The sequence below is a fragment of the Scyliorhinus torazame genome, chromosome 4 (genome assembly GCF_047496885.1).
Source record: "Scyliorhinus torazame isolate Kashiwa2021f chromosome 4, sScyTor2.1, whole genome shotgun sequence".
Classification (NCBI taxonomy): Eukaryota; Metazoa; Chordata; class Chondrichthyes; order Carcharhiniformes; family Scyliorhinidae; genus Scyliorhinus; species Scyliorhinus torazame.
Genome location: NC_092710.1, coordinates 231,054,656 through 232,046,213, shown reverse-complemented (window position 1 = coordinate 232,046,213; position 991,558 = coordinate 231,054,656). Strand labels below are relative to the sequence as shown.

General features: G+C 46.6%; 6 protein-coding genes and 2 pseudogenes across 9 annotated transcripts; 6 read left to right on the top strand and 2 right to left on the bottom strand.

Moving 5' to 3' along the window:
* Window positions 1-44,158: 44,158 nt before the first annotated feature.
* On the bottom strand, window positions 44,159-808,514 carry nt5dc1 (5'-nucleotidase domain containing 1). Of its 2 annotated transcripts, XM_072499430.1 has the most exons (13): window positions 808,352-808,514; window positions 787,499-787,590; window positions 756,706-756,777; window positions 754,017-754,126; window positions 753,591-753,670; window positions 739,284-739,365; window positions 640,722-640,775; window positions 289,956-290,130; window positions 239,062-239,159; window positions 160,124-160,242; window positions 120,113-120,277; window positions 95,798-95,966; window positions 44,159-45,999 (listed from the first exon to the last, which is right to left on the bottom strand). In XM_072499430.1, exons 1-13 carry the CDS (start codon window positions 808,442-808,444, stop codon window positions 45,878-45,880), a joined length of 1,431 nt encoding a protein of 476 aa, XP_072355531.1. In that variant the 5' UTR covers window positions 808,445-808,514; the 3' UTR covers window positions 44,159-45,877. The 2 variants fall into 2 exon arrangements, with proteins under 2 accessions (XP_072355531.1, XP_072355532.1); XM_072499431.1 differs by lacking the exon at window positions 640,722-640,775.
* Window positions 516,402-532,306, top strand: LOC140410803 (uncharacterized). Its single transcript, XM_072499427.1, has 4 exons — window positions 516,402-516,466; window positions 516,833-516,944; window positions 522,777-522,848; window positions 529,242-532,306. The coding sequence occupies exons 2-4, from the start codon at window positions 516,848-516,850 to the stop codon at window positions 531,074-531,076; spliced, it is 2,004 nt and encodes a 667-aa protein (XP_072355528.1). The 5' UTR covers window positions 516,402-516,466; window positions 516,833-516,847; the 3' UTR covers window positions 531,077-532,306.
* Window positions 564,431-583,737, top strand: LOC140410802 (uncharacterized). 2 transcript variants are annotated; one of them, XM_072499425.1, is made up of 4 exons: window positions 564,431-564,495; window positions 565,202-565,325; window positions 568,339-568,398; window positions 581,077-583,737. In XM_072499425.1, exons 1-4 carry the CDS (start codon window positions 564,490-564,492, stop codon window positions 582,906-582,908), a joined length of 2,022 nt encoding a protein of 673 aa, XP_072355526.1. In that variant the 5' UTR covers window positions 564,431-564,489; the 3' UTR covers window positions 582,909-583,737. The 2 variants fall into 2 exon arrangements, with proteins under 2 accessions (XP_072355526.1, XP_072355525.1); XM_072499424.1 differs by having other exon boundaries at window positions 568,336-568,398.
* Window positions 610,062-619,851, top strand: LOC140410801 (uncharacterized). The gene is made up of 4 exons (XM_072499423.1): window positions 610,062-610,148; window positions 610,548-610,674; window positions 616,794-616,865; window positions 617,213-619,851. Exons 2-4 carry the CDS (start codon window positions 610,563-610,565, stop codon window positions 619,051-619,053), a joined length of 2,025 nt encoding a protein of 674 aa, XP_072355524.1. The 5' UTR covers window positions 610,062-610,148; window positions 610,548-610,562; the 3' UTR covers window positions 619,054-619,851.
* On the top strand, window positions 649,000-732,428 carry LOC140411198 (uncharacterized). The gene is made up of 17 exons (XM_072500287.1): window positions 649,000-649,178; window positions 649,711-649,829; window positions 657,695-657,766; window positions 663,469-663,522; window positions 663,720-663,791; window positions 671,893-671,967; window positions 672,692-672,766; window positions 672,926-673,003; window positions 673,163-673,240; window positions 676,831-676,908; window positions 679,771-679,857; window positions 681,894-683,716; window positions 687,488-687,557; window positions 718,234-718,340; window positions 718,799-718,916; window positions 727,240-727,293; window positions 730,355-732,428. The coding sequence occupies exons 2-17, from the start codon at window positions 649,718-649,720 to the stop codon at window positions 732,124-732,126; spliced, it is 4,725 nt and encodes a 1,574-aa protein (XP_072356388.1). The 5' UTR covers window positions 649,000-649,178; window positions 649,711-649,717; the 3' UTR covers window positions 732,127-732,428.
* On the bottom strand, window positions 774,396-776,731 carry LOC140411194 (RNA-binding protein 8A pseudogene; annotated as a pseudogene).
* Window positions 808,515-811,120: 2,606 nt separating the features above from the next.
* On the top strand, window positions 811,121-811,324 carry LOC140415693 (U2 spliceosomal RNA; annotated as a pseudogene).
* Window positions 811,325-868,685: 57,361 nt separating this feature from the next.
* On the top strand, window positions 868,686-896,550 carry LOC140410804 (uncharacterized). 2 transcript variants are annotated; one of them, XM_072499428.1, is made up of 3 exons: window positions 868,686-868,880; window positions 869,014-869,103; window positions 894,640-896,550. In XM_072499428.1, the coding sequence occupies exons 2-3, from the start codon at window positions 869,031-869,033 to the stop codon at window positions 896,448-896,450; spliced, it is 1,884 nt and encodes a 627-aa protein (XP_072355529.1). In that variant the 5' UTR covers window positions 868,686-868,880; window positions 869,014-869,030; the 3' UTR covers window positions 896,451-896,550. The 2 variants fall into 2 exon arrangements, with proteins under 2 accessions (XP_072355529.1, XP_072355530.1); XM_072499429.1 differs by lacking the exon at window positions 869,014-869,103.
* Window positions 896,551-991,558: the final 95,008 nt, after the last annotated feature.

Below are 991,558 nucleotides of genomic sequence, written 5' to 3'. Positions count from 1 at the left end.
CCACCAGGTACAGTGCCCAGGACCAGATCTTTATTAGGTCAGAGGTCCAACGGTTACTGAGGGAAGGTGTCATTGAGGCTAGCAACAGCCCCTGGAGAGATCAAGTAGTGGTGGTAAAGACCGGCGAGAACCATAGGGTAGTCATCGACCACAGTCAGACCATCAACAGGTTTACGCAGCTTGACGTGTATATAAGAGAACACCATCACTCCTTGCCCCGCATATCTGACCTGGTCAACAGGATTGGGCAATACAAGGTCTTTTCCACGGTGGATCTTAAGTCCGCCTACCACCAGCTCCCCATCCGCACTAGTGACCGCAAATGCACTGCTTTTGAAGCAGATGGGCGGCTCTACCACTTCTGAAGTGTTCCCTTCGGTGTCACTAATGGGGTCTCGGTCTTCCAACGAGAGATGGACCGAATGGTTGACCAGTACGGTTTACGGGCCACATTCCCGTACCTCGATAATGTCACCATCTGCAGCCACGACCAGCAGGACCACGACACCAACCTTCAAAAATTCCTCCAGACCGCAAAAATCCTTAACCTCACATATAACAAGGATAAATGCGTGTTCAGCACCGACTGCCTAGCCATCCTCGGCTACGTAGTGCGTAAGGGAGTTATAGGCCCCGACCCTGAACGCATGCGCTCCCATATGGAGTTCCCCCTCCCGCACTGCTCCAAGGCCCTGAAGCGCTGCCTAGGTTTTCTTTCCTACTATGCCCATTGGGTCCCCAACTATGCGGACAAGGCCCCTCCACTGATCCAATCCACAGTTTTTCCCCTGTCGATAGAGGCCCGCCAGGCCTTCAGCCGTATCAGAGCAGACATTGAAAAGGCCACGATGCACGCCATCGACGAGTCCCTCCCCTTCCAGGTCGAGAGCGACGCGTCTGACGTAGCTCTGGCGGCCACCCTCAACCAAGCGGGCAGACCCATGGCCTTCTTCTCACGCACCCTCCACGCTTCCGAAATCCGCCATTCCTCAGTCGAAAAGGAGGCCAGGCCATAGTAGAAGCTGTGCGACATTGGAGGCATTACCTGGCCGGCAGGAGATTCACTCTCCTCACTGACCAACGGTTGGTTGCTTTCGATAATGCACAGCGGGCCTAGACTATCTCGCGGAGCGTTAGAGGAAGGTCGATCAGCAGCAGCAGCAACCTTGGGGGGGGGGGGGAGGGGTGTGGAGGGGACGTCCTGGGAGGGGGGGTGGGAGAAGGGGGGACTGCCTGGGAGGGTGGATGAGCAAGAGATAACATGAAGGGTTGGGGAAACTGGCACGTACGGGTGAGGGCCAGTGTATAAAGCTGTGTGAATATATCATTTTGCCATGTATATATCTTGCTCTGCGCGATTTCTCGTTTTTTTTTGTTACGAGGGGGGGGTTATTGTTTGTAAGGGAGAAAAATTGTGTTAAAAAACTTTAATAAATATATATTTTTAAAAAAAGATAATGCACAGCGGGGCAAGATAAAAAACGACAAGATCTTACGGTGGAGGATCGAGCTCTCCACCTACAACTATGAGATCTTGTATCGTCCCGGGAAGCTAAACGAGCCTCCTGATGCCCTATCCCACGACACATGTGCCAACGCACAAGTGGACCGACTCTGGGCCCTCCACGAGAACCTCTGCCACCCAGGGGTCACTCGATTTTTCCATTTCATCAAGACCCGCAACCTGGCCTACTCCATCGAGGAGGTCAGGACAGCCACCAGGACCTGCCAAATCTGCGCGGAGTGCAAGCCGCACTTCTACAGGCCAGAGAAAGCGCATCTGATAAAGGCTTCCCGTCCCTTTGAACACCTCAGTATGGATTTCAAAGGTCCCCTTCCCTTCACCGACCGCAACACGTACTTCCTGAACATGATTGACGAGTACTCCCAGTTCCCATTTGCCATCCTCTACCCAGACATGACTGCAACCACCGTCATAAATGCCCTCCATGGTATCTTTACGCTGTTCCGTTTCCCCGCCTACAAACACAGTGATAGGGGGTCCTCCTTTATGAGCGACGAACTGCGTCAATTCCTGCCCAGCAAGGGCATTGCCTCAAACAGGATGACCAGTTACAACCCCCGGGGAAACGACAGGTAGAGAGGGAGAACGGAACGGTCTGGAAGACATCCTACTGGCCCTGCGGTCCAGGAATCTCCCAGTCTCCCGCTGGCAGGAAGTCCTCCCGGATGCCCTCCACTCCATCCAGTCACTGCTCTGTACCACAACCAACCAAACACTTCACGAACGTCTCCTTGTCTTCCCCAGGAAGTCCTCCTCTGGGACCTCGCTCCCGACCTGGCTGGCGGCTCCCGGACCCATCCTGCTCCGAAATCACGTGCGGGCGCACAAATCGGACCCAATGGTCGAGAGGGTCCATCTCCTCCATGCTATCGCTCAGTACGCCAACGTGCGGTACCCCGACGGCCGACAGGGTACGGTCTCCCTACAGGACCTGGCGCCCGCTGGATCCCCACACACCCCCCCACCGCCAGTCCCCCCCTCCCTCCCACCGGCGCATCCCACAGCCGCCCCCTTCCCAGGTGGATCGGTTCTTCCACCGGCCCCGTTTAGGCCCTCCCGCCCACTGGCGCACCCCACAGCCGCCCCCTTTCCCAGGTCAGTCGGTCCTTTCTCCAGCCCCATCTAGGGGTGATGAAGCGGCCACAGAAGCCGAAGCCACGCTCCCGGAGTCACAGACGCCCAAACCTCCATCGGCATCACCACCAAAGCTACGACGATTGCAGAGGACGACCAGGGCCCCCGATCGACTAATTGCTTCATTTTGAAATGTACATTACTGTTGTAAATAGTTAAGTTGTAATAAGGCAAAAGGCTGTACGGAGGTATTACGGTACCTTCATAACTGTAACTTCTACCACTTTACCATGTTGTAATACGAAGCCATCACCCCTGCTGGACTCTTTTTTAACAGGGGGTGAATGTGGTAGTCTGTGTTAGATGAAGTGTTGGGTACTCTGATACACAGATGAACCAACATGGTTGCGAATGGTACAACGCAGTTTTATTTCAATCAACTATTAACATAGTAAACTCTGGTACTCAGCACATGGTGAACGTCTGAGTGGCTGGCAATGAGGTCTGTGCCCTGAGCCGTCTCCTGCTCGAGTGCACAGGAAGTGTCATGTTCCCTGTTTTGTACTGTGTATGCTCTTGTCTGTGATTGGCTGTCGTGTTGTGTGTGTTGATTGGTCCGTTGATCTGTCCATCATTATGTATGTATGTATGTGCTGTGATGTTCACCTGAATATCATGACATCCCCCCTTTTTTACAAGATTATGCGCCTACGTGGTTATAAATAGAGATGTGTACTGAGTGTAGCTAAATGTGTGTGTGTGCAATATTTACAGCATGTACATGGGGCTTAACTATATACAAGGGGCGATGTCGGGTGTGACATAATAACAAGGTTGTACAATAAACAAAGAACGGGGAAATGTTGAACGATAAAACAAATTCCTGTAACGATAAGAACATAAACATATTAACACAGTGGTTGCATGAGTTTAATGTATAAACAGTCTCATAAGTCCAGTCTAGTAGGTGGGCGTCGAATTCGGGTTGACCGTCAGCGTGGCACACCATTCATCACCCGGATTGATCGTGTTAACTCGGTTCCCATCAATGACCGCAACGCGGAAGGCGTCTCGGTCATCTGTGTCACCGGTCTGGATGTCGTCTGGGCAGGATTCGTAATGGGGAGGTTGAATGGTCCGCACGTCCCTGCGAGGTTGTCGGAGTTGTGGAAGATTGACAGGTTGAGCTGCTTGACAGTAAGCAGCATAGTGGCCCACCTTGCCACAGCGTAGGCATTGCCGGGTTCTTGCGGGACATTGCCGCTTTAAATGTGCAGCTCCACAGTTGCCGCACGTCGTGATGTCATGGCGTTCGTTGCGCCACTGCGCATGCGCAGTTCGGTCTTGCGTCGAGCGCGCCTGGTCATCACGTCCCTCAGTGTTGCCGTAGGTTTTGGCGCGCACAAGCGCAGGAGGCCTCGAAAAGCGCGCGAAATGGCTGCCCTCGTCCGGGCCGCGGGCCGGGAGGAACTCAATCGCCTGGACCCGTACGGCCTCGTGGGGCACCTGGCTCGCCGATCCGGCCACGTAGGACCCGCGCCGATTCGGTCGCCTGAAATTGGGCATAGCGGCTAGTCGCGTTTTCGTGCAGGACACAGGCTTCGATTGCCGAGGCTAAGGTGAGGCCTTTTATTTTTAAAAGCTGCTGGCGTTGGGTGCCCGAGGCAGCCCCAAAAACGATCTGGTCCCGGATCATGGAATCTGAGGTGGTGTCGTAACCGCAGGACTGCGCGAGGATGCGGAGATGCGTAAGGAATGACTGAAAGAGCTCATCCTTACCTTGCAGGCGCTGCTGGAAGACATACCTCTCGAAGCTCTTGTTGACCGCGACGTTGAAGTGTTGGTCGAGCTTGAGAAGGACCGTCTTGTATTTAGATTGTCCTCGCCTTCCGCGAACATGAGTTGTAGACATGGATGACGTGCTGACCTGCGGTGGTGAGGAGAATGGCGATCTTCCTGGTGTCCGAGGCGCTCTCTTTTTCGTTGGCTTCCAGAAAGAGCTGGAAGTGCTGTTTGAACAGCTTCCAATTGACGCCGAGGTTCCCAGCGACTTGCAACGGCTGCGGTGTGTTGACGGTGTCCATGGCGCAGGATGGCAGATTAGTGGGTAGGTATCAAATCACTCCTGGTATCATGAAGTGTTGGGTACTCTGATACACAGACGAACCAACACGGTTGCGAATGGTACAACGCAGTTTTATTTCAATCAACTATTAACATAGTAAACTCTGGTACTCAGCACATGGTGAATGTCTGAGTGGCTGGCAATGAGGTCTGTGCCCTGAGCCGTCTCCTGCTCGAGTGCACAGGAAGTGTCATGTTCCCTGTTTTGTACTGTGTATGCTCTTATCTGTGATTGGCTGTCGTGTTGTGTGTGTTGATTGGTCCGTTGATCTGTCCATCATTATGTATGTATGTATGTGCTGTGATGTTCACCTGAATATCATGACAAGAAGGATTATGTCCGGTAGCTGGTAATGCCGGAATACCATTGGTGGAGAATGTACCTGTTCCCATTGGGTAAGCCTGTATGTTAGCTCCACCCTGCAAGGCGGGGTATAAGAGACCGTGCCACCCCAGCAGCTTTCTTCTGTACCTGCGCTGTTGGGGGAAACATCTGTTGGGTATTAAAGCCTTCAATTGTCTCCGACCTCACTTCTGGAGTTATTGATCGTGCATCAAGGTGCTAAACTGATGAAAGGCAAATTACGATAACATTAGACAGGAATTGAAGAATTTGGATTGGGTATGGTTTTTGGAGAATAAATCAACATTCGGACATGTGGGAGTCATTCAAGCGACATTCAAAAGTCACGTTCCTGAGAGAACAAAACATAAGTTTGGGAAGTTTAGGGAGCCTTGGATAAGGCGAGGGATATTGTGAACCTCGTCAAAAAGAAAAAGGAAGCTTTTGTACAGTCTAGGTTGGGGAGGTGTTTAAAACCCGTGAGGAGTATAAATAAAGTAGGAAGGTACTTAAGCGGGAAATTAGGAGGGGTCATGAAAGGTCCTTGGCAAGTAGGATTAAGGTGAAACCTAAAGCTTTTTATTCATATGTAAAAAGCAAGAGGGTGGCCAGTGAAAGGATTGGACCTCTTGAGGACAGTGGGGAAATCTATGTGTTGAGCCAGAGGAAATAGGCGAGGTACTAAATGAGTATTTTGCATCAGTGTTCACCAAAGAAAAGGACTTTGTGGAAGATGATTCTTGAGTGGGGTGTGTGGACTGTATGGGTCATGTTGACATCGAAAAGGAGGAGGTATTGGGCCTTTAAAAAAATATTAAGGTAGATAAGTTTCCTGGGCCGGATGGGATTTACCCCAGAATACTGAGGAAAACAAGGGAGGAAATTGCTGGGACCTTGACTGACATCTTTGTATCCTCATTGGCTACAGGTGAGATCCCAGAGGACTGGAGAATAGCTAATGTGATAGCGCTGTTTAAGAAACATAGCAGGGATAATCCTGGAAACCAGATGCTGTGGTTTCCTCCCACAGTCCAAAGATGTATAGTTTGGGTAGATTGGCCATTCTAAATTGCCCTTTGCGTCCGAAAAAGGTGAGGTGAGGTTACTGGGTTATGAGGATAGGGGGAGATGTGAGCTTGGTGGGGTGCTCTTTCCAAGGGCCGGTGCAGACCTGATGGGCTAAATGGCCTCCTTCTGCACTGTAAACTGTGATTCTGTAGGCCGGTGAGCCTCACTTCGGTAGGAGGTAAATTATTGGAGAGAATTCTCAGGGACAGGATTTATACCCATTTGGAAACAAATGGGCTCATTAGTGATAGACAGCATGGTTTTGTGAAGGGGAGGGCGTGCCTCACTAACTTGATCGAGTTTTCTTTTGAGAAGGTGTCAAAGATGATTGATGAGGGAAGGGAGTGGATGTTGTTCACATGGACTTCAATAAAGCCTTTGACAAGGTACCTCACAGCAGACTGGTACAAAAGGTACAAGGGATCAGATGTGAGGTGGTAAGATAGATACAGAACTGGCTCGGTCACAGAAGGCAAAGGGTAGCAGTAGAAGGTGTTTTTCTGGATGGAAGGTTGTGACTAGTGGTGTTCCACAAGGATCTCTACTGGGGCCTCTGTTGTTTGTGGTGTACATAAACAATTTGGAGGACAATGTAGCTGGTCTGATTAGTAAGTTCACGGATGACACCAAGGTTTGTGAAGTGGCAGATAGTGTTGAGGATTGTCAGAGGATGCAGCAGGACATAGATAAGTTGGAGATTTGGACAGAGATATGGCAAATGGAATTTAATCCAGACAAATGTGAAGTAGTGCATTTTGGTAAGTCTAACATAGAGGGGAAATATACCGTAAATGGCAAAACTTTTAGGAATATAGAAAGTCAGAGAGATCTGGGCATGTAGATCCACAGGTCTTTGAAAGTGGCAGCACAAATTGTCACGGTAGTCAAGAAAGCATACGGAATGCTTACCTTCATTAGACGGGTCATCGACTATAAAAACTGGCAAGTCATGCTACAGTTGTATAGAACGTTGGTAAGGTCGCACTTGACATATTGCACACACTTCCGGTCGCCACACTACCAGAAGGATGTAGAGGCTTTGGAGAGGATGCAGAGGAGGTTTACCAGGATGTTTTCTGGTCTGGAGGGTGTTAGCTGTATGGAGAGGCTGAATAGACTTGGACTGTTTTTATTAGAAAGATGAAGGTTGAGGATGACTTGACAGAGGTCTATAAGATGATGGGGGGCATGGATAGAGTGGATGGGCAGGCACTCTTTCCCAGGGTGGAGGGGTCAGTCACTAGGGAACATATGTTTAAGGGCCATGGAGCAAAGTTTCGAGGAGATGTGCGAGGCAGGTTTTTTTTGTTGCAGAAGATGGTGAGTGTCTGGAATGCGTTACCAGGGAAGGTTGTGGAAGCAGATACATTAATGGCGTACAGAATGCATCTTGACAAACATATGGATAGGATGGGTATAGATGGATATGGTACAAGGAAGCGCTGATGGTTTTGGTCAAGGTTGGTATCATGACCGATACAGACTTGGAGGGCCGAAGGGCCTGTTCCTGTGCTGCATTGTTCTTTGTTCTTATCATCAATATTGTACCCGATCCACATACTGTTGTCTATTGTACAGTGTAAAAAATGAAAAACTTCAATTAAAAAATATATATATATTGTCATTGATCTTCAGATAAATGGAACACCTTGTGTGCTGAAACACTTTACCACTTGAAACTCAGGCAAGCTTTGATAATGGCAAAGTAGGGCAGCACAGTCACACAGTTGTTAGCACTGCTGCCTACGGCGCTGAGGACCTGGGTTCGATCCCAGCCCCGGGTCATTGTCTGTGTCGAGTTTGTACATTCTCCCTGTGTCTGCATTGGTTTCACCCCCACAATCCAAAGATGTGCAGGTTAAGTGGATTGGCCATGCTAAATTTCCCCTTAATTGGAAAACAAATAATTGGGTACTCTAAATTTATTCAAAAGAAAGATAATGGCACAGCTGTGAAAAGAATATAATAATCTTTGGGAAGGGCAGGTGCTCATAGCAATTTCAAAGCCAATTGCCTGTCAATTAATGTAAGGAAGCAGGTGGTTAGATTTTTTCAAAAGTCAAATCTAGTTTATTTTATCTGCCAGAGCCATTTAAATCGCAGTCAAAAAGATGACAGCACAGGCTGTCAGGACATCTTGTAAAATGTTTCACTGCGTTATGGCGCTTTCTCCATTGAAAAAGCACTGAAATGCATATAACAAGTTTACAAGGCTGGTCAATGTAATCAATTTAACTTTAAAAGACAGACCCTTATGACTGAGGACATTGATGATAAAATAAGGAAGAAAAAAGAGGCCTATGATGCATGCCAGAATAATAATAGCAATCGAAATCAGGAAGAGTATCTTAAATGCAGAAGAGAGGCTGAGGCTGGAATAAGGAAGGCCAAGAGGAAACACAAAAGGTTGCTGCATAAACTAAAGATGCATGGCATTGAGGGTAAAGTGGTAGCATGGGTAGAGGATTGGTTAACTAACAGAAAGCAGAGAGTGGGGAGAAATGGGTGTTTCTCTGGTTGGGAACCTGTAACTAGTGGGGTCCCTCAAGGATCAGTGTTGGGCCCGCAGTTGTTCACAATTTACATAGCCAATTTGGAGTTGGGGGCCAAGTGCAATGTGTCAAAGTTTGCAGACGACACTAAGATGAGTGGTAAAGCAAAAAGTGCAGAGGATACCGGAAGTCTGCAGAAGGATTTGGATAGGTTAGGTGAATGGGCTAGGGTCTGGCAGATGGAATTCAATGTTGCCAAGTGTGAGACTATCCATTTTGGGAGGAATAACAGCAGAATGGATTATTATTTAAACGGTAAGATGTTAAAACATGCTGCTGTGCAGAGGGACCTGGGTGTGCTGGTGCACGAGTCACAAAAAGTTGGTGTGCAGGTGCAATAGGTGATTAAGAAAGCTAATCAAGTTTTGTCTTTCATTGCTAGAGGGATGGAATTCAAGACTAGTGAGGTTATGCTGCAATTGTATAGGGTGTTGGTGAGGCCACATCTGGAGTATTGTGTTCAGTTTTGGTCTCCTTACCTGAGAAAGGACATATTGGCACTGGAGGGAGTGCAGAGGAGATTCACTAGGTTGATCCCAGAGTTGAGGGGATTAGATTATGACGAGAGGTTGAGTAGACTGGGACTGTACTCATTGGAGTTTAGAAGGATGCGGGGGGATCTTATTGAGACATATAAAATTATGAAGGGAATAGATAGGATAGATGCGGGCAGGTTGTTTCCACTGGTCGGGGAAAGCAGAACTAGGGGGCATAGCCTCAAAATAAGGGGAGCTAGATTTAGGACCGAGTTTAGGAGGAACTTCTTCACCCAGAGGGTTGTGAATCTCTGGAATTCCTTGCCCAGTGAGGCAGTTGAGGCTCCTTCTTTAAACGTTTTTAAGAAAAAGATAGATACCTTTCTAAAGAATAAAGGGATTCGGGGATATGGTGTACGGGCCGGAGAGTGGAGCTGAGTCCACAAAGATCAGTCATGATCTCATTAAATGGCGGAGCAGGCTCGAGGGGCCAGATGGCCTACTCCTGTTCCTAGTTCTTATGTTCTTATGATGGCAGGCTGTGCTAAAACAAATAACAAAATGTCCTCCAAACATATTAATGATAAAAGATTAGTGAAAGGTAGAGTGGGGCCCATAAGGGAGTAAACTGCTCACTGAAGCGGAGGGTATGGCAGTGGTTCTAAATGAGTACTTTGCTTCTGTCTTTATCAAATTAGAAGATGATGTGAACCGCCCAGTTGAAAATGTGGGCGTTGAGGAACTAGCAGTATAGTGATAGATAAAGAACAGGTGCTAAAAAGGCTGGCAGCACTGCAGGTAGACAAGTTACCAGGCCTGGATGGGATGCACCCAGTTTGCTGAGAGATGTAAGGGAGCATATTGCGGAGCTGTTGACAGAAATTTTCCAGGCCTCTCTGAACACAGGATTAGTCCTGTGGGACTGGAGGATTGCAAATATAATGCTGTTGTTTAAGAAAAGGGCAAAGGATAACCCAGGAAACAGATCTGTCAGCTTGACATCAATAGTGGGAAACCTGATGGAGGCCATAGTGCAGGATGAGATAAATACACACGTAGAGAAAAATAAGTTAATACTAGACTGTCAATATGGCTTTGTCAAGGACAGGTCATACCTGACAAATTTAATTGAGTTCTTTGACGAAGTGACACGGCAGTGGATGTTGTACATTTGGACTTTTAGAAAACATCTGATATGGTGCCACATGGCAGGTGGTTAGCAAATTATAAATGTTTGGGAATGATGGGTTCTTGGCAGCATGGATTAAATGTTGGCTAAGAGATAGGAAACAGCGGGAAAGTATAGATGGGCATTTCTCAGACTGGAGATGATTTGAAATTGGTATTCCCCAGGGCTAAGTGTTGGGACCCTTGCTTTTTCTGGTTTATACAAATGATTTAGAGGTGGGTGTTGAGGGCAAAATCTCTAAATTTGCAGACGATACTAAGCTAGAGAGACTAGTGAATTGGGAGGATGACGCTGAGCGACTTCAGAGGGACATTGACAAGTTTGTCAAATGGGCAGACACCTGACAGTTGAACTTCAATGCAACAAAATGTGAAGTAATGCATTATGGTAGAAGAAACATGGGGAGACAATATAGACTCAATGGCACAACTTTGAGGGGAGTACAGGAGCAGAGGGACCTCCGGGTTCAAGTACATAATTATCTGCAGGTGGCCAGGCAAGCTGAAACAGTTGTTAACAAGGCTTATAGGGCCCTTGGGTTTATAAATAGAGGCATAGAGTATGAAAGCAAGGGAGTGATGCTACACCCCTACAAATCATTGGTCAAACCACTATTTGGCGTATTGTGTTCCATTCTGGGCACCTTATTTCAGGGAGGATGTTAAAGCCCGGAGAGAGAGCACAGGAGATTTACTAGAATGATACCAGGAATGAGGAATTTTAGACACAAGGAAAGATTGGAGAAATTGAGCTTGTTCTTCTTGGGGCAGAGAAGATTAAGTAGTGACCTTATTGAGGTGTTCAAAATTCTGAAAAATGTTGCTGGGTAAAGAAGGATATTCTGTTTCCATAGTTGTTATGTCAGTGACTAGGGGTCACAATTTCAAGATGGTCAGCAAGAGAACTATGAGAGAGATGAGGAGAAACTTCTACTCAGAGAGTTGTTGGGATTTGGAATACACTGCCTGGGAGAGTGGTGGAGACGCATTCCACAGGAGATTTAAAAAGAGAACTGGATACACATTTGAAAGGGATTAATTTAGAGGGCTACAGATATAGGGTTGAAGAATTGGGCTAGCGAAGCTGCTCTTTTGGGAACCGGTGCAGACAAGATGGGCCAAATGGCCTCCTTCTGTGCTGTAAAAATAACTAACTTATGATGTCTCCTTCGGTGATCACTCACGAACAAGTATGATTGCCCACCAAAGAAACTCCGTGTTACTGGTCATGGGTTGTGGATACTTGTATGGCTGATGAGCCATATCCTAGAGCAGCATCTTCGATAGCACACTTCACAGGTGTTTCCGGGAGGTGGGTTTGGCCCTTGGACTCTGGATCACTGGTATTCCATTCTCAGGCTCCTTTTCTGGGCCTCCTCTTGCTGTTGTGTGTCCTCAAAGAATTTTGTTCCTTCAATCAGAAGCTTCCTCCAAGTATTTGTTCACATGTAAAGGTCTGAACAAGAGTCTCCCAGCATTGACATCTGTGTTGCATTTCTTGACGTAGACCTTTAGGGTATCTGAAGCGCTTCCTTTGTCCTCCTTTTGTTCGGAAGCCTTCCTTGAGCTGGGCGAAGAAGATTTGCTTTGGCAGTCAGGACTCTGACATCCTCAGCACATAGACGGCCCAGCAGAGTTGCTTTCAGATGATCGTGGCCTCGATGCTGGTGCATTTGGTACCTCAAGGATACTGATGTTAATCTGCCTGTCCTCCCAGTTGATGTGGAGAATCCGTCTCAGACAGCATTGATGGTACCTTTCCAGGGCCTTGAGGTAGCATCTAATGTAGTCCAAGTTTCTAAGCCATATGGAAGCATTGGGAGGATGACAGTCTTATACAAGAGGATCTTGGTGTCAGTATGGATGTCACGATCCTCAAAGACTCTGATCCTTAAACATCTGAAGGAGGCACTTGCGGTTTAGGTACAATGTTGGATCTCCTCATCGATGCCAGCCTTAGAGGAGAGATGGTGTCCCAGGTAGGGGAAATGTTCCATGTTTTGTAAGGTTTCTTAATTGATCTTGATGGAGGAAGTGACCGGATCTTGCCCTGGGGTGGCTCGTTATAGGACTTGAGTCTTTTTGGGATTGAGGTTGAGATTGATTCTTTGGTATGCTTCCGCGAAGGTGTCAAGCATGGCTTGGAGATTCTCGTTTGAGAGAGTGGAGATGGCGTTGTCATCCGCATGCTGAAGTTCCACAAACGAAGTCAATGTTGTTTTCTTCTTGGATTTCAACCGGTTGAGGTTGAAAGGTTTTCCCTCCATACTGTAGATGATGTTCACTCCACTGGGAGCTGGTTTAGCACACTGGGCTAAATAGCTGGCTTCTAAAGCAGATCAAGGCAGGCCAGCAGCACGGTTCAATTCCCGTACCAGCCTCTCCAAACAAGCACCGGAATGTGGCGACTGGGGGCTTTTCACAGTGACTTCATTGAAGCCTACTTGTGACAATAAGCGATTTTCATTTCATTTCAGAAGGTGGCTACTGGGAATTCGACTATGATATTCCTGGTGATGGAGAGTAGGGAGGTTACTTGGTAGTTCACACAGTCCACTTAGTCTCCTTTCTTGAAGACAGTGACAATGACAGCAACCCCGAGGTCGGCAGGAATTTCTTCTTTGTCCCAGATTTACAGAAACAGCTGAAGAAGATGGTGGGTGATCTCTTCTCCTCCAAGTTTGAAGATCTCTGCTGGGATCATAGCATTATCATAGAATTTACAGTGCAGAAGGAAGCCATTCGGCCCATCGAATCTGCACCGGCCCATGTATCTACCCTATCCCCCACTTAACATTTTTTGGACACTAAGGGCAATTTATCATGGCCAATCCGCCTAACCCGCACATCTTTGGACTATGGGAGGAAACCGGAGCACCCGGAAGAAATCCACGCAGACACAGGGAGAACGTGCAGACTCCGCACAGACAGTGACTCAGCCGGGAATCGAACCTTGAACACTGGAGCTGTGAAGCAATTGTGCTAACCACTACCGTGCTACTGTGCTGGCTTGGATCCTGTCCAGCCGTGCGGATTTCCATTCTTCACGCGTTTAATGGCGGCTTCGACTTCATCCATGTTTATTGGGTGTCCAAGATCATCTTTAATGGGGATTTGGGTGATTTCCTCATGGACAAATTGAGCCAAAGAGCCTGGTTCCACGCTGTGAACCTCTATGACTATATGTCCTCATTTATAGTTGTATCATGATTTAGGAGTTCTCGTCATCGAAGGCTCATGTTTTCTCTGTTTCTCAAGAGGGCTCCATCCTCACACCACACTGGTTTGGGGTCTAGGAAATTGCCTTAGTCATCTACTGCCTTAGTACCACTGAAGAAGCCCCGCCTGTCATGCTTGTTGGCGAGGAGTTGCAGCTGCTTAGCTTTCTCAGTCCACCATTGATTTTTGATTTTCCAATTCTTCTTTGACCCTCCATCTTAGATAATTGATGAGCTCTCCTTAGAGATCTTGGATGATGTGGACATTCTTGTTGAATCAGTCTTGATGTTTCCTAGTCTTGTAGCCAACTGTGTTTCTTCCCAGCTTGAGATGATGGCTGTCTTCAGCTCTTTCCAGTTTTCCTCCATTCCACCAGGATTAACACTTTGGAGATTTTGGAGAACACATTGTTGGAAGTTCACAGAATCACAGAATACTATAGTGCACAAGAGGCCCTTCGGCCCATCGAGCCTGCACCGATGCATGAAAGGCCCTGACCTGCCCACCTAATCCCACTTGCCAGCACTTGGCCCATAGCCTTGTATGTTATGGCATGCCATGTACGCATCTAGGTACTTTTTGAAGGATGTGAGGCATCCTGCCTGTACCTCCCTCCCAGGCAGTGCATTCCAGACCGCCACCACTCTCTGAGTAAAAAGGTTTTTCCTCAAATCCCCCTAAACCTCTCACCCCTCACTTTGGACTTGTGTCCCCTCGCAACCAACACCAACTAAGAGGAACAGCTGCTCCCTATGCACCCTGACAATGCCCCTCATAATCTTGGAAACCTTAATCAGGTAACCTTTCAATCTTCTCTACTCCAGAGAAAACAACCCAAGCTTATCCAATGTCTCTTTATATCTTATATGTTCCATCCCAGACAACAATGTGGTGAATCATCTCTGCACCCCCTCCACCCGTACATACTTCCTATAAAGTTCATTAGCATGCTTGGCTCTTGAAGCCGCCCAATTTAGATCTTTTTTTCTGAGCTTTTTCTTCATCTTCTGGTGGAGTTTGATGGACATAGAGGAGCAGATGAGCCGGTAGTCTGCCCAGCAGTCTGCACTGGTCATTGCTTTGGTGGTAAGGGCACCCTTTTGGTCTTGGGACTGGATGATGATGAAGTCAATCATGTGCCACTCTTTGTAATATTTTTCACTGCATTAGATTGTTTCTCCGTTGGAAAAAGCACTGAAATGCATGTGAACAAATATACAAGACTGGTCAATGTAAGGATCAACTTTTAAAAGTCAGACCCTTGTGATGAATCACAGCATTAAAAGCACATCTACATTACAATACATGACATAATAGTGACAATTGAAGATATGAATCTTTCAGTTTGTTCCAGGCTCCTGAGCAGGCTTTTTATTCTCTTCACAAACTCTCAACCTGACATGCATTTTATGGACTTCCAAAACCCTGTCTGGGAAGAAATCTAATTTTTGTCCCCAATGGGGAAAACAACTGCATTGGGAGCGGATGAGCATTTTATACACTAGGCATTCAAGCCCGGCAAAAAGACCAGAGGAATGTGGCATAGGTTTAAGAATGAGGAAAATATGATTTCCTCCAAGAGAAAACTAAGTGTGGCCATTGGTGCAACAAAATTCTCCTCTGCACCTGGACAAAAATCTGTCTCTTTGTTCCAGGGTTTATTAAAGAAATACCATATAAATACAATATAAATAAATGAACTGCCAAATAAATGAATTTCCATAAACCAATGGAACTAGAAATTAAAAGTTTAGTTGCCAGTTGGCTCACTTGACCATCTTATCTCTCATGAGTTGTGCATCCAAAGCAATAGTTAGAGGAAGAATTTGAGCCAGATGTGAAAACCACAGTATCAACCTCATTAGGGTGGCTTAGTAGCATCATGGTTAGCACTGTTGCTTCATAGCTCCAGGGACCAGGTTCTATTCCCGGTTTGGGGCACTGTCTAATCGGAATCTGCACATTCTCCCCGTGTCTGCGTGGGTTTCCTCCGAGTGCTCCGGTTTCCTCCCACAAGTCCCGAAAGACGTGCTGTTAGGTAATTTGGACATTCTGAATTCTCCCTCTGTGGACACGAACAGGCGGCGGAACGTGGCGACTAGGGGAATTTCACGTAACTTCATTGCAGTGTTAATGTAAGCCTACTTGTAACAATGTACAAGTGACACTGTACAAACCACGTGACACTGTTACCTCGGAGAGTCTTGAGCTAGTCGTCATAATGGATGGTGTCATTTGTAGTAGCTCTTAGATTATTTTTTTTAATTAAAAAAAAAATACATTTTAGAGTACCCAATTCATTTTGTTCCAATTAAGAGGCAATTTAGTGTGGATAATTCACCTACCCTGCACATCTTTGGGTTGTGGGGACGAAATCCATGCAAACACGGGGAGAATGTGCAAACTCCACATGGACAGAGACCGGGAGCCGGGATTGGACCTGGGACCTCGGTGCCGTGAGGCAGCAGGGCTAACCCACTGCGCCACTGTGCTGCCCTCTTAGATAATTTATTAATTGTAATAGAGTAGTTAGTAGATTTTGATAGTTTCTTATTGTTATCTGACCCATGTTATTGTTAACAATAAACATTCAACTTGTCACAAACTAGATATTCTCTAGTGCATTAATTCCGTCCAGCCAAGAACGTAATATTGTACCAGGGTTGGTTCTGAAGATCGAAAAAGACAAAGGTAACAAGGAAAAGAAGAATATAACTCAACACACTGCAAGTCATCAAAGTCAATGATGGAAGGTCTGAAAACGCCACACCAACTTTGAGTCACTGGTAATGTAGATGCGAATTGACACGCTTTTAAACAGCAATTCATAGTTTATGTACCAGCTCTAGGTCTTCAGGCACAGCCTGATGAACGGAGAATAGCGTTGCTGCTCACTGTGGCAGGTCCACAGGCGATCGAAATCTTTAACACCTTCGCATTGGGTAACGAAGCTAATAAAAATAACTTTGACGAGGTCGTGAAAAAATTCGATTGCCACTGTACACCCAAAAAGTACGAAACGTTTGAACGGTACGTTTTCTGCCCGCGTACACAACCGGCAGCTGAATCGTTCAACAGCTTCTGTGCTGTAATTTTCTTTGTTCTTTTAGATCCGTGGAAAATAGAAACAGGTTTAGATAAAGGATCTGGATCAGCGCAGGCCGAAGGGCCTGTTCCTGTGCTGTAATTTTCTTTGTTCTTTGTTCTAACAGACTTGAGGCTCAGACATGTAACTTTGCAACTTTGCAAGCATCCATGATCCGTGATCAAATTGTTTAGCAATGACAAACTTCGTTAAAGATGGTTGAGGGAGAATGAACTCCAGTTTGATGATGCCATTAAAATTTGCCATGCCAGCGAGCTAGCTGCGCAGCAGATTATCACTCTAAACCTGAAGAATGTTTGGACAAAGATCGGAGATGCAGCCGACGCTATTAGTGTTGTGACACACCCTAAGGCAAAACATGGTCCCAGCAGTGGCAGCTATTTTAAACGAGTAACCAATACCACAATTTTTTTTAGAGTAGCCAATTATTTTCCTTTTTCTAATTAAAGGGCAATTTAGCATGGCCAATCCACCTAACCAGCACATCTTTGGGTTGTGGGGGTGCAGCCCACGCACACATGGGGAGAATGGGCAAACTCCACACAGACAGTGACCCAGGGCCGGGATTCAAACCCGGGTCCTCAGTGTCGCAGTGCTAACCACTGTGCCACATCCCACCCTAATACCACTATTTTGTGCAAGTGATGCGGCAACAAGCACTTTCAACGGCAATGTCCAGTATTCAAAAATGAGTGTTCTAAATGCAAAGGCAAGAATCACTTTGCAAAACAATGTTTTTCGAATTAAAAATCAGGAATACAAACATCAATCAATGTGATTGAAGAGATAAATCAGGAAGACACATTTTTTATTGATGTTATATCTAGTGAAGATAGAACATAGAACGTAGAACATTACAGCGCAGTACAGGCCCTTCGGCCCTCGATGTTGCGCCGACCTTTAAACCATTCTAAAGCCCATCTACACTATTCCCTTATCATCCATATGTCTATCCAATGACCATTTGAATGCCCTTAGTGTTGGCGAATCCACTACTGTTGCAGACAGGGCATTCCACGCCCTTACTACTCTCTTAGTAAAGAACCTACCTCTGACATCTGTCCTATATCTATCTCCCCTCAATTTAAAGTTATGTCCAATACTTCGCTAAGAAGTTGGCGGTGCTGATGTGGAAGGTTGAGAGCCCCACCCTGTACGAGCTAGACCGAGCTCATCGGTCAATAAGGCCGAAGCCCAAAGTGAACGAGCCGCCAAGGGCAGTAATTATCTGCTTCCGTAAGTTTTGCATGAAGGAGAAAGTATTAAGCTGGGCGAAGCAGGCGCGTGAGGTGCTGTGGGATGGTACTGCGGTTCGGATCTACCAGGACTGGACGGTGGAGTTGGCAAAAGGACGAGCGGCGTTTGGGCGAGTGAAGACGGCTTTGCACAAGAAGGGGGTGCGATTTGGTGTGGTGTACCCGGCGAAGTTGAGAGTAACATATAACGCCAAAGACTTTTATTTTGAGACAGCGGAGGCGGCTGAGGCGTTCGTGAGGGCAGAAGGCTTGGGACAGACGTGAAGAGCGGAACTGGAAGAGAGACTGTGGACTGTGTTTGAGCGGCTGGAAAATGTACAAATGTTACAACTTTCTTTTTACTGATTTGTATTGAAATTTACTTCTCTTTGCATTGTTACAGAGTTCAAGTTAATGGCGTTCTGTGTTGCGACGGTTAAATGTTATGTTAGTGAATTGTAGGGTTTGGATTGTTGGGTTTGTTTTGGTGTTTCTTTCTCTGGGACTGGGCAGAAGGGGGCGAGAGGTCTTGGCGGGGGGAGCCACCCGCGCTAGCTAACTAAAGTCAGTTAGTGAATGGGGTTGAGGTGAGAGGAGGACTGCGGATGTTGGAGCCTGGATAGCAGGCTTCAATGGGCCTATGAGGCGAGCAAGAGGGGGTGGAGGGATGGATGTTGGGGGATGTTTTTGTAGGGGGGGTTCTTGGGAGGGGGGAAGGGGTTCGATGTTAACAATGGACAGGGGCGGGTCAGGCTTATGGGGCAGGGCCTGGTGGTATGGTGGTGGTGGATAAGAAAGGTGGGGGGGGGGGTGAGAGACCCCCAGTAAAGATAATCACCTGGAACGTGAGAGGGCTAGGAGGTCCGGTCAAGAGGCCAAGGGTGCTTGCACATCTTAAAAGTTTGAAAGCCGATGTAGCAATGCTGCAGGAGACTCACTTGAGGGTGAAGGACTAGGTGAGACTTAAAAAGGGCTGGGTTAGCCAAGTGTTTCACTCCGGATATGATGGAAGGGCTCGAGGGGTAGCGGTGCTGGTCAGCAAAAGGGTACACTTCCAGATGGAGAAGATGGTGGCAGATCAGGGGGGTAGATATGTGATTGTGACAGGGGCACTGGAGGGGAGATTAGTGGCACTGTTAAGTGTATACGGTCCCAATTGGGACGATGTGGGATTCGCGAGGAAGGTGTTTGGGGCTATTCCCGACTTGGGCACGCATGAGCTGATTGTGGGGGGGGACTGGAACTTGGTGCAGGAGCCAAGGTTGGACAGATCACGGCCGCGCTCGCTGGTCCCATCAGGGGGGGCGAAGGCGCTGGCTGGGCTAATGGTGGAAATGGGACGGGTGGACCCTTGGAGGTTCCTGCACCCAAGGGAACGGGAGTATTCGTTTTTCTCAGCGGTCCATAAGGTATACTCGCGGATCGACTTTTTTGTGGTGAGGAAGGCTTTGCTGGCTGGAGTCAAGGGGTCGGAATACTCTGCAATTGCAGTGTCAGATCACGCTCCACATTGGGTGGATATGGTGCTAGAGAAGGGGGCAGCGCAGAGACCGGGGTGGAAACTGGATGTGGGGCTTTTGGGGAACGAAGTATTCTGTGAGAAAATTGAAAAGGTAATTAAGGAATATGTAGGTTTCAATTGTACGGGTGAGGTGTCGAAGGCAGTCGTCTGGGAGGTTCTAAAGGCGGTGGTGAGAGGTGAGGTAATTTTGTTTAAGGCCAGGGTGGATAAAGAGGAGAGGTTGGAGCGGCAGAGGGTAATGGATGAGATGTTGGAGGTAGATAGGAGGTATGCAGAGGATGGTGACCCGGCGAAGCTGGAAAAGAGGAAGGAACTACAGGCGAGCTTCGACCGACTGTCCACCAGGAAGGCGGTGCGCCAACTGAGATGAGCGAGGGGTGCAGTTTATGAACATGGAGATAAGGTCAGCTCCGGAGGGAGGCAGCGGCAAGGGAAATTCTTCAGGTGAAGGATAGGGCAGGGAAGTTGGTGGTGGCCCCAGTGCTGTTTAACGAGGTTTTTGAGGTGTTTTATGAGAGGTTGTACAAGTCAGAGCCACTCAGGGGAGACCGTGAGATGCAGGAATTTCTAGATGTGTTGGAGTACCCGAGGCTAGGGGAGGGGGACAGGGCTACATTAGAAGGAGCAATAGTGGAGCAGGAGATAAAGGATGCGATTGGGAGGATGCAGTCAGGGAAGGTGGCAGAGCCGGATGGGGTTCCGGTGGAATATTATAAAAAATTTAAGGTTAGGTTGGCACCCCTGATGGTGGGGATATTTGAGGAGGCGATAGGGAAGGGGGTGTTGCCGCAAACCTTGGGGCAGGCATCGATTTCCCTGTTACTAAAAAAAGATAAGGATCCGACGGAGTGTGGGTCATATCGGCCCATATCACTTCTGAATGTGGACGTAAAAGTGTTGGCGAAGGTACTGGCGGGTAGGCTGGAGGAGTGCCTTCCGAAGGTGATAGGGGAGGATCAGACGGGGTTTGTGAAAGGGAGGCAGCTGTTTTCGAACATTAGGAGGGTTTTGAATGTTGTTATGGCACCGGCGGAAAGAAAGGAAACAGAGGTAGTTGTGGCATTGGACGCCGAGAAGGCGTTTGATCGGGTAGAATGGGGGTACCTGATGGCAGTGCTGGAGCGGTTTGGGATTGGACCAAGGTTTGTGAACTGGGTAAAGCTATTATATAAGGAACCGTGGGACGAGACAGGGATGTCCTATGTCCCCCCTGCTGTTTGCACTTGTGATTGAGCCGTTGGCCATCACATTGAGAAGTTCGGGAGCATGGAAAGGAATAGTGCGGGGGGTGGGGGGGGGGGGGGTGGGGGGGTGGGGGGGGAGGGGGGGAATAGAGCATATGGTGTCCTTATATGCCGACGACTTGCTGCTGTATGTGTCGGAGCCGAGTGCGTCGATAGGAGGAATATTGGAGCTACTGCGGGTATTTGGGTCTTTCTCAGGGTACAAGTTGAACCTGGAAAAGAGTGAGTACTTTGTGGTGTCAAGGCCGGGGGTGGGGCAGGGGTGGGGGGGCTGCCATTGCGTAGAGCAGGGACTCATTTTAGGTATCTGGGGGTGCAGGTTGCCCGGGAGTGGGGGAGGCTTCGCAGGTAAAACATCACTAGTTTGGTGGGGAGAGTGAAAGCCGATCTGGCCAGGTGGGACGGCCTTCCTCTGTCACTGGCAGGTCGGGTACAGGCGGTTAAAATGAATGTGTTGCCGCGATTCCTGTTTATTTTTCAATGTCTACCGATTTTCCTGCCAAAGTCTTTTTTCAGGGAGATTGAGGGAAGGATTACCTCATTCATATGGGGAGGGAAGGTGGCCAGAGTGGGAAAGGTGCTGCTGCAGAGGGGAAGGCAGGCAGGGGGTTTGGGTACTACTACTGGGCGGCGAACGTGGAGAAAGTGCGGAGCTGGGTCAGAGGGGTTGATTCTCAGTGGGTCAGAATGGAGGAGAGTTTGTTCAGGGGGTCGGGGCTGAAGGCAATAGCAACAGCGCTGCTCCCGATAGCTCCGGGGAAATATTCAGGGAGTCCGGTAATAATAGCTTCATTGAAAATCTGGAGGTAGTTTCGCCAACACTTTGGGTTGGGTTTAGGGTCAAGGGAAATGCCGATTTGAGGGAACCACAGATTTGAGCCAGGGAGGTGGGATGGAAGTTTTCGGAAATGGGAAGAGAAGGGGATTAAGACGCTAAAAGATTTGTTTATTCAGGGTTGGTTTGCAGGATTGAGGGAGCTGGAAACAAAGTATGGGTTAGAGCAGGGAGGAGTGTTTAGGTACATGCAGGTTCGGGATTTTGCCAGGAAGGAGATACAGAGCTTCCCAGAGGAACCGGCCTCCACATTGCTGGAGGAGGTGTTGACGACAAGGGGACTGGAGAAGGGGGCAGTGTCAGCGGTGTACGGAGCTATTTTGGAAGAGGATAAGGCACCACTGGAAGGGATCAAAGCAAAGTGGGAGGAAGAGCTGGGAGAGGTTATAGAGGAGGGGGTCTGGTGTGAGGTGCACCGGAGAGTGAATGCCTCCACCTCATGTGCGAGGTTGGGGCTGATACAGCTGAAGGTGGTATATAGAGCGCACCTCACAAGGGCGAGGGTGAGCCAATTTTTTGAAGGAGTAGAAGATGTTTGTGAGCGTTGTGGGGGGGGGGGGGGGGGGGGGGCCGCGAATCACGTTCATATGTTTTGGTCCTGTCCAAAGCTAGGGGAGTACTGGAAGGAGATGTTTAGGGTAATTTCCAAGGTGGTGCGTGTGAAACTGAACCCGGGTCCCCAGGAGGCCATATTCGGAGTGTCGGACCAGCCAGGGTTGGAAACGGGAGCTGAGGCAGATATTATAGCCTTCGCCTCGTTGATCGCCCGAAGGCGGATCCTGCTGGGATGGAGAGCAGTGCCCTGGCGTGGTGGGGGGACCTGTTGGAATACTTGACCCTTGAGAAGGTTAAGTTCGAACTGAGGGGAAGCTCGGAGGGGTTCTACAAGTCATGAGCACTATTTATTATGCACTTTCAAGAACTGGATAACATCGAACATTAGTTGGGGGGGTGGGTGGGTGGGGTGGGGGCTGTGTAGATTAAGGGTGACTACGGGTAATCCCTAATTCCTTTTGTCATTTGTTTATGCAAACATGTGGGCTGATGTTTAGGGGTTGGTGGGCAGATGGGATCGTTGTTATTATGGGGATTGACATATTTTGCTGATTATTGTTTATTGTTGATGGGTGTAAATGTGGGAGAAAATGTGAAAAAGGAGGAGAATAAAAATATATTTTTTTAAAATTAAATTAAATTTATGTCCCCTCGTGCTATACATCACCATCGGAGGAAAAAGGCTCTCACTGTCCACCCTATCCAATCCTCTGATCATCTTGTCTGCTTCAATTAAGTCACCTCTTAACCTTCTTCTCTCTAACGAAAACAGCCTCAAGTCCCTCAGCCTTTCCTCATAAGATCTTCCCTCCATACCAGGCAACATTCTGGTAAATCTCCTCTGCACCCTTTCCAATGCTTCCACATCCTTCCTATAATGCGGCGACCAGAATTGCACGCAATACTCCAAATGCGGCCGCACCACAATTTTGTACAGCTGCAACATGACCTCATGGCTCCGAAACTCAATCCCTCTACCAATAAAAGCTAACACACCATACGTCTTCTTAACAACCCTCTCAACCTGGGTGGCAACTTTCAGGGATCTATGTACATGGACACCGAGATCTCTCTGCTCATCCACACTGCCAAGAACCTTACCATTAGCCCAGTACTCTGTCTTCCTGTTATTCCTTCCAAAATGAATCACCTCACACTTTTCTGCATTAAACTCCATTTGCCACCTCTCAGCCCAGCGCTGCAGCTTATCTATGTCCCTCTGTAACTTGTAACATCCTTCCGCACTGTCCACAACTCCACCGACTTTAGTGTCATCTGCAAATTTACTCACCCATCCTTCTACGCCCTCCTCCAGGTCATTTATAAAAATGACAAACAGCAGTGGCCCCAAAACAGATCCTTGTGGTACACCACTAGTAACTGGACTCCAGTCTGAACATTTCCCATCAACCACCACCCTTTGTCTTCTTTCAGCTAGCCAATTTCTAATCCAAACTGCTAAATCACCCTGAATCCCATGCCTCCGTATTTTCTGCAGTAGCCTACCGTGGGGAACCTTATCAAACGCTTTACTGAAATCCATATACACCACATCAACTGCTTTACCCTCATCCACCTGTTTGGTCACCTTCTCAAAGAACTCAATAAGGTTTGTGAGGCACGACCTACCCTTCACAAAACCGTGTTGAATATCTCTAATCAAATTATCCCATTCCAGATGATTATACATCCTATCTCATATAACCCTTTCCAAGATTTTGCCCACGACAGAAGTAAGGCTCACTGGTATATAGTTTACCGGGGTTGTCTCTACTTCCCTTCTTGAACAAGGGGATAACATTTGCTATTCTCCAGTCTTCTGGCACTATTCCTGTAGACAAAGATGACTTAAAGATCAAAGCCAAACGCTCAGCAATCTCCTCCCTAGCTTCCCAGAGAATCTAGGATAAATCCCATCCGGCCCAGGGGACTTATCTATTTTCACACTTTCCAGAATTGCTAACACCTCCACCTTATCAACCTCAAGCCCTTCTAGTCTAGTAGCCTGAATCTCAGTATTCTCCTCGACAACACTATCTTTTTCCTGTGTGAATACTGACGAAGAATATTAATTTAGCACCTCTCCTATCTCCTCGGACTCCGCGCACAACTTCCCGCTACTGTCCTTGACTGGCTCTACTCTTACCCTAGTCATTCTTTTATTCCTGACATATCTATAGAAAGCTTTAGGGTTATCCTTGATCCTCCCTGCCAAACACTTCTCATGTCCCCTCCTGGCTCTTCTTAGCTCTCTCTTTAGGTCCTTCCTAGCTAACTTGTAACTCTCGAGCGCCCTAACTGAACCTTCATGCCTCATCTTTACATCAGCCTCCTTCTTCCTCTTGACAAGTGTTTTGACTGCTTTAGTAAACCACGGTTCCCTTGCTCGACCACTTCCTCCCTGCCTGACAGGTACATACTTATCAAGGACATGCAGTAGCTGTTCCTTGAACAAGCTCCACATTTCCATTGTGCCCATCCCCTGCAGTTTTCCTCTCCATCCGATGCATCCAAAGTCTTGCCTCATCTCATCATAATTGCCTTTCCCCCAGATATAACTCTTGCCCTGCGGTATATACCTCTCCCTTTCCATCACTAAAGTAAACGTAATCGAATTGTGGTCACTATCACCAAAGTGCTCACCTACCTCCAAATCTAACACCTGTCCTGGTTCATTACCCAGTACCAAATCCAAAATAGGCCTCTCGTTGGCGTATCTACATACTGTGTCAGGAAACCCTCCTGCACACATTGGACAAAAACGACCCATCTAAAGTACTCGAACTATAGCGTTTCCAGTCAATATTTGGAAAGTTATGGTCCCCCATAACAACTACCCTGTTGCTTTCACTCCTACCCAGAAGCATCTTTGCAATCCTTTCCTCTACATCTCTGGAACATTTTGGAAGCCTTTCGAAAACCCCTAACAGGGTGACCTCTCCTTTCCTGTTTCTAACCTCAGCCCATACTACCTCAGTCGACGAGTCCTCATCAAACGTCCTTTCTGCCACCGTAATACTGTCCTTGACTAACAATGCCACCTCTCCCCCTCTTTTACCACCTTCCCTGAGCTTACTGAAATATCTAAATAGGCATTAAAACGGGATGCAAGGTAAAAAGTCTTTGAAGTCAAGTTGCAGTAATAGCAATGCAAATACAAGTGTTCAAACAGATAACTGGACAGTTCCTCGGATGATTAATAAAACATTAATCAATGTTAAACTTGACGCGGGAGCTAGAGCAAATCTTAGAAGTTTATCGGATATGCAAGAAATGAAAATAAACCGCACATTTTGAATAAAACGTTTTAAAGGATTATAACAGCAAAATAATTAATTCTCTGAGAGTATGCCAATTAGAGGTCAGTGCAAAGAATAAGATGCATAAAGTGAAGTTTTCCATTGTAGAGGCTGAGCGTGAATCACTACTGGGAGTAGAAGCCTGCGAAGCACTTGAATTTGAATTGGTAAAAAGGGTTGATTGTGCTGTAACCACACAAAGTACATCAGTGGATTCAATCCTTAAAGCGTTTCCAGAAATATTTCAACGATTTGGAGTTGTGCCATTCATGAATCGGATCCAATTGAAAGAAAATACGCAGCAGTCATACACGCACCAAGGCGAGTACCAGCTCCTTTAAAGGATCGACTGAAAAATGAACTGGAGAGGATGACAAATCTCGGGGTGATAAAATGAATTGAAGTACCAACAGTCTGGTAGAACTCCATGGTTTGCGTGAAGAAACTAAATAATGATTTGAGAATCTGCAACGATCCCAAAGAGCTCAACTTAAATATAAAGTGAGGACATTATCCAATTCCAAAAATAGAAGCGCTTACAAAGAACAAAGAACAAAGAAATGTACAGCACAGGAACAGGCCCTTCGGCCCTCCAAGCCAGTGCCGACTATGCTGCCCGACTAAACTACAATCTTCTACACTTCCTGGGTCCGTATCCTTCTATTCCCATCCTATTCATATATTTGTCAAGATGCCCCTTAAATGTCCCTATCGTCCCTGCTTCCACTACCTCCTCCGGTAGCGAGTTCCAGGCACTCACTACCCTCTGCGTAAAAAACTTGCCTCGTACATCTACTCTAAACCTTGCCCCTCTCACCTTAAACCTATGCCCCCTAGTAATTGACCCCTCTACCCTGGGGAAAAGCCTCTGACTATCCACTCTGTCTATGCCCCTCATAATTTTGTATACCTCTATCAGGTCTCCCCTCAACCTCCTTCGTTCCAGTGAGAACAAACCGAGTTTATTCAACCGCTCCTCATAGCTAATGCCCTCCATACCAGGCAACATTCTGGTCAATCTCTCCTGCACCCTCTCTAAAGCCTCCACATCCTTCTGGTAGTGTGGCGACCAGAATTGAACACTATACTCCAAGTGTGGCCTAACTAAGGTTCTATACAGCTGCAACATGACTTGCCAATTCTTATACTCAATGCCCCGGCCAATGAAGGCAAGCATGCCGTATGCCTTCTTGACTACCTTCTCCACCTGTGTTGCCCCTTTCAATGACCTGTGGACCTGTACTCCTAGATCTCTTTGACTTTCAATACTCTTGAGGGTTCTACCATTCACTGTATATTCCCTACCTGCATTAGACCTTCCAAAATGCATTACCTCACACTTGTCCGGATTAAACTCCATCTGCCATCTCTCCGCCCAAGTCTCCAGACAATCTAAATCCTGCTGTATCCTCCGACAGTCCTCATCGCTATCCGCAATTCCACCAACCTTTGTGTCGTCTGCAAACTTACTAATCAGACCAGTTACATTTTCCTCCAAATCATTTATATATACTACAAAGAGCAAAGGTCCCAGCACTGATCCCTGTGGAACACCACTGGTCACAGCCCTCCAATTAGAAAAGCATCCCTCCATTGCTACTCTCTGCCTTCTATGGCCTAGCCAGTTCTGTATCCACCTTGCCAGCTCACCCCTGATTCCGTGTGACTTCACCTTTTGTACTAGTCTACCATGAGGGACCTTGTCAAAGGCCTTACTGAAGTCCATATAGACAACATCTACTTCCCTACCTGCATCAATCATCTTCGTGACCTCCTCGAAAAAACCGTGCTGCCTCTCACTAATACATCCATTTGCTTCCAAATGGGAGTAGATCCTGTCTCGAAGAATTCTCTCCAGTAATTTCCCTACCACTGAAGTAAGGCTCACCGGCCTGTAGTTCCCGGGATTATCCTTGCTACCCTTCTTAAACAGAGGAACAACATTGGCTATTCTCCAGTCCTCCGGGACATCCCCTGAAGACAGCGAGGATCCAAAGATTTCTGTCAAGGCCTCAGCAATTTCCTCTCCAGCCTCCTTCAGTATTCTGGGGTAGATCCCATCAGGCCCTGGGGACTTATCAACCTTAATATTTTTTTAAACACCCAACACCTCGTCTTTTTGGATCACAATGCGACCCAGGCTATCTACACCCCCTTCTCCAGACTCAACATCTACCAATTCCTTCTCTTTGGTGAATACTGATGCAAAGTATTCATTTAGTACCTCGCCCATTTCCTCTGGCTCCACACATAGATTCCCTTGCCTATCCTTCAGTGGGCCAACCCTTTCCCTGGCTACCCTCTTGCTTTTTATGTACGTGTAAAAAGCCTTGGGATTTTCCTTAACCCTATTTGCCAATGACTTTTCGTGACCCCTTCTAGCCCTCCTGACTCCTTGCTTAAGTTCCTTCCTACTTTCCTTATATTCCACGCAGGCTTCGTCTGTTCCCAGCCTTTTAGCCCTGACAAATGCCTCCTTTTTCTTTTTGACGAGGCCTACAATATCACTCGTCATCCAAGGTTCCCGAAAATTGCCGTATTTATCTTTCTTCCTCACAGGAACATGCCGGTCCTGTATTCCTTTCAACTGCCACTTGAAAGCCTCCCACATGTCAGATGTTGATTTGTCCTCAAACATCCGCCCCCAATCTATGTTCTTCAGTTCCCCCCTAATATTGTTATAATTAGCCTTCCCCCAATTTAGCACATTCATCCTCGGACCACTCTTATCCTTGTCCACCAGTACTTTAAAACTTACTGAATTGTGGTCACTGTTACCGAAATGCTCCCCGACTGAAACATCTACCACCTGGCCGGGCTCATTCCCCAATACCAGGTCCAGTACCGCCCCTTCCCTAGTTGGACTGTCTACATATTGTTTTAAGAAGCCCTCCTGGATGCTCCTTACAAACTCCGCCCCGTCTAAGCCCCTGGCACTAAGTGAGTCCCAGTCAATATTGGGGAAGTTGAAGTCTCCCATCACCACAACCCTGTTGTTTTTACTCTTTTCCAAAATCTGTCTACCTATCTGCTCCTCTATCTCCCGCTGGCTGTTGGGAGGCCTGTAGTATACCCCCAACATTGTGACTGCACCCTTCTTATTCCTGATCTCTACCCATATAGCCTCACTGCCCTCTGAGGTGTCCTCTCGCTGTATAGCTGTGATACTCTCCCGAACAAGTAGTGCAACTCCACCTCCCCTTTTACATCCCCCTCTATCCCGCCTGAAACATCTAAATCCTGGAACGTTTAGCTGCCAATCCTGCCCTTCCCTAAACCAGGTCTCTGTAATGGCAACAACATCATAGTTCCAAGTACTAATCCAAGCTCTAAGTTCATCTGCCTTACCCGTAATGCTCCTTGCATTAAAACATATGCACTTCAGGCCACCAGACCCGCTGTGTTCAGCAACTTCTCCCTGTCTGCTCTGCCTCAGAGCCACACTGTCCCTATTCCCTAGTTCTCCCTCAATGCTCTCAGCTTCTGACCTATTGCTCCCGTGCCCACCCCCCTGCCATACTAGTTTAAACCCTCCCGTGTGACACTAGCAAACCTCGCGGCCAGGATATTTATGCCTCTCCGGTTTAGAAGCAACCCGTCCTTCTTATACAGGCCACACCTGCCCCGGAAGAGCTCCCAATGGTCCAGATAATGGAAACCCTCCCTCCTACACCAGCTGTTTAGCCACGTGTTTAGCTGCTCTATCTTCCTATTTCTAGCCTCACTGGCACGTGGCACAGGGAGTAATCCCGAGATTACAACCCTCGAGGTCCTGTCTTTTAACTTTCTGCCTAGCTCCCTGAACTCCTGCTGCAGGACCTCATGCCCCTTCCTGCCTATGTCGTTAGTACCAATATGTACAACGACCTCTGCCTGTTTGCTCTCCCCCTTCAGGATGCCCTCTACCCGTTCGGAGACATCCTGGACCCTGGCACCAGGGAGGCAACATACCATCCTGGAGTCTCTTTCACGTCCACAGAAGCGCCTATCTGTGCCCCTGACTATAGAGTCCCCTATTACTATTACTCTTCTGCACTTTGACCCTCCCTTCTGAACATCAGAGCTAGCCGTGGTGCCACTGCTCTGGCTGCTGCTGTTTTCCCCTGATAGGCTATCCCCCCCCGACAGTATCCAAAGGCGTATATCTGTTCGAGAGGGGGACAACCACAGGGGATTCCTGCACTGACTGCCTGCCCTTTCTGGTGGTCACCCATTTCTCTGCCTGCACCTTGGGTGTGACCACATTTACATAACTGCGACCTATGACGCTTTCCGCCACCTGCATGCTCCTAAGTGCATCCAATTGCTGCTCCAACCGAACCATGCGGTCTGTGAGGAGCTCCAGTTGGGTGCACTTTCTGCAGATGAAGCCATCCAGGACGCTGGAAGCCTCCCGGACCTGCCACATCTCACAGTCAGAGCACAGCACCCCTCTAACTGACATTGCGTCAATTAATTAAAATTAAAATTTGTCTTTTTAAAAAAAATATTTAAAAAAAAATTTCAAAGTTACTGTCAACTATCTGTTTCCTAACACTAGATTTCTAATAGAAATGCGATAGCTAACTATAGTACTCTCCGATCTCTGGCTTAGATATCCCTCTAAATTATAATTAAGTTATTATGTTTAATTAGTTACCAAATACTAGCCACTCTGGCCACAGCTTTTCTGTGATGTCACTTCAGTTTCCCCCCGACACACACAATTTGAAAAAAGGTATAAAAGTAAAAATAAGTAAAAATCACTTACTTACCTTCTTACCTTCTGAGTGTCTTAGATGTTCTCAGGTTCTCTCGCTGACAGAGACTGCTCCTCCACCTCCGAAACTTGACCTGCACAATGCTAATAATATAATAATAATATAATATGGCACTTACCTCACACCAATGGGTCTTATTATTAGGTTAGAGGAGGAGGGCGGGTGGGAGACACTACACGTGTAGTGTGTCGGGTTTCTTCTCCACCAGAATTTATTGGTTGGGGGGGGGGGGACTTCCCAGAGGTCCGCGGGTCGAACTTCCGGTTCCCGCCTTATATAAAAACAAATAAAACAGAAAAGAAGAACAGACACGGGACCAGGTAAGGGTTTTTAAAGTCGCTACTCACCTCCCAGAAGGCCCCTGCGCACCGCTGCCGCCGAAATCCAAAGGGCTGCTCCTGTCAAGGTAAGTGGTTTTAAAGTCGCTACTCACCTCCCAGAAGGCCCCTGCGCACCGCTGCCGCCGAAATCCAAAGAGCTGCTCCTGTCAAGGTAAGTGGTTTTAAAGTCGCTACTCACCTCCCAGAAGGCCCCTGCGCACCGCTGCCGCCGAAATCCAAAGGGCTGCTCCTGTAAAGGTAAGTGGTTTTAAAGTCGCTACTCACCTCCCAGAAGGCCCCTGCGCACCGCTGCCGCCGAAATCCAAAGGGCTGCTCCTGTAAAGGTAAGTGGTTTTAAAGTCGCTACTCACCTCCCAGAAGGCCCCTGCGCACCGCTGCCGCCGAAATCCAAAGGGCTGCTCCTGTAAAGGTAAGTGGTTTTAAAGTTGCTACTCACCTCCCAGAAGGCCCCTGCGCACCGCTGCCGCCGAAATCCAAAGGGCTGCTCCTGTACGTATGAGATGTCAGGAGCGACATGCTTTAGCAAACTAGATGCATCGCAGGGTTTTCGGTAATTCAAGTTGGATGAGGAGAGCTCAAAGCTGTGCACATTTAACACTCCATTTGGGCGATACTGTTTTCTCAGAATGCAATTTGGTATTCTTTCAGCATCTGAAATTTTCCATAGAGCAATGGAACACGTTATAGAAGGAATTCCAGGCATCAGAGTATGCGTAGATGATATTATCGTTTGGGGTTCAACAAAAGTAGGCTTATTAAAGTGCTAAGAAGCATTAAAATATATGGTCTGGGTTGAATAAAGCCAAATGTTAGTTTGGTGTGGAAGAAATTACATTCTCAGGAGACAAACTGTCTGCTCAAGGTGTACAACCTGACCAAGGGAAGATAACGGCACTTAAATATGCCACATCCAATGGACAAAAAAGTTCTCAGGGTGCTAGGTACAAAGAACAAAGAAGAAAAAACAAAGAAAAGTACAGACAGGAACAGGCCCTTCGGCCCCCCCAAGCCCGTGCTGACCGTTTAAACTAAAATCTTCGACACTTCCTGGGTCCGTATCCCTCTATTCCCATCCTATTCATGTATTTGTCAAGATGCCCCTTAAATGTCCCTATTGTCCCTGCTTCCACCACCTCCTCCGGCAGCGAGTTCCAGGCACCCACTACCCTCTGCGTAAAAAACTTGCCTCGTACATCTCCTCTAAACCTTGCCCCTTGCACCTTAAGCCTATGCCCCCTAGTAATTGACCTCTCTACCCTGGGGAAAAGCTTCTGACTATTCCCCTCATAATTTTGTATACCTCTATCAAGTCGCCCATCAACCTCCGTTGTTCCAGTGAGAACAAACTGAGTTTATTCAACCGCTCCTCATAGCTAATGCCCTCCATACTAGGCAACATCCTGGTAAATCTCTTCTGCACCCTCTCTAAAGCCTCCACATCCTTCTGGTAGTGTGGCAACCAGAATTGAACACTATACTCCAAGTGTGGCCTAACTAAGGTTCTATACAGCTGCAACATGACTTGCCACTTCTTATACTCAATGCCCCGGCCAATGAAGGCAAGCATGCCCTATGCCTTCTTGACTACCTTCTCCACCTGTGTTGCCCCTTTCAGTGACCTGTGGACCTGTATACCTAGATCTCTCTGACTTTCAATACTCTTGAGGGTTCTACCATTCACTGTATATTCCCTACCTGCATTAGACCTTCCAAAATGCATTACCTCACATTTGTCCGGATTAAACTCCATCTGCCATCTCTCTGCCCAAGTCTCCAAACAATCTAAATCTTGCTGTATCCTCTGACAGTCCTCATCGTTATCTGCAATTCCACCAACCTTTGTGTCGTCTGCAAACTTACTAATCAGACCAGTTACATTTTCCTACTTTGAACAGCAAAGGTCCCAACACTGATCCCTGCGAAACACCACTAGTCACAGCCCTCCAATTGGAAAAGCACCCTTCCATTGTTACTCTCTGCCTTCTATGACCTAGCCAGTTCTGTATCCACTTTGCCAGCTCACCCCCGAACCTGTGTGCCTTCACCTTTTGTACCAGTCTACCATGAGGGACCTTGTCAAAGGCCTTACTGAAGTCCATATAGACAACATCCACTGCCCTACCTGCATCAATCACCTTTGTGACCTCTTCGAAAAACTCGATCAAGTTAGTGAGACACGATCTCCCCTTCACAAAACCATGCTGCATCTCACTAATATGTCCATTTGCTTCCAAATGGGAGTAGATCCTGTCTCGAAGAATTCTCTCCAGTAATTTCCCTACCACTGAAGTAAGGCTCACCGGCCTGTAGTTCCCTGGATTATCCTTGCTACCCTTCTTAAACAAAGGAACAACATTGGCTATTCTCCAGTCCTCCGGGGCATCACCTGAAGACAGTGAGGATCCAAAGATTTCTGTCAAGGCCTCAGCAATTTCCTCTCTAGCCTCCTTCAGTATCCTGGCATAGATCCCATCAGGCCCTGGGGACTTATCTACCTTAATATTTTTCAAGGCGCCCAACACCTCATCTTTTTGGATCTCAATATGATCCAGGCTATCTACACACCTTCTCCAGACTCAACATCCACCAATTCCTTCTCTTTGGTGAATACTGATGCAAAGTATTCATTTCCTCTGGCTCCACACATAGATTCCCTTGCCTATCCTTCAGTGAGCCAGCCCTTCTGCTGGCTACCCTCTTGCTTTTTATGTACGTGTAAAAAGCCTTGGGATTTTCCTTAACCCTATTTGCCAATCTAGGTTCGTCAGTTCCCGCCTAATATTGTTATAATTAGACTTCCCCCAATTTAGCACATTCACCCTAGGACCACTCTTACCCTTGTCCACCAGCACTTTAAAACTTACTGAATTGTGGTCACTGTTCACGAAATGCTCCCCTACTGAAACTTCTACCACCTGGCCGGGCTCATTCCCCAATACCAGGTCCAGTATCGTCCCTTCCCGAGTTGGACTGTCTACATATTGTTTTAAGAAGCCCTTCTGGATGCTCCTTACAAACTCTGCCCCGTCTAAGCCCCTGGCACTAAGTGAGTCCCAGTCAATATTGGGGAAGTTGAAGTCTCCCATCACCACAGCTCTGTTGTTTTTACTCTTTTCCAAAATCTGTCTACCTATCTGCTCCTCTATCTCCCGCTGGCTGTTGGGAGGCCTGTAGTAAACCCCCAACATTGTGACTGCACCCTTCTTATTCCTGATCTCTACCCATATAGCCTCACTGCCATCTGAGGTGTCCTCCCGTAGTACAGCTGTGATATCCTCCCTAACCAGTAGCGCAACTCCGCCACCCCTTTTACATCCCCCTCTATCCCGCCTGAAACATCTAAATCCTGGAACGTTTAGCTGCCAATCCTGCCCTTCCCTCAACCAGGTCTCTGTAATGGCAACAACATCATAGTTCCAAGTACTAATCCAAGCTCTAAGTTCATCTGCCTTACCCGTAATACTTCTTGCATTAAAACATATGCACTTCAGGCCACCAGACCCGCTGTGTTCAGCAACTTCTCCCTGCCTGCTCTGCCTCAGTGCCACACTGTCCCTATTCCCTAGTTCTCCCTCAATGCTCTCACCTTCTCACCTATTGCTGCTGTGCCCACCCCCCTGCCATACTAGTAAAACCCTCCCATGTGACACTAGCAAACCTCGCGGCCCATTCGGGATGAACAAGGGGTGGGCGCCAGTGTCCCAGGTTCGATTCCCGGCTTGGGTAACTGTCTGTGCAGAGTCTGCATGTTCTCCCTGTGTCTGTGTGGGTTTCCTCCGGGTGCTCCAGTTTCTTCCCACAAGTCCCAGAAGACGTGCTTGTGAGGTGAATTGGACATTCTGAATTCTCCCTCTGTGTTCCCGAACAGGTATGTGGCGACTAGGGGTTTTTCACAGTAACTTCATTGCAGTGTTAATGTAAGCTTACTTGTGACAATAATAAAGATTATTATTATTACTAATACCAGCATTTATTGCCCATCTCTGTACAACTGATATGCTTTGCTAAGTCATCTCAGAGTCAGCCAAAAAGTTTGGGTCTGGAGTCACATCCAGGCCAGAATGAATAAAGGTGGCAGATTTTCTTCCGTAAGATATATTAGTGAACTAATTGGATTTTTTACAACAATCTCATAGTTTCATGGTCATTGTTACTAATGCTAACATATTATTCAAGATATATTTAATTAATTGAATTTAATTTCACAAGCTGCCCTGGTGGAATGTGCACTCATGTCTCCATATCATTAGTCTAGGCCTCTGAATTACTTGTATACTAAGATCCATGATGCTACTAGGCCCCACTTACATTGACATGCATTGAATGTTGAAGTTGCTGTATTTGCATGATAGATACAAATTAAATTCACTAAAAAAGTTAAGTCAACTTAGTCAAGTTATTTCAAATCTAAGTATCCTTGGAACAATGTGAAAAACTCAACATTTCTCTCACTTTTCCTTTGTCTATTTTTTTAAGCTTCTATCCAATCTTTCTTTCCCTTTTTTATTTATCATCCTATGCCTGATTTGAAATTGAATTCATCGATTCTCATTACAGTCTCTTCTCAGTCTTTGCACTGTTAATTTCACAATTAATACTTCAGCACAGTGGTTAGCCGTAATGCTTCACAGAGCCAGGGAACTGGGTTCGATTCCCGGCTTGGGTCAGCTCTGTGCGGAGTCTGCACTGATGTATTATGTACTCTGGAATAACACAGGCTGCAACTCGATGCAGCTTTGACCAAAAGATACTCCAGACTTTGAAGTCAGTTCAATGTGATTTATTGAACCATCAGCAGTTTTCTAAAAGTTTGACTCTCCTGCTAATCTTGCCAGAGTAACTCAGTCTAACTAACCAGTCTGCTCTAAGCCACGTGGTGAGTGTGATGCTTCTGATCTGTCCCTGTCCTACTCTCTAAGTGTCGCCTGTGGAAAGAGACAAAGCATATGTGCCCTGTCCTTTTATATATGGGTTGTGTAATGCCCCCTTGTGGTAATGCCACCTCTGGATGTCTTGACTGCTCATTGGTTGTGTCCTATTCTAAGTGTTCATTAGCTGTATGTCTGCATGTCATGACATTTCCGGTGCTCCCTCTATTGTTTACTTAGTTGTAGTGTATTTACATGAACCCCTTGTGTATTTACAGTGATGCATATCACCACATGCACGTTCTCCCCGTGTCTGTGTGGGTTTCCTCCAGGTGATCCAGTTTCCTCCAACAGTCCAAAGATGTGCGGGTTCAGTGAATTTGTCATGCAAAATTGCCCCGTAGTGTCCAAAAAGGTAGGTGAGGTTGCTGGGTTATGAGGATAGGTGGGGTGCTCTTTCAGGGCCCTGTGTAGACTCGATGGGCCAAATGGCCTCTTTCTGCACTGTAAATTCTACGATTCTATGATTCTGATTGGTCTAGGAGATAAAAAGTTGCTTCCCTAAGTTACTCAGGTTCCAGATGCATAGCTTTTTAGCTGTGACCTTACCAGCTCTCACTTTCAAAAACTTGCAATGCAAAGAACATTAACACGCTGAACATCAAAGGTGAGATCACATGGGATTAGGGGTAATTTATTAGCTCGGATAGAAGACTGCCTGATGGACAGGAGACAGAGAGTCGCGATAAATGGGTCTTTTTCTGGATGGCAAGATGTAACTAATGGGGTGCCACAGGGTTCAGTCCCAGTTATTACAATCTATATTAACAACTTGGATACAGGGATAGAAGGTTCTATAGCCAAATTTGCAGGTGACACAAAAATAGGTGGGACAGTAAATTACAATGAGGAAATAAGATCCTTACAAATGGATATAGATAGGTTCGGAGAGTGGGCCAAAATGTGGCAGATGGAGTTTAATATGGATAAGTGTGAGGTCATGCATTTTGGTCGTAAAAATGGGAAGGCAACTTATTATCTAAATGGGGAGAGACTTCGGGCTGCTCCGACGCAGAGGGATCTGGGTGTCCTCGTGCATGAGTCACAGAAAATGAGCAGGCAGGTGCAGCAGGTAATAAGGAAAGCAAATGGAATGTTGGCGTTTATAGCAAAAGGAATTCAGTATAAAGATAAGGAAGTGTTGTTGCGACTATACAAGGTATTGGAGAGACTGCACTTGGAGTATTGTGCACAGTTTTAGTCCCCTTATTTGAGGAAAGCTGTAGTGGCATTGGAGGCAGTTCAGAGGAAGTTCACAAAATTGATTCCAGAGATGAGGGGTTTGTTGTATGAGGAGAGATTGAACAGTTTAGGCCTATACTCTCTAGAGTTTAGAAGAATGAGGGGAGATCTAATAGAGGTAGACAAGCTGCTAAAAGGTATGGATAAAGTAGACGTAGAGCTGATGCATCCTCTTGTAGGGGGCATTCTAAAACAAGAGGGCATAATCTTAGAATAAGAGGTAGCAAATTAAAACAGATTTGAGGAAAAACTACTTCTCCCAAAGGGTTGTGAATCTGTGGAATTCGCTACCCCAGAGTGCGGTGGATGCTGGGACAATGAGTAAATTTAAGGAGGAGTTAGACAGATTTTTAATTGGTAATGGGTTGAAGGGTTATGGAGAACGGATAGGATGGTGGAGCTGAGGCAAGGATGGGATCAGCCCCAATCACATTGAGCGTGTTAGGCTCGGGAGGCTAAATTGCCTACTCTGCTCCTAGGTCATATGTTTTAGGGAAGAGATGCTCTGGCTGATTGTGCAATTCAGCACTTGGTCTGTAACATTGTAGGTAGCAGATGAGGAACATATCAGCCATGATAAAATGGCAGAGCAGACCCGATGGGCCGAATAGCCTAGTTCTGCTCCTTTATTTTATGAACTTATTAAGTTTAACTAATAGCAGCTACCATTAAAATGCCTAGCAATTGCAAAATCTGGGCCCTTTTTAAAAAAAAAGTGTTGTCGAGAAAACTGATTACATTTGTTAACCATAAAAAGATTAAAATTAAAACATAATGATTATCTTCATGAATTATCATTTAATTGATTGAAAACCTCACTGGTAGTCCTAAGATTGCTCAGCTTGGTAAAACTCAAAATATATTGATGTAAAGGGCAGCACAGTGGTTAGCACTGCTGCCTCCAGCACCAGGGACCCACGTACAATTCCAGCCTTGGGTGACTGTGTGGAGTTTGAACTTTCTTCCTGTGTTTGTGTGGGTTTCCTTCCACAGTCAAAAGATGTGCAGGTTAAGTGGATTGGCCATGATAAAAAACTGCCCTAGTGTCCAAGGAATGTGCAGGTTAGGCGTGTTATGGGGATAGGGCGGGGGATTGGGTAGGGTGCTCTTTCAGAGGGTTGGTGCATACACGATGGGCTGAATGGTCTCCTTCTGCATTCTGGGGATTCTATTAAAGTTTATAAATTCTTTTTGAATTTATTCACAGTTGTGATGTGGTGTAAAATCACAGAGAAATGGCTCTTAAAAGTAACTTACTTGAATCTTTCTAACCCATGGAAAGAGTTTGTGAATATCCTCTGAAACTCTAGTTTTTCTGACCAAGATTTGACGGATTGTTCTTTTGCATTTTTGAAACGAGATTCTTCCCATCACTTCCTGAGCAGGTAGGAGCAGTGATTGCAAAGCTAACAATTCATCACTTATGGCCAATTTTATTAATTTTGAATGTGACATTCCCTAACCTGAAGAATAGCAGCATCAAACAACAAGCACTTTATTAGTCTTTGGGCAGACAATTACCTGCTTGTACAAAAATATTAAACAGTAACAGATTTCTGATGAAAACCAGACAGTGAACCTCTTATTATCTGGCGCAAGACAGTTTGTGCAGCCACAGGCTAAACTTTAAAGAGTCGCCTTTGATGAAGTAGAGGCAATCACCCCCATCATTCATTTGTGGGCACTTTTCAAATTATGACTGTAGGGCATTCTGGACCGGCTGGTTGGCAGTAAAATAATTTAGTGATAGGTTTCAATGAGTAATGGGTCTTCTTTGAAACCCTTTTTGTTTTATAATGACTTGATTTTGTTTAATACCTTAAGAGTGGACTGATTGCAGGAATGTCTTGCTGATTGGAACCATTCAGTAACAAAACTGAATTAAAACCTTCTGAAATGTTGGCAAGTTGATTCTGTAACATCAATTGGTGATTAGTGGAGGAAAACCCCTAGCTTCTTGCAAAACTTTCTGCTGCCCTACTCCAGTTTCACAGTTTCATATTTTCTATGCAGAAAGGCCACATTGGCAGTTCAAAATAATTTTTTTGAGAACGGAATTGTTTTTTTAAAACGTTTTTTGCACACCTAGTGCTGAGCTTGGCACAATTCAACCTGATGATCATAATCTTGTTTTTATGCGATATTGTTCTTTGACTTCAGCACTACCAGACACTCCAATAAGCAGACCTTTCATTCACTATGATCCAGGCCGATATCTGGACAAATTACACCAGAGCCCGGGGATTACAAGTCAGAACCATGAATTTTCACACAAGCTATTAAATCTTTTTCACGTGATGGCACTTGATTCTCCTCTTTAATAGTGGACTAAATATACACTGATTAGTGCAATGGATACTAGAAGCAGGTGCAGCATCCACGTCAAGGAATACAATGATTCAGTGTGTGAGCATCCGACATGCTCTACCTGTCCACTCTTCTCTGGGAACAGAGGAACTGCCCAATATCCACTCTAGTTCAGCTCTTATGTAACTTGTAAATGTGACTTTCTCCCATTTAGCTGTATTGGTTGATCTACCGAAACACAATCTAGCCCCTTTGTTATTTTATAAAAGTTGATCAAATCACCCCTAGGCTTCTGTTTCCTTGGTGGATAGCGACTCAGCTTATTTGAGCCTAGCTTAGGGTTTTTGACTGTGAAGGAATCTTATGGCCCTCCTCTGTCATCTTTCTATACCCATTATATGAGGAGACAAAGACAGGGGACAATATTATAACTAATTCCCAACCAACATTTTGTGAAAGGTCTAGACATAAGCAAGGCAGTAAATCTCATATATTCCTTAGTAAATTGAAGGGGTAATGATTTATTTCATCCCTTGCTATCTATTTGTCAGGATACCGGAACCTAGTGTTCTTATATATGCAGTGGTTGGTACACTGCATGCACCATACGCCAGAATTTCTAACATACGGGGGAGGTTCCCCCGGAAACAAGAAGTCTGGGGAAATTCATCTTGGATGATAGTGTAGGTCAGGTAATAGAGGAAATCAAGCAGAGTGTAAAATGGCATGCACTAAGGCCCAGAGCAAATTTCATGGAAATTGGATAGCTACTCTTGCAGGGTAAACATAGCAATCAAACCCCTCCCTATATCTATAATCTCTTCCAGCCCCACAACTGCCTGAGATATCTGCGCTTATATAATTCTTGCCTTCTGCGCATCCCTGATTTGAATCGTTCCATCAGTGGTGTATATTTCTTCAACTGTCTGGGCCCTGAGCTCGTGCAACGTCTCCTTAAGCTCATCTACTGTTTCCTCCATTGAGAAGTTCCTTAACACCCAAGACTTTGACCAAACTTTTGGACATCTAATGTTGCTTAATGTACTCAATGTAAAATTGTGTTTGATAGCACTCCTAAAAAGTCTTATTATATTAAAGCATTAATAAATGTAAGATGTTAAAAAAGCACCAACTTTCCAATTAGTTTCTGTAACATTCTTGCTTTTTACTTTTGGTGACTTCAATGACTCCATACTGTTAATACTGCAGTCTGGAAAATCTTCAAATCACTGTGGCAAGCTGATAGTTTTTATTTTTGTGTGTTTAATACCTTCCTACTCTGGCACCATGTAATGTTCTTGCTGGATGGTCTAATTTATTACAAGAACACTTTTCGTTAACATTAACTGGGGATAAACCATATACAAGCCAACAGATGAACAACAGCAAACTCATGCACATGCACGCTCTCTTTTACTTCCTCCAGCCAGTGTCTGGTCAGCTGACTTTACATTCACTTATATACTAGTGAGACTCCTAGTGTCAGTCAGTGAATTACAACACAACCATACCACTGCACAGAGGAGCCCGGGGGAGAGTCATGCCTGGGCACTACCCAGACAGTGGCATTGGGTGGGGGGTTCCTGGTGAACTATTGTGCATTGGGGTGGCCTTTAAAAATGGAGCCCTGATCTTCAAAAAACTAAGACGCGGGTGGGGGAGGGGCGGTGGCAGGCGTAATCGGAACTCACCACGCCAGTGTGACATTGTGGGACCTGTCCCATACTGTTTTATTTTCTAAGTCCCAAATGATAGTTAGGCCTCATTTGGAATATTGTGTACAATTCTGGTCACCACACTACCAGAAGGATGTGGATGCTTTGGAGAGGGGACAGAAGCGGTTTACTAGGATGCTGCATGGTATGGTGGGTATTAGCTATGAGGAGAGGTTAGATAAACTCGGTCTGTTCTCACTGGAACGATAGAGGTTGAGAGGCAACTTGTTAGAGGTCGACAAGGTTATGAGGGGCAAAAGAACATAAGAACTAGGAGCAAGAGTAGGCCATCTGGCCCCTCGAGCCTGCTCCGCCATTCAATGAGATCATGGCTGATCTTCTGCGGTCCCAGCTCCACTTTCCCGCCTGAATACAAAAACCCTGAATCCCTTTATTCTCAAAAAACTATCTATCTTTATCTTAAAAACATTTAATGAAGGAGCCTCAACTGCTTCACTGGGCAAGGAATTCCATAGATTCACAACCCTTTGGGTGAAGAAGTTCCTCCTAAGCTCAGTCCTAAATCTACTTCCCCTTATTTTGAGGCTATGCCCCCTAGTTCTTCTTTCACCCGCCAATGGAAACAACCTGCCCGCATCTAAGCAATCTATTCCCTTCATAATTTTATATGTTTCTATAAGACCCCCCCGCATCCTTCTCAAGTCCAAAGGGTACAGTCCCAGTCTACTCAACCTCTCCTCGTAATCCAACCCCTTCAGCTCTGGGATTAACCGAGTAAATCTCCTCTGCACACCCCCAGCGCCAGTGTGTCCTTTCTGAGGTAAGGAGACCAAAACACCGTATACAATTGCAGCATAACCTCCCTAGTCTTAAACTCCATCCCTCTAGGAATGAAGGACAAAACTCCATTTGCCTTCTTAATCACCTGTTGCACCTGTAAACCAACTTTTTGCAACTCATGCACTAGCACACCCAGGTCTCTCTGCACAGCAGCATGTTTTAATATGTTATCATTTAAATAATAATCCCTTTTGCTGTTATTCCTACCAAAATGGATAACCTCACATTTGTCAACATTGTATTCCATCTGCCAGACCCTAGCCCATTCACTTAACCTATCCAAATCCCTCTGCAGACTTCCGGTATCCTCTGCACTTTTTGCTTTACCACTCATCTTAATGTCATCTGTAAACTTGGACACATTGCCCTTGGTCTCCAACTCCAAATCATCTATGTAAATTGTGAACAATTGTGGGCCCAACACTGATCCCTGAGGGACACCACTAACTACTGATTGCCAACCAGAGAAACACCCATTAATCAGCACTCTTTGCTTTCTATGAATTAACCAATCCTCTATCCATGCTACTACTTTGTCCTTAATGCCATGCATCTTTATCTTATGCAGCAACCTTTTGTCTGGCATCTTGTCAAAAGCTTTCTAGAAATCCAGATATACCACATCCATTGGCTCCCCGTTATCTACCGCACTGGTAATGTCCTCAAAAAATTCCACTAAATTAGTTAGGCATGACCTGCCCTTTATGAACCCATGCTGCGTCTGCCCAATGGGACAATTTCCATCCAGATGCCTCGCTATTTCTTCCTTGATGATAGATTCCAGCATCTTCCCTACTACTGAAGTTAAGCTCACTGGCCTATAATTACCCGCTTTCTGCCTACCTCCTTTTTTAAACAGTGGTGTCACATTTGCTAATTTCCAATCCGCTGGGACCACCCCAGAGTCGAGTGAATTTTAGTAAATTATCATTAGTGCATTTGCAATTTCCCTAGCCATCTCTTTTAGCACTCTGGGATGCATTCTATCAGGGCCAGGAGACTTGTCTACCTTTAGCCCCATTAGCTTGCCCATCACTACCTCCTTCATGATAACAATCTTCTCAAGGTCCTCACCTGTCATAGCCTCATTTCCATCAATCACTGGCACGTTATTTGTGTCTTCCACTGTGAAGACCGACCCAAAAATCCCATTCAGTTCCTCAGCCATTTCCTCATCTCCCATTATTAAATCTCCCTTCTCATCCTCTAAAGGACCAATATTTATCTTAGCCCTCTTTTTTCTTTTATATATTTGTAGAAACTTTTACAATATGTTTTTATATTCTGAGTAAGTTTACTTTCATAATCTAACTTACTCTTCGGAACGTGCTGCCTGGGGAGATGGTGGGAGCAGGTACGATAGCGGCATTTAAGGGGCATCTAGACAAATATATGAATAGGGTGGGAACGGAAGGAGACGGACTCCGTAAGTGCAGACGGTTTTTGTTTAGGCAGATACCATGGTCGGCGCAGGCTTGAAGGGTCGAATGGCCTGTTCCTGTGCTGTATTGTTCTTTGATACGGCAGAGAAAACTGCCATTAGTGGCAGCAGCTTTAAAAAAAAAATTTTTCATTCACTTACAGGATATGGCCGTCGCTGGTTAGGCCGGCATTTATTGCCCATCCCTAGTTGCCCTTCAGAAAATGGTGGCGAGTTGCCTTCTTGAACTGTGGCAGTCCTTTAGGTGTAGATACACCCACTGTGCTGTTAAGGAGGGTTTTGTCCCATCGACAGCGAAGGAATGATGATATATTTCCAAGTCAGCATGGTGAGTGACTTGGACTCAAAAGGGGGTCCCATGCTTTCTGCAGTTTTCTTAAGTCCGGTTGGAAGTCTGCCACTCGCAGAGATCGGCAAAATGTCGTACATGCATGTGTTTCTATTGTGTAAACTGTACAGCAGTCCTGGATGCAAATTCATTGTTCAATCAGAAATTTGCCAGAGAAGCTGAAACATTAAACAAGGGTCCATTTAGAAGCTGTTTTCCCTAAGGGAGACTTTCCTCTGTCTGGAGTGCAGTGAAGCAGCAAATGGGACAGTGATCCATTGTATCAGGTCTGTCTGCATTGTGGTGCCCTCGGGTTTCCAGGCTCTTTCCCACGACCAATAACTGTGCCTAGCGTTTCTGCTTTAGTGGCGGGAGGATCCTGAAGATATCTGTTCACATTTTCTGATCTTTGGACCTCTGGATTGCGGGGGCATGCCAAATGGGAAGCAAGCAAGTGCAAAATTCTTCAGTGCCCTTCTCCACTTCCAACCCAGGATGATAAGAATGTTCTATTTTTAAAATTTAAGAGTACCCAATTCTTTCTTTTCCAATTAAGCATCAATTTAGCGTGGCCTTTCCACCCAGCCTGCACATCTTTGGGTTGTGGGGGTGAAACCCATGCAGACACAGGGAGAATGTGCAGACTCCACACGGACAGTGATTCAGGGCCGGGATCGAACCCGAGTCCTCGGCACTGTGAGGCAGCAGTGCTGACCACTATGCCACCGTGCGGCCCTGATCAGTGTGTTCCAATGGAGGTTGCCAGAAGTGGTCTCTCAAGCCTTTAGGTAAGTTCCCGCTTTCTGCTTGACCTTGTAAATGGACTGGACATTAAGTCTAAATGGAAACAATATAGACCTGAGCTTTGAAACTATAAAACTGCACATTAGAGCTGCAAAGACTTCTGAAGTATCCAGTAATGGAACACAATTTTTTTTTTGTTGGTTTTTATTTTAATGTACAAAACCAAAGATGAAGCTGATGTTTACATATTATTGACTCACAGCCCACATCACTTTAACAAAGTATATCTGAATCCGAGTAGGATCTACAATATGATGTTGAACATGTCCAGATTTATGTAGTTACTGAGAACTGAAGCAGAGTACAATATGTGCATCCAACAACCATAAGAGGTCAACATTTTTCTACAAATACTATCATTTCAATTTAATCAACTGTTTGTCAGATCTATTCACTAAATATTGAAAAATACTTCTATTAATGTCGAAAATCAACATTTGCAAACTTTTTTACGTTGCGCAATACCATTGTTTTGTGTTGCTTTTGTTCCCTTTTAATACTACTGTCCCTTTCTCATGCCTGCAAGCTTGAAGATGCTATGACATAACTGATTACATATTTTCCCCAGTAGTCGCTTCGGGGAAATTCAACAATTAACACTCAATTGATTTTTGCTGCTTTAAAAGAGTTTTGTCACCTGCAGGATAGAATCAGCAAACAATTTTCCTGTCCCCAACATTATAGCTGTGCTTAACGTGAGTTTTTTTGTTTTGGTTGTTGTTGTTTATCTCTAACATAGACAACAGTGTGGCAGGTTTTGAAATAGCCGTTCAACAGACTGATTCCTGGGATGGCAGGATTGTCGGTATGAGGTGAGATTGGGTCGAGTCGGCCTGTATTCACTGGATTTTAGGAGAGGATCTCATCGAGACGCATAAAATTCTGACAGGGCTGGACAGGCTGGATGCAAGGATGATGTTTTCCCTGGCCGGGGGTCCGGGGGGGGGGGCTCTAGAACAAGGGGTCACAGTTGCATGATACGGGGTAGGCCATTTAGGAGGATGGCGAACTTGTGGAATTATCTACCACAGAAGGCCAAGTCACCAAAAATATTTCAGAAGGAAATAGATAGATTTTCAGACTCTAAAGGCGTCAAGGGCTATGGGGAGAGCTCGGAAATATGATACTGAGAAAGAGGATCAACTATAATCATATTGAATGACCTACTCCTGCTCCTTCTTTCTATGTTTCTGTGTAACCCAGCCATTAGCGACATAGCAATACATGGTTGATTCAACTTAATTGGGTCATTGCAATACGGCTCGAGGGCATCATTTCTAGGACATCAATTTAGTTCCAATGTATATAAATACAAGTAGACTTTAGAACTTTGCTTGTTCACATCATGAAAAAACACATGGTAAACATTTTAAAAAATTTTAACAAACACACATGATCAAATAAATCACATCAAGATACATCATTGCATTACTCGGGTCTGACTTTATTGTAACCAAACAATGCACAGTTCTCCTGAATTTTCTCTCTTTTGAAACAAAAAAATAAAGGTTTGGCAATCATCCTTCATTACTACGGTGCCCCTGTAATCAATGGAATGACGTTACTTCCACCAGTGTCACAATCAACAGGCCTGAACTATATTTAGACAGATTAATGCTACCTCTACAACCAATAACACTGAAAAGAGGAATTTTAAAAAAGTAAAGATATAACAGCTTTTTCAAAAATAAAACCATCAGTATAGCTGATTCTAAATGCACTTAAACAGTACAGAAACTTCTCTTACAGAGGTAACGCACAGTAGCCACACTAGAGACAAAACATGTGTTGCTTTGCAGAGGATCTTGCTTTTCTTCACAGGCTGAGGTAACAGCTCTTGCATGCTTATTCTTGTGTTATTGGTTCACTGGGTCTTGGAACAAGAGCTGCAGGAGGCCTTGGATAATAACCTGTGAACCTTGGTTTATCTGGACAAAACCTGGGGAATTTATGGTCAAGTGGCAAGTCTGCGAAAAAAAGAAAAGTGACACATTCTTAGGGAAAACTTGGCAAGGTATCTTTCGTAGAATTGGTTCGTGTACACAAAGATGTGATGTGAGAACAATAACAGAATGATCAAGTCTATATCACGCACGGAAAATTACATTGAAACTCCAACCAGTACATTAGTGTTTCCCGCTAATTTGCTGAAACTAAATGATATTGCTGCAATTTAGCAAGATATCACTTGCACAGTTCAGATTCAATGGCCCACACGATCTTGCAGAGACCACATGAAATGAATTCACTTTACAAGTACTATCCGTTTAAGCAAATTTGACAAAATACCTGCAGAAACCATAAATGGGTAGGTCAGCTTTCGAATTTGATTAGAAATTGCGACTAACACAGTACATTTTTTCATCATTTGTACCAGGAAATAAAATCATCCTCTTTGTGTATACACAATTACCAAACCAGTGTAGCTTAATAATGTTTTCCATGTATCACTAGCAACAGGGACATCCACAACTCACTTCAGTTAGATAACTAAGCAAAGTCAGACTGTGGTGAATAACAGGAAACTAGTCCTCATGCTTTACATATTAAGGAAACAAAGTACTTGCTTGCTGGTTAATGACTGCAAAGATTGTTAAAATACGATACTCTGATTTTATTGTCAATGGGTGGAGTTCTCCCATTTTAAGACGAAGTGCGGTGGGTGGGTGGTTCAGGTGGATCTGCCCAACTTGCCAGAATGGAGAGATCCCGCACCAGATTCAACAGTTCGAGCCCCAATACTTTTACAGGTGAGTTCCCCTCCGACTCTCTGGGGGGCCGACAGCTGATTTGTCCTCCTGCCCTCAGCTAATGTGTTTGAAGTTCCCGGCACCATATTTAGAGACCTGTCCTGCACAGTCATATCATTCCCTTTAGCCCACCTGTCTTCACCAGACCCTCTAACATGTCAGTAAGCCAGAAGCAAAAGGCTAGCAACCTCAAGAAGGCAGCAGAACCAAGGCCCATATTTGGGAGAGCGGGCCCACCAGCATGTTCTCTATCCCAGAGATGGCTCAAAGAAGCACACGATCTGCATCTCTCTGGCCTGGGAGGCTGTTGCCCAGGTCAGCACGGCTGTCACACACCCACAAAACACCATCCACCAGAGTACGTTTCTCTCAGCTCCCTCCACTATTAAACTCTTAGCATGGCATCATGTACTCAAAACAGTTACTCTCTTCACTTATCTCACCCATCCTTTAGTAGGGGACACATATCAACATTCACTCTCTCAACAAGATCTCCAAACCACCATCACCCCATCTGCCTTGTTGCTTACACTCCATTCTCTGTCCGTTCTGGGTACAGTTCTCCACACACAAAGGACTTGCAGTTTACCCAACCTCTGCTCCATCCCCTCTCAACACAACTCTTCTTTTTGTCTCTATACAGGTCAAACTTGCACACAACAAGTGAGGGCAAGCCCAGACTGGGGGAGGGACAGAGATCATCGGCATCACCGAGTTCGTGGAGACTGCTTACAGAGCTTGATGGTGAGGACCAGGATTGCTCCTGTGGGGGAGGGACAGAGATCATCGCATCACCGAGTTCGTGGAGGCTACTTGCGGACCTTGCTGGTGGGGACCAGGTTTGCTCCTGTGGGGGAGGGACAGAGATCATCGGCATCACCGAGTTCGTGGAGGCTGCTTGCGGAGCTTGCTGGTGAGGACCAGGTTTGCTCCTGTGGGGGAGGGACAGAGATCATCGCATCACCGAGTTTGTGGAGACTGCTTGAGGAGCTTGCTGGTGAGGACCGGCATTGCTCCTGTGGTGATGCAGAGTTTGGTCTCTTGGAACAACCTAGATCTCAGCTCCATCACGTCACCAAATTCTGAAATTCACAGTGAGTGCAACATGCTCTGAATTAGCTTCAGCTCCAGGGCCATGAAGAGGGAAATTCGGGCATTTTAAAATATTAGATATTATACTGTGACCACTTTAAAACCTCTAGTTCCATTATTCACTGGAGAAGTTACAGAAGTTACACAGTTCTGACTGTGGAAAACAAGCTGCCAATTGTAATGGATGTGCCGTGACAATATTCCTGCAATAGTACTGAAGACTCGTGCTCCAGAATTTGCCACACCCCTAACCAAGCTGTTCCAGTACAGCTACAACACTGGGATCTACCCGGCAATCTAAGCAAGAAATAGGACAAATCCAACCCAGCCAATTACCGCCCTCTCAGTCTACTCTCCATCATCAGCAGTGATGGAAGGAGTCATCAACAGTGCTATCATGCAGCACGTGCTCAGCAATAACCTGCTCACAGATGCTCAGTTTGGGTTCCACCAGGGTCACTCAGTTCCTGACCTCATTACAGCCTTGGATCAAACATGGACAGAAGAGCTGAATGTTGTGGTGAGGTGAGAGTGACTGCCCTTGACATCAAGGCAGCATTTGACCGAGTATGGCATCAAGGAGCTCCAGCTAAACTGGAGTCAATAGGAATCGGGGGGGAAAAGTCTCTGATGATTGGAGTCATACCTGGCACAAAGGAAGATGGTTGTGGGGTTGGAGGTCAAACATCTCAGCTCCAGGACATCACTGCACGAGTTCCTCAGGGTAGTGCCCTAGGCCCAACCATCTCCAGATGCTTCATCAATGACCTCCCTTCCATCATAAGGTCAGAAGTGGGGATGTTTGCGAACGAACATGTTCAGCACCATTCGTGACTCCTCAGATAATGAAGCAGTCCATGTCCAAATGCAGCAAGACCTGGACGGTATCCAGGCTTGGGCTGACAAGTGGCAAGTTACATTGATGCCACACAAGTGTCAGGCAGTGACCATCTCCTACTAGAGAGGATCTAACCACCGCCCCGTGACATTCAATGGCATTACCATCGCTGAATTCCCCACAATCAATATCCTGGGGGTTACCATTGATCAGAAACTGAACTGGACTAGCCACATTAATATTGTGGTTGGACTGTGGGATCCGGAAGCTCCCTGGGTACGGATGGAGTCAAAACATTGTAGGGTGCCTGGTTGAGGGTTGACTCCACCCTGAAGATATGGAGACAATTTTGGCAACATTTTAAATTGGGAGCGGTATCGAGCCACAGAGCGCCCAGAACACCTGGTCCGCCTTAAAAGCCACCATAGTCAGCACCTGTGAGGAGATGCTTGGGCTCTCAACCAGGAAACTCCAAGACTGCTTGGATGAGAACAATCAGGAGATCCAGGATCTCTTTGACCTCAAGCTCAAGGCGTTCCTGAACTGGTAGCTCCACCAAGACTCGAGTGAGAGGAAACAAGCCTACCGCAACTGATGGAGAACTTGTGACCTAAAGAACAGATGGTGGGTGGAAAGAGCGCAGGAGACTCAACAACTCGCCACCAACCATAATGTGCGTGGCTTCAACACCATCAAAACTATCTATGGTCCAAGTACCCAGGGGTCCATCTCACAGAGTCAAAAACTGAGAGGCACTCATCAAAGCCAGAGAGGCAGTCAACGCCCCCTGGAGAGAGCACTTCGAGGACCTCCTCAACCAACACACAGCCTTTGACACAAGCGTCCCTGACACCAACCCACTACCCGCTATCTCACTGCAACCCCAGCTCGCGGTGAGGTTGAAAAAGCCATCCAACAGCTGAAGAACAACAAGGCCTCTGGCACAGATAGAATCCCCGCAGAAGTATTAAAATTCAGCGGAGAGGCACTGTTGACAAGAATCCACAACCTCATAATAATAATAATAATCACTTATTGTCACAAGTAGGATTCAATGAAGTTACTGTGAAAAGCCCCTAGTCGCCACATTCCTGCGCCTGTTCGGGGAGGCTGGTACGGGAATTCACCCTTGTCTGGAAGGAAGAGAGCATGCCGGATGATCTCAGAGACACGTAAATAGTGACAATCGTCAAGAAAGGGGACAGGTTCGACTTTGGAAATTACAGAGGGATTTCCCTACTCTCTACCATGGGAAAGATCACCTTGAGAATACTCCTCAACCATCTCCTCCAGTGGCTGAACAGCTCCTCCCTGAGTCTCAGTGCAGCTTCCACCCATCAAGCGGCTCGCTGAACACGATCCTCAGCACGCAACAAATCCAGGAAAAGTGATGGGGCAGCATCAATCTCTGTGCATGGCCTTCTTCAATCTCACAAAGGCCTTCAACTCTGTTGACCGTGAGGGATTGTGGAGCATCCTCCTCAAATTCAGCTGCCTGCAGAAATTTGTCAGAATTCTCCACCTGCTCTAGTATGACATGCAAGCCATGATTCTCACCAATGGAACCACCACACACCCAATAAGTGTGCAAACTGGGTTCAAACAGGGCTGCGTCATCGCACCAATGCTCTTCTCCATCTTCCTCGCAGCAACACTCCAGCCCGTCACCCTGAAGCTCCCCGCTGGAGTGGAGCTAACCTACCGGACAAGCGGGAAACTGTTCAACCTCTGACGCCTCCAGGCCAGAACCAAGACCACCCAACCTCTGTCATCGAGCTGCAGTACACAGACAACACCTGTGTGTGTGCACACAGAGGCTGAGCTACAAACCATCATCAATGCATCCACTGAGGCATATGACAGAATGAGAAACATCCGGAAAACAAAGGTTATCTACCAGCCCGCTCCTGTCACACAAAACTGTCCCCCAACCATCCAATTCCACGACGAGCCCTGGCCAATGTGGATCATTTCCCCATACCTCGGGAGCCTCCTCTCGGTGGCGAGCAGACATCGATGATGAAATCCAACATCGATTCCAATGTGCCAGTGCAGTCTTCGGACGCCTGAGGAACAGAGTATTCGAAGAACGAGACCTCAAATCCAGCACCACGTTCATTGTCTGCAGAGCAGCCGTGGTCCCCCCATCCTGTATGCATCTGAAACATGGACAATGTACAACAAACACCTCAAATCCTTGGATAGATATCATCAATGCTGCCTCTGCAAAATCCTGTAAATCCACCGGCAGGATAGGCGTCACACTCCACCAGCAACAATGGGTGGGCCACATTGCCCGCATGTCCGACACAAGTGCACTACTCAGTGTTCCATAATGGCAAGCGATCACTAGGAGGGCAGCGGAAACACTGCAGGGACATTCTGAAAGCCTCCCTAAATAAATGCAACATCCCCATCGACATGTGCGAATTGCTTGCCTTAGAACGCACAAACTGGAGAAAAAGCATACGCGAAGGCGGCAATCACCTTGAGCATCATAGGATGGAGCACGTGGAGGCCAAGCGTAAACAGCAGGAGAGCGCTGAATCCAGACATCCCATCCACCCACCTCATCAAGCACCACCTACCAAACCTGAGGCAGAGTCTGCGGATCCAGGATTGGACTATTCAGCCACCGCAGAACCTACCGCCCCGGAATGGAAGTAAGTCACTCTTGACACTGAGGAACTGCCCAAGAAAATAATTGAGGGGTTTTACCGAATATGGCAGCCATTTATTGTGCATTTCAAAGAGCTGGTCACCGTTAGTTGCTAAAGGTGGAGCAGGGGGTGGGGGTGGTTTCAGTGAGTGTGGTTTGTGATTTGGGTAGGATGCGCTGTTTGGTGTTCTATATAAAGTGGAAAACATTTGAATAAAAATATTTTTTAAAAATCAGTAATATTCTTAAATCTGTGCTTTCTGGTATCCCAATTTGGAATGCCAATAGACCTTGCTGTAGCTTGTAATAAAGGACCAATCATTTTTTCCCAAGGGTCTTTGTCTGGCTTCTCGTGAGTGGAAGAGTGAAGTACACGAAGGTTGAATAGCTGCACTTAACTCCGCAATAGACATATAAACTGTCCTGTTGTGTTTTGCAGACCATGGCCAGTTAGCCAGCCCAGCAGTTGTCCAATTCCTAGGAGCATGTCTGAGGATGAGGGGGTTCAGGAAGGGTGATCACAGCACTCACCCACACCCTCCACCAGCACAGAGACATTCAAAGCTATGGGACATAATACAGGATTAGAACCCGGGTCACTTTGTGGAGAACATCTCAAATGGCATGTGCCCGTAATAGTCAAAGGCAGGGACAACCCAGGCCTCCAACCTTTGGAGGGCTGCTGGAGACCAGCTATCAGTCCCAGTCAGATGATGAGCTTCTGTAAACAGCTACCAGCTCACCGGTGGAGATGCAAAGGAAGTGAAACATCAGGCAGAGTTTCAACAGTCAGAGAGGATGATGGAAGAGTATTTCCATGTTTGGATGATGTTGTGGCTCTGATATATGTGCGCCTCAAGGCCACTCCAAGGCTCAGGCCACCAGAGGATGTCCACCAAGGTCATCACAGGCATCAGGATGTAGCAGTCAACAGGCTGGCTCTGCCCTACTGTGTCGGGGCTGAACCCAGGTGTGGTGGTCGGGTTAGGAAAGTTAAACAGTTTTGATGTCACCTTAGGGTCATGGGTGCTCTATCACTGTGAATAAATTACACTTTTTGCAAACAATTCCATGTGAATGTTATGGTCAGATGAAAATATTTTGGTTTGGACCTTTTCAATCCTCTTATTCTGAGGTACAATGGGCGGAATCCTCCGTAACCCGATGCTGAAATCGAGAACAGTGATTGAGCGGAGAATGGGTGCCGGAATCGGGGCAGGTGACTGTTTGAAGCCGGTTTGTGAAGCTCCGTCCCCTCAAATTCAGGGTCATTGCAGCGTCATCAGCCGGCCCACCCGCAGTGCTCCACCTCCGATGGGCCGAGTTCCAGACGGCGCAGGCCACGTGTGGTCCCAGCGGTCGTGAGCCTGGCGTGCTAGCTGCGGACAGTGTCCAGCTTGCCACACTTGGCCAAGATCGGTGCCACTGGGCAGGGGGAGGTTGGGGGGGGGGGGGGGGGGGGTGGCCAGGGGGTGGGCGGGTACACGGTCGAGCACAGCCGGTGTCATGTTTTCCAGCGCGACCGGTGTGTAGGCACGCACGGCTGCAGCTGGTCAGCCCTGCGCATGCGCGGCCTGGGATCCGGCGATTCTCCGGCCGTTCTCCGTGCAATCTACGGGTGTTTCATGCGGTCCGGTGCTAGCCCCTCACCGGTACCAGAAGATTCCATGGGTCTCTGGTGTCGTCGGCACTTAGCTGCAGGAACGGAGAAGCCAGCCCATTGTCTCTCACACTCAAGTGTCCCCTTTTAAGATTAACATTCATGTGACCACGTGTGTTGTCAGAGAGATGTGTGTAATTCTTTATTTGGAGTGTTTGATGGGTGAGTTCTCAATCATTGGTCTTCAAGAGGTAGCAATGGCTCATCAGATATGATCTTCTGCTCATCTGAGTTTCCTAACTGATACTGTCTCAAACCAGGACATGCACTTTGGCTTCTAAGCTGGTTTTCATACTTACATGGCATGCAAAACTTTCAGCCTAGACTCACATCACTGTTCTTCCTTGCTGGGCTTTAAGTTGACAGAGTGAGCGCATTACCAGGATGCCGATGACCACAGCTAAGATCTGACCCTAGTGAGACATAAGCAATAAAGGCCGAGTGTGCATGTTGGTCCCGTCCTCTCAGCGATGTTTCTGCTATTACTTTGGACGTCCCGCAGCATAGTGCTGTCCAGACAGACTCTGGTGCGTGGAACTGGGGAACTTGAGGGGGTGGGAGGAGAAACAGGAGAAGACCCCTGTGCTTCCCAACTCCAGGAGCTGTACTGATCCGAGTTGGCGATACGAAGGGTCCCATGAGTCCAGTAGCACGTGCTATCCATGACGACCAGCTTGGCATGGAGATGGAGGGCAGGAATCTGTCTGCCTCGGGAGGCTGGGGCACAGAGCATGAGGAGCAGCACAGTGCTGTGGCAGGATAGCTTTGCATGTTGCACTCACTTCAAAGTCACTGGTGAACAGGGGCCCGTTATGTGCATGCAACCGGGTTTGACGCCGACACGATTTCCCGCTAGCGTGCTGGAAGATTGAAAGGCAGGCAGCTGTTTAATGAGCATTCATGAGATGCAAATGCTATTTCTGCCACCTGCTAGTGGGAAGACCAACCGTCAATGAACCCCCCCTCCCCATTGACAGAATTGCAACAGGATTTTACGTTGATGGGTTTCCGTCTTTTTTGCTCTCGCCAGATTCACCACGCTCGCCCACCAGCAAACCGCCACTGGCGGGTTTGCAGAATTCGCCCATTGATTTGATAGTAAACATCAAGCAAAACTACACAGTACAATTCTGAATTACTTATGTGGATGAAAGCTTTGGTTTAAATGAGGTATTGCTGGATTGGATATTTTAATTAAGTAAATTGTTAGGGTCACAATATCTAAACTGTCATTGAAGACATTTGAGAAGCTTAGGTTTAAGCGCAGCTGTTCTTAAAATATTTTAAGCACACATAAAAGGAACTGGCAGGGGGAAACATTTGTGACCAATATTCAAATATATTTGGCATTGGTTTTCTTCCTATCAGTGGAGAACTGCCAATGTCTTATAGCGTGAGGAGGATACACATCCAAGTTGGAATTGAAAAACACTGTACGTCACTGTTCCACAAACACAAAATGGTGTTAATTTGCTGCAAAATTATCATTGAAATTCTGAGGTGGCTAACTTGTTTATTACTAACACAACTATGTTGTTAAGTCAAAAGACATTAAATTGAGATATTTGAAATTCTTTAGTTGAAAATGTTTTGTCCCCTCATTTTAACCCTCCCTCCCCCCCACTACCTGCCTCCCACCACTCTGAAGCACAAAAGGCTTCCAGTAGTGCTTTTTGAATTGTTCAGTTTAAATTATTGGACAGTTAGAATTTATTTTGCCTTAAAACAAAAATAGTTTTGAACTGACTGGAATACCCTTACAAAAAATATACTCAGCGGGTGGGTTGCGAGGCGAGGGTGAGTGGGAGTGGGAAGACGAAGAAAAGGGGGGAAATGTGGAAGTTGGGCTGTGCAAGTAAGGGAGTGGGGGAGGGCGAGGTGGCACTAAGGCAGATTTCTCCTTATGTGAGATGCCTGCTCAGTTAAGTAACTGAAAAAAAAATTACCCAAGTTGTTTTACCTTCACAATGCTTGCTCTGCAGCCCTGTCGGTAACAGCACCCCAAGAACAAATCTGGTGTTTTTGATTAATAAGGTAATCAGGGGTTATGGGGAGAAGGCAGAAGAATGGTGATGAAGAATATATCAGCCATGATCGAATGGGGAAGCAGACTCGAAGGGCTGAATGGCCGGGTTCTGCTCCTATATCTTATATGGTTTATTCTTATTTTTTTTAAATGATGGTATTATTGGTGGTGCCCCACAATGCTCCATCCACCCAAAGCCACAATCAAAAGGCCAGAACCATATTCATGTTCAGACCTCATTTAAATTTTAACTGTGAATCTGGTATCAATGGGAGGTTGAGTTGGAATAGGGAATGGGTCCTGGGAGGAAGCGGAGATTGGGCAGCAGTAGGTGAGATGATGTTTGTGGACCTAGGAGGAGTATCAATGCACTGCTTGATGCTACAAAAACCTTTAAAAGCAAATACATGTCTTTGCTGCATAACCCTCAGTAGTTTCTGAAAAAACCCAACTCTGATCAGCACTTGCCACCATTTTCCTCAAGGACGCTGATTTGCATACTGAGACAGTCTCCAACAGATCTTGGCTGGGGGTTTTGGCCATCCATTTAGTGGTTTGGCCAAAATTTCAATTAACCCGAACCCTAATGTCCACGGTAGGTTCTCCTCTGCTCCTCACCATTTTATTCAGGCAAAAAGTGTGCAGTCAGTTGTAAATCCTTCCACACCACCACCAGCAGGAGATAAATATTAGGAATAACTCTACCACTTAAAATGCTAACTGATATTTAACGATGGGAAATCCCATTGTCTTATTCCAAACAAATAATTGATTTTTTTGCTGAACATATGTCATCGTATCCATATATTGTGCAAATCAAAAAACGTTACACTTTCAGTGGAAAAGAAACGCAAGGTGGCAGATTCAATTTTGCCACAATGATTTCCAGAGATTAAAGAAAACTTGGCTGCAATCTTTGGTAAGCATCAGGGATGACGTCTTCGGGGAGCCATTTGTTCTCAACCTTTCAGTTGAGACAACAGCATTCGCATTTAGTCTGCGACTCTCTCACATCTCCTCTAATACCTTAGTTCCATCTATGAATAGTTATAGAAATTCCATAAATGAACAATTTTATGACATCCTTTTGTATATTTGCAAATAATTTGAAACCAATTTAACTGTGTGATCCTACAAATCATTCCATATTTAGAATTAATCACGATAGATTGTTCACATTGCCAAATTAACATTTAAATTAAGGATGATGAGATCTAAATGCATGCCAAAAAAGGAAGTACAACTTTCTTAACTGAGGATTGTAATCTTCTGCCTCCACTTCACAAGTAAATTCAAGCCACAATTTTTTTGTTGCTTTCTTTTACCAGTAAGCGAGGAAAATGTAAAGTCAAGTCGAGATGGGATTTTCCTGTAATTCATAATGGCACCCAAAGGGCTGGATACATCCACTCCACCCGCCGCAGGAACGCCACGTGAAGACATGGACAATGGAGAAATCCACTGACCTCGGGCGGGATTCTCCGGTCGCCAGGTGGACTTGGACAGAGAATCCCGCCCAAAGCCTCGAATTAGAACCACAGGTCTATATATTAATGTTCCACATTCCAGTGCGTTACTATCCCTCACTGTCTCACACAGGTCGTTAACTGAAAATCCTGAGGATGATACATCTGTAATCAGCTCGGCTGTGAATTCAGAAATGCACAAAAAAGAGACAGTAGAGCGAGAGAAAATACAAAGAGCAGAAAAGAGTTGAAAGAAAGAAAATATCCGACAACAAGGCTCCAGATGCAACAAAGACTCATCTGGCCGTTAAAGAAATTCTTTGTAACTGTCATCTAGGCGGAGACCTGGAATAACGTGAATCCTGCAGCAGATCCTGAACCACAACAAACCCACCTGGAATCTGGTCAAAAAAAAGAGGTGGCTGTAAACGCTCTATGACTAAAACCATACAGCACAGAGTGGATGTCACTCTGCCCATCATGCCTGTGCCACTCTCCACAAATGTTGCCTGCTAAGTATTTACAGCAGGCTTCTGTTTTTATTTCACATTTCCAGTATCTGCAGTATTTTATTTTCGCAACAATATTGTATGCAGACTAAGATGTGATCTGACCACAGCACAGTCCACGGGGATTTGGACTCATATGAGTTGGCAATATACCAAGCATATTTTTCGATTTGTTTCTACTCCACCAATGAGATGCATGCTGTGCACCCGATTTTCATTTCTAAATACACCATACTTTGCATGTGTCACTATTCAGCCAAGTATAAAGCCTTCTGCGCTCGCTTTAGAAGATCTTGTCCATCTCACGCAAGTTCACAAACCTCAATAGTTTGGTGTCACCTGTAAATCTAGATTATTTATACTTAGTGGAAGCAGGAAGCCAAAGGTTCTCCTGACACAACACAAACAATAACTCCCTCCATTTAACCTTCCCGTTAATATTTTCTGCTTCCTTCCCTTTAGCCAAGATTTAATCCATCTTCGTGCCTGGATACCCATACACTTGAGTCTGGTCTCTATAACACTACACTTGTGTTATAGTTCTTTGTCGCCGCAAAGAGAAAAGGTATGGAAGTGCCCACACTCTGGATTCTTGTAAAACAGGATGAGAGGTTTATTAAGGGTGTCGCTCAGACAATCAAAATGGTGATCTGCATCACATGATGCAGAATGTATTCTCAGGTACATCACACCCTCCCCTCTTTACTTCATTAGTGCAACGACAACAATGAACCCCTGATATGAAATTTCTGTACATATGTACAATTCAATAAGCCAGCCTCTGTGATGGACAGCGCTTTTTGGGAGAATTCGGGTTTCTTGAGCTCACTGATTTGCAACCTCAGAAGTGTCCTTGTTCATTTCTATAGGTAGTAGTTCTTGAGTAGTTATTTCAACATCCGTCACTATAGGCATTGAAAATTCCTCAGAAACAGAATCTGAACTTGTCACTCTCTCTGGTCTCTGATCCAAAGTATAGCTCTCCAGGTCTTCTCAAGGTCGAACCTCTTGAGAAGTTTCTGCAAACTCACTTTGTGCAGCAAGTAATTGATCACATGACATCACCAAACTCTTTCATCATGTCTGTATGGTGCATGATATTGGATCTGCCTTTGCTAGGATCAAAGCTGGTACTCATTTCTCATTGGCTAGCACTCTGTCTCCCTGGTTAATACTCGCTTTGTAGAGATTTTCTCCTTCCAAGAAATTTGTGCCTGTTGTTATTTGACAATCTCTGAAGTATCAGGTGGAGTTGACAAATCAAACTGTTTTGTAGTTTCCTCTTAAACAACAGCATCGCTGGTGAACTTTGTGTGGTAGCATGTACAGTGTTACGATAAGATATTAGATATTTGTTTACTCCTTTTGATAATGTTTCCTGAGGACTTCCGGTGGCGACCATGGAGGAGTACGTCGCACATTCGATAGCTCCCGCCTGGAATGGACTTTCGGACCTTTTTTCCCTACTTTTCTCGGACTTTAGGGGATAGATCGGTGGAGTGGTCAATATTAAGAAGGATTCCCCCTCCGATGTATGGCTAATTGGACTCGAAATGGCCGTGTGAAAAGACTTAGTCCGGGTAGAGTGAAGCAGTTGGAGCTGGGACCATGGCGGAGGGTCAGGACCAGGGAGCGGTGGCTCAGTGGTCTAAGGAGCAGCAGATGAAGTTCTTTAAGGACTGCTTCGCTGAGCTGAAAAAGGAAACGCTGGACCCGATCAAGGCTGCGGTCGATCAAATGGTATTGAATCAGGCGGCCCAAGGGAAAGCGATACAAGAAATTGAGCTGAAGTTATCTAGCCAGGACTATCTAACCGTGCTGGAGCATAAGATGGAGGTGTTAGATGAGCGCCACAGGAGAATGCAGGAGAAGCTGGAGGACCTGGAGAACAGGTCCAGGAGGCAGAACTTAAGGATTGTTGGCCTCCCTGAAGGAATTGAGGGGTCGAACTCGGGAGCATATGTGGTGGCATGTTGGAGATGCTGATGGGGCCAGGGGCGTTTTCTCGGCCCCTGGAAGTGGATGGAACGCATAGAGCCCTCGCAAGGAAGCCTAAGGTGAATGACCTGCCGAGGGCCATGGTGGTGCGTTTCCATCGTTTTTCGGACAAAGAACTTGTTTTGCGATGGGCCAAGAAAGAGCAGAGCAGCAGATGGAAGAACAGCGAGCTGCGCATCTATCAGGACCTGGGAGCGGAGCAGGCCAAGAGACATGCTGAGTTCAATCGGGTGAAGGCGATCCTCTTCAAGAAGGGGGTGAAATTCTGGTTGCTGTATCCAGCGCGGTTGTGGGTTACACACAAAGACCGGCATCTTTACTTTGAGACACCGGATGATGTATGGACATTTATCAGAGAAAAGAAGTTAGAAGTGTCTTAAAGAACACTTAAGTCTCGAAGAAGTTATGTGACGGTGGTTCGTAATCTTTGTAATTTTCGTATCGGTTCAAATAAGATTGTATGTAGTTTTGGGTTAAGTGTTGGGCTGGGGTGGTGGTTTGTGGGTGTTTTGTTTTGCAGGGATTTGATGCGGAGGGAGGGGGGGAGGGAAGGGGGGGGCCCTGAGGTTGGTGCTATTCTGTGGGAGGTTGGGTCCTGTTACAAGTGATTGTTTCTTCATTGTTTCTTCATTGGTTTATGCTAATTTCTTTTTACTTGAGGTTGTTTACTTACAGGGGAATGCGATGTTGCTAAATGGTTCATTCATGTCGCGAGAGGGGCTCGAACAATAGGGAGTCAGACTGTTTGGCACCGGGGCGGGGGTTGTCGGGGTCAGCATGGTTCAGCTGACTCTCGGAAGCAAGGTGGGTGGTCAGCATGTGTTAAGTCGGTGCTTACCTGGGGGGGTCAGGTTTCGGGTGCTGTTGTGAGGGGGGGGGGGGGGGGAGGGGGAGGCTGCTTTGCTGACAGGGGAGGAACTATCATCGGGGAACAAATGAGAGGTCGGGGGCGGCTGCTACTTGTGGGGGAGCTGGCCAAAAAAGGGTTATGGCTAGTCGGCTGAAGGCAGACGTAGCAATGCTTCAGGAGACATATCTAAAGATTATTGACCAGACGAGATTGAGAAAGGGGTGGGTTGGTCAGGTGTTCCACTCGGGGCTGGACTCAAAGACCAGGGGGGTAGCGATATTGATTAGTAAGCGGGTGGCCTTTGAGGCTGGAAGAATTGTGGCTGAAAAGGGGGGTAGACATATATAATGGTGAGTGGGAAGTTGGAGGATCCCAGACTTGGAGTATCACAGCCTGATCATGGGCAGAGACTTTAACACGGTCATTGATCCCGATCTGGACCGGTCAAAATCCAGGACTGGAAGGAGGCCTGCTGTGGCAAAGGTGTTGAGGGGTTTTATGGAGCAGATGGGGGGTGTAGACCCGTGGAGATTCGAGCGGCAGAGGGCAAAGGAGTTTTCATTTTTTTCTCATGTCCATAAAGTTTACTCCCGTATACATTTTTTTGTTCTAAGCAGGGCGCTAATTCCGAAGGTGGCGCTCACGGAATATTCGGCGATTGCAGTCTCTGATTATGCTCCGCATTGGGTGGATTTGCGGTTGAGTGTGGAGAGAGGGCACCGCCCATTGTAGGAGATTAGATGTGGCGTTGTTAGCGGACGAAGCGGTCTGCGGGCGGGTGAATAAGTCCATCCAGAATTACCTGGAAACAAATGATACAGGAGAGCTATCAGCAGCAACGGTTTGGGAGGCTCTGAAGGCAGTTGTAAGAAGGGAACTAATTTCGATTTGGTCCCATAGAGAAAAGGTGGAACGAGCAGAGAGGGAGAGATTAGTGGAGGAGATACTTCGAGTGGATAGAAGATATGCGGAGGCCCCGGACGCGGGGCTCCTGAGGGAGCGTCGGAAACAACACGCAGAATTTGAGTTGTTGACCATGGGGAGAGCGGTGCAGCAGTTGAGGAGGGCAAGGGGCGAGGTCTACGAATATGGCGCACCAGCTTAGGAAGAGAGAGGCGGCCAGGGAGATTGGGAGAGTAAGGAATTGGGAGGGTAACATGGTTTTGGACCCGGGGGGGGGGGGGGGGGGGGGGGGGGTGAACGATGTTTTAAAAGAATTCTATAGCAAATTATATGAGTCCAGCTGGAGCAGAAGAGATGAGGCAATTCCTAGATGAGTTGAGGTTTCCGAGGGTGGAGGAGGACCTGGCCGAGGGGCTGGGGGCCCCGATTGAGGCAGAGGAAATTGTTAAAGGACTGGAGGGCATGCAGTAGGGCAAGGCTCCGGGGCCGGATGGTTACCCGGTAGAATTTTACAAGACGTTCTCAGAGGTGTTGTGCCCGCTGCTGATGATGACCTTTAACGAGGCCAGAGAGCGGGGAATCCTCCCCCCAACGATGTTGCAGGCCTCGATTTCACTCATAGATTATAGAATTTACAGTGCAGAAGGAGGCCATTCGGCCCATCGAGTCTGCACCGGCTCTTGGAAAGAGCACCCTACCCAAGCCCACACCACCCTATCCCCATAACCCAGTAACCCCACTCAACCAACACTAAGGGCAATTTTGGACACTAAGGGCAATTTAGCATGGCCAATCCACCTAACCTGCACATCTTTGGACTGTGGGAGGAAACCGGAGCACCCGGAGGAAACCCACGCACACACGGGGAGAACGGGCAGACTCCGCACAGACAGTGACCCTGCCGGGAATCGAACCTGGGACCCTGGAGCTGTGAAGCAATTGCGCTAACCGCTATGCTACCGTGCTGCCTCATTTTTAAACAAGAGAAGGACCCGGAGCAATGTGGGTCATATCGGCCAATATCGCTTTTGAACGTAGATGCCAAGCTGCTGGCTAAGGTTTTGGCCACCAGAATAGAAGATCGTGTCCCGGGGCTGATAGGGGAGGACCAAACTGGATTTGTTAAGGGCAGACAGCTCAATGCTAACGTTCGGAGGCTTTTAAATGTAATTATGATGCCCTCAGAAACAGAGGCAGAGGTGGTGGTGGCGATGGACGCGGAGAAGGCTTTTGATCGGGTGGAGTGGGAGTATTTATGGGAGATGCTGGGAAGGTTTGGGTTTGGTGAGGGCTTTATTGACTGGGTGCGATTGCTCTACCAGGCGCCGGTAGCAAACGTGTGCATGAACCGGCTGAGGTCGGGGTACTTTAAGCTACACAGAGGGACGAGGCAGGGGTGCCCCCTCTCCCCGTTGCTGTTCGCTCTGGCTATAGAGCCATTGGCCATGGCGCTGAGAGCGTCAAGGAATTGGCAGGGGCTGGTTCGGGGGGGGTGGGGGGTGGAGCACCAGGTTTCGCTGCACGCGGACGATATGCTCTTGTACATCTCGGACCTGGTGGAGGGGTTGGGGGAGGTTATGCAGATCTTGGGGGAGTTTGGCAGGTTTTCGGGGTATAAATTGAACATGGGAAAAAGTGAATTATTGGCGATCCAGGCAAGGGAGCAGGAGAGGAGACTGAAGGAGCTGCCACTCAGGATGGTAGAGAGGAGCTTTCGCCACCTGGGAATACAGGTGGCTCGGAAATGGGAGGCATTACAGAAGCTCAACCTAACCCGGCTGGTAGAGCAAATGGAAGGGGACTTTTTGTTTGTCTTCCAGTGCCTCCCGATCTTCATCCCCAAGGCCTTTTTTAAGCGGGTGAATAAGATTATTTTGGGCTTTGTATGGGCGAATAAAACCGCATGAGTGAAGAAAATGGTGTTAGAGCGCAGTTGGGGGGAGGGTGGGTTGGCGCTGCCGAACCTTTGCAACTACTACTGGGTGGCGAATATAGCGATGATTAGGAAGTGGGTGGTGGGGGAGGGGCTGGCATGGGAGCGGATGGTGGCGGCATCATGCAAAGGCACCAGTTTGGGAGTACTGGTAACGGCACCTCTGCCATTCTCACCAGCCCGGTGGTGGTGGCGGCACAGAGGATCTGGGGGCAATGGAGGAGGTACAAGAAGGTGGAGGGTGCGTTGGTGTGGACCCCGATTTGCAATAACCTCAGGTTCACACCGGGCAGGTTGGCGGGTTCCGGAGTTGGCAGAGAGCAGGGATTAGACAGATGTGAAATCTATTCATAGGCGGGAGTTTTCCCAGTCTGAACGCGCTGGAGGACAAGTTCAAGCGCCTGCCGGGGAACGGTTTCAGATACTTGCAAGTGCGGGACTTTCTGAGGAACCAGGTGTTGGCTTTCCCACTCTTGCTGCCACAGGGGATACAGGACAGAGTAATCTCTGGTACCTGGGTGGGGGAGGGGAAGGTGTCAGATGTCTATCAGGAGTTGTTGGAGGCGGAGGAAACCCCGGTGGAGGAACTGAAGGGCAAGTGGGAGGAGGAGCTAGGTGGGGAGTTAGAGGCGGGTCTGTGGGCGGACGCCCTAAGCAGGGTTAATTCCTCCTCATCATGTGCCAGGCTCAGTCTAATACAGTTTAAAGTGGTGCACCGGGCACACATGACGGCGGCGAGGATGAGCAAGTTTTTCGGGGTAGAAGACAGATGTGCGAGGTGTGTGCGAAGCCCAGCAAACCATGTCCATATGCTTTGGGCATGCCCGAAGCTTGGAGGGTTCTGGCAGGGGTTTGCCAAGGCAATGTCCAAGGTGCAGGTGGTGCCGAGTCCAGAGATGGCGATCTTTGGAGTGTCAGAAGACCCGGGAGTTCAGGGAGTGAAAGAGGCCGCCGTTCTGGCCTTTGCCCTCCTGGTAGCCGGAGACGGGTCCTTTTAATGTGGAGGGACTTGAAGCCCCCGAGCGTGGAGACTTGGGTCAGTGACATGGCTGGGTTTCTCAAGCTGGAGAAAATAAAGTTTGCCTTGAGAGGATCAATGCTGGGGTTCTCTCATAGGTGGCAGCCGTTCGTCGACTTTCTCGGGGAAAATTAAAATGTCAGCAGAAGCAGCACTCTGAAGGGAGGGGCGGGTAGGTGCAACATGGTTAAGGAATGTACAGAAGAGGTTGGGTGGGAAATGTCTATTTTACCATGTTGTTGTTTATGTTATTATTATTTAGTTTGTTATTGTTATAAAAATTTTGCAAATACTTCAATAAAAATATATTTTTTAAAAAGATAATGTTTCCTGGTCCTTCGATGCTTTGAAAGAATGATTGCACAAAATGTGCGGCCAATCCATTAATTGCTGGATGATACAGAGATGACTTGATATGGTGAATACAGTCCCTTTCAAGTAGCCCTCAAACTCCTTTGAAGTAAACTGCATACCATTATCACTGACATTCTGTTCCGATTCCTTAGTTTTGCACAAGATTGACATTGGCCAACTTTCCCTTCAATTTGAGCATCTAACCCTGGCCACCAAAAATAACTATGTGCTAATTTGTTCATCCTCACCACACCAGGATGTCATCTCATGCAGTCAAAGACTTTACTACGTAAGCGCATAGGAATAATCACACAGATTCTCCACAATAGTACTCCATCTGTACTGTCAACTGAAGTCTTTGTGTGATGTTTGGCTTGAGGTTTGGATTTTTACTATGAACGTGCAATAGCATTTCTTTTTGGAACAGGTCCATCCACCTTCCCCATCACTGGATTGGTTCTTGTACACCTTTGATCTTGAGATGAAGTCATAGGTACACTATTCATGAGCGAGAACAGTAAGAAGTCTTACAACACCAGGTTAAAGTCCAACAGGTTTGTTTCAAATCACTAGCTTTCGGAGCACTGCTCCTTCCTCAGGTGAATGAAGAGGTAGGTTCCAGAAACATATATATCGACAAAGTTAAAGATGCAAGACGATGCTTTGAATGCGTTCATTTGTAGGTAATTTGCGAGAAATACAACATATTTACAAAACTTTCTTCTGGGTCATGATTGACTCGTGACGGCAATCATAGCAGAACATCAGCATTTGCAAGCTACTTTGACTTGCGATATACTGGATATCGTAAATGTATGCCGACAAATTATTTGCCAAAGAAGGTATACCCTAAACAGCCCAAAGATTGTAGTCAAGAGTCGATGATCCGTCAAAAGGGTAAAATGACGTCCATAGAGAAACCTTCTTACACCAAAAATGATGCTCAAAGCTTCTTTTTCGAGCTGAGCGGAACTCGTTTCTGCGCTAGTATGTGTGTGTGAAGAAAATGCGATTGGTTGCTCCACCCCTGAAGGCATTATGTGCGGGATGACTGCACCAAACCCATAGTGTAAGGCATCGCAAGCTAATTGCAACTAAATTTTTGAATTATAATTAACCTACAGCTTTAACTTCAGTTAAGCTTCTTTCACTTCCTTGTATGCATTTTCACATTCCTCTGACCAGTGGCATGCCTGTTTGACACATAGCAAAGTGGGTAAAGGCTTCAATTGTGTAATTTACCATAACATTTCATCAATCCTAAAGACAACCTTTATTGTGTCACGTTTTGAGGAGGCGGTGCTTCTTAGATTGCTGACATTTTCTTCGGTTCTTTGTGTAAACCGTCTTTGTCGGTGATATGACCAAGATAATTATGGATGACTTGAAAAAGTCACACTTTTCCTTCTTAACTCTCAGGTTGTGGCTCTGTAACCGCTTCAGGGTAGTTTCCAAATTCACCCAAGTGTTCCTGTTCACTTGAACTAGTGATGAGTATATCATCTAAATAACATTGCACTCCATTTAACCCGCTTAGAATTTGATCCATAGATGTTTGAAAAAGAGCAGGTGCAGATGTTATTCCAAAAGGGAATTTTCTGTAACAAAACAAACCTTTGTGCGTTACAATGGTAAGTAACGGTTGTGGTTCGGCAGCCACATTTATCTGCAGATAGGCCTGTGAAAGAGCAATTTTACAGAATTTCTGTCCTCCAGAAAGTCCAGCAAATAGGTCTTCAATCAGCGGCAGTGGATAATGATCTACATACAAAACTGTGTAATAGTAGTTTTAAAATCTCCACGCATTCTCACTGGGCCATCCTGTTTTAATACAGGAACGATTGGTGTCCCCCCAATCACTTATAGCAACAGGTTCAATGACTGCTGTCCTTACTAATCTTGCTAGTTCTTCCTCAACTTTAGGCCAAATAGCATATGGTACACTCCCAGCTTTGACACATTGGGTGAGCTGTCTGGCTTGATTTTTAGGTGTAGCTAAACTCATCATACAGCCTAATTAATCTTTGAACACCTTTTTATAAAGTTGTTGCAAGTTGCTCTTTGAATTCACTAATTGATTTGAATGAATTTGAATGCATTAATTCAAAAACAGCTTCTTCCTCACTGTTTCCAGACTCCTGAATGACCCTCTTATGGGCTGAACTGGTCTCTCCGCACATCTTCTCTACTGTGTAGTACTGCACTCCGTTTGCTCCCCTGATGCCTGTGTCTATGTATTTACATTGTGTATTTGTGTATGTCCTATGTTTTTTCATGTATGAAATGATCTGTCTGAACTGTATACAGAACAATACTTTTCACTGTACCTCGGTACATGTGACAATAAATCAAATCAAATCAAAGATTGACCGTTTCCCAGTTAAGCCTAATCTTAACTAACCATGCTTTTCCAAAATAGGGCAAGAAAGTTTCCAAGGACAACAGTGAGGCAATCTAGTCCTCTGCCCATTTGCTTCTACTTTCATCATAATGCATCAGTTTAATGGTACAACCTCTTTAGTGTGCATCATCCGGATCACATTTGATGGTTTTAAAGGCAGATGCTTCAGCTTTTGAGGATAAATTGTCTCAGGTATTAACGTTACTGTTGTGCTGTATCCACTTTCATTTTAATTTCATGACCCTCAAGTTGTGGATATGCCCAAAAACGGTGTTGATCGTCCTGCATTGATAAGACATCTAGCTTCATAGGATCTCTACAATGCAGAGACCATTTGACCCATTGAGTCTGCACCAACCTTCCAAATGAGCACTCTACCTAGACCCACTCCCCACTCTATTCGCCCAATCACCGGTGGGGCAGGGGGGGGGGGGGGGGGGAGCAGAAACAGCATTTTGACATTAACAGGGGTCCAGGAAAGATCTACGACAGAGGTTTTTAGTGAAGTTGCATATCTCTTGTCACATTAGCTTTTTGTCCTCCGCCCTCTCCTCTTTGCAGCAGAAAGGTGTTGCTTTGAGATTGTGGCACCTTCCGCCTATATTTAAATAACTCCACCTCTGGCACTTGGAAGCCCTGGTTTTCTTCCATTTCTGTCAGGGTTGTTATAGCACTGTAATCCTGACCCCATTATATTAAATTGAATCCAGCTGAGTGGGTTCTGCTACAACGCTGAAATAAATAATGCCATGTTATTTTTTCTGTGTAATCATTATGGTCATCATTGTGATTATCACCTTTATAATTAGGTTAATTCTTATGTGCAGAGTACAGACAGTGAGAGCTGTACAACTCTGCACCAAAAGTCAAAGTTTCATACAGGCGGAGCTAAATGATGCGGAAAGGTTGGTGCAGTCTCTCAGAAACGCTCATAACTAATACAAATATACAACTGCAAAACAACCTTTAATCAAGAACTTGCATTAAGATCATTCCTTATGAGACAGCGGCAAAAATTCTATAGATTGTAGGAATTATTTTACACATACATATGATGTAGCATAGGGAAAGAAAACTGAAATACACAGAAAAGTACAGTCACAAATCCTCCACGTTTCTTCATTCTTCCCCAGTGTCCTCGTGCCACCCCCTCCCCAGCCCTACACAAACACTCCAGCTTGGGAAAGGAAAAAAAACAAGGAGGTGCAAAAGGATGAGATGGGGAGGGGCAATGAGAGGCGAGGGGCAGAATGGTTGGCAGCAAGGTGGGAGGGGAAAATGTGCAGTTGAGAAAGGCACATTGAATTACAATGAAATGAGGAAAGTGAACTGGACCAGGCGGTTGTATCTTTTGCATGCATATTTCTTCAATCTCCTCAAAGGTAGATTGAGCGAACCCTCAGTGAAACAAACCCAGACATTAATCTCTCAGCTGCTAAATTTCACAGCACATACCTGTTAATGAACTTGCCACCCAAATCCACACAGAGGATTAATTTGGTCTGAATTATCTTCATCCATGTAAAATTACTTTCATTCATGGGATGTGGGCCTCGCTGGCTAGGCCAGCCTTTATTGTTCATCTCGAATTATTCTTTGAAGGTGATTGTGAGTTCCCTCCTTGAACCATTGCAGTCCCTGTAAGTACACCCACAGTGCTATTAATTAGGGAGGGAGCTCCAGGCTTTTGATTCAGTGACAGTGAAGGAAAGGCGATATATTTCCAGGTCATGATGGTGAGTGGCTTGGAGTGGAACTTCCAAGTGGTGATGTTCCCATGTGCTGCCACCCTTGTTCTTCTCGATAGTAGTGATCATGAGTTTGGAAGGTGGTGTCTGCGGAGGTTTGGTGAATTCCTGCAGTGATCATGTAGGTGGTACATACTTCTGTCATTGTGTGTCGGTGGTGGAGGGTATGAATGTTTGTGGCTGGGGTGGCAATCAAACGGGCTGTTTTGTCCTGAATTGTGTCAAGATTTTTGAGTGTTGTTGGAGCTGCACTCATCCAGGCAAGTGGAGAGTATTCATCAACACTCGTGACTTGTGCAGGGGCTTTTCACAGTAACTTCATACTTGTGACAAAAAAAGATTATTATTATTATTAGATGGTGGACAGGCTTTGAGGAGTTGGGAGGTGAGTTGCTCTTGCCTCTCAGGCCTATTCAAGTTAGGTTTTTAGTCCTGGCATAACTATTCCCTCAGTAAACCTCTCCATCTGTTTTTCCTTCCTTAAGACATACCTCAAAGGCTACATTTGCTGTCAATGCCGTGCATTAAAAAAAATAAATTTAGAGTACCCAAATATTTTTTCCCAATTAAGGGGCAATTTAGTGAGACCAATCCACCGACCCTGCACATCTTTGGGTTGTGCGTGAGACCTATGCAGACACGGGGAGAATATACAAACTCCATACAGACAGTGACCTGGGACCGGGATCGAACCCATGTCATCAGCGTAGTGAGGCACCAGTGCTAACTACTGTGCCACTGTGCCACCCTGAATGCAGTGTATGCGTAGTTGAATTGTTTTACTTAGTTATGTCATTGAGAGGCATGGTGCATGCAGCGGCCTGGACCAAAGTTGGTGCTTCTCAATCATCACAGCTGGGCAGCTAAGCCTCGCAATGAGCGGTTCATTAAAATTTCTTCCTTTTTGACTCGCCGAGCTCAAGTTGTAATATTAACAGCTTCACACTTTCAAATTCAAAGATTTTTACAAGTTACAAGTGAGCTTCAGAAACCGCCCCCGTCCCCCAAACCAGTCTAAGTTTTTCAATGTTCCAGTCGTCAAAGGGTGAAAGTCTGTAAAGCACTGAAAAAAAGTTTGAAAGCGGACGGGCACGCCTTTAAATGTCTGTATAGCTGACCCATGTCAACTGGCACACTCGCCAGGAAATTATGAATTTTGAAATTCGCGCATGCTTGCCCTTTCTACCATCATCACGCATGTGCAGCTCTTCACAAGCCTCAAGTGCGCAGAGGTCTGCACAAGCATAGAGCCATAAGGACAGACTGAGCGCAGTGGGACGATTTGGCCCGGGTGGGTGCCCCCACGGTAGCCTGGCCCACGATCGGGGCCCACCGATCTGAAGGCGGGCCTGTGCCGTGGGGGCACTCTTTTACTACGCATCTGCCGTGTAGGTCTCCGCGATGGCCAACGTGTAGGTGACCCCCCCCCCCCATTTCAGCTGGTGTACAGACAACTATATGAAGAATTTTATACCAAGGTTTTTTATGAGGCAGCACCTCCAACTTCCTGCCACCCCATCCTTGAAGCTGTGTATCCTTACAGCCCAAATTCAGAGAATCATATATAATCACATGGAAGGAGCAATTATGGCCCAGAGTGTTTAGGATTGCAAATTATCACCCTGCATCAATTACTTTATTCGAACAATCTATCCAAAAGCACCAAATTAAGAAAGTATAAAATGTGTCACGGTGTGAACAGATTCTGTTACTATTCAAGAAATATCTGAGAAATTGCTAATGTTTCATTAGTGAATACCATATGGGAAACAGATGAATTTTGACTGCACTACCATAAGCACACTAAAAATCTCCTCTAACATAGATCCGTTTTTATAACTGTTTAATAGGAGTTTATTCGTGGCTGGAGGCACTAAAAGCAGCAAGGTAGTCAAAGATTTATTATATAAAAAATTGCAGAAATTACTAGGTTTCTCTCCTGCATTCATCTCATAATTTGTCAAGATTGATTTCACCTTGTAAATGCCATACTGCATCATAGACAGTACTGAATGCTTAAAATACTACTGGAGTCTGGATTTAGTTACCCAGTACTGTATTCCACTCAAGCTTTGTTGGAAACCTCATACCTTCAGACTAAGGTTTCAGTCTTCCTCACGAAATACAGAACATGTGGACACTAAGTTTTAAAAATGAATGGATGGTTTGCAAAAAAGAATGACCACAAAAACATGCTCAAACATTAAAACAGTACCATTTATACTTTTTGCATTACATTTACTACTTAAACCAAATTTCACAAACTATAACCAATCTAAATGCTGCAAGGTTATTCAGGCCTGAATACAGACAGCCTTCAGAACTATAGCTATGAGGCTCACGGTCCCGAAACATTCATATAAAGCAAATTATTAAGCCGTACAATACTAATCAATTACACGAAAGGCAAGCTCTCTGATTCATGCAGTAATGTTACACAAAATGTCTGCATACAATTAGAATCATAGGGTGCGATTCTTCGGAAAGATTTCTAAATGTGGTAGCAAGCGGGAATTGCCACAAGCTTCCAGGCGTTCGGCCCAGCGAGGCCGGCAACGCTACTCAATGTTCAGTGGTCCACATATCGAGGTCTCACAGGCTTCTCGCCGCAAATGATGACTCGCCAGCTGATTCGCGGGGACTGCAGTCTCCAAACCCCACTAAGGAGGTCGAGCAGCACTTAAGCAGCACCTGCTCAGCCAACCCCAGCCAGCTTGCAACAATTGCGCCAAGAAGACCAGCCCCAAGATTCGGGGACACTAACCTGGGGAGGCTACTGGAGACGGTTGAGGGCAGGAGGGATATCCAGTTCCCCTGAGGGTCCCCGAGGGTGTGTCCCAAAGCAACCAGTGCTGCCGGGGACAAGGTGGCGGTAGCTGTCACCTTGGGGAGTGTGACCAGGAGGTCTGGCCTCCAGTGCCAGAAAAAGGTCAACGACCTACACCGGCCAGCACAAGCGAGTAGACACCAACCTCACCCCGTCCAGGGAGCGTCCACCTCCCCCAACCCTCCCTCCACACCCCCTTCAACCCCGATCACCCCAACCCTCCCTGCATACCTCTTCCACCATTGTGAGCCACGCATGTGGCTAAGATGCCCCCCCGGTGTTTCCACAGGAAAAGCTCTCCCACATTCGGCGGGAGAGGGCCCAGACAGGCGGTGGGGTGCCAGACTTGAGAATCCTTACCTGCTTCGAGGAGCGGGCCCTGGAGGTGGTCGAGGACAGGGCGGTCACCCATGCGGAGGCTGGCGGACGCCGCAGATGGTGAGAAACAACTGGGCTCCACCCAGAGGCTCCGTCAAATGTAAGTTGTTATTGCCTTACTGACTGACCCATCCCTCCCACTGACCACATGTACATTCTCCTGCAGGTCCTCCAGCCGACAGCGCTGGCCCATCCCAGGCGGAACCCGCTCCTGACTCACAGGAGACCACCTCGGAGGAGAGCTCCAAGGATGCAACCATTATATTCGCGGCACAGCTGTCATCCCCACCCTCCACCAGCGCAGATACACGAGGTGGACACCTCAGTGGGAAATGTTAATGGTCAGACTTTGGGGACAGAATCTGGTAAGCACCACACTGCTGTTGATGTACATCAGGGGCAGAAAGCCCCAGGCGAGACAGCGGTTGGAGTATTGCTGGGTCCCAGCCTGATGCCGAGCCTGTGGTACAGAGTTACCTGGAGCTGATGGAGACGTTAGGGAGCAGCCAGGGCATTCAGAGGGAGGTGTTAGCGTCACCCCAGGAGATTCTTAGCCGATTAGAGGAGCCCCAGAGTCTATGGCCGCAGGAGATGGTGCTGGTAATGAGTGGCACCGAGGCCAAGACCGCTAGGGTGGCGACCACAGTGGAGAGTCTGGTGTATGACGTCGGCACCGTTAGCGAAGGTGTCCAAGGCGTCGCTCAGTCGGTGATGGCCATGGCTGAGGGTCTCGGCAGTATGTCTACCTGACTGGGAGATGTCACACAGTAACAGGCTGACCTTGATGAGGTTCTGGGGGACATGTCCCGCTCTCAGATGGCATGGCCGAGGCGCTGCAGACTTTGTCCCAATCGCAGATGGGCATTGCCGAGGTGCTGCAGAGCATGTCCCAGTCACTGCGGGGCATCACTGAGGACGTCAACACAATGGGGAACCTCCAGGGCTGGCAGAGACCGATGATGCAGGGCCAGCCAGTTCGAACCAGCTGTCCCTCCGTCCCAGGGCCCTATGGGCACCGACCAGGAGAGGGAACTCGGTGCCCAACCGGACTGCCCCATGGAGTGGCAACGGTGGCCAGCAGTTCCCCCGAGTTCCAATCCTCTGATTAGGCCGCGTCTCGGGGTCAGTATAGAGGGCAGGGCAGCACGGATGTGCATGTGCCGTCGACAAGTGAGCCGGGGCACTCCGGCCCCAGAGGACGCCTGCCAGGGGTATCGAAGGCCTCCACCTCAGATGTGCATCCCGGGGAGACACCGAGACGTAGTGGCAGAGCTAGGAGGGCAAAGCACATTGAGAATCACTGAGGCATCGTGGGAGGGGAGGGAGGGTAGGTAGGGGGTTGTGGAGGGCGGAAGTTGGGAGGGTGGGGGCAGCATCATCAGGAGAGTGGGGAACGTGTATAGAACATTAAACACCCTTGTGTACAACCAGTAGGAAGCCTGTCACTTCCTTCCGCATTGCATCACCGCCTGCAGGTGATGTGTGTGAGCGAGCACTCAGCAGAGTCAGAATTTGGCATAAATTGAGCCCCAGCACTCAGCTCTTTGTGGGTCATCATCACCCCCCTGCCCTCGACAGTGACCCATTGACAGTGCTGACACAGTCACAGCGTCCTGGAGTGATACCCTGGGGGGGGGGGGTGGGTAAGCTTATGATGATGTACCAGGCCACAAGTCCGAACTGAAGGCCTCCCTGACCCTCCATGCTTGCCGGACTCTCACCGCTGCCACCTGTTTCTGCAGCCTCTGTCTGGGCCTCAGGTTCTTCCCGGCCTTGTCGTCCATCCTCCTCCTACCACATGTTCCTCATTGCCAACCTCCAGCACGTAACCCCTCTGCTGTGTGAGGTTGTGGAGGACACAGCAGACCACCACAGAGCAAGCGACCCTCTGTACGGTGTACTGGAGTGTACCTCCGGAGCGGTTGAGGCATCAGAACTGCATCTTGAGGAGTTCTGGTGCACCACTCAATCACAGCTCAGGTGGTCACATTGGCCTCGATGCCTCTGCTTCGGTCTCCGGCCTTATTCCCCCAAGAGCCAGCCGCCCATCCTGGGGTGCACCTCAAAAAGGCCGGGAATGACCGACTGCCCCAGGATCTAGCTGCCGTACAGACTCCCCGGGAAGTGGGCACACACGTGCATTATCTTCATATGGATGTTGAGGGAGTGAAACCCCTTTTGGTTAACATAGGGCACCCCCAGATGGCCCGGTAAGCGCAAGGCCACATGTGTGGCATCCATTACCCCCTGGACCTGAGGCATCCCGGTGTTGGCGGAGAAACTTGCTGCCTGGGCATCTTGTTCGGCTTGGTCCATGTCAAAGTAGATGTAGTCTTCTGCCCAGACATATAGGGCATTTGTGACCTGTCAGATGCACCTGTGGGCTGTGGCCTGTGAGATACCACACACGTCCCCGCTCGAGCCCTGGAATGATCCAGAAGTTGAAAAGTTCAGGGCTGCGGTGAACTTGTCGGCCACCGGGTGTGGGTGTCCTCCTCCACATGATGCCAAGTCCGCGAGGACATGACACAGATGTTGCACCGTCTCCTTGTTGAGGCGGAGCCTCCTGCAGCACACGCTGTCCATCATCTGCTCAAATAATCATCGACACTGGGCCGTCGCTGGACTCTCCCTCTGGGTCCCTCCCTGGCCTGATGGGCGGCAGGATCCTCAGGGTGTGGGGCAGGGCCCTGCACATGGTATACCGCTTCAAGCATCTGGAGACGCCGCTGCTGCCGCCTTCCCCGGCTTCTGGCCACATTGCATAGCACCAGCACCATTAGGGCACCTTCTGCGTCCAACATACCTGTCATAGCGTTCAATATTTATCAGGGATTGGAAAAGAGTATTCGACTGACAAACAGCTGTGGCTCCCACCTGAGACCCTCCATTCCTTCACTGATCCCCCTTCCGCCCCCCCACCTGGAACGCCCCTGCCCACGCACTCCGGCCATAGCGAGCCGCCCCTCCCAGGACTCCAGACCCTGTACCCAGGACACCCACTCACGTCAACTGGACCAGGTGCTGGTCCCCTCCCCGTGGCACTCACCCACCCTCCGGCCTTGGACATGTCCCCCAGAGCTGTGACCCATCCTCTTGGTGTTCGGATGTTGCATGTGTAGTGTTGCCTCCTTCTGAACTGTAGGGATTCTATGAGTCTATGGGCATGACCTTCCGGCCTTGTTACACTCTCGCTCAAGCAAAATGAGGATGGTGAATAATGGAAGAGGCCAAAAACGTGAACTGCGCCAGGTGCCAAACAGCTTGCAATACACCCGGCCAATGTTCAGGTACTCTGTCCAAGTATCACGGTCTGATTGGGATTCTCGGCAATGACTGCCACATGCTACATGGCCCGCCCACCCAAGGGAATCCACTTGGGATGTGATCAAAGATTTATATCAAATTTGAAGATAATTTTAAACACCTTCTTAAAGGCTGATTTCAACACCGAGACAGACCGACTACAGGCCCCGAGGAGAAAGTAGCATTTAATCAGATTTTGCTTTTAGCAGGAACATGTTGGCTTTTCTGACTGAATCCAAAACCACAATGCGTGTGAGAATTGAGTGCATGTCAAACTTGAAAACAAACAAAAGCTCAGAGTACAGTGGGATGTGAACTTAAGCTGCAGGTATGGTTGGCACATAAAAATGCAACTTGCTACAAAACCAAATATATAAATGACTGAAAGAAGATGTGAGGATTGAAGGTGTGAAATTGATTTTATCTTGCCCTACACTTACCAACCCCCCCCCCCCCAACCTCCCCTCTACAATCTTTTCATGTTTGACACTTTGTTCATTTTTCAGCACTTGTTCCCTTTTCAGCCCAAACTAGTTTCTCTTTAGGTGGCTTAAATGTTAAAATAAAAGTAGAGGCATGAACATCAATGCGACTTTGCAGGTAAAAATCAAATAAATAGGCTGATGCACCACACTTCAATTAAAAACTACTATCATTCGCCATAATTTCCAATCCATTGACCCTGTAAAAAATCATTACACACTGCACTCAGAAAGGTAAATTGCACAAAAATGTGAGGCTTGAAAATGAGTAGACCAGTAAAAATGAGGTCTAGAGATGTGGAGGTCAACTGCTGAGACTGCTAACTTAGTGCAGATGAGGCATCAGAGCTGAGCCCCCCCTGGCTAAGTGTCCCACCAAAGGTGCATGCATCCAACCACTGAGTCAATAGGAGAGTTCTAGGTCACAGAATTTGGATTCAATTTCCTCTCTCCCCTTCAGGACTTCAGAAATAAAATACACACTGTGACAAGATTAGGTGTGTCTGGGCACAATATTGCCAATTATCATCGCAAAGATTGAGCGATACGTTATGCTTGTTTGGCCAAATCAAACAATTTTATAAATTAACATTCATCACCAGTTCTCCCAAAGTATGGAGAATCACTCACTCACTGTACAAACTAAGAACAGGAGCAGGCCACAAGTCCCTCAAGGCTGTTCCACTATTCAAATAATAATATATATATATATTATTGTTTTTATTTCAGATTACCAACACCAGCAGTATTTTGTTTTTATACCACTATTCAATGAATGATCTGTGACCTAACTCAATACTTTCACCTTTGCTTCATATCACAGAATCAGAGTGCAGAAGAGGTTCTTCAGCCCATCGAGTCTGCACCGACACATGAAAAACCTGACCTGCCTACCCAATCCCATTTGCCAGCGGAAGGCCTTGAATGTTATGGCGTGCAAAGTACTCACCCAGGTACTTTTTAAAGGATGTGAAGCAACCCGCCTCTACCACCCTCCCAGGCAATGCATTCCAGACTGTCACCATCTCCTGGGTAAAAACGTTTTTCCTCAAATCCCCCCTAAAGCTCCTGCCCTCCCGTAAACTTGTATCACCTCGCGACTGACCCTTCAACTAAGGAGAACAGCTGTTCCCTATCCACCCTGTCCATGCCTCTCATAATCTTGTCCACCTCAGGTCACCCTTCAGTCTTCTCTGCTCCAGCGAAAACAACCCAAGCCTATCCAACCTCTCTTCATAACTTAAATGTTCCATCCCAGACAACATCCTGGTGAATCTCCTCTGCATCCCCTCCAGTACAATCACATCCTTCCTATAATGTGGCGACCAGAACTCTGCACATTACTCCAGCTCTGGCCTCACCAAAGTTCTATACAATTCCAATATGACCTCCCTGCTTTTGTAATCTATGCCTTGATTAGTAAGGGCATGTGTCTCATATGCCTTTTTCACCACTCTATTAACCTGCCTTTCTACCTTCAGAGGTCTATGGACAAAATATCCCTTGATATGTCTGCATAACAAAAATCTATCAGACTAAGATTTAAAATTTACAGTTGATTTATCATTAATTACCAATTGTGGAAGAAAGATACAAACTTCTACTACCACTTTTGTGTTAAGTGTTTTCTACTTTCACTACTGAAAAGTCTGGTGTTATTTTCAGACAATGACCTCTAGGCCTAGACCGTCTAACTAGCAGAAATAGTTTTTCTCCATCCACTCTTACGCATTCCACTTAATGTGACAAAAAGTTCATCAAATAACCCCATAACATTCTAAATTCCAGGGAATAGAACCTTAATTTGTGTAATATTGCCTCATAGGGCAGTACGGTAGCATTGTGGATAGCACAATTGCTTCACAGCTACAGGGTCCCAGGTTCGATTCCGGCTTTGGTCACTGTCTGTGCGGAGTCTGCACATCCTCCCCGTGTGTGCGTGGGTTTCCTTCGGGTGCTCCGGTTTCCTCCTACAGTCCAAAGATGTGCAGGTTAGGTGGATTGGCCATGCTAAATTGCCCTTAGTGTCCAAAATTGCCCTTAGTATTGGGTGGGGTTACTGGGTTATGGGGATAGGGTGGAGGTGTTGACCTTGGGTAGGGTGCTCTTTCCAAGAGCCGGTGCAGACTCGATGGGCCGAATGGCCTCCTTCTACACTGTAAATTCTATGATAATCTATGATAATTTAATTCTGGGAGTCCAGGTATCATAAATCTATTCTGGACTCTCTACAAGGCCAATAGATCTTTGCTAAAGTATGGTGTCAGAACTGCTTAAAATACTCCAGTAACAGTCTAACCAGGGCTTTCTATAGCTGAAGCATGACGCCTACCCCTCTTGTACTCTAGTCCTCTGGATATAAAGGCCAGCATTCCATTCACTGTTTTGATTGTATTCTGTGGATCTTCATGACATTTTAATGATTTCAGTACCTGAAAGCCCCAAGCCTTTTTGGACCACCACCGTTTTGAGCTTTTAATCATTTACAAAGTACCCTGTTCCATCTGTTTAAATTCAAGGTCTTGCATTTCCTAGTTTAAAATCCATTTGCCACAATTCTGTCCATTCATTTAATCTATTTCCTTACAATTTTACACTTCTGCCTGTACTACTTAGAGTGTGGCCTATCTTTGTGTCATCAGAAAATTTGGACAGGTGGCTTTCTATCTCATTACCTAAGTTGTTAATAAATATTGAATGGTCGAGGTCCCAAGTAGAGAGAAAACAGGGAATTATAGACCAATAAGCCTAACATCAGTAGTGGGGAAAATTCTCGAATCCATTATCAAGGACTTTATAGCGGATCATTTAGAAAACAGTGGCAGGATCAGACAGACTCAGCATGGATTTATGAAGGGAAATCATGCTTGACAAATCTATTGGAATTCTTTGAAGATGTAAGTAGTAGAGTTGATAAGGGGGAGCCAGTCGATCTGGTATATTTGGACTTTCAGAAAGCGTTTGACCTAGTCCCGCATAAGAGATTATCGTGCAAGATTAAAGCGCATGGGATTGGGGGAAGTGTATTGAGATGGATAGAAAACTGGTTGGTAGAAAGGAAACAAAAAATAGGAATTAACGGGTCCTTTTCAAATTGTCAGGCAGTAACTAGTGGGTTGCCACAGGAATCGGTGCTGGGACCCCAGCTATTCACAATCTATATTAATGATTTGGATGAGGGAACAAAATGTAAAAAGTTTGCAGGTGATACCAAGTTTGATGGGAGGGTGAACTGTGATGAGGATGCAGAGATCCTTCAGCATGATCTGGACAGGTTGGGTGAGTGGGCAAATTAGTGGCAGATGCAGTATAATTTGGATAAATATGAGCTTATTCACTTTGGAAGCAAAACAGGAAGGCAGATTACTACCTGAATGGCTGTAAATTGGGAGTGGGGAGTGTGCAGCGGGACCTGGGTGTCCTTGTGCACCAGTCGCTGAAGATAAGCATGCAGGTGCAGCAGGCGGTGAAGAAGGCAAATGGTAAGTTGGCTTTCATTGCGAGAGGTTTCAAGTACAGGAATAGGAATATATTGTTGCAATTATACAGGGCCTAGATGAGGCCACATCTAGAATAGTGTGTGCAGTTTTGATCTCCTTTTCTGAGGAAGGATGTTCTTGCTCTTGAGCGACAAAGGTTTATCTGGCTGATTCCAGGGATGGCAGGACTGACGTACGAGGAAAGATTGACTAGGTTAGGATTGTTTTCGCTGGCCTTCAGACGAATGAGGGGGATCTCATAGAGACTTATAAAATTCTACCAGGACTAGATAGGGTGGATGCAGGGAAGGTGTTCCGATGGTTGGTGTGTCCAGAACCAGGGGTCATAGTCTGAGGATTCGGGGTAAACCATTTAGGACAGAGATGAGGAGACATTTCTTCACCCAAAGAGTGGTGAGCCTGTGGAATTCATTACCACAGGAAGTAGTTGAGGCTAAGACATTGAATATATTCAAGAGGCGGCTAGATACGGTACTTGAGGCGAATGGGCTCAAGGGTCATGGGAAGAAAGCAGGATTTGGTTATTGAGTTGGATGATCAGCCATGATCGTGACGAATGGCAGAGCAGGCTCGAAGGGCCGAATAGCCTACTCCTGCTCCTATCTTCTATGTTTCTATGTTGCAACTGAGATCTCTGGGAAAGCACTACTGGTGTCATAGCGTGCTTTGGGGACAGGAAGCTACAAGAAAATTTTGTCGGGGAATTATGCTTGACATTAAATGATAATAATTGTGTTCACATTTAAAGGGATTATGTTCAATTATAGTTTGCAATTAATCTTCCATTTTATAAATACAGAGACCACTAAGGCTCCTAACGGTGTTGAGTCTCATGCGTTTTAAGCTGCTCATGGCTGTAAAATAAACTCAGGTAACTGACTACAATTGCTAAAGTATGATTGCAAATCCTGTTAACTCTTGATCTTAATTGTATCATCAAGAAGCTGTGTGGATTTTACTTCAAATATAGCCAGGGCCAAGTCAAAAGGAATTGAATGGGAATGTTTGATTTCAGTTTTGAATCTTCAGTGATAATTTTGTGTTGAACAGTAAAAGTTTCTCCAGGGCTCACAAATTATTTAGAACAGTAATCAACATGATGGGCAAAACAGAACAAGTGATTGGCAGAAGAATAAAAGCAAAATGCATCGGATGCTGGGAATCTGAAATAAAGACAGAAATTGCAGGAAAAACCCAACAAGTCTGGCAGCATCTGTAGAGAGAATCAGAGTTCATGTTCAGAGTATGACTCTTCCTCAGAGCTAGATTGGTACAAGACACGGAGGGTGGAAGATAGAGGCAAAATAATTAGATCACTAATTGAGAATATTTCTGAGATTATTTTCTGAGCTGAATTTGAATGAATCACCTGGGCATAATTCAATTGATGTTTACATCCGGTTAACATATACATTCTAGTGAAAATCTGGACAGTGTTGATAAGAAGCTTGAATTGTTGGTTTTCTCTTGAGAGATATTTTGTCCTTGCCTTTTAACCTTTTCAGAAAGCTGCAATGTTAGTCTGACCACTACCCAAAGTATTAGGGTCAGAAGCTTCAAATGGATATCTGCAGGCACACCTGAACGTTTGGTAAGATCACCTGAAAGTTGACGAATTACTTGCATTGGATTGCACATGTGACATGATATCGGGATACCAGAATGTGTGCGCAAATGTGATTTGTTATGTGTGAACTAACTAATGTACGTGGAAATGCATGGTGAATTTCCACTGAAGAACAGGTCTCAGGCATGCTTAGTTAATTGATAATAGCGTGCGTGGCATGAAATGGTTGTGTGGCAGGCAAGTGAGACAACATTTAAAATCATCGAGCATTGACATATACTCTATAAAGAAACAATCAAGGGATAAACACACTGTGAACTGTCAGTGGTATTTGGCAATTGGGCTAAGATAATTGGAGGATTAGCAAGACCTGACCACAAGATGAATATTGGTAAAGGGAGAGTTAGCAAATCTTTTAAGTCCATGAGGTGACAAGGGTTACATTATAGAAAGAAAGGTAGACATATCCATGCAGAATGAAGCCCTTAAAGCTGTCATAAAATTTGAACACTATACCAACTTTGTCCTTAAGGTTTAAACCAATCATAGAAAGTGCATTCACCTCACGGATACATTTGATCGTGGTGATGCGGAATGAATGATTAAGCGTGAAGGCAATTGAGCAGCTCGGTGAGCATGAGTGGTGCAAAATAGTTTTTAGTGGGACAACATCCCAAACTCAGAACCTTACCCATGCAATTGGTGTTGCTGCAAGCCTTAACCATGTTCAATGGTGCCATTATGCTCTGTTATTTGAAAAATTTGATCAAGAAATTGCAGAAACAAGCCAACCACTTAGAATGGGTTACCTTGATCAAGAAGTAATCAAAGAGAGTTTGTTAAGGAGAATTCATCCTCAAGGTGAGCAATTGTAAGAAAATTATACATGACATTCAACTGCACTAATTGTGTTAACATTTATAATGGAATTACGTTAAATTATATTCAGTGTTCAATCATGCAACCATTCTATCTTGTAACAACTGAGAATCATGTCAATGTTCCACTTAGTAAGTATTGAGACCACTAAGGGTTTGAATTGTGATTAGTTTCATCCATTGAATAATCAGGACCAGTTCAATTACATCAATAACACATCATATCACTCCCTGGAAGGAGCCAGGATTAACTTAATCTTATCAAGTACAAATCATCTCACACCAAGGAGACCCAGACAGTGGACATTGTTTAAAAGGAGCCAGCCAAAAACCCTAATTGCAGTGGAGAAGGAGACCATCACAGAGGGCAGCTTCCCAGCAGCACAAAATTGCAAACAAGAGTAGACCACATGACAAGTCCTAGCATGCTCCGCTATCCACCATCTAAACATGAGTAAAGCTTGTAGCGATCTGTAAACTACTGTCTGGTTTGTTCAGTTTTACATCTTCGCAGTACTTAAAAACTTCTCCTGAATTGCCACAAATTGTTCGGTCTGTCAGCTTTCTTTGCCAAGAGCAAGAATCCTTATAAAGCAAGGATATTGATAAAGTCGTTTTGCAACTTCTTATGGGGAAACTCGCATCTGATATTTTGTGTTAAGCATAAGTATTATTTAGAAAATGGATAAGACTGATGAAAATCTTTTGCTTAAGGTCAGCAATACACTGAGAACACTGAATTCAAGTACCAGAAAAACACAATCAAGTTTGGAAATTTTAATGAAGAGAACTCCCTCCCAATATTTATATTATTGTCTACAATTACTTTGGTACCGCATGCTTCAGCTACCACAAAATTATCATCAGGATATCCTGTGTTTATAGTGCACACCTCATGCCTCTATATCCTGTTACATGTAGTTATTAGCAGTTGTTGAGATAATCAAAGAACTGTTTTATATCACAGAAGGAAGCCATTAGAACCACAAAGTCAATGCCAGTGTTCTGAAAGAACAATTCAGCTAGTCCCGCCCCCCCCCCCCCCCCCACCCCACTTTCCTTCTAGCTTTCCGAACTTTCTTCCCTCAGGTGGTTATCCCTTTTGAAAGTCACAATTGAATTGGCTTCCAGCACACTCTCAGAAAGTGCACTCGAGATCATAACCGCTCATTACGTTAAAAGGTTTTTCCACATGCCACCCTTGGTTCTTTGGCCAATCACCTTAAATCAGTGACCTCTGGTTCACGACTCTTCTGCCAATAGGTACACTTTCTTCCTTGTATCTACTCACAATAACCTACTTAGTCGGAAACCTCATGTTTTGAACACTTCTATCAAATCTCATCTCAACATTCCCTTTCCCCAGGAGAACAACCCAGATTCTCCAATCTGTCTACACGACTGAAGTCTCTCATCCTTGGAGTATCTTTTCTGCAACTTCTCCAAAACCTTCATAAGTGTTTCTCAATTGTGGTGCTTAGAACTAGGCACAATTCTCTCAATTGCAGAACAAATGTTTAACAAAAGTTCATCATTACTTTCTTGCTTCTGCACTTTTCCCTTCTATTTGTACATCCCAGGATGCTGTATTCCTCTCTAAAAGCTTTCTCAACTTGCACTCCCATTTTGAACCATTGATGTCCCTGTTCCCCCACCTGCTTTAGAATTATACCCTTTATTTTACATTTCTCCTCCTCATTCTTCTGACCAAAAATGTATCACTTTGCACTTCCCTATTAAAATTCTATCTATTGTTGATCGGCCCATTCCACTGCCCTGCCTGTGTCCACCTGGAGTCTATCACAAGCCTCCTCTCAGTTTCCTGTGTTTTCAAGTTTGGTATCATCTGCAAATTTAAAAATTGTGCCTTGTGCCCCTAATTTCATGTCAATAATATATATCAAAAAAAGCAGTGCTCTTAGTGCTGATGCCAGGGCAACACCACTGCGTACCTTCCTCCAATCTGAAAAACAGCCTTTCACCACTATTCTCTTTTTGCTTTCACTCAGCCAACTTTGTATTCTCGCTGTCTGTCCAGTTTATTCCATGGACTTCAACTGTGCTGGTAAGCTTATTACGTAACACTGAATGAAATGCCTTTTGGAAGTCAACGTACACCAGATCAACTGCACTATCTTCAGCAACCCTCTCTCTGTTACCTTATCAAGATACTCAATCAAGGGCGGCACAGTGGCTGGCACTGCTGCCTCATGGCGCTAATCGATCCCGACTCTGGGTCAATGTCTGTGTGGAGTTTGCGCATTCTCCCTGTGTTAGCGTGACTTCACCCCCACAACCCAAAGATGTGCAGGGTAGGTGAATTGGCCACACTAAATTGGACCTTAATTGGGGGAAAAAAATAATTGGGCACTTTAAATTTATAATAATAAAAAGATACTCAATCAAGTTTGCTAAAGATGATTTGCCTTCAAACAAATTCAAGCTAATTGCTCTCCATAATCCACACTTTTCAGTTAGCGATTGTTAATCTGTCCTGGCTATCGTTTCTAAAAGCGTTCTCATCCCTGACTGGCCTGTAGATCCTGTTTTTATCCTTAAACCTTTTTTTGAATAAGGGTGTAACATTTGCAATTCTCTAATGATATGGTACCACCACCAATAGCACTCCACCCCCTCCCCTGCAAAGCACCGCCCAGCAGCAACCCCTCTAAGCCCCACCCTACAAGCGTCACACCTCTTGCTACCTTTTTACTATTTAAATGTCAATAGAAGACTTCTGATTCCTTTTCATTGAAATTTACAGTCCCTTCACATACTTTGTTGTTCATCTTATTTTGTTTTTCACTTTTGCCTGATTCTGCCTCATTCTCACTTGTATTATCAACCTGATATGTATCCTTTTCCTGCTTCATCTTACTCTCTATCTCTTTTGCCATTCAGGGATCTCGGGCTTTAGTTGCCCTGCTTTTCCCCTTGGAGAAATGTGCCTCACCTGTACCATCGCATTTTAAAGGCAGCTCGGTTACAGTTTGGTTTGCCAGTCTTTGATTCCAATTTACCCAGGACACAACCGTTCTCACCGGAGTGAAATTTGCCATCCACCAATTAAATACTTTTACCATAAATTTCTCCTCGTCCTTTCCCATAGCCAACCTAAATCTCGTGATGTGATCACTACTCCCGAAATGTTCCCAGCTGATACTTCATCCATCTACTCCCCCAGAACCAGATCCAGCAATGCCTCTTTCCTCATTGATCCTGAACACACTTCACAAACTCTGCTCTTTACACAATGACTATCCCAGTCTATTTCAGAATATATGAAGTCTCCCACTATTACTACTCTACGGTTCTTACACCTCTTTGGAATTTCCCTATAAAATTTACTCTATGGAGGAGATTCTCGGACTCTCACGAGAGGGCCATAAAGCAATTTGCACGGCCGAGAATCACGCTGAGATTCTCCCACCTCCGTCAGGCAAAGTAGTTCACCCTCTCGCAGGATGTGAATAGAGTTAGCATATTTAAATTCTAATTTAAATTGGCTTTAAGACAAATTCACCTGTCTCTTCTAATTCTCCCATCCATCAGAGCAATGCAAAGCCAGTGTGAATCACTTCTGGTTTCCATCAATTGAAACCAGGCATGACGACCATGCCGGGGGCCATTGTAGCCTCTGTGTGGTCAGGGACATGGCTGGACAGTGCCTTGGCACTGCCCCCTGTCGCCCGGGTAGTGCCTAGGTCCACACTGCTGTTGCCCTTCCCTCCCACTAGCTCTCAACCTGATCACCTCTCCTTCCTCACATACCTGAAGGTTTTCAATCGCGCTTCTCCTACAACCTGCCGGTTGCAATTGGTAGCTTCCCATGTCAATGCAAATGGGGCCGGTGGCCTAGGATCAGATATCACAGCCATTCAGGCGCAGGGAATGTTACCACAAATGGGAGGGTCAAATTTCTAGGACGAATGTGTCTTTAAGCAGTGAGAAAGATCAATCACTGGGTTCTTGTATTCCTTACTTATGACAAGCAGAAACGCAGTCTTGACAGAAAGATAGAAATCATCATGACATGCCTCTCGGCACAACAGATGCAGGAGTTGCTTAAGAAGTGAAGTTAAAACATCTGAACAGACATGATAGAACAAGAATTTTTTTTTAAAGGTACAAAGAATTCATGTCAACATGCGGGGAACACAGTTGTACTTCAACAAATGGTGCTGGCCTGCAACAATGGAATCTAACATTTTATGAAACTTAATCAGCGGATGGGGAGCTCTCTCCTCTTGCCAATATACAATAGTTAAAATACTGATAAAATCTGAAAACTGGGATGAGATGGCAAGTTTGGAATGTGTAACCAATGATGATCAAATACCCTAGTTATCTTTTATCTCCAAGTAAAACCACCGTGGGGCTGAAAATCTCAGCCTTTAGATTTGGAGATTGCTGTCGGAAATTTATTGATGGATTGATATTTCAAACAAAGAAATGTTGATGCTTATTTTATGCTGAGCATTTCAGACTGACTTGTGTGTTCCAGATTTGTGGGAATAAAAATTCTCTGCCCTGATATGCCATCCATCGGTGGGAGTGTAACACTGGTGATCTCTCTTAAAACTGACGAACTCTCAGGGATTAAGGCAGGGTCGAGTCTTTTGTATCCAAGGGACAGACATCACTATGACCGTTGATTTGGGTGTCTGGCAGGATGGTTGGCAAATTGTTTACTGACAAACCAACATTATCGGTGAAGACTTTTTTCTCTGCGGGCAATTGGTTAAGGCCCAGGCCTGCACCCCGACTGAAATGGCCATTGCTGTTGGTTCAATCTAGTGTCCAGGTTGGTTACTGATAGGGAGGCTGGGGATAAGGAAATTCCCTCCATTGGTCCCACTTTTATAATGGCACAGCCTGTTTTAAGGCGGATAGCAGGCCCTGAGTGAATTGAGACGACTTGGAACAGAAATCTCGTACTCTCAGCTCCTGTGCATTCAGCTTCGCATCAGCATTCCACGGATGGCCTTTTGGTTAGTTCTAGTTAGTTAAGCATCTGTCCATCTTGGGAAACAATGGACTTTGCCCAGGGCAAATGCCATTTCTATATCAAACTATAATGTCTATTGTGGCTGTAGATGCTGGTTTGTGGTAGCATCCCTTCCGCTGCTGGCTCAGATGAATACCATTGGCTGTAGGCTAACTGATGCATTTTCCTTCCAGCAGGCTCGTTTTTCCGCAACCCGGTCTTTGCTTTTGCGTCCTGCTTTTTCCACACGCTTCCTGACTGCTTGTCTCCAGGAAGTCTGGTCCGTAGCGACCATGCAGCAATTCTGGTCTCGGTCTAGATTGCAGGCATCCTTGTATTGCAGAGGTGGGGAATCTGTTGGTCTCGTGCCAGAGCAAGTTCGCCATGGAGCATGTCTTTACATAAAGAGCCGTCATTCATTTGTCTTACATAATGCAACCAATCAAGTCGCCCAGCAAATGGTGCAATTGTTCATTTATCACAACTGATTGAAAGCGTTTGTATTTTTTTCTTTCAATTCCTTTGAAGGTAGAACTGTAGAGTCTACAGTTCTTTGCAGTGCTGGTATCTATTTGGTTGAATCTAACTCTGTAGTTATAAATCGGATAGGCTCAGTAACAAATGGGGTAGTTTTACATACTAATTTTGATGGCAGGGTGTCATTTGCAATTCATCGACAGGCTAATATGCATATTTCCAATGAGGAAGATCTGCCTGCCCCCTTGAAAGCAAGGACTTTGTGTGAGTGAGAATCCTCAAGGTTAGTGGTCCAGAGACAGAAATGGCCCATTGGTAGTTGGGGGAGAGGCATTCCTATTTCTGTGGGTTAAATGGAATATGTTTTCTTCGCAGGATAAGCATGTAGGGGTTCCTGATCAAGGGAAATGAACATGAATATTCATCTGTTTCACCCAATGGATAACGACCAAGGGATATGTTCATTATTTTAAGACTCAAGAGGCTGAGTAAATACTTAAATTTTAGCTCTGTTAATCGCCCCTCCTTTTTAAAGGGGGAGCTGTGGCAGTGAACTATAGCAGAACTAGCTATGATGAAATAATTTAACACAGACTGGAAATGGAATCTGGGATGTCATGTTGATTTTGTTTAGATACTCACAGAATCATGGGAATTTGCGGTTCATGATCACACTATTTGGCCTAACCCAGCTTTCTAAAAGATTTATGCACTTAGTTGCATTCCTGTCATTTCCACTAGCTTTTGAAAATTTTCTTTTCACGCATATATCTATTTTCTTTTAGCCGCTTTAGTGAACTCTTCTTCAGGAGATGGACACCTGCCCACCTGACTCCAAACACTAGGCAGCCCCTCCCTGAGCTTATTAAAGGTTTAGAAGCAGGAGAAAAACGACAATCAATGAATTCCAATGGAAAAACCTGTGCAGAAATTCAGCCAAGTAAATGTCAAATGCATACCAATGATCTGAGTACCTGTAGGTGAAAGGCTTTTGAAGTATTGTTTCCAAATGCTGTTTCACGCCAGCATCGGGAGGCCTCAATATTTTTCAGGCTGAGGAAGTGGAAAGTTGACCGGCTCTAGGTCAGGTCTGGGTGGAAGGTGAGGGATCATGTTAAGTTATTTTACTACGTGCGTCAGAACCTATTGATATAAACAGGGTCCCAAATTTTAAGAACCAACATTGGTGGAGAGCATTTTAGTTGCCAGACCAGCCATAAAGGAGCCCAGTGGGTAAGTTTTAATTTATTGTTGAGGGGTTGGGAGGAGGACAAGTATTGCTCCAAACTCCACGAAAACAACATCAGCCACTGCCGCACAAGGTCCTATGCCATCCAAAAATGCAGATGCCAGAAATGACCAGGAATGACCTTTTGCTGGGCCACACAACCCGCTGGACTGTTTGATAAATGCGGCAACCCAAAGCCAGGGGTGTTCTGTGCACACCAAATGTCGGCCCAATGTTAATGATGCTCAGCCCTCCAACTAGATCAGGCCCCCTATTGAATATCAGCTAGCCAACTGCCTGAAAATCTCAGAGGAAGCATCTAGCCGGAGGTTTTACAACTGGCTCAAAAACTTGATTTTGATGTCCATGTAGCCTCCCACTTGAAGCAGGCAGGCAGGCAAAGTAATAAACCACTCATTCACAGAGGCAAGGGATCTAAATACTAAAAACAGCACAACCTAAATTGTGGATGGTGTATTTTCAGGTGTTTTGGGGTGCAGGATGATAGTCCTTGAAATTGGGACTGGTTATGCTGGCTTTATGACTGACGAATGGGCACGAGGAAATCCAATTTCTACTTTCACAATCTCTTAATTTGTCATATGTGTCATGGCAGCTCAAATATTTGTGTTATGTAAATTAGTTACTGCACTGAGCCGGTTTAACTCAGCTGGCTGGACAGATGCAGATCGAGGCCAACAGCGTGGGTTCAATTCCTGTACCGGCTGAGGTTATTTGTGAAGGCCCTGCCTTCTCAACCTTGCCTCTCACCTGAGGTGTGGTGATGCTCAGGTTAAATAAGGGGTCTAGACAGAGTAGGAAATAATTCTTATAGGAGGACACAGATTTAAGCTGATTGACAAAGGAACCAAAGTCAACATGAGGAATGCAGATTTTGTTTGCATGGCAGGTGGTTAGGATTTGGAATGCACTGTTTGAAAGTGTGGTGGAGGTTGATTAAATTTGGATTTTAAAAGTGAATTGGATAAGCCATTGAGATGTGCAAATTTAGTGGGGTTATGGGGATAGAGTGGGGGTCTGGGCCTAGGTAGGGTGCTTTTTCAGAGGGTCAGTGCAGATCCGATGGACCGAATTACAAGCATTAGGCAGGATCTGGAGAGTGTTGACTGGGCGAGGCTGTTTGAGGGAAAATCAACATCTGACATGTGGGAGGCTTTCAAATGTCAGTTGATTAGAATTCAGGGCCGACATGCACCTGTGAGGACGATAGATAAGGGTGGCAAGTATAGGGAGCCCTGGGTAACGAGGAATATTATGAATCTTATCAAAAAGAAAAAGGAAGCATTCATAAGGTCTAAAAGGCTTAGGACAGATGAAGCCCTTGAAGAATATAAAGCAAGTAGTAAGGAACTTAAGGTGGGAGTTAGGAAGGTTAAAAGGGGTCATGAAATGTCATTGGCAAACAGGATTAAGGAAAATCCTAAGGCGTTTATACATATGTAAAGAGCAAGAGGGTAGCCAGAGAAAGGGTTGGTCCATTCAAGGATATTGGAGGGAATCTATGTATGGAACCAGAGGAAATGGGAGAGATATTAAATGAATACTTTGCCTCAGTATTCACCAAAGAGAAGGACTTGGTGGATGAGGAGTCTAGGGTGGAGTGTGTAAATATTCTGAGTCATGTTGATATTAATAAAGAGGAGGTGTTGGGCATCTTACAAAGCATTAAAGCAGATAAGTCCCCAGGGCCCAGAATACTGCGAGAGGCATGGAGGAAATTTCTACGTAATCTGTATATCCTCATTGGTTACAGGTGAAGTTCCAGAGGGCTGGAGAGTAGCCAATGTTGTTCCATTGTTTAAAAAGGGCAGCAGGGATAATCCAGGAAACTATTGGCTGGTGAGCCTTACGTCAGTGGTAGGAAAACTATTGGAAAAGATTCTTAGTGACAGAATTTACTCACATTTGGAAACAAATGGACTTATTAGTGATGGACAGCGCGGCTTTGTGTTTGGGAGGTCGTGCCTCACTAATTTGATCAAGTTTCTCGAGGAAGTGACAAAGATGATAGATGAGGGAAAGGCAGTAGATGTTGTATACCTGGACTTCAGTAAAACCTTCGACAAGGTACAACATGGTAGACTGGTACAAAAGGTGAAGTGACATGGGATCAGAGGAGAGCTGGCAAGTTGGATACAGACTGGCTTGGGCATAGAAGACAGAGGGTAGCAGTAGAAGGGTGCTTTTCTGAATGGAAGCCTGTGACTAGTGGCGTTCCACAGGGATCAGTTCTGGGGCCTTTGTTGTTCGTGGTGTATATAAATGATTTGGAACAAAATGTAGCTGGTCTGATTAGTAAGTTCGTAGCCAACACAAAAATTGGTGGAGTTGCGGATGGTGATGAGGATTGTCAGAGGATACAGCAGGATATAAACTGGTTGGAGTCTTGGGCAGAGAAATGGCAGATGGAGTTTAATCAGGACAAGTGTGAGGTAATGCATTTTGGAAGGTCGAATGCATGTAGGAATTACACAATAAATTGTAGAACTCTTGCGAGTACTGACAGGCAGAGAGATCTGGGCGTGCATGTCCACCAATCACTGAATGCGGCAACGCGTGTGGATAAGGTGGTCATGAAGGCATACGGCATGCTGGCCTTCATCGGTCGTGGCATTGAATATAAAAATTGGCAAGTCATGTTGCAGACCCACAAGACCTTAGTTCGGACTCATTTGGAATATTGTGTGCAATTCTGGTCGCCACACTACCAGAAGGATGTGGATGTTTTGGAGAGGCTAGAGAAGCGGTTTACTAGGATGTTGCCTGGTATGGAGGGCATTAGCTATGAGGAGAGGTTAGATAAACTCTGTCGGTTCTCACTGGAATGACGGAGGTTGAGAGGTGACCTGATAGAGGTTTACAAGATTATGAGTGGCATGGACAGAGTGGATAGTCAGATGCTCTTTCCTAGGGTAGAAGAGTCAAGTACTAGGGGACATAGGTTTAAAGTGCGTGGGTAAAAGTTTAGAACAGATGTGCGGAGCAAGTCTTTTACACAGAGGGTGGTAAATATGTAGAACGTGCTGCCTGGGGAGGTGGTGGGAGCAGGTATGATAGTGGCATTTAAGGGACATCGAGACAAATATATGAATAGGGTGGGAATGGAAGGATATGGACTCCGTAAATGCAGGCGGTTTTAGTTTAGGCTGGCTTGGAGGGTCGAAGGGCCTGTTCCTGTGCTGTTTTGCTCTTTGTTCTTTGAATGACCTCCTTCTGCACTGTAGGGATTCTATGGATTGTATGAGGAGAAAACATTTGGAGGACTATTGTTACGGACAAACGAGAGATGGTAGTTTGTTCTCTTGTTCCCCCTCGTAACTGACCAAAGACAGATCTGTTTTAAAAGAAAAGTGTTATAAATCCCTGAGAGCTGAGTACCTCTCGAGAAGAGACAAATGACAGCGTTTCTCATTTTCTTTAAGGACAAACGTTTATTACTCAACACCGGAAATATTTTCATAACAGCAAGCACCCACTCTCACAAAGACACACACACACAAAAAAAGATGATTACAAAACAGATAGCATTCACTTAAGCCTTAAAATTCCAACATTACCTGTCACACTTGCTTTCTTTGAGATGAGCTCTTGCAACATTGCAGGCGGTATTCCCTTTTTGGTTTACTGAAGGTGGATTCATTATGCTTATTGCTTGCAGCAGGTTTTTGTGGCTTCACTCCAGCCAAGATGCTGTCTAACACCTGCAGCAAAAGTCTAGTTTTGTTCTTCAAATAGGTAAGTAAAGACCAGCCTGAATTCTTAGCATCCTGATGGATTTTATGATGTGGAGATGCCGGCGTTGGGCTGGGGTGAGCAACGATTCTGCGTTGTTGCGCGTCCACTGTTTGCACCAAACTACCCAGCCTTCAGAACAGTGACCACGACACCACACAACCCTGCCATGGCAATCTCTGCAAGACGTGCCAGATCATCGACATGGATACCACCATTACACGTGAGAACACCACCCACCAGGTACGCGGTACATACTCGTGCGACTCGGCCAACGTTGTCTACCTCATACGCTGCAGGAAAGGATGTCCCGAAGCGTGGTACATTGGCGAGACCATGCAGACGCTGCGATAACGAATGAACGGACATCGCGCGACAATCACCAGGCAGGAATGTTCCCCTCCAGTCGGGGAACACTTCAGCAGTCAAGGGCATTCAGCCTCTGATCTCCGGGTAAGCGTTCACCAAGGCGGCCTTCAGGACGCGCAACAACGCAGAATCGCCGAGCAGAAGCTTATAGCCAAGTTCCGCACACATGAGTGCAGACTCAACCGGGACCTGGGATTCATGTTGCATTACATTCATCCCCCACCATGTGGCCTGCGAAATCCTACCAACTGTCCTGGCTTGACACAATTCACACCTCTTTAACCTGGGGTTACCCCATCTCTGGATCTGTAAGGATTTAATCACCTGCTAATGCTCGCATTCCAAGCATTGTCTGGCATCTTTGAATCTGTCTCTATATATGTTTCTGGAACATACCTCTTCATTCACCTGAGGAAGGAGCAGCGCTCCGAAAGCTGGTGACATCGAAACAAACCTGTTGGACTTTAACCTGGTGTTGTAAGACTTCTTATTGTGATGGATTTTAGACAGAGTCCTTTGATGATCTGTAATCCGTTTTCTTTCTTTCTACTTGCCACTCCCAAAAGTGTGTCTTATGAAATGTCCGTGACCATGAACCTGGTTTCTGTCACCTGGCCTTGATATCTATTTTCCATTGTCCTCACCAATTGTCTCTGATGGTTTGGCCACTGATACACAATGGTGTTCGAGTTTCACCTATTAACATGTCCCTTGTGGACGGCGGGGGAAAATATCTCCAGGGTGGCCTTTTCCGGTCACATTCCTGCCCCTTTAATCTTTACTCAATTTTACAGACACGGGCATTGGATGACCAGCCAACCCTATCTTCAATACTATTTTAGAGTAAACAATTACAGTAAATTAAACAAACAAAATGACAAGCCCTCACTTCAATTGAAGCCAGCCCTTAAGTAGCCAATTAATTAGCACTACAGGGCCTCCACTTAGCTTCAAGGTCAGGTGAAGCCTTTACGCGGGCAAGAAGTGGGGGTGCCCCCTTCACCTTTCCACATTGGATGCTCCTACAAAGGCCTGCATGCCCCCGCATCACCCTCTATCAACCCCAAGCATTCCTTCCCATCCCCACGAGCCCCACACAGCTCCTTTTTGTCTTTTAATCTGGGGACAGTTTGTAGGCCCAGCATTGGTAACCACTCCTGGTTTGCCTGCAGTTGTACAAGGGACATTAAATGTCTGCTGGCCAGTTGGCATCTGCGAGGGAGCATTCCCCATTGACTCTTTGGGTGATGGGATAGAAAACCCAGCACCTGTAAAATGCTGCCCATGTTTTGAATCATAAGAAACTCGGTCTGTTTATGAAACCTAAACAAGCCACAAAGATCATTGGCAAAAAAAGGGTAAATTGCAGAAACATCCCATTGCAAAAGGTGCAAATCCAATACATTTCCTATAGACTGATGCTGCTCATAAAGATCACATATTCGGTGGGAAAGTTAGATCACCAGGTTAGTGAAAACATGATTTGGTGAGTCACTATTTAATGTAACTTCACTTGCATGTGAGCAATTCCTTTGACGATTATCAGCAGAATCAACTGTTAAGTTGTAAACTTCAAATGTTACATTACTGATGTACTGCTTCAAAGTTGTGCAAAATGGGCTGGTTTAGCACAGTGGGCAAAGACAGCTGGCTTGTAAAGCAGACCAAGACCAGCAATGCGGGTTCAATCCCGTTCCAGCCTCCCCGAACAGGCGCCGGAATGTGGCGACTAGGGGCTTTTCGCAGTAACTTCATTGAAGCCTACTTGTGGCAATAAGCGATTATTATCATTAAATACTTTTCATCTTTTTCTAAAATGGTATGCCATTAATCATAATACCAATTAGGAACAGTATGCAAATCTCACACACAAAGCAGCTGAGACATGCTTCGATCATAAGCAGTCATAGAACGGATGATGCTACATATGAAAGAAACAAGTGCACCATAAAAAGTAAAATATTTATTAAGTAAAGGTTAAAAAAAATCATTTGACTCTATGACCGAGAACATAGAAAATAAGAGGAGGCAAAACGGCTCCTCGAAGCTGCTCTGCCATTCAATAACATAGTGGCTGATATTTCACCCCCAAACAAAAAGGAAAAATAACCCCCCCGCCCCCAACAACTGACAGCGACTAACTCTTTGAAGAAGGAAATCAATAGCCTCAGGTAGAATCCTTTAACTGACCCCCTGAAGGTTGACTTGATCTTCTCCAGATGGAAAAATTCCATGAGGTCACCCAACTGCACCCTGGCCCTGGGCAGAGTAGAAAACCACCACTCAAGCAAAACCTACCTCTGGGCTACTAATGAGGCAAAGATAAGAGCATTGGGCTTCACCCCCGTCTGCAGCCAAGGCGTGTCCGACACCCTGAAAATGGCCACCAAAGGACAGGGCTCCAGATCAATGTTAAGAATCGCTAACATGGTGTTAAAGAAAGAGACCAAAAAGCTTACCAGCTTGGGGCACGACCAGAACATATGGGTGTGATTGGTCGTCTCCTGAAACCACCACTCACACTTGTCTTCCAGCCCCAGAAAGAAACCACTCATCCTAGCCTGAGTTAGGTGAGCCCTATGTACCACCTTAAGCTGGTTCAGGCTGAGCGTGCACAAGAGGACATAGAAATTATGTGACGGGCGCACTGCACACTTCCTCATCCAAAGTAGGTCTCAATTCCCCCTCCCACTTCGCCATCACCCCATCCACCAAGGCCGACTCCATTGACAGGATTTGCGCATAGACACCTGAAATATTCCCCCCTCCAGACTCTGCTAAAGATAGAATCCCCCTCAGCAGGATGACAGCAGTGCTAAGAGAAATGGCGGAAAGGCCTTTTGCACAAAATTATGAATCTGGAGGTATCTGAACAAATTTGTCCCAGACAGCCAAAACTTTGCTGACAGCAACACCAGACTACCAAATCGTCTCCCCATAAATAAATCCCCAAATCTCCACCTTCTCCCGCCCCCCCACGATCTACCTGTTGATCAACACCCTCAAACTCAATGTGTATTTGTATTGTATTATGACCACTCTTTCCCCGAGAATCCTTTAATGAATGATTACTAATGAACTCTGTATTATTACATAACATTAGATTTATGGTGAGCATTGTTGGCTGCGGCGCTCAGGACCCGGGTTCGAATCCCGGCCCTGGGTCACTGTCCGCTTGGAGTTTGCACATTCTCCCCGTGTTTGCGTGGGTTTCGCCCCCACAACCCAAAGATGTGCAGGTTAGGTGGATGGGCCATGATAAAATTTCCCCTTTATTGGAAAAAAAATAATTGGGCACTCTAAAATTTAAAATAAACTATTAGATTTAAAATAGCCTGTTCACTAGTTGGTTCCTCAACATATTGATCTAGAAAACTGTCTTTTTAAAAATAAATTTAGAGTACCCAATTCTTTTTTTTCTAATTAAGGGGCAATTTAGTGAGGCCAATCCACCGACTCTGCACATCTTTGGGTTGTGGGGATGAGACCCACTTAGACACAGGAAAAATGTGCAAACTCCACACGGACAGTGACCCGGGGCTGGGATTGATCCCGGGTCCTCGGCGCCATGATAGAAAACTGCCTTGAATACATCCCATGAACTCATCCTTCAAACTAGTTTTGCTCACTTTGCTTAGCCAGGAGTTGCATTACCATATGTTTCATGTTTCCCTAATTTGTTGTCCAAAACAGTAACTGCTGTGGTGTCTGTAAACTACTCACACCAGCATTTTATTAACTTTGTATTTCTTAGCTCCACCCGTACTATGACCCTACAATGTCCAGTTGTTACTCTTTTCTTCCTTACCTGCTATAGCCTGCAGGCTGGGAATGGCGATGGTGCTGTAAGTGTTAATGTTGTTGGTGCACCATGTGTACACCTGAGTTTCACCTTCACCCTCCAGTCCTGTGACACCATCTACAAAATAGGAGCCCCATTGCTCTGACAGCACCGGCCACATCTTCTGCCTCTTGCCCTGGAAAAAATTAAGACAGACATATGAAAGGATGAAGGAGTCACAAAATCTTAAGGAATGTTCGTCACGTGTTGGGATCTCTTGGCAATTTCTTTTCCTCACAGGTAGCATTTGGAAAAGAGCTACTTTACATGCTATGTTTTAAAGCATAGCACATCCAACACAATATGGGGTCCAACACAAAACACAGTTAACGTGCTAAAGTACTAGCTTTGGAGTTGTCTCCAACAGACTATAAATAATAAAACAATCATCAGCTTGTCATGATAAAATAATGTAACGTCGCACCCATAGTGTTGGGGAGTTGCTGGTCATGGGAGCTTGGCAAGAGCCTAAAAACATATGGAGATTTACTAGACCGCTATAAAGCAGTCAGATCCAGAACAAGGTTCCAAGAAGGAAAGAGAATTAAATGTATTTTACTTAAGTCAAGCAAGATAATTAATTGATTTTGGATTGTACCTTATGTTTCTATTGTGACATGAAGACAAGTTGTACTGACTGAATGAGTACATCAGATTCTAATTGCTTCTCTCGATGTTCACTTGCTGTAAAATGAAGCTGATTTGTATTAAGCCCTGTCCATCTTTGAGGAGTTTGAAGAAGTGTACATGTCAAAAATATGCCCACCTGGATAGTTTTGCAAGATAATTTGATTGTTTCACCCTGGGGTTATCATATAACCAGACATAGGTCAGAGTGAAATGAAAAATGAAATGAAATGAAAATCGCTTATTGTCACAAGTGGGCTTCAAATGAAGTTACTGTGAAAAGCCCCTAGTCACCACATTCCGGCGCCTGTTCGGGGAGGCTGGTACGGGAATTGAACCCGCGCTGCTGGCCTGCCTTGGTCTGCTTTAAAAGTCAGCTATTTAGCCCTGTACTAAACCAGCCCCTATGGAGTGGGTCCACTGCCATAAAATTAGATGTGCAGATTGCTAACAGGATTGACAAGACATTGACCCTGAGATGGCAACCACGGCTAATCCGCTTTGGTAACAAAGACTTTCTATGCTGTAACCATGAGACTGAAACTCAAGTAATTTATACTTTTAAAATAAAGAAGCTTATATCTGCAAGAAATGTCCAAAGATGTGCAGGTTAGGTGGATTGGCCATGATAAATTGCCCGTAGTGTCCAAAATTGCCCTTAGTGTCCAAAATTGCCCTTAGTGTTGGGTGGGGTTAATGGGTTATGGGGATAGGGTGGAGGTGTTGACCTTGGGTAGGGTGCTCTTTCCAAGAGCCGGTGCAGACTCGATGGGCCGAATGGCCTCCTTCTACACTGTAAATTCTATGAAATCTATGAAATGCCTGAAACCCATCTCACAGCCATTCAGAGAAACAGAGCTTGGAAGAGCAGTAACATGTTTGAGAGTTTCAAGCATGAATTAATAATAAGAATGGAAATCTAAACAATGTTTATAGGCTGAAAGCAATTCTAGGTGTTACACCCAACTGTGCCTGACACCGACTACAGAATTGTGGTATAGAAAGTTTGGCAAATACGAAGGGAATGCTAGATATAAAACTTTCAATAAATAGTCTTTGATTTGGGACTACCTTTGGGATGCATTTGTGATATTATCTTTGTTGTCAGAGGAGTATGTCACCCATTTTTGGACTTGATGACCTTTGAAGCAGGTTGGACCAGTTAGCTCTCAAAGGTAGGTACTGATGAAAATAACAGTTCTTGACTTGGACAGTATGTTATGGGCCAGGGTTTAGAGAACCCCAAAGTGTATCATGGCGTTCACCTGACCCACAACTTTGAATAAATTGTGGTATGGGGAGCACATGGCCCACTCTACAGGTGTGGTACAGCAGAAATGGAAAAGTTTAAAAAAAAAAAAAAACAATGTTTATTCTATGAACTCAAGTTAACCTTTTTAAAACATACAGTGAACATCTTAGCAACCATCAATTTAAATACAACCCCCAAAGAATACAACACTAAGTAGTTCTTTAAGCTTTCCTTTTAACATCCATATGACTTAAAACACCTTTTACCAGAAGCACATCAGGTTAAAGTCACTACTGTTATTAGTTTTAAATCACTAGGATCCATTTGCAGTCTTTAGATTACAGAGAGAGATTCATACACCTTCTGGCTGTGACTGCAGCTATCCAGCTCTGAAAACGAAACTAAAACACACACTGCAGCCTGCTCAAAAACAAAAGTAAAAAGCTGACAGACAGCCCAGCTCCACCCACTCTCTGACATCACTGCAGTAGTAAACACCCATTTCTTAAAGGTACTCTCATTACAGATATTTATATACACACCCATTTCTTAAAGGTACATTTCTTAAACACCTATTTCTTAAAGGTACTCTCAGGTGACAAGTAATCAACAAAGAAGGCAGGAGGTATCCAGAAACTGTTACTTAAGGTAAGGGTAGACCTTCCACTGTGGAAAATGTGATGCAGTCATAACAAATGCTTTAAAAAGGGCTTGTATTCCAGTAGGGAGTCATTAGCACTGTTGCTTTACAGTGGGGTCACAAGTTTGATTCCCAGCTTGGGTCACTGTCTGTGTGGAGTCTGCACCTTCTCCCCGTGTCTGCGTGGTTTTTTTCCGGGTGCTCCTGTTTCCGTCCACAAATCCCGAAAGGCATGCTTGTTAGGAGAATTGGACATTCTGAATTCTCCCTCAGTGTACCTGAACAGGTGCTGGAATATGGCGACTAGGGGATTTTCACAGTATCTTCATTGCAGTGTTAATGTAAGCCTACTTGTGATACTAATAAAGATTATATTATTAAAAGTGGGTAAGAGTAATTTAAATATTGTGGCAGAATGCATCACTGCAATTAGTCTTTTTTTCCCCTGATGTTGAGAAGTTGTTTTGAATCTGCCTAGCTACAAATCATATTTGTCACTGGGTATCTGGCAAAGCTTCCTGCAAACAGATGAGTTGAAAACTTCAAATTATTGAAAAACAGATCTCTCCTGGCCAACTAGGCAAAAAGGGTGCTCGATAAAATGGACTGTTTTTATATACTATTCTTCCACCTATACATGTAATGCAGTGAAGTCGTTTGCAAGATTTCTGAACATTTCTTTATTTTGAACATAAAAATAATTACAAATTATCAATTAAATGAAAATCAAGCAGAAGGTATATAGGGTGCTTTCTGCAACACATAAATGAAAAAAAAAATGAAAGAGCTGGATGTTAAACTTGGGAGTTTTAGGAGGGAGTGAGAGTTCAGTATAATACTTTACGGGATTTCATTCACAGGTCTCAAATTGCTAGCTCTGTGCATGTAGAGTTTTCTTTGTGCCAAGGCTCAGTGGGGAATATATCAAGGTATTTCAAGTATGCCATTGAAAATAATGGAGACTTCAACTGTTTCCTTCTTAGTCGGGATAAATGAAGTTAAACCCATAAAAGAAGGCATTTGAATAAACTGGGCTTTCCAAAGAACTTATTTTTATTAATTATGAAGAGTTTAATTAATGGATCTTTCAAATGCTTATCCAAATAGATGATGTTTGCAGATTATTTAAAAATAAATTTAAAGTACCCGATTCTTTTTTTCTTTAACCAATTAAGGGCAATTTAGCGTGGCCAATCCACCTACACTGCACATCTTTGGGTTGTGGGGGTGAGGCCCATGAAGACACGAAGAGAATGTACAAACTCAACATGTACAGTGATCCGGGATCAAACCCGGGTCCTCGATGTCTTGAGGCAGCAGTGCTAACCACTGTGGCACCGTGCCACCACTTGTTTGCAGATTCAAGAAAAAAAACACAATTCCTTGATCCAGCCATTGTTTAAGCTTTCAGTTGAAAAATCATACCACAAAAATTAAACATCTGAGGCACCTTTGTTCATCCTGATCTTTTTACCTCTTTTTCTCCATCTGTAGGATGGACAGAGCATTGAGATGTCGCATTAGAAATCCTTAAGCTAACTTGACATTTTAGTAATGATGCTGGCCTGTTATAAATATCCTTTTTGTTAATTCATGGAATGAGAGTGTCACTGGGTCAACATTTGTACCCATCTCTAATTGCCTTTTAGAAGGTGATGGTGAACCATCCTCTTGAACTGCTGTGGTCCATAACTTGCTTGATATTCAAGTTAGATCTCATGAATCTGCCAAAGAAGCTTCTCTCCTATTTTTCCACTGGATGAACATATCTTGAAGTCAAAGCAATATGCAGATTGAGGAAATAATCCAGCTGTCTCCGAAAGGCGGGAAACATACTTTTGTGGGTAAGTGGAGTAGAAGGCAGGGAACGCTTGAAAATATTAAAAAAATTCTTTGTCACGTTGCAGAAAGAAAAGTGGCTGAAAAATTCCAGTTCCCCTTTTCAAACACTGCAAATGTATAAAAATTATGATGCATTTCTTTGCAGAAACACAAGGAATTTAAATTTAGACAAGGCACCTGCACAATAGTAATCAAAACATTACAGAATATGGAGGCACCTGCTTAATATTTCTAAATTTCCCATAAATCCAGGATACAGGGAAATAACGGGGATACAGAATGTTGTTCAAATCTTATATAGATAAGGGCAGAGGCCATGAAACAGCAAGTTATAACAAGTCTATGAAGGGAACGGGCTAAATGGTTTTCCTTTGTAATATGCTTTCTTATGTTCTTGGAGCTATTAAGCTATTAAGAAATAACCCAATGACTCCGTCAACAGCTATTTTTGCAGAAATTAAAAGCACATTAAAAACTCTAGTTAGACCACACTTGGAATATTGTGTCCAGTTCTGGTCACCTCATTATAGGAAGGATGTGGATGCTTTGGGAAGGGTACAGAGGAGATTAACCAGGATGCTGCCTGGACTGGAGGGCATGTCTTATGAAGAAAGGTTGATGGAGCTGGGGCTTTTCTCACTGCAGCGAAGAAGGCAGAGAGGTGACTTGATAGAGGTGTACAAGGTGATGAGAGGCATGCATAGAGTGGATAGCCAGAGACCTTTCCCCAGGGCGGAAATAGCTGTCATGAGGGGACATAATTTTAAGGTGATTGGAGGAATGTATAGGGGAGATGTCAGAGGTAGATTCTTTACACAGAGAGTGGTGGGTGTGTGGAATGCACTGCCAGCAGAGGTGGTGGAGTCAGAGTCATTCGGGACATTTAAGCGACTCTTAGACAGCAGTAAATTGAAGGGGTGTAGGTTAGGTTGATCTTAGATTAAGATAAATGGTCGGCACAACATCGTGGGCTGAAGGGCCTGTACTGTGCTGTACTGTTCTATGTTCTATGTGTCATTGCAAATGCCATTCAGTAAATCTAACAATCACTACAAGCTTATCAACTGCTGGTGTAAGAACCGCAAGAATTAATAGGATCAGGAAAAATTATAATCCTTTGTGAAGTTAACTGTTGTGTAAAGAAAAATTAAGAAGAAAGGAAATTTGGATTGGATTTGTTTGTCACGTGGACCAAGTATTGTTTGGTGTACAGTTCAGCCAGATCATTCTGTACATGAAAAGAAAATACATAGGGCAAACACAAAATACACAATGTAAATACATAGACACAGGCATCGGGTGAAGCATACAGGAGTTTAGTACTACTCAGTAGAGAAGATATGTGAAGAGATCAGATCGGTCCATAAGAGGGTCGTTTAGGAGTCCGGTAACAGCGGGGAAGAAGCTGTTTTTGAATCTGTTAGTGCGTGTTAGACCGTAAGACACAGGAGCGGAAGTAAGGCCATTCGGGCCATCGAGTCCATTCCACCATTCAATCATGGCTGATTTCAACTCCATTTACCCGCTCTCTCTCCATAGCCCTTAATTCCTCGAGAAATCAAGAATTTATCAACTTCTGTCTTAAAGACACTCAACGTCCTAGCCTCCACTGCCCTCTGTGGCAATGAATTCCACAGACCCACCACTCTCTGGCTGAAGAAATTTCTCCTCATCTCTGTTCTAAAGTGAGTCCCTTTTATTCTAAGGCTGTGCCCCCAGGTCCTAGTCTCTCCTGCTAATGGAAACAACTTCCCTACGTTCTCATTCTTTTGTATCTCCTGCCCGATGGAAGAAGTTGGAAGAGTGAATAAGCTGGGCGGGAGGGGCCTTTGATTATGCTGCCCGTTTTCCCCAGGCAGCGGGAGGTGTAGACAGAGTCAATGGATGGCAGGCGGTTGGTGTGATGGACTGGGCGGTGTTCACGACTCTGAAGTTTCTTGCAGCCTTGGGCTGAGCAGTTGCCATACCAGGCTGTGATGCAGCCAGATAGCTTTCTATGGTGCATCTGTAAAAATCGGGGAACACTTGATCAGTCAAGGGCATTCAGCCTCTGATCTCCGGGTAAGCGTTCTCCAAGGCGGCCTTCAGGACCCGCGACAACGCAGAATCGTCGAGCAGAAACTTGTAGCCAAGTTCCGCACACATGAGTGCGGCCTCAACCGGGACCTGGGATTCATGTCGCATTACATTCATCCCCCACCATCTGGCCTGCGAAATCCTACCAACTGTCCTGGCTTGGTACAATTCACACCTCTTTAACCTGGGGTTACCCCATCTCTGGATCTGTAAAGATTTAATCACCTGCTAATGCTCGCATTCCAAGCATTGTTTGGCATCTTTGAATTTGTCTATATATGTGTTTCTGGAACAGACCTCTTCATTCACCTGAGGAAGGAGCAGCGCTCCGAAAGCTAGTGACATCGAAACAAACCTGTTGGACTTTAACCTGGTGTTGTAAGACTTCGTACTGTAAAGGTTGGTAAGAGTCAATGCGGACATGCCGAATTTTCTTAGTTTTCCAAGAAGGTTTAGGCGCTGTTGTGCTTTCTTAGTCATTGCGTCGACGTGGGTGGACCAGGACAGATTGTTGGTGATGAGCACACCTAGGAATCTGAAGCTGTCAACCATCTCCACCTCGGCCCCATTGATCCAGACAGGGATGTGTATCATACTTTGCTTCCTGAAGTCAATGACCAGCTCTTTAGTTTTGCTGACATTGAAGGAGAGATTGTTGTCGTTATACCACTCCACTAGGTTCTTTATCTCCCTCCTGTATTCTGACTCATCGTTGTTCGAGATCCAACCCAATATGGTCGTGTCATCAGCAACTTGCAGTTGGAGTTGGACCCAAATTTGCCACGCAGTCGCGTGTGTATAGGGAGTATCAGGGCTGGTTTAGCACAGGGCTAAATCGCTGGCTTTGAAAGCAGACCAAGGCAGGCCAACAGCACGGTTCAATTACCGTACCAGCCTCCACAGGTATGTGAAGCAACAGTGCTAACTATTATGCTACCAACTGCATCCCTGCTTTTGTACTCTAGCGCACTCGACATGAATGCTAAAATTGCATTTGCCTTCCTAACTGTCGAAGGAACATGCACGTTACCCTTAAGAGGATCTTAAACTAGGATTCCAAAGTCCCTCTGTGCTTCTAATTTCCTAAGCCTCCTCCCATTTAGAAAATAGTCTATGCCTCCATTCTTCCTATTAAAGTGCATAACCTCATAATTTTCTACATTGTATTTCATCTGTTACTTCTTTGCCCACTCTCCCAGCCTGTCCAAGTCCTTCTGCAGCCCGCCTGCTTCCTCAATACTACCTGTCCCTCTGCATATCTTTATATCATCTGCAAAGTTAGCAACAGTGCCTTAGTTCCTTCTTCCAGATCATTAATGTACATTGTGAAAAGTTGTGGTCCCCACTCCGACCCGAGGCACACCACTAGTCACCGGCTGCCATTCTGAAAAAGACTCCTTTATCCCCACTCTCTGCTTTCTGCCAGTCAGCCAATCCTCTATTCATACCCTTACCTCCATGGGATCTTAACTTGTTTAACAGCCTCCTGTATGGCACCTTGTCAAAGACCTTCTGGAAATCTAAATGGCCGATGTCCACTGGTTCTCCTTTGTCTAACCTCCTTGTTACTTCCTCAAAGAACTCTAACAGATTTGTCAGGCATGACCGCCCTTTGACGAATCCGTACTGACTCAGTCCTATTTTACCATGCACTTCCAAGTACTCCGCAATCTCATCTTTAATAATACTCTAAAATCTTACCAATAGGCTAATTGGCCTATCATTTCCCATCTTCGGCCTCCCTCTTTTCTTAAACAGGGGTGTTACGTTAGCCATTTTCCAGTCCTCTGGGACCCTTCCTGCCTCCAATGATTCTTAAAAGATCACCCCAATGCCTCTACAATCTCCTCAGCTATCTCCTTTAGAACCCTGGGGTGTAGTCCACCTGGTCCAGGTTATTTGTCCACCTTCAGACCTTTCCGTTTCCCCAGAACCTTCTCCTTAATGATGGGCACTACACTCACCTCAACCCGCTGATTCTCCCGAAGTTCTGGTATTTCACTGGCGTGTTCCACCATGAAGACTGATGCAAAGTAATTATTCGGTTCCTCTGCCATTTCTTTGTTTCCTATTATTACTTCACCAGCCTCATTTTCCAGTGGTCCAATATCTATTCTTGCCTCTCTCTTACCTTTTATATATTGAAAAAAGCTCTTGCTATCTTCTTTTATATTAGTAGCTAGCTTGCACTCATATTTCATTTTCTCCCCCCCTTATTGCTTTTTTCATTACCTCATTGCACATCACCAAATCCAGAATTGCCTGTTCCCCACTGAGTATATCATCCTGTTGTTCGAGAGAAGTAATGGGTGGAATCCTATTGATGCTGGAACTTGAGTGGCGGCCTCAGTATGCCTACAGGTAAGGTGGAGAGGGGGGGGGATCTAGGGGGAACTGAATCAGGTTGTGTACGGTTGTAAAAGACCTTGCATGCTGTGTAGCTCTTTGTTATCCTGCAGGTGAGGGTGTGCACCATTGTGCATTGTGCTCATGGCTCTGTCCTGTTCTTTGGGTATCCTGATATCCCCCACTCTTTGTATTGTACCTTTTAATCCATGTGAAAGGAGATGCTGATTACAACAACTTTAATTGATAATATGAACCATCTGTGTTAGTATTTACCAGTCTTTACTACTTGTATACGTTGAGTGACAATTGCGTTGTGCTGTGCTGGATATTGGGATTTGTTGCAACATGTAGTAAACTGTAAAATGGAAAACCTTCAATAAAAACATTTGACAAAAAGAATCAGTGAGATGAATGGCCAGCTGACATGTTGGTTGAAGTACTAGATTTGGCCAGAACCCATTCTACTTCTTCACATTATTACCATGTGATCACTAATGTCCACATGAACACCATAATCAGTCTAGTGAGATCTAATATCTCGGTAAAGATGGCATCTCCAATAATGCAATGCTTTCTCAGTACCGCAGGTTGATATGCAAAAAGCCATTCAAAAGTGGATTGCGGAAAATTAGGATTTGGGTTTTATTAATATTTCTGTTACGTCATTATGAATGAAGCCGTCTGCTAGAAATAGGATACATTTGTCAAGCTTAATGCAGTTCAAATTTCTGATTTCTATCAGAGACAGACTTTCATCCTTCATGAAGAGATGGTGGCATAATGTTAATGGCACCGGACTAGAAATCCAGAGGCCCAGGCTAATGCTCTGGGGTCATGGATTCAAATCCCACCATGGCAACCGGTGGAATTAAAATTCAATTAAAAAAATTTAGAATTGAAAGCTAGTCTCAGAAATGAGTGCAGAAATCCACCCTTAGACGCCAAATGACTCTGAGTCCATGGTAACAATCCACAGTTGACACTTAACTATCCTCTGAAATGACCTAGCAAGGGACTCAGTTCAAGGGCAATTAGGGATGGGCAATAAATGCTGGTCTTTTCAGCGATGCCCACAACTCATCACACAAACAAACAAACCTGTCTACCATGTCAAATTTGCACTTGAGGGATGAAGACATGAATTTTTAAAGCAAAGTTTTGGTGGGAATAGCAGCAAAAGGGATTATTATTTAAATGATAAAATATTAAAACATGCTGCTGTGCAAAGGGACCTGGGTGTCCTAGTGCATGAGTCACAAAAAGTTGGTTTACAGGTGCAACAGGTGATTAAGAAGGCAAATGGAGTTTTGTCCTTCATTCTTAGAGGGATGGAGTTTAAGACTAGGGAGGTTATGCTGCAACTATATCGGTTGTTAGTGAGGCCACACCTGGAGTATTATGTTCAGGTTTGGTCTCCTAACCTGACAAAGGACGTACTGGCACTGGAGGGTGTGCAGAGGAGATTCAATAGGTTAATCCCAGAGTTGAGGGGGTTGGATTACTAGGAGAGGGTGAGTAGACCGGGACTGTATTCGTTGGAATTTAGAAGGATGGGGGGGGATCTTATAGAAACATATAAAATTATGAAGGGGATAGGATAGGTGCAGGGAGATGTTTCCACTGGCGGGTGAAAGCAGAACTAGGGGGCGTAGCCTTGTAGCCATCTGGGATAGCCACTTCCCGATTACAAAATGGACACTTTGCAAAGATTGCAGGGAAAATGGACAATGCTGAGAAAACAAGCAGGTTCAGAGCTTGTCTGTATATTGGAGCCGCAGCTCCCAGACAAGACCAAAACTGTAGGCCCATCTCCGAGAACAAAAGAGTAACATTTGAGTAACCGATACTAAGGCAGACACCCCGGCGCCAGAGGAGACCAAAACAAAGCAGGCCAACGGCCACCTAGGATATGCCCAGCCATCAGGGCACTCACCCCTTTATTGGATGAAACCATTAGGAATGATCAAGAAACGGCCAAATTGATTGGGGTCAAGTTCAAGGCCCACCCAAAAGAGCGCGAAGCCCCTTTGGGTATAAGAAGGAGCCCCCAAGAGAGAATCGTTCTCTTGGACCCGGCTCTCACCGAGGAGAGACCTGTCCACCAGCTGCACCAGAAACAAGTCCAAGGTCAACGCACGCTACCAGACAGACGACCTTAGCTGTTCCCCTGTACTAGTTCGACCCCCAGCAGCCTCAGAACCGAACAGCCAGTGTTCCTCTGACCGAGTGGGCGCCCGAAGCTAAGTATAGGCCTTAGCAGTAGTGATAGTTTAGTCTGCAGAGTTTTGTGCATAAGTATATTTAACTGTGTGTGTAAATAAATAAGCATTGACTTTGAACTAACTAACTGGTGTATCGAGTCTTTGAGCAGTATTCGGGTTTGAACCTTGTGGCGGTATCGAAAGATATCTGGCGACTCTAGAGCAAACGTAATTAGAATAAAGAAGGCGACCATATTGACCGCCATATTCAGAGCCAACCAAAGAGAGCAACATTTACTGGCGACCTCTGACGGGATTCGACCTAGAAGTGGCCTCGTCACTCCGAGAGAACCCCAAATTTGAATTGGAATCCAATTGGAAACAGAAAAACCACAAGTGTGAGAACGATACTGATCAAACCTCCGAGATTCAGAAGTGTGTTAATGCATGCGTATTAACAGGGATATAAGGTAAACCGGAGAGATTTTGTTGCGTAAAACCGTCGGGAGTATTGTAGGCCGGAAAATAGCGTAAGCTGTACCCGTGTTTACACCACCACTTTATCACCCCCTGTTCCAAATTCAGTAGAGAACCCAGAGATAGAGAAAATGGCAATGAAGGCAATGGAACGCCTTATGAACCCCCAAGAATTCGAGGTCACAGCGACCAGTAGAGTAGGACAGTGTCCCGTATGGGAAGAAGAGATCAGAAAATATCTCAAAGGGATATCTCAAAGGGAGTGAATTCTGCGCCAACGATGAAACAGGTCCCGGGAGTATAGGACATATCTGGTGCGAGAACCTGTCAGAGATTCAGAAGACGAGCTTGGGGAAAGCTCGCAAGCCGATGGCAATCGTGTCCTGCTTGGCACAATTGCGAGGCACAGAGGAGGTCGTTAGGACGCTCCGTAGAGAGGTTGAGGAGAGAGACAGAAATAGTGAGGGAGATGTGAGCGAATTTGAGAAGGAGAATAAGGAGTTAAAGGAACAGGTAGCAGCGAGGGACAGAGAGGTGGATGATGCCAAGCGAGCACACCAGTCTTGTCTCGTCCATTTGAGTAGTTTTCAGACTCAGTACGATAAGGCCCACCAGGACACGCAACACGCGGTCTTGGTAAGACAAGAAACCGAGCAACAGGTAGAGCAATTGCAGAAACAGTGCAATGATTTAAAAGCAGCCCTACGAGCGCTCCACACTTCCACGACGGAACAAAGGCAGAGCTCCCTAGATCACGCAACGTGCTGGAAGCAAATTGCAGAATTGCAATCTCTGCTTTCTGTCCAGAATGGGTTTCAAAGTACGTTTGGACCCCAGTTAGACCAGGAAAACGGCCCCGACTGGCAGGAGTTAAATGAAACTGCCCACAGATACGTACATGGGACATGTACGCAAGAAAAACCCCAGAAAAAGAAAGCACCCCAACTGAACAGGCAGAACACACCCCCATGAACCCTGCAACCACACTCCGCAGGGCTGCAGCGGAAGGAAACGCAGATTTCCTAGATACAACCCCGTTAACTGTGACCCAATTACAGGACGCGTGTGGAAAAATTACACCGTTCCTTCCCACATCAGACCCCCACCAGTTTTTCGCTAGAGTTAAACAGCAGGCTACCATGTACGGCCTGGACAAAAAGGAGCAAGTGAAGCTCACAGTTTTAAGCCTCGACCCTTCAGTCGTGGCAGCTCTTCCGGACCCACAGAATGTAGGAGGAGGCACACTCCAAGAAATGCACACAGCGATCCTGGATGCGATCGGCTATAACAGAGGAGACCCCGTAGAAGGCCTAAACAAGTGTAGGCAAAAGAAAACAGAGTACCCCACGGCGTTTGCTGGACTCTTGTGGATATATTTCACAGCAGTATTTGGAGAGTTAGCCTGCGCCCATTTGTCCGTGGATAATATGGCCAAATGGACTCAAATTCTAGCCTCTCATGCGACAGAAGCAGGACAGAGAGGTTGTGCAAATTACGACCCCTCAGACGAGGCCCACAACGAGAAATGGGTTTTGAAAAGATTGTCCCACTCTTGGGAACAATCCGTCCAAGGCAAAACCGCATTTGCAAAACCAGAGGAAGAGCAGGCAGGCATGCATCCAGTTAGGACGCACCAGAGCCCCGCATGGGTAAATGAGGGCATGAACAGCACACTGCAGCCTAAATCGCGGGAATGCTACAATTGTGGACAATTAGGACACTATGCACAAGAGTGCAACGTGCCCCAAAAGCAGCAGAGAAACCAACAGACAGGCACTCTAAATAAGAATAGGGTAAAGTCAATCCATAGCGTTAGCGCCCGTTCAGAGAACGCAGTCATGGACGGCACCGGCTGACGGTGTTCGGGCTCCCCAACTTGGGTCTGCGACATCCTTTGGGGCAAGTCCGGTAGACGGGTCGTAGCAGGCAGTCCGGGGACATCCCGTAGAATTTCTTTGGGCCACACGAGGGTCCCGCACCACACTCAATTCCTCTACGATGTTTCAACGAGACACGTGGCCCACCACGGACACCATCACTCTCAGCGGCTTTACAGGTCATTTACAACAAGGACATATCACAGCCCCTGTAGCGATATAAATAGGGAACATTACGACTAAACACCCCGTAGGTTTGGTCGATCTAGCCCAGACAGCTGAACACATTCTGGGAATCGACTTTATGAGCTCCCACAACCTCTCATTTGATCCGGTAAATAAATGTGTATGGAGAATGGCAAAGGCAGCATGAGCCCCCGCCATGCTCACAGTTGGAGAGTATGCAAACAGAATCAGCGCAGGAGGAGACTTCTGGTTCGACCCACTAGTCAGGCCAAACAGGTTAGGGAAGTCCTACACAAGCAGCATTTTCACAGCACAAGCACGACTGTGGCAGGATAGCTAGCTTAGTGAACATTACAGGTCCCGACCCCAGACCCCAAAAGCAGTACGGTTTTCCCCAAGAAGCAGAGGGAGAGATCTCCAAAGTAATAGAGAGTCTGTTTGATCAAGGCGTACTCCGATCAGTAGCCTCCACGAATAACGCACCAATTTGGCCCGTCAGGAAACCAAATGGATCATGGCGACTGACCACTGATTACCGGGAACTGAACAAAGTAACCCCAGTAGCAGCCCCCACCGTAACCACAAGTCCCGAGACCATGCTCAAACAGGGACTCCAGTCAAATTTTTTTTCGGTTTTGGACATTAGCAACGGCTTTTGGTCCATTCCATTGGGTAAAGCGTGCCAATACAAATTCGCCTTTACATTCCAGGGACAACAATACACGTGGACGTGCCTTCCACAAGGCTTCCACAATTCCCTCTCCATTTTACACCGACAGCTGGCAAATGGACTAGCAAAATTTCCCCGCCCCGATTGCCTGGTCCAGTATGTAGATGACTTGCTACTACAGACAGACACAAAGGGAGAGCACATTTCGCTTCTCGCCGAACTCCTAGGACTCCTAAAACAGATTGGATGTAAAGTCAACCCCAAGAAGGCCCAGGTTTTGCAGGAAAAAGTGATTTACGTGGGTACAGTAATCACTCATGGTAAACGCGAGATCGAGCAAAAGAGACTTGACTCGATCGTCAAATTGCCCCTTCCCCATAATGTCTCAGCCCTCCGGTCATTTCTAGGACTGGTTGGCTACTGCCGAAACCACATTGACGGTTTTGCCACAAAAGCATCGCCCCTATCCGACCTTCTCAAGAAACAGGCACCTTGGGAATAGCTTCCACAGCACACGGATGCCGTGGATGCTTTAAAGAGAGCCCTCAGCTCAGCCCGCGTATTACAGGTCCCCAGATCCATTTTCCCCGTACGCAATCGAAGTAGCAAGCACCAACCGAACCCTTTCGACCATGCTCCTCCAGGAACGCCATGACCAATTAGGCCCCGTGGCATACGTCTCATGTGTGTTAGACCCTGTCGAGCAAGGATTTTCTGCCTGGAAAGGCACCTGCTCGCTGATTTTTGGGCAGTACAGTACTTCGCCTACATTCAGGACTCACCCCATCACCATGCTCACTGAACACACACCAACACAGCTATTGTTAGACGGTCGACTTACCGATGGCAGTCAGCCAAATCCACGCAGCCCGTTGGTCCCTTCTTTTACAGGGACAGGACATTACAGTTAAAAGAACCAAGACCCATACTTTCCTAGCCGACAATTAGCAATATGCAGGTACCCCACGAGTGTGAGATCATCACCACAAACCATAATTCAGGCCCATTTATACCGAATAGAATTTTTTGTTACAGTGCAGAAGGAGGCCATTCGGCCCATCGAGTCTGCACCGGCCCTTGGAAAGAGCACCCTACCCAAGCCCACACCACCCTATCCCCATAACCAATTAACCCCACTCAACAAACACTCAGGGCAATTTTGGACACTGAGGACAATTTAGCATGGCCAATCCACCTAACCTGCACATCTTTGGACTGTGGGGGGAAACCGGAGCACCCGGAGGAAACCCACGCACACACGGGGAGAACGTGCAGACTCCGCACAGACAGAGACACAGCCGGGAATCGAACCTGGGATCCTGGAGCTGTGAAGCAATTGTGCTAACCACAATGCTACCGTGCTGCCCTGAGTCAGCTCCCAGGAAAGCAGGTAATACACCCCAGAGACCCCAGCCCACAGACATGTGCGCACCCCTGAAAATTTATGTGGATGGCTCCTCCACAGTTTTGAATGGAAACAGAATCACCGGTTGCGGCATTTATGTAGAGGACGCACAGGGACGTGCCCTTGAAGAAATGTCATTAAAGTTGCCAGGACATCTAGGCTCGCAGGCAGCAGAACTGGCAGCCATAGCTTACATTGTTGATCACCCTGACTCGTTTCCGACCCCAGCAGACATATATTCGGACAGTTTATATGCTGCAAAAGTTTAACAGAATTCCTACCCCTGTTGGAAACTAGAGGATTTGTTTCCGCAGACGGAAAGCCCCTACCCTCAGCCCCATTACTCCGGCATATCCTAGAGACAGCTAAAGATAGGAAATATGGTATCATTAAGGTTCGCAGTCATCACCATTCTTCCTCCCCGGTAACGTTAAAGCAGACGCCCTAGCGCAGGCAGGTTCCAGACATGGTTACTTTTGGAACCCCCCCGAGAGCACCCCAACACACGTGGTTCAGGTCTCACAGACTAACATTCAGGATCTAGCGAAAGCCCAAAAGGAAGATGAAAAGCTCAGAGAAGTTTTAAAAGGATCCTCCCCAGCCCCGTACGATAAGTTTAAGAACGCAATAACCACACATGACGGTGTGATTTTGATAGACGGCATTTATGCAGTTCCCAGCCAGGACAGGAACCAGATTATTTGTCAGTTCCATGACAATCATGGACACCAATGCATTGAACCCACCTCAGACCTCTCTGCTGGTGGCCTGATTTAAAAGCCGACGTAACCCATTACATTGAAAATTGCTTGATCTGTGCCCAGAACAATCCGGACAGATATGCAAGAAAGGCTCAGCTTAGTCACACCCACCCGTTAATCGCCCCTGGACGAATTTGCAGATAGATTATATAGGACCCGTACCCCACTGCAGAAATGGTTTTAAGTATGTGTTGGTGGTCATCGACACCTTCACAAAATGGGTGGAAGCTTTTCCATCCAGAACAAATACGGCCAACACAGCTAAAATCCTAACACAGCACATCTTCACAAGATGGGGCCTCCCACGCAGTATAGAGTCTGATCAAGGCTCCCATTTTACAGGACGTGTAATGAAGAATGTCCTCACAATTTTTGGAATTAGGCAGAAGTTTCACATAGCATACCACCCCCAGTCAAGTGGCATTGTAGAGAGGATGAACAGAACTCTAAAAGCCACTCTCAGGAAAATGGTGCAACAGAACAACAGCACCTGGGACTCGGTCCTCCCATTTTCTTTAATGTTCCTATGAAACACGGTATCCACGTCCACAGGATACACCCCCCACACCCTCATGACCAGATGCCCCACGAAAGGGACAGAGTATTTATTTGGACTGGATTTGGCCAGCCCCGCAGTCACCGCCCTCACGCATGAAAATGCTGTACAGCAGATTATTGAGAACATAAAGGCAGCCCAGCTCGCAGCAGCTGTGAGACTTGGGACCAGGAGGAAACAAAGCAAAGCTTGTTTCGATAAAACGGTACACGCCACCGAGTTTGTAGTAGGGCAGCAAGTGATGCTATCCCTATACAACCCCAGTTCATTCTTTCACCCCAAATTTTCCGGATCATACTCCATTTCAGACAAAGTCAGCCCCTCGGTATACAAGATCACCTATCCCAATGGCAAGTCTGCGTGGTTTCACATAAACCAGCTTAAGGCTTATGGCTCGCAGAACAACCATGCACACCACATCTCGCTCGCAGCAGCGGACGAGCCGCCCCGCCCACAGATGACGCATTCCTCCCCTCCCCCAGCCAGTCCAGCCCGTCCTCAGACACATCTTCAACTCCACCCCCAGAGGCACGACTCCACCTCTCCCTTCCTTCAACCACAGCGACAGTGATAGCAATAGCAATGACGACAGCCACAGCACACCACGTTATGATTACACCCCTGCACCAGGCCCCACTCCCAGCGAATCCGAGCATGATTCCAGTGACCCCTTCGAAATCTCGTACATTAAAGCCCCTGACCCAGACCCACCGCCTGCCGATTACGGATTAAAGCCGAGTAGCTCCAACCTCGACACGCGATTCTGGCACCGAGACAATTCGTTCAGGCTCATCCGGAATGATGAGATGGACCCCAATTCGCCCCACGCAGCTTTAGCCAAACTACTCCAGTCAAGAGTATGGCAGCCGGGAGAAGATGATGACATAGAATCTGACTTCCACCAAACAAATCCCTTTGCGACCCTGTTCGCAACTGAGCAATGAGGTGTCCACATGATGGTAAAAAGGAACCGATGGAGAGATACGGTGTCCTTTCTGATGGAACCTGCACCATGTTTGTTGTATGTTTGTTCGTTTGATGTACGTGTTAAATGTTGTTTGTGAATTTAAAAGTTTTCATGGCCCCACGCCACCACTCTTTTAATGCCCACTGGCAGTTAATGGAACAAGTTTGTCAACAGACAACCGCTCAGAGGAACTAGTTTGTCGGCAGACACCAATCATAACTACTCTCCTGATTTGAAGGTAATCATGAGAGGCAGCCCCCCACGACGACCACATTCTTACCCGCTCTTGCCAGTCGCTCAGGCAGTGGAGAAACGGCACTGGTCCCCGCCCTGCCTGAGGATACCCCCTCTGGTCAGCTACGCTCGGGTAGAGCAGAAACGGCACTGATCACCGACCTACCCGGGGAATCCACCCATTGTAACCCACCGCGGCCCATACGACCCCATTTTGGCAGTTTCAGTTCAAATTTCTTTTGTTTGTTTCCGGCGACCCTTAGGTTGCTTCCGTATGCTATTTACATCCTCAAACACGAGGATGGTAGATCGCACAGGCTGCGAGACGGCTCGCACTGTGTCAGTATTTTTCTCGGGTGTCTTGTCCAAATATTCGGTTTTTAAAAAAATAAATAAATGAGGGAGTCACAGAAGGTGACCAATCATAATGGGTAATTGGCAACAAAGAACAGACAGACAGACATACGAGATCTTAAGCAAGATAATAACAGATCTTATGCTTGTGTCCATAGAACTCCGGAACCTCAGTAACCCCAGGAAGGCGCTGGACGAACTATACACAGTAATAAACAACTACGAAACAGAACACCCGGAGGCCTTGTTCATCGTGGCCGGAGACTTCAACAAGGCCAACCTCAAGAGTGTACTGCCAAAATTCCACCAGCACATCTCCTGTCCCACAAGGGGCGACAACACTCTTGACCACTGCTACTCAAAAATCAAGGGCGCCTACCGTTCCATCCCCCGACCGCACTTTGGGAAATCAGACCATAAGATGGTGCTCCTCCTCCCGGCATACAAGCAAAAACTCAAGCGAGAGAATCCAGCTAAGAAGGTTGTGCAGTGCTGGTCCGAGGAGACAGAAGAGCTCTTACGTGACTGCTTAGAGACAGTGGACTGGTCCATATTTAAGAACTCAGGGACCAACTTAAATGAGTATGCCACCACCGTCACAGACTTCATCAGCAAATGTGTGGACGACTGCGTGCCAAAGAAAGCAGTACGTGCGTTCCCCAACCGGAAACCATTGCTCAATCGTGAGATTGACTCCCTACTGAAGGACAGATCTGAGGCGTTCAAGGCAGACGACCCTGACCTATACAAGAAATCCAGGTACGACCTCCGCAAAGCCATCCGGAATGCCAAGAGAGAATATCAAACCAAGCTAGAGTCACAGACAGACTCTCGGTGGTTGTGGCAAGGACTAAACAACATAACGGGCGACAAAGCGAAGCCGACCAGTATCTCTGGCAGCAGCGCACCCCTCCCCGATGAACTCAATGCATTCTATGCTCGGTTCGAGCAGGTAACCAACAATCCGCTGGCGAGTGCCCCAGCAGCCCATAATTCACCCATACCCACCATCACAGCTTCCGAAGTCAGATTGGCCTTCCTGAAAGTGAACCCTCGGAAGGCGACGGGCCCAGACGGGATCCCTGGTCATGCACTCAGAGCCTGCGCGGACCAGCTGGCAGAGGTATTCACGGACATCTTTAACCTGTTTCTACTCCACTCCGAGGTCCCCACCTGCTTAAAGAAGACCACCATCATACCGGTACCAAAGAAGAACCAGGCAACGTGCCTCAATGACTACCGACCAGTGGCCCTGACTTCAGTTGTAATGAAGTGCTTCGAGAGGCTGATCATGAAGCGCATCACCTCCATACTCCCAGAACGCCTTGATCCACTGCAATTCGCATACCGCTGCAACCGGTCCACATCAGACACCATTTCCCTGGCCCTACACTCATTCCTAGAGCATCTCGAAAACAAAGACTTCTACATTAGACTCCTATTTATTGACTACAGCTCCGCCTTCAACACCATAATCCCAGCCAAGCTCATATCAAAGCTCCAAAACCTCGGACTTGGCTCCCCACTCTGCAACTGGATCCTTGATTTTCTGACCAACAGACCACAATAAGTAAGAACGAACAACAACACCTCCGCCACAATAGTCCTCAACACCGGCGCCCCGCAAGGCTGCGTACTTAGCCCCCTACTCTACTCCCTGTACACACACGACTGTTAGGGGCTGGATTAGCACAGTGGGCTAAACAGCTGGCTTGTAATGCAGAACAAGGCCAGCAGCGCGGGTTCAATTCCCGTACCGGCCTCCCCGAACAGGCGCTGGAATGTGGCGACTAGGGGCTTTTCACAGTAACTTCATTGAAGCCTACTCATGACAATAAGAGATTATTATTCGGGTTAAAGTTAGGGTTAAGGTTCGGGAAAGAATTACGCATTGCATTAGGGATAGGCTCAGGGTTGAGATAGTGGTTAGGGTTAGGACATCACCTTTGGGAGCATGTTTTAGGGCAGCACGGTAGTATTGTGGATAGCACAATTGCTTCACAGCACCAGGGTCCCAGGTTCGATTCCTGCTTGGGTCACTGTCTGTGCGGAGTCTGCACATCCTCCCCATGTGTGCGTGGGTTTCCTCCGGGTGCTCCGGTTTCCTCCCACAGTCCATAGATGTGCAGGTTAGGTGGATTGGCCATGATAAATTGCCCTTAGTGTTGGGTGAGGTTACTGGATTATGGGGATAGTGTGGAGGTGTTGACCTTGGGTAGGGTGCTCTTGCCAAGAGCCAGTGCAGACTCGATGGGCCGAATGGCCTCCTTCTGCACTGTAAATAAATTCTATGACTGCATGGCAAAATTTGGTTCCAACTCCATCTACAAGTTTGCTGACGATACGACCATAGTGGGCCGGTACTCGAATAACGACGAGTCCGAATACAGGAGGGAGATAGAGAACCTAGTGGAGTGGTGCAGTGACAATAATCTCTCCCTCAATGCCAGCAAAACTAAAGAGCTGGTAATTGACATCAGGAAACAAAGTACTGTACACACCCCTGTTAGCATCAACGGGGCCGAGATGGAGATGGTTAGCAGTTTCAAATTCCTAGGGGTGCACATCTCCAAAAATCTGTCCTGGTCCACCCACATCGACGCTACCACCAAGAAAGCACAACAGCGCCTATACTTCCTCAGGAAACTAAGGAAATTTGGCATGTCCACATTGACTCTTACCAACTTTTACAGATACACCATAGAAAGCATCCTATCAGGCTGCATCACAGCCTGGTATGGCAACTGCTCGGCCCAGGACCGCAATAAACTTCAGAGAGTCGTGAACACCGCCCAGTCCATCACACGAACCTGCCTCCCATCCACTGACTCCATCTACACCTCCCGCTGCCTGGGGAAAGCGGGCAGCATAATCAAAGACCCCTCCCACCCGGCTTACTCACTCTTCCAACTTCTTCCATTGAGCAGGAGATACAGAAGTGTGAGAACACGTACGAACAGACTCAAAAACAGCTTCTTCCCCACTGTCACCAGACTCCTAAATGACCCTCTTATGGACTGATTTCATTAACACTACACCCTGTATGCTTCATCCGATGCCAGTGCTTATGTAGTTACATTGTATATGTTGTGTTGCCCTATTATGTATTTTCTTTTATTCCCTTTTCTTCTCATGTACTTAATGATCTGTTGAGCTGCTCGCAGAAAAATACTTTTCACTGTACCTCGGTACACTTGACAATAAACAAATCCAATCCAATCCAGATGAAGAAAAAGTAGACCGACAAAAGGAAAGCTGAAGACAACCTTCATGTTTTTCACTTGGATCTTAGCGGCATTCCTTCAGTTGCGCGCAGATGCTACCCCCCTGACCCCTACCACAGAGGCCGCGAATGATTCCCACCCCTGCCATACACTGTGCCCCGAGATAGTTAACCCCGAGATAGTTAACCCCGAGACAGGTACCGACACCCCGACCTGGTGTGAGAAGTTTATCCCCTGGTATTCACTATCTTACATCGTAGAAGCACTTTTAGTACTGGCGTTACTCTGCAGTGTCGCGCAGACACTTAGACTCAGAAAATGGCGGAGGAGAGCCTCCCGCAACCGCACTCCGGTATACACATTTAGATCCCCTATCTTCGGACTCCAACAAACCCCCGAACCCCTTTAAGTGAATTAAAGTGCATCCGTTTTTTTGTGTATGTTTTGTTCGTTTAATAAAGAAATGTAAAACTCTGTGCTTGACTGCCAAGCCAGGGAGGCCTGTGTTGTTGCTACTTGTACAGTTTAAAATGTTGTAAATTATTTTTGATTGGTTAAGTGAGGATAGTTTATTGAAGATAGTTGGAAGTTCTAGTTTTTTTATTTTGTAATGCATGCCTGAATGTCATAACGCTCCGTAGAATTTTATAATGATGAATGTATATAAAATAACTTAGGTAAAGTTGCAATTCATAGGACAGAGCAGTGTAGAGCCTATGAAGTGCTTATGGGGGCCCAGCTTGGTCAGAGAACAAAGACAACGCGGTAATGTGATCGATTACAAAATGGACACTTTGCAAAGATTGCAAGGAAAATGGACAATGCTGAGAAAACAAGCAGGTTCAGAGCTTGTCTGTATATTGGAGCTGCAGCACTCAGACAAGACCAAAATTGTAGGCCCATTAGCATACTAATGGCCCATCTCCGGGAACAAAAGAGTACATTTGAGTAACCGATACTAAGGCAGACACCCCGGCGCCAATGGCCACTTAGGACACGCCCAGCCATCAGGGCACCCACCTCTTCATTGGGTGAAACCATTAGGAATGATCAAGAAACGGCCGAATTGATTGGGGTCAAGTTCAAGGCCCGCCCAAAAGAGCGCGAAGCCCCTTTGGGTATAAGAAGGAGCCCCCAAGAGAGAATTGTTCTCTTGGACCCGGCTCTCACCGAGGAGAGACCTGTACACCAGCTGCACCAGAAACAAGTAAGTCCAAGGTCAACGCACGCTACCAGACAGACGACCTTAGCTGTTCCCCTGTACTAGTTCGACCCCCAGCAGCCTCAGAACCGAACGGCCAGTGTTCCTCTGACGAGTGGGCGCCCGAAGCTAAGTATAGGCCTTAGCAGTAGTGATAGTTTAGTCTGGAGAGTTTCGTGCATGAGTATATTTAACTGTGCGTGTAAATAGATAAGCATTGACTTTGAACTAACTGATGTATCAGTCTTTGATCAGTATTCGGGTTTGAACCTTGTGGCGGTATCGAAAGATATCTGGCGACTCTAGAGCAAACGTAATTAGAATTAAGGAAGGCGATCATATTGACCGTCATATTCAAAGCAAACCAAAGAGAGCAACAGCCTCAAAATAAGGGTAAGTAGATTTAGGACTGTGTTTAGGAGGAACATCTTCACCCAAAGGGTTGTGAATCTATGGAATTCCCTGCCCAGTGAAGCAGTTGAGGCTCCTTCATTAAATGTTTTCAAGATAAAGATACATAGTTTTTTGAAGAATAAAGGAATAAAGGGTTATGGTGTTCGGGTGGGAAAGTGGAGCTGAGTCCACAAAAGATCAGCCATGATCTCATTGAATGGCGGAGCAGGCTCAAAGGGCCAGATGGTCTACTCCTGCTCCTAGTTCCTATGTTCTTATGATGCACACTGAATTTAGTGAAAGACAATATTCCCACACATATGATTAAAACACAACCTTGCTTAAGAAGACAAAGAAAAGGAAATACTTAATTTGTGTGGGGCAGTTCATGACCATGGGACATTTCAATGCACTTTATAGCCAATAAATTACTGTGCTTACTGAAAAGCTTAGGATAAAATTAACAGCCCCAAATTTCCTGACGGAATTAGCAGTGAGTGTTGAGATACCCGCTACTGTTGTGTGACTGGAGCCAGAGGAAGTCGAGATGTGCAGTATTTACATGCAAAATTTAAACTTCCGATGGGCAGAAGTTGTTGCCCCGACCCTGTCAGTGTAGACTTGGGCTACACACCCTGAATTTACCTCAGAATCCACCAGGATACTCACACCTTTTATTTACATGGGCAGGACCTGGGTTGGAAGTGATTATCAGCCGATGTTGTACTGAGAAGGTCTCAAAATGTTTTTAAAAGTAAACTCGCTGAACAACTAACAGTTTCTACACTTATGCCTATACCCCCATCCACGCCCAACCCACACCATCTACCCCCATCAGCCATCCATGGATTATTTTATATTATCTTGTACACACAACAAAATAATTTACATTGCCTGCTGTACATTTTATTACCTTCAAATGCAAACTACAACTCCGTTTAGCTTATTTGTCTGAACTGATTATAATAAACAGTTGTTATGAACACTTACTTCATATTTTCCTTTCTTCTCTAACGGTTCAGAGTCCTTTCTGTCGGTTGTAACTTGTTGGCTGGCCTCAACTTCTAGCTCTTCCAGCACCAGGACTGTCTCACAATTATTATAGCTGTGAGCAGGAAATATATCCGAGCGCATACTGTCACCAAAGTAAACAACCTGTGGGTTAAATAGCAGATATTATGCTAAGTTCTCTCCAGACTAAGACCAGACCACATGCAATTGTCAAAGACATGCATAAAATGCAAATGTAAAAACAGGAAGACCCTTATTTTTATAGACCACAAACGAATCCTGACCAAGAAGATTTAAGAAAACTTGGCTTGTTAACACACACCGGTATTTACAATATACACCAGATCCCAACCGAGTCTGAACTGCCGGTGCCATACCTGGCTGACTTTATACACAACTTAACTATGGATGATTTAGGGTTCCCGCCCCTTCAGCGGGGGAGCTTGATTGCTCCAACCCCGTAGGTCTCGTACGGGTTTTCACACTTATTTTCAGATTACTGATCAGGGTCAATAAAGTCAGTCTTCTAAGTAGAAATTTGAGCAGTTTTCTGTGGCTTGTCATGAAGGCAACCTATAAGGTCTTGATAATTTTTATTCTTGAAGTATTTTATGTTGTTGTTTCATAAGCTTTCTGAAGTTATCTTCCTGTATTCCAGCTAGACTTCAGTCAATTTGCTGTTAATCATGAATCAAAAAAATTGAATGTCCATGAAATACATGAATATAGAAGATTCATGAAGTTAACGCTTTGCTTTCTTATTTGTCTATTTCGGAGTGGAATTTAATGGGTGTGACCTCAAATATGATCATTAGAAATTTGTTCAGTGCCTCTAATTGAAGGGGCTGCTGAAAGTGGAAAAAGATAAACAGCACTTCTTAAAGTTATCACAAAAGCAAGTCTGTGATTACTTTATGAAGATAATTTGGTCCAATTATGGTAAAATAGAATTAAAGTAAAAGTTTAAACAAAAGGGCTTATGTATTTTGAAAATATAATGGAACCAATCAAACTAAGATAAAGGCCCAAATCTTCTGATCAAGCTCTGGAACTGTTGCATTCGATGTGAATCGGTTAGAAAACCGAGTACTTACCTGATTATATTTATAAGTGTCCCACGTCCGATGTTGCAACTCTAAGAACTCCCTCAGTGCAAAAATCCATGCAGCAATGAGAGTGCTCGGGTGGTTGGAGTTTAGCGTGTTTGGGAAGGGTAGTCAGGTTGGGGGGGGGGGGGGGGGGGGGGGGGGGCGGGGGGGGGGTCAGTATGACCAATTGAGGGGTCTGTTGAATAGTGACCCAAGAGTCCGACTAGGATTTCTCTGTCTAACATTTTCTGGGTAACTATTCAGGTAATAAAATTGGAATTGTCCGAAGTTGCCAATTCGAATTTGGAGTCTTTTGTAGAGGGCCTCGTCTAACAAACGAGTTGTCTGTCGGAAATTCAAACTTCCTGGAAAATTCTCAACAGAGGTCAGTGTGTCAGGACTTCTGTGGGGTCCTGACCAGCACCTTGGGTCGGACGTCTGGGGCGAAATTCTCCCCCAACGGCGCGATGTCCGCCGACTGGCGCCAATCAGACGGGCATCGCGCCGGCCCAAAGGTGCGGAATGCTCCGCATCTTTGGCGGCCTAGCGCCAACATTGAGGGGCTAGGCCGACGCCGGAGGGATTTCCGCCCCGCCAGCTGGCGGAAATGGCGTTTGTTGCCCCGCCAGCTGGCGCGGAAATGCGGCGCATGCGCGGGAGCGTCAGCTGTCAGTTTCCCGCGCATGCGCAGTGGGGAGAGTCTCTTCCGCCTCCGCCATGGTGGAGGCCGTGGCGGAGGCGGAAGTGAAAGAGTGCCCCCACGGCACAGGCCCGCCCGTGGATCGGTGGGCCCCGATCGCGGGCCAGGCCACCGTGGGGGCACCCCCCGGGGTCAGATCGCCCCGCGCCCCACCCCCCCCAGGACCCCGGAGCCCGCCCACGCCGCCTGGTCCCGCCGGTAAATACCAGGTTTGATTTACGCCGGCGGGACAGGCAATTTCTGGGCGGGACTTCGGCCCATTCGGGCCAGAGAATCCAGCGGGGGGTCCCGCCAACCGGCGCGGCCCGATTCCCGCCCCCGCCCAATCTCCGGTACCGAGGGCGGGGGCGGGATTCACGGCGGCCTACGGCCATTCTCCGACCCGGCGGGGGGTCGGAGAATGACGCCCCTGGTCTCTTGCAATTCGGAGACTAGAAGATGGGGACCAAAGTACAACACAAAATAGAACCCAAAATGTTGTCAAAATAATGGCAAGGCTCATAGCATTTGCTTCTATTTATATACAAATGCCACAGCAATTCGAGGCAAGGGTACATATATGGTTTAATGCAGAATTCCAATAACGGCTGCTCGAGATGCTGCAGTTAGTTTGTGGAAATAGTAACTCATAGAATCATAGAATCTCTGCAGTGCAAAAGGAGGCCATTAGGCCCATTGAGTCTGCACCCTACCTCGATCCAATCCCCACCCAATCCCTGTAACCCCACCTGGACAATAAGGGTCAATTAAGCATGGCCCAATCCACCTAACCTGCACTGGACTGTGGGAGGAAACCAGAGGACCCAAAGGAAATCCTCACAGACACGGGAGAAGGTGCAAACTTCACACAGTCACCTGAGGCAGGAATTGAACTCCCAATCACTGTTGCTGTGAGACAGCAGAAAACGCCTATGAGGTTAACTCATCACAGAAAGTTCAGGCTTGTCTAGTTTAAGTACTATCTCCTTTTATCCTCTCTCTCTTTCTTTTTTAAAAATAAATTTAGAGAACCCAATTAATTTTTCCCAATTAAGGGGCAATTTAGCGTGGCCAATTCACCTATCCTGCACATCTTTGGGTTGTGGGGGCGAAACCCACGCAATCACGGGGAGAATGTGCAAACTCCACACGGACAGTGACCCAGAGCCGGGATCGAACCTGGGACCTCGGCGCCGTGAGACTGCAGTGCTACCAATGCGCCACCGTGCTGCCCTCTCTCTTTCTATAATTGATATGACATTGATGTCACCACTCTCACTTACACTTCCTTGATCAAACTTTCCGTTGTCAATTTCACAATCCCTCAATCTGATTGGCTAAGGAGACAGATTTCCATGCCCTGTCCAGGGAATTGCATTGTTTCCATCTCCCACTGGCAGCAGCTTGTCAACTTTAAACTGGCGAGTAACACTTTAAACTGGCAAGGGCAAGGCTCGCTAATGGCAAACACTCCTCTTTAGCCTGCCAGAAGAAATGTTTGACCCAACATGGAGAAGGAAAATTGGAAATAGAATAGCACCTTAGCTACTGTTATCGCATAATATCTCCATTGGGGCATGTACGCCTTCTGGCACCTCAATGCACCATGGGAAAATACAAATGGCAATTATTATTGTTGTTACAGCTGTCAGGAAGACGTGTGCCTTCCCCATCACAAAATGTTAAATCATACAGGGAACAAAAGCTTATTTTTGGATTCCAAGATCTTGCGAGATGATGGAACTCAGGCCCAATGGCAGTGAAGGTATTGCAAATATTAAAAGGTTATGATGCTTCTCATAGTGCAGTGATATATCTACCTACTGTTTGCCATTTCCCAAGTTGTATTCAGAGTGCTCTTAAAATGACCCAAATATTTGCTGCCATCATGTTGGAAGTGTTTGCAAAATTTATCAGAATGTCTAATGTGTAGCAGGGAATTGGGTTGCACATCAAAGTGACAATACAATCCAGGAATTCAGATTTCAATAGAGAAATCCATCAACACGCGTTGCCAGGAGGTTTGATACACTGCTTTACAACCAGCAGCAATAAACATGACATTTTTGTTAATTAGTGGCAACATAATGCAACATTTGTTATTGAAAACAATTGGCTAGAACTTTTGTGGAATGGAAATCATAGTCGGAAAATAATAATAATAATCTTTATTTTCACAAGTAGGCTTACATTAACACTGCAATGAAGTTACTGTGAAAATCCCCTAGCCGCCACATTCCGGCGTCTGTTCGGGTACACGGAGGGAGAATTCAGAATGTCCAAATTACCTAACAGCGCGTCTTTCGGGACTTGTGGGAAGAAACTGGAGCGCCGGGAGGAAACCCACACAGACACGGGGAGAACGCGCAGACTCTGCACAGACAATGACCAAAGCTGTGAATTGAACCCGGGGTCTTGGCGCTGTGAAGCCATAGTGCTAACCACTGTGCTACCGTGCTGCCCACTCTGCTCCATTTTACTTATCTTAGTCTGGAGCTGGATATTTCTCACCTGGATTGCTGACGCATGCCTCATGAGTAATATAGGGGAGCAGCAACTCACAATCCTCCTGGTGCAGTGCAGTATTGGGCAAAGTGAACCCATGGGGGAGTAGGGGGCATGGCAGGAGAACAGTGGGTAGTCAAGGGGTGAAGAAGTTTGGGAGGATAGTCGGGGTGGGGGAGGTAGTCAGTGTGGGGGAGGGGGTCTGGTTTGGGGTTAATTGGGGGATCCTGTGGGAATTGGGTGGGGGTAATTGGGGGCACGTCATTAGTAAAGATAACCTGGCGTTAGATATGGCTTTAAGCTAATGGGTATATCATTAACATTTCTCTATCAAATAAACTAGGAATTTAGGTTTTGAGTTCACATTTCAGTGTTATGTGACGAAGCAACCAAACACTATAATAAGAGAACCAACGATCCGCTGTCGAGTGCCCCAGCAGCCCATAACACACCCATACCCACCGTCACAGTCAGATCGGCCTTCCTGAAAGTGAACTCTCGGAAGGCGACGGGTCTGGACGGGATCCCTGGCCTGACACTCATTGCTAGAGCATCTCGACAACAAGGACTCCCACATCAGACTCCTATTTATTGACTACACTCCGCCTTCAATACCAGAATTCCAACCATGGTCATATCAAAGCTCCAAAACCCAGGACTTGGCTCCTAGCTCTGCAACTGGATCCTCGACTTTCTGACCCACAGACCACCATCAATAAGAATAAACAACACCTCCGCCTCCACAATAGTCCTCAATACCGGGTTTCCGCAAGGCTGTGTACTTAGTCCCCTACTATACTCCCTGTACACACATGACTGTGTGGTAAAATTTGGTTCCAACTCCATTTACAGGTTTGCTGACGATACGGTCATAGTAGGCCGGATCTCGAATAACAGGAGGGAAATAGAGAACCTAGTGGAGTGGTGCAGCAACAACAATCTATCCCTCATTGCCAGCAAAACTAAAGAGCTGGTCATTGACTTCAGGAAGCAAAGTACTGTACACACCCCTGTCAGCATCAACGGGGCCGAGATGGAGATGGTTAGCAGTTTCAAATTCCTAGGGGTACACATCTCCAAAAATCTGTCCTGGTCCACCCACGTCGACGCTACCACCAAGAAAGCACAACAGCGCCTATACTTCCTCAGGAAACTAAGGAAATTGGGCATGTCCACATTAACTCTTATCAACTTTTACAGGTGCACCATAGAAAGCATCCTATCTGGCTGCATCACAGCCTGGTATGGCAACTGCTCAGCCCAAGAACGCAAGAAACTTGAGAGAGTCGTGAACACGACTCCATCTATGCCTCCCGCTGCCTGGGGAAAGCGGGCAGCATAATCAAAGACCCTTTCCATCTGGCTTACTCACTCTTCCAATTTCTTCCATCGGGCAGGAGATACAGAAGTCTGAGAACACGCACGCGCAGACTCAAAAACAGCTTTTCCCCCGCTGTTACCAGACTCCTAAATGACCCTCTTATGTACTGACCGGATTAACACTACAATCCTGTATGCTTCACCCGATGCCGGTGTTGTGTAGTTACATTGTGTACCTTATGTTGCCCAACATGTATTTTATTTTATTTTCATGTACTTAACGATCTGATGAGCTGCTCATAGAAAAATACTTTTCACTGTACCTCGGTACACGGGATAATAAACAAAATCCAATCCAATCCAAGTGCAGACTTGGGAGCAAGTGAAACATGTTTTCTGGTATTTATACGGTTTGTGTTTTGGCACAGTGGTAACATTCTCACCCCAGAGTCTGAGGGTTGTGGGGGTTGGCTCCGCCACAGAGGCTTAAACACCTAATTTAAGCTGGCATTTCACTGCTATACTGAGGGAGTCCTGCATTGTCATAAATGCTCTTTCCGATGGATTTGATTTATTGTCAGGTGTACCGAGGTACAATGATTGTCACGTGTACCGAGGTACAATGAAAAGTATTGTTCCGCGCACATTCTAGACAGATCGTGCCAGATGTTGGTGCAAACGTTCTGCTTTTGTAACATGCTGGGATATGAATTAATGCCTGCTTTTAAGTTGCTACATGATGTTTTCTGCTGAGACAGTGAACGTTGGACAAAGAGTGACTCTAACAGATATATCCTCCAAAGACAATAGGTCAGTGAGGACCAGTGCTCCACGGACTGCAGGAGCTGTTATTCTAAGTTTTCAAAACAGCTGCGAGAGGAAGGGTGGCCTCTAAATCCACATCTCGGACTGGCAAGTCATGACCTTATTGCTGGCAACTTGTAACCTTATGTAATCATGTGCGCAAAACATTGATTGGGCGAATGTAACATACTGTGTAAAGAATTGATAACTATATATGGAATGAACTGCGCTACTGAGAGAATTGATTGCCTGTATGTAAATGAGAATGCAAATTAATTCTGCTTTTGAAAAAGTATATTAACTCAGTTTAAGCCACAGCTCAGTGAGAAAGTGTGCCACCAAGACTTTCTCCGAGAGCTCTGCACCAATAAATTGCTTCTTTTGCTCACGTTAAGGTCTGTTTGTGAATATTTTCACCAAACACCAGACATGAAAATATATAGGACTTACGATAAATACACAATGTAAATACATAGACACAGGCATCGGGTGAAGCATACGGAGTGTAGTACTACACATTGGGGAAGATACATGGCGAGATCAGTTCAGTCCATAAGAGGGTCATTCAGGAGTCTGAGAATAGCAGGGAAGAAGTTGTTTTTGAATCTGTTAGTGCGTGTTCTCTGACTTTTGTATCGCCTGCCCGATGGAAGAGGTTGGAGGAGAGAATAGTCTGTGTGGGAGGGATCTTTGATTATGCTACCCACTTTCCCCAGGCAGTGGGAGGTGTAGACAGAATCAATGCATGGGAGGCAAGTTTGCATGATGGACTGGGCGGTTTTCACGACTCTCTGTAGTTTTTTGCGGTCTTGGGCAGAGCAGTTGCCAGACCAGGCTGTGATGCAGCCAGATAGGATGCTTTCTCTAGTGCAATGATGGAACGTTCAACTGAAATCACATCAGCCTTGTCAGATGGACAGAAAACATATCACGTCCCTATTCAAGGAAACATAGGGGAATTCTCCCAGTGCTATTTGTTCCGCAGCCAACACAATCAAAACACACCATCTGGTCAGCTAGCTCACTATTGCTTATGGGAAAATTGGCTGCTGTGTTTACATTACAATACTGACTACACTGCAAATGTACTTAATTAACTGCAAAGCTGGTTGGATATTGTGAGTTTGTGAAAAGTGCCAAATATTAGCAAATTCTTTATTTTCTTTCTTGGAACTGCTTTCAGATAAATGTGCACATGCATTGACTTCTACACAAAATACCAACATTCTTCTCTGTGTCCTTTGACTCCTTCGACTTATTTTCTCTTCTCTTTGTCCCTCTGTCATTTTCTACACTTTGTTTCTCAGTATAGTGATTCTGACAATCCTTACTTTTCTCTCCTCTTTACTGATATAAAAAAAAAACAGGTATTTCTAAGCATAAACTGAAACGTTAATTGCCTCATTGTCACATTATTGTTTGAATTACACAGTTCTGCCCAAATAGTCCATGTTGGTATTTACCCCTTACATGACCAGTGGAAACCCCACTCTGCGCCCATATTCCTTTATTTCCCTTTCCTTCAACACATCAACTAACCAGCTTTTAAACATTTACATGCACCGGGAATTTCCTTGGAGCTGCTTCCCCTTCTCTGGGTGTAAATTGGTTTCTGCAGCTTCGACTGCAAAGTTACATTGCCAATGCAGGAACAGCTCTGAGGAACAGCCTCAGACCCACTGTGTAAAGCAGTTTCTCGTCCCCTTAAATCTCTTACATTAAATATTAAATCTCTGTCCCCTTTGAGACTTCTCTACCAGGAGAACTCATGTTTCTATCTATCCCATCACAATTTTAAAACTCCCAAACAAATCACTCCTTCATCGGCTCTCTCCAAATCAAAACAGCCCTAATTCTTTTAGGATTTTCTTCCTTTTGTATTTCCTCAAATGAGTCAACATCTTTACTCAGATCATGGGTTGAGGGGAGACGGTTGGACGATTTCGGAGATTGGAGTGTGGGTTTGGGAGACTGGATTGGGAAGCAGGTTTGTTTAAGTATCCAGGGAGTGGATAGTGGGGGAGGAGTGTGGAAACCTGCCCTCTCTTCCTAGTGAACCCGACTTTCTAACTTCCTTCAGCCACCTGGTTTCCCAAGTCCTGATACCTGAAATACTGTTAAAATTTGAGACGCAAATTGCTTGTCGGCCTTTTGGCTAAGGTCAAGCGTCAGATCAAATCCAAGATGAGGGGCAATGCCTTTTCTTGTCAGCTTGGATCTTGCGTGTCTCTCTTGTGGAGACCGTGAATTGGCTTCAATTTGAATCTGAATTGGGTTTTGGAGCAAGCAATGAGATGGATTACGGTTTTGCCCTGATCACTCTGAGCATTGTCTTTGTAACTTTAAAGATGAGATTTTTTTTTTTTTTTTTTTTTTAAATGGAGTCACGTAGCTTTGTTACTATTATTTAACGGAAGGACACGTTTAAACAGGAAATAGAGGCGGGTTTTAGATATTTTAAATTGTACCTGAAACCTGCACATTTCCCACCCTTTGAGGGAGATAACAACTGCTGAGCTCAGTCACAAGATGACTCAGCCCCAAGTCTTCCTAACTTGGGTTACAATAGTGCTACTTTCATCCTTTAGTGAAAAAGTATACATCATATACCTTCCCAAGACATCTATTCCTAGTTTATATGGACTATCAATCCAGATTTTGCACCCATGACTCTGAAAGTTACAGAGCAGGTCTCAAACAGATAGATTAATGTTTTTCAAACTTTTTTCCCAGCGCCCCACTTCTACCAAATGGCTGGCCCTCATGACCCACACCACGTTCACTTCCTACTTAGGTGAGCCTGTCCTCAACTTTTGTGCATTTAAGATTAATATAATTGATCTTCCTCACATATGACGGTAAATTGTATTCAGTTCTGTCTATGTAAAACCAAGATGTTGCATTGCAGCAAACTAATTCCACCTTGTATACTGTAAATTTCACATCCCTGACACTGAAATCCTTGGTTTTGTCCAATCAGACGTTTCCAACTCGAACCCAAGATTCAACTCTGGGCTCCAAAGTACCAAAAGGCTGCTTAATCAATCTAGACATATTTGCTGATCTGGGAGAACTGTATCAACATAGATACGTGAATTCAGTTTTAAAGAAATACAATGAATCTTATTCCTCTCATCAGCATATACATTCAAACTAAATGTCCGAAATCAGACTATGCACTCATTTACTGTGCATTAACCATCCACGTTTTTCAGGCATCATTTCATTTTAAATTGATTCGACAATAAAATACTTCAATGCACATGGGGAAATATAATGAGTTGGATTGTGAAATAATGATGATACACTTCAAACTCTGAAGCCATAGACTGCCTTCACTGCAGAAAATTTGAGACTCGGGTATTCGAAACAGGATTCACTGACCATTTAAAAATACACCTCTCTCCCAATTCTTACTTTTCTTTTCAAAAAGTGCACGTAACCTGAATTATATGAGACAGTACTAAGCTCTTACTCCACATCAAAAATCCTCATGCTGGCGATGTCATCATCTGAGAGATCCTCATTGTCATTTATAGTGTGTGCTATAAACAGAATAGAACCAGACCTGTATTTAACATTACACCAATTTTTATCCCACAGCCATTCCAAATATTAGATTTAATAATGAAACCTCTGTATTTGCATATTGGCTAGGTATTAAATTTAACTTTATGAATGTACATGCTTTTCGTTCAATAGGATCAGTTTAGGGCAGAAAACATTTACCTAGAGAGAAAATAGGAAAAATATCTGGCAATCGTTGGGGATCATTTTTGGCGACCCATTTTACAACACCCGCGGCCCACTTGCGGGTCGCGACCACCACTTTGAAAAACACAGATAGATTGATCCCTCAGAAGGTCGGGTCGATGCAAAGAAAACACCTGCGTCAGCCATTTAAAAATATATATATTTCTTTCGATGTTTAACATTTTCCTTTCATCAGCCATGATGGTCTTGAATGCCCAAGCTGCTTTTCTTTTGTTCCTGAACTTTACTGCCGTTAGATTGTGGAAAGGATAAAGTTATTGGACATTTTGTTCCAGGAGGCAGTCACATCCTTTAGACTAATTTGGCCCATGGTCAGAGAGCATAAGACCATAAGACATAGGAGCAGAATTAGGCAATTCAGCCCATCGAGTCGGCTCCGCCATTCAATCATAGCTGATATGTTTCTTATCCCCATTCTCCTGCCTTCTCCCCATAACCCCGATCCCCTTATTAATCAAGAACCTCTCTATCTCTGTCTTAGAGACACTCAATGATTTGACCTCCACAGCCTTTTGCGGCAAAGAGTTCCCCAGATGCACCACGTTCTGGTTGAAGAAATTCCTCCTCCTCTCTGTTTTAAAGGATCGTCTCTTTATTCTGAGATTGCGTCCTCTGGTTCTAGTTTTTCCTTCAAGTGGAAACATCCTCTCCACGTCCACTCTATCCAGGCCTCGCAATATCCTATAAGTTTCAATAAGATTCCCCCCTCATCCTTCTAAACTCCAACGAGTACAGACCCAGAGTCCTCAATCGTTCCTCATACAACAAGCTCTTCATTCCAGGGTCATTCTTGTGAACCTCCTCTGGACCCTTTCCATGACCATGGTTTTTAACATGATTCTGGATCCAGGGTTGGATCGGTCGTGTCCTAGATCCTGGAAGGTTTCAGCGATGGATAAGGAGTTGATGAGGTTTCTGGACCATATGGGTGAGACGGACCCCTGGCGGTTTGAAAGACCGAGGGCGAAGGAGTTGTTGTTATTTCTCATGTGCACCGGGTGTACTCCGATATTGATTTTTTTGTTTTGGACAAGGCTTTGGTGGGGTTGGGTCAGAGTACTTGGCGATTGTAGTCTTGGACCACGGGTCACCCTGGGTGGATTTGCAGGTAGTGCAGGAGGGGGTCCATCTGCTGCAGTGGAGGCTGGATGTGGGGTTAGTGGCAGACGAGGGGTTTTGTGGGAGGGTGAGGGTGGCCATCCGAAATTATGTGGAGCTGAATAAGATGGTGGAGGTTTCGACCTCCACGCTGTGGGAGGCGCTGAAGGCGTGATGAGGGGGGAATTTGTTTTGGGAGGGTGAGAGACGGGAGGGGTACGGTGGTATCGGGGCCCCCGATAGGGGAATGAAGGGATGGGACTGTTTCTAGATGGGTTGGAGTACCCGAGTGTCGAGGAGGCGAAGGTGGAGGCACTGGGGGCCCAGATAGGGTTGAGGGAGGTTATGGATCGTGTAGGGTGGATGCAGGCGGGGAAGGCCCAGGGCCTGAACAGGTTCCCAGTCGGGTTTTATAAAATGTTTGAGACGGAGTTCGGCCCCTACTGGTGGAGATGCTTAATGAGTCAAGTGTGAAGGGGGAGCCCCTCCCCCCCCACGCTGTCTTTTGCTTATCCTAAAGAAGGATAAAGACCCGGAGCAGCGTGGACCGTATTGTCCGACCTCGCTGCTGAATGTAAATGTAAATGCAAAGGTGTTGACGATGTGGATAGAGGAGTGTGAGCCGGGCATGATCGGGGAGGACCAGATGGGGTTCGTGAGGTGGCGGCAATTGTCGGCGAATGTTCGGATGTTGTTCAATGTTATTATGATGCCCTCAGATTGGCTGGAGGTTGAAGAGGTTGTGGCAATGGACGCGGAGATGGCGTTCAACCAAATTGAATGGGAGCATTTGTTTGAGGTGTTGGGTAGGTTTGGGTTTGGAGAGGGCTTTGTGGATTGGGTTCGCCTGATGTATAAGGCACCTAAGGCACGAGTTTGAAAAAACAAGGCCAGCTCGGGGTAGTTTGGGTTGCACCGAGGGACAAGGCATGGGTGTCCGTTCTCCCTGCTGTCACCCATTGACAATGTAGGAATTTGAGGGGGTGGAGGGGCATTCAGCCGGGGGGGGCTGACCATTGGATTTTGCTGTATGCGGACAACCACCTTTTGTATATTTCGGACCCGGTCGGATGGTTCCACGGGATTATGGGAATGCTGGGGAAGTTTGGCCGCTTTTTGGGGTTGTAGAAAGTTGGAAACGGAGAAAAGTGACCTGTTTCCAATCAACGCACGGGCGCAGGAGAGCAGGCTGGGGGAACTGTTGTTTTGGTTCGTGGGAGCGAGTTTTCGCTTCCTTGGGATACAGGTGGTGCAGAGTTGGGCCCAGCTATACAAGTTGAATGTGAAGCGGCTGGTGGCGGGAATGAAGGAGGACTTTCTTGCCATTTACGTTGGCGGGTCAGGTAGACAGCAAAGATGACGATACTGCCAAGGTTTTTGTTTGTGTTCCAGAACCTTCCGATTTTTACCCCAAGTCCTTTTTTAGGAAGGTGAATGGTATGATTTTGAGGTTTGTGTGGGCGGGGTAAGCCCCGCAGGTTAGGAGGGTGATCATGGAGCGGGAACAATGTGGTGGAACCGGGGAGGTGTTGGTGTTGCCGAATTTGATGAACTACTACAGGGCAGCAAACATTGCTATGGTTGGCTGTGGAGGAACGGTCGGTTTGGGGGTGGATGAAGGCGGCCATGTGCAAGGGGACCAGTTTGAGGGCACAGTTGTTGGTGCCCCTTCTGCTCTTGCCTGCCAGGTACTCCACAAGCCTGGTGGTGGTGGTATCAGTACTGAGGGTCTGGAACCAGTGTAGGCACTTTGGTTTGGAAGGTATGTGGGCGCCGATCTGTAATAATCATAGCTTTGTGCCGGCGGGGCTGGATGCGAGTTTCTGGGGGTGGCGACAGGTAGGGATATAATGTTTCAGGGATTTATTCATTGGGGAAAAGTTCACTGACCTGGAGGAGATGGGGGGGATGCAAAAGTTACCAAAGGGTAATGGATTCACGTATCTGCAGGTTAGGAACTTTGTTAGAAAGGAGGTGCCGTAGCTTCTGAGACTGCCGCCCCCAGTGCTGTAGAATAAGCTTCTATCTAAGGATGAAATTAGGGACGGCGGAGTGGCGGACATGTATGGGGAGTTTATGGAAAGGGACAGCATCCCCGTGAAGGATATTAGGCGTAAGTGAGAGGGCGAGCTGGAAGGGGCGTTAGTGGCTGGAATGTGGAGGGAAGCTTTCTGGAGGGTGAATGTGTCCTCATCGTGTACGAGGCTAAGCCTTATTCAGTTTAAGGTGGTGCATAGGGCCCACATGACAGTATTGAGGATGAGTCGGTTCTTCACTGGAGTGGAGGATAGGTGTGGGCCGTGTGCAGGGGGTCCGGCAAATCATGTCCATATGTTCTGGGCAGGCCAGAACTTGAGGGGATTCTGGAAGGGCTTTTCGGAGGTTATGGCAAAGGTGTTGGGGGCGGAGAGAGCTCCGAGTCCAGAGGTGGCGATATTTGGAGTGTCAGAGGTTCCGAGAGTGCAGGTGGGGAGAGAGACCGATGTTTTGGCCTTGGCCTCCCTGATAGCCCGTAGACGGATTTTGTTGTGCTGGCGGGACTCAGACGCCGAAGGCCGGGGTATGGATGAGCGACTTAGCAGAATTTCACCATTTGTGGGTTCATTTTGAGGTGGAAGACGTTTATTGATTTCTTTAAGGAGGATTATGACATCTGCGGGGGGGGGGGGTTAGGTTTTGTTTGGTTTGGGTTGTAGACTCTGGTTGGCAGGGAGAAGAAAGGTTGGAAAAAGGCAGATGCTAGGGCGGTAGGCGGGTGAATGAGGGAAGGGAGGGGTTTTGTGGCCTGGTATGGTGATTGGGCTTGTATTTCCTTGTCCTTTGGGTTTGCCGTTTTGTGTTTAGAAGTATTTAAAAATAAAATTTATTTTTAATAAAAAAGTGAAGACACAAAGTTGGTTGAATTCAACTTTCAGCGGGAGGCACGGCGGCGCAGTGGTTAGCACCAGGAATCCAGGTTCAATTCCGACCTTGGGTAACTGTCTGTGGGGAGTTTGCACTTTCTCCCCGTGTCTGTGTGGGTTTCCTCTGGATGCTCCGGCTTCCTCCCATAATCCAAAGTTGTTCAGGTTAGGTGGATTTTCTGTGGTAAATTGCTCTTTAGTACCCAAAAGGTTAGGTGGTTACTGGGTTACAGTGATAGGGTGGGGGCGTGAACCTAGGTGCTCTTTCAGAGGGTCGGTGCAGACTCAATGGAATGAATGGTCTCCTTTTGTAGGGATTCTATGATTCTTCGAATTTAGAGAACGTTTAACACTTTAAAAAAAAAAATTTGTATCGCTGAATATAAATGGGACAAAGTACCCATATCATCATCTGTATTATTCGACACTGTGAGGTAATATCCATCTTGAATGAGTTTCATCGAGCTATTTTTGTTTTCTGCATTCCAGCTTTTTTTTTTATAAAACAGAAAGCAGCTGTTTCTCTTCACATTCCCTTGGCAACCAAACTAAGTACAATAAAATACTGGAACAATTACTGAAAGCTGTTTATCCAAAAGGATAAAGATGGCAGGAATTACACGTCATCTCAATGAGGTTTCTACAGCAAACTGCTGATACTGTATTCTGTGCAACGTTGCAGTGTCACTGCAGGGCAGTTGGTGAGAGTTTGAGAAGTTAGATATTGGGTAGGAGAGTCTCCAAGACAACGTTACTTACACTACCATGTACCAGATTAATTTGGAAGGAGGAAATTAAGTACAACAATGCATGGCTTGAGTGGGGTTATGGAAAAATAGTGTTTCCGCTTTCCAAAACACTGAGAAAAAAACAGGTAAAATCCATTCCGAATGGAATGGGATTCATTGAACTGCCTGGTGGAAGTATCCCGACAAAGAGGGTAAATAAGTCAGTGGTTCAGGAAGAGGGAGCAAATCTTAAAAAACAGATGAGAGAGGAGCTCAAAATAAGTCTAGCGGGAGGACAAACCAATCTAAAGTGGCAATCGTGTAGGAGGAGAGACAGTGATCAACATGAGGGCAGGTTGGTTGGAGAGACTAAAGATCTGGATAGAGGTTGAAAGAATAAGCAAAAATAGAATGGGTCAGTTCAATCAATGGTATAAATGTTGCAGTGTTCACATGTGAATTGACAAAGCATTAGAGAGAAAACGAGGGAAGTATAAGAATGGAAGGATAGATTTTCAGAAGAAAGGAGAGTAGAAAGGGAGGTGCAATGTTCTCATCAACTATGTCACCATAATATGGTATGGTCGGTGTCACACTCACCAAAGTGCAGGTTCGGAAAGGTAATTTCACTTGCGTGGACGTGGTGGTTGATGGCACAACTGTCATTATGGTCGTTTGACAGAGGAAGGGAAGGTTGGGAAAAGTGACACCAGAAAATGGCTCACATTGTGCTGCTTCCATCAACCAGGAAGACATTTTAAAATAGGTCCCTAATGAAGGCCTGGAACCCCAGATGGGCTACTGAAATTCCACAGAGGTTGAGTTCATTTCAATGTCTAAGTTGTTGGGTGTTAGAGAGATCAGAGCCAAGGGAATTCCTTCTCCCTGATCCCATCTTTTTCAATGTCATAGAAATTGTTTGGAGTCGATAGAGATTCAGCTTCAAATGAGCCGTGAAACAAACTCAAGGCAGGGGTCCTCCAGTCACTCTCTTTGTGGTCAAGCAGTCAGGAATTTTGCTGGCCCTAATTTCACCCAGAGAAAGGAACATCATTAAATAATTGTGGCACACAGGCAATCTGTCTGGGTTGAGTTAAAAAATAATAAGAGTTTGGTTAACATTTTGGAATTACATTATAAACTGCTTCATATAATTGGAAAGAAATCAAGGATGAGATTTTTAGCATTTAGAGTGATAATTATGTGGGACGTAAAAGGAAGTATGCAGCACTAGGTGTGGCTTTGGGTGGCTCAAGGTAGACGAATATTGAAGAAATAGTGGCTAAGACCTTAATAGGTTCACATTGAAAACAGAAAAAACAAATGAGGTCCAGTCATAGACTGGATTTCAGAGGGATAGGAAGGGATCTATCTAGCCCAGATTAATTGCAAAGATGGCTGTTCAAAGAGTAGACCTTGCTAGCATCCTAGCTGTTGTGATGAAGATCTTTGTCTCACTAGCTGCTAATTCCCTCAGCCAAACTACCCCATTACAAAAAAAACACAGGACAAATCTAACCCAGACCACTATGACAAGAGGAAAATACTGTGGATGCTTGTGAATCTAACAGAGAAACAGAAAATGTTAGAAACGCTCAGCAGGTCTGGTAGCTTCTGTGGAGCCAGTTGAGTAAATTCAGCATTTTCAGTTACCAATTACATTTTTTTTTAAATTAAGAGGCAATTTAGCATGGCCAATCCACCTACCCTGCACATCTTTGGGTTGTGGGGGTGACACCCACGTAGATACGGGGAGAATGTGCAAACTCCACACGGACAGTGACCTGGGGCCGGGATCGAACCCTGGGCCTCAGTGCCGTGAGCTGCAGTGCTAACCACTGTGCCGCCCTCTGCTGCCAATTACTACTAATTATCAACCTCGTCCCAATCAGTAAAGTGATGAAAGGAATAAATAGCACTGACGGATAACCTGCTAACCAAGGCTCAGTTTAGGTTCATCATAATCTTAATCTAGACAGGAACACAAAAGGTGACTCTCAGAGGAGAGCTTAGAAAGCTGCACTAGATATCAAGATAGTATTCAACTGAGTATGGCATGAAGGAGCCTTCATAAAACTGACTCAATCGGGGAATCACTGGAAAACTTGCGAATGGTGAGGAAGATGATCTTGGTTATCAAAGGCCAGTCATCACAGCCCCTGACATCACTGCTGGGAAATGTACTCAGCTGCTTCATTAACAAACTTCTCTACATCATAAGGTCAGAAAGAGGGCTGTTTGCTGTTGGTTCCAGTGCATTCAGTACTCATCCAGTAATGAAGCTGCTCATGACATATATGACAGAAAACTGGATGACGTGCAGACTTGGGTGGATAAGTGACATGCATTGGGCGAGTTGCTTGTTCCAATTGAGCACCCAACTCAAGCTTGTCAGGGAGAAGGTAGACCGAGGAGGTAAGTATGGCTGCAATTGCAGAAGTGGGAGAGGTCCGCGTGGTCCACATTATTCTTGTGCAACGCAGAGCCTCATTAGTATAACTGAAACATTTACATCATTGGACCTCTTTTGTTGTGCCCATATACTGTTATTGGCCCTATAAATCTCTTTGGATCCTGAAATACATGGATTCGTAAGGTCTCAATCAGGTAGGATGCAAACAAAATCTCGAGTGGCAAAATGCTGATGGACCGGAAAGCAGAAGGGCCAATCTTGAATTTAACTCGTCTACCAGGTAGTGAGAGTTAGAATTCCTCCATCAATGGCAGCACCATGGCAGACCCCACCACCAACAGCTTTGGGATCACTATTTACCAGAAGGTGAACGGGACCAGCCATAACACCATAGCTACAAGAACAGGCAGAGGGGGTACTCTGAGATGAATGGCTATTCTCCCAATCTTAGCCTCCTTGCTATTTACAAGGCTTAACTCAAAGTGTTGCGGAATCATCACCCCTCACATATATATACAGAGCAATAACACTCAACATCTTTCACTTGACTGGTATTTTTGCACTGGAATCAACATCTACACCTCCTGAACATGTGCACTGTGATTCATAAACTGTAGGAGTCACTGCAACAACTCACCAAGATGACTTTTGCATCACCTCCCTCCCACAAAATCTTTATCAACTGTAGCCAAGTAATCGCCAATTTACCCTTCAAGTCATACCCAATCCTAAAATTCCCTAACACTACCATCCCAACACACATTGCTGTGGTTTGAGAGAACCCATGTTTTCAGGGCTGCTAGACTTCAGCAATTTTAACTGAGGAATAAACATCAATCAGTTTTTAGTACATCTCGCAGTGTCAGTGTACCAACTGACTCATACTGTGTAGTGTGATTCATACAGTGGAGATCGAGGCTTCTGGCTACAGTTCAAACTTTGCTGGCTACAAATTGAAGTTTACTGAGCAATTACACCCTTTTATTATACTTACTTACTGAAGGGAAGACAAAACTCAAGTCTGACCAGGCATCGAACCAAATTCTTACCCACTAAAATGGTCAATTTGAATTTGATGTAAACAAATGTTCCTCTATTTATGGAAACTGTACTGAGTAGCTTACAAAACCTGGGTAAATATTCAGACTAAGTACTATAATAGTCGGTTCCTTTCATAATAGCACAGCGAAGAATAAGAACCTAAGAACATAAGAAATAGAAGCAGGTGTAGACTACATGAACCATCGAGCCTGCTCTGATCAGTAAGATCATTGTTAATCCTGGGCTCCAATAAATTCAATTTTCCCATCTGCTCCCAATATCCCTTAAGTTCCTGAGGTATCAAAATTCTGTCTAACCAGCCTCAAACATCTTCAACGATGGAGCCTCCAGAACGGTCTGGGGTAGAGAATTCCAAAGATTAACAACCCTTTGAGTGAAGTAATTTCTCACTCAATCCTAAATGTTCGGCCCCTTATCCTGAGACTCTGCCGCTGAGCTTTCGATTCTCCAACTAATGGAGACAAACTTCCAGCAGAGGGCAGTAGAGCAGAGATGCTGATTGGCTGTTGCGGGGGAAATTTGCATACATGCATTGTGATCATCCTAACTTGAAGGTGTACCTGAGCAAGAGACCCGAGCTGTTCAAGTGAAGACAAGCATCCAGCAGAGGGCAGTAGAGCAGAGCTGCTGATTGGCTGTTACGGGGGAAATTTGCATACGTGCATTGTGGTCATCCTAACTTGAAGGTGGTTTGTGGAGGAGCTGTTGTCAAGGGACACTTAAACCCAAAACACTTCTTCAGTGTTTCCCTCCCTACCCCCTCCTCTAACCAAAAAAACCCAACCACTGTAAAGATCAAGAGGAAGGCTCGAGAGCAGGTAGAAGTAGAAAGAAGTTGAACCGTGAAGTCACAGCCTGCAGGTAAGGGATTGGCTGGTGACTGGTAAGTAGTTTTTCTTTTATTTTCCTTCAGGTGTTATCGTGCGGGGCGCAGAGGTTGCTGAGTGAGTGCTTGCTGAGAAGAGGAGTGAATAACAGGTAAGCTCTTTCTTTCTTTTTCTTTTTTTATCTAGAGGGGAGGGCAGGGAAGGTAGTGCAATGTTCCTCCTGCAGAATGTTTGAGGTGAGGGACGTTGTCAGTGTCCCTGCTGATTTCATCTGTGGGAAGTGCACCCAGGTCCATTTCCTCAGAAACCACGTTAGGGTACTGGAGCTGGAGCAACTTCGGATCATTCGGGAGGCAGAGGTGGTCATAGATAGAAGCTTCAGGGTTGTAGTTGCTCCGAAGAATAACGATAGATGGGTGACGGTGAGAGGGGCTGGGAGGAAGCAGTCAGTACAGGGATCCCCTGTGGTCGTTCCCCTTAGTAACAAGTATACCGCTTTGGATACTGTTGGGGGGGGGGGGGGGGACTTACCAGGGGTAAGCCATGGGGTACAGGTCTCTGGCACAGAGTCTGTCCCTGTTGCTCAGAAGGGAAGGGGGGAGAGGAGTAGAGCATTAGTCATTGGAGACTCCATAGTTAGGGCGATAGATAGGAGATTCTCTGGGAACGATAGAGGCTGTGTTAGTGTGTTGCCTCCCAGGTTCCAGGGTGCGTGATGTCTCGGATCGTGCTTTCAGCATCCTTAAGGGGGAGGAGGAGCAGCCGCAAGTCGTGGTCCACATAGGTACTAACGTCATAGGGAGGAAAAGGGATAGGGATGTAAGGCAGGAATTCAGGGAGCTAGGGTGGAAACTTAGATCTAGGACAAACTGAGTTATTATCTCTGGGTTGTTACCCGTGCCACGTGATAGCGAGATGAGGAAAAGGGAAAGAGAGGAGTTGAACGCGTGGCTACAGGGATGGTGCAGGAGGGAGGGTTTCAGATTTCTGGATAACTGGGGCACATTCTGGGGTCGGTGCGACCTCGACAAACGGGATGGTCTACACCTGGACCAGAGGGGTACCAATATCCTGGGGGGGGAAATTTGCTGATGCTCTTCAGGAGGGTTTAAACTAGTTAAGCAGGGGCTTGGGAACCTGAATTGTAGCTCCAGTATACAGGAGATTGAGAGTAGTGAGGTCATGAGTAAGGTTTCAAAGTTGCAGGAGTGTACCGGCAGGCAGGAAGGTGGTTTAAAGTGTGTCTTCTTCAATGCCAGGCGCATCCGGAATAAGGTGGGTGAACTTGCGACATGGGTTGGTACCTGGGACTTCGATGTTGTGGCCATTTCAGAGACATGGATATAACAGGGTCAGGAATGGTTGTTGCAGGTGCCGGGGTTTAGATATTTCAGTAAGCTCAGGGAAGGTGGTAAAAGAGGGGGAGGGGTGGCATTGTTAGTCAAGGACAGTATTACGGTGGCAGAAAAGACGTTTGATGAGGACTCGTCTACTGAGGTAGTATGGGCTGAGGTTAGAAACAGGAGAGGAGAGGTCACCCTGTTAGGGGTTTTCTATAGGCCTCCGAAAAGTTCCAGAGATGTCGAGGAAAGGATTGCAAAGATGCTTCTGGATAGGAGCGAAAGCAACAGGGTAGTTGTGGGAGACTTTAACTTTACAAATATTGACTGAAACGCGATAGTTCGAGTACATTAGATGGGTCCGTTTTTGTCCAATGTGTGCAGGAGGGTTTCTTAACACAGTATGCAGATCGGCCAACGAGAGGCGAGGCCGTATTGGATTTGGTACTGGGTAATGAACCAGGACAGGTGTTAGATTTGGAGGTAGGCGAGCACTTCGGTGATAGTGACCACAATTCGATTACGTTTACTTTAGTGATGGAAAGGGATAGGTATATACCGCAGGGCAAGAGTTATATCTGGGGGAAAGGCAATTATGATGCGATGAGGCAAGACCTAGGATGCATCAGATGTAGAGGAAAACTGCAGGGGATGGGCACAATGGAAATGTGGAGCTTGTTCAAGGAACGGCTACTGCGTGTCCTTGATAAGTATGTACCTGTCAGGCAGGGAGGGAGTGGTCGAGCGAGGGAACCGTGGTTTACTAAAACAGTCGAAACACTTGTCAAGAGGAAGAAGGCGGCTTATGTAAAGATGAGGCATGAAGGTTCAGTCAGGGTGCTCAAGAGTTACAAGTTAGCTAGGAAGGACCTAAAGAGAGAGCTAAGAAGAGCCAGGAGGGGACATGAGAAGTCTTTGGCAGGTAGGATCAAGGATAACCCTAAAGCTTTCTATAGATATGTCAGGAATAAAAGAATGACTAGGGTAAGAGTAGGGCCAGTCAAGGACAGTAGTGGGAAGTTGTGCATGGAGTCCGAGGAGATAGGAGAGGTGCTAAATGAATATTTGTCGTCAGTATTCACACAGGAAAATGACAATTTTGTCAAGGAGAATACTGAGATTCAGGCTACTAGACTAGAAGGGCTTGACGTTCATAAGGAGGAGGTGTTAGCAATTCTGGAAAGTGTGAAAATAAATAAGTCCCTTGGGCCGGATGGGATATATCCTAGGATTCGCTGGGAAGCTCGGGAGGAGATTGCTGAGCCTTTGGCTTTGATCTTTAAGTCATCTTTGTCTACAGGAATAGTGCCAGAAGATTCTCGCCAACATTGAGGGCATTTAAAAGTTTATTGGATAAACATATGGATGATAATGGTATAGTGTAGGTTAGATGGCTTTTGTTTCGGTGCAACATCGTGGGCCGAAGGGCCTGTACTGCGCTGTATTGTTCTATGTTCTATGTTCTATTGGTGGATAGCAAATGTTGTCCCCTTGTTCAAGAAGGGGAGTAGAGACAACCCCGGTAAGGAGAGACCAGTGAGCCTTTCTTGTGTTGTGGGCAAAATCTTGGAAAGGTTTATAAGAGATAGGGTATATAATCATCTGGAAAGGAATAATTTGATTATAGTCAACACTGTTTTGTGAAGGGTAGGTCGTGCCTCACAAACTAGGGTTTAAACTAGTATGGCAGGGGGGTGGGCACGGGAGCAATAGGTCAGAAGGTGAGAGCATTGAGGGAGAACTAGAGAATAGGGACAGTGTGGCTCTGAGGCAGAGCAGACAGGGAGTAGTTGCTGAACACAGCGGGTCTGGTGGCCTGAAGTGCATATGTTTGAATGCAAGAAGTATTACGGGTAAGGCAGATGAACTTAGAGCTTGGATTAGTACTTGGAACTATGATGTTGTTGCCATTAGAGACCTGGTTGAGGGAAGGGCAGGATTGGCAACTAAACGTTCCAGGATTTAGATGTTTCAGGCGGGATAGAGGGGGATGTAAAAGGGGAGGCGGAGTTGCGCTACTGGTTTGGGAGAATATCACAGCTGTACTGCGGGAGGACACCTCAGAGGGCAGTGAGGCTATATGGGTAGAGATCAGGAATAAGAAGGGTGCAGTCACAATGTTGGGGGTTTACTACAGGCCTCCCAACAGCCAGCGGGAGATAGAGGAGCAAATAGGTAGACAGATTTTGGAAAAGAGTAAAAACAACAGGGTTGTGGTGATGGGAGACTTCAACTTCCCCAATATTCACTGGGACTCACTTAGTGCCAGGGGCTTAGACGGGGCGGAGTTTGTAAGGAGCATCCAGGAGGGCTTCTTAAAACAATATGTAGACAGCCCAACTAGGGAAGGGGCGGTACTGGACCTGATATTGGGGAATGAGCCCGGCCAGGTGGTAGATGTTTCAGTAGGGGAGCATTTCGGTAACAGTGACCACAATTCAATAAGTTTTAAAGTACTGGTGGACAAGGATAAGAGTGGTCCTAGGATGAATGTGCTAAATTGGGGGAAGGCTAATTATAACAATATTAGGCGGGAACTGAAGAACATAGATTGGGGGCGGATGTTTGAGGGCAAATCAACATCTGACATGTGGGAGGCTTTCAAGTGTCAGTTGAAAGGAATTCAGGACCGGCATGTTCCTGTGAGGAAGAAGGATAAATACGGCAATTTTCGGGAACCTTGGATAACAAGAGATATTGTAGGCCTCGTCAAAAAGAAAAAGGAGGCATTTGTCAGGGCTAAAAGGCTGGGAACAGACGAAGCCTGCGTGGAATAGAAGGAAAGTAGGAAGGAACTTAAGCAAGGAGTCAAGAGGGCTAGAAGGGGTCACGAAAAGTCATTGGCAAATAGGGTTAAGGAAAATCCCAAGGCTTTTTACACGTACATAAAAAGCAAGAGGGTCGCCAGGGAAAGGGTTGGCCCACTGAAGGACAGGCAAGGGAATCTATGTGTGGAGCCAGAGGAAATGGGCGAGGTACTAAATGAATACTTTGCATCAGTATTCACCAAAGAGAAGAAATTGGTAGATGTTGAGTCTGGAGAAGGGTGTGTAGATAGCCTGGGTCACATTGAGATCCAAAAATACGAGGTGTTGGGTGTCGTAAAAAATATTAAGGTAGATAAGTCCCCAGGGCCTGATGGGATCTACCCCAGAATACTGAAGGAGGCTGGAGAGGAAATTGCTGAGGCCTTGACAGAAATCTTTGGATCCTCACTGTCTTCAGGGGATGTCCCGGAGGACTGGAGAATAGCCAATGTTGTTCCTCTGTTTAAGAAGGGTAGCAAGAATAATCCAGGGAACTACAGGCCGGTGAGCCTTGCTTCAGTGGTAGGGAAATTACTGGAGAGAATTCTTCGAGACAGGATCTACTCCCATTTGGAAGCAAATGGACGTATTAGTGAGAGGCAGCATGGTTTTGTGAAGGGGAGGTCGTGCCTCACTCACTTGATAGAGTTTTTCGAGGAGGTCACTAAGATGATTGATGCAGGTAGGGCAGTAGATGTTGTCTATATGGACTTCAGTCAGGCCTTTGACAAGGTCCCTCATGGTAGACTAGTACAAAAGGTGAAGTCACACGGGATCAGGGGTGAGCTGGCAAGGTGGATACAGAACTGGCTAGGTCATAAAAGGCAGAGAGTAGCAATGGAAGGATGCTTTTCTAATTGGAGGGCTGTGACCAGTGGTGTTCCACAGGGATCAGTGCTGGGGCCTTTGCTGTTTGTAGTATATATAAATGATTTGGAGGAAAATGTAACTGGTCTGATTAGTAAGTTTGCAGACGACACAAAGGTTGGTGGAATTGCGGATAGCGATGAGGACTGTCAGAGGATACAGCAGGATTTAGATTGTTTGGAGACTTGGGCGGAGAGATGGCAGATGGAGTTTAATCCGGACAAATGTGAGGTAATGCATTTTGGAAGGTCTAATGCAGGTAGGGAATATACAGCGAATGGTAGAACCCTCAAGAGTATTGAAAGTCAAAGAGATCTAGGAGTACAGGTCCACAGGTCATTGAAAGGGGCAACACAGGCGGAGAAGGTAGTCAAGAAGGCATACGGCATGCTTGCCTTCATTGGCCGGGGCATTGAGTATAAGAATTGGCAAGTCATGTTGCAGCTGTATAGAACCTTAGTTAGGCCACACTTGGAGTATAGTGTTCAATTCTGGTCGTCACACTACCAGAAGGATGTGGAGGCTTTACAGAAGGTGCAGAAGAGATTCACCAGAATGTTGCCTGGTATGGAGGGCATTCGCTATGAGGAGCGGTTGAATAAACTCGGTTTGTTCTCACTGGAACGAAGGAGGTTGAGGGGAGACCTGATAGAGGTCTACAAAATTATGAGGGGCATAGACAGAGTGGATAGTCAGAGGCTTTTCCCCAGGGTAGAGGGGTCAATTACTAGGGGGCATAGGTTTAAGGTGAGAGGGGCAAGGTTTAGAGTAGATGTACGAGGCAAGTTTTTTACGCAGAGGGTAGTGGGTGCCTGGAACTCGCTACCGGAGGAGGTGGTGGAAGCAGGGACGATATTGACATTTAAGGGGCATCTTGACAAATACATGAATAGGATGGGAATAGAGGGATACGGACCCAGAAAGTGTAGAACATTGTAGTTTAGTCGGGCAGCATGGTCGGCACGGGCTGGGAGGGCCGAAGGGCCTGTTCCTGTGCTGTACATTTCTTTGTTCTTTGTTCTTAAACCTTATTGAGTTCTTTGAGAAGGTGACCAAACAGGTGGATGAGGGTAAAGCAGTTGATGTGGTGTATATGGATTTCAGTAAAGCGTTCGATAAGGTTCCCCATGGTAGGCTACTGCAGAAAATACGGAGGCATGGGATTCAGGGTGATTTAGCAGTCTGGATCAGAAATTGGCTAGCTGGAAGAAGGCAAAGGATGGTGGTTGATGGGAAACTTTCAAACTGGAGTCCAGTTACTAGTGGTGGACCACAAGGATCTGTTTTGGGGCCACTGCCGTTTGTCATTTTTATAAATGACCTGGAGGAGGGCGTAGAAGAATGGGTGAGTAAATTTGCAGATGACACTAAAGTCGGTGGAAGTTGTGGACAGTGCGGAAGGAAGTTACAAGTTACAGAGGGACATAGATAAGCTACAGCGCTGGGCTGAGAGGTGGCAAATGGTGTTCAATGTAGAAAAGTGTGAGGTGATTCATTTTGGAAGGAATAACAGGAAGACAGAGTACTGGGCTAATGGTAAGATTCTTGGCAGTGTGGATGAGCAGAGGGATCTCGGTGTCCATGTACATAGATCCCTGAAAGTTGCCACCCAGGTTGAAAGGGTTGTTAAGAAGGCGTACGGTATGTTAGCTTTTATTGGTAGAGGGATTGAGTTTCGGAGCCATGAGGTCATGTTGCAGCTGTACAAAACTCTGGTGCGACCGCATTTGGAGTATTGCGTGCAATTCTGGTCGCCGCATTATAGGAAGGATGTGGAAGCATTGGAAAGGGTGCAGAGGAGATTTACCAGAATGTTGCCTGGTATGGAGGGAAGATCTTATGAGGAAAGGCTGAGGGACTTGAGGCTGTTTTCGTTAGAGAGAAGAAGGTCAAGAGGTGACTTAATTGAGGCATACAAGATGATCAGAGGATTGGATAGGGTGGACAGTGAGAGCCTTTTTCCTCGAATGGTGATGTCTAGCACGAGGGGACATAGCTTTAAATTGAGGGGAGATAGACATAGGACAGATGTCCGAGGTAGGTTCTTTACTCAGAGAGTAGCAAGGGCGTGGAATGCCCTGCCTGCAACAGTAGTGGACTCGCCAACACGAAGGGCATTCAAATGGTCATTGGATAGACATATGGACGATAAGGGAATAGTGTAGATGGGCTTTAGAGTGGTTTCACAGGTCAGCACAACATTGAGGGCCAAAGTGCCTGTACTGCGCTGTAATGTTCTATGTTCTAACTCTCAAGATCCACCCTATCAAGCTCCTTCACAATTTAATAGGTTTCATGGGATTACGTCACATTTTTTTAAACTCCAGAGAATATAAGCCCAATTTACTCAGCGTCCCTTCATAGGGCAACCTCCTCATCCCAGGCACCAATTTCTGCCAGGGTACCCTGGTGGCACCAACAGTCCAGTGCACCACCCTGCCCAAAGGCCATGCAGCTGGGGGCCTCCGATCCTCTGGGAGACTCCCACAAGTGCTGTATGTCCGGTCTCCATTTACATATAGAAACACATAGAAAAGAGAAGCAGGAGGAGGCATTTGGCCCTTTGAGCCTGCTTAGCAATTCATTGTGAGCATGATTGATCATCAAGTTCAATACCCTGATTCCATATCCCTTGGTCCCTTCAGTCCCAAGAGCTATATCTAATTCCTTCTTGAAATTACACATTTTGGCCTTGTGGTAGTCTGTGTAGAGGTATTACGGTACCTGATAATGCTGGAATACCATTGGTAGATATTGTATGTTTCCCATTGGTCAAGCTGTATGGTAGCTCCGCCCTACAAGGGGTATAAGAGCCCGGGCCGCCCCAACAGCCTTCTTTCTGTACCTGAGCTGCTGGGGGAAACATCTAGCTTATTAAAGCTTTCACAGTTGGACTACAACCTCGCTTTAGTAGTCATTGATCGTGCATCAATTACTAAGCTAGATTTAAAAGGATGGAGCTCCGAATCAAGCCGGAGTGTCTGCAACTCAGCCCCCACGCGGCAAACTCAGCGGCAACCTTCAAGCGCTGGCTGGCGTGTTTTAACGGATATCTCGGAACGGCCGAAAACACACCCACGGGAGAACAGAAATTGCAAGTCCTGCACTCGAGGGTGAGCCCAGAAATTTACACCCTCATCGAGGACGCGGACGACTTTGATGCAGCAATGGAGCTACTAAAAGGACATTATATTCGCCCGGTAAACCAGGTCTACGCCCGACATCTGCTAGCGACAAGGCGACAAATCCCTGGGGAATCGCTAGAAGAATTCTACCGTGCGCTCCTGGTGTTGGGGAGAAACTGCAGCTGCCCGCAAGTTTTGGCGAGCGACCACACAGAAATTTTGATCAGGGTCGCTTTCGTTGCAGGTATGCTGTCCAGGAATTGCCAAATCTGTGCGGAGTGCAAACCGCACTTCTACAGGCCAGGGAAAGCGCACCTGATAAAGGCTTCCCATCCCTTTGAACGCCTCAGTCTGGACTTCAAAGGCCCCCTACCCTCCACAGACTGCAACACGTACTTCCTGAACGTGATTGACGAGTACTCCCGGCTCCCATTCGCCATCCCCTGCCCCGACATGACCGTAACCATCGTCATCAAGGCCCTCCATAGCATCTTTACGCTGTTTGGGTTCCCCACTTACATACATAGTGATAGGGAGTTCTCCTTTATGAGCTACGAACTGCATCACTTCCTGCTCAGCAAGGGCATTGCCTCAAGCAGGACGACCAGTTACAACCCCTGGGGTAACGGACAGGTAGAGAGGGAGAACGGAATGGTCTGGAAGACTGTCCTACTGACCCTACAGTCCAGGAATCTCCCAGTCTCCCGCTGGCAGGAAGTCCTCCCAGATGCCCTCCACTCCATCCGGTCACTGCTGTGTACCATGACCAACCAAACACCTCACGAACGTCTCCTTGTCTACCCCAGGAAGTCCTCCTCTGGGACCTCGCTCCTGACCTGGCTGGCAGCTCCCGGACCCATCCTGCTCTGAAAACAGGTGCGGGCGCACAAGTCGGACCCGTTGGTAGAGAGGGTTCATCTTCTCCACGCTAACCCCCAGTACGCCTACGTGGCGTAACCCAACGGCCGACAAGATACGGTCTCCCTACGAGACCTGGCACCCACCGGATCCCCACGCACACCCCAGCCACCAGTCCCACCCTCCCTCCCACCGGTGCACCTTACAGCCGCCCCCTTCCCAGGAGAATCGGTTCTTCCGCTGACCCCGTCTAGTCCTCCCCCCGCCCCCCGCAGACGCTCCCTTCCCAGATCAATCGGCTTCCCCACCAGCGCCGTCTAGGGGTGTTGAAGCTGCCACAGAGATCGAGGCCACGCTCCCGGAGTCACAGATGCCCGAGCCTCCACCGGAGTCACCACCAAAGCTTCAACGATCACAGAGGACGACCAGGGCCCCCAAACCACTGATTGCTTCATTTTAAAGTGTATATAGTAAATTGCGAAATTGTAAATAGTTACGCCAATAAGACAAAACGCTGTACGGAGATATTACGGTACCTCCATAACTAAAACTTCTACCACGTTACCATGTTGTAAGACCAAGCCACCACCCCCGCCGGACTCCTTTTTAACAGGGGGTGAATGTGGTAGTCTGTGTAGAGGTATTACGGTACCTAGTAATGTTGGAACACCATTGGTAGATATTGTATGTTTCCCATTGGTCAAGCTGTATGGTAGGAGCTAGGCGGGGTATAAGAGCCCGTGCAAGGCGGGGTATAAGAGCCCGTGCTGCCCCAGCAGTCTTCTTTCTGTACCTGAGCTGCTGGGGGAAACATCTAGCTTATTAAAGCCTTCAGTTGGACTACAACCTCGCTTTCGTAGTCATTGATCGTGCATCAGGCCTCAACTACTTTTTCTTTTGAAATAACCCACTCTTCCAATTTCTCTTCAACAATAAATGTCCACGCCTCATCCGCCGTTTCAAAGTAGTGGTGCTTCCCTTGATATGTGACCCACAGTCTTGCCGGCTGCAGCATTCCAAATTTGATCTTCATTTTATGAAGCACCGCCTTGGCCCGATTAAAGCTCGCCCTCCTTCTCGCCACCTCCGCACTCCAGTCTTGATATACGCGGATCACCGCGTTCTCCCATCTACAGCTCCGAGTTTTCTTTGCCCATCTTAGGACCATCTCTCTGTCCTTAAAACGGAGGAATCTCACCACTATGGCTCGAGGAATTTTTCCAGCCCTCGGTCTTCGCGCCATAACTCGATAGGCTCCCTCCACCTCCAGCGGACCCGTCGGGGCCTCCGATCCCATCAACGAGTGCAGCATCGTGCTCACATATGCCCCGACGTCCGCCCCTTCTGTACCTTCAGGAAGACCAAGAATCCTTAAATTCTTCCTCCTCGCATTATTCTCCAGCACCTCCAGCCTTTCCACACATCGTTTATGGTGTGCCTCGTGCATCTCCGTCTTCACCACCAGGCCCTGTATATCGTCCTCGTTCTCGGCAGCCTTTGCCTTCACGACCCGAAGCTCCCGCTCCTGGGTCTTTTGCTCATCTTTTAGCCCTTCAATCGCCTGTAATATCGGGGCCAACAACTCCTTCTTCATCTCCTTTTTAAGCTCTTCCACGCAGCGTTTCAAAAACTCGTGTTGTTCAGGGCCCCATATTAAACTGCCACCTTCCGACGCCATCTTGGTTTTTGCTTGCCTTCCTTGCCGCTGCTCTAAAGGATCCACCGCAATCCGGCCACTTTCCTTTCCTTTTTCCATCCGTATCCAGGGGGGATTCCCTTCTGGTTTACCGCACAGTGTTTTTAGCGGTTAAAATTGCCGTTGGGGCTCTTATTAAGAGCCCAAAAGTCCGTTCCACCGGGAGCTGCCGAAACGTGCGACTTAGCTGGTCATCGCCGCACCCGGAAGTCGCCCTCAACTACTTTTTCACGGAATCACAGAGAAATAGCGTAGAAAAGGCCTTTGGCCCATCGAGTCTGCATCGCCGCATGAAAGGCACCTGATCTGCCAATCATTTTTTGCTGATCAATTTAGATTAGCCAATTCATTTTTTCCAATTAAGGGGCAATTTAGCGTATTCAATCCACCTACCCTGCACTTTTGGGTTGTGAGAGCGAAACCCATGCAAACACGGGGAGAATGTGCAAACTCCACACGGACAGTGACCCAGAGCCGGGGTCAAACCTGGGACCTTGGCGCTGTGAGGTAACAGGGCTAACCCACTGTGCCACCGTGCTGCCCCTGATCTGCCAATCCTAATCTCATTTTCCAGCATTTAGCCCATAGCCTTGAATGCTAAAATGTGTCCAGTGCTCATCCAGGAACCTTTTAACGATGTGAGGTGACCCGTCTCTACCGCCCTCCCAGGCAGTGCGTTCCAGACCGTCACCACCCTCTGGATAAAAAGATTTTTCCACAAATCCCCCCGAACCTCACCTTGAACTTGTGTCGCCACGTAACCGATCCTTCAACGAAGGGGAACAGCTGTTCCCTATCCACCCTGTCCATGCTCCTCATAATCTTATAAACCTCAATCACGTCACGTCTCAGTCTTCTCTGCTGCAGCGAAAACAACCCAAACCTATCCAACCTCCCTTCATAACTGAAATGTTCCATCCCAGGCAACTTCCTGGTGATGCACCTGCTCCAGTGCATTCACATCCTTCCTATAATGTGGCGACCAGAACTGCACACAGTACCCCAGCTGTGGCCTCACCAAAGTTCTCGAACATGACTTCCTTGCTTTTGTAATCTATGCAATGATTGATAAAGGCAAGTATACCATATGGCTTTTTCACCACCCTATTAATCTGCCCTTCTGCCTTCAGAGTTTATTTACAAAAACGACAAGGTCTCTTTGTTCCTCAGGATTTCCCAGTGTGGTGCCATTCATTGATAATTTCCTCCTTCCACAGTGTAACACCTCACACTTTTCAGGATTAAATTCCGTCTGCCACTTTTCTGCCGATTTGACATTCAGTCTAAATCTTCCTGAAACCTAAGACACTCAGCCTCACTGTTAACCACCCGGTGTATCTTTGTGTCATTCACAAACTTACTGATCTTACCCCCCACGTAGTCATCGCAGTCATTTGTATAAATGACGAATAATAGAGGACCCAACACAGATCCCTGTGGCATGATTTTGGACTCTGGCTTCCAGTCACTAAAGTAGCCGTCTGTCATCATCCTCTGTTTCCAACAGCTCAGCTAGCTTTGAATCCACCTTATCAAGTTCCCTGTATCCCATGTGCATTTGCCTTCTCTATAAGTCTCCCATATGGGACCCTGTCAAATGCTTTGCTGAAATCCATGTAAACTACATTAACTGCATTACCCGCATCCACACACTTAGTCACGTGCTCAAAAAATTCAATCAAATTTGTTCGCCATGAGCTCCCTCTGCCAAAGCCATGCTGACTATCCCTGATCAAACCTTGCCTCTCCAAGTGGAGATAGATTCGCTCCTTCAGAATGTTCTCCATTAGTTTGCCCACCACTGACATGAGACTCACTGGTCTGTAGTTCCCTGGCTTATCTCTATAACCTTTCTTAAATAATTTGCGGTTCTCCAGTCCTCTGGCACATCTCCCATGGCCAGAGAAGAATTAAAAACTTGGATCAGAGACCCTGCAATTTCTTCCCTTGTTTCCCATGGCAACCTGGAACACAATTCTCCCGGAGCTGGAGATGTCTCCGCTTTTAAGCCTGCCAAAACCTCCAATATCTTAGTCGCTGCATCACAGCCTGGTATGACAACTGCTCGGCCCAATACCGTAAGAAACTACAGAGCGTCGTGAACACCGTCCAGTCCATCACACGAACCCGCCTCCCAACCATTGACTCCGTCTACACCTCCCGCTGCCTGGGGAAAGCGGGCAGCATAATCAAAGACCCCTCCCACCTGGCATACTCACTCTTCCAACTTCTTCCATCCGGCAGGAGATACAAAAGTCTGAGAACGCGTACTAACAGATTCAAGAACAGCTTCTTCCCTGCTGTTACCAGATTCCTAAACGACCCTCTTATGGACTGATCTGACCTCTTCACACATTTTTTCTGACTAGTACTACACGCCTGTATGTTTCACCCTCGGTCTGTATCTATGTATTTAGAATCATAGAAGTTTACAGCATGGAAACAGGCCCTTCGGCCCAACCAGTCCATGCCGCCCAGTTTTTACCATTAAGCTAGTCCCAGTTGCCCGCACTTGGCCCATAACCCTCTATACCCATGTAAATATCGAAATGTTTTTTAAAAGACACAATTGTACCCGCCTCTACTACTACCTCTGGCAGCCCATTCCAGACACTCACTACCCTCTGAGTGAAGAAATTGCCCCTCTGGGCCCTTCTGAATCTCTCCCCTCTCACCTTAAACCTATGCCCTCTAGTTTTAGACTCCCCTACCTTTGGGAAAAGATGTTGACTATCTACCTTATCTATGCCCCTCATTATTTTATAGACCTCTATAAGATCACCCCTAAGCCTCCAACGCTCCAAGGAAAAAAGTCCCAGTCTATCCAGCCTCTCCTTATAATTTACATAGTGTATTTTATGTTTGCCCTATTCTGTATTTTCTTTTCATGTACGGAATGATCAGTCTGAGCTGTACGCAGAACAATATTTTTCACTGTATCTCGGTACACGTGACAATAAACCAATCCAATCCAATCTCTCCTGATACAACTTGCTCAATAACCTCACAGTCTCTCTCCCAGAGTTCCATATCTGCCTCTTCATTCTCTTGGATGAAGACAGATGTGAGATATTCATTTAACACCCTACCAATGTTCTCTGGCTCCACCCACAGATTCCCCCCTCTTCCCATTTATATATTTATAGAATATCTTGGGATTTTCCCTACTTTTATCAGCTAGAGATTTATCATACCCCCTTTTGCTCTCCTAATTGCTTTCTTAAGCTCCATCCTGCACTTTCTGTACTCCACTCATGCCTCTTTGATTTGCTCCCCTTGTACTTATTAAAAGCCTCTCTCTTCCTTCTTATTGTATCCTGAGTATCTCTGGTCATCCATGGTTCTCTGGATTTGTTACTCCTTCCTATTCCCATAGAGGGAACATGTTGGGCCTGTACCCTCCGCATTTCCTCTTTAAACACCTCCTGTAGATCTCCCCACCAGCAACTTGTTCCAATCTACCTTGGCCAGATCCTGCCTTATTTTACTAAAGTCTGCTCTCCCAAATCTAAGACCTTTTTCTGCAATTTGTCCATTTACTTGTCCATAACAAACTTAAATTGCACCATGTTGTGGTCGCTATCACTAAAATGCTCCCCCGCCATCACATCAACCACCTGTCCAGCTTCATTACCCAGAATTAGGTCCAGCATTGCACCATCTCTTGTTGGACCCTCCACATGTGGAGCTAAAAAGCTCTCTTGTATACATTTTATGACCTCTGCTCCATCTAACCCTGAACACAATGACTATCCCAGTTAATGTTGGGAAAGTTGAAATCACCCACTATGATTGCTCTATTATTATTTTTACACACTTTTGCAAATTACGCACAGATTTGCCCCTTAATTACCTGCTGGCTATCTGGGGATCTATAATAAACACGTAGCAACGTAGCTGTCCCCTTTTTTATTCCTAAACTCTACCCACAAAGCTTCATTTAACGCCACTCCCCAAAATATCATCTCTCCATACCGCAGTAATTGACTCCTTAACTAATAATGCAGTGCCTCCCCTCCCCTGTCCCTTCTGAAGTATCCCGGGATGTTAAGTTGCCAAGCCTACCCCTCCCTCAACCACGTCTCCGTGATGGCTACTACATCATAATTCCACACGTCAACCCTCATCCGTTTTACCTGTAATACTCCAGGCATTAGAGGCAATTCAGCCTTGTCTTACTCTCCTGAAACTTACTACTACTGTATTCCCTTTGACTCAATTGATTTTCTGTGTAATGCTGTGTCCCTATTCTGCTAACAGTCTAATATCCTGCCAAATTAGTTTAAACTCCTCCCAATAGCACTACCAAATCCACCAGCAAGGATGTTAGTCCCGCTCTGGTTCAGATGTAGACTGTCCCGCTTGTACAGGTCCCACCTTCTGCAGAAATGGGCCCAGTGGTCCAGGAGTCTAACACCCTCCCTCCTGCACGAACTCTTAAGCCACACGTTCGTCTGTGCTATTCTCCTATTCCTGTACTCGCTCGCACATGGCACTGGGAGTAATCCAGAGATTACAACCTGAGAGGTCCTGCTCATCAGTCTATTGCCTAACTCCCTAAATTCTTGGTGCAAGACCTCATCCCTCTTTCCACCTATGTCATTGGTACCAACATGTACCATGACCTCTGCCTTATCACCCTCCCCCTTCAGGATGCCTTGCAGCCGTTCAGTCATATTCCGGACCCTGGCACCAGGGAGGCAACACACCATTCTGGAGTCTTTTTCATGAGCACAGAAGGGCCCATTTGTTCCCCTGACTATGGAATCCCCTAGGACTATTGCTCTCCTGCGCTTTGACCCTCCCTGCTGAACAAAAGAACCAGCCGGGGCGCCACTGCTCTGGCCTGCACTGACTGCCTACTCTTTCTAGCGGTCACCCATCTCTCTGCCTGCATCTTGGGTGTGACCACATCTCTATAACTCCTGTCTATGACGCTTTCTGCCATCTGCATGCTCTTTAGTGCATCCAACTGATGCTCCAACCAAACCACGCGGTCTGTGAGGAGCTGCCATTGGGTATACTTCCTAAAGATGTAGTCATCCGGAATGCTGGAAGTGTCATGGACCTCCCACATCTCACAGTTAGAGCACTGCCTCCTGCTGACTAACATATTTAGCACTAATTAATTAAGTTAAAATAAATAATTATTAAATTTCGTACTAATTAATTATGTTCAAATAAATACTTATTAAATGTAAGCTAAAATTAACTATATGGTCCCTTGTGCTCGATTTCTCTGATAAATATTAAATGCTAAATGCACTAATCTCCAAGTTACTCCTCTACTTAGTTAATTACTCTAGTTATTAAATTTAGAACAAATTCCCAACCAGCCCTTCAGGTCACAGCTTTAATGTGACATCACTTTTCTGCTTTTTTCCCCAGTCCCCGATACCCAATAGGTAAGTTATTAATACTTGCTGTTCCGAAGCTCCTCCTCCCAGAGTTCACACCAATTCTGCTCCCTGCCGACTAGTCAAATTAACTCTAATTTCCTATGGCCTGCTTTGCTTGTCCTTGTTACTCCTTTTTGTGCTGGTGAATTGCATAGATTCACCACATTCAGGGTGAAGAAATTTCTCTTCACTCATTCCGAAAAGGTTTACCCATTATCCTCAAACTATAACCCCTAGTTCTGAACTCCCCCACCATCAAGAACATTCTTTCTGTAATTACCCTGTCTAATCCCGTTAGAATTTTGTAACTTTAAATGAGATTGCCTCTCATTCTTCTAAACTCAAATGAATATAATCCTAACTGACTTAAGTTTCTCCTCATATGACAGTCCCGCCATCCCAGGAATCAGCCTGGTAAACCTTCGCTGCACTCCCTCCATAGCAAAAACATTCTTCCTCAAACCAGGAAACCAAAATTGCAAAACAATACTCCAGGTGTGGCCTCACCAATGGTCCCCAGTGTTGAACGGCGCTCACTTGAGGACTCTGAGGCAAAGGGGATGAATCCCAAAGCCTCAGGTACCTTGGAAATCTGATATTAGAGTGAGGCTATGTGTCTCACTTTAATATGCAGATGTGCCAAAAAGTGACCCTGCCCACTATAGGCAGGAATTACATCTCAACGTCTTATAAGATCGGGCTGGATCTCGCGAGACATTGCGAGCCGGGTAGATCCGGGAGAGGGGTCTCCTGGCTTTTATCGGTCATACTGCACTGCGGCAAGTTGCTTGTCCGGCACATCGTGGCCATTGGATCGCGCTCTACATCTCTGGTTCTCCTCTATTTACCCCACTGATTAAATGCTCAAAAAATTCCAGTAATTTTGTCAAACAGAATTTTCCTTTATCTTTATTGTCACACGTAGGCTTACATTAACACTGCAATGAAGTTACTGTGAAAAGCCTCTAGTCGCCACATTCCGATACCTGTTCGGGTGCACAGAGGAGAATTCAGAATGTCCAAATTACCTAACAGCGCGTCTTTCGTGACTTGTGGGAGAAAACCGGAGCACCCGGAGGAAACCCACGCAGACACGGGGAGAATGTGCAGACTCCGCACAGACAGTGACCCAAGCCGGGAATCAAACCTGGGACCCTGGAGCTGTGAAGCAACAGTGCTACCCACTGTGTTACCGTGCCACCATGCTACAGTAAAACTATGTTGACTAGTTCTCATCATACTGTGTGTTTAAAAGTGCATTGTTAAAATATCCTTAATAATGGATTCCAGCATTTTCCCAACAATTGATGTCAGAACAACTGGCCTGGGGTTCACTGTTTTCTCTCGCTGTGCTTCCTTGAAAAGCTGTGCAACATTTTCCAACTTTCAATCCAGCGAGGCCATTCCTGAATCTACGGGATTTAAGAAAATCATTCAATTTGAATTTGGATTTGGATTTTCTGTACCTGCCCTTTGTGAAACTGGAAATGGCCGCCCGAAGACCTTTTGCTTCTCCCTCAAACTTTCTGTCCTGCCCATGACGATTCCTTCGGCAGGCGGGACCAGAAGACGTAGGCTACTATCTCTGCAGCTATCTCTTTTAGAACTCGAGGGTCCGGGGATTTGTCGGATTTTAGTCCCTTCAATTTCTCCAATTGTTCTTCTTTACTGATATTATCTTCCCTAATTTTCCCACTCTTTACAGTCCCTAGTTTATTGTCCATTTCAGGTATGGAACTTATGTCTGTTACTGTGAAGGCACAAAATATTTGTAGAATGCCTCCACCATTTCCTCACTCCACATGATAATTACTCCTGCTTCTGCTCCTAAGTGACCAAAATTGACTTTAGCTTTTTGCTTTCTTTTTGTTTACTTATAAAAGCTATTACAATCTATTTTATATTCTTGGCTCTTTTACTCTCATCCTATTATTTCCCTTTTTATGAACTTTTGATGGCCCTTTTCTGGTTTCTAAAATACTCTTAATCATCAGACTTGCTGTTGTTTTTGCAAAACTGTAAGCCTCTTCATTGAATTAAATACAATCATTAATTTCCCGTACCAGCCTCCCCGAACAGGTGCCGGAATGTGGCGACTAGGGGTTTTCACAGTAACTTCATTTGAAGCCTACTTGTGACAATAAGCGATTTTCATTTTCATTTTTTTCATTTCATTTCCTGATTGAGCCACACGAGTCCTCCTTGCCAAGTTTTTGTTATTCAGCGGAATGTAATTTTGTTGAACATTTTGAATTGTTTCTTTAACTATTTTCCACTGTTCATTAACCTCCATATCTTTTAATCTATTTATCCAATCAACCGTAGCCAGTTTCCCCCTCATATCTTTGTAATTCACTTTAAGTTTAAGAGTTTTGTTTACAAATGTGGCGACTAGGGGCTTTTCACAGTAACTTCATTGAAGCCAACTTGTTACAATAAGCGATTATTATTATTATGTTGTCAAAAAATAGACTTTGTTGAAGCTTATCATTTTGCACTCATCAGGACAATTTGCAAGAACATCAAATCTAAAAGGAACAACAATTTATACTTTAAAAAATTCATTGATGGAATGTGGGCATCATTGGCTAGGCCAGCATTTGTTGCCCATCCCTAATTGCCTTTGAGAAGCTGGTGGTGAGCTGCCTTCTTGAATCGTTGCAATCCACGTGGTGTAGGGAGGGATTCAAGGTTTCTGACCCAGTGACATTGCAGGAATACATAGACCATACAGTGCAGAAGGAGGCCATTCGGCCCATCGAGTCTGCACTTAAGCCCTCACTTCCACCCTATCCCCGTAACCCAATACCCCTCCTAACCTTTTTGGCCACTAAGGGCAATTTATCATGGCCAATCCACCTAACCTGCATGTCTTTGGACTGTGGGAGGAAACCAGTGCATCCGGAGGAAACTCACGCAGACACGGGGAGAACGTGCAGACTCCGCACAGTGACCCAGCGGGGAATAGAACCTGGGACCCTGGCGCTGTGAAGTTACAGTGCTAGCCACTTGTGCTACCGTGCTGCCCTGCACGGAATGGTGAGGTGAGTTACACTCTGCAGGATTCCTAGCCTCTGACTCCCTCTTGTAGCCACAGTATTTATGCAGCTAGTGCAGTTGAGGTTCTGGTCAATGGTAACTCCAGGATGTTGACAATGGGGGATTCACTGATAGTAATGCCATTGAACGTCAAGCGGCGACCTTTGGCACTTGTGGGGTCAAATGTTACTCGCCACAAGAGCAGATCAAAGGCTAGGACTGGTGCGGCAAATAACAACCTGACCCCCCCCCAAAGCGTATCCACCCTCAAAAGGCGCATGTCAGGAGTGTGATGGAATACTCTCCATTTGCCTGGATGAGTGCAGCTCCAACAACACCATCCAAGACAAAGCAGCCCACTTGATTGGTATCCCTTCCACAAACATTCAATCCCTCCATCTTCTGTGCACAGTAGCAGCAGTGTGTACCATTAAAGATGCACTACGGGAGCTCAACAAGGTTCCTTCGACAGCACCTTCCAAACCCACAAACACTTTTTTCTAGAAGGACAAGGGCAGCAGATATCTGTGAACACCACCATCTGGAGGTTTCCTTCCAAGTTACTCACCATCCCCTCTTGGAAATATATCGCCTTTCCTTCACCGTCGCTGGGTCAAAAATCCTGAAATTCCCTCCCTAACAGCATTGAGGGTATACCTACGCCTCAGGGATTGCAGTGATTCAAGAAGGTTGTCCACCACCACCTTCTGAAACATCCCAACTTCTGACCTTATGATAGAAGGAAGGTCATTGATGAAGCAGCTGAAAATGGTTGGGCCTTGAGGATCTCCTGCAGTGATGTACTGGAACTGAGATGACTGACCTCCAACAACCACAAACACCTTCCTTTGTGTTAAGAATGATTCCAGTGGAGACTTTCCCCAAGATTTCCATTGACTCCTGTTTTGCTACGGCTCCTTGATGCCATACTTGAACAAATGATGCCTTGATGTCAAGGATAGTCGCTCTCACCTCTGGAGTTCAGCTCTTTTGTCCATTTTTCAAACAGACTGTAATGAGGTCAGGAGCTGATTGAAACTGGCAGAACCCAAACTGAGCATCAGTGAGCAGGTTATTGCAAAGCATTTTTTGTTTCATTGAACAAGGGTTGATCTGCTGGCTTGGTGGTAATCGTAGAGTGGGGGATACGCCAGGCCATGGGGTTCTCGATTGTGATTTGAGTACAATTCTGCTGCTGTTGATAGCCTATAGCGTCTCATGGATGCCCAGTCTTGAGCTGCTAGATCTGTTTGAAACTTAACCCATTTAGCATGGTGGTAGTCCTACACAACATGACAGAGGTGTCTCCATGTGAAAATGGGATTTTGTCTCCACTGAAACATTAAATCTTTTACAACAAGATACTAATATGTCAAAAAAATTAGAAAAGACATTAAAATAAAATGAATTTATCCATTTGCAGACAGACATTGACAATTGGCAGAGTTGTAAATCACATCATAACAATATTCAGGTTTTTCCACAGTTCTTAACTATTTTTAGTGCAAATCTATGAAGATGCTTTCTTTCTTATACCTCTGAGGTTCATCTCCTGTGAGGAATAACTTGAAAACGGTAAAAAACTGTGAGCAAAAAAGACTGCACCAAATATTTTATTATTATTAGTCTAATTTATATACTATAACCTCTCAGCATACCTTTGGCTCCGATTTTCCAGTTATCTTTTTCAGTAGTTCATTTAGGTGGTTCCAGTTACCTTGCGAGTACCAGCCAGGTTGCTCTAACGAGGGAAGTGGCTCCCTTTCTTCATCATTTACTGTGAATAAATTAAACAAGTTCATCAAAAACACTTCATATTTTCCTAATTTATTTAAATAATAAATATTAATGTTAGAAAACCATTCGTACCTTTTAGATGATCAAAGTGCCTTTTGTTTTTGCATTCCACCCCATTTTTCTGTTTCACTTGACACACAATTCCCACTTTAGAGAAGTAACTCTCTGAGCATTCTGCTTGCCTAACTGGTGGGATATGTTTGTTAACTACTTTTTCCTATGCTTCAGACCTGAGAACTCTACGAAAATTGCAGCCAATTGACTGTCAGGATGTAGCCATTGCCAAACACCCTTCCCCTCCCTTGCCCTTTCAGGATTCTGAAGGGGACTAACTTGATAGAGTTTTTCGAGGAGGTCACTAAGATGATTGATGCAGGTAGGGCAGTGGATGTTGTCTATATGGACTTTAGTAAGGCCTTTGACAAGGTCCCTCATGGTAGACTAGTACAAAAGGTGAAGTCACATGGGATCAGGGGTGAGCTGGCAAGGTGGATACAGAACTGGCTAGGTCATAGAAGGCAGAGAGTAGCAATGGAAGGATGCTTTTCTAATTGGAGGGCTGTGACCAGTGGTGTTCCACATCGATCAGTGCTGGGACCTTTGCTGTTTGTAGTATATATAAATGATTTGGAGGAAAATGTAACTGGTCTGATTAGTAAGTTTGCAGACGACACAAAGGTTGGTGGAATTGCGGATAGCGATGAGGACTGTCAGAGGATACAGCTGGATTTAGATTGTTTGGAGACTTGGGCGGAGAGATGGCAGATGGAGTTTAATCCGGACAAATGTGAGGTAATGCATTTTGGAAGGTCTAATGCAGGTAGGGAATATACAGTGAATGGTAGAACCCTCAAGAGTATTGAAAGTCAAAGAGATCTAGGAGTACAGGTCCACAGGTCACTGAAAGGGGCAACACAGGTGGAGAAGGTAGTCAAGAAGGCATACGGCATACTTGCCTTCATTGGCCGGGGCATTGAGTATAAGAATTGGCAAGTCATGTTGCAGCTGTATAGAACCTTAGTTAGGCCACACTTGGAGTATAGTGTTCAATTCTGGTCGCCACACTGCCAGAAGGATGTGGAGGCTTTAGAGAGGGTGCAGAAGAGATTTACCAGAGGAGCATAGACAGTGAGGAGCGGTTGAATAAACTCGGTTTGTTCTCACTGGAACGAAGGAGGTTGAGGGGCGACCTGATAAAGGTCTACAAAATTATGAGGGGCATAGACAGAGTGGATAGTCAGAGGCTTTTCCCCGGGGTAGAGGGTTCAATTACTCGGGGGCATAGGTTTAAGGTGAGAGGGGCAAGGTTTAGAGTAGATGTACGAGGCAAGTTTTTTACGCAGAGGGTAGTGGGTGCCTGGAAGTGACCACTGATGCTACCTTGGTGCTACAGGACTGATAAAGACACCAGCTCTAGAGGGCAGGACTTCCTCCCCAGTGAGGGGTGCAAAGCCCACTTGGTCCTCGTTTAGCCACCCCAAAGCGCTTTATGGCCGAAGGTTGGGTCAGCGTGGAGCATCCCGGCCCCACATGGACTTTGCTTCACAGGGGGAGGGGGAGGTGGTGGGATTGGGGGAGCCATGTGCACCAAATTATTCAACCCTCTGTTTCTCTCTCCACAGATGTTGCCAGGTCTGCTAAGTTTTTCCAGCACTTTCTGCTTTTATTTCAGATTTCCTAAACTGCAGTATTTTGCTCCTGCATTGGTGGATGGGTAATCTGATCTGTGGCTTCTGTTGCATCATAACTAACTTGCAGGGTTTATGCCAAGGGTGACATTTCCTGACTCCCTTTTGCTCCATATGAGGGGGTGGCTGCTTTCAATCACCACCTCATTATAATACATTGGAGAACAGGCAGGTGTAAATCCACATCTGTTTCATATCACAGCACTTTGTAAATGTCCTTGGTGTTGTGTTACCTGTTCTATATGATGATAGTTCCAGAAAAGAAAATTCATATGTCCACAGGTGTACACAGCCCTTCTGATTTTATAATATTAATAAACTAAACATGGATCTTTTTTAAAGCAAATGCAATGATAAAATACTTAAACATCTCTGTTGTTAAACAACATTCATTACTGTGAAAATGCGATCCCTGTTTCAAAAAACTATCTTGTTAGCATTTTACTATTGCAGAATGATAAAATGTGTTCCTGCCGAAGATACATTGGTATTTCGTCTCTTCTTCCACCAGGTAAATATATGCTTAAATAAAAAATCTATTACTTCAGAATAAACTGACACAAATAAAAGCTTGTCATGATCGCCTCAGGGACAGCTGCACAATTTTAAGAAATTTGTCAAAATATCCAAATCATTGTTTGCAGAGAGAGAGAGAGACTGAAATACAGTTTGTGATATATCAAACAAAGTGCCTCTCATAAATGCAAGAAATAGGAGCAGGAACAGATCACATGGGCCCTCAAGACCACATCACCATTCAATGCATTCAATACAGCCATAGCTGATCATAGACATTTTTAAAAATGTATTTTATTACAAACATGTATCAAAAAAGGTTACAGCGAACAAACACCCCGGGAAATATGCTTCCCAACAATCAACTATACAGTCTGTATGGATTTTTCTCCTTTTCCACCTCCCCCACGATGAACACCCCCTCAAATATGGTCACAAACATCACCCACCTTTCCACAAACCCCCCCTGAAGAGCCCCTTAACTCATACTTTGTCTTCCCTAGCTGCAGGAAGTCGTACCGGTCACCCAACCATGCCGCTACCCCCCAGTGGCGATGCCAACCGCCACTCCAGCAAAATTCGCCGCCGTGCAATCAGAGAATCGAAGGCCAAGACATCAGCCTTCCTCCTCTCTATGAGTTCCGGCTTCTCTGAGACCCCAAATATCGCCACCATAGGGTCGTGGTCCACCTCCTCCTCTACTATCCTTACTGAGTCCGTGAATCCTCCCGCCCAGAATCGTCCAAATTTTTCACAACCCCAAAACATGTGCGCGTGATTTGCTGGCCCCGCCCACACCTCTCACACTCATTCTCGCCTGAGTCATATGCACCCTGTGCACTACCTTAAACTGTTTCGGGCTCATCCTTGCACATGAGGAGGACCCGCTTACCCTCGCAGTGCCTCACTCCATGCTCCCCAATTGTTCTCCCCTCCCAACTCCGCTTCTCATTTCTCCTTGATCTTCAGCATCCATTCGCCGTCCTGCTCCCCCAGCCACTTGTATATATCCCCAATTCGTCCCTCCCCTTCCACATCCGAGAGCAGCAGTCGCTCCAGCAGGGTGTATCCCGGCAACCTAGGGAACCCCCTCCAGACCTTTCGCGCAAAGTCCCTAACCTGCAGATACCTGAACTCTCCCCCTCGGCAGCTCTACCCTCTCCCTTAGCTCTTCCAGACCGGTGAACCCTTCCTCCAAATACAAATCCCTCACCTTGACCAGCCTCATTTCCCTCCATCTCCTGTAGAAACTATTCATCCACTCCGGCTCAAACTCATGATTCTCGCACAGCGGCGTTATCACCAACATCCTTTCCACCCTAAAATGCCTCCTCAACTGATTCCATATCTTCACTGTGGGCTGAACCACCGGGATCCTTGAGTATCTACTTGGAGCCATTGGCAATGCTGCCGTCACCATAGCCCTCAAACTAGACCCCTGACAAGATCCCTCTTCCATCCTAACCCACTCTACCCCTTCTCCTTCCCACCACCACCGCACCTTGCCCACATTCGCCACCCAATACTAATGAAGCAAGTTCGGCAACGCCAACACCCCCTGCTGCCTCTGCCTCTGTAGCAGGGTCCTCCGCACCCTCGGCACCTTCCCCGCCCATACAAAGTCAGAAATGATCGTGCCCACTTTCAGAAAAAGGGTCTTTTGTATAAAGATCGGGAGAGCCTGAAAGATAAACAAGAACCTCAGCAGAATATTGATTTTCACCACTTGGACCCTTCCTGCCAGCGTTAAGTACAGTGTATCCCATCTCTTAAGACCCTCCCTAGCCTCCTCCACCAGCTTTGTTAAGTTCCACTTATGGAGCCCCGTCCATTCCCTCGCTACCTGAATCCCCAAATACCTAAACCTATCCCTCGCTACCGTAAATGGCATCTCCCCTAAATTAGCCCGCTGTGCCAGCTGATTCACCGGGAATACTTCGCTTTTCTTTTCCCTACATTCAGCTTGTACCCTGAGAACCCTCCAAACCTCCCCAGCAGACCCATAATCCTTCCCATACTCTCCAGCGGATCCGATACATACAGCAAGAGGTCATCGGCATAGAGTGACACCCGATGCTCCCTCTGTCCTCTCATAATCCCCCGGCACTCTGCCGAACCCCTGAGAGCCATCGCCAATGGCTCTATGACCAGCGCAAACAGCAGCTGCCTGCCCTTCACGAAGCCTGTTTGATCTTCTGCCACCACTCCGGGGGACACTCCTCCATCCTCCCCACCAACAACTTAGCCAATACTTTCACATCCGTGTTCAAAAGTGATATGGGCCAATACGACCCTCATTTCAACGGGTTCTTCCCCTTTTTCGGAATTAGTGTGATTACTGCCTGCTTCATCGTCTCCGGCAACTCCCCCTTCTCCATTGCTTCATTAAATGCCCCCAACGCATGTGGTGCCAGGTCCGTTGCAAGTTCCTGATAGAATTCCGCCTGGTACGCATCCGGCCCAGGGGCCGACACTGACTTCATACCCCTATACTATCCAGCACCTCCCTCAGCCCTAGGGGCTCCTCCAACGCTTGCTTCTTTGCTTCCTCAACCTGGGGAAATTCCAGCTTGTCCAGAAACCACCCCATGTCCCCCTCCTCTCCTCCCGGGTCCGCCTTATAATGTCCCTGGTAGTACTCCCTGGATGCAGCCTGCTTCAACAGCTGGTGCGCCAGCATGCAGCTCGCCATCTCCTCATACTCATATTGCACCCACCTTGCCCTACACAGTTGCCCTACCGCCTCCCATTTTGTCAGCCTGTCAAATTACCCCTGCAACTTTTTCCTCCTCGCTAGTCTCTCCACGGTGGGCACCCTCAAATATTCCCTGTCCATCTCCGCAATCTCGCTCACTAGATGGTCATGTTCCTCCTTCCTTTCCCTATCCGCAAGGTCCTTAAACAAAATAATTCCCCCCCGGACCACTGCCTTCAGTGCTTCCCAAAAAATGGCCGCCGACACCGCCCCATTCTGATTCAACTCCATATATTCCTTAATCGCCACCCGGACCTGATCACAAAAACCTCCAACCGCCAACAACCCCGAGTCAAACCTAAACCCCAGCCTCTGTTCTTGTCCCAATCTAAACCGAATCTCCAGCTAGTGGGGCGCATGGTCCGAGATAACAATCTCCGCATACTCTGCCCCCTCCACCCCAACCAAAATCTCCTGACTCACTACAAAGTAATCAATCCTCGAAGACATCTTATAGACGTATGAAAAGAAGAAATACTCCCTTCCCCCTGGGTTCTGAAAGTACCATGGATCCACCATACCCATCCTATCCATAAACCTCCCCCCCACCCTCCAGCTCCCTCGCCATTTGTACCCTACCCATCGATCTGGACTCAACCGATCCACCCTTGGTTCCAGGACACAGTTAAAATCTCCTCCCATGATCAACTGGTGCATGGCCAAATCCGGGATTGCGGCCAGCAACACTCTCATAAAACCCACATCATCCCAATCACCAGGGGGCATAGGTTTAAGGGCAAAGTTTAGAGGAGATATTCGAGGCAGGTTCTTTTTACACAGGGGGTGGTGAGTGCCTGGAACACGTTGCCAGGGGAGGTTGTGGAAGCAGATACATTAACAGTGTTCAAAAGGCATCTTGACAAACACATGGATAGGATGGGTATAGAGGGATACGGCACTCGGAAATGCTGAGGGTTTGGCCAAGGGTGGTATCCTGACACGCGGTACAGGCTTGGAGGGCCAGAGGGCATGTTCCTGTGCTGTATTGTTCTTTGTTCTAATATTCACTTAAAGCCCACTGATTCACAAAACCCCCTCAACTACATTTTAATACACCCTGAGTAGAAGTGTAGTTTAATTCAAGATGTTTACATTCAAATGCGGCCTGAAAAATACACTGAAAAAGAGCCAAAAGTTTGCATGATGTTGTGTAATGCATTCAGAATTGGATGGAAAAAGTGACATTCATTAGAGAATTAAATGTCAAGATTCTTTATGCTGACATAGAGAGGTTCAGCTGAAGGTTAAGAACATCATAAATATTGGCAGAGGGGGAGAGGCCGAAACAAGCAGATGACAAAAGCTGCTTAACATCATAGTTTCTGACATGCGGAATACACGGGCTTCAATATCGACCTTGCGATTTGCCAGAACATTATCACAGCTAATCTTTATGATGTCATTCAAAGTACCAGAGATTGGGAAGAGTTCAAGAATGCCAAGTGAGTAAAACTGAAGATTAAATCCAATGCACACATTCATGGCTAGAAGTAATTAGTTTGCACAATTTCAACACATCGATTAATGGGTTCTGCATTTCTCCTGAATTCTTTGCCCAGTAAGGATTACAGAATGAGGGTTAGACAGTTGCTGCCATATTATTAACTATGCAGAGGCCCAGGCCAGGATCTTCCCGTTCCAAAAGCGGCAGGGAGTCCATGTGCGGGAGCTGCAAAATCAGCCCTCCGCTGCGGTGAATTGACGGCAGAAACGTGCGTCCCCACCCGTCATGGTGGGTTGGCATTCATGCTGGAGGCCAGCGTAAAGCAGTTTTGAATTCCGCGAATGGGATGCAGATGAAGGCCCAACTGGAATTGTCCCCGTCTGTCCAATTACCTACATTGCCAATGGGATATCACTCCAGTCCGGAACATGCCTAAACATGTCGGTACTCCCCTGAAAGCGACCTGTGGCAGCTTGTGGAGATTGAAAGATGGAAGCCTCCATCGACCGTGGACCCTGAAAACTCCATGGGTGGACGGAGCATCAACCACCTGGATCTTCTCGCTGCAGAAGCTTCCAGGAGTGGCTCTTCCAGTAGCAGATGGAAGGCTACATGAAGTAAAGTTGGGCGGAAATGCTAAGGAGGGTGAAATTAGATTGGGAGAGAGGAACGGAGAGATGGGGTTGGTGTGGAGGCCACACAATGTCACAGTGGTTAGCACTGCTGTCTCAGCGCCAGGGATCTAGGTTCAATTTTGGCTTTGGGTGACTGTGTGGAATTTGCACATTCTCCCCAGTCTGCGTGGGTTTCCTCCGGGTGCTCTGGTTTTCTCCCACAGTCCAAAAATGTGCAGGTTAGGTGGATTGGCCATGCTAAAATTTGCCCTTAGTGTCTGAGGATGTGTAGATTAGGTGGGGTTACGGGGATAGGGTGGGGGAGTGGGCCTGGGTGGGGTGCTCTTTTGGAGGTTTGGTGCAGACTGGATGGCCCGAATGGCCCCCTGCACTGTAGGAATTCTAGGACTAGACGGGAGTGGAGGAGGTTTGGTGGAGTTAGGGGAAAGAGAGAGAGATGCTGCAGGGGTCACAAACGGATTAGTTGCTGCGGAGAGGTGGATAGGAAGTGCCTTGGTGGAATGCGGAAAGGCCGTGTGTGCAAGTGTCAACAGGTTTGGGGGGGTGCAGACTAGATGGATTGTGGGGTTATGAGGCATCACCGTATCACGTTGAGTAGCTTTTTTATGCATGGGCCATATGGATGTTGCCTTTGCCACTGAAGCCCATGTCCCCTCCTAGCAGGCCCAGTATTCTTATTTCCTGATTGTAGTTTTTTCCTTCTGGGTTACCATTCAGCAAGGTGAGTGTGAGCAGCTGAGAGTTCACTTACCCTGATGGAGCAGATGAGGTCACTTATCCATTTCCTGCACAGCAGGATAGTCCTCGAGTGGAGGCCTTGGGCATTGACCACCCTGGAGGCTTCTTCCCATGCAGGGTTGTTCACATGGTTCAACCTCCTCCTTCCACGCTTGGAGTACAGGACCCCTACCCTGGCCTCCACTGCATTGAGCGAGGCATCACAGCTTTTAGAGGCGGGAGCTCCCTGTATCGGTGAGCCATCTCCTTCTTCAATGGTAGGTACACGGCACAGAATTTGATTTCCCGGCATCTTTAAAATGTGGTGCCCGGATCTAGCCCGTTCCACTGGGCAAAACATGAGGAAACCGCTCCACCCCCCACTGCATAATTCCTCAGCCAACGTCACGCGATTTCCCACCAGCCTCTGGGATGGCAAACATGCCTGGTTCTTATCCCCGTCATGGAATGTAAGCCTAGAATGAAATATTCTGGTCTCAAAGAGAATGCTTAATTTACTCCAATTTGCTTTTTCTTTGCACGATTAATATGCAAATATGAACCAAACATGTAGCTTCAGAATCAAAATCGTTAAGGCATAGGAACAACATTTTCCCAAGTCCAGTATACCGTTCTTCAAGTTTTACTTTTCTATTTATATGCTGGATTGAATTATATTGGGATCATTCTTTTCAAATGTTCCTCTACTATTTACTTACTCTGCTTCAATCCCCAGAACCAGATACAAGCAATATACCAATCCTGCTGGAGTTACAAGGTATCAATTGAGAAAACAGTCCTGTACACACTCCAAAAAAAAACCTTATTTCAATGCAAAGATTTTCCCCATCTATTAGTTTTTATTGCGACGTACATGTGCCGACAGATTTTATGCTAAATTTCTTTTCCACCCGTCGGTTGAATTTGGAATCCAATTGGGAACAGATAATGCGAATTGCTGACATCCGTCGGGCCCGGATTGTAATTTCTAATAGGATTTGGCGAGTGTGCAGTGGGGGAAGAGACCGAGAAAGTGATATGTAGAGAGAAAGGAAGATTCTATTCTTGTTCGATATTTTCAAAGACTAAGGGAAACAGAAAGGAAGGAGAGAAACAGAATCTCCAGTCTTTCACTGCCTGTCCTTGGGGAACAAGTGGGGAGGATGAATGGTAGCTTAAGGGTAAAAAGTGAAGAACATCTGTTATTGCTTCCTACTGTGATAAGTGGCATTGGTGTATTACATTTAATCTGTCATTCTTCAGCCTATTCACATATCTTGTTAAGTTCATTTTGTAATTTCTAATTACAGTGCCTCTTCAAGTTTAGTATCTCCTGCAATTTGACTAAGTTGCATCAAGTTGATGTAACCTTGATGTGAACTGGAAGCAGCAGTGGTCCCAATACAGTAAATCTGGTTTTCCGCTTCTTCAATGAAATCAAAAAGGTTAATCAGGAAGTATCTTCTTTATTTAAAGTTGTATTGATTGCTGTTCGCTGGATTAATCATCCTCCAGTTTATCCAGATAACTGTTTGAATTATTTTACACAAGACTGAACTGAAAGACTAAAAAATCTTTAATCGTCTAGGTCTGTTTTATCACCCTTTAGATTGTTTTAAATTTATTGCTACCTTCCAGAAGTATTTTATGATAATTTTTTTTAAAGAAATATTTTAATACAAATTTTTACATATTTTCAACAAACCCCCCCTTACAGAAAAAAGAAAAACAAAGGACACATAAATAAACATCTTACAACTACATCACGAATTCCCCCAATATACAAAGCCCCCATTAAGCAATAATAAACACAGTAGAAAACACAAAGTACACACCCCCCCCTCCTCTGGGTTGCTGCTGCTGACCACCTCCTAACGCCCCGCTAGAAAGTCTAGGAACGGTTGCCACCACCTGAAGAACCCTTGCACAGACCCTCTCAAGGCAAATTTTACCCTCTCCAATTTAATGAACCCTGCCATGTCGCTGATCCAGGTTTCCACGCTCAGGGGCCTCGCATCCTTCCACTGTAGCAGAATCCTTCGCCGGGCTACCAGGGATGCAAAGGCCAGAATACCGGCCTCTTTCGCCTCCTGCACTCCCGGCTCGTCCGATACCCCAAATAGTGCTAACCCCCAGGTCGGCTTAACCTGGGTGTTCACCACCTTAGACATCGTCCTCGCAATACCCCTCCAGAACCCATCCAGCGCCGGGCATGCCCAGAACATGTGGGTATGATTTGCTGGGCTCCCTGAGCACCTCCCACACCTGTCTTCCACCCCAAAGAACCTGCTCAGCCTCGCCCCTATCATATGCGCTCTGTGAAGAACCTTAAATTGTATCAGGCTAAGCCTGGCGCAAGAGGAGGAAGAATTAACCCTACCCAGGGCGTCCGCCCATGTACCCTCGTCTATCTCCTCCCCAAGCTCCTCCTCCCATTTACCCTTTAGCTCCTCCACCGAGGTCTCCTCCTCCTTCTGCATCTCCTGGTAGATCGCCGAGACCCTGCCCTCTCCAACACACACCCCCGAGAGCACCCTATCCTGGATCCGGAGTGCTGGAAGCAGCGGGAACTCCCTCACCTGCCGTCTTACAAACGCCCTTACCTGCATGTACTTGAAGGCATTTCCGGGGGGAAGCCCAAGTTTTTCCTCCAGCACCCCAAGGCTCGCAAACGTCCCATCTAAAAACAGGTCCCCCATCCTTTTAATACCTGCCCTGTGCCAGCTCAGGATCACGCCATCCATTCTCCCCGGGACGAACCGATGGTTCTCCTGGATCGGGGACCAAACCGAAGCCTCTACCTCACCCCTGTGGCGCCTCCACTGCCCCCAAATTTTAAAAGTCGGCGCCACCACCGGACTCGTGGTGTACCTAGTCGGCGGGAGCGGCAGCGGTGCTGTCACCTGTGCTCCCAGACTCGTGCCCACACAGGACACCATCTCCAGCCTCTTCCACGCTGCCCCCTCCCCCTCCATTACCCACTTGCGTATCATCGCCACATTGGCAGGCCAGTAATACCCACACAGATTAGGTAACGCTAACCCTACTCCACTCCAGAAACACCCTTCTCACCATCGGGGTCTTTTTCGCCCACACGAATCCCATGATGCTCCTACTGACCCGCTTAAAAAAGGCTTTCGGAATCAGGATGGGGAGGCACTGGAATATGAAAAGGAACCTCGGGAGCACCGTCATCTTCACCGAGTGTACCCTATCCACCAAGGAGAGTGGCAGCATATCCCACCTTTTAAACTCCTCCTCCATCTGCTCCACCAGTCGCGTCAAGTTGAGCTTGTGTAGGGCCCCCCAGCTCCTGGCCACCTGGATCCCCAGATACCGAAAACTCCTTTCCGCCCTCTTCAGTGGAAGCTCGTCTATCCCCCTTCCCTGGTCCCCTGGGTGTACCACGAAGAGCTCACTCTTCCCCACGTTGAGCTTACACCCGGAAAAGTCTCCAAACTCCCTGAGGAGCCGCATCACCTCCGGCATCCCCCCCACTGGGTCCGCCACATACAATAACAGGTCATCGGCATACAACGAAACCCGGTGTTCCTCCCCCCCCAGACCAGCCCCCTCCAGTTCCTGGACTCCCTTAGAGCCATAGCCAAAGACTCAATTGCCAGTGCAAATAGCAAGGGGGATAGGGGGCACCCCTACCTCGTTCCCCGGTACAGCCGAAAGTATTCCGACCTCCTCCGATTCGTGGCCACACTCGCCACCGGGGCTTTGTAAAGTAGCCTAACCGAACTAATGAACCCCTCCCCAAACCTCCTCAACACTTCCCAGAGGTAACCCCACTCCATCCTATCGAAGGCCTTCTCCACGTACATTGCCGCCACTATCTCCGCCTCCCCCTCCACTGTAGGCATCATGATTACGTTAAGGAGCCTCCGCACATTGGTATTCAGCTGCATTCCCTTAACAAAACCCGTCTGGTCCTCGTGAATCACCCCCGGGACACAGTCCTCAATTCTGGTAGCCAACACCTTCGCGTCCATGTTGAGGAGAGAGATTGGCCTATACGACCCACACTGTAATGGGTCCTTGTCCCGCTTCAAGATCAGCGCCCTGGACATTGTCGGGGGTAGGGCCCCTCCCTCCCTCGCCTCATTGAAAGTCCTCATTAATAGAGGGCCCAACAGGTCCATGTACTTTCGGTAAAATTCCACCGGGAACCCATCTGGCCCCGGTGCCTTCCCCGCCTGCATACTCCCCAGCCACTTAGTCAGCTCCTCCAGCCCTACCGGTGCCCCAAGCCCAGCCACCTGCTCCTCCTCCACCCTCGGGAACCTCAGTCGATCTAAAAATCGACGCATCCCCCCCTCCTCCATCGGGGGCTCAGACCTATACAGACCCTCATAAAAGTCTCTAAATACCCCATTTATTCCCACCGCACTCCGCACCGTGTTCCCCCCTTTATCCCTAACTCCCCCAATCTCCCTTGCTGCCTCCCACTTCCGAAGCTGGTGTGCCAACATCCGGCTAGCCTTCTCCCCGTACTCATACACCGCCCCTTGTGCTTTCCTCCACTGCACCTCTGCCTTCTTGGTGGTCAACAGGTCGAACTCGGCCTGGAGGCTTCGTTGCTCCTCGGGTAGTCCCTCCTCGGGGACCTCTGCATACCTTCTATCCACCCTTAAAATCTCCCCCACCAGTCTCTCCCTCTCTCTCCTCTCCTTCTTCTCCTTGTGGGCCCTAGTGGAGATTAGCTCTCCCCTAATCACCGCCTTCAGCGCCTCCCAGACCACCCCCACCTCCCCATCATCGTTAGCCTCTAGATAGCTTTTAATACACCCCCGGATCCGCCAGCAAGCCCACATCCCGGCATCACAGCGGGCGCTGGTCCCTCTCCTCCCCTAGCTCCAGCTCCACCCAATGCGGGGCATGGTCTGAGATGGCTATGGCCGAATACTCCGTGCCCTCCACCCTCGGAATTAATGCCCTCCTCATAACAAACAAGTCTATCCGGGAGTAGACTTTATAGACGTGGGGGAAAAAAAAAAAAAATTCCCTGGCCCCCGGCCTGACAAACCTCCATGGGTCCACCCCTCCCATCTGGTCCATAAACCCCCTCAGCACCTTGGCCGCCGCCGGCCTCTTACCCGTCCTGGACCTGCAGCAGTCCAATGCTGGATCCAGTACCGTGTTGAAGTCCCCCCCCCCCATTATCAAGCTCCCTGCCTCCAGGTCCGGAATCTGGCCCAGCATGCGCCGCATAAATCCAGCATCGTCCCAATTCGGGGCATATACATTCACTAATACCACCTGCACCCCCTGCAGCTTACCACTCACCATCACATACCAACCTCCATTGTCTGCCACGATGTTCAGCGCCTCAAACGACACCTGCATCCCCACCAAAATCGCCACCCCTTGATTCTTTGCGTCCAACCCAGAGTGGAAAACCTGCCCTACCCACCCCTTTCTCAGCCTAACCTGACCTGCCACCCTCAAATGCGTCTCCTGGAGCATAACCACATCTGCCTTCAGTCCCTTCAGGTGCGCGAAGACATGGGCCCTCTTGACCGGCCCGTTCAGGCCTCTCACATTCCAAGTTATCAGCCGGATCAGGGGGCTTCCCGCCCCCCATCCCCCCTGCCGATTGGCCATCCCCTTTTCTAGGCCAGCCACGTGCCCGCGCCTCACGCACTCTCCATTCCCCCCCAGCGGCAGACCCCCACCCCGACTCTCTCTCCGAGCTCCAGCTCACATTTGGCCAATGCAGCAGCAACTCAGTTCCCCCTCCCCCCCCTCCACCCCCTCAGCTAGGTCCCCCCCTAGCTGCGTTGCTCCCCCATAGCACTCCGTAAGTCAGCTGACTCCTGCTGACCCCGGCCACTCCATCGACCCCCCAGTGTGGTCGTCACCCGTCCCCTCCCCTCCTGTCCATAGCTGGCGCTCCTCTCCAACACCGCCCTTCCACCCGGCCCTGCCCCCTTCCTTCCCTAGCGCGGGAAAAAGCCTGCGCTTTCCATCAGACCGGCCCTCTCTGGCGCATCTCCCTTTTGCCGCCTAATCCCAACTCCCCCACCTCGGGCCTCCCATCTCCCCTCCCCCCAACGGGGCCCCGTCCTTCCAACCACCGATGCCCACACTCTCACAAAACCCCCCCTTCGAACCAATTCACCCTACCCCACCCAGCACCCAAGGAAACAATACAGAACAGAACACAACATCCCCCAAAGCACAGTAACCACAGTAGCCCTCCGCGACCTCCCCTCACAACCGACCCTCAGTCCGTGTCCAACTTTTCGGCCTGAATAAAGTCCACGCCTCCTCCGGCGTCTCAAAGTAATGGTGCCGGTCCTTAAACATGACCCACAGTCGCGCCGGCTGCAGCATCCCGAATTTCACCCCCTTCCGATGCAGAACCGCCTTAGCCCGATTGCACCCGGCCCTCTTCTTCGCCACCGCTGCGCTCCAGTCCTGGTACATACGGACCTCTGCATTCTCCCACCTGCTGCTCCGCTCCTTTTTTGCCCATCTTAGGACAAGCTCCCTGTCCACCAAGCGGTGGAACCGCACCAATACCACCTCGTTAGACTTGGGCCTCCTCGCCAGGACTCGGTGGGCCCCATCCAGCTTCAGAGGCCTCGGGAAGGCACCTGCGCCCATCAACGTGTTCAGCATCATGACCACATATGCTCCAGCATCCGACCCCTCCACTCCCTCCGGGAGACCCAGAATCCGCAGATTCTTCCTCCTCGACCGATTCTCCATGTCCTTGAACTTCTCCTGCCATTTGTTATGCAGCGCCTCATGCGCCTCCACCTTCATCGCCAGGCCCAATATCTCGTCCTCATTCTCCGAGGCCTTCTGCCGCACCTCCCGGATCGCCGCCCCTTGGTTCTTCTGGGTCTTGACCAGCTTGTCGATCGAAGCCTTCATCGGCTCCAGCAGCTCTGCTTTCAATTCCGTGAAACAGCGCTTGAGAAACTCCTGCCTCTCTTGCGCCCACGCTGCCTGGTCTCCACCCGCCGCCATCTTGGCGTTCCTCCCTCGCACTTTTCACTGCACCAGAATTACTTTTTTCACCGCTCCACTCCTGGTCCAATCCATACAGTGCCGGGGAAATAGTACTGTCACCTTCCCACACTGGGAACCGTCGAACAAATGCCGCTGGGGCCCCTCAAAAGAGCCCAAAAGTCAATTTCTGGCGGGAGCTGCCGAACGTGCGACTTAGCTTAGCATAGCTGCAACCGGAAGAGCCGTATTTTATGATAATTGTCAGTATCTCGTACTCCCTCTACATTTTAAGATAGATAATATGTCTGCAGATTTATTTGTTCAAAATGCTTCCACGTTATCCAGGACTTGCAAATCATTTGCATCGGAATCTCTTGACACTGGGTGGAATCTTAACAAACCAGAGCTATCCCTGCTGCTAATCCCACTGGGAAATATCCGGTTAACAAAAATAAGTTAGGGTAGAATTTTAAGGATGGGGAGTGATAGATCACTAAGGGATGCCAGAGATAATAGTAGAGAAGTGAGAAGAGAAACAATTGCTCGTGATACTCTGGCAATGATTCGCGTGATCTTCCAACTCGGATTTGGTGAGAAAAGTGGGATCTTGAGGCCTTCAGAGCAGGACAGCCGTGTTGGAGGAAGTGAGGCCACACCCTCTCATTATGGCACCATCTGTTGTAAACTAAGTAGGTAAGTTCAAAGGTCCAGCCATTTCCAGGGAGAAGCCACGTGCGCAAGGGAACCATAGAAACTAGGAGCAGGAGTAGGTTGTGGTAGTCACCACTGTTGTATATATCATGTACGAGATGTAATACGGTAAGGCTTCTGTACTACACGTATGGGGGTAGATCCCTGCCCGTTGGCTCCGCCCAGTAGGCGGAGTATAAATGTGTGTGCTCACCATAAGAACATAAGAACTAGGAGCAGGAGTAGGCCATCTGGCCCCTCGAGCCTGCTCCACCATTCAATGAGATCATGGCTGATCTTTTGTGGACTCAGCTCCACTTTCCAGCCCGAACACCATAATGCTTAATCCCTTCATTCTTAAAAAAAACTATTGATCTTTATCTTAAAAACATTTAATGAAGGGGCCGCTACTGCTTCACTGGGCAAGGAATTCCATAGATTCACAACCCTTTGGGTGAAGAAGTTCCTCCTAAACGCAGTCCTAAATCTACTTCCCCTTATTTTTGAGGCTATGCCCCCTAGTTCTCCTTTCACCCGCCAGTGGAAACAACCTGCCTGCATCTATCCTATCTATTCCCTTCATAATTTTATATGTTTCTATAAGATCCCCCCTCACCCTTCTAAATCCCAACGAGTACAGTCCCAGTCTACTCAACCTCTCCTCGGAATCCAACCCTTCAGCTCTGGGATTAACCTAGTGAATCTCCTCTGCATACCCTCCAGTGCCAGTACGTCCTTTCTCAAATAAGGAGACCAAAACTGAACACAATACTCCAGGTGTGGCCTCACTAACACCTTATACAATTGCAGCATAACCTCCCTAGTCTTAAACTCCATCCCTCTAGCATTGAAGGACAAAATTCCATTTGCCTTCTTAATCACCTGTTGCACCTGTAAGCCAACTTTTTGCGACTCATGCACTAGCACACCCAGGTCTCTCTGCACAGCAGCATGTTTTAATATTTTATCATTTAAATACTAATCCTTTCTGCTGTTATTCCTACCAAAATGGATAACCTCACATTTGTCAACATTGTATTCCATCTTCCAGACCCTAGCCCATTCACTTAGCCTATCCAAATCCCTCTGCAGACTTCCAGTATCCTCTGCACTTTTTGCTTTACCACTCATCTTAGTGTCGTCTGTAAACTTGGACACATTGCCCTTGGTCCCCAACTCCAAATCATCTATGTAAATTGTGAACAATTGTGGACCCAACACTGATCCCTGAGGGACACCACTAGCTACTGATTGCCAACCAGAGAAACACCCATTAATCCCCACTCTTTGCTTTCTATTAATTAACCAATCCTCTATCCATGCTACCTCTTTACCCTTAATGCCATGCATCTTTATCTGCAGCAACCTTTTGTATGGCACCTTGTCAAAGGCTTTCTGGAAATCCAGATATACCACATCCATTGGCTCCCCGTTATCTACCGCACTGTTAATGTCCTCAAAAAATTCCACTAAATTAGTTAGGCATGACCTGCCCTTTATGAACCCATGCTGTGTCTGCCTATTGGGAAAATTTCCATCCAGATGCCTCGCTATTTCTTCCTTGATGATAGATTCCAGCATCTTCCCTACTACTGAAGTTAAGCTCACTGGCCTATAATTACCCGCTTTCTGCCTACCTCCTTTTTTAAACAGTGGTGTCACGTTTGCTAATTTCCAATCCGCCGGGACCACCCCAGAGTCGAGTGAATTTTGGTAAATTATCACTAGTGCAAAGAACAAAGAACAAAGAAATGTACAGCACAGGAACAGGCCCTTCGGCCCTCCAAGCCCGTGCCGACCATACTGCCCGACTAAACTACAATCTTCTACACTTCCTGGGTCCGTATCCTTCTATTCCCATCCTATTCATATATTTGTCAAGATGCCCCTTAAATGTCCCTATCGTCCCTGCCTCCACTACCTCCTCCGGTAGCGAGTTCCAGGCACCCACTACCCTCTGCGTAAAAAACTTGCCTCGTACATCTACTCTAAACTTTGCCCCTCTCACCTTAAACCTATGCCCCCTAGTAATTGACCCCTCTACCCTGGGGAAAAGCCTCTGACTATCCACTCTGTCTATGCCCCTCATAATTTTGTATACCTCTATCAGGTCGCCCCTCAACCTCCTTCGTTCCAGTGAGAACAAACCGAGTTTATTCAATCGCTCCTCATAGCTTATGCCCTCCATACCAGGCAACATTCTGGTAAATCTCTTCTGCACCCTCTCTAAAGCCTCCACATCCTTCTGGTAGTGTGGCGACCAGAATTGAACACTATACTCCAAGTGTGGCCTAACTAAGGTTCTATACAGCTGCAACATGACTTGCCAATTCTTATACTCAATGCCCCGGCCAATGAAGGCAAGCATGCCGTATGCCTTCTTGACTACCTTCTCCACCTGTGTAGCCCCTTTCAGTGATCTGTGGACCTGTACTCCTAGATCTCTTTGACTTTCAATACTCTTGAGGGTTCTACCATTCACTGTATATTCCCTACCTGCATTAGCCCTTCCAAAATGCATTACCTCACATTTGTCCAGGTTAAACTCCATCTGCCATCTCTCCGCCCAAGTCTCCAGACAATCTAAATCCTGCTGTATCCTCAGACAGTCCTCATCGCTATCCGCAATTCCACCAACCTTTGTGTCGTCTGCAAACTTACTAATCAGACCAGTTACATTTTCCTCCAAATCATTTATATATACTACAAAGAGCAAAGGTCCCAGCACTGATCCCTGTGGAACACCACTGGAAAGTGCATTTGCACTTTCCCTAGCCATCTCTTTTAGCATTCTGGGATGCATTCCATCAGGTTGTGGTAGTCACCACTGTTGTCTATATCATATACAAGATGTAATACTGTACGACTCCTGTACTACAGGTACGGGGGTAGATCCCTGCCTGCTGGCTCCGCCCAATAGGCGGAGTATAAATGTGTGTGCTCACCATAAGGACACTGGGTGGAATCTTTATTGTGGGCAGATTTATGTGGGCAGATTTATTTGTTCACAACGCTCCCACGTTATCCAGGACTTGCAAATCATTTGCATCGGAATCTCTTGACACTGGGTGGAATCTTAACAAACCAGAGCTATCCCTGCTGCTAACCCCACTGGGAAATATCCGGTTAACAAAAATAAGTTAGGGTAGAATTTTAAGGATGGGGAACGATAGATCACTAAGGGATGCCAGAGATAATAGTGGAGAAGTGAGAAGAGAAACAATTGCTCGTGATACTCTGGCAATGATTCGCATGATCTTCCAACTCGGATTTGGTGAGAAAAGTGGGATCTTGAGGCCTTCAGAGCAGGACAGCCGTGTTGGAGGAAGTGAGGCCACACCCTCCCATTATGGCACCAGCTGTTGTAAACTAAGTAGGTAAGTTCAAAGGTCCAGCCATTTCCAGGGAGAAGCCACGTGCGTACGGGAAACATAGAAACTAGGAGCAGGAGTAGGTTGTGGTAGTCACCACTGTTGTATATATCAGGTAATACGGTAAGGCTCCTGTACTACACAGGAGGGTAGTGGGTGCCTGGAACTCGCTACCGGAGGAGGTGGTGGAAGCAGGGACGATAGTGACATTTAAGGGGCATCTTGACAAATACATGAATAGGATGGGATTAGAGGGATACGGACCCAGGAAGTGTAGAATATTGCAGTTTAGTCGGGCAGCATGGTCGGCACGGGCATGGAGGGCCGAAGGGCCTGTTCATGTGCTGTACATTTCTTTGTTCTTTTGTTCTTTGTACAGGTACGGGGGTAGATCCCTGCCTGCTGGCTCCGCCCAGTAGGCGGAGTATAAATGTGTGTGCTCACTGAGCTGCAGCCATTTCGGCAGCAGCTGTAGGAGGCAACACATCTCTGCTTAATAAAGCCTCGATTACTCTCTACTCTCGTCTCGTCGTAATTGATAGTGCATCAAATTATTACGCAGAGATTTTACAAAGATGGATCTCCGCATCAAGCCGGATCGCCTGCAGCTGCACCCTCAAGCAGACAACGCCAAGTGGGCCTTCGCACATTGGCCAGCTTGCTTTGAAGCCTACATCAGATCTGCGACAGAATCACCCTCAGAGGCACAGAAGCTCCAGATCCTGTATACGCGGCTGAGCTCCGATATCTTTCCCCTCATCCGGGACGCCCCTACCTTCGCTGAGGCCATGGCGCTACTGAAAGAGAACTACACTCAGCAGATCAACAAGCTCTACGCCAGGCACCTCCTGTCCACGCGGTATCAACTCCCCGGTGAGTCTGTGGAAGATTTCTGGCGTGCCCTGCACGCTCTGGTGAGGGACTGCGATTGCCAGGCCGTTTCAGCCGTTGAACATTCCTAACTCCTAATTAGGGACGCTTTTGTTACCGGCATAGGGTCAGGATACATCCGCCAGCGCCTCTTAGAAGGGGCTACCCTCAACCTCGCGGCAACCAAGAAACTGGCGATCTCACTAACGGTCGACTCCCGTAATGTACAAATGTACGCTCCCGACTGCACGACGCCCCCCTCCTGGACATCGTGGACCCCACCAGCGACCACCCCCAGCCAACCCCAAGTCTGCGCTGCGTGGCAGCCAGCCAACCCCGGGAGCCAAGTGCTACTTCTGTTGACAGACAAAGCACACCTGGCAGCGCTGCGCGGCGCGGAGCGCACTCTGCAAGGCCTGCGGGAAGAAAGGACATTTTGCTGCTGTGTGCCAGGCTCACTCGATCGCCGCTGTAACCAGGCCCATTGTTCCCCCACCCCCCAGATGCGACCCGTGGGCGCCCCCATTATCGGCCCCGCAACCCATGTGCGGCCCGTGGGTGCCGCCATCTTCCTCGCCTCAGACCACATGTGGCCCATGGGCGCCGCCATCTTGCTTGCCCCAGGACACGTGCGGACCGTGGGCGCCGCCATCTTTAACGCCGCCCGCCACGTGCGCCCCGTGGGCACCGCCATCTTCCCCGCCTCAGGACCCCTGCTCGTCGGTCACCTCCTCGGTCCGCTCATCGCCTGCCGACCAGCCAGGCGCCTTCCAACACCAGCTACAGCTCGCCGCCATCACGATCGACCAGTCGACGACGGTAAAGGTTGATGGGCACAAGACATCATGCCTTCTTGACTCCGGGAGCACAGAGAGCTTCACCCACCCCGATACGGTAAGGCGCTGCTCCCTCGCGGTACACCCCATTAACCAGAGAATCTCCCTAGCATCCGGATCCCACTCCGTGGAGATCCGGGGGTACTGCACCGCCACCCTCACCATCCAGGGCGTAGAGTTCACCGACTTCCGGCTCTACGTCCTCCCCAACCTCTGCGCTGCCTTGCTACTCGGCCTGGACTTCCAGTGCAATCTCCAGAGCCATCATTGAAATTCGGCGGGCCCCTTACTGTATGCGGTCTCACGACCCTTAAGGTCGACCCACCTTCTCTGTTTGCAAACCTCACCCCGGATTGCAAGCCCTTCGCCACCAGGAGCAGACGGTACAGTGCCCACGACAGGACCTTCATCAGGTCCAAGGTCCCGCGGCTGCTGCGGGAAGGCATTATCGAGGCCTGCAACAGCCCCTGGAGAGCCTAAGTGGTAGTTGTGAAAACTGGGGAGAGAAACAGGATGGTTGTTGACTACAGTCAGACCATCAATCGGTACACGCAGCTCGACGCGTACCCTCTCCCACGCATATCTGATATGGTCAATCAGATTGCACAGTACCAGGTCTTCTCAACAGTGGACCTGAAATCTGCCCACCAGCTCCCCATTCGCGAGGCGGACCGCCCGTACACCGCGTTTGAAGCGGGCGGCCGCCTTTACTATTTCCTTAGGGTTCCCTTCGGCGTCACTAATGGGGACTCGGTCTTCCAACGGGAGATGGACCGAATGGTTGACCGGTACGGACTGCGGGCCACCTTTCCGTACCTGGATAACGCCACCATCTGCAGCCACGACCAGAAGGACCACGACGCTAACCTTTCCAAATTCCTCCACACCGCCAAACTCCTCAACCTAACGTACAACAAGGAGAAGTGTGTGTTCAGCACCAACCACTTAGACATCCTCGGCTATGTGGTGCAAAATGGAGTTTAAAAAAAAAAAATTTATTAAAGGTTTTCATAAAATATCAATAACAAAATGAGAAAAAAAAAAACCAACAGGGTTAAGTACAAAATACAATCTAAAAAAGTAACCCCCCAAACCCCTCCCCCCCTGTACATAAATAATAAATTAACATTAACACCCCGACTTAACACAACAGGTGTATACACCCCCTCAGACCCTCCAGTGTAAATAACATAAACAAAAATAAAGTAACCCCCCCACCCCTCCGAGCTGCTGCTGCCATTGACCAATGTCTATCGTTCTGCCAGAAAGTCTAAGAACGGTTGCCACCGCCTAAAGAACCCTTGTATCGACCCTCTCAAGGCGAATTTCACCCTCTCCAATTTAATGAAACCTGCCATATCGCTGATCCAGGATTCCACGCTTGGGGGCCTTGCATCTTTCCACTGAAAGAGAATCCTTCGCCGGGCTACCAGGGACGCAAAGGCCAGAATTCCGGCCTCTTTCGCCTCCTACACTCCCGGCTCCTCTGCCACCCCAAATATTGCGAGCCCCCAGCCCGGTTTGACCCTGGATCCTACCACCCTCGACACCTTCCTCGCTACGCCCTTCCAAAATTCCTCCAGCGCTGGGCATGCCCAGAACATATGGGTGTGATTTGCTGGGCTCCCTAAGCACCTAACACACCTGTCCTCACCCCCAAAGAACCGGCTTATCCTTGTCACGGTCATGTGTGCCCTGTGCAGCCCCTTAAACTGTATGAGGCTGAGCCTTGCGCACAAAGAGGAAGAGTTCACCCTCCCTAGGGCATCTGCCCACGTCCCCTCTTCGATCTCGTCTCCCAACTCCTCCTCCTACTTACCTTTCAATTCCACCACCGATGCCTCCTCCTCCTCCTGCATCACGTGGTAAGTTTCTGAGATCTTCCACCCCCCCTCCCCCCCGAGAGCACCCTGTCCTGTACTGTGTGTGGCAGTAGCCGCGGGAATTCCACCACCTGCCGTCCTTACCTGTAAGTACCTGGAGGTGTTCCCCGGGGGGAGCCCGTACTTCTCCTCCAGCTCACCCAAGCTCGCGAACTTCCCGTCCACAAACCGGTCCCCCAACTTTCGTATCCCTGCCCCGTGCCACCCCGAAAACCCTCCATCTGTTCTTCCTGGGGTGAACCAGTGGTTCCCCCGTAGTGGGGTCCACGCCGAGGCCCCAACTTCCCCCCTATGCCGCCTCCACTGCCCCCAAATTTTGAGGGCCGCCACCACCACCGGGCTCGTGGTATACCTCCTTGGAGGGAGCGGCAGCGGCGCCGTTGCCAGCGCCCCCAGACTCGTACCCACACAGGACGCCGTCTCCAGCCTCTTCCATGCAGCCCCCTCCCCCTCCATCACCCACTTGTGCACCATCGTCGCATTGGCGGCCCAGTAGTACCCACAGAGGTTGGGCAGCGCCAGCCCCCCCCTATCTCTACTCCGCTCCAGGAACACCCTTCTCACCCTCTTGAGTCCCTCGCGCCCACACAAACCCCATTATACTCCTGTTAACCCGCCTGAAAAAAGCCTTCGGGATAAACACGGGGAGGCACTGGAACAGGAACAAAAATCTTGGGAGCACCGTCATTTTGATTGACTGCACCCTACCTGCCAAGGACAGCGGCAACGCGTCCCACCTCTTGAACTCCTCCATTTGCTCCACCAGCCTTGTAAGGTTAAGCCTATGCAGGGCCCCCCAGCTCCTGGCCACCTGGACCACCAAATATCTGAAGCTCCTCTCCGCCCTTTTTAGTGGGAGCTCGCCAATCCCCCTCCCCTGGTCCCCTAGCTGAATTACGAACAGCTCGCTCTTCCCCATATTGAGCTTGTACCCCGAAAAGTCCCCGAATTCCCTAAGGATCCTCATTACCTCTGGCATTCCTCCCACCGGGTCCGCCACATACAGCAGCAGGTCGTCCGCATAAAGCGACACCCTATGCTCCTCCCCACCCCGCACCAACCCCCTCCAGTTCCTTGACACGCTCAGTGCCATAGCCAGGGGTTCAATCACCAGTGCGAAGAGCAGGGGGGACAGGGGACACCCCTGTCTCATCCCGCGGTGCAACCGAAAGTACTCGGACCTCCTCCTATTTGCGGCCACACTCGCCATCAGGACCTCATACAACAGCCTAACCCACCTGACAAACCCCTCCCCAAACCCGAACCTCTTCAGCAACTCCCACAGGTACCCCCACTCTACCCTATCGAAGGCTTTCTCAAAATGGAGTTTTATTGCCCGACCCCGATCGCATGCGCCCCCACCATGGAACTCCCCCTTCCCCACGGCCCCAAGGCCCTCAAACGATGCCTGGGGTTCTTCTCATACTACGCCCAGTGGGTCCCTAACTATGCGGACAAGGCCCGCCCATTCATTCACTCCACCGTTTTCCTCCTGACGGCCGAGGCTCACCAGGCCTTCAACCGTATCAAGGCCGATATCGCCAAGGCCTCGATGCACGCGGTCGACGAGACGCTCCCCTTCCAAATCGAGAGCAATGCATCAGACGTCGCTCTGGCCGCCACCCTCAACCAGGCAGGCAGGCCTGTGGCATTCTTTTCACGCACCCTCCATGCCTCCGAAATTCGGCACTCATCCGTCGAGAAGGAGGCCCAAACCATCGTAGAAGCTGTGCGGCATTGGAGGCATTACCTGGCCGGCAGGAGATTCACTCTCCTCACTGACCAACGGTCGGTTGCCTTCATGTTCAATAACACATAGCGGGGCAAGATTAAAAATGATAAAATCTTGAGGTGGAGGAGCGAGCTCTCCACCTACAATTACGAGATTTTGTATCGCCCCGATAAGTTCAACGAGCCCCCCGATGCCCTATCCCGAGGTACATGTGCCCTACACAAAGCTCTCTGTCACCCAGGGGTCACCTGGTTCCTTCACTTCACAAAGCCTCGCAATCTGCCGTACTCCATTGAGGAGGTCAGGCCTATCACCAGAGACTGCCAGGTCTTCGCTGAGTGCAAACCGCACTTCTACCGCCCAGACCACGCGCATCTAGTGAAGGCCTCCAGCCACTTTGAACCCCTCAGCGTGAATTTCAAAGGGCCCCTGCCCTTCAACGACCGAAACACGTACTTCCTTAACTCGTGGTCGACGAATACTCCAGATTCCCCTTCGCCGTCCCATGCCCCGATATGACGGCTGCCACCGTCATCAAAGCACTCAACACCATCTTCGCCCTGTTCGGTTTCCCCGCCTACATCCACAGCGACCGGAGATCCTCCTTTATGAGTGATGAGCTGCGTCAGTACCTGCTCAGCAAGGGCATCGCCTCGAGCAGGACGACCAGCTACAACCCCCGGGGAAGCGGGTGAATGGGACGGTCTGGAAGGCTGTCCAACCGGCCCTCCAGTCCAAATATCTCCCGGCCTCCCGCTGGCAGGAGGTCCTCCCCGATGCCCTTCACTCTATCCGATCGCTATTTTGCACGGCAACTAATGCAGCCCCCCCCATGAACGTCTCCTTGCCTTCCCCAGGAAGTCCACCTCCGGGGTTTCGCTCCCAACGTGGCTGTCAGCTCCAGGACCCGTTCTCCTTTGCAAGCACGTGCGGCTCCACAAGGCGGACGGACCCGTTGGTCGAGAGGGTACAGCTACTCCATGCAAACCCGCAGTACGCCTACGTGGCGTACCCCGACAGCCACCAAGACACAGTCTCCCTCAGGGACCTGGCACCAGCTGGGTCCCCCCCCCCTCCCTCTGCCCTGGCGCCACCTTTCCTCCCCCCAGCGCACCTCATCACAGCCCCTGCCCCAGGACGATCCGTCCTCCCCTTGGACCCACCCGGGGATGAAGGTGAGGTCTACACGCTCCCGGAGTCACCGGCAACCGAGCCGGCGCCTGCATCGCCACCGGTACTGCAGCGCACACAACGGAGGATCAAGGCACCCGACCGGCTGAATTTGTGAACATTCCCCAAAATGTTAACCTTAAAATGCATGTAAATAGTTTTCCACCCCCCCCCCCCCCCCCCGCTGTACTCCTTTTTTAACAGGGGGTGAATGTGGTAGTCACCACTGTTGTATATATCATTTACGAGATGTAATACAGTAAGGCTCCTATACTACAGGTACGGGGGTAGATCCCTGTCTGCTGGCTCCGCCCAGTAGGCAGAGTATAAATGTGAGTGCTCACCGAGCTGCAGCCATTTCAGCAGCAGCTGTAGGAGGCAACACATCTCTGCGTAGTTAAGCCTCGATTACTCTCTACTCTCGTCTCGTCATAATTGATAGTGCATCATAGGTCATTCGGCTTTTCAAGCCCGCTGCATCATTCAATATGATCGTGGCTGATCCTCCATCTCAACGCCATTGCTTTCTCCCTATACCACTTGATGCCATTAAAATCCAAAATAAAAACTTTCTCTCTCTTGAATACATTGTGACTTGGTCTTCAAAGTCATCCACGGTAGAGAATTCCACAGGTTCATCACCCTCAGTGAAGAAATCTTTCCTCCTCAGTCCTAAATGAGCTACCACATATCCTAAGACTGTCTCTCCCTGGTTCTAGATTCCCCAACCAGGGAAAACATCCTCCTTGCATCTAGTCTCTCCAATCCTGTTCGAATTTTATATGTTTCAAACAGACTTCCTCTCATCTTTCTAAATTTCAGTAAGTACAGGCCTAGGTGAACTTGTCTCTCCTCATCGAACAGTCCTGCCAACCCTGGTATCAGGCTGGTTAATATCCTCTGCGCCCCTTCTATGGCAAGTCTATCCTTTCTTAGGTAGGGAGACCAAAACTTCATGCAATACTCCAGGTGTGGTCTCACCAAGATTTTGGTTACAGAACACACACAAATCAGCTTAGCTTTTTATTCATCTATCTTAATAAAAATTGCAGCAACACCCCAACATACTAAATTCTTAAAGTGGACTTACAGATCAACTTAATTTAGTCACTTTTTGGTTATGTGTAATGACGACCACCTCACCCAACACCTCAGATACTTTGAATAACATTTGCTATAATAAACTGGTACGGAGCATTGGAGATACATGAGCATAAGGCAGATTTCTAAGTTAATACGTCAGATTGTCACTTCTCCGAGTATATGGTTAATAATTTTACATTTGAGCAGAAGATAAGAAGCAAAAGAGTTAAAGATTTGAAATACATACTGCGTTTGTTTTTCATTTTCAAGACTGTTAAACTATCCAAACTTGGCAGCACTGAAATCGAACGCAAAGTTAGAGAGCCTCACACTTACGACCCAGAGCACAGCTCAGGATCATCTTTCGCTTCAAATGTTCTCCCGAAAAGAGCATTCTATTTTATACACAGGACATATAAAATGAAGCTGATTCCATCTTCACCCAAACTGCCTCCTGATCCCCACACCAGCCCAACACCTTCTCCACATTCACCACCCAATGATAATATATCAGGCTCGACAACGCCAAGCCCCTGTCTGCTGGTCCCTCTGCAGCACCATTTTCCAAATCCTGGCCACCTTGCCCACCCATATGAAGGACGAGGTCAATCTCTCCAGCCCCACAAAAAACACTTTTAGTTAAAAAAAAAAGGTTAAAATTGTAATAAAAACAAAATTTGTGGCAGAATGTTCATCCTCGCATATTGAACTCAGCCTGCCAAAGATGGAAGAGGCTATTCCACCTCTGTAGATCAACTTTAACCCTACTCACTAGATTTGTAAAGTTCAATTTACGAAGCTGAGCCCAATCCCGAGCGCCTGCAACACTCAGTACCTTGTGAGTGCCTGTCAAATGGAGCGGCAACACCCCCTGATTTGCTCCCTTCCCCGGCGGGGTATCTGAAAAACATTCACTTTTCTCCAAATTTAGCTTATATCCAGAAAAAGCCCCAAGCCGCTCCAACAGGGCCATTATGTCCCCCATTGTGGAGACTGGGTCCGCGATGTGCAATAACAGGTCATCAGTATACATGCACACACGGTGCTCCAACTTCCTCAGTATTCCCCCTCCACCTAACCGAATTCCTCAAAGCGATGTTAGCTCAATCGCCAAGGCTAACATGAGAGGGATGTGGGCAACCCTGCCTCGTTCCCCTGTGCAGCTGGAAATATTCTGAGCTCACATTATTTGTACGGACGCTGGCCTTAGGTTCTTTACATAGTCGCTTAACCCACGACACAAACTTGGGACCTATCCCGAATCATAGATTATCATAGAATTTACAGTGCAGAAGGAGGCCATTCGGCCCATCGAGTCTGCACCGACTCTTGGAAAGAGCACCCTACCCAAGGTCAACCCCTCCACCCTATCCCCATAACCCAGTAACCCCACCCAACATTAAGGGCAATTTTAGACACTAAGAGCAATTTATCATGGCCAATCCACCTAACCTGCACATCTTTGGACAGTGGGAGGAAACCGGAGCACCCGGAGGAAACCCACGCACACACGGGCAGGATGTGTAGACTCCGCATGGACAGTGCGAACAAGTAGCTCCACTCTACCCTATTGAAGGCCTTCTCTGCACCCAACACCACAATAACTCCTGTTCCCCCCTTTCCAACGAGGACAAAATCACATTCAACAGGCGCCGCTTGCCCTTTACGAACCCTGAAGGAGACACTCCTACAACCTGAGCGCCAACACCTTAGCCAAAATATTTGCGTCCACGTTCCTTAAGGAGATCGGCCGGTATGACCCACACTCCAACGGATCCTTATCTTTCTTTAAAAGGTGCAAGATGGATGCCTGCACCATCACCTTCGGGAGCGACCCTCTCGCTACTGAATTTTCAAATGCCTCCACCAACAATGGTGCCAACCGGTCAGCAAACTTTTAATACAATTCCACCGGAAATCCATCCGGCCCCGGTGCCTTGCCAATCTGCCTGCTCCCTATTGCCTTCTGAACTTCCTCAACCCCCAATGCTCCTTTAACCCTCCCCAATCCTCCTCCTCCATCCAACTCCAACCCCTCCAGAAACTCTGTCATGTACGACTTATCCTCTGGTGGCTCCAACCTGTACAATCTTTCATAAAATGTCTCAAACACCCTTTTCACATGGTTCGGTGTGGACACCATCCTACTTCCCATATCCCAAACCTGAATGATCTCCTGGGAGGCTGTCTGCTGCCTCAGCTGGCCAGCCTACACATGATTTGCCTTTTCCCCATATTTATACAATTGCCCGCTTTGCGTGATGCAGCTGACGCACCGCCTTATCTGTAGACAACAGATTAAACTTCATCGGCAGTTTCTTCCTGCTGGCCAGGAGCTCTGGGGTGGGGTCATCTAAATACCTATCGTCCATCTCCAAAATTTCATCCAACAGCCGCTGACACCACTCCCTTGCCGTCCTATCCACCTGTGCCTTATATGAAATTATCTCTCCTCTCACCATCGTCTTCAAGGCCTCCCAAAACTCTGAAAGCGAGACCTCCCCATTTTTATTAAACTCTACCTGGTTGTCAATCACCCTTGCCAACGTCACACAAAACCCCAGATCTGCTAACAGTCCCACATCTAAATGCCAGGCCAGCTGTTGGGCCGGATTCTGAAACTACTACTCCTATCACATTGCATTCCTGTCCCGCATTTGCTGCTGATAGTTTCATGGATGATTAGAGGACAGTAACAGCAAGTGTGCTCCAGGAAAAGAGGTATTGGCAGCGGAGAGAGAGAGAGGATGCCTGTCTGGGCCGGGCTACATAGGGAAAGAAGAGGGAGAGAGTGTGTGAGTGAGCATGGGAGAGGGAGTGAGTGCATGTGAGAGTGTGAATGTGAGAGAGAGAGAGAGAGGCAGAATGAATGAGTTGTGGGAGAGAGTGAGAGTGTGGGGGAGAGGGAGAGAGAGTGAGTGTGGGAGAGAGAGTGTGTGGGAGGGAGAGAGAATGTGTGGGAGAGAGAGAGAATGTGTGGGAGAGAGAGAGAATGTGGGAAGAGAGAGACTGAGTGTGGGAGAGAGGTAGTGTGGGAGGGAGAGGGAATGTGTGGGAGAGAGAGAATGTTTGGGAAAGAGTGTTATGAGGGTGAGTGTGTGATAGAGAGAGCGAGTGTGGGAGAGAGAGAGGGAGTGTATAAATGTGAGAAACAGAGTGAGAGTGAGTGAATGAGTTATGGGAGAGAGAGAATATGGGGGTGAGTGAGGCAGAGAGAGAAAGTGTGTGGGACAGAGAGCGTTTGTGGGAGAGAGGAAGAGAGAGAATGTGTGGGAGAGAGTGAGGGTGGAAAAATAGAGAGGATGCCAGTCTGGGCTAGGCCACATAGGGAAGGAAGAGGGAGAAAGAGTGTGGGAGAGGGAGTGAGTGAATGTGAGAGAGAGTGTGAATGTGGGAAGGCGAGTGCGAACATGGGAGGGAGAGACAGAACAAATGAGTTGTAGGACAGAGAGAGTGTGGGGGAGAGGGAGAGTGTGAGGGAGAGGGAGAGTGAGTGTGGGAGGGAGAAAGAGAGTGTTGGAAGCAGAGAGAGTGTGTGGGAGAGGGGGAATGTGTGGGAGAGAGAGAATGTGTGGCAGAGAGAATGCAGGAAGAGTGTGAGAGTGCGGGAAGAGAGAATGAGTGTGGGAGAGAGTGTATAAATGTGAGAAACAGAGTGAGAGTGAGTGAATGAGTTGTGGGAGAGAGAGAATATGGGGGTGAGTGAGGCAGAGAGAGAGAGTGTAGGGAGAGAGAGAGTCTGGGAGACAGTGTGAGGGTGAGTGAGTGCAGGAGAGTGAGTGAGTGAGTGTGGGAGAGAGAGGGAGTGAGTAAATGTGGGAGATAGAGAGAGTGAATGCGGGACAGAGAGAGTGAGTTTGAGTGTGGCACGACTGTCGGCGAAGTATGGCGGTGTTGGATACTGTCCGTGGGCCCTCGTTCTCGCTCAGCAGCCAACACGCCAGGTTCACGATTTATGAGAGCAGACGTGGACCATGCAGTCGGGAACTCGGCCCATCAGAGGATGAGAATCGCGGGTGGGCCTACTAATAATACGTGATTTGGCATCAAACCGTGAATGCCGCGACTTTGGCATCCGCCTGATTGCACGCCCCGACTTTGGCGTTGGCTAATTGAGAATCCCGCCCCTTATATTTCCAATTTTAAAATGCGCTGATCAGGCCCTTGGGTAAGAACAAAATGTATTCGATCAACCATCTATTGATAAATAATCTGGGTTAGTTTTAAAAATACATGCTATTGATAAGTGATGTTTTTAACCTGAGGCCTACTTGCGTACGGTAGGATAAATGCTGCTGGTGCCCAAACTATATTCATCAAATAGCCAGATACAAGATTCTGAGAGCATTGTAACATTTTGAAAATATTATTTAAAGTATTGCATGAGTTAACAATTATATTGCTTATTATGTGTGATATTTCTTTGGCTTATGTATAATCACAACCTCTGAACAAATATTGCTATTTGCTATTCTTGGAAAATAAAGTTCTTCAAATTGCTTGACTTACTTGAACTTCATTAACCTTGAACATCAATCCTGTGGTTCTGGATTCCAAGTCTGCTAATTAAGTCTAATTAGTGATCTCAGTCTCAGGACCAGGAGTCAGCCATAGTTGAGTTGGTAGCATTCTCAGATTTGAGTCAATAGGCTGTGACGCAGTGATTAGTACAGCTGCCTCATTGCTCCAGGGATTTCGACCTTGAGTGACTGTGGAGTTTCCATGTTCTCCCCATCTGCGTGGGTTTCTTCCGGGTGCTCCGTTTTCCTCCCACCATCCAACCATGTGCAGGTTAGGTGTATTGGCTAAATTGTCCCTTCGTGTCCAAACGTTAGGTGGGGTTACGGGGCTAGAGCGTGGGAATAGGCCAAGGTAGGATGCTCTTTCACAGAGTCAGTGCAGTCTCAATGGGTCGAAAGGCCTCCTTCTGTCGGGATTCTATTGTTCAAGCCTTACCCCAGATACTTAAACTGACTTACCAGTGCAACACCAAAGGAGTGCTGCACTGTCTGAGATGCTGTCTGTTGGATGAGACGTTAAACCAAGGCCTATCTTCCACTTGGGTGCACATAAAAAGATCACCCAAGCACTATTTTGAAGAAGCATAGGAAGTTTCCCTGATGTTTTTGCGAATATTTACTTCTCAATCAATATAATTAAAACAGATGATTTGGCCTTGATCGCATTGTTGTTTGCAGGGCCTAGTTCTGCCAAATCGGCTCCAACATATCCTACATTATAACAGCAACTACATTTCAGATGTAGTTCATTACCTCGAAAGCACATTGAGAGAAAGAAAGAGCATTTATTTAGGACCTCAGGATGTCACAACACATTTCACAGCCAATGAAAAAGTTTTGAAGTGAAGTCACTGCTTTGACATAGGAAACATAGCAGCCAATTTATGCATTTCCTGAGGTCATGACAGACACTACATAAATGCAAGTTCTTTATTTTCTTCAAAGGATCCCCAACCTTCTTTACTACAAAGGAAACCAATCTCTAATTCCCTCCCATAGCCTAAGCTCTAACACCAATTCCATAAAGCAGTCAAATTAGCAGAGGATGATATTTTGACAGAGGAGTGAAAAGTGACAGTTTTCACTTTTCAATACATTTCCTTCAAGGCCTTGTAAGTATTGTGTGGTTTATTACAACAATGAAATCTGACAACAAGATCCACTGCAAGACATCCACATTTCCCACGGGGGTACAGAAGTGTGAAAACATTAAGATCAAATTCACTGAAGTACTGCAAAAAACAGGATCCTGCTTGTAGTGAATGCACAAGATTATTTATTTAATGTTTTGGCGGCAGCCAAGTTTTTATCTTATTCTCAGCAGTTTAAAGAGGCTTTGATTTGACTTTATGCAATATTTGATTGCAATTCACAGTAAATATCTGCATGTATATTCCCAGCACAGAGCCTTACTCCAGAATTTAACAGCGCCAGTCCTGGTTTTCTGCCGACCAGAATTAAGGGACAGAAAATCATGGGTGACTTAAATGCAATTTTTCAATATGCATTCCTGATGTGCGATGCTGCTCTGATTTGGAGAGGGGACGGGGTGATTTCAATTTGAAAAATTGCCAATGTAATGAAGACAGATTTGGAGACATAGATAAAGCAAATACAAATGAAATACAGGAACTGCAAACACGAATCAGATGGTAAAATAATCCACTGGTTCATCCGAATGTTGAACAGGAATACCGATAGCTTAAGGCAACAGCAATGGGAATTGCAGCGAAGGTTTACCAGGCTGATTCCTGAAATGGCGGGACTGTCATATGGGGAGAGACTAAATTGGTTAGGATTATATTCATTGGAGTTTAGAAGAGTTAGAGGTGAACTTATAGAAACTTATCAAATTCTAACAGGATTAGAGAGGGTAGCTTCAGAAAGAATGTTCCCGATGATGGGGGAGTCCAGAACGAGGGGCCATAGTTTGAGGATAAGGGGTAAATCTTTCAGGCGAATCTGTGGAATTCTCTACCACAGAAAGTAGTTGAGGCCAAAACATTGTGTAATTTCAAAAAGGAATTAGATTTGGCTCTTGGGCTTAAAGTGATCTGGGGGTGGGAAAAGCTTGATCAGGGTATTGAACTTGATGATCAGCCATGGTCATAATGAATGGCGGAGCAGGCTCGAAGGGCCGAATGGCCTCCTCCTGCTTCAATTTTCTATGTAATTGGTATGAAAACATCTTTCTTATTTCAAAATTCATTTAAGAATTTTAAAAATCCAAAAGCGCATGGGGGCAGACAGAAAGTATAATTCAAGTTGGTTTCCCTGCTCAGTTTTGTGTAAGGTAAAGAGATTGAACCTGAGAGAGAAAAAAAGAACTCTGAAAATTCTTATCATTTTGTTGAAGATAATGGTGAGGCACTCAGCTGGTCTCCCTACACAAGTAGTTCTTGGAAATACAATTCACAAAGTTTGTAATACATAAACACAAAGTACAAGAGAAACTGCATCCTTATGATGTTCTAATTTAATTTTTTAAATCTTCTGCGTAGCAAATTATAGCTTCAACGGAAATTATGGCAGGATATGACATCTTTTCATTAAAAACATATGACAATTTAGTTCAACTGATTTATTTTCAGAAAAAGACTTAAAAGACCTGGGCGCTATTTATGCATCAATACCTGACAAAACTCCCCTTCACCAGACCGGAATCAACTGTTGTCATTACTCTAAAACCAGTATAAGATTGTGTTTCAAACAGCTTAATGTGTACACAAAATCTGCTTTAAATTACAGGGTGGAGGTTACATCACCAAGATAAATATGGCATTGAACCAAAAATTCTTGGACTATCTAGGAGCAAATTCTGGGTGGGATTCTCTGCTACGGGTCCACCTCGCTACCACTGCCAGCAAGGGCGGAGAATTTGGCACTCAGCCAAATCTCTATCCACTGCAGCGGGAATGGAGAACCCCGCTGACATGAAGGAATGGACTATCGAAGTTTATGCGGTGGATTCTCTGATGCCCGCCACCGGTAGTGGGGTTCCCGATGCGGCAGAGAATCGGGCATCATGAAGAAAATGGGATTGCGCCACCATTCCCCCAATGCTCCGCCCCCCCACTCACTGGCAGCGGGATCAAAGTACACACCCGCGCGCCAGCAGCACAATGTAAATGGGTCCTATGACTGGTTTAGCTCAGTGGGCTAGACAGAACAAGGCCAGCAGCGCGGGTTCAATTCCCGTACCAGCTTATCCGAACAGGTGGCGGAATGTGGTGACTAGGGGCTTTTCACAGTAACTTCATACTTGTGACAATAAAAGGGTATTATTATTGTCTTAAGGACACATTTTCATCTACTTACCGGGTCGTGCATCATATTCTCAGGGCCCACGGAATTCTCCAGTCCTCTGGACTGCGAATCACATGGGCAGGATTTACTACAGTTATTTCCCAGCATGGTCCTGACGTTGTGGACTTCGTGGTGGCCCAAAGGGGTACCTCCTTAAGGGAGTTGCCCCCAAAGCTGCTGTGGGCAGCATGGTAGCACAAATGGCTAGCACTGTGGCTTCACAGCACCAGGATCCTCGGTTCGATTCCCCGCTGGGTCACTGTCTGCGTGGGTTTCCTCCGGGTGCTCCGATTTCCTCCCGCAGTCCAAAGACATGCAGGTTAGTTGGATTGGCCATAATACATTGCCCTTAGTGACCAAAAAAAAGGTTAGATGGGATTATTAGGTTACGGGGAGAGGGTGCAAATGAGGGCTTAAGTGGATCGGTTCTGACTCGATGGGCTGAATGGCCTCCTTCTGCACTGTATATTCTATGCTCTAAAAGTCATTCCGAGATCTTCCCTCTCCCCCCCCCAAAAGCAAGCCAACCCCACCCAAATGAGACCCCTTAAATAAAGAGACCCTGAGACCCCCTAAATAAAGAGAACCACCCCAGAGACCTCCTAGGTAAAGAGACCTCCACCCGCCCCCCTCACCAAGAGACCCTCCAGAAAAGAGATACCTGTCACGATGCCCCCCAGAAAAGGGAAACCTGTCAGGGAGCCCCCGAGAAAAGGGAAATCTGTCAGGATGCCCTACAGAAAAGAGAAACCGGTCAGGATGCTCCCGGGAAAAGAGAAACCTGACAGGAAGCTCCCGGGAAAAGAGAAACCGGTCAGGAAGCTCTCGAGAAAATAGACCCCTGTATGGAAGCTAGAGAGCACCCCAATCACTGTCTAAAACGTACTGTTGTAACATTCAAAAGGGCATACCCCTGCTGGAGCAGGCACAGAACGTGCCACGTGTCAATCCCCGCGATCTGTATTTAAACCCCTCAGATCCTTGAGCTGCAAACCAGTCATTCATTGCCCTCACTGGGCTGTGATTGACAGCTTCCAAACACACAGCAACAGCCTTGCTTCATTCACCTTCCATCACGGATGAGTAAGTCTGAAGTGCTCTTATCACAATGTTTATGGACATCAACTACAAGAATGATACCAGGAAAGAGGAATTTTAGATACAAAGAAAGACTGGAGAATTTGGGTTTGTTCTCCTTAGAGCAGGGAAGTTAAAAAGCAACCTTATTCAGGTATTCAAAATTCTGAACAATTTTGATAGGGTAAAGGAGGATATTCAGTGTCCCCTAGTTGGTATGTCAGTGACTCGGGGTCACAATTTCAATATGGTCAGCAAGAATTAGGAGTGAGTGAGGAGATTTTTTTTTTTTTTACTCCAAGCTGTTGGGGGTTGGAATGCGCTGCCTGGGAGAGTTGTAGAGGTGGATTCCATAGATTTCAAAAGAGAGTTGATATATATTTGAAAGTGATGAATTTAGAGGGTTATGGAGTTAGGTCTGGGGAATGGGGCTTGCCATGTTGCTCTTTTGGGAATCAGTGCAGACACGATGCCTCAAATGGCCTCCTTCTATGCTGTAAATAACTAACAAGCAAACTAATTAATAACAAGCCATTTCAAGGTGAGTCAAGTGCTGTTAATTTTCAGCTGAGAACTTCAAATTCATTCAAGAGTGAAAGGGGGTGATTGGAATGCACTTAACTCTCTTTGGTGGTTGATGTTTATAAATATTGTGGTTGTGGCACTTCAGAGTTGCTCAACTGTGAAGGAAGATTAACGAAGCAAGGTTCACAGGTGTGTGGAACATAAGAACTAGGAGCAGGAGTAGGCCATCTGGCCCCTGGAGCCTGCTCCGCCATTCAATGAGATCATGGCTGATCTTTTGTGGACTCAGCTCCACTTTCCGGCCCGAACACCATAACCCTTAATCCCTTTATTCTTCAAAAAACTATCTATCTTTATCTTAAAAACATTTAATGAAGGAGCCTCTACTGCTTCACTGGGCAAGGAATTCCATAGATTCACAACCCTTTGGGTGAAGAAGTTCCTCCTAAACTCAGTCCTAAATCTACTTCCCCTTATTTTGAGGCTGTGCCCCCTAGTTCTGCTTTCACCTGACAGTGGAAACAACCTGCCCGCATCTATCCTATCTATTCCCTTCATAATTTTATAGGTTTCTTTAAGATGCCCCCTCATCCTTCTAAATTCCAAAGAGTACAGTCCCAGTCTCACTAACACCTTATACAATTGCAGCATAACCTCCCTAGTCATGTGGATCAAACCAATCATCTGGGAGGTTTATTGAGTCTGAAATCCCACTTTTCATTGTGCAAAAATTGTGTTGTTCAGAGTCAGATGTACCAGAATTATGCATGTTCTGAATGAATTGAGGAATGCCATGCATGAAAAGTGATAGGCAGCTGGTTGTTTATCTTACCTGTTCTGAGGAGGTTGTTTCAACTACATTTTTGCCTTTTGAGTCCTGGATTTCAAGAGGGGTGGCAAGGTGGCACAGAGGTTACTACTGCTGCCTCACAGCACCAGGGATCCGGGTTCTATTCTGGCCTTGTGTGACTGTCTGAGTGGAGTTTGTGTTTTCTCCCAGTGTCTGCGTGGGTTTCCTCCGGGTGCTACGGTTTCCTCGCACAGTCCAAAGACGTGCAGGTTAGGTGGATTGGCCGTGCTGAATTGCCCTTAGTGTCCAAAGGTTAGTTGGGGTTACGGGAATAGGGTGGGGGAATGGGCCTAGGTAAGCTGCTCTTTCAGGTGGTCAATGCAAGCTCGATAGGCCAAATGACCTCCTTCTGCACTGTAGGGATTCTATGAAAACATAATTCATTAAATAGGAAAGTGACACAAAATGTACACTTCCAGGGGGCGATTCTCCGAGCCCCGCGCCGGGCCGGAGAACCGCGCCACGCTGCCCCGACGCCGGCGCGCGATTCTCCGAGGTGCAGAGAATCGGTGCCATTTGCGGCACTGCGTTTGGCACGGCGCCGGCCGTGGGCTGGTGGAATCGGCGGGGTCGCCGATTCTCCGGCCCGAATGGGCCGAGCGGATACGACAGAGTCCCGCCCGTGCCGTTCACCCCTGGTCGCTGTCGACAGGAACTCTGCGCGAACGGTTGGGGGGGGGGGGGGGGGGGGGGGGCGGCCTGTGGGGGTGGGGGGCCTCCGATGGGGTCTGGCCCGCGATCGGGGCCCACCAATCGGCGGGCCGGCCTCTTCCCCCCCCCCCCCCGGGGCATACTTTCCTGCACGGCCGGCCCCTGAACACCAACGCCATGTTGAGTCGGAGCCGGCACGCTGAAGAAGTCCCCTGCGCATGCACAGTTTGGCGCGGTGCTCATTTGGCGCTGGGAAGGGAGGCTGGAGCAGTGTGAACCGCTCCAGCGCCGGTCGTCCATATGCCCGTTTCGCGCCGTCGTGGCTCCATTTTGGAGAAACGCCCCCCCCCCCCAACCTCTGACTCCAAAGAGATCATTTCCGATTGCTCTGAAACTTATTCGAAGGCATTCAAGTCAGGTCCCTGAAGTTCTGTTGCTCTTCTCTTTCATCTAGCCGTTATTATTCCTCGGCTGACATCTGCCAGTAATGTACTTCGAAATAAGAACAAACAAAATTACAGCACAGGAACAGGCCCTTCGGCCCTCCAAGCTTGCGCCGACTATGCTGCCCATCTGAACTAAAAAGTAAAAACCCCTACCCTTCTGGGGACCATATCCCTCTATTCCCATCCTATTCATGTATTTGTCAAGACGCCCCTTAAAAGTCCCTATCGTATCTGCTTCCACCACCTCCCCATGGCAGCGAGTTCCAGGCTCCCACCATCCTCGGTGTAAAACAAAACCTGCCTCGTACATCTCCTTTAAACCTTGCCACTCGCACCATAATCCTACGCCGCCTAGTAACTGACCATTCCGCCTTGGGAAAAAGCTTCTGACTATCCACTCTGTCCACGTCCCTCATAATCTTGTAGACTTCTAATAGGTCACTCCTCAACTTCCGTCATTCCAGTGAGAACAAACCGAGCTTATCCAACCTCTCCTCATAGCTAATGCCCTCCATACCAGACAACATCCTGGTAAATCATTTCCGTACCCTCTCCAATGCCTCCACATCCTTCTGGTTGTGTGGCGACCAGAATTGAACACTATATTTCAATTGCGTCCGAACTAAGGTTCTATAAAGCTGCAACATGACTTACCAATTTTTATATTCATTGCCCCGGCCGATGAAGGCAAACTTGCTGTATGCCTTCTTGGTTACCTTCTCCACCTGCGTTGCCACTTTCAGTGACCTCTGCATTTATACACCCCGATCCCTCTGCCAGTCAATACTCTTAAGGGTTCTGCCATTTACTGTATATTTCTCATCTGTATTCGATCTTCCAAAATGCATTACCTCACATTTGTCTTGAATAAACTCTATCTGTCATCTCTCCGCCCAAGTCTCCAACCAATCTATATCCTGCTGTATCCTCCAACGGTCCTCATCGCTATCCGCAATTCCACCAACCTTTGTGTCGTCCGCAAATTTACTAATCAAACCAGTTACATTTTCCTCCAAATCATTTTTATATATATATATATATATATATTACAATTAGCAAGGGTCCCAGCACTGATCCGTGAGGAACGTCACTAGTCACAGCCCTCCATTCAGAAACACCTTCCACTGCTGTCCTCTTGTCTTCTACGACTGAGCCAGTTCTGTATCAATCTTACCAGCTCACCTCTAATCCTGTGCAACTTCATCTTCTGTATCAGTCTGCTCCGAGGGACCTTGCCAAAGGCCTTACTGAAGTCAATGTAGACAACATCCACTGCCCTACCCTCATCAATCATCTTCGTCACTTCCTTGAAAAACTCGATCAAGTTATTGAGACACGACCTCCCCTTCACAAAACCATGCTGCCCCTCGCTAATACGTCTACTTATTTCCAAGTGGGAGTAAATCCTCTCTCGAAGAATCCTCTCCAATAATTTCCCTCCCACTGACGTAAGGCTCCTGTAATTACCTGGATTATCCTTGTTACCCTTCTTAAACAAAGGAACAACATTGGCTATTCTCCAATGCTCTGTGACCTCTCCTGTAGCCAATGAGGATACAAAGATTCCTCTCAAGCCCCCTACAATTTCCTCCCTTGCCCCTCTCAGTATTCTGGGGTATATCCCATCAGGCCCTGGGGACTTGTCTACCTTAATGTTTTTCAAAAACCCCAATACCTCCTCCTTTTTGATCTCAACATGATCCAAACTATATGCACACACCATCCACCAAGTCCTTCTCTTTGGTGAATACTGACGCAAAGTACTCATTTAATACCTCACCTATTTCCTCTGGCTCCACGCATAGATTCCCTCCCCTGTCCTTGAGTGGGCCAACTCTCTCCCTGGCTACCCTCTTGCTCTTTATATATGTATAAAAAGGGAGAATTCAAAATGTCCACTTCACCTAGAAGCAACGGGACTTGTGGGAGGAAACCGGAGCACCCGGAGGAAACCCACGCAGACACGCGGAGAACGTGCAGACTCCACACAGAGAGTGACCCAAGCCGGGAATTGAATGTGGGACCCTGGCGCTGTGAATCAACAGTGCTATCCACTGTGCTACCGTGCCACCCAACTTCTCGCCTTTCACAACAGAATTCCAATATAACCTCTATTTCCAGAATGTGTCGGGTAAACCATCAGATAAGTGCATTGTTACTTGTGTTGCTTCACCCAAAATATTAACAAAATAAGCCGGCAAAGCCTACAAGAGTCAAACTGACATTGTAAATACCTGCCCCTGTTTTGAAGACAAATCTCCGTCAAACTTCAATCTGTTTCATTTACCATGGGCTTTTAGAGACTCCCCAATGTTGCTACACTAAACCTGGGCAAATTACCTTTCAACCCCCTCAGTTTCTGTCAGCTCCCAGGATTGCTGTTCCCCACATTAATTACAGGAATCGCAGCCTCTACTGTTGTTATATTGGGTCATCAATCTCAGCCATCGGCATTGGAAGCAGATGGTCTAATCTGTGCTAAATATTATCAACGCTATAATAATATTTGCTGCAATGGCATTCCCCGGTAATCTATTCACAAATATTCTACCTCTTGTTGTGATTATTAATCTTTTGTTTCAAAATCCTGCAAGATTAATACACCACTGTGGAAAGGAGGAATTAATAGAAAGTGACCCTAAAGGTAAAAGGCAAATACAGAAACATCTCACGTCTGCCAGCAACATGTACAAACATGTACAGTTAGCCACCTGGAATACCAGGTGAAAGTTTTTGCCTGTAGTTTGGGAGGGGCACCGAGAGAACATTTCACTTCTCAGTGTTTGCGACAATGAATAACAATGTTTGCTACAAATACCGAACAAGAAACGCTTCCGTAAAGCAAAATTTAGCGCAATCATTGGCACTGTCCAAAATGCAACAAACGTCCCCAAAAGGCAGGCAGTGAATGACAAGCTTTGACTGTTAGCACTGAGTATGTTTTCTGATTCCTGCTCTCCCAGTTGAAGTAGGATGCCTTGAGGGTGATATGTAAATTTTCTTTTGCAAATGTAAGTATTATGCAACACTAACTAGAGCTCTTCATATTTCATTTGGAATTTCTCACAGCAGAAAGCTTTTCGGAACAGCAGTAATAATTTACTTTTTAAAAACAAATGGTGGTACGGTTGATTGATACTTTTACCAAAGTGTTACATCTCTGACATTGTGCTCCCACTGGGAGCCTTGTCTGCTGAGGGCACAGTCCAGGAATTCTGCTGTGTGCTGTGCATAGTTTTCCACTTGATTTAAATAATAGCTGGAAGCAAATGCCAGAATCTTTGAGTTGGTTTCTTGGTGCGCAAGGCCCCCTGCGAGGAGTGTGAATTTGGGAAATTATTTGCACTGTGATATCTAATGGTTTGTAAATCCTTACAAAATTTACACAGTGCTCGCAACACCATGCTGATCTGAAGGATGTGATTCCTGATTCGAAGAAGTGAGGCTGATTGTATATTCATTTAAATGCTCTGTTCTTTTAAGTAGAGTGCTTTGGAGTTCGATAGAATCATATCAATCCAGATGATTGAGTTTTGACACAAATTTGGGAAGATTAGTAATTATGCGTGTTTCAGTAACATTTAAATAACGCTTTATCAAAATACTGATGGCAAAAAGTTCACAAGCTAAGCAGATTTTACAGAGCAAACCGTATTGGGCCCGATCGATTGGCCTTGCTGCGCCTGATTCGGGACGTGGTTGTTAAATCTCGAGAGGCGCCTCTCACGGGATTTGCGATGCTCCGGACGCCTCGCAAGATCACGCTCACTGGGCAGATTGCATATTTAAGTGAGCAATTAAGCGGAGTTAAATATGTCGGCGTCGGATCCTCCCAATACTCAATCTCGAACCCCCGTGCGTGGGAGACCTCGCCATGGCGCCGTTTAGCACTGGTCCACACAAACGTGGACCAGGCGTAACGGCACCTGGGGGTGTCACCCAGGCCATCTGATGCTCTGGACAGGGTGGTACCTTGGCACTCCCGCTACCACCCGGACACCTTGGCACTGGCAGCCTGGCACCGCCACCCAGGCACCCTGGCAGTGCCAAGCATCATTCCCAGGGGTGCCCTGCCCTTATGAGGTGGGATGAGGAGGGGAGTGGGGAACCTCGAGGACCCCTAACAGGTGCATTGAGGCATGCGGGGGTGTCCGGAGGCCATGGTAGGGGATGCAGAGATCATGGAGATTGGGGTGGCATTTAAAAACGGCGCCCCATCTCTTTCACCACTGATACGCTGAGCAGAGCTGAGCTGATCAGTGCAGGAAATGAAGCTAATTGAAGTATAGGGGGGGGGGTCTTTCTTCTTGCCCAAAATAGGACTCTATTTCCCCCGCGAAATCGCACCCCTTATTTGTTCATTCCAAACGATCTTGTGGTTCATTTATTTGAACTGAACAACTACTATTTGGTGGAACAGTTGATATTGTCATGCGAGAGTACCTTTAAGAAATGGGTGTCTATAAAAATAGCTGTAGTGGATGTGCCTTTAAGAAATGGGTGTTTATCAGTGATGTCAGAGTGTGGGTGGAGCTGGGCTGTCTGTCTGCTTTTACCTTCGCTTTCGGCTTTTTGCTACAGGGTGTGTTTGGTTTTGTTTTAGTTTTGGAGAAGCTGCAATCACAACAGGATGTGTATGAATCTCTGCAGGCTGGGGAATGTTCATTTGGTGATTTCAAAGTGGTAACTGTTCTCAGTAGAGAAGTTAAACCTGATATCTTTCTGTAAAAAGGGTTCTTTTTGTATCTTATGGATGTTGCAAGGAAAGATTAAGAGTTACTTATAGCGTACTGTATTCTTTGGGGATTTATTGGTGTGGATAGTTGTTAAGATGTTTACTGTGGGTTTATAAAGTGTTAATTGGTTTCACTTTTAGAGATTCTAACACACTGTATACAAATTTCATTGGCATTCTTTTACAGTATTATTTCTGTCAATCCAGAGGCGGACTTACACTTTGGGGCTCCGCTCCCTTCCAATTTGCAGAGGCCCCACATTACCCCTCCCTCTCGTGACGTGTCAGCCCCGCACCCAATGGCATCGAGCCCCGTCCTGAGTGATGTTGAGCCCCGCCCCAAGTAACGTCGAGCCCCGTCCTGAGTGATGCCGAGCCCTGCCCTGAATGACGGCAAGCCCACGGAGTGATGCCAAGCCCCGCCCGGAGTGATGTCGAGCCATGCCCTGAGTGATGTTAAGCCCCGCCCTGAGTGACATTGAGCCCCACCCCGAGTGACGATGACCCCCACCCCAAGTGCTGTTGAGCCCCACACTGAGTGACATTGAGCCACGCCCTGAGAGAGTCGAGCCCCACCCTGAATGACGCTGTGCCCCGCCCCGAGTGACGTCGAGCCTCGCCCCGAGTGACGTCGAGCCTCGCCCCGAGTGACGTCGAGCCTCGCCCTGAGTGAGTCGAGCCCCATCCTGAGTGACGTCGAGCCTCTCCGAGTACGCCGAGCCCACGGAGTGACGTTAAACCCACTGAGTGACGTCGAGCCCACTGAGTGACGTCGAGCCCACTGAGTGACGTCGAGCCCACTGAGTGACGTCGAGCCCCGCCCTGACTGACGTCGAGCCCCGCCCTGAGTGACGTCGAGCCCCGCCCTGAGTGACGTCGAGCCCCGCCCTGAGTGGCGTCGAGCCCCGCCCTGAGTGGCGTCGAGCCCGAGTGACGTCAGGCCCCGCCCTGAGTGACGTCGAGCCCCGTCCTGAGTGACGCCGAGCCCCGCTCTGAGTGGCGTCGAGCCCCGCCCTGAGTGGCGTCGAGCCCCGCCCTGAGTGGCGTCGAGCCCCGCCCTGAGTGGCGTCGAGCCCCGCCCTGAGTGGCGTCGAGCCCCGCCCTGAGTGGCGTCGAGCCCCACCGAGTGGCGTCGAGCCCCGCCCTGAGTGGCTTCGAGCCCCGCCCTGAGTGGCGTCGAGCCCCGCCCTGAGTGGCGGCGAGCCCCGCCCTGAGTGACGTCGAGCCCCGCCCTGAGTGACGTCGAGCCCACCGAGAGTTAGGTCGAGCCCCGCCCTGAGTGAAGTCGAGCCCCGCCCTGGGAAGCGTTGAGCCCCGCCCTGAGTGGCGTTGAGCCCCGCCCGGAGTGGCGTCGTGCCCCGCCCGGAGTGACGTCGAGCCCCGCCCGGAGTGACGTTGAGCCCCGCCCGGAGCGACGTCGAGCCCCGTCCGGAGTGGCGTCGAGCCCCGTCCTGAGTGGCGTCGAGCCCCGTCCTAAGTGACGTCGAGCCCCGCCCTGAGTGACATAGAGCCCCGCCCTGAGTGACGTCGAGCCCCGTCCTGAGTGACGTCGAGCCCCGTCCTGAGTGGCGTCGAGCCCCGTCCTGAGTGGCGTCGAGCCCCGTCCTGAGTGGCGTCGAGCCCCGTCCTGAGTGGCGTCGAGCCCCGTCCTGAGTGGCGTCGAGCCCCGTCCTGAGTGGCGTCGAGCCCCGTCCTGAGTGGCGTCGAGCCCCGTCCTGAGTGGCGTCGAGCCCCGTCCTGAGTGGCGTCGAGCCCCACCCTGAGTGACGTCGAGCCCCACCGAGTGACGTCGAGCCCCACCCTGAGTGACGTCGAGCCCCGTCCTGAGTGACGTCGAGCCCCGCCCTGAGTGACGTCGAGCCCCGTCCTGAGTGACGTCGAGCCCCGTCCTGAGTGGCGTCGAGCCCCGTCCTGTGTGGCGTCGAGCCCCGTCCTGTGTGGCGTCGAGCCCCGTCCTGAGTGACGTCGAGCCCCGTCCTGAGTGGCGTCGAGCCCCGTCCTGAGTGGCGTCGAGCCCCGTCCTGAGTGGCGTCGAGCCCCGTCCTGAGTGGCGTCGAGCCCCGTCCTGAGTGGCGTCGAGCCCCACCCTGAGTGACGTCGAGCCCCACCGAGTGACGTCGAGCCCCACCCTGAGTGACGTCGAGCCCCGTCCTGAGTGACGTCGAGCCCCGTCCTGAGTGGCGTCGAGCCCCGTCCTGAGTGGCGTCGAGCCCCGTCCTGAGTGGCGTAGAGCCCCGTCCTGAGTGGCGTCGAGCCCCGTTCTGAGTGACGGCGAGCCCCGTCCTGAGTGACGTCGAGCCCCGTTCTGAGTGACATCGAGCCCCGTCCTGAGTGACGTCGAGCCCCGTTCTGAGTGACGTCGAGCCCCGTTCTGAGTGACATCGAGCCCCGTCCGGAGTGGTGTCGAGCCCCGTTCTGAGTGACATCGAGCCGCACCCTGAGTGACGTCAAACTGCACCGAGTGACGGCGAGCCCTGTCCTGGGTGACGCTGAGCCCTGCAGAGTGACGTTGAGCCCCGCACTGAGTGACACCGAGCCCCGCCCTGAGTGATGACGAACCCCGCCCCGAGTGACACCGAGCCCCGCCCTGAGTGGTGTCGAGCCCCGCCCTGAGTGACGTCAAACTGCACCGAGTGACAGCGAGCCCTGTCCTGGGTGACGTTGAGCCCTGCAGAGTGACGTTGAGCCCTGCCCCGAGTGACACCGAGCCCCGCCCTGAGTGACGTCAAGCCGCACCTGAGTGACATCAAACTGCACCGAGTGACATCGAGCCCCGCCCCGAGTGGTGTCGAGCCCCGCCCCGAGTGGTGTCGAGCCCCGCCCCGAGTGGTGTCGAGCCCCGCCCCGAGTGGTGTCGAGCCCCGCCCCGAGTGGTGTCGAGCCCCGCCCCGAGTGGTGTCGAGCCCCGCCCCGAGTGGTGTCGAGCCCCGCCCCGAGTGGTGTCGAGCCCCGCCCCGAGTGGTGTCGAGCCCCGCCCCGAGTGGTGTCGAGCCCCGCCCCGAGTGGTGTCGAGCCCCGCCCAGAGTGGTGTCGTGCCCCGTCCTGAGTAGCGTCGAGCCCCGCCCTGAGTGACGTCGAGCCCAGCCCTGAGTGACGTCGAGGCCTGCTCTTAGTGATGCTGAGCCCACTGAGTGACGTTGAGCCCCGCCCTGAGTGACGTTGAGCCCCGCCCTGAGTGATGCTGAGCCCACTGAGTGTCGTTGAGCCCCGCCCTGAGTGACGTCGAGCCCCGCTCTGAGTGACGTCGAGCCCCGCCCTGAGTGATGCTGAGCCCAGAGTGACGTTGAGCCCCGCTCTGAGTGATGCTGAGCCCACTGAATGACATTGAGCCCCGCCCCGAGTGACGCCGAGCCCGCCCTGAGTGCTGACAAACCCCGCCCTGAGTGACGACAAACCCCGCCCTGTGATGTCGAGCCCCGCCCTGAGTGATTACGAACCCCACCCTGAGTGACGACGAACCCCACCCTGAGTGACGACGAACCCCGCCCCGAGTGGTGTCCAGCCCCGCCCTGAGTGATGTCGAGCCCCGCCCTGAGTAACGTTGAGCCCCGCCCTGAGTAACGTTGAGCCCCGCCCTTAGTGACATCAAGTCACGTTGAGTGACGTCGAGCCCTGTTCTGAGTAACATTGAGCCCCGCCCTGAGTGACGTCGAGCCCCGCCCTGAGTGACATCAAGCAGCGTTCTGAGTGATGTCGAGCCCCGCCCTGAGTGACATCAAGCCGCGTTCTGAGTGACGTCGAGCCCCGCCCTGAGTGACATCAAGCCGCGTTCTGAGTGACGTCGAGCCCCGCTCTGAGTGATGCTGAGCCCAGAGTGACGTCGAGCCCCGCCCTGACTGACGTCGAGCCCCGCTCTGAGTGACATCAAGCCGCGTTCTGAGTGACGTCGAGCCCCGCTCTGAGTGATGCTGAGCCCACTGAATGACATTAAGCACCACCCTGAGTGATGACAAACCCCGCCGAGTGACGACAAACCCCACCCTGCGTGATGTCGAGCCCCACCCTGAGTGACGCCGAGCCCCGCCCTGCGTGATGTCGAGCCCCACCCTGAGTGACGCCGAGCCCCGCCCTGCGTGATGTCGAGCCCCACCCTGAGTGATGACGAACCCCGCCCTGAGTGACGTCGAGCCCGCCCTGAGTGACGTCGAGCCCCGCCCTGAGTGACGTCGAGCCCCGCCCTGAGTGACGTCGAGCCCCGCCCTGAGTGACGCCGAGCCCCGCCCTGAGTGACGTCGAGCCCCGCCCTGAGTGACGTCGAGCCCCGCCCTGAGTGACGTCGAGCCCCGCCCTGAGTGACGTCGAGCCCCGCCCTGAGTGACGTCGAGCCCCGCCCTGCGTGACCACGAACCCCGCCCTGAGTGAAGTTGAGCCCCGCCCTGCGTGACGACGAACCCCGCCCTGAGTGACGACGAACCCCGCCCTGAGTGATGACGAACCCCGCCCTGCGTGACAACTTACCCCGCCGAGTGACGGAGCCCCGCCCTGCGTGACGACGAACCCCGCCCTGAGTGAAGTTGAGCCCCGCCCTGCGTGACGATGAACCCCGCCCTGAGTGACGATGAACCCCGCCCTGAGTGATGACGAACCCCGCCCTGCGTGACAACTTACCCCGCCGAGTGACGGAGCCCCGCCCTGAGTGAAGTCAAGCCCCGCCCTGGGTGACGTCGGGCCCCGTCCTGGGTGACGTCGAGCCCCGTCCTGGGTGACGTCGAGCCCCGTCCTGGGTGACGTCGAGCCCCGTCCTGGGTGACGTCGAGCCCCGTCCTGGGTGACGTCGGGCCCCGTCCTGGGTGACGTCGAGCCCCGTCCTGGGTGACGTCGGGCCCCGCCCTGGGTGACGTCGAGCCCCGCCCTGGGTGACGTCGGACCCCGTCCTGGGTGACGTCGGGCCCCGTCCTGGGTGACGTCGAGCCCCGTCCTGGGTGACGTCGGGCCCCGTCCTGGGTGACGTCGGGCCCCGTCCTGGGTGACGTCGGGCCCCGTCCTGGGTGACGTCGGGCCCCGTCCTGGGTGACGTCGGGCCCCGTCCTGGGTGACGTCGGGCCCCGTCCTGGGTGACGTCGGGCCCCGTCCTGGGTGACGTCGGGCCCCGTCGTGGGTGACGTCGGGCCCCGTCCTGGGTGACGTCGGGCCCCGTCCTGGGTGACGTCGGGCCCCGTCCTGGGTGACGTCGAGCCCCGTCCTGGGTGACGTCAAGCCCCGCCCTGGGTGACGTCGAGCCCCGTCCTGGGTGACGTCGAGCCCGCCCTGAGTGACATTGAGCACCGCCCCATTGAGCCCCGCCCTGAGTGACATTGAGCCACACCCCGAGTACGGTCAGTGCCCTCCTGACCCAGCCCAACCTCAGCTCACTGTGCAAGGCACAGAAGTACAAAATCTCACCATCGTTGCCCCGTCCGGTTGCTGCATCGCCCTGCCCTCTCACCAGAGGTGCACTTAAACGTTTGGAGGGTCAGGCAGCATGGTGGCGCAGTGGTTAGCACTGCTGCCTGATGGCACCATAGACCCAGGTTCGATCCCGTCCCGGGTCATTGCCCATGTGGAGTCTGCACATTCTTTCTGTGTCTGCGTGGGTCTCACCCCCACAACCCAAACGGTTATGTATGGTAGGTGGATTGGTCACGGTAAAATTGCTCATTAATTGAAAAAAATGTAAAAGTTGTTTTGTGGGGGGGTGGGGGTTCCACCCAACCTTGTTCCCCAGCCCTCACTCTCAGCCCTGCTCGGAGTATGGGACCCCCCATTGGCGGGGGCCCCGCGCTGCAGCGCTGGGTGTTTCACTGAAAGTCCGCCTGTGTGTCAATCACTAAACCAAGAGCTTACTGAAGAATTAATAACTGGCTAGACAGCTAGTTCGTGAAGCAGAGCAAGACCAAGCAGCATCAGCTTGAGAACTAGCAATACGGTAAGAGCACCCCAGCACCCAAATTACAGAGTGTGGCCATGTTCGCTGGCGTCTGGTAAGAACCTGCTCCGCCATTCAATTAGATTATGGCTGATCTGTATCTGAACTCCATTTACTCACTTGAGCGCACTATCTCAATTCCCACCATGTACTGGGAGTTGCGGACTTCAACCGGCCACCATCTATGTGCAAGATTTTTGACAAAACCACTTCATCTGTTTCCACAAATTCCAGGGAGCACAGCTGTGTGGTATTTGGACACGAGATACGACCGATCACGAAGGTGACCAATTCAAATTCCCACCATTATGCTTAAGGCACAGGATCGCGGTGGTGGACCATCACCATGCAATGCCACGGAGTGGCAGAACAACGATAAAGAGCTGCGTTCCCCCCACTTCACTCAGTTCTTGGTCACAGATGTGTGCCACAGGGAGGAGGGAATTAAAGTCCATGGGAAGAGATGGAAAATTAGAAGGAGCACAGATTATTGTGCATGACCCAGCAGTTAGGTCAGGAAAATAACTTTCTGATAGTGGGAACGTAAACACTCAGTCACCTGCTATCCTCTTTGGAAGAAGTACCAGCTGTGAGAACACTAGTAAGGGAAGGGATGTACAAGGCTACAAACCGTCAGAGTTCAGCTAAGGAGATTATGTTTGTCCTCCGAGCACGTGCGGCAGTTTGAATATGAGAATTAACTTGATTTCCATTTTCTCACAATAAATGCATTCGTATCAAGTGCAGAAAACAGTCCAGAGCTTTAACACGGTGCTTCCCAAACTTTATCTTGGATGGAGCGCAAGCTGCTTAGAGTGGAGCTTGGGAGTTGGTAAGCATGGGAGTTTAAGAGAATAAATCATAATCTCTTGCCGTCTTGAAATCTAGTAGCGGTAAGATCAACTGTTTTGTCGTGTTAATTTGAAGAATAAACATTCAGGCCGAAGAAGAATAAAATCAAGCTGTCTTCGTGGGAAAAGCTGCTGTAACCTGGGTAGTTCATTGGGGCAGTCAGTTGAACAAACTGGTTAAGGCTGATTCCTGAAACAGGAGAGGCAGAGAGTATTAAAACAAGGCTAGAAAGTTCAATCCAGCATGGAATGAAAGCTGCATAGAGTGGAGCTTGGGATTTGAGGTAAGTGTGGGAATTTGGGGCTGGGAGGTATTGCTGTGTCTTGTTTTCCTATGTACTCCCACAGATCAGTGGGAGCAGGAGCAGACCAAGGCCGGAGAGCTGAGGAATAAGCTGCAGCAGTCCTGCAACATCGATTGAACATTCCCATGTGATTTCACAGGTACGTGATGGGCGGCACGGTAGCATAGTTGCTTCCAGGGTCCCAGGTTCGATTCCCGGCTTGGGTCACTGTCTGTGCGGAGTCTGCACGTTCTCCCTGTGTCTGCGTGGGTTTCCTCCGGGAGCTCTGGTCTCCTCCCACAAGTCCCGAAAGACGTGCTGTTAGGTGAATTTGACATTCTGAATTCTCCCTCTATTTACCCGAACAGGTGCCGCAGTGGGAAACTAGGGGCTTTTCACAGTAACTTCATTGCAGTGTTAATGTAAGCCTACTTGTGACAATAAAGATTATTATTATTAAGTGATTAGTAGGTGAGCATTTCTGACTGGTTTTAAGATTAAGGGCTAGGTAGGAAATATTACGGAGTGAAAACTACCTGTCAGTACTCAAATTAAAAATGAACTGAGGGCCAGATAATGTGTTGTAGCTGCAGCACGTCAGAGCTGGTGGACCCAATTGTAGTTCAGATCATTTTTAGATTCATTCATTGGGTAATGGCATAACTGGCTGATCCGGCATTTGTTGTCCATCCCTAATTTCCCCTGAACTGAGTGGCTTGCTGGGCCATTTCTGAGGGCATTTAAGAGTCAGCCATATTGCCGTGGACCTGGAGTCAAATGTGTCATGATATGCAGACACACACATAATGATATACAGACAAGCAGCTAATGGACACAGAGAACAGGACATGACCAATAAGCAGACAGGACACTCAGGGGAGGGATCTGACTATAAAAGACATGAGGCACTCACACTCCGCCTCTTTCCACTGATGAACATCTAGAGAGTCAGTCAAGGAAGTTGTTACAATCTCACACCTCCACCACATGGCTAAGAGCTAGTCTGGTTCAGTCAGACAGAGTAACCACACTTAAGTTAGCAGAGAGTCGAACTCACAGAGAACTGTGCTAAATGTGCTATTAGTTCAATAAACCTGATTGAACTAACTTCAAGGTCTGAGTATCTTTCTGATCTAAGCTGCATCCAGTTGCAGCCAGTGTACCTAACATACCAAGAGACTACTAATTTAAGGTGGCTTACCTCAGTCCGTTCCGTGACGACCAGCAAATGTATCCCGTCACCATGGAGAAGATTCAGGCTCCTCACTAGCTCGGGATCTCCGGCAATCTCAGTGCCAACTGGCGGATATTCAAACAAAAGTTTCTGCTGTATATCGAAAGCCTCAGACCTCGAGGGTGCGTCTGATACAAGAAAGATCGCGCTTCTCCTCTCAACTGTGGGGGATCAACCATCCAACTCTTCAACTCGTTTAACTTCACCGAAGGTCAGGACAAGACAAAGTTTCAGACCATCCTGAACAAGTTTGATAGTCAGTGTGAAGTGGACACCAATGAAATCTTCAAGCGCCACATATTCAAACAACGTCTTCAAAGTAAAGATGAATCTTTCAATGCCTTCTTAACTAGCCTACACCTGCTAGCGCTGTCCTGCAACTTTGGTGATATTGCTGACTCCATGATCAGAGACCAAATCGTGTTTGGAGTTCACTCTGATTCTCAGAGAGCAGCTCTTAAAAATCAAGCATGTGACCCTGCTAGTCACGATTGAAACATGTACAGTGCATCAACACACGAAAAATCAGTATTCCCAATACAAATCGGCTGAAAATGAGAAACTTGCCTCCCACGAGGCAGTGAGTGTGCAGGCCATCTCCCTGATGCAGCGCCTCAGCATTGAAGACAGTGGCCATCTCGCGCGCTTTTCCCGGAGCCCCACGCATGCGCGATGCGAACGGGATAACAAAGCGGCCGACACCCACACTGCGCTGGTACAGACGTCTGCCGACCGCACTGCGCATGTGCGACGACGTACACCGCGTCACGGCGTGCCCAAACTGTGGCAACGCCCACTTAAAGGGACACTGCCCTACAAGAGGCAGGCGATGTTTAAACTGTGGGAAGCCTGGACACTAGGCAGCCTTGTGCAGGTCTGCACCACCAGTCAGAGGCCAGCGCTCCCAATTCCGCCGACGGCGCGTCCAGAATGTGCAACGATGATTACAGGATTCTGATCCTGGCAGTACAACGGATCCAGAGGACGAGTGCCTGGAGTCCACCTACTGAGTGGGCAGCATTACCACACGTGAACATGCAGCACCTAACTCATCTCGCATTCAGTCCATCCTCGCTGTGGATTCGGAGGACGAATGGCGTGCGGTGATGCAGGTCAACCGCTGCTCCATCCAGTTCAAGCTGGACAGAGGTGCTTCTGCCAACCTCCCCTCACAGGCAGACTTCAAACGCATCAAGAAGCCCCCCAAGGTCCTTCCAGCAGCCTGCAGGCTCCTGCACTACAACGGAAATGCCATCACGGCACTGGGGTCCTGCCATCTACTCATCTACAACTGGAGTACCCATGCATGGCTAAGGTTTGAAATTGTCAAGCCGGACAGGGCATCCCTACTGGGCGCGTTGCCTGCAAAAAGCTAAACATGGCACAGCGGGTTTATTCAATGACATCCTCAACGTGGATCTTCAAGCTGGCATTGACGACATCCTCGCTCTGTATCCAGATGTGTTTGACCGGATGGGCACTTTACCATATCGGTACAAGATCCTACTGCGACCTGCTGCCAAGCCAGTGGTCCATGCACCACGCCGGGTCCCGGCTACGCTGCAGGAGCACCTGAAGGAACAGCTCAAGGAGCTGCAGCAGCAGTGGATCATTTCCAGGGTAACCAAACCGACTCACTGGGTCAGCTCAATGGTGGTGGTTAAAAAAAACCTCTGGAAACCTGCGCATCTGCATTGATCCCAAGGATCGCAACCAGAATATAATGCGTGAACACTACCCCATCCCAAAGCGGGAGGAACTCACCAATGAGATGGCACATGCACGGTTTTTCACGAAGTTAGATGCGTCACATGGATTCTGGCAAATCCAGCTGGAGGAGTCCAGCAGAAGTCTCTGCACCTTCAACACACCGTTTGGTAGGTACTACTATCACCGGATGCCGTTCGGCATCGTCTCGGAGATATTTCATTGCATCATGGAGCAGATGATGGAGGGCATCAAAGGGGTTTGTGTGTACGTGGACGACGTCATCATATGGTCCACGATCCCTGAGGAGCATGTTTCCCGTCTCCAGCAGGTATTCCGCCGTGTCCATGCCAATGGCCTGAAGCTGAACAGGGCCAAATGTTGCTTTGCAATGACGACACTCAAGTTCCTAGGAGACCAGATCTCTCAGCAGGGCGTGCGCCCGGACACAGACAAGGTCAAGGCCATCACAGCCATGAAGGTCCCGGAAGACAAGATGGCGGTATTGCGCTTCCTGGGCATGGTCAATTTTCTGGGTAAGTTCATCCCAAATATGATATAGGTAGAACAAGGAAAGAGGTTCTGCAGACGGAATTCAAGCAATTAGGAGCGAAATTAAAAAGTAGAACCACTATTTCTGGACCTGAGCCATTAACTAATTGGCCTAATTGTCAATAAGATTAAAGAGGAAAATGAATAGTTCTAAGATTGATGTGAGAGAAATGGATTTGAATTCATGGGATAATGGCATCAGTACTGGGGAAAGAGGGAGCTCCTCTATTGTGATGAGCTCCACTTTAATCATGCTGGGACTAGTGACCTGGCAAATAAAATAACTAGGGCCGTGGATAGGGCTTTAAACTAAATAGCTGGGGCGGAGGGTTCAGTTGCATTTACATTTCTTTTTAAATCAAAGTGTAAGGAGAAGGTACAGAAAGGGAAGGTACAGAGCATGCGGACATCACATTACACCTGTGAACTGTACAAGAGTAGGGAAAATTAATAATAGGACAAACTTAAAGGCTTTGCATCTGAATGCAAGTAGTATACGGAATAAAGTTAATGAGTAACAGCGCAAATAGAGACAAAGGGGTATGATTTGACGCCGATTACGGAGACATGGTTACCAAGCCTGGGAGTTGAATATCCAAGAGTGCTCAGTGCTTCGGAAGGATAGATAGAAAGGAAAAGGAGGTGGTTCAGCTTTATTAGTAATGGAAGGAATCAGTGCTGTAGTGAGAAATGATGGGCAGAATTCTCTGCCCCGCCACACCACATTTCTGTTTCACCCCGCCGGCGGGATGCTCCGTTACGCCAGCTGGTCAATGGGGTTTCCCATTGTGTAGCTGCCCCACACCGTCGGGCAACTCCCAGGCTGCCGGCGGAGAAACCAGCCCCATATTGGCACTGGAGATCAAGTCATACATCCATGGCTAAGCAAGGAGGTTAAAGACAACAAGTGCAAAAACAAAGGCATATCATATTGCAACGGTTAGGGGCAGGCTGGAGGATAGGAACATTTTTAAAAACCAAAAAAGTGTTACTAAAAATGTAATAAAAACAGCAAAGGTAAATTTTATAAAACAATTCAATGAACAACCATGCCCTGCCTGCCACCTTGACGCCAACCCCCCACCACATCTCGCCTTCCCCATTTTAATCCCCTTACCACCCCAAACCTCACCCCCCTCCCCTTTTTGCTGACCCCAAAATCCTCCTTAAAGAAATCGATAAACAGCTTCCAACTCCGGATAAACCCCTCTGCCGACCCCCTCAAAGCAAACTTGACCTTCTCCAGCCTCAGGAATTCTGCCAGGTCACTCACCCAGGTCACTCCTGCTTTCGGTGGCTCCGAGTCTTGCCACTCAAGCAAAATCCATCTCCGGATTATCAGGGAAGCAAAGGCCAATACATCGGTCTCTCTCACCCGCTGGACTTCCGGGTCTTCGACACCCTAAATATCGCCACCTCTGGACTCGAGACCACCTCCACACCCAGCACCTCGGACATCACATCCGAGAACCCCTAACAGAACTGCAAAGGTAAATTATGAAAGAAGTCTAGCGCAGAATATAAAAACGGATAGCAAAAGAAAGTCACCTAGAGGACGAGGCTGGGGAATTAATAATGGAGCTCTAAAATGGCAGAGATGCCTAATCAATATTTTGCCTCAGTTTTCAGTCAAGGACACTAGAACCACTCCAATAGTAATAGATAATGCCGAGGTTGTTGAAAAGGAGGAACTTAAAACAATTTCCATTACTGGGGGAAAAAGTATTGAGCAAATTATTGGGATTAAAGGCAGACAAGTCTCCAGGACCTAACAGCCTATATTCCAGGGTCTCAAAGGAAGTGGCGGCAGAGATAGTGGAAGCTTTGGTTATAATATTCCCAAATTCCCTAGATTCTGGAAAGATTCCAATGGATTGGAAAAAGGCTGATATAATGCCCAAAGCCAGAAAGTAGGAAACTATAGACCAGTAAGTTTAACATCTATCATTGGGAAATTGATGTAATCCATTATTAAGGAAGTAGTAACCGGACAGTTGGAAAGTCAAAATGCAATCCATCAGAATCAACATGGTTTTATGAAGAGAAAATTGTGTTCGACTAATTTGCTCAGAGTTCTTCGAAGATGTAACCAGCAAAGCGGAGAATAGCGGTCCAGGAGATACAGTGTATCTGGACTTCCAGAAGGCATTTCATAAGGTGCCGCACAAAAGGTTAATATACAAGATAAGATCCCACAGGGTTAGGGGTATAGATTAGCTTGGATAGAGGACTGGCTAACCAACAGAAAGCAGAGTGGAGATAAATGGGTCTTTTTCTGGTTGGCAAGCTGTAATAGCGGCATGTCACGGGGTTCTGTCCTCAGGGTCCCAACTATTTACAATCAATATTAACGGCTCAGTTGCAGAGATAAAATGTACTGTAGCCAAATTTACAGATGACACTAAAATAGGTGGGATAGTAAGTTGTAATGAAGAAATGAGAAACTTACAAATGGATATGGATAGGATAGGTGAATCGGTCATGAGACACACCAACTCCATATTCCCAGAATGCCTTGATCCACTGCAATTTGCATACCGCCACAACTGTTCCACACCAGGCGCCATCTTTCTGGCCTTACACATCCCTGGAGCATCTCGACAACAAGGACTCCTACGTCAGACTCTTATTTATTGACTACAGCTCCATCTTCAACACCATGGGTGCGATTCTCCGCTCCCGCGACTAAGTGCCCACGCCGTCGTGAACGCATCGAGGTTCACAACGGCGCGAAACGGCCCCGATCTCGACCGATTCAGGGCCCGAAAATGGGCTATAAAGGATAAACGATAAAGGAACAGAACAATGGCAGGCAGAAAGCATTGAGCAGTGGCTGGCACTTGCAAGGAACAAATGTAAAAATATTCCACCATCACTGCAACACCACTGACCAATCCATGTAAGTCATTTTACCCTGGGAACAACTCTCAAAGCTAAAATTAATTATTATTCCAACGAAAAGTCACATTGGACTCAAGATGATGGCAGGAGTCTTTACCAGAATTTGGCAAAGAGTCAGGCTCAGACTGAAAACTGGCGAGTAACTCTCCAGTTGCTCAGACCAATCTTCTCCCCAGATACTGAGCCTCTTAGAGAGAAGAAAAATGAGTGGGTATGGTTTATGCCATCACTCTGGCGGGGCGAGGTCTCATAGAGCTGACGAGCAACACCACAAGTCAGGACTGCAACCTAATGCTACACAGTCCCCGTCACAGAGCATTCAGGGGCTACCCCCCCTCCCCCAGATATTCATCGTCAGCATTCCACACCGCACATTGTCGCCCCCGCCGACCAACACCACGGACGTATAGCCGGCACCCCCCTCCCCCCATGGGTCTCCCACCACTAGGGTCTGCCCTGGCACAGGTCAGCACTGCCAGGGTGGCACAGTGCCACCCTGGCAGTGCCAGAGGCTGCCAGGGCATGTTTCTCCATCCCCTCAGGGGCCATACTTAGCTCTGCGCACCCAGAGGCATCCCCTCGACTGCCTTAACTAATCAGTCTGGCCATAGGTGTTGTGAACCTCGTTGATGTGATGCCACAAATGAATGTTTATTGAGAGGGGGGGGTCCTGTGGCGTGGGCTTTGCTAATAAGTTTCAAATTGATGCAAATATAGGGTGTGAACTTTGTGACATCCCCAGCAGAGTTGTGGGGAGAATCTTGGGGATTTTCTGCCCGCGCTGCCGATTCTGCGAGGGCTAGTGCAGGCTCAAAATTGTTCTTTAACTGTTTCTCTCTCCACAGTTGCTGCCAACCCTGCTGAAGCATTTTCTGATTTATTTCAGATTTCCGCATGTGTACTAGTTTGCTTAATTACTGAAAATAATTATCCTGTAAACAGCGGACAAATTTGATACACAGATATTTTCAATAGATTAACAAATTGTGTTATAGAAACAAAAGCAAAATACTGCAAGTGCTGGAAATCTGAAAGAGAAAATGGTGAAAGTACTCCGCGTAGGCCAAATCTGAGGAGAGGGAAATAGAGTTAATGTTTTATGTCAATGACCTTTGAACAAAACTGCAAGTTAGAAATGGGGTTGATTTTAATCAAGTACAAAGATGGTGAACAGGTGGGGGTCGGAATGAAGGAAAGGTGGGGGTTGGGTGGAAGGTAGGAGAGATATGACCAACAGGGATAATGGTGCAGTATTTCTAGCATTTTCTCTTTGTACGTCATGGAATGTTGGCTCTCTAGCTAGCTGAACAATTAACTACTCTGATTACAGATGTGTTGCTGAGTTTCCTCGTTTATAACATGCTTTATTTATTTTGGGCTGCGGCTTCTGGTTTTCAGTGAATAATTAGAGTCTGCTGTGGAATTTTTTGTCGTACACCCCCCGCCGTGGGTTTCCTGGCGGCGTTGGGTTGGATTCAATGGGAAATCTCATCGAGATCGGCGAGGCGGGAAGGTCCCGGCAAATGACAGGCCGCCTCTCGTCGCCGAGAAACACGCCGTGGGGAGGCCAGAGAATCTTGCCCTGTGTCTTTTACAGGCAGTCAAAAAAGAGCATAAGAAGTTATGGGCAAAATAGTTCACAAATTTACTGAATTTTACAGCACACGGCTTTTGGTAATTTTATTGCCATGTTAAGGAATGCAGTGCAAAGGTACTTTAACTGCTGTTAACTTACTCCAAACATTCCAAGGTAGATTTAACAAAGTGTGATTACTGCAGTGAACTTTAAAAGAAATAATTTAGCCAATTATTCGGAGCCAGACCCAATCAACTACAGCACCACCATATTTTCCAAAATGCAAAAGCCACTAATGCTTGGCGACAAAGCCAGCCTCGCTCTCGATGAAATTGAACACTGAAACCAAGAGACTAAGATTTTACACTATTTTGCTTGGGGCTACTATGTTTCTGCGGCAGTTGATGCTTCACCACAAGTTCAGTTCATCGCCTTGACTGCTATTTTAATGAAAGATAGCTTAAAAGTCAGGTTGCTTTGACTTTGGTTACACGATCTGAGGAATAGCATCCTTTCGAAAACATTGCAGTTTCAACACATTAAATATTTCCATTCATTATCATCTTATGAATTCAAAAGCACCAAACGCCTGACATTATTATTCTCAGGAAATGTCACCAGATGGTGCATTCCATTTCTATCTGCGGTCAGAATGCTTTAACCAAACTAGCCCAAAGTTCAGCTTATATTTATAAATTACAGGAGTATTTCCTGTCTATGAATATGGATGCATTTATTGTATTAACTAGAGTAAAGATTTTTAAATGTTCAGTCTTTATTCTCAGCTTCTCACTGAGAATATCGAGCCATTTTTACATGAGAGCTCCTCCACTGCATTCCACTGAAAGTAATAATAGGAAATTAACCAGCAGTTATGTTTATATTAACTCTTCCTGCACTCTCCTTTTAAAAAAAAATGTACAGCCTATGGAGCAGTGATTTTTCAACGATATTTGAAATGGTTTGCTTGGTTCTGAGTAAATATTGCCCCTTAATCACAATCAGATTACATATTTATTTTCATATTTTTCCTGTATTTCCTTCAAGCTCTTTCTGAACACTTATGTGAATCTGCATCAAAAGGCTAAGGCGAGGATAGTTTTAAACCAAGCAATATTACCATCTGGCTATGATTGTTATATCTCATTAACGCATAAATGCCCCTGTAAGTGTGAACAGTTTCTTGATTGATGACTGTTAAACTTAGGGAGAATGCCAATATAACTTCTGTTTTTTTGCAATCCATTTTGGGAATTCAACTGGGCTTAAGTCCACAGAACAAACATGGGAATAATGGAATTTTTATTTTATTTTTGAGAAGACCAGTCTGGATATTAGAGAGGATACTGATATATTTATGCAGAGGGAGACAGGATTCTGAGGTTGTGTGAAAAGCATAAGTATGAAATAAGTGGTGCAGCATTGGAGCATCCCTTGACAAAGAGTGCCCAGCTACACATTCCATTCTCACTTTCCATTGGGTGTGCGGTCTCAACTAAATGTTACACCTACTGCATAACTTTAAAGTGCCAAAATCCCAAAGTGAGAAAAGATATGTAATTTTATTCTTCAGCGCAGGAGTGGAAAACGTCCTTGCAGCTTCCATTTTTAAAAAAATTCCCAGAGTAACATTAATTAATGCTAAATGACTTTGGAATTCACAGGTATTTGAGTTCGCACGGAGGGCAGGAACCTCTCATTTGGGATGGAGAGCAATTACTGAATGAATCATTCCAAGACCTTTTCCATTTGCTGCTTGACACAACATTAAGAGGTATTTTTTGGAAGGGGGGGGGGGAGGCAGCATTTGAAGGTATTATTGCAATGTTAAATTTAAATAAATGATCAAACTTGGGATGATATATTGTTTGTCACAAAACTTTTCACTGCAGGGATTTTGCTTTCAATCCAGCACAGACAATAGTGGAGGTATAACTCATTTTACAGTCTGTAGGGATCCAATATGAAATGAACATGGCCACTCTCAATTTAGTTCCTAGGGGACACAGCCCCACATTACCATGGTTGTGAACTAAACTTATATTAAATTATCACCCTGCTCATAAAGTTACAGGACTGATGTGGGAGGTGCCAACATTCACAGAAGTGTAATACAGTTGCGAGAAATAAGTTTTACTTTGCCTTTGCCTGACGTGAGGAATGCTCAATGCTACCAATGGGTGGCAAAGGAGCACTAAATTCATAACGAAGGATTAGCAAAGAATCAAATTCCAAGTTCAGTGACTTGTATTAACTATTTCCAGTTAATTTGAATATCCAAATGTGGGCTCTATTATTCACTTTTAGTTTGGTTTGGTCTATATCGTTAACGCACAAGGACAAGTAACAGTTAATTGAGAATGCAGCTAATGATCTAACGGAAGTCAGGGTTGGTGAGATGGGCAAGAATTGTTGTCTTCTTGGCTCCTGTACTGGAATTTGACCATTGACCTTTGTTCAGAACAACCAGAATTTGAGAGTTTCTGAACTCACATTTCAACTTGAAGTCAATACGTACCTGCAATCGCTTCCTAACATTTAAAAAAAATCAAATGTGAATGCATTCATAAAAAAAAGTATCAAAGCTGATCATCTAATCCACCAAAAGATTAATTCCTTCCTGTTTCAAGACACACAGGACATGGACAATGGCTGGGATTCTCCGGGTTCACTAGCTGCTGGATTCGCGTCAGCTCATTGAATCCCGTGTTGGGCCAAAATCGGGATTTGCGGTGGTGTCAAACCCAGTGTGAGTCTCCCTGCATGTCCCACTGGCCATAATGGGTATCCCAATGTTCATGATGGGTTTCCCGACGGGGACATGCAAATAGCTTAATAGAGCTGTTTAGCATGTAATTTATGGGCAGGAGGCGCGATTCACCTGCCTCCTAAAATCCACCTGCCGAGTCCCACTGCTTGAATTGGTGCAAGTCCTGAGAAACCAGGGACCTTGCAGCCTGAGGGGTGGCAAGGGAGTGAGTACCCTCTCTACAATTGCCTCCAGGGTGTTGAGGAGGGGGTCCTTCATGGGAGGTGGAGGTCAGGGGGCCCAGGACGGGGTCTTTCCTGGGATAGGAGTCGTTTGACTGCTCTTGCTATCTGTAGCCTTTAAAAAGAAGACGCAGAATTCTTCGTTCCAGTAGTTAAGTGCCGGATCAATGGAGAATACGCGGTGGTTCACGACAGGAAATACGGTGCAAACCCCTCACCGAATCGAGTACCAGTGAGGTGCTAGCACCGGCGCCACGTGAAGCACCCGCGGATCGCACAGAATACGGCCGGAGAATGGCCGGGTCCTGGGCCGCGCATGCGCAGGGCTAATGGCCTGCACTGGTCGCGCCGGAAAACATGGCCTGGCCGTGCTGGAACCGTAACCTGCCCACCCCGACCCCACAGCCCACCCCCTGGCCACCGTCCACCAGCCGGAGCCGAAGCCCCCGCCCTGGCCAGCGGCACAGATTCCAGACCAGTATGACGGCGCTGGACGCCGTCCGCAGCCAGCACGCCGAGTTCACGGCGGCTAGGACACACATGACCCCCGCCGTCTGGAACTCGTCCAATTGGGGGCAGAGCATTGTGGGTGGGCTGGCCAATGACGCGCAAACGGCCATGTGGCGCGCGTCCCGATGAGGCCTATTTGGAGTATCGCTAATCGCCGTCATACCGGCACCTGCCCTGATTCCTGTGTCAGAATCCATTCTCTGCCTGATCGGCGATCCCGATTTCGGCGTCAGGCTACGGAGAATCCAGCTGTCAGTATCTCAAAAATACAGTTCTCTCATATAAAAAGTATTCCCATCTGTACCCGTTATCCAAACAGTCTGTCAGTATGCCAAGTAGATCTGTGAGATGAAGGTAAAAGTATTCCGTTAATGCGATGGAAACCTTAGAAGTGGTTATCTCGGACAATTCCATTGCGCTTTAAGTATTGAAGTCCGTTTGTAGGATTAGAAGGCTAAAGCTTTCAACTGCGTGGTTTACATTAAATTTTTCATGCACCACTGCCTCTTAAAAGCTTTTTGATTGACAGGTCGAGGAAGTTTTAAAGGGATGATTAAAATTGTTTATTTATATAACTGCAGAGATAGGGGAGCAGGTATTTGGTGGCTGTCTCTTTGTTCTCAAGTGCTTCCTAGAAAGAGCAGTTGATACATTTGCTGTAGTGTGATAATTTTGAAATATAAAACTACTGTTTTAAGTAAAGTTAATAGTAAAAACTGGAGGCAAGCAAAGCCAACAAGTTCCTCATTTCAGCCAATCCTGTTACTGTCCAGAGATGAGAACAGTTGGAGTAAATTTGTGAAATACCTTTTTCATTCTGAAGATTTCTATCTTCTGATTAAAATGGTAGTATTATATATTTAAATATGAACCATTTGTAATCCAAATGATTATTTTAATGCAGAATATTTTTTTGCTGTAAAGTGCCAGTTATGTATGGCTTTAGGTAGTATCGTAAACCAATTGTTAGTGAATTATCAACTTACAGCATTGTGCCAGGAACCCCTTTGTCCATGTAGAAGTGAGTACAACAGTGTGTTTTCCTTTATTTTGAAGGAAAGCAACACAATGGTTAACACCACAAATGTGCTGACATTTCCCAGTACTTCCATGGTATAAACTATACACAGATAGTTACCACAGACAGTTTCACAACCACTGACCTGATTGTTATGTTATGTGGTTGGATCACCACTTGTGAAAACATGGTAACACATACTGGTACCCATCTGTTAACTTCCACAATGTAATTTACTGCAATTTAAAATGTTTGCCAATTCATGTGAATTCCAAAGTCCTGTTTTTGGACAATAAAAGCGTAAACCATTCTTTATAAAACAAAGCCTCAAGTTTACTATCCCAAGCCATCCACTTGTGCACCACAGCTGGTGAAAGGAATTTCAGTCATTTCTTCTGCCTGGGGATCCACAACCTCAGGTAAAGCTGGCTAAACTAATTCCAGCTACAGTGCAGTCAAACAGTGGCCCAGATGATTTAGAGGCGCTAAGGGCAGAAGTGAAGATTAATTTTAAAAATCTGAAACTTGTGAGTGCATACATAAATCACGATTAAAAGAGTTAACTTTGAACTTTCTGTTAAATTGCCTCTGATAAGAATAGCTTTATTTTAGCAAAGCAAAGGGGTGATATTAACAAGAATTGTTACCCTTTTTCATGGGGTGGGGTGGGTGAGCGATTTAATTGTTTTACACCAACTCACCATTATGCAGTGCCTTAAACATAAAACATCCCATGACACTTCACTGATAAGTGTTCAAAGAACATACACTGAGCCAGAAAGAGAGATTAAAATGGGTGATTAAAAGTTTGTTGAAAGCAAAAGGTTTTGGAGTAGCATTTATGGAAGGGGTGCAACTTCATTTGGCTGTAGGCTCTGCCGTCTAATGAATTGAAGGGTGTGGGGGTGGATAGAGGTTTAGAGTCATTAAAGAGGCACTGAGCCCAGATTTTGTGGGCATAGCATACCTGACCAGTTGCACCAATTGTGCCATGAACACTTTAAACCAAAATGTCATGAGAATCTCATTAGATACTCCAGAACGTAAAGCTTTGAGTTAAACAGCTAGCCATAATCAGGACCAGAAGCAAGTGAGAAACTTACTCCAAATTCCTTCTTCCTTTATGAAAATTAAAAATTTGAAGCCATCAATTTAGGTTTTATGCACTGGCATTCATTTTTAGGAAATGTAAATGTATAAGCTTTCCCATTTATAACATAACATCCTAATGTTGTCAATTCACATATATTCAAAGATCAATAACTACAGACTAGGGGAAAATATAATCACCAAAAGATCAGGGGCGCGATTCTCCGCTCCCGCGCCGGTTGGGAGAATCGCCTGGGTCGCCCGATTTTCCTGCGACGCCGGTCCGACGCCCTCCCGCGATTCTCCCAAGCGGCGAGAACGGCCCCGTCGAGTTCCGCGCGGCGCAGGCCGGAGAATCGCCCGAGACACCCAAAATGGCGATTCTCCGGCACCCCTGCTATTCTCAGGCCCGGATGGGCCGAGCGGCCGGCCCAAAAGGGCGGGTTCCCCTCTGCGCCATCCACACCTGCTCGCTGCCGGTGGGAACAGCGCGGGAACGCTGGGGGAAGGGGGGGGGCCTGCGGGGGGGATCCTGCACCGGGGGGGGCCCTCAAATGGGGTGTGGCCCGCGATCGGTGCCCACCGATTGTCGGGCCGTCCTCTCTGAAGGAGGACCTCCTTTCTTCCGCAGCCCTGCAAGATCCGTCTGACATCTTCTTGCGGGGCGGACTCGGAGAGGACGGCAACCTCGCATGCGCGGGTGATGCCAGTGATGTGGCGCCGGCCGTGTCATGTATGCGGCGCTGCCTTGACGCGGTGCCAAGGCTTGGCGCGCGTAAATGAAGCGGCGCCGCTCCTAGCCCATTATCAAGCCCTGAATCGGTCGGGATAGGGGCCGTTTCGCGCCGTCGTGAACCTCGACGGCGTTCACGACGGCGCGAACACTCTGCCTCAATTTCGGAGAATCCCGCCCAGGACTATGACTTTGGATCTTACTGCACCGAATATATTAATAAACATAATATTTACAGCACAGCAACAGCGAAACCTTTAATGCCAGTATTTATGCTCAACTTGAATCTTCTCCCTTCATCTAACCCTTTTAAAATATTACTCTAGTAAAACTGATGTCAATGGGAATCAGGGGGGAACTCTCCACTGTTTGGAGTCAAACCTAACACAAAGGAAGATGGATGTGCCTTTTGGAGACCTTTCACCTCAGTCCCAAGCAATCACTGCAGTATTTCCACAGGGCAGTATCCTAGGACCATCAATCTTCAGCTACTTCCACCATAGAGTCAGAAGTAGGGATGTTCATTGAGGATTGGACAGTGTTCAGTACCATTTGCAAATCCGCAGATACAAAAGCAGTCCATGGAATACATTTCACTTGCCTGGATGAGTGCAGATCCAACAACACTAAAGATGCACAGCACCATTCAAGACAAAAGAGCCTGTTGTCAAAGTTGTTTGGTGTTTCACAGAGAAATTTGGAGGCTTGCATGATTGACATAACTGCTTATTGGTAACTCATAACTATGTACACATCCTAGGTATTGCCGTTCATGGGTGTGTTCTCCAGGCCAGCTCCTTCAGGCTCTACGCCACAGTCTACTATTATGTGACTGCGTACATCATACTGTGGGCAGTACTATTCTCCAGTCCCACTTCATTTTTTTTTAATTAAATATTTTATTGAAAATTTTTGGTCAACCAACACAGTACATTGTGCATCCTTTACACAATATTATAACAACACAAATAACAATGACCTATTTTATAAACAAAAAATGAATAAATAGTAAATAACAAAAATGAAAACTAGCCCTAATTGACAACTGCCTTGTCACAAGTAACACTCTCCAAAAATATAATTTAACAGTCCAATATATAATTATCTGTAGCAACGACCTATACATACTATACAGTATATATTAACAACCCTGAGAGTCCTTCTGGTTCCTCCTCCCCCCCACCCCCCCCCACCCCGATCCTGGGCTGCTGCTGCTGCCTTCTTTTTCCCATTCCGTCTATCTTTCTGCGAGGTATTCGACAAACGGTTGCCACCGCCTGGTGAACCCTTGGGCCGACCCCCTTAGGACGAACTTAATCCGCTCTAGCTTTATAAACCCCGCCATGTCATTTATCCAGGTCTCCACCCCCGGGGGCTTGGCTTCTTTCCACATTAGCAATATCCTGCGCCGGGCTACTAGGGACGCAAAGGCCAAAACATCGGCCTCTCTCGCCTCCTGCACTCCCGGCTCTTGTGCAACCCCAAATATAGCCAACCCCCAGCTTGGTTCGACCCGGACTCCTACTACTTTTGAAAGCACCTTTGTCACCCCCATCCAAAACCTCTGTAGTGCCGGGCATGACCAAAACATATGGGTATGATTCGCTGGGCTTCTCGAGCACCTCGCACACCTATCCTCCACCCCAAAAAATTTACTGAGCCGTGCTCCAGTCATATGTGCCCTGTGTAATACCTTAAACTGAATCAGGCTTAGCCTGGCACACGAGGACGACGAGTTTACCCTGCTTAGGGCATCTGCCCACAGCCCCTCCTCGATCTCCTCCCCCAGCTCTTCTTCCCATTTCCCTTTTAGTTCATCTACCATAGTCTCCCCTTCGTCCCTCATTTCCCTATATATATCTGACACCTTACCATCCCCCACCCATGTCTTTGAGATCACTCTGTCCTGCACCTCTTGTGTCGGGAGCTGCGGGAATTCCCTCACCTGTTGCCTCGCAAAAGCCCTCAGTTGCATATACCTGAATGCATTCCCTTGGGGCAACCCATATTTCTCGGTCAGCGCTCCCAGACTCGCGAACTTCCCATCCACAAACAGATCTTTCAGTTGCGTTATTCCTGCTCTTTGCCACATTCCATATCACCCATCCATTCCCCCCGGGGCAAACCTATGGTTGTTTCTTATCGGGGACCCCCCCAAGGCTCCAGTCTTTCCCCTATGCCGTCTCCACTGTCCCCAAATCTTCAGTGTAGCCACCACCACCGGGCTTGTGGTGTAGTTCCTCGGTGAGAACGGCAATGGGGCTGTCACCATAGCCTGTAGGCTAGTCCCCCTACAGGACGCCCTCTCTAATCTCTTCCACGCCGCTCCCTCCTCCTCTCCCATCCACTTACTCACCATTGAAATATTAGCGGCCCAATAATACTCACTTAGGCTCGGTAGTGCCAGCCCCCCCCTATCCCTGCTACGCAGTAAGAATCCCTTCCTCACTCTCGGGGTCTTCCCGGCCCACACAAAACCCATGATGCTCTTTTCAATCCTTTTAAAAAAAGCCTTCGTGATCACCACCGGGAGGCACTGAAACACAAAGAGGAATCTCAGGCGGACCACCATCTTAACCGCCTGCACCCTCCCTGCCATTGACAGGGATACCATATCCCATCTCTTGAAATCCTCCTCCATCTGTTCCACCAACCGCGTTAAATTTAACCTATGCAATGTGCCCCAATTCTTAGCTATCTGGATCCCCAGGTAACGAAAGTCCCTTGTTACCTTCCTCAACGGTAGGTCCTCTATTTCTCTACTCTGCTCCCCTGGATGCACCACAAACAACTCACTTTTCCCCATGTTCAATTTATACCCTGAAAAATCCCCAAACTCCCCAAGTATCCGCATTATTTCTGGCATCCCCTCCGCCGGGTCCGCCACGTATAGTAGCAAATCGTCCGCATACAAAGATACCCGGTGCTCTTCTCCTCCCCTAAGTACTCCCCTCCACTTCTTGGAACCCCTCAACGCTATCGCCAGGGGCTCAATCGCCAGTGCAAACAATAATGGGGACAGAGGGCATCCCTGCCTTGTCCCTCTATGGAGCCGAAAATATGCAGATCCCCGTCCATTCGTGACCACGCTCGCCACTGGGGCCCTATACAACAGCTGCACCCATCTAACATACCCCTCTCCAAAACCAAATCTCCTCAACACCTCCCACAAATAATCCCACTCCACTCTATCAAATGCTTTCTCGGCATCCATCGCCACTACTATCTCTGTTTCTCCCTCTGGTGGGGCCATCATCATTACCCCTAACAACCTCCGTATATTCGTGTTCAGCTGTCTCCCCTTCACAAACCCAGTTTGGTCCTCGTGGACCACCCCCGGGACACATTCCTCTAATCTCATTGCCATTACCTTGGCCAGGACCTTGGCATCTACATTTAGGAGGGAAATAGGTCTATAGGACTCGCATTGTAGCGGGTCCTTTTCCTTCTTTAAGAGAAGCGATATCGTTGCTTCAGACATAGTCGGGGGCAGTTGTCCCCTTTCCTTTGCCTCATTAAAGGTCCTCGTCAGTACCGGGGCGAGCAAGTCCACATATTTTCTATAGAATTCGACTGGGAATCCATCCGGTCCCGGGGCCTTTCCCGCCTGCATGCTCCTAATTCCTTTCACCACTTCTTCTACCTCGGTCTGTGCTCCCAGTCCCACCCTTTCCTGCTCTTCCACCTTGGGAAATTCCAGCCGATCCAAGAAGCCCATCATTCTCTCCCTCCCATCCGGGGGTTGAGCTTCATATAATTTTTTATAAAATGTCTTGAACACTCCATTCACTCTCTCCGCTCCCCGCTCCATCTCTCCTTCCTCATCCCTCACTCCCCCTATTTCCCTCGCTGCTCCCCTTTTCCTCAATTGGTGTGCCAGCAACCTGCTCGCCTTCTCCCCATATTCGTACTGTACACCCTGTGCCTTCCTCCATTGTGCCTCTGCAGTGCCTGTAATCAGCAAGTCAAATTCTACATGTAGCCTTTGCCTTTCCCTGTACAGTCCCTCCTCCGGTGCTTCCGCATATTGTCTGTCCACCCTCAAAAGTTCTTGCAGCAACCGCTCCCGTTCCTTACTCTCCTGCTTCCCTTTATGTGCCCTTATTGATATCAGCTCCCCTCTAACCACCGCCTTCAACGCCTCCCAGACCACTCCCACCTGGACCTCCCCATTATCATTAAGTTCCAAGTACTTTTCAATGCACCCCCTCACCCTTAGACACACCCCCTCATCTGCCATTAGTCCCATGTCCATTCTCCAGGGTGGGCGCCCTCCTGTTTCCTCCCCTATCTCCAAGTCCACCCAGTGTGGAGCGTGATCCGAAATGGCTATAGCCGTATACTCCGTTCCCCTCACCTTCGGGATCAATGCCCTACCCAGCACAAAAAAGTCTATTCGCGAGTAGACTTTATGGACATAGGAGAAAAACGAAAACTCCTTACTCCTAGGTCTGCTAAATCTCCACGGGTCTACACCTCCCATCTGCTCCATAAAATCTTTAAGTACCTTGGCTGCTGCCGGCCTCCTTCCAGTCCTGGACTTCGACCTATCCAGCCCTGGTTCCAACACCGTATTAAAATCTCCCCCCATTATCAGCTTTCCCATCTCTAGGTCCGGAATGCGTCCTAGCATCTGCCTCATAAAATTGGCATCATCCCAGTTCGGGGCATATACGTTTACCAAAACCACCGTCTCCCCCTGTAGTTTGCCACTCACCATCACGTATCTGCCCCCGTTATCCGCCACTATAGTCTTTGCCTCGAACATTACCCGCTTCCCCACTAATATAGCCACCCCCCTGTTTTTCGCATCTAGCCCCGAATGGAACACCTGCCCCACCCATCCTTTGCGTAGCCTAACCTGGTCTATCAGTTTCAGGTGCATTTCCTGTAACATAACCACATCTGCCTTAAGTTTCTTAAGGTGTGCGAGTACCCGTGCCCTCTTTATCGGCCCGTTCAGCCCTCTCACGTTCCACGTGATCAGCCGAGTTGGGGGGCTTCCTACCCCCCCCCCCCCCCTTGTCGATTAGCCATCACCTTTTTCCAGCTCCTCACCCGGTTCCCACGCAGCTGTATCTCCCCCAGGCGGTGACCCCCCGCCCATCCTCTCCCATACCAGCTCCCCCCTCTCCCCAGCAGCAGCAACCCAGTAATTCCCCCCTCCCACCCCCCCCCCGCTAGATCCCCCGCTAGCGTAATTACTCCCCCCATGTTGCTCCCAGAAGTCAGCAAACTCTGGCTGACCTCGGCTTCCCCCCGTGACCTCGGCTCGCACCGTGCGACGCCCCCTCCTTCCTGCTTCTCTATTCCCGCCATGATTATCATAGCGAGGGAACCAAGCCCGCGCTTCTCCCTTGGCCCCGCCCCCAATGGCCAACGCCCCATCTCCTCCACGTCCCCTCCTCCCCCCATCACCACCTGTGGGAGAGAGAAAAGTTACCACATCACAGGATTAGTACATAAAACCCCTCTTTGCCCCCCACATTCACCCCACCACTTTGTTCGAATGTTCTTTTTAATAACCCGCTCATTCCAGTTTTTCTTCCACAATAAAAGTCCACGCTTCATCCGCCGTCTCAAAGTAGTGGTGCCTCCCTCGATATGTGACCCACAGTCTTGCCGGTTGCAGCATTCCAAATTTTATCTTCTTTTTATGAAGCACCGCCTTGGCCCGATTAAAGCTCGCCCTCCTTCTCGCCACCTCCGCACTCCAGTCTTGATAAACGCGGATCACCGCGTTCTCCCATTTACTGCTCCGAGTTTTCTTCGCCCATCTAAGGACCATTTCTCTATCCTTAAAACGGAGGAATCTCACCACTATGGCTCTGGGAATTTCTCCTACTCTCGGTCCTCGCGCCATCACTCGGTATGCTCCCTCCACCTCCAACGGACCCGCCGGGGCCTCCGCTCCCATTAACGAGTGCAGCATCGTGCTCACATATGCCCCGACGTCCGCTCCCTCCACACCTTCAGGAAGACCAAGAATCCTCAGGTAGTTCCTCCTTGCGTTGTTTTCCAGTGCCTCCAACCTTTCCACACATCGTTTCTGTGTGCCTCCTGCGTCTCCGTCTTCACCACCAGGCCCTGTATATCGTCCTCATTCTCGGCTGCCTTTGCCTTCACGACCAGAAGCTCCCGCTCCTGGGTCTTTTGTTCCTCCTTTAGCCCTTCAATCGCCTGTAGTATCGGGGCCAACAGCTCTTTCTTCATTTCCTTTTTGATCTCTTCCACACAGCATTTCAAGAACTCTTGTTGTTCAGGGCCCCATGTTAAACTGCCACCTTCCGACGCCATCTTGGTTTTTGCTTGCCTTCCTTGCCGCTGTTCTAAAGGATCCACTGCAATCTGGCCACTTTCTCCTCCTTTTTCCATCCGTATCCAGGGGGGATTCCCTTCTGGTTTACCGCACAGTGTTTTTAGCCGTCAAAATTGCCGTTGGGGCTCCTATCAAGAGCCCAAAAGTCCGTTTCACAGGGAGCTGCCGAAACGTGCGACTCAGCTGGTCATCGCCGCACCCGGAAGTCCAGTCCCACTTTAATTCATACTCTGCCAAACAGCCCACTTAATCGGCACCCCATCCATCACCTTAAGCCTTCACTCCCTCCTCCACCGATACACAATGGCAGTAATGTGCGTCATCTGCAAGATGCACTGCAGCAATTCACCAAGGCTGCTTTGACAGCACCTTCCAAACCCGCATCCTCTACCACCTAGGACAGTGCTCTTCAAACCCGGGGGTGCGACCTGCGGGTGAGTCGCAGGCGGGTGTCGGGAGGGTCGCGGAGCCGTCCTTCGTGGCGCTCCCGATCGCGCAAATCCCCGCGCATCAGCCGGCTTTTAATAACGCCTTTAAAATGGCCGCGAACATGTTTTTGTTTTACAAGTTCGGGGAGGGTTTTATTCATTAAATTTTTATTTTTTTCATTTATTTTTACAAGTTCGGTGGGGGGGGGGGGTTTATTCATTTATTTTATTCATTTAATTTGTTTTTCATTTATTCTATTCAGTTTTTTTTTACAAGTTCGGGGGGTTCTATTTAATAAAATTTTACGGAAAAAAATGCAGAACTTTGGACAGATGGAGACTCCATACTTTCCGACACCGGAAGGCTTCACCTTCATCCAACAGGTTCCATTGGAGGAGCGTGTACGAGGGCCAAATGGACCCAAAACCATTTCCTCCATTTTTATCAGCAGCAAACAAGGTAAGAGAAAATGGTGGGTCGCTTAGATTGGCCGGCGTGGGTCGCGAAGGTCGGGCGGGTTGGGTCCCGAAAGTCGGCCGGGTTGGATCCTGAAGGTTGGCTGGTTGGTAAAAATGGGTCCCCGGAAAAAAAGTTTGAAGAACACTGACCTAGGAGGACAAGGGCAGCAGACATGTGGGAACACCACCACTTGCATGATACTTCATTATCACTGGGTTAATACCGTGGAACAGCAAAATGCGCGATTCCACACCAGAAAGGCTGTAACGGTTGAAGATTCCTGACCACAACCTCCTCAAGCTCAATTAGGGATGGGCAACAAACACTGGCCTTGCCCATGAGAGAATAAAATATTTTTCTATTGCCCTCTCATGGATTTAATCAATATCTTCTTAAAAGCTCTTTCAGACCAGGGATAAATGCAGGAAACTCATGATCTGTCTTTTACCAGGGGCTGAAGCTACAAGGAGAGGCACAAATAAAGAAGGGAATGCAGACCCAGTGAAAAAAAACAGAGATCACTAAAAACAAATTCTCGTTGGTCCATTTAATTGAAAATTAACATTCTGACATGCCTATGCATTGTTTCGGGCAGGTTTTAAAAAACAATTCCAGGCCATTTTCTTCTTAAAGGATAAGTGAAAACAGTATGATAGAATTATTGGTATGGTAATTAGAAGAGAACAGGGATCCGTGGTTATGCTACCTGACCGCGTATCTGTAGAATGGTGGATGGTAAACCTCGATGATACAACAACAGAAACCGCTATTTAAATTGTACCATTAACATAGTAAAACCTCCTATGGCACTTCATAGGAATGTTATCAAAAAACATTTGACACTGAGCCACCTAAAGACCCATTAGAACAGATGACCAGATTTTGGTACTTTATACTGATGACCACACAAAATATTATAATTGCGAGTAAATAACTTTTAAGACTGAGAGGTACTAAGGCCATGTGTCAATTTATGAACTTCAACTAAATCAAAAATCAAAGATTGCAATCCAATAATTCTTAAACGTTACTCCTAAGGTTTCCCCCTTCACGCCTTCCATTTTCCCGGTAACATCTTTGTACTCTCTCTATAAGCTGTATATCTCGCCGAAATTATGGATTCCAAACTGTGGATGCCTCCTTCAGATGTGGGCATACCAGCTGCACATGGAGTTTAAAATAAACACTAACTTCCCGACTCAAAAATAATGCATTCAGCGTTTGTAAAACATTTTCTGCTCGCTGTGCTGCTTAAATCGTATGATTCCTAAACTTCAAATTACTTGGAACAGTCACACAAAAATCCTTTTCAATGGTTGCATGTGTTAAAGTCTCACCATTGATATGATACTGTGAATTAGGATATTGTGGTCAGAATGGAGAACTAAACACTTTGCTACATTAAAGGTAAGTTGCCACTCCTTGGACCATTGCATCATTGTAGAGAGTTCACTCTGGAGAAGTGTGTTTGAGAACCTTTGATTATTTTTCTTAACCTCCAAACACTTGAGGTTGTGAAATACATTATATGAAGGCAAGCCCGTCTTTCTTTGTCTGGAGGTATTTGTGCTTGTTTTACGGCTGGTTTGCATCATTAGCTTTATCTTTCTGACAGCAGCACACTGAAAATAATCGGCACAGCACCAACTGTGCTCTGTTAAAGCCCAGGATTGTCCCACTGGAAGGTCCCACAGCTTATTACTGAAAAGTTACTTCAGCTTCTAAAATAAGAAATCTGTCTACTGTTTTGAAGATGTTTCATTTTAGAAGTAGTTTCCCTTCCTTGGATTAGTTAAAGTTGATCAAAAGTTAGCTTTTCGTTGGAAAATTCTGCATGCTGTTTCGTGAAACTCACTGAGTAACATGGATCTGTTCTCAGCAAAGAGCATTTGGGTTCCTTTGTTAAGTAACATTTTGCAATAAATAAACTTGATGAGGTTGTCCTTCAACCTGCAAAAGCAACATTAAAGTAAGGAGGGGAAAGACACAGCTAAAACATTCATTCAGAAGAACAGAACAAGAGACTGATTCAAGAGCTTGTCAGCCCACTGAATCTTCATGTTCACACACATCAATTAATTCACTTCATTTAATTGCCTTTTGAATTTTGTAATTTAAATTTATATCCTCTGGTTTCTCAGTGTACTTTGAAATTGGAATCCTATTTCATCTTGTGACTTAATGGGGCTGAACTTACACTGAGCAATCAGCGTTAGAGTGCCACTCCATACCCAATTACGTAGGTCAATTATTTTTATTTTTTGAAATTTTTATTTAAAACAGATTTGTAACATTTACAGAGAAAAAAGAAGGCCGTATACAAAAGCCTTAACATATTGAAAACGAACAGTGGGAAAGAATAAACATATTAATAAGGCACTTCCCCTATCAGCTCTGTTTGCCCATGTCCCACGTGTTCAACTAAACTAATGTGGCTCTAACCCTCCCCCCCGGGTGCTGCTGCTGTCGGTTTCCTACGCTGTTCCCTGCAAGCGATTTTCTCCCCCCGGGGAAATCCCTGATCACCCTCCCTCCCTTGCCCACTTAAGTCTTCTCTGCTCTACTTCCCGGCTACCCCCCCCCCTCCCCCCAAGAAGGCTTGGCCTGCCAGGTCCGCCCTGCGCTTGGCCCTAGCCCGCCCCTTCTCTTACTCTCCCTGGTGCCCCCTGACCTACGCTAGCTACGCTGACCCCTGCCCTTGGCGCCTGACTGTCTCCCGCCCATGTGCTCAGGCCCTCCCCCCACACACCAAGGACCCATTAACCTGATTGTATCTCCCCGTGCCGTTTCAAGTCCCTTAACCAGCCCCTAGCCCATCCCCCTATCAGAGGCCCCGATCTCCCCTCTCCCCCCCTCCTCCCCCTCATTGCAATCTCCCAAAATCATCCTAAGCAGTGCACCCTCCAGCCCCCTCTGTCCAGGCTGAAAACAATCTTAGATAAAACATTACAGTACAGGATAAATTAAGGGACCGCCGCCACACAAAAGCTCTGTGAGTTCAGAGACCTTTAATTCAAGTCCAGCTTCTTTTAATAAAAGTCCAGTCCTAGTCAAAGCAAGTTAGGCTAGCAGGCTACCGCCACTGTAGAGCACTGAAAAAACTAAGTGCCTGTTAGTTCAATTCCAGCTTCTTCTCTTTAATAAAGGCCCAAACCTGTTCTGGTGTCTCGAAGTAGTGATGGAGTTCATCAAACGTAACCCAAAGCTTCGCAGGATACAGCATTCCAAACCTCACCTACTTTTTGTAGAAGGCTGCCTTTACCTTGATGAATCCTGCACGCCTCTTGGCCAACTCCGTTCCCAAGTCCTGGTAGATGCGCACCTCGCAGTTCTCCCATCGGCTGCTCCTCTCCGCCTTGGCCCATCACAGCACACGATCCCTGTCAGCAAGCCGGTGAAAGCGAACCACCAAGGTCCTCGGTCGGTCGCCCGTCCTGGGCTTCCTTGCAGGGGCTCTATGCGCCCCATCCAACTCCAGGGGTCGAGGGAAGGCCTCCGGTCCCATCAGCGCCCCGAGCATACCCGTCATGTCTGCACCCGCATCCGATCCCTCACAGCCCTCGGGGAGGCCCACGATCCTCAGGTTCTGCCTCCTGGCTCTATTCCCCAACTCTTCAAGCTGTTCCTGCATCCTCCTCTGGCGGGAGTTCAGCCCCTCCACCTCGTGCTCCAGCTCCGTTACCATGTCCGCCTGGCTGGAGAGCTTCACCTCGACCTCCCTTAGCGCCTTCTCTTGGACCGCCTGCGCCTCGACCATTCGGTCCATCACCACCCTCATCAGGTCCAACGTGTCCGTCTTCAGTTCGGTGAAGCAGTTCCTAAAAAACTCCATCTGCTGCTCTCTTGGCCAGTGAGCCTCCGCTCCCTGCCGTCCGCCATGCTTCGCCGCCTGGTCTGGGGTCCCCGCTGCTCCTGCTTTGACTTTTGCCGCTCCACTCGACCACTTCTGGTCCAACTGTCCATACCCGCGGGGGGGGGGGGGGACCTCTTCCCTTCATCTCCTCCACCGATTCAGGTCGTCAGGTCCCAAAAAAATCCTGTGAAACAGGTCCGTTTGCCCATCGCGGGCCGGAGCGATCCGACCTGCGACCTGCTTCCTCGAGGGCGCCACCGGAAGTCCAGGTCAATTATTTTCGATGCTATCTTGCCCAGTCTGTCGACTTAGGGATCCAGGCTGTACAGCACATCCTAGGAGCTCAGTGCCAAAGTGCAGGGGAGTCGAAGTGCAGAAGTCACAACTCTTTTTACAGCACCAGCTTCTGTAAACCAGGTAAGCATAACAGTCCATTGAAATTCAAAAGTCTTGGGCAGGGTAGGGAGAAGGTAAATATCTCGGGTAAGTAGATAGGATTGCGGGGGAGTGGGAGGCATCACAGGTTGGGGGGGATCAGAGTTTGGGGTGGATCGGAGATCGGTGTTGTCGTGGAGGGGGGGGCAGCCTAAGGGAGGAGAAGAAATAGGCCTCGGAGGGAGGTGGGGTGAAGGGGGGCCAGGCCTCATGGGGAGCATCAGGCCGTGGTCCGGATCAGTCCTAGGATTTGTGGGAAGAGATGCTGTCGGGCCTTGGTGTGAGATGGGGGAGGGGGATGTTTGGGATTTGGGTCAGGGCGAGTAGAGGAAACCCATGCAGGTGTGAGGAATCCTGTGGGTGAGGGAAGACCCCTGGGGAGTTGGCGGTGTCAGGGTGTGAGGAGAGATCCCAAGGGGGTCAGGGAATGGGGGTGTCCCATGGCAGGGTGGGGGAAAGAGTCCCCTGGGTCTGTTACCCATTGTTACCCAGAAGTTAGATGTGGCTTTAATTCTTCCAACTTTTTCTGGGTAATTAACAATGTAACCCAATCAGAACCTTCACATTTTTCATATGGTTCACAGTGCAGAGCCATTGCTCGGAGAAGTTTGCACTTCTGGGCAATTACCATGCACACAGTTACCTGTGAATCTCGGAGAGGGACTCCCCAGCACATCTTTGGGGTGCCCCTCATTCTGAACTGGTACTAGGGAGATTAGATGTTACGGCCCAATATTTTACACATAAAAAGGACAATCCAGCTTATATTATATCTAATGCTTTTAAAGTAATGAAAAGCCCCCAAGGTGCTTCACATAATCATTATAAAGCAAAGTGTGACACAAACCACAAAAGGAGATATTTGGTCAGATGATCAAAATTTTGGTAAACAGGTAGGTTTTCAGGAGTCTTAAAGGAGGCAAGTGAGGTCGCGAGGCAGTGCAGTTTAGGGAAGGCAATCCGGAGTGTGGGGCCCAGGCTCGGCCATCAATTATATGGCAATCAAGATTGAAGATGCACAAGAGGCCAGAATTAGAGAAGTGCAGGCATCTCGGAAGGCTGTGGGTTTGCAGCAGATTATAAAGATAGGGATGGGCGAGACGTGGAGGAATTTGAAAATCAGGAGGAGAATTTTAAAATCAAGACGTTGCTTGAAAGGGAGCCAATGTAGATCAGTGAACACAAGAGTGATAGGGAAATAGGACTTAGTAAGTTAAGACATGGCCATCTGAGTTTTAGATGACTTCAAGTTTAAAGAGGGCAGAATGTGGGAGACCAGCAAGAAGTACATGGAACTACTGGATTTTACAGCTCCTCAACTGTGGATTTGCATATGGGGCTGGGGACCGGGGGGGGGGGGGGGGGGGGGGTTGGTAAAATGCCTGGGGTGCCAAGCCTGCCACCTCCCCACCTGGCCCTGACCCCACTACAACTTGACCTGCGGTGGGGAAGGAATTATGGAGCTTTCCCGTCTATGGCCGAACTGAAACCTTAAGTGAAGACTTTGTCCTGCTACCGCTGGGATTTAACCAGCTACCCAGATATTGAACATCCTTTCAAGGCAATTAACTGTGTAATACCTCCCAACCCCCAACTCCCCTTCAACCTTCTACACAAAAAAGCATTGAAGAATGTAAACTATAAAAATGACACATATATACCCTGTTTTCTTTTCATAGGTTATTTTCTGTAAATTCGTTTTCTCCATTAGTTACCAAGCAGTCTGGAACAGCTTTATAAAAGGAAGATAGAGAGGCAGGCCAAAAAAACTTCTGTTCTCTGTCTGAGTCCACAGCAGCCAAATGTGAAAGTGAAACCCAAACAAAACCTCTCAGGCACAGCTCAGCTCCACCCACACAATGACATCACTGAAGCCATGTGATAAGACAAAAACCTTTCCTTAAAGGGACACTCACATGACAAAATGTCAACTCAAACCAAATAAATCAGTTGGTTTTGGTAGAATTTTGGAGTTAATCAAAATCGAAGCTCGTATTTCATTGTATATTTTGCATTGAAAACAGTTCATTAAATGACGGTATCCCAAGGACAAAGACGTTTACTTACCAATGACAAAGTGCATTGCAACTACCTGAGGTGGTAGTTGGATTGGGCCTGCAAATGTACAGCTTTGCCCTATTCTAAACACTGTACCCATAGAAAGCCATATAAAACCCTAATGTCTTCCCACAGGATTAAAATGGAAAAAAAAGCAAAGTGGGAACGAACTTGGCGTGTACTGGAAGCTAAGAAACAAATAATGTTGTTTCAATAAATCAGGGAGTAAGCTACCCAAACTATCCTAAAGGGGAGGTTAGGAAGGAATCTGTATGATCACTGGAGGAGATTCAATCCTTTTAAGAAACATCCTAAACAACATGCTCATGCCTATTACACCAGTAGAGACATTGCTTTTGAGATTTGGAGAGCTAACTGTTTGCTCTCTTGACCTGACCTTGTGCTGATGGTGAGACCTGAATGAACCAAGAATTTATGTTGAACGAGCGTACAGTCCCAAAATGACCAAGTAAAAGTAAAATTGCCATAGTCCCAGATAACCAGAGACTGCTTTTCCCTTTGAGGGGGAGAGCTGACTGGTGGTGATTTAACCTGAGGATCACCACACCTTGCAACCTTGCAAGGGGCAAGGTTGAGAAGGTGGGGCCTTCATGAATAACCTCAGCCGGTAAGAACTATATTACTGTCGATGGAAACCTTCATTAATGGGTAAATCCTGTAGCAAAAATAGAGACACCTCTTGATCAGACTAAGAATTTCCTGCCTTCTGCTCAAAAATAGTGCGCGGGATGATAAATCTTGAGGATAGCTGGGGTGGATAGAGGAAATTAAGTCAAATGTCAAAAACTATTTACTGAAAGAAAATTCTGGTTGAACGAATCGTGTTTTACATGCAAGCCTCCATGTAATGCAACTTCTTTCCTCTCAGACACACAATGACCAATGACATGTTGATAAACAGAGGAGTGGATTTTTTCATACCGATGAATGGACAGCTATTCATGCCTCAGAAAAAAATAAAGCAAAAAAAAAAAATTGCTGCCTTGTAATTTAGTGGAATTGTTGGTCTCAAAGTCGGCTAGACTGCCGCTGATCTGGGAGCACGTTGTTCAGCTTTACTGGTATCGTGGCATTCCATTTCACAGACACACTGGAAAGCAGCTTATGTTCATCAGCTATGTTGCAACCCCTCCAGTCACAGGATTCGGCTCACACATGCCTGACATGCACAGCTTGCTTTGGCTAATAAACCTTAGATAAAGCCCTAAGATAGTTGTATTTACATCAAGAATTCTGCATTAAAGAAGCAGTGAAAACAGTGATTAAAAAATGCACAAATGTGATCAGCAATTCTCAATCCCAATGCCCTCCACACTAGGTTTGAATTAGCAGCAACCCAATGAAGTCATTTCCTTAGCATGGTTTTACTTAAGGTATTTAATTAATTTCAGAGGATTTTTGAACTTACCAAGAGTCCGAAAGGGTCTTTGTTGTGGTGTTTGTGTAAAGAAACCTGGCTTCAAAGCATTTGTGATTATCATATCAAATATTTCTTCAAAGTCTTCCCTGAAAAAGGGAACAACAAATTTATCATCAGCAAACATTCAAACCAGATTTAGTCATAATTCTTTACTTAACTGGAATCAGGTTTGCACTGATAGCAATCCAGACTCCGTTCTGGGTAATATATTGGAGAGCATATTGGAAAATTAATGCTCCTAAATTAAATGTGCCAACTCCACATGTAAAACATTGGGCGTCTCACGTTGTTAACATCCTCCAGCAAGCTGCCTGCGAATGATCATTAGGTAACCACAACTTTCTGGCTTGAATTCGCTATTAGGTGTCACTTAGGCCAATCCATTTAGGGGCAGAGATTGATCTCTGCACCTCCTGCGTCCTTTTTTGAGGCACAAAACAAGGTTTAATCCCAAGGACTGCAGTAAACACAGTTGAGTAAGTTGCAGTAATTTGCATCAATTGCCTGTAAATTCAGAAGAAATATTTCAATTACACTCTCAATGTTTGTTTAGCTATGATGTGGATATTTGTCATGAATATATTTGAGTCATCAAGTCATGTTCAAAGTATGGAATCATAGACTCCCTACAGTACAGAAGGAGGTCATTCGGCCCATCGAGTCTGCACCAACCCTCTGAGAGAGCACCTTACCTCGGCCCACCCACACGCCCTATCCCTGTGACCCCATAATCCACCTAACCTACGCACCTTTGGACACTATGGGGCAATTTAGCATGGCCAATCCACCTAGCCAGCATATCTTTGGGCAGTGGGAGGAAATCGGAGCACCCGGAGGAAATCCACACAGACATGGGGAGAAATTGCAAACTCCACACACTCACCCAAGACTGGAATTGAACCTGGTTCCCTGGCGCTGTGAGGCAGCAATGTCACTGTGCCGTGCGGTGCTGTATCTGTACATAAGCTTAATTTGGAGCCTGAAATTGTTTTCTGCTGACTACTAGTAGAGTCAAATTAATCAATCTCCTTCAGACTTTCAAATAAAACTATTGTGATACACAGTTAAGATAATAAATTACATTATTAGATTATTTCCCTTTCACATAGTGCACACAAAGTTGAACATATATTTACTTAGCCGCTTTGTTTGAGTTTAAGGAATAGATTTCTATTCCCAGTAAATTTTGGAATATCATTCAGCCTGTCTTGTTCCAATTAAAGAATCTGTCTGAGGCCATGGGAAACACCATGGTAAATCAGCAGTAAATCAAAGAAGGTCAATTCAGAAACTGAAAGCCAGATCTACTTTACATTGACATTCATATATAATCGTTATTATTGTCACAAGTAGGCTTACATTAATGTTGCAATGAAGTTACTATGAAAATCCCCTAATTGTCACACTCCAATGCCTGTTCAGGTACACTGAGGGATAATTTAGAATGTTCAATTGACCTGACATCAAGTCTTTCGGGACTTGTGGGAGGAAATCGGAGCACCCAGAGTAAATCCACGCAGACACAAGGATTTGTGTAGACTGTGCAGACTCCGCACAGGCCGCAAACCGGGAATCGAACCTGGTATGCTGGTGCTGTGAAGCAACAGTGCTAACCACTGTGCTACCGTGCCACCCATTCATCATATCAAAGGGACTATTATTTGCTACTTTCCTTCTTTGTACTTGATTTATTTGCACATTGTTACTAATCTTTACTTATCCATTTCCACTTTTTAAAAATCTGTTTTACAGGTATAGGCTGACCCATGATCCAGTGGAGCTTTTGGCTCTGCTGCTTTCTAAAAGGTCACAAAGCATACAAGTGGTGAACAAAACACTGTAATAAGTTTAGCAGAGTGCTTATTTCTACCAACTTCCTAAGGATTGTAGTAAGAAAGGATTTCAGCTCAGAAGATCATAAAGTTGAATCAGTATTGTTAAGAATCCCGCTTATGTTACCTGCGAGAACTCCCGAAAGATAACTTGAAACACTAGTTTCAAGTGTATTTTTGTTTGGAATAATGAGGAACCATGTACAACCTAGTGAGGAATCAGTTCAGTCGTTATATAAACAATTAATAAAGGATATTTGTTAAAGTAAAAGAAAAAACACATGTCAAAATATGAATATACACCATGACACCTAAGTATATGAATAACTAAACACACCATTTTATCTAAAGTTACCTCTCAGTCCCAAAATATTCTCCCGTTTCCTGAACTCACTTGAGATACCCCTTTTCCCAAGCAACATCCAATTTGACTCTATGGGTCAAATCCAGTCAATAATTCCCACACAAATACCGCATAGGTGACCAAGTCTGGGTAAGTATCTCTTCCTGGTTCAGCAAAGGCATGAAGCTACATCTTTGAGGAGAATATCTGCAATCTGCTGTGGCTCTCAATATTATATGGAATAGGCCTCCGTGTCTCAGATCACAGAAGGAACTGACCTGTCTGGCTGTTATATGGAGAAATAGCTTGCTTCTCCAATGAGGGTGCTAGCAGTTATACTGATCAGTCTCTTTGCTATTTCCCTCTGTGGATTCTGCTGTCAACATCGCTAAAATCCCTTGCCTTTAGAAATGAACATTTGTATAGCTCCACTGATCTCTGGTAAACAATGTTTTTGATGTGGCCATTCACACCTTAATGACTCTAGACTCCTGCTAATCTTGTTATTGGGCAAATCATCTCTCATTATTCCTCTGGGTGCCTGCTAGTGTTGTTACTTTTCTGTTATTTTGTTTTCATCCCAAATTCACTGTTAATCTTGTTACTTTCCCACATTCCTCACAGTATGGGTAGAAATTAGGAAAACAAGAATCAGAAAACACTGAAGGGAGTAGTTGATAGACACCCTAATAGTAGATCTACTGTTGGACAGAGCATAAGCAAGAAATAATTGGAACTTGTAACAAATGACAATTTAATAACTGCAGGAACTTTTAATTTTCACATAGACTAGACTAACCAAATTGGTAATGTCAGTCTTATAGGAGAAAGAAGTTTGTGGAATGCTTTGGGACAGAAAGCAAAGAGTACGGCTAAATTGCCCTTTTTAAAGTTGGAAGCTTGTGACTAGTGGAGTGTATGAAGGATCAATGTTGGAACCTCCGCTATTTATGATCTGTATCACTGACTTAAATGAAGAGACAGAGAGTAATCCACGTTTTCTGATGACAGAAAGCTACATGGGAATGTAAGCTGTAAGGAGCACACAAAGAGGGCTGCAAGAGATTGGGATATGTTAAGCGAGTGGGTAATACGGTAGCAAATGGAATATAACACTGGAAAGTGTGAAGTTATTCACTTCGGCTGGAAGAAAAGAAAAGCAGAGCATTTTCTAAAAGGGCATGAAACTTGTAAATGTTAGTTTTCAGAGGGACTTGGTTCCTTATGCTCGAATAAGGAACACAAAGTTAGCGTGCAGGCACATCAAGCAATTAGGAAAGCAAATGTCAAGTTGGCATTTATTTCTGGGGGATCACTACAAAATAAGGAAGTCCATAAGACCATAAGACATAGGAGTGGAAGTAAGGCCATTCGGCCCATCGAGTCCACTCCACCATTCAATCATGGCTGATTTCAACTCCATTTACCGGCTCTCTCTCCATAGCCCTTAATTCCTCGAGAAATCAAGAATTTATCAACTTCTGTCTTAAAGACACTCAACGTCCCGGCCTCCACTGCCCTCTGTGGCAATGAATTCCACAGACCCACCACTCTCTGGCTGAAGAAAAGTCCTTATTGAAGGAAGTGTATGCTTGCATTGGAGGCAGTACAGTGAAAGTAGTCAATAGATTGGTCCCCATGATGAGAGATTGAGGAAACTAGGCCTCCACTTTCTGCAGTTTGTAAGAATAAAAGGTGATTTCATTGAAAATATAAGATTCCTGAAGCAATTTGACAGAGCAGATACTGGAGAGGTTGTTTCCCCTAGCTGGGGAATCGAAAATATGGGGGCCCACTTCAGGATAACAAATTTCTTCACTTAAAGAGTTGTGACTCTTTGGAATTCTCTACCCCGAGGGGTTGTTGGTGGTCCAACACAGAATTTATTTTAAGGTTGAGACAGATATACTTTTGGTCTCTCAGGAAATCAAGGGATATGGGGAGCAGGCAGGAAAGTGTAGTTTTAAGGCTGGGAATCAGCCATGATGCTATAGAATAGTGGAGCAGGCTCGAGGGGTTGTATGGTCTAACTCCTGTTCCTATGCTCAAAGAAGGTGCAGGAAACGTGTGCTTTCAAACAGAAATTGGTCTGTGGCATTGAAAGCTTATAAAACCTGTGGAGTAAGACCTCAAAAGTGTCATGTTAGACTGAGATTAGTATTTGCCGTATAATTGCAGCCACTGAAGAAATACTAAAAGAGATGGCACATACTGAAAATAACAGGAAAGCTGGAATCAGAAATCTTCTAATTCATAGAACCATAGAATCCCTACAGTGCCTTCACTCCTGCCTAAGCAGTCACGCTAACGTGTTCTGCAACCAGAATATAGTACAGAAGGAGCCACATAGTTCATTGTGCCTGCGTCAAAGCTTTCGTAGAATTATTTAGTCACTCCCACCTATTTTCCTCTGTCAGGGCCTTTAGATATGCAGAGTCTGCCCCCAGTGAGATCTTTAACAGCAAGAGCCAACAACTTATTGTGGGGAGGAAGATGCAATGTGCTGTGCAATGCAACATTTGCTGTTGCATCACAGCAGAGCAGTCTCAAAGGTCAGCCTCCAATATTTGGTGTCAGGCTTCAGACTGGACTGAGGCCTACATCTGTGAGAAGTTTTAACATCACCAGGTTAAAGTCCAACAGGTTTATTTGGAATCACTAGTTTTCAGAGTTCAGCTTTTTCATCAGGTGACTCACCTGATAAAGGAGCTGTGCTCCGAAAGCAAGTGATTCCAAATAAACCTGTTGGACTTTAACCTGTTGTAAGACTTCTTACTGTGCTCATCCCAGTCCAATGCTGGCATCTCCGCATTATATCTGTGAAGTGGGTTCTTTCCTGCCAAGTGAAGAAGTTGAGGCTACCTCGTTGAGTGTTTTTAAGGCAAAGAGAGATAGACTTTTGAACAGTAAAGGAATTAAGGGTTATGGTAAGCAGAAGGGTAAGTGGAGCTGACACACAAAAAAAATCAGCCATGATCTTATTGAATGGCGGAGCAGGCTCGAGGGGCCAGATGGCCTACTCCTGCTCCTAGTTCTTATTATGTTCTTTCAGGTGCTCAATGGATGGCGCAGATACTATGGGCCAAAACTCCTCTTTCTGTACCAGAAAACTCTATGACTCTAAGCCTGTAGTTGCCGGGTTTATCTCCACTTTTCCTTTTAAACAGGATGTGGCATTTGCAATCCTCCAGTCTTTGGAACCACCTTCCATGCCCAAGGAGAATTGGAGAATGAGAAATGTGTGTTGGTGACACCCAACTACACCTCAGTCTCCACCAGCAACCCAAAATACTCTTACCAATATCATGACAGTTATACAATCATAAAATCACAGTACAGAAGGAGGCTATTCGGCCCATTAAGTCTGCATCAACCCTCTGAAAGAGCACCCTACCCAGGCCCACTCCCCTGCTCATCCCTATAATCCCACCTAATCGTTTTTGGCATTAATGGGCAATTTACCATGCTCAATCCACCTACTAATCTGCACATCTTTCGGGACTTGTGTGAGGAAACCGGAGCACCCGGAGGAAACCCATGCAGACATGGGGAGGACGTGCAGACTCCGCACAGACAGTGACCGAAGCCGGGAATCAAACCTGGGACCCTGGCGCTGTGAAGCAACAGTGCTAACCACTGTACGACCGTGCCACCCGTAACCTCTGGATTTCTAATCGAGTGACATTACCACTACGCCCCCATCTCCCTCCTACATTCAGGTAGGTGTACTTCCAGTCTGGTGTTTTGTTCTACACTTGGTAATGTAAAAAAGTTTAAATACAAATAAAATTGAATTCGAAGTCACAGGCAGCAGCATATCCACTGACTCAGTCCTCTGTTTGACTGTACTTCTCCTTTTCTATTCTGTACTGGACCAGTTGTTTTTTTCAACACATAGTTTTTGATAGGAAACAGCTGCAAAAAGAAAAAATACTCCAAAGGTTAACATGGAAGTATTACAAGTTTTTCAAATGGCAAACTAGCTTCATCGGAGAATTTTTTTAAAAACCAAAATGCATGCTTATGTGTCTGGTAGAATAGGAAGGATTTTGTGCACAGTATGTGATCAAAACATTTCTGTAGATAAAACAATACTGGGATGAAATGTTGCTGCTTTGACTGGGCATAATATTATCAAGGACTGATAAGATCAGCCATGAATAACTTCACTTCCAGCATGCCACCTTTCGCATCCCATAACAATTCAGTTCTCTCTTCATAACTGCTCTGTGTCCCGAGTATTTTCTGAATTTGCGCTTATGCTGCATACTTCAGTAAATCAGCTGAAACCTGAACCTGGACTGACTCATTTACTTAGTATCAAGTCAGGGAATTTAATTTTTACTCAGTGTTCTTTGCTGTGAGGATGCCATGAATCATAGTTCTATTCCAGTAAATCTTGGCTTTGAAAGGCAAATTTGTGCACATGGGAGTCAAGACCAAGTCTGAACTTCAGGTAAAGCAGGGTTAAAGATGCTGGATCATGGAGGCTGGGTATGCAGATATAATTCGGTCCCCATCATGAGGTCACATATTCTGCCTTTATTTTTTGTATTTCCATTACGCACACTTAGATCCACATTTATAGTGATAACTGTAGTGATATTCAGATATCAATATCCATGATCAATGTATGTAAATGTAGTACAGTCATTTCAACACTAGATGGCTCACAGTCAGATACTATAAGAACTGGTTTCCCGCCTTTTCTAAGTCAGATGATTCAGATGATGATGTGATTCAGAACAGGGAACAAGCAAGACATAGAATAGCTAGAGTGGGAGAAGTTAGAGCTAATTTGTTATAATAATGTACAGTTATATAGTTATCTGTATTGTACTTTCATTCTTTATTGTTAGTTTAGTATCAAGTAAAAGGACTCACAGTTTATTATTTTATTACTCATTAAATAGTTCATCTTTCAACGAGAAGACTGTTGGTCATTTTATCATCCTGGTGGATTCACGAGTAATATATATATTTTAGATAAGTCATTATTTAAAATATAACAATAACATTCTCTTTTGAGTTATCAGAGTGTAATTACACCATCCTGCAGCACATCCAAATGTAGAGAAAGTAATGCTGAGTGTGGAGAAAGTGACATTGAGTCCAGAGGGTAGTGTATTTTGTAAGCAAGCTGCTTTGCTTTGGATGCATTTGAGCCTCTTGAGAGTTGTTAGGGTTTCCTCCACAGGTGAGTGTTGTGTTCCCAGTTCTTGCTGGCCTCAACCATACAGAGTGTGGAGACGTATTGAGCACTCAGAAGGTGGGATCCCAGGATATTGATGGTTGAACTCAGCAATGGTGGTTCCATTGAGAATGTTGGATTGTAAACAGCTGTGCTTTAAACCATCCATTTAGTTCCAAGATGGGAAAGTGTTGGGCTCTCAAGGATAACTAATCAGCATTTCTCCTTGCATAAAAGACCCATGTTATTCACCTTGTATGAAAATGGACTCTTGAGAGAAGAAAGGTTACTAAGATATCCCTAAAAACTCACAGATACTATTAGTCTGCCAGGAACCAGGAGAGGGAGAGCAACTATAATAATCTTTACCAGTGTCACAAGTAGGCTTACATTAAGACTAACATTTACCTCACAAGCACGTTTTTTGGAAGGAAACCAAAGCGCCTGGAGGAAACCCACGCGGACATGGGGAGAATTTGCAGACTCCACACAGACAGTGACCCAAGCGGGAATCGAACCTGGGACCCTGGCGCTATGAAATAACAGTACTAACCACTGTGCTACCATGATGCCTAGTGGCATCAAGACCACACAGGTATCCAAGTGGGAGCTCCTGCTTGGATTGGAAAGAACACATTTGTGAGGAGTTAAATCAAACTGGAGGTGTCGCCTAACTTGACCAAGCGGAAGGATCTGTAGCAATGCTTTTACTGTAAAGGCCAGTTCTGGGGTTAGAAGTTAAAAGGTTGTGCCTTGCGCAGGGTGAACTCCACGCCCTCATGCACGAGGCTTGGTTTCATCCAACTCAAAGTAGTTTAAGGGGCGCACCCGACTAAGTTCAGAATGAGGCGCTTCTTTGCAGGAGTAGGAAGCAAGTGCGAGCGCTGCTCAAGAGGTCTGGTGAACCACGCACACATATTCTGATCTTGCCCCAAGCTGGTGGATTACTGGGTCTCCTTCTTTAGCACCACGACAGCGATTCTGAGAATTGAGCTGGAGCCCTGTCCCTTAGTGGTCATATTTGGGGTGTCAGATTCGCCGGAGCTACACACGGGTGCAGTCACTGATGTCTTGGTCTTTGGCCTGAGGCGAATGCTGCTGGGGTGGAGGTCTGCCTCTCCACCGGTACATACGTGTGGCTGGGAGATCTGATGGAGTTACTACACCTCAAAAAGGTCAAGTACACCGTGAGGGGGCCAATTGAGGGGTTTTACAGGAGATGTTTATTTCAAGGAACTGGTCACTGTTAATTGTTATGGGAGGGAGGGGGGTGGGGGAGAGGGGAAGGGGCTGTGCATGGGGTTAGTTTATGTTTGGGGGTTTTATGTGTGTATCTGTGTTATTCTTTTCTGTTATTTTGCATTATATAAAGTGAAAAGTTAACAGGCTGAGAAAGAAAAAGAACAGAAGTAAACCTTCAGTTAGATAAGAGTTACACTGAACCTATTTCGGGAGAATTAAATGTCTACTTAAAGGACAGTGTAACGTAAACCTACAGAATATGTTTTATCAGTTGTGCTAAAATAAAATCTATGTATTATGACCAGGTATAAAGGGGTGAACTGCTCCTCTCTATTCAACCTCCTTGGTTGGTCACAATAAAGATATATGTTCCTTTTTCACAAAGACAGGTCTTTTCCAGATCAGGCTGTGAGCAATAATGCACCAATCACAAGCCAGAAATATGGGGAGTTAAGAGCCTCTGAGGTGTAGATTTTAAATACTGCAGCTGATGTCGGCGAGTTGGTTTCTTGGCCACGGCCAGATGTAGAAGATGATTCAATAATTATGAGATCGCAGTTCGCTGGTAGGTTTCTGGTAGAATTGACTTCTTGAACTGAGCAACACTCTTATTCCAAGTGAGGGACGCCCTGTATCCCGGGCACGGCCGCAGAGTTGCCCCACGCCACAGCCGGCGTCTCCTCTGCTCAAGATTTCCTTGACACTATCTGTGGCACATGCAATCATTCTCAAATGGTTAGCAACCTTGGAAATATACAATGGGTGAAGTACTTCAAAGGGTTATGGGTGAGTCGGTTTGTGGCAGCCATTGTTTCAATATCCAGTACCTTGCATTTTTAATATCTCTTCCTTAGACAGTCACAAGTTTCAATGGGCTCCTGGAATGTCGGGAATGTCTCTCCTCTCACACTCCCCAGAGGGTGTATTATCGGTTTCTTAACTTCACCTTGGAATGTGGCCATACATTTTTAAGTAGTTTGCTCTGCGCCAGTTCAAACTGCAAAATTCCCAGTCAATTGAAAGTTGAAAAATCATGGTCTGGATTCTCCGCTGTCGGGATTCTCCATTGCGCCAGCAGCGCACCCACACCTGGGGATTTCCCGACGGCATGAAGCCGCCCACGATGGGAAACCCCATTGGCCGACTGGCGAGACGGAGGATCCCGCTGCCAGCGGGGGTGCGCCACGGAGAATCGCAACCTACATGTTCAAAATTAAAGGGGCATTGCTTTGTAACAGTATGTTATTTATGTTTCAATATCACCTCATATTCTTCTAAACTCCAGTATAGCTCTCACCTGCCCAGCCTTTCTCATAATAAAAATCTTTATTCATGTCACAAGTAGGCTTACATTACACTGCAATTAAGTTACTGTGAAAATCCCCTAATCGCCACATTCTGGCGCCTGTTCGGGTACACTGAGGGAGAATTCAGAATGTCTAATTCATCTAACAAGCGCGTCTTTCGGGACTTGTGGGAGGAAACTGGACCACCCAGAGGAAACCCACGCAGACGCGGGGAGAATGTGCAGACTTCCGCGCAATGACCCAAGCCAGGAATAGAACCGGGTTCCTGGCATTGTGCAGCGAGTGCTAACCAGTGTGCTACCGTGCTGCCCATCATCCCATAGAGTCAGGTGAGCTTTCTCTGAACTGCTCCTAATACAATTATATAATTTCTTAAGTAATTACAGCAAAACTGTATGCAGTACACAGATGTGGTATAACTGAGGATCTGTAGCAACACTTCCCTACATTTATAGTCAAGATCCCTTGCAATAAACCCAACATTCCATTTGCCTTCCTAACTACTTGCTTTAACTGCACCTTTTATGAATCAAGCACCAGGACACAGATTTCTTGCACTGTAAAGGTCTACAGTCTCTCGCCTTTCACATAATATATTGTTTTTTGCCAAAGTGGTCAAGTTGATGTTACCACAGGACAAGTCAGATCCCAGGATGGAACCCAGTTTCATAGAATCCCTAGAGTCCAAAAGGTTTGGCCCATTGAGTCTGCACCAATCCTTGGAAAGAGCACCCTACCTAGGCCCATGCTGTCACTCCATCTCCGTAACCTAGTAACCCCACCTAACCTGCGCATCCCTGGACCCTAAGGGACAATTTGGCATGGGCAATTCAACTTAACTGCACATCTTTGGACTGTGGGAGGAAACCCGAGCACCTTGAGGAAACCCACGCAGACACGGGGAGAATGTGCAAACTCTACACAGACAATGAAGCAAAGCCGGAACCCAGGTCCCTGGTGCTGTGAGGCAGCAGTGCGAACCACTGTGCCACCATGCCGCTTGATAGATACTAACTTCTTTTTTTTGTTTGGATACGTGGAAGGCAGCCCCTGAACTGTCACAGCAGTCAGATGATGAACTTTTATCAAAATAATAAAACATTTATTGAACAAGAAAATATTACACTACTGCTTCACCCCAACTATACCTTTACAGCATATATATACAAATATATGTAGATTTGTAAGGATAACACAAGTTCCAAGCTCCATCATATATTCTAAAATCCTCAGTCAGTATCAAGTTATAGATGCCATCCTACCGATTTCTCATCATTTCCCCCAGATGCTTGTCACCTCTCCTCCCACTGTTCCTCTGACCTGGAGCACTACATGCATTCAAAGCTTGCACACAATCTCTCACATATGCAGCCGGCAACAGATCACCACTGCTTCACAGGCCTGCAGTAAGGAGTCACCAACCTTCTAGTCACCCCGGATCTCTGGTCTCTCACAAGCCAACGTTGCCTGGAGCCTCCATGCTCTCACTCTCTACTTTACCGAATAGAATCCTTCTTCCGGATTCCCATTCTTTGTTTCTCGACTTCAAAGTCTTCCTGCAATGTTCTTCAGTCCCATTCCCTGGTTTCTGGGACTGGCTGTCCTTGAGCTTCTGGCACTTACTTTCTGACCCTGTTCTGGCAGTTTCTGAAGAATGCTACTCCCTTCCGGGTCACCTTGTTCTAACTGGCTCAAACTGCTTCTGCTTTTCTCAGTGTGGGTCTCTGGTTGCTCGGCAAAAGCCCAGGTTTTCATACCCTGTGTTGGTTTTGGAGTCAATGAAACCTCATTACAATGCAGACATCTAAACAAACCCCAAGATTTACAAGCAACTTTCAAAAAATGAAAATACAACTGAAGAAATATGAATTAAGCTTCAGCTTTACCTTATTTTTTTTTTAATATAAAAATTTAGAGCGCCCAATCATTTTTTTTCCAATTAAGGGGCAATTTAGGGTGGTCAATCCACCTACCCTGCACAGGGAGAATATAAAAACTCCACACAGACAGTGACCCGGGGCCGGGATCGAACCAGGGTCCTCAGCGCCATGGGCAGCAGTGCTAACCAATGTGCCATCGTGCCACCCAGCTTCACCTTATTTCTAACACCCACAAATACAATAAAATTACTTAAAATTATTTCTATTTCCTAACAATACACCATCTGCCAGATTTTTGCCCACTCACTAAAGCTATTTCAAGGACTATTGACATGTAAGTGTCCCTTTAAGAAAGGTTTAATCTCTTATCATGTGACTTGTAGCACATTGGGCTGCGGCTGTGAGGTGAGAGGGCGTTTCAGTTTGATTGCTTTGGAGCAGAAGGTTTCCCTGTGTTTCTATGTTTTCATTTTAAAAGCTGTTCCGGTAAAAAGCCCATTGGTTGTTGCTAACTGCTTTGGTAACTTTCAAGAGCTAGTTGTTTTCCAGAAGGAGTTTGAAACTGGATCATAATCTCAGGGAAAGGACCAGTCCCATTCAAGTGACAATACAGTGTGCTGGGCCACGCCCTTGAAAAGGGGTTTTGGTTTAATTGGATTTTGTTCTTGAATTGGAACAGTTAAATGGGGATTCATTAAGTGTTATACATCGATTACTGTAGCTATATGGTGTCTTTATGTTTGTAATTGATAAAAATTCTTGCTGTGCTTTTATATATATGTTGACTACATTCTTAGAATAAACCTTATTTTGATTAAAGTGTCTAGAAAGTCTGATGGCTCACACATGCAGTGAAGGCTTTTGTGCTCATCCCAGCTAAACTCAACATAAAGGTTGCAGGTCAGGTGAATTTCATAATACACTTTGGAGTTTCTAAACCCTGGCCAATAACACTATGCAGACTCTTTGGGCATGATTTAACAGAATTTAACAGAATCCCGTGTTGAGCGTGCTTAGCCAGGTGTTTCCTGGTGCTGGCAGCGCCGAGAATGACCCCACTATTAAATGGGACTCTGCTTCATTTCTAGGCTTTGGCAAGGAGCGTTCTGCTGAGGCCGCACTTAGTCCCATTAGTGCAGGAAGACATCTGGATCACATTTTAAAATGGCGCACCAATCTTTAGATCCCCACGGCGGTCTCCGGACACCCACAATGCACCAATAAGGGGGTCATCAAGCCACCTGCACCCTACCTCCTAAGGCCAGGACACCCCGAGCCCGATCCCCAGCATGGCATGATGTCACCTGGGCACTGCCAGAGTGCCTGGGTGGCACTGCTAGGCTACCACTCTGCCCAAAGTCCAACCACCCAGGGACCCCGATCACCTGGGAGATGCTATCCCCTCCCCTCCTCCCAAGTGTCAGTACACCTGGTCCACATTTCTGGAAACCAGTGCTAAATGGCGTCGGCTCAGGATCTCCAAGGCGAGGCCGTTACGTCCAGGCGCTGGGTAGATCTGGTGTAGACATATTCAAATGAGACTAACTGCTCACTTGAATATGCATATCTGGGTCCTGACTTCAATGGGCGAGATCAGATCGCGACACCTTTAACGAGATCTCGAGACATACCAGCCTTGTCTAGAGTTCGGCGTGGCGAGGCTAATAGATCGCGCCCTTTATGTCCTCATGATAACCTGCATTCCCACCTATCTTTGTATCATCAGCAAATTTATCTACCATACATTCAGTTCCCTCATCCAAATGAGTGATATAGTTGTAAATATTTGAGGCCCATCACTGATCCCCGTGGCACTCCACCAAGTAATTTGATTATAATTGGAGATAGTGAGAAAGCAGCTCACGCTGCTGGAAGCAAGTGATTTAGAAGGCTACAGAGGGAACATCTCTCTTAGCTTTGCTAGAAGAAAAACCATTGCATGAAGTAATGGTTAAGAAACCAAGCGCAGAGATCTGAAGAGTAGCTAGTTAAGGAAATTAGAGAAATGAAGAGAACTTTCCAAGAAGCCTGAGGTTAGAGGTAATGAAGAGAGAACTGTTCAAAAAGACATACAGGGTGGAGACGGCTGCTGAGACTCCAGAAAGATATCTGAAGTAATTCTAGGTTTGTGAGATTTCATTACAGCCTGTGGAACGCAAGTTGAAATAATTATGGTGAAAGGGTGTAACATTAGTCATGATCTTAGAATTTGTTTTAAAACCCTAGTTATCCACTAAGTGCTGTAGGGTTAACATTATTCTGCATTGACCTGTACTGAAGTTATTAGCTGCAGGGAACCACTCTAAGAGCACATCTTGCTGGTGATGGGGCCTGAGGAACGATAAACAACAGGTGGTCATTGTCAAGGGTGGCAATGAACAATTTGGAATCTTTTCATCATTTGTACTGGTGCCAGGTGGGATGGGAAGGTAAACATAACCATACAGAATTAATGAATAGGTATCTTTACCTTGCGGAGGCCATTATTCTTAGCTGTTATACTTAGGTGGTTGATAATGTATTGACAATATCCAAATGCTTGATAATGGGGAACCACTGATTAATGTAAGGAGACAGCATGTAGGTGCATTTGCACTGATTAGATATTATAATTAAGTAAGCATGTACTTGTTATCATATACTATGCAGTATGCAAACCTGATCTATAGTCATGATTGGACATAGGTAACTATTAACAACTGATTGGTCTCTAGTAATTTGTAATTTATTGTAATCGAATCGAATTGTGTCAATGTAACTCTTGAATCAGGACTCTCTGACATGTCTATGTGGAATGCCATTAACCGGTGCTGTAGCAGCATAATAAAGGCGTCCTTTATAACACAAAGTGTCTTTGTCTGGTTTCTCGTGAGTGGGATCAGAAGCTTTATTTAAAAGTATAAGTTAGAAAACCTGGTCTGGATTTTGGAATGCAAACCATTAAGAGAAAGCATTATTATGAGAGAAGATTTTAAAGGGGTTTTTGGGAGTGGGATTTGGAAACTCTCATGAGACATCTGGGGGGATCGGAGGAGACATCCACAAAGATTCACTTGGGTTTGGAGTAGGTAGTGTATTTGCCTACAGTCATCTTGTGTGCTTAAAAGAGTGTATCAATAAGACCATTGTAGCTTAATATGTTCTTTGTAATCCACTTTAACCTTTAAATCTGTGTGTATTTGTTAAGCTAAAGGAGTAAATGAGTATTGTATAATAATCATGTTTGATGTTTAATTTTTTGTTGTTGTTAAAACTATTTAACAGTCCTGTGAGCCACGGGATCATAATACACGTCTAATGTACCTTGCTTCCCGGTTAGTACGACAACATATTGCTCAAAGAAATTGTCCCAAACACACTCTCTAAACTCATCTTCTAGAATACCTTTGGCAATTTGATTTTTTCAATCTATATTATGATTACAATCACCCATGGTTATTGCAGAACCTTTCTTACATGCCTCCATTATCTCTTCCTTACAGTGAAGCTACTGCAGGTGACCAATAACTTATTCCCACAAGTGACTTCTTAACTTCGCTATTTTTTAAAAACTCTACCCAAACAAATTCTGTATCTTGACCTTCTAAACTAAGGTTACCTGTACTGTTATCCTTAATTAGCAGAGCTACTCCAGTACCATTTGTATTTCCTAGTTTTCTGTCCATCTGAAATGTTAAATACCCTTGAATCTTTAGGTGGCAGACTTAGTCATTTCTGAACTGGCTATCAGGTCAAACATCTTTATTTTTACTTGTGCTGTTAATTCATCAGTTTTCTTCAGGTATATATAGAACCTTTAAATCCACATTTTTACCATACTCAAAGTCTGGCCTATATGCTGGTGCATTTTAAGATTATATGCTCTGTCACTTCCTGTCACACACTGGTCACCATTACCCATATCACTACCCTGCACTGCCTTGTCCTTCCTCTTTGATTTATCATATCCCCCCTCATGTAATTCCTCCGTTAGAGACCTGAGATTTGGGAAATAACAAGGGTGGGGAGATGGGGCAATGGAAATAGAAGTATGCAAAGTTAACAAAGTGTTCAGATGATCCCATTAATATGGTGTTCAACAACCAGTCTCAACTATAAGCAACAACCCATTCCTTTCCTCACCATCAACCATCATCTGAGGGCACTCATATACGTATCATTTCACACCTAAATGGAAATGGGGTATACACTTAAGTCTAAGATATTAAAGTCAACATTAAGGCCCAGTCACTTTGCAGGACTATTTTATAATAGGTGTACAAATAGAAAAGAAATAGTTGCACGTTGCAGTAATATATTTACAGCAGACATCCTTTGATTGAAAGCAGACATCCTTTGATGAAAAAAAATGAAAATGAAAATCGCTTATTGTCACAAGTAGGCTTCAAATGAAGTTACTGTGAAAAGCCCCTAGCCGCCACATTCCGGCGCCTGTTCGGGGAGGCTGGTACGGGAAAGCAGACATTGATTGAAAGCAGACATCCTTTGAGTGAACACCTTGAGTCAACAAAGTGATAAAAAGATTGCAACTAAGCGCATATTTTGAAAATAACTTCTAAATTATGTATTGTGTTTCTTTAACTAACATAAACTAACCAGTACTGACTGGATGCGTCTCTCTAACTTCTAACTACTCATGGATTTTCTGAATGCATCTAATTCAAACAGAAGTTTTTTATTTAATAATGCAGGATTTATTTTAATTGCTGTGATTGGGTTTAAAAAAATGTTGCGAAACCATGCTGAGCAAAATATCAAATTTTTCTCAGTTACATAAAATATCATGAGGTCATAAGTACAAGGAAGAAGTATTTGACAGAACTTATTGAATCCAAGACAAAAAAGTCTGAAATACAAGATTATGAAGGCAAATTAAGTTTCATTTCCATTCTCACTTATGTTGCACTGTACTCTGTCACTATGTAAATTCGATAACACTTTTAACTTGCTGATGATGAGTCAGTCATTGTAGGCCGGGGCCTAGTCGGTATTAACAGTTTATCCATCACAGACATGGCAACTCTGGCTCCTTGCCATACAATAACAGCATGAAGTAGCATTATTGAATACATTGTGCTGGATTCTCCATTTCTGAGACTAAGTGTTGATGCCAGCAGAGCATGTGTGGACTTTCATGACAGGAATATTGGCGCAAAGCCCTCACTGATTCCGGTACCGGTGAGGGGCTAGCACTGGCGCCGAGTGAAACTGCCACGGATCGTTGCGAAATCAGCCGGAGAATGGCCGGGTCCCGGGCCGCGCATGTGCACGGCTGACAACCTGCACTGGTCACGCCGCAAAACATGGTGCCGGCCGTGCGCAACCATTACCCGCCAACCGCGACCCCACAGCCCACCCTCTGGCCACCACCCCCCCCGCACCAGTCCCCCCAGCCCTAGCAGAAGCCCCCCAGCTAGCGGCACGGATCCCAGCTGAGTGCGGTGGCGCTTGACACCGTCCGTAGCCAGCATCCGGGTTCCCGAACGCTTGGGGCCACACGTGGCCTGCATCATCGGGAACTCAGCCCATCGGGGGCGGAGCATCGTGGGTGGGCCGGCCGATGATGAGTCAACGGCGTTGAAACGGCACGGGGCGTACGTCACGATGACACCTGTTTGGAGGAGGCGAAGCATGACAGACCGGTGTCAAACCGGCACCAGCCCCGATTCCAGCGCCGGAATCCATTCTCTGCCCGATCGCTGGTCACGATTCTGGCATCAGGCTACTGAGATTCCAGCCCATTGTCTTTATTACTTGATTTCTAACCTATCTCATGTTTTGCTTGATAGTGCAATGCTTACATTTTAATATTAGGTTTGGGAACAAATGTCTTTTCTTCAACCAATTTAGGTACATAGGGTCTTGAAAGTTGAGGCTAGATCAATTGAATATTTCAAAACTGAGATGAATAGATTTTTGCTTGGCAAGAGCATTAAGTTATGGAACCAAAGCATGGAGTAAAGCTCCAAATCTAACTGAACGTGCAACAAACTTGGGATCTGAATGGCCTTCTCCTGTTCCTTCGTAACATAGAATAGAAGGTAAAAACTTCTTGCTAGAATAGGGCTGTGCTCAGTATGACTCCGCTTGCTCACAGCTTTAATCGTCTAAGTCATTGAGAGAGTGAATCAACAATTTTGATGCCAAACTCTATTTCAAAAGAATTGTTGTGCTACATTAAGTCTGCTATGCACATCGGCTGTTACAATGTTTATTTTGTGGAATTGGGATTTCACTTGGTAATTATTAGCCCTATATATGCATACTGCATTCAGAAAACATGAGCAAAAACCTTGACTTTGCAGAACCTCACAATGTTCCAAAGCGTTTTACACAACCAATTAAGCACTTTTGAAATGTAATCACTGTTGTGATGTAGCTGCCAGTTTGCATACAGCAAGATCCCACCCACTAAGAGCAATGTGATAATGACCAGATGATCTGTTTTAGTGATATTGGTTGAAGGATAAATATTGACCAAGACACTGAAAAGAATTCCCTTGCTCTTATTCAAATAGTGTCTTGCATGTCGACCCGAGAGAGTAGAGGGGACTTTAGTTAAACATCTCATCTGGAATATGGCTCCTCTAGCAGAGTAGTTGTCTATCAGTGATGTACTTTAATGTTTGTTGATGTGCTCAAGTCTGAAAAGGCCCTTCAGCCCATCAAAGCTGCACCACCACAGGAAAGGCACTTGATTTGCCAATCCTAATCCATTTGCCAGCACTTGGCCCATAGCCTCGAATGTTAAGACGTTCCAAGTGCTCACCCAGCTACTTTTTAAAGGATGTGAGGCAACCCGCCTCTACCACCCTCCCAGGCAGTGTGTTCCAGACCATCACCACCCTCTGGGTAAAAAGGTTTTTCCTCAAATCCCCCCTGAACCACCTGCCCCTCAATTTGAACTCGTGTCCCCTTGTAACTGACCCTTCAAATAGGGGAGCAGCTGTTCCCTATCCAACCTGTCCATGTCCCTCATAATCTAGTACACCTCGATCACGTCGCCCCTCAAGTCTTCTCAGCTCCAGCGAAAATAACCCAAGCCCATTCAACCTCTCTTCATAACTTAAATGTTCTATCCCAGGCAACATCCTATTGAAACGCCTCTGCACCCCCTCCAGTTCAATCACATCCTTCCTATAATGTGGCGACCAGAACTGCACACAGTACTCCAGCTGTGCCCCAACTAATGTTCGATATAACTCCAACATGACTTTGTTGCTTTTGTAATCTATGCCACGATTGATAAAGACAAGTGTGCCACCCTATTAACCTGCACTTGTGCCTTCAGAGATCTATTTACAAAAACGCCAAGGTCTCTTTGTTCCTCAGGACTTTCCAGTGTGGTGCCATTCATTGAGTATTTCCTTGTTAAATTGCTCCTTCCAAAGTGTAACACCTCACACTTTTCAGGATTAAATTTAATCTGCCACTTTTCTGCCCATTTGACCATCCCCTCTATATCTTCCTGTAACCCAAGACTCTCAGACTCAATGTTAACCACACAACCTTTCTTTGTGTCATCGCAAACTTACTATTCTAACCCCTCACATAGTTGTTTAAGTCATTTATATAAATGACGAATAATAGGGGACCCAGCACAGATCCCTGTGGTACGTCACTGGATTCTAGCGTCCAGTCACTAAAGCAGCCGTTTGTCATCACCCTCTGTTTCCTACAGCTCAGCTAGCTTTGAATCCACCTTAGCAAGTTCCCTGTATCCCATGTGCATTTGCCTTCTTTATAAGCCTCCCATGTGAGACCTTGTCAAATGCTTTGCTCAAATCAATGTAAACTACATCAACTGCACTACCCTCATCCATACACTTAGTCACGTGCTCAAAAAATTCAATCAAATGGGCAGCATGGTAGCATTGTGGATAGCACAATTGCTTCACAGATCCAGGGTCCCAGGTTCGAATCCGGCTTGGGTCACTGTCTGTGCGGAGTCTGCACATCCTCCCCGTGTGTGCGTGGGTTTCCTCCAGGTGCTCCAGTTTCCTCCCACAGTCCAAAGATGTGCAGGTTAGGTGGATTGGCCATGATAAATTGCCATTAGTGTCCAAAATTGCCCTTAGTGTTGGGTGGGGTTACTGGGTTATGGGGATAGGGTGGAGGTGTTGACCTTGGGTAGGGTGCTCTTTCCAAGAGCCGGTGCAGACTCGATGGGCCAAATTGGCCTCCTTCTGCACTGTAAATTCTATGATAATCTATGATAAATTTGTTCGCCATGACCTCCCTCTGACAAAGCCCTGCTGAATATCCCTGATCAAACCTTGCCTGTCCAAGTGAGATAGATTCTCTCCTTCAGAATTTTCTCCATTAGTTTCCCCATCTCTGGCCACAGGAGAGGTGCCAGAGGATTGGAGAACTGCAAATGTGGTCCCACTATTTAAAAACAGCTGCAGTGATAAGCCAGGGAACTGCAGGTCAGTGAGACTCACTGACCTGCAGTTACCTGGCTTACCACTGCAGCTGTTTTTAAATAGTGGGACCACATTTGCAGTTCTTCAATCCTCTGGCACCTCTCCTGTGGCCAGAGAAGAATTAAAAATTTGGATCAGGGCCCCTGCAATCTCCTTTCTCACCTCCCACAGCGGCCCGGGACACAATTCGACCTGAAGATTTCTCCACTTTTAAGCCTGCCAACAGCTCCAATACCTTGTCCCTCCCTATGACAACTTGCTCAATAACCTCACAGTCTCTCTCCCCAAGTTCCATATCTGGCACCTCATTCTCTTGGGTGAAGGCAGATGTGAAATATTATTTTAAGACCATAAGACATCGGAGCGGAAGTAAGGCCATTCGGCCCATCGGGTCCACTCCACCATTCAATCATGGCTGATTTCAACTCCATTTACCCGCTCTCTCTCCATAGCCCTTAATTCCTCGAGAAATCAAGAATTTATCAACTTCAGTCTTAAAGACACTCAATGTCCCGGCCTCCACTGCCCTCTGTGGTAATGAATTCCACAGACCCACCACTCTCTGGCTGAAGACATTTCGCCTCATCTCTGTTCTAAAGTGACTCCCTTTTATTCTAAGGCTGTGCCCTACCAATGTCTTCTGGCTCCACCCACAGATTCCCCTCTTGGTCCCTAATGAAAAAAAAACTATTTTTTCCCTAGTTTTCCTCTTCCCATTCATACACTTACAGAATATCTTGGGATTTCCCCTACTTTTATCAGCTAGAGATTTTTCATACCCCTTTTTGCTCTCCAAATTGCTTTCTTAAGCTCCATCCTGCACTTCTGTACTCCACTAATGCCTCTTTGATTTGCTCCCCTTGTACTTATCAAAAGCGTCTCTCTTCCTTCTCACTATATCCTGAATATATCTGGTCATCCATGGTTATCTGGGCTTGTTACTCCAACCTATTAACCTAGAGGGAACATTTTGGGCCTGTACCCTCCCCATTTCCTCTTGGAACACCACCACTGCTCTTCTGTACATCTCCTCAGCAGTAACTTGTTCCAATCTACCATGGCCAGATCCTGCCTTATTTTACTAAAGTCTGCTCTCCCCCAATCCAGGACCTTTTTCTCCAATTTGCATATTTCCTTGTCCATAACAAACTTAAACTGCGCCATGTTGTGGAGTCCATAACCTTCTGACTCAGCAGTGAGAATGCTACAATTGGCTAGGACCAATACTATAAAGATCCATAACTCAATTCAATGAATAAGACTGAATGTGTGTGATCCTATAGTTCCAGATGTTCCCCTGACAAACCTTTCCTTACCGAGCACGCCTGCTCCCAATGTGGTTAAGAAGTGGTAAAGACCAGTGACCTTCCTAATCGAGTAGTTGCGACAAAGACCCAGAGGATCCATATTTGATCCCTGCTGTGCTTTGTTAGCTAAACTCGGAGTTGCAACAATTGACCTCAGTCTGGGAGAGAATAATTGAACAGATAAGAGTTAAGTGTTTTCTGTTAGTTTCAGGCAAAGTCACTCAACTTAAAGGGGGATGAATGGAAAGCGCTTAACTTAGTTTGATGTGGTCCCAGGAGCTGTCAATCACAGCTTGATGTTTATAAACATGGTGGTTAGTTTCACAGCTGACCACTTCAAAGTCACACATCAGTGAAGGAAGATGAATGAAACAGTGCTGATAGCTGTGACGAATGTGATATAAAATAGTTACTTTAGAGATATTAGTTAATGTAATGTAGAAATAAGCCACTTTGATTCTGGCAAGTAGAGACAAAGGATTTTAGACCGCATGGAAAAAGCAGGAAGAGGTGTGTCTATGAGAGTGATGCTGCATTGATAGGGGCCGGAGGAAGGGATTGGAAGTGAGCCAATCAGAATAGATCAAACAAGTCAGGAGGGTCATAGGATGACCTATGGGTGTCGAGTATGTGAAACTTGATGCCATTTGAATGTATGAGTACTGATCTCTTTGTCTGGGACCTTCACTTAGTTCCCGGGGCTGCAGAAAGCAACATGTTATCTGTATCATTGTGGACTAGGTAGCTTGCAAGCTGAATAAAATAACTTCTTTTTACTTGCAAATCCATCTCGACTTTTATTGAGGCCAGACTGACGGATAAAGAAATTTGGGAATCAACATTTGGTGCCGAAAACCGGGATTTCTCAGGGCGATCCTGGTCCAACTGCGAAATCAGAATTAGACTGATTATGAACAGGAGGATGGGGAACGAGGCCCTCAATGTAGAACTGGAAAATGACCGCGCATTGATTGTTCCCCTCTTCTTATTGTCTGATTAGTCTGGTCACTCGCGGTTGGCACAGAAAGACCGCCTCGACGAAATCACAGGTCAGTCTGGGGATTAGCAATTTAATTGATGGGATTTCATATTGTTGTTTCGGCTTGGGTTAGGGTTTTGGGTTTTGGGTTGATGTGACATCACAAATGATGATTCAATTCCAAGTATAAGGGTTCAGAGGCTGATGTGACTTCAGTAGATGGAGGTTCAGTCAAGTATAAGTGTTTTTATGGCTGATGTGACTTCAGTAGATGGAGGTTCAGTCAAGTATAATCTGAAGATGGTTCAACTCTATGTGTGAGTGTTTTAAATATATAGTTGATTAAGCTAAAATTGTCTCCTTGGACTGTATTGACGAAAAACGCAGTTCCGATGACTAGTTGAGATTGTGGGGAATGCTGCATATTGGTTGAAGCAGAAGTCTCTCAAAGGGTTAACAGCAGCAGGCGAAGTTGAAAACAGACAGTGCTTCTCACTCAGGCTTTGAGATAACAGCAGCAGCCGTAGTGTAATCGGATACCTTTCCTTTGAGTCAGTGAACACCAGCAAAGTTACGTTTTGAATTAATTAAAGGAAACCAGTGGGTTTCTCCACCTCTTTGATAAAAGTTATTATTTTCGAAAGCAATTGATTGAAATTGCCAGAATCTTAAGTTTTACTTACTTGAAATAAGGTTTATCTCATTTTATCTGGAGATTAATAGAAACTTAAAGAAGATCATGGACACCATTTTAAAAAGTGTCAATCTGGAGATGATAGTTGATTTTGCTAATACCTATGTGTATGTAAAAGAAAAAAAACTTGTTAAAAGAAAAATTGTTAAGATAAAGAAATAATTAAGTTGTAAATGTTGTACAAGTTTGTGTTAAGCAAATTGTAAATTTAGTTCTGAGTTGAGATCAGAGCTAAGCTTGCAAGTTGCAGTAATTCAATTTGAATTTTCAAACATTTTTAAGTTTTAAAAAAAAAGCGCAAGTAGAGGAAAGGCACGGGTGAAACAAGAGACGAGCTACGTAGTTCAATGGCTGGCCTTGAATTGACAGAAGAAGAAAAATTCAATAATTTGGAAAAGTCAGTAAAAGTTCCGTCTGCACCCATAGCATGGTCTGCGCTCATTCCAGAACCACCAGAGTACAATAATATATACCCAGTCATTGCTCCCCAGATTTCAAATATGCCAGAAACTCAAGCCCTTTTGGGTGATAGTGTGGGTCCTGATTTACCAACTTCACAACCGGAAGAGCAAAAGGAACTCTGTCCCACAAGCCCAGTTAGCTCTAGGACAAGATCTCGGACAGTGAGAGAGGGGCTTGACGCTCACCAGAAACAATTAAGCATATCACCTAAGTCTCCCCAAACTAAGGAGAAACCACAAGATTCGGGAACAAAGGAAGCTGAAACAACTTCTTTTGAAGAGAAAGAACTCCCCCTAGTGATAGGGAGAGACGTTGAAGTCTTGGAACAACCAGGGGAAATAGCTAGAGTGCCCCCTGGTGACATTCGGAGACAGTTACCGACGAAACCCCGACGCAGTGACTGTGGGAGCGAACCCCACGATAGACGTTTACTTCCCATGGACACCTAGTGAGATGATGGCTATTATGTCTATAATCCCAGATAGAAAAAACCTCCTGCTGCCTTCATGGATTCCTTGAGAACTACCATCTCAATTTATCAAGCTGATTTAAGGGACCTCTGGGCCCTAGTCCAGCAGATTTTAACCCCAGCAGAGTACCCCAATTATCTTAACCACCTGAATTATGCTAGTCATGCCGCACTTCAGCAGGCCTATGCGTTAGACGACGATAGAAGGACACAGATCTTGAATGCGTTGAATAGCACATTTCAAAGGCCCATAAATCTTTCTGTTATCTTAGACCTAAAACCTAAGAAGACTGAAGAGCCAGAGGAATTTCTGGAGCGTTTTAATGAAATCTACCGGGGGCAGTCAGGCGATTTGCTGTATCAAAATGGTCAGAATTCCCCTCAATATTGTGCTATGTTAATGCATTGCCTACCACCTTCTGTGGTTACTGTTTTGAAATGTAATAACATGAATTGGACAGAGAACGACCCTTCCCAGATGGCAAGGGCAGTCAGATTTTATTGGAAGGAGGGTGTAGGCCAAGAAGGAGGCTCAGTTACAAAGGTTAAGACTGAGTATGTAATGAAAAAGGATGATTGGCGATCCCAACAAGCGGCAGAAATGGTAGTTTACCAGCAGGAGCCCCAATATAGTGACTTTGGGTGGGTGGATCAGCGAAGAGGAGGATACCAAACCCACCCAAAGGGACCCTCACCCCCTTTTTATGGCCAACCGAACGAATCAACAGCTCTACAACCGCAGCCACCTCTGAGGGGCCATTGGTCTACTGGAAGAAGAGGACGGGGCAGCCATGTCTTCTGTGCAATCAGCACTTAAATTACCATTATCCGACCACACGCAGCAATTGTCAGGGTTCCAAGGACAGGTGTGTGAGTATCCTATTTCTGAACCTGTGACAGTCACTTACGAGAATAAGTCTGCAGATCATCAGTTTGTAGTGACTACTGGATTGGACTGTAACTTGTTGGCCCGAGATTTACTGTGTATCTTCCAGCTACAGCTAGAATGCGGAGATGAGGGGGTAACGGTTACATCATGGAGGATGAGACAACAGTGCTATATTTCTATCACCCCCCAGTGGTGGACGTTAGACGTTGAACAGTCACTGCATCACGTTACCCTGGCCTATGACAGAACTGGAGGAAACAGGGAGTTGGAGGACAAATACCGGCCATTACTTGAGACCGAATGGCCAGTCAAGGTTACAGCCACAGTCACAGGAAAAGAAGGTACAGCCGATTTTGTTACAATATCACCACATTTATGGCCACAGTCAGCTTCGGTAAGCCCTCATATTACACGTCAGGTCCATGACCAGTACCATGCCAGGGATATGGGGCGAATGGTCAGGAGGGCAGTGGGTCATTCGGATCCAACAGACTACGCACTTCAAGTCATGCCGGACGGCACTACCATAAAATATTTTGAGGTCCCTGAAACGATTAACACTCGACTGCAGCATCACAGGGGACATGATGTGTTGGAATATGTCAATCCACAGGTCTGGGCGGAATACCCATCACAAGTGGGAAAGACAAATGTTACACCTATTAAGGTGATGAGTAAGGATCATGTAAAGCTACCTTCCATTCGACAATACCCCCTGAAATCTCAAGCTGCTCCATCAATAGATAAATTAATTCAAGAGCTGTTGAAACAGGGTATTTTGGTCCCTTGCCAATCAGAATGCAACACACCCATACTTGCTGTGCCTAAACCAGCCAAACCAGACCAGTACCGATTAGTACAGGATTTACGTTCAATCAATGCCATCGCATAGCCGTTACATGCTCTCACCCTCCAACAGGATATTACGGTGTATAGCTCCCACTCGGTCATCGCACTACTGAGGCAACTGCAGACTCAGCATCATACCGCAGCTCGTCAGAATAGGTATGAGATATACCTTTTGAACAATCCACGTCTGACATTTAAATACTGTACCACTATCAATCCAGCCTGTTTTCTTAGTGGTCCCCCTGTCCATGAAGACGCACCTGGCCACGACTGTTTAGCCTTGATTCAGGAAACTACCACAATAAGGGGCGATTTGAGTGACATTTCGTCAGAACAACCTGACATGATTATGTGTGGTCAAATATCCCACCGGGGTTTAGTTAGTGACCTACTGCAGGCCCTCCTTATGCCCGCGCAGATTTCCGTTATTAAATGCGCTGCCCACACGAATGGTACAACCCCAGTTGACGTTGGTAATGAACGAGCAGATTGTGCAGCGCGAACAGCCGCGCAAATTCAGCAAGTGATGGTGCCTAAGATGTTAAGTCAGACTAAACGATCTACTATAAATATGTCTGCTTCTGACAAGTCAATGCCAACCATCCAAGACGTCATAAGGTCACAGGAGGACGCTCCTGAGAGTGATAAACAAATGTGGAAACGGTTAGGTTGTACATATGATTCTGTTTCCTCTTTATGGACCACGCCTGCACATCAGACTTGTATGTCTGATGTGCTGGCTTTATGGGTCATTGAATGTGTACACTTTGCAAAACCATTGTGGGGCTCGAGGGACTAGTGATTTGTTGCTGGACAGTTGGTGGCACCCTAAAATGCAGGGGTTGGCCCAAAGTATCAGTAATCGGTGTTTGATTTGTCAGCAATATAACACCGGAAAAGGTATCCCTTGTGGGAAGGGGCAAACCCCGTTGCCCAGTGGTCCCTTTGAGACGCTCCAAATGGATTACATTGAGTTGGAAATGTGTCAATGTTATAAATATGTTTTGATCATTGTGGATGTGTTCAGCAGATGGGTTGAGGCGTATCCGTCTATCGATAATAAAGCTGCTACTGTGGTTAAAGTCTTGATGAGGGAAATCATTCCCCGGTACGGTATACCAGCTCAGTTAAGTTCTGATAATGGGCCTCATTTTATTGGACAAATTAACAAGGAGTTTTGCTCCCAGTTGGGCATACGCCAGCAGTTACACTGTGCTTATGGACCGCAGGCGGCCGGGTTGGTTGAGAGACACAATCAGACCCTCAAAACTAAATTGGCTAAATTAAGAGCAGACACGGGACTGACATGGCTTAAGTTGTTCCCCGTTGCCCTCTTCCAGCTGCGGGTTACACCTGCGGGACCGGCCTGGCTCTCTCCCGCCGAGATTCTTTATGGCAGACCTCTTAGAACTCCCTGGAGCCTGCAGGTTCCCAGACTGGTTCAGTTTCATCAGATGACTGAAGAGATGACCACCTATGTTCTAGCCCTCACGCTAGTGCTCAAGGAACTCCATGGCCAGGTCCGCGCGGCTCACCAGCCATTGCCCCCAGTACCTAGCTCACTTTCAGTCCAGCCCGGTAGTTATGTCATGGTCAAAACTTGGACTAGGAAGGGGTCGGAGCCGCGATGGGACGGGCCCTTCCAAGTTCTCCTTACCACCCCCACAGCAGTTAAACTGGAGGGGCGAAGTGCTTGGGTCCACCTACATCACTGTAAATTGAGTCCATCTCCACTACTGTAAAAGGTCGGATACTAACCTGCCTCCCTTCTCCAGTGCTATTTTACAGGTGTGGAGCATGATGGAGTGGCTACGCATCGTCTGTCTAATATTTGGCCTCACTTCGCTTGGCGTGTTATTGGCGATGGACATGGAAAAGGGGAATATTATGTATCTGTGTAGCCCCAACCAATCTACAAGGTTACATCACCTCTGCAAAGGTGATGTTCTTCGCTGCCCCCATATACGAGGACATGGTATCGACTCATGGAAGGTCATCAAAGTTAAGGAGAATGCAGGAGTCATGAAGCAGTTGCACCGGTCCCGGCGATGGGAAGGGAACATTATATGGACATTGCCTTGTTTTTGGAATACATGTAAATTCGATTTTGGATGTGTTAAGAGTGGTGCAATAAAGGTAATATCAGGCTGTCAGAAGAGCGTAGGAAGAGGCTATGAGAAAGTGAAAGGGACTAGAGAGAGGACGGGGCGTATGAGAAGGGAAGTACAGCTAGAACGTAGGTTACCGGGAGATACACTTAAGTTAGTTAAAGGCCAAACTGAGGAAAACCCGGGTAGTAAACCTTGGGAGCCCTCGGGGCAATAACCAAGGAATTGTCTCAGCTACGGTTGTTTGCAATGCAGAACCGGTATGCTCTTGACTGTCTTCTGGCCCGTGAGGGTGGGGTATGCGCCATAGTGCAGGGCAAGTGTATCATGGGAGTTCAGGATAACATCACTAAATTTATGGATCACATACGGGATCACCTGGACAGAATGCAGGATCCTGTCTCTTGGGGTAACTGGGGATTTGGAGGTTGGAAGGACTGGTTGATAAATATGGCCATGTATCTAGTGGTAGCTATCGGCTGCATCTTTGTAGGCCTGGCCATCCTTAAATGTGTGATGGGTAAAATTTAACCCCCAAAAAAAATTTTAACTGTTAAAATCCATGAGGGTGAAGCAGATGAAGGGGGGCTAAGACAGGAATTGGAAATGCAGCGACGGATCTTTTTAGATGAGGAACCGTAGCTATGGATTGGATAGTTCGGTTATCATGGAATGATAAAAGGAGGGAATGACGAATGTGATATAAAATAGTTACTTTAGAGATATTAGTTAATGTAATGTAGAAATAAGCCACTTTGATTCTGGCAAGTAGAGACAAAGGATTTTGGACCGCATGGAAAAAGCAGGAAGAGGTGTGTCTATGAGAGTGATGCTGCATTGATAGGGGCCGGAGAAAGGGATTGGAAGTGAGCCAATCAGAATAGATCAAACAAGTCAGGAGGGACATAGGATGACCTATGGGTGTCGAGTATGTGAAACCTGATGCCATTTGAATGTATGAGTACTGATCTCTTTGTCTGGGACCTTCACTTAGTTCCCGGGGCTGCAGAAAGCAACATGTTATCTGTATCACTGTGGACTAGGTAGCGTGCAAGCTGAATAAAATAACTTCTTTTTTACTTGCAAATCCACCTCGACTTTTATTGAGGCCAGACTGACGGATAAAGACATTTGGGAATCAACAGCTGTGTGTGTGGAAGCTGTCAATCACAGTCTAGTAAAAGATAAATGAATGAATGGTGTGCAGATTAAAGATCTGAGGTGGTTTAAACCTAGCTGACTAATTTTCCCTTTTCAGGAATCGATAGATGCTGTTTCCAGTGCCTGAGCCAGCAGGTGTATGGTCCAGGTAAGTTTTAAAGCAGTGGTATGTTTCACTGCCTCTGTTGGACTGCTCTCTAGCTTCCAGATAGGAGTCTCTTTTCTGAGGGACCTCCTGTCAGGGGTCTCTCCCTGGGGGACTTCCAGACAGGGTTTCTCTTCTGGAGGTGTCTCTTTATTTAGAGAATCTCTGGGGGTGGTCTCTTCAATTAGGGGGTCTCTAGTGGGCCTTTGGGTGGGTCACCCCCATACTAGGAAGGCGGAGGGGGTGGGGGGCCCAGCCACGGGACTTTGCTATCAGGTCACCCACTCAAAATGGCAGCCTGATAGTGGGATTCCCCAGGGAATACCTTGCAATCCTTGTCATGCAAAAATTTCCACGGCTAAGCATTGGGAATCATTTTGTGATTTGCGTTCCCAGCGTGAGAGCAAATCAGGTGCAATTCAGCTCCAGTGGGAGAACATAGTCTCCCAACCGAGGATCACGCCTTTTGTCTTTTGGTGAAGGCAGGGTCTCAACAGTAATGCCTGAATGATTGAATATCTTTCAGCGTCTGACACAGTCAATCACATCCACCTCTTCGGACACCTCTCCTTTGTTGTACAGCTCAGTAAGACTCTACCGTTCCATTTACACCTATCCAATTGTAACTAGAATATTTAAAGCAAGGCTACTCTTCCTGCTCTATTATGCATGGAGAACTGCAAGAATCCTTGGCCCTTTTCAATTCATTGGTTCCACGTGGAGCCTTGACTAGATGATGGCAACATCATTTAAAATACATAGGCCAGGATTTTACCAGTCTTTTGGAGAAGGGAGGCGAGTAATATGGAGGCAACCTCTTAATGGCTTCCTGGGGAGGGTTTTCAGAGGCTCCATGCCCTGGAGGGAGCCTCTGGTGGCAATAGCTGCCTCTGCAGCTATGGTACGGGTATTGGAGGAGTCACCTCGCTTTTGCTTTGCAGCCTCAGCAGTGGACTGCTCCATCTACTGAACCTACATTGACTCCTGACGTCGGAACATAAGAATATAAGAACTAGGAGCAGGAGTAGGCCATCTGGCCCCTCGAGCCTGCTCCGCCATTCAATGAGATCATGGCTGATCTTTTGTGGACTCAGCTCCACTTTCCGGCCCGAACACCATAACCCTTAATCCCTTTATTCTTCAAAAAACTATCTATCTTGAACCTGCGGGGTGGCAAAGTCTTGCCCACAAAGTCTGCTTCCTCCTGTGCTGGAACAACACTTTGCTGTCCCTGTCCACCTCCCACTGACCCACTAAACCGTAGGTGGTGACCACTGCCTTGTGGCCCCACAGCAGCCTCTTGTCATTTGATATCCCAGTCCTACTGTTGGCCTTCTTGTCATCCCTACCAGAGGTGGGCAGAATCTGTTGTGCAGAATGGTGATGAGGTCAGGCCATTGGACAGGCTGGCCTCATGCTCAGCCGGGTTCCCACCTGGGAATTAAAATTGGCCCGTTTGGTGTCTGAAACCATCTATCCACAGGAAAAATTTAATTCGCTTGGCCAAGCCTGGTAAACAGAATTATTTCACAGCAGTAGGGGAAATAGTTTTGTATATCCACCGTGAACTTTATTTTACCTCCGGTTTGTTAATAGCAAACTGGGAATTTTAAACAGTTCAGATCAAAGTGCAATGAACATAGCTTTACAATATGTACCGCATTTTACTATTATCCACATTGCAAATCTGAGCTTTCTTTCTGTATTGTCAAAATACATGATCTGCAGGAAGGTACAAAATTAACTTGATCGTCAAGGAATTTAAGGCAGGTGGCTTAAAATCTGATGAAGCACTGACTAATTAATGCAATTACTGACCTTCAATAGTTTGAAGAGACGTAAGCTGATAATCTGTGATGGGAGGAAAATGCAGTGTACATGTACAACTAGCGTACAGAGCCAAGATGTCTCACTGAACCAAAATAGATGCTTTCAGCATTTCAATTATCTGAACTCGGCTCTGTCTGAAGACAGTCCTTCTAGTATTGGCAAGACATGGATCATTGAGTAGATGCAGTTTCCATATATTATTAAACAACTCAATTAAAAGAAAAAATCATTTATCTTCCTTAAAGAGGATTTCTCTTCCCTAAAGAGAATATATTTCAGAAAACTATCAGGGATTCTATTCAGGACAGCAGCGGATTTCTGGGAATCAAAGCAGGGAGAAGTGATGTAGGCCTGATGTCATTGTTAGGGCATGCAAGGCCTTAACACGGGGCTGACCCGCTTGGGTACACCCATTACATTTTCAGATAACTATGTTATCCATATCAATGTAGTGCCTTCATTTTCAAAGTTTTCATTCATAAAGTAGGAAGAAAACACAACTGAACAATTGGAAAACAAAATAGTCACCAAGTAGTAAGTGCTACACCCAGATGAGAATGACCTCCTTGGTTGGTCACAAGAAAGGTTTAAGTTTATTTTTCACGAGGTGATGTGTTTTTCAAATCAGTATGTATTTAATTATTTATGCAGCAGACAGTAAGGAATCAATCAAATTAGTTAAAGAAAGAACAAATTTATTAACCACCAGACCCAAGGGAGGAAATAACAAAAACAGAACGTCTCACACACACACAGGTATAAGAAGTAAGGAAAGTTAGAGTCCAATGAATAAAGGTAAAATAATATTCAGATAATTTTCCTTGGCTTGTCATTGACATGTAGATTGTTACATGTTACCGCTAATTCGATTAGCTAATTTTGTGGATGTAGTCAGATGTAGAAGATGTTGCAATTATTACTACATCTCGGTTTGCAGGTATATTTCTAGTAAAATTGTCTTCTGAACCGGTTAATAGACTTGTTCCAAAAGAAAGAAGGGGAGAGAGCAGCAATTCTCAGCTTGATTACTTTGCTGAAAGCTTTCTTCCAATCTCTCTCGGCAGTATCTGCAGCCCAGCTTGTTGTTCTTCACCCACTGGGTATTTCCAAGGGATTTTGAGTGGGTTTGTTGTGGCAGCCATTGTTTCAATAACCAGTGCTTTGTATTTTAATATCACTTCCTCAGACAGTGATGGATTTTGATGGATCTTGGAATTATAGAAAACATCTCTGCCTTAACACTCCCCTAAGACAGTCTTGTTTGCTTTTTCACCTTCACCTTGGAAGGTGGCCACACACTTTTAAGTAGCTTGTTTAATCTCATTTCAAATTTCAGAGTTTAAATTCTAAGTCCACATTAGAATCTTGCAGAAGCTGGTCACTGGCACCAAATGTCAGGTGACTTCATAGATCATAGAATATACAGTGTGGAAGGAGGCCATTCGGGCCATCAAGTCTGCACCGGCCCTTGGAAAGAGCACCCTCCTCAAGCCCACACCTCCACCCTATCCCCATAACCCAGTAACCCCACTTAAACTAAGGGCAATTTAGCATGGCCAATCCACCTAACCCGTACATCTTTGGACTGTGGGAGGAAACCAGACCATCTGGACCACACACAGATAGGGGGAGAACATGCAGACTCCACACAGACAGTGACCCAAGTCGGGAATCGAACCTGGGATCCTGGAGCTGTGATGCAACTGTGCTAACCACTATGTTACCGTGCTGACTTGTAGCAACTGCCTTTAGTCAGTGTCTTTTCTTGTCTTTATAAAGCCCTTTTTAAACAGTTCAGCTTGGTCAGGAGGTGAAATTAGAGTCTGGTATCATTCACGTACAAATAAGCTCAGTGACATATGCAGGAATGAAAGTCAAACATAATGAAATTCATTAATAAATGGACCATAAATAGGAGGTAGCAACAGCTAGCAATAAAAAGGTAAAGCAACTGAAACTGTCAAAATAACTTTTGAACAGCAAATCGTCATAGAATCCCTACCATGCAGAAAGAGGCCATTCGGCCCATTGTGTCTGAAAGAGCAGCCTACCTAGCAATCTAGTCACTGCATCTTCCAATGCAGCATTGCATTCTTTGCCTTGAAAAAAAGTCTTGTTAGATTAAGTTCTGGATGAGGAGTCTAATGGAGCAACATTACAGGGTGGGAGCGGTTTTATTTTCCAGTGTATTAAGCCCCAAAATATGTCATATTGGCATTGAGATTTAATGTTTCATTATAAAGGAAGTGTAATAAAACAGTGAAATTTCATCACCAATGCATGTGTAACTGTTGCCCTCATTTTCCGTCAGTGTAATGCATACCATTTCTCATCTTGGGCTTGTGCTTTTAATCCACAGTTGGAGAGTTTTGTTCCTGCATTGCAATTGTTTTATTTAGGAGCCTAGGACATTACTGAGGTTGAAAAAAGTTAAGGAGAAAACCAAGTAAGCATTGAGCTGAAATACTATTTTGGAAGTTAGGTGGATTGGCCATGATAAATTGCCCTTAGTGGCCAAAAAAGTTAGGAGGGGTTATTGGGTTACGGGGATAGAGTGGAAGTGAGGACTTAAGTGGGTCGGTGCAGACTTGATGGGCCGAATGGTCCCCTTCTGCACTGTATGTTCTATGTTAACACCCTTTACGCCACCATCTTGCTTTATCCACTCAGCTGAGAACTTACCAGTAGAAATGCGGTTTGTGACATAATGATTAAAATTGTGTCAATTGCATCCTTTGTGTTCAAAATACTTGTAGCAATTTATTTTGTCAGATGTCTGTGTTTGTGTGAGAAACCCAAACCTTCATTTCATTCACGCTCTCAAAAACATCAACTTAATAAATGCAGGCTGGTAGGAAAATATTTACACAACTTCAAGACCATTCTACTGACAGCAAGACAACTCATTGATTGTGGAGGCGATTTTGCACCTGTGTCAGCCATCAGTGAGAATGACAATGTGGGTGCAAAATATCTTAAGAATCAGGAAACGCGATTCTCGCTGCCAAGATCATGTTTCACGATTTTTCAGGAAGAGGGGAGATGGATGGCTTCTGGAAGTGGAGGATGATGATTCTGAGGATTCAAAACCACTCCTGGAGGAGTTGGACGTTGATCTGAAGGATATTTATGCCGATGGCATAACAAGGTTCTCGTCCACCCCCAGGAACCTCATTTTAATACATTTGAATACATTTTAATATAATTAACGAGCCCCCACCACATGATCTCCCTCATTTCATTTTCACACCTTTACGACATGATGTCACAATAGCAAAGTTTACAACAGGTTTGTGAAGATGGGAAACAGTCGAGGGAATCCCGCCAGGGAGCATAAACAAGTATAGGCCCCGGGGTGAGAGGGTTATGGCCGACCTGGCACAGTGATGGACCCTCCAGGGAGCCCCATGGGAAGGGTTCCCCTTATATGTGTTGGGGAAGGCTGATGCGTTAGAGGGGAGAGTACCTTCGAGACTGTGGTAGTTGGTGGTGGGGGGAGGGGGGAGGAGGAGCCCCCAATACCAATGTAGTTGCAGGAAGGGTGGGGAAAGAGTGGGTGTGTGTGCGCGGAGGGGTGGCAAGAGAATCCCGTTGTTAGTGCTGTGGTGCGAAAGCCCGATACTTATGAGGGGGGTCCTCCATATCTGTGGGGGTGGGGAACTGGGGAGCTTTTACCTACTGTGCTGATCAGGCCACCCATTAAAGATGGGGTATCCCCATCTCTGTGGAACTGGAATGATGGTGAAAACCACGGCCACTCATTTTCTCCCCCCACAAGTGCCAGAAAATCTGGTCTAAAACACGACTGTGCAGCTGGAGAGATACACGCCAGCCTTCAGTCAGAGGCTGACACTGAACAAATACAGCAAAATTCTGCCCTGTGTGTTTCTGGACCTGTTGCGTTCAATGACATCATCAAACTTCGAACTGCCCTAAACAACAATTTTCCACACATCCTCTGCTTCTTTTCACTCATCATTTTCACTTCCATCTTTCTTTCCTTGGTCCTAAGAAAGATATTTGTTGTTTATATTCAAGTTATTCCCCTTTGCATGGCATATCTTGGCTACCTCCAATCAAAGCGGCATGGACCTAAAGCATATCTTGCACAAAAATGGCTTAGTTATCCATCACCAGGTCTGGCAGGAATACATGCTCTGGTTTGTTAAAACCACATACTATTCTAGGATAAGCCCACTGAGCAAAGATGATCTTTGACTTCTTTTTGTCCTGTTACCAAGAATCTCTTCAAATCCCTCTCCTTGCACCCTTCATGACCTCCAAAAGAGAGTGTAAGGAGCTAATGGATTTCTGTCATCAACTTATTGATCATCCCCTCAACCAACTCTTTTGCACGTTTCCTTTTGTTTATCCAAGGCCTGCTGACTATCTACAAAATACTAGGCAGGAGTGTGATGGAATACTCTCCACTTGTCCATATGATTGTGGCTCCAAAAACACTCCAAGGTTCGACACCATCCAGGAAAAAGCAGCGTGCTACCTTCACCACTGACGCAGAGTGGCAGCAGTGTGTACCATCTTCAGGTGCACTCCAAGGCTCCTTAGGAAGTACCTTCAAAACGCGCAACCACAACAGATGCATGGGAACACTCCCACCTACAGGTTCTCCTCCAAATCACAAACCATCCTGACTTGGAAGTATATTACAGTCAACCTGTGACAATAAAAGGTTATTATTATTATTATTATTATTCACCATTGCTAGCTCAATATCCTAGAAGTCCCTTTTGAACAGCATTATGGGTGTACCTACATCAATTGGATTGCAGTGGTTCTAAACGGCAGCTCATCACCATCTTCTCAAGGGAGATTCGGAATGGACAACAATGCTGGTCTTGCCAGCAAGGCCTACATCCCATGAAATGTTTTTCTAAATCACCATGTCAATCTTTTTGTCCATTCTAGCTTGAATTTTAATTTCCCTCCAGTCTCCTCCAACATGTCACGTGTTCACCGCATCCATTAGCGGAAAATGACAAAATGAAGTGTCTGTACATTTTAGAGAAGTATAATCTTAAGGTAGATTTGAAGAATCATAGAATGCCTACAGTGCACAAGGAGGCCATTCAGCCCATCGGGTCTGCATCCTGGCTCACTCCCCCACCCCATCCCCATCTAACCTTTGGACACTAAGGGGCAAATTAGCATGGTCAATCCATATAACCTGCACATCCTTGGACAGAAGGTCTATAAAATAAATTAAGGGATGGATTATGGATCAATCATTTTATCTGAATACATTAGGAAGAACTGTGAGCATACTTACAAGTTATGTAAGGGGAACATTAGGTTTGATATTAGGTGCTTGTGATGAATGTAGGAAACGGAAATTGTTATACATTATATTTCATATTTTGTTGCAGTAATGTTATTAAAAACCCTGGCTTCAAATATATACAGGCAGTATGTATGAGTTCTTTGTGACTAAGGAGTTGTAAATGTGAGGAATCATTGATGTCAACCATTTACTTGGTACATATAGCTGGCTAATGGAATATTGATTATAGAAAGGAGATTCCCTGGGGTATAGGTAATTGATAAGAAAGTGGCGTTTAGTCTCAGCTAAACAGGCCATGGGACATCATGGTGAGATTATGTAATTAATGGAAGGAGCCTGGTCTGTCAGTATTTTAGCAGTTGTGTCATATAATTTGAATTGGACAAGCCAGAAGGATTTTCAGGTTGTTCCTCAAAGGTTTTCTCTCCAAAGGTTTGCACAGAGAACAAATAGCAAGCAACCCTATGTGCTAACTTTATTTATGAGTTGATTTTAAACTGTTTTGGATTGCTTAGTTTGAATATATATAGTGGCAGGTGTAGATAGTGAGTTAACGTTTTTCATTTTATTTAAGAACTGTTCATCTGTAAAGCTATTTTCTTTGATGTTAACGTGGTTAATTATGTGTTTAAATTAGTTTGTTTTAACATAAAAGATACCTATTGGTGACTCCTGAGGTGAAGTATCCTTTCCTCATAGTTTTACCAATTGCAAAATTTGGGGTCTGGTCTGGTATCCTAACAGCATTCTTTTCCCCCAGTGAGCAGTAGACCGGTGTTGGCAGCTTCATCGCTGTATTCCTTGAAGGAGCAGCGCTCCGCAAGCTAGTGACATCGAAACATACCTGTTGGACTTTAACCTGGTGTTGTAAGACTTCTTACTGTGCTCATCCCAGTCCAACGCCGGCATCTCCACATCCTTGAAGTAAGGATTAGACCTATTCCTACTGGGGCAGAGATCATCTCTAACAAGAAGTAGGTATACGGTAATATTAATCACGGCTAATGCAATCACATGGACTCATGGTGATCAGCTAAGGGAGTAAGAAATGGAATATTCCAGTTTCTATCTCCTCCTAATTGGTCTGATTTTCACATCTCCCACAGCATTATATAGGAGCATCATGGTAGCATAGTGGTTTTCACTGTTGCTTTACTGCATCAAGCACCCAGGTTCGATTCTTGGCTTCGGTCATTGTCTGAGGTGTCTGCACGTTTTACCCATGTCTTTGTGGGTTTCCTCCGGGTGCTCCAGTTTCCTTCCACAAGTCCCAAAAGACTTGTCAGGTGAATTGGACATTCTGAATTCTCCCTCAGTGTACCCAAACAGTCGCCGGAATGTGGCAACTTGGGGATTTTCACAGTAACACATTGCAGTGTTTAAAAACATTTAGAGTACCCAATTCATTTTTTCCAATTAAGGAGAAATTTAGCGTGGTCAATCCACCTACCCTGAACATCTTTGGGCTGTGGGGGTGAAACACATGCAAACACGGGGAGAATGTGCAAACTCCACATGGAAAGTGACCCAGGGCCGGAACTTCATTGCAGTGTTAATGTAAGCTTACATGTGACACTAATAAAGATTATAAAATTGTGTAGAACAGGCTGGATAGGCCAATACGTTACTTCCTGTCCATAACATGGGTATGTTTGCATGCAGCGGTCTTTCTGCCAAAATAATCGGATTATAAAAATTTTGCTCAATTTGCACCCTACCATAATTCTGATTTCTTTTGAAATGATGGATGAATCGGAAATTCTTGACAAGGGGCTTTGCATGTTCAACCTTAGTTGTCAGATCACGCTGCAGGTACATCTGCTCTTTCCATCAACATTGCTCTGCAGTTATTTTTGCTCCATGCATTATTCATCATAACACAATGTGACTTGCTCCCCTGGAGAGGTGCTTTGCTTCATAGTAGAACCAGCAACTGACAAAATTCATTATCTGGATGACTGTTAAATTTAAGGGGCATATAGCTCCAGGGTGGAAATTACTGAACATTGTTTGTGAACTTATAGAGGCAGCATTAGCACAAATAAATGTTTTGCAAACGTATTTGTTCTTTTCCAGAAACACACAGCACCATGACTTAAGTTGCACTGAAATGCATGATCTTATCAGAAGAAACTCTCTGGTCACTCTCTCTCCTTAAAGGCACAGACCTTTTTTGGACTTACTAAAATACAGTGTGGTAAAAAAAGGGGGCATGGCTTGGCTTCCCCCCCATGATCCTGGCCTACAAAGAAGGACTCCAAGAGCAGGTACACTCACCGGATTTCTGAAGAGGCCCAGTTCGCAGATCTGTCTGGGAAATGTGGAGCTCCAGCCATGTGTTAAAAAATTAGGAGCGGAGCAACAATCCGATGGTGATTGCCGCTCCTTGGAAGATTGTGCCCTTGGTTTTACCTCTATGAGCTCTCCGGTCCTTTCAATTAATATTTCTGAACACAACACTTGACTCAAATTATTTGACAATAATTGCTGAAATTTAAGATCTCAGCTTGCCTGTTCACTCCCTTGTGCACCAGAGTAGCTAACTACTTTCCAGGCAGACTTCCTGCATAATCTTTCCCCTGAGCTCTCTGATAAACTGGCATACCTAAGTCCTTTGGTTCCATTAACAGCTTGGGAAGGGCCCTCCACCCTAAATACTCCAGGGGTTGGAGTGACAAATAAGCTGCATCATAGAGATTGCTGTTTGGTCTATATGTCAGTGTTTATACTTTTTGTGAGCAGTAATCCCCTGTGGCTGCCCTGTTCTCACATCCGTTTAAACCCATGTTCTTCAACCATCTATCTAACCTATTTTTAAATATAAAACTACACTTTACTTGGTCAGGGCATTAATAGGTATTTGGACTTTAGATCATGTATGAGCATCTGCTCATCAGCATTATTTGCATACATTCTCATTACCGCTTTGCCACTGCCTGGTTATCAGTTACGGCATTGGAGAACATTAGACCAGAGAATTATTGTGCAATTCTCTCTTTGTCTAATAGGCTTTAGTTCTAGCAATTTATATTCTGAGATTCTCATTTTACACACACAAGCTGTTACTGAGAGGTAAGCCTCCCTCTTTCATTTTAAAAAAACGCATTTTATTCAAACTTATATCAAAGTAGGTTACAGCAAATAAACACCCCAGGAAACAGTCTTCCCAACAATCAACTATACAGTTTGTATAGATTTTTCTCCTTTTTCACCCGCCTCTCCCAATCACCCCCCGCACCCCCCTGCGATGAACAGCTCCTCAACCACAGTCACAAACATCCCCCACCTTTTCTCAAACTCCCCTGCTGAGCCCCTGAACTCTTACTTTATCTTTTCTAACCGCAGGAAGTCATACAGGTCACCCAACCTGCTGCTATCCCCGGTGGCGATTCCAACCGCCACTCCAACAAAATTTGTCACCGTGCAATCAGAGAGGCGAAGGCCAAGACATCGGCCTTCCTCCTCTCCATAAGCTTCCTCACCTCAGTTTTAATGGATCGTCCCTTCATTCTGAGTCTGTGGCCTCGGGTTTTAGTTTTTCTACCAATGGAAATATCCTCTCCATGTCCAGGCCTCGCAGTATCCTGTAACGTTTAATAAGATCCCCCCTCAATCTTCTAAACTCCAACGAGTACAGACTCAGCGCCCCCATTGATCCATTTTTCCCTCACTATTATCTCCCCCACCTTGCCCCATTAGGGCCAGCTGTTCCCTGCTGTCCTTTGACACACTGCTTCCCTCTGTTCCGCCATTAACACATTCTGATCTCTTAATAGACCCCAATAGCACCCTTCTTAGTCATCATCACGATTTACACCCCCTTTGTCCTTTTCTCCAAAGATGTGCAGGTTAGGTGGGGTTATGGGGATAGGGCGGGGGAGGGGGCATGGTAGAGTGCTCTTTCAGAGGGCTGGTGCAGACTCAATGGGTCGAATGGCCTCCTTCTGCAATGTAGGGATTCTACAGATTCTCCACCTAGTGCTGGTCCTCTATCCAGCCGCACTGCACCTTGCCCTCCCCAACAGAATAAATCCGATATCATTTCCAGTTCTCTGGAGCTTTGACAGAGTCATCCAGACTCAAAATGTTAGCTCCCTTTTCTCTCCAGAGATGCTGTCAGACCTGCTGAGATTGTCCAGCATTTTCTGTTTTTCTTTCATGCAAATGTCTGGTAACCAAATACCAGTTTAGTAGTTTGCTACATTGTTTTGTTTATGGGCTTAATTAACCTGCAAACAAAGTTGATGAACTAGTTTTAGCAGACACACAGTGGTCTGTTGATGTGGAATTTTCTGGCTTTCAGAATTTACAGCACAGGAACAGTACTTATGCTCCACATTTAGCCTCCTCCATTCTATTCACCTATCAACATATCCTTCTGCTCCTCTGTCCCGCATGTCTAACTTCCCTTTTAAGGCACCTATGCTATGACACCATGTGGTGGCAAGAATATGCGGGAATCACATATGACCTGCAAGAGTACATTTTACTTCACTTCGATAATAATATATCTAAAGTTGTGGCAGGCTGGCGACGATAATACTGTAAACATAATGTAAAGGCGGTTTCAGAAATGTTGTGAATAATAAGTAGCTAAAACTGATGGCAATGCAAGATCTTCAAAAATTCCCCATCTCCTGATTCTTATGTTTGCACAAAAAGGGTCAGGAGTCAGATAATTTACAGAGGAATTAGCTGACTGGATATACCCTGAATAATATTCACAAAGACACAGCAGAGCAGAATGAAAAATAAAGTAGAAGTGTTATTGCATGGCGGACAAACTGGTTTTAGATGAGGTTGAAGGACAACAGTTCAATGGTTTGTGTAAGACAGACTTTGGAGAAATTTATAGAAGACAACCACTTAATTGATCTTCAGCAAATCTTTAACAATGTATGGAGGATTAAGTCCTTGAGGATGCAGACTCTTCACTGCACAAAAGTAGGCCGTTCAGTCCATTGAGTCTGTACTGGCTCTCTGGAAGAACATTCTACCTAATCCCAGTCCCCCACCCCATCCCTGTAACCTTGCACATTTTTATTTTCCGATAGAAATCAAATTTCCTTTTCAATACCTTGATTGAACCTGCCTCCACCACCCTCTCGGGAGTTAGTTCCAGGTTCCATCCACCCTCTGGGTGATATTTTTTCCCCCTCACATCACTTTTATTCTTTTTGCCAATTATTTTGAATCTGTGCCTTCTAGTTCTTAATGCTCTCTTGAGTGGGAACTGATTTTCACCATTTACCCTGCCCATGCCCATCATGCTCTTGAATCTAACAAGTATCTACTCAACCTTCTTTTTTCACCCAAGGAAAACTGTCGCAACCTCTCTAATCTATCCTCATAGCGACCGTACTTTATCCCTGGAATAATTCTTGTGAATCTCCTCTGTACTCGCTCTAATGGCTTCACACCAGTACTCCAAGTGAAGCCTAACTAGTGCTTTATGCAAGTTTAACATTATCTCTTGTACTCAGTGCTCCTATTAATAAAGCCCAAAATACTATCTGCTTTATTAATCACTCTCTCAACATGCCTTGCCACCTTCAATGATTCATTTACATATACGGAGGTCTCTCTCCTTCACCACCTTCTTTAGAGTGTCTCTATTTTATACTGTCTGTCCATATTCTTCCTGCCAACTTGTATTACCTCATGCTTTTCTGCATTGACCTTCATCTGTCACTTTTCTTCCCAATCTACCAACATACTATAAGGTTTAGGGTGGGAGATATAGGAGGGGTTCTGTGCTGTACTGTTCTATGCTCTATATCTGAGTACTTTTGACGTTCAAGACTATCCTCATAATTGACAAAGTTCCAATCTTTCACAAATTTTGACAACATGCTCTGAACATCAGTTTAGGTCACTAATATATGTCAGGAAGAGCAAGGGTCCCAACACTGACCCCTGGGGAACACCACACCAAACATTCCTCCAATCTGGAAAAACAACCAATTATCACTCCTCCGTTTACTGTAACTCAGCCAATTTCCTATTCAAGTGCCTATTTTGCCTTTTATTCCATTTGTTCACAAGTCTGTTGCACTGTATCAAATGCCTTCTGAAAATCCATATACACCACATTAACAGCATTGTCATTGTCAACCTTCGCTGCTACCTCCTCAAAAAACTCCAGCAAGTTTGTTAAACATGATTTTCTCTTTATGAATCCATGCTGGCTTTCCTTAATTATCCTGTACTTGTCTCCTGTACTCGTCTAAGTGACTATGGATTTTGTCCCTGACTACAGTTTCCAGAAGTTTCTCGTCCACTGAAGTTATACTGACTGGTCAGTAGTTGCCAACATTATCCTCGCACCTCTTTTTGAACAAGGGTGTAATATTTGCAATTCTCCAGTCCTCTGGCACCTGTGTCTCAGGAAGATTATCACTAGTGCCTCTGAATATTTCACGCTCATTCCAGAGTACCCTTGGATGTAATATGAACGCAGTCCTAGTACCTTATCTATTTTATGCAAAGAAAACCTTTCTAACACCTCCTCCTTCTCAATTGTAAATTCTTTGAGTGTATCAGTTGCCTTGGCCCGGGTAGCATCTTCTTCCTGATAAAGACAGTTGCAAAGCACTCTTTTAATACTTCCACTATTTCCCCGGCTCCAGATGAAAGTCCCTTTTTTTCTTTCCCTAATTGGCCCTACTGCCTTCTACTATCCTTTATATTCTTACAGAAGACCTTGGAATTACCTTTTTATTTGTATTATATTTTCTAAAGATTTCTTGAGCGCTGTTCAAGTTGGCAGGAAACTGATAGAATGGTTGAAATCAACAATTTATTATATATATATTATTTAACAATTTATTATTAATATATCCAATTTGCTAATGGAAGTGACTTGATAAAACATCCAAAAACATTGCACAAACTGATCAAGTGTACGCGTGATTGCAAAATTAGTTATTTAGAGAAAATAACATTTTTATAGCACCGTTAACATATTAGAACATTCCAAAGTGCCTTTTGGCAGCATTATAAAACCAAGTATACCACCGAGCCACTGAAGGTGATATTAGATCAGATGACCAAAAGATTGGCCATTGAAAAAGGTTTTAATGACTGTCTTATCGGAGGAAAGTGGGAGGGGTGGCAATGTGTACAAGGGGAATTCCAGAGCTTGGGGCCCAGCAACTGAAAGCACAACCATGAATTGTCGAGCGAGTAAAATTGGGAATGCTCAAGAAGCCAAAATTAGAGGAAAGCAGATATCTCAAAGAGTTTCACGGCTGGAATAGAGTACAAAGATGGGGGAGGGTTTATGGTGGGTGGAATATGGGAGACCAGCCAGGATGACATTGGATTACTTGAGTCTAGAGATAAAAAAAGCACGGGTGAGAGCTTCGACAGCAGATGAATTGAAACAGGGATGAAGACGGGTGATGTTATGGCAATGGAAATGGGGGGTCACTGTGATAGCTCGAATACGAGGTCTGAATTTCATCTCAGGGTCAAAAGTGACATGAAGGTTGAGAACAGCCTGGCTTAACCATAGACCATTATTAGGGAGAGAGATGGAATCGATAACAAGGGAATGAACTTTGGAGGAGCAACAAAAACAATGGCTTCAGTCTTCCCAATATTTAATTAGAGGGAGTTTCTGTTCATCCAGCACTGGATGTTCGATAAACAGTCTGATCATTTGGCAATGGTGGAGGAGTTGAGAGAGGTGGTGGTGAGGTAGAGCTGGGTGGTGGTGAGGTAGAGCTGGGTGGTGGTGGGGTAGAGCTGGGTGGTGGTGAGGTAGAGCTGGGTGGTGGTGAGGTAGAGCTGGGTGGTGGTGAGGTAAAGCTGGGTGGTGGTGAGGTAGAGCTGGGTGGTGGTGAGGTAGAGCTGGGTGGTGGTGAGGTAGAGCTGGGTGGTGGTGAGGTAGAGCTGGGTGGTGGTGAGGTAGAGCTGGGTGGTGGTGAGGTAGAGCTGGGTGGTGGTGAGGTAAAGCTGGCTGTCACCAGCATAATGTGAAAACAAATGCTTTGCTTTTGGATGATGTTGCCGAGGTGAAGTATGTAGATCAGAAATAGGAGGGTCCAAGGTTATATCCTTGGGGGACACCAGAGGAAAGGAGAGCTTGAAGAAAAGCCACTGCTAGTGATACTCTGGCTCCGTTTAGATCGATTTATTTATTTTCTTTAACCTTTATTTGGCAAGGAAGTCAATTGAGAACCAATTCTCATTTACAAAAACAACCTGGCCAAGAGGTTAACGCTGCAGCAATAGAAGTTATACAACAAAACAATTTGTTTAAACACTAAAAACAATGAAATAGTTAATGTAACCAAATAAGAACAGTCCCATTCAGCTGGACAACAGTGGAGAGATATTGGATGCTGTGGTCAACCATCTCAAAAGCTGCAGACAAGTTGAGAAGGGACAAAGAGGAAAAGTTTACCTTTGTCTCAGTCACAATGGATGTCATTTGTGGCTTTAGAACATAACAGTGCAGAAGGAGGCCATTCGGCCCATCGAGTCTGCACCGATACTATGACATGGGTGGGAAACCTGATTATTACTCAATTTAATGTTCCCTTTCAGTTTTTAATTCAAGAGCATCAAGGAGCCAGTTGAGTTGGCAATTCTTTTGATTGTGATCAAGCAGCAGCGCTAACATCGGCCGTCGGTGCATGCGGCCAGAAACAGCGCCCTCCAGATGAGGGGGAAGCTGGGCCTGTTGATCTTACAGAAGCAGAGCACAGATGGCGGAGTCTACGAGGAGATACTACCGGCCACAGGACTACTGCCGTAGAACTTCCACAGAATCCCTACAGTGCAGCGGAGACCATTCAGTCTATCACATTTGCACCGACCCACCAAAAGAGCATCATACCCAGACCCACTCCCCAGTCCTATACCCGTTACCTTGTAACCCCAGCTAACCTGCACATCTTTGCACACTAAGGGACAATTTAGCATGGCCAATCCACCTAACTTCCACATCTTTAGGCTGTGGGAGGAAACCAGAGCACCCGGAGGAAACCCACGCAGACACGGGGAAGAAATGCAAACTCCATACAGTCACCCAAGGCTGGAATCGTACCCAGGTCCCTGATGCTGTGAGGCAGCAGTGTTAACCACTGTGTCACCATCGGCCTGTCCAAATGACAGAGGTCCAGTGATGGAGAAGACTGTGTCCTGGAGGACAGTGGACCACCTGTGTCCTGTAGGACAGTGGACCACCTGTGCCCTGGAGGACAGTGGACCACCTGTGCCAGGTGATGCAAGAAATGGAACCATATGAAATGGGAGGTCACCCACTGCTTGCAAGTCACTGCCACTCTGAATCTCGATGCCAGTGGCTTGTTTTGGGGCTGCACGGGTGATCGATGCAGCATGTACAAGTGCATTTGGCGTACAAGTGCATTAGGGAAGTCACAAATGTGCTATTTGCAAGGGTCCACATGTACATCAACTTGGACCAGGACCAGGCGAGCCAGGATACCAGAATCATGGGCTTCACCTGCATGACAGTCATGTCCCAGCTACAGGGTGTCATCAACTCCCCACATGGCCTTGTGTTCCCCGTGGCATCATAGGCTCCATTTGTGAACTGCATGGGATACCCCTCCCTCACGTCCAGATCGTCTGTGATCAAGCGATGCGCAATATACAGGTTTGTGCCCATTTCCCGGAGAGGATCCATGACAGTTACATTTTGGGACACTTGCAGATTCCAGCCATTTCTGAGGAGAGCAGTGGCTGGAGGGATGGCTCCTCGGGGAGAAAGGATACCCACTGGAGGTGGCTGATGACTCCAGTGCTGAGGCCACAAACACCTATTGAGACTCGCTATAACGAGGCTCATGTGACAATGCATGCGCTGGTCGAACAGGCGACTGGTCCGCTCAAGATGCGGTTCCAGTGCCTGGACCATTTGGAGATGTCCTCCAACAGAGGGTGTCCCATATCATAGTGTTCTGCTGCACTCTGCACAACCTGGTGCTGCAGTGGGGCGAGCGTCTGGACCAGGAGGAGATGGAGGAGCGCCACATCTCCTCAGATGTGGCAGATGTCGAGGGGTACAGTGAGGGGCAACCTGCAGATGAGGAGGAGGAAGGACATCAGGCAATGGCAGGACCCGTATGTGGCGCAGGGCTAGGGACACCATCATAGCCTCTCAGCTTGGGGATGACCAGGACGCAGGAGTGAAGACCTCTCACACCATGGCGTCTGACCTCCTCTCGCTACTGCGGTGCCTGCGGAAGGTCATCGTGATGGTGGCTACATTCACGGGCAAGGAACTAAAGTGATTGGCCAGAGACTGCAGGAGAGTGATAACGACCTGCAGCGAGGACAGAGCGATGCTCCTCTGATCCTCAGTGAAATGTCTGACTCCTGCCTGACAGAAAGCTGAGCGAGACCTCTGAATGAGGTGATCGAGGGGCACAGAGAGGCTGAATGACAACTCAGCTGTTACTGCCTCCTCAGAGGTCAGCGATCCCTTTTTTCCCCTACCTACCATCAGACTGTCACACATTTCAGTCATTGGCATCCTCAACCTAGAGACCACTGGCTGAGTGTGGATAGGAGGAGCTTGGGGAGGGTGAGGCTTGGGGGCCTGTGCCAGGAGCAATGTGGCTTTACTGCATAGCAGGTGGCAGTTTTCCTTCCCTAAAGGGTATGAGTGAACCAGGTGAATTTTTACAACAATCGACATTGGTTTCATGGTCATCAATAGATATTTTATTTCAAAAGTTTTTACTGAATTCAAATTCCACTATCTGCAGTGTTGGGATTCGAACCTGTGTCTCAGAGTGTTACCCTGGGTTTCTGGATTAATAGTCCAGTAACAATACCACTGTACCTCCGCAGCGCCAGATTTTGCAAGGTCAGCTAGTAATGAAGCCTGACATGCGTGGGAGGTTAGTGGGAGCGGGGAAGTGAGGAACAGAATAGCTACTGGGGGAATCTTGTGGAGTGTCTGTATGTGTGTGTAGGGGGGATGCCACGACAAGTGCTGGGACCTCATGAGGTGGTTGAGAGAGAGATCACTGTGGAAGCGTGATGGATGAGGTAAGAGGTGGCAGTGGGAGGCCTGAGGAGGCCGACTTACCCTGGCTCATGAACGTCAATCATCTTCTTCCAGCACTGCAGCGTTGTCCTCTTATGGAGCAAGCTAGCAGCAGGGCTGTTGACCTTGCTTGCTGGGCATCTGGCCGATCACGGGTAGAGAATGTCACAATTCTGTTCCACACCATCCAGATTTAGTGAGGGCTCCCTCCGTGGATCATGCAGCTATCTTCCTGGCAGTCATTCCCCCGACTAGACTTGGAACAAGTGCTGGGAAGCTTTCAAAAGGAGTGCCCCACTGATTACAGGGATTACTTTTCCCCAGAGCGAGCGAATCAGAGCCAAGCCCCCATGAGCGGGGCGTGAAACACGTGGAACAACAAAAAAAAGTTTGGTTAAAGGGGTTGTATAGTGACTTTTCCCACCGCTGGCGGCGCATGGGGTGTCACGTGTGAGGCATGGTCTGGATGTTTAAATAGTCACAGGTAAATCCCACTTTTACTAATTGGTTCAGGACATAGTTAATTCCGTAAAAAAAGATTTTCCTTAAAACTGGTATTGTGTTTCTGCGAGGGAACGTTTCATCCTAATTGACCAAATAAATAAACCAAAATAACACTCATCCAAATAGGCAAGCCTGTCCACAAAACTGGAATGTCCCAACAACAAAGGGAATTGTCTCTGTCTCTTTTGGAAGGTTCCCTTCAGCTAATCTAGTTGGGAAGGTGCCAGCAATATGACCCTTTGTGGAGGCTGTGCTGCAGGACTGACCAACCCAGAATTGTCATGGTTAAACCTGCAGTTTCTCAGAAGTAGTAGATTGGCACAAGTACCGCAGTGCTGATTAAGTTTGCAGATGATCAATAATCCATAAAAATTAACTCACAATGGAAAGGAGACACACAACCACAATCCAGTTATAAAATGAATCTAAATGACTGTACCAATCTTCATGCTGCCGCCATTACTCACCCACAAGCCTGTCCCTGATAACGGGAATTTTGGGTAAATTTGTATTACGTCAATTTGGGATTCTTCTGTACTCAGGAGTTAGAAGTGATTATTTTCCTTTTAATTCTTTCAGAGTAGCTATCAGGGTATAACAAGCAGAAGCATCTGAAGTTAGAGATTTATCTCGCTTTTGTTGAATGGTTCCCAGCCCAGCGCAATTGTCCAGAGGAAGTTAGTACTTCTGGGTATTGCCGGGTAAACCCTTACATGGAAACTTCCCACAGGGATTCCCGAGCACACCATTGGCATACAGCCCCAAATGTGATACTGGGGAACCAGGAAATTACGGGCCATAATATTTTATCATCCAATGTCATCCAGTTCTCAAGATGTAAGGGTCCTTTCTGTTGATTCCCTTATTTTGCATTTATTTTATTTTGTGGTTATCATTTCAGATCCGTGGATGTTTAATGAACATGTTTCTTTCATTCGAGCAGCGGAAGTGAAGTGCTCAAAAGTTACCAGGTGGTGATTGGGTCCTTCCCGGCAGCATAGTGGTCAGCACTGCTGCCACACAATGTCAGGGACCCGGGTTTGATCCGGCCTTGGGTGACTGTCTGTGTTGAGTTTGTATGCTCTCCCCCCAGTGTCTGCATGGGTTTGCTGCTAGTGCTCCGGTTTAGGTGGATTGACAATGCTAAATTGCCCCTTAGGGTCCGAAGGTTAGGTGGGATTATGAGGGTGTGGGCCTAGGTAGGGTGCTCTCCTAGGAGGGTAGGTGCAGACTCGATAGGCCAAATGGCCTCCTTCTGCACGATAGGAACTCTATGAATTCTATGATTCTACCCATGTTAGATGGTTTTCAGAGAACCAAGGAAAGGACAGACAAGAAGTTGTGTGAATCTCTCGCCCTCTCTCTTGCTTTCTCCAGAAAAACTGCATAGCTGCTGTACTTCTGAACCAACAGAGATCCTGGATGAATCTACAGTAAAAACCATTACTGACTGAAAGCAGAAACTTAGAGTTGAAAGTTTAAACTGAAGGGATGTGTGGTAGAAGACAACCATCTAAAACAAAGACTCTTATCCTTTTTACTTCCATCATTATTTTTACACTCCTTTTTTCCTCCTCGGTGTTTGTCTGTCTTGTGTGTTTGTACAGGGTGTGGGCGAGTTAAAGGAGGAGTTAGGAACTAGATAATAGTTAACCAGTTGTATTTGCTGCATATTTAATTATAGTCATTGTTGTGAGTAAAAATTAATTGTGTTTAAATTTACAAACCTGGTGACTGTAATTAGTGGGCAGCCAAGGGCTAAAGTCTTGGGGTGCTTTTATAAGAACGATTTGTTCATTTCAATTGTGTTGCAACTCCGGGTCAAGGCAGGCTAGAATTGACTGCGCACATGCCCAGTGGGTCATAACGCAAGATTTTAGCAACAGTTTCAAGGATGAGATCCAGATGAAAGGCTTGCTACTGTTCAAAAACACAATTACTACTGACGTGAAACTAAAAAAGTGTTTGCTTGAAAATGTGACATCTTGGCATCAGGATAAAAATGGATGAGAATCATAGAAAGCAACTCTAATGTATAAATATTTTTCACCGTAGACTTGGTTCGCTGTTTTCATTAATCACCCTGCTAATGAATGTTATGTGTAGGCAAAGGCAACAGAATATATTTTTCGACGGGAATATTGTCATCAACATCCGTTCGGCAAATTCATAGCCTACAAAGTTCAGAATTGTCCTTTGTGGCAATACATTACATCATTTGTGGCTACTGAGATTACAATGTCATTTATCACAATTTTTTTTTCAACTTTAAGTGAAAGACCATCAGCTATAAAAGGGGGGTGGAGGGGGGGGGGGGGGGAGCAGCAAACCCGGGTGGAAATGTGAATTGATCAATAGTCAAGTGCCCCCAAATTTCAATTATGCTTGCGTGTTATAGAATACCACAGAGGGTCACATGAAAAAAATCAGTTAAAATACAAATCACAGCCAAACTCTTCTTGGACTGTGAGGTTGAGTATGTTAGTTGGTTGTATAACAAGATGACTTTATCTGAAACAAATACTGATGGATAATCAGGAAGGTAGATGATTTGAACAAGGACAAAATAAATTCCAGGGTCAGCTGAATATTCTTTATATCCAGCTGAGGTTTGAGTGTTTTACAGCTCCTGACCAGAACTCAGGCCAGTTCAAAGTTAACACCTCCTGTGAATATGCTGGTGTTGGTCGAGGACGCCACCTCTTAGTGACATTATGAAACTGCCTAACAGTGAGCAGGAAACCTAATCCAACAGATTTGCACGGAAGTAAAGATTTGAAATTCTTTGTAAAATTGAGGGTTTTTTTCATTTATAAAATCAAGAGAACATTAAAGTTTTGAGCTACAAAGAAAATTGAATAATATATTAAAGTACGATTTGCATGCAATCCATTTTGAGTAATTTCTGCTTGAACACTTTATCGTGCTGTTGCACTCACCCTAGGATGTGCTCGCAAAGCAGTCGGCAGTAGTCGCTGTGGGAGCTGGTAATTAACAGCAGAACTTTCCCAGCATTCTTCAGTTTCCTCAGCCAATCTTTCACTGACTCAGAGCAACGCAGCAAATATTTTCCTGGATCCTTTTTCACTGATGGGAAATATATTCCAGAGTCTTCTGTATTAATAAAAAGAAAACAGACAAAAGTCTGACCATGTTTTAAATTATATATTACAATGAAATTTAAAACACGTGAATCGGTTCGTTCAACAGTCGATATTTATTGTATTTTGTCTTTGGCTTCCAATTAACTTTGTAATGAAATAAAAATGCACATTCTGCCCAAAGCCTACTGATTTAATATTGGATGATTTTTATTTTGCAGCAAGATTGTGATGTCTCTTTGGAAGGTACGATTTAGGCACTATTCATTCATCATCCACCAAACATACGTGGCTGAGTGTCTCTGGACAGACGTGTTCATCAGGAAGATATGGTTTCAGAAAAAAGATAATCTTTCACAAGGAATTTGATTTTATAAAAGAAGACCACCAGGTCAAAAACAAAATCCATTCATTATGTTCTGAAGCTGCTGACGTTTTGTGATTTTAGCAGCAACTATGTGGAAAGTAATTGGCAGCGTTCACGGTTGTGACATCTGCAAACTATATATTTCTGCTCTCTGGTCATCAGATAACAGTAAGAAGTCTTACAACACCAGGTTAAAGTCCAACAGGTTTGTTTCAAACTCTAGCTTTCGGAGCATTGCTCCTTCCTCAGGTGAATGAAGAGATATGTTCCAGAAACATATATATAGACAAAGTCAAAGATGCAAGACAATGCTTTGAATGCGAGCATTTGCAGGTAATTAAGTCTTTACAGATCCAGAGATAGGGGTAACCCCAGGTTAAAGAGGTTAAAGAAGGCGCAGTGCTCCGAAAGATAGTGTTTGAAACAAAGCTGTTGGACTTTAACCTGGTGTTGTTAGACTTCTTACTGTGCTCACCCCAGTCCAAAGTCGGCATCTCCACATCAGAACTTTCACAGATTACTTTGCTTGTACACTTTAATGTTATACTGATGGTGCATCGTGAAGAAGCATGGCCGAAGACTTGTGTGGAGCTTAGAGATCAGCACGAACTAGTTGGGTCAAATGATCTGTTTCTGTGCTGTAAACTTTAGATCATTTGATGTATGTTCCTCTATTACTTACAATATATTGATAGCAATTTAATGCATGCATGGAAAACTTAAAATCTAATCCTTTCATTAGTTTTCAAAATGTGTTCAATGTAATCAGAAAACAAAGACACTGCACAAAATAGTGACCGTGAGCTTGATCCTGAGAGCATTTAGCACTTGGACAAAATTGAATAATAATTTGAATTCTGTAAAAACAGCAACATGGAAACAGACTGTTTGACCCAACTGGTTCATGCTGATCTCTAAGCTCCACATAAGTCTTCACCCACTCCTCTTCATGAAGCACCATCAGTATAATATTCTAGTGGATAAGCAACCAGTTGGTGTTGGGTGTTTATTAATCACCAATGCAGCGTCGTAAAGATTCCTGGGGAGGGCTGTGCACCACATATGATAGAAACTGAAGATGGCTGTCTCCTCTTTGGCTGGGAATGCTGTTTCGAATTCTGGAGATAATTAGCCACACTTGGTTGTGATTTAGACTCCTGATCTGCCACAGCCTGTAGCTTTTTCATTTCATTGGAACATCTGTATGAGTGAGCTCTGCTGGCTAATATTCAAACCAACTGTCTTCCAATATGGTTCTGATAATGAGGTTCGTGAAAATCTTTAAACCAGTTGGATAATAAAACTAGAGCGTTACGATATATCAATTTTCCTTCTGAATTTTTCCCCCTCTTATAGAACATACAGTGCAGAAGGAGGCCATTTGGCCCATCGAGTCTGTACCGACCCACTTAAGCCCTCACTTCCACCCTATCCCCGTAACCCAATAACGTACTAACCTTTTTGGACACTAAGGGCAATTTAGCATGGCCAATCCACCTAACCTGCACATCTTTGGACTGTGGGAGGATACCGGAGCACCCGGAGGAAACCCACGCACACACGGGGAGAACGTGCAGACTCTGCACAGACAGTGGCCCAGCAGGGAATCGAACCTGGGACCCTGGCGCTGTGAAGCCACAGTGCTATCCATTTGTGCTACCTTGCTGCCCTTAAATCCTAAATCACACTTATTTCCAAGTTGTCTGCTTCTGCTCCGTAAGCTCCTCAGACCAAACACCGTCGATAGGGAACTTCTTTTTCTGGGTGCAGAAGACTAGCAAGACAAGAGCAAGCTAATTAAAAATTCTTCTCTATACTTCCCTCTACTGCTGAAGGTATTGCCACTGTAAGGGTGGAATGTATTGCCACTGTAAGGGTGGAATCTGCCCTCACCCAAGTTGTCATTTTTACACACACAAACATACACACACTTTACAGCAGGAGGCAATTTTGCTTTTCTCCATGGATACTGAGCCCACTCATTGCATGGTGACCATGGCTCAGTATAAGATCAATTAACTCGGCAGTGAATCTGGGGCATTCCTACTCTGCACCTGTTCATTCCACAGAGACGTCGCTTGAAGGATGCTGGACTTCTTTCTCATTCAATCTAATTTTCCTTACAGGCCATGATTGAAAAACTTTGTGAGGGTCCCAGGTGGTCTCAGTTATAATCTTAAACTTGGATTAAAAAACATTATGTGCACTTCCAGTTACATGAAATCAGTCCTTTTCCCGCATTAGTTGCAACTTTATATTAGGTAATTCTGCCTCATTCTGAGGAGAAGAATTAAATATTTGACAGATGGTTTAAGAAGAAAATAATGAAGTAATTGAAAAAAGAACTTCACATTTATTTTTATTTATTTCTTCTCCTCAGACCGAGACAAAGATACATTAACGACATTCAAAAGGCTTCTCGACAAATACAGGGATAGGATGGGTATAGAGGGATGGGGCACTAGGAAGTGCTGAGGGTTTTGGCCAAAGGTGGCATCATGACCGATACAGGCTTGGAGGGCCAAAGGGCCTGTTCCTGTTTTATATTATTCTTTGTTCAAAGAACCCATTTTGTAAGAACTACCTTGAAAATTTTGCAAATTATGTTCAAAATATGGATTTTCTTCATCCTATATTTCATCATATATTTTAAGCGGTGAAACACAGCTCATAACAGTAATTTCTTAATTAAAATCACAATCCAGGCCAAAAGGAAATTAAAAATCGATCAGGATTATAAGACCTAATATTTGGCAGTATTATTCTAACCCTCCGCATGGTTCATTATACACCAAATGGCAAAGAGAATGGGAACATGGCCTGATAAAATAAAACACGAGGAAGCAGCGGCTACAAAATGCTGGTATTTTAAAAATGCAATCCTCACATTAACCAAAACAACTATATTCTTTCTTCATTCCTGGGATATAGGTGTGGCTGGTAAGTCTGTTTCTTACTGTCCACCCTCCCTTCCTTTGCACGGCCAGAATAAGCAGGAATGCTGATACCAGGTAATGGAGGTGCTTAAAATATTTTAATAGGGAACCTTTCCTTTGATGGGTCAAGAGTTCACAATCTTATAATCAGAACAAGGCCATTTAGGAATGAAATCACAAAACACATTTTTACACCAAGAGGAGTGATTACTCCACTAACGACTGCAGTCAGGTGAAATTTGCAAGACTGTGATTGATACATTTTTGTAACTTTTATCAATGGATATGGAGAACAGGTCGATAAATGGAGTTAAAGTACATAATTAACCATTATCCTATAGAACGGTCGGACAAGTGTGAGGGGTGGAATGGCCCAAATGGGCCTCAAGTGGAAAGATCCCTTGCCGCCGGACTCCCCCCCCCCCCCCCCGCCCCCCCCCGCCCCCCCCCCACTTTAGAGTTGCGGACCTACCCCTACCTGGAAATGTGTACTCTCAGTAGAGAGCCAAGTGATGCCGGGGTGAGCCCAGGCTGGCAGTCACAAGCAGCCATTTCTCACCTGCTCCAGGCTATGAGTCAACCAACAAGATAATAATGATGCTTACTTTGCTGCTGATGGACATGAATCTAAAGCCAGTACATTTTGACCGAAACCCACAGTCTCTGCTCTACATTACAGCCCATGACAAACTCTGAGTGAGAGCTAACATTATTACAAAGGCAAGCCAATTTATCCTAATTCTAGGGGATAGTCTGCTGCCTTTTTTAATTGTATTCAATTTTCGACAGATTAATAATAATCTTTATTGTCACAAGCAATGAAGTTATTGTGGAAAGCCCCCAGTCGTCACATTCCGGCGCTTGTTTGGGTACACAGAGGAAGAATTCAGAATGTCCAAATCACCGAACACCATGTCTTTCGGGACTTGTGGGAGGAAACTGGAGCACCCTGAGGAAACCCACGCAGACACAGGGAGAGCGTACAGAATCCGCACAGACAGTGACCCAAGCCGGGAATCGAACCTGAGACCCTGGTGCTATGAAGCGATAGTGCTAGCCACTGTGCTACCGTGCTGCCCCTCGGATTGAATGAAAGCATATCCACTTTGCCATCTCCGTTGTCCAAAGTGAAACAAGTCTTTATATAATTATTTGTGTGCACATAATAAAAAGTGCTTTAATTTGCTTCAAATTAACATTACATTGCCAATGTCATTCAGGGAAGCCTAATAATGGTTGGTGTGAAGTGCAAATATTCACAGTGAACATTCATTTTGGTTTTGTTCTGAGATGCACAATTGACCATATAACATCAATTTGCATTTTGCTGTGTTTTATCTGGGTGTTTGATGCCAAGACTGGAGATTAAACATGTCAACTTCTACATTTTTGAATTCTTAGAATCAAAGATCTCTGTCCTGACAATGCTTTGTTTAAATACATATTTTAACCTCTCTCTTCATTCTTTTGGTGACAATCTTTTTAGTTACTAAAATGCTGGCTAGTGGAAACAGTTTTCTTCCATTTCGTTATCAAATCCCCTCATAATTTTGAACTCCTTTATTAAATCTCCTCAATGAAAATTCATTTGCACGAGTAAGAAGGGTTTCTTTTGCCATTTCTGACAACTGAAGCCTCTCACCTCGGTTATTGTCTTATCTCCTCGAGGGGAGGCGATGGCATTATCACTGGTCGAGTGAGCCAGAAACCCAAGGTTATGCTCTGGGGACCCGGGTTCGAATCCCACCATGGCAGTGGTGGAATTTGAATTCAATATTTTAAAAAATCTTGAATTCAAAGCCTATTGATGACCATGAAACCATCGCCGTTTGTCAAAAATCCCAATCTGGTTCATTGATGCTCTTTCGGGAAGGAAATCTGTCATCCTGTCTGTCTGGCCTACATGTGACTCCGGGCCAACAGCAATGTGGTTGACTCTGTTAATGCCCTCTGAAATGGCCTAGCTAGCCACTCAGTTCAAGAGCAATTAAGGGTGGGCAATAAACGCTGGCCCAGCCTTCTCATGAAAGAATAAATAAAAGGCATCCCCTACATGTGGCCCTGACAATCTCCACCTTGTAGAATACTCCAAGAGAAACAAGGGGTGAATCCAGAGCGAAACCAACAAGCCACGAGGATGCACCATCAAACTGTGTTATATTTCCAACTTTTGATGGGAATAAATTGTATTCACACTTGCTTTTTAATAAATTCAAGCTTTTAAAAATTTGTCATTAGTCATCCCTCATCAGTTCAACAGCGAAATTATTTCAGAAACCTCAAGTGGTAACAACTGTATTAATATACTAGAGGGGCCCTTTTAAGGCAAGGAATAATGAAAAACATGCTAAATATCATCAATATCTAATCTGTGGAGACGAGTGCTAGGAGGCTCCTCCAAGCAGCTGTGGTTTCAATTGTTTTTTAAAAATAAATTCCTCCTGTCCCTCCAATTGTGCACAATATATGTGGCAGATACTGTGTTGAGCGTGTAATCTGATCCCCTACATGGCACTGTTAAAGAAACTCTATGCAATTGTAGCGCCCCACAGTGGTAATGAACCTGAACTAGAAAGCTGCCGACAAAAGCAGCAACGACACAATATTGTAGAAGTAGAGTTGCCATAGTCCTAGATAACCATAGACCTTGAAGCCGGGGGGGGGGGGGGGGGGAGGTCATAACATCTTCGGCTCTCAATGAATTACTTCAGGGAAATATCCAGGGTAGGTCTCACAAGAAAACTTTGTGGATTATTTTGTTCTATCATGTCCTGAAGACAGTGAGCAAGGGCCTTTTGTGAACAATTCACATAGGGCTGGACTTTGCGGCGCGCTGGCTGCACGATCGCCACAGACGAGATGGGGGCGCTGGAGTTTGTGCCTCTGCCGCCGCAAGATCGCCACAGACGGGATGGGGACCAGGTAAAGGTCCATTGATCTCGGGCAGGAATTGCTGGTCTTCGGGAGGGCGCAGCTGAAAAATCTCGCCCAGAATGGTTTAAGAACAAGCTTATGCATTCCCCACTGCCACAACTCAGTGGGGCACCATGCGTACTGCTCAAACAAAGTGATCCTTTGGAAAAAAATGTAAACACTACACACTATTATATTTTCTTGCTTACTGAATTAGCGTGGGACATCCAAACTCTTGCCTTCATGAATCACATGGTTCCTCAGGCATAAAATGTAATGCTTAAGTGCACATTAGCATTAATAAGCAGATATCTTAAATTGCTGACACGAACAGTTCACACTCTTCTGAGGTACAGCACTAAAAAAAAAAAATCTGTTCAAACTGTCAGACCTACAAATAAAGGAAGCAATAATCTGGGCTCTGAGGCCAGTATTGCTAAAGACCCGAACACCATGCATGGCCCTGTGACTACAGATTGGACATCCTTGCTCAAGTCCATTTTCCTGCAGCTCTACTGAATATTTGTCCCTTCATTTGCAGTTTATAGTGGTGTAAATTGAAAGTGCCACCTGCCCCTATTTTCTGTGCTAAATGCGTCATTGAAAAACACGTGTTGCGTATTACAATTAGGGCGGTGAATGGAGTGCCACGGGGAATTCAGGGTGGTGCCAGAGAGCCATAGGTATGATCCAGTTGCTCAGCTGTCAGTCTAATTGATGCTCAAGTAATGATACTAATAAAGAACATGCACCACTGCCCCCACTTTAGTGAACCTTACTTCAGAAATTTATCGAGACACCTGGTTTCTGCCCAATTCTCCGAAATCTCATTGTTTGCAGCCTCCCTGCCTGTACTGAATCCTGTTTCCCTTCCTTGATGGCTCTGTTTTATTCTTCTCATTTTCTGCCAAAAAAAGCCTGTAGATGCTAGAATAAAGAAATAGGAAGTACTGGAAATATTCAGGTCAAGCAACATCAGAATGTGAACTAAAGAGTGTGCACAGAGTGTGGAATCACAGTGCTGTGATGAAGATTCATATTTAGTAGGTTAACTTCTCAGTCCTCTGACCCGGTTCCAAGAAAGAGCCATTGGGTATTCACCCCCACCCCCACCATCCATCACAGCACAGATGACCTCCTGAGCTTCATAGTCTAGGTTACTTCTGAAAATGGAACTCTACTGCAAATAAATTTTGAACATCAGCAACATCTGCCTGGATACACGACCTGCCAAAACTACAGTTTCACAGAAAATCATGTCGAATCTGTGACTAGTCCAAGGTAATCATTCAATAGTTTAGAAGCAATGTTCCTTCTATTTTCCTTTCTTTGTTCACAATTTGCTTGTTGCATTGCATGGTGCATTCCAGATTGCTGCAAGCTCACACACATGCATTTCTTAAAGAAAACAGTGGTTATGTGCAGCCTGTTGCGCTGTGCAATACATAGTTCTGGCACTGCAGGTGGCAAGTGCCAGACTGCCCAAAACCCAAAGGGAAACTTGAAACAACTGCCAGAACGGTTCTTCAATTTGTGTATTAAGAAGAGTTTTCTGAAGTCAAGAAATAACTCTCAAATCAACTGTGCTAATTTTATGTTAAAGTTAAACATTGATTAGAATAAAGGAATAAAGAAACAGAACACCTTTACATAGTTAATAGTACTTTCCTAAATATTTCCCCAAATACCTTCAATTGTTGGTGCCTAAACCAGTAATGTCTAATAACATACCGAAAGACTGGGAGGTGGTGGAGTCAGGAATTGAAACAAAGCGGACTGTTCCAGCATTTCCACCAGGTGAGAAACTCATCTGGCTGCTGGGCTGAACTTCACAGCTGATTGTTCTGCTACTCAGCTCTGAAGACACAGATTCTTAGAGGCTGATAGAAAGACCACAAATTGCAGATTGCTCCTGAACAGTGAAGTTCAAAATTGCTTTAAGAAGAATAAAACCAGTATGGACACTGAACAAGTGGTGTCAGGAAACAAAGCCAACAATCCATCCAAAGGTCTTTCTCCATTCCATTCAATGGGAGTGCCTGTCATTTATCATTCTGCTATTTAGAGTTACAAGCAACAAGATAAATGGAATGCTGACTGAATGTGAGTTTTTGCCAAGAGGTAAGGAAATGGGTTCATCCTGTCTAGGAGATGGGTACTGTGATAACCCTCACGAGGATCATGAGGAATCACTCACAGATCTTTGTGGGGCTCGTTGAGTACGAGTTCCCATGGTAACTGGCAGAGGCCCATCCACATGGGACTCATTATCGAGCCTTTTAAATACTGTTGCAGACCTGGGACTGGAAGTTCCTATTAGTCCCAGGCTGGGATACTGGTGTTGCATTCACACGTGCGGCTTTACTTTTGAGTTAAAATAAATTTGATTTAACCTTTATCTCCTGGATTACTACAGGTACTTAGGCAGATTACATCCCACATAGAAAGCTGCGTGCTTTTTTTGCCGATTGTGTTTTACGTAAGAGTATTTAAATATATTGAGCAAGCAAGAGGCTACTGATTTGTAACAAGAGTAGGGGAAGAAGGCAGGGAGTTTGGGCAGAATGGAACTTCTATAATGTAGAAGTACAGTTGGTTTTGAAGTTGTTTCAGTTTCTGAACGGTGTTAAGTCCAATTATTTCAACACCTCAGTCCAAAACTGTTGTGCAGAACTTGTACGAAGTGGGAATTTTGGAAAACTATGGCCTAGAGATTCACATGCCCCCAAAAGTGGCCATAGGAGGTTCTGTGGCACTGTGGTTAAGACCCCTGCCTCTGAGCCAGAAGCTCCGGGTTCGTGTCCCACCCCAGAACTTGATGGTAAACATAGGTGCAAATATAACATGGCCAACAGGTTTAGCATCAACCTGCAAAATTCTTCCAGCACATGCCAGTAGCAGGCAGTAAGAGCGGAAGAGACACCTGGTCAGCCATGCTTGATGCAGAGTGGGGCTCCTCAAGCTACAAGACTCTGTAGCGACCTGTTCCAGGAAAAAAAACTCACTATGGGAACAGATGAAAATCTGTCTCGTGCACCACTAGGTGCGGGAAGAGAAACAAACAAAAAGTGGCCATCCTAAGTAACAATCCCTGTGCCTGAATGGATGAGCCTGAGGCACACACTGAGGTACCCTCAATAATGATGCTTAGAGATTAAACTGTAAAGAAGGCTTTATTAGGCTAATAACTATGCTACAGATTTGGACGAGAGCTGACTGCTATACAGACCATGAGGCAGGCCTTTATGTATGGCTCCCAGATGGGCGGAGCCAGAGGCGGAGTCCCCAGGGTTCCAAGCCTGGTCTTAAAGGGAACATCACCTTACATGATGATAAGGCAGTAACCGTTCATCACACACACAATATTGGTTTCTCCTCATCATCAAGGCAATGAGTTGTGAGCACCAAATGAAAATACCCAGGTAGCTAGCCGGCAAAGAGGATTTGAAGATCAGGTTTTCGCAATGCCAGCAACAGCCTTCAGGCAAGTCCTTAAAACGTCAGTGAGTAGTGCAACCGAGAAAGGAGGGAAGCAGCCAAGATCAGTGTGTGTAGATGCCAGGGTCTGTGAGGGTGGCAGCAGTGCTAGCATCAAGCGGTGCTTAAGGTGGCAACTGGGGTGGGTATGCATATGACCGTGGTCTACATGGTTCAACATGACTCTGGTGAAGCATTCCTGTTCCTCCAGCTACACATTCAGCTAAGTACATTTTAAACATCTACCTTTTTGATAATGGCCTGCAGTGATCCTTCAACTACTACCTGCTAGGTCACAGTCAGAGTGGGAGAACCTACTATTGCAGAGGGGGCTTCAAACAGGTGTTAAGGGGCAGAAGGTCAAAACTACTCTAATAATTCTTTTTTTTTTAATATAAATGTTTTTTATTGGGTTTTTGAACAAAGTATATTTACAGTTATGTACATAGAATAAAATATATATGCACAGAAGAGAAGAGAAAAAAATAAAAAAGACTGGTATGATATTGTGCATTAGCACAACAACAGCAACTCTATACAGTTAGCAATATTATTCTTAACAAATAAGTAGGCACCTGTTTGTGTGGGGGGGTGGATGGAGGGGGGGGGGGGAGAAACTGGGGAGGTACATATACATTTGGGTGCTGGAGAAACAATTACATTAGTTATATCCAATACAGTGAGGGCAATAAGAGAATGGATCTGGTGTTGGTGTTGTAACTTGCTTCGCCCGGACGGTTTTTGCTGCCGTTGTCATCGCCGTTCACCGTTCGTCCCGTCTTTCGCCCGTATTTTCCTTGCTCTGTGTTACTGTATTTGCCAAGTTTGTTTTTCTTTCCCGTGCTCTCCTTCTGGCTATCATCCCCTTGCCTTCCCCCCTCTCTGGTTTCCCCTCTATTGTTCCCTGTCTCCTCCCTCTTCCCCCCCCCTCCTCCCCCTTCACTTTGGTTTGCCTTTCCTTTCTTTTAGGTGTAGCTGTTCCCCCCCCCACCGGTTTATCCCTCCCTCCCCCACCTTGGCTACTTCCCCGATTCTTGGCTACCTGGCTGTCCTTCTGCTTATTCACAAACAGGTCCCGGACCAATTGGGTGAATGGCTCCCACGTTCTGTGGAAACCGTCGTCTGACCCTCGGATGGCGAATTTGATTTTCTCCATTGGAGAGATTCTGAGAGGTTGGACAGCCAGTCTGCAGCTTTGGGTGATGCTGCTGACCGCCAGCCGAACAGGATTCTACGGCGGGCGGTTCTACTAATTCTAAATGAGTTACAAGCATAGATCGAAAAACTTGAAGAGTTTGACTTTAGAAGCTCAGTATATTCCATTTATATATTTACCCTTATCATATGCCCAAAACAAAAACGCACTGTGGGGGAAAAAAATATGTAACATCTGATACAATGGACTGACAGATATCCAACAACATTGAGGGTGCGATCTAACGGTACTGTTTTTCTCTTTAGTGCCCTGGCGGCGAACGTTCCCCCCTCCACCCCCCGCTCCAGAGTGGAGCTCCTCAGTGCAGGAAGAGATCGGGATGCTATTTTTAAATGGCGCCCCAATCTCTCGACCCTCCCACAGGACCACCGGAGCCCTCCCCCCCCCCCCCCCCCACCCCCCCAACCCCGCCCCCCCAACCGATGCCCCAACTCACCTATAAAGGAATCCTCTGGTCATCCCGCATGGGCAGGGCACCCCAAGGCCCGATACCCAGCGCGGGCAAAATGCCAGGCAGCCTTCTAGGCACTGCCCGCCTGGCATCGCCAGTCTGGCACCCGGTTGGCAGTTCTAGGGTGCCTAGGTGGCACTGCCAGGATGCCAGGCTGGCAGTCCCAAGGTGCCCGGGTGGTACCAGCAGTGCCAGGGTGCCATTCTGCCCGGAGGCCAATCACCCGGGGACCTCTGATCGCTTGAGAGACTCCCCCTCCCAGGTTCTTTTCCGCTTGGTCCCATTTGTGGGGACCAGTTTTGAATGGCGCCCGGCTTGGGTCTCCTCAACTACGTCGGTAGATCCCGGGCGGCCATTTTATCCGGTGGCAACATGGCTAAGTTGATTCTTAAATCACTTAGCAGTGTGATCTAGATTGCGACATCGAGCGAGATCTAACTAGATCTCGCGAGGCACAATGGCTGTCAGGAATCCCGGGAGAGGCCGATCTCGGGATCTACCGGCCAAGTCTCGCCCCGATTCTAGCAGGACGTGGCTGGTAGATCACGCCTCTAGCGTACAAATCTTGAAATCAAGTTTCATAAATAATTTGCTAAAATCCCCTATAAGAATGATTTTCAAGTCTTAACAGCACTCATGTAAACAAAGGTGTAACTTGCTTTTTTCTCTTACTCATCATCAAATGATTGCCATATGTGGGATTAAGTATAAATGAAATTTAAGCCTGAGGAAACAACAAAAAAAAATTGACAGGAGACATTTCCCAGTAATGGTGTTTGTACTGGCATTCCTGCTTTGCTAGGCTTAACTTTGATTTAGCAACCACATCTGGTCGATCAGCATGTGTTTAACTTCTTCAACACTTCTGTGGCTTTAAAACCCATTTGTTTTCTGTCATGAAGTGTCAGCTTGCCTGGTAGCACATTTTTTTGTGTCTCAGACAGGAAGTTAGGACTTCAAGGCAGCACTGAGAGAATAGGAGAAAATGCTGTAAGTGCCTCACTCACACACACCCCAAACACACAGTCACACCCACCCACACATATACACCCCCCCCCCACACACACACACACCCATCCCCTCATATACCCCCACACACACACCCAAGCTCCCCACACTCACCCCCCCCCCCACACACACACTCACCCCCCCCCCCCCCAGGCACACACACATCCCCCACATACACACCCACCCACATGCCCCATACAGGTACACCCACATCCCCCATATACACACCCACCCACATCACCCATACACACCCACCCACTCATCCCCCCACACACATACACACCCACCCACCTCCCCCCCACACACACCCATCTGCCCCCACACACACACCCATCTTCCCCCCCCCACACACACCCATTCCCCCCCCATACACTCTCATTCCCCCCACTCACTCTTATTCCCCCTGTTCACTCTTATTCCCTCCGCACACTCTCATTCCCCCCATACATACACTAATTTCCCCATCACACTCAATTCCACCCCCCCCACATACACATACACTCATCCCACCAAACACCACTCATTCTTCCCCACACACACTCAGCACACATTCAGAAAATTAAAATAATCGCTTACATTTTTGTAGTACCATCAGCTTGCAGGTGAAAAATGATCTGAAGTCTGCAGATAATATTGCCAAGGGGTAGGATCTAAGTGAGTAAGTTGAGGGGTTCAAGAATGGATCTTTAGGGACACTGGAGCTAATGATGCAGTGGCTGGATAATAAGCCATTGCTGAAAAAGGTTTAGCTACAAACAGATAAGTAAGGGCAGACCCACTAAGCTGGATAACAGAGGAGAGACAGTAGAGGAAGAAGGTGCAGTTGACTGCATCAAAAGCTATAAAGCAGTTAAAGAGACTACGAGGGGAATGCACCATTGTCAGGATCATTGAGAATGTTGCTTGTATCCTTAGTTAAGGCAATGCGAGTGCTGGCAGAAAGCTGAGTGGAGAAATTCAAACAGGAGTTTGCGGGAATCACTGCCAGCGATCTGGGATTGGTATAATGACTTTCAAGCCCTCTGCACAAAGTGCTCCAAAGTTGATACGTAGACCTTTGAAGCTTAGCCACTGTTGTTTTGTGGGTAAGTGCATAACAAACTCAACAAGGTTGAACAAAAAGAAAACAAGTGAATTAGTTTGGTTTTGGTTGAAAGAAGAACGTTGACTTGCACACCAAGAGAATTTGTTGCTGATTTTCAGATCGTGCTGTGGGATCCTTTACAATCAGCTGAACGTTCAAACAGAACCTCAGTGTAAAGTCTTATCTGAATGACACCATTGACAATACAATATTTAGTTGATACACTATCAGCCTAGTTTCTCTGTTCAAATGTGGATTTATTTTATTCAATCAAACACAAAAATAGAGTCCGACAGCATATTGCTACCAAGGAAGAAAGATAGAATTGCTTCCATCAGACTTTCTTACCAAATATTTCCTGCACATTTTTCTGTCTACATATTCAAATGCAATGACAAATATAACGATGATTAAACTGTTAACATATTTTGAGACCAGAAATACATATATAGGGAAACCACCAAGGGCCAGATAAACAGTGCACAGTTCATCAGGAAAAAAACAGCCCTTGATTCCTGCTAGCCTTTCCAATCCACCAGGAATGTGGCAGAAGAGCCAGAAATCAGACTGAGGCAAGGATATGCTCGGTCTTGGCTCGGACTGACTTTCGGGGGCGGGGAGGGGGCATGTTGGGGACGGAACCTGGGTCCATCCAAAACATCTCTTCCTGTTCCAACATTTAGTTGTTTAAGTGAGTTTGGTGTCTTGGCCTTAGGCGCACCTCCTGACAACTGAGGTCAGCCTTCTGTACAAAAAAAAAAAACCAAGTATACATTCCTGAAGCCCTTGAGAAATTAATGCCAAAAGTTTAAAATACATAAATTTTCCCTGGTGTGCAGCTAATGATTGCATTCAAAAAGTCACAACCATGCAAATAAATAGTTTGCTTTATTTGGTCAAATAAAGTCTGCCATCTGGAGAACAGACAGGCTCCAAGAAATACTTCTTTACACAGGAGGAGGCAGTGGCATGGCGGTCATGTCACTGGACTAACAATTCAGAGGCCCAGCTAATACTCCGGGGACATGAGTTCAAATCTCGCCATGACAGCTGGTGGAATTTAAGTTCAATTAATAAATCTGGAATTAAAAAGTGAGTCTCAGTAAACAAGTCCGGTTCACTGATGTCCTTCAGGAAAATAAATCTACCGTCCTTACTGATCTACCCTACATATAACTCCAGACCCATGGCAATGTGGTTGACTCCTAAATGCCCTCTGAAATGATTGGATTTGTTTATGGTCACGTGTACCGAGGTACAGTGAAAAGTATTTTTCTGCGAGCAGCTCAACAGATCATTAAGTACATAAGAAGAAAAGGAGATAAAAGAAAATACGTAATAGGGCAATACAACATATGCAATGTAACTACATAATCGGATGAAGCATACAGGGTGTAGTGTTAATGAGGTCAGTCCATAAGAGGGTCATTTAGGAGTCTGGTAACAGCGGGGAAGAAGCTGTTTTTGAGTCTGCTCGTGCGTGTTCTCAAGACTTCTGTATCTCCTGCCCGATGGAAGAAGTTGGAAGAGTGAGTAAGCCGGGTGGGAGGGATCTTTGATTATACTGCCCGCTTTCCCCAGGCAGCGGGAGGTGTAGATGGAGTCAATGGATGGGAGGCAGGTTTGTGTGATGGTGTTCACGACTCTCTGAAGTTTCTTGCGGTCCTGGGCCGAGCAGTTGCCATACCAGGCTGTGATGCAGCCCGATAGGATGCTTTCTATGGTGCATCTGTAAAGGTTGGTAAGGGTTAATGTGGACATGCCAAATTTCCTTAGTTTCCTAAGGAAGTATAGGCGCTGTTGTGCTTTCTTGGTGGTAGCGTCGATGTGGGTGGACCAGGACAGATTTGAAACTGCTAACCATCTCCACCTCGGCCCCGTTGATGCTGACAGGGTTGTGTACAGTACTTTGCTTCCTGAAGTCAATGACCAGCTCTTTAGTTTTGCTGGCATTGAGGGAGAGATTGTTGTCGCTACACCACTCCACTAGGTTCTCTATCTCCCGCCTGTATTCTGACTCGTCGTTATTCGAGATCCGGCCCACTATGGTCGTATCGTCAGCAAACTTGTAGATGGAGTTGGGACCAAGTTTTGTCACGCAGTCGTGTGTGTACAGGGAGTAGAGTAGGGGGCTAAGTACGCAGCCTTGTGGGGCCCCGGTGTTGAGGACTATTGTGGAGGTGGTGTTGTTCATTCTTACCGAGCAAACCTGTCAGTTATATCAAAACCCCTATCAAAATTGGAAAAGGACACAGTCAGTCATTATGCCTAACGAGATCTAACCAGATCTAACCAAGAGATATTCGATCCGAATCCCACCTACAAAAGGTGGGACAGAATCTGGACCCTTGCTGAAGGGCCACCCAGTATCTAACGGCCTCGCTGAGGTGACCCCAGCAGGGTGCCATTGAGCACTGGTGGAATGGCACTTGTCATGGGGTCTCCAAGGCGATCGAAGACCCCAGGCGGTTGGCCTCCAGATAGAGTGAAGCACTGGTGGTGTCACCTGGGCACTCTGGCACTGTTTGGGTGCTCAGATGGCATTTTTCTCATGCTGGGGATCGGGCCCAGGAGTGCCCCGCCCGTATGAGGTGGGATAAAGGGGGCCACCGAGCACCCCCTTATAGGTGAGCTTGGGCATTGGGAGGGTCCGGGGGTCGGGTGAGGGGGGGGTTGAGAGATCGGGGCAGCATTTTAAAATGGCGCCACAGTCTCTTTCTGCACTGAGGAACTCCGCTAGCCGAACGGCCCAAACGGGCTCTTTTGTTTTAGTTAAATCACAACCAAAGTCTACAAAAAGGAATGAAACTAGACAGACCACCGGGTATTGACCGAGCATGGATATGATAAGGGTAAATTCAGCCCTGTAGACCTTGCAAAGTCCTCCATACTAACATCTGGGGGATTGTGCCAAAATTGGGAGCGCTGTCTCACAGACGGGTCAGGCAACAGCGTGACATGGTCATATTCACAGAAGAAGCCCTTACAGACAATGTCCCAGACACCCTGCTTCAATCATGGTTCAAAGAAGAGTGCAGGAGGGGCTCCAGGCATACTGAGAAATGAGGTGTAAACCTGGTGAAGCTATGGCACAGAAATATTTGTATACTTTGCAGCAAAAGCAGCATGTGACAGATTGAACTAACTAATCCCACAATCAACAGATCAGATTAGATCTATGATCTGTAGTTCTTCCACATCCAATCATGAATGGTAGTGGACAATTAAATGGATCACATTTGGAGAAAAATAGACTAGTTAGTGACAGGCAGCATGGGGTTTTGTACGGGGAAGGTAATGTCTCACCAACTTGATTGAGTTTTTTGAAGAGGTGACAAAGAAAATTGATGAGGGAAGGCTGCGGATGTAGTTTATATGGACTTTAGTAAGGCATTTGGCAAGTTCCCACATGGCAGACTGGTACAAAAACTAAAAACACGCGGGATTCGGGGCAGGCTGGCTAGATGGACACAGAACTGATTATAGAAGACAGAGGACTAGCGGTGGAAGGGTGTTTTTCAGAATGGGGATCTGTAGCTAATGTTGCACAGGGATCAGTACTGGGACCTCTGTTGTTTGTAGTATACATAAATGATCTGGAGGAAAATGTGGATGGTCTGATTAGTAAGTTTGCGGATTACACTAAGATTGGAGGAGTTGCTGATAGTGTCGAGTATACAACAGGATATAGATAGATTGGTGACTTGGGCACAGAAATCGCAGATGGAGTTTAATACGGACAAATGAGAGGTGCTGTATTTTGGAGGATCAGATCCAGGTATGAATTATACTGTAAATGGCAGAACCCTTAGGAACATTAACATACAGAGGGAACTGGGTGTGCAGGTCCACAGTTCCCTAAAAGTGGCAACACAGGTGGCCTAGGTGATTAAGGCGGCATATGGCATGCTTGCTTTCATTAGCAAGTACATTGAGTACAAGAGTTGGGAAATCATGTTGCAACTATGTAAAACCTTGGTTAGGCTGCATTTGGAGTATTGCGTGCAGTTCTGGTCACCACATTATCAGAAGGAAGCTTTGGAGAGAGTGCAAAGAAGGTTCACCAGGATGTGGCCTGGTCTCGAGGATGTTGGCTGCGAGGATAGGTTGAATAAACTAAGATTGTTTTCACTGGAAAGACGGAGGCTGAGGGGAGACCTGATAGAGGTCTACAAAATTATGAAAGGCATAGACAGGTTGGATAGTCAGAGACTTTTTCCATGAGTGGAAGTGTCAATTACAAGGGGGCAGAGGCTCAAGGTGAGAAGGGAAAAGTTTAAGGGAGATGTGCGGGGTACATTTTTCAAACAGAGTGATGGATGCCTGGAACATGCTGCTAGAGGATGTGGTGGAAGCAGGCACATTAGCAACATTTAAGAAGCATCTGGATGGGTATATGAATAGGGAGGAAATAGAGGGATACAGACTGAGAAAGGGCAGAAGGTTTTTTTTTTTTTAGTTAGGGCATCATGATCGGCACAGGCTTGGAGAGCCGAAGGGCCTGTTCCTCAGCTGCACTTTTCATTGTCCTTGACTCATTGGAAGAGGAGGTTCTACAAATATTCCTGTCCTCAATAATCAAGGAAGCCCAGCACATCATTGCAAAAGTCAAGGAAAAAGTCTTCAGCCAGAAATGCCAGATGGATCATTTATCTCAGGCTCTTCCAAAGCCTCCAGCATCACAGATGCTAGTCTTCAGCAAATTGGATTCATTCAACGTGACATCAAAAAACATCTGAAGACACTGGATATTACGAAAGGTTTGGGACCCGATTCCAGCAAAGTACTGACCCGTGCTCCAGAACTAACCATACCTCTAACTAAGCTGTTCCAGTACAGCTACAACACTGGTGTCTGCCGAAGAATGTGGAAATTTGTCCACATGTCATGTCAACAAAAAGCAAGACAAATCCATCGCAATTACCGCCCCATGTCGATCAGCTGCAAAGTTATGGAAAGTGTTGACAACAGTGCGAGCATGCAGCACTTACTCAGCAAAAGCTGCTCGCTGAAACCCACGCAGACACAGAAAGTGCAAACTTCACAGTCACCAAAGGCTGAAATTGAACCGGGTCCCTGGTGTTGTGAGGCAGCAGTGCCCAGCACTGTGCCATGTTATACAAATACTGCCCACATGTGTTTGGCTAGTGGACCAGAGTCATGGGCCAGGTGCAGAGTAACACCAAGCAACCACCCTCTGGATTGACAATTGTGGCTGGAAAATTGATGCAACAGCCAAAGAATGAAAACATCATGGCTGCTGCCAGGATGACAAGCACTCACCACAATGATGTACTGAGCACGGTTGGACACCAACTGCACATTCAGAGAGTAGCAACTGTCGTGTTGGGTGTTCTGATGCACAAATGATCCAACACGGCTGTAGATGGTACAACTCTGTTTTATTGTCTAATCAACGATAACAACTAACTACTGGCTTGGGTACGTGCTTCACCAGCTAACCTGTGGACCCAGCCCTATCACTATCCTAGTGAGGCACTCAGCACATGGTCTATGTCTGAGTGGTGCGCTGTGAGCTCTGTGCTCTGAGCTATCTCCTGGTAGAATGAGCGGGAACTGTGGTGTTCCCTGTTTTATAGTGCGTGTGCTCTCACTGGTGATTGGCTGCGATGTTATGTGTGTGCTAGTTGGTCCAACTGCCTGACCATCAGTGTGTGTGTGATTGCACCATGATATGCTGATCTGGATATCATGAAATCCCCCCCTTTCACAAAGGATATGTACCCACATGATAATAAATAGAAATGTGTAGTGAGTGCATCTGAGTATGTGTGTGCAATATTTACAACAGGTACATGAGGCTGAGGAAGGTGTCAGGTGCAACAGAACAACGATGTTGTACCAATAACAGAACAAATGCAATCAAGAAACGACGAGAGAAAACTTCTGGAACAATGAATGACAAGAAAAAAAAACTTGTTAACAATACTGAAAACAATTCAGTGAGTTCAATGTGCTAACAGGCTCATAAGTCAAGTCTCTCAGGTGGGTGACGAATTCGGGTTGACCGCCTCAAGGGTGGGTCAGGATCCACCGGCTGAGGAATGGACCTGGCCACGGGGGAGAGAGGAAGAGGCAGAGTGGCAGGAAGATCAACAAAGCCGACATCAGGGATAACAGGAGGGCGTGGCACCAGTGCATGATCTCGTAGCGAGCGCAGAAGCAGACGAAGGGCCCGCCGATTACGGCGGCGAATGGAGCCATCAGGCATATGAACCAGGAATGAGCGGGGAGCCATGTGGCGGAGAACTGCGGCGATTGCCGACCAGCCACCCTCTGGTAGGTGTATGCGGACGTTATCTCCAGGCACCAGGGCAGGAAGATCAGTCGCCCGAGCTACATGTGCCACCTTCTGCAGAGCACGCTGTTGTTGCATCCTTCGCAATACTGGAGCATGGTCGAGGTCAGGAACATGAATGGATGGCACAGTGGTCCTGAGGGTGCGACCCATCAACAGCTGGGCTGGTGAGAGGCCAGTGGGCAGTGGGGCCGAGTGATAAGCCAGCAGGGCTAAACAGAAGTCAGATCCGGCATCAGCAGCCTTGCAGAGGAGCCGCTTCACAATGTGGGCGCCCTTTTCCGCCTTGCCATTCGACTGAGGATGCAAGGGACTGGAGGTCACGTGCGTGAAGTTGTATGAAGTGGCAAAGGAAGACCATTCTTGACTCGCAAAGGCCCGTTGTCAGACATGACGGTGAGCGGAATTCCATTGCGAGCAAAGGTTTCTTTGCATGCCCGGATGACAGCTGATGAATTTGTGTCGTGCAGTCGTATGACCTCCGGATAACTTGAGAAGTAGTCAATAAGAATAATGTAGCCCCTGCCGAGCGCATGAAAGAGGTCCACGCCCACCTTCGCCTAGGGGGACGTGACCAACTCATGGGGCTGAAGGGTCTCAGGGGGTTGCGCCGGCTGAAACCTCTGGCAGGTGGGGCAGTTGACCACCATGTTGGCGATGTCGTCGCTGATGCCCGGCCAGTCCACAGCCTCTCGGGCCCTCCGCCTGCACTTTTCAACTCCGAGATGGCCTTTGTGCAGTTGTTCGAGGACAAGCCGGTGCATGCTGTGTGGGATCACGATCCAGTCCAACTTCAAGAGGACACCATCAATGACAGCCAAGTCATCCCGGACGTTGTAACATTGTGGGCACTGCACCTTGAGCCACCCTTCCGTCATGTGGCGCATCACACGTTGTAGAAGGGGGTCAGCTGCAGTCTCACGGCGAAAGTGGGCCAGACGTGCATCAGTGGCCGGCAGATTGGCCGATGTGAAGGCTACCTGTGCGTCGACCTGACAAACGAATTCCTCCGAGTCGGGCGGTGTGTTGACCGCCCTGGACAGAGCATCTGCGACAATGAGATCCTTCCCCGGGGTGTACACAAGTTGGAAGTCGTACCTCTGGAGCTTGAGCAGAATGTGCTGGAGGCGAGGGGTCATGTCGTTGAGGTCTTTCTGAATGATGCCGACCAGGGGGCGATGGCCGGTCTCCACAGTGAACTGCGGAAGACCGTATACATCGTTGTGAAACTTGTCGATGCCAGTCAAAAGGCCTAGGCACTCCTTAATCTGCGCATAGCGCTGTTCTATGGGGGTCATGGCCCGCGACGCATCGGCAACCGGAGTCCTTGATGCGGTGTCGTCCCATTGCAGGAGTACCGCCCAATGCCAGACTGGCTGGCGTCAGTTGAGATCTTTGTTTCCCGTGTGGTATCGAAAAGCGCCAGTACCGGGGACGGTGGTGAGCTTGACATTAAGCCCCTCCCATTCACTCTGGTGTGCGGGCAGCCACTGGAATTCCATTGTCTTTTTGACCAGGTGGCGAAGAGCAGTCGTGTGCGAAGCAAGGTTAGGAATGAACTTCCCCAGGAAGTTGACCACCCCGAGAAAGCGCAGCACTGCCTTCTTGTCTGACGGCTGCTGCATGGCTGCCACTTTGTCGGCATCTGGCCGCACACCCGACCGGGAGATGTGGTCCCCCAGAAACTTTAGCTCAGTCTGGCCAAAAGAGCATTTGGCTCGGTTAAGGCGCAGGCCCTGATCCCATATCCGTGCAAAGACATGCTGGAGACGACTGATGTGCTCCTGTGGTGTGGTGGACCAGATGATAACGTCGTCTACGTAGACGCGTACCCCTTCGATGCCCTCCATCATCTGTTCCATGATGCGATGGAACACTTCGGAGGCCGAAATGATGCCGAATGGCATCCTATTGTAGCAGTATCTGCCAAATGGAGTGTTGAAAGTGTACAGTTTCCTGCTGGACTGATCCAATTGAATCTGCCAGAAGCCCTTTGAGGCATCAAGCTTGGTGAATTTTTTCCCGAGCCATCTCGCTCGTGATTTCTTCCCGTTTGGGTATGGGGTAGTGTTCCCTCATAATGTTGTGATTCAAATCCTTTGGGTCGACACATATCCGGAGCTCGCCGGAGGGCTTCTTGACGCACACCATGGAGCTGACCCATGGCGTTGGCTCCGTGACCCGGGAAAGCACTCCTTGGTGCTGCAGGTCCTGAAGCTGCTGCTTGAGGCGATCCTTGAGTGGTGCTGGGACCATACGAGGTGCGTGAATGACCAGAGTGGCGTCCGGTTTGAGCCGTATTTTGTACGTGTAGGGCAGTGTTCCCATGCCCTCGAAAGCCTCCTGGTTGTGCGCGAGGAGTGAGTGGAGCTGCGCCCTGAAGTCTGCATCTGGGAAATCGGACGTGCCTTCTGGAGACAGAGTGTGTACCCGCTGAACGAGGTGGAGGATCTTGCATGCCTGTGCGCCTAACAGAGAGTCCTTCGAGGATCCTACGATTTCAAATGAAAATGTGGCTTTGTGTGAGTTGTGTGAGGCACCAGTGTCCAGGCGAAATGTGATCTGGGATCGGTTGACCGTTAGGGTGGCACACCACTCATCGCCCGGATCAATGCTGTGCACTGGCAGCGGCTGGTGGTTCCGTCTTGGGGACATCCGGTTCTTGTGGATACTGCAACGCGGAAGGGCTCCCTGTCTTCGGTATCGCTGGTCTGCATACTATCTGGAGATGACTCCGTGTAGGGGGGCTTAATCGCCTGCACGTCCCTGCGAGGCTGGCGGAATTGTTGGGAGTGGGCAGGTTGAACGTATAGTGGCCCATCCTGCCACATCAAAGGCATTGTTGCGCTTTGGCGGACATTGCCGCTTTAAGTGGGCGGAGCCACATTTGCCGCTTGTCATGACGTCATGGCGCTCGTTGCGCCACCGCGCATGCGCGGTGTGATCCTTCGTAGAGCGCGCCTGCGCATCACGTTCCTCTGCGTCAACGTCCCCTCTTTTGGCGTGTACAAGCGCGGGAGGCCTCAGAAAGCGCGCGAAATGGCCGCCCTTGTCCGGGCCGGGAGGAACTCGATTGACTGGACCCGTTCCGCCTCGTGTGACGTGTGCTGTGCCGTTTCGGCCGCCTGGATTTGGGACTACCGGCTGGTCGCGTTCTCATGGAGAACGCAGGTCTCGATGGCAGTCGCTAGGGTGAGGCGCTTTATTTTAAAGAGCTGCTGGCGTAGATTGTCCGAGATGACCCCAAAAACTATCTGATCCTGTATCATGGAGTCGGAGGTGGCCTCATAGCCGCAGGACTGCGCGAGGATTCGGAGGTGTGTTAAGAAAGATTAGAAAGGCTCATCCTTACCCTGCAGGCGCTGCTGGAAAAAGTACCTCTCGAAGCTCTCATTGACTTCCACGCTGAAATGTTCCTCGAACTTCTGAAGCACCGTCTTATATTTTGTTTTGTCCTCGCCTTCCGTGAATGCCAGGGAGTTGTAGATGTGGATGGCGTGTTGCCCCGCCGTGGAGAGGAGGGCGGCGATATTCCTGGTGTCCAATGCATTCTCCCTGTCTGTGGCTTCAAGGAAGAGCTGGAAGCGTTGTTTAAACAGCTCCCAGTTTGCGCCGAGATTACCAGCGATTCGGAGCGGCTGCGGTGGGCTGATGTTTTCCATGGAGCAGGATGGCGGATTTCAGAAAGGGTGCAGTTGGATTTCAGTCGTTGGTTTGCGTCCACTCCTGGTATCATGTCGTGTTGGGCGTTCTGATGCACAAATGATCCAACACGGCTGTAGATGGTACAACTCTGTTTTATTGTCTAATCAACGATAACAACTAACTACAGGCTTGGGTACGTGCTTCACCAGCTAACCTGTGGACCCAACCCTATCACTATCTTAGTGAGGCACTCAGCACATGGTCTATGTCTGAGTGGCAGGCTGTGAGCTCTGTGCTCTGAGCTATCTCCTGGTAGAATGAGCGGGTGTTCCCTGTTTTATAGTGCGTGTGCTCTCACTGGTGATTGGCTGCGATGTGTGTGTGCTGGTTGGTCCAACTGCCTGTCCATCAGTGTGTGTGTGATTGCACCATGATATGCTAATGTGGATATCATGACAGCAACCTTGGTTGCTTTTGTGTATCTTAGCATTGAGATGCAGCACACAAAGGCATGTGCAGACGACCACACCCGATACCTTGTGGAAACCTGCAACCTTGGCAAAGCCACTCTTCTCCTGTCTCTCCCTGAGTAGAGAGAGGACAAAGACGTCCCCTCTCCTGAGTTTCCTGATGCAGTGATGAAAAGAGAATTCTGAGGATTTAGTTACAAAGCCTGCCCCAGTGGGAAATATCTTGTCACATGGAAGTTGATGGCGACGGTCACCTTCGCAGTAACTGGCTGTGCCCTCCTCACACAGCTCTCAGATTGCAGGTCTGGTTACAAATGGCAGCCGGGTTCTGTGAGCACCTCCTTAATGGATTGCAGACACTGAACCCATTACTCTTGGTTTAGGGGGGAGATAGAGAAATGCTCCGACAAGGCATTAGGTGGAGAAAGCCTTCGGCTAAAAAAACATCTCTTTCTTCTTTGTTCCACCTTCTAAGAGCTGTTTGTCCTCTTATTTGCTGTCTCTTCATCATCTACCTCTCAGGTTGCAGTATGAGAGGGACTCTGCTATTATAACCCCCATTTCAGAGTGCAACTGGTGTGCCCAGAGCCCTTACAGGCACCACTAAGGTAAGCCCTACGTGCAGCATTCCCTGCGGACTTTACCAAACAACTCCTCAAACGTCACAGAATTTCCACAAATTCAGTCAGGAGAAAGCAATCAGAATTTAGCCTGGAAGTAGTTAATGATCCATTTAAATAGCGCTGGTGGGAAGGTCCCTTGTGCTGCTGAAAACAAGTTCAGCTGTGTGTATCAAAATAGCAGCACTGGTATCAAATCAGCGATGGATGCTGATTAACATCCTTTCAGTGGTGGCAATGATAGTTGCTTTAAGGGCTATTGGTTAGGCTGCTTGAATTCAGGTAGCCTACAGCTTAGTGTGCAATCAGGGCAGCCTAATTTTCCAAAGGGGATCTCAAACAGATGCTAAGCATCCTACGGGCAAGTACAAAAGGTCTAACACCTGTTTTCAGCACAGGCCTTGGAAATCCTTTTTTTTCCTCTGCCTTCATCAATCTGGTGGAAGCCACGCTTACTCGTATGCAATGTGGTCATGTGCCACACTTGACATATTGGATACCTTTGTTGCCTATTTTGTGCCTCGTAACTGGTCATCCAATTCTATGGCAATCTCTTTTATTGAATTGGACTAGCCTTGTATTTATTATGCATGATTTACTATTGTATACGTATTGTCTTATTTTGCTGTTGTATTTAACATACACTGTTTACAGAAGCGTAAGACCCCCATGAAGATTTTTTTGTTTCTTTTTCTTTTATAAATTTAGAGTACCCAATTATATTTTTTCCCAATTAAGGGGCAATTTAGCGTGGCCGATCCACCTAACCTGCACATCTTTGGGTTGTGGGGGTGAAACCCACGCAGACATGGGGAGACTGTGCAAACTCCACCCAGACAGTGACCCAGGGCCGGGATTCGAACTCAGGTCCTCAGCACGGCAGTCCCAGTGCTAACCACTGCGTCCCATGCCGCTCCTACTCTAGTGAAGATTTATAGTTCTGGTTTACTGAAGTATATTGCTTCTTTATTAATAACCACTCATTAGACTCTGGCGTACATAGAACAGCTCTGTTTTACTAAGGCAATACTCTACTGTGCATTTATGACACATATTGTTTCATGGCATAATACTTCTTTACATATTTAAAGAGTGTTTATATCTATTTGAGGCATTTCAAACTTTGGCACCGTAGCTGACTGTCATCCGGCCTTGGCAAGATGGAAAGGTTTTGATAGGAATGGAGGAAAGTTTGAATCATTTCATCAAGGAAGCAGATATCTTGGCGAACAGTCTGAATTGCTCTGAACATTTAAGAGTTACACTATGTCCTGGTGGCGAGGCCCATTCCTGCTGGGGTCAATTGACTCATGACATGATTGACTGTGTTTAAACGATGATGTGAATAGTTTTCAGACAGGGCGGTGAACTTTTCATTGTAAAATTACAAATTACAGAAATAACTCAGAGCAGTACAAAAGACCGGGAAATTTTTGAGTATTCACTCTTGTGGTGAATATAGGGAGTAGGTATGGTTCTAAGGATCTTTTGAGGAAATACATCTCGTCAGCCTATATGATGTCAACGGTATAAACACATGGGGTTGAATTTTCCACTTTGGATAGGGACACCAACATCGGGATCATAGAACATACTGTGCAGAAAGAGGCCATTTGGCCCATCGAGTCTGCACCGACCCACTTAAGCCCTCACTTCAATCCTTTCCCCGTAACCCAATACCCCTCCCAACCTTGTTTATTTGGACACTAAGGGCAATTTAGCATGGCCAATCCACCCAACCTGCATGTCTTTGGACTGAGAGGGAAAACCAGAGCACTCGGAGGAAACCCACGCAGACATGGGGAGAACGTGCAGACCCGCACAGAGAGTGACCCAGCGGAGAGTTGAACCTGGGACCCTGGCGCTGTGAAGCGACAATGCGAACCACTATGCTACCGTACTGCCCTCAAATCTAGGTCTGCCCCACACCATGTCGGAAATAGTCATGACACAACGATTGCGGGATTGGCCAATCAACTGGCAGAGGGTGGGATCACTGTGCAAACGAAATAAAAACCTTCCCTGGTGTTTTCAAAAGCCCATTTTACTCCATTTTAGATCCAGTCGAAAGGACGGAACCAATGACATCAGCTACACTCCAAATAGAGAAAGAACAACAGGTAGGCTCCCAATGCTGGAGGGGCCTCTCCCTAGAGAGCTGCAGCTTGACAATACAGGTAAGAGAGAGAAAGAGAGTCTCAACATGGAGGTGCCATCTCAGTACTTACTACGAGGCCCCTTCATTGGCTACCACTTGCAGGTGTATTGCCACTGCACCTCTGACTCCGCCTCTTTGAAAGTGGTTCAGAGGCTGGACAATGCTTACAAATAGGCACTCGCTCTCACATGGCGATTTCCCTGCCCACATGCCTCCGATCCCACTCTCACCGAGCTTTGAAAATCCAGCCCCTTGAAACAGTATGTAGACATTGATAATTCAGTGGTTGCCACAAGATGGCACTATCACCATGACTAAATGAGAGTTCACTGCAGTGTTGTAATTCCCACTCGTGTGGAGGGGAGTCCTCTTACTGTTCAGAGGCTGTCAGTGGCAACACTGCAGATGGTGCTCTTGTGCTGTGTAAAACAAAGGACACAAATCATTGCTCACAGTAATGCTGTCTGATGGCATATTACAGGCACGATGCACAGCAAGGCCAACAGCACAGTTTCAATCCCCATACAGGCTGAGGTTATTCATGAAGGCCTCGCCTTCTCAACCTTGCCCTTTGCCTGTGGTGTGGTGATCCTCCGGTTAAATCACCACCAGTCCAGATCTCCCCCTCAAAGTGGAAAACAGCCGATGGTCATCCGGGACGATGGTGACTTTACTTACTTTGTTACAGCAGTATGTATTGAAAGTCAAAGAGACCTAGGAGTACAGGTCCACAGGTCATTGAAAGGGGCAACACAGGTGGAGAAGGTAGTCAAGAAGGCATACGGCATGCTTGCCTTCATTGGCCGGGGCATTGAGTATAAGAATTGGCAAGTCATGTTGCAGCTGTATAGAACCTTAGTTAGGCCACACTTGGAGTATAGTGTTCAATTCTGGTCGCCACACTACCAGAAGGATGTGGAGGCTTTAGAGAGGGTGCAGAAGAGATTTACCAGAATGTTGCCTGGTATGGAGGGCATTAGCTACGAGGAGCGGTTGAATAAACTCGTTTTTTTCTCACTGGAACGAAGGAGGTTGAGGGGAGACCTGATAGAAGTATACAAAATTATGAGGGGCATAGACAGAGTGGATAGTCAGAGGCTTTTCCCCAGGGTAGAGGGGTCAATTACTAGGGGGCATAGGATAAAGGTGAGAGGGGCAAGGTTTAGAGTAGATGTACGAGGCAAGTTTTTTACGCAGAGGGTAGTGGGTGCCTGGAACTCGCTACCGGAGGAGGTGGTGGAAGCAGGGACGATAGTGACATTTAAGGGGCATCTTGACAAATACATGAATAGGATGGGAATAGAGGGATACGGACCCAGGAAGTGTAGAAGATTGTAGTTTAGTCGGGTAGCATGGTCGGCACGGGCTTGGAGGGCCGAAGGGCCTGTTCCTGTGCTGTACATTTCTTTGTTCTTTGTTTCATACTGTGCAACTATGTTAAGTTGATCATCTGTTTTAGAACTTCTTAAAAGTTGGGTCACCTTGCATTCTGTGAAACCATACCACGACAGAGACAGTGATGATTAGAAGTTGTATAACTCAAAGACTGGTGAATCTGCTTGCCTTAAGAATTACATTGATCTTGCTCATGAGTATTCGAATCAGTGCACTATATTCCTTAATTTTCTGATTAGATCATCTTTTTCTTCCATCAAGGTTTTTAAAAAATCTATGTATTTGTTTTTATAGGTAAAGTGGAAATTACTTTGTACCCTCACTATTACTATGTCAAGATTTCCCTAGATTGCTGCTCACAGGAAAATTAATCAAGCAGAATCCACTCGCTTTCCCTCAGGAAGTTTCCTCATCCGAGTGCAGTGATTGGCTCATTGTCAATATCCTGATAACATGTTGGCCCCCTGGCGAAGGAATGCTGTGATCTCCCAGAGGCTCAAAGGAGGCTGAAAATAAAATGAATGTTTGAACCATGCAGGAGAAGGAATGATTAAGAAATGGCCTTGAATAGCACTCTGGTTGACCTTCATGTATTACTCATGTCAAGATTGCTATTTTTGATTTTGACAAATAAATTTCACATAATTATATCAGCTTTGGTGCTGAAATGGTGGTTTTATTTTCTTTGAAGTAATATGCCTGCATTGATTAATAACTTCCATAGGATTCTGCACAGCAGAGATGAAATGGGATAGGAAAGCACAACACCCAGAGAACTGAGATAGTTGGTACATTGGCTTTAATTTTCCAAAATTCCTAAGATTTGCTATTTTCCAATTTGAATCTAACTCTTCTACTCAAGAAAGTAGGGAACCAGAAAACAGTAAACTTGTGCAGGACAGTTAGCCTACCATCTGTCAAAGGGAAATTGCTGGAATTGATTATAAAAGAGGTTATAGCAGGACACTTTCAGAATTCTCAATGCAGTCAGGCAGAGTGAAAGGGAAACAGTGTTTGATCAATTTATTAGAGTTTTTTGAGTAAGTAACAAACACAACATGGATAAAGGGAAAACTGTCAATATAGTGTACCTGGATTTCCTAAAGGCATTTGACAAGGTGCCACATCAAAAGTACCACAGAAAATAAAAGTTCATGATATCGGGGTGACAAATTGGCATGTATACAGGATTGGTTAGCTAGCAGGAATACAGAGAGTCTGCATAAATGGGTCATTTTCAGCTTGGCAAGATGTAACAAGTGGATTGCCACAGGGATCAGGGCTGGTGTCTCAACTATTTATAATCTATATCAATTACTTGGATGAAAGGACCAAATGTAAGGTTGCTAAATCTGCTTCTGACACAAAAGACAGGAAGGAATGTAAGTTGAGAAGATGATACAAGGAAGCTGCAAAGGGATATAGAAAGGTTAAGAGAGTCGGCAAAAATTTGGCAGATGGAGTATAATGTGGGAAAATGTGAACTTGTTCACTTTGGGAGGAAGAATAGAAAAGCAGCATAATATTTAAATGGAGAGACATTGCAGGACTGGGCATACTGGATATTCAAATGACTTCACCTCAAGAATATGTGCTTATTTTTGATTATTCTTTTATAATACATGGCAGCTATTGCTCCTCTCAGCATCTGTTGTAAACATAATCCCCTAACATTATTGTTTTCCAAATTAAAGGGTGAAATTCTCCCAATCTGCCCTTGCAGGTTTAGTGGTGGGCGGGAGTGGAGAATCTAGTGGAAGCCAAATAAACAGAAACGCGCTGGTGTAAAGTCACATTGCAATTCTCCCAATGGCGGATTATTTTTCCCGCTAGCCGCTGGCAAGAATATCATTTGCATCTCATAAATGATCACTAAAACAGTGGCCCATCAAGTCTTCAAATCCTGCATCATGCAACTGTGAAATTACATTGGTTCAAAACCCAATTGCTAAAGAGCGGCAGTCCTCAGCTCGCAAGAGATTCGACTTAGCACCATGGTGTAGCAGCTAAAACCGTTAAAAATAACTGAACTAAAGAGCCCATTTCTGGAGCTGCTGGAACTCTAAAGGATTAAATTAATATATATTAACTGGTAGTGGTGGCAGTGACAACTCAGCTTTACATTTCAATTTCTGGCAGCACCAAAAAAACATCAACTCCATTGAAACAGGTCTCTCGAGTCCCCGATGAAACCAGCTGGAGAGACAGCATCAGTCTAAACTAATCTCATGTCAAAAGTCAATTAACGAGTCAACAAACACATGTAACATTCAGTGATAAAATCACCGGAACACTTCCTTTCAACACATCATGCAGAAACTAGAATAACTGCACTCTAACAACATGAGAATCCATGTACTAAAACATTATGGGTGGCACAGTGGTTCGCACTGTTGGTTCACAGCGCCAGGATCTCAGGTTCAATTCCCAGCTTGGGTCACTGTCTTTGCGGCGTCTGCACGTTCCCCCCGTATCTGCGTGGGTTTCCTCCGGGTGCTCCGGTTTCCTCCCACAAGTCCCGAAAGACGTGCTGTGAGGCGAATTGGACATTCTGAATTCTCCCTCCGTGTACTCGAACCTGCGCCAGAATGTGGCGATGAGGGGCTTTTCACAGTAACTTCATTGCGGTGTTAATGTAAGCCTACTTGTGACAAGAAATAGATTATTATGTCTGTCCAGTCTTGGAGCACTGGAAAAGACAAATAAAAAGAAAATCAACAGCCTTCAAATGTGGCACCAAAGAAGGATCATAAGAGTAAGCTGGGTTGAGAAAATAATTAGTGAAGTGCTGAATGAGGCTGGAAGATCAAAATAACTCTTAAATAATATCAAAGGATGACAAACGAATATTCTTTGGACATGTTACGCATGTGTTGGAATGCCTAATCACCACTGGACTTATAAATGGAAGAAGGGTAATAGGCAAAGTAAGGCTAGACAACATTAATGTTGGGCTTAACCAGAACTCCAACAAGGACATCCATTGTTGCGATAATCAGAAAGTCTGGATGACCAGGGCCACCTACAATACTTGACACAGCACTGAGACAACGATGGTGACAAACAACTTTCCAGAAGGTATGTTCCATTACTTTGTGCTATGTTTTTCTACACAATGTCTGGCTGCCTTATGCATTCATTCAAATGGCTTCCATCACAACTGTTATAGATCATCTTTCAAGACTAATCATGATGAGCATAAGCAATATTTTGTTAGATTCTAGTAGCACAGGATTATTCTGCAAAAATCTATGATGTCAATCTTTTATTTGCAAAACAGCTACCACTCTAAAACAGTATATTTCAGTTACAAGTTCCAAGCTGGAGGCACTGCTTGTCCCTGACAACAATATAAACATTAAGATGAATCAGAAATGTTTATCACTAAGCAATGAGTGAATAATTCTAGGTATGGTACTATATGTCTTCCAAATGCTGTGGTTTTCTGCTATTTTGGAAGATCCCTAACTGGCTTTTAGCTTCATTTACACAGTTATAATCTGCACAAAATAAAAATGCGTACTTTACTCCTACGAAAAGTGGGTGATGCCACAGGGTTTTACTAAATGTTGCTTTGAGAGGTTATATGAAAAACAGCTGGTAGGTGATCATAAGGCACCAAAAAGAGAAGAAAGAAGAAATGTTTATTTAGTGTCTTATCATAGCCTTAGGATGTCCCAAACCATTTCACAGCCATTTAGAGACATTTGAGTCCTCGTCATTGTTCATACATGGACAAACACTCCAGTCAAATTTGGACAAAATAAGGATTCGCAAATAGATAAATGAATGATCAGATAACCGGCTTGTGATGATTTACTTGACTGAAGAATACTAGCTTCTTCAAATAGTGTCATTGGATAATTTTTGTCTCTCTGAGCTGCAAAGTTTAAGCTCCGATCCAAACAATGAGAATCTCTCTCACTACTGCACTGGAATATTAGCCATAATTGTCCGTTACAGACCATTGTCGGGCTTGAACCCACAATCTTCTGACTCAGAGACAATTATGCCATCAACCGAGTCAAGCTAACACTCGACTTGTGCAAGAAATTCCGCGCATAAAGTAACTGTCACACCTGCTCAGAAATCAATGGGCGCAATCTACCGGCCTCTTTATGCTCGAGCGAGAGCGCAACACGGCCGGTAGATCCCAGGAGAAGCCTCCCGTAGGCTTCCCGGCACAGTTTCCGCCTCACGGGATATAGTCAAGTCCCGAGAAACGTCGGAACCAGAATCCCGCCCAAAAGTCATACACCTAAATAGGTTTTAAATCTACTTTGGTGAGCTTACCCGGGGTCTACCGGCGCCCGGGATTTACCAGCCTCCCCAGCGAGGCTGCAGTTGGGAACCGTTCAGTTCTGGTCCTATGTTATAAGCAATTCTCCCTGAAAAGATGAAAAGCTTAACTATGTAATTTTATAGAAGCACACTAAAGGAAAAAGCTTTTTCAGCAATGCTAAATCATTTCCAAGTGGCAAACAGTAGTAAATACTCCAGTGACTGTCAATAAAATAAAACTGGAAATTTATAAAAGCTACAGGTTTAGAAGAAATTTGACTCTTACAAATGTGTAAGTTGACTGTTGACATTCCTAACATTATCCACTTCCTCACATCAAGAGATGTAACATACCATATATGACAATCGAGTTGCAAACCAAGGCCAGGATTGAATGAGGCATTGGAGTGAAAGATTGAGTGGGCGGGTGAGGTAATGCCGTGTCCATCAGCTTCCTACCACAACGAGTATTTCACCAATGACCGGGAAGGTGGCGTATGGTTCACCCATCCTGAGGCAAATCAGGCCCACAGGTGATCAATTAATCACAGGTCAACTGCGGCTCAGTTGGTAGCGCTCTCACGATGAAATGAAATGAAAATCATTTATTGTCACAAGTAGGCTTCAAATGAAGTTTCTGTGAAAAGCACCTAGTCGCCACATTCCGGCGCCTGTTCGGGGAGGCTGTTACGATGCAGCACAAGATGCCGGTTTCAAGTCCCCCTCTGGGATGGAGCACAAAAATTCACGCTGAAGCCGTGAGTACTGAGGGAGTGCTCCACTGTCAGAGCTGCGATCTTTCAGGTGAGATGTTAAACCAAGCCCCCATCTGCCTGCTCTGGTGGATACAAATGGTCCCATAAGAACATAACATAAGAACTAGGAGCAGGAGTAGGCCATCTGGCCCCTCGAGCCTGCTCCACCATTCAATGAGATCATGGCTGATCTTTTGTGGACTCAGCTCCACTTTCCGGCCCGAACACCATAACCCTTAATCCCTTTATTCTTCAAAAAACTATCTATCTTTATCTTAAAAACATTTAATGAAGGAGCCTCTACTGCTTCACTGGGCAAGGAATTCCATAGATTCACAACCCTTTGGGTGAAGAAGTTCCTCCTAAACTCAGTCCTAAATCTACTTCCCCTTATTTTGAGGCTATGCCCCCTAGTTCTGCTTTCACCCGCTAGTGGAAACAACCTGCCCGCATCTATCGTATCTATTCCCTTCATAATCTTATATGTTTCTATAAGATCCCCCCCCTCATCCTTCTAAATTCCAACGAGTACAGTCCCAGTCTACTCAACCTCTCCTCGTAATCCAACCCCTTCAACTCTGGGATTAACCTAGTGAATCTCCTCTGCACACCCTCCAGTGCCAGCACGTCCTTTCTCAAGTAAGGAGACCAAAACTGAACACAATACTCCAGGTATGGCCTCACTAACACCTTATACAATTGCAACAGAACCTCCCTAGTCTTAAACTCCATCCCTCTAGCAATGAAAGCCAAAATTCCATTTGCCTTCTTAATCACCTGTTGCACCTGAAAACCAACTTTTTGCGACTCATGCACTAGCACGCCCAGGTCTCTCTGCACAGCAGCATGTTTTAATATTTTATCATTTAAATAATAATCCCTTTTGCTGTTATTCCTACCAAAATGGATAACCTCACATTTGTCAACATTGTATTCCATCTGCCAGACCCTAGCCCATTCACTTAACCTATCCAAATCCCTCTGCAGACTTCCAGTATCCTCTGCACTTTTTGCTTTACCACTTATCTTAGTGTCGTCTGCAAACTTGGACACATTGCCCTTGGTCCCCAACTCCAAATCATCTATGTAAATTGTGAACAATTGTGGGCCCAACACTGATCCCTGAGGGACACCACTAGCTACTGATTGCCAACCAGAGAAACACCCATTAATCCCCACTCTTTGCTTTCTATTAATTAACCAATCCTCTATCCATGCTACTACTTTCCCCTTAATGCCATGCATCTTTATCTTATGCAACAACCTTTTGTGTGGCACCTTGTCAAAGGCTTTCTGGAAATCCAGATATACCACATCCATTGGCTCCCCGTTATCTACCGCACTGTTAATGTCCTCAAAAAATTCCACTAAATTAGTTAGGCACGACCTGCCCTTTATGAACCCATGCTGCGTCTGCCCAATGGGGCAATTTCCATCCAGATGCCTCGCAATTTCTTCCTTGATGATAGATTCCAGCATCTTCCCTACTACCGAAGTTAAGCTCACTGGCCTATAATTACCCGCTTTCTGCCTACCTCCTTTTTTAAACAGTGGTGTCACGTTTGCTAATTTCCAATCCGCCGGGACCACCCCAGAGTCTAGTGAATTTTGGTAAATTATCACTAGTGCATTTGCAATTTCCCTAGCCATCTCTTTTAGCACTCTGGGATGCATTCCATCAGGTCCAGGAGACTGGTCTACCTTTAGCCCCATTAGCTTGCCCATCATTACCTCCTTGGTGATAACAATCCTCTCAAGGTCCTCACCTGTCGTAGCCTCATTTCCATCAGTCACTGGCATGTTATTTGTGTCTTCCATTGTGAAGACCGACCCAAAAAACCTGTTCAGTTCCTCAGCCATTTCCTCATCTCCCATTATTAAATCTCCCTTCTCATCCTCTAAAGGAGCAATATTTACCTTAGCTACTCTTTTTTGTTTTATGTATTTGTAGAAACTTTTACTATCTGTTTTTATATTCTGAGCAAGTTTACTCTCATAATCTATCTTACTCTTCTTTATAGCTTTTTTAGTAGCTTTCTGTTGCCCCCTAAAGATTTCCCAGTCCTCTAGTCTCCCACTGATCTTTGCTATTCCAAAGCACTATTTTGAATAAAAGTAGAGGAGTTACACCCAGTGTCTTGGCCAATGTTTACCCCTCTAGCAACATAACACAGAAAAAAAAACAGGTTGGTCATTAACACATTGCTGTTTCTGGGAATTTGCTGCACACAAATTGACTTCTACATTTTCTATATTACAACAGTGACTACTCTTCAAAAATAGGTTGCAGTGTGCTGTACACCAACTAGTGGTTGTGAGAAGGGTTGTATAAATGCAAGCCTTTCTTCTTTTTTTCCAATTAAGGGCTCCTCACATTGCTGGTATTTTGCTGAGCTCTTTGCCAAGTGAAGAGATGTCCAGATATACCCTGGTTGTTGCTTGTGGGATTGAGGTAGGGGTCCTTTTGATCATGCACCTCGTGGCCCACAAAAACCCGCTGAGCAAGGAGGACTGCCCCCCTGAGACACCCACCCCTGTCCTCACCAAATCCCTGGGCCTGCTCCATGTGGCTGGTCCTGCCTGCCTCCAGTCCCAGCACTGGTTGCCTCGAATGTTCCAGCTCGTTGACGGGGTCACTACTGAGCCACAGAACCCCAGCCCAAAAGTCTGACTGAATGCACCATAAGTTTGTACTTACAATAGATGAACAAAATAGAGCACTTCCGGTGACGGCGGGCGGGAGGCGGCCGCACAATGGAGGGCTCCCGTTCGGCAACGGCATTTTCGGGGCTTTAAGCCCGGTCCCAGGGTCCACTGAGGTGGCAGAAGCAGGGAGAAGGCACGGAGGAGGCACAGTGAAGACACAGGAGGAAAAAAAGAACAAAGAAAAATGTCGAGGGTGAGCAAGAAAACCCCTGGAAAAAAAAAAACAGCTGAAGGTCCGTCGGGGAGTGGAACGGTCACCGCAGGGTCACCAAGGAAAATGGAGGCTGGAGCACCAGGGAAGGCCGCACTGCTTACGGCTGAAGAAATAACTAAGGTGATGGCTGTGGAATTTGAAAAACAGTTGGCGCAGATTGCAAAATGCATGGAGGTGGTGAGGAAGGAGATGAGGGAGGTTTTGAGTGTGCTGGTGGAGGAGGCGGTTTCCCCGGTGAGGACGGAGGTGGCGAGCGCAGTGGCGGAGGTGCGAGAGCAAGGGGAGGCGCTGAAGGAAGTGGAGGAGACGTTATTGCAGCACGGTGATCAACTTGCCTCGATGAGGAAAGAGATGCGGAAGGTGATGGATACTAACAAGGATCTGCGAGGAAAAATGGAAGACCTGGAAAATAGATCCAGGCGACAGAATTTGAGGATTGTGGGGCTGCCCGAAGGAGTTGAAGGACCAAAGCCGACTGAGTATTTTGCCGCGATGCTGGCGAAACTATTGGGGGAGGGGGAGGATCCCTCCCGATATGAACTGGATCGGGCTCATCGGTCGTGGAGGCCTGTACCAAAGGCGAGTGAGCCGCCAAGGGCAGTGAATCTGTGCTTCCGTAGGCACAGTGTGAAGGAGAAGGTCCTGAGCTGGGCCAAGCAGAAGCGGGTGGTGCAGTGGGCTGGAGCTGATATACGTGTATACCAGGACTTTACGGTGGAGCTGGCATGGAGGCGGGCTGCCTTCAACCGGGTGAAGAGGGCACTGTACATTAGCAAGGTGCGGTGCGGCATTGTATATCCAGCGAAGCTGAGGGTGACTTACAAGCTCAGGGACTTTTATTTTGGAACGGCGGAAGCAGCGGAAGAGTTTGCGAAAGCAGAAGGACTGTGGCAGAACTGACAAATTGAGGAATGGCCATGTGCCGATGTAACCTCATGACTGTATTTTCTTCTTTTTTGTATCACTGCGCGCGGGTGTAGAGACTAAAGGAGCCAATGTGGTATATATTTGGACAAGGGAAGGGAGGGACTTTCACTCGAAATGAGGTTTTTTTGGGGTGTAGGTGGATATGCGGGGTTTGTGTGCTAAAAGGGGATCTTTGGGCTTTCCTAGTGCCGGGCAAGTGGGAAAGGGACCCGGGCGGGGGCCTCCACGCTGGCCGGTTTAAGCCGGCCAGTGACCGGGAGTGAGGTGGGGGGAGGGGCTGCGGCCATCGGAGCCTGGCAGAACAGGGTCCGAGTGGTCTAGTCGGGGTGGAAAGTTGGGGGGAAGGAACCGAGGTTGGGAGGAGGAATTTTACAAGAGGCAGGGGACAGGAGGAGCTGTGTAAGATTAAAGGTGACTACGGGTAATCTCTGATTCCTTTTTGTCATTTGTTTATGCAAACATGCGGGTTGAGGTTTGGGGGTTGGTGGGTAGATGGGATCGTTGTTATTATGGGGACTGACATATCTTGCTGATTATTGTTTATTGTTGATGGATGTAAATGTGGGAGAAAATGTGAAAAAGGAGAATAAATTATTTTTTTTTAAAAATAGGTGAACAAAATATGACACACAAATAGGGTTGGAAATTGGACCTTGTTGTATTCGGCCTGCCCTGCTTGTGATCCTTCAGCAGCCACCACCTAAAATTTAGGAAACATTCTCGCAGAGCTAAAAGGAGCACGACTCCACAGTATTTGCGATTAGATGAGCTAACAGGAGGATAGGCTGTTTGCAGCCAAGCTAGCTTCCCAGTAAACAGGTCACATCCAGCTATGGATCAGTTTATTTTTTTTTTTAAATACAGTTCCTGAATGCTGTCTTTTTAATTTCATTCCTCCAGTTCCCAACATGCCAAACTGCCAGAAAATCCAGCAAATATTTGGATTTTGCACCCAAGGTTTAAAAGCGCAGCGCCGTTTCAAGCTGTGTCGATCAGGAACGGCCCAATCTCATGTCTCCCAAACCTCGTCAGCGGTGCTTTGGCTGGAGGTAACCTCCCCTTAGACATTGCTCCTCTATGGGATGGTGTCCAGGTTGGAATCAGTATCGCCTCTCAAGATCATACCAGAGTTCAAGAATTCACTCTGAGGAAATGCAGTCATAACATTGTGTCCTATTACTCCACGGTGTGGTGTGTTTATGCACTGAACTAGTACCATGTTCAGACAATGTTTGTGAAAAATGCTTTGTTCTTTAGATACATGACAATATCCGCACTCCAATTATTCCATAGCTAGAAGTTACATGGAAGAATTAAGAGTGAAGTGTGTTTTATTTTCCTTTTGATTCCATTGGTTGCACTGTCCCTGGGAGTACCCTGTTGAAGACACAATTCAGGGGTGGTACTGATGGTTTTAGCTGAAGTTAACTAATTGTCTCCATGTTAAGATTAAGGTTTATTGTATGGTTTGTGTTCTTTCTATTCCATTTTCAAGTTATGCTATTATATAATATTTTCCTCCTCTTTCCATTCCATGAGGCATTTACTTTCAACAAAGACTCGTATTTACATAGCACCTTACATGTTCCAAATTGCTTCATAGCCAGTGAAGTACCTTTGACGTATACTCATTCTTGCATGTAAGGAATGGCATAAGGCAATACATTCAGAGTATTATGCTGTCAGGGAGCCAGTCATACCTTATCCAGATGACAATCATCTAAAAATCTGAAATTGTAAAAGTCCATCACGCGAACCTGCCTGCCATCCATTGACTCCACCTACACATCCCGTTGCCTGGGGAAAGCGGGCAGCATAATCAAAGACCCCTCCCACCCGACTTACTCACTCTTTCAACTTCTTCCATCGGGCAGGAGATACAGAAGTCTGAGAACACGCACGAACAGACTCAAAAACAGCTTCTTCCCCGCTGTTACCAGACTCCTAAATGACCCTCTTATGGACTGACCTCATTCACACTACACCCTGTGTGCTTCATCCGATGCGGGGCTTATGTAGTTACATCGTATACCTTGTGTTGCCCTATTATGTATTTTCCTTTATTCCTTTTTCTTTCCATGTACTTAATGATCTGTTGAGCTGCTCGCAGAAAAACTGTACCTTGGTACACGTGACAATCAACAAATCCAATACAATCCAATGAAAATGCCACACTGGAATGATCGCACTCTGAATGACTGTGTTGATCTTTCAGCAAACTCATTCTTCTGATGTGACAAATGTATTGCTTCTGCTTAAAGCCTAATCTTTTCAAGCAGTCTGTGGTATTTATAGGGTTATTGTTGCCAAAGTTGTGAAACTGTATTGGAACATGCTGGAAGTTTGTGTCTCTCTTATAACTTCCCACAGCCTCTGATCCTTTTGATGCCAAATGTTCAGCATGTTTTTCCTATAAAACCTATTATTCGGTCACCTTAATACATAGAAACATAAAGAGAAAATAGAAGCAGGGGCAGGCCATTCATCCCTTCGAGCCTGCTTCACCATCTATTATGATCATGGCTGATCATCAAGCTCAATACACTGATCCTGCCTTCCCCCCCATATCCATTGATCCCTTTATCCCTAAGAAATATATCTAATTCCTTCTTGAAATTACACAACTTTTTGGCTTCAACTACTTTTTGTGGTCATGAATTCCACAGATTCACCACTCTCTGGATGAATACATTTCTCCTCACCTTAGTCCTAAAAGGTTTACCCCTTATCCTCAAACTTTGACCCGTAGTTCTAGACTCCCTCACCATCGGGAACATTCTTTCTGAATCTATCCTGTCTTACCCTGTTAGAATTTTGTAAGTTTCGATGAGATCCCTCTCACTCTTCTAAACTCCAATGAATGTAATCCTAACCAACTTAGTCTCTCTCATATGACAGTCCAACCATCCCAGGAATCAGCCTGATAAGCCTTCTCTGCAATCCCTCCATAGCAAGAACATCCTTCCTCAGATAAGGACACCAAAACGACACACAATACTCCTGATGTGGCCTCACCAATGCCCTATACAATTTCAGTAAAACATCTCTATTCCTATACTCAAATCCTCTCGCTACGAAGGCCAACATACCATTTGCCTTTTTTACTGTCTGCTGTGCCTGCGTGTTTACTTTCAGCGACTGATGCACAAGGACACCAAGTATGCTGAGTATCCACCTCTCTCAATTTATACCCATTCAAATAATAATCTGCCTTCCTATTTTTGCTTCCGAAGTGGATAGCCTCACATTTATCTACATGATACTGCATCTGCCATGCATACGCCCACTCACTCAGTAGGTCCAAATCCCGCTGAAGCATCTCTGCATCCTTCTCACAGCTCACCCTCCTACCCAACTTTGTATCACCTGCAAATTTGGAGATAATACATTTAGTCCCCTCGTCCAAATCATTAATGTATAATGTGAACAGTTGGGGTCCCAGCACAGATCCCTGTGGTACCCCACTAGTCACTGCCTGCCAATCAGAAAAAGATCCATTTATTCCAACTTTTTGCTTCCTGTTTGCTAATCAGCAATCCATCCACCTAAAGACACTGCACGTAATCCCATGCGCTTTAAGTTTACATAGTCTGCTATGTGAATCCTTGTAGAAAGCCTTCTGAAAGTCTAAATAAACCACATCCACCAGTTCTCCCTGGTCAACTCTACTAGTGACACCTTCAAAGAATTTGAGTAGGTTTGTCCAGGTTTTCCTTTCATAAATCTATGCTGACTTTGTCTGATTACACCACTGCTTTCCAAATGTTGTGCTATGAAATCCTTGATAATGGACTCTAGCAACTTCCCTACTACCAACATTCAGCTCACTGGTCTATAGTTCCCTGTTTTCTCTCTACTTCGCTTTTTGAATAGCAGGCTTACATTAGCTACTCTCTAATCTGTAGGAACCATTCCAGAGTCAAAAGAATTTTGGAAATGACCACCAATGAATCTACTATTTCCAGGGCCACCTCCTCAAGCACTCTGGGATGAAGATTATCAGGCCCTGGAGATTCATCTGCCTTCAATTCCATTAATTTCCCCAAAGCCATTTCTGTACTAATATTAATTTCCTTCAGCTCCAGTCTAAAACTTGTGTTTCTCAGAACTTCCAGGACATTATTCATGTCTTCCTTTGTGAAGACAGAAGCAAAGTACGAATTTAGTTCCTCAGCCATTTCTTTGTTCCCTGTTATGAATGCTCCCATCTCTGACTGCAAGGGGCCTACATTAGTTTTTATCAACCTTTTTCTCTTTACATTTGAATAGCAACTTTTACAGTCAGTTTTTATGTTCCCTTGCTAGCTTACTTTCAAATTGTATTTTCCCCTTCTTAATCAAACGCTTGGTCCACCTTTGCTGAATTTTAAACTGTTCCCAATCCTCAGGTCTATTGCTTTTTCTTGCTAATTTGTATCCCTCTTCTTTGAATCTAATACTACCTCTAATTTCTCTTGGGAGCCATGGTTTGGCCAGTTCCCTTTTAACTCTTGCGCCAAATAGGAATAAACAACTTTTGGAGTTCACCTATTGGTTCCTTGAATGCCTACCATTGCCTGTCCACTGTCCTTCCTTTCAGTAATGTTTCCCAGTCTGTCATAGCCAGTTCATGCCTCATACCATAATATTTATATGTATTGAGGTTCAGGACCCTGGTCTCAGAATCAACTACCTCACTATTCAGCTCGATAAAGAATTCTACCATATTATAGTCACTCATCCCCAAGGTTCTCTCACAACTAGATTGCCAACTAATCCTTTCTCATTGCACAACACCCAGTCCAAGATGATCTGTTCCCCTGTTGGTTCCTCATACTTTGTGTACCTTTCCTGTCCATTCTGTCTTTTGAAAGGTGCGGAGTCTCCAGTCTGGTGTAAAACTGGTCAGGTCTTATAATGAGGAATAGGTTTTCAGTGCAACAAAGACACTGGTACCACAGCCTTTCCAGTGTTATTCACAAAAATATATTGTATTGCCATATATTCGTTAATTTGGGAGTTAAATAACTTTCATAATTTGGTCAGCTAGCCCTTTAGTATATTTCCAGTATGGCCAAGAAACTAAATGATGGTTCCCGCCAGCTGGAACCTCCTTTGTTGATGCAGTAGGTGCACATGCCACTAGAAGTGTATATTAGCTCTTAGGGACTCAAAGTTGGATCTCAAGCTGGGCTCTACGAGATGAAGGAATTTCCAGTCTGAGACTTCCCTCTTCCAGCCATGCATCCCTCTAATGTTGCCGACAGTGATCAAAAGATGTGGTCCAAAAAAAGGCATGTTAAAACTGGCGGAGTCAAGCAGGATCTGGACATGTGGCAGGTGTCCATCATGAAATACAGGGACTGTAATTCTCAAGACACCAATAATCATCCAATGATTTTTAAATGTGTCGTTTATCTTTGACTTTACAAATGATTCATTTTGATCCATAATCTACTTCAAATGTATGTTGCATTTTTTGAAAATTTGGAGGTTTTGTTAAATCTGATTATCACGGTGTTTGCAGACACTTTACCTATGTTTCTGTACTTGGGCTCTTGGTTTTTCACAATATATTTTTAAAAATAAATTTAGAGTACCCAATTAATTTTTTCCAATTAAGGGGCAATTTAGCGTGGCCAATCTACCTACCCGGCACATCTTTTGGGTTGTGGGGGTGAAACCCACGCAGACTCGGGGAGACTGTGCAAACTCCACACGGACAGTGACCCAGAGCCGGGAACGACCCTGGGACCTCGGCGCCGTGAGGCAGCAGGGCTAACCCACTGTGCCACCGTGCTGCCCCATTTTTCACAATACATGATGTGAAATGTTGCCAGTGCCAAAGGCCACTACACAGCACAATAACCATTCTATAATCCAGGCTACCTGAGGGAAATATTAAATCAGCCCTATTTGTTTTTATGCTTGAACCAAATATGCATAAGTTCTACATTTATGTATTTTGCTTGGGAAAGTATTTATTTTTGTGACATTCACATGTATCTGTGTGGGTTTCCTCCGGGTATTCCGATTTCCTCCGACAATCCAAAGATGTGCGGGTTAGGTGGATTGCCTATGATCAATGGGTGGGGTTATGGGGATAGGGCCAGGGAGTGGACCTAGGAAGTGTCATGATATGCAAACATGCAACCAATGAACGCTCAGAATAGGACACAACCAATGGGCAGTCAGGACACTCAGAGGTGGCATCACAAGGGGGCATAACATAAACACTATAAAAGGGATGAGGCACTCACACCCTGCCTCTTTCCACAGACAGACATCTAGGGAGTTAGACAGGGTTGATCAGCGGCATCAAACCCCAGCACGTGGCTTAGAGCAAGCTGGTACAGTTAGACTGAGTTACTACAGTTAGATTAGCAGAGTCAAACTCATTTGAGAACTGTGTTAATAGTTCAATAAACACGTTGAACTCATTTCAGACTCTGGAGCATCCTTTAGTTAAGACTGCATCAAGTAGCAGCCTGTGTTATCCGAAGCAGCATAACACAACAGGAAGAAGGCTCTTTCAGGTGGCCATTGTAAACTCGATGGGCCAAATGGCTTCCTTCTGCACTATAGGGATTCTATGGAATCGTATACATCATAATTTATATAAAATGAAAGTCCATGCCAAACGTACGTGTGAAAACATTTGATGAGCAGTTGAACTGTGGTACTATTCGAAGCGATGCAACGATAGTCCAGCAATATTCAGCCTTCAACCACCAAAAAACAAATTTGATTATCCATTGTGGGATCTCACTTCATGTGCGTTGGGTGCTACATCTGTCAAATTAACAACAATGTTTAATTGGCTGTGAAATGCTTTGAGACATCTTAAGAATGTAACAGATGCTTTTTGAGTTATTATTTCAGAGCTGTGTACTTTGTCGCAGCTGCCTACGTTCTGCAGTTATGGAAAGTGTTAGCAGTCACAAGTGAAATGTGGAATGTATTATTCAGTACTTCACACAATGAGGCTAGAAGTACAATCAAATGAGAACAAGATGTGGGCTTTTTTTTTTTATAAAGCTTTAGAAAATGCCCTGAATGAAGTCATGAGCTAAATCCTGCTGAGTTTACTGATTTTGCTTAGTATCGGGAAGGACTTTCATCACACGCCAAGCAACAAAATACATAAACAGAAGGCGTAAACTGAAAAGCAAATCTGATCATGGGGAGGAAGATACAATCTACACACCAAGAGGACCATGTGTAGAAGGACAAGGAATAAACTAAATGGAATAAACATGTAAAAGAAAACTATCACAGAATCCCTACAGTGCAGAAGGGGGCCATTCAGCTCACCGAGTCTGCACCGACCCTCTGAAAGAGCACACTACCTAGGCCCAATCCCCCGCCCTATCTCAGTAACCACACCTAACTTTTTTGGTCACTAAGGGAAGGTTAGCATGGCCAATACACCTAACCTGGGAGGAAATGGTCGAGTGAGGGAAGTATTGGAGTATTGTGTGCAGTTCTGGTCACCTCATTGTAAAAAGGATGTGCAAGCATTGGAAAGGGTGCAAAGGAGATTTACCAGGAAGCTGCCTGGATTGGAGGGTAGGTCTTATGAGAAAAGGTTGAAGGAGCTAGGGCTTTTCTCATTGGAGCGAAGGAGGATGAGAGGTGCCTTAATTCAGGTGTATAAGATGATGAGAGGGATAGGTAGACAGAATGGACGTTCAGTGACTTTTTCCTCGGGTGGATGTCACTGTTAGAAAGGGGGTATAACTATAAGGTTCATGGTGGAAGATATAGGAGGGATGTCAGAGGTAGGATCTTTACTTAGAGAGTGGTTGGGGCGTGGAACGCACTCCCAGCTATGGTAATGGAGTTGGACACTTTAAGAACTTTCATGCGGTTATTGGATAGGCATATGGAGTGCAATAGAATGGTTGGGGGTAGGTTGATTTGATCTTAGTTTCAGACTAGTTCGGCACAACATCATGGGCCGAAGGGCCTGTACTGTGCTGTACAGTTCTATGTTCTAACTTGCACATCTTTGAACGGTGGGAGGAAACCGGAGCACCCGGAGGAAACCCACGCAGACACGGGGAGAATGTGCAAAGTCCACACAGAGAGCCAGCCGAGGTCAAAATTGAACCTGGGTCCCTGGCGCTGTGAGACAGCAGTGTTAACCACTGTGCCACCTTAATGAGGCCCATGTTTATTGATGGGAATGAAAAGCAGAATCACAAAGGTCTAAATTTACATACAAAGAAGAGAACTAATAGTTATTTTATTCATTCATAGGCTTACTGGCTGAACCAGTATTTATTGCCTATCCCTAATTTCCCTTCAACTGAATGGCTTGCTAAGCCATTTCAGAGGACATTTAAGAGTTAAGCACATTGGTGTTGGTCAGGAGTCACATAGACGGCAGGTCAGGTAAGGATGGCAGATTTCCTTCCCTGAAGGACATAAGAACTAGGAGCAGGAGTAGGCCATCTGGTCCTCCGAGCCTGCTCCGCCATTCAATGAGATCATGGCTGATCTTTTGTAAACTCAGCCCCACTTTCCCGCCCGAATACCATAACCCTTTATTCCTTATTCTTCAAAAAACTATCTATCTTTATCTTGAAAACATTTAATGAAGGAGCCTCAACTGCTTCACTAGGCAGGGAATTCCATAGATTCACAACCCTCTGGGTAAAGAAGTTCCTCCTAGTTCTGCTTTTTCCGCCAGTGGAAACAACCTCCCCGCGTCTATCCTATCTATTCCCTAGGACGTTGGTGAACTAGATGAGTTTTTACGACAATGGTTATCATTAGATGTTTAATTCCAGATTTTTTTCACTGAACTCAAATTTAACCATCTGCCATGGTTGGATTTGAACTTGAGGAGTTCAGATCAGTAATGCCTCAGTAGTGGCGTGCCTCAATGACTACCGACCGGTGGCTCGGACATCTGTTATCATGAAATGCTTTGAGCTGCTCGTCATGAGATGGATCAACATCAGCCTCCCAGACAGTCTCGATCCGTTGGAGGGCGCCTATCACAGCAACCGGTCCACAGCATCGGTCCACAGCATATGCTATCTCCCTGGCCCGACAATCAACACTCGAACACCTCGACAACAAGAACACCTACGATAGACTGCTGTTCATAGACTACAGCTCCACCTTCAACACCATTTTCCCAACAAGACGTATAACCAAACTCTGCAATCTTGGATTTGACCCCTCCCTGTGCAGCTCGATCCTTGACTTCCGCACCAACAGACTGTAATCTTTCAGGATTGGTAAAAGCATCTCCTCCACAATAGTCCTCAACACCGGGGCCCCGCAAGGATGTGTGCTCAGTATTCTACTGTACTTCATATACACACAACTGTGTGGCAAGATTCAACTCCAATTCAATCTATAAGTTTACAGATGCTACAACTGTGGTGGGTCGTATCTCAAACAACGACGAATCAAACTACAAAAGGGTAGATCACTTGGTTGCATGGTGTACCGAAAACATCTCTCAAAATTTAAACAAAACCAAGGAACTGATCATCGACTTCAGGAAGCGTAGTTGGACACCCCACACCCCCGGCTACACCAATGGCTCGGAAGTGGAGATGGTCAGTAGCTTTAAGTTCCTGGGGGTTCACCATCACCAACAGTCTGTCCTTGTCCACTCGTGATGGTGCAACAGTCAAGAAAGTCCAACAACGTCTCTACTTCCTACAGAAGCTAAATAAATTTGGCATGTCTGCATCGACTCCCACAAACTTCTATAGATGTGCAATAGAAAGCATCCTATCCGGCTCCATCACAGCTTGGTATGGCAGCTGCTCCACCCAAGATCGCAAGAAACTGCAAAGTGTGGTGAACTCAGCCCAACGCATCACACAAGCTTGCCACCCTCACATTGATTCTGTATACACCTCCCGGTTACTCAGGCAGACAGCATTGTCAGAGACCCCTCACATCCAGGCTTTGCCCTCTTCCAGACCCTTCCATCAGGCAGAAGATACAGACGTCTGAAGATCTGCACATACAGACATAGGAACAGCTTCTTCCCCAGAGCTACCAGACTCCTCAATGACTCTCCCTTGGACTGAGCTGTTCCCTGTAAGAACACTATTCACGACGCCCTATGCTGCTCTTGCTCATGTATTTGCTTTGTTTGGCCCTTGTTCCGCACTTTAACCAAACACTATTTGTCGATTATTCGTTTTGTCTACTGTGTTCGTTCCCTTGGCCCCAGAAAAATACTTTTCATTGTACTTGAGACAATAAATAACTCAAAAATAAAAAAATTGGGGCATTCAGCCTGGAGTCATGCACGTTGGTGGCCATTTTTAGAGTATCGGACTCGCCGGTGCTACAGACGGGGACGAGGGCAGAAGTCCTAGCCTGCACCTCGCTAATAACTCGGAGACGAGTTCTGCTTGGGTGGAAGTACCCAGCGCTGGCCAAGGCCTTGGCCTAGTTGGGGGACCAGATGAAATTTTTGCACCTCAAGAAGATCAAGTATAACATGAGGAGGTTGATGGAAGGGTTCTACTCGAGGTGGCTCCTTTTTTAGGGAACTGATTACCGCCTGATGTTGGCAGGGGAGGTGGAGGGGTGGGGGGGGGGGGGGTTGTCTTTTTATATTCTTCATTAAGGTTTTGATTTCTTTAAGGGGTGTGAGGGGGAAAAAGAGGAGAAGGAATTGGGGGACTGGTGGGTGTAAAGTATGGGTTTGGGATTTGTTGTATTGTTGTTGCTTTATTTTGTTATAAATGAAAATCTTGCTTGAATAAAAATATTGAAAAAAAAGATATTAGAGTGTTGAATAAGTCAGAGGTCATCAACCAGAAATATTATTTCTGTTTCTTTCTCTTTCTCAGCCAGAGTATTTAGATGATTTTCTACTTTTTTTTAGATTTCTAACAACCGCAGTGTTTTGCTTTTGCACTGAAATGTTGTCATATCGCTAGTTATCCTGGGTGACAACTAGATATGCCAGGTTCTGTTGGATGGTTTACGGCCTACATACCTTCACCTTCAGTCACTATTACAAAGAAAGTGAGGTGCTTTTCAAACTTCCTTAAACAATGAATACAAATGTCTGCCAACATCACTTGCCAGTGGAATTTAGAAGAATGAGAGGCAATCTAATTGAAACAGCTCTTGAGGAGGCTGGGATGGTGGATACCAGGAGACTGTTTCCTCTTGTGGGGAAAATAGAACTGGGCACATAGTTGAAGATTAAATGTTCTCCCTTTTAAGACAGAGGAGGAGGATAATTTTTTTCTCTCTCAGTGCGTCATTGGAGTATAGAATTCTGTTCCCTTAGAAGGTAGCAGAAGATGGTCTTTAAATTTGAATTAGATAAATGTTTGTTAAAGAATGGGTTTTGGGGGAGCAGACAGGAAAGGAGAGCTGAGACCATAACCAGATCAACCATGATCTTATTCAATCTTGGAAAAGGCATGAAGGGCCAATTGGACTACTCCTGCTCCGAAGTCCATGATCCCATGCAAGAGGGAAAGGGAAAGGGAAAAATGTTCCACATAACAGGGGATTTCATGGATTTAATTACATTCGTGGTTACATCAGGCAACTGAATTTTTGCAATTGATGGTGCACTGAAATGTTTAAAAATCTTAATTCCTCAGCAATGGTGTGTAGTTTCTTGTCATTCAGCACTGTTCCATTTGACCTTTGGAAAGCTAATCTGTTGGCAATTCAAATGTAAGATTGTCTTTAATTTTTGCTGTTGCAGTATGTGAAAAAGGTCAGTGGTGGACTGAAATACCCCTGTCTATCGTTTGTTATTGTAGATACAGAGGTAAATGTCAGTTAAGTTCTGCTCAGTGGTGTTCAATGTCAGCACAGTAGGGATGTCACAGCAACTTCAGCTGAACCCCGTTGTACTTAACGTAACTCGCACTTGCTCACAGCTGAAAGGGAGAGTTTTTCAGCCATTAATCAATTTTAATATATAATAGATTTTGCACTGCATATATTATGAAGATTAACATCAGTGACATTGTTTCAAGTCTACAGTGTGTCTGACCCTTAAGATATCCATCCAGCTGAGATAAAACCTTTCACCAGTTGTGGTGTTGACCTATATATATTCTTAATCAGTTGACAGCCTGGATATTATCAGGCGTTTATAGCATAACTATGACTTCAACCCATTTATAAATGTGAATATCTTCCACTCAATATTTCTAACCATTGTGCTATATGCACAATCTGCACATTCTTAATGTGTAGCCCATGGCCTGAATATTGTTCAGTATAATACTTGACCTTTCTTCCTTACAATTCATGTTGTTCTGAAACATTGTTTGGAACATATATTTTCTGGTAACACAAAAATGGTTGTCTCACAGAGAAAATAATTATAATAAGAGCAAGTTTATGGTATCCTTTTTCATTTTGTGTTATTAACTCTAAGAGATCAGTACAATATCTTAACCACAATAAGAATTAGCAATTAGAAGACATTAAAACATAGGAACAAGGAGGAGTAGGCCATTCAACCCTATGAGCCTGCTAACATGGCTGACCTGATTGTAGAATGCAGTGTTAACATCTTCTGAATAAAGCTCAAGGTTTTGCGTGAAAGTCTAAAGTCTGCAGACTCGTTCTTGAATTCACCTCACGATCTAACGTTATCTTAAAATTATTCAAAGACTCTACTTCTACTACTTGTCAGGAAGTGTTCCAAAGGCTTCCAACCCGCAGAAAATGTGTCTTATTTTTGAACAGAGACTCCTACTTCTAGATTTTCCCACAAGAGGAAACATCCTCTTCACATCCACCCTGTTAAGACCTCTCAGGATGTTATATATTTCAATCAAGTCACCTCTGACTTTTCTAAGCTGCAGCAGATACAAGCCTAACCTGTCCAACCTTTCCCCATTCCAGATATTAGTCTGGTAACCCTTTTCTGAACTGCTCCAACACATTTACATCCTTCCTTAAATAAAGTGACCAAAAGTGTACACAGTATTCTAAATGTGGTCTCCCTAGTTAGTGCCCTACTTTTGTATCAACCCCCCTCGCAATAAATGATAACATTCTATTGGCTTTCCAAATTACTTGCTGTACCTGCATAACAGTCTTTTATGATTCATGCACTAGGACACCCAGATCCTCCTGCACCTCAGAACTCGACAAACTCTCACCATTTAGATAACATGTTTCTTTATTATTCTTTCTGCCAAAATGGATATCATAGTTTCACATTTGCCCACATTATATTCCTCGTGCAATCTAATGGCCTCGTCACGCCTGACTTGGGACACAACAAGACTGGAAAATCTCGCGAGTTAGGACGCTCGTTACACCTCATGAGACCTAACGAGATTTCGTGAGGCGTCGCAATGTGGATCTCACCCTCAATGGGCATGATCCCGATTTACATAGTCAAGTGAGTAGTTTGTTTCACTTGAATATGTCTGCGCCGGAGTTACTCAAGATGCGGGATCAAACGGCTGCTTCAGAGACCTTGTCCGGGAATAATTTTGCACTCTTCTCCACAATGCGGAGCAGGCGTAACGGCACTTGGGGGGGGGGGGGTCTCCCAGCCAATGGGGGGGGCACCTGGGTGGTTGGACTCTGAGCAGGGTCCAATGGCACTCTGATGCCATGCACACCCAGTGGCACTGCCATCCCAATACCCTTGCAGTGCCACCCAGGGGCCACCCTGGCCAGGGTGCCCAGGTGGCACAACCAAGCTGACAGGGGCAGTGCCAAGGTGACTGGGTGGCATCTTGCCATGTCAGGGATCAGGTCTAGGGTGACCTGCCTTTATGAGGAGGTGTGCCCTAATTGGCAAGTTGGGAGGGGTCCAGAGACCACGGGGTGGGGGGTTCAAAAGATCAGGGAGCCATGTCTTCCTGCACAGGCGAACTGAGCTCATTAGGGGCATTCCTCGCCGAGGTCTGATAAAAAAGCAGAGTCTCATTAATGGGATTGTTCTGGTCACTGAAAGAGCCTGGAAAGACCCTGCTAAACGTACTCAAAACGGGATTCTGTTTTTTCTCCATTAAATCGCACCCTCCATTTGCCAGATCACCGCCCAATCTATGTCCATTTGTAGCCTTCCTTTTTTCCTCTTGCAAAATACTTTACGAATAAATATTAATCATAATAATAATAATCTTTATTAGTGTAACAAATAGGCTTACATTAACACTACAAAGAAGTTACTGTGAAAATGCCCTAGTCGCCACACTCCCGCCGCCTGTTCGGGGAACTTGATCGGCCCGGTCCTGTGACCCTTGTACAAGCTATAACACTTCGCTACCTTCCAATCAAATGGGACCTTCTATAACTCTAGGGAGTTTTGGAAAATCAAAACCAATGCATCAATTATCTCTCACTTATTTTAAGATCCTAGGATGAAGTCTATTAGCCGCAGCTCCAACTCAGTATCACTTCTCTGGTGACTGTAATTTTTCTGAGTTCCTCCCTCCCTTCCATTTCTTTATTTATAGCTGCTTCTGGGATGTTCCTTGTATCCCCTATAGTGAAGACTAATGCAAAATATCCGTTCAATTAATTTGCCATCTCGTTTTCAATCATGATCAATTCCCCAGACTCACTTTCCATTGGACCCACAAAACTTTGTTAACTCTTTTCCATTTTAAATATTTATACCTGACTTTTATAAAAATCCAACATGTTCCCAGGAGGAATCTATACAGTTTTAAAATTAAGGTAATTATTTTGAAGCAGGATTATTTTGAATGTAAAATGCTACCACTGAACTATGGCATTTAGCTCAGTAACGGTCTTTTCTGTTCCTCTTCATCACAATGTGAGGCATGAACAAGTACAGTCTTCCTGATCCACCTAACCTATTCTATTTTGGATCGTCTTGGATCATCATTTATCCTTCTTATTCCTCCGAATCATTTCAACCCCAAACATCAGCAAAACCTCATCTATTTCCACAATCAATAAGTACGATTAAGTAAATCGATGAGAAAGAACACAGCCATTTATTTCATCATAATGCTGATTTTAGCTTTGTGTACTCTACATAAAATGTCAGTCACAACGAGACAAAGAAAGCTATGTTAAATGTGAACTATATTTATTCAGCACTGCAGGTGTCTGTGAAAGGGTCTTAATAAAGGGTCTGAGGAATGCAATTAAGTCTGACGCAAAAGTCTTCCACACATGGTCGCCAAAATGGTGATAATATTGGTGGCATAGCAATGGGACTGAAGTGGTGCCATGCATACCCATACACATGTTTTCTGAGAACAGGAATTTCTACCCAAAGTACTCTGGAACTGGAATCATTTCAAACGGGTGGCTAGTCAGGGTGCTGGGAAGAGGAAAATACATGGAAGGAGGAGGTGAATGGGGGAAAACAAAAGACAGAAAATCTGAGAGCAGCAATTTGCAGGGGACGGTAATACCCCAGGAGTACTTTGCAGGATAAGTCAAGGCTGACATTTTGGGATAGCATGGAAATGCAGTTGAGCAGTTGTTTTGGAAGGGAAAAGGGTAGAAGCCAGGGTGAGCATGTTGTGGTGGTTAAGGAAGGAAGCACAATGGTAATATTTGTGAAAGGGGAGAAAGATTAGAGCTCCAACATGATCTTGAGTATATTGGGTGGAAGTGAGAAGGTGAATGGCAGCTTGAACTGGGTTAGAGAGGAAAGAGTACCAAAATGAATTGTAAGATTTAGATTGGTTGGGTCTCTGTTAACAGAATCCAGAGGCAGTGCAGTTCACTTCTGAGCTGAGGTAGATAGGTTTGTGTGCGTTATGCGTGCTTCAAAGCAGATTTTTGGATGTTATATGTTTGTTTTTTTGTTTTTATTCAGAATAAAAATGCATCAATTGTGAAGCATAGAATTCTATGCATTTAATCACAATGCATTACTATTAATGCAAAAATGTACCTGTGTTTTCTAGAAATGTTCCATTAAATGGATTAATGTACATTTGTAAGAAGTATGCATAATCCAAACTGACCTCACTAAGGCAGGATACGAATCCCATATTTGCCATTGGGATCTTTTAAAAATTAATTAAAAACTAGAGATAATAATAATTCATTCTCTAATCTGAAACAGTCTGCAAAAAAAAAAAAAAAAAATCGACAGTTATTACTTTTTAAGAAAACAAATTGCATTGCACATGTTCATGGGGGTGCTGATACACTGGAATATCCACTAATGAATGTGTCATATATAGACCATGAAATTTTTGTTAAACAGATGAAGTCATCTGTGTCTCTTCTCTATGAGGTGGCACAATGGTTAGCACTGCTGCCTCATAGCGCAATGAACTCGGGTTCAATTCCAGCCTCGGGTGACTGTCGGTGTGGAGTTTCCACGTTCTCGCCCTGTCTGCGTGGGTTTCCTCCGGGTGCTCCAGTTTCCTCCCACAGTCCAAAGATCGCAGGTTTGGTGGATTGGCCTTGCTGAATTGCCACTTAATGCCCAAAGATGTGTCGATTAGGTTAAGGGATTATTGGGATAGGGGGTGGTGGTGGTTGGGGGAGGGGGGGGGGGGGGGGAAAGAGAGAGAGAGAGAGAGAGAGTGGGCCGGGTAGGGTACTCTTTCAGAGGGTTGGTACAGATTTGATGGGCCGAATGGCCTCCTTCTGCACTATAGAGATTCTTTGATATTGCACTGGAATATGGAAGAAACAATGCAGTTAATTATCCTTCATACTTTAGGTCACTTTCCACTTTGGACAAGCACAAAAAACTGATTGTATTTCATCTCATCCTGTGCTGCCTGGAATGTGTTTCCAAAATAGAAATTAAAGGCTGCACTTCTTTTCACATCTACAGGTAGCAGTGACGATCAAAAAGGAGAACTAAAGGTCAACAATGAACAGATGGTTGACACCAGTCAGCAGGTCAAAGGTGAAAGGAAAAGATGTTGTTCCATCCATGCCAGGTAGTTTATTTTTACACTCTGGCTGCTCTGGAAACCATAACCTTCAAACATATTCTCGATTATTTGTTCTCTGCTGTTACTGCACCACTGGCAACCAGGACAAACGCTGACAAATTATGGACCTGGACTGAATGACTAACGTAGTCAAAGGGTACTAATGGCATTGTGTTTTTGCTGTGATGTGAAGCACACCCGGATAAGAGAAAATGCCGTACAGAAAATGGCGAGCCTCATGTAGCCATTTACCTACAAAATAAAACATTCTAAAAGACGACAAATAAATACATTTGCTTGCTCTTTGCGATCATGACACCCAACTGTCTTAACCACGAGATATTATTTTAGTTTAGAAGAAAAACTATATTTATGAATTATATGTTGAAAGGTATCTTCAAGCTTCCAGTCTTATTCAAAATAAATGCCATGACTCCTCCTTCCTCAGCCACTCCCAGGTGCCTGGGATTTGTGTGGGGCCAGAATGTCTGCAGGGATGTTTGCTGGGGAATGGGGCTATCCATTTAAATAGTGGCAGATGACTCTAGTATGTCACCCTCAGATGCAAACCAAGGACAGGTAAAATGCTGCTCACACCTCCATACACTCCCCTATTGAATAAACCATCGGACTTCTGAAGATTTGGTTCAGATGCTTGGACCACTCTGCAATGTGCACCAGAGAGGTCTTCATGCACAATCTGTGCCCTTCACTACCTGGCAATGCAAAAAGGTGAACCCTTGCCAGAGGGAGATGAGAGCTCCTTGGAAGATGAAGATGAGTAGGTGCAGGAAGCTCAGTGGGCCGCTGAGGGACAGTATGAGCATGCTGATGCCATGGAGGAAGAGAGATAGCCCATGATACCCTAATAGCAGACAGGAGGAGTAAAGTTAAGTAGGAAATCTAGAAACACTCACCTCGCCCTCCAAGCCATTCCCTGTCATCTCAGGGACAACTGAACCATAGCTGAGGGAATGAATCCTTCACACTTGGGCGTCTTTACCTCAGGACTCACTAGGATTTGATCTTAGCTGTGGTAATTGGTGATTCACTCACTCTGTCAACTTAAAAGTTCACTGAGGAAGAACAGCGGTGTGAGATGGTGCTTGATGCTTTCACCGCCATATAATGATGCAAACACTGCTGTGAATGAGATGCGGACCAGCCTCAGAATCCTAAAGTCCATGTCTTGGTTTGGACACGAACAGTGAAGACCCTGATGCTGCTAGAGAATTATTACTAATGAGTTGTCCTCAAACATTGCTGTCCCTTCAATAATAAGGCTTCAAAACATTCCCATTATACATCCTGAATAAAGATTTAAACACATCTCCCATACAACACACAAGGGTCCAAACACTAGTTGCACTGAGGTTGAAATTACATGGGTAATAATCTTGAAATGGGACACTCCGACTCAGGCAGAGGATGCTGAAACTCGAAAGAGGATTCCAAAGTACAAAATCAAAACGCTTTCAGCTGACCAGGACATTTACATACCCATTCAATAAATTTCAATAAGTTCAATTTATTTACAGTGATGACACATCCGTGAGCCAGAGATGACATCAGAATTTTTTAAGTTTCCTAACCCAGCACTACACCTGGGTGTAGCCCCGACATTTACGGCAGGGAAGGAGTCAGCCTGCTGACTGTGCTTCCTGATGCTTGCGGTTAGCCTTGATGGACATCCTTTGATAGGTTGAGAAGAGCCCAACCTCATAAGAGCCTCCTGCTCAGGGCATAAACACCCTCTGTGGCTTGGTCTGCTATGGTTGGGCAGGCACAAGCAGAGGGACTGTGAGAGGCTGCAGACCTTTGGAATGTCCTGAGAAGAGGCCCCCTGGGGTGTCCAGCTGATGATCATCCTCCTTGTGGGTGACAGAGGGCCCTGGCTTGACTCCTGCAGGAGAGGGCACCTGGAGATAGGTCAAAGTGCCTCATCCCCATGTCGCCTACATCCTGATGGTGTCCACCAGGGTGGTTTGCCATGGTGTATGGCCGAGGGCAAATCCGGCATGACCTGCGAGATCAAGGTCCACATGGTCATTACCAATCTTCCCGTGGCGACCTCAAGGCGCTTGTAGGAGCTACAAAATCAGATCACGGATGGGCTCCTCTATCATTCTCACTAGTCTGCTGAAAGACCATCAAACCTCTGCCTGATGTTCTGCTGCCTCCCTTTGTATCTTCACCAGTGAGCTGACAGCCACTTCCAGAGGCTCATCATCTGACTGGGACTGGGCAGGGTGGCTGCTGGTCTCCAGCAGGCCTCAGAGTGCCAGAGATCTGGGCTGTCCGTGTCTCCTATTGCTGAGGGATGTATTTGTGAGCCCTGTTGTCTTCAGATGTGCTCTGGGGGCTTGGAGAGCTGCTCAGCTACCTGGCTGCTGCTGACATTAAATGACAGTTTCAATGGATGAGTTGAAGCTATTTCAGAATGCATTTGGCACACTGTGACTGTCAGGATTTGATGAAGTGATGGAGCTGTGATCTGTACTAGGTTGTTGGAAGAGGTCGAGCCCCCATTCCCTACAGAACCTCCCTAGCAAGGTAGGCTGCAGCCTCCACGAATTTGGTGAGGGCGGTGATCTCTGCCGCCCCTCCCTTGATCTGGGCTCTCTCTCTCTGGTGTGCCAGCTTGTCCTGTATAAAGACAGAAGAAAGGCATGCAATGAACAGGGATGGAGCAGAGGTTGGGTAAAATGCATTCCTGTGTGTGTGTGGTGAGCTCTCCCCAGAATGGATGGAGTTTGAGCAAGATGATAGATAGGATGGTAGCAATGTCGAAGTGTCCATGAGAGAATGAGTGTTGGTATGTGTCCCCCGCTAATGGGTGTGTGGGATCCGTGAAGAGAGGAGATGTTTGAGTACATGATGCCATGCTGAGAATATGATAATGGAGGAATGAGATCATTTATCTGCTTCTAGCACTTCCTGGTGCTACTTCAACCTGGGCAACGGCCTCCCAGAGAGGTGAGATTGGTGTGCTTGCTGGAGCTACTCCTTGGGTAGAGGCTTCTGCACCCACACTCTTCTGATCAAGGCCTTGAGGGCATGATGGTTGAATTGGGGTGCAGGCTTCTTTTTAGCCTGCTAACTTTTTACCTCTGGGTTCTGGACAGCCTGCACCGTCTCCTGGCAATAACTGGGCTGGGGAGAGTGACATCAGTAAGTTGGACTAGTGTTTCAATACAGTGCCGGGACCTTCAAACCACCCTGATGGCGGGCCGATGAATCTGCTCCTGAACTACTGGGTGATTCGGGGAGATACTCGATCAAGCATAATTAATGAGTCTACAAGCACAGAATCAGGCGCGAGTTCCCGCCTTTCCGGCCAGAAGGAACGCCCTGCTGGAACTGCCCGCAAAAAAAATAGAGAATTCCACTTTTTTTACATTTAGCTTTTTCAATAATTCCAACTTCATGTCTTTCCTGAATATAAGATAATTGTTGCAAAATGATACCTTACTTCTACGCTATTTATTCTTCCCTCCCAGTGCATTGGAATTAAATCCAATATTGCAATAACTTGTGTCTTACTTAACATACATCTTTTAAAATCGAGTCCCTTGCAATTTAATGTATCGCCGCTCATGAAGACTGTCCCCATTGTCTAGTAGTTGAAATTACGACTGAAAAGTTGGCATTCAACTGTCTCAGCAACTTTCACAAAACTGCAACAACCCGTCTTTGATTATTCGGTGACTGGTAGCACATTCCCGATGGCTGACTGCGCTCCAATTCACTGTCCTTCAGTTCAAGCCAAAGAAATGCAACGTTTAATCCAGCTCTGTTGTGACTGGTCAAACTTGAACACGTGGTGCCCTTCAGCCTCCTTCCTTACTTTGCCAGTTCTTCCTAAACCACATCAAACTCCCCCAATCATCGGTTGATTTCAACCAGCTTTCAGTGGTCCGAAAACACCAATTTCTGTCCCGAGTTTAGCAGTGGGCCACCCCACCCCCACATTCCAATAACTTCCCATTATCTCACCCGACTTGGGTGAAGGCAAAGGGAAATCCCGACTGTCACCCAGCAGACTGTTCTACTCTTCCAAATGGAAATGAAAAGTACTACAGAAGACAATGGAGGAAAACAAACGAAAAAATGTGCATGGGGAAATGTGCTTGTTTAAAGGGTACAAAAAACCCCAGTCCGTTGGCTTAGATACTCCATAATATGAGAAACACATTTTGGAGAAGTATCTGCCACCCGCCCATCCCAAAAAAATCTGTATCCATTTTTATAAAGGGTGGAGTAAAATAATGGATTACAGTACGGTTGACAGTAAGCATGACAAAACAAAAATCAGACATGTTAATTAACTAGATTGCAAAAAGAAAGAGCTGCAACCGAGACTCAATAATGAATACTTAAGGCACATGTCTCACTGTCTGCATGATATTATAAATGGATGACTAGAAGACGTGGTTGCATCAACATTCCGGATTGAAGCAGTAAATAGATTTAATGCAGTTATTTTACCTCACCACCATTGCTTCAGAGCAGGTTGCTCCTAATGAGGAATAAATATTTGTGAGTTTTCTTCAGTCTGAATATCTAGCTGATCATTTCTAACCTTCAAAAGGTAATATCTAAAAAGGTACAGCACTTGCAATCACTTCAAGGAGCTTACTAATGCGAGAATTCCTACTGCAGACATTGAATAGGAACATGTCCAGTCTAATTATGCTCAGCACTCCACCTAAAAGCGAAGACATTTAATCATTTAATTAACAAACACAAAGTCTGTGTCATACCCAAATCTAAACTACCAAACACAATATAATATCAACGTTGAAAGCTGAAAAACTCAGCTTGAATTTTCAGCATAACCGGTACTGCCGATTACAACACAAACCTTATAGCACCTTTCCTGTGACATGTGTGTCATTAAACATGATGCAAAGTTTCCAATTTACGGGTGGTGCTTTGCTAAAATCAGCTGATGACAAAGTGAAGAATAAATAAATCCTTTGTAACTAAAAAAATGTTTCAATTGGATCTGTTATTCAGTCATGATCTTCAATCAACCTTGTGAAATAATGGACATGATCGAATGGCCTCGTTGCTGCAGACTTGGTAATGCAATAAGGCTGTTAACCTCTGAGAGACCTCTCGTGAGATTTGCAACACTCAGAACGCCTGTAGCACCGAGTAGCACCCTGTGCTATGAGCCCAAAACGAGACTCTGTTTTCGGACGTTAAATCGTGCCCCATGAATCTGTTGGTGACAGGGTTAGCAACATCAGCAGACATACTGCCTGAGACACTAGCATTTCTATAATTCGACTAAACTTCGCTGAGCCCAGTATTTCCCAAGGAAACACACCTCAATAAGGGCCACAAGATGTTCACCACTAAATTCTGAAACTGACTGCATCAAAGGGTATTGGTGAGACCACACCTAAGAGTACTGTGTAGAGTTTTAGTCACCTTACTTAAGGAGGGACATACTTGCATTGGAAGCAGTTTAGAGAAGGCTCACTAGTCCGATTCCTGAAATGAGGAGTTTGTCTAAGGCAGGAAAGGTTAAGCAGCTTGGGCCTACAATCATTGGAGTTTAGAAGAATGAGAGGAATCTTATTGAAACATGCAAGATTGTAAAGAGGTTTAACAGGTTAGATACGGAGAGGAGGTGTCCTGTTGTGGCAGACTCCAGAACCAGGAGGCACAGTTTTAAAATAAGGAGTCTCCTATTTAAATTAGAGATGAAGAGGAATTTCTTCTCTCAGATGCTTTTCAGTGTTTGGAATTCTCTTCCACAGAGAGCAGTGTGGAGGCTGAGTCATTGCATACATGTAAAGGCTGAGTTAAGCAAACTGTTGAATCACAAGTGAGTCAAGGGTTAGGGGGGCAGGCAGGGAAGAAGAGTTAAGGCCTTAATCAGATCAGCTCTGATCTTACCGAATGGTGGAGCAGGTTCAAGGGGCCAAATGGCCTACCCCAGCTCCAACTTCTTATTTTCTTATTAAAGTTCATGGGAAGGAAAGGTCCCCAAATTGCTTTGGCCAGATAAGGGGTGCATTACTCATTAAGAAGTATCACTAAAAATAATTCTTAAGGGAGTTCACATATCAATCCTGACGTGGGCCATCCAGCAGGCCTCACTCCCACCAGTCAGTTGACTTGAATGCCAAGTAAATCACCACTAAACACTGTGAAGGATACGTGACCACTCTGACACAAGATATTACTGAAAATCTTGTTTCAAAGTCATGTTCGAGCATAACCAGGACCATGTTTCCATTCATTTCAGAAGCAATGCTGGGAGTGCTCCAGAAGAGCTGTGGACTTTTGTCCCTTCTGTTTTCTTTTCTATCACCTTGACTGAACTTAATGTACAAGCATCTAACAACCTAAAGGGCATCATATTTAATTCAATCTGGTCAAGGTATTTCAAAAGTTAAATAAAGGGATTAATAAAGGCAATTCTGAAATTCTTACTTTGAGCAAGTGTTCTAAAAATAAAGGAAATAAATTGAAAATTAAGAAAAAGAAGAACATTGAGAATAATGGCAGCTTTCCATCAATGCCAACAGACATATGGAAAAGTGACCTGGCCAGCCAATTATGCAAATACTATAAATAAACAAGAGACGTCAGGATATGTCTCCATTGTTACTAAAACTTCTGAATAAGGGACTGGTTATATTCACATTTGTGCAACATTTTGCAACACTGGTCATAATATAAAGGATATTACTAATTCTTCAGTGTAGCACTAGAACCAATATGAAATTGGACTAGATTTGTTCATTGCATTTGCACTTGAATTTACTGTAAGTTAGGAAGTCAAACAGGACAACATGCTCTAAAGAACATCTCAGCCATGCACACATAGAAGAAGAGACTGTTTCGTCTTAATCAACCTGATTATAAATTATTCATCAGTAACGCAGTTTGGACCAGGGAGTGCCAGTTAGAATATTCAGTCAATTTCAAAGTTTCCTGAGAATGTGCTGAAGATAAACTCAATTGAAACTTCAAGGGAAAATTGGATAATTATCTGAAAAGAGAAACAATTTTCAGGATTACGAGTCAAGGTAGGGGAATATTGTCGCTGTGCCAGCTTTCTGCAAGAGAATTGGGCCAAATGACCTCCTTCAGATTTGTAACCATTCTATAATTCAAAAATTTGGTATAGAGAAAGCAAAGTTAAGAGAGGCTATCAAAAATGGGATTAAGAGACGTTTTAGAAAACAGAAAAAGTTAAAAATACATAAAATGCCAAAATGAGAAATAAGATTCTGTGCTGTTCGATTTTAATGTTCTGTACCAGAGAGGTTGTTTGGGAGTAATTGAAATTAAAATGAAATTAAATTAAATGAAAATCGCTTATTGTCACAAGTAGGCTTCAAATGAAGTTACTGTGAAAAGCCCCTAGTCGCCATATTCCGGCACCTGTTCGGGCAGGCTGGTACAGGAATTGAACGTGCTGCTGGCCTTGGTCTCCTTTACAAGCCCGCTATTTAGCCCACTGTGCTGAACCAGCCCCCAATTAAGACTCATTGCCCCCTTAAAAGAATAATTACATTGGAACTCAGAGTCAAACGTTTTCTGGTGGGTTTAATCTGTATATTTAAGGTAAATACAGCAACTTCATGCATTTAATGTATTTGAATGGAGTCAAGATAACACAGCTTTTGGAGGTGCTGAAACTTCCAGATTTATACATTTAAGTGCTCATGTATGATCATCAGAAGTTGTCCAGTTTCCACATAAGTAACAGTGAGTGCTGTTAGCCTAATCATTATTTTTGCCGCAAGGTCCTGCCCAATAGATTTCTGCAATTCTGAAAAATGGCTACGGGCTAGTTCTCTTGGAAAATGAGATTATCTGGTAGAATTTCCAAATTGAAGGGGAACTGATAATACTCAATCCACTCACATTGATAAAACGTTTAAAAAGCTGATTAACATGCTTTATAGAATCTATCAAATTTTAAAATGATGGGGAAAAATGAATACCACTCAAAACACAGAATTAATATTGAACCTCTGGGAATGAGTTACTGGGGGAATTCACTGAAGCAATTAATTACGTTCCACGTGTCAAAAGTCTGAACTACTTTGGTGTAAATTTTTGCCACTTAATATAACTTTTATTGTCACAAGTAGGCTTACATTAACAATGCAATGAAGTTACTGTGAAAAGCCCCTAGTCGCCACATTTCGGCGCATGTTCGGGTACACAGAGGGAGAATTCAGAATGTCCAAACTACCTAACAGCACGTCTTTCAGGACTTGTAGGTGGAAACCGGAGAACCCGGAGGAAACCCATGCAGACAAGGGGAGAACATGCAGACAGTGACCCAAGCTGGGAATTGAACCTGGGACCTTGGCGCTGTGAAGCAACAGTACTCACCACTGTGCTACCGTGCCACCCGTGGGAATATGCTATAATTAATTATATTTATCATATGTTCCTGCCCAAACTCTCTCTTAACCAGCTTCATTTCAAGGGACATTGAAAAGTAACTCTGCTCAACTGTATAGAATTTTATTGACAGTCAACGAGACTCCCACTACATTTACAATGGCTATTAGTTCAATATTGGAAAATCCTGCGGAACATGGAGATTCTATTAATCATAACAAGGTATCCTTTGTTGCTCAAGATACAAATATAGATCAAAGGATTAGTTTGGTACCACACCAATGTTCAGTGTTTTGGTCAATGATATTATAAAAAACATAAACCCACACCAGAAAATATGAGTTTCCATGCCAACAAAGCCAGTGGTATGCGGCCTACCCGATTAACTGGAGAGCTGCAGGACCATCATAGCAAAAGAACCAATGGCCGAGAAAGGTCAGACTTGTAAAGGTTCTTGTAAAAAAATAAGCATTATTTTGCGAGCCATTGACTCATGCCAATTAACTTCAGAGAATGTTTCTTTTTTTTGCTTTCCAGAAGGTTAATACTGGTTTATCCCTTGTTACATTGCACCTTGGTGCCAATTTTTAGACTTTGTTGGGAGTTCTGCCCACTGACTTCGTAACCAAAGATCTTTCATTATTTCATCCAGTCTCAATCCACTTGAAACTGCCTTTTCATTGATCAGTCAGTTCCTGTAAATGGTACCACATGATATCAGAGTTATTTACCCACTATGTAGAAGATTTCCTTAGAACTGAATTCCCTTTGTGGGAATCATGTCATGTGTCACTTGGTGGTTACAGACCCAGCTGAGTGAAGATCTAAGATAGAGAAAGGAAAGAAAATGCTTGGAAAACAAACAAGCTACATCTTCTGCTCAAATAATGCGTAACTAAGATCAGAAGATAATAAAATGCAACATTACCCTCATTGTCTAGTACCCCACCCACCCACATGTGACATCTTTGTGACTTGCTCCTGAAAGCAAATAACATGACCAATATGAGAGAAAGCTCCCTCCATCAAATGGAAAGTCATGACTACCACTGTCTGGTATCTCTCCAAATGAATCCAACTGATAGCAAGAACTTACCACATTGTAAATTTGAGGTGCAAGTCCTATCATGTCAGTGCACTGTGGCATTGAATTCACTCTGGCACCACAATGCCAACATGTTTCCTTGTTTAAAACAAAGGTGAGGGAAGCAAGGTGGCGCAGTGGTTAGCACTGCTACCTTACAGGACCGAGGAGCCAGGTTCGATACCGGCTCTGGGTCATTGTCCGTGTGGAGTTTGCGGATTCTCCCCATGTCTGTGTGGGTCCCACCCCCACAACCCAAAAATATGTACAGGTTAGATGAATTGGTCACTCTAAATTGCCCCTTAATTTGGAAATAAAATGAATTGGGTACAATAAATTTATAAAAATAGTAAAAAATAAATAAAACAAAAGTGAATGCTGGTTGGTTGGTGATATCGGCAGAATTTGGCAGATGGACTATAATGTGGCAAAATGTGAACTTGTAATCTTTAGCAGGAAGAAGAGAAAAACAGTTTATTATTTAAATGGAGAGAGACTGCAGAACACTGAGGTACAGAGGAATCTAGGTGTGGTACGTGAATCACAAAATGCAGGTACAGCAATTGATTAGGAAGGCAAATGGAATGTTGTCATTTATAGCAAGGGGAATGGAATATACAAGGAGGGATGTTTTATTGCAGCTGTAAAGGGCCACGCTGAGACCACAGCTGGAATACTGTGTACAGTTTATGTCTTGCTTTGAAAATATATAATTGTATTAGCAGTTCAGAAAAGGTTCAGTGTTCATTAACCTGACCCTATTTACAGTTCTCTCCAGCTTTGACAAAGAGTCAACCAGACTCGAAACGTTAGTAACCTTCTCTCTCCACAGATGCTGTCAGACCTGCTGAAATTGTCCAGTAGCTTCTGTTTTGTTTCAGATTCCAGCATCCATAGTAATTTGCTACAATCATTTATTCATTTTTGGGATGAGAAGCTTATCTTACGAAGAAGGGGGCATCACGGAGCACAGATTCGAGTCTGACCTCAGGTGGCTGTGTGGAGTTTGCACATTATCCCCGTGTCTGCATGGGTTTCCTCCGGGTGCTCTGGTTTCCTCTCTCAGTCCAAAGATGTGCAGGTTAGGTGGATGGGCCATGCTAAATTGCCCCTTAGGGTGGGGCTTGGGCCTAGGTAGGGTGGTCTTTCGAAGGGTCGGTGCAGACTTGATGAGCCGAATGGCTTCCTTCTGCACTCGAGGAATTCTACGGCTAAGTAAGGTTGAATAGGTTGGGCCTATACCAATTGGAGTTTGGAAGAATGAGAAGTGATCTGATTGAAACATAAAAAACCCTGAGGGGATTTGAGAGGGTAAATCTCAAATCCTCAAAGAGGATGTTTCCTCTTGTGAGAGAGAACAGAATGAGGGGGCATACTTTAAGAATAAGAGATCTCCCTTTAACGATGGAGTTGGAGACATTTTCCTTCGTTCAAAGGGGTGTTAGTATGTGGAATTCTCTTCCCAGAAAGCAGTGGAGGCTGCGTCATTGAAATTATTCAAGGCAGTTAGCCAGCTCTTTGATAGACAAGGAAGTCAAGGGTTATTGGGGAGCAGGCAGCAGAGTGGAGGCCTCACCAGGTTAGCCATGATCTTATTGCATGGCAGGTTTGAAGGGCTGAATGGCCTCCTCCTGCTCTTAAATCCCATGTTCCTATGTTCCACGTATTTTCAAACCTGTGAAGGATACTAGCATGAATAATACATTTTTTCTTATTTAGTTTCTGGATACAATTAGGACCTGACTCAGTAAAGCAAGTGGATAATTCGTCAGCACAGGATATGTATACACTGGGCATAAACAGCATAGCAAACATGGGTTCATGGCATTGTCTTAAGAGCTGTGATCAGAAACATGGGCCAGATACAATCACTCATTGAAATTGGGAATATTTTCTAAAGATGAATGTTATGCAAGTGACAAAATAGTAAACCAAACAAATAATTTCCCTTTTCAGACAGGCAGACATGATGTGCCAAATGGACAATTCTGTGCCGTAACAAATCTGCGATTCTGTGAGGCAATTGAAATAGACTTGCAACGCAACTGGTTCCAGGAAACTGCGTCGTAAGTCAAAACATCGTAACTGATTTCCTCACAGGAACTATGTTAAAAATGAGGAATTGGTTCTGCCAGCGGGGCAACACAGCATTTATACTGGCAAATTGCGACCTTAACTCCCGCAGGTTTGGGGCCTTGGTCAATGCATTCAGACATCTGCTGGCGAGCCACAGAGACCATTCTCCGTAGCTGGCCGAGCAAAAAGCTTCAGATAGCAGTTGCGAAGGGCCCCACTTTAATCAATGGGAGATCAGCCAGCAGCGAATAGTAGGCATTTTAGCCAGCAAATTGTGACCTAGTTTCTCAGTTTTCAGAAACAGACTTTTGGTTTCTGGGCTCGAATTCAACCAGGCAGCGCGCTACTGTCGGGCCATGGATACCCTTCTATGTAGCGACCTTTCCGGTCTGGTGTTCCAGCCTGGTGAGTAAAGGGTGCAGGGGGCATGGTGTTTCAATGGGAGGCTTCAGAACTTTCCCGGGCTCGTTAAAGACATAACAAATTTGTAAAACATAAAAGATGGGTTGGGGTGGATCATGACGTTGAAACTGGCATCGTAAATTCGAAACAGGGTGTAAATTTTTAAATGTCATGAGTTCCATTCATCTCAACTCAAACATCATAATGTTGAAGACTGCCTATAAAGCAAAATAGCTTGACCTAATGTAGAAGAAATTAGGAGAGGTATTTCTGTCAATGACCAGAGAAAGAAATATTTAATCACAAGGCCTTTTTGTGGTGGAGAAATGGAAACAACTTTTTTTAAGAGATAGTCCCCTCACAGGGTAAGAAACAGTAAATTCCTATTTGTCTATGGAGGTTGAATAAGGAAAGATGAAACTCCTGATGGGAGGTGCTCTTCAATTCATTTCCTTATTCTGCCAATAGGCATGCTTTTTAAACACTTAATTATTAAGATGTCTTCGATACCTGATTGCAAAAGCTTTCATTTATACTTTGTGTTTATTTGGAATACTTTGGCCTATTGTTAAGCTGTTGCAATTAGTATAATTATAGACTAACTTTGACAACAGAATAATGTTGCAATTACCTTGCGGTAGCTTCTTACTGCATTGACTTGAGTGGGAAAACTATACCTGCTACTGTCATTGGCAACTGTACAATACAGTTGACTATTTCCACAGTTGACTAGTTCCAAAGTAACCCTGCTAGAAATATTGGAAATCTCTCCAACAACTGGTTTGTGCACAGGGTTGGGCAAATTTTACTCGGATGCATTCCTGATAAAATCTTGCCACCAGAATACATACTGACAATTCAGGTGCATACTTCCCAATGCTATTTCTGTTCAGTAAAAATGGGCCCTGATATCAGAGTTAATGAAGGCATTAAATTACTGCACAATATAATGAGGACAATATTAATGTTGTAATTTGCTATTCCAAAATTGCAAAAATGAACTCATACTTGGTGCAATCAGGCAGTGAGACTGCATTAGAAAGACACAATATCGACCTGCAGTACCAGCAGTGGCCACCACTCCCAGTGGCACCCACTGGCAATGAACAGCTGCCAGCCTCTGATTGGTCAGCAGCTGTTCAAGAGGCGGGACCTCTGCCCTTCAGGACCTGAGAACTCCATTGCTGAACAGGTTGGTACCACTCTCTAGCCAGTGGACGGTCCATCACCATGACCATTACATCCAGCCTATTATGTGCTGCAGGAATATTAAATCTTTTACCACTAACTTGGGTTAAGTAATCAAATAATGCATCCAGCTTACTGAGCAATTTATTTAATTTGAAGGAAAAAAAATAAACACCTAATAACTTTTTCCTTTTTACAGTATTTTCTTGTATTATCACAACAAACAAATTGGAAGTTAGCATATACTGATACCATTGGTGTGAAGAATAACAAAGCAGTGTGCAGCCTCAGCACTTCAGGACATGCACACTGTATAGAGCGTAACATTTTAAAGTAATTTGTGGTGCACATGAAAATGAGGGTAATAACATGGGGTGTGAAAAGCAGATTCTAACTCCCATATCTCCAGGGCACTGATGTAAGCACCATCTTTTGCTGAGTCAGCAAATAGCAAAATGAACCGACAAATCTGCATTTATGAAGCATCGCAACAATCAGAGAAACATCTCAGACAACTTGCCTTTCGAAGGAGTCACTTTTTATGTAAGAAGACAGCAGGATCTTGTGAACAGCAATGAATTGAATGTTTTTGACAATGTTTATTGAGAGTGACACTGCGGAAAAACAGTCTGCTCTCCTTCCAAATTGGTTCTGGGATACTTAATATCTGCCCGAACAGGCATTCAGGGCCTTGCTCTCACCGTCAATACATGAAGAACTTCCTCAGAATACACTATCAGCTTAAGTCTTAAATTGGAGCTTTAATGCACAACCTTCTGATATAACCTGGTTGTTCCCCTGGTATGTCCCTCATCTCTACTGCCTGAAGTCCAAGAATGCCGATTTGAATGTGTTAAGTTCTCTCTCCCCTCAAATTCTAATGTCATCATTGCCCCTCTTCTGAAAAAATAACTCGTAAATACTCTGTCCTTGTAAACTACTGCTGCCATCTCTAACCTCCCTTTCTTCCCCAAACTCCTTGAATGTGTTGTCACTGGCCAAATCTATTACCATCTTTCTCAAAATTCCACGTTCAAATCCCTCCATTCAGGCTTCTATTTTTACCTCAGTACCTAAAAGTCATAAATATCTCCTTTGTTACTCTGCCAAAGGTAAACCACCCCTCCTTCTCGGCATGCCGGCAGCCTTTGACAAATTTGATCATGCCATCCTCTTTCAATATCGTCCATCTGTGTGAGTCTATGCTTGTGGCGTTAAATTTTTATTTAATTCTATCCAGGTTTTTTTTTTACATTTGCTTCTTTTGCAAATCACTTTAAATCTGTGCTATCTCACCCTCGACCCCTTTTATAAAAAAAATATATTTTATTGAAAATGTTTTCCCCAAACAACAATTTTTCCCCTCTTACAAAGCAAACGTAACAATAACAATACAGAAATGTTTTAACAATACACAAGTAACAAAACCCCATTATCTTTTGACCTAAACTAAACTAAACCCCCCCCCCTCCCCCTGGGTTGCTGCTGCTGGTCATCTGTCTTCCCTCTAACGTTCCCCTAGGTAGTCGAGAAATGGCTGCCACCGCCTGGTGAACCCTTGAGCCGATCCTCTCAGGGCAAACTTTATCTGCTCCAGTTTAATGAACCCCGCCATATCATTTACCCAGGCCTCCAGTCCGGGGGGTTTCGCCTCCTTCCACATGAGTAGGATCCTGCGCCGGGCTACTAGGGACGCAAAGGCCACAACGTCGGCCTCTTTCGCCTCCTGCACTCCCGGCTCTTCCGCAACTCCAAATAGAGCTAACCCCCAGACTGGTTTGACCCGGGCCTTCACCACCTTCGAAATCACTCCCGTCACTCCAATACCCTTCCAGTGCCGGGCACGCCCGAAACATATGTGCGTGGTTTGCCGGGCTCCCGCCACACCTCCCACATTTGTCCTCCACTCCAAAGAACCTGCTCAATCTTGCCCCGTTATGAGTGCTCTATGTAGCACCTTAAATTGAATCAGGCTAAGCCTGGCGCATGAGGAAGAGGAATTTACCCTGCTTAGGGCATCAGCCCACATACCCTCCTCTATCTCCTCCCCTAGTTCTTCTTCCCACTTTCCTTTTAGTTCGCCCACCGACTCCTCCCCCTCTTCCCTCATCTCTCGGTAAATCTCTGACACCTTGCCCTCTCCGACCCACACCCCTGAAAGCACCCTGTCCTGTATCCCCTGTGTCGGGAGCAACGGATATTCCCTCACCTGTTGTCTAGTAAACGCCCTCACCTGCATATATCTCAAGAAATTTCCCCGGGGCAACTTATACTTTTCCTCCAATGCTCCCAAGCTCGCAAAAGTCCCATCTATAAATAAATCTCCCACCCTCCTAATTCCCAACTGGTACCAGCTCTGAAATCCTCCATCCATTCTTCCTGGGGCGAACCTATGATTGTTCCTGATTGGGGACCCCACCAGGGCTCCCCGCACCCCTCTCTGTCGCCTCCACTGTCCCCAGATATTCAAAGTTGCCGCCACCACCGGGTTTGTGGTAAACCTTTTCGGTGAGAACGGTAGCGGCGCCGTCACCAGCGCCTCTAAACTCGTCCCTTTACAGGACTTTCTCTCCAGTCTTTTCCACGTCGCTCCCTCACCCTCCATCATCCATTTACGTATCATTGCCACATTGGCGGCCCAATAGTAATCGCCCAAGTTCGGTAGTGCCAATCCTCCTCTGTCCCTACTACGCTGAAGGAACCCCCTCCTTACTCTCGGAACTTGCCCTGCCCACACGAAGCTCATGATGCTCCTGTCTATTTTATTAAAAAAGGTCTTGGTGATTAGTATAGGGAGACATTGAAATACAAATAAGAACCTCGGGAGGACCATCATCTTAATTGCTTGCACCCTGCCCGCCAGCGATAGAGGCTGCGTGTCCCACCTCTTTAAGTCCTCCTCCATTTGTTCTACCAGCCGTGTCAGATTAAGTCTGTGCAAGGTTCCCCAGCTCCTAGCGATCTGAATCCCCAGATATCGGAAGTTTCTTTCCACTTTCCTTAGAGGCAGGCCTTCTATCTCTCTACTCTGGTCCCCTGGATGTATCACAAATAATTCACTCTTCCCCATGTTTAGCCTATACCCCGAGAAATCCCCGAACCCCCTCAAAATTCGCATAACCTCTATCATTCCCCCCGCTGGGTCCGACACGTATAACAATAGGTCACCTGCGTATAACGAGACTCGGTGTTCTTCTCCCCCTCTAATCACCCCTCTCCATTTCCTGGAGTCTCTCAACGCCATGGCCAGAGGTTCAATTGCCAACGCGAACAACAATGGAGACAGCGGGCATCCGTCTTGTTCCCCTATATAGTCGGAAATACTCCGATCTATGTCGACCTGTAACTACGCTTGCCGTTGGAGCCCCATAAATAAGTCTAACCCAGCTAATAAACCCGTTCCCGAACCCAAACCTTCTTAACACTTCCCATAAATACTCCCACTCCACCCTATCAAATGCCTTCTCTGCGTCCATTGCCGCCACTATCTCTGCCTCCCCCTCCACTGGGGGCATCATTATCACCCCTAATAGTCGTCGCACGTTAACATTCAGTTGTCTCCCTTTTACGAACCCTGTCTGGTCTTCGTGCACCACCCCCGGGACACAGTCCTCTATCCTCGATGCCAGTACCTTTGCCAACAATTTGGCGTCCACGTTCAATAATGAAATGGGTCTATAGGACCCGCACTGCAACGGATCTTTATCCCTCTTCAAAATTAACAATATCGTCGCCTCCGACATCGTCGGGGGTAGGGTCCCCCCTCCCCTGGCCTCATTGAACGTCCTCACCATCAACGGGGCCAACAAGTCCACATATTTTCTGTAATATTCCACCGGGAACCCGTCTGGTCCCGGGGCCTTCCCTGCTTCCCAGTCCCTTAATAACCTCGTCCACCCCAATCGGTGCCCCCAGGCCTACCACCTCCTGCTCCTCCACTTTCGGGAACCTCAATTGGTCCAGGAACTGCCGCATCCCCTCCTTTCCCTCTGGGGGTTGAGACCTATACAGTTCCTCATAGAACTCTAATTCGTCTCTAATTCCTCCTATCTCCCTCGCTGCTGTCCTCTTTCGCAGTTGGTGCGCCAACAGGCGACTAGCCTTTTCCCCATATTCATACCTCCTCCCCTGTGCCTTCCTCCACAGTACCTCCGCCTTTCTGGTGGTCAGAAGGTCAAACTCCGTCTGGAGTCGTCTCCTCTCCCTGTACAATTCCTCCTCCGGGGTCTCTGCAAATTCCCTATCCACCCTTAAAATCTCCCCCAGTAATCTTTCCCTTTCCTTGGCCTCTGTTTTCCTTTTGTGGGCCCCAATGGAGATCAGCTCTCCACTGACCACCGCTTTTAGTGCTTCCCATACCACTCCCACAGGGACCTCGCCGTCGTCATTGACCTCCAGGTATCTCTCAATACACCCCCGCACTCTTGCACACACTCCCTCATCCGGAATCAGTCCCACATCTAATCGCCAGAGTGTTCTCTGCTCCCTTTCCTCTCCTAATTCCAGGTCCACCCAATGTGGGGCATGATCCGAAACCGCTATGGCCGAGTACTCAGCTTCTTCCACCCTAGAGATCAACGACCTTCCCAAAACAAAAAAATCCATCCGGGAGTACACTTTATAGACATGGGAGAAGAAGGAAAACTCCCTAGCCCTAGGTCTAAGAAATCGCCATGGATCCACTCCCCCCATTTGGTCCATAAACCCCTTAAGTACCTTGGCCGCTGCCGGCCTTCTTCCGGTCCTTGAGCTGGATCTATCGAGCCCCGGGTCCAGCACCGTATTAAAGTCCCCTCCTAAAATCAAGTTTCCTACCTCCAGGTCCGGTATACGCCCCAGCATCCGTCTCATAAATCCCGCATCGTCCCAGTTTGGGGCATACACATTAACCAACACGACCTCCATTCCCTCCAGCCTGCCACTCACCATTACATATCTACCTCCGCTATCTGCTACGATGTTCTTTGCTTCAAATGCTACCCGTTTCCCCACCAAAATGGCCACCCCTCTATTCTTTGCGTCCAGTCCTGAGTGGAACACCTGTCCCACCCATCCTTTCCTTAACCTAACTTGGTCCGCCACCTTTAGGTGCGTCTCTTGGAGCATAACCACGTCTGCCCTTAGTCCTTTCAAATGCGCGAGCACTCGGGCCCTTTTTATCGGTCCGTTCAGGCCTCTCACGTTCCACGTGATCAGCCTCACTAGGGGGCTACCTGTCCCCCTCCCGTGTCGACTAGCCATTACCTTCTCTAGGCCAGTCCCATATCCCGCCTCCGCGCTCCGGCTCGCTCCCCCAGCGTCGCACACCATCCCCGCCCACCCACTCTTTAGCCATTTCCTTTTGGATTTCCGCAGCAGCAACCCAGTTGTCCCCCCACCGCCCCCCCCCCCCCTCCCGCTAGATCTCTTTCTAGCATGATTGCTCCCCCCATATTACTTCCGTAAGTCAGCTGACTTCAACTGACCCCGGTTACTCCTGCTCGCTCCTCGACCCCCCCGTGTGGGGAACTCCCATCCGCCTTGCGCCTGTCTTCCCACCTTATTCTTTCTGGCGCGGGAACATCCCTTTACCTGACGCGCCTCTTATGGCGCAGCTCCCTTTCCCCTCCCCCTCCCCTTCCCCATTCTCCAACTATGTCCCGTCTTTCCCCCCTCACCGGCGCCCACATTTCCCCAATGTCTCCCCCCTTCCCAATTTACTTCTCGATTAACTTCAACCATAACATTAACAATAACATTTCCTGCAGCATCAGTCCCTCAGTTCCGATCCAATTTCTCTTCTTTGATGAAGGTCCATGCTTCCTCCGCCGTCTCAAAATAATGGTGTCTCTCCTGATACGTGACTCATAGTCTTGCCGGCTGCAGCATCCCGAACTTCACCTTCCTTTTATGCAACACCTCTTTGGCTCGGTTAAAGCTCGCCCTCCTTCTCGCCACCTCCGCACTCCAGTCCTGGTACACCCGTACCACTGCATTCTCCCATCTGCTACTCCGCACCTTTTTAGCCCATCTCAGGACCTCTTCTCTATCCTTAAGGCGGTAAAATCGCACGATTATCGCCCTGGGTGGTTCTCCCGCTTTTGGTCTTCTCGCCGGAATCCGATTTGCCCACTCCACCTCCAAGGGGCCCGTAGAGGCCTCAGCACCCATCAGTGAGCTCAGCATCGTACTTGCGTACGCTCCACAGTCCACTCGTTCCACACCCTCAGGGAGACCCAGTATCCGAAGGTTCTTCCTTCGCGCTCCGTTTTCTAGGGCCTCGATCCTTTCAGTACACTTTTAATGAAGTGCCTCGTGCGCCTGTGTCTTAACCGCCAGGCCCAGGATCTCGTCCTCAATATCTGTCACCTTCTGCTCCACCACGCGGAGCTCTGTCTCCTGGGTCTTTAGTGTCTCCTTGAGCCCCTCAATTGCCTGTAGCATCGGTGTCAGCACCTCCCTCTTCAGCAGCTCCACGCACCATCTCACGATTTCATCTTGCTCAGGCCCCCATGTCGCCTGCGCTTTCTCTGCCGCCATCTTGTACTTCTCTCCTTCTGACCCTTTGGTCGACGATTCCTCGCGCTGTAGCCGCCGCCGCTGGTTTTTTCCTCCTTCGTTTGGGGGGGACTCCCTTCTCACACACCCCACACCGGGTTGCGTCGTCAAAAAATTCCCCGTTGGGGCTCTTAAAAGAGCCCGAAGGTCCGTCGGAGCTGGAGCCGCCGAAACGTGCGGCTAGCTAGGCATCACCGCAACCGGAAGTCCACCCTCGACCCCTTTATGAGTAGGGATAGCTTTCTCCCTATTTACTCTGTCCAGCCCTCTTATGATTTTGAACACCTTCTTTTCTCCAAGGGTAACATCCCATTCTATCTTCATAACTGAACTTTCTCATCCCAGCAACCATTCTTATAAACATCTTCTGCACTCTCTCCAATGTGTTCACATCCTCCCGAGAGTGTGGCACCCAAAACTGTACACAATATTCCAGCTGAGGTCTAATTAGTGTCTTGGTATAAGTTCAGCATAACCTCCTTGCTCTTGTACTCTGTGCCCCTATTCGCATCTCTTCAAAAAAAACAGCCCTTGGCCCCATCTTACTTGCAAACTACACAAATGTATCTGACCGTGGAAAAGGCGAATTTTCCCTTCCCAAGCTGTCTGTCTGCAGCCTTTCACACAGTCAACCACACATCCTCCTCTAATACCTCTCCACTGTTATCCAGCTGGGTGGGACTGCTCTGAATGTGTTTCATTCCTATCCAGTACAACGGAGCCAATGAGTCATTTGCAATGGATTCTCTTTCTGCCCCCACTCCATTTTATCTCATATCTCAAAGGATCTATCCTTGGTTTCCCCATAGTTCTCATCTACAAGCTGCCCCCTGATGACACCATCCAAAAGCACAGCATTTGTTTCCACATGTTTACAGACACAGCCAGCTCCTACACTGTTGCTAAATTATCCTCGATGGTGGAGTTGAGGACAGGATGGGGTCAGCCATGATCACATTGAGGGTGTTTAGGCTAAATTGCCTACTCCTGCTCCTAGGTCATGTGTTCTAGGCAGGAGATGCTGTGGCTGATTTCACAATCCAGCTCTTGGTCTGTAACATTGTAGGTAGCAGATGAGGAACATATCAGCCTTGGTAGAACGGTGGCACAGACCCGATGGGCCGAATAGCTTAATTCTGCTCCGAAATCTTATGAACTTATGAGATTGATTATCCAACATCCAGTACTGGAGGAGTAGAAATTTCCTCCGATTAAATATTGGGAAGAATGAAGCCATTGATGTTGGTTACTCCTCAAAACTGCATTCCTTAACCACCAGATCGTTTGACAACTAAATCAGCCTGTTCAAAACTTTGGTGTTTTATGTAACCCTTAAATGTTCATCTGAACACATATTCGTGCCATTTCTAAGACTGTATATTTCCACCTCTGTGACACTGCCCGATTTCACCTAATGCAGCTCATCTGCTGCTGAAACCCTCATTCACGCTTTCATTACTCATACATTTCAATATTCCAATGCAGTTCTGGCTTCTGTAAATCTCTTAAAGTCCATGACTTCAAGGGAATCCCATTTACTACCATCCCTGTGTTCGCTGACCTTAATTTTAGCATTCTTATTCTTGTTTTTATTCATCCCGGGCACCTCCCTTCCCTATCTCCGTCATCTCCTCTGGCCCCACAAACCTCTGACAAATCTGCCTCATCTAATTCTGGCCTCTTGAGCGAAATTTAAATGCTTCGCCAATGGTGGCCCTGTCTTCAGTTGCCTAGGCCCTAAGATGTGGAATTACTGAATTAAACTCTGGAATTACTTCCCTAAACGCTGGAATTACTTCTCTAAAGCTCTGGAATTACTTCCCCACACCTCTCCACCTGGCCTTTGTCCTTTCAGACATTCCTTGAAACCTACCTTTTTGATTAGGTCAGATGATCAAAAGCCTCATGCGTCTTTATGTGACTCAGTTTCATACATTGTTTTTAAAATGCCCCCGTTAAGTTCCTTACGACCTTTATAGTTACATTAAAAGCAATATCTAAATCTAAGTCATTGCTGTTGGAAATGAGAATGCTACCAAATGCATCAGGAGAAAAGGAACCAGAAATTTGTCCTTTTTCAAAACAACTACCACCTAACTATTCAAAGGTCTACTTTCATGGAAAGGAAAAAGTTAACTGTGTGCAGAAACAAAACTGCATAATTCACTAGGTACATATCGGAGCGATTTTATTTGGATAGAAGTAAAAGGTGTGCATCAATTCATATGAAACTGGAATGTAAAATAACCTCTTCAGCGTAGACGGTGATTGACATCACCTTAAACTTAAATATTTGCATAAAGGCTTCACCACTAGACTCCAATTTGTGTGAACCTTTAATGCTGCGCCACTCAGATCACCATCTTACCTAATGCCAAGGATGAGAAATATTTTTACTGAGGTCATGTCTTGTCTGGACTTCAAACCATATAAAATACAGACATCTACAAAATATTTATATGTCTTAAATCATCTGGTAAAATGTAATAATTATAAACAATTTTACAATAGCAGTGGAGTACAAACGTGTCCCATGGAAATGACCAGGTGCTCTCTTTTTGTTAGTCATAGGCAAGTCATACTTTCCCCGAACTTACTCCACTCACTTCACAACAGTGAAGCCCAATTGTTTTTGTAAATGACAGGACACTACAATAATCACTATGGTGAATGTCTCACATAATGTTCAACATGAAAACAATGGTTGCCAAAATCCAGGAGCCCTATCAGAGAGGCAATGATATAATTACAAATATTATTTTCCTTCTGGGAATGCAGGACCCACAATTTGTCACCTTATAGCTGTTAACCCCACAGCAGAAATGACTCGGTGAGAAAACCACAGTTGGAATTAGCTGGAGTAACAGAGGTGTAATACAGAACAAGGTAGTCAGATGTAAAGAACAGAGATCGAGAAATAGTAATAGAAGCATCGATTAACAATTTTTATACAAGAACGCATCTTGAACTGCTCAAGTATAAAAATGTTCCAGTCTTACAAAATGCGTTATTAAAAAATTGACGATAAGTAAATTTGGAGATCTATTTCCTGGGCCTGTCAACTACACCACTGGAGAACTTGGTGGGGGTATTGAACTGCTTGAGACTTTGTAGTTACATTCCTGTTAACAATGAAGAACTTCAAACAATAAGGATCTGCATCATCCAAGGGAGAAGCACTCTCACAGGCATACCTGCAGTTAAGAAAAATAATTGTGGTGAATTCTCCATTCCGCCGGCAGCGCACCCACACCTGTGGGTTTCCTGGCGGCGTGGAGTGCCACAAGGAAAATCCCAGCCGCTGCTGGTGAGGAACACATGGCTGGGAATGCGGAGAATTCACTCAATTATCTAAACTTTGCAATTCATGACTCTCCCTGACCCAAAACAATAACAACAGCGACACATCACAGCAATCTAGATCAATTAATTTGCCAGCAACCTTGGTCTACAACATTGCATCCCTTTTCAGACACAGCCAGTATGGAACCGATCCTCAGGAAATACAGCTATCCTGCATAGAAACATAGAAAATAGAAGCAGGAAGAGGCCATTCGGCCCTTTATTATGATCATGGCTGATCATCAAGTTCAATACCCTGATCCCGCCTTCCCCTCATATCCCTTGATTCCTTTAGCCACAAGAGCTATATATAGTTCCTTCTCCTCCCCCCCCCCCCGCCCCCCCCCCCCCCCCCCCCCCACTCCCTCCCCACTACTGCCAGGTTCATATATATTTAAATCCCGAGGCCCATCTTCAATAAGCCATGTGTCAAATGTCTTTGGCTGCACATTCTAGCCTTGCATGCTCTGGCATGGAACTCACTTCTTGGCCGTGGTCTTTTCTCAGTCAAATGATAAGATTAAACCTGTATTCCAGTACTCTGCTACCAGCAGGCCCCAAACATTGTTATGCACCTCTTCACAACGGTACGGCTGCTGGCACTGCAGTGGGATGATCTAATCTACCTCTCACTGCTACATGATACAATGCATGGGGCTATTTCATTTACCTAAACTTTTAATTAAATCTCTTATTGCCAAGTTAATCCCCAATGTGTTTGCATTATATATAAGAAACAGAGTTAAATATAACTAATGTAAAATTGATAATTAAATAATCCCAGGATTTTAAATACATCAGCTAAATTAGATATTGAAAATGATCACTGGAAACGTTTTGCTCTCTATATTTTGCAATGTAATTGTATGAAACATATTCAAACAAGATCAACAACAGCCAAATTAAGACTTCAGTTTATGGCTTTCCCCGAAATAAAACCACCAAGTAATTCCACTGTCTTTTTTTGGCCTCTATCTTTAAAATAGCATTTTTAGGTTTGTAACATCTGTAACTTTTATCTTCCTCAATCATTAAAAGTGTGTGTGGTTTTTTTATCCTTTCTCATTAGTTAGCCCATCATTCATAACATTAACAAACTTTGCTTTATTTTCAAAACTTTTGATAATGTTGCCGCTTTATTGGATTTAGGGCAGCATGGTAGCATTGTGGATAGCACAATTGCTTCACAGCTCTAGGGTCCCAGGTTCGATTCCGGCTTGGGTCACTGCCTGTGCGGAGTCTGCACATCCTCCCCGTGTGTGCGTGGGTTTCCTCCGGGTTCTCCGGTTTCCTCCCACAGTCCAAAGATGTGCAGGTTAAGTGGATTGGCCATGATAAATTGCCCGTAGTGTCCAAAATTGCCCTTAGTGTTGGGTGGGGTTACTGGGTTATGGGGATAGGGTGGAGGTGTTGACCTTGGGTAGGGTGCTCTTTCCAAGAGCCGGTACAGACTCGATGGGCCGAATGGCCTCCTTCTGCACTGTAAATTCTATGAAATTAAATCCAATTTAGACACAATTCTTAAATATTGCAATTCTACTTTCAATGAAGCATTTTATTCCCCATGTGCAGGTGATGGACATGGGATAGCATTTTTCATTTAAAAAAAATATTATTAAGAGTTCAGAGCAGGAAAGCAGCTGGGATACTTTTCTTTGCTCTCCAGAATGACACTAGAGTAAAAACTATTTTGGCAGAGGAGAGTGAGACTAAATAGAGTTTGATGTAGTCCATCCAGATCTGTTGGTGGACAGCTAAACCAGCTGTGTGCCACATGCATTTGAGACATAAGAAACCAAAGATGGAAGCCCAAAACAGGACCAACAATGAGGATGAAATGGAGTAGCGGTTTTGCCGAGGACAATGGCAACAAAGATGTGGAGCGGACGTGCAAATTGTCAACAGCAGAAATATTTGGTGAATAGCTATGATGGAGCGTTTTTTTCAGGGATGCAGCCATAAAAAAGGTTGATAGGAGATGGGGGATGTGGTTGGTGAGGGATAAAAGGGACATTGGAGATAGCAATATCAACTGGGTGGTTGTGAATATGGGGTGGAAGAGCTAATTTTCTGGAAGGGATGTTGGGAAGATAGTAGCGGTGCATTTTCAGAGGAGTGAGAGCAAGTGGAATTGAGATGAAAGCTGAAATCAATGAGGCTGAAATCAATGAGGATGAATTGGTCAGGAGAAGGGGAGGTGGAAGGCACAAAAGACATCTTGTGAAGAAAGCCAGGTGGAGCTAGGGTGGTAGGAGAGGCAAAAGGATAAGTTATTTACCTGATAAGGAAACAATGGTGATGGGGAAGAGCCCAATCTATGAAATGCATTTAGTTAGGGAGATAATGCAAAGCAAATTTTGGTATGATGTCACCAACTGTGAGTTAAATTTACGTCTAGGTCAAGATGTCAGTGTAACCATCCACAGTAAAGACATTTCTGTACACAACAATTGTTGTAAGTATATGGGCAATTTGTTTGAAAGCAGTATTGCTAACTGATCGGTGGGCAGAGAGTAATAGTGAGACTATAAGACATAGGAGCAAAGGTCGGCCATTCAGCCTTTCGAGCCTGCTCCGCCATTCAATGAGACATGACTGATCCGAACAACATGGAATAAAGATTGATTAGGTTAGCCCCAACATCTCACCGAGTGTGAAGGTCTGAGACAGCAGGGCCGTCCATTTGTAAACAATTAACATGGGGAGGCAGTGGTGTATGATACTGGCGCTGGAGTAGTAATCCAGAGACCCAGAGTAATGTTCTGGGGATCTGGGTTCGAATCCCACTAGGGCAGATGGTGAAATTTGAATTCAATAAAAATCTGGAATTAGAAGTCCAATGATGACCATGAAACCATTGTCGATTGTCGGAAAAACTCATCTGGCTCACGAATGTCTTACCTTACCTTGTCTGGTCTACACGTGACTCCAGACCCACAGAAATATGGTTGACACTTAAATGTCCTCAGGGATGACCAATAAATGCTGGCGCAGCAAGTGACGCCCCCCCATCCCATAAATGAAATTTTAAAAATGCCTTTATGAAGCTTTCAAAAGAGAAAGGCATTGAGGTTAGCTTTGGGTTGTTTAGAGTGTTTTCAAGTCTGAGACAGCTGCAGGAGAGATTTTAGGCAGATGATCAACAGTGGGTTGGGACAGGTATTGGATGGAGTGGGAGGCAAAATTAAAGATGACATGGCTGACCGGAAAGTGTGACAGGAAGGGCGGAGACATGGGTCAAATGAAAATGAAATGAAAATCGCTTATTGTCACAAATAGGCTTCAAATCAAGTTACTGTGAAAAGCCCCTAGTCGCCACATTCCGGTGCATGTTCGGGGAGGCTGGTACAGGAAGCTTGATCCAGAGCAGCAGGTGAATTGCATGCAAGTTCCGTCGGCAGACAGAGATCCTGGTCACAGAGGACAGGGAGGAGGCAATATCAAAAGTCCAAAGTTAATGTCTGATACCCTGTGGTGGCATTAAAAAGCCTTATGGAGCCAGTGTGGAGAGACCACAAACCAATGTCTGGGCTTGGAGATGACTGTGGAAAAGGATCAACTGGGCACTGCACTGCTGGGTGTGGAGCTGGAGGTTCAGCGTTCAACAGGAATTCAACCACACTGAGCTTCATGCTCGCATGCCTGCTCCCAGTGCACAAGTTTATGTGCTGGCATAGCTTATTGATGAAGGCTATGCTAAAAGAAACAAAACCATTTAATTTTTGTTGTTTAAAATTACTGACACTTTCAGCATATTTAGTGGAAACTGCAAATCCAAGCATAAAACGACATCTGATTATCCTTTATCTTTCCCCACTACCAGCAATGTTCCCAGAATTGCTCATCGTTATACCTCACCCATGGTGCCAGTCTGGACAGTGCGCGTCAGCAAGCCAATTTATGGTAAGTGGGGTGTTGGGGGATGAGGCTTGACCAATACAACTACTAGTTAGGGCCCTGAACACACCCAGGCAAGCACATCTCAAATGGAGCATGGGCTCGATATCATGTGCAGAATGATATCCAGAGTAAAGTTTCCTCCAACAATGTGCCTGAACCCGGCCGGACCACAGGACAATATTATTCTCTGCACAACTATGATATTTGTATTCCATTAGCTGAAAGCCACAAAGTGCCCAAGGACCACCGTCATATTTCCATTATATTGTTTAATGACCATACCTAGTTAGAGAAGACTGGCTCCTCAGGTTGATATAATAACCTTGGATTTTACATGACTCAACTTCATCATGGAAAGTAAGAAATCTGAAATAAATACCTGATACATCATCAATCTAAAATGTTAACTTTTATTTCGCTCTCTCCGCAGATGTTGCCAGATGTGTTAAGTATTTTCAGCATTTCCTGCTTTTATTACACACTTTAGTTTTTAGGAGATATGTCAGCATATGTACATGCACAAGATATTTTCCCACCTTTACACACCAAGTGGATAAACTCACCTGTCAGTAATGTCTATGAGTAACCTCAGTGCACACAGTGTGACATTTTCTAACTTATATATCAGAATAACACCATTGGGTGGTGTAATGTCATGTGTTACGTAATTATGTCCTTAGAGCAATCCACGGGCTTTTGAGGCGTTCACCAATGTACCCTGTTTAAGCAGCATCTTGTAAATAAACCCCTTGCACCATGTTATACGAACACAATGTGCACCAACTCTTTGCAGCTACAACAAAGAATATAATAAAAGAGAAACTGGCAATGAGATTGAGGTCATCAACAAAACAAACAGGAGAAAAACAACTTTTGACAATGATTTTGTGAGCTAGAAGAATCCATCAGGAGTGAGGTCGGGAGAAATATCATCGACTTTGAAGGTGAAATCCTCATTGTGGCAAGGTGAAAGCAACTCTCAAGTCAATATTTGGACACCGTGCATTTTGAAACAGGGCAGCGGCGAATCATCCAGTCGATCGGGACAGCCGCAGGAGTAAATAAATGGGTTTTCAAAAAGAAAGGTATCTAACAACGACAAATTACTGGGGGCTTACTTCAAATGGAGGATCGAAGTTTTCAGTGCACTTACCATTGTAGTGGGTAGGGCTGCGGAGACCCCACATGAAGCACTGAAACAGGCCTCAGGGAGCGCGCAAGTAGACTGGCTGTTTCTGTGCTTCCTTAGCGATTCCCAGGCAGTAGGTTGCAGTCGGCAGTAGCTTGCAGTCGGCAGCCCCCGCAAGTTATTCACGTCACTCGAAATTGGCAAATACCTCGTCAAACTTTTCTACGGTTTATTCCAGTGTTGTCGATTCCATTATGGTGACCTCCGGTCACTTCGAATGCGTCTCAACCATGAGCAAAACTATGTGCCCTGCGATTGGCCCCCCATAATCAACATGAATTGTTTGCCATGGCCTGGTAGGCCTTTCCCATGGATACAAAGGTTGTAGTAGAGGTATACTTCTCAATGCAGCGCAGGATTGGCATTACCCCACCCCCTCCTGTAGTTGGGAATCCAACCCAGGACACGAGAAGCAGCTTCTCATCAACACCTGCATTCTAACCACACCGTTATCATGTGCAGAACGATATCCAGAGTAAAGTTTCCTCCAACAATGTGCCTGAAACCGGTCGGACCACAGAAGAATATTATTCCCTGCACAAGTGTGACATTTGTATCACACAAAAGGGTACTCAGTTCACATCAGCTGAATTTGAGGACAACCTGAAAGGTTGTGGCATCTGCCATATCAAATCTGCCCCCTCCCATCGAGCGACCAATGGCTTTGCTGAACATTCGTACAATTGCTTAAGCAGGCGGTGAAGATTGAGGGATAAAGGCTCTCTACCTAAACGTGTCAATATATTTCTAATGACATAGAGAACCATTGTGCATTCAACAATACAAAGCTCACTGGGTTTACTGATATTCAAAAGGAGACTATGCACACAGTTCAACCTTTTGACCCCCCCTTCAACTTCAGAGATAGTCAGGCAACAATATCAGACGTGAAAGCGAGAGGGGAACAACATTCCAAAAGCAGAGTCTTTGACCGTAGGGAACGTGTTCTTGCGAGAAATCACCTCAGGCAAAAGAATTAGCCAATATAGTTCATATACTGTACAATTTAAATGAATGAATTTGGTGTCAGCATGCTGACCAATTATTGTCTGCACATAGTGAGAGTACTGAATCTGTATCGGATATTTTCACTACAGACACTATGGACAGTGACATGCCTGACTTGAAGACTACAACTGCCGGAATAGTGTGACACACAATGAAAAACTGCCGGAATCTGTTACCACAGAATCAGCCACACAACTATAAGACCATAAGACATAGGAGTGGAAGTAAGGCCATTCGGCCCATCGAGGCCACTCCACCATTCAATCATGGCTGATTTCAACTCCATTTACCCGCTCTCTCTCCATAGCCCTTAATTCTGCGAGAAATCAAGAATTTATCAACTTCTGTCTAAAAATCACTCAACGTCCCGGCCTCCACCGCCCTCTGTGGCAATGAATTCCACAGACCCACCACTCTCTGGCTGAAGAAATTTCTCCTCATCTCTGTTCTAAAGTGACTCCCTTTTATTCTAAGGCTCTGCTCCCGGGTCCTAGTCTCCCCTGTTAATGGAAACAACTTCCCTACATCCACCCTATCTAAGCCATTCATTATCTTGTAAGTTTCTATTAGATCTCCCCTCAACCTCCTAAACTCCAATGAATATAATCCCAGGATCCTCAGACGTTCATCGTATGTTAGGCCTACCATTCCTGGGATCATCCGTGTGAATCTCCGCTGGACCCGCTCCAGTGCCAGTATGTCCTTCCTGAGGTGTGGGGCCCAAAATTGCTCACAATATTGTAAATGGGGCCTAACTAATGCTTTATAAAGCTTCAGAAGTACATCCCTGCTTTTATATTCCAAGCCTCTTGAGATGAATGACAACATTGCATTTGCTTTCTTAATTACGGACTCAACCTGCAAGTTTACCTTTAGAGAATCCTGGACTAGGACTCCCAAGTCCCTTTGCACTTCAGCATTATGAATTTTGTCACCGTTTAGAAAATAGTCCACGCCTCTATTCTTTTTTCCCAAAGTGCAAGACCTCGCACTTGCCCACGTTGAATTTCATCAGCCATTTCTTGGACCACTCTCCTAAACTGTCTAAATCTTTCTGAAGCCTCCCCACCTCCTCCATACTACCTGCCCCTCCACCTATCTTTGTATCATCGGCAAACTTAGCCAGAATGCCCTCAGTCCCATCATCTAGATCATTAATATATAAAGAGAACAGCTGTGGCCCCAACACTGAACCCTGCGGAACACCACTCGTCACCAGTTGCCATTCCGAAAAATAACCTTTTATCCCAACTCTCTGCCTTCTGCCTGACAGCCAATCGTCAATTCATGTTAGTACCTTGCCTTGAATACCATGGGCCCTTATTTTACTCAGCAGTCTCCCATGAAGCACCTTATCAAAGGCCTTTTGGAAGTCAAGATAGATAACATCCATTGGCTCTACTTGGTCTAACCTAGTTGTTATCTCTTCAAAGAACTCTAACAGGTTTGTCAGGCACGACCTTGTCCTAATCCGACCCTGCACTTCCAAGAATTTAGAAATCTCATCCTTAACAATGGATTCTAGAATCTTGCCAACAACCGAGGTCAGGCTAATTGGCCTATAATTTTCCATCTTTTTCCTTGTTCCCTTCTTGAACATGGGGGTTACAACAGCGATTTTCCAATCCTCTGGTACTTTCCCTGACTCCAGTGACTTTTGAAACATCATCACCAACGCCTCCACTATTTCTTCAGCTATCTCCTTTAGAACTCTAGGATGTAGCCCATCTGGGCACGGAGATTTATCAATTTTTAGACCTCTTAGTTTCTCTAGTACTTTCTCCTTTGTGATGGCTACCATATTCAACTCTGTCCCTTGACTCTCCGGAATTGTTGGGATATTACTCATGTCTTTTACTGTGAAGACTGACGCAAAGTACTTATTCAGTTCCTCGGCTATTTCCTTGTCTCCCATCACAAAATTACCAGCGTCATTTTGGAGCGGCCCAATGTCAACTTTTGCCTCCCATTTGTTTTTAATGTATTTAAAGAAACTTTTACTATCATTCCTAATGTTACTGGCTAGCCTACCTTCAAATTTGATCCTCTCTTTCCTTATCTCTCTCTTTGTTATCCTCTGTTTGTTTTTGTAGCCTTCCCAATCTTCTGCCTTCCCACTACTCTTTGCCACATTATAGGCTTTCTCTTTTGCTTTGATGCATTCCCTAACTTCCTTTGGCAGCCATGGCTGCCTATTCCCCCCTCTGATAACCTTTCTTTTCTTTGGGATGAACCTCTGTACTGTGTCCTCAATTACTCCCAGAAACTCCTGCCATTGCTGTTCTACTGTCTTTCCCACTAGGCTCTGCTCCCAGTCGATTTTCATCAGTTCCTCCCTCATGCCCCTGTAGTTACCTTTATTTAACTGTAACACCTTTACATCTGATTCTCTTTCTTTCAAATTGGAGATTGAATTCGACCATATTATGATCACTGCCTCCTAAGTGCTCCCTTACTTTAAGATCTTTAATCAAGTCTGGCTCATTACATAACACTAAGTCCAGAATGGCCTGTTCCCTCGTGGGCTCCATCACAAGCTGTTCCAAAAAGCCCTCCTGTAAACATTCAATGAATTCCCTTTCCTTGGATCCACTGGCAGTATTATTTACCCAGTCCACCTGCATATTAAAGTCCCCCATCATCACTGTGACCTTGCCTTTCTGACATGCACTTTCTATTTCGTGGTGCATCTTGTGCCCCTGGTCCTGACCACTGTTAGGAGGCCTGTACATAACTCCCATTATGGTTTTTTTGCCTTTGTGGTTCCTCAACTGTACCCACACAGACTCCACATCATCCGACCCCATGTCGTTTAGTGCTATTGATTTAATTTCATTCCTAATTAACAAGGCAACCCCACCCCCTCTGCCCACCTCTCTGTCTTTTCGATAGGTTGTGAATCCCTGGATGTTTAAATGCCAGTCCTGAACCCCCTGCAACCATGTCTCTGTGATGCCTACCACATCATACCTGCCAGTCACAATCTGGGCCACAAGCTCATCTACCTTGTTCCGTACACTGCGCGCATTTAAATATAGCACCTTTAATTCTCTATTGACCGTCCCTTTTTGTTTTCTTAGTGTGGTGGACCTTGGTTTACTGAGCCTTTCCATACACTGTGTCATATTTTGTGACAACTAGAGACAATTCATGAGTTGGTTTCTCCAGATGGAACACCGCCCAGTGTACAGGAAGGCATTTTGAGTAATAGCCAAGTTCCTGAATGTTGTGTTCTGCCAAAATGAGACAGATGTCCATCCAGCAAACCGTCTTACAAATGTACTGTGTATATGTGACAACAATGTTAGTTATGGCACAATGTGTTGAATGTGTGTTAAAGTGTTTAATTAAGTAAAAATGCCAGGGACACTAAAACAGTAAATAGTGAGGGGTGTTACGTATCAGAATGGCACCATTGGCTGGTGTGATGTCATGTGCTACTATGTCATCGGAGCTTTTGGCGAGTTTTTGTGGCGTTCATCATTGTGCCTTTTTTGAGCAGCATCTTGTAAATAAACTGCTTGCACTATGTTATATGAACACGATATGTGCCACCTATGATTCTTTCTCTTTGCAGCTACAACAAAGAATATAGCACTAACCATTAGTTCAAATGGTCAGAAAATTGAATTTGAAATTTCTGGTGTGGACCCTTCGTAAATAGCTCACAAAGCCAGAAAATGACCTGCAAACCACACAATGGAAAATTCACTTGAGAGAAAGATGCCCTGAAAATCACATGGCAGCACCATCTGTGAATCTGCAATCTCAGCATTCAACATTGACAGAACTTAGAAAAAGGTTGAAATTAAACATTTCATTTCATTTTCAGACCCATTGCAAGATGTCAGCTGGATTTTGTGGTGTTGGGTGTTCTAACACACAGAAGAGCCAACACAGTTGCATATGGTACAACACTTGTTTATTTAAACTCACTATTTACAACTTGGTCTTTGCACTCTGCACGTGGGGGGCTCCCTGCTTGTTGTGTTTCAACAGCTCTTTCATGCTTCCTTCTCCCCAGACCTACTGACCTCCAGGTGTCGTGCTCGTGCTTTTTATGTGGTTGGTGTTCTTGTCTGTGATTGGTTGTGGTGTTGTGTACTCTGATTTGCCTGTTAGTGTGTCCATCATGATGTGTGTGTTTGAATATCATGACATCCCCCCTTTTTACAAAGATATGTGCCTACGTGGTAATAAATATGATCGTGACGTGAGTGCATCTAAGAGTGTGTGTGTGTCGTGTGCAGCATGTGTCTATGACGGAACTATGTACATGGGGCGATGTCGAGTGCGTCACATGAATCCAGTTGTACCATAACATAACAGAAATGCGAACGAGAGAAGAAGAAAAAAAATTTTGAACAGTTGTCCAGTCAGACGACATCTGGAACGATAAACAACAACAGGTTATCATGTAAAATTGTCCAACTTATTAAACATATGAACTGTATTATAAGTCCATTCTAATGGGTTTGCGACGAATTCGGGTTGACCGCCTTAAGGGTGGATCAAGAACCACCGGCTGCTGTGCAGGCATGGCCATGGGTGGCGATGGAAAGGGCGTGATGTGCGGCAGCTCCACAAAGTCATCCTCGGAAGCCTGTTGAGGATCTGGCGTGTTGTGTGGCTGTGAACGTGGAAGTCGGCGAAGGGCGCGCCGATTGCGGCGACGCACGGAACCATCCGGCATGCGAACCAGGAACGAGCGGGGAGCCACTTGTCGGAGGACTTCGGCCGGTGCTGACCAGCCACCATACGGTTGATGGACGCGTACTTTGTCTCCGGAGGACAGGGGGGGCAGGTCCGTCGCTCGTGTGTCGTACCGACCTTTCTGGCGATCACGCTGCAGTTGCATGTCCCGAAGAACCGCCTCATGGTCTGTTGTCGGTGCCAGGACGGAAGGTACCGTCGTCCTGAGGGAGCGACCCATTAGTAGCTGCGCTGGCGAGAGGCCCGTGGATAACGGGGCCGATCGATAGGCCAGCAAGGCAAGGTTAAAGTCCGATCCGGCATCAGCCGCCTTGCACAGGAGCCGCTTTGCGATGTGGACACCCTTTTCAGCCTTCCCGTTCGATTGTGGATGCAGAGGGCTGGATGTCACATGAGTGAAACCATATGCTGCGGCAAAGGACGACCATTCACGGCTGGCAAAACAAGGTCCATTGTCTGACATGACAGTCCTTGGAATGCCATGGCGAGCAAACGTTTCCTTGCAGGCCCCAATGACTGCGGACGACGTCAGATCATGGAGAGGCATGACTTCCGGGTAGTTTGAGAAGTAGTCTATAATAACAATGTAATCTCTGCCGAGCGCGTGAAATAGGTCAACACCCACCTTCGCCCAGGGGGACGTCACCATCTCGTGTGGTAGAAGTGTTTCCGGAGGTTGCGCCGGCTGAAACCTCTGACAGGTTGTGCAGTTGAGCACCATGTTGGCTATGTCTTCATTAATACCCGGCCAATATACCGCCGCCCGGGCCCTTCGTCTGCATTTTTTCGACACCCAAGTGGCCTTCGTGTAGTTGACGAAGAATCATCTGGCGCACACTGTGTGGAATGACGATCCTATGCGATTTCATAAGGACCCCGTCTATATTGGTGAGATCATCTCGCACATTGTAAAACTGGGGGCACTGCCCTTTTAGCCACCCTTCCGTCATGTGGCGCATCACTCGCTGCAGCAGAGGGTCAGTCGCCGTCTCTGCGCGTATGTGGGCCAGACAAGGATCATCAGCTGGCATATTTGCTGCTGTCAGAGTCACGTGTGCCTCAATTTGACGCACGAACCCCTCCGCATCTGGTGGTGTGCTCACTGCTCGGGAAAGAGTGTCCGCCACTATGAGTTCCTTCCCCGGAGTGTAGATCAGTTCAAAATCGTACCTCCTGAGTTTGAGTAAGATGCGCTGGAGGCGAGGAGTCATGTCGTTCAGGTCTTTGTTAATGATGTTGACCAGGGGGCGGTGGTCAGTTTCGACCGTGAATCGTGGCAGGCCATACACATAGTCGTGGAACTTGTCCAGTCCAGTTAACAAGCCCAGGCATTCTTTTTCGATTTGCGCGTAGCGCTGTTCGGTAGGGGTCATGGCTCGTGAGGCATACGCAACCGGGGCCCATGATGACGTGCTGTCTTTTTGCAGGAGTACCGCTCCAATACCAGATTGGCTGGCGTCTGTTGAGATCTTTGTAGGGCGAGTCGCGTCAAAGAAGGCCAGCACTGGTGCCGTGACCAGTTTGTGCTTGAGCTCCTCCCATTCCTGCTGATGCGACTGGTGCCAGTTGAATTCCGTCGATTTTTTTACGAGATGGCGCATGTTTGTTGTATGAGAAGCCAGGTTGGGAATGAACTTCCCAAGGAAGTTGACCATGCCCAGGAATCTTAAGACAGCCTTCTTGTCAGCCGGTCGTGGCATGGCTGTGATGGCGCTAACCTTGTCTGCATCGGGACGGACCCCGGACCTTGAGATGTGGTCCCCGAGGAATTTCAGCTCCGTCTGGCCGAAAGCACACTTCGCACGGTTGAGACGCAGGCCATTTTGCCGTATGCGGGTGAAGACACGTCGAAGACGATGCATGTGTTCCTGCGGAGTGGTGGACCAAATGATGATATCGTCCACATATACACGTACCCCTTCGATGCCTTCCATCATCTGCTCCATAATGCGGTGGAATACTTCCGATGCCGAAATGATGCCGAATGGCATCCGGTTGTAGCAGAATCTGCCAAAAGGGGTGTTGAATGTGCATAGTCTTCGGCTGGCCGGGTCCAGTTGGATCTGCCAGAATCCTTTGGACGCATCCAATTTAGTGAATATGTTGGCTCGCGCCATCTCGCTGGTGAGGTCTTCTCGTTTTGGGATGGGATAGTGTTCCCGCATGATGTTGTTGTTCAGATCTTTTGGATCTATACATATACGGAGCTCGCCAGAGGGCTTCTTTACACAGACCATGGAGCTGACCCATGGCGTGGGCTCCGTGACCTTGGATAGGACCCCTTGGTCCTGAAGAATCTGCAGTTGTGCCTTGAGGCGGTCTTTGAGAGGCGCAGGAACCCTGCGAGGTGCGTGAACGACAGGGATGGCGTCCGGTCTGAGTCGAATCTTGTACGTGTGTGGCAATGTCCCCATGCCTTCAAAAACCTCCTGGTTGTGAGCGAGGAGGGAATGGAGATTCGCGTGGAACTCAGCATCCGGGAAGTCGGATATCTCATCTGGAGAGAGAGACATGATGCGCTGTACCAGGTGAAGGACCTTACACGCTTGTGCGCCCAGTAACGAGTCCTTTGATGAGCCCACAACTTCGAAGGGGAGTGTGGCCGTGTACCCCTTGTGAGTCACCTGTAGCTGGCAAGATCCTACGGACGGGATAACGTTCCCGTTATAGTCAACCATCTTAAGCCGGGATGGTGTGATGAGTGGTTTGACCTTCATGGCCTGGACTGCAGAGTAAGCAATCAGGTTGGCGGATGCGCCGGTGTCCAGACGGAAGGCGACGCGCGATCGGTTGACCGTCAGGGTGGCACACCACTCATCGTCTGGATTGATGGCATTGACCTTGTTGACATCAATGACGGCAACTCTGAAGTCATCCTGGTCATCTGCATCACTTAACTGGAAGTCTTGATGCGTGGGCTGGACGGTCCTGACTCGTGTGCGAGGTTGTCGAGGATGCGCCGGATCCATGGGTTGAGCCGCACGACAGCGGGCTGCGTAGTGGCCTATCATGGCACATCTGTTGCACTGTTGGTATTTTGCAGGACATTGCCCTTTTAAGTGTAGACCTCCACACTTGCTGCACGTCATGACGTCACGGCGTTCGTTGCGCCACTGCGCATGCGCAGTGCGATCTTGCGGTGGGCGCGCCTGCGCAGTGCGTCCCTCGTTGTGGCCGTTATTCTTGGCGCGCACCTGCGCGGGAGACCGCGAAAAGCGCGGGAAGCGGCCGCTGTCGTCCGGGCCGTGGGGCGGGAAGAAATCGACGGCCTGGATGCGTTCAACGTCGTGGGCGGCCTGGCTTGCCGATTCGACGGCTGGGGACCCCCTCCGTGCCAACTCGGACGCCTGAAATCGGGCAAAACGGCAGGTCGCATTTTCATGGAGGACACAGGCTTCCACAGCAGACGCTAAGGTAAGGCTCTTTATTTTAAGAAGCTGCTGGCGTAGGCCACTGGAGGCAACGCCAAAAACAATCTGGTCCCTGATCATGGACTCTGTGGTGGTGCCGTAACCGCAGGACTGCGCCAGAATCCGGAGGTGCGTCAAAAAGGGTTGAAAAAGCTCCTCCTTACCTTGCAGGCGTTGCTGAAAGATGTATCTTTCGAAAGTTTCGTTTACTTCAGTTTGAAAGTGCTGGTCCATTTTGAGGATGACCGTGTCATATTTGGCCTGGTTTTCGCCTTCCTCGAACACCAGTGAATTAAAGACATCATTTGGGTGGGGGCCTGCGTAGAAGAGGAGCATTGCAATCTTCGAATCATCCGAGACATTCTGTTTTTCGGTGGCACGGATGTACAGGTCAAATCGCTGCCTGTAGAGCTTCCAGTTGGTGCCTAGGTTCCCCGTGACTTGCATCGGCTGCGGTTTGCCGGTGTGGTCCATGTCCAGAATGGCAGGTTGGTAGGCAGGTATCGATCCACTCCTGTACCATGTGGTGTTGGGTGTTCTAACACACAGAAGAGCCAACACAGTTGCATATGGTACAACACTTGTTTATTTAAACTCACTATTTACAACTTGGTCTTTGCACTCTGCACGTGGGGGGCTCCCTGCTTGTTGTGTTTCAACAGCTCTTTCATGCTTCCTTCTCCCCAGACCTACTGACCTCCAGGTGTCGTGCTCGTGCTTTTTATGTGGTTGGTGTTCTTGTCTGTGATTGGTTGTGGTGTTGTGTACTCTGATTTGCCTGTTAGTGTGTCCATCATGATGTGTGTGTTTGAATATCATGACAGATTTTAGATGAAGAATAATGGTGAGAGGCTATCAGCATTCACCATCATTCCGAAGGAAAACTGACAAGTTCTGGCATCTGCATTTGCACACCTAGGGCAGAAATCCATTAGTTGCTGACATATATCCTGTCCTTCAAAAGGGTGTGCTGTAATGGTCGTCACCAATAAACTTGTTGTTGAAAGACATATATATGCATGAACTGGGCTATTTGCCCACTAGCTCCACACTAAAGATGTCAAAAAATTAAGAGGTAACGCCTTCAGGAGTAAGTGATTCTATAACAGTGTAACATTAATATATACTGTTGAATAACCTCTCAGGTCCTGCAATTTTAAATTACAAATGTAAAGTCCCAACCCTTCAAAGATTGATGGGTGTTGGAGACTAATTTCAAAAATATTTTAAGACTTGTTTTCTGTCTTTTTCTTACCTCTCGCTCTCTATCAACTCCCAACTTTATTCCATTTTCTGCGCATGATTTAAATGTATTTTTTATTTCTTGCTTTATACTTCCTCGTTTATACTGAGTGACAAACTCTTCAATCTGGTTGTTGAAGGGCCCTGGTGTTCCTTGCCCGGCTGACACATGCTACAGATGCATTGTGTCGAGGGCGCTGAACCAGATGTTGGATTTGAGCAAGTCTCTTGCTGAAAGCCTTGAACAGTTTTGGAGATAGCTGCCAGCAAGTAAGTGCAGATCCTTCACTGCTGTCTGCAAAATGTGGACTGCCATTGCTTCACATCCCAAATCGTACAAACAATTTCTTCTGTCCCAGAATTAAGAATCCTAAAATAAGCTTAATGACTGGTGTTGCTCCTTCTTGTGCTCCCTGTAAAGTAAATGAAGAACCATCTGGTCACCTCCTCTGTCAGTTACAGAAGATCACTCATCTTGTTTGTCAATATTGTTTTCTGAGGTGTTTGATAAATATTTTCCTGCCAACTGTTTCCTCTAAACATATTCTTATTTTGAGTCGGATGAAATTCATTGCTCTCAGACCACGAGAAAGACCACCTCCACTATATTCCTCATGCCACTACATGGTACATTGGAATTCATGACCCAGTTGGAAATGTTTAAACAAGCACGGGATTGACAACATGTAATGGAGCAGGATTGCTCGGTTATGAAACTCCAAAATCAGCAAAATATTCAACAGAATAAACTTAATTATCCATTCCGACAGGGGCCGGAAACACACTTGTCAATTGAGAAAACTAGCAAAAGCTGCTCACTGTTTCAAAAATAATCAGCTATAGACTCCAAAAGGCTATGAACTCGAGCTTTCTGTTTGGCAGCGACTGTGATTTAAGCTGTAACTGTACATCACATTCTTCACTAGTATTGGAAATCAAAACAGAAAATCAAATAAAAGGGAAATCTAAGTTTGAAAGTACAACATCTTAAGTACTTTGTTACTTAATCATTATTAGATTTTCAATCCAGTAAAACAAAATGACATTTCCACGTTCAACAAAGCAACCAAACCACCATTTTGCAAAGTTAGCTCAATAGTCCTATTCCTGCAGCTAATCTGCCGAGGAATTCTTTCACTCCAGACCCAGTTCAGACAGGCATTGTACTCTACCCAACTTAGCAAACTTTCAGATGGTCCAAAGATGTGCAGGTTAGGTGGATTGGCCATGCTAAATTGCTCCTTAGGTTAGGGTTGCAGGAATAGTGCGGGGGATTGGGCCTGGGCAGGGTGGTCTTTCGAAGTGTGGGTGCAGACTCGATGGGCTGAACGGCCTCCTTCTGCACTGTAGGGATTCTATGGTTATCTTCGCCAAATCTCCCAACTCATGCTCTTCTAACACTTGTAACTCTACACACCTCTGCCCCAGCTGGCACTCTCCCTTCTTGATCCCGGTCAGATAATGTGTGGTATGACAGCACAGTGGTTAGCATTGTTGCTTCACAGTGCCAGGGACCGGGTTCGATTCCCACTGTCTGTGCGGAGTCTGCAATTTCCCCCCGTTCCTGCGTTGGCTTCCTCCGGGTGCTCCAGTTTCCTCCCACAAATCCTGAAAGACGTGCTGTTAGGTGAATTGGACATTCTGAATTCTCCCTCAGGTGTGCCCGAACAGGCGCCGGAGTGTGGCAGCTAGGGGCTTTTCACAGTAACTTCGTTGCAGTGTTAATATAAGCCTACTTGTGACACTAATAAATATTATCATTATGCACATCTTCGAACCCATCACGGCCATTCGTTCACTCTCCTCATCCATTGTCAATGATAAAAGAGCAATTAAAGGGGCGGGGAGGGGCTTGAAGTCCCCTGAACAAATTGGTTTCATGGAATGTTAGGGGACTGAATGGGCCGATCAAGAGGTCCTGTGTTTTCGCTCATTTAAAGAGTTTGTAGGCAGATGTGGTTTTTAGGCAGGAGACGCAACTGAAGGTTAAAGGTCATCTGAGTTTGAGGAAAGGTTGGGTGGGACAAGTGTTTCATTTGGGGTTGGATATGAAGGCGAAGGAGACTGCAGTGTTAAGAGGGTGGTGTTCTCAGCGAATCGCATAGTGGGGGACACAGGGGGGGTTGATATGTTATGGTGAGTGGGAGATTAGAGGGAGTGTCTGTGGTGCTGGTGAATGTCTGCGCCCCCAACTGGGACAATGTGAATTTCATGAAGAGGATGTTGGCAAAGGGTCCGGAGCTAGACTTGCATCAGTAGATTATGGTGGTGATTTTAATACTGTTCTTGAACCTAGGCTGGATCAGTCGTGTGCCAAGTCCTTGAAGGTGTTGGCGATGGCAAGGGAATTGCTGGGGTTCATGGAGCGATTGGGGAGAGTGGACTGTGGCGGTTTGGCCGACCAAGGGCAAAGGAATTTTCGTTCTTCTCGCATGTGCATCGGGTGTTTTACCGAATCAACTTTGTTGTTATGGACATGACGTTGTTGGCGAGGGTGGTTGGCACGGAGTACTCAGCGATTACAGTGCCGGACCTTACTCCGCATTTCGTGGATGTGTGTGTAGAGGAGGGGGTTCCCAGCGGCCGCAGTGGTGGCTGGATGTGGAGTTGTTGGCGAGGTTTGGGGTGGCAATACGCACGTGGAGCTTAATAATAGTGAGAAGGTTTTTGCTGTGGGAAGCGTTGAAGGCGGTAATTAGACAGGAGCTCATTTCAATCAAGATGCATAGAGATAAGGTGGAGCAGCTGGAAAGACAGAGGTTGATGGAGGCCATTTTAGCAGTTGAGCAGAGGTACTTTGCGGCCCCTGAAGAGGGGTTGTTGAAGGAAAGGAAGAAGCTCCAGATGGAGTTTGAGCTTTTTTCTTTGGGGAAGGCTGAGTGGGGCAGTTGCGCTGGGTAAGGGGGGGGGGGGTTATTTTACGAGCACAGGGAGAAGGCCATAGGCTGCTTGCGCATCAGTAAAGGTGGCAGGCAGTGGCGAGGGAGATTGGGCAGCTAAGCGATTCCAGGGGCAGGGTGGTCACTGAGTTAGGGAAGGTGAATGAAGCGTTCAAGGCCTTCTATTAAGGACTATACAGATTGGAGCCCCAGGAGGAGGGGGGGACTTGGGCATGAGGCAGTTTTTGGATGGCTTGAAGCTGCAGGGGCTGCTCTAGGTGCCCTGGAGGAGATGATGAGGTGTTAGGGTCAATGCAGTTTGGGAAGGCCCATTGCCTGGATGGATTCCCAGCGGAATTTTATGAAAGGTTCGCTACGGAGGTCTCCTGGTGAAAATGTTTAATAAGTCAGTTAATAAGGGGGAGTTTCCGCCCACGCTGGCATAGGCAGCAATTTTGCTATTTTAAAGAAGGATAAGGATTCAGAGGAGTGGGGGTCATATCATCCGATATCGCTTCTGAATGTAGATGCAAAGTTGTTGGCCAAGGTACTGGCAACGTGCATGGAGGACCAAACTGGATTCGTGAAGGGAATACAGTAATTGTCAAATATTAGAAAATTATTAAATGTGGTGACGATGCCCGAAGGGTCAGGAAATGGAGGTGATAATATCCATGGACGTGGAGAAGGCGTTTGACCGGGTTGAGTGGGGATACTGCTTTGAAGTGTTGGGGCGGTGTGGTTTTGCACAGATGTTGTACAGGACTCCCACTGCCAGTGACATACGAATAATACAAGTTTGGCAGATTACTGTCTGCACCGGGGAACGAGGCGGGGTGCCAACTATCCCCGTTGCTTTTTGCATTGGCGATTGAGCCATTGGCGATGGCGCTTAGGGTTTCAATGAGGTTGAGAGGTATAGAGAGAAGGAGGATAAAGCATCGACTGTCTCTGTACCCAGATGACTTGCTGCTGTATGTCATGGACCTGGTGGATAGAATGGATAAGTATGAGGGCATTGACAGAGTTTGAGTGATCTTCAGGGTCCAAGCTTAATGTGGGAAAGCTTAATCATGGTCAATGCTCAGATTCAGGTGGTGAAAACAAAATATTTATGGTATTAAAGGCAAGCATGCTCAAATATTAAAAAATACAAATTCAAAAGAATGTTGTGAGCAAATCATTCAATGCATGTTCCACTTCTTTAGAGGCTCAATACAGGATAAAAATAGAGACAGTAAAACTATGGTATTTGAATACAATTTGTGTTCTCATCTGGCACATTCCCCGTGGGCTGTGGTGGCCGGGTCATAATCTGACTTGGGTTTGAAATGTCACCCACTTCAAAAGTGCAGCTCAATTCACTCAAAATAACAAGAAGAAAAACATTCAATAAAGAAGATGGAAGTTGGATTCCCAGAGACATTTGCTAAGCCTGTCATTTCCTCAGGCATCAACAATACCAGAATCATGAACAACTATTCAAAAAGGATGTAAAATTATACACAGGGTTCTGCATTTATTGCAGAACATTTTAACTGTATTCACTCAGGCCCAAACTAGACTTCAAGTACACAGATGAGCTTATGTTCCACATCTAACTTGTCCATACCAAGTTGTGGTCCAAAGCAATATTGTCTGGACCACTACTGACTCTTCTCAAATCTATTGCCCAACAGAACTAGAGATTAACCCGGTTGCCTATAGAGGAAGGTCATGAGCGAACATGAACAATTTGCTCACACTCATGGAAAGTAAATGATGGATTTTACTACCAACTGCCAAGATAAGCCAGATGGGCAAGTTGTTTAAATCCACTAGGTCGTTTAGTGCTCAAAGTTCACCATTTCTGATTATTGCTGCACTTCTGCACAAGTAGCTAAGTTGCCCACAAACAGCAAACGGGGCCCTTCTTTATATCTGCAGATTGGGATCTGATGATGTCGTTGGTCTCGACGATAATTGTAACATCTGCTGGACCATCAGGAAAGGATTGTGATTGTTCTGCCAGGTGAAGGTGTGTTGGAAGGTGACTGGAAGCTTCGAGTCAAAAGTAAAGTTTTTTAAATTTTCCTTTGCAAGACCAAGAGAAGCAGGGATGGCCTTCAGGTGCCGACAAATACAATTTTGGCCTCCCCTTCACTGGACTCCCTCCACCTCCCTACCATGAGGATCCCTTGGAATGTTCAGACCTACATTTAAGCTGAGTGATGGAGACTAACCTTTGGTTGGCTGCTTTTCCACAACCCCGAAGCAACTTCCAACTAAAATGCATGGGGCGTTGGTAAAAATCAGCAGGTTCTGATTCTGCAGTAGGCTGGCCGCCAGGTTGAATATGAACTGGCCAGTGTGGTTACCTCGCCATAAACCTGCTACAAGTTAAGATCCACCTCTACATTACTGTGTTTCTATGTCAAGAGCGTTGGTGAAACAGAGGATTCTGCGCGCGATTTGACTGAAATGAAACAGGATCCCATGTCGAGCCTGTTTAGCTGGGTCCTTCACGATTAAATGGGGATCTGCTTCATTTCGGGACCTTGATGAAGAATGCTCCGCCAAAGCTGGACGTCGTCCCATTTCCTGCACTGGCGAGCGGAGAGAAAATGGTGCCCCATTCAGGCTGGCAATGCCACCTGTGCACCCTGGCAGTGCCACCTGGTCACGCTGGCAGTATACTGCCAGGGTGTCGGACTGGCAGTGCCACAGTGGCGAGGGGCATCGGGGGCCCAAGCGTATGACCCTACCCAGGGCCAACCACCCAGGGTCCCCGGTCGCCTGGGAAACATTCCGAAGTACCGGTACGCCTGGACCACCTTGGTGGAGATCAGTGCCATACGGAGCTCACTCGGGTTCTCCGAGCACAGGTGTTGGATACCGGATGTTGGGCAACTCCGACGAGAGCATATTCAAGCGAGTCTGACAGCACACTTGAATATGCCAATTTAGGCCCCGCCCTTTTGTGGGAGAGGATCCAGGTCGCTAACGACATCTCGTTCAAGGGTGAGATCGAATGGAAAAATGTTGATTTTGGGTGCGTTTGGCGGGGTGTTTCTCAACGGATGCATTGGCGAGATCACAGCCCGTATTTCATAGAGAGGAATTTCATAGAATTTACAGTGCAGAAGGAGGCCATTCAGCCCATCGAGTTTGCACCGGCTCTTGGAAAGAGCACCCTACCCAAGGTCAACACCTCCACCCTATCCCCACAACCCAGCAACCCCACCCAACACTAAGGGCAATTTTGAACACTAAGGGCAATTTATCATGGCCAATCCACCTAACCTGCACATCTTTGGAAGGTGGGAGGAAACCGGAGCACCCGGAGGAAACCCACGCACACACGGGGAGGATGTGCAGACTCCACACAGACAGTGACCCAAGCCGGAATCGAACGTGGGACCCTGGAGCTGTGAAGCAATTGTGCTATCCAGCACTTTAACAGCACTTTGTACCGCATGAGCGCGTCGGAGTTTATCACAATTACTGCTGTCTCACGTCGTGATTCGCCAGATTTACGCCTCAGCGTTTCACCGTTAGCAAGGGGGAGATACTTGTAAACGCTCCCTCACTGCTCACTCAGTCAACACACAAGCAAGACAGTGCGCAGATCGGCTCCTCGCTTTGGGGAAGCTGTCCTGGCCAGGCTTCCTGACGAGGAGTATGGAGAACCAGCAGCAGAGTCACCAATGCCGCTTGGGAGGCAGTGGTTGCCAGTACGGTCAGCATGGCCAGGAGGACCGCCGTACGATGTAGGAAGACCAATGACCTCCACCAAGCCACAAAGATACGTCACCGCCTCTTTCCCGGCATCAGTTCCACTACCACCCCTCAAATTCCCAACCTCACCCCCCCGACAGATCACTGGCTGACACCTCCCACATCAGATCTTTGTGCTTGGGGGGATGGGGGGGGATTGGGTAGGAAGGAGGGGAATGAGGAGGGGGGTGATTGGTGGGGGGTGAGGGTGAGCTGACAGATAAAGCCTCATTCTATGAGCATCGGGTGAGGATGAGGGGCCATCCTGGTCCTCCGGGCATGTCAGACTCTTGCTGCCTCCTGTCCTCCATCCTCTGGCTCCTCCTGTGTGTCCTTCTCTGGCTCATCCTCCACACCCTCCTGGTCCACCTCCTCCTCAGACAGGACTGCATATCCCTCCTCCTCCAGCATATCGCCTCGCTGCTGTGCCAGGATGTGGAGGGCACAGCAGACCACCAAAGAGTGGGAGACCCTCTGGGGGGAGGGAGGGGGTTGGTATTGCAGTACACCACCTGGATGGTCCAGGCATTGGAGCCGCATTTTGAGCATTCACTGCTCAATGATAGCACGGGTGCAGAATGGGCCTCATTATATCCAGCCTCCGCACTGGTGTCATCAGCCACGACCCCAGAAGGTACCCTTTATAACCCAAGAGCCAACCCATAATCCTGGCATGGTTCTCGAAGACGGCGGGGATCTCAAGAGTGTCCCATGTAGTAGCTGTCAAGCACACTCCCTAGGAAGCGTGAACACATATGAATGGTCCGGAGGTGGTGATCGCACACTAGTTGAATATTTAGGGAGTGGAACACCCTTCCTGTTAATGATGCACTGGTGCACACAATACGTACCATCTATTGCCCCCTAGACCTGGGGCAGCCTGGCGATGACAGAGAAGCCTGCAGACCGGGCATCTTGGTTTGCCTGGTCCAGCTCTAAGTTGATAAAGTGATGCTTGTGCATATAGGGCTCCCGTGACCTCATAGATGCACTTGTTGACTGTAGCTTGGGAAATGCCACACAAGTCCTGCTCAAGCCCTGGAGTGAACCAGTTGCACAGACGTTTAGGGCCACGATGACCTTCACGGACAGCAGGAGCGGATGTCCTCCTGCTCAACAGGGTGAAAAGTCCGCGTGTTTGTGGCGTGTGCCTCACTGACTCTCTGTTGAGGCAGTGTCTCCTTCGGCACATGCTGTCCATCATCTCCTCGAAACGCCTGTACACCTTGGGGCTGTCGCTGGATTCCGTCTAGGCCAGATGGGCGGTCGAGTCTTCAGGGCGTGCAGCGGCCCTCTGCATATGGGTGCTGTCGCTAGCCTGCGTCGACGTTGCTGCCGCCTTCTCCGGTGTCTGCCTACCTCAGCTGCCACCAGCATGAGGGCAGCCTCTGTGAAACCAACCGCAGTAGTCATATTGTTATATCTGTAAGGAATTGGAGGAGAGAGACCGACATTTGGTTCGGGCTTCCACCTTCATACCCTCAAATCCTCCAAACCTCTCCCACCCTTATGTGGCCTGTCTTCTCTCAAGAGTACCATCCAGCAAGCCAGTTGTGCTGGAGACCTCGCTCTGCACACCCACCCCGGCCACAGCAGGAGCTTCTAGACCCCAGATCCCTGTCAGGAAACTATGGAGACCGCGCTTCAGGTGCCCTCCTCTGATCCACACATTTACCCTTTGGTCGCGAGGATATCCCCAGTGCTGGAGCCCAGCTTTTAAATGTTTGATCTTTGGATGCCGCCTCCATGGTGCTGACACTTCTAGAGTTCAGGCAAACTGTTCAGCCTTCAAAGTTTAATTGAAACGCGATGCAATAATCGGCATCTGAAAAGTCACGAGAAGTCACTTGAGTAATATTTTATTGGCAAAAAACGGTCAACATTGACAAAGATTTGAAAATCAACTAAGTAAGATTCCACAGATCACACTAACCATTAATCAACAAGGAAATGTCACTGTTCCACATTGGTACTGGGCAGCACAAGTGATTAGCACTGTGGCTTCACAGCGCCCGGGTCCCAGGTTCGATTCTCTGCTGGGTCACTGTCTGTGTGGAGTCTGCACTTTCTCCCTGTGTGTGCGTGGGTTTCCTCCAGGTGCTCTGGTTTCCTCCCACAGTCTAAAGACGTGCAGGTTAGGTGGATTGGCCATGATAAATTGCCCTTAGTGCCCAAAAAGGTTAGATGGGGTATTGGGTTACGGGATAGGGTGGAAGTGAGGGCTTAAGTGGGTCGGTGTAGACTCAATGTGCCGAATGGCCTCCTTCTGCACTGTATGTTCTATGTACCAATACAAAGCTACATCAGCTCATTTTCACAAATCAAAACAAGCACATGGTATCATTCCTCACAGGTTCCTCAACAGAAATGGAGGATAAGACTGAGAATGTGTTATCATGTCCTGAACCCTGTCCAGAAATGATCAGCCCAGAAATGATCTGTCCATCAATGTGTTACTTGTTCCTTGTATCAGTGCCATTCTCCATCCAGGAGCTGCAGCTGTGCAGACCCTCCCACACAGCCCAACCTTACCGGAACCAAATTCTGGCATCCACGTATTCCCCTGGTGCTCAAAGTGCAGGTGAACATCTTGCCTTCCAGCGTGTTTAACCCACGGTGACATGTCAGTTACATGCAGCACTACACTGAACCAGCAATAAAAGCATCAGCAATCCATGAAAGCATTTATTAATGGCTTTAGCAGATGGCCCATTTGGAACAATATCTCGCACCAGATACCACAGCGTCTTCTTGCTTCAAACCTGATTGCCTTCTGGACTCATACATTCTCCTGAGCCCAGTGTTCCAGGACTCGAGTACCTTAGAAAAAATTGTCCTCCTTTCCGGCTACAGAAAAAGGAAGGAAACAGCAACAGCAGCCCCAGGCATCTGCAGCCACCAGCAGGAACAGCAAACACAACCTGTAGCTCGGAAATGCTCTCACAACTAACAAGGCTAATTCCTCATCAACAATAGCGGAGTTAAAATGACCTTCAGCAGAGAACCAAGATCAGGGCTCTGTCCTGGAAGTCTTTGGTAGGACAGACAGGCAGCACCTGTAATTTCCCGTTATGGGTAGATGGCTTGAAGGCCTCACAGGTGAACACACCCCGCCCCGCCCCCAGACTTGGAATGCTTTAGCCCCCACCAATCCCGATCACCCCCCCCTCCCCTCAAGGGTTTGGAGGGGTGCGGGTGTCCCCCTGGGACAGCTGCTCCAGTGCCCTTGAGCTATATGCCGGAAAATGAAAATGGATAGTCACCTCCTCACTTCCCCTTAGCAGCCATTGCGCCAGCTTCATGTTTTTAAAAATGAGTACTAAATGATGCCCAAGTGTCTTCTCGCTGGGGAGCCGGTTAATTCTTGGGAGGCCATTGTATTTGACTTCAATCTCGCAACTGACGGTTAATGACATGGTTGCCATGTTTGAGCATGATTGGACGTGATCTGGAACTTGACATTGGGAGCAGGCCAGTTAGATAGCAAACTGATTCGCGCCTGGCACGAATTTTGATTTTGGCCATTCCCACTATTTAAACGGCACGTCCAGATCCGTACTAGGCACAACGTGGTGGTTAAATCATGCCCAGAAAAGGAAAAGGAAAACTCGTTTAAGGCTCGCGAGATGTTATGAAATGGGGCTATGACAGCAAGTCGACACTTATTTACAAGAATTGGTACATACAAAACATATACTATAGATTGCAAAAGGAACAAGAATAATCACCACAAACATGTTGCAATGAAAATAAATCAATTTTTTCTGTATTATGTTCGGGAAAGTGGGTTAAATTTTCTTGGTTGGCACTTGACTAATTTGGATAATGGGTTTCTACTGATGCCTTCTATCTCCACCTTGGTCATGGCAGCTGCAAGACTAAAATGCAGTTTTACTACTAGCTAGGTTTATCTTTCACCTACATGGCCTCAAATTGACTCTTTCATTTATACCATTCCTTTCCCGCCAACTTCCTTTTACTTCCAAATGACATAAAATGTCCGCAAAGCATTTTGTGCCATTTGGAATATTTCACCTGCCAAACCCTTCTACCATTAAAAAGGTTAAGGTCCTTTCGGAAGCCAGTGCTGGGTTTCCATGAGCATTGGCTATAAATAGTACTAGTGTGAAGGTGAAAGGATAATTAGGGAAATAAATCACCTTTTCATGCTTTGCAGCTGAACTGTCACTACCACTCAGATGTAACTGAAATGATGCTGGTTTAGAGTCCACTTTAGCTCAATTGGCTAGGCAGCAGGTTTGTGATGCAGAACGAGGCCAGCAGCACGGGTTCAATTTCCAGCTGAGGTTATTCATGAACCTTTCCCCTCACCCGAGGTGTGGTGATCCTCAGGCTAAATCACCACCCGTCAGCTCTCCCCCCTCAAAGGGGAAAGCAGCCTATGGTCATCTGGGACTATGATGACTTCACCTTTTTTTTCCAACCTTCTTACAGCAATACGAACTTTGTTCCATTTAGATAATTTCCCCTTCATGGACGTAGCATTCATTTTAGCAGTCAAGGCATAGAATTATCTGTGCATCTGTAATCAATTTCCGAGCAGGATTTTGTTCTTTCTCTTCTTGGGGGCAGGTAAACAACATAAAAGGAAGTGGGCATTTTGTATTACTGAAACAAATTATTTTTGATCTAACAATGCTCACTCTTCAAAAACAAATAAGACCCAAGTCGAACTGTCCTTGGACGAGAATACAACATTCACAAATATTAAATAGTCTGAAACAAATTTGAAGCGCTGCAAAAATTGCACAACGCAATGAGAAAAGAAAACTGACCAATAAGCGGTGAACTACCAATTCATCAAATCTGTATTGAATAGAAAATGAAAAGCAACTTTAAATTCAATTTTTGTTTTAATCATTTAGGTCCTGGGATTGTTTCAGTGCAACAGAGAAAGACAGGATCAACATCTGATATTTATTTTTCAGTTGTGCCAAGGTCTGGCCAAAGCTCAAATGTGGCCTCCCTTCAGAAAAAAATCTCCTCCTTAAACTTTTATGGTTACAACTTGGGTTTTAAACAAAACAATCATCACAGATGCCTGACGACAAAGAATACACATTTTAGGCCAGAGGCTGCGACAAATAGAACTTGTGTTTTAAAGCCACGTCATATCATTCTGTGGATGTGATAGCGAAGTCACCAAATCCTATATAATAATAATGATCTTTATTGTGACAAGTAGGCTCACATTAACACTGCAATGACTGCAATGTAGTTACTGTAAAAAGCCCCAAGTCGCCACATTCCAGCGCCTGTTCGGGTACGCAGAGGGAGAATTCAGAATGTCCAAAGTACTTAACAGCATGTCTTTCGGGACTTGTGGGAGAAAACCAGAGCACCCGTAGGAAGCCCATGCAGACACAGGGAGAACATGCAGACTCTGCACAGACAGTGACCCAAGCTGGGAATCGAACCTGGGACACTGTGAAGCCATAGTGCTAACCACTATGCTCGGTCATAAAATCATAAGTCAGATACAAGAGTGGCACGTATATTTTATTTTAGTCACGTGGACAGTAATAGTGAACCCTCTCAATTTCGACAGAATGGAATCAAATGGGACTTAAAATGGGTGAACAATAAAGTACATCATCTGATCCATCAATGCCATCCCCCTTGTACAATAACTCTTACAGGAGATAAAACCAGCTGCATATATTTTAAACATCTTAAAAATTACAAATTAAAACGGTGTCTAAATCTTTCTCCAACCAAAGTCCAATCTTGAAACCAAGATTAAAAAACTGACCAATTACATTCAGTTCAATTGTAGTTAATTTCAATTGTTAGTAAATGATGTGTTAATTTCAATTGTCGTATATATGTTCATGTTCTTTTCCCAATACATTTCATCATCATTATAACTTAAATTATCCACTGTCCACAGATGCTTCAAGGGAATACATTGGAAAAAGATGACAAAGAAACAGTTGTTGCAATATTCATGGCTTTGATTAAATGCATAATCTACACCTAAATGCAAGCCAAATAAAAGAGTTTTCCATCAATTTAGTAGGATGGGCAGATTAAACAGAGGTACATAATTCATGCAAAAAAAATGAACAAAATGTTATCAAATGTGGAAGGAATGGTCCAGATTTTGTGCTGAGAATAATGGTGAGGTTATCGGCGCTCAGTGATATTATAGACTAACAGTGTCCAATATCTGCAAACGAGTATTAAATGGGGAAGGTGAGGCCGAGTTACCTTGCTGCTCCATGTGTAGCACGATAAATGAACCTTGCAGATAGACTCTATCTTGAATTTCATGCAAGGGTATGAAGTTGTTTTACCTATTAGTTACCCCAAAACATAGCATAACAGTGTGAGAAGTCTTAATTAGCAACAATCCAGCCCTGAAAATTAAATTTTATAAGTCTGGTGCCTCACTTCTTCAAAACTTAATTGGTGTTGGAGATTTAATACATATTTATCGCATCCTCTCTCAATTCCATATTTATTTTCATCTGCACATTGTTAAATCTAATTTATGCTTCCTGTCTTCGAATCATTTTCAATCAGACTGGGTGAAGCACACTACTGCATGCCCGGCTCCCACATGCCAGAAATCCTCTGTAGAATATGCTGTGCTTAAAGAGATGCCACCACAAACACTGGGTTCTCATGAAAGATCATCAACCTGAGACAATCAGCTCTGTTTCTCCACAGATAGAGAGCTAGAGAGATTTAGGACAGAATTCTCGAGGTTACAGTTTGGCTACAGAAGGAACTACCATTAATTGTGGAGCAATTACAATTCGGCATGCACAAGACCCAGGATTAGGCAAACGCAAATATTTCCAACGGTTATGGGTCCGAAGGAGATTACAGAGATAAGGAGGAGCAAGGCCATGGGGGGGATTTGAGAACAAAGATGAGAATTTGAGGCATTGTTTAATCAGGAAATTATGTAGGACAGTGAGCACATGGGTGATGGTTGGCTTACAGAGGGGAATCATTATTTCGTCATTCTAATTATTTTAATTAAAATTATGTTTAATTCCTCACCTCCTCTCGGGGAAGTGCTGATATTTTCCAAAGATGCAAAACCATGCCAAATTAATTATTATTCACGTGAGCCTTAACATGGTATGTTGGCTAATCCAACTGTGGGTGCGTCACTGGAAAACCCTGTTCTTTCCTCATTAAACTGTGGGCATATCTCACAAATGCACTACAGTGTCCTTAGCTGACATATACACACAAGTGATAGTTTACTACATGTTTTTGTTTTAGTATTTTTACATTTTCTTGCCATAATGTGAGCCTAGATTGAGCTCACCAAATATTTTGGGAACCGGGAAAAACATATTGGAAAATCAATTGATGGAAAGAAGGTTAACAGAATATCACTATAAACAAACAAAAGCCATAATTTGTGGTTACAGTTCAAGCATTTTTGTATTCAATCTGTCAATTAAAGCCAGAAATACAAGAGAAATACAACCTATTACTTTTAATATGGAAAATAAACCTGCTGTTTCATGTCAGGAAATATAAAGTGAGACCTATTTTACTTCAGTAGAAAAATGATTAAACCATTTTTGGCACTTGGGCAAATCCAAAAAAGACTAGCTTACTGCCAGAGAATTTGTATTATGAATAATTTCCTGAAATCCCTTTCTATCCAAAGCAGTAAGGAAAATAGCAGCATTTATTATTAAAATCAAGGGTACTAAGAATGCTGTTTAGAAAGGAAATGTATGTAGTTCAGTTGTTTTTTTCAGAAGGCAGTCAATCAGGTGCCACACAGAGGTTATTACTCAAGATTAGATTCATGGGATTGAGGACTGGTTAATGGCAGAAAATTCAGAGTAAGAATAAAACAGCCGTCTTTGCATTAGGAGCCTTTAACTAATGGGGTAAACTAGTGGACTAAAGTCACCATAGTCCCAGATGCTTTCTTCTTCGAGGGGGTGAGATGACTGGTGGTGATTTAACCTCAGGATCACCACACCTCAGGCAACGGGCAAGGTTGAAAAGTTGGGGCCTTCATGATTAACTTCAGCCGGTACAGGAATTGAACCCTCGCTGCTGGCCTCACTCTGCATCACGAACCAGCTGAGCTAAACCTCTGCAGGCAGTAGTGCTTGGGTCTCAGTAATTTATAATCCATATTTATGATTTTGGTAAGGGGACTGACTGGAATGTATCCAAGTTGCTCACAACATACAGCCAGCTGGGACAGTAAGCTGTAAGAAAGACAGGAAGCTACACAGGGATATAGACAGACTGAGTGGGCAAGAAGATGGCAGATGAGGTATAAAGTGGAGAAATGTGAAATTATCCACTTTGGTAGGGAGAATGGAAATTCAGAATATTTAACAGGTTAGTAAATATTGGTATTCAGTGGGATCAAGGTGATCCTGTACATTAATCACAAAAGTAGTGTGGGGAAAGTTAGTTGTTAAGAAGGTAAACTGTATATTTAACTTTTATTTCAAGGGATGGTTGCAGTATAACAGTTGCTGCAGTAAGGTAAGGAGACAACACCAAAGCACAATGTTAAATTATAGTCTCTTTACCGAAGAAAATGGGTGCGACAAAGGTTCACTAAATGACCGTGTAACAGTAAAACATCCCTGGGTGCTTCACATTAGCATTATCAAAGAAAAGTGACAATGATCCTGATATGGAGGCATTACGACAGATGACCAAAGTTTGGCCAACCCAACAGCTTTTAAGGGAATCATAAAAGAGTAGAGATCGGGATACAAGGCAGAGGGGTTGGGGGGGGGGGGGGGGGGGGGGGGGGGGGGATAGAAATTCTAAAGTTTGAGGCTTTGGCAGCTGACGAGCATTGGCATCAATAGAGCGATATAAATCGGGAATACAGGAGAGGCAGGAATTGGAGGAGAGATGGGGAAGGTTTGTAGAACTCTAAACAAAGTTACAAAGATAGGGAAAACATGATGTTGAGAGGGTTTCGAAAACAAGATTGACAATATTTTAATCAAGGTGCTAACGGACTGGGAAATAATATAAATCAGTGTGACAGATGGATGGGACTTGGTGCAAGTTAGGATATAGGCAGAAGAGCTTTGGATGAGTTCAACTTTAGGTTGGGTGGAAGCTTGGAGGCAGGTCAAGAGAGAATTGGAATAGCTAAGTATTGAGGTAAGAAGCATGGATACGGGTTTCAGCAGCAGATAAGCACGGAGGCAGGGAGCCGAGTTTGGTAAATATTATAAAGATGATCGAAGGAAACCTCAGTGATGAACAGTTTGGGTCAGCTGTTTGCCAGGGGGAAGAGGTTGATAGCTCTTAAAATATACATTTACTTTGTTAGGAAAACAAAGGTAGTTTTAATGGATTTTTATTTATTTCAGGAAACATTATGTCATGATATCCATATTAACATATCATGGTGCAATAACACACACACACACACTGATGGACAGGTAGATTGACCAACCAACACACACACAACATCACAGCCAATCACCAGTGAGAGCACACGCACTATAAAACAGGGAACACCACAGTTCCCGTTCATTCCAACAGGAGATAGCTCAGAGCACAGAGCTCACAGCGTGTCACTCAGACATACACCATGTGCTGAGTGTCTCACTAAGATAGTGCTAGGGCTGGGTCCACAGGTTAGCTGGTGAAGTACGAACCACAGCCAGAAGTTAATAGTTATTATTGTACAGAATAATAAAACAGAGTTGTACCATCTACAACCGTGTTGGTTCGTTTGTGTATCGGAACACCCAACACGACACATTAGAAATAAGGTATAGTTTTAGGTGTGTTGTTTCTGTGCCTGGAAGGACAAAACTTATAGTTAGATCCGTGCTAAACAAAGGTGTTTGTACGTGTGGGGTTGGTTAAGTTCCAACTGTGTTTCTATTATGCACAAGGCAGGGCTACAGTGTGAAGAATAAATAGTAGTAGCAGGGGTATTGCTTAGCAAGGCCATCTTCCTTTGTTCTTAGTTTTAACTAGAATCCAGAGCAGTTGAAGGCATGTAGAGAGAAGTAAGGCAGCTCTCACAGCTCTGTGAGAAGCAGTTGGTTTAGAAGGTTTGAGCAGGAATATAAAAGCTCAGGAGATCCCAGAAGGTGATTCAAATGGAGGTTTATTTATAACCAAAAGAAAATGGGGCATGCAGCACATGGGTCGCAACCAGGACTACCAATCATGTCGGTCCCAATCTGGGATGGATTTTAAGGGTTGATTCTATGAGCTCCAGCTGATCGGCCTCAGCTGGAGGCTCGCAATTTGCCCATCCCTGTGGATCTCATGAGGGTTGCTACATCCCTCCCATCCAAAGTCCAAAGGACCCTCTGTTGCTGGATGCAGCAGAGATCGCCTTTGCCCACGATTGTGCTTCCAACAGCTGCGGGGCTGGGTCAAGTGCGAAATAGTGCATTAGGGAAAGTTGTTTTCATGCCAACTGTTGGAGGAGTCTTACCGGAAGTCCATCTCTGACCATAGTGTACACCAAAAGTATTAAGAATTCCATATCCATATCTGATGCTTGGAGAGTTGTGCTCCCTGGCTCATGGATGGCAGGCAAGAGGGATGAGGGACTAATTTGTCTGGTGGGGTTACTTCTGGTATGGGTTCCCTGCCTTTGAGATGCTCCACATTCTTGAGTACAGTCCGTCCTCTGGTTTTGACTGTATAGGAGGCTGACCCTGTCTTCTCCACTATGGTCCTCGGTATCCAGCAGACACCAACCCAAAGATTCAGACATATGCTGTGTCTCTTGGCTTGAACGCTCTGTCCTGCTTCAGGTGGTCATGATACCCCTTCTGGTGGTCTTGCTTCTGCTTCACTTTCTCACCAAGGTTGGGGAATGTCAAACTTAAACGGGTTCAGAGTCATCAGTCTGTCAGTCGCTCTGCCGGCGGCTATCCCGGTCGTAACATGTGGCGTGTTCCGATAATTAAATTAAAAACGTGCCAGTTTTGTGTCAACTGACCCTGTTGTTTGTTTTTTCGTGCACTTCTTAAAGGTTTGCACTACCTGCTCAGCCAGACTATTTGAAGAAGGGTGATATTGGACAGTTTGAATCTGCCTCACCCCATTCGTCGACATAAACGGCAGAAAGTCCTCTCGTGTGAAGGGAGTGCTGTTATCAGTGACAAGCACCTCTGGGTTACCGGAATGCTGAATTGGCGAAGCTTCTTTATGGTGGCTCACAAAGTGATAGAAGGCCAGTATACATCTATCCACTTTGCGTGTGCATTGATCAACAGCAGAAACATTGACCCCAGGAAAGGCTGGGCGAAGTCTGCATGCAAACACACACAAGGGCCACCACCATGGGTGGAGTGAGGCTGATGGCAGGAGCTTTTCACGTTCTTGGCACGGCGCACACTGCTGCACCACCCTCTCAATATCGCCATTGAGCCCTGGCTACCATGTGTAGCTCCTGGCAAGCATCTTCATTTTAGAAATGCCCACATGTCCACAGTGCCAGTCCTGCAAAATATTTTTTCTCGCCTTGTCTCTGGACTACAACGCTAGCTCCCCACAGGAGAAGGCAAACCTCCACACTAAGCTCCTGTTGCTTGGTTGTAAATGCTCACAGTTCTTCTGGAGGTTCCCACTGCAGCCCCCAAGTAGGATGACATGGTGCAGTTTTGCCAATGTAGGGTCCTTTTGATTCCACACACGAAGTGTTCCTAAAATCAAGTGCCAACATATTGTCACACGTAGGCTTACATCAACACTGCAATGAAGTTACTGTGAAAATTCCACAAACATTCACTTGATTGGAATGGAGAGTGTATTTGCCCAGTCATCTTGTGCGCTTAAAAGTGACATTGCGTGAATGAAACCATTGTAGATTAAGATGTACTTTTTAATATGCATTAATACCAAAACCTGTGTTTTATTGTTAAGCTAAGGGGAGAGTAAAGGTGCATTGTATCAAATCCAGTTTTTTCATTTTTAATAATTTGTTTTGCTGTTATAACTACTTCGCAGTCCTACAATACACACACAAATATGTTGTGAAGTCAGCATGCTGAGAAAGTCTTTGCTTAGAAAGCAAGAACTTCATATCTTGACATGGAAGACAACTTTTTTTTTCTACATTGTTATTTGAAGCAGATGATAATCAGACCATTCAGCTCAAACAAGTTACAATACTTTTTCATTGACCAACAAATTACACTGCTGGAGGACAATGCAGAGAGCAGCTGATAGATATTACTGCTCATAGATACGTTAGCTTGGGAGAACTTGCTCCAGTACAAAATAGGGTTACTAAGAAGGAAACTGGAAGGAAGACAGGAGCTGCATATAAGATGACTGTTATAAGTTCAGGTCGCTTTTGATATTCCCTCGGGTGATCAGTCGCACAGTCTCAGAGTCGTACATTCAGCAGTGTGCCGATATTATTCAGTATCCGATTATATAATAATGTAACCAGAGTTTGTAATAATAGGAATTCTTTGTGATCAAACTGGATCAAATTATGGCATCAAAATTCAGTTTTTGGGCTACGAGTGCTGCTGTTTTGGGTCAACAATGGCATGTGTGTTGCAGGTGTACACTTCTGGTGTAGACAACGCCAAATGATACTTAGTTATGCATCAGAGTAACACCATTGGCTGGTTAATGTCATGTGTTACACAGTGATATAATTGGAGCGTTTTGCGGGCTTTTGCGGAGTTCACCATTGTTTGAGCAACATCTTGTAAACAAACCCCTTGCTTTATACGAACACCAAGTGTCCCATCCATGGTTCTTTCTCTTTGCGTCTACAACAAAGAGTATAACAAAGGAGAACCTGCCGATGCTGCCTGGGACATAAACAAAAACAACTTTCGACGATTTTGTGAGCCAGAAGGAATTATTGACGGAGATCCAGGCCCACACGGTGAGTGAGGTCGGGAGAAATATCATCGACTTCAAAGGAAAAACTATCGTTGTGGCAAGGTAAAAAGCAACTCTCAAGTAAATATTTGGACACCGGACAGTTTGTAGTGGAGGAGCGTCAGCTAAACATCTGGCCGATCATGACAGCCGCAAGTAAAAGGCTTCTTCTTAAAAAAAGCTAGCGGGCAACTGCTAGTCACTAGGGGCTTACTTCAAATGGAGGAGCCAAGTTGTCAGTACACTTACAGTTGTAGTGGCTAGAGCTGCAGAGACCGCACACAAGGCACTGAAATGAGCCGTGGACACAGCTCAAACATCACACAGTTCACCATCCACTGTTGTTTGAGGGAGGTGAATACACTGCATTCTGTCTTTTCAGAGAGGAGCAGTTGGAGGGTGTGCATGGCTTCACCAGGATAGCAGGCTTCTGCAGGGTGCAATGAGCTAAAAACACTGGTTTGCAGGCATCACATCTAAATTTAGAGATCTGTCACAAACACAAATCGTTCCACTCCCTCAATATTCAGCTGGTGTGGAACCTTACTCTGCATCATACAGGCTAATGCCACTTATCCTTGTAGCAGTCATGACGCCTTTGTTCTGTGCCAGTCCACTACCCCACCAGCATTTGTCACACCATGCGAGACCAGAGCGTGGTTACTGATCACCTGGCTCATGACTCCAAGGAACACTCCATGCATGTGCATAGTGAGAACCATGCTGCCACATAAAATTATTTCAGGTAAATCATTGGGATGCTTAAGCTTCATTTCCGCTGCCTGGACTGCAACATTTTCTGTTTTTGCATCAATCAAAGCTGCAACAACAATGGTGAGCACAGCCTCCTCCATTACAGCATGAATATGCAACAAGAAATGTTCCAGATGATGAGGTGAAGCAAATCTACACTTCATTATTGATAGAGATTGCTGGAAAGTGAGTGAAGCGGGGAGGTGATGGGGAATAAACAAGGGTGAGGTGGTGAACCTTGGAAGTGTGCTTTGTCATGTTGGCCCATTTTGTGTCTTTTCCAGGACAAACGCATTCTTAAAATGCCCTCTAATAGATCCTCCAGCCCAATGCATCTTCTTTTATATCAAGAGACACAGGCTAGCTTTAACTTGCGCTAACCTCAAGGTGTTATGCCCCCAGCTCAGGCGTTCATCCACTCAGCAATGTGCTTTGTTTTGCCCAGATTCAGAAATCAATAAAATGAGCAGGGAGTTCCACATCATCTGCTTCTGAAGCAATGAGGTTAATTCTGTTTTACGATCCCTGCATATGTTTTCAGGCGTTATCCAATTTTGCGGTCCTGACTTCTGCGCGTGTTTTTCTAATCTTTGAAAGAAAACACCGAGTGAGACACGGTTTGAATGATGTTCTTTTATGTTACAGACAAGTAAAAGCACAACGTAACAGCTCTTGATTCAACTAACTGCCACACCCTACTCAAGAACAAAAATAATTAAATTTAGCCACATGATCCCCATTGTTCAGCTCGACAGACAGCCTTCCTGTGCTGTATAGCTTTGAGTTTAATATGGATATGTTTCCCCTCGCTCAGCCAGGCACCCTCCAGAGACCCAGCTGGATTGATTTCCCATGTGTTGCTGCATCCAGTTTCTCTGTCGCCCAGTCAGTGGAAGGGCTTCTCTTCTGACTCAGTCACTGATTAATCAGTAGGAAAACCGGCTACCTCCTGACATCCCCGCCCCCTTGTGGACAACACCAGATGAGATCATTGATTCTTGGTTTGACCTGCAACATCCCAGAAGCTGGCTCATTTGGCTTTTTGGCTTTAACACACATCTTTAATGCCTGTGGCTTTTTTTTTTTAAACTGTAAATTCACTCAAAATAATGTGCAATTCTTCAACATGGGCCATTCCCAAATCTTTATTTGGAAAAATACCCCTTTTCGATTTTGTATAAGCTCAACACGATGCGGAGATCTGGGTTTCTGCTCGACAATGGGTAAGGTTTCAACTTTTAGAGACAGTCCATGACAATAGCCTCACTATTTGTGGCTCAAACACATCACCACTAAGACCCTACCCTACCCCATATTGTGATCAAAACAATCATCCTCACCTTTGTGGCCAACGGTCTAAATTTTTCTAATGCTCTATTCTGTAGCTTCCCATATTCCACTTCACTGAACCTCTCATAATAATAATTTTTATTAGTGTCACAAGTAGGCTTATATTAACACTGCAATTAAGTTACTGTGAAAATTCCCGAGTCGCCACATTTCGCCACCTGTTCGGGTACACGGAGGGAGAATTCAGAATGTCCAATTCACCGAACAAGCACGTCTTTCGGGACTTGAGAGAGGAAACCAGGGCACCTGGAGGAAAACCATGCAGACACAGGAGAGCGTGCAGACTCCACACAGACAGTGACCCAAGTCGGGAATCGAACCCGGGTGCCTGGCATTGTGAAGCAACAGTGCTAACCACTGCTATAATTTATCCGGAATTCTGCCATCCACATTCTATCATGCTGTCAAATTCCACTCACGTACCTCCCCCATCTTTACTGATGCAAGTGTAATGATTTTGAAATCCTCCTGCTTCAACCTCAACTCCTCCATGGTCTTATTATGTTACCTCAGTTAGCCCTATGTTCATACCCATGCCCTCTTATGTTTTTTAGTTCCCCTGCACTCTAGGCTCTTCCACTGTACCCTAAGTCCAAGAGCCTTCAGCAGTTTTACTGAATAATCTGTCTGACTCACAATTCCTCCTTAAAACTTTGGGTGTAATTTAATTCCTGAGTGGTGGCCTGTCCAATGATTGGAGAGCTAGTGGCAACTCCACTGCAACCATTCTGAGCTCTCCCCGACACAATTTAAGCTCATTCAGGCACTTACATGGTTGGCATAGGGATCCTCGGCCTCACCACCTGGCATTTCTCACCTCTGAGAGCTGTTGGCCTAGTGTTGGGACTTCAGTGGGCCGAGGCTGGAGGTCAATCTGGAACCATGGAGGAAAGGTAGGTGAGGCGGTATTGGCCAGGCCAGTCAGGGAGAGCCATGCCATTTAGTTAAAGGACAGGCTTGGTTCTTCATGTGTGGGCAGCGCTTGTCATGTGTCTCTCCATTAAAATGGGCTGCTCAAGCAGGAGGGACCCCTCCACTGTTGCAAATCTGCCAGGGTTTATCTGGCAGTTTGCCACATCTCGCGGCCCTCATCCATCGCTGACAATGTCAGAGCTGGTGGCTGGCATTTAGCATCTGGGAAGGATGGCAGTCCTTGAAGAAAGTTCCCATCCTTCACCCTCATGTTTGATTTTATGGCACCAGACTGCCTTAAATTCTGCCCTCTCTCTCTCCAACAGCTTCTGTGACCTCCTCAACCTGTACCCATTACTGTTTGGGTCTGATCCCAATTGTGAAGCAATCTGAGATGTTTTGTTCCAATAAAGCTACTGAAAAATGTTGTTGTTGAATTGGTTACTGTTCCTGCAATGATTAAGTGAAAGAGTTGAGAGTTGGAAGGATTGACTCAGAACATCCATTATTGCTCAACAGGCTTAATACACAGGGATATTTTAAGCTACACAAACCCTCAGTTTTGTCTTACGAACTAAAATGTGACCAGTTGCTTGGTGTTGCTCGAGATCCCCACAAAATCTGAACACTGCTGAATGAGCCTCCACTATTCAACACATAAAAATAAATCCTCATTGGAGATTGTTAATTGCTATTGATGTGATTGATATACATTCAGAAGATCAGTTGAAACATACTGGTAATTTTTTATTTTCAATTTACCCCATTGTTGATAAATAAGATTTAAAAAATGTTGGTTTGATTGTGAACTTGATCTTTTGGCTCCAACAAGGCATGGTATAATATTTTGTTGCAGAATTTAAAAAGTGGTTGCATGTAGCTAATGCGTGTCTACGAAGGGATTCAGCTGAAAATTGCTCTTTCTTGCCAAGTGATGAATCGTCAACTCTACCACTCCCTGATGACATCAAAACCAAATGGTTATTTTTAAGGCTGCTGCCATTGTTTGAACCAAGACTGTAATGAGGTCAGACACTGAGTGACTCGGACGGAATGCAAACTGAGTGTCGGTGAGCAGGTTAATGCCGAGTAAGTGCCACTTGCTAGCTCTGTTGATAACTACTTCCATCACTTTGCTAATGATGGAGAGTAGACTGATCTGGCAGTAATCGGCTGGGTTGGGTTTGTCCTGTTTATGGTGTGCAGGGTACACCTGGGCAATTTTGCACATTTCCAGGTAGATGCCAGTGTTGTGGCTGTACTGGAACAGCTTGGCTGGGGGTGCTGCAAGTCCTGGAGCACAAGTCTTCAGTACTATTGCCGGAATATTGTCAGGGCCCATAGCCTTTGCAGTATCCAGTGCCTTCAGCCAGTTCTTGACATCACGTGGAGTGAATTGTATTGGCTGAGACCGAAATAGAATCATTGAAAAGTTACAACACAGAAGAAGGCCATTCGGCCCATCTTATCCTTGCCAGTCGGAGAACACCCAGGTTCCCTTTTCAATCCCACCTTCCTGCACCCGATCCACAGCCCTGTAATTTAGAGCACTTAAGGTGCAGGTCCAGGTACTTTTTTTAAAAAGTTTAGGGTCTCTGCCTCCAACACCAATGTGGGCAGTGAATTCCAGACTCCCACTACCCTCTGTGTAAAAAAAGCTTTTCTTCATGTTCCTCTACACCTTGAATCTATGTCCACTGGTTCTAGAATTCTCTACCAAGGGAAACAATTTTATCCTGTCCACCCTATCTCTTCTCCTCATAATGTTATACACCTCAATTAAGGTGGTAAAAGAGGGGGAGGGTTGGCATTGTTAGTCAAGGACAGTATTACGGTGGCAGAAAGGACGTTTGATGAGGACACGCCTACTGAGGTAGTATGGGCTGAGGTTAGAAACAGGAAAGGAGAGGTCACCCTGTTAGGGGTTTTCTATAGGCCTCCAAAAAGTTCCAGAGATGTAGAGGAAAGGATTGCAAAGATGATTCGGGGTAGGAGCGAAAGCAACAGGGTAGTTGTTATGGGGGACTTTAACTTTCCAAATATTGACTGCAAACGCTGTTCCAGTACTTTAGATGGGTCCGTTTTTGTCCAATGTGTGCAGGAGGGTTTCCTGACACAGTATGTAGGTAGGCCAACGAGAGGCGAGGCCATATTGGATTTGGTACTGGGTAATGAACCAGGACAGGTGTTAGATTTGGAGGTAGGTGAGCACTTTGCTGATGGTGACCACAATTCGATTACGTTTACTTTAGTGATGGAAAGTGATAGGTATATACTGCAGGGCAAGAGTTATATCTGGGGGAAAGGCAATTATGATGCGATGAGGCAAGACTTAGGATACATCGGATGGAGAGGAAAACTGCAGGGGATGGGCACAATGGAAATGTGGAGCTTGTTCAAGGAACAGCTACTGCGTGTCCTTGCTAAGTATGTACCTGTCAGGCAAGGAGGAAGTGGTCGAGCGAGGGAACCGTGGTTTACTAAAAGCAGTCGAAACACTTGTCAAGAGGAAGAATGAGGCTTGTGTAAAGATGAGACATGAAGGTTCAGTTCAGGCGCTCGTGAGTCACAAGTTAGCTAGGAAGGACCTAAAGAGAGAGCTAAGAAGAGCCAGGAGGGGACATGAGAGAAGTCTTTGGCAGGTAGGATCAAGGATAACCCTAAAGCTTTCTATAGATATGTCAGGAATAAAAGAATGACTAGGGTAAGAGTAGGGCCAGTCAAGGATAGTAGTGGGAAGTTGTGCGTGGGGTCCGAGGAGATAGGAGAGGTGCTAAATAAATATTTTTCGTCAGTATTCACACAGGAAAAAGACAATGTTGTCGAGGAGAATACTGAGATTCAGGCTACTAGACTACAAGGGCTTGAGGTTCATAAGGAGGAGGTGTTAGCAATTCTGGAAAGTGTGAAAATAGATAAGTCCCCGGGGCCGGATGGGATTTATCCTAGGATTCTCTGGGAAGCTAGGGAGGAGATTGCTGAGCCTTTGGCTTTGATCTTTAAGTCATCTTTGTCTACAGGAATAGTGCCAGAAGACTGGAGGATAGCAAATGTTGTCCCCTTGTTCAAAAAGGGGAGTAGGGACAACCCCGGTAACTATAGACCAGTGAGCCTTACTTCTGTTGTGGGCAAAGTCTTGGAAAGGTTTATAAGAGATAGGGTGTATAATCATCTGGAAAGGAATAATTTGATTAGAGATAGTGAACACGGTGTCATGTGAGAGTACTTTTAAGACAGGGATGTTTAAGCAATGTACCTTTAAGAAAACAGTGATGTCAGAGAGTGGGTGGGGCTGGGCTTTAGGTCAGCCATTTTGCAGGTTTTTAGTTTCAGTTTTTGAAAAGAGCTGGGTGTGTTTCTGTGTTTTGCAGTGAGCTGGATCTCTCTCATGAAAGACAATCTCCGGATCATTTGGGTGATCTAAACTTATAATAGTGAAGCCTTTAACCTGATGTGATTCTGTTAAAGGTGTTAAGTCTCTTGGAAGTTTGAAGGAACATTTTAAGGAATTATTTACTGTTGCAATATTTTCTGAGTTATCTTTGAAGTAAGGGGTGTTAAGAGATCCAATGTTTATTTAAGATGTTAAGTTGAGTTCATGGAATAAACAGTGTTTTGTGTTTAAAAACCCACATGTCATTAATTGTAATCCCACACCTAGGGGGAAAAGCCGTGTGCTAGGAAAAGCAACAAATCCATTAAAGGGAGAGGTTGGTTGAACTCCATGATACAGTTTGGGGTTCTGAAAATGCCTCGCCCATAACAATGGTTTTGTGAAGGGTAGGTCGTGCCTCACGAACCTTATTGAGTTCTTTGAGAAGGTGTTTGGGTTTTGTGAAGGGTAGGTCGTGCCTCACGAACCTTATTGAGTTCTTTGAGAAGGTGACCAAACAGGTGGATGAGGGTAAAGCAGTTGATGTGGTGTATGTGGATTTCAGTAAAGCATTTGATAAGGTTCCGCACGGTAGGCTACTGCAGAAAATACGGAGGCATGGGATTCAGGGGGATTTAGCAGTTTGGATCAGAAATTGGCTAGCTGGATGAAGACAAAGGGTGGTGGTTGATGGGAAATGTTCAGACTGGAGTCCAGTTACTAGTGGTGTACCACAAGGATCTGTTTTGGGGCCACTGCTGTTTGTCATTTTTATAAATGACCTGGAGGAGGGCGTAGAAGGATGGGTGAGTAAATTTGCAGATGACACTGAAGTCGGTGGAGTTGTGGACAGTGTGGAAGGATGTTACAAGTTACAGAGGGACATAGATAATCTGCAGCGCTGGGCTGAGAGGTGGCAAATGGAGTTTAATGCAGAAAAGTGAGAAGTGCTTCATTTTGGAAGGAATAACAGGAAGACAGAGTACTGGGCTAATGGTAAGATTCTTGGCAGTGTGGATGAGCAGAGAGATCTCGGTGTCCATGTACATAGATCCCTGAAAGTTGCCACCCAGGTTGAGAGGGTTGTTAAAAAGGCGTACGGTGTGTTAGCTTTTATTGGTAGAGGGATTGAGTTTCGGAGCCATGAGGTCATGTTGCAGCTGTACAAAACTCTGGTGCGGCCGCATTTGGAGTATTGTGTGCAATTCTGGTCGCCGCATTATAGGAAGGATGTGGAAGCATTGGAAAGGGTGCAGAGGAGATTTACCAGAATGTTGCCTGGTATGGAGGGAAGATCTTATGAGGGAAGGCTGAGGGACTTGAGGCTATTTTCGTTAAGACTTAATTGAGGTGACTTAATTGAGGCATACAAGATGATCAGAAGATTAGATAGGGTGGACAGTGAGAGCCTTTTTCCTCGGATGGTGATGTCTAGCACGAGGGGACATAGCTTTAAATTGAGGGGAGATAGATATAGGACAGATGTCAGAGGTAGGTTCTTTACTCAGAAAGTAGTAAGGGCGTGGAGTGCCCTGCCTGCAACAGTGGTGGACTCGCCAACACTAAGGGCATTCAAATGGTCATTGGATCGACATATGGACGATAAGGGAATAGTGTAGATGGGCTTTAGAGTGGTGTCACAGGTCGGCGCAACATCGAGGGCCGAAGGGCCTGTACTGCGCTGTAATGTTCTATGTTCTAAGTCCCCCTCAGCCTTCTTTGTTTCAAGGAAAATAACCCCAACCTATCCAATCTCTCCTCGTAGCTACACTTTTCTAGCCCTGTACTTTCCCTTGAGCAATTACGCCCTTCCTGTAATGCGGACCAGAACTGCACAGGACATTCCAGTTGTGACCTCACCGGTGATTTATACAATTCCAAGAAGATTTCTTTATTTTTATATTCTATACCTCTGCCAATGAAGGAGAGCATTCCATATGCTTTCTTAACCACCCTACTGAATAGCTGCCTTTAGGGACCTGTGTTCTTGTACACCAAGATCTCTCACTTCATCTACCCCTCTTAGTATATTCCCATTTATTGTGTACTCCCCATAACTGTTTGACCTCCCTAAATGCATGACCCAACACTTCTCTGTGTTAAATTCCATCTGCCACTTTATCGCCCACTCCACCAACCCATCTATATCGTTTTGGAGATTATAATTATGCTCTACACTCGGCGAATCTTTGTGTCATCTGCAAATTTCCCAATCGTGCTCTCCACATTCACCTCCAAACTGTTAATGTATAACACAAATAGTAAGGGCCCCAACATGTGGGACAGCATGGTGGTACACTGGTTAGCGCTGCTGCCTCACAGCTCCAGGGACCCGGGTTCAAATCCGGCCTTGTGTGACTGTCTGTGTGGAGTGTGCACTTTTTCCAGTGTCTGCGTGGGTTTCCTCCGGGTGCTCGGGTTTCCTCCCACTGTCCAAAGATGTGCAGGTTAGGCGGATTGGCCATGCTAAATTGCCCCTTAGTGTCCAAAAGGTTAGGTTGGGTTACGGGGATAGGGTGGAGGTGTGGGTTTAAGTAGGATGCGCTTTCCAAGGGCCGGTGCAGACTCGATGGGCCGAATGGCCTCCTTCTGCACTGTAAATTCTATGATTGACATTGAGTTGCTGCATCATAGTCCTTCTCCCCTGCCAGTACACACAGGAATCCAGCAATATTGGCTCACAATTCTCCTGGGATGCCTGTACCAAGGAAAGCATGCTCTGCTATGAATAGGCGCCTTTGAACAACCATCTGGCTAATCAGGAATTAGCACAGGACAGTGATAACATCAAGGGCCTGTTGATGGGATGGAACAATACTTTTCACTGTATCTCGGTACATGTGACAATAAAAAAATTCAATCCAATCTGTCAAGACGACTTAGGTTACATCACACTTAAGGGTGTGCGGATGCCACGAGGAGTGCATGGAAGATCTTAAAGGTTCTGTCACGTATATAAACACAGCTCACCCTCTTCCTCCAAAATATGTTGGTTTTGAGGACTGCTGCTGGCCAACTCTGGTCAATAAAGGGAGTGGGGGGCGGGGGCAAGAAAATAAATCATGTAAGGGTTCGAGCCAGCAGTAAAAGAAAATAAAAATATAAAAAGGACCTTTAAATGTTATGAAGAACAGTTCTGGAAAATCTGTGACGCTTTTAATGGCTCTCCTGCCTGTATACCCACTGGCTTTCTCAATGGCACCTCCTTGTTTTAAATGCAAACAAGTCAGTGAAAGGACAAATATCAAGTTCTGTGTTTACACAATGACACATTTAAATGTGTTAATGTTCTTGTTGGTTTAGCCTGCCCATTCTAGGTTCAATAAGACCACAAGTACAAGAATTTTCAATTCAAATCTGATCATTCCTCAGGGAAAATTCATGCTACCAAGTTCTTGTCCCCTTGGCCTGTCAGATTTCTAACATAATTGAAAATGAGCCTTCATAATAAAACCATTTAATGTACCTGTGAAATTACCAACTTTGAATCTATTCATGATCATTTTTACATCAACGCCGTAAAGTCTGGACTTGGATTGGCTGCTCTAGGCGAATCTCTATGCCAGTTGATCACAATTGCAAACAGCAAGATCGGCATGGTGGCACAGCGGTTAGCACTGCTGTCTCACAGCGTCAGGGACCCAGGTTCAATTCCGGCCTGGGGTGACTGTGTGGAGTTTGCACATTCTCTCCGTGTCTGTGTGGATTTCCTCCAGGTGCTCCAATTCCTCCCACAGTCCAAAGATGTGCAGATTAGGTGGGGTTACGGGAATAGGGTGGGGGTTTGGGCCTAGGCAGGATGCTCTTTCAGAGAATTGGTGCAGACTCGATGGGCCGGAGGGCCTCCTCCTGCACTGTATGGATTCTATGAACACGGGTATCTGCAAATGCCTGGGTGCCATAGTGAGGGTGACCATTCATCTGTTTTTATACTGGACTGTGTCATGATATGCAGACACACACATAATGATATACAGACAAGCAGCTAATGGACACAGAACAGGACATGACCAATAAGCAGACAGGACACTCAGGGGAGAGATCTGACTATAAAAGACACGAGGCACTCACACTCCGCCTCTTTCCACTGATGAACATCTGGAGAGTCAGTCAAGGGTGTTGTTACAATCTCACACCTCCACCACATGGCTAAGAGCTAGTCTGGTTCAGTCAGACAGAGTAACCACACTTAAGTTAGCAGAGAGTCAAACTCACAGAGAACTGTGCTAACTGTGCTATTAGTTCAATAAACCTGATTGAACTAACTTCAAGGTCTGGAGTATCTTTCTGATCTAAGCTGCATCCAGTTGCAGCCAGTGTTAGACAAGTGTACCTAACACAACATGATACCAGGAGATACTGATTTAAGGTGGCTTACCTCAGTCCGTTCCGTGACGACCAGCCAATGTATCGCAGCACCATGGAGAAGATTCAGGCTCCTCACCAGCTCGGGACCTCCGGCAATCTCAGTGCCAACTGGCGGATATTCAAGCAAAGGTTTCTGCTGTACTTCAAAGCCTCAGACCTCGAGGGTGCGTCTGATGCAAGAAAGATCACGCTTCTCCTCTCAACAGCGGGTGATCAAGCCATCGAACTCCTCAACTCGTTTAACTTCACCGAAGGCCAGAGCAAGACAAAGTTTCAGACCATCCTGGACAAGTTCGATAGTCACTGTGAAGTGAACACCAATGAAATCTTCGAGTACTACATATTCAAACAACGTCTTCAAGGTAAAGATGAATCTTTCAACGCTTTCTTAACTAGCCTCCGCCTGCTAGCGCTGTCCTGCAACTTTGGTGATATTGCTTACTCCATGATCAGAGACCAAATCGTGTTTGGAGTTCACTCTGATTCTCAGAGAGCAGCTCTTAAAAATCAAGCATATGACCCTGCTAGTCACGATTGAAACATGTACAGTGCATGAGCACGCCAAAAAAAAAAAAAAAAAAAAAAAAAAAAAAAAAAAAAAAAAAAATCGGTATTCCCAATACCAATCAGCTGAAAATGAGTAACTTGCCTCCCACGAGGCAGCGAGTGTGCAGGCCATCTCCCGGATGCAGTGCCTCAGCATTGAAGACAGCGGCCATCTCACATGCTTTTTACGGAGCCCCAAGCACGCACGATGTGAACGGGATAACGACGCGGCCGACACCAACACTGCGCAGGTGCAGACATCTGCCGACCGCACTGCGCATGTGCGACGACGTACACCGTGTCACGACGTGCCCGAACTGTGGCAACGCCCACTTAAAGGGACACTGCCCTGCAAGAGGCAGACGATGTTTAAACTGCGGGAAGCCTGGACACTAGGCAGCCTTGTGCAGGTCTGAACCACCAGTCAGAGGCCAGCACTCCCAATTCCGACGACGGCGCGTCCAGAATGTGCAATGACGATTAAGGATTCTGATCCTGGCAGGAAAACGGATCCAGAGGATGAGTGCCTGGAGTCCGCCTACCGAGTGGGCAGCATTACCACACGTGAACATGCAGCACCTAACTCATCTCGCATTCAGTCCATCCTTGCTGTGGATTCGGAGGACGAATGGCGTGCGGTGATGCAGGTCAACCGCTGCTCCATCCAGTTCAAGCTGGACACAGGTGCTTCTGCCAATCTCCTCTCACATGCAGACTTCAAACTCATCAAGAAGCCCACCAAGGTCCTTCCAGCAGCCTGCCAGCTGCTGGACTATAACAGTAATCCATCACGGCACTGGGGTCCTGCCATCGACTTGTCTCCAACTGGAGTACCCATGCACGGCTAAGGTTTGAAATTGTCAAGCCGGACAGGGCATTCCTACTGGGCGCACATGCCTGCAAAATGCTAAACCTGGTGCAGAGGGTTTATTCAACGACATCCTCCAATGTGGATCTTCAAGCTGGCATTGACGACATCCTCGCTCAGTATCCAGATGTGTTTGACGGGATGGGCACTTTGACAAATTGGTACAAGATCCTACTGCGACCTGATGCCAAGCCAGTGGTCCACGCACCACGCCGGGTCCCGGCTCCACTGAAGGAGCACCTGAAGGAACAGCTCAAGGAGCTGCAGCAGCAGTGGATCATTTCCAGGGTAACCGAACCGACTGACTGGGTCAGCTCGATGGTGGTGGTTAAAAAAAACCTCTGGAGACCTGCGCATCTGCATTGATCCCAAGGATCGCAACCAGAATATAATGCGTGAACACTACCCCAACCCAAAGCGGGAGGAACTCACCAATGAGATGGCACATGCACGGTTTTTCACGAAGTTAGATGCGTCACATGGATTCTGGCAAATCCAGCTGGAGGAGTCCAGTAGAAGTCTCTGCACCTTCAACACACCATTTGGTAGGTACTACTATAACCGGATGCCGTTCGGCATCGTCTCGGAGATATTTCATTGCATCATGGAGCAGATGATGGAGGGCATCAAAGGGGTTTGTGTGCACATGGACGACGTCATCATATGGTCCACGACCCCTGAGGAGCATGTTTTCCGTCTCCAGCAGGTATTCCGCCGTGTCCACGCCAATGGCCTGATGCTGAACAGGGCCAAATGTTGCTTTGCAATGACGACACTCAAGTTCCTAGGAGACCAGATCTCTCAGCAGGGCGTGCGCCCCGACACAGACAAGGTCAAGGCCATCACAGCCATGAAGGTCCCGGAAGACAAGATGGCGGTATTGCGCTTCCTGGGCATAGTCAATTTTCTGGGCAAGTTCATCCCAAACATGGCCTCACACACCACGGCCCTACGAAACCTAGTGAAGAAGTCCACTGCCTTCGAGTGGAAGGCGGCCCATCAGGCAGAGTGGTTGGAGCTGAAAGCCAAGCTCACCACTGCACCTGTATTGGCATACAGGGAAACAAAAATCTCGACAGATGCGAGCCAGGATGGCATCGGTGCGGTCCTGCTGCAACGCAATGACACTTCATCCTGGGCACCGGTTGCCTACGCATCAAGGGCAATGACGGCCACCAAACGAAGGTATACACAAATTGAGAAGGAATGCCTGGGTCTTCTCACTGGCATTCTCAGGTTTCACAACTATGTCTACGGCCTGCCGACATTCACTGTCGAGCCGGATCACAGGCTCCTGGTTCACATTAGCCACAAGGACCTGAATGACATGACGCCTCGGTTGCAGCGCATACTCCTCAAACTCAGAAGGTACGACTTTGACCATGTCTACACGCCTGGCAAGGAGCTCATCATTGCCGATACACTGTCCCGCTCCATCACCGTGCCTAGTGAACCACTGAACGTCATCCGGCAAATTGAGTCACAGGTTGAGTCCCAGGTACAGCTGTGCGCAAGCACCGTCCGGCATCTGATGAGAAGGTGGTTTGTATCCGCGAGGAGACAGCCAAAGACCCCCTCTTGCAGCGTGTCATGCACCACCTCGTCAATGGCTGGCAAAAAGGGCAGTGCCACAATTTTTCAATGTAAAGGACGACGGTGGTTGATGGTATCCTCCTCAAACTGGACCGGATTGTAATTCCACACAGTCTCCAGAGCTTGGTGCTCCGCCAAATCCATGAGGGCCACCTGGGTGTGGAAAAGTGCAGACGCAGAGCCAGGCAGGCTGTCTACTGGCCCGGGATCAGCCAGGACAGCGCAGAGTAAGGAGACACTTCAGCAGCATGAAATCGAATCCTCTCCGTGGTCCAAGGTTGGCATCCACCTCTTTCATGCAAATGGTTGTGATTATGTTGTTAATCATTGATTACTTTTCCAATTACCCTGAAGTCGTGAAGCTCTCAGACCTCACATCTCGGACCGTCATCAAGGCCTGTAAGGAGACGTTCTACAGGCATGGTACCCCACTCACTGTCATGAGTGACAATGGCCCGTGCTTCAGCAGCCACGAGTGGTCTATGTTTGCCCAGTCGTATCAGTTCAAACAAATCACTTCCAGCCCACACTATCCGCAGTCAATCTGAAAAGTTGAGAAAGGGGTGCACATAGTGAAGCAGCTCATCTGCAAGGCCGCGGATTCTGTGTCTGACATTCACCTTGCACTGCTTGCGTACAGGGCGGCCCCACTGTCCACTGGCATGTCGCCGGCTCAACTCCTGATGAACAGGGATCTGCGAACGACACTTCCAGCCATACACGTGCCCAACCTGGATCACTTCCCAGTGCTGCAGAAGCTGTAGCAAGTCCGAGACCGGCAGAAACAGGGCAATGATGCTCATGCCACCGATTTGCCCGTGCCATCCCCTAAGACAGTCAGACACTGTTTGGGTCAAGATCCCTGATGGAGGCTGGTCAGCTCCAGCTGTCGTTGTTCGACAGGCTGCCCCCCTCTCGTATGTTGTACGTATGGCTGATGGTTCTGTTGTGCGACAAAACAGACGGGCACTGCGCAAAGTTGCCTACCCGCAACCACATTCTTCTCCGTTTCCTTCTGTAGTTTTGCCACCTCCTGATACCTCGACTCACGAGATCACCAGTCAGGCTTCAATCCCGCCCACCAAGGCGCTGTTGTCCCCACCACCACCTCTCTGGCGGTTGATCAGGATCAGACGCAAGCCACAGAGACTGGACCTATTAACATTTGTTCTGTTTGCTATGTTCTGTGTTCTCGCATTAGACAGCTGTTTTCACAGGTACATATGTTCACATCCACTGCATGTATATATGTTAATATTGGCCTATTCTTGTAAATACGTTCACATACGTCATCCAAACATAAAAAATAGGGGAGATATCATGATATGCAGACACACACAATGATATACAGACAAGCAGCTAATGGACACAGAGAACAGGACATGACCAATAAGCAGGCAGGATACTCAAGGGTGGGATCGGACTATAAAAGACACGAGGCACTCACGCTCCGCCTCTTTCCACTAATGAACATCTAGAGAGTCAGTCAAGGGTGTTGTTACAATCTCACCCCCCCCACCACGTGGCTAAGAGCTAGTCTGGTTCAGTCAGACAGAGTCAGTCAGACAGAGAGTCGAACTCACAGAGAACTGTGCTATTAGTTCAATAAACCTGACTGAACTAACTTCAAGGTCTGGATTATCTTTCTGATCTAAGCTGCATCCAGCCAGAGTTAGACCAATGTATCTAACACGACAGACTATCCAGTTTTTTTAGTTTGGCATGGCCACTGTCTGGTATCAGATGGCTTTGTGTTTGGTATTTTGTGCCTTAATACTCTTAGTGCAGTTAAGCACTGGCAGGGGCCTGTGCATATTCCTTTCCCCATCTGCAGCAGCCTCAAACCGGGACACAGAAACACGTTAGTTTTCCTATTTTTCTTCCGATTAGAGGCTGTGCACAAGTCTCTGGATGTAGGACTTGTACCAACAACCTTCCGAATCAGAATTAAGCGAGTGTGCTACCAACTGAATCAAGGCTGAAACTCACATAGGAATGTGACATCAGGATGAGCAGTTCTAAGACAAATCTGTTTATTCCAGAGACAGGAGGAAGATCACCAATACAAAATGATGAGTTTAAAGTAATTCATTCAACCTAAATTAAAATGTTACGCCTTCCTAAATTTATGTAACTAATTCAATAATAATATATCTTAACATCAACTGTGCTGTAATTTCATGCCGGCATCATTCACAAATTTATAAATCAATTATTTTTTTAAAACAAGAAACATATGAGTTATTTATCCATCTCTGTACAAAACATTGTAACTTTAACAATACTGCATAAAGGTCATCAAGATTTTTCCCAATAGTTGCATTCACATTCAGGAGATGGGTGCAAGGAGGCAGACTTTAACAAAGCCTGGCAAAATGATTAAAACTTGGTCTATTAATATCCACTGGCACACATTAATGTGTTGCTTATTTTCTTGGCCTGTATATGTGGAAAGGATCAAGTATTTATATGAAATGTTTTGTCAACTGGCGCAAGAGTATAAAATAAGAACATTTAAACCAAGGCAAATAAAAACCAGACAGGGATCAAACCTGAGAGTTTACAGATCAGAAATATCTCACTCAACTGCACCATACTCACGGATAACCTTGCCAAACTTGTGATTGCTTATTAAGAATTTTATCTTCTATATTCGCAACACCAAAGGCTCTCTGATCACATTTACCTGGAAGTGTAAGCCGACAACAGCAATATAAAGCATAATTTGTTTATTTCACTATTTTTCTCCAGATTTTTGTCTTTCTTCATCATTTTGTGCATACTTTATGGTCTGATAAAATATTTTTTTGTGTATCAGAGGATTAATATCTGCACAATTCAGAGTCCAATGGAGCCTGGACAAGTAGCCTCGTTTTTGATGAGAACACATTGCAGAGTTTAGGAAACAGATGGATGGATGCAGCAAACGATAATGTAAAGAAAGAGAAAAAGACCTTCTTTAGCGCCTTTCACAAACTCAGGACGTCCTGAGTTTGTAACTGTTGAAGCACCTCTCGGGGGCTAGTCACTGTTGGAATGTTGAAAGAACAGTAACCGATTTGTGCAAAGGAAAATAAATGGAAACACATACGGGTGAATTGTGACGAGGATGCAGGGATCCTACAGCAAGATCTGGACAGGTTGGGCAAGTGGGCAAATCAATGGCAGATGCAGCCTAATTTGGATAAGTGTGAGGTTATTCATTTTAGAAGCAAAAACAGGAAGGCAGATTACTACCTTTTTTTGTGTATCAGGTTGTAAATTGGAAGAGGGGAGTGTGCAGTGGGACCTGGATATCCTTGTGCACCATTCGCTGAAGGTAAGCATGCAGGTGCAGTAGGCGGTAAAGAAGATTAATGGTGTGTTGGCCTTAATTGCAAGAGGTTTCGAGTATAGAAGCAGGGATGTGTTGCTCCAATTCTACAGGGCCTTGGTTAAACCACACCTGGAGTATTGTGTGCACTTTTGGTCTCCTTCTCTGAGGAAGGATGTTCTTGCTCTTGAGGGAGTGCAGCGAAGGTTCACAAGAATGATCTCTGGAATTAAGAACTTGTCGTTGGAGGAACGTTTGAGGACTCTGGATCTGTACTCGTTAGAGTTTCGAAGGATGAGAGAGGATCTTATTGAAACTTACAAGATAATGCGAGGGCTGGACAGAGTGGATGTGGAGAGGATGTTTCTGCTTGTCAGAAAAACGAGAACCAGAGGACACAATGTCAGACTAAAGGGACGATCCTTTAAAACAGAAATGAGGAGGAATTACTTCAGCCAGAGAGTGGTGAATCTGTGGAACTCTTTGCCGCAGATGGCTGTGGAGGCCAATTCACTGAGTGTCTTTTAAGTCAGAGACAGATAGGTTCTTGATTAATAAGGGGATCAAGGGTTATGGGGAGAAGGCAGGAGAATGGGGGATGAGAAAATATCAGCCATGTTTGAATGGCGGAGCAGACTCGATGGGCTGAGTGGCCTAATTCTGCTCCTATGTCTTAGGGTCTTATAAGGTTTACCAGACTGATTCCAGGGATGTCGGGACTATCATATGAGCAGAGATTGACTAGGTTGGGATTGTTCTCGCTGGAGTTCATAAGAATGAGGGGGGGATCTCAGAGACTTATAAAATTCTAACAGGACTAGACAGGGTAGATGCAGGGAAGATGTTACCAATGATGGGTGGGTCCAAAACCAGGGGGTCACAGTCTGAGAATTCAAGGTAAATCTTTTCGGACAGAAATAAGGAGACATTTCTTCACAGAAAGAGTGGTGAGCCTGTGGAATTCATTACCATAGGAAGTAGTTGATGCTAAAACTTTGAATATATTCAAGAGGCGGCTGGATATAGCACTTGGGGAGAATGGGATCAAAGGCTATGGGGAGAAAGCAGGATTAGGCTATTGAGTTGGATGATCAGCCATGATCGTGATGAATGGTGGAGCAGGCTCGACGGGCCAAAAGGCCTTCTCCTGCTCCTATCTTCTATGCATCTATGTATGTAAGTAAAGACAATCCACTCCCTCCTCATTAAAATTGATGTTCGAGACTTGAAAAATTGTAACACACATTTCTGAAATTTTATTTTTTTTTAGGAAAAAGGGCACTGGATGGGTGGGAAACAGTAAATTAAAATTTGCCATGGAAAATATTTCATTGCTAGTTATAAATAAACAGGTGGCGACAATATGGTTTTTTGGACTTTCCATGATTATTGTAGGCCCCTTCAATTTTCGCACCCAAAATAGTTTGTTATTTTTAGTTAACCCCACAAGTCTAACCACTTAATTTTCAGTGGTTTCTTGTTACCAAGAAATATAAAAAGCTATATATTCAGTTGTCTCAAGATGAAAATAAATATTTACACTGACAAAATTAAAGGTCAAAGTCAACGAAGAAAGAAAACTGCCGATAGACATTCAATTATAGTAACGGTACAAGGAGATGAATATCTTCACAAAAAGACACTGTAAACATACCCAGAGGTTATGCTGCAATAAATCCAAGATTGCAGAGTTAAGTCTACACTGTATAATTTTTGCAGTCTTCACATTCATAGTTGGATAACATTGGTGAATAGCAACACATTTTCTTTTCCTTGAAATTCCTTTGGTTTAGCACAGTGCATTTGGTCTACGAACTATCAGCCTCATTCAGTTTATTGCCTTCACAAACTATTCAAATTAATGAAACCTCATTACATAATGATAAAAGTTGAGTGCCCAGTATTGTTGATTACTAGGAATGTGCTTAATTTCTTCCGGACAATAAAATGAACAGCAAATAAAATTCCAAATTTGTTTCTAAATTAGATAACATTGGTAATGCACTATCCTTTCAAACATTGCACATTATTTCAGCTGAACAATCGGAAAATTACAAAAGGCCAGGCATTTTACAATGCAGAGGGAGCAAACCTGAGAATAGGTCAACCCATTTGGCTTCCACATACTCCCCTGTAGCTAGAAAGAAAGGACCATAGCTTTAGAGAACTGGTCCAGGATCGCTGCACACTTGCCTGCACTGGAAATAATGTGAAATACAGTGAAAGAAAGAATCTAAAAGGGATGAGAAATGTTTTGAAAATAAATAAATACACATTGTCAAACCCCGCAAAATATCCACATTATTGATTACTTATAAAGGAGCCATTTTGTCCACGGCTTTTATGCTGAAATTGGACAGAAAATCTGGGGTCCAACCAGTCAAGATACTGAAATCCATTGATTATTTGTGGAAAGAGTAAAAGAGAAGATACTTGGTGAGATTTCCCTCAGTCCGTCTCCAGCTCAATGGATTACTTGAATGCAGTAAATGTTGAAGTCATGGAATGGAAGACAGGTAGGTTCCTTTATTGCCACATTTGAAGCAGCCTGAGTTCCTGCAATCACTGGACACAGGCTAGCCAATGTGCCTAGGAGGAGAAAACCTCTCCTAAAGACTATTGCGTTGAGTGTAATTTTAATGCACCTCGCACAGCAACACTGCATACTTAGTTCAAACCCACCTTTTCTCGTATCGCTTGATACCCATACCAATCACAAAAGAAATGAATGATTGTTTTCCTAACAGGTTATAGCTGCATTAAATTTAGAATTTTAATGTTGTAGATAAGGCTGGGTCTTAAATCCATGTTACAAGCAAAGATTAAGAGACAAAACCAGAGAATAACCTGGCTCTAGATGCCAAACATGCAGGCAACCTCATAGACACCTGTTGCAGTAAAATGCTCCACTTATCTGTGAAGGTGCAGAGCAGGTGTGGAAAAGATCACAGACTGTTGCTACAATCCACTCTGAAAATTAAAATGTAAATTTTTGTGCAAAACAAATTATAATTAAGTAAAACCGACAGCAATGATAATAATAATCTGTATTGTCACAAGTAGGCTTACATTAACACTGCAATGAAGTTATTGTGAAAAGCCCCTAGTTGCCACATTCCGGCGCCGGTTCGGGTACACGGAGGGTGAATTCAGAATGTCCAATTCACCTAACAGCACGTCTTTCGGAACTTGCGGGAGGAAACCGGAGCACCAGGAGGAAACCCACGCAGACACAGGGAGAACGTGCAGACTCTGCACAGATAGTGACCAAAGCCGGGAATCGAACCTGGGACCCTGGATCTGTGAAGCAGCAGTGGTACCCACTGTGCTACCGTGCCGCCCACAATGAGTCTCAAATTTATAATGTTTTTTTTTTAAAGTGAGAGCAAATAAACTGAAAGAAGTGATTTTGAATTAAGGAGTTTATTCTTGAGGAACTTCTACTCGCCAGTTGCACTGTGCCATTGGTGCTTCCCCCTAATAAAGACAGACAATTAAAATTGAAAATTATAACATAATTGAGCTATACACATAAAGCACAGCAGCTGGTTTGGATGCTAATCTGGAATCCTTCCAAACCAAATGGACCACAGAAACCAGTATTTGATAAAAGCTCGGACGATAAAACAAATACCAGCCTGATGAATTGTATGAGATATTTGGGATGGAGATTCTCAAAACTATTCTTTCCCAGATATACAATTTTTCCTTTTTGCTTGCATCAAATTTTGAATAATCTTTCATCCTCAGCAGATGGAGAATAATGAAGTGGTTTAACCAAATGGTTTGGGTCGTCAGCTTTGTAGCCCACCATCACTGCATAACCCACATTTTTAAAAAAATCTCTTCTAGTCCACTGACTAAAACCGTTAGTAGGGAATGGGTTCACTTATCCTCAATATTCTACATGTTTGATCCTATGCAAAACAACATTTCCTGTGGATACAATGTTAACCACATTACAAAAAATAAGATTTTTTTCAGTGAGGTTATGATTTTGCTTGACAGATTGCCGTAATAAGAAACCTCATCTTGTCTGCAATGATCTTGAGAGAACAGAAATTAAAGGGAAGTTTGCAGAATGTACTCTGCTCAGATTATGAAGAAATTTATCATTCAGTCCTTTAATTAAAACTGAAAACTGCGGATTAGTTAGCTTTCAGTCTTCTGAGATACGAATTTCCACATACAAGGTATTCTGGTGAAAGATCAAATTCATAGGCACGTTTCTGTTGGAAACTATAATACCCGGGAAATTATATCTCTATTCATACACAATGATATTTACAATGATATCGCCCCATAAATCGCCGACTCCACCCCTTTGTCAGCAGCACCTCCTCCAACAGTGTGGAGGCCGGCACTACCGGAAAGTTCTGTATCTCCTTCTTAGCGAATTCTCAGACCTGCATATACCTAAACATTTCCCCCTGCCCCAACCCATGTTTTGCCACCAGCTTTTTCAGTCCCACAAACCGGCCCTCCAGAAACAAATCCTTTAATGCCCTGACTCTCTTCTCCTCCCATCTCCGAAAACTCCCATCCCGGTACCATGTCGTGTTGGTTGTTCCGATACACAAACGAACCAACACGGTTGTAGATGGTACAACTCAGTTTTATTATTCTGTACAATAACAACTGTTAACTTCTGGCTGTGGTTCGTACTTCACCAGCTAACCTGTGGACCCAGCCCTTGCACTATCTTAGAGAGGCACTCAGCACATGGTGTATGTCTGAGTGGCACGCTGTGAGCTCTGTGCTCTGAGCTATCTCCTGGTAGAATGAGCGTGAACTGTGGCGTTCCCTGTTTTATAGTGCGTGTGCTCTCACTGGTGATTGGCTGCGATGTTGTGTGTGCTGGTTGGTCCAACTACCTGTCCATCAGTGTGTGTGTGTGATTGCACCATGATATGTTAATATGGATATCATGACACCACTCTCCTGGCTCAAATCTGTGATTCCCCCGAATCTGCATTTTCCTTGAACCTGCCCCCAGCTTAAAATGCTAGCGCAACTCCCTCCAGATTCTCAACGTCGCTACTGCTACCGGACTCTCTGAGTATTTTCCCAGGGCCATTGGGAGCGGCGCTATTGCCAACGCCCCCAGCCTCGACCCCCTACATGGACTCTCCTCCATTCTCACCCACTGGGAGTCCTCCCCCTCTAATCCAGTTCCTCACCTTCTCCACATTCGCTGCCCATAATAATATAATAAATTCGGAAGATCCAACCCCCTGGCTGCCGTTCTCTCTGCAACAACACCTTCCTAATCCTAGCCACCTCCACCGCCCCCCCCCCCCCACATATAAACAAGGTAATCATCTTTTCAACCTCCTTGAAAAATGCCTTTGACAGGAAGATCGGCAGGCACTGAAAAATAAATAAAAATTGCAGCAACACATTCATTTTAATTGCCTGCACTCGACCTGCCAGCGACAGAGGGAGACCATCCCACCTTGTCAAATCTGCTATCACCCTCCCCACCAAACGAGTAATGTTATACCTACGGAGCCCCCCACAATACCATGCACCCCCAAATATCTAAAGTGAGTCCCTGCTCTAAGGAATGGTAGCAAGCACCCCCCTCCCGCCTGAGACACCACAAAATATTCACTTTTCTCTAAATTAAGTTTATATCCTGAAAAAGACCCAAATACTCGAAGCAACTCCAATATGCCCCCCATCGACCCACTCAGTTCCGATCCATACAACAGCAAGTCAGCCGCATACAAATATACCCTATGTTCTAGCCCGCGCCATCTCTTTCCACACCTCCAAACTCCTCAACGCGATGGCCAACGGCTAAATCGCAAGAGCGAACAGGAGGGACATAGGACATCCCTGCCTGGTCCTATGGTGCAGAGTAAAATATCCCAAATTCATGTTTTGTGTGCGGACACTCACCCTCGCCACCCTGTGCAGCAGCCTTGCCCAATCTACAAATCGTGGCCCAATCCCAAACCGCTCCAGAATTGCCATCAAAACCCCCCCACTATATATGGTCGAACGCCTTCTCGCCGTCCAATGCCACACCCACCTCTGTCTCCCACCCCTCCGCCGGTGCCATAACCACATTCAACACCCTCTTAATGTTCGAAAAGAGCTGCCTCCCCTTCACAAACCCCGTCTAATCTTTGCCTATCACCTTTGGGATGCACTCCTCCAATCTACCCGCCAATAGCTTCGCCAACATCTTTGCGTCCACAGTCGAATGTGATATGGGCCTATACGACCCACATTCAGTTGGATCCTTATCCTTCTTGAGCAACAGGGAGATCGATGCCTGCCTCAAAGTCTGTGCCAACACCACCTTCCCCATCACCTCCTCAAACATCCCCATCATCAGCGGCGCCAACTTATCTTTAAATTATTTGTAATACTCCACCAGAAACCCATCTGGCCCTGCAACCTTCCCCTCCGTTCCTGCTCTGCTATCGCACCCTCCAATATGTCACTATCTCCCTCCCTCGGGTATTCCAAACTATCCAGAAATTCCCGTATCTCCGTATCCCCCCAAGGTGGCTCCGACCTATACAATCTCTCGTAAAACTCCTCAAGCACCCTATTAATCTGATCTGGAGCCTCCACCAATTTCCCTGTCCTCTCCTGCACCTCAACAATTTCCCTTGCCACTGCTTCCCTCCGAGTTGGCCTGCCAACATGTGGCATGCCTTTTCTCCATATTCATGAACCGCTCCCCTTGCCCACCTCAATTGGCGCACCGCCTTCCTTGTGGACAGCCGGTCAAAACTCGCCTGTAACGCCATCCTCTTTTCCAACTTCGCTGGATGCCCATCTTCTGCGTAACTCCTGTCGACCTTCACCATTTCCTCTGTTACCCTTTTGACAGAACACCCTCTCCTCCCTACCCACCTTTGCCTTAAATGAATCATCTCCCCCCTCCCTCACCACCGCCTTTAGAGCTTGCCAAACCTCCGCCTGCGAACCCTCCCCCATACAATTGAATCCACATTTTCCTTGGTTACTTTCCCAATTTTATCCCAACACCCTCGGTCCCCCAGTCAACAGTGCCTTCCCCACTACAAAGTCGTCAATTCGTGAATAAACCTTGTGGACCGAGGAGAAAAAAGAATACTCCCGCTACCCCGGGTGCAGAAACCTCCAAGGGTCCACCCCTCCCATTTCCGGCATTAGTCCAGACAGCGCCTTTGCTACCCCCTCTCCCCTCCCCCCCCACGGGACAATCATCATAACACCGGGCCCTGCCCCATGTGCCTGACCCACCCCTATCCATTGTTAACATCGAATCTCCTCCCCCCTCCGAGAATCCCCCCCAGCAGTTCCTCTCAAAAAACCCTCACCCAATATCGATCTCCCCCTCCCTCCCCCATATACACCTCTTTGGCCCATCGAAACCTGCTTGCTAGGCTCCAATGTCTGCAGCCCCTCTCCCCACCTCACCTCCGTTCACTAGCCGACTTAAGTTAGGTAGCGGGGGCTTTCCCCCCCCTCCCGTTCCGTCCCAGGAAAAAAAGCACCAAATCTATCTACAAGCTTGCTGACGATACGACCATAGTGGGCCGGATCTAGAATAACGATGAGTCCGAATACAGGAGGGAGATAGAGAACCTAGTGGAGTGGTGTAGCGACAACAATCTCTCCCTCAATGCCAGCAAAACTAAAGAGCTGGTAATTGACTTCAGGAAGCAAAGTACTGTACACACCCCTGTCAGCATCAATGGGGCCGAGGTGGAGATGGTTAGCAGTTTCAAATTCCTATGAATCCAAAAATCTGTCCTGGTCCACCCACGTCGACCTGCCTCCCATCCGTTGACTCCATCTACACCTCCCGCTGCCAGGGGAAAGCGGGCAGTATAATCAAAGATCCCTCCCACCCGGCTTACTCACTCTTCCAACTTCTTCCATCGGGCAGGAGATACAGAAGTCTGAGAACATACATGAACAGACTCAAATACAGCTTCTTCCCTACTGTCACCAGACTCCTAAATGACCCTCTTATGGACTGATTTCATTAACACTACACCCTGTATGCTTCATCCGATGCCAGTGCTTATGTAACATTGCATATGTTGTGTTGCCCTATTATGTATTTTCTTTTATTCCCTTTTCTTCTCATGTACTTAATGATCTGTTGAGCTGCTCGCAGAAAAATACTTTTCACTGTACCTCGGTACACGTGACAATAAACAAATCCAATCCAAACATCTCAATAAAATAACATAAAACCGTTGCAACAAAGAATGACAATCAACTCTATAACAGCGTGAAGTAAATAAAGAACAATGTAGATTTAAAAAAAAACAAACATTAAAGACTCTTATACAGGCTCCCAACTACCCATCTGCAGTCCACAACACTTCTTCAGTCCCAGTCTTCACTTCTGTGCCAGGCCTTCTGCCCTCACGAACGCCTCCGCCGCCTCCTCCATCTCGAAGTAGAAATCCCTGGCGTTGTAGGTCACCCTCAGCTTCGCTGGATATACCACACCAAATCGCACCCCACTGTTGTATAATGCCACCTTAACTCAGCCGAAAGCCGCTCGCCTCTTTGCCAGCTCCACCATCAAGTCCTGATATATGCCTGTTGTTTGCCATTTTAACAAAAGACCCTGCTCCCATGCCTGTTCTTGGCCTAAAGCAATGTTCCAGTGAAGTTCAACACAAACTGGAGGAACAACATCTCATGCCAAACTTCACCCCCTTCCTGTGCAGCACCGCCTTCGCTCGATTGTACCCGGCCCTCCTCTTCGCCACCTCCGCACTCCAGTCCTGGTATATTCAGACCTCCGCATTCTCCCACCTGCTGCTCCTCTCCTTCTTGGCCCACCTGAGCACACACTCCCGATCAGCGAACCGATGAAACCGCACCAGCACCGCCTGCGGAGGCCTGTTAGCCTTGGGCCTCCTCGCCAGCACTCGATGGGCCCCTTCCAGCTTCAGGGGCCCCTGGAAGGACCCCGCTCCCATCAGCGAGTTCAACATGGTGACCACAGGCCCCCACATCCGGCCCCTCCAGCTCCTCCGGGAGGCCCAGAATCCGCAAGTTCTTCGGGGAGTACTCGGCGATAGCCATTTTGGATCACGCCCCGCATGGGTGGACTTAAGAGCTGGGGGAGGAGAGGGACCAGCGCCCGTTGTGGTGCTTGGAGGTAATGTAAATGTAATGTAATGTAAGTCGCTTATTGTCACAAGTAGGCTTCAAATGAAGTTACTGTAAAAAGCCCCTAGTCGCCACATTCCGGCACCTGTTCTGGGCTGTTGGCGGACGAGGAGGTGAGTGAGCGTGTCCGAGGAAGCATAGAGAGGTACCTGGAGGCCAACAATAATGGGGAGGTCCGAGTGGAGATGGTATGGGAGGCACTGAAGGCGGTGGTTAGGGGAGAGCTGATCTCTATTAGGGCCCACAAGGAGAGGAGGGAGCAGAGGGAGAGGCTGGTGGGGGAGATGGTGAGGGTAGACAGGAGGTATGCAGAAGTGCCTGAGGAAGGACTGTTGAGGAAAACGCGCAGCCTCCAGGCCGAATTCGACCTGGTGACCACCAGGAAGGCGGAGGTGCAGTGGAGGAAGGCGATTTATGAGTTTGGGGAAAAGGCAAGCCGGATGGTGGCGCATCAGCTTTGGAAGCGGGACGCAGCTAGGGAGATCGGGGGAGCTAAGGACAGGGGAGGGAGTGTGATGTGGAGTGGGGTTGGCATCAATGGGGTCTTCAGGGACTTTTATGAGGAATTGTATCTGTCTGAGCCCCCACTGGAGGGGGGAAGGGATGGGCCGCTTTCAGGACCAATTGAGGTTTCCGAAGGTGGAGGAGGGACTGGTGGCAGGATTGGGGGCCCCGATTGGGCTGGAGGAGCTGACCAAAGGGATAGCGAGCATGCAGGCGGGGAAGGTACCGGGGCCGGACGGTTTCCAGGTCGAATTCTATAAAAAATATATGGACCTGTTGGGCCCGTTGCTAGTTAGGACCTTCAATGAGGCAAGGGAGGGGGGGGGCTTTGCCCCCGACGATGTCCCGGGCACTGATCTCCTTGATCCTGAAGCGGGTCAAGAATCCCCTGCAGTGTGGGTCTTACAGGCCGATTTCGTTGCTAACCGTAGATGCCAAGGTGCTGGTGAAGGTTTTAGCCACGAGGATTGAGTGCCGCAAGTCATCCACGAAGACCAGACGGGGTTTGTGAAGGTAAGGCGCTGCGCAGGGCACACATGACCGGGACAAGGATGAGCCGGTTCTTTGGGGGAGAGGACAGGTGTGTTAGGTGCTTGGGGAGCCCAGCGAACCACACCCATATGTTCTGGGCATGCCCAGCACTGGAGGAATTTTGGAAGGGCGTAGCAAGGACGGTGTCGAGGGTGGAAGGTTCCAGGGTAAAGCCGGGCTGGGGGCTCGCAATATTTGGGGTGGCAGAGGAGCCGGGCGTGCAGGAGGCGAAAGAGGCCGGTATTCTGGCCTTTGCCTGATAGCCCAGCGGAGGATTCTTCTTCAGTGGAAGGATGCGAGGCCCCGAAGCGTGGAATCCTGGATCAACAATATGGCGGGGTTTATTAAGTTTGAGAGGGTGAAATTCGCCTTGATAGGGTTGGTACAAGGGTTCTTTAGGCGGTGGCAACCGTTCTTGACTTCCTGGCAGAACGGTAGACATTGGTCAATGGCAGCAGCAACTTGGGGGGGGGGGGGGGGGGGGTTTACTTTATTTTTGTTTATTTACACTGGGGGGTCTGAGGGGGTGTATATATTTGCTATGTTTGCTTTGTGTTAAGTGGGGGGTTAATTTATTATTTATGTACAGGGGGGAGGGGGGTATGGAGGGTTGCTTTTTTGGACTGTGTTTTGTACTTGACCCTGTTGGGTTTCTTTTTCATTTTGTTACTGATATTCTGTGAAAACATTAATAAAAATTATTTTAAAAAAAAAGAAATCCAGCTATGAATAAGGAGTTAAGATTAAAAAGAGATTCTCCTATGAAGTAGGGATTAAAAATTAAAAGCGGATTTCATCTGTTGGACCAAGGTATAGAAGTTTAGAAATATGCCTGGGCGTAATTACACGCTGAAGGACAATAACATGCTGTGGCATATCATTTAGCACACGGCAGTTCTACTTTTTTTAATAATCTTTATTGTCACAAGTTGGCTTACATTAACACTGCAATGAAGTTACCTGTTCGGGTACACAGAGGGAGAATTCAGAATGTCCAAATTACCTAACAGCATGGCTTTCGGGATTTGTGGGAGGAAACCGGATCACCCGGAGGAAACCCACGTCGTCATGGGGAGAACGTGCAGAATCACACAGACAATGAGCCAAGCCGGGAATCGAACCTGGGACCCTGGCGCTAACCACTATGCTACCATGCTGCCCACAATACAGTTCTGACGGTATGACTGAAGTGACACATACATAAAGCAAGGGCAAGTGAAGTGAGGTGCATGCTGATCGCACATAGCGTTAACTGCGAAAGCCATGCGCTTCCTAGCATCCAATTTGTTTCTATTGTTTGAAGTTGATAGTTCTATTGATATATAAATGATTAATAATTTTCCATAACTTATGAAATATTCAGCATGTATTGCATGTATTTCACCTTATTCATGGGGTCATGGTTTGTGAACAAGTCTGATTTCAATCTGGGTTCGACCCAGCCATGGTTGATGGTGAAATTTGAATTCAATAAAAAAGACATTTGGAATTAAAAGTCTAAAGATGACGAAGAGACCATTGCCGATTGTTGTGAAAGCCCATCTGGTTCACTAATATCCTTTCGAGAAGGAAATCTACCGTCTTTACCTGGTCTAGCCTACACGCGACTCCAGACCCACAGCAATCTGGTTGACTCTTAAATGCCCTCAGGGATGGACAATGAATGCTGGCCCAGCCAGCAACACTCACACCCCATGAATGAATTTTAAAAACTGAGTGCTCAGCATGCTTCCTACCAGTTTAGCTCTTTTAGCGTATAAATATTGGAACTACATGGTAGGATTTTTAGATTGGTTTGATTTAGTCCAGCATCTTTCAAAGTAAAAGTAGCCGATGTAGTATACAAATGACAGTTCTGCCTTTAATTGGGATAGAGGTATCTTGCCATATACGGTATTTTTATTTGATATATTGATGGATATCTTAAACATCTCTCAATCACATTAATAAGACTTGGATTCTCTATTAGAAAGATTAGACTTATTTTTCCCAGAACTATCAATGCTGCAATTACCATCAAAAATGAATTGCATGTTTGGTTCCTTAATAAACTTTTACATAATTAAAAAATATATCATCATATCAAGTCTTCTGTATTCAAACTCTCAAATCTATCACCGTGCACTCTTCAATGGAGAGCTATATTGCTGAGGAGAGACCCAGATTCTTATACTTGGATTGTTATAATCCAGCTAAAACTTGTTAAAAAGGATTTCTGGAAGACTGTAATATTCTCTGGTTCTTCTGTTCCTTCAGGGAAAGTTAAATCAGTTCTTCAGACTAATTTAAATGTCTATGAAGCCAGTCTTTGTCAACCTTTAGTAAAAGTGATCATCCGAGGAATACACCCGATCTGGATTAGTCCCAAAAAGGAGCAGGGATTATAATCCACCAGGTGGTCTACCCACCCGCCAATCCCACTGACCAGTAGCTCTCTAAGGTGGGACTTCCTCCCAATCTTAAGGGAATCAATGCTATTCATAGTGTTAAATTGCCGCGAGGCAGCCATTAGGGTCAGGAGCATCGCTCTGCCGACCTTTTAGGCAGGGTCCACGATGCCCCATGAAATCTAGCCACATAGTTTTCATCATGAAAGCTGCCTACTCCCACCTCCCTAATGCTTCCTGTCCCTGCCATTGAAACCATCAGCATATGTTTTGTATTCAGCAATTTTCTGTTTTAGCTATTCTAATGTTCAACTGGTTCATCCAAAACTCTGCTGCCTGCATTCCAGCCCAGACCTGCTCACCCATCATTCCTGGGTTCATGATCACATACTGATGCTTGGCTCCTGAACAGCTTGAATTTTAAATTCTCATCCTCACATCTATACAATTTCAGGGGGTGACCCCTCCTATCCCTGCGATTTTAAAATTCTCATCCTTGCTTTAAAATCCTTTCATAGCCTCACCCTTCAGGATCTCTGCGATCTCTCCCACAACTCTCCTGATATCGGAGTTATTCTGAACGTGATTTCTTGTGCATTCCTGATTTTAATTGCTCTGTTATTGTCATAGGTGGTCGTACCTTCAGGTACCAAGGTCCTACGGTCTAGAGAATGGTGAATCTGTGGATCACTTTGCCGCATAAGGCTGTGGAGGTCAAATCACAGAGTGTCTTTAAGACAGATCGATAGGTTCTTGATTATGGGGAGAAGGTAGGAGAATGGGGATAAGAAACATATAGCCAGAGACTTTTCCCCAGGGTGGAAATGGCAGTCATGAGGGGGACATCATTTTAAGGTGATTGGAGGAAGGTATAGGGGAGATGTCAGAGGTAGGTTCTTTATACAGAGAGTGGTGGGTGCGTGGAATGCACTGCCAGCAGAGGTGGTGGAGTCAGAGTCATTAGGGACATTTAAGCGACTCTTAGACAGGCACATGGACAGCAGTAAATTGAAGGGGTGTAGGTTAGGTTGATCTTAGATTAGGATAAATGGTCAGCACAACATCGTGGGCTGAAGGGCCTGTACTGTGCTGTACTTTTCTATATTCTATGTTCTATATCAGCCATGATTGAATGGCGGAGTAAACTTGATGGGCCGGATGGTTTAATTCTGCTCCTATGTCTTAAGGTCTAAGCTTCAGACTTCCCTCCCTAAACCTCTGCCTCTCAATTTTACTTTTCCCTTTTAGCTTGTTCTGTAAAACCTACATCTTTAACCATACATTTGTTCCTTGCACTGATATTTCCTTATGTGGTTCAATGTCAAATGTTGCTTAAATACACTCCTGTGAAGTTTGTGGGACCTTTTGTTAAGGTAAAGGTGCTGTACTTGGTCAAGGAATTGTTGTTAAAGGCACCATTTCAATGCAAATTATTGCCGTGACTGTTGTTGTTTTTACTGTGCCTATCTGATCTCCAGGTTAACATATACTTTCTGCTGAAGGTCATTGGATTTTTAAAAAATATATCTTTATTACAAAATAATTCCACACTAACCAACATGTAAGGTCAGTACATAAATATCACATTCAAAAATTAACAACCCCACCCCATCCATCTCTAATTAAACACTGATTAATAACCTCCTAACAACTGATGGTGACTAGCTCTTTGAAAAAGGAAATGAATGATCGCCATTTTGAGCAGAACCCTTCTACCAACCCTCTAATGGTGTACTTGGCCTTCTCTAGATATAGAAACTCCCATTAGATCTCCCAACCAGGCTGAGGCACTGGGCTGAGTAGGAGAACTTCACCCAGCAGAACTCACCTCCAGGCTATCAATGAGGCAAAGGCAAGGACAGAGGCAAAGGCAAGGAAATTGGCCTTCACCCCCGTCTGCAGCACTGGTGAGATCGAAACCCCGAAGATGGCCACCAGTGGATAAGGCTCCAGCTCGATATCAAGAATCGCTATGTTAAAGAAGGAAACCCAGAAACTTAGTGCAGGACACAACCAGAACATCGGTATGATTTGCAGGGCCCCAAGAACCATGCTCACACCTATCCTCCACCACACAGAAAAAACACTCAGCCTTGCCCTGGTCGGATGTGCCCTGTGCACCACCTTGAACTGAATCAAGCTGAGCCTGGCACAGGGGGAGGCTGAGTTGACCCTGTGAAGAGCCTCACTCCACACCCCTCCCTCTAAAACCAGATTCAGTTCACCCTCCGACTTCCTCACTTCATTCAACAGAGGGTGAGAGGCCGACAGAATCTGGCCATAAATTTCTGGAATCTTTCTCTCGCCCACCTTGACCAGACAAAATCCTATTCCGGTGGGAGGGTGAAGGAGCCAAGGGAAACAAAGAGATCTCCTTCCGCAGGAAACCATGCACCTGGAAATACCTAAATAAATTAGACCATGAGAGTTGAAATTTATCCAACAGTTCCTCAAATCTGACAAACCTACCCGCCACAAAACTCTCCAGTCCCTCCCTCCCACAGGACTTGGACTTTGAGTCCAAACCCACCGGTGCAAGAAGACGATTACTACAGGTAGGAGCTGACAACGACATGGAGCCGAGTTTAAAAGTGTTATCTGAACCGCCTCCAAATCCTCAGCTGGGACACCACTACCGGACTTGAGGTAAATTTAGCGAGGGAAAACGGAAGCAAGGCAGTTACCAAGGGGTCCAAGCTAGAACCACTACTACAACAGCCCGCCTTCATCTGCCCTCATATCGAATTTGGATCCTTGAACAACCCCGTACCTTTTCAATATTAGCTGCCCAGTAATAAAATAACAAATCAGATAAGGCTAAACCATCCGGCTGTCTCTCTCTGAAGAAATACCTATGAATCCTTGGGGTATTGCCCTCCCAAATGAAGGAAGCTATCACCTCATTGACTCGAGCAAAAAATGATTTGGGGAGAAAAATGGGTTGACACTGAAAAAAAATAAAAACTTCGGACGGGCATTCATTTTTACCGTCTGAACCCTGCCTGCCAAGGACAGGGGGAGATTATCAAACCTCTGCAAATCAATTCTGACCCCACTGACTCCCCTCCCTGGGGGGTCACCGGAAAATATTCGCTCTTATCCAAATTTAACTTACACCCCGAGAAGGAGCCAAAACACCGAAGTAGCTTCATCATCCCATCCATGGTGGAGACTTGGTCAGTGATATGAAGAAGCAGTATAAAGAAGTAGAAAATCTGCATACAAGGACACCCTATGTTCTCTCCCTCCCCGCTTCATCCCCCTCCACTCAATGAAAGATCTCAACGCCATGGCCAGTGGTTCAATTGTCAAGGTGAACAGAAGCAGAGACATAGGACAATACTACCTTGGTCCCCTACCCAACTAAAAGTAACTTGGGCTGAAGTTATTTGTGAAAACACAACGGTAGGAGCCCTTTAGAACAAACAAATCCAAGATATAAACTTTGGCCCGAAACCAAGCCTCCCAAGAATCTCAAATAGGTATCCCCACTCGACCCTATCAAACGTTTGTTCTGCATCCATTGAAATGATCACCTCCAGTTCAGGTGTTGGAGAGAGAGGGGGACAATACAATATTTAATCATCAAGTATATTGGCCGACAGCTGTCGACCCTTGACAAAACCCATCTGTTCTTCCGCTATCACCCCTGGAATTCAGGGCTCCAACCGCATCGCCAACACTTTAGTCAATAACTTAGCATCAGCATTCAACAAGATGTGCCACTGTAAGGTTCTTATTCTTCTTCAAAATCAAGGAAATAGAGACCTGCACCAATGTAACCGGCAATACCCCCCCGGAATCGTTAAACATGGCCAATATCAGTGGCATCAACTGCCCCACAAATTTCTTATAGAATTCGATGGGACACCCATTCAGGCCCGGAGCTCTGCCTAACTTTATTAAACCAATACATTTCATAACCTCCTTGGGGCTAAACGGGGATTCCAATTCCTCCCTTCGTTCTCTCCATCTCCTGGACAAGACTGTCCCCAAAACTCCCCAAAAACTGCCCAAAACTGCATCATGGGCAAGCTCTGGGGGCTCCAATCTATACAGTCCCTTTCCTGCAAATCGTCCGGGAGTCAGCCTACCGCCTCAGCTAGTGCGCTAAAAGCCGACTGTCCTTATCTCCGTGCTCATAAAATGTTCCCCTCAAGCGTCGCAGCAAACTCACCACTGTACCTATTGAGAGTAGCTCAAATTGCATCTGCAACCCTTCCCTACTCGCCAACAACTGCGGTTTCGGAGCAAGCAAGTACTGACGGTCTACCTCTAGGATGGAATCCACCAGCCACTTTCTCTCCACTCTCCCAGTCTTGTCCCTGTGTGACTTGGAGGAGATTATTTCTCTCCTAATGACCACTTCAAGGGCCTCCCACAATGTAGTAGGTTAAACATAATGGACTCCCCAATGGTGGAGGATATGCCCTGACAAAAATCTTTTATCTGCCAACGATGCTGCATCCAAACTCCAAGGTGGGTGTTGAGAAGGACCCCGGTTCCAACACCACATCCACAAAATGCAGGACATGATCTGAAATAACAATTGCCAGTACCCCGTCCTCTTCACCCCAGAAAGGAGAGACCTACCCACCACAAAAAAGTCAATCCGGGAGTAAACCTGATGGGACGTGGGAAAAAAAAGAAAAGTCCTGGTCACTCGGATGCAAAAACCTCCATGGGTCAGCACCCCTGCCCCATCTGCTCTATAAAAACCAATAATGCTTTTGCCACCCTTGATGGAATAGGTCATTCCAATCGAGGGTCTAAAACACAATTCGAGTCCCCCCACAAAATTAGCTGGTGTGAGTCCAAGTCCGAAATAGTAGCTAGACCCTTGTTAATAAAAGCCATATCATCCCAATTTGGAGCAAGATATTAACTAAGATCAGCGAGGTGCCTGCCAAAGACCCACTGATAATCACGTGTCTCCAGTTTGGCGCGCCATAATATTAGCACCAAAAAAAAGAAACCTTTCTGGTAATCAGAACTGCAGCATCCCCCCACACCCCACCCCCCCCCCGCCCCACAAAGCACTATAGGTATACCTATCCCACACATTCCTATCCCTTTCATGTGGCTGCCCCTGATCCGAAAATGGGTCTCCTGCAGAAATAAACATCAGCATTCAAGCTCTTCAAATAAACAAATTTCACCCCTCTTACATTCCAAGTGACCAGCCGAATCGGGGGCCTTCCACCATCCCCCGTACCTGAATCAGCCATTTCCACCAAAAGAGATATTCCAACGACGACTTAAAAAGTACAGGCAACGAGCCCACCCAAGATGGCCACCAACCCCGCCCCATCAAGAAAGAACAAATTACAAGCTGTAGCCACCATGAGAAAACCCTCCCATCCCCCCACCTCGCAACACCACACCCAAAACACAAACAAACAGCCAGAAGGTGAGCAGAAACCCCAAACCCATAACTCAACTACCCCTAACCCGAAACAAAACTTGGGGCAGCACGGTAGCATTGTGATTAGCACAATTGCTTCACAGCTCCCGGGTCCCAGGTTCGATTCCCGGCTTGGGTCACTGTCTGTGCATGGTCTGCACGTTCTCCCAGTGTGTGCGTGGGTTTCTTCCGGGTGCTCCGGTTTCCTCCCACAGTCCAAAGATGTGCAGGTTAGGTAGATTGGTTATGCTAAATTACCCTTAGTGTCCAAAATTGCCCTTAGTGTTGGGTGGGGTTACTGGGTTAGGGGGATAGGGTGGAGATGTGGGCTTGGGTAGGGTGCTCTTTCTAAGAGCCAGTGCAGACTCGATGGGCCGAATGGCCTCCTTCTGCACTGTAAATGCTATGATTCTATGAAAACCAAAATCCTAAGCTCATTATCTAAAATAACGAGCTGCCGTTACCACCACCACTTCGCTCCCATTAGTTAACTTCTTCAGCTAGAAGGGCAGGCACCACCCAGAATAAAGACAAACAAATAGCCATGAAAACTAGACCCCCCCCACCCATGTCCAATATAATAAAAATAGAAAGAAAACGTACCCATCCCAGACAAGAACAGTAAAAGGATTGTCATGGGAATGTCCCTTTAAAAAATGTTGGTCTTCTCAAATGGCTGCAGTGGTGTCATTATGTGGGTGGAGCTGGGCGGTTGCTCTGGTTTCATTTTGAGCTGGAAGCTGTTTGAGGCTCTGAGTTTTACTTATGGTTTAGGCAGTTGGAAGCTGTATTCAGGCTACAACGGTCTTGGAGTCTCCCTCTGCATGCTAAAAAGGTGTCTCCCGATCACTTAATAACTTCAAAGTAATAATTGTGTTCTGGAAGGAATTCAAACCTGTTATGTGGTAAAAGGGATTGTCTGGTTTATGGATGTTACTTGAGTGAAACAGTAAAGGGAAGTTATTAAGGGTTAAATATATAGAGTATTGTAGCTGTGTGGGGTATTTAGGTTTGTAGTTGATAAAAATGCTGACTATGTGTGTTTATAGAAATGTTAACTGAATTCGTAGAATATACTTTTTTTTTAATTTAAAGTATTTAAGGCTCTGTTGCATAACACCTGGAGAGTGGGCCCTTGTGCTCCTCATAACCAAAATCTCTATAAACAGTTTCATAGATTATCATAGAATTTACAGTGCAGAAGGAGGTCATTCGGCCCATCGAGTCTGCACTGGCTCTTGGAAAGAGCACCCGACCCAAGGTCAACACCTCCACCCTATCCCCATAACCCAGGAACCCCACCCAACACTAAAGGCAATTTTGGACACTAAGGGCAATTTATCATGGCCAATCCACCTAACCTGCACATCTTTGGACTGTGGGAGGAAACCGGAGCACCCTGAGGAAACCCACGCACACACGGGGAGGATGTGCAGACTCCGCACAGACAGTGACCCAAGCCAGAATCGAACCTGGGACCCTGAAGCTGTGAAGCAATTGTGCTATCCACAATGCTACCGTGCTACCCTTAGGTCAGATGAACTCCATAATATACTTCAAGAGTTTTCTAAACCCTGGCCCATAACAAGATAAACTGGTACAAGAAACCCCAACAAGTCCTCATAATCACACATCCTCCACAATAATACCAAGACCCCAAACAAATAACAATTAATTCACCCTCAGCCCAATCTTCCTAAAAAAAGCATCAGCCTCCTCTGGCACATCAAAATAATAGTCTTTTGAGTCATAAGTCACTTGGAGGCATGCAAGGTATACCACCCCAACTGCACTCCACTTTTATATAATGCAGTCTTGGACTTGTCAAATGCTGCCAGCCTTTAAGCCAGCTCTGCTCCCACATCTTGATAGAGCCTGATGGCATAACCCTCCAATTTGTAGTCCCAGTGCTCCTTTGCCCACCTCAGCATTCGTTCCTTCTCCTGGTAGCTGTGGAACCTTAAGATGATTGCCCATGATAGCTTACCTGAATGGGGCTTCTGCAGGAGCGACTGGTGGGCTTGACCCAACTTGGGAAGGGGCAGCGATTCCCCATCATCTTCCCAAACATCTTTGACATATAATCAGTCAGATTTGGGCCCTCTCCTCCCTCCGACAGCCCCACGATTCTAAGGTTCTGCCTCCTGGAGCAATTCTCCAAATCATCCACCTTGACACGCTAGGGCTAGCTCTACTGAATTGTGGAGGTCTTCGGAAACAGCCATCCGCTGTTTCTTCAATTCCGCTGCCAAGCTGCCTGTAAGCATGTTAATCATCAACGAAGTGACCCGAGTCATGGCAGCAGCCTCCGCCATTTTCTTGACTGATGAGCATCGAGAGGCTTCTGAATCAGTCGACAACTCTGTATTTGCTGGTTTCTTTGACCTTCTGGCCATCTCTCTTGTATCGGGCCCTTATCCTATCGAATTATTCGTTTCAACCCAAACACCCCATAAAAACTTGACAAAAAGGGCCAAAAACACTACCCAGGCTGGAGCCACCTCATGTGCGACCACTCCCTACATGCTGCCACCGGAAGTCCGCTGAGGGTTATTGGATGATATTCAGACCAGAAACCCTGGCTGATTGTTCCTGGAAAGCCTACTGGGTGGTGTTCTGGAACAGAAAGCAAGGCTGACCACTTTTGTAAGGGTGGTTTGGATGGTATTAAGGAGCAGGAAACTTCATTAACTCAAGGTGCTAAAATCAGGTGCCCCTAACTGCAGCTGGAAAAAAGGTCATTTAAACACTGAGAAAAATTAGGGACAAGTCATATTATGGATATTTATTTGAGATTTCAGAAGTCAATGTGAGCTCCAGATTCAGGAATTGTAGAGCGAGGACCTGATTTAGTCACTGCGGTGTTGGCTCTCTCAATTCACCAGTCATTAAGGCCATAATGTGAACAAACTCTGACAATAAATACAAAGACATGTATGAATGTTACGAAATGGCATCCTTCTGACATCTGCAAACTCTCACAGAAAATCAGTGTCTATGCACCATACCCACAGCTGACTCCGCTTCATTCCAATCAGTAACCATTTAATGAAGAATTCATAAGTTCACAAAATGGTCAACTGTGTATTTTGTTCATCTTTCCAGGTTACCAACAGCACTATCTTTCTACTTATACCACCTATTTGTTTCTCAAAATAATTCCATATTTGGCCTCAACCCCAAACAACACCCCTTTCATCCATGACTCCCAAACCCCGCCAGCCTAACTGACAATACATGACATTGTCATATTATAGGTGTTAAATTATTATGGGTGCAAGAATTGTTTTTCTGCGAACCAAATACAAGCTTCCAGAAAATTAACACTAAAGAGTCCTTATAAGGCGACATTATCTTCTCGATCCATCAAGCCGAAAAGTTCCCTTTTCAAAAAAATAGAATACCTTGTAAACATGCAAATTAAATATTGTTTGCTAAAAAAAAGTAGCTAAATGCTTCTGACTTTAACTAAAATAGGTGTTCGACAGAGATACAAAGCTTTTCAGATAAAAGCGAACAACTCTTCAAACAAACAAACCTTTTATTGTCACAAATATGAAGTTACTGTGAAAAGCCCCTAGTCGCCACATTCCTAGCTCTTTACTCGAGTGATGTCCGAGACACCCATCCAAAATCAGGAAAGAGCAAAGTACACAAAAACAGCGACTTACGTGCAGACAGGTTGAGCACAGCCATTTTACAAAATATCATCCAAATATTTTTTAAATTGCTAATAAGACCCGAACAGTACTGTCAGCAAATGAAACGTTCTGTGCCACATGTGCACAAGTTATTTTTATAGAAGTTTTGCGATAATAAAAACATGCCATATTAAAGAATATATTTTGATATTCCATTTACAGTGGCCATTAGGTGATCCCAATCGGGGGAAAAAGCAGTTGAGATGAAGGAAGAAATAGTCTAGACTCCTTTTTCATATACCCAGGAAGTATTGTTAGCAGAGCTTATTTTGTGTTCCCTGATTTCATATTACAGTTGCAAAACTCCTTCTCAGACACAGACTGTAAGGCATGCAATTTTAACCAGACTGTAATTTAGGCGGTTTCAGCATGTCCTAATTAAAACTATACATATCTGTCACATGTACCATGTCTTCATCGTCCTGTGAAATTAAAAGTTTTCTTTCAACTGTAGATTCAATAACATGTTTAATTTCAACCATTTTAATTTTGAGATGTTTTGAGGTTTTCTCAACAGAAAATATTTGTCTGCAGAAAGTTTCTGAATTGACACATAAGATACATTGGGCGGCTACAATCCTGAGGCTAAGTGCCGGCATCAACGGAGAATCCGTGGGTGATTCACGACAGGAATGTCAGCGCGAACCCCTCACCGATTCCGGTACTAGTGAGGGGCTAGCACCGGCGCCACGTGGAACACGGCCATAGAATCGCCGGGTCCCAGGGCCGTGCAATCGCAGGCCTGACGAGCAGCACCTGTCGTGCCGGAAAACATGGCACCAGCCAGGCTGGAACCCTAACCCGCCCACCACGACTCCACAGCCCACCCCCTGGCCACCTCCCACCACTCCCCCAGCCCTAGCAGCAGCCTCCTGGCCAGCGGCATGGACCCCGGCCGAGTGTGGTGGTGCTGGACACTGTTCGCAGCTGACATGGCAGGTTCCCGACCGCTGGGACCACATGTGGCCTGCGCTATCGGGAACTTGGCCCATCGGGGGCGGAGCATCATGGGTGGGCCGGCTGATGACGCGGCAACGGCCTTGCGACTGCGCACGTCCCGATGATGCCGATTTGGAGGGGGCGATGCAAAGCAATCAACCGTCAAACCGGCGCCTGCCCCAAATCCGGTATCGGAAGCCATTCGCCACCCGATTGCCAATCCCAATTTCGGTGGCAGGCTACGGAGAATCCCGCCCATCTGAACCCAGAATAAAAGCAATGTATTTTATTTTGTCAAATAATGAGAAACTTTCAAAAAGACATATTAACTTGGAGCTTGCTAACAGATTCATTCACAATAATTCACCATATGTTTCCATCATAACAATCTATGAGAGTAACCTCTTTCAGAAACTGCTATTGTGTACCAGATGTATTGTAACCACAGAAGCAGGTTTGGCCTACATTTATACTCAACTTGTAACTTTCATGGCCCAGGTGCTTTGCAAATCACACTTCTCAACTATTGCCTCACAAATAATAAAGAAAATAATATTTAAAACGTGTGACGTGTTACATTGCACACAAATTTCCAAGTTAACATTCTCAGAAATCTAGCCTCACTGCTCCATGACCAAACGCCCCCCCCCCCCACCCCCACCAGTATAAATCTGACCCTATTTCATGTTCTCTCTAGCTTTGACAAAGAGTCATCCAGACTCAAAACATTAGCTCCCTTCTCTCTCCACAGATGATGTCAGACCTGCTGAGATTGTCCAGTATTTTCCAACAGAAAATACTGTTTCAGGTTCCAGCATCTTCAGTAATCTGCTTTTATTCTTAGAAACAACTATACCAGCCAGTCAACTTGATTTTATATGGGTATAAATACAAAAAAGGCAATACAACTGTTGAGTTAACAAAACAAGATGACACGACTTCAGGGTGCGGCGATGACCAGCTGAGTCGCACGTTTCGGCAGCTCCTGGTGAAACGGGCTTTTGGGCTCTTGATAGGAGCCCCAACGGCAATTTTGACGGCTAAAAACACTGTGCGGTAAACTAGAAGGGAATCCCCCCTGGATACGGATGAAAAAAGGAGGAGAAAGTGGCCGGATTGCAGTGGATCCTTCAGAACAGCGGCAAGGAAGGCAAGCAAAAACCAAGATGGCGTCGGAAGGTGGCAGTTTAACATGGGGCCCTGAACAACAAGAGTTCTTGAAATGCTGTGTGGAAGAGCTCAAAAAGGAAATGAAGAAAGAGCTGTTGGCCCCGATACTACAGGCGATCGAAGGGCTAAAGGAGGAACAAAAGACCCAGGAGCGGGAGCTTCGGGTCGTGAAGGCAAAGGCAGCCGAGAATGAGGACGACATACAGGGCCTGGTGGTGAAGACGGAGACGCATGAGGCACATCAGAAACGATGTGTGGAAAGGTTGGAGGCACTGGAGAACAACGCAAGGAGGAACAACCTGAGGATTCTTGGTCTTCCTGAAGGTGCGGAGGGAGCGGACGTCGGGGCATATGTGAGCACGATGCTGCACTCGTTAATGGGAGCGGAGGCCCCGGCGGGTCCGTTGGAGGTGGAGGGAGCATACCGAGTGATGGCGCGAGGACCGAGAGCAGGAGAAATTCCCAGAGCCATAGTGGTGAGATTCCTCCGTTTTAAGGATAGAGAAATGGTCCTTAGATGGGCAAAGAAAACTCGGAGCAGTAAATGGGAGAACGCGGTGATCCGCGTTTATCAAGACTGGAGTGCGGAGGTGGCGAGAAGGAGGGCGAGCTTTAATCGGGCCAAGGCGGTGCTTCATAAAAAGAAGATAAAATTTGGAATGCTGCAACCGGCAAGACTGTGGGTCACATATCGAGGGAGGCACCACTACTTTGAGACGGCGGATGAAGCGTGGACTTTTATTGTGGAAGAAAAACTGGAATGAGCGGGTTATTAAAAAGAACGTTTGAACAAAGTGGTGGGGCGAATGTGGGGGGCGAAGAGGGGGGGTTTAAAAGGGGGGAAAGAGGAGTTTTATGTACGAATCCTTCGATGTGGTAACTTTTCTCTCTTCCACAGGTGGTGATGGGGGGAGGAGGGGAGGTGGAGGAGATGGGGTGTTGGCCATTGGGGGCGGGGCCAAGGGAGAAGCGCGGGCTTGGTTCCCGCGCTATGATAATCATGGCGGGAATAGAGAAGCAGGAAGACGGGGGCGTCGCACGGTGCGAGCCGAGGTCACGGGGGGAAGCCGAGGTCGGCCAGAGTTTGCTGACTTCTGGGAGCAACATGGGGGGAGTAATTACGCTAGCGGGGGATCTAGCGGGGGGGTGGGAGGGGGGAATTACTGGGTTGCTGCTGCTGGGGAGAGGGGGGAGCTGGTATGGGAGGGGATGGGCGGAGGGGGCACCGCCTGGGGGAGATACAGCTGCGTGGGAACCGGGTGAGGGGCTGGAAAAAGGGGATGGCTAATCGACAAGGGGGGGGTAGGAAGCCCCCCAACCCGGCTGATCACGTGGAACGTGAGAGGGCTGAACGGGCCGATAAAGAGGGCACGGGTACTCGCACACCTTAAGAAACTTAAGGCAGATGTGGTTATGTTACAGGAAACGCACCTGAAACTGATAGACCAGGTTCGGCTACGCAAAGGATGGGTGGGGCAGTTGTTCCATTCGGGGCTAGATGCGAAAAACAGGGGGGTGGCTATATTAGTGGGGAAGCGGGTAATGTTCGAGGCAAAGACTATAGTGGCGGATAACGGGGGCAGATACGTGATGGTGAGTGGCAAACTAAAGGGGGAGACTGTGGTTTTGGTAAACGTATATGCCCCGAACTGGGATGATGCCAATTTTATGAGGCGGATGCTAGGACGCATTCCGGACCTAGAGATGGGAAAGCTGATAATGGGGGGAGATTTTAATACGGTGTTGGAACCAGGGCTGGATAGGTCGAAGTCCAGGACTGGAAGGAGGCCGGCAGCAGCCAAGGTGCTTAAAGATTTTATGGAGCTTAAAGATTTTATGGAGCAGATGGGAGGAGTAGACCCGTGGAGATTTAGCAGACCTAGGAGTAAGGAGTTTTTGTTTTTCTCCTATGTCCACAAAGTCTACTCGCGAATAGACTTTTTTGTGCTGGGAAGGGCGTTGATCCCGAAGGTGAGGGGAACGGAGTATACGGCTATAGCCATTTCGGATCACGCTCCACACTGGGTAGATTTGGAGATAGGGGAGGAAACAGGAGGGTGCCCACCCTGGAGAATGGACATGGGACTAATGGCAGATGAGAGGGTGTGTCTAAGGGTGAGGGGGTGCATTGAAAAGTACTTGGAACTCAATGATAATGGGGAGGTCCAGGTGGGAGTGGTCTGGGAGGCGTTGAAGGCGGTGGTTAGAGGGGAGCTGATATCAATAAGGGCACATAAAGGGAAGCAGGAGAGTAAGGAACGGGAGCGGTTGCTGCAAGAACTTTTGAGGGTGGACAGATAATATGCGGAAGCACCAGAGGAGGGACTGTACAGGGAAAGGCAAAGGCTACATGTAGAATTTGACTTGCTGACTACGGGCACTGCAGAGGCACAAGGGAGGAAGGCACAGGGTGTACAGTACGAATATGGGGAGAAGGCGAGCAGGTTGCTGGCACACCAATTGAGGAAAAGGGGAGCAGCGAGGGAAATAGGGGGAGTGAGGGATGAGGAAGGAGAGATGGAGCGGAGAGAGTGAATGGAGTGTTCAAGACATTTTATAAAAAATTATATGAAGCTCAATCCCCGGATGGGAGGGAGAGAATGATGGGCTTCTTGGATCGGCTGGAAATTCCCAAGGTGGAAGAGCAGGAAAGGGTGGGACTGGGAGCACAGATCGAGGTAGAAGAAGTGGTGAAAGGAATTAGGAGCATGCAGGCGGGAAAGGCCCCGGGACCGGATGGATTCCCAGTCGAATTCTACAGAAAATATGTGGACTTGCTCGCCCCGGTATTGAGGAGGACCTTTAATGAGGCAAAGGAAAGGGGACAACTGCCCCCGACTATGTCTGAAGCAACGATATCACTTCTCTTAAAGAAGGAAAAGGTCCTATAGACCTATTTCCCTCCTAAATGTAGATGCCAAGATCCTGGCCAAGGTAATGGCAATGAGAATAGAGGAATGTGTCCCGGGGGTGGTCCACGAGGACCAAACTGGGTTTGTGAAGGGGAGACAGCTGAACACGAATATACGGAGGCTGTTAGGGGTAATGATGATGGCCCCACCAGAGGGGGAAACGGAGATAGTAGTGGCGATGGATGCCGAGAAAGCATTTGATAGAGTGGAGTGGGATTATTTGTGGGAGGTGTTGAGGAGATTTGGTTTTGGAGAGGGGTATGTTAGATGGGTGCAGCTGTTGTATAGGGCCCCGATGGCGCGCGTGGTCACGAATGGACGGGGATCTGCATATTTTCGGCTCCATAGAGGGACAAGGCAGGGATGCCCTCTGTCCCCATTATTGTTTGCACTGGCGATTGAGCCCCTGGCGATAGCGTTGAGGGGTTCCAAGAAGTGGAGGGGAGTACTTAGAGGAGGAGAAGAACACCGTGTATCTTTGTATGCGGACGATTTGCTACTATACGTGGCAGACCCGGCGGAGGGGATGCCAGAAATAATGCGGATACTTGGGGAGTTTGGGGATTTTTCAGGGTATAAATTGAACATGGGGAAAAGTGAGTTGTTTGTGGTGCATCCAGGGGAGCAGAGTAGAGAAATAGAGGACCTACCGTTGAGGAAGGTAACAAGGGACTTTCGTTACCTGGGGATCCAGATAGCCAAGAATTGGGGCACATTGCATAGGTTAAATTTAACGCGGTTGGTGGAACAAATGGAGGAGGATTTCAAGAGATGGGATATGGTATCCCTGTCACTGGCAGGGAGGGTGCAGGCGGTTAAGATGGTGGTCCTCCCGAGATTCCTCTTTGTGTTTCAGTGCCTCCCGGTGGTGATCACGAAGGCTTTTTTTTTTTTTTTTTAAAAGGATTGAAAAGAGCATCATGGGTTTTGTGTGGGCCGGGAAGACCCCGAGAGTGAGGAAGGGATTCTTACAGCGTAGCAGGGATAGGGGAGGGCTGGCACTACCGAGCCTAAGTAAGTATTATTGGGCCGCTAATATTTCAATGGTGAGTAAGTGGATGGTAGAGGATGAGGGAGCGGCGTGGAAGAGATTAGAGAGGGCGTCCTGTAGGGGACTAGCCTACAGGCAATGGTGACAGCCCCATTTCAGTTCTCACCGAGGAACTACACCACAAGCCCGGTGGTGGTGGCTACACTGAAGATTTGGGGACAGTGGAGACGGCATAGGGGAAAGACTGGAGCCTTGGGGGGGACCCCGATAAGAAACAACCATAGGTTTGCCCCGGGGGGAATGGATGGGGATATGGAATGTGGCAAAGAGCAGGAATAACGCAACTGAAAGATCTGTTTGTGGATGGGAAGTTTGCGAGTCTGGGAGCGCTGACCGAGAAATATGGGTTGCCCCAAGGGAATGCATTCAGGTATAAGGTATATGCAACTGAGGGCTTTTGCGAGGCAACAGGTGAGGGAATTCCCGCAGCTCCCGACACAAGAGGTGCAGGACAGAGTGATCTCAAAGACATGGGTGGGGGGTGGTAAGGTGTCAGATATATATAGGGAAATGAGGGACGAAGGGGAGACTATGGTAGATGAACTAAAAGGGAAATGGAAGAGCTGGGGGAGGAGATCGAGGAGGGGCTGTGGGCAGATGCCCTAAGCAGGGTAAACTCGTCGTCCTCGTGTGCCAGGCTAAGCCTGATTCAGTTTAAGGTATTACACAGGGCGCATATGACTGGAGCACGGCTCAGTAAATTTTTTGGGGTGGAGGATAGGTGTGCGAGGTGCCCGAGAAGCCCAGCGAATCATTCCCATATGTTTTGGTCATGCCCGGCACTACAGGGGTTTTGGATGGGGGTGACAAAGGTGCTTTCAAAAGTAGTGGGGGTCCGGGTCGAACCAAGCTGGGGGTTGGCTATATTTGGGGTTGCACAAGAGCCGGGAGTGCAGGAGGCGAGAGAGGCCGATGTTTTGGCCTTTGCGTCCCTAGTAGCCCGGCGCAAGATATTGTTAATGTGGAAAGAAGCCAAGCCCCCGGGGGTGGAGACCTGGATAAATGCCATGGCAGGGTTTATAAAGCTAGAGCGGATTAAGTTCGTTCTAAGGGGGTCGGCTCAAGGGTTCACCAGGCGGTGGCAACCGTTCGTCGAATACCTCGCAAAAAGATAGATGGAATGGAAAAAAGAAGGCAGCAGCAGCAGCCCAGGATCGGGGGGGGGAGGGGAGGAACCAGAAGGACTCTCAGGGTTGTTAATATATACTGTATAGTATGTATAGGTCGTTGCGACAGATAATTATATATTGGACTGTTAAATTATATTTTTGGAGAGTGTTACTTGTGATAAGGCAGTTGCCAATTAGGGTTAGTTTTCATTTTTGTTATTTATTATTTATTCATTTTTTGTTTATAAAATAGGTCATTGTTATTTGTGTTGTTATAATATTGTGCAAAGGATGCACAATGTACTGTGTTGGTTGACCAAACATTTTCAATAAAATATTTATTAAAAAAAACAAGATGACACCTAGGCCTGTTCACAGTAGTGCCATCAAATTACATGTAAAGCACAAGCTAATTTAAACGTTTTTAGTCTGACATCTGTTGACAGACAAAAAACGGAAGGGAAAAACAAATTTCAGGTTAACCCACAAATCTAACATAGAGTGGAACATTATATGATAGGCTTGTCACTTGCCAGAAAACAGCCCGAGGACAAGTTAAATATAGTATTAAAACCTTTGGCAGAAGTTAAATTTATGTAAACTAGCAGATCTCCTGTGCTAATCATCACAGGCAGCCTGCGACGTGGAGAGCAGCTTCTAGAATTTACCAGTGCTGCTGATGTAGTCGAAATGAACCAGAAGTAAGTCATGCTACAATACCATACAATAGATTCACTAAAGCAACAAAGCAGAGACATGAGGTAAAAACATTACACCCCTGAATGATAAAAGATACACGAGACACTAATTAAATAAGTGCAATTATAATTTTCTACCACATTACAACACTAGCTCAAAATCCAATGAACCTCTTTCCTTTCCCAAGTTTCTTGCCATTAGTCATTTAGATTATGACACATCTCTCTCCTCAGAAAGCACAGCTTCAGATGTGATGCCATGAAATATTATTGACGATGTAGTAGAAATAAAACTTCTGGTTACACTGATTATATTGTGAGCGACAGATTGTCAAAAACCTGCTGCACATACAAAGCTGAGGCAGTTAATGTAAAGTAACCTACTTGGTGGAGGTCTTCTGGTTTAGCGTGTAGCACTCCTGCCTCAGAGCCATAAAGCTTCATTCCGGGACTTGCCAATACTCAACACTATTCTCCATGGGGACGCGTGTGAAAACAAAACATAAAACGCTAAACTTCTTTGCTACACTGTTTATTACAGCTAAAATTGACAAAGTGGTGAAAATGCAATTTGAAAAGGTACAAAAATTTTGCCCAAAAATGCAAGAACCATTTGGGTGGCAGTCTTGGGTCAGTTGGCAGCACTCCCACCTCCTGAGTCAGAAGGCTTTGGGTTCTAACCTCATTCCAGAGATTTGAGCAATATCTCGGACGACACTTCTGTACAGTGCTGAGTGGCACATTTCGGGAGGGTACCGTTTTTTAATGAAACATTAAATCGAGTTCACACCTTCCTTCTCAGATAGACATTGAAGATGCTATATGGTATGAATAATAAAAGAAATAGGGGAATTCTTCTCTCTGTCCAGCTAATAAATTCCTCACCCAACATCACTGAAACATGTTATCTGATTCTTTCAGGTTTGTTGGACATTACAGTGCACAGATTTCCTGCCACATTTCACATTGCAACAGTGACTGCACACTTTAGAAGCTACTTCATTGGCTGTAAAACTCTTTGGGATGTTCCAAAGGTTGTTCCAAAGGCTATATAAATGTAATTCTTTATTTTTCTATATATGTTGTTCAGCTTGATGATACTACAGTTCAAGTAATGTTGAGGAATCACTTGCACTATTTGCAAAAGAATGGGAAGAAAGGCATATTAGAAATTATATTGCCTTCTGTCTACAGATCCAAATTAATAATACATCAGATATTAATTCAATGCAAGGAAAACACTGGTAAATAATAACATTAACATGGTGCATTACTCAAGAGAACTTTCTGACTAACTGGATTCTGATAAACTTCTACAGCCTATACTAAATGCCGTCTTATGTACTGTTCATGTAAATCATGTTTTAACAAATGATAATGAATACATTTCTGCACTACTGAAGGTTTATAATCTGAGTCTTTTTGACTTATTAATGAGATATTACTCACGAGTACAAATCATTATTTAACTGTTGTACTAAAATTATGGGAAATGTGGTGGAAATAAATCAAAGTCCGCTTTCAGGCGTGTTTGGTGGGGTGTTTCCTGGCGGCTGCAGCAAAGAGATTCACCCCACTTTTCACTGGTATTCCCCAGCTTTTTGGGCCTCGGAGAGTTTCTCCCTGTCAAGGCCACACTTAAACAGATTTTCTGCGCTGTCGAGCTGAGTTCGCCAGCAGGAATGGTTCTTCGTGGATCGGGACGCCATTTTGACCGGTTAGAACATAACAGCGCAGTACAGGCCCTTCGGCCCTCGATGTTGCACCGACCTGTGAAACCACTCTAAAGCCCATCTACACTATTCCCTTATCGTCCATATGTCTATCCAATGACCATTTGAATGCCCTTAGTGTTGGCGAGTCCACTACTGTTGCAGGCAGGGCATTCCACGCCCTTACTACTCTCTGAGCAAAGAACCTACCTCTGACATCTGTCCTATATCTATCTCCCCTCAATTTAAAGGTATGTCCCCTCATGCTAGACATCACCATCCGAGGAAAAAGGCTCTCACTGTCCACCCTATCCAATCTTCTGATTATCTTGTATGCCTCAATTAAGTCACCTCAATTAAGTCTTAATGAAAATAGCCTCAAGTCCCTCAGCCTTCCCTCCATACCAGGCAACATTCTGGTAAATCTCCTCTGCACCCTTTCCAATGCTTCCACATTCTTCCTATAATGCGGCAACCAGAATTGCACGCAATACTCCAAATGCGGCCGCACCAGAGTTTTGTACAGCTGCAACGTGACCTCATGGCTCCGAAACTCGATCTCTCTACCAATAAAAGCCAACACACCGTACGCCTTCTTAACAACCCTCTCAACCTGGGTGTCAACTTTCAGGTTGCGCTGGCTTGAGTGCTGGTGGCTTTGCCTTGTATTTAATTGTTTGTTGGGTTACTTACTGCTGCTCTGTAATTTTTCTTTTTTTGTAAAGAGAGTTCTCTCTCTCTCTCTTCCGCCATGCCCGGATCGTTGTGTCCTTTTCTGGTGATCTGCACTGCTCATTTGGGTGCCTTTCCACCGATGTGGGGCTGCTGTTATGGCAGGGCATTGGTGTGCCCTTTTCCGGGGGTCTGCACTGCTTGAGTTGTCAATAAACATAAAATATCTGTCCCTCAAGACCGGTTATAATCCAACCCTATAAGTCATTTTTAAAGCAAATTTGAATAATATTTGAATGACCAAAATAATACGGAAAGGTATAGGAATTAAGCGATCAGAAGAATGAAGAAGATTCCACTGCAGAATTGATAGGCCAAATTGTCTGTTTATTTGAGACATTGTGAAGAAATTTTCTCCACATGCTGGTAAAGTCACGGAACAGATCACTTTGGCATTCTAGAACGCATCCTATTCACCTAACAGAAAGGTTTGCATTCTCTACTCGATAAGAGTGCAATGATCCGTGAGCCCAATTTAAGACTCTGAGCTGTTTGACAGCAGTCTCTCTGCATCCTGTTATTATGGCATCCATCAAGACCAAAAAATGTTGAGAAAATCGTAACTCAATTTCGCAGCCAAAGAAGTTGTTGCTGTCTCTCGTGGTTTATGGACTTGGTTAATACAGGTCATGGGAGACGATAAAATCAAAATCAAAGAAATTACCATAAAATATACATCAGGCACTGCATAGAACATAGAACATTACAGCGCAGTACAGGCCCTTCGGCCCTCGATGTTGCACCTACCTGTGAAACCACTCTAAAGCCCATCTACACTATTCCCTTATCGTCCATATGTCTATCCAATGACCATTTGAATGCCCTTGGTATTGGCGAGTCCACTACTGTTGCAGGCAGGGCATTCCACGCCCTTACTACTCTCTGAGTAAAGAACCTACCTCTGACATCTGTCTTATATGTATCTCCCCTCAATTTAAAGCTATGTCCCCTCGTGCTAGACATCACCATCCGAGGAAAAAGGCTCTCACTGTCCACCCTATCCAATCCTCTCCTGTCTGTTTGCTTTTTGAGCTAATCTTTTGAATGAATCGACTGTCATTAAATACTTAAGTTGTGATCTTCACAAAACAGTGTATTGAAATGTTTGTAATAAAAATAGTGAAAATTTTTGAAATGCATAATTACCTAGTTTGCTTGGGACAAATATGGTTTGGTAGTTGTTAAATCACCAAAATTGAATAGGGATCCAGTTACAGGCCTATAGAATGATACTGAAGTGTAAGTTTTCCTTTCCAACAGCACTCACAAAATTAAGACATCCTAAAGAGGGTAATAGATTAACATGATAGAAGATTGACTAACGAACAGGAAATAAAGTTGAGACAAATGTTAATAAGTGGATGTCACAGAGATCAGTGCTGGGGTCTCAACTATTTGAAATCTAATAATAATCTTTATTCGTGTCACAAGTAGGCTTACATTAATACTGCAATGAAGTTACTTGTGATGCCATCAGGATTTCATCTCTCAGGGCAGATGTTCAGTATTGTGGGTGAAGGTACAACATGGATGGCCAAAATCATAATTTGAGCTGTTCCTCAAATTCCACTTTGTGGAGCAAATGGCATCATCTTCCTAGGTTCATCCTCAAGTAGTTGAGGGTTGTCCAGATTATCTGTGTTAACGTTGAAACTTGGGACCTCACTCGGGGTCAGTTACCAGCTTGTGATTGGTCTTGTTTATAGTCAGCCAAGAGGTGTGTCATTGAGAGGTGGGGCTGTCATTAGTTTCGAGGGTGTGGAGTATGTTCCAATAGGGACTACAGAATTTCCGCTGAGTGTGTGGGTTTATGGTTGAGATTCTGTATGTCAATGAGAATGAAATGAGAGTGAGACAGCAACCGTCACATAGTCCTCCTGTGAAAGTAATTTTTCCAACAAGAAAGCCTGCAACCTAATGTCGTCAGCGAACCCTGGCCACCGGGCTCCTGATCCAAACAGCAAAAAAAACAACTGGAAAGAAGGTTTGTGAGACACCATCTTGAATACTGTGCACAATTTTGGTCTCCTTACTTAAGGAGGAATATCTTTGCATTGAAAGCAGTTCAGAGAAGGGTCACGAGGCAGATTCTTCGTGTTGTCTTTTGAGGATAGGTAAGAGCAGGTTGAGCCTGTGCTCATTGAAGTTTACAAGACTAAGAGATGATCTTTTGAAACATATAAGATTCCGAGGGAGCTTGACAGGAAATATGATGAGTGGACGTTTTCTCTTGTGGAGGAATCTAAAACTATGGGGCACAGTTTCAAAACAAGAGATTTCCTATTCAAGACAGAGGGAGTTCAGGAGGAATTTCTTCCCTCAGATGGTTATTAGTATTTGTAATTCTCTTAGAGAGAAATGGAGGCTGGTTGTTGAATATATACAAAGCTGAGTTACAGTTTTTTGATCTATAATTAAGTCCAGGATTATTCGGTCCAGCAAGAAAGTGGAGTTAAGATCACAATCAGATCAGCCATGATCTTACTGAATGGGGGAGTTTTGGCTAAGGGACACTGGGGAGAAATCCACTGCTCTGTAAAACAGTATCATCGGACCTCAGTTTAACCTCCCCATCCCCCACAAAAATCCAAGTACGAGGTTAGCAGTTTCTAAAACAATAATGATAATTTTTGTTAATGTCACAAGTAGGCTTACATGAACACTGCAATGAAATTACTGGGAAAATTCCCTGGTCGCCACACTCAGGCGCCTGTTCCGGTTTGCCTAATTCACCTAACAAGCACGTCTTTCGGAACTTGTGGGAGGAAATCAAGAGCTTTTCCGAGACTGAGCTGCAAACTAGTCACAGGTTTATTGACAAAATAAACAGTGGGCGATATGGTGGCGCAGTGGTTAGCACTACTGCCTCACAGCGCTGAGGACTGGATTCAATCCCGGCCCCGGGTCACTGTCCGTGTGGAGTTTGTACATTCTCCCAGTGTCTGCTTAGGTCTCACCCCACAACCCAAAGGTGCACAGGGTAGGATTGGCCATGCTAAATTGCCCTTGAATTGGAAAAAAAAGAATAGGGTACTCTAAATTCTTTTTAAAAAAACTAAATATAAACACAGGATGACGATGAGGGGGAGAACGATGCTGATACACAGAATGAGACCTACTTCAGGAATAATGTTCACAGGTTGGTCAACAGCAAGTCTTTTCAGAAAGTCAGAATCACTAAACAATACATATATTCATTCAATCCGTGCATCCAAAATAGGAGCAGAAGTAGGCCACCTGGCCACTCGAGTCTGCTCCGCCACTCAATAAGATCATGCCTGATCTGCTTGTGTTGAGTTCCACATTTCTATATACCCCCGATAACCTTTGATTTCCTTGGCCAACAAGAATCCATCAATCTCTGCCTTAAAAATATGCAGTGACCTCACTTCCATCGGCTTCTGAGGCAGAATTCCAAAAGTCATCCAACCCTCTGAGAGAAAAAGACTCTCCTCATTTCTGCCCTATAAAGGTGACGCCTAATTTTAAAACAGTGCCCCCGAGTTCTGAACTCACCCAGGAGAAGGAACATAATTTCCGTGCCTACCTTGTCAATAACATTCAGGACTTTAAATACTGCAATCAAGTCACCCCCTCACGCTTCTAACCTCCAGTGGAAATAAGCCCGGCCTTTCCAACCTTTCCTCATCAGTCAACTCCCGCATTCCAGGTATCAATTCTCTTAATCGCCTCCAATGCATTTACATCCTTCCTCAAATATAGAGACCAAAACTACACACACATGAAATACACTGACATTATTGTATGCATGTAGAAGCGGGTTAATTTCTGTTCATTATAGTGGCAGTCAAGCGCTCTGTAGTAATGTATTAATTATTAATAAATTATAGCATGGCATTGTATTTGCAGCACAGGCAAGCTGGAAACAGGCCACTCGACTCATCAGGTCCATCCTCTTATCCTCCACAGGACTCTTCTCCCACACTACATCTAATATATCCTTCTAGTCCTTCCTCATGTGTTCATCTAGCTTTGCCTATAATACACCCATATTAGTTACTTCAATGCTCCTACACAGCGGCATGGCTGCAGTGGCTAGCACTGTTGCTTCACAGCACCAGGGTCCCGGGTTCAATTCCCGCTTGGGTCACTGTCTGTGCAGAGACCAAAACTACACACACATGAAATACACTGACATTATTGTATGCATGTAGAAGCGGGTTAATTTCTGTTCATTATAGTGGCAGTCAAGCGCTCTGTAGTAATGTATTAATTATTAATAAATTATAGCATGGCATTGTATTTGCAGCACAGGCAAGCTGGAAACAGGCCACTCGACTCATCAGGTCCATCCTCTTATCCTCCACAGGACTCTTCTCCCACACTACATCTAATATATCCTTCTAGTCCTTCCTCATGTGTTCATCTAGCTTTGCCTATAATACACCCATATTAGTTACTTCAATGCTCCTACACAGCGGCATGGCTGCAGTGGCTAGCACTGTTGCTTCACAGCACCAGGGTCCCGGGTTCAATTCCCGCTTGGGTCACTGTCTGTGCAGAGACCAAAACTACACACACATGAAATACACTGACATTATTGTATGCATGTAGAAGCGGGTTAATTTCTGTTCATTATAGTGGCAGTCAAGCGCTCTGTAGTAATGTATTAATTATTAATAAATTATAGCATGGCATTGTATTTGCAGCACAGGCAAGCTGGAAACAGGCCACTCGACTCATCAGGTCCATCCTCTTATCCTCCACAGGACTCTTCTCCCACACTACATCTAATATATCCTTCTAGTCCTTCCTCATGTGTTCATCTAGCTTTGCCTATAATACACCCATATTAGTTACTTCAATGCTCCTACACAGCGGCATGGCTGCAGTGGCTAGCACTGTTGCTTCACAGCACCAGGGTCCCGGGTTCAATTCCCGCTTGGGTCACTGTCTGTGCAGAGTCTGCACCTTCTCCCCTTGTCTGCTTGGGTTTCCTCCTGGTGCTCCGGTTTCCTCCCACATGTCCCAAAAGACGTGCTTGTTAGGTGAATTGGACATTCTGAATTCTCCGTGTACCTGAACAGGCGCCGCAGTGTGGCGACTAGGGGATTTTCACACTAACTTCATTGCAGTGTTAATGTAAGCCTACTTGTGACACTGATAGAGATTATTATTGCAGGGAGTAGCATTTTGACCCCCATTATACTGTAATTCTCACTAGATGAAGAAGCTCCTCCTGATTTCCCTACTGGATTTAGTAGTGACTATCTCATATTTATGGCTCCTATTTTAGGTCTTCCCTTCATGTGGGACTCTCCAAGTCTACCAGACCAAACTTGATCATAATCTTGAACACCTCTACCAGGTTTTCCCTCAATCTCTTTTCTCGAGAAAAGGCCATAGTCGTTTCAATCTTTCCTGCAGGTTATAACTTTGCAGTTCTTGTATCATTCTAGTCCATGATTTTGTGCCTTCTCCGGTGCATTTATATCCTGTTTATAATTTGGAGAACAGAAATATTCACAGAGATCCAAGTGTGGTCTAACCAAGGTGCTATACAAACTTAAAACAGCTTTTCTGCCTTTCAATTCTATTTCTCTAGAAATGAACCCCTTGTCTGGTTTGCTTTTTTTGGCCTCAGCATTGCTACTTTTAGTGTCTTGTGTATCCATATCCCCAGATCCCTCTGCTCCTTTACTTCATTTAGCCAAGGAGTATGTGGCCACCTAATCTTTCCTAATAAAAGAGAGGAAATTACGTGTCCATTTTGCAATTTTTAGCTGCCTTCCAGCATTTTGTCACAGTCCTCCTCTGTATTAACTGCACCTCCCAAACTGGCTTCATTCACAAATTTTGAATTTGAACTTCCACTTCTTGAATCCAAGTCGCTACGAAAACGGCGACCAACAGAGCTCTCAGCATCAATCCCTGTGGCACAATACCTCCCAATATTTTTTGCAAGTTGGAGTAGCTAACCTTAATCCCTCATTCAGTTATCTGTTTACAGCCAGTTTGCTCTATCCATTCTGCAATGTGTATCCTCACTCTTCGTGTTCCGACCATGGCTACAAGTCCAGAGTGCAGAATCTTATCGAAGGTCTTTAAGAAACTTAACATATTACCTCGATTGCATTATTCTGATACACACTTTCTGTAACTTCTACAATAATTTGGATTGGGCAAGCATGACCCTCCTTTTTGAAATCTGTGGTGGCCAAATAATTGATTACATAAGAACATAAGTATGAGGAGCAGGAGTAGGCAATTCAGCCCACTCTGACATTGAATACGATCATGGCTGATCTCCTCTCAGCCTCAACTCCACTTTCCTGCCCGTTCTCCATAATCCTTCAACCCATTACTAGTTAACAATCTGTCTATCTCCTTTTAAATTTACTCAATGGCTCAGCAACCACCACCTTCTGGGGTATTGGATTCCGCAGATTCACAACCCATTCAAAGGAGTAAATTCTCCTCATCTCGGTTTTAAATCTGCTACCCCTTATCCTAAAACTATGACATTTCATTTTGTGTTTTTTTATTATATCTTTGCGCAAAAGTTACATTAAACTTCTGACCATGGATGTTTAAACTAAATGGTCTGTAGTTCCTTGGATTTGTTCCACTTCCTTGTAAAATAAGCAAAAGTGGAAAAAAAACACGACTTACAAGAATTAATTTTTTTAACATTCCATTAGAACATAGAACAGTATAGCACAGTACAGGCCCTTCAGCCCACGATGTTGTGCTGACCATTTATCCTAATCTAAGATCAACCTTGTCATGATATTTAGATCAGCATATCATGGTGCAATCAAATACGCACTGATGGACATGCAGTAGGACCAACCAACACACACACACACATCGCAGCCAATCACCAGTGAGAGCACACGCACAATAAAAACAGGGGACACCACAGTTCCCGCTCATTCCAGCAGCAGCCAGCTCAGAGCACCGAGCTCAGAGCCTGCCACCAAGACATTCACCATGTGCTGAGTGCCTCACCCAGAGAGTAATAGGACAGGGTCCACAGATTAGCTGGTAATGCACATACCCAGGTTAGCAGTGTGCTGTTATAGTTAAGTACTAAATAAAATTGAGTTACACCATCTCCAGCCGTGTTGGATCGTTTGTACATCAGAACACCCAACACGACATGATACCAGAAGTGGACGCAGGCCAGCTCCTGAGACACCTACCTGCAACGTATCAGCAATCCGCCGTCCTGCACCAAGGAGTACATCAACCTGCCGCCGCCGCTCCGAATCGCTGGCAATCTCAGGGTCAATTGGAAACAGTTCAAGCAGCGCTTCCAACTCTTCCTCGAGGCCACAGACAGGGAGAATGCATCGGATACAAGGAAGATTGCCCTTCTTCTCTCCATGGCGGGGCAACACGCCATCCACATCTTTAACTCCCTTACATTTACGGACGGCGAGGACAAAACCAAATACAAGACGGTGCTCCTGAAGTTCGACGAACACTTCAGCGTTGAAGTAAACAAGAGCTTCGAGAGGTACCTGTTCCAGCAGCGCCTGCAAGGTAAGGACGAACCTTTCCAGTCTTACTTAACACACCTCCGCATCCTCGCGCAGTCCTGCGGCTATGGGACCACCTCTGACTTCATGATACGCGACCAGATAGTTTTCGGAGTCATGTCGGACACCCTGCGCAGCAGCTCCTTCGGGTCAAGCAACCCACCCTGGCGACTGCCGTCAAGACCTGCGTTCTGCATGAGAACGGCACCAGCCGGTACTCACACATCCAGGCTGCCGAAACGGCGCGGCACGGGCCCCACGAGGTGGAGCGGGTCCAGGCAATCGAGTACCTCCCGGGAGGAGGCCGGCCATTTCGCGCGCTTTCAGAGAACTCCCACGCTTGCACGCGCCAAAAGAGGGGATGCTGACGCAGAGGAACGCGATTCGCAAGACCGCACCGCGCATGCGCGGAGGCGCAACGGACGCACTGACGTCACGACGTGCGGCAACTGTGGTTCCGCCCATTTAAAGCGGCAATGTCCTGCCAAAGTGTGACAATGCCTACGCTGTGGCAGGTTGGGCCACTAGGCTGCCTGCTGTCGAGCAGCTCACCCTGCCAACTCCTACCCGTTTAACCAGCCTCGCAGAAACGTTCAGGCAATTCAACCCACGTTCACCGAGTCCGATCCCGACGTCACACAGACCAATGACAGTGAGGACAGGGAGCCCTTCCGCGTTGCTGTCATCAACAAGAACAAGCTGTCCCCGAGTCGAATGCACCAGCCGCTGTCAGTGCACTGCATTGATCCGGACGACGAGTGGTGTGCCACCCTGATGGTCAACCGATCCCAGATCAGATTCCGCCTGGACACTGGTGCCTCCGCCAATCTCCTCGCATGGTCAGCATTCCAGACCCTGAAGGTTAAACCACCTATTCTGCCATCCAACTGTCAACTCGTTGACTATAATGGCAACTTCATCCCCGCCACGGGGTCGTGCCAGCTCGAAGTGACACACAACTCACGTAAAGCCACACTACCATTCGAAATCGTGGGCTCCTCAAAGGACTCTCTGCTAAGCACACAGGCGTGCAAATTCCTCCACCTCATTCGGCGTGTACACTCTCTTTCTCCAGAAGGCACGTCCGATTTCCCAGATGCAGACTTTAGGGCGCAGCTCAACTCAATCCTCACGCACAACCAGGTTGTTTTCGAGGGCATGGGCACACTGCCCTACACGTACAAAATCCGGCTTCAACAGGATGCCACCCCGGTAGTTCACGCACCTCGCATGGTCTCAGCACCCCTCAAGGACCGCCTCAAGCAGCAGCTGCAGGACCTTCAGGACCAAGGAGTGCTTTCCCGGGTAACGGAGCCGACTCCATGGGTCAGCTCCATGGTGTGCGTCAAGAAGCCTTCCGGCAAGCTCCGGTTCTGTATAGACCCGAAAGACTTAAATCACAACATAATGAGGAAACACTACCCCATACCCAAACGTGAGGAGATCACGTGCGAGATGTCTCGGGCAAAAATATTCACCAAGCTTGATGCCTCAAAGGGCTTCTGGCAGATTCAATTGGATCAGTCCAGCAGGAAGCTGTGCACTTTCAACACTCCATTTGGCAGATACTGCTACAATAGGATGCCATTTGGCATCATATCGGCCTCTGAAGTGTTCCATCGCATCATGGAACAGATGATGGAGGGCATCGAAGGGGTGCGCGTCTATGTAGACGACATCATTATTTGGTCCACCACACCGCAGGAGCACATCAGTCGCCTCCAGCGCGTCTTTAAACGGATACGGGACCAGGGCCTGCGTCTTAATCTAGCCAAATGCTCTTTTGGACAAACCGAGCTGAAGTTCCTGGGGGACCACATCTCCCAGTTGGGGATGCGGCCGGATATCGACAAGGTGGCAGCCATCATGGCCATGCAGAAGCCCACAGACAAAAAGGCGGTGCTACGCTTTCTCGGAATGGTCAACTTCCGAGGGAAGTTCATCCCCAACCTTGCTTCCCACACTACAGCTCTCCGGCACCTTGTCAGGAAGACAACTGAATTCCAGTGGCTTCCCACCCACCAGCGTGAATGGGAGGAGCTCAAGGTCAAGCTCACCACCGCCCCGATACTGGCGTTTTTCGATCCTGCAAGGGAGACAGAAATCTCGACTGACGCCAGCCAGTCCGGCATTGGGGCGGTCCTCCTGCAACAGGAAGACGCCTCATCATGGGCCCCAGTCGCCAATGCGTCACGGGCCATGATCCCCACAGAGCAGCGCTATGCGCAGATTGAAAAGGAGTGCCTAGGCATGTTGACTGGCGTTGACAAGTTCCACGACTATGTGTATGGCCTTACCCAGTTCACCGTGGAGACTGACCATCGCCCGCTGGTTGGCATCATTCAAAAGGACCTCAACGATATGACCCCTCGCCTCCAGTGCATTCTGCTCAAACTCCGGTGGTACGACTTTCAACTTGTCTTGTCTACACCCCGGGTAAGGACCTCATCATAGCAGACGCTCTGTCCAGGGCAGTCAACACTCCGTCCGACCCTGAGGGGTTCGTTTGCCAAGTCGACGCACATGTAGCCTTCACTTCTGCCAATCTGCCGGCCACTGATGCACACCTGGCCCATATTCGACGTGAGACTGCGGCCGACCCCCTTCTGCAACGTGTGATATGCCACATGGCGGACGGGTGGCTCAAGGGACAATGCCCACAGTTTTACAACGTTCGTGACGACTTGGCAGTCGTTGATGGTGTCCTCCTGAAGCTGGACCGCATCATGATCCCACACAGCATGCACCGGCTTGGTTTAGAACAACTGCACGAAGGCCATCTCGGCGTTGAGAAGGCCGGCGGAGGGCCCGAGAGGCTGTGTACTGGCCGGGAATAAGTGAGGACATTGCGAACACTGTGCTTAATTGCCCCACCTGTTAGCGGTTTCAGCCGGCACAATCCCGTGAGACCCTTCAGCCCCATGAGTTGGTCACGTCCCCCTGGTCGAAGGTCGGCGTGGACCTGTTCCATGCGCTCAGAAGGGACTACATCATCATCATCGACTCCTTTTCCAGCTATCCATAGGTCATACGCCTGCACAACACCACGTCATCGGCTGTCATCCGGGCCTGTAAGGAGACCTTTGCTCGCCACGGCATTCCGCTCACCGTGATGTCAGACAATGGCCCCTGCTTTGCGAGTCAGGAATGATCTTCCTTCACCAGCTCACACAACTTTCACACACGTGACGTCCAGTCCTCTGCATCCTCAGTCGAATGGCAAAGCAGAAAAGGGCGTCCATATCGTTAAAAGGCTCCTCTGCAAGGCTGCTGATGCAGGATCTGACTTCTGCCTCGCCTTACTGGCCTATCGCTCGGCCCCACTGTCCACTGGCCTATCGTCGGCCCAACTGCTTATGGGTCGCACCCTCAGGGCCACTGTGCCATCTATTCACGTCCCAGACCTTGACCATGCTCCGGTATTTCGGCGGACGCAGCAACAGCGTGAGCAACAAAAGGCGACACATGATGCTCGGGCGACTGATCTTCCTGCCCTGGCGCCTGGAGATAATGTCCGCATACACCTTCCAGAGGGCGGCTGGTCGACAACCGCTGAGGTTCTCAGACAGATAGCTCCCCGCTCGTTCCTGGTTATTCTGCCTGATGGCTCTATTCGCTGCCGCAATCGGCGTGCCCTTTGTCTGGTTCTGCGCTCGCTACTTGATCCTGCACCGGTGCCACGCCCTCCTGTTGTCCCTGCAATGGACTTTGTTGACCTTCCAGACACCCTGCATCCTCCTCACTCGACCGTGGCCCGGTCCGTTCCTCAGCCGGTGGATCCTGACCCACCCTTGAGGCAGTCAACCCGAATTCGTCGCCCACCTGAGACTTAATTTATGAACCTTTTCATATTGGACTCACTGACTTGTTCTGACATACTGATTTTTACTTTTTGCCATACTGTTTAAGATTTTGTTATTGTTTGTTAATGACATTGGTTTCGTTCTTGGTGTAACATAGTTAGTTTCTGCACCTGGCACCTTCCTGTGTATATAGTATAGCCACATGTACATATTGTTGTAAATATTGCACACACATGATTAGATACACTCACTACACTTCTTTATTTATTATCATGTAGGCACATACTCTTTGCGAAAAGGGGGGGGATGTCATGATATTTAGATCAGCATATCATGGTGCAATCACACACACACACACACTGATGGACATGCAGTAGGACCAACCAACACTCACACAACATCGCAGCCAATTACCAGTGAGAGCACACGCACTATAAAAACAGGGGACACTACAGTTCCCGCTTATTCCAGCAACAGCCAGCTCAGAGCACCGAGCTCAGAGCGTGCCACTCAGACATTCACCATGTGCTGAGTGCCTCACCCAGATAGTGATAGGACAGGGTCCACAGATTAGCTGGTAATGCACGTACCCAAGTTAGCAGTGTGCTGTTATAGTTAAGTACTAAATAAAATTGAGTTACGCCATCTCCAGCCGTGTTGGATCGTTTGTACATCAGAACATCCAACACGACAAACCTAACCTACACCCCTTCAATTTACTGCTGTCCATGTGCCTGTCCAAGAGTCGCTTAAATGTCCCTAATGACTCTGACTCCACCACCTCTGCATTCCAGGCACCACCACTCACTGTGTAAAGAACCTACCTCTGACATCTACCCTATACCTTCCTCCAATCACCTTAAAACTATGACCCCCTCGTGACAGCCATTTCCACCCTGGGGAAAAGTCTCTGGCTATCCACTCTATCCATGCATCTCATCACCTTGTACACCTCTATCAAGTCACCTCTCTGCCTTCTTCGCTGCATTGAGAAAAGCCCTAGCTCCCTCAACCTTTCTTCATAAGACATGCCCTCCAGTCCAGGCAGCATCCTGGTAAATCTCCTCTGTACCCTCTCTAAAGCATCCACATCCTTCCTATAATGAGGTGACCAGAACTGGGCACAATATTCCAAGTGTGGTCTAACCAGGGTTTTATAAAGCTGCAGCAAAACCTCACGGCTCTTAAACTCAATCCCCCTGTTAATGAAAACCAACACACCATATGCCTTCTTAACAACCCTATGAACCTGGTTGGCAACTTTGAGGAATCTATGTACGTGGACCCCAAGATCCCTCTGTTCCTCCACACTTCCAAGAATCTTGCCTTTTACCCTGTATTCAGCATTTAAATTAGACCTTCCAAAATGAATCACTTTACATTTATCTCGGTTGAATTCCATCTGCCACTTCTCAGCCCAATGTCCTGTCAATGTCCTATTGTAACTTGCAACAGCCTCGACACTTCCACCAACCTTCGTGGCATCGGCAAACTTACTAGCCCACCCTTCCACAGTTGGACAAAAAAATAGAAATTGTTATTATTGCATCGTTTTCTCAATTTTTTATCCGTGTTTGTTGCAATAAGAGCCAGCTTTCATCCCGGCAATTCTGGATTTCTATCATTTGCACATAAATATTTAGCAGAGCAGTAGATATTTTTAGATCTGTTTTTCCGACATCGCTGAATCATATTAAACAGCTGGATACTGCCCGAGAGTCAAATACCATGCTCAGTCTCAAACATGTAATTATTAACCATTCAAATTCTATTTAGATTCAGGCATCAATGCATCAGGCTGTGGCCTTCATTTGAAATCTGAAAGCAATCATCAACAATTTTCACTTGGTCAAAGGTTCTGTTTCAAGCAAAGTTTGTTTACATTTAATTTTATAAATTAAATTGCTGAGAAACACAAAAAAGTGGCTATCATTTCTCATTAAGTGACAGACAACCTGGAATAATGTGACCTTCTGATCTCCCCTCAACACTTTTTCTATCGGTGCTGTTGATATATAACCTCGAAGTGCATCATTGAGTTTTTCTTTGCAGAGGGTTGTTGATAGAAACTTTTCAAAATCGAGCATCATTTTGGCTCAGTTGCTGGAACTCTGACAATTGAATCAAACTTCTACACTCATAATGTAGGCTGCCATTTTTGTTCAGTACCGAGGGAGTGATGCATTGTTGGAGAAGCAATTTTCAGTGTAGAGTCTATTTGCCTGTTCTTTTGGACATAAAATATCTCAAAGAGAAAGAAGAACTTCTGGCATCATAGCCAACATTTCTCCCTCAACCAAGATCATAACAGACCAGTCATTTATCTCATGGCTGTTTGTGTGGTCTTGTCCACAAATTGACTGCTGCATTTGTAAATAAAAGGCTTTAAAACTGATTGACTAGTTGTGATGCTCTTTGAGGCACATTATGAGGCACAAAACGCAATATGTAAATGTAAGGTCTTTCATTTTTTGCAATCTTATTCTAAGTACTTGTCAACCACACCACAATTCAACGTTATTTTGTTTTCCTTTTCTCATTCCTTAATCATAAAGGTGACGGAAAAAAGACAAAATATGAAGAACAGAACTACACAAACACAACTTGTAGTTATTAATATATGTGACCGGCATATTATCATAAGCACAGTTACCTGTCACATGCAACAGACATCTGGATAGCAATTTCAATTATGTGTTGTGCAAACCCTCTGAGAGCAAATATCCATAAAAAGTACAATAGTATTTCATGCCGATTAGCTCAAACCCTCGCTGTGTTATGTTGAATGCAGGTTTGTTTTATTACCTATGTATTCCTGCTAGCTGTATTGTTAAGTTGTGTTGACCTAATACTGTGTGACTAAGCCCTAGATCACATACTGACACTAAAATGGGATTATTTGTTTACAAACTCGTGTTGTTGTGACACAATGTGGCATTTGGTGAAAGCACTTGTCAAACAGAATGCATTCAATAATGTACACTTCGCATAGAGTTACAGAGTTGAGAATGTTTCTGAGAGAATTAGGGATGGGTAAGAAACCAAAACAATATCAAGCACATGATTCCTTTTGAAAGCTGCTTTTGAAAAATGAAGGCACAGTCCATTTCAGGCGCATTGCATCGATTTGGCACTGAGTGGGAGCCCGAGTTTTTCTGATTTTGAATCACACATTGTCAGCAAAATATATGACCAGTTTAATTTTCCACTCCTATCACTGATTAAGCTTGAGCAATCTCGATGTTCACGGAATAGTTTTCCTCAAAAAATCAGTTTTTCACTCACCTGTACATTGCTAAGGGTGTGTGCATTTTTGCTGTAGGTCAAAATAACTGCAGATTGCAGATGTTTACCACCCATCTATCCACCTTCCACCACAGCCAAAATATATATTTGGATTTTAAGTAGTTAAAGGAGCTGTGTTTAAAACAAAATAAATAGTTTTTTTTTGCTGAAGTGAGGAGAGTCAGAAGAGCTGTGCATTGTTTCTGCCATGATGGCGTTTTGCACAAATGACAGCATGGTGTGTTTACGATCCCGCCAGTCAATGGACCTTTGAATGGTTCACAGCATTTTACGACCCCGCCCCCACCGCGACAGTGGTCATAAAATCCCACCCGTAGAAATTGGCAAGTGTTTTATACGAAAAACAATGTGTCATGATATTCATATTAACATATCATGGTGCAAACACACACACACACACTGATGGACAGATCAACGGACCAATCAACACACACGCAACATCACAGCCAATCACCAGTGAGAGCACACGCACAATAAAACAGGGAACACCACAGTTCCCGCTCATTCCAGCAGGAGATAGCTCAGAGCACAGAGCTCACAGCGTGCCACTCAGACATACACCATGTGCTGAGTGACTCTCTAAGATAGTGCAAGGGCTGGGTCCACAGGTTCACTGGTAACCACAGCCAGAGGTATACAGTAGATGATATCAAGAATAATAAAACAGAGTTGTACCATCTACAACCGTGTTGGTTCATTTGTATTGCGGAACACCAACACGACATAGTACCAGGATTGGAACCCAGCAACTGTGAGACCTACCTGCACATCTTCAGCGATCCGCCATCCTGCGCCATGGACACCATCAGCCCGCCGCAGCCGCTCCAAATCGCTGGAAACCTCAGCGTCAACTGGAAGCTGTTTAAACAGCGCTTCCAGCTCTTCCTAGAAGCCACAGATAGGGAGAATGCATCAGACACCAGGAAGATCGCCCTCCTCCTCTCCACGGCAGGGCAACACGCCATCCACATCTACAACTCCCTGGCATTCGCGGAAGGCGAGGACAAGACGAAGTACAAGACGTTCCTTCTAAAACTTGAGCAACACTTCAGCGTCGAGGTGAATGAGAGCTTTGAGAGGTACCTCTTCCAGCAGTGCCTTCAGGGCAAGGATGAGCCTTTTCAAACTTTTTTGACACACCTCCGTATCCTCGCGCAGTCCTGCGGCTATGAGGCCACCTCCGATTCCATGATTCGGGACCAGATAGTTTTTGGGGTCACTTCGGGCACCCTACGCCAGCAGCTCCTCAAAATAAAGAGCCTCACCCTAGCCACCGCCATCGAAACCTGCGTCCTCCACGACAACGCGACCAGCCGGTACTCCCAATTCCAGGCGGCCGAATCGGCACGGCAGGGATCCCAGGAGGCCAAGCGGGTCCACTCCATCGAGATCCTCCCGGCCTGCGGCCCGGACGAGGGCGGCCATTTTGCACGCTTTGCCCGGCCTCCCGCGCTTGTACGTGCCAAAAGAGACGTCGACGCAGAGGGACATGACGTGCAGGTGCGCTCTACGCAGGACTGAACTGCGCATGCGCGGTGGCGCAACAAATGCCATGACGTCACGACATCCGGCAACTACGGATCCGCACATTTAAAGCGGCAATGTCCAGTGAAAAAATCGATAATGCCTCCGCTGTGGCAAGATGGGCCACTACGCTGCCTGCTGTCAAGTAGCTTAACCTGCCAATGCTCCCCAATTCCGCCAGCCTCGCAGGGACGTGCGGGCCATTCAGCCTCCATACACCGAGTCATACCCGGACGACGTACAGACCGGTATACCGATGACCGGGAAGCCTTCCGCGTTGCGGTAATTGACAGAAATCGGGACCCACCAGCCGATGCCAGCGCACAGCGTCAACCCGGGTGATGAATGGTGTGCCACCCGAACGGTCAACCGATCACCAATCACATTCCGTTTAGACACTGGTGCCTCCGCCAATCTCATTGCATGGTCAGCCTTCTACGCCTTGAAGGTCAAACCACCGATTCGGCCATCCCGCTGTCAGTTGGTCGATTACAACGGTAATGTTATCCCGGCCATGGGATCCTGCCAGCTCGAGGTTACACACAATTCATACACAGCTACACTGTCTTTTGAGATAGTTGGATCCTCGAAGGACTCCCTGCTAGGCGCACAGGCGTGCAAAGTTCTCCACCTCGTTCAGCGGGTACACACTCTGTCTCCAGAAGGCACGTCCGATTTCCCAGATGCAGACTTTAGGGCACAGCTCCACTCCTTCCTCGCCCACAACCAGGAGGCTTTCGAGGGCATGGGCACACTGCCCTACACTTACAGAATACGGCTCAAACCGGACGCCACCCCAGTCATTCACGCACCTCGTAGAGTCCCAGCACCACTCAAGGACCGCCTCAAGCAGCAGCTGCAGGATCTCCAGGACCAAGGAGTGCTTTCCCTGGTCACGGAGCCCACGCCATGGGTCAGCTCCATGGTATGCGTTAAAAAGCCCTCTGGCGAACTCCGGATCGGCATCGACCCGAAAGACCTGAACAATAACATCATGAGGGAACACTACCCATACCCAAACGGGAAGAGATCACGAGCGAAATGGCCCGGGCTAAAATGTTTACCAAGCTTGATGCCTCAAAGGGTTTTTGGCAGATTCAACTGGATCAGTCCAACAGGAAGCTGTGCACCTTCAACTGTAGCAGTACCAACCTTTGGCAGGTACTGCTACAATAGAATGCCGTTTGGCATCATCTCGGCATGCGAGGTGTTTCATCGCATCATGGAACAGATGATGGGGGGCATCGAAGGGGTGCGCGTCTATGTTGACGACGTCATCATCTGGTCCACCACACCACAGGAGCACATCAGTCGTCTCCAGTGCATCTTTGCTCGGATACGAGAATACGGCCTGCGCCTCAACCGAGCCAAGTGTTCTTTTGGGCAAACTGAGGTAAAGTTTCTGGGGGACCACATATCCCGGTCAGGGGTGCGTCCGGATGCAGACAAAGTGACAGCTATTACAGCCATGCCGCAACCGGCAGACAAGGCAGTGCTACGCTTTCTCTGGATGGTCAACTTCCTGGGGAAGTTCATTCCCAACCTTGCCTCCCACACAATGGCTCTTCTCCACCTGGTGAAGACGACTACGGAGTTACAGTGGCTGCCCGCACACCAGAAGGAATGGGAGGAGCTCAAGATCAAGCTCACCACCGCCCCGGTATTGGCGTTCTTCGACACTACTCGAGATACAAAGATCTCGACTGATGCCAGCCAGTCCGGCATTGGGGCGGTACTCCAGCAATGGGACGACACTGCATCATGGGCCCCGGTCGCCTATGCCTCACGGGCCATGACCCCCACAGAACAGCGCTATGCGCAGATTGAGAAGGAGTGCCTGGGTTTGTTAACCGGGAGAGATAAATTCCACGACTGTGTGTATGGTCTCCCTCAGTTCACCGTGGAAACCGACCATCACCCCCTGGTCGGCATCATACAAAAGGACCTTAATGAGATGACCCCTCGCCTCCAGCACATTCTGCTCAAGCTACGGAGGTACGACTTCCGACTGGTCTACACCCCGGGAAAGGACCTCATCATCGCGGATGTCCTGTCCAGAGCAGTGAGCACACCGCCCGATTCGGAGGGATTCGTTTGTCAGGTCAAAGCGCATGTGGCCTTCACATCAGCTAACAATGCAAGTTTGGCACTTATTCACCGGGAGACTGCAGCTGACCCCCTTCTATAACGTGTAATGCGCCACATGATGGAAGGGTGGCTCAAAGGACAGTGCCCACAATTCTACAATGTCCGGGACGACTTGGCCGTCATTGACGGTGTCCTCCTAAAGTTGGACCAGGTTGTGATTCCACACAGCATGCACAAGCTGGTCCTCGACCAACTACATGAAGGCCATCTCGGGGTTGAGAAGTGCAGACGGAGGGCCCGAGAAGCTGTGTACTGGCCGGGCATCGGTGACGACATCGCCAACATGGTGCTCAACTGCCCCACCTGCCAAAGGTTTCAGCCAGCGCAACCCCCTGAGACGCTTCAGCCCCATGAGTTGGTAACGTCCCCCTGGGCAAAGGTGGGTGTGGACCTTTTTCATGCGCTTGGCAGGGACTATGATATCATCATAATTGACTATTTTTCAAATTATCCGGAGGTTATACGCCTGCACGAATTGACATCATCAGCTGTAATCAGAGCATGCAAGGAAACCTTCGCTCGCCATGGCATTCCACTTACCGTCATGTCAGACAATGGGCCCTGTTTTGCGAGCCAAGATGGTCTTCTTTTGTCGCTTCGTATGGCTTCACACACGTGACGTCCAGCCCTCTGTATCCCCAGTCAAATGGCAAGGCGGAAAAGGGCGTCCATATCGTGAAGCAGCTCCTCTGCAAGGCTGCTGATGCCAGATCTGACTTATGTTTAGCCCTGCTGACCTATTCCTCGGCCCCACTGTCCACAGGCCTCTCACCAGCCCAGCTGTTGATGGGTCGCGCCCTTAGGACCACTGTACCGTCCATTCATGTTCATGAACCCGACCATGCTCCAGTACTGCAAAGGATGCGACAGCAGCGTGCTCAGCAGAAGGTGGCACATGACACTCGGGCAACTGATCTTCCTGCCTTGGCGCCTGGAGACAACGTCCGCATACACCTACCAGAGGGTGGCTGGTCGGCAACTGCTGAAGTTCTCCGCCGCGTGGCTCCCCGCTCATTCCTGGTTCGCATGCCTGATGGCTCCATTCGCCGGAGTAATCGGCGGGCCCTTCGGCTGCTTCCGCGCTCGCTACGTGATCATGCACCGGTGCCACGCCCTCCTGTTGTCCCTGATGTCGACTTCGTGGAGCTTCCTGCCACTCTGCCTATTCCTCTATTGCCCGTGGCCAGGCCCATTCCTCAGCCGTTGGATCCTGACCCACCCTTGAGGCGGTCAACCCAAATTCGTCGCCCACCTACTAGGCTGGACTTATGAGCCTGTTTGCACATTGGACTCACTGAATTGTTATGCAACAATGTTAATGTGTTTCTCTTTTTGACGTTCCAGGAGTTCTCTTTCGATATTTGATGATTGCACTTGTTTTGTTTATGGTACAACCTCGTTGCTGTGTTGCACCGGACACCTTCCTATTTATATAGTTTAGCCTCATGTACATGTTGTAGATATTGCACACTCATATTCAGCTGCACTCAGTACACACCAATATTTATTACCACATAGGCACATATTCTTGTGAAAAGGAGGGATGTCATGATATTGATAAACATATCATGGTGCAAACACACACACACACACTGATGGACAGGTCAACGGACCAATCAACACACACGCAACATCACAGCCAATCACCAGTGAGAGCACACACACTATAAAACAGGGAACACCACAGTTCCCGCTCATTCCAGCAGCAGATAGCTCAGAGCACAGAGCTCACAGCGTGCCACTCAGACATACACCATGTGCTGAGTGCCTCTCTAAGATAGTGCAAGGGCTGGGTCCACAGGTTAACTGGTAAAGTACGAACCACAGCCAGAAGTATACAGTAGATGTTATCAAGAATAATAAAACAGAGTTGTACCATCTACAACCGTGTTGGTTCGTTTGTATAGCGGAACACCCAACACGACACAATACTCTTAAAATTGCTGGGGAAAAAAGATCAAAATACAGCTAGTTTGTCATCGAACATCTTGGGCGGATGGGACAACAGTCATGGAATTATTGATAAACTGAGGCATGAAACAAGGAAGGCATCACTATTAAGGTGCATGAACCATGGAATCAAGCACTTGTTTCTGCCAAACATGCTGCACTTGCCTATACCATGTCTCACTGAGTGCTGAATTTGGTGCTTTTTGAGTGCGATAGTGAGAGTTTGGTGACCGAGGGAGTTAGGTGAGGAGGGAGTAAGGCGCTCCTTTCATTTTGTTTCCGACATTTCCGCAAAGAGTGCGAAGAGAGCCAGGAGTTTACAGAAAGTGTAGCTGACTGGGAGCAGGGTCGGAGGGCGGAGATCTAGTTAGTCCACATAGCAGCTATATTCTTTAAGGTAAGAGGGGATGGAGGCTAGGCCAGTTACATGCTCCTCCTGTAGGATGTGGGTGGTGAGGGATACCACCGGTGTCCCCACTGACTATACCTGCGGGAAGTGCACCCAACTTCAGCTCCTCAAAGACCGTGTTAGGGAACTGGAGCTGAAGCTGGATGAACTTCGGATCATCCGGGAGGCAGAGGGGGTGATTGAGAAGAGTTACAGGGAGGTAACCACACCCAAGGTACAGGACAAGAATAGCTGGGTTACAGTCAGGGGGAAAAAAACAAACAGGCAGACAGTGCAGGGATCCCTCGTGGCCGTTCCCCTTCAAAACAAGTATACCATTTTGGATGCTGTTGGGGGGGGATGACCTACCGGGGGAAGGCCCTAGCGGTCAGGTCTCTGGCACGGAGTCTGGCTCTGGGGCTCAGAAGGGAAGGGGGGAGAATAGAAAAGCAATAGTTGTAGGAGATTCAATGGTTAGGGGAATTGATAGGAGATTCTGTGGTCGCGAGCGAGACTCCCGGAAGGTATGTTGCCTCCCGGGTGCCAGGGCCAGGGATGTCTCGGATCATGTCTTCAGGATCCTTAAGGGGGAGGGGGAGCAGCCAGAAGTCGTGGTGCACATTGGTACCAACGACATAGGTAGGAAAAGGGGTGTGGAGGTAATAAACAAGTTTAGGGAGTTAGGCTGGAAGTTGAAAGCCAGGACAGACAGAGTTGTCATCTCTGGTTTGTTGCCGGTGCCACGTGATAGCGAGGCTAGGAATAGGGAGAGAGTGCAGTTGAACACGTGGCTGCAGGAATGGTGTAGGAGGGAGGGCTTCAGGTATTTGGATAATTGGAGCGCATTCTGGGGAAGGTGGGACCTGTACAAGCAGGACGGGTTGCATCTGAACCAGAGGGGCACCAATATCCTGGGAGGGAGGTTTGCTAGTACTCTTCGGGAGGGTTTAAACTAATTTGGCAGGGGAATGGGAACCGGATTTGTAGTCCAGCAACTAAGGTAGCCGATATTCAGGACGCCAAAGCATGTAATGAGGCAGTGGGGAAGGGAACACTGACAAAGGAGAGTATTTGCAGGCACGGAGATGGGTTGAAGTGTGTATACTTCAACGCAAGAAGCATCAGGAATAAGGTGGGTGAACTTAAGGCATGGATCGGTACTTGGGACTACGATGTGGTGGCCATCACGGAAACTTGGATAGAAGAGGGGCAGAAATGGTTGTTGGAGGTCCCTGGTTATAGATGTTTCAATAAGATTAGGGAGGGTGGTAAAAGAGGTGGGGGGGTGGCATTATTAATTAGAGATAGTATAACAGCTGCAGAAAGGCAGTTCGAGGAGTATCACCCTATTGAGGTAGTATGGGTTGAAGTCAGAAATAGGAAAGGAGCAGTCACCTTGTTAGGAGTTTTCTATAGGCCCCCCAATAGTAACACAGATGTGGAGGAACAGATTGGGAAACAGATTTTGGAAAGGTGCAGAAGTCATAGGGTAGTAGTCATGGGCGACTTTAACTTCCCAAATATTGAGTGGAAACTCTTTAGATCAAATAGTTTGGATGGGGTGGTGTTTGTGCAGTGTGTCCAGGAAGCTTTTCTAACACAGTATGTAGATTGTCCGACCAGAGGAGGGGCAATATTGGATTTAGTACTGGGTAATGAACCAGGGCAAGTGATAGATTTGTTAGTGGGGGAGCATTTTGGAGATAGTGACCACAATTCTGTGACTTTCACTTTAGTAATGGAGAGGGATAGGTACGTGCAACAGGGCAAGGTTTACAATTGGGGGAAGGGTAAATACGATGTTGTCAGACAAGAATTGAAGTGCATAAGTTGGGAACATAGGCTGGCAGGAAAGGACACAAGTGAAATGTGGAACTTGTTCAAGGAACAGGTGCTACGTGTCCTTGATATGTATGTCCCTGTCAGGCAGGGAAGAGATGGTCGAGTGAGGGAACCATGGTTGACAAGAGAGGTTGAATGTCTTGTTAAGAGGAAAAAGGTGACTTATGTAAGGCTGAGGAAACAAGGTTCAGACAGGGCATTGGAGGGATACAAGATAGCCAGGAGGGAACTGAAGAAAGGGATTAGGAGAGCTAAGAGAGGGCATGAACAATCTTTGGCGGGTAGGATCAAGGAAAACCCCAAGGCCTTTTACACATATGTGAGAAATATGATAATGACTAGAGCGAGGGTAGGTCCGATCAAGGACAGTAGCGGGAGATTGTGTATTGAGTCTGAAGAGATAGGAGAGGTCTTGAATGAATATTTTTCTTCTGTATTTACAAATGAGAGGGGCGATATTGTTGGAGAGGACAGTGTGAAACAGATTGGTAAGCTCAAGGAAATACTTGTCAGGAAGGAAGATGTGTTGGGCATTTTGAAAAACTTGAGGATAGACAAGTCCCCCGGGCCTGACGGGATATATCCAAGGATTCTATGGGAAGCAAGAGATGAAATTGCAGAGCCGTTGGCAATTATCTTTTCGTCCTCACTGTCAACAGGGGTGGTACCAGGGGATTGGAGAGTGGCGAATGTCGTGCCCCTGTTCAAAAAAGGAACTAGGGATAACCCTGGGAATTACAGGCCAGTTAGTCTTACTTCGGTGGTAGGCAAAGTAATGGAAAGGGTACTGAAGGATAGGATTTCGGAGCATCTGGAAAGACACTGCTTGATTAGGGATAGTCAGCACGGATTTGTGAGGGGTAGGTCTTGCCTTACAAATCTTATTGAATTCTTTGAGGAGGTGACCAAGCATGTGGATGAAGGTAAAGCAGTGGATGTAGTGTACATGGATTTTAGTAAGGCATTTGATAAAGTTCCCCATGGTAGGCTTATGCAGAAAGTAAGGAGGCATGGGATAGTGGGAAATTTGGCCAGTTGGATAACGAACTGGCTAACCGATAGAAGTCAGAGAATGGTGGTGGATGGCAAATATTCAGCCTGGATCCCAGTTACCAGTGGCGTACCGCAGGGATCAGTTCTGGGTCCTCTGCTGTTTGTGATTTTCATTAATGACTTGGATGAGGGAGTTGAAGGGTGGGTCAGTAAATTTGCAGACGATACGAAGATTGGTGGAGTTGTGGATAGTAAGGAGGGCTGTTGTCGGCTGCAAAGAGACATAGATAGGATGCAGAGCTGGGCTGAGAAGTGGCAGATGGAGTTTAACCCTGAAAAGTGTGAGGTTGTCCATTTTGGAAGGACAAATATGAATGCGGAATATAGGGTTAACGGTAGAGTTCTTGGCAATATGGAGGAGCAGAGAGATCTTGGGGTCTATGTTCATACATCTTTGAAAGTTGCCACTCAAGTGGATAGAGCTGTGAAGAAGGCCTATGGTGTGCTCGCGTTCATTAACAGAGGGATTGAATTTAAGAGCCGTGAGGTGATGATGCAGCTGTACAAAACTTTGGTAAGGCCACATTTGGAGTACTGTGTACAGTTCTGGTCGCCTCATTTTAGGAAGGATGTGGAAGCTCTGGAAAAGGTGCAAAGAAGATTTACCAGGATGTTGCCTGGAATGGAGAGTAGGTCTTACGAGGAAAGGTTGAGGGTGCTAGGCCTTTTCTCATTAGAGCGGAGAAGGATGAGGGGCGACTTGATAGAGATTTATAAGATGATCAGGGGAATAGATAGAGTAGACAGTCAGAGACTTTTTCCCCGGGTGGAACACACCATTACAAGGGGACATAAATTTAAGGTGAAAGGTGGAAGATATAGGAGGGATATCAGATGTAGGTTCTTTACCCAGAGAGTAGTGGGGGCATGGAATGCACTGCCTGTGGAAGTAGTTGAGTCGGAAACATTAGGGACCTTCAAGCAGCTATTGGATAGGTACATGGATGACGGTAAAATGATATAGTGTAGATTTATTTGTTCTTAAGGGCAGCACGGTAGCATTGTGGATAGCACAATTGCTTCACAGCTCCATGGTCCCAGGTTCGATTCCGGCTTGGGTCATTGTCTGTGCGGAGTCTGCACGTCCTCCCCGTGTCTGCGTGGGTTTCCTCCGGGTGCTCCGGTTTCCTCCCACAGTCCAAAGATGTACGGGTTAGGTGAATTGGCCAATGATAAATTGCCCTTGGTGTTGGGTGGAGGTGTTGAGTATGGGTATGGTGCTCTTTCCAAGAGCCGGTGCAGACTCAAAGGGCCGAATGGCCTCCTTCTGCACTGTAAATTCAATGATAATCTATGATTAATCTAGGACAAAGGTTCGGCACAACATCGTGGGCCGAAGGGCCTGTTCTGTGCTGTATTTTCTATGTTCTATGTTCTAGGTTCTATGTCTCAATTTATTCATATACTATGTTACAAAATCATACTTTTTAAAGGAAATCTATCTGATTTACATTTGAATGCATCATTATCTGCTTCCTCCATCTCCTGAGGAAACTTACTTACAACCTGCTCAGTGGTTCATGAGAATGGGTCCACGAATGAGTAATTTCAGTTAAATTGATGGGGCTTCCGAAGAAAAGGTTCAGGCGATGTTTGAAAGGGGTACAGATATTCTCTGTAGAGAGAACATTCAAAAAGCATCTTTTTGTTTCAGTCTTCTTTAAAAATTAGGGACAGTGGTGCCTCCAATTTTGCTTTATTTTTTATTTATTTACTTTTTATTCCTTTATCAGTGTTACAAAGCCAGAGCCCAGAGTGGACAGGGGCAAACCCCGAATCCAGCTCCTTGCCTGCTCCAAAAACAATTTAAATTTAATCCAATTCATGGTCTCCACAGGGAGACATACCAGATCCAGGCATTACACCTGACCTCATGCTCACCTTAGGCCGAGAAGAGATTCCAATTTTGTTTTAGTGCAGTTATTGCACATGTTCACACTTTTTTAATAAAAGCAAACCAGTTTTGATCACCACTTCCCACACCACACCCCATCATTCTTTCTTCTGCTCGTCACTCCCCTCTCAAACTCCCGCTACTTCCCGCTGACTGCCTTGCTTGCTGCCCCTCTCCTGAACCCTCGCTCATGGTGAGGGCTCGGGAGAAGAACAGCGAATTAGAACATAAGAATATAAGAACTAGGAAGAGGAGTCGGCCATCTGGCTCCTCAAGCCTGCTCCATCATTCAATAAGATCATGGCTGATCTTTTGGTGGACTCAGCTCCACTTAATTCCTTTACATAACCCTTAATTCCTTTACTGTTCAAAAATCTATCTATCTTTGCCTGAACAACATTCAACGAGGTAGCCTCATCTGCTTCACAGAGCAGGGAATTCCACAGATTCATGACGTTTTGGGTGAAAAAGTTCCTCCTCAACTCAGTCCTAAATTTGTTCCCCCTTATTTTGAGGCTATGCCCCCTAGTTCAAGTTTCACCCGCCAGTTGAAACAACCTCCCTGCTTCTATCTTATCTGCTCCCTTCATAATTTTATGTTTCTATAAGATCCCCCCTCATTCTCCTATATTGAGTATAGTCCCAGTCTACTCAGTCTCTCCTCATAAACCAATCCTCTCAACTCCGGAATCAACCTAGTGAATCTCCTCTGCACCCCCTCCAGTGCCACATCCTTTCTCAAGTAAGGAGACCAAAACTGTACACAGTACTCCAGGCATGGCCTCACCAGCACCCTATACAGCTGCAACATAACATCCCTGCTTTTAAACTCCATCCCTCTAGCAATGAAGGACACAATTCTATTTGCCTTCTTAATTACCTGTTGCATCTGCAAATCAACATTTTGTGATTCAGCGGATTTTGGTAAATTACCACGAGTGCATTTGCTATTTTCCCCACCAACTCTTTTAGTACCCTAGGATGAATTCCGTCAGGGCCAGGAGACTGGTCTACCTTTAGCCACATTAAGCTTGCCTAACACTACCTCCTTAGTGGAAATGATTGTTTCTAGGTCCTCACCTGCCATTGCTCCTTGCCATCAATTATTGGCATGTTATTTGTGTCTTCCACTGTGAAGACCAACACAAAATATCTGTTGAATGCCTCGACCATTTCCTCATTTCCCATTATTAAATCTCCTTCTCATCCTCTAAAGGACTAATATTTACATTAGCCACTCTTTTTCATTTCATATATTTTTTGAAACTTTTGCGATCTGTCTTTATGTTCAGAATATTGTGGTTCGGGGGATCTGGATAAGCTTGTACATGAATCACCAAATGTTAACATGCAAGTGCAGCAAGTGATTAGGAAGGGAGACAGAATGTTGGTCTTTGTTGCAAAGGGAATGGAATATAAAAGTAGGAATGTCTTGCAATACTCGACAGGATATTTGTAAGACCATAGTACAGTACTGTGTACAGTTTTGATCTCCTTACTTATGGAGGAACATATTTGCATTGGAAGCAGTTCAGATAAGACTCACTAAGTTGATTCTTGGAATCAGCAGTTTGTCTTGCGAAGAAACTTTGAGCAGGTTGGGCCTATACTCATTGGACTTTAGAAGACTGAGAGGTGATCTTATTGACACAGAAAATTCTGAGGGGGCTTGATAAGATAGGTACTGAGGAGATGTTTCCTCTTGTGGGGGAATCTAGAACTGGGGAGTGCCGTTTCAAAATAAGGGCTCTCCCATTTAAGATGGGAGGTAAATTCAAATAATAAATCTGGAATTGAAAGCTCGTCTCAGAAATAGTGACCATGAAACTATCAGCAATTGTTGTAAAAACCCATCTGGTTCACTGATATCCTTTCGGGAAGGAAATCTGGGGCGAGATTCTCCACTCCCGTGCCGGTTGGGAGAATCGCCTGGGCCGCCTAAATTTCCCGGGATGCCGGTCCGACGCCCTCCCGCGATTCTCCCAAGCAGCGGGAACGGCCCAGTTGAGTTCCGCGGGCCGCAGGCCGGAGAATCGCTGGAGACACCCAAAATGGCGATTCTCCGGCACCCCAGCTATTCTCAGGCCCGGATGGGCCGAGCGGCCAGGCCAAAATGGCGGGTTCCCCCCGCACCTGGTCACTGCCGTCGTGAACAGTGCGTGAACGCTGGGGGGGGGGCGGCCTGTGGGGGGGGGGGGGGGGGGGGGTGAGGGGGGATCCTGCACCGGGGGGTACCTCAAATGTGGGCTGGCCCGCGATCGGTGCCCACCGATCGTCGGGCCGTCCTCTCTGAAGGAGGACCTCCTTCCTTCCGCGGCCCCGCAAGATCCGTCCCCCATCTTCTTGCGGGGCGGACTTAGAGAGGACGGCAACCACGCATGCGCGGGTGCCCGTTATGCGGCGCCGGCCGCGTCATCTATGCGGCACCGCCTTTACGCGGGCGGCAAGGCCTGGCGCGTGTAGATGACGTGGCCCCGATCCTGGCCCATTGTCAGGGCCTGAATCGGTCGGGATCGGGGCCGTTTCGCTCCGTTGTGAACCTCGGCGGCGTTCACGACGGCGCGGGAGTGGAGAATCCCGCCCCTGGCGTCCTTGCATGGTCCGGCCTATATATGCGACCCTAGGCCCACAGTAATGTAGTTGATTCTTAACTGACCTCTGAAATGGCCTAGCAGGCCACTCAGTTCAAGGACAATTGGGAACAGGCAAAAAATGCTGGCCTTGCCAGTGACACCCACATCCCATTGAAGTAATGAAAAAATAACTATATTGTGACTGAATACATCACATTCACATACTTTATTATTTGAAATTCTTGAATTTTTATGCAGTGTTTTGAGAGTTACAATTGATAATTCATGGGGATTGTGGGGCAGGGGAAGTAGGTGATTGGTGGGATGCTGTGAGGGCAAAAAGGCTCAACAGCTGGGACAAAGTCCCAAAGAACCAGTCAGCCTTGGCATTTTCCCTCTTCTCTGCCCACCTGCCATCAGCTTCCAGGATTAGTAGCCCCTGCAGTCAATATTGCTCATAATGGGACTTTTAAATCGACGTGGGTCTCCCAAGTCAGGAAATTTCCTAAATTGAGCTACCTACCTCAGTAACAAAAATCTGGTCCTAACTGTGGACATTGATTTTAAATACGGAATCTTTGTTATCCTATATTGCTATAGGGTAAGATCTATTGGCCTTGTTGCGCCCGACTTGGGATGCGACGAGGCCGGTAACCATCAGTTTTATTTTTGTCAATTAGGATTTCAAATGTGATGGATATTCTGTCATTCCTGTAAAAACACTCATAACTGAATGTTTTATGTCCAGTGTAAGAAAATACATTGTTCTGCAACTAAACAACCTCAGGAAACCACAGATTTCTTCAAATAATTAACTTTTTTTTAAAGAGAAGATTAGTAGTTTAGAGACGGAAGCCTTCCAATTACTTGCATGTGAAGACATCAGCCTCAGGCAAAAAGGAATGTTTCAGCTCTTAATATGACTTCCAGTGTGAAATGATTCAAGTGTCTCCATATAGTTCCTCAGCCAAAGGTTTTTGTACTCTTGCCCCCCCTCCAAAGAGTCAAATTCTTCCAAAAACAGATTTAGGTGGTTGTTTATATTTTTTGTGTTGTGTTGCATTAAATGCAGTTAATCCCACAGGATAACCCAGTATGTCTGGAAAACAAACCCCGAGGGATGTTTATCAGTGAATGTGAGATGGGCGTAAGTATAATTAGACAGCTGTGCTGATGGTTTTCTATTTTTCTGGAATTATTGAAGCAAGATTGTGTTTTTTCTTCCAGTTTAGAATAGAAACGAAAGCTCCAGATGGTTTAATGGTCAATTATGCCAACCAAAAGAGACAGAATATTTAAGTTTTTAATTATACCAAAGAGGATATTGGAGAATTTAACCGCATGCGCATCTCTTTATTCATATGGCAAAGCAAAAATAGATACATCTCCTGTCCCTTCCTTTCCCCCTCCTCCAGTTGTATGGCCCCATGCTTACTGGCAGCTTTCTGGTACCTTGCTCATGTGCCCACTCTTCAAACGTGGTCTTTGTCATTTGTCCACAGACCATTCAAACATAGCTAATATCTTTAGCTGAGACAGCTGATGACAACCTGGTCTTTGGAGTGCTTAGGTTCTGAAAGCATTTGGGTCATACATTAAGAATCAAGATTTAAAGAAAGTCACACCTGAAGTAATATGGTCTTTCTCAGAGCTCTTATTCATATCACTCAAGAAGAATGGTTGGACAGGAAGTATGATCAGGAAGCCCAGCAGACATTATTCTGTTCACCCACCGTGACTTTAGTGAAAGATCAACAGAATCTGGGTAAATAGAGTCTGTGCCATACTTCCGCCAGCAGTCAGTCAGCTGATCAGAAGAACCTTGCTGGATTTTTGTTTTCAACTATGATATGTGAGTCAATCAGGTGTTTATATAGCAGGTGATAGTAACCTTGAAATATACTTGCAAATTTGAAGCTGATTGATCTCTGGTCCAATTTTCCAATGCAGTTATTTGCAAGGTAAGATGCTATAGGTGAACATCAAATGCAGGAGAAATGAAAGGTACATGCTGGCACAATAGGATGCAACAATAGGACGATGCCGTACTAGCAAATAAACAGGCGAAAAAAATGCTGAAATTGATAAATTGAAGGGAATGGGAGCCCATTGAAGTTGGCAAGTGAGGTAATGTTGTTGGGAATTCTGTGCAAGTATCATTGCAAAAATATCATACTGGCTTTCATCAGGCACTTTAGTGGCATGTTGGCTATTGTAGTAGCCCAAATTTTCTCATTGCAAATTAAAAGATTTGCATAATCTATTTTTTTGTGATGTTAGTTGAGGGGATAAATATTGGCCAGGACACCAGTGATAGCTCCCCTGTTCTTCGAAATAGTGCCACAGGTTATTTCACTCAATGATGTCAAACCGGTCAGCATTTATCATCATTACACTCTGAAATTGACAGAAATTTCAGAAGTTGCCTTGCGCCTCACAGATGGCAATACTTAGAAATTTTAGACATTAAGGATAGTGCAGGATCTAAAACAGAGGGCATCCTTCAGCATCTTGTACAGATTTCAGCGATCAGGACACAAGCTTCAATACTTCCAACCTGTTGACACAACTGTGCCCAGGCAATAAAAAACTTATGCTCCCGCCAGGGGTGGGGGGGGGGGGGGGGGGGGGGGGGGGGGGGGAGCAATTCAGGCAGTCCTCACCCCTCTCGACTGATGCCTGGAACAGGGGAACAGGACAACACAGAACCAAAGGTTGGAAGGCCATCTCAACCCCAGACTTCAAAGACAGGAGTAAACGTGGTCCATCAAATTTTTGCCGCCTGCCCTCCAGATCAGGATTCCAGAAACATGGCAGCCAGTTCTCAAACCTGTCCGGAAACCTCACCGCCATCTCATAGGAGACACCAGGCTTGGCAGGGCCCCTCACCGGTTCTCCTCATCCTCACCACTCAGGAAGGACGACAGGTCATGCAACAGAACCCCAACCACGTGGAGGCAGGCTTCCACCAGGGACAATGCTTTCTTTGTCACAAGAACCTTCTCATGCACCACCACTTCCATAAAGATACCTCATAACTCCTGAAACTGGGTTTTAATGTCTCACATCGCAGGGTTAAACCATTAAGATGGGTTAACTTCATCACTAGTAGCCACTATCATCCGCCGGTGAACACCGTAGCGCCAGGCGGGAATCCTCCGATAAAACAAGGCTCCACCCCAACTTCATCCAGCTGTCATGAATTAAAGCCTTTCAACTCGACTCAGTAAAGCTGAAACAATAACCAGCACATTATACTAACCATGTAGACCAAGAAAAGGCAAAAAAGAGATGTGAAGAAGGATAAAAATAAACATTGAAAAATGAACAGAACTGGAGCTTGCAAAAAAAAAAACTCAGCCACTCACACACTCACATCACGTGATCTCCCTTAACTGGATTTTCAATTATGCACTAAATCTTAATTTCTGAATAACCTCGCATGCCCTGGAAAACAAACTTTGTGTCATGTCACTTTTTTCCATCGCAATAAAATGTTTTTGAAGTTTATGATGATTCAGCTTCTAATGTGTAAGTCCCAATTTTAAGCTGTGTAAGTCGCTCTCTGTAAAAAATATACAAAGTGAAGGTGTTACAATTATGAGGTTTATAAGATTAAGTTTTGGGACTGTGCCTCTAATTTAACATAAAATGGGTCATGTGACCTGTCCCGAAGTCAGTCTGACAGTAGGCCTGGGTGGTTTGATTGTTAGGGATTAAATGGGGTCCAGATTATTTTACTAGGAAGAAGGTGCAAGGTATTTACACTTGGAGGCAATGGCAGCATCCTGTGTATCACCAGTGGAAAGAATGTGAGCCTCCAAAGTCCCAGAAAAGTTTTGAGAAAGTTGAGTTATGAACAGTTCTGCTTTATACAGTTCATTTCCAAGGTAAAAGAGTTGGGGTGACAAGATAGCTAATTAGCATCGCTGTCTGGAGAAAATGCCCATCTGGTGATTGGCTTTGATATGGGAAGGGTACAGTGAAAGACATTGTGACACAGGGTTACACGATTTCCTAAAACGATGAATGTGATATAAAATAGTTAGTTTAAATATTAGATACAGTAATGTAGATGTAGGCCAATTTAATTTTAGTGAGTTCACAACAGACAAATCACAAATAATTTCAGAAAACGTGGCAAGGAAGGGGGGGTGGGGGGGAGGGTTGTCTGGTAGAGGATGGGAAAAGGATGCTGGGTAACAAGAGGCCCAGGGTTAAGGAATGAGAAGTGAGCCAATTAGGATGTATGGGCAGGTCAGGAGGGGTATAGGATGACCTATGGGAATCTGTATGTGAAACTTGATGCCATTTGAATGTATTTGCAGAGATCCCTTTGTCTCGGACCTCATTCATTTCCAAGGGGTCCAGGAGAGTGGTTCTGTGTTCTGTGTCCCTGAGAAGCGAGTCAGGCTTGCAAGTTGGTTAAAAATAAATAATACTATGCCTACAAATTCATCTCAAACAAACAAAGAACAAAGAACAAAGAAATGTACAGCACAGGAACAGGCCCTTCGGCCCTCCAAGCCCGTGCCGACCATACTGCCCGACTAAACTACAATCTTCTACACTTCCTGGGTCCGTATCCTTCTATTCCCATCCTATTCATATATTTGTCAAGATACCCCTTAAATGTCCCTATCGTCCCTGCCTCCACTACCTCCTCCGGTAGTGAGTTCCAGGCACCCACTACCCTCTGCGTAAAAAACTTGCCTCGTACATCTACTCTAAACCTTGCCCCTCTCACCTTAAACCTATGCCCCCTAGTAATTGACCCCTCTACCCTGGGGAAAAGCCTCTGACTATCCACTCTGTCTATGCCCCTCATAATTTTGTATACCTCTATCAGGTCGCCCCTCAACCTCCTTCGTTCCAGTGAGAACAAACCGAGTTTATTCAATCGCTCCTCATAGCTTATGCCCTCCATACCAGGCAACATTCTGGTAAATCTCTTCTGCACCCTCTCTAAAGCCTCCACATCCTTCTGGTAGTGTGGCGACCAGAATTGAACACTATACTCCAAGTGTGGCCTAACTAAGGTTCTATACAGCTGCAACATGACTTGCCAATTCTTATACTCAATGCCCCGGCCAATGAAGGCAAGCATGCCGTATGCCTTCTTGACTACCTTCTCCACCTGTGTAGCCCCTTTCAGTGATCTGTGGACCTGTACTCCTAGATCTCTTTGACTTTCAATACTCTTGAGGGTTCTACCATTCACTGTATATTCCCTACCTGCATTAGCCCTTCCAAAATGCATTACCTCACATTTGTCCAGGTTAAACTCCATCTGCCATCTCTCCGCCCAAGTCTCCAGACAATCTAAATCCTGCTGTATCCTCAGACAGTCCTCATCGCTATCCGCAATTCCACCAACCTTTGTGTCGTCTGCAAACTTACTAATCAGACCAGTTACATTTTCCTCCAAATCATTTATATATACTACAAAGAGCAAAGGTCCCAGCACTGATCCCTGTGGAACACCACTGGTCACAGCCCTCCAATTAGAAAAGCATCCCTCCATTGCTACCCTCTGCCTTCTATGGCCTAGCCAGTTCTGTATCCACCTTGCCAGTTCACCCCTGATCCCGTGTGACTTCACCTTTTGTACTAGTCTACCATGAGGGACCTTGTCAAAGGCCTTACTGAAGTCCATATAGACAACATCTACTGCCCTACCTGCATCAATCATCTTAGTGACCTCCTCGAAAAACTCTATCAAGTTAGTGAGACACGACCTCCCCTTCACAAAACCGTGCTGCCTCTCACTAATACGTCCATTTGCTTCCAAATGGGAGTAGATCCTGTCTCGAAGAATTCTCTCCAGTAATTTCCCTACCACTGAAGTAAGGCTCACCGGCCTGTAGTTCCCGGGATTATCCCTGCCACCCTTCTTAAACAGAGGAACAACATTGGCTATTCTCCAGTCCTCCGGGACATCCCCTGAAGACAGCGAGGATCCAAAGATTTCTGTCAAGGCCTCAGCAATTTCCTCTCCAGCCTCCTTCAGTATTCTGGGGTAGATCCCATCCGGCCCTGGGGACTTATCTACCTTAATATTTTTTAAGACACCCAACACCTCGTCTTTTTGGATCACAATGTGACCCAGGCTATCTACACCCCCTTCTCCAGACTCAACATCTACCAATTCCTTCTCTTTGGTGAATACTGATGCAAAGTATTCATTTAGTACCTCGCCCATTTCCTCTGGCTCCACACATAGATTCCCTTGCCTATCCTTCAGTGGGCCAACCCTTTCCCTGGCTACCCTCTTACTTTTTATGTAAGTGTAAAAAGCCTTGGGATTTTCCTTAACCCTATTTGCCAATGCCTTTTCATGACCCCTTCTAGCCCTCCTGACTCCTTGCTTAAGTTCCTTCCTACTTTCCTTATATGCCACACAGGCTTCGTCTGTTCCCAGCCTTTTAGCCCTGACAAATGCCTCCTTTTTCTTTTTGACGAGGCCTACAATATCACTCGTCATCCAAGGTTCCCGAAAATTGCCGTATTTATCTTTCTTCCTCACAGGAACATGCCTGTCCTGTATTCCTTTCAACTGACACTTGAAAGCCTCCCACATGTCAGATGTTGATTTGCCCTCAAACATCCGCCCCCAATCTATGTTCTTCAGTTCCCGCCTAATATTGTTATAATTAGCCTTCCCCCAATTTAGCACATTCATCCTCGGACCACTCTTATCCTTGTCCACCAGTACTTTAAAACTTACTGAATTGTGGTCACTGTTACCGAAATGCTCCCCTACTGAAACATCTACCACCTGGCCGGGCTCATTCCCCAATACCAGGTCCAGTACCGCCCCTTCCCTAGTTGGACTGTTTACATATTGTTTTAAGAAGCCCTCCTGGATGCTCCTTACAAACTCTGCCCCGTCTAAGCCCCTGGCACTAAGTGAGTCCCAGTCAATATTGGGGAAGTTGAAGTCTCCCATCACCACAACCCTGTTGTTTTTACTCTTTTCCAAAATCTGTCTACCTATCTGCTCCTCTATCTCCCGCTGGCTGTTGGGAGGCCTGTAGTATACCCCCAACATTGTGACTGCACCCTTCTTATTCCTGATCTCTACCCATATAGCCTCACTGCCCTCTGAGGTGTCCTCTCGCTGTATAGCTGTGATACTCTCCTGAACAAGTAGCGCAACTCCGCCTCCCCTTTTACATCCCCCTCTATCCCGCCTGAAACATCTAAATCCTGGAACGTTTAGCTGCCAATCCTGCCCTTCCCTCAACCAGGTCTCTGTAATGGCAACAACATCATAGTTCCAAGTAGTAATCCAAGCTCTAAGTTCATCTGCCTTACCCGTAATGCTCCTTGCATTAAAACATATGCACTTCAGGCCACCAGACCCGCTGTGTTCAGCAACTTCTCCCCGTCTGCGCTGCCTCAGAGCCACACTGTCCCTATTCCCTAGTTCTCCCTCAATGCTCTCACCTTCTGACCTATTGCTCCCGTGCCCACCCCCCTGCCATACTAGTTTAAACCCTCCCGTGTGACACTAGCAAACCTCGCGGCCAGGATATTTATGCCTCTCCGGTTTAGATGCAACCCGTCCATCTTATACAGGTCACACCTGCCCCGGAAGAGCTCCCAGTGGTCCAGATAACAGAAACCCTCCCTCCTACACCAGCTGTTTAGCCACGTGTTTGTCTGCTCTATCTTCCTATTTCTAGCCTCACTGGCACGTGGCACAGGGAGTAATCCCGAGATTACAACCCTCGAGGTCCTGTCTTTTAACTTTCTGCCTAGCTCCCTGAACTCCTGCTGCAGGACCTCATGCCCCTTCCTGCCTATGTCGTTAGTACCAATATGTACAACGACCTCTGCCTGTTTGCCCTCCCCCTTCAGGATTCCCTCTACCCGTTCGGAGACATCCTGGACCCTGGCACCAGGTAGGCAACATACCATCCTGGAGTCTCTTTCACGTCCACAGAAGCGCCTATCTGTGCCCCTGACTATAGAGTCCCCTATAACTATTACTCTTCTGCGCTTTGACCCTCCCTTCTGAACATCAGAGCCAGCCGTGGTGCCACTGCTCTGGCTGCTGCTGTTTTCCCCTGATAGGCTATCCCCCCCGACAGTATCCAAAGGGGTATATCTGTTCGAGAGGGGGACAACCACAGGGGAGGGGGACAACCACAGGGGAGGGGGACAACCACAGGGGAAGTTTTATTGAGGCCAGACTGACGGGTAAAGAATTCAACATTTGTCAAAATATCACTGAATTTCACAAACAGGTTAGTCTGCTAGGGTTCAGGAGCAAGAGACAGTAGCTAGAGGCTGAAAATCACTGTCCTTTACTTAGATTGGAAGCACTAAATTCGTGAGGAGTTAAAATGAAGCTGGAAGATTTGTCTCGTCTGCACTGAAGGGAAGACCTCCAGTAATACCCTACTTTGAAGGAACGTTTTGAGATTAGGCATTACTAGGCTAAGAAAGAAAACAAACATGTAAATAGTTTTGACTGAGCCTGGGAAAATTAAATGTCTACTTAAAGAACAGTGTAACATACCTGTAAAAACAATGTTTTTTGATTGTGCTAAAGGTAAAAAATGGAGTATTCTATTCTATAGCTTAAAGTACATGTTTGTTTAGGCATCAATGCTTTTAATCATTTGTTACAGTAAACATCGAAAAAACTGAAATTATGACATCCTTCTAGCTATTAACCAGAAGTTAAATTTTTATCTTAAAAGTTACAAGTCTCTATGGAGATCTTAACAAAGGATAATGAGTATGTTAAATTTCTGGTTTGCCATTTGAGAATTCTGAAAACTTAATTATCTCAAAACAAATATTTTGAATCAATGGAAAACAACAGTCCTTAGCACAGATGTTTGGGCCATCTTGTAGCTACATTCCACAAATTCAAAAAAGATTGTCCTGACTCTATATTCAGTCTCTATGCTCCTTTTAACACAATATGCCTTAAGTATTCTAACAAGTCAAATGTCTTCTGAAAACCATATATATACCAATAATAAAGATAAAACAAATTGGTCTATAGATTTTGGGGTAATTACTATCTCGCTTTTGGAACACGTTTGTAAAGGTCTTCATGCTCCTTGGCAGAATTCTCATTTCCAATGGTTTCTGTAAAATTAGAGCGAGTACCTCTGCAAAGATGTGCAGGTTAGGTGGATTGGCCATGGTAAATTGTCCTTAGTGACCAAAAAGGTTAGGAGGGGTATTTGGGTTACGGGGATAGGGTGGAAGTGAGGGCTTAAATGGGTCGGTGCAGACTTGATGGGCCGAATGGCCTCCTTCTGCACTGTATGTTCTATGTTTTATAATCACCTCTCAAATCTCACTAAATATTCTGGACCTGTGACCTGGGCCTAATAACTCTCCTACTTTCAGTACCATTATTATTTCAATGCTATGTGCTTTGTCTCCGGCAGTCTTCTCCAGCCTTTTCAGGCTCTACCAGAGTCTCACCATAACCTTTCTCTGTGGATACTGGTGCATAAAATTGATTCGGAAATCTTGGCCGTCCCAAGGACAAGATAGTACTCTTTTGTCTCCACGTGACCCATTGCATTCTTAACAATCTTTTCACTACTCATTTGCTTCAAGCAGCTGCTGCTACTTTCCTTTATCTTGATCAAATCTTTCTTCATTCTCTCTTTTGATCTTCCATTTTGCCACCCATCTATTTCTCAGTTCTCGTCTTCATTTCCTATCCCTAATTTTATCATATGCCTCTTTTTTGGTCCCTATTTTTGATTTAATCCATCCGTTTAACCAAAGCACCCAATTTTGAGCAATCTCCTTTATTACCTATTGCTTAACCAAGCCACTATTTACATTTGGCCAACTCTTTGGTCTATTCATTTTGAAAACAGTTTTTTTTGTTTCCTTTGCTCTTGGGATATGGACAAACTGGTATTGTTGTATTTATTATCCATCTGCAGTTGACCCGAGTTACGTGTATGTGGGCACAATTAGTCTAATTAGTTCAGAAGGCATTAACAGGTAATCAGAGAAAAACGGGGAGGTAGTGGTGTAGTGGTATTGTCACTGGACTAGTTAACCAGAAACCCAGGGTAACGCTCTGGGGACCTGGGTTTGAATCCCACCACTACAGATGGTGAAATTTGAATTCAATAAAAATTTGGAATTAAAAGTCTAATGATGACTACGAAACCTTTTGTCGATTGACACAAAAACCCATCTGGTTCATGTCCTTTAGGGAAGGAAATCTGCCGCCCTTACCCGGTCTGGTCTACATGTGACTCCAGACCCACAACAATGTGGTTGATTCTTAACCGCCACCTCAAGGGCAATTAGGGATGGGCAAAAAATGCTGACACAGCCTGCGACACTCACGTCCCATGAACGGATTAAAAAATAGATATTTAATTCCATTAAAATGAGATCACTTCTACTTCCTGATAATTTACGTCAATCCTTCCTTTTTATTTTCAACATGAAATAATTAGGTTTTGCTCACTATTTTCCAAGCGTTCTCCTACCTTCAGATTGCCCTTACCTGCCCTGCTTCTTTATCCACAACCAGTTCCAATATTGTAGAACTAGACAGCCATACAGCATTCTCACCAAGAAAAAGAAATGCATTCTAAGATTCCTTTCATTTTAGCCACAGCTTTTGACTTATTCCAGTCTATTTTGGTTAAAGTCCTCTGCTATTAAAAATCTGATCTTAATCCAAACTTCCCAACAGTTTCAACAGAGCTCAACCTCAAATTCTTTCCCACTATTCAGTGGTTCTCTGTCAAAGTCTAATATGGTACAATATGTATTATTATTTATTAGCTCACACCTGCCAGACATTGTCGAACGACCACAATCATTCACAAGGTCACTTCTCTTCTGATCATTCTTCTCAGTTGCTCCTGACAACTTTATCATAGAATCACAAAATCTCTACAGTGCAGAAAGATGCTATTCGGCCCATCGAGTCTCCACTGACCCTCTGAAAGAGCACCCTACCTGGGTCCACTCCCCCGCCTTATCCCCATAACCTCAACTAACCTTAGACACCAAGGGGTAATTTAGCATGGCCAATCCGTCTAACCTGCGCATCTTTGGACTGCGGGAGGAATCTGGAGCACCCAGAGGAAACCCACACAGACACGGGGAGAACATGCAAACACCACACAGTTGCCCAAGGAATCGAACCCGAGTCCCTGGCGCTGTGAGGGAGCAGCGCGAACCACTGTGCCACCATGCCACCCCCGTGAGCTTAACTGCATGCTTAAATATGCAAATCTGGATCCTGCTCATTCAGGGCGAGATGCAAATCTCAACATCACGTGAGATTTAATTAAATCCCGCGAGGCTTCCCAAAGTCATAAATCTCGCGAGAGGCCTCTCGTGAGATTTCCGGCCTCATCGCACCACCATGTTGGGCGGGACGAGGCCGTACAATCAGGGTCCACATTTCTATCAAGGGTACATTACATATCTGACTTTACTTCTGATGAAAGGACATCAAACTGCTGAGTATTTCCAGTAGTTTCTGTTTCTATTTCAAATTTTCAGCAATATCGTCCCAATGTTAGAACCATACTTCACAGTACCCTTTGCCCTTATTTTTTCTTGTACTTTCCTTCACCAAACTTTTTCTTAAGCTATCTGTCCTAATATACGTTGCTGTCTTAAATATTAGGCTCCTTTGCTTCTACACTATATTTATTCTTAATATTTCTACCATATGCTGTCAGGTAAGCCTCTGCATCGAATTCACCTGAGCCGCCTGGTTTAAATTCACACTCCGTTATATCCATTCATCGCCCCAGGACTTTGGCATCAATTAGTTTATGGAGTTCATTCCTTTCATGCATTCAAAACGCATTCCAATGACTCATCAACTTGCCATGAAATGAGAATATGGAAGAGAGGAAAGGAATGAGAAAAAGATAAAGCTACTCTTCATTCTGCCATTAACTCACTCTGGATGAATGCTTTATTTCCTTACTACAACCAGAACCACTCCCATTGCCCTTGTTCCATGACATCCTTTCCATTTAATCTACCTGGCTCTCTAACCTACCCTGACCTGCCCTTTTATTCTATCTGACCCTCCCCCCAGCCCTTTATCGCATTTCTATCTCTCTTCAGTTCCAAAGAGTCAGCTTCGGCCCAAAACATTCTCTCCCCACAGATTCTGCCAGACCCGCTGAGCTATTCTAGCGCTTTAATATGTTTTTTTCACACTTCCAGCATCTGCATCATTTTGCATTTGTTTTAGGCTTGAGAAGCTGGCGTTGGTCTCTTTCAGTGAAGGACGTTGAGGGGAGATCTGATAGAGGTGTACAACAGGTTTAGTAAAGGTAAAAAGCTGTTGCTATTAGCTGACAGTATAAAGATTAGGGGACACATTCAAGATTTTGGCCAAGAGGTAATGGGGAGATGGACCTTTTTGTGCAGCGAGTGTTGATAACCTTGAACTCTTGAACTGTTGATAACCTATTGTGAAGGGTAGGTCATGCCTCACAAACCTTATCGAGTTCTTTGAGAAGGTGACTGAACAGGTAGACGAGGGTAGAGCAGTTGATGTGGTGTATATGGATTTCAGCAAAGCGTTTGATAAGGTTCCCCACGGTAGGCTATTGCAGAAAATACGGAGGCTGGGGATTGAGGGTGATTTAGAGATGTGGATCAGAAATTGGCTAGCTGAAAGAAGACAGAGGGTGGTGGTTGATGGGAAATGTTCAGAATGGAGTTCAGTCACAAGTGGAGTACCACAAGGATCTGTTCTGGGGCCGTTGCTGTTTGTCATTTTTATCAATGACCTAGAGGAAGGCGCAGAAGGGTGGGTGAGTAAATTTGCAGACGATACTAAAGTCGGTGGTGTTGTCGATAGTGTGGAAGGAAGTAGCAGGTTACAGAGGGATATAAATAAGCTGCAGAGCTGGGCTGAGAGGTGGCAAATGGAGTTTAATGTAGAGAAGTGTGAGGTGATTCACTTTGGAAGGAATAACAGGAATGCAGAATATTTGGCTAATGGTAAAGTTCTTGGAAGTGTGGATGAGCAGAGGGATCTAGGTGTCCATGTACATAGATCCCTGAAAGTTGCCACCCAGGTTGATAGGGTGGTGAAGAAGGCCTATGGAGTGTTGGCCTTTATTGGTAGAGGGATTGAGTTCCGGAGTCAGGAGGTCATGTTGCAGCTGTACAGAACTCTGGTACGGCCACATTTGGAGTATTGCGTACAGTTCTGGTCACCGCATTATAGGAAGGACGTGGAGGCTTTGGAGCGGGTGCAGAGGAGATTTACCAGGATGTTGCCTGGTATGGAGGGAAAATCTTATGAGGAAAGGCTGATGGACTTGAGGTTGTTTTCGTTGGAGAGAAGAAGGTTAAGAGGAGACTTAATAGAGGCATACAAAATGATCAGGGGGTTGGATAGGGTGGACAGTGAGAGCCTTCTCCCGCGGATGGAAATGGCTGGCACGAGGGGACATAACTTTAAACTGAGGGGTAATAGATATAGGACAGAGGTCAGAGGTAGGTTCTTTACGCAAAGAGTAGTGAGGCCGTGGAATGCCCTACCTGCTACAGTAGTGAACTCGCCAACATTGATGGCATTTAAAAGTTTATTGGATAAACATATGGATGATAATGGTATAGTGTAGGTTAGATGGCTTTTTGTTTCGGTGTAACATCGTGGGCCGAAGGGCCTGTACTGCGCTGTATTGTTCTATGTTCTATGTAACTCGCAGCCTGCCAGGGTGGCAGAAGGGAAGACCATCAATGATTTCAAACGGAAATTGAATGGTGTCTTGAGGAAATAAACTTTCAGGGCTAGTGGATGAGCAGAGGAATGAAACTAATTGGATTGCTCCATGCCAAGAGCATAAAGGTGTCCTGCTGTGCCATAATGACTCTTTTAGACCAGCATCCATTTTATCATGAGTACATATATGATGTCATTATTTGCTATTAGATCTTAAATATTGCTTAAAGATGATAAATGTCAAAGCTTTTTGCAAGAGTAACAGTATAAGGGGGAAACAACAATTTATACTGTATGAGAAGAATGCGATGATTGGTTGGCAAGTAGACCGATTGGTCGAGGCATGACCATGGAGAAAGCACAAGGTGATGATGACTGAAGTTAACTGCCAAGTATTGTTTGAAATTTAAAGCAGGCAGCTTGACCCCGACTGGTCAAGGCATTATCCTGGACAATGAATCGAGAATGGGTGACACGGTAGCGCAGTGGTTAGCTTTACAGCGCCAGGGACCCAGGTTCAATTCCTGGCTTGAGTCACTATCTGTGTGGAGTCTGCACATTCTCCCCATGTCTGCGTGGGTTTCCTACGGGTGCTCCAGTTTCCTCCCACAAGTCCCAAAAGGTGTGCTTGTTCGGTGAATTGGACATTCTGAATTCTCCCTCCGTGTACCCGAACAGGCGCCGTAGTGTGGCGACTTGGGGCTTTTCACAGTAACTTCATTGTGCGTTAATGTAAGCCTACTTGTGACACTAATAAAGACTATTATTGGAATCAGCGAATGGCTGTAACTTACTTTGTTTAGCAGAAACAGGTGCAATGTTCTTTCTGTCTGCAAAGATCAGGACCCTGCGTATTAATATAGAAAAATCAACAGAGACACACATTACGCCTACTTCAATTGAACAAATAAGTGGCAGCCACTTGATTTATTCCCCAAGGCAATGCCTTGACCAATCAAAGTAAAGCTCCTTGCTTTAAATTTCTAACAATGCTTGGCAGTTATCTGTCAGTTGCCATCATCTGGTACATTTTCAGGGCCGATGGCTCTATCAATCAGAATCCATTTTCCAACCAATCAGCGTTCCCTTCTCCTAATAATATAATAATAATAATCACTTATTGTCTCACGTAGGCTTCAATGAAGTTACTGTGAAAAGTCCCTAGTCTCCACTTTCCGGCGCCTGTTCAGGGAGGCCGGTGCGGGAATTGAACCATCGCTGCTGCATTGTTCTGCATTGCAAACCAGCTGTTTAGCCCACTGTACCAATAGTTGTTTTCCCATATATTGGTATTCTTGCAAAATGTCCTGATGAGTCCAAGACAAAAGCTTCAACTTATATATGTTAAATAATGCAGAGTTGCCCTCTGGTATTTTAAACACTTTTGTGACATTTCGTGACATATAAAACAATTGCAATAGCTATGTGAGATTTGCCTATTGCAAGTGCCTTAACTTGACTCAAAATGCTTCCATTTCCTCGGTTGTGCTCACCCATTATATTCCAATTATGATGTGCATAATGGGGTTACAAACCTTACGTGTTTTGTTCTCAAGAATTTAAAATTGGGTCCTATATAATTTTCTAGTTGCAAAGAAGGCATTCTGTAATTTCTGGATCATATGTCATTACTATTTTGTTGTATTCTGAAGCATTTCAAAACCCTTAAAAGATTGAGGTTGGAAGACAGACTTTTCTGAGCCTGTACAAGTTGGTCTCCATGATGGCGTGGTTTTCATAATTTACAACTGAACAAACCATGCTGTTGAGATATGCATGATCCAGACTACTAACTGAGACATGTCTATGTCATTTAAGTGCCTTCATTTTTTTGACAGTAACAGGAGGATATACCTTTTTAAAAACTAATTCTATTCGAGACCTTTAACAGGGAGATGATCGCTAAACTTCACAATCGTTCATTACCCTTTCATAGCCAATGATGTTAATTTCCAAAAACAATTTAACAATTCATAAGAAGGGCATTATAACGACTAATAATGCTATAGCTGTAAAACAATAAGAAATTATTTAAAAAGTAGCCCTGAGCTGCTCGAAGCATGGTCCACGGTTAAGTAACAAAGCATCTTGCTTGCTGTCACCTCAACCTGTACTTGGCTGCAGCAGAACAACATAATTAGCCTCATTAGATTACAAAGTTGGCAGGCAAGACAGAACTCATATTGCACTACACTGACAACCAAGAACGAAAGCTCAATTCATGTATGCCACGATGGCTGTTTTACATTTTAGGAAAGAGTGGATCATAGAATCACAGAATTTACAGTGCAGAAGGAGGCCATTCGGCCCATCGAGTCTGTACCGGCCCTTGGAAAGAGTACCCTACTTAAGCCCACACCTGCACCCTATCCCCGTTACCCAGTAACCCCACCTAACCTTTTAGACACCAAGGGGCAATTTAGCATGGCCAATACACCTAACCTGCACATCTTTGGACTGTGGGAGGAAACTGGAGCACCCGGAAGAAACCCACGCAGACACGGGAAGAAAGTGCACACTCCACACAGTCACCCAAGGTCGGAATCGACTAACGACTGTGCCACCTGTGTCACAGCATTAAAAAAAGACTTAAAACAAAGATCCAATTGGCTCTGGGGCACATTTTTAATCCGGACTTCACACCACACTGAAGTTACATTGCAAACAGTGCAAGACCAAGTGAATTATAGCTTAAGGACTTTGCAATATGATCCTCAATTTTTAGTGTGTGCCTCAGAGTGTAGCCACCTGGGATGGCCACTTACAACTAGGAACACAGAAACTCGCAAAGCCTAGCGGGTAAAATGGACAAGGCAAGACTCAGGCAGGCTCAGAGCCTGAAATGTATATTTGCAAGCAAGAAATCCAGATGGTATCGAAACTCCGACCAATTAGCATTTTGATGGGGCCGACTAGCATTTGATGGCCCATCTCCACCAAAACAAAGGACTGGTGCTCGAGTGACCGGTACAGTCCCAGACATTTAGGCGCCACTCCCTGTTCAGGGGAAGCGTAAACAACGGGGTCAGTGACCACTTGGGACACGCCCAGCCATCCGGATCCCCGCCCATTTATTGGTTAGGAATCGAAAAGAATGATCAGGGATCACCCAATTAGAGGGGTCTAAACTGAAGGACTGCCCGAAAGAGCGCGAAACCCCCCCCCCCCCCCAAGTATAAGAGAGTTTGCCATATGTTTGTCCTCCCTTGGACCTGGCGCCCCGGCTAAGACCATCTCCAAGTGCAGCAACACCAGAAGCAAGCCCAAGTTCAACGCCCGCTACTAGACGGATGAGCCTAGCTGAGCAGCAGTTAACTCTCCAGGCTCAATAGATCCAGAATCTAACAGCGGCCACTGTTTCTCTGACCTAAGCCTGTAGTTAAGTACAGGTTTTCTTAGTCGATAGGTGTAGTTAACTCGTAGTGTTTATGTTGCATGACTAATTGAGTGTAAATAAAGTACCCTTGACCTTGAACTAACTAACTGGTGTTTGGCTCTTTGATCGATAGCCGGTTGAAACTTGTGGTGGTATCATTCGATACCTGGTGACTCTGAGCATTAGAACATAGATATCAAAAGAAAGGAGGGCAAACCCACTGATTGCCATAATTGGAACAGAGCCTCAGGAAAAGACAGTAAAAGGAAGGCGCAACAAGATTAATGTTCCTTGCAGGCTCCACAAACATTCTTGTAAGATTGTACACAAGTCAGCCACACACTCCAAGAAAAAGGTGCTGAGGGGTCAAATTGGAACCCGACTCTAGATTTGCAACTCCTCCTGAAAGCACTGAAAGTGTAGTCACTGTCGGAACATAGGGAAATGAAGGAGATTTATTTATGATCTCATTCAGTTTCAATAAATCTGTAAAATATTACATTAAGTATTACTAATTAACAGACACAATTCTTATTGCTGTATATTGTTTGTGTTACAGATGTATCAAAAAAAACCTTTAATAAAATCTGAATCAATTAAAATAATGCAGCCGCAGCATGATTTACAAAAAGTCCAGTTCTCAGAGTATAGCACATATCTGAATAGTATTTGTTTTGGAATTTCTTCACACAAAGCTAAAATTATTCACTGTTCGGGTCACCAGCCTTGCAGAGCAACAAAAGACCTTTGAATTAAACCACAGGTATGTAGAAAGGGACAAACATTTTTTTGTGGTTTATGAATGTTTATTTTTCTCTTCTGACCACCGATACATATTAAACATATGCTCAGCACTTAAGAAAAGGAAAGCTAAAATTGGAATGGAAAGATCATTGTTCCTAACCAATGAATCATCAAATCAAACAAGGGACCCCAATGCAAAGGGCGGAATTTTATATTCCATGCCACCCTCCCACCCACCCGCGGGTTCTGAGGTGCGGGGGAAGGGGCGTGAAATTCGATGGCCACAATTCCATCTGGCTTCCTGCCCGCTCCAACCTCATAGCAATTTTACACTGGGGAGAGCAGACCCCCAAATGGGAAGACCACTCTTGCTCCAATTAGGGTACTTAAAAGGCCATTTAATGGCCACTTAAGAGCCTTTTCCCGCTGAGTCTCTATTTACAGGCTGGCAGGCACCCAATGACGTAGAGTGGGAAACAGAAAGATTTCCACCCATGATCTTGGTCGGAGATTTGGGCTGCCCCTCCATCCGACAGTGAGATCGCCCTCTCCCTCGCAACACCTCAGGATATTGCCAACACTCCCCGGGACAACTGGTACTCATCAGCAATGCGGTCCCGGGACTTTGGCCAGGGTGTTCCACTCTCGTTGTCCTGGATCTGCCTGGAAACAGACTGTGCAGCAACAGGTAGAAATCTGCCTGTTAAGAGCAGTAACACGAATGTAACACGGCATGATAGAATGCAATCTGTCCAGCAACAGGTATCACGGGTCTGTTCAGCAACAGGTAGAAATCTGCCTAGTGACATGCAGTAGCCAGCATGCAAAAGGCATAATGATATACGATTTTAAAAGGAATGAGATGCAGGTGTCAAGACAAATGATATATAATTGCCAGCTCCCTCAGAAGCAGAGAGGCAGTTGACATTTAAAAGCCAGAGAGGCGGGTTTACATCTCCTCTGCCTGTGAGGCCAGTCTTCAATGTAACAGCCAGGAGCCTAAGAACAAAGAGAGCAAAGAAAAATTACAGCACAGGAACAGGCCCTTCGGCCCTCCAAGCCTGCACCAATCCAGATCCTCTATCTAAAACTGTCGCCTATTTTCTAAGGATCTGTATCCCTCTGCTCCCTGCCCATTCATGTATCTGTCTAGGTACTTATTAAATGACGCTATCGTGCCCGCCTCGACCACCTCCGTCGGCAATGCGTTCCAGGCACCCACCACCCTCTGCGTAAAGAACTTTCCACGCATATCTCCCTTAAACTTTTCCCTTCTCACCTTGAATTCGTGACCTCTAGTAATTGAGTCCCCCACTTTGGGAAAAAGCTTCTTGCTATCCACCCTGTCTATACCATTCGTGATTTTGTAGACCTCAATGAGGTCCCCCCCTCAACCTCCGTCTTTCTAATGAAAATAATCCTAATCTACTCAACCTCTCTTCATAGCTAGCGCCCTCCATACCACGCAACATCCTGGTGAACCTCCTCTGCACCTTCTCCAAAGCATCCACACCCTTTTGGTAATGTGGCGACCAGAACTGTACGCAGTATTCCAAATGTGGCCGAACCAAAGTCTTATACAACTGTAACATGACCTGCCAACTCTTGTACTCAATACCACTTCCGATGAAGGAAAGCATGCCGTATGCCTTCTTGATCACTCTGCGCAGCCACCTTCAGGGTACAATGGACCTGAACACCCAGATCTCTCTGTACATCAATTTTCCCCAGGACTTTTTTATTTACCGTATAGTTCGCTCTTGAATTGGATCTCCCAAAATGCATCACCTCGCATTTGCCCGGATTGAACTCCATCTGTCATTTCTCCGCCCAACTCTCCAATCTATCTATATTCTGCTGTATTCTCTGACAGCCCTCTTCACTATCTGCTACTCTACCAATCTTATTTCTTTGCTGGACCCCAAAAAGATGTTACCCAGACTTGATTTTCTTCTCTGTGTTGTGTGGTAACTATAAGCTGTATTTGACTTGTAGGTTTAATTTGGATGTTGTTTGGGAAAAGGGAAAGTCTTAAGGAGTTCAAGGATATAGTTTGGAACAAGGGGTACATAAACTGTGTGTGTGTGTTATGATTCACATATTTAATCGTCCTAGAGTAATATGTATATTTGTCTTTTCTTTAATTTAATTTAATAAATAGACTTTAAGAATTGTTACAGGACATCTGGGGACTGGGCTGGGTATTCTCACTGGAACTTCACTTGACTCCTCACACCATTCCAAGAAAAAAACAAAACTATACACCCCCAGGAACCTGTGTTCCAAGTTGGGATGCCCTCACAAATACCACCTGTATGGTTCGTGACACTATTCACATCAGGTGGGTTCGGCGACAGGAGCAGAAAATATTGTGAGAACTTCAAACTCGTGTTTTATGTTGATATAAACACATGATACAATTGCCCCTCCACCCATTAGAGATGGGGTGCATTTCAACACCGGGAACCTCATTTAGATACATTACCATGTAATTTTCAGACTCCTACACAGGAATCATCTGCCTCTCCATCAAAAAATCCATCCAAGGTGGAGTGATGGCAGAATAGCATGAAGCAAATACGGTCTCTGAAGGCATACATCTGGCTAGTGGACATCCCAGGGGAGCTCAGCACTCAAAGCAGAGAGGCTCATGCCTGGACACTGCCCGGCACGGCCTGAGTAGTGCCTGGGCAGTTCCAGAAATGCCTGGGCAGGTGCCAGGCTGCCCGGGTGGAGGTGCCCGGGTGGGTTCCAGGGTTAATTGGTTGGTTGCTGAGGCAGCTTTTAAAGATGCCACGCTGCTCCTCGCGTTTCAAAATTGCTCTCGGAGCGAGTAAATCAGAGGGCGCCTCGCCAGCGATACATCATGGGGCCCACATTTGATTTTTTTTTCTACGTCCCAGGCTATATGGGGAGAAAGTCACAATTGTCATCAGAGGCTTCAACGCCTCCTTTCTCGCCTTTGTCAATGTCCAGGAGAATCTCATCCTTTGTCTCAGGCATCGTGCTGCAGTACCTCTTCATGCCACTGCAGGCGGGACATCCATCCAAGTGAGGGCGAATGTCCTGCCTGCTGTCAATGAATGCTCATTTGAGTGGGAAATGACAGGGGGCCTGTCAGAGTCGGCAAGGTGCATACAACTGTCCGCATGATGGGTGCCAAGCGCACACCATACTGAAAATTCAGGCCATGGAGTCAAATTTAAACAGACCTGCTCAGTTGATTTCAACAGCACCATTTATGTTTTGTTGAAATAAAAGCTTTGTAATCAATGATTAGCACATTGAAGACTGCTAGTCGTGTTGCTGCTCTGAACAATGATAAAGAGTCAATGTGATTGTTTAGCAGTTGGAAAAATTAGTCTGAATCAGATGTAATCATTTAATTTAGGAGGACAAAATTAGCATGTTCTAACATAATTATGCAGTTGATTCCTTCACATACAAATTAGTACCTTTACTTTCTCAGCTGTATAGGAAGTGTTCAAAATATTCCTGTTTTAGTTAGCCATCTAATGACAGGAAAAATCAAGAAGAAATCTTATATTGCAACGTCAATTATTCATGAACCTTTTAAAAAAAAAAAAAAAAAACAGTATTTGGATACAATGGGCACGATCTAGCAAAATAGTAGAGACAGAGTCCCATAGTGCGTGCGATTAGCTGGGTGTTTCGCGGCCAAGGCCGCACCTTCCTTGCACTGAGGAATTTCGGCGAGTGGCACTTTTAGAAAATGCCATCATGGTCTCTCGAGCCCCGAGGTGACCCCGGAACCCCCTCCCCCCTCCAGGGGGCTCGAGGACCCCCTACTTCATAAGGGGGTCCTCGAGCCCCCCTCACACCCTCCTTCACACTCACGTAGGACAGCCCCCGGCTGATTCCCCGCCGCGTGGAAAATGCCATCTTGGCACCTTGGCAGTGCCAGCCTGACACCCAGGTGGCAGTGGCAGGGTGCCACACTGGCAGTGCCATGGTGCCCGGGTGTCATCCTGCCCAGAGGGCAAACACCTGGGGGCCTCCTCTGGGAGACCACCACGAGTGCCCATTTGTGGAGACCAGCACTGAACAACATTCGGCCGAGGTCTCCAAGGTGAGGAGTTAGAGCCTATGCCTTGATTAGATCTTCGGAATGCATATTAGAGTGAGACTAGCTGTCTCACTCCAATATGCAGATTTACCAGAAATTGATCCCGCCCACAATGGGTGTGGTTCACATCATGGCATTTCCTGAGATCATGTTACATCTTGCGAAGCGTGACGAGCCAGATAGATCTGGAAGTGGGATCCCCCGGCATCCACAGGCTGCTTTTAAGGCACAACGCAACGGGTAGATCTCACCCAATGCGTTATTTTAAATTTTCAGCTGTACGTTTTAAATAAATACAGAAACTGAACAGTTAAAATTTGGAGATGTAGCGTTTCCAAAATGTATCAGTGGACATTGTGAGTCATGAATCAGTATTTAAAATTATGCTACCTAACAGCCTCATATTATTTCCATAGGAATAAACACCTACTCTTGGAAACTGAATGCTTCCCAATCAAAACTTGACATAATAGGGTCTCAATAGACCTCCCACTATCATGCTGCCTTCATATTTAATATGAAGCATGAATTAGAAATCCTGACATTATCATTTAAGGTGGATTTGAGGAAGGAGGTTTTAATCAGTAGGGGAATTGCAGGTTACGGAGAGAAGGCAGGAAAGAGGAAAGTGAGCATTAGATCAGCCATGATCTTATTAAATGGCGGGGTTGATTCGAAGGGCTGAATGGCCTACTCCTGTTATATTTCCTATTGGCTTATGGTCTTATAACTGTCACAATTATGTTTCTGTTATTGGCCACGAAGCAAATGTAGCATGTAAAGTAAGCAAAATATTGTATCCTGTCAGTTAAGATGGCAATGATTCAATCTTTAGAAAGGTTGCTCTTGTCTCTGCTTTTTAAGAAGAGCAACATCACAGGATAAAACTGCTACCTCCCAAAACCTCAATGATTTAAGAGGGTTTTGACCTCCACTCCTGGTAACATGCAATAGATTACCTCTCAATGACAGTAACAGAATAAGTTTATTTCTCTTCTGTCTTTGAAAGAACTACCAAAAATATGATTGTATGGAGGAAACAGAGCTGAGGATATTGGATTTTTAAGAGACTTGCACCCAAAATGACTCTTCCAACCGACTGCAGATGTACCTTGTTCCGCTCTAATAGAAAGTGTACTAAAACCTCATACAATGTGCAGCAAAGCCGTTCCAATTCAGAGCCTATCAATGACTCCATAGAATCCCTACAGTGCAGAAGCATGCCATTTGGCCCATCCAGTCGACAGCGACTCTCCGAAAGAGCACCCTACCTAGGCCCCCTCCCTATCACCTTAACCCCAACTAACCTGTTGGACATTAAGGGTCAATTTCTTCCGCTCAGCAGCAATGCCTGTCAAGTCATGAAGTTTTTACCGACCCAATGATACGTCCCATTTTCTCCAGGACCCCAGCTGTGGTAGAAATGGGCAGCGCAACATATCCCAGTTAAGTTCAGCTCGCCTAGTAAAAATCAGGGAAAGGAAACATATTCAGCTAAGTTCTTAAAAAGTCCAGATTTTTAATAAATGAGTTAGTGAATGGCTGTGTGAGTGAAACGGGAGGTGGGTGAGTGAAGTAGGTGGGTCGGTGGTCAGGTGGAGTGGGTGGGGTGTAGCTTGGTAGTCAGACTGCATGAGTCATTGGGGAGGTGGTCATTCATGTCGGGAGGGCTGGTTGGGTGGTCAAGGGGGTAGTTGGGTTAGGGGTTGATGAGGGGGGAAGAGGTTGATTGTGAAGATACCCAGCTGTTAGACCAGCTATTGAATTGTCTAATATTTCCCGGTTAAGTATCCAGAGAAGTTGCAAGTATCTAGTCCAAGTCGACGCTCAGGGCTAGAGACACTCCCAGAGGGTCCCAGGCACCAGGAAATGAAAGTTTAAACTTCCCAGGAACTCCCACACATGTCCAGTGTCAAAACATCTGTGAGGTCCTGAAGCACGTTGCCCAATGATCATCCCATCTCTGACAATCCAGGGGCAGGAAGAATTATGCAAATAATTCCATCAACGTTCACTATTAGTTTTGATTTTGTGTAGCCAAGAAACATGGTGCACAAGGGAGTTGTGGTAAGCAGGCCAAGAGAGAAAAAAAAACTTTATTTTATTACCTCCTTCAGTGAAGAAATGTTCAGCATTGCCCATCATTCCAAATTAAAAGGTATTTCAAAATATTAAAATGTAATATTGTATCATAAAAAGCAGCTGGGTGAAGCGATTAACTACAGGCATGGTGGTGTGCAGAACAAATGGCAAAATTTGCACTCGTAGTGGAAGCCTCATCAATTGGAACACATCAGAAATATTAGTATTTTAAAAATATTCTTTCATGGGCTGTGAAGATGACAGTAAGCCCAGCAACTATTCTCCACTCCTAAATGTCCTTGAGAAGTTGGTGGTGAGCCACCTTTTGAACTGCTGCAGCCCATGTAGTATAGGTGCACCCACTGTGCTGTTAGGGAGGGAGTTCCAGGATTTTGAACCAGTGACAGTGAAGGAACGGCGATATATTTCCAAGTCATGATGGTAAGTGGCTTGCAGGGGAACTTCCATGTGTTGGTGTTTGTCTGCTGCTCTTTTTCCTCTAGGCGGTAGAGGCCGCAGGCTTGGAGAGTGCTGTTGAAGCAGCCTGGGTGCTGTAGTACATCTTGTATGTGGCACACGCTGCTGCCACTGTGCATTGGTGGTAAAGAAAATAAATGTTGACGTTTTTGGATGGGTATCCAACCAAGTAGGCTGGTTTGTCCTAGATGATGTTCAGCTTCTTGAGTATTGTTGGAGCTGCGCTCATCCAGGCAAGTGGAGAATATTCCATCATACACCTGACTTGAGCCTTGTAGATGGTGGACAAGCTTTGGTGAGTCAGGAGGTGAGTTACATGTTGCTGAATTCCCAACCTCTGACCTGTTCTTATCACAAAGGAATTTATGTGGTTGGTCCAGTTTGTGGTCATTGGTAACCCCCAGGATGGTGATAGTGGGGAATTCAGTGATGGCAATGCCATTAAATGTCAAATAGGAGTTGGTTAAATTCTCTCTTGTTGAAAATGGTCATCTCCTGGCACTTCTGTGGCGTGAATGTTATTTGCCACTCATCAGCCCAAGCTCGAGTGTTATCCAGGTATTTCTGCATATGGGCATGGACTGTTTCAGTATCTGAGGAGTCACGAACAGTGCTAAACTTTGTGCAATGATCAGCAATTATCCCGACTTCTCACCTGAGGATGGAGGGAAGATCATTGAAGAAGCACTTGAAGATGGTTGGGACGAGGACACTACCCTGAGGAACTCTTACAGCGCTATCCCAGGACTGACATGGTTGACCAAACAACAGTCACCTTCCTTTGTGCTAGGTATGACTCAAATTCCCATTGACTTCAGTTTTGCTTGATACTACACTCGGACAAATACTGCCTTGATGTCAAGGGCAGCCACTCTCACCAAACCTCTTTTGTCCATGCAATGGTGCAATGAGGTCAGGAGCCGAGTAACCCTGGCAGAACCCAAACTGAGCGTCAACAAACAGGTTATTACTGAGTAAATGCCATTTGATAGTGTTGTCAACAACGCCTTCCATCACTTTGCTGATGTTCAGGTGTAGATTGATGTGGTTATAATTGACATGGTTGGATTTGCCCTGCTTTTTGTGTGCAGGACATACCTATACAATTTTCCACATTGCCGGGTCGATATCAGTGTTGTAGCTGTACTATTACAGCTTGGCTAGGGTGCAGCTAGTTCTGGAGTGCAAGCCTTCAGTACGATTGCTGGAATGTTGTCAGGGCCCATAGCCTGTGCAGTATCCATGCCTTCAGCTAATTCTGGATATCAAGTGCAATTAACCAAACTGGCTGAAGTCTGGAATCTGAGATGCTGGGGACTTCAGGAGGAAGCGGAGGTGGATCATCCACTCTACATTTCTGGCTGAAAGGACAGCACAGTAGCGCAATGGTTAGCACTGCTGCCTCATGGTGCCGAGGACCCGGGTTAGATCCCAGCGTCAGGTCACTGCCCGTGTGAAGTTTGCACATTCTCCCCATGTCTGCGTGGGTCTCACCCCCACGACCCAAAGATGTGCAGGGTAGGCGGATTGGCCACACTAAATTGCTCCTTAATTGGAATTTTTAAAAAAAGACTTCTGGCTGAAAATGGTTGCAAACGCTTCAGCCTCGTCTTTTGCACTTGTATGCTGGGCTCTCCCAACATTAAGGATGGGGATTTTTGTGGAGCCTTCTCCTCCAATTAGTTTAATTGTCGACCACTGTTCCCGAATAAATGTGGCAGGCAAGGACAAGGAGAGAAAACCTGGACCCTGGTGCTTCTCCTGTTTCTGGGTACCTTATCCCCTCCAGGTCCTTTAACCCTCACCCTCCTCAATCATGCGTGCTATTTTTTCCCTTTTCAAGATTCAGCAATCAATTCACAAATCAATCACAGTGTCCCAGGAAAATGATCATTTCCATCGTTTGCATCTGGTTACAAATATCATCTGACATATATGTGGCATGTGTAATTAATAACATGAACAACAACAATATTATGCAATGTTATTTTGTGTGCATCCTATAGGTGATCTCACCTTGACCATTAAACAAACCAGACAGTACAAATTTTAGTTGAACAGCATCATGCAATATTGTTAACTTGTCAGGAAAATTTCCTATTCGTTATTTTCAACACTTTGCAGATGATAATTAATTTTTTTTTCTTTATTTTTTTTAAAATTTAGATTACCCAATTCATTTTTTTCCAATTAAGGGGCAATTTAGCGTGGCCAATCCACCTACCCTGCACATCTTTGGCTTGTGGGGGTGAAATCCGCACAACACGGGGAGAATGTATAAACTCCACACGGACAGTGACCTAGAGGCGGGATCGAACCTGGGACCACGGTGCCGTGAGGCTGCAGGGCTAACCCACTGCGCCACCGTGCTGCCCCTATGATAACTAATTTTGATGACTGCCTCGCTAACATGTTCTGCACATTGCACCATACAGGAAAGATTCCATATTTGTCAGCCAGATTACAAGAAAATCTTTACAGTTTTGTTTTATATGTTGTGCTATTTTGTACAGAAAAGAAAGGCTGTCTCCTGCTGCAGCTTGCTTTGCTTTATTCATTATCGTAATATATAAAACAAAACCGTAAAGATTTTCTTGCAATCTGGCTGGCAAATATTGAATCTTTCCCTTATGGTGAGTTGTCCGAAGTTGGGAGGCAGGGGAAGAGGAGAATGCGTAGTCCCATTCATTTGCTGTTGCCTAAGCTCTTTCATGCCTCCCGGGATGCACTAACATAGCATTCACTTACCTCACTCAAGATCACTCAATGTGAAATTCCTGAGGATAGGATCATGCGGAGGACGTCAAAGGCAGCCGGGTCTGGCTTGGCACAAGGCTGAGTGACAGCATCACCGGGCCTGCTTTCGCATGGTTACTGGCGGAAACTACCTCCTATTCTTTCATCTTCTGCTTCTCCTTGACCTCGGCAAGATGTTACAAATTGTTCAATACAGCTGAAAGACTCCTACATTGTGGCCAGCCCCTCCAAACACAGGTTACCTCTCTCCCACCTTTGCTGCTCCTCCAGTCATATATTCTGTCTCTGGAGGAATGACGAGGTGAGACAAGAGGGAGCCTGTGATTGGAGGAGCTGGAGCAATCAGTAACTTGAGGAGTGAGTGCACGGTCTTCTCTCATCTAGTTTGCCAATAGATTCAACAGGCCTGAGCAACTTCAAGGCAGGATAACATTTGAGCTTCAAAAGATAGACCGCAGCAGTACAATCACACCTGCAGATCTGTCCATACATTATAGCCTAATTTCTTTTTCATAGATCAAATGAAGTGTATTGCTAGATGACCTTTAGAGACCAATCAGTATGAGGCAGAGAGAGGAACAGATAGCACCTTTCAAAGTCACTGGAAAAGAAGCTTGGTAAGGAAATCAGCAGAAATAAAAGAACGGAGGAACTTGCATATTCCCAGCAGATCATGTCAGCAAACAGCAACCTCAACTGGATAGGAGCAGCAGGGGCAGCATCAATGGACCAGACTGACCATTTTTTGCATCCAGCACAGCCACTTCCATGATGTGAACTACAGCAGGTTGCAAGGACACTGGGTATTACATAGATACATAGAAGATAGGAACAGGAGAAGGCCTTGTGTCCCTTCGAGCCTGCTCTGCCATTCATCACAATCATGGCTGATCATCCAACTCAATTGCCTAATCCTGCTTTCTCCCCATAGCCTTTGGTCCCATTCTCCCCAAGTGCTATATCCAGCCGCCTCGTGAACATATTCAAAGTTTTAGCATCAACTACTTCCTGTGGTCATGAATTCCACCTGCTCACCACTCTGTGAAGAAATGTCTCCTTATATCTGTTCAAAATGGTTTACCCCGAATGCTCAGACTGTAACCCCTGGTCCTGGACACACCCATCATTGGTAACATCTTCCCTGAAAAACCTGTCTAGTCCCGTAAAAATTTTACAAGTCTCTATGAAATCCCCCCTCATCCTTCTGAACTCCAGCGAGAACAATCCCAACCTAGTCAATCACTCTTCTTATGACAGTCAGGCCATCCCTGGAATCAGTCTGGTAAACCTTCACTGCACTCCCTCGAGAGCAAGAACATCCTTCCTCAGAGAAGGACACCAAAACTACACACAATACTCCAGGTGTGGCCTCACCAAGGCCCTGTATAATTGCAGCAACACATCCCTACTTCTATACTCGAAACCTCTCGCAATGAAGGTCAACATACCATTAGCCTTCTTTACCGCCTGCTGCACCTGCATGCTTACCTTCAATGACTGGCACCCAGGACCCGATGCACACACCCCTCTCCCAATTTATAACCATTCAGGTAGTAATCTGCCTTCCGGTTTTTGCTTCCAAAGTGAATATTATTACACTTCCTTGCAGAAACACTATTAAAACATAGATCATTTATATGGTGAGAGTTTGCATGTTCAATATAAAGAAATGGAGTAAATGCTGAAGGCATGGCGAAGTTCCTGAACTTCATATTATTCTACCTCCAGTTACCTACAAGCTTCAGGTGAAACAAATAACCATAATAATAATGAAGTAGAAGTTGTTTATCGGAAACTTAGCTATTTTCCTGTTTAACTTTGTAATTGCAATATTTCGCAGTCTTGTCCTTTTCTAAGAGATTGTCCCCACAGGTCCCTGGAGTAGGGACTGTTTTCAGTATCAAGGGTGAGAAGGAGAGTTTGGGGATTGAGTCTCCCATTATACGTCACACTTCCTATTCAGTCCCACTTACTTCAGTGATAAGTATACCAATAACAGGCATGTGCTTTAATGGGAAGTTAAAACAATTCCTCCTTTTTTATGACTCTGACCAAGTCCACTCTTAGCCCCATGTATGTCCAAAGAGAGCTTTGCTCAGTATGAGAATGCAGGTTTAATCTGATAAGGGTGAATAAATTTGCCACTCAGGTTAAGTGAGATCCCAGTGGTCAGTGTTCTGCAAGATCTCCTGAATGGGTGGTGGTGCCTGGTTCACAGACAAGTTAGCCTCCCCAGAAAGAAAGCACTCGGTCCATTAGTGAACGGAGGATCTCAGCTATTACTGTGGGGTGGCAATTGGATTGGGAGACGCAAATAGCTGAACAAGTATATCCCTTGTTCAATATTGTTAGTAATGGCTTGACAGAAAAGCCAAAGGGACTAAAAATGCACCAACAATTAGAAGCATTGATGCTAATCAATACTTTTGCTGCTACAGAGTGCATTGTTTCATCCTTCCCAAAGTAATTAATACTCTGATATTGTAGATTCAACGCTTTTGTTATTGCCAGGACCTGCAAAAAGAGGCCAGATTAAAATTCAGTAAATTTAAAAAAGAGGCCATCAGAAATGATACACAGTTGTTCTGTTTAATATATCTATTGTGTGCAGATGGACAAAGCCCTGTTTTGTTGCACAAGTCTGAGCTAAAAAGAGCAGAGTAAATGTGAATTTGATGCTGCTGAAAAACTCTAGGTATACAAACCATTACTTGCGCCAACAGAAATGCCATTTTGGGGATATCCCTGACACTGATCCCTTACGAATATTTGTTAAAATTTGATGTGTGTTCAGTGGATAGGACTTGGACTGCGGCGCTGAGGACCCGGGTTCGAATCCCGGCCCTGGGTTACTGCCCGTGTGGAGTTTGCACATTCTCCCCATGTCTGCGTGGGTTTCACCCCCACACCTTAAAGATGTGCAGGCTAGGTGGATTAGCCACGTTAAATATCCCCTTAATTGGAAAAAAACCCAAAAAATAATTGGGTACTCTAAATTTAAAAAAAAAATTTGGGCGTGTGTTTAAGTTCAAAAAAGCAATTATTTATCTTATTCCGTTTTCATTGAAACCTGAAACAGACTAGTTTTGAATCCAGCCGCTCCCAAAGTATACCTCTGCGCAACCCAAGAGACCAAGAAATCTGGTGCTTTACCTCTTGCCCTGACACACATTTCATTTTAATTTTCTTCCCCTTCCAGCTCGACATGATCAATGTGATTATAGACAGGTTTCATTTCCAACTGCTTTCTCTAAACCTCCCCCTCCTCTCTCCTTCCCATCTCGAAAAGCACACCCTCCTTCTCTGACCATGCGTGTTTCTTTTTCCCAATGAGTTGAAAGTCTAAATGCCAGAGTCATTGATGGAAAAATATAATCAATATTCACTGAAGATTATAAGAAGAACTTTTGAAGTCAGAGCACAGTTGGGAGAGGCATGATCTATGATCTGTCTTTCCCCCACCTGCTGCTCCTCCAATCACTGCTCTGCTGTCAGTTTGACCTTTGGGCAGCTTCGTGATTGACCGGCTTAAAAAAAATTCCGACCGACAGTTCTAATTTTTAAAAAGTTGGTCTTTCAGGTTTGAAGCTGAGGCTGGAAGACGAGAAATCAATTTACAGCAACAAGTCCAAGCCCCCCAAGCTCTGAGACACCGCCCACGAGTGTTTTGTCGCAGGTGCACACCCCTTCTCCCGGGCCTTCGTGGCAGGGTGCACCAGAGCTTAGATCTGATCCATTGGTTGTGGGAACCCCTAGCACTGTCCATCACGTCACTTGCCGCTTTCGCTGTTTGGCATGCAAGTGATCCTCTTCTGTAGCTGCAGCAGGTTGCCACCTCATTTTTAGGAATGTCTGCCCCTGAACCAAGGTTAAGATAATCTAATTTAGATTTTCAATAGTCTGAGCAAGATTTAAACCTGTAACCTCCTCCACAAAGGTACAGAATTTCAGGCCACATAACTTCCCAATGCCGCAGGTTTTAAACTCCTTCCCACACTGGTTGCTTTCTCCATTCCAACCTATCTGCTGCCAATCACATCCGTCCTGCTGTCCCACCACTCTCCCATTGGCGGCACATACCTCCCCAAACCCCATTTTTAAAACTCTTTTATGGAAAACCATCCTCAACTGTAATCCCAATCCTCAGGGCCAAGCAATATAACATTATATTGCCTTCCCCAAACGCTGGCCAAAAATGCCTCAATCCATTTATCTCCACTAATCTGAATTCCATTATCTTCCCTCTCTCTCCCTCACTGTCTTCTCTATCCCCCGCTCCCCACAACCACCACCATTTCTCTCGGGACGGTCCATTGCCCCATACCTGCTTCTCATTCTTCTCTCCATTCCTCACTTGCCTTGTTATTTGTCTCCTCCTCCCCTTCACCCTCTGTTTTCCCACACTGGTGAGAATAACCCAAACCCACTAACCTGTTTTCATTTGAAAAATGTGAATTAATTTTGAATCTTCATGATTAATCCAATAGGAGGCCCACTCGTAACCGTGGAGCATAATATTACTGGAATGCAACATCTTGACCTTTGGGCATGTCTACAAAATTATGAGGGGCATAGACAGAGTGGATAGTCAAAGACTTTCTCCCAGGGTAGAGGGGTCAATTCTTAGGGGGCATAGGTTCAAGGTGCGAGGGGCAAGGTTTAGAGGAGATGTATGAGGCAAGTTTTTTTTTTTTTTTTTTTTACACAGAGGGTAGTCGGTGCCTGGAACTCGCTGCCGGAGGAGGTGGTGGAATAGTGACGTTTAAGGGGCATCTTGACAAATCATGAATAGGATGGGAATCGAGGGATATGGACCCCTTAAGTGTTGAAGATTTTAGGTTAGCATGGTCGGCGCAGGCCTGGAGGGCCGAAGCGCCTGTTCCTGCGCTGTACGTTTTTTTGTTCTTTGTTCTTTGAATTGGGGTAATATTTGTTGCTGTGGGGGGACAACTAAAACGGCAATAGTTGGATCATTCACCCCTTGTGCAGTCTGACTGAAAAGGCAACAAGTCCCAATGACACCAAGTCTGCCTTTTTTATATTATTAAAACGACCCGAGTGGCTTAATCATTGCCGCACGGTGGTTCAATAGCTAGAACTGCTGCCTCACAGCGTCAGGGGCGCAAATTTAATTCCGGCTTCGGGTGACTGTCAGTGTGGAGTTTGCACGTTCTCCCATAGTCCATAGCTGTACAGGTTAGGTGGATGGATCATGCTAAAATTACCTCTTAGGTGTTTAAAGATGTGCAGGTTAGGTGGATTAAGAAGATGAAAATGAAAATCGCTTGTCACAAGTAGGCTTCAAATGAAGTTACTGTGAAAAGCCCCTAGTCGCCACATTCCGGCGCCTGTTCGGGGAGGCTGTTACGGGAATTGAACCGTGCTGCTGGCCTGCCTTGGTCTGCTTTCAAAGCCAGCGATTTAGCCCTGTGCTAAACAGCCCCTAGGGCAGATAGGGCGGGAGGATTGGGCCCAAGTAGAGTTCTCTTTCAGAGTGTCGATGCAGACTCGAGGGCCAAATGTCCTCCTTTAGCACTGTAGGGATTCTATGGATTGTGTCTTTAGTTTTGATTTAGAATGAATTAACTATTTACCTCCTATGTTCTGGACCAACAGTTCTGTCATGATTCATGACTGATAGTGATAATGTCGTGGAATTCTCAACCTAACAGCTTTGTGGGGGCACTACCACAAGAATGGCAGTGATTCAAAAACATGAGACACCTACTCAGTGATTGGAAATGGAAGCTTAATGTGGCCTTCCCAAAATTGTTGCTATTCTGGAGTGAAAGAAAAACACTTAATTTTACTCAGGAAGTTTCCAGTACAAATTACTCAGTGAACATAGTTGCAAAGTTAATCAAACCACCAGAATATCATTACACATGCCTCGGTCTATTTTCCGAGTCTGGACAGATCTCTGATCCCACTCAGTTTGCAAGAACTTAAAAAGCTTTGTTATCAAGCATTGCTGACACTTGTCTGTCTGATTATACTTTCAATCACTGGGCCCCTTTAAACCAGCACGATGAAAGCATGACCCGCATCATCTAATCACATCTTGGCCTCTCTCCATATTCCTCTGGAATCCGCCATCAGCTCCTGCTAGCATCTTTTTATTGCCTTTAAAATCTTCATTCCCTAATGTTTCGCTTCCCTGTCGCCACCCCCAAACCTGACCCCGGAAGCTCATCCCCAGTTTTTTCCAAGACATCTTCCTCGGCTTCAGCACTATACATCATCTCACATAGCTTCTCTAATTCCATGATGATCTTGATCACAGATTTCCCTCACCGCCCCCCCCCCCCCCCCCAACATCTGCTGACCCTTTATCATTCCATTCTCTATATGTGCAACTGCCTCCAAGTCATTTATAATTGCATTTTAAAACCCCCAACTCCCACGCCTTTGGTCTATCATTCGTGATCATTTCTGCAGCTGTCGATCTGATCAAGCACTGTCCCCACCTACACCATTGATCTATTTAGCCTTGGTAAAGCATCTACTCTCTCCCATACTGTTGGGGCCCAAAAGTTTTCTTCCTCAAATTTAAGGCGTATAGGGTTGGCAATATCCCGCTCACATTTGATTCAGGCGTCCGTAATCAAATCTGACAAGAGTGAGATTTTTCCTGAGTGCTAGCATTCCACCCGAGTTGTCAGGTGCAGAGTTCAAACCCTACTCAGAGACCAGAATTCGGATTCAAAGCGTTAGGAGCACCTCGGCCACAAGGTGTCCACTCAGCTACCTCTGCGCTTTCCCTTGTAACCCCAGGCCACCCAAGTCATCTCTAGCCCTGAATTTCTTTCTTTTAGTTTCTCTCCTATCTGTGAGCTTATTTTGTTCATGAGACATACCGGGTGATCCCTTCATCCACTTCTTGTTAAACTGCTGCCCATCCGATTTGCACTCCTGTAACCTCACATTATAGAGATTATTCTCCTCAGTTGCACTTCCCCCCCTCATCATTTAAATTCGAAACTGCCATCATCATCAACCTTCTCAAAAACAATCCTCCTCCTTCCCTACAAACTACCACCTCATCTCCAAAAGTCCTTAAACAATTTGCCATCTCTCAAATCCAGGCCCATCTTTCTCATAGAGGAATCTTAACAGACAGCTTTCCAGGAAATAGCTCTAATCAAAGGTGCAAACAGTATGTTATGTGAGGTGACCACTGTATATTTTCTTCAATTTTGTCTGCAGCCTTCAGTACACTTTTTTTCTGTTGTTCAGCTCAGGGAATGCCCTCATTTGGCAACATCCCTACCTTGACATTCATCAGTAGTATCTTCTCTTCTTGTCCCTGCACCATCACCTTCAAAGTCCCCCATGAATATGGCTCCACAGTCTCTTCCTGATTTACATGCTGCCCATTGGCTATTTCTGAAGCGGTGCATGTTGAGGACACCTCACCACCACTTATTCGGATTTCTTCACTCTATCTGTGCTATCCAGCTTGTTGTCCAACATCCAGTTCTAGATAGGTCACAATTTCCCCAAGTTAAACGCTGGAAAGACGGGGCCATATTATACAACTCTGCCCAATACCACGGATTCCAAGATTAGTCAGCAATCCAACCGTATCAAAACATCTTACAAATAGTGAGAAGATGCTTTTGAATTTTATATTAGATTTGAGAAAGAGGATTTAATAAGGGGATATGGGGTTATAGGGAGAAGACAGGAGATAGGGATGAGAAAAATATCAGCCACGATTGAATGGTGGAGCAGATTCAATGGGCCGAGTGGCCTAATTCTGCTCCTATTTCTTTTGGTCTTATAAGAGAGTCACAACCGCAGTTTTAAATTTAAGTAAGGCAAGGTTTGAAGGTTTGGGAAATAAGGTAACCACAGTAAAACCAGGATAAATGTTAATGGTTAACTGTACAAATAGGGCTAAGTAACCAAATAAGTATTTGTTACAAAACTGGTACATAGCCCAAAAAGGCAAAAGGTCCTGGCTAACTCCCACGTAGGCATTGTTGTTCAGTCTCTGCCTCCTCTTGTACTTTCAAATTCTTCTCAGCTGCTGCCATCACCCTTCTCCCTCGAACAAACCCTGGTCTCCTGGGTCATAACTGACCTGAATGGATCTTCTGACCATATATTTGAGCCAACACGAAGGCCACTTAGTTCCACCTCCATAACATATGTGGATTTTGCCCTGCCCTGTTTCAACTGTTGTTGAAATTCTCATCCATGCCTTTGTTACCTCTCGATTTGGTTACTTCCACACCGTGGGCTGGAATGTATGTGGAGGCCAGTGGCTTAAATTCAATGGTCTGTTAATTGGATTAGGATGGGAATTCCTTCCCAAACTAGAAGAAGTCACGCCTACAAGTGCTGCCGGCTAATCAGACCTCTTGCTCCAACAGTGTCAATGGAAAACTCCTCTTAAACTTTTCTTCTCCAAGGAAAATAGTTCCTACTTATCCAATCTATCTAGGTAGTGAAGTTTCTCATCCCTGGGGCCATCCTTGTGAATCATTTCTGCACTCCGTCTTGCCTTCACATATTTCCTAAAGTGTGATGACCAGAACTGGATGCAATACACTATTGAGGCAAAACCAGTGTTCTATATAATCTTAACATAACTTCCTTGCTTTTATACTCTATGCCTTGTTTAAAAAATCATAGGAAAGCTGCATGTTTTATTCATTATTCTCTCAACCTGTCCTGATTTTCAATTACTTCTGCACTTATACACCCCTTTTAGAATTGTACCCTATATTTCTGAGTGCCTCTCTGCGTTCTTCCTACCAAATAAATTACTTCGCACTTCTCTGCATTAAATTTTGTCTGTCGCTTTTCTGCTCATTCTACCAACCTATGTCCCTTTGGAGTTCTACAAAAACCTTTTCACAGTTCACAATGCTTTTTTGTGTCATCTGCAAGTTTTGGAATTGTGCCTTCTACTCCAAGGTCTAGGTCATTAATATATATATATCAGGAAAAGCAAAGGTCCCAACACCAATCACCGAGAAATTTCACAGCAAACCTTCCAGTCTGGAAAACATCTATTAGCCACTACTCTGTTTCCTGTCACTCAGCCCTATCAGCCATAATCGGATTGAATAGCGGAACATGTGTGAGAATTTAATCCTGCTCCTTTGTCTTTCACCCTCCCCACCCCTCTGCCTTCCAGTCACTGAACAAGAACCTTTGCATCATTATCAAAACTACCTCATTCAACATTGTTTTATACTGTTGTAAATGTTTAATGAAATTGCTACATAGTTCAATTTTCTTCCTGTGATTTACTTCTAATGCTTAAATCACCCAAAATGATGCATAAATTAATAAGTCACTGAAAATTAAACTATTTAACTCTCCTAATTACAGTACTTGAATTTAACATTTCAGTGACATCACCACAACATATGATTATTAAAGTGTCATAATTAATAAATCGAAAAAGAGTCGAAGGGAAGTAACATCACGGTGCTTTACTGATGTTTAAAACAAGAGGATTAAAACTCAAAACTATTTCTTACTATCTGAACAAATGTAAACTATTCAGTGAACAAAACCATGCATCATTTCATTATTTGTAGAAGAAATACTGATACCAATTGTAAATGTCACTGGAGGAATATATCTCTGAATCTTAGCACTCTTTATTTTCCGCAATATATGTCTCTAACTGTTACCTCTTACATACTCCATCCATCCATTACTGTTCCACGTTAACAACACATTTGAGCATATAACACATGGGGCATTCCATTCTTTACATCTTGATTTTGTCCTTTTATTTATATCATTTTCTTAATGGCAGTCACTGTTGCAAACTTTGGGGCTAGATGGCCAAGAAATCTATCACCCAAATATGATCAGCTGATGTAGTACATCTATAGGTGCATGTAGCTTATTTGGAACTACAATTAGAGAAAAATAAGATCAATAAAATAGATTTGCAATACCTGTTGTTTATGTCAGTTTTCTAAACCCAAACAAATTAAAAACAAACCATGCACGCCTTTTAAACCCAATTCAGAAATCTGTTCAACATCTGCATTTGAAAATGTCTTCATGGGGAGAGCAATGCCAAAGAAAGCAAGGCAACACAAACCAGAAGAAACCACTAACCTGATACAACTTGTCAATGTGCAAAATGAAAAAGCATAATTGGTACTTGCATTTGAAAGGAGGAGCTATTGAATTTAGTGTGCATGAGTAAGCTTTCTCATATATAAATAGCAACATGTATTGTTTTTGAAAACACTTCTTCATCAGACACCCCACTATTTCAGAGGATAAATAATTAATTGGAAAACGACACTGATTTTGGAGATAAGGTATGTTGGAATTTCAATTTGAATTGAGTTTAGCATGAAGTCAAATGCTAATTGCCATTTTGCTTGCAAAGTACTTTGTATATCATATATTAATGGCATGTCGATACAATAACATGTTACATGTGTACTCTGTCTACTTAATTACAGGCAAACTATTGTAGCTTTTGTAGTGCTACAGCGGGACGTTAGATGTTAAGATTAATGTTTTCTCGCTTTTGGAAAACAATATTTTGTTGCAGATACTCTATATTCTGCTAATAACTGTACCCATTAAATCTATAGTGGACTGTAGATTTTGAGTCATTATATTAGCTCATACCTTCATTTCAATCATTGTTCAAAAAAAAATCTATCAATACTTTACAGATCTGAACTACAAACATGGCTCTGAGAGAGAATGGTGCACTTCTGTTGCTATTGTCTGTTACCTTGGTCAATGGACTTGGATATTATAGATATAATGTACATAAGTCAACTGGTAAGTGTTATGTTGTGATCCATGTGAGTTTCAATAAGCATGCTAATCCAAGTTGACAGAAACGGGGCAGCTCTATTTGTAATTCAGTCATTTGTTTATGGTTTCATCTTAAACCAAACTATATTTCAGACAACCGACTTTAATAGTGATATTCCTCCCACCACTATTTTTCAATATTCTTCATGTAAAGGTCCCAGATCTTGCGTCACTCTTTTAAAGTGGGCAATCCATTTATACCTCTAACATTTCACTTTTCCAGACAGTATGGAATGCAAAGGAGGTCACAGGTTGATGTACTCTTCAATTTTCTGTCCCTCCCAAAGGAGAATCCTTTACCAACTCCCCAGACAAACCACGGTGAGACTAGGACATTCCTGTACAAACTTGTAGTCAAATATTAGGTGGCACAACATGCTGGTGCACTGCTCCATGAAATCCATAATTCGTGCTATCTAATTGAAATAATCTCTGTGAGTGCAGACACTAGATTTTGAATAAAATATTTGGTCACCACACTGTATTACAGAAAATCATGGGGCTTTATGATTATGGATCAAGATTCATGCAAGAAAATCAGTTTTTAAAAAATCATTTTAATGCATCATAAACAAATGTGCATTCCTCACGCGAGTCACAGAACATTAATTATCCCACAGGCATTGTCATCATCGTGACTTATTTAAACCTAGAGAACATGGATTATCTCCAATTCAACTAGTGAACATTTCCACATAAACGAGTCACTCTCAGTAAATGCATTGTTTCATGTGGGTGTTTTAAGATGACATATCTGATGAGAAAAACAAACTCCTCATGCTCCGTATTCTTAAGAAATTCTGCTAGATCATAAAATGGATAGTTCAATAAAATTCAAAATAAATTAGTACTCAAACAAAATATGCTTTTCACAGTATGTGAAATTAAATTCCAGTGACAATAGTTTCCAAAAGCCTGCAACAGTGACTACAGTACGGTTGGAGTCAGAAATAGGGAGGATGGAGAAGGATATGTGGTTGTGGGGAGCAGCTGCTGAGTGTCAAATAGTGGAAGTGGGAGGTTAAATAGATATTCTGGTGTTTTGGGATATTGTGGAATTGAGCGCACTTATGAAGAAAGCTTACATTTGAGAAGGTTAAACTGTGTGCTCACTGACCTACATTCACCCCCAGTCCACAAATATATTCTTCTCCAGGTAATATCCACAATTATCATGACTTATGCTGCAATTTAACTTTGGAGCAGTGAGGAGGCTCTAGGTCCACCTCAATCATCAGAACATGGATCAAACCCCACACTGCTGGTGTGGGACGGCAAGGTATCACAGCGGTTAGCATTGTTGCTTCACAGCACTAGGGTCCCAGGTTCGATTCCCGGCTTGGGTCACTGTCTGCATCGAGTCTGCACGTTCTCCCCGTGTCTGCATGGGTTTCCTCTGGGTGCTCCGGTTTCCTCCCACAAGTCCTGAAAGACATGTTGTTAGGTAATTTGGACATTCTGAATTCTCCCTCTGTGTACCCGAACAGGCACTGGAATGTGGCGAATAGGGAATTTTCACAGTAACTTCATTGCAGTGTTAATGTAAGCCTACTTGTGACAATAATAAAGATTATTATGAACTACATGCTAGAAGTTGAGCTAATTGAGCTAACTCCACAATATCTCGATTTTAAAATTCTTATTCTTGCTTTCAACTATCTCTGTGGCATCAATCCATCCTATTTCTATAAGCAGCCCGACCACCCTTTAAGACCTCTATACTCATTGAAGTCTAGCCTCCCCAATTTTCATCACTCATCAGTGGTGGCCATGCCTTTAGCAGCCTTGGCCTTGAGCTTAGGAATTCTACCACTTTCACCTATGCTTTCAGTCTCCTGTCCTAATATCTCCTAGTGTGGTTGGGTGTCAAAATTTGTTTGCGAACTCTCCTAGTAATAATAATCTTTATTATTGTCACAAGTAGGTTACATTAACACTGCAATGAAGTTACTGCGAAAATCCCCTAGTCACCACACTCCTGTTCGGGTACACCGAGGAAGGATTCTGAATGTTCAAATTACCTAACAGAACGTCTTTCGGGACTTGTGGGGGGAAACCAGAGCAGCCGGAGAAAACCCAAGCAGACACTTGAGAACGTGCAGACTCCACACAGACAGTGACCCAAGCCCGGAATCAAACCTGGGACCCTGACGCTGTGAAGCAACAGTACTAACCACTGTGCTACCGTGCCGTCCATCTATGAAGTCCTTTGCTTTTACTCCGTTAAAATGTTACAGGTGCAATATAAATCTGAGTTGCTGTTGTTCAATACAGTCCATGGAAGAGTGGCTTTATTGCCTAAGTGGCTGTGTTTAAACAAAATAGGACTGGCAAAGAAAGAGGTTTAAAAATTGACTGTTCGATTGGAATAGATTGTGAAAACTATCCTAAACATATTTGCAACAGATTTTAAGTTACTGAAGCTTAGGTGAGGTGCTCATTCCAAGGGATGGTGCAGACTTGATGGGCAGAATGGCCTCCTTCTGCACTGCAAATTCTATGATTCTATGAATTGGTGCAAAATATCAAGGGAGACCCTTTGCCCCCAAATATCCTGGCTCTTTTGTATCATAAATCGTCATTACTTGTGGCGTTCTTATGGTAGCTCTCAGGAAATTCCAGGCCGATGAGTTTTTAATGTAAGCAGTGTACAACTCAAAACAAGACGCTGTGAGGACAAAGGAATTTCACCGGCCTCAACACTCACCGAAAACTTTACGTCAGTTAATTCCCACTTAGAATTAAATTTCTGCACCTAAAATTGTTTTTAAATTAATTATATAACACACAAGATGAGAGGCTATATACTATGTTGTTTACAATAGCACACTGTTATGTTTGAGTTATCAGGGAAGACTAGTTGAAGGATATTAAGTGCATGGTCACTCATGAATCTTCCATTTGTACAATTGATTAATCCTATGTAATATTTACTCCATAAGAGCAACATTGTAATTCAGCAAAGCTCTGTAGTAGCGATCTATATAAGTAAGCAGTTTCACATGCATCCTTGTACAGCAAATTCTTAATATCGCCCATGCCAACGAAGAGAAGGTACAGAACAGATGTTGAATACTTAATAGTGTGAAATTGCATGAGACCTTTGTGCGCTTACTGCTACCTGGAAAAATCGGCCCGGATCTAGCTTACTGCTTCAAAACAGTGTGCAACAAGAAACAGAAAACAATTAAGGAAGAATATTAGGAGAAATAACAAAATTCACTTCCAGAAAGTGTCAACACATGAAATAGATTTTGGAATGTTTGCATATGGTCATGGTGAAGGTTAGAGAGAAGTCTAGTTTGGACATTGTTCACTCATTTTCACTAAATACCAATACCAAATTACGAAAGGGGGAAAAAAACTCACACTGAACAGCTAATTTTTTCAAATATTATAACTTATAATTGTTATCTATATAAATAAAAAACTTGAATTTAGCACGTCCTACCTCAAAACTGTTAACAACGTAACTCAAAGTTGACGCCACACTCCATACTACCTGGACTCAACAAATTAGAGCTAATCAGACAGGGAATCTACCAACAAATAAGTATTCAGCAGGAATGAACACAGTCATTGAAGAATTAGCATAAGGGACAAGCAAAACACAAGAAATGGAAAATTCTCTTGACTGATTTTGCACAAACTAAACAGATACAGTATATTTGCAAAAAAGAAACAAAAAATAAATTGCTGCAAGTTGAGACACTCATTTTTCAGGATCTTCCTAATTTAAATTTGTTCCCTGTTCTGAGCAACGGTTCTAACTGTTGCTGTTGCATCAGCTAATCACTACTTCTTGACTTACCTTTTCCTCAACCTTAACTCCTGTCTAGGTATTTAGTGTTTCATTGAGGTCTCCCAATTGTTTTTTTCCACAAATGTCTCTGTCAATTAAATTAATGTGCTCCAATAAAGCAAAATAAATTCATTCAAACTGAAGTGCAAAACATTTAAAACCTACTTCAATACGATTTTTGATTTAGATGGCAAACGTTTGTAGCTATTATAAAATTGTAACATCGTGCTGGCTAACTGTAGTTAAGAAAATTCTAATGGTTTCACATAGCTGGTAGAAATGGCACAAAATAATTCAATTCACAAAATATTATGCTACTTAAGTAATACTGGAAATATTTTTTTAAAATTTATCCATGTCCATTAACTAATATAATACTGCAAATAAAATACAACAGAAATTAAATAATTTTCACAAAACCAGTAGCAAGTCAGTCTTCTACTATTACTTAATGTAGTGGTATGGAACCAATCTTGACTGAGTCAGAAGGGGTGAGTTAGAACTCGTGGTCAAAGCAGACAGTCTAATGTAATACTAAACAAAGGTAGTATTGTCAATGGTTGAGATGTTTGCCTTTCTAAGCTAAATTCAACCCAAAGTACGGCTTTTATGAAGGCAAAAATTTAAAACCAACAAATAAGTCTTGAAACAGGTTTAGTCCGTTGCATAATTAGCGCCAAAAAGTTTCTGGAACACTAACAAATTTTGCTACGGACAAGCGGCAAAATATTTGAAAACTCAATGTTCAATCATTTCCCTGTTTCTTGAAATAAAAGAGTTTCTTGCATACAGTTATTGCTCCCTGCCTTTTGTAAGTAAATATATATTTCTTCAAAAAACAATCAATCAGGTTCAAACTCTTAAAGTACAGTTAAACTAAAACCAGTTCCTAAAGTTTAGTCCATTTTGGCTATTTCCCATCTTAAAAATTGTGCCGAACGGTTTGTTTTCAAAGCTTTCTGTTTTGAGGATAGCCATCAAAAACATGGAGGGTTTCTTGAACTTTTGTTTACTTTTTATTCATATGCAGCTCGATTAAAAATCAACACTAAATGTTTTTACCTAACAAAGGAAGGATTATAATTCATAATTGCCACATTGCAGATTTATTTTTAAAAATAAGGATGTGGTAACCACAGGAGGAAAGAAAGATGTTTTGAAATCTATTCTTTCATTGGATGAAGGCGTCGCTGACAAGGCCAGTATTTTTGTCCACCCCTCATTGCCTTTGAGCTGGATTGGCTTGCCAGGCCATTTCAGAGGGCAGGTAAGAGTCAACCATATTGTTGTGGGACTGGAGTCGCGTGTCGTCCTTACTGGGTAAAGGTGACAGATTTCCTTCCTTAACCTTTTAACCTTTTTCTTTAGTGAACCAGATGGATTTTAAGCACAATTGATGAGTTTCACATAAATTCCACCAGCTGCCGGCTGGAATTTGAACCTGTGTGGCCCAGAGCAATAGGCTAGGCCTCGGGATTACTTGTCCAGTGACATTACCACTACGCCCATACCTCCCCCTAAGCGTGAAGAATCCGAGGTGACCAACATGAAAAATTTGTAAAACCAGTTATTTGCATTTATTTCAAATTCAGTATAACCTTTATTCTGTTCCCCATTTTATGCTTTAACAAAATCGGGATTAGACTTGAACAAAAATTCTACTTTACTTCTAAACATGTACAAAATATGAACTATTAAAATTACATGTATTATTTGTGTAAAACTGAGAAATGTTCGCCATTGTATCTATAACTTACTCTATTTCTTCTTCGTGATATGACTGAACATAACCTTCTGCTTAAGTTATTGCAGCTGATCCTCACCACCACTCTTCCCCCTAACCCCCCGCCCCACCCACTGCCGGGGCCCCCAAAAAAAACGATGGTGGCAACAGCCATTCTCAGGTTTTATTTTTGTGCTTGTACATGAACGCAAAGTAACAAATGAAAGATTTGAAAGTTACACACTTGTTTTGTTGACTTTACGTTAAACAGGTTATCAAAACAGTGGCCGAAGTTCGGATAGTTCAGAAGAAAACCAAGTGACTGTTTTCCATGGTTCGGGAGGTGAGGAATGGGTAGTTGTACAAACAGAATTTACATTCACTTTGAATATCAGAGAAATTACCATTGGCGACTAACAAATCTGATGTATGCACATATTTTCTTTCCAATCAGCACGTACTTTCTGGCCTGCATTTCCAACCAGGGGGCTGGTTTAGCACAGTGGGCTAAACAGCTGGCTTGTAATGCAGAACAAGGCCAGCAGCGCGGGTTCAATTCCCGTACCAGCCTCCCCGAACAGGCGCCGGAATGTGGCGACAAAGGGCTTTTCACAGTAACTTCATTGAAGCCTACTTGTGACAATACACGATTATTATTATTATGCCTATCATAATTAAGCTTACCTATTCATTTTACGCACCTCTTAATGAGTTTGCCACGTTTGAGTTTTAAAGTGACTTACATCTATGCTGTCGTAAACCACCATAGTGATCAAAATCCATGCCACACACCCCCAATTATTGCCCTTTTGCCAATATCATTTTTCTACCATTACCTGTCCTTGCTATAATTGAATCTTTCCACCACCAAACATCAAACCCTCACTACTGCCACTTCCTCCTCTCTCATTTTGCAAGCTGATATTCCGACTACTGTAACACCCCATTTCCCTCCCCGCAACATCTGTCCACTCAAGTGTTGAATTTTTAAAAGTGCTGGTGCCCAGAAATAGTCAAGAGTGTGGCTTTTGTGTAGAAGGGTGTCTGCTGGAGTTCGACCAAGTATTATCTTAAGTAATTATCTTACGTTGAACACATTTGTTATGAAGTCCCTTTCCATCACAACCTGGCCTACTATGACACGACTGTAAACCTGATCCATCTTCACCGTAACTAGACCCAGACCTCCTCCTGCAGACCAACCTCAAGTTCTAACACACAAATGTTAAAATCATTGCACTTTTTGTTGGCTCAGAAAAATTAAGTCTGGTTATGCCAGAGAAAGAAAGAGTGACAAGAGGAAAAGTCTAATAATCATTGGATAAGGATGTGTTTAAATGTGTAAAAACAACATTCTCCAGTCTCAAATAGCCTTTTTATCAACAGCAGCCTGCTACCCTCCCTGGTACTCCCAAAGGAACAGGAATAGGCATTCAGCCATCATCCTGTCCCACCATTTCTGTCAGATCATGGCTTATCTATAGCTCATTCCATTTAGCCACCTTGCTTCTACCTCCATTAATATCCTTACGCAGAAAAAATCTCAGGTTGTACATTTTATAGTGGTGTAACCTCTTTGGCATTTTTCCTGTGGTGGCTGCGGTGGTGGAGGGTCGGGAGGGGGCAGTTTGGGAGGTAGGAGAAGAATTCCAAATTTCTGCTCTCCTCTGTGTGAAGCATCACACCAATCCCAAACACACTCACTCTGACTTTAAGATTATGCCTTCCTTCTGGACTCCACCTCCATTCCCATGCCTTTCTTCTGGACTCCACCTCCAATCCCTCCCCATCACAGGAAATAATTTCTCTCCATCTATCCCAGTCTTTATCTTAAACACTGTGGGCACGATCTAATGGCGGCTCAGGATGTGGTTGGTAAATCTCGTGAGGGGCCTCTTGCGAGATTTACCCAGCACGTCACGTCTCACGAGATCAAATGGGATCTCGCGAGACATTGTGATCTGGATCCTGCCCACAATGGGCAGGACCTAAATTTACATACATAAGTGTGCAGTTAGGCACACTTCTGAGGTGATCCGAGGCCCCAGGAGGTCGACCTTTGGGCAGGGTGGCACCCTGGCACTGCTGGTGCCATCCTGGCACCTTGACACTACCAGCCTGGCACCCTGGCAGTGCCAGACTGGCAGCCTGAAAGTGCCATCCTGGCACTGCCAAGTGCCAAGCTGGCGTTTTGCCTACGCTGAGGATCGGGCTCTGGGGTTCCCTGCCCTTGAGGTCAGGTGCGAAAGGCTCGAGGATGCCCCGACAGGAAAGTCGGCAGGGCACAGGGGTCACATTGGGGGAATCGAGAGATGCTGATCACTTCCTACACTAACGACCGTTGCAATGTGCGGCCTCACATTCCCGTACCAGCCTCCCCGAACAGGCGCCAGAATGTGGCGACTAGGGGCTTTTCACAGTAACTTCATTTGAAGCCTACTTGTGACAATAAGTCCCCGGGGCCTGATGGGATTTATCCTAGGATTCTCTGGGAGGCCAGGGAAGAGATTGCTGGACCTTTGGCTTTGATTTTTATGTCATCATTGGCTACAGGAATAGTGCCAGAGGACTGGAGGATAGCAAATGTGGTCCCTTTGTTCAAAAAGGGGAGCAGAGACAACCCCGGCAACTATAGACCGGTGAGCCTCACGTCTGTAGTGGGTAAAGTCTTGGAGGGGATTATAAGAGACAAGATTTATAATCATCTAGATAGGAATAATATGATCAGGGATAGTCAGCATGGCTTTGTAAAGGGTAGGTCATGCCTCACAAACCTTATCGAGTTCTTTGAGAAGGTGACTGAACAGGTAGACGAGGGTAGAGCAGTTGATGTGGTGTATATGGATTTCAGTAAAGCGTTTGATAAGGTTCCCCACGGTAGGCTATTGCAGAAAATACGGAGGCTGGGGATTGAGGGTGATTTAGAGATGTGGATCGGAAATTGGCTAGCTGAAAGAAAACAGAGGGTGGTGGTTGATGGGAAATGTTCAGAATGGAGTTCAGTTACAAGTGGCGTACCACAAGGATCTGTTCTGGGGCCGTTGCTGTTTGTCATTTTTATCAATGACCTAGAGGAAGGCGCAGAAGGGTGGGTGAGTAAATTTGCAGACAACACTAAAGTCGGTGGTGTTGTCGACAGTGAGGAAGGATGTAGCAGGTTACAGAGGGACATAGATAAGCTGCAGAGCTGGGCTGAGAGGTGGCAAATGGAGTTTAATGTAGAGAAGTGTGAGGTGATTCACTTTGGAAAGAATAACAGGAATGCGGAATATTTGGCTAATGGTAAAGTTCTTGGAAGTGTGGATGAGCAGAGGGATCTAGGTGTCCATGTACATAGATCCCTGAAAGTTGCCACCCAGGTTGATAGGGTTGTGAAGAAGGCCTATGGAGTGTTGGCCTTTATTGGTAGAGGGATTGAGTTCCGGAGTCAGGAGGTCATGTTGCAGCTGTACAGAACTCTGGTACGGCCGCATTTGGAGTATTGCGTACAGTTCTGCTCACCGCATTATAGGAAGGACGTGGAGGCTTTGGAGCGGGTGCAGAGGAGATTTACCAGGATGTTGCTTGGTATGGAGGGAAAATCTTATGAGGAAAGGCTGATGGACTTGAGGTTGTTTTCGTTGGAGAGAAGAAGGTTAAGAGGAGACTTAATAGAGGCATACAAAATGATCAGGGGGTTAGATAGGGTGGACAGTGAGAGCCTTCTCCCGCGGATGGAAATGGCTGGCACGTGGGGACATAGCTTTAAACTGAGGGGTAATAGATATAGGACAGAGGTCAGAGGTAGGTTCTTTACGCAATGAGTGGTGAGGCCGTGGAATGCCCTACCGCCAACAGTAGTGAACTCGCCAACATTGAGGGCATTTAAAAGTTTATTGGATAAGCATATGGATGATAATGGCATAGTGTAGGTTAGATGGCTTTTGTTTCGGTGCAACATCGTGGGCCGAAGGGCCTGTACTGCGCTGTATCGTTCTATGTTCTAATAAGCGATTTTCATTTTCATTTCATTTCTCAGCAGGGCCTTCCCCACCAAGGCCCGATAAAATAAGAGTCCCGTTCGATAGCAGGGTCCCTCTTGGCACGTCCACAACGGGACTCTTTTTTTAACCCGTTATATCACGTCCTGTATCCTTTCATAGCAAACAGAACCATTGATTATAAAAACAGAAATTGCAGGATCATTCATCAGGTCTGGCAACATCGTCAGAGTACAAGGCTAAAAGTATCAATAAAGTTCCTTTGTAATAAAAATGCAATTTCACTTATTTAATCACTGTAGGCCGTGTGGTCTTTATAATACTTTGCACATTATATAGTATCATCACATCCAACTTAAACTCTTTGTTGATAGGCTCAAAGCAGCAAATAAAAACCAAAATGTGGAAATCAAAATATAAGAAAGCAACTAGACAACAATCAATGACAAATCACTCAGATGATCAAATCATAAAAATATACAGAAAGAACAAAGTGGGCAAATGAACTTAATCATTCAGAACTTCTTATCTTTCCTTCTACTGCTCCTGGACTCCAGGCTTTCTTCCTCCTAGTCTTGACCTAATTCTCTATTAGTGCCCCATACTCTAACAGACTCTCCAAAGTTACCATTTTCAGAATCTCCTATCTCACAATTCTGTGTTATCTCACTACATCCCCACAATATACTGATACAGGAGGGATATATTCCTATTCTCCAAGACCCTTTGTATTAGTTTCTGAATCATTTACATCCCAAGTCAACCAGCCCAAGAGTATTGATGCATCAGTGCTTTCTAACTGGGATTCCACCATGTGGTTTACAGCAGATAATATAGCTAGATCATTTCCTTGTAGTTCCCAATTAAAAATGTCCCATTAAATGATGGTGTTTGGTCTGAAGCATAAGAAAGCCATATCTTGCTTGGATTAAGTAATAATAATAATAATCTTTATTAGTGTCACAAGTAGGCTTACATTAACACTGCAATGAAGTTACTATGAAAATCCCCTAGTCGCCACACTCCGGCGCCTGTTCGGGTACACAGAGGGAGAATTCAGAATGTCCAAATTACCTACAAACACGTCTTTTGGAACTTGTGGGAGGGAACCAGAGCACCCGGAGGAAACCCATGCAGACACGGGGAGAACATGCAGACTCCGCACAGTGAGTGACACAAGCCGCGAATCGAACCTGGGTCCCTGCGCTGTGAAGCAACAGTGCTACCATTGCGCTATCGTGCTAAGTCACAAATGGAATACAGAGGCAAAGGATCTACGGTTAGGGTTACATAAATCACTTAATGTAATGGTGCAGGTTAATAAGATGATTTAGAAAGACTTGACTACTTCAGGAGAGATTGAACTGAAAAACAGAACTATTTTGAACCTGTATGTGAACCTTGGTTAGACCACATTTGAATATGGTGCAGTTTTGATCTTGATATTATAAAAAGGGATATAGAGGTATTAGACAATGTTGGAAAAATATTCACAGAATGACACCAAAACCAAGAGAATATACTGATCAGGAAAGGCTCGTGGTTTTTTTTCCCTTTGGGGTTTGGTAGGAAAGCGTTAGGAGGATTAGGAGGTTGATTATCAACCGATTGAACCTGGCCATAAGTGCTCCTTCCATGGCCACTAAGTCCAACAGTGGGACTTGAATCCAGAGGTTCGAGTTCAGAGGTCGGAGCACTACCCACTGAGCCACAAGACTTTGTTTAAGGGAATTAAATGGTTTGATAGAGTAGACTAAAAAAAGTTTTCACTTATGGGGGGTGGAGCGATCAAAACTAGAGATCACAGAGATTAGATAGTCAATCATAAATCCAACGGGGGATTCTAGAAAAACCCCTTCACCCAAAGAGTGGTAAGAATGTGAAACATGTTACCACAAGGAGCAGTTGAGACAAATAGCGCAGCATGTTGAAGGGCAAGCTAGGAAAACACATGAGAGAGCAAGAAATATGTGGATAATGCTGATGGGGTTAGTTGAAGCAGATTGGGAGGAGGCTCGGATGGAGCATAAACACCAGTTAAACCAATTGGGCCAAGTGGCCTGTTTTTGTGCTGTACACGCAATGGAACTCAATGCAACAATTTACGCCATCACTGTAAGCAAAATATTTCCAATGTAAAACTACAGACAATACGCACAGTTCGGAGCATACACGAAAATGAAAATATTGGCTTTTCCCTCAATGTACAAATGTACTTCAGTTGTGAGATGCTGCAAGCTGGGAAACCACAGAAAAAGCACGGGTGCTCTCATTACTGGCAAAATAAAACAAATACACAATCATGGTTTCCTTCAGTGGCTTGTACAAATAAGCGCACCAATATGCAATTAATTGTGTAAAATTACATGTATGCAAAACTCATCCCACATGAATTCTAAAACATGAACTTAGCACTATTTCCATGGAACCCTGTTCTGTCAAGCAGCTTTAGCTGAACTTTTCGAATACTATCCCACACCACTCCCTTTATTCATTGACAAGGTGTTGTTAATATCTGGTTGCTCACTCTCTGATATAGCTCATATTCCACGTTGTTAATTGATGTAAAAATATAACATTTTTCAAAATGACTTTTATTTATTCTTAAAAATGTGTACCCTTGAAAAATATAGAAGGATAGTACTGAAATCAGTTATGCCCTTACAATGAGGAAACTTTGAAAAACTAACATAAATACTGTCCTGACACTCGCAATCTAAACCTCATCTCTTCTTTTTGTCTATTAACATTAACAGTTAGATGGTATCGTGGGCCAGCTGGTCCTCCAGGGCGCCAGGGTCCACCAGGCCCAACAGGACACCCAGGAAAATCAGGAGTTGGGAGTCCAGGGATATCTGGTCGTCCAGGGCAGCCAGGACCGCCAGGGCTGCCAGGAATGGGGAAATCTGGTATTCCAGGAGCACCAGGAAAGTCAGGTGAAAGAGGATTTCCTGGACCAAAAGGTGGCATGGGACATCAGGGGACACAAGGACAGAAAGGCCAACCAGGACCTAGAGGATATCCTGGACCAACCGGAATATCGCTTCCCGGTAAACCGGGTCCACCAGGTCCAGCTGGTTCTACAGGAGCAATAGGACGACCTGGGGGAAAAGGAGAACAAGGGTATCCTGGTCCCATTGGGCCAAAAGGAGAAAAAGGAGTTGGAATTCCAGGACATCCAGGTGAAAGAGGTCCTCCAGGTCTACGAGGGCCACAGGGGATCCGTGGTGAACCAGGCTATGGCAAACCAGGAGCTCCTGGCCTCTCTGGTTCCCCAGGAGAAAAAGGTGAAAAGGGCTTAGCAGGTCCACCTGGAATGTCTGGTCACCCAGGTCAGAGAGGCAGCCCAGGATTACCCGGGCCGTCAGGAATTGGAAAGCCTGGAGCAGATGGCACACCAGGGTTGCCAGGACCGCCTGGACTCAAGGGCACTCCGGGTTCACGAGGTGCATCAGGCGAGCCTGGTCTTCCAGGTTTTGGAAGGCCAGGTTTACCAGGACCTAAAGGAGACCGTGGTGCCCCAGGTGCTGCAGGATATCGTGGGGAGAAAGGAGAGAGAGGTGAACCTGGCATCCCAGGAAGCTCAGGACTGATCGGGCCATCTGGCCCACCTGGGCCACATGGTCTAAGAGGGGCATCCGGTGCACCAGGTGCACTTGGACAAAAAGGGGCACCAGGTACAAGAGGTAACCAGGGGTATCCAGGGCTAAAAGGTGAAATAGGCCCTGGAGGTGCCCCAGGGAAATCAGGAATTCCAGGAGCACCTGGTGCACCAGGTCCAGAAGGACTAAGGGGACCACCTGGTCAAAAAGGATCCATTGGACCAGTTGGGCCAGGTGGTCAGCCAGGTGGTCATGGTCCTCCAGGTCCTTCAGGGCCACCAGGATTCCGAGGTGAAGTTGGATTATCTGGGCCTGCTGGACCACCAGGTCGAAATGGTCCACCTGGACGTTCAGGTACGCCAGGACTCCAAGGAGAAAAAGGAGATGTAGGACCTCCAGGCCCTCCTGGACCACCAGGTCGGTCTCCTGGTTTTCATGAAATAGAGTCACATGGACTACCAGGCCCAATGGGTGAACAAGGCCCCCCAGGTCCGCCTGGACCACCTGGTCCACCAGGGCGCCCTGCAGAAATTGTACAACCAGGAAAATATGGGTATTCTAATGGTGGTTTCATCCCGGACAGCACAAGATCATATCCAGCTTTCACAGCCATTCTTTTAGGACCATTTCCCGCTGTAGGGCAGCCAATAGCTTTTAGCAAAATAGTAGCCAATCAAAACAATGATTATGATCCATCAACTGGGGTATTTACATGTCAAATACCAGGCATCTATCAATTTTCTTACCATATACAAGTCAAAGAAAGAAATGTTTGGGTTGGGCTGTTCAAAAATAGTGAACCAGTAATGTATACATATGATGATTATAAAGAAGGTTATGTTGATCAAGCTTCAGCAAGTGCTATAATACAGTTACGTGAAAATGACCAGGTTTATGTTCAGTTACCTTCAGAAGAGTCTAGTGGTTTATTTTCCTCTGATTATATGCATTCATCCTTCTCTGGGTTTTTAATTAGTCAAACTTTTTGATTTACATCAATCACACTGTTGAGTCTCCATTCTCTCCTCTCCCCCCGCCTCCCCAAACCTTCCACCCACCTCACCCCATCCTCCTGGTGAGCTACCTACGGCACTCCTGCAACTCACATGGAAGGTTTCAATAAGGCCAGCTGACAAATGTGGTGTGGTGCTCTTGCTGAGGCTGTCGTGCAGACATAGCTTGAGCCCTGCCCACCACCTGACAAGTGGGCGCTCCAGTTAAAGCATGTTGCCAAAGTCTTTTTATCAATCTGTCGCACTACTGCCTCTGGCATTTTGGATTTGCACTGCGCAACAGTAGTTCACAGGAAGTCCGTCATTTCACATGACATCAGAAGTATGCATTGGCCACTTACATTTTCCAATTTTCAAGTTAATTTGGTGTCAGTTGTCCCCACCTTAACCCAGAGAAAAGGAACTGAAAATTCTTTTTATAATGAATGATGTGGCTAAAATGTATCGCTTCAAGAGTTTAGAATTATATATCAAACATTAGCTTACTGCAACTACTTCACTAAAGGAATTATTTTAGTCCATTGCAAGGGGAAACGCCCCTTTGGATGAAACCCAAAAGTGCCTGCCAAAGAATTACAACAAAAGACCCCTTTTTAGGGCGACCAGCAAATAAAGGTCTCACACCGAATGAGGTCTACACTAACCAGTGCTAATTTTATGAAATACACTGTGACAAATAGGTGTTCTCATTATGTTGTGTCAAGTTGTGCATTGAAATGGCACAAAATAAATCCCGTACCAGCCTCCCCGAACAGGCGCCAGAATGTGGCGACAAGGGGCTTTTCACAGTAACTTCATTTGAGGCATATTTGTGACAATAAGCGATTTCATTTCATTCATTTCATAGGAAATGTAAAAATCGGGTTAATTTCTGCTTTCCACATGTACCTACTCAAAACCATGACCAGAATTATCTCACAAAAGTGTTGAATTCCAAACCCACAAAGCAATGATGCCACAATTAATTCATAAGAAGGCACTTTAGTTAATATACTAATGCAATAAAACCAAGCCAATAGGAATCAATGTTTCAAAATTGCACAGTGAACTATAAACTCAATGTATAAACTCAAGGTCCTCTTGTCAGAAAACACATTGTTCGAAGATAAGTTGTAATGAGATGCATTTATAGCCATGAAGCTGTTCATTATTTCAAAGTTTGTATTTTATATATAAAAAAAACAAATAAAATTGTTTATGATGCTATTCTAAATGTCACTTTCTTCTAATCAACCTGAATTATGAAAAGTAGCTGCTAGCACTGAGGCTCAAACTGGTAGGATGTGGGCCCATGCTTCCTGAGGAGAAGTTGCAGACTGGGTGTGCACTGGCTGTGAGGAACAGGGGCAGAACTGACATTTTAATCCCATTTTCCCTGCAACTCAACTTCTGATCCAAAGAAATGTCTGCCCATTGCTGCAGCAATTCAGGGAGTTCTGGAAACATCCTTGGATAAGAGGCAAAGAAAGAGTTCACATTTCGCAGCCTCAGGACATCCGAAAGAGAGTAGCCAGGAAGAGGGTTGGCCCACTCAAGGACAGGGGAGGGAATCTATGCACGGAGCCAGAGGAAATGGCAAGGTATTAAATGAGTACTTTGCGTCAGTATTCACCAAAGAGAAGGACTTGGTGGATGATGAATCTGGGGAAGGATGTGTAGATAGGTTGGGTCATGTTGAGATCAAAAAGGAGGATGTATTGGGGGTCTTGAAGAACATTAAGGTAGACAAGTCCCAAGGTCCTGATGGGATATACCCCTGAATACTGAGAGGGGCAAGGGAGGAACTTGCTGGGGCCTTGAGAGAAATCTTTATATCCTCACTGGATACAGGGAAGGTCCCAGAGGATTGGAGAATATCTAATGTTGTTCTTTTGTTTAAGAAGGCTAGCAAGGATAAGTCAGATAATTACAGGCCAGTGAGCGTTACATCAGTGGTAGGGAAATTATTGGAGAGCATTCTTCGAGAAAGGATTTAATCGCACTTGGGAATAAGCGGATGTATTAGCGAGAGACAACATGGTTTTGTGAAGGGGAGGTCGTGTATCACTAACTTGATCGAGTTTTTGAGGAAGTGACAAAGATGATTGATGAGGGTAGGGCAGTGGATCTTGTCTACATGGACTTCAGTAAGGCCTTTGACAAGGTCCCTCATGGCAGATTGGTACAGAAGGTGAAGTCGCACGGGATCAGAGGTGAGCTGGCAAGATGGGTACTGGCCCGGTCATAGAAGGCAGACGGTAGCAGTGGAAGGGTGTATTTCCAAATGGAGGGCTGTGACTAGTGGCGTTCCTCAGGGATCAGTGTGGGACCTTTTTCTGTTTGTTATATATATATATATGTAAATAAATGATTTGGCGGAAAATGTAACTAGTTTGATTAGTAAATTTGCGGACGACACAAAGGTTGGTGGAATTGAGGACTGTCAAGAGTATACAGTAGGATATAGGTCGGTTGGAGACTTGGGCAGAGAGATGGCAGATGGAGATTAATCTGGACAATGTGAGGAAATGTATTTTGGAAGGACTAATACAGATGGTAAATATACATTAAATGGCAGAACCCTTAAGAGTATTGATTGGCAGAGGGATATGGGTGTACAGGTACACAGGTCACTGAAAGTGGCAAAGCAGGTGGAGAAGGTAGTCAAGAAGGCCGGGGCATTGGCATGTCATGTTGCAGCTTTCAAGGGCCTTAGTTAGGTCGCACTTGGAATATAGTGTTCAGTTCTGGTCGCCATACTACCAGAAGGATGTGGAGGCTTTGGAGAGGGTGCAGAAAAGATTTACCAGGACGCCGCTTGGTCTGGAGGGCATTAGCTATGAGGAGAGGTTGGAGAAACTTGGTTTGTTCTCACTGGAACAACGAAGGTTAAGGGGCGACCGGATAGAAGCCTAGAAGATTATGAGGGGCATGGACAGAGTGGAAAGTCCGAAGCTTTTTCCCAGGGTGCAATGGTCAATTACTTGGGGGCATAGGTTAAAGGTGCGAGGAGCTAGGTTTAAAGGAGATGTAAGAGATAAGTTTATTTTACTCAGAGGGTGGTCGGAGCCTGGAACTCGCTGCAGGGGGAGATAATGGAATCAGATATGATAGTGACTTTTAAGGGACGTCTTGACAAATACATGAACAGGATGGGAATAGAGGGATATGATCCCCGAAAGGGTAGGGTTTTTTAGTTCAGACGGGCAGCATGGTCGGTGCAGGCTTGGAGGGCCGAAGGGCCTGTTCCTGTCTGTAATTCTCTTTGTTCTTTTCTTTGAAAGCACTTTACAACCAATAATTTACAGTTACTAGTTCACGCTCTCAGGCCCAGTGGATCCCATGCATGAAGAAACCATGCATGATTCCAAAAAGGTGAAGAGCTAAAGTAATCGATCTCTGCCAGCTTTGGGTTGCTTGAGAGCTGTTCCAATTTCCTCCTGAAAAACTAGTGTGGGCAGCTGTTAATGTCCACAGGTTTGGACGGGCCGACTTAAATATTAAAATGGCTCCATCTTTGGAGTTTAAAATGTAGAGTCAAGAGCATAAACAAAGTCTCACCTTGTTGCACATCTGGCAGCACAACATGAATGCAGCAAAAACGAGTCCTAAATGTCGAATTTTTGGAATGGAGTATTACACGGGAAGCCACAAAATCAGAAAAAAATAACAAATAAAATGTAAGATGTGGAGAAAACCACAAATACTATTGTTTCTACCACACAACAGCGCCTATACTTTCTCAGGAAACTAAGGAAATTCAGCATGGCCATATTGACTCTTACCAACTTTTACAGATGCACCATAGAAAGCAGCCTATCTGGCTACATCACAGCCTGGTACGGCAACTGCTCGGCCCAGGACCGCAAGAAACTTCAGAGAGTTGTGAACACAGCCCAGTCCTCACACGAGCCCGCCTCTCATCCACTGATTTTGTCTACACCTCCCTCTGCCTTGGGAAAGTGGGCAGCATAATCAAAGACCCCTCCCACCCGGCTTACTCACTATTCCAACTTCTTCCATTGGGCAGGAGATGCAAAAGTCTGAGAACACACACTAACAGGTTCAAAAACAGCTTCTTCCCCACTGTTACGAGACTCCTAAATGGCCCTCTTAGGGACTGGTCTGATCCACACATCTTCTCTACTGATTAGCACTACACTCCAGTATGCTTCACCCGATGGCCATGTCGATGTATTTACATTCTGTATTTTATGTTTGCCCTGTTTTTCCTTTTCATGTATGGAATGATCTGTCTGCACTGTACGCAGAATAGTTTCACTGTACCTCGGTACACGTGACAATAAACAAATCCAATCCAATTGGTAATTTTATGAACTTACAGACTGACAGGAGCTCTATGTGCCAGGAATGGAAATCCAGTCCCATTGTAGTCCCACAATTTTAATTAAGTCCAGAGCTTGCAACATGTAAGTGTTCTTCTCTGGCAGCACAAATAAATAATGACATTTTAACTTTGTCTTGAAGCACAATTATAGAAGAAGTGTTCATATCCCTTCATTACCCCTCTATCAAACTCAACATCATGATTCTGTTCTTACACCAAAGTAGACGAATATTCATTTTTTAAACATGTGTTAACATCAAGATATTATTTAGCATGTTTTCATCTGAAATAATCATCCATCCAAAACAAAGCAGCCTGCCTGATTGGCACCCTTTTCACCATTTCAAACATTTACTCCCACTGATGCACAGTGGCGGAAATGTGTACCATCCACAAGATGCACTGCAGCAACTCTCAGGGCTCCTTTGACAACACTTTCCAAACCCATGAACTCGAACACCTAAAAGGACAAGGGTAGCAGATGCATAGAAACATCACCAATTGTAAGTTCCCCTCCAAGCCACACACCATCCTGACTTGGTAATATATCGCCCTTCCTTCACAGCCACTGGGTCAAAATTCTGGAACTCCCTTCCTGCTGTGTGGGTGTGCCTACACCACATGGACTGCAGTGGTTCAAGAAGACAGCTCATCACTACCTCCTCAAGGACAATTAGAGATGGGCAATAAATACTGGCCTGGCCAGCAACGCCCACATCCTGTGCAAGAAAAAATAAAATTAATGAACTCAGGATATTGACTGAAATACTTTTGGGAAGCCACATTGAACAGACACATTGGGCTGAATTAAATGCAGTCAGCAGGCATCCTAAAGAAGAAGCTGATCCAACGTCACATGTTTGCACTGCAATTGGGGTGGTCATTCCTATTTAGGATAACCACCCGTCTTAGAGTTCCTAGCCAATTACAGAGCGGGCAGTCCAGGTATGCTGCCAGGAACAATAGCCATTGCCGGGACTGCTATCTGGCTGCATCACAGCCTGGTATGGCAACTGCTCGGCCCAGGACTGCAAGAAACTTCAGAGAGCCGTGAACACCGCCCAGTCCATCACACAAACCTGCCTCCCGTCCACTGACTCCATCTACACCTCCCGCTGCCTGGGGAAAGCGGGCAGCATAATCAAAGATCCCTCTCACCCGGCTTACTCACTCTTCAAACTGCTTCCATTGGGCAGGAGATACAGAAGCCTGAGAACACGCACGAACAGACTGAAAAACAGCTTCTTCCCCACTGTTACCAGACTCCTAAATGACCCTCTTATGGACTGACCTCATTCACACTACACCCTGTGTGCTTCATCCGATGCGGGGCTTATGTAGTTACATTGTATACCTTGTGTTGCCATATTAAGTGTTTTCTTTTATTCCCTTTTATTCCCATGTGCTTAATGATCTGTTGAGCTGCTCGCAGAAAAATACTTTTCACTGTACCTCGGTACACGTGATAATAAACAAATCCAATCCAATTGAAGAGGAGAGTGTAGCGGTGGACTTGCATGCACCCTCACAACCAGGTAAGTGGGATCTGAGGGCACTGGGCCAAGCAGGCAGGCCTCGGGAGCATGGGTTGAGAGTGCAGCAGTGCCAGTGCCGTGAGGGCAGCCATGGACGTCAGGGGGCCTCTCTGTGAAAGAACAAATGCGAAAAAAAGGAAGGTGCATTCTCCCTTCTCCCCATCCCGGGAGTCTGCTGCGAGGTCTTCATCATTGAGCTAGCAGACGCCCGACACAGTAGTGGGGCCCCCAATCACACCTAAAATTTTAAGTGTTTCTTTCCCCTCCACCTCCCATCCAATCCCCAGACAGCTGGTAAGATTCAACCCATTGCTTTGGACTCGAGATTCTCTTTCCAGTTGTTTTGCATAAAAAATAGTTTCAACATCATATGGTTTGACACTGAAGATACACGTCATGACCAGTTGCTTTCCTTTAAATTACTCCAGTATCAGCGCTGTGATCTAGCTGATCCTCAAGGCGGCACGGTAGCACAGTGGGTAGCACTGTTGCTTCACAGTTCCACGGTCCCAGGTTCGATTTCCGGCTTGGGTCACTGTCTGTGTGGAGTCTGCACGTTTTCTCCGTGTCACCGTGGATTTCCTCCGGGTACTCCGGTTTCATCCCACAAGTCCCGAAAGACATGCTGTTAGTTGAATTAGATATTCTGAATTCTCCCTCTGTGCACCCGAACAGGCGCTGGAATGTGGCGACTAGGGGCTTTTCACAGTAACTGCGTTGCAGTGTTAATGTAAGCCTACTTTGACAATAAAGATTATGCATTATAAGTTATTTTCCTCATAAACCCAATGGTTCCACAATAATCCATTATCCTCACCTCACTTCCTTCCTTATTTACACAAATTAATCACCCAACATGCAACTTTTGTCAGACTTCATGGAATAAGTGCTTATAAGTTTTACTCATCTGGCGGAACAATGAATGAATTAATACTTCTCAGTTTGAAAATCCTGGGCGAGCTTCTCCATTTGGGAGACCGTGGGCTGGATTCGAAGATTGCCGATGCCGAAATCGCGTTCGGCGATTGGCGGAGAATCTGTTTTGGCGCCGAAATCGGGCAGGACTGTTTTTCAGATGCCCCGCCCACTCCAAAACGGTGTGGTCTGATGTTTCGTCAACCTTGCGTGGCGGCCGTGGACTGTGTCCAGCGCCACCATAGTCAGAGGGCAAGCCGTTCTCCTGCCAGGGGGATTTAGGCGGGGAATGGTGGGGGTGGTCCAAGATGGCGAGGAGTGTTACTATCTGGCAAGCCAGGCCCACGCGCAGCCGGTGCCTTGCTGTGCAGCGCGACCGCCGCAGGTCGCCTGCCGTGCGCATGTGCGGCAACAAACCCGGCAATTCTCCGTCTGTATCTGCAGATAGGTGGCGCGGCTGCTAGTCCCCCACCGGGCAGAGCATCACTGCGGGGGCAGCGCCGACCTTTTGGGCGTAAGACGAGACACATGCTCATAACCTCAAAATCGGAGAATCCAGCCCCATATTCTCCCATCGGAGCTGAATTGCATCTGATACAAGAGTAGATCAGGAAGCGACTCACTATCCTTCGCCGATAACGAGGTCTCACGGCTGGCCACCCCCCCGCCCCCCGCCTCACACTTCAACACCCACCCCCCTGGATTTCCCTCCCCTTACCCCAAGTATGTGGGTGACTGGAGCCCCCCCCCCCCCCCCAAGACCCCGGGGACCCCTAAATAAAAGCCATCCAGAACCCCCCCCCCGAGTAAAGAGGCCCCATCGAGAAAGTGCCTAAGTAAAGAGACCCTCCCAGAGATCTCTAAATAATGGCACCCCCGAGACCCTTTAAATAAAGACCCCTACAGAGACCACTAAATAGAGAGACTCTAGAAAAATTGCCTAAGTAAAGAGACCTCCCATCGAGATCCCCTAAATAAAGAGCTAAGTGCTGTCAATTTAACTCTACTTGAAGTAGTTGCTGTTTATGGACATGATGTGGAGATGCCGGCGTTGGACTGGGGTGAACACAGTAAGAAGTATGTGGGTGACTGGACCCAGGTTAAAGTCCAACAGGTTTGTTTTGAAATCACTAGCTTTCAGAGCGCTGCTCCTTCCTCAGGTGAATGAAGAGGTATGTTCCAGAAACATACATAGGAGGTGACCAAGCATGTGGATGAAGGTAAAGCAGTGGATGTAGTGTACATGGATTTTAGTAAGGCATGTGATAAGGTTCCCCATGGTAGGCTTCTGCAGAAAGTAAGGAGGCATGGGCTAGTGGGAAATTTGGCCAGTTGGATAACGAACTGGCTAACCGATAGAAGTCAGAGAGTGGTGGTGGATGGCAAATATTCAGCCTGGATCCCAGTTACCAGTGGCGTACCACAGGGATCAGTTCTGGGTCCTCTGCTGTTTGTGATTTTCATTAATGACTTGGATGAGGGAGTTGAAGGGTGGGTCAGTAAATTTGCAGACGATACGAAGATTGGTGGAGTTGTGGATAGTGAGGAGGGCTGCAAAGAGACATAGATAGGATGCAGAGCTGGGCTGAGAAGTGGCAGATGGAGTTTAACCCTGAAAAGTGTGAGGTTGTCCATTTTGGAAGGACAAATATGAATGCGGAATACAGGGTTAACGGTAGAATTCTTGGCAATGTGGAGGAGCAGAGAGATCTTGGGGTCTATGTTCATACATCTTTGAAAGTTGCCACTCAAGTGGATAGAGCTGTGAAGAAGGCCTATGGTGTGCTAGCGTTCATTAACAGAGGGATTGAATTTAAGAGCCGTGAAGTGATGATGCAGCTGTACAAAACTTTGGTAAGGCCACATTTGGAGTACTGTGTACAGTTCTGGTCGCCTCATTTTAGGAAGGATGTGGAAGCTTTGGAAAAGGTGCAAAGGTGATTTACCAGGATGTTGCCTGGAATGCAGAGTAGGTCTTACGAGGAAAGGTTGAGGGTGCTAGGCCTTTTCTCATTAGAACGGAGAAGGATGAGGGGCGACTTGATAGAGGTTTATAAGATGATCAGGGGAATAGATAGAGTAGACAGTCAGAGACTTTTTCCCCGAGTGGAACAAACCATTACAAGGGGACATAACTTTAAGGTGAATGGTGGAAGATATAGGGGGGATGTCAGAGGTAGGTTCTTTACCCAGAGAGTAGTGGGGGCATGGAATGCACTACCTGTGGAAGTAGTTGAGTCGGAAACATTAGGGACCTTCAAGCAGCTATTGGATAGGTACATGGATTACGGTAAAATGATATAGTGTAGATTTATTTGTTCTTAAGGGCAGCACGGTAGCATTGTGGATAGCACAATTGCTTCACAGCTCCAGGGTCCCAGGTTCGATTCCGGCTTGGGTCACTGTCTGTGCAGAGTCTGCACATCCTCCCCGTGTCTGCGTGGGTTTCCTTCGGGTGCTCCGGTTTCCTCCTACAGTCCAAAGATGTGCAGGTTAGGTGGATTGGCCATGATAAATTGCCCTTAGTGTCCAAAATTGCCCTTAGTGTTAGGTGGAGGTGTTGACTTTGGGTAGGGTGCTCTTTCCAAGAGCCGGTGCAGACTCAATGGGCCGAATGGCCTCCTTCTGCACTGTAAATTCAATGATAATCTATGATTAATCTAGGACAAAGGTTCGGCACAACATCGTGGGCCGAAGGGCCTGTTCTGTATTTCTCTATGTTCTATATATAGACAAATACAAAGATGCCATACAATGCTTGGAATGCGAGCATTAGCAGGTGATTATGAATGGAGCAAGGCTGACATCGGTGCGTGTGTGGCACTTACAGTCCAATGATTTGCAGCTCATGGATCTGAGTTTTTTTCTTATTCGTTCATGGGACATGGGCGCCGCAGGCCTGGCCAGCATTTATTGCCCGTCCCTAATTGTCCTCGAGGGGGCAGTTAAGAGTCAACCACATTGCTGTGGATCTGGAGTCACAGGAGGCCAGGCCGGGTAAGGATGGCAGGATTCTTTCCCTGCAGGACTTTTACAATTGACAATGGTTTCATGGTTATCATTAGACTCTGAAATCCATTTTTATTTAATTCAAATTTCACCATCTGCAGTGACGGGATTTGAACCTGGGTCCCCATAGCATTACTCTGGGTCTCTGGTTTACTAATCCACTGACAATACCACTACGCCATTGCTTCCCCGCACAGGTCACTAGTTTATCTTTCCAGCAATTGACATGCTGGGCTTCCTGCGTCTGAGCCATGTGTATTGCACCAGTGAGTGTTACATGAGTCATTTATTTCAGTGCTTCTGTCCGGATTGCTCTCTAGCTTCTTGCGGAACGATTAATGAATTAATGCTTCTTGGTTTGAAAATCCTGGGCAAGATTCGCCCTCCGGTGGGGGTCGGGGGTGGGGGTCGGGTTCTATTTTCTAGGGTGCTTCCTGACATGTTTCTCTTTTCTGGAGGACTATGGGGGTCTCTTTATTCAGGGGGGGGGGGGGGGGGGGGGGGGGGTCGGAGAATCACGCGGGCCCAGAGAATATGGTGCCCGGCCCACTAAGTGAACTCAATGAGAGCCAGAACCTACCCGCTGGCACTGGCACAAATCTGAATCCCGCCGCAAGTGTGGAGCCAGGGCATGAAGTTCAATTCGCCGCCAGGCACGGACCTTTATTTCGGCTGGACATTCGATTCTCCACTCGATCGCGTTTTGCATTTGCTGCATCGTGTGGTAACTTCACTTTCTATATGGGTCTCAGAACAATGATGAATTGCATTTTTCCAACTTTTTTTATTGTAGTAAAACATCGGAAGATGTTTCTCAAAACTGGTAACCAAGCCAAATAAGGTGAAAAATTGGAGGTGATAAATAAGGTGAAAAACCTTGATAAAAAATACTTGGGTTTTACTGAGGGTCCGAAAGGAGGAGGTTTAGGGAAGGAATTCCAGATTATATTGCCTCGATAGCCTCGATAGCTGAAGTTACAGCCATCAATGGTGGATGAAAGAAGACGGGATGAAGGAATTTGAAAATGTGGTTGAGAATGTTAAATTGGATGTATAGGAGGAATGGAAAATAACATAATTCGATATTCCCAGGGGCAATAGCTGGACACAACTGTGGTGATGTGCATCACTGTAAATACACGTAAGCTAGACAGACACTAGAGGGAGCACCAGAAACATCACACACACACACTCAACCAATAGATAAGTTAGATAGGAGGCAACCAATGGACATTCACGATACACAAGGAGGTGGCACGACCACAGAGGGGCATTACACCAACGCATACATAAAGGACACCACACACATGATCACCCCCTTTGGCCAGTGGAGACAGTCAGTGAGGAGAGGCACAGGGTTGATTCATTATCACACCCACCACGTGGAAGACAGATGCTTAGTCAGTTAGCTATAATAGGATCAGCAGTCGTGTCGAACTCAAGTTATAAAAGTGTACATAGTGTAAATAAATGAGTTGAAGTTATTTACACGTCTCGACCTTCCATGACAAATGCAACACAAGGAAGACGCTTATGTTAGAAAGGAAACATAACAAAACAACGAGAACCAAGACTTTTAGGAAGGTGGGGCTTCACTTGCCGTCACCTGAAGAGTCAGTGGCAAGCACATCCCCACCAACACAGTCCGCCCTGTGTGAAATGCAAGCTCTGAGTGTTAATTGGATGGAGACGGGAGCTGCACCCCTCATGTGTGGGGAAGTCCTGCCTTAGAGAGCTGATCGGCCGGCAGCTCTCTCATCCATGCAGCACCAGAAGCTGTAGTGGTCAGGACTGGGGCTGCAAGCAGGCACCCAAGAGGCCAAGAGAAGTGATTCCAGGAAGAGGCAGGTCTCCGGGCAGGCAGGATCGGAGGGGGCAGGCAGGAGCTGTGGGGGGCAGGCAGGAGCTGTGGGGGGCAGGCAGGAGCTGTGGGGGGCAGGCAGGAGCTGTGGGGGGCAGGCAGGAGCTGTGGGGGGCAGGCAGGAGCTGTGGGGGGCAGGCAGGAGCTGTGGGGGGCAGGCAGCATCGGAGGGGGCAGGCAGCATCGGAGGGGGCAGGCAGCATCGGAGGGGGCAGGCAGCATCGGAGGGGGCAGGCAGCATCGGAGGGGGCAGGCAGCATCGGAGGGGAGGCAGCATCGGGAGGGGGCAGGCAGCATCGGGAGGGGGCAGGCAGGATCCGGAGGGGGCAGGCAGGATCCGGAGGGGGCAGGCAGGATCCGGAGGGGGCAGGCAGGATCCGGAGGGGGCAGGCAGGATCCGGTGGGGGCAGGCAGGATCCGGAGGGGGCAGGCAGGATCCGGAGGGGGCAGGCAGAATCCGGAGGGGGCAGGCAGGATCCGGAGGGGGCAGGCAGGATCCGGAGGGGGCAGGCAGGATCCGGAGGGGGCAGGCAGGATCCGGAGGGGGCAGGCAGGATCCGGAGGGGGCAGGCAGGATCCGGAGGGGGCAGGCAGGATCCGGAGGGGGCAGGCAGGATCTGAGGGGGCAGGCAGGATCTGAGGGGGCAGGCAGGATCTGAGGGGGCAGGCAGGATCTGAGGGGGCAGGCAGGATCTGAGGGGGCAGGGTGGCTTTGAGGGAGCAGTGAGGATTTGAGGGAGCAGGAAGGAGGGGGATGGCGGTTAATGGTGTGAGACTACCGTATTGGTGGGGAGGCTGGAGGAGCGGGAGATGGGGCTTGCGGTTACTGGACCTTATAGAGGGGAAGCCAGAGTTTAAAAGGGGGCTGTTGATAGAAGTGCCCTGGATCTTCACAGCTAGACTTCTGTTTTAACATCAAGTGGACAGAATACCATCAGCCAGGCTGGGTGAGCAGTTTCATCTCGACAAAGCCTGCTCGAGTCTAGTAATAATCGGGGTTAAAATGGAGTCTTTGTTGGCATAGTTTTACCATGGCTTTTGTGGTATGATTCTTCTGAGCCACAGTTCAACGTAACATCACTTCAGAGACGGTAGTAAAAAGGCAGCACCTGTGCTGACAGCACATGATGAATCCTCAGCCCATGAGGGGTAAAGACCTTTTTGTTGAGTATGCTAGATTTTGCTTGATAAATTCTACTTGATTCATAAATACTAGTTCTTCATTTTTAGCTCAGGCACAACTGAGGATCGCATTGTTATAAGTTAAACATTTGGAACCCAGCTATATCTGTTTTACACCCCAAAAGCCCGAAAACCTATACAAAGTCACATTGGACTCAAAACATTAGTACTGTTTTTCTCTCCACAGATGCTGCCAGATGCTGTGTTTTTCCGCACACTTTCTGTTTGTATTTTAGTACCTACCCCATTTACCCAGCTAAAAGACGCTGCTGGTTACAGTTAAAGTCAGATTTTAAACAGATTCAATCAGCTGATGTGGTAAACCACTGTGTTCTTACATTGAGGGTTGTACGGTAGAACCTGCACTACAGGTTCACCTGGGCCCCTGCTGCTAGCTCCGCCCAGGAGCCGGGTTATAAATATGTGTGGCCTCCAGCGAGCAGCCATTTTGTCAGCTGCTGTGGGAGGCCACACATCTGATGCTAATAAAGCCTCAGTTTGGATTCAACTTCGTCTCCAGTCAAATTGATCGTGCCTCAATTTATTAGTATCAGATTCAGAAGTTGGACCTCCGGATTAAACCAGATCGACTGCAGCTGGATCCACACGCAAGCGATGCCAGAAAGGACTTTCAGCACTGGCTAGCTTGTTTTGAAGCGTATATCAACGCAGCACCGACCCCTGTTCCAGAGGCTCAGAAGATTCAAATCTTGTACTCCAGACTCAGCTCCAAAGTCTTCCCGCTGATCCAGGATGCGTCCAATTACGCTGATGCCATGACTCGACTCAAAGAAAATTATGAGCAGAAGATGAACACGCTCTTCGCCAGACACGCGCTCGCAACGCGTACTCAACTACCTGGTGAGTCAATCAAGGACTTCTGGAGGGCCCTGATCCCACTAGTGTGGGACTGTGACTGCCAGGACGTTATAGCTAAGGAGCACTCAGATCTCCTTATGCGGGACTCTTTTGTAACTGGGATTGGGTCTCGCAGAGACTAAAACACTAGCGCTTTCCATGACGGTCGCTCTGCGCAATGTCCAGTCCTACGCCCCCAACCGCGCGGCCCACTCCTCCTTCGCTTCATGTGCCCCACAGGCAGCCGCCCCAGCGGGGGGCGCTACCCACCCAATACGCCTGCGCCACGCGCCAGCCAGTGATCTCCGGGGGGCCCCAATGCTATTTTTGCGGCCAGCAAAGACACCCCCGCCAACGCTGCCCAGTCCGCGCTGCCATTTGTAAGGCCTGCAGGAAGAAGGGCCACTACGCAGTGGTGTGACAGGCCCGCTCAGCGGCCGCGGTCGCCCCCACCACCCCCGGTCACGGACAATGGGCGTTGCTATCCTCCTCTCCTCCCCAGGCCATGTGTGAGCAATGAACGCTGCCATCTTCACCCCCACACAACACGCGCGTTTCATCTGCGCCGCCACCTTGCTCCACCTCCGCAACGTGCGTTCCATGGGCGCCACCATTTTGTAATTCCCAGGACCTCCGGGCGCCACCATCTTGTCCACCCCTCAGCACATGGATATCAACGGCGTTTCAGGACCCCAACTCAACGGCCGCCTCACTACCCGCTGATCAACCACGGCTCGCATCCATGGCAATCGACCAGTCCCGACCACATACGCTGACCAAAGCATCCACCAGCGTGAAAGTCAACGGCCATGTGACCTCCTGCCTACTGGACTCCAGGAGCACGGGGAGCTTTGTACACCCGAATACGGTAAGGCACTGCTCCCTTAGGGTACACCTACCAATCAAAATATCTCCCTGGCCTCCGGATCCCATCGCGTAGCGATCCGGGGGTACTGCACGGTCACGCTCACAGTCCAAGGCGTAGAGTTCCACGGTTTTCGCCTCTACGTCCTCCCTAACCTCTGTGCTGCACTTATCCTCAGCCTATATTTTCAGTGCAACCTCCAGAGCCTGAACCTTAAATTCGGCGGACCCTTACCACCCCTCACTGTGTGCGGCCTCGCGACCCTAAAGGTCGATCCTCCTTCCCTCTTTGCCCAATCTAACTCCAGATTGCAAAACCATCGCCACCAGGAGCAGACGGTACAGCACCCAGGATAAGGCCTTCATCAGGTCCGAGGTCCAGCGGTTGCTTCGGGAGGGAGTCATTGAGGCCAGCAACAGTCCCTGGAGAGCTCAAGTGGTAGCGGTTAAGTCTGGGGAGAAAAACAGAATGGTCGTGGACTACAGACAGACCATCAAAAGGTACACGCAGCTCGACACGTACCCCCTCCCACGTATATCTGACATGGTTAACCAGATTACACAGTACCGGGTCTTCTCAACGGTAGACCTGAAATCCGCTGACCACCAGCTCCCCATCCGTAAATCGGACCGGCCATACACCGCCTTCGAGGCAGACGGCCGGCTATATCACTTCCTTCGGGTCCCCTTTGGCATCACCAATGGGGTTTCGGTCTTCCAAAGGGAGGTGGACCGAATGGTCGACCGGTACGGCTTGCGGGCCACGTTTCCGTATCTAGACAATGTGACCATCTGTGCCCATGATCAGCAGGACCACGGCGCCAATCTCGCTAAATTTCTTCGCGCCGCCACTCTCCTCAACCTCACGTATAACAAGGAGAAGTGTGTGTTCGGTACAAATCGCTTAGCCACCCTCAGCTACGTAGTCCAGAACGGAGTTCTGGGGCCCGATCCCGACCGTATGCGCCCCCTCACGGAGCTCCCCCTCCCCCACTGCCCCAAGGCCCTCAAACGCTGCCTGGTGTTCTTCTCGAATTACGCACAGTGGGTCCCAAACTATGCGGACAAGGCCCGCCCACTCATTTCCCCCTGACAGCCGAAGCCCAAGAGGCTTTCGCCCGGATCAGAGCTGATATTGCCATGGCCACAATGCACGCTGTAGACGAAACACTTCCTTTCCAAGTAGAAAGCGACACATCAGACGTCGCCCTTGCCGCCACCCTCAACCAGGCAGGCAGGCATGTGGCATTATTTTCCCGCACCCTCCATGCCTCCGAAATTCGGCACTCATCCGTTGAAAAGGAGGCCCAGGCTATCTTTGAGGCTGTGAGACATTGGAGGCATTACCTGGCCGGCAGTAGATTCACTCTCCTCCTGACCAACGGTCAGTAGCCTTCATGTTCAACAACACACAGCCGGGCAAGATCAAAAATGATAAAATCTTGCGGTGGAGAATCGAGCTCTCCACCTAAAATTACGAGATTAAGTATCGCCCTGGCAAACTCAACGAGCACCCAGACGCCCTATCCCGAGGTACATGTGCCAGCGCACAGGTAGAACGACTCCGGACCGTGCACGACAGCCTTTGTCACCCGGGGGTCACTTGGCTGTACCATTTCATTAAGGCACAACATTTGCCCTACTCCGTCGAGGAAGTAAGGACGATCACCAAGGACTGCCAGGTCTGTGCGGAGTGCAAGCCGCACTTCTACCGGCCGGACCGCGCGCACCTGGTGAAGGCCTCCCGCCCCTTTGGACGCCTCAGCGTGGATTTCAAAGGCCCTCTCCCCTCCACCGATCGAAACAGATATTGCCTCAGTGTGATCGATGAATACTCCCGGTTTCCCTTCGACATCCCATGCCCCGACATGACGTCTGCCACCGTCATTAAAGCCCTTAATTCTATCTTCACTCTGTTCGGCTTCCCGCCTACATCCACAGTGACAGGGGATCCTCATTCATGAGTCATGAGCTACGTCAGTTCCTGCTCAGCAGGGGTATCGCCTCCAGCAGAACGACGAGCTACAACCCCCGGGGAAACGGACAGGTAGAAAGGGAGAATGGGACGGCATGGAGGGCCGTCCAGCTGGCCCTACGGTCCAGAAATCTCCCGGCCTCCCGCTGGCAAGAGGTCCTCCCTGATGCACGACATTCCATTCGCTCATTACTCTGCACTGCTACTAACAGTACACCACATGAATGTCTTTTTGCCGTCCCCAGTATCGCTGCCAACTTGGCTCACAGCTCCGGGAACCGTGCTTCTCCGTAAACATGTGCAGCTCCACAAGGCGGATCCGTTGGTGGAAAGGGTGCACCTGCTCCACGCAAACCCACAGTATGCCTACGTGGCATTCCCCGACAGCCGCCAGGGTACCGTCTCCCTCAGGGACCTAGCACCAGCAGGCTCTGCCCCCACACCACCCCAGTCACCCCCCGGCGCCACCCCCCCCCCCTCCCCCCGCCCCCATCAACCCACCTAGGACCATCTGTCCTCCTCCTGCCCACCCTCGTTGATGAAGAGGATCTTGGCACGCTCCCAGAGTCAACTTCGACCACTACACCACCAACATCGCCGGTTCCACTTCGTCAATCTCAAAGGACCATCAAGACGCTGGACCAGCTGAACTTCTGACCAGCCCGCCGGATGACCAGAGACATATTTTTTAATGCTCTGTAAATATTAAAGATTGCTAATTGTTATATAGTTCTCCACCACCCCACCGGACTCAATTGTAACAGGGGTGAATGTGGTAAACCACTGTGTTCCTATATTAAGGGTTGTACGGTAGAACCTGCACTACAGGTTCACCTGGGCCCCTGCAAGCTAGCTCCACCCAGGAGCCGGGTTATAAATATGCGTGGCCTCCAGCTCGCAGCCATTTCGTCAGCTGCTGTGGGAGGCCACACATCTGATACTAATAAAGCCTCAGTTTGGATTCAACTTCGTCTCCTGTCAAATTGATCGTGCCTCAGCTGATCACACCTCATTCATGACAAGTTTCTGAGCACAAGTCGTTGAAGCAGTTGGTTGTTTTAAAAATACATGTGATGCCACATACGTTTGGGTTTTAGAGAAGTAAAATGCTTGTTCAAACTAAACTCATCAAGAGAATTTATAACATCATTACTTCAACATCAGAAAACTGTCAATTTAAGTTTATTTCGCAACTCTGAATTGTTGAAAACAATTATGCTCAGCTGCTCCTATGGTTAGATTTTCTAGTGGTTGTTGAGACTTCATTAGCTATGAAGGAGAATAGTCCAAATTAATACAAATCCTAAATCTAATGATAATCAATATAAGCTATGAAAATTAAACTATCTGGTGCACCCCAAGTGAGTTGATTGCAAACATGCATCAGAAGTGTAAACTTATAGGTGTTGATTTTTTAAAATAAAACCTAGGACGCCACCAACTGTCATCTTTCTTGCATTGCAGCAATTGCACAATTAAAATAATGCAGTAATAAAATGAAACACTGATTTAAAACACTTATCACACTCTAACATTTTTGTAAAGGAAACTTGAATGGTTTAATCCAATCTGCAAAATTCCAGATATCACTCTCGGTTTGCTCTTAAAAATATTTTAAATATTATTTTGCCGATTTGTTGAATGCCCAACATATGTAAAGACATGGAGCATCACAATATTTTGAAAAAATAAGGACAGATTATCTGATCACCCATTTATAGTTAATGTCTAATGGATTGAAAGCTCTCTACTGTGCTTAAATGGAGCTATATCAATAGTAAAGTTAAATTCATAATGTGAGCCTCTGTCAATGCATTTCATTACCTCTTCCAGGCTCTCCTAGGAGATGTCCCTTAATTGATGAATGGATTAATTAATTATTTTTTTCCAGTTCTCTACTTGAAATAAGCATTTCATGTCCAACTGCTGGGCTTTTTGACAAGATCTTGTTATATAATGAGAGGTATGTAAGAGTCCTTCTTGTTTATTTCCTTTGTTTCCATTTCTTTTATGTTATTTTATTATTTTGGTCCATGAACACAAAGTCGGAATGTGCCTTTAAACAGATAACTCAACATTGAAGCAGTGTGTTTGTCAGGACACGGTGTTCCCAGGTTTTGTTTTTAGCCAGACGCTTCGGCACCAAGTGGCTCTTAAGATCCAGGTTTGGAGCGAGTCGGAACAATTGGCCAACTGGTGGGTTGGCCAGAGACTGTGTTCTGCCTGACAACAGTCAGTGATAGGTTCCTGTGTGATGCTTTCTGAGAAAACTTGAACGAGGCAGAAGCATTTAGACCTTGGAATGAAAGGAACACTCTCTCTCTTCTGCTTACTGAAGTGAAAGAGCTGCTTTCAGTTCTGAAAGAAGTGGATGCTTGCAACAATTTTTGCTGTGATCCTGGAATGACACTGACTCTAAAGAGAAAGTAGACAGCCGTACCAGAGAAAATTTTCTCAAGCTAAGAAGAGGAAGTATCAAAATGAAAGCTGAACTTCAGAAATGCACTAACCGGAAATCATCTCAGTGCATCAAAGATCTTTATCCTTTATTGTTGTTCATATTTTCTTTCCCTTTCCACCACCCTTCCCCTCTATGTTATTTGTGTGTATGTGTGATATATATATATATATATATATAATGTATTGGGATCAACCAAGGACCTCAGGTATTGTAAATGAAATCTAATATTACCTGTGTTGCAACTGAGTGAAGTGGGGCTGGAATTGATCTTGCACTAGCCTAGGGTGTTGTGACAGTTACAAGATGGTTATGTATTAAACAGTCTCTTTTAAGGCAAAACAGAATGCCCAGGAAAAGAGGGAAGGTGCAAAGTTGTATTGTATGTGACCAAGCAATAGGCCAGGTGATGGTTACAATGGGGAAAGAGGGCCCAGGTTGAGATTTACCGAGACCCAAGTGCCATATTTCACACATGAGCATAAATAGCAAGAGGTTACTGTTCTTGTTGTGGCTGAGACCCCAAAGCAGTCTGATTGGAAAACCTTGGAAAGAGAGAGATATCCCAGAGAGGAGGAACGCAAGTACTGTGGTCAGAAGAAAGAAAAAGTATGTTTTCTCTTAACTTTCAGACTGATTGGAAGATGTTCTCCGGTTAAAGTAACCGAACATGTGGAAAGTTAACAACCCCGACAGATTGGACCTGGCATGCCGGTGTCCTTGTGAAATAATCAACGGAGTAAGCCGTGTTACTGAAGGTCAGCTACAGATTCCTCAGAAGACTTAAAAAAGGATGCTATGCATTTCTATGTAGAGTATGCTGTGAACTATAAATGCATCATGGGGGTTTTCAAGTGTGCTAAAATGGATATCTTTTCTATAGCTAGAGCATTTTAGAGAATTTGATGCCTACTTAGTAACATTTTGTCAATGTTTATTTTTGTTAGTTATAGTGGAAGTCTTAAAACTTGAAATCTTGTACGATTCATTTAAGTTGGTCACGGGAAATTCAAATGATTGTTTTACAGTTACTAAGGGGACTGCAACAGTTCACCTGTGTCATTTTTAATACAATCTGGAACCAATCTAATCTCCCGCACAGGGGATGTTTCTGGAAATGTTGTACCTTATTGATTCAAAGAATTAAATTATGACAGAGACTGGCCTGGATTTATTTCACGCTTTAATCATTTAAACATTCTGCATGTATGTCAAATTTCATGATTTTCATTCTGGAGTTCTTTGGCCTATTTCTGTTGATTCATAAACTTTCAAGTATGAGGCTCCATGCTTGCTTTGGAATCCCTGTATGACTATAATCACATTATGCCTATTCCACTGCATCATATTGTATTACATTATACCTCAGTGTTAATTATTTTTACCCTATTTGAGGCACGTTTCGAGGCTTTACAAAATAACTGATCTATCCAAGTTATTAAACCATTGCAGGTATCAAGATAATTTTAGGAACTTTCAGTAACATAATTACCAGATTACCAGGAGGCAAAGCTGGCTGCATGTGACATAAAGATGAATGCAACATACTCTACAACATGCAATAAAAAAGATACACATGTATGCTTACACTAAATAATGAAGACTTATGAAAAAAAATGTCACTTAAGAAATACCTTTTCTGATTATTCATAAGGGAGCCTTACAGTTATTTTAAAATTAGCTACAGAAGAAATGGGGAGCAAAGCTACATCAGCTTCAGAAGAAACAGCTCTTGAATAAAATGCAACATAAATCATTAGCACTGGAAATTACCACAATCTCATTAGCATCAGAATTTTTGTAATTGAATTGTTTGTAAAATAATAAAGCTACTTCAAATAACACTGCCCAAACAGTGGGAATCCCTATTAGGTGGAAGTACATTATTGCATAGATTACAGTCCTAGTTTTAAACCAGCTGTGTTGAATGACAACAGGGAATGGGAGGTTTAAAACAATGCATTGCTCACTGGAGCCTCACAGCATGTGTGGCTGCATCATTTTAACAGATGTGTGTCAGGCAGTGTGTAAGGCCCTTGTCGCAGGCAGCCAAAGGCTTATTGAGATTCAAAGGCTGGCGTTGCCACTCAAGCCTTGACCACATTTTGACAGAAAGCAGCACGGTCAACGAAAAGTGCAGGCATCTCCATTGAAATCCAATGCCAAAGGTCACCAAGACCAGAAGGGGGTGAAAAGGTCTGGACAATAAGAATAAAGACCTTTGAACTTAAGGACTTTAAGAGTCAATGAGTCTGCATTATGCACTGGGATAAATCGGAGCTAATAGATTTCTAAAGGTCATGTTGCACTTGATCTTACAGAATACAAACTAGAGACAAGAAAAAGAAAACGCTGTTAGCTCGACCAAAGAGGTAGTTTTAAGTAGAAGAGAGAAGAATGGCTGTGGTGAGGCAGAGTGGTTTAGAGAGGTTATTAGTACGCAACCCTAGGCTGCTGTAATATGCATTTCAGAGATAGCAGCATGGCATCACGACAAAGGAAATGTGTCATGCATGGCAGCACAATGGTTAGCACAGTTGCTTCACAGAGCTAGGGTCCCAGGTTCGATTCCCGGCTTGGGTCACTGACTGTGCAGAGTCTGCATGTTCTCCCCGTGTCTGCGTGGGCTTCCTCCGGGTGCTCCAGTTTCCTCCCACAAGCCCCGAAAGACGTGTTGTACCCGAACAAGCGCCGGAGTGTGGCGACTCAGGGATTTTCACAGTAACATCATTGCACTGTTAATGTTAGCCGACTTGTGACACTAATAAAGATTATTAATATGTTATCATGCAATCAGTCTTAATTTTTCTTTTGCTTTAAAATGGAGCACACACACAACTCTGCTGCTGATGTCTTCAAGCTTTCTACATCTGTATATTTCCATGTGTCGCTTCCAAATAAATGAACCCACAAAGTGTTTATACACTCCCGAGAGCAACTGCTGCCTAAATCATTATAAAAATATGACGGTGTCCAGTGCTGGTCAAACAGCCTGGCAGCAAGATTAGGTACAGGTACGGCATGGTGTCTTAGATCATGTTACATGGCATGAGGTGACCATCAATGTTTTGGCCAGACAACAAGGAAGTCACAGCATCGGAGATTGTTTCCAATGCAGCATGCTGACTGCACAGAAAAGCTTGAAAGTCTCAAGTAAAGAGCTAATAAGCAGACTGATCCCTCATGAGATTACAGTGCATGGCCCGTCTCCTCTGAGTGGGACAGTAGATCGAGGACCAGCACCAGGTTAGTTCAGTCGGGAAAGGCGAGTGACCAGGGATGGGCCGGATAAATGGCAAGCAAGAGTATGTCAAGCAAAACAAAAAGGCCACACAAATTGGGCCAGGGAAGGTTGTAATTATAACAAGTGGAACTTCGGAAAAGCATGTGAAAACAACAGTGACACCCATCCCACTGAAGCAACTAAAGGAGAATAAAGGTCAAAGGGATATTGTCAAAATGTCAACAAGATTCCTGTTTGACGGGAACACAGCTGACCTACGAACAAAGCCAAAATTTTAGAACAGTGTACAGAGCTTTGGTGTCTTGATTCAGGCGTGTCTGATACAGAGAAGCAAGCCACATAAACTCACCCAGGAATTGGAAATGAAAATCTACATGGGCTAAACATCTCAGGATTAACAGCAGAAGAGCTAATGCATTATCAAAAGATGTGGGGCAGATTTCTCTGTTTCCGACTGCTGACGCCAACGGAGAATCCGTGGACTTTTATGGCAGAAAAATGTGCGCCGCACCTGGACCGATTCCGCTACCATTGAGGGGCTAGCACCGGCGGCGCATGGAACACAGTCGATTCCCATGAAAACGGTGCGGGATTGGCCGGGTCCGTGATTGAAACTCTTAAGGTTGACAAGCTGCAGCCACTCCTACCACCACCCCCCCGCCCCCCCACCACACACACACACACACTTACCGAAGCAAAGATGGCACTGATTATGCCGGAGATTGCCCAGTCAGCTGATGGGTCGGCTGGGGCTAGAGGGCACCCGGGGGTGGGAGGGGGGGCGGGGAGACGGACGGACCTATAAAGTGGGCTGTTAGCGGTGTGTGCAGTTGCATAGCTGACAGCGGCAATGGTACTCCGTGTCTGTCCACCCCGACCCCACTGCCCACTGTCCGTACACCCTCTCTCTCAGCAGCCACCACGCCAGGTTCACGGTTTTTGAAAGGATGTGAACCATGCCGTCGGGAACTCGGCACATCGGAGGCAGAGAATCGCGGGTGGGCTGACTAATGATATGCAAACGGTGTTTAAAGTACACGCAGAGTGAAACGCAGTGACGCCGTTTTCGAGGTGACGGAGAATCGTGATTTGGCGTCAAACCGGTGCCTGCCGTGATTTCAGCGTCGGAAGCTATTCTCCGCCCGATCACACTCACCAATTTTGGTATCAGCTAATGGAGAATCCCGCCCACGGACTGTATTGCAAGACCAATTCAGAATCAAGTTTTTCTGATGCTGGAAATGGGAAGCTGGTGGTCACATCTATTTCTATGGAAGCATTCTAGCAAGCAAGGTCTGCTAGACAAGCCTAAAACATATAGTATTGAAGAACTACTCAAGGATGGGTATAAATACAAAGTGATCGTTACAGGTTGATGAAGCGTACATGTCCTACGTACCATCCCAATTGTTGATGCACTCACTAAAGCGCCCAAATATACATGACATGTGGAAGGTGTGGCCTTCTGCATGCACCAAGGAAATGCAAAGCTTTTCTTCAATACTGCAAGGCATATGGCAGAAAGAGCCACTGGCTGTGACAGTTCACTGGAGCAAAGACTGATGTAGCTATAAAGAGCCGTGCACTGATCCAAACAGACCATATACAATGGGTGCCTTCAGCCATAAGAATGATCACCTGGTACCCTGTCATAAAAATATACGAGGTGAGTGCCAAATCGGAAAATGGTAATAATATTCATGATATAGGGGCTGTTTAGCACATGGCTAAATCGCTGACTTTGAAAGGAGACCAAGGCAGGCCAGCAGCACGGTTCAATTCCCGTACCAGACTCCCCGAACAGGCGCTGGAATGTGGCGACTAGGGGCTTTTCACAGTAACTTCATTTGAAGCCTACTTGTGACAATAAGCGATTTTCATTTCATTTCATTTCATCTGATGAAGAGGGGTGAATACCTATTTCACAATGTCAATCTCATAGAAAACAAGGGAACAGTTACACTTACCAAACTGGTTTGCCAAAATTCAAATGATCTGCCCTAAAATAGTGGGTAACTACTCATTATTTTCCAAACTTGGCACATGAGAAGTGCCAACATGCTATCCCTACGAATCTAAAACATGTGTCCAACTGCGGAGCTTTCAGTGTACAGTTCACTAATTCCACATGCAATATCCATAGTCCTGGAGTGCAAGCACAATCCATCCTCCTGGGTGTCACAGATGTTCTACGTCATGGAGATTAAGTGACAGCAGTTGCAGGTCTACCAGCATGCCGTGACCTCATGCAAGTGACAATCCATGGAATCAGTCAGACCTCACATGGGAAAATCAACCTCAGAAACTACTCCCGTCACCTTTGGTCACAACTTAACATTGAAATATCCAGAATGTTTCAATAAAATTGGTGGATTCAAGGGAGCTGCAGCATTACACTTGCAAGAGAATGCAAGTCCATCAATTGGTCTTGTACATTTTGCGCCATGCAAGCCAGTAGCTGCAAGAGGAAACACCGAAAGATTCCACACTGAAGAAACTATGGAATACCATCATTGAAGGATTCCGTTCATGTCCATGAACATGTGAAATAATTTTGATGAGCGAGGTATCTCCCAGGCAGTCATTTTTAAATACTGGCAGGTCATCAAACAGAATCTTTGTGACCTGATATCCTTCAATAACTTCATCACTCACACTTGGAAGAGATCAGAGGAGAAGACTTGCAAGCGAGAATCTATTGGGCAGTTATCAGACGCCGGAATGTGGTGACTAGGGGCTTTTTGCAGTGACTTCATTGCAATGTAAGCCTACTTGTGACAATAAAGATTATTATTATTATTTGTAGGAATCAGAGCGTTCATGACAGAGGAGCTGTAGGGTGTTCAATGAGCAGGAAATAGCTCAGGGTTTGCTATGATATACGAAGAGACAAAGGGGATATATTTGTGCATCAAAAGTGGAGCACCCCTTGGTTTAAAGTGACATTGAGTAAATGACTTGCCCTAAGTCTAAAATGATAAACTGTGCAAATAGGTCTCGTAGAAAAACAATGTAAGTGTAACACTTCTGCAGATGAGAAAACACCTGACTGCATTTCACAAGGTGATTTAGCCCTTTTACACTCCAACTAACAACATTTGTAGAAATTTTGGATATAATTAGATAAAACATTCTTAGGTGTCATTATACAAAAAAAAAAATTCAGTATATGTTACACAAGCTTTCTCTCGGTCAGCCTGCTTAACATTGAAGCAATTTTTGAGGTGTAGGTTAGATTCTGGCCAGACTGACAGCATGAAAGTCAAATAAACATCAGTCAATCCAGTTTCTACACTACACTGTCCAGAAGGGTGGGCTTTTACAGCCCTCTCGCTGGAGGCGGTTTTCCGGTTCCACCAAAATCATTGGACTTTTGAACAGCTTGCCGCATTTATTAATCTGTCCCTGTCATGAGGAGGCCATAAAACTCCATCCTAATTCTCAACTATTTAGCAATATCATTCACAAAAGACAGGTTGCCTCGAGTGGAAACAGAAACAGGCCCAGAGCTTCAGTTTAATTAAGTCAGCAATGCTTTTTACACTGGCATGAACTTGATGCTTCCAACTTTTCTTCCATTCATCCAAGTTTAATTCTATCATCCCAATCACCTAATTTACAGTTTGGAGTAGGAGAATATTTTTGTCATTTTTGCTTCAACTTTCTTCAATGCCCAAGCAGTTTCCATTTTAAATGTAAGGTCGACAAAATTGAACAAATTAATTTGCATTTAAGCTTTATTAATTTGTTCCAAATGTATTACATATTTTAGTCTCTTAAATATACATCCTCCAGTGGCACCCAGGATATAATTAATCACATATAAAACACCATCATAGTGCTTAAATACTTCCACCCAAATCACACTCCCTCTTACTCTTTGCTAAGGAACTCCCATCTTTTCATCCTGCCTCCTCCATTAATGCACGTTCATTTTTCCCCTAAATCTTAATCCATACTGAGCCCACTGGATAAAAGAAACTGAATTGAATAAACATCAAACACTCTGAAAAGGAAATTCCTGAATGATTCACAGATATCTTTAAGCTAAATTTTGTACCTGGTGTTGAATTCGTGGGCATCATCTTAGTAATTTTTTTTTTATTCGTTCATGGGACATGGGTGTCACAAGCTGTGCCAGCATTTATTGCCCATCCCCAATTGCCCTTGAGGGAGCAGTTAAGAGTCAACCACATTACTGTGGGCCTGGGGTCGGTGGACGCAAAAAGTTCCACGGCACTATTTCAAGTAAGAGGAGGACAGTTTTCCCAATGTCCTGGACAATATTTAATCCCCCAGTCATCATCACAAAAATAAATATTTTGTCATTAACACATTGCGGTTTGTGGGATTTGCTGTGAATACATTTGTTTTTCTCATCCATTCAAGAGATATGGGCACTGCCGGCTAGGCCAGGCCAGCATTCATTGTCCAACCCTAATTGACCTTGAGAAGGTGGTGGTGAGCTGCCTTCTTGAACCGCTGTGGTTCAAGTGGTGTAGGTATACCCACAGTGCTGTTAGGGATGGAGTTCCAGGGTTTTGAAGGAACAGCATGCAGTTAGCTCCAAGTCAGCATGGTGTGTGGCTCAGAGCAAAAATCTATTCCACCGTTGAACAATTGATACCATGGAGAGGATGAACTTAGAACATTAATAGAGATTGTTGTGTATTATTCGAAGTTAGTTTTGGTCTGGTTTCTTTGTTTTCAAAATCCGTCAACCTTATCTTGCGTTGGGCGGATACCTCCAGATAGGCTACACTTGACACAATGAAGCAACACTTGTGCTTTTTAGCACTGATGCCACAAGTAAATCTGATGACTTCATTTAATCTTACAATATGTTGTTTCTTTGTCTTACAGCTTATTGGAATGTCATCTAAGAAGCAGCACACTCCTTTCATCCGACTTAGTACCCGATTCACTTTGGGACACTGCGGGAGCAGTAGATATGCCAAATGGTAACCTTTTACACTGATGCAACCCTTTGTCTGTACAAATGGAAAATAGTTCCTTGCATGTGTCAGTCAGTCCTAAATATAAACATGCATTGCACTAATCTATCTTATTGAACACCTTTCCACTAGCCAAATTGGAAAACATATCTTCACTGGTCGTCAGTGGATAATGATCATTCTCGATCACCTCACTTACCATTTGTTTGTAATCTCCACAAACCCAAACAGACCCATCTAATTTTTGAACTATCCATTGAGCCCATTCCCTGCTCTTAACCTTCTTATCTGCTCCTGCTCTTTCTAATCTAGTCAGTTCTTTACCCACTGTTTCCCACTTTGTGCTCTCTTAACACGCCTTCTATGTCAGACGTATTCTTACTAATCCCTTCTGTAAATAATTCGGTCTGGTTTTATCGTATCTTCTTAAATCAATTTCTTCCCATCCGGGAGACTTTGATTCCCCCCCCCTCACACTACCAATCGCAACTAATAGAAAGTATCATCTTATTCCACCATAATACTAACTTGACCTGACACTATCATTGAAACAACTAGTCAGTTTCACAGCAATTTTGAGAAAGAGAATGTGACCTAGGGACTTTCACTTTCCGAGATAAAGCTGCAGCTGTATCAATAAGTAAATTGTGAATCTCTGATTTTCAATTCTACTGAGAGTGCTGGAATTTTATCTTTAGCCCTATTCCTCTGATCTTTCAAGCATTGCTTCTTTTGCTCTCGGGAGTGCCACTCTTGATTTTCCTGCTCAGTAACATCAACTTCCGTTTCCACACGTTTGAGGACTTCCAGACTCCTGAACTAGTTTTAGATCGACCACAACCTTGACCCGACTGTAACCTGGAGCTTTACTGCTTCCTCTACTCCTGCATACCTTTGGGATGTGACTGGCTTTCCCACAAGCATAGCACTTTGACTGGAAATGTGGGTATTTAAATAATTGGTGGTTACCATAGTAATGGTACCTTCTAAATTTCTGACCCCAAAACTGTGAGCCTGCCTGTAGAAGCCAGGATCTTACTGAAACCTGATGGACCCCCCCTAGCTGGCTCAGGGAAAGAACTCCCATGCAACTTGCAAATTTCTCTTTCTGTCACTTCCAGAACATTGGCCTCATCACAGGCTTCCTTCCACATCTGCTTATTGTCTTTGCTCAGTTTGGCCTGGATTTTATTTCCCTTTAGGCCTCCTACAAACATGTCTCTAAGGTTGATTTCCAAGTTCATGCCATACCCACAATGATGAGAGAGTTTCTTTAATTCATGAATATCATTTGCAACAGTCTCGCCTGGTAACTGCTTCATTTCACAGAATGCAACTACTCATGTAAATTTGTTCTTACCATGGCAATCTCTTGCTCTAATGTGAGTCCAGAATATCATTAATGTCAAATTAGACCGTAGTACTGGGGTCTTGCGGGCAGCACTGGTTAGACACCACCTCAAAATATCTGGCCCCATCATGGTGAGGAAAACATTTATTTTATCCTCTCCTACTTCATTCACTTTCTGCTCAATATGTATCCTTCATTCATAATTACGCCAGTCCTCTTTATTCGAGTTGAATTTCCCCCATTCCCTCCAAATATGCCTTCTGTTCAATTTTTTTAATTGTGCACCGTGTTGATGCCCCATGTGCCTGAATACAATGTGCACATCTTTCAAATTGATCAAACTTCCTCAGAATCAATTTTAGGAGCTCCAAAAATATATTGCAATGTTCTGAAGTCCTTCAATCCTCCAATGAAAGGTAAAATAAAGTGTAATCCCAGCCTTGTCTTCACCTTTCTGTTGCATATTGCACTGAGTAAGACTAACACATGCTGAAAGTTAGCATTAAAATCAAATGTCATATTTTATGGGACGATATGACAATTGATATGGCACCTATTATCCTAGTGATATACTTTTTCAGGATTATTTTGGAAATTGAGAGGAACAGTCAGCTTAAAATCAGGATTTAACACAAGTGAATAAAGTTTGATGTAAAAGAAAGTTCCCTCCACAGTAAAATAACTTCCATTACCCCAACTTCAAAACTGCACCAGCCACTGCATCAATGTGGCAATTTCATTTGCCACACTAGACATATTTGTGGTGTCTCAGAGTGATACTGCTAATTCAGGACCAAATTATCAGTAATTTGGTATCTACTCTTGCACGTAGAACTGACTGAAGGCAACCAAAACCCATTACTTTGAACTTTTGCATCATTAAAGAGAAGATATTTTCATCCAGCTGGCTGGGGGAAAAACTTGCATTTCTATAGCGCCTTTCATGACTGGGCAGATCATCCCAAAGTGCTTTACAACCAATGGAATACTTTGGAACTGTTGTCGTTGTTGTAATTTAGAAAATGCACCAGCCAATTTATGTACAGCACGCTTCCACAATCAGCAATGAAATAATGACGAGGTAAACTGCTTTAGTGATTGAAGAATAAATATTGGCAATACACTCAGGATAACTCCACTGTGACTTTCTTTTTCAAAATAGTTCCAAAGTGACCTTTCCAATCTACCTGAGAAGGCAGATTAGCTGTTCAAAGACTCATTTAAAACACTACACCTTTGACAGTGCAACACTTGCTCATACTGCACTGGAGTGTCAGCCTTCGTTCCTGTGCTCAGGTGCCTGGAGTGCGACTTGAACTCACAACCTGACTCAGAGATTACTACCAAAAGAGCCCCAGTTGACGTCAACAGTGGGTTGTATGAATTTAGTCCCAAATCCCAGGTTAGGTAAGGTTTACATTTGATCTTATTGCACCAATTGTCCACATAAAACTTAATCAATTATCTGTAAATTGTCTTTGTTAACATTTTAAAATCACATAAAACTATATGTTTGATCACAATATTATGTACAGTTTTAGGAATTAAATTCACTTGGTTAAGATGTATCAGCTTATATTTTAGAAATAAAGTTGATTCTGTCTGTTGTAAATTGGAAATGGTATCTTTACAGCACTATCTTGGGGAGGCGATTATATAATGGTATTGTCACAGGGTTCAACTCCCACCAGGGCAGATGGTGGAATTAGAATTTTTTAAAAAATCTTGAATTAAAAGTTTAATGGTGAAACATTGAAAAAGTGTTTGATTCTGAAACGGCCAAGTGGGACACTCACTCAGTTCAAGGGCAATTAGGGATGGGCAACAAATCGTAGAATCCCTACAGTGCAGAAGGAGGCCATCAAGTCCGGACCTGCGCTTGGAAACAGCACTCTACATAGTCCCACGCCTCCACCCTATCCCTGTAACCCAGTACCATTTGCACATTAAGGGGCAATTTAGCATGGCCAATCCACCTAACCTGCACATCTTTGGACTGTGGGAGGAAACCGGAGCATCCAGAGGAAACCCACGCAGACACGGGGAGAATGTGCAGACTCCGCACAGACAGTGACCCAAGCCGGGAATTGAACCCGAGACACTGGAGCGGCGAAGCAACTGTGCTAACCACTGTGCTACCCTGCTGCCCTCCTGTCGGGCTTCTATGGATTCTTCCGTAGATTTGCATTGATAGAACATTTGAGTTGAAATTACTTGAAAATTTGTAAGCCTTATCCTTGTTAGGGTGTTCAAATTTACTTCAATAAAGACAATGAAATCAATAGCATTAACACTGTTCTTTCTCTTATTCGCCTGAAACTTGAAAACATCCTCCCAACTGTTCTTCTTCCTTTTTACAGATTCATTTTACATCATTACTCCATGGAAATCAAGGTGCATCACAACTTTTCGAACTCTACATCAATATTGCTCAGGACATTAAGGTTCTTATTATTTTAGCTTTTCCTATCTACTGCAATCTTCAGTGTGTTAACATAGAACATACAGTGCAGAAGGAGGCCATTCGGCCCATCGAGTCTGCACCGACCCACTTAAGTCCTCACTTCCACCCTATCCCCGTAACCCAATAACCCCTCCTAACCTTTTTGGTCACTAAGGGCAATTTATCATGGCCAATCCACCTAACTTCCAAATTAGCATTACAGCTCAATGCTTACTGGTTTACTTAGTATTTTCCTTAACTTTTTTCAACCTCAGTAATGTCCTAGGCTCCTAAATAAAACAATTGAAATGCAGGAACAAAACTCTCCAACTGTGGATTAAAAGCACAAGCCCAAGATGAGAAATGGTATGCATTACACTGACGGAAAATGAGGCCAACAGATGCACATGCATTGGTGATGAAATTTCACTGTTTTATTACACTTCTTTTATAATGAAACAATAAATCTCAATGCCAATATGACATATTTTGGGGGTTAAAACACTGGAAAATAAAACCGCTCCCACCCTGTAATGTTGCTCCATTAGACTCCTCATCCAGAACTTAATCTAACAAGACTTTTTTTCAAGGCAAAGAATGCAATGCTGCATAGGAAGATGCAGTGACTAGATTGCTAGGTAGGCTGCTCTTTCAGACACAATGGGCCGAATGGCCTCTTTCTGCACGGTAGGGATTCTATGATTCTATGACGATTTGCTGCAACAAAGAAATACAAAATAACTAAGATTATTACTCCAATAAAAAAGCTATGTAACTGAAAATGGGACTCAGTGCCTAACACTTATCAATTGTACCAATAAAAGTAATTCATTTGGGATTACCAAGGTTTTGCAATCAGGTAATCTAGACCATATGTAGAATCATAGAATTTACAGTACAGGAGGCCGCCATTCGGCCCATCGAGCCTGCACCGGCTCTTGGAAAGAGCACCCTACCCAGGCCCACATCTTCACCCTATCCCCATAACCCAGTAACCCCACCCAACACCAAGGGCAATTTTGGACACTAAGGGCAATTTAGCATGACCAATCCATCTAACCTGCATATCTTTGGATTGTGGGAGTAAACCGGAGCACCCGGGGGAAACCCACGCAGACACGGGGAGGACGTGCTGACTCCGCACAGACAGTGACCCAAGCCGGGAATTGAACCTGGGACCCTGGAGCTGTGAAGCAATTGTGCTAACCACTATGCTACGGTGCTGCCCCTCAAATATATATTTGAGGGGAAAAAAATATTAAATTGTGATACTACTGGTGGCTGCAAAAAGCTACCAGCCATTATTATTTGCCCTGTATTTTTTAATATAACATGACAGGTAACTTGGATGTTTATGAATGCAATAATGACTTTGACAATTGTGGAAACCACATGGGGGTTCACTCACAGTATTGCACGCCCTATCATTATTTACTTTATCTTAATAGATTTTGCATGACATGTTGGACAGTCAGTACTACCTGGCATCTTGTTAATCAGCCAGATCTCTCGAGGTGAAGCCCTGCACAACACGTCACCTCATCGCACAGTTGACAAACATGAATCTCATTCTGTTGGAGATAATACAACTTTGCCAGACCTAAAATCATTAAATTAAATGTTATTTATTTTGTACTTGCCTTCTTTCTGTATCTAGGCAAACGCTTTACCATAAATGCAAGGCTAACATTTGTGCATTTTTGATCAGTTAATGTCAGATAATAGTGGTAGTACTGTATTCTTTAAGGAACACTGTATACCCTTTCTATGCCTCATGCCTTTATTATTACTACTTGTTTAAATTACTAATTTACAGAATTTTTGTTCTAAAATAATTAAACAAAAAAGTAGCAAAACTAAAATGTGAATGTAGTTCAGTTTAAAATATTCATCGAGCCAGAGTGTAAATGCTGTCTTGAAGTTGTTTAAAAATAAATTCAAAACTAACGTGGATAAGACAAAGATTAATCAAAAACTTCAGAATGGTATCAAAATTGTTATTGAACCAAAACATTTAATTGTTCCTTCATAGTTCTGAATTTGAACAAAATTTAAATGCTCTTTGAAACTTTCCAGAATATGATGGGAATTTATTTTGGAAGACTTATCGCACATTTGGTTTTGTAAACTATCTGCATGGTCATGTTGAACATCAATCTGCAAGGAGACAACTAACCACAACAAAACCACAACCTGATACATTTTTAAAAGTTAAAAGAAATCAGCATAGTTATTACTCCATTTAAAGGGAGGAGTTTTACAATTTACGGCTGTCTATGTGGGAGTCTCTCATATATATAAATGCCAGCATTTACTTATCCTTTTGAAAGCACTTCTGCATCAGATGTTCCACGATTTCAGGGGATAATCTATTGGGGATGAAAAACTGAAACACCGTTCCGGAGGCAAAATATGCTGGTAGGTTCTACTTCCATTTTCAATCATGCTAACATGCAAAATGACAAGAATGTTTAGTGCCAGATATCCATTATTTTTGTCTGTAGAGCTTATTAGATTGGTATCTTTCTCCATACGCAGTTCTCGGAGTGCTTGTTTATGATCTTGGTCTGAAAGATGGGGCACTAAGAAAGGCATGATCCATGGCGCTGTCCAGCGATATGTCTTAAATGTGGCCTACTCAAGACTTGTCAGTTATTTTCAAGATCGCTCGCATGGTAGTACAGTGGTTAGCACTGTTGCTTCACGGCGCCAGGGTCCCAGGTTCGATTCCTGCTTGGGTCACTGTCTGTGCGGAGTCTGCACGTTCTCCCTGTGTCTGAATGGATTTCTTCCGGGTGCTCCAGTTTCCTCCCACAAGTCCCGTGCTGTTAGGTGAATTAGACATTCTGAATTCTCCCTCTGCGTACCCGAACAGGCGCCAGAATATGGCAACTAGGGGATTTTCACAGTAATTTCATTGCAGTGTTAATGTAAACCTACTTGTGACACTAATAACTATCGCTCTCAGAGGTGGTCGAACAAAGGGAACCATTTTCAATTTCTTGTTATCTCAGAAATGAAATTTTATAATGAATTTTATTATTCTATTGAATTTTTGTCCAAGTAATCTACGTCATTCCATCTGTTAAAGAACATAAACAAACTTTTATTAACATTGTTACAGATTCTATCTGCAAACATGATTTTAAAGGAAATTGGTACACTTCTGGTGTTCATGTCTATTAGTCTGGTGTATGGAATAGGATATAAAGGGTACAACCAATCACCATATAATACAAAAAGCCAGGGTAAGTTTACATCTCACTTGGAAACAATTATTTAAGATTGCTGGGGCTTGCACTAATCACATGATGAATAAAGTTAAGAAAGTAAGTCCTGTAGTACAGTGCTAGCTTACTTTTAGTCTGAATAATATTATTTATTTTTTGATCCTATAGATGCACAAATAAACCAGCTGTCAAGGTTTGCATAATAAATGTGATGTTTGGTCATTCAACTTATAAATTGTTTATAAATGATGAAGTCCATTTCACAACCTTGGGGTGTCTCAGAACACTTCACAAACAATGATCTTTGTGGGGTGGTCCCTGGGAAAGACTGAATAATTTAATGTCAAACATAATAAATATATTCTATTAATTTCTCAGCCATGCGATCAACACACAGTACTTAGTCTAAAAGAGATTTCCTAATTTTACATGGTGCCCCCATACTGGCCTGACCAGAAGTGACAAATTGTTTGCTGCTCCTCACGTGGGATCTTTATGATCCCTGTAATCATGACTGCTGGGTGCTCAACATAGAACCCTGCTGTAAACTACTCCAAGTAAGCTGCTGCCAAAAATTGGTTGGAAGTGAGGGTGAATGTGCAGATGTGCTGACAACCCAAAGAACGTCAGCAGATACTTAACTCATCACACCACTGTCACTCCCATGGGGAGAGTTCATAACTTCCATTGATTCATGTGAGAGCAGAATACAGGAGGTGATGGGCCCCTTCAAAGTCACTAATCATTTGATCCACTAATCTCTTCATTGTGAAGCCGACTGATTCCAAGGCAGCCACTTGAGCTTTCACCAAAACTGCAATGGGTGATAGCTGTGTTAGTCCTGCTGCAGCATCTCTAAAGGTGACAACACAAGCCTGGATGGATTGGTGTATGATGGATGCAATACTCCATATTATCTCTCTGTTCCTTAACTGTCAACTCTTCCTTGTCGACTTCACCTGCCATTTCTTGCGATATCACTGAATCTATGCAGTTTAAAAATCCAACATTCCTATTTATGCTCCTTCAGATAATTCATGTAACTAAAATATACCTCAGACATTAAAACAACACAACAGAGGCTGAAAGTGGTCTCCTGCCCACTCAGCCTTGGTAGGAAAATTCCATGGCACTGCTTGCAATACCTTTTATACCTATTTGTCTGACATCAGCATTTTTCATGCTGTGACATTGAAATCCTCATCTCTGTCCCCTCAGAGCTAGAAGAGGACCCCGCCCTCTGATGAACTATACTCTGGGCTGTCTCTGCAACCTGTAGCCTGCTGCTGATACTGATAGTGAGTGTTTAGTGACATGCAGAACATTCAAGGTCACTACTGAGCTCAGTGCCAGTGCTTGGTCTGGTGTTTGGAGGAGTGGGAAACTCAACAGTACATCCACAGGCGGATTAGCCTTCTTCAAGGTCTGTCCCAATGCAAGGCCTTTGAAGAAAGCAAAAACAGGGAATTCAATCTTGCTTTAAGTGCAGTCAGGAAAATTGCCATTGTGGGTTTACTGCCTGATACCGCAGGTGATTGGCCAAATCCTAATGAGACCCAGGAGATAAAATGGCACGAGCCTCACACAAACAACATTATGGAGCCTTGTTGGCGTTCAGTCATTCCAGGTCTTTCTTTCAGATCGTGAAGCGTCTCTGAAACAAAGACTTGTTATTGACGGCATGGTAGCACAGTGGTTAGCACTGTGGCTTCACAGCACCAGAGTCCCAGGTTCGATTCCCCGTTGGGTCACTGTCTGTGCAGAGTCTGCACGTTCTTCCCGTGTCTGCGTGGGTTTCCTCCGGGTGCTCCGGTTTCCTCCCAAACTCCAAAGATGTGCAGGTTAGGTGGATTGGCCATGCTAAATTGCCCCTTAGTGTCCAAAAAGGTTAGATGGGGTTATTGGGTTCAGGGGATAGGGTGGAAGTGAGGGCTTAAGTGGGTCGGTGCAGACTTGATGGGCTCAATGGCCTCCTTCTGCACTGTATGTTCTATGTTTTATTCAAACTTGGAAAATAACCCTACTGTCATTAAAAACAGAAATCCTTCGTAATTTTATAAAATCGTATTATTTCTGTTACTTCTCCATCATTCCATAATGGTAGAATTGAAATCCCACCAAAATGGTGGCTCAATGGTTAAGAGGGTTTACCCGGGAGAGGGTGGGGGTAGCTGAACCAGGGAGATTGCAAGTCTTTGCTATATTTATTGATCTCAGTCAGGACAGCAGCCAAACGAAGTACTTGCTCTCAATTACAAGGGAAAAGTTATTTTGCACATTATACACTTAGCTGTCTGGAAATATACAGACATGTCCATTTTTCTAGTACTGCTTCTATGATGCTGGCATTAAAAACATAATTATTCACTGCATATCCCATAGTTTTGATTTTTAACCAAAAAAATAGAAAAAATGATTCAACAACAGAAGACTGCTTATACGTCAGTGTGTGATGTATTCCTTCCCTCGCCCCAAGTTCTGAGATGCTTACCCTATATTAATTCACACACAACTATCCATGTACATTTTCTGGAAATTTGTTCAAGAATAGCAGAGACAAGTGTGTGAGAGATTCTAGCTTGTCTGTTAACTGGAGAATGTTAAGTCCTGTGGGTGGAAGGGAACATTTTGTTTATAAATCAGGCCTAAAGGAAAATGTCCCAGCCTCCGCGAACAGGTGCCGGAATGTGGCGACTAGGGGCTTTTTAACAGTAACTTCATTGAAGCCTACTTGTGGCAATAAGTGATTATTATTATGTATCCTTGGTTCCAAATTCCGAATACAATATATCAGTTTGATATAAAACAAATAAAACTCATTATTTCAACTCAGCACTGCTGCACTTGTGTAGTTTTGTGTTTCTAAAAATGTTTTATATTAATTGGAATATGTCTCTACAAAAAGATGTAATTCATTTGGGAAAAGCTCCAAAGTGATAGCAAAAATTATATTTTAATCTTATATTTATTAAAAAATGTTTTATTTGGTCTGCTATTTTCATGTAACTTAGATTTTATTTTACCAAAGCAGGTTATGAATTGAAAGGTCTTCATTATCAGAGTCTTGAGGAAAATGCGAAAGGAATCACAGGTAAGAGGTTGCAATGTTTATACAGGGATTGAATATAAACCTGTCCTTTTAATCAATCGTGTTTAATTATAAAAATGTTGTTCAGGTCCCCTCCCTGTAACAACACAACATCTGAGCATTGCGAGTTAATTGTTAGTTCTGTTTGACATGAAAGAAACAAACGCTCATTCCAAGATTTTTCCAGCATCAACTTTGAGGCATAATTCAGAGATAATTACGAGAAAAAGAAATGAATCTCTGTGACACGGAATCTCTGTCCATATAATCTTATCATATGTAATTCTAGTAGGAAATTTGATGGGTGCACTTAGTGTTTTTAGTTTCAATGCTGTACTTACATAACCATTTAGACGTCCACAAAATTTCTTGTGTATTCATGGTTTGGAAACTGGACTGAAATAACAACATTCAAGTTATTGTGCATGGTTTTCAGATGTTTTTGCACCTTTTAATTTGCAACGAGGGTGGGTCGAAGTTTTTAAATTAGCATTCTCACTGATGATGTCTGGTCAAATGTGCACTTCTGTCACCAATTTGTCTACCCAACCCATTTAAAATGAGCATCCAGGATTGCGAAGGACTGAATATATACATAAAACGAATGTAAAGAATGCAGTAAGAAAATTCCTTCCACAACTTGAAGTAAATTTGTCAATTATGTAAACAGTTTTGTGGCTGCCATTTACATGGTTATGGCAATTATGAAAAATAATTTTTTTCTGAACAACTGCAACAATAGCAAAATGTTTGGGAATCCCCCTCCATCTATATTTTTTTGAAAGAAGAAGAGAATGACCAGCGAAGGGATCCAAACAAATTTGAACTGGACTAGAGATGGTCTGCATCAATCCTCACATACGCATTTACAGACTGAGGTGCATCCATCCAAAACTCTCCTGAGTAATGCTTACACAAGCTGTCATTTATAAAGGAGCCTGACAAATGCAGCAAAAGTGACCCGTAGCCAAACTCATCCACAAGCATATCGCCTCCAAAATCTACATCACTAGCAACATCAACAGCCATAGGCAATCCACAGTACACAGATGCATATGGAATGTGGCATGTGGCCGATGCCCCGTTTATTCAAGAGCCAATTGCACCTTGTCTGTGGACAACCAGCAGCTTCAGAGCTGTGCAATTTTGCCAAAGAGCAGAAATCCCAAAAGTCCAAGGATTTTAGTGATGGATTTTTTTTTTTTTAGTTCTTTCATGGGACGTGGGCGTCGTTGGCAAGGACAGTTTTTGTTGCCCAACCCGACTGACTTTAAACTGTGTGGCTTGCTGGGCCATTTTAGAGGACTGTTAAGAGGCAATCACAATGCTGTGGACCTGGAGTTACATGGAGGCCAAACCAGGTAAGGATGGCAGATTTCATTTCCTAAAGGACATGGGATTTTATGGCAATAATTGACAGTTCTCATGGTCACCATTACTGAGACTAGCTTTAAAGTCCCCATTTTTCAACTGAATTTAAATCCCATCAGCTGCTGTGGTGGGATTTGACCCCAGAGCATCAGCTTGAGCCTTGGGATTACTAGTTAAGTGATATTTCCACTATCCACCATCTCTGCCAATGCTCTGGGCCCATGTGGTCTTCATTATCTACGTGGATCAGAAAGATTGTCACTCCAAATGTTCAGCTTCTTTGATAAAGTTGCTGAAAGTAAATTTTGCTGTCATAATATCTTTCCATAGAATCCCGACAATACAGAAAGTAGTAATTCGGCCCATTGAGTCTTCACAGTCCAAATTTGTGCAGGTAGGTGGGCCTATGGGGGTAGGGTGAGGGAGTGGGCTTACGGGGGTAGGGTGAGGAGTGGGCTTGGGTAGAGTGCTCTTTTGGAGGGTTGGTGTCGACTCAATGAGCTGAACAGCCTCCTTCGGCACAGTAGGGGCTCCATGTCCGTGTCATGCTCCTTGTGTACGATGTGGGAGTTCAGGGACACATCCACTGACCATGGCTCCTTCACGTGCAAGAAGTGTGTCCAGCAGCAGTTCCTGTTAGACCACTTGATGGCTCTGGAGCGTGGATGGACTCACTTTGGAGCATCTACAATGTGGAGGACGTCACGGATAGCACGTTTAGTGAGCTGGTCACACCGCAGGTAAAAATTACTGAGGGAGATAGAAAATTGTGACCAAAAGACAGAGCGAGGGTAGGAAGGCAGTGCAGGTGTCCCCTGTGGTCACCTCCCTGCAAAACAGATATCGATTTGGATACTGTTGGGGGAGATGGCTCACCAGGGTAAGGCAGCAGCAACCAGGTTCATGGCACCGTGGCTAGCTCTGCTGCGCAGGAGGGCAGGAAGAAGAATGGCAGAGCTATAGTGATAGGGGACTCAATTATATGGGGAATAGACAGGTGGTTCTGTGGACACAATCGAGACTCCAGGATGCTATATTGCCTCCCTGGTGTCTCGGAGTGGCTGCAGGACATTCTGTGGGGGTGGGCGTGAACAGCCAGCTGTCGTGGTGCACATAGGCACCAACGATAAGGTAAAAAATGGTATGAGGTCCTACAAGCTGAATTCAGGGGGTTAGGAGTTAAACGAAAAAGTAGGACCTCAAAAGGTAGTAATCTCAGGATTGCTACCAGTGCCACAAGCTAGTTAGAGTAGGAATGTCAGTATAGATAGGATGAATGTGTGGCTCGAGAGATGGTGCAAGAGAGAGTGATTCAAATTCCTGGGGCATTGGAACTGGTTCCGGGGGAGGTGGGACCAGTACAAACCAGACAGTCTGCACCTGGGCAGGACCGGAACCGATGTCCTGGGTTGGGGGTTTAAACTAATGTGGCAGCGAGATGGGAACTGATGCAGGAAGTCGGAGGGAAGTAAAACGGGGCCAGAAACAAAAAGCAGTAAGGGGGAAAGTGTAAGGCAAAGAAATCATAGTCAAAAATCAAAAAGGGCCAAAATACAGGGTACAGTGACTGAGGAGAGTGTGAAAGGGGAGGTGGTCAATGCAGAATTGAGGGTGTTGTACCTAAATGCGCCCAGTATATGAAACAAGGTAAATGAGCTTGTTGCAAACATTGAAACTGGCCGGTACGATGTTGTGGGCATCACAGAGACGTGGCTGCAAGGGGATCAGGACTGGGATCTAAATATCCAAGGATATATGTCCTATCGAAAGGACAGGCAGATGGGCAAAGGGGGTGGTGTTGCATTGTTAGTAAGGAATGAAGTTAAATCGATAGCAAGAAACTATATAGGATCAAAAGGCGTAGAATCTCTGTGGGTAGAATTGAAGAATCGCAAAGGTAAAAAGTCCCCAATGAGAGTTTTGTACAGGCCCCCTAGCAGTAGTCAGGATGTGGGGCAGAAAATAAATCAGGAGATAGAAAAGGCATGTAAAAAGGCAATATTACAATAATCATGGGGTCTTCAATATGCAGGTGGACTGGGAAAATCAGGTTGGTAGTGGATCCCAAGAAAAGGAATTTGTGGAATGTCTAAGAGATGTTTTTTTGGAGCAGCTTGTGACACAGCCTACTAGGGAACAGGCAATTCTGGATTTGGTGATGTGTCATGAGTGAGACTTGATTAGGGAACTTAAGGTGAAGGAACCCTTCGCGAGCAGTGACCACAATATGATAGAATGTACCCTGCAGTTTGAGAGGGAGAAGCTGCAATCAGATGTGATGGTATTACCATTGAATATGGGTAACTACAAAGACATGAGGGAGGAGCTGGCCAGAGTTGATTGGAAAAGGAGTCGAGCAGGGAAGACAGTGGAACAGCAATGGCAGGGGTTTTTGGGGGTTATTCGGGAGACACAACAGAAATTCATCCTAAGGCGGAGGAAACATGCTAAGGGGAGGATAAGAACATCCATGGCTGACGAGGGATGTCAAGAACAGCATAAAAGCTAAAGAAAAAGCATAGAAAGTGGCGAGGATTAGTGGGAAGCCTTCAAAAGCGAGCAGAGGACAACTAAAAAGGGGGGGGGGGAGATGAAGTATGAGTGCAAGCTAGCTAGTAATATAAAGGAAGAAAGGAAGAGTTTTTTTCAATATATAAAAGGTAACAGAGGCAAAAATAGACATTGGATCACTGGAAAATGTGGCTGGAGAAGTAATTATAGGAAACAAAGAAATGGCAGATGAACTGAATAGTTACTTTGCATCAGTCTTCACAGTGGAAGACACCAGTGGGATGCCAGAGCTCCAGGAGAACCAGGGGGCAGAGGTGAGTGCCGTGACCATTACTAAAGAGAAGATTCTGGGGAAACTGAAAAGTCTGAAGGTGGATAAGTCACCTGGACAAGATGGACTACACCCCAGGGTCCTAAAAGAGATAGCTGAGGAAATTGTGGAGGCATTGGTGATGATCTTTCAGGAATCACTGGAGGCAGGAAGGTCCCAGAGGGCTGGAAAGTGGCTAACGTGACACCACTGTTTAAGAAGGGAGGGAGGCAGAAGACAGGAAATTATAGGCCGGTTAGCCTGACTTCGGTCATTGGTAAGATTTTAGAGTCGGTTATTAAAGATGAGATTGCGAAGTACTTGGAAATGCATGGTAAAATAGGACTGAGTCAGCACGGCTTTGTCAAAGGGAGGTCGTGTCTCACAAATCTGTTAAGAGTTCTTTGAGGAGGTAAAATGGAAGTTAGACAAAGGAGAATCAGTGGATGTGATTTATTTAGATTTCCAGAAAGCCTTTGACAAGGTGTTGCACAGGAGACTGTTAAATAATTTAAAAGCCCATGGTGTTAAGGTAAGATCCTGGCATGGATAGAGGATGGCTGACTGGCAGAAGACAGAGAGTGGGGATAAAGGGGCCTTTTTCAGGATGGCAGCCGGTACTAGTGGTGTGCCTCAGGGGTCTGTGCTGGGACCACAACTTTTCACAATATACATTAATGATCTGGAAGCACTGTTGCTAAATTTGCAGATGATACAAAGATCTGTAGAGGGACAGGTAATATTGAGGAAGCAAGGGGGCTGCAGAAGGATTTGGACAAGCTAGGAGAGTGGGCAATGAAGTGGCAAATAAAATACAATGTGGAAAAATGTGAGGTTATGCACTTTGGAAGGAGAAATTTAGGTATAGACTATTTTCTAAATTGGGAAATGCTTAGGAAATCAGAAGCACAAAGGGACTTGGGAGTCTTTGTTCATGACTCTCTTAAGGTTAACATAGAACATACAGTGCAGGAGGAGGCCATTCGGCCCATGGAGTCTGCACCGACCCACTTAAGCACTCACTTCCACCCTATCCCCAATCCCAATAACCCATCCTAACCTTTTTGGTCACTAAGGGCAATTTAGCATGGCCAATCCACCTAACCTGCACGTCTTTGGACTGTGGGAGGAAACCGGAGCACCCGGAGGAAACCCACACACACACGGGGAGAACGTGCAGACTCCGCACAGACAGTGACCTAGCGGGGAATCTAACCTGGAATCCTGGCGCTATAAAGCGACAGTGCTATCCACTTGTGCTACCCTAAACGAGCAGGTTCAGTCGGCAGTTAAAAAGGCAAATGCAATGTCAGCATTCATGTCAAGAGGGCTAGAACACAAGACCAGGGATGTACTTCTGAGGCTGTATAAGGCTCTGGTCAAACTCCATTTGGAGTATTGTGAGCAGTTTTGGGCCCCGTATCGAAGGAAGGATGTGCTGGCCTCGGAAAGGGTCCAGAGGAGGTTCACAAGAATGATCCCTGGAATGGAGAACTTGTTATATGAGGAACATTTGAGGATTCTGGGTTTGTACTCGTTAAGAGTTCAGAAGGATGAGGGGGGATCTTATTGAAACTTACAGGATACTGCGAGGCCTGGATAGAGTGGATGTGGAGAGGTGTTTCCACTTGTAGGAGAAACTAGAAGCAGAGGACACCATCTCAGACTAAAGGGATGATCCTTTAAAACTGAGATGAGGAGGAATTTCTTCAGCCAGAGGGTGGTGAATCTGTGGAACCCTTTGCCGCAGAAGGCTGTGGAGGCCAAATCACTGAGTGTCTTTAAGACAGAGATAGATAGGTTCCTGATTAATAAGGGGATCAGGGGTTATGGGGAGAAGGCAGGAGAATGGAAATGAGAAAATATCAGCCATGATTGAATGGCGGAGCAGACTCGATGGGCCGAGTGGCCTAATTCTGCTCCTATGTCTTATGGTCTTATGGACCCTCCAAAAGTGCAGCTTATGTTGGCCCACACCCCCTACCCTTGTAATCCCGTAGACCCCCCCCCCTAACCTGCACATCTTGGACAGAAGGGGCAATTTAGCATGGTCAATCCACCGAACCTGCACATCTTTGGATTGTGGGAGGAAACTGGAGCACCCAAAGGGAACCCTCGCAGATACGGGGAAATTTGCAAACTCCGAGCAGTCAACAAACCCGGAATCGAACCGAGGTCCCTGGCGCTATGAGGCAACAGTGCTAACCACTGGAGCACCCTGCCTTATTTTAAGGAATTCCAAGGTACCATCACAAAGACAAATTTCATGGTGGTTCTTGGCTATACAAAGCCATTTTCTGGAATTGCAGATCATGACTCCTTCAGGCTATCCCAGCTGAAAATGAAATCTGCCCGAGCCAAAATCAAATGACATTCTTGGCCGTGGTGTATTATTCTTCCTTGTCCTATCCAGTCTCTTCATAGTCTTTGAAAATATTCAAATGTCCATCGCCTCTCCTCGGATTCCAGATACAAGCAGCTCATTATCAGAAGTTTTCCTTCTGCCACCGTACGCATCCCTGGATTCTCCCAAGGATGCAACCTGGCTCCCTTCCCACCCATTTATATGCGCCTTGGGGACTTTATCCGCAGGAATGGGTGCCATTGACTTCTATGTGTGTGGACAAATATATCGACCTGTCCACCACTTGTCTGAACCACATCATTATCATTATGCTGTTAAGACCACTAGTCTGACATCAAATTGTGGTAAAGTCAAAAGCTCAACCAACTCAACACTAGGACTACTGAAGACATCATATGTTCAGTCACTGCTATAAAACTCCTCTCTGTTACTACAGATTCCATAGCACCCGCTGGCCAGACGCTCAGGCAGAACCAGACAGTTTAATAATCTTGGCATCCTGTTTGACCCAGAGCTGAGTTAAAACTCCACACCATAATTAATCATTAAGACCGCCTACTTGCACCTTTACGACATCATCTTCCTCTGCACCATACCTCATCACTAATGTTACTGAAAGCTTTCTAAATGCTTTTGTCACCTCCAGAACCAAAGGGGGAAGGAGGGGTATAAATTGAAACATTTATGTGAATCACAGACTGTCCTTTGAACCGCTGGCGTTGGTGAATCCATACACTCCATGGTGTACTGCTGTGTTGAATAAACATCCTGCAAGGCTGTGTACTTATGGCTAGCTGACTCACCATTAATTTGCTTACTGACACTCAGTTCAGCTTCTGCCAGAAGTACTTGGCACAAAATCCCATCTGAGCTTTGATCCAGATATGGACACGAGAGTAGTGTCAAAGGAGACATGAAAATAGCTGTCCACAACATTAAGCAAGAAATTGGCCAGGTATGGCACCAAAATGCCCAAAAGAAAACTGGTGCAAATGGGGGGTAGTGAGAAAATGCTCCCGTGGCTGGAATCTCATGACAAATAAATACAATTGTGTTATCAGAGGTTAACCATCACTGCTCTGGGATATCATTGTGGGAGCTCCTCAGGGCAGCATCCTTAGTCCATTCTTCAACGACCTTACCAATGACCTTCTAATATAATCAGGTGTGCAGCTGTTCGCTGATAACTCCACAGTACTCAGCTGTTACATCTGCTCCAATAATGATGCAAACCGTGCAAGCAAAAAGCAGGACTTAAGACAACATCCAAACTTGCACTAACAGGTAGCAAAACACCATGGATGCTGGAAATCTGAAACCAAAAATGAAAATACTGGAAATACTCAACAGGTCTGGCAGAAACCATGGAGAGAGAAATAGCCTGCTGAATATTTCTAGAATTTTCTGTTCCCCTGTCACTTCAAGCATTGATTATCTCCCACAGATAAAACTCAATGTCTCCCTGACCTTCAATAGCACAAATATAACCGTCTTTCATAAAATTATGGATTGTCTGGACGCCTGAAACTTGTTCTCCTTAACTATAAGCATCAAGAAACCCGTGGTTATAGGACAAGGCGTTGCATCTCTGCCACTGATTACAAGAAGTAACATCCCACTGGACGTGATCAGCAAATGCTGGTGTCTTGGGTCCACAATAATGGACAATCTGTCCCTTGATGCAGAGCTGGACACGCGCATAAGGACAGCATCTACCACATTTGGTCGACTCGTGGATATCATCAAGACAAAGCTGATAGTTTATAAGGCCTCAGCACCTTGCTATATGACTGTGAAACATGGGCTACTAGCAGCTGTCAGGAAAAGAAGCTGCATTGTAGGTAAATCCTGAAAAAACAACATCACAAATGTGGCAAGCCTCTCAAAGGCAGAGCTCCAAACATTGGCACTAACCAAACAGAGGCACATTGGTGGATCAGAAAGTCCACATGATTTAAGACAGTTGCATATCCAAGGACTTTCTGTATGGTGAGGTAGCTGGAGCCAGATGACTAATGGGATGTCCGAGACTCTACTTAAAGGATTCTTGCAAGCATGACATGAGGGCCCTAAATATTGACTATCGCACATAGAAATCAGAACTGGCAGAGGAGGGAAATGGTGACATGTCCCGTGAACTGACGTGCACTACCATGACAACCAGTGACTACAGCGGCTTGGCAACAACTGAAAACAACAACCTACAATGCCAATTGGCAGCTTCATGTGCGGCACATATGGCAAAAACTGCTGCTCACGACTGGCCTTCACAACCATCAACAAAACTGCACCAACTGAAGACACTCCACCTAAGTGGATTATTTGCTGCTTGCTCATCATCTCTCGTAGATGGAAGGATGCCAAAACATAAACAAAGTCATGGGATCACCTCTAACCAGAGGTTTTACTGGATCAGTCATATGAACACCATGGCTACAGGAGCTGGACAGAGCGGCTCCCTTCCAGGTCACTCCACCATTTACAGGAAGTCTGGAGAGTGATGGAATACTCAAGACCCCATTCACAGCATGCCTGTTCACCTGACTAGTACACATCAAGGCAGTATCCATTACTGGTGCACAATGGCCTCAAGATGTATTATCTTTAGTGGGACCTTGCTGGTATTGTTTATTATCTCAAGAACAAATAAATATATGGTTGTGGTGTTAATGTAGAATGGAGGACTGCTTCGGTTGAAATTCATTCAAGGATGCAAGTGAAGAAAGGCTTCCAAGAGAAAACCTCTGGTGCTAAGTTCACCCTGTATTTAATGGACACCCACAACACAGATTATAAATAGTGTCAGAATGAGGTGATTGTAATTGTCATGGGTGCTTAATACACTTAATTAATGGAATGGAAGCATGTTTTGACCTTTGGTTGACCATGTAAGAGTCACTAAACATGTTCCCACATTGCCTCCAGGTATGGTATGTCATTATGACACTCACATTCGTTAGCAGCCCCAGCTACCCTTGTTGGGCAGCTTGCCGATGGGAACTTCAACAAACTATCCAAATAGTGTCTTCCAGTGTTTCACTTCACCCAACAAAATTCCTAGGAGCTAACTGAAGAAACAAGGTGTTCTGTGTGCTCTTGAAGTGCTAATTGACATGGTTCCCAACAAAGGTGCTCAGCCTTCCAAACCACAAAGCTTCAGGTTCCAAGATCCAAATCGCAGGCATTTTTCACACTGGAAGTTTGCTTCCAATATGCAATGTTGCTGACACTGGAAACACATGTGTACCAATGCAAAGTGGATCAGAAGGGTACTCTTCCCACTTTGCCTCACTTCTGTTCAAATTTGTGAGTTTTAATGGAGAATATACAATGGAGTTGAACAAAAATAGACTAGTAATGATTTTTCCTGATCATCTCACACAAACAATTCCTAAATTCAATAATTTTCATGGTTATACAAAACGACAATGTTAACCCTGAACAGTAACTAGTATTATCGCTCGACTTCCATACTTTCTCAAAGGTAGAATCAATGCAACACAATTACCTGGATCTTATAACTAAACTAGCATTACAGAGGAATCAAGGCTCTCAACCCTGATATTTTGCCACCAATATTTATGGGCAATATGTTTGATTTTTCACTTGACTTTAAAAAAAAATTGTTTTCAAAATGTTTTATCCCATCCTTAAAGTTACTAAGCTAATGGCAGGATGGACAGGACACACCCTTAATCATTGCTTGCTTGAAAAAACAATCAAATTGAGGCCAATTCATGGTCTCCACAAGGGGGAACATACAAGATCCAAGCTGACAAGAAAAGGCATTGCACCTCAAATTGGACTTGATGCTTGATCTTAGCCAAAAGGCTGAAAAATGATGATTTTCCACATGACTAATAATATTATGATTCACATTCCCTGCAGTTCCAACAAAAATGACTGACATGAGCAATCTTGTTATATGTACACAACAACATGCATTATAAAATTACAGTTGATAAGAACAAGAACAATTTACAAATTGCCAAATCATTTGACTAATATAAATCTATTAAAATGTAAACAACAATTTTTTGTTTCACTTTCTTACAAATACAGTTTTCAGGATTCAAGTGCAGCTTTCTCACCTTCAGACTATATATCCTTTAGCCATTTATCGAAATAAATGTAGGACATTTTAAAAGGAAAATTTTCACATTAATCTTCAATCAAAGCCGAAACTTATGAAGTGTACTCGGCTAAGTGTTTCCACTTTGGGAACAATACGGATTCAAACTTCGCTCAGAACTACATTAGCTTCAAGAAGTACATGTTTTGCTTAATTTTCTGCTCAAAATAGTTTGCATAACTTGATACCAATTTTTATACAGCTGAAAATGGCAGTCACTAAAACAGCATTTGAAATCAGAGTGATCCCCACCTGTGAATAATCTGATATATATTAATTGAAATTTACTTTCAAAAAAACATGCAGATCAATTTACTTGTGCATTGGTCTGCTTTATTCAGTTTCATCAGATATTTTTTAATTTAAAAAGCTTTCAAAATGTGCCTCAAGGGTCCTTATACCTTCAAAAAAGGTTAAGAGCCTCCTTGAAGAGCCACAAATAGCTACAACTAGCAGAAAATCGCAATGATGATCAATCTGGTCTGGTGGCAGGGCCAGCTTCTCGAGCAAGAGGCACAAATGATTGTGGACACTCGATTTGCACTGAATGCATTTTGCAATTGAACCTCCTCGATCTAATGAGTTGGTTTTGTCTCACTCCTTTCCTATCTATTTGATCCTAGCCAGAGAATGACTATAAGTGACTTATTTTCCCATTTCTGCCTGATTAGCTCTGGTGGCCCCAAGGTTCTAATCTTGGACCTCTTCCATTTCTCAACTATATACTGCACGGCAATATTATCCAAAATCACAATGTCAGTTTCCACGTGTGCATTGACAATGCTCAGTTCTATCTCATCATCGTCTCGCTCAACTCCTCCACTGTTGTTAAGTTATCAGACTGCTTATCCGACATCCACTACTGGATTAACAGAAAATTCCTTGAATTCAATACCTGGAAGACTGAAACTATTGACTTTGGTCCCCATCACAAACCACCATTCCCTCACCACCAATTTGCCACAATACTGGACTCCGAGAGAGGTTTCAGCACATCCATGTGTTGAGATTGCCTAATTCCACCTCTGAAACATTACCCATCTCCACTACTGCCTTAGTTTCCCTTCTGCTGATACCCTCATCCGTGACTTTGTTACCTCAAGACTTGATTATTCCAGTGCTCATCCACATAGTACCCTCTGTAAACTGAAGGCTATCCAAAATTGGCCATTTACTAACTCACATCCAAGTGCCGGTCACCACCAACACCAGCCCTGATCAGTGCTCGCTCCCCAACATCGGCTTCCAATGAAGCAACAACTCAGTTTTAAAATTCTCATCATTGTTTTAAAATCCATCCATGGCCCTCCCTATTTCTGTAATCTCCTTCACTACCATCACCTTCTAAGAGGTCCAAGGTCCACCAATTCTGGTGTCTTGAGCATCCCCAATTATAATCACTTCAACATTGATGGCCGTGCCTTTAGATGTCTTGATCCCACAAAGCTCTGGAATTCTCTCGCTAAATCCCTTTGCTTCTCTACCTTGCTTTCCACCTTTAAGAGACTCCTTCAAACCTACATCTTGAACTACGGTTTTGATAATCTGCCCTAATATTTCCTTATACAGACACTGTAATATATTGTTTTAGAGTGCCTGCGTCAAGCGCCTGTAATATTTACAAATGTCACAAGGTGCCATATAAATAACAGTTGTTTGTTCGATTTTGGGCAAATGGCATTGAGAAAACCAGTGCAACAAACAGCAGAAACTCCTGCCATTTCTACCCTTTTAAAAATTGTGATACTAATACTTTATGTTTCATTTCTCAAGCCAGTGTAAGGTGAGTGTTTTTAATTTACTTAGTGGCCCAAACTGTCTTATTTGCATAAATAGGAAATAGGACTTGGCTTAATTTTCATTTTACAATGTATTAAGTTGAGAATAATAATCAACCTGTTTTCATAACAAAAAGATATTTTATTTAACAACTAAAAAACACTGTATTTAACGTAGTGCTGCAACGTAAGGAATATGTTTCCACTTTCACAGTACGAGGAGATCCAGGACTACCAGGGCCACCTGGACCTTCAGGACCCCCCGGGGCCCCAGGACAAGCAGGATATCCAGGAAAGCCAGGCATTGGGTTGATCGGACCTCCTGGCAACCCAGGACAACCAGGATCACAAGGACTGACTTTGAAGGGAACACCGGGCAATCCAGGAGCACCAGGACCATCAGGCAGAATAGGATATCCTGGATCAAAAGGTGACAAAGGAATTCAAGGGATACAAGGGCAAAGAGGTAGTACAGGACCTCCAGGAAATCCTGGACCAGCCGGATTGTCTGTGATTGGTAAATCAGGTCCACATGGGTCAACAGGTTCTCCAGGAGTACCAGGATTACCCGGAGCAAAAGGTCACCCAGGTTATCCAGGCCTCCCTGGGCAAAAGGGTGATAAAGGAATTGGAATTCCTGGGATGTCTGGTGATAAAGGGCTTCCTGGACTACCAGGGCCACAAGGGATCCCTGGACCACTGGGATTAAGTAAATCAGGTGTGCCTGGTCTTCCTGGTGAACGAGGTATCAAAGGTGACATGGGACCCCCAGGCCCATCTGGTTTTACAGGTGCACCAGGCCACAAAGGACTATCAGGTCCACCTGGTGTACCTGGAATTGGAAAGTCTGGACCAGCTGGTTTACCAGGATTGTCAGGAGCCCCTGGTCTTAAAGGTCACCCAGGCACACAAGGTTTGCCAGGGGTACCAGGATTGCCAGGTATTGGAAAATCAGGTATGCCAGGGCCCAAAGGAGAACCTGGTCCAGTAGGCTACACTGGATATCCTGGGAAAAAAGGAGAAATAGGACCAAATGGCAAGTCAGGAGATCCGGGGTTGATGGGTGCAGCTGGCGTGCCAGGATCACAAGGTCCAAGAGGTTTACAAGGGATTCCGGGTTCACCAGGAGTAAAAGGTATACAAGGCCACATGGGTGCACAAGGGTACCCTGGATCAAAGGGTGACCGAGGGCTAACTGGTGCTCCAGGAATATCAGGGTTTCCAGGAAAATCAGGTTCACCTGGCCTACCAGGAGCAACTGGTCCAACTGGCGAAAAAGGTCACATTGGACTTGCTGGCCTATCTGGGAAAAACGGAAGTCCTGGTCTTCCTGGCCCTCAAGGTCCATTAGGTTTTCCCGGTGCTGTAGGATTGCGAGGGCCGGCTGGGATTCCTGGTCATAAAGGTTTGCCTGGGTTGCCAGGTGTTCAAGGGGCTCCTGGAGTAAATGGTTCTCCAGGAAAATCAGGAATGCCAGGTCCCCCAGGTCTCATCAGCAGAGAAATATCGAAGGGGCCACCAGGGGCACCTGGACGAACAGGAGCAGAAGGTTCTCCAGGTCCACCAGGTCTCCCTGGTCCACCAGGTCTCCCTGGTGAAATATTTATACAACCAGAAAAATCTGTACAACCACCACCTGGATTGTTGAGCCCAATTCCGGCTTTTACAGCAATTCTTTCTCGGCCATATCCACCAGTAGGGCAGCCAATAATATTCGACATACTATTGACTAATTCAAATAATAATTATGATCCAACATCTGGCATTTTTACATGTGAAATATCAGGCCTTTACCAATTTAGTTACCATGTACAAATCAAGGGGGCAAATGTTTGGGTTTCATTGTATAAAAATGGACAATCCATACTGCAAACATATGATGATTATACACAAGGATATGTTGATCAGGCCTCAGGAAGTGCTATAGTACACCTACATGAAAATGACCAAGTCTACGTCCTGCTACCTTCAGAGGAAGCTAATGGTTTATATTCATCCGATGAGAAACAGTCATCCTTCTCAGGGTTTTTAATTAGCCCTTCATGATTTACACCAATCAAAAAAAAAGCAATTCGGAGTAATGAATTAGACCAGCTTTTCAGAGGATGTATCTTAATTGATATGCAATGCAGCAACATTAAGGAATCAATTGGAACTAAAAAGCATGATTGCCTGAAAGAAGTGTCAAGTTCATAATCACCATGGTATTATTTTAATGCACAAATATATCTGTGCAACCAATGTTTACTTTCCTATACTAAGCATATGTCCCTGAATCATCTATTCTGTGTTTACCATATAATCATGGCAAACACAACAATACACTGGTGTGATGACACTTACTGTACCAGGAATAAATGTATGTATTTTTGTAACTTTTTAATTTCATGAAGCAATAACTTGCGTTCTCGATTTTCTATTAGCAAAAAGCATTTCAGTATGTGTGGCATGGTCATGTTAGTTTCTGTACCAGCATCTTTGTGGAAAATATGTCAAAGCAAGAAAATATATTTTGGTAATACGGAATTAACACTCTCAATTGTTACCGATCTAAAAAAACTGCAATCTTCCCCATTTTCAAGCCTGTGTTCAAAATTACAGTAATTCTGTTTTTCCCGATTTCATCATTGGTGTACATTGTTTTAGCATTCATAAATGTTACTTATGCAGTTTATCATTAACAACTGCTGCTCTGAATAAGAATATTATAAACATATTTATTCAAAAGAAAATGTAAATATTTTTTCTAATGATTAACATTTTTTCAATGTATAGAAATGTTATTTTTGTTTGTCTGTCATTAAATCATACAGACCTGGAATGTCCAAGGTTTGATCTATGTGCCGTGCAATTATTAATCATCCAGCTTGGCAATGAAAATACAACAATTGATCTCAGAGTTTCAAAGGAACAAAGGGGTAGAGTGGTGGGGCTGGGGGCATTGTGATTGAATGGGGTTGGGTGGGTCAAGTAGTGGTAGTCTTTAGTGGAATATAAATGCGACAAGCTTTCTAATCTGAAGCAGCATTCTGGTGAATACTGCTGGAGCATGCACATATCACCTGCTCACAAGAGCAGGCTTAGCTAGTGTCAACCCAGTAAAATAGCCAAATTATACAATCCAGAAGCACACAGATGGAGAATAACGAATTGACTGATGTACCTGAGAACTCTGGCATCCACAGAACCATGTCTCAGATGAATCACCACCTTCAGACAGCGGGAGAAAAGCGGGAATAGAAAATAACAAAGAACAAAGAAAGGTACAGCACAGGAACAGGCCCTTCAGCCCTCCAAGCCCGTGCCGACCATGCTGCCCGACTAAACTACAATCTTCTACACTTCCTGGGTCCGTATCCCTCTATTCCCATCCGATTCATGTATTCGTCAAGATGCCCCTTAAATGTCACTATCGTCCCTGCTTCCACCACCTCCTCCGGTAGCGAGTTCCAGGCACCCACTACCCTCGGTGTAAAAAAGTTGCCTTGTACATCTACTCTAAACCTTGCCCCTCGCACCTTAAACCTATGCCCCCTAGTAATTGACCCCTCTACCCTCCACACTTGGAGTATAGTGTTCAATTCTGGTCGCCACACTACCAGAAGGATGTGGAGACTTTAGAGAGGGTAGAGAAGAGTTTTACCAGGATGTTGCCTGGCATGGAGGGCATTAGCTATGAGGAGCGGTTGAATAAACTCGGTTTGTTCTCACTGGAACAACGGAGGTTGAGGGGCGACCTGATAGAGGTCTACAAAATTATGAGGGGCATAGACAGTGGATAGTCAGCGGCTTTTCCCCAGGGTAGAGGGGTCAATTACTAGGGGGCATAGGTTTAAGGTGCGAGGGGCAAGGTTTAGAATTTCTTTGTTGCAATGTGGGTCTTACAGACCGATTTCCTTGCTAAATGTAGATGCCAAGATGCTGGCGAAAGTCTTAGCCACGAGGATTGAGGATTGTGCGCCACAGATCATCCATGAAGACCAGACGGGGTTTGTGAAGGGGAGACAGTTGAACGCGATGTGCGGAGGCTTTTGAACGTTATCATGATGTCGGCGAGGGAGGGGGAGGCGGAGATAGTGGTGGCGATGGACGCTGAGAAAGCCTTCGATAGGGTAGAGTGGGGGTACCTGTGGGAGGTGCTGAAGAGGTTCAGGTTTGGGGAGGGGTTTGTCAGGTGGGTTAGGCTGTTGTATGAGGTCCCGATGGCAAGTGTGGGCACAAATAGGAGGAGGTCCGAGTACATTCGGTTGCAACGAGGGACGAGACAGGGGTGTCCCCTGTCCCCCCTGCTCTTCGCACTGGCGATTGAACCCCTGGCTATGGCACTGAGAGAGTCAAGGAACTGGAGGGGGTTGGTGCGGGGTGGGGAGGAGCATAGGGTGTCGCTTTATGCAGACGACCTACTGCTGTATGTGGCGGACCTGGTGGGAGGAATGCCAGAGGTAATGAGGATCCTTAGGGAATTCGGGGACTTTTCGGGGTACAAGCTCAATATGGGGAAGAGTGAGCTGTTCGTAGTTCAGCTAGGGGACCAGGAGAGGGGGATTGGCGAGCTCCCACTAAAAAGGGTGGAGAGGAGCTTCAGATACTTGGGGGTCCAGGTGGCCAGGAGCTGGGGGGCCCTGCACAGGCTTAACTTTACAAGGCTGGTGGAGCAAATGGAGGAGGAGTTCAAGAGGTGGGACACGTTGCCGCTGTCCTTGGCAGGTAGGGTGCAGTCAATCAAAATGACGGTGCTCCCAAGGTTTTTGTTCCTGTTCCAGTGCCTCCCCGTGTTTATCCCGAAGGCTTTTTTCAGGCGGGTTAACAGGAGTATAATGGGGTTTGTGTGGGCGCAAGGGACTTCGAGGGTGAGAAGGGTGTCCCTGGAGCGGAGTAAAGATATGGGGGGGGGGGGCTGGCGCTGCCCAACCTCTGTGGGTACTACTGGGCCGCCAATGCGACGATGGTCCGCAAGTGGGTGATGGAGGGGGAGGGGGCTGCATGGAAGAGGCTGGAGACGGCGTCCTGTGCGAGTACGATTCTGGGGGCGCTGGCAACGGCGCCGCTGCCGCTCCCTCCAAGGAGGTATACCACGATCCCGGTGGTCGTGGCGGCCCTCAAAATTTGGGGGCAGTGGAGGCGGCATAGGGGGGGAAATCGGCGTGGACCCCATTTTTTTTTTATTCTCCATTTTCACATTTTCTCCCACATTTACATCCATCAACAATAAACAATAATCAGCAAGATATGTCAGTCCATAATAACAACAACGATCCCATCTACCCACCAACCCCCAAACATCAACCCGCATGTTTACATAAACAAATGACAAAAATAAATCAGGGATTACCCGTAGTCACCCTTAATCTTACACAGCTCCCACCACCCCACCCCCCACCCCAGGCCTCCAGCTCCTCCTGTCCACTGCCTCTTGTAAAACTCCTCCCCCTACCCTCGGTTCCTTCCCCCCCAACTTTCCACCCCGACTAGACCACTCGGACCCTGTTCTGCCAGGCTCCGATGGCCGCAGCCCCTCCCCCCACCTCACTCCCGTTCACTGGCCGGCACACACCGGCCAGCGTGGAGGCCCCCGCCCGGGTCCCTTTCCCACTTGCCCGGCCCCAGGAAAGCTCAAAGATCCCCTTTTAGCACACAAACCCCGCATATCCACCTACACCCCAAAAAAACCTCATTTCGAGTGAAAGTCCCTCCCTTCCCTTGTCCAAATATATACCACATTGGCTCCTTTAGTCTCTACACCCGCGCGCAGTGATACAAAAAAGAAGAAAATACAGTCATGAGGTTACATCGGCACATGGCCATTCCTCAATTTGTCAGTTCTGCCACAGTCCTTCTGCTTTCGCAAACTCCTCCGCTGCTTCCGCCGTTCCAAAATAAAAGTCCCTGAGCTTGTAAGTCACCCTCAGCTTCGCTGGATATACAATGCCGCACCGCACCTTGCTAATGTACGGTGCCCTCTTCACCCGGTTGAAGGCAGCCCGCCTCCTTGCCAGCTCCACCGTAAAATCCTGGTATACACGTATACCAGCTCCAGCCCACTGCACCACCCGCTTCTGCTTGGCCCAGCTCAGGACCTTCTCCTTCACCCTGTACTTACGGAAGCACAGAGTCACTGCCCTTGGCGGCTCACTCGCCTTTGGTACAGGCCTCCACGACCGATGAGCCCGATCCAGTTCATATCGGGAGGGGTCCTCCCCCTCCCCCAGTAGTTTTGCCAGCATCGCGGCAAAATACTCAGTCGGCTTCGGTCCTTCAACTCCTTCGGGCAGCCCCACAATCCTCAAGTTCTGTCGCCTGGATCTATTTTCCAGGTCTTCCATTTTTCCTCGCAGATCCTTGTTAGTATCCATCACCTTCCGCATCTCATTCCCCATCGAGGCAAGTTGATCACCGTGCTGCATAACGTCACCTCCACTTCCTCCAGCGCCTCGCACCTCCGCCACTGCGCTCGCCACCTCCGTCCTCACCGGGGAAACCGCCTCCTCCACCAGCACACTCAAAGCCTCCCTCATCTCCTTCCTCACCGTCTCCATGCATTTCGCAATCTGCGCCAACTGCTTTTCAAATTCCGCAGCCATCACCTTGGTTATTTCTTCAGCCGTAAACAGTGCGGCCTTCCCTGGTGCTCCAGCCTCCATTTTTCCTGGTGACCCCACGGTGACCTTTCCACTCCCCGACGGACCTCCAGCTGTTTTTTTTTCAGCCGTTTTTCTGCTCACCCTCGACATTTTTCTTTGTTCTTTTTTTCCTCCTGTGTCTTCTCAGTGCCTCCTCCGTGCCTTCTCCCTTCTCCTGCCGCCTCCGCGGACCCTGGGACCGGGCTTAAAGCCCCGAAATTGCCGTTCCCGAGCGGGGGCTCTCCATTGTGCGGCTGCCTCCCGCCCGCCGTCACCGGAAGTCCGGCGTGGACACCATTACGGGGGAACCACCCGTTCGCCCCAGGAAGAACAGGTGGAGGGTTTTCGGGGTGGCACAGGGCATGGATACGAAAGTTGGGGGACCTGTTTGTGGATGGGAAGTTCGCGAGCTTGGGTGAGCTGGAGGAGAAGTACGGGCTCCCCCTGGGAAACACCTTCAGGTACTTACAGGTAAGGGCGTTTGCAGCAGCAGCTCGGGGGGGGGGGGGGGGGGGGGGGGGGGTTACTTTATTTTTGTTTATGTTATTTACACTGGATGGTCTGAGGGGGTGTATACACCTGTTGTGTTAAGTCGGGGTATTAATGTTAATTTATTATTTATGTACAGGGGGGAGGGGTTTGGGGGGTTGCTTTTTTAGATTGTGTTTTGTACTTAACACTGTTGGGTTCTTTTTTCTTTCTCATTTTGTTATTGATATTTTATGAAAACCTTTAATAAAAATTATTTTTTAAAAAAACTTGATATCTCCCTTGGGATTCGGAATTCCAACCTTCACTGTTGCTTTAATTCTGGAACAATAAATCTAAGATTCCTGGACTTATTTGCTTTTTTAAATGTTTATCAAAATTTTTCCTTAATAACCAGAACAAAATAATACAAAAGAAAAAACATTAAGAAACCAAAATTAAAAATAAAGGTAAAGCAATGTCACATAACCCATAATTAACTTAAATACTAAACCTAACCTAAACTAAATCCACTAACAACTGACGGTGACTAATTGCATAAAAAAATCTTACATAGTATCTCTCCACCGATCCCAGATGGTGAATTACTTTCTCCAAATGCAGAAATGACCTCAAATTACACAACTAAGCAGAGCATGAGACTGCCAACCAAGCAATATTCACCTCCAGACTATCAGTGAGGTAACGGCGACAACATCCGTCTCTCCCTTCTACATTTGGAAAGTCCACTCATCCTTGTCCTCGTCAAGTGCATCCTGTGAATGACCTTAAACTGAATCAAGCTCAGGAAGGCACATGATGACGTGGCGTTAACCCTGTGAAGGGCCTCCCTCCAAACCCCATCAGTAAGAATGGTGCCCAATTCACTTTCCCATTTCAAACTCACACCGCTTAACGGAGCAGAACCCGATGAAAGAATATGGCCAAATAGATCCAAAATAGGCCCCTCGACTGGCCGAGCTAGGGATAGAATCCTCATCAAGGAAGAAGGTGGTGCCAAAGGAAAGGAAGGAAAAGCCTTACACAAAAATTTGTGAACTTGAAAATATCAAAACAGGCTGGAGATGGGGAACTGGAATTTATCATCTAGCTCCCTAAAGCTGGCAAACCTCTCCTTCACCAACAGGTCCCCAAACCACTCCAGACCTTTCACTTCCCAAGAATTAAATATTGGGTCCAACCCACACAGCAGGAAAAGGTGATTGTTGCAAATAGGTGCTGGTGAAGAAAAGGAAAGGAGCTTAAAATGCTGTCTAAACTGTTGCCAAATCCTAAGAGAGGAGAACTGGGTTTGAGGAAAATCTGTTGGGAGAAAAAGGCAGTGGATTATGGCAAGAAAGGCAGAAGTAGAGCCTCCATCTGTCCCCAAATAGATTTGGGATCACTAATCCACAACAGTAATTTTTGAACATTAGCAGCCCAGTAATAGAACAATAAATTGGGGAAGGCCAAGCCCCGACCCCTCATCCCCGATAACTGTCCGTCCCTTCATAACAGAACGCTGCAGATTCTAGGGTTCCTACCCGCCCAAATAAAAGAGGATACCAAATTATTTATCTTGATAAGAAAGGACTTGGGGAGAAAAATGGGAGGGAACTGAAAGAAAAAGAAATCCTTGGGAGCATATACATTTCAGAAGTCTGAACCCGATCCTCCAAACATAGAGGAAGGCGATTCCACCTTTGCAAATCTGTTTTGGCATTATTAACTAGACTCGTGTAGTTCAACTTATGAAGTGAGGCCCAGTTGTGGGCCACCCGGACTCCCAGATAGCTAAACCCTGCCTTGCAATGTTAAAAAGGTAACGTCCCCGATTGGTTTTGCCTGCCAAGGGGTTAACTGAGAAACATTCACTCTTGTCTAAGATCAATTTATACCCGAGAAGGAGCGGAAGGTGTTAAGAAACTTCATTATGCTGTCTGTGGAGGTGGCTGGGTCTGAAATATAAAAAAGGTCACCTGCATAGAGAGACACCGGGATGCTCCACCCCATCCCGACAAATACCTCCCACTGACTCGAGGACCTCAGTGCTATAGAGAGCAGCTCCATTGCTAGAGCGAACGGGAGTGGAGAAAGTGGGCAGATCTTCCTAGTCCCCTTTTCAAGGGAAAATAGAGTTCCGAGCATTCGCACAAACACTGGCACTAGGGGTGCAGGCTAATCCAGGATGTACATTTATAGCCAAATCCAAACCTTCTAAGAATCTCAAATAAATACTCCCACTCCACTCAATTAAATACCTTTTCTGCCTCCAGAGAAACTATCACCTCTGGCTTCGATACTGGGGAGAGAGAATGGGCGACATTTAACAGGCAATGCTATTGCTTCACGAAACCTGCTTGATCCTCGGAAATTATATTTGGAGGCAAGGCTTCAATCCCAGCAGCAACACCTTAACAAGTAGGTTGACGTCTGCATTCAAGAGTGATATGGGGCGGTACGAACCACACTCTGTCAGGTCTTTGTCTTTCTTAAGAAGTAGGCAAATGGAAGCTTTGGTGAGAGACGGAGGCAGCGACCCCCAGGTTAGGGAATCATTAAACATGTCTAATAACAATGACACAAGCTGTTCCGAGAACTTCTTAACAATTCAATCGGAAAGTCATCCGAACCAGGGGCCTTGCCAGACTGCATCAGCCCAATAAGTTTTAAAACTTCATCTGGGCTTAGCAGGGACTCCAACTCATTGCACAGATCCACCTTAACCGTTGGGATGGGTTGACCATCTAGAACGTCAGACATGACAGATTTACCTGCAGGAGGCTCCTATCTATAAAGATCGCGGTGAAAGGATTGAAAAACCGCATTAACCTAGGGAAGGGCAGAAACAATGAATTACATATCTGAGTAATCTCCCGGGTGGCCGCCTGCCGTTTGAGTTGGTGATCCAAGAGACGACGGCCTTTTCCCCTCACTAATAGAATGTGCCCCTGGAGCGTTACAACTGATGTACCGCCCTGCCAGTAGACAATAGATGGGAGCACAGTGGTTAGCACCGTTGCTTCACAGCACCAGGGTCCTAGGTTCGATTCCCGGCTTGGGTCACTGTCTGTGCAGAGTCTGCACGTTCTTCCCGTGTCTGCGTGAATCTCCTCCGTATTCTCCGGTTTCCTCCCACAAGTCCCAAAGACGTGCGGTTAGGTAATTTAGACACTCTGAATTCTCCCTCAGTGTACCTAAATAGAGTGAGGCAACTAGGGGATTTTCACAGTAACTTCATTGCAGTGTTAATGTAAGCCTACTTGTGACAATAATAAAGATTAGTATTATTGCTCAAACTGGATCTGTATTTTTTCCTATTAGCCAATAGCTCCAGAGTAGGGTCAAGCGAAAATGGAAGAGATAACCTGCCCCCTGAGGAACACCTTAAGAGCCTCCCACATCTTGGAAGGTAAAATTGAGTCTGACTGATTAGATTTGATATAATTGTCTATGGCCGTGGGCATACATTCAGAAAAAAGATTCTCAGCTAAGAGTGCAGTGTCTAACCTCCAGGGTGGACCCAACCAATAAAGTGCAGAGCATGGTCCGAAATAACAATTGCTGAGTACTCGGGCACCATCACCACCAAAGTGAGGAGAACCCTATCCAAAAGAAATAAATCAATCCAGGAATACACATGGTGGACATGTGAAAAAAACGAGAAGTCCCCATCTTTCGGGTGAAGAAAGTGCCACGGTTCCATTCCCCATCTGAGTCACAAAGAAGAAAAAATCCTGACCATCCCAGATGGAACCAGGGAGTTAGGCTTCGAACGATCCAATCGAATTTAATTAAATTCAATTCAATTCAATTCAATTTAATAATCTTTATTGTCACAAGTAGGCTTACATTAACACTGCAATGAAATGACCGTGAAAAGCCCCTAGTCGCCACAGTCAGGCACCTGTTCGGGTACACTGAGGGAAAATTCAGAATGTCCAATTCACCTAACAGCACGTCTTTTGGGACAGTTCAAGTCTCCACGTAAAATGAGCTGATGCGAGTCGGGATTAGGAAGGGCAGCAGGGAGTTAATAAAATTTGTATCATCCCAGTCGGGGACATAAATGTTGACCGTAACAACCAGAATGACTAATAGGGTCCATTACATTCTGGGGTGAGGAAAACTGACCTCTTTTGTTAATTAAAATCGGCGTACCCTGGCCCTGCCACCAAAACCAGAATGAAAAACCTGCTGCACCCACCTCTTGCATAGCCTGGTCTCTAACCCGCAAGCGGGTCTTCTACTAAAAAAAACACATCGTATTTTAAACTTGAGATGGGAAAATGCCCTCGACTTCACTGGGCCATTCAAACCTCTAATGTTCCAGGTGACCAAGCGAATTGGAGGTCTCCCACCTAATCCGGAGTCAGCCATTTCCAACAAGCTAGATTAACCAAGGGCACTGAAAAGCTAAAACAAAGGTGCATCCAAAATGGCCACCAAACCAAGTCAAAAGACTAAACAAAGAAAAACCAACAGACACCATCAGCAAAGTACTCCATCATCCTCTCCCACAACGCCATCGCCATTGAATGTGGCCACACCCAAAAGCAAACAAGAGTGAGGCAAATAAAAATCCTCCCTACAATTAAAACTTGCATTAAACAAAAATCGAAGCTCATTTTCTCAAAAAAACAGGAAAAATAAATAAGACTACCAAAACCCCATTTAACGTGCGCACCCCACCAGTGACTAAATGTCACGGTAAGCAACAATTTTTCTTTTTTCTTTTTAAAAAAAAAAGGAAACCATACATTAATATAAAGAACAATAACCCAACTACAGCAACCCAAAAAAAAACAAGAACAACAAATACGAACAATACACATGCCGGCTGACAGACCATAAACTACATTACACCACACACAATTTATTATGCCTTTTAACAAAAGCATCCGCATTCCCCAGCATATAAAATAAATTGTCTCTTTCCTCAAATGTTACTCTAAGATCGGCTGGGTACACCATCCCGAACCTGGCTCCACTATTATACAGGGCAGCCTTCACTCCGTTGAACACGACCCTGTTTTTTGCCAACTCCGCACACATGTCCTGATGCAAGCTAATGGAGTGGCCCTCTCACTTGAAATCATGATACTCCCTCACCCATCGCAGAACCATCTATTTTTCGTTATAACTGTGAAGTAACACAATCCCTCCACGCGGTGGGTCTTCAGATTGACGCTTTGGCCGAAGTGAGCGATCGGCTCATCCAATTCAGGTGGGGATTCAAGTCTACCCTCACGCGCCACCTTAAAGAACATGTTTGAGAGGTATTCGTGGGGATATAGCCCTCAATCCCCTCCAGCAACCCCACAATCCTGCTGGTTGTGTCTCCTGGACCTGTTTTCTAGGTCATTCAACTTGGCTCTCAACCATTTTTTCGTATCAGCTATCAAAGTCAGATCGGACTTCAGCGTGGCAATTCAATCACTACGGGCCGATGAAGCCACCTCCATACCCTTGATCTTGGCTCCCTGGACTTTTGACGGTCTCGTTAGTTTTTCCCAGAGCCACCCGTATTGGGGCCAAGGCCTCATTGACTGATTTTCAAAGCTCTCCAAATTGATTCATCAGTGATTCTCAAACTCTCTTGCCAAGATGCTGGTGAGAACCTCAGCCGTTAGTCGGGTAGTCAGAGAGAGAGAATCTGACTCAGTCAATGGGTTTCCATTCGAAGCTTTCTTATCTTTGTTTTCCTGGGCATTTCAGTAAAGAGGGTAATCGACCCCAACAACTAACAAATTTTCAGGGCATAAACAACCCATGGCACCAAGAAAAAGGGCAAAAAGTTCAGTTCTCCAGCAGGGGGCACCTCATGCACGTCTTCCCTCTACATTACGCCACCTGCAGTCCAAACTTACTTTCAAGTCTTTTAAAGTAAAACAAAAACCCAAGTCTCCTTAACACACAACTGCAAGATTATAAATTAAACTAAATCTTAAAGCCATATCTTATTCCTAACACCAACAAAATACAAATAAAACTTATTAAAACTTTCTCCATTTTCTAACACTTTCTTCTCTTCTATCTTTGTTTCCATTTCTTGTGCCTCCTTGTTCAGTTTCCTACCCCCATGTCACTCTAGTTTCAAAGCTCTCCAAAGTACACTAGCAAATACCCCTGCGAGAATACTGGTCCTAGTCCTGTGGGTTCAACCTGTACAGCTTCCGCAGGTCCCATCTTCCCCAGAATTGATCCTAATGCCTCAGGAATCTAAATCCCCTGCCTCCTACCCCATCTCTCCAGCCACACGTTCATCTGGTCTATCCTCCTTATTCCTGATCTCATTAGTACATGACACTGGGAGTAATCCTGAAATGATTAGCTTTGAGGCCCTGCTTATGAATTTATTTCCTAGCTCCCTATATTCTGCTTTCAGGACCTCATCTCACTTTGTGCCAATATCGTTGGTGACAGACCCAATCCAATTATAACAAAGAAAGACTTACACATAGCTTTCCTCTGTGTTTAAGTACATGTCATAAGGCACATGCCATTTCTCTCTTTCACCAAATCATGAGTACGAAAATGATTAGTCACTAGATAAACAAAACGCCATCCACATAATATATTTGAATGATTGAGCCAAAGAACAATACAGCACAGGAACAGGCTCTTCAGCCCTCCAAGCTTGTATCGGTCACGATACCAACCTTTGCCGAAACCCTCAGCACTTCCTTGTGCCGTATCCTATCCATGTGTTTGTCAAGATGCCTTTTGAACGCCGTTAATGTATCTGCTTCCACAACCTGCCCTGTCAACGTGTTCCAGGCACTCACCAGCCTCGCCGAGTCATCGTCTCTAAACTTTGCCCCACGGACATTAAACCTGTGCCCCCTAGTGACTGACCCCTCCACGCTGGGAAAGAGTGCCTGCCCATCCACTCTATCCATGCCCCTCACAATTTTGCAGATCTCTTATCAGGTCACCCCTCAACCTCCATCTTCCTAATGAAAATACATCGACATGGCATATAAGCGATAGATTTTCCTGATTGGGCTAACTTAGATCTGACCACACTTGACAAATTCATACATTGTGCAAAGTAATATTTATTGATTTCTATTGCAACAATACACATCAAAAATTAGAAATGAAGGTTTGAATATAACTTCCTGTACATATCTATGTGTATCTACATAAATATTCAGCTTGAAATATAATATTATTTTACTGGAAACTGCTCGAAGTTTCAGTTCACGAGAAACAGAGATCTTACAATTTGCTTCTTGATGGTGACACCAGTATCTAGCCTGAAAAGGGTCCCACGGACAGACCAGGGACTAGCGGGACAGCTACTGCGCAAGTGCTTAAAACGACTAACCCCAGTACAAAGCTGTGCGAGGCTTCATATTTAACCTTGTTTAATTAAGACACGTGCTAAAGTAAGAGTTCATTTGTGTGTGGAATTTGAAAGAAGTTACCCGAGTGGTAAACATCATGGTTTATCAGCTTGGTAAGAAATAAAAACAGTTGAACGAAACAACCAAAACTAACAGTTAATAGTTCACATAAACTGCCTTTGGCACAAATGGAACAAAAGTGGAATAAATATAAAGAACAAAATTTTGGGGATTGTTTTGAGGCCAGGGATTGCATGTTGCTGGGAGGGTGGTTAGCAACAACAGTCTGAGAAAAGGTAAGAAAAAGATGAGATATGAAAAAGCTCAGTAAGCTAACAGCAGGATAATGATATCAAAGGTAGGTTATTCAACCAATGGTTTAGACAAAGAATTCAATGTTTTATCGGGTATTTTGAAATAAAGTAAATCATTTTAGAACATGAAGACCTTTTCAATAATCTACACAGGTACCCAGCCCTGAAAAAGGGGACAAAGTAAGAGTCTTTCATAAACTTCAGTGCAGTAGATAATGGAAAGAATCTCAGAAGGAAAACTCCTATCCAATATTCCGGAATGATTTGACAAGTTGATAAGGCACCAAAAAGAGAGGTGGCGGTAGAATAAGAAGAGAGATGTTCGGGAATGCCAGTGTCCTTCGCCATCCAGTACTCAATAATTATCAGTCATATGATGGTGTTATGTTGCTTCCTAAACTCTGATTAAACTCAACATGCCACAACTGTGTTCGTAATGAATCCTAATTAATTATTTAGATAGTGATAATTGTCACTTATTGAGAAATTAAAATTAATATACACTTTGCATTTATATTGCATATGTAACATACACATGTTTCCTAGGTGCGTCATACACTCATGAAGAATTAGGCACTAACCCAGCGAACACATATTAGGATAGGTGGTCAAAAGCTTGGTTAGAAAGATGGGTTTCATGGGGATACCTAAAGGAGAAGATAGACATAGGCAGAGAGGTTTGGGAGTTTAGAGAAGGAATTAAGAGAATAGAGACTGAACTACAATCACTAATTAGAGGAGGACACAACAGGAGGAGATGTAAAGTTGCCAGGGAGAGAGGGAGGTGAATTTGGTTTTGGGGGTGGGGTTGCAGTCATCAGGAAGGTGGCTGAAGGAGATTTTAAAGGGGTATGATTATGGAGGAATTTCAACAAAAGGCTTTGGGGACTGGGGACCAATATAGGTCAGTGAGGACAGGGGTAATGGTCAAGTGTGAATTGCTGCAGTATAGGACATAGGCAACAAAATATTTGAAACCTTGTGTATGGTTGATGGTGATGGGAAATAACCACAAGAACACTGGAATAATCTAATCTGCAGGTGACAAAGATATACGAGTGAATGTACGAGTAAAGACAGCAGATATTGGAGATTGAAGTAGGAGATCTTTGCCAAAGCTTATCTTAATGTTGCAACAAGTAACAGCACATCCAAAACTGAATGTTAGATAACTGAGAAGTTGGGACAGGTGGTGGAAAATTTCTGCTGAGTGTAATCAGTACCTGTGTGGGTTGTTCCCTTGTGTGTGAAATAATCTTTCTCTTCATGCTTGAATGCATCTGAAGAACCCTCATGGCTCCTAACTGCAATGTTTACAAACATTCTTTTTCTGATTGAGAGCTTTTGGCCACTTCAACAATGCTAGGTGCTTTCTGTATGCGAAAAGAAGACATGAAAGTACTTAGATGCTTTGAAATGGCCAGAAGCTGCCAAAGATGAATAAAGAAACCTCCTGGCACTGTCAATCAAAGGCTAGTTAAAGGTGCTATATTGTGAATTTGAATGAATGATCAGCATTTCAAAGGGTCTCAGGGCTTTTGAAGTGTTTGAAGTCGGTTTTCTCGGAAGGCTCTAACACTTCAAAAAGCAGCAGTTTTAAAAGCTTAGGGCTGAGGGAGCAGATATGAAGAAAGGGAAAGTGTTCCTGGCTTGATTCTTCAATGAAGTGTCTGATCATCAGCTGTCAGGCAGAGCAGTTCAGAGTGAGACAGCCAAGAGTGATCTTCAGATTGTTCATGGCTGAAAGGGGTGAAAGGGGCAGTCCAGCCACAGGCTCTCCATACAGGGGGAGGAACCCAGGGTCAGGCCCTTATCCACAGCCCAAGCCCATCCAAACTCCCAGGATCTTCCCTCTGAACTTGGCAGCGGCAGAGGGGCATTTGAGCAATGGGCTGACCCCCTTGACCCCACTCAAGGTCCATTGCGCCAGGCTAGGGTGTCATTGCCATGGTGCCAGCGGGCAGGGACTGAAAGGGGAGTGGCTGAAAGGGGCGTGTTGGGTCACCTTCATGCCTGTATGGTGTGCGGGGGGGGGGGGGGGGGGGGGGGGGGATGCTTGTCAGCAGAGGGGTCGACATTTGAATTTAAGGGAGAGGGGCCTGTCTCTGGTCACTGGGATGGGGGCAGCCGTTCCAAATGGCAACCCAACATCAGCAAGTGCAGGGAAACTGGTGTGTTTATCACTGTCCATATTTTTTCATAGTCAAGCAATGGGAACACCGCCTCGGCGACGCCGCTAGTGCCAGCAGGTCACAATCCTCATTCTCCGCAAGCGGGAGCACTTGAACTCTAGAACGGAGAATCCCGGCCGATGTTTCTACCAGTTCTGCACTGTAAATTCTATGATTAAGGCAAGGATTACAACCTCTCTGAAGAATTGTGTACGAAACAGATCACCAAACAAAGGACGTTCCTGTCGTTAAAATATATTATGTGCTCCGACAAACAGGGTGATAGCTGTGGGCATTCCTTTTCATTTAGCCTGAGGAACATGCACTACGTCCCTGCCTCTAATACACTGCCAAGATTTGTGCCAAGAGAAACTGGGCTGAGTAAATTCTAGTTGATGGACTTTTCCGCACTGTTGCCTGATTGGCCTGTAATATGGTGCAACTATCAATCACCCAATCAGGCCAAAGGAAAATCAGGTCTCAATCTTTGTAATTATAAAGAATTTTTCAGATGACCTAAAGGCATCTTCAAAACAAAGGATGCAGGCTAAAGTGAAACAACTTTCATACAAAAGCATTGGCCACATTTTTTCAGTCTTCCTTAAACTGGGGTAGGGCCAAAAGGCTGAAGAATGCAAATGTTACACTTTAAAACTTGAAAAATAAGCCCAGGAACTAGAGGCCAGTCAGTTTAACTTCAGTACTGGGGAAACTTCAAGACAATAATACGGATCAAAATTAATGGTCATGTAGACAAATGCGGATCAATTAAGAAAGCTGACACTGATTTCTTCAGGGAAATTTGTATTCAACGAACATGCTTGTGAGCAAAGTTGTATTTCATGGAATAAAGAGACAGCAGCAATATGGATATGGAATTGGCTAAGTGACAGGAAACAGACAGCAGTGGTTAATGGTTGTTTTTCGGGCTGGAAGGAGGTTTGTAATGGAGATCTCCAGGGGGTCAGCGCTGGGACCCTTGGTTTTCCTGATATCTATATTAACCTATAGCTTGGTGCGCAGGGCACAATTTCAACACTTGGGGATCACTGAAACTTGGAAGCATTGTGAACTTTGAGGAAGATAGCACAGAACTTCAAAAGGACAGAAACAAGTTGGTGTCATGGGCAGCCAGGTGGCAGATGAAGTTCAATGTGAGAAATGTGAGGCGATTCACTTTGGGGCTGGTTTAGTACAGTGGGCTAAACTGCTGGCTTGTAATGCAGAACAAGGCCAGCAGTGCGGGTTCAATTCCCATACAGGCCTCCCCGAACAGGAGCCGGAATGTGGCGACCAGGGGCTTTTCAGAGTAACTTCATTGAAGCCTACTTGTGACAATAAGCAATTATTATTATTATTGGTAGGAAGAACATAAGAGAAACAATACAAAATAAAGAGCACAATTCTAAAAGGGGTGTAGGAGCAGGGGAACCTGAGTATAAATGTGCATGTATCATTGGACAGATTTTGAGCATGGTTAATAAAGCATACAGTATCCTAAACTTTATTAATAGGGGCATGGAGTACAAGAGCAAGGAAATTATGTTGAACTTGCATAAGACACTAACTAATTCAGCCTCATCTGAAGTACGGCATCCAGCTCTGGGCGAGGAAGAATGTGAAGGCATTGGAAAAATGAAGAAAAGATTCAGGAGAATGATTCCAGAGTTGAGAAACTTCGGTTATGGGGATGGATTGAAGAAATTAGGACTGTTTTCCTTGGACAAAAGGAGGCTGGGAGAAGATTTGATAAAGCTATTCAAAATCATGAGGGCTCTGGACAGAGGAGATGGGGAGAAACTTACGGAATGATCGTGAACAAGACGGCACAGATTTAAAATAATTGGTAAAAGAAGCAAAAGCAACATGAGGTAAAACTTTTACATACAGGAAGTGGTTAAGGATGGAATGCGCTGTCTGGGAGTTGTGGTGTAGGCAGGTTCAAATGGAGCATTCAATAGGGAATTAAAGAATTACCTAAAAAGGAAGAATGTGCAGGGTCACAGGAAGAAGGTGGAAAGTGGCATAAAGTAAATTGCTCATTCAGAGAGTCTGTAAAGACAACAGACTGAATGACCTCTTTCTGCACTGTAACAAGTTTCTGTGACTTAAAATGTTGCAAAAATATTGAATTCAGGCTCAACTATTTTACTCTGGGATAGCTCAGCATTTCTGGAGCATGATAGGAAAGCGTAAGTGAAGCAAACTCCTCAATTGAGTTCAATAGGCATTTGTATATTCTGGAGAAAGAGAGGATGAAAGACAGGATAGAAGGTATGGAGTTGGGGGCCAAGATTAACTAAAAGGGGGTGTGCATTTTAGGCCAAATGTGATGCTCGTGTTCCTTTCCTATGTTCTAACCACAAGCTCAAACAACTTGGTTTAAAAATAGGTGGCATCTGTAAAAGGTTTTTTAAAAACATAGTTAGCAAACTTGAAAAAACATTTTGCATCTTTAAGTTGCCAGGACACTTTAGCTGGAATAGTTTTTATGCCAAATAACTAACATTTTACACAAGTTACATTTATTTCCACTGATCTCAAAAAGCAGTTATTTGCACTTTAAAACATCAGAATGATCGATGGGTCACATCGTTGAGTCAGTAGATTGTGGGTTTGAGCCTCGATGAAGGAGGAATGTTTCTTCCTATCTATGTCCCTGATAATTTGTGCATGTAAGTCATTGCAGTACCAAGCAAAGTTGCCTTTTGGATGGGATGTTGAATGAGGATGCCATCTGCCCGTTCACCCTGGAACTATAGAAAAACAACAGGAAACTCTCCCTGTTTTCTGGCTAACATTTGTCTCAATCAACACCAGCAAAAACAGATTCACTTGCAGGAGTTTGTCATGTGTAATTCACCAAGCATGATTATCCACAGAACAATAATGATTCCACAGGGTGTGAAATACTTTGGGGTGTTATGTGGGATTAGTCACCCTGAATTTATGCAGGGCTTTCTGATCTTCGACCATCATGTCAACAGAAACCCTCAAGAAAGCAGAATAAATGTGCTTATTCTGTTTCTCCTGAGGCTCTGCCTATCTCCCGCTGGAGAAAATCCGACCCAGCAGAAATGCCAGGCATGGATAAATGCAAGTTCTAACTTTATGATAACAATTTTACAGAAAAAAATTCTTTATGGTCACAAATATCACATCTTGCACACTCTGTGAATGCAAGTTAATTCTTCTTTCCTTCACTGTTTGTATATTATATTTTCAGAGGGCTCAAACATCTATAAGAAAATAGCAAAGAGGTGTAGGTTTATGTCCAACAAATAATTAACCTCTGCCCAGATATTTAATTGAATGTGACACCTGCACAATTCAACGTTTTAATCATAAACTCATGCTGCTGATAATTACTCACCTTTAGTTGTTATAACATTAACCATTCATTGAATGTGTACAATGATAAGCTATCAGTCACAAACAAGCTGAAAAACATTTCATGAAAAGTTACTGCAGAACCATTCAGCATTCGCTTAATGAATCCCAGAAGCTGCCAAAAGGTTGCAAAATTCAAGGCCCAAATACAGATACAGAAATCAGGTTATGCAGTTAACCAGCACTCGCTGTTTCCAATACAGGCAGCACGCTAATTGCAGCTAACTAGCGATCAGTTGAAGCTAGCCTCTGCCTCTTAAAGTCATAGAGTATTACAGCACAGAAAGAGGCCCTTCGGCCAATCGTGTGTGTGTCAGCCATCAACAATCTATCTATTATAATACTATTTTCCAGCATTTGGTCCTTAGCCTTGGATGCTATGACGTTTCAAGTGCTCATTAAATGTTGTGAGGGTTTCCCGTCTCTCCCACCCTTTCAGGCAGTGACCTCCAGATTCCCACCACCCTCGCAGTGAAAAGGCTTTTCCTCAAATACCCTCTAAATCTCCTGTTCCTTACCTGAAATCTATGCCCCTGCTTATCGACCCTTCTACTGAGGATGGTTTCTTTCTCTCTATGTCCCTGATAATTTTGAACATCTTGATGAGGTCCCCTCTCAGCCTTCTCTACTCTAAAGAAAACAATCCAGCCTATCAACATCCTGGTGAATCTCCTCTGTACCATCTCTAGTGCAATCACATCCTTCCTATGGTATGGTGACCAGAACTGCACTCAGTACTCTAGCTGTGGCTGAACAAATGTTTTATACAGCTCCATTATAACCTCCCTGCTGTTATATTTTATACCTCAAAGGCACAATAAAGACAAGTATCCAATATACCTTCTTAATCACCTTTGCAATGTTAATGTAAGCCTACTTGTGACAATAATAAATATTATTATCTACCTGTCCTGCTGTCTTCAGGGATCTTTGGACTTGCACCTCAAGGTCCCTCTGATTCACTGTACTTCCTCGAGTTCTACCCTTGCCTTGTTAGTCCTCCAAACACTTTTCTGGGTTAAATTCAATTTTCCACTATTCTGCCCATCTGACCAGTACATTTATTTATATCATCTGGTAATGTACGGCTTTCTTCCTGGACATTTACCACCACCAATTTTTGTGTCATCAGCAAACTTACTGATCATACCCGCCACATTCATATCTTGATCATTAATAACCTAGCCTGCAACTCTTAAAGAGATATATTCTAGTTGAAGTGCTGGAAGAGAAGCTAGAAGAACACAGATTGGTGGCAGAAAATGTTACGGGCTAGACTCCAAGATTTTCCAACCCTGCACAGAAGGCCTTGGTACAGGACTTAAGGAGAGGTGACATCTCTCCTCATCTAAAGGGAGGCAAACTTTGCAAAGGCAGCAGGATTAAATGGCTGTGGCGGTCAATGGCAGGAGTCTAGTCCCAAGGACCTGGATGCAGTGCCACAAAAAAAATTAATTAACTTACACGATTGATGAAGGTCAGCAAATGCATCATTAAGTGGCATATACCATCAACAAGCTCACAAGTCTCACACTCTGCTAAATTATACTGCCATCACTCAACTACCAGTCATGACTCAAATTTATCAGTCGTAAAATAAAAACAGAATGCTGGAAATATTTAGCAGGTCAGGCAGTGGACATGGAGAAAGAAACAGTCGATGTTTCAGGTCTGTGACCTTTCAGCAGGACTCAGCAATATTCATGCTGAGGTGAGAGAGCATACACAAGGGACCTGCAACAAGTGCAGGGGGAAAGAATACCAGTGCCAGCCTGCCAGAGACCGAGGTTCCAAACATGTTCTGTCACTGAGGACTTAGATAGGGAAACCTTCAGTGAATTGCTGATAGGTTTGTACACAGAAATGATAGATACATTGGCAGGTCACCACAGAGGTTGCAGTAACTGTCAGGCAGCATGGAGGAATTCAGCACCAACTTGACACAGGGTTTCATGCAGAGTGTTTGCACCCATCCTTTCCAACATGCAAGTTGTGGTCAAATCCATTAGCACACTTTTGGACCCCACCATGATGCAGGGTCTGATGACCAATGTCTCAGCTTCCACTGCAACACAGCAGAAAACACCCAACCTTTGAGTGCTGCAGTGAAAATGGAGATTTCTGCCTTCACTACAGATAGCAGTGCACAAAGGGGCTTGCAGTATTTCAAAGCAATCACAATAATCTTCCCTGAAACATATTGCTTCAATTGTTGAAGGTTATACCCAGGGATAACTCTGAAAAAGTCATGCAGCATTCACCAGAGCATAATTTATGACTCAATATGGTCTACCCAGGGATTGGCATGACAATAGCATTTGTCTCCTCACTGCTGACAGCCACCAGTGCCGTAGTACTGCCTGTCACTAGCCAGCCAGCCTAGCTGACCTGTCACCATCCTGATGTCACCCATGCAGACATGGCACAGTCTAAAGCCTGAAGGCCAGAACAGTTTGAGTGACCTACACAGCAATCTGTAGTCTGCTCTACTTAAAGTGTGTAGGCTTTCCACTAGTCGTATTGCAGTCACTACGGTAACAGTTGGAGCATCAGGGCAATCAATGAGGCATGAAAGATAGTCACTCAGGGAATTCACAATGGCGATTAGTAGATTAATTGTCATTTGTACAAGATTTTGGATGGTTTGTTTGATTAAAAAGTGGTTTAAAATGATTGCCATGCTGCGGGCAGTTATTTCAGCATTGTTGTCTAGGTAGTAGTCTGATTGGTCAGTATCAGGTGGGTGGTAAAGTGTCAGATTCTGGGCAAAATCCAATTTAAGATTGTATTCATGGATACTACAGTCACATGAGCCAATAACAGACAGCTAGGCCCAAAAGGAGATGTGTTGATCGCCTCCTTCCCCTGTTCCTCATCTTCCTCAGCTGCTTAACATATACCTGGTGACAAGGGCTGTACCTTCACGTTGGAGACGTTAGGCGGGATGCAGTAGGCCATGTTGGATCATAAAATTTCTTCTGGTGAATGCTGCATGACTCTTTCAGAGTTATCCAAGCAGTAGAAACATTGCTAAAGAACCTAATTAAGCTGCTTGATGAAACTGACAGTTCCCGGCACCAAAGGGAAGTCTGCAAATCTGCCAAAGCCATGTGCTCACTCTGCTTGCTGTCCTCTGGTAAGAGAGAATGAAATATAATCACCTCTCTTTGCAGTCGGTGTCAGTCACTAAGATTTTTTAAATACTACCAATTTTTACAGTTCTACGTTGGTTTGAAGTAACCTTTCCTCAAGCATTGCCCAGCCTCGGCCATCAGCTCCAGGGTGCCCAGGCACCTCCACACTCCCAGCGTGGTTATGACTACTGGTTCTTGTTTTCTTAGGCTCAAAGGGCTCACTCATCTGCTCCTGCTCCTTGTTCATATGTTTCTATGAAAGTGTGAAGTGAGATATTTAAAAAATAAAGGATACAATTCTAAAAGGCCTGGGGCATACATGCACAAATCATTGTCAGTAATAGGTTGAGAAAGCGGTTTTAAAAAGACACAGGGAACCTGGGCTTATAAACAGGGGTATAATGCCCAAAAGCAAATAAATTGTTATGAACATTTATAAACATTGGTTCAGTCTCAACTGGAGTACTAAGTCCAGTTCTGGGCACCAATTTTAGGATGGATGTGAAGGCATTGGAGAGGGTGCCAAAAAGATTTACAAGAAAGGTTTCTGGGATGAGGGACTTCAGTTGTGTGGACTTTGAAGAAGCTGGGACTGTTCTCCATGTAGAAGAGATGGTTGAGTGGCAATTTCATAAGGTGTTCAAAATCAGAAGGAGACTGGACAGAATAAATTGAGAGAAATTGTTCCCAGTGGCAGACGGTTGGTACCCAGATTTAGGGTGAATGGCAAAAGAACCAAAAGTGACATGAGGTAAATGCCAGCATGGACGAAGAAAAGTGAATAGCCTCCCCTGTGCTGTATCCATTCTATGGTTTTATGACTGCACCCATGTCTAAGAGCAATGGTCTAAAGTTTGGACTTTAGAAAGAAATCTTGAAGCCAAAACTGTGCCCTTTGCTACTCCCTGAAGACTTCTTTAACTTTAAACAGCAGTACAACCAAAAGCTTACACAAACTCAACAGCAGTCACAATACACCAATCACAATTAACCTTAAAGTAGTTGATGTTCACTTTAAATAACGCCAGGGGGAGATCCTTCCTGCTGCTGAGCATATGTTCAGCTGTGCATGGTTAAGAAAGGGCACTGGTTGGAGCACTCAAGTTGAAAGTGACACAGCTGATGTCAAATCAGCATTTCATATTGACTGATGTTATGATTTTCTACTCTGTATAGATCATAGATTATCATAGAATTTACAGTGCAGGAGGCCACTCGGCCCATCGAGTCTGCACCGGCTCTTGGAAAGAGCATCCTACCCAAGGTCAACACTTCCACCCTATCCCCATAACCCAGTAACCCCACCCAACACTAAGGGCAATTTTGGACACAAAGGGCAATTTATCGTGGCCAATCCACCTAACCTGCACATCTTTGGACTGTGGGAGGAAACCGGAGCACCCGGAGGAAACCCACGCATACACGGGGAGGATGTGCAGACTCCGCACAGACAGTGACCCAAGCCGGAATCGAACCTGGGACCCTGGAACTGTGAAGCAATTGTGCTATCCACAATGCTAGCGTGCTGCCGTATAGTTCTGATAAGTCCTACCAGCACCCATGCAAATGGTCTTAATACAATGGCACCCAGTGTGGTCAGTTTCTGAAGTGTGCACATTTGGTGTGGATGCCATTCGGGATCTGAAGTGCTGCGGATGACAACACCAAAAATATGGGCGTTGGAAGTTGAATTTTCTGGCCAAAGAGTTGAGGCAGTTACAGAATAAAGTCAGTAAATTGTGCAAAAACAATATACAATTGTACAACTCACTGCATAAACTGTTTTTTTAGTCACGGGGAAGCGTAAATTTCTAATTCTCCCCCCAAAAGGCTATGGATGCTTAGTTAATTGAAGTTTTGAAGGCAGATTATATCTTTTAATTAGGCTAGGGTGAAGGGCTATGGGTCTTAGGCAGGTAAATGGAAGGATGGATCAGCTACGATTTAATTGAATGGTGAAGCAGACTCAAGGTGCCGAATGGCCTTATTCTGGTTCCTATGTTCCAATCCTTTCTTTCCTGTGAGATATATATTTTCTTGACTAAAATAGTGAAGCTGGTGGATTATACTTTGTGTCACAACTAGATGAGAGAAAAAACAATTAAACTATCTGTATTCTTGTCCAATTAGAATCAATACTGTTTCAGTTTTAGTTAATGTCTGAATTTGATTGAATCTTATCTACCTAACAATAATGCTCTCAGAACGATAGACACATTTAGTAAGTACATTTATGTCAATGTGCTGTAAAATGCCAATTTGTGTAATTTCCAATTTTTTTTTAAAACAAGGGCACCCCCAAGTGTCATCTTTCTTGCATTACAGGAGTTAAATTCAGCATCTCTCAATTTTGGAATATTCAGTCAGAAAGTCTGAAACACTGTAATTGTAGGGTGTTGAAACAGTCTCAATATAGATGTCACGAAATCAACTGACCATAAAAAAAGCCACAAAATACTAGTAGAAAAATAAAAACATTTATTTATTCAAAACATGAGCTACAATGATTCAACAAGTACATGTTTAATTTAACAATAATAAAGAAATACACAATAAATTGAGAGGTTTGAACTAAATTATATCTACAAACTGTGAATGGGCAAAGAAATTAAATTCTGAATGGGGTGCATAGTATTTTATTTGCAAACACTACACTTTGAGTGTTTGTGGACGACAAACACATCTACCAGTTCCTTTTATAATAATAATCTTTTTAGTGTCACAAGTATGCTTAAATTAACACTGCAATGAGGTTAATGTGAAAATCCCCTAGTCACCACACTCCGGCACCTGTTTATCCATGTTTTCATATATCTACTAGCTTCAAATTAACCCAAAGTAGCTTTTAGCACCAGTTCAAATTAAAGTTGTGTTCTGAAAAAAGATTCATTGATTTCCTTTAAAACAAAACCCCTGCCTTTATCACATAAATCAATGCTGAAAATCCAATCATTTTTTTCTAAGTGCCTCTCTCTTAAGATGTGGTGCTAGCACTCAAACTACTTCCAACAAAAATAATTTTACCTTTCTACCATTAGTGAGACAGAAGGATAGTGTGTTGAAAAGATGCCACGTCAGGCAACCTATAAAAAGGAGGAAGAAGGACTTGCATTTGTATAGCGATGTTCATTACCCCCCAACCTCTCAAAAACATTTTTCAGCCAAGGAAGTCCATTTTAACTGTAGTCACTGTTGTACAGAAAATGAAGGAAATGGAATGAACATAACAGCAACATTTCATATACCAATGTGTATTGTCCAGCAACATACAATTATATTACAGCTATATGTAATTTCAATACAAAAATATATTGAAAATGGCTGTATTAAAAAAAAGTGTTTACTTTCAATGATACTGCAAACTTCATACTTTTACCAAGTAATACATGTTCAGCCCATTCAGAATTACACTGTTAAATCTTGTTCATCATTCCTTCAAGTTTATTTTCACATTGAGGAAAAAAATAAAGGTAGCATAAAGATGCAGATAAAAATAACAACAGCATTATTCCAATGGATGACATTCTTGCAAATGTAACCCAAAGAGTTTGCACTTTTAAGGTGATAAAGTCTTTAGAGTTCTTTTTCATTCATCAGTTACAGTAACTTCATATTTATACAAGTAAAGCTCACCCAAAGTTCAGGAATTGAGTTTAGTATTCCTAATCAGGAAAAAGGCTTTAACTTTTGCTTAATAGGTCTTTAACTTAAATTTATTAATGATCTTTTCACAGAGTTTCGTAAAATGTTAAACCTACATGATCAGTCAATTAGAACTAATTCAAGGAGTTGCTATGCCACAGGATTATGAAGGTCCCTGTCAGACTGGTGTGTTAGTTGAGCTCAGTTAAATTATTGATAAGGTGACACAGTGCTACAGTTGGTTTCTGCAATCTGAGATAGGGAGAGGGAAAGTCATTTCAATTCTTCTGATTGCCATCTATAGTCAAATAATGCTGTGAAACCATTAAAGTTCTTCTGGTGCTATTTGCACACAAATATGTTGTTGACCTAGCAAACTCAAGAATGTAAACCTTTCTTTTTCAAGGCCACTGGGCAATATACTAGAGGCATTCAGCACTGATGAAGCAGCAACCCATTTAGACAAAACACCATGACAGAAGGGGAATGGAGAAAATAAATTAGAGTGAGGAGGTGGTTTTTTATTGTTCATCATTGCCAAAATTTGTGGAGAAAGTGATTTACATATAACAGAAGGTGGTTATTTTGTTCTTTACTTTTGAGTTCCTCCATGAACAGAGCATAGGGAACAAATGAATGTTAATCTGTATGTTACATTGAGTTACATAGACTTACATTAATTTACAGCACAAATGTCTTTACCCTTCACAAGCCTCCCCCAACCTTCCACCTATAACCCCATCAACCCTCATCATCTAACACCATCGACTCTTTTCTTCTAACCCCATCGACTCTTTTCTTCTAACCCCATCGACTCTTTTCATCTAACTCCATTGCAGTCCTTTCGCCTTCATGTTTTTATCTAGCTTCTATGCCCTTTAAATGCATCTCTGCTATTCACACCAAATATACTTTGTGGTAGTGAGTTCCACATTCTAACCACTCTCTGGATAGACATTTCTCCTCAATTTCCTGTTGGATTTCATAGTGGCTACCTTATATTTATGGCCCTTTGCCCTTGAATATCTCCCGTAAGTGGAAATATTTCTACATTTGCCCTAGTAAATTCTTTCATAATCTTAAAATTCTCTATCGAGAGAAAGGAGCCCAGGATTATTCAATCTTTTCTGATAAACATAACTCCCTAGTTCTGATATCCATCCTTATAAATATTTCTGGCACCTTCCCCAATGCCTTTATATCCTTTTTAATAAGCAGGGGCCAGAACTGTGCACAGCACTTGAATTTTGCCTGTATACAAGTTTGAAGTAATTTCTTTGCTTTCTAATTCTAACCCTGCAGAAATCAACTCCAGGGGCGGGATTCTCCGTTTTGCCGGCGCCTAGGGGTTTCCCGACGGCGTGGGGCTGCCCCACAATGGGAAACCCCATTGACCGGCTGGCGTAACGGAGAATCCCGCCGGCGACTCGGGGCAGAAATGTGGCGGGGCGGAGAATCCAGCCCCAGATCTTTGCTTAATTATGGCCTCATTGAACCCTAATGTGATGTTTTGAGTGATTTTGAATCTATACTCCTTGATTCCTTTGTTTCTCTACCCCATTTCGACTCCTGTTTCCCAAGGAGTATGTGGTTTCCCTATTATTCTTACCAAGATAGATCACCACCCAGTTATATTGAAATTAATTACCCAATGAATTGCAATTTATCCTAATATAAGAAACCTTTACATTGCTGAGAAACAAGGAATCTTTAAATCCAACACGTACGTATACAGCAGGAGAAAAAGGAAATTTGAAAACCTTAATATCTTTATCACATCACCTGTGGCTTGTGTAAAATATATTTTTGCAACTTTAATTTATGACCGTATTGAATAAAAAGCACTGATGTTTTTTAAAAAACAATCAGGATTTGCTTTGGAAGCTGTGTTCTACATTTGGTTTTGCAACTGTCTGCATGAGGTGGAGACCAATGCCAAAGAAGGCAAAGCAGCTCAAACCACAAGAAATCCACTAACCTGATTTAACTTTTCCATGTAAAAAAAAAAATATTCCATAATTAGCACTTGCACTTTTAAAAGGGAGGAGTTGTCAGATTTAGCGATATGTCAAGAACTGTCTACTATATAAATAGAGCAGTATGCATCGTTTTGGAAGTATTGCTCCAGTTGACACTCCACAACTTCAGAGGATAATCCATTTGGGATACATTGACTGTGGAGGCAAATTATGCTGGTAGGTTTGAGCTTCTATTTACAATCAATACTGTTAACGTGCAACCAAGATGTACAAGCGACAAGGGTTCATTCTGTTCACGGTATACTTGGGTCTCCTCTATTTTCTGAATTCTTATGTCAAATTTAGTCAACCACTTTAGTTGTATTTTGCAAACTTTATAAATCAATTTGCCACAGTATTATTGAGCAAATTTTGTCAAAATTAACCGATCATTAAATATAAAAACTTTAAGTTATGACTGAAGTCATTCATGTTTGGAATTTTACCATTATAAAAAAAATGTTAATTAAACTTTGCAATAATCTTCATTTCATGGTGTTTACAAACAACTCTAATTGGCTTAAAAAGGACATCTTTCTGTCAATGTTTCTAATGGTTGATATTGATGCTTTACAGATCTGAACAACGAATATGGATTCGAAACAAACCTGTGCTCTTCTGTTCTTACTATCTGTGACTCTAGTCTATGGAACAGGATTTAATAGATATGCCTACATGCAGAAAAATGTAAAAAGCCAAGGAGGTAAGTTTAAAGACTTCATCTCAAATTTTTGCAACCCCTTAAAGCAAATTATATGAATTTTAAGATGAACAGGCAAAACTTGTACAATTCTTTTTGAAAATATTTATTTCCAGTTTTCTTTTGTCCTTTAAACTACAATGCCATTCCTCTGCCAAAGGAAGGAGGAGGCAAATTTAACCTATTGGAAACTGGTTCGTTTTGGGGGAGGGGACAGAATGTGTTAATTTTCTCTGCAGTTTTTTTCAGGCACATTTTATGTCATACTAAGATAGTTCAAATGCAATCAATAAATATTAAAAATGCAAAACAACAGCTAGGAACCTGCACTTTTGGTTCTGCAGTACTGAGTGATAGCACATGAAAGCAGACCAGCACTATGCCTTTGTCGAGATCATAAAACGGTTTAAAATTCAATGCCTCGATCATACTGTATTCAAAATGGTATGTACTTAAATGTCTGAGTACTTTATACTCTTTAAGAATATCTGTGACATATATTCCTACCATATTGCCATGTGTTGCAATATAAATGTATGCATGCAGAGACACTATGAAGTGTTTAGGTGTTATGTAAATAAAATAATTTTGCATCTTAATATCTTTGAAACTCAAGTATTTAACTAATTTGGAGAATTTTCAGATCATCTATTTAAAAATCTACAAAGAACTTGTCCAATTTCTATCAAGGGGGGTAAAATAAATACTGAAAGCTGAACAAAAAAATGGTTAAAGAAACATGAAGGCTCAACTTTTACAGTACACAGGAATTTGATGAAGGAGAAGATGTGCAAAAATCAATTTTGCCCAACTTGTAGATATTCCAAGAGCACTGATTATGCACATTCAGTTATCCAAATTTTTGCAACCCCTTAAAGTAAATTATATGAATTTTAAAGTGAACAGACAAAACTTGGACAATTCTTTTTGAAAATATTTATTTCCAGTTTTTTTTTGTCTTTTAAACTACACGTAGAGGTCAATGATGAACTTGCTTTGCAATCATCATGCTTATCAATTCTGCAATCTTAGTTGCGTTTTTTTAATTGCGAACAACAAAAAAGCCCTTCAACAATCTATACCTATGAATATAGACAAGTTTCTTGCTGCTAGAGGCTGGCATAATCCTATTTTCCAAAAGCATTCCTTGAATGGGTATCTGTTGTTGCCTTGACACCATGTAGAGGCAGACCGATCATATGGGAAGCTCGAGTAAAGGTATTCACAAGGACTGTTTTGCAATGTTTCCAGGGAAACTATATGAATGAAGATGGTCACTTCTAACCCTTGTGAAAATCTCTCCATTTTTTCAATACGTTGCCTGTCCTCATTTATGCACCAATATTAATACTAAAATTGCAAAGCTTTGAAATTAGGGCAGTGAATTATGGATTTTAAATGATGTTGCCTTTTATGGAGAAAGCACAATGTGTTCACTTCCTAATGCAATAACCAGTAAACTGAAATATTTAATCAACTTCAAGAGCATCAAAAATCTATATTAAATATGAATAAGGAATTTCAAGCAAGTTTAGAATGTTGCAGCAATATAAGACATAGGATTTCAAATTTGTATTACCAGACATCACCAAGAAACAGCCTTGAAAGCTCGGTCTTCAATTATTCATATATTGAATGTCCCACATTATCCTACAATAGCATCCAACCTCTAAGTCAGAAAGTATGGGATCAGGCCTCACTCCAGGGTTTGAGCATAATTAAGACACATGTTTAAGGGCAGCACCATTTGAAGAGCAGTGGGGATCTCCTGATATTTTAGCCAATGCCCATCTCTCAACCAGTATTATCAAAACAGATTATCTGGCCATTCATCACATTGCTGGTCATGGCAGCTTGCTGTGTGAAAACTGGATGCTATGTTCCCTTACAGGTACTTCATTGGATGTGACGCATTTTAGGCTGCTTAGTTCAGGAAAGATGCTATTTAAACACAAGTTCATTAATTCTTCTTTCTAGTGTGCTTGCTATTGTCTTTTCCACTTTTTAAAATAACGTTTTAACCAATATATTTTAGTTTCCATTCTGACATTTGATGAATTGAATTTCAAGACAATATCAGAGACAAACTAACATAATATAGAATGCAACTGGGATAAAACTGTATATTCTGCATAAAGGAGACAAGAATGGAGACTTAAATGAAATAGAATTAACTGTAACTAAAACAAATGGTGGAAACAAATTCATCCATATTATAATGATCCAATATGAATGGGTCTGTTAACAATTGGAGCTAAAAGTTGCTTATAGATAATTAGATGGCTCTGTTAAATCCATTAGCCTTCTAGAACAAACGTAAGGGGTCAAATGACCACCTGCTGTGCTATACATTTCTATAGTTCCTGTTAAGTATTGTTATATATATATAAATAGCTAAATTACATGTTAATATTATAAAATCTATTTTAAAATATCAATATTTTCAAACACTTGATAAATGTGCTGAGGAAATCACTGACTTAGGAAATTGAATGACCTTTAAAGGATGTGTGCCCCACCAGAAACCACTTTTGGTCAGTCCAAATTCTTACTAGGTTTTTCTTCATTATGTCAATTAGAAGGTCCTTGTGCCACAAGCTTAAAGTATGAAATACATGTTCTCTCTGTGCTTTTGAAGCTGTATCCTCATGTCCTACTCTGACGATTCAGGTTGAAGTTTTTGTTTCATTTACATTGACAATATCATTCACTACTTTCTGCATCTCATTTCTTAATTACCAGCTTTCACCCCTGAAAATGCCAACTTTGTCCATAATCTTTACAGACGTTAGTCCATAAACATTTGGAATCAGTCCTTTGGCTCTTCTGTGCCACCTCCAGGATTGAATGTGCACTATGTGTCTCAGTGATCACAACTAGATACATTCCTTAGTGTGTGTCTGGTCTGTCAAGAGCACTTTGCTGCTTAGCCTTCTGTCTACTGTTACTATCTACTATTATTAGTTTTCCTGGTTTATCTTAACTAACCTCTTAATAATTTTGAACAATTCTTTCTTATCTTCATTTAACCTTTTTCTATTTGATCAAAAAGAGCCCCAGTTTCCATTAGCTTTGGCATCTTCCCCGATACCATTTTAGCAATCGTCACTGCACATTCTTCGTGTTCTTGGATATATGCATTAATGATACCCAAAACTAGATACAATAGTAACCAAGAATTAGTATTATCACTATGCTTCCATATTTAGCAGCATAATTATAAATTAAGCAATCCCATATATTTTATTTATTAACAACTTGTCAGATTTGTGTTTTCTGCTCTTGTATTCCATTTCAAGTTTCACAATTGTGCATTTCCTTGTTGTGCTCAAAATGTATCATCTCACACTTACATTTATCTATCCAATCTACTAATCTATGTTTTCCTTAAATTATTATCTATTGTCTTCACAATTAATTACACACACTGGGTAGACTTTAATGTAGATGATGGGGGTCTCACCTGCTGGCTGAATGCTTGCATCCCCTCTGTTCAGGGAGCGCTGCTGGAATCAAGTGCCCAGCAGGCACTTAACTTGTCAGCATTGGGCAGTCCATGGGATTCAGGCCAATCAAAGGCCAGCAGCTATCCACTGTCCATCAATGCCACCAGATGTACTGCGTGCTGCCAGAAGTACACCCACCAGAGGCCCAGGATTGTCAAGAGGCCTAGGTCACAGGTGGGTGACGACGGGAAGGGGGTCAGGGGATTCAGGGGTGCGGTTCACTAGCTGTGTGCGTGGGAAGGTATAGGAAGAAATGACAGAAGGATGGCTCTCATTGTGCCCCAACATCCCAGTGCCAAGACCCTGTATGAGGCACTCAGGGCCTTTGAATACGGGATCCCCTTTGGTTGCCTGTAAGCAATTCCAGCAGGATTCGCATTTTAGGCTCTATGCATGGCAATTTTCTCACGCTGTTGAATGCCAACAGATGGGGGAATTAAGCTCTTAAGTGGGCATTAATTGTCCACTTAAGGGCCTTCATTAGCGTTCAGTCTGGAAGGCCACGAACAAGCATTCCCACTCCAGAATTAATTGGGTGCAAGTAGGAAGGCGGCAGAGCCCCCTGCTTGATTATGCCCACTGCACCCACCTCCAAACTTGCCAGGAGGCATTAGATTCCACCCACTATTTCCGGGTTGATTACAACAATAGTGTTATCCACTATAGGCAAATCCAGATCACTTACAGATATCAATGTGACAGCAAGGATGCCAACAGCTTTGGAAAACCGATTTTGTCATTTCAGTCTCACCCACTAAAAGCATTATGGTACCCCACCCCACCATGAACCTTTACTGCAAAATCCGACTCATCAATCCATATGCCATTGGGATTTTCCACACCAAATTCAGTGAGCCTTGTGCAAGCATTAACTGAGTCCCAGGCAGCTTGCCCACGGTATGCTGATGAAGACCAATCCTGAAAATGGTTGCAGCCTTATGCTGAGTTCACCAGGTGGGTATCACACTTGCACCATTGACTTTGCATCCATTTTGAGTTCAAAATCCTCCCTTTTTGTTTTTGAATGATTAAATATCTTCTCACTGAGTTCACACAAAATATTTGTTAATATTGAAACAAGGAATCAACATGAAGATTACCTTATTAAACAGAAAGGCATAACAGCTACCTTTTTCTTTCAGCAGTCTTTCCAAGCTAAAGATGTAAAAATGTATTTGGTTAAACCAAGATTATTTAATAGAAAATAGGGTATTTGGCTAAAATCTCTCAATCATAAAAAAGGACATCTACTATAACTAAGTAACAGCCAAAATTTTGAAATGACTTTTAAACAACTGTGTCAAAAACACAACTGCAGAACTTGATAACCAACTGCCGCACTTGTAGCAAATTTCAGCCTACCAAGTTCTGCCATTTGTGATATATTTTGGGTTAAATCTTTTGCACTTAAATAAGAAGTTTTGTAGAATGTAAGCCAACTTGACTGAAAACAGTAAAGGGACTGTAAATGTTCTGTCTACCTGAGTGAAAAGAAGTTGAACATGTAAAACAATGCAAGGTCTGCAGATTTAATTTTTTTTGCATTTCTGTCAAGGAGCACAAGGTACTTCGCAGTCATTAAGGCTCAGAATATTGTTCATCAGCATTTATTGCAGAGTTGCTGTTTGCCCATAGAATGGTGGCACTATTTTCTACAACTAAAAGAGAACTCTAAGCATTGAACAAAAGTCAAATGTGTTATGATACCAGTTGATGTCTTAACTGGACAGAAATATCCTAGAATGGAACCCTGACTCAAAAGACCACAACTTTTTAAAAATTAAACACGGAGGAACAGGTTCACAGGGCAGCTAATTTGTTTTTGAACAAAAAATAAATATTCATTAAACATGAAAAAATTGGGTTACTTCCCCCTTAGTTCAACAATTACACACAGATTACAAAGTGCATCTTAATCTACAATAGTCTCATTAGTACAAAGTCCCTTTTAAGCACACAGGATCACTGTGAACAAATGCACTCCCCACTCCAAACCCTAAGAGAATGTTTGCGGATGCTTTCTCAGAATCCCCACAGATGATTGCCACGTGAGAGTTTCAAAACTCTACTCCCGAAAACACACTTTAAAATCTTCTCTCATAATTATGCTTTCCCTTGGAAGTTTGCATTCCAAAATCCAGACCAGGTCTGGTTTTTATTTTACTTTTATATAGGCAGGTGCCCCATAGCACTTCGTGAAGCTAAGTGGGGAATTTTCCTGATATTTTAGCCAACATTAATTCTCAAAGAATAGATTAATTGATCAATATTGCACAAATTAGCTGCCACATTTCCCTACAACACAACAATAACTTGATGTCAATGCCATTCACCTGAGGAAGGAGCAGTGCTCCGAAAGCTAGTGATTCGAAACAAACCTGTTGGACTTTAACCTGGTGTTGTAAGACTTCTTACTGTGCTCACCCCAGTCCAACGCCGACATCTCCACATCATAGATGTCAATGGTAATTCATTGGCTGCAAAATGCTTTGGGATAACCTGAGATGTGAATGATTCTACTCAAGCGGGAGTTTCTTTTTTGTTATGGAAATCACCAAGTTTTTCAAAATGTCCCGTGTAATCACCATTTATTTTTATTGTACTTCTAAAAAACAGATTACAATATAAAAAGCTATGACTCTCAGAACTCAGAAGATGAAGGAAATGAAGAAAATGACGAAAGCAGAGGTGAGCAACATGCAAACTTTGTACATATGAAGATGACCGTCAGAAAGCTCTTAAGTGGTAAAATAAATGTGGAAGTTAAATTCAAAGTTGTCAACAAGAGAGTTTCACTGAACTGGAGTTAGATTTTCAAACTAGAGGTGCAGATTGACCACCATTTATAGAAACTGCTGACTTTTCATTATAATTTCTAAATTAGTATGATTTTGCAGTTGAACTATTTTATAATGCCTTAGTCCTTCTCTGGATTGAACACCTGAAAAAGATCAGTGGATACTGTGAGGTTTGTTTTCAATGGAACATGAGTCAAAATGTCATCATCTAAATTACACTTAATTTTTCAACTATAGATGTAGGAGGAGAACGTGGGTCAACAGGTCCACCTGGTCCACGAGGCCCACCAGGGTCTCCCGGAAAAACAGGCATGGGAATGCCAGGAGCCCCTGGCAAGCCAGGAAGGCCAGGACCACCAGGAATGCCGGCAATGGGAAAACCAGGAATGCCAGGAGCACCAGGAAAGTCAGGTGAAAGAGGAACCCCAGGAGAAAAAGGTGATCGAGGAGCTCGAGGATCGCCAGGTTCCAAAGGCAATCAAGGAGCCACCGGTTACCCTGGGCCAGCAGGATTGGCGGCTCTAGGTAAACCAGGTGCACAAGGGCCACCGGGTCATACAGGACCAGCAGGTCAACCTGGAGAAAAAGGTATACCAGGGCATATGGGTCTTCCTGGAGCAAAAGGGGAAAAGGGAATGGGAATTCCAGGGCGTCCTGGTAGCAGAGGGGCAACGGGACCACAAGGGCCATCAGGACCACCTGGACCAGCAGGATTAGGAAGCACTGGAGCCCCTGGTCGTCCAGGTCCACCAGGTGAAAAAGGGGAAATGGGCCCAGCAGGTCAACCAGGTTATTCAGGTGCTCCAGGTCAAAAAGGACCACCAGGAATTCCCGGTCGCCCAGGAACTGGAAAATCTGGAGCACCAGGTGAACCAGGGTCACCGGGGGCTCCTGGAGGCAAGGGGGCTCCTGGTCCACAAGGCTCACCAGGTGCACCTGGAATACCTGGTTTTGGAAAATCAGGTTTACCAGGACTCAAAGGAGAGCCCGGTCCTGTTGGCCCGTCTGGTTACACAGGAGAAAAAGGACAGCCAGGAGCAACTGGAGCACCTGGAACTCCTGGGTCTGTCGGGTCAGCAGGTCCACCTGGACAACAAGGTCCAAGAGGTGCTCCAGGTGCTAATGCTGCACCAGGAGAGAAAGGTCAAGCAGGACCTGTTGGTGCTCGTGGATATCCAGGACCCAAAGGTCAACCAGGATCTGGTGGTGCCCCAGGGAAATCAGGGTCTCTAGGACTACCAGGTACACCAGGTCCAGAAGGACAACGAGGTGCAAGTGGTCCTAAAGGTAGCATGGGACCTGCTGGCTCACCAGGTAAATCGGGAAGCGCTGGCCCACCTGGTCTTCATGGACCACCAGGATATCCAGGTGAGTCAGGATCAAGAGGAAGTGCAGGATCACCTGGTCCAAGAGGTCCACCTGGCTCTCACGGTGCTCAAGGATTTCAAGGGGAAAAAGGTGATCAGGGTCCCCCCGGTCCACCTGGTCCTCCTGGAAATTATTATGGGAAAATGGAAAGTGGCTCACCTGGTACACCTGGACTAAATGGTCCACCGGGATCCCCAGGCCAACCAGGTCTTCCTGGACCACCAGGCCCACCAGCAGAAGTGATTATGTCCCCAGGAAAATACGATTATAATGGCTACATCAAGTCAGGAGAGCCTTCAGCTGGGTTATTCAGTCCATATCCAGCTTTTACAGCCATTCTTTCCCATTCATATTACCCAGCTGAGCAACCAATAGCATTTGACAAAATATTGACCAATTCAAATAACAACTATGACCCCTCAACTGGTATTTTTACATGTGAAATATCTGGCATCTATCAATTTAATTATCAAATACAAGTTAAGGGAGCAAATGTTTGGGTTGGATTATACAAAAATGACGAGGCTGTGATGTATTCATATGATGACTATACAGAAGGTTATATTGATCAGGTCTCAGGAAGTGCTACATTATATCTACATGAAAATGACCAAATCTATATACAGTTACCTACAGAAGAGTCAAATGGCTTATACTCTTCTGAGCTCATGCACTCATCATTCTCAGGGTTCCTAATTGTCCATTCATGATATGCATGAGTTTGAAATATGGAGCTGAGTTGATGATCCATGTTCTATTCTGAGTGACAAGCAACACAATTTAGTTAATGAGACAAAATGAAAAACTAATAATGGACAACTATCTAATAGAAGGGTAGCTATTAAGAAACAGATCTGACCATCAAACTGCTGTGCTGTCTTCATCTAAATGTCATTTGCTTGAAACACAATGCTTTTGACATGTACCCAGGTGACAGAGATAAAATTGGTGTTCTGATAAAATATATTACCCTGATATTTCCTTTTTTTTTTTTTAAATCTGCTGTTGTACTACCAATTTGAAATTTGGTTGTCCCTCTTTGTGCAGAAACTATCTATGCAAAAATGTATTTTGGTCCTTGGCATTTACTGTTTCATAGGTATTCATCACAAGCAATAAACCTTCTCAATCTGATCCAGTACATCAGTCCAGAAATCTTATCAATGTTTGAAATTCAACTGCTTCAATGGCTAATCACTTCCCTTTGTGTCAAGATCAGTCTATTCCCATTGTTTTCTGTATTCCAATAGTAATTGACATGACTTATTTTGTTATTCAATTTGTAAAAAGTATGTTATTAATGCTCGATCCATCTAACTGACATTGATAATGTATGTATTCTCCAAAAATATACATCTCCAAAATGCCAACACATAAATTATATTGTAGCAAATCACAAAATATCTCTGCATGAAGTTGATCGGTCACAGAATGAGTTTCTCAAATAATGCATTATCACAAGTGTATTTATGTATTGATGCAGTTAAATAAATGGTGATTGTTACAAATTTCAAGTCTACGTGAAATATTCTGAAAGGTTTAACATTCCTGGACAAGTGCATAAACTAGCCTCACATCCTCTATGACAGTGTTTTTAAAACTTGGGGGGGCGACCCACGGGTGGGTCACGGGCGGGTGTCGGGAGGGTGTCGGGAGGGTCGCGGAGCCGTCCTCCGCGGCGCTCCTGATGGCGCAAATCCCAGCGCAGAAGCCGGCTTTTAATAACGCCGGCTGCAAGCGGCCTTTAAAATGGACACGAACATGTAAAAAAAATTCAGCTGCATTACGCATGGGCAAAACTATGCGCATGCACGCCGATGATCGGGCGCGCATGCGCAGTGCGGCCGCTATTTATTTTAATGGTCGCAGCTTTTTGTTTTACAAGTTTGGGTTTTTTTAAATTCATTTTATTCATTTATTTTATTCATTTTATTTCTTTTTACAAATGTGGGGGTTCATTCATTTTATTCATTTATTTTATTCATTTTTTTTTTTTTCATTTATTTTATTCATTTTATTTTTTATATTTCTTTACAAGTTCGGGGGGTTTATTCATTTTTTTTATTCATTTAATTTTTTTTTCATTAATTTTTTTTACAAGTTCAGGGGGGTTTTAGTTAATAAAATTTTACGGGAAAAAATGCAGAACTTTGGACAGATGGAGACTCCATACTTTCCGACACCAGAAGGCTTCACCTTCATCCAACAGGTTCCATTGGGGGAGCGTGTACGAGGGCCAAAGGGACCCAAAACAATTCCCTCCATTTTTATCAGCAGCAAACAAGGTAAGAGAAAATGGTGGGTCGCTGAGGTCGGCCGGCGTGGGTCGCTGAGGTCGGCCGGCGTGGGTCGCTGAGGTCGGCCGGCGTGGGTCGCTGAGGTCGGCCGGCGTGGGTCGCTGAGGTCGGCCGGCGTGGGTCGCTGAGGTCGGCCGGCGTGGGTCGCTGAGGTCGGCCGGCGTGGGTCGCTGAGGTCGGCCGGCGTGGGTCGCTGAGGTCGGCCGGCGTGGGTCGCTGAGGTCGGCCGGCGTGGGTCGCTGAGGTCGGCCGGCGTGGGTCGCTGAGGTCGGCCGGCGTGGGTCGCTGAGGTCGGCCGGCGTGGGTCGCTGAGGTCGGCCGGCGTGGGTCGCTGAGGTCGGCCGGCGTGGGTCGCTGAGGTCGGCCGGCGTGGGTCGCTCAGGTCGGCCGGCGTGGGTCGCTCAGGTCGGCCGGCGTGGGACGCTCAGGTCGGCCGGCGTGGGTCGCTCAGGTCGGCCGGCGTGGGTCGCTCAGGTCGGCCGGCGTGGGTCGCTCAGGTCGGCCGGCGTGGGTCGCTCAGGTCGGCCGGCGTGGGTCGCTCAGGTCGGCCGGCGTGGGTCGCTCAGGTCGGCCGGCGTGGGTCGCTCAGGTCGGCCGGCGTGGGTCGCTCAGGTCGGCCGGCGTGGGTCGCTCAGGTCGGCCGGCGTGGGTCGCTCAGGTCGGCCGGCGTGGGTCGCTCAGGTCGGCCGGCGTGGGTCGCTCAGGTCGGCCGGCGTGGGTCGCTCAGGTCGGCCGGCGTGGGTCGCTCAGGTCGGCCGGCGTGGGTCGCTCAGGTCGGCCGGCGTGGGTCGCTCAGGTCGGCCGGCGTGGGTCGCTCAGGTCGGCCGGCGTGGGTCGCTCAGGTCGGCCGGCGTGGGTCGCTCAGGTCGGCCGGCGTGGGTCGCTCAGGTCGGCCGGCGTGGGTCGCTCAGGTCGGCCGGCGTGGGTCGCTCAGGTCGGCCGGCGTGGGTCGCCAAGGTCGGCCGGCGTGGGTCACGAAGGTCGGCCGGCGTGGGTCGCTCAGGTCGGCCGGCGTGGGTCACGAAGGTCGGCCGGCGTGGGTCACGAAGGTCGGCCGGCGTGGGTCACGAAGGTCGGCCGGCGTGGGTCACGAAGGTCGGTCGGCGTGGGTCACGAAGGTCGGTCGGCGTGGGTCACGAAGGTCGGCCGGCGTGGGTCACGAAGGTCGGCCGGCGTGGGTCACGAAGGTCGGCCGGCGTGGGTCACGAAGGTCGGCCGGCGTGGGTCACGAAGGTCGGCCGGCGTGGGTCACGAAGGTCGGCCGGCGTGGGTCACGAAGGTCGGCCGGCGTGGGTCACGAAGGTCGGCCGGTTGGTAAAAATGGGTCATCGGAAAAAAGTTTGAAGAGCACTGCTCTATGATCAGGAAGTTACCTTTATTGCAACGCCTCGTCCAATGCGAACCTAGTTGGGGGTGGGCAGGGGCGATACACTCATTGTGTGCACTTGATCCCGTGACCTTGCAATGCCAGCCCAGATTTATTTTCCATGAAATGCATGATCAAAAATGTTGCTTTAACCTTGGAATGCAAGCCATGGAAACTAGTATTGCCAGTTTAGCTAGTTCTCCTACTATGTTCATATTAATGCAATAACTTGCATTTAGATAGCTCCTTTGACAGAGTAAACATTATCAGGACACTTCACAGAAAGGTTATCTGGCACAATTTGACGCCGAGTTGCATAAGACAAGTATTAGGATGCGAGCCCAAAAGCTTGATCAAAGAATAGAGTTTAAAAGGAACTTCACGAAGGGGAGAGAAGTAGAAAGGTTGTGGGAATGAACGCCAGAGCTTAGAGCCTAGACAGATAAAAGCACAGCCACCATTGATGGAGCAACAGCATAAAGGGATCCAGAAAATGCTGGAATTGGAGGAGCAAAGGTCTTTCAGAGGGGTTGCACGGCTGGAAGCTACAGCAAGGCATGGAGGAATTTGAAAAGATCAATGAGAATTTTAATATTGATGCATTGTCTTGAAGGAATCACTTACTCTGCAAGGAGGCCATAGGTAGTGTCAGAGATGAAGTTAGAGGAATACCACTCGGTCAAGTCTCATACAAACCCCATAAACACTACTCTTATCACCATCTTAATTTTTCAGTCAACATATCCAGAACTAATTAACAACGTTGCTTCTTCTATAAAAAGAAATCTGTGAAGCTTGCACGAAAGAATACAACTTGCATTTGAATGGAATTAACAAAACTTGCATTTATATTGAACTTAAGTGCAGGACTGCAACTCACCCTTTACACTAGCAGTAAAAAGGGTTGGAGATGAGTGGGGTGGGGACAATGTTTCCTGCACAACGGATGAGCAATCTTGAATTTGAATGTATCAAAATCGAGGGACCATTGGTGGGGCTGGGGTGCATACTCTGGCAAAAAGGAGAGTTTGCAGAAACTAACTTGAAAGTAGAATATGAGATGATGAAGTGAAATAAAGTGGTAGTTTTCTAAAGGCAGTTCTTTGGCTATATTAGTGTCAAAACAAGCACAAGTGCTGTGGGATTTTTTTGAGGATAAACACTATGCTACTATTCATGAAACTTGAACAAAATCTTCTTGGCCAAATAGCTGCAACAAAGTTCTATGAATACCTAATTCAACTCAAGAAAAAATGGAAGAAACAAAGAAATATTTTGTAATGAGGTGCAGTCTTCAGGCTGGACTCTTAAAACGCAGCTCACTGAAAGAATCAGGCCCTAGCAACGTTGGACACCATTGTGTTAAACAACCATAAATATCCCAAGAAATTGCTTAAAGATTATTAAAATGCAATTGGAAACTAATTAACGGGCCCGAGTGAAATGGAAAGTATCAACAGCACTGTGGCAAAATGCTGGCGAAAACTTGCATGGAGAAATAACTGAGTGGAGATGCACCTCAATTCTCGATGGTTTTTTTGATCAAGTTACAGCTGTAGATGCTGAGCATAAATAAGTGCACATTTAGCCTGGTGGTTGAATATCTTATTCAGATTTAAGTAGACAAAGTTAACTTTGCATGTTAAAAATGTGGTCATGAGGCAGATACAAACGTCTGCAGCACAGAGTGGTTATGGTGTAGAAGGCAGCCATTTGGCCAATCGTATCTGCACTGGCTCTCCAAACGAGCATTCTGGCTTAGTGCCATTCCCTTGCCTTCTCCCATTTATCTGCATAAAGTTTCTATTCAAAAAACTACATAATAGCTTCTTGAATGCCTCGATTGAACCTGCCTCCACCACACTTCCAGGCAGGGCATTCCAGTCTCGAACCACATGTGAAAAAAAAAATTCTCACATCGTTTGCTTCTTTTGCAAATTGTCTTAAATCTGCGCCCTGCTGTTCTTGATTCTTTTACGAATGGGAACAGTTGTGCCCTATCTGCTCTGTCCAGCCCCCTCATGGTTTTAACATCTCTATCAAATCTCCTCTCAGCCTTCTCCCCATGGAGAACAATCCCAACTTCTCCAATCTATCCCCATAACTGGTTTCTCATCCCTTGAACCATTCTTGTAAACCTCTTCTGCACTCTCCAATGTGTTCACATAATTCCTATAGTGTGGTGCCTAGAACTGCACACAAAATTCCAGCTGAGGTCTAACTTGTGTCTTGTATAAGTTCAGCATAACCTCCTTACTCTTGTACTCTATGTCCCTATTAGTGAAGCCCAGATACCATGGAAATTATTAACTGCTATCTCCACCTGTCCTGCCATCTTCAATGATCTGTGCACATATACACCCAGATCATTTTGCTCCAATACGCATTTTAGAATTTTATCCCTTATTTAATATTGTCTTTCCAAGTTCTTCTGACAAAAATCCTCATTTCTCAGCATTGAACTTCACCTGTGTGATGAACGGTTACTGCTTTATCATCATGTACGGTGATATCCCCTTTAAGACCGGGCTTGGAACCCTGGGGACTCCGCCTCTGGCTCCGCCCATCTGGGAGCCATACATAAAGGCCTGCCTCATGGTCTGTATAGCAGTCGGCTCTCGTCCAAATCTGTAGCATAGTTATTAGTCTAATAAAGCCTTCTTTACAGTTTAATCTCCAAGCATCATTATTGAGGGTACCTCAATTTATTAGACTAAACTAGATTCAGGATGGACGCAGGCCTAAAACCAGAGAAGCTCAATCTGGAAGCACAAACGCCGGAGGCAAAGGACATTTTTAAATACTGGCTGCGGTGCTTCGAGGCCTACCTGGACTCCGCAGAGACTCCCATCCTAGGGCCACGCAAGCTGCGTCTACTCCACGCCCGGGTGAGTCACAGAATCTCCGCCACGCTCGAAAAGGCGACGACTTATGAGGAAGCGATTGAGTTGCTCCGCAAGCGGTTTGTCAAACCCGTCAATGAGGTGCACGCCCGGCATCTGCTCTCTACCTGCCGGCAGCGCTCGGGGGAAATCGCTCGACGAGTTTGTTGAAAAACTCACCGCGCTTGCCAGGGACTGTGACCATCAGGATGTGACAGGGGAAGTCCATATGAACCTGCACATCAGGGATGCTTTCGTGTCCGGCATCCGCTCGGCCTACATCCGGCAGCGGCTGCTCGAAAACGGGGCAAAAGACCTCCAGGAGACGCTAACGCTCGCCTCCTCGCTGGAGGTGGCCTGACATAACTTGGGTACGTACCCCGCGGACTCTGCCAGCCCCCCCGGACTTCCTCAGACTCAACCGTATTACAGGCATGCGCCACGCGGCGACCCGCTCACCATGGGGGCACACCATGCTACTTCTGCGGGCAGGGCCAGCACCCACGCTGCCCAGCCCGCTCCGCGATCTGCAGCGACTGCGGGAAGAAGGGGCATTTTGCGAGGGTCTGCCTGTCCAGACCCAGGGGCCAGAAAAACAAAGAACAGCCGGCCCGAAAATCAGGCTCTCAGGCCCGCAGGCCTCGCAATGCTGCTGCGCACCGACCCGACCTCTTCTGACGTGTCATCAGCCTCGTGCGAATCATGGGAGCGGCCATCTGGTCGGCGGCCATCTTCTCGACCCGACACGTGCGACCGACGGCAGCGGCCATTTTACGAGTCCGACTCGGCTGACGACTCCGACGACCCGCGACTGGGTGCGATCACTCTCGATCAAACTCGGCCAAAACACCTGCAGAACTCCATGATGCAGGTCCAGGTCAACGGGCACGACACTGCATGCCTCTTCGACTCCGGGAGCACGGAGAGCTTTATCCACCCTGAAACGGTAAGGCGCTGCTCCTTACGCACCCATCCCGCATCCCAAACCATAGCCCTCGCATCTGGGTCCCACTCGGTACAAAGCACGGGGTACTGTATTGCGGATCTCTCGATCCAGGGTGCCAAATACACCAGTTTCAAATGTTATATCCTCCCTCACCTCTGTGCCCCCCTGCTGCTCGGACTGGATTTCCAGTGCAGCCAGCGAAGCCTGACACTGAAGTTCGGCGGACACTTGCCCCCCCTCACGGTGTGCTGCCTTGCGACACTGAAAGTCGCACCCCCCTCGCTATTCGCTAACTCACTCCTGACTGTAAGCCTGTCGCCACCAGGAGCCGGCGCTACAGTGCCCAAGATATGGCTTTTATCAAGTCAGAGGTCCAGCGTTTACTGGGAGAGGGGGTCATCGAGGCTAGCAACAGCCCTTGGAGAGCGCAAGTGGTGGTAGTCCGGTCCGGGGAGAAGAAACGGATGGTTGTGGATTATAGCCAGACCATAAACCGATTCACGCAGCTTGATGCGTACCCCCTTCCTCGCATCGCGGAAATGGTAAATCGGATCGCCCAATACAGAGTCTTTTCCACGGTCGACCTCAAATCTGCCTACCACCAGCTCCCCATCCGACCAAAAGACCGCCCCTATACTGCCTTCGAAGCAGTCGGCCGGCTCTTCCACTTCCTCAGGGTCCCCTTTGGTGTCACAAATGGGGTCTCCGTCTTTCAAAGGGCGATGGACCAAATGGTGGACCAGTACGGTTTGCGGGCTACATACCCGTACTTGGACAATGTCACCATCTGCGGCCATGATCAGCAGGACCATGACGCTAACCTCAAAAAGTTCCTCCAGACCGCCCGAGCCCTTAACCTGACCTATAACGAGGGCAAATGCGTTTTCCACACCACCCGGCTGGCCATCCTCGGCTATGTCGTGGAAGACGGGGTCCTAGGTCCCGACCGCATGCGCCCCCTTAAGGAACTCCCTCTCCCCCGCAGCCTCAAGGCCCTCAAACGGTGCTTGGGGCTTTTCTCCTATTACGCCCAGTGGGTCCCCAAGTATGCGGACAAAGCCCGCCCACTCGTAAAGACTACCACTTTTCCCCTCTCGGCTGAGGCTCAATTGGCCTTCAACCGCATCAAGGCTGACCTCATCAAGGCCGACATGCACGCGGTGGACGAAACCATCCCTCTCCAGGTAGAGAGCGATGCATCTGCCCTCAATCAGGCAGGCAGACCAGTAGCGTTCTTCTCCCGAAACCTCACCGCCTCCAAGGTTCGACACTCTGCAGTCGAATAGGAGGCACAAGCCATTGTGGAGGCTGTGCGGTGCTGGAGACACTATCTTGCCGGTAGGAGGTTTACCCTCGTCACCGACTAACGGTCGGTTGCCTATATGTTCGATAACACGCAACGGGGCAAAATAAAAAACAATAAAATTTTGAGGTGGAGGATCAAACTCTCCACCTACTCGTACGATATCAAGTATCGTCCAGGGGAGCTCAACGAGCCCCCAGATGCCCTGTCCCGCGGCACATGCGTCAATGCGCAGGAGGACCGCCTGCAAGCCATCCACAATGACCTCTGCCACCCGGGGGTTACCCGGCTCGTCCATTTTATCAAGTCCCGCAACCTACCTTACTCAACCAAGGAGGTCAAGGCCATGGTCAGGACCTGCCAAGTCTGTGCGGAGTGCAAACCGCACTTCTATCGGCCAGACAAGGTTCGGTTCGTGAAGGCCTCGGGCCCCTTTGAGCGACTGAGCGTGGACTTCAAGGGGCCCCTCCCATCCACCAACCGTTATGCCTATTTCCTCACCGTGATCGATGAGTTCTCCCGTTTCCCATTCGCCATCCCCTGCACCGAACATGACCTTAGCCACGGTGATTAAGGCACTGCACAGCATCTTCACCCTGTTCGGTTTCCCGGCTTATATCCACAGCGACCGGGGTACATCGTTCATGAGCGATGAACTGCGTCAGTATCTGCTCAGCAAAGGCATCGCCTCGAGCAGAACGACCAGTTATAACCCACGGGGAAACGGGCAGGTGGAGAGGGAGAACGCGACCGTGTGGAAGGCTGTCCTTCTGGCCCTGCGGTCGAGAAACCTCCCAACCACCCGCTGGCAGAAGGTCCTACCCGATGCCCTACACTCCATTAGGTCACTCCTCTGCACGGCCACGAATGAGACCCCTCCCGACCGATTGTTTCTCTTCCCCAGGAAGTCTACCTCCGGGGTCTCGCTTCCACCTTGGCTGATGGCTCCGGGACCTGTTCTTCTCCGGAGGCACGCGAGGAGCCATAAAACGGACCCCCTAGTTGAAAAGGTCCGACTGCTCCACGCCAACCCCAGTTACGCCTACGTGGAGTACTCCGACAGCAGGCAAGATATGGTTTCCCTCCGGGATCTGGCACCCGCTGGATCCTCCACCACAGACGCCCCTTCCCACGCCGCGCCCCTGCAGGACCCGTCGCCCCCTACAACACACCCCCTTCCGGCCCTACCACCCATTGGTGAGCTCCTACCGTGCGCCCCCCCTTGCGCCCCCCCTTTACACACCCCGCCGGCGCCGGCTCCGCTACCCCCAGCCCTGCCTAGTTCCTCTGCCCTGACCCGGACCGAAGCTCCGACCGGTGCTCCCGGATGTGCCCTCAACCGGGACGTCCGTGCCCGCTGCACCACCGCCCGAATTGAGGAGGTCGAGGAGGACGATCCGGCCACTGAGACGGATAGACCTATGATGGCACTTCACCCCCGCCGGACACTTTTTTTAAACAGGGGTGAATGTGATGAACGGTTACTGCCTTATCATCATGTACGGTGATGTCCCCTTTAAGACCGGGCTTGGAACCCTGGGGACTCCGCCTCTGGCTCCGCCCATCTGGGAGCCATACATAAAGGCCTGCCTCATGGTCTGTGTAACAGTCAGCTCTCGTCTCTAGCTGTAGTTAGTTATTAGTCTAATAAAGCCTTCTTTACAGTTTAATCTCTAAGCATCATTATTGAGGGTACCTCAATCTGCCATCCATCTGCCCAGTCCATTAACGTCCTTTTTCAGTTCTAGGCTGTCCTCTTCATAGTTTCAATACTTCCAAGTTTTGTATCTTCCGCAAACTTTCAAACTGTCCCCTGCACACCAAGATCTAGATCATTAACATTTATGCCAGACTCCTATTGTACATTCCCATCATATTGTGTGTGGGGAGTGCTCAGTCTCAACATTTACACTTTGCATCTATGGTCATTCATAAGGTACTTGGAAAAAGGACATGAGGGAAGTTTGTCCTTATGGTGTTTAAAAGATGGCTATGTTTTAAACTGTGTTGATTAAAAGTACGGTTGAATATCCCGGAATAGTGATTGGTAATTGTGCTGAAGTCTTCCCAGAGACAGGCCCATCTGATTCTGTTGCCATGGGGCAGAGACCCAGATTTAAACTGGGTCATCTTTTACACTTTGATACAAAAGAAAATCTCATCTTACTGGACAAAGACTCGCAGTCTGTTAGTCAGAGAGATCATAGATTATCATAGAATTTACAGTGCAGAAGGAGGCCATTCGGCCCATCGAGTCTGCACCGGCTCTTGGAAAGAGCGCCCTACCCAAGGTCAACACCGCCACCCTATCCCCATAACCCAGTAACCCCACCCAACACTAAGGGCAATTTTGGACACTAAGGGCAATTTATCATGGCCAATCCACCTAACCTGCACATCTTTGGACTGTGGGAGGAAACCGGAGCACCCGGAGGAAACCCACGCACACACGGGGAGGACGTGCAGACTCCGCACAGACAGTGACCCAAGCCGGAATCGAACCCGGGACCCTGGAGCTGTGAAGCAATTGTGCTATCCACAAGGCCACCGTGCTGCCCGATCTGGTGATAGATGCAGACAGACAGAGAGATGGGTGAAGGAACAGAGAAGCTGCTGCTGTGTCAAGCAGGGGGTGAGACTGCTTTGTGTGAATGGCAACAAAATGGATTCCTGTTTAAAGAGATCAAACCTGTGGAGATTTTAAAATGCAGTAGTCGCTGTGGGTGCCTTGCTGCAAATCAATTCAATTATTTATTTATTTTTCAATTTAAAGTACCTAACTTTTTTTTTCCAATTAAGGGGCAATTTAGCAGGGTGCAGGTCTCACTCGTGCCTGGCACTATGTCGCCCCTCACCCCTTCTGGGGAACTCCCAGAATCTGGCACATCATAATTGAAGGTTCTTTTGTTTTTCTGCCTCTGTAGATAGTACAGGCAGTGCCCTACTGGGCCCCCCCCTTCACGAACACCCCGACTCCCTCCCTCCCCACCACCCTCCTTTCCCCTCTCTCCCCACCACCCCCCTTCCCCCTCTCTCCCCACCACCCCCCTTCCCCCTCTCTCCCCACCACCCCCCTTCCTTTCCCTTCTGTTGGTACAGAGGCGAGGGTATCTGGTCTCTCCAGCGCAAAGTTTAGTGCTTGTACCATTTGTTTTTTGTAGAAACGTGTTGTGAACTGTTTTAATAATCAGAGTATCCACTCCCCCTCCCCGTGCATTGGTACCGAGGGGAGGATATCCTGTTTCTCCAACACAAAATGAGTGTTTGTACCATTTGGTCTCGTATAGATTTTTTACTGTTTTAATAAAAAGATATGGCCAATCAACCCACACAACACATCTTTGAGTTGTGGGGGTGAGAACATGGGGAGAATGTGCAAACTCCACACGGACAGTGGCCCGGTGCCAATATTGAACCAGGGTTCTCCGTGCAGTGAGGCAGCAGTGCTAACCACTGCGCAACCGTGCCACCCAAGTCAATTCAATTATATTCAGGAGGAAAGGACACTGCACGACTCTTCTTGGTGGGGCAAGGAGAGAACAGGTGAATCACTGGAAGGCATTTGAGACTTTATCAGAAGGCTACATGTCTGCTGAGAATTGGCATAAAGTGTAAAAGTGATGGTGGGATTTTCAATTGTGGTTAATTAGTTAATAAGGAAAATAGCCTTTCTATAGTTTAGTGTATTAGTTGCTTGCTAAGTAATGTTTAGTTAATATAGATTTCAATTTATTTGTTACAGTAAAAGTCTTAAAACATTAAATCTTGCCATACAATGCTTTCCATCGGTTGCTGGGAAATTCATCTCTTTTTAAAAGTTATCAGTCATGTTTGGACTGTAGCAATGGACACAGAATCGGCGAAAAGTAACGAAAACCATAAAAAGTTGTCAACTAACCACAAATGATTCAGCAAAACATTGCTATAAAATTTCTGTAAAACAAATCTAAGCATGACATCGAATATTATGAATCCATCAAACAAATTAGAAATCTGACAAGATAGCTAATTGCTGTCATGAGCACAGTTGATCAAATGTTTCTGTACTTTTTTATATTTGTTCATAGGATCTGGCTAGGCCCGAATTCATTGCACATCCTATATGCCCTCGAGAAGGTGTGATGTAATTTATTCTAAATCTCTGCAGCCAATGTGGTGTAAAAGGGGAATGCCAGCATTTTGGCATTATGGCAGTGAAGGACGGTCTTATAGTTCAGTCAGGATGGTGTGTGACCTGGACCATTCATGATTGGATGTGGCACGACTGCAGAGCTTCAACTTGATCTGTTGGCTGTGGGATAACATTGCTTTGTCGAACACATGCTGCTTCTGCTGTTCAGCATGTAAGTAGTCCTGTGTTGTAGCTTCACCATATTGACACCTTGGGCACAATCCTCTGGCCACGCTGCGCCGGAAAAGCAGCTCACCATCGCGCAGCGTGGTCATTGAAAGCCGTGAAGCCCCGCTCTCGGGATCTACCCAGCTCGCAACGCCTCACGTGATTTGACGCAATCTTGTGACACGTTGCAAGCTGAATCCTGTCCTCAGTGGACGGGATCACTTTTTGGCAAATCTGCATTTTAGATCGAGGCAGTAAGCCTTACTCTAATTGCAGATTCCCAAGGTACTGCAGGCTTTGGGATTCAATCCCTTCACCTTGGGGACCTCGGGCAAGTGGATCGGAGGCCCCCAGCTACATGCCCTTTGGGCAGGGTGGTGCCCTGGCACTGCTGGTGGCACCTGGGTAGACTGACAGTGCCATCTAGGTGCAGGGTTGGCACTGCCAAGGTGCCAAGCTGGCACTTTATGCGCACAAAACGGGATCAGTGCTGGCGTCAGGATCGATGTTTGCGCTCCGCGCCAAAGGGGGTATGCAATGGGTCATTAAGATCTATTAACGGGCCAGGCACCATATTAAACAACTCACTGGAAGAGGAGGAGGAGGTTACACAAATATCCCAATCCTCAATGACAGAGGAGTCCAGCACATCTGTGCAAAAGACAAGGCTGAAGCATTCGCCACAATCTTCAACCAGATGTGCCAAGTGGATGATCTATCTCGCTCTCCCCCAGCATCACAGATGGGGGGAAAAACGAGTGTCAGGGCTACAGTGATAGGGACACAGACAGACACTTCTGAGGCCGCAAATGTGAATCGAAGATGGTATATGCCTGCCTGGTGCCAGGGTCTGGGATGGCATGGAGCGGCTGCAGGACATTCTGGGGAAGGAAGGTGAACAGCCAGTATTTGTGGTACACATTGGTACCAACATGTAGATAAACTACGGGATGAATTCCTGCAAGCCGAATACAGGGAGACAGCAGGAATAGGATAGATCAGATTAACGAATGGCTGGAGAGATAGTGTAACCGGGGGCATTCAGATTCTTGAGGCTGGGACTGGGACCTGTCCAAACCGGATGGGTTGCACCCAGGCAGAGCTGGGACCAATGTCCTTGCGGGGGTTTTTGCTAGTTCTGTTAGAGAGTATTTAAACTAGTGTGGCTGGGGAATGGGATCCCAGGAGTAGGATCAAATAAGTCAAATTCAGATCAAGAATGTGGAGGCAGAACATTAGCTAGTGATGCAGAAGTTGTGATAGACTTGCAATTACAGGAGAAGCAAAGTTTTAAAAGTGTTCAGCAAGGGGAAATGGTCGGTAAAACTATTTATACTTCAATGCAAAGCTGTATCGTTCTATGTAAGGTAGACAGGTTAAGAGCACGTGGCAGCAGGTTGTCATTACAATAACAGAAACCTGGCTAAAGGAGGGGCAAAATTGGCAGCTCAATAACCCTGGATATAGACTTTTCAGGAGGATAAAGTGGGGATAATAAAGGAGGGAGAGTAGCACTATTGGTTGAAGAATCAATTCCAGCTGTGAGAAGGGGTGATATGCTAAATGGGTCAACAAACGAGGCTTTATGGGTTGAACTTGGAAATAAAAAAGGGGAATTCACACTATTGGGAATATACTACATACACCCAAATTGTGAAAGTGAGATAGAAGAGCAAATAAATAGGCAATTTCTGCATGTAAGAAAGAGGGCAATAATAGTAGGAGGCTTTATCTATCCCAATATCGACCAGGAATCAAATAATATAAGCAGAACGAAGGGAGAAAAATTCATGCAGTTTGTCCAGGAAAATTTATTTCAACCAATTAGTGACAAACCCAACCAGAGGAGATGCAATTCTAGACCTAGTCTTGGGGAACAAAGACAGGCAAGTCGGTGAAGTGACAGTTGGTGCTCATTTCAGGGATAGTGATCACGATTCAGTTAGATTCAGTGTTACCGTGGAAAAAGACAGAGATAAAGCAGTCAAAATTTTGAACTGGGGGGAAAGCAGATTTTGTAGAAATGAGAACGGACTTTGCTGTGGTGGACTGGCCGGCATTGCTCGAGGATAAATCTGTGGAAAACCAGTGGGAAGCACTAAAAGGAGGTCCTAAGACCACCCGTTGTCCAGAGGAATATAGGGTTAGATCAAACAGAAAATAATGCGTACAATAGGCATAAAGAACAAATTACTGCAGATAGCCTAGACGAGTATAGAAAGTCAAAAAGGAAATAAGGAAATCAAAGTGAGGGCATGAAAATAGATTAGCAAGTAAAGGTGAAGAAAACTTAAAGATGTTTTACCAATATATCAATGGTAAAATGTCAGTTAAGGAAAAAGTGGGATCTATTAGAAGGGAACGTGTGTAGATGCTGTTTAGCACAGCTAAATCGCTGGCTTTGAAAGCAGACCAAGGCAGGCCAGCAGCACGGTTCAATTCCCGTAACAGCCTCCCCGAACAGGCGGCGGAATGTGGCGACTAGGGGCTTTTCACAGTAACTTCATTTGAAGCCTACTTGTGACAATAAGCGATTTTCATTTTCTCATTTTCATGCAGAGGCTGTGATTTTAAATGAATATTTTGTCTCCGTGTTTACAAAGGAAATGGATGATGCAGATATAGTAGTCATAAAGAGATAATCATATGAAGAGATAATCATATAAAGGGATAATCATAAAGGGAGAGGAAGCACTTGAAGGACTAAAATCCTTTAAAGTTGTTAACCCGCCAGGGCCAGATGGATTGTTTCTGAGGATAGAAACATAGAAAATAGGTGCAGTAGGCCATTCGGCCCTTCAAGCCTGCACCACCATTCATGGCTGATCATGCAAATTCAGTATCCCACTCCCACTTTCTCTCCATTCCCCTTGATCCCTTTAGCCGCAAGGGCCACGTCCAACTCCCTCTTGAATATATCCAAACAAACTGGACCCAATAGCTTTCTGTGGTAGAGAATTCCACATGTTCACAACTGAGTCCTGAATGGCTTACCCCTTATTCTTCAGCTGTGACTCGTGGTTCTGGGCGTCTCCAACATCAGGAACATTCGTCCCGCATCTAGCCAGTCCAGTCCCATCAGGATTTTATATGCTTCTATGAGAACCCCTCTATAAGAGCGGTTTCAAGACCTGTGTATTGAGTCGACTTCCACGTGGGGTTATTCCCTGTGGCTCAACTCAGTACAGAGAGGAAAACAGAAGGAACAGAGGGAGCTGATGCTGGGGCGTATGCGAGTACGATGCTCCATACTCTAATGGGAGCTGAGGCCCCAACGGGTCCCTTGGAGGTGGAGGGAGCGTACCGGGTCCTCGTGAGAAGACCAAAGGCAGGGGAACACCAAGAGCAATAGTGGTGAAGTTCCATCGCTACAGGGGCAGGGAGATGGTCCTGAGCTGGGCTAAGAAGACACGGAGTAGCAAATGGGAGAACGCGGTGATACGCATGTATCAAGACTGGAGTGCGGAGGTGGCGAGAAGGAGGGCGAGTTTCACCCGGGCCAAGGCGGTGCTCCATAGGAAGAAAGTCAAATTTGGGATGCTGCAGCCGGCGAGATTGTGGGTCACACATCAGGGCAAACACCATTACTTCGAGACGGCGGAGGAGGCATGGACATTCATTCAGGAAGAGAAATTGGACTAGACTTGAGAAATAGCCCTTGGAGAGGGTGCGTTTGCACAGCCATTGGAGGTGGATCGAGCGCACAGGGCGCTAATGAGGAAGCACCAGGTAACGTGCTGCCAAGGGCGATGGTGGTACGGCTGCACCGGTTCCTGGACAAGGAGGGAATTACGAGGTGGGCCAGGCAGACAAGGAGCTGCACCAGAGAGGGCAGTGCAATCAGAGTGTACCTGGACCTGGGTGCAGAGTTGGCCAAGGGGACAGCAAGCTTCAACAAGGTCAAGGCAACCCTCTACAAGAAGGAGGTGAAGTTTGGGCTACTGTACTGGCACATCTGTGGGTGACCTTCGAAGGCCGGTAATTGTACTTTGGCTCGGCGGAGGAGCCAGTAGAATTTGTCAGAGACAATGGACTGGCTGGAGAAGGTGGACTTTGAACTTTGGTGGAGATGCGGTGTTGTTGTGGTTAACTTGTGTTTGGGGCCATTTCTTTCTTTTTTGGCTTCAGATTTGTTCTTTGTCCTTTGTTAAGGGATGGGGGATTGGTCTCTTTGTTTGGGTTTGGGGAGGGCTTGTTTGCACTAATGATCGAGCGGGGGGGAAGACGCCATGGGCGGGGCCGCCAGGCTAGCTGGGCAGACCAGTTCACGGAAGCGCAAAGTGGGGGGGGGGGGTCAGTGGGGGAGATGACTGCTGACAGGGAAGGGTATTTAAAGTGTAATGGGTGGAGGATCAATGACAGTGGATCTTGACTGGGGAGGTGCAGGGCATGGGCCGGAGCTGGTTCATGAGTGGCTATGGTTTTGTTGGCGGTGATTTGTGTCCCGAACTGGAACAATGTGGAATTTATGAGGCGGGTGCGGCTGATTATGGGGCGGGGGGGACGAGGAGGAGCACTTTACTATGGTCCTGGATCCCAGATTGGAGAGGTTGAGCTCGAGGCTACAGCTCAGAAGCTTCGTGGGGTTCATGCACCATATGGGGACGGGTGGATCCGTGGAGATTTGGGAGGCTGAGGGCAAAAGAATTTTCGTTTTACTCCTATGTGCACATGGTATACTCCTGAACAGATCTCTTTGTTGTGGTGGTTAAGACATTGTTGGCAGGGGTGGTGGATGTTGAGTCGAACCATGCCCTGCACTAGGAGCCCGGGGGGGTGGTGGCAGCGGCGCCCATGATGGGGGCTGGATGTGGGACTGTTAGCGGAGGAAGAGGTGTCTGAGCGGGAATTGTTGAGATTAATAATACGGGGGAGGTTTCAGCAGGTACGGTTTGGCAGGCACTGAAAGCAGTGGTCAGGGGGGGAGACACGCAGGGAAAAGGTGGAGATGGAAAAGCTAGTGGAGGAAATCCTGCAGGTGGGCAGGAGATATGCAGAGGAACCTGACGAAGGGCTGTTAAAGGAACGCCAAAGGCTGCAAATGCAATTTGGGTTGTTAACCACGGGTAAGGGGTCAGGGCAGTTGCGAAGGGTGAGAGGGGCATGAGTATGGGGAGAAAGCGAGCTGCGAGACAAATTGGGAAAGTGAAGGGCACAGGTGGGAACACGGTCTTTGACCCAGCGGGGGTGAATGGGATGTTAGGTGAGTTTTGTTGCAAAATGTATACGTCGGAACCCCCAGCCGGGGAAGAGGGAATGATGAGGTTTCTGGGAGGGTTGGAGTTCCCGAAGGTTTATGAGGAACTGGTGGAGGGCTTGGGGCCCGAATTGGGCTTGTAGAAGTGGTAGAGGGGTTGGAGGCAACGCAATCGGGTCAGGCCATGGGACCGGATGGGTACCCGGTGGAATTTTATAAGAGGTTCTTGGGGGTGCTGGGACCGCTGTTGGTCAATGAAGCGAAGGAGTTGGGAGTGCTCCCCCTGATGTTGCCACAGGTGTCGATCTCCCTAATTTTAAAACGGGATAAGGATCCAGAATATTGTGACTCGTATAGGCCGATTTCCCTGTTAAATGTGGATGCCAAATTATTGGCAAAGATCCTGGCCACAAGGATCGGGGACTGTGTCCCAGGGGTAATAGGGGAGGACCGGACGGGGTTCGTTAAGGGAGGGCACTTGGCGACCAACATTAGGAGGTTGCTTAATGTAATTATGATGCCTCCAGAGGGACGCGAGATTGAGCTGGTGGGGCCATGGACGCAGAGGCCTTTGATATGGTGGAGTGGGAATACTTATGGGAGGTCCAGAGGCGGTTTGGGTTTGGACAGGAATTTGTGGTTTGGGTTCGGTTGCTATACCAGATACCGGTGGCGAGCGTGTCAGAGGTCTTAAAAGTGAGGGTGGTTCTGAGTCCAGAGGTGCCGATAGTTGGTGTGTCGGAAGACCTGGGAGCCCAGGGGGTGAGAGAGGCCGACGTCCTGACCATGGTGGCCCGGAGACGGATCTTACTAGGGTGGATGGACGTGGAGCCCCCAAGTCGGGAGTGTGGGTTAGCGACATGGCGGGGTTTCTCAGACTCGAGAAAATTAAATTTGCCTTGAGGGATTCATTGCAGGGGTTTGCCCAGTGGTGGCAGCCATTTATCGACTTCTTCGGGTGGAATTAAACTGTCAGCGGGGGGGCATGGAAGAGATGACTAAGAATAGGAGAACCAACGGAGGGGTGGTTGGGGAAGTTAATATTGTTTGTGTAAGCCATTTTGGTTGGGGTCTGTGCCCGGTGTTGGTTATATTGTTGTGTTTTCCTTTTTGTTAAAATTTGATGTGTAAAATTGTTAAAATTATGAATGCCTCAATAAAATATTCTCTAAAAAAAAAAAGAGAAAGCATATGGAATGCTCTCCTTCATTGGCAAAGGTATAGAACATAAAAGTAATAAAATATTGCTGTAATTGTATAAGACACTGGTGAGGCCTCAACCAGAATACTGTGTGCATTTCTGGTCGCCGCATCACAGGAAGGACACTATTGCTCTGGAGAGTGCAGAGGAGGTTTACAAGAATGCTGCCAGGGCTAGAAAAGTGTAGCTACGGGGAGGTTGGACAGGTTGGGGTTATTTTCCTTGGAACAAAGAAGGCCGAGGGATGACTTAATTGAGGTGTACAAAATTACAAGGGCAAGAGATAGGGTGGACAGGATAACATTTTTCCCTTGGTGGAGAATTCTAGAACCAGGCAACATAGATTCAAGGAGAGTGGCAGAAGGTGTAGAGGGGACATGAGGAAAAACGTTTTTACACAGAGGAGGATCATTCAAGGCAGCAACAATTCATAAGAACTAGGAGCAGGAGTAGGCCATCTGGCCCCTCGGGTCTGCTCCGCCATTCAATGAGATCATGGCTGATCTTTTGTGGACTCAGCTCCACTTCCCGGCCCGAACCCCATACCCCTTAATCCCTTTATTCTTCAAAAAAACTATCTATCTTTATCTTAAAAACATTTAATGAAGGAGCCTCTATTGCTTCACTGGGCAAGGAATTCCATAGATTCACAACCCTTTGGGTGAAGAGGTTCCTCCTAAACTCAGTCCTAAATCTACTTCCCCTTATTTTGAGGCTATGCCCCCTAGTTCTACTTTCACCCGCCAGTGGAAACAACCTGCCCGCATCTATCCTATCTATTCCCTTCATAATTTTATATGTTTCTATAAGATCCCCCCTCATCCTTCTAAATTCCAACGAGTACAGTCCCAGTCTACTCAATCTCTCCTCGTAATCCAACCCCTTCAGATCTGGGATTAACCTAGTGAATCTCCTCTGCACACCCTCCAGTGCCAGTACGTCCTTTCTCAAGTAAGGAGACCAAAACTGAACACAATACTCCAGGTGTGGCCTCACTAACACCTTATACAATTGCAACATAACCTCCCTAGTCTTAAACTCCATCCCTCTAGCAATGAAGGACAAAACTCCATTTGCCTTCTTAATCACCTGTTGCACCTGTAAACCAATTTTTTGCGACTCATGCACTAGCACACCCAGGGGTCTCTCTTTACAGCAGCATGTTTTAATATTTTATCATTTAAATAATAATCCATTTTGCTGTTATTCCTCCCAAAATGGATAACTCACATTTGTCAACATTGTATTCCATCTGCCAGACCCTAGCCCATTCACTTAGCCTATCCAAATCCCTCTGCAGACTTTCAGTATCCTCTGCACTTTTTGTTTTGCCACTCATCTTAGTGTCGTCTGCAAACTTGGACACATTGCCCTTGGTCCCGAACTCCAAATCATCTATGTCCCAACTCCAAATTATCTAACTCCAAATCATCTATGTCCCAACTCCAAATTATCTATGTAATTCAGATTAGCAATGTCTCTAAAATTTGCAGTGTAGTGCTACATCAAAGGTAAATGATATACTCCTCAATAAGTACAAGTCCATTAAATTTCCCATGGAACCAGTGTTCCAGACTTCACCGGAATAGCAGGTTCCCAAAGCTACAGGGCTTACAGTGTTAGCTCTACCTACCTTTCGCAATGTACAGTACTGATTCACTTAAAGGCTCTGCACCTCCCCTTTAGGAGAAACCTCCTTTAAATGGTATCCAAGATGCTGACCTCCTATAGAATAAGACTCAAACTCAGAACCTTCTGACACAAAGGTTAGAGAGTCATCATTGAGTCAAAGTTTGACAACTTAATGTCTGAGTGGCACTCATTTTTACTGCAAGCTGAATTTCTGCCGCATAGATTTAAGGAATGAGTAATCTGGGCAATCGGTTATGATAATGTGGGCGCACAAATTATCCTGTCCAATTCACATCCAAATTTCTGGTACTCAAAGCTCTGTGCCATAACATTTCTGACTCAGCGCCTAAGCTTTACAACTGACAATACATGTTGGAAATTCCGGGGCACGGAACTTTGATTGCAATGCAAATGGTCAAATCCCAACACGATAGTCCAACGGTGGAAAATGTCTCCTTTGAACGCAAGTCAAAAGCTGCAAATATGAGTGAATGTAAATGGTAATGGAATATTCTTGATTAAAATAAACTAGCTCTTACTGTTGCAAAGACTCCAAAACCACAACTCGCACTGCTGATCTTATCTAGAACTAAATATCAGTTGCAAAGGCATTACCCATTAACAAGCATGGGACATCTATATGGGAACAATACATTCTGCAGGACCTGGAACTCAAAGTGTGCAGTACATGAATTAAAACAGCTTGCTTACACAAAACTACAACTGAATCCCATTGGTAATTACAACAGATAATTGAAAGTGCAGTTAATGTGAGGATAGCTAATTAGGTTCCACTATATCCCCAGTGCTATAATTATTCAAACTGTAAAACACACACTTGCAAAATGGTGAATGCAAACTGAATTGCTTTTTGTATTAACATTCACAATTGTGGGTCATGAGTTGTCAAAATGAAATTCCAAATGGCACAAACCATAATTATCTTTGTAAATATTATATTTTGTGGCAAATAGAACTGGTTCATCTGTCATTTTGTTTTCCACCCTCTAATATACATTTTCCACATTTTAATTTGCCAACAAAATCCATCCACCATGCACTTTACTGAGAATATCAAACATGGGATTAAGAAGGAATGTGACTGTAATTGCTATCTATTGATAGATCTGAAAAAAGAATTGAACTCCTGGCCCTCATTTAGAATCACCTGTTGCCCAACGTTAGTTACTAGAAATAGATTTAAAATTCAAATACCTTCTGAGAAGAACGTATTCTGGATAAGAACTTGAAGTAGACATATGAAATAGTCTGGTGGAAAAAGTATGATGAATATTTTTTATAGTATTCAATAAACTGTATTCAAGGATGACAGAGCAAGAGGCAAGCGATATTGAAAGTAAAATCAAAGGACGCTTAGCAATTTAAATTTCTCCTTGCTAAAATTTATATTAATGACTTGGAAGAAGGGCTGGATGAGATGGTTGCCAAGATAGGAAGGAAAGTAAGTTGTGGAGAGGACATATGGAGGCTACAAAAAGATCTGGATAAATTAAGTGGGCAAAGATCTGGCAAATGGGGTATTATGAGGGAAAATATGAAATTGTCCATTTTGGCAGGAAGAATAAGAGAGATGCATATTATCTAAACGGTGAGATATTGCAGAGTTCTGATATCTGGGTGTCACAATGCTGAATCACAAAATGCTAATCTTTACAGCAAGTAATTAAAAAAGCTAATAGAATGTTATCATTTATTGTGAGAATTGAATGCAAAATTAGGGCGATTATGCTTCAATTATACAGAGCATTGGTGAGACCACATCTGGAGTACTGTGTACAGTATTGGTCACCTTATTTAAGGAAGGATGTAAATGCATTAGAAGCAGTTCAGAGAAGGTTTACCAGACTAATATCGGAATGGGCGGGTTGTCTTATAAGGAAAGTTGGACAGGTTAGACTTGCATCTGCTGGAGTTTAGAAGAGTAAGAGTTAACTGAATTGAAATATTCAAGATCCTGAGGGGTCTTGACAGGGTTCCCTCTTATGGGAGAATCTAGAACTAGAGGATCCTGTTTAACAACAAGGGGTCATGCATTACGGAGAGACGACAAAACTTTTACTCTCAAAGAGTTGAGAGTCGTTGAAAATCTCTTTCAGAAAAGGTGATGGAAGCAGAGTCTTTAAATACATTTTACAGCAGAGGTGGACAGATTCTTGGTAAGCAAGGCGGTGATAGGTTATCAGGCTCGGCGGATTTGAGGTCACTCTCAGATCAGCTATGATCCTATTAAGTGGCAGCAAAGGCTCGACAAGCCGAACAGACTACTCCTGATCCTTCTTCGTATGTTCATAAAACTGTAGAAGGAACAGATAAATCTAAAAGTGGGAAGTGTCACGGTTTACATGAGTTATTGTACGCATCTTGAAGCACAGCAATGGAGCAAGTCTGACTTTGCTTTATATTCCAGATTTACACAGAATTGGCATTTGTGCAAAGCAGAAAGTATTTCTCTGATAGCAACACTGTCATACAATTGTACTTTTAAAGGACCGTCAAAAGTAAGGCAATTATCTGAACTTGAGTGCATTACAAAACAGTGTGAAACTTGTAATATTCTTGTCAGGTGGTCTGATTTATGTTTCAAGAACACTTGTAGCGAAAGATATAAACAATTTATTACAGTAACTGTGGGTCAAATATATACAAAACAACAAAAGAATAACAGTATTAACAACCTCTCTCCCAGCTTCCTGGTCAGCCTGAGGTCACCTGACTAACATTCACTTATAGACTAATGAGACTCCTAGTGGTCAGTCAGTGAATTACAACACATCCATGGTATCACTACAGAAATCACTTGCCTTGTTAAATTGCTCATCATAGTGAAAGCGTATTTTTGGTTGAATGCCAAAGATTATATGTTTAGCTTTTGCCTCAGCTATTCTCCTGGCTAAAGAGGCACTGCACTTTCACTGTATTAGGCACCTTACATTTAGGGGTATGCCAATATAGTTTCTAACTATATGATAACAGAATACAGGGATTCACAAAATCATCCTGTGATCGAAACCAGGCATTCACGTTTTTCACCTGTGTGCTTTAATCTTTGAAGATGAACTCAGAAAACATTTGGGGCGGGATTCTCCAAGCCTACATGCCAAATTTCGGCATGGGGGCGGAGAATGCCCGCGATCGGGTCCGACACCGAGACGCGATTCTCTGCCGACCGGAGAATTGGCGCCAGTCACGCGCGGTCAACGTGGCGCCGGTCAGGGGCTGCTGAAAGAGGCCCCCGCGGCAATTCTCCACGGTTGACCAGCCGAGTTCCGCAGAGTCCCGCCGGCGTGGTTCCCATATGGTCTCATCCAGCGGGAGCTCGGCGTCGGGGCTGCGGCGGCCGTCCTGGTTGGCGGGGGCGGGGGGGATCAGACTCCGAGGGGGAGGGGGCCTCCACGATGCCAGGCTCGCGATCAGGCAACCAATTGGCTGGCACGCGCATTCCAGGGGGGGGGGCCTATCTTCTTCCGCGCCGGGCATCTCCATGGTGCGCGGCCGCCGCGCGTGTGCGGACCCTCAGCCAGATGTGCTGGGGCCCGTATCGGCAGCCGGAGCTGCATGAAGCACTCCGGCACTATGCTGGCCCCCTGTGGGTTGCAGAATCGTTGGGCCTAGAGGTCCATTGACGCCAGCGTGAAACACTCCGGTGTTTACGCTGGTGTCAACACTTTGGAGATTTGGGAGAATCCCAGCCCAGATATGATCAAATACAATTGATTAAGTTGCTTTATTTCACAGCATGTGAACAGACAAAAAAGCAATTGTGAGCAAGTTAATTTATCTGAATACGCACAACCTTTTTTGTGTGCACTAGAACAGAATAAGTAACATATTACACTTCACTCCATCTTACTTAACTTTTTATAAAATAAATACTTTACTCCTCTTAATAATCGTACTTTCAACGTCACCAAAGTTTGCCTACACACCGTTCTTCTTCAACGCTTGATTGACTTCACAACCTAAGTGCCCAAGATGCTTTTATTTGCTTATTATACTCCACTCACAACTAGAAGGGGACAAGGCCAATCAAACACTAAATGCTAGGTATTTACCAATTTTCAGGGCAGGTGAATTAATTACTTATTTCGTCTTTAGGGAAATATCAAAGCCATCTAATTTGGGATTTAACCACCTGCCAAATCAGTGTCTTCTTTAATTGTATGAATTGACCTGATTGTAAAAAGCAAATATTTACAAGTCACTTCTAATTCCTTTCTGTGTAAAAAAAAAAAATTGTCATAAATTAATATTTTAAGATTTTATGATGCATTGTATTTGTGCACACCGTGCTGGGTATCTAGCAACAGAAACCACAAAAACTATCTGGGATTGAAATTCCAGCTACTATAATTGAGGTATCCCAATATTTAACTGGTAGGTTTAAATATTTCAAAATTTACTGCCTTTTTTTCCATATGACCTTCAAATATTTTCAAAATTTAAATCCATGGGACAATAAAACCTGCATTTCTATGGTGCCTTGAAATTTGATTCTCTATTCCTTTAGTAGGAATGAAATCAAAGTCCATTAGACTGCAAGGCAAGTTTTCAACTTATGCCTGTGGTAGACTTCTACATACTATTTTCTTGATCAGACCTCAGTTTTCTCAGATCCAGATCCGGTAATCTGCAGTACAGAGTTTGTTTTGATACAAAGCCCACATCACTTCATGTCAACATAAAATTTGTAATCCTACTGGCACTTAAGCAGGTATGGATGACATTCTATAGCATGTTCAGTGACAGTCACTAAATCAGAGGTAAATCACTGTTGATTGAAAATTTCAATCAGATATTACCTACTGACAGCTAAACTATAAATTCTACAAGACAGGCAGTAACAGTCCATTAGCCATTTTGTCAGTACAGTTAATGGTATCTAGCTAGTCAGAAACAATTACCACACTGGCTTTTAAGTTTTATTTTAAAATCGAGGCTCCACCAAGTGTTGTCTATCTTATGTTGTAACAGTTCAAATAAAAATAGTTTGATTCTGGGCAGTGCAATCATGAAGTCTGTATAGTTATAATTGCAGGGAGTTGGAAAAATATAGGATTATAGATATCTGATATCATTAAATTTGGCCATAAAAATAGCCAAGCTGTATTAATAGAAACAAATATTAATTTCTATACTTTATATGTAGTCATTTTAAAGGTGTAGAACAATGCACATAAGGAAGTGATTCCAATGGTAATTCAGGTGGGCACGTTTAAGACGATCAAATTAAACTGCATTTGTTTCTGTACTTATTTACAACTCCAGATGACAAACTAGAACATCAGACTTCAGAAATTAAGCTCCAAATAGGATACAGTGTGTAATCTTTATAAATACTATACTTTGTGAAAAACAGAACCAATTCATCTATCATTTGGTTTTCAACATTTTAATATACTTGTCTTTGATTTGTTAGGGAGTTAAAAAAAACATGCTGCAACAGGTTGCATATAGAAACTCAACATACTCTGCACTTTAACCAGATAGATATGGGATTCACTTTATAATCCAGCTTTTAGGACCAATGCAAAAAGCTTTTTAGAATGAGGAATGTTTGGCTTGTGGCAATTTGACAAATTCACATTCCAGGTGCTGGGCTTCATACACCAGGAGGGGTATATCAGTATTTTGGGTGCACAGCAAAACATTCTGTACATGAACTTCAAAATTCTGCAAATCATACTGGTCTCCAGGCCCTGATTCCCAAGATGCATTTTCCAGCACATGAAGCTCTGTTTCAGTTGTATGAATTAATAACATTCACTCTTATATGCTTTGTCAAATAGAAGGAATCCCTTTAATAATGCACATTAGATCACAAGGTTTTGGAATGTATATGAATCCAGAGTATGTCAAACAACTAAAGAATGACCCGTTTAGAAATATATAAATCCCAGCATACAAAAAATACTTTGCAAAGTTTTACAATTTGGAAGCAGTTTTTAAATTTGGACTGTGAATCTAATTATTTATTAGTGAATATGGTTCAAAAAAAACTCCAAAAACGTAATTCCAGGATTCCGGAAAATAGCATGGCAACATCAGAGAAACGTGAATACAATGTTATGGCACCATCTCCCATCTTTACTGCTTTTGCATAAAGTTGTCTCTTTAGCAACGCACATTGACCCATGCCTCTCTCTGTACAGTCAGAAATAAATTCTGCCATTCTATAGATACTGAGAATTTTAGTACCCCTTCCAATTACAGTCAATAAAAGAATCATCAATTTGGCACATAATTGATATTCGCAATAACTGACACTGATTGGGTCGTAATTATGCTCAGAAAAGAAAAATAAAGAAACACAAATGTATTAGTTAAGTGGAGCTTCCTGTTGTATAACTTCAATGCCAGGAGTATACGAAATAAGGTAGGGGAACTGGCAGCATGGGTTGGTACCTGGGACTTCGATGTTGTGGCCATTTCGGAGACATGGATAGAGTAGGGACAGGAATGGATGTTGCAGGTTCCGGGGTTTAGGTGTTTTAGTAAGCTCAGAGAAGGAGGCAAAAGAGGGGGAGGTGTGGCGCTGCTAGTCAAGAGCAGTATTACGGTGGCGGAGAGGATGCTACATGGGGACTCTTCTTCCGAGGTAGTATGGGCTGAAGTTAGAAACAGGAAAGGAGAGGTCACCCTGTTGGGAGTCTTCTATAGGCCTCCAAATAGTTCTAGGGATGTAGAGGAAAGGATGGCGCGGATGATCCTGGATAAGAGCGAAAGTAACAGGGTAGTTATTATGGGAGACTTTAACTTTCAAAATATTGACTGGAAAAGATATAGTTCGAGTACATTAGATGGGTCGTTTTTTGTACAGTGTGTGCAGGAGGGTTTCCTGACACAATATGTTGACAGGCCAACAAGAGGCGAGGCCACGTTGGATTTGGTTTTGGGTAATGAACCAGGCCAGGTGTTGGATTTGGAGGTAGGAGAGCACTTTGGGGACAGTGACCACAATTCGGTGACATTTACGTTAATGATGGAAAGGGATAAGTATACACCGCAGGGCAAGAGTTATAGCTGGGGGAAGGGCAATTATGATGCCATTAGACGTGACTTGGGGGGGATAAGGTGGAGAAGTAGGCTGCAAGTGTTGGGCACACTGGATATGTGGAGCTTGTTCAAGGATCAGCTACTGCGTGTTCTTGATAAGTATGTACCGGTCAGGCAGGGAGGAAGGCGTCGAGCGAGGGAACCGTGGTTTACCAAAGAAGTGGAATCTCTTGTTAAGAGGAAGAAGGAGGCCTATGTGAAGATGAGGTGTGAAGTTTCAGTTGGGGCGATGGATAGTTACAAGGTAGCGAGGAAGGATCTAAAGAGAGAGCTAAGACGAGCAAGGAGGGGACATGAGAAGTATTTGGCAGGTAGGATCAAGGAAAACCCAAAAGCTTTCTATAGGTATGTCAGGAATAAGCAAATGACTAGGGAAAGAGTAGGACCAGTCAAGGGCAGGGATGGGAAGTTGTGTGTGGAGTCTGAAGAGATAGGCGAGATACTAAATAAATATTTTTCGTCAGTATTCACTCAGGAAAAAGATAATGTTGTGGAGGAGAATGCTGAGACCCAGGCTAATAGAATAGATGGCATTGAGGTACGTAGGGAAGAGGTGTTGGCAATTCTGGACAGGCTGAAAATAGATAAGTCCCCGGGTCCTGATGGGATTTATCCTAGGATTCTCTGGGAGGCCGGGGAAGAGATTGCTGGACCTTTGGCTTTGATTTTTATGTCATCATTGGCTACAGGAATAGTGCCAGAGGACTGGAGGATAGCAAATGTGGTCCCTTTGTTCAAAAAAGGGAGCAGAGACAACCCCGGCAACTATAGACCGGTGACGCTCACGTCTGTAGTGGGTAAAGTCTTGGAGGGGATTATAAGAGACAAGATTTATAATCATCTAGATAGGAATAATATGATTAGGGATAGTCAGCATGGCTTTGTGAAGGGTAGGTCATGCCTCACAAACCTTATCGAGTTCTTTGAGAAGGTGACTGAACAGGTAGACGAGGGTAGAGCAGTTGATGTGGTGTATATGGATTTCAGCAAAGCGTTTGATAAGGTTCCCCACGGTAGGCTATTGCAGAAAATGCGAAGGCTGGGGATTGAGGGTGATTTAGAGATGTGGATCAGAAATTGGCTAGCTGAAAGAAGACAGAGGGTGGTGGTTGATGGGAAATGTTCAGAATGGAGTTCAGTTACTAGTGGAGTACCACAAGGATCTGTTCTGGGGCCGTGGCTGTTTGTCATTTTTATCAATGACCTAGAGGAAGGCGCAGAAGGGTGGGTGAGTAAATTTGCAGACGATACTAAAGTCGGTGGTGTTGTCGATAGTGTGGACGGATGTAGCAGGTTACAGAGGGATAAAGATAAGCTGCAGAGCTGGGCTGAGAGGTGGCAAATGGAGTTTAATGTAGAGAAGTGTGAGGTGATTCACTTTGGAAGGAATAACAGGAATGCGGAATATTTGGCTAATGGTAAAGTTCTTGGAAGTATGGATGAGCAGAGGGATCTAGGTGTGCATGTACATAGATCCCTGAAAGTTGCCACCCAGGTTGATAGGGTTGTGAAGAAGGCCTATGAAGTGTTGGCCTTTATTGGTAGAGGGATTGAGTTCCGGAGTCAGGAGGTCATGTTGCAGCTGTACAGAACTCTGGTACGGCCGCATTTGGAGTATTGCGTACAGTTCTGGTCACCGCATTATAGGAAGGACGTGGAGGCTTTGGAGCGGGTGAGAGGAGATTTACCAGGATGTTGCCTGGTATGGAGGGAAAATCTTATGAGGAAAGGCTGATGGACTTGAGGTTGTTTTCGTTGGAGAGAAGAAGGTTAAGAGGAGACTTAATAGAGGCATACAAAATGATCAGGGGGTGAGATAGGGTGGACAGTGAGAGCCTTCTCCCGTGGATGGAAATGGCTGGCACGAGGGGACATAGCTTTAAACTGAGGGATAATAGATATAGGACAGAGGTAGGTTCTTTATGCAAAGAGTAGTGAGGCCGTGGAATGCCCTACCTGCTACAGTAGTGAACTCGCCAACATTGAGGGCATTTAAAAGTTTATTGGATAAACATATGGATGATAATGGCATAGTGTAGGTTAGATGGCTTTTGTTTCGGTGCAACATCGTGGGCCGAAGGGCCTGTACTGCGCTGTATCGTTCTATGTTCTATGTTCTATAACAGAGAAGTGTTTAAGCATCATTGCATCATCGTTCAAAACAGGTCAATTCAGTTCGTAAAATCTTTTTTTAAACCTTCGCCGGCTTTTGAATTCAAACGAATAAAAGTTTCAAATATAAGTTCAGCTTTTAAAATGTTTTATCGGAATGAACATTTCTGAATTTAGATTGGAAACTTTTTACAACAGCCCATGGCCACTCCCAAAGGAGGCAAGATAACTTTGACCACAAGAAACTCCCTAACCTGATATAACATTCTGATGGTTTTTTTTTTTAAAAGCACAGACTGCATAATTAATGCTTCCTTTTTAAAAGGCGGGGTCATGGAACTTGCAGATATCTATGGAATCTCTTCCATATAAATACAGCCGTATTCACCAGTTGAAAGCATACCACTGCCATACTCCCTACTGGTTCAGAGGACAATCTGTTGGGGAATCTTTACTGAAGCAAGGACCTGAAGACAACATACATTGGTATGTTTGATTTAGAATGTATTAACATACAAAAGAATGAGGAAACCGGATTGTTATTCTGCCAGAAGTGACATTCGGTGTTGTTTAAATGAAAAAGATCAAATTTATGATAACAATGGATTGCAAGCTTGGGATCATGCTGTTTAGCAAGAAGCAATCTGAGAAACTGATAAACAAGTTATTAACTAAACAACTCACGTAACACTTTTAAGCTATGATCATGAATATCATTTAATATTTAAAGGGGCATTACATATTGGAACAAAACACATCTTGTGCAAGTTTTCCATCCAAAGATTTAAAAGCAGACCATCTGGGCTGTTTTCCCCTTGTCAAAGATGTCAGTGAAAGTTTCATTGCAACCCTGAAACAGAAGCTTATTTTAACGGTCAATTTTACTAATGAACAACTGAAGAAAAATCTACTCTGTTGCTGCACCCATTTTAAGTTTTCATAAATACCTTTTAAAAGCAATAGCCTTGAATCCTCTTTCCAATATTGCTTTTAACAATTGCTATTTTTTACCTTCCAGATACAACATGGTTTCAAAAGAAATGAGTGCGCTTCTGCTATTGCTGCCTTTGAACCTGGTTTATGGAACAGACTTTATCAGATATGTCTATCCAGCCTATAATATTAAAAGCTTTGGAGGTAAGTTCAGTGCACCGAAATATTTATTTAAGATAGTTGCAGCTTGCATTATATGACAGAACTCCACCAACAGACCAAAATTAGCAACTAATTTCAACTTTAAGATGATCACTGAAGTGCAGTTAAAACCTTATGAAGTTATATGGTCTAATTTTTAGTCAAAGAAGATACAACACTCCTCCTGCTTGAGAGAAGAAAAATAGAACAAAAAATATCATTCAAGCAAAGCATAAGCGCCACTAGCTATCAAGCTCTCCAACATGCATTAATCTAAGTATTTTAAGAGATTGCTAGACAGGTTCATCTGAAACAAAGTCTTCGATGTGTGAGAAATCATGGACATTCTGAAGATGTGAAAAATGCTATTTTTAAATGTTAACCTATTGTTTTTGTATAATTTTCAACAGAAAGAAATCTTGGCAACAATAGCTATCAGATTATTTTGTTCAGATACTGTGTTCATAAAGCAGGCTCCAAAAGTACTAAAGAATTGTTGATTGCTTTGATGATTTGCATATAAAGTGTACTGTATCTAAAGGGCAGCACGGTAGCATCGTGGTTAGCACAATTGCTTCACAGCTGCAGGGTCCCAGGTTCGATTCCCAGCTTGGGTCACTGTCTGTGCGGAGTCTGCACGTTCTCCCAGTGTGTGCGTGGGTTTCCTCCGGGTGCTCCGGTTTCCTCCCACAGTCCAAAGATGTGCAGGTTAGGTGGATTGGCCATGCTAAATTGCCCTTAGTGTCCAAAATTGCTCTTAGTGTTGGGTGGGGTTACTGGGTTACATAAGAACATAAGAACTAGGAACAGGAGTAGGCCATCTGGCCCCTCGAGCCTGCTCCGCCATTTAATGAGATCATGGCTGATCTTTGTGGACTCAGCTCCACTCTCCGGCCCGTACACCATATCCCCAAATCCCTTTATTCTTTAGAAAGGTATCTATCTTTTTCTTAAAAACGTTTAAAGAAGGAGCCTCAACTGCCTCACTGGGCAAGGAATTCCAGAGATTCACAACCCTTTGGGTGAAGAAGTTCCTCCTACACTCCGTCCTAAATCTACTTCCCCTTATTTTGAGGCTATGCCCCCGAGTTCTGCTTTCCCCGACCAGTGGAAACAACCTGCCCACATCTATCCTATCTATTCCCTTCATAATTTTATATGTTTCAATAAGATCCCCCGCATCCTTCTAAACTCCAATGAGTACAGTCCCAGTCTACTCAACCTCTCGTCATAATCTCAACTCTGGGATCAACCTAGTGAACCTCCTCTGCACTCCCTCCAGTGCCAATATGTCCTTTCTCAGGTAAGGAGACCAAAACTGAACACAATACTCCAGATGCAGCCTCACCAACACCCTATACAATTGCAGTATAACCTCCCTAATCTTGAACTCCATCCCTCTAGCAATGAAAGACAAAACTCGATTAGCCTTCCTAATCACCTGTTGCACCTGCACACCAACTTTTTGCGACTCGTGCACCAGCACACCCAGGTCCCTCTGCACAGCAGCATGTTTTAACATCTTACCGTTTAAATAATAATCCATTCTGCTGTTATTCCTCCCAAAATGGATAGCCTCACACTTGGCAACATTGAATTCCATCTGCCAGACACTAGCCCATTCACCTAACCTATCCAAATCCTTCTGCAGACTTCCGGTATCCTCTGCACTTTTTGCTTCACCACTCATCTTAGTGTCGTCTGCAAACTTTGACACATTGCACTTGGTCCCCAACTCCAAATCGTCTATGTAAATTGTGAACAACTGCGGGCCCAACACTGATCCTTGAGGGACCCCACAAGTTACAGGTTGCCAACCAGAGAAACACCCATTTATCCCCACTCTCTGCTTTCTGTTAATTAACCAATCCTTTACCCATGCTACCACTTTACCCTCAATGCCATGCATCTTTAGTTTATGCAGCAACCTTTTGTTATGGGGATAGGGCTTCGGTAGGGTGCTCTTTCCAAGAGCCGGTGCAGACGCGATGGGCCGAATGGCCTCCTTCTGCACTGTAACTTCTATGACTAAGTCTATGACTAAAACGATTTCCTGATCCAAACTTTGGGAGACATCTGATGGAGTTTGCCATCATTACCCCATTGAATCTGACAGCAACTTCAGGATAAGAACTGATTAACACAGAAATCTTTAAGCTGTGACTTGCTCTTCACTGCTCCTCCACAGGTTGTGCTATGAACTCCCCGCATCCTCACCCCATCGCGAGCCGGCAATCAACAAAATCACTTATTCAATGAGGTGTAACTGAGTTTTTTAAGGCAGTCTGAGTGATAAAGCTGTCCAATTGATCAGGCCCTTAAAAACTAATTTTACACATGTAAAATGTTCTTAAATACTAGGGGAGAGATTCTCCGCCAGTGGGATGCTCCGCTGGAGGGGTGCTCCATTTTGCCAGCGCCCTGGGGTTTCCCGATGGCATGGGGCTGCCCCACAATGGAAAACCCCATTGACCGGCCGGTTTAACGGAGTATCCCGCCGGCGTGGTGAGGCAGAAATGTGGCGTGGCAGGGCAGAGCATCCTGCCCTGGATTTTTTAAATTGTATTTTTAAATAATCAAATTTTCTCATTATATTTCAGCTTCTACCTTTACCCCATGCATATGCCCTAATCTTTATTTCACACTCTGCAAAAAAATTTTCAAACAATTTGATCATGCAAGCTTTTCATTTCCTTGCTGGCCTTCTGTAAAAGCTCCTTAATGTGAATGGCGGCCTGGATAATATGATGCAAGTTGATGTTAAAAATCCATATTAAAGAATGCTTCAATCGATTTATTTTACAATAATAATCTTTATTGTCACAAGTGTTACATTAACACTGTGAAAAGCCACTTGTCTCCACATTCCGGCGCCTGTTCGGGTACACAGAAGGAGAATTCAGAATGTCCAATTCACCTAACAGCATGTCTTTCGGGACTTGTGGGAGGAAACAGAGCACAATGGGCGCGATTCTCCGAGGCCCGCGGCGGGCCAGAGAATCGCCGCAATCACCCCATGCCGCCCCAAGATTCTCCGAGGTGGGCCGCCGATTCTCCGGCCCAGATGGGCCGAGCAGCCGTGCGGAAACGACAGTCCCACCGGCGCCGGTCATCCCTGGTCACTGCCGGCAGGAATTCTGCACAAAGGGTCGGGGGGCGGCCTATGGGGGAGGAGGGCTCCCATCCCCGGGGGAGGCCTCTGATGGGGTCTGGCCCGTGATCAGGGCCCACCGAACAGCGGGCCGGCCTCTTCTCCTCCCCCCCCCCGGGGCCTACTTTGTTGCGCGGCCAGCCCCTGAACCCCCACGCCATGTTGCGTTTGGGCCGGCGTCCTGAAGAAGTCCCCCGTGCATGCGCGGGTTGGCGCGGCGCCCATTTGGCACCGGGAAGGGAGGCTGGAGCGGCGTGAACCGCTCCAGCACTGTGCTGGCCGCCTGTGGGGGCCAGAATCGGTTTCACGCCATTGTGTTTAGTCTCCATTTCGGAGAATCGCGCCCCATATCTTAAAAGCTTTCTTAGAGGTCAGTAGCAGTCACTCTTGCTTCGTGACCACGAAAGCCAAGTCATTACTTTTGCAAAACTGATCTTTATAACCAAAATGTAATTTAATTGACAATTAATAATTTTTATTTTTTTTTGCTTTAAGGGGATCATTTAGCTAAGACACGCTTAAAATATGCACATCTTCAAACCATACGTATATACACTTAGGCAAAAGAAACATGACCAGCCATTACACCGCTGTGGAACTAAACAAAAGCACAGAGAACATTAGTTTCCTGGTACATTCTCCATGACAATACCTCAATTGGAGTCAACTTGCAAACCAATCGGCATCATTTAATCATACAGTATAAATTGTTGTTCCCTTTGAAATGTGACATTGTTGCGTTTGTCCTTATGTGTGCAAGCCAAAACACCACGACAGCATGTCTCTTTTTTTCAGCAATACTTCTATCCATTCCGGTGTCATTTGCCCGAAACATCCACAGCGATAACAGTATAGAAGGTAATATTCACAGAATCACAGAATACAACAGTGCAGAAGAGGCCCTTTGGGCCATCGAGTCTGTACCAACACATGAAAGGCCCTGACCAGTCCTTCTAATCCCACTTGCCAACATTTGGCCCTTAGCCTTGAATGTTATGGCCTGCCAAGTACTCATCCAGATACTTTTTAAAAGGATGTGAGGAATCCCGCCTCGATCACCCTCCCAGGCAGTGCATTCCAGACTGTCACGACTCTGGGTAAAAACGATTTTCCTCAAATTTCCCCTGAACCTCCCACCCCTTATTTTGAACTTGTGATCCCGCATAACTAACCCTTCAACTAAGGGGAACAGCTGCTCCCTATCCACCCTGTCCATGCGCTCATAATCTTGGAAACCTCAATCAGGTCACATTACAAATCCATTATCTCCAGTGAATTTTGTGCTCCTCAAAATGAAAAATATCAATGCCTTGAAATGGAACTTTTCCATTTCAGGCATCAAAAAGGCGCCTTCTACTTTAATCAACAATAAACTTCAGAAGAGCACTGCTTACTAAAGCTGTGTGCACTTTTGCACTGTCCAAATAAATTATTGGAACAAAGTTGCTAACTTCATGCCACAAAAGTGCCCAGACTCATTTCACATAGATCTTGGAAAGCCAAACAGAAGAAATCTCCATTACATTAATAGAGGCAGGACCTGAATTCTGGTCCCCGAGGTGAAAGAGCAGTGTGCTCAATATGGCATTGTTGGTTTGCAAGTGAACTACAGGTACAAGCTAAAGCCAATGTTCAATACTCAAAAACAAGATATTAAACGTCATCCGTAATCAACATATCGATATAAAAAAGTGTTTTCAGAACATTGCATTATAATGTTGCTTTGTGGTCTCATTGTGGCTATTTGGTAATTTGCACATGTAACCTATTAAGAATGCTACCTTTTTTCATAAAAAGAAAAATGGTTCAGGAAAAACATTGTGGAGGCATTCAGAACAGCAAGTAATCCCACTAAGAGAAATAACTGCTAAGAAACATCAATAGAGTAAATCATACAAGTCAGAACAACTTACAATATTTTTATTTATCATCGGATACAAACTTGAACTTACAAATAGTTCACTGGTGGAAGTCAAAAGATTATAATTAACAATGTCTAGCGCTGTAAAATGACATTACTTTTAACTTTAATTTGGCGCTTCAATCTGATGCTTTCCATATTTAAAGTAATCATGCAATTTCCAACAGACATGAAAGGTGAAAATCCAAAGTTATTTTAAATAGTTTCAATTTTGTTTCATTTGTCAAAGCCCAAATTTTGTCCAATTCAGATATAGCATCATGGGCCCTGCTTCAAATAAAGGGAACCACAATATGTTCCACTGGTCAAGTGCAGACTTTTTCTATATTCTTCTTTATGTTTAGGTGGAACAAAAAATAGCACTCATTAGCCCATGCCACAAAAATAGCTGTCCTTTCATTTGAAACTTCAAGGGTGGGGCATTTGATTTTTGATGGTACAGTGTCTGCTGATTTTTCCAGTTGCAAAAGGAACCCAACTCTGCTGGTGCAATATGCATCCATTACCTCTATTTGAACATTGGAAGCAAAGTACTTAACCATTCATTATCTAACTAGCGTTGACAGAATCATCAGTTTCACAAAGAGCAAAGATGTGTTTCTTTTAAATGAGTACGTACTGTGTGTGGGCTATGTGTGCACCCATGTGCCCTCACTAGGTGATTTAGAGATTAATGGCAGTCTTTAGTGAAGACACCATTTGGCTCTATCTTCATAACTAACCATTTTCAACAAAGCTGAATTCCAGCTACGATTGTGCTTATAACTGATATTGCTACATTGTCCTTTCCACAGAAAGGGATTGCATCTCATTTATGTGACATGGAAAACTGAATTTAAGTTATCTTTATCTCAAAATCAATGGTAAGGTAGATATATAACTAATCTGTAACAAAATTAATTAAAGCATTGTGCCTGTTACATTAGCCAAGGATTTGCTGGAAAAATAAGTGCGATTTCACAACATGGTTCACCGTTACCACATATTTTCACTCAACTACGCTGGATTCCTTTCACTGTCTTGATTTTGAAATTCTCATCCTAGTTTTGAAATCTCCATGGCCTTGCTCACCTCCCTATGCCAGTAATCTCCTCCAGCCCAAAATGCTTGTCAAATTCTAGCCTTTGGCGATCCCAAATTTAAATTCCTCCACAGTGCTGGATGTAACTGCCGAGGCCTTAAGTTTTGGAATACCCTCCACCTCACTTTCCTCCTTTAAGATGCTCCTTCAAATCCACCTCTTTGACCAAGCTTTCGGTATTCTGACATATCGTCTCCTTATGAGGCTTTATGTCATACTTGTTTTGTATCCGAGACACAACCTGGGACACTTAACACGTTAAATATACTAAATGCACTGGGCGGTTGCTGCTGCCAGCAGAGATTTGGGTATGCATGAGTTGCCATTGGCTATGTTGTCAACCTTCCCATGAATGTCAAACAAATGCTGGATTTGTGCTACAAATACACGATAATCCTGCTGCAGTTATTTAAGGTTGCTCTCAGGTCATAAGGGCTTGTTAATAACATGATACAGTTCAATCTTGGAGACCAAGAAAGGGAACAACTGAATCTATGGAGTCTCACTTCCGCAGGTAGTAAATTGTTCATATGGATTTTTAAAAGTTCTTACTTTTCCTTCCTGCTAATTTATTTTTCTATTTCCCCTCACTTCAATTCTCTTTCATGCATGCCTTGCTAATATGTGCTCTATGCACTACCTTGAGCTGCATCAGGCTTAGCCTGGTGCAGGAGGAGGTGGAGTTGACTTTGCGCAGCGCCTTGATCCAGTGTCCTCCCCCTATCTCCATGCGCAGTTCCTCCCCCAACTTGTTTGGTCTCGTCCATTGGAGTCCTGACCTTTTCCATGAGTTTCCTGTATATGTCACTGCATTTGTCATCTCCTAACCAGTTCAGCCCTACCCTCGTGTCCAGGAATGTGTGGGGTGATATCTCTGGGGGAACGTTTTCTCTTCACCTCTGCCTTAAAAAGTGCTCTTATTTTTAAACTTTATCCACCAGTTCTAGTCCCACCTACAAGAGGAAACATCCTCGCAGTATCAAGGCCCCTCAGAATCTTTAATATGTTTCAATAAGATTGCCACTCATTGTTCTAAACTTCAATGGGCATAGGCCCAACCTTTCATCCTATTTCATAAAATGAGCACCTCATCCAGGAATGAGTCGAGTGAACTTTCTCTGAACTGTTTCTAAAGCAATTATATCCCTTTTCTATTAAGGAGACCAAAACTGTACATAGTACCCCGGATGTGGTCACACCAAGCCCCCTGTACAGCTGCGGTAAATCTTTCCTAATTTGATATTTTATTCCTCTTGCAAAAATTGAAAATATCCCATTTACCTTCCTAACCACTTGCGTATCACTTCCAGTGGTGTGCAACATGGAGGAAGAAAACTGTTGTCTGTTTTTGTTTCATGCATTACTTAGAACAGGAGATGCAGTGTAGTTGAAATTTACTGCAGCATTTTGCATCATGTTCTGGGATTGTTATGTTTGTTGGATAGGCTACAAGCCAATATTAATATTGCTAAAAGCTTCTTTCTGTTTGAAATTCAATTTCAACAAGAATCTACCGAAGAACTCAGTTGCAATCAGACTTTAAGCTAACCAAATAATTCTACTAGAGTGGATAAGCTCCCAACGCTAAACTGCAAAAATTGAAACTCAAATAATTTTTGATGTTTATTTCCAAAGCTTTCCTCAACAAACTGTTACTGTACTCCTACAACAAGGAATAAGGTGAACACTAATTCATTTTAATTTTCCTAAAATAGGTAATGAAGTAAACTTGCCTCATTCGTTGAGCAATGAAGACAGTGAGCCCAACAGCAACTCAAAATCTTCAAGTAAGCCTTACACGGTCCTTTTACACAGGGCAGTGTTAACCTTTGAAACAGTCTTAAACTTAAGCAAACCATACGAATTAAAATTATATGTGATGGCATCTCCTTGTTATTGGCTGCTTGTATGTTAGACAGTTTTTGGAGAGGTACGATCTGTGTGCTTTACCTATGACAATAATTCTAATATTTTCACAGCAACTTCATTGCAATGTATTGTGACACTAATAAATATTATTACCAATCATATGTTTTGGAAACTAAGATCCAATGATAATGAGCAGGATTCTCCATCCCGCCAGCCCCATTTTCCGCCGCTGCCTGCCACCACCGGCAGTGGATTCTCCGTTCCTGCAGCCGGCCAATGAGGCTTCCTATTGTGGCCACCCCCAGGCTGTCAGGAAACCCACGAGTGTGGGTGCGCTGCCGGCGAAGTGGAGCATCCCGCCAACGGGGAATCCCGCAGAATGCCTTTGATGCGACTTGGCAAAACAAATGGTTGTTATTCTCATACAGCACAAAATGATATTCCTGCATAACCAGTCGAATAAGAAAGTAGATGTAATTAGAAACTGATGGAGGACTAATGATCAGTGGTAGTTTTACCTTTCAGAAATGGATTTAAACATTAATAAAAATGGCCTGCTTATGCTTGCCATTGAAGTCCACATTGAAGAATCTAAGCAGCATTCCTCAGCATTTGTAACGGTTAGCAGGACTCCCAAGCAAAGTTACATGGCTCTGAAATTGTTGCAAGTCAGAAAGGAGTAGCAGATTTCTTTTAGGTTTATTTTTTCAAGTTTCCCGAAATATATAAATTGTGCCATGAGATGAGAGTAGCTATTGTAACATCATTTAAATCTGTTGGAAAAGTTCAACCCATCTGGATGTCAATCATATAACTCTATTGGTACAATTGATGAACTCCAAATCAATTAAGTATTGGCATTTAAAAATACCAGGTCAGTCATTTAGACCGCAGCTTTTCAGGTCTTTGCAAAATAGGCGTGATGCATAGCCCAGGCAAGGCAGCAAATGTTTGCTCCCGCTTTTAATGGTTTATTTTCCATTAAAGGTAAGAAATGTTTTGAATGTATACACCCTCATAGTTTAACTTGCATTTGCCTTTTAATGAGTTAATATTCAGTCTCAGTAGTGAACCCATTTTTAGGGCACATTCAAAACAATTGTTAGGGCATTCCTTCTGGAACACCAGTTCGTCTAGCCTCGTTGTGGGGAAACTCTTTGAATCCATAATTTAAGATACAGTTGGTAAACATTAAGAGGTACACAGTTTTGTTCAATCCAAGTCTTCCTGGAAAAATATAGATGAGGCAGAGACCATTGTATCTTTTAGGAGAAAACTGGATAATTATTTGAAGCAAAGATAGGGAACTAAGAGTTGAATGGAACAGTGAGATTGGTTTTGCTCTAGCATGGAGTTGGTACAGGTACGACAGACTGAATGGATTTTGTTTTCTGCTGCAAACCTTTATGGTTCTATGAATCTATCTTCAGGGAGCTTGATATTCCCAGAGCTGTTCTTGTGCTGTCACCAGTCTGTTTTCTTGTCATTAAACCTTGGACAAGCCAGATCTTGATGAGATTTAACACCAGAAAGAATGAAGCCACCCAGTTTGATTCCTGCCAGAAACTTAACTCTTTGACCCTTGAATTCATTCCCTTTCCTGCTGCTCCCTCTGATTGAACCTAACAATGTGAATCCTAGCCATCACTAAAATCATCTTTCCCGTGAACTCATCACCACCACTACTGAAACACACAGTGCCTTTGTCACCCTTGGGCCTACCTTTTTGAATGGGATTCTCACTTGCATCCTAGTATCCATCAGCTTCTGTATAGCTCTACTACTCACTTCCATCTTGTATCAAGTCTTACTCATGTCGCCCCTCTGTGATAATTCTAAAATCCAGTCACACATACGCTTTTCTATAGTCTCTCTTTACCAAATTTCTGCACTCCCCTTTCAAGTTAGTCTTTGTACACATACTTCACTCTGCCAACTGCATCCTCCTAAGTGTTTTCCCTCTCCTCTGAACCACCATTAACAGAACCTGCAGTTAACTTTACCATCCATTCTGGAAATGCATCCTTAGACTCATCCATTGAACTGCATCTACAACAATATTGGTTGTTCCTCATCTTACTCCAACTCAGTGACACACACAGCAAAGTACTTTGGTACACCTGCTGCATTAAAGATTACTTATGCTGTTATTTACTCTCAAGGCTCACACATTGATAATAGCCACTTGAGCGAGAAACTGACAGTGATTCCAGTGCTCTCACAACCATATGCTAGAAAACAGGCAATACATTTAGAAGGAAGAAATTTGGCAAGGAAAAAGGATCATAAAAGCTGTCATTTATCTTGACCAAATGTGGGAGGGTTGATGTGTCACAATAAATGTAGGCTACATTAATGAAGTAGAGTAACTGATCTAATTTTGACAAATTAGATTAACAAAGCAAGTGTATTTTTTACATAACTCCACTACCCACAAATGTCTGTAGTATGGAAAAATATTAAGTATTAAAATATTTTTTCAGCAACCTAGGTCAACAGGTTTATTTTGTAAATAGTGGTCAACAACATCCTGATTTATACAGCATCTACAGTGTGTACACTGGTGGTTAATATTTGGTGGCTTAAGTCTCCAATTGGCCACCATTAGAACACTTTTCTTTCCTTCTTAAACTGTCAGGAAAGGAGTGTTTCTTTCATAAATCACAAGTTCCTGGTGTGTTTTGTATGTTCAGAAATATTTAATTTAAAAATATACATTTTAGAATGCATGTGAATTATTTGCGTTTTTTAATGCTGATTTTAAGGTACTTTGTGGGATTAAAACGGTCTAAAAATGGAAGACTTTTCATACTTCAAAGCTGCTGTGTGAACAGAACACAAATTGGGAAATGATAGCTGATGCCTATCTCGAAGCCAATATAAATAATGCCTGTGGCGCTAATGTATGTAACCACTTTCGTTCACCATTTCCTTTTTTGGAAATCACTGGGAATTTACCACATTACACTGCTGCAGCAGGCTCTGAGCTCACTACAGTGGGTTCCAATGTTACTAAAACTAATTTGGGATGGTGGGGGAGACTGGAAAGCAAATAATCAAACCTATTGTGTATCTTGTGGTTAAAGAGCACTGGAGCAGTATTCTAATCGCAAAACTTTTCTTTTTTTTTTCTCACAGCAAGTCATTTGTCTTGGTGAGACGCAACACTGCCCCTGCAACACCACGATTGGCTAATGCTGTTGCTGTACTATATGATCGCCTGCAAGGCAATCATTTCCATTTAGTCAAAATTTCTTCATGACTGAAACCATCTGAATTGACTATTGGCAATGGCACCTATATGCTTCCTGCTGACTTCTTCCTTGCTCTTTGCTCTCCATTTTGTTCAAATTTTATGGGTTTTTGTCCAACATTTAATTGAGTCTTTAGTCTTGCTTCAAGTCCACTGCCAAAACTACTACCTTCCAATTCCAAAACATTGCCAAATGCAAAAACTCATAGCAATACTTCCATCAGCACCAGGTTCAATTCCTCTTAACCAGCTTTCATTTTTGGAAAGTTAAACAAATCCAGAGCACTGCAGACTGAGACTCCTTGTGCACAAAGCCCTATCCACCAATCCTTGTGACATTCCACTTGGTTCCGTGCCCCAGAGAATGTCCCTAGATTATTCTAGTCTTCAATTGAGTCAGCAGCTCACACAGCCTTCTTCACCTCTAACGTTGGTCTACTTTCTGTTCATCTAATGAGCCAAAATGTGTTATAGCTGCATGTTAACAAGACATCTCCTGCAGCATTTTCTTGCAGCCAGTCGAGGCTTTTTAAAATAAATTTAGAGTACCCAATTCAGTTTTTTTTCCAAGGGGCAATTTAGCATGGCCAATCCACCTACTCTGCACATCTTTGGGTTGGCTAAACCCACACAAAGACGGGGAGAATGTGCAAACTCCACACGGTCAGTGACCCAGAGCCGGGATCGAAACTGGGACCTTGGCGCCGTGAGGCAACAATGCTAACCACTGCGCCATCGTGCTGCCCTCAGCCAGTAGAGTCAAGATGAAAGATGGTTCTCATCCCCTTAAACTTGGGAAATTTTAAATTAATTTTACACAGATCAAGACTCAATTTCATTTAAGATCTTTAGTAGAATTGCTTTTCTGAGATGGGACATTTCATCTTCCTCAGATGATTGTATCTACCATTGAATGTTTATCGTCAGCTATTCTGCTCTGTCCGGTAAAACTTTCCAAAAAACATTGGGGCGATTCTCTCAAATGGAGCCCAAATGTTCGTGCCGTCGTGAACGCCGTCGCGTTTCACAACGGCGCAAACCGGGCCAGGGTGCGACCTATTCTGTCCCTGTTCACGTCACTCCAGCCTCCTTTCCCGGCAACCCGCGCATGCGTGGGGGACTTCTTTAGCCCGCCGGCCCCAACTCAACATGGCGTCGGTGTTCAGGGGTCGGCTGCGCAGGGAAGTAGGCCTGGGGGGGGGGGGGGGGCCGCGATCAGTGGGCCCCGATTGCGGACCAGACCCCATCAGAGCCCCCCCCCCCCCCCCCCGGTGAAGGAGCCCCCCCCTCAACCGTTCGCGCAGAGTTCCAGCCGGCAGCGACCAGGGGGGGGGAAACGTCGCCGGCGGGACTCTGTCGTATCTGCACGGCCGCTCTGCCCATCTGGGCTGAAGAATCGGCGGACCTGCCGATTCCAGCAGCCCGCGGCCGGCGCCGCACCAAACACGCCGGTGCAAATAGCGCCAATTCACCGCATCTCGGAAAATCACGTGCCAGTTCGGGGCGCGGTTGAGGCGATTCTCCGGCCCGGCGCGGGGCTCGGGGAATCTATCCATCTCTTCAAACAAACCAAGACAAGCCTGTGTTTCCCTTCCCCCAACAAATTCATCCATTCTCTTCTGGTACCTATGCCCACATGAGACATGCATCGAGGCACATTTTTACATGAAGAGCATCGTATGAATCTTAAATTAATTATTATTGATAGATGTTAAGAAAAGGATAAATATAATTTTTTTTTTTTTTAAATAGTCAATGAGTAGGTTCCCTTGATATTTGCACCCACTTATACCTGTAATATTGACACAAAAAACTACTTAGCTTAAATGACTGTGGAACATTAGACTCAAGTGAGTGGTGCATAATTAAAATATGCCCAAATCTCAATCTTTTATATCCTTTGGATCAAACTCTCCATTTGAATGAATTATTGCATAATTAAACCAACTCTCAAATGCAAGAATCCTCAAAAATCACTCTTGTTGGAAGGTCTCTCAACTTCGCAACCACATTTTTAGGGCCAGAATCCTTCTTGGCTTTTCATTGCAATTTCTGAGCATTAAAAACAGTCCCCTCTGAGACATGTTCTTTGTTTTCTATTAATTTTAATGGATTTTTATTGCATATGTTACGTTAAAAACAGAGATGCTTCCTTGATTACAGATTCTTAAACGTGCAATGCGTGACATGCTTTTTGGTTAAACACTTCTGTTTTGCAACTGTGTTACACTGCTTTGCAACTGTGTTCAGAATTTTCTTTCCTAAAAATCTGTGATGAAGATAGAAGGTTGAGAATCTCTTCCAATGCTTTCCTCAAATTTTGGAAAATATTCAAACGCGTTTAATCTATCTCCTTCTCCAAAACAGGCAAAGAAGTAAAAGGGCATGATATACCAAGCAATGATGACTCTAAATCTGCAAGTAAGCTCGGTTCAATTTTCACAGTAGGGACAACCAAATGAGCTATGCAAATATCAATACTTTATTGCTCCTCTATTCTAAATTGAGAAGTTAAAGTTCAGTGACAATGGCAATATTAATATCAAACGGTTAATTTTCTTGCACAAAATTCAAAACTTTATGGTTGCATTTATGGTTATTATCCTTTCCCAAAATAGGTCATCAAGTAAAGGGGAAGTATTCATGGAGGATTGAAGACAATGGGCAAAATGGCGGCTCTAATTCTGCTAGTATGTACAGTTTAATTTTATGTGCACAACAGATTCTGGCAAAAGCTCAAATGATCAATTTTAGATATGAAATTAGAAGACCTAGCTTAAGAAATCCACAATCTAATGCCATACGTCTGACTGGAGCCCAGCGAAAGGGCTGAAAAATCGGTCAGGTCCGGCGTGTTATGGATCCTCGCAGTTCTTGACAGTTTCCAGGAATGTTTGCTTGGGAGTAAACCATCAGCCATGCTTGACATGGCCGCTGATATCAAAGCTGAAAGGCAAAGGAGAATTAATTTCCTAATCAGGAATTTCCTTCCTTTGCCTGCATTTTGTCAGCCACTCCATACCAGATAGAATTAGGTATCTTGACATTTTGTCTGGCATATATATGGTGCCAAACCTCAAGTCTAGACCCAGGCCCTTGCATGGATTCTCCAAATAATATCTGAATCAATGGAGTCTACATATATTTTAGGCTGATACGGGCAACAGTTGCTCGAGTCCCGCTGAAATAGCAAGACACCCAAGTTCATGGGCAATTAGGCATGGGGAAAAATATCAGACTTGTTAGTGCTGCACGCATCCCATAAAATATATATTTTTTTTTAAATGTCTGGCTAGCATTGCTTTTCTTTATTACCTCTTCAGGTTAGCAATTGGCAGGAATATTTACAGCAGATGATCTCTAATGACCCCAGATATGTCAGGAGAAGGTGTCAGATGCATTACTCATAATTTCCAAAACTTTTCTAGATTCAGGAATTGGGCTTTAGAATTACATTTGCAATTTTCCAATCCTTTTATTTAAGAAATGGAGAGACAATCCAAGCAACGACAAACCTGCCAGTTTAACTTCTATTGTAGGGAATGTTCTGGAATCATTGGAGACAAAGCAACTGAGCACTTATAAGTATCAGTAAGTATAGGTCAAAGTCAGACAGTCATATTAATTTTTTGGAGGGCCAATAGCATTATGGAAAGTGCAGTGTCTACGAATGTTGCCTTTGTCAACTCCCAAAAGGCATATGACAAGGTTCTGCAAAAGAGCTCAATAACAATGGGGGCATATGGAATTGAAGGTAATCTTGTGATATGTGTCTGTAATTAGTTGAGACAAAAGAGACTGGCCATGAAATTCAGCTCCAGAGTGTCACTGGAGCCAGCATTATGGAAGCTGGAAGATCCCTCAGTTGAGTACACAACACCCATGCTGGATGGGCACTCACATGGGGATACCATACATCTGGTAGAAGCTCCTAGCTGGCTACATTGTGACATTAGTTCACCCAGGAGACATTTGGACTATATAGGTCCACTCAATAAATTGGTTTGTTACTCACCCAAAAAAATCACGTAGCTGAAAGAAGTACGAGTTCTATTTAAAAGACCAAATACCAAACCTGAAAGAAAGGTCATTTAGGCTAACCAGATGGGTTTTTACGACAATCAATAATGGTTGCATGGTCATCATTAGACTTTTAATTCCAGATTTTTATTAAATTCAAATTCCACTAGCACCATGGTGGGGTTCGAACCCAGGACTGGGGATAACCCTGGGTTCTCTGAATTACTAGTCCAGTTAAACCACTACTCTATTCCCTGGTGCCACTTCTCTGTCTTATCCATGTAACCTGCAATTTATTTCCTCTTCGGATAATGATCTAAATTTCTTTTGAAAGCTATGACTGAATCTGCCTCCACCATACTCTCAGGTAGAGAGCCTCCCTCTGCACTGTAGGAATTCTATGATTCTAGTACATTTCAGATCCCAATGATTTGCTACGTAGAGTTTTTCCTCATGTTAATGCTGCTTCTTTTGCCATTCATCTTAAACTAGTGTCCTCTAGTTCTCTATTCTTTCACCAATGGGAGTAGGTTCTCCTTGATCACTCTGTTCAGACCATGGATACCACTTCCAAATCGCCTCTCAACCTCCAAGGTTCTTCAATCTATGTACCTAACTGAAGTTCCTTTTTGTGCTTCTATACCCTAAGAGGGGAAAGTTCTACGTGATGCCAGCAGTCAAGCTGGAGTCAGACTACCCACACTCCTAATGACAGGAGACTGTCTAGCAGGCCAGTCGATGCATCCAGCATCTCAGTCTACATCCACATTGGTGTACTCCTGCTTAGCACCTCATTGAGGTCCTCACTTGAGTCCCCTGTAGCAGAGCTGGAACACAGACTATCCTTTCTTCAGACCTGGCAGTAGCTCACATATGCTGCGACTCACCCTGTGCTGAACCTCTCGCTCTTTCTCCTGGGCATGTGGCTGTTGGCCTGAAAGCAGAAAATCAGCAAGGGGAGGGATGGATGAGTGGAAAACTTAAGGTCCTTAGTAACATGAGCAACAGCTTGCACATCATGCCAGAAGGTAGGATGTGCATGAGCTGACACGGATCACAAGACAGGAACACACCATCATCTCATGATGCAGAACAAGGCCAGCAGCGTGGGTTCAATTCCCGTACCGGCCTCCCCGAACAGGCGCCGGAATGTGGCTTTTCACAGTAACTTCACTGAAGCCGACTTGTGACAATAAGTGATGATTATTATGATTACTAGTAAGTTCACATTGCAATTTTTAGGTTTCCTTTAAATTCATTATTTAATAGACATCTTTAAAACCACAAATTTGTTTAGTAAAATCCAGTAATAATTATTATTTAATTTAACTACAATGAGCAACATGAACAATAAACATGTTTGCTGATGTGACCCGCCTCCGGCAGCAGTGGGATCCTCCGTCCCGTCAGCCGGCCAATGGGGTTTCCGTTGGGAAATCCACAGGTGTGAGTGCACTGCCAGCAAAGCGGAGGATCCCGCCGACGGAGAATCCAGCCCCATATTTTTCCAAATAGTTTAAGCAATATTTCATATAGTGTATGAATTACAATGTAAGTAACCATATCAAAATGTGTCTTGCTTCCATGTGCTCAGTTAGAAGGTCATCTCCACTCAATAGTTTACTTCCTCCTAAATTGCCAATTTTTATCTGCTTTAAGTAGCATTGTTTAGCCCTTCTCAGAGTAATGCCTCATCATCAACCTCCCTTTCTTCTATAATCCCCTTTAGTGTCTCCCATCGTCGTGCCCCAAAATGCATGTCAGAACACTTCCAGTCCACCTTCTTCACCTTTACAGCAATCGAACAGCCTTTCCCAAAGACCTGCCTGGCATCATAATGATCTGTGCATTTTTCTTCCTTGTCCTCTTTGATCAAGATGCTGCATTTGTGGCATTTCCTTCAATGCCCACCTGGTTCATCAACAAAATAACATTTATTTAGCATCTTTCAGTGCCTCAGAATATCGCAAAGTGCTTCACAGCCACTGGGGTACTTTTGAAATATAGTTGTTGAAGTGAAGTAGAGAAACACTGCAATCTTTACTCGGCAAAGTCCTAGGCTGAGAGGAAAATGACCAGATAATCTGTTCTTGTCATGCGGGTCGAGTGGATAAATTATGTCTGAGAAATTATGAAAATGTATGCTCTTGTTCCTGAGAAAACTTTAGTATAATGTTTCTTTAAAAGATTGTAACTCCAGCCTCATCACAGTTCTCAGAAATATACAAAGAAACATACATAGTAAACAGAAGCAGGAGGAGGTCCTTTGGGCCTACTCCGCCATTCATTATGATCATGGCTGATCAAGTTCACTACCCTGACCCTGCCTACCCCCGTATACCTTTAGCCCCAACAGCTGTATCTAATTCCTTCTTGAAATTACACGTTTTCACCTCAATTACTTTTTGTGGCAGTGAATTCCACAGATTCACTGCTCTCTGGGTGAAGAAATTTATCCTCACCTCGGTCCTAAAAGGTTTACCTTTTATCCTCAAACTATGACCCCTAGTTCTGGACTCCCCCACTATCGGGAACATTCTCTCTGAATCTACTCTGTCTAATTCTGTTAGAATTTTATAAGTTTCTATGAGATCCCTTCTCACCCTTCTAAACTCCAATGAATATAATCCTAACCGATTTAGTCTCCTCGTAATTCAGTCGCGCCATCCCAGGAATCAGCCTGGTGAACCTCCATAGCAAGAATATCCTTCCTCACATAAGGACACTAAATCTGCACACAATGCTCCAGGTGTGGCCTCACCAATGCCTATACAGTTGACAAGGGGGAGCCAGTCGATGTGGTATATTTGGACTTTCAAAAGGTGTTTGACAAAGTCCCACATAACAGATTATTGTGCAAAATTAAAGCGCATGGGATTGGGGGGAATGTATTGAGGTGGATAGAAAACTGGTTGGCAGAGAGGAAACAAAGAATAGGAATTAATGGATCTTTTTCAAATTGGCAGGCAGTAACAAGTGGGGTGCCACAGGGATCGGTGCTGGGACCCCAGCTATTCACTATATATGTTAATGATTTGGATGAGGGAACAAAATGTAACATCTCAAAGTTTGCAGATGATCAAGTTAGGTGGGAAAGTGAACTGTGACAAGGTGCAGGGATCCTACAGCATGTTCTGGACAGGTTGGACAAGTGGCAAATCAATGGTAGATGCAGTATAATTTGGATAAGTGTGAGGTTATTCACTTTGGAAGCAAAAACAGCAAGGCAGATTATTACCTGAATGGTTATAAATTGGGAGGGGAGTATGCAGCGGGATCTGGGTGTCCTTGTGCACCAGTCGCTGAAGGTAAGCATGCAGGTGCAGGAGGCGGTAAAGAAGGCTAATGATATGTTGGCCTTCATTGAGAGAGATTTCGAGTATAGAAGCAGTGATGCGTTGCTGCAGTTGTACAGGGCCTTGCTGAGGCCACACCTGGAGTATTGTGTGCAGTTTTGGTCTCCTTCTCTGAGGAAGGATGTTCTTGCTCTCGAAGGAGTGCAGCGAAGGCTTACCAAGCTGATGCCAGGGATGGCGGGACTGTCATATGAGGAGAGATTGACTAGGTTGGGATTGTTCTCGCTGCAGTTCAGAAGAATGAGGGGGGAGCTCATAGAGGCTTATAAAATTCTAACAGGACTAGACAGGGTAGATGCAGGGAAGATGTTACCAATGATGCGTGTGTTCAGAACCGGGGTGACAGTCTGAGGATTCAGGGTAAACCATTTCGGACAGAGATGAAGAGACATTTCTTCACCCAAAGAGTGGTGAGCCTGTGTAATTCATTACCACAGGAAGTAGTTGATGTTATATCATTGAAAATACTCAAGAGGCGGCTAGATATAGCACTTGGGACGAATGGAATCAAAGGCCATGGGGAGAAAGCAGGATTAAGTTATTGAGTTGGATGATCAGCCATTATCATGATGAATGGCGGAGCAGGCTTGAAGGGCCAAAAGGCTCCTATCTTCTATGTATCTATACATTGTTGTAAAACATCCCTATTCCTGCACTCAAATCCTCACACTAGGAAGGCCTACATACCATTTGTCTTCTTTACTGCCTGCCTGCTTACTTTCAGCAACAGATGCACGAGGACAGCAAGGTTTCTTTGAGTATCCACCTCTCCCAATTTACACCCATTCAAATAATAATCTGTCTTCCTATTTTTGCTACCAACGTGGATAACCTCACATTGATTCATGTTAAACTGCATCTGCCATTCCCACTCACTCAGCCTGTCCAAATCCCACAAGAGCAAATCTTTATCCTCCTCACAGTTCACCTTGCCACACAATTTTGTATAATCTGCAAATCTGAAGATACTACATTTAGTTCCCTCTTCCAAATTTTTTTATATAATGTGAACAGGGGTCCTGGCACAGATCCCTGTGGTACCCCACTAGTCACTGCCTGCCAATCGGAAAAAGAGCCATTTTTTCCAACTTTTTGCTTCCTGTCTATTAACCAGATTCCTATCCACCTCAAGGTACTACCAGCAATCCCATGTGCTTTAACAAAGGCAGACAAACATGCACAATTTCCAGCAGGTGTCAGTGTCTAGCAATAGGAACCCTGCATGATACTCTCTTCCCTTTGTCTACTGGATAAACTGTAACACCCATTCTGCTGCATGAGCTGGGATTTACTAATTCAGCAGAAAACAAACTTTGCTGATCCCTAAAATGATGTACCGTGTCAAAAGTGGCACATTTACCCATAATTTAATTACCTATGATTGTTCTTAACAAAAGATATGATAGAATGCTATTCTATTTTAATGTCATTTTTAATTTCATTTTCTGAAAACCTAAATAAAGCCTTGCTTCTACAGCAGTTTCTCAATTTCTTCCAATATCTGCTCAGAAATATATTTAAAACAGTGCAAGTACTGTTCTAAAATCCACATTGCACAATATCTTTTCTGCACATAGTTGCTGCATCTGAACTTCTTTTAGTGGCACCATGGCACCGTAGTTAGCACTGCTGCCTCACAGCTCCAGGGACCTGGGTTCAATCCGACCTCAGGTGACTGTGTGCGCGCAATTTGCACTTTCTCCCAGTGTCTGTGCGTGTGGGTTTCCTCTGGGTGCTCCGGTTTCCTCCCACAGACCAAGGATGTGCAGTTAGGTGGATTGGCCATGCTAAATTGCCCCTTAGTTTCCAAAAGAGTTAGGGTGGGATTACTGGGTCACGGGGATAGGGTGGAGGCATGGGCAGAGGGTGCTCTTTCATGGCTATTTATGCAGACCGAATGGGCAAAATGGCCTCCTTCTGCACTGTAAATTCTTTGATCTATGATTTCCACAGTCCTGAATAGGAGAGTGTTTCAGGATAGATGCACAGAGGGGTAATATTTCAACTTTATACTTCTGCTGGGGAGTCTTGCACAGCTGCAACATGCATCAAAAATCAGTGATGCATTGTACACTATTTCCTGATTGTTTTTCAATGATCAGAAAACTGAGCACAGCACATGCGCAAACCTACAGATGCAGAAAATTAAACATCATGCTCTGCACTGCTGAGGGCAAAAGCTACCAATTTTTCCGATCGTTATATCCATCCATCTAAATGGTCTATAATATGATGGGAATAACAAATAATCAGTGCGTATTTATACAGGTATTTATTAGCCAGATTCAATACATGGCTATTTATGAACAGTAAATTGCATAGATTTTATATTTAAAGGTAATAATTTCAGAATCTTGGGCTCAATCTTTTGAGCAATAAAATTGCGTGATTGCAATTGACCAGTGCAATTTTCTGCATAATAATGCTATCTCATAAAACAAAAATTGAATATAGGGAAAATTTGAACATGGCGCAGCCACAATCACTTGTTGTCCACCTGAGAGTTTGGTCACATTCACAAAAGAACAAAAAAGCCCAGAGATTGTTTTCCCATATCTGATCTCAGGAGACCAAATTAACTTATGAAAACTTAAAACAACAGAAATAGAAATTAATTTACTTTATTTTCCTGATATAAACATAAAATAAAGGATACAACTCTAAAGGGGGTGTAGGATAAAGGCCTTCTTCATATGTCTGTCCTGCCATCCTGGGAATTAGTCTGATAAACCTCCGCTGGACACTCTCTGTAGCAACAATGTCCTTCCTCAAACTAGGAGACCAAAGCTGCGCACAATACTCAAGGTGTGGCCTCATAAGGCCCTGTATAACTGCAGCAAGACATCCTTACTCCTACATTCAAATCCTCTCATTAAGGCTAGCATGCCATTAGCTTTCTTCACTGCCTGCTGTACCTGCATGCCAACCTTCAGTGACTGTTCCACCATGATATCCAGGTCTTGTTGCACTTCCCCTTTTCCTAAATCTGCCTTCCAGTTTTTGCCACCAAAGTAGATAAAAATGGATGTAATTACATATGTATAATGAACCTGATGGCCTCCCAGTGAGCTGTAAAAATTCTGTGATTATTTCCTACCCCGAAAAATATTGGTAAATCATTTTGAGTAACAGGATGCCAATCTACTTCAATCTGTGCACAAGTAAAAAATGTTAGTAGTTTAAGGATATTACTTACAAAGATGCAAACTACTGTTTCCTATATCTAACACCCATAACAATTTAAGGTACTGCTGGGATTTCCATTTTATAACCATGTTCAGAACTTTCTATTATGAAAGTAGACATTGCAGAAATAACAACTTACGCTGATTCTAAAATACCTTTGCAATTTGTAAAAATTATGCAATTGTACATGAAAAGTTTTACGATGCTTATTTTGTCTTTCCAAAATCAGGTCCCGAAACAAAAGGAAAATATTCACAAAGGTCTTCTGAAGAAAATGAACAGAATGGCCACTCCAATTCTGGTAGTAAGCAACAACTCATTTTATTTGTTCCTTATCAGTGCAGGGAGACTACAAGTATATCAATGGTACAAACAAGTTTTCATTTTGCAACAATAGTAAACTTGAGTAGAATAAATGTGTAGTCAAGGACTGTGCACGGCTAACCCACATACCGACAGCTCAAATCCTCTCATTGTAAACTGCAAAGCAGAATTCAATGAATCCAGATTGTTGCAAAAACTCAACTCAATTCTTTCAGGGCAGAGAGACGATAATCTAGTTTGGCATACAGGTGAACAGTGTCCTTATGCTACGTGACTGGCTTTTAAAATTCTCTTAGTGGACAATCAAGCAGCTCAGCTATATTAAGTAATTGCCATGGAATTTAGTAATAAAATTGAATAGACCGATAAACAAGAGCTCCGTTATCATATCGGGTAAGACGAACGCAATCTCACTTTTGTCAATCTGGAAAAATCTATGAGTTGGTGCCATGTTGGGAGAATTGCCCTACAGGCTTGTATACATAGAATTCAATGTGTAGTTAGTCTCTTAATTAGAGTAGATAGATGACAGTTACAATTTAACTTAACATTTTCTCTGTAAAACTAATGATGGAGATGAATAGTTGCTGATGGAACATAATTTATGTTTGGTTTAAGAATTTTATTTTATGTAATGTATATTAATAAATATTCAAACTAAAAAGGGGAATAATCAAGTTCATTTTTTTTAATTTCCAAAATAGGTCAGCAGGTGAAGGGGCAGTATTCAAGGAGATCTTCTGAAGAAAAAGAACAGAATGGTCACTCTGATTCTGGCAGTAAGCAACACGTCATTTATTGCTGTATAACAGGGCTGTTCTTTACCAGTTTGTGCACATTGCAAATTTAGCAATGGTGTAAAAAGTCTTCACTTCGCAACAGTGATTGATAAACTAAAAAGAGGATTAATCAAGTTAATTGCTTTTTTCCCAAAATAGGTAAGCAGGTGAAGGGACAATATTCAAGGAGATCATCTTCTGAAGAAAAAGAACAGAATGGTCACTCTGATTCTGGCAGTAAGCAACACGTCATTTATTGCTGTATAACAGGGCTGTTCTTTACCAGTTTGTGCACATTGCAAATTTAGCAATGGTGTAAAAAGTCTTCACTTCGCAACAGTGATTGGTAAACTAAAAAGAGGATTAATCAAGTTAATTGCTTTTTTCCCAAAATAGGTAAGCAGGTGAAGGGGCAATATTCAAGGAGATCATCTTCTGAAGAAAAAGAACAGAATGGTCACTCTGATTCTGGCAGTAAGCAACACGTCATTTATTGCTGTATAACAGGGCTGTTTTAACTTCGCAACAGTGATTGATAAACACTTGTTAACCTAGTGCAGAAGTCATAGGGTAGTAGTCATGGGCGACTTTAACTTCCCAAATATTGAGTGGAAACTCTTTAGATCAAATAGTTTGGATGGGGTGGTGTTTGTGCAGTGTGTCCAGGAAGCTTTCCTAACACAGTATGTAGATTGTCCAACCAGAGGAGGGGCAATATTAGATTTAGTACTGGGTAATGAACCAGGGCAAGTGATAGATTTGTTAGTGGGGGAGCATTTTGGAGATAGTGACCACAATTCTGTGACTTTCACTTTAGTAATGGAGAGGGATAGGTACGTGCAACAGGGCAAGGTTTACAATTGGGGGAAGGGTAAATACGATGTTGTCAGACAAGAATTGAAGTGCATAAGTTGGGAACATAGGCTGGCAGGGAAGGACACAAGTGAAATGTGGAACTTGTTCAAGGAACAGGTGCTACGTGTCCTTGATATGTATGTCCCTGTCAGGCAGGGAAGAGATGGTCGAGTGAGGGAACCATGGTTGACAAGAGAGGTTGAATGTCTTGTTAAGAGGAAAAAGGAGACTTATGTAAGGCTGAGGAAACAAGGTTCAGACAGGGCATTGGAGGGATACAAGATAGCCAGGAAGGAACTGAAGAAAGGGATTAGGAGAGCTAAGAGAGGGCATGAACAATCTTTGGCGGGTAGGATCAAGGAAAACCCCAAGGCCTTTTACACATATGTGAGAAATATGAGAATGACTAGAGCGAGGGTAGGTCCGATCAAGGACAGTAGCGGGAGATTGTGTATTGAGTCTGAAGAGATAGGAGAGGTCTTGAATGAGTACTTTTCTTCTGTATTTACAAATGAGAGGGGCAATATTGTTGGAGAGGACAGTGTGAAACAGATTGGTAAGCTCGAGGAAATACTTGTTAGGAAGGAAGATGTGTTGGGCATTTTGAAAAACTTGAGGATAGACAAGAGCCCCGGGCCTGACGGGATATATCCAAGGATTCTATGGGAAGCAAGAGATGAAATTGCAGAGCCGTTGGCAATTATCTTTTCGTCCTCACTGTCAACAGGGGTGGTACCAGGGGATTGGAGAGTGGCGAATGTCGTGCCCCTGTTCAAAAAAGGAACTAGGGATAACCCTGGGAATTACAGGCCAGTTAGTCTTACTTCGGTGGTAGGCAAAGTAATGGAAAGGGTACTGAAGGATAGGATTTCTGAGCATCTGGAAAGACACTGCTTGATTAGGGATAGTCAGCACGGATTTGTGAGGGGTAGGTCTTGCCTTACAAATCTTATTGAATTCTTTGAGGAGGTGACCAAGCATGTGGATGAAGGTAAAGCAGTGGATGTAGTGTACATGGATTTTAGTAAGGCATTTGATAAAGTTCCCCATGGTAGGCTTCTGCACAAAGTAAGGAGGCATGGGATAGTGGGAAATTTGGCCAGTTGGATAACGAACTGGCTAACCGATAGAAGTCAGAGAGTGGTGGTGGATGGCAAATATTCAGCCTGGATCCCAGTTACCAGTGGTGTACCGCAGGGATCAGTTCTGGGTCCTCTGCTGTTTGTGATTTTCATTAATGACTTGGATGAGGGAGTTGAAGGGTGGGTCAGTAAATTTGCAGACGATACGAAGATTGGTGGAGTTGTGGATAGTAAGGAGGGCTGTTGTCGGCTGCAAAGAGACATAGATAGGATGCAGAGCTGGGCTGAGAAGTGGCAGATGGAGTTTAACCCTGAAAGGTGTGAGGTTGTCCATTTTGGAAGGACAAATATGAATGCGGAATACAGGGTTAACGGTAGAGTTCTTGGCATTGTGGAGGAGCAGAGAGACCTTGGGGTCTATGTTCATACATCTTTGAAAGTTGCCACTCAAGTGGATAGAGCTGTGAAGAAGGCCTATGGTGTGCTCGCGTTCATTAACAGAGGGATTGAATTTAAGAGCCGTGAGGTGATGATGCAGCTGTACAAAACTTTGGTAAGGCCACATTTGGAGTACTGTGTACAGTTCTGGTCGCCTCATTTTAGGAAGGATGTGGAAGCTCTGGAAAAGGTGCAAAGAAGATTTACCAGGATGTTGCCTGGAATGGAGAGTAGGTCTTACGAGGAAAGGTTGAGGGTGCTAGGCCTTTTCTCATTAGAGCGGAGAAGGATGAGGGGCGACTTGATAGAGGTTTATAAGATGATCAGGGGAATAGATAGAGTAGACAGTCAGAGACTTTTTCCCCAGGTGGAACACACCATTACAAGGGGACATAAATTTAAGGTGAAAGGTGGAAGATATAGGAGGGATATCAGAGGTAGGTTCTTTACCCAGAGAGTAGTGGGGGAATGGAATGCACTGCCTGTGGAAGTAGTTGAGTCGGAAACATTAGGGACCTTCAAGCAGCTGTTGGATAGGTACATGGATTACGGGAAAATGATATAGTGTAGATTTATTTGTTCTTAAGGGCAGCACGGTAGCATTGTGGATAGCACAATTGCTTCACAGATCCATGGTCCCAGGTTCGATTCCGGCTTGGGTCATTGTCTGTGCGGAGTCTGCACGTCCTCCCCGTGTCTGCGTGGGTTTCCTCCGGGTGCTCCGGTTTCCTCCCACAGTCCAAAGATGTGCGGGTTAGGTGAATTGGCCAATGATAAATTGCCCTTAATGTCCAAATTGCCCTTGGTGTTGGGTGGAGGTGTTGAGTTTGGGTAGGGTGCTCTTTCCAAGAGCTGGTGCAGACTCGGGGGGCCGAATGGCCTCCTTCTGCACTGTAAATTCAATGATAATCTATGATTAATCTAGGACAAAGGTTCGGCACAACATCGTGGGCCGAAGGGCCTGTTCTGTGCTGTATTTTCTATGTTCTATGTTCTATATGTTGAGAGTTCCAATCCTCTGATGACAAACCGTGAAACAGAACTCAATTAATCCAGATTATTGTGAAAATTCAATTGGGCCACAGATCCTGACTCAGTGTGGCATACCGTGAAGCCAGTCATTATGGGAACAGGCAGGGATGTGGATTTGAGACCAGAAGGAGATTAGCCACAATCTGATTGAATGGCAGAGGATTGGCAGAGGCTGCAAGGGCTGAATTGCCGACTTCTGCTCCTAAGTCCTATGTTCCCATGTTATGTGGCTGACTTTTAATATTTGCCGAAGTGGCCAGTCAGTCACAAGTAATTGATATATAAATAAATAAATAAAGGATTTAGAAATGAAGTCAGGTGGGCAGTTAAATAACAACCCCATTAACGTAACAGATTTAGACAAAAGCAATCTCACTCTAATCGACCCAGCAAGGTCTATGAGCTGGTAGCCATGTTGGGAGAGTTGCCCTGCAAGCTATATAAAATAACTGAATACTCAAAAGAAGTCTATTAATTAGAGTGGATGGATGTCAGTTACACTTTATAGTTGAATTTCCTTCTGTAAAACTCACGATAAATAGTTGCTGGAGAAGTTATATTTTAGACCAGGAATTGTTGTTTTTGTCATGTACATTAACAATGTTCAAACTGAAGAGTGGATTCATTAAGTTGGATTTTATTGCATTTTCAAAACAGGTCATCAAATCAAGGGACAGTATTCAAGGAGATCATCTTCTGAAGAAAACGAACAGAATGGCGATGCCAATTCTACAAGTAAGCCATGTATTTTAATGCACAAGGCAAATTCATCCTTTTGAAACAATGAACAAATATACAAACCAAAATACAACTTCATTCTTTGACATACCATTTCTGTCATTTGCTCATTTTAGGTATTGGTAGTTTTCACATGCATTATATAAGAGGAATTCTAAACTTTTCAAAAAGCACAAAAACTAAGCACATTTTATTACTTTACTTCAAAACCCGAACTGTTCGATCACTGTACTTTGATGGCAATTCCATCAACAGGATGGTCTGCAGAAGAATCCTTTTCCTCTTTCTAAAAAGAGGCATTTCATATAATAACATTAATTACACACAAAATAGAAAAGGAACCTGAGAAACAATGGTGGAAGTAGAACCCATAATGACTCTAAAAATAACTATTCGGACTTTAAAAAAAAACAGATGGCAAAGTGAATAGCACTTTTAAAGCTTCATTGGCTCAGTGGAACAAATCGCCTACTTCAATGCTGCAAATTGCATGTTGTATATCATGTTTTAGCCTGCCACCTCAATACATTTAGCCAGGGTATCAATTCAGTCAGAGTAAAGCAGCACAGGTTCACAAATGTCCTTCAGGAAAGAAACTTCCCATCTTTGACCAATAAACCAGGGGCTGGTTTAGCACACTGGGCTAAGTCGCTGGCTTTTAAAGCAGACCAAGGCAGGCCAGCAGCACGGTTCAATTCCCGTCCGTACCAGCATCCCCGAACAGGCGCCGGAATGTGGCGACTAGGGGCTTTTCACAGTAACTTCATTTGAAGCCTACTTGTGACAATAAGCGATTTTCATTTCATTTCAACTCTCAACTGGCCCAGTAAGTCACTTTGTTGTATCAGTACAATAAATAAAAATTGGATCCCTTGCCTGGGTCGGCATCAAATTCGGACAGAATTAAAGCACACTTAGTCAAGATGATCCTGTAAAGCCCTACGCTAACATCTGGGGATCAAAGCCAAAGTTGAGAGAGCCAGACCATAGACTAGTTAAACTGCAGCCTGATATAATCATACCCATCAGCACATGTCCCAGATTTCTCCATCGCTATAAATGTTATGCTCCACAAGCAGTATAAACCCGTTAGAGGTGTGCGCTCAGTGATAAATAGCTGGGTGAGTAGCCCTGGGAGTACTCAACATTGGCATCAGATCCTCGAAGTTTCGTAACTACAGGTCAAACAATGGGCCATTCAGCCCATTGATTCTGCACTGTCCCTCAGAAAGAGCACCCTACCTAGGCCCACCCCTCCCCGCAAATCCCGTAACCCCACTTAACCTACATGTCCTTGGACTATGAGACAATTTAGCATGACCAATCCACCTAATCTGACATCTTTGGACTGTGGGAGGAAACTGGAATACCCGGAGGAAACCCACACAGACACGGAGAGAAAATGAAAACTTCACAGACAGTCACCCACGGTTGGAATCAAACCCGGTCTACCGCCCTGGAGCTGTGTTAACCACTATGCCATCGTCCGGCCCTTGGGCAAGAGCACTTTCTATAATAAAAAACGGAATGTGTTGAAAATACTTAACAGGTCTGGCACCAGCTGTGGAGGAGAAAAAAAAAAGTTACCATTAAATCTCCATTCTGAAGGAAACCAGTTAATTACCACCTATGGCATTCCCTCAGCTGGTGAAATAGTACTCTTTTCTGTAGAACACTATTTGGAGGAAGCATCAAGGCAAACAAGGGAACAGAACATACTCTCAGTGGGTGAATTTAATGTCAGTCTCCAACAGAATCTGATTGGTACCATCCTGAAGGGCTCGAGTGTCAGATTAGGTCTGATGGTGAAAAGAACCAATCCGAGGGAACAACCTATTTAATCCCAGCCTCACCAATAAACCTGTTGCAAAGGTGTTGTGGTGATATAATTAATAGGAGTGCCCACTGCTTAGTGCTGTGAAGATCAAGGGTAGGGCTTTTCATCTGATTCCACTACTCGAACCCTCCCCCCCAATGGGTTCCCCAGAAGCTGGACAGACGAGCCACGCAAAGCACCACAGACATTGGTGGGACTGGAAGATCCCTCCCGCCGCCGGTCAATAGCGAGCCATCTCCGCCACCGAATAGTATACTAATTTAATTCAATTTCACATGGTGCCATGATAGGATTTTAATTAATGGCCACAGAATTATTAATCCAGTACCATAAGCACTGTGCAACAACTGCTGTACCCATTATCCCGACTTCAAAAATATCAATGGGGCCTTTTCTCAGCTGTCACTTTCCAAGGCTGTTCTAGCTCATCACTTCATCATCCATCACTGTTCCCTGTAACACTAAAGTTTGTTCTCCTCTGCATTACACCTAGAACCTGGATGGGCCATTCTGGCCATCCATCCTGGCAACTAAAACATGAAACCATGCTCTCGAAGAGACATGGTCAAGGTACAAATTCTCATGAATGCTGGGGAATCAAATTCAAATGATTTGGCATTATAGCCCAATATCCCATTGTTTCATATACGGTCAGCTCAAAATTCAGATGTAGTGAGGAACAGCTAGAGCAACAACCTTTCAAAATTGTTCTCATTAAAATCCATTTTCTCCATGGAAAACACATCTTTTGTTCTTACTTCCAAATCTTGTGTTTGTCCAGATTCGACTTGACTAATCACTGGCCAGTGCAGAAGCAAAATCCATTGATCCCAGTTTGTAAAATATCTATTCCTTTTCAAGTTCACTACCTGGCTGAGATTATAAAACTATGCTCATAACTTCCTTTTGCTAACAACTGTGATGCAGGCAGAAAAACATTAATTGAAAACAACACTTGCAATGTGATTAACAAACTCTTACGTTTTGGTGTAAAAACTTTATTTCCATCTTTACCAAAATAGGCGATGAATCTGATGGCCATGATTTGGAAGATATCGTGGAAAATAATGAATCTGATTCTTCTTCTTCCTCTTCCTCCTCTTCTTCAGGTAAGCGGTACAAAATTATTACATATAGAACAGCATGGTTTTAAAACACTATCAAGACCATATAAGTCATGTCATGATTTTTTTTAAATTTAATAACTTGGAATGCAGATCTGAGCATCCATTTCATTCTGGAAACTTGTCTAGATTTAGCTGGTCACTTTCGTGACAGAATTGATATTCAACCATTTCGCAATTCAGTTGTGTTTTGAGCATAATGGTCAGCTAACCAGGAATCACATTTTCCCAGATGAATAGAGACATGGAAATAGAAGTATAATATTTAGAAGTAAAATAAATGCAAATGTTGAATTGAACAATCTAATTAAAATTATGAAGCAGCAGTAAGAAAAACTTGTGAACAAAAATAAACAAGACAATGCAATCATGTTCATCAAACATTTGACTTGTGTTTTCCATTTTACATGGGTTTAAATGTTTATAACAATATCACAGTAAAACTATTAGCGAAAAGAAGCTGAGGTATGTGTGTCCCCCCTCTCCCCCCTCCCCCCCCTCCTCTCGCTCCCAAGGGGGGATGTAGAAGAAAATGGGCTGGAAGAGGGTAGTGATCAGAGTGCATTGACTGTGAAACAATGGGGGTTGGAAATGTTACCTACCCATCTAGCAGGCTCCTGATTGAGAATTCACTATGATCCCTTAACCGAAATTTTGACAATCTTCAGTGTAGTAACTAACCTACTGTGCAGTAATTACCAATATACCCTCTCCCCTAAAAGCAATCCTGTTCTGAAATAATGGGAATAAAAATCCATATCACTTTTGCTGTACTCCATCCAGAAAAAACACACGTAGTTAGAACGTTAATAAGGTTAAATTGGATGACTGCAAATTTCACACAAGACAAGTAGCCAGAAGATTCATTGTTCCCAGCCAGTGAATGGCCACCAGGTTCAACAGCACAGTACGCTAGATAGCAGCTGTGTCTCCCTCTTGGGATCCATTTCTACACCAAGGCCTGGACTATAGTTGAAAGGTATTAAAAAGATTCACTTTTTTTCATATTTATTTCCTTACAAAAGATAGTAGCTTTCCTTTCTGGAGATTCAGGCAGACCACCTCCCACACACCACGTATAATTCCTTTATCTACACTCTCCCCATGACAGCAATTGGACAATTTTCTGGCCCCTCCAAAAGCCCAAATGCACCCCAGTAATGTGCAGGTGGTAAAATCACCCGAGTCTTTAAGGTTTCCACCAGGGTCACTGGCAGAGACCTTCAATTCTTTCCTTCCCAAAATTAGATTTGCATTAATTCAGCCACTTGCTGCAAACCTGACTTCTAACATTACCAACTCATTAGGTCCTCCCTGCACTTTAGTACTGATCAAACTTGAAATCTAATCTGTAGTTTAGGAGAAATAATATGCTGGATCCCAAACAGCCACTCATATATGCTGCAAATAAGAGATAACAGTACAAAGATATTACGAAAATATACATTATGTTGACAGATCAAAGGCAAAGGTAAATATAGCGTTTTTTGTAGTTTGAGGATATCATCATGTCTGCGCTTTGATCTTAGTAATACAAAGATACATATGTACATTTAAATAAGTCAACCTGAGATAATTTTAGTACTTAGTATTAAAAATACACAATACTTTGCTATATTGATATTAAACTTCTATCGCATTCAAAATCTACTTAAAGATAATCTTGGTAAAGCCATACGTGTCATATTCATATGAAAACCTGATCTATTTAAGCAGATTTTTTTACTGCCACTTCAACAAAAGATAATGCATTGTTCATCTCAAAAGGTCAGTTTTGCATCTCATTATTCACTCTTCAACACTTGCAGTCATAGTTACCCATGATAAATTGTACATCTGTGGCAAAAATATGGAGAAACATATTTGAGTAAATTGATTTCTGTTCCCATGGTACTTCATATATGGATAAGTACAAAAATAAAGCAATGAAATTTAATTCTCATTAGCATACAACATATAGTATTATATACTAAATACTTCCTTGCATGATAATCTGAATGACATGTATTTCTTTTTAACAGAAGAACACTATGGAGAGCCAGGACAGCCTGGTCCACCTGGAATACCAGGACCACATGGTCCACCAGGATACCCTGGAAAGCCAGGCTTTGGGCTACCAGGACATCCTGGTAAGCATGGGCCACCAGGACCACAAGGATTATCAGCTATTGGAAAATCAGGCCGTCCAGGAGAACCAGGAAAATCAGGTGTGCCAGGAGGTCCTGGACGAAAAGGCGATAAGGGAGCTCAGGGGATGCAAGGACCAAGAGGCCATCAAGGACCCAGTGGACCTCCGGGACCAGCTGGGTTATCTGTTATTGGTAAAGCAGGGGCTAAAGGATCACCCGGTCCTCCAGGAACACTTGGATTTCCTGGGAGAAAAGGGGATCCAGGATACCCAGGTCTATCTGGGCCAAAAGGAGACAAAGGAGTTGGAAGTCCAGGGCGCCCTGGTGACAAAGGTGCTCCAGGACCACGTGGTCCACAAGGGTCACCTGGTGCAGAAGGTAAAGGACACAAAGGAGAACATGGTCAGAAAGGTGAACCAGGGCACAAAGGTGAAAAGGGATCGCCAGGGTCACCTGGACATCCAGGTAAACAAGGCCAAACTGGTCCACAAGGAAACTCTGGAAAAGAAGGAATTGGAAAACCTGGAATACAGGGTCCACGAGGAGTTCCTGGTATGAAAGGCCACCCTGGTCTGCAAGGATTGCCAGGTTCACCTGGATTGCCAGGTATCGGAAAGCCAGGTCTGCCAGGACTCAAAGGGCATCCAGGTTCTCCTGGCTTGACTGGAAAGCCTGGTGATAAAGGAGAGAAAGGGTCTTCTGGAGAACCCGGACCTCGTGGCCCTACACCATCACCTGGGCCACCAGGACCAAAAGGCCCAAAAGGTCCACCAGGTAATATTGGTGCACCAGGATTAAAAGGTCACCCGGGACTAGTTGGTCCACAAGGGTCTTCAGGCCCTAAAGGTGAGCCTGGATCAAAAGGTGAGCAAGGGAAGTCTGGGTCTCCAGGAAAGCAAGGTGAAAAGGGTGAAAAAGGAGAATCAGGTCCAACTGGCAAGAAAGGTGACAAAGGGCCTATTGGGCCACGTGGAAAACCAGGTGGTCCAGGTCCTCCAGGCCCTCAAGGGCCACAAGGCCATTCAGGTGAACCTGGAAAGAAGGGGCTTCCCGGACAATCTGGTTCAGTTGGTTCAACTGGTTCTCCAGGATCCCCAGGACACCCAGGAGTTAAAGGTGATCCTGGGGTTCCAGGTCCATCAGGTTCTCCAGGTAAATGTGATGCAAAAACGGTTAAGGGGCCAAATGGCACACCTGGACCCAAGGGAGCACGTGGTGCACCAGGCATTCCAGGAACCCCTGGTCCAGCCGGCCCACCAGGAGAAATTATTATGCCAAAAGGAAAATACGCAGGCCATATTGGTTACATCGATTCAGGTGATGTGGTGAGTCCTGTTCCAGCATTTACAGCCATTCTTTCTCAGCCATATCCTACAAAAGGGAAACCAATAGTGTTTGACAAAATACTGACCAATTCAAATAACAACTATGATTCATCAAAAGGAATTTTCACATGTGAAATATCCGGCATCTACCAATTTTTTTATCATGTACATGTCAAGGAAGCAAATGTTTGGGTTGCATTATATAAAAACGATGAACCTGTAATGTACACGTATGATGAATATACTCCACAATATGTTGACCATGCCTCAGGAACTGCTATCCTGCATTTGGATGAAAATGATGAAGTTTATGTCCAACTACCTGCAGAAAAGTCTAATGGCGTATATTCTTCCGAATATATGTATTCATCATTTTCTGGATTGTTAATAGCACCATCATGATATACGTCAATTTAAGAAAGCAGAGCTGAGAGTTTAAATCTGACTAAGTCAGCTATGATTGCAAGAAATTTATGAAAAAAGGCATAAATATCCAACAGGTGCCAGTGTAACAAATCACTGCAGTATTTTATGCCTTCCAGGAAAGCGAACATTACTACATTGATCAAAATAGCACATTTGTTGATGGCAAGATTTTTAAATCTCGTTGTGTATACAGGTCTGTCGGATAAAAAAAACTGATCTTTTCACACAGTCAGAAATTCTGTGCATTCTTGACAATTGGTCACTTTAAATTTATGATTTAAGAATATTCCACGATAACACTGGTCATTCATTTTATGTTATTCTGCTTGACTGTATGGCCTCAGGATATTTGCTTTGTTAGCATCTTTGCAAACAATATATGTTAATGTGAAAAGTATATTTTCAGTTGCATAAAATGCCAGTTTGGGCTGCGTTTACATTACAATTGCAGCATCAGTGAAAAGCGTTTTGAAGTTGTAGTGCAAATATGGAAGTCTCACGTTAACTTTACTCCAAAATGAGAGCAAAGAACAAACCTACAATTCTGGATTCACATTACAACTTTAGAGTTGGTATGAAGCAAAACTGTTTTGCACAAATGCTAGTTACAGTGTAACTACAGCCACAAGCGTCGTCTTGAATTGTCCTCATTGTCTTCCAACTAAAAACAGTTTGCAATATCCATTATTTTTAGTTTAACACTTGAAATTTTAAAACTTCAGAGATTAGATTATGTAGCATGATTTCCATATTTTAGTTAACACCACTATTTCTTCAAGAGCAATAAACATTACTATAATGATTCCATTGTTCTGTTTATAACTTGCCTTCTCTTGAAAAACAAATAAACATCAAATACAAATATTGATTTTTCTTAATGATTACACATGAAATGCAAATATCTATTAAAATTTCATATCACATGAAAAATTAGTAAAGTTTTTTTCTGTGTAAATAAATGATTATGTCATATATAACTTTGTTTATATTCCCCTATTCTTGTCTGCACAAGTGTATGGAACTTTAGACTGAGCATATTTATATTCGATTTTCTAATAACATGAACATGTTAGACAGTATAACAACGCAATATTGAATTGCTGTAATACATTTTGACCAAATGGTCTCTTGATATACCTATAAACCTACACAATCTTAAGAAAGACTGATCACGCAGGACAGATGACGTCTCATCAGTTTGTTCTTGATACTAATCTGAAATGAACAAGTGGTCTATACACAGCTCAGAGATGTTGTCATTTAAGTGTTTTTATAGGGCAGCATGGTAGCACAGAGGTTAGCACAGTTGCTTCACAACTCCAGGGTCCCAGTTTCAATTCCCAGCTCGGGTCACTGTCTGTGCGGAGTTTGCACGTTCTCCCAGTGTCTGCGTGGGTTTCCTCCAGGTGCCCCGGTTTCCTCCCAGTCCAAAGATATGCAGGTTAGGTGGATTGGCCATGATAAATTGCCCTTAGTGTCCAAAAGGGTTAGGTGGGGTTACTGGGTTACAGGGATAGGGCGGAGGCGTGGGCTTAAGTAGGGTGCTCTTGCCAAGAGCCGGTGCAGACTCGATGGCCCGAATGGCTTCCTTCTGCACTGTAAATTCTATGATCTGCAACATCTTTTTTGAATACATACTGGCATGAATATTGCAGTCGCCTTGAATAACATTGTGTCTGCAGTGTTATTTCATTTTGAACTTAAACCATGTCGGGTCAATCCTCCACTGAAGATTTGTACCACACCAATCCACTGGACTAACTTGAAAATCACTTTAGTTTGATAAAAATATTTTCATAATTTGTAAATACGGTCTTTTTTTCCATAATGTAGATAAGCTGTTATGTAACCTCATTTAAAACAATTATTCTTTGAGCTGAGCAGGTGGTCAGCAGTTTAAAATACTCTTCTGATTAATGTTTTGCCCCGTTATTTACTAGGTTCTGAATTTCTCATTTATGCGAGTGCACAAAGGGCCATGCATCATCACATTATAGGCATAAAATCCTTCCGTATCCCACAGGGATACTACCAGTGTCACTGCCTTTAAAAAATGTGTTTTGTGTAGGCATATAAAATTTTCCTATGTATCTGTCTGCAACACCCTCATTTTAAGCCATCTGTACCCGAAACAAAGGAAGTAAATTTAAAGACACAAGTATTCCAAATATGCAGCATAATGATTATGCTGAAAACCGGAAATTTAAAATTTTAAAACACTAAAAGAGTTCCATGTCAAGTCAACGAGAGAAAGAATATGGAATTGGCCAGAAAGGACCGGTGTAAAAAAAATTTGCTCTTCATCTATGCTACTTTATATACCATTCTTCATCATTTGTTCAACTTTCACACACCTATTAAGTTTAATACAAAAAAAGCTTCTTACACACGAGTGAGAAAAGATACTCGTGATTGCTTATGGAAACAAATGGTTATGGAGTCAGTCAATTGTTAATGCTCCCTGATTAATCCTATGCCATCAAGGAGCAACACAAGAAACACTCTAGTTTACTAACTTTCGTGATTTACCCTTTCCCCCATTGAAACCACCTTACTTTTTCTGTGAACTTCAACCAAATGATACCCCATCAATTTTTTAAAAAGTACGTGTAGCTAAGAAAACATTGATAGTTTCTGAGAAAAGTGGAGTGCAAAAAATCTTGGGCAAAAATAATGGAGCTGGAATTGTTCTATCCACAATATAAGGAGAGTCTGCAATCATTGTGAAATTCACTGTCTTTCTGCAACATGAGGACGTGCAAGGCAAGACTAGATTTCAAAAGCTCACAACCAAATTCAAGGTTTTACATTTGGATAACCTGAGTAACAAGACACGAGTGTGATCATTTAAAAGCACAATAAAAAAAAGTGGAACATCACATGGCAAAGAAATGACAGTAATGGCATCAGCAGCAGAAATGATTTTCCGTTGGTGTTGGAAAGTTTATTCAGCAATGTTTTCATATCTCACAACAACCCATAAACTCGTACGCTTGTATTGTCCTTTGCAAGCACCTATTTTTCCACCAATTCAAAACAACTTGTACCCCAAATCAATAATCATACTGGTGCAATTTTGTAACTTATCAAAGACCATCTTACATACCGTTTTTCAAATGCATAAGCTCCATGATCAATGATTCCAGTCACACACACAATTTACAGTGCAGAAGGAGGCCATTCGCCCCATCGAGTCTGCACTGGCTCTCACTGGAAAGAGCACCCTACCCAAGCCCACACCTCCACCATGTCCCCATAACACAGTAACCCCACCCAACACTAAGAGCAATTTTGGACACTAAGGGCAATTTAGCATGGCCAATCCACCTAACCTGCACATCTTTGGACTGTGGGAGGAAACCGGAGCACCCGGAGGAAACCCACGCACATACGGGGAGAACGTGCAGACTCCGCACAGTGACCCAAGTCGGGAATCGAACCTGGGACCCTGGAGCTGTGAAGCAATTGTGCTAACCACTATGCTACCGTGCTGCCCAGTCATTGCAGAATGATTATAGAGACCATGGTAACATTTAAGGTTAGATTAGATTGGTATTTGAAGGAAAAGTCGAACAGGATATGGATATAAAGTGGGAACATGAGAGTGGATTACTGCTCAAGTGGACAATAAACATCAACGCGAATTATTTGGGCCAAAACACTAGTTTGCATTTTGACATTTCTGTGTAAAATCTATGTGAATCAAGAAGAATTTTTTTTTTTTTTTTTAAATAGCTAATGAAAAGTGAAAAACTGAACAATGCATTGCAACAACCAACCTATTGGATATTAACTGATATCCATGGTATATACATATTCATCAGATGCATTATTCAAATTAATAACTGGAAAAATTCCAATACCCAATAATTTCAAACATTGCTCACAAAGGTAGGTTAAATGGGAATATCAATTATCCAGATTTAATTTAGTTAATTTCCAAGGGCACAATTACACCCTTGCACTCATTCCAAAAGTAATTCTGGTTACTTTGGTCATGAACTTTTAGAAAACAATACTTTTATTTCTATGGCCCTTGAGAACAGATGAACCCTTTTGAGTACCAACAGTCCTTTAAAACATATATGTTTGTTAAATGCTGAAAGTGTTTTTTCGTGCATAATGAGCTTTGTTAAAGTTGTACCTTTTTCAAGGCAGAGCAGAAAAATCTTGTTCAAGTGTAGGAATTGAGGAATATTGCATTCCATAAACAAGAGATCCACAAAATTATCTCACGCAGGAATTTTGGACCATTCTAGTTTAAAATGTCATGCAAGAAAATAAAAACGTGGGCTGGGATTTGCTGTACTTTTCTTATCTTAATATCAACCAACCCACAGGTACCACCTTGTCCTTTTTGTTACATGCACTGCCACATGCCTGATGTAGTCCTATAAATTCAATTGATACATCCTCACAGACAATCAATCAGTACTCACTGTTAAGTGAATGTTGAGTAAGCTGATAAAGATGGTTAAAGTATTAAAATCTGAAACCATTTCCAATGGAAGACCTCATTTCCTTCTCTCCCTAACACCTGTTCTCACCACACCCCTCCTGCCACGCACCAAACGACAACCAGTTCTCAGTTATTTTAATTGTCCCAGGGTTGTGAGCAGCACTCACAAGGCAACATTTATTGCCACTTCCTTCTTGTCCAGATGCCTTAAGAGGCAACCACGTATTTGCAAATGGAGTCATGTGTAGGCCACATATAGTAGGATGCCTAAAGGTCACGGTTAGGCCTTCTTGAGCAGAGATGACGCAATGAATTCTGCGGCATATTAATAGTTTACAACTATAAATGAAAGAAATATGCTTGCTTATTCCTAATTTCTCAGACAGATACAGACATGAATCCTTTTATCAGTGATCTTCGCATATTCAGAGTTTTAACTGGTTTTCCATGGCTAACCCTTACTTTCTTATCTTGTAGGTCATCTTGCTGAAAAATGGATTATATTATCAGGTCTATGGGCTGCCTCCACTGCGTCATTCTGGAGAAATCAGGTTATTCCTTAGATTATATCTCTTCTACTTTTGCTGCTTTACCAAACTAATTTGCTTTGGGAATTTGCTAATATTGTGAGAAAATTCCTAGTATGACATTAAAACAGAAGACACTGGAAATTCATAGCTGCTCAGTTAGTACCGTTAAAGAGAAAATAAAAGTCTAAATATTTTGTAAAGCAATCAATCTGTCCTAACTTTTCCCTTCATAAAGCCACAGACTGGCCAACTGTGTGTTTCTGTACTTTTCTATTATTATTTCATGTCGCTGGTTTTCTAATTTACTATCAGTTTTACATCCTTTGCACTTTTATACATGGCACTGTTTTTCGAATGATAGTAGATGCTTTCATAATTAACTTATATGTGACAAGAATTACTTCATTCCAGCGGCAGGGATTTCTCTGTAGCCCTTACCTTTCTTAAAATGTTATTTTCTGTACGTAATCCTGTCTCTGATCTGGAGGACCTGGGTTCAAGCCGCACTTCACCACTTGTTGGTGATAAAAAGAGCATTCATGAGGCGGAGTGCAGGCAGTTAGCCAGCCTGCAACAACCTTCCAATATTTCACGCCATTCTCCAAGGAAGAAGCATTTGGAGGAATAACAATAGAAGGTTCAATTTGTGATACCAGCTTCACCATCCACTTATTCCCCCATCCCACTACTTCCATATATGCCTAAACACGGCAAGAAATTTTTGGCTGTGTCTTAATTTTCATGTGTCAGTCACTGAATAATATCAGTCCTGGCCTTTGAATATCTGTTTCTCAACTACATGATTCTGAAGACCTCAGGCCATCCAGCAGGAGTAAAGAATGCCACTTGTCTATTTCATATTTTAGTTTATGAGAATTGTAGCATTGTGGAGGGGCAGCACGGTAGCATTGTGGATAGCACAATTGTTTCACAGCTCCAGGGTCCCAGGTTCGATTCCGGCTTGGGTCACTGTCTGTGCGGAGTCTGCACGTCCTCCCAGTGTGTGCGTGGGTTTCCTCCGGGTGCTCCGGTTTCCTCCCACAGTCCAAAGATGTGCAGGTTAGTGGATTGGCCGTGATAAATTGCCCTTAGTGTCCAAAATTGCCCTTGGTGTTGGATGGGGTTGCTGGGTTGTGGGGATAGGGTGGAGGTGTTGGCCTTGGGTAGGGTGCTCTTTCCAGGAGCCGATGCAGACTCGATGGGCCGGGTGGCCTCCTTCTGCACTGTAAATTCTATGATAAAATCTCCTATCCATGGATGAAATACTGCTTTTTGCTGCATTCACTGCACAAATAATTCCTCTAATACCAGAACAAAACCATTCAAATATTTACCTTATTTGGTAGATGATTCTGAACATGCCTTCCAAACTACTCTTTTGAGTAAAAACATTTTTCATCATAGTAATTCTAGAATTGCTTTTCAACCACTTCCATTTGTGTCCTTTAGCATTAATTTAACATAGGTCTGCCTGATCAGTACAGGTCGAGTATCCTTTCTTTGTAATGTGAAAACTAAACACATCCAAATAATGCACTTTTTTAAAAACTCATCAACCTTTAGCGTAAGTTGTTTGTCTTGTTACGACCCCAACTGGGCAAGTTACTACTGGACAAGTCAGGTCCCAGGATGAAACCTGGCTTGATGGATCCTAACTTTTATTTTCTGCTTCAAGACGTGGATGAACAGAGTCACAGAATAAAACATTTCTGAAACAAGATTACTACAATACACTCTTCACCCAGCCATACCGTTAGCTATAAACAGCTTTGTAAGGATAACACAAATTCCAAAAATTATATTACTCTACTGTTCTAAGGACACAGTCCATGTAAACCAATAGGCAAAGTGTGGTCAGACACATCACACTCTGAAATGAAGTGACAGATATCACCCAATACAACCTCTGTGCCTCCTCATCATACGTCCCCAGATGTTTTTCATGCTGTGAGCCAACTGGTTTCACTGGAACTTCGGCTTTCACACAAAGGTTTCCAAACTCTGCTCTCAAAGAGCACGCTTGGAAACTTTTCCCCAGGAAACACTTTCTCTTGGATGCCTTTACCAAGGCACATCCAGGATTTCAACTTTTCCTTTCGTTATTCCTCTGCCTTACATCAACACGTATTCAAGCTTCCACACAATCTGCCAGATACTCAGCCATGACAACAGAGCAGCACTGCTTCATGGACTATCATGAGGTGTCACCAACCATAGGATCAATTCAGGATTGTGGCTTCTCGATAGCCAAGGCCTCCAGGTCTGCATCCTGCAGCACTGTGGGAACCCCTCGCTGCTCTCAAGTTAAATGAACAGTACTTTGTTTCTTTCACTTCCATCTTCCTGGGACGCTTCTTTTCATTCCCTGGCTTCTGGGACTTCCTTGTTACTTCTTCAAAGAACTCTCAACAGAATTTGTCAGACACGACCTCCCCTTGGCGAAGCCGTGCCGACTCAGTCTGATTTTATCATGCATTTCCAAGTACTCCGCAATCTCGTCCTTAACAACGGTCTCTAAAACCAATGACCGAAGTCAGGCTAACCAGCCTATAGTTTCCCGTCTTCTGCCTCCCTCCCTTCTTAAACAGGGGTGTTACATTAGCCACTTTCCAGTCCTCTGGGACCCTCCCTGCCTCTACTGATTCCTGAAAGATCACCACCAATGCTTCCACAATTTCCTCAGCTATATCTTTTAGAACCATAAGACATAGGAGCAGCATTGGGCCATTCGGCCCATCGAGTTTGCTCTGCCATTCAATCATGGCTGATATTTTCTCATCCCCATTCCCCTGCCTTCTCCCCATAACCCCTGATCCCCTTGGGTGTAGTACATCCAGTCTCATAATATCTCACTATGTGGCATTTTTGCTCCTGCAAAGCACCTTGCAATGTTTTACTATCTTAAATATGCTATATAACTGCGATATATGATATGATATCAGTTAGTATAGTTAGAATCACAGTTAGAATCAACAATAGCAATCCAACCACCATTACAGATGGTTTTATCATTCCTAGCTTATGGGCTCAGAAAACATTTGCTGTTCCCCAGCTACAACTTTAGTTGAAATCCAACAACCCAGCAGGTAAAACCTGGCATCTTCTCACTTTGGCATAATATCTTAATGTTTAAAGAGAGAAACTAGCAGGTTGGGTTACTTTAACTTTGTCCCCTTTAATCAGTCTGTTTTTTGCACTTTGTCAGACTTATCATCCATGCTCCCACAGTCCTGGGTATGCCACATTCATAGCTGAACATCCTTTCTGGCTGGCAACACTGAAAGATTATTTTTATTGTCTATCCCTAGCGGACGTTGGTGATAGAATTCTCCTTGAATCTCAGCTGTCATTATAAGGTCATTAAGGGTCAAACACATTTTACAGAATTAGTCATATTCAGTCCAAATTGCCCAGGACAAAGTTATGATGGTCGTTTTCCTGGAACTAGCCTACAGTTTAACAGATATATTTTATTCAATTTCATATTCGCCAAACAGAGGTGTAAACTACCACCAGTAACTTCCTAGTCTAATTATACAACACACATGTAATGGCCTAACTTCTCCGATGTCAATGGAAGATGGCAACGTCTACTAGTTCAGACTACCTTGGGTTTTTCTAAATTGCCTTGACTGGTGTTCTCTGATTTGTATTCTAGGTTCATGATGGTGGTTTTGCTGCTGTACTGGTGACTATGAATTTGATATTTGCTCTTGGATTGACCTTCACATAATGCTGCTTTTCTGGACAGTTAACGTACTGGCATGAGGGGTACACAATACAATTGCACACTACTTGTTGATTACTATATGCTGTAAATTATAATTAAAAAGTTAAAAATGGACAATGCTGTTTCTGCATTTTGTTAAACTGAATGTGGTTAATTAAATTGCATCAAAACAACTTGGCACAACGATCCAGAAAGATTTCATCTTCTCACTCTCATTTCCCCAGGCAGAAAACAAATGAACACTGCTCAATCTCTTTTTTTCTTTACTTTGGGGCAAATTCAAGATTAGGAATTTGATGGGGGAATGGACAGGAATTTACATCATTCGGAATGACATTAGGAAATAACTGAATCAAGATAGCAATAATTGCACCATATATGCACTTGAAGACAAAACTGAAGTAAATATATTTTTAGATTATAGGGCATGTTCAGAAAACCCATTGTGCCTGCTGTGATCCATGTGCAATGGGTGAATCATGCGAGTGCCCCAAATCGGACTGTGCCTTCAGGCCAATCGAGAGTCACCAGACTCTCCCCACCCAGCGCGACTTGGATCTCAACCAGCAGGTCTGCATGTTCACCTGGTACCTGGGACTCAACAGCCTGCGAGACCTCACCAGGGTGCCTGGGTGGCAGTGCCAGGGTGTCCGGGTGCCATCTTGAGAACCCCTGGAAAGGTGCAGCCAATATTTCTCTCCTATCATTGTACAGCTTTCAGGCAAGGCATCCCAACACTCTGGAATTTATTACCCAAGCCACTTTTTTCTTACCACTCCCTTTCTCACTTTTGTAGCCATCTGGGATGGCCACTTACAATCAGGAACAGAGAAGCTCGCAAAGCATAGCAGGAAAAATGGACAATGCGAGATTCAGGCAGGCTCAGAGCCTGAATGTATATTTGTGAGTGAGGAATCCAGACGGTATCGAAACCCCGACCGATTAGCATTTGATGGCCCATCTCCGCCAAAGGATTGATACTTGAGCGACCGGTACAGTACCAGACATTTCGGCGCCACTCCCTGTACTAGGGAAGCGTAAACAACAGGGTCAGTGACCGCTTGGGACACGCCCAGCCATCTAGGCACCCGCCCATTTATTGGTTCGAATCGAACATAGTGATCAGGGATCACCCAATTAGCAGGGTCCAAACTGAAGGACTGCCGAAAAGAGCGCGAAAACCCCCAAGCATAAAAAGAGAGTCCACCATGTGTTCGTCCTCTTTTGGACCTGGCGCCCCGGCAACGAACATCTCCAATCGCAGCACCACCGGAAGCAAGTCCAAGTTCAACGCCCGCTACCAGACGGATGAGCATAGCTGAGCAGCAGTTACTTCTCCAGACTCGATAGATTCAGAATCGAACAGCTGCCACTGTTTCTCTGACCTAAGCCTGTAGTTAAGTACAGGTTGTCTTAGTCGATAGGTTAGTAGTTAACTAGTAGTGTTTATGTTGCATGACTAATTGTGTGTAAATAAAGTACCCTTCACCTTGAACTAACTAACTGGTGTTTGGCTCTTTGATCGATAGCCGGTTGAACCTTGTGGTGGTATCATTTGATACCTGGCGACTCTGAGCATTAGAATATCGCTATCCAACGGAAGGAGGGCAACCTCACTGACTGCCATATTTACAGTAGGTAAAGAAGGCACAACACTTTCAAAAGCTTTCGTAATATCTGCCTCTTCAAACATACCTGCTGTTCCCTTCTTTAATGTCTCTTATTACCTAATATCTTCTGATCACCTCTTATGTTCTTTGAAACATCAATGAAATATAATTTTTTGTAAGTCTGAACAGCAACCCCAGGGATAAAAACTTTGGGATAAAAACTGGAGAATAGATTTTTGCCGCTGGTTTTCCAGCAAATGTACAAACCACATTCCCTATTGGTTCATACTGTACTCGGACGAGTCAACGGGAACAGGAGAGCAAATCATGTGTGATGGACAAGATGACTGGTCATACAGCACAGAAAAGGTTCTTCGGCCCATTGAGTCTGCACTGGTTAACAACAGTCACCTAAAGATTCTAACCCCATTTCCCAGCACTTGATCCACAACCTTGTATGCCTCGATCGCAAGTGCACATCTAAATACTTCTTAAACATTTTGAGGGTCTTTGCTTCAACCATATTTTCAAGCATTGAGTTCCAAACTCCCACCACCCTCTGGGTAAAATATTTTTCCTCACATCTCCTATAAACCTGCCCCTTACCTTAAATCTATGCCCCCTGGTCATTGATCCCTCCACCAAGGGAAAAAGTTTCTTCCTGCCTACTCTATCTATGTCCCTCATAAGAGTGTAGGAGATATGGAAGGGATACTGACAAAATATCGTGGGGCTCCATTTCATGGAAAGGAGGCATGGGGACTAATAATAATAATTTCTATTAGTGTCACAAGTAGGTTTATATTAACACCACAATGAAGTTACTGTTTAAATGATTATCTGGGAACTTGAAGAAAAAAATGGCATGTGGAATTTTTGACCTTGGTGAAGAAGAAATTGATGATCTCCCGTGAAATACTTTTGGAAGTAATTTAAAGTTACTCTGTGAATGCAACTATCTTTATGGATTAATATGTATGAAATAACTGAAGAATGTTCAATAGGTATTATCCACTAGGGAAGGAGGGAGCTGTCTATAGGTGTAATGTTATGATCCCACACTCCCAGCAAGAAGTTACATTCACAGGTGGCACAAGTCAGTCCATCAGTGACACAGTATTGTAACCCAGTTTGTATTTATGCACTGTTAACTGTGGATCTTATTGAAACTTACAGGAAACTGAGAAGCCGAGATAGAGTGGGCATGGAGAGGATGTTTCCACTAGTAGGAAAAACTAGAACACAAGGGCACAGCCTCAGAATGAATGGACGATCTTTTAAAACTGAGATGCGGGGGAATTTCTTCATCCAGAGGGTAGTGATTCTGTGGAATTCTTTGTCGCAGAAGGCTGTGGCGGCCAAATCATTGAGCGTCTTTAAGAAAGAGATAGATAGATTCTTGATATGGGGATATGGGGAAAAGGCAGGAGAATGGGGTGAGAAACATATCGGCCATAATTGAATGGTTGAGCAGACTTGATAGGAGCAGAATTAGGCCATTCGACCCATGTCTTATGGTCTCCTGTCTGGTGCAAAGCATTGTAGAATATAGTTCAATGCCTCAAACAAAAACATTGTGTGGTGTATAATGGAATTGCAATATGTCAAATTCAGCTCGCAAGAGAAATTCCACAAAATTCTATATTTGGCATAGAATGTATAGATAATATCGGTAAAGAAAAATACTAAATTAGTAGAACAAAATGTGTATGCTTTTACAACATATGTATATCTTCCTGCATAATGTCAAAAAAGGGCAGAATTCTCTATCCGTTGGGATTCTCTTTTCCCACTGGGAACACACACACACACACACCCTCCCCTGGGCCCACTGATGAATGTGATATAAAATAGTTAGTTTAAATATATTAGTTCCAGTAATGTAGATGTAGGCCAGTCTAATTCTAGTGAGTTCACAGACAAAGGATTTCAGAAAGCATGGCAAGGAAGGGGGGAGGGGTGTCTGGTGGAGGAGGAGAAAAGGATGCTGGGTAACAAGAGGCCCAGGGTTAAGGAATGAGAAGTGAGCCAATTAGGATGTATGGCCAGGTCAGGAGGGGTAAAGGATGATCTATGGGAATCATGTATGTGAAACTTGGTGCCATTTGAGTGTATTTGTAGAGATTCCTTTGTCTCCAATAGCACTCGATTCGGAAGACCCAGGAGGCAGCTTGTGTTCTGGGTTTTTGTGAAGCGAGTCAGACTTGCAAGTTGGTTAAAAATAAATAATACTATGCCTACAAATCCATCTAGAGTTTTATTGAGGCCAGACTGACGGGTAAAGAATTCAATGTTTTGTCACCACCACTGAGAAATACGCAGCTGGGGGACTGGAGCACCCTGCCCAAGTTATTTACTTGGCTACGTTTTGTCTGTGACAATTTAGAAAAAACAATATTTATTTACTTGAAAGGATAAAGATAAATCATTATCTGAAGAGAAAATATGTCTTGGGCTATGGGGAAACACACAAGGATAATGGCATCAGGTGCACTGCTCATGCAGAGAGCTGGCACAGATACAATGGGCCGAATGGCCTCCTTCTGTGTTTTAAACATTCTATGATTAAGATCACCAATACTTCCTCATTGTATACAAAGTGTCTGCTTGCAAAGCAAAAGTATAGCCATCCTTTTGTTGGAAGATAATGAAAAGTTCAGAAACAACAAACGGAAATTTATTAGTGTACCAGACACGTGTTTTCATAATACAGCATTGGTTAAAAAAAAGAACTTCAAGCAAAAGGATAACAGACAGAATAACTTCTCATTTCTACAATGCGATAATACTATGGTACAATACGAAGTAAATGAAACCGTCATGGATGCAATGATATTGTTGGTAGCTTGACCACAAACTATTAAAAAGAGCAAATGGAGCATACTCCTTTCTAAAACGTGAACCAAAATTTTAAGTTTCCATCTCATTGTAAAACATATAAGGTTTTGACACCTTATACTAAATCACACTAAATATAAAGCCAAACCAAGTTAGAAATGTAAACATTAACTGCAATGCAAAGTGTTGTTCTTGTCCAAATCATCCTTGAGCTCTTTTTTTTCCTCATCAACTGTGGCGATTTTTCAATAGATGTGTCATTTGCAAACCACTGACAGCCATTCAAATCCATTCATAAACTCTACAACTCAAAATCTTATTTATATGGGGTGGTATTTTCCTATCCCTCTCGCGAGAGCGATGTTGTGAACTCAAACAAGCACACAGGAATTAACCTAGGTCAAATAAATCTGTAACTAGCATGACAAAACATTTCCAGCAATTCAGTGTACCTTCCAACTATTGTAACACAGATTAAAGTTTGTCAGCCACATGCCAAGGGCAAATTTTCAAATGAGCACAAATGCTGCAATAATGAACTTTGTTCTTGACTGAAATATCTAGTGACAAATACGCACATGGTACTACAAATATTAAAATGTGCACTTTTTAGGTTTATGTATTATGGAAGTTTTACAGATGTAAAGGACAAATACTAAAGGCAAGCACAGGAGTAGGTCCACAGTCTCACAATCAAATGATAGCTGAATCTCAGCCTCAACTCTATTTTCTTCATCTCAGTCCGAAATGGTCGATCCTTTGTCCTGAGACTACAGTCTTCAGCCAGGGGAAACAGCCAGCACCCAATGACGCACCAGCAGAATCTTATAAGTTTCAAAGAGATCCCCTCTCATTCTTCTATACCTGAAAGTATAGGCTGACTCTATTCAATCTCTGCTCATCATGAGGGCAATCCTCTCTCTCTAAGGGATCAATCTAATTTAACCTTCACTGCGTCCTCACTAAAGTATATCATCCTTCCTTCCTTAGGTAAAAAAGAACAAAATCAAATGTGAGAACCGCATTTTTCTTTTCCACGATGCATACCACAGGACCATGTTGTTAAAGTTTTACTGAAAGACAACGAACCACACTCATACTTCCAATGTAGCAAAACTGACCAACATTTAAGTTGATTCATAGCCACAAATTGTATTAAATATATTGTCAATGAAACATGCTGCCAAGCACGCATATAATAAATGTATTTTATGTGCTCTCTATACTGTCACACGTTGTTGATAGACTCGGAAGTAAAACAGCAGCAGCAAAAAAAAATTGTGAGATGAAAACATGCAAATCAAAAGTCAGGAGAGTGGCTGGAGAATTATCAATCAGAAACTCTTCACAAATTGCTGACAACAAACTGATCCTGAGAAACATGGTATGTTCAGGTGTGCCGTCCTCCCTCCGTGCTCCACTGGAGCATTAACTTGGGTTTTGTGCTCAAATCTCTGCAGTGAGCCTTGAAGCCACAGCCTCCTGGTTCAATTCTGAGAGCACTATCAGCGAGCCACAGTTGACACTTAATGGACTAAGTGACCAGGTAATCTAATATAATACACAAGTAAAATTTTATGCATTCCTGTACCGTCTGCTGACTACGGGTCAGCAAGGTGGCACAGTGGTCAGCACTGCTGCCTCACAGCGCCAGGGACTTGAATTCGATTCAGGACTTGGGTGACTGTGTGGAGTTTGCACATTCTCCGTGCGTTTCCTCCGGGTGCTCCGGTTTCCTCCCACAGTCCAAAGTTATGCAGGTTAGGTGGGGTCACGGGATTAGGGCGGGTGTTTGATGGGTCGACTGGCCTCCTTCCATGGATTCTGTACGTTGTACAGTTTAATGTTATTAGGCAAAAGGGGCAACAGGTTTGTTGGGGTTTTGTGAAAATTAAAGTAGTTTGCAGTACATCAGTTGATCTTTGTAGCCTCGAAAAATCCTTGCAATTTACACAGGGTAGAAAGTGTGAACTACCGGTGTTGGTTAGGTGGTTATCTTTTGAAATGTGAAAAACACATAACAATAATTCAAATTAAATCAACATGGCTTGTGTTATTGAATGAATTAATTCTTCAAGAATAACTTCAACTACAATCAAATCATTTTAAAAAACCATCATTGTTTGCATCCAATTCAAAAAGTTAAATGGATTCACGGAGTCATCATTGTAAGGATCCCCATCTGCATCAGATTTGGTGCTTCTGATATCAGAATTTCTTCCATTCCACTGATTGAATTGGATATTCCACATCTCTTGATGATCAGATGATAGCTTGCACATTAATGACATCCCATGATTTGCGAACAAAACAAAATCTCAAGCAGGGCAGCACACTTATTTGCACTCTTCGTGAAGGTTTTATCTCCATTATTCTATTCCGTTCAGCATGAACTTGATCCTTAAATATCTTGTTGAGGAATACATCCAAAGTTTACATGATGGCTAAGATCTCTTGGTATAAATGCAATTTGGGTGTTATTTCACTGCAGGTACCTCTGGATCTCAGTTTATATATCTGAACATGCCCCACACCAATGAGCTGTGTTCTTTGCGCGAGGCACCTGGTTATCTATCCCATAAAAACTCCTGCAGGGAGTCTGATTTTTGGAATATATATATATATATATATATGTATTAGAATTATTTTTTTTAAATTTAGAGTACCCAATTTGTTTATTTCCCCAATTAAGGGGCAATTTAGCGTGGCCAATCCACCTACCCTACACATCTGTTTGGATTATGGGGGGGTGACATCCACGCAGACACAGCGAGAATGTGCAAACTCCACACGGACAGTGTCACAGGGCTGGAATCGAACGTGGGACCTCTGTGTCGTGAGGCAGCAGTGCTAAGCACTGCACCACCGTGCTGCCCTTATGTGCTTGAAAATTAATTAACTTTTTGCCTAGGCATTCTACAGCCTTCAGGACTCTAAATTTGGAGTTCACAACTTTAGATCGTAACCTCTCCCTCCATCTTGCTCTAGAACATAGAACATAGAACAATACAGCGCAGTACAGGCCCTTCGGCCCACGATGTTGCACCGAAACAAAAGCCATCTAACCTACACTATGCCATTATCATCCATATGTTTATCCAATAAACATTTAAATGCCCTCAATGTTGGCGAGTTTACTACTGTAGCAGGTAGGGCATTCCACGGCCTCACTGCTCTTTGCGTAAAGAACCTACCTCTGACCTCTGTCCTATATCTATTACCCCTCAGTTTAAAGCTATGTCCCCTCGTGCCAGCCATATCCATCCGCGGGAGAAGGCTCTCACTGTCCACCCTATCCAACCCCCTGATCATTTTGTATGCTGTGTTTCTTTTTTGGGGGGGCTGGCTGTTTCTTTCTTCATCCCTACACGTTGTATTCAATGGCGGCTATTTGGTCATTCTCACCTCACCTAGCTAAAACATTTTGGGCGGGATTCTCCAACCTCCCGCCGGGTCAGAGAATCGCGCGAAGCCTCTCCGATGCGTGCCAAAACGGGCGCCCGCGCATGGCTCCCGGCCGCACGGAGAATCGCCAAAAACAGCCGTGGTGGCGATTCTCCGATGGGGCAGGGATTCTCCGGGCCGGATGGGCAGAAGTCCCACCGACGTGACCAGAGGTCACGCCGGCTCCATTCTAACATGCTGTTAGTCGTGCTGGCTGACGCCGCGGGAAGATGTGGCTGACGGCGTGGAGCGGCCCCCCGGGGGGGGGGGGGGGGGGGGGGGGGGGGGTTTGACGGCATTGGGAGTGGGGAGTCCGGGAGAGGGAGCGGCACGGCCGTGTCTGCGGGCAGTGTGGGGGAGGCTGCCGGGGTGGGGGGAGGGGGGGGGGCACACATGAGAGGGTGGGGGTGGGGGAGGGGCCGGGGTGGGGAAGGAGCCGTGGGGGCAACAAAGGCTGCTGGCAGCCATGGTCCGCCATGGCAGGGCGGATCCAACGGCCAGACCCCATGACGGCGGACACGCGGCTGTTCACCCAACCCGTTCGCTGTCCCAGCACAGGTGGCCCGGCCGTCCTGGCGTGTGCCAGACCCCCCTCCCACCAAATTGGTGGCACCCACCAGTGGGTAGGTCCAGGGCGGCACACACGGCAGCCCCCCGTGAACGCAGTGCCACCAGACAGTGGCCCTGACAGGGGGACGGCCGACAGGTCTCAGGGCATTGAGGGGCCAGGGGCGGAGCGCATGCCGGCAACCGGGGCGGCCATGTAGCCCATGGCACCTGGTGGCAGAGAGGGGTATACCAGTGCTGAAACCCTGTCTACTCCCACCCACTACAGATCGTACAATATTTAGCCATCCTCCAGCGTTGTTGGCTGCGGTGGTGGGAGCTGCTGCCCTGCATGAGGCCCAGTGGGAGCTGGAGCACGGACGTGACAGGGAGGTGGCGGAGCCTGTTGTAGAGCAGCAGGCTGCAGTGGGGCACGTGCAAGCCGTCCAGGCCGCAGGGCCACACGCCCAAGAGGCGCAGGAGGAGCACCACGCCGTGCGGGAGCCACAGCAGGAGGATGACGAAGAGGAGGAGGAGGGTGTGCCACGACCAGGGAGGCATATGGTGCGACAACGTGTGTACCGGCCCCGCATGTCCTTCGAGGACCTCCCGGACAGGGCGTGCAGGATGAGACTCCAGAGCCGTGAGACCGTCGCCCACATCGGCCACCTGGTGGCACACCTGGCACCCGGTTTGGGGGGGGGGGGGGCCGAGGTGGCGCAGGGTTCCGGCACCCCGCTGCAAGCGGAGCCGGAACGGGCCTCACCACCTCCTCCTCCCTCGGGGTGCCCGGTGGTCCCCGGGGCTCTTCATAGGATGGGAGTGCAGGCAGATCCAGCACCCAGGGCACCACCATCACCTGGCGCTGCCAGTCCTGGAGGCCTGCGCTGGTATCGACCAGGGTCTAGACGTTCGCAGCCATGGAGATCAGGGAATTCGCCATCCCTGTATGGCTCTGTACAACGCCGTCCATCACCCGGGCAATGCGCTGATGCTCTCAGCGATGGCCTGCTGAGACCGGTTATTGAGAGCCTCGGTGATGTTCAGCTGGCCCTGGCTCATAATGCTGGTGAGACGCCAGTCCTGTCCTGGGCCGCGGAGGCCGCGTGCACAGATAGCCCCAGGCCTTGCAAACTCAGTCCCATGCCCGACACCCTCGCCACCATTGTCTCCACAGCGGACACCACCCGTGCGGTGTTGGCCTGTGTGGCACTCATGACCGGCACCATTTCCTGCTCCAGGATGCGGATGCACTCCTGCACTTGCATCTGCAAGTGCTGGAAACCGGCCGTCACATTCTCACACCCCTGGGTCCCTGACTGCATTGGGTCTAAGTGCGGGAGGGGGAACTCCAGGAACCCAGGACCCGTCTGGGCTGCTCCTACCTCCACCTGCTGTACCGGAGCGGCTGTGTGGTGCACACCAGTTAGTGTCCCAGAAGCCTCACAACTAAAATGTTCAACTGAGCTGAGAGTATCTGCGGTGGCGGAGGGTGCAGGGGACAGCTGTGACACAACCCCTGCGGTCAGGAGTCCCCTGGGGTGCCATGTCCTATATGTCAGTCCCCTCCGTGGTGGCGTCATGTTGTGTTCTTTCATGTCTGTCTGTGCCCTGTGCGCTAGTGTCCTGTGTCGTCATGTCGTGCCTGTCTGTCCCCTGTGTGCTGGTATCCTGGGTCGTCGTGTCGTCACTGGACTGGGCCGGAGGGCTGTTGTTGGAGCTGCCCTCCCCGTCGCTGCTGGAGTCCCCGAGGGCTGGTCGCCCAGGCGCTGGCCGGGGACGGTGTAAGCCTGATGCACCCGGTTTATCTGCGTCAGCTGGCCGTCCAGCCACTGGATGCGGGCAGTGTCTGCCAGGTGCTCTGGATCGGTCACCGTGTGGCCCTGCGACACCATCACGGTTAGGCAGGTGCAGGGGGGTGAGAGTCGCGGTACAGGTTAAGGGGGGGGGGGGGGCGAGGGCTGCGGGGAGAGGGCTGCGGGGAGAGGGCTGCGGGGAGAGGGCTGCGGGGAGAGGGCTGCGGGGAGAGGGCTGCGGGGAGAGGGCTGCGGGGAGAGGGCTGCGGGGAGAGGGCTGCGGGGAGAGGGCTGCGGGGAGAGGGGATCTCACTTGGTGGCGCATCCCCGATCTCAGCATGGGCAATCTCCCGGTTCTCGGGTGCACCAGCTATGTTCAGTGCCCTCTGCTCGTGCACGGTGAGAGGCCGCATGTCAGGTTCACCCCCTCCGGTTCAGGCATGCTGTCGCTGGTTATTGTCGTTCTTCTCCTTGGGGGGGGGGGGGGGGGGGGGGGCCACGGCCAATGCAGCTTGCATGGGTGGCTGCAGCCATGCAGATCATGGCTGTGGTTGTACCATCCCCCTGGGGAGGGTTGGGTGTCACACGTTGGGGGGGAGTTTGTGCATTGGGCACATTGCTGGGTACCCACCCTGACTGCCCTCGGTGAGCTTTTTGTGACACTGCTCGCCAGTCCTGAGTGTCACCGCGATGGCACTGACGGCCACGCCCACCTCCGTCCACAGACGCCAGACCTCGTTGGATGGGACCCTCTGGCCGGGTCCAAGGTACAGAAACACCCTCTCCTCTCCTCGAGGGCGTCCAGGAGCGTCTCCAGGTCGTGGTCGGTGAACCGGGGGGGCTGTTCAGCGTGGCGCCATGTTGCTCCATCGGCGGCCTGTGCGCTCGCGTCGTTTTGTGTGCGACGCAGCGACGCATCAATTGCGTGGCGTCGCGTCTCTGCCGCTGCTCTGAGGCCGCGCCGCCGCGCTTCCCGTCGCGCTCCTGCTAGCCCACTTGTATGGCGCAGAATGGGGTCCCGGAATGAGCGCTGACCGCGGAGAGAAACACTCCCGTTTTGACTCCGGCGCCGACCCTCTGCCGTCGGAGCAGAGAATCGCTTCCAATATTTCTTTACTGTATCCATTACCACTCCCTCTTACTTTTACAACATAAATCCTTGGCTACTTAATTTTTCCTGCCTTATATCCTGTCACTTATGTTCTCTTTTATTCTTCCTACTCTTCCCCTTCCACTGACATCAAACATCAAACCTGTTACTTTTCTACCTTTTTTCAGTTCAATGGAACGCCATCAACTTGAAATATTTTCTCTCCAGAGATGCCAAGCGTATCCAGAATCTTTTGCAGGCTAGTACCATCACGAATCTGGTCTTCTTGCGTCCTGTGGTTTCATTAGAACTGTTTTCACTCCACAGTTCAGTTGCTAGGCACATCAAATTTCATGGATGTTTCATTCATGCTACCAGTGTGACCTAATGGGTGCTTGGGCTTTTGTCACTCCATGGTGAATCGCTGGAAACTGGGCATTAAGGCAACAAAGTCTTTTGGTAGTCTCTGACCAATCTTGGTCCTCAGCCACAATATTAGACATTTTCTTTCCATAAAGTGGCTACACAAACTAACTATTACTCTGAAAGGGGCTATTCACAGTAACTTCACTGAAGTCTACTTGTGACAATAAGCGATTATTATTATTAAATCTTTGCTGGACTGAAGAATCCATATGCATTTCATTTCTAGAGACCATGTAACCATTGACACTTTTCTACAACCCTTTCTAATACATACTTCTCAAGATCAGGCCAGTGGCTAACCCATGTTCTCAAGATACATTTGGTCTTGGGCATCTTCCTCCAAACATTTTTCTTCTTCCACTTGCGCAATAGTTTCTCCCCAACACTTTTTGCCTTGCCGCACGCACCAAAGTTACTTGAAAATTTAACAAATGTCCCAGTGTTAAGCTTTAAATCGTCTTTGCACCACATTCCTTTTCCCTGAGGACCCATTGAAACATGGACAACATTTAGGAAGCATCACAAAACTTAAATTATACCATTAACACTGCCTGCGGAAGACATTGCACATTAAGTGCGAAGATGGGCGCAATAACTCCAGTGTCCTCTCACAGGCAAGTTACCGTGGGGGCAATGATCATCCACCAGCACTTTCATTGGGTTGGTCATAAAGTTTGGATGTCCAATACCAGGCTCCCAAAACAGTTGTTCTTCTCCCAAGTCAGTCAGAGTAGACGCACCAGAGGAGCTCAGAATAAGAATTTTAGGATGTACTGAAAGCCAACATACAGAGATGTAACACTGACATCAACTCCTGGGAGACCATTTGAACCAGAATGTGGCAGAGCCTATGGGAAGGATCTCAGCATTTTGAGATCCAACGATTACAAATGAAGAGGAAAAGCAAAAACGGCAAAAAGGGTACGCTGACCCGAAATGATAATACACAATCAGACAACCGACAGTACAACAAATGCCCTACACGCCATAAAGTCTACTGATCCCGAATTGGCCTCAGCCAACATCGAACTCATGGAAGACAATAACCTTTGCTCGCGAGAGACAGCAATATTAATAATACTTTACCTGTCTATTTAGATGATGCATCATACCATAAAATCCCTACAGTGCAGGAGGCAGCCATTCAGCCCATCGAGTCTGCACCATTCCTCTGAAAGAGGCCCACTCCATCCCCGTAACTGCACTTAACATGCTCATCTTTGCACTGTGGAAGGAAACCCATGACACAGGGAGAATGTACAAACTCCACACAGTCACCAGAATTGAACTTGGGTCACTGGTGCTGTGAGGCAGCAATGCTAACCACTGTGCCATTCCTAAACTGCTGCTTCTTAATAAAGTACCTTAAAATTACTCGCCTGCCTATCTTCGGTACCTATGGTTCCCAAACCCAAAATCTTAGTTAGTTCAACATATATAGATCCCCCAATTTCTGGCGATCAGCTTTTGAATACACAACGGTGCTCAATTTTGCCCAATTTTGGGAACAGTGCAGAGTTGCCAATAAAGCAGTGTTCTTCAAACTCTGGGGTGTGAGGTGGGTCACGGAGCAAATCCCTGCGCTGCAGCCGGCTTTTAATAACGCTGGCTGCAAGCAGTCTTTAAAATGGCTGTGAGCATGTAAAAAATAAATCGTCCACGCATGCGCAGTGCGGATGCTATTTTTTTTAAACGGTCGCAGCTTTTTGTTTTACAAGTTTGGGGGGTTTTATTCATTTTATTTTTATTTTTTCCATTAATTTTATTTATTTATTTATTTTTTACAAGTTCGGAGGAGGTTTATTCATTTTATTCATTTAATTTTTTTTCCATTAATTTTATTCATTTTATTTATTTTTGTTTTACAAGTTCGGGGGGGTTTTATTTAATAAAAGTTTACAGGAAAAAAAATGCAGAACTTTGTACAGATAGAGACTCCATACTTTCCGACACCGGAAGGCTTCACCTTCATCCAACAGGTTCCATTGGAGGAGCGTGTACGAGGGCCAAATGGACCCAAAACCATTTCCTCCATTTTTATCAGCAGCAAACATGGTAAGAGAAAATGGTGGGTCGCTCAGGTCGGCCGGGTTGGGTCCCAAAGGTCGGCCGGGTTGGGTCCCAAAGGTCGGCCGGGTTGGGTCCCAAAGGTCGGCCGGGTTGGGTCCCAAAGGTCGGCCGGGTTGGGTCCCAAAGGTCGGCCGGGTTGGGTCCCAAAGGTCGGCCGGGTTGGGTCCCAAAGGTCGGCCGGGTTGGGTCCCAAAGGTCGGCCGGGTTGGGTCCCAAAGGTCGGCCGGGTTGGGTCCCAAAGGTCGGCCGGGTTGGGTCCCGAAGGTCGGCCGGGTTGGGTCCCGAAGGTCGGCCGGGTTGGGTCCCGAAGGTCGGCCGGGTTGGGTCCCGAAGGTCGGCCGGGTTGGGTCCCGAAGGTCGGCCGGGTTGGGTCCCGAAGGTCGGCCGGGTTGGGTCCCGAAGGTCGGCCGGGTTGGGTCCCGAAGGTCGGCCGGGTTGGGTCCCGAAGGTCGGCCGGGTTGGGTCCCGAAGGTCGGCCGGGTTGGGTCCCGAAGGTTGGCTGGTTGGTAAAAATGGGTCCCCGGAAAATAAGTTTGAAGAACACTGCATTAAAGTGTCTGAAGCATTGACTACCTGCATTTTAATTGCAGCATAATTTGCCACCAGCCATGTGCCTGGATCAAAATTGCCATATAATAGTGACGAACAAAACACTGAAAAATACAACAACTTTTCCTTTGTATTTTACTCTTGACTACTTCCAACACAAACATAATAATCAACTCTTTTTTTGCCATAAAACGGAAACAACGTCCAGTGCAATTAAGCAATTTCAAAAACTTAACAATTATAACACAAAATGGCTTCCTGCATTGTAAAGGATCATTATACAACACAAATAGCAGCATTACAAGAAACAAAACCCAAGAACTGAAAAACAAGGGAAACAGAAGATGGCACAACACAATCATAACATCTCATTACTCTGGTCGATCAACGTAATCCAACGACAATCATTCTGAATGAACCAGATTATATGCAATTGCTGTACACATCCTGTCATGTCACTTGTATATAGTGCACACTTCCTGATCACATGTCAAACGTTCCACGTTAGTGTACCTTCCAACTTACTGCAAGCAATGCCATGGGAGATTTCCTAGCATATGTACATATCGGGCAGGATTTACTGGCTCTTCATACCGTTGGGAATTTCCGGTCCCACGCTGGCGCATGGGTTTCCTGGTAGATCCAGCTGGCAGGCTGCCTCTGCCGCTGGAAACATGCAGCAAGCTGGTGGGAAAATCCCACCCATAGACTTTGGACATTGCTGAAATGAGAGACATGTTACCCAAGTTTTTGTCTTGCACTCATCAGAATAAATTTAAGAATGTTAAATTTTGAAGCAACCACAACAATTTATATGACAACCCCAAAAGGCTGTTTTGACTGTGAGGCGTTGCCAGGAAGAAAGCAACAGGGAACAACAACACCTCAAGTTTTAACTGCAATTAATGCATAAATAGCCATTAAAGTCTCAAAAAAGCAAATAATGGTATAACCTTAGCCCAAATAGTTGGCATTAAATATAATATGCTGCAGTGATTCACTGTTATAAGATGATAAGATATAGGAGGCAGAGTAGGTCTAATGAACCCTCAAAATAGCTCCTCCAATTGATAAGATCATAGCTAAAAGGCAACCTCAATCTGCCATATACACATTGTCCGAACATTCACAACCTTCGGAGTAAAAATTCCCAACTCTCTGAACGAGGAAATTACTACTCATCTCGACCCCTTTATCCTGAGACTATGCTTCCGAGTTCTAGACTCGCAGCTAGGGAATACAGTCTCTACAACCTCACCGGTAGAGGCTAGAGGCTGTAAATTGTTTCAAGTATCTGGGAATATATATAGACCAGAAGCTGAGCTTCTTTGATAATATCAACTTAAAAGCGTTAGGAGTAAGTCAAAATGTTTTGGCGAAGGCAAGTAAAGTCTGGCAGAGACAATCTTAACATTCAACATGAGTCTGGCATGGTAGCCAGAGTGTGAAATGAAAAAGTAAGCTGACCAGAATGGTCAACATTACATAAGAACATAAGAACTAGGAGCAGGAGTAGGCCATCTGGTCTCTCGGGCCTGCTCCGCCATTCAATGAGATCATGGCTGATCTTTTGTGGACTCAGCTCCACTTTCCGGCCCGAACACCATAACCCTTAATCCTTTTATTCTTCAAAAAACTATCTAACGTTATCTTAAAAACATTGAATGAAGGAGCCTCTACTGCTTCACTGGGCAAGGAATTCCATAGATTCACAACCCTTTGGGTGAACAAGTTCCTCCTAAGCTCAGTCCTAAATCTACTTCCCCTTATTTTGAGGCTATGCCCCCTAGTTCTGCTTTCACCCACTAGTGGAAACAACCTGCCCGCATCTATCGTATCTATTCCCTTCATAATCTTATATGTTTCTATAAGATCCCCCCTCATCCTTCTAAATTCCAACGAGTACAGTCCCAGTCTACTCAACCTCTCCTCGTAATCCAACCCCTTCAACTCTGGGATTAACCTAGTGAATCTCCTCTGCACACCCTCCAGTGCCAGTGCGTCCTTTCTCAAGTAATAAGACCAAAACTGAACACAATACTCCAGGTGTGGCCTCACTAACACCTTATACAATTGCAGCATAACCTCCCTCGTTTAAACTCCATCCCTCTAGCTATGAAGGACAAAATTCCATTTGCCTTCTTAATCACCTGTAAACCAACTTTTTCCGACTCATGCACTGGCACACCCAGGTCTCTCTGCACAGCAGCATGTTTTAATATTTTATCATTTAAATAATAATCCCTTCTTGTTGTTATTCCTACCAAAATGGATAACCTCACATTTGTCAACATTGTATTCCATCTGCCAGACCCTAGCCCATTCACTTAGCCTATCCAAATCCCTCTGCAGACTTCCAGTATCCTCTGCATTTTTTGCTTTACCACTCATCTTAGTGTCGTCTGCAAACTTGGACACATTGCCCTTGGTCCCCAACTCCAAATCATCCATGTAAATTGTGAACAATTATGGGCCCAACACTGATCCCTGAGGGACACCACTAGTTACTGATTGCCAACCAGAGAAACACCCATTAATCCCCACTCTTTGCTTTCTATTAATTAACCAATCCTCTATCCATGCTTTACCCTTAATGCCTTGCCCATCACTACCTCCTTAGTGATAACAATCATCTCAAGGTCCTCACCTGTCACAGCCTCATTTCTATCAGTCACTGGCATGTTATTTGTGTCTTCCACTGTGAAGACCGACCCAAAAAACCTGTTCAGTTCCTCAGCCATTTCCTCATCTCCCATTATTAAATCTCCCTTCTCATCCTCTAAAGGACCATTATTTACCTTTGCCGCTCTTTTTTGTTTTATATATTTGTAGAAACCTTTACTATCTGTTTTTATATTCTGAGCAAGTTTACTCTCATGATCTATTTTACTCTTCTTTATAGCTTTTTTAGTAGCTTTCTGTTGCCCCCTAAAGATTTCCCAGTCCCATAGTCTCCCACTAATTTTTGCCACGTTGTATGCTTTTTCCTTCAATTTGATACTCTCCCTTATTTCCTTAGATATCCACGGTCGATTTTCCCTCTTTCTACCGTCCTTCCTTTTTGTTGGTATAAACCTTTGCTGGGCACCGTGAAAAATCGCTTGGAAGGTTCGCCACTGTTCCTCAACTGTTTCACCATAAAGTCTTTGCTCCCAGTCTACCTTAGCTAGTTCTTTGCAGGTAAAATTATTAGTAGACAGCAAACAAAGCTCTATAATGTATTTAACAACACAGTTAAGAGGAAAGCTCAGGCCATCATTGGTGATCCCTTGCACTCATTATATCATCAATTTGAAAGGATTCCTTTGGGCCGGCGCTTTAGAATGCCCATTGCTATGAAAAATCTGTTGAAGAGGTATTTTGTTCCAGTTCCATAAGCTTACGAAATAACATGAATAAAAACAGTAAGGTAAATTTACATTATTTTAAGTGCAGAAAATGCTTTCACGGCAGAGTGCAATGTGTTCTGTTTGCATGGTATGGATGTGTTCTATGCGCACAAATTTATGAATGCAGGTATACATGAAATAGTTATTGTTTTTAACTAATGACTGTATGATGGGTCACATTGGAGGTGAAGCCAAAGACAAATTCCCACTTCTGCATGGACAACAAAGTTCTATTCTTTCTACTGTCAAGAACTTCTTGAATCATATATCTTTCATTCACATCACCTGCAAAGAATGCAGGATCATTCAACTCATTCGCTCCTAAGATAACCTTCTCATCCAGGAATCATCTGCTAAACCTTAATTGCAAACCCTCGAAGATAAATATATCCTTCCTAATGTGCAGAAAGCAAAAGCTCGACAGCACTCCAGGCATTAGTCCTGTATAAATGAAGCAATACATCTGGTCTCTTCTAATAAAGGCCAACATACCATTTGTCATCCTAATTGCTAGCTGCTTCTAGTATGTTAACTGTGTTTATTGTATGATGACACCAAATCCATGTGAACGACATCTTTCTAATGGTTTCTCACCACGTAAAAAGTACTGTTTTTTTTTTAACCAAAATGTTAATAATCTCTCAATTTCCCACAGGATGCTCCATCTGTCACCTTTTTGCTCATTGATGTAACCGGTCTAAATCCCTCTTCAGTCTTTGCACCCTCCATACATATCCCACCTAGCTTTGCATCATCAAACTTTGATGCATTACACTTGATCCTTTCATCGAAGACATTAATATTGATTGCAAAAATCTATGGTTCTTGTATTAATCCTTGTGATACCCCACTATTAACAGCTTGCCAACCTGAAAACAAACAAACATTTTGTTCCATCCCCATTTGTCCTTCAAACAATTCTCTATCCATATTAATTTATTACATCTAACATCATATGCCTTCATCTTATGCAGCATTCCTTCGAGTGGCAACCTATCAAATAACTTTAGAAAATCAAAATTTACTACAATTGTTCCCCTTTATCTATCCTGATAGTTTGCACCGTCAAAAAAATTCTAATGGATTTGAGAAATGTGATCTTTTTTTCACAAAACCCATGCTGGCTTTGCCTAATCATCATGGTTTTCTAATTGCTGTAACCACTTCCTTAATAACTGATTTTTCAATGACTGACAATGTTTCCGGCTTACAAACAGCAACTCAAGCGTGCTGAGCCAGTCAAGAAAACCGTGGAGTGTTGGTCCAAGGACAATGCATCAGAGGACGTCCTCCGCGACTGCTTGGAGTCTGTGGACTGGTCCATATTCAAGGCTGCTGCAGCTAACCTGGACGAGTACGCAACCATCTTCACAGACTTCATCAGTAAGTGTGTCGAGGACTGTGTACCAAAGAAGACAGTACGAGTATTCCCCAATCGAAAACCCTGGCTTAACCGAAGGGTTCACTCCCTGCTGAAGCCCCGGACTGAGGCGTTCAAATCTGACGACCCCAACCTATATATGAAATCTAGGTACGACGAACGTAAGCCATCAGGGATGCCAAAAGGTAGTACCAGATCAAACTAGAGTCCCGGGACAACACAAACCCATGACGTCTATGGCAGGGCTTAAACGAGATTACGGGCTACAAAGCAGAGCTAGGTGGAATCTCAGGGCTGGAGCATCCCTCCCTGATGAACTGAACAAGTTCTATGCCCGCTTTGAACAGACAGCCAAAACATCAGTGCCACCCGCCCCAATAGCCCTGGACACACCCATACCCACTATTACAGCCTCAGAAGCAAGAGTTGCCTCCTTGAAAGTGAAGCCGCGGAAAGCGACGGGCCCCAACGGAGTCCCTGGGCGAGCACTCAGAGCCTGCGCAGACCAGCTGGTGAGTGTATTCGCAGACATCTTCAACACCTCACTTCTCCGCTCGGGGGTCCCCACCTCCTTCAAGAAGACCACCATACTGTCAGTACCAAAGAAGAACAAGGTAGCCTGCCTCAATGACTACCGACCGGTGACCCTGACATCTGTTGTCATGAAATAATCAACACCAGCCTCCCAGACGGTTTCAATCCATTGCAGTTCGCCTATAGCCGCAACCAGTCCACAGCAAATGCTATGTCCCTGGCCGAACAATCAACACTCAAACACCTCGACAACAAGGATACCTCGGTCAGACTGCTGTTCATGGACTACAATTCCACCTTCAACACCTTTATTCCAACAAGACTAATAACCAAACTCTGCAATCTTTGATTTGACCCCTCCTTGTGCAGCTGGAGCCTTGACTTCCTCACTAACAGACCGCAATCTGTCAGGATAGGTAACAGCTCCTCCCCTACAATAGTACTCAACACCGGGGTCCCGCAAAGATGTGTGCTCAGTGCTCTACTGTACTCCCTATTCACACACGACTATGTGGCAAGATTCAACTCCAATTCAATCTATAAGTTTGCGGATGATACAACAGTGCTGGGTGGTATCTCAAACAACGACGAATCAGACTACAGAAGGGAGATAGATCACTTGGTTGCATGGTGTACCAGAAACAACGAATGTCGACAAAACCAAAGAACTGATCATCGACTTCAGGATGCATAGCACAACCTCCCCCCACACCCCTGTCTACATCAATGGCTCTGAAGTGGAGATGGTCGGTACCTTTAAGTTCCTGGGATCACCATCACAACAGTCTGTCCTGGTCCACTCACATTGACGCAACAGTCAAGAAAGCCCAACAACGTCTCTACTTCCTACGGAAGCTAAAGAAATTCAGCATGTCTGCATTGACTCTCTCAGACTTCGACAGACTTGCCATAGAGAGCATCCTATCCAGCTGCATCACAGCCTGGTATCGCACCTGCTCGGTCCAAGATCGCAAGAAACTGCAGGGTGTGGTAAACCCAGCCCAACGCATCACACAAGCTTTCCACTCTCCCATTGATTCGGTCTACACCTTCCGCTGCCTCAGGAAGGCAGGCAGCATTGTCAGAGACCCCTCACACCAAGGCTTTGCCCTCTTCCAGACCCTTCCATCAGGCAGAAGATACAGAAGTCTGAAGATCCGCACATCCAAACACAAGGACAGCTTCTTCCGCACAGCTACTCGACTCTTCAACAACTCTCCATCAGGCTGATCTGTTCCCTGTAAGAACACTATTCACGACGCCCTATGCTGCTCTTGCTCCTGAATTTGCTTTGTTTGGCCCTTGTTCTGGGCCATAACCAATCACTATTTGTTGATGCACTTTGTCGGTTATTCTTTTCGTCGACTATGTGCGTACTGTGAACGTTCCCTCGGCCGCAGAAAAATACTTTTCACTGTCCTTCGGTAAATGTGACAATAAATATCAATCAATCAATAACTGACATGTACTTGCCCATGAATCGAGGTGCCAATTTCCAATTCGCTCAGAGCATTCCGAAATCTGGGGAATTGTGAAAAATCATGATCAATGCCCCCCTCTTAAGCCACCTTTTTTAGAACACATTAATTAATGTAGATAGTCAAATTCGGGGGATTTGTCAATTTTTAGTCACAGTAATTTCGCAGGGCTGGGTGGCAACTAGACCAGCAATGGAGAGGCCGTCAATCGAGGGAGAGCAGAGGCAAGGGGCGGATATGGGAGGCACGGTAGCAGTGGTTAGCACTGTTGCTTCAGTGCCAGGGTCCCAGGTTCGAATCACAGCTTGGGTCACTGTCTGTGCTGAGTCTACACGTTCTCGCCGTGTCTGTGTGAGTTTCCTCCGGGTGGTCCGGTTTCCTCCCACAAGTCCAGAAAGATGTGCTCGTTAGGTGAATTGGACATTCTGAATTCTCCCTCAATGCACTTGAACAGGTGTCAGAATGTGGCAAATAGGGACTTTTCACAGTAACTCCATGTCAGTGTTAATGTAAGCCTACTTGTGACACTAATAAAGATTATTATTATTAGATAAAGCCAGCAGCAGTCAGACAGCCAGCCGGATGGAGCACACACAGCCGACGAGGCTCAAGACCCAGCTACCCAAGTGAGAGGTGAGTAGTCGGTAGGTGCAAGGTCCAGGCAGGTGCCAGCGTGGTTTTCATGGAGCAGAGGGGCAACTCGACCAGAGGGCAAGGCTGAGAGTGTGGCGGGCTGGACAACTGGACTGATGAAAGCGAGAGCAGAGGCGAGGCCAGATAGCATTGTGCGAGTGGCGGGTGGGCAGGATCAGGAGGGCATTGATGTCATTAGAGGCACGTTTGACGTCACCAGAAGGTGGGGTGTGATGTGGGGGGTGAAGGGGGCCCCCAAAAGTGCAATTCTACTTCTGGAGACGCATTCTTGAACCACTGCATGCCAAGTGACATGGGTACACCCACGTTAGGAAGAGTGTGTCAGGATTTTGACCCAGCAACAGTGAAGGAATGGCAATATAGTTTCAAATCAGAAAGATATGTGGCTTGAAGGGGAAATTGCAGGTGCTGGTATTTCCATGCATCTGCTGCCTTTGGTAGCAGAGGTTTCAGGTTTGGAAGATGCTATTGAGTTGCTGAAGTGTATCTTGTATATGTTACACACTTCTACCACTGTACGCTGGTGGTGGAGGGGGTGAATGTTTAAGATGGTGGATAGGGTGACAATTAGTGGGTTGTTTGATGATGTTGAGCTCCTTGTGTTGTTAGAACTGCAGCATCCAGTCAAATGGAGAAATACTATCACTTGTGCTTTGAAAATGGTGGACATGCTTTGGGGTTTCAGAATGTGAATTACTTGCCGCAGAAGTTTTGCAGAAAATATACTTTAAAAATTTGCATATACGCGACTGTCGTGGGTTCAGTCCAAAGGACGACGGAAAGGATGCAGGAGCCCAATTGTAAACCAAGCATTTTGAAGGCAACCTGGTTAATGCCAAACAGTGGCAATTTAAAAATGATGTGAGAAAAGATTTGCTTAAAAGAACAGATAGAGGGGTTTAAAACAAGTAATTGAGAAGGTGCAATAGATTGGCTCTTGAAGGAGAATGCAGAGCAATGAGAAATATGGGAGCGAGGTGATGAAACAAAAAGAGCTCTCTAGAAAGTCTACTAGAAAGTCAGTCTAACGATTTAGGGGTGGAGATAGCTAGAAGGATATCACCCAACAACAGGAGTGGCAAAAAGATATGGTAGATATGGAAAATTAAGATTTGAAGTATGAAAACAAGGCATGTGAGGTGGACACAACAGTCTGCGGGTTACTCCTAGGGAAGGGGGGGGGGGGTCTAAAAATGACCAGTCGACAAGGTGGTGTCAAAAACGGGGGTACGGTGAGGGTAGGGTGTCGGAAATTTAAGGAGTTAATGGATTGGGAGGGAGCCCAGATAGTGGTAGTGAAGCATAAGTGGGAGGAAGAGCTGGGGAGGGAGGTAGAGGTTCTGTTGTGGGAGGAGGCTTTGAGGAGGGTGAACACATCCTCTGTGTGTGCTAGGCTTAGCCTTATTCAGTTCAAGGTGCTTCACAGAGCACATATGACTACGGCCAGGATGAGCAGGTTTTTTGAAGGGGTGGAGGATAGGCCTGGACGGTGCGCGGGTGGGCCCGCGAATCAAATCCACATGTTTTGGGCTGGTCCGAAGCTTGGGGAATTCTGGCAGGTGTTCGCCGAGGTTATTGGTTCAAATATTGTTTCAGATATTCGTTCCCTTATCACATGATGTCTCCATCTTGATATTGAAACAGGTGCACTCTTCTTGCTGAAAATTGTATTTATTTAATTTGTTATGTCGGTCTTGAAGGTGAAGGTGGTCACAAGTCCAGAAGTGGCGATCTTTGGAGTGACAACCCTGGAGTCCAGGGGGCGAGAGTCCGATGCACTGGCCTTTGCCTCCTTGGTAGCCAGGAGATGGATCCTATTGGAATGGCGGGACTCAGGGCCGCTGAAACCGGGGGTTTGGGTGAGTGACCTGGTAGAGTTCCTCAGGCTGGAGAAGATAAAGCTCGCCTGGCAGAATGGTGGGGTGTTAGGTATTTAGTCGTTTTGATTATTCGCAGCCCTGTTTGCTTGTTTGGTTTTATGGTTGTGTTAGATATATATATCTAACACAACCATGTGTGTGTGTGTGTGTGTGTGTGTGTGTGTGTCTTAATAAAAATATTTTTCATAAAAGTGACCAATCTTGCCTCCCTTGGTGCCTCGCATGTTAAACTTCTCAAACAACCAGAGCGTTAGTCTGGATCCATCCTTTAGAATTTCCCTCCACTGCCTATGACACTGAGGTCTTCCAAAGTCTCCTACTTTAAACCCTTTCTCGAGGATGGATCTGGTTTGATTGTAGAGGGATTTCCGTCCTCTAATGTTTCACTTTATTATGAAATGTCCTATCAAAAGTTGAATAATTAGTCTAAACCTGGAGTTGAAACGCCCATTTTTAAGTCATCTGCCATTCACACATACTTTGTCATTAATCAATCAAGCCTTTACACCATTTGTTCCCAATCTCATCCGAAGTTGTTTCACATGGCCAGTTCAATTCTACGAAGAAAGAAATCTAACAACACCAGAGGTTATAGTCAACATGTTTGTTTGGAATCAGTAGCTTTCAGAGCGCAGCCCCTTCATGAGGTGAAGGAGCCGCGCTCCGAAAGCTAGTGATTCCAAACAAACATGTTGGATTATAACCTGGTGTTGTAAGATTTCTTATTGTATGCAACCCAGTCCAACACTGGCATCTCCACATCATTCCCCCAAGAAACATTCCATCTCCAGAATTTAAAGCTAACCAGATCCAAGGGGGTTCAACAAATTGTCAAGAGTTGCAAACAAAAGCCTACATGACAGGCTTGGGGCACCTGGAGTGTTGACTTTGGGGCCAGTGGTGGGTGGAAAAATCATTGGTGGAAGCCTATACATTAACAGCATACAAGTCTGAAAAACCAGAGTGACTTTGACGGAGTCAAACAGAAATGACTTGGTCAGTCGCTAAGAGGACTTCAATCACTGTGGGCTTGACCACTCGCAGGCGAGTGTAGGTATATGTCTGCATGTCTGTTTAATGGAAGAAGTGTTTATGTTTTAATAATGTAACCTATAGTTGAAGTATATTAAGTCTTTACAGTATCGCATAATTCAAATTCATCCAAATAAATGGTTGTGGTTTGATTTTGATGTGACTGGTGTAGTCTTGCCCTTATTAAACCTGGTGTCTGACGTGAATAACAAACAAAGGCTACACGTATGAAGAAAGTATCAGACCATTATTGCATTACCTTTGCCATAAGCTTCTCTTATTTCTTGATTTCTAAATACCTGGTCTACCTGTAAGTTACAGGTGGATGAAATTAAAATATTTAACTGTAACATAAACCCCTAAAGACATTGGACACAAAAAGCAACTCATGTCTCCATCGCGCCCCCCTCCCCCCCACCTTCGTTCCCAATTGCACCAAATTCACAACTTTTCCATTCTGCAATGTATCCTGTTCTGCAACCACAGTGTTGAACGCTCAAACTTATCGTCTGAGAAAACAAAATCTATGGATTGGCAGACACCTTTTAATAATGAAACTTAACTAGTCTGCATACATGTTACTTACTTCCCGCCTTAGCAATACCTTTGCTCAACTACTGAAGCACAGACATCTTGCAAAGTTGACAAATGGCAAAATGACAACTCCACAAATGTGACTGAAAACATTAAATTTTGCTTTATATTGATAATAATCTTTATTAGTGTCACAAGTAGGTTTGCATTAACCCTACAATGAAGTTACAGACATGAATGACTTAAATGAACTAAAAACAAAATATTGTAGTTTCCCAAACATTGAGACATAAATGATCGGTTCCACATTTGGATTTGAAACGGTCTACATGAGATAGATACCAATCCCAAAGATGGCAAGGAAGCTTTAACCACAAACAACCCAGTAGCCTGACCCAACTTTCTGACGCAAAAAATATACGTATATATAAAATGCATAATTAGCACTTGTGTTTTGAAAAGGAGGAGTTACAAATGTTCATTGCGCAGAGCTAAAATCTTGCATATATAAATATGACAACAGATACCCTTTTCAAGACACTCCATTGCTCGGCATCATTTGAGACAACCAGCGAGGGATGCTGGACTGAAGCAAGGCTCCAAAAGCAGCATTTACTGGTATGTTTGGATGTCAACTTCACAATAATGTTTAATTATCAAGGAAGTCAGAGATCTTTTGTTTATGTTTGTAGTGACTTATCACACCAGTTTGTATTTCCAGAACACAGCAACAAATGTATCAGTATTTCCAGAACACAACAAATCTATCACTAAGTACTACACACTGCCACGTTACTCAGTCACAGACTGCTGAGACATTATTGGTAAAGGATCTCCATATCAAACAAAATATGTTTTGAGTAACATTACATTTCTTACACAAGATCTTATAGCTACTTTAGAAGTCAAACACAATGCAGAGTAAAAATATTTTGTGAAATTACAGATATTTCAACCTCATAACTTATCATTCCACTCAAGTACTAGATTCTTGAACTTCTACCGAATAGTTAATTTAAATCATTCTGGATCTTTCCATTAATGATTGTAACTATTTGGGGATTTGCTCTTTACAGGTCTGGTCTGCAACCATGGTTTCAAAACAAATCACTGTGCTTCTGTTATTGCTCACACTGAACCTGATTTATGGAATGGGATATAATGCTGCACGTCAACGTCGGAAAGGCTATGGTGGTAAGTTTGAACTTCATTTAAGATCACTGTCGTTCACATTGGTCTTATAAAAGACAAAGCTGGACAATGAGTTAAGTACATGTTGTAGAGGAGCGTTGTTGACTTTACTTATATTTTTTGTTTAAACGCCTTAAAACACATGTCTATATTTAGTATATACACATTTTTTAAAATTCAGATGGGGTGCTCAAACAATTGCACGCAGTTGCTCTTTTCAACATAAGTTTCTCTGCCTGTCTCCCACTTCAATTCTTTCCTTCTTCTGTATAAATTTCTCATGCTTTCTGATGTGTCCATATCGCAATCACTATTTTTCTCCCATTCCGTGTCCCCATGGTACCCACGGGCAGACATGTACATTCATACTATACACAGACTTGATTTACACAAATTATAGGATATGTATGGGATGTGTACATATCTGTGCAAACTGTATCAATACCGCAACACATACTGTATATATACATAATAGTGCATATACATACACAATAGCATTACATAACACATCATTTTTCTACCAGAACGATACATCATACATAGAAACAAACAAAATAGGAGAGGAATAGGTCCAAGCCTGCTCAGCCAATCTACACGATCGTGGCTGATCTGCAATCTTATCATACTCCAGCATTCCGCCCATACTGCTTGACACCTTTAGAGTCTGGAAATCTATCTAATTCCTTCTTAAACATATTCACTGATGTGGTCTTAACAAACTTCTGCGGTAAAGAACTCCATAGGTTCACGATCCTGAGTGAAGCTTCTCCTCATCTCAGTCCTAAACAGCTTATCCCATTCCCGAGACTGTTCTCGGCCACCCCCAGCCAGAGGATCAACATCACCGCATACAGTCCTTCTAAAATTTAATGTTTCAGTTAGATTCCCTCTCATTCTTCTAAATTCCAGTAAATAGTCCCCATCAACCCAATCGCTCCTCATATGACAATCCTGCTATCCCACAAATCAGTCCAGTTCACTGCACTCACTATGACAAGTATATCCTTTCTCAGAACAAAACTGTTCCAATACTCCAGGTGCGGTCTCACCAAGGCCCTGTACAGCTACAGTAAGATATCCTTGCCCCTTGCACTCAAGTCCTCTTGAAATTAAATGGGTGCCTTCCTAACTCCTTACTGCACCTGTACACTTACTTTCAGTGACTGGTACACTAGGACACCCAGGTGTCTTTGTTTGTCAACATTTCCCAATATATCACCATTTAAAGAATACTCTGTCATTCTGTTCCTCCGTCTGAAATGGATAACTTCACATTTAATCAGGCTATCCTGCATCTGTCACGTGTTTTTCCACTCACTCAATTTGTCTCAATCACTTTGAAGTTTTTTAACATGCTCCTCACCATTCACCTTCCCACCAAGTTTCATGTCATCAGCAAACTTGGAAATACTACTTTTGGTAACCTCAACAAATCATTGGTGTACATTGTGAATAGCTGGGGCCCAAACACAGATTCCTACAGGACCCCACTAATCACTGCCTGCCACTTTGAAGAAGCCCATTTATTCTTGCTCTCTGTTTCCTGCCTGCTAACCAATTTTCAACCCATGCCAATATATTACCCCAATCCCATGTGCTTTAATTTTCACACTAACCTCGTACGTGGGACTTTATCAAAAGCTTTCTGAAAATTCAAATACATTGCATATGCTGGTTCACCCTCATCTATTCTACTAGTTACATGCGCAGAAAAAACTCTAGGTTTGTCAAACATGATTTCCCTTTCAGAGACTGCAGAGGTTCAAAGAGGCAACACACCACAACCTTCTGAAGGGCAACAAGGAATGGGTAATAAATGCTGGACTATCCAGTGATGCCCAAATCCTGCAAATGAATAATAAATAAATCCACGCTGACTTAGAAAAACATCAGCAGGATTAGACCAAGTGTTCTGGCTTGGCATCCTTTATATTACTCCAGCATTTTCCCTACTACTATTAGGCTAACCAGTCTGTAATTCCGTTTTTTCCCTCCTTCATTTTTTAAATAACAGGGTTACATTTACCACCATCCAATCTGCTGGAGCTATTCCAGAATTTTGGAAGATGACAATCAATGCATCCACTATTTCCGCAGCTAGCTCCTTTATTACCCTGGGATTTAGGTTATCAGGCCCTGGGGATTTATTTGGCTTTCAGGCCTATTAATTTTTCCAACACTATATATTTCTGGTAGTACTAGTTTCTTCCAATTCCTTCTTCTCACTAGATCCTAGATTCCTTAGCATTTCTGGGATGTTATTTGTGTCTTCCTTTGTGACAGAACTAAAGTAGTTGTTCAATTGCTCTGCCATTTCCTTGTTCCGATTATAAATTCTCCTATATTTTTCTATACTTATTGGAGCTTTTACAGTCCCCTTTTATGTTACTTGAAAGTTTACTTTCCTACTCTATTTCCCCCTCTAACTCAATCTCTTTGCCCTCCTTTGCTGAACACTAGACTTCTCCCAATTCTCAGACTTGCTACTTTTTCAAGCAACTTTATAGGATTCCTCTTTGGATCTAACCCTAGCCTTAATCAATTTTGTACGGCATGGTTGGGTGCATTTCTAGTTTTGTTTTTGCGCCAGAAAGGAATATGCAACTGTTCCAACGCTTAAATATTAGCCATTGCCTCCTCACCATCATGCCTTTTAATTAAGTTCCCCAATCCATCTTAGCCAACACACCTCATACCTTTGGAGTTTCCTTTGTTTAGATTCAGGTCCCTAGTTTCAGATTAGACTTCTTCACTTTCTATCCTATCATGTTGTGGTTACTGTTCCCGAAAGGACCCCTCACATTATTTATTAACCCTTTTTCATTGCACAATACTAAATCAAGGGTAGCATGTTCCCTAGTTGTTTACTCAACATACCGGTCTAAAAAACCATCTCGTACACACTCTAGGAATCCATCTGTCACGGCATTGTTACTAATTTGATCTGCCCAATCTATATGTAGGTTAAAGTCACCCATGATTACTGCAGCACCCTTGTTACACATCTCAAATTTCTTCAACGTTTTGCTTAACACCATCCCCCCCACCTTGCCACTGTCTGGAGGGCTATAGGCAACTCTCACTCCCCTTTCTGCTTCTTAGCTCCACCCATACTGATTCCACATTGAGATTTTCTGAGCCAATATATTTTCACACTATTGCACTGATTTCATCTTTAACTAACCAACACACCACCCTCCTTTCCCTTTTTGCCTGTCCTTCCTAAATAATGAATACTCTTAGAAATTCAATTCTCAGCCCCAGTTACACTGCAGCCATGTCTCTGCACACAATGTACAAACACTCAACATCAGGTAATAAAAGCTGTCAATCACTTCATTCATATCGTTTAACAGCAAATATCAAAGTTTCCCAGCCACTCGTAGATGAGAAAAAAAGAGGGACCGAAGAAGCCCACACTATATAGTAGTAATCTTGAAGAATAGGTGGGCAGGGAGGAGATGAGACCAAGGTCTCGAAAGCACAAAGGTTCGGAGTACTTGAGAACAGGAAAGTGGGTGACTTGATGGAGCTAAATCTCAGACTGTCGAGTTTAGACATGGTGTTGAGCAGTTGACATTGTGGTTGGATCCTTGTTGTATAGCAGTATTAAATGATTCTATTATTGTCGTCACCATTCAATTTCCAAGTTTGGCATAACACTGTCATTGCCGGCAACACCTGCATGCATGGGTTAACCTAATTTTACTTTTCGTTTATGCTCCTGCATAATCAGCCACTAATTTGTTTTGCTTTCCATTCTTTCCTCCATTAAATGGCAGGATGAGTTAATCTATACACCTCGTACCATCCCTGGATAAGTAAAAAACCCCGAGAATCAGTCACCACAGCACCAACCTGGGCACAATGTTTTAGATTACAATAATATACGACAAAATAAGTTATAGATTTTATAAATGAATTAAAAATTCATACACTCAAACGAGGTATTAAAGGCCTTTTGTGAAGAGCTGTACAGATCCCAGCCCCCAGCGGGGGAAGAGGGGATGAGACGATTCCTAGATCAGCTGAGATTCCCGAGGGTGGAGGAGCAAGAGGTGGCTGGTTTGGGGGCACCAATTGGGTTGGAGGAGCTGAGCAAGGGTTTGGGGAGCATGCAGGCGGGGAAGGCCCCGGGACCGGATGGATTCACGGTGGAGTTCGACAGGAAGTACGCAGACCTGTTGGCCCCGCTACTGGTGAGGACCTTTGATGAGGCAAGAAAGGAGGGGACCCTGCCCCCGACAATGTCGGACGCGACAATTTCTTTGATCCTAAAGCGGGACAAGGACCCACTGCAACGTGGATCGTACAGGCCGATCTCGCTCCTCAATGTGGATGCAAAGTTGCTGGCAAAAGTGCTGGCCACGAGGATCGAGGACTGTGTCCCGGGGGTAATCCACGAGGACCAGACGGGATTTGTAAAGGGCAGGCAACTAAACACCAATGTGCGGCGGCTCTTAAACGTGATAATGATGCCATCGGAGGAGGGAGAGGCGGAGATAGTGGCAGCTATGGACGCGGAGAAGGCCTTTGACCGAGTAGAGTGAGAGTACCTCTGGGAGGTGCTGCGCAGGTTTGGGTTCGGGGTAGGGTTTATCAATTGGGTTAAGCTCCTTTACAGAGCCCCGATGGCAAGTGTAGTGACGAACCGGCGGAGGTCGGAGTACTTTCGACTGTACCGAGGGACGAGGCAGGGGTGCCCCCTGTCCCCCCTGTTGTTCGCATTGACGATCGAACCATTGGCCATGTCATTAAGGGAGTCTAATAAATGGAAGGGGGTGGTTCGAGGGGGAGAAGAGCATCGGGTGTCGCTATATGCGGATGACCTGCTGCTGTACGTGGCGGATCCAATGGAGGGGATGGTGGAGGTCATGCAGACTCTAAGGGAGTTTGGGGAGTTTTTGGGCTATAAGCTCAATGTAGGGAAGAGTGAGCTCTTTGTATTACAGGCGGGGGACCAAGAAAGAGGGATAGGGGACCTACCGCTGAGGAGGGCGGAGGGGAGCTTTCGGTATCTGGGGATCCAGATAGCCAAGAGTTGGGGGACCCTACATAAACTGAATCTGACGAGGTTGGTGGAGCAAATGGAGGTGGATTTCAAAAGATGGGACATGTTACCGCTCTCGCTGGCGGGTAGAGTGCAGTCGGTCAAAATGGTGGTCCTTCCGAGGTTTCTGTTTGTGTTTCAGTGCCTTCCCATCGTGATCACTAAGGCCTTTTTTAAGAGAGTAGGCAGGAGTATTATGGGGTTTGTGTGGGCGAATAAGACCCCGAGAGTAAGGAGAGGGTTCCTGGAACGCAGTAGGGACCGAGGAGGGTTTGCGCTGCCAAACCTGGGGAGCTACTAATGGGCAGCAAATGTGGCAATGATCCGCAAGTGGGTTATGGAGGGAGAGGGGGCGGCATGGAAGAGGATGGAGATGGCGTCCTGTAAAGGAACGAGCCTGGGGGCGTTGGTGACGGCAATGCTGCCGCTCTCGCCGACAAAGTATACCACGAGCCCGGTGGTGGCCGCAACGCTAAGGATCTGGGGCCAGTGGAGACAGCACCGGGGTGCAATGGGAGCATCGGTGTGGTCCCCGATCAGGGATAACCACCGGCTTGTCCCGGGGAAGATGGACGGGGGGTTCCAGAGCTGGCATCGGGCGGGGATTGGAAGAATGGGGGACCTGTTGATCGGCGGGACGTTTGCGAGCCTAGGGGCACTGGAGGAGAAGTTTGAGTTACCCCATGGAAATGCCTTTAGATATATGCAGGTGAGGGCTTTTGTGAGGCGACAGGTGAGGGAATTCCCGTTGCTCCCGGCACAAGAAGTTCAAGATAGGGTGATCTCGGGTGTATGGGTCAGGGAGGGCAAGGTGTCGGAAATACACCTGGAGTTGAAAGAGGGGGAAGCGCTGGTAGAAGAGTTGAAGGGTAAATGGGAGGAGGAGCTGGGGGAGGAGATCGAGGAAGGTCTGTGGGCTAATGCCCTAGGTAGGGTTAATTCCTCCTCCTCGTGTGCCAGGCTCAGCCTGATACAATTTAAGGTGGTCCACAGAGCGCACTTGACGGGGGCGAGGTTGAGTAGGTTCTTTGGGGTAGAGGACAGATGTGGAAGGTGCTCAGGGAGCCCGGCGAACCATGTCCATATGTTTTGGTCATGCCCGGCACTGGAGGGGTTCTGGAGAGGAGTGGCGGGAGCAATATCTCAGGTGGTGAAAGTCCGGGTCAAGCCAAGCTGGGGGCTAGCAATATTTGGAGTAGTGGACGAACCGGGAGTGCAGGAGGCGAAAGAGGCCGGCATTCCGGCCTTTGCGTCCCTAGTAGCCCGGCGAAGGATCTTGCTAATGTGGAAGGAGGCGAAGCCCCCAGCCTGGATAAATGATATGGCTGGGTTCATAAAGTTGGAGAGGATTAAGTTCGCCTTGAGAGGGTCTGCGCAGGGGTTTTACAGGCGGTGGCAACCATTCCTAGACTATCTCGCGGAGCGTTAGAGGAAGGTTGGTCAGCAGCAGCAGCAACCTTTTGGGGGGGGGGGGGGGGGGGGGGGGGGGGGGGAGACTGCCTGGGAGGGTGGATGCGCAAGAGATAACATGAAGGATTGGGGAAACTGGCACGTACGGGTGAGGGCCAGTGTACAAAAGCTGTGTAAATATATCATTTTGCCATGTATATATCTTGCTCTGCGCGATTTCTCGTTTGTTTGTTTTTGTTACGGGGGGGGGGGGGGGTTATTGTTTGTAAGGGAGAAAAATTGTGTTAAAAAACTTTAATAAATATATATTTTTTAAAAATTCATACATTCTAGCTCATGACCTGACAATACAAGTTTCATAACTTCATTAAAACGGTTGGCAACTTCAGGTGTTCAGTCATTGCACAAGGACCAGTACTGACACACACAAATATTCAAGATAGTTGAACCTCTCCAGACATTTTCTGTTCAAACATATTGAATCTTTACACCATTTGTATGACAAATTCACTGATTTATGAAACTGAATGAATAATAATGTTGGAAAAAGATAAAGATATTTGGCTACAATCCTAAAGGAAAGCTAGAACTGTTGAGTTCAAAAATAATTTTTCAGAAGAGCATTTGAACCAATAAAGGCGACAAGTAATGCACAAATTTAATTTAATTCCATATTGAGTTCCACATTTTATAGCAACAATCTGTAAGTATTATAAAAATCAAATACTAGGAGTATAAATTCATTTTGTCGGTAGGTTCAGTTTTCATCTGTCTTCAATGAAAAACTGAGGTTTGCAATCGTTGCAACACACGTTATAAAAGGAAGGGGCCATAATTGCAAAGTGACAAAATTGGATTGATTCAAATCCAGCCCAGAGAGATCAGTCTCATTTCAAATAACTCCAAAAAGTCGTGTGAAATTAGTTAAGCTAGTCTCAATTATTATCTGAAAAATTATATCCCACCAACATAATGGCACATATTCACTCACATGCTATAAAGATGGGAAATGGAAATATTTATAATGATGGTCTTTTTATGTCTGTTCAATGAAGATCGGGGGTCAGGCATATTGCTGGGACATGAATCTTTATTCCAAAATAAAAAATAAGAACGCTGGAAATACTCAACAGGTCTGGCCTCTGTGGAGAGACAAACAGAATTAATATTTCAAGTTAAATATAACTCTTCAACAGAACTTTAACCTGTATCAATTCATCCCATAGTTGACCTGTAAATTTTAAAAGGAGGCACTGGATCCCAATAGAGTGGGGGGAAAACCTTAATTCCCCAGTAGCATCGATTTTATTGGTGTACAGATAAAATACAAGTGCAACCAATTGAATTTTAATGAAAACCGACAAGAGATCTATTTGGCATTTTAGATGCAGTAGTTCTGTGCATAGACGAATCAAGCAAACAACCCGTTAGGCTCCATAAATAGCTTTAGATGTTTTTTGCACGATGAAGTTGCTACATACAGGCAATTCGCAATTTCGATTCATGGTATATGCGAAAAGTTCCATTGAATGTGCCACCTAAAGTAAATGTTAATTTTAAAAAAGTAATCTCGTCAAGTTCCATATTATATTAATTTTGCTTTGTCATTTGACTATCTATTTTCAGGTATTAGTTTTATAGCCCTTATTATGCCATTTCTTAAAGTCTCTATGCATCTAATGCGATAACAGTAGTGCACCTAATTTGAGTATGTGACTTGGGTTTGCCATATTGCAACTACTGCTCTAGACAGAAATTTAAGATGCAGATCATGAGTCCTGTTGTGAAAGATAGTTGGTTATTTATGTCATTTTTTTTAAAATGTCAAGATTAACTGAATATTTTGTTACTGATTTTCTAAAACAGGGAGTGACTCAGATGGAATCGATTCAGATGGAGATGATTCATACAGTTCAGAAGGTACTAAGTAGAATGACATTATTGGAATCTCAGGCAAACAATTTGTATTTAGATACAGAGCTGACAATTAGTCAACCACACAATTTTTTCAAAACACATTTGAGTGTATATTCACCCAATTAGTTTCAAACACCAGAGTAATTCTAGAAAAACAGCAAGTTTTAACTTGGGCTGTTTTTCATCAAATCTATTTCACAAAATAACTTGAAATGTGACAAAAGTTTTTTTTTTTTTTTTTAAATTGAAATTTTCTATGCACTATACAAAGACTAAAATTTTGGGGGTATGATGCACTGAGGATAAAACTAATCTTGTACTAATTCAATTAATGCTGAACGTGTGGGAAAACATATTGCACAAATATTAGCTCAATTAATTCATTCTAGAATACTCCAGAATGATGCAATGTACTTAACCAACATTACTAATGATATTTGAGACCAGAAAAATGTAAAAAGAAAACAATAAGCAGGATAATTACTCTGGTGCATCTATAGATGGATTTGGTTATATACCAGATTGAACTGCTCTCACAAGTGAGTAGCAGGACCAGATCATATCTGTTTGAATTACATGTTTTTTGTTAGAAGTTACAAGACCTCAAAACCCAATAATTCAAAAGTATATTAGAATTCTGTACTTATGTGCACAGTGTTGAATTATTCACACGATCACATAAGACATCCTAAATTTGCACAAAATAAATCCATTTTATATAAATACAATGAAAATGAATTTCCTCACAGGCAACATTAAAAATTACAGTTTTTTAAAAAAAGGACTAATTTACCAATGCGGGCAGCGCTAGGCCAGCATTTGTTGCCCATCAGGCAGTTATGGTGGGCGAGCTGTTCTTGAGGTGTAGGTACATTAACAGTGCTGTCAGTGAGTTCCAGGATTTTGACCAAGCGACAGTGAAGGAACAGCGATATATTTCCAGTCAGTTGTTTTACGTCCAGAATTTTCTATATGTAAATGCTAATTTTTTTAACATCAATATTTTGAAGTAAAACTGCCCTCACTTTTGTCTAGAATTGTGTGAATGTATTTCTACCATGTTACATTTGAAGACGAATAAAAATTAAACTCCGATAAAAGAAAAAGATGAGAAATTAATTATTTGAAAATTAGCGTTTACAAAATATGGGAAGGAAGTGCACTAAATTAGATAAGACAACTTGCCAATGATCGGCAAAATCAAATAAATTTTAAAAACTGGAGAAAATAAATTAAAGACATGAGGTTAATGAAATGACATGCTTTGCACAGCAGCAAAATTAAAGAATGGGCCTCCATGAGGAAAATTAATTAGTAAATGAGCTTCCAAAAGAGAAATTAAATAAACAATGCAGTGCCACTGACAAAATAAAAAGCAGATTTTTTCTAAGCTTCATTTTTAGCAACATGGTTAGTAGCTACAGTGGTACAGAATGGTCACCTGCTCCAACACAGCACTTCATGGCCAGAGCCATGCAAGCAGACTTGGACAGTTTTGTTTACCCCACAACTGGTCAGCATATTGCAGAGTTACCATTTTAGCAGCCAGTGCTGTGTGACATTTAAAACAAACCAATGACTGTATAGTAGGTAAATGCTGTCACTTTTAAATAGAGTTTTACCATTGTCAAAGCTGGATATGGTACATTTCAATGCAGTTGAGTTAATTGCTACAAGACATTTATTACTTTTAATATATAATAGGCAACCAGATGAAAAATATGGAGTATCTCACAATGAAGCTATTCCAGATATGCATTATTTCTAGGTTCAACTATTCCATTCTCGGCAACAAAATGTTATGTGTGGGGGGCACAAATTGCTGATATCAAGTAAAATTCCCAAGAGGCAGATGAAAAACCCAGGATAGATCCTTGGGAGACTCCTATGGTGACAGTATGGGGGGGGGGGGGGGGGGGGGGAAAGAGAGAAGTCACCGATGGTTATACCGTGGCTATGGTTATACAGCTAAAGTGGAGCCAAGAAAGAGCAGCCTAGGTGAGCTAGGCAACAGAAGGTAGGCTTTGGAAAAGGATGCGGTGGACAGGTCCCAAAGCTGTGGAGAGTTTGAGGAGGGTCAACTGAGCACTGACTCAGGCATTTATAACTTTTGTTGCAGCCAAGTCAGAGCTGTGGAAAGGACAGAAAGTTGATCGGAGGGATTCAAACATAAGAGCTGGAGAATAGATGAATGCAGAATTGACGTCTAACAAGCTCTTTAAAGATGAAAAGCAGGTATTCAAGATCAGAGTAGTCAAGGTTTTTTAATAGACACGAAGTGGCAGTACCTTTAAAGTGGAGACTGGTGACAGTTCCTGAAAACAAGGCACCATTTACAATTTTGGCTACCATGTAGGTCAGGAACAGAAGTGAATGGTCAATCAATAGAATTGTGCTCACTGTCCATCAGCTGAGTTTAACTTAGCAATGTTCACTCAATAACTTGTACTTATATAGCAACTTGAACATAAAAAAAATAATCTGAAACAAAATCTATAAAATTGTAGCCCAACATCAAAACATGTTACGTCACTATACAACAGTGCTACTTCAAAGTGATTAGCAATACATACGCAGCTACGCTGGCTGCAATATCAATGTGCATTTAGACCATTCTGAAACAAATACCAGTAACAAGCCACAGCTGCACTGTGTGTGTGATTAAGGCACAACCTTAAGGATGAGCAGGAGAATTTCATTCTTTTCCCCCCAATTAAGCGGCAATTTAGTGTGGCCAATCCACCTACTCTGCACATCTCTGGGTTGTGAGGGAAGTCCGACGTAGACACGGAAGAATGTGCAAACTCCACACAGACAGTGACCCAGGACCGGGACCAAACCCGGTTCTCGGTGCCATGAGGCAGCAGTGCTAACCACTGCACCACCGTGCCGCCCCAGAGAATTTCTTTTTATCTCTGAATTGATGCATGTAGCACAGTACTGGCACATTGTGGAAAAATGTTTCTGAAACCATGACTGCTGCTTGACCAATAAATGTAGTCAAATGAAAAGAATTTGTGTTAAAATAACATCTGAACTATATTTTCTTTCTCTTTAACAAAAGGAATAAAGCGTGGACCACGTGGTTACCCAGGTCCTCCAGGACCACAGGGTCCACCAGGAAGTTCAGGAATCGGACTGCGAGGGGCCCCTGGTAACCCTGGACCACGAGGACCACCAGGGCAGTCAACTACAGGAAAACCAGGTGGTCCAGGAGCACCAGGAAGGCCAGGCTCGAAGGGATCCTCAGGAGAAAAAGGTGACAATGGAACTCCTGGGAAACCAGGAGAAAAGGGCAGTGCAGGACAAAAAGGATCTCCCGGCTCACCTGGATTGTCAGTGACAGGCAAAGCAGGCTCCCAAGGGCCACCAGGTCATCCAGGGCCGGCAGGACAACCTGGAGCAAAAGGAAAGTCAGGGAGTCCAGGTCAACCAGGGCCAAAAGGAGAAAAAGGATCTGGAGCCCCAGGACAGCCAGGTGAAAAAGGTTCTCCAGGACCCAGAGGGCCACCAGGTCAAGATGGATCAAAAGGAATAGGAAAAGCTGGGTCCCCAGGGTCCCCTGGCAAACCAGGATCAAATGGTGAAAAGGGTGCCCCAGGTTCACCAGGAAAATCAGGAGCACAAGGTCAAAAGGGGCCACCAGGACCACCTGGGCAATCAAGAACTGGAAATCCTGGGGCCAAAGGAGAACCAGGGTCACCAGGATCTCCTGGACCAAAGGGTTCACAGGGTCAACGAGGTTCCGCAGGGGAACCAGGAAAGCAGTGCATTGGAAAACCTGGAAATCCTGGTCCTAAGGGAGAGCCTGGCCCTGCAGGCAGAAATGGTTATCCTGGAGAAACAGGGAAAAAAGGAGAAGCAGGTCGTCCTGGAGCACAAGGGCCACCAGGACCATATGGTCCACCAGGCCAGATGGGTCCAAAAGGGCATTCAGGACTAAATGGTGCAACAGGATCAAAAGGTAATCCAGGACCACCAGGTCCACAAGGATTTCAAGGCCTAAAAGGCCAGCCAGGCCCAGGTGGTGCACCAGGAAAATCAGGATCTCAAGGACAATCAGGTGTCCCAGGCGCAGAGGGTCAACAAGGAGTTCCTGGTCGTAAAGGTGACCCAGGACTACCTGGAACACCTGGTAAATCAGGTGGTCCAGGAGCTCCAGGAACACCTGGGTATCCTGGAAAAGAAGGACTGAGAGGACCTGGTGGAGCACAAGGTCCAATAGGGATACCTGGACATCAAGGGTCTCCTGGATACCCTGGCGAAAAAGGAGAACCTGGTCCTCCTGGTAATCCAGGTAATTATTATGGAAAGATTTCAGGCGAACTACCTGGTTCACCTGGACGGGAAGGATCACCAGGTCCTCCAGGACGTCCTGGACCACCAGGTCCACCTGGAAAAGTTATTGTGCAATCGGAAAAGCATGACAATAATGATGTTTCTGTTCCAGCATTCACAGCCATCCTTTCTCATTCATTTTCATCAGCAGGCAAACCAGTAGTTTTTGACAAACTATTAATCAACTCAAATAATAATTATGAGCCATCTACTGGGATTTTTACATGCAAAATACCTGGCATCTATCAATTTTCTTATCATATACAAGTCGAAGGTGCAAGTGTTTGGATTGGATTATACAAAAATGACAAAGCTGTAATTTACACTTTTGATGACTATAAAAAAGGTTATATTGATCAGGCCTCAGGGAGTGCTATATTAAGTCTACGTAAAAAAGACAAAGTTTACATTCAGTTACCTTCAAAAGAATTCAATGGTTTATATTCATCTGAAGAGAAAAGTTCCTCCTTCTCAGGTTATCTAATTGCTCCATCATGATGAATATCAACTGAAGAAAGTGCAATTTGAAATGGTTGATGGGACTGAATTTATTGTGGTTGTAATGTGATTGGAAAACATAGAATCTGGATCAGAGGTCATACTTAGCAATAAAATAACATAAAAGGTCAAATTAACTTGTGCTTCTGCAGAGAATTGTGTCTTTAAGAGAAAATGTTCTGTTGCCATCATCCATGTCAATAACATTAATTCAAACAAAATTTTTGGCTACCATACTGAAATTTTCAAATGTGCATATCCTTTGGAAAATACCAAACAATAAATAACTTTGTGAATTAGAACTGTGTACTTGGCATTTCTACAGTTTAATAAATGCTTCTTGTTGCTGAGGTAAACCGTTTTTTACTCGATTACACACCAAAATTAATTGTAAAACGTCCACTAACATTAGGAATTGCTGTTAATGAATTCACACATTTTTAAGGTATGGGCAAAATGTTGTTGTAGCCTGGCATTTAACAGTATTGACCATCTGCTGAATGTGCCTTCCATCCTTCAGTTCAAAACCTTTTTCCCCCCCATTAAGTTTGTGAAAATGCAAGATGATAATATGGCAGCAGGGGAGTCAGTGGGGGTGATTCTCCAAGCCCCGCACCGGGCCAGAGAATCCCCGCAACCGCACCACGACGCCGGCGCACGATTCTCTGAGGTGCGGAGAATCGGCGCCATTTGAGCTGCCGCGTTTGACGTGGTGCCGGCTGCGATTCTCCGGCCTGGATAGGCCGAACAGCTGCGCAGATACGACAAGAGTCCTGCCGGCACTGTTCACCCCTGGTCGCTGCCGGCGGGAACTCTGCACGAAGGGTCAGGGGGCGGCCTGTTGGTGGGCAGGGGGCTCCAATGGGGTCTGGCCCGCGATCGGGGCCCACTGATCAGCGGGCCACTACCCCCTCCCCCCCCCGCCCCCCCCCCCCCTCCCCGGGCCTGCTTTCCTGCGCGGCCGGCCCCTGAACATCGACGCCATGTTGAGTCAGGGCCACGTGAAGAAGTCCCCCGCGCGTGCGCAGATTGGCGTGGCCCAACTGTGCATGCGCGGGTTGGCGTGGCGCCCATTTGGCGCCGGGCAGGGAGGTTGGAGTGGCGTGAACCGCTCCAGCGCCGTTCTGGCCCCGTGGGGGACAGAATCGGTCGCCCCGTGGCCGTTTCGCACCGTCGTGAAACTCGACATAGTTCACAACGGCGCGAACACTTCGTCTCCATTTTGGAGAATCGCCCCCCGTGTATCCTGAACCTGAGTGAACAGGGCAAGCAACATGGCATATCCTTAACCAAAGAAATTGAAGGATTGAGAAATACACAATATTATAAATTAGAACGGGGTAGGGAAAGAAAATGACAAATCAAGCACAGAAGGAGAAATATTGTGGGAAAAAACGATTGGACTGGCAGAGACAGAAAGAAAGGAAATGTAAAAAGATATTTTTGACATTTTTATAACTTACAACTATTAAGACCTTAATTTTCTGTACGAGAGGGGCTCACAGGCATATCTTATGTTATTAATAACAAACCTTAATTTTCTGAAGTTAGCTGTTATCTATCCCACAAATATAGCAACTTTGAACATTCAATGTTAACAAAATTAATAGCAAAAGATTTACTCATTTTTATTTGTTCATGGAATGAGAGCGTCATTGTCAAGGTCAGCATCTATTGTCCATCCTTAATTGCCTGGAGTAGGTGAAGAGTCCCTTCTTGAACCACTGCAAGCGGTACAGCAAACAGTGCCGTTCGGAAGTGAATTCCAGGATCCTAATCCAACAACTGATCCTGCTTATAGGACCAAGTCAGTATGGAGGGAAAGTTATAGCAGTGGTGTTCCCATGCTTATGCTGCCCTTGCCTTTCTAAGGCGGTAGAGGTTGTGGGTTTGGAAGATGCTCAGTATCTTGTTGAATCCAACACCACATGGATTGCAGCGGTTCAAGACGGCAGCTCACAACCACCTTCTCAAGGGCAATTAGGATGGGCAACAAATGCTGGCCCAGCCAGCGAAGGCCACATCCCATAAAAATGCATTAAAAAAAATTAACCCTTCTATCATCACTAACAACTGATTCTACATATAGCCCACTGCCTATGCTTGCATCAGCAGGCTCTCATCACCTTTCGATTCAATTTTTCTCAGGCCCCCTTTGTCTGCCTTCGCGCTCAAATAATATTGCAACTTCCACGGTCTAAAGGTGCCAACTTATCCAGGTCACTACTGCTCGCATTTTGTTCCAATTGACTGTCATCCAAGTTGTGAACACGTAGTTGTTCACGTTGTACACGTAGCTGTAACCACCAGCTCATCACCCACAACCCACCTCCACCCAGTAAACTGTATGCAATAATTTAATATATGTCTAATCAAAAACTCCGGGTAAAGGGGCTGAAAGACTTTGTTCCAAATATTTGGCACTAACAGGCTCACACAATGATCAAATAGCCTTTAGGTGAGGAAAGAATTCCGAGGCTTTACATATCACTAAGGAACAAAATACGTTTTAGCCCTATCTGTAAGACAATGAAAATATTTAATGTACCTGCTAAGCATATGATGCCACATAACTTTCGCCAACGTATTAGGTTAAGGATGTAATTTCAGAATAGAATTATCGATTTTATTATCATTCTGATCATTTGCAAAATTACAGAAAGCCCAACTGATTTTAAGTATAAAGAAACAAACAAAAACAGTATCTTGAAGGAGTGCAGTACCATCTTCTCGGTATGATTTTTTAAAAATCAATTATTTGATGTGGACATCGCCAGCTAGGCCAGCATTTATTGCCCATCCCGAATTACTCTTGTACTGAGTGGCTTGCTAGGTCATTCAGAGGGCATTTAAGAGGCAACCACATTGCTGCCGGTTTGCAGTAACATGTAGGCCAGACCAGGTAAGGACGGCAGATTTCCTTCTAGAAGGATTTTCCGACAACTGGCAATCATTTCATGGTAATTTTAAAACTTTTAATTGCAGATTTTTATTGAATTCAAATTTCACCATCTGCCGTGGTGTGATTTAAATCCAGGTTTCTAGAGCCTGCGTCTCTGGATTACTAGTCCAATGACAAACAACTACACCACCACCTCCCCCTAAACAAGCACCTGTACTTCCTCAGAAAATTAAGGACATTCAGCATGCCCATGACTCTTACCATCTGGGAGGGGTGCTCTGTTGTCAGAGATTCTTCTCAGCTTTGCTTTGCAACCCGTTGTATTGTTTAAGTTTTGCCACAACCGATAGTTTTTTTTTTTTAATGTATTTTATTACAAACGTATACCAAAACACCCCGGGAAACATACTTCCCAGTAATTAACTATACAGTCTGTACAAATTTTTTCCCCTTTCTCGCTAAGACCGCTAACACTCCCACCCAGAATCTTCCCAATTTTTTTTGCAACCCCAAAACATGTGCACATGATTCGCTGGACCCCGCCCACACCTCTCACTCATCTGCTACCACCTGAAAGAACCCACTCATTCTAGCCAGAGTCATATGCACCTGTGTACCACCTTAAACTGTATCAGACTCATGCTTGCATTGAAGTAGGTCCCAGTTACCCTACACAGTGCCTCACTCCATACTCCCCAATTGATTTCCCCTCCCAACCGATGAGAGTTTATGTTGTTAGTCTTGGGCTCTAACTTTGTCTGGTATTTTCTCTTGGCATCGGCTTTGCGCAGATTATACCTAGATTTCCTGTCCAGGTCAGGGTCACCAGCAACAACTTTCAATGTCTTGGGTCCACTGAACTGGCACAAATACCTGAAGAAACCCCCGAAGACAAACTAAACCACATACAAATGTATCACAAATGCTAATTTAGGTCTGTATTAATATTGAGAAAAGTGAAATTTGACACATCTTTACTTCTGTATTTGCAGAGGCATACAATACAAATTTTGTAATCAAGTTCCATTGGCAATATTGACCTCTTTGCCCAGTTTAATTATTACATTTAATAAACCTGCTGTCCTTAATTTATAGATAAACTTCTATGGTCACTTTACCAGAAGAGGAGAAAATAATGGTGCTTTTATTAATTCCAGTGCACAAATAATAATATGAGTGTTCTGTTTGCCCACAACCAACACTATATTATCAGAAATTATATGTATAAAAATAAACTTACATGCATGTGATCACTTACTGAAACTGTATTTTGTGCTAAGCACGACAGAAAAATTTCTGAGTAGCATTTCCAGCAGAAAACATTTCCATTGGTTTCAAAGGAACTGACCAAATACATGAAAGTTATTAAGTTGTCTGACAAAAAAGGAAGAGTTGCTTTTCGGTAGGCAGCTATGAGGGTAAACAATCAGGAATTTTTAAAAACTAATATGTTCATCTGTGTTTATGTTAAATATTAAATCCCCTTCCTTAGGTTTTCCTCTGTTGTTAAGCTAGCCGATGCCATTAAAAGTATTGGCAGAAAAATTAATAAGCAATGAGACTAAAGATTTAATTTGTTATTTTTATTACCTTATTCAAAATATGGCAAGCACAACATAAAATATTCTCATTAACTTTAATTTGATATCCAAGAGTCAATTTTAAAAAGTGTTTGATCATTCTAGTCCGAACAGGTACAAATATCAGCCAACTTGCTGTGGCTGATCAAACTAAGCATGCACTATAAGAATCACAGAATTGGCACGGCTCAGGAGGTCATTCAGCCATTGTGTCTACACCAGCTCTCCAAACGAACATCATGACTTAGTGCCATTCTCCTGCTTTTTCCACCCACATCCATTGGCTGTTAATCTCTTTCCTATTACTCACCCGTAACCCTTCACATAGTTTCTATTCAAATGATCATCTGATGCCCTCTTGAATTCCTCAATTGAACCTTCCTCCACCACACTTCCAGGTAGTATGTTCTAGACTTGATTCACTCATTGTGTGATAAAGCTTTTTTCTCACATCACATTTGCTTCTTTTGCAATTCATTTTGAATCTCTGCCCTCTCATTCTTGGTCCTTTAACAAGTGGGAAAAGTTTCTCCCTATCTACTCTGTCTAGCCCCCTCATGATTTTGAACATATGCATCAAATCTCCTTTGAGTCTTCTCTCGAAGGTGAACAGTCCCAACCTCTCCACTCTGTCCTCATAACTGAAGTTTCTCACCCCTGGAACCATTCATGTAAACTTTTTCTGAACTCTCACCCTTGCATTCACATCCTTCATATAGAGTGGAACCCAAACTGTATACAATATTCCAGCTGAGGTATCACTAGTGTCTTATCCAAATTCAGCATAACTTCCTTGCTCTTATACTCTACGCTCCTATTAATAAAGCCCAGAATGCGAAATGCTTTATTAACTGCCCCCTCCACCTGTCCTGCGACCATCGATGATCTATGCGCGTAACCCAGGTCTCTCTGCTCCTGCAGTCCCTTAAGAATTTTTAACCCCTTATTTTATATTGTCGCTCCATGTTCTTCCTACCAAACTGCATCACCTCACACATCTCTACATGGAAATTCATCTGTCACCCATCTGCTCACTCCACCAACTTGTATACGTCCTTTTTGAAGTTCAACACTGTCCTCCTCGCAGTTTACAATGCTTCCCAGTTTCATATCATCCACAAACTTTGAAATGGTCCCCTGCACAACAAGATCTAGATTATTAATATACATCAGGAAAAGCAAGGGTTCCCTCGATCCCTGGGGAACTCAACTACAAACCTTCCCTCAGCCCAAAAAATATCCATTGGCTGTTATTCTCTTTCCTATTACTCAGCCAATTTGTATCCACGTTGCTACTGTCCCTTTTATCATAACTTTTCTCAAATCCATTGTGTGGCATGTACACCACATCAATAGCATTACTCCTCATCGATCCTTTTCTATTCCCTCTTAAAAATCCTCAGCAAGTAAGCGACACACAATTTCCCCTTTAGAAATGTATGCTAGTTCTTACTAATCAATCTGCATTTTTCCATGTGACTATTAACTCTATTCCAAATAATTATTTCCAGAAATTTTCCCACCACTAAAGTTAACTTGGTCTGTAATTGTAATAAGTTCATTTACATTAAAAAATAAGGTGACAAATTAAGTATATTAATTTTAAAACTGATCCAGTTTTAAACTATGCTGAATGGAATTTCCTTTGGGGAAGTAATGGGTAAGTTATAGCCATTCTGTTGATGTTTATTCAAACTGATATTTTGTCCCAATTTCACATAAAAATGAAGTAAACTACCAGAAAATCAATGCAAATAATTGGAGCTCAAGGCAAGCACTGAACTCATATGAAAAGTAAGAAAATTGAAGATTCAGTAGTCATGTACATTAGGCATGGCACATTTTAAAACATTATGGAAGCTTTTCAATTTTGTGACATATATAAATGCCATAAATTTGCAGTCACAGAAATAGAAAATGTAGTGTTGTTCTCAGAGACAATATCACATACAAATTGCTTTCAAATTATCAATCCAATGCCCAAAAATTTATTTGGATTATTGCTCAACCAAAAATTCAATTACACCAGTTTTGAAAAAGATGAACAGCGATTTAGCCTCAGAACAGAGCCATGTTCGTTGAGCCACGGTGCATTCAGACAGGGTGATTGTTATAGACAGCTGTAGAACATGTAGGTGTAGAGGAAGAAAAGGCGTAAATCAATTGCACCTGAATTTAGACAAACTTTCAACCAGAAGTGGGCATTGTGCCATGATTACATTATTTCGCTGGCATAAATTGACAGGATTTTCGACCCAAGTACTACACTTGCACACTAGTAATGGATTGAAAAAATAAACTTTATATCTCTTCCTTCTAACAACCAACATTTCATGCTTTAATTAATATCCAGAACAAAGAACAGCACAAGTACTTTTGTGGTGACTTGTAAAGTAGTTATGTCCATAATCATAACAGCTTTAGCAGAAATGAGGCATGTTATAAATGGTCAAAGAACATTTGAAGGATATCATTTTCAACACTGATCCAAAATAAAGGTCAAAAAGAAGAAAATCCAAAACTGCTGCAAAAATTAAACTTCAAGTGGCCCACAGGTACTGGATGTAATCTTTGCAGTAGTTGATGTTCCAGATATACAATCTTTAAGAGCTGGCAATCCAAAATGTTAATTCCGATAAAACTTTGCATTATGGAATTGTGAAATAATGACTTACCTTTGAAAGCAGATGCTTTGTAATTGTATTCAATGGAAGCAATCACATCCTTCCAGAATTCATATTTCTTCACATTTCTATTCTGTGAAAAAACAACGATTTAAACACCCCAAAACACATCAGTTCAATTGCTTTTTAAGAAGTCAGAAAAATCACAAAATGTAGATAGAATCAAAATTGTTAGGACATTTTATTGATTCAGCTGTTTAAAGGTTACAACATGCAACTATTTTTGGTTAGATCTATAAAGACGTAATTGCCTGCAAAGACTCGCATTCAACGTGTCATCTTGTAACACTGACTTTGTCCATATTTGTGGTTGTGGAACCCACCTCTTCACTCACCTTCCGAAAGCTAGTGATTCGAAACAAACCTGTTGGATTTTAACCTGGTGTTGCAAGACTGCTTACCAGATTATATCAAGTCTTGTATATCATGCTTGATTAGGGATAGTCAGCACAGATGTGAGGAGTAGGTCTTGCCTCACAAGTCTTATTGAATTCTTTGAGGAGGTGACCAAGCACGTGGATGAAGGTAAAGCAGTGGATGTAGTGTACATGGATTTTAGTAAGGCATTTGATAAGGTTCCCCATGGTAGGCTTATGCAGAAAGTAAGGAGGCATGGGATAATGGGGAATTTGGCCAGTTGGATACCAAAATGGCGAACCGATAGAAGTCAGAGAGTGGTGATGGATGGCAAATATTCAGCCTGGAGCCCAGTTACCAGTGGCGTACCGCAGGGATCAGTTCTGGGTCCTCTGCTGTTTGTGATTTTCATTAATGACTTGGATGAGGGAGATAGAACATAGAACATAGAACAATACAGCGCAGTACAGGCCCTTCGGCCCATGATGTTGCACCGAAACAAAAGCCATCTAACCTACACTATGCCATTATCATCCATATGTTTATCCAATAAACTTTTAAATGCCCTCAATGTTGGCGAGTTCACTACTGTAGCAGGTAGGGCATTCCACGGCCTCACTACTCTTGAAGGGTGGGTCAGTAAATTTGCAGACGATACGAAGATTGGTGGAGTTGTGGATAGTGAGGTGGGCTGTTGTCGGCTGCAAAGAGGCATAGATAGGATGCAGAGCTGGGCTGAGAAGTGGCAGATGGAGTTTAATCCTGAAAAGTGTGAGGTTGTCCATTTTGGAAGGACAGATATGAATGCAGAATACAGGGTTAATGGTAGAGATCTTGGCAATGTGGAGGAGCAGAGAGATCTTGGGGTCTATGTTCATACATCTTTGAAAGTTGCCACTCAAGTGGATAGAGCTGTGCAGAAGGCCTATGGTGTGCTAGAGTTCATTAGCAGAAGGATTGAATTTAAGAGCCGTGAGGTGATGATGCAGCTGTACAAAACCTTGGTACGGCCACATTTGGAGTAGCGTGTGCAATTCTGGTCGCCTCATTTTAGGAAGGATGTGGAAGCTTTGGAAAAGGTGCAAAGGAGATTTACCAGGATGTTGCCTGGAATGGACAGCATGTCTTACGAGGAAAGGTTGAGGGTGCTAAGCCTTTTCTCATTAGAACGGAGAAGGATGAGGGGTGACTTGATAGAGGTTTATAAGATGATCAGGGGAATAGAGTAGACAGTAAGAGACTTTTTCCTTGGGTGGAACAAACCATTACAAGGGGACATAAATTTAAAGTGAATGGTGGAAGATATAGGGAGGATGTCAGAGGTAGGTTCTTTACCCAGAGAGTAGTTGGGGGCATGGAATGCACTGCCTGTGGAACTAGTTGAGTCGGAAACATTCAAGCGGCTATTGGATAGGTACATGTATTACAGTAGAATGCTGGGGTGCATATTGATTTGTCCTTAATCTAGGACAAAAGTTCGGCACAACATCGTGGGCTGAAGGGCCTGTTCTGTGCTGTATTTTCTATGTTCTATGCACACTTCCGGTAACAATTTCCAATTCCCTCACTCCTGCAATCCTGAGGATTTATCTATTCAATGTAAACCTGATTGATTCACCATAATCCCAACTCTCAAATGGCACTACGAAACTGTTATCCCAGTTTAATGGTTGCAATAAAGTGATTTAGACAATGCTCCCTTCCATTTCTCTCCCTACTTTTCTGCATCGACAAGACAGTTTTCTCCAACAGCTTCTTACCTTGGTTCCCACAAACTCCTCTTGAGAAAAGTCCAACATTCTATACAAATTATTGGACTATATTCTATATAATTATTCTATATAAACTACTGAAAAGTCCAGCATTCCCAGTTCTAACCTGGGGGCCAGTTTTTAAGTTCTTTAAAATGTTTACTGCATTCCTATTCACATAGTAAAATTTCAGTAAGCACTTTAAGAGTTTTCAAGTACTTCCAGGATTATAGTTGAGAATATTTCATAGAGACTTAAGAGTTTTACAGCACAGAAAGAGGCCCTTCGGCCCATCGTGTCTGTGCTGCCATTCAAAAATCTTTATATTCTCATACCATTTTCCAGCACTTGATCCATAGTCTTCTGAAAGGGTTAAAAATCATTAGTACATGCTTTAAGGGCTTCTGTGAAGCAGCTGTGACTGAAAATAAAGCAGAACAATGATAACCACAAGGGAGTCACAAGCCATTGCTCAAGATAACAGTTACAGATGGTCAAGGATCACAAATACATGTTTGCTAATGACTGGATCGTATAATTAGGTAGATGTACCTAAGCATTAAGTGGATATTGTAATCAGGCAAGTATATTGCTGTTGTAATTAGTTAACTGAAATCACTTATACAGAGAGTCATAAGTAGGGATATTAATTGTAATAGGCTATAAATAGTAAATTTAAATCTCCATTTTTTGATTGCCACATATAAATCAGGCATTGTCAAACTCAGGGGCGCGACCCGCGGGTGGGTCACAGACGGGTGTCGGGAGGGTCGCGGAGCCTTTCGTCGCGGCACTCCCGATAGTGCACATCCGCGCGCAACAGCTGGCTTTTAATAATGCCGGCTGCGAGCAGCCTTCAAAATGGCCAGGAACAGATTTTTTAAAATGGGTCGCGCTGTGCATGCATGCCCGATCATCGGGGCGCATGCGCAAAACTATACACATGCGCACCGATGATCGGGTACGCATATTCCAATTAATATTGTTATTACTATTATTATCCCATTATTTTTACATCTCTCCGAGAGGTGTCTGCATTCGTGCTCTTTTATCTCTCCCTGACTGTTTGGGGCCTACAGTATGCTCTTTGCAATATGATTGCCCCCTTTTTGTTTTTCAATTCCACCCATAAGGCCTCAATTAAGGAGTCTGCTAAGATATTATCCTTCCCTCAACCCCCATCTTCCCCTGCAAGGATGTTGGTCCCATTCCAGTTCAAGTGCAACCCATCCAACTTGTACAGGCCCCAAATGCCAGGTAGGGCAGTGGATAGCATTGTGGCTTCACAGCGCCAGGGTCCCAGGTTCGATTCCCCGCTGGGTCACTGTGAGGAGTCTGCACGTTCTCCCCGTGTCTGCGTGGGTTTCCTCCAGGTGCTCTGGTTTCCTCCCACAGTCCAGATGTGCAGGTTAGGTGGATTGGCCATGATAAATTGCCCTTAGTGACCAAAAAGGTTAGGAGGGGTTATTCGGTTATGGGGATAGGGCAGAGGTTCATTCTACCCTATATTCATTAATTTTCAAGTGAGGGCTTAAGTGGGTCGGTGCAGACTCAATGGGCCAAATGGCCTCCTCCTGCACCGAATGTTCTATGTTATTTCTATGTTTGCCCCAGAAGTGGATCCAGTGATCCAGGCAACTAAAGTTCTCCTGCCTGTACCATCTCTTCAGCATTCATTTGCTCCATCCTCCTAATCCTACACAGACTAGCACGTCGCACTGGTCGTCATCCAAAGATGACAACCATTGAGGTTCTGCTTTTCAATATGCTATCTCCCTAATTTCTTGCTGCAGGACTTCATCATGTGGTTGTTACAAATTTCACCTGTGATCGAAGTACTAGTTTCTCCCACAAACCTTACATTTTGGGTGCACTTTTACACCTAAATATCTATCATGTACTCCCTTGTGGCATGCATTAGATACCAAGGTCTTTATGGAATGGGGAAATATGAAACAGCAATCAGATAAAGCCTGGATGAAAACCAACAAATTGAGTAACTTTGCATGAGAGGTCAAACAGATTGCAAAGATTTGTCCACTTTTGAGTGTTTATATGTCATAAGAACCACAAATATGCAACCAGCCAGTCCTCTACTCCAGAGTCATTTTCAAGCTAGCTGGTCCTGGCTTTCTTTGCAAATTACAGCAATCGCAGGCAGTCAGCAATAATAGCACAAGACAACTTATCACTTTAAATAACAAAAGCATGTACATCAGCCCAGTGCTGTGGGATACAACGTCTGGGAGTGAGATGAGGTAACTCATCACTTTCATTCTCTTTCCACTTTTCCGGAATAAACCAACGGATACCTTCCAAAATCACATCCCTGGTTTCACAACAGTTCCAAATGCCTGCAACTTCAATCTTCATGGACCCCAAAAATTAAATGTGCAAAAAGGCAGAGACAGGCAAACATGGCCCCTTAGAAGCACACACAGGGGTAATTACAATAAAAAATAAGGAAATATAGAGATGCTCACAGTTCAAGACACAAAAATCATACCACAGGGAGCAGGGAAGCAAAGGTCAAATGAGCACAAAACTTGTAATTAAATTCAGTGTCATGTCAATAAGATATAAAAAGAAATATGAACTGTGCACATTAAAACTTTATTCTTTCTTTTTTTGCTATTTTTTTTTAACTGGACTTTTTAATGAAGCAAAAAATGGTTGCTACAGATCACATGACTTAGAATATTGGGCATCTGTCCTGGAAGTTTCCAACAGTAGTTACAAGACGAAAGGAGTTCCACTCTCATCCCTGTGGAATCTCATACTCCATTTTAAGGGCATTATAATCACAAAACCAGGAGACTCTGTTATTCCTGCAGAATATTTTACACCCCCGTCGTAATCCTTAAAATAGAAAAACAGATTAAGGGTGAAAAACGATTAAATATTGTGTTCAGAAAAAAAGGTGCCCTTGTACAAGAAACACAAAGTTAATATGCAAGTATAGCTAGGAATTACAAAGAAGGAAGAACAACACAGCACAGGAAGAGGCCCTTCGGCCCTTGAAGCCTGTACCAGTCATGATACCACTCTTGGCCAAAACCCTCATCACTTCTTAGTGCCGTATCCCTCTATACTCATCCTATCCATGTATTTGTTGAGATGCCTTTTGAACACCGTTAATGTATCTGCTTCCACAACCTCCCTCCTGGCAGCGCATTCCAGGCACTCACCACCCTTTGTGTAAAAAAACCTGCCTCTAAACTTTGTCCCACAGACTTTAAACCTATGCCCATCGTGACTGACCCTTCCACCCTGGGAAATAGTGCCTGCCCATCCACTCTATCCATGCCCCTCATAATCTTGTAGACCTCTATCAGGTTGCCCCTCAACATCCGTCATTCTAATGAAAACAGTCAGAGTCTATTCAGCCTCTCCGCATAGCTAACACCCTCCAGACCAGGAGACATCCTGGTAAACCTCCTCTGCACCCTCTCCAAAGCCTCCACATCCTTCTGGTAGTGTGGCGACCGGAATTGTGTGCAATATTTTAAGTGCAGCCTTACCAACGTTCTGTACAACTGTAGCATGACTTGTCAGTTTCTATACTTGATGCTCCGTCCAATGAAGACAAGCATTCCATATGCTTTCTTGACTACCTTGTGTTACCACTTTAAAAGATCTGTGGACCTGCACGCCCAGATCTCTCTGACTTTTCATTATTCCGAAGAGTTTTGCCATTTACAGTATATTTCCTCTCTCTGTCAGACCTACCAAAATGCATTACCTAACATTTGTCCAGATTAAACTACATGTGCCATTTCTCTGCCCAAGTCGCCAACCTTCCCATGTCCTAATCCTCAACACTATCTGCCACTCTACCAACCTTGGTGTCATCCGTGAACTTACTAATCAGACCAACATATTTTCCTCCAAATCGTTTATATATACTACAAACAACATGATCCCTGTGGAATACCACTAGTCACAACCTTCCATTCAGAAAAACACACTTCTACTGCTACCCTTTGCCTTATGTGACCCGAGCCAGTTCTGTATCCATCTTGCTACCTCACCTCTGATCCCTTGTGACTTCACCTTTTGTACCAGTTTGCCCTGAGGTAACTTGTCAAAGCTTTACTGAAGTCCATGTAAACAATATCCACTGCCCTCCCCTCATCAATCATCTTTGCCACATCCTCAAAAAACTTGATCAAGTTAGTGAGGCAGGACCTCCCCTTCACAAAACCATGCTGTCTATCGCTGATGAGACCATTTGTTTCCAAATGGGTATAAAGCCTGGCCCTGTGAATTTTCTCCAATAATTTACCGGCCTATAGTTTCCTGCATTATCCCGACTACCTTTCTTTTTGTTTTTAAAAATAATTTTTATTAAGGTCTTCACAGAATATCAGTAACAAAATGAAAAAGGAACCCAACAGGGTTAAGTACAAAACACAGTAAAAAAAACAACCCTCCATACCCCCCTCCCCCCCCGTACATAAATAATAAATTAACACACCGACTTAACACAAAGCAAACATAGCAAATATATACACCCCTTCAGAACCCCCAGTGTAAATAAACAAAAACAAAAATAAAGTGAACCCCCCCCCCCCCCCCCCCGAGTTGCTGCTGCCATTGACCAATGTCTATCGTTCTGCCAGGAAGTCTAAGAACGGTTGCCACCCCCTAAAGAACCCTTGTACCGACCCTCTCAAGGTGAATTTCACCCTCTCCAACTTAATAAACCCCGCCATATCGTTGATTCAGGATTCCACGCTTGGGGGTCTCGCATCCTTCAACTGAAGAAGAATCCATCGCCAGGCGACCAGGGACGCAAAGGCCAGAATACCGGCCTCTTTCGCCTCCTGCACTCCCGGCTCCTCTGCCACCCCAAATATTGCGAGCCCCCAGCCCGGTTTGACCCTGGAACCTACCACCCTCGACACCGTCCTCGCTACACCCCTCCAAAATTCCTCCAGTGCTGGGCATGCCCAGAACATATGGGTGTGATTCGCTGGGCTCCCCAAGCACCTAACACACCTGTCCTCGCCCCCAAAGAACCGGCTCATTCTTGTCCCGGTCACGTGTGCCCTGTGCAGCACCTTAAACTGTATGAGGCTGAGCCTCGCGCACAAAGAGGAAGAGTTCACCCTCCCTAGGGCATCTGCCCACATCCCTTCCTCGATCGCCTCTCCCAACTCCTCCTCCCACTTACTTTTCACCTCCACCACCGAGGCCTCCTCCTCCTGCATCACCTGGTAAGTTTCCGAGACCTTCCCCACTCCTCTCCCCCCCCACCCCCCCACCCAACCCCCACCCCCACCCTCCCCCCCCACCCCCCCGAGAGCACCCTGTCCTGTACTGTGTGTGGCAGAAGCAGCGGGAATTCCACCACCTGCCGCCTGGCAAACGCCCTTACCTGTAAGTACCTGAAGGTGTTCCCCGGGGTGAGCCCATACTTCTCCTCCAGCTCATCCCAGGCTCGCAAACTTCCCATCCACAAACAGGTCTCCCAACCTTCGTATCCCTGCCCTGTGCCACCCCAAAAACCCTCCATCTGTTCTCCCTGGGGCGAACCGGTGGTTCCCCTGTATTGGGGTCCACACCGAGGCCCCAACTTCCCCCCTGTGCCGCCTCCACTGCCCCCAGATTTTGAGGGCAGCCGCCACTACGGGGCTCGTGGTATGCCTCCTTGGAGGGAGCGGCAGCGGCGCTGTTCCCAGCGCCCACAGACTCGTACCCACACAAGACGCCGTCTCCAGCCTCTTCCATGCAGCCCCCTCCCCTTCCATCACCCACTTGCGCACCATCGGCGCATCGTCGGCACAGTAGTACCCACAGAGGTTGGGCATCGCCAGCCCCCCCCCCATCTCTACTCGCTCCAGGAACACCCTTCTCACCCTCGGAATCCCTCTCGCCCACACAAACCCCATTATGCTCCTGCTGACCCGCCTAAAAAAGGCCTTCGGGATAAGCACGGGGAGGAACCGTCATTTTGACTGACTGCACCCTACCTGCCAAGGACAGCGGCAACGCGTCCCACCTCTTGAACTCCTCCTCCATTTGCTCCACCAGCCTTGTGAAATTAAGCCTATGCAGGGCCCCCCAGCTCCTGGTCATCAGGACCCCCAAATACCTGAAGCTCCTCTCCGCCCTTTTTAGACAGAGCTCGCCAATCCCACTCTCCTGGTCCCCTGGGGGAACCACGAACAGGTCGCTCTTCCCCATGTTGAGCTTGTACCCCGAGAAATCCCCGAATTCCCTTAGGATCCTCATTACCTCCGGCATTCCCCCCACCGGGGCCGCCACATATAGCAGCAAGTCGTCCACATAGAGCGACACCCTTTGCTCCTCCCCACCCCGCACCAACCCCCTCCAGTTCCTCGACTCTCTCAGTGCCATAGCCAGGGGTTCAATCGTCAGTGCGAAGAGCAGGGGGGACAGGGGACACCCCTGCCTCGTCCCTCGGTGCAACCAAAAGTACGCAGACCTCCTCCTGTTCGTGGCCACACTCGCCCTCGGGACCTCATACAACAACCTAACCCACCTGACAAACCCCTCCCCAAACCTCTTCAGCACCTCCCACAGGTACCCCCACTCTACCCTATCAAAGGCCTTCTCAGCGTCCATCGCCACCACTATCTCCGCCTACCCCTCCGGCATCATGATAATGTTCAGAAGCCTCCGCACATTCGCGATCAACTGTCTCCCCTTCACGAACCCAGTCTGGTCTTCGTGGATGACCTGCGGCACACAATCCTCAAACCTCGTGGCTAAGACCTTCGCCAGCACCTTGGCATCTACATTTAGCAACAAAATCGGCCTGTAAGACCCACACTGCAGGGGATCCTTGTCCCGCTTCAGGATCAAGGAGATCAGTGCCCGGGACATCGTCGCGGGCAAAGCCACCCCCCCCCCCCCTGGCCTCATTGAAGGTCCTAATGAGCAATGGACCCAACAGGTCCATATATTTTTTATAGAACTCGACTGGGAAACCATCCGGCCCCGGTGCCTTCCCCGCCTGCATGCTTCCTATCCCTTTGGTCAGCTCCCCCAGCCCAATCGGGGCCCCCAATCCCGCCACCAGCCCTCCTCCACCTTCGGAAACCTCAATTGGTCCAGAAAGCGGCCCATCCCTCCCTCCCTCCTCCAGTGGGGGCTCGGACCGATACAGTTCCTCATAAAAGTCCCTGAAGACCCCATTGATGCCAACCCCACTCTGCACCACACTCCCTCCCCTGTCCTTAACTCCCCCGATCTCGCTAACTGCATCCCGCTTCCGAAGCTGATGCGTCAGCATCCGGCTTGCCTTATCCCCATACTCATAAATCGTCCCCTGGGCCTTCCTCCACTGCACCTCCGCCTTCCTGGTGGTCAACAGGTAGAATTTGGCCTGGAGGCTGCGCCTCTTCCTCAACAGTCCTTCCTCAGGCACCTCCGCATACCTCCTGTCTACCCTCACCATCTCCCCCACCAGCCTCTCCCTCTGCTCCCTCCTCTCCTTGTGGGCCCGAATGGAGATCAGCTCTCCCCTAACCACCGCCTTCAGCGCCTCCCATACCATCCCCACTCAGATCTCCCAGTTATCGTTGGCCTCCAGGTACCTCTCTATGCTTCCTCGGACCCGCTCACTCACCTCCTCGTCCGCCAACAGCCCCACCTCCAAGCGCCACAACGAGCGCTGTTCCCTCTCCTCCCCCAGCTCTAAGTCCACCCAATGCGGGGCGTGATCCGAAATGGCTATCGCCGAGTACGCGGTATCCTGTACTCTCGTTATCAGTGCCCTGCTCAAAATAAAAAAGTCGATCCGGGATTAAGCCTTATGGACATGTGAGAAGAATGAAAATTCCCTAGCCCCCGGCCTTGCAAATCTCCAAGGGTCCACCCCTCCCATCTGGTCCATAAACCCCCTCAGCACCTTAGCCGCCGCCGGCTTCCTACCCGTCCTAGACATGGAGCGATCCAGTGCCGGATCCAACACCGTGTTAAAGTCTCCCCCCATTATCAGGTCCCCCACTTCCGAGTCAGGAATCCAACCCAACATGCGCCACATAAAACCCTCATCGTCCCAGTTCGGAGCATACACATTGACCAGTACCACCCTCTCTCCCTGCAGCTTACCACTTACCATCACGTACCTACCGCCACTGTCTACCACAATGCTTGACGCCTCGAACGATACCTTCTTTCCCACCAAGATCGCCACCCCTCGATTTTTGGCATCCAGCCCCTAATGAAACACCTGACCGACCTACACTTCCCCATCTTACCTGGTCTGCCAACATCAGGTGTATCTCCTGGAGCATGACCACATCCGCCTTCAGCCCCTTCAGGTACGCGAACACGCGGGCCCGCTTGACCGGCCCGTTCAGTCCCCTTACATTCCAGGTTATCAACCGGATCAGGGGGCTACTCGCCCCCCCCCCCTCCCCTGCCGACTAGCCATAACCCCTCCTCGGCCAGCCCCATAGCAGCAGCAACTCTATTCCCACCCCCCCCCACCCCCCACCCTTCTAGACCATACAAAAGCCTCCTTTTTCTAATTGACGAGGTTCACAGTATCCTTTTTCCAAGGCTCCCTAAATTTCCCATACTTATCCTTCGTTCTCTCAGAAACATGACTTTCCTAAGGGATTAGGGATGCAAATGGTATATTGACCTTCATTGCAAGGTAGCCAGTGTAAAAGACTAAGGAAATTCTTGAGTATAAGAATTGGCAAGTCATGTTGCAGCTGTATAGAACCTTAGTTAGGCCACACTTGGAGTATAGTGTTCAATTCTGGTCGCCACACTACCAGAAGGATGTGGAGGCTTTAGAGAGGGTGCAGAAGAGATTTACCAGAATGTTGCCTGGTATGGAGGGCATAAGCTATGAGGAGCGATTGAATAAACTCGGTTTGTTCTCACTGGAACGAAGGAGGTTGAGGGGCGACCTGATAGAGGTATACAAAATTATGAGGGGCATAGACAGAGTGGATAGTCAGAGGCTTTTCCCCAGGGTAGAGGGGTCAATTACTAGGGGGCATAGGTTTAAGGTGAGAGGGGCAAGGTTTAGAGTAGATGTACGAGGCAAGTTTTTTACGCAGAGGGTAGTGGGTGCCTGGAACTCGCTACTGGAGGAGGTAGTGGAAGCAGGGACGATAGGGACATTTAAGGGGCATCTTGACAAATATATGAATAGGATGGGAATAGAAGGATACGGACCCAGGAAGTGTAGAAGATTGTAGTTTAGTCGGGCAGTATGGTCGGCACGGGCTTGGAGGGCCGAAGGGCCTGTTCCTGTGCTGTACATTTCTTTGTTCTTTGTTCTTTTGAAGCCTTGCTGCAACTGTGCATGGCCATGGTGGAACCATTCCTGGAATACTGTGGACAGTTTTTATTTTGGTACCTAAGGAAGGATATATTTTCCTTAAGGAGGGTGCAATGAAAGATCACTAGGTGGAATCCTGGGATAAGACAATTGTCCCATCAGGAGATATTGTGTAGAATGGACATAAATCCTCTGCAATTTAGAAGAATGAAAGTTGATCTTGGTGAAGCATGTTAAAATTATGAGAGGCTCAGAGCCGACGATCAGAGGATGCTTACCATAGTTGGAGAATATAGAACCAGTGGGTGGATGATAGGCTTAGAATAAGGGGATGGCAACCTTGGAGTTAGATGAGCAAAAATGTCTTCACTGAGAAGATTCTGATTCTTTGCAATTCTCTACCTGAGAGGGCTGTGAGTGCTCAATCTATTGAGTATATTCAAGGCTGAGAGTGTCAAGATTTTTTCGACTCTTAGCTAATCAAAATATATGGGTCTGGGTGGGAAAATGAAGTGGCCAATTTGCAAAATCTCCACTCATGTGGGTTGGTTCAATTCATCAGCACCAACAATATTCTCTGAAGCTTTTATATAGCCAAAGAAGAGTAGAATCCTCATCACCACAATGTGGTCAAAATGTCTCCAACCACTTCCTGTTTTTGTCTTCTTCAGTGTCACTTGCCAGAAAAGTATCTCTTCTTGAACTGAAGTGACAGAAATCTATTTTTAGCAACTGCAAATATGGGGTTATACACCATAATGAAGTGTTTTAGATGAATGTCGGTTTTTGTAAAAAAAAAACTCACTTAAAAATGTTTAAGTTACAGCATTCTAGATTTCAACTCAACCAAATCAAATTCTAGTAGAATCAAGTAATATCTAATATGCAAGTTCAGAAAACTGAGCAGAATTATTAAGATGGCAGAGTGGCACAGTAGCACAGTGGTTAGCACTGCTGCTTTACAGCATCAGGGACCCGGGTTCAATTTCAACCTTGCGTGACTGTGTTTACACATAATCCACGTGTCTGCGTGGGTTTCCTCTGGGTTCTCAGGTTTCCTCCCACTGTCCAAAGATGTGCAGGTTAGGTGGATTGGCCATGATAAATTGACCCTTCATGTTAAACAGTTAGTTGGGTTTATGGGGTTACTGGGATAAGGAGGGGTATGGGCTGGGTCGGATGCTCTTTCGGAGGGTTGGTGTGGACTTGATGGGCCGAATGGCCTTCTTCTTAACTGTAGTGACTATGATTCCAAAAGCAATGCCATAGAAAAATCACAATTGTGTACAGTTCATGAAAGTTTAGACAACCCTATTAAGTAGACTTCAATTTGAACACAGTAAGCGGGGCCCTACAACACTGATTGCTCTGCCATAAAATCTGAAATGAAAACAGAAAATGCTGGACGTTGACTTTTATGGAGATGTTAACATTTCAGATATGGGTCTGACCTGCTCAGCTCAATGTTTCCAGCGCTTTGTTAGGGTTTCAGATTTTCAGCTTGCAGTTTTTGACTTATATTTATGCTCAAAAATTTTAACTTGCTCAAACATTTAGCAGAACAAAATCTTCCAGAAATTATCATGCGATCTAACCAAATGGAAACTGATGTCCCATAGCGAGTGCCTTTAGCAGCGTGTTGCCCGATGCACTCAGTGCCGAGACACACAATGCTACCTAACGTGACTCGTTAGATACGGGGCCTCAGCAGGGACGCACAGCCAAGACCCTACGTTTCCTGCACAGAGGAGCCGTGACGCCGTATTTTTAAATGGCCTCTGATCTCGTGAGCCCCCAACACACCCCTAAACCTCCTGCTCTTCTTCCCCCCACTCCTAGCCCAAGCCCCAACTTACTATAAGGGGGTTGGCACTGCCAGAGTGTCAGGCTGGCACTTTTCTTTTAATTTTTCCATTAAGAGTCATTTAGCCTGGCCAATCCACCTACCCTGCACATCTTCCGGTTGTGGGGGCGAGACCCATGCAGACAGGGGGAAAATGTGCAAACTCCACACAGTGAGCCGGGGCTGGTATGGAACCCGGGTCTTCAGTGCCGCAAGGCAACAGTGTTTATTATTGCACTACCATGCCGCCTCAGGCTGGCACTGCCAAGGTGCACAGATGGCACCTGCAATGCTAGGGTACCACCCTGCCCAGATGGCATGCAACTGGGGCCTCCAATCACCTGGGAAACCCGCACGAGTGCTGTTCCGCCTGGTCCCAGTTTGTGGAAACCAGTATTGAACAACGCTTGCCCGAGGTCTCCAAGGTTAGGGAGTTAGATCCCAACGCCCTGGTTCGATCTCAGGAATACAGCAGACGTCCTAGTGATCCTGCCCACAATGAGCAGGCTTCACATCGCTACATCACGCAAAATCGCGTTAGATCTCGCAAGGTATGGCAAGTCGAGTGGATCCCAGGTGCAGGTCTCCCGTCAGTTATCGGCCACTTTGTGGCGCGGCGTGGTGCTTTTCCGACGCAGCACGGTCATAAAACCTGCCCTATGTTTCACTTTCAGGATTAACATTGCTGTGGGTCTGGAGTCACATGTAGGCCAGACCAGGTATGGATGCCAGATTTCCTTCCCAAAAGGGAATCAATTATGCATTTTTACAACAATCGATAGTTGTCATGATCACCATTACTGAGACTCGCTTTATGTTCCAGATTTATTAACTGAATTCAAATTCCACTGGTTGCCAAGGTGAGATTTGAACCCATGCCTACAGAGCATTAGCCTGGGTTCAATGACATTACCACTTTTCTCTTTGCTGAAGAAAATCTCATGCCACTGAGGGATTGAAATTTGAGTAAATAATTCCATTTAAGAGTTAATAACCAGAATAAATGCAATGCGATAAATGACCTCTTGTCTGCTGTAAATTCTTGGCTTCTACGTTAAAAATTATTATTGTCTCACCTGATCTAACAGATCCACTACACGAGCACATAGCAAAGCTCCTGGCAGGTCAAAGTAATTGTCATAGAAATGATATTTGCCTGGCAAAGAAGAAGAAAAAGGTCAGTTAAAATTTCTTTAGAAGATAATGTATTGTATGGCTATCACAAAATATAATTGGTAGATTTAGAATTTGATTTATTAGTTCAGCATCTTTAGCAATTATCATACAGTGCTATGTCTAATTAGGTTTTACAATCGAATGAATAAATTCAACATTTTGTAATCCAGAATTGCACATTACAGGCAATGTATTTTCTTCTAATCAATAACAAAATCATTTCAAAAAATTGCATTTCAGCATCAGAAGGACCCACACATAAACAAGCATTCTTAATTGTAATTGAGTAACCCAAATTAATATTTTACCCTTCTTTTACACCATACCTGAACGTGCAAATGTTCCATTAATAGTTTTGAAGTGCTTCCATTTTCTCTTCTTTCCATAGGTTTCCAATATCTCTTCTACTGTCAAAATTCTCGTGCCATGACTTGCTCTAATTGAAATATCAAATGTTGATGATGAGTGAACTTAAACTTAGTTAAAAACAGCTTACGAGAGGTTCTGCAACCACCTGGTTTTAGAATATTTTTGTAGTTGACTGTACACCAAAACGGAGCAAATAATTAGCATGTCGTATGTGAAGTTCAATACATTAATAATGTTAAATAGAGCAAATATTTTGAGATGGTACAACTTTTAAGGTATATTTTTAATTTAGCACCATTGAAACATTTGTCTGGCCGCAGTGAAGAACATAGTTGAGCTTTAACCTGGCATTTTATCAAAACAAAGTGATTAACATGGAAAACCACCAATATAAATTTGTTTAGAACCAAAAGAACTTAAAATTAAACAAATACAATTCGCCTGCATTCATATTATGATTTGCAAGTCAAACTGAAGCAATGCAAGATACTCTCCTCTCAATGACCTAATATTGGGCTGTTCCAGGTCTGAAAGTCACTTAGACAAGTACAGGACAATTAAGGAAAGCCAGCACAGAACACGGTGGCAGAATAGTTAGCACTGCTGCCTCACAGCGTCAGGGACCTGGGTTCAATTCCGGCCTTGGGTGACTGTGTGGAGTTTGCACGTTCTCCCAGTTTCCTCCGGTACTCCTATTTCCTCTCATTGTCCAAAGACGTGCAGGCTAGGTGGATTGGTCATGTTCAAAGCGTGGGGTTAAGGGGATGGGGGCGGCGAAGAAGGCCGAGGTAGAGTGTTCTTTCCGAGGGTTGGTGCAGGCTTGATGGGTCAAGTGGCCACCTTTTGCATAGGGATTCTGTGGAATCATTAAGGGAAAATTATGTTGAACTAACTTGGTGGAGGTTTTTGGTGAGGCAACAGAGAAAGTTGATAAGGACAACACTGTGGTGTGGTTTATAGATTTTTGAAAGGCATTTGATCCAGTGCCATACAACACACTTTTGACCAAAACTCCAGCTCATGGAATAAAAGGCAAAGTAGGCACTGGGATAAGAAATTGGCTGAGTGCCAAGAATCAGAGCAGTGATAAATGGTTGTTTTTTCGATTGGAGGAAGGTTTATAGTGGGGTTTCCCAGAGGTCAGTGTTTAAGCCCTTGCTTTCCCTGATGAATGTGATATAAAATAATTGTTTTAGAGATATTAGTTACTGTAATGTAGAGATAGGCCAGTCTCATTTTGGTGAGTTCACAGACAAAGGATTTCAGAATGCATGGCAAAGCAAGGAGGAGGTGTGTCCAGCTACGGAGGGGAAAAGGATGCTGGGTAATAGGGGGCCAGAGGAAGGGATTGGAAGTGAGCCAATTAGGATGTATGGCCAGGTCAGGAGGGGTATAGGATGACCTATGGGAATCGCGTATGTGAAACTTGATGCCATTTGTGTGTATCAGTAGAGATTCCTTTGTCCTACAGACTCACTTGATTCCGGAGGTACAGAAAGCAAGATGTGTTTTGTACCGCTGTGAATTGAGTCAGGCTTGCAAGTCAAATAAAATAACTAATGCTGTACCTGCAAATCCATCTCAACTTTTATTGAGGCCAGACTGACGGGTAAAGAAATTTATGTTTTGTCACTGATATATATTAATTACCTAGATTGTAGTGCTCAGGGCATGATTTCAAAATTTGCAGAAGATACAAATATTGGAGACATTTTCAACTATGATGAGAATAGTCTTGAACTTCAAAAGGATATGGACATGCTGATGGACTGGGCAGACAAGTGGCAGATGGAAGTTAAATGCTGAAAAGTGTGAGGTAATTCATTTTGGCAGGAAGAATATGGAGCGGGAGTATAAAATATATAAAATAAACAGACTCTAGAGGAGGTGCAGGAACAGCGGGACCTCGCTGTATATGTGCGTGAGCCATTGAAGAAGGGACGGCATGTTGAGAGAGCAATTAATAAAGCGCAGAGTATCTTAAGCTTTATTATGAGGGCCATTGAGTACGTGTAAGGAGATCATGCTGAACTTGTACAAGACACTCTGGTTTACTGCATCTAGTTTTGGGTAGCATACTTGAGGAAGGATGTTAAGATACTGGAGAGAGAACAGAAGAGATTCACAAGAATAACTGCAGGAATAAAAAATTGCAGCCGAATAGACTGGAAGGGGTGGCTCTGATTTTGTTGGAGAGAAGGCGGAGACTTGATAGAGATATTCAAGATCCTGAGGGGCATGGACAGGGTAAGTATTGAGAAATTGTTCCCATTCAAGGTAGCACCCATGTACTAGATGGCACAGGTTCAAAATAATTAGCAAAAGGAGTAGACATGATGTGAGGGAAAGGGGAAATCACCATCAGGCGGTTGGAGTCCGGAACAAATTTCCTGAGAAGGTGGTCGAGGCAGTTTCAACTGAAGTTTTTGGAAGAGAATTGGATTGCTACCTGAAAATAATGAGCAAGGTCTCTTTTACCTTTACACTACCATCATCCCGATGCCTAAAGTCCCCCAATATCACCGCTTTTTCATTTTTGCACATATCTGTGATTTCTCTGCAGATTTGCCCCTCTATATCTCTGCCTCTTTCACCACTTGGGAGACTTAAACTGCAATACAAATGAAAAAAAATTAAAATACTCACCTCAGAACTGTCCCATCTTCACCCAGTTTCAGCAAATTTCCATCTTCCAAATCCAACAGCAAGCCTTTGAAACTGCCAAAGGAACAAGACATGTTGAAGACTGACAAATAACACAAATTCAGAAGTTCAGTCATGAGATTTATTGATTTAGGTCTGTTTACTCTTCTATCATTATGGTACTCAATATTTTGAAGAGTTGCATTGTGCACGTTTTCAATCTTTTTTTGACCAGAAATCACACTATGGACAGTGTTGATTTAAGTTTTGAAACAATGGGCTGAGTTTTGCTGGCCCACTGAGGTCAGGGGGGCAGGAAGACTGGCAGTATGACAGGGGAAGGCGATAAAAGTCAAAGTCAAATGTCTTCCATTCGCCATGTTGCCAGCAGAAAGAACCTTAGCAGTGATGGGACTAATTGAACCATTAAATGGTCAAAGTCCACTTCCTGCCCACTTTATCCAAATTGACAGTGCCCATCACTGTGGGGAAACCCCTGCGCCCCACTGGTAATGGCCGCATTGGAGCAGATTCCATTGCATCAATGTATCATAACCCCAATCCACCCCCCTGTCTGCCTGCAATCTCCCGCAAAGAACTCCCTGCTCTTTGAGAGCGTCTCTCCATTGAAGCACCCTTATGCTGGAGATAGAGGAAGAGAGAACCTGCCCAAAGGAAAAATCATCAGTCGACCTGGGGTCAACGGTGTCCATCCATGCCAGCTGCAGAATGGACCGTCACCATGAATCAGCCTCAACTACCACAAGAGACAATGTTCAATACAGAAGTAAGATTGCCGGGGCAGAGTCGAAGCAGACAGATGCCATCATCCTGGAGCTTCAGCCTCAGCAGTATCCACCACTAGCAGCGACGCAGCCAAGGCTGCTGAGAAGCAGGCTCTCTGGTTTGGCCAGCAGCTTGAGGGGGTGCACTACAATACTCAATTGAACGGTGGTTCCATCCAGTGGCAGCAATATATCACCCAGGTGCCAACCACTTTGCAAAGCAGGCAAGCTCCTACGTTTGATCCTGGAACTTCAGACTCCCAAAACAAACTGAGCCCAATGAAGACATATTTGTACATTGATAACATTACTGCAAAGTATTGAATTTTGTTTAAATCTGAGTCAGGACTACAATATTCTTGGAGGTGAAAATCTCACCTGCTTCATTTCCGGGAGAGGTTAGGGCTTCATCCTAGATTTGAATACGTCGTGTCCAGGTACCTCTCCCCCCTCCCTGATCTGTCGCAGCATCCGAAGCTCAGAATTCAGTTCATCAACTCTGAGCCAGAGATCCTTAAGCAACTAATACTTAATACAGACGTGGTCACTGGGAAGCACATTGGGGTCCACCAGCTCCCACATCATGCAGGAACGACACACCACCTGACCCTCCATCTCCATTTTATTTCAGTAGTTTTTAATTTGGATTTTAAATTTTTATTTCAAATTTTTCCTTTTACCTCAGTCTCAAAGCACTTCATAACCAGCAATTCAAATGGATTTACAAATTTAGCACATCTTCCCTATTAGTCAACCAAATCATAGTCTTTCTCAATGTTATTTTTCAGGGTTTTTTTTTTTTTTTTTTTTTTTAAACCATTCGGAATCAAGAATATCGCTCACCTTTCTTCACCCTCCCCCCACACACTGCTCTCTGAATGTCTCCTGCTCACAGCTCCCCGAGTATCGGCCTCAGAATCCCCGAGGTGAGTTTTTATATCACTTACCTTCCCCTACACACTGCTCTCTGAATGTCTGCCGCTCACAGTTCCCCAAGTGAAGGCCTCAGAATCTCCGATGTTAGGTTATTTATAGCACTTAACTTCCCTCAGTGCACTCTGAATTTCTCACAGCTCTCAAGTGAAGTGCTTGGTAGAGGAGGTGGTGTTGGACAAGGCCCCTGAGGTGGACCGGGTCAAAGGTCCTCGAGGCAGAAGCTAAGAGCAGGGGAGCTGCTGTGGGCAGTGATTGTGCGGATGCACAAGTTTTTGAACAAGGAGAAGATCCTGAGGTGGGGCAGGAAGAAGCAAGTCTGAGTGGGAGGGTAATCGAATCCGGATCTAAGAGGAGATTGATGCGAAGCTGGCAAAAAGTTGAATGGGTCTCAACAAGGCCAAGGTGGTGCTCTACAGACGGCAGATTTGGTTCGGAGTGTTGTACCCAGCCAGATTCTGGGTAACTCACGATGGCCGGGAATATTACTTTGAGATGCCAGAGGAGGAGGCGAATGACTTTATCAGGGACGATAAGCTGGGGAGAGTTGAGGGATGGTATGGGATGGAGGAGTTAAGTACATGAAAGTTGGGATTTGCACTTGTTTGGGTTTGCCGATTAGGGGAAGATTGTAAGAAGTTGTAAGTTCGTAAGGGGGAGGTGATCGTTTCCCCCCCCCCCCCTCCCACCTTTTGATTTTTGGGAGGATGTTTTTATGCAGTTTGGTGTGTTTTCATGTGAGAGGTGTGTTCTATGGGGCCCTTTGGGTGGTGTTGATCGTTTTGGTGGTCTTTAGGGAGGCTGGGGCCTGCAGTGCAGGGTTAGGCGGGGTTGGGAGGGGTGGGGAGCCTTCAGGCAGGAGTCACCATGCTGGCAAGTAACACTTGGGTGGGGGAGGAGGCCATGATGGTTGGCCAGTTTGGGGTGCGGGGGCGGGATTGTGACATGGCAGATATGGAGGGTGAACATGGTCATGGGCGGGGTGGGGGGACCATCTTTGATGGGCCTGGTTCAGAGCGAGTTTGGACGTGGCAGAGCCGAAGCGGAGGGGGTTGAAGGTGGACGAAGGTTTTGGGGGGGGGGGGGGGGTTGGGGGGGGGGGGCATTTTGTTGAGCAAGAAAATGGGGCTTGTGGGGGCTGGAAGGTGTGAGATGGGAGTGGGAGGTTTGTGATAGTGAGAGGGACGCCGGTAGTGTTAGTCAAAGTGTGTGCATCTAATTGCGACAGCGAGACGCATACTGGCGCACCAGTTGCAAAGGCAGGCCGTGAGTAGGGAAATATTGAAGATATGGACTGGGGATGAGTGTAGGAGCCAGGGAAGATAAACAAAGTGTTTAGGGAGTACTACCAGGGACTGTACGAGGCGGGCCCGCGGGGAGACGAGCGGGACATGGGGCAGTTTCTGGATGAGCTGCAATTTCCCCAGGTGGAGGAAGCAAAGAGGCAGGCGTTGGGGGAGCCCCTGGGCCGAGGGAGGTGGTAGATAGTATCAGGGGTATGAAGTCGGGGAAGGCCCAGGGCCGAATGGGTACCCAGCGGAATTCTACAAGGAATTTGCGACGGACCTGGCAACACATCTGTTGGGGCGTTTAATTAAGCGCTGGAGAAGGGGGAGCTGCCAGAGACGATGACGCAGGCAGTAATCATGCTAATCCCGAAAAAGGGGAAGGACCCGGTGGAATATGGATCGAATAAGCCCATATCACTATTGAACACGGATGTGAAAGTATTGGCTAAATTGTTGGCGGGGAGGATGGAGGATTGTGTCCCAGGGGTGGTTGCAGAAGATACAACAGGCTTCGTGAAGCACAGGCAGCTCACGAGTAATATAAGTAATATAAGGCGGTTGTTGAATGTGGTGAAGAATCAGTCGGGGGCTCTGGTACCAGAGGTGGTTGTGTCCATGGACACGGAGAAGACTTTGATCGGGTGGAGTGGTGGTACTTGTTTGAGGTTTTAGGGAGGTTTGGATTTGGGTCGCGATTTGTGGCATGGGTGCGGTTGCTGTATGTGGCACCAAGGGTGAGTGTGAGGAGGAGTAATATGAGTTCGCAAAGCTTTGGCTTGTAGCCAACTAAAATGGGCACCTGCAAAGGACCATGGGAATTGTGGTCAATTTGGACACAGACAAGTACACAGCCTCTGTGTATTGTGCAAAGAAGCCAGACATGACCGAAACTTGCATCCATTAAAAGTCAATCACCATTTCCCCCAGGACAATAGAATTCGAATTAAGGAACCACAATAGTAGCAGACTAACCGGCGCCACGTCCCCTTATATGGAAAGGCCTACGTGCCTGGGACAATGACAGCTAGGACCCGCCCAGCCACCGAGGTATCCGCCCCTTAATTGGAGAGGAGCAATGAGGGTGATCGAAATCCTATCGATCCATTGGATCTGGAGTTAGGACCGCCCAAAAGGGTACGAAAGAGAAGGATAAGAAGTCCTGCGCACTAAGGATCGGCCTCTTTTGGACCGGCCTGTGTGCGACCAATTGCAGCATATCAAACAGCTAAGTTCAAGGACCCGCAATCGCTACCTGAAGGACGAGCCCAGCTGAGACAAACCTGAAGACTTCCAACCGACCCACGTGGACACGGTAAAGGCCTTATCTCCCACACAGAGCCGGTCACCCTGAAGTTAAGTAAAGGTCATCTTAGTTATTAGGTCTAGTTTAGAAATAAGTCTTGTGTTTATTAATAAACTGTCTTTTGAACTAATATACTGGTTGTGTGGTCATTCGGTCAATATAAGGAACCGCTTGTGGTTCACATAGAAATAAAGAAGTCAACAGACTTACACCAGGGAACGAGGCAGGGCTACCCGTTGTTGCCATTGTTGTTTGCGTTGGCCATAGAGTCGTTGGCTCTTAGGGGGTCGGAGGAGTGGCAGGGGATTATGAGGGGACAGAGGGAGCACTGGGCGTCGCTCTATGCCGATGACCTGTTGCTATATGTTTCGGATCAGCTGGAGAGTATGGAAAAGATTATGGGCCTTCTGGGGAGGTTTGAAGAGGTCTCGGAGTACAGTAATCTTTACTGTCACAGGTCGGCTTACAAAATGAAGTTACTGTGAAAAGACTCGAGTCGCCACACTCCGGCGCCTGTTCGGGTACACAGAGGGAGAATTCAGAATGTCCAATTCACCTAACAGCACGTCTTGTGGGAGGAAACCGGAGCACCTGGAGGAAACCCACACAGACACAGGGAGAACATGCAGACTCCACACAGACAGTGACCCAAACCAGGAATCGGACCTGGGACCCTGGCGCTGTGAAGCCCCAGTGCTAACCACTGTGCTACCATGCTGCCCACTGAGTGCAAACTGAATGCAGGGAAAAGCAAGGTTTTCCCTGTGAATGAGCTGGAACAGCAGGCTAATTTAGGGGGAACGTCATTTACGGTAGCGAGGGATAGCTTCAGGTATTTGGGGATTCAGGTAGTGGGGGATTGGACGGGGCTCAACAAGTGGAACTTAACAAAGCTGGTGGAGGAGGCCAAGAGGGATCTTAGGGGGTTCGTTACAATGCACTTGACGTTGGCGGGGAGTGTCCAAGTGGTGAAAATGAATATTCTGCCGAGGTTCTTGTTTATTTTTCAGGCTCTCCCTATCTTTATACCAACGGCCTTTTTTCGGAAATTGGGCACGATTATTTTGAACTTGTGTGGGCGGGGAAGGTGACGAGGGTGGGGAGGACCCTGCTTCAGAGGCAGTAGGTGGCAGTTGGCGTTGCCAAACTGCTTCATTATTACTGGGTGGCGAATGTGCAGATGAGGCCATCAAGGACATTGCATCCAGGTTAAAATGGAGCCTGAGCGGATTCCAGGTCCTTAGCGCTGTGGCCACCACTATCGTGCTTCTTGAGTTCTTGGCTAGGGAAAATAGAAATGGCGCCAGTGCTCAAAGGGATGTCCCCATACAGGAGGTCTCTTCCATTCACACCTCTGGCTCTCTGATCCACTCCCATACCCTTTCAGCGTCAGCCAGCCAATGTCAGAAGAGGTGGTTCGGGAGGGCCAGGCCCCCCCCATATTTCTCAGTCTTTGTAGGACACTCTTACAGTTTCCCTCTCCCCAACACAAGCACCATGACTAATTTGTCTACTTTGACAAAAAAGGCCTTGGAAATGAAGATCATAATGGAAGGCACCAGAACCGGACGGATTCCCCGTGGACTTGTATAAAATGTTTGCGGCAGCACTGGCCTTGCACCTGCAGGAGGTGTTCAATGACTCACTGTCGAGAGGGACTCTGCCACTCAAGCTGGCATAGGCCTCAATATCGCTGATACCTAAAAAAGACACAGGCCTGATTGAATGCGGGTCATGCAGACCCATTTCACACAAACACTGACACCAAATTCTTGGTGAATGCCCTGACGAGGCGTTTGGAGAGTTGCGTGCCAGAGGGAGCCGCAGAAGATCAGACCAGGTTTGTAAAAGGTAGAGAGCTAACGGCGAACATCAGTCACCTGATGGCCGTGAGAGCAGATAAAATTCAATGTGTAAATTTTTCCTCTCTGCCAGCAGCACCACAGTCGAGGCCGTGGAGTAGCACCGATCCACCTCCACTATGGAGCTAGGTAAGCCCAAACACATGAGGGCAGTACCCCTGTGGAGGGAACCAACAATGCATATAGCCTGTAGCCCCAGCTTGACAAGGAACCTAGGGCATGACGGTGTCAGGCCTCACCAACTTGGCTGTGTGACATAGTAAAGGGAGACCCCTGGTAGAAAGCAAGATAGGAGGCCATCCATCGAGTTCCTATGGGACACGGGAGGATCCTGCACTACCCTTAATACATCCTGCGACTTGGATAACATATGGTGCACCTGTAGGAAGATCAGCCAAGTAGTTTTGCAGACCACTTACAGGAAGGGTCCAAGACAGAACCATGAGAGTTCAGGTTGGGAGACGTGGTGTGCTATCATCCAGCCATTATAGTCAACCTCTACCCCAAAGCAGAACATACTCTGGGTTCCGGTTTCATGCAGAAATGTAGTCACTCCTTTGACCCAGCGAACTGTTGTATATGGCTAATGGCCCAGACAAGAGGTACCAACAGAAGTAGCCACAGGGATAGTATAGATAGTACCTCCACAATCGTGGTGTTATAGATAACACACAAGCATTCGCAAACCAGAAATATGGCTGTAGTCGGATGATCGGAGAAATCATTATAAAAGACCTTGATCCAATATGTGGGGGCACAGTGGCACACTGCTGCCTCACAGCTCCAGTGACCCAGGTTCGATTCCGGCCTTGGGGGAGTTGGCACTTTCTCCCAGTGTCTGCGTGGGTTTCCTACGGGTGCTTCAGTTTCTACCCATAGTCCAAGATGTGCAGGTTAGGTGGATTAGCCATACTAAATTGCCCCTTAGTATCCAAAAGGTTAGGTAGTGTTACTGGGTTACGGGGATAAAGTGGAGGCATGGGCTTAAGTAGGGTGCTCTATCCAAGGTCCAGTGTAGACTCGATGGATCAATGGCCTCCTTCTGTCCTGTAAATTTTATGATTCTATTCTATGAATACCCCAAAGACAGTACAGCTTCCCCAAGCAAGTCAAGGGGGAGGTGGCTGAAGTCATCAGTTATTATAGCAGGGAGTCCTGCTGCAACAACTTGGAGTTGCCTCCACCAGTAATTTCCCAATTTGGCTGGTAAGAAACCTGGACAGGTAAGAGAGACGTAAGATCGATTCCTGGGAACTGAACAGAAGCACCCTGATCACAGTCCCCACAACTAGCCCCAAAATCATGTTGAGGCAGGCCCCATACGCCAAGTATTTCACGGTGCTGGACAGCAGCAACGGCTACTAGTCGATTCCCCTAGACCGGCGATTGCATTCACCTTCCAGAGGCAGCAATATACTTGGACACGCCTGCCACAGAGCTTCCATAACTCAACCTCCATATTTCACCAGAGATTCGCAAAGGGTCTGGAAGGGTCTTCAAAACCCGAAAAACGAAAACTGTTTAAAGAGTTACTGAACCCCCTCATTACACTAGGCCTAAAATTCAACTCCAAGAAAGCCCAGATTATAAGATTACAGGTTTCCTACTTGGAGACAATAGTGACCGAGGAGAAGCACAAAATAGAAAGGAAGCGGATAGAGTCAGTAACACGCCCTCCCCTGCCAAAGGACATCAGCTCATTGTGCTCCTTTCTAGGCTTGGTGGAGTACTGCCAAAACCACATCAACGGTTTTGCCACCAAAGCCTCCCCGCTATCAAACCTACTAAAGAAAAATGCCCTGTGGGAGGGGACCGAGCACCACACACAGGCTGTCTCAAGAGTTCAAATTAGCCCTCGCGTAGGCCCCGGAATTGCAAGTACCTATCCCAAACATCCCCTTTGTGCTAGACATAGCGGCCACAGGCCGTACACTCTCAGCCGTACTTCTGCAGGAGGGCCACGGGAGACTCCGGCCGATAGCTTCCCAGATCCCAACCCGAGTCGAAAAGGGTTTCTCAATGTGCAAAATGAACCTTTTAGTGGTTGTATGGCCGGCACAACGTTTTGAGTTACACCTTTGGCCTAAACCCATTAACCATCCTCACGGAGCACACCCCTATACAGTTATTGTTCGATGGCCGGACTATAGACAGAACAGTTAGTCAAAGCAGTATAGCGCAGCGGACCCTCATGTTCTAAGGCCGCAACATTGCAGTAAAGCGTACCGGAGCCCCTACCTTCCCCACTGACTTGAGCTACAGAGGGGAACCTCATGAATGCCAGCTAACAGCAAAACAGCCAAAGCAAAAAGGGGTAGGATCCAGAGAAACAGGCCCTAAAAATATCTGTAGATGGATGCTCTGTGGTGGAGGATGGGACAGAAAGACAGGGTGCGGCATCTGTGTGAAGGATAAGCAAGGCAAGCCTCGGAGGGAGATGGCCTTAAAGCTTCCCACTCGGATTAGTGCCCAGGCTCTAGAGCTAATGGCCGCAGTTTGCGTGGTTAGTCACCCTGACCAGTTCCCCACAGCAGCAGACATACACTCGGACAGCTTGTATGTCTGCAATAGTTTAACTGACTTCCTGCCACTGTGGGAAGCGACTGGATTCATCTCGGCAGAAGTGAAACCTTCACTGTCTGCACACCTAAGTAAATTTATTTTTCAGACTGCCCAAGATCATTACAGTTAAGGCCCATCATAGAACATCCCCAATTCAGAATAGCTGGGCAGATGAATTGGTCAAGTGGAGTGCCAGGAAGGAGAATCATGGCAACCCCCATTACCGAGTGGTTCGATGCCTTCACTCTAAGCCAGACTAAGGTCAAAGACCTTAAACAGGCTCAGAGCAGCGACCAGGAACTGAAAGATTCAGGAAGGAGCTCACCCCACCTTCTTTGACAAGTGGCATGATACAATTGCAATAAAAGACGGGCTAGACCTTAAGGATGGCTGGTTCGCTGTACCGACTAGGGGCTGCAACCAAATTATTTATCAACATCATGGTGTCCAGGACCATTAAGGTGCAGGAGCCACGGGTGAACGGATTAAGGGATGGTGGTGGCCGGACATAAAGACGTGCAGCATTAATGTTGATAACTGCACTGTCTGCACCTAAACCAATCCCGACAGGTAAACCCACAAAAGAAAACTGAGGCACACGCGACCCATAGAAGGTGTCTGGATAAATCCACAGATTGATTATATCGGTCCCCTCTCGCCTGGCACACAAGGTTCAAATACATCCTAGTTGTCATAGATACTTTCATGAAACGGGTAGAAGCCTTCCCTACTCGAACCAATAGGGTCAAAGTCACGACATATATCCTAGTGCAGCAAATCTTCGTTAAGTGGGGTCTCCCTTGTAGTATAGATTTGGTCAAGGCGCAGGCCCAGGTGATGAAGACGGTGATGGTATTTGGAATTGGCCAAAAGTTTCACATTGCGTATCATGCGCAATCCAGCGGGTTAGTGGAACGGACAAACGGTACCCTCAAAGAAACGATCTGCAAGACCGTCCTACAAAATAACCATATTTGGAACAAAGTGCTGCCATATGTTCCAGTGATGATATGGAACTCCATTTCCAGTTCGACCGGGTTCAGCCCTCGTGTACTCATGAACTATTGTTGTACATGGCACAACATGCTCAGTCGATTCCACAAAGTTCTCCCTACATCGGGGAGAGCTGTCCCACAGACTAGTTAAACAACATCCTAATAGTCATACTCACCAGAACTACAATCAGTGTCCCAGATACCTCCATGCCTATCTCTGACTATAACCTTCCCCACCGACAGGATGGACTCACCAGAGGCAACAGTCGGGAGAAAGCTGCCCTCAGAGTCCTCAATATTGACTCTGCACCCTGGAGTTTCATGCATCAGGTCAAAACCTGGCCAAGGAAACTGCTTTTTACCACGTACCACCCTCCCTCAGCAGATAAATCAGTGCTCCTCCATGTTGAACAGCACAGAGGAAGCAGTGAGGGCAGCAAGGGCACAGAATGTACTCTGGGTGAGAGACTTTATTGCCCAAAGCTGGTTCAGTAGCATGAATACTGACCAAGCTGGCTGCTATGATGGAACCAAGAGGGAAAATCCAATAACACCCCGCCCTCTACCTGTCTCAAATGCATCTGTATATGACAATATTGGTAAGAGTGACCACCACACAGTCCTCATGGAGAAATTTCCTGTCTCACATGGGGGATGTCAGCCATTGTGTAATGTGGCACTCTCACCATACTCAGTAAGGTAGTTACGAAACAGATCTAGCAAGTCAAAACTGGGCACTCAGGAAGCACTGTGGGCAATCTGTATTCAAACATAATTAGTAAGCTTGTAGCCTGGCACATCCCTCGCTTTACCATTACAATGAAGCTAATGTATCAACCTTGGTTCAATGAGCAGTGCAGGAGAGCATACCAGCAATTGTGCCAGGCATGCCCAAGAATTAACCGAGTAAAGCCACAACACAGAACGACTTGCATACCAAACAATGGAAGCAGTATACAATAGACGGAGTTCAGCGATCTTACAACCAACAGATCAGATCAAAGCTCTACAGTCCTGTCACAGTCAGTTATGAGCGGTGCTAGACAGTGTTAGGAAGTTGGAATTAAATGAAAAGCACAAGAATTGGATACAAAAGAAACGGATAGGGATTTAGCTGCACAAAGGATTTGTTTTTTTTTATTAAAGTTTTCACAAAATATCAACAACAGAATGTAAAAGGAACCCAATAGAATTAAACACCAAACAAAACAAAACAACCCAGTGCCCCCCTCCCCCTATATATAAATAATAAATTAACACCCGCCGAAACACATAGCAAACTGATGCACGATCAATTACTATTAAAGACGAGGTTGTAACATAACTGAAGGCTTTAATAGACTAGAACTGTTCCGCAGCAGCTTCGGTACAGAAAGAGGGCTGCTGGGACGGCACCGGTTCTTATACCCCGCCTGTCAGGGCAGAGCTACATACCAAACAGCCAGAGTAAACTCCTAGGTTTACCCAATGGTCTACAGCCTCTCGGGTACTGCAAGACCTGATAATACCACACAAACATAGCAAATATATGCACCCCCTCAGATCCCCCAGTATAGACAAACAAAAATAAAATAGAACCCTCCCCACCCTCCCCTCTTTCGCCTCCTGCACTCCCGGCACCTCTGCAACCCCAAATATTGCAAGCCCCCAGCCCGGTTTGACCCTGGATCCTACCACCCACACCATCCTCGCTACGCCCTTCCAAACTTCCTCGAGCGCTGGGCATGCCCAGAACATATGGGTGTGGTTTGCTGGGTTCCCGAAGCACCTAACACACCTTTCCTCACTCCCCCAAAAACGGCTCATCCTTGTCCCGGTCACGTGTGCCCTGTGCAGCACCTTAAACTGTATGAGGCTGAGCCTCGCGCACGAAGAGGAAGAGTTCACCCTCCCTAGGGCATCTGCCCACGTCTGCTCCTCGATCTACTCCCCCAACTCCCACTTACCTTTCAGCTCCTCCACCGAGGCCTCCTCCTCCTGCATCACCTGATATGTTGCAGAGATTTTCCCCTCTCCAACCCACATCCCCGAGAGCACCCTGTCCTGTACTGTGCATGGCGGCAGCAGTGGGAATTCCACCACCTGCCGCCTGGCAAACGCCCTTACCTGTAGATACCTAAAGGTGTTTCCGGGGGGGGGGGGAGCCCGTACTTCTCCTCCAGCTCACCCAGGCTCACGAACTTCCCATCCACAAACAAGTCCCCCAACCTCCTTATCCCTGCCCTGTGCCACCCCGAAAACCCTCCATCTATTCTCCCTGGGACAAACCAGTGCTTCCCCCGTATCGGGGTCCACACCAAGGCCCCCACTTCCCTCCTGTGCCGCCTCCATTGCCCTCAGATTTTGAGGGTAGCCGCCACCACCGGGCTCGTGGTATACCTCATTGGAGGGAGCGGCAGCGGCGCCGTTGCCAGCACCCCCAGACTAGTACCCACACAAGACGCCGTCTCCAGCCTCTGCCATGCAGCCCCCTCCCCCTCCATCACCCACTTGCGCACCATCGTCGCAGCGGTGGCACAGTAGTACCCACAGAGGTTGGGCAGCGCCAGCCCCCCCCCCCCCCCCCCCCCATCTCTACTCCGCTCCAGGAACACCCTTCTCACCCTCGGAGTCCCTCGCGCCCACACAAACCCCATTATGCTAACCCGCCTAAAGAAGGCCTTCGGGATAAGAATGGGGAGGCACTGGAACAGGAACAAAAACCTTGGGAGCACCGTAATTTTGACTGACTGCACCCTACCCGCCAAGGACAGCGGCAATGCGTCCCACCTCTTTAACTCCTTCTCCATTTGCTCCACCAGCCTTGTGAAATTAAGCCTATGCAGGGCCCCCCAGCTCCTGGACATCTGGACCCCCAAATATCTGAAGCTCCTCTCCGCCCTTTTTAGTGGGAGCTCGCCATACCCCTCTCCTGGTCCCCTGGGTGAACCACGAACAGCTTGCTCTTCCCCATGTTGAGCTTGTACCCCGAGAAATCCCCGAATTCCCTGAGGATCCTCATTACCTCCGGCATTCCCCCCCACCGGGTCCGCCACAGATAACAGCAAGTCATCCGCATAGAGCGACACCCTATGCTCCTCCCCACCCCGCACCAGCCCCCTCCAGTTCCTCGACTCCCTCAGTGCCATAGCCAGGGGTTCAATCACCAGTACGAAGAGCAGGGGGGACAGGGGACACCCCTGCCTTGTCCCTCGATGCAACCGAAAGTACTCAGACCTCCTCTTGTTCATGGCCACACTCGCCATCGGGACCTCGTACAACAGCCTAACCCACCTGACGAACCCCTCCCCAAACCCAAACCTCTTCAGCACCTCCCACAAGTACCCCCACTCTACCTATCGATGGCCTTATCAGCATCCATCGCCGCCACTATCTCCGCCTCCCCCTCCCTCGCCGGCATCATAACGTTCAGGAGCCTCCACACATTCGCGTTCAACTGCCTCCCCTTCATGAACCCAGTCTGGTCATCGTGGATGACCTGCGGCACCCAATCCTCAATTCTCGTGGCTAAGACCTTCGCCAGCACCTTGGCATCTACATTTAACAACGAAATCGGCCTGTAAGACCCACACTGCAGGGGATCCTTGCCCCACTTCAGGATCAAGGAGATCAGTGCCCGGGACATCGTAGGGTCAAAGCCCTCCCCTCCCTTGCCTCATTGAAAGTCCTAACCAGCAACGGGCCCAACAGATCCGCACATCTCTTGTAAAATTCGACCGGGAAACCGTCCGGCCCCAGTGCCTGACCCGCCTGCATACTCCCTATTCCTTTGGCCAGCTCCTCCAGCCCAATCGGGGCTCCTTATCCCGCCACCAGTCCCTCCTCCACCTTCGGAAACCTCAGTTGGTCCAGAAAGCTGCCCATCCCTCCCTCCCTCCTCCAGTGGGGGCTCGGACTGATACAGTTCCTCATAAAAGTCCCTGCAGACCCCATTGATGTCAACCCCACTCTGCACCACACTCCCTCCCCTATCCTTAAATCCCCCGATCTCCCTAGCTGCGTCCCGCTTCCGAAGCTGATGCGCCAGCATCCGACTTGCCCTTTCCCCATATTCATAAATCGCCCCCTTGGCCTTCCTCCACTCCACCTCCGCCTTCCTGGTGGTCAACAGGTCGAATTCGCCTGGAGGCTACGCCTCTCCCTCAACAGTCCCCCCTCCGGCACCTCCGCATACCTCCTGTTTACCCTCACCATCTCCCCCACCAGCCTCTCCCTCTGCTCTCTCCTCTCCTTGTGGCCCCTAATGGAGATCAGCTCTCCCCTAACCACCGCCTTCAGCGCCTCCCATCCCATCCCCACTCAGACCTCCCCGTTATCGTTGGTCTCCAAGTACCTCTCTCTGCTTCCTCGGACCCGCTCGCTCACCTCCTCGTCCGCCAACAACCCCACCTCCAAACGCCACAATGGGCGCTGGTCCCTCTCCTCCCCCAGCTCTAGGTCGACCCAATGCGGGGCGTGATCCGCAATGGCTATCGCCGAGTACTCGGTATCCTCTACTCTCGCAATCAGCGCCCTGCTCATAACAAAAAAGTCGATCCGGGAATAGGTCTTATGAACGTGCGAGAAAATGAAAATTCCCTAGCCGCCCGACGTGCAAATCTCCAAGGGTCCACCCCTCTCATCTGGTCCATAAACCCCATCAGCACTTTAGCAGCCGCCGGCCTTCTACCCATCCTAGACCTGGAGCGGTCCAGTGCCGGATCCAACACCGTGTTAAAGTCCCCCCCCATTATCAGTCCCCCTACTTCCAAGTCCGGGATCCGACCCAACATGCGCCACATAAAAACCGCATGGTCCCAGTTCGGGGCGTACACGTTGACCCAGCACCGCCATCTCCCCTTACCACTTACCATCACGTACCTGCCACCATTGTCTGGCACAATGCTCGACGCCTCAAACGACACCCTCTTACCCACCAAGATCACCACCCTCTGATTTTTGGCATCCAGCCCCGAATGAAACACCAGGCCTACCCACCCCTTCCTCAATCTTACCTGGTCTGCCACCTTCAGGTCTGTCTCCTGGAGCATGACCACGTCCACCTTCAGGAACACCCGGGCCCGCTTAACCGGCCCATTCAGTCCACTTACGTTCCAGGTTATCAGCCGGATCAGGAGGATACCCGCCCCCCCCTCCCCGCCGACTAGCCATAACCCTTCCTCGGCCAGCCATGCGCCTGCACCCGGCCCGTTCCCCACGGCGGCAGACCCTCGTCCCAACCCCCCCTACTCGCTCCAGCTCCCCCTTGTCCATACCAGCAGCCACCCACACCCCCCATCGCCCAGCTAGCACCCCTCCTAGCCGCATTGCTCCCTCCCATTTCACTCCCGCAAGTCAGCCGACTCCTGCTGACCCAGGCCGCTCCCGCCTCTCCTTCGACTCCTCCCATTGTGGGACTTCCCCTCCATTACCCACCCGCAGGCTCTCCGGCTCCCCCTTCCATCCCAAGCGCGGGGAAAAACCCGCGCTTACCCGCCCCGGCTCCGCTTCCTCTAGCCTTCAGCATGGGAAAAATCCCGCGCTTTCCACCTGCCCGGCCCCGCCTCCTCTGACGCAGCTCCTTTTACAGGCCCAGTCCCCTCACCCCGACTGGGGCCTCCCCCTCCCCCGACTGGGGCCTCCCCCCTCCCCCGACTGGGGCCTCCCCCCTCCCCCGACTGGGGCCTCCCCCTCCCCCGACTGGGGCCTCCCCCCTCCCCCGACTGGGGCCTCCCCCCTCCCCCGACTGGGGCCTCCCCCGACTGGGGCCTCCCCCGACTGGGGCCTCCCCCCTCCCCCGACTGGGGCCTCCCCCCTCCCCCGACTGGGCCCTCCCCCCTCCCCCGACTGGGCCCTCCCCCTCCCCCGACTGGGGCCTCCCCCTCCCCCGACTGGGGCCTCCCCCTCCCCCGACTGGGGCCTCCCCCCTCCCCCGACTGGGGCCTCCCCCTCCCCCGACTGGGGCCTCCCCCTCCCCCTACCAGCCATCCACCCCCTACTCCGTTTACTTGCCCCCTCCAAGAGCCCACCGACAGACTCAACCATAACAGTGCCCAACCCACCCCAACCACCCACACTGAACCAAAAATAAACAAGAACAAAGAACACCCCCTGAAAATGTAACACAACAACACCACTCCCCGACCATCCCCACACCCGACCCCCCCCATCCAGACTCTCAGTTTGTGTCCAGCTTCTCGGCCTGAACAAAGGCCCACGCCTCCTCCGGGGACTCAAAATAATGATGCAGGTCCTTGTTGGTGACCCACAGACGCGCTGGCTGCAGCATGCCAAACTTCACCCCCTTCCTGTGCAGCACCGCCTTCGCCCGGTTGTACCCAGCTCTCTTCTTCGCCACCTCCGCGCTCCAGTCCTGATATATTAGTACCTCCGCGTTCTCCCACCTGCTGCTCCTCTCCTTCTTGGCCCACCGGAGTACGAACTCCCGATCAGCGAACCGATGAAACTGCACCAGCACCGCCCGCTGGCCTTGGGCCTCCTCGCCAGCACTCTATGGACGCCTTCCAGCTCCAGGGGCCCCTGGAAGGACCCCGCTCCCATCAGCAAGTTTAACATGGTGACCACATAGGCCCCCATGTCTGACCCATCCAGCCCCTCCGGGAGGCCCAGGATCCGCAGATTCTTCCGCCTCGACCGATTCTCCATCTCCTCGAACCGTTCCTGCCATTTCTTGTGGAGCGCCTCGTGCACCTTCACCTTTACCGTTAGGCCCAAGATCATATCCTCGTTATGAGATCTTTTGTCGGACCTCGCGGATCGCCACCCCCTGGGCCGTCTGGGTCTCCAGCAGCTCATCAATAGAAGCCTTCATCGACTCCAGAAGGTCCGCCTTGAGCTCCCTGAAGCAGTGCTGGATAACCTCCTGCTGCTCCTGCGCCCACTGCATCCACGCTGCCTGGTCCCCACCCGTCGCCATCTTGCTCTCCTTCCCTCGCACTTTCATCGGCTTCACCGCCACTTTTTTTAGTTGCCCCGCTCCTGGTCCAAGCCATACACTGTTGGGGGAATGTTGCAGTCTTCTTCCCACACCGGGAAATTTCGAAAAAATTCCATTGGGGGCCCTGAAAAGAGCCCAAACGTCAGTTCCAAGCAGGAGCTGCCGAATGTGCGGCTTAGCACGGTAGCACTGTGGATAGCACAATTGCTTCACAGCTCCAGGGTCCCAGGTTCGATTCCGGCTTGGGTCATTGTCTGTGCGGAGTCTGCACATCCTCCCCGTATGCGCGTGGGTTTCCTCCGGGTGCTCCGGTTTCCTCCCACAGTCCAAAGATGTGCAGGTTTGGTGGATTGACCATGCTAAATTGCCCTTAGTGTCCAAAATTGCCTTTAGTGTTGGGTGGGGTTACTGGGTTGTGGGGATAGGATGGAGGTGTTGGCCTTGGGTGGGATGCACTTTCCAGGAGCCGGTGCAGACTCGATGGGCCGGGTGGCCTCCTTCTGCTCTGTAAATTCCATGATAATTAGCTCCGCATAGCCGCAACCGAAAGTCTGCACGAAGGATTTGTGAGATGCAGATTAGCATTGTAGCAGGGTGAAGCAGAAACTTTGTTCTGCCAAGTGGAGATGAGCAGTCCAGGAGCCTAGATCATAACCACGCCCAGTGTAAAGGAGACCCCCTTCAGAGAATAAAACAAAGCGCAAGTAGTCTGTCTAAGTGAGATCCTATAGGTCCGATTGTAAACAAGAAAAAAGATTTCCTAAAGAAAGCCACAGGTCTTGTGTGGTAATTATTTGCTGGATTTGGTTCAGTGTTAAAACCAATGGGATGTTGTTTTAGGGAAGGTGCATTCTCAGAGTTTAGGAAAGCAGACAGATTTAAATTAAGGATAATGTAGGCTGTCTCGAGTAACAATTATTGTAGTTAAATGCAAATGTTGTTCTTTACTGGTGCCTTTCTTGTGTGTTTTAAACTCTAATCAACATTTTGTTATTTGAATAATTTAAAATAATACTGATCCCCTTCCTCAGTTTAATTTCTTTTCTCTCATATTTTCCACATAGCAAAAATAAATAGTTAATGACTGGCGTTCCAAATTTCCCTTCAGGAATTTGGGATGCTCTCGCTTTAAACATCAGCAGATTTCATAACAACAGTTCAACATGTAACTGGAGAAGGCATCTCCATCAATATCCTCAGTGATCATAAAAGGAAAAAGCATTGGCAAACATTTCAGCCAGAAGTGTAAAGTGGATGATCCATCTGGACTTTCCGGAGATCCCCAACCATACTGATGCCAGTCTTCAGCCATTCGATTCACTCCAGATGAAATCACAAAACGGTTGAAGACACTGGATAGAGCAAGGGCTACGGACCTTGACAACATTCCGAGAATATACTGAAGACATGCTGTAGAATTAGCTGCACCCCTAATCGAGTTGTTACAGACTGAGTGCAAGAGTAGCATCTACCCACAGTATGGAAAATTTCCCAGGTACGTCCTGTTCACAAAAGCAGGGCAAATCCAATCCGACAATTACTGCCCAATCAGTTTATTCTCAATCATCAGTAAAGTGACAGAAACAGTTGCCAACAGTGCTATCAAGCAGCACTTATTTAGCAATAGCCTACTCGCAGCCAGGACCACTTGGCTCCTGACCTCATTGGTCAGAACGTAGACAAAATTGCTGAACTCAAAGTGAAGCGAGAGTGAGTGCCCTTGACATCAAGGGTGCATTTGACCAATTGCAGCATCAAGAAGCTCTAACAAAATCAACGGGAATCAAGGGGAAAATTCTCCACTGGTCAGTCACACCTCACACAAAAGATAGCGGCAGTGAATGTTGCAGGCCAATCATCTCAGCTCCAGGTCATCAGGGAAGATCTCACAGCAATTTCCTAGGCTCAACCGTCTTCAGTTGCTTCAATGACCTTTCCTCCATCATAACTTATAACATTTCTTATAGAAGTTGATAAATTCTTGATTTCTCGAGGAATTAAGGGCTATGGAGAGAGAGTGGTTAAATGGAGTTGAAATCAGCCATGATTGAATGGTGGAGTGGACTCTATGGGCCGAATGGCCTTACTTCCGCTCCTATGTCTTATGGTCTTATAACATCAGAACTGGAATGTATGCTGATGATTTTTCAAGATTCAGTGCCATTCACAAGTCCTTGGATACTGAATAATCGTGGCCATATTCAGAAAGGTTTGGACAACATTCGGGCTTGGGTTGCTAAGTGGCAAGTAACATTCATGCCTCATGAGTGGCAGACAATGACCATCTCCAACAAAAGTGAATTTAATCCTCTTCCCTTGGCATTACCATCATCCACCAGCAAATTTGAGAGATTTACCATGAACCAGAAAGTTAATTGGTCTAGCCATATAAATATTGTAGCTACACGAGATCAGAGGCTAGGAATTCTCTGGAAGATGTTGCAGGTGAACACCACCTACAATCTCCCCTGCAAGTCACAGCATCCTGCATCAGACCTATACTACCATTCCTACTCTGTCACTGGGACTTAATCCTGGAACTCCCCAACAGCACTCGGTGCACATACACCATTTGGACTGAAGCAGTTCACAAAGACAGCCCTCCACCACATTTTCTTTTTTTTTTTTGAAGGTCCAATTGTCGAGTTTTATTGGTGACAAACAGCAAAATGCAGATCACAGACACACCAGCAAATTAAAAAGAGAGGTCGGTACAAAACACAACGCAGCCCAGACATAAAACACATCCCTATTCAGCAGCCCCCCCCCCCCCCCCCCCCCCCCATCCCAGCCCCTCCCCAGCGGCTCTCGCTCCATTCCACATCAACGTCGCTTCCGATCCGGCTCCTCCTGCGTCCACTCCGTCTCTTGCTTTTTGGAGGTCCTCGGACAAAGCCCCAATCCACACTGATGGGCTGACCCGCCAACTCGGAGCCATTCAGCCCCTCCATCGCTGCCTGGGCCTCTTTATAGGTCTCGTACTCCACCAGAGCGTAACCCTTGAGGTAGCCTGTGCGTCAGTCCAGATTGAGGTGCAGATTCTTTATTTCGCCGTATTCAGCAAACTTGTCGTGGATATCCTCCTCCGTGGCTTCCTCATGGACCCCCGTCACAAACAGGATCCAGCCCTCAACAGATCGCTGTGGCCCTGGCTCATCACCATCCTGCTCCACAGAGTCGAAGTCCTCGCGGAGCCTGGACCGGGCCCCTTCCTCTGAGCCAAAACCTCGTCCCTTCCGCTTCTTGGCCTTCTCCTTCAGTTTGTGAATGCTTTCGTCCCCCTCGTCGTCCATGGCGAAATCCTCGGCTCCGGCCTCATGAAGGTCCAGTACATCCGCCATCTTGCTGCCGCGGGGAGCTGTGGGAACGCCTCCACCACATTTTTAAGGGCAATTAGAGATGTGCAATAAGTTCTGGCCTTGCCATTGATACCCACACCCCATGAAAGAAATCTCACCTCCTGACTCCCCAAAGCAGGTCCATTATCTATAAGACACGTCAGTTGGATTGGATTTGTTTATTGTCACACGTAGTGAGGTACAGTGAAAAGTTCTTTTCTGCGAGAAGTTCAAACAGATCATTAAGTACATGAAGAGAAAATTAATGCAAGAGAATTCTCTCCACGTGTCTGGATGAGTATGCCTCCAACACCCAAGAAACCCAACACAACCCAAGACAAACCAGCTTCATTGATTGGCACCCCATCCAACACCTTAAACATTCATGCCCTGCTCCACCACCTAAGCACAGTGGCAGTAGTGTGTACCATCTACAAGATGCAATGCATCAACTCACCAAGGTTCCTTCAACATCACCTTTCAAGCTCATTACCACAACCACCTAGAAGGACATGGGCACAAGATGCATGACACCACTGCCACCACCTGCAAGTTCCCTTCCGAGACACACAACATCCTGACTTGGAACGATGTCACTGTTTCTTTTTTGTCACCAAGGCAAAAACTTGGAACTCCATCCCTAACAGCACTGTAAGCATTGTATACACCAGATGGACAACAGTGCTTCAAGAGGGTAGCACGCCACCTCATTCTTAAGAACTGGGGTGAGTAACAAATGCTGGCCTTGTCAATGATGCTCACATATCACGAATAGAATATTTTAAAACTCCCTTGTTAGTCTTGCAAAAGTGTCAGCTCTCTGTCAACCTACGCATGGGCTTCAAGAAATTGCTGCATTTACAGAATAAACATGAAATATATTAATGACAGGGCGAGCGCAAAAACTCTTTTATTAACGTGATTTATAATGTGATAAGGTGATAAGGGCTGGTTTTAGCTCAGTTGGCTAGACAGCTGGTTCGTAATGCAGAACAAGGCCAGCAGCGCGGGTTCAATTCCCGTACCAGCTTACCCTAACAGGCACCGGAATGTGGGGACGAGGGGCTTTTCACAGTAACTTCATACTTGTGACAATAAAAGATTATTATTATTATGTTCCACTTAACGCAGGATCAATCTTCCCAGCCAAGATTGGGAACAACTGACACCATACAATCTCATTCTTTTAGACGGTAAACTGTCCCTGGAAATTATTAAATTTTTAAGTGTTTGAATATTTTTCTAGCTTTCCCTTCTGTCTTTTCCTCCCTATCAACCTTCTTCCTCGTGTTATTATTTCTCTTTCCTTTTTTTTAATAAACATTTTATTGAGGTAATTTGGGTATTACAACAACAAAATAATCATGAATCTATAAACATTGTGCAAAAGATGTCTCCCTCCCTTACAGGTCCCACCTTTATTAACCCCCTACTCTTAACTAAACTACACCCCGCCCCCCTCCCCCCCCCCCCCCTCTGCTGACAATTAATTTTCTGCAAAGAAGTCGACGAACGGTTGCCACCTCCAGGCGAACCCTAACATTGACCCTCTCAAGGCGAACTTGATTTTCTCCAGAGAAAGCTAGCCTTGTCAAAGAGCCAGGTCTCTGACTTCCGGGGCTTTGAGTCCCCCCAAGATAATAGTATCCGTTTCAGGGCTACCAGGGAGGCAAAAGCCAGAACGTCTGCCTCTTTCTCCTCCTGGATTCCCGGATCTTCCGACATCCCGAAAATCGCCACCCTGGACTCGGTGCCACCCTTGTTTTTAACACCATGGACATGACATCCGCAAACCCCTGCCAAAATCCCCTAAGCTTCGGACATGCCCAGAACATGTGGACATGGTTCGCTGGTCGTCCCACACACTTTGCGCACTTGTCTTCCACCCCAAAAAAATCTGCTCATCCGGGCCACTGTCATGTGAGCCTGATGAATGACCTTGAATTGTATCAGGCTGAGACTGGCACATGTTGTGGACGCGTGAACTCTACCCAACACGTCCGCCCATAGGCCATCCTCTATCTCTACTCCCAGCTCCTCCTCCCACTTGCGCTTCAGCTCTTTGGTCTGCATCTCCTGACCCCATGAGCTCCTTATAAATGTCAGAGATGCTCCCCTCGGCTTCCGGGTGCGGCGATGACCAGCTGAGTTGCACGTTTCGGCAGCTCCCGGTGGAACGGACTTTTGGGCTCTTAATAAGAGCCCCAACGGCAATTTTAACGGCTAAAAGTACTGTGCGGTGAACCAGAAGGGAATCCCCCCTGGATACGGATGAAAAAAGGAGAGGAAGGTGGCCGGATTGCAGTGGATCCTTTAGAGCAGCGGCAAGGAAGGCAAGCAAAAACCAAGATGGCGTCGGAAGGTGGCAGTTTAATATGGGGCCCTGAACAACATGAGTTTTTGAAACGCTGCGTGGAAGAATTCAAAAAGGAATTGAAGAAGGAGCTGTTGGCCCCGATATTACAGGCGATCGAAGGGCTAAAGGAGGAGCAAAAGACCCAGGAGCGGGAGCTTTGGGTCGTGAAGGCAAAGGCTGCCGAGAATGAGGACGACATACAGGGCCTGATGGTGAAGACGGAGATGCACGAGGCACACCATAAACGATGTGTGGAAAGGCTAGAGGCGCTGGAGAACAATGCAAGGAGGAACAACCTAAGGATTCTTGGTCTTCCTGAAGGTGCGGAGGGAGCGGACGTCGGGGCATATGTGAGCACGATGCTGCACTTGTTAATGGGAGCGGAGGCCCCGGCGGGTCCGCTGGAGGTGGAGGGAGCATACCGAGTGGCGCGAGGACCGAGAGCAGGAGAAATTCCTAGAGCCATAGTGGTGAGATTCCTCCGTTTTAAGGACAGAGAGATGGTCCTTAGATGGGCAAAGAAAACTCGGAGCAGTAAGTGGGAGAACGCGGTGATCCGCGTATACCAAGACTGGAGTGCGGAGGTGGCGAGAAGGAGGGCGAGCTTTAATCGGGCCAAGGCGGTGCTTCACAAAAAGATGATAAAATTCGGAATGCTGCAGCCAGCAAGACTGTGGGTCACATATCAAGGGAGGCACCACTACTTTGAGACGGCGGATGAGGCATGGACTTTTATCGTGGAAGAAAAATTGGAATGAGCGGGTTATTAAAAAAAGAACGTTTGAAACAAAGTGGTGGGGCGAGTATGGGAGGCGAAGAGGGGGGCAAAAAGGGGGGGAAAGAGGAGTTTTATGTTACTAATCCTGCGATGTGGTAACTTTTCTCTCTTCCACAGGTGGTGGGGGGAGGAAAGGAGGTGGAACAGATGGGGCGTTGGCCATTGGGGGCAGGGCCAAGGGGGAAACGCGGGCTCGACTCCCGCGCTGTGATAATCATGGCGGGAATAGGGAAGCAGGAAGGAGGGGGCGTCGCACGGTGCGAGCCGAGGTCACGGGGGGAAGCCGAGGTCGGCCAGAGTTTGCTGACTTCTAGGAGCAACATGGGGGGTGTAACTACGCTAGTGGGGGATCTAGCGGGGGGGGGGGGGGGGGGTGGGAGGGGGGAATTATTGGGCTGCTGCTGCTGGGGAGAGGGGGGAGCTGGTATGGGGTGGATGGGCAGGGGGGCACCGCCTGGGGGGGTCACAGCTGCGTGGGAACCGGGTGAGGAGCTGGAAAAAGGGGATGGCTAATCGACAAGGGGGGGGGGGTAAAAAGCCCTCCAACCCGGCTGATCACGTGGAATGTGAGAGGGCTGAACGGGCCGATAAAGAGGGCACGGGTACTCGCACACCTTAAGAAACTTAAGGCAGTCGTGGTAATGTTACAGGAAACGCACTTGAAACTGATAGACCAGGTGAGACTACGCAAAGGTTGGGTGGGGCAGGTGTTCCATTCGGGGCTAGATGCGAAAAACAGGGGGGTGGCTATATTAGTGGGGAAGCGGGTAATGTTTGGGGCAAAGACTATAGTGGCGGATAGTGGGGGCAGATACGTGATGGTGAGTGGCAAACTACAGGGGGAGAAGGTGGTTTTGGTAAACGTATATGCCCCGAACTGGGATGATGCCAATTTTATGAGGCGTATGCTAGGACGCATCCCGGACCTAGAGGTGGGAAAGTTGGTAATTGAGGGGAGATTTCAATACGGTGTTGGAACCAGGGCTGGACAGGTCGAGGTCCAGGACTGGAAGGAGGCCGGCAGCAGCCAAGGTGCTTAAAGATTTTATGGAGCAGATGGGAGTAGACCCGTGGAGATTTAGCAGACCTAAGAGTAAGGAGTTTTTGTTTTTCTCCTATGTCCACAAAGTCTATTCGCGAATAGACTTTTTTGTTTTGGGAAGGGCGTTGATCCCGAAGGTGAGGGGAACGGAGTATACGGCTATAGCCATTTCGGATCACGCTCCACATTGGGTGGACTTGGAGATAGGGGAGGAAACAGAAGGGCGCCCACCCTGGAGAATGGACATGGGACTAATGGCAGATGAGGGGGTGTGTCTAAGGGTGAGGGGGTGCATTGAAAAGTATTTGGAACTCAATGATAATGGGGAGGTCCAGGTGCGAGTGGTCTGGGAGGCGCTGAAAGCAGTGGTTAGAGGGGAGCTGATATCAATAAGGGCACATAAAGGAAAGCAGGAGAGTAGGGAACGGGAGCGGTTGCTGCAAGAACTTGAGGGTGGACAGGCAATATGCGGAGGCACCGGAGGAGGGACTGTACAGGGAAAGGCAAAGGCTACACGTAGAATTTGACTTGCTGACAACGGGTACTGCAGAGGCACAGTGGAGGAAGGCACAGGGTGTACAGTACGAATATGGGGAGAAGGCGAGCAGGTTGCTGGCCCACCAATTGAGGAAGAGGGGAGCAGCGAGGGAAATAGGGGGAGTGAGGGATGAGGAAGGAGAGATGGAGCGGGGAGCGGAGAGAGTGAATGGAGTGTTCAAGACATTTTATAAAAAATTATATGATGCTCAACCCCCAGATGGGAGGGAGAGAATGATGGGCTTTATGGACCGGCTGGAATTTCCCAAGGTGGAGGAGCAGGAAAGGGTGGGACTGGGATCACAGATTGAAATAGAGGAAGTAGTGAAAGGAATTAGGAGCATGCAGGCGGGGAAGGCTCCGGGACCGGATGTATTCCCAGTTGAATTTTACAGGAAATATGTGGACTTGCTCGCCCCGCTACTGATGAGGACCTTTAATGAGGCAAAGGAAAGGGGACAGCTGCCCCCGACTATGGCTGAGGCAACGATATCGCTTCTCCTAAAGAAGGAAAAGGACCCGCTGCAATGCGGGTCCTATAGACCTATTTCCCTCCTAAATGTAGACGCTAAGATTCTGGCCAAGGTAATGGCAATGAGGATAGAGGATTGTGTCCCAAGGGTGGTCCATGAGGACCAAACCGGGTTTGTGAAGGGGAGACAGCTGAATACGAATATACGGAGGCTGCTAGGGGTAATGATGATGCCCCCACCAGAGGGGGAAGCGGAGATAGTGGTGGCGATGGATGCCGAGAAAGCATTTGATAGAGTGGAGTGGGATTATTTGTGGGAGGTGCTGAGGAGATTTGGTTTTGGAGATGAGTATGTTGGATAGGTGCAGCTGTTGTATAGGGCCCCAGTGGCGAGTGTGGTCACAAATGGACAGGGATCTGCATACTTTCGGCTCCATAGAGGGACAAGGCAGGGATGCCCTCTGTCCCCATTACTGTTTGCACTGGCGATTGAGCCCCTGGCAATAGCATTGAGGGGTTCCAAGAAGTGGAGGGGAATACTTAGAGGAGGAGAAGAACACCGGGTATCTCTGTATGCGGATGATTTGTTGTTATATGTAGCGGACCCGGCGGAGGGGATGCCAGAGATAATGCGGACACTTCGGGAGTTTGGAGAATTCTCAGGATATAAACTGAACATGGGGAAAAGTGAGTTGTTTGTGGTGCATCCAGGGGAGCAGAGCAGAGAAATAGAGGACTTTCCGCTGAGGAAGGTAGCAAGGGACTTCCGGTACTTGGGGATCCAGATAGCTAAGAATTGGGGTACATTGCATAGGTTAAATTTAACGCGATTGGTGGAACAAATGGAGGAGGACTTCAAGAGATGGGACATGGTATCCCTGTCACTGGCAGGGAGGGTGCAGGCGGTTAAAATGGTAGTCCTCCCGAGATTCCTCTTTGTGTTTCAGTGCCTCCCGGTGGTGATCACGAAGGCTTTTTTCAAAAGGATCGAAAAGAGTATCATGAGTTTTGTGTGGGCCGGGAAGACCCCGAGAGTGAGGAAGGGATTCTTATAGCGTAGTAGGGATAGGGGGGCTGGCACTACCGAGCCTAAGTGAGTACTACTGGGCCACCAATATCTCAATGGTGAGTAAGTGGATGGGAGGAGAGGAGGGAGCGGCGTGGAAGAGATTGGAGAGGGCGTCCTGTCGGGGGACTAGCCTACAAGCTATGGTGACGGCCCCATTGCCGTTCTCACCGAAGAAATACACCACAAGCCCGGTGGTGGTGGCGACTTTGAAAATTTGGGGACAGTGGAGACGGCATAGGGGAAAGACGGGAGCCTTGGTGGGGTCCCCGATAAGAAATAACCACAGGTTTGCCCCGGGGAGAATGGATGGGGGATTTGGAATATGGCAAAGAGCAGGAGTAACGCAACTGCAAGATCTGATTGTAGATGGGAAGTTCGCAAGTCTGGGAGCGCTGACCAAGAAATATGGGTTGCCCCAAGGGAATGCATTCCGATATATGCAACTGAGGGCTTTTGCGAGGCAGCAGGTGAGGGAATTCCCGCAGCTCCCTACGCATGAGGTGCAGGACAGAGTAATCTCAAAGACATGGGTGGGGGACGGTAAGGTGTCAGATATATATAGGGAAATGAGGGACGAGGGGGAGATTATGGTAGATGAGCTGAAAGGGAAATGGGAAGAAGAGCTGCGGGAGGAGATTGAGGAGGGGCTGTGGGCGGATGCCCTAAGTAGGGTAAACTCATCGTCCTCGTGTGCCAGGCTAAGCCTGATTCAATTTAAGGTGTTACACAGGGCACATATGACTGGAGCACGGCTCAGTAAATTTTTGGGGGTAGAGGATAGGTGTGCGAGATGCTCGAGAAGCCCAGTGAATCACACCCACATGTTCTGGTCATGACCGGCACTACAGGGGTTCTGGGTGGGGGTGACAAAGGTGCTTTCGAAAGTAGTGGGGGTCCAGGTCGAACCAAGCTGGGGGTTGGCTATATTTGGCGTTGCACAAGAGCCGGGAGTGCAGGAGGCGAGAGAGGCCGATGTTTTGGCCTTTGCGTCCCTAGTAGCCCGGCGCAGGATACTGTTGATGTGGAAGGAAGCCAAGCCCCCGGGGGTGGAGACCTGGATAAATGACATGGCAGGGTTTATAAAGCTGGAACGGATTAAGTTCGTCCTAAAGGGATCGGCTCAAGGGTTCACCAGGCGGTGGCAACCGTTCGTCGAATACCTCACAGAAAAATAGAGGGAATGGAAAAGAAGAAGGCAGCAGCAGCAGCCGGGGGGGGGGGGGGGGGGGGGAAGAACCAGAAGGAGTCTCAGGGTTATTAATATATATGTATAATATATAATATGTATAGGTCGTTGCTATAAATAATTGTATATTGGACTGTTAAATCATATTTTTGGAGAGTGTTTATCTGAGACAAGGCAGTTGCCATTTAGTTTCAGATTTTGTTATATATTATTTATTCTTTGTTTATAAAACAGGTCATTGTTATTTATACTGTTATATTATTGTGTGAAGGATACACAATGTACTGTGATGGTTGACCAAAAATTTTCAATAAAGTATTTTTTAAAAAAAGAGATGCTCCCCTCTCCCACCCATCCGCTGGAAACTACCCTGGCCTGAATCCCCCTTGGTGGTAGGAGCGGGACGGTTGACACCTGTCTGCGTGGGAAGTCCCACACCTGCAGGTACCTGAATTTGTTTCCCATAGCCAACCCAAACTTCTCCTCCAGCACCCTCATACCCGGAAAGCTCCCCTCTATAAACGTATCTCCCATCCTCTCAATTCCTGCTCTCTGCCACATCCGGAACCCCCATCCATACTTCCCGGGGCAAACCTTTGATTATTGCAGATTGGGGACCAGACCAACGCTCCATCTGCTCCCACATGTCTCCTCCATTGCCCCCAGACTCTCAGGACCGCCACCACCACGGGGCTGGTGGAGAACCGTGCCGGCGGGAACGGCAGAGGCGCAGTTACCAATGCCCCCAGACTGGTGCCCTTGTCTGAAGCCGTCTCGATACGCTCCCATGTCGGCCCTCCCCTCACCACCCACTTCCTGATCATAGCTATATTCGCCGCCCAGTAATAGTTACTAAAATTTGGCAGCCCCAGCCCGCCCTCTCCCCGACTCCGCGCAAGCATTACCTTCCTTACTCGCGGGGTCTTGCCCGCCCAGACCAAGCCAATAATCACTTTGTTGACCCGTTTAAAAAAGGACCGCGGAATAAAAATGGTGAGACACTGAAATACAAACAGAAATCTCGAGAGGAACGTCATCTTCACTGTCTGTACCCACCCAGCCAGTGACAATGGAAGCGCGTCCCATCGCTGAAAATCGTCCTTCATTTGGCCTACTAGTTGGGCCAGATTTAATTTATGCAGCCAGTCCCATTCCCGCGCCACCTGTTTGCCGAGATACCTAAAGCTTCCCCCTACTAATCTAAACAGCAGTTCCCCCAATCGCCTCTCCCGTCCCCTCGCCGGACCGGAAACATCTCACTTTTCCCCATTTTTAGCTTATACCCCAAAAACCAGCCAAATTCCCCTAGAATCCTCATGATTTCTTTCACCCCTCTATTGGGTCCGATACACACAGAAGCAGGTAGTCTGCATAAAGCGAGACTCTGTGCTCCCCCCATCCCCCTTGCGCTTCAGCTCTTCGGTCTGTATCTCCTGACCCCATAAGCTCCTTATAAATGTCAAGGACCAGTCCCTTGAAGCTCGCAGAGCAATTGCCAGCGGTTCTATAGCTCGCGCGAACAACAGTGGGGAGAGGGGGCACCCTTGTCTCGTCACCGGTGCAGTCTATAGTACGATGTTATCCTATTCGTCCGTACGCTTGCCACAGGAGCCTGATACAGCAACCTGACCCAGTCAATAAAGCCCAAATCCTAACCGTCCCAGTACCTCCCACAGATATTCCCATTCTACCCGATCAAAAGCCTTCTCTGCGTCCATTGCGACCACTACCTCCACCTCCCTACCTTCCGGGGGCATCATGATCATGTTTAGTAGCCTTCTTATATTGGCCACCAACTGCCTACCCTTAACGAACCCCGCCTGGTCTTCCCCAATAACGTCCAGAACACAATCCTCAATCCTGGAGGACATAATTTTGGACTACAGTTTGGTGTCCACATTCAACAGGGATATCGGCCTGTAGGACCCACACAGCTCCGGGTTTTTGTCCCACTTCAGGATCAGCGAAATCGTGGCCTGTGACATCATTGGGGGCAGCCCCTCTCTCCCTTGCTCCATTGAACATCCTCATCAACAATAGTCTCAATATCCCAGAAAACGTTTTATAGAACTCCACTGGGTACCCGTCTGGCCCGGGGCTTTATCCGACTGCATGGCCTTCAGACCCGCCACTATATCTTCCAACCCGATCGGGGCCCCCAAATCTTCTACCAGCTCCCCGTCCACCTTCGGGAAATTCAGCCCCCCCTATGGAGTGCCTCATCCCCTCTGGCCCCATTGGGGGCTTCCGACCCATACTGCCTACTGTAAAAATCCCTAAACGCGTTTATTTACCACTGCTAAATCTCCTACCAGGTTCTCATCTCCATCCTTTACTTTCCCTATCTCCCTGGCTGCCTCCTTCTTTCTAAGCTGCTGTGCAAGAATTCTGCTAACCTTTTCTCCATGCTCATAGATCGCCCCCCCTCGCCTTTCTCAGCTGCTCCACCACCCTCCCTGTGGTTAACAAGACGAACTCCGCCTGTAGCCTCCGCCGTTCCCTTAAAAGCCCTGCCTATGGGGTCACCGCATACTTCCTAAGTAAAGCCCTGCTCAGAATAAAGAAATCAATCTGGGAATACACTTTATGCACGTGTGAGTAGGAGAACTCCTTCACCCTCAGCTGCCCAAATCTCCATGGATCTCCCCCCCCCCCCCCCCACTCAATCTGTTCCATGAACCCTTTTAGTTCCTTTGCCATTGCTGGCACCCTGCCAGTTTTGGAGCTTGACAGGTCTAAACCAGGGTCAATAACTGGTTTCAAGTCCCCTCCCATGACCAACTTGTGCGAGTCCAGGTCCGGTATCTTCCGCAGCATTCTCTTTATGAACGCCACATCATCCCAATTTGTCGCATACACATTTACTAATACCACCTGTACCCCCTCCAGTTTCCCACTGACCATAATGTACCGACCTCCCACATGCGAGACTATTTTACCAACCTCAAACACCACCCGCTTATTGATCAGGATCGCGACCCCTCTAGTCTTTGAATCTAGTCCCGAGTGAAAGACCTGACTGACCCAGGCTTTCCCCAACCTAATCTGGTCAGCTACTCTAAGGTGCATCTCCTGCTTCCTTCTTCCTGCTTCTGTTTCTTTCCCTCGACTGGTTAAAGAGAAAGTCTATTTCTACCATTGTTAATGAAGGTTCCAGATACCCTGCTGATCTTGCCACTGTTTTATCAGCTTGCACTTACTTCCAGCAATTTACAGCACAAAGGATTGTTGAGGTGAAAGGCAAGGGGAGAAAAGTCGAACTGGGTCTTGTTTTTCAAACATTAATATTAAAACATTTGAAAGGCAAATACCAATTTTTGGAACAAGAAACATTTTTTAAAAATGGACTCACCAAAAATCCCAACAATCAGGAGTCACGCTCATGAGTTCCCGATCATAGCCTTTATGTTCAACTAAGAACTGAGCAAAGCTATCATAAATCAACTGAAAATTCAAACAGAAATACAATATTAGTTTGCAATGAATAAGAACAATATTATGCTTGCTCTATAACATAACAAAGTGAGTCGTGCAAGAAGTTATTTAACAGAGGAACACTATGGGAAGGCGGTAGTGGTATTGTCACTGGACTAGCAATCCAGAGACCCAGGATAATGCTCTAGGGACCTGGATTCAATCCCACCACCTCAGAAGTTGAAATTTAAATTCATTAAAATTCTGGAATAAAAAGTGTGGTAACGACCATGAAACCTTTGATTGATTGATCCAAGAATCATTCTGGTTCTGTAATGTCCTTTAGGGAAGGAAATCTGCTGTCTTTACCTGGTGTGGCCTACATAAGGCCAAGGTGATTAACTCTTAAGTGTCCTCAGTTCAAGGACAATTAGGGATGGGCAAAAGCCAGTGACGCTCACATCCTTTCTCTACATCCTAGTTGATCTTTTCTCTTCACCCTATCTATGACTGTAACATTACATTCTGTAGTCTCTCCTTCCTTCCCCAAGTACGGTATGCATTGTCTGTATAGCATGCAAGAAACATTCTATACTTTCACTGTATACTAATACATATGACAATAATAAATCAAATAAAATAAATCAAATCAAATCCCATGAAAGGATAAAAAATGTACCAAGTTGAAGCTCTACAAAAATCTGGACAAGCTTCATGGCATTTCCAAATCTCAGATTGCCCGCAATAAATATGAAAAGCACGAATAACATCTATTTCTATATGTTCACATGAATAGTCTTTAATTCTCATTTATGCAAACAGAATTTGGGGGTAACATGTACAATGCTAATAAAATATTCTCGCATTTGGTGCTTAACGTGTACTAATCCTCTCCATTGGTAACAACTGGCAGTTGTTTTGACAAAAATAATTCTTGCTCATTATTATGAATCTGCAGATCGATCTGGAATATTTAAACAAATTAAATAATATCCTTAGATTCCAAAAAAGGTTTTCTGATCCTTTTCTCCCAAAACGTGCTTGACTTCACTACAATAAAAGCACACTGTCACAATCACTCAATTTTACAACAACATTTTGATCTCCTGACATCCATATCAACAGATTCTCGAATTTCAATCAAATAAATGGAACCGGGAGTTGTAGCAAGTTGTCTCACAAATCTTCTATTCATGGAGACTGCATTTATTCAAATTCAGCCAAGGCTACCAACAATCCGTTTTGGATACTGTTGGGGGGGTGGCCTATTAGGGGAAAACAACAGCAGCAGCCAGAGCGGTGGCTCCACAGCAGGCTCTGCTGTTCAGCAGGGAGGGTAAAAGCGTAGAAGAGCTGTAGTTATAGGGGGCTCTGTAGTCAGGGGCACGGATAGGTGTTTCTGTGACTGTGAAAGAGACTCCAGGATGCCATGTTGCCTCCCTGGTGCCAGGGTCAAGGATGTCCCAGCACAGGCACAGGACATTCTGAAGGGGCAAGGTGAACAGCCAGAGGTCATGGTACATATTGGTACCAACAGCATATGCAGGAAGAGTGATGAGGTCCTGCAGGGTAGTTAGGTGGTAAATTTTTAAAAAAGGACCTCTAGGGTTGTGATCTCAGATTACTCACTGTGCCAGTGGAACTAGGAATGGGAAGATAGTGTAGCTAAACATGCGGCTAAAGAGCTGGTATAGGAAGGAGTATTTCAGATATCTAGATAACTGGGATCTCTTCAACCTGTACAAGAAAGGCAGGTTGTGCTTAAACTAGAGGGACACCAATATCCGGGCAGAGAGGTCTGCTAGCGTCACTTGGGAGGGTTTAAACTAGTGTGGCAGGAGAGTGGGGACCAGAGCAGTAGGTCAGCAGGCGAGATAACTGAGGGAGATTAAAGGCCAGTAAGACTAAGAAGAAAAGCAGGCAGGGAGATGTTGCTGAACACAGCAGGACTGGGGGTCTGAAGTGCATTTGTTTCAATGCAAGAAGTATAACAGGTAATGCAGATGAACTTAAAGCTTGGATTAGTACTTGGAACTATGATGTTGTTGCTATTATTGAGACTTGGTTAAGGGAGGGACAGGATTGGCAGCTCAGCGTTCTAGGATTTAAATGCCTCAGGTGGGATAGAGGGGTATGTAAAAGGGGTGGGGGAGTTGCATTATTGGTTGAGGAGAATATGACAGCTGTACGGAGGGAGGACAAATCAGAGGGCTGATGCAGCGAGGCAATCACAGGATAAAGCTCAGGAAGGGTGCAATCACAATGTTGGGGTTTGTAACATACCTAACTTACCAACAGCCAGCGGGAGATATGTGGACAGAACAGCCAGCAGGAGATAGAGCAGGTATGTAGACAGATTTCGGAAAGATGTAAAAGGAACAGGGTTGTTGTGGTGGGTGATTTTAACTTCCCCTATATTGACAGGGACTCACTTAGTGCTAGAAGCTTGGAGGGGTAGAATTTGTAAGAAGGGTTTCTTGAAATAATATGTAAATAGTCCAACTAGAAAAGGGACCATAACAGACCTGGTTTGGGGGAATGAGTCTGACCAGGTGATCAAAGTTTCAGTATGGAAGCATTTCAGGAAAAGTGACCATACTTCCATAACGTTTAAGATACTCGTGGATAGGAATAAGAGTAGTCCTCGGGTGAAAGTGCTAATTGGGGGAAAGCTAATTACAACAATATTAGGCAGGATCTGAAGAATCTTGATTGAGGGCAGCTGTTTCAATGTAAATCAACATCTGACATGCGAGAATCTTTCAAACGTCAGTTGGTTAGAATTCAGGACCGGCATGTTCCCATGATGAAGGCTAAATATGGCAAGTTTCGAGAATCTTGGATAACAAGGAATATTGTGAGACACAGTCAAAAAAAAAATGTACGGTCTAGAAGGTTGAGAACACACAGATCCCTGGAAGAATATAAATTAGGAAGGAACTTAAGCAAAGAGTTAGGAGGGCTAAAAGGATCATGAAACGTCCTTGGCAAACAGGATTAAGGAGAATCCCAAGGCATTTTATATGCAAGTAAAGAGCAAGAGGGTGCCCAGGGAAAGTGTTGACCTACTCAAGGACAGAGGAGAGAATCTACGCATGGAGCCAGAGGAAATGGGTGAGGTACTAAATGAGTACTCATCACTCATCACTACCAAGAAGGACTTGGTAGATGATGAGTCTTGGGAAGGGTATGTAGATATTCTGGGTCATGGTGATAACAAAAAGGGGGTGATGTTGGACGTCTTAAAAAGCATTGATGTAGATATGTCCCCAGGGCCTGATGGGATCGACCTCAGAATTCTGAGGAAGGCAAGGGAGGAAATTGCTGGTGCCTTGGTAGAAAGCTTTGTATCCTCATTGGCTACAGGTTGAGGCCCCAAAAGACTGGAGAATTGCCAATGTCGGTCCGTTGTTTAAGAAGGGTAGCAGGGATAATCCAGGAAATTATAAACCAGTGAGCCTTGTGTCAGTGGCAGGGAAATTATTGGAAAGATTCTTAGGGACAGGATTTACTGACATTTGGAAACAAACAAACAAATGGACTTTTTAGCAATACGCAGCTTGGTTTTGTGAAGGGGAGGTCGTGGCTCACTAATATGATCGAGGTTTTTGAGGGAGTGACGAAGATGGTCGATAAAGGAAGGGCAATGGATGTTGTCTACATGGACTTCAGGAAAGCCTTTGACAAGGTTTCTCATGGCAAACTGGTACAAAAAGTGAAAGCACACAGGATCAGAGGTGAGCTGGCAAGGTGGATACAGAATCTTTCAAACGTCAGTTGATTAGAATTCAGGACCTGCATGTCCCTCAGACATAGAAGATAGAGGGTGGTAGTGGAAGGGTGCTTTTCTGAATGGAAGGCAGTGACAAGTGGTGTTCCGCAGGGATCCATGCTGGAGTCTTTGTTGTTCATGGTATATATAAATGATTCGGAGGAAAATGTAGCTGGTCTGATTAGTAACTTTTTGGACAATACAAGGATTGGTGGAGTTGAGTTAGTAAAGAGAATTGTCAGAGGATACAGCAAGATATACATTGGTTGGAGATTTGGGCGGAGAAATGGCAGATGGGAATTTAATCCGGACAAATGTGAGACAATGCACTTTGGAAGGTCCAATACAGGTGGGAATTTTGCAGTAAATGGCAGAACCCTGAGGAGTATTGTCAGGCAGAGTGATCTGGGTGTACAGGGCCACAGGTCACTGGAAGTGGCAACGCAGGTAGATAAGGTAGTCAAGAAGGCATATGGCATGCTTGCCTTCGTTAGTCAGGGCATTGAGATTAAAAATTGGCAAGTCATGCTCCAGCTGTCAGAACCTTAGTTAGACTGAGTGCTGCACGGTGGCAGAGTGGTTAGCAATGCTGCCTCACAGCGCCGAGGGCCTGGGTTCGATCCCAGCCCGAGTCACTGTCTGTGTGGAGTTTGGACATTCTCCCCATGTCTGCATCGATCTCACCCCCACAACCCAAAAGATGTGCAGGGTAGGATTGGCCACGCTAAATTGCCCCATAATTGGAAAAAAAATTATTGGGTACTCTAAATTATTATTTTTTTTTTTTTTTTTTAATTTGAAAAAAGAACCTTAGTTAGACCAGATTTGGTATATTATGCACATTTCTGATCGCCGCACTGTGGATGCTTTGGAGAGGTTTACTAGGATGTTGCCTGGTCTGGAGAGCATCGGCTATGAGGAAAGGTTGGATAAACTCGAGATTGTTTTCACCGGAACGACGGAGGTTGAGAGGCGACCTGATAGAGGTTTACAAAATTATGAGTGGCATGTCAGAGTAGATAGTCAGACGCTTTTTCAACTACTAAGGAACCTCGGTTTAAAGTGAGAGGCGGAACGTTTAGGGATGTACGAGGCAAATCGTTTACACAGAGGATGGCGAGTTCTTGGAAAGCATTGCCAGGGTAGGTGGTGGAAGCAGATACGATAGCGACGTGTTTAAGAGGTATTTTGACAAACACATGAATAGGATGGGAACAGAGGGATATGGACATTGGAAGTGCAGAAGGTTTTAGTTTAGACGCACATCTGATCGATGAAAGCTTGGAGGGCCAAAAAGCCTGTTCCTGTGCTGTACTGTTCTTTGGATGAAATTCTTCCCCTTCACAAGGATCTGAAATAAGTTTTTAGCAGTGCATAAGGCCTCAGTGCTAAACGGGGATTGAATGACTTGAAGAATTGAAGGAAGGATAGGGCGTTTTGTTGAATATTCAAATTCAGCATTAACGGCCCATCTTCTCAGTTTAACATTAGGGCATTATACTGTAGAACAGAGGGATGTCATAATCTAAATTGAGGATTATTCAAATCTCATGTTCAAGCCAACGCTGATGAAGCTGTTATTCAATAAACACAGACAAAAGAGAATAAAAATGCAAAGTTTTTTTTAAAATATATTTATTCAAATTTTTCAACAGATTTTCAACCCCCGCCCCCCCACAACAAAAAGAAAGAAACACTAAACACAACAATCAAAAATTATACATTGAGTTTCCCCCATATACAATAACCCCCCATATGACATTCAAAAGCACCAATAGGGAAGCCCCCCCCCCCAAACTCCCCCCCCCCCCCCCCCCCCCCCTCCCCTGGGTTGCTGCTGCTGCTGACCTCCTAACGCTCCGCGAGATAGTCTAGGAATGGTTGCCACCGCCTGAGGAACCCCTGCACAGACCCTCGCAAGGCAAACTTTATCCTCTCCAGCTTGATGAACCCTGCCATGTCATTAATCCAGGCTTCCACGCTTGGGGGCTTCGCATCTTTCCATAATAGCAAAATCCTCCGCCGGGCTATCAGGGACGCAAAGGCCAGAATACCGGCCTCTTTCGCCTCCTGCACTCCCGGCTCATCCGTTACCCCAAATAATGCCAACCCCCAGTTCGGCTTGACCTGGACTTTCACCACCTTGGACATAGTCCTCGTGAAACCCCTCCAAAACCCATTCAGTGCCGGGCACGACCAGAACATATGGATGTGATTCGCCAGGCTTCAATAAACGGATGAGCCGGGAGTGCAGGAGGCGAAAGAGGCCGGTATTCTGGCCTTTGCGTCCCGAACACCTCCCACATCTGTCGTCCACCCCAAAGAACCTACTCAACCTCGCCCCTGTTATATGCGCTCTGTGAGTAACTTTGAACTGTATTAGGCTGAGCCTGGCGCAGGAGGAGGAAGAATTAACCCTACTCAGGGCATCAGTGCACAGACCCTCATCTATCTCCTCCCCAAGCTCCTCCTCCCACTTGCCCTTTAACTCCTCCACTGATGCCTCCTCCTCTTCCTTCAGCTCCTCGGCGAAACCTTGCCTTCTCCAACCCATACGCCCGAAATCACCCTGTCCTAAATCCCCTGTGCCGGGAGCAGCGGGAATTCCTTCACCTGCCGCCTCACAAATGCCCTCACTTGCATGTACCAGAAAGCGTTTCCCGGGGGTAACCCAAACTTCTCCTCCAGCGCCCCGAGGCTCGCAAACGTCCCATCTATGAACAGGTCCCCCATTCTTCTAATCCCTGCCCGATGCCAGCTCCGAAACCCCCCATCCATCCTTCCCGGGACGAACCGATGATTCTCCCGAATCGGGGACCAAACCGAGGCTCCCACCTCGCCCCTGTGTCGCCTCCACTGCCCCCAGATCTTCAGCGTCGCCGCCACCACCGGACTCATGGTGTACCTTGTTGGCGAGAGCGGCGCCATCGCCAGCACCCTCAGGCTCGTGCCCACACAGGACGCCATCTCTAACCTCTTCCACACCGCCCCCTCTCCCTCCATTACCCACTTACAGATCATCGCCACATTGTCTGCCCAATAATAGCCGCACAAATCCGGCAGCGCCAGCCCCCCCCTGTCCCTGCTACGCTCCAGAAACACACTCTTCACCCTCGGGGTCTTATTCGCCCACACGAAACCCATGATGCTCCTACCTACCCGTTTGAAAAAGGCCTTGGGGATCATAATGGGAAGGCACTGGAACACAAAGAGAAACCTCGGGAGGACCGTCATTTTGACCGACTGCACCCTACCCGCTAGTGAGAGTGGCAGCATATCCCATCTTTTAAAATCCTCCTCCATCTGTTCCACCAATCGCGTCAAATTGAGCTTGTGCAGGGCCCCCCCAACTCCTAGCTACTTGGATCCCTAGGTACCGAAAGCTCCTTTCCGCCCTCTTCAGTGGTAGCTCTCTATCCCCCTTCCCTGGTCCCCTGAATGCACCACAAAGAGCACACTTTCCCTCCGATGAGTTTATACCCAGAAAAGTCCCCAAACTCCCTTAGGATCCGCATGACCTGCTCCATCCCCTCCACTGGATCTGCCACATACAGCAACAGGTCGTCGGCATACAACGACACCCGGTGTTCCTCTCCCCCCCGGACCAGTCCCCTCCATTTCCTGGACTCCCTTAGTGCCATGGCCAGAGGCTCAATTGCCAGTGCAAACAACAAGGGGGAGAGGGGGAACCACTGCCTCGTCCCACGGTACAGCCGAAAGTACTCTGACCTCCGCCGATTCGTAGCCACAGTCGCCCCCGAGGCTCTATATAGCAGCCTGACCCAGCTGATGAACCCCTCCCCGAACCCAAACCTCCGCAGCACTTCCCAAAGATACTCCCACTCCACCCGGTCAAAGGCCTTCTCCCCGTCCATAGCTGCCACTACCTCCGCTTCCCCCTCCACCAGGGGCATCATAATCACATTGAGGAGCCTCCGCACATTTGTGTTTAATTGCCTACCCTTCACAAATCCCGTCTGGTCCTCATGTATCACCCCCGGGACACAGTCCTCAATTCTCGTAGCCAGCACCTTTGCCAGCAACTTAGCATCAACATTGAGGAGCGAGATCGGTCTATACGACTCACATTGCAGTGGATCCTTGTCCCGCTTCAGGATCAAAGAGATCAGCGCCCAAAACATTGTCGAGGGCAAGGTCCCCCCCTCCCTCGCCTTATTGAAAGTCCTCACTAGCATGGGCCCAGCAGGTCCACGTATTTCCTGTAGAATTCAACCGGGAACCCATCCGGCCCCGGGGCCTTTGCCGCCTGCATGCTCCCCAATCCTTTAACCAGCTCCTCCAGCCCAATCGGCGCCCCCAAACCAGCCACCCCCTCCTCCGCCCTCGGGAACCTCAGCTGATCTAAGAATCGTCGCATCCCCTCCTCCCCCGCTGGGGACTCAGACCTGTACAGATCCCCATAAAGTCCCTAAATACCTTGTTTATTCTCACCGCACTCCGCACCGTATTCCACCCACTATCCTTCACTCCACCAATCTCCCTCGCTGCCTCCCTCTTACGAAGCTGGTGTGCCAGCATCCGACTCGCCTTCTCCCCACATTCATACGTCGCCCCCTGCGCTTTCCTCCACTGTGCCTCTGCTTTCCCTGTGGTCAACAGGTCGAACTCCGTCTGGAGGTTCCGTCGCTCCCCGAGTAGCCCCTCCTCGGGGGCCTCTGCATACCTCCTGTCCACCCTTAAAATCTCCCCCACCAACCTCTCCCTCTCCCCTCTCTTCTCCCTGTGGGCCCTAATGGAGATTAGCTCTCCCCTGACCACCGCCTTCAGCGCCTCCCAGGCTACCCCCACCTGCACCTCCCCGTTGCCGTTGGCCTCCAAATATCTTTCAATGCACCCCGCACCCACCCGCACACCTCCTCATCCGCCAATAGTTCCACATCAAGGCGCCACAGTGGGCGCTGGTTCCTCTCCTCCCCCAACTCCAGCTCCACCCAATGCGGGGCATGGTCCGAGATGGCTCTGGCCGAATATTCCGTTCCCTCCACTTTCGGGATTAGCGCCCTACTCAAAATGAAAAAAATCTATCCGGTAGTAAGCTATATGGACGTGGGAAAAGAAGGAAAATTCCCTGGCCAGCGGCCTTACAAACCTCCATGGATCCACTCCCCCATCTGGTCCATAAACTCCCTGCACACCTTGGCCGCAGCCGGCCTCTTACCCGTCTTGGACCTAGAGCGATCCAGTGCTGGGTCCAGCACCGTGTTGAAGTCCCGTCCCCCCCATTATCAAGCTTCCTACCTCCAGATCCGGAATCCGACCCAGCATGCGTTTCATAAATCCGGCATCGTCCCAGTTCGGGGCATATACGTTCACCAGTACCACCCGCAACCCCCTGCAACCTACCGCTCACCATCACATATCGACCTCCATTATCCACTACAATATTCATTGCCTCAAACGATACCCGCTTCCCCACCAGTATTGCAACCCCTCTGTTCTTCGCATCCAGCCCTGAATGGAATACCTGCCCTACCCAACCCTTTCTCAGCCTAACGTGATCTGCCACCTTGAAATGTGTCTCCTGGAGCATAACCACGTCTGCCTTCAGTCCCTTCAAGTGAGTGAACACCCGGGTCCTCTTGACCGGCCCGTTCAGGCCTCTCACATTCCAAGTTATCAGCCGGATTGGGGGGGGGGCTACTCTTCCCCCCCCACCCCCTGCCGACTAGCCATCTCCTTTTCTAGGCCAGCCACGTCCCCGCGCCTCCCGCACCCTCCAGTCCCCCAGGCGGCGGACCCCCGCCCCGACCACCTCTCCTACTTCCAGCTCCCCTTTGGCCAATGCAGCAGCAATCCTGTTCCCCCCCCCTCCCCCCTCCAGATCCACATCTAGCCATTTTGCTCCCCCCATGACACTCCCGTAATCCAGCTGACTCCTGCTGACCCCGGCCTCTCCCGCCATTCCATCGACCCCCCAGTGAGAGAATCCCCCCTCCCTCTGGCAGTCAGTGTGCGCTCCTCTCCAGCACTGCCCTTCTTTCCCCCCCCGGCTCCACCCCCGTCCTTCCCTAACGCGGGAAAAAGCCCGCGCTTTCCTGAGCCGGCCCCGCCCCCTCTGGCGCAGCTCCTTTTGCGGCCTTACCCCAACTCCCCATCCCCGGGCCTCCACTCCCCCTCTTCCTCAGTGGGGGCCTGCCCCTCCAACACCGACGCTCACACTCTCCCACAGCCCCCACATCAAATCCATTCACCCATCCCCATCCAGCACTCAAACGAAAAGAACATTCCCCAAACGTAATAAACAGAGTGAACACAGTAAACATCCCCCACAACAAACCCTCAATTTGAGTCCAACTTTTCAGCCTGGATAAAGTTCCATGCCTCATTGGGCATTTCAAAATAGTGGTGCCGATCTTGGAACGCGACCCACAATCGCGCTGGCTGCAGCATTCCGAACTTCACCCCCTTCCGATGGAGCACCGCCTTAGCCCGATTGAAACCAGCTCTCCTCTTAGCCACCTCCGCACTCCAGTCCTGGTAAATTCGGATCTCCGTGTTCTCCCACCTGCTGCTCCACTCTTTTTTGGCCCATCTCAGGACACACTCTCTGTCCATAAAGCGGTGGAACCTCACCACTACAGCCCTTGGCGGCTCATTGGCTTTGGGTCTCCTTGCCAGGGCCCGATGAGCCCCATCTAGCTCCAGGGGCCGTGGGAAAGCTCCCGCGCCCATCAGCGAATTGAGCATCGTGCTCACATATGCCCCAACATCGGGCCCCGCCACTCCTTCAGGGAGACCCAGAATCCGAAGATTCTTCCTCCTCGACCTATTCTCCAGGTCCTCAAATTTTTCCGCCCACCTCTTGTGCAGCGCCTCGTGCGCCTCCACCTTCACCGCCAGGCCCAAGATCTCATCCTCGTTCTCGGAGGCTTTTTGCCGCACCTCCCGGATCGCCACCCCTTGGGCCTTCTGGGTCTCCACAAGCTTCTCAATCGCCGCCTTCATTGGCGCCAGCATTTCTGTCTTCAGCTCCTCAAAGCAGCGTTTAAGAAACTCCTGCTGCTCCTGCGACCACTGCGCCCACGCTGCTTGGTCTCCACCCGTCGCCATCTTGCTTTTCCTCCCTCGCACTTTTCGCTGCCCCAAGATCACTTGTTTCACCGCTCCACTCCTGGTCCAATCCATATGTCGGGGGGAACCTTGCTGTCACCTTCCCACACTGGAAGCCGTCGAACAATTGCCGCTGGGGCCCCGTTGGAGAGCCCAAAAGTCCGTTCCCGGCGGGAGCTGCCGAACGTGCGACCTACCTAGGCATAGCCGCAACCGGAAGTCATAAAAATGCAAAGTTAAAGTCTATCCACTGCATCAACAGTGTACTTTTTCATTGTGCATAATGTTCACGTTTAAAATCAGATTTTAAAATGCAAACCTACATTTCCTTTACTTCTAATTAAAGGCAAATTTCACTCAAGAAGGTCTGCGCAGCAAGCAATTACAGTACCAAGAAGAGCCTGAGCTGCTACCATAGTAACGTTAGTTCCCAACACATACACAAGTCAACAGCAGTTTTTCCCCGCTCCATTCCTTTTGAAGAGTCTCGGTAAATAAATCTTCACATTAAGCATTCGTTCTGAAGATCATACCGTTTAATAAAAAGCAGGAGTAGACCATACAGCCTATCGAGCCTGCTCAGCCGTTCAATGTAATCATAGCTGATCTTGGACTTCAACTCCATTTTCCCACCCGCTCCCCATATTCCCCGAGACACCAAAAAATAGTCTATTCCAGCTCGAAATCTACTCGACCATGGAATCGACTTAAATAATAGTCATTGAATGGCTGACTAATATTTCGGGTTTATGAACCACACATTGTGTCTCAGCGATTTCCACAGAAATATCAGGTTTGCAGAACCCCTTTAAAGTCGCTTTTGCCAACATACATGAAACGTTAAACAAAAACGTGGTTAAATGGCGAAATATCTGAAAAAAATTAAGTTACATTTTAATTCTGCACTCCATGAGTTCCATAGCTCCCACCTAACCATGAAAGAGACAATTCTAACTTGGAATAGTAGCTCCAATTCAACCAATATGGGCTTCTCAGAAGCATTCAGGTTCAAAATAAGGAAATTACTTAGTTTGTTGTGAGAACCAGAGACATGATGCAACCCATCTTGTCCATGTCAACCCAAAGCACCCAGGTGTCCTTTCTGATCCTTTCATTCTACACACAGCCATACAATCTTCATATGACTCGAAGATGAAAATCCTACCACATATTCACACCATCACTAACACAGCCCATTTCCCTCTCTACAATGTTGCCCTGCTTGCTCCCTACCTCAGTTAGTTTTCTGCTGAGACCCTCATTCATGCCCTTGTTAACTCTAGATTTGACTACTCCTATGCATTGCTGGGTGCTCCCCCACATTCTATTTTCTGTAAATTGGAGGTCAGCAAATGTTGCTGCCCATGTCTGAGTTTGTACCAGTCTCATTTACCCATCACCCCTGTGCACTGACCTACATCAGGGCCCAGTCAAGCAACTTCTACATTTTAAAATTTTCATCCTTATTTTGAGATCTCTCCCCATCGCTAATGTCCCCACAACTCTCTTGAGATATTTGCACTCCTCTAATTCTGGCCTCTTAAAGAACCCCAATTATAATCGTACCACCATTGATGATGCGGCTTTCAGCTGCCCATGCCCAAGCTCTGGAATACCCTCACTACACCTCTCCACCTCTGTACCACACTTTCTTCCTTTTGAGACACTCCTTCAATCCTACTTCCTGGCCAAGCGTTCAGTCATCCATCCTAACATTTCCTTATGTAGCTCAATCTCATATTTTGTTTTATAATGCTCCTGTGAAGCTGAACATTAAAGCTGCTATACAAATACAAGTTGCTGTTGCCTGGTTGATTGCAATGAGAAATTGCTGCATTTATTCCTACCTCAAAATTCAATAGAAGGTAATGTAACAGAAGTCTAAAAATTATTACCCCTTGTCGATTGTACCGTTATTTGAAGTAAATGAGATTTAGGCTTGAATTTTTAAAATCTTTATTAAACATAAACATTCACACCTACAAGATAACTTTATGATGTGGAGAGGCTGGCGTTGGACTGGGGTGGGCACAGTAAGATGACTTTAGGTACATAAACATTGTAACAATGATCTTAAAAGATGGCTGCACATCACTTATATTTTCAATGTAGCTAGTGGGCCACAGTTTAAATAGATGTTCACATGCACCAATCCCCGATTAGTGCAAGTGTTAGGAATGGTTTCATATTCTTTCCCATAAATGCTGCTTACTGTGTTGCCTGGATACAACCTCCACTGACACAACATTATAAAAACAGGAATTCAACATCGCATATGTTAGAAGACAAGATTCTGATCATCATCTTCTACAACAGTTCACAGTTAAGAGAAGTCAAGTGTCCTTGCTTCCAATCACCCCTTCCCCATCCCCCCCACCCCCCCAACCAATCCCAAACAATAATTAATAAATGTTACAGCGACGACTTCCGGGTGCGGCAATGACCAGCTGAGTCGCACGTTTCGGCACCTCCCGTTGGAACGGACTTGTGGGCTCTTGATAGGAGCCCCAACGGCAATTTTAACAGCCAGAATTACTGTGCGGTAAACTAGAAGGGAATCCCCCCGGATACACATAGAAAAAGGAGAGGATAGCGGCCGGATTGCAGAAGATCCTCTGGAGCAGCGGCAAGGAAGGGAAGCTCGAAGCAAGATGGCATCGGAAGGCGGCCACTTGTTATGGGGCCCAGAGCAACAAGAGTTCCTGCGGCGCTGTGTGGAAGAGCTGAAGAAGGAGTTGAAGAAGGAGCTGTTGGCCCCGATATTACAGGCGATTGAAGGGCTAAAGGAGGAGCAGAGGACCCAGGAGCTGGAGCTTCGGGTCGTGAAGGCAAAGGCTGCTGAAAACGAAGATGAAATACAAGGCATGGTGGTGAAGACAGAGATGCACGAGGCACAGCACAAAAGGTGTGTGGAGAGGTTGGAAGCACTGGAGAATAATTCGAGGAGGAAGAATTTAAGAGTCCTGGGTCTTCCCGAAGGCGCAGAGGGGACGGACGTCAGGGCATATGTAAGCACGATGCTTCACTCGCTAATGGGATCGGAGGCCCCGACGGGCCCCTTGGAGGTGGAGGGTGCTTATCGAGTTCTGGCGCGAAGGCCAAAGGCTGGCGAAATACCTCGAGCTATAGTGGTGAAGTTTCTCCGCTACAACGACAGAGAGACGGTCCTCAGATGGGCGAAGAAAACTCGGAGCTGTAGGTGGGAGAACGCGGTGATCCGCATATACCAGGATTGGAGTGCGGAGGTGGCGAGAAGGAGGGCAGGTTTCAATCGGGCTAAGGCGGTGCTTCACAAAAAGAAGGTTCAATTTGGAATGTTGCAACCGGCGAGACTGTGGGTCACACACGAAGGGAAGCACCACTACTTTGAGGCGGCAGAAGAGGCGTGGACATTCATTGTGGACGAGATGCTGGAATAGTCTGGCGAGAGAAAGAGCTTCTGGGATAAAGTGGTGTGGTGATTATGTGGGACGAGGAAGGGGAAAGGGGGGGGGGGGGAGATGATTTTTTCAATTTGTTAATCCTTCAACCCTGTAACTTTTCTCTCTTCCCCTCGTTGGGGGGGAAGGGGGGAGCATGAGGAACTGTGGGCGCCGGTGGGAAGGAAAGGGGAAGGAGAAGGGAAATGCGCCATTAGGAGCGGGGCCGAGTGGGAAACGCGGGCTTTGCTCCCACGTTATGATAATTGTGGGGGGAACAGGGACGCAGGAAGGAGGGGGCCTCGCACAGTGAGGGGCCGAGGGCAAAGGGGGAAGCCGAGGTCAGCCAGGGTTCGCTGACTTCTGGGAGCAACATGGGGGGTGCAACTACGCTAGAGGGGGATCTAGCGGAGGGGGGGGGGGGGAAAGAGTTAACTGGGTTGCTGCTGCCAAGGAGAAGGGGGAGCTGTTATGGGACGGGGTGGTCGAGACGGGGGGGCACCGTCGGTGGGCTAAACAGGTACGTGGGAACCGGGTGAGCAGCTGGGTTAAAAAAGGGGATGGCTAGTCGACAAGTCGACAAGGGGGGGGGGGGGGGGGGGGGGGGGTAAAGAGCCCCCCAACCCGGCTGATCACGTGGAACGTGAGAGGGCTGAACGGGTACACGCACACCTAAAGAAATCAAAGGCAGATGTGGTTATGTTGCAGGAGACACACTTGAAACTGATAGACCAGGTCAGACTTCGTAAAGGATGGGTGGGGCAGGTGTTTCATTCAGGTTTAGATGCGAAGAATAGGGGGGTGGCTATCCTAGTGGGGAAACGGGTACTGTTTGAGGCAAAGACCATAGTGGCGGATAGTGGGGGTAGATATGTGATGGTGAGTGGCAGATTGCAAGGGGAGGCGGTGGTTCTGGTGAACGTATACGCCCCGAACTGGGATGATGCAAACTTTATGAGGCGTATGTTGGGGCGTATCCCGGACCTGGAGGCGGGAAAGTTGGTAATGGGGGGAGACTTCAATACGGTGCTTGATCCAGGGCTGGACCGGTCGAGGTCCAGGACCGGGAGGAGGCCGGCAGCGGCCAGGGTGCTCAAGGACTTCATGGAGCAGATGGGAGGAGTAGACCCCTAGAGATTTATTAGGCCTAGGAGTAAGGAGTTCTCATTTTTCTCCCATGTTCACAAGGTATATTCACGGATAGACTTTTTTGCCTTGGGAAGGGCACTGATTCCGTAGGTGACAGGGACGGAGTATACGGCCATAGCCATTTCGGACCACGCTCCACATTGGGTAGATCTGGAGGTAGGAGAGGAAAAAGAACAGCACCCACTCTGGAGAATGGATATGGGCTTATTGGCGGATGAGGGGGTATGTCTAAGGGTGAGGGGGTGCATCAAAAGGTACTTGGAGCTTAATGACAACGGAGAGGTTCAGTTCAGGTGGGAGTGGTCTGGGAGGCGTTGAAGGCAGTGGTCAGAGGGGAACTGATATCCATAAGGGCACATAAAGGGAAGCAAGAGGGTAAAGAAAGGGAGCGATTGTTGAGAGAACTTCTGAGGGTGGACAGGCAACATGCAGAGGCACCGGAGGAGGGACTGTACAGGGAAAGACAAAGGTTACATGTGGAATTTGACCTGCTGACCACGGGTAAGGCAGAGGCACAGTGGAGGAGGGCACAGGGTGTACAGTATGAGTATGGAGAGAAGGCGAGTCGGCTACTGGCCCACCAATTGAGGAAGAGGGGAGCAGCGAGGGAGATAGGTGGGGTGAGAGACGAAGAGGGAGAGATGGAACAGGGAGCGGAGAGAGTAAACAGGGTGTTCAAGGCATTCTATGAGAGGTTATATAAGGCTCAGCCCTCGGAAGGGAAGGAGGGAATGATGTGTTTCTTGGATCAGCTGGAATTCCCGAAGGTGGAGGAGCAGGAGAGGGCGGGGCTGGGAGCACAGATTGAGATGGAGGAGGTGGTAAAGGGGATTGGGAGTATGCAGGCGGGGAAGGCCCCGGGACCGGATGGGTTCCCGGTGGAATTTTATAGGAAATATATGGACCTACTGGCCCCGCTCTTGACGAAAACCTTTGATGAGGCCAGGGAAAGGGGGAAGTTGCCCCAGACTATGTCGGAGGCGACGATTTCGCTACTTTTGAAGAAGGAAAAAGACCCGCTGCAGTGTGGGTCCTACAGGCCCATTTCCCTTTTGAATGTAGATGCTAAGCTCCTGGCCACGGTGATGGCGACGAGGATAGAGGATTGTGTCCCGGGAGTGGTCCACGAGGATCAAACTGGGTTCGTTAAGGGGAGACAGCTGAACACGAACATACGGAGGCTGCTAGGGGTGATGATGATGCCCCCACCAGAGGGGGAGGCGGAGATAGTGGTGGCGATGGACGCCGAGAAAGCATTCGACAGAGTGGAGTGGGATTATCTGTGGGAAGTGTTGAGGAGATTTGGCTTTGGAGAAGGGTTTATTGAATGGGTACAACTGCTATATAGGGCCCCGGTGGCAAGTGTGGTCACGAACAGGCCGAGGTCTGACTACTTCCGTCTTTATAGAGGGACGAGGCAGGGGTGTCCCCCGTCTCCGTTACTGTTTGCATGAGCAATTGAGCCCCTGGCCATAGCACTGAGGGGCTCCAGGAAGTGGAGAGGAGTACTCAGGGGAGGAGAAGAACACCGGGTATCATTGTATGCAGATGACTTATTGCTGTATGTTGCGGACCCGGTGGAGGGGATGCCAGAGATTATGCGGACACGCAGGGAGTTTGGGGAATTCTCGGGGTATAAATTGAATATGGGGAAGAGTGAGTTGTCTGTGGTGCATTCGGGGGAGCAGAGCAGGGGAATAGATGATCTACCGCTGAGGAAGGTAGCAAGAGATTTCCGGTACTTAGGGATTCAGATAGCCAGGAGTTGGGGAACCTTACATAGGCTTAATCTAACACGATTGGTGGAACAGATGGAGGAGGATTTTAAGAGATGGGACATGGTGCCCCTGTCACTGGTGGGTAGGGTGCAGGCGGTCAAAATGGTAGTCCTCCCGAGATTCCTTTTTGTGTTTCAGTGCCTCCCGGTGATGGTCACAAAGGCTTTTTTCAAGAAAATCGAGCAAAGTGTTATGAGTTTTGTATGGGCTGGGAAGACCCCGAGAGTGAGGAGGGAGTTTTTGCAGCGTAGCAGGGATAGGGGGGGACTGGCACTACCGAGCTTAAGTGAGTACTATTGGGCCGCCAATATCTCAATGGTGTGTAAGTGGATGGGAGAAGGGGAGGGAGCGGCGTGGAAGAGATTGGAGATGGCGTCCTGCAAAGGAACCAGCCTACAAGCACTGGCGACGGCGCCGTTGCCGTTCTCCCCGAAGAAATACACCACAAGTCCAGTGGTGGAGGCAACACTGAAAATTTGGGGGCAGTGGAGATGGCATAGGGGAATGACGGGAGCCTCGGTGCGGTCCCCGGTAAGAAATAATCATAGGTTTGTCCCGGGGAGAATAGATGGGGGATTTAGAGGTTGGCAGAGAGCTGGGATTGTGCAACTGAGGGATCTGTTCTTAGACGGGACGTTTGCGAGTCTGGGAGCGCTGACGGAAAAATATGGGTTGCCCCAAGGGAATGCATTTCGGTACATGCAACTGAGGGCTTTTGCGAGGCAACAGGTGAGGGAATTCCCGCAGCTCCCGACGCAGGAGATTCAGGATAGAGTGATCTCGGGGACATGGGTGGGGGGGTGGTAGGATGTCGGATATATACAGGGAAAGAGGCACCAGGGGGGGAGATCATGGTGGATGAGCTGAAGGGAAAATGGGAAGAAGAGCTGGGGGAAGAGATTGAAGAGGGGCTGTGGGCAGATGCCCTACGCAGGGTAAACTCTTCGTCCTCGTGCGCCAGGCTTAGCCTGATACAATTCAAGGTTTTGCACAGGGCGCATATGACCGGAGCAAGGCTCAGTAAATTTTTCGGGGTAGAGGATAGGTGTGGGAGATGCTCGAGGAGCCCAGCAAACCACACGCACATGTTTTGGTCATGCCCGGCACTGCAGGGGTTCTGGGTGGGGGTGGCGAATGTGCTTTCGAAGGTGGTGGGGGTCCGGGTCGAGCCAAGCTGGGGGTTGGCTATATTTGGGGTTGCAGAAGAGCCAGGAGTGCAGGAGGCAAGAGAGGCTGATGTTTTGGCCTTTGCGTCCCTAGTAGCCCGGCGAAGGATATTGCTTATGTGGAAGGAAGCCAAACCCCCGGGCGTGGAGACCTGGATAAACGACATGGCAGGGTTTATAAAACTAGAACGGATAAAGTTTGTACTAAGGGGTTCGGCTCAGGGGTTCACCAGGCGGTGGCAACCGTTCATTAACTACCTCGCAGAACGATAAAGGAAATGGGAAGGCAGCAGCAGCAACCCGGGGGGAGGGGGGGGGAGCTCAGGTGGGTCCTCAGGGGTGTTTTTGTATAGATATTTGTACTTGGTTATGTATACTGGATTGTTTGATTTTATTATTTGGGAGAGTTATTATTTTTGCTATGGCAGTTGCCATTTAGCTTATATATTATTTATCTATTTGTTAAAAAACGGTCACTGTTCTTTATATTGTTTTATTGTTGTAAAAAGGAAAAACCTTTGTATGGTTTTGTTTGGCCGAAAAATTTTAATAAAATATATTTTTTTTAAAAATAAATGTTACAGCATTGTCAGTTTTGGACACTAATTGCACATAGATATACATGTCTGTCTTAAGGTTGTAACCTTTTAATTCCAACACTCTAACTCACTGACTGCATATTGTCATTTGTATTGCAATTTTGATCAAATTTGTTTTAAGCACAATAAATCCTCTAATAATTCTTTCGTTTTTGCTTTCACTGAGTACTGACCTTTGCTCTCCCATTAACACATTCTGCTATCTTGCCTTTCTGTCACTATCAGCACATTCTTTAGTGCTTCACACTACCACAAAGCACTTCCCCCGTCTCTTGTCCTACACATCTTTGTTGCAATCACTCCTAGATCCCACCTATCACTGACCTTCGACTCTGCTCCAACCCCACTTATCCAGTGTATATTCCATCATATTCTCCCTCTCTTTAGCTCTGAAGAGTCATACGGACTTGAAACATTAACTTTGTTTCTGTCTCCACAGATGCTGCTAGACTTGCTGAGCTTTTCCAGCATTTTCTGTTTTTATTTTTTTAATTCATTTACAGGATGTGGTTATGCCAGCATTTATTGCCCATCCCTAGTTGCACTTCAAAAGATTATCACCAGTAATAATGTTTGTCCCAAAAGTATGTGTTCGACTAGGACAAGGCATAATATAAACCCCATAAAATTCTCATAAATCCTGTGCAATTTGCATAAAATGCCTGAGATCATTGAAAACAATGTTTTGAACAGATTTTAACAAAACAATTCCTCCAACTTCTACTTGCCACTTGTACTACTTACAATCTTCGATCACATTGATAGTGAAGAAACACTATCCCACCTGCCCCCTTCCTCAATTCCCAATCTTCATTGAAGAACGAAGCAATTTTATAGCACCCAAAAATCTCATATCCTTATGAACTAGCAGGCCCACCTGTAACTGGTTAGAAAACCAGATACAATCCCTGAAATTCTGAGTAATTAAAAAGCAGACTGCACATATTGAACGGTGGCCCCGCTGATCAGCAACCCACCAAGTCTCACTGACAAAAGAATAACTCGCTTTTCAAGAGATCTGTTGCATATATAAAACTACAGGAATGTGCAATGTGTCAGCTTCAGTTCTAATCGGCCACTTTAGCACAGGGGACGGGTTTGAAGCATTTATCCCTGATCATTGGTCTCACTTGCCGTGCCTGTGACCTTGTGGTGCGTGTGTGTGCAACTTGCCAGCTGTATTTAAGCGTGCACCTGAACAATAACTCATTCATTACAAATGAAACATAGGGTGTCCCGAGGTGGCGGAATAAATGAAAGAAATGCACGTTCCATCGCCTAGGCCATCTTACACCCACATTAGTTCAAAACAGTCAGAAATAAGTAGGTGGGGAGGCAAAGGAAGATGGAATTATATTTTTTTAAGCAACTTACCCTGTGTGCAGAGAGATGGGGGGGAGGGGGAGGATTTTGCACATTCCTAATTTCATTGATGACTAAATAACAGTAAATCAGTTACATGTGTAGATGATGGCATGGAGCAGCTGGGCCGAATGGTCTGTGTGTGAAGGAGCTGTGCTGTTTTGGGAGGTTGTTTGGGGGACTGAAATGCCACATTGTGGCTGAGGGATGTTTATCAGTTAACAGTCAGGGGGGTGGTTACAATGCAGCATCTCAGGAGGAAAGTGAAGATAAACACTTGGCCGAGGGGCGGGAGGGCAGTCCTGTGAGGAGGAACCACAGGTCCTGTCCTGGCTGCAGCTTGGAGCTGGCCCCGGCCTCTCCCCGGGCCCGCTCCCTGCTGCAGCCAGGCGGCCTTGCTGCCGCCGGCGCCTCCCGGGCACCCGCTCGTTCAGCCGAGGGGAGGAAGAGCCATTCCGCCCGGCTACAAACTCACCGAGAAGGTGCAGCCCACATTGTACCGGCACAGCGTGTGGTCCAGGTCGAAGCCGATCACATCGCAGTCCGCCAGCGAGAAGTGTTCGGCCATGGCGGTGGAATGAGGACAAACGACCACCCGGTCCCTCCACTCTGCCGCAGCACCGCGTCAACGCGGGGAGGGGCCTGGGCACCTGGGGGCGGGGCAACGACACGTGGGGAGGGGCCTGGGCATCTTGGGGAGGGGCATCGACACGTGGGGAGGGTCCTGGGCACCTGGGGGAGGGGCCTCTGTGCCTGGGGGAGGGGCATTGCCACGTGGGGAGGGTCCTGGGCACCTGGGGGAGGGGACTGTGTACCTGGGGGAGGGGCATTGCCACATGGGGAGGGTCCTGGGCACCTGGGGGAGGGGCACCTGGGGGAGGGGCATTGCCACATGGGGAGGGTCCTGGGCACCTGGGGGAGGGGCCTGTGTACCTGGGGGAGGAGCATTGCCACATGGGGAGGGTCCTGGGGGATGGGCATTGCCACGTGGGGAGGGGCCTGGGCACCTGGGGGATGGGCTTTAGCACAGGGAGGGGGCCTATATATCTGAGGTAGGGGCCTATGTATCTGGGGGAGGGGCCTGAGTACCTGGGGGAGGGGCTTCAAGACATGGGGAGGGCCCTGTGTATCTGGGGGAAGGGCGGGGGGGGGCTGGGCACCTGGGACAGGGCATTAACACACAGGGAGGGGCCTGGGCACCTGGGGGGGTATCGGTGTGTGGGGAGGGGCGTGGGCATCTGGGGGAGGGGCCTGTGCACCTGGGAGGGATCAACACATGGAGAGTAGCCGAGACACCTGAGGGAGGGGCATAGGCACCTGGGGAAGGGCATCAACATGTGGGGAGGGGCATTGATACATGGGGAAGGGCAGTGGCACATGGAGAGGGGCCTAGGCACCTGAGAGAGGAGCCTAGACATCTGGGGAAGGGAATCGACACATGGGGAGGAGCATCTCCACATAAGGAGTGGCCTGGGCATCTTGAGGATGGGCCTGAGGGGGGCATCAACACATGGGGGAGGGGCCTGGGCAGGGCCTGGGCACATGGGGGGGTGCATCGTCACATAGTATGGGGCATCGATACATGGGCAGGGCATCGATACATGGGAGAGGGCATCGACACATGGGGAGGGGCATCAACTTGGAGGACTGGGCACCTGGGGGTGAAACCTGTGCATCTGGCGGAGTGCATTGACTCCTGGGAGTGGGTCGGGGCTGGGTCTCTGAGAGAGAGCCCTTTGCCACCTAGGCGAGGAGTAATGACACTTGGGGAAGGGGCCTTGGCACCTGGTTGAGGGGCCAGAATATGTGGAGGATGGGCTAATACATGTCTGGGAGGGACCAGGTCATAGAATTTTTACAGTGTAGAAGTAGGCCTTCGGCCCATTGAGTCTGCACCGGCTCTTGGAAAGAGCACCCTACCCAAGGTCAACACCTCCACCCTATCCCCATAACCCAGTAACCCCACCCAACACTAAGAGCAATTTTGGACACTAAGGGCAATTTATCATGGCCAATCCACCTAACCTGCACATCTTTGGACTGTGGGAGGAAACTGGAGCACCCGGAGGAAACCCACGCACACACGGGGAGGATGTGCAGACTCCGCACAGACAGTGACCCAAGCCGGAGTCGAACCTGGGACCCTGGAGCTGTGAAGCAATTGTGCTATCCACAATGCTACCGTGCTGAGGTTTGGGCCTACGCACCAGGAAGTGCATTGGACTACTCAGTGAGGGGTATGGAAACCTCAGGGAGGAGCCTGGACACCTGGGGAAACGACCTGCAACCTGTTGGTGGGGGAGGGACGGTTTGCAGCCACCTGTAACAAGGGCTGGGCACATGGGCATGGTGCCTCGTCTCTTATGCACCAAAATGGAGGCTCTGCACTTTGGGTGGAGGCCTGAGCAAAGAGGGATGGACCTGTCACCTGGAGGTCCAGCCTCAGCTGCTTGGGCAACTAGGTAAGGAACCCAGTTATCTTGTACAGAAGCCTGGATATCTGGGGGCAGGGTCTGGATACTGGGAACTGACCTGGACACCAGGGGAAGGGCCTGGAAACAGGGCTTGTAGCCCTTGGGTGGCCTGGACACCTGGTGGAGGGGCCCTCAATACATGGAAAGGCCTCCACATCTGTTGCAGGGCCCCAACACCCCAACATCTGGTGGCATGGCTGCAACATCTGGGAGACATTTCTAGGTACCTGGCAGCTGGGCCTCAACAACTGTAGGAGAGGCATCAACACCTAGTGATACGGCCTAGGCACCTGTGGAGATGAACATGGACACCTGGAGAGAGGCCTAACATCTGGAGTAAGGTGTCTGAACAACTGTCCGAGAGTCCTCGACACATAAGGAGGGACTGGGCACCTGGAGACAGGAGCTAGGCATCAGGAGGAAGTGCCTAGACACCTGGTGGACCAGCTTCAAAATCTGGGGTGGGGCCTGGACCCCTGGGGTAGGACCTGGGCACTTAGGGGCTGGGTCTGGGCACCTGGGAAGATGGTCCTGGAAAGCTGGGGAGGGACCTGAGCCAGTGCTGGAAATGTCAAAGCAATGCATTGATCATTTTAAAAGGAATAATTAATAAATGTGACTATTAAAAAGTGCCAAGCCGCGGTGAAAACTGATCAAACATATTTTGCATTTTCACTTAAGAAGCGGAGCTAGAGAGAAGCAAACTAGCCTCAATTCCTGGTCACCAGGAAGGGGGACGGGGACCTGGGACAGTTATGTGTGTATGTATGATCGCTTCTTGGCCTTTTAGCTCAGATCAAGTGTAGTATCTGCTCTGCCTTTTGGCTCAGATCTGGTATGTCTCTCTTTTGGGGACCATGAATTGGATTCAATTTGAATTTGAACAGGTTTTTGGAGCGGGCAAGGAGCTGGATTAGGGGTTTGCCCCTGTCCACACTGAGCCCTGGCTTTGTAACTCAGGAAAAGTAATTTTTTTTTAATGTGTGTGTGCCAGTTGGCTCCCTGATTCAGGTTTCACTCTCACTTTCTCTTACACACACCACACCCATCTTTCTCGCACTCGCACACACAATCGTACTCCCTCACTGTCACACACTCACCCGCTCTCACACACTCACTCATTCTCGTAGGCACTCGCTCATGCACTCACTTGCAGAGGCAGTGGCATAGTGTTATTGTTACTGGACTATAATCCCCAGAGACCCAGGATAATGCTCTGGGGAATGGGTTTGAATCCCACCAGGGCAGATGGTGGAAATTGAATTCAATAATAATCTGGAATTAAAAGTCTGACAGCGACCATGAAAGCATTGTCGATGTTGTAAAAGCCCATCTGGTTCACCAACGGCCTTTAGGGAAGGAAATCTGTAATACTTACCTGGTCTGGCCTACATGTGACTCCAGACTCACAGCAATGTGATTGACTCTTGAATGCCTCAGGGATGGGCAATAAATGCTGACTCAGACAGTGAAGCCCACATTCCATGAACAAATAAAAAAAACTCACTGACTTACTCTCACACGCACTCACTTGTTCACCCACACTCGTTCTCTCACACACTCGCTCGCACTTAATCATTCAGAACTCACTCGCCGACACTGCACTTGCTTTCACACACACTCGCTCTCACAAGTACTTACTTTCACACGCTCACACATTCACTTCCGCTCTCACACATCCTCACCCGCTCTCACACACACCCACTCATTCTCACGCACACTCACACACACTCATTTGCTCTCACACACACTCGCTTGGTCTCATATACTCACCAGGTCTCACATACATTTACTCACTCACTCTCACATACCCACTTGCTCTCTCACACACACACACAATCTCACACACACTTACCCACTCTCTCACACTCTCTCGCTCTCACACGCCCTCACTTGCCCTCACATACTCGCTGTCACACACAATTACTCCGTCTCACAGATACTCACTCACGCTCACACACTCACAAGATCTCACACACACTCATTCCCTCAAACACTCACTCATTCTCACATGCACTCACCCGGTCTCAAACACTCTTACTTGTTCTCTCACAGACATTCACTCACTCTCACATGCACTCACTCTCACACAGACCCATTCGCACCAACACGCGCTCACTTGCTCTCACCCATTCACTCTTGCTCACACTCAATTGCTCACACACTCACTCTCCCACAAATACACTCACTCTCACATGCACTCTCTTGGTCTCGCAAGAACACACTTGCACACACACTCGCTATCATACACTCTCGATCTCACACATTTACTTGCTCTCACAGACATTCACTCTCACACTTCCTCAGGCTCACACTCACTCACTCTCACAAACATTCACCGTGCTCACACATACTTGCTCTCTCTCATGCACACTCATTTGCTCTCACTCACTCTCACACACACTTACTCGCTATCATACGTCGCAAACAGAAGCAGGAGGAGGCCATTCAGCCCTTCGAGGCGACTCCACCATTCATTATGACCATGGCTGATCATCCCTTGACCCCCTTTAGCCCCCAACGCTATATCTAATTCCTTCTTGGAATTACACAACCTTTTGGTTCAGCTACTTTCTGTGGTAGTGAATTCCACAGATTCACCCCTCTCAGGGTGAAGAAATTTCTCGTCACCTCAGTCCTCACCTCAGACAATCCCTGTCTGTGTGGAGTCTGCACTTTGTGGTATTATCATAACTATCAGCATTACAAGGGTTAATATAGCAGCCATTAGAGGGAGCTACAGATACAACTTTATAAGGCAGTGATGTTGGACCTTAGGGGAGAAGTGTATGCAGGAGATAGCTACTGAAGGTCATAAGAGCAGATAATGTGAGCAAGGTCAGATTATAGTTTATACCAGTAGTGAGATTAGCAGTAGATGAGTGTAGCTCGATGTATTGATCAGGTCTGTATTCTTAAGGGCTAAATGTCAAATCCCAGTTTAGTAGTGCAAATAAAATCATAGCTTTGCTTACGTTAAAAGCTATTCTGTGGTCTTTATGAACACTACGCCAACCACCCTGAAATAAGCAACACAAGGCACCAGGAGTCTGTTCCTTGAAAGAAATTAGATTTGTTTCTAATAGCATTGGAGATTGAAGAAGCAATCCAGAAGATACAACTCAGAAAAAATCTACGGTAAAGACTGATCAGAAGATGAAAGTTCTCAAGAAGCCTGACCACTTCAAGACATGGTAAACTATGCCAGAACTGGGCTTTCTTTAAGCAACTGTTCGAAGTTTTTATTTATGCCTCCACGCTTGGAAATGCATTAGACCAATGCAAAATAGCACTCCCACTAAATTTGGCTGGACCGCAAGCTTTGGAGCTCTTTAATTCATTTGAATTTAGTGCAGATGAGGACAAAAATAAATGCAGCATGGTGCTTCAAAAGTTGGATACACACTGTAAGAAACAGGTGAATGAGACCTATGAGCACTACATGTTTTGGAAAAGGCTGCAGTAAAGGGGAGAGTCAGTAGATTCCTTCATCACGGCTCTCAAGTTCCGAGCGCAGTCTTCTAATTTTGCCTCAGCCTCCGATTCTATGCTGCAGGACCAAGTTGTGTTCGGAATAAACGATGAACAGTTGCGCGAGAAAAAGCTAAGAAGACCGGTTTTGTTGATTGAAGACGCGACAAATATGTGTAAGGCCAGCGAAGAGGCATCGAGCAAATATGCCAAATTCGTGGCTAAGGAAAGAGCGCAAAATCGGGAAACGTGGCTGACGCCATTGTTTGCAACGGCTGTTGGCCATTTTGAATGTGACGTCACGAGCGTGATGATGTGCACATGTTGTGGACATGCCCACAGTCAAGAAAATTGTCCGGCGAGAGGGAAACATTGTTCCAATTGTGGCAAAATAAACCACTTTGCAGCACAGTGTCGTTTACCAGCAACTGTTCCAGTAACCAAATTTAAACAATCTTTTAGTGATTGCAGACAGATCCAAAGTGTGCAGAGTGCTGAGAAAAAAATCCAAAATCGTAATTTTGCTCACCATATTCACTTTTGAATATCTTCATAATAGAAGCTATCACTAGGATTGATTTACTGGATCGGAAGAAAAGACCAGTAAAAGCACTGTCAAAGATAATTTTTTTTTTTGAAATATATTTTATTGAAATTTTTCAAACAGAAATTTTCCGTTTTTACAACTTAATCAAGGAATATACATTAAACGTTATTTAAATAATATATTGAACTAACAACAAATGAAAAAAGAGATAAACAAAAAGCAAATATCAACAACTGGCAAAAAACAAAAACACGGGATAATACTCTCCCCCCCCCCCCTCTTCCCCGCCTCCCCCCCCCCCCCCCCGGCTGGGTTGCTGCTGCTGTCCTTTCTGTTTCTCCATTATCGTTCCGCGAGATAGTCAAGGAACGGTTGCCACCGCTTGGTGAACCCCTGAGCCGATCCTCTTAACGCATATTTTATTTGTTCCAGTCTTATGAACCCTGCCATGTAGTTTATCCAGGCCTCCACGCCCGGGGGCTTCGCTTCCTTCCACATAAGTAAAATCCTTCGCCGGGCTACTAGGGACGCAAAGGCCAAGACGTCGGCCTCTTTCGTCTCCTGCACTCCCGGTTCTTCTGCAACCCCAAATATAGCTAACCCACAGCCTGGTTTGACCCGGACACCCACCACCTTTGAAATCACTCTTGCCACACCCTCCCAGAACTCATGCAGTGTCGGACACGACCAGAACATGTGAGTGTGGTTCGCCGAGCTTCCTGAGCACCTTCCACATCTATCCTCCACCCCAAAAAACCTGCTCAGTCTTGCTCCCGTCATATGCGCTCTGTGTAGAACCTTAAATTGAATCAGGCTAAGCCTGGCACACGAGGACGAAGAATTTACCCTACTTAGGGCATCTGCCCACAGCCCCTCCTCGATCTCTTCCCCCAGCTCCTCTTCCCATTTTCCCTTCAGCTCCTCTACCATCGCCTCCCCCTCATCTCTCATCTCCCTGTATATTTCGGACACTTTACGTTCTCCAACCCATGCCCCCGAAATCACTCTATCTTGGATCCCTTGCATCGGGAGCTGTGGAAATTCCCTCACCTGTTGCCTCGTAAATGCCCTCACTTGCATGTATCGGAAAGCATTCCCTGGTGGCAACTTATATTTTTCTTCCAATGCTCCCAGACTCGCAAACGTCCCGTCCAAAAACAGGTCCTTCAGCTTCCTAATCCCTGCTCGCTGCCAACATTGAAATCCCCCATCTATCCTCCCCGGGACGAACCTATGGTTATTCCTTATCGGGGACCACACCAAGGCACCCGTCACTCCCCTGTGTCGTCTCCACTGCCCCCAGATCTTCAAGGTCGCCACCACCACTGGGTTTGTGGTGTACCTTTTCGGGGAGAACGGCAGCGGTGCCGTCACCAGCGCTTTTAGACTCGTTCCCTTACAGGAAGCCATCTCCAACTTTTTCCATGCCGCACCTTCGTCTTCCCTCATCCACTTACAGACCATCGACACATTAGCGGCCCAATAGTAGTCACTCAGACTCGGCAGTGCCAATCCCCCTCTGTTCCTACTGCGCTGCAGGAACCCCCTCTTTACCCTCGGGGTCTTTCCCGCCCACACAAAGCCCATAATACTCCTGTCTATTTTTTTGAAAAAGGCCTTTGTAATCAGGATGGGGAGGCACTGAAACACGAAAAGAAACCTCGGGAGGACCACCATTTTAACCGCCTGTACTCTGCCCGCCAATGACAGGGGCACCATATCCCACCTCTTAAAGTCCTCCTCCATCTGCTCTACCAGTCGCGTCAGGTTAAGTTTATGTAGTGTTCCCCAGTTCCTGGCCACCTGAATCCCCAGGTATCGAAAGTTCCTTGCCACTCTCCTCAGCGGCAGAGCATCTACCCCCCTGCCCTATTCCCCGGGGTGCATCACAAAAAGCTCACTCTTTCCCATATTTAATTTGTATCCCGAAAACTCTCCAAACTCCCTACGTATCTGCATTACCTCTGGCATCCCCTCTACCGGGTCCGCCACATATAGCAGTAAATCATCTGCATATAGTGACACTCGATGTTCCTCTCCCCCTCTAAGCACCCCCCTCCACCTCTTAGAGTCCCTCAGCGCTATGGCTAATGGTTCAATTGCCAACGCGAACAGTAACGGGGGCAGTGGGCACCCCTGTCTTGTACTCCGATGTAATCGGAAGTATCCCGATCTTTGCCTGTTTGTAACGACGCTTGCCACCGGGGCCCCATACAAGAGTCTAACCCATCTAATGAACCCCTTCCCGAACCCAAATCTCTTCAGCACCTCCCACAGATAGTCCCACTCCACCCTGTCGAATGCCTTCTCTGCATCCATCGCCACCACTATCTCTGCCTCCCCCTCCGGTGGGGGCATCATCATCACCCCCAGCAACCTTCGTACATTGGCATTCAATTGTCTCCCCTTTACAAAACCTGTCTGGTCGTCATGTACCACCCCTGGGACACAATCCTCTATCCTTGTCGCCATCACTTTTGCCAGCAGTTTGGCGTCTATGTTTAGGAGGGAGATGGGCCTGTATGACCCGCACTGCAGCGGGTCTTTGTCTCATTTCAGAATTAGCGATATCGTCGCCTCCGACATTGTCGGGGGTAATATCCCCCTTTCCTTAGCCTCATTAAAGGTTCTCGCCAAGAGCGGGGCCAGCAGGTCCATATACTTCCTATAAAATTCCACGGGGAACCCGTCTGGTCCAGGGGCCTTCCCTGCTTGCATGTTCCCTATTCCTTTGATCACCTCATCCACCTCAATCTGCGCCCCCAGATCTGCCACCTCCTGCCCCTCCACCCTCGGGAACTCTAGCTGATCCAAAAAGTGTATCATTTCTTCTTTCCCCTCCGGGGGTTGGGACTTGTACAGCCTCTCATAAAATGTATTGAACACCTTGTTCACTTTCCCTACTCTCTGCTCCATCTTTCCCGTTTCGTCCCTAACTCCTCCGATCTCTCTCGCCGCCCCCCTCTTCCGAAGTTGTTGGGCCAGCAGCCGGCTCGCCTTTTCCCCATATTCATACTGTATCCCCTGTGCCTTCCTCCACTGTGTTTCTGCCTTTCCCGTGGTCAGCAGGTCAAACTCCGTCTGTAATCTTCGTCTTTCCCTGTATAGCCCTTCGTCTGGGGCCTCCGCATACTTCTTATCCACCCTCAAAATTTCCCCCACTAATCTCTCTCTTTCTTTACCCTCTTGTTTCCCCTTGTGGACTCTGATGGAAATCAGCTCTCCTCTAACCACCGCCTTCAGCGCTTCCCATACTACCCCCACCTGGACCTCCCCATCGTCGTTGACCTCCAGGTATCTTTCGATACATCCCCTCACCCTTCCGCATACCCCCTCGTCCGCCAGTAGTCCCATGTCTAATCGCCAGAGTGGGCGCTGCTCCCATTCCTCGCCTAGTTCCAGATCCACCCAATGCGGGGCGTGATCCGACACGGCTATAGCCGAGTACTCCATTCCTGCCACCCTCGGGATCAGTGCCCTTCCCAAAACAAAAAAGTCTATCCGGGAGTATACCTTATGGACGTGGGAGAAAAAGGAAAACTCTCTACCCATCGGTCTGGCGAATCTCCATGGATCTACTCCCCCCATTTGTTCCATAAATCCCTTAAGCACCTTGGCCGCTGCCGGCCTTCTCCCGGTCCTGGATCTGGACCGGTCCAGCCCTGGATCCAGCACTGTGTTGAAGTCCCCTCCCCCCCCCCATTAACAGGTTTCCCACTTCCAGGTCCGGGATACGTCCCAGCATTCGCTTCATGAATCCGGCATCATCCCAGTTAGGGACATATACGTTCACCAGCACAACCGCCTCACCCTGCAATCTGCCACTCACCATCACATATCTGCCCCCACTATCCACCACTATGGTTTTAGCTTCGAACGATACACGTTTCCCCACCAGTATTGCCACCCCTCTGTTTTTCGCGTCCAACCCTGAGTGGAATACGTGTCCCACCCATCCTTTCCTTAGTCTAACCTGATCCGCCAACTTCAGGTGCGTCTCCTGGAGCATAACTACGTCCGCCTTCAGTCTCTTTAAGTGCGCAAACACCCTTGCCCTCTTAATCGGCCCATTTAAACCTCTCACATTCCACGTGATCAGCCGAATTGGGGGGCCATTTACCCCCCCCCCTCGTCGACTAGCCATCCCCTTTTTTAAGCCATCTCCTCACCTAGGTCTCACGCACCCGTCTGTCCCCCAGACGGCACCCTCCCGTCCCGACCACCTCGTCTCGTATCAGCTCCCCCTTAAACTCAGCAGCAGCAACCCCGTTAATCCCCCCTCCCCTCCCCCCCTCGCTAGATCCCCCTCTAGCTTGATTGCTCCCCCCATATTGCTTCCGGGAGTCAGCTAACCCTGGCTGACCTCGGCTTCCCCCGTTCATTCTTTGACCTCCCTGCGTGTGAGGCTCCCTTCCTTCCTGCGCCCCTTTTCCCGCTATAATTTCCATAGCGCGGGAAAATACCCGCGCTTTCCTCTCGGCCCCGCCCCTAATGGCGCAGTTCCCTCATTCCCCTTCCCTGTCCCCTTTTCCACCGGCGCCCACATTTCTTCGTGTCCCCCACCATCGAGGGGGAGAAAAATTCCCCTTCCAATATTATTATACAGTAGCCCTCCCTTCTCACCACTTTACATTAGAACGGATTAAGTTCGTGTTAAGGGGTTCGGCTCAGGGGTTCACCAGGCGGTGGCAACCGTTCGTCAATTACCTCACAGAAAGATAGAGGGAATGGAAAAGAAGTAGACAACAGCAGCAACTCAGGGGGGGGGGGGAGGAATCGAACGGACTCTGAGAGATGTTATTGTATATGTATAATATGTATAGGCAGTTGTTATAGGTAATTGTATATTGGATTGTTGAATTGTATTTTTGGAGAGTATTTATTTTGGACAAGGCAGTTGCCATTTAGTTTTGTTTTTGTTTATATATTATTTATTTACTTGTTTAAAACTGGCCACTGTTATTTATATTGCTTTATTGTTGTGTAAAAGAAACACTACGTACTGTTATGTTTGGCCAAAAATCTTGAATAAAATATATTTTTTAAAAAAAGACTGGAGTGCGGAGGTGGCGAGAAGGAGGGCGAGTTTCAACCGGGCCAAGGCGGTGCTCCATAGGAAGAAAGGTAAATTTGGGATGCTGCAGCCGGCGAGACTGCGGGTCACGCATCAGGGCAAACACCACTACTTCGAGACGGCGGAGGAGGCATGGACATTTATTCAGGATGAGAAATTGGACCAGACTTGAGAAATTGATGTCCGGAGGGAGGTAGCGAGGTGGTGGCACAGAAATGTAAACTTTATAAACCCTGCCATGTCGTTTATCCAGGTCTCCACACCCGGGGGTTTGGCTTCCTTCCACATTAACAATATTCTGCGCCGGGCTACTAGGGACGCAAAGACCAAAACATCAGCCTCTCTCGCCTCCTGCACTCCCGGCTCTTCTGCAACCCCAAATATAGCCAACCCCCAGCTTGGTTCGACCCGGACCCCCACCACCTTCAAAAGCACCTTTGCCACCCCCACCCAGAACCCCTGTAGTGCCGGGCATGACCAGAACATGTGGGTGGGATTCGCTGGGCCTCTCGAGCATCTCGCACACCTATCCTCTACCCCCAAAAATTTACTAAGCCGTGCTCCAGTCATATGCGCCCTGTGTAACACCTTAAATTGTATCAGGCCTAGCCTGGCACACGAGGACGATGAGTTTACCCTACGTAGGGCATCAGCCCACAGCCCCTCCTCAATCTCCTCCCCCAGTTCTTCTTCCCATTTCCCTTTCAGCTCATCTACCATGGTCTCCCCCTCGTCCCTCATTTCCCTGTATATGTCCGACACCTTACCATCCCCCACCCATGTCTCTGAGATCACTCTATCCTGCACCTCCTGCATCGGTAGCTGCGGGAATTCCCTCACCTGTTGCCTCGCAAAAGCCCTCAATTGCATATACCGAAATGCATTCCCTTGGGGCAACCCATATTTTTCCGTCAGCGCTCCCAGACTCGCAAACTTCCCATCTACAAACAGATCTCTCAGTTGTACTACCCCAGCTCTTTGCCATACTCCAAATCCCCCATCCAATCCCCCCCCAGAACGAACCTATGATTGTTTCTTATCGGGGACCGCACCGAAGCTCCCGTCCTTCCCCTATGCCGTCTCCACTGCCCCCAAATTTTCAATGTAGCCACCACCACCGGGCTTGTGGTGTATTTCTTTGGTGAGAACGGCAACGGTGCCATCACCATAGCTTGTAGGCTAGTCCCCTTGCAGGACGCCCTCTCCAATCTCTTCCACGCCGCTCCCTCCCCTTCTCCCATCCACTTACACACCACTGAAACATTGGCGGCCCAGTAGTACTCACTTAGGCTCGGTAGTGCCAGCCCCCCCCTGTCCCTACTACGCTGCAAGAATCCCCTCCTCACTCTCGGGGTCTTCCCAGCCCACACAAAACTCATAATACTCTTCTCAGTTCTTTTGAAAAAAAGCCTTCGTGATCACCACCGGGAGGCACTGAAACACAAAAAGGAATCTCGGGAGGACCACCATTTTAACCGCCTGCACCCTACCTGCCAATGACAGGGACACCACGTCCCATCTCTTAAAGTCCTCCTCCATCTGTTCCACCAACCGCGTTAAATTAAGCCTGTGTAATGTACCCCAATTCTTGGCTATCTGGATCCCCAAGTACCGGAAGTCCCTTGTTACCTTCCTCAACGGTAAATCCTCTATCTCTCTGCTCTGCTCCCCTGGATGCACCACAAACAACTCACTTTTCCCCATGTTCAGTTTATACGCTGAAAAATCCCCAAACTCCCCAAGTATCCGCATTATCTCTGGCATCCCCTCCGCCGGGTCCGCCACATATCGCAACAAATCATCCGCATACAGAGATACCCGGTGTTCTTCTCCCCCCCTGAGTACTCTCCTCCACTTCCTGGACCCCCTCAATGCTATGGCCAGGGGTTCAATCGCCAGTGCAAACAATAACGGGGACAGAGGACATCCCTGCCTCGTCCCTCTATGGAGCCGAAAATAGTCAGACCCCCGTCCATTCGTGACCACGCTCGCCATCGGGGCCCTATACAGCAACTGTACCCACCTGATATACCCATCCCCAAAACCAAATCTCCTCAGCACCTCCCACAAATAATCCCACTCCACTCTATCAAATGCTTTCTCGGCATCCATCACCACCACTATCTCCGCTTCCCCCTCTGGTGGGGGCATCATCATTACCCCTAGCAGCCTCCGTATATTTGTATTCAGCTGTCTCCCCTTCACAAACCCAGTTTGGTCCTCATGAACCACCCCCGGGACACAATCCTCTATCCTCATTGCCATTACCTTGGCCAGAATCTTAGCGTCCACATTCAGGAGGGAAATGGGCCTGTAGGACCCGCATTGCAGCGGGTCTTTTTCCTTCTTTTGGAGGAACGATATCGTTGCCTCTGACATAGTCGGGGGCTCCGCACTCCAGTCTTGATACACGCGTATCACCGCGATCTCCCATTTGCTACTCCATGTTTTCTTAGCCCAGCTCAGGACCATCTCTCTGTCCCTGTAGCGATGGAACCTCACCACCATTGCTCTTGGTGTTTCCCCTGCCTTTGGTCTTCTCACGAGGACCCGGTACGCTCCCTCCACTTCCAGGGGGCCCGTTGGGGCCTCAACTCCCATTAGAGTATAGAGCACCGTACTGACATTCGCCCCAGCATCAGCTCCCTCTGTTCCTTCGGGGAGACCTAAAATCCGTACGTTCTTCCTCCTCGAGCTGTTCTCCAGGGTTTCCAGCCTTTCTATGCACCTCTTGTGTAGTGCCTCGTGCGTCTCCATTTTTACCACCAGGCCCTGTATCTCATCTTCGTTCTCGGCTGCCTTTGCCTTCACTCCACGGAGCTCCATCGCCTGGACCTTTTGTGTTTCCTTTAGTCCCTCGATTGCCAGTAACATCGGCGGAGGAACTCCTGCTGTTCCGGGCCCCATACCATCTGGGCTCCCTCGGCCGCCATCTTGCTTCTCCCTTCTCTTCTCTGCCGCTGCTCCAAAGATCCTCCGCAATCTGGCAACTACTGCCGCCCCTTTCCATCCACACCCGAGGGGACTCCTTCCTTTGTCACCTCACAGTGGGTTTGGCCGAAAAAAGTTCCCGTTGGGGCTCCCGATAAGAGCCCAAAAGTCCGTTGAAACGGGAGGTGCCGAAACGTGCGGCTTAGCGATGCATCGCCGCAACCGGAAGTCGCCACTCTCAAAGATAATTAAGAAGTGGACTGTCTCATTAGGAATAAATGGAGAATTGATCCCATTTAAGATTGATACAGGAACGCACGCAAATATTATCACAAACCGATCTTTAAAGCAAGTGCTTTAAAAGCCTGTGATAAAGCAGTCCGCCTGTAGGCTCACAGATTACAATGATAACACGTTAGCCACAAAGGGGTCATGCCGTCTCGTTGTGAAGAATGGGAAAATTGAGATACCCGTCAACTTCGAGGTGGTAGAGGGTGAGAAATCATCATTAATTGGAGTGGATGCTTGTGGAAGATTGCAGCTAGTTGAAAAGATTCACTAAACTCGTACTTCACATGACCAAGATGAAGAGTCCAGGAAAACCTGAACGACCTCTCCAAAGCTACCACTGATGCCGACACATCAGAAAACAGGGCAACCACTGATGCTGAAACATCAGAACCCAAGTTAATCTGAAGAGTGGAACCTCAAGTTTGTTTAATTTCTGAGATACTACCAGTATCTGACCGCAAACTACAAACTATACAAGCCGAAACTGAAAAGGACTTGACGCTCCAGAAGGTGAAACAATACCTAAGAGAAGGATGGCCTGCTGGATGCAAATCACCCTTTAGAGATATAAGAGATGATCTTGCTACAATTGATGGTGTCCCGCTCAAGGGAGACAGGGAAGTGATACCTGCCAGTTTACATTTAGGGATCCTGCGGCAGATTCATGAGGGTCATTAAAAAGTGTTGTCGGCGAGCCAGGCAGTCGGTGTATTGGCTGGGAATAAACAGAAATATTGACCAGTATGTTCAAGCATGTCCAATTTATCAGAGTAAAGAAACCATGCAACAGATGAAGATCGTGACAAGTCCATGGAACAAAATGGGCATGGATTTATTCTATTTCCAGGGTCATGACTACTTGATAGTCATAGACAATTACTCCAACGTTCCAGAGGTGATGATGCTGAAAGGTTTGACTGCCAGATCAGTGATAAAGGCAACAAAATTGATTTTTGCACGCCATGGGATACCTCTTAATGTTGTCTCTGACAATGGTCCGTGTTTCTCGAGTTTGGAGTGGACACAGTTTGCAGAGTAATCTAATTTATTTTTTTAAATATAAATTTAGAGTACCCAATTCATTTTCTTTGTTCCTTTTAAGGCGCAATTTAGCGTGGCCAATCCGCCTATCCTGCTATATAAGGCAATGATGCTGGACCTTAGGGGAGGAGTGTATGCAGGAGATAGCTACTGAAGGTCATACGAGCAGATTGTGTGAGCAAGGTTAGATTATAGTTTATACCAGTAGTGAGATTAGCAGTAGATGAGTGTAGGTCGATGTTATTGATCAGCTCTGTATTCTTAAGGGCTAAGTGTCAATCCCAGTTTAGTAGTGTAAATAAAATCATAGCTTTGTTTAAGTTAAAAGCTATTCTGTGGTCTTCGTGAACACTACGGCGACCATTCTGAAATAAGCAACACAAAGAACACCACACACGATCTCCCTTTGTCTACATGGGTTTCCTCCGGGTGCTCCGGTTTCCTCCCATAAGTCCCGAAAGACGTGCTGTTAAATGATTTGGACATTCTGAATTCTCCCCCTGTGTACCCGAACAGGCGCCGGAATGTGGCGACTCGGGGTTTTTCACAGTAACTTCATTGCAAAACCTACTTGTGACAATAAAGATTATTATTATTATTATTAAAAGGTTTACCCCTTGTCCTCATCCTATAACCCCGAGTTCTGGAGTCCCCCACCATCGAGAACATTCTTTCTGAATATATCCTGTGTAATCCTGTTAGAATTTTATCAGTTTCAATGAGATCCTCTCTCACTCTGCAAAACTCCAATGAATATAATTCTAACCAATTTAGTATCTCCTCAAATGACAGTCCTGCTATCCCAACAATCAGCCTGGCAAACCTTCACTGCACTCCCTCCATAGCAAGAACATCCTTCCTCAGATAAGGACTCCAAACTGCACTCAATACTCCAGGTGTGGCCTCACCAATACCCTCTCCAATTGCAATAAAGCATCTCTATTCCTGTACTTAAATCCTCTGCCTATGAAGGCCAACATACCATTTGCCTTCTTTACTTCCTGTTGTACTTGCGTGCTTACTTTCAGCAACTGATACACAAGGACACCAAGGTCTCCCTGGTAATCCACCTCTCTTAATTTATAACCATTCAAATAATAATCTGCCTTCCTATTTTTGCTACTGAAGCGGAAAATCTCACATTTATCCACATTATACTGCATCTGCCATGCATAACCCCACTCACTTAGCCTGTCCAAATCCCGCTGAAGCATCTCTGCATCCTCCTCACAGCTCACCCTCTCACTCAACTTTGTATCATCTGCAAATTTGGAGATAATATATTTATTCCCTCATCAAAATCATTAATATATAGTGTGAACAGTTAGGGTCCTCGCACAGATCCCTGTGGTACCCCAATAGTCACTTCCTGCCAATTGCAAAAAGACCCATTTAATCCAACTTTTTGCTTCCTTTCTGATGACCAGCTTTCTATTCATTTACCCGTAATCTCTTTAACTTTACATGGTAACCTGTTATGTGAGACCTTGTCGAAAGCCTTTTGAAAGTCTAAATAAACCACATCCAACAGTTCGCTCTGGTCAACTCCTGGTTAGTTACATCTTCAAAGAACTCCAATAGATTTGTCAAGCCTGATTTCCCTTTCGTAAATCCATGTTGACTTTGTCTGATTACACCACTGCTTCCCAAATACTGTGCTCTGAAATCCATCTTGATAATGGACTCTAGCAACTTCGCAACTACCGAGGTTAGGCTCATTGCTCCATATTTCCTTGTTTCCTCTCATCTGCCTTTTTGAAAAGCAGGGTTATTTTTTTTTGAACGTATTTTATTACAAACATGTATCAAAGCAGGTTACAGCAAGTAAACACCCCGGGAAACATACTTCCCAACAATCAACTATACAGCCTGTACACATTTTCCCCCTTTTTCACCCCCCCCCCCCCGCCCCTCTCCCCATCACCCACCTCCCCAACCTCCTGCGACGAATAGCTCCTCAAACACGGTGCAATCAGAGTGGCGAAGGCCATGACATCGGCCTTCCTCATCTCCATGAGCTCCGGCTTCTCTGAAACCCCAAATATCGCTGCCAAAGGGTCCGGATCCACCTCCTCCTCCACTATCCTGGCTAAGACCGTGAACACTCCCGCCCAGAATCTTCCCAATTTTTCACAAACCGAAAACATGTGCGCGTGATTTCTCACACTCATCTGCTACCCCCTGAAAGAACCCACTCATTCTCGCCTGAGTCATATGCACACGGTGCACCACCTTAAACTGTATCAGGCTCATCCTTGCACAAGAGGAGGTCTTGTTAACCCTATGCAGTGCCTCACTCCATGCTCCCAATTGATCTCCATTCCCAACTCTGCTTCCCATTTCTCCTTGATCTTCACCACCCGCTCGCCTCCCTGCTCCCCCAGCCACTTATATATATCCGCAAATCTTCCCTCCCCTTCCACATCCGGAAGCAGCAGTCACTCCAGCAGGGTATATCCTGGCAATCTAGGGAACCCCCTCCAGACCTAGCATTGCGCAGGTCAAGGAGACACAGCCTGAGTGAGAGAGATACAGACCGAGTGAGAATTTGGTAATTTGGTGCAGTGAGGTAATTCGGTGAAGAGTGGGAGAAGGTGCTTTTTCCTGACTGTTTTGTTCTCTCTCTTTCTTCGGGCCTAATTTCGGGAGCCGTTCGGAGGACGAGGAGCAGTCTCTGTGAGTATAAAAACCTAACGGAAACTTCCTGTTTTCCAGTTTGTTTCCCAAAAGTGACGTCAGCGGGAAGCTGTGATGAGTGGTTGATAGCAAATCTGCCCCAAATGTAAAAATAAAACACAGCTAAACTCATAAACTTAAATTAAACTAATTAATTAATTAGTGATGGCTGGTCAGGTGATGTGCTTGAGCTGCTTGATGTGGGAGCTGGCAGATCCCATTGCGAGCTGCAGCGACCACATCTGCAGTAAGTGTTGGCTGCTCGAAGAGCTCCGGCTCAGAGTTGATGAGCTGGAGTCTGAGCTTCAAACACTGAGGCACATCTGGGTGGGGGAGACTTACCTGGACACTGTGTTTCAGGAGGCAGTCACACCTGTCAGAGTAAGTAGTTTAAATCCTGCCAGTGGCCAGGGACAGCAGGGTGTGACTGCAAGTCAGGCAGGTAAAGGGAACCAGCAGTCAGGAACTCAGGAGCCTCAGCCCTTGACTCTGTCCAACAGGTATGAGGCACTTGCTCCCTGTGTGGATGGCGAACAGGGCTGCAGGAAGGATGAGTCAGCTGACCAAGGCACCATGGTTCAGCAGGCCATTCAAGGGGAGGGAGTAAATAGGCAAGTTGTAGTTGTAGGGGATTCTATTATCAGGGGGATAGATAGTATCCTTTGTCAGCAGGATAAAGAGTCCCGCATGGTATGTTGCCTGCCCGGTGCTAGGGTGCGGGACATCTCTGACCGGCTTGAAAGGATACTGGAGAGGGAGGGGGAGGATCCAGTTGTTGTGGTCCATGTCGGTACCAACAACATAGGCAAGTCTAGGAAAGAGGACCTGTTTAGAGATTATAAAGAGCTAGGATTCAAATTAAAAAACAGGTCCTCAAGGGTCATAATCTCCAGATTACTGCCCGAGCCACGTGCAAATTGGCATAGGGAGGCAAGAATAAGGGAAGTTAACACGTGGCTGAAAGAGTGGTGTGGGAAAGAGGGGTTCCTTTTCATGGGACACTGGCATCAGTTTTGGGACAGGGGGGACTTATACCGTTGGGATGGTCTCCACCTGAACCGAGCTGGGACCAGTGTTCTGGCGAAAAGAATAAATAGGGTGGTCAATAGGACTTTAAATTAGAGATTGGGGGGGGAAGGGAAAGTCAAGGAACCAAGAGGTGAAGTAATCAGTGGGAAGCATAGCTGCTTAGGAATACAAAAAAGCACAAAAAGACAAAGCTCAGGAGAGGTTACGATAGTCCCCATCCCACAAAATATGACACAGTGTATGGAAAGGCTCAGTAAACCAAGGTCCACCACACTAAGAAAACAAAAAGGGACGGTCAATAGAGAATTAAAGGTGCTATATTTAAATGCGCGCAGTGTACGGAACAAGGTAGATGAGCTTGTGGCCCAGATTGTGACTGGCAGGTATGATGTGGTAGGCATCACAGAGACATGGTTGCAGGGGGTTCAGGACTGGCATTTAAACATCCAGGGATTCACAACCTATCGAAAAGACAGGGAGGTGGGCAGAGGGGGCGGGGTTGCCTTGTTAATTAGGAATGAAATTAAATCAATAGCACTAAATGACATAGGGTCAGATGATGTGGAGTCTGTGTGGGTAGAGTTGAGGAACGACAAAGGCAAAAAAACCATAATGGGAGTTATATACAGGCCTCCTAACAGTGGTCAGGACCGGGGGCACAAAATGCACCACGAAATAGAAAGTGCATGTCAGAAAGGCAAGGTCACAGTGATCATGGGGGACTTCAATATGCAGGTGGACTGGGTAAATAATGCTGCCAGTGGACCCAAGGAAAGGGAATTCATTGAATGTTTACAGGAGGGCTTTTTGGAACAGCTTGTGATGGAGCCCACGAGGGAACAGGCCATTCTGGACTTAGTGTTATGTAATGAGCCAGACTTGATTAAAGATCTTAAAGTAAGGGAGCACTTAGGAGGCAGTGATCATAATATGGTCGAATTCAATCTCCAATTTGAAAGAAAGAAGATAGAATCAGATGTAAAGGTGTTACAGTTAAATAAAGGTAACTACAGGGGCATGAGGGAGGAACTGACGAAAATCGACTAGGAGCAGAGCCTAGTGGGAAAGACAGTAGAACAGCAATGGCAGGAGTTTCTGGGAGTAATTGAGGAAACAGTGCAGAGGTTCATCCCAAAGAAAAGAAAGATTATCAGAGGGGGGATTCGGCAGCCATGCTGACAAAAGAAGTTAGGGAATGCATCAAAGCAAAAGAGAAAGCCTATAATGTGGCAAAGAGTAGTGGGAAGTCAGAAGATTGGGAAGGCTACAAAAACAAACAGAGGATAACAAAGAGAGAAATAAGGAAAGAGAGGATCAAATATGAAGGAAGGCAAGCCAGTAACATTAGGAATGATAGTAAAAGTTTCTTTAAATACATTAAAAACAAACGGGAGGTAAAAGTTGACATTGGGCCGCTCCAAAATGACGCTGGTAATTTTGTGATGGGAGACAAGGAAATAGCTGAGGAACTAAATAAGTACTTTGCGTCAGTCTTCACAGTAGAAGACATGAGTAATATCCCACCAATTCCGGAGAGTCAGGAGGCAGAGTTGAATATGGTAGCCATCACAAAGGAGAAAGTGCTAGAGAAACTAAGAGGTCTAAAAATTGATAAATCTCCGGGCCCAGATGGACTACATCCTAGAGTTCTAAAGGAGATAGCTGAAGAAATAGTGGAGGCGTTAGTTATGATCTTTCAAAAGTCACTGGAGTCCGGGAAAGTCCCAGAGGATTGGAAAATCGCTGTTGTAACCCCCCTGTTCAAGAAGGGAACAAGGAAAAAGATGGAAAATTATAGGCCAATTAGCCTAACCTCGGTTGTTGGCAAGATTCTAGAATCCATTGTTAAGGATGAGATTTCTAAATTCTTGGAAGTGCAGGGTCAGATTAGGACAAGTCAGCATGGATTTAGTAAGGGGAGGTCGTGCCTGACAAACCTGTTAGAGTTCTTTGAAGAGATAACAAATAGGTTAGACCAACGAGAGCCAATGGATGTTATTTATCTTGACTTCCAAAGGCCTTTGATCAGGTGCCTCACGGGAGACTGCTGAGTAAAATAAGGGCCCATGGTATTTGAGGCAAGGTATTAACATGGATTGACGATTGGCTGTCAGGCAGAAGGCAGAGAGCTAGGATAAAAGGTTCTTTTTCGGAATGGCAACCGGTGACGAGTGGTGTCCCGCAGGGTTCAGTGTTGGGGCCACAGCTGTTCTCTTTATATATTAACGATCTAGATGACGGGACTGAGGGCATTCTGGCTAAGTTTGCCGATGATACAAAGATAGGTGGAGGGGCAGGTAGTATGGAAGAGGTGGGGAGGCTGCAGAAAGATTTAGACAGTTTAGGAGAGTGGTCCAAGAAATGGCTGATGAAATTCAACGTGGGCAAGTGCGAGGTCTTGCACTTTGGAAAAAAGAATAGAGGCATGGACTATTTTCTAAACGGTGACAAAATTCATAATGCTGAAGTGCAAAGGGACTTGGGAGTCCTAGTCCAGGATTCTCTAAAGGTAAACTTGCAGGTTGAGTCCGTAATTAAGAAAGCAAATGCAATGTTGTCATTCATCTCAAGAGGCTTGGAATATAAAAGCAGGGATGTACTTCTGAAGCTTTATAAAGCATTAGTTAGGCCCCATTTAGAATACTGTGAGCAATTTTGGGCCCCACACCTCAGGAAGGACATACTGGCACTGGAGCGGGTCCAGCGGAGATTCACACGGATGATCCCAGGAATGGTAGGCCGAACATACGATGAACGTCTGAGGATCCTGGGATTATATTCATTGGAGTTTAGGAGGTTGAGGGGAGATCTAATAGAAACTTACAAGATAATGAATGGCTTAGATAGGGTGGATGTAGGGAAGTTGTTTCCATTAGCAGGGGAGACTAGGACCCGGTGGCACAGCCTTAGAATAAAAGGGAGTCACTTTAGAACAGAGATGAGGAGAAATTTCTTCAGCCAGAGAGTGGTGGGTCTGTGGAATTCATTGCCACAGAGGGCGGTGGAGGCCAGGACGTTGAGTGTCTTTAAGACAGAAGTTGATAAATTCTTGATTTCTCGAGGAATTAAGGGCTATGGAGAGAGAGCGGGTAAATGGAGTTGAAATCAGCCATGATTGAATGGCAGAGTGGACTCGATGGGCCGAATGGCCTTACTTCCGCTCCTATGTCTTATGGTCTTATGGTCTTACGGTCAGACCTTTTGTGCAAAGTCCCTAACCTGCAGATACCTGAACGCACTACCCCTCGGCAGCTCTACCCTCTCCCTTAGCTCCTCCAGACTGGCGAACCCTTCCTCCAAATACAAATCTCTCACCTTGACCACTTCCCTCCACCTCCTATATACACTATCTCCCCCCTCCCCCGCTCCCCCCCCCCCCCCCCCCCCCGCATCTCAAAACGATGATTCTCGCACAGCGACGTTAGCACCGACATCCCTTCCATCTTAAAATGCCTCCTCAGCTGATTCCATATCTTCACCGTGGACTGCACCACCAGGCTCCCTGAATACCTTCTTGGAGCCATTGGCAATGCTACTAGTGGGGTTATATTAACTACCCTCCAATCTGGAGGAACAATTCCAGAGTCCAAAGCTTTTTGGAAAATGACCACCAGTGGATCTATTATTTCGAAGGTCACTTCCTTAAATACTCTAGGATGAAGATTTTAAGACCCTGGAGATTTACCTACCTTCAATCCCATTAATTTCCCCAAAACAATTTATTTACTAATTCTAATTTACTTTATCTCCTCACTAAAACCTGTGTTTCTCAGAACTTCCGAACATTATTCATGTCTCCCTTTGTGAAACAAAAAACTAATTTCGTTCCACAGCCACTTCGTTGTTCCCCATTATGAAATCCCTCCTTTCTGACTGGCAGGGGCCTACAACCCACCTCTCCCAGAAGCAATCCCAATTCCCTCGGAAACTGAAGCCCTCCTCCTCTTCCCATTTCCTCAGCCATATATTTATCCATGATGTGGAGATGCCGGCGTTGGACTGGGGTGAGCACAGTAAGATGTTTTACAACACCAAGTTAAGGTCCAACAGGTTTGATTCGATGTAACTGGCTTTCGGAGCGCTGCTCCTTCCTCCTTCCTGAGGAAGGAGCAGTGCTCCGAAAGCTAGTGACATCGAAATAAACCTGTTGGACTTTAACCTGGTGTTGTAAAACTTCTTACTGTAATATATTTATCCAATATATCCTACTAATTCGACCCTGACTAACACGTGCTCATTCGTTCACTCACACACACAATCAATCACTCGGTCTCACACACAATCACTCAGTCTCACACACACTCACTCAGACTCACACACACTCGCTCAGTCTCACACACAATCACTCAGTCTCACACACACTCACTCAGTCTCACACTACTCACAGTCTCACACACAATCAGCCAGTCTTACACACATTCACTCAGTCTAACACGCACTCACTCAGTCTCACACACTCACTCAGTCTCACACACAATCACTTGCTCTCACACACACTCACTCAGTCTCACACACAATCACTCAGTCACACACTCAATCAGCCACACACACACTCACTCAGTCGCACATGCACTCACTCAGACTCACACGCACTCGCTCAGTCTCACACACACTCGCTCAGTCTCACACACACGCTCAGTGTCACACACAATCACTCAGTCTCACACACACTCATTCAGTCACACACACACGCTCAGTCTCACACACAATCACTCCGTCTCACACACATTCAGTCTCACACACTCTCATTCAGTCTCACACACACTCACTCAGTCCCACGCACTCACTCATTCCAAACAAACTCACTCAGTCTCACACACACTCGCTCAGTCTCACACACACTCGCTCAGTCTCACACATATTCACTCAGCCTCACACATACTCACTCAGTCTCACACACACGCACTCAGTCTCACACACTCACTTAGACTCACAAACACTCACTCAGTCTCACACACACTCACGCAGTCTCACACACTCACTCAGTCTCACACACACTGACTCAGTCTCACACACTCACTCAGTCTCACACACACTCACTCAGTCTCACACACACTGACTCAGTCTCACACACTCACTCAGTCTCACACAAACTCACTCAGTCTCACACACACTCACTCAGTCTCACATACTCGCTCAGTCTCACACAAACTCACTCAGTCTCACACACACTCACTCAGTCTCACACACTCGCTCAGTCTCACACACACTCACTGAGACCACACGCAATCTCTCAGTCCCACACAGTCTCACTCAGTCTAACACACACTCGCTCAGTCTCACACACACTCACTCAGTGTCACACACACTCGCTCAGTCTCACACACACTCACTCAGTGTCACACACACTCGCTCAGTCTCACACACACTCACTCAGTCTCACACACACTCACTCAGTGTCACACACACTCGCTCAGTCTCACACACACTCACTCAGTGTCACACACACTCTCTCAGTCTCACACACACTCACTCAGTGTCACACACACTCGCTCAGTCTCACACACACTCACTCAGTCTCACACGCACTCACTCAGTCCAAACAAACTCACACAGACTGACACAAACTCACTCAGTCTCACACACACTCACTCAGTCTCACACACACTCACTCAGTCTCACACACACGCACTCAGTCTCACACACATTCACTCAGTCTCACACTCTCACTCAGTCTCACACACTCACTCAGTTTCACACACTCACTCAGTTACACACACTCTCTCAGTCTCACACACTCACTCAGTCTCACACACACACTCAGTCTCACACACTCTCACTCAGTCTCACACTCTCACTCAGTCTCACACACTCACTCAGTTTCACACACTCACTCAGTTACACACACTCTCTCAGTCTCACACACTCACTCAGTCTCACACACACTCACTCAGTCTAACACACACTCGCTCAGTCTCACACACTAACTCAGTCTCACACGCACTTCCAGTCTCCCACACACTCACTCAGTCTCACACCCACTCACTCAGTTTCACACACGCTCACTTGCTCTCACTCACAATCATTTGCTCTCACACACACTCACTCACTCTTACACACTCAATCAGTCTCACACGCACTCACGCTGTCCCACACAAACTCACTCAGTCCACACGCAATCACTCAGTCTCACACACACTCACTCAGTCCAAACAAACTCGCTCAGTCTCACACAATCAGCCAGTCTTACACACACTCACTCAGTCTCACACACACTCGTTCATTCTCACACACACTCACTCAGTCTCACACACAGTCGCTCAATCTCACACACACTCATTCAGTCCCACACACACTCACGCAGTCTCACACACACTCACTCAGTCTCACACCCACTCACTCAGTCTCACACACACTCACTCAGTCTCACACACACTCACTCAGTCCCACACCCTCGCTCAGTCTCACACGCACTCACTAAGTCCACACGCAATCACTCAGTCTCACACACTCACTCAGTCACACACAATCACTCAGTCTCACACACTCACTCAGTCTCACACACACTCACTCAGTCTCACACACACTCACTCAGTCTCACACACTCACTCAGTCTCACACAAACTCACTCAGTCTCACACACACTCACTCAGTCTCACACACTCGCTCAGTCTCACACAAACTCACTCAGTCTCACACACACTCACTCAGTCTCACACACTCGCTCAGTCTCACACACACTCACTGAGACCACACGCAATCTCTCAGTCCCACACAGTCTCACTCAGTCTAACACACACTCGCTCAGTCTCACACACACTCACTCAGTGTCACACACACTCGCTCAGTCTCACACACACTCACTCAGTGTCACACACACTCGCTCAGTCTCACACACACTCACTCAGTCTCACACACACTCACTCAGTGTCACACACACTCGCTCAGTCTCACACACACTCACTCAGTGTCACACACACTCTCTCAGTCTCACACACACTCACTCAGTGTCACACACACTCGCTCAGTCTCACACACACTCACGCAGTCCCACACACACGCACTCAGTCTCACACACACTAACTCAGTCTCACACGCACTCACTCAGTCCAAACAAACTCACACAGACTGACACAAACTCACTCAGTCTCACACACACTCACTCAGTCTCACACACACTCACTGAGTCTCACACACACGCACTCAGTCTCACACACATTCACTCAGTCTCACACTCTCACTCAGTCTCACACACTCACTCAGTTTCACACACTCACTCAGTTACACACACTCTCTCAGTCTCACACACTCACTCAGTCTCACACACACTCACTCAGTCTAACACACACTCGCTCAGTCTCACACACTCACTCAGTCTCACACACTCACTCAGTCTCACACACTCTCACTCAGTCTCACACTCTCACTCAGTTACACACACTCTCTCAGTCTCACACACTCACTCAGTCTCACACACTCACTCAGTCTCACACACTCTCACTCAGTCTCACACTCTCACTCAGTCTCACACACTCACTCAGTTTCACACACTCACTCAGTTACACACACTCTCTCAGTCTCACAGACTCACTCAGTCTCACACACACTCACTCAGTCTAACACACACTCGCTCAGTCTCACACAGTAACTCAGTCTCACACGCACTTCCAGTCTCCCACACACTCACTCAGTCTCACACCCACTCACTCAGTTTCACACACGCTCACTTGCTCTCACTCACAATCATTTGCTCTCACACACACTCACTCACTCTTACACACTCAATCAGTCTCACACGCACTCAGGCTGTCCCACACAAACTCACTCAGTCCACACGCAATCACTCAGTCTCACACACACTCACTCAGTCCAAACAAACTCGCTCAGTCTCACACAATCAGCCAGTCTTACACACACTCACTCAGTCTCACACACACTCGTTCATTCTCACACACACTCACTCAGTCTCACACACAGTCGCTCAATCTCACACACACTCATTTAGTCCCACACACACTCACGCAGTCCCACACACACTAACTCAGTCTCACACACACTCGCTCAGTCTCACACACACTAACTCAGTCTCACACACACTCACTCAGTCTCACACCCACTCACTCAGTCTCACACACACTCACTCAGTCTCACACACACTCACTCAGTCCCACACCCTCGCTCAGTCTCACACGCACTCACTAAGTCCACACGCAATCACTCAGTCTCACACACTCACTCAGTCACACACAATCACTCAGTCTTACACACTCACTCAGTCTCACACCCACTCACTCAGTCTCACACACACTCACCGTCTCACACAGAATCAGCCAGTCTCACACAGACTCGCTCAGTCTCACACGCACTCACTCTGTCCACACGCAATCACTCAGTCTCACACAATCACTCAGTCTCACACACAATCACTCAGTGTCACACACAATCAATCAGACTCACAAACACTCACTCAGTCCCACACACTCACTCAGTCCCACACACACTCACTCAGTCTCACACACACTCACTCAGTCTCACACACAATCACTCAGTCGCACACGCACTCACTTGCTCTCACACACACTCTCTCTGTCTCACATACTCACTCAGTCCCACACACTCGCTCAGTCTCACCCGCACTCACTCAGTCCACACACAATCACTCAGTCTCACACACACTCACTCAGTCCCACACACACTAACTCAGTCTCACGCACACTCACTCAGTCTCACACACACTCACTCAATCTCACACACAATCACTCAGTCGCACACGCACTCACTTGCTCTCACACACACTCACTCAGTTTCACACACAATCACTCAGTCGCACACACACTCACTCAGTCTCACACACACTCGCTCAGTCTCACACACACTCACTCAGTCTCACACACAATCACTCAGTCGCACACGCACTCACTTGCTCTCACACACACTCACTCAGTTTCACACACAATCACTCAGTCGCACACACACTCACTCAGTCTCACACACACTCGCTCAGTCTCACACACACTCACTCAGTCTCACACACAATCACTCAGTCGCACACACACTCACTCAGTCTCACACACAATCACTCAGTCACACACTCAATCAGCCACACACACACTCACTCAGTCGCACATGCACTCACTCAGACTCACACGCACTCGCTCAGTCTCACACACACTCGCTCAGTCTCACACACACGCTCAGTGTCACACACAATCACTCAGTCTCACACACACTCATTCAGTCACACACACACGCTCAGTCTCACACACAATCACTCCGTCTCACACACATTCAGTCTCACACACTCTCATTCAGTCTCACACACACTCACTCAGTCCCACGCACTCACTCATTCCAAACAAACTCACTCAGTCTCACACACACTCGCTCAGTCTCACACACACTCGCTCAGTCTCACACATATTCACTCAGCCTCACACATACTCACTCAGTCTCACACACACGCACTCAGTCTCACACACTCACTTAGACTCACAAACACTCACTCAGTCTCACACACACTCACGCAGTCTCACACACTCACTCAGTCTCACACACACTGACTCAGTCTCACACACTCACTCAGTCTCACACACACTCACTCAGTCTCACACACACTGACTCAGTCTCACACACTCACTCAGTCTCACACAAACTCACTCAGTCTCACACACACTCACTCAGTCTCACATACTCGCTCAGTCTCACACAAACTCACTCAGTCTCACACACACTCACTCAGTCTCACACACTCGCTCAGTCTCACACACACTCACTGAGACCACACGCAATCTCTCAGTCCCACACAGTCTCACTCAGTCTAACACACACTCGCTCAGTCTCACACACACTCACTCAGTGTCACACACACTCGCTCAGTCTCACACACACTCACTCAGTGTCACACACACTCGCTCAGTCTCACACACACTCACTCAGTCTCACACACACTCACTCAGTGTCACACACACTCGCTCAGTCTCACACACACTCACTCAGTGTCACACACACTCTCTCAGTCTCACACACACTCACTCAGTGTCACACACACTCGCTCAGTCTCACACACACTCACTCAGTCTCACACGCACTCACTCAGTCCAAACAAACTCACACAGACTGACACAAACTCACTCAGTCTCACACACACTCACTCAGTCTCACACACACTCACTCAGTCTCACACACACGCACTCAGTCTCACACACATTCACTCAGTCTCACACTCTCACTCAGTCTCACACACTCACTCAGTTTCACACACTCACTCAGTTACACACACTCTCTCAGTCTCACACACTCACTCAGTCTCACACACACACTCAGTCTCACACACTCTCACTCAGTCTCACACTCTCACTCAGTCTCACACACTCACTCAGTTTCACACACTCACTCAGTTACACACACTCTCTCAGTCTCACACACTCACTCAGTCTCACACACACTCACTCAGTCTAACACACACTCGCTCAGTCTCACACACTAACTCAGTCTCACACGCACTTCCAGTCTCCCACACACTCACTCAGTCTCACACCCACTCACTCAGTTTCACACACGCTCACTTGCTCTCACTCACAATCATTTGCTCTCACACACACTCACTCACTCTTACACACTCAATCAGTCTCACACGCACTCACGCTGTCCCACACAAACTCACTCAGTCCACACGCAATCACTCAGTCTCACACACACTCACTCAGTCCAAACAAACTCGCTCAGTCTCACACAATCAGCCAGTCTTACACACACTCACTCAGTCTCACACACACTCGTTCATTCTCACACACACTCACTCAGTCTCACACACAGTCGCTCAATCTCACACACACTCATTCAGTCCCACACACACTCACGCAGTCTCACACACACTCACTCAGTCTCACACCCACTCACTCAGTCTCACACACACTCACTCAGTCTCACACACACTCACTCAGTCCCACACCCTCGCTCAGTCTCACACGCACTCACTAAGTCCACACGCAATCACTCAGTCTCACACACTCACTCAGTCACACACAATCACTCAGTCTCACACACTCACTCAGTCTCACACACACTCACTCAGTCTCACACACACTCACTCAGTCTCACACACTCACTCAGTCTCACACAAACTCACTCAGTCTCACACACACTCACTCAGTCTCACACACTCGCTCAGTCTCACACAAACTCACTCAGTCTCACACACACTCACTCAGTCTCACACACTCGCTCAGTCTCACACACACTCACTGAGACCACACGCAATCTCTCAGTCCCACACAGTCTCACTCAGTCTAACACACACTCGCTCAGTCTCACACACACTCACTCAGTGTCACACACACTCGCTCAGTCTCACACACACTCACTCAGTGTCACACACACTCGCTCAGTCTCACACACACTCACTCAGTCTCACACACACTCACTCAGTGTCACACACACTCGCTCAGTGTCACACACACTCACTCAGTGTCACACACACTCTCTCAGTCTCACACACACTCACTCAGTGTCACACACACTCGCTCAGTCTCACACACACTCACGCAGTCCCACACACACGCACTCAGTCTCACACACACTAACTCAGTCTCACACGCACTCACTCAGTCCAAACAAACTCACACAGACTGACACAAACTCACTCAGTCTCACACACACTCACTCAGTCTCACACACACTCACTGAGTCTCACACACACGCACTCAGTCTCACACACATTCACTCAGTCTCACACTCTCACTCAGTCTCACACACTCACTCAGTTTCACACACTCACTCAGTTACACACACTCTCTCAGTCTCACACACTCACTCAGTCTCACACACACTCACTCAGTCTAACACACACTCGCTCAGTCTCACACACTCACTCAGTCTCACACACTCACTCAGTCTCACACACTCTCACTCAGTCTCACACTCTCACTCAGTTACACACACTCTCTCAGTCTCACACACTCACTCAGTCTCACACACTCACTCAGTCTCACACACTCTCACTCAGTCTCACACTCTCACTCAGTCTCACACACTCACTCAGTTTCACACACTCACTCAGTTACACACACTCTCTCAGTCTCACAGACTCACTCAGTCTCACACACACTCACTCAGTCTAACACACACTCGCTCAGTCTCACACAGTAACTCAGTCTCACACGCACTTCCAGTCTCCCACACACTCACTCAGTCTCACACCCACTCACTCAGTTTCACACACGCTCACTTGCTCTCACTCACAATCATTTGCTCTCACACACACTCACTCACTCTTACACACTCAATCAGTCTCACACGCACTCAGGCTGTCCCACACAAACTCACTCAGTCCACACGCAATCACTCAGTCTCACACACACTCACTCAGTCCAAACAAACTCGCTCAGTCTCACACAATCAGCCAGTCTTACACACACTCACTCAGTCTCACACACACTCGTTCATTCTCACACACACTCACTCAGTCTCACACACAGTCGCTCAATCTCACACACACTCATTTAGTCCCACACACACTCACGCAGTCCCACACACACTAACTCAGTCTCACACACACTCGCTCAGTCTCACACACACTAACTCAGTCTCACACACACTCACTCAGTCTCACACCCACTCACTCAGTCTCACACACACTCACTCAGTCTCACACACACTCACTCAGTCCCACACCCTCGCTCAGTCTCACACGCACTCACTAAGTCCACACGCAATCACTCAGTCTCACACACTCACTCAGTCACACACAATCACTCAGTCTTACACACTCACTCAGTCTCACACCCACTCACTCAGTCTCACACACACTCACCGTCTCACACAGAATCAGCCAGTCTCACACAGACTCGCTCAGTCTCACACGCACTCACTCTGTCCACACGCAATCACTCAGTCTCACACAATCACTCAGTCTCACACACAATCACTCAGTGTCACACACAATCAATCAGACTCACAAACACTCACTCAGTCCCACACACTCACTCAGTCCCACACACACTCACTCAGTCTCACACACACTCACTCAGTCTCACACACAATCACTCAGTCGCACACGCACTCACTTGCTCTCACACACACTCTCTCTGTCTCACATACTCACTCAGTCCCACACACTCGCTCAGTCTCACCCGCACTCACTCAGTCCACACACAATCACTCAGTCTCACACACACTCACTCAGTCCCACACACACTAACTCAGTCTCACGCACACTCACTCAGTCTCACACACACTCACTCAATCTCACACACAATCACTCAGTCGCACACGCACTCACTTGCTCTCACACACACTCACTCAGTTTCACACACAATCACTCAGTCGCACACACACTCACTCAGTCTCACACACACTCGCTCAGTCTCACACACACTCACTCAGTCTCACACACAATCACTCAGTCGCACACGCACTCACTTGCTCTCACACACACTCACTCAGTTTCACACACAATCACTCAGTCGCACACACACTCACTCAGTCTCACACACACTCGCTCAGTCTCACACACACTCACTCAGTCTCACACACAATCACTCAGTCGCACACACACTCACTCAGTCTCACACACACTCACTCAGTCTCACACACTCGCTCAGTCTCACACACACTCGCTCAGTCTCACACACACTCACTCAGTCTCACATACACACTCAGTCCCACACACTCGCTCAGTCTCACACGCACTCACTCAGTCCACACACAATCACTCAGTCTCACACACTCACTCAGTCTCACACCCACTCACTCAGTCTCACTCACACTCACTCAGTCTCACACACACTCACTCAGTCTCACACACACTCACTCAGTCTCACACACTCACTCAGTCTCACACACACTCACTCAGTCTCACACACTCGCTCAGTCTCACACACTCACTCAGTCTCACACACACTCACTCAGTCACACACACTCACTCAGTCTCACACACACTCACTCAGTCTAACACACACTCGCTCAGTCTCACACGCACTCACTCAGTCCACACACAATCACTCAGTCCACACACTCACTCAGTCTCACACGCACTCCCTCAGTCCACACCCACTCACTCCGTCTCACACACTCACTCAGTCTCACACACACTCACTCAGTCTCACACCCTCACTCAGTATCACACACTCACTCAGTCTCACACAAACTCACTCAGTCTCACACACTCACTCAGTCCCACACACACTCACTCAGTCTCACACACACTCACTCAGTATCACACACTCACTCAGTCTCACACGCACTCACTCAGTCCACACACAATCACTCAGTCCACACCCACTCACTCAGTCTCACACACACTCACACTGTCTAACACACACTCGCTCAGTCTCACACACACTCACTCAGTCTCACACACACTCACTCACACACACAATCAATCACTCGGTCTCACTCACACTCACTCAGTCTCACACACACTCACTCAGTCTCACACACAATCAATCAGTCTCACACACACTCACTCAGTTCACACACAATCACTCAGTCTCACACACACTCGCTCAGTCTCACACACACTCACTCAGTCACACACACTCACTCAGTCCACACACAATCACTCAGTCCACACACACTCATTCAGTATCACACATACTCACTCAATGTCACACACACTCACTCAGCCCCACACACAATCACTCAGTCGCACACGCACTCACTCAGTCTCACACACAATCACTCAGTCTCACACACTCACTCAGTCTCACACCCACTCACTCAGTCTCACACACACTCACTCAGTGTCACACACACTCACTCAGTCCCACACACTCGCTCAGTCTCACACGCACTCACTCAGTCCACACACAATCACTCAGTCTCACACACAATCACTCAGTCTCACACACTCACTCAGTATCTCACACACTCACTCAGCCCCACACACAATCACTCAGTCCCACACACACTAACTCAGTCTCACACACACTCGCTCAGTCTGACACACACTCACTCAGTCCACACACACTCACTCAGTCTCACACAATCACTCAGTCTCACACAATCACTCATTCTCTTTTTTTTTTTTTTTTTTTTTTTTTTTTTTTTTTTTTTATAAATGTTTTATTGAAAATTTTTTCCCAAACAACAATTTTTCCCCTCTTACAAAGCAAACGCAACAATAACAATACAGAAATTTTAAACAATACACAAGTAACAAAACCCCTTTATCTTTGACCTAAACTAAACCCCCCCTCGCCCCCCCCCCCCCTCCCCCTGGGTTGCTGCTGCTGGTCATCTGTCTTCCCTCTAACGTTCCCCTAGGTAGTCGAGAAATGGCTGCCACCGCCTGGTGAACCCTTGAGCCGATCCTCTCAGGGCAAACTTTATCTGCTCCAGTTTAATAAACCCCGCCATATCATTTACCCAGGCCTCCAGTCCGGGGGGTTTCGCCTCCTTCCACATGAGTAGGATCCTGCGCCGGGCTACTAGGGACGCAAAGGCCACAACGTCGGCCTCTTTCGCCTCCTGCACTCCCGACTCTTCCGCAACTCCAAATAGAGCTAACCCCCAGCCTGGTTTGACCCGGGCCCTCACCACCCGCGAAATCACTCCCGTCACTCCCTTCCAATACCCTTCCAGTGCCGGGCATGCCCAAAACATATGTGCGTGGTTTGCCGGGCTCCCGCCACACCTCCCACATTTGTCCTCCACTCCAAAGAACCTGCTCAATCTTGCTCCCGTTATGTGTGCTCTATGTAGCACCTTAAATTGAATCAGGCTAAGCCTGGCGCATGAGGAAGAGGAATTTACCCTGCTTAGGGCATCAGCCCACATACCCTCCTCTATCTCCTCCCCTAGTTCTTCTTCCCACTTTCCTTTTAGTTCGCCCACCGACTCCTCCCCCTCTTCCCTCATCTCTCGGTAAATCTCTGACACCTTGCCCTCTCCGACCCACACCCCTGAAAGCACCCTGTCCTGTATCCCCTGTGTCGGGAGCAATGGAAATTCCCTCACCTGTTGTCTAGTAAATGCCCTCACCTGCATATATCTCAAGAAATTTCCCCGGGGCAACTTATACTTTTCCTCCAATGCTCCCAAGCTCGCAAAAGTCCCATCTATAAATAGATCTCCCACCCTCCTAATTCCCAACTGGAACCAGCTCTGAAATCCTCCATCCATTCTTCCTGGGGCGAACCTATGGTTGTTCCTGATTGGGGACCCCACCAGGGCTCCCCGCACCCCTCTCTGTCGCCTCCACTGTCCCCAGATATTCAATGTTGCCGCCACCACCGGGTTCGTGGTAAACTTTTTAGGTGAGATCGGTAGCGGCGCCGTCACCAGCGCCTCTAAACTCGTCCCTTTACAGGACTTTCTCTCCAGTCTTTCCCACGCCGCTCCCTCACCCTCCATCATCCATTTACGTATCATTGCCACATTGGCGGCCCAATAGTAATCGCCCAAGTTCGGTAGTGCCAATCCTCCTCTGTCCCTACTACGCTGAAGGAACCCCCTCCTTACTCTCGGAACTTTCCCTGCCCACACGAAGCTCGTGATGCTCCTGTCTATTTTATTAAAAAAGGTCTTAGTGATTAGTATAGGGAGACATTGAAATACAAATAAGAACCTCGGGAGGACCATCATCTTAATTGCTTGCACCCTGCCCGCCAGCGATAGAGGCTGCATGTCCCACCTCTTGAAGTCCTCCTCCATTTGTTCTACCAACCGTGTCAGATTAAGTCTGTGCAAGGTTCCCCAGCTCCTAGCGATCTGAATCCCCAGGTATCGGAAGTTTCTTTCCACTTTCCTTAGAGGCAAGCCTTCTATCTCTCTACTCTGGTCCCCTGGATGTATCACAAATAATTCACTCTTCCCCATGTTTAGCCTATACCCCGAGAAATCCCCGAACCCCCTCAAAATTCGCATAACCTCTATCATTCCCCCCGCTGGGTCCGACACGTATAACAATAGGTCATCCGCATATAACGAGACTCGGTGTTCTTCTCCCCCTCTAATCACCCCTCTCCATTTCCTGGAGTCTCTCAACGCCATGGCCAGAGGTTCAATTGCCAACGCGAACAACAATGGAGACAGCGGGCATCCCTGTCTTGTTCCCCTATATAGTCGGAAATACTCCGATCTATGTCGACCTGTAACTACGCTTGCCGTTGGAGCCCCATAAAGAAGTCTAACCCAGCTAATAAACCCGTTCCCAAACCCAAACCTCCTTAACACTTCCCATAAATACTCCCACTCCACCCTATCAAATGCCTTCTCTGCGTCCATTGCCGCCACTATCTCTGCCTCCCCCTCCACTGGGGGCATCATTATCACCCCTAATAGTCGTCGCACGTTAACATTCAGTTGTCTCCCTTTTACGAACCCTGTCTGGTCTTCGTGCACCACCCCCGGGACACAGTCCTCTATCCTCGATGCCAGTACCTTTGCCAACAATTTGGCGTCCACGTTCAACAATGAAATGGGTCTATAGGACCCGCACTGCAACGGATCTTTATCCCTCTTCAAAATTAACGATATCGTCGCCTCCGACATCGTCGGGGGTAGAGTCCCCCCTTTCCTGGCCTCATTGAACGTCCTCACCATCAACGGGGCCAACAAGTCCACATATTTTCTGTAATACTCCACCGGGAACCCGTCTGGTCCTGGGGCCTTCCCTGCTTGCATGCTTCCCAGTCCCTTAATAACCTCGTCCACCCCAATCGGTGCCCCCAGGCCTACCACCCCCCGCTCCTCCACTTTCGGGAACCTCAATTGGTCCAGGAACTGCCGCATCCCCCCCTCTCCCTCTGGGGGTTGAGACCTATACAGTTCCTCATAGAAGGTCTTGAACACCTCATTTATCTTTCCTGCCCTTCGCACCGTGTCTCCCCTTTCGTCTCTAATTCCTCCTATTTCCCTCGCTGCTGCCCTCTTTCGCAATTGATGAGCCAACAGGCGACTCGCCTTTTCCCCATATTCATACCTCCTCCCCTGTGCCTTCCTCCACAGTACCTCCGCCTTTCTGGTGGTCAGAAGGTCAAATTCCGTCTGGAGTCGTCTCCTCTCCCTGTACAATTCCTCCTCCGGGGTCTCTGCAAATTCCCTATCCACCCTTAAAATCTCCCCCAGTAATCTTTCCCTTTCCTTGGCCTCTGTTTTCCTTTTGTGGGCCCCAATGGAGATCAGCTCTCCTCTGACCACCGCTTTTAGTGCTTCCCATACCACTCCCACAGGGACCTCGCCGTCGTCATTGACCTCCAGGTATCTCTCAATACACCCCCGCACTCTTGCACATACTCCCTCATCCGCCATCAGTCCCACATCTAATCGCCAGAGTGTTCTCTGCTCCCTTTCCTCTCCTAATTCCAGGTCCACCCAATGTGGGGCATGATCCGAAACCGCTATGGCTGAGTACTCAGCTTCTTCCACCCTAGAGATCAACGACCTTCCCAAAACAAAAAAATCTATCCGGGAGTACACTTTATGGACATGGGAGAAGAAGGAATACTCCCTAGCCCTAGGTCTAAGAAATCGCCATGGATCCACTCCCCCCATTTGGTCCATAAACCCCTTAAGTACCTTGGCCGCTGCCGGCCTTCTTCCGGTCCTTGAGCTGGATCTATCTAGCCCCGGGTCCAGCACCGTATTAAAGTCCCCTCCTAAAATCAAGTTTCCTACCTCCAGGTCCGGTATACGCCCCAGCATCCGTCTCATAAATCCCGCATCGTCCCAGTTTGGGGCATACACGTTAACCAACACGACCTCCATTCCCTCCAGCCTGCCACTCACCATTACATATCTACCTCCGCTATCTGCTACGATGTTCTTTGCTTCAAATGCGACCTGTTTCCCCACCAAAATGGCCACCCCTCTATTCTTTGCGTCCAGTCCTGAGTGGAACACCTGTCCCACCCATCCTTTCCTTAGCCTAACTTGGTCCGCCACCTTTAGGTGCGTCTCTTGGAGCATAACCACGTCTGCCCTTAGTCCTTTCAAATGCGCGAGCACTCGGGCCCTTTTTATCGGTCCGTTCAGGCCTCTCACGTTCCACGTGATCAGCCTCACTAGGGGGCTACCTGCCCCCCTCCCGTGTCGACTAGCCATTACCTTCTCTAGGCCAGTCCCATATCCCGCCTCCGCGCTCCCGCTCGCTCCCCCAGCGTCGCACACCATCCCCGCCCACCCACTCTTTAGCCATTTCCTTTTGGATTTCCGCAGCAGCAACCCAGTTGTCCCCCCCCCCCCTCCCTCCCTCCTCCCCTCCCCGCTAGATCTCTTTCTAGCTTGATTGCTCCCCCCATATTACTTCCGTAAGTCAGCTGACTTCAACTGACCCCGGCTACTCCTGCTCACTCCTCGACCCCCCCCATGTGGGGAACTCCCATCCGCCTTGCGCCTGTCTTCCCGCCTTATTCTTTCTGGTGCGGGAACATCCCTTTACCTGACCCGCCTCTTATGGCGCAGCTCCCTTTCCCCTCCCCCTCCCCTTCCCCATTCTCCAACTATGTCCCGTCTTTCCCCCCTCACCGGCGCCCACATTTCCCCAATGTCTCCCCCCTTCCCTGTTTACTTCTCAATTAACTTCCACCGTAACATTAACAATAACATTTCCTGCAGCATCAGTCCCTCAGTTCCGATCCAATTTCTCTTCTTTGATGAAGGTCCATGCTTCCTCCGCCGTCTCGAAATAATGGTGTCTCTCCTGATACGTGACCCATAGTCTTGCCGGCTGCAGCATCCCGAACTTCACCTTCCTTTTATGCAACACCTCTTTGGCTCGGTTGAAGCTCGCCCTCCTTCTCGCCACCTCCGCACTCCAATCCTGGTATACCCGTACCACTGCATTCTCCCATCTGCTACTCCGCACCTTTTTAGCCCATCTCAGGACCTCTTCTCTATCCTTAAGGCGGTAAAATCGCACGATTATCGCCCTGGGTGGTTCTCCCGCTTTTGGTCTTCTCGCCGGAATCCGATTTGCCCACTCCACCTCCAAGGGGCCCGTAGGGGCCTCAGCACCCATCAGTGAGCTCAGCATCGTACTTGCGTACGCTCCACAGTCCACTCCTTCCACACCCTCAGGGAGACCCAGTATCCGAAGGTTCTTCCTTCGCGCTCCATTTTCTAGGGCTTCGATCCTTTCAGTACACTTTTTATGAAGTGCCTCGTGCGTCTGTGTCTTAACCGCCAGGCCCAGGATCTCGTCCTCAATATCTGTCACCTTCTGCTCCACCACACGGAGCTCTGTCTCCTGGGTCTTTAATGTCTCCTTGAGCCCCTCAATTGCCTGTAGCAACGGGGTCAGCACCTCCCTCTTCAGCAGCTCCACGCACCGTCTCACAATTTCATGCTCAGGCCCCCATGTCGCCTGCGCTTTCTCCGCCGCCATCTTGTACTTCTCTCTTTCTGACCCTTTGGTCGACGATTCCTCGCGCTGCAGCCGCCGCCGCCGGTTTTTTCCTCCTTCGTTTGGGGGGACTCCCTTCTCACACGCCCCACACCGGGTTGCGTCGTCGAAAAATTCCCCGTTGAGGCTCTTAAAAGAGCCCGAAGGTCCGTCGGAGCTGGAGCCGCCGAAGCGTGCGGCTAGCTAGGCATCACCGCAACCGGAAGTCCCTTCAGTGGCCTTGATGAGGTCTTTTCACAGTTGTTCCCTCTGCTGCTAGAATTCACCTTTGATACAGGCCCTCAGGTCAGCTTGCAGCTTTAAGCTTGCCCTTCCCCCGCCTGCATGCTGGAAGAGGCCCTGTTTATCCTGTAGTTGCAGCCAAATCTTTCACTGTTTCTGCGTGTGTCTGGCAACCAAGAGACATACCCTTCCTGGGGGACACTGTCGGGGGAATATTGCCGCCTTCTTCCCACACCGGGAAATGTCAAACAAATGCCGTGGGGGCCCTGTAAAAGAGCCCAAAAGTCCGTTCCAAGCAGGAGCTGCCGAATATGCGACCTAGCTCTGCATAGCCGCACCCGGAAGTGACAATCACTCATTCTCACGCACTCACTCAGTCTCACACCCATTCACTCAGTCCACACACACTCACTCAGTGTCACACACACTCACTCAGTCCCACACACTCGCTCAGTCTCACACGCACTCACTCAGTCCACACACAATCACTCAGTCTCACACACAATCACTCAGTCTCACACACACTCACTCACACACACAATCAATCACTCGGTCTCACTCACACTCACTCAGTCTCACACACACTCACTCAGTCTCACACACAATCAATCAGTCTCACACACACTCACTCAGTCCACACACAATCGCTCAGTCTCACACACAATCACTCAGTCTCACACACTCACTCAGTATCTCACACACTCACTCAGCCCCACACACAATCACTCAGTCCCACACACACTAACTCAGTCTCACACACACTCGCTCAGTCTGACACACACTCACTCAGTCCACACACACTCACTCAGTCTCACACAATCACTCATTCTCACGCACTCACTCAGTCTCACACCCATTCACTCAGTCCACACACACTCACTCAGTGTCACACACACTCACTCAGTCCCACACACTCGCTCAGTCTCACACGCACTCACTCAGTCCACACACAATCACTCAGTCTCACACACACTCACTCAGTCTCACACACACTCACTCACACACACAATCAATCACTCGGTCTCACTCACACTCACTCAGTCTCACACACACTCACTCAGTCTCACACACAATCAATCAGTCTCACACACACTCACTCAGTTCACACACAATCACTCAGTCTCACACACACTCGCTCAGTCTCACACACACTCACTCAGCCACACACACTCACTCAGTCCACACACAATCACTCAGTCCACACACACTCATTCAGTGTCACACATACTCACTCAATGTCACACACACTCACTCAGCCCCACACACAATCACTCAGTCGCACACGCACTCACTCAGTCTCACACACAATCACTCAGTCTCACACACTCACTCAGTCTCACACCCACTCACTCAGTCTCACACACACTCACTCAGTGTCACACACACTCACTCAGTCCCACACACTCGCTCAGTCTCACACGCACTCACTCAGTCCACACACAATCACTCAGTCTCACACACAATCACTCAGTCTCACACACTCACTCAGTATCTCACACACTCACTCAGCCCCACACACAATCACTCAGTCCCACACACACTAACTCAGTCTCACACACACTCGCTCAGTCTGACACACACTCACTCAGTCCACACACACTCACTCAGTCTCACACAATCACTCATTCTCACGCACTCACTCAGTCTCACACCCATTCACTCAGTCCACACACACTCACTCAGTGTCACACACACTCACTCAGTCCCACACACTCGCTCAGTCTCACACGCACTCACTCAGTCCACACACAATCACTCAGTCTCACACACAATCACTCAGTCTCACACACTCACTCAGTCTCACACACACTCACTCAGCCCCACACACAATCACTCAGTCCCACACACACTAACTCAGTCTCACACACACTCGCTCAGTCTCACACACACTCACTCAGTCCACACACACTCACTCAGTCTCACACAATCACTCAGTCTCACACACACTCACTCAGTCTCACACACACTCTCAGTCTCACACACACTCACTCAGCCCCACACACTCGCTCAGTCTCACACACACTCACTCAGTCTCACACACACTCACTCAGCCCCACACACACTCACTCAGTCTCACACACACTCACTCAGTCTCACACACACTCACTCAATGTCACACACACTCACTCAGCCCCACACACAATCACTCAGTCTCACACACAATCACTCAGTCGCACACGCACTCACTATCTCTCACACACACTCACTCTGTACCACATACTCACTCAGTCCCACACACTCACTCAGTCTCACACACACTCACTTTGTCTCGCACACACTCACTGAGTCTCACACGCACTCACTCAGTCTCACACACACTTACTCAGTCCCACACACAATCACTTGCTCTCACACACACTCACTCAGTCCCACACACTCACTCAGTCTCACACACACTCACACTGTCTAACACACACTCGCTCAGTCTCACACACACTCACTCAGTCTCACACACACTCACTCACACACACAATCAATCACTCGGTCTCACTCACACTCACTCAGTCTCACACACACTCACTCAGTCTCACACACAATCAATCAGTCTCACACACACTCACTCAGTCTCACACACAATCACTCAGTCTCACACACACTCGCTCAGTCTCACACACACTCACTCAGTCTCACACACTCACTCAGTCCACACACAATCACTCAGTCCACACACACTCATTCAGTGTCACACATACTCACTCAATGTCACACACACTCACTCAGCCCCACACACAATCACTCAGTCGCACACGCACTCACTCAGTCCCACACACTCGCTCAGTCTCACACGCACTCACTCAGTCCACACACAATCACTCAGTCTCACACACAATCACTCAGTCTCACACACTCACTCAGTCTCACACCCACTCACTCAGTCTCACACACACTCACTCAGTGTCACACACACTCACTCAGTCCCACACACTCGCTCAGTCTCACACGCACTCACTCAGTCCACACGCAATCACTCAGTCTCACACACTCACTCAGTCACACACAATCACTCAGTCTCACACACTCACTCAGTCTCACACCCACTCACTCAGTCTCACACACACTCACCGTCTCACACAGAATCAGCCAGTCTCACACACACTCGCTCAGTCTCACACGCACTCACTCTGTCCACACGCAATCACTCAGTCTCACACAATCACTCAGTCTCACACACAATCACTCAGTGTCACACACAATCAATCAGACTCACAAACACTCACTCAGTCCCACACACTCACTCAGTCCCACACACACTCACTCAGTCCCACACACACTCACTCAGTCTCACAAACACTCACTCAGTCTCACACACACTCACTCAGTCTCACACACAATCACTCAGTCGCACACGCACTCACTTGCTCTCACACACACTCTCTCTGTCTCACATACTCACTCAGTCCCACACACTCGCTCAGTCTCACCCGCACTCACTCAGTCCACACACAATCACTCAGTCTCACACACACTCACTCAGTCCCACACACACTAACTCAGTCTCACGCACACTCACTCAGTCTCACACACACTCACTCAATCTCACACACAATCACTCAGTCGCACACGCACTCAATTGCTCTCACACACACTCACTCAGTTTCACACACAATCACTCAGTCGCACACACACTCACTCAGTCTCACACACACTCGCTCAGTCTCACACACACTCACTCAGTCTCACACACAATCACTCAGTCGCACACACACTCACTCAGTCTCACACACACTCACTCAGTCTCACACACTCGCTCAGTCTCACACACGCTCGCTCAGTCTCACACACACTCACTCAGTCTCACATACTCACTCAGTCCCACACACTCGCTCAGTCTCACACGCACTCACTCAGTCCACACACAATCACTCAGTCTCACACACTCACTCAGTCTCACACCCACTCACTCAGTCTCACACACACTCACTCAGTCTCACACACACTCACTCAGTCTCACACACACTCACTCAGTCTCACACACTCACTCAGTCTCACACACACTCACTCAGTCTCACACACTCGCTCAGTCTCACACACTCACTCAGTCTCACACACACTCACTCAGTCACACACACTCACTCAGTCTCACACACACTCACTCAGTCTAACACACACTCGCTCAGTCTCACACGCACTCACTCAGTCCACACACAATCACTCAGTCCACACACTCACTCAGTCTCACACGCACTCACTCAGTCCACACCCACTCACTCCGTCTCACACACTCACTCAGTCTCACACACACTCACTCAGTCTCACACCCTCACTCAGTATCACACACTCACTCAGTCTCACACAAACTCACTCAGTCTCACACACTCACTCAGTCCCACACACACTCACTCAGTCTCACACACACTCACTCAGTATCACACACTCACTCAGTCTCACACGCACTCACTCAGTCCACACACAATCACTCAGTCCACACCCACTCACTCAGTCTCACACACACTCACTCAGTCTCACACACACTCACACTGTCTAACACACACTCGCTCAGTCTCACACACACTCACTCAGTCTCACACACACTCACTCACACACACAATCAATCACTCGGTCTCACTCACACTCACTCAGTCTCACACACACTCACTCAGTCTCACACACAATCAATCAGTCTCACACACACTCACTCAGTCTCACACACAATCACTCAGTCTCACACACACTCGCTCAGTCTCACACACACTCACATAGTCTCACACACTCACTCAGTCCACACACAATCACTCAGTCCACACACACTCATTCAGTGTCACACATACTCACTCAATGTCACACACACTCACTCAGCCCCACACACAATCATTCAGTCGCACACGCACTCACTCAGTCCCACACACTCGCTCAGTCTCACACGCACTCACTCAGTCCACACACAATCACTCAGTCTCACACACAATCACTCAGTCTCACACACTCACTCAGTCTCACACCCACTCACTCAGTCTCACACACACTCACTCAGTGTCACACACACTCACTCAGTCCCACACACTCGCTCAGTCTCACACGCACTCACTCAGTCCACACACAATCACTCAGTCTCACACACAATCACTCAATCTCACACACTCACTCAGTATCTCACACACTCACTCAGCCCCACACACAATCACTCAGTCCCACACACACTAACTCAGTCTCACACACACTCGCTCAGTCTCACACACACTCACTCAGTCCACACACACTCACTCAGTCTCACACAATCACTCATTCTCACGCACTCACTCAGTCTCACACCCATTCACTCAGTCCACACACACACACTCAGTGTCACACACACTCACTCAGTCCCACACACTCGCTCAGTCTCACACGCACTCACTCAGTCCACACCCACTCACTCCGTCTCACACACAATCACTCAGTCTCACACACTCACTCAGTCTCACACACACTCACTCAGCCCCACACACAATCACTCAGTCCCACACACACTAACTCAGTCTCACACACACTCGCTCAGTCTCACACACACTCACTCAGTCCACACACACTCACTCAGTCTCACACAATCACTCAGTCTCACACACACTCACTCAATGTCACACACACTCACTCAGCCCCACACACAATCACTCAGTCTCACACACAATCACTCAGTCGCACACGCACTCACTATCTCTCACACACACTCACTCTGTATCACATACTCACTCAGTCCCACACACTCACTCAGTCTCACACACACTCACTTTGTCTCGCACACACTCACTGAGTCTCACACGCACTCACTCAGTCTCACACACACTTACTCAGTCCCACACACAATCACTTGCTCTCACACACACTCACTCAGTCTCACACACACTCAGTCTGACACACTATCACTTGCTCTCACACACACTCACTCTGTCTCACACACAATCACTCAGTCCCACACACTCGCTCAGTCTCACACACACTCACTCAGTCTCACACACACTTACTCAGTCTCACACACTCGCTCAGTCTCACACACTCACTCAGTCTCACACACACTCACTCAGTCACACACACTCACTCAGTCTCACACACACTCACTCAGTCTAACACACACTCGCTCAGTCTCACACGCACTAACTCAGTCCACACACAATCACTCAGTCCACACACTCACTCAGTCTCACACGCACTCACTCAGTCCACACCCACTCACTCCGTCTCACACACTCACTCAGTCTCACACACACTCACTCAGTCTCACACCCTCACTCAGTATCACACACTCACTCAGTCTCACACAAACTCACTCAGTCTCACACACTCACTCAGTCTCACACGCACTCACTCAGTCCACACACAATCACTCAGTCCACACCCACTCACTCAGTCTCACACACACTCACTCAGTCTCACACACACTCACACTGTCTAACACACACTCGCTCAGTCTCACACACACTCACTCAGTCTCACACACACTCACTCACACACACAATCAATCACTCGGTCTCACTCACACTCACTCAGTCTCACACACACTCACTCAGTCTCACACACAATCAATCAGTCTCACACACACTCACTCAGTCTCACACACAATCACTCAGTCTCACACACACTCGCTCAGTCTCACACACACTCACTCAGTCTCACACACTCACTCAGTCCACACACAATCACTCAGTCCACACACACTCATTCAGTGTCACACATACTCACTCAATGTCACACACATTCACTCGGCCCCCACACAATCACTCAGTCGCACACGCACTCACTCAGTCCCACACACTCGCTCAGTCTCACACGCACTCACTCAGTCCACACACAATCACTCAGTCTCACACACAATCACTCAGTCTCACACACTCACTCAGTCTCACACCCACTCACTCAGTCTCACACACACTCACTCAGTGTCACACACACTCACTATGTCCCACACACTCGCTCAGTCTCACACGCACTCACTCAGTCCACACACAATCACTCAGTCTCACACACAATCACTCAGTCTCACACACTCACTCAGTCTCTCACACACTCACTCAGCCCCACACACAATCACTCAGTCCCACACACACTAACTCAGTCCACACACACTCACTCAGTCTCACACAATCACTCAGTCTCACACACACTCACTCAGTCTCACACACACTCTCAGTCTCACACACACTCACTCAGCCCCACACACTCGCTCAGTCTCACACACACTCACTCAGTCTCACACACACTCACTCAGCCCCACACACACTCACTCAGTCTCACACACACTCACTCAGTCTCACACACACTCACTCAATGTCACACACACTCACTCAGCCCCACACACAATCACTCAGTCTCACACACAATCACTCAGTCGCACACGCACTCACTATCTCTCACACACACTCACTCTGTATCACATACTCACTCAGTCCCACACACTCACTCAGTCTCACACACACTCACTTTGTATCGCACACACTCACTGAGTCTCACACGCACTCACTCAGTCTCACACACACTTACTCAGTCCCACACACAATCACTTGCTCTCACACACACTCACTCAGTCTCACACACACTCAGTCTGACACACTATCACTTGCTCTCACACACACTCACTCTGTCTCACACACAATCACTCAGTCCCACACACTCGCTCAGTCTCACACGCACTCACTCAGTCTCACACACACTTACTCAGTCCCACACACAATCACTTGCTCTCACACACACTCACTCAGTCTCACACACACTCAGTCAGACACACTATCACTTGCTCTCACACACACTCACTCTGTCTCACACACAATCACTCAGTCCCACACACTCGCTCAGTCTCACACGCACTCACTCAGTCTCACACACACTTACTCAGTCCCACACACAATCACTTGCTCTCACACACACTCACTCAGTCTCACACACACTCAGTCTGACACACTATCACATGCTCTCCCACGCACTCACTCAGTCTCACGCACTCACTCAGTCTCACACAATCACTCAGTCTCACACACATTCACTCAGTCTCACCCACTCACTCAGTCGCACACACACTCACTCAGTCTAACACACACTCGCTCAGTCTCACACACATTCACTCAGTCTCACCCACTCACTCAGGCTCACACCCACTCACTCAGTCTCACACACACTCACCGTATTACACACACTCACTCAGTCTCACACCCACTCGCTCAGTATCACACGCAATCACTCAGTCCACATGCAATCACTCAGTCTCACACAGTCACTCAGTGTCACACAATCACTCAGTCTCACACACACTCACTCAGTCTCACACACACTCACTCAGTCTCACACACACTCCCCGTCTCACACACACTCACTCAGTCTCACACACACTCACTCAGTCTCACACCCACTCACTCAGTCTCACACACACTTCCCGTCTCACACACACTCACTCAGTCTCACACACACACTCAGTCAGCCCCACACACAATCACTCAATCGCACACGCACTCACTTGCTCTCACACACACTCACTCTGTCTCACATATTCACTCAGTCCCACACACACTCGCTCAGTCTCACACGCACTCACTCAGTCCACACGCAATCACTCAGTCTCACACACTCACTCAGTCTCACACACTCACTCAGTCTCACACACTCGCTCAGTCTCACACGCACTCACTCAGTCTCACACGCACTCACTCAGTCCACACACACTCACTCAGTCTCACACAATCACTCAGTCTCACACACAATCACTCAGTATCACACACACTCACTCAGTCTCACACCCACTCACTCAGTCTCACACACACTCACTCAGTCTCACACACACTCACTCAGTCTCACACCCACTCACTCAGTCTCACACACACTCACCGTCTCACACACAATCACTCAGTCTCACACACAATCACTCAGTCTCACACACACTCACTCAGTCTCACACACACTCGCTCAGTCTCACACACTCACTCAGTCTCACACGCACTCACTCAGTCCACACGCAATCACTCAGTCTCACACACACTCACTCAGTCTCACACACACTCACTCAGTCTCACACACACTCACTCAGTCTCACACACTCACTCAGTCTCACACACACTCATTCAGTCTCACACACACTCGCTCAGTCTCACACGCACTCACTCAGTCCACACGCAATCACTCGGTCTCACACACTCACTCAGTGTCACACAATCACTCAGTCTCACACATACTCGCTCAGTCTCACACACAATCACTCAGTCTCACACACACTCACTCAGTCTCACACTCTCATTCAGTCTCACACACACTCACTCAGTCCCAAGCACTCACTCAGTCTCACACGCGCTCACTCAGTCTCACACACACGCACTCAGTCTCACACACATGCTCAGTGTCACACACAATCACTCAGTCTCACACACACTCATTCAGTCACACACACACGCTCAGTGTCACACACAATCACTCCGTCTCACACACACTCAGTCTCACACACTCTCATTCAGACTCACACACACTCACGCAGTCCCACACACACTAACTCAGTCTCACACAAACTCACTCAATGTCACACACACTCACTCAGCCCCACACACAATCACTCAGTCGCACACACACTCACTATCTCTCACACACACTAACTCAGTCTCACACACAATCACTCAGTCGCACACACAATCACTCAGTCGCACACACACTCACTATCTCTCACACACACTAACTCAGTCTCACACACAATCACTCAGTCGCACACACAATCACTCAGTCACACACACAATCACTCAGTCGCACACACACTCACTATCTCTCACACACACTAACTCAGTCTCACACACACTCACTCAGCCCCACACACAATCACTCAGTCGCACACACACTCACTATCTCTCACACACACTCACTCAGTCTCACACACACTCACTCAGTCTCACACACTCACTCAGTCTCACACACACTCACTATCTCTCACACACACTCACTCAGTCTCACACACACTCACTCAGTCTCACACACTCACTCAGTCTCACACACACTCACTTAGTCTCACACACACTCGCTCAGTCTCACACACACTCGCTCAGTCTAACACACACTCGCTCAGTCTCACACACTCGCTCAGTCCACACGCAATCACTCAGTCTCACACACTCACTCAGTCTCACACACACTCACTTAGTCTCACACACTCACTCAGTCTCACACACACTCGCTCAGTCTAACACACACTCGCTCAGTCTCACACACACTAACTCAGTCTCACACACACTCACTCAGTCTCACACACACTCACGCAGTCCCACACTCATTCAGTCTCACACACACTCATTCAGTCTCACACACACTCACTCAGTCCCACACACTCGCTCAGTCTCACACGCACGCACTCAGTCCCACACACTCGCTCAGTCTAACACACACTCGCTCAGTCTCACACACACTAACTCAGTCTCACACACACTCACTCAGTCTCACACACACTCACGCAGTCCCACACTCATTCAGTCTCACACGCACTCATTCAGTCTCACACACACTCACTCAGTCCCACACACTCACTCAGTCCCACACACTCGCTCAGTCTCACACGCACGCACTCAGTCCACACACAATCACTCAGTCCACACGCAATCACTCAGTCTCACACACTCACTCAGTCTCACACACTCACTCAGTCTCACACCCACTCACTCAGTCTAACACACACTCGCTCAGTCTCACACACACTAACTCAGTCTCACACACACTCACTCAGTCTCACACACACTCACGCAGTCCCACACTCACTCAGTCTCACACAATCACTCAGTCTCACACACACTCACTCAGTCTCACACCCACTCACTCAGTCTAACACACACTCGCTCAGTCTCACACACAGTAACTCAGTCTCACACACACTAACTCAGTCTCACACACACTCGCTCAGTCTCACACGCACTCACTCAGTCCACACGCAATCACTCAGTCTCACACACTCACTCAGTCTCACACACTCACTCAGTCTCACACAATCACTCAGTCTCACACACTCACTCAGTCTCACACAATCACTCAGACTCACACACTCACACAGTCCCACACTCTCTCAGTCTCACACAATCACTCAGTCTAACACACACTCGCTCAGTCTCACACACACTAACTCAGTCTCACACACACTCGCTCAGTCTCACACGCACTCACTCAGTCCACACGCAATCACTCAGTTTCACACACAATCATCCAGTCTCACACACTCACTCAGTCTCACACCCACTCACTCAGTCCCACACACACTAACTCAGTCTCACACACACTCGCTCAGTCTCACACACACTCACTCAGTCTCACACACACTCACTCAGTCTCACACACACTCACTCAATGTCACACACACTCACTCAGCCCCACACACAATCACTCAGTCGCACACGCACTCACTATCTCTCACACACACTCACTCTGTATCACATTCTCACTCAGTCCCACACACTCACTCATTCTCACACACACTTACTCAGTCCCACACACGATCACTTGCTCTCACACACACTCACTCTGTCTCACACACGATCACTCAGTCCCACACACTCGATCAGTCTCACAGACACTCGCTCAGTCTCACACGCACTCACTCAGTCCACACGCACTCACTCAGTCCACACGCAATCACTCAGTCTCACGCACTCACTCAGTCTCACACAATCACTCAGTCTCACACACATTCACTCAGTCTCACCCACTCACTCAGGCTCACACCCACCCACTCAGTCTCACACACACTCACCGTATTACACACACTCACTCAGTCTCACACCCACTCGCTCAGTATCACACGCAATCACTCAGTCCACACGCAATCACTCAGTCTCACACACACTCACTCAGTCTCACACCCACTCACTTAGTCTCACACACACTCCCCGTCTCACACACACTCACTCAGTCTCACAAACACTCACTCAATGTCACACACACTCACTCAGCCCCACACACAATCACTCAGTCGCACACGCACTCACTTGCTCTCACACACATTCACTCTGTCTCACATATTCACTCAGTCCCACACACTCACTCAGTCTCACACGCACTCACTCAGTCCACACGCAATCACTCAGTCTCACACACTCACTCAGTCCCACACACTCGCTCAGTCTCACACGCACTCACTCAGTCTCACACACACTCGCTCAGTCTCACACGCACTCACTCAGTCCACACGCAATCACTCAGTCTCACACACTCACTCAGTCTCACACAATCACTCAGTCTCACACACAATCACTCAGTATCACACACTCACTCAGTCTCACACCCACTCACTCAGTCTCACACACACTCACCGTCTCACACACAATCACTCAGTCTCACACACACTCACTCAGTCTCACACACTCGCTCAGTCTCACACGCACTCACTCAGTCCACACGCAATCACTCAGTCTCACACAATCACTCAGTCTCACACACTCACTCAGTCTCACACACACTCGCTCAGTCTCACACGCACTCACTCAGTCCACACGCAATCAATCGGTCTCACACACTCACTCAGTGTCACACAATCACTCAGTTTCACACACACTCACTCAGTCTCACACACTCTCATTCAGTCTCACACGCACTCACTCAGTCCACACGCAATCAATCGGTCTCACACACTCACTCAGTCCCACGCACTCACTCAGTCTCACACAAACTCGCTCAGTCTCACACACACGCACTCAGTCTCACACACACGCTCAGTGTCACACACAATCACTCAGTCTCACACAAACTCATTCAGTCACACACACACGCTCAGTGTCACACACAATCACTCCGTCTCACACACACTCAGTCTCACACACTCTCATTCAGACTCACACACACTCACGCAGTCCCACACACACTAACTCAGTCTCACACACACTCACTCAATGTCACACACACTCACTCAGCCCCACACACAATCACTCAGTCGCAGACACTCACTCAGCCCCACACACAATCACTCAGTCGCACACGCACTCACTTGCTCTCACACACACTCACTCTGTCTCACATACTCACTCAGTCCCACACACTCGCTCCGTCTCACACGCACTCACTCAGTCCACACGCAATCACTCAGTCTCACACACTCACTCAGTCTCACACACTCACTCAGTCTCACACCCACTCACTCAGTCACACACACACTCACCGTCTCACACACAAACAGCCAGTCTCACACACACTCACTCAGTCTCACACACTCACTCAGTCTCACACACTCACTCAGTCTCACACACTCACTCAGTCTCACACACACTCACTCAGTCACACACACACTCACCGTCTCACACACAAACAGCCAGTCTCACACACACTCACTCAGTCTCACACACTCACTCAGTCTCACACACTCACTCAGTCTCACACACACTCACTCAGTCTCACACACATTCGCTCAGTCTCACACACTCACTCAGTCTCACACACACTCACTCAGTCTCACACACTCGCTCAGTCTCACACACACTTGCTCAGTCCACACACACTCACTCAGTCTCACACACAATCAGCCAGTCTCACACACACTCGCTCAGTCTCACACACACTCACTCAGTCTCACACACACTCACTCAGTCCACACACACTCACTCAGTCTCACACACACTCGCTCAGTCTCACACACACTCACTCAGTCTCACACACACTCACTCAGTCTCACACGCACTCACTCAGTCTCACACACACTCACTCAGTCTCACACCCACTCACTCAGTCTCACACACACTCGCTCAGTCTCACACACACTCACTCAGTCTCACACACACTCACTCAGTCCACACACACTCACTCAGTCTCACACGCACTCACTCAGTCTCACACACACTCACTCAGTTTCACACACTCACTCAGTCTCACACACAATCAGCCAGTCTCACACACACTCACTCAGTCTCACACACAATCAGCCAGTCTCACACGCACTCACTCAGTCTCACACACACTCACTCAGTCCACACACACTCACTCAGTCTCACACACACTCACTCAGTCTCACACACACTCACTCAGTCTCACACACAATCAGCCAGTCTCACACACACTCACTCAGTCTCACACACACTCACTCAGTCTCACACACACTCACTCAGTCTCACACACACTCACTCAGTCTCACACACTCACTCAGTCTCACACACAATCACTCAGTCTCACACACACTCACTCAGTCTCACACACAATCACTCAGTCCACACACAATCACTCAGTCTCACACACACACACTCAGTCTTACACACTCACTGTGTCACACACACACTCACTCAGTCTCACACGCACTCACTCCATCTCACACATACTCGCTCAGTCTCACACACACTCACTCAGTCTCACACACACTCACTCAGTCTCACACACTCACTCAGTCCCACACACACTCACTCAGTCTCACACACTCACTCAGTCTCACACACACTCACTCAGTCTCACACACTCACTCAGTCCACACGCAATCACTCAGTCCCACACACACTCACTCAGTGTCACACACACTCACTCAGTGGGCAGCACGGTAGCACAAGTGATAAGCACTGTGGCTTCACAGCGCCAGGGTCCCAGGTTCGATTCCCCGCTGGGTCACTGTCTGTGCGGAGTTTGCACGTTCTCCCCGTGTCCGCGTGGGTTTCCTCCGGGTGCTCCGGTTTCCTCCCACAGTCCAAAGACGTGCAGGTTAGGTGGATTGGCCAGGATAAATTACCCGTAGTGTCCATAAGGGTTGGGTGGGGTTATTGGGTTGCGGGGATAAGGTGGAAGTGAGGGATTAATGTGGGTCGGTGCAGACTCGATGGGCCGAATGGCCTCCTTCTGCACTGTATGTTCTATGTATTCTATGTATGTAATCTCACACGCAATCACTCAGTCCACACACAATCACTCAGTCTCACACACACACACTCAGTCTTACACACTCACTGTGTCACACACACACTCACTCAGCCTCACACGCACTCACTCCATCTCACACACACTCACTCAGTCTCACACACTCACTCAGTCTCACACGCACTCACTTGCTCTCACACACACTCATTCTCACACACACTCACTCAGTCTCACACACTCACTCAGTCCACACGCAATCACTCAGTCCCACACACACTCACTCAGTCTAACACACACTCACTCAGTCTCACACACACTCACTCAGTGCCACACACACTCACTCAGTCCCATACGCAATCACTCAGTCTCACACACACTCACTCTGTCTCACACAATCACTCAGTCTCAGACACTCACTTGCTCGCACACACACTCACTCAGTCCACACACAATCACTCAGTCCCACACACACTCACTCAGTGTTACACACACTCACTCAGTCTCACACACACTCACTCAGTGACACTCACTCTCACTCAGTCCCACAAACAATCACTCAGTCTCACGCGCACTCACTTGCTCTCACACACAATCATTTACTCTCACATACACTCGCTCTGTCTCACACACATTGACTTGCTCTCACACACACTCCCTCAGTCTCACACACACTCGCTCAGTCTCACACACACTCACTCAGTCTCACACACACTCGCTCAGTCTCACACACACTCACTCAGTCTCACACACACTCACTCAGTCTCACACGCACTCACTCAGTCTCACACACACTCACTCAGTCTCACACCCACTCACTCAGTCTCACACACACTCGCTCAGTCTCACACACACTCACTCAGTCTCACACACACTCACTCAGTCCACACACACTCACTCAGTCTCACACGCACTCACTCAGTCTCACACACACTCACTCAGTTTCACACACTCACTCAGTCTCACACACAATCAGCCAGTCTCACACACACTCACTCAGTCTCACACACAATCAGCCAGTCTCACACGCACTCACTCAGTCTCACACACACTCACTCAGTCCACACACACTCACTCAGTCTCACACACACTCACTCAGTCTCACACACACTCACTCAGTCTCACACACAATCAGCCAGTCTCACACACACTCACTCAGTCTCACACACACTCACTCAGTCTCACACGCACTCACTCAGTCTCACACACACTCACTCAGTCTCACACACTCACTCAGTCTCACACACAATCACTCAGTCTCACACACACTCACTCAGTCTCACACACAATCACTCAGTCCACACACAATCACTCAGTCTCACACACACACACTCAGTCTTACACACTCACTGTGTCACACACACACTCACTCAGTCTCACACGCACTCACTCCATCTCACACATACTCGCTCAGTCTCACACACACTCACTCAGTCTCACACACACTCACTCAGTCTCACACACTCACTCAGTCCCACACACACTCACTCAGTCTCTCACACTCACTCAGTCTCACACACACTCACTCAGTCTCACACACTCACTCAGTCCACACGCAATCACTCAGTCCCACACAAACTCACTCAGTGTCACACACACTCACTCAATCTCACACGCAATCACTCAGTCCACACACAATCACTCAGTCTCACACACACACACTCAGTCTTACACACTCACTGTGTCACACACACACACTCACTCAGTCTCACACGCACTCACTCCATCTCACACACACTCACTCAGTCTCACACACTCACTCAGTCTCACACGCACTCACTTGCTCTCACACACACTCATTCTCACACACACTCACTCAGTCTCACACACTCACTCAGTCCACACGCAATCACTCAGTCCCACACACACTCACTCAGTCTAACACACACTCACTCAGTCTCACACACACTCACTCAGTGCCACACACACTCACTCAGTCCCATACGCAATCACTCAGTCTCACACACACTCACTCTGTCTCACACAATCACTCAGTCTCAGACACTCACTTGCTCTCACACACACTCACTCAGTCCACACACAATCACTCAGTCCCACACACAATCACTCAGTGTTACACACACTCACTCAGTCTCACACACACTCACTCAGTGACACTCACTCTCACTCAGTCCCACAAACAATCTCTCAGTCTCACGCGCACTCACTTGCTCTCACACACAATCATTTACTCTCACATACACTCGCTCTGTCTCACACACATTGACTTGCTCTCACACACACTCCCTCAGTCTCACACACACTCGCTCAGTCTCACACACACTCACTCAGTCTCATACACAGTCGCTCAATCTCACACACACTCACTCAGTCTCACACACACTCACTCAGTCTCACACACTCTAACTCAGTCTCACACACAGTCGCTCAATCTCACACACAGTCACTCAGTCCCACACACACTCACGCAGTCCCACACACACTAACTCAGTCTCACACACACTCGCTCAATCTCACACACACTCGCTCAGTCTCACGCGCACTCACTTGCTCTCGCACAAACTCATTTGCTCTCACACACACTCACTCAGTCTCACACACAATCAGCCAGTCTCACACACACTCACTCAGTCTCACACACAATCAGCCAGTCTCACACGCACTCACTCAGTCTCACACACACTCACTCAGTCCACACACACTCACTCAGTCTCACACACACTCACTCAGTCTCACACACACTCACTCAGTCTCACACACAATCAGCCAGTCTCACACACACTCACTCAGTCTCACACACACTCACTCAGTCTCACACACACTCACTCAGTCTCACACACACTCACTCAGTCTCACACACACTCACTCAATGTCACACACACTCACTCAGCCCCACACACAATCACTCAGTCTCACACACAATCACTCAGTCGCACACGCACTCACTATCTCTCACACACACTCACTCTGTATCACATACTCACTCAGTCCCACACACTCACTCAGTCTCACGCACACTCACTTTGTCTCGCACACACTCACTGAGTCTCACACGCACTCACTCAGTCTCACACACACTTACTCAGTCCCACACACAATCACTTGCTCTCACACACACTCACTCAGTCCCACACACTCACTCAGTCTCACACACACTCACACTGTCTAACACACACTCGCTCAGTCTCACACACACTCACTCAGTCTCACACACACTCACTCACACACACAATCAATCACTCGGTCTCACTCACACTCACTCAGTCTCACACACACTCACTCAGTCTCACACACAATCAATCAGTCTCACACACACTCACTCAGTCTCACACTTAATCACTCAGTCCACACACAATCACTCAGTCTCACACACACACACTCAGTCTTACACACTCACTGTGTCACACACACACTCACTCAGTCTCACACGCACTCACTCCATCTCACACATACTCGCTCAGTCTCACACACACTCACTCAGTCTCACACGCACTCACTCAGTCTCACACACACTCACTCAGTCTCACACCCACTCACTCAGTCTCACACACACTCGCTCAGTCTCACACACACTCACTCAGTCTCACACACACTCACTCAGTCCACACACACTCACTCAGTCTCACACGCACTCCCTCAGTCTCACACACACTCACTCAGTTTCACACACTCACTCAGTCTCACACACAATCAGCCAGTCTCACACACACTCACTCAGTCTCACACACAATCAGCCAGTCTCACATGCACTCACTCAGTCTCACACACACTCACTCAGTCCACACACACTCACTCAGTCTCACACACACTCACTCAGTCTCACACACACTCACTCAGTCTCACACACAATCAGCCAGTCTCACACACACTCACTCAGTCTCACACACACTCACTCAGTCTCACACACACTCACTCAGTCTCACACACACTCACTCAGTCTCACACACTCACTCAGTCTCACACACACTCACTCAGTCTCACACACACTCACTCAGTCTCACACGCAATCAGTCAGTCCACACACAATCACTCAGTCTCACACACACACACTCAGTCTTACACACTCACTGTGTCACACACACACTCACTCAGTCTCACACGCACTCACTCCATCTCACACATACTCGCTCAGTCTCACACACACTCACTCAGTCTCACACACACTCACTCAGTCTCACACACTCACTCAGTCCCACACACACTCACTCAGTCTCACACACTCACTCAGTCTCACACACACTCACTCAGTCTCACACACTCACTCAGTCCACACGCAATCACTCAGTCCCACACACACTCACTCAGTGTCACACACACTCACTCAGTCCCACACACAATCACTCAGTCTCACACGCACTCACTTGCTCTCACACACACTCATTCTCACACACACTCACTCAGTCTCACACACTCACTCAGTCCACATGCAATCACTCAGTCCCACACACACTCACTCAGTCTAACACACACTCACTCAGTCTCACACACACTCACTCAGTCTCACACACACTCACTCAGTCTCACACACTCACTCAGTCTCACACACACTCACTCAGTCTCACACACACTCACTCAGTCTCACACACAATCACTCAGTCCACACACAATCACTCAGTCTCACACACACACACTCAGTCTTCCACACTCACTGTGTCACACACACACTCACTCAGTCTCACACGCACTCACTCCATCTCACACATACTCGCTCAGTCTCACACACACTCACTCAGTCTCACACACACTCACTCAGTCTCACACACTCACTCAGTCCCACACACACTCACTCAGTCTCACACACTCACTCAGTCTCACACACACTCACTCAGTCTCACACACTCACTCAGTCCACACGCAATCACTCAGTCCCACACACACTCACTCAGTGTCACACACACTCACTCAGTCCCACACACAATCACTCAGTCTCACACGCACTCACTTGCTCTCACACACACTCATTCTCACACACACTCACTCAGTCTCACACACTCACTCAGTCCACACGCAATCACTCAGTCCCACACACACTCACTCAGTCTAACACACACTCACTCAGTCTCACACACACTCACTCAGTGCCACACACACTCACTCAGTCCCATACGCAATCACTCAGTCTCAGACACTCACTTGCTCTCACAAACACTCACTCAGTCCACACACAATCACTCAGTCCCACACACACTCACTCAGTGTTACACACACTCACTCAGTCTCACACACACTCACTCAGTGACACTCACTCTCACTCAGTCCCACACACAATCACTCAGTCTCACGCGCACTCACTTGCTCTCACACACAATCATTTACTCTCACATACACTCGCTCTGTCTCACACACATTGACTTGCTCTCACACACACTCCCTCAGTCTCACACACTCTAACTCAGTCTCACACACAGTCGCTCAATCTCACACACAGTCACTCAGTCCCACACACACTCACTCGGTCTCACACGCACTCACTCAGTCTCACACACACTCACCCAGTCTCACACACACTCGCTCAGTCTCACACACACTCAAGCATTCCCACACACTCCGTCTCATTCACACCTGTTCACTCTCACACACAAACACCTGGTCTCACACACACTCACCCGGTCTCACACACTCTCCCTTGGCCATGCACACACTCGCCCAGTCTCACACACACTCGCTCAGTCTCACACACACTCGCTCAGTCTCACACACACTCACACAGTCCCACACACACTTACTCGGTCTCATACACAATCGTTCACTCTCACACACAATCACTCGGTTTCACACACAATCATTCGGTCTTATCCAGATTCATTTACTCCCACAGATACAATCAACAGCAGTTGATTGGACACATATGTTGGAATGCTCAACATTGTAAGTCAGAATAACCCCAGTCGTATCTTGAGCAACGCTACAAAGCACTAAATTGCTTACTAAAAGGGTGCAGCCAGACATGATTGTCGTGCAAGACAAGTTCTTCAGGCTGCGGGTTGTGCAAGCTGAAAATTGCTGCCAAGGAGGTAAGTCATCTTTGGTCAAATGTGCACTCACCTGACCTGACATGTTCATAAAAGCAACACACGCAGCACATTCATAATTACATGGTGACGAGGACTTGTTGTCATTTACTTTTTAAATTACTTGTTGAATAAGCTGTGTATAAATACATTAACCTGCCAGCCGATCAGATACAATACTCCTCCTGCAAGTGATCTGTATTATCGTCCTTAACCTTAAGTGGGAAATAGTTGTTTTGTTCTCATTCTAACACAGGTACTGTACTAGGGATCATTTTACTTTTACAGCCTTGTGCTTGTGTAATGTTTGGTGCAATTGACTAGTACCAATTTTTACTGAAAGTAATTTTTAAAAATTGTGTTGTGACAATCTGTATTAATCCTTTAAGGAGGTGATCCGTTAAAAATGATAAGGTGGGAATTCAGGTCACTTCTACTCCTGCTTTCTGTCAACATCATCTCTGGAACACATTATTGCGGTATGTCTTAGTTCCAAAATAATATTCTTTCTTCTTTTTAATACACTTTTAATGATATTTGAGTATTGTTGGCAAAGGTGACACTTGTTTTTTATCCTAATATTGTGCAATCCATGTGAGTTCTTGACTGTTTTCTTAACTTGAAGTGCTGGAACATTATATAGGAATGATACTGGAGAACAGAATTTAAATATTTTGTATCTTTCGTATATCCATTCTGCGAGCATGGTAAATATTTGCAGAATTGTATCCCCCGAGTTTAAAAGGTAGATGGGACAGCAGTGAGAAGAAATTATTAAGAGAGATTTTCTGTTTACTTGATCGCAAGCTGATAGCCAAGTAATAATGTTTGGCACAGTGGGTAGCACTGTTGCTTCACAGTGCCAGGGACCCGGGTTCAATTCCCAGTTTGGGTCACTGTCTGTGCTGAGTCTGTGCGTTCTCACCGTGTCTTCATGAATTTCCTCCGGGTGCTCCGGAGTCCCCAAAGCCGTGCTTGTTAGGTAAATTGGACATTCCGAATTCTCCCTCAGTGTACCTGAACAGGCACTGGAATGTGGCGGCTAGGGAATTTTCACAGTAACGCCATTGCAGTGTTAATGTGAACCTACTTAGACTGGTAAAGATTATTATTATTTGATGCAATGTTAATCTCAATTTCAACCAGTTCCTTATGTATGTACATGGGTTGCTAGAGGAGTATTTTTATTCTGAAATAGCTTGGCTTCCCTGATGGCAGGAATTATTTGGTTGCACCATAATAATAATCCAATTCTACGAATTTATGATGTGAGCACATTGCAATCTCACAAGGGGCTGAGACTGTAAAATTCTGGCAAAGAAGTTGTGAAGGATGGAGTTGAGAGGGAGAGTGACAAACAATAAGAGACACAAGGCAGTTTGCAACAAACCTCGACATTGAGGATAGGGAAGGTACCATGGAGCTGAGATGTAAGAACCACATCTTAGAGATAAAATAGACATCATCTTCTTTTATACTCTTTCATTTTTAAGGAACAATTTCCTTTTTCTGCTACCCATGGTGTTTGACCAGTTGCCTTTGAAAATAAATAGGTACTCTTCTGGGTCAGTGCTTGTCATGATATTCTTGTCAGTGGAAGAATATCATGTAGGTTCCTTTCAAAACATGTGCCTTAAACAACACCCCCACCTCCCCCATGCCCGCCACCCCCACACACTCACACAGCTCCCCACAACATCCCTGCTGTCCCTCCGGTTTTCCAGCATTTGATGCTCCAAGCTGGCTGATTCAGCATTGCCTTGTGCTGCAAAAATCTACAGATCGAGGTAAACTGACCTTTGTTTTGTATCTCTAAACAAACAATGTGTTGTGTTACCCAATTGCTTCCTTTTGTTATGTGGTATTATCTTTATTTTTTCTATCTGTCCCAACCTTTCTCCAGAGGGAGGGTAAGACAGCTTTGGTCTGGCTTATCTTTACTTTCTTTTCACTTGGCCTCTCTATTCTATTCCATCTAGCTACCAATTCTACCCATGAAATAAACATTTCTGCTTTGCAGTACTGTAATGTAAAATTAACAGACTGACTCTCCACAACCGGACTAATTTGTTTCTAGGGAGTAGCAGTAAACAGTTACCCCCAAGGGAGGGTTGCTTCTTTTCTTTGGCACATACAATGTAATTCTTCTGTGGGTGTTCACCCTGTTTGAAAAACAACTTCGGAGCTCCCTTGAACACCTAATAATCACATTGTTTTAATGATTTTGAAAGTATGACTACTTCCTTTCCAGTCTCAACATGTCTCAGTTAGCATTCAGCCAGACAGCGTTAATTAGATTCTCCAGGTTGAAATTGATTTTCTTATTAGCCGATGTTGCAATTACAGTTACAACCTTGATGTGTTGGGTGCTCTGCTACACAGACAAACCAAAACGGTGCGAATGGTACAACTCAGTTTTATTACTAACATATATTTACAGTGGTAAACTGGGGCGAAATTCTCCGGAAACGGCGCGATGTCCGCCGACTGGCGCCCAAAACGGCGCAAATCAGACGGGCATCGCGCCGCCCCAAAGGTGCGGAATGCTCCGCATCTTTGGGGGCCGAGCCCCAACCTTAAGGGGCTAGGTCGGCGCCGGACGAATTTCCGCCCGGCCAGCTGGCGGAAAAGGCCTTTGGTGCCCCGCCAGCTGGCGCTGAAATTATATCTTCGGGGGGCGCATGCGCGGGAGCGTCAGCGGCCACTGATGGCATTCCCGCGCATGCGCAGTGGAGAGAGTCTCTTCCGCCTCCGCCATGGTGGAGACCGTGGCGAAGGCGGAAGGGAAAGTGTGTCCCCACGGCACAGGCCCGCCTGCGGATCGGTGGGCCCCGATCGCGGGCCAGGCCACCGTGGGGGCACCCCCCGGGGCCAGATCGCCCCGCGCCCCCCCCCCCCCCAGGACCCCGGAGCCCACCCACGCCGCCTTGTCCCGCCGGTAAGGTAGCGGGACAGGCATTTTAGCGGCGGGACTTCGGCCCATCCGGGCCGGAGAATCGAGCGGGGTGGGCCCACCAACCGGCGCGGCGAGATTCCCACCCCCGCCGAATCTCTGGTGCCGGAGACTTTGTTTCGATCATAACCCTTGAATCTGTGGACCTATTCCTAACACTATCTTGGAGCGGCACTCAGCACATGTTGGATGTCTGAGTGGCTTGCTGTGAGCTCTGAGCTGTCTCCTGCTGGAATGAGCCGGAAGTGTCGTGTTCCCTGTTTTGTAGTGTGTATGCCCTTGCCTGTGCTTGGCTGTGGTGTGTTGATTGGTCCGTTGATCTGTCCATCAGTTTGTATGTATGTTTGTACCATGATGTTTACCTGAATATCATGACAAGCCTTAAAATATTACAATTCCAGTGGTAGAAATATAAAAACAACAATAATCTTTTTTAGTGTCACAAGTAGGCTTACATGAGCACGCAATGAAGTTACTGTGAAAAGCCCCTAGTCGCCACATTCCATTGCCTGTTCAGGCACACTGAGGGAGAATTCAGAATGTCTAAACTCCCTAACAAACCCATTTTTCGGGACTTGTGGGAGGAAAGCGGAGTGCCTGAGAGCAAACCTACATAGACAGGGTTTTTGGTATTCCAGGGCGGGATTCTCTCAGCCCAGGGCCGGACCGGAGAATTGCCGTGACCTGCGCGAATCGCTCCACGCTGCCCCGACGATGGGACGCGATTCTCCGCAGGCCCCGGGATGGGCCGAGCGGGCCATAACAAAAAACCAGAGTCCCGCCGGCGCTGTTCTAATCTGCCCTCAGCCAGCGGGCCCTCGGCGTGGAAGGGTCCGGGGGCGGCCTGTGGGGGGGGGGGGGGGGGGGGGAGGAAGGGATCGACCCCGGGGTGGCCTCTGTTGTGGCCTGGCCCGCCGGTTGGTGGGCCCTCTCAGGCTGGGGGCCTCGTTTCTTCCGCGCCAGCCCCTTTAGCCCTACGCCATGTTGTGTCGGTGCCGGCGTGGAGAAGGGAGCCGCGGCACATGCCCGGACCCCGCGGCGCCCAGTTGACACCGGGATCAGCAGCTGGAGCATCGTGGGCCTCTCAAGTGCCGTGCTGACCCCCTGTAGGAGCCAGAATGACTGATCCTGAGGCCATGTTGACGCCGTCGGGAAACACAACGGCATTTCCGACGGCATCAACATTCAGGATCAGAGAATCCCGTCCCCAATGTATTTGTGTGACCGTAAATTTTATGTTACTAATGATCATTTCTACATACACCAAAATCAGGAAAAAAATTGAATTAGAACTCCATTTTTGCAGCTTAATTGTGAAATTAAAAGTGCACAGAATAACCTTGTGACATGGGTTGGTAATTGGTCGGTTGTTTGGAGCCAGAGAGTCGGGGTAATGTCAATATTCTCTGACTGACAGGATGGGAAAACATTGTTCCCCAGCGATTGAAGTTGGGGTCTGATCTTTTCACCATCCCCATATGATCCCTACAGGACAGAAGAAGGCCATTCAGCCTATCGTGTCTGTACTGATCCTCCGAAAGAGCACTCTACTTCGGCCCAGCCCGCTGCCCTATCCCCGTAATCCTGCGTATTGATTGTGGCCATCATAATACCATCATTATTATTATTAGTACGTGGATTACAATGTTCAATTTTGGACATGGAAACTCAGGAAATGTAAACTGCTCTTGGATAGGATATAACACAGATACACCGGAATAAAACCATGTCTTAAAGAGTTAAATTATGAGGACAGATTGCATAAATCTGGCTTCTAGTTGCTTTAATGTAGAAGATAAAAGGGTGATCGAAAGAACTCTCAGCGTAGATAGCGATAACTATTTCCCAGCTCAGGCAGTCCAGTATGGCACAAACATAAAGGGCAGGTGTCTCCAGTTGGAGGCTATGGATGGGATTCTCCGCCCCACTGCACCAGTTTTCTGGTGTTGCACGACCCTGCCAGCAGCGGGGTTCTCCGTCCCGCAAGCCGGCCAATGGGGTTTTCCATGGAGGGCAGCGCCGGGCCATGGGGAAATCCTCGGACATGGATGCACTGCCGGCGCAATGGAGAATTCTGCCAGCAGTGAATCCAGCCCTATGTTCTCCCACCAGAGTGGAATTGCCTCTGGTTTGCGCTCGTGCTGGGAGCATACAAATTTATGCATGGCTGGGAATGCAAGGGATTCCGGGGCAAATCGCACTATTGGGCAGCCATTTTGAGTGGGCAGCCAGAGAGCGACGCCCGGTGGCTGGCCCCCCTCCCCCTACAATGCAATTCAGCCCCCCTAACCAGGAGAATTACTGAGTCACGCTCCCCCCTCCACAAAACAGATGCATGAGATTGACCCAACACCCCACCAGACCTACCAACCAGAGACTCCCAGCAGAGTCCCCCAGCAGAGACACCCACCATAGACCCCTAACAGCTATGATTGACAGCTCATGACCACATGCTGAGGAAAATAGTTGAAAGCATTTAACTCCTGTATGTTTATTAACATTACGGTTAGTTTCACAGCCGGATATCCATTCCAGCGTGAAGGGAAATTAAATTAAACAATCCAGACATCTGGCTGTCTGGAAGTGGTCAGTTACAGCCTAGTAAAAGCTTTTTCCCCTTTGAAGTGAATAGAAATGAAATGAAAATCGCTTATTGTCACAAGTAGGCTTCAAATGAAGTTACTGTGAAAAGCCCCTAGTCTCCACATTCCGGCGCCTGTTCGGGGAGGCTGGTATGGGAATTGAACCGTGCTGCTGGCCTGCCTTGGTCTGCTTTCAAAGTCAGCGATTTAGCCCTGTGCTAAACCAGCCCCTCTAAAGCCTTGCAAATCAAAGGATTTGAGTGGATTTATACCCTGATGTGGTTTTCGCTTTCTATGAAATTACAGCTGCTGCTTTCTCTGCCTGAGGCAGAAGGTGTAGCAAAAGGCGAATTTTAAAGCAGCGATTTTTTTTCACTGTTTATATCTCAACTGCTCTTTATTTTCTTTTTTTTAAATATATTTATTCAAATTTTTCAACAAATTTTCAACAAAACCCCCCCTCAACAAACCCCCCCCCCCCCCCAACAAACGCCCCCTACTGCTCTTTATTTTCAAGGCAGGGGTGACTGATGGGGATGTCTCTGTTATGGGGTGTCTATGTTAGGGGGGGTCACTGAAATGGGGGGGTTTTGGTATGGGGTTCTCTAATTTGAGAGTTTTTGAAATGGGAGCGTCTCTGATATGGAGGGGTCTCTAATATGGTGGATCTCTGATATGGGGGGTTTCTGGCTGGAGGCTGTGGTGGGGGTCTTTGGTGGGGGATCTGGTAGGGGGACTTTGGTGGGAGATCTAGTGGGGTCTCTGCTGGGGTTCTCTGGTGGGGGTCTCTGCTGGGTGGTCTGGCGATGGGTCTTTGGTAGGGGTCTCTGGTGGGGGTCTCTAGTGGGGGGACTGGAGAAGTTGGGTTTGCATTGTGGGGGGGGGCAACTCTGATAGACTTGGGGTGCACCCTTGGTGCACTGCAAGGTCCATCGCGCCAGGGGTGTGCTGGCAAATACTTGTACCAACCCACGTCAGTGTAAATCCTGACCCAGAGGATTTATTTGGTGGAGTGTCTGGTATTCAGCCCGTTAATAAGATGCAAATGGGTCAATATGACCTATTTGCATCGTCCCGCTGTTGTAGGGCGCAAACCTCAATGCTGCCAGCAGGGGACGGGGCATCAGAAATGGATTGGCACCCGGCCCCAATTACATTTTTTCCCCCACATGTTGGATTGTCAACCGCATCAGGAATTCAGCTACCGGTGATGGCTGCGGATGGGCAAGGTTAGACGTCAGTCATTTAGGAATACAATTGAAGTGAAGTACTTTTGTAACAAAGTACCTACACCACGGAAACATGTCTTTCAACTCGACAGGTCCATACTGGTGTTTATCCCTCTTCAGCTACCTTCATACCCATTGATTTCTTTCCCTTTTGTGTGTTTATGCATCTTCCCCTTGAATGCACCAATGATATTCATCTCAGTTACACTTTTTGTAGCAGCAAGTTCTATTTTCTAGCCACTTTCCGGAATAATAACATTTCTCCTGAATTCCCTATTGTGTTTATTGACGATTATGTGATAATTATGTCTTCTCATTTTGGTCACGCCTGTAAATGGAAATATATCTTCAAGTTCTACCCTATCAAACAGTTTCATAATTTTGTAGTCCTCAATTGATCACGATCTTGTCTTTGCTAGAGAAAAGAGCCCTTTCCTGATAGATGTATCCTTTCAGTTCTGGTATCATTCGAGCAAATCTTTCTTGTACCTTCTACATATCTATGCTTCCATATCTTGTTTATAATCAGGAATCAGTTTTTGACACAAATTATCAAGGGAATCTTGTACTTTCAGCCTAAAAGGTGTTAGACATTGCATAAATTGAATCGTTTTAAGACTGAGAATAAGTTTTTTTTAGGTAAGGATATCAAGAAAGATGAAACAAGGTGATAAATGGAACTAAGTTCTGTGCAACCAAGATCTAAATGGATGGTGGAACAGGCTTGAGAGGTGAATGGCATATCCCTGTTCTACATTCCTTTGCAAATATAAATACTGTCTAAACCTAAGAAAGGAGTGACATAGAGTTACATAATGGAAGTCGCTACAAAAAAATTGGGAAAGAGTTTGAAAACTCACCTTTATTCTCAAATATCAGATTAGGGAAAACTGTATTGTGATAAAATTTAAAGAGAAAAACTCAAGTTGTTGCTAATCTTTTGTAAACACAGATTTTTTTGATTGCATTTAGTTAATTTGAAGTTTTTGAAGTGATCTTATTTTTCCAGATTTTACACTGACTCTGAGATACAATTATTGACATGAAACATTGATCTAATCTTTCAAAAGGTAGTGTGTTCAAATTGCTGATGAAGCACAGACAAAGCAAGCTGTGAACATGCTCCTGGTATTTTAACCTCGTCATATCACAATATTTGCGAATGTTTTAAAATGAAATTGTAAGTCCTTGCAAATAAGAAAGGTCTCATGTTTAATTCCTGTTCTGTACTACGTATGCTTACCATAGCTAGGGTAGCCCAATGATTGGCTTTGATGCCCCTGGTTTAGAAGGAGAACAAAATTGATTGAGGATTCTGATCAGCAACCAGAAGTCCCAGATAATTGTGGATGTATAAGAATGTTAGGAAGAATAGGATCAAATTCAGCTGTGATCCTCACTGTGGTCAAATAACCAGCTTTATGTCAAAGCTACCATGTGATGAATGCTCACTTAGGTAAGATTTTAAAAACCTTATTTAAAACATTAAAAATCTTACCAAAGAGGCAATTCCTTCAGTGATAGGAGATAATTGCCTAGAAAAACTGACCAGGAAAAAATGGAAAAAGTGGATTATTACTTTTTTGATCCCTTCTTTTTCCAGTAATTTTCTGCCTTCTCATCCATATTTCTCTCCCCTCATGGTTACAATGTGGGAGATCGTTATAAGTGCTGCTCCAAAACTGTTGACAGGAGATTGATAGAAGCAGCCTGGAAATGCTTCGTAAATTGCCCTAAATCTTCCTTCGACAATCTACCCAAGTTTTAGTCGGTTAATATGTGGAAAGTGTCTTGTCACTCTACCAAATCCTGAAACATGCATGGGGCAAATTAGCTTGTTCAGCTCTTGATACAATTTTCCTCTCCTGTGCCAACCATAGTTTACAACATAAATCTGGGGCGTCATTCTCCGACCCCCCGCCGGGTCGGAGAATGGCCGTTGGCCGCCGTGAATCCCGCCCCCGCCCCCGCCGAAGTCTCCGGTACCGGAGATTGGGCGGGGGCGGGAATCGGGCCGCGCTGGTTGGCGGGACCCCCCGCTGGAACCTCCGGCCCGGATGGGCCGAAGTCCCGCCCAGAAATTGCCTGTCCCGCCGACGTAAATCAAACCTGGTATTTACCGGCAGGACCAGGCGGCGTGAGCGGGCTCCGGGGTCCTGGGGGGAGTGCGGGGCGATCTGACCCTGGGGGGTGCCCCCACGGTGGCCTGGCCCGCGACCGGGGCCCACCGATCCGCGGGCGGGCCTGTGCCGTGGGGGCACACTTTCCCTTCCGCCTCCGCTACGGCCTCCACCATGGCGGAGGCGGAAGAGACTCTCCCCACTGTGCATGCGCGGGAAACTGACAGTGGCCGCTGACGCTCCCGCGCATGCGCCGCATTTCCGCGCCAGCTGGCGGGGCAACAAACGCCATTTCCGCCAGCTGGCGGGGCAGAAATCCCTCCGGCGTCGGCCTAGCCCCTCAATGTTGGGGCTAGGCCGCCAAAGATGCGGAGCATTCCGCATCTTTGGGCCGGCGCGATGCCCGTCTGATTGGCGCCGTCTTTGGCGCCAGTCGGCGGACATCCCGCCGTTGGGGGAGAATTTTGCCCCTGGTGTACATTTTGTAGTTGATACTAAAACCCCCCCTAACATAGACACCCCATAACAGAGACATCCCCATCAGTCACCCCTGCCTTGAAAATAAAGAGCAGTAGGGGGGGTTTTGTTGAGGGGGGGTTTTGTTGAGGGGGCGTTTTGTTGAAAATTTGTTCACTGTGCACCAAAACAGAGGCAGAATACATTGAACCTTACATATAAATGTTGTTTTATATTGTAACTGTAAAAGGGCAATTTTAATCCTCGAGGCCCAGAAGGAACAAACACATGGATGGCTAAAATCACCCATGGGGCTTACCTGCCAAGGCCCCCGCTCCCTTACTGTAGCTTCCGATTTTAACCTCTCTTCCAAACAAATGTGTGGGCCATCCATCAGAAACAGCTGGCTCCTTCTGCGACTCGGTCAACCAGGCTCTGATTATGCGAGCAGGAATTAACTATTATTTTCCCACCAGGCCAGCCTCACAGGAAGAGAAGCCAGGGCAGGAAGAGGTCCCAAAAGATACTTGTTTTAACTTTTTTTTTCATTTTCCTTGTGTGGCCAGAAGTAAAAGAGTGGTCTTCTAAGCCACGCCAAAATTTTAAACCAGAATGCAATGGAATATATTTTATTGAAGAGAAGATTATTTTTACAACTATGTGACCCAGGGTTGTGCCTCAGTAAGCTTTGGGCAGGGGCGGCACGGTGGCGCAGTGGTTAGCACTGCGACCTCACAACGCCGAGGACCCAGGTTCGATCCCGGCCCTGGGTCACTGTCCGTGTGGAGTTTGCACATTCTCCCCCTGTCTGCGTGGGTCTCACCCCCACAACCCAAAGATGTACAGGTTGGTGGATTGGCCACGCTAAGTTTCCCCTTAATTGAAAAAATAAAACAAAACAAAACTTTTGGCAACCCATAATTTGATTAATGTATATTAGAAACATTTTGTCGCAAGGGCAGGGGTGGGGGGGGGCTGCCATTCCGTATGGCAGGGACTCACTTTAGATACCTGGGGGTGCAGGTAGCTCGAGATTGGGGGGGGGGGCTCTATAGGTACAACATTTCTAGTTTGGTGGTGAGAGTGAAAGTTGATCTGGCAAGGTGCGATGGTCTCCCTCTGTCACTGGTGGTGCCCTGGTATGATGTGTTGGGTAGGCTGGGTCGATGTGGACTGCCCTTGATGCAGTGTAGCGAGAGACAGACCTCCAACACTTGATAAGATGCAACACAATTTTATTTAGCATCTAAACTATTATACATGTTCAACTGTGACACTACGCTAACTTGACTGGAGATCTGATACTAGCCTAACCAGGCTTACTAGCTACCACATAGTGTTTGCACTGGCCAGCTCACTAACTCCGACTGTCTCAGAGGCTGGGTCCCAAGAGAGCGGGAAACCTGGTGCCCTCTGGCTTTATAGTGGTCGTGTCCTGTCTGGTGATTGGCTGCTCTATTCTGTGTGCTTACTGGTCATCCTGTGTGTCAATCACTGCCTGTCTGCACTCCATTGTATACATAGATGTATATTTTGACAGGGTACAGGCGGTTAAAATGAATGTGCTGCCGCGATTCCTGTTTATTTTTCAATGCCTGCCGATTTATCTGCCAAAGGCATTTTTTTAGAGAGGTTGAAGGGTTGATTACCTCGTTCTTATGGGGAGGGAAGGTGGCCAGAATTAAAAAGGTGCTGCTACAGAGAGGAAGGCAGGCAGGGGGTTTGAATCTTCCGAACCTGATATATTATTACTGGGTGGCGAATGTGGTGAAGGTACGGAGCTGGGTCAGAGGGGTTGAATCCCAATGGCTCAGAATGGAGGAGAGTTTGGGAAGGGGTGATAGTCCCGGGGAGATACTCAAGGAGTCCGGTAGTAATAACTTTGTTGAGAATTTGCAGGCAGTTTCGCCAGCACTTCGGGTTGGGGGCAGGGTCAAGGGAAACGCCGATTCGGGAGAACCATAGATTTGAGCCAGGGAAGTGGGATGGAAATTTCCGGAGATGGGAGGAGAAAGGAACGAGGACTTTAAAAGATTTGTTTCTTGGAGGTCGTTTTGCAGGATTGAAGAAGCTGGGAGCGAAGTATGGGCTGGAGCAGGGGGAAATATTTAGATACATGCAGGTTCGAGACTTTGCCAGAAAGGAGATACTGAGCTTCCCAGTAGAGCCGGCTTCCACATTGCTGGAGGAGGTGCCGACGACAGGGGGACTAGAGAAGGGGGTAGTATCGGCGGTTAACGGGGCTATTTTGGAGGAGGAGAAAGCGCCGCTAGAAGGGATCAAGGCAAAGTGGGAGAAGAGTTGGAAGAGGGTCTGGAGGAGGGGTTCTGGTGTGAGGTGCTCCGGAGGGTGAATGCCACCACCTCATGTGCGAGGTTGGGGCTGATACAGCTGAAGGTGGTGCATAGAGCGCACCTTACAAGGGCGAGGATGAACCGGCTCTTTGAGAGGGTAGAATATGTATGTGAACATTACGGGGGAGGCCCCACAAACCACGTTCATATGTTTTGTTGGTCCTGTCCAAAGCTGGAGGATAACTGGAAGGAGGTTTTTAGGGTAATCTCTAAAGTGGTGCACATGAAACTGGACCCGGCCTTCGTGAGGCCATATTTGGGGTGTCGGACCAGCCGGGGTTGGAAATGGGTGAGAAGGCAGATGTTGTAGCCTTCGCCTCGCTGATCGTCCGAAGGCGGATCCTGTTAGGGTGGAGATCCACCTCTCCACCTGCTGGAATTCTTGATGCTTGAAAAGGTCAAATTTGAACTGAGGGGAAGGATGGAGAGGTTCTACAATTCATGGGCATCATTCATTATGCACTTTCGAGAATTGGATCACATATCGAAAATTAGGGGGGGAGGGGTGCTGGGAAGGTTGGGGGGAGAGGGACCGTATGTGTTAATGGTGACTATAGGTGGTTCCTGATTCATTTTTTGTCATTTTTATGTTAACATGCGGGCTAATATCTGGGGTTTGGTGGGAGGATGGGATCATCGTTATTGATATGGGGATTGACATTACATTCATTACTGATTATTGTTTATTGTTAGGTGTAAATTTGGGAGAAAATGTGAAAAAGGAGAATAAAAAATATATTTTTTTAAATTTAAAAAAAAAGAAACACTTTGTCGTTCCTACACATTGCCATAGGGGACGGCCCGAGCAAAGTGAATAAAGGAAAATTAGATAATGTTTCTGGTAGGGCATTGAGGAATCTTTGGTCTTGCAGTAAAAATATTAGAGTTATAGCTTACCAAACTCTTGCTCGTCTAATCCTGGAGCATGCAAGTTCTAATGTGGTGAGAGGTACAAATAAGATTGAAGTGGTCCAATGCACATCTGCACAAATCAATATGGCAAATACACCAGTGTCACACCTTTGATCATAGATTTGGAATAAGAATTGCTACAGAAAAGGTGGGAGAGAAATAGACCGACCATGTTCTATAAAATATGGAATGGACTGTTGGGAATTGACAGAAACACGTATCTGGTGCCCTCCAACAATGACAAAACACAAGGGAGCCATCCACACAATCTACAAAGACTATTTGTTTCCAAGACAATGTATCAACAATCTTTCTTCACCAGGACAATCCCATAATGGAACAAAGGAAATAGTCACAGCCCCATCACTCGAATCTTCAAGACACACCTTTAGATTATTTCCATTGAAAGGTTTTCATGTTCAGGACTGTTATGAAAATGAAAATCGCTTATTGTCACAAGTAGGCTTCAAATGAAGTTACTGTGAAAAGCCGCTAGTCGCCACATTCCGGCGCCTGTTCGGGGAGGCTGGTACGGGAATTACAATTATTTCAGGAGGTCATGCTTGGTTTAGCTAGTGCTACGCATATAAATATTGGCGGAGTACAGATGGTAACTTCTGATGCCAACCAACTAAAGCAGAAGCAGAGCACCAACCTGTCTAATGTTCCTGCATTTGCCATGCCCTGTTGATTGAGCATACCCAGTATAGGACGAGGATCATTTTTATCACAGAAAGACGGTGTTTAAAAGAAGGGCAAACATATAGGCCATATATAATTAGAGCCAAGACTACACTGATAATTCATAGCAGAGTGGAAAATAATTTGTCAGACTTAGCAAAAATAAAAGCAATCTTCAATCACTTTAAGGTAGAAGAGCCTATTTGCACATGTGAAACAAAGTTGACATTGATTTTTAATGAAGCACAGCAGCATCACCTGCTGGTAAAAAGTTGGTACTACTTATTGTTCCAATGTTTCCAGTGTTTACTTGAAGAAAATCTTGGCTCTCTTGATTTCCTTTCCTTTTGCTCTTTTCTTATATTATATTTTTTATGTTCTTTTTTTTATTGTGTGTACGAAAACTACTTACTGTTTGATTTTAAACTGTCTCACTTGATTATGTGGGCCTACATCATTAAAAAAGCATGAAGGAACAAGAAAAAGGACCAAGGGACCTGGTATAATGCACATGGCTCCCAAATGCCACTGGGGTGGGGAGCGGTGAAGTTTCCATTATACATGAGAATGGTTTTCTAAATTCACAAAGGATGCAGTGGCGCAGTGGTACTGCCACTGGATTAGTAATCCTTCAAATCCCACTACAGCAGCTGGTGGAATTTAAATTCAATTAATAAAATCTGGAATTGAAAGCTAGTCTCAGTAATGGTGACCACAAAACGATTGTCGATTGCCATAAGAGTCCATCTGGTTCACTAATGTCCTTTAGGTCTAGCCGACATGTAATTCCCGACCCACAGCAAAGGGGTTGACTCTTAACTGCCCTCTAAAATAGTCTAGCAAGCCACTCAGTTGTAGCAAATTGTTATGAAGCCTAAAAGAAATGAGACCGGATGGACCACCTGGCATGAACTTTGGTACCGGAAACAAAAATGGCATACATGGCCCTTTCGACACTGAAAACATCTGGGGGCTTGTACCAAAATTGGGAGAGCTGGCCCACTGAGGAGCCAAGCAACAACCTGTCATAGTCACACTCACGGAATCATACCTTACTGATAACGTCCCAGGCACCATCTTCTCTGTCTCACCGGTAGGGCAGAGCCACCAGAGGTGGCACGGCACAGTGGTTAACAGCTGTGAGGGAGTTGCCCTGGGAGGCGTCAACATTGAATCTGTACCCCATGAAGTCTTATGGCATCAGGTCAAAGATCAGCAAAGAAATCCGCTGATTACCACCTACTTCCTCACCTGAACTGGTGAATCAGTACTCCTCCAAGTTGAACAACAATTGAAAGAAGAACCGAGGGTGACTTGGGTACAGAACATACTTTGGGTGGAGGACTTCAATGTCCATCACCAAGAATGGCTTTGAAGCACCACTACAAACCGAGCTGGCCAAGTCCTGGAGGATGTAACTGCTAGACTGGGTCTGCGGCAGATGGTGAGGGAACATGTTGTAGAAACATGTTATAGAAACATATAAAATTATGACGGGAATAGATAGGATAGATGCGGGGAGGTTGTTTCCACTGGCGGGTGGAAGCAGAACTAGGGGGGCATAGCCTCAAAATAAGGGGAAGTAGATTTAGGACTGAAATTAGGAGGAACTTCTTCACCCAAAGGGTTGTGAATCTATGGAATTCCCTGCTTAATGAAGCAGTTGAGGCTCCTTCATTAAATGTTTTCAAGATAAAGATAGATAGTTTTTTGAAGATAAAGGAAAAAGAGTTATGGTGTTCACGTGGGAAAATGGAGCTGAGTCCACAAAAGATCAGCCAAGATCATTGAATGGTGGAGCAGGCTCGAAAGGCCAGATGGCCTACTCCTGCTCCTAGTTCTTATGTTCTTATGAACCAATAAGAGGGGAAAACCTACTTGACCTCATCCTTACTAATCTATCTGTCGCAGATGCATTTGTCTGCAACAGTATCAGTAGGAGTGACCACCACACAGTCCTTGTGGAGACAAAGTCCCATCTTCATGTTGAGGGTATCCTCCATCATGTTAATAAAAGCAAATGATTGCAGATGCTGGAATATGAAATCAAAGAGAAAATGCTGGAAAATCTCAGCAGGTCTGGCAGCATCTGTAAGGAGAGAAAAGAGCAAACATTTCGAGTCCAGATGACCCTTTGTCAAAGCCCTCCATCATATTTTGTGGCACTACCACTGTGCAAAATGGGAATGATTTTGAACAGATCCAGCAACTCAAAACTGGGCAGCCATGAGGCCATAAGCAGCAGCAAAATTGTATACAACCACAATCTGTAACCTCGCAACCCAGCACATCCCCCATTCTGCCATCACTATCAAGCTGGGGGATCAACCCTGGTTCAATGAAGAGTGCAAGAGGAGCATGCCAGGAGCAACACCAGGCATACTTTAAACTGGGTACCAACTGGTGGAGATAAAGCACAGGGCTAACAGCAAAAGAAACAAGTGATAGACAGAGCTAAGCGATTCTACAACCAAAGTATCAGATGTAAGCTCTCCTGCCACATCTAACTGCGAATGGTGGTGGACAATAAAACAACTAACTAGAGGAGAAGGCTCTACAAACATCCCCATCCTCAGTGATGGAGGAGCCCAGCACAATCGTACAAAAGACACGGCTGAAGCAGTTGCAAACATATCAGCCTTCTATTGAGGTCCCCAGAATCACAAGTGAAAGTTTTCCACCAATTTGATTCACTCAACATAATATCAGTCAAGGGCTGAAACCATTGGATACTGCAAAGGCTGTGGGCCCTGACAATATTCCGGCAACAGTACTGAAGACCTGTGCTCTTGAACTAGCTGTGCCACTAGCCAAGCTGTCGCAGCACATCTACAACAATGGCATCAATCCAGCAATATGGTAAATTGCCCAGGTATGTCCTGTAAACAAAAAGCAGAACCAACCTGACCAATTACCACCATCAGCCTCCTCTCGATTATCAGTAATGTGATGGAAGCTTTCATCAACTGTGGTAACAAGTGGCACTTTCTCAGCAATAACCCGCTCACTGATGCTCAGTTTTAGTTCCACCAAGGCCACCCAGCTCCTGATCTCATTGTAGCCTTGGTCACAACCAACAGATCATATCTAAACTCTGCAGTCCTGTCACATCCAGTCGTGAAAGGTGGTGGACAATTAAACAACTAACTAGAGGAGGAGGTTCGATAAAAATCCTCATCCTCATTGATGGAGGAGCCCAGCACATCAGTGCAAAATAAAAGGCTGAAGCATTTGCAACAACCTTCACCAAGAAATGCCAGGAGGGTGATCCATCTCAGCCTCCTTCTGAGGTCACCCGCATCACAGGTTGCAGGTCTTCAGCCAACTTGATTCACTCTACATGATATAAAGAAATGGCTGAAGGTACTGGGTACTGCAAAGGCTATGGCCCTGCCAATACCCCAGTGCCTAGATCCTGGAGTGGGGCCTTGGAGTAGGCCTGGCCGGCCCTCCACGTGGATTCTTCCTTCCATCCTTCGGTACGTCATATGCTGGGCAGGCCTCTCCAGGTCGGGGCACTGGGCGGACCTCTCCAGGTTGTGTCGGGCCAGGTCTCGTGGTCGGAGGCCGGGTAGGGTGCTCCGGCGACTGGATCGGGCAGTCCGGGGTCCGGGTCGGGTCCAAATCAAAGTCGGGGTCGGACATCCGGTTTGGGCCTCTTAAACTTCCAGGCCGGGTCATTGTAGGAGTCCAGCCAGTCGGATCAGGTCATCAGGTCCATTCCACGGGCCTCTGAGGATCTTCAAACCTGCAAGAGAACATAAAAGAGAAAGGTTAGTGATAGTGTTAGTGTTAAAATTAAGTTTTAAGAGATTAGTACGGTTATAGGAAATGTAAAAAGAGGATCTGTGTGAGAGAGCACTGTGGTAGTACCAGGTATTGTGGTACCTAAGAGGCAGGTGACCATTGGTCAGACCCAGGAGTCTACCATTGGCTGTTGTACATAGCTCCGCCCTGACAGGCGGAGAATAAGAAACGGTGCCGTCCCAGCAGCCTTCACTTTCTGTATCGAAGCTGCTGGGGAAAGAGTTCTAGTAGATTAAAGCCTTCAGTTATGAATCACTTCGTCTTGAGTGTAATTGATTGCGCATCAAGAACTCAGAGAGTCGCCACTCTCCGGCGCCATTTTGCTGACATGCTAATGGGCCAAAACTCTGCTGCCGCAAATTCTTTTTTAAAAAATATATTTTTATTCGATTTTAACAAATTTTCAACAAACCCCCTTTACAGAAAGAAAAAAGAAGCACACAGAGACAACGTACTCCCAAATTATACAGAGAATTCCCCCAATATACAACCCCCCCCACAAAACAAAATAAACACATACCCGGAGACCCCCTCAACCCCGGGTTGCTGCTGCTGCTGAACTCCTCATAACATTCCGCCAGAAAGTCTAGGAACGGTTGCCACCGCCTGAGGAACCCCTGCACAGACCCTCGCAAGGCAAACTTTACCCTCTCCAATTTAATGAACCCTGCCATGTGGCTGATCCAGACTTCTACGTTTGGGGGCCTCGCATCCTTCCACTGTAGCAGAATCCTCCGCCGGGCTACCAGGGACGCAAAGGCCAGAATACCGGCCTCTTTCACCTCCTGCACTTGCTGCCACAAATTCTGAGCAATTCCCAGTCTGATGGGCATTCTAATCACTGGGTCTGGAGTTAGCGCCAAAGAGGCTGGCACCTGCAGATGTTTTTAAGCGCTCCACTTACCACACATTCACTGCAGCCACCAAGATGTCTGAGCAAAGACCTGCCCCCTGAAGTTAAGAGTCCGAGGTGGAGTGGAGGGACACCCTCTTCCCCAGCTTGGGCCACAGACTCAATTCTGCTCTCCAGACTACTGTCTGGGAGGTGGTGGCGGAGGCTGACAGTGTTGCCAGTTTCACCAGGAGGATATAGCTGTTGAGCTGGAGGGGTGGGGGTCACTGTTGAGTCCTCAACCCTGAGAGGGGTAGAGAACCAGGGAGGGTTCCAAATGCTGCAGGTGTCCTCTGGCTGTGGTGAGCTCTGCTGATTCCCTGCTTCCCCTGCAATGGAGCAGCACTTCTGAGGAGTGCTAACACCTGGTGGGCTCCTGATTGAGTTTGGCCCTTAATGATACAGCTTGAGTAATGAGGGTGTGAAGAGGGACAGTCTCGGTGGGCTCCCAGATGACCAGAGGCCTTCTGAGCATTTAAAGGACACCGGCAGCACTCACCAGTGTGAGCAGCCAGGAGCCTGTCAGTAGCACGAAAAGGAGTGCGTTTAAAAGACTGACTGCAGCAATGGCAGTCTGAGCCAGGTCACCCCAATCCCGAGGGGGTCACCCCAAGTCCATGGACTTGGCACCAAGTTACTAACTGCTACTGCCCTCGGCCAGGCAGCCATCCCCCAGCAAACCCGACAGTTTACAACAGTTTTTTAGAGTTTCTTTATCCTCCCGCTCCCCCTCTGCAGCCATGGCGCGCAGTCCACGTTTGCCAATACTTGTAGTAATTCTTGCACTTGAGGCTTCTGCCTGAGAGAAGCGAAGCATCACGGAAGGGCGGAGCATACTGTGTCCAACCCGCTAATCAGACTTGAACGCATGCAAATGGCAGTTTTGCATGCCCCCGCCGCCGCAGGGTACAAAACTTGTTATCACCACCAGTGAGGGAGCAGAGCATGCCACCCGAATCAGCGCTGGGCACAGACATTGAACTTGGCAGGATGCCCGATTCTCCGCCTGATCGTGATATGCAATTTTGGCGTCACGAGGTGGAGAATTTCACCCATATTTTGTTAAAATGAAAAACTTCAATGAAAAATATTTTAAACAAAGGCAAATTCAAAAGTCAGCTATTTCTTATTTCCTTTTAAAAATAAATTTAGAATACCCAATTACTTTTTTTCCAATTAAGGGGCAATTTAGCGTGGCCAATCCACCTACACTGCATATTTTTTGGGTTGTGGGGTGAGACCCAGGCAGACATGGGGACAATGTGCAAACCCCACACGGACAGTGACCCAGGGTCGGGATCGAACCTGAGACCTTGGCGCCGTGGGTTATTTCTTATTTCAGCTAACAGGTCCAACTGTTCTTTCAATATGTGGTGATATACATCACTGTAAGTACACAAAGGGTTAATGTACATACACTACACCTAGCTAGACACTAGAGGGAACACCAGAGACATGACACACAGACAGTCAACCAATAGGTCAGTAAGATAGGTCACGACCAATGGGCATTCACGATACGCACAGAGGTGACACTACCACAGGGGGGGCATTACACCAACCCATATATAAGAACACTGCACACATGATCTTCCTCTTTCCAGTGGAGACTCTCAGTGAGTACAGGCACAGGGTTGATTGAACATCACACCCACCACGTGGATTGTAGCAGGCTGGTTCGTCAGTCTGAGTAGCTATAGCAGGATTAACAGCAGCATCGAATCCAAGTAGGAGAACTGTTAATAGTTTAATAAACGTGTTAAAGCTATCTCCAAGTCTGAACCTTCCTTTGTCAGAGTGCACATCAAGGAAGCAGCTTATGCTACGACAAGAGCATAACCAAACACAATATACCCAAGTTTTTCTCTCAACTGTTGCCAGAAGAACATTTATCTGAATTATTATTTGCATCAACAAGAATTTCCAAACATGGTGGAAGATATAGGGGGGATGTCAGAGGTAGGTTCTTTACCCAGAGAGTAGTGGGGGCATGGAATGCACTGCCTGTGGAAGTAGTTGAGTCGGAAACATTAGGGACCTTCAAGCGGCTATTGGATAGGATTATGGTAGAATGATGGGGTGTAGATAAATTTGTTCTTAATCTAGGACAAAGGTTCGACACAACATCATGGGCCGAAGGGCCTGTTCTGTGCTGTATTTTCTATGTTCTATCAGTCCTAAGGTTGTCCTTGACTGCTTTGAACTTGTATCCCCTTTCCACTTTTCCTGTCTGAGTTAGTGTTCTGGATCTAACGTTTCCATACCATTTCTGTCATATACAAAAGAATCAGTTCGTCTTTCGGTTACTTCTTTTCAAAGTTGACAGCCAATCTCCTTTAACCTTCCTCCTAACCCTGTTCTCTATCGTTGGAGATCAATCTTGTTCTTTTGTGATAGCAGTAAGGGTATGAATGTGCTCTTTGTATCTCAGGAGCCAGAACGTGTTGCAATGTTCAACTGAGTGACAAAGGAACCAGAGGCTGGAATAATGGAAAGACATTGTCAGATAATTCAGAATTTAGTAAAAACATAAAATGCTATTTCCACCAGTTTCTCTTTTTATTGCTGATTTGGAAGGTTTGCAGTATTTTGTTTTGGTGTTAATGCATAATTTAATGAACTTTATCATGACCTGTCTGGAGTGCTAGGCTGTATTGTTAGGCACCAGCTAACAGTAAATGGCAGTTGCCTGCCAAGCCTGCATTGACATCGTCCAGAAGTGGGGTTTGGGGCACAGTGGTTTGGGGTACAAGTGCATGTGGGAGTGAGTAAGGGATATAGGTTTGGCCATCGGGAGTACTTGACTGGACAATGGACTAAATTTTTATCTCCCAATGCTGAGAAAACCCACATCGGGAGAACCAAATGGAAGGCAGTAAGGGAATCAACGGTTATCGGGGTAAGGCAGGAAAATGGAGCTTGGGATTATCATATAAGATCAGTCATGATCTCATTGAATGGCAGAGCAGACTCGATGGGCCAAATGGCCTACTTTTGCTCCTATGTCTGATGGTCTTATGCATGTGGGGCTGTAATTTCACAAATTCCTGCCCAACATTTTCACTGGGTTGGGAAATGTGGTGACTTGCAATTCAACATGAAATTAAAGTGACGCTGGGTTGCTATTGTAAACATTTGCTCCAAATTCCATTTTCTCTGAGGCTGTTATCTTTAGGTTCCGGAAGGCTTTAGGAACCACACCAGGTAAGTCTTTTTGTGAAACTTGGGGGAAGGTGGTTGTAGTCAGGAAACTTTTGACAGCTAAATTTAAAAGCTTTTGAAAACCTCAACTGTCAGAATTGGCCGACAATGGAGCTCAGTCTTTAAAGGGCAGGAGACAATTTGACAATCATTGTGTATGGGATCAGATGCATCAGAATACTTTTTCCAGTGGATACAGTTATCTTCTAAATTCTACAATATGGAGACGCAAATATGATGTAAAAAAGGACCCTATGGTTTGGTTTTTACATTGATGTAATATATTGACAACTTCTGGGCCTTTGAAGCACTCTACCAGTAGTCAGTAGGTACAGAATCAACGAGACATATAACACTGGTAGGTCTTTGAATTGCTCTTGAAGTCACAGCCCTTCAAAATTCCCTTTGTAAAGTTTCACCACTTTGCAAGCTTGTAAAACTGTCAATCAAACACAGTCAGTGAAAGTCCTGTTGGAAAAAAAACTTCAATCCATTAACATCTGTTCTTATCCAAAAAAACAAAAGACATGAAAAATACTTAAAAGAAAGGTAAACTTATTACAAGCTCATGAAACTATCAATAAAACAAAGACAGCAGTTCCCTTTTTAGCTGTGTAAACAGGGCTGAGCCCACAGATAGTCTTGGAGCATAGCCAAGCATTCATAATGCTACCAACTGGAAATTGTATCAATAAAACAGGCTGAACAAATGGCCAGACTTGGAATGACATCGAATTTATAGCACAGAAAGAGACCAATAGTCAAATTGCCTGTGTCCATTGTTTATGCTCTCCATGATCCTCCTCACTCTTCACTTCATCTAATGCAATCAGCATAACTTTCCATTTATTCCTCACTCATGTATTTATCCAGCTTTAGTTTAAAATATTTCTGCACTTTTGAAATGTATTTATTCACATGATGTGGGCATCACTAGAAAGGTCAGCATCAGTTTCCCCGTCCACCCACCACCCTCCTCCCTTTCTACCCAAATTTCCCTTGAGAAGATGATAGGGAGATACTTTATTAAACTGCTGAAGTTCCTGGGTTTTGATACAATTAGGAGGCTTTCAGGAGCAGTTTAAGTGCCAAGCACATTGCTGGGTTCTGGAATCATATACAGACCAGAACAAATAACAAAGAAAAGTACAGCATAGGAACAGGCCCTTCGGCCCTCCAAGCCCGTGCCGACCAGGCTGCCCGACTAAACTACAATCTTCTACACTTCCTGCGTCCGTATCCCTCTATTCCCATCCTATTCATGTATTTGTCAAGATGCCCTTAAATGTCACTATACTCCCTGCTTCCACCACCTCCTCCGGTAGCGAGTTCCAGGCACCCACTACCCTCTGTGTAAAAAACTTGCCTCGTACATCTACTCTATACCTTGCCCCTCATCCTTAAACCTATGCACCCTGTTAATCTACCCTGGGGAAAAGCCTCTGACTATCCACTCTGTCTATGCCCCTCATAATTTTGTAGACCTCTATCAGGTCGCCCCTCAACCTCCGTTGTTCCAGTGAGGACAAACCGAGTTCATTCAACCGCTCCTCATAGCTAATGCCCTCCACACCAGGCAACATCCTGGTAAATCTCTTCTGCACCCTCTCTAAAGCCTGCACATCCTTCTGGTAGTGTGGCAACCAGAATTGAACACTATACTCCAAGTGTGGCCTAACTAAGGTTCTATAGCAAGCATGATTTGCAAATTCCTATACTCAATGCCCCGGCCAATGAAGGCAAGCAGGCCGTATGCCTTCTTTTTAAAACATTTTTTAAAAAATTTTTTAGAGTACCCAATTCATTTTTTCCGATTAAGGGGCAATTTAATGTGTTCAATCCACCTACCATGCACATCTTTGGGTTGTGGGGGTGAGACCCACGCAAACATGGGGAGAATGTGCAAACTCCACACGGACAGTGACCCAGAGCCGGGATTGAACCTGGGACCTCGGTGCCGTGAGACTGCAGTGCTACCACTGCGCCACCGTGCTGCCTTCTTGACTACCTTCTCCACCTGTGTTGCTCCTTTCAGTGACCTGTGGACCTGTACACCTAGATCTCTCTGACTTTCAATATTCTTGAGGGTTCTACCATTCACTGTATATTCTCTACCTGCATTAGGCCTTCCAAAATGCATTACTTCACATTTGTCTGGATTAAACTCCATCTGCCATCTCTCCGCCCAAGTCTCCAAACAATTTAAATCCTGCTGTATCCTCTGATAGTCCTCATCGCTATCCGCAATTCCGCCAACCTTTGTGTCGTCTGCAAACTTACTAATCAGACCAGATACATTTTCCTCCAAATGATTTATATATACTATGAACAGCAAAGGTCCCAGCACTGATCCCTGCGGAACACCACTAATCACAGGCCTCCAATTAAAAAAGCACCCTTCCATTGCTACTCTCTGCCTTCTATGACCTAGCCTGTTCTGCATCCACCTTGCCAGCTCACCCCTGATCCCATGTGACTTCACCTTTTGTACCAGTCTACCATGAGGGACCTTGTCAAAGGCCTTACTGAAGTCCATATAGACAACATCCACTGCCCTACCTGCATCAATCATCTTTGTGACCTCTTTGAGAAACCTTATCAAGTTAGTGAGACACGACCTCCGCTTCACAAAACCATGCTGCCTCTCACTAATACGTCCATTTGCTTCCAAATGGGAGTAGATCCTGTCTCGAAGAATTCTCTCCAGTAATTTCCCTACCACTGACGTAAGGCTCACCGGCCTGTAGTTCACTGGATTTATCCTTGCTACCCTTCTTAAACAAAGGAACAACATTGGCTATTCTCCAGTCCTCCGGGACATCACCTGAAGACAGTGAGGATCCAAAGATTTCTGTCAAGGCCTCAGCAATTTCCTCTCTAGCCTCCTTCAGTATTCTGGGGTAGATCCCATCAGGCCCTGGGGATTTATCTACCTTAATATTTTTCAAGATGCCCAACACCTCGTCTTTTTGGATCTCAATGTGACCCAGGCTATCTACACACCCTTCTCCAGACTCAACATCCACCAATTCCTTCTCTTTGGTGAATACTAATGCAAAGTATTCATTTAGTACCTTGCCCATTTCCTCTGGCTCCACACATAGATTCCCTTGCCTATCCTTCAGTGGGACAACCCTTTCCCTGGCTACCCTCTTGCTTTTTATGTACGTGTAAAAAGCCTTGGAATTTTACGTAACCCTATTTGCCAATGACTTTCCGTGACCCCTCCTAGCCCTCCTGATTCCTTGCTTAATTCCTTCCTACTTTCCCTATATTCCACACAGGCTCCGTCTGTTCGCAACCTTCTAGTCCTGACAAATGCCTCCTTTTTCTTTTTGACGAGGCCGACAATATTTCTCGTTATCCAAGGTTCCCGAAATTTGCCATATTTATCCTTCTTCATCACAGGAATATGCCAGTCCTGAATTCCTTTCAATTGACACTTGAAAGCCTCCCACATATCAGATGTTGATTTACCCTCAAACATCCACCCCCAATCTAGGTTCTTCAGTTCCCGCCTAATATTGTTATAATTAGCCTTCCCCCAATTTAGCACATTCACCCTAGGACCACTCTTATCCTTGTCCACCAGCACTTTAAAACTTACTGAAATGTGGTCACTGTTCCCGAAATGCTCCCCTACTGAAACTTCTACCACGTGGCCGGGCTCATTCCCCAATACCAGGTCCAGTAGAGCCCCTTCCCTACTTGGACTGTCTACACATTGTTTTAAGAAGCCCTCCTGGATGCTCCTTACAAACTCTACCCCGTCTAAGCCCCTAGCACGAAGTGAGTCCCAGTCAATATTGGGGAAGTCTTCCATCACAACAACCCTGTTGTTTTTACTCTTTTCCAAAATCTGTCTACCTATCTGCTCCTCTATCTCCCGCTGGCTGTTGGGAGGCCTGTAGTAAATCCCCAACATTGTGACTACACCCTTCTTATTCCTGATCTCTACCCATATAGCCTCACTGCCCTCTGAGGTGTCCTCCCGTAGTACAGCTGTGATATTTTCCCTAACCAGTAGTGCAACTCCGCCACCCCTTTTACATCCCCCTCTATCCCGGCTGAAACATCTAAATCGTGGAACGTTTAGCTGCCAATCCTGTCCTTCCCTCAACCAGGTCACTGTAATGGCAACAACATCATAGTTCCAAGTACTAATCCAAGCTCTAAGTTCATCTGCCTTACCCGTAATGCTCCTTGCATTAAAACATATGCACTTCAGGCCACCAGACCCGTTGTGTTCAGCAACATCTCCCTGTCTGCTCTGCCTCAGAGCCACACTGTCCCTATTCCCTAGTTCTCCCTCAATGCTCTCACCTTCTGACATATTGCTCCGGTGCCCACCTCCCTGGTTTATTTACCAGATAAGGATAGCAGGGTTCCATCCCTAAAGGACATTAATGAGCCAGACAGGTTTTTACCCACCCACCATATAGTTACATAGCCATTTTTACCAATACTTTGTTTTTATTCTAGATTTATATAAGTAACTGAACTTAAATTTGCCAGCTGCTATGGTGAAACCTGACCCCTGAAATAATAGTTCTGGCCTCTGCACTCCTGAACCAGTACTCCACCATACACTGGAAACATACTATTGCCATTAATGCCCACATTTTATGATTTAAATAAAAACTCTAAGCCTCCCATGGTATCAGGTTCCACATTCTAACCATTCTCTAGGCAGACATTTTTCCTTAATTCCCTTCTGGATTTAAGATAACAAGAGATCAATTCATAAAATTCAGGAGAATAATGTTATATGATATGGAATACATATTATTGGTGTCAGAATGTGAACAGTGCCATTTTCTTTTCATAGGTATCAGAGGTCCACAGGGTTTACCAGGACCAAGAGGCCCACCAGGAGCAACAGGTGCTACAAATAAAGGGCCTCCAGGCATGTGTGGATCAGCTGGACTGCCAGGAATCCCAGGAGCAACCTATGTGGGGCAGCCAGGAATGCCAGGGATACCAGGAGAAAAGGGTGAAAGAGGATTTTGTGGACAATATGGTGACATGGGGCCCCAAGGGCAACAAGGACTACACGGGCCTCCAGGACTTGTAGGTTCTCCTGGAGCCAGTACAAAATCTGTTGACGGCAAGGCTGGTTCCCAAGGATCACCAGGTCCTCCAGGGTCAAAAGGTGATTATGGAAACGTTGGAGAACCAGGAGGTCTGGGTCTGCATGGGGAAAACGGTGCTGCCGAAATTGGCCCTCCTGGATTCACAGGAGAAACGGGTTATCCAGGGCCTCACGGTGAGCCAGGATCCCTTGGAGAAGTAATTGCAGGTCCACCAGGGGTTCCTGGTATCCCTGGCACATCAGGAGAGAAAGGTGAAAGTGGAGAATCCGGTAGACCTGGGACTACAGGTCTACCCGGTGAAAACGGATCACACGGTTCACCTGGTATATCAATTTCAATGCCAGGAGTAGATGGTAAACAAGGTCTTGCAGGGATTCCTGGGATCAAGGGTCTTCCAGGTCCAAAAGGAATGCCGGCTAAACATGGTCCACCGGCTACTGGAAATCCAGGTTTGGCAGGCCTTCAAGGTGAGCCTGGTCCAGGAGGCATGTATGGCTATGCTGGTGAGAAAGGAGACCCAGGGATCAATGGAGGGTTTGGTAGTGCTGGACTCAAAGGATTTCCAGGGCCAACAGGCCTATCAGGTCTGAAAGGTGTTGCAGGTGAAGATGGCAATCCAGGGCCTTCAGGAGAACCAGGTATAATAGGGTTGTCTGGAATTTCTGGATTACAAGGCGACAAAGGGCCAACTGGTGCTCCTGGAAAATTGGGAATTCCAGGAGAAGAAGGTATTCGAGGGTCATGGGGAAAACAGGGTGCACCTGGTCCGCAGGGTGATAAAGGGTCCGGAGGTAGACCTGGTGAATTTGGTATGCAAGGTGATCTTGGTTTTCAAGGACCATTGGGGATTCAAGGCAATCATGGGCCAACTGGACCTGCTGGAAAAATTGGCAAACAAGGTCCAAATGGGACTTCAGGCCCTCCAGGTCAAAAAGGCATCAGGGGAGATCCAGGAAAACGAGGTCCACCAGGTCGTACCAACCTTATCCTATCTGGAGCCCCGTTGGGAGGAGATGTGGAAACATCTAGTGACGCAGAATCACAGGGACCTCCAGGCATTCCTGGTCCTCCTGGTGTACCAGGTCCATCGGGTTCCCCAGGCCCACCAGGGGAAACTGTAATACAGTCAACATCAAATACCGATCAAAGTTTTAAAGTCATTCTCTCTACACCATATTCTACAACAGGAATGCCAATAGTTTTTGACAGAATACTTTACAATCAAGCCAATGTCTATGATTCAGAAACTGGCATTTTTACATGTCAAATACCAGGAATTTACTATTTCTCGTATCACATCCATGTCAAAGACAGAAGTGTTCACGTTGCATTGTATAAAAATGGTAAACCGGTTCTATACACATATGATGACTACAAGGAAAAAAATATTGATCATGCTTCAGGGGGTGCTGTACTACAGCTACAGGTAATAGATCAAATATATTTACAATTGCCTACAGAACAGTTAAATGGTTTATACTCCTCCAATAAAATGCAATCATCCTTCTCAGGATTTTTGGTTCACAGAACCAATCTATTGGCATAGAATTATAAGTTGTTGGTCTAATGCAGGACATTGTGAATGATAATAAAGGATTTTTAATGAAGAAATAAAATTGATTTAAAAAATAAATATTCAAGTATGCAGGATTGGATGGATTAATACATCGTGGAATTATCACTTAATGAGCAGCTTGCTTACCGAATGACGATATGCCTTTGTGCTGGAGTTATCTGGCAAATGAATCTAGGAACATAGGAATTAGGAGCAGAAGGTGGCAATTCAGCCCCTCGAGTCTGCTCCGCCATTCAATCAGATCATGGCTGATTCTTCCCGGTCTCAAATCCACCTCCCTGCGTGTTGCCCATATCCCTTTAACCCCTTTTTAAAATCAGAAATATATCTATCTCCTTCTTGAAACCATTTAATGACTCCAATTCTATCGCACTATGGGGCAGCGTGTTCCACAAATATTTACCACTCTATCGCCTCTCAATTTATATCCGTGATCTCTCGTTCTAGATTTCCGCACAAGGGGGAATATTTGGTCTATGCTAACTTTATCAATCCCTTTTAGTATTTTATATACCTCTATCAGATCCCTTCTCATCCTTCTAAACTCTAACGAGTATAAACCCAAACTGTTTAATCTCTCCTCATACATCAACCCTTTAATCCCCGGAATCAATCTGGTGAACCTCATCGGAAATGCTTCCAATGCCATAACTTCCTTCCTCAAATAAGGAGACCAAAACTGGATACATTACTCCAGATGTGGCCTGACCAACACCCTATACAGTTGCAACAACACTGCTCTACTTTTATTCTCCAGTCCTTTTACAATCTATTTTGAGAAAAATATTGCTGTTTTGCAGTAAGTATCTGTGCTCATGTGTATGCTACTCAATACATAAAAGATACTCATTAGAAAACACGCATAACGGGAATTAATGAGGGTTCCTGTGTAAGTTAAATGCCATATTTGGAAGAACATCTTCAAGTGTGCTACAAATTCTAGAAAATATACGGGATTCTCCATCGCGCCAGCCCCGTTTGCCGGTGTGGCACGCCCCCACCGACAGCGGGATTCTCTGTTCCTGCAGCCGGCCAATGGGGTTTCCCATTGTTGCCACCCCCACGCTGTCCGGAAACCCGCGGGCGTGGTGTGCTGCCGGCGAAGGAGAAGTCCTGCCGATGGAGAATCCCGCAGAATAACTTTACATCTTACTGCGTGATGCACGATCAATTACACTCAAGACGAGGTGATTTCATAACTGAAGGCTTTAATCGACTAGAACTTGTTCCCCAGCAGCTTCGGTACAGAAAGTGAAGGCTGCTGGGATGGCACCGGTTCTTATACTCTGCCTGTCAGGGCGGAGCTACGTATCAACAGCCAATGGTAAACTCCTAGGTTTAACCAATGGTCATCAGCCTCTTAGGTACCGCAATACCTGATAATACCACATTCACCCCCTGTTAAAAAAGAGTCCGGCGGGGGTGGTGGCCAGTGGTAACAGTCGCCTTTAACATGGTATGATCAGCTATGGAGATACCGTGATATCTCCTTACAGGGCTGTCGAGAATATTTACAAAGTGTTCATTCACGGTTAAAGTCACAGTGAAGCAATCAGTCGATCGGGTGGCCTAGTTGTCCTTCTGGATCGTTTGGGCTTCGGTGGTGATTTTGGTGGGGGTCCAGGTGGTTGCGACTCCAGGAGCGTGGTTTTGGCCTCCCTGGCAGCTTCGTCACCCCTAGGCAGCGCTGTTGGGGCAAACGGTTGACACGGGGCGGGGGGGGGGGGCTGTAGGGGGCGTCGGTTGGTGGGAGGGCCTAGGCAGGAGCGGTGGGAGTACTGACCCTCCAGTGAGGTGCTGTGTGTGGGGGGGGGGGGGGGGGGGGGGGGGGGGTGGTAATGGTTCGGGTGCGCGTGGGGTTCCGGCGGGCGCCAGGTCCCATAGGGAGACCGTATCTTGCCGGCCGTCAGGGAACGCCACGTAGGCATACTGGGGGTTAGCGTGCAGCAGGTGGACCCTCTCGACCAATGAGTCCGACTTGTGTGCCCGCACATGTTTCCGAAGCAGGATGGGTCTGGGTGTCGCTAGCCACGTTGGGAGCGAGGTCCCGGAGGAGGACTTCCTGGGGAAAACAAGGAGACGTTCATGAGGTGTCTGATTGGTAGTTGTACAGAGCAGCGACCGGATGGCGTGGAGGGCCACCGGGATGACTTCTTGCCAGCGGGAGACTGGGAGATTCCTGGACCATAGGGCCAGTAGAACAGTCTTCCAGTCTGTTCCGTTCTCCCTCTCCACCTGTCCGTTTCTCCGGGGGTTGTAACTGGTCGTCCTGCTTGAGGCAATGCCCCTGCTGAGCAAGAATTGACGTAGTTCGTCGCTCATAAAGGAGGACCCCCTATCACTGTGTATGTACGCGGGGAAACCAAACAGTGTAAAGATACCCTGGAGAGCCTTGATGCGGTCATGTCTGGGCAGGGGATGGCGAATGGGAACCTGGAGTACTCGTCAATCACGTTGAGGAAATACGTGTTGCGGTCGGCGGAGGGGAGGGGGCCTTTGAAATCCATGCTGAGGCGCTCAAAGGGACGGGAAGCCTTTATCAGGTGCGCCCTCTCCGGCCGGTAGAAGTGCGGTTTGCACTCCGTGCAGATTTGGCAGTCCCTGGTCGTTGTCCTGACCTCCTCGATGGAGTAGGGCAGGTTGCGGGTCTTGGTGAAGTGGAAGAAACGAGTGATCCCCGGGTGGCAGAGGTGCTTGTGGAGGGCTCGGAGGCGGTCCGCTTGTGCAGTGGCACAAGTGCCGCGGGACAGGGCATCAGGAGGCTCATTTAGCTTCACCGGACGGTACAAGATCTCATAGTTGTAGGTGGAGAGTTCTATCCTCCACCGCAAGATCTTGTCGTTTTTAATCTTGCCCTGCTGTGCATTATCGAACATGAAAGCAACCGACCGTTGGTCAGTGAGGAGAGTGAATCTTCTGCCGGCCAGGTAATGCCTCCAATGTCTCACAGCTTCAACTTCAACTATGGCTTGTGCCTCTTTTTCGACCGAGGAATGGCGCATTTCGGAAGCATGGAGGGTACGGGAGAAGAAGGCCACGGGTCTGCCTGCTTGGTTGAGGGTGGCGGCCAGAGCTACGTCGGACGCATCGTTCTCGACCTGGAAGGGGAGGGACTCGTCGATGGCGTGCATCGTGGCCTTTGCAATGTCTGCTTTGATGCGGCAGAAAGCCTGGCGGGCCTCCGTCGACAGGGGGAAGGTTGTGGACTGGATTAGGGGTCGGGCTTTGTCTGCGTAGTTAGAGACCCACTGGGCGTAATAACTGAAAAACTCGAGGCAGCGCTTCAGGGCATTGGGGCAGTGAGGGAGGGGGAACTCCATAAGGGGACGCATGCGCTCAGGGTCGGGGCCTATAACTCCATTTCGCACTACGTAGCCTAGAATGGCTAGACGGTCGGTGCTAAATACTCATTTATCCTTATTGTACGTTAAGTTAAGGATTTTCGCGGTCTGGAGAAATTTGCGGAGGTTGGTGTCGTGGTCCTGCTGGTCATGGCCGCAGATGGTGACGTTATCCAGGTACGGGAACGTTGCGCGTAAGCCGTACGGTCAACCATTCGGTCCATCTCTCGCCCATCTGCTTCGAAGGCAGTGTACTTGCGGTCACTATTACGGAGGGGTAGATGGTGGTAGGCGGACTTGAGATCCACCGTGGAGAAGACCTTGTATTGCGCGATCCTGTTTACCAGGTCGGCTATACGGGGGAGAGGGTACGCGTCCAGCTGCATAAATCTGTTGATGGTCTGACTGTAGTCAATGACCATCCTATGTTTATCCCCGGTCTTTACCACCACTACTTGAGCTCTCCAGGGACTGTTGCTCACTTCGATGACCCCTTCCCTCAGCAGCCTTTGGACCTCTGACCTGATGAAGGTCCGCTCCTGGGAACTGTACCATCTGCTCCTGGTGGCGACGGGTTTGCAATCTGGGGTGAGGTTCGCAAACAGGGAAGGCGGGTCGACCTTAAGGGTCACGAGGCTGCAGACAGTAAGGGGGGTATCGGGCTGCCGAATTTAAAGGTCATGCTTTGCAAGTTGCATTGGAAGTCCAGCCCCAGGAGTGTAACCGCGCAGAGGTGTGGCAGGACATAAAGGCGGAAATTGTTGAATCTCCTGCCTTGGACAGTGAGGTTTGCTGTGCAGAACCCTTTTATCTCCACCGAGTGTGACCGGAGGCCAGGGAGATCCTTTGGTTTCCAGGGTGGGTAACAAGTGAACAGCACCTTACCGTGTCGGGGTGAACAAAGCTTTCCGTGCTCCCAGAGTCAATCAAGCAAGACGTCTCGTGGCCGTTGATGAAGACCATCGTTGTTGCTGTTGCGAGTGTCCGAGGTCGACTTTGGTCCAGTGTCACGGAGGCCAGATGAAGCAGCTGCGAGTTCTGATTGGGCAGCGTGTAGTCGGCCGTGCTGGGGGCCTGGGGCCCCATCCAAGATGGCGTCTCCCATGGGTCACACATGGTGGCCGGGGATGGACAAGATAGCGGCAGGGATGGACAAAATGGCGGCGCCCACCCATCCAGCGTGGTGTCCGGGAGGCAAAATAGCCGCGCACGTGGGTCGCACGTGGCCCGAGGATAGGGGGGGTGGCGGTGAGCGCTGGCCGGTCGGGGCCTGAAGGGGGGGGTTGCCACGGCGGTCCGGTGTCACTGGAGACCGTGGCCATGGCGCGGGCCTGGAAGACCCCCACAAAGTGGCCCTTCTTGCCGCACCCTTTGCAGGCGGCGGTGCGGGCCGGGCAGCGCGGGCGGGGATGGTTCGCCTGCCCGCAGCAGAAACAGCGGGGCCCGGCAGCGTTAGCGGACCGTCTCACCGCGCAGGCCTGCGGGGTCTGGGGGAAGGTATGTGGGGCTGACTTCCGGTTGCCGCACATTTCAGCAGCTCCCACTTTAATGGACTTTTTGGCTCTCCGGAGGAGCCCCAACGGAAATGTTTTGATTGAATCCCGTGTGAGAAGGTGAAGTAAAGTCCCCCCTTACATCGTATGGCGGGGATTAGCGGTGGAGCGACGGAGAAAGAGGCTTTGGTGCAGCGGCAAAAACGAGGGGGAAAAATCAAGATGGCGGAGGACGGCGATCGAGCAGCATGGGGGCCGGACCAGCAGGAGTTCCTCAGGCGCTGCATGGAGGGGCTTAAAAAGGAGGTGCTGTCGCCAATGCTGTTGGCGATCGAGGGGCTGAAGGAGACCCAGAAGACCCAGGCGGTGGAGCTCCGTGAGGTGAGGGATAAAACTAATGAGAACGAGAACGAGATCCTGGGCCTGGCGGTAAAGATGGAAGCGCACGAGACGGTGCAAAAGAGGTGGGCCGGGAGACTCGAGTTCCTGGAGAACAGGTCGAGGAGGAAGAGTCTCCAGATTCTGGGTCTCCCCGAAGGAATGGAGGAGGCTGATGCCGGGGCATATGTGAGCACGATGCTCCATTCGCTGATGGGTGCGGAGGCCTCTCCGAGCCACCTGGAGCTAGAAGGGGCTCACCGGGACCTGGCGAGGAGACCCAAGGCTGGCGAACCGCTAAGGGTGATAGTGGCGAGGTTCCATCGCTTCGCGGATAAAGAGAGTGTCCTGAGATGGGCCAAGAAGGTGCGGAGCAGTAGATGGGAGAATGCAGTGATCCAAGTCTACCAGGACTGGAGTGTGGAGGTGGCAAAGAAGAGAGCGGGCTTCAACCGGGCCAAGGCGGGGCTGCATAAAAAAAGAGTGCGATTCGGAATGCTGCAGCCTGCGCGACTGTGGGTCACTTATCAGGACCGACACCACTATTTCGAAACGCCAGAAGAGGCTTGGACCTTTATCCAAACCGAAAAATTGGACTCGAACTGAGGGGCTGTGGTTGTGGGGGAGATGTTGACTGTATATAGGGTTTTAACTATGGTTAAAGAATGTTTCACGGGTGGGATGATGGATGGGGATGGGGGAAGAGTTCTTTTTTCTTTTGATGAGATAGTGGGGAATGTGGGCGTCGGTGCTGGAGGGAGGTGAGACTCGGGGATGGGGGAACTGGGATAAGGCTGCAACAGGAGCTGCGCCACAGGGGGCGAGGCTGGCTCAGGACAGCGCGGGTTTTTCCCGCGCTAGGGAGGGGGGGGATGGAGGACTGTAAGGAGGAGGAGAGATTCCCATACGGGGGAGATCAACGGGAAGGCGGGGGAAGCCGGGGTCAGCAGAAGTCAGCTGACTCACGGAAGTAGTGTGGGGGGAGCAAAAGAGCTAGATGCGGATCTAGCGGGGAGGGGGAGAGGGAAGGGGGTGAGGGGGGAGGGGGGAGGGAAGCGGGGAGGATAGGGTTGCTGCTGCACTGGCCGAGGGGGAACTGAAAATGGAAGAGGTGGTCGGGGCGGGGGTTCCCCGTCTGGGGGACTGGAGGGTGCGGGAGACGCGGGCACGGGACTGGCCTAAGATAGGAGATGGCTAGTCGGCGGGGGGTGGGGGTGGGGTGGGGGGGGGGGGGTAGCCCCCCAATCCGGCTGATCACTTGGAATGTGAGGGGGGGGGGGTAGCCCCCCAATCCGTCTGATCACTTGGAATGTGAGAGGCTTAAATGGGCCGGTTAAGAGGGCCTGAGTGTTCGCGCACTTAAAGGGACTGAAGGCAGACGTGGTCATGCTTCAGGAGACACATCTGAAGGTGGCAGATCAGGTCAGGTTAAGGAAGGGATGGGTAGGACAGGTATTCCATTCGGGGCTGGATGCGAAGAATAGAGGGGTGACAATACTGGTGGGGAAGCGGGTGTCGTTTGAGGCCAAGAACATAGTAGCGGACAATGGAGGCCGATACGTGATGGTGAGCGGTAGGTTGCAGGGGACGGGGGTAGCATTGGTAAATGTATACGCCCCGAACTGGGACGATGCTGGATTCATGAAACGGATGTTGGGGAGTATTCCGGACTTGGAGGTAGGGAGCTTGATAATGGGTGGGGATTTCAACACGGTGTTGGACCCAGCATTAGACAGTTCCAGATCTAGGACGGGGAAGAGGCCGGCTGCGGCCAAGGTGCTCAGGGGGTTTATGGATCAGATGGGGGGAGTAGATCTGTGGAGATTTGCCAGGCCTTTGGCCAGAGAATTTTCTTTTTTCTCCCATGTACATAATACCTACTCCCGGATAGATTTTTTTGTTTTGGGCAGGGCATTGATCCCGAAAGTGGAGGGAACGGAGTATTCGGCCATAGCCATTTCAGACCACGCTCCGCATTGGGTGGAGCTAGAGCTGGGGGAGGCGAGGGACCAACGCCCGTTTTGGCGGTTGGATGTGGGACTGCTGGCGGACAAGGAAGTGTGTGGGAGGGTGCGGTGGTGCATCGAAAGATATCTGCAGGCCAACGACAACGGGGAGGTGCAGGTGGGAGTAGTATGGGAGGCGCTAAAGGCGGTGGTCAGGGGAGAGTTAATCTCCATCAGGGCTTATAGGGAGAAGAGAGAGGGCAGGGAAAGAGAGAGGTTAGTGGGAGAGATTTTAAGGGTGGACAGGAGCTATGCAGAGGCTCCTGATGAGGGGCTATTCAGGGAGAGACGAAGTCTCCAGACGCAGTTCGACCTGTTGACCACAGGGAAGGCAGAGACACAGTGGAGGAAGGCACAGTGGGCGATGTATGAATATGGGGAGAAGGCGAGTCGGATGCTGGCACATCAGTTCCGTAAGAGGATGGCAGTGAGGGAAATAGGTGGAGTACAGGATGGCAGGGGAACTACGGTGCGGAGTGCGGGGAAAGTGAATGAGACATTCAAGGCCTTTTACGAGGAACTGTATAGGTCCCAGCCCCCAGGGGGAAAAGAGGGGATGCGACGATTCTTGGACCAACTGATGTTCCCGAGGGTGGAGGAGCGGGAGGTGGCTGGTTTGGGGGCGCCAATTGGGGTGGAGGAGCTGGTTAAAGGACTGGGGAGCATGCAAGCAGGGAAGGCCCCAGGGCCGTATGGGTTCCCGGTGGAGTTCTATAGGAAGTATGTAGACCTGTTAGCCCCGTTGCTGGTAAGGACCTTCAATGAAGCAAGGGAGGGGGGGACCCTGCCACCGACAATGTCGGAGGCGACGACCTCTTTGATCCTGAAGCGGGATAAGGACCCACTGCAATGCGGGTCGTATAGACCGATCTCGCTCCTCAACGTAGATGCTAAGTTGCTGACAAAAATGTTGGCCACGAGGATTGAGGACTGTGTCCCGGGGGTGATTCACGAGGATCAGACGGGATTCGTAAAGGGTAGGCAGCTAAATACCAATGTGCGAAGGCTCCTAAATGTGATAATGATGCCATTGGTGGAGGGTGAGGCGGAGATAGTGGCAGCTATGGACGCGGAGAAGGCCTTTGACCGAGTGGAGTGGGAGTATCTCTGGGAAGTGTTGCGGAGGTTTGGGTTTGGAGAGGGGTTTATCGGTTGGGTTAAACTCCTATATAGAGCCCCGGTGGCGAGTGTGGTTACGAATCGGCGGGGGTTGGACTATTTTCGGCTGTATCGAGGGACGAGGCAGGGGTGCCCCCTGTCCCCCTTGTTGTTTGCACTAGCAATTGAACCTTTGGCCATGGCATTAAGGGAATCTGGGAAATGGAGGGGGGTGGTCCGAGGGGGAGAGGAGCATCGAGTGTCGCTGTATGCAGACGACCTGTTACTGTATGTGGCGGACCCAGTGGAGGGGATGGTGGAGGTCATGCAGATCCTAAGGGAGTTTGGGGACTTCTCGGGCTATAAGCTCAATGTAGGGAAGAGCGAGCTCTTTGTGGTGCATCCGGGGGTCAGGGAAGAGGGATAAGCGAACTACCGCTGAGGAGGGCGGATAGGAGCTTTCGGTACTTGGGGATCCAGGTAGCTAGGAGCTGGGGGGCCCTGCACAAACTTGACTTGACGAGGCTGGTGGAGCAGATGGAGGAGGACTTTAAACGGTGGGACATGTTGCCGCTCTCGCTGGCGGGCAGGGTACAGTCGATTAAAATGGTGGTCCACCCGAGGTTTCTTTTTGTATTTCAATGCCTTCCAATTGTGATCACCAAGGCCTTTTTTAAGAGGGTAGGCAGGAGCATTATGAGCTTTGTGTGGGCGAGTAAGACCCCGAGGGTAAGGAGGGAGTTCCTGGAGCGAAGTAGGGATAGAGGAGGGCTGGCGTTGCCGAATCTGGGTGGCTACAGTTGGGCAGCCAACGTGGCAATGATCCGTAAGTGGGTGATGGAGGGAGAGGGGGCGGCATGGAAGAGGTTGGAGATTGCGTCCTGCAAAGGAACGAGCCTGGGGGCGCTGGTGACGGCACCGCTGCTGCTCTCGCCGACAAGGTACACCACGAGCCCGGTGGTGGTGGCAACGCTAAAGATCTGGGGGCAGTGGAGACAGCACAGGGGTGCGATGGGAGCCTCGGTGTGGTCCCCGATGAGAGACAACCATCGGTTTGTCCTGGGAAGGATGGACGGGGGGTTTCAGAGCTGGCATCGGGCAGTGATTAAAAGAATGGGGGACCTGTTCATTGATGGGACGTTTGCGAGCTTAGGGACGCTGGAGAAGTTTGGGCTACCCCCGGAAAACGATTTCAGGTACATGCAAGTGAGGGCATTTGTAAGGCGGCAGGTGAGGGAATTCCCGCTGCTCCCAGCACAGGGGATTCAAGGCAGGGTGATTTCGGGTGTATGGGTCGGAGAGGGCAAGGTGTCGGCGATATACCAGGAGATGAAAGAAGAGGTGAAAGCATTGGTAGAGGAGCTGAAGGGTAAATGGGAAGAGGAGCTGGGGGAGGAGATTGAGGAGGGGCTGTGGGCTGATGCCCTAAGTAGGTTTAATTCCTCTTCCTCGTGTGCCAGGCTCAGCCTGATACAGTTTAAGGTAGTTCACAGAGCGCACATGACGGGGGCAAGGCTGAGTAGGTTCTTTGGGGTGGAGGACAGTTGTGGGAGATGCTCAGGGAGCCCGGCGAACGATGTCCATATGTTTTGGTCATGCCCGGCACTGGAGGGGAGTTGCGAGAACAGTATCTAAGGTGGTGAAAGCCCAGGTCAAGCTAAGCCGGGGGCTAGCACTATTTGGAGTAGCGGACGTGCCGGGAGTGCAGGAGGCGAAAGAGGCCGGTATTCTGGCCTTTGCGTCCCTGGTAGCCCGGCGAAGGATCTTGTTAATGTGGAAGGGGGCGAAGCCCCCCAGCGTGGAAGCCTGGATAAATGATATGGCAGGATTTATCAAGTTGGAGAGGATAAAGTTCGCCTTGAGAGGGTCTGCGCAGGGGTTCTACAGGCTGTGGCAACCGTTCCTAGACTATCTCGCAGAGCGTTAGATGAAGACAGCAGCAGCAGCAACCCAGGGGGGGAGGAGTGGGGGGGGGGAGGGGGGAATATCTTTCTGGGGGGGGGGAGGAGGGAGGGAGGGGGAAGGTTTTTTTTTCTGGGGGGCATTTGAGCAAGAAAATACATGAATGATCCGGAAAACTGAAATGTACGGGCGGAATCCAATGTACAAAGTTCTGTATCATATTGACTTGCCAAGTTCATGTCTTACTTTCTTTTGTGTTACGGGGGAGCGGGGGGGGGGGGGGGCGGTTTGTTTGTAAGGTTGAAAATTTTGTTAAAAAATTCTTAATAAATATACATTTTTAAAAATGGTATGTGGGGCTGCCGCTGCGGGGTGCCACGCAGCCCAGGGGGCCGCCACGCGGTCGGGCGCATAGGACTGCGCGTTTTGGGAGGCTACGTCCATGGATCCTGCCAGGGCCCGTGCCTCTCTAAGTCCCAGGGTATCCTTTTCTAGGAGTCTTTGGCAGATCACTGAGGAGGTCATACCTGCTACGAAGGCAGCCCTGATTAAAAGTTCCATATGCTCGCTCCCCGAAACTTGCGGGCAGCCACAGTTTCGGCCCAGCACCAGTAGCGCCCGGTAGAAATCCTCCAACGATTCCCCGGGGCTTTGCCGTCTAGTTGCAAGCAGGTGACGTGCGTAGACCTGATTTACAGGGCGGATATAATGTCCTTTTAACAGTTCGACCGCGGCATCATAGTCCTCCGCCTCCTCGATAAGGGTGTAGATCGCAGGGCTGACCCTTGAGCGCAGGAGATGCATTTTCTGTCCTTCTGAGTGGCTGCCTCCGGCCGTCTCGAGGTAGCCTTTAAAGCACGCCAGCCAGTGTTTAAATATTGCAGCCGATTTCCCCGCGTGGGGGTTGAGTTGTAGGCACTCCGGTTTGATTCGGAGATCCATCCTTCCAGCTTAAGTCTAGTCGATTAAATTGATGCACGATCAATTACACTCAAGACAAAGTGATTTCATAACTGAAGGCTTTAATCGACTAGAACTTGTTCCCCAGCAGCTTCAGTACAGAAAGTGAAGGCTGCTGGGACGGCACCGGTTCTGACAGGCGGAGCTACGTATCAACAGCCAATGGTAAACTCCTAGGTTTAACCAATGGTCATCAGCCTCTTAGGTACCGCAATACCTGATAATGCCACACTGCGTTTTTAACATATGAATTGTATTCTCTACAAACATGCAAGAGGCTTTTCATATCTTCAGTTCCATTATGAGAAGTTTCCTTTTTCAAAATTCTATTGAGTGTCTCAACAACATAATATTTCACCAACAGGATTGAATTTCTAGTTCCCTGACCTCTTGAAAGTTCCTGGCAACAGATATAACTGCTAAATTCTGACTGTAGGAATTCAATTCCCTCTTCACTCATTTCCTTAACCAAGGGCAGGATTTACATTTGAGCTTCAGGACCCCAACGAGAAGTTCAAATGGGATCAGAAGCCAATACTATGTGGAAAAAAGTCACTTGATTTTCCTAGAATTAGCCATTAGCGGCCAGAGGGCACAATTTCCATTCAATGAAGGACGCAGAAGCATGGAATGTATGGAACAATTGGCCTAGATTGTCTGCAGAACAATACTTTTCACAGTAGCTCAGTACATGTGACAATAAATCTAAATCTAGCAGCAAGGTAAGTGAGGGAGAGAGATCACCAAAATGACTCTACAACTTTTTCAAATTTCAAATAAAAAGTAGGTTTTGCAGCTAGGCCTCCACTATTGACAGGAAGCCCCTGCCCAAGGTGGACTGCAACCTTACTCCACCTGGGAGACAGGAGGCCTCTAAGCCTGCCTGAAACACTGGTTGCCCGGTCTCGCACTGGGAAGCTCAAAGCTTCAGGCAGCCATGCTGTCCGTTGTTGTTTGCAGAGACCTGGAGGCTGACTGAAAAATCCCAGTAAGCCTCTGACAATGGGCCTCAAATGGCTGTTAGTTGGATCATTTACTTTTTTTTCTTAAATAATTTTTATTAAGGTTTTCATAAAGTATCAATAACAAAATGAAAAAGGAACCCAACAGGGTTAAGGACAAAACACGGTCTAGGAAAGCAACCCTCCCTACCCCACTTCCCCCCTGTACATAAATAATAAATTAACATTAACACCCCGACTTAACACAACTGGTAGATACAACCCCTGGACCCACCAGTGTAAATAACAGAAACAGAAATAAAGTAACCCCCCACCCTCGAGTTGCTGCTGCCATTGACCGTTCTGCCAGGAAGTCTAAGAACGGTTGCCACCGCCTAAAGATCCCTTGTACCGACCCTCTCAAGGCAAATTTCACCCTCTCCAATTTAATGAACCCCGTGTTTGCTAGAGCTGTTGGGGAGAGTTTAAACTAATGTGGCAGGGAGATGGGAACCGATGCAGGAAGTTGGAAGGTAGTAAAACAGGGACAGAAATAAAAGGCAGTAAGGGGGAAAGTGTAAGGCAGAGAAGCCATAGTCAAAAATCAAAAAGGGCGACAGTACAAGGTACAGTGACTGAGGGGAGCTCAGTGAATAGGACCAGGAATAATAAAAGAAATAAAACGGGAAGTGAAAACATTAATGGTAAGCGACGCGGCAGGTTGTTACATGAAGATATGGGTTCGACGACAAGGAAAATTAGGAGAAAGGTTAAGAGGAAATATAACTTAGGAGAGGTTACTGATCGAGGTGTTAAGATTCAGAACAGAGGTAAAAAAGCCAACATAAGTGTACTTTACCTGAATGCTCGTAGTATTCGGAATAAGGTAAATGAGTTGATGCCGCAAATCATCGTGAATGACTATGATTTAGTGGCCATTACTGAAACATGGTTAAAGGATGGTCACGACTGGGAGTTAAATATCCGAGGGTATCATACTTTTCGGAAGGACAGAGTGGATGGATGGTAAGGGAGGTGGTGTAGCTCTGTTATTTAAGGATGACATCTGGGCAACAGTAAGGGATGACATCGGTGCTATGGAGGATAAGGTTGAATCCATTTGGGTGGAAATCAGGAATAGTAAGGCGAAAAAGTCACTTATAGGAGTAGTCGATAGGCCACCAAATAGTAACATTATGGTGGGGCAGGCAATAAACAAAGAAATAACTGATGCATGTAGAAACGGTACAGCAGTTATCATGGGGGATTTTAATCTACATGTCGATTGGTTTAACCAGGTCGGTCAAGGCAGCCTTGAGGAGGAGTTTATAGAATGTATCCACGATAGTTTCCTAGAACAGTATGTAATGGAACCTATGGGAGAACAAGCGGTCCTAGATCTGGTCCTGTGTAATGAGACAGGATTGATTCAGGATCTCATAGTTAGGGATCCTCTCGGAAGGAGCGATCACAATATGGTGGAATTTAAAATACAGATGGAGGGTGAGAAGGTAAAATCAAGCACTAGTGTTTTGTGCTTAAACAAAGGAGATTACAATGGGATGAGAGAAGAAGCAAAGACTTTATAGTGAAACAGTTGAGGAACAGTGGAGAACCTTCCAAGTGATTTTTCACAGTGCTCAGCAAAGGTTTATACCAACAAAAAGGAAGGACGGTAAAAAGAGGGAAAATCGACCGTGGATATCTAAGGAAATAAGGGAGAGTATCAAATTGAAGGAAAAAACATACAAAGTAGCAAAGATCAGTGGGAGACTAGAGGACTGGGAAATCTTTAGGGGGCAACAGAAAGCTACTAAAAAAGCTATAAAGAAGAGTAAGATAGATTATGAGAGTAAACTTGCTCAGAATATAAAAACAGATAGTAAAAGTTTCTACAAATATATAAAACAAAAAAGAGTGGCTAAGGTAAATATTGGTCCTTTAGAGGATGAGAAGGGAGATTTAATAATGGGAGATGAGGAAATGGCTGAGGAACTGAATAGGTTTTTTGGGTCGGTCTTCACAGTGGAAGACACAAATAACATGCCAGTGACTGATGGAAATGAGGCTATGACAGGTGAGGACCTTGAGAGGATTGTTATCACCAAGGAGGTAGTGATGGGCAAGCTAATGGGGCTAAAGGTAGACAAGCCTCCTGGACCTGATGGAATGCATCCCAGAGTGCTAAAAGAGATGGCTAGGTAAATTGCAAATGCACTAGTGATAATTTACCAAAATTCACTAGACTCTGGGGCGGTCCCGGCGGATTGGAAATTAGCAAACGTGACACCACTGTTTAAAAAAGGAGGTAAGCAGAAAGCGGGTAATTATAGGCCAGTGAGCTTAACTTCGGTAGTAGGGAAGATGCTGGAATCTATCATCAAGGAAGAAATAGCGAGGCATCTGGATGGAAATTGTCCCATTGGGCAGACGCAGCATGGGTTCATAAAGGGCAGGTCATGCCTAACTAATTTAGTGGAATTTTTTGAGGACATTAACAGTGCGGTAGATAACGGGGAGCCAATGGATGTGGTATATCTGGATTTCCAGAAAGCCTTTGACAAGGGTTGTTGAATAATATAAAGATGCATGGCATTAAGGGGAAAGTAGTAGCATGGAAAGAGGATTGGTTAATTAATAGAAAGCAAAGAGTGGGGATTAATGGGTGTTTCTCTGGTTGGCAATCAGTAGCTAGTGGTGTCCCTCAGGGATCAGTGTTGGGCCCACAACTGTTCACAATTTACATAGATGATTTGGAGTTGGGGACCAAGGGCAATGTGTCCAAGTTTGCAGATGACACTAAGATAAGTGGTAAAGCAAAAAGTGCAGAGGATACTGGAAGTCTGCAGAGGGATTTGGATAGGCTGAGTGAATGGGCTAGGGTCTGGAAGATGGAATACAATGTTGACAAATGTGAGGTTATCCATTTTGGTAGGAATAACAGCAAAAGAGATTATTATTTAAATGATAAAATATTAAAACATGCTGCTGTGCAGAGAGACCTGGGTGTGCTAGTGCATGAGTCGCAAAAAGCTGGTTTTCAGGTGCAACAGGTGATTAAGAAGGCAAATGGAATTTTGTCCTTCATTGCTAGAGGGATGGAGTTTAAGACTAGGAAGGTTCTGCTGCAATTGTATAAGGTGTTAGTGAGGCCACACCTGGAGTATTGTGTTCAGTTTTGGTCTCCTAACTAGCGGGTGAAAGCAGAACTAGGGGGCATAGCCTCAAAATAAGGGGAAGTAGATTTAGGACTGAGTTTAGGAGGAGCTTCTTCACCCAAAGGGTTGTGAATCTATGGAATTCCTTGCCCAGTGAAGAAGTAGAGGCTCCTTCATTAAATGTTTTTAAGATAAAGATAGATAGTTTTTTGAAGAATAAAGGGATTAAGGGTTATGGTGTTCGGGCCGGAAAGTGGAGCTGAGTCCACAAAAGATCAGCCATGATCTCATTGAATGGTAGGGCAGGCTCGAGGGGCCAGATGGCCTACTCCTGCTCCTAGTTCTTATGTTCTTATATCGTTGATCCAGGATTCCACGCTTGGGGGCCTCGCATCCTTCCACTGAATAAGAATCCTTCGCCGGGCTACCAGGGACGCAAAGGCCAGAATACCGGCCTCTTTCACCTCCTGCACTCCCGGCTCCTCTGCCATCCCAAATATTGCGAGCCCCCAGCCCGGTTTGACCCTGGATTCTACCACCCTCGACACCATCCTCGCTACGCCCTTCCAAAATTCCTCCAGCGCTGGGCATGCCCAGAACATGTGGATGTGATTTGCTGGTCTCCCCAAGCACCTAACACACCTGTCCTCACGCCCAAAAAACTGGCTCATCCTTGTCCCGGTCATGTGTGCCCTGTGCAGCACCTTAAACTGTATGAGACTGAGCCTCGCGCACGATGAGGAAGAGTTCACCCTCCCTAGGGCATCTGCCCACGTCCCTTCCTCAATCTCCTCTCCCAACTCCTCCTCCCACTTACCTTTCACCTCCACTACCAAGGCCTCCTCCTGCGTCACCTGGTAAGTTTCCGAGATCTTCCCCACTCCCACCCATCCCCCCGAGAGCACCCTGTCCCGTACTGTGTGTGGCAGTAGCCGCGGGAATTCCACCACCTGCCGTCTGGCAAACGCCCTTACCTGTAAGTACCTGAAGGTGTTCCCCGGGGGGAGCCCGTACTTCTCCTCCAGTTCACCCAGACTCGCGAACTTCCCGTCCACAAACAGGTCCCCCAACTTTCGTATTCCTGCCCTGTGCCACCCCGAAAACCCTCCACCTGTTCTCCCTGGGGCGAACCGTGGTTCCCTCATATTGGGCCGAGGCCCCAACTTCCCCCCTATGCCGCCTCCACTGCCACCAGATTTTGAGGGCAGCCGCCACCACCGGGCTCGTGGTATACCTCCTTGGAGGGAGCGGCAGTGGCGCCTTTGCCAGATTCGTACCCACACAAGACGCCGTCTCCAGCCTCTACAATGCAGCCCCCTCCATCACCCACTTGCGCACCATCGGCGTATGCAGGCCCAGTGGTACCCACAGAGGTTCGGCAACGCCAGTCCCCCCCTATCTCTTCTCTGCTCCAGGAACACCCTTCTCACCCTTGGAGTCCCTTGCGCCTACACAAACCCCATTATACTCCTGTTAACCCGCCTACAAAAAGCCTTCGGGGGCACTGGAACAGGAACAAAAACCTTGGGAGCACCGTCATTTTGATTGACTGCACCCTACCCACCAAGGACAGCGGCAACGCGTCCCACCTCTTGAACTTCTCCTCCATTTGCTCCACCAGCCTTGTAAAGTTAAGCCTATGCAGGGCCCCCCAGCTCCTGGCCACCTGGACCCTCAAATACCTGAAGCTCCTCTCCGCCCTTCTTAGTGGGAGCTCGCCAATCCCCCTCTCCTGGCCCCCTGGGTGAACCACGAACAGCTCGCTCTTTCCCATGCTGAGCCTGTACCCCGAAAAGTCCCCGAATTCCCTAAGAATCCTCATTACCTCCGGCATTCCCCCCACCGGGTCCGCCACATATAGCAGCAGGCCGTCCGCATAGAGCGACACCCTATGCTCCTCCCCACCCCGCACCAACCCTCTCCAGTTCCTTGACTCCCTCTGTGCCATAGCCAGTGGTTCAATCGCCAGTGCGAAGAGCAGGGGGGACAGGGCACACCCCTGCCTCATCCCTCGGTGCAACCAAAAGTACTCGGACCTCCTCCTGTTCGTGGCCACACTCGCCATCGGGAACTCATACAACAGCCTAACCCACCTGACAAACCCCTCCCCAAACCTGAACCTCTTCTGCACCTGCCACAGGTACCCCCACTCTATCCTATCGAAGGCTTTCTCAACGTCCATCGCCACCACTATCTCCGCCTCCCCCTCCCTCGCCGGCATCATGATAACGTTCAGAAGCCTCCGCACATTCGCGTTCAACTGCCTCCCCTTCACAAACCCCGTCTGGTCTTCATGGATGATCTGCGGCACACACTCCTCAATCCTTGTGGCTAAAACCTTCGCCAGCACCTTGGCATCTACATTTAGCAACAAAATCCGTCTGTAAGACCCAGACTGCGGGGGATCCTTGTCCGGCTTCAGGATCAAGGAGAACAGTGCCCGGGACGTCGTCAGGGGCAAAGCCCGCGCTTTCCACCTACCCGGCCCGCCACCTCTGACGCAGCTCCTTTTACAGGCCCAGTCCCCTCACCCCCGACTCGGGCCTCCCCCTCCCCCGCGGGGCCCCATCTCACCGCCGGCCACCACCCCTGTTCCGTTTACCTACCCCCCTCCAAGAGCCCCCCCGACCAAACCAACCAAAACAGTGCCCAACCCGCCCCAACCACCCTCACCGACCCGAAAGAGAAAAACACAGAGAAAAAGAAACCAGGAGCAAAGCAAAGGCCCCCCCCTCAAAAAAAAACATATCGGACTTCCGGTTGCGGCTATGCGGAGCTAAGCAGCACGAATCGGCAGCTCCCGCGAAGACGGATTTTCGGGCTCGATAGAAGAGCCCCAATGGGATTTTTTACACAGCCAACCCGTGGGGAAGAGAGGAGAGAGGTCCCCCACTAACCTGTATGGACCGGACCCGCAGCGAAACAGCCAAAAAAACGGCACTGGAGCAGCGGGAGAAGAAGGTTAAAATAAACAAAATGGCGGCGGCCGGGGACAAAGAAGAGATGCAAGAATTTATTAAGCGCTGCTTCGAGGAGCTGCGCAAGGAGATGGTGGCGCCGATGCTGGCATTAATTGAAGGACTTGGTGCAACCCAGAAAGCCCACGAGGTGAAGATCCAGGACAAAGTGAGTGAGAATGAAGATGAGCTCTTGGGCCTGGCGGTGAGAGTGGAGCAGCACGAGACGCTACACAAGATGTGGGCGGGAAGACTCGAAGACCTGGAGAACAGGTCGAGGAGAAACAATTTGAGGATCCTGGGTCTCCCAGAAGGAGTGGAGGGGGCCGACGCCGCGGCATATGCGGGCACGACGATTGGGGCGCTGATGGGCGCGGAGGCCCCCCCGGGGTTGCTGGAGCTGGAAGGGGCGCACCGAGTGCTGGCGAGGGATCCCAAAGCAAACGAGCCGCCAAGGGCGATGGTGGTGAGATTTCAACGGTTCACAGATAGAGAGAGGGTCCTGAAATGGGCCAAGAAGGAGCGGAGCAGCAAGTGGGACAATGCTGAGATTAGAATATACCCGGACTGGAGCGCGGAGGTCGCTAAGTGGAGAGTGGGTTTCAACTGGGCCAAAGCGGTGCTGCACCGGAAAGGAGTGAAATTTGGAATGTTGCAGCCAGCGCGACTGTGGGCCACATATAACGGCCAACACCACTACTTCAAAACGCCTGAAGAGGTGTGGACCTTGAGATTAACTGAAAAGTTGGACTTGAATTGAGAGTTTGCGAGGGTGGGGGGTATTTGAGGGTTGAAGTATGATGGCGGTTGTATATAGGGGGGCAAGCACGCGCAGGGAATGTTATATGGGCTGGGGACGAGAGACAAGGCCGCAACAGAAGCTGCGTCAGGGGGGGCGGGGCAGGCTCTGGAAAGCGCGGGGTTTTTCTCCCGCGCGCGGGAGAACATTTACTGATGAGGAGATTCCCATGCGGGGGGGTCAAAGGGATGGCGGGGGAAGCCGGGGTCAGCAGGCATCAGCTGACTTACGGGAGTGATATGGGGGGAGCAAAAAAGCTAGACAGGGTTCTAGCGGGGGGAGGGAAGGGGGGGGAGGGGGGGGAAAACAGGGTTGCTGCTGCACTGGCCGAAAGGGAATGGGACACAGAAGAAGTGGCCGGGACGGAGGTGAGGGAGACGCGGACACGGGACTGGCCCAGAAAAGGAGACGCATGTTGGGGCGCATCCCGGACCTGGAGGTAGGAGGACTGATAATGGGAGGGGACTTCAACACAGTGCTGGACCCAGCACTAGACCGCTCCAGATCAAGGACGGGAAAGAGGCCGGCGGCGGCCAGGGTGCTCAGGGGGTTTATAGACCAGATGGGGGGAGTGGACCCATGGAGGTTCGCAATACCGCGGGCCAGGGAATTTTCTTTCTTCTCCCACATGCACAAGGCATACTCCCGGATAGACTTCTTTGTCCTGGGAAGGGCGCTCATCCCGAGGGTGGAGGGGACGGAGTATTCAGCCATAGCCGTTTCGGACCATGCCCCGCACTGGGTGGAAGTGGGGCTGGGAGAGGAGAGGGACCAACGCCCGCTGTGGTGGATGGATGTGGGACTGTTGGCAGATGAGGTGGTGTGTGGTAAGGTAAGGGGGTGTATTGAAAGGTACTTGGAGGTCAACGACAACGGGGAGGTGCGAGTGGGGGCGGTATGGGAGGCGTTGAAGGCGGTGATCAGGGGAGAGCTAATCTCCATCAGGGCTCATAGGGAGAAGACAGAGGGCATGGAAAGGGAGAGGTTAGTGGGGGAGATTTTGCGAGTGGACAGGAGATACGCAGAGGCCCCGGAGGAGAGATTACTTGGGGAAAGGCGACGGCTCCAGACGGAGTTTGACCTGTTGACCACGGGGAAGGCAGAGGCACAGTGGAGGAAGGCGCAGGGGGCGAGCTACGAGTACGGGGAAAAGGCCAGTCGGATGCTGGCACACCAGCTCCGTAAGAGGGCGGCAGCGAGGGAAATAGGGGGATTCAAAGATGGTGGGGGAGCTATGGTCCAGAGTACAACGGAAATAAATAAGGTATTTAAGGCCTTCTACGAAGAGCTGTACAGATCCCAGTCCCCAGGGGGAGAAGAGGGGATGGGAAGATTCCTGGACCAACTGCAGTTCCCGAGGGTGGAGGACCAAGAGGTGGCTGGTTTGGGGGCACCAATCGGGTTGGAGGAGCTGAGTAAGGGTTTGGGGAGCATGCAGGCGGGGAAGGCCCCGGGGCCGGACGGGTTCCCAGTGGAGTTTTATAGAAAGTATGCGGACCTGTTGGCCCCGCTACTAGTGAGGACCTTTAACGAGGCAAGAGAGGAGGGGTCCCTGCCCCCGACAATGTCGGAGGCGACAATTTCCTTGATTCTGAAGCGAGACAAGGACCCACTGCAATGTGGATCGTACAGGCTGATTTCGCTCCTAAATGTGGACGCTAAGCTATTGGCAAAGGTGCTGGCCACGAGGATTGAGGACTGTGTCCCGGGGGTGATACATGAGGACCAGACGGGATTTGTAAAGGGCAGGCAATTAAATACGAATGTGCGGCGGCTCTTAAACGTGATAATGATGCCATCGGAGGAGGGAGAGGCGGAGATAGTGGCAGCCATGGACGCGGAAAAGGCCTTTGACCGAGTTGAGTGGGAGTACCTCTGGGAGGTGTTGCGTAGGTTTGGGTTCGGGGGAGGGTTTATTAGCTGCGTTAAGCTCCTCTACAGCGCCCCAGTGATGAGTATGGTGACGAACCGGCAGAGGTCGGAGTACTTTCGGCTGTACCGAGGAACGAGGCAGGGGTGCCCTTTGCTACCGCTGAGGAGGGCGGAGGGGAGCTTTCGGTATCTAGGGATCCAGATAGCCAGGAGCTGGGGGGCCCTACACAAACTGAATCTGACGAGGTTGGTGGACCAAATGGAGGTGGACTTCAAAAGCTGGGACATGTTGCCGCTCTTGTTGGCGGGTAGAGTGCAGTCGGTAAAAATGGTGGTCCTTCCGAGGTTTTTGTTTGTGTTCCAGTGCTCGCCATCGTGATCACCAAAGGCTTTTTCAAGAGAGTAGGTAGGAGTATTATGGGGTTTGTGTGGGCGAACAAAACCCCGAGGGTAAGGAGAGGGTACTTGGAGCGCAGTAGGGACCGAGGAGGGCTGGCGCTGCCAAACCTAGGGAGCTACTACTGGGCAGCAAACGTGGCGATGATCCGTAAGTGGGTTATGGAGGGGGAGGGAGCGGCATGGTGTGGTCCCCGATCAGGGGTTACCACTGGTTTGTCCCGGGGAAGATGGACGGGGGGTTCCAGGGCTGGCACCGGGCGGGGATTAGAAGAATGGGGGACCTGTTCATCGACGGGACATTTGCGAGCCTAGGGGCACTGGAGGAGAAGTTTGAGCTACCTCCGGGAAATGCATTCAGATATATGCAGGTGAGGGCTTTTGTGAGGCGACGGGTCAGGGAATTCCCGCTGCTCCCGACACAGGAAATTCAAGACAGGGTGATCTCAGGTGTATGGGTCGGGGAGGGCAATGTTTCGGCAATACACTAAGAGATGAAAGAAGAGGGTGAAGCGCTAGCAGAAGAGTTGAAGGGTAAATGGGAGGAGGAGTTGGGGGAGGAGATCGAGGAAGGTTTGTGGGCTGATGCCCTAGGTAGGGTTAATTCCTCCACCTCGTGTGGCAGGCTCAGCCTGATACAATTTAAGGTGGTCCACAGAGCGCACTTGACGGGGGTGAGATTGAGTAGGTTCTTTGGGGTAGAGGACAGATGTGGAAGGTGCTCAGGGAGCCCGGCGAACCATGTCCATATGTTTTGGTCATGCCCGGCACTGGAGGGGTTCTGGAGAGGAGTGGCGGGACCAATATCTCAGGTGGTGAAAGTCCGGGTCAAGCCAAGCTGGGGGGCTAGCAATATTTGGAGTAGTGGACGAACCGGGAGTGCAGGAGGCGAAAGAGGCCGGCATTCTGGCCTTTGCGTCCCTAGTAGCCCGGCGAAGGATCTTGCTAATGTGGAAGGAGGCGAAGCCCCCCAGCGTGGAGGCCTGGATAAATGATATGGCTGGGTTCATAAAGTTGGAAAGGATTAAGTTTGCCTTAAGGGGGTCTGCGCAGGGGTTGTACAGGCGGTGGCAACCGTTCCTAGACTACCTCGCGGAGCGTTAGAGGAAGGTCAGCAGCAGCAGCAACCCTTGGGGAGGGAGGGGGCTGCGGGGGACGAGAAATTGTTTGAGGGGACGGATGAGCGGGGGATAACATGGAGGGTGGGGGAAACTGGCACGAACGGGCAAGAGCCAGTGTGTAAAGCTCTGTAAATATTTCATCTTACCATGTATATATCTTGCGCAGGGCGATTTTGCGTTATTTTGTTACGGGGGGAGGGGAGGGTTCATTGTTTGTAAGGGGAAAAATTGTTTTGTTTTGTTAAAAAACTTTAATAAATATATTTTCCAAAAAAATCATATCAACCGCAGTCCCCAAACGCTCATCCCGACCCTCAATCTGTGTCCAACTTCTCGCCTGAACAAAGGCCCATGCCACCTCCGCAGACTCAAAATAATGGTGCCGGTCCTTGTAGGTGACCCACAGTCGCGCCGGCTGCAACATGCCGAACTTCACCCCCTTCCTGTGCAGCACTGCCTTCGCTCGATTGAACCCGGCCCTCCTCTTCGCCACCTCCGCATTCCAGTCCTGGTATATTCGAACCTCCGCGTTCTCCCACCTGCTGCTCCTCTCCTTCTTGGCCCACCTGAGCACACACTCCCGATCAACAAACCGATGGAACCTCACCAGCACCGCCCGCGGAGGCTCGTTAGCCTTGGGCCTCCTCGCCAACACTCTATGGGCCCCTTCCAGCTCCAGGGGCCCCTGGAAGGACCCCGCTCCCATCCGCCAGTTCAACATGGTGACCACATAGGCCCCCACGTCCGGCCCCTCCAGCCCCTCCGGGAGGCCCAGAATCCGCAGATTCTTCCGCCTCGACCGATTCTCCATCTCCTCGAACCGCTCCTGCCATTTCTTGTGGAGCGCCTCGTGCGCCTCCACCTTTACCGCCAGGCCTAAGATCTTGTCCTCGTTGTCGGAGATCTTTTGTCGAGCCTCGCGGATCGCCACCCCTGGGCCGTCTGTGTCTCCAGCAGCTTATCAAAAGAAGCCTTCATCGGCTCTAGCATGTCCATTTTAATCTCTCTGAAGCAGCGCTGGATACCCTCCTGCTGCTTCTCCGCCCACTGCATCCACGCTGCCTGGTCTCCGCTCGCCGCCATTTTGTTCTTCTTCCCTTGCATCTTCTTCGGGTCCACCACCAACTTTTTAGTCGCCCCGTTCCTAGTAGAAGCCATATACTATCGGGGAGCTGTTATAATCTCCTTCCCACACCGGGAAACATCAGAAAAGTGCCGTTAGGGGCCCTGAAAAGAGGCCAAAAGTCAGTTTTTGCGGGAGCTGCCGACTGTGCGACTTAGCTCCGCATAGCCACAACCGGAAGTCCAGTTAGATCATTTACAAGTAGCCCTCCCACTCTCCCATTGCATTGTCTGGAAAATAGCCTAGAGGTGGGATGGAAACAGGAAACGAACATGCTGACCAATGGTGCTATTTTTCATACCTGCCCGATGCCAACCATGCCTCCTTTCCTGGCCTGAGCGTGAGATAAAAATCCTCCCCAGGAGTTTTAAAATATGTCTAAGTTTAGGTCCAGATATCCGCTCCCGGGTCGGGGCATTCAGAACGAGAAGAATTTTAAAATGGCCACCTACAGGTTGGAATTTCATTCTGGTGGAGGGTGAGCAGATGCTGGATCAGGTCTACTGCTCCGGGAATGAGTGGTGAAACTGCTGGGTGCAGAGGCAGCCTGGGCAGATTAAATAAAAGAAAACAGCCTTCCAGCCCTCACCGCTCACATGCTTCCATGCCACATCCATACCAACCTATGGCATGCCCCTCACCCACTCCTCCACAGCCCCTCATACCCTCTATGCAAACACATGCCCCTCCACTAATTCACCATGGCCCCTCATACCCGAGGGCCTCCACCTACCACCCTTTGCCCTTACCCCAATCTGTCTAGTGACCTAGTCTCCTTTGATGGTTTCTTGACAGCTTTAATAGTAATTTGACAGCTTGAAATTTTCTTCACAGATGGACAGTTCCTTCACAGCTCCACGGTTTCTTGCCATATCTTTGACAGCTTGACAGTTCTTTGACATTTATTTGACATCCTTTTGGTTGCCTGACAGTTCTTTGTCAGCTGGACAGTTCTTTAACAGTTCCTTGGCAGATTGACAGTTCCAATGGATTTGTGTGTTTTTTACCCATAATTTTAACAATCCCAAAAGGTGCCTTATTTGCTCCAAAGGCTATTTATCCCAGAAATGTCCATGGACCTTATCTGAAGGGATACTTTATCTCTCCAAAGGGATACTATGGCTATCCATATGAATCTACCAAGTTCAAACACCCTCTTAGCTGATCTAAACTGCATACTCTGGGTTTCACACTCCTGGCCTCCTTCAGTGGAGGTAGCTTGTGATTTAAGTAGCCAGCTGCCTCCGTAAACCATGTGTGTGCAATCCCCATCCTGATTCTAGTTCCACACCAGTGTGTTTGGAAGTAGGCCTTAGAAATTCCGATCAGGTCTGGGATTTCCACCATGACGGAGAGGCTCCCTGTCGTGGTGAAAAGCTGGGCCTTAAACAGTATCAATAATCACTGTACAGTACGAGAAACTGAGATTCTTAGCAAGACAAATTAATAATTTCACTGCACTGACTGAGTCAGCCTTGGAGACTTGGCTCAGCTGAAAGGGCATCCAAGCACTTATACCCAAACCTGTTTTGTAAATGAGAAACTATTAAACTTTTAAAAATGCATTTAATGGTCTGTACCTTTATAACAATTGCACAGAATAAATAAATAATTGAGCCACTTCTAATTTTCTAAGCAAGTAACCATCATTGGATGTTATATAGCCACACTAATAATTTGTTTCAGATAAACTGGGCAGTATGGTAGCACAGTGGTTGGCACAGTTGCTTCACAGCTCCAGGGTCCCAGGTTCGAATCCTGACTTGGGTCACTGTCTGTGTGGAGTCTGCACGTTCTCACGGGTACTCTGGTTTCCTCCCACAGTCCAAAGGTGAGCAGGTTAGATGGGGTGGCCATGATAAATTGACCTTAGTGCCCAAAAAGGTTAGATGGGGTTACTGGGTTACTGGAATAGGGTAGAGATGTGGGCTTAAGTAGGGTGCTCTTTCCAAGGGCCGGCGCAGACTCAATGGGCCGAATGGCCTCCTTCTGCACTGTAGACTCTATGATGCGAATCTCAACTTCTCTGCTGTGCATGTTAATATCATAAAGAGAAACTTTTCAAATTCTAAATTCCAGAAAGAGCAATGTGGTGAGAAGGCACATATCGTTGATTAATGCTGATTATGTCATCAGATTCTGTGAAATGTCACTTTCAGAAGACATTTCTTCACTTTATTGCTATGTGCCAACTCAAAAAGGTTGACTTCGACTACCACAAGGCTCACGTGTGAACCAAATGGAAATGACCAATGTTTTTGCATGACAGATGCATCTGGAGCTACAATATCGCCATTCAACACAACTCTATATATTCCGTTCTTACTTCAGTAATACTGATGATACGAATATGAATGTGAGAATTTATACAGTTCTCCAACTGCACTAATCATTTTCTGCAAGCAAACTAAATACATGTAATAAAATATTTTTTATATATATATTTTTTTAAAAATTTATGTTTTTAAAATGTATTTATTAACCAGATCTTGGTTGGAGGTTAGAGGAATGGCAGGGAAGGTAGTGCAATGTTCCTCCTGCAGGATGTTTGAGGTGAGGGATGCCATTAGTATCCCTGCTGATTTTAACTGCAGGAAGTGCAGCCATCTCCAGCTCCTCCAAGACCGAGTTAGGGAACTGGAGCTGGAGTTGGATGAACTTCGGATCATTCGGGAGGCAGAGGGGGTCATAGATAGCAGCTTCAGGGAATTAGTTACACCAAAGATTGGAGATAGATGGGTAACTGCAAGAGGGACTGGGAAGAAGCAGTCAGTGCAGGGATCCCCTGCGGTCGTTCCCCTGAGTAACAAGTATACCGCTTTGGATACTTGTGGGGGGGGGGACTTATCAGGGGTAAGCCATGGGGTACGGGCCTCTGGCACGGAGTCTGTCCCTGTTGCTCAAAAGGGAAGGGGGGAGAGGAGCAGAGCATTAGTAATTGGGGACTCGATAGTCAGGGGCACAGATAGGAGATTTTGTGGGAGCGAGAGAGTCTCACGTTTGGTATGTTGCCTCCTAGGTGCAAGGGTACGTGATGTCTCGGATCGTGTTTTCCGGGTCCTTAAGGGGGAGGGGGAGCAGCCCCAAGTCGTGGTCCACATTGGCACGAATGACATAGGTAGGAAAGGGGACAAGGATGTCAGGCAGGCTTTCAGGGAGCTAGGATGGAAGCTCAGAATGAGAACAAACAGAGTTGTTATCTCTGGGTTGTTGCCCATGCCACGTGATAATGAGATGAGGAATAGGGAGAGAGAGCAATTAAACACGTGGCTACAGGGATGGTGCAGGCAGGAGGGATTCAGATTTCTGGATAATTGGGGCTCTTTCTGGGGAAGGTGGGACCTCTACAGACAGGATGGTCTACATCTGAAACTGAGGGGCACAAATATCCTGGGGGGGAGATTTGTTAGTGCTCTTTGGGGGGGTTTTAAACTAATACAGCAGGGGCATGGGAACCTGGATTGTAGTTTTAGGGTACAAGAGATTGAGAGTATAGAGGTCAGGAGCACAGATTTGACTTCGCAGGAGGGGGCCAGTGTTCAGGTAGGTGGTTTGAAGTGTGTCTACTTCAATGCCAGGAGTATACGAAATAAGGTAGGGGAACTGGCAGCATGGGTTGGTACCTGGGACTTCGATGTTGTGGCCATTTCGGAGACATGGATAGAGCAGGGACAGGAATGGTTGTTGCAGGTTCCGGGGTTTAGGTGTTTTAGTAAGCTCAGAGAAGGAGGCAAAAGAGGGGGAGGTGTGGCGCTGCTAGTCAAAAACAGTATTACGGTGGCGGAGAGGATGCTAGATGGGGACTCTTATTCCGAGGTAGTATGGGCTGAGGTTAGAAACAGGAAAGGAGAGGTCACCCTGTTGGGAGTTTTCTATAGGCCTCCAAATAGTTCTAGGGATGTAGAGGAAAGGATGGCGAAGATGATTCTGGATAAGAGCGAAAGTAACAGGGTAGTTATTATGGGAGACTTTAACTTTCCAAATATTGACTGGAAAAGATATAGTTCGAGTACATTAGATGGGTCGTTTTTTTGTACAATGTGTGCAGGAGGGTTTCCTGACACAATATGTTGACAGGCCAACAAGAGGCGAGGCCACATTGGATTTGGTTTTGGGTAATGAACCAGGCCAGGTGTTAGATTTGGAGGTAGGTGAGCATTTTGGGGACAGTGACCACAATTCAGTGATGTTCACGTTAGTGATGGAAAGGGATAAGTATACCCCGCAGGGCAAGAGTTATAGCTGGGGGAAGGGCAATTATGATGCCATTAGACATGACTTGGGGGGGATAGTTTGGAGAAGTAGGCTGCAAGTGTTGGGCACACTGGATATGTGGAGCTTGTTGAAGGAACAGCTACTGCGTGTTCTTGATAAGTACGTACCGGTCAGGCAGGGAGGAAGGCGTCGAGCGAGGGAACCGTGGTTTACCAAAGAAGTGGAATCTCTTGTTAAGAGGAAGATGGAGGCCTATGTGAAGATGAGGTGTGAAGTTTCAGTTGGGGTGCTTGATAGTTACAAGGTAGCGAGGAATGATCTAAAGAGAGAGCTAAGACGAGCAAGGAGGGGACATGAGAAGTATTTGGCAGGTAAGATCAGGGAAAACCCAAAAGCTTTCTATAGGTATGTCAGGAATAAAAGAAGGACTAGGGTAAGAGTAGGGCCAGTCAAGGACAGGGATGGGAAGTTGTGCGTGGCGTCTGAAGAGATAGGCGAGATACTAAATGAATATTTTTCGTCAGTATTCACTCAGGAAAAAGATAATGTTGTGGAGGAGAATGCTGAGACCCAGGCTATTAGAATAGATGGCATTGAGGTACGTAGGGAAGAGGTGTTGGCAATTCTGGACAGGCTGAAAATAGATAAGTCCCCGGGGCCTGATGGGATTTATCCTAGAATTCTCTGGGAAGCCAGGGAAGAGATTGCTGGGCCTTTGGCTTTGATTTTTATGTCATCATTGGCTACAGGAATAGTGCCAGAGGACTGGAGGATAGCAAATGTGGTCCCTTTGTTCAAGAAGGGGAGTAGAGACAACCCCGGCAACTATAGACCAGTGAGCCTCACGTCTGTTGTGGGTAAAGTCTTGGAGGGGATTATAAGAGACAAGATTTATAATCATCTAGATAGGAATAATATGATCAGGGATAGTCAGCATGGCTTTGTGAAGGGTAGGTCATGCCTCACAAACCTTATCGAGTTCTTTGAGAAGGTGACTGAACAGGTAGACGAGGGTAGAGCAGTTGATGTGGTGTATATGGATTTCAGTAAAGCGTTTGATAAGGTTCCCCACGGTAGGCTATTGCAGAAAATACGGAGGCTGGGGATTGAGGGTGATTTAGAGATGTGGATCAGAAATTGGCTAGCTGAAAGAAGACAGAGGGTGGTGGTTGATGGGAAATGTTCAGAATGGAGTTCAGTTACAAGTGGCGTACCACAAGGATCTGTTCTGGGGCCGTTGCTGTTTGTCATTTTTATCAATGACCTAGAGGAGGGCGCAGAAGGGTGGGTGAGTAGATTTGCAGATGACACTAAAGTTGGTGGTGTTGTCGACAGTGAGGAAGGATGTAGCAGGTTACAGAGGGACATAGATAAGCTGCAGAGCTGGGCTGAGAGGTGGCAAATGGAGTTTAGTGTAGAGAAGTGTGAGGTGATTCACTTTGGAAGGAATAACAGGAATGCGGAATATTTGGCTAATGGTAAAGTTCTTGGAAGTGTGGGTGAGCAGAGGGATCTCGGTGTCCATGTACATAGATCCCTGAAAGTTGCCACCCAGGTTGATAGGGTTGTGAAGAAGGCCTATGGAGTGTTGGCCTTTATTGGTAGAGGGATTGAGTTCCGGAGTCAGGAGGTCATGTTGCAGCTGTACAGAACTCTGGTACGGCCGCATTTGGAGTATTGCGTACAGTTCTGGTCACCGCATTATAGGAAGGATGTGGAAGCTTTGGAGCGGGTGCAGAGGAGATTTACCAGGATGTTGCCTGGTATGGAAGGAAAATCTTATGAGGAAAGGCTGATGGACTTGAGGTTGTTTTCGTTAGAGAGAAGAAGGTTAAGAGGAGACTTAATAGAGGCATACAAAATGATCAGGGGGTTAGATAGGGTGGACAGTGAGAGCCTTCTCCCGCGGATGGAAATGGCTAGCATGAGGGGACATAGCCTTAAACTGAGGGGTAATAGATATAGGACAGAGGTCAGAGGTAGGTTCTTTACGCAAAGAGCGGTGAGGCCGTGGAATGCCCTACCTGCTACAGTAGTGAACTCGCCAACATTGAGGGCATTTAAAAGTTTATTGGATAAGCATATGGATGATAATGGCATAGTATAGGTTAGATGGCTTTTGTTTTTTGACTTCCCATTTTGGTGCAGCATCGTGGGTCGAAGGGCCTGTACTGCGCTGTATCGTTCTATGTTCTATGTTCTATACATGATAAACATATTGGGTGGAATTCTCTGTCGGCTGACACCAGGGGCGGGATTCTCCGACCCCCCCCGCCAGTTCGGCGAATTTCTGGGTGGTGGCGTGAATCCCCCCCTGCCGCTCCGGCGCCAGCTGCCGAATTCTCCAGCACTGGTTTTCAGGCGGGGGCAGGGATCCCGCCGCGCCGGTTGGGGGCCATTAGCAGCGGCTCCCCCGGCAATTCTCCGGGCCCCGATGGGCCGAGCGGCTGCACGTTTTCGGCCAGTCCCGCTGGCATGAAATGGACATGGTCCATCACGGCGGGACCTGGCTTGTTGGCCGTCTAGCGGGGTTCTCGTGGGGGGGGGGGGGGAACGCGGGGGATCGGGCCCCGGGGGTGGGGGCCCACAGTGGCCTGGCCCATGATCGGGGCCCACCAATCTGCAAGCGGGCCTGTTCTGTGGGGCACTCTTTCCCTCCACGCCGGCCTCTGTAGGGCTCCGCCATGGCCAACCCGTCCGGCGCCCGCCTAACCCCTGGAATTGCGGAGGATTCCGCAACTTCCTGGTGGCCCGACGCCGGAGTGGTTTGCACCGTTCTTGCCGCCGGCGTTAGGCCTTCGTGCCAAGTGTGGGAGAATCCCTTCCCAGAATCACGAATCATAATTGAGCGGAGTATAGTCAGCCAAAAATCAAGTTTGGCAACGGGCGCCCAACAGAACGCCATGCTCCGTTGTCTCGATAGCGGTGTGAATGCGGTCCATAGCGTGTGTGGCACGGGTATGCAAAATGTACAGGAGCATGCATTATCAGCTCATTAACGGGCCCGCCCCAGTCGTCTCTGACCTCCCGTGATGCTCTCCTGCACCGCAAAGTGGAAGTGACACTGTGTGGTTCACTTGCAGTATTTAAAATCGGGAAAAAGGTACCATGGCTGCTGAGGGAGAGAGCGGAGGTAGGTAATGTCCTCAAAAGCGCAACGGTGGACTGCCGCTGTTTGGGGGGGGGGGGGGGGGGGGGGGGGGGGGATCATCTGCTAGGGTGAGTGGGAGTAGCAGGGGTTGGCCATGGAGTTGGGGTGCCATCGGGGAGCAGGATGTCCCGGCACGGACTGCCATTGCCGCGGCTTGCAAGGCAGCCATTTGGCTGCGCATCCCACTGACTGCCCACTATGGCATATAGATGCACAGAGTACCACTTGCCGTATTGGTGTCGCCCTCCCAGGAGGTAAAAGACCCCAGCCGGCCCATCCACGGGATGGACATGGTGCAGCGTAGTCCACGGCCCACCAGATGTCAGCATCCCTCCATGCACCCATCTGAGGCATTGCCCCACTGCAGGAGCAGCAGGGGAGCTGTGGTGCATGCCTCGACCAGTGGTCATATACACTGTGTCCGTCGGCACCCACACTGGCACACTACCCCTCGCAGGGCAGATGTCCTATCAGTGACACCATCAGTTAGCCCACCCTGCAGGACCACCAGCTGTCACCAAGCCCTGCTCGCCAATGTGCCCTTGCCCCCATCCATCCTGCCCCCGGACATGTAGGCACAACCAGTGCGTCACACAAAGGACCCAGAGCAGACCACAGCTACGGCCACAGCAGGTGCCCACCCCCCTGGCTGAGGCCCACCCGTGGGCCCTGCCTACATGCATGCCACCAAACATGGTGCTGGTCAGTGGCGGAATGGGCCCAATCCCGTACAACCTGGTGCCAACCTGCTGATGGAGTGTTACCCATCCCTTGCAAGGAGGATCCCCACAGTAGACCCCACAGGAAGGTCCAGGACAAGGGCCACAAAGTGTATCGCTGGCATGGATAGCGCTAGCCACCGATACCCCTGCCGGCAGGGATGGGTGGTTTGAGTTAGAGGCCCTCTGGCAACAGGCATCGTTGAGGCCAAGGGTGCAAGTGCAGAGGGCAAAGTGTGGGGGGAACGGCCGGGCTTGGGGTGGGAATTGGAGGGGGGGACATGCAAGGGCAGGGGTTACAGTGCAGACCAGGGCCACTAGGCAGCACGTTGGACCTGGTTGACCACGGGAGTACTCACCATGCTAACATGTCTGCCCTTCACCCACTGCAGATAATGGAGCCCGGTATCAAACCTAGGATGGTTGGCATTTACCTGGTCGCCGCAGTCCTGGCAGATGCATTGCAACTACACGAGCAGGAGCTGCTCGACAAGGACACTGCATATCCGGAGCCTGCCCAGAAGAACACAGGCCAGCCGGTGAGGATGGAGAGCAAACCATCCAACAGGCCGCAGAGGTGGTGGGAAGGAGGTGTCGCATCTGGTCATAGAGCATCTGGAACCCTGGGGAATGGGGGAGGACTCCAGCTTCTGGTGGACATCAAAGTGATAGTCGCCCTGAACATTTATGCTACGGGGTCCTTCCTATACACCTCTAGGAGGATCTCCCCCATTGTGGTAACCTGTTGCGTCCCCCACAACATCGCGCAGCAGAGGGGTGACATGCTGGAGGAGGAGGAACGGCAGGTCTCGTCCGACGAGGAGGATGTGGAGGAGGGCCAGGATTAGCAGGGCATGTGGTGGGCAGGCAGGGGAGGCAGAAGAGGCCACAAAATGTGTGTGCCAGGGCCGCCGCGCATGGGACAATCTAATCATTTCCAGGATCCCTGACTAGGCGGCCTGGTCACCGGCAAGTCAAACGTCCCTCTGGGGCTGTGCCGTTTCACTCAGGTACCGCCTCAGGCCAGCCAGCGCCAGGCCAATGCCCTCGATGCCCACAGCCATGGCCGTTGCGACTGAGCCAATCTCTGGGGTGAGACTTCAATGGCCATGTGGCCTGTGACACCTTGTCGCCTTGTCCGGTGTTGGTGAACGCAATGACGAGAGGTCGGTGTCGTCCCTGAACTTGTGCTCCGGTGTGTTGTGGGTTAGCGGCTGGGGGCGTGGGTCACCAGCAGGTCCCGCCTCGTCACCAGGCGAGTTGCAGGGTTGTAGCTGCAACCACAGATGGACCTGTCTCGTCATCAGGTGATCCTGCAAGACGAAAGACGCAGGGTGAGATTACGAGTAGGCGTGGTGTGAGGGGATGGTGACATACCTACCATATGGACATCTCAATTCATTGGGGGCTCACTTGGATCACCGATGCCGACCTTTGCCTCGACTGCTGCCCGGTCCCTAACCCCATCAACCAGATCCATCGGCCTCTGCTCTATGATGGTGAGGGGCTGCAAGTCCAGTAGGCTCCCTCCAGTCTTCTCCCGCTCCCTGCGGTTGTGCGCTGCCGTTTTCTGGGGGGTCAGATAATGCACAGTGTAAGACACTCAGATGTGGGCAGCATAAAGAGTCCACGGCCAGTGGCCTGCCTGTGCAGAGCACCCGGTCATGACGGGCGGTATGGCATGTGGTGCGGAGTGGGGTGCGAACGGCCTGTCGATGGGTAGGGTTCCAGGGGGGGAGGGCTATGGGTGTGTGGGAAGTGGGTTGGTGTCAGGGGCACAGTGGTGGTGGCGACTAACCATAGCTGGCCTGGTGAGTTGCCTATCCTCACCCGGCACTGCCTACTGGTCCACCTGGTGGGATCCGCATGGGTTGGGGAGGGGGGGGGGGGTGATGGGTGTGAGGCGTGTGGGACAAGGGTGGTGCCAGGGGCAAAGGAACTGGTGACTCACCATGGCCGCCCTGAGGACGTTTTGTATCTTCTTCCTGCACTGTTGCCTGGTTTTCAAGGTGGTGCCCTTGTTACCTTCGCGAGGCACGGTTGACATCGGCAGGTGACAGCCTCGTTCCCACCCCGGGGAGCAGGATGATCTTCACAGTACCCAACAGTGTCTCAGCTCTACATTGGTGAACATCAGTGCCATCTTCAAGGATGGAAGGAGAGAGCGACGGGAGTGGACTGCTTGTATGCGGCTACAGTTTGTCAGGCTCCCGAGTGCCAATCCCAAACCCGGCGAATCACACACTGGCGTGCGTTGGAATTGCATTAGTTCCATCTGTCGCCAGTGCTGGCCCATTAACATGTCCTAAATAGGGCCTGGACTGGCGCCCTCATTGTGACTGTAGAAAACCCCCAATTCCGTCCTGGCATTGGAGGAACGCACTGTTTGTCATCTGCTCGAAGGACCAGTGATGCCCACACACCCTGGGCCGTCGCAGGACTCCCCCTGGGTCCCTCCCTGGCCTGATGGGTGGCCAGGTTCTCAGGGTGTGGGGTGGGTTCCGGCACATGTGCCATCACCTGGAGCATCTGGGAACGCTGCTGCTTCCGCTGTCTCCGGCGTCTGGCTGCTCCGCCTAGCAACAGCAAGACTTGGGCAACGTCTGCATGCAACATCTCTGCCATAGCCCTTCAATATCTGTAAAGAATTGGGAGAGGGTGTTAGACCGACAAACAGCAGTGGCTCCCACCCCAGGACCCTCCAATCCCCCATTGATCCTCCCGTCCGTCCCTCCTCCACCCGGTGCGCCCTGCCCACATACACCCTGCCAGAGCGGGTTCCCCTCACTGAACCCCAGACCCTGTACCCCGGACACCCACTCGTAACGCCACCTGGACCAGGTGCTGGTCCCCTCCCCATGGCACTCACCCACCCTCATGCCGTGGACAGGTCCCCGGAGCTGCGTCCCATCCCCTGGGTGTTCGGGTGTTGACTGTTGCATGCCTGTTGTCTCCCACAGTTTCTGACACACTGTCCAGGCATCACGGTCTGATTAGAATGCTCCCACATGCTACATTTTCCGCCCATGTATTTGGGATAGACGGGCAAGGACAAGGGTTGCATCCGGAATGGGAAACACGATCCAGAGCTTGGTATGGTGGTGCCACTAGTGGTTGCCCTCCTGGTTACCCACCCAGCACCCCTCCCCTTCCCATGGTGGCCCACCCCAGTGGAGGGGCCCCACTCCCCCGCCGAGCACTTGGGTGACAACCTAGCACCTCCGGGCTCTTTGCCTGTGAGCAAAGGTGGCTACTCACCTCCTCAGCTCCCCACAGGAGCCTTACGGCCAGGTCCATGTTTATAAAAACACATACTAATCGGCGCCAGCGTGACCATTTTCTGGGGAGTCTGTTGATTGATGGGAGTCCATAGGATAAGGAGTGGCTCCCGTTAGTTGTATGAAAGTAGGACTTAAGAAGTGATAATTGATGTCTCGCCATGCTACGGCGAGATCCCAATTTTACCTACGGGAGTGGGCCGGTTGCATCGCAAACTGTTGGCGCCAGGCGCGGTTCACGTTTTCTGCCGCTCCCGCTATTCACCGGCTTGTTTCGCTTGAGCGAGAGCGTAACAAGGCCGGAGAATCGCACCCTTTGGCAGTAGTTTCATGTAGTTGCTACTTTGAGTTTTAAAATAAAGCACAGTAGTTTCAGGCACTGTGTTCTGACAGTTGTAATGTTACAATCACAGGGGAAAAAATGTTGCTCGAGAAATTGGATACTCTTGAGCATTCCATAAAACTCTCACAAGGATTTATCAAAATTAGCCATTTTGTTCCTGGTTGTGGTAAAGACAGACTGTGAAAGCCACGTGTGCAGAACTCCCAAGAAGAACTCCGAGAGGCATCATTGAGAGAGATTTCCTCTCTGACACTGGGGGCAATTCACCTAAAAAAAATGGCTGTAGGCCAGAATTCTCCGGATGTTGCGATTGTCTTTTCCCGCCGGCAGTTCGTCCCCACCTGCGTGATTCCGGTTGACGTGGGATGGCTTCAGTAGAAATTCCATTAACAAGCGGTAGAAATAGAGAATGCAATCGCCAGCGAATGGCACACCACCAAGAAACAAGCAGCTGGATGACCGGAGAATCCAGCCCCTATGTGTGATTTTGAGCGGTTTGGCGGGTTGTTTCCCGCCGGATTTTTTGGGTGCAACCCAGACCTGTATTCACCCACATTTTGTCATTTTTTGTGGGTTTTCTCACCGGCCACTCCTACACTTAGAAATTTTTTCTGGACTTCCGGTGGTGGCCATGGTGGGAATGGTCGCACATTTGGCAGCTCCCGCTTGAGGCAGTTTTGTTGGTCCTTTTCCCCGATTAATGGTTGGATGGTTTGAAGGAAAAAGATGCAGGAGTGATGGAGGAAGATGATGGATACTCCACCGGGGAATGGATTCATGGACGAGAAGTGGTTTTAGAAGAAAGGAGTTGCTCGAGCAAGAAACTCTTCCCGCGACACAGGGTAAGATGGCGGAGAGCAAGGGGTTGGCCCTACCAGCCCAATGGTTGATGGAGCAGCTGGTGGACATTTTGAATGAAAAGATCAGCCAGCAGATAAGGGAAGCTCTGGTGAAGACGGTAGACCCGCTGAAAGTGCGGATTGAATGGGTAGTGCTGAGGTTGGAGACCCAAAGTCGGGTGATCCAGAAGGTGGAGGAGATGGTGGGGGTGCATGAGGAGCAGCTCACTTCATTGGCGGGCCAAAATCAGGATGTTGGGGGGTACCCAGAAGTGGCTAAAGGAGAAAGTGTAGGATGGAGGACTCTGAGGTTGCCAGAGGGCATCGTGGGAGAGGATGCTAGCTCTTAATTAGCCAAAATGCTGGAGAAGCTTTTGGGGAAGGGGGACTTCAACCGGCCCCTGGAGGTTGATCGGCCGCATAGGGCACTGAAGAGGAAGCCGCTGGCGAACGAGCCGCCGAGGGCAATGGTAGTGAGGTTACACCGATTCCTGGATAAGGAAAAGATCTTGAGGTGGGCCTGTTGTGGAAATAAATAGCCAGCACTTCGAGGTTTCGCAAAGGCCTTTTATTATAACACAAAGTTCATGGAGGGAGTTAGAATGACCACCGTCCTTCTAATTGTCCCCACCTGACAAGAGTATAGCAGTACTTTATATGGTTTAATAAGCAATATTTAGAAAAAACGAGGCATTCCTTTGATAAGCCCAGAGACAGAAAAGCGAGCAGTGTTAAACAACAGGCCTTGAATTCCAGCCTAAGAACAATAATAATTGTCTACTCTCAGCAAAATGTGCAGCTGTGCATTTGTTTACATAGTCTGACCTTCTGCCTATTACATGCAGAACGTCTTGACTGAAATAAAGCTAATATATCCATCATGCTTTGCCAAGTGCCTATTGCCATGAAATATAGTCAAGCAGCCAGTTAAGAAGGAATTATTAAGGTAACTAATCCGCCAACTAAAATCCTGGCCCAGGTACTGGCACATCTATGGGCACAACATAAAAATCATGTTGGAAAAGTACATCCTGCCCCAGTGCATAGGATGCAGTTACAGAAGAACGTCGCCCTGCCCTGCTTAAAACTATACAGGTTGGCGCCGGAAGCAGAAAAAGGGATAGAGGGAGTGATCAATGTACTATTACAGCAAGGGGTGCTGAAGAGAACAAAAAGCCCCCGTAACACCCTTATACTCCCCATTCGAAACTCAGGAAGACCCAACGAGTGGTGGTTTGTGCAAGATCTTAGAGCCATCAATAAAACTGTTATCACTATTGCTCCATTGGTGCAGGACACAAATGTCATTTTGTCTTCTATACCACCAACAACGGATACTTTCTCAGCCTTTTTCTCCATACCATTGCACCCGGAAAGTCAACATCTATTTGCTTTACATATCGGAATCAACAGTACACTTGGGTGCGCCTGCCGCAGGGTTACACAAAAAGCCCGGCAGTATAGGCTGCGGCGGTTAAAAGAGACTTGGATGAGTGCCAATTGTCATCCGGCTCAACGCTGTTGCAATATGTGGATGATTTATTATTGGGTTCAGAGGGGGGTCTAACTTGCCAACAGGATACCCTTTTGTTATTGACACATCTGGCAAAAAGAGGGCATAGGGCCTCCATGGAGAAGCTGCAATTCTGCCAGGAGACAGTTCAGTATTTGGGATTTCAGCTGCAGCAAGGACAGCGGAGGCTTGGGTCTGAAAGAATACAGGCTGTAGCAAGGGTTCCAACTCCGCGTACAAAAAAGGAGACCCTCACCTTCCTCGGCATGGTGGGCTATTGCAGGCAGTGGATCCCGGATAACAGAGAGATGGCCGCAGCACTGCGCACGGCTACCCTACAGGATGCCCCTTCAGTTATTACCTGGACCCCAGAGAGGGAGCAAGCATTTCGGAATTTGAAACAATCCATGATTAGCGCCCCTGCCTTGGACTTCCTAATTACGCCAAGCCCTTTACTCTTTATGTGAATGAAGCAGGGGGATTTGCGAAAGGGGTCCTGGTACAGGAGCATGGAGGAGGGAAACGACCCCTTGCCTACTACTCGGTCGCCCTATGTGCAGTGGTAAAGGGTATGCCAAGTTGCTTAAGAGCAGTAGCAGCCACAGCCGCCATAGTAGAAAAATCAGTACCCCTTGTACTCGATCACCCGTGTACAGTATTGGTTCCTCACTCTGTTTTGCTCCTGCTTAATTCATCCGCAACGCAGCATTTGTCTGCGTCTCGACGTACTGGGTACGAGGTAATCCTTCTCTCTAAGACTAACTTTGTCTACAAGCGAGCACCAGCTTTCAACCCTGCTACACTCTTACCCGCGCCCTCGGATGAAGAACATTTGTTTCATCATGACTGTGTACAATAGGTTGAAGTCACCACAACCCCTCGCCCTGATTTATTGAGTCACCCACTTGAAAATCCAGACATCATTTTTTTTACTGATGTGTCCGCGAACCGACCAAATGATACAACCCTCCTGGCCGGCTATACAATAGTAACTCCATTCGAGATAGTGGAAGCTTTTGCTCTGCCTTCGGGAACGTCTGCCCAAGCGGCTGAATTATTCGCGCTTACTCGGGCATGTATTCTAGCAAAGAGTAAGACAGCCAACATTTACACTGATTCTCAATACGCTTTTGGGGTAGTACACGATTTTGGCCAATTATGGAAAAACAGTGGGTTCATAACTTCCTCAGGCCAACCTATTAAGCATGCTAAATTGGTTTTAAATTTATTAGATGCTGTTCAGCTGCCCAGCAAAATAGTATTAAAGTGCGAAGCGCACACTACCGCAGACAATGAAATCTCCAGGGGAAATAGATTTGCTGATAAAATAGCAAAAAAGTGGCTCTCAAACAGCAGCCACAACTACAAGCTTCTGCAGTTGAACTTCCGTCCACCATAACAGAACCAAAGTTAAAACAGGCACAGGAGCAAGCCTCTCTACAGGAGCATCGCTCTTGGCTAAAAGCAGGTTGCTATCAAGACAATTTTGATAGGTGGATAAGGGCTTTGAAAATAAACCAAACGTATGAAGCTCTCAGAGAAATTATACTTTTGGAGGAGTTTAAAAATTCAATTCCCGATGTAGTGAGAACTCATGTGGAAGAACAGAGGGTTAAAACTGCAGAAATGGCAGATCATTATGAATTAGTTCATAAATCAAAGTTTGGTGTCCGACATTAATTTCAGCCTGTGAGGGATAGAAACTGGGGACAATTAGAAGGACGGTGGTCACTCTACCTCCCTCCACGAACTTCGTGTTATAATAAAAGACCTTTGCGAAACCTTGAAGTGCTGGCTGTCATGATATTCAAGAGAACATCACAACACATAACACGACAGCCAATCACAGACAAGAACATACACAGTACAAAACAAGAAACACGACACTTCCTGGGCAGTCCATTAGGAGACGGCATAGGGCAAGGACCTCAAAGCCAGACACTCACACAGTCACCACGTGCTGAGTACCAAGTTTGTTGTATAAATAGTTTAACAGAATAAAACTGCGTTGTACCAATCGCAACTGTGTTGGTTCGTCTGTATATCAGAGCACCCAACACTTCATGGTACCAGAAGTGAATCGAAACCTACCCACAAATCTGCCATCCTACGCCATGGACACCGTCAACACACCTCAGCCATTGCAAGTCACTGGGAACGTGGACATCAATTGGACGCTCTTCAAGCAGCGCTTCGAGCTCTTTATGGAAGCCAACGAAAAACAGGGCGCCTCAGACAAAAGGAAGATCGCCACCCTCCTAATTTTTTCCACGCCAGCAGTGCAGCCAATGACAGCTCATGCTGGACAAACCCAGTATTCAGGCATGCAGCAGCCAGCAGTCAATGCAGCATATTCTCAAACAGGCCAGCACTACGGATTGCCCACTAATAGAATCAAGACCGAAGGAGGACTATCGCAAGCGCAATCTGCACTACAGACTGGATGCCTTAGTTACAGCCCAGGATTTGCTGCACCCCAGCCTGGCCAGACGGCATATTCCTATCAGATGCAAGGTTCTAGTTTCACATCATCACCAGGTATTTATGCGAGCAGAAATTCTGTTTCCAATTCGACAAGCTTCAACGGTTCTCGGCAGGATCACCCTTCCTGCACAGCACGTGGCCAGAACCAGTATGTACAGTCTTATCCAACTTCAGCATATGGCACATCCATGACCTCGAATGATACTGTTGATGGTACCTCTTCAACATCAACGGCTTATCACCTACAAGATGCCATCTGACAGCACCATCACAAACATCGAAAAAAGAAAGGGACGGTGATGGCGTTCATAACCAAGAGAGACATTTGACCATGATGATTGATGGTTTTTGGACTCACACGAATAATTTGGACTTATTGTTTAATCACTGTTCCCATGACTTGTATATACCTTACCTTATCTACCTGTTCTTTGTTCAATTTTCTCAAAGTGTGCAGAAAATATGTGACATATAAAAAAGGGGGGATGCGGTGATGTGCATCAATGTAAATACATGTAGCCTAGCTAGACACTAGAGGAAGCACCAGAAACATAACACACACACTCAACCAATAGATTAATTAGATAGGACGCGACCAATGGACATTCACAATACACAAGGAGGTGACACGACCACAGGGGGGCATTACACCAACCCATATATAAAGGACACCACACACATGATCTGCCTCTTTCCAATGGAGACAGTCAGTGAGGACAGACACAGGGTTGATTCAATCTTTGACCCACCACGTGGATTGCAGCAGCTGGTTAGTCAGTCTGGGTAGCTATAGTAGGATTAGCAGTTGTGTCGAACCCGAGTAATAGATGTGTAAATAGTTTAATAAACGTGTTGAAGTTATCTCCACGTCTGAACCTTCCTTTGTCAAGTGCACCACAAGGAAGCCGCTTATGTTACACCTAGAACATAACAAATCAGGGATCATGGGCATATTCGACGAATTCGGCCGATTCTCTGAGTGTAAGTTAAACATGTGGAAGAATGAGGTTTTCCCTATCCAGGTGAGGGGGCAGGAGGAGATGCTGAGTGAGCTGCTATTTAAGGTAGTGGGGGCAAGTTTCAGGTATCTGGGCATCCAGGTGGCCCAGGGATGGGAGCAGTTACATAAATTGAATTGAGCATGATTGGTGGAGCAAATGAAGGGGGATTTTAAGAGGTGGTACGTGCTGTCACTGTCGTTGGTGGGGTGGGTGCAGTCTGTGAAGTTGACGGTTCTCCCGAGGTTTTTATTTGTGTTCCAGAAACTCCCGATTTTTATTCCAAAGGCTTTTTCTTGGAAGGTTAATGCACTGATCCCGGTGTTTATGTGGGCAGCTGAAGACCTACGGGTAACAAATTTGTTGCTAGTGCAGGGGGCGGGATGGTGGGGGGTGGGCTGGCCCTCCCAAATTTGATGAACTATGACTGGGCAGCAAATATAGCCATGGTCAGGAAGTGGGTAGTGGGGAAGGGGTCAGTATGGGAGCGGATGGGGCAGACTCTTGTAACGACTCGAGCTTAGGGGCACTGTTGACGGTGCCTCTGCCGTTCTCGCCAGCAGGTACTCCACAAGTCTGGTGGTGGTGTTGGCCCTAAGGGTGTGGGGATAGTGGCGGCAGCACCTAAGACTGGAGGGGGCCTCGCTTTTGGCACCAATCTACAGGAATCATTGGTTCACTCAGGGTGGGCTAGACATCGGGTTCCAGGGGTGGCGGCTGGCAGGGATTGAGCAGTTTGGGGACCTATTCGTTGGGGGCTGCTTTTCGAGCTTGGAAGGGCTGGTAGAGGAATATGACCTGCCCAACGGGATGGGTGCCGGTACTTGCAGGTGAGGGACGATGTGAGGAAGCGGGTGCTGTCCTTTCCCAACCTGCCGATCCCAGGGTTGAAGGACAAGATGGTGTCATAACAGGGGCGGGTGAGGGCAGAGTATCGGAGATTTACAAAGAACTAATGGACTGAGCGGGTGCCTCGATAGGAGAAGTCAAGCGCAAGTGGGAGGAAGAGGTGGGGAGGGAGTTGGAGGCTCGGCTGTGGGGGAAGGCTTTCAGGAGAGTGAATGCATCCTCTTTGTGTACGAGGCTTAGCCTTATTCAATTTAAGATAGTCCACAGGCACACATGACGGTGGCCAGGGTGAGTAGGTTTTTTGAGGGGGTGGAGGATAGGTGTGGGCGGATGGCCGCACCAACCATGTTCACATGTTTTGGGCCTGCTGTAGCTGGAGGGATTCTGGCAGGGGTTTGCTGATGTGATGTCTGGGGTGTTGAGGGTGAAGGTGGTCCCGAGTCCAGAAGTGGCAAGACTTGGTAGTCCAGGGGGCGAGAGAGACCAATGTGCTGGACTTTGCCTCCCTGGTAGCCCAGAGACTGATCTTGCTGAAATGGAGGGACTTGGGGCTGCCGAAACCGGGGGTGTGGGTGAGTGACCTCGAGGAATTCTTCAGGTTGGATAAGATCAAGTTTGCCTTGAGAAGGACTGTGGAGAGGTGTGCCCGGAGATGGAAACCGTTTATCGACGACTTCAAGATTAGTTAAGAAGTCAGCAGGGGGGGAGCGAGTGTTGGGGTTTAGAAAAGGAGGTAAGGGAGATGGAGGATAGTGGCAGGGAGGGTGGATGGTGGAGTGCGAGATATTTATGTGAATTCCTGTTTGCTCTCTTTTTGGTTGCGGTTATGTATGATGTATGTATACAAATGACTCAATAAAAACATTTTAAAAAGGGGGTTTGGGTCTTCCGAACCTGATATATTATTACTGGGCGGCGAATGTGGAGAAGGTACGGAGCTGGGTCAGAGAGGTTGACTCCCAATGGGTCAGAATGGAGGAGAGTTTAGGTAGAGGGTCGGGATTGAAGGCGCTAGCGACAGCTCCGCTCCCGACAGCCCCGGGGGAGCCGGTAGTAATAGCTTTGTTGAGAATTTGGGGGCAGTTTCGCCAGCACTCCGGGTTGGGGGCAGGGTCAAGGGAAATGCTGATTCGGGGGAACCATAGATTTGAGCCAGGGAAGTGGGATGGAAATTTTCGGAGATGGGAGGAGAAAGAAATTAGGACACTAAAAGAATTGTTTCTTGGGGGTCGGTTTGCAGGATTGAAGGAGCTGGGAGCTAAGTATGGGCTGGAGCAGGGGGAAATATTTAGATACATACAGGTTCGAGACTTTGCCAGGAAGGAGATACAGAGCTTCCTGGTAGAGCCAGCTTTCACATTGCTGGAGGAGGTGCTGATGAGGGGGACTGGAGAAGGGGGTAGTGTCGGCGGTTTACGGGGTTATTTTGGAAGAGGAGAAGACGCTGCTGGAAGGGATCAAGGCAAAGTGAGAGGAAGTGTTGGGAGAGGGTATGGAGGAGGGGTTCTGGTGTGAGGTGCTCCGGAGGATGCGAGGTTGGGGCTGATACAGCTGAAGGTGGTATATAGAGCACCCCTCACAAGGGCGAGGATGAGCCTGCTCTTTGAGGGGGTAGAAGATGTGTATGAACGTTGCGGGCAAGGCCCCGCAAACCACGTTCATGTGTTTTGGTCCAAAGCTGGAGGATTACTGGAAGGAGATTTTTAGGGTAATCTCTAAAGTGGTGCATTTGAAACTGGACCCGGGCCCCCGGGAGGCCATACTCGGGGTGTCGGACCAGCCGGGGTTGGAAACGGGTGCGGAGGAAGATGTTGTAGCCTTTGCCTCGTTGATCGCCTGAAGGTGGATCCTGCTGGGATGGAGATCAACCTCTCCACCCTGTGTCCTGGCGTGGCGGGGGGACCTGCTGGAATTCTTGACTCTTGAGAAGGTCAAATTTGAACTGAGGGGAAGGATGGAGGGGTTCTACAATTCATGGGCATTATTCATTATGCACTTGCAAGAATTGGATTACATCGAACATCAGCGAGGGCTGGGAGGGTTTTGGGGGGGGGGAGGGACTGTATGTGTTAATGGTGACTATGGGTGATTCCTGATTCCTTTTTGTCATTTATGTTAACATGCAGGCTAATGTTTGGGGGTTTCATGGGAGGATTGACATTGCATTCGTTACTGATTATTGTTTATTGTTGGGTGTAAATTTGGGAGAAAATGTGAAAAAGGAAGAGAATAAAAATATTTTTGAAAAACCATTTAAAAAATAGAATTTTTTTCTGCAGTGGATAACTAAACTTGCTGACCAGATCGGCTCTTCAGAGTTCAGGGCGGCCTTTTGAAAGGGTTCCCTGATCTCAAAGTGAGCTTGAGGATCCCCCAAACATCCACCTACAGGCATTGCGACTCCCTCTTCCCGCAGACATGGGCAACACCAACAATCCTCGACCCCCGAGGGGTAACCTCCTCCCCATCAGAAAAGGTTAGCATGAGCCCCTATCCCCACACTCCAGGCATGAGGATGACCCTGCCCCACACCCCCCAAGTGAGGATACTCCACTATGGAGTCACTGAGGGCCCCCCACCTTTAGGCCCTCCCTTTCAGTCCCCAACCTTTCAGACCCTCCCCTTTCAGAACCCTCCTTCATTCCCTCAACCTTCATTCCGCCCTTTCATACCCACCTTTCAGCCTCCTTTTCATGGGCATGGCCCCCTCAGGCCCTGCCCCTTGGAATTGCCAACCTGGCACCCTGCCACTGGCAACATGGCACCTGGGCATTGCCCCAGACACCTCGGCAGTGTCAACCTGGCGTCTTGGCAGGGCACTGCTCTGCCCTGTCCTGTGTCTGACTACCCGACTCTTCAATGGTAGCTGGGGCTTCAATGGCTTCCAAGAATCCCCCGGAGTGGCCATCACACCAATGGAGGCCAGTACTAGTCAGCGTCTGGGTGAGGCCGGTGACTCCTGGAAGCTGGGAGACTGTGACCTCAAACCGATCACGCATATTTAGATGAGACTAGTGGCTCATTTAAATACGGTATCTGGATCAGGCCTAGCGAGGGGGTGACCCAAATCGTGCAAGGCGGCGTGAGTCAGTTGATTCGCGAATGGCTCGGATTCAGGCGCAAAACCCATTTTGACCCACTCCCGTGATGCTCTCAGTGCAACGGGATTGACATTGGGTGCAACGTGGTGGGAAAACTATGCCCTGTAAGTCAAAGAGGAAGATTATTCAGGATTCAACTGTTGTCCTGCAGAATCTAGACAAGTTTCAAGTGGCTTAACAGCTGATCTAATGAGGAACAAGAAACATTCTCTGTCTCCCAAAGCCTGAATGACCTGCTTGAAAAAGGCAAACACCAACTCGCTGACTGCAGAAGCCTTTGCAACTGCTCATCCAAACCTTAAGTTCATAGTGGTTAGCACTATGGCTTCACAGCCAGAGTCCCAGGTTTGATTCCCGGCTTGGGGCTCTGTCTGTGTGGAGTCTGCACATTCTCCCCGTGTCTGCATGGATTTCCTCCGGTTGCTCCGGTTTCCTCTCACAAGTCCTGAAAGACGTGCTTGTTAGATGAATTGGACATTCTGAATTCTCCCTCAGTGTACCCGAACTGACGCCGGAATGTGGCGGCTAGGGGATTTTCACAGTAACTTCATTGCAGTGTTAATGTAAGCCTACTTGTGACACTAATAAAGATTATTATTATTATATAAACCCTTGATGCACGATCAATAACTCCCGAAGCGAGATTGTAGGACAATTGAAGGCTTTATTGAACTAGATTCCAGCATCTTCCCTACTATTGAAGGTAAGATCGCTTGCCTATAATTACCCGCTTTCTGCCGACCTCCTTTTTTAAACAGTGGTGTCACGTTTGCTAATTTCCAATCCGCCGGGACCACCCCAGAGTCTTGTGAATTTTGGTAAATTATCACTAGTGCATTTGCAATTTCCCTCGCCATCTCTTTTAGCACTCTGGGATGCATTCCATCAGGGCCAGGAGATTTGTCTACCTTTAGCCATATTAGCTTGCCCATCACTACCTCCTTAGTAATAACAATCCTCTCAAGGTCCTCACCTGTCATAGCCTCATTTCTATCAGTCACTGGCATGTTATTTGTGTCTTCCACTGTGAAGACCGACCCAAAAAACCTGTTAGTTCCTCAGCCATTTCCTCATCTCCCATTATTAAATCTCCCCTCGCATCCTCTAAAGTACCAATATTTACCTTAGCCACTCTTTTTTGTTTTATATATTTGTAGAAACTTTTACTATCTGTTTTTATATTCTGAGCAAGTTTACTCTCATAATCTATCTTACTCTTTTTAGCTTTTTTAGTAGTTTTCTGTTGGCCCCCTAAAGATTTCCCAGTCCTCTAGTCTCCCATTAATCTTTGCTACTTTGTATGCTTTTTCCTTCAATTTGATACTCTCCCTTATTCCTTAGATATCCACGGTCGATTTTCCCACTTTCTACCGACCTTCCTTTTTGTTGGTATAAACCTTTGCTGAGCACTGTGGAAAATTGCTTGGAAGGTTCTCCACTGTTCCTCAACTGTTTCACCATAAAGTCTTTGCTCCCAGTCTACCTTAGCTAGTTCTTCTCTCATCCCATTGTAATCTCCTTTGTTAAAACACTAGTGTATGATTTTACCTTCTCACCCTCCATCTGTATTTTAAATTCCACCATATTGTGATCACTCCTTCTGAGAGGATCCCTAACTATGAGATCATGAATCAATCCTGTCTCATTACACAGGACCAGATCTAGGACCGCTTGTTCCCTCATAGGTTCCATGACATACTTTTCCAGGAAACTATCGCAGATACATTCTATAAACTCCTCCTCAAGGCTGCCTTGACCGACCTGGTTAAACCAATCGACATGTAGATTAAAATCCCCCATGATAACTGCTGTACCGTTTCTACATGCATCAGTTATTTCTTTGTTTATTGCCTGCCCCACCATAATGTTACTATTTGGTGGCCTCTCGACTACTCCTATAAGTGACTTTTTCGCCTTACTATTCCTGATTTCCACCCAAATGGATTCAACCTTATCCTCCATAGCACAGATGTCATCCCTTACTATTGCCCGGATGTCATCCTTAAATAACAGAGCTACACCACCTCTCTTAGCATCCACTCTGTCCTTCCGAATAGTTTGATACCCTTGGATATTTATCTCCCAGTCATGTCTATCCTTTAACCATGTTTCAGTAATGGCCACTAAATCATAGTCATTCACGATGATTTGTGCCGTCAACTCATTTATTCCGAATACTACGAGCATTCAGGTAAAGTACACTTATGTTGGCTTTTTTTACCTCTGTTTTGAATCTTAACATCTCAATCAGTAACCTCTCCTAAGTTATATTTCCTCTTAACTTTTCTCCTAATTTTCCTTGTCGTTGAACCCATATCTTCATGTAACAACCTGCCGCGTTGCTTACCATGAATGTTTTTGCTTCCCATTTTATTCCTTTTAGTATTACTGGTCCGACCTCCGGTTGCGGCCATGCGGAGCTAAGCCGCACGGTTCGGCAACTCCCGCGATCACGGACTTTCGGGCTCTCTAGAAGAGCCCCAACGGGAATTTTTTGAAGACGTTCCGTGTGGGAAGGGGAGAGTGAGGTCTCCCTTCACTGTTAATGGATCGGACAAGAAGTGAAACGGCCAAAAAAGCGGCGTTGGAGCAGCGGAAGAAGCGAGGGAAGAAAAACAAGATGGCGGCGGCCGGAGATAAAGTGGAATGTGGGCCGGAGCTGCAAGAGTTCATTAAGCGCTGTTTTGAGGAGCTGCGGAAAGAGATGCTGGCGCCTATGCTGTCGGCGATTGAAGGATTAGGGATGACCCAGAAGGCCCACGAGGTAAAGATCCAGGAGGTGCAGAAAAAAGTTAATGAGAACGAGGATGAGATCTTGGGCCTGGCGGTGAGGGTGGAGGTGCACGAGGCGCTGCACAAGAGGTAGGCAGGAAGATTCTAAGACATGGAGAACACGTCGAGGAGAAAGAATCTTCGGATCCTGGGTCTCCCTGAAGGAGTGGAGGGGGCCAATGCCGGGGCATATGCGAGCACGATGCTCGAGTCGATGATGGGCGCGGAGGCCCCTTCGAGGCCTTTGGAGCTGGATGGGGCACACCGGGTGCTGGCGAGGAGGCCCAAGGCTAATGAGCCGGCAAGGGCGATTGTGGTGAGGTTTCACCGTTTCACGGACAGAGAGAGGGTCTTGAAATGGGCCAAGAAAGAGCGGAGCAGCAGCTGGGAGAATGCGGAGATCTGAATATACCCGAACTGGAACACGGAGGTAGCAAAGAGGAGAGCGGGTTTCAACCTGGCCAAGGCGGTGCTGCACCGGAAAGGAGTGAGATTCGGAATGCTGCAGCCAGCGCGATTGTGGGTCACATTCAAGGATCAACACCACTATTTTGAAAGGCCTGAGGAGGCTTGGACCTTTATTCAAACTGAAAAGTAGGACTCAAACTGAGGGTTTGTGAGGGTGGGGGGGAGGTTTGATGTTTGTTGTACATAGGGTGTTAATCACGCGCAGGAAATGTTCCACGGGCTGGGGGATGGATGGGGATGGGGAAGGGACCGGGTGAGTAGACCGTACGAGACGGAGGGCGCTGGTGCTCGAGGGAGAGGAGGCTTGGGGATGTGGGAGATGAGACAAGGCCGCGACAGGAGCTGTGCCAGAGGGGGCGGGACAGGCTTAGGAAAGCGCAGGCTTTTTCCCGCGCCAGGGAAGGACGGAGGGGGGGGGGGAACGGAGAAGCGAACACTGATTGGGAGATTCCCACACGGGGGGGTCAATGGGACGGCGGGGGAAGCCGGGGTCAGCAGGAGTCAGCTGACTTACGGGAGTGCTATGGGGGGAGCAAAAGAGTTAGACATGGGTCTAGTGGGGGGGGGGGGGGGGGGGAAATAGGGTTGCTGCTGCACTGGCCGAAGGGGAATGGGACACAGACGAGGTGGTCGGGGTGGGGGTCTCCCGTCTGGGGGACTGGAGGGTGAGGGCGGTGCGGGCACGGGACTGGCCTAGAAAAGGAGATGGCTAGTCGGCTGCAGCCAAGGTGCTTAGGGGGTTTATGGATCAGATGGGGGGAGTGGTCCCGTGGAGGTTTGCCAGGCCGCAGGGCAGGGAATTTTCTTTTTTCTCCCACGTGCACAAAGCCTACTCCCGGATCGATTTTTTTGTTCTGGGCAGGGCGCTGATCCCAAAAGTGGAGGGAACGGAGTATTCGGCCATTGCCATTTCAGATCACACCCCGCGCTGGGTGCAACTGGAGTTGGGAGAGGAGAGGGACCAACGCCCGTTGTGGCGGTTGGATGAGGGACTGCTGGCAGATGAGGCGGTGTGTGGGAGGGTGAGGGGGTGTATTGAAAGGTACTTGGAGGCCAACGACAACGGGGAGGAGCAGGTGGGGGTGGTATGGGAGATGCTGAAGGCGGTGATCAGGGGAGAGCTAATCTCCATCAGGGCTCATAGGGAGAAGATAGAGGGCATGGAAAGGGAGAGGTTAGTGGGAGAGATTTTAAGAGTGGACAGGAGATACGCAGAGGCCCCTGAAGAGGAATTACTTAGGGAAAGGCGACGTCTCTAGACGGAGTTTGACCTGTTGACCACAGGGAAGGCAGAGGCACAGTGGAGGAAAGCGCAGGGAGCGGCGTATGAGTCTGGGGAGAAGGCGAGTCGGATGCTGGCACACCAGCTCCGTAAGAGGATGGCAGCGAGGGAAATAGGTGGAGTCAAGGATGGAAGGGGAGCTATGGTGTGGAGTGTGATGAAAGTAAATGAGGCATTCAAGGCCTTCTATGAGGAGCTGTACAGATCCCAGCCCCCAGCGGGGGAAGAGGGGATGAGACGATTCTTGGACCAACTGAGGTTCCCGAGGGTGGAGGAGCAGGAGGTGGCTGGTTTGGGGGCACCAATTGGGTTGGAGGAGCTGAGCAAAGGTCTGGGGAGTATGCAGGCAGGGCAGGCCCCGGAACCGGACGGGTTCCCGGTTGAGTTCTATAGGAAGTACGTAGACCTGTTGGCCCCATTGCTAGTGAGGACTTTAAATGAGGCAAGGGAGGGAGAGACCCTGCCCCCAACAATATCGGAGGCGACGATCTCTTTGATCCTGAAGCGGGACAAGGACCCACTGCAATGCGGGTCGTACAGGCCGATCTCGCTCCTCAACGTGGATGCTAAGTTGCTGGCAAAAGTGCTGGCTACGAGGATCGAGGACTGTGTCCCGGGGGTGATTCACGAGGACCAGACGGGATTTGTAAAGGGTAGGCAGCTAAACACCAATGTGCGGCGGCTCCTAAACGTGATAATGATGCCATCAGTGGAGGGAGAGGCGGAGATAGTGGCAGCTATGGACGCGGAGAAGGCCTTTGACCGAGTAGAGTGGGAGTACCTCTGGGAGGTGCTGCGTAGGTTTGGGTTCGGGTAAGGGTTTATTAGTTGTGTTAAGCTCCTTTACATAGCCCCGGTGGCGAGCGTGGTTACGAATCGGCGGAGGCCGGAGTATTTTCATCTGTACCGTGGGACGAGGCAGGGGTGCCCCCTGTCCCCCCTGTTGTTTGCATTAGCAATTGAACCCTTGGCCATGTCATTAAGGGAGTCTAGGAAATGGAGGGGGGTGGTCCGAGGGGGAGAGGAGCATCGAGTGTTGCTTTATGCAGACGACCTGTTGCTGTATGTGGCGGATCCAGTGGAGGGGATGGTGGAGGTCATGCAGACTCTAAGGGAGTTTGGGGATTTTTCGGGTGACAAGCTTAATGTAGGGAAGAGTGAGCTTTTTGTAGTCCAGTCAGGAGACCAGGAAAGGGGGATAGACGATCTACCGCTGAGGGGGCGGAAAGGAGTAACCTGGGAATCCAAATAGCTAGGAGTTGGGGGGCCCTACATAAACTGAATCTGACGAGGCTGGTGGAGCAGATGGAGGAGGGCTTCAAACGATGGGACATGTTGCCGCTCTCGCTAGCGGGTAGAGTGCAGTCGGTCAAAATGGTGGTCCTCCCAAGGTTTCTTTTTGTGTTCCAGTGCCTTCCAATTGTAATCACCAAGGCCTTTTTTAAGAGGGTAGGCAGGAGCATGATGGGTTTTGTGTGGGTGAATAAGACCCCGAGGGTAAGGAGATGGTTTCTGGAGCGCAGTAGGGACAGAGGAGGGTTGGCGCTGCCGAATCTGGGTGGCTACTACTGGGCAGCAAATGTGGCGATGATCCGTAAGTGGGTGATGGAGGGAGAGGGGGCGGCATGCAAGGAAACGAGCCTGGGGGCGCTGGTGACGGCACCGCTGCCGCTCTCGCCGACAAGGTACACGACGGGTCCGGTGGTGGCGGCAACGCTAAAGATCTGGGGCCAGTGGAGACGGCACAGGAGTGCAATGGGAGCCTTGGTGTGGTCCCCGATCAGGGGTAACCATCGGTTTGTCCCAGGGAGGATGGACGGGGGGTTTCAGAGCTGGCATCGAGCAGGGATTAGAAGAATGGGGGACCTGTTCATTGATGGGACGTTTGCGAGCCTAGGGGCACTGGAGAAGTTTGGGCTACCCCCGTGAAATGCTTTCAGATACATGCAGGTGAGGGCGTTTGTGAGGCAACAGGTGAGGGAATTCCCGTTGCTCCCGGCACAGGAGATTCAAGACAGGGTGATCTCGGGTGTATGGGTCGGAGAGGGCAAGGTGTCGGCGAGAGACCAGGAGATGAAAGAAGAGGGGGAGGCTTTGGTAGAGGAGCTGAAGGGTAAATGGGAGGAGGAGCTGGGGGAGGAGATTGAGGAGGGGCTATGGGCTGATGCCCTAAGTAGGGTTAATTCCTCTTCTTCGTGTGCCAGGCATAGCCTGATACAATTTAAGGTGGTTCATAGAGCGCACTTGACGGGGGCGAGGCTGAGTAAGTTCTTTGGGGTGGAGGACAGATGTGGGAGGTGCTCCGGAAGTCCGGCAAACCATGCCCATATGTTTTGGTCATGCCCAGCACTGGAGGGGTTCTGGAGGGGAGTGGCGGGAACAGTATCTAAGGGGTGAAAGTCCGGGTCAAGCCAAGCTGGGGGCTAGCAATATTTGGAGTAGTGGACGAGCCGGGAGTGCAGGAGGCGAAAGAGTCCGGCATTCTGGCCTTTGCGTCCCTAGTAGCCCGGCGAAGGATCTTGCTAATGTGGAAGGAGGCGAAGCCCCCCAGCGTGGAGGCCTCGATAAATGATATAGCAGGGTTTATCAAGTTGGAGAGGATAAAGTTTGCCTTGAGAGGGTCTACGCAGGGGTTCTACAGGCGGTGGCAACCGTTCCTAGACTATCTCGTGGAGCGTTAGTTGAAGGTCGGTCAGCAGCAGCAACCCGGGGGGGGAGGGGGGGGGGGAGGGGGGGGCTGTCTTGCGGAGGGGGGGGGGGGGGAGGGAGGTGGAAGGGGGGTTTCTGTCTGGTGGGTATTTGACCAAGAAAATACATGAAGGAGCTGGCAAACTGACATGTACGGGAGGAAACCAATGTACAAAGCTCTGTAACATATCGTTTTACCATGTTCATGTCTTGCTATGTGCGCTTTCTTTCTTTTTTGATAAAGGGGGGGGGTTGTTTGTAAGGGTGAAAAATTGTGTTAAAAATCTTAATAAATATATATATTTTTTAAAAAGTATTACTGGTCCTATTCACTGAGCTCCCCTCAGTCACTGTACCTTGTACTGTCGCCATTTTTGATTTTTGACTATGGCTTCTCTGCCTTACACTTTCCCCCTTACTGCCTTTTGTTTCTGTCCCTGTTTTACTACCTTCCAACTTCCTGCATTGGTTCCCATCCCCCTGCCACATTAGTTTAAACCCTCCCCAACAGCTCTAGCAACCCGCATCCCCCCCCAGGACATCGGTTCCAGTCCTGCCCAGGTGCAGACCATCAGGTTTGTACTGGTCCCACCTCCCCCAGAACCAGTTCCAATGCCCCAGGAATTTGAATCCCCCCCTCTTGCACCATCTCTCGAGCCACGCATTCATTCTATCTATCCTGACATTCCTACCCTGACTAGCTGGTGGCACTGGTAGAAATCCTGATATTACTACAGTTGAGGTCCTACTTTTTAGTTTAACTCCTAGCTCCCTGAATTCAACTTGTAGGACCTCATCCCGTTTTTTACCTATAGCGTTGGTGCCTATGTGCACCATGACAACTGGCTTTTCACCCTCCCCCCCCCCCCCCCCCCCGCCCCCCAGAATGTCCTGCAGCCGCTCCGAGACATCCTTGACCCTTGCACCAGAGAGGCAACATACCATCCTGGAGTCTCGATTGCGTTCGCAGAACCACCTGTCTATTCCCCTTACGATTATACTCCGCCTTACTGGGCAGGACCAGCAAGCGAGCTTCACCAATGATCTTACAGTATCAGGTTCCTCCAACACCAATGATCTTACAGGATCAGGCACCTGCAAGCTAGGTACCGTAATACCCCTCATACCGACTACCACATTAACTCCCTGTTAAAAAAAAAGAGTCCGGCGGGGTTGGTGGTCTCGCGTTATGCAGTGGTGGAGGTTATGGTGGTACCCGTCGGTGGTACAGTGTTTTGCCTTTTTACATGTCACACCAATTATTTACAGGTAATTATTTACAAGTGCATTTCATAATGAAGCTATTAGTCGATATGGGGCCCTGGTCGTTGTCTGTGATCGTCATAGTCTTGGCGGTGATGCAGGCGCCGGCTCGGGCACCCGTCACTCCGGGAGCGTAGCGTCTTCAGCTTCATCACCCCTGGGTGGGACCAGTGGAAGGACCGATCCCCCTGGGAAGGGGGCAGCTGTGGGGTGCGCCAGTGGGAGGGTGGGTGGGGTTGGTGAGGTGGGTGTGGGTGAGGATCCAGCGGGCGCCAGGTCGCGGATGGAGACCGTATCATGCCGGCCGTCGGGGTACGCCACGTAGGCATACTGAGGGTTAGCATGAAGGAGGTGTACCCTCTCGACCAACGGGTCCGACTTGTGCGCCCGCACGTGTTTGCGGAGCAGAATGGGTCCAGGAGCTGCCAGCCAGGTTGGGAGCGAGGTCCCGGAGGAGGACTTCCTAGGGAAGACAAGGAGACGTTCATGAGGTGTTTCGTTGGTTGTGGTACACAGTAGTGATCGAATGGAGTGGAGTGCATCGGGGAGGATCTCCTGCCAGCGGGAGGCTGGGAGATTCCTGGACCATAGGGCCAGTAGGACGGTCTTCCAGACCGTTCCGTTTTCCCTCTTCACCCGCCCGTTTCCCTGGGGGTTGTAACTGGTCATCCTGCTCGAGGCAATGCCCTTGCTGAGCAGGAATTTACGCAGTTCGTCGCTCATGAAGGAAGACCCCCTATCGCTGTGGATGTAGGCGGGGAAACCAAACAGGGTAAAGATGCTGTGGAGGACTTTAATGTTGGGACAGGGGACGGTGAACAGGAACGAATGGAACGATAGCGAATGGGAACCGGGAGTACTCGTCAATCACGTTCAGGAAGTACGTGTTGCAGTCGGTGGAGGGGAGGGGCCTTTTGAAGTCCATGCTGAGGCATTCAAAGGGGCGGGAAGCCTTCGCCAGGTGCGCTTTCTCTGGCCGGTAGAAGTGCGGTTTGCACCCCTCGCAGATTTGGCAGCTCCTGGTGACAGTCCTGACCTCCTCGATGGAGTAGGGCAGGTTGCGGGTCTTGATAAAATGGAAGAAACGAGTGACCCCCAGGTGACAGAGGTCAGTGTGAAGGGTCCGGGGTCGGTCCACTTGTGCGTTGGCACATGTTCCATGGGATAGGGCATCAGGAGGCTCGTTTAGCTTCCCGGGACGATACAAGATCTCATAGTTGTAGGTGGAAAACTCGATCCTCCACCGTAAGATTTTATCGTTCTTTATCTTGCCCCGCTGTGCATTATCGAACATGAAAGCTACCGACCGTTGGTCAGTGAGGAGCGTGAATCTCCTGCCGGCCAGGTAATGCCTCCAATTCCGCACAGCTTCGACTATGGCTTGGGCCTCCTTTTCAACGGAGGAATGCCGGATTTCGGAGGCATGGAGGGTTCGTGAGAAGAAGGCCACAGGCCTGCCCGCTTGGTTGAGGGTGGCCCCCAGAGCTATGTCGGATGCGTCGCTCTCAACTTGGAAGGGAAGGGACTCATCGATTGCGTGCATCGTGGCCTTTGTGATGTCTGCCTTTATGCGACTGAAGGCCTGGCAGGCCTCTGCCGACAGGGGGAAAACTGTGGATTGGATTAGTGGGCGGGCCTTGTCCGCATAATTGGGGACCCACTGGGCGTAATATGAAAAAAAAACCAGGCAACTTTTCAGGGCCTTGGAGCAGTGTGGGAGGGGAATCTCCATGATGGGGCGCATGCGTTCGGGGTCGGGGCCTATGACTCCATCGTGCACTACGTAGCCGAGGATGGTTAGACGATTGGTGTGAATACGCATTTCTCCTTGTTATAGGTCAGGTTAAGGAGACTGGCGGTATGGAGAAATTTGCGGAGGCTGGTGTCGTGGTCCTGCTGGTCATGGCCGCAGATGGTGACGTTGTCGAGGTACAGAAATGTGGCCTGCAAACCAATCCGGTCAATCATTCGGTCCATCTCCCGTTGGAAGACTGAGACCCCATTTGTCACACCGAAGGGAACCCTTAGGAAGTGGCAGAGCCGCCCATCTGCTTCGAATGCAATGTACTTGCGGTCGTCCGGGCAAATGGGGAGCTGGTGGTAGGTGGATTTGTGGTCCACCGTGGAAAAGACCTTGTATTGTGCAATCTGATTGACCAAGTCAGATATGCGGGGAGAGGGTACGAGTCGAGCTGCGTATACCTGTTGCTGGTCTGACTATAATCGATGACCATCCTGTGCTTCTCCCCGGTCTTTACAACCACTACTTCAGTTCTCCAGGGGCTGTTGCTAGCCTCGATAGTACCTTCCTTCAGTAACCGCTGGACTTCCGACCTGATGAAGGTCCGGTCCGGGGCACTGTACCGTCTGCTGCTGGTGGCGACGGGTTTGCAATCGGGGGTGAGGTTTGCAAACAGGGAAGGCGGGTCGACCTTGACGGTCGCGGGACTGCAGACAGTGAGAGGGGGTATAGGGCCGCTGAATTTAATGGTTAAGCTCTGGAAGTTACATTGGAAGTCCAATCCCAGGAGTGTGGCAGAGCAGGGTAAGGGAGGACGTAGAGTCGGAAATTGTTAAACTCTCTTCCCTGGACTGTGAGGTTAGCTATGCAGTACCCCATGATCTCTACAGAGTGAGACCCGGAGGCCAGGGAGATTTTGTGGTTAACTGGGTGAATAGGGAGGGAGCAGCACCTTACTGTGTTGGGGTGTATAAAGCTCTCTGTGCTCACGGAGTCGATCAGGCAGGATGTCTTGTGTCGGTTGATGAGTACCGTCGTCGTAGCGGTCAAAAGAGTTCGGGGCCGAGACTGGCCCAGAGTCACCGAGGCGAGTCGTGGCAGAAGCTGATGGATTTCCTCGGGCGGTGTGCGGTCATCCGAATCAGGGTCTTGAGACTCCAGCCAAAATGACGGCGCCCACGGGTCGCACATGGCCGGGGGTGGGTAAGATGGCGGCGCCCACGAATCACACATGGTGTCTGGGGAACAAGATGGCGGCACCCGGGGTCTGCACGTGACTCGCGGAATCAAAGATGGCGGCGGCCACGGGCCGCACGTGGCCTGCGATGAGGGTAATGGCGGCGGCCCCGGTGAGCCCCCAGAGACAGCGGCGACCGCCCAGGCCTGGCATACTGCCACAAAATGCCCCTTTTTTCCACAGCCCTTGCAAGTTGCGGAGCGGGCCGGGCAGCGTTGCCGGGGGTGCTTGGCTTGCCCGCAAAAATAACATCGGGGTCCTCCGGGGTTGCCTGGCAGCCGCGCGGCACAAGCTTGTGGGGGGTTGGGGATGCGTCGGAATCGGCTACAGGTGGGGTCCACGCTGCCCACGGGGCTGCCGCGCGGTTGGGAACGTACACTCCGGCGTTGCGAGAGGCTACGTTTAAGGAGCTTGCGAGGGCCCGTGCCTCCTTGAGACCTAGCGTCTCCTTTTCCAGCAGCCGCTGGCGGATCTGAGAGGACAGCATACCTGCAATGAAGGCATCCCAGATTAAAAGTTCGGTGTGGTCGTTGGCTGAAACTTGCAGACAGTCACAGTTCCTACCTAGTATCAGCAGTACGCGGTAGAATTCGTCTAGCGATTCCCCCGGAATTTGTCGTCTGGTAGCTAGAAGATGTCGGGCGTAAACCTGATTTACTGGACGAATGTAGTGTCCTTTCAACAGAGTCATCGCGGCCTCGAAACCGTCCGCGTCTTCGATGAGCGTGTAGATTTCTGGGCTCACCCTTGAATGGAGAACCTGCAGTTTCTGGTCCTCCGTGGGTGTAGTTGTGGCCGTCCTGATGTATCCGTTGAAACACGCCAGCCAGTGCTTAAAGATTGCCGCTGAGTTTGCCGCGTGGGGGCTAAGTTGCAGACACTCCGGCTTGATGCGGAGCTCCATTCTTCAAATGTAGTGCAATGAATTGATGCACGATCAATAACTCCCGAAGCGAGATTGTAGGACAATTGAAGGTTTTATTGAACTAGATGTTTCCCCCAGCAGCGCAGGTACAGAATGCAGCAGCTAGAGAAACACAGACTCTTATACTCCGCCTAACTGAGCGGAACCAGCAGGCAGGCTTCACCAATGATCTTACAGCATCAGGTACCTCCCACACCAATGATCTTACAGCATCAGGTACCTCCAATCTAGGTACCGTAATACCCCTAATACCGACTATCACAACCCTACACTTTAGAAATAAGGAATTCAAGCCTTGGGTCTGCAATGATAACTCACAGAGACGGATTTCAAATTTCATCAAATATCTTTTGTGATTTATCTGCATCTTAATCTTTTCATCTGCACTTTAGTTAATTATGTTACCATTTTTATTTAAGTAACTTTCAGCAGTACTTCCATAATAAACTAACCTTATCTTGTTTAGGAATAAATTGGAGTACTGGTTTATTTTAAACAGAATCACCCACAGATCAAAAGAGCTACATATACACACACACAAATTCTGAGCTCAAGGACTACTTTGAGGAAATGCCTTTTATGTGGTTGTTGCACAGTGGTAATCCATTAATTTTAAATACGTTACCAGTATCACTAACTGAAAATCTAGGCTGTAGTGTACAACTCGACAATGTCTAACAAGGCCAGCAGTGGCAGCACGGTGGCACATAGGGTTAGCCCGGCTTCCTCACTGCGCCGGGGTCCCAGGTTTGATCCCGGCTCTGGGTCACTGTCCGTGTGCAGTTTGCATATTCTCCCCCACAACCCAAAGATATGCAGTGTAGGTGGATTGGCCACGCTAAATTGCCCCTTAATTGGAAAAAAATGAATTGGGTACTCTAAATTTATAACAAAACAAAAAAAATAATAAGGCCAGCAGCAGGGCTATAACAAATCGATATCTGAGTTCAGAATCCTTTCTTTTAAAAAAAATATGTTTATAAAGAATTTTTCAACAAAATTTTCAACCATACAAACCCCCCCCCCCCGCCCCCCGTAACAAAAAGAAAAGAAAAGTCTCATAGCAAGACATAAACATATCAAATCAACATAATATAGAAAACTTTGTACATTGGATTCCTCCCGCACATATCAACTTTCCTGAACATTTATGTATTTTCTTGCTCAAGTGACCCCAGGAAAACCCCCCTTCCCCGTCCACCCTTCTTCCCCCCCCGAAAGAGATGTCCCCGTCCCCCCCTCCTCTTCCCCCACCCCCCACCCCCACCCCCACCCCTGGGTTGCTGCTGCTGTCGACCGAACTCCATCTAACGCTCCGCGAGATAGTCTAGGAAGGGTTGCCACCGCCTGGAGAACCCCTGCACAGACCCTCTCAGGGCAAACTTAATCCTTTCCAACCTGAGAAACCCTGCCATATCATTTATCCAGGCTTCCACACTGGGGGGCTTCGCATCTTTCCACACTAACAAGATCCTTCGCCGGGCTACCAGGGACGCAAAGGCCAGAATGCTGGCCTCTTTCGCCTCCTGCACTCTCGGCTCGTCCACCACTCCAAATAGTGCCAACCCCCAGCTCGGCTTGACCTGGACTTTCACCACCTTAGATATAGTTCTCGCAACTCCCCTCCAGAACCCATCCAGTGCCGGGCATGACCAAAACATATGGACATGGTTCGCCGAGCTTCCTGAGCACCTCCCACATCTGTCCTCCACCCCAAAGAACCTACTCAGCCTCGCCCATGTCATATGCGCTCTGTGAACAACCTTAAATTGTATCAGGCTGAGCCTGGCACACGAGGAAGAGGAATTAACCCTACTTAGGGCATCAGCCCACAGACCCTCTTCAATCTCCTCCCTCAGGTCCTCCTCCCATTTACCCTTCAGCTCCATTACCAAAGCCTCCCCCTCTTCTTTCATCTCCTGGTATATCGCCGACACCTTGCCCTCCCCGACCCATACACCCGAAATCACCCTGTCTTGAATCCCCTGTGCCGGGAGCAACGGAAATTCCCTCACCTGCCGCCTCACAAACGCCCTCACTTGCATGTACCTGAAGGCATTTCCCGGGGGTAGTCCAAATTTCTCCTCCAGCGCCCCTAAGCTCGTAAACGTCCCATCGATGAACAGGTCCCCCATTCTTCTAATCCCTGCCCGATACCAGCTCTGAAACTCCCTGTCCATCCTTCCTGGGACAAACCGATGGTTATCTCTGATCGGGGCCCACACCGAGGCTCCCATCAAGCCCCTATGTCGTCTCCACTGCCCCCAGATCTTTAGCGTTGCCGCCACCACCAGACTCGTGGTGTACCTTGTCGGCGAGAGCGGCAGCAGTGCCATCACCAGCGCCCCCAGGCTCGTTCCTTTGCAGGACGCCATTTCCAACCTCTTCCATGCCACCCCCTCTCCCTCCATCACCCACTTATGGATCATCGCCACGTTGGCTGCCCAGTAGTAGCCACCCAGATTCGGCGACGCGAGCCCTCCTCTATCTCTACTACGCTCCAGGAATCCCCTCCTTACCCTTGGGGTCTTGCTCGCCCACACAAATCCCATAATGCTCCTGCTTACCCTCTTAAAAAAGGCCTTGGTAATCACAATTGGGAGGCATTGGAATACAAAAAGAAACCTCCGGAGGACCACCATTTTAATCGACTGTACCCTGCCCGCTAGCGAGAGTGGCAACATGTCCCACCTTTTAAAGTCCTCCTCCATCTGTTCCACCAGCCGCGTCAAATTAAGTTTGTGCAGTGCCCCCCAGCTCCTAGCTACCTGGATCCCCAAGTATCGAAAGCTCCTTTCCGCCCTCCTCAACAGTAGGTCGTCTATCCCTCTTCCCTGGTCCCCCGGATGCACCACAAGGAGCTCACTCTTTCCCACATTGAGCGTATAGCCCGAGAAGTCCCCAAACTCCCTTAGGATTTGCATGACCTCAACCATCCCCTCCACTGGATCCGCCACATACAGCAACAGGTCGTCTGCGTACAGCGGCACTCGATGCTTCTCTCCCACTCGGACTACCCCCCTCCATTTCCCCGACTCTCTTAACGCCATGGCCAAAGGTTCAATTGCTAATGCAAACAGCAGGGGGTACAGGGGGCACCAAAGAACAAAGAACAAAGAAATGTACAGCACAGGAACAGGCCCTTCGGCCCTCCAAGCCCGTGCCGACCATACTGCCCGACTAAACTACAATCTTCTACACTTCCTGGGTCTGTATCCTTCTATTCCCATCCTATTCATATATTTGTCAAGATGCCCCTTAAATGTCCCTATCGTCCCTGCTTCCACTACCTCCTCCGGTAGTGAGTTCCAGGCACCCACTACCCTCTGCGTAAAAAACTTGCCTCGTACATCTACTCTAAACCTTGCCCCTCTCACCTTAAACCTATGCCCCCTAGTAATTGACCCCTCTACCCTGGGGAAAAGCCTCTGACTATCCACTCTGTCTATGCCCCTCATAATTTTGTATACCTCTATCAGGTCGCCCCTCAACCTCCTTCGTTCCAGTGAGAACAAACCGAGTTTATTCAATTGCTCCTCATAGCTTATGCCCTCCATACCAGGCAACATTCTGGTAAATCTCTTCTGCACCCTCTCTAAAGCCTCCACATCCTTCTGGTAGTGTGGCGACCAGAATTGAACACTATACTCCAAGTGTGGCCTAACTAAGGTTCTATACAGCTGCAACATGACTTGCCAATTCTTATACTCAATGCCCCGGCCAATGAAGGCAAGCATGCTGTATGCCTTCTTGACTACCTTCTCCACCTGTGTTGCCCCTTTCAATGACCTGTGGACCTGTACTCCTAGATCTCTTTGACTTTCAATACTCTTGAGGGTTCTACCATTCACTGTATATTCCCTACCTGCATTAGCCCTTCCAAAATGAATTACCTCACATTTGTCCGGATTAAACTCCATCTGCCATCTCTCCGCCCAAGTCTCCAGACAATCTAAATCCTGCTGTATCCTCAGACAGTCCTCATCGCTATCCGCAATTCCACCAACCTTTGTGTCGTCTGCAAACTTACTAATCAGACCAGTTACATTTTCCTCCAAATCATTTATATATACTACAAAGAGCAAAGGTCCCAGCACTGATCCCTGTGGAACACCACTGGTCACAGCCCTCCAATTAGAAAAGCATCCCTCCATTGCTACCCTCTGCCTTCTATGGCCTAGCCAGTTCTGTATCCACCTTGCCAGTTCACCCCTGATCCCGTGTGACTTCACCTTTTGTACTAGTCTACCATGAGGGACCTTGTCAAAGGCCTTACTGAAGTCCATATAGACAACATCTACTGCCCTACCTGCATCAATCATCTTAGTGACCTCCTCAAAAAACTCTATCAAGTTAGTGAGACACGACCTCCCCTTCACAAAACCGTGCTGCCTCTCACTAATACGTCCATTTGCTTCCAAATGGGAGTAGATCCTGTCTCGAAGAATTCTCTCCAGTAATTTCCCTACCACTGAAGTAAGGCTCACCGGCCTGTAGTTCCCGGGATTATCCTTGCTACCCTTCTTAAACAGAGGAACAACATTGGCTATTCTCCAGTCCTCCGGGACATCCCCTGAAGACAGCGAGGATCCAAAGATTTCTGTCAAGGCCTCAGCAATTTCCTCTCCAGCCTCCTTCAGTATTCTGGGGTAGATCCCATCAGGCCCTGGGGACTTATCTACCTTAATATTTTTTAAGACACCCAACACCTCGTCTTTTTGGATCACAATGTGACCCAGGCTATCTACACCCCCTTCTCCAGACTCAACATCTACCAATTCCTTCTCTTTGGTGAATACTGATGCAAAGTATTCATTTAGTACCTCGCCCATTTCCTCTGGCTCCACACATAGATTCCCTTGCCTATCCTTCAGTGGGCCAACCCTTTCCCTGGCTACCCTCTTGCTTTTTATGTACGTGTAAAAAGCCTTGGGATTTTCCTTAACCCTATTTGCCAATGACTTTTCATGACCCCTTCTAGCCCTCCTGACTCCTTGCTTAAGTTCCTTCCTACTTTCCTTATATGCCACACAGGCTTCGTCTGTTCCCAGCCTTTTAGCCCTGACAAATGCCTCCTTTTTCTTTTTGACGAGGCCTACAATATCACTCGTCATCCAAGGTTCCCGAAAATTGCCGTATTTACCTTTCTTCCTCACAGGAACATGCCGGTCCTGTATTCCTTTCAACTGCCACTTGAAAGCCTCCCACATGTCAGATGTTGATTTGCCCTCAAACATCCGCCCCCAATCTATGTTCTTCAGTTCCCGCCTAATATTGTTATAATTAGCCTTCCCCCAATTTAGCACATTCATCCTCGGACCACTCTTATCCTTGTCCACCAGTACTTTAAAACTTACTGAATTGTGGTCACTGTTACCGAAATGCTCCCCAACTGAAACATCTACCACCTGGCCGGGCTCATTCCCCAATACCAGGTCCAGTACCACCCCTTCCCTAGTTGGACTGTTTACATATTGTTTTAAGAAGCCCTCCTGGATGCTCCTTACAAACTCCGCCCCGTCTAAGCCCCTGGCACTAAGTGAGTCCCAGTCAATATTGGGGAAGTTGAAGTCTCCCATCACCACAACCCTGTTGTTTTTACTCTTTTCCAAAATCTGTCTACCTATCTGCTCCTCTATCTCCCGCTGGCTGTTGGGAGGCCTGTAGTATACCCCCAACATTGTGACTGCACCCTTCTTATTCATGATCTCTACCCATATAGCCTCACTGCCCTCTGAGGTGTCCTCTCGCAGTATAGCTGTGATATTCTCCCGAACAAGTAGCGCAACTCCGTCTCCCCTTTTACATCCCCCTCTATCCCGCCTGAAACATCTAAATCCTGGAACGTTTAGCTGCCAATCCTGCCCTTCCCTCAACCAGGTCTCTGTAATGGCAACAACATCATAGTTCCAAGTAGTAATCCAAGCTCTAAGTTCATCTGCCTTACCCGTAATGCTCCTTGCATTAAAACATATGCACTTCAGGCCACCAGACCCGCTGTGTTCAGCAACTTCTCCCCGTCTGCTCTGCCTCAGAGCCACACTGTCCCTATTCCCTAGTTCTCCCTCAATGCTCTCACCTTCTGACCTATTGCTCCCGTGCCCACCCCCCTGCCATACTAGTTTAAACCCTCCCGTGTGACACTAGCAAACCTCGCGGCCAGGATATTTATGCCTCTCCGGTTTAGATGCAACCCGTCCATCTTATACAGGTCACACCTGCCCCGGAAGAGCTCCCAGTGGTCCAGATAACGGAAACGCTCCCTCCTACACCAGCTGTTTAGCCACGTGTTTATCTGCTCTATCTTCCTATTTCTAGCCTCACTGGCACGTGGCACAGGGAGTAATCCCGAGATTACAACCCTCGAGGTCCTGTCTTTTAACTTTCTGCCTCGCTCCCTGAACTCCTGCTGCAGGACCTCATGCCCCTTCCTGCCTATGTCGTTAGTACCAATATGTACAACGACCTCTGCCTGTTTGCCCTCCCCCTTCAGGATTCCCTCTACCCGTTCGGAGACATCCTGGACCCTGGCACCAGGGAGGCAACATACCATCCTGGAGTCTCTTTCACGTCCACAGAAGCGCCTATCTGTGCCCCTGACTATAGAGTCCCCTATTACTATTACTCTTCTGCGCTTTGACCCTCCCTTCTGAACATCAGAGCCAGCCGTGGTGCCACTGCTCTGGCTGCTGCTGTTTTCCCCTGATAGGCTATCCCCCCCGACAGTATCCAAAGGGGTATACCTGTTCGAGAGGGGGACAACCACAGGGGATTCCTGCACTGACTGCCTGCCCTTTCTGGTGGTCACCCATTTCTCTGCCTGCACCTTGGGTATGACCACATTTACATAACTGCGATCTATGACGCTTTCCGCCACCTGCATGCTCCTAAGTGCATCCAATTGCTGCTCCAACCGAACCATGCGGTCTGTGAGGAGCTCCAGTTGGGTGCACTTTCTGCAGATGAAGCCATCCGGGACGCTGGAAGCCTCCCGGACCTGCCACATCTCACAGTCAGAGCACAGCACCCCTCTAACTGACATTGCGTCAATTAATTAAAATTAAAATTTGTCTTTTTTTTTAAATACTTTTTTAAACTTTCAAAGTTACTGTCAACTATCTGTTTCCTAGCACTAGATTTCTAATAGAAATGTGATAGCTAACTATAATACTCTCCGATCTCTGGCTTAGATATCCTCTAAATTATAATTAAGTTATTATGTTTAATTAGTTCCCAAATACTCAAATTTTTTTTAAATTTAGGTTAGAATCCCAACCAGCCACTCTGGCCACAGCTTTTCTGTGATGTCACTTCAGTTTCCCCCCGACACACACAATTTGAAAAAAGGTATAAAAGTAAAAATAAGTAAAAATCACTTACTTACCTTCTTACCTTCTGAGTGTCTTAGATGTTCTCAGGTTCTCTCGCTGACAGAAACTGCTCCTCCACCTCCGAACCTTGACCTGCACAATGCTAATAATATAATAATAATATAATATGGCACTTACCTTACACCAATGGGTCTTATTATTAGGTTAGAGGAGGAGAAACTGGTGGGAGACACTACACGTGTAGTGTCTCGGGTTTCCCCTCCACCAGAATTTATTGGTTGGGGGGGGGACTTGCCAGAGGTCCGCGGGTCGAACTTCCGGTTCCCGCCTTATATAAAAACAAATAAAACAGAAAAGAAGAACAGACACGGGACCAGGCAAGGCTTTTTTAAATTCACTACTCACCTCCCAGAAGGCCCCTGCGCACCGCTGCCGCCGAAATCCAAAGGGCTGCTCCTGTAAAGGTAAGGCTTTTTAAATACATTACTCACCTCCCAGAAGGCCCCTGCGCACCGCTGCCGCCGAAATCCAAAGGGCTGCTCCTGTAAAGGTAAGGCTTTTTAAAGTAAGTACTCACCTCCCAGAAGGCCCCTGCGCACTGCTGCCGCCGAAATCCAAAGGGCTGCTCCTGTAAAGGTAAGGCTTTTTAAATACACTACTCACCTCCAAGAAGGCCCCTGCGCACCCCTGCCTCGTCCCTCGATACAGCCGGAAATACTCCGACCTCCGCCGGTTCGTGACCACACTCGCCACCGGGGCTCTATACAGGAGCTTAACCCAACTAATAAACCCTCCCCCGAACCCAAACCTCCTCCCAGAATCCTTTCTTAACCGCATGTCGAAGAAAATATTTTTTCAATCGCTCAAATGAGAGGTGATGTTTCAGACAAAGATTGTGGACAATCATAGCCTACGAACATCAACTACTTCCTGTTTAACAAAACATGCCTCTCTCTCCCTCTTTTCAAATGTTCCACTTAAGTTAGATTCAATTCAGTTGTGAAGTTTGGAAATTTTTGAAAAGGACTGAGGTTGGGTGCACCCAATCGTGGCCATTTCCAATATTTATTTTAGCATGTTTGTAACTTGGGCATATCTGGCGTAAGCCCCATATTCTGGCTAATATGCAAGAAGTACATTATTTTATCGCAAAAGAAGCCTCTGAATTTCAGCCCCATTACACAGTAAGCGTTTTCAGATCTGGTAAGATGCCATTGGAATGCAAGTTTTTTCTCAATACAGTTATTTCTCCATCGATCAGATTTCAAATGTTCGTTGTCTACAAGCGGATTCTGACTGTTATTCGAGTACATCCAGCTTCTTTTTCCTGACAGCAAAATCATAGACAAAATTCAGTCATGCAAATATGAGAAGGTGCCTTGTGGATGCTTCATTGTTTTGAGCTGAGTTTTTATTCTCTGGATACAACGTAATAAAATTCTCTTGTGCCTACTTAACTGAGCTTAAAATATATGTAAAGTTCACTGTTACTAAGATAAATAATGTCTAAATAAAACTCACAACAATCCCGAACCTTTTATTTATAATTTTTTAGAAAATATTTTATTAAGGCATTTATAATTGTCACACTTCAAACAGAAAAATCCAACAAAGACAAAAAAACGACAATGACATAGCCATCCCCCCCAAACACAGATCCCAACCAACATGGTCCATATAAACACTCTGTCTCACGGCACTCCCTTCATTGGTTTTCCTACCCTTGTTCGTCACTTCTATTACTCCCCACTTTTTCCCCCCACCCCACATTCCCCCCCTTGCTGACAGACTAATTTGCCTTAAAGAAGTCGATGAACGGCTGCCTCCTCTGAGCGAACCCCTGCAACAAACCCCTTGAGATGAATTTGATTTTCCCAACCTGAGAAATCCTGCCATGTTGCTTATCCATACCCCCGACTTCAGGGGCTCCGAGTCCCTCCATCCAGCAGAATCCATCTCTGGGCCACCAGGGAAGCAAAGGCCAAAATGTCGGCCTCTTTCCCGCCCGGGGCTCCCGGATCTTCCGAATATCACCACCTCTGGACGCGGAGTCACCCTCCCTTGCAGGCCCTCAGACATGACGTCCGTAAATCCCCGCCAAAAGCCCTCAACCTCGGACATGCCCAGAACTAGTGTACATGATTCACAGGACTTCCCCCACATCGCCCACACCTGTCCTCCATCTCCTCAAAAAACTTGCTCATCCGGGCCACAGTGATCCTTTATTTTCATAGAATTTACAGTGCAGAAGGAGGCCATTCGACCCATCGAGTCTGCACCGGCTCTTGGAAAGAGCAACCTACCCAAAGTCCACACCTCCACCCTATCCCCATAACCCAGCAACCCCACCCAACACTATGGGCAATTTTGGACACTAAGGGCAATTTAGCATGGCCAATCCACCTAACCTGCACATCTTTGGACTGTGGGAGGAAACCGGAGCACCCGGAGGAAACCCACGCACACACGGGGAGGATGTGCAGACTCCGCACAGACAGTGACCCAAGCCGGAATCGAACCTGGGACCCTGGAGCTGTGAAGCAATTGTGCTATCCACAATGCTACCGTGCTGCCCTTTTGTTATGAGCATCAGGCATCAGTCACTTCTCTCCTGAGAATAATATTGATGGTTGGAATGTGGTACTCTTGACAGCAGCACAGACAAATGGAAAGCATGGAAAATCCACCAATCTTATCACGTCAGAGGTACACATCTGCATGGCTAATTAGATTTAGATGCTCCTGCATGTTCTAATCAAACATCTGGAACCAGTTCTGCAGCTCTCTTTGTACACATTGATTCCACGGTCTGTCCTGAGTCCTGCTGTACTATTTGTAAAATTTCCTCCTTAACTTTTGGGCAATGTTGTTTTATACCGGCATCAATGTAAAACCTCAGTAAACTCTACATTCGTATGCCACGACGTTGATGTCATCATTTATGCACCTAAACCATATAGACTGCAATGGTTCATGAAAGCAGTTCACCACCACTTTTTCAAGGGAAGTTAGAGGTGGGAAAGAAATGCTGACCTAGCCGGGCACACCCTCATCCTGTGAAAGAATTTTAAAAAAGAAAAATGCATGCATGGCATCCACCTTAGAAAGTGATCTGCAGCAAATCAACAATAAAAACAGCAGAATACCACAAAATGTGGAGAGCAATGCATAAAAGATATTAGTCTATTTGAGTGTATCATAAATACCACACTACATGTATCTTATTTTATCATTCGTTGCTTCATTCAATTTTGATTTCATATATAGGTGACCATGCGTTCCATTTTTAAAGGGACAATCCCATATTTAAGTAATATTGCAGGTATCCTGACTTTTTTCTTAAAAGCAAATTGTCCCGAGCTTTTTGCTTCCTTATATATATATAACTTCAGGCCTTCTATCAGACTAGATAGGGTGGATGCAGGGAAGATGTTCCCGATGATGGGTGTGTCCAGAATCTGGGGTCACAGTCTGAAGATTCGGGGTAAAGCATTTAGGACAGAGATGAGGAGACATTTCTTCACCAAAGAGTGGTGAGCCTGTGGAATTTAAGACCACAGGAAGCAGTTGAGGCTAAGACAATTAATACATTCAAGAGGCGGCTAGATATGGCACTTGAAACGAATGGGATCAAGGGTTATAGGGAGACCCCGGGGGTGATTCACGAGGACCAGACGGGATTTGTAAAGGGCAGGCAGCTAAACACCAATGTGCGGCGGCTCTTAAACGTGATAATGATGCCATCGGAGGAGGGAGAAGCGGAGATAGTGGCAGCTATGGACGCGGAGAAGGCCTTTGACTGAGTAGAGTGGGAGTACCTCTGGGAGGTGCTGCGTAGGTTTGGGTTCGGGGGAGGGTTTATCAATTGGGTTAAGCTCCTTTACAGTGCCCCGGTTGCAAGTGTAGTGACGAACCGGCGGAGGTCGGAGTACTTTCAACTGTACCGAGGGACGAGACGGGGTGTCCCCTGTCCCCCTGTTGTTTGCATTGGCGATCGAACCATTGGCCATGTCATTGAGGGAGTCTAATAAATGGAGGGGGGTGGTCCGAGGGGGAGAAGAGCATCGGGTGTCGCTATATGCGGATGACCTGTTGCTGTACGTGGCGGATCCAATGGAGGGGATGGTGGAGGTCATGCAGACTCTGAGGGAGTTTGGAGAGTTTTCGGGCTATAAGCTCAATGTAGGGAAGAGTGAGCTCTTTGTATTACAGGCGGGGGACCAAGAAAGAGGGATAGGGGACCTACCGCTGAGGAGGGCGGAGGGGAGCTTTCGGTATCTGGGGATCCAGATAGCCAGGAGTTGGGGGGCCCTACATAAACTGAATCTGACGAGGTTGGTGGAGCAAATGGAGGAAGATTTTAAAAGATGAGACATGTTACCGCTCTCGCTGGCAGGTAGAGTGCAGTCGGTCAAAATGGTGGTCCTTCCGAGGTTTCTGTTTGTGTTTCAGTGCCTTCCCATCGTGATCACTAAGGCCTTTTTTAAGAGAGTAGGTAGGAGTATTATGGGGTTTGTGTGGGCGAATAAGACCCCGAGGTTAAGGAGAGGGTTCCTGGAACGCAGTAGGGACCGAGGAGGGTTGGCGCTGCCAAACCTGGAGAGCTACTAATGGGCAGCAAATGTGTCGATGATCCGCATGTGGGTTATGGAGGGAGAGGGGGCAGCATGGAAGAGGATGGAGATGGCCTCCTGTAAAGGAACGAGCCTGGGGGGCGTTGGTGACGGCACCGCTGCCGCTCTCGCTGACAAAGTATACCACGAGCCCGGTGGTGGTGGCAACGCTAAGGATCTGGGGTCAGTGGAGACGGCACAGGTGTGCAATGGGAGCATCGGTGTGGTCCCCGATCAGGGGTAACCACCGGTTTGTCCCGGGGAAGATGGACGGGGGGTTCCAGAGCTGGCATCGGGCAGGGATTGGAAGAATGGGGGACCTGTTCATTGATGGAGCGTTTGCGAGCCTAGAGGCACTGGAGGAGAAGTTTGAGTTACCCCCGGGAAATGCCCTTAGATATATGCAGGTGAGGGCTTTTGTATATGCCTACTTGTGACAATAAAGATCATTATTTTTATTACTCAATTCCTTTTGCTATAAACGCCAACATTCCATTTGCTTTCTTTATTATCTGCTGCACCTGCCTGCTCATTTTCTGTGACACATACATGAGGACACACAGATCCCTCTGCGTCGGAGCAGCCCGAAGTCTCTCCCCATTTAGATACTAAGTTGCCTTTCCATTTTCCGACCAAAATGCATGACCTCACACTTATCCACATTAAACTCCATCTGCCACATTTTAGCCCACACTCTAACCTATCTATTTCCATTTTTAAGGTTCTTATTTCTTCATTGCATCTTACTGTCCCACCTATTTTTGTGTCATCTGCAAATTTGGCTTGTGCTTTCCTGCATATAAAACACATGAACTTTGAATCCTGATTTGCAGTGGCACAATTATTAACTACCTCAAGTAATCATCTTTATACGGCTTTGTTCCTGTTTTCAGCTTCTTCTTCATGGGTTGTTCACCAGAGGCCCTGGAGATCACACCAGTACTGCTGACAGCTGCAAAATGGAGGAATCTCTGTCACGCTCAGAGTATGTGTCGTCAGCGCGTGACCTGCTCTCTGCTATCGCTCCAAGCAGGAAGACTGCAGTGATTTTTAAAAAATCAGCTACTGTGTCAGCGCTCCGGCATCAGGAGGAGGCATTCTGTCCCGCTGGGCTACAGATCTGCACACAGCTGAGGGGGCATGCATGCGCAGAATGATCAGCATTCTGAAAGCCGGTCGCAGCTGGCATTTTTAAAAGCAGGACATGCCATTGGGCACTTCTTCCCGCAATCGGGAACACCGCGACGCATGGCCCCATGACCCTCCCGACATCCACCTGCAACCCACCCACAGGTCATGATTCTGGGTTTCAAAATGACTGACCGAGATTCTGTGCTCAAGTTTCTGGTTTGCGAACTGAACCTTCAATTATCTGACTCCAGGGATGAGAGTAAGTGCCACCAACTTGACCATTTTTAAGACAATAAGGTCTCTTTTTCTCACCCAGTTTGTTCCCCCCTTGTACTTCGCATGGGGTTATGACTTCTCAACCATCAATATTTTCCTTGCTGCATTCACCTAAATAATTTGAGAGCCCATGCTACTCCAATTCTTCACAGAATCACAGAGTTGTTTCAGTGCAGAAGAAGGCCATTTGGCCCACTGTGTCTGCACCTGTTCTCCAAAAGAGCAACTCAGCCTTCTCCCTCTAACTCTGCACATTCTTCCTTTTCAGATAACAGGCTAATTCCCTTTTGAATGCTATAGTTGAACCTGCCTCTGTGATGCTTTCAGAAAGTGCATCCCAGATTTTGATCTGTTTACTAATTAATTTAAATCTGATTCTCGATCCTTCCTGGACTGGGAAGAGTGGGAACAGTTTCTCCCTATCTACTCCTTCCAGATTGCTCATGAATTTGAATACTTATATCAAATCTCCCCTCAGCCTTCTTTTCTCCAAGGAAACCAATCTAACTTCTCCATTCTATCTTCATAACTGAAATTCCTCATCCCTGGAACTCTTCTGGTTTAGCACACTGGGGTAAATCGCTGGCTTTTAAAGCTGACCAAGGCAGGCCAGCAGCACGGTTCAATTCCCGTACCAGGCACCGGAATGTGGCGACTAGGGGCTTTTCACAGTAACTTCATTTGAAGCCTACTTGTGACAATAAGCAAATTTCATTTTCATTCTTGTGAATCTTTGCTGCACTCTCTTCAATGCCTTCACATTCTTCCGAAAGTGCGGCACCCAGAACTGAACACAATAATCGAGCTGAGGCCGAACTAGTATTATGGGCCAAGGTTTAGAGAACCCCAAAGTGTATCATGGAGTTCACCTGACCCATGACTTTTAATGGATTGTGGTACGTGGAGCACACGGCCCACTCTACAGGTGTGGTAAAGCAGAAATCGAAAAGTATTTTTTAAAGCAAAACAATGTTTATTCTATGAACTCGAGTTAACTTTTTAAAAACATACAGTGAACATCTTAGCAACCATCAATTCAAATACAACCCCCAAAGAATACAACACTACGTAATCCTTAAACTGAAAAAAAGACATTAAAAAAACCTTTTAACCGAAGCACATCAGGTGTAAATTCACTACTGAGAACAGTTAGCACTCTGAATTCACCAAATGATCAAAAGATAGTCTTTACATGACAGAGAGAACAACATTACACCTCTCTGGCTGGCTGCAGCTCCAACATTAAAACGAAACCAAGAAAACACAGACACACCCAAGCTTTTCTCAAAGTGAAATTAAAAAGCAGAGCCAGAGCTCAGCTCCACCACACTCTGATATCGGTGCAGTAACTTGAGCAGACAAACATTTCTTAAAGTGACATTCTCATGACACTAGTGACTCATACAAATTCAATATGACCTTCTTGCTCTTGTACTTTATGTCCCTATTAATAAAGCCCAGAATACTCTATCCTATATTAACTGCTCTCTCCACCTGTCCTGCCACCTTCAATGGCTCAAGTACATTCACACCCAGGTCTTTCTATTCCCGCACCCTCTTTAGAGATGTACCATTTATTTTATATTGTCTCTCCATGTTGTTGCTCCCAAAATTAATCACATCACATTTCAGTGCATGTCCTTTCATCCTCCTCACCATTCACCATATATCCAAGTTTCATATCATCCGCAAAGGTAGGCTAAGGTCTAAGTCATTAATATATATCAAGAAAAGCATGGGTCCAAACACTGACCCGTGGGGAACTCCATTACTAACCGTCTTATAGCACAAAAATCATCAATTGAACACTACTCATTGTTTCCTGTCACTCAGCCAATTTTGTCTGCTCTTTTCATTCCATGAGCTATAACTTTGCTCACAAGTCTGTTCTGCAGCACTGTATCAAGTGCTTTTTGGAAGTCCATGTGCACTACTACAGTCGCATTGCACTGATCAACTCTCTGTTACCTCTTTAAAAAATGCCAGCAAGTTAGCTAAACATGCCTTTTCCTTAAGAAATCCATGCTGACTTTCCTTAATTGATCCACATTTGTCCATGTGAAAATTTTGCCCCAATTGCTTCCAGCAGTTTCCCCAACACTGAAGTTTAATCTACAGAACTTATGTAGTTGTGGGACTTATCTGTCCACACTTTTTTGAACAAGGGTGTAATATTTGCAATTCTCAGTCCTCCAGAATCTAAGGCTGAAAAATTATGGCCAATGTCCCTGCTCCTTCAACTCACATCCCTCAGCATCCTTGGATCTATCTCATCCGGCCCTGGTGCCTTTAAGTCCAGACAACCGGTCCTGGTGCCTTTAAGTCCAGACAACCAATCCAATACCTCTGCCTTTTCAATTTTAAACCAATCAATTATCTTAATTACCTTGTCTTTTACCATAGCTTGGGGTAGCACCTTCTTGGTAAAGACAGATGCAAAGTATTCATTCAACATCTCACAGCTCCATGTGCAAATCCCCATTTCCTCCCTTTGTTACCCGTCTACTATTTATATACCAAGAGACCACTTTGGGATTCCTTTTTAAGATAGCTGCCAGTCACTTTTCATACTCGCTCTTTGTTTGGTTGCTTTACTTCTTCATCTCGCCTCTGAACCTTTAATCTTCAGCTTACTTTCAATTGTATTTTCTTTTTTTGGAAATGTTGTTATTGAGTTTTCATATTTTGTATCCAAACAAATTATAAATTATCAGAAAAAAATGCGAAAAAACAAACACGTATATTTCCAAGCGAGCATCTTCATAACAACAACTGTGGTCATGACCCCTCAACCCTTTAACTGGCATATATATTTTACATTCCCCAATATGGCCGAGACACATATTTACAGACATTTGTATACAATTTGGCTTGGGCCTTAGCTTGACATCGGACCGGTCCCTTGCGGATTTGTCCCTCCTGCTTGTACCTCATGTACCTTTTTGTTTGCCTTCACCCGGCTCCCACCCCCCAACCAATTGTATTTTCTACCTGTCATCAGCACACTTTTCTTCTTGAAAAATGACATGCAAGTTTTATACGCAGGTAGCTACAGCACACACCCCACCAGATGGGGCTATAGTGCAATGTTGTATGAGTGGTTGAATTTGCTGAGAAGATTTAAACCAGAATCTAACTCCAACATCATTAAACAAACAGATAACATACTGAGCACTGGCCCCAAATTAGAAGGGTGGGGGGTAGGGGGGAGCGTTTGAATTCCACCACGGCAGGTGGTGGAATTTAAATTCAATAAAATATCTGGAGCTAAAAGTCTAATAATGACCATGAAACTATTGTCTTTTTTTTAATATAAATTTAGAATACCCAATTATTTTTTTTCCACTTAAGGGGGAATTTAGCATGGCCAATTGACCTATCCTACACATCTTTCTGGGTTGTGGGAGTGACACCCACGCAGACACGGGGAGAATGTGCAAACTACCCACAGGCAGTGACCCATGGCCGGGATTGAACCTGGGTCCACGGGCCCATTGTTAATGGTCGTAAAAAGCCATCTGGTTCATAGTGTCCTTTAGGGAAGGAAACCTGTCATCCTACATGTGACTCCGGACCCACAGCAGTGTGGTTGACTCGTAAATGCCCTCTGAAATAGCCCAGCAAGCCACTCAGTTGTCCTCAACTGCTACAAAAACAGGAAAAAGGAATGAAACTCGATGGAGCACCTGGCATCAACCCAGGCACCGAAAACAGCCACGGCAAACCCTGCCCTGTCAACCCTGCAAAGTCGTCCTTACTAATTTGTAGACTTAATGCTTCTGTGCATTTCTCCGTGGTTTTCCGATCCTGGCTTTCACAGAAACGTGCAGCGCAGAGCCCCTAGGTGAGCTCAGTCAGAGCAGAGCAGAATGGGGGAAAGATAGGACTCACCTTTTTATGGCATTAGCTGTTGTATGGTAAGTTTAGAACATAGAACATACAGTGCAAAAGGAGGACATTCGGCCCATCAAGTCTGCACCCACTCATTTTTTAAGTCCTCGCTTCCACCCTATCCCCATAACCACGTAACCCAATAACCCCTCCTAACCTTTTTTGGTCACTGATGCATGATCAATGACCACTAAAGCGAGGTTGTAGTCCAACTGAAGGCTTTAATAAGCTAGATGTTTCCCCCAGCAGCTCAGGTACAGAATGAGGGCTGCTGGGTCGGCACGGGTTAGACATAGACATAGAATTTACAGTGCAGAAGGAGGCCATTCGGCCCATCGAGTCTGCACCGGCTCTTGGAAAGAGCACCCTACCCAAGGTCAACACCTCCACCCTATCCCCATAACCCAGTAACCCCACCCAACACTAAGGGCAATTTTGGACACTAAGGGCAATTTATCATGGCCAATCCACCTAACCTGCACATCTTTGGACTATGGGAGGAAACTAGAGCACCCGGAGGAAACCCATGCACACACGGGGAGGATGTGCAGACTCCGCACAGACAGTGACCCAGCGGGGAATCGAACCTGGGACCCTGGAGCTGTGAAGCAATTGTGCTATCCACAATGCTACCGTGCTGCCCAACACGGTCCCTTATAATGTGAATGGAAGTGGGGATCCAAATAACCATGTGACATCCCCTCGCAAAAAACTATGCAAGGAAAAAAAAAGGATCTGTTAATTATCTTCGGCTCTGCATTGCTCCAATTTACCAGCATCTTTAGCTGCCATTGCAACAATGCTGTGTGGTACTGGTTAGATGTGACTCGAGAAGGCAAGAATTCTGACATGGCTCTGTACTTACTCGCTGGTAGGTTAAAGGGAGAGATAGATATTATTCAACTAACTGCCCCAGAGATAACATAACACTGAGAAATAGATCAGTTGTCAAGGTGGTACATTGTGACAAAGTTCAAAACGAGATTTTGCAGCCCACTTCCCCACGTGCATCATGAACTAAGGCTTTTTTTTTACAAGCACTCTTTTTAAAGTACTCATTAGCTAGTACATAGTACTAGTACAGGGTTCTTATACCCTGCCTAGCAGGGCGGAGCTATCATACATTCTAACCAATAGAAAGCATACAGTTTCCACCAATGGTGCTTTGGCCTATCGGGTACCGTAATACCTATAATACCACATTCACCCCCTGTTAAAAAAGAGTCCGGCGGGGGTGGTGGCCTGAAACTACAAAACATGGCAACGTGGTACAATTAGTTATGGAGGTACCGTAATACCTCCGTACAGTGTTTAGTAACTATTTACAAGTCTGGTAGCTATGTACATTTGGTGTTTTATATTTACAGATTACAGTTAAAATGAAGCAATCAGTCGATCGGGGGCCCTGGTCGTCCTCTGTGATCGTCGGAGCTTCGGTGGTGACTCCGGTGGAGGCTCAGGCGTCTGTGACTCCAGGAGCGTGGCTTCGATCTCCATGGCAGCTTCGGCACCCCTAGACGGCGCTGGTGGGGAAAACGGTTGACCTGGGAAGGGAGCGCCTGCGGGGGGGGGGCGTCAGTGGGTGGGGGGGCCTAGACGGGGCCGGCGGAAGGATCGATCCTCCTGTAAGGTGCTGTGGTGGAGGGGAGGGTGGGACTGGAGGCTGGGATGTGCGTGGGGTTCCGGCAGGCTCCAGGTCCCGTAGGGAGATCGTATCTTGTTGGCTGTCGGGGTACGCCACGTAGGCGTACTGGGGGTTAGCATGGAGCAGATGGACCCTCTCGACAAACGGGTCCGACTTGTGTGCCCGCACGTGTTTTCAGAGCAGGATGGGTCCGGGTGCTGCCAGCCAGGTCGGGAGCGAGGTCCCAGAGGAGGACTTCCTAGGGAAGACAAGGAGATGTTCGTGAGGTGTCTGATTGGTGGTTGTACAAAGTAGTGACCGGATGGAGTGGAGGGCATCCGGGAGGACTTCTTGCCAGCGGCAGACTGGGATGTTCCTGGACCGTAGGGCCAGTAGGATGGTCTTCCAGACCGTTCCGTTCTCCCTCTCCAATTGTCCGTTACCCCGGGGGTTGTAACTGGTCGTCCTGCTCGAGGCAATGCCCTTGCTGAGCAGGAATTGACGCAGTTCGTCGCTCATAAAGGAGGACCCCCTATCATTGTGTATGTAGGCGGCGAAACCGAACAGTGCAAAGATGCTATGGAGGGCCTTGATGACGGTGGTCGCGGTCATGTCGGGGCAGGGGATGGCGAATGGGAACCGGGAATACTCGTCAATCATGTTCAGGAAGTACGTGTTGTGGTCGGTGGAGGGGAGGGGGCCTTTGAAGTCCATGCTGAGGCGCTCAAAGGGACAGGAAGCCTTTATCAGGTGCGCTTTCTCTGGTCGGTAGAAGTGTGGTTTGCACTCCGCACAGATTTCGCAGTCCCTTGCTTTTACCAAGGACTTGAACAAGTTTATCTAATTTAAAGGAGCTGGATGAATGCAAATTGCAGATGCTGACTTCGCCACACTCTGTCAGCTGTCAATGTCTGACATGCATTGCTGTTGTTTCACAAGCTGGAATACTCAGCCACCCACAGCACAAGGTTTATTTTGCTGTGAAAACAATTTCACACCCCAGATGCTAAAGACATATTGCACTTGAGAGCTGATAAACTGAATTTGGTGTCATAATGTGCAGAAAAGCCTTGACAACAATTCAGCCTCCTTCACATCTTGTGGAGGAGGGTTCATTTTCTGTGTTGAATGGAACCCACTGACGCAAAATAAAATTGTGTACAAGCAGGAGGGAAGGCTAGCATCTGCAGCAGCTCCTTTAACTGGGCTAAATATTAGATGGTGACAGGATTGAAGTTATGCACCAAATCCTGGTGGAGGGGCTGGTTTAGCACAGGGCTAAATCGCTGGCTTTGAAAGCAGACCAAGGCAGGCCAGCAACACGGTTCAATTCCCGTACCAGCCTCCCCGAACAGGCACCGGAATGTGGCGACTAGGGGCTTTTCACTGTAACTTAATTTGAAGCCTGCTTGTGACAATAAGCGATTTTCATTTTCCATTTTTCATTTCAATCCTGCTTCTAAGAAGCTAACTTTTGTACTGCTGGTGGTGGGAGTGTTTGAGGGGAGTTTGTACTTCCTGGACCCAACTGCTGCCCCCCACCCCCACCCACCAAGCTGAGCAGAACATCTCACAAAATGTGTTTCTAGACTGTTGGTGAAGAGTGCTGAGCATCACCTCATCTCACTTGAGATCAGGAGTAGGCTATCCAGCTTCTATAACCTGTTCCACGATTCAATCAGAGCATAACTCCTGGTATAATGGTCATTGCAGTGTTTGGAAAGGTTTAACCAAACATGCTGCCACTTCTGCTCCCCCACCCCATTACTGCCCTGTTCTGCTAAGTTCTGATGAAAATCTCCTGCTAAGATAATTCCCCTGTCTTTGCCACCCACCATCGCCCAATCTTCACTCCCTCCCTACAATCATCTCCCTAATTACAAAACAATTATACACTATACATATCATAACAGTAAGTCTTAAAGTGTTCCAAAGTTGTGAGATAGCAAACGGTTGCAGGTAATATCGTATACCACAAGAGTGTAATTTGAGTAGTTTATCAACCCTAAGATCTTTTACTACTTACAACACACTGGACTGTGTTGAGTTTGTGATATATAGAGATAAGAACATATCACATCATTAATAAATTACTGTAATATAAATGCAATGCACCTGTCATTTGTGCTACTTATCATTTACTTTCAATGGCTGGTGTTTTATAAATGTGTGGATTGCTCTAGCCACAATCTACAGATAATCTCATTGCTACGTCAATCACAGCTTGATTTCACAACTAAAACACAGTCAATTTACAATGTCATTGTAGTTAAACTGAAATGGACCTGGATCACAAGACCAGAACTTCACCTCTTTGGAACACTTAAAAAATGCTTGTGTATGTTGCAGCGTAGAAATAAATTGAACGTTTTGAGAGTACCAGCTCTTTAAAAATCCAGCTTGGATATTGTAGGGCGAGTAAGAGGATTCTTTTATTAATGAGCGGCATAAATTAATAATAATAATCGCTTATTATCACAAGTAGGCTTCAATGAAGTTACTGTGAAAAGCCCCTAAATTAGCAATACATTGTGAATACAGAGCCCGAAGAAGAATGAATTAGGGACTGCATTACTGAGCTAGTTGTAGCAGACACTCTCCGATCGTCTGCAGTCACAGGAAGGGTGGCCCTATCGCAGGTGGTACAGGTGGCAAGATAGGCAGAAGAGGGAAAGCAAATCAGAAGTTTTACTTGGAGGGAAACAGAAAGGGAGAAGAAAAGCTGATTCGCTTTTTCGCACAAAGAAATTGGAGCACACCTAGCCCCAAATTCAGATACGAGAAAAAAGTCACGAAAGCTGCCGTTACTCAGTGTTCTCGCTATGGTGAGAAAAAGTTGCATCAGTGTGATGATTGTGATAAGGGGAAATCAGAACAAAAGGTTGAGGTTTTAATATGATTGCGTAATCTAAAAAATTGATCTAAAAAAGAAAAAGATTACAAACATCTTTGTTAAATCTCAGCTCATCTCTTTTGTTGTAAAAGTTAGCATTCGAGCACATTCGAACAGCAGCTGATCTTCGTAAAATGTAAAGACACGTCAATAGAATCTCCAGTTGACAGGAGTGCATTAACCAATCTCGTTAGCAATGACAAAGTCGTGGGAGTCAGATAACAAGGACAGTTGGCTTAGTACCGGACAGAGATGGGCGGGGAGGGGCGGTCACCATCCCAAGATAAGCTAGATTCATTTCCCCGATTCCCACACGTCTCACAGGAGGGGCATTCGTTTCTGGGCCTTGAGAGAATAGGGCACCGACATATTTAAATGAGCTGAATGGCTCGTTTAAAAATGTATGTCTGGATCTCACCCAGCGAGGGCCAAATCCAGATCGCAACGTCTCGCGAGATCTCGTCAGATCTGCGAGACAGTCCGAGCATCGCAAATCTCACGAGAGGTCTCTGGCAAGATTTATTGGCCTTGTAGTGTCACCGAGTCGGGCGCAATGAGGCAGTTCGATTGCGGCCATTATTCTCGGGGAAGGCGCAGGATCAAATGGCAACTATTGGAGAGCAAATATTATGCACAACAGACATAGGGCTAGATTCAAAGACTTGGGAACAAAGTCCCATAGCGACTGCGTTTAACTTGGCTGTGCTCGCAGCACTGAGAAACACATGGCTATACAACATGACTCACATTGTATAAGGGGCCTCAGCGGGGAACGTGCGGTCGAGGCTGCACATAGTCCCATTTTGTTCAGTGAGGAGCTCCGCTCACCGGAACTCCCCAATGTAGTAACTTCCCAGTCGCACAGGTGCAGAAAATGCCACCATGGCGTCTTGGCAGTGCCAACCTGGCACCCTGGCAGTGCCCTTGCCAGCTGGAAGTGTCACTAGGGACCTTGGCAATAGCAAACCAGCACCAAGGTGGCAATGCAAGGCTGGCACCTAGGTGCCACTGCCAGGGTGCCAAGCCAGCACTGCCAAGGTGCCAGTCTGAAACTACCAGGGTACTCAGATGGCACCAGCAGTGCCAGGGTGATGCACGATCAATTAAACTCAAAGACAAGGTTGTAACATAACTGAAGGCTTTAATAGACTAGATCTGTTCCCCAGCAGCTTTGGACAGAATTAGGGCTGCTGGGACGGCACCGGTCCTTATACCCCACCTGTCAGGGCGGAGCTACATACCAAACAGCCAATGGTAAACTCTTAGGTTTACCCAATGGTCTACAGCCTCTCGGGTACTGCAATATCTGATAATACCACATTCACCCACTGCTAAAAAAGAGTCCGGCGGGGGTGGTGGCCAGTGGTTACAATTGCATTTAACATGGTATGATCAGATATGGAGGTACCGTGATACCTCCTTACAGGGTTGTCGAGAATATTTACAAGCGTGGAAGATATACACAGTCAGTGTTCATTTACAGTTACAGTGAAGCAATCAGTCGGTCGGGTGGCCTGGTCGTCCTCCTGGATCGTCTGAGCCTCGGTGGTGATTCTGGTGGGGGTCCGGGCGTCTGCGACTCCGGGAGCGTGACTTCGTCCTCCATGGCAACTTCATCATCCCTAGACAGCGCTGGTGGGGCAAACGGTTGTCATGAGAGGGGGGCGCCTGTAGGGGGCGTCGGTGGGTGGGATGGCCTAGGTAGGTAAGTGGCGGGAGGACCGACCCTCCAGTGAGGTGCTGTGGGGGGGGGGGGGGGGGGGGGGGGTAATGGTTCGGGTGCGCGTGGGGTTCCGGCGGGTGCCAGGTCCCGGAGGTAGACTGTATCTTGCCGGCCGTCAGGGAACGCCACATAGGCGCACTGGGGGTTAGCGTGCACAAGGTGGACCCTCTCGACCAACGGGTCCGACTTGTGCGCCCGCACGTGCTTCTGAAGCAGGATGGGTCCGGGTGTCGCTAGCCACGTTGGGAGCGAGGTCGCGGAGGAGGACTTCCTTGGGAAGACAAGGAGACATTCATGAGGTGTCTGATTGGTAGTTGTACAGAGCTGCGACCGGATGGCGTGGAGGGCCTCCGGGAGGACTTCCTGCCAGCGGAAGAGGGGGAGAGCCCTGTCCGTAGGGCCAGTAGAACGGTCTTCCAGACAGTTCCGTTCTCCCTCTCTACCTTCCCATTTCCCCGGGGGTTATAACTGGTCGTCCTGCTTGAGGCGATGCCCTTGCTGAGCAGGAATTGACGCAGTTCGTCGCTCATAAAGGAGGACCCCCTATCACTGTGTATGTACGCGGGGAACCCGAACAGTGTAAAGATACCCTGCAGAGCCTTGATGACGGTGGTTGCGGTCATGTCGGGGCAGGGGATAGCGAATGGGAACCGGGAGTACTCGTCAATCACGTTCAGGAAATATGTGTTGCGGTCGGTGGAGGGGAGGGGGCCTTTGAAGTCCATGCTGAGGCATTCAAAGGGACGGGAAGCCTTTATCAGGTGTGCCCTCTCTGGCCAGTAGAAGTGCGGTTTGCACTCCGTGCAGATTTGGCAGTCCCTGGTGACTGTCCTGACCTCCTTGATAGAGTAGGGCAGTTTGCGGGTCTTAATGAAGAGGAAAAAACGAGTGACCCCCGGGTGGCAGAGGTCCTCGTGGAGGGCTCGGAGGCGGTTCACTTGTGCGGTGGCACACGTGCTGCGGGACAGGGCATCGGAACGTTTGTTTAACTTCCCAGGACGGTACAAGATCTCGTAGTTGTAGGTGGAGAGTTCTATTCTCCACCGTAAGATCTTGTCGTTCTTTATCTTGCCCCGCTGTGCATTATCGAACATGAATGCCACCGACCGTTGGTCAGTGAGGAGAGTGAACCTCCTGCCGGCCAGGTAATGCCTCCAGTGTCGCACAGCTTCTACTATGGCTTGCGCCTCTTTTTCGACCGAGGAATGGGAAATTTCTGAAGCATGGAGGGTACGGGAGAAGAAGGCTACGGGTCTGCCTGCTTGGTTGAGGGTGGCGGCCAGAGCTACGTTGGACGCATCGCTCTCGACCTGGAAGGGGAGGGACTCGTCGATGGCGCGCATCATGGCCTTTGCAATGTCTGCTTTGATGCGGCAGAAGGCCTGGCGGGCCTCCGTCGACAGGGGGAAGGTTGTGGACTGGATCAGGGTCGGGCTTTGTCTGCGTAGTTGGGGTCCCACTGTGCGTAATAACTAAAAAACCCGAGGCAGTGCTTCAGGGCCTTGGGGCAGTGAGGGAGGGGGAACTCCATAAGGGGACGCATGCGTTCAGGGTCGGGGCCTATAACTCCATTTCGCACTACGTAGCCGAGAATGGCTAGGCGGTCGGTGCTAAATACGCATTTATCCTTATTATACGTTAAGTTAAGGATTTTCGCGGTCTGGAGAAATTTCTGGAGGTTGGTGTCGTGGTCCTGCTGGTCATGGCCGCAGATGGTGACGTTATCCAGATACGGGAACGTTGCGCGTAAGCCGTACCAGTCAACCATTCGGTCCATCTCGCGTTGGAAGACCGAGACTCCATTAGTGACACCAAAGGGAATCCTTAAAAATTGGTAGAGCCACCCGTCTGCTTCGAAGGCAGTGTACTTGCGGTCACTAGTGCGGAGGGGTAGCTGATGGTAAGCGGACTTGAGATCCACCGTGGAGAAGACCTTGTATTGCGCGATCCTGTTCACCAGGTCGGATATGCGGGGGAGAGGGTACGCATCCAGCTGCGTAAACCTGTTGATGGTCTGACTGTAGTAAATGACCATCCTATGCTTCTCCCCGGTCTTTACCACCACTACTTGAGCTCTCCAGGGACTGTTGCTAGCTTCAATGACCCCTTCCCTCAGTAGCCTTTGGACCTCTGACCTGATGAAGGTCCGGTCCTGGGCACTGTACCATCTGCTCCTGGTGGCGATGAGTTTGCAATCCGGGGTGAGGTTCGCAAACAGGGAAGGCGGGTTGACCTTAAGGGTCGCGAGGCCGCAGACAGTAAGGGGGGGTATAGGGCCGCCGAATTTAAAGGTCAGGCTTTGCAAGTTACATTGGAAGTCCAACCCAGGAGTGTAGCCGCACAGAGGTGCGGCAGGACATAATGGCGTAACTTGTTGAATTTCCTGCCTTGGACAGTGAGGTCTGCTAGGCAGAACCCCTTTATCTCCACTGAGTGTGACCTGGAGGCCAGGGAGATTCTTTGGTTTACAGGGTGGGTAACAAGTGAACAGCGCCTTACCGTGTCGGGGTGTATAAAGCTCTCCGTGCTCCCAGAGTCGATCAGGCAAAACGTCTCGTGGCCGTTGATGAATACCGTCGTCGTTGCAGTCACGAGTGTCCGAGGTCGATTTTGGTCCAGCGTCACCGAGGCCAGATGGAGCAGTTGCGGGTGGTGATCGGGCAGCGTGCAGTCGGCCGTGCTGGGGGCCTGGGACCCCATCCAAGATGGTGTCTCCCATGGATGGCACATGGTGGTCAGGGATGGACAAAATGGCAGCTGCGATGGACAAAATGGCGGCGCCCATCCGTCCAGCGTGGTGTCCGAGGGGCAAGATGGCCACGCCCGTGGGTCGGACGTGGCCCTAGGATAGGGGGGCGGTGGTGAGTGCTGGTCGACTGGTGCCCGAGCGGAAGATTGCCGCGGCGGTCCGGAGTCGCTGGATACCGTGGCCACGGCTCGTGCTTGGCAGACCCCCACAAAATGGCCCTTCTTGCCGCACCCTTTGCAGGTGGAGGTGCGGGCTGGGCAGCGCGTGCGGGAATGCTTCGCCTGCCCGCCGAAGAAACAGCGGGGCCCGTCGGAGTTAGCAGGCCGTCTTACAGCGCAGGCCTGCGGGGACACGGGGAAGGTCAGTGGGGCTGCCGCTGCGGGATGCCACGCAGCCCAGGGGGCCGCCGCACGGTCGGGCGCATAGGACTGCGCGTTTCTGGAGGCACCATCCATGGACCCTGCCAGGGCCCGTGTCTCTCTCAGTCCCAGGGTGTCCTTTTCTAAGAGTCTTTGGCGGATCTCTGAGGAGCTCATACCTGCTACGAAGGCACCACGGATTAGAAGTTCCGTGTGCTCGCTGCCCAAAACTTGCGGGCAGCCACCGCTTCTGCCCAGCACCAGTAGCGCATGGTAGAAGTCCTCCAGCGATTCCCTGGGGCTTTGCTGACTAGTTACAAGCAGGTGATGTGCATAGACCTGGTTTACAGGGCGTATATAATGTCCCTTTAACAGTTCGATCGCAGCATCATAGTCCTCCGCCTCCTCGATGAGTGTGAAGATTCCAGGGCTTACCCTCGAGTGCAGGAGATGTAGTTTCTGTTCTCCTGAGGGGGTGCCTCCGGCCGTCTCGAGGTAGCCTTTAAAACACGCCAGCCAGTGCTTAAATATCGCCGCCGAGTTCTCCGCGTGGGGGCTGAGTTGTAGACTCTCCGGTTTGATTCGGAGATCCATTCTTTCAGCTTAAGAGTAGTCTATTAAATTGATGCACGATCAATTAAACTCAAAGACGAGGTAGTAACATAACTGGAGGCTTTAATAGACTAGATCTGTTCCCCAGCAGCTTTGGTACAGAATGAGGGCTGCTGGGACGGCACCGGTTCTTATACCCTGCCTGTCAGGGCGGAGCTACATACCAAACAGCCAATGGTAAACTCCTAGGTTTACCCAATGGTCTACAGCCTCTCGGGTACTGCAATACCTGATAATACCACACAGGGTACCACCCTGCTCAAAGGGAATGCAGCTGGGGGCCTCCGATCTCCTGGGAGCCCCACAAGTGCCGTTCCATTTGGTTCCCATTTGTGAAGACCTGTACCAAATGGCACTTGCCCAAGATCTCCCACGCGAAGGGGACAGATCCCAAAGCCTCAGCTACCTCAGGAATCTGCACATTAAAGTGAGACTGGCTGCCGCACTTTAATGTGTCGATTTGCCAAAAAGGGATCCCACCCACAATGGATGTGATCAACAATCAAGAATGTCCACTGTTAGGCCTGAAAGTTTGCACAAATATACAACTTATCTTTAAAGGAGATCAATCGAAAATTCTAGAGGAAACAAGACGGAAGATTTTCTTGAAACAGCAGGTAAAGGAACCAGACAAACATGTACAAAGCAAATAGCAAATAACTGCAGATTCATAATTCCATATTCCTTTTGGGAAGGCTGAACAGGAGGCATAAATCTTGTTGAGGAGGTAGAGTTACACTCACTCAGAACAAGGTCTTAGCAGCAACCACACAGATGCTGGACAGAATACGCCCTGCACAGAAAACAGAAAAATGTGCCAAAATCAGAGAATAATGCAAAAATGGATAATCAGAATATGTTTCTAACAATATCATCTTGAAACAGAACTTCGAGCAACACTGACGTCTCAATATTGTGGATGACCTATTAATCCATGATGAGAATCCTAGAATCTTTACAGTGCAGAAGGAGGTCATTCAGCCCATCGAGTCTGCACCGACCCTTCGGAAGGGCACCCTACTTAGGCCCAGTAACCTCAGCTAACATTTCAACACTGAGGTGCAATTTAACATGGCCAGCCCACCTAACCTGCACATCATTGGACTGTGGGAGGGAACCGGAGCACCAGGAGGAAACCTACGCAGAAACGGGGAGAATGTGCAAGCTCCACATAGTCACCCAAGGTCGGAATTGAACCCTGGTACCTGGCGTTGTGAGTCAGCTGTGCTAACCACTGTGCCACCCAACAGAGGTTGGTCTTACCAAGAGTTTTCAGACTCAAAATCTTTCAAAGAATATACCAGGGACACCTAAGCATTATAAAATGCCACGCTAGCATGCAAAGTTCAGTTTGGTGGCCAGGAATTTCAAAATCACCAGAGGATATGATTTTTAACTGCATCACATGTCTATTGCTAAGAACAGAAGGAACATTTGATGGTATCACCATTTCCATCCATATCCTGAGAACATTTCAGAATGTACCTATTTCATTCCTTACAGTTGTTGACTATTAATCAAGGTGGATTAACGTTAACTGTTTTCAGGGAACAATTCAGAAGCAGTCTTTAATTCAATAAAATAGTTTTCCATCACACATCATTCCAGGCAATGGACCGCAGTTTGACAACGAAGGATTCACAAACTTTACGAAGTCTATGATTTGCCCGCCCAAGTAGTTCTCCCAGGTACCCATAAGTAAATGGTGAGGCTGAGAGAGGAGTAAGAACAGTCAAAGCTTTGTTGGTGATCTGAATTTAGCACTACTGAGCCTCCATTCTACACCACTACAAAATGGATTAGCTCCATCAGAACTACCGACAAGAAGTAGATTACACACACAACTTCCTGTACTTCCACATACACTCATGCCATGTCTAAAAACATCTAACAATGAGAGAGTGAGGAGGATGAGTATCCTGCAAATCAGACAAAGAATTACAACCACCACCATTGAGTGCAGGTGTTACCAGAAATCAAACCAGCAAAGCAGTCTGGACTAGAGACCAGGGGCACAAATTACCGGCCGCACCCTGCCGGAATTAGGACAGTAAAGACTGCAAGAGGCCTCTTCCGGGATTCCTGATGGTCGTTATCCCCTGCAAGATCTACCAGGGTCTATCGTCTCTTCGCGAGATATCACGATCTGGACCAGCCCACAATGAGCAGGATCCAGCCTTGCATGTTGTGAGTTTAACTGCTCACAACTGTGCCGACATAAGAACTAACCAGCCCCCAGGATCTATCGGCCTCGTTGAGGAGACACCAGCCGGGCTCCGTTTACCACTGGTCCCCTCAAACAGGGACCAGGCAGAACGGCACTTGCAGGGGTCTACCAGACGATCGAAGGCTGGTTAGTTCTGATGCCACCAGGGCCGGGGTGCCAGCCTGAAACTGCCAGGATGCCCATGTGGCACCGCCAGACTGGCAGTGCAAAGGTTCCCATCTGGCATTTTGCCTGTACTGGGGATTGGGGCCGGTTGCCCTGCCCTTATGAGGTGGGTTGCAAGGGGGCAGGGGTGTTCAAGGACCCCCAACAGATGAGGGCATTGGGAGGTTCCGGGGGGCACGTTGGGGGGTCGATCAATGGCGCCCTGATCTCTTCCTGCGCTGCAGAGCTGAGCTCCTCAATACAGCAAATGCGACTGAGTGCGGCTTTGATGGAGCATTCCACGCTGAGGCCTGAAAAAATAACAGAGTTCTATTCAATAGTGCGGTCATTCCCGGTATTGCAAGCGCAGGGAATGACGCCGCTAATCCCGCCCAGAATGGTACTCCTTTTTTCCCGTTAAATTGTGCCCCAGAGTAAAGAAGGCCAAGTACTGAAAAAGTCCAAGATCAGGGGCGAAATTCTCCGGTATCAGCGCGATGTCCGCCGACTGGCGCCCAAAACGGCGCAAATCAGTCGGGCATCGCACCGCCCCAAAGGTGCGGAATGCTCTACATCTTGGGGGGCCGAGCCCCAACCTTAAGGGGCTAGGCCTGCGCCGGACTAATTTCCGCCCCGCCAGCTGGCGGAAAAGGCCTTTGGTGCCCCGCCAGCTGGCGCGGAAATGACATCTCCGGGCGGCGCATGCGCGGGAGCGTTAGCGGCCGCTGACGGCATTCCCGTGCATGCGCACTGGAGGGAGTCTCTTCCGCCTCCGCCATGGTGGAGACCGTGGCGAAGGCAGAAGGAAAAGAGTGCCCCCACGGCACATGCCCGCCCGCGTATCGGTGGGCCCTGATCACGGGCCAGGCCACCGTGGGGGCACCCCCCGGGGCCAGATCGCCCCGCGCCCCCCCCAGGACCCCGGAGCCCGCCCACGCCGCCTTGTCCCGCTGGTAAGGTAGGTGGTTTAATATACGCTGGCGGGACAGGCATTTTAGCAGCAGGACTTCGGGCCTTCCAGGCTGGAGAATCGCGGGGGGGGGGGGGGGCCGCCAATCGGCGTGGCGCGATTCCCGCCCCCGCCGAATATCCGGTGCCGGAGAATTCGGCAACCGGCGGGGGCGGGATTCACGCCAGCCCCCGGCGATTCTCCGACCCGGCGAGGGGTCAGAGAATCTCGCCCCATGTCTTTTTCAATCAAAGACTATGATAGTGAGAAAAAATAGAAGAACACTCATAGCAACAGGAAGACCACCACCAACTGAATGGACTAATGATCTTATCATCAGGAAGATGACTTACAGAAGGAACCAATCGTCTCTGAAGATTTATAAGCTACTCAACTGATCCAAGAAGAACAGGGAGAATGTGAATCCTATGCAACCTCAGGAGATCAGAATAAGACCAGGGAGATTGGTGAAATCCCCAAAAAGAACGACCTTGGTGAACGAACTATGAAGGCAGAGACTTTGGTAGGTGGGGGAGGGGGGAGATGAACGATAATGTAAATAATATTTATTGAGTTAGAGACTTGGGAGAATATGCAGTATAAAATGTTGTCTATGTCAATAACAGAGGGCGGTACGGTGGCACAGTGGTTAGCACTGCTGCTACACGGCACTGAGGTCTTGGGTTCGATCCCTGTTCCGGATCACTGTGTGGAGTTTGCACATTCTCCCCGTGTCTGGTCGGTCTCACCCCCACAACCCAAAGATGTGCAGGGTAGGTGGATTAGCCACGCTAAATTGCCCCTCAATTGGAAAAAACTGAACTGGGTACTCTAAATTTATAAAGAAAATGTTGGTTGCATGTGAGTAGAGCTTAGCGAGAAATAGATACATGTATAGCATTGTGAAGAGACTACTCTACAAATAAAAGATAACATTTGCAAATAGTGCTGCCTCCAGTTTTATCAGCCTTATCAGTAAGTCCAGGCCACAAATACTATGAGCCAGACCAGAACCAAGATTCACAGAGATAACACTCTTTCAAACTCTTTTCATATCACAGTGAATATGTTTGAAAACACATGACAATCTATTTTACTTTAAATGACAATAGATTCTAAATTAACACCTGTGGTGTGCTATGCACCTGGAGTTTACTCTTGTTCTATCTTTCGTAATCCATTAGAAAGCCCATGGCTAGAATGTGTTCAAATAACTGGGAGTCAGGATTGAGTGATAAGTATGTGACCACACAAAGCATCCAAACAAAATTGGAGAGTGAGAAGCATTAATAACAATGGAAGGATACGATACTATGGCTAGAATGGAGACAGACCTAACGTTTGAACAGCAGTAGACTTAATATTCCTGAATGCAACATTTTAAACAGGAATGGAGGCAATAACAAGAGATGGTGTGGTAATAGAACTTACAGTGCAGAAGCAGGCCATTCGGCCCATCAAGTCTACACCGACCCTTGGAAAGAGAAGCCCATTTAAACCCACACCTCCACCTATGCCTGTAGCCCCATAACCCAGTAACCCCACCCACCCTTTTTTGACACTAAGGGCAATTTAGCATGGCTAATCCACTTAACCTGCACATCTTGGAATTGTGGGAGGAAACCGGAGCACCCGGAGGAAACCCACGCAGACACGGGGAGAATGTGCAGACTCCGCACAGACAGTGACCCAAGCTGGGAATCGAACCTGGGACCCTGGAGCTGTGAAGCAACAGTGCTAACCACTGTGCTACCATGCTACCGCAATGCTAACAAAGAATAACAAATTAGCGTCTGAAGGGCATTTTAGGGAGTTATGTCAAGTCAGAGTCTATACGGTGAGGGTAAAAATAGGAAGTGACACAATTCTCAGTTTACATTACAGGATGAATAGTTATAAGATAGAAAGATCTCAAGAAAGGGCAGTGAAAAAATATCAATCAGATGTATGAATGATATAGTGTAGATTAATTTGTTCTTAAGGGCAGCACGGTAGCATTGTGGATAGCACAATTGCTTCACAGCTCCAGGGTCCCAGGTTCGATTCCGGCTTGGGTCACTGTCTGTGCGGAGTCTGCACGTCCTCCCCGTGTGTGCATGGGTTTCCTCCGGGTGCTCCGGTTTTCTCCCACAGTCCAAAGATGTGTAGGTTAGGTGGATTGGCCATGATACATTGCCCTTAGTGTCCAAAATTGCCCTTAGTGTTGGGTGGAGGTGTTGACCTTGGGTAGGGTGCTCTTTCCAAGAGCCGGTGCAGACTCAATGGGCCGAATGGCCTGCTTCTGCACTGTAAATTCTATGATCTATGATTAATCTAGGACAAAGGTTCGGCACAACATCGTGGGCCGAAGGGCCTGTTCTGTACTGTATTTTTCTATGTTCTATGTTCTATAGCACCTTTGTTCAAGTAGACAGCAAAATAAACTGGATGATTCTTAACCAGTTAGTTAGATATCAATTGTGGAGAAGTTATTCGGTTGTATCAGTGGAATCAAAGTGTTAAGGAAGAAGGGTGTTGACTGGAGAAGAGTTTGAAGCATTAGAAGCAATATAGAGACCAGTGCTAGGTCTACTTCAGTTCTCAGTATCTAAAAACTGGAGGGAATGAGGGTGAGGGAACAGAGACTGGAAGGAGTGAGGGGGGAGCTCAGAGGCTGGAGGGAGTGAGGAGAAAGATCAGAGACTGTAGGGAGTGAGGGGAGAGCACAGAGATTGGAAGGAGGGAAGAGATTGGAGATGGGAGGGAGTGAGGGGGGGTATGGAGACTGGATGGAGCGAGGGGAGAGCATGGAAACTGGAGTGAGGAGAGAATATGAAGACTGGAGGGAGTGAGGGGAGAGATCAGAGACTGGACGGAGTGAGGGGGAAGGCACGGAGACTGGAGTGAGTGAGGGGAGAGCATGGGGACTGGAGAGAGAGCATGGGGACTGGAGGGGGTGAAGGGAGGGCACAGAGACTGGAGGGAGTGAGGGGAGAGTATGGAGGCTGCAGGGAGTGAGTGGAGGGCACAGAGACAGGAGGGAGTATGGGGAGAGCACAGAGACTGGCGGAGTATAGGGAGAGCACAGAGATTGGAGGGAGTATGGGGAGGGCACAGAGAATGGAGGGAGTGAGGGGAGAGCATGGAAACTGGAGTGAGTGAGGAGAGAGTATAGAGTTTGGAGGGAGTGAGGAGAGCATGGGGACTGGAGGGAGCGAGGGGAGAGACTAGAGACTGGATGGAGTGAGGGGGTGGGTATGGAGACTGGAGTGAGAGCATGGGGACTGGAGGGGGTGATGGGAGGGAACAGAAAATGGAGGGTGAGGGGAGAGTATGGAGACTGCAGGGAGTGAGGGGAGGGCACAGAGACTGGAGGGAGTGTGGGGAGAGCACAGAGACTGGAGGGAGTATGGGGAGAGATTGGAGACAAGGGAATGAGGGGGAGGGCATGGAGACTGGAGTGAGTGAGGAGAGAGTATTGTGGTAGTCACCACTGTTGTATTGTATATAACGCATACGAGGGATATTACAATAAGGCCCCTGTACTACAGGTACGGGGGTAGATTCCTGCCTGCTGGCTCCGCCCAATAGACGGAGTATAAATGTGTGTGCTCTCCGAGCTGCAGCCATTTCGGCAGCAGCTGCGGTAGGCTACACATCTCTGCATAATAAAGCCTCGATTACACTCTACTCTCGTCTCGCCGTAATTGATAGTGCATCAATTTATTACGCAGAGATTTTACAACGATGGATCTCCGCATCAAGCCTGATCGCCTGCAGCTGCACCCTCAAGCAGACAACGCCAAGTCGGCCTTCGCACATTGGCCAGCTTGCTTTGAAGCATACATCGGATCTGCGACAGACCCACCCTCAGAGGCACAGAAGCTCTAGATCCTGTACACGCGGCTGAGCTCCGATATCTTTCCTCTCACCTGGGACGCGCTGACCTACGCTGAGGCCATGGCGCTATTGAAGGAGACCAACAAAATCTACGCCAGGCACCTCCTGCCCACGCGGCATCAACTCCCCGGTGAGTCTGTGGAAGATTTCTGGCGTGCCCTGCACGCCCTGGTGAGAGACTGCGATTGCCAGGCCGTTTCGGCCGTTGAACATTCTGACCTGCTAGTTAGAGACGCGCTCGTTATGGGCATAGGGTCGGCCTACATCCGCCAGCGCCTCTTAAAAGGGGCCACGCTTGACCTCGCGGCAACCAAGAAACTAGCAATCTGACTCACAGTTGCCTCACGTAATGTACAGGCGTATGCCCCCGACCGCACGGCCCACCCCTCCTGGGCATCATGGATCCCGCCAGCAAACACCCCATCATGGACCCCATCAGCGACCGACCCCAGCCAACCCCAGGCCTGTGCCGCGCGGCAGCCAACCAACCCCGGGGGACCCAAGTGCTACTTCTGCGGACAGACAAAACACCCCCGGCACCGCTGCCCAGCATGGAGCGCACTCTGCAAGGCCTGCGGGAGGAAAGGACATTTCGCTGCTGTGTGCTAGGCCCGCTCGATCGCCGCTATTGTCCCTGCACCCCCGACGTGCAACCCGTGGGGCCGCCACCTTCCTCGCCTCAGACCACGTGCGTCCCGTGTGCGCCGCCATCTTGCTCGCCTCACAACACGTGCGGCTCGAATGCGGCGCCATCTTCCCGCCTCAGGACCCCTGCTTGTCGGCCACCTCATCAGGCCGCTCATCGCCTGCAACTGCCGCTGCCCAGAGTCTCTGTCTGTGGGGAATATGTTACCTTGCGAGAAATTATATCTCAAATGGCAAATGGACTCCAGCAATCTTATTAGCCTAAATGGGTCCAATTTCTATCTACTGTACAATCTGATGATTAATGAAGTTGGCATCGACATGCTGACCAATTATTGTCTAAATGCATTGAGAGTACAGAATCTCTACCAGACGTTTTCACCACGGGGAGTACGGACAGTGACATGACAGACTTGAGAATTACAACCTGTTACGACAGAATCATCCACACAACCAGAGACAGTTCCTGAGTTGGCTTCTGCAGATGTTACGCTGACCAGTGTACAGGAAGACACTCGAAGTACACTTAAGAGCCAAGTTCCTGAATGTCCTGTTCTGCCAAAATGAGACAGATATCCACCCAAGCGACTGTCTTCCTCACGTACACATGCATTTGTAACATAATCATTTTAATGAAGGCATAATGTGTTGGGTCTGTGTTAAAGTGCATGATCAAGTCAAAATACCGGGGACGTGAAAGGAGTAAAAAGGGAGGGGTGTTATGTATCAGAGTAACACCATTGGCAAGAGTAATGTCATGTGTTATGCAATGATGGTGTTTTAAACGCTTTTGTGGAGATCACCATTGTACCCTTTATCAACAGCATCTTGTAAATAAACTCCTTGCACTATGTTATACAAACTTGACAAATACCACTTCTGATTTTTTTCTCCTTGTGTCTACAACAAAGACCATAACATGAATAAGTCGTATTATCTAACTAAGTAATTTCTTTGTATTTGTCAATGCAGGTGGCTGAGTGTATTTGATAGCTTCAAGGTGCTGGATAACTTTGTGAGTCTTTGATAGAATTGATAGTATTGATAGCTTTGAGCGCTATGTCAAATTTGATATCAAATTCATTCCAAATGAGGACTATTGATGTCAAATTACAATTGAGACCATTGAATACTCATGAAAACAAAAATAATGTCCTTGGACATTCTGGGCGCAATTCTCCCATCGGGAGTCTAAGTGCCGACGCCGGAGTGAAAACTGGAGTTTTCTGGAACACTGTTTCACTCCGCCGTCGGAGCCCGCTCTCCCGCCCCCGGGGGGCTAGAAGCGGCGTCACGTCATTTATGCGCGCCGGGCCTAGGCGGCGCGTAAAAATGGCGCTGCGTAAATTACGTCACCCGCGCATGCCGCCCCGCAAGAAGATGTTGGATGGATCATGCGGGGCGGCGGAGGAAAGGAGGTCCTCCTTCAGAGAGGCCGCCCCCATTTGAGGCCCCCCCCTGGTGCAGGAAACCCCCTCCCCCCCCCCCCCCACCACACAGGCTGCCCCCCCAGCGTTCCTGTGCTGTTCCCGCTGGCAGCGACCAGTTGTGGACGGCGCCGGCGAGAACCCGTCGTATTGGGCAGGCCGCTCGGCCCATCCGGGCCGGAGAATCACCACTCGCCCATTGCAAACGGCGAGCAGCGATTCTCCCAGCGGCCAGCCGTGATTCTCGCCGCGCCAGTTTAGAGGGGGTGGGAGAATCGCATGCGGGCGTTGGGGCGGCGTGGCGGGACATGTGCAGCGCCCCGGCGATTCTCCCACCCAGTGTGTGGGGGGGGAGAATTCCGCCCCCTGAGTTATATAATGGTTACAAAACGCACGGAGGGAGATTATTCTGAAGTCACGTCTGAGGACCTGTCTGCATGAGCAATTCACCCTGTGCCACTCCCTCACCTTTCCCTTTTCCCTCTTCAGAGAATGGCCCAATTCTCTTGGATGTGCTGGACATCTTGGGGAGTTAAGCGTTAAAATTTGAACTAATATCCTGGAGCAACAGGCTTTCTGAAAAAGACAAGATTGCAGTGGGATGCTATGTCTTATCTTTTACTTTTAATATCTGAGCATTATCTATGAGGATTGTGTGTGAGAAAATAAATTATGGGAATAAAATTAATTATCGGTGATTAAAAGATAACTTAGGAGGCTAGTGGAATAAAAATAGACATAAGAATTCATTCACTATAGAAATTAAATGTAGAAAGATGCACGCTAATAAACGTACAGAACTTCTCAAAGAATTTAAGAACAGTTAAGTATTTTTGAGAGAAGCACCTTTGACAACAGATAGAAGTAAACGCCTATGACTGCTTATGGCATTCGAGGGCTGGATTCTCCAATTCTGGGGCTATGTCCCCACGCCAGCGTGGTAATGGTGGCGTTCTACGCCAGAAAAACTGGCGCAAAATAGCCACTGATTCCCCATGGAGCTGGGAGCTAGCTGGACGGCAGCAGAGAGCACCCGGCTCTAGCTGCCGATGCGCCCCGGAGAATTGCCGGGTCCATGGCCGCGCATGCAAATGGCGGTGGCCTGCAGCGGCTGTGCCGTGCAACATTGTGGCGGCCGCTCCCGGACCCCACCTACGAAATAGTCCCCTTCGGCCGGCTCGCGGGCCACCCGGA

What these genes read in the sequence shown, in the direction of transcription:
- LOC140410803 (XM_072499427.1), top strand. Translation starts at nt 516,848, where the DNA reads ATGGCTCTGAGAGAGAATGGTGCACTTCTGTTGCTATTGTCTGTTACC. An exon ending in TAATGTACATAAGTCAACTG is followed by an intron (nt 516,945 to 522,776) that starts GTAAGTGTTATG and finishes TACGTTAAACAG; the next exon opens with GTTATCAAAACAGTGGCCGA. An exon ending in TGTTTTCCATGGTTCGGGAG is followed by an intron (nt 522,849 to 529,241) that starts GTGAGGAATGGG and finishes TAACATTAACAG; the next exon opens with TTAGATGGTATCGTGGGCCA.
- LOC140410802 (XM_072499424.1), top strand. An exon ending in ATATAATACAAAAAGCCAGG is followed by an intron (nt 565,326 to 568,335) that starts GTAAGTTTACAT and finishes ATTTTACCAAAG; the next exon opens with CAGGTTATGAATTGAAAGGT. An exon ending in AAATGCGAAAGGAATCACAG is followed by an intron (nt 568,399 to 581,076) that starts GTAAGAGGTTGC and finishes CCACTTTCACAG; the next exon opens with TACGAGGAGATCCAGGACTA.
- LOC140410801 (XM_072499423.1), top strand. Translation starts at nt 610,563, where the DNA reads ATGGATTCGAAACAAACCTGTGCTCTTCTGTTCTTACTATCTGTGACT. An exon ending in AAATGTAAAAAGCCAAGGAG is followed by an intron (nt 610,675 to 616,793) that starts GTAAGTTTAAAG and finishes TCTAAAAAACAG; the next exon opens with ATTACAATATAAAAAGCTAT. An exon ending in AGAAAATGACGAAAGCAGAG is followed by an intron (nt 616,866 to 617,212) that starts GTGAGCAACATG and finishes TTTCAACTATAG; the next exon opens with ATGTAGGAGGAGAACGTGGG.
- LOC140411198 (XM_072500287.1), top strand. Translation starts at nt 649,718, where the DNA reads ATGGTTTCAAAAGAAATGAGTGCGCTTCTGCTATTGCTGCCTTTGAAC. An exon ending in TGGTCACTCTGATTCTGGCA is followed by an intron (nt 673,241 to 676,830) that starts GTAAGCAACACG and finishes TTTTCAAAACAG; the next exon opens with GTCATCAAATCAAGGGACAG. An exon ending in TGATTCATACAGTTCAGAAG is followed by an intron (nt 727,294 to 730,354) that starts GTACTAAGTAGA and finishes CTTTAACAAAAG; the next exon opens with GAATAAAGCGTGGACCACGT.
- nt5dc1 (XM_072499430.1), bottom strand. Translation starts at nt 808,444, where the DNA reads ATGGCCGAACACTTCTCGCTGGCGGACTGCGATGTGATCGGCTTCGAC. An exon ending in CAAAGCATCTGCTTTCAAAG is followed by an intron (nt 640,776 to 739,283) that starts GTAAGTCATTAT and finishes TTTTTCCACCAG; the next exon opens with ACTATTTCATATGTCTACTT. An exon ending in GAATACGTTCTTCTCAGAAG is followed by an intron (nt 290,131 to 640,721) that starts GTATTTGAATTT and finishes TTATTAATACAG; the next exon opens with AAGACTCTGGAATATATTTC.
- LOC140410804 (XM_072499428.1), top strand. Translation starts at nt 869,031, where the DNA reads ATGATAAGGTGGGAATTCAGGTCACTTCTACTCCTGCTTTCTGTCAAC. An exon ending in CTCTGGAACACATTATTGCG is followed by an intron (nt 869,104 to 894,639) that starts GTATGTCTTAGT and finishes TTCTTTTCATAG; the next exon opens with GTATCAGAGGTCCACAGGGT.